At 43.6% G+C, this 1,153,433-nt stretch overlaps 3 protein-coding genes across 10 annotated transcripts; 2 read left to right on the forward strand and 1 right to left on the reverse strand.

The window, feature by feature from the left end:
- The first annotated feature begins 2,009 nt into the window (after positions 1-2,009).
- On the forward strand, positions 2,010-560,090 carry ASAP1 (ArfGAP with SH3 domain, ankyrin repeat and PH domain 1). 7 transcript variants are annotated; one of them, XM_033933030.1, is made up of 30 exons: positions 2,010-2,208; positions 39,586-39,672; positions 64,544-64,670; positions 95,098-95,170; positions 127,602-127,747; positions 137,570-137,644; positions 157,882-157,931; positions 184,479-184,608; positions 207,946-208,031; positions 217,798-217,873; positions 223,890-223,976; positions 247,927-248,027; positions 260,868-260,937; positions 274,379-274,466; positions 300,177-300,225; positions 344,926-345,089; positions 363,481-363,614; positions 367,521-367,612; positions 391,303-391,489; positions 403,928-404,013; positions 418,857-418,972; positions 444,286-444,353; positions 445,555-445,662; positions 457,216-457,444; positions 476,465-476,635; positions 499,300-499,360; positions 528,434-528,492; positions 543,160-543,686; positions 555,733-555,852; positions 558,304-560,090. In XM_033933030.1, exons 2-30 carry the CDS (start codon positions 39,614-39,616, stop codon positions 558,376-558,378), a joined length of 3,414 nt encoding a protein of 1,137 aa, XP_033788921.1. In that variant the 5' UTR covers positions 2,010-2,208; positions 39,586-39,613; the 3' UTR covers positions 558,379-560,090. The 7 variants fall into 7 exon arrangements, with proteins under 7 accessions (XP_033788921.1, XP_033788920.1, XP_033788919.1 ...); XM_033933029.1 differs by lacking the exons at positions 2,010-2,208; positions 39,586-39,672 and adding an exon at positions 63,487-63,638 and having other exon boundaries at positions 528,437-528,492; XM_033933028.1 differs by lacking the exons at positions 2,010-2,208; positions 39,586-39,672 and adding an exon at positions 63,488-63,638.
- Positions 560,091-570,831: 10,741 nt separating this feature from the next.
- LOC117355907 (elongation factor 1-alpha-like) lies at positions 570,832-584,180 on the reverse strand. 2 transcript variants are annotated; one of them, XM_033935019.1, is made up of 7 exons: positions 584,036-584,180; positions 583,101-583,280; positions 581,724-582,020; positions 581,104-581,254; positions 577,951-578,207; positions 576,277-576,511; positions 570,832-571,074 (listed from the first exon to the last, which is right to left on the reverse strand). In XM_033935019.1, exons 2-7 carry the CDS (start codon positions 583,278-583,280, stop codon positions 570,959-570,961), a joined length of 1,236 nt encoding a protein of 411 aa, XP_033790910.1. In that variant the 5' UTR covers positions 584,036-584,180; the 3' UTR covers positions 570,832-570,958. The 2 variants fall into 2 exon arrangements, with proteins under 2 accessions (XP_033790910.1, XP_033790909.1); XM_033935018.1 differs by lacking the exon at positions 584,036-584,180 and adding an exon at positions 583,755-583,986.
- A 68,129-nt stretch (positions 584,181-652,309) lies between these two features.
- CYRIB (CYFIP related Rac1 interactor B) lies at positions 652,310-1,070,702 on the forward strand. Its single transcript, XM_033933027.1, has 19 exons — positions 652,310-652,425; positions 784,284-784,377; positions 870,378-870,477; positions 898,981-899,040; positions 930,399-930,473; positions 937,318-937,355; positions 964,025-964,107; positions 972,320-972,339; positions 973,109-973,125; positions 975,596-975,609; positions 1,008,061-1,008,117; positions 1,012,081-1,012,200; positions 1,029,598-1,029,734; positions 1,047,809-1,047,886; positions 1,050,636-1,050,752; positions 1,054,122-1,054,201; positions 1,055,618-1,055,744; positions 1,058,743-1,058,813; positions 1,069,905-1,070,702. Exons 7-19 carry the CDS (start codon positions 964,035-964,037, stop codon positions 1,069,966-1,069,968), a joined length of 975 nt encoding a protein of 324 aa, XP_033788918.1. The 5' UTR covers positions 652,310-652,425; positions 784,284-784,377; positions 870,378-870,477; positions 898,981-899,040; positions 930,399-930,473; positions 937,318-937,355; positions 964,025-964,034; the 3' UTR covers positions 1,069,969-1,070,702.
- The last annotated feature ends 82,731 nt before the right edge of the window (positions 1,070,703-1,153,433 follow it).

A 1,153,433-nucleotide genomic window follows, 5' to 3' on the forward strand; every position in this document is an offset into this window, starting at 1 on the left:
TGAAAGCGAAAATTTATTTGTGATTTTTTTGTATTCGTGGACTGTCTTTGACCCTAATCCCCACAAATATGGAGGGAGAAGTGTATTTTTTTAAAAAATTATAAACTGCACTCTCTCATGATTCTAAGCGGTGTACACAGTTAAAACGCCAAAGCCTACCTAGCCAAAAAAGACAACCCTCCCCCTTCAGCCACCCTTTTAGCTGAATACTTTAAAAACAAAATTACAACTGCCAGTTCAAACTTTGCAGGAACCCCAACCCACCTAGAAGAGATCACAATGCCCCCCACAGAAAAAGAATCAGCTGCAGCAGATAGAACCTGGTCCCACTTCTCCGACCTTAACAAACTATAAAAAATACAGCCACGCAGCTTGCGACCTCAACCAATGCCCTCCATACCTATTAAAAACCTCCAGCCTAAAATTCCGCACTCTCCTCATGCAATGGATACAAACCATGCTCACAGATGGCCTTTTCCCACAAGACCTCTCCGAAATCATCGTCACCCCGATCTTAAAAGACCCAAAAGGAGCAACAGATCAACCATCCAGCTATAGACCCACAGCCTCAATTCTACTATATGTCAAGCTAATGGAAGGCCTCGTAGCTAAACTCCTCACCAACTACCTAGAAAACTACAATTTGCTCCACCCTACACAGTCTGGATTCAGAACCAACTTCAGCACTGAGACACTACTAGGCTCCCTTCTGGACACAGCTAGACAAAACCTCAGCACAGGCAAAAAAAAATGCTGATTTTTCAACTAGATCTCACCGCAGCATTTGACCACAACATCCTGCTACAAATACTTGATACAATAGGAATCGCAGGCAAAGTACACACATGTTTACATATCTCAGATGAACTTTCAATCTTATGCACCCTCACTAGCGTTCAGACCTCTAGTCTGCTCCCTTCCCACCATGAGAAAAGACATCATGCTTTTAAACATTAAACATGTGTATGTCTGTGTGAACACAATGAAAGAAGGTAATTTTTAAAAGCCATTTACCCAGTTAAATAGGGCATATGAAATTACCTACCCTGCCTATAAAGTACATACTGATGGTTCTTTGAGTTTGTATGGCTGTGAGGATCTGTTTAGTTTTGATTTCAGCTATCTTTGCTCCCCGCCCCCTCTCCCAAAGCTGATGGCCTAGGCAACTGCCCAGTCTAGCCTAGTGGTTGGGCCATCACTGTAGATCCTTTTCTAAAATACATTTAGAACGGAGCATTTTTCTGACCTGGACAAGTCAATTCTGATCCTTGAATTGCATGTAAAAATGGGGCTCTACACGTACAGTATTTTGTGACCCTGGGCAAGTCACTTAAACCCCATTGCCCCAGGTACATTAGATAGAGTGGGAGCCCGCCGGGACAGCTAGGAAAAAATGCTTGAGTACCTGAATAATTTGTAATCTACTCGCATAGAAATGTAGGCTATGCGGAATATAAATTATTTTAAAAAAATAAAATATATATATATAATATTAAAACATGGTATATATCCTGAACTATCAAACACCACATATGCTAGGAAAACCCCCCAAATAGGAGTGACAGTGAAAAATCAAAATATAAACTAAAAAAAAAAAAAAATCAATCACACAGTTCAGGTGAGTTAAAATAGAGTTTAACCTGACGTCCAAATAAAGCTAACTCAGCAAAATAAGACAGGTTTAGATCCAGTGAGGAAAAACTGCCCCCCTTGGTTTTTCCTGGTCAGCAGGAAAAATGTCCTTGTAAATGAAGACAAGGCCGTGTGTGTATCCGTTCAGATTGTGGAATGCTCACATTTCCTGTCTGAGTGTTTGGATTTCCTGTAATCTTACTATCCACTGGAGTGCTATCTACTGAGAACACTTTTTTCTTTCTTTTTTTTTTTGTTCTGCTCACATGGTTGGTTTTCCTTCCTGTTCTTTCTTTCCCGCTATAGTGCCTGCTTACTGTGCAGGACGGTTCGTGGATGTAAATCACAACTTTTTTTTAATATTTTCACAAAACGCACTGGATAATCACAAATTGGCCAAGGATTTGGGTGCTTTGTTGCGTGCTGCTTTTTGAGAAGAGGATTAAAGCTAGTAAGTGAAGACATATGTTCACTTTAAACAGTGTCTGGAAAAACATATCTCTGTTCAAGATGGAATAATGGGTTTTGGTGTAATACGCAAACTTGGGAATACGAACTCAAACTGCACAAGTCCTGGTAAGTTTTGATTATCAAAAGAGCTGTTAATAGGGCAGAGAAGGAGAATAGGCTAAAACTCAAATATTTTATGCTGTGTTAACAAGTAAAATGCACTACAAATGAGAAATTAAATGATCAACTGTAGACGAGGGATTTATTTTTTTCATATGAAACTCAGTTTTATTCTAATCCCAAACACTGTATGTTACTTTTCAACACAGGTATATCATAGGTGTAATTAATTTGATTAAGAAAAGCCTGATATTTTTTTCTTTTAATCCATCTGGTAATATAGAACAATATTTTTGAGTGGTGTTTTGTTCCTGTGGGTTTTATATTTCCCACAGTCCATGTGGGTTTACAGGGGTCCCCCCCTCCCCACCCCTTTTGATTCTCTTTACTACCACTACTACTATTTATCATTTCTATAGGTTTACGCAGCACTGTACATTTATCATTCAATAGACGGTCCCTACTCAGAAGAGCTTACAGCTGCTATAACTAGCCTGGTTCAAAAATGGCTGTAGAAATTCAGTAAAAATTAACCCCCTTTTTATCAAGCTGCGTTGCCAAGCCGCCCATAGGAACAGAATGGGCGGCTTGGCGTTTAGTTTGCACTGCTTAGTAGTGCAGCTCGATAAAAGAGGGGGTAAAATGATTTTCTCAATTTGAAAGCAGAAAGGAGGCTGAGATAACTAGCTATTTGGGGAGAATAAATACATTTTCTATTCAGAAATCGCATGGGAGTCTGAAGAGGGATTAATATGGTTACTCGGGGAAGCAGTTCTTGTGTGCCTTGTTCTAAGCTGGCATTTCACAAACCTGTGCCGGGAACCCCATAGCTGGTCATTTACTCAGTTTATCCACAATGACTGTGCATGCATTCACTGCTGACTCAAGGGGTTGTGGCATCATGAGCCAACTGTTGCTCTGGCATCTCCCCAACCCCATCTATACTGGCACCTCCCCAGCCCGTCAGAGGCTCATGCAAACCGCTCTGAATTGACTCCCTAGTAGCGGTATAGAAGCTCTCAATAAACATAAACCTCTTTCCGCTGGTCCTATCAGATCAATATAAGCAATAGAGCAATGACTTTTTCTAATTTTTCTAACACATTTCTTAGATTCCATTCAAGTGGAATCAGAATAAAAGGAAAGAGGCTAGTTTGGCATTGCTCCAACGATTTTCCTTAGAAGGAAAACAATTCGAAATACATTTTTCCTCCTAGCAAAGGAGAGACTGGCCTTGCATATTGTTGTAAATATATGCAGGGTAGAGGTCTTGGGAAGGGAATAAAGGGCCTCATGCACTAAAATGCACAGTGACTTCAAAGAAGTGCATTTCATGTAAAATAAAATTAGCATAAATGCTTGGGCATAAACAGTGCCTTAGTAAGGAGGGGTGAGGGCGGCACCCCTCCTCCTCTCCACCCCCTCCCGCTCCTCTCCTTGCCGCGCGCACCTTGACTTCTCCTGTACCTTTTTTTACTTGCCCAGCGTGAGGCTGCTGCTCGCATCGGCATTGGCGCTCTCTCTGATATCACTTCCGGGACCCGCCCCTAGGAAGTGATGCCAAAGGGCGAGCTGACACCGGCATGGGCATGCCGCTCACACCGGAGAAGTTAGTTATTTTATTTATTTATTTAAAATATTTATATCCTGCAAATCCAACAATGCTAAGCGGGTTCCTAAAGTACATACATAATCAAAAAACAAAACAAGACAAAATCACAAAAAGTACAAAATCTATATAACCAAAGCTAAAAAAAAACCACACACAAAAACAACAAATTTAAAACAACATAAAAATTGGATTAAAAAAAAAAAAAAGCAGATCATACAACTAAAAAAAGGGATTAAATTAAACCCACCCCAGGCAAATTTATAGCCTCATAAATCGACATGCAAATAAGAAAGTTTAAAAGGTACAGAGAAAGGGAAGGGGGTGCTTGCACAGCACAGGGGTGCAGGGAAGAGGGTGGGGGAGGGGGACGCCACTCACTTTTACCACGCCACTGGGCATAAACAAAAATGCCATATTTTTGCACTATTTTTCCCAAAGTCCACTCTTGAAAAATCATTTCACAATAGTAAACCTTTGCACAGTCTGCTGCTTGCAAAAATTGATTTATCATCCACATAGAAATAACATGACACTGAAAAGAGAAAAAAATAATCTGTTCAAAGGAACTCATAAAGATGTTGAACAAAATGGGCAATAATGGTGAACCTTGCGGAACCCAAATTGATGGCGACGTGTTTGTCATTTTGACTTTAAGATCTAGTGAACAAAAATTCTTTGAACCACTTGAAAATGGGTCCTGAAATTCCCACACCTCAACTTAAATAATAATATTCCATAATCAACTGTGTCAAATACTGCTGTTAACTAGAGTTGTAGCAAAATCATCTCTTTTCCCTTCCACAGAATTTTTTAGCATCCAAGACCAAAGCAAACCACAAAGCTTCCTTACCATGGAAAGGTCTGAACCCAATTAGTAAGGCACTTAAAACACTTATAGTGATCAATAACATTTATTAAGATATCAACCACAATGGCCTCACATGTTTTGACCAATAAGAATATACTGGCAATTGGTCTGAAACCTGGAAAGCAGAGTCAAAACTAGAGTAGAATGTTTTGAATAAGCATTACTACATATTATTCCCAAACAATGGACCCTCCAACCGTTCCTCAGCCCTAGAGAGCAAAGATGTGTACCTGAGACCTCTTGAGGTGCCCCACTGCTCTGGTGGGATGTATGTGTGGCCAATCTACCACAAATGCTGGCACCTCCTACATAGGGTTACCAGATTTTCTGTTTGGAAAATCCGGACCCCTAGACCCGCCCCTAGGCCCGCCTAGCCCCCCCCCCCCGCTGCCTCCTCTCGTTGGGCAGGAGAACATCTGTGCACGCATGGATGCCCTTCTGCCCAACGCGATGTGGAGGAAAGCTTTTCAAAACCCAGACAAAGAACCAGGTTTTGAAAAGCCGTCTGGACCCCCGGACATATCCTCAAAAGGAAGACAAGTCTGTCCTGACATTCCTACATCCCAAAGGCTTATTTTATGCTCTTTTTCTTTTGGACATGTTTTTCTCAAAAATGGTTCAAAAAGGAAAGGGATTGAGACTTATATACCGCAACCACACTCGAAGCAGTTTACAAGATAGACGCACATCTGAAAAAAATGGCTATGTTTGGTACTGGATTTTTGTGTATCTTCTGCAAAACATCCAAACTTGGATTTGGATGTCATATCGAAAATGGCCCTCTCAGTCTCCTATCAGTCTCACAGTGGTTGATTCCTACGCTGCGCTGCATTTTGTGAAGGGTGAAAAGTAGCCAGATATCTGGAGTAGGGTTACCATATGGCTCCAGAAAAAGGAGGATAGATTGAAGCAAAACCCGGATGTCTCAATCCATCCTCTTTTCTTTGGAGTCATATGATAACCCTAGTCTGGAGTAAGTGTATTTTGGTGAAGTAGCAATCACGCCTGACCCTTGAGCACCAGGATTGATGGTGCATAATGAGCTCTTTATCTGGACTTGAATAAACTTAAGTAGAACCGCAAGGTAAAGGCGGAATAGAAATCCCTACTGTAATGTAATGTATCCTGTTCCTGGCCTCAGTTTCATTAAAGAAAATTCACATTTAGAAACGTGATTAGCAGCAGGCGGTGGACCTGGAGGGAGGTTTAAATCGGGCCTGGAGGGAGGCTTTCTTTTTTTTTTTTTTTTGGTGCAGCAGGGAGGAACAGGAAGCGATCGCCTGTCCCGTTGTCCCCGCGCACAGCTTCGGGATGCTGTCCCTGAAAATGGGACATTTTGGCATCCCGAAGCTGTGTGTGGGGACAACGGGACAGGCGATCCAAAAACGGGACTGTCCCGTTCAAAACGGGACGTATGGTCACCTTAGGTCCGCAACTCCTTCAAAAGCCTACAGCATTTTTATTTGATTTGATCTGAAGTACCAGTAGTGTCTTCTGGGTCCTGTACTTTTCCCTAAGCTAGAGACCCTTGTATAAATCCCTTACGAACACGAATCCTGCCAGTCTGTTGTCCTTTTTGCCAGGATCCTTCTCTTTGCTTTTTGGTGTGTGAAGTGTGTGAGTTTTATCAGCTTTGCACTCTGGCTGATATGAATGGTGTGGGGGTTTCTTTGTGTGTGTGTTCTGTGCAAGATTTCCAGTAGGGCAGAGGAAAGTCTTGCACTGACATTTCAGCAGCAGAGATATTTCAAAGGAAATAAGAAAAGCTGAGGGCTTTCTGAGTTTATATTGCAGCTCTGCCTTTCTTCCTCAAAGTCTGAAATGCTACCCTGCCTCCCTTTAATTAAGAAACTATTTTAGACATAAGGGAGGCACAATTGGGAGACTTTTTTTTACAATTAGCGGCTAGCTGCAACAGATGTCAGCCAGCTGGAATCTGCGGAACTCTCCAGTGGCCCTGTGGAGGCAACATTTCTGAAATTGAATTTAGTCTTTTTTCCTTTAAGAGGGACAGAGAGCAAGCACATTAGCACAAGACATGGAAGAAAACAAAATGGACACATTCCACCCTTGTGAAATCGAGTAGACTAGACTGTCCTTGAATCTATATATATAAAATCGGAGGTATGTATGTGTGTATGTGCCACGATCACACAAAAACGGCTTGACCGATTTGAACGAAACTTGGTATGCAGATCCCTCACTACCTGGGGTGATATGTTCTGGGGGTCTCGCGGCCCACCTGCACACGTGGGCGGAGCTACAAACAGAAAATCAGATTTCACCCATTCATGTCAATGGAAAAAATGGAAAAAGCTGCCATTCTCACAGTCATTCAAAAACGGCTTGACCGATTTGAAAGAAACTTGATATGCAGATCCCTCACTACCTGGGGTGATATGTTCTGGGGGTCTCGCGGCCCACCTGCACACGTGGGCGGAGCTACAAACAGAAAATCAGATTTCACCCATTCATGTCAATGGAAAAAATGGAAAAAGCTGCCATTCTCACAGTCATTCAAAAACGGCTTGACCGATTTGAAAGAAACTTGATATGCAGATCCCTCACTACCTGGGGTGATATGTTCTGGGGGTCTCGCGGCCCACCTGCACACGTGGGCGGAGCTACAAACAGAAAATCAGATTTCACCCATTCATGTCAATGGAAAAAATGGAAAAAGCTGCCATTCTCACAGTAATTCAAAAACGGCTTGACCAATTTGAAAGAAACTTGGTATGCAGATCCCTCACTACCTGGGGTGATATGTTCTGGGGGTCTCGCGGCCCACCTGCACACGTGGGCGGAGCTACAAACAGAAAATCAGATTTCACCCATTCATGTCAATGGAAAAAAATGTAAAAAGCTGCCATTCTCACAGTAATTCAAAAACGGCTTGACCGATTTGAACGAAACTTGGTATGCAGATCCCTCACTACCTGGGGTGATATATTCTGGGGGTCTCGCGGCCCACCTGCACACGTGGGCGGAGCTACAAACAGAAAATCAGATTTCACCCATTCATGTCAATGGAAAAAATGTAAAAAGCTGCCATTCTCACAGTAATTCAAAAACGGCTTGACCGATTTGAACGAAACTTGGTATGCAGATCCCTCACTACCTGGGGTGATATGTTCTTGGGGTCTCGCGGCCCACAACTCTATGTTGCTTGCTCAAGGGTGGGTTCACCCAAGAATTTATATGTTCTTGCTCCAGGAGGTGAAACTAAAATTGTTGTTTATAATCACGTTTTGCGTTAGTTGTATTGTATTCATTTTGTCAAATATTTCACATTATAATTTGAATATTGTACTTTTTATTAAGCTGTAAAAAAATAATTTCATTCACCACTATAAAGTATCTTTATTTGAATCCATTTACAGTGTTATTGCTATAATTAAATACCCGTGCAACGCCGGGGCATCAGCTAGTAATTTATATATCTTCACATATCAACAAAAAACAGCAGAAACAGTAGATTGGTTAACTTTTTGCCCCATCTTTCCAAGTCAGGATGACTAAGGAAATGTTTCCAGAACTGAACCATTAATACTGATTAACAATTATGTCGTAAGATGTGCATGGCTGATATTTTAAGAAATTCAAATCACTTCACTGGCCTGCTTGGGGAGGGTAGTGCACTGTAGTTGAAAGGTTAATCTACTTTAAATAAAACAAAGGTTCAAATAAAGAAAAAAAATCAAGTGATATTTATTGCTATTAATACATATTTTGACAAGCTTTTATAAGCAGATTCAATAATAGTCTTGAGGAAAAGGTGGGGGTGGGGTAGGATTGCCATATGGCTCCAGAAAAAGGAGGATGGATTGAGGTGTCCAGGTTTTACTTCCATTGAAAGCAGTGAAGTGGAACTTGGATGTCTCAGTCCGTTAGGGAGATGAGGAAGGAGTGATGGGGAGAAACAGTGTGAGGTGAATGGGTAATCAGAAGGTGACAAGCAAATAGGATGCTAGGAATTATTAAAAAAGACTAAGATTATTATAATGTCCCTGTATCGCACCATGGTGCGACCTCATCTGGAGTATTGCGTTCAATTCTGGTCTCCTTATCTCAAGAAAGATATAGTGGCGCTAAAAAAGGTTCAAAGACGAGCGACCAAGATGGTAAAGGGGATGGAACTCTTCTCATATGAGGAAAGACTAAAATGGATAGGACTCTTCAGCTTCGGCTGAGGGGAGATATGATTAAAGTCTACAAAATCCTGAGTGGAGTAGAACGGGTACAAGTCGATCAAAAATTACAAAGACTAGGGGACACTCGATGAAGTTACAGGGAAATACTGTTAAAACCAATAGGAGGAAATTTTTTTTCACTCAAAGAATAGTTAAGCTCTGGAATGCGTTGCCACAGGTTGTGATAAGAACAGATAGCGTAGCTGGTTTTAAGAAAGGTTTGGACAAGTTCCTGGAGAAATACATGGGGGAAGCCACTGCTTGCCCTGGATCGGTTGCATGGAATGTTGCTACTCCTTGGATTTTGGCCAGGTACTAGGGACCTGGATTGGCCACCGTGAGAACGGGCTACTGAGAACATAAGAATTGCCATCTCCAGATCAGACCCTGGGTCCATCAAGTCTGGTGATCTGCACATGCGGAGGCCCCGCCAGGTGTACCTTGGCATAGTTTTAGTCCCTATATCACTATATGCTTCTCAAGGGAGATGTGCATCTAATTTACCCTTACCCGTATCACTCTATGCCACTCTTAAGGAGATGTGCATCTAGTTTACCCTTAAATCCTAGAACGGTGGATTCTGCAATTACTTCCTCTGGGAGAGCATTCCAGGTGTCCACCACTCGCTGTGTGAAACAGAACTTCCTGATATTCGTCCTGGACCTGTCCCCCCTCAGCTTCAGTCTATGTCCTCTTGTCCGTGTCACATTAGACATTGTAAATAACTGCTTTCCCTGCTCCATTTTGTCGAATCCTTTCAGTATTTTGAAAGTCTCGATCAGATCCCCTCACAGTCTCCTCTTCTCAAGGGAGAACAACCCCAGTCTCCTAAGTCGTTCCTCGTAGTCCAGGTTCTCCATACCTTTCACTAACTTCATTGCTCATCTCTGCACCCTCTCTAGCAGTTTTATATCATTCTTTAGGTATGGAGACCAATGTTGGATGCAGTATTCCAGGTGCAGTCTGACCATGGCTCTGTAGAGCGGTATTATAACTTTCTCTGATCTACTCTGAACTTTCTTCAATCCTCCTCCTCCCTCCTACCGAAACTTCTCCCCCCCTGTCACCCTCCTCTCCCCCCTTCTTCCTCCTTGTAGTTCGTAATTCTATGATCAATTTGGAATGTAACCACTTGTAACTACTTTCTCCTTGCTATTCGCAACTCTATGATCAATTTTGGTATGTACCCATGTGTAACTTCTTTCTCCTCGCTGTTCGCAACTCTATGTTCAATTTGGCATGTTACCTCTTGTAATTTGTTCTAACCAATGTGAACCGCCTAGAACTCTTTTGGGTATGGCGGTATATAAAAATAAAGTTATTATTATTATTATTACTCGTAATTCCCTTCTTTATCATGCCTAGCATTATATTTGCTTTCTTCGCTGCCGTTGCACATTGCGCCGATGGTTTCAGGGTCCTATCTATCAGTACACCCAGGTCCTTTTCCTGTTCGGTCTTTCCCAGAGTTACACCTGACATACTATACTTGTGATCTTTATTTTTTCTGCCTAAATGCATCACTTTGCATTTTTCCACATTAAAATTCATCTGCCATTTATCTGTCCACTTCTCCAATTGATTCAAGTCACTCTGGAGTTCCTCGCTGTCCTGCGATCTGATTGCCTGGCATAGCTTTGTGTCGTCTGCAAACTTGATGATTTCACTGGATGTTCCTTCTTTCAGGTCATTTATGAAAATATTAAATAAGATGGGTCCAAGTACCGAGCCCTGGGGTACACCACTAGGCACTTTTTCCCATTCTGAGAACTTCCCATTTATGCTCACTCTCTGTTTTCTGTTCTCTAGCCTATCCATCTTAGTATATCTTCCTCTATTCCATGGCCTTATAATTTCCTGAGAAGTCTTACATGTGGAACCTTGTCGAACGCTTTCTGAAAGTCCAAGTATACAATATCCACTGGTTCTCCACTATCAATTTGTCTGTTCACTGTCTCAAAAAATTGAAGTAGGTTTGTCAAACATAATTTCCCTTTCCTGAACCCATGTTGACTGGCTCTCATCAGGTCGTGTGTGTCTAGGTGCCGGACTATGCTATCTTTGATCAGCGCCTCAATCATCTTTCCAGGGACAGACATGAGACTCAGGTCTGTAGTTGCCTGGCACTCCTCTCGGTCCTTTTTTAAATATCGGCGTGACGTTCACTATCTTCCAGTCGTCTGGTATCTGTCCTGTTTTGATTGACAGGTTGGCAAATTTTTGCAATAGTTCTCCGATTTCAAATTTCAGTTCTTTTAGGACTCTCGGATGAATTCCATCCGGTCCAGGAGATTTATAACTTTTAAGTTTGTCGATCTGGTGGTAAATCTGGTCCAAGTCCACTTCTACTGTGGTGAGGCTGTCCTGAACGACTCCCTTGAACACATTTTCTCTGTGTCAGGTATTGTTGTGGTATCTTCCTTTGTAAAGATAGACGCAAAGAAGGAATTCAGTCTGTCTGCAATTTGTTTGTCATCCTTAACGTACCCTTTTCCTCCCAGGTCGTCCAGCGGTCCCACCGCCTCCCGTGCAGGTTTTTTCCCTTTTACGTATCTAAAAAAGGGCTTGAAATTTTTGGCCTCTCGCACTATTTTCTCCTCATAGACCTTTTTGCCAACCCTCACCGCCTTGTGACATTTTTTCTGATCATCTCTGTTTGTTCCAAGCTTCAGATGTTTTTGTGCATTTCCACGTCTTAAAGGAGTCCTTCTTTTCATTTTTGGCTTCCTTCACCTCTTTGGTAATCCACGCCGGCTCTCTTTTGCCTTTGATTTTCTTTACTTTGGACATCCGCGGAATGTAGAGGCTTTGTGCTTCCGTGATAGTATTTTTCAGTAGGGACCATGCCTGTTCCACCATTATGACTTTGCCCATCTTTTTCTTGATCCAATTTTTCACTATGGCTCTCATGCTGTTTAAAGTTTAAAGTCATGGTTGAGGTTTTGGTACCTTTCCCTTTCCCGACATCAAGTTTGAAGTTGATCATGTTGTGATCGCTCGTCCCCAGTGGGACCGTGACTTCTACTTCCTTTGCCAGACCCATAATGCCATTTAGGACCAAGTCCAAGGTGACGTTTCCTCTCGTCGACTCTACTACCATCTGTTCCAGGAAGCAATCCCCTAGCACTTCCAGGAACTTTGCCTCCTTGCCACAGTTGGAGGTTCCTAGGTCCCAGTCTATCCCCGGGAAATTGAAATCCCCCAAGATTATGACATTGCCTGTCTTACATTCTTGTTTAATTTCCTCTATCATTTCCGAGTCTGCCTCCTCCCTCTGTTCCGGCGGTCGGTAGTAAAGGCCAATTTTTGTGTCAGCATCGTTGTGTCTGGGAATCCTGATCCAGAGGGATTCCAGCTTCTCTTTCTCTTCCGCCATAGTCTCTCTCATGGATTCTAATCCTTCCTGAACATATAGGGCAATACCTCCACCTTTCTGCCCCATCTATCTTTTCTGTACAGTTTGTATTCCTGTAGAACTGTGTCCCATTTGTTTTCGTCATTCCACCATGTTTCTGTTATGCCAATGATTTCCATTTTGTCGTTTTTTGCTATTGCTTCTAACTCTCCCATTTTGTTTCCCAAACTTCTAGCATTTGTATACATACATTTGAGTTCCCTTTGTGTTACCTTCTTGGACTTTTTAAGCTTAGCAGTATCTAATAATAATAATAATAACTTTATTTTTGTATACCGCAGTACCATCCTTTTCTGCTGCTGTGTTGTCTTCCTCATTTGCTTTGTGGTTGACCCCTCCCGTGTCTGAGTAGTTGTCCGTAATTCCTTCTACGGGGCATCCTGTCACCCGGGCCATCGACTGGATTATTATTGGTCTGACCCAGTAAGGCTATGCTTTTATAAACATAAGAGTATCATGATGTACAGGGCAGGATTTATTTAGACCCTCGGGTCTGGTGCTAGTCACCAATGAATACCTGCCTGGGGCTTTTGGTCATTCATAGGGATAATTGAGCATGTACTGAAACCCCTTTATTTAATGATTAAATTTGTAGTGCAACCGCCGTCTTAGTGTTGGTTTCAAAAAGGAAAATTGTACCAATTTTTGGGGCTTGAATTTTTGTATTATTGGTATCTATAGCTTTTGGTTTTTTGAAGCCTATTCGGTAAATAAATAACTATAAGATGTGCATCTCACACACGAGGCATGTCTTGTAAGCATTCAGCTGGCGCCGGCGCCTCTCCTCCTCGCCGGCATCTCAGGGCACACCTGGAATCTGCAGGGGCACACAGGGCTCCTTTTATTAAGGTGCACTAGCGTTTTTAGCGTGTGCTACATTGCAGCGCGCGCTAACCCCATGCTACACGCCAAAATCTAACGCCAGCTCAATGGAGGCGTTAGCGTCTAGCGTGTGCGGCAATTTAGTGCACGCTAAGCTAAAACCACTAGTGCAGCTTAGTAAAAGGAGCCCACAGTTTGCGATTACACTAAGGTAAGATTAACCAGCCTGTAGGGATTTTGTCTGTGCCTTTAAAAAACAGGTATAAAATACGAACATTTTAACAGAAGTATGTGGTCAATTCTACTTTCAAAAATTACCCTAGGGAGACTGTACACTTTACATGAACACCAGGTTTTTGATGTGCATCAATATTCTGGGTTAAGAATTTATACTTAAATTTTCAAAAGAATGCATATAAGTGCAAATCCATTCCCAATCGCACGCATGGGAATGCCCCAGTTCAGTACATACAAGTTTAAACACATACTAGGCGAGCAGTTTTATAAAATCTGTCTCCACTGTTTTACCCACTGAAATGCTTTAACATGTTTCCTCTAAAACATGGATCTCAAAGTCCCTCCTTGAGGGCCTCAATCCAGTCGGGTTTTCAGGATTTCCCCAATGAATATGCATTGAAAGCAGTGCATGCACACAGATCTCATGCATATTCATTAGGGAAATCCTGAAAACCCGACTGGATTGCGGCCCTCAAGGAGGGACTTTGAGATCCCTGCTCTAAAAGGTAGTTTAATAAGGGACATAACCATGCAGAACAGTGTTTAGCATGTTCAAGTAAGCACGTATGAGATGGACTGGGCACAAATAATTGTGATGCAGATGATAGGCTGCTACTAGGGAGATATAACTTAGGGGCAAAGGGACTGAGCAAGATCTTCTGGTGAATTTCACCAGATGTCAACTAGATAGAAAATATTTGTTTCATATACAAGGGGGGTACTGAGAAGTTCTCAGCCCAACCAAGAAGAGAATGACGTGGAAATGGCTCAATCAATGATCTGAAACAATGTCAAAAACATAGAATTTTGTTTCTGCAGATTAGCACTTAACAAAATAAGATAACACTCTTTTCAACTCCAGTGGCAACATAACACTCAGAATCTAAGAAGCTGGTTGGTTAGGCTGAGAACTTTCAGCACCCCCTCATATATAATAAAACTAAGCCAAGTATAAGACAATCAAGCCATTATGACATCATTGATGAGGTTGGCTCTTATTGGTGACATAAGGCATTATGACATCACAATCTCAGCTCTGATTACCAGAGACAGTCTTCACACTAGGAGGCCACGCTGAAAAGTCTTCAGCCCAACCAAGAAGAGAATGATGTGGAAATGGTTAAATCAATGATCTGAAACAATGTCAAAACATAGAATTTAATTTCTGCAAATTGGCACTTAACAAAATAAGATAGCACTATTTTCAGCTAGAATGGCAAAGTAACTCTCAGAATTTAGGAAGTTGGCTGGTTGGGCTGAGAACTTTTCAACAACCCCTCGTCTCTACCACCCATTTCTATTAAGAGTCTCCTCATAGACATGATGGAGGAAAAATTAATTGAATTCAATAAAGCAGAGATAAGTGCAAGAACAGTTGATAGGAGAAGATTCAGGCAAAGCAACAGAAAAGAAAATTCTGTTTCCATGATTTCAAAGGAACATGTGCCCTTAAGCTAAGTTGATTTTCTAATATGTTTGGAGATCTTTCCTTTCAATATAGATTTGTCTTTGATCTGAACTGGCAGTGGTGTAGTAAAGGGTGCCGGTTCGGTAGGGACGCTGGCACCTGTCCTACACTCCGCCCCCGCTCCTTTCCAATGCCCCCTGCCACGCACGTGCGCCCCTTCCCTTTGCGCTTAACTCTTTAATTTTCCCCGCAAGCAGCATTATAAATTTGCTGCCTGCATCGGTGTCACCTCTCTCAGACCTCACTTCCGGGCTTCGCACCCAGGAAGTGATGTCAGAGGAATAGCTGACACGATACGGGCAGCAAGTTCGTGAGGTTGCTTGCACCTGGAAAATTAAAAAAGTACAGGGGAGGGGAAGGGGGTTTGGAAAGGAGCAGGTGGGGGAGGGGCGTTACCGCCCCAGGAGCCATTCACCCTTACTATGCCACTGGTGGTGGGTAAATGTCCAGTGATCAAAAGGCCTGATCGTTTATATTTTCTGCGTACTATAAACGGAAAGGACTTGGAGGTCATTTATTAATATTAAAAATAAACCAGCAAAATGTGGCTATTAGTCCATGTAACTAATCTTATGATCAAAAGCCAAATTTATAAGCTACAAAAGAAAGGAAATTCTTTTCAAAAAATACAATCCTAATGGAATATTCAGATGGTGATGCGGTTTTCTTAATGGTTACAGTACTAGTGCTAAATGATTAAGCATTCTTACAACCATAAATGTATTGGTTACCATGGAAATGTAGAATTTTCCCAGCAATGGTGTATCACAACTAAGATGTACACACATTCTCTCTCATTGTTATGTTCCCAGCACACTCATGTTCAAAGTCTTACAGAAAAAAAAAAAAAATTCACAAGACCACAGCATCAGTACAAAATAAATTCCATGATAAGAACATAAGAATAGGCTTACTGGGTCAGACCAATGGTCTATCAAGCCCAGTAGCCTGTCCTCATGGTGGCCAATCCAGATCACTAGTACCTGGCCAAAACCCAAGGAGTAGCAATATTCCAGGCTACCTACCGATCCAGGGCAAGCAGCGGCTTCCCTGATATCTTTCTCAATAACAGACTTTTCTAGAGGAAGACTTTAAAGATCAAAACAAGGACCGTGTTGGGTCCTCTTCACTGATTTAAGTTGTGGATGAACTTTACAGTTTCAAATTTAACCTAGTAAATAATGGCAGATAAAGACCCGAATGGTCCATCCAGTCTGCCCAACCATACATGCTTAATTTAATTTAAATGGTCCTTTTTCTTAGATATTTCTGGGCCAGAAACCCAGAGCCCTGCCCAGTATTGTGCTTAGGTTCCATCTACTGGAGTCTCCGTCAAAGCTCACTCCAACCAATCTTAATCATCCCCAGCCATCAAAGCTCTTCCCAGTCCTTCCTCAACTGAATGTCCATATACAAGACACATACCATGCAAGTCTGCTCAGTACTGGCCTTAGTTCCAATATATACCCATTATTTTCTGATTAGAGATCCTCTGTGTTCATCCCAATGCTTGTTTGAACTCTGTCACCATTTTCTTCTCCACCACCTCCCTCGGGAGCGCATTCCACGCATCCAACCACCCGCTCTGTGAAGAAGAATTTCCTAACATTACTCTTGAGTCTACCACCCCTCAACCTCAAATTATGCCCTCTGGTTTTACCATTTTCCTTTTTCTGGAAAGATTTTGCTCTACGTTAATACCTTTCAAGTATTTGAATTTCTAAATCATATAATAATAATTTTTATTTTTATATACCGCCAAAGCCATAATAGTTTGAGGCGGTTTACAATAAGAAGAGCTGGACAATCAGTGAAGATAGGCACAATGAAAAGTCATTGATACATGTGAGCAGGATACAGAGATAAGAGGAGCTGGAACAATCAGCGCACGAACAGCGATAATAGGCACACTGTAAAGTCGTCAAGTACAAGTAGGCAGGGTATTAAGAAGGCTTTAGAGATCTTGGTTACAAATTGGTTAGAGTAAAAAGGGAAAGGGCTTTAAGAAATCTTAGCTTACAAATTTGCTGTACAAGTTAGTTTTTACTAGTTTTCTAAAACTTAGATAGGATGTGGAGTGTGTAATAATGTTGCCAAGCCAATTGTTCAGATGACCTGCTTGGAAGGCGAGTGTTCTGTCCAAGAATCTTCTATAATCGGCAGGCCTTTATAGATGGATGGATAAACATGTGGATTCTGCGTGTAGGCCTAATGGAATAATCCAAGTTGAAATGAGAGAGCAAGTACATAGGGGCCAAACCAAGAATAGATTTGAAACAAAGACAGGCGAATTTGAACAGAACTCTTGCCTCCAGGGGCAGCCAATGAAGTTCTTGATAGTAGGGGGTAATGTGATCCCACTTTTTTATACCAAAAATCAATCGTACTGACGAGTTTTGAATAATTTGGAGTCTTTGTAAGGTTTTCTTGAAAGACATTACATTACATTACATTAGTGATTTCTATTCCGCCTGTGCCTTGCGGTTCTAGGCGGATTACAAATTAGAAGAGATCTGGACATTACCGAGAGAATTACATTACATAACATTGATTCATGTACTTAACATTGATTCGTGTACTTTACATGGTATGGTAGATGATTATAAATTATAGGATATCTGGATTTTTCCGAAAGAATTTCAAAGTAGACAATCAAATAATAACAGGGTACAGTGGAGACCCCAAGTAAATGATGTTGCAGTAGTCGAGCATGCTTAGAATGGAGGATTGCATCAGTAAACGGAATGAAGTTGCGTCGAAGTACTTTCTGATGGTTCTTAGTTTCTATAAAGTTGAGAAGCCTTTTTTAACCAATAATTCCGTGTGTGCATCTAGAGTAAGATAATGGTCCAGAGTCACTCCCAGAATTTTTATGGAATTGACAATTGGGAAGACTTGTCCGTTCAAAGAAATTGAAGAATCTTTGATTTTGTCATTCGGACTTGCCAGGAAGAGTTGGAAGAATTTAGAAGAATTTGGTTGAGTTTGGAAGAATTTGGTTGAGTTTCAGTTTGAATTCTGCCATCCATTGTTCAATTTGCTTTAAAATAGAAGCCAGATGGTTCTTAGTCTCATAAGTCAGGTTTGTTAGGGGGAAAACTATGGTGATGTCGTCAGCATAGATGTAAAATTTGACTTTTAAGCTTTGCTGTAAATTACCCAATGAGGCTAGGTAAATGTTAAACAGTGTAGGGGATAAGGAGGAACACTGCGGGACTCCACATGAGTTAATCCAGCTGAATAAATGATTGTTGTCACTGTAAACTTGGTACGATCGATCGTTTAGTCAGAAAGCCCTGAAACCATTTTAACACATTATCCGAAATACCAATTGACTCCAGACAGTCAATTAAGATGATGTGATCGACTAAGTCGAAGGCACTACTTAGATCAAATTGCAAGACTAGTGCACTTGTACCCTAACTTAATAAGCTGTGGAGGGAATCTAGCAGTGAGGCAATAACTGTTTCAGTGCTAAAAACGGAGCGGAAACCTGACTGGTTATCAAGTAGTATGTTGAATTTATCCAGATAGGTTACTAAGTCCTGGTTAACCAAACCTTCCATCAGCTTTACAAAAAAGGGAATGGTTGCGATGGGTCTGTAGTTCGATGTCAACTTGAAAGATTCCTTGGGATTTTTTACGATCGGAGTGATTAGAATCTGGCCTAAGGTCTCAGGGAAGGTACCTGACAGTAGAAGAGAGGTAAGCCAATTATGTAATTTGGCTTTGAAGGCGAATGAAGCAGCTTTCATAATATTTGGAGGGCAACAATCTAATTTGCAGTAGGAATCAGCGTATTTTGAATAAAATTTGCAGAATTGTTGCCAGGTAAGGGTGGTAAAATTATTCCAGGTAATGTCTACCCTAGGTACGGTCATGAGTTGAGCAACTGGGTAGTCCGAATGGTTGGTTGTAGCAACCGAAAGGAAAGATCTCAGGTTGATGATTTTGTTGCTAAAGTACTAGGCCAGAGCATCGGCCGATGGTAGGGGGGTCTGAAGTAGGGCGGGAGAGGGTCTGTATGTCATAAAGATTGTTGACTAATTTAAACAGATTTCTGGTGTTGGTATTTGGAGAGCCAATTTTTTGAGCATAAAAATTAGTGTGTTTTGTTGTTATTCATTTTTTATATTTTTATATCTCCTCTGTCCCTCCTTTGCTCTAGGGTATACATATTCAGGGCTTGCAGTCTCTCTTCGTATGTCTTCTGGCACAAACCTCCTACCATTTGTGGTGCCTTCCTCTGGACCACTTCAAGTCTTATGTCCTTTGCCAGATACGGTCTCCAAAATTGAACACAATGCTCCAAGTGGGGCCTCACCATCGATCTGTACAGGGGCATCAACACCTTCTTTCTTCTACTGGTCATGCCTCTCTCTATACAGCATAGCACGCTTTTGGCAACAGCCACTGCCTTGTCACACTGTTTCTTTGCCTTTAGATCTTCGGACACTTTCACCCCACGATCCCTCTCCCCATCCATGCATATCAGTCTCTCACCTCCCAGCACATATGGCTCCTTCTGATTTCTAATCCCCAAATGCATTAGTCTGCACTTCTTTGCATTGAATTTTAATTGCTAGATATTAGACCATTCCTCTAACTTTTTCTGATCCTTTTTCATGTTTTCCACTCCCTCCTCGGAGTCTACTCTGTTACAAATCTTAGTATCATCCGCAAAAAGGCAAACTTTTCCTTCTAATCCTTTGGCAATGTCGCTCACAAACATAATGAACAGGATTGGCTCCAGCACTGATTCCTCCACTACTCGCCTTTCCTTCCTCCGAGCGAATTCCATTAACCACCACCCTCTGGCGTCTGTCCGTCAACCAGTTTCTAATCCAGTTCACCACTTTGGGACCTAACTTTAGCCCATCAAGTTTATTCAAGAGCCTTCTATGAGGAACCGTGTCAAAGGCTTTGCTGAAATCTAAGTAAATTACATCTAGCATATGCCCTTGATCCAATTCTCTGGTCACCCAATCAAAAAATTCAATCAGATTTGTTTGGCACGATTTACCTTTAGCAAAACCATGTTGCCTCAGATCCTGTAACCCATCTGATTCTAGGAATTACACTATTTTCCAATAACTGAAGTGTGGCTTACCGGCCTGTAGTTTCCCACTTCATCTCTGCGACCACTTTTGTGAATAGGGACATCCGCTCTTCTCCAATCCCAGGAACCACTCCCGTCTCCAAAGATTTGTTGAACAAATCTTTAATAGGATTGACTGCATCTAATATAATAAAAGGCTAAGCTGCGCATGCGCACTCCTACCTGCGTGCGTCCGTTTTCCGTGAGATGTAGAGCACCTCAGATAGGAGTGCGCATGCGCGTGAATCTCTCTCTCCCGCCATGATCTCGTAGCTACCAGGGCTTCCCCACTCTTACCCAGGAATCGGCGAAGTATAGGCAGCCTTGGCGAAGCCAATGAAGGACCCAGGGAGGTTGAGGATGAGCCGGTGGGTGCAACTAAACATACCAGCTAGCTTCTAGCCTCAGCTCTCTCACACACTTCTCAGGGTATGTCCTCCTCCTCAGTCTCCTGCCCTCCCAGCCGCCATTTTCCACGCTGGCCTCCACCAATGGCGGATCAGCAGGGCAGGCCCAGCGACTCACGAAGCCTTCCGGTGCCTCTGCCGGCCAAGTTTTTTTTCTTTTCCAGGCAAGGAAATAATTGCCACTATTTCCTTCCCTTTGTCCGGAAGATCAGACAATTTGAACCGTACTCTCTGACCAATACCGCAGCCCAGATCTCGGCCCTAATAGCTTTCCCTTACCTGCCGCCAGTCCGCTGTGCCAACTTAGTCTCGGCTGTACTGTGGTCTGTGAGATCACACGCTGACTTGCAGCTCCTATCACCAGGGAGGGGGGGAGTAGACACTGCGAGGCCTGAGCCAACAACCGACAGACACTATTGGCCTTACCCTCTCCTCCTCACCCTATTGCCCCTATCGCTGGGTTTCTTATCGCATGCGCCTACCTTTACTTATTTAACTTTGTGCATTTCATCTCTTACCACCACCACCACCACCACCCTTGCTAGAGCCGCAGCAGTCTGTTTTTTCACGCCAGTTTCCTTATCATATGCTCTCATCTAATTTATTAAGCCTTTCCGGTTACATCTTCTCATCCATACCAGCCTATTTGTCAGATATGCCAGGTTTCACTCATTAAGAATATGTCGCTCATTTTTAAGGTTTTGTGTGTGGGTTTTTTTAATATATAATGTTTATTGGCATTTGATATACAGCCCTATCTGGAAAAGTTCAGGGCGGAGTATAATTTATTTTCTTTGGAGGAGACAGAAGGGGCCATGGAGAGATAGGGAGAGGGAAAGGGGGCTGCTTTGGGGGGGAGGTGTGCTGGGGACAGACAACTTTGCTCTGGAGGGGGAAGACAGAAGGGGCCCTGGAGAGACAGGGAGAGAGAAAGGGGGCTGTTTTGGGGTGAGGGGTGTGCTTGGGGCAAACAGCTTTGCTCTGGGGGGAAGACAGAAGGGGCCATGGAGACACAGGGAGAGGAAAAGGGAGCTGCTTTGGGGGGAGGGGTGTGCGGGGGGAGACAGAAGGGGCCATGGAGAGATAGGGAGAGGGAAAGGGGACTGCTTTGGGGGGAGGTGTGCTGGGGACAGACAGCTTTGCTCTGGGGGGAAGACAGAAGAGGGCCATGGAGAGACAGTTAGGGAGAGGGAAAGGGGGCTGCTTTGGGGGGGGAGGTGTGTGCTGGGGGCAGACAGCTTTGCTCGGGGGGGGGGGGGGGTTTCAGAAGGATACAGACAGCGGCCAAGGAGAGAGAGATAAAGAAACACAGACACATCTATTCTAGCACCCGTTAATGTAACGGGCTTAAAGACTAGTGTTTTAATAAAGCCATCATCAGCAACATCAAGTTCCACAGTCTTTTTTTGTTCTGGTGGTTCAAACACCACCATGTTCAAGCGCTATAAGAGCAACCTAATTCAGACGTCCTCTGGCGTGCTCTAGCACCATGTAACACTGCCTGATGAAACATCCCAGAACTCCAGTTCTTAAAAAATAAAGTTACCTCTCTGTGAGCATAAGAATTCAAAATCTTTGTGTTTCCATCAGCCCAAAACATTCATATAATATTGTCCATACGGTGTCAAATTTTTTCATAAAATCTATAACAGATCATTAAAATGACATGCAGAAGCACAGTGTATATTGGCTCAATGAGGTGCTCCATTTTGCTTCTTCCTCAGGAGCCAAAAATGAATAGTATCTGCCAAACATTAGTCAAAAGTTCCATCAGGCTTACCGTTCACGCCCTGAAAATGCCTTCTCGTAGATTCCCAGCTGCCTGACATTGAGCACGCCAACTATGTACGTCCCATGTTGATACTATGCACACAACTGCCTGAAGAATATGAACTATGTGATCTAAATGAAGTCTTTGAATAGTTAATATCACAGGGTTCTTCCATCTTTGGCAAACGCCGTTCACACGGTTCACTGAGCACTTCGTTAAACTGATAAGTTGTTATGTGAAAATTTGTTTTGTGGTTAAGAACATAAGAATAGCCTTACTGGTTATATGTTATTTTAATTTTATTATGTTGAATACTTTTAAACAAAAAGTTTTCAATAAAGAAATTTATTAGAAAGTAATTAAAGGGCATTATTTGTATGTATGTATGTATGTATGTACTTCCTATGATGATGTCATCAATTCTTGCTTATTACCAATTTATATTGCGGTTTGCTTTAACCCTGACAACTCATGGACCCCTGAAGAAGGCGTGCTCTCTGAAACACGGCCCGTGTCGGGTCCCAGGGTTTGTAAAACAAAGGGTGACAATAGTTACCGCATTTTATATTTGGTTTAATAAACACAGCCTGCATCTTGTACATACTGTCTGCAGTTTTGTCTTTTGTTTTTTGATGTCATCAATTCTGACATTTTGTCTAAGTTTAAATGTCAGTTTAAAGTCACACCCCCCCCCCATTATTAAAAAAAACCATACTGTCGATGTCATATATGATAACCCAAATGAAAAATAATCATAGAATGGAATTCCATTCAATGTTGTCATTGAATCTCCATTTGGTGGAGGCTCCTAGATGGGAAATCCACCATTATTCTTGCTCCAGCACACATTGAGCTGTATTGCCCCCCCCACACACACACACACAAAAAAGGTAAAGGTAGAAGAACTCTAACAATAATAATCCATCTGATCTGTTTTAATTGATGTTTTGTTGTAAAAATGGAGGCAGTAATAGTGTCCATGTTTAATCAACTCCTTTCCTATTATAAAAACCAGTGTCTCTCAAACTGTGTGATATGGCACAGTGGTGTGCCCCGAAGAGATTCCAGATGTGCCACGAGAGATTCCAGAGTTTTACTTTATTTTAAAAAATTCCCTTCATAAGTATACTGTATACTAGAATAGATGACATGTACACTGTGTACACAAGAGTCTGTCAATGTTATGAGCAACTGCATGCGGAAGGATACAACTGCCCAAACAAGCATCATTCTGTCATGTGATTGGTCCTTGAAAACTGAAAGGCAGGTCATTTTATCTTTTTATGCAGTAATCATCTTAACTTGAGCATCAAATCAAATCAAGGCTTTGTTACTATTTGGATCTTATCTTTGTGAACTTGGATTTTCAGCTCTGACAGAAATTAAATCTAAAAAAAAAAAAGAGAATGCAGATGGTGGATCATGAAATGCGGGTTTGCTTGTTAACTATCAAGCCGCATTTTGAATTAATTTACACTCAAAAACAAGCACATCCATCACATTGATTAGCAATTCTATTCTACTTTAGCTTCACCGTTATAATAATTACTCATACATAGCTTAAAGAACTTTAAATAAATAACTCTCAAGTTTAATTTTTTGTTGGTTTTGACATTTTATAATTTCAATTATAATGTGCCGTGAAAAACATTTGCTCGTTTAGTGTGCCAGAGCTAAAAACAAGTTTGAGAGACACTGATATAAATGGAGCAATAATTGTATGTTTTTATGTATGTCTCTGAATTAGTTGTTGAAAATGTCCCTAAGGATTTTGATGAAAAGAGTGAATCTATGGTTTTCATGTGTGAAAAAGCAATTTAGCCAGGTCTGGAATTCTTCAAAATTCACTTGGAGGGAGTTCAGGCTGTGGCTTTCTTCAGGGTATGCTCTGATGTCTGCAGTGTGACTTTGGAAATAGTGGGTTCACTGACTCGATTGGGAACAGGGCAGTCCACAAATTTGAATTTGGTCGTGAAAGTCCATAGAATGAAAAAGTCTCTGGTAGATTTAAAGATGTTTTCCCCATGGAGCTGGCTTAGATGTTCTCTCAGGGTTTCTGCTGCTGGCATTGTGCTTGTTGCAAGTTTCCAAGTCTCGCTGCATCTTTGACAAAAACACAGCGAGACCATGAAACCTGCAACAAACTAGTGACCACTTCCTTGCCAAAATACCAATTTACTGGCAGTTATAAGCCACTCAATATAATCAGCATGTCTCTTCGATTGTGAACTTGTTTATTGTCTTCATGTACAGTGTGGCAGCAAGTTATTCAAACATTTAAAAAATGTTTTATATATAAAGTTACTTAACGAGTTACTCCATAATTTTTAGACTTTAAGCTTCTTCTTGTAGTTGAATGAGGATTTGAGTTCTTAGAAGTGATCTCATATTAAGTTGGCATTGATGTTTCTTTCAGAGGATAATGTTCAAATCTTAAAAGATGTATGATCAAAAATGCCTTTCAATTTGGCAGACAAAAATGAAGAAACACTCCTCAGTTAAATAGACTCCACCAACATACACATATCCCCTTGTTGGTCAAACAAAGCTGCCTTCTTTCATTCAGCTATTAAATAGCCTTGCCCTTAAGGCAACTATAACATTAACCAGGAAAAACTTAGAAATAAGCATCCAGAAAAAAAAGGAAAGATCTTAGTAAAAGGAAGTCCATTCCAAATCAAGGTTCAGCCTCTATAAGGAAACATTTCTGTTCACAGTGCGCAATGCTAAGAGACAGAGAGTTTCCAAAACATTTATAGATAGGGACGAGAACAACTAAGAGAGGAACTTTGGAAAGATTTGCCAACAAGCAGGCTAAGCAGATGCCTGAGAAAGTCAGAATGTCACCCCAGCCATCTCTAATGAAGTTGATTCAAATGCATCGAAGAAAGACAGTTTTAAGACATACTCTTAAATTGACATAGGATGGCTCATGTCTCAGATCATACAGAAATTTATTCCAATGTTAAGAGGCTGTTCAATTGAGCTGTTAAATCATTAGTTTTTTTGCTCTTTTAAATATGATTTTAGCGCTTTTTTAAGAAATTGTGCTGTTTTATGTTTGTTTATTGATATGTTCCTGTACTTTTGTAACCTGCATAGATTGTTTGGATATGTGGGATAAAAGTGTTTATAAATAAATAAAATAGATAGATAGAAGAAAGTAGTGTGTCATGTAACTTCCAAATATATTTTTTTATGAAAAAGGAGGATCACACACATATCCCTGTAGAATAAAGGTTAGTTCTGGTAAGGGAAGAGTGTAGCACAATGGGTTCAAACCTATGCTGCTCCCTGTGACCCTGGACAAATCACCCAATCCCCCCCCCCCCCACCAAGTGCCCAGGCACATTAGATAAATTATGAGCCTGCTGGGACAGGCAAGGAAAAGTACCTGAATACATTCATTTAAACCATTCTGAGCTCCCCTGGGAGAACAGTATAGATCAGGAAAAGAGGAGGCTCAGGGGAGATATGATAGAGACCTTCAAGATCATGAGGGGCATAGAGAGAGGGTGGATAGGGACAGATTCTTCAGACTGAAGGGGACAACAGGTACGAGGGGGCATTCGGAGAAACTGAAGGGAGATAGGTTCAAAACAAATGCAAGGAAGTTTTTTTTCACCCAAAGGATCGTGGACACTTGGAATGCGCTACCGAAGGAAGTGATCAGGCAGAGTACAGTACAGGGATTCAAACAGGGATTGGACGGATTCCTGAGGGATAAAGGGATCGTGGGATACTGAGAGAGGTGCTGGGATGTAATACAAGTATAGAAAGCTAACCAGGTAATAAGTATGGAAACCCAACCAAGTCGTGAATGTGCAAGACCGGAGGGTTAGGACTTCGATGGGAAGATAGGACTTCAATGGGAAACCAAGGTGGCAAGGGGGCCCCTTCTGGTTATTCAGACAGGTCGTGACCTGTTTGGGCCGCCGCGGGAGCGGACTGCTGGGCAGGATGGACCTATGGTCTGACCCGGCGGAGGCACTGCTTATGTTCTTATGTAGGGGTGCCCACACTTTTTGGGCTTGTGAGCTACTTTTAAAATGACCAAGTCAAAATGATCTACCAACAATAAAAAAATTTTAAAACATAAAGAACAGAGAAAATGTTAATTATCATTCATATTCCGGGTTTTTTTTCAAAGAGGTCAAGGCAGATGACTTTATGCAATGTCACCTCAGTAACAACCATACAGAAATAGACAAATATACCCCCTCCCTTTTTACTAAACCACGATAGCAGTTTTTAGCGCAGGGAGTTGTGCTGAATGCCCCACACTGCTCTGGACGCTCATAGGCTCCCTGCGTTAAAAAACGCTATTGCAGTTTAGTAAAGGGAGCCATAGTGCAAAATATAGAAAACAAATATAAATTCTCAAAACAGACACATTTTGATCAATAAATTGAAAATAAAATCATTTTTCCTACCTTTGTTGTCTGGTGATTTCATGAGTCTCTGGTTGCACTTTCTTCTTCTGACTGTGCATCCAATATTTCTTCCCTTCTTTCAGCCTCCTATATTCTTCCTCTCCTCCAGACCTCATTCTCTCCCTTAACTTTTTCTTTCCTTCTCCCTGCCCCCTTCTTTCTTTCTGTCTCCCTGCTTCCCTATCTTTCTCTCTCTCTCTCCATGCCCCCTTTCTTTCTGTCTCCCTGTTCCCCCTTTCTTTCTGTTTCCCTTCTTTCTTTGTCTCCCTGCCCCACTCTTCTTTCTGTCTCCCTGCCTGCCCCCTTTCTCTCTTTCTCCCTGCCCTCTCCCAAGCCACTAGGTTTGTTGCCGCCGCCATTGGGGAACAGGCCCCCAAGCCACCACCGCCCCAAGCTCTCCCTGCAGAAGTGTCGGACCAACCAGCATTCCGCTCCCCGACGTCAATTCTGACGTTGGAGAGGAAGTTCCAGGCCAGCCAGGTAGCGATTGGGGTGGGGGCGTCAGGGAGAGGTAGGCTGATTGGCCTGGTAGATCGGGATGGCAACATGAGTCTATCATGGAGCCCGGGATGGGCTCCGTGATTGACTCGCATTGCCTTCCTGATCTACTGGTCAATCATGAAAGACATATTGGGCACCCCTGATATAGATAAATAAAATAGTCACTTTAAGCCAAGAGACTCAGGTTCAAACCCCATTGTAACTCTTTTTTTTTGTAAATGATCCCTGCATCGGGTTACCAGATATCCGGGACTGCACTGGGAGATAGACCTAGGATTCTGGTTGGCCCAGGTGCCTAAGGCCTGTCCTACAGGAGGAGCCTTAAGCACCAAGGCCAGTCAGGCCCTTAGGCCCCTCCCTGGTTCATCCCAAGATGCACTAGGAAGGGGCAGGCCCGCCATTCCTTTGATGGCGGGCCTGCTGGCCAGACGCAGGCAGGAGCCATCTGACTGGCCAACGAACCTAGGTTATGGTGGGTCCGGGTGGGGGGTGGCAAGCTTTTTGGAGGGTGAGGGGTGTCGGCAGGAGAGATTGGGCATCCCTCCTGCCGCCAATCATTGGGGAGGGTTCGGGGGATCGCGGCAGGAGAGATTGGGCATCTCTTCTGTCAGCGATCATTGCAAGAGGGTTTGGGGGATCGCGGTTGAATGGGTTGAGTGAGCTCCCACACCCAGATCTAAAGACAGAGCTCGCATTAGGCAGAAAGTTAGGTGCCACTGTAGCTGAAAAGAGTGTTCCAATTTGCAGAAACAAAATTCTACGTTTTGACATTTTTTCAGGTCATTGATTGAACTATATCCACATCATTCTCTTGGTAGGGCTGAGAACTTTTCAGCACCACCTCGTAATCTGTATAGATTCCAGAACTGGTAAAAAAAAAAAAAAGATTTTTTTTATTCTTAACAGTAACTTTAATGTGAATTTGTCTACCATTCAACAATGTGTTGTATATACAGCACATCAGCCCCCGATTATGTTTATGAGGAAAAAAATAAAACTTAATAGCTTTATTTCAATAGCGGTTTATACAAGAAAGATAAATTCTGTTAAGAAGAGTTTATAAGTGCTTTGCATCACTTTTAACTACAATCAAATGGTTGTAGCTCTTTTGTTCAAATGCATCTTATAGTGTATGGTGTGTCATGCACATAAATACAATCTGTCAGATGTGTCACAACAGAAGGTGGGTTGAAACTCTTGCTTTAGAATGGCCTTTCCAGTCAGGATCAAAACAGTTCTTCCAGCTACTGCTGGCAATACAGTCTCAGATTTAGTCCATAAAGCAGCCCTATCCCCTCAGCTCAGTGGCGTAGCGAGGGTAAGGGGCGGCCAGGGTGATGATGCCCCTCCCCTTCCTCCTCTCCATCCCCTCCACTCCTTCCCGACTCCCCTGCCGCAGGTGCAACCCCTTCCCTCCCCCCCGGTACCTCTTTAATTTTCCTGGCACGAGCAGCATCACGAGCTTGCTGTCCGCGTCGTGTCTTCTCTCCCTCTGATGTCACTTCCTGGGCGGGGGACCCGGAAGTGACATCAGAAAGAGTTGACACCGATGTGGGTGACAAGTATGTGATGCTGCTCGTGCTGGGATAATTAAAGAGGTACGAGGGAAGGGATGCACGCGCATGGCAAGGGGAGGGGGGGGGTCGAGAAGGGGCAGAGAGGACAGATGCCCCCCTCCCCTCACTTATCATGCCACTGCCTCAGCTTTATTTCTGCCCAAGGAAATTGCAGATTTTGCAGCACACCATCTACCATAGCATTTATATCACTTTACTAAACCCCTTCTCCTGGAGAAATTCTGCTCTTATGCATGTCCCCTCACAGTTGCATGCTAATCGATTTAGGCACAAGGGGGCCAAATTCTCAAACAGCTGCTGAAAGGCGGCTGTAGCTACCCTACCGCCGCCTAACTTAATCGGTTTTAACTGCCTTTAATCAACATGATACCTGATTACATCATTTAAAAGCAATTAAACCATCAATAAAAAAAGACAGCGCCTCCACAAATAGCACTGGAACCGCAATCACTGAGGTACCTACAGGTGCCTAAGGGTGAGATAGGCATGGTTAATGCCGGAAGTACCCTTAGGCGTCAGTAGGCGCCTCCGAAGCCACAATTCTCATCACAGATAGGTGCTGGAAATGTATGCCAGGGTTTTCAAGGCCTACGTTTCCAACGTCTGTCTGTGACATGGCCGTGATTCTATAAACAGCGCTGTCGCATGATTGACATGTGATTGGTGCTACTTTTGAGGGTGGCTGCTAATCCCTGGTCAAGGGGCTGGATTCTAAAACAGCCGCCGAAAGTTAAGACAGCGGCAGCTGCCCTATCGCCACCTCACTCAATTGGTTTAATCAACGCGACAATTGATTATGTCATTTAAAAGCAATTAAACCATCATAAAAATAAAGATGGCGCTCCCACAAATGACATTGGAACCGTGACTGCGGAGGTGACTACCTGCTTCCGGATAAATCCTGACTACTCTTGGCATGCTAATGTAATTAGAAAGTCTTTTTTTTTTTTTTTTTGTAACATCGCTGTTTTGTAAACCGCTCTGAACTGCTTGTGGTATTGCGGTATACAAAAATAAAGTTATTATTATTATTATTATCACCTAAGGGCAAAATAGGCATGGTTAAGGCCAGTTTTGTCTGTATGTGTTTGGTGGGATGCTGTTTGCTTAGTAAGGAAATATGAAGATAGCTGCTATTAAAAAGCGCAATTTATCAAATTTTAAAAAGGTTTGGAGACTTTTAAATGACTATTGCCAGACTTCAGTTTAATTTACAGCTACCTTTGCCTTTGTAGTACTGGTAAATATTATGTGATGCTAATTTGGTTCACATCTGTCTATATAAATTCAATAAAGAATTAAAATAGAAAAAAGGCAGTGCCTCCACAAATGGTGCTGGAACCGTGACTACGGAAGCCAATACCAGTGCCTAAGGGTAAAATAGGTATGGTTAACACCGGAAGTACCCTTAGGCATTGGTAGGCGCCTCTGTAGTTGCAATTCTCATCAGAGAGAGGTGCTGGAAATGCAGGCTAAGGGTTTCAAGGCCTACATGTCCTACGCCTATCTGTGACGTGCCTGTGATTCTATAAACAGTTCCGATCATGCGATCAGCGTCGCTTTTGTGGGTGGCTGCCGATCCTTGCGCCGTTTCTAGAATCTGGGCCAAGATTTATAGATTAGTGCCTGGCACGCGCGCACACACACACACACACCTACCAGTTATGTACTGGTACCAATCACACATATAGCACTACTGTTCTATAAACTAGGTACCAGCTGATAGAACTGCCTTTCACGCATTTACTTTTACATTTCATTGGAGTTACTATACAAAAATAGGCATTTTTCTCCCTGTAACTTTAAAGAATGACACGGGGACAAATTTTTCCCAATCCCCGCAGGAACTCAATTTCCCCGTCCCATCCCCGCAAGTTTTGTCGCCGTTTCTGTCCCATTCCTGTAAGCTCTGCCTTAACCGCACAACACTTATGATTTTAAAGCGCTTCAGGCTTGTGCAGATGAGAATGGAGCTTGCAGGAACAGGGCGGGGATAGGAAAAGAACTCACAGGGAAGGGGAAAAATGTGTCCCCATGTCATTCTCTACTTCATTAGGTAAGCCAGGGGTGTCCAACCTGTGGCCCGAGGGCCGCATGCGGCCCAGTGAAGTATTTTGTGTGGCCCCGGTTGAGGGCAATGCAGTGTTTTCCTCTGCTGCCCCCGGGTGTTTACCATCTTGCCGGCTCCTTCCTCTGTCTTGCTGCAGCGTTTGCGTGTTTGTGCGGTCCCAGAAACATTTTTTGGGGCCAGTGCGGCCCAGTGAAGCCAAAAGGTTGGACACCCCTGAGCTAAGCTCTCTAAATTACCCCTTTAATTGGCAGATGGTAAAACGGCTGCTATACATAACTTGATGTTGAAGGAGAGCAACAGAGCCCAGTAAACAGGCATTTGGGGATGCAGATCTCCCATAAGAGCCATAGAAGACACATGTTGCTTCTGAGCAGCAATGCCAAACAAAGGGTTAAGGTCCCACGATAAAATTATGCACGTTCCCAGAGTACTGTGTCTGCGGTTACTCGTCACCTTGGCTGGCACTTGAGCATTTGCGGATGGTGCTCCAGAGGATTAGCCCCCCAGTGAATTTTTCTGTGACCCTTGTTTCAATTATGCTGTAGCTTGGAAAACAAATCAGCCAATCCGCATTTTAATTGATTTACGCCTATTTTTCCATCTGTAAGAGGATGTAAATTTAAAAAGTACCACCATCGTTTTTTGTCTTACCAGGCAGCGTCCTGGGATAAAGATTTAAATATCTTAATCATGACTTCCAGCACTCACTTGGATTTTAGGAGACATCTGAAAACTTCTGTTTACCAAATATTTAGGTAGTTAGGTTAATTCATCTCATTGTTTAATTTCTTTTGTAAACCACATTGAACTTCACGGTCCTGTGGTATATAAGTGAATTGCAAATGTAATGTATTGTTTCAGTTACTAAAATAAAAAAAATAAAAAATCAACATTTTTGGAGTATATATAGCCATGAGTCAATGTTTGTAAAAGTTTAAATGACCTTTACAAATGAAGCTGGCTTCTCATTTGTATAGCAAGTTCAGGCAGGCAGCTATATTGTATGCTATCTAGCACCGTTTGCATTTAAGCACCTATATATTAAAGGTTTGAACCCCTCCCCACCATCACACTCTCCTCCTTCTGATGGTTGCTTAGCTCACATTCCACGCTATCACAAACACATACTGGTACCTCTCCTGCGTAGAAGCTTTCCCACACTGAATCGCTGATTTAACCCATTTGGCATTGTTGCTCAGAATTTTTTACACACCAAGCGTTCTATAAAGAAAAAGTGATTAAGATACCAGAAATTCAAATTGGTAATTGGTGTGTAGAGGGTTTTGTGACCGATGATAGATAACCTGTCCTGCTGTGTTAAACCATCGCAAGAATAGAATATTCTGTGGTTGGTGCAGGCTTCTGAAGTCTTTCCCTCGTGACATATACAAAACCAATTGCACAAGGAACCTATTTTGTGTGTTGTATTGTTGCTCAGAAGCCATATGTGTCTTCAATGGCTCTTATGGGAGATGGTCCTATTCCACCAGCAGCTGAGCATTTATTCCACCTTTTATATTGTTTAAACCACAATTTTTTTAAAGAGAATCTACGAGCCTCAGCCCCACCACTCCACCGCATCAACAAACTTTCAGCGCGGCAAGCTTTACGTGGTATTTCATCCTCGGCTCTTCACTCTAGTTTATAAATCTTAAAAGTGCATTGTGCTATTGCTACAACTCCCTTATTTAAAGTGCTTAATGCTTAGTACTTCTTTTCATTCCATATAAATTATATTGTTCTTTTCATCCAATCATAATTTTCATAAATATATAAATAACTTCCTGAACCTAGCTTTTGTTTCATTTCATGCTTAGTATAATGAATTCTTTCGGTTTAGGAAGGTTGGACCCAACATGTTTCGCCAGTTAGCTTTTTCAAGGGTCTACCCAAACCGCCAGAATCCATCCACCTCAGCAATATTTTTAGTCCAAAGGGAGATCTGCATCCCCAAACGTCTGTTACTTGGCACTGTTGCTCTCGTTCAACATCAAGTTACGTAAAGCAGCCATTTTCCCCATCAGTCAATTAAAGGGTTAAAATGTGGACTCTTCTGCTTGGTTCTACAACATTCATATTGCTTCGGGGCATAAAACCTCGGCATGGATTTGAACCCTAATCCTTCCTATTCCACCAGCTTAAGTCTGCCCCCAAATCCAGACCAAGTTCTCCTGCCTGGGTTTCAGTATTAGATCAGAAAGTGGCAAGTCTGCTTATGTATCACAAAATTGTAAAAAAGCTATATTGTCTAATGCTATATGGTCTAATGGTCTAATGCTGAATAAATGCAGCAGGCCTCTATTTAAAATGTACAGCGCTGCGTACGCCTTTTCAGCGCTATAGAAATAATAAATAGTAGTAGTAGTATTTAGGCAAATGAAACGTAGGTAGCTGCCTAAGATGCTCAATTTTTTGGGTGGGCCTGGAAGTGGACTGGTTAGGCACGGCCCACAAATTTCCTCTTCTTCCCTCACTGAAGCAGTAAAAAATAATATCTTGGCTTGTGGGGTTCTCCAAGCCCCAAAATGAATCCTCACTCTGTAGGGAAATTCTTTCCAGAGCTGAAACTCTTCTTTATCATAAATCCGGAAATCCAGACAGGACACACAGTGATTCTTAATCTTTATCTTTATTATTCTTAGAAATTGCTTGCCCCAACATTTTGGCCCGACGGGACCCGTATCGCCTCACAAGAGGCTTTCTCAAGGGTCCCAGGGGGAGCACTCCATTAGCGTTCTCTCACTCACAGGGCAGGAGCAGCTAATGGAGTGCTCCCCCTGGAACCCTTGAGAAAGCCTCTTGTGAGGCGATACGGGTCCCGTCGGGCCAAAATGGTGGGGCAAGCAATTTCTAAGAATAATAAAGATAAAGATTAAGAATCACTGTGTGTCCTGTCTGGATTTCCGGATTTATGATAAAGAAGAGTTTCAGCTCTGGAAAGAATTTCCCTACAGAGTGAGGATTCATTTTGTTGCAAGATTGTATATCACCTCACTTTCCGTCTTCACCATCCTTGCTTTAGTTCTCCAAGCCAGCTGAAGTCCTCTTCAGAGCCTCCCCAAGCTGTCTTAAACCCGGAGCAGTCAGTAGCATGCTTCCAACTGCCGATGCTCAGAGCCTCCCACCCTGTATATGCTCAAGTGTGTTTATGCTACCTCTTGTTTACCCGTGAAGCTGACTCAGGCGTATATATCCCACTCCAACCAATACACTTATGGTTAGGGTACCAGACATCTGGATTTCCCCAGGCATGTCATCCTTTTGAGGTTCTCGGAGAGAGCGGGAACTCGAAGGCCTTGAGCATGCGCAGAAGCTCAAGGCCCAGCAAAAAGGATGGCAGATCTTCGGGTCCCGGCACCGGCATGTCCTGTGCGTTGGTGCCGGGTGCCAGATGGGGGAAAGTGATGTGTTCGGGTGGGTGGATGGGTGCGTGGGGGATGCCGGATTGCGGCGGGGGGGGAGGGGTGACACAAGCGGGAGGGGGGATGCCGGATCGTGGGGGGATGGCGGATCGCAGGGGGGCCTTTGTAAGCGGGGGGAGCAATGCCGGTTCTCAGGGGGGTAGAGCAGTGCCGCTGGCCTTGGGGGAGGGGGGGAACGAATCAAGCGAGTTTCCCTTACTTTCTATGGGGAAACTTGCTTTGATATACGAGCAATTTGGTTTACGAGCATGCTTCTGGAACAAATGCTCGTAAACCAAGGTTCCACTGTACATCCTTTTTTGAAAAAAAACGTTTAAACTCAGATTTAGACATCATATCGAAAATGCAGCTATACAGAAGCATTGTAATATTTTTGGTCTTATTTTCCATCCCTTTCCTAATAATTCCTAGAAACTGGTTTGTTTTGGTTTTTTTTTTTTTTAAATCACCGCTACACACTGTGCAGAAGATTTCAATGTAGTCTACAATGACACCTAGATCTTTTTCTTGAGTGCTGACTCCTAAGATGGACCCAAGCATCAGGTAACTTTGAGACTGAGATCAACCCAATTAGAATAATTAAAAATCAAGACAAAGATGAAAATGAAAACAATTTAGGTTTAGAAAATGGAACACAGTGTCTTTTCAAATGTTTTTTTCCCCCGCATTTTGTGGGCTTGTAAAGGATTGGGGTTTTTTTTGTATTGTTTGTTGTATTGAAAATTTGTATGGAAACCTTTTTTTCCTCGATATCTTTTTGATATTGTAAATGTATTAAATTCAAATAAAAAAAGAAAATGGAACACAGTGTCTTTTCAAATGTTGTTTTTTTTTTTTAGAACACATATTTTGCTCAAAAGCCCCCTTCTTTACAAAGCTGCGCTAGCCTTTTTAGCGACGGCCGCGGCGGTAAGAATTCCTATGAGCATCAGAGTTCATACTGCTGTGGCCGATGCTTAAAACGCTAGCGCAGCTTTGTAAAGGATGGCCCAAGGTGAATACATTTGTTTCCCTTTCTCCAATGGGCTTATGGTTTCCTTGCCAGTTTTTGTCTGCGACTTTCAGCTTCTAATTTGTGAGTTATTTTGTTCTGCATGGATGACCAAAGTATGGTATTCTGCTAGCATGTACACTACTATCTGTGTAAGAATATATAGCAATCTGGTTTGATCTATTTTTCCGTTTGGGAGGTGCATCGATATTCTAGGGTCTGCTATGGCATTTGTAGTGTTGCATTTTTTTATTTTGAAACCTGGGAGTTAGTGCTCTTATGGTTATGGTGCATAGTTTATTGAGAATTTTATATATTGTCTTTCTAGACTGGCAAACAAGGTGGTGTTCAATACTAATAAGTTCAAAGAGAGGAAGAAAATCAATTTTTTAGACAGGAAAGGACTCTAATCAATAAAGCACCAGAAGATTACAATCTAACAAGAAGCAGGTTCAGCAGACCTGAGAGAGAGAGGTTCACCAACCTCTCATAACCACAACCCCCCCTCCCCATGGGAAACTGAAATCTATCAAAACACTCTGATTCTATTGCCTCAGAAGCATGCTCACGTTTCTATATTTTTTATATACTGTTTATCATGCAGGTATCTACACGGTTTACAATAAAATGACCCTCTGTTGTAGTTCCTTCCTATTTCTCCTACTGTAAAACGCGTCTAGCTCTACGAACGTGGAGATGATGCGGTATACAAACCTAAGGATTAGATTAGATATATATATAAAAAATACTAAAAACTTATCTAAACTAAAAAAGAGAAACATTTACGCATTGACGTACATGATACATTAGGAGAATAGGAAGGAGAGATTAATAAATTCATTGAGATGAAAATAAAAAAGGAAAATGGGAAAGGGAAATACAATTAGGTTGGGGAGGTTGCTTCAAAATAAGCGTTTTGTTCGTTTTAAGATTTCTGCAAAGGATGATCAGTTTTCATAGATGAAAGAGTTTACAATGTGAAGGTGTCTTTAAAGAGGAACATTTTAAGTTTGGATTTAAATGTATCTAAAGAGTTTTCTAAACAAAGATCAGTGTGGGAGCTGTAACAGAGAAGATGGATTTGCGAGTGGTATAAGAGTTCTCAAATTTAAGGGATAGTGAACTGGCTTTGATTACTGGATTGAAGGGTCCTACAAGATGCATATGGAATTAAAAGTTTATGAATTTCAACCCTACCTTAAACTTTTTAAGGTGGAATTTAGCTCATAAATAAGGTGGGGGAGCATTTCAAAGACTGGGAGCAATGAAAAAGAATATGGGGTACCTTTTAACATAGAAACATGATGGCAGATTTAAGGCCAAATGGCCCATCCAGTCGGCCCATCCTCAACCATCTACTTATCTCCTCCTCTCCATAAGAAATCCCACGTGCCTGTCCCACACTTTCTTGCATTCACACATACTCTTTGCCTTATGGTTTATTTGGTTATAGCCCTGCACGCATCCCTTTTCTTAACTTTCCTTACACTCATCCTTTGCTTTCTCTCCTCTAAGACATTTTTATCCTTTTCTCAAATTTTCTTACAATGTACAATGTTCTTCTTTTCTTGTCATCCCTTCTCAAAGCTCCTTTCTCATCCCCTTCAGATGCTTTCCCCCCCCCCCTTATCACCTCTCCCAGATTTCTGTCCTTTTATGATCCCTTTTCTTCAGATGCTGTTGCCCCTTTCTTGCCTCTCTCAAAACGATTCTCCTCTTTTTCCCCCAGAACTCTTTACCGTCTTCTCAAACCCTCAGAAACTCTTCCCCCTTTCACCTCCTGCCTCTACTCCACTTCTTATTTCTTTTCTTCTTCCAAAGATTTTTCATTTTTCTCCCACTCCCTTCAGGCACTTTGCCTCGTTCCCAATCTTCCCACCTGGGCTTCTTTCTTTTACGGGCTCAGTGCAACACAGCTATTTGTACTCAAATTCCCCTCCTCAACAGTACATTTGAGTCAAACATTACCACCTTCTGCTGAACACCAACCTCACAATATGACTCAACACATTTCTGCTGTTCCTGCCAGGAGCCGGTCCCATAGCAGCAAATGACGTGCAATATAACACTGCTTGTTACTCCTCTTGCTAGTGCAGCAGCTAGGTGGGTTTTTTGCCAGGTACTAGTTACCTGGATTGGCCACCGTGAGGAGGGGCTACCGGGCTAAATGGAAGATTTATACAGTGGTACCTCAGAATCTGAACGCCCCAGAACTTGAACGATTTGAATCCGAACTTTTTTTTTCTTCATTTTTGCTCCAGAATCCGAACACTGCTTTGGAATCCCGAACTGCAAGCAGTGCTCAGCCCCTCTGACGCAGCTTCCTGTTTCCACCTGGGAGGGAAGCTTTGGGCTGAACACCACTTGCAGCTGCCATTGCCGATCTTGCTGTCTTGCTGGGGGGTCCCGATCGGACTGTTTCTGCCAGGTAGGCCCAATTTTGCAGTTTATGGGACCAAGGAACGGATTAATCCAGTTTCTATTCTTTTCAATGGGAAAAATTGTCTTGGAACTCGAACGGGATTCTGGAATGGATTAAGTTCGGATTCCATGGTACCACTGTACTTGGCACATGTAAGAGCATATGAACAGCCTTAATGGATCAGACCAACAAGCCATTCTAACATCACTGATGAGGTTGACTCTGAGGCACTGTGGAATGAGCCATTATAACATCACAATCACAGCTCTGGAATGTTGCTCTTTGGGGTTTCGGAATCTTACTATTCTTTGAGATGCTGGAATGTTGCTACTCCTTAGGTTTTGGCCAGGTACTAGGGACCTGTATTGGCCACTGTGAGAACAGGCTACTGGGCTTGATGGACCATTGGTCTGACCCAGTAAGGCTATTCTTACGTTCTTATGAAAGGAGGATCATATGGTAGTTTGGGTTAACCTGGGCCCAATCTGAGGTATTGCAACTGAGGTAGTAAGTCACTTCGTTGCTTTTTTTTTTTTAAGAAGAAGAAGAAGGGGTACACCATCCTATAGTGACATCTTTGATGGGGAAGTTTTGCAAGAAATTATCTCCTTTAGATCAGGATGATCTGGATTGGTTTGAAGGTTTTTCAGTTCCATCTGTTCTGTTGATCTATCTTGATCACTGTGTTCTATTTGGTTCTAGTGAAGTAGCAGTTATGTCTTTCATTCAGAGTTTGATCTGTGTTATATGTATTATCATCAAAAAATATTTCTATTTGGTAACACATTGAGCATTGCTATTTTCAAGAAAATGATACAGAAATCTCAAATACTTGGCAATACCACTGCATTTACTGAAATATTATTTACTAGTCTTGAAGCCCGTTACATTAACGGGTGCTAGAATAGATGTCTGTCTTTCTTTCTGTCTGTCTCTCTGGCCCCGTCTGTCATTCTTTCTCTCTCTCTCCTTGGCTAGTGTTTGTCTGGGGTATGGGGTTCTTTCTCTCTCCTTAGACGCTGCCTGTCTGTCTCCTTTGCCCGCTGTCTGTCTGTCTTTCATTCTCTCTCTCTCTTTGGCTGCTGGCTGTCTGTCTTTTTTTCTTTGTCTCTCTCTCCTTGCTTGCTGGCTGGCTGTGTTTTTTCTATGTGTCTCTCTGGCCCCCTGTCTATTTGTCTTTCTTTATGTCTGTCTCTCTCCCTGGCCCCCTGCCTACCGTATTTATCTGTTGTGCCATGCCTGTCTCTCTGTGGCCCCCTTCTGTCTCCCCACCCCCTCCCCAGAGCAAATTGGTGGTTGGGTTTTAGAATCTGGGGCTCCTAGGTCATGTATTCCTCCCTCCCGCCAAGGTGTTCTTGGTTAGGTGTTTTTATTTATTTTTACACATGTTGAAACCTGCAATGGGTAAAAATACCTCGGCCGCTCAAGAGATGTAAAAAGCATGCACCTGTTGTCACGGCTCAGTCCCTGTTGTCCGCAAATCCGGCAAAAAATAAATGGCGCCACACCGCCTCCCTGCTCACACAGACCTCCAACAAGGAAAAACAGCACTACCGGCCGAAGTTTATTTTAAAGTTTAAAGCCGCTGCGGCGGCTCCTCGCACTATCGCTGCCTGCGTCGGAAGCCTTCTCCGACGTAGGTGTGGCTCATGAGAGGAGCCGCCTCAGCGGCTTTAAACTTTAAAATAAACTTTGGCCGGTAGTGCTGTTTTTCCTTGATGGAGGTCTGCGCGAACAGGGAGGCGGTGTGGCGCCATTTATTTTTAATTTTGAAGGTGGCGCGAGCTGGAGCAAGTCGTCTATCTGCAGACCGTCCTGGCCCGGCGTCTGCCCTCTGCCGACAGCCGCCTTGCCTCAAAGCCCTCCTCCTGGCAGCCAACGCTCTGCGAGTCCTGGTGTAGCGCATGCGCACTCTTGCCGGCACATCCCGACAGATGAGGGATCAGGGAACACGCGGCGTGAGTGCGCATGCGCGCTTAGCATTTTATTATTATATAGAATATATTATTTCCCATTTAAAGCTGATAAGTTTCTTTTAACCCAGTAGTTTTGATGTACTGTATTGTGTTTCTATACAGGTAATTCTGGCACAGTAACAGGCGAGACATGAGATCCTCAGCCTCAAGACTTTCAAGCTTTTCTTCAAGAGATTCGATATGGACCCGGTAAGGGAAACATTAGTAAGAAAATGTTGCACTATAAAGCAGATATTTTCACTGATATTACAAGCTTACAAACAGTTCAGATTATACAAGGGAAAGGGATGAAGATTTGTACAGAACCTTTTTTGTAGTTTTACAACCACACTCAAAGTGGTTTAAATCCAGGTACTTCAAGCATTTTTCCTATCTGTTCTAGTGGGCTCACAATCTATCTAGTGTACATGGGGCAGTGAGGGAAAAATGCTTGAGTACCTGATTGTAAAAACCGCTTAGATAACCTTGATAGGCGGTATATAAAATCCTAATAAACTTGAAACTTGATTAAGTGACATGCCCAGGGTCACAAGGAGTAGCACAGGGTTTGAACCCACAAACTCAGGGCAGTGGCACAGTAAGGGTAGGAGGTGCCCCTCCCCATGCCCTCCTCTCCTTCCACACACACCCTCTCCCCTCTCCAGTACCTCTAAATCTTCTAGAGCGAGTGGCTTCTCCAGCATGCTCCTCGCGCTAGTGTTGGATTTCCCTCTGACATAACTTCCTGGCCCCGTGACCTGGAAGTGATTCAGAGGGGAACTAGGTTGGCATGAGCCACAGACAGTAGTTCCTTTTGCTAGCGAATATCTACAGAGGTACGGGTTGGGGCTGGGAGGGATAGTGCGAGTATGGCGTGGTGAGGTGGAGAGGTGCCGGTGCACCCACGACATGGTGCCTGGGGCAGTTCGCCCCCCACTTACTATGCCACTGCCTCAGAGTGCTGCGTCTGTAGCTCTAACCACTACGCACAATGCATTACTCCACATGGTTAAAATCTGTAAAATTTTTAAAATGTTTTCTTCCAACTTTGTTGTTTGCTATACAAAAATAAGCAGCTTTCAAAGGAAAGTGACAGGTGCTGATAATGCTTTCCCTTTAAAGCAATGGTCTCAAACTCACGGCTTAGGGCCCATATGCAGTCCACCAGGTACTATTTTGAGGCCCTCGGTATGTTTATCATAATCACAAAAGTAAAATAAAACAGTTTCTTGATCATATATGTCTCTTTAGCTATAAAATTACAATATTATTATTAAGACTTAGCCAAAAGGAAAGATTTATAAACTATAAAGAATTTTACCTCATGCAAAAATTGTCATTTCTTTAATAAGACATTAACTATTTTTTCTGAGGCCCTCCTACAAATCCAAAATGTGGCCATGGAAAAGGTTTGAGTTTGAGACCACTGCTCTAAAGCAATACATTGGAGGTTAAACTGCAGTATTTATAAAATAACTAACTTTACAACTAAACTGTACAGGCACAGCATATTTCAGATCTACAGTAATTAGATCAGGCACTCTCTGGGGAAGCAAGGTTTTACCTATGTGCATGACATGCTGCTGTAGCTCTTTAAAGAGATGCTCACTTGGTGGAAGAAAGCAGCCCAATCAACACTAGCTGGCAAGGCAAACAGAGCTGTGTTGGGACATGAATAAATCTGAACGAGCCGATCTTTTTCTTTACAGTCATTCCATTTATTTCACTTAGGTCACAGCTCCTGGAATGCACGGCTTGGTGCCTTAATTATAGCATGCATCAAGTCAATGTAGACGAACTGTTATGACAGGACATGCTGATTTGCTGTTCAACTAAGTGTAGTATCGAGCCATGAACACCACTTACTGACTGAAAACACAAAACACATTTCTTTTCCCAAGTCTCTTTGAGCCCAAAGCTCATACCTGACTAATACTTTTGAAGAGAGCTGCTTCCTAAATAGTATACATGAGACTTCATACAGTATATGCGTGAGGTATTATTATATGAGGGGGTGCTGAAAAGTTCTCAGCCCAACCAACTTCCGAAATTCTGAGCGTCATTTTGCCACTGCAGCGGAATGGAGTGGTATTTTATTTTGCAAAGTGCCGTTCTGCAGAATCGTAATTTTGACATTATTTCAGATCATTGATTGAACCATGTCAACAAAAAAGTATAGGATTTTCAAGTGTGGAACTCTTGAGCTATCATGAAGTTCCTATTCCTGCAGAAGAAAACTCCAAAGGAAATCCATGAATCTATGATGCAAACGTTGAGTGACAAATGCCCATCATACTCCACAGTGAAGAAGTGGTGTGCAAACTTTCAGTGTAGAGATTGAGACCCCCGAATATGCAGCAAGGTCAGGGAGGCCTCAAACTGTGTCAGCTCCATGTCCATGACCTTATTTGGGCAGATTGGCGAATATTGGCTAAAACAATTGCTGAGACACTAAGGGCTCCTTTTACTACAGTGCGCTAGCGTTTTTAGCGCACGCAAAAGATTAGCGTGCGTAAACCATGTGCTAAACGAAAAATACTAACGCAAACTCTATGGAGGCATTAGCGTTTAGCGCGCGATAAAACCACTAGTGCACCTTAGTAAAAGGAGCCCTAAGATATCCAAGGAATGTATTGGGTGTATAATCTGCGAGCAACTGGGTATGCAGAAGCTGCCAGCCAAGTGGGTGCCCAAATGTTTGAATGCTGATGAGAAATGATGTTGAGTGGATACTTCCAAGTTGATTTTACAGCATTTTCAGTGAGCTGGTGCCAACTTTTAGGAACAACTATTTAATGTTGATGAAACATGATTACACCACTATGATCCTGAGACACAACAACAATCCATGCAATGGTGGCACTCAGGTTCTCCAATGCTAAGGAAATTCAAGACCCAAAAAGTCAGCAAGAAAGGTAATGGCCACAGTGTTTTGGGATCAGGAAGGTGCTGTGGTGACTGAATATCTTCCAAGGGGCCAAACAGTTAATCCGCTATAATAAAATCCTTAGTGCACATGCGCACTTCAAACTGCATGGGTCCGTGCCTCCGTGCTCCCGCATGCACAGTCAGGGCCACCATCAGGGCAGTACTACAAGTCCTGCATTCAGGGGCCCGGAGCTGACAGGGGGCCCGGGCTCCCCCAGGGTCCTAGGCAGTGTTCTAAGGCAGGGGCGCCAGTAGCTCGCCAAGGCAAAGTGAGTCGATCACCCAGGACTCACTTTGTCTTGGCGATCTAATCTAAAAACTGCTATTGTGGTTTAATAAAAAGGATGGAGGGTATATTTGTCTATTTTTGTATGGTTGTTACTGAGGTGATAATGCATAGAGTCATCTGCCTTGACCTCTTTGAAAAAAATCCAGAATAGGAATGATAATTAACATTTTCTCAGCGTATAGTGTGCTTTGTGTTTTTTAATTTTATTGTTGGTAGATAGATCATTTTGACTTGGTCATTCTAAAGTAGCTCACAAGCTCAAAAAGTTTGGGCACCTCTGAGCTAGAGCGTTGAAACTGTGTATTTCTATTTTATCCCCCCTTTTACAAAACTGTGGAGCGTTTTTTAGCGCCAGCCGTGGTGGTAGCAGCTCTGATGCTCAGAATTCTATGAGCGTCAGGGCTGTTACCACCGTGGCTAAAATCCACACTACAGTTTTGTAAAAGAGTGAGGGGTTAGTTTGTGATGACATATTCCATACTAGGCGAAGGTGTTTTCTGTGTTCTGTGTGTTCAAAAGACATGGTTTTCTGTTAGGATTGACGGTGTAGGATTGATCTGTGCTGGTCTGGCTTGTTTAGTTTTACAATGGGTATATTGATGTACTGCTCACTGCAATATGTAAGATGCTGCCTTTTCCTAGGTACTCATGTGTGACGTGTGGTTTGTTACTAAAAATCATGTTTTTCTTACAGATGGGGGGGTGCCAAAAAATGTTGGGCCCCGGGTGTTACATATGCTACGTACGCCACTGTATGTAAAGATACCAGAAAGCTGGCGTAGCAAAAACTTTAAGTAAATTGTTATTCTTCTAAGTTTTGAGTATTTAACCCTCCCACAATCTCACGGGCACTCGTTTCAAGTTTATTGAGATTTTGATTTAAACGCAATATCAAATATTTTCAATGCGTATAACAAAAATAAATTTGGGGACATAAATAAAACCATTTGAACAATAAACATACAAACATATCCATAGATGATTAAAATTACATAAGGAGTACAAGGATAAACTACATTTGTTTAAAAATGCGTTCTCCGCGCCTGCTCATAAATTTGTTGACTGGAAGGATCCAGCAATGTGGCCAGATGTCATTCAGGACAAAGACAGAAAAAGAATTGTGCAATTTGGATTAATGATGGAAGATGATTTAAAGCAAATGGCACAGTCTATGAGTAAAGATCTTGACGGACGTTCTTTTTATGAATATCTCCTCTATGCCAAATCACCCAATGGACGTGAGAAGATTTTAAGGGACTGGCTTAGGTGGAGCATTAGCAGAAAAGTATGTGTGTATTCGGCCCATGGAAGAAGGGGGGGGGGAAGGGGTGCGTGGGGGGCCCAATAGGATTGCTCAGTAAGGGGCCCAGAAATTTCTGATGGCAGCCCTGTGCACAGTAGATCTGTTTTGACTGCACCCGGGTGAGTTTCCGAGGTCTGTCGGGATTGTCGAGAGCATGACGGCTAGAAGGGGCTGATTCCTCGCCACAAAAATGAGGGCCAGCAGTAGCGGAAAGTTTAGTCATGTCGTAGGCAGTGACTGCATGGACAGGGAGGATGCAGGGACCCGCTGTGGGCAGTACTACTGGCAGAAGTCTGGCCTGTGCACTCTTGCCGCGTTTCCTGTCCGCCATGTTGTAATCGGATTCCTGTCAGAGAACAGGGGGGCCAGAAAGGTGTGCCCGGCCGCCTCCATCGGGATCGAGGAGGGGGCTGTTGGAGAGCCCTTGGGACCAGCTGGTGAATGAGGAGAGAAACGGAGGCCTGGCTGACTGCTAGGACTTGGCTGTGGATATGCTTTCTTTGGGGGGAAGGGAGACTAGGACTTATCCAGGACAAGAGTAGATCAAGGAGATGGAGGGCAAGGGTGTAGGAGGTTCTTAGAGGGCTGGAGAAATATAATGGAGGAAGTTAAGGAGAGAGGGAGGGCCATGACAAAAAACAGAGAGGGGTGGGAATTTGAATTAACATCGGGGAGGAAGTAAAGGGGAAAAGTCTAGGAAATCAGAAAGTCCAGGGTAGGAGGGAAAGAAGGAAGGAGAGGGTCTGGTTAGTTCCTCGGCCTGGAGGAGGAAAGTAGATAATAAGTGCAGTTGTATTGGGATTGGAAAGGGAAGGAGGAAGGCCTGGTTTGAGAATTGTGGAGGTGACAGGGAGGTACAAAGACCAAGCTCATTCTTTCTCAAGGAAGGAGTGCTGCTGGACAGGGGGGGAGGTAAAAGTAAGGGAGAAGGACTGCTAGCACCCATTAATGTAAGGGGCTAAAAAACTAGTACAGAATAATACTGTAACTTGCTGTGCTGATTAAAGGAGGCATTAAAAGAAAAAAGGAGAGGGAAACTATGGAAAGGAGTTCTCGTTTTGCAAGACAATGCACCTGCTCACAAGGCTGGCAAAATGATGGATGTTTTGACACAATTGGGGTTTCAGTGCATAGACCATCCACCCTACTCACCAGATCTTGCTCCATCTAGTTTCTGTTTCCAGACCTTAAAAAGAGTTTGAAAAGGGCCAATTTTTGAGTGATTCAAAGGTGATTGCAGCAGTGAAGCAGTATTTCAGTGACCAGACATCAGAGTATTTTTTAGAAGGGTTATAGAAACTTCAGACACGATGTACCAAGTGTATATATCCCAGAGTGCTGAAAGAATTGAAAAATGAACTTGCAGACCTATTGTTAGTAATTTGTAATTTTTCTTTAAAAACCAGCAATAGTACCAGAAGACTGGAGGGTGGCCAACATGACACCAATTTTTAAAAAAAAGGTTCCAGAGGTGATCCGGGAAATTATAAACTGGTGAGTCTGACATCAGTGCCAGGCAAAATGGTAAAGACTATTATAAAGAACAAAATGACAGAACATATACATACTTCACATTCATCTGTGACTACAGTTCCTTATAAACTGGATCACCCCTCCGTAGTTACAACCTATTAGTGTCCAGAACCTCAGAAGCACCACCTGGGGCTTAAAAATTCTCACTGCCCCTGGCTTCATGTGCCGCCTCATCACTGGATCATTTAATTCTATTTCATGATTATTTTTTACAAATATTTTAAGTATAGTGCTCTTTTACATCGCTATGAGTAACATGAAAAGCGATACTTAGCTCATATCAATGTGGTCTGCCGCTAGGGTATGCTGGGCTTATGCTATTAAATCCTACCGATAACTCCTTGCCGTTTCGCTCTCTGGCTGCTTGCTGTTTCGCTCTCTGGCTGCGTCAGGGCAGGAGATTCTTAGAGGGCTCCTTTTACAAATGCACACTAGCGGTTTTAGCACTGCCTCCTCTTGAGCAGGTGGTAGTTTTTCGGGTAGTACGCTAATCCGGTGTGTGCGCTAAAACGCTAGCGCACCTTTGTAAAAGGAGCCCAGAGTGTCTCGGCACATAAGCCCGGCATGGAATGCAGTAGCAGCAGCAGCAGCAAAAAGCAGAAACATTAAGATAAGTATTTCCCCGCTAAAATTTTGAAAACATTCAGTATAATCTAATCTAATCTAAACCTTAGGTTTGTATACCGCATCATCTCTACATCGTAAAGCTCGACACGGTTAACAAGAGTTAGGGTAGAAAGGAACTCCAGTGGAGGGAAGAGGCAAAATGAAGAGAAAATTTAGAAGACTAGAATAACCAGAGAGGGAGGAGGAGTTACATTTTTGAGAATAACCAGGTTTTCAGATGTTTACGGAAGAGTTGGAGGGAGCTCAGATTCCTAAGAGGGGAGATAAGGTTGTTCCAGAGCTGAGTGATTCTGAAAGGGAGGGAAGAACCTAGTTTTCCTACAAGTGAAATGCCTTTTAGAGAGGGAAAGGAAAGTTTCAGTTAATGATTACACTCATTAAGCAAGAGTGAGAATCCAACCAAGGGTTTTTTTTAAGCCAGTGAAGTTATTTACCTCTTCAGCATGACCACAAGATTTGCTCTGGTGGTGTGCGGGGATCTGAGGCTTTTTCCCCTTGTGTTTAAACAGTCCGGGCACATGCAGTCTATTTTGAGAAAGCAAAAGAAATTGTTTTATGAATAGTGAAAAATAGCAAGGAGTATTGGTGGCATAGATTGAAGTATTTCCCTTACATAGCAGTTTATTAAATAGTGAAGTTCCCCAGGGGTCTGTGCAGGGACCGCTGCTTTTTAACATATTTATCAGTGATCTAGAGATGGGAATAACTCATGAGATAATTCAATTTGCTGATGACTCAAAGTTATTTAAAGTTGTTATGTCGCAAGAGAATTGTGAAAAATTGCAAGAGGACCTTGTGAGACTGGAAGACTGGAGGTCGAAATGGCAGATGACATTTAATGTGAGCAAGTGCATAGTGATGCATGTGGGAAAGAGGAACCCGAACTATAGCTATGTGATGCTGGATTCTGTGTTAGGAATCACTGCCCAGGAAAAGGATCTAGGTTTCATTGTTGAGGATAAGTTGAAACCCTCCGCTCAATGTGTGGCGGCTACTAAGAAAGACTAAAAAAGCTGGGGCTATTCTCCCTTGAGAAGCGGAGACTTAGAGGGGACATGATAGAAACCTTCAAGATCCTGAAGGGCACAGAAAAAGTAGACAGGGACAGATTTTTCAGATTATGGGGAAGCACAAGTACAAAGGAGCACTCAGAGAAATTGAAAGGGGACAGGTTCAGAACAAACGCTAGGAAGTACTTTTTCACCCAGAGGGTGGTGGATACGTGGAACGCACTTCCAGAGGCTGTGATAGGCCAGAACAAGTTACAGGGCTTCAAGAAAGGTTTGGATAGGTCCCTGGAGAGCAAGGGAATTGAGGGGTACAGATAAGGATTGAGGTTAGGTTATAGGGATAGGAGCAGAGATAGGTTATAGAAATAGTCAAGGACCAATGCTCAAGCAATGGGCCTGATGGGCCGCCGCGGGAGCAGACCGCTGGGCGCGATGGATCTCTGGTCTGACTCAGCGGAGGCAACTTCTTATGTTCTTAATGTTAGGAATTATCAGGAAAGGAATGGAAAACAAAGATAAAAATGTTATAATGCCCTTATATTAGCTCTATGGCACAGCCGCACCTCGAATACTGTGTGCACTTTTGGTCGCCGTATCTCAAAAAAGATACAGCGGAATTAGAAAAGGTACAGATTAGGGCGACAAAAATTATAAAAGGGATGGGACGACTTCCCTATGAGCAGAAGCTAAAGCAGCTGGGGATCTTCAGCTTGGAGAAGAGACGTCTCAGGGGCGATATGATAACGGTCTATAAAATAATGAGTGGAGTGGAAAGGGTAGATATGAATCACTTGTTCACTCTTTCCAAAAATACTAGGTTTAAGGGACATGCGATGAAGCTACTAAGTAGTAGATTTAAAACAAACCAGAGAAAATATTTCTTCACACAATATGTAATTAAACTCTGGAATTTGTTGCTGGTGAATGTGGTGAAATAGTTAGCTTAACGGGGTTTAAAAAAGGTTTTGACAATTTCCTAAAAGAGAAGTCCATAGGCCATTATTGAGATGGCTTGGGGAAATCCATTGCTTATTCCTAGGATAAGCAGCATAGAATCTGTTTTGCTTCTTGGGATCTAGCTAGGTACTTGGGATCTGGGTTGGCCCCTGTTGGAAACAGGATACTGGGCTTGATGGACCTTTGGTCTGTCCCAGTATAGCAATTCTTATGTTGAACTAAGGGATGAATATGTGGAATAACTTGTAAGTTTCATGACTCCACATCATTCCCTTCTTGGCTGGGCTGAGAACTTGGCAGCACCCCTCATAGATGTATTCTCAAGACATTTTGGCCCTGATTCTCTAAAAGTGCGTCCCAATTTTAGGCAGCTGTAGGCGTCCTACAGCTGTCTAATCAGCCAATCGGGATGCACGTTTTAAAAAAAAAAAATGCTCCCCAGGCAGGCCGCCTATATTGAAGGCGAGGCCCGCAAGACACCTAGGCCCTGATTCTGTATAGGACGCCCGGGAGAGGCGTCCTATTCAGAATCGGCCTAAACTAAACCCCGATTCTGTAACCGGCGTCCATGTTACAGACGCGGGTTAGAGAATCGGGTTAGATTAGACACGGCCCGCTACATTTATCGCGGCAAGGGATCTCTCTGCCGCTATAAGTATAGCGGGCCGTGGCCCCCTGACCGATCACTGGCAGGAGGGTGCCCAAACCCTCCTGCCCAAAGACGCACCCCACTCCCCGACACTACCGATCGCCCCCCCCCCCCCGACAATATCGGTTGCTGGCAGGAGGGTGCCCAATCCCTCCTGCCCGAAGACGCACCCCCCCCCGGCGCTAACAACCCCCACTCCACCAAACCTGTTCTTACAGATGGGTCTTGCATGTCGAGCAAGCAGGCACGCCTCGTCGAAATGAGGCGGGCCCGCCTCTTCCTGGCTCATCCCGCCGAAGCCTAAGGCCTGATTGGCCCAGGCTCTAGAAGCCTGGACCAATCAAGCCTTAGGAATAGCGGGTCCGCCCATCCCTACTAAGTCTAAGGTCTGATTGGCCAATCAGGCCTTAGATTAAGTGGGGATGGGCAGACCCGCTATGCCTAAGGCCTGATTGGTCCAGGCTTGTAGAGCCTGGGCCAATCAGGCCTTAGGCTTCGGCGGGATGGGCCGGGAAGGGGCGGGCCCGCCTCATTTCGACGAGGCGTGCCTGCTTGCTCGACGTGCAAGACCCATCTGTAAGAACAGGTTTGGTGGACTGGGGGTTGTTAGCGCCGGGGGGGGGGGGGTGCGTCTTCGGGCAGGAGGGATTGGGCACCCTCCTGCCAGCGACCGATATTGTCGGGGGGGGGGGAGATCGGTAATGTCGGAGGGGCGGGCGGTCGGTAATGTCGGGGGGGGGGGCGGTCGGTAGTGTCGGGGAGGGGGGTGCGTCTTCGGGCAGGAGGGTTTGGGCACCCTCCTGCCAGTGATCGGTCAGGGGCCACGGCCCGCTATACTTATAGCGGCAGAGAGATCCCTTGCCGCGATAAGTATAGCGGCCGCGTCTACTTACAATGTAGACCAGCATTTTGCTGGCCTACATTTTTAAGCTTCTCATCTACTAGGGAGACGCGTAGGGCCGCCTAGGTTCAGCCTAAGGCCCGCCTAAGGCCCTTAGACGAGCTTAGGCATCTTGCGGGTCTCCCTAGGCTCCCGGAGGCGCCTTCAGGCCTGCCTGGGGAGCATTTTTTTTTTTTAAAACGTGCATCCCGATTGGCTGATTAGACAGCTGTAGGACGTCTACAGTTGCCTAAAATCGGGACGCACTTTTGGAGAATCAGGGCCTTTGCATCTCCTTATCTTGCATGGTTTCTTATTTCATGTTTCACCTGCTTCCACTTATCAGAAGTTTTATTTAGCAACCAAATGTATCCTGTAATATCATATCAGAAATTTCTGCAACACCTGCTGTGTAAAGGAGAGAAAAAGGAAATAAGGGAATATTCAGCCAATCAAACCACAAGATTAATTGACACTATACCTTACACTTTAACATTAGCTCTTTTCAGTCTGACAGAATGTTAAAAGGAAATTATACATAAGAGGTTGAGACTGCCTGCCTGTCTATCTGGGAGCAAAATAATTCTCTGAAACTGAATTGAATTGGGCCACATTTAGTAGGGGGGAAGAATCGGAGAAAAAAACCATACCAAGTTTGAAAATGGCCCAGGAGTTCAGGACAAATAAGCACCTCCTCCCCCCCCCCCAATAAAAATAAAATAAAATAAATTGACTCAATTTGCAATATAGTAGTGGTAGTTTGGGACCTGCTACATTCAAACCACTCCTTTTGTTTCCTCTTCCTTCCCAATTACAGATATTTGCACATGTTCAGACATACATATACACAAGCACCCCCCCCAAAAACACACACACACACACACAAATAGAAATATCCAGCTGGACATGCACAGATACTTGCATATAAGGGAGTGCTGAAAAGTTCTCAGCCCAGCCATGAAGAGAATCACGTGGATATGGTTCAATCAATGATCTGAAACAACGTCAAAACACAGAATTTCATTTCTGAAAATTGGCACTGAACGAAATAAGGCTGTTTTCAGCTACAGTGGCAAAATAACACTCAGAATTTAGGAAACTGGTTGCTTGGACTGAGAGGTTTTCAGCACCTCCTCATTTAGACAAATATAAAAAAATGCACGAACACCCGCACTTGTTTTGGGGCTTTAAAAAAAAAAAAAATTTTATTGATGACAGCCTCTCTCACCACTCTCCCAAAAAGACAGAAAATCTCACCTAAGTGATAATAATAAACAAGTAGAAATCATAGTCCTAAATAATATCATCCAAATTCGATCATGTATCACCCTACTACCGGCAGTTACATTGGCTACCGATGGAAGCACGCATAAAGTTTAAATTCGCCTGCTTCTGCTTTAAAGTGCTAAACGGACTTGCCCCTAAATACATAATTGACCTTTTCTCCTTCTCTGCCAACAGACGCAAGAGAAGCTCTCATTCCTACTTCGTTTCCCCCCCAGTTAGAGGTTGTAAACTGAAAAAACACCATGAACACCTTCTTTCACATCAAGCAGCATTGTGGGGTAAAGACCTAGATCAACTGCTTTCAACCACTACTTATGAGGAATTCAGAAAACGTCTAAAAACTCAACTGTTCCTAAAGTATCTAGACAACTGACCCACTCATCTTCTTTCTCCTCCAAAGTGATTCCTCTGTCCTATTAATCTCTTTCTCCTCAACAACGCATTTCCGGTCCTATTAACTCTCCTCTTCCCCCCTCTTAAATTCATTCAATTTGTACCTCGCTTAATCTATTGTAAACCGCATAGAACTTAACGGTATTGCGGTATATAAACTGTTATTATTATTCTTATTATAATGATGAGGAAACTTATCAGGCCAAGATAAGGAAACATTGTAAAGAATAAGAAAAACCTGATACACCAAGCAAACCTAGCCAGCCCATATATCAGTATGTTAAACATCCGAGTGCCAAACTTGAACCCTCAGTTCCTCTTTAGCACAAAGAAATTCCAATAGCTTCTACCCTCAAAATTTATACTACATATACAAGGACATTTTAAAACAATATTTGATTCACAATGGGGACATGGAAAAGGAGTAGTGAAACTGAAGATTCCTACTCCGATTGCTCCAATGGACAAACACATCATTCAGCCATGACCTAAAGGAACAACTGGAACACAGATATTGTCATCAACAATTGTATCCCTCAGCTCTCCCGACAGAGCTCCTCCCCCTCCACATAGTCTTCCAGAATCCAGAGTTAAGGGTTTCCCAAGAGGTTTCCCTAATATACCACGTGGGGCTCAACAGGGATAAGAATTGCCATACTGGGACAGACTTAAGGTCCATCAATCCCAGTATCCTGTTTCCAACAGTGGCCAACTCAGGTCCCAAGTACCTATCTAGATCCCAGGTAATAAACAGATTTTATGCTGCTTATTTTATGCTGCTGTGGATTTTCCCAGGCCATCAAGTTTCAAGTTTATTGATTTTTAATATACCGACCATCAATGGGTATCTAGCCGGTTTACAATCTATATATATAAAATCGGATGTATGTATGTATGTGCCGCGATCACGCAAAAACGGCTTGACCGATTTAAACGAAACTTGGTATGCAGATCCCTCACTACCCGGGATGATATGTTCTGGGGGTCTCGCGGCCCACCTGCACACGTGGGCGGAGCTACAAACAGATAATCGGATTTCACCCATTCATGTCAATGGAAAAAATGTAAAAAGCTGCCATTCTCACAGTAATTCACAAACGGCTTGACCGATTTGAACGAAACTTGGTATGCAGATCCCTCACTACCTGGGATGATATGTTCTGGGGGTCTCGCGGCCCACCTGCACATGTGGGCGGAGCTACAAACAGAAAATCAGATTTCACCCATTCATGTCAATGGAAAAAATGTAAAAAGCTGCCATTCTCACAGTAATTCACAAACGGCTTGACCGATTTGAACGAAACTTGGTATGCAGATCCCTCACTACCTGGGGTAATATGTTCTGGGGGTCTCACGGCCCTCCTGCACACGTGGGCGGAGCTACAAACAGAAAATCAGATTTCACCCATTCATGTCAATGGAAAAAATGTAAAAAGCTGCCATTCTCACAGTAATTCAAAAATGGCTTGACCGATTTGACCGAAACTTGGTATGCTGATCCCTCACTACCTGGGGTGATATGTTCTGGGGGTCTCGCGGCCCACCTGCACACGTGGGCGGAGCTACAAACAGAAAATCCGATTTCACCCATTCATGTCAATGGAAAAAATGTAAAAAGCTGCCATTATCACAGTAATTCCAACTATAAAACACTTTCTATGACACTATAACCACTAGGGACATCGTTTCTATTCTACCACGGGCACCATACATATAGAGTTTGTATGTTCTAACTGTGTTTGTAACTGTTTCCTGCATGCACCCCAGTTCATAATGTTATTACATTACATGAGTACTCACATATGCTGAACTAGGAACACAGGTTCCATTCTGAACCGGGAAACAACTGCATGGAGTTTCTTTTCAACCTGAGTTTCCACATATTGAGTTGTTTAAATCAATACTGAAACTTTTGGATGCCACTTATTCCAACAGATCTTCCTTTTCAGTTTACGAGATTGCAAATTCCAGTGAGACTTGCATTCTCTATCACAATCAACAAATCACAGGGACAGACTATTACATACTGTGGAGTGGATTTAAGATCCCCCTGTTTTTCCCATGGACAACTCTATGTTGCTTGCTCAAGGGTGGGTTCACCCCTGAATTTATATGTTCTTGCTCCTGGAGGTGAAACTAAAAATGTTGTTTATAATCAAGTTTTGTGTAAGTTGTATTGTATTCATTTTGTCAAATATTCCACATTATAATTTAAATATTGTACTTTTTATAAAGCTGTTAAAAAATAATTTCATTCACCACTATAAAGTATCTTTATTTGATTCCATTTACAGTGTTATTGCTATAATTAAATACTCGTGCAACGCCGGGGCATCAGCTAGTAAAAGATAAAATAGAAGTAAAATTATGCTTATAGATAGTAAAATTAATAAAAGAGCAAAGGGGAAATTATCCATACCTTTATTAAACACTGCTAAGCTAATTGATTTTTCCATTCTCCAGCAACAAATTCCAGAGTTTAATTATATTTTCTCTCGTCCGTTTTAAATCTACTCCTTAGTAGCTTCATCATATATCCCCTAGTTCTAGCAATTTTGGAAAGAGTAAGCAAGCGATTCACATCTACCTTTTCCACTCCACTCGATATTTTATAGATCTCTATATCAGCCCTGAGCCATCTCTTCTCCAAGCTGAAGAACCCTAGCTGTTTTAGCCTTTCCTCATAAGGAAGTGTCCCATCCCTTTTTATCATTTTTGCTCCCTTCTCTGTACCCTTTCCAATTCTGCTACATTTCCTTTGAGATATGGCAACCTGAATTGCACACAGTATTCGAGGTACGGCTGAACCATAGAGCGATACAAGGGCACAGTATATCCCAAGTTGTTTCTTTTAGTAAACTGCGATCGGTAATAATTGTGGCAGATCCTCAAGATGATGCCCCTAAAGTGGATAAAACGAAGGAAGTAACTTTGAAAGATATTTGGTTGTTAAATTCTCCTCTGGAGGAGTTACTGAAATCACACAATGTTTCCTTTTCTGTGGAAGTGGTACACATTGAAAAATGTGTATTTAAATATATTTATTTATTCAATTTTCTATACCATTCTCCCAGGGGAGCTCAGAATGGTTTACATGAATTTATTCATGTACTCAAGCATTTTCCCCTGTCTGTCCTGGTGGGCTTACAATCTATCTAATGTATCTGGTGCAATGGGGGGATTAAGTGACTTTCACAGGGTCACAAAAATCAATGTGTGTTTGAACCCATAACCTCATGGTGCTGAGGCTGTAGCTTTAATAATAATAATAATAACAGTTTATATACCGCACCACTGCACCAGTCTAGAAATCAACATGTAGTAAAAGTGAGCGGAGTATAGGACAATCAAGCCATTGTGACATCACTGATGAGGTTGGCACTTAGGCATTGGTAGAATGAAGCTTTATGATGTCATAATACCAGCTCTGGTTATGAGAGGCTGAAGCTTTCAACACTATTTATTTATTCAATTTTCTATACTGTTCTCTCAGGGGAGCTCAGAATAGTTTACATGAATTTATTAAAGTATGCAAGCATTTTTCCCTGTCTGTCCTGGTGGGCTCATAATCTGTCTAATCTGTCTGTCTGGGGCAATGTGGTGGATTAAGTGACTTGCCCAGGGTTACAAGGAGCAGCGTGGGTATGAACCCACAACCTCAGGGTGCTGAGGCTGTAGCTTTAACCAATGAGCCACACTTTCCAATGTGGATAAGAGAGTTTCAGATGTACAAGCACAGGTTGCAGAGTTATAAAATATTTCTGTTTCTGCTAACAAAGATTCCATTATTTTGTATTTGAAGTTAGAAATGATGGAGAATGTATGTAGGATTTGCAACCTGCGCTTTTTTGAATTTTTCCTCTCTATGGCCCTCTTTTTACTAACTATATATACTAAGGGAGTAATTATATTATAGATATCAATCTTGTAATCTCCCTGGGAATGCCCAGGCTAATTTCTTGTTGTAAACCGCCTAGAACTGAAAAGTATTGGCGGGATAGAAGACATCAATGTAATGTAATTAATTAGTGCCCAGATCCACAACCTATTAATGTTCATGTGAAGTGAACCTAACATAGGCTGCCATCAGACCATCTTAGCACCAACTATGTCTTTACCACCACAGTCATAAATCATATTGATAAAGCAGAATAGCAAAAAAACACTTATCTGCTAGCTGTGGCTGGAATGGGCTGGTCACAAAATAGTTAGTCTTGTGTGTGAAAGTGCCAGTGCAAGCAATTAAAGATTCTTGAAGCCGTGAAACATAAGTCTTCCCCCCGACTCAAGTTTCGCGACAGTGCACTTCCTCAGGTGGGGAGACTCTAAAATACAAAAATAACCCAAAGTAAAACAAATATCACACATGTCACTGAACGCGAGAGACTGCTTAAAAAGATATGGAACCACGGGGTACAAGGGGAGGTCCACCGATGGATCAAAAACTGGCTGGCAAACAGGAAGCAGAGGGTTGGCGTAAAGGGACACTACTCAGACTGGAAAGGGGTCACGAGCGGAGTTCCGCAAGGGTCGGTGCTGGGACCGCTCTTGTTCAATATCTACATAAATGATCTAGAGGCGGGAACTAAGTGTGAAGTCATTAAATTTGCAGATGACACCAAACTATACAGCAGGGCTCAAACCAAGGAAGACTGCGAGGATCTCCAAAAGGATCTAACGCAGCTGGAAAAGTGGGCCGAAAAGTGGCAGATGAGCTTCAACGTGGGGAAATGCAAGGTCATGCACGTGGGGAAAAAGAACCCGATGTTCACATACAAAATGGGGGGAACACCACTAGGGGTTAGTAACCTGGAGAGAGACCTGGGAGTGATGGTAGACGCAACACTGAAGGCATCGGCGCAATGCGCCACAGCCTCTAGGAAAGCAAACAGAATGCTGGGTATCATTAAGAAGGGTATTACGACCAGGACGAAGGAAGTCATCATGCCGCTGTATCGTGCAATGGTACGGCCGCATCTGGAGTACTGTGTCCAGTACTGGTCGCCGTACCTCAAGAAAGACATGGCGGTACTTGAGGGAGTACAAAGAAGAGCAACCAAACTGATAAAGGGAATGGAAAATCTCCCATATACCGACAGATTGAAGCAGTTGGGACTTTTCTCCCTGGAGAAGCGAAGACTTAGAGGAGACATGATAGAAACCTTCAAGATCCTGAAGGGCATAGAAAAAATAGACAGGGGCAGATTTTTCAAATTAAGGGGCGCCACAAGTACAAGGGGGCACTCGGAGAAATTGAAAGGGGACAGGTTTAGAACAAATGCTAGGAAGTTCTTTTTCACTCAGAGGGTGGTGGATACATGGAACGCGCTTCCAGAGGCTGTTGTAGACAAGAAAACATTAAATGGTTTCAAAGAAGGTTTGGATAGATTCCTAGAAGAAAAAGGGATTGGGGGGTATAGATAGGTATAGACCATTGCTCAGGCAATGGGCCTGATGGGCCGCCGCGGGTGCGGACCGCTGAGCAGGATGGACCTATGGTCTGCCTCAGCGGAGGCAACTTCTTATGTTCTTATCTCACCACAATACTAATTTAAACACTTAATTCTTCATAAATACCTTTCTGTGGCTCCAACTGCACAGAGTAACCAAACTGAGCAAAACTCAGTTGACTAACTGTAGAAGAGATGCTGACTTCCTCATAACTTTTAAAGAGGAAGCCTGACATCACTTCCCATTAACACCTGATAGGGTAGCAAGGCTGCCTCCCTCCCCGGGACCCAGATTAACCCCACTCTTATAATTGAAACCAATCAATCTCATTATTAATTCCCTCAGGACTCAAGGCGTGCCAGTTAAAAATAAAACGAAGTTCTTTCTCCAACAAAAATTGAGAAATGTCACCTGTACAGGAGGCAGTGTGTAACAATACAGTGTAAAGCAAATCTTCTGTCACATAACCAGCCTCCACCCAATGCGAGACCAGTGGTTCGGTTACATGGCCACATCGAATATTGCTTAGATGTTCTGCTATTCTTATTTTTACAGTTCGCTTTGTGTGGCCAATGTAAATAAAATCTGTTGCACAGGCACACAGCTGAAAAAGTACAATCAGTATTAGTTGTCAAAAATAATTTTTCTCCCCTGAATTCCTTACTGTGCATCACATACCGGTAATAATATTATAGATATCAATCTTGTAATCTCCCTGGGAATGCCCAGGCTAATTTCTTGTAATAAACACATTGGCCCCTTCTCCCTCTGGTCCCGCACGGGACTTCCCTATGACATACCAATTCACCAAAATTGCATCCTCTGCTGAACGCAGACTTTGGAAACTTCATTAATTCAGGATGAACCTGCAACACCGACCAATGTTTTCTGATAATCTAGCACACCCTGTGGCTTTCAGTTAAAAACGGCAAGACACATACGGTGGGATTACCTTCTGTGGCTCCCGTATGGTGACTTGCATCTGAGCCATCTTTTTAAAATTCAAATGTATCCTAAGCAGTGTAACACAATACTCGTTGTCAGTCACGCTGCAAATAAGCTTGTGCTGATGCCTATGGGATATCAGACCACCCCCCAAGCAACGTAGCTACGTTGCTTGGGGGGTGGTCTGATATCCCATAGGCATCAGCACAAGCTTATTTGCAGCGTGACTGACGGGTATTGTGTCCCGTATGGTGAAGCAGCCACTCTCGATGACAATTATACGCCCTTTTCCAGGCTTTTTAAACAATATTATGAGGATATCCTCTCTGCCTAAACCTATTTGAGCTTGGATCTGAAATTCCTGGTTATCAGAACAATTGACGGAGGAGTTTCGGGTGGTTTTTTTTATCGCTTAGTGTGGCCAATGTAAAATCTGTTGTATGGGCACACTATACAGTAAACCAGTGCTTAGTAAAAGGGGGTGTATCTGATATCTCTTGAAATTCTTCTTAGGAAGTATCGCAAGGAGATATTAAAATTAAGAAATGCTGAAACTGCAGTTTAGTAATTATTAATTTACCTACTAAAAAGAAGCTCCAGGATAACCAACAAGTGTAGATCAACTTGAAATGTCTGAAGTTGATTTGACTGCGTTTCTTGAGGATTCTCCAGATATAATTACCTCTCATTCTACCCTTTTGGTTACATTTGTTAATGTAATGTAATGGCTTTGAAGAATTTCTTTAAAAAGAAAGAGTTTCTGCAGTGCTAGGATTAATATTGTTCCTGATGTCTTTAGAGAGCCACTCAGTTTAGATGCAAGGCCTTTTTGGATTTGAAGTCTCGAGTAATGGCGATGTAAATGTCTAATCACTTTTCAAGGAAAGGACTTTGTTTCTTGGGGATTCTTTATAATTTTTTAAAAGGTTATGAGAAGCGATTCATTTTGGTTTGATTAGGGAGTTTAAACAGGGGCAGCTCAAGGTAATCTGCTGCCTGAGGCAAGGGATGAGTGGGCCTCCCCCCCCCTCCCCGAGCATTCAAAATGGGAGTGGGGCAAGGGCTGCTACAACTATTAGGCAAGACTGGCCAGCTGCCTATGGAAGCAGCTTCTTAGAGGATAGTAGCTTCAGTAACACAGTAAATTACAGTAGAACCTCGCATAAGACTCCTTTTAAGCCCAGGTCACCCATGTTTAAAGCAAAACAATAGATCCTGCCAGACAAACTCAAAGAACCATCCCCCTTTTTTACTAAGGTGCGCTATGCTTTTTAGCACACGCTAAACGCTAATGCATGCGTGTTATCCTATTGACGCATTAGCGGTTAGCACACGCATTGATTTAGCGTACGCTAAAAGCGTGCTAAAACGCATAACGCACCTTAGTAAAAGAGGGCCCACGTTTCTCACCACACCTAGGGCTCCTTTTACGAAGGTGCGCTACGAGTTTTACCGCATGCACTGGATTAGCGTGCGCTAGCCAAAAATCTACCGCCTGCGTTTTGCTTCCTGCCTTGTCTTGTGCCATGGGAGTCAGCAGGAGGGAGTTAGCCAGAGGAAGGGCCCTGCAGAGACATGTTGCTGCTTCGCCGGCTCTTCCCCAGCCCCGATGTCGACAGAACTTGGGTGTCCTCGCGTTTCAAGCGGGGCAGTGGCAGTGCATCGTCAGAGGTCCGTCTCCTTTATTTACAGCGACGCTGGAGCCTTAATCAGGGAGCTGAAGAGACGTGGAGGACACTATGGATAAGCTTGTAGACAGCGGTGTCTACATAGAGAGAGAATCATCCAGAGGAAAAGGCAGGAAGCTGAAAGCTCCTGCCCTACAGCGCTGGACCGCCAAAGGAATTAAGGTCAGGGGGGTATTCGCTCTATAAGACGCACCCTTATTTCCAACCAATTTTTGGGGGGGAAAAAGTGCATCTTATAAAGCGAAAAATACGGTACATCTGCTGTCTGTTCAGGAAGAAATGCATTTGTTTCTTTTCCTCTGGGGTTGTACTGCATGCAGTCTTGCATCTTAGGGTTTGTTTGTATATATTAGTACTTTTAGTTTTTGGCCCCATATTTGCATGGGGTTATCTGTGTTCTGGTAGGAATGAATATTGAGAAGCATAGAGTGTGCTTTGTGTAGTTTAATTTTGTGGTTAACCATTATGTGTTGTTAATACGATTATATTCTGTGTGTGTGTATATATGAAAAATGAATGGAAAAAATATTCTTACAATTAGTACTATTATGGGGGTGGGGTCTGGGGGCGGAGGTTGGGTGGAGATGGGTGGGGTCTGGCCCACGACTTAGCCCAGTTATTCAACTGCTGGTCTGCGGACCGGTGCCGATCCACAAAATAATTATTTTATTTCCGCCAGTCCATAGGTGTAAAAAGGTTGAAGAACACTGCTGTAGTGTAAACAAAATAAACAAAGAAGACTTTTTCTCTCTTTTAGGTCCTAGCTCACGCTTGCTGTCTAACACTAGCTCTGGCAGGATACACATTCCAAACCTGACATAGTTTAATCACAAAATAGAAAATAATTTTTTTTTCCTAACTTTTGTTTTCTGGTCACTTTATTATTCAAATAATGTTAGTCCCAGGCTCCGGTTTCTGTTTGTCTTCTGTTAACTCACTTGCCAGGGTCTCCAGCCCATTTGACATTTTCTTCTTTCTCCATGTTCACCATCCATCTTCCATCTCTATACCTTTGCTTCCATTACCATATCCAACATTTCTGTTTTTTTCCTACTGTCTACTCTCTCTCCCTGCCTTGTGCCCTGGGTCAAACCTATTCCCTCCATGCAGAATCTCTCCTTTCCTCCCCGCCATCATCACGTGCAACATTTCTTTCTCTCTCCCCATGCACCATCTCTCTCTGTCCTCCACCCCATGTTCATCATTTCTCCTTCTCTCCTCTCATGCATGTCTCCTTCCTCTCCACCATATGCAGGATTTCTTCCTCTCACCCTTTTCTACCTCTTTATTGCATCTCCCTTCCTCTTCTCCAGCCCATGTCCAACAATTCTTCTCTCTCCCACCATGTGCAGCAGTTTTCCATCACTTCCTCCCATCCCCCTATGCAGCACCTCAGGACCCGACCAACACCCCCACTGTGAGATCTGACATTCCTTTGGTCCCAGCAGTGGTGGCAGTGTCCAGCCCTTAGAAATAGCATCAAACAGGCTGTTTGCAGCTTGCTCTGCTAGGGCTTCTCTCTGCCATGTCATCAGTGATGAAGCAGAAGGCAGGCCCCAGCAGCTGTACTGTTGTGATTTATAACTATTTGACAACCGATTTTAAAATCTAAATCTAATCCTTTTGCAAGGTTCAAGGCCATGCAGCCAACAATGGCAACAAAGAACGGCAAGAAGTGGAGTGCAATCAGAGCTGTTTAGTGAAAGGGACTTGGCTTACCACCGACAGAAGTTAAAATTAAACATGTTCAATATACCTCTCCCCCTGAGGCTATGTTTTCCAAGGTACACCTGGACCATGTACCCCAGGCCAGGACACTCTGGGCCTGAACAACTGGCATAGAGAAGCCTACAATCAAACAGCTTCCACTGCTGAAGCACCCCTCCATCCAAAAAATACATGACAGATTTATTGAGGCATGTAGAAGCATCCTACTCCTTCTGCCACCATTTTGTAAAATGGCAGCACATTGAAGGAGTCGGTCTCCCCGTTGGGCGATTTAGGCAGAGTGTGAGGTTATATGATGGCTAAATGAGAATGAACCACCAGCCTGTAGAGCTGAATATCTCCCGAGGAAGCTCTTATTTGAGTGAAATGGAGACGCTCCTTTGAGCGAAGCATAGTACAGCAAGGAACCTAGCTACGAGCTATTAATATCAGCCGAGTTATCCCCAAAGTCATTCTACATAGCTAAGAGCTGCTAGTACTGTTACTACAAAAAAGCTAAGTACTTTAGGCTTCAAGAAGTTATTACGCCTGAAGATTAAAGCAATACCTATTATGATTCAGTACTTGCTACTTCACTAAGTTTTGAAATTTGCAATTTAAAAGTTTTTAAAACAAAGTTATTAATTAAAAAGACCAACAGCGATAAGAGTTAATATAAAAAGAAAGGTATACGAGACTAATGATAGTTCACAGGGGGCTTCTCTGACAGGACTTGTTCCAAAAGCAGGCAGCTGTGAACACTTGAGGTTTTTTCACCTTTCAAAAAAAAAAAAAAAAAAAAAAAAAAAAAAAAAAATATATATATATATATATATATATATATATATATAAAGTACAGGTATATGAAATATTATCATTTATAGTTAAGAAGATCCATAAGTCTTTTGAAAAAGATTCCTTCTTATATTCATCATAATTGGAGGGTTATTGGTCTTCACCTTAAGATCATCACATACAATCACACCCAAGTTCTGCTCTTCCGTCGTCCACATAAGTTCTTCACCTCCTAAACTGTACTGTTCCCTCGGGTTTTTGCAGCCCAAATGCATGACCTGACATTTCTTAGCATTAAATTTTAGCTGCCAAATTTCAGACCATTATTCAAGCTTTGCTAGGTCTTTCTTCATGTTATTCACACCATTCGGAGTGTCTACTCTATTGCAGATTTTGGTATCATCAGCAAAGAGGCAAATTTTACCTGACAATCCTTCAGCAATATCATTTATAAAATGTTAAAAAGTACAGGCTCAAGAACAGAACCTTGTGGCACACCACTGGTAGCATCCCTTTCCTCAGGGTGATCTCCATTAATCACTATCCCCTGTCATCTTCCACTCAACCAGCTCTTGACCCACTCAACCAGTTCTTGGGCACTCAGTTTATTTATTAAAAGTCTGTGTGAACACTGTCAAAGGTATGTGACTGATGTTTCTTTTTGGATTAATCCTTGCTTCATATGGATATTTAAGCTGTAATGATGTTAATTTTCAATTGTGGGCTAATTGTATATCAAGAGTACAAAAGTATACATTAATTTATTTTCTGAAATCATAAGTAGGACTGCCAGACATAAATGACTACAGTTAAAAGAAGCTTTAATGGAAGATCTCTATTGACTTCTCAGGGAAAGTATTCTAAGCTTCTCTGTCGGGAAGAATATAATTAACTAACAATGATAAACTATATATACTTTCCCACAAAGATTCCAAGAGTGCATATATAAAGATTTACTTTTTCACCTTCTTCCCTAATTATTTGGCCATTTCAATGGCTACTCTGTCTATTTATCACTAGCATAAGCCCAGCCCCAAGAGGAGTCTCTTGAGACAAATGAGCCGTCCACTACACGTCCGCTTGCAAAATAAATAAAAATAAATATCAAACTGCAAGACGTACAACATAATGTCAATCATCGACTACGCCCGGCCGATACCAGAAATATATGATGGAAGCTCAAATGAAGGGCTCCCAGACAAGGAGATCCAAGTGACGGAGGAGGGGGGGGGGGGGGGGAGGCGAGTGCCTGCATTGCAGGGGACGCTTGGATAAATTTATGCCACTACCAAAAAGCCATAAAGATGCAGTCCATCGTAGCTCTGACTCACAGGTTTAGAAAAGGGAACTGAGATTTAAAAACGATCGTGATAAATTAGTGACGAATCCGACACCCAAATCAAGCAGGCAGGCTTCGACTCGAACCCGCCAGCTCGCAACAGCAAAGGTTGCACGGTTAGCGACAAGAACGCAGACAGGCGAGCAGCTCGGAAGTGGAGGAGCAAGGCGGCGCGTGCAGCCTCCTTCCAGATGCTCTCACTTCAGTTCCGCCCACTTCCCATCACCCTTTCCTCCCCCCCCCCTTAAACACATTAAAAAAAAAATATTCTCATCCGTCACCCCAAAGTTTGCGCAGGGCGCTTCCTTCTTTTATATGCACGAGACAGAGGAGGCGCGTGAGCAGGCGTGTAACCGCGTACGCTGTACAGCAACCGAAGACTACAAAACGCTCGCGTGAGTGAGGGGTAGGGGGAAGATGCATAGCTTTTAAGCTGACAGGGGAGGGTGCTAGTCACGTGCGCACGCGCGCACCAGGGGAGTCGGGAGAGACTCATTCTTGAGGAAAAACTTCGCAAAAAAAGAAAAAAAAAATGTAACAAGAACCTTAATTTTCTCCTCTCACTAACGTTCCTCCCTTACTATGCTTACACATTATGTCGACACACAAGAAAGGAAATTAAACGGCCGCCTCTTTAACATCTCACGTTCAGCTTTTTTTTTTTTTTTTGCCGGGCCGCCCCTCCGAGAAGCTCAAAACACTTCCAAACTAGGGAAACGTTACCCTAAAGTAAGCTCTTCGGCCGAGGGAGCCGTGACTTGCGGCTCGCGCGCCACCTGCGCCCCTCGCATCCCCATCCCTCGTGTCGGGGGAGCGACGGCAGCTCGCCTTTTAAGAGTCTCGGCGAGGGCTGACCGAGGAGCAAAAAAAAGGCGCTCGCGCGGGAGCAGCTTCTGGCACTTTCGTCCCTGAAAAGACTTGAGGGGCGGGTGGGGGGGAGTCGCCGTTTACATTTTTTTTTTCTATTCCCACATCAGCCGCGTGCCTCTTTTTGTGTGTGTGTGTGTGTTCTTGTTTAACTGTTTGTTTTCGTACTTGTTAACGGTATTATTGTTTGGGAAGTGCAGAGGTTATATTAAATCGCACGGGAAGAAAGCGAAGCGAGAGAGAGAGAGAGAGGACGGTGACACTGCAGCCAGCCGTCATAGAGAGGAGGGGGCGGGGGGAATAGCCTCACCCTTAAAACAACACAGAATCGGCCTTTTTTAAAATATAATTAACAGAACCATTCTCTCTGACTTGCCCATCTTTTCTTTTCTTTTTTTTTCTTCTTTTTTTTGCATCGTGGCTCTCCCGGCAGGATGCCGGACCAGATCTCCGTCTCAGAGTTCATGGCCGAAACGACGGAGGATTACAAGTCTCCGACCACGTCGAGTTTCACCACCCGGCTGCAGAGCTGCAGGAACTCGGTGACGGTGCTGGAGGAGGTAAGCGCTGCCCGGCGGGGCCTGGCTAACCCCCTTCCCCCCCCCCCACCCCCGAGCCCTTACTCTACTCGGGGCCTGACAGTCTGGCAGAGAGTTTGCCCCGGGGTTTGGCTTGTCTGGCGGTGACCGTGCTCACCCACCCAGGGCTGACTCTCTGACAAGGTCCCGTCGTCTGAAGGTTGTATTTTGGTGGTGCCCTCACTCGGTTTAAAATGGACAATGGGTGATGTTGGATGATAAGACAGTAAAACATCTGTGGATGGGTAGAGAGAGAGAATAGCCTCTAGATTGACGATGATGGCTAATTTTATTTAAAAGGGGGGGGGGGGGGGGAAGGTGATACTGTAAAACCTTACATTGCTTTTTCATAATGCTGTAAGTTTTTTAACAGCTGTTTTCTATAAGAAGAAGCAGCCCACTCCTAAGCAGAAGTAGTGCGCCACATCGGTTTCACTTTTAGCTCGTTTCTTGTCCTTTTTTTTCTGTTATTTAATATTATTGAAAGTAGGAAAGCTGAGTGGAATGCAGGTTGCAAGGTGACCTATGGAATGAATGAATTTGGTTATAGTATTCTATAAGTTTTATAATTGTAGCAACAGTAAATGAACAAATAGAGTAGTCATTATCAGCAAGCCATGCTTTTGTAATTGATGCCTAACCTTACTGTAGACACCATAATAAATGTAATCAGCAAAATAGTTCTTTTTTTTCTGCATTAAAAAACAGGAAGTGGTATTTTGAATAAGCTTGACCTCTGCTTCATATTCCTTTTTCCTTCTCTACAGCATGCTCATTCATATAAATAAGGGATTGATAAGGTTATCTGACACCTTCATTCATAATAGGTTTATCTAAGGGAAAAATTCATTGTAGTCACCAACAAACAAGCTGCATTCTGGACTCCAGAGACATGAACTTACTAATAATCATGTGGGTAGATATATTTATGGTTGTGCTTGTTGTGGTCAAAGTTGACCTATAGAATTTTTTTTTTAGGTAAAGGATGGCATCTATCTAGATTCATGACATATATAGAAGGTTTCAGATGATGTTTGAAAGCTTTTCTCATAAAGACATTATGGTGGTGATATTCAGCTCCTATCTAGTTTTTCTTTAAAGGAGGTGGGGGAGGGGCACATAAATAACATCCACTTAAATTGCTATTACTATCGATTACTAGTAATACAATATATAACAGTGCTTTACTAATAACTTATTTTCGATCTATCAGATGGACTTTTTCCACAAAAAAGTGGGCGGAAATGAAGGTGCGTCTAATGGAGCAAATATACCCCCCCCCTCCCGGTACCTTTTCTTTAATTCCTCAGTCCAGGCAGGCAGGCAGACACACCCCGGTATTGTTTCTTTAGAATTCTGGCGGTCCGGTGGTCCAGTGCTGTATCTCCTTCCCCTCCCTCGCTGGACGGCTTTCTCCATGCCTTGCGGCAGCAGCTGAATAGTGCACAATGCAGGCGCAAGCTTTTCACCGCCTGCCTAGTCCTGTGCCGCTCACTGCTTGCCGTCAGTTCTTACGGAACTAACGGCAGCTATTCAGTGAGCGGTGTGGGACCAGGCAGGCGGCAAAAAGCTCTCGCCTATGTTGTGTACAACTTAATGTTGCCATAAGGCATGGAAGCAGCTGTCCAACGAGGGAGGGATAGGAGATACAGGCCGTTCCACCATAATTTAAAAAGAAGGTACCGGGGGGGGGGGGGGTCTGCCTTACAATAGGCCTGTCCTGTACCCTGTCCCGGCCTACCACTAGACCACCAGAGAGGGGACAGGGCATAGGGCAGGCCTTGTGGCAGGCAGGTAGGGTATACCATTTGGTTTAGAATTTTTTTTTTTCTTGGTTTTTCCTCTACACTAGGTACGTCTTATGGTCAGGTGCGTCTTATGGAGCGTGGTAATTATTTTATTGATTTTGAATTGAAGGAAAAGATTGGATGAGACTTAAGTTTGGTATTAAGAGTTTTTGTAATGGAAATAATTCAATAAAAAGTCTTTGTTTCTTTTATTAAGGGATCCTTTTACTAAGGCGTATTAGCCATTTTAGCGCAAGCTAAAATGGCTAGCATGCCATAGTAAAAGGACTCCTAAATGAGGATCAATTGAAAAGTTTCCAGCCTGACCAAGAAAGAGAGCAAGATTAACATCACAATTCTATTGTTGTCCAGCAGATGTCATTGACAAACATTTATGGCCAGGTTTTTGAGTCAGTGTGACATCTAATTTTGTCTTGTCAGCCTTTTGAAATGAACAATGCTCAACTTTATTTAAAAAAAAAAAATGGACAAAATTGAGTATCTCGCCATGATAAAATTTCTTCATTTGAAGGGAAAATTGCTTACCGAAATTGAATCTGATTTTAGATGTAGTGTATGGTGATGCATCTCTTTCATTTTCAGTAGTGAAACTGTGGGCTGCTGAGTAGTGCTGCCCGATTCATCGATTCACTTTGGTGAATCAATACATTTCCTTAAAAAATCAGACTCGCTGATTCAGTGAGTCCTGAGTCTCATCCGGGTCTTCTAAAGCATCAGCAATGGTGAACAGGCTGCTCCTGGCTTGACCACTGGGGCCTTCCCTCTGCCGTAATACTGTTGACATCACGGCAGCGGGAAGCCCCGATGGGCAGGCCGCGAGCAGCCTGTTCACCGCTGCTGCTGTTTTGGGAGGCTCAAAAGTCAGGTCTCATGGGGGGGAGAGGGGGGAATCGGGAAGTGCTGCACGGGGGATGTGAGGGAGAGATAGAAAAGTACTGCACAGGGGGATGGGAGGGAGGAATGGAATTCCGTTTCCCCGCGCAGAATCTTGCCATGTTGCAGTATTGGCAAGAATTCCCACACGTTGCCTGTCGCTGACCCGGAAGTCTCTCCATGGCAAAGGGGTTAACGGCATGCAGTATGAGAGCACTGCCGATACTGCGATTCAAACAAGCAAACCTTGGAGTACAGGGGAGGAGAGGAAGGAAAGCTTGTGGCACCGGCAGGGGGGGGAGGGGGGAAAGGAGTAAGAGGAAAGTAAGTTGATTGCACAGGGAGAAGGAAGGGGTGAAAGGAACTTCAGGAAGGAAAGCTGGTAGCACAAGGGGAAGAAAGAAGTAAGATGAAAGAAAATTGGTGGCACAGGGGGAGGCGAGGGAGACATGTATGGAGAGGGGAGAAGATGAAATTGCACATAATGGAGGGGAGGATGATAGAAATGGTGCATGGAGGAGGATATAGAGATTAGACATAGGGTGCAAGGAAGGGAGCGAGAGAGGTGTTGGACATGGGGAAGATGAGAGGGAGAGAGAGATACACAGGTGGTGAAGAAGGGAGATGTTGGATCTAGGAGCAGAATGGAGTGATGGAGAAATGTCTGGAAATGGGAGTTAGGGAAGAGATAGGGAGATGTCAGGCTACATGGGTGGAGGAAAGAAGATGCTGAGAGTGGTAGATTCCTGAGGGAGAGGAGAGGGTGGCAAGGAAACGTGTAAAAGAATAGCTATAACAGTGGGTAGAAATATGATAATGGAGGTACATTGAAGATGAAAGGGAATGGAGGGCTGAGGAAGGATTGAGATGGAGAATGGGAGAGAAGATGGAAATTTGATAGATAGCTGAATTATGGAAAAGAGAAGAAGGGTAAGAAAGAGACAGAAAAGAGCTAAAAAGGAATGATCAATATGTCTAAAGCAGATGTAGTGAGGGAATAGTCAGGCGAGAGTAGAAAAGACAAATGGATAGCAGCCACTTGAAAGAGAATTAGCAGATGACAGGAAAGCAGAAAAAAGAACCTAGAACCAACATGATGGAAAAATAAACATCCAGACAAAGGTAGAAGAAAAACATTTTATTTTAACTGTTTAAATGGAATATGAATAATAATTAGCAAAAGTATTGCTTAAATTTTGACAGACAGACTTGCAGAATTTGCAATATTTTGCACGTAGAATATTGAATTTTGTTGTACAGATTTCTGCCAGGAGTAAACAAAGAGATAGAAAAGGATGAGAGGGAGAAATCTTGCATATGGTGAAGGAGAGGGAGACGTGCATGGATAAGAGAGAGAGAGAAATATTGGACATAGGGTTGAGGGCAGGGAGAGATGGTGAATGTGGAGAGAGAAAGAAATGTTGCACAAGATAATGGAGGGGAGGAAGGGAAACATGCTGCATGGAGGAGAATAGAGAGGTTTGACCCAGGACACAAGGCAGGGAGAGTGAGTGAGAGACAGAGAGATGGTAGACAGTGGGAAAGAAACAGAAATGTTGGATATGGCAGTGGAAGGGAAGGTACAGAGATGAACAATGGATGGTGAGCATGGGGAAAGAAGAAAATGTCAAATGGGTAGGAGACCTGGTTGGCGAGTTAACAGAAGACAAACAGAAACCAGAGCCTAGGACCAACATGATTTGAATAATAAGATGAATAGAAAACAAAAAGTAGGAAAAATAATTTTATTTTCTATTTTGTGATTACAATATGTCAGATTTGAAATGTGTATCCTGCCAGAGGTGTTAGCAAGCATGAGCTAGAGTTAGAACAGACATGGGCAACTCTGGTTCTCGAGGGCCGGAATCCAATTGGGTTTTCAGGATTTCCCTAATGCATATTCATTGGGGAAATCCTGAAAACCCGATTGGATTCCTGCCCTTGAGGACCGGAGATGCTCATGTCTGAGCTAGAACCTAACAGAGAGGAAAAGTCTTTTTTGTTTTGTTTATACCACAGCACTAGCATGGGAGAGGGCAAAGTGGGGGGGTGGGGGGGGGGTGAAGAGGCTACAAAAATAAACTCGACAGGCCGTTTAAAAAAAAAATCACCGCATTGGGCAGGAAAAATAAATCGAATCGAAAAATCAATTCAATAGACCAAATTGAATCTAAAAATGTTTCCATGAATTGCGCAACACTACTGCAGAGTGTAAACATGGCTGGATAAACGCCCAAAAAGAGCAACAACTGACAAAATGGTTGATGAAGTTCACCGAATTATGGTGGAAGATTATCTGTTGACCCTGAATGAAATGTCAGCAGTCTTTGCTATCTCATCAGAATGTGCACACACCACCTTGAATGAATATTTAGGCATGTGGAAGTTAGGTGTGTGATGGGTGCCACGTTTGCTAACCGTCGACCAAAAATGAATTTGATTGGACATTTCAGAAATGTGTTTTGAGCATTTTAAGTGCAATTTGTGACTGTGGATGAGACTTGGGTTCATCACTATATATTCCTGAGAGAGCACCAAAAATTTGGTATTTCCACGGGATAATTTTATTGACTATCTGGAAAAGGGAAAAACTTATTACAAAGTCTAAACACTGAAATCAATACAAAAGGTCCTCATTTGGCCAAGAAGAAAATTCTCTTCCACCAGGACAATGCACCGGCTCACAAGTAACAATCGCGATGGCAAAATTGCATGAATTGTCGTTCAAATTAATTCCCCCATACACCATACTCTCCGAATTTGGCCCTGTGCAACTTATTTCTGTTTCTGAATCTGAAAAAATGGTTGGCTGAGATTTTTTTTTTTCAGATTCTGCGGTCATAGATGCTATTTTTTTCCGTTGAGACATTTCTTATTTTACTGAAGGCATGAAAGGTTTGGAAAATCGTTGGAGCAAATATATATTGAGTTAAAAGGAGACTATGTTGGAAAATAAATTTTATTCCCTTCCCCACAAAAAAAAAATGTTTCCTTGATTAGGCTGGAAACATTTCAGTTGACCTTTGTATACTGGTGTTATCTTAAGAATCAGCCAAATTATGGTCTTTCTTTACATTGTATGAGGGCGAATCAAAAATTAAAGGCAATTGTTAAATTATGCAATAACCAGAACAGAGCTAGCAAAATGCATCATATATACTTGTACATTGCCTGTTGGATAGTTCGTCCACACACAGTGCAGCTCTAGGCCTTTAATTATGTGTCAGTCATGAAGTCTGTAACATGGACGCTCCATTGCAAGATTGCACCATCAAAGAACAACGTGCAGTAGTGCGCTTTCTTTAGGCAAAGGGAGTGAAACCTTTGCAAATTCACTGTCGGATATTGACTCAGTATGGACATTGCAACATGACTCAATGAAGTTTGAGTGGGTAAAAAGGTTTAAAGTGGGAAGAACAGGTGTAACCGACGAAGGTTGTTCTGGTTGCCCATCAACATCACGTACACAAGAGCACATTGACAGGGTGGATGCGGTGTCTCAATTGTCTGCAGATTTGGATATCAGCTATGGATCTGCATTTACTATAATGCATGATGACTTGGGATGCGGTAAAATCTGCACACAATGGGTTCCCAAACAGCTTACTGATCTGCACAAGCAACAGCGTGTGGAGATTGTGATCCAGTTCCTGAGATGGTATGAAGAAGATCTGAGTATTCTGGAGAGAGTTGTCACCGGCGACGAGACATGGGTGCATCACTACAACCTGGAGAGCAAAAGACAAGCATGGAGTGGAGACATCTATCTTCTCCAGTGAATAAGAAATTGAAACTTCGGTCCTTCTCCAAGAAAATCATGTTAATCTTCTTTTGGGACATGAAGGGGCCTATTCTGGTGCATTTCCAGGCGCATGGGCAAACAGTGAAAATTACTGTGCATTGCTGTGAAATGAACTTAAACCTGCAATTCACAGCAAAAGAATAGGAATGTTGTCTAAAACATGACAATACACTTCCTCATACAGCAACAGTGACAGAAGAGACAGTGCAATAGCTTGGGTTCAAACGTCTTCCACATCCTTCTTACAGTCCAGATCTGGCGCCTAGTGCACTGAAGGAGACCCTGCAAGGTCGCAGATTCACCTCTGATGATGAAGTAAGGGAAACAGTGCTCACTTGGCTTTGGGAGCAGCCAAAAAACTTCTCTGCTGGCATTCAGAAGCTAGTTGAACGATATGACAAATGTTCAATTTCTCACAGTACTCCTATTAAAGCAGTTAAATGTATTTTGTCTTTACTTTTTGATTTGCTCTTGTATGTTTCATTTGCTCACCCTTGGGTCCCTATACTAAACTACAGTAAAATGTGACATCAGCATACCCTATGTGTGTCTTTCCCACAAGCTAAGGCCGTTTTTATATTACGGCTGTAACAATGTTCACTTTTTTACATTTTTTGAATTAAGGCTATGCATTAATATTCCTGCTCATTACTCAATGAAAAGACTGAAGTATACAATATAACTTAAAATGAGAGAGCTTCAGTAACATAGGCATCTACTGCTATCCTAGAATTGGCTGCATCCCAGAGAAAAACTTCGTTTAAGCACATGCTCTTAGTTGCATCACAAATGCTTTCTTACTCATGTTGCAAATAAAATGTGTTCACTAATTTTACTGTATATCACCAAAACAAAATATTAGTGTCTTTACATTGAAATCTATCAAGTTACATTACATTAGTGACTCTTATTCCGCCTTAACCTCGCAGTTCTAGGCAGATTACAAAAAAGGTAAGCTGAACATTTCCAGAATTACAGGATCAGGTGCTAATTGCAAGACTTCATCTCGGGCTGAGATAAGGGATATTTAGGCATGGCATTAGCTAGTCTTGACGAAGTTCCTGAATAGCAGGGTCTTTATTTCTCTTCAGAAGGTTTTGTAATCAGGCATTGTTAATAGAATGTGGGCAAGATGGTGGTCTAGTTTCGCTGCTTGAGTTGCTAGTAGTCCGTCGTACATCTTCTTACGTTGTGTGACTTTGGGGGGGGGGGTGAGTGAATGGAGTCTGAGTTCTCCTTGGCCTGGTTGTGGAGTTCTGGATAAGGCAATCATTTAGGTAGGTAGGGGTAGCATCTTTCAGGGCTTTGAATAGTAAACAGTAGAATTTAAATAAGATTTGTGCTTGCATTGGGAGCCAGTGTGTATCTAGGTATGCTGTAGTGATGTGATCATATTTACTTAGTGAATAGATCAGTCTGAGGGCCATCTTTTATACTGTTGTTTTATCAAGCCTATGGGACATGGTGGCTAAAGGATATTACAGTAGTTTAGTACAGTGTTTTTCAACACACGGTGCGTGTATCCTTGGGGGTTCGTGGCCTGGCTACTGCTACCGGGGATCCTTCCCTGCCTGCTGCTGAAGCTGCTGCCGAGGATCACTCCCCGGCTGTCTGAACACCCGCCGCACCACCCTCCACTCCCGAAGCTGTCCCTATTACTTCTTTGGAGTCAAACTGGCTCTCTCCTCCCTCAGGGATGTAGGCAGGGACTCAATGCGCTGCGTAGCTGACCCGCAACCTTCTCTCCAATGTCAGAATTGATGTCAGAGGGATGGATTGTGGGCCAGCCACGTGCAGCGTGTGAATGGCTGCACGTGCCGTCCCTGCACGGAGTTGCTACTGGGAGAGGATGGAATGAGTCGGCTCTGACAAAGTGGGTGGGGGTGGTAGTGGTGCAGAGGGCAGGCAGGTGGGCAGGGATCCCTGGTAGCTTCTGTGGACGGGACAGGTCAGCTTCGGGATAGTGGGGACAGGCAGGGATCCCAAGCAGTGCCTGCTGCTTCTGTGGATGTGTTGCTTCGGGGAAGGGGGGGCAGGCAGAGATCCCCAGCAGTGCCTGCGGCTTCTGTGGACGGGTTGGCTTCGGAGGGGGTTGTGTACAGGGGAGGGAGGGATCCCCAGTGGTGCAACTTAATTTTGGGACAAAGGCTGGAAGGCAGTGAGGGGGAGGGGGCACAAACTCAACACAGAAAGAAAGAGGGGCATGACCATGGGACACAGAATGGAGAGAGGAAGGGGGCACTAACTTGGGACATAAGGGGGAGGGAATAGAAAGGGAGAATAGTTGGGCATGAGTGTGAGTGAGAGGTGCACATGGGGAAAGGAAGAAAGGAAAATTGGGTATGGAGAGAGAGAGGAGTGAGGTAGAAATGCATAGGGAATAGAAGGATGAGAGCGAGAAATGTTGGATATGGTGGTGGAGAGGGACAGATTGAAGGGGATGCAAGGGGGAGGAATGTTGGACATAGTGATGGAGGAAGAGATGTGGCATGGTGTTGGAGCAGGGTGAAAGGAGGAAAAATATGGATGGGGCTGGTGGGCAGTGGTGAAAAATGCTGCACATGACCTGGGGGATGAGAGAGGGAGAAATGTTGGATGTGGGAGAGATGCCTGAATTTCTCAAGGCATATGGACAATGAGAGAGAAGAGAGAGGGTGACTTGTTGCCAATAGAGGTGGAGGAGAGCGGAAGAAAAGTTGGATTCATGGAGGGACAGAGAGAGATGTTGGTTGGGGAAGGGAATGAGGTCCAAAGGAGAGGAAGTGTGCAGGAGGCAGAAAGTGTTGGACTCATGGAGAGAGAGAGTGAGAGATGGATGGGGAGGTAAGAAAGGAGGGAAGGAGAAATGTCACACTCAGGAGAAGGGGAAGAGGGCAGAGAATAAAAAGTTGAACTCATGGAGGGAGAGAGAGATGTTGGTTGGGGATGGGAATGAGTACTGGATGAGGGGAAGCGTGCAGGAGGCAGAGAGAAAGAGATGTTGGATGTGGCAGTATAGTGAGTGAGAGAGATGCACCCTGTATCTTTCTTTCTTTCTCTTTCTCTTTGCAGCAGGGGAGGGAATGAGAAAGAGGGAGAGATTGTCAATGGGGCAGAGGAAAGAGGAAGAAAAGTTGGATTTATGGAGGGACAGAGAGAGATGTTGGTTGAGGAATGGAATGAGGTCTGGAGGAGAGGAAGCATGTAGGAGGCAGAAATAAATAAATATTGGATGCACAGTCAGGAAGTTCAACCAGAGACTCATGAAATCACCAGACAACAAAGGTAGTAAAAATGATTTTATTTTCAATTTAGTGATCAAAATGTGTCAGGTTTTGAGAATTTATATCTGCTGTCTATATTTTGCACTATGTTTGTCTATTTTTCTATAGTTGTTACTGAAGTGACATTGCATGTTTTAAAGTCATATGCCTTGACCTCTTTGAAAACCCCCCGAATATAAATGATAATTAACATTTTCTCTGCGTACAGTGTGCTTTGTGTTTTTTAAATTTTGTGTTTTTCATTATGTATTACTAAGATTATATTTTGTGTATATGAAAAATGGATGGAAAAAATTGCATTACAATTAGTACTATTATTGTGGGGGTGGGGGTCTAGGGTGGAGTTTGGGTGGGGGTACTCGGTTGGTACTAGGCTTAGGGGGTACTTGACTTGAAGAAGTTGAGAAACACTGGTCTAGTAGTCCAAGGAATAGGGACTGGACCAGGAGTTGAAACTGCTCTTTATCAAAGAATTTTTGTATTTGTCATAGATTCTGCATGACTATGAAGGATTTCTAGACTGTCTCTTTGATTTGCTGTTGCATGGTGCAGCATTTGTTTGTCATTACCACGAGAAGTTTTAGGGCTTGTTACATGGGGTAAATGGTGAATTTTATTTCTATATCTGTAATGATTGGAGTTTTGTCATTTTCAAGCAGTAGGAATTTTGTTTTGTCTGTATTCAACTTTAGTTTGTGGTCTTTCATTCATTTTTCAACTGTCTATCGTTATATGCAATGTTTCAGTTGAGGTTGAAGTAGGCTGGTCAAAAGGAAGGAGTTGAAGTGGAGTTGGACCAGATATACTACCAGATCGACAAACTTAAAAGTGACAAATCCCCTGGACCGGATGGAATTCATCCGAGAGTCTTAAAAGAATTGAAGATTGAAATCGGAGAGTTATTGCAAAAACTCACCAATCTGACAATCAGAACTGGACAGATACCAGATGACTGGAAGATAGCGAATGTCACGCCAATTTTCAAAAAAGGATCGAGAGGAGAACCGGGCAACTACAGACCAGTGAGCCTTACGTCTGTCCCTGGAAAGATGGTTGAAGCACTGATCAAGGATAGCATAGTCCGGCACTTAGATACACACGACTTGCTGAAACCCAGTCAACATGGGTTCAGGAAAGGGAAATCATGTTTAACGAATTTGCTTCAATTTTTTGAGACCGTGAACAAGCAAATTGATAGTGGAATGCCAGTGGACATAATTTATTTGGACTTCCAGAAAGCATTCGACAAAGTTCCGCATGAAAGACTTCTCAGGAAACTACAAAGCCATGGAATAGAGGGAGATATACAAAGGTGGATAGGCAAATGGCTGGAAAACAGGAAGCAGAGAGTGGGCATAAATGGGAAGTTCTCAGACTGGGAGAAAGTGACTAGTGGTGTGCCCCAGGGCTCGGTACTTGGGCCGATTCTATTTAATATATATATCAATGACCTGGAAGGCGGAATATCCAGTGAGATCATTAAGTTTGCAGACGACACAAAGCTATGCCGGGAAATCAGATCGCAGGAAGATAGCGAGGAACTCCAGAGCGACTTGTATCAGCTAGAGAAATGGGCAGAGCAATGGCAGATGAAGTTCAACGTGGAGAAATGCAAAGTAATGCATTTAGGTAGTAAGAATAAGGAACACGAGTATAGAATGTCAGGAGCAACTCTGGGTAAGAGCGAACAAGAAAAGGACCTGGGTGTACTGATAGATAGGACCCTGAAGCCGTCGGCACAATGTGCAGCAGCGGCAAAGAAAGCAAACAGAATGTTGGGCATGATAAAGAAAGGAATCACGAGTAGATCGGAGAAAGTCATAATGCCGCTTTATAGAGCAATGGTCAGACCACACTTGGAATACTGTGTACAACATTGGTCTCCCAACCTAAAGAAGGATATAAAACTGCTGGAGAGGGTGCAGAGACGAGCAACGAAACTAATAAGAGGTATGGAGAAATTGGAATACGAGGAACGACTCAAGAAACTAGGATTGTTCTCCCTTGAGAAGAGGAGGCTGCGAGGGGATATGATAGAGACGTTCAAAATACTGAAAGACATCGATAAAATAGAGCAGAAAAACAAATTATTTACATTGTCCAATGTGACACGGACAAGAGGACATGGTTTGAAACTAAGGGGTGACAAGTCCAGGACAAATGTCAGGAAGTTCTGCTTTACGCAGCGAGTGGTGGACGCATGGAATGCTCTTCCACAGGAGGTTATTAAGGAATCCACTGTGCTTGGATTCAAAGGCAAATTAGATGCACATCTCCTTATGAGAGGCATAGAGGGATATGGGTGATTAGAACAATCAGGTGTATACCTGACTGGGCCTCCGCGTGTGCGGATCGCCGGACTCGATGGACCATGGGTCTGATCCGGAGATGGCAATTCTTATGTTCTTATGTTCTTATGTTCTTATGTATGATGATTTTGTCTGCATAACTGTATGATGTTATCCCTAGTTTGTCTAAGCTGGTACTGAGGGAAGCAATGTACAGGTTGCAAAGTATATGAGATAGCTGTGATCCGTGGGGTATGCTACATGGGTTGGACCAGGACTCTGATTTTTCTCTGTTTGTTTTGACACCCTAGTTCCTGGATTGCAGAAATCCTTTGAACCAGGTGTGTACTCTGCCTGTGGTTCCTGTTGCTTCAAGTATTTGTAGTAGGATGGTGTGATCTACTTGGTCAAATGATGCTGAGAGATCGAGTTGTGTGATCAGCATCTTCATACCTTTGCTTAGGTGCTGCCGTGCTGTGATAGTGTCTTTGTGGCTGTAGTTTGTTTTGTATCCAGATTGTGTGGGGTGAAGTAGGCTGTGGTCATCTAAGTAGTTTGTAATGTATTTTACCACTAGGCCTTTCATTAGGTTTACATATATTGGTACAGAGGCAATGGGTCTATAGTTAAAGGATAGCTCTAATGCGCCTTTTGGGTCTTTTGTAATTGGAGTGATAATCTCGCTGAGCTCCTGTGGAAATTAGCCCTCTGTGAACAATGAAGTGAGTTTGGAATTTGAGTGGCAGTTTTTAGCAGATGGGGGATGGGGGGGCAGTTGTTAAGGTCACATACTATGTGGCTGTATTTCTTAGTCTGTTTAGGTCAAGCCATTTTATTGTTGGAAAGTTGGTCCAGGTTCTGTCTGTTGTGATGGACTTTTCTTCTGTGGGTTGTAGTGATATCTCGTCTAGGAGGCTCAAGGGTGTTTTCAAAGGTGGTTCTGACAGTTGTGATCCTTTTTTTTGTAGTAGTATTCTGCTAGTTGGGTAGATGGGGGTGGGAGGGTGAGATTTCCATTGGTGGCTAGGTAGGGTTTGGTGTCGGTGAGCTCTCTTATTAGTTTGAATAGTTTTTTTTGTCTTGAATTTCCATGTCCACCTGTTTGGAGTAGAACACTTTCCGTTTCTCCTTTAGTTTCTCCATTCTTTTGTGTGCTTCTGGTTTCTCTTTCTCGAATCTCTTTCAAGTTGTTTGCAGTGCTTTTTAAGCAGGAGAAGTTTTTTTGGTTTGTACTGGTGCCAACTCGTCCAGGATTGCTTCACTTAGTGTTTGCCATTGGGATATAAATTTTTTATGTTCACAGGTTTTAATCATAGAGTTCACTTTCTTCCAGAATGTGGGTGGGTCGATAATTTGCTGTGTTTTTATAAGTCGATTTTTTGGTTTTTTGTTTGGTTTTCCCTTGTGCCTAGTTGATGTTGAAAGTGTGCATGTAGTGGTCTGACCAGAGGGAATGGAGCCAGGTCCCATTTGAGATGTGAATCTCCAGTGAGATGGATTGTTGAGTCATGAAGGCTAAGTTCTGTACCCGTTTAAAAACAAAATGAAATATTAATAGTGATTGCACCACAAATACAAAACATAAGAAGTTGCCTCCACTGGGTCAGACCAGAGGTCCATCTCACCCAGCGGTCCGCTCCCGCGGTGGCCCATCAGGTCCGCGACCTGTGAAGTGGTTTCTGACCACTTCTATAACCTACCTCAAGTTCTATCTGTACCCCTTTATCCCCTTATCCTCCAGGAACCTATCCAAACCTTCCTTGAACCCCTGTACAGAGTTCTGGCCTATCACATCCTCCGGAAGCGTGTTCCATGTGTCCACCACCCTCTGGGTAAAAAAGAACTTCCTAGCAGTTGTTCTAAACCTGTCCCCTTTCAATTTCTCTGAGTGACCCCTAGTGCTTGTGGCTCCCCACAGTTTGAAAAATCTGTCCTTATTCACTTTCTCTATGCCCTTTAGGATTTTGAAGGTTTCTATCATGTCCCCTCTAAGTCTCCTCTTCTCCAGGGAGAACAGCCCCAGCATTTTTAACCTGTCAGCGTATGAAAAATTTTCCATACCTTTTATCAGTTTAGTCGCCCTCCTCTGCACTCCCTCGAGTACCGCCATGTCCTTCTTGAGGTACGGCGACCGGTATTGAACACAGTACTCCAGGTGCGGGTGCACCATTGCGTGATACAGCGGCATGATGACTTCCTTCATCCTGGTTGTGATATCCTTTTTGATGATGCCCAGCATTTTGTTTGCTTTCTTTGAGGCTGTTGCACACTGCGCCGATGGTTTCAGTGATGTGTCGACCATCACCCCCAGGTCCCTTTCAAGGTTACTCACCCCTAGCAGTGTTCCCCCCATTTTGTAGCTGAACATCGGGTTCTTTTTCCCTACATGCATGACCTTGCATTTCTCTACGTTAAAACTCATTTGCCACTTTTTTGCCCAGTCTTCCAGTCTCGTTAGGTCCCTTTGCAGGTCTTCACAGTCTTCCGTGTTTCTAACCCTGCTGCAGAGTTTGGTGTCATCAGCAAATTTGATAACCTCACATTTTGTCCCCGTCTCCAGATCGTTAATAAATATATTGAATAGTAGAGGTCCCAGCACCGACCCCTGTGGAACTCCGCTCGTGACCCATTGCCAGTCTGAGTATTGGCCCTTTACTCCAACCCTCTGTTTCCTGCCTGCCAACCAGTGTTTGATCCATCGGTAGATATCCCCTTGCACCCCGTGGTTCCATAGCTTTTTAAGTAGCCGTTCGTGAGGTACCTTGTCGAAGGCTTTTTGGAAGTCAAGGTAAATGATGTTTATGGATTCCCCCTTATCCATCTGGCTGTTTATTCCCTCAAAGAAGTACAGCAAGTTCGTGAGGCACGACCTTCCCTTGTAGAAGCCATGCTGGCTCGCCTTCAGTTGTCCATTGTTTTCTATGTGTTCGCAGATTGTGTCCTTTACCATTGCTTCCATCATCTTTCCCGGAACCGAGGTCAAGCTCACAGGCCTGTAGTTTCCCGGGTCACCCCTTGATCCCTTCTTAAAGATGGGCGTGACATTTGCTATTTTCCAGTCCTCTGGGATCTCCCCAGTTTTTAGGGAGAGGTTACATATTTGGCAAAGTGTCTCTGCTAATTCGTTTCTCAGTTTTTTTAGTACCCTTGGGTGGATGCTGTCCGGGCCCGGTGATTTGTCACTCTTCAGTCTGTCTATCTGTCTGAGGACATCCTCTTTGCTTACCTCTAGCTGTACCAGCCTTTCGTAGTGTTCTCCGTTTATAATCACCTCGGGTTCTGGGATATTGGATGTGTCCTCTCTGGTGAAGACTGACGAGAAGAATTTGTTTAACCTGTCAGCTATCTCTTTTTCCTCCTTTATCGCTCCTTTCCTGTCTCTGTCGTCCAGTGGTCCCACTTCCTCTCTGGCTGGTTGTTTCCCTTTCACATACCTGAAGAAGGGTTTGAAGTTTCTTGCTTCTCCTGCCAGTCTTTCCTCATATTCTCTCTTTGCTTTCCTGACCTCTCTGTGGCATTCTTTCTGGTGTCTTTTGTGCTCTTCCTGGTTTTCCTTTGTTGGTTCCTTTTTCCATTTCTTGAAGGATGATTTTTTGTCGCTTATCGCCTTTTTAACTGCAGTTGTTATCCATGCTGGGTTTCTAGTTCGATTTTTTTTGCACCCTTTCCTAAACCTTGGGACGCACAGGTCTTGTGCCTCGAGCACTGTGCCTTTAAGCAGTGTCCAGGCTTCCTTTACGGTCTTCACCTTCCCTGAGCTGTTGCTGAGCTTTTTTCCTACCATTTTCCTCATGTCCTTGTAGTTTACTTTTCTGAAGTTGAGTGCTGTCGTTGTGGTTCTTTTCACCTTTGATGTTCCCATGTTTAATTTGTACTGGATCATGTTGTGATCGCTGTTCCCTAATGGTGCTAGTATCACCACTTCCTTTGCGGGTCCCTCTAGCCCGTTGAGGATTAGGTCTAGAGTGGCATCCCCTCGCGTTGGTTCCGTGACCAGCTGCTCCATGAAACAGTCCCTTATCGCCTCTAGGAATTTAGTTTCTCTCGTGCAATTTGAGTGCCCAATGTCCCAGTCTATTCCCGGATAGTTGAAATCCCCCATAACCACCACCCTTCCACTTTTGCACACCTGTCTCAAACTGTGAATGCTAATGTCCAAAAAGTAAAAAATAAGTTCTGGTTGCTGGCTTTTTTTTAGGTCTGATAAGAACCTCGTTTCGGTCACTACCTCAGGGACATAGTAAGAAGTGATGGCATGCTTGAGCTCTACAATCTTCTGAACTGGCCACATTGTTACGCAGCCTTGAGATCCTCGGACACTTATCAAGCCAAGGGGGGGGGGGGGGGTCTACCAGCAGGAAGGGTTGAGCACCTTCCTGCCGGCAATCGTGGGTTCTGTGGGCAGGAGAGGTTGGGTACCCTCCTGCCGTGTTCGTCGGGGAGGAGAGAGGGGAGTCTGGCGGCCGTAGCCGCTATACTAATCACGGCAGGGAGATCCTTTTCCTCGATTAAGTATAGCGACTGCGTCTACTTACCATGCGTAGGACCGTCTAGGTTTGCCTAAGGCTACTGCCTAGCCTTAGGCGAGCTTAGATGGGCTTGCAGGCCTCCTTAGGCTCCCGGAGGTGCCTTCAATATAGGCGGCCTGCCTGGGGAGCATTTTTTTTGAAAACGTGTCTCCCGATTGGCTGATTAGACAGCTGTAGGATGCCTACAGCTGCTTACAATTGGGATGCACTTTGCAGAATTGGGGCCTAAATGTTTTGTCTGTGTTAATAAATCTTTTATAAAAATCTAAGAAATTGAGAATTAAATGACAAACCCCAATCAGGATATTTAAATTGCAAGATTCTGATGTTTAGGCATATTTACTGGGAACCACCTAAGGCATCTCTCTACTTCTGTGGAAAGTAACTGTTTAATCAGTAAAAGAAGCAGTTCATGGTAGCTATCCATTTTCTCTTTTCCAAGTTTATGTTCTTAAGTGTGGTTGCTCTGTCATTTCCCTTCTTGGGTCAGCCAGATTTCCGAACATATGAAAATAGACAAGATCACATGATTTGGAAGACTAGAAAGGAGGAGCAGAAATAATTGCTTGCATCCATCTTAATCCTGGAATAAAGGATAAGAGAACAAAGTGGCTTAAATTCTAAGTTTTGGCTATTATAATTTAAGAAGGTACTTGTGCAGTTTTCTGTAGAAGTTTGACTTGTTTGTGTTCTCTTGTAACATTTTTAGAATTGATTTTAGCAAAATGATATAAAAAATGTATATATATTCTGAAAGAAAAAATAGTATATCCTGTATTTGAAAAATGTTTCTGCAAGGTCCCAAATGTCCTGGCAACATGAAATAACTTAGTAACATAGTAAATGATGACAGATAAAGACCTGAGTGGTCCATCCAGTCTGCCCAACCATACATGCTTCATAAATTGATTTAGTTTAAATGGTCCTTTTTCTTAGATATTTCTGGGCCAGAAACCCGGAGCCCTGCCCAGTAGTGTGCTTAAGTTCCATCTACTGACGTCTCCATCAAAGCTCGCTCCAGCCCATCTTAACCATCACAGCCATCGAAACCCTCCCCATCCTGTCCCTCAACTGAATGTCCATATAAAGGACACAGGTTTAGCCTTAGTTCCTTCAATGTACAGTGCTCTTGGTATTTTCCGACCGTGAATGACCGGCAGGAGAGGGCTGCCATAGAGGCAGTAGAGGGCAGCTGGAGCGTCGGCGAATGAAGGAAATCACTTGCGGTATGCTCCAACTGGCTCTTCCTGTACTAAAGTCGGGCCTCACCAATCAGGAGCTATCTGGGGAGTACTGTATACCCATTATTTTCAGATTAGAGATCCTCTGTGTTCATCTCACGCTTGCACTTGTTTGAACTCTGTCACCGTTTTCTTCTCCACCACCTCCCTCAGAGCGCATTCCATGCATCAACCACCCTCTCTATAAAGAAGAATTTCTTAACTTTACTCTTGAATCTACCACCCCTCAACCTCAAATTATGCCCTCTGGTTTTACCATTGTCCTTTCTCTGGAATAGATTTTGTTCTACGTTAATGCCTTTCAAGTATTTGAAAGTCTGAATCATATCTCCCCTGTCCCTTCTTTCCTCTAGGGTATACATAATCGTTTCAGGTTTATTTAAAAATTTGATATACCGCCTTATCAAAATTCAAAGCGGTTTTATATAATATGAGAACAAAGAATAAAAAGGACAAGTTAAAAACAAATTACAGAGAGTCACGTGATGTGCTGAGCCGGGCAAGACGTGCTTTGCTCGAGCTCCGGGGCTCTGAGTCCCCCTGCACCTCCCTGCCATTGGATCTTGCAATTACCGCTGTGTTTTTTGCCTGTATGGTGCATAGATCGGTATTTACAGACGAGCAGCCCTACCATGAGCGGAAAATCTAGCCGCGCTGCAAAGGATCGGGAGGTGGGGCCGCCTCCAAGATGGCGGCGGCAGCTGAAGCAGGTTCTGCCCTTCCACTCTCGGCGGCTCACATCGAGGTGTTGTCGGCTTCGGTGGTGAGGGCATTGGATGCCCGATTTGATCAGCTTTCTTCACAGCTTGCCTCGCTGGAGTCTATTATCACTGACACCACCAGTACCGGGGAGCTAGAGACCCTTGTCGCCCACGTGGAGGACGCCCATTCAGCCTCTGAAGCGGAACTCACCTCTCTAAAAGTTTTGCTTCAGCACCAGGAGGACAAACTTGAGGACTTGGAGAACCGCTCAAGATGCGGTAATTTGCGTTTGATTGGGCTGCCTGAGACGGTCTCTGATTCCAGATTACTCACTACCTTGGAGTCCTGGCTTCAGGCAGAGTTGCCGCTCCCTGCTGGGATGGGGCCCATACGACTGGAGCGAGCCCACCGCCTTGGCCGGAGGGCTGATGATCATACCTGGGCGCGGGTAACTATATTCAAGGTTCTGAACTCCGCGCATAAAGCTGAACTGATGCGTCACTATAGGAAGAAAAGAAACACGCTTACCTACGAGGGGACTCCAGTCCGTTTATTTCAGAACTATTCCCCTGCGTTGCAGGAGCGGCGCCGTCGATTTTCTAGGGTTTGTTCAGCCCTGTTTGAACGTAAGCATCGTTTCCAACTCTCCTATCCTGCCCTACTGCGGATTTGGCCGGCTGCCGGCTGGAAGAGCTACACCATGGCAGAGGACGCGTAGGCATACCTGGATGCCCTACCCGGGGAATCTGGCCCTTCCTCGGCCCCTTTAGGATCCGGGAGTCCTTGTTGCAGTTCTCCTCTTGTCCTAGTCCCTTTCCAGTGGATTCTTGAGGATTCTTGAGGGCTTGTTTACTGGATGGGATCTATGTTTGAGTTCTGCCTGTTGGGGTTGGGGAGGGTTGTGTTGGTGGGGGTGGGGGGTCCTCCTTCGGTATGAATAATCTGTATTCTTTGAATTATCATTACTCACGTAGTTTCTTTCAGGTTTTGGTCATTTGGTATCACTGCTCCGGGGGGTGGCTGGGCCCCTGGGGTTGTTTTCACTACTTTCTTTTGTCTTTTCTGAAGTGTTTTTATCCTGACTTTCCGACCTGAGTACTCCTTTTAGACTAACCTCTTGGAATGTTGGGGGCATTTCATCACTGATCAAGCGGTCCAAAATATTGGCTGCTTTGCAGCGATATCGGTTGGATATTGCTTGTTTACAGGAAACTCGTCTGACAGACGCGGAACATCTTAAGTTGGGTCGTTTCTGGGTGGGGGGGGGGTCTATTTTGCTTCCTCGCAGGGTCACCATGGTGGTATTGCTGTATTGGTCCGAAAATCTTCGCCTCTTGGAGTCCGGGTTCTTGATAAAGCTACTGATGGTAGATCTCTGCTTCTACGACTGACCTTGGGCGCTCGATCCTATCTATTACTTGTGGTGTATGGCCCTAATTCGAGGGAGTCGGCTTTTTTGCAAAGATTGATTCAACTCTGCTCTCATTTTTCTGGAGATCCTCTTGTAGTGGGCGACTTTAATTTGGTTTTGAACCTGGACCTGGATAAGTCTGGCCCCTCTAGTGCTTCTTTGGGTGCCAAGGGTCGTCTTCTTTCTGACTTAAGTGATACTCTTTCAGTGGTGGACCCCTGGCGCCTTCGTTATCCTGAGGTTCGTGACTATACACATCTTTCTCGGGCGCATGGTACCTAGTCTCAGATAGATCATATTTTTCTCTCATCGACTTTGTTTTCTTCCGTCATGTTAGCCGAGATGGGTCCTCTGAATATTTCTGATCATGCCCTGATTTGGGTAGATATCCATCTGGATGCAACGTATCTTTGGACGACTTTCTGAAGGTTTCCGTCCTATCTTGCTCAGGACAAGGAATTTCAAGATTTTCTGCAAGCTCAATGGGAGGATTATTCAACCCATAATGCACCCCACATGGAAGATCCCATTTTGTTTTGAGAGACGGTGCTTCGGGGACATATTATTTCTTTTTTGAGTGCTCGCAATAAACGTATTAACAGCGGAATTATTAATTTAGAACGGGCCTTACGTGTTGTTAAGCGGTCCTTCCATTTGAATCCTTCATGGGAGACTAGGGAATGCTATTTGGCTACCCAGGCAGCCTTGAATTCGTTGCTTCACTCTCGTTCCCAGAGATGGAGGGCTTTTCATCATCACCGTTTTCAACGTTATGGTAACAAACCTGGGTGCCTCATGGCTCGCTTGGTTAAAGTTGATTGTCTCTACGGACCCAGAGTGGGGGGGTGGTGAACTCTACTTCTGAAATCTCAGGGCTTCTTTCTGATTATTTTAGCCAGTTATATGATACTTACGAAGCTGTCTCTCCTGAATTAGTGTCTGATTATCTTCACTCTTCTGGACTCCCTCGTCTGTCGGAAGCAGTGGTGTCCTCTCTTAACTGCCCCTTTCGGGCGGCGGAATTAGAATCTGCGATTAAAGCTCTCCATTCTGATAGAGCCCCGGGGCCGGATGGTTTTTCGGGAGACTTCTATCGCCTTCTTTCTTCCGATCTCTGTGGTCCTTTACTAGCTTACTTCAACACTGTGGTTACTCAGGGCTCTTTTTCGCATTATGCTAACGAGGCCCTTATCTCATTATTGTTGAAGCCTGGTAAGGAGGCTGACTCTACGGGATCCTATCGTCCCATCTCCTTGATCAACGTAGATCTGAAGCTTTTTGCCCGCATATTGGCTGATCGTCTTGCTCCACATCTCCCTGAGCTTATTCATGAGGATCAAGTTGGGTTTGTCCAGGGACGCCAATCGGTTACTAATGTTCGAAAGGTTCTCTTTGCACTTGCTCGTTGTCATTCTCGTCGAATTCCTGCCCTGTTTGTCAGTCTCGATGCTTCTAAGGCATTTGATAGTGTATTTTGGTCTTTCTTGTTTCGCACCCTAGAACATGTCGGGTTGTGCGGTTTTTTTCCTTGCTGCTATTCGTTCTCTTTACTCCAATCCAAGGGCTTCGCTTCTGGTCAACGGGTTCTGAACGGACTCTTTCGCCATTCGTCGAGGAACCTGGCAGGGTTGCCCCCTTTTCCCCCTTGCTGTTTCTTCTTTCTTTGGAATCTTTACTATGTACGCTTCGGGGATTCGCGGCCGTGCAGGGTCTTGACGTGGATGGCATTGAGTTGAAGACTTTGGCATTTGCGGATGATATGTTTTTGATTCTCACTAGGCCGGAAACTTCTTTACCGATGGCATTGGATCTCATTTCTGAATTTGGTTTTTACTCTGGTCTGTCTCTTAATCTGGATAAATCTTTGGCCTTACCTTGTCCGCCTGAGTTACGTGCCGAGTGGAGGGGTGTTTTTCCTCTACGTTGGGCAGACTCTACTTTGAAATATCTGGGGGTCTTAATTCCTCAGGATTTGTCTAGTTTGTATCGCTTGAATGTGGAACCGTTGTTCCAGGCCCTTCAGAATAAACTACGGTTGTGGGGACCTCTTCCCTTTTCGCTCTTGGGTCGAGTGCACCTTTATAATATGCTCATAGTCCCCTGTTGGCTACACATTTTTCAGATCCTTCCTTTGTATTTGACTTCTTGAGATGAGAGGTGGCTGGAACGCCTGGTTCAAAGGTTTCTTTGGATTGGGAAGCGGCCTCGTCTGCCTTACAAAAGGGTTGCAGCTCCGTGGTACAGGGGTGGATTGGGTTTACTGAACCTTCGTTATTTGACTATTGGTTGTGGCATGTGCCACATTAATGATCTGTTCAGGGTTACGTCAGCATTTACTAACACTGCTTTGGAACTCTTCTGTTTTCGTTCTAACCACTTTAGTGTTTATCTTCATTCTCTTCCTTCTCTTGTGCCTGAATCTCTACCGGTAAAGGTGCTCCACCGTCCCTTGCAGAAGGTTTGGCGCTGGGTCTGTAAATTTCATGCTCTTTCTGCTTCTGTAATTCCCTTTCTGCCTATCCGCTTTAACGGTTCCTTCCTACCTGGGATTGATGGGCCGAGTTTTGCTCGGTGGGAAGCAAGGGGGGATTCATTATGTGTCTCACTTGGTTGATGATGATGGCAAAATTAAGCCCTTTACACTGTTGCAAGAGGAATTTGGTCTCCCGCCCAATGATTATTTTGCATATATGCAAATTCATCACTACATTTCTTCTTTACCCGCTAGTTCTTTGCAAGTCTCTTGCCAAGAGCTGCTGTCTACGGCTTTCACCTTTGGTTCCCAACTTCCGGTCCCCCTTAGATTCCATCATCGCCATTTGAAGGATGAGTCCCTCTTGTTTGAACACTCCAAATTACGAGAGGCTTGGGCTCGTGATCTTGCAGTGGAATTGCCGGAGGATGTACTTTTACAAGCTGTTCGTAGATTGTCTACTCTCCGCAAATATACCACCTTCTGGGAACAACATAAGTTGGTTTTTCGTTTGTACATCTCTCCAAAGAGGGCTTATTTATCCCGACTTCGTGAAAATGCTGCTTGTTTACGCTGCCAAGCTCCTGAAACGGGCTTGGGACACATGTTTTGGACTTGCCCTAATGTTCAAGTTTTTTGGCATGCTGTTTTTGTCTTTGTGGAGCGCATTTGGAAAATTACCATTCGCCTCTCCCCTTTGTTTTTGTTTGGAGCTGTTCCTCACTACTTCCCTCGTGTGCGGGGAGCTGCAGCTTTCCTTAAATGGACTGTCTTGGTGGCCCTGAAATGTATTTTGCTGCACTGGCTTGAAGATACTGCTCCCGATTACTCTCTTTGGCGATGTCTGATGATTTCCCTCTTGATGTGGGAACGGAGGGATGTGTTGGACCTCTCTTCTCTCCCAGGCCGGGTCTTTCAATGCACTTGGGAACCATTTTGGACAACTATGACCCCGCTGGCATGCAGCCGCTTGCTGAACTTTTGAACCCCTGTATTCTGTTTTCTTTTGTTATACCTGGTTTGCCTAATCTTTGTCTAATTTTCTTTGTATGTGATGTACTTGCAAGGAGGACCCTGGGGAGGGGATTTTATTATTTTGGGAGGGGTTGTGTTGGGATGGGGGGATTTATTATCTGTGGGGACGGGTTCTGTTCTCTGAAACGCTGAGCTTGATTGTATTTGGTTTGCTTTTTGTTTGATAGTTTTGTTGAGCTTAATAAAATATATTTGAATATAAAAACAAATTACAATTAATATTACAAATGATAAAAACGCACTGACAAACATTAACATACTGATACAAGATGGAAAAGGGCAGAAATACATTTTAAATAAAGACAAAGAGAGGGAGAAGGATCAAAACAAAAGGGAGGGGAACGAAAAAATAAATAGTCAGGTACTTGTAAAATAGGTTAAAATGACTAAAAGATGGCAAGGAACAGGTTTCCATTACCGTCCTTAGAAGGACTATTGTATTCCGAATGCGTCTTTAAAAAGAAAGGCCTTCAAATTACTTTTAAATTTATCAAGTGATAAAATTTCTCTTATATAATTTGGTGCTGAGTTCCAGGTGGTAGGGGTCTTAACAGAAAGATATTAGTGTGCATAGTGTTAATGTGTCTTAAAGAGGGGATGGATAGCAGGTTTTGATTAGATGAACGTAGTGTACGATGGGAGGTATGGGGGATTAATAACCTGTTGATGAAATCCGGTTGGCCAGAAGTTATGGTCTTATGTGTCAGTAACATTATTTTATAGAAAATTCGATGATCTATAGGAAGCCAATGGGCGTTGATCAAAAGTGGTGTGACATCGTATTTTCGAGCTTTTGAAATGATTTTAATGGCAGTATTTTGAATAATTTGAAGATGTTTTAATTCTTTCTTGGTGATTCCTTTATATAATGCATTGCTGCAGTCTAAACATGAAATGACAAGCAAATGAATAAGAATATTCAATGAGGATTGATCTAATAAGGTGGCAAGTGATCTAATTATTCGAAGGCGGTAGAAACATTTCTTGACTACTGAACTTATTTGTTCATGGAATGAGAATTTTCCATCAAAGGTAACACCAAGAAGTTTAATGGAAGTGACTATCTGAACAAGAACTGATTTTATTAATATGGGGTAGGAAAAGGAAAGACCGACCTTGACTGGGAAAATCATTAATTTGGTTTTTGCTGATGTTGAGGGCTAACATATTTGTGCTTAGCCAGTGGCTGATTTGTTCCAGTTTCAAATTAATAGAAGAAGTATCTGCGGGGTTGTCCAAATCAATGGGGTGAGTAAGTTGAATATCATCCGCGTAAGCGAAGATAGAGAACGCAATAGATTGCCCTAGTGTGATCAGTGGAGCAAGGAAGATATTAATCAACATAGGGGAAAGAATGGAAGCTTGAGGGATCCCATAACTGTTAGAAAAAGTGTTAGAGTTAGAACCATTAAACTGTACTTTCGAGGAACGATCTTAAAAATATGATTTAAACCAATCTAATACTTGATCAGAGATCCCTATGTCACAAAGCCTATGGATTAGCAATTGATGATCTATAGTATCAAAGGCTGATGATAAATCCAGTGAGATAAGTAAGACTGATTTTTGGTGATCTAATTGGTACATGATGTTAGTGGTTAACCCTATCAAGGATAATTCAGTTGAATGATGTTTACGAAAACCCGTCTGATTAGGATGGAGGACATTTGTTTGTTCAATGAAATCGGAGAGTTGATTAAAGACTATTTTTTCTGTAAGTTTAGACAAAAATGGAATATTGGAAATAGGACGGTAGTTAGAGATCTCTGTTGCACTTACTTTATTGTCTTTAATAATAGGAAAGATGATTGCTTCTTTCCATTGTTTAGGAACAATATTTGTAGTGAGACTAGTTTCAATGAAGTTGTGTATTTGGGGGCCGAATATTGAAAAATAACGCTTAAGAATAAAAGGGAGAATGACTTCAGCAGAGGAACCATTACTATTCAGAATATAGATGGTTTGTTGTGTCTCTAACAATGAGGGAATCCTGAACCTAGAACATTTTGAACTCCATGTATTTGAAGATGTGATATTTGAAGGAGATAAGCTGTCAAATTTTGAATGGTGTGAAGACTGAATGGTTGATCTAATTTTTAAGGTTTTCCCTATGAAAAACTCAGCCAAAGATTGGGTTGATGGTAGCTGAGAAACATTGGATTCATCTTGTCGTTTTGTGGTCAGAGAACGTACGATCTTAAAAAGTGTTGCTGAGTTTTTTGCCATTGATATTTTTTTGGAGTAATAATTGGATTTTGCCTCAGTTATTTTAGTTTTATAGAAAATTGTATGTTCCTTATAAAGATTGAGGTTGTCTAAAGATTTGTCATGCCTCCAACACCTTTCTAAAGATCACAATTGTTTTTTAATTAGTTTGAATTCAGAAGAAAACCATGGATTAATTTGTTTCCATAGGGATATATAATGAGATTGTACTGGAGCAAGCTCGTCTAATAATGCAGTAGTGATGTTTACCAAGCTGATATTGTATCTTCCATATTAATAGATTGATAAAGATCAAGATTAAAGTCAAAGGAAGCTGTGATAGAAGAAGAATCTAATTTAGAGTAATCCTGAAATTTAATTAACTTTGGTACTTGTTGTTGTTTGGTTTTTGGAGACCAAGAATAGGAGAACGTAATTAGAAAATGATCTGACCAGGGGACCTGATGAAGTCCTTTCAAAGAAAACTGGGAATAAACTGATAAGGGGACCAATATCGTATCCAGAGTATGACCTGCTTGATGGGTTGCGTTGGATATGAGTGGTGAAATGTCAAGGTTTTTAAAAAGAGTTAAAAAATCTTGAGTAAAGAGGCATTTAGTATTTTCAAAGTGTAGGTTAAAGTCACCTAATATGAATGGATTATTTGTAGAGGTGCAAAAGTCGTAGATCAAAGATTGCAATGATGCACAAGAATCTAGTGTAATTGGGGGCGGAAGATAAAGTAGGAGACAGTCAAATGTGGATTCCAGTCTCTCCTCATACATCTTCTGTCACAAGCCTCCTACCATTTTCGTCGCCTTCCTCTGGACCGCTTCAAGTCTTTTTATGTCCTTCGCCAGATACGGTCTCCAAAATTGAACACAATACTCCAAGTGGGGCCTCACCATCTACCTGTAAAGGGGCATCAACACCTTCTTTCTTCTACTGGTTACTCCTATCTCTATACAGCCTAGCATCCTCTGGCAACAGCCACCGCTTGTTACGTGGTTCGGAAAGAATTGTGTGTAAGGATAGTAGGTCAGCAGTGCCTGAAGTTCACTGACACGGATTGCCATCGTGATGGCTGTACAAAAAGCTGTCTTACAAGTGAGGAATTGAGAGAGATGATGTTCAGCTGCTCAGAAGGTACATCCATGAGTTGGTCTAAGACAATGTTGAGATCCCAAGGCGATGGCGGGTCATGAAGAGGAGGTCAGATATTGGTTAGGCTTCATAGGAATCTTGCCATTAGGGGTTGGTTTGGAGGTTGTTTTCCCATCCACTGGGACATGATAAATAGATATTGTGGATAGATGGAGAAGTGCTGAATTTTTCTTGAGACCCGAGTCCGATAAACGGAGGAGGTAAATGAATGTGTGGAATAGGACATATGAGAGGATCCTGGTGATTGGTTGTTGCCCAATGAGAGAAACATGTCCACTTGAATTAGAAGGACTTTCTGAAAGACGACCGTCTTTACTGACTGGAATTGTAGTGAGGATGCCGCTCTCAATTTCCACGTTGTGAGGCTGAGGCTGAGTAGGTTGGGGTGAGGAATGTGACTATTCTGTTATGTGAGGAGGGAGGGGTGGGTGCTGAGTGGAATGATAAGTGAGATAATAAAATGTGCAGATGATGCTAAACTTCTCAAAGTTGTTAAAATGCATGCAGACTGTGATAAATTGCAGGCTGACCTTAGGAAATTGGAAGACTGGGCATCCAAATGGTAGATGAAATTTAATGTGGACAAGAGAAGCCCATACTCCCGTTATTGAGATGGCTTGGGAAAATCCACTGCTTATTCCTAGGATAAGCAGCATAAAATCCGTTTTGCTACTTGGGATCTAGCTAGGTACTTAGGACTTGGGTGTGCCACTGTTGAAAACAGGATACTGGGCTTGATGACAGTTCTTATGTTCTTATATGTACAAAGTAATGCACATTTGGAAGAATAACCCAAATCATAGTTACCAGATGCTTTGGTATACCTTGGGGGTTCGCACCCTAAAAATAAATCTGGGTGTCATTATAGACAATTAGATGAAACCTTCCACCCAATATGTGCCGGCAGCCAAAAAAGCAAACAAGATTCTAGGAATTATTAAGGGATGGTTAATAAGACCTAAAATGTTACAATGCCTCTGTTTCGCTCTGTGGTACGACCTTACCTTGAGTACTGCATTCAATTCTAATTTCCTTATCTCAAGAAAGTTACAGGGAAATACTTTTAAATCCAATAGGAGGAAATTTTTTTTCACTCAGAATAGTTAAACTCTGGAATGCGTTGCCAGAGGTTGTAAGAGCAGTTAACATAGCTGGTTTTAAGAAAAGAAAGGTTTGGACAATTTCCTGGAAGAAAAGTCCATATAGTCTGTTATTGAGACAGTGTAACAGAGTGAAGTTCCTATCACAGGCCAGCAAAGTGAGTCTGAGCAGCAGAAAGTAGCTAATTTGCATAAGATCTTGCAAAGTCTCCTGGGAGTTGTCCACTCACCCTGAGCGAAGTAAGAGTGCTGAAAAGGACAGCTCCAGGACAGAGCTGGGAAGAACAGGAGTTCCTTCAGGAGCCAGGTGACCCTCAAGGGGATGAATGCTGGCTTTGGCCTAACCCTTGGTAAGCCTGATAGATCGTTAAGAGCTTAGAGTCCAGAGGGGACTCAAGCTTGATGACTGGCAGAAGGCCTGGTGGAGCGGTTGAGGGGCCAGAGGAGTCTTCAGGATGTATGTGGATTGGGACAGCTTGGAGTAACTTCAAACTTGACAATTGGCAGTGGGACAGGCAAAGTATCCGGGGACCAAAGAGGCCAGAGAGCAGAAGAACCTGCGGTGGCCCCCACAAGATGCAACAAGAAGAGTTAGAATCCAATGTCCTAGGCTAAGGGGAACTGGCAAGTGACCAGCAGGACCAGTGGTGAACGTTAGAGAGACCGGGAGCTGTCAGAAGAACCTCCCCCCCCTTGGGAAACAGCCTGTAGACCCTGAGAGCATTGGCCAAAGATGGTTCAGGAAGGTTTCTTACATCTTCTTCCATAAAGACCAAAGCAAAGAATTCATTCAGTCTCTCTGCTATGGCCTTATCCCTGATGGCACCGTTTACTTCTTGATCATCCAAAAGTCCCACAGATTCCCTCACAGGTTTTCTGCTTTAGATGTACCTAAAAAAATTGTACTATGAGTTTTTGCCTCTTTGGCAAGTTGTTCTTCATATTTTTTTTAGCTTTCTTTATCAATGCTTTGCATCTAACTTGACAGTGCTTATGTCTCTTCTTAGTTTCTTCATTGGGATCCTTTTTCCATTCTTTAAAGGATTCGTTCTTGGCAATAATAGCCTCTTTCACAAGGGAGAGGGTCTGGCATGTGATCGAAGAGGTTCAAGTTTATTGCATTTGATATACTACCTAAAAGCCTAGCAGTTTATATAAAATGAAAAACATTTGTACAAATGTTTTAAAAAAATATATGTATATGTGTGTATGTATGTGTATATATATATATATATATATATATATATAAATATATATATATATATATATATATATAATTGGATGTATCTGTGTGTATGTATGTTCCAGCAATGGATGTCTGTGCAGATCAATCTGTACTAATACTGCTTGTGGTGCAATAGGCACATCATTCCTCAACAATTGAGTAGTCAGGGATACATTGAAATCCTCAGCTCAATGTACGGTGGCGGCTAAGAAAGCAAATAGAATGTTAGGAATTATCAGGAAAGGAATGGAAAATGAAAATGGTATAATGCCCTTGTATCATTCTAAGGGACGGCTGCACTATGTGCAATTCTGGTCACCGTATCTCAAAAAAGATATAGCCAAATTAGAAAAGGCACAGAGAAAGAAGGGTGATGAAAATGAAAAAAGGGATGGGATGACTTCCCTGTGAGGAGAGGCTAAAGCGGCTAGGGCTTTTCAGCTTGGAGAAGAGAAATATTGAGTGGCATGGAAAAAGTAGATGTGAATTGTTTATTTACTCTTTCCAAAAATACTAGGACCAGGGGGCATATGATGAAGATACTAAGTAGTAGATTTAAAACAAATGAGAAAAATATTTCTTCAGACAACTTGTAATTAAACTCTGGAATTTGTTGCTGGAGAATGTAGTGAAATCCGTTAGCAGGGTTTGAATAATGTCCTAAAAGAGAAGTCCATAGGCCATTATTGATATGGCTTGGGGAAATCCACTGCTTATTCCTAGGATAAGCAGGATAAAAACTGTTTTACTACTTGAAATCTTGCTAGATACTTGGGACCTGATTCACTGTTGTAAACAGGATAATGGGCTTGAAGGACCTTCAGTCTGTCCCAGTATGGCAGTTCTTATGCCTTGTTGCTCTGTCCTTTTGGAATAGATTTCCTGACTTGGTGCATCTCATTCCTTCTCGGACCTATTCAAATTTAGCCTAGGTCAACCTTTCTGAGGCTGCTTGTAACCCTTTATTCTTATGTTCATGTTGCTTTTAATCATTCCTATAATACATTAAACATCAAATTATCTTATTTTTCGTGTTTGTCTTGAATATGTTGTAAGTTCTACAGAACAGGGACAATCTCGTGTGTTTGTGTACAGTACTGCGTACATCTAATAGTGCTATAGAAAAGATTTAATTTTTTTGGGATCTAACCACCTTTATGAAAGGTAGTGATAACTTTTAGTATGGAATGTATTTTGATAAATATTGCCATTATATATTAAATCAGATTGTTCAGTGACACTGGAAAGTATTTTCTTTTCTATTAATAAAACCATTTTTGTTTATTACAGGCATTAGATCAAGATAGAACTGCTCTACAGAAAGTAAAGAAATCTGTGAAAGCAATATATAATTCTGGTCAAGGTAATTTTCACTAAATTTGTTGTCATGCATGAAATTATCAATCTTGTTTGCTACTTAATGGAGATAAAAGAACAGTTAATTCATATGAAAATAGCAGCTATTCAGGCGATGGGATTTTGTTTATAGAACTTGTTTAATTTCAACCTACATTGCCCTAGATCAGGGCCTGCTCAAGGGAATGTGGTGCCATGGGCTATCTTTAGCATGTCGTCCCCCCCTCCCCCTCAGTTCTTAAAATTTGGTATCTCTTTCCTCCTCCCCATTTGTGGTGTGGTATTTTCTTCCCCTCCTGCTGTACCAGGTGAGGAACTGGCTCAGGGCACTGATAAGAAAGGGCGCCAAAATCTCAGTTCAGCATCTATCTCACTGGACGTATGAAGGAAGATAGGACTGTGATTTTGGCACTCTTTATCATCATGACCCAGGGCTTCACCTGGTCCATAGATTGAGCCTGCCTCGTCCCAGGTACAAAGTCTTTGTGAGCCAGAAACAGGAACCGAGAAAGTACTTGTGTGTATGAGGAGGTGCTCAAAAGACCTCAGCCCAACCAACTTTCTAAATCCTGAACATTAATCTGCCTTTATAACCGAAAAGTGTTATTTTATTTTGCAAAGTGCCAATCTGCAGAATCATAATGCTATGTTTTGACATTGTTTCAGATCATTGGTTGAACCATGTCAACGAAATGTGTAGAATTTTCAAGTGTGGAATTCCGAGCCATTGTGAAGCTCCTTTTACTGCAGAAGAAACTCCCAAAGGAAATCCTTGAATCTATGAAGCAAACATTGAGTGACAAATACCCAGCATACTCCACAGTGAAGAATTGGTGTGCAAATTTTTCAGTGTGGAGATTTCAAGACTGAAGATGCAGCAAGGTCTGGGAGACCTCAAACAGTGTCAGTCCCTGAAATTGTTGACTGTCCTTGACCTGATTTGGGCAAATTGACGAATATCGACTAAAACAATTGCTGAGATACTACAGATATCCAGGGAATGTTTTGGGTGTATAATCCACAAGCAGCTGGATATGCAGAAGCTGTCAGCCAAGTGGGTGGTATACTTCCAAGTTTATTTTGCAGCAATGTCTTTAGTTTAGCACTGTTCATTGGCCTTCCTTGATATTATATAAATACAATTTAGGTCTCCCTTTTCAGTCTCTGAGGAATTTGGTGGTTCAGGTTTCTGAGGCCTTAATGTGATTTTTGAATTGGTTGCACTCCACCTGTATGTCTAATTGCAGAGAAATCCAGTAAATTGAAGGAAAGAGGTGAGAGGGATGGACTAAGGAACAAAAATCATACTACCTACATTTTGTAGGTCTTCTGTAAAGAATGATGCTTTTCCATGATGAAGTGTTATTATTTGTTTGGTTTTATATCCGTCCTTCAGAAGAACTCAGAATGGGTTACAAGTTTACATGTATTGTGTATACACAATCAAGCGTATTTATGCAATGTAATGTAAAACATAGCATGGCAGAACATTGTCTGACAAAGAAGGCAAAACATAGTTAACCAAGCATGGTAAAACATATTAACATTTATCATTTAAATCTTTTTTTTGAAGGGGTGGTAGCATTGTACATTAAAGTGTTTTAGATCATAGGATCTCTTATAACACACAGTTATCCCAGGACAAGCAGGCAGCATATTCTTGACTGATGGGTGACGGCATCGACGGAGCCCCGGTACGGACAATTTTAGAGTGATTGCACTCTAAGAACTTTAGAAAGTTCTAGCTAGGCCGCACCGCGCGTGCGCGAGTGCCTTCCCGCCCGACGGAGGCGCGCGGTACCCAGTTTTCTTAATTCCGCGGAGCTAAGAAGACGCGTGTTTCCAACGGCTGTTGGAAGATTTTTTCTTATCACTTGCCTTCCCGCTCGTGCGTATTTTTCTCTTCATATTTTATTTTCCTTCTTTTTTTATTATCGTTTGTAAAAAAAAAAAAAAAAAAAAAAGATTGTTTTATTTTTCATTTTTTTTGATCTGCCCCGGCGGGGCCTGTTGGCACCATCGAAGCCTCGGGCTTCGATTTTGCTACAGCAGTTTTTCCCTTCATGCCCCCGTCACTGGGTTTCAAAAAGTGTCAGCGGTGTGCGCGCCCTATATCCCTCTCCGACCCGCACAAGTGGTGCCTCCAGTGTCTGGGTCTGGACCATAGGGCTGAAACCTGCACCCGCTGTAGTTCTTTACAAAAAAGAACATTAAAAAATCGTCAAATTCAACAGCGGATCCTTTTCGGTACCGCTATGGAAGTTACACCGGTATCGACGTCGACGACTTCCTCCAAATCGACTCCGACTGTCTCGGCACCGCAAGATGCATCGCCGGTGTCGACTCCTGTAGGTAAGCCGGCTAAGAAGCCTTCCCCTACTGTTCTAGGCCCGCCAGTCGAGCATGCAGTGAGCCAAGTCCTGCAGACTGAGCGCCGGCCCCGTAAGCGCTCCGCTCCCATTGAAGTCACTGCCTCGTCATCGACATCGACTTCACCCGAACGTTGAGCGGCACCGAAGGTACCGAGCAAGAAAAAACCGGTACCGGTGCCATCGGGACCAACGTTGGATGAGCGCATTGCCTCTATCCTCCAGGTCCAGCTTAAGGAGCAACTCCAACACTTGCTCCCGGCTCTGTTGACTCCGAACCTTCCAGTGTCGGTACCTAGTGAGCCTTCGGTGCCGACTGTCGATCAGCCTCTTTTATCGACATCGACTTTATCGGCACCGCACAAATCTCTATCCATGCCTGTTCTGTCAGCGGAACCGAAGCGGCGTACTACTCCTACGATTTCTGACCCGGTACCGTTCTCTGAACCCCGTACCGTACTACACTCCCCAGGTACCGTCTCCACCCGTTCAGGGAAATCGGTACGCAAGACTAAGCATACTGAAACATCTACTCCACTTTCCCAGGGCCGTTTCCAATCGGTACGGGACCCTGACTTGTGGGATGACTCGGATGATCCCCTCGGTACCGAGGAAGATTATTCATCTGATGAGGATGATCCATCGGTGCAGGATCCTGCTGCTAAGCCAGAGCACTCCTCCTTCACCAAATTTTTAAAGGAGATGTCAGACACCCTTTCTATCCCTTTAGAGTTTGACTCTAAAAAATCCAAGGCATTTCTGGATGCTTTGGATTTTGACCAACCTCCTAAAGAGTTTTTGAAGTTACCCCTCCATGACATCTTGAGGGAAACTTTTTATAAGAATCTGGAAACTCCTTTGACGATCCCAGGAGCCCCAAGAAAATTGGAATCTCCAGGATTTGACAAACACCAACTTCCCCATGAATCTCTGCTGGTAGAGTCAACCCTGAAGAAATCTGCAGGAGCTAGTGTTTACGCCTCTGTCCCTCCTGGCAGAGAAAGAAAGGCCATGGATAAATTTGGGAAACGCCTTTACCAAAATGCGATGTTGGCCAACCGTTCAGGTAATTACGCATTCCACTTCTCTTTTTACCTGAAACATCTCATTCAACAGGTGACCTCTTTTCAAAAGTATATTCCGGACCGTAAACTTCCTGCTTTTCAGCAATGTACCTCTAATCTTTTGCAACTCAGAAAGTTTATGGTCCATTCAATTTATGATACTTTTGAACTGACATCACGGGCTACTGCTATGTCTGTGGCAATGAGAAGGTTGGCATGGCTACGGGTCTCAGACCTGGATGTTAACCACCAGGACCGGCTTGCCAATGCGCCCTGCCTAGGGGATGAGCTGTTTGGGGAGTCCATGGATACCACCACGCAAAAGCTCTCTGCACATGAAACTAGGTGGGACACCTTGTTGAAAAACAAGAAGAAACCTCCTCCTCCTCGCCCATTCAGGCAACAATCTTCATATCAACGGAGGTTTTCTGCTCGACCGGCTCAGCCTCATCCTCCTCAACCTCGCAGACAGCGTCAACAACAGCAACAGGCCCGTCAGCAACAACAGCCTACTGTAAAGCCTGCTCCTCAACCTAAGCCGACACAGCCCTTTTGACTCTCTTCTCCAGGGCATTGCCAGTCTTCCTCCCTCCTGTCTTCTTCCTCAACCAATAGGAGGTCGACTCCATGTTTTTCTTTCTCGCTGGGAAGCAATCACCTCCGACCAGTGGGTACTTGCTATCATCGCCCACGGCTACTCCCTAAACTTTCAGACTCCTCCACCATTAGGTCTGCCAAAAGAGTCTGCTTCCAACAAGGCTCAGTCCCTCCTCCTCGCTCAGGAGGTTCAATCCCTCCTTCTTCTCAATGCTATCGAACCAGTTCCTCAAGATCAGCAAGGCCTAGGATTTTATTCCCGGTACTTTCTGGTACCCAAAAAGACCGGAGATCTCAGACCAATATTAGATCTCAGGGATCTCAACAAATGTCTGGTCAAGGAGAAGTTCAAGATGTTATCTCTTGCCACCCTTTACCCTCTTCTCTCTCAGGGAGACTGGCTATGTTCCCTCGATCTCAAGGAGGCGTACACTCACATCCCGATTCATCTGACGTCCAGACAATATCTCCGCTTCCTTGTCAACCAACATCATTACCAATACAAGGTGTTACCCTTCGGCCTAGCCTCCTCCCCCAGGGTATTCACCAAATGTCTGATTGTGGTCGCAGCTTATCTCCGTTCCCACAACTTTCAAGTCTTCCCTTATCTGGACGACTGGCTCATCAAGGCTCATTCTCCTCTGGCCGTTCAGTTTGCCACCAATCAGACTATTCTTCTCCTTCAAATGTTAGGGTTCGAAATCAATCGACCCAAGTCGCATCTAATTCCAACCCAACGACTTCAATTCATTGGAGCCATTCTGGACACACTTCAGATGAGGGCATTTCTTCCAACAAATCGCCTTCACAACATACTATATCTCTGTCAAAGGGTGTTGCAGCAAACATCCATCTCTGCAAACCACATGATGATACTCTTAGGCCACATGGCCTCCACAGTGCATGTCACTCCCTTCGCACGTCTCCACCTACGTACTCCTCAATGGACCTTAGCGAACCAGTGGTCTCAAGCGACGGATCCTTGCTCACAACTCATATCTGTGACCTCGTCTCTTCGGCAGTCGCTTCTTTGGTGGTTGACATCTTCAAATCTATCCAGAGGTCTGCTGTTCCATCTACCTCCTCATCAACTGGTCATCACCACGGATTCCTCCCCCTATGCATGGGGAGCTCACTTGAACGAGTTCCAAACTCAGGGGTTTTGGACTGCCCAGGAAAAGAGACACCACATCAATTTCCTGGAACTCAGAGCGATGTTTTACGCCCTCAAGGCTTTTCAACATCTTCTTTTTCCTCAGGTACTGCTCATTTGCACAGACAACCAAGTTGCAATGTACTACATCAACAAACAGGGAGGGACGGGATCCCGCCTCTTGTGTCAGGAAGCTCAAAGGATTTGGACCTGGGCGACTGCTCGTCACCTATTCCTGAAGGCAGTCTACATCCAAGGGGAACAGAATTGCTTAGCAGACAAGCTCAGCAGAATTCTTCAACCTCACGAATGGACTCTCGACCCTTCGACTCTCCAGTCCATTTTCTCTCAATGGGGCACACCTCAAGTGGATCTTTTTGCAGCTCCCCACAACCATCAACTGCCCCTGTTTTGCTCCAGACTTTACTCTCCTCACCGTCTGGAACCCGATGCATTTCTCCTGGATTGGACCAATCTCTTCCTTTATGCATTTCCTCCTCTTCCACTCATGCTGCGCACATTATTCAAGCTCAAGAGGGAACAAGCCACCATGATTCTCATCGTTCCACGGTGGCCCAGACAGCATTGGTTTTCCCTTCTGCTTCAACTCAGTTCCAAGGAACCCATACCTCTTCCACTGTTTCCTTCACTACTTACACAGCATCAGCAAACTCTACTTCATCCCAGCTTACAGTCTCTGCACCTGACAGCTTGGTATCTCTCGGGCTGACTTCTGCTCACTCTCTCCTTTCTCAGCCTGTCCGTTCTATTATTGATGCCTCCAGGAAACCGTCTACTCTTCAATGTTACCAACAAAAGTGGTCTCGGTTTTCTTCCTGGTGCGTTTTACATCACCAAAATCCCATGTCTACAGCAGTGGGACTGGTGTTGGACTATCTTTTGTCCTTATCTGACTCTGGTCTTAAATCCTCTTCGATAAGAGTTCACCTTAGTGCTATTGCAGCTTTTCATGAGCCGATTCATGGAAAACCCCTCTCAGCTCATCCCTTGGTTTCAAGGTTCATGAAGGGCCTTTTCAATGTGAAGCCACCTCTTAAGGCCCCTCCTGTTGTATGGGATCTTAATGTGGTTCTTTCTGCGTTAATGAAGCCTCCTTTCGAGCCTTTGGCCACAACGCATTTTAAATTTCTAACTTGGAAAGTGGTCTTTCTTATAGCTCTCACTTCTGCCAGGAGGGTCAGTGAGCTCCATGCACTGGTGGCTGATCCACCTTTCACTGTTTTTCACCATGATAAGGTCGTCCTCCGTACACATCCAAAATTCCTTCCTAAGGTTGTGTCTGAGTTTCATCTTAACCAGTCCATCGTTCTACCTGTTTTTTTCCCAAAGCCTCATTCTAATCCAGGTGAACAGGCTTTGCACACCTTGGATTGTAAACGTGCTCTGGCTTACTATCTTGATCGCACCAAACCTCACAGAACATCTCCTCAACTGTTTTTGTCTTTTGATCCTAACAAGTTGGGTCATCCTGTATCTAAACGCACCCTGTCCAATTGGCTTGCTGCTTGCGTTTCATTCTGTTATGCTCAGTCGGGCCTGACACTGGAAGGTTCTGTCACGGGCCACAAGATTAGAGCTATGGCAGCATCTGTAGCTTTCCTCCGTTCAACTTCCATTGAGGAAATCTGCAAAGCTGCTACTTGGTCCTCAGTTCATACTTTTACATCTCACTATTGTCTGGATGCATTCTCCAGACGGGATGGACACTTCGGCCAATCTGTTTTACAAAATTTGTTTTCCTAATGGCCAACCTTCCCTCCATCCCTCTTTTTGTTAGCTTGGAGGTCACCCATCAGTCAAGAATATGCTGCCTGCTTGTCCTGGGATAAAGCACAGTTACTTACCGTAACAGGTGTTATCCAGGGACAGCAGGCAGATATTCTTGCGTCCCTCCCACCTCCCCGGGTTGGCTTCTTAGCTGGCTTATCCTAACTGGGGACCGCGCGCCTCCGTCGGGCGGGAAGGCACTCGCGCACGCGCGGTGCGGCCTAGCTAGAACTTTCTAAAGTTCTTAGAGTGCAATCACTCTAAAATTGTCCGTACCGGGGCTCCGTCGGTGCCGTCACCCATCAGTCAAGAATATCTGCCTGCTGTCCCTGGATAACACCTGTTACGGTAAGTAACTGTGCTTTATTTCAGATTCCCATCTTGTGGTTCATCTGTGTCATCATCTGTCCACTCCCCACCATCAAACTTAAGCAAAAATCTTTACTAAATTCAAAATCCTCAATATTACAATGCTCACACTTTTTGGGGGGGCTTGCAAGCTACTTTTAAAATGACCAAGTCAAAATGATCTACCAACAGAAAAACACAAAGCACACTATACGCAGAGAAAATGTTAATTATTTATATTTGGGATTTTTCAAAGAGATCAAGGCAGATGACTTTAAAATATGCAATGTCACCTCAATAACAACTTTAGAAAAATAGACAAATACTGTATAGTGCAAAATATAGACAGCAGATATAAATTCTCAAAACTGACACATTTTGATCATTAAATTGAAATTAAAATCATTTTTCCTACCTTTGTTGTCTGGTGATTTTAATGAGTCTCTGGTTGCACTTCTTTCCGACTGTGCATCCAATATTTTTCTTTCTGCCTCCTGCATGCTTCCTCTCCTCCAGACCTTGTTCCATTCCCCAATCAACATCTTTCTCTGTCCCTCCATGAGTCCAACTTTTCTTCCTTTCTCTCCTTCCTCAAATCATATGCAGCATTTTTTGCCATTGCCCACCAGTGTCTTGCTCATTTCTCCTATCAACCCTCTCCAACACCATGCCACATCTCTCCCTCCATCACTATGCCCAACATTCCTCCCCCTTGCAACCTCTTCAATCTATCCCTTTGTTCCCTCTCCACCACCATATCCAACATTATCCCAGGACAAGCAGGCAGGTATTCTCACTAGTGGGTGATGTCATCCGACAGAGCCCCGATACGGACATCTTGCAAGCATGTCTTGCTTGAAGAAACTCAGAAGTTTCGAGATGCCCGCACCGCGCATGCGCCAGTGCCTTCCCGCCCGATGGTCCAGGCGTGTCTCCTCAGTTCTTTTTCTTCCGCGGAGCTGAGAAGTCTATCTTCAATTTCGCGCCCATTGAATTTCGTTTTTGCCTTCTGTTTTGCCGCGGGTTGAGTTCTTTTGGCTCTCCTGTGCATTTGTTTCTTTCTTTGATTTCTTTTTTCAAAAAAAAAAAAAAAAATTTTTCTTCTGACACCGGGTCGGCCGCATGGCTGGGGCCCCGCGCCTTCGACCTTGCGGCGGAGCTTTTCCGGCCTATGTCCCGGCCGATTACCGGTTTTAAAAAGTGTAGCAAGTGCCAGCGCGCGATTTCGCTCACGGACCCTCATCGACGCTGCTTACAGTGTCTGGGACTGGATCACTTCCCGAGATCGTGCCGGCCTTGCTCCACTTTGACGGCGAGAGCGTTTAAGCGCCGCTGTTTGCTGTGGGAATCCATGTTCAAGATGGAAGCTTCGTTGGATCCTTCAGCTTCGACATCGACTTCGACTGGTGCTTCAACTCCATCGGCGAAGCCCGCTGCCTCCACGGCTGCTTCGGGCCTCCTGAAACCGGCATCGTTCACGCCGGTTTCGGCCTCGACTTTGGCGCCGGTGCCTTCCTCCGTCTCCTCGGAGCAGGTATCGACACCTACAGTTCCACCGGTGGTGCTTAAAGTGCCGAAGGCTGGCAAGCAGAAGCACGCGGAGACCGTGCGGAAGGGCTCCCTTTTGGTGCGGATCCCTCCATATCGGCTTCGTTGAAGTCCCTTCTGGAGGCTCAGTTTGTGGAACTCATGCAAACCATGGGACCCCGGCTAATTGCCTCGATCCAGGGTGACCTCCCGGTTCCAGTTCCGAAGGGCGGACCGCCCCCTACTCCTCTGCCGCGCGGCACGACCTCGTTGCTTGGCAAGGAGGAGCGGCGAGCGGTGTCCGGGTCCTCGAGGAGGTCTTCGGTTAGTGCTATGCCTCCTTTGGAACCGATCCCCTCGAGGAAGGCCTCCCTTAGTGATATGCCCCCCTTGGAGCCTATCCCCTCGAGGAAAGCCTCGTTTAGCGATTTGCCTCCATTGGAGCCTGTTACCCCGCCCCATGACTCAGTGTGGCGTCCACCTTCGAGGCCTCCCAGCCCTGGGCATAGCAGGAAGCAGGACGAGTTCTTCCGAACCCCCTATCAAGCTTGGGCGTCGTCGAGGGAGGCATCGACTTCCGCCTCTGCGATCGTCGACATCGAGTCCGATCTGCTCCTTGGAGGCGTCTGACCAGGTTTCTCACAGAAGGGCTCGATCCCCTTCCAGGCATCGAGAGGGGCATCGATCCAGACACTCTTCGAGGCATTCCTCTCGACGTCTCGCCTCAGAAGAAATTGCCTCGGATGGGGTATGCTGCTTCGACTGGGTCTCCTCCTCCGGGCCCGGAGTTCGAGGACCCCGAGGTTTTCTACTCGCCCTGTTGCTCACAGGCCTCTATGGAGCCCGAAGCCTCGTCTTCTTCTAGTCCTTCTCGTAGACCAGCGACGGCGGACCAACTGTCTTTTGCCTCATTCCTCAGACAGATGGCGGATGACATGGACATTACCCTCGATGCTGGGTCTCGATACTCCAAGGAGTACCTCGATACCATGCACTTGCCTCGTCCTCCGGCCGAGTCCTTGCGCCTTCCTCTGCACAAGCTCCTCGACCAGACCTTCATGAGGTGCTTTGAGTCTCCTTACTCTATCCCTGCGGACCCTGGAAAATTCGATGCTCGGTACTGCACGGTGCATCATAAGGGCTTCGAGGGTCCTCAGCTTTCTCACCAGTCCCTCCTGGTCGAATCCTCGCTCAAGCGGTCTCATCCTGGCCAGGTCTATGCTTCGGTGCCTCCGGGCCGCGAGGGCAGAACCATGGATAAGTTTGGTCGACGCATCTATCAGAATTCTATGATGACGTCCCGAGTCCTGAATTACAATTTCCACTTTGCAGCCTACTTGGAATTTTTTCTGCCTGTGCTTCGGAAATTCACACCATACATCGAGTCCCAGGCTCGGTTTGAGTTTGAGGAAGTGGTTGCTTCGCTGTCCCAACTTCGGCTTCAGTTGATGCAATCTGCCTATGATGCGTTCGAGCTCTCTGCCCGAGCGGCGGCCTGCTCGGTAGCGATGCGTCGTTTGGCCTGGTTGCGGACCATTCATATGGACCCCAATCTTCAGGACCGCCTGGCGAACGTCCCGTGTGCTGGGGCGGATCTTTTTGACGAATCCATCGAGACTATCACGAAGAAGTTGTCTGATCATGAAAAGTCCTTCCAATCCATTCTTAGGCCGAAGCCTAAGCCTCAGCAGTCTCGACCTTCTCGTCCGCCGTTGATCTATCAGCGGCGTTACCAGCCGAGGCAAGCTCCACCTGCGAGGCAACCGGCGAAGCGTCAGCCTCCTCAGAAGGGTCAGCCTAAGTCTAAGTCGCCTGCTGTCCCTAAGGCCACTCAGCCTTTTTGACTGTCTCGTCGAGGGCATAACCAACCTCGTTCTGCCTACCCCTGTTTTTCCCATCGGAGGGCGCCTCCATCATTTTTATCATCGCTGGGAGGCCATAACAACCGACCTCTGGGTCCTTACTAAAATCAGGGAAGGATACTCTCTTCATTTCCATCGGGTCCCTCCGGACCACCCTCCAAGAGAGTATCCTTCCAACTTGACTCAGACCGCTCTTCTTCTTCAGGAAGCTCAGGCTTTGCTCCGGCTTCGTGCCATAGAGCTGGTCCCGACGGACCAACTGAACCAGGGGTTTTACTCCCGGTGCTTCCTTGTTCCGAAGAAGACGGGCGACCTGCGACCCATTTTGGACCTCAGGGTCCTCAACAAATTCCTAGTCAAAGAGAGGTTTCGAATGCTGACACTCGCGTCTCTCTACCCCCTCCTCGAGCAGAACGACTGGTTATGCTCTCTGGATCTCAAGGAGGCCTACACTCACATTCCCATTCATCCGGCCTCTCGCAAGTTCCTCAGATTTCGGGTGGGACACCTCCATCTACAATATCGAGTGCTTCCGTTCGGCCTGTCTTCGTCCCCCAGAATCTTCACGAAGTGTCTGGTGGTGGTGGCCGCGGCACTCCGGAACCAAGGGCTTCAGGTATTTCCCTACCTCGACGACTGGCTGATCAAGGCTCCCTCGGCCTCAGGGGTCATCTCGGCGACCCTGTCCACGATTCTGTTCCTGCAGAGTTTGGGATTCGAGATCAACTTTCTCAAATCTCATCTACAACTTACCCAGTCTCTCCCCTTCATCGGGGCGGTCCTGGATACCATTCGCCTCAGAGCGTTCCTTCCTCCTCAGCGCATGGATGCTCTTCTTCATCTCTGCCAGTCTGTGTCTTCTCGCCAGTCCATCTCAGCGAGACACATGATGGTCCTCCTGGGCCACATGGCCTCTACAGTTCATGTGACGCCGTTTGCCAGGCTCAATCTCAGAATTCCTGGCATCTCAATGGACTCAGGTGTCAGATCCGTTGTCTCGACACATCATCGTCACTCCTGCTCTTCGGAAGTCTCTACTTTGGTGGATGACCTCTTCGAATCTATCCAGAGGTTTGCTGTTTCACACTCCTCCCCACCAGAAGGTTCTCACAACCGATTCCTCGACCTATGCCTGGGGAGCTCATCTGGATGGTCTTCGCACTCAGGGATTCTGGACCAGTGCGGACCGACTCCATCAAATCAATCTTCTGGAGCTCAGAGCCATCTTCAATGCTCTTCAAGCTTTTCAACATCTGCTTCACGACATAGTGGTCCTCATTCACACTGACAATCAGGTCGCCATGTATTATGTCAACAAGCAGGGGGGCACGGGCTCTGCCTCCCTCTGCCAGGAAGCTCTCAGAGTCTGGGATTGGGCGATTCGCCACAACGCCTTCCTCAGAGCTGTCTACATTCAGGGGAAGGACAATGTCTTGGCGGACAACCTGAGTCGTCTTCTCCAGCCTCACGAATGGACACTCCATTCCAAGACCCTTCATCAGATCTTCGCTCAGTGGGGGGACGCCTCAGATAGACCTCTTTGCGGCTCCCCACAATTTCAAGCTGCCTCAATTTTGCTCCAGGATCTACGATCCTCATCGCCTCGAGGCAGATGCTTTTCTGCTGGATTGGGGGAATCGCTTTCTGTATGCGTTTCCTCCATTTCCTCTCATTCAAAAAACTCTGGTCAAGCTGAAGTCCGACCATGCCACCATGATTCTGATAGCTCCTCGGTGGCCCAGACAACCTTGGTTCTCCCTTCTACTTCAACTCAGCAGCAGGGAACCGTGCCTACTTCCAGTGTTTCCTTCACTGCTTATTCAGCATCAGGGGTCTCTGCTTCATCCCAATCTGCAGTCTCTCCACCTGACAGCTTGGTTCCTCTCAACGTAACTCCTCTCCAGTTTTCCCAGGCAGTGAGGGATGTCTTAGAGGCTTCCCGGAAGCCTGCTACTCGTCAATGCTACTCCCAGAAGTGGACTAGATTTTCTTCCTGGTGTGTTTCCAATTCCAAGGAGCCTCAGCGAGTCTCCCTATCCTCTGTATTGGACTATCTTCTACACCTGTCTCAGTCTGGTCTCAAGTCTACATCTATACGAGTCCACCTGAGTGCTATTGCGGCTTTCCATCAGCCTCTACAAGGGAAACCTCTCTCTTCTCATCCTGTGGTTTCCAGATTTATGAAAGGACTTTTTCATGTCAATCCTTCTCTCAAACCGCCTCCGGTGGTTTGGGATCTCAATGTTGTCCTTTCTCAGCTTATGAAACCTCCATTTGAGCCTCTCAACAAGGCTCCGCTGAAGTTTCTCACTTGGAAAGTGGTTTTTCTAGTGGCCCTCACGTCTGCTCGCAGGGTCAGTGAGCTTCAGGCCTTAGTGGCGGACCCGCCTTTTACAGTCTTCCATCATGACAAGGTGGTCCTCCGCACTCATCCGAAATTCCTGTCTAAAGTGGTCTCTGAATTTCATCTCAACCAATCCATTGTGCTTCCAGTGTTTTTTTCCAAAGCCTCATTCTCATCCTGGAGAATCAGCTCGTCACACTCTGGACTGTAAACGTGCTTTGGCTTTCTACTTGGATCGCACCAAACCACACAGAACTAGTCCTCAACTTTTCGTCTCCTTTGATCCAAACAAGTTGGGACGACCTGTATCGAAGCGCACCATCTCCAACTGGATGGCAGCTTGTATCTCTTTCTGCTATGCCCAGGCTGGATTACCCCTTCCCTGTAAGGTCACAGCCCATAAGGTCAGAGCAATGGCAGCCTCTGTAGCCTTCCTCAGATCGACACCGATTGAGGAGATTTGTAAGGCTGCCACTTGGTTCTCGGTTCATACATTCACCTCTCATTATTGTCTGGATACTTTCTCCAGAAGGGATGGACAGTTTGGCCAAACAGTGTTACAAAATTTGTTCTCCTAAGTTGCCAACTCTCCCACCATCCCATTGAGGTTAGCTTGGAGGTCACCCACTAGTGAGAATACCTGCCTGCTTGTCCTGGGATAAAGCAATGTTATTTACCGTAACAGTTGTTATCCAGGGACAGCAGGCAGCTATTCTCACGTCCCACCCACCTCCCCTGGGTTGGCTTCTCTGCTAGCTACCTGAACTGAGGAGACACGCCCGGACCATCGGGTGGGAAGGCACTGGCGCATGCGCGGTGCGGGCATCTCGAAACTTCTGAGTTTCTTCAAGCAAGACATGCTTGCAAGATGTCCGTATCGGGGCTCTGTCGGATGACATCACCCACTAGTGAGAATAGCTGCCTGCTGTCCCTGGATAACAACTGTTACGGTAAGTAACATTGCTTTTCTCCCTCTCATCCTTCTATTCCCCATGCATCTCTACCTCACTCCTCTCTATGCCCAGTTTTCCTCTTCCTTTCCCCATGTGCACCATCTCTCTCCCTCTCACTCACACACTCAGGCCCAACAATTGTCCCTTTCTATTCCATCCCTCCTATGTCCCAAGATAGTGCCCCCTCCCTTCCTTCAAGTTTAAAGTTTATTTAAAAATTTTATAAACCGCCCAATTAGCCTTCTAGGTGGTGAACATTACGTTAAAAACATATATGGGGTAACTATACATCCTTTAAAACAATAATCATTATTTAAAACATTTAAAAACAATACAAAAACAAACAGGAACAAATAGGGAAGAAGGATAGAACTACAATTTATCAAGTACGAAAGAGAACATATAGGGAAAGAACAAAAGGGAGGGTATCTAAAAGTAGAATACAACTATGTAGCCCTAAAAAGGGCATTTAGGTCTCGAAGGCATTAAGAAAAAGAAATGTTTTTAATTTCATTTTAAAATGGTGAAGAGTTGATTCTTCCAGTAAGTGGACTGGAATATTATTCCAAAGAGATGGAGCGCTGACAGAGAAAATGGTAGACCTCATTGTGTTGATAAACTTCAGAGATGGAACAGATAGCAGATTTTTAGAAGAAGATCTTAGTCTTAGAAGAACTATAGGGAATGAGAAGGTTATTGATAAATTCTGGTTGACTATTTTATCTAGTTGTAAAGGTTAGTAAAATAATTTTGTATGTGATTCTATGTTCTACCTTTATAAAGGAGGGAAGTAACATGGTCTAACTTCTTTGCGTTAAATATGATCTTCACTGCAGTGTTCTTTATAATTTGGAGTCTTCTTATTTCTGTGTCTCGAGTTCGTGCTTTCTCCCCCTCACTGCCTTCCAGCCTTTGTCCCACCCCCTCCCTCCCCCACTTCCTCCCTCCCTCCGTAGCCAACCCGCGCCGAAGCCTGCCTGCACCCCTGCTGCCGCCGCCACCCAACAACTCCATTCAATCATCCCCCACCACTGCTGCCGCAGCTCTAGGCAAGGAAGGGCCAGGCACGTGCAGCAATTGCACGCCGCTGGCCCACAAGCCTTTCCCCCCCGACGTCAATTCTGACATAGAGAAGGTCGGCGGCGGGAGATGATTGAATGGAGCTGTCAAGTGGCAGCGGCAGGAAAAGATCCCGGGTGGTGGTGTTTTTACAGTGCGCAGTCTGTAAGAATCGAAAAACGCATTCATACTGCAACTTCCAAAATTAAACACCTACTGAGCAAGGGTCATCGACGCCTTTGTGAAAGCTTCCGGTTTGAAAATAATAATACATGCAAAATGACACCAGCGCAAGGTTTTTTAAAAAGTATAACCAAGATTTATTGAATTATTGGTTCTATTTTTTCATTATGAGCTCAAAAGCGTCAGCATTATTGCTAACGTTGTGCTAATGGGAGATCGTTATTGTGGCCAAAATGCTGGCCTTCTCCTAACGGTGGTCGCAGCTGCCTTACGCTCCCAGGGCCTTCAGGTATTCCCCTACCTGGACGACTGGCTGATCAAAGCCCCGCCCAGGGAAGGGGTTATCTCAGCGACCCAACAGACTATTATCTACCTACAGAGTCTGGGGTTCGAGGTAAACTTCCCAAAATCCCAACTGAGCCCCTCGCAGTCCCTGCAGTTCATCGGGGCCACGCTGGACACGGTTCGCCTCCATTCCTTCCTCCCCCCTCCACGTCTAGAGGTGTTAGTAAATCTGAGTCGAAGGATCTCACTGCAACCCTCAGTATCAGCTCGACAGATGATGACTCTACTAGGCCACATGGCCTCCACCGTCCACATCACACCATTCGCCTGTCTCCACCTGAGAATCCCTCAATGGAACCTGGCCTCTCAATGGCGCCAAGATCGGGACTCGATCGATCGCCCCGTGACAGTGACTCCTTCCTTGCAACAATCGCTCCGCTGGTGGGCCGACTCTTCAAATCTTTCCAAAGGTTTGCTCTTCCTCGCCCCCCCACACAACAAGGTGCTCACCACGGACTCATCGGAGTACGCTTGGGGAGCCCACCTGGATGGCCTACGCACTCAAGGGATGTGGTCAGCAGAGGACCGTCGCTGCCACATCAACGTGCTAGAGCTTCGGGCCATCTAACTCGCAGCTGTAGCTTTTCAACATCTGCTCCACGACCGGGTAGTTCTCATCCGAACCGACAACCAGGTAGCAATGTACTACGTAAACAAACAAGGGGGAACAGGGTCTTGGCCCCTCTGCCAGGAAGCCCTGCGCCTCTGGAAATGGGCAATCTCCAACAACACCTTCCTTCGAGCGGTGTACATACAAGGAGAACAAAACTGTCTGGCGGACAGACTCAGCCGCCTCCTCCAGCCACACGAGTGGTCACTGCACTCTCAGACCTTACGACAGGTGTTCGAACAGTGGGGGACACCTCAAATAGACCTGTTCGCATCCCCCCACAATCACAAACTGCCTCTCTTCTGCTCCCGGATATACTCCCCGGACCGGCTCGAGGCCGACACCTTCCTCCTCAACTGGGAGGGAAGGTTCCTGTACGCGTTTCCACCATTTCCTCTGATCCTGCGGACGCTTGTCCACCTGAAAACAGTACAAGCCACCCTGATCCTGATTGCTCCTCGCTGGCCACGCCAGCCTTGGTTTTCCCTTCTACTTCAACTCAGTGTCAGAGATCCACTACCTCTGCCTCGGTTTCCCTCTCTACTATCACAGGGTCAGGGTTCGCTGTTACATCCCAATCTTCAATCTCTTCATCTGAATGCTTGGTTTCTTTCCCCCTGACTTCTCTCCCCGTGTCTCAATCAGTCAAGGAGATATTGGAGGCCTCTAGAAAGACCTCGACGAGAACCTGCTACTCCCAAAAGTGGACCAGATTCTCAACCTGGTGCTCCTCCCACAGCCAGGACCCGGTGTCGGTCCCCGTCCCTCTGGTCCTTGACTATTTACTTCAATTATCTCACTCCGGCCTAAAGACCAACTCCATTCGAGTACACCTCAGTGCGATTGCGGCCTTTCACCAGCCCCTGGAAGGGAAAGCCCTCTCTCTCCATCCCTTAGTCTCTCGCTTCATGAAGGGTCTCCTGAATGTCCACCCTCCTCTCAGACCCCCTCCGGAGGTTTGGGACCTCAACGTGGTTCTGGCTCAACTAATGAAACCTCCATTTGAGCCCCTAGACAAATGCCATCCAAAATTCCTCACTTGGAAGGTAACTTTCCTGCTTGCGCTCACTTCTGCTCGGCGGGTTAGTGAGTTACAGGCTCTGGTAGCGGACCCACCCTTCACGGTATTCCATCACGACAAGGTGGTACTCTGCACTCATCCAAAGTTCTTGCCTAAAGTAGTGTCTGATTTTCACCTCAATCAGTCCATTGTCTTGCCTGTGTTCTTTCCCAAGCCCCACTCTCATCCCGGTGAGGTGGCGCTCCACACTCTTGACTGTAAGAGAGCGTTGGCCTTCTACCTCCAACGCACTCAGCCACACCGGAAAGTCCCACAATTGTTTTTGTCCTTCGACCCAAACCGGTTAGGTCACCCAGTTTCCAAGCGCACCTTGTCCAACTGGTTGGCCGATTGCATCTCCTTCTGCTACGCTCAGGCTGGTCTCGCGCTGCATGGTCGAGTAACGGGACACAAGGTCCGAGCGATGGCAGCCTCCGTAGCGTTCCTCAGGTCCACACCTATCGAGGAAATCTGCAAGGCTGCCACGTGGTCTTCGGTTCATACTTTCACCTCCCACTACTGTCTGGACTCACTGTCCAGGAGCGATGGCCGATTCGGCCAATCGGTTCTGCGAAATCTATTTGTTTAAATTGCCAACTTCCCTCCATCCCTTTTCAGTTAGCTTGGAGGTCACCCACATGTGAGAATATCATGCCTGCTTGTCCTGGGATAAAGCACAGTTACTTACCGTAACAGGTGTTATCCAGGGACAGCAGGCATATATTCTCACAACCCGCCCACCTCCCCGAGGTTGGCTTCTTTGCTAGTTAAGTGAACTGGAGACCACGAGGGGATGTGCCCCCTAGTGGAGCAGGAAGGCACGCATGCGTGAAGCAGCAGAGCAAACTTAAATCTTCAATCAAGTTTGCTTGAAAATGCTTCCGCATCGGGGCTCCGTAGATGACGTCACCCACATGTGAGAATAAATGCCTGCTGTCCCTGGATAACACCTGCTACGGTAAGTAACTGTGCTTTTCCGGGCAATACACACTTTTAAAAGCCACTCAGGGGAATAAAAATATATATTCAGGACTAATTTGAACCCTGAGATAAAAATACAAAGGCAAGGAAACTTTTTTCTTTTGCACACTGTCACAAACACAATATTTCTTTTAAGCAAGGCATCTGTTTTTTTGGAATAAATCTTTTCCTTTGCACAAAATTATCCTTGAGCCTAATCGAGGGTTTTTTCTTTCTTTCTTCCATCTCCCCTACCTTAGCATATCCCTTACAATCAGGGAATTAACACATTTCACAAGCTTTCTTTCCACATTCGTGTACATTCAAAGCCAGACATTAAAACTTTCTTTTTCTTTCCTAAACCATCTCGTTTAAATATCACTTTCTGATGCCTTCTGATCCTACGTTCTTTTTCTTTCAACACTCTTACAACTTTTAAAAATACGTGAAATTCACTCTTTATTCTTACTGGGATGCAAACCCACATGGTCTTCTAAACACTAAAAAAGTTCAGCAAAGGTATCTCTATTGTTCTCAACACAGCAAGAATCACTTAGCTATGCAAACTCTCCCAACTGTCTTTTTGTTTTCCTAAATCAGAAACAAATTGAATTAAATTCTCGCAATTCACAAGACACTTTGCAGCAACATACCGGCTGATCGGAACTCCAAACAGCATGCATTTCCCTGTTAATGGTAAAGTTTCTCAATAAACCCTCTGGATCCTTGCTTACATTATTAATTTCATTGCAAGTTACTACAGTTTAAATCCACAATTTGTTAATATTTAAGCATATTTTAAAGATCGATACCTGTTTTTGAAAAATCATAGAATTGCAGACAAACTCCATGCTGTGGAATTTTCCCCCGTCCTCTTTCCTCCCCCATCCCCCTTCCCTCTGCCTGGTAGTGAACAAAGGAGAAACTCAAAAAGCCCGCCTTCCAGCTCACGTGATAGCTCTGTGGAAGGCATCGAGGGAGGAAAAAGGTGGGGGTCTCTTTCTTTCACACAAAGAAGACTGACCAGCTATGGAACGGGAAGCCATTAACTTTATTTTTCAGAGACCAGAGAAAAGGTTAGGGCAGAGCAAAAAGACAGAGAGAGACAGAAACTGGAGTTTAGAAAGACAAAGCTGAGAAACACAAAAATTTTTCCTTTTCAAATTAGCAATACAATAGCTACCAGTTAACTTTACTTCAGACGGCACTGAAAATGCACTGAGGGAGAAGACGGAGGAGGGGTGACTAGCGAGGGAAAACTTTTTTCCACACAAAGTCAGATTAAAACGGACAGTTTTCTTTTTCACAGAGAGGAAAAATTTAGTTCAGAGACAAAGCTTAGACACACAGCAGGGAAGGACACAATTTTTTGTCTTCTCTTCATACTCAGTAACTTCTATTATCTTAATTCAGACAAGCAAAAACTTGCCGGCTTTCTCACATTCACAGAGGAGACCTGCTCTCTACTGGGCACTTTTACCTTAAATTTTTTTTTCTTTTAGACAGGCACTGCTCAGTTTAAAAGCCAGATGGGAAAATGCCAGCACTGCAAGGGATTTTTTCTTTCTTTTCACAGAGGAACCAGCAATGTGGACCATCAGCTAAAAAAGCTACAAGCCACCTTTGCTGTTCCACTGGGCTGTTACATTCTTTCTGTGTTACTTTTATTTCTAATTTTTTCTTTTTCTTTTTCCATTAACATTTAATTTCCACTAACTTCACACCCCTCTACCCACAAATTTATACAATTATGTACAGATATATACAAGCATGCTCCTTATTGTTAAATAATTTTTTTTATTATTTTTAATTATTTTTAATTTTATTTATTTATTTATTTTTTTAAACAGGCGTATACTCACAATTTTCCAGTTTTCCGGTCCCGTTTTGTCTCTAATGTACGCCATTTCCTGCGCAGCCAGTCAACCTGTCATTTAATGATAACGTGACTAACTTTTGTTGCACAACCATGCGAAATCTCTAGAGTTTCTATGAATAACCTATAAGCTTTTTCAAGGCGTCAAATTAGATCCGAGTCACGGCACCAATTGAGCAAGGGTCATCGACGCCTTTGTGAAAGCTTCCGGTTTGAAAATAATAATACATGCAAAATGACACCAGCGCAAGGTTTTTTAAAAATTATAACCAAGATTTATTGAATTATTGGTTCTATTTTTCCATTATGAGCTCAAAAGCGTCAGCATTATTGCTAACGTTGCGCTAATGGGAGATCGTTATTGTGGCCAAAATGATGGCCTTCTCCTAACGGTCTCGTTTTTCTAGCTCCAGAGTTTCTATTATATACTGTTGGCTTTTCGGTGACATCATCATCATAATAGCCAATAACAATTTTATGGGTGGTCTTAAAAGTTTAGACAAAGGAAAAAATAAATCCCTCCATGTTTCCATGTTTAAAAGTTTAGAACAGTACATTTGATTTCTGAATTAACATTATTATTCAAGAGAATCTACAATTATTAACATGGTGCTGAAAAATTCTCAACCTCTCCCTAAATTGACAGTAACTTTAGTCTGGAAGAGGAAAGCTGACAGTTTCATGTTACACACAGTGATAAGCATGGGCTTCCAATGCCCTCCTTCCTATGCGGGAGACTGATACAGCATCTCAGATTCTAACTTAACTACTTCCAGATGTTACCTTAGGATTTTCCTTAGTATTTCTTCAGGTTTAAAATATATAAAATATTAGAAATTAAGTACACACCATTCTTTCATATATCTCTCATATATCAATCATTCCTTTGTTCATTCGGGGCCCCTTGCACACATTCATACTTAATGCATTTTATCTCTTAGTTTAGGACACGTGATCTTCCTAGCCAGTCTACAATACATGTGGTATTACTTAACACCACGCTGCTGGGAGCGGGAAAACTCAGAGAGGACAAAGAAGACAGAATACTATTCACTGGCACAAGATGGTGTCCAAGCAGAGAACCCAAACTGGATTCCATGTAATCATGTAATCATGATTTCCACCATGATTTGGCTCAACAGCAAAGTACATAAACAGATATTATTATGCTTTACCTTATATTAATCCTTAGTATATTTTTCTCTGGCCTTAGCTACATTATATTTAAATTTTTATTCACCTGTTTTTCCGTACGCTTCTATTTGGGCGTGGTCCTTAACTGACACAGAATTGTCTCTAACTAGAATTACCCAGAATCATATGAAAAACTGGCGCTTTTGTAGAAAAACTTCACAAAAATACTGCACTATCATGCTCCGACATCCATTCCATTATCGTCCCATAAACAGCACCCCCTGCTGGCCACGAGCCACTACTCCTCACTACCGAACTCACTATAAAACTCTCGCACGCTGCCAACCACAGCAATACAATATGGCTGACTCAATTCAACATCCAGCTCGAAATCAGAGGCTAGATGTGACATCACATCCATGATATCATCAATACTTCAAAAACAATAAACACCCCAAAAACTGCTTGAGTACCTGAATAAATGCATGTAAACCGTTCTTATCTCCCCTGGGAGAACTGTATAGAAAGTTGAATAAATAAATAAATAATTTATTTAACAATCTAATCTAATACAGTTGTTTGTAAAACACCAGGTAATCCGATAGTATTGCAAGCATTTCTAACCTAGTATGACATGACATGGCAAAAATAGTAATAATAATAACAGTTTATATAGTAAGGTAAGCGCAGTTTGATAAAGCCTAGCATGGTAGACATACTGTATATGCTCGAATATAAATCGATCCAAATATAAGTCAAGACCCTCATTTCCCCCCCCCCCAAAAAAGAAGAAAAATGGTTGACTTGAATATAAGACGGAGGCTTAATATTCAAGTGCCCTGCCAGGCTCTGCACACTGCCCCCTGCCCTCCCTCACTGCCCTGCCCTGCCCTGTACCATCTCCCTCCCTCCTGATGCCTTGCAGATCTTCAGCAGGCCTGCCACGGGACCCGGTGGTCCAAGATAGTAGGGATCCCCTGTCTCCCGTCCCAGCTGAAACCAACCCCCCCCCCCATCTCCTTGGAAGTCTTGCAGTGGGCGGGACAGAAGGAATCCCTTCTTTCTCTTGGGCTTGCCAAAATTGAAATCCACAACTCCCTCCCACCTCCCCCATATACCTTTTGGGTCCCCGGTAGCCAGCCGGTGCATGGAGCAGGAGCAATCTTTCTGCTCTCCCTCTCCGTTTGAGGCCATTGGTTGATTGGCTGCTGCGAGTTCTCACGAGTCGAGGCCTACAATAGGTCCAGGAGGGGGTGAGTAGGCGATGGCCTGAATATAAGCCAAGATCTCGCATTTTTGGGCCATTTTTTTGGCTGAAAAATCTCAGCTTATATTTGAATATATGTTAGTATGGCAAATATAGTGTGGAAGATATAGTAAAGTATGAGAGAAGTGGTTGCAGTATGACAAGTGTGTGTCAAAACGTGAGGAATGTGCATTAGCTGATCTTGGTGCTGTGCCATAACTAATCATGATTGGTATCTTTCCCACTGATTCATTCAGAAGCCATGGTATATATGACTCATTTGGCACTGAAGACTTCTGTAAACTTGGAGGTTTAGAATCCTAGAATCCATTTTTTTTTTAAAAAAGAGAGAAAACATGCAAAACAAGTTTGTTGCCTCTCTTTGTCCATTTTCCCCCTTTTTGATAAAGGGAATCTGTACCTATAAAGATATTTTCCAGTGCAATAATAATAATAATAATAATTTTATTCTTATATACCGCCAAAGCCATAGTAGTTTGAGGTGGTTTACAATAAGAGAAGCTGGACAATCAGCAAAGATAGGTACAAAGTAAGGTTTTAAAGTACATGAAGCGGAAACAGGGATAAGAGGACTGGAACTGACTGCAAACAGTCAGCGAGAATAGGCGCACTGGACAGTCATCAATACATGTAAGCAAAGAATAGAGCGGGAATGAGAGATCATGGTGCAAATCAGATGGAGTAAAGCAATAGGGCCATGGGAGCATTTAGGTTACAAATCGGTTGAACAAGTTTTTACTAGTTTTCTAATCCTTAGATAGGATGAAGAATGCGTTATTAAGTTGCTCAGCCAGTTGTTCATTTGGCCTGCTTGGAAAGCAAGTGTTCTGTCTAGGTATCTTTTGTATCGGCAGGCCTTTAATGATGGATGGGTTAACATGTGGACTCTGCGTGAAGGCCTGCTGGGGAAGTCCAAGTTGAAATGTGCGACCAGGTATGTGGGGGCCGAGCCAAGTATAGATTTGAAACAAAGACAGGCAAATTTGAACAAGACTCTTGCCTTCAGAGGCAGCCAATGGAGGCAAGAGTCTTGTTCAAATTTGCCTGTCTTTGTTTCAAATAGGGATGGTGTGCTGAAACATAGGGTACGCGATCCATTCTTGCGAGCATACTGCAGACTAGAGCGAAAAATTACAAGACTCACAAAATAAAAGAAATAAACCGAGCAGATCAGAAAGCACCTTTCATGTTCGCCTACAGAAAGAGAAACTGAAGGGGACAGCAGATACCTGAGAGAAGGAGGAGGTGTTCAAAGGCTGTGATTGACATCTTTATGCAGTATGCTCACGAGAATGCATCGAGTACCCTATGGTTCAGCATACCATTCCTATCTACTGGAAAAGATATGTCGAGGTAATAACCTAATCTTTTTGTTTGTCTTTGAAAATGACAAAAGTGTTGTTGGAGTACAGCAGGATATTCATCTCAAAATCCATTTAATTCCCCAAAGAACTTTTGTTGTTTTGATTATAGATTGCTTCATCTAAGCCCAAAGCAATTTCTGCTAGTTTAAAGATGTGCACAGAGTTGAGGTGGGTCTTGCACAAGGACAGAGATGGTGGAAGTCCCACAAATTTGTGTGTTTTACTGTTTTAGAAATCTCAAACTTTAAAAGCCTTGTATACTTCTCATCTGCTTGGGTTCTGTTGGATGGATGACCCCAATCTTTGGAGAGTACCTGTTACTGGAAGGCAACATTGCTGTACTTGAAGCTTTTGACTAGACGTTTAAAAGAAAAAGATCATGTGCCTTTAGAGCACATTTAGATTTATAAAGCATATTACTACATGTATAAAACTACAACATCATATAACTGAACATGTGCAAAGCTGCAATAAAATATGGTAGTAGTACAAACTGTAATTTAATTGTAACTATGTGATGCAATAATCTGAAAAGAATCTGCTGCCAACAGTCTTTCATAGTTTAATAGCATAAAAACAGATGTTTCTGTTTTAAGACAGTAGTTATTTTGGACACAAAAAAGAATTTTGATATCAACTGTTCTTTGCCCATAGCTGATCTTATGTCACATGATATTGCATATTGAAGTATATCTTTAATCAAAGAAGAAAGCCCACAGCACTTCCTCCCTCTCCGGTATCTTACACCCATCTTAATCTTCTTTACACTTAATCCTTTAACCCTCCATTGGAGTTCCTTTCCATCCAACTCCTGTAAACCGTGCCAAGCTCTACGATTGTGGAGATGGTGCGGTATACAAACCTAAGGTTTAGTTTAGTTAGTTTAGTTTAGTTTAGTGTTTCATTATGTGGGTTATATAAACACATTTTTAATATTGTGTTTTAAAGATTGGAGAGGTTTATGCAGAATTGGCTGTGAGAAGCAGATAGTGGAGTGAAAGTGGCCTAGTGGTTAGAGCAGCTGCTTCCGCACCATGATTTTGTGAGTTTGATTTCCTGTCCTATTAACCCTCTTTCTTCCTCCCCTCTTAAAGTCAATCAATTTGTACCTTTGCTTAATCTTTGTAAACCGCATAGAACTTCACGATATTGCGGTATATAAGCTGTTATTATTATTATTGCAGCTCCTTGTGACCTTGGGCACGTCACTTAACACTTCATTGTCTCAGATACAAAATAAGTACCTGTCTAAAATATGTAAACTACAACTGGCACTCTTGCCCAACTGGCAAAAGAAAAAATCATCTTCCCTACAGCCCCCGAAGCAGCAGTGGTCCTAACCCGCCAACCCCTCCTCCCTCACACTAAACAGCAGCGGTGGTAGTGGTCCTGACCTGTCATACCCCCTCTCTCCATCCCTAAAGCAGCAGCAGTAGTCCTGACTCACCAATCCCCCCTCCCTTTTTTTCACCTTCCTGAAGCAGCAGCAACAGCCGGTTAGCAGAGGAAGCATTGTAAACAGACTGTTCACGGCCAGCCCCGGCAGGGCTTTTCCTCTGCTCTGTCACTTCTGAAGTGGCAAAGGAAAGGCCCTGTTTACAGCGCTACCTCTGCTGATTGGCGGCTGCTGCTGCTGCTTCAGGTAAGGGAGGGGAGTTAGTGGGCCAGGACTGCATTGGGTTCAACTTGGGAGGAGGTTTCCAGGAGGGGTCCAGCATATAATAACTGAATTGCAGGAATATCAGTCAGAAAAAGTAGTACTTTGAGCCACTATGAAACTTTACTTTGTTCCTCAAGGGAAAATGTACAACTTGAATCCTTTTCTAAAGGTTCATAAACTAAAGGGTAAAGAGGATGGGACTTGATATACTGCTTTTTCTGTGTGGTTTACACAATCAAAGTACAGTAGACTCTCGGTTATCTGGCACTCAAGGGGATTGATAGATGCCGGATAACTGTAGTTTCTGGTTGCTTGAGAGTTACTATAAAAATAGTTTTGTCTCCCTTCCCACATCATCCCCCTGCCCCCACTTGTAGGTCCAGCATCTGTTCCTCCCTTCCCACCTTCCTTTCTGGTCTGGGTCATTTTCTCTCTCCCTTCCACTTATTGGTCCAGCGTCCATCCATCTCCCCTTCTGGACACTTCCCTCATAGACATTTCTGGTGCCCTCCCTTTCCTCCACCTTCCGGGTCAGCCGGGGTGACCCCAAAGTCTGAAGGAATTTATTCAAGACAGTGTACTGCAAGAATGTCAAACCTAAGCAATAGCCAATTACAGGAGTAAAATATAATAATATGGTATACTATAATACATTACAATGTCAACATTATAAAACCATTTTACTATACAGCATAAGGTATAAGCAAGAATGGAACATATAGGTCAGGGGTAGGGAACGCCGGTCCTCGAGAGCCGTATTCCAGTCGGGTTTTCAGGATTTCCCCAATGAATATGCATGAGATCTATTTGCATTCACTGCTTTCAATGCATATTCATTGGGGAAATCCTGAAAATCCGACTGGAATACGGCTCTTGAGGACCGTAGTTCCCTACCCCTGATATAGGTAGATAAGGTAGAGTAACAGGAATTAGAAAATAAGTAGACTGCCGCCTCCTTCTAATCCATCATCAGCATCATCATACTGGATTGTTACAGGGAGCACGTCTGCTTATTCTGTGATGACACTGGTAGGCAGCATATTCTTACGTGTGGGTGACATCATCCACAGAGCCCGGTATAGACAGTATTAAAAGTGCATTGTCACTTAAAAATTTTTCCCCAAGTGTCGAGACTGCTCGAATCGCACAAACCCTGTCTGAGTTTGGTTTGCGGGACCATCAGCTCTTAGTTTTCTGCAGAGCTAAGAAGTTATGTTTTCTTGGAGTGCCTCCAAGTGTGTCATTTTTCGCCTTCCCGTTCCTTTTTTTTTTTCCTCTTATTTTTTTCATAATACTTCATTTTTTACTTTATTTTACCTCCGGGTTTCAAATTTATATATTTTTTGACCAAATTAATTTTCGTGACTTTGGGCCACTCACAGAATGTTTTCAGTCCAGGAGCATCAACTTTTTTTCAGTATACCAACTACTCGACCTCTCTGGACCATTGAGTCCTTCAACCTTGCATCGGCAGTGTTCCCTTCGATGTCCAAGCCTTCTAGTGGCTTGAAATGGTGCAGTCATTGTAACGGGACCACTTTGGTGACTGACCTGCATAAATGGTATGTTTAGTGCCTAGGTCCTGATCACTGTGCTGAATCTTTTTCCTGCTGCTCTACTCTGCGGAAGAGGTCACTTAAAGTGAGGCAAATCCAATATGAAAAACTTTCTGGTTTGACATCAGGAACATCCAGAATGTCTGTTGACACTGACACCTAAAGACCAATCTCAGCATTGGTACTAATGCCAGCATCAACACCTCAATCCACCTCTGTCATCTGTGCTACCTCCATCATGGGAATCTAAACTAAACCTTAAGTTTGTATTCCGCATCATCTCCATAAAGATAGAGCTCGGCATGGTTTACAGGTAAATTCAATAAATGAGGGAAGGACATAATAAGAAATTAGAGGTTATGAAAAGGATGGCTAGCTTTACATTTTAAATATAGGCTAAAAAAGCTAAAAAGCGCAAGCGTTCTTCATCCAAACATGCACTGATGTTAAGCATCTACACCGTCGATGCATTCCAAGTTGATGCACCATCAATGCATACCGAGATCGCCGTCCCTCCAAGTAGTTTCTCATCAGGTGTGCTTCGTCATCGAGGTCACCAATGCCTCGACACCCTAAACAGCCTGCATCTCCTGTACCAAGATCAAATCGGAGAACTAGTACAGAAGGAGTTGGCTGACATGATAAAATCACACCAGGTATAAGCACCTGATTTGACGCATCCGCTCAGTCCGAGCAATGCTCTCGCCTATCGTCAACAGCTTGATCTTAGACTTCATGCCAATGCTGTTCGATGTCCAAGACAACTGCATTGTTCAGGAAACGTAGTTTTACATCCCGATCCAGACACTGGTTGGATTGGCATAGACGGTCATCTAGAACACTTCGAAGTCACTCTTGATGTTGTAGTCCCCTACATCATGGTGTTGACATTCTAACAACATAAGAATAGCCTTACAGGGTCAGACCAATTGTCCATCAAGCCTAGTAGCCCGTTCTCACGGTGGCCAATCCAGGTCATTAGTACCTGGCCAAAACCCAAGGTGTAGCAATATTCCATGCTACCGATACAGGGCAAGTCCAAAATATATACAGGGGTGACCAATTCAAACCGTTTGTATTATGGAGTGACTAAAGTGGTCAGTGAAACAAAATAAAGTCACTGCTGGATCATCAAGAAATGTGAATTATACATTCAAAAAAAACTTATTTCATACTTAGAACTCTGCTCAGAGACATGAAGGCTGATTACTCTGCCTCACCACCCAATCATTGCAGTGTTCAAAAATGCTCTAAGATACTTTCAATAAATAAAGTGCTAGCTTTAACAGCTATGCTAACACTGTAAATGCTTCCATAAGATTTATGTTTGTAGGAGATGACTTAACTTAAATAGTGACTGGTTCCAGTAACTATTTAAGCATTTTTGAACACTGCAATGATTGGGTGGTGAGGCGGAGTAATCAGCCTTCATGTCTCTGAGCAGAGTTCTAAGTATGAAATAAGGTTTTTTTTGAATATATAATTCACATTTCTTGATGATCCAGCAGTGACTTTATTTTGTTTCACCGATACAGGGCAAGCAGTGGCTTACATTCTTCACATCATCCATCCCAATGGCATCCTGTTCTGGAGAGAAATTGAGGAATATGACTTGGATCTAACTCTCTAACTCACAATTTATTCTCTGATTACCCGGACTTATCTGCTGAGGAATCTTATGATCTTGAATCCGACCCATCTCCTCCACCCCCTCACAGGAGGTTCCCACCTGAAAGTTTATCATTTACAAAATTCATCAATTAAAAGGGAGTTGGAATTTGAGCCTAGAACTGAGCTGTTTGATGCTTTGGATTGTAAAGAATGGCTGAAAGATTGCCTTAAACTTCCTTTTACAGTCTACTGAAAAATACCATGCTTAAGAACTGGGAAGCTCCTCTCCTAGTCCCAGTGGCTTCACATAAGCTGGACACTTTATATAGAATTTAGTTTTGTCCAGGTTTTAGCAAGCCTCAACTGCCACATCAATCTCTCCTTGTGGAATCTGATTTAAATAAGAGCAGCAGTTCCAGGACATATGCCAGCATACCTCCTGGCAGAGAGGTAGAACCCTTGATAAATATGGCTGCAGGGTATTCTAAGGTACCATGCTCACTAGTAGAATCCTCCGTTATAACTTTACATGATGTTTTATATGAAACAGCTAGTACAAAAGTTACCTCACTACGACCCATCTCAATGAGTTCCAACATGTTTCTAAATGATCTACTGGAAACAAGAAAATACATGGCATGTTCGCTTTGATGCTTTTGATATCACCTCACGCGCATCAGTTTCCATTGCTATGAGGAGACAAGCATGGCTCAAGATACCTGATCTGGATGCCAATGTTCAAGAGCAGTTAACCAATATCTGTCTTGGTGACAAATTATTTGAAGAGAAAATTGAAGAGGCAACCCAGAAGATAAAGACACAAGGACTCTGACTACTTTATCTTCTCCTAAAACATCTAAACCTCAAATAAGACATTTTTGCTGAGCGCAGATATAAGCCACCATCTTTCCTCTTCTAGAGCTCCCGTTCAGAGGCACCCTAAAGAATAACGTCCTCAAAAGTCACAAAAACAGACTCATCAAAAATCTCAGCAGTCTTTTTGATATTATACTAGAGAGCCTAGCCAGCATTTTACAACCCTTCCCAAATGATGTGTCTCCTAGGTCACATGGCATCTACAGTTCATATAATTCCATTTGCCCATCTACATCTGAGAGAACCTCAGTGGACTCTTTTGACCCAATACTCTCAGGCCACCAAACCACTATCCCAGCGGTTGTGAGTAACCTCAGAGCTTCGTCAGTCCCTTCAGTGGTGGTTATCAACGACCAGTTTTTCTAGAGACTTTCTATACCAAACTCCACTACATCAGAAAATATTAACAAATGCTTCCATGCTCTGTTGGGGAGTTCATCTTGATGGCCTTCACACTCAAGGCTGCTGGAGTCCTTACAAGAAAACTATCCACATCAATCTCCTCGAGCATTTGCAATGCTCTATGCACATTTCAGGATTGCCTCCTCAATCAAGTAGTACTCATTCGTACAGATCATCAAATAGCCATGTACTACATGAACAAATGGGGAGATACAGGATCTCGCCAACTCTGCCAAGAAGCAATCTAAATCTAATCTTGAGCAATTCCTCGCAACATTTTCCTAAAAGTAGTCTACCTAGCAGGAAAACAGAATATGTTAGCAGACAAGTTGAGCAGAATCCTACAACCTCATGAGTGGTCACTCAACTTGTGATAAATATTTCAGGATTGGGGAACCCCAGAAGTAGACCTTTTTGCTTCAACCCCTCCCCCCCCCCAGTCACAAACTTCCAGTCTTCTGTTACAGAATCTACACACCCAATCATCTGGAGTCCAGTGCCTTCCTCCCGGATTGGCAAAACAAATTTCTGTATGCTTTCCCACTGATACCTCTACTTACAAAGACTTTGACTAAACTGCACCTGGACCTAAGTACCATGATACTCGTAGCACCTCGGTGGCCGCTTCAGCTGAGGTTCCCTCTCCTCCTACAACTCAATGTATGAGAATCCATCGAACTTCAGATCTTTCTGATACAGAACGAGGGCTCTCGCCTCCATCCTAATCTACATTCGTTAGCTCTTGTTTCATGGTATCTTTTTCCCAGTCAGTAAATGCTTTAACATTATCTGCAGCACTGTCAGCCATCATTGAAGCCTCTAGAAAGCCTTCCACACAACACTGTTACCACTTTAAAAGGACTCCTTGCACCATTCGGTGTACTTAACTCATTAGATCCACTTGCATGTCCTCTCCCATTGGTCCTGAATTATCTCCTGCACCTTTTTAACTCTGGTCTCAAAACTTCAGTCAGAGTTCATCTCGGCAATATAGCACCTAGTCTGCATCACATCAGCACACAAGAGTTGGTGAACTTTAAACACTAATATTGGATCCACCTTATACCTTGTACTTCGATAAGGTGATTCTTTGTACTTGTTCCAAATTCCTCCTGAAAGTTGTCTTGGAATTTCATCTTAACCAGTCTATAATTCTACCAGTCTTCTTTCCAAGACCACATTCTCACCCTAGTGAAACAGCACTTCACTCATTAGACTGTAAACATGCTCTAGCTTATTATTTAAATCGACCAAATCTCACAGGATTTTCACTCAACTATTCTTCTCATTCGATCAAACAGACTGGGAACTCCTGTTTTCAAAAGAACCATCTCAACCTAGCTGGCTGACAGCATCTCCTTTTGCTTTGCTTGGGTTGGATTGATGCTGAAAGTTCATGTCATAGCGCATAAAATTAGAGCAATGGTGAGTTCAGTAGCCCATCTACATTCCACTCCTATTGAAGAAATCTGTAAAGCAACCACCTGGTTTTCCATTCATTCATTCACTCACTCTCTTCCCTCATCCCACTATTGTCTGGAGCAGGGGTGTCAAAGTCCCTCCTTGAGGGCCGCAATCCATTTGGGTTTTCAGGATTTCCCCAATGAATATGTATGAGATCTATTAGCATACAATGAAAGTAGTGCATGCAAATAGATCTCATGCATATTCATTGTGGATATCCTGAAAATCTGACTGGATTGCGGCCCTCAAGGAGGAACTTTGGCACCCCTGGTCTGGAGAATCATTTCAGATGGAATAGTTGGTTTAGCTAAGCAGTACTACAAAATTTATTCTCTGTTTTTATGCCAACTTCCCACCATTCCTGGTTCTAGGAGCTAGGGATCCCACATGTGAGAATATGCTGCCTGCTTTTCCTAGGATAAAGCAAAGTTAAACTTATCTGTAACAAGAGTTATATGAGGACAGTAGGCAGATATTCTCACAACCCTCCCATCTTCCCTAGTTGACTTCTTAGCTTTTTTACTTAACTGATGGTCTTGTGAGCCGACTTCTGGTGGACAGGCACCGCAACATGCGTGGTACGGGCAGTCTTGAGACTTGAAATTTTTTTTAAAGTAACAGTACACTTTTTATACTGTCCATATTGGGCTCTGTGGATGATATCACCCATGTGTGAGAATATCTGCCTGCCTGCTGTTACAGGTAACTAACTCTGCTTTCTCTACCTCCACCTGATAGTAGGAAAGTATAATACCCATTTGTGCAGAATGGTGGTGTTGACTAGAGAAAAGAAATTTATCCAGTAAGACATAATTCATCCTTTTTTCATCATCAAAAAAGAAGCAGAGTTATGTTTTCACCTTTCAGGTTGTCAAAAGGTATCCAGTTAGAAATCAAAGAAGACCTTAGAGATGCTGACAAAATAGTGGTCTTATTCTATTTAAGGTGCTCTGCATTTCAATGTTTATGGGAGTTAAGTATGACTATTCAAAATATTTTGTTGCAGATCATATTCAAAATGAAGAGAATTATGCCCAAGCTCTAGATAAATTTGGAAGTAATTTTTTAAGCCGCGACAACCCTGATCTTGGCACTGCTTTTGTAAAATTTTCATCACTCACTAAAGAGTTATCTACATTGCTGAAGAACCTGGTAAGTAGTTTCGAAAGTTGTATTACTTTGGAAAACATGCATAAACTACATTTTTGCTACCATGTTATGTTAAAATGAAAGCTAAATATGTACATTTGTAGACTGGTTGACACTATCTGTTTTTGCATAATTGTTCCCTCCACTTCCACCCTATGGCACTGTTGTGGCCTCCTTTATCCCGGTACTGTTTTGCATTCACAAGCTTTCACAGCCTCCAAGCATAAACTCCACTTTAAAGTAGAAGCATAGTTGCATCTTTATTTGAAAATATGTTTGCATGGTAATACTTCTTTATCCCAGAACAAGCAGGCACCATATTCAGTATTTAGAAAGAATCTTAATACCTGTTCCCCTTCCTATTGTTATCCCAGGACAAGCAGGCAGCCTCTTCTCACATATGGGTGACGTCATCGACGGAGCCCCGATGTGGAAGCCTCGCAAGCAGACATGCTTGTAGAAACTAGAAGTTTTGAGTCAGCCGCATCACGCATGCGCGAGTGCCTTCCCGCCCAGCACAGGGCACGTCTCCTCAATTCTCAGTTTTCCGTGGAGCCGAGAAGTCCCTCTTTGATTCTCTGCATTTAACTTACTTATGTCGTGCCTTCTCTCACCGCGGTTTGTGTTCTTTTTCTTCACGAATAGCTGTATTTCTTTTATTTCTTATTTCGAGTTTAAAAAAAAAATAAAAATTTTTATTTCTTCCGTCCTGCTGCTGGGGCAGGCCACCCAGCCCAGGGGCTTCGACTTTGCGGCGGCTGTTTTTCCTTCTATGTCCGGGCCAGCAACAGGCTTCAAGAAGTGTAGCCAGTGTCAACGTGCGATTTCTCTCATGGACCCACACAGTAGGTGCCTCGAGTGCCTTGGGCCAGACCATCATCCGAAGTCGTGCAAGTGCTGTGCTATTCTTCAACCTCGAGCCCTTAAACGTCGTCTACTTTTGGTGGAGAAGCTCTTAGGGATAGATTTGACCACTTCCTCGACTCCGAAGCCGACCTCGGTCTCACCTTCAACCGAGGGTCCTCCTGCCTCCACTGCTTCGACCTCGAGCCTCATCAGACCTTCTTCATTTGCAGCGGCTCTTTCCTCGACGACATCTGCTGTATCTACCCCTGTATCCTCAGGTCAGATAGCTCAGCAGAAAGTTCAAGCGGTGGTGCTTAAGGTGCCTAAGACTTCCAAGTCGAAGCACATTTCCACTGCCTCTGTAGAACCTCCAGCCAAAGCAGGTGGTCCGGTTTCAGACACGGATCCATCCTTGCCAGCTTCTTTCCAGACCATGTTAGAGAAGCAATTCATTCAGTTCCTCACTAATATGGGACCGAAGCTTGTTACTCTAATCCAGCCTGGGCATTCTGCAGACTCCCGCGAGGTTGAGCCTCTTCCAATGCCTCAATCTGAATCTACACACTCTATGCAGGGAGCAGAGTCTCTGCGAGTGTCTGGTATGGCATCTGCACGTGAAGCAAGGAGCAGATTCTTTGCAAGTGCCTCGACAGAAATCCTCGCACTCCATACAAGGAGCAGAGTCTTTGGGAATGCATCGAGGTTCCTCCATCAAGCCTCTGGAGCTTCGATCCACTGCTTCCAGCCCTATCCATTCCTTGGTGGCATCGACTGCTTCCATCTCTGGGGCAAAGTCTCCTCGATCTTTGAGACCTGCTTCCAAGCACCATTCTCACCGATGATTGAGGCCTTCCTCGAGGCATACATCCAGGCATGGCTCTTCTTCCAAAGAGCATCCTTCTTCAACTAAGCCTCGATCTACACCTTCTAGTTCTACTAGACCATCGACTCCATGATTGAAGTCTCCACTTCCACACCTCGAGGATTCAGCGGCTTCCATAGCCTCGTCCAAGTCTCTCTATTCTTTTGATGCCTTTTTTCCTGCCGAAGCTTCATCTTTGACCCAGGCTGTCTCGACGACCTCAAGTCCTTCTCGAGGCAAGACATTGGTGGATCAGCTATCTTTCTCTTCATTTCTTCGTCAGATGGCTATTGACTTGGACCTTCTATTGGATGCTGGTTCCAAATACTCTAAGGAGTATCTCGAAGTCATGCATCTTCCTCAACCTCCGGCAGAGTCACTTAAGCTTCCTCTTCACAAGCTTTTGTCGTGGACTTTTACCAGATGCCTGGAGACTCCTTATGCAATTCCAGCTGTTCCAGGCAAATTAGACTCCAGATATAAAACTCTCCATTGCAAAGGATTTGAGAATTCACAGTTATCTCACCAATTCCTACTTGTGGGGTCATCCTTGAAAAGTTCCATCCTTCCAAGGTTTATGCTACCGTTCCTCCTGGAAGGGAAGGGAAAACTATGGACAAATTCGGACGTCGCATCTATCAAAATGCCATGATGTCCTCTAAAGTCCTTAATTACAATTTCCATTTTATCACTTATTTTGAGTTTCTCATTGCTCTTTTGCCTAAATTTCTCAGTTATTTAGATACTCAAAAGCACTTTGAATTTCAAGAAATCATAGCTTCTCTATCACAACTCAGATTACATCTACTTCAGTCTTCTTACGATGCCTTTGAGTTGTCTGCCAGGGCGGCTGCTTGTTCTGTAGCAATGCGCCCCTTGCCTGGCTTTGTACCATTAACATGGATCCTAATCTTCAGGACCGCTTGGCTAATATTCCTTATGCAGGCAATGACCTCTTCGATGAATCTATTGAGGCAGACACCAAGAAATTGTCTGAACATGAAAATCCTTTGCTTCTATTGTCAGACCTAAGCCAAAGCCAGCTCCTGCCAAGCCTACATGCCCTCCTCCTATTTACCAGAGGTGTTTTGCTCCAAGAGCGGCTCCTTACACTCTCCCACCTCCCAAGAAACAGCAGAATCAGAAGCAACAAAAATCTCAATCTTCTGCTGCACCTAAGGCTACGCAGCCTTTTTGACTGTTTAAAACAGAGCATAACCTCCATCGTTGTGCCTCTGTCCTCCACTCTCCCCATAGGAGGTTGTCTACATCATTTTTACCATTGATGGGAGACCATTACATCCGACCTCTGAGTGCTGTCAATTATCAGAGAAGGATACTCTTCTTTTCACTCAGATTCCACCATAGCTTCCTCCAAGAGAGTGTCCTTCAAATCCATCCCAGACGGCCCTTCTTCTTCTTCAGGAAGCTCAAGCTCTGCTTCATCTCCATGCCATCAAACCAGTTCCTTTGGAACAGTAGAACAAGGGGTTTTACTCCTGTTACTTCCTTGTTCCGAAGAAGATGGGTGATCTGCGACCCATTCTGGATCTCAGGGCTCTCAACAAATTTTTAGTCAAAGAAAAATTTTGCATGTTATCCCTGGCATCCCTTTATCCCCTTTTAGATCAGAACGACTGGTTATGCTCTCTGGATCTCAAAGAGGCTTATACTCATATTCCCATTCATCCGGCCTCCCGCCAATATCTCTGATTTCGGGTGGGGAATCTGCATTATCAATACAGAGTGCTGCCCTTTGGCCTGGCTTCATCTCCCAGAGTGTTCACCAAGTGCCTGGTAGTGGTAGCCGCAGCTCTCAGAAACCATGGTCTTCAGGTATTTCCCTACCTGGACGACTGGTTCATCAAAGATTCAATATCTCAAGGGGTTATTGTAGCGACCCAATGGACTACATGGTTCTTGCAGAGTTTGGGATTCGAAATCAACTTTCCCAAATCCCAACTACAACCCTCTCAGAATCTACAGTTCATCAGAGCTGTTCTGGATACTATCCAACTCCGAGCATTCCTTCCGCAACAACGTCTGGAAGTCCTCCTTCAACTCTGTCAGAGTCCATCTCGGCGCTATTACAGCTTTTCACGTACCAGTTGAGGGAAAGCCTCTCATTCTCATACGCTGGTCTCCAGATTCATGAAAGGACTTTTCAATGTGAAGGCACCTCTCAACCCTCCTCCTGTAGTCTGGGACCTGAATGTGGTTCTTTCCAGGTTGATGAAGCTGCCATTTGAATCAATGACTACCACTCATTTCAAGTGTCTTCCTTATTGCTATCACCTCTGCCAGGAGGGTCAGTGAGTTACAAGTGTTGGTGGCAGATCCACTCTTCACAGTTTTTCACCATGATAAAGTGGTTCTACGCACGCATCCAAAGTTTCTACCGAAAGTTGTCACAGAGTTTCATTTCAATCAGTCGATTGTTCTTCCAGTGTTTTTCCCTAAGCTTCATTCTCATGCTGGAGAAACCGCTTTGCATACTCTGGATTGTAAACGTGCTTTGGTCTATTACATCGACAGGACAAAGCCTCATCGTACTTTTCCCCAACTTTTTGCCTCATTTGATCCTAACAAGTTGGGGCATCCTGTTTCCAAGAGAACGATTTCCAACTGGCTGGTCGCCTGTATCTCGTTCTGTTATGCTCAGACTAGACTGGCACTGGAGAGTCATGTCACAGCCCACAAAATCAGAGCTATGGCAGCTTCTGTTGCTTTCCTTAGATCTATTTCCATTGAGGAAATCTGTAAAACTGCCATCTGGTCCTCGGTTCATACATTCACTTCTCACTATTGTCTGGAGTTTTTCTCCAGTGGGGATGGGCACTTTGGCCAATCTGTTTTACAAAATTTATTCTCCGAAAGGCCAACACTTCCACCATTCTATTCTTGTTAATTTGGAGGTCACCCATCAGTGAGAATATGCTGCCTGCTTGTCCTGGGATAAAGCACAGTTACTTACCGTAACAGGTGTTATCCAGGGACAGCAGGCAGATATTCTCACAACACCCACCTCCCCGGGTTGGCTTCTTAGCTGGCTTATCTTAACTGAGGGACTGCGCACCTATGTCGGGTGGGAAGGCACTCGCACATGCATGGTGCGGGCTATTGCGAACTTTCCAAAGACTTAAAGTGGCGATGCACTTTTAAAGTGGTCCATACCGGGGCTCCGTCGGTGACGTAACCCATCAATGAGAATATCTGCCTGCTGTCCCTGGATACCACCTATTACGGTAAGTAACTGTGCTTTATGGTTAGTGTTGGTTGTCAGGTTTGCTGGCAATTTCTGTTATAGGTGGCTTTGCAGTGGAGAGTATTGATTAGGGACAGTTAATTAGGATTATATTAGGATGAAGTGGCATGACCATTTTTTCATAGGAATACTAGGGTTAGTAGGTTTCTGTGCTCATACCAGTTTTGATTGACTGTCATCTGTGTAAGTAATTCCTTTTTGAAACATGCAATAATTAAAGCTAGGCCAGTGAAATATAAGGTTCCTATTATGAGGCAGTGTAGTCGATGCTGGACAGATTTCTATGGTCTGTCCCATATGTGGCAAGAAAGATCAGGAGCAATTATACATATTTTATAGCACATTCAAATTGTCAGAGTACAATTCTTACCTATCTCAAGGGGGGGAGGGGAGACATCTTATACTAGAACTTAGCAAGTAAAATGAATAATTACTGGTTTGTTGGTTCAACATTGTCTTGGCCCACTGATTATGTAGTGGAGCACTACTCATGAATTATTGATAGGGGAGGGGGCAGTATTGGTAGTGCTGTTCAAAACTTTGGGTTAAGTTAGAAATATCACCCCTGCTAGGCATTGAGGCCTTTAGGTTTGTAATCAAATAACTTGGGGAGAGGATGTTCTTTATATAACCACAGACACTGGGAATGATATTTGTTCAGATTTGAGTGAATGGTATATGAATTTTAATTTGGATTTGGATCAGTTGTTTATATTGAGTGATTTTAATATTGACATGGATTATACTAGTTTATTGAAGAGGGTGATTTTCATTTTATACTGTCCTAACTGATTTTTTTCCAAGTTGTCAGACTTGACACACAAAAGTGTACATATGCACTTTTTTTTTTGCCTTTGCGTTTTAGGGATAAGAACATAAGAATTGCCGATGCTGGGTCAGACTAGTGGTCCATTGTGCTCCGCAGCCCGCTCGTGCGGTGGCCCTTATATCAAAGACTAGTGCCCTATTTGAGTCTAGCCTTACCTGCGTACATTCTGGTTCAGCAGGAACTTATCTAACCATTTCTTGAATCCCTGGAGCCCTATAACAGCATCTGGAAGAGCGTTTCTACCACTCTGGGTGAAGAAGAACTTCCTTGCGTTTGTACAGAATCTATCCCCTTTTAACTTTTGTGAGTGCCCTCTCGTTCTCTTCACCTTGGAGAGGGTGAACAATCTCTCTTTCTCTAATAAGTCAATTCCCTTCAATATCTTGAATGTTTCGATCATGTCCCCTCTCAGTCTCCTCTTTTCAAGGAAGAAGAGGCCCAGTTTCTCTAGCCTCTCATTGTATGGCAACTCTTCCAGTCCCTTCACATTTTTGTCACTTTTCTCTGGACCCTTTCGAGTAGTACTATGTCCTTCTTCATAAATGGTGACCAGTGTTGGATGCAGTATTCCAGGTGGGGGCGCACCATGGCCCGGTACAACAGAATGATAACTTTCTCAGATCTGTTTGTGATCCCCTTCTTAATCATTCCTAGCATTCTATTCGCCCTTTTTGCCACCATCGCGCATTGCGCGGACGCCTTCATTGACTTGTCTACAAGTACTTCCAAGTCCCTTCCCTGGGGGCTCTCTCAGAATACAGCACCTGACATCCTGTATTCGTGCATATGATTTTTGTTACAGACATGCATCACCTTGCACTTATTTGTCATTTTGCGGCCCATTTCTCGAGTTGCTTTAATGTCTCTTTGTAGGTCTTTGTAATCCTATATCCTCACTATTCTGAATAACTTTGTATCATAGAAACATAGAAACATAGAAAAAAGCGGCAGAAAAGGGCTATAGCCCACCAAGTCTGCCCATTCCAAGTATCCTCCCCCCTGAGTTTACTCCCTTAAAGATCCCACGTGAGTATCCCATTTTCTCTTAAAATCCGTCACGCTGCTGGCCTTTATCACCTGGAGTGGGAGTCTGTTCCAATGATCCACAACTCTCTCGGTGAAGAAATACTTCCTGAAGTCGCCATGAAACTTCCCTCCCCTGATTTTTAGCGGATGCCCTCTGGTGGTCGAGGGTCCCATGAGCCGGAAGATATCATCTTCTGACTCGATGTGCCCCGTGATATACTAGTACGTTTCAATCATATCTCCCCGTTCCCTTCTTTCCTCAAGTGAGTACATCCGCAATTTATCTAGTCTTTCTTCATATGTGAGATCCTTGAGCCCCAAGACCATCCTGGTGGGTATCGTCCGCAAATTTAATCACCTCACTTGTATCAATTTCCATGTTGTTTATAAATATGTTGAAGAGCACAGGCCCGAGCACCGAACCCTATGGCATTCCACTCATGGCTTTTCCAGTCCGAGTATTGTCCATTTACCCTCATTCTCTGTTTCCTATCCGCAAACCAGTTTTTAATCCACATGAGTATATCACCCTCGATTCCATGGCTTACAATTTTTCGAAGTAGACGTTCATGTAGGACTTTGTCGAATGCCTTCTGAAAATCTAGATATACAATGTCTAACGGGTCACCCTTGTTTATATGCCTGTTTACTCCCTCGAAGAAGTGCAGTAAGTTTGTCAAGTAAGATCTTCCTTTGCTGAAGCCGTGCTAGCTGGTCCTCATCAGATTGTGTCCGTCAAGGTGATCAAAGATGTGGTCCTTTATCAGCGCCTCTACCATCTTTCCTGGTACCGAAGTCAGACTCACTGGTCTGTAGTTTCCCGGATCTCCCCTCGAACCTTTCTTGTAGGTTGGCGTAACATTCGCCACTTTCCAGTCTTCCATACTCCTTCCTGATTTGATCGACTGATTGGCTATTAGTTGAAGCAGTTCAGCTATAACCCCTTTCAGTTCCTTGATTACCCTCGGGTGGATGCCGTCCAGTCCCGGAGATTTATCGTTTTTAAGCCTATCGATCTACCTGCATACCTCTTCTAGACTGACCGTCGACCCTGTCAGTTTCCCGTCTTCATATACTGTGTATAGCCTGTCGGCTTCTGGTATATTAAATATATCCTCTTCGGTAAATACAGACGCAAAAAATGTGTTCATTTTGTCAGCGATGGCTTTGTCCTCCTTTAGTACTCCCTTTATTCCATGGTCATCTAGCAGCCCCACTGCTTCCTTCGTGGGTCGTTTCCCCTTAATATGTTGAAAGAACGGCTTAAAATTTTTTGCCTCCTTGGCTGTTTTTTCCTCAGTCTCTTTTGGTCCCTTTTACCGCTTTATGGCACTTGCTTTGATGTTGTTTGTGCTGACCAAGTTTCTGTGTCTTGGATTACATTACATTACATTAGTGACTTCTATTCCGCCCATACATTGCAGTTCTAAGCGGATTGCATTAGAAGATAGCTGGACATTTCCAGGAAGTTACAATTTAGGAGTTGAATACATAGAGGCTTTGAGGAGAAATTGAAGGTTGGGTGGAGATTTGAGAATTACATGTAGGGAAGTTGCAGTTTAGTGGCTGGTTACATGATAGAGTCATTGAGGAAATATTAGAAGAGGGGTAGGAAGTCAGCTGGATATTTGCATGGAGGGGGGAGGGGGGTCTAAGAAGACTGGAAAGATTTTTTGAATAATATGGAGTATTCATATGTTTTCTATTACAAATATTTGTGGGCTGTGTATTTAATTGGATCATTTAGACATACAGTCCGTTCTCATTAATCATAGTAGTATGGTTCCTGCGAAAAACGAATGTGAACCACAAAATTGTGAATAATGAAACACTGAGTCTGTAAGGAAAATAGAGGTTAGGTTCCAGTAGTACACATTGTGCCTCAAAACCGCGGAAAGTGAACAATGGATCCTGTTGGGAAATTAGGGTTTTTCTGCATGGGACAGCACTTGGGAGTACCTGTAATTCACTCTTTGGACTCTGGGTGGGCCATATCTAGAAGTAAATGCCTCATTGCGAGGTGAAAGTGAAATCAAAGAAGATTTTAAGAGGTAGTTTGTGAACACGGGGAATATTGGTAGCAATTGATGCACAGTGTTCTCCCTAGTGCCTTTTAGCCGGGCGCTACGCCTGGCTAATTTAGGTGAGCGCCCAGCTGTCATTTTGGTTGTGAATCCTGCTGCTGCCACCGTTGCTCATACATCTTTTTTTTTTTTTTTAAATTCTCTCACCGGGTTGGGGATTCCCTGGCTGACTCAGCAAAGCCTGAAGAGTTGCCGGAAGTTCAGTGTTCGACTTCCCATCTCAGCCTAATTTTTTTTTTTTGCTTGTGTACTGAATTTAAAAATTAATAAAGGAAAAAAGGGGAAACCCCCCAAAACGGGTGATTTTCAAACACTCCCCGTAACACTAGCCTACAATTTGTATTGTACTGTTTGCAATGGGCAGCTCCCATTCCCAATCAGGAAGACAGGCCTGGTGAGGTAGAAAATTGCTTTGGGGAAACTTGTTTCAAGGTAAAAGAATGTGAAAACGTCACTTATCAACTAAAGGCTACTTCTGTAAAGGAAATTAAATGCTTCCAGTGTGCACCAATGTTCCTCAATCGCCTGTCCTTGGTAATTTTACTTTGGCATGTGCCTCCCCCCCTCCCCCCTCAGTCTATGACATATAGTTCTTTTTCACCCTGCTTCCTGGTTTACATGTCTTGAGTGGCCAAAAGTTTCTCACCTGCCCCGGATTTCTTGCGTTTACCTGCTTGGGGAGAGAGAGGAAAGGAGGGAGAAATTTCAGAAACCCTATCAAATCTTTTTCAGTTCCATCCATGGAAAGCACCTCAAATAGTTGCCCTGGGAGAGTGTGACCTTGCCTGATTTTGCATAAAGAAAGAGCATATTGTGTCACTGTTTAAATAGATGTATGCACTTTTTAAAATAGTTTGTAGAGCAGTTTGAAAATCCTGAGTTGCTCAATGTATTTTTTGTCAATTTTCCTTAGCTGCAAGGTTTAAGCCACAATGTTATTTTCACCTTGGATTCTTTGTTGAAAGGAGACCTGAAAGGAGTCAAAGGGGTAAGTGCTCCAAAATTTTGAGTTATAATTTTAGTAACTCTGGGAAAATTCTAGAATGATGATTTATTTCATTTTAGAAAATTAAGTTGGATTTTTTTTTTTTCAGTTTACCATTCATTAGTACCATTCATCGGTTCACCGATTCACTTCGGGTTAATCGATTCGAATCGATTCAAAACAAAAAAAACGGCTTCCCGATTCGCCTGACCCTCCCCCCTCGCCCCTTAAAGCAGGAGCGGTAGCTGCCGCACTTGCTTTAGAAGGTGAGGGGGGAGGGTCAGTCGGGAAGTGCTGCTGTCAGCTTCCCCCCTGGCGTGCGGCTTCCACCCCCTTGGCCTTCCGCATCCCCCCCGGCCTCCCCGCACTGTTTACCTTCCAGGAACAGCCTGCAAACAAGATTGTGGTGCTAGCGATCTTAGTACAGCTTCGGAGCTGGTTCCTCTGTCACGGTCCCGCCCCTCCTCTGACGTCAGAGGAGGGGCGGGACCACGACAGAGGAACCAGCTCCGAAGCGGTACTAAGATCGCTAGCACCACAATCTTGTTTGCAGGCTGTTCCTGGAAGGTAAACAGTGCGGGGAGGCCAGTGGGGGAAGCGGAAGGCCAGGGGGGTGGAAGCCGGGTGGGGGGGAGGAGTGAGCAGTCCTTCGGGGTGGGACAGGCAGGCAGGCCTTCAAAGGGGGTGGACAGGTCTTCAAGGGGGGGGACAGGCAGGCCTTCAAGGGTGGGATAGGTCTTCAAGGGGGGGGGATAAGCCTTCAAGGGGGGAGGCAGGCCTTCAAAGGGGGGGGACAGGTCTTCAACGGGGAGACAGGCCTTTAGAGGGGGAGAGGCAGGTCTTCAGGGGGGACAGGTAGGCCTTCAGGGGTGGGATGAAAACCATTAAGGGGGGGGACAAGCCTTCAAGGGGGAAACAGGCCTTCAGGGATGGTGGCACAGGCCTTTAGGGGTGGGGTGCAGGCCTTCAGGGGGGGACAGACCTTCAGGGAAAGGGGGCCCTGGTATAGAAGTACACGGAGGGAGGGAAGGGGGGTTCAAAGAGATGTGCATATGCCGGACTTTGGGGAGGAAGAAATGGGTCTGAAAATAGAGGAGAGGGAGAGAGACGATGGACAATGGGATTTAGGGAGGGAAGGAACAGAAAAGGAGAGAAGTTGGACGCAAGGGATGGTGTGGAGGGGGGGATAGATATACTGGATAGGAGGGTAGTTGGAAAAAGAAAGGGAGAGATGGTGGACCCTGGGGTGGTGTGGAAGGAAGGAGAGATGCTGGATGAAAGGGTAGTTAAGAAAAGGTGGATCTGTGGAGGGAGACGAAAAAAAGGAAAGATGCCAGACCTCCTGGGGAGGGAAGAGAAACGGAAGGGGAGGACAGAGATGGAAGATGGATGGTTAGCAGGGAGAAAGAAGAAAGAAGGAGGTTCATAGTCTAAAGTTTGCGAGGACAAAGGCGTGCCGACAACCAAATGCGGACAACTGAGCACAGGACTTCATCGCACTGAAGAAAAAACATATTTTAAAGGGCTCCGACGGGGGGTGTTGGTGGGGAACCCCCCCACTTTACTTAATAGAGATCGCGCTGGCATTAGAGGCAGTTTGTGGGGTTGTAACTTTTTCCCTGTTTTTTAGGGAAAAAGTTAAGTTTTCAGTATAATGTGGGGGGTTACACCCCCCACACACCCCCAACATGCCAGCGAGAGGCAGCGCGATCCCTATTAAGTAGAGGGGGGGTTCCCCCCCACACCCCTTGTCAGAGCCCTTTAAAATACAGGTTTTCTTAAGCGCGATTAAGCTCTGCGCTCAGTTGTCCGCGCTCGGTTGTCGGCACGCCTTTGTCCTTGCGCGCTTTTGACCCGTCACCAAGAAGGAGACCCTGTCAAGCAAGTTATCAGAAGACAACAAGAGCCTGAGACCAACAAAATTTGCATAATGACCCAGACAACAAAAGGTAGAAAAACTATTTTTTTTTCTGTTTTGTGATTACAATATGTCAGATTTGAAATGTGTATCCTGCCAGAGCTGGTGTTAGGCCACAAACGTGAGCTAGGATTTAACAGAGAGAGGAAAAGTCTTTTTTATTTGTTGATTTTGTTTACACCACAGCGCTAGTGTGGTTAGGAGAAGGCAAAGGGGGTGAAGAGACTGTAAAATAAACCCACCAGGATGTTTGAAAAAAACAACAACACCCAATTGGGCAGGAAAATCGAATCGAAAAACCAATTCATTAGGCTGAATCGAATTGAAATTTTTTTCCTGAATCGGGCAGCACTGCCATTCATTAAAGGGGGGGAGGATCTTAGCAGAGCACCTATGTGAAATGACTGAAAAGGTGTCTATTATTTGTTTTAGATTTAAAGAATTCTGTATTGAGAAAATTTGTGGGGAAGACTTATTTGTTTACTGCATTTTACAGAGTTTGTGCTTGAAATTGTGGTTGTAAATGTTTTGTACATCACTTAGATTTCAGCAATTCATAAATTTTTAAACAAATATTATATCCCTGTTTTATAAGAACAATATTGGTACCTTTATGCCATTAAAAAAGAACTTGTGCAACTGTATACAGTTTTGCAAATCACCCAAAATCCTAATCTAATCTTTGATTATTTTTTTTTTCTATACCGTTTCATCCCAACAGGAGGGCTCGACTCGGTTAACAAAATATTAATAAAATTTTATACAGGAGATTAGAACAGAAACTATGGGCTCCTTATACTTAGGTGTGCTAGCGGTTTTAGTGCGCACTTAGCATGCGCTACAATGCTGCGCACACTAGATGCTAACACCTCCATAGAGCTTGCGTTAGTGTTTTCTGTGTAGCACGGGGTTTGCGTGCGCTAATCTTTAGCGTGCGCTAAAAACGCTAGCACACCTTAGTAAAAGGAGCCCTATGGTTCTCTTTTGCTAAGGTGCGCTAACCAATTAGTGCACGCTAATCGATTTAGCGCACACCAACATAAGTACATAAGTACATAAGTAGTCGCCTCCGCCGGGGCAGACCAGAGGTCCATCCAGCCCAGCGGTCCGCTCACGCGGCGGCCCACCAGGCATATTGCCTGGTCAGCGGTCCATGACTAATTTTATTGCCTTCCTCTACAGTTATCTCTAAACCTTCCACTGCTCTTATCTGTACCCCTCAATCCCTTTGTCTTCCAGGAACCTATCCAGGTCATCCTTGAAACCCTGTACTGTGCTATTTCTTATCACGGCCTCCGGAAGGGTGTTCCATGTGTCCACCACCCTCTGTGTGAAAAAGTACTTCCTTGCGTTTGTTTTAAACCTGTCCCCCTTCAATTTCATCGAGTGACCCCTTGTTCTTGTGGTTTCTTTCAAATTGAAAAATCTGTCTTTGTCAACCTTTTCGATGCCCCTCAGGATCTTGAAGGTCTCTATCATATCTCCTCTGAGTCTCCGCTTTTCCAGGGAGAACAGCCCCAGCTTCTTCAGTCTGTCAGTGTATGTAAGGTTTTCCATACCCTTAATCAGTTTAGTTGCTCTTCTCTGGACTCCCTCAAGCATTGCCATGTCCTTTTTGAGGTACGGTGACCAGTACTGTACACAGTATTCCAGATGCGGGCGCACCATAGCCCGGTACAGTGGCAGGATGACTTCCTTCGTTCTGGTCGAGATACCCTTCTTAATGATACCTAACATTTGGTTTGCTTTCCTCGAGGCTGTGGCGCATTGTGCCGACGCCTTCAATGTCGTGTCTACCATCACTCCCAAGTCTCTTTCCAGATTACTGACCCCTAGCATTGATCCCCCCATTTTGTAAGTGAACATCGGGTTCCTTCTCCCTATATGCATGACCTTGCATTTCCCTACATTGAAGCTCATTTGCCACTTTTTCGCCCATTCTTCCAATGTCGTAAGATCCCTTTGGAGATTCTCGCAGTCAACCGTGGTTTCAACCTTGCTGAATAGTTTGGTGTCATCTGCAAATTTGATGACCTCGCATTTTGTTCCCGCCTCCAGGTCGTCAATGAATATGTTAAACAGGAGCGGTCCCAGCACCGATCCTTGAGGAACCCCGCTCGTGACCCCTTGCCAGTCCGAGTAATGGCCCTTTACACCAACCCTCTGCTTCCTGTCTGCCAGCCAGTTTTTGATCCATCGGTGGACCTCCCCGTGCACCCCATGGTTCCATAGCTTCCTGAGCAACCGCTCATGTGGTACCTTATCGAAGGCTTTCTGGAAGTCTAGGTAAATTATGTCTATGGGTTCTCCTTTGTCCACCTGGTTGTTTACCCCCTCAAAGAAGTACAACAAGTTTGTGAGGCACGACCTACCCTTGCAGAACCCATGCTGGCTCGACCTTAGCTGTCCATTTTTTTCGATATGGTCACAGATGCTGTCCTTAATCAGTGCCTCCATCATCTTTCCCGGGACCGATGTGAGGCTTACCGGCCTATAGTTTCCCGGGTCGCCCCTCGAACCCTTCTTGAAGATGGGCGTGACATTAGCTATTTTCCAGTCCTCCGGGATCTCTCCAGTTTTTAGGGATAGGTTGCATATTTGCTGAAGTGTCTCTGCTATTTCATTCCTTAATTCCTTGAGCACCCTTGGGTGAATGCTATCCGGACCTGGCGACTTGTCGCTCTTTAGCTTGTCTATCTGCCTGAGGACATCCTCCTGGCTCACCTCTAATTTGACCAGCTTGTTATCTTGATCTCCATTTTCTATTTCCTCTGGTTCCGGAATGTTGGATGTGTCCTCCCTCGTGAAGACCGACGTAAAGAAGTCATTTAACTTGTCAGCTATTTCTTTTTCCTCCCTCACTACTCCCTTTCTATCCCCATCATCCAAGGGCCCCACTTCCTCCCTCGCTGGTTGCTTCCCCTTTACGTACCTGAAGAATGATTTGAAATTTTTTGCCTCTCCCGCTAGTCTCTCTTCATATTCCCTCTTTGCTCTCCTAACCACTCGGTGGCACTCCTTCTGGCTTTCCTTGTGTTCCTTTTGGTTGGCCTGCGTTTGATCCTGTTTCCATTTTTTGAACGATGCTTTCTTGTTACTGATCGCCTTTTTTACAGCTGCCGTTATCCATGCTGGGTTCTTTATTCGATTTTTCTTGCACTCTTTTCTGAACCTGGGGACGTACAGGTTCTGTGCTTCGTGCACCGTACGCTTGAGCAGGGTCCAGGCGCTTTCTACGGACTCTACCTTCCTTGTGCTGCCGTTGAGTTTCTTCCCCACCATTTTCCTCATTGCATCATAATTCCCTTTTCTGAAGTTGAGCGCTGTTGTTGTGGTTCTTTTCACCCTGGATGATCCCAGTTCTAGTCTGCACTGGATCATGTTGTGATCGCTGTTTCCCAGTGGGTCTAATACCGCTACTTCCTTTGCAGGTCCCCCCAGTCCACTGAAGATTAGATCAAGAGTAGCTTCTCCTCGTGTAGGTTCCATGACCAGCTGTTCCAGGAAGCAGTCCCTCGTGGCTTCCAGGAATTTGGTCTCTCTCTCGCAACTTGAGTGCCCGATACTCCAGTCTATCCCAGGGTAGTTGAAGTCTCCCATCACCACCACACTTCCATTCTTGCATACCTGCCGCAGTTCCGTCTCCAGGTCCCGGTCGATTTCTTCCGATTGGCCAGGCGGACGATAGTATAGACCCAATTTGATGTCTGCTCCAGATCCTCCTGGTAGCTTAACCCATATTGATTCCAAGCCTTCCGACCTTACTGCTGTTTCCATTTTGGTTGAGGGTATGGAGTCTTTTATGTATAGCGCTATTCCTCCACCCTTCTTGTGTGTCCTGTCTCTCCTGTAAAGTTTGTACCCTGGTATGACCACATCCCATTTATTATCATCAGCCCACCACGTTTCTGTGATTCCAATTATGTCCAGGGCTTTTTGACTGGCTATAATTTCCAGCTCTCCCATTTTGGCCCTGAGGCTCCTCGCATTTGTGTAGAGGCAATATAGGTCCTGATTTGTCGCCCGCCCTGCTGTTTTCTTTCCATGGCTCGGCGCTCCCACCTGGCTTGCCTTTACTCGGTCATCCACCTCCCGTGGCGTGTCCGTTTTGCCCCCATCCAGTATCTCCTTTTTTGGATGGTCCTCTTGCTCCCATTGTTCTCTTTCAACCATGCCTGTTAGGCTCGTTTGTGCACTGGGCCCCTGCATTGCATCTGTGGGCCTTTTTTCTGAAGATTTCCACTCAACCCTTTTGTTTAAAAGTTCCCTCCCAGTCCCTTTGTCCAAAAAGTCCCTCTTAGCCCCTTTGTCCAAGAGTTCCCACTCGGTCCCTTTGCCCAAAAGTGTCTCCTCAGTCCCTTTGTACAAAAAGTCCCTCTCAGCCCCTTTGTCCAAGAGTTCCCATGCATGTTAGTTTGTGGACGCGTTAGCGTTTAGTGCGCGCTAATTCAATTAGCGTGCGCTAATCTGCTAGTGCACCTTAGTAAAAGAGGGGGTATATCTTTTAGGCTAGAATTTTATCTTTTATGATTATTTGAAAAAGAAGGATCATTAGTAAATTTCTGAAATAAATGTCTTCAGTACTTTACAGAAAGTGGGTAGATGAGAGAAAACTCTAATTATAGAAGGAAGGTTATTCCAAATTTTTACAAATAAAAAAGAATGATCAACAAAAATTGGCCATAGTTTTTATTCCCTTAACAGTGGGAAAGCCAAGTTAATATTTCTGAGAACTCCTAGAATTAGAGATTTCTTGTGAATTAAATGAGACAGGAATAAAAGGAGAAAAAAAATACCATATAGGATTTTGAAAATTACAGTTGGATCCTCCAGTAAATAGGAAGTCAGTGAAGGAATCTCAGTAAAGGTGTGGTATGATCATATTTATGTTTACAGTATATCAGTTTAGCTGCCGTATTCTGGATAAGTTGTAGCCTCCTCAAATTACATTTATTTAAGCAACATAAAGCGAATTGTTATAGTCCAACTGAGATAAAATAATGGCCTGAACCAAAACTGCAAAATGTTGCTGAAAAAAAAGATGACGTACTCTTCTAAGCATCTTTAAACTGAAAAAGCATTTTTTAGTAACATGATTAATTTGATTTGATAATGAAAGTGAAGAATCCAGAATAAAACCCAGAATTCTAGATGAAAATCAATTTCCAGTGAATCACCAGAGGCTAACTAAGTTGAGCTAGGCAACTGCTCAATTTTTGGCCCAAACCATAAAAATTTTGGCCTCCTTTTACTAAGCTACGATAGCGGTTTTAGCACGTGCTAGACCTTAACGCCAGCATTGAGCTGGCGTTAGTTCTAGCTGCATAGAGCGGGTTTAGCACGTGCTAAAATCCTGCGTGTGCTAAAAATACTATCGCAGCTTAGTAAAAGGAGCCCTTTGTCTTGGTGGTATTTATTATCCCAGGACAAGCAGGCAGCATATTCTCAACAGTGGGTGACGTCACCGACGGAGCCCCGCAGCGAACAGCCTCGCAAGCAGACTTGCTTGAAGATCTTTATAAGAGCTTACAAGTGCTGCACTGCACATGCGCGAGTGCCTTCCCGTTCGAGTCAGGACGCGCGTCTCCTGTGAGGTACCTCAGTTCGAAGTTTTCTGCGGAGCCGAGAAGTCCTCTTCACTTCAGCTCTGCAGCCTTCGTTGCCTTCTCTCACTGCGGCTTTCTTCTTTTTGTTAGTCGCTGTGCTCGCATTTTATTGTTTCCTTTTTGTTAAAAGAAAAAAAAATAGAAAACTTTTATTTTTTCACTTTCTTCCGGCCAGCGGCCTTTTGGCCTAGGACTGGCCGCTTACCTCATTCGTTAAGTCGGCCTTTATTTTTTCTATGTCCCGGCCTCTTACCGGGTTCAAAAAGTGTAGCCAGTGCGGCAAGGCCATTTCAATCACCGATCCTCATAGTCGATAAAAGGGGACGAGCCAAAGGCAGAGAGTCCACAGTGCAAGGCCAGCCGAAGGGAGACTGTAGGAGCTGTGCCTAGTCCTGAGCACATGATAGTAGAGTCCTGAGCACATGGCAGAACAGTGAGCGGAGAGTGTGCTAGCAGGAAGAAGCAGAGAGAGGAGCAGAGAAGGCGGTGCTAGCAGGGGAAGAGGCGAGAGCTAACTCCGCCCACCCCTGACGTCACCAGCCAAACTCCCCCCATAAAAGGGGACGAGCCAACGGCGCGCAGCCGTTCGGCGCACGGCGAAGGCGAGCGGCAAAGGTGCTCGCCTTAGCGAGAGCGCCTTTGCGAAGAGCCTTAAAAAGAGCCAAACTACACAAGACAACGATATCTTAGGGCAACAAGCGGACCTCTCAAACACACTATCCCTTCACCCTAATCGTACAGGCTCTCATACTAACTCACAGACAGCAACCCTCTCAGACATCTCAAACTCTCAGTCTCTCAGACACCCTTATCTTTCAAGCACTAGATACCCCAATCTTCTAACTCTCAGACACCCTAATCTTTCAAAATCTCACACCTGCTCACAAACATATTTTTCTAATTTTCCTAATTCTCTACCTTACTGACAGGCAGTCCTCAATTACAACTCAGCAATGGCAGGGAGGACAAGAAGCGCGAAGTCTACAATCAAGACCAGTATTCCAGTCGCTATGGGGATCCAGGAAGCGACCACGGACTGCGTGCAGAAGGAGAAGGACCCAGGACGGTGGACAGAGGTCTCTGTGCAGACCGAGACCATCCCCCAGCACTACACTACAGTCTCTACACAGACAGAGGAGGCCGCACAGCTGGATGGAGATCTCATGCAGGAACTAAGGAGCCTCAGGGAGGAGGTGATACACCTGAGAAGCATCCGAGAGGCCTACATCGACGGAGTCGTCCAGGAACTGTCCCAAATCACCGAGCAGGCCAATGACAAGTCCATCCTCGAGACGCCCAAATCATCAGCTTTGAAACCAATAATTGGGATACAGGAAATGGCTAGCGGCACTGACTCCTGGCAGCTGGTGACCTCCTCCACGGGCAAACATAGGAGACCTCCCCCCCCTTTTTTCAATCTCTTCATCTTCTCCTTCTTCTTACAAACAGGGCAGCTATACAAAAACCCCTCAACTCACCTTGCGGAACAGGTTCCAGATTCTTCAGGAAGGAACTGCCGATGAGGAACAGGAGCAGGAAGAGGAGCAGGCCCAACACACAGCTCCATCTCCAGGGACAACTGACCGGCTCCCCCCAAAGAAGCGCAGAGTAATAGTCATTGGGGATTCCATGCTGAGGGGCACCGAGAGACCAATTTGCAGACCGGATATGTAATCTAGGGAGGTCTGCTGTCTGCCTGGAGCCAGGATACGAGATGTCACCGCCAGTCTGGATAGACTACTCATGCCCTGAGACCACTTTCCTATGCTTCTTGTCCACATAGGAACCAACGACACTGCCAGGAACACACCGGAGACCATCACCAGAGACTTTGGAGCACTGGGTGAGAGGCTGAAGCGGACAGGAGCGCAGGTGGTTTTCTCATCGATCCTCCCAGTTAGAGGCAAGGGAAGAGCCAGAGATGAACGTATCCTGAGGACGAACGAGTGGCTACAGGGATGGTGCCGGGATATGAACTTCGGATTCCTAAACCAATAGGAGGTCGTCTTCACCATTTTTATCACCAGTGGGAGATGATCACCTTAGATCTCTGGGTTCTCATCATCCTTCGGGAGGGATACTCACGTCACATTCTTCAAGTGCCTCCAGATCACCCTCCAAGAGAGTGTCCTTCAAATTTGTCGCAACTTCCCCTTCTTCAGGAAGCTCAGGCTCTTCTTTGCCTTCGAGCTGTCAAGGAAGTTCCCTTAAACCAACGGGACATGGGCTTTTATTCCCGTTATTTTCTAGTCCCAAAGAAGACAGGAGATTTGCGACCCATTCTGGACCTCAGAGCCCTCAACAAATTTCTAGTCAAAGAGAAGTTTTGGATGCTTTCTTTACCAACCTTATATTCCCTGATGAATCAGGGAGATTGGCTGTACTCTCTGGCTCTCAAAGAGGTTTACACTCATATCCCGATTCATCCAGCCTCTCGCAAATATCTACGATTCCGGGTGGGGAATCTTCATCAACAATACAGAGTTCTTCCTTTCGGACTCGCCTCTTCCCTAGAGCCTTCACGAAGTGTCTGGTGGTGGTGGCTGCAGCCCTCCATACCCAGGGTCTTCAAGTTTTTCCATACCTGGATGACTGGCTCATCAAGGCCCTCTCTCAACAAGGGGTTATTGCAGAGACCCAACAGACTATTATGTTCCTCCAATGTCTGGGGTTCGAAATCAACTTTCCAAAATCCCAGTTGTCCCCATCTCAATCTCTTCAGTTCATTGGGGCCACTCTGGACACTGTCCAACTCAGAGCTTTTCTACCTCCACCACGTCGGGATACTCTCATTCGCCTTTGCCATCAAGTGTCCCATCTCACATTAATTTCAGCAAGACAAATGATGGTTATGCTCGGTCACATGGCTTCTACAGTTCACGTGACACCTTTTGCCAGACTTCACCTTCGCATACCTCAGTGGACCCTGGCATCTCAGTGGCAACAAGCTACCGATCCACTTTCTCAACAAATTACAGTACTTCCTTTGTTGAAGCAGTCTCTCCACTGGTGGATGCTCTCTTCCAATCTTTCCAGAGGTTTGTTGTTCTACATTCTCCCTCATCAGAAGGTTCTCACAACAGACTCGTCAACCTACGCATGGGCGCCCATCTAGACGGTCTCCGTACCCAAGGTCTTTGTCACATCAATCTGTTGGAACTCAGAGCGATTTTCAATGCTCAAAGCTTTTCAACACCTTCTTCATGACAAGGTAGTCCTTGCTACATCCCAACCTGCAGTCTCTACACTTAACAGCTTGGTACCTTTCAACCTAACAGACTCTCTACAACTCTCTGTCTGTACAGGATATTTTGGTAGCTTCCAGAAAGCTGTCCACTAGGCAGTGTTACGGCCAGAAATGGACTACATTTTCTGCTTATTGTTCCACTCGCCATATGGAGCCAATGTCTACCTCCTTGGCTTCTGTTTTGGATTATTTACTTCATTTATCACAATCTGGACTCCAGTCTACATCTATCTGAGTCCATCTCAGTGCGATTGCTGCTTTTCTTCAGCCTCTTGATGGGAAACCTCTGTCTGCACACCCTGTGGTTTCCCGCTTTATGAAGGGACTTTTTAATGTTCATCCACCGCTCAAACCACCTCCAGTGGTCTGGGATCTCAATGTGATCTTGGCTCAATTGATGAAGCCTCCATTTGAACCAATTGATAAGGTTCATCTCAAGTACCTTGTTTGGAAAGTAGTTTTCCTGATTGCCCTCACGTCTGCTCGAAGAATCAGTGAGTTACAAGCTTTGGTTGCGGATCCACCTTTCACAGTTTTCCACCACAACAAGGTTGTCCTCCGTACTCATCCAAAATTCTTGACTAAAGTTGTTTCAGAATTTCACATCAATCATTCTATTGTTCTTCCAGTATTTTTTCCAAAGCCTCATTCTCACCCTGGAAAAGTGGCGCTCCATACTTTGGACTGTAAGCGTGCCTTGGCTTTCTACTTGCAACTCACTCAACCTCACAGAACGGCCCCCAACTTTTCATCTCCTTCGATCCAAATAAGTTGGGGCATCCTGTCTTGAAGCGAACCATATCCAACTGGATGGCTGCTTGCTTCTCTTTCTGTCTACCTACTGTCCCTGGATAACTACTATTATGGTAAGTAACTGTGCTATTTCATGCACACTGAAAATGCCCAATCTTGGATTCTTAAGATGCAGGAATTAATGTCTGATTTCAAACTATTCAGAGAAGGTTCGACTTCCAACAAAATAAAAATATCATCTGCATAATTATAAATTGTTTCAATTGGAAATAGTTTCAAAGATTGCAAAGTAGTCATATAAATGTTTAAATGGACAATGGAGAGCCCTGCAGTACCCCACAAACAGAGGTCCAGATAGGTGAAAACTTGCCCTCATTATGGACTCGATACGATATTAACATCAAAAATCCTTTAAACCAGTCTAATACCTTTCTGTTAACAACATTAAAAGCCGCTGATAAGTCATTTGTAGCAAATTTGCATATTGACCCTGAGATAGAAGACCCTGAACTTTCACTACCAAAGAAATCAATAGTGTTACTGTCCTATAATTTGTACAAAACCCATGCTAAAAAGGGAGCAGAATTGAGAATTTATCCAAATATTCTCAAAGCTGTGTAGAGACAATAGATTCAATTAATTTAGTCACTATCGGTATGTTTGCTATGGGATGATAACTTGCAGGGACAGTCGGATCTAAGTCTGTATTTTTCAACAATGGAGAAAGTACGATATGTCCCATATCGACTGAAAAATGAGCATTGAAAAGTAAATGATTTATTAGAACTGTAAACCATGAAATAGCATGGAAGAGAATATTGCAAAAGATATAGGCTGGAAAATTATCAAGTAAACATTTTTTCCCAAATTGTTGCACAAAGATTCTTTAATTGACTTTCTAATATCAAGTCAAAAGTACACCAGTATCTATTTACTGGAATATTATCTACCGATGGTTTGAAAAATAGAGGTACAAATGAGTCTGGGCCATTAGTAAATGAGGATATAATTGTTAAGATTTTGTCCTTAAAAAAACATTGCCACTTTATCAATAGAAGGCATTTGAGTATTATTACATCGTTCTTTTTCAGTAGTCTCAGATTTCCAAAGTGAAAAGAAAACTTTATTCTGATCGTTCGCTGTGATAATTTCATTGCCATAATACATTTTCTTAGTTTTATTAATTTAGTGATTGCATTTTTATTTTCTTTCTCCAATTGGACCTATCCTCATCTAGATTATTTTTTTCCCAACTTTCTGCATAATTGTTTAAGTAGACGGTGAGAAGAAGTGTACCATGGTGTATCCTTATGAGAAATCAATTTATTTTTTATTGGAGGGCCATAGTATTAAAGATTATTTCAGACTTTTCAAACCACATTTTTAATATAGACTCGGCATTAAATTCCCCAAGTAGAATTGAAAAAATTTTACCCAATTTTTTCCAGAACATATCTGTATTTTACTTCTTGTACATAATGTAACTTTTCATGTGTGTACCAATCAATTGTGAAATTTATTTTATTTCTGAAATTCATAATAAATTATTCTGTATTAATTTATAATAAAATATAAAGTAGAATAGAAACTAAGAATAACTGGTGGAAAAAGTACTTTATAAATGCAGATCTTTAGTTGTAAAAATTCATCTGGAAAAAGAAATGCATTCATTTTTTTCTAGAAGGTTAAGACATTGAGATGATTATTTAGCTTTAGCTGAAGTTTGTTCTGCATAGCTGGAGCTGTGTCAGAAAAATCTTAATCTCCAGTGTCCAGTTGCATCTTAAGAGTCAAATTGCCTTGACTTAAGGATTGCTCTATCCTTAGGACCTTAAAAGTCAGGACTAAGCCTGAACTGAATTCTTTCCAAATAGAGAGCCAATGCATTTCAATCAAAGCTAAGTGTGCCATTTCCTATGGTCCCTGTGATCAGATATTCCTCCTTATTTTGGACAACCTTTGCCCTCCGTGTTTGCTTATTAGGAAGACCTTAAAAGATGAGTTTGTAGTGTTCCAGAACTCTTGTGAGAAAAGACTTCACTAGAGTGCAGTGCAATGCAGCTTAATTCAAGAAAGTTGTCAGGAGTATTAGAAAACACAACCTAAGAGGCACAAAAATTTGTGACTGGAAAGAGACCATGGTATCAAAAATGATGGCCAAATCCATAAAGGATTCCTTCCTTGTCTGCAGCAAGTGACTCCAGAGACATGTGGGTTGTGACCATCTACCAGCAGATGGAAATAGAGAATTAAACTGAACTCTGTCATATAGTATGGTAAGCTACTTGGCAAGCCAGTATTCTTCATCTCCAGCAGGTGGATGGTTGGTATCTCCCAAGCTCCTGGATTCATTCTATTCTATTTGTGCACTTTAAATACCGCCCCTATATACTAAGTTTGAGTGGTTTACATTCAGTTAAGGCTGTTTACAGCCAAATAACATAGTCCAACAGAAATAAAATCCCTCATATAAACTTAATGATATATTAGATAGGTTGTGAGCCCACCGGGACAGAAAGGGAAATGTAAACTGCTTTGAGTGTGATATACCTTCAAAAAGGCGGTATATAAGTCGTAATCCCTTTCCCTTTTCTAAAATTGAATGCTGATGAAAAAAACAGGTTTTCAACATCTTTCAAAAGGCAAGATATCCTAACTCAGTGGTAGGCAATCTCATTAATCAAAAGAGCCAAAGATCAGCAGTATAACGATTAAGATTTCTTTTGAGAGCCAAATTTATTTTCAAGAACCATGTTTTTAGGAGTCGGTTTAAACTAGCTACTAACATTAAATAAAACCAGATATCATAATAATAATAATCTTATTTTTTGACAAAAAAAATCTTTTTACCTTTTGTTGTTTCTGCTTTAATCATCTTGTCTTCACTCACTTTTTTCTAGCCAACATCTGTCCTCTCTCTGTCTTCCATGCAGCATCAGCCTCTTCCATGTCTGTCCTCTCTCTCTCTGCCCCTGCCATCCACTGTCCGCCCTCTCCCCGTTCCATTTGGCATCTTCATTCTTTCTATGTTCCTTCCATAAACTGTCTATCTTGTGCCCCTTCTCTCCTTTGTACATGATTCATTTCAGCTCTGCCACCTCTCCATTTTTATTTATTTATTTATTTATTTATTTATTCGATTTTTTAGCATGTCCTCCCAAAAGAGCCTAGAACGGGTTACAATGAATATATTGGTGCATTAAAATTATAAGTAAGATAGGTACTTAGAAATTACCTTACTGTCCCGAAGGCTCACAATCTAACTAAAGTACCAGGAAAAATGACAATTAGAAGAGTAATAAAGAAAGAAAATAGAGATAGAGGAGAAAAATAAGAAAATAAACATACTAATAAGATTACAATGATCTAAAGGAATTTGAAAGGTTAAAAAGAGGGGAGATAAGAATAGATGCAGAGGGAGAACCGTTGAAGCAATAGAATTCTGGGGAAATTTAAATGAAATTTGAATGATAAAATAAAACAAAATAAGTGGTAAAACAATAAATGAGATTAAAAAATATATCATAAACTAAAAAGAAGAGAAAATAAAATCAAAACAGTCAAAACTGAAGTCCAGCTTGAATGGGCCCCCGAGCCAACCGTTGGTCCGATGGCCGGACTGCAGCCCTCCTCCGTCGGCTCTCCCCTGCTGGAATGGGGGAGGAGCGAAGACAGTGTCGGTGCCCCGCTGGAACAGGCCCCCGAGCCGACCGTTGGTCCGATGGCTGGACTCCAGCCTTCCTCCATCGGCTCTCCCCTGCTGGAATGGGGGAAGAGCGAAGACAGTGTCGGTGCCCCGCTGGAACAGGCCCCCGAGCCGACCGTTGGTCCGATGGCTGGACTCCAGCCTTCCTCCATCGGCTCTCCCCTGCTGGAATGGGGGGGGAGCGAAGACAGTGTCGGGTGCTCCGCTGGAACGGGCCCCCGAGCCGACCGTTGGTCCGATGGCCGGACTACAGCCCTCCTCCGTCGGCTCTCCCCTACGTGAATGGGGGAGGAGCGAAGACAGTGTCGGGTGCCCCGCTGGAACGGGCCCCCGAGCCGACCGTTGGTCCGATGGCCGGACTGCAGCTCTCCTCCGTCGGCTTTCCCCTGCTGAAATGGGGGAGGAGTGAAGACAGTGTCGGGTGCCCCGCTGGAACGGGCCCCCGAGCCGACCGTTGGTCCGATGGCCGGACTGCAGCCCTCCTCCATTGGCTCTCCCCTGCTGGAATGGGGGAGGAGCGAAGACAGTGTCGGGTGCCCCGCTGGAACGGGCCCCCGAGCCGACTGTTGGTCCGATGGCCGGACTGCAGCCCTCCTCCATCGGCTCTCCCCTGCTGGAATGGTGTTAGATGGTGTTACAGGGTTTGGTTTTGGTCTTTTACTTTTCCCATCTGTAGTAAATACAGTATCCAATGTAAGTTGTTTTCTTGAAGCCATCTGAAAACACTTTAGTTAAACTGAAGGGATTAAATAGTTATAAAATCTTTAGTGAGAATGTCCAGGGAGAGGAGCTCTGCACTCAAACTGCCATCCTCCTCGCCTCCAAGTTCCAGAAGTTTTCTCTGTCACCACCCCCTCCCCTATGCTCTGGCATCTCTCTCTTCTCCTTTCCTTTCCATCCCATGGTCTGGCATCTGTCTCATTCCCTTCACTGATTCCCTGGCATCTCTCTCCTTTCCTTTCATCTCTCCCTCCCCATCCATGCTCTGACATCCCCTCCTTCCTTTTCCCTTGGTCTGGCCTACCTTCCTCCTTCCCTCCATGTCTTGGCATATTTCCATCCCTCTCTTCCCCCATGCCCTGGCATCTCCTTTCATTCCTTCCTTTCCTTCCAGTTGGATGCAGCAATTCTCTCCCCCTCTGCTCCCTTTCCTCCTGTCACCCCGTCCCTGGTCGACAGTGCAGCCCCTAAGCGGGTGCTCCAAGGCCTGGCATCATGAACTTCTTCAGGCAGCAGCAGCAGCATTCACAATTTGCTGTTGTTGCCGTCTTCGGGCCTTCTTCTCTGCCTTCATGGAAACAGGAAGTAGGCAGGACTCAACAGAGAGGAAGACCTGAAACCGGCAACAGCAGCTAATTGTAAACGCTGTTGCTGCTCGAAGAAGTTAAAGATGCCAGGGCACCCAGGGCAGACTGCTTCTCTCCCTGTAGCCGGGGCCCCTCTGAAAAGAAACATTTAGCTCTCCCTCCCATGCGAACCCCGCCGATCCACCGTGAGATGACCGACAAACCTCCCTCCAGCACTCGTTGGCAGCCGCAGCACTCTAAACAGGATGCTTTTCAGTTCCCGGCTGTCTGCAGGTGATTCCCTCTGCCGCATCACTGATGATGTCATCAGTGATGCGGCAGAGGGAATCACCAACAGAAGGCCGCGAACTGCAAAAGCAACAAAGAAGATACCGCTATCCCACAATGAAAGTCAAGCAGACAAAACAGTGGGAATCAAAAGCAGGCGTGCAAAGGAGACAAAGTTCAATTAATTCTTTATTGTGGAAATGTTCACACAGGACTTGACACAGACTGTGTTTTGACTGTGTCTTATGTGCAACCTGCACTTTTGTGTGAATTGACATGACATGATAATGTGCAGTCTTATGATGAACACCTTTTGATACCTTTAAAAAGTTTGTGGATATTTAATACTTCGGGTCGGACTCCTGATGAAGGCTTTCTGCCGAAACAGTCTGTGTTGAGTCCTGTGTGAACGTTTCCACAATAAAGAATTGATTAAACTTTGAAAAAATTGATTGAACTTTGTCCCCTTCTCATGCCAGTTTTTGATTTCCACTCTCTCTTGTCTGCATGATTTAACTACTACATTAAGTTTGTCAAATTTCAACTCCGAATCACAGTAAACTCCAAGTGTAATGATTTCTGATTTCAGAGGAATTAACTGGCCTATCATTTTAGGTTGAATCAAAAGTGGTTTCTATTTCTTAGACATCCAAAGAGCAGAATATTTATCAATGTTAAGGAATAAATCATGATTTTGAAACCAAGTTCCCAGTAGATCTGAGCGATGGTTAAGTTTTTTCATAAAATCCATCTGATTCTTCTTTATGAAAACTATAATCTGGATGTTGTCTGAAAAAAAATCCACTGATGAAAACAAAAACTGTGGATACAGATGTTCTGGAGATAATTTATTAAACGCTGACATATAAAACCATGACAATTCAATTTAAAAAGTACAATGATAAAAAATACTGTGATAAAAATCCAACCGGACCCTACACGGTCCGTGTTTCGGCACCTTCCTCAGGGGTCCAATGGTTTGCAAACTCACATATAAAGAATTGGACTGAAAACAGTCTATTATCTTTAAACATGTGAGCAAAGAACACCGCAGACAAGTTGAAGTAGCAAAAAAACGCTAAGGAATGAAATTTGTAATTCCATCCCTCTGATATTTTTGTCAATGTGATCTAATCTAAGTTTAAAAAGTAGGGGTGAAAGCAATGACCCCTGTGGACCCCAGACTTCAGAAAATTTTTCCCTGAAAATTCTGAGTTCCAGTGGACAATTTGAGACCAATTTTGAAAAATATGACCTAAACCACTGAAAGCAGTTCATCTTATGCCATGGTCCTCTGACCGTTTTAGTAACATGGTGTGTGAAACTGTATCGAAAGCAGCTGTTAAATCAAACTGCCATCACGCATTGCACAGACTGCTTCATCGACTTGTCGACCAGTACTCCCAAGTCTCTTTTCTGGGGGGTCTCTCCAAGTACCACCCCGGACATCCTGTATTCGTGTATATAATTTTTGTTACTGACATGCATCACCTTACACTTATACACATTGAACATTAAAGTAATGTAGAGGAGCAGTGGTACTTTACAAGACAGGTAAGGAAAGTAAAAAAAGAGCAGAGGTGTAATTGGTTAAAAGATCAGCAAAGTTAAGACAAGTCGGAGAGCACAACCTGCTGGAAAAGGTTTGACCAGAGGGTTAGAATCCCTGAATTTGTTTATTATTGTAGAAATGAATGGATACTCAGGGAGAGGATTAAGACTGAAAGGAAGTATTGGAGAAACTGATAGCAGTGAGTTGAAGTATGAGTCAAAAAAATCTAACCTCAGGTTCTACTGAGATAAGGCGTGAGATTGCTGGACTGAGAGCCATGAACATCAAATATGACAACATAGAGCCTCTCCTTAGTTAAACAGGAATAATAGGAGGGCAACTACAAAGAGAAGGACCAGGAATCTAGATGCAACTGATAAGTGTAAGGTGATGCATGTCAGTAACAAAAATTATATACACGAATGCAGGATGTCCGGGGCGGTACTTGGAGAGACCCCCCAGGAAAGAGACTTGGAAGTACTGGTCGACAAGTCGATGAAGCCGTCTGTGCAATGTGTGACGGCGGCGAAAAGGGCGAACAGAGTGCTAGGAATGATTAAGAAAGGGATCACAAACAGATTGGAGAAGTTTATCATGATGCTGTACTGGGCCATGGTATGCCCTCACCTGGAATACTGCGTCCAGCACTGGTCGGCGTACATGAAGAAGGACATGGTACTACTCGAAAGGGTCCAGAGAAGAGCGATTAAAATGGTTAAGGGGCTGGAGGAGTTGCCGTACAGTGAGAGATTGGAGAAACTGGGCCTCTTCTCCCTTGAAAAGAGGAGACCGAGAGGGGACATGATCGAAACTCCTCCTCTGCATTACTTTTCCTATTTGAGTCGGTGAACCTAGAGCACTGACCTCTATTCACGTTACCGGAAGACCTTCCAGAGCTCTCAGGGTAATCCCTAGGGGAACACTGCTGGCAACTTCCTATTCCTCAGTAAGCCTAGTCAGCTCATTTCCTATTGTACAACAATCTAAGCCATGCAGGGCTTCACATAAACCGTTGTTTCCTTTTCATCCTTAAATGTTCCACATTCCAGACCCAACTAGACATTCTACCTGGGTCTTCATCTTGCTCTCCTAAGTTTGCATTCAGCTACTACTATGAGCTCGAGTTACAATTAACAACTAGATTACAATATTTGCCTTTTACTCTTATTGGGCACATTTTTGTACCAGTTACTAGTTCACCAATTTCCTTCTCCTTCCATTACTCTATACATACTTATATCCGATGGTATGTCCAAGTTCATTCAGTGGTACTACGCCCTATACTCTTTATTTAGAGGCCAACTCTCCCTCCATCCCTTTCAGTTAAGCTAGGGAGTCCCATCTGTGAGAATATGCTGTCTATTTGTCGTGGGATAAAGCACAGTTACTTACCTGTAACAGGTGTCATTCAAGGAGAGCAGGCAGATATTCTCACATCCTGCCCACCTCTCCCCTAGTTGGCTTCTTCACTTGGGCATAGAACTGACTACCTCGCGAGCTGGTGTCAGGCGGGAAGGCACTTGCGCATGAGCAGTGCGGGCAGTCGTGAAGCTTCGTTGAAACTAAGTGACAGTACATTTTTCACGTACCAGGCTCCGTGAATGATATCACCTGTATGAGAATATCTGTCTGCTATCTTTGGATAACACCGGTTACAGGTAAGTAACTGTCCTTAATGTGGTTATGCTCGAGGGGTAGTAAAGATTTTATTTATTTATTTATTATTAGCAAAATGTAACTTGTGCCCTGAATATTGGAAGATAAAAAAAAAGTAGATGAGAGAACATTTCAGTATTGTAACCTTTTAAGCCATCTGGGTTGAATTGTTTTAAATAAATAAATAAATATACATATCTGATTGGTTTCTTTGCTATCTTTTGTAAGGATCTTAAAAAACCTTTTGACAAAGCATGGAAGGATTATGAGACCAAATTGTAAGTATTCATAAATATTATAAATTTACATGGGCATTCAGTTGAGGTTTATATGAATAGAAATCTTGAGGGTAGTTTTCATGAGTAATTTGCATATGTAAAGGGGTATCAAACCGCCCAGTTTTCCATAACGTATATACTTTTAACTTTGCAGCAACAAGGACAGTTTAAAAATGACATTCTTTAAATTGTCTACAAGATATGCATCACTGATTTTAACAGTAAATTATTTCTGGTATACTTTTTTCCTTCTAAAATGGGCTGGCTTTCAAATGCAGAGGTGTTTTGTGGGGAGAAAAAAATCAGGGTACGTGCTGGAGCCATATGCCTTGGGAGGAGGCTTTTACCTCCATGATACCCTGCCTCCAACAACTAGCTACAGGGCTTAGTCAATGCATAATTGTTCCATTTCTCCTCCCTTATGTGGCACCACTGGTATTTTTTTTTCATTCTCTCCTCCCTTCTCCAATCACTTCTGTCATCAAGGCATTCATGTCATCCTTAGCTTACCTCACCTTTACCATGTGTTTACCAAAGGTTTCAGATTACTAGTAACAGGTCTGTACACTATCACTGAAATAAGTCATAGTACTTGAGGACTGGATGGGTCACCAAGGTAATAGCTGTCTTTATAAAGGGCTGCAGGGGTGATCCGGGAAACTAGCCAAATGAACCTGATGTTAATGCTGAGGAGAATAAGCTATTCTGAAAAACTCAATTACTGGGTACATGGATAGCCATTGCTTCATGCGATAGTTAACATGGATTTAGCAAAAGGAAGTCTTATTACCCTATAGAAACATGATGGCAGATAAAAGCCAAATGGTCCATCTAGTCTGCTCATCCACAGTAACCATTATCTCTTTCTCTCTCTGAGAGATCCCACGTGCCTATCCCAGTCCCTTTTGAATTCACACAGTCTCTCTCTCCACCACCTCTTCTGGAAGACTGTTCCATGCATCTACCACCCTTTCTGTAAAAAAGTATTTCCTTAGATTACTCAGGGGCCTATCACCTCTTAACTTCATCCTATGCCCTCTCATTGCAGAGTTTCCTTTCAAATGAATGAGACTTGACTCATGCGCATTTACATTTTGTAGGTATTTAAACATCTCTATCTTATCTCTCCCCTCCTGCCTTTCCTCCAAAGTATACTGATTGAGTTCTTTAAGTCTGTCCCCATACGCCTTATGATGAAGACCCTAGTCTATTAGATTTTTTTCTGAGGGTGTTAAAATTTGAATAAGAGTGAGCTGATAGATGCAGTGTATCTGGATTTTCAGAAAGCATTTGACAAAGTATCGTAAGAGAATCTCTAAAAAATGGAATGGAAAAAGTCTTATTCTGATTATGTAACTGACTAAGACACCATTAAAAACATACCTTATATTATAAGCTTGACAATGGTCACTGGGTTACCTTTGAAGACAGCAGTAATATTTTTAACGATGGAATGAATGGATGAATATCTACATGAGTGATCTTGTTATTGCTGTTGGATGAAAGAACGAATGGATAATTATGTTGTTTACTATCCTATATATCATGCCATTCTTTTTTACTTTTATTTTTTTAGTTTTTTTTAACATTGTAAGCCTCCTAGGTCCTTAGATGGTACAGGCGGGGTATCAAATAAATAAATAAAAATAATAAAAGATAGAAAATAGAGTGCAACTAAATAATCATTTTTCTTAGTGAAGAATGATATAGAAAAGAGAGCAGTGAGTAAGGTGATCTGGTTTTCAGATAAAACATTATTCAAAGTCACTAAATCACAAGTAGGTTATGAGGTATTGCAGAAGACCTCTTGAGTCTAGGACCATGCTATCATATATACAAGGAAAAATAATTTTTTAATAATAGGTACACAGCACTGGTTCTGTTTTAGGTACAAATTAGCAAATTGACCAAATTGAGCTCACCATGGACCAAATTGAGCTCACCAGATCATTTTTCCTGGCTTGTTTGCATTAACTAAAATTACATCACCTCTGATCTATTGTTGCTGAAACTCTCCAGCTGCCCTGGTGACATTGTCATTGAAGGCTCCAAAGTTATATTTTTGATGCACTGAGACCAACATTTCATCAAAGGCGAACATTTGGGACTTTCATTAATCATATTACTAGGGTAAAGCATTGGTTGTCAACAGTGGAGAATGAACTATATCACAGGGACCTACAACCTGTTGTAAAGGAAGAGCCAAGGCACCCACACACAGCTGGGCTATGATAGAAGTGACAGGGTGGTGAGGAGCTCAGAGCTCTTTTATCAGAAGATGTAAAGACGACTTTGGCTAGTACAACCTGCTCCCTGTGACTCTGGGCAAGTCACTTAATCCTCCATTGCCTCAGGTACCACAGTTAGATTGTGAGTCTTGAGGATGAATCAGAGGAGAATCAGGAATAAGACCTGCATGAAAATGTAGGAGAATCAGGAATAAGACCTGCATGAAAATGTAGGCGGAAGATGACGCAAGCATAAGCCCTGCATATATTGTAGGCGAAGACCCCTGCGAAACCCCAAATAGTTATATTTCTAAGAGAGACATTGTGCATATGAATTCAGATTTCTTTTTTAGTTCAATATTTTTTATTGATTTTTTGAAAAAATATAGGAAACAGTTCAAGTACATGGTATCAAAATATAAAACAAAACATTTAGTATAACTAATATTCAGTTACATTGTGCAATGTAGAATTGAATCGTTTTAAAAGATCTAAAGTACTAGGACTGTTCATGAAAAATTAGTAAAAGGAAAGATAAGAGGAAAGAGAAATTGAAGGAAGAAAAAGAAGAGGAAGAGGAAGAAGAAGAAGAAGAGAGGAGTGTCTATGAAATAGATTTAACATATGAGTCCAGGAATTTCCAGGGTGATTTACATTGTATCAAATTTTTGGAAAGTCGAATTATATTTTTCTTTTCATAAGCATATGATTCAAATTTATGATACATGCTCAAAGAATTCCACCAGAAGGTATAGTTTAGTAATGAAGAGGACTTCCAATTTTTCAAGATGTGCATAAGGGCAGTCACAAACATTGCATCAATGAGTTTAGGAGGACAATTAGACTGTGTAAAACAAGGGTGTTGAGATCGGAGAATTATAGTGTCAAAGGAAATTTCTTCTGAACAATTGGTAATAGACTTTATGGTGTCCCAAATGCACGTCCAAAAGGAACGAACTTGAGCACAATGGAAAAGCATGTGATCAAGAGTCCCAACTTCTTTCATACAGTTCCAACATATAGAGTCTTGTTTTAGGTTAGCTTTCCACATCCGAAAAGGTGTCCATACCGCATTCCACATAATGAAGAACATTGATTGTGAGACTCTGGATGATAAAAGAGGTCGGTTTGTCGAGGACCAAAAGAGTTCCCAGTCAACATCAGAAAGTGAGGTTGTCAGCATAGGTTCCCAATGTTTCATGGAATGAGAGGAAAATGTAAAAGAGTGATCTCTTAGAATACTATAAAAGAGAGATATCGCTTTACCTTTTGATATAGCCAATGTGATTTCTAAGATTTCTAAGCAATCATTTTCCTCTCTGTCAGCAAAAGAACGAGATTCACTTTTGCTCCAGAAACCAGCAGTCCTGACTGTGGCATTATTGTTTTGGGACATGATATGATTTTCTCCTAAGAAGTACTAGTGAAGGACAGTGTAACTCAGGAAGGTGGGGGTCTGTTCTCCAGAGTTATTAGCCTTAGAGGGGCATAATCAAAAAAAGCGTCTAAGTCCCCTTTTGGCCTAAGTCCCTAAACGTTCAACCCAGAAGCAGGGAAAGTGTCCATAACCAAAACAAACGTCCATGTTTTGATTATGGCCTTCCTCTGCCTAAACGCCCAATCTTCACTACGTCTACAAGTACCCCCACAGCACGTCTAAACTTTTTAGCCATAATGAAACAAAAACACGCCTAGGCCACAAACGTCCAACAGAAGGGCTTTTAGGCAAAGGAGGAGCCAGTCCTTCGCCTAAAAGCTGGATTCTGTAACCGGTGCCTGTCAAAAACACCGGTTACAGAATCCCCCCCCCCCCCCAACGATCCAGGCAGGAGGGTGCCCAAGCCCTCCTGCCATGTCAAACCGCGACCCCCCCTCCCGACAACATCGGGGCAAGAGGGAGCCCAAGCCCTCTTGCCCCGCCGACTCCCCAACTCCCCGCCAATATCGGGCCAGGAGGGAGCCCAAGCCCTCCTGGCCCTGGCGACCCCCCCCCCCCCCCGCTAGTTGTTCGGGCCAGGAGGGAGCCCAAACCCTCCTGACCACGGCGACCCCCTACCCCCACCCCGCACTACATTATGGGCAGGAGGGATCCCAGGCCCTCCTGCCCTCGATGCAAACCCCCCTCCCCCCAACGACAGCCCCACCCAGCCGACCCGCGACCCCCTGGCCGATCCCCACGACACCCCCACCCCCTTCCCCATACCTTTGGTTTAGTTGGCCGGACAGACTGGGGGCAAAACCCGCCTGTCCGGCAGGCAGCCAACGACGGAATGAGGCTGGATTGGCCCATCCATCCCAAAGCCCCGCCTACTGGTGGGGCCTAAGGCGCCTGGGCCAATCAGAATAGGCCCGGGAGCCTTAGGCCCCTCCTGGGAGCGGGGCCTTGGGCACATGTTCGGGTTGGGCCCATGTGCCTCAGTCCCCGCCCCCAGGAGGGGCCTAAGGCTCCCAGGCCTATTCTGATTGGCCCAGGCGCCTTAGGCCCCACCAGTAGGCGGGGCTTTGGGACGGATGGGCCAATCCGGCCTCATTCCGTCATTGGCTGCCTGCCGGACAGGCGGGTTTGACTCCCGTCTGTCCGGCCAACTAAACCAAAGGTACGGGGAAGGGGGGTGGGGGTGTCGTGGGGGTCAGCCAGGGGGGTCGCGGGTCGGCTGGGGGGCGGTCGGAGGTTCTTGGGGGGGGCGGGTCGTTGGGGGGAGGGGAGTTTGCGTCGAGAGCAGGAGGGCTTGGGATCCCTCCTGCCCATAATGTAGTGCGGGGTGGGGGTAGGGGGTCGCCGTGGCCAGGAGGGTTTGGGTTCTCTCCTGGCCCGATGTTGTTGGGGGGGGCAGGATCGGCTGGGCCAGGAGGGTTTGGGCTCCCTCCTGGCCCGAACAACTAGTGGGGGGAGGAGGAGTCGCCAGGGCCAGGAGGGCTTGTGCTCCCTCCTGGCCCGATATTGTTGGAGAGTCGGCGGGGCAAGAGGGCTTGAGCTCCCTCTTGCCCCGATGTTGTGTGTGTGGGGGGGGGGGAGTGATGCATCGCGGCAGGAGAGATGCCTCATCTCCCCTACCGCGATGCCATCACTCCTCTACCCGAACTGCCGCGGGTCGCGGCAGTTCGGGTAGAGGAGTAATGGCATTGCGGTAGGGGAGATGAGGCATCTCTCCTGCCGTGATGGTTAGGTTGCTGGGCCGCTGAATTGATGGCGCCAACGGCCATCAGCTCAGCAGCCCGTTTTTCGGCACTTAGACCTGGTTTTATTTCGTCTAAGTGGAAAAGGTCTAAGTGCTGACTAAACTGTATTGGTTATACCTGTTGTACGGCTAGGTGTAGGTCGGCCCACCTCCCGCCCACTGCCCGCCCTTTCCCCTCCTCTAAACACACCTCTTTTCTCTCTGTGCGTTTAGAGGCAGGGGAAAGGCCTAAGTTGGTTTTAGATACGTCTAAAAACCAGCTTTGGTTATGGGTACTTGGACGATCAGGCTTTTTGATCGTCCAAGTAGCCATTTAGGACACTTTTTAGACTTTTTTTTTTTTATTATTACCCCCTTAGTATTTGAAATGCACTTGTCAGGGAAATATAGAAAGGTCAGTTTTGGCACCAGGTGACGTCACGTTTCAGTATGGCTCCATGATGAGTGTTTACACCATATAGCCCATAGAAAAGCAATTGTGTAATCTGTATCTGGGACTGCTGAGCAAAAGTTTATAAATGTTATGCTGGCTAGCATAAGAAAGAGGAGAGAGGGAGAAAAGAAGAGATGAATCCTAAGTACAGAAGCTAGCTACATTGTATGTATATTCTCCTTATCTGCCCTGAGTGCTGCTTTGTAGTATCTTTTGCTAACTTTCATTTATTGCTAATAAATATATTTCATACCAGTAACCGAGGAGTACGAGGTCTATTTCTGTGACACAATGAGCAGCCTATCGCTGTCAGTCTGCTAAGACAGATGGGGAAAATACTTAAGAGTACCTGATTACTATTCAATGTATTATAAACTGCTTTGGGTGAATCTGTTCATGAAAAGGCAGTAAATAAATCCCAATAAATAAATATGTGAAAAGAAACTTTGAAAGATGGAAAGGAATGAGTTGGGTGAGGGGGGGGAGAAATCCTAGGGGAAGGAGGGAACCAGAGTATGCAACAGAGCATGGAAGGCAAAAAGGAGAAAGTCGCCTATGCCTCTACAGTTCCTCACACAGTCCCAACCCTATGTCCTCTACAAATCTTCACAGACACACCTACACTCTCTCTATAGCTACAAGAGTACACTTTACCATTCTTGCATAGCCAACAGGTCACAATGCAAAAAGGCACACCTTTTTAAAAAAAATGGAGAGAGAGGTATGGTTTTGTTCAAGGTGAAAAGTTTATACACACTGCAGTGAAGCCATCTTGGCATGCACATCAATTTTTAAGACATTTTAAAACAAAGCTTGTTCCACTAGGTACCCGTTTACTTAGTGTAACAATTTAGGTTTGTCAATCTTAATCATTCTCTGTGTGCTACAGTTCTGTTTGTTTTTCCCTCTGTTCATTCTTGTGTTTACAAGAGGTTTCTGCAGCGACAATTGTCTTATCAAGTTGTTAGCAGGGATGCCAATCTTTGTGGATTATTATCTCTCTCTGTCATACATGCATTTTAGGAAATTGTTGAAATTAGCTTTGTTCATGAAATTTCTGGGGAATTGATCTGATCTGTAAATCACTGTGATTGTTCAGTCTCTTTAGTTTATTAAATTGCATAGAACTGGCCACCAGTGCTGTGAAACACTTCTCAACATCGGGCAGGCAGTCCCGCAGCTTACTGCTCCAGCCAGCTGAGAGGGTCCTTCTGGGATCTTTAAATCAACACCCAACCGCGGCCCGCGGTCGCGAGCCTCAGGTCGCGAGCTGAAGGGGCTTGGCCAAAGGGGCTTGCCCCTTTTGAGCCCCTTCGGAGCCCAAGAGGAGCAGGGAGTATCAAAATTTACCAATTTGGGCAAGAGGAAGGCCAAAATAATACCACCAACTTTGATGAATGGTCCGATGGATCGCCACCTTATGGCTCCTGTGCTGTCGCAAGTGAAAGAGCAGGTAAACTTAGATACTTTAAATGCTTCTCTATCCTCTGGGGAACCTACATCACCTCCTCAACCACCATATTCTTCAGGGTTAGAAGAGTCCCACCCAGCGTTGGAGGGAACATCTTCTTCCCCACAAACATCTTCACCTTCTGGACTAGAGAACTCAGTACAATCCTTGGAGGGACCTAAAGAGCTGACCCCAGTGCAGATGGTCATAGGGCAAGGCTCTGAAGTTCTCCCTAAAGATAAAGAGATCACTCTAAACGATGTATGGCTAAGTATTAACAGAATAGAGTCATCATTACAAAAAACTGTTTTGAAATTATGTCAGTTTTCCTTAGATGTAACAGTGAAAATTAATGAACATGATGTTAAACAAGGTGAAACAGCAAAAAAGTTAGAAAAAATAGATCAAGATGTTAATACTTTACAAGTTTCTGCTGTTTCCAATATTAAAGATGGTATGTTGACTCATGCTAAGTTAGATAAACTAGAGAATTCTATAAGGGCTAAAAACCTCCGTTTATTAAATTTTCCTGTAACACATTAGTTAGATTGTGAGCCTTCGGGACAGTAAGGGAATTTTTTAAGTACCTTCTTACTTCTCATTTATAATCTTAATGTATATTTTCTTCAAACCGCTTAGAACCTAATGGATGTAGCGGTATATAAGAAATAAATTACATTACATTACATTACATTATTTGTCTTCCTTAGAACTCTTGAAAATGTACTTGAGGGATATATTACAATATACTAAAGTGGATACTCTTGAATTAGATAACCTCTATTACATTCCAAGAGTGTCTAAAGAAATACTTGAAGAGGGTAAAATGGATAAACTTGTTTCACCTGACAGTTGGAATGTATCAGTTCCTTGAATCCTCTAAGGACATAATTGATAAATGAGCAACTTTAATAGTGGTCTTCAAATCAGAGTTGGAAAAACAGGCTATTCTGAAATTATATTTCTTGAAAAAACAAGACCTGTTTTGTGGCCAACGTGTGACAATTTTTCCAGATGTCTCTAGGCATATACAGTTTAAAAGGAAGCGGAGACTCAGAGGAGACATGATAGAGACTTACAAGATCATAAAGGGCATAGAGAAGGTGGAGAGGGGCAGATTCTTCAACCTATCGGGAACCACAAGAACAAGGGGACACTCGGAGACATTGAAAGGGGACAGGTTTAGAACCAATACTAGGAATTTCTTTTTCACTCAGAGAGTGGTGAGCACCTGGAATGCACTTCCGGAGGCTGTGATAGGACAGAGTACGTAACAGTGTTTCAAAGAAGGATTTGATAAATTCCTGATGGATGCGGGGATTGAGGGATATAGATAGAGGTATAGATAGGATTATGTAAGTGTATAGATAGAGGGATAAAGGGTTTTAGGCAAAGGATCACCTTACAGGTCATGGACCTGATGGGCCGCCGCGGGAGCGGACTGCTGGGCATGATGGACCTATGGTCTGACCCAGTAGAGACAACTTCTTATCCTATATAATAAAAGGCTAACTCGCGCATGCGCAGTCCTATTTGCGTGTTCCGTGCGCTGTAGGTCTGTGGCCGAAGGAGTGCGCATGCGCGCGAATACGTCACCACCCGATCGCCTCCACAAGCCGGACCGCAGCCAGACGACGTTCTCCGTTTCTCCTGTCGCCGCCACCGATCTCCGTTTCTCCTTTGCCGCCCACCCCATTCTCTTCCCGCGGGCCCGAATGGCGATTCCAGCAGCGTGTACATCAGTCTCCACACGCTGCTTCGGGCCCTTCTACTGCCCTGATTTGCTCTGCCGCGTCTCTGATGATGTCATCAGGGACGTGCCAGAGTAAATCAGGGCAGAAGGGCCCGAAGCAGCGTGTGGAGACTGATAAAAGCGCTGCTGGAATCACCACCTTTGTAGTCCGGCCCGCGGGAAGGGGAAGGGGAAGGGACAGGGGGGGGTAGAGGAAACGCTAATGCTGCTGCACAGGGAAATGGTGGGGGGGGAGGGAAATGGAGGGGAAGGGAATGCTGCTTTGGACGGACAGACAGACAGAGAGAGGAAGGGAAACACAAAGAAAATAAGAAATACACAGGGGCAGGTGCTCAGGGAACTGGTGTGGGGGGAGGGAAATGGAGGGGGATGGAATGCTGCTTTGGATAGGCAGAGAGAGGAAGGGAAACACAAAGAAAATAAGAGACACAGGGGCAGGTGCACAGGGAACTGGTGTGGGGGATGGAATGCTGCTTTGGACAGACAGACAGAGGGAGGAAGGGAGACAGAAAGGAAAGAAGAAAGACACAGGGTCAGGGAGATACACAGAAAGACAGACAGGCAAAGGGGGCCAGGGACAGAGACAGACAGAAAGGACAGCGGGAGCCGCGTCAGGAGGGGTGCGGGATGCGGCAGTGGGAACTTTTCCAATGGGTGCAACTGGGCAGCTGTCGGGAACCTCTGATCAGGGGCAGAGCAAGGTAAGAGTATCATAGGGATAAGAAGGAGGAGGGAGGATAAAAAAGGAAGGGATGCCTACTGCTGGACAGGGGGAGAAGGAAAGAGATGCTGATGGACAGGGGAGGTGAAGAAAAAAGAACGGAGGACTAATGTTGGACAGGGGGAGAAGGAAAGAGGTGCTGCTGGACAGGGGGGAGGTAAAACAAAGGGAGAAGGGCTGCTGCTGCATAAGGAGAGCAGTGAAGGGGTGGTGGTGGACACAGGGGAGGTAAAAGGAAGGGAAAATGGACAGGGGGAGCAGGCAAGGGGTGGTGATGGACAGCCAAGGAAAAAGAAAGGCAGAAAGAAAGAAAGCGGCTAAGGAGAGAGAGAGAAAAAAAGACAGACACACACACATATGTTCTAGCACCCGTTAATGTAACGGGCTTAAAGACTAGTGTTCTTATATTCTTAATTCCTCCAGCTAAAACCTAAGGTGGTGGCAACTGGAGCTATCTTCTTTCTGAAATTTCCAAGCAAGTGCTTAGTCTCGTATGGAAGTGATAAGTATATTTTTTTTGAACCAGTCCAGTTAGAAGACTTTATTAAAGCAAAACCTTTGTTGAAAGCTAAATTTCTATTATTAATAACTTTATATATATTGGAGGAGGGTGTATGATTTATATAGATTGGCCAATTACTGCCTGTGATGTTAAATGATAGATGGATTTGAGTTTCTAATTGATACTGGTGAGCATTATAATGTGGACTATATCATGGTTGATTAATTTCCTTTATATGTTAAGTTGTATTTTATATACAGAATTTAGTGGATATTTGTGAAAATTTGTTATTGTAATGAATATTCAAATAAAGAATTAAAGAAAGAAAAAAAAAATGCATAGAACTGAGAGGTTTTGCAATATAGAAATATGATTTTATGTTATCTTTGATACACATAGATGCTGCTGATGTGGCCAAGTGTGTTTATGTTTAAATACCTAAATATCTTTATTACAGAGCAAACATTAAAGTCTTATAACATAGACTGTGTGAAAGAAATATGTAGAAACAAAACATAAAGGAAAAAAATACCTTTTTTATTGGACTAACTTAATATAGTTTGATTAGCTTTCGAAGGTAACCCCTTTATCATCAGATCAGAAAAAGGTCAACATTTGCTTTTTTCTGACCTGAGGAAAAAGGAGTTACCTTCGAAGCTAATTATAAACTACATTGTTAGTCCAATAATAAAAGGTATTTTTTCCTTTGTTTTATTTATACATATTACCTTGAATAGTGGACTATCACAGCTATCACACCATTTCATTGGAAGAAACAACATGAAATACAGTGAAAAGACCATTAAGTCCAAGTATCAAACTCTCCTGTTTTTCAATTTTATTTTCCCTGGGAACCCCCCCCCCCCCCCACATTCTTTTCCACTGTCATACAATCATCCCGAGAACTGAAGAACTCTAACTAAACATCTCCGGGAAGCCTATACAAAGCTAGTAAAACATCAAACCCCTGGGCCAATCAGAGCCTTGGGCACCTCCCAGTGCATCCCAAGATGCGTTGTAAAGGGAGAAGGCCTGCCATTTTGAAGAGGCGGGCCTGCCAGCAGAATGGAGTGGGCATCACTCTTGCCTGTCTTCCAGTAAAGATATGGAGGGGATGGGGGTGTTCAGGCTGGAGAAGGTGTTGGTCATGCCTACTTTTGCGTTCGACAGCCTAAAGCGCCTATGTAGGTGCAATTCTGCCCCCTGGGGTTATGAGATTATATAAATATCATATAAACTTCAGGAAACAATTGATAACTCAACTGTTTCTCGATGCCTTTATGTAACATGCGCAGAGGGATCATTGACCTATTTCTGGGCCATGCTTTGACCCTACGCTTTGACAGAAGATTTAATGCAGTGGGTGCAGTATGATGATGTAAATACCAGCCTTGATAATTGTGACTTGTAAATGTCAACTTTTTAATATTTTATGAATATTTGTTTTAAATACTATGTTATTTTGTACACCGCTTTGATTCTAAACTGTTTGTAAATTTTTAAAATAAATAAAATAAAATATGTCTCAAAACGCCTCCTGATCATGCCTTTTAATTGCAAACCACCAAACGATGTTCCTACTCCCACATCATACCAACCACTGGAATCGACTGCTCCTGCAGATAAGATCCCTTGAAAGGACTCCTCAGCTTTAGGAAAGCAATAAAAATATACCTGTTCACCTGTACTGGGACCGGTGCTATTTAAGAGCTATTTGATCAGTACTTGACACGTACACAATGATAATATGAGTAAAATACTTACGTTAGTATTATTTTACCAGTAAAGATTGATAAATATGAGTATAATAGCTGAGTTTGCTCCAACAATCTGCCAATTACTTACATTCAAATAGAGGTCACTAGCCATACACAAAGCCACTAGTCATGCACACTAGTCATACGCATAGAGGGGCATAATCAAAAAATATGTCTTAAGTCCGTTTTGGGCCTAAGTCGCTAGTTGCCCAAAGTCGGCAGCATCCAAAGTCCATTCTCAAAAAAATATGTCCAAAATATATATATGTTTTGCCGTTTGATCATCCAGACCGCTAAGTCATCTATCTTTATACCCCATTTTTGTTCAAAAATACCTAGAACAAGACCTTTTGTATGTGGGAGGGGTCAGCAAAGTGATGGTCTGGGCACCCAGACATGGCAACAGAGTAATGGGGCACCTTACAGGGCACTGCTGCGAACTTCACAAAAAAAGTACCACATAAACATCTCACAGAGAATCTTAATTCCGTTTGCGACATCCTACTTATGCGAGGTTAGGTTTTTGGTGCTCACTGTGATAAAAGTAAGTACCAAGTAAAAATCAATGTGGAACAAGAAATGAGATTGGCCATATCAAATATGGTTCTGTTAGAGAAAATTTGTAATGAACAGCAAGCTCATCCATATCACTAGTTCTATCAATATTTTTCGTGATTTTTTTTTTTTTTATATTTGCTGTTGAATTTTTTTTCAAATAAACAATTCAAGGTTATTGTAATATCTTTTATGATAGTTGTTAGCTTAAGATGATTATTAATTTTAAAAATTAAATCAATCAGGTATGTATTAGATTACAGAACTATTGTTTGACCTGGGGAGCCGTGGAAAAATTTTTAAACATTAAGTGAGCCGTGAACAGAAAAAGTTTGGGAACCACTACTTTACACAAAGTCATGAAGGACACTTCATTTAAAAACTGGGAGATTCCTTTAGTCTGCTGAACAGGACACTGGGCTAGATGGACCATTGATCTGACCCAGTAAGGCTAGTCTTATGTTCTTAAGTCACTCCTAGGAAAATGTACAGAATTCAAATTTGTCCAGGATTTGACAGAGCTCAACTTCGTCATTCACCAATTGTTGAATCTTCCTTCAAGCATTCATGCAGTTCATACTCTTATGCTTCTGCTCTTCCAGGTGAGAAGCCACAACATTAGACTTTTTTGGCAAGTGCATATTCCAGTCTTCTATGCTTCTTAACAGAATCATGGACTACCTGTTTAAGATGTCCAGTTATTTCAAATCTTTACTTAAACAATTGCCAGACTTTGAACAGCATTTTCCCCTGAACAGTTAAAACAGTTCCAACAATTATCAAAGAACTCAAGCAGCTTTCGATGTTTCTTCCAGAACATCTGCAGTAGACATTGCAATATGCAGGTTGGCCTGACTTCAAGTCTCAGAGCTGGAAACTTCAGGAATGTGTTTCCAATATTCTCTGTATGGGAGATGACCTATTTGGGGAGAAAACTGAAGAAGCCGCAGATATGATTAAAAAACATACAGATACTATGACAACATTATCTAAACTCGGACCTCTCAACTCTCCTCATTGTCTAAGAGATATTACACCACTTAAGAACATAAGAATTGCCGCTGCTGGGTCAGACTAGTGGACCATCATGTCGAGCAGTCCACTCATGCGGCGGCCCTCTGGTCTAAGACCAGCGCCCTCTGGTTTAAGACCAGCACCCTAACATTCATAGTATAACTCTGAACGTTACTACAATCAACCTTCTTCCTCATCTTCTAGACCTACCTCTCAACATTTCCACTCAAAACAACAAGAGACTACAGAAATCCAGACAGCAGTAATCCTTTTCACTTTTTTCTATAGAGCATTGCCCAAATTTCTCTAACTTTTCATTTGTCTTCCTTTAGGAGGCAGGCTACTCTATTTTCATCATCGATGAACTCTAATCACATCAGACCAGTGGATATGTCCAGATAATAGCTCAGGGTTTTCCTTATGCTTGCTAAGAAAACCTCCAAATCACCCACCAAAAGAGTCTCACTCCAAATCCCTCCAGAAGACTCCATCAAGAACTCTCAGCCCTTCTCCAGCTAAACACAATAGAACCTGTTCCTCAATAGGAGAGGGTCTGGGGTTTCTACTCCAAGTATTTCCTGATACCTAAAAAGGACGGAGGCCTTCAACCAATTCTAGACCTAACAAATACTTGATGAAGGAGAAATTTTGCATGGTCTCTCTGGAAACCCTTCTTTATCCCAGGACAAGCAGGCAGCATGTTCTCTACATGTGGGTGATGTCACCGACGGAGCCCCCTAGCGGACGTTTTTGCAAGCAGACTTGCTCGAATACCTTCAGGCTTGCGATTGGCCTGCGCATGCTCCTCCCGCCCTGCCTAGGACATGCGTCTCCTCAGCGTGTCCTCAGTTTTATGTTTTCCGCGGAGCCAGAAGCACTGCTCCCTTGCTTCGCGTGATCTCGTTGTCCCTCTTACCGTAGCTTGTTTGGTTAGTTTCTGGTGAGTCGCTGTGCTCGCGTCTTTAATTTCCTTTATTTTCATTTTTTTCAGGGCCACGGCTGTATTTTTTTGCAGGGCCACGGCTGTATTTTTTTTTTGTCCTGGCCTCGTTCCGGATTTAAAAACTATACTAAGTGCAACCGGGTTATCTCCATCACCGATCCTCTTCGTTGGTGTGTGGAGTGCCTGGGTGCAGAGCACCGTGCTGAGTCGTGTCCCCGTTGTGCAACTTTACAACCGCGGGCTCTTTGGAGAGTGGCCAAGATTCTCCAACTCTTTGGCCCCATGGATAGAGAATGACACGGGGAAAAAATCTGTCCCCGTCACCGCCCCGTCCCCAGCCCACCATCCTCTGCACCGCTCCGTCACCGCCATTCCCTTCACCGCCCCATCACCGTCACCACCATCCCTTTCACCGCCTGTCACCGCCACTGCCATCCCATTCACCGCCCCGACACCGTCCCCGCAGCATCCATATAAGCCTTAGTACTGTAATATTTAGCTTATTCCTTTCTTATAAATCAAAGTTCCTGCTGCTGAACTAGGGAAAGAGATGTTCAGCTGGCAGGGCTTTGTTTATAAATTTTTATCAACACAACTAATATACTACTTTATCCTAAAGCAAAAAATAAATAAATAAATATAATTTTTTTTCTACCTTTGTTGTCTGGTTTCTGCTTTCCACATCTTCTCATTCAATTCCTTCCATCCTCTGTGTGTCTTCTCTCTGCGTCTTCCATTTGCAGTTACTGTGCCTCTCCCTTTACCCTCCCCCAATTGGTCTAGCACCCATCTTCTTCCCTCCGTTCCCCCATAGTCTGGCATCTGTCTTCTTCCCTTCCAGCATCTTCTCCCCACTCTGTCTTCCACATTTCCTTTCAGGGTCTGTTCCTCTCTACCCTCTTTCAATGTCTGTTCTATTCCTTTCCACCACCACCCTTCCCTCCCTCCTTTACAATCTGTTCCTTTCTACCACTCTTCAGCTCCTCTCGCGTGGCCTATCTATCTACCTCCCTCCCTCTTATTTTCGTGGCACGTTACAATGTAATTTGTGCAAGCCGCTGGAGCCTGCAAGCTCTGTCCCTGTCCCATTCCCACAAACTACCTCGCTTCTGTGTTCCTATTTTCCCCATTTCTAATCTCTCTCCTATGTATCTACATTTGCCATCCCTCCCCCCGTGTCCATATACCATCCCCATGGCATGTCCCCTTTATGTCTCTGTCCCTGTGCCCCATGCACATAATTTCCTCTCTTTCTGTTACCTTCCTCTGTCTAGATTTCCCCTATCTTCCTCTTCCATACCAGCGTGTCTCTTCTTTTCAACCCCATCTAGCTTCTTTCCCTCTTTCTCCCCCCCCCCCCTGCTTCCAGCATCTGGCTCACCTGTCTGTCTTCCCCTTTCTTTCCTGCTGTGGGTTTCTTTCTTTCCCTCTTCATCCCCTTGGGCCAGGATATTTTTTCCTTTCACTCCCTCCTTCCTAGTATGAGCTGGAAACAAACGCGATCTCACGGTCTAGCAGCCCCCACCTACCCGATCCAGCGTTTAGCCAGCTCCCTCCCTCCACCTCACCTTACATTCTGAGTTTGCCGGCTTCCTTTTTCCCCGAGCTGCACGCGTTTAAAAAGACGTGCACGCGTGGCTGCGCGAGTCCATCAAGCTTCTCTCCTGCAACTTCCTGTTTCCGGTTGCGTCAGAGGAGAAGCTTGATGGACTCGTACAGCCGCGCGTGCATGGCTTTTTGAACGCATGCAGCTCAGGAAAATGGAAGCCGGCAAACTCAGAATTTAAGGTGAGGTAGAGGGAGGGAGCTGGCTAAACGCTACGGGCGGGCGGTGGCTGCGGGGACCGCGCGATCCTAAATGCCTCACTGCAGAGACAAGACCACCGCTCCACGGGCGGTGAATGGCCTTGTCCCCGTCCCCGCAGCGACTGTTATTTTTCATTCCCCATTCCGGCGGGTTACTCACGGCTAAACGCGGGTAACCGCCACCGTGTCATTCTCTACCCATGGATCCTGTAGGACAGGCCTCGAGCTCGACCTCGGCGCTCTCGTTGGGTGCCTCGGCCTCGAAGTCCCTGTCGGCCTCGAAGGCTCCGGCCTCGGCTCTTCCTGCTACTCCGGCCTCAGGTAAGTCTCCTCTTTCCTCCTCAGGTGTGCCGGCAAAGAAGCCTTCCTCGGAGTCTCATGTCAGTGCCGCCTCGTCAGCGCCTTCGAGACATCACTCTAAGCATGCCTCCTCACGTAGGGAATACTCTTCCTTGAGGTCACCCCCGAAGGAGCGCACTGCTGCACCTCCGACCCAACTGCTTTGGGTCTCGATGCCAATGTTCGAGGACATGCTTAAGGCTATTCTTACCACGCAGCTTTCCTCGGTGGTGAGCCAGCTGGCTCCAACTTCTACGTCTCTGACCTCGGTCTCGACACAGTCTCGGTCTGACCAGCCTGAGCGTCCCCTCGTCTCTCGAGGCCTCACCCGTAAGACTCGTCGGGTTCCCTCGAGCAATTCTTCATCCCCTGAGTCGCCGGTGACCTTTTGGGGGTCCAGGCCAGGGGCCCGTTTTTCCCCTGCTACTGCAGTGAGGCTTGCCTCTTCTAAAAGGCCCCAGTCTTCTCTGCTCCGTCAGGGCAGGTTTCCGACCACGAAGCCGTCCAGACACACGCTTGTCCTCAAGTTGGACTGTAGTGTGTGTTCCCCCATCGAGGCGTTTGCCAGTCTCTAAGGGGTCTTCTTTGAAGCCGGTAGGGGATTTTTCCTTTGCCCCATCTTCTCCGAGGCTTCACCATCTGATCCCTTGGACCCTGGGTCTTCCCCGGTCCATCTTGCATGGGGCTGTTCCTCGACGCCCCCTAGACACCTCGGTTGAGCTTCTTCGGTCTCCCATTTGCAGGACTCGTGAGGCCCCGACTTACTATTCAAGGAAGGTTTCTCCCTTCTTCTCGGCTGCACCCAGATCTCGATCGGAGTCCCCTCCAGAAGATGAGTCTTCTTCTCGCACCTCCTCCTTCACTCGTTTCATATCTGACATGGGTAGGGCCTTGAACTTGGATCTTCAGTCCGAATCCCGCATACCCAGGAATACCTGGCGGAAATTGGGGTTGACCATCTGCCCCGTGAGGCGCTTCGACTACCTTTGCACCAGGTTCTCCGGCAGACTTTTCTCCAGAACCTGGAGACACCATATGCGGTCACAGCTATCACCTCCAAATTGGAGTCCCGTTACCGGATAATCCCGGTTAAGGGGTTTGAAAGTACTCAGCTTTCCCACCAATCCTTGGTGGTTGAGTCTTCCTTGAAAAAGTCTAACCCCTCGAGGGTTTACGCTGCCATCCCTCTGGGCAGGGAGAGCCATACGATGGACAAATTTGGTCGCCGTCTTTATCAAAACTCGATGATGGCGAATCGTGTCCTTAATTATAGTTTTCTCTTCACGTCCTACCTCCGGTTTTGCTTGGATGCCCTCCGCTCGTTCCGGGAGGCCGTACCGGAGCCTCGGCGTCAGGAGTTTCGTCTCCTTGAAGAGACCCTTTCCCAGCTCCGCCTGTATATGTTTCAGGCATCTTATGACGCCTTCGAGTTGTCCTCGAGAGTCACAGCCTTTGCGATCGCAATGCATCGCCTCGCTTGGCTCCGGATTGTGGATATGGATCCAAATCTACAGGATCGTCTGGCAAATCTCCCGTGTGTGGGTCATTAGCTCTTCGACGATTCCATCAAGGCAGCCACAAAGCGCTTCTCAGACCACGAACGGTCCTTCGCCTCTCTGGTAAAACTTAAACCAAAGGCCCCCCCGGCTCGACAATATAAAATTCCTCTCCGGAGGTACCCACAAAAATCTACTCCTGCCTTCTCTCGGCCTCCTTTGAAGCGGCAGCAGCAACAGCAGCAACATCAATCTAAGACCAAGCCGCCGGCTCCGGTGAAGACCGGGCCGTCTTTTTGACAATTCCAGTCCGAGCCTTCGGGCTTCCTTCTTCCTGGAGCCTTCCCCCCTTTCCCAGTGGGAAAGTCTTATCACCGACAGTTGGGTGCTGTCTATCATCCGGGAAGGGTACCCCCTCCACTTCAGTCGCGTACCCCCAGACCTGCCTCCGAGAGAGTTTCCTTCTGCTCTGTCTCAGCTACCTCTCCTTCTGCAGGAAGCTCAGGCCCTTCTTCACCTCCGAGCGGTCGAGGAGGTTCCCACGGAACAGTGGAACTCCGGATTTTATTCCCGGTACTTTCTGGTACTCAAGAAGACGGGGGATCTACGTCCGATCCTGGACCTCCGTGCTCTGAACAAGTTTCTGGTCCGGAAACGATTCAGATTGCTCACCCTTCCCACGTTGTACCCCCCTCTTGGACGAGGGGGACTGGCTGTGCTCACTGGACCTCAAAGAGGCGTACACGCACATTCTGATACACCCGACCTCTCGCCGGTATTTGAGATTCCGGGTGGGTGATCTCCATCTCCAGTATCGTGTTCTTCCCTTCGGCCTGGCGGCCTCTCCGAGGGTTTTCACGAAATGTCTGATTGTAGTAGCTGCGGCCCTGCGTCTCCACAGCCTGCAGGTGTTTCCCTACCTCGATGACTGGTTAATCAAAGCGTCTTCTCGCAGCGAAGTCCTGCGAGCGACAAATCAGACCATTTTGCTCCTTCAGAGTCTCGGCTTCGAGGTGAACATTCCCAAATCTCACCTCTGCCCATCCCAGTCTCTCGACTTCATCGGAATGGTCCTGGAAACGGTTCATCTCTGCTCCTTCTTGCCTCGGCCTTGTAAGGAGGCCCTTATCCGTTTGTGCTGAAGGGTGACCCTTCTGCCCTCGGCGCCGGCTCAGCTCATGATGGTCCTCCTAGATCACATGGCCTCCACAGTTCATGTCACTCCTTTTGCCAGACTTCACCTCCGTATTCCTCAATGGACTCTGGCGTCCCAATGGAACCAGGATCGGGATCCTGTCTCTCGACTCATTGTCGTGACTCCTTTGTTGAAGCAGTCTTTCCGTTTGTGGATGCTCTCTTCCAATCTTTCCAGAAGTTTTCTGTTTCATGCTCCCCCTCCGCAAAAGGTCCTCATGACGAACTCGTCGACCTATGCTTGAAGGGCTCATCTGGTCGGTCTGCGCACCCAAGGTCTTTGGTCTCGTGCCAACCGCCTTTGTCACATCAATCTTCTGGAGCTTCGGGTGATTTTCCTCGCTCTGAAGGCATTTTGTCACCTGCTTCGCGACTGAGTGGTGCTGGTCTGCACGGACAGCCAGGTCACCATATATTATATCAACAAACAAGGGGGCATGGGATCCCGGTCCCTGTGCCAGGAGGCATTGCGCCTCTGGGCTTGGGCCATCTGCCGCAACATATTCCTTTGAGCTGTCTACATTCAAGGCCAGCAAAATTGTCTGGCAGACAAGTTGAGTCGTCTTCTGCAACCTCACGAGTGGTCCATCCACTCCGTGCCCCTGCACCAGGTGTTTGATCGTTGGGGGACTCCGGATATCGATCTGTTCGCGTCCCCTCTCTTCTGCTCCAGGGTTTACACCCCTCTCAGGATCGAGGCAGATGCCTTCCTTCTGGATTGGACGTACCAGTTCCTGTATGCGATCCCTCCATTCCCTCTGATTCTGAAGACTCGTCAGGCTCAAGTCTTCGCATGCCACCATGATTCTGATAGCTCCTCGGTGGCCCCGACAACCGTGGTTCTCCCTTCTGTTGCAACTCAGTTCCAGGGAGCCTCTTCCTCTGCCTGTTTTTCCTTCTCTGCTTACGCAGAGTCAGGGTTCTCTGCTTCATCCCAACCTCCAGTCTCTGCACTTAACAGCTTGGTTCCTCGAGACTTAATGCCTTCGTTCCAGTTCTCCAAGCCTATGCTGGATGTCCTGGAGGCGTCTCGGAAGGAGTTCACTCGCCAATGTTACCATCAGAAGTGGACCCGCTTTTCTTCCTGGTGTGCTACTCGACAGCAGGAACCGCTGTCTGCCTCCTTATCTGCTGTCCTGGATTATCTGTTGCACTTGTCTGGCGCTGGCCTCAAGTCCTCTTCTATTCGAGTCCACCTTAGTGCCATTGCTGCTTTTCATCAGCCGATTGACGGGAAGCCTATCTCTGTTCATCCTGTGGTTTCCCGTTTCACGAAAGGTCTTTTCCACTTTCATCCGCCCCTTAAACCTCCTGTGGTTTGGGATCTTAACGTGGTCCTTGCTCAATTGATGAAACCCCTTTCGAGCCGCTAGCGCGGGCTCACTTTAAGTATCTTACTTAAAAGGTTGTGTTTCTTATTGCTCTCACTTCTGCCCGTCGGGTCAGTGAGCTTCAAGCCTTAGTTGCGGATCCACCTTTCACTGTCTTCCATCATGATAAGGTGGTCCTCCGTACCCATCCTAAGTTCTTGCCTAAGGTTGTTTCTGAGTTTCACATCAACCAATCCATTGTCCTTTCTGTGTTTTTTCTGAAGCCCCATTCTCACCCTGGAGAAGTGGCTCTGCATTCTCTTGATTGTAAGCGTGCGCTGGCCTTCTACTTGAAGCGCACCGTTCTTCTCCCCAGCTGTTCCTCTCTTTCGATCCTAATCGCTTGGGTCTCTCTGTTTCTAAGCGGACCATTTCTAACTGGTTGGCCGCTTGTATCTCTTTCTGTTACGCTCAGACTGGTCTCTCCCTGCCGGGTCGAGTCATGGGCCACAAGGTCAGAGCGATGGCGGCGTCTCTTGCTTTTCTCCCCTCGACTCCCATTGAGGAAATCTGTAAAGCTGCCACTTGGTCCTTGGTTCATATGTTCACTTCGCATTACTGTCTGGATGCTTTCTCCAGGCGTGATGGCCATTTTGGCCAGTCAGTGTTGCAAAATCTGTTCTCCTGAATTGCCAACTCTCCCTCCATCCCATTCTGATTAACTTGGAGGTCTCCCACATGTAGAGAATATGCTGCCTGCTTGTCCTGGGATAAAGCACAGTTACTTACCGTAACATGGTGTTATCCAAGGACAGCAGGCAGATATTCTCGCAATCCACCCACCTCCCCGTAGTTGGCTTCTTTGCTAGCTATCTGAACTGAGGACATGCTGAGGAGACGCATGCTCTAGGCAGGGTGGGAGGGGCACGCGCGCATACGCGGGCCAATTGCAAGCCTGAAGGTCTTCGAGCAAGTCTGCTTGCGAAAACATCCGCTAGGGGGCTCCGTCGGTGACGTCGCCCACATGTAGAGAATATCTGCCTGCTGTCCCTGGATAACACCTCTTATGGTAAGTAACTGTGCTTTCCCAGTAAGGCTATTCTTATGTTCTTATAAGAAAGGTTTGGACAAGTTCTTGGAGGAAACGTCCATAGTCTTGTTATTGAGAAAGACATGAGTGAAGCCACTGCTTGCCCTGTATTGGTAGCATGGAATGTTGCTACTCCTTTGGTTTTAGCCAGGTACTAGTGACCTGGATTGGCCACCGTGAGAACGGGCTACTGGGCTTGATGGACCATTGGTGTGACCCAGTAAGGCTATTCTTATGTTCATAACAATCCACCAAATACTATACAATATAATACAATACAGTGTCTTATATATCACAATTTTCTGCAAGGAATCTATGCAGTTTACAATAAGATTTAGATCAAGTTCTTAGATCTACACCTTCTAGGCCAGTGTTCTTCAACCTTTTTACACCTATGTACCGGCGGAAATAAAAGAATTATTTTGTGGACCGGCAAACTACTAAGACTGAAATTTTAAAAAACATTTTCACCCCGTCTCCGCGAGTTCAGTCCCCGCAAACCATCTGATCCCATCCGCACAAGCCTCAGTTATGATTTTATATTGAACATATTTTATTAAAGTATAAAAAGAAACAATATTCTGTACAATTGTCATTTTATAAATACAAATATACAGAGCAAGGACCAACAAAACCCCTGTTTCCCCTCCCCTCCCCTTCACATATATCCCCTCCACTATCAAGAAAACTGAACAAGCCAAATTATTACAGAATGCTACACAGAAATATCATGCTAACAGAATACTGCAGTTATACATGACAGGAATAGTATTAGGGGAGTGCTGGAAGCTAAAGAAGCACTGCCTGGGCTTTGCAGTCCCCAGTTATGTCTCTAGCAGGATATATAGTTCAAATCTGATATATTCTAATGACAAAATAGAAATAAAATTATTTTTTTCTACCTTTATTATCTGCCCATTTTGTTCTGCTTTCTTCTGTCTTTTCTTAAATTTCTTTCCAAGGTCTTCAATCTATCTGCCACTTCTATCCCTTCCTGTCTTCTACCTATTATTCCAATATCCAGAACCTCCTTTTTCTTCTTACTGCATCCACCCTGTGTCCAGCATCTCCCACCTACTCCGTCAAGTCCGCTTTTTTCCTTCACCCTACAACCTCCATGTCCAGCATCTTCCTGTGTTCTTTTTTTCTTCCCGTTGCTGAGCCATCCAGCCAACCCACCATCTTTCCCTATCCCAGTGCCTCCCCTCTTTTCCCCATCTTAATCCAGCAGATACCTTCCATCACCCTACTCCCTCCATTCCTTATTCAGCATCTTCTCCTTGTCTCCCTATTCCCCCTTCACCATGTCCAGCATATCCCCTCTGTCTCCCTACTCCCTCTACCCATGTCCAACATCTTACTTCTGTTTTCATACTCCACCCTCCTGTTCAGCATTTTCCATGTCTCTCTGCCCCCTGCAAGGTCCAGCATCTATCTTTGTGTCCCTATTCTTCCAATTCCCACCTAGTTCCAATAACTATCCTCCCCCATGGGGATCCACCATCTTCCTTCTGTCACACCAATACCCCCCTCCTGGGTCTACCATCCCCTTCCAACAACACCTATATCACATTTTTCCCTCTCCTCATAATCCAGCATCTCTTATTTCCTTCCTTGGCTGCTGGCCCCGATCCACTCTTCCAGCACTCGATTGCTATTAGCCCTGCCTTCGACCCCGGTCCCGCTAAACTTGGCAGCAATAACAAAGCAAAACCTACCCTACCTTCAATTATGGTCCCGCTAAATCAGATGGCTAGAATGAAGACAGAAGCCGCGGGATCTTTCCTTTTGCCTGAATTGCTATTCGCTACAAGCTCTGCCGGTCTCAATCCTGCCCCTCAAAAACAGGAAGTCACTTCAGAAGGGGGCGGGATCGAGATCGGCAGAGCCTATAGCGATGCAGGCAAGAGCAAAAGTCCCGCGGCTTCTGTCTTTCTTTTTGCCGGCCGCTTGTAGCAGTACCGCAGCTGATCTTAACGCCGGCCCTAGAAGGGAAAGGGGAAGAGATGCCCGACAGTAAATTTAATTCATAGATCTCACCGGCCCTGCGCGGACCGGCAGAAATTTTCTGTGGACCGGCGGTTGAAGAACTGTATTCTAGGCTACATGGTCTCCACAGTATATGTCACATCATTTGCACATCTCCACCTCAGAATCCCAAAGTGGGCTCTGTCGACCCAATGGTCTCAGGCTACAGGATCTCTGTCTACTCCAATTCAAGTCACCTCGAACCTGTGTCACTCCCTCTAATAGTGGATGGTTCCATACAGCCTTACTTGAAGTCTTCCATTTCAGCCTCCTCGCCATCAAATCTCTTCACAAATTCTTCGATCCTAGCTTGGGGTGTTCATCTGGACAGCTTCCGCAATCAAGGCATCTGGTCTTCTCACGTACAAACTCTCCATATAAATCTCTTTGCTCCGACCATTCTTTAATGCTCTCTAGACATTCCAGGACTGACTCCAGTAAGTAGTCCTCATTCAAAATGACAATCAAGTTGCCATGATGTATCTAAAAAAACAAGAGGGCATAGGATCTTTCCCTCTTTGCATGCTTACACAGAGTCAGGGGTCTCTACTTCATCCCAACCTGCAGTCTCTACACCTCACAGCTTGGTACCTCTCAACCTAACTGCCAGTCTACAGTTTTCTCAATCTGTCAAGGACATTTAAGAGGCTTCCCAGAAGCCTGTCACTAGGCAGTGTTACAACCAAAAATGGACTAGGTTTTCTGCTTGGTGTACCATTCATCACAAGGAGCCTCAATCTACCTCCTTGTTGCATTTATCTCAGTCAGGTCTCAAATCAACATCTATTCGAGTCCATCTCAGTATAATTGCTGCTTTCCACCAGCCTATCGAAGGGGAAACCCCTCTCTGCTCATCATGTGGTTTCCAGATTTCATGAAAAGACTTTTCAATGTTAAACCGCCTCCAGTGGTTTGGGATCTCAATGTTGTTCTTGCTCAATTGATGAAGCCTCCTTTTGAACCAATGGCTTTGGCTTATCCCACATATCTCACTTGGAAAGTAGTTTTTCTCATCGCTCTCATGCCTGCTCGCAGAGTCAGTGAGCTACAAGCTTTAGTAGCGGACCCACCTTTCACAGTATTCCACCATGATAAGATGGTCCTCTATACTCATCCTAAATTCTTGCCTAAAGTGGTATCAAAATTTCATCTCAGCCATTCCATTGTACTTCCAGTGTTTTTTTCAAAGCCTAATTCTCATCCTGGAGAAACAGCTCTTCATACTCTGGACTGCTTTGGCTTTCTACTTGTAAAGAACTCAGCCACACAAATCTGCTCCTCAACTTTTTGTCTCCTTTGATCCAAACAAGTTGGGACATCCAGTTTCCAAGCGCACCATATCCAACTGGATGGCTGCTTGCATCTCTTTCTGCAATACTCAGGCTAGACTGCATCTACAGGGTCTAGTCACAGACCATAAAGTCAGAGCCATGGCGACATCAGTAGCTTTTCTTAGATCTACTCCTATTGAGGAAATCTGTAAAGTTGCCACTTGGTCCTCGGTTCATACCTTCACTTCTCATTATTGTCTGGAGTCTTTCTTCAGACGGGATGGCCATTTTGGACAGGCAGTTTTACAAAATTTATTCTCCTAAATTGCCAACACTCCCACCATCCCATTCTGGTTAGCTTGGAGGTCACCCACATGTGAGAATATGCTGCCTGCTTGTCCTGGGATAAAGCACAGTTACTTACCATAATAGGTGTTATGCAGGGACAGCAGGCAGATATTCTTAAAACCCACCCACCTCCCCTGATTGGCTTCTTAGCTAGCTATCTGAACTGAAGAGACCCACGTCCTACCTCGGGTGGGAAGGCACTCGCGAATGCGTGGTGCGGCAGTTACAAACTTTCTTAAAGTTTTACAAGCAAGTCTGCTTGCGAGGCTGTCCACATCCGGGCTCCATGGATGACGTCACCCAGAAGTGAGAATATCTGCCTGCTGTCCCTGGATAACACCTGTTACGGTAAGTAACTGCTTTATCCAGGGACAGCAGACAGATATGCTCACAACCAACCTACCTCCCCGGGTTGGCTTCTTAGCTGGCTTATCATAACTGAGGGACTGTGCGCCCTAAATTAGGTGGGAAGGCACTCGTGCATGCACGGTTCGGGCTATTGTGATCTTTCTAAAGACTTAAAGTTGCCCGTACCTGGGCTCCGTCGGTGACATCACCCATCAATGAGAATATCTGCCTGCTGTCCCTGGATAACACCTGTTACGGTAAATAATTGTGCTGAACATACTATGTCATTAAGTGCTTCTTTACAGAACAGCACTTAATTGCTTTGCACATGTGAAAATGTGGATTATCTATATATTTGTTTACGTATGGAATATAAATGTGGGTGCCCTACATAAAGTGAAAATTCCTGTAGATGACACAGAAAATTAAATAAAGATATTTTTTGGCCTGTATACTTGTAGTCACTACTACTATTACCTACAACAGGATAATTTGCTGAAAAGAGCTACTGGGTTTTCTTTTCTCTGAAATAAGAAAATTTAGGGCAAAAATTTATGCAATCTGTTATGCAGTGTGTTTTCACTAAAATTCAATCTTGTAAATGTTACTAGCAGTGGAACGTTGCTTCATGAGCTCTAAAAGCTTAGTAACAGAAATTTACAGCAAAGTAAATCAGTGTTCATTCCTTTAAATGATTATTTTCTCATCCAGTTTAATGTGTGATACCCTTGAAAACAACAAGATCACTGAGTTGTAAACCTGTTTTGATTGTATTCTTGCAGAACAAAAATTGAAAAGGAAAAAAGAGAACATGCAAAGCAACATGGAATGATACGAACAGAAATAACAGGAGCTGAAATAGCTGAAGAGATGGAGAAGGAAAGAAGGTTGTTTCAGCTTCAAATGTGTGAAGTAAGGATTTCTTTGGAAGATTTAAAAAAATCTCAGAGGAAGTGCATGTTGCTGTATGTAACAAGAGATAAATATAATAGTTTTATTCTGTAATGAGAGAATGTACAAGTTCCTGCAGCCATGCAAAAGTTTTTTAGTTTATTAAAGCTCAGTATACTGCACCTTGTAATAATCTGTGCGGCTTAATCATATTCTTTAGTGCCTCTCCACACCGGTACAGTTCACTGATGGTTAATAGCTCTCCATGACTAGCATGTCCCTGTTTGATGCTGGACTGAGGTTGGGGAGACCCTTTCAGGGGTCCGTCTGATCTCGGGGGTGTCAAAACTCGACGAGTCACGAGTTGAGTCCCTAACCCCATTTCCTCCACCTCTCCAAAATTTTTATAGAAGTGCCTCAGCTATAAGCCATGCCAAATCAAATTTTAAGTTTATTAACAATTCTGATAAAACACCTAAGCGTTGTACATAAAGGGATGCAATTTAAAAACAAAACTATATAAAAACAAATGACATGGATGAGAACAGACTCATAAATAAAAAAGAAAAAGGGTAGAACTACAAAATTATAGGAAAATAAACATGGAAAGGGTAAAACAAGAGGATAGGATATAAGATTTTAATCAATCTCTTCAAAAGGAATAGTATTTCAGGGGCAATAACAGATGTCAGAAAGGAGACTAGATATGAAAATGATTATTGTTCAAATGCATCTTAAAAAGAAAGGATTTCAATGCTCCTTTAAATTTATTTAAATTTTTTTTCTTTAAGAAAAGAGGCTAGAGAATTCCATATTTAGGGGCAATTACTGAAAATATCGTAGTACATCTTGTATTAATATTCTTTAATGAGGGAACATATAGTAAATGCTGATTTATAGATCTAAGTAGTCTTGGTTGAACATGTGGAATAAGAAGTTTGTCAATGAAAGTCGGAACATTTGATGAGTTTTGAAAGTTAATAAAGCGATTTTATAAGTTATTCTGTGGCTGATGGGGAGCCAATGTGCAGTTTTTAAAAAGGGGGTAACGTGATCATATTTTTTGGACTTTGTAATGATTTTAATAGCAACATTTTGAATCAATTGAAGATGCTTGATTTCTTTTTGTATTATCCCGCTATATAATGAATTGCAGTAGTATATTTTTGAAATGATGCATGAATTAATCAGTATATTCGTGGAAGGTGGTTCAGGTATTTTCAAGGAAGGTGGCTTAGAGAGCCAGTGAAGTGTGTTCTGATAGAAAAAAAATCCTGAGGCTGTGCTGGTTTGAAGGGAGCCTTCAATTGACTGTAATTGATTTTTTTTGTTGTTAACCAGAACTTTTCTTTCAGCTTGGTTGCGTATTGCGCAACGAGCACTTTTAAAGGGAAAAAGTGCTCCAGACGCAAGGTCAATGTGGTTGGCCGCCGCGAAGGGGAATCCTTGTCAGCTGACAGCGGGGAAGCCTGGGCTTCCCTCACCACCCACACAGGGATTCCCCCTGCTTCCGATGGTCAGGGAAATAAGGTTTCCCTTTCTGCCAATGCTGCTGGGGACTCCCTTACAGCTGCTGCTGGCTTGCCTGCTTTAGCAGCTGGGGTGGTTCAGACTTCTCAGCTGCTACAGGCCTCGGGGGCATCATTCTCGGCGGGCTTTGATCTGATTTTGGTGGGAAGCACCTCCATTTTGTCTGCAGCCTCAGGTGACATTCTCCCTGTATTGGAAAGACAGGGGCAGGTTTCTGCTGAGTCCACTGCTTTGGCAGTGAGTCCCATTCGACCGCCAGGGGTGTTTTCCCCTGATTTTGTTTTATCCTTGTGCAAGACTTATCTTCGGGCGGCCGTGGTTCCTGCTTCCGCCCCAGGGATCTGGGGGGGATCCCTCTGCGTCCACTCTGTTTCGGCCCCCCTCAACGCCAGTTTTGTCCCCATATCCTCCTCTTTCATCCAAACGGCCGAGGGTCTCTTGGGACAATGATTTTTTTCTATGAGGAGCAGTTTTCATTTGATAGGACCTGGACCCCTTGGTGGACCTCCAGGATCCTCTCGGTGGGAAGGATGCCGCTTGCAGAGGTTTTTCGGTTCTACCAGCTGGCGAGGATGTGTTGGTGGTGTGCATCTTTCAGCGGGAAAGCTCCAGGAGCTTATTTTGCAGGTTTCCTCGGTGTTTCACTTTGAGGAAGGTGCAAAGGAGCCCACGCGTGTCATGGACCTCATCCTTTGGGGGTTCTGCTCAGCCTCCCACTCTTTTCCTATGCATCAGGATATTCAGTATATTGTGCTTGCGCAGTGGAAGGCACCGGAGTCCCTCTTTTGTTTTGCGTGCTCTATGGCTCGCCTGTATCCTATCCTGGAAGAAGAAGGGATACCTTGAAGTCGCCGGTGTGGACGCAGTGGTTTCAGTCATTGCAAAACAGCATATGGTGCCGGTTGAGGGCAGCTCAGCTTTGAGGGACTCTGGAGGAGCATAGGCTGGAGTCTCTTCTTAAGTAGAATTTTGATGTCACTGCCCTAGCGGTTCAGGCAGCGATGTGTCGTGGTCTGGTGGCTCGGGCTTGTTTTCAGTGGGCCAAGCGTGTCCTTGACCTGAGTCTGATGACTGGTCCTTAGTTGAACAGGAAATAGCCAAAATTGAGATGGGCGCTTCTTATCATTCAGATGCTTTGTATGATCTGTTGCGGGCATCGGCCAAGTCCATGGCTCTTGGTGTGGCCGCTCATCATACCCTGTTGCTCTGGGTTTGGTCCGCGGATGTGGCATCTAAGGCTAAGCTGATTAAATTTCCCTTTCAGGGGTCTTTCTTTTTTGGCAAGGATTTGGATAAGTTGGTTCAGACTTTATGGACTCTTAAGGTGCCCCATCTTCCTGAAGACCTTGCCCGCCCGTGCTGGGTGGCATTGCTCGGAGGCATTTGCATGATTTCCGTAGATACCGCCCTGGTCAAGGGGCAGCTTTTTATCCTGCCGCCGGGTCTCCGGCATGCAGTCTTATCGGGGGAGACTAGTGTGCCGCAGCAGATTTTAGATATGCCCCAAAGAGACGCTGGTAAGAAGGAGAGGTGCCAGCGTGGGCTGACTTCTTATAGGATGTGCCTCTCGGCATCTCCTCCTCTCCTCTCCCCACCCCTACCCTCCTCCAGGATCCTCCCACCGAAGCGACAGGTTCAGGGTTGTGGACATATGGGCATACATGTACTTCCGGGTATCTTTAGGCCGGGGCACTGAGTTTAGTGTGCTGCTGGCTGAATAGTTTGCGGTCCACTGGTCTAGAATGACACACCTAGCTACTGGAAAAGAGATCAAGTAAGGACATAATCTCTTATTAACCTATTAGTGTGGTTGCAAATCATACACAGCATTATCTCCATCCTTTTGACACTTAACCTCTGTTTTTAAGAGTATACTGGTTTAGGTTAAGTGAATGGTGTTTGTGTTCTGAGGCTTTATTACATACGAACATAAGAGTTGCGATACTGGGACAGTATCCTGTTTCCAGGTCACAGATACCTAGCAAGATCCCAAAGAGTAAAACAGATTTTCCAGTGCAATAGGTGTGTCATTCTGGGCAAGCGGGTTATCTCCCCATGGCTGCGAGCCATATGTAGAAGGAATCCACTCCAGATTTTTTTCTGTTATCCTCCTACTTCACTGGGAGCTCTACTGCCACCCTTTTGCATGCGAGCTGGAAGGAGTGTTTGTTCTGTTGTCCCCTTTTTTCTTATTTTATTTGGTATTATCAACTTTCAGCTCTACCCTTTGGCCTGGCCACAGCTCCTCGCACCTTCACCAAAGTGATGGTTGTGGTAGCAGTTTACATGTGCAAGATGGACCTGCAAATGCATCCCTACCTGGATGACTGGCTGAACAGTCTGAAGATCGGCATGCAGTGGATCAGGTGAACTGAGTACTGGAGGACCTGGGTTAGATTGTAAATTACCGAAAGAGCAATTTGACGCTGACTCAATACCTGGAGTACCTGGAAATCTTGTTCTTCATGGCTGCCGGCCGAGTCTGTCTACCAGAGACATGCAGACACTCCCATGCTGACGAAGCTAACTTGTCCAAGACAGAAGACATCTGAGAGCACAGCTTGTCTTCAAGTCCTGGGGTCCATGGCAGCCACAATAGATGTTGTGCCTTGGGCGAGAGCCCCCATGCATCCTCTCCATAATATGTTACTTTCACACTGGTCTCCACAGGCCAGAATCTATGCCCTGGATGCTGGAGACTCGAGCCAGCATGACTCCATCCTCAGTACCTCTCTAGGGACATGCTTCCTGGGTGGTCATAATGTCTATGCCAATCTCCTGGGCTGGGGAACCCATTGCAACAGTCATCCAATTTAGGGGTGTGGATGCCTTTCAAGAGGCTCTGCTCAGACAAATGGTGACGGAACCCATGAGGGAAAAAGCGATATTGGATCTGGTCCTCACAAATGTCAATCGACAGAGAAGCCCACATGCTCTTTCACTGGGTGGAGTGTAATCTTCAGGCGCTATTGGCAGCACATGTCATGGCCGGGCCAAAGTTCAAGCAGACTTCCTCAGCAGACTGACCTTGGATCTGGGCATGTGGATACTGTCAATGGCAGTGTTTCAGACCATTGTTCAGCGCTGGGGTCATCCACACTTCAACTTCATGGCGATGGCGAAAAACAAGAAAGGCAATGGATTCTTCAGTCGAAGATTTGAGCCCGGAAGCAAAGGTCTAGATGCTGTAGTCCAGCAGTGGCCTCAGGGCATCCTGCTGTATGTCTTTCCTCCCTGGCCCATGATAGGCCAAGTCCTTCAACAGATTGCAACTCATATGAGAAAAATCATTCTGGTGGCTCTAGATTGGCCTTGCAGGCTGTGATACACAAATCTGATGCATCTTTGAACAGGTCAAAGCCTCTGGTTGCAGGTACATCCAGACCTCCATTCGCAGGGTCAAGTATGCATGGAGGATCTGGATCGCTTTGCTCTTACGGCATTGCTCTTGAGCGTGAAGCGTTAGAGCGCAAAGGGTATTCAGAAGTGGTCATTGCCACCCTTCTCAAGTCTAAGAAGTTGACTGAAGTGTGGAAGACCCAGCATTGGTGTGGTCAAGAACATGTGGAGCCATTTTCAGCTCCGGTTTCAGTAGTGTTAGTCTTTCTCCATTTGGGCCTTGACAAGGGTCTCACTGTGGCTTTGTTTCAGGTCTAAGTCATGAGGCTGTCTTGTTTCAGAGCTGGGAACTATAGACCTAAGTTGGTGTCTCATCTAGACATTGCCATATTTCAAAAGGGTGCTTTCTGCATCAGACCACCGATCAAGCCACTGTTCCCTTTGTGGGACCTTAATGTGGTTTTGCGAAGCCTCACCAAAGTTCCGTTCGAACCACTGGAAGAAGTGTTGCTCTTGGACTTAACGCTAAAGGCATTTTTTTCTGGTAGCATAAGAACATAAGAATTGCCTTACTGGGTGAGACCAATGGCCCATCGTGCCCAATAGCCCGTTCTCACGGTGGCCAATCCAGGTCACTAGTACCTGGCCAAAACCCAAAGAGTAGCAACATTCCATGCTACCTTTGAACTCGGTCACCGTTTTCCTCTCCACCACCTCTCTCGGGAGCGCATTCCAGGCATCCACCACCCTCTCCGTAAAGTAGAAATTTCCTAACATTGCTCTTGAATCTACCACCCCTCAGCCTCAAATTATGTCCTCTGGTTTTACCATTTTTCTTTCTCTGGAAAAGATTTTATTCTACGTTAATACCCTTCGTGTATCTGAACGTCTGAATCATATCTCCCCTGTCCCTCCTTTCCTCTAGGGTATACATATTCAGGGCTTGCAGTCTCTCCTTATAAGTCTTCTGGCGCAAGCCTCCTATCATTTTCGTTGTCGTCCTCTGGATTGCTTCAAGTCTTCTTACGTCCTTCGCCAGATACGGTCTCCAAAATTGAACACAGTACTCCCAAGTGGGGCCTCACCAATGACCTGTACAGGAGCATCAACATCTTCTTCCTTCTACTGGCTACGCCTCTCTTTTTACAGCCCAGCACCCTTCTGGCAGCAGCCACTGTCTAGTCACACTGTTTTTTTCGCCTTTAGATCTTCAGACACTATCACCCCAAGGTCCCTCTCTCCATCCGTGCATATCAGCTTCTCACCTCCCAACATATATGGTTCCTTCCGATTATTAATCCCCAAATGCATTACTCTGCATTTCTTTGCATTGAATTTTAGTTGCCAGACATTAGACCAATCCTCTAACTTTTGCAGATCCTTTTTCATATTTTCCGCTCCCTCTTCGGTGTCTGTTCTGTTACAAATCTTGGTATCATCCGCAAAAAGGCACACTTTTCCTTCTAACCCTTCAGCAATGTCACTCACAAACATATTGAATAGGATTGGCCCTAGCACCAAACCATGAGAGACTCCACTACTCACCTTTCCTTCCTCCGAGGACTTCCAATAACCACCACCCTCTGGCGTCTGTCCGACAGCCAGTTTCTAACCCAATTCACCACTTTGGGTCCTAACTTCAGCCCTTCAAGTTTGTTCAACAGCTTCCTATGAGGAACCATATCAAAAGCTTTGCTGAAATCTATGTAAATTACATCTAGCATATGTCCTCGATCCAGCTCTCCTGTCACCCAATCAAAAAATTCAATCATGTTCGTATGGCACAATTTACCTTTTGTAAAACCATGTTTCCTCGGACCCTGTAACTCATTAGATTCAAGGAATTAGACTATCCTTTCTTTCAGCAGCACTTCCATTATTTTTCCAACAACCGAAGTGAAGCTCACCGGCCTGTAGTTTCCCGCTTCATCCCTGTGACCACTTTTGTGAATAAGGACCACATCCGCTCTCCTCCAGTCCCCAGGAACCACTCCCATCTCCAGAGATTTGTTGAACAAGTCTTTAATAGGACCCGCCAGAACCTCTCTGAGCTCCCTCAGTATCCTGGGATGGATCCCGTCTGATCCTATCACTTTGTCCACCTTCAGTTTTTCAAGTTGCTCATAAGCACTCTCCTCCATGAATGGCGCAGAATCTACTCCATTTTCGCGTGTAACTTTGTCAGACAATCTCAGTCCTTTTCCAGAATTTTCTTCCCTGACCACAGAACAGAAGTACAGTGGTACCTCAGAATCCAAATGCCCCAGAACTCGAACTCAAACTTTTTTTCTAGTAAATTTTGTCTTGGAATCCGAACTCTGCTTTGGAATCCAAATGCCCTGCACATTGTATGTGTGTGTTTGTGCCCCAGAATCTGAATGCTGCTTTGGAATATTTGTTGATAGTTTACCTTAAAATCCTGTGTATTTCCTGTTAAAATTTGTGGGACCTAGGAACAGATTAATCCAGTTTCTATTATTTTCAATGGGAAAAGTTGTCTTGTAAGTTGAACGCTTTCGAATTCGAACGAGGTTCTGGAACGGATTAAGTTTGGATTCCAAATTATCACTGTATTTGTTTAGCATGTTTGCTTTTTCCTCATCACTTACCGCATATCGGTTCCCAGCATCTTTTAGTTTAGCAATTCCATTTTTTATCTTCCTCCTTTCACTAATATATTTGAAAAAAGTTTTGTCTACGTTCTGGGGGAAGAGCAAGCTATTCAGGAAGGATGGACTCCACCTCAGCGGAGACGGAACAAGGCTACTTGCAAGCAACATCAAGAGAGAAATTGAGAAGTTTTTAAACTAGGAAGAAGGGGAAAGCCGACAGTCGACTGAGAGTCGATGGTTCGGGAACCGGTATACCCAGAGGATACTGTTCAGGAAGATAGCAGGGAAGACTCACCGGATCATAAGCAAGACAGAAAACCTGACGGATCGAAAGAGACACAAGAGGGAAGGAAATGCAAGAAAGTGTATGTACACGAATGCAAGGAGTCTAAGGAATAAGATGGGTGAATTAGAAGCTCTTGCACAAAAAAAGAACCTTGACATCATCGGCATCACAGAAACATGGTGGAACAAGGAAAACGTCTGGGACACTGCTACCGGGATACAAGTTATACCACAGAGACAGAGTGGCTCAAAAAGGTGGGGGCATTGCCCTATTCGTCAAAGAGGTAATTGAGTCTACCGGAGGGAACATGCCGGAATCAAACAATAAGGTAGAGTCTCTATGGGCCAAAATTCCGGGAACAAATGGAACGGAAACGAAGATCGGCATCTACTACCGATCCCCGAGGCAGTCCAAAGAAAATGATGGAGAAATGACAGACAAGATTTAACGTAACTGCAAAGGAGGCAACGCAGTTATCAAAGGCGACTTCAATTATCCGGGGATAGACTGGAACCTAGGCACCTCCGGCTGCGGTAGGGAAACCAACTTCCTGGATGCTGTAGGCGATTGCTTCCTGGAACAACTTGTGAAGGAAAATACAAGAGGAAACGCAGTTTTGGACTTAATTCTAAATGGACTACGAGGACCGGCACAAGGTGTAGAAGTAGAGGGGATGCTGGGAACCATTGATCGTAAAATGATCTGCTTCAATCTGGACACGGGGACGAAGCATTGATCCAGAACGACGGCCACAGCGCTGAATTTCCGAAAAGGGAATTACGAAGGGATGAGACTTGGTGGGGAAGAAGATCAAGAAGAGAATACGCACTGTAAAGACGCTAGAGCAAGCATGGTCCCTTTTTAAGGACACAGTCACCGAGGCGCAAAATCTATATATACACCACGTATCAACAAGGGATCCAAGAGGAAAAAGAAGGAACCGGCGTGGCTCACTGTAGCGGTGAAGAAAACGATCAGGGACAAGAAAACTTCGTTTAAGGAATGGAAAAGGTCAAAAATGGATGAAAACTGGAATAAGCACAAACAGCATCAATGCAGGTGCCATAAGGCGGTAATAGGGGCAAAAAAAAGACTGAGGGAAAAATAGCCAAGGAGGCAAAAACTTCAAGCCGTTCTTTCGATATATTAAGGGGAAACGACCCGCAAAGGAAGCGGTGGGGCCGTTGGATGACCAAGGAATGAAGGGAGTGCTAAAGGAGGACAAAGCCATTGCCGACAAACTGAACACATTTTTTTCGTCTGTGTTTACCAAAGAGGATATATGCGACAGGCTATATGCGGGAAACGAAGACGGGAAACTGAAAGGGTTGACGGTCAGTCTAGAAGAGGTATGCCGGCAGATTGATAGGCTTAGAAATGATAAATCGCCAGAACCGGAAGGCATCCATCCGAAGGTAATCAAGGAACTGAAAGGGACCATAGCTGAACTGCTTCAACTAATAGCCAATCTGTCGATCAAATCGGGAAGGGTTCCGGAAGACTGGAAGGTGGCGAACGTTATGCTGATATTCAAGAAAGGCTTGAGGGGTGATCCGGGAAACTACAGACCAGTGAGTCTGACCTCGGTACCGGGAAAGATGATAGAGGTGCTGATAAAGAACCGCATCATTGAGCACCTTGACGGACACAACCTGATGACGACCAGCCAGCATGGCTTCAGCAGAGGAAGATCTTGCTTGACGAACTTGCTTCACTTCTTTGAAGGAGTAAACAGACGGATAGACAAGGGTGACCCAATTGACATTGTATATCTGGATTTTCAGAAAGCTTTCGACAAGGTTCCGCATGAACGACTACTTTGAAAAATTGCGAGTCATGGAATCGAGGGCGAAATACGTGGATTAAAAATTGGCTGGCAGATAGAAAACAGAGAGTGGGAGTAAATTGACAATACTCGGACTGGAAAAGCATCACCAGTGGAGTGCCGCAGGGTTCGGTGCTTGGACCTGTGCTCTTCAACATATTTATAAACGATCTGGACATTGGTACGACGTGTGAGGTGATTAAATTTGCGAACGATACGAAGTTATTCAGAGTAGTGAAAACACAGGAGGATTGCGAACATCAGTAGTATAATGGGTACACCTCATGTCAAACTGATTGACAGGTGAGATAAGATAAGGATCGACCAATCAGCGTTCACTTCCGGGTTAAGCCCCGCCCATTGTCCCGCCTTAGTCTCCGCCCATGGCCCCGCCCCCACCCATGGCCCCGCCCTAGTCTCCGCCCATGGCCCCGCCCCTCCCATAGGAATGAATGGTGGTAGCCCCACCCATGGCCACACCCCCCGCCCATGGCCCCACCCCACCCTTCACCTAAGCCCCGCCCCTCCCATAGGAATGAATGGTGGTAGCCCCGCCCATGGCCACACACCCCCGCCCATGGCCCCACCCCTCAAGCCCCGCCCCCGCCCCTGTCCCCACCCCTCAAGCCACGCCCCCACCCATGACCCCGCCCCCTCATGCCCCACCCCCGGAAATGCACTTTTGATGACATCACCGGAAATGGGGGCGTGTTTAACCCCGAAAATACGCTTTCTGATGACATCACCGGAAATGGGAGTGCCTGCCCCCTACCGGAAATGCGCTTTTCTGATGACATAGGCGGAAATTGGGTAAATGACGCGGCGGAAATGCGCTTTTCTGAACACGTAGGCGGAAGTAGGGTAAATGACGCGGCGGAAATGCGCTTTTCTGAACACGTAGGCGGAAATAGGGAAACAGACTCAGTCAAAACCCCCACCCAGAAAAGAAGCGTCTTTATTTTAACAGTTTTTAGTTAAAAGACAGGGTTTAAGAGCTCACAGATAGAGCAGAGCACAAAACAAAAGGCATTCACAAAATCTTTCCTGCTTTTTAAAACAGAGTAGGGGCAGAAACAAACGAGAAAAAAAAAAAAAAAAGTTGCATTTGCTTTTAACACCCTTTTCAGTAGGAATTCTGAGCTAATGGTTAATGGGTCAGCTCCCCTATTGTCATGGTAACAGCTGATAAGACCCTTGCAACACCCCTCCCCTGATAAAACCAAGGGGAGAGATGTGGAAGTGTGTTTAAACATGTCTGAACTTGTCCCGGCCCCCCTACTGTTGTCTTAACAATCTGAAAAAAAAAAAAAAAACACAAAAGCAGATGTCACCTAACAGGGCTCTGTTAAAAAGGCAAAAGTCTTTATTGAAGCAAATTTATTATGATCCACATGCGGCAGGAAGCTATGGAGGCATTAACCCTCTACTTCAAGCGGCTAAAAAGAGTGATATAACAGTCCGGAGAAAAGATGTGGTGGATTGGGTCACCGGTCAAAACGCATACAATTTACACAGACCGGGTAGTATCCATTTAAAAAGAAATAAAACAACAGACAGTGGCAAAGTGACTTAGCCAACATGTCAGCCTTTGCCCCCCTTATAACAACGGTTACAAATACATCTTAACGGTAATAGATAACCTGTCAAAATATGCACGGGTCGTTTCTTTAAAAACAAAAACCGGTCGTGAAGTTACCGAAGCCTTTGAAACAATATTTAATTTAGGGCGTACATCTGAAAAACTTCAAGCAGACAAGGGTAAAGATTTTTGTGACCCATAATGATGTTAAAGCAGCTGTAGTGGAAACATTTAACAGGACTTTAAAATCCATAATACCTTTACTTACCAAGACGTCCTACAGGCTATGGTGTACATCCGTATGGGCACGCGTTTCCGGTTGCCGCGCGGCGGCACACGTACGGCACAAAGGAAACATAAGTTTAACCCCCACCCTGACAGGTAACACCCCCGGAAATACGCTTTCTGGTGACATCACAGGAAAAGGGAGTGCCTGCCCCGACAGGAAATGCGCTTTTCTGATGACATAGGCGGAAATTGGGTAAAGGAAGCGACGGATATGCGCTTTTCTGAACACGTAGGCGGAAACAGACTTAGTCAAAACCCCCCCACCCGGAAATGAAGTGGGGTTTAAGAGCTCACAGATAGAGCAGAGCACAAAACAAAAGGCATTCACAAAATCTTTCCTGCTTTTTAAAACAGAGTAGGGGCAGAAACAAACGAGAAAAGTTGCATTAGCTTTTAACATCCTTTTCAGTAGGAATTCAATGTCTGTCACGAAGGCTCGTAGATTGAGTTACTTTCTTAAAGATCGTGATGTAGAAAAAGAGGGTTACCCAAAGACCGAAAAACTGTACGAATCAGACAAAGAAAATACGGATCCCTTTAACACGCAGGTAACTGAAAAAAGGCCTACCAAGAGGCCTCGTAACTTTCTTAAAGACTGTAATGCGGAGAAAGAGGGTTACTCACCGTCTGAAAAACCGATTGACTTGACGGCAGATACCGGGGAGCATACGCACGAATTAACAGATTCTGAAATACAAGAGTTTCCAGATGCTCAAAAGCTATATGATTCAGACATAGAAAATGAAGATGTAGGCTATGAACTACCAGAGGATAATGCTTCAGATATTGAATTTTATGAAGCCGCTGCTGAAGCCGAAGCAACAGACATGTTGGAAAAGCCAGGATCTTTCACGGTAAGAGAGAGAGAGACACACACGCACTTTTTATTACCAGGGGTCGTTGAAGGGGTTTATGAAGCTGTATGTGTTCATGTGTTTTAAAAAGGAAAATTTATTTCTGTATGTTTGTTTTTTTTTGTAGGGAAGTGGCGGATCTTCACGATCACAGAAACCTGTGGACAAGGTGTACATGCCGATGATAAATCTATCATGTTTGTGTTTTTTCTGCTCGTTTCAAAGAGAACCGGCGGTGAATGTGCGTAAACCTGAAGATTCTTGTGATTATGGACTGTGGACCGGCATAGGCCTTTCCAAAACACCAACAGAACTTAAATCATTTATAAAGGTCGTTGTATACTGCGTTCTAAATAAATGTCTGCAAGGCGTGAAGGATGAAGATTGTGGAGCCTGCTTAATACGTGCTGGGGGGCAAAAACACCACGATTGCTTGATATGGGGACATAAGGAAATACAGCAGAAACTCAAAAAAACTTGTGACATGCTATGCCTAGGACGTGTGGTAAATGTAGTCACATTTGTAGGCTATAAAATGAAAATATTGATGCTTTGTAATGAAAGCATTAATATAATCATTGATTTAATCAGAGATATTAAAACCTCTATAAACGGGCCACGGCTACTCAACAGATTGGTCAATGTCATGAGAGATGGTACATATGTAGAGATTGTAAATGATTTAATCCGTGACACCGATTATAAATCATTCTTCAAAAGAAATGCTTTTTAAAACATGTTTTGTTTTTTATTCTCGGGATTGTGGGAAATACAATGTGTAATGGTATGTTTGTTTGTATAAAAGTTTAAACATTTTATTGTTGTAAAATAAAGATTTTCTTAAAAAAAAATAAAAAATATAAAATGTGTGGTGTGTTTTAGAAATGTATTATCAACCCAAACTAAAACAATAGAAGGTGTGACAGGTTACAAGGAACTAGGTTCTAGACACGTAGGGGTCATTTTGGTGTCTAAATTGACTAACCAAGACAAACAAGTTCTATCAGAGGTCTTAGACATACAATAAAGCCTTTGTGAACGGATAACCTCTATAGAGGGGATTGTAAGTGTATAAAATAAACTATGAGAAGACCAGCAAGCATTCTGGTTTTTGTGGGTGCTACGCCGGGCCCCCGGATACATCAACTGCTAACATGGTGTGTAGAAAAGGGGCTTTTATTTTTGGTTTTAGGGATATCGTTTTTTTCTTTCTCTGAATCTATCATTGCATTTAAAAACAGGAACGGGGATCTGATGGTAGAAATAAACTATCTCTTACCAGAAAAAGACAACGGATATTAAACAGTAAGTGACAAAAGTATTATATGGCACATATGTTGGTTTTTAAAAACAGCATGTACAAAACATTCTTTTTTCGTTATGATTAGACCAAGAAACGGCTGGAGAGCCCACACCTTCTACATCGACATGTTCTAACCAACAACCGGCTCCTTACCGGAAGCCAAAAGATAAACGAAATAGTAGGTATCCTGGTTTTGTAAGGAGACTAGGGTTAAAAGAAAATGTCATTACTTTTATAATGGTTGATGGGGAAAAAGTATTAACGGTTATGCTATGTTATAAATTGTAGATCGGGAAAATGTTAGAAAGTCACAAACAGACACCGTGAAGCCGACAGAAAAAGTTTAACAGCACAGAAGCACAGCCGGACAGCACAGAAGAAGGAGAATGTTATGAAGTTGATAATTATTCTGATAGCAGCAAAAAGTGTCAGAGGATGGTTCAAATAAGGGTGCATTAGGTCCTTCTGAAGATTCAGAACCAATCAACTATGTCCAATTTGTGAAAAGATGGGATCGTAAACTGGACAAGTTTCACGGTGTGCTTTATTCAGAAGAATTTCGTTTCATTAATTTAGACAGGATAACATCATTAAGTGATGCTCAAAATGCTATACGCCAAGGCATCCAACATATCCTGGACGATGTTAACAGCAGAGTATCGCCCGGTGACTACGTACAAGTGCACCTACATTCGTCACTTTTTCACAACTCCTTGTTTTCTGGTAAATTAAATCCCGAATCGCTAGATGCTGATGATTTCTTAGACCAGGTTGCTAAAATCCTTCAAAGTCACAGAGAAATACAGGTCTGTGATTTATTCCGTGTTGTTGTACTTGTAATAAGAAACAAGGGTGGTGGGGGGGTCTTAGGGTGTTAAAATCTATACTGTTTAGCCAGATTTTGCAGAAAAAAGGATGTATTTAATAGATTTGAATAACACAGGTAATAACCTGTGTTTTGCCGGTAGCCTTACAGCCCTTATATCCCCCGTAAAACTCACAGATGCTGAACTGTTAATAGGTGCTGAAAAGCTACATAATGATTTGGGGTGGTCGGTACATGAAAAAGTCATGCTCGATGATGTAGCAACCATAGAACAACATTTAAAGATAAATATAAGAGTTGTGTTTTATACAAACTCTTGGTGTTGCTTTAAAACATCAGACCAACCCATTTATCCAAAAAACGGTTTTCTTATCGCTACATGACGATCATTTCTACGGCATAACCGATGTCAAAAAATTCTATGGTGAGCGTAATTTCTGTACTTTTTGCCAGAAGCCCTATAGTCACGACCACTCCTGCACATTATGGTGCCGTCTTTGTTCGACACAGACATGTTTGAACAATGACGGTATACAGCAGAGGTGTCCTAACTGCAAGATGTGTACTACAAATCACAGTAAAACCTATAGCTATTATAGCTAAAGGTTTTACTGTGATTTGTAAAAGCTTACCACCTTGAACCAACAGATCTGTGTCCATCTTTTCCTTTAACAGTTGGCTAAGAACAAAATACCCGTCATAGCCTTTGGCATTATGGGCTATGAAGGTATAGTCTTTAAAAATTTTTTTTTGTCACAAAAAAAAAAAACCTGTATAAAAGCAAAAATACACTCTAGACCCTTGAATTCCCATTTTCTTGTTTCGTACAAGTCCTCGGCATATATGTAATTAGGAATGTGCCAGCCTGTTTCCTGCATACACTCGCAATCGTAAATAATATACTTTTCAGATGTTTTGAGTTTATCGATGGGTGTCATAAAACATAAGTGTATGTCATCACCGCTTAAGGGTTCACGGCATAGCTTACACATCCTACCCTTACATTTATGTTTTTTCGTTCACATAGGACTCACATTTCAGACACAGTGTTTTAGATAAACACTCCACTTCTTTTTTCTGCGCCAGCTGCGTATGTCTATCTAAACAGTCTTTAGAGCGACAACACATCTTGCAGTTAGGACACCTCTGCTGTATACCGTCATTGTTCAAACATGTCTGTGTCGAACAAAGACGGCACCATAATGTGCAGGAGTGGTCGTGACTATAGGGCTTCTGGCAAAAAGTACAGAAATTACGCTCACCATAGAATTTTTTGACATCGGTTATGCCGTAGAAATGATCGTCATGTAGCGATAAGAAAACCGTTTTTTTGGATAAATGGGTTGGTCTGATGTTTTAAAGCAACACCAAGAGTTTGTATAAAACACAACTCTTATATTTATCTTTAAATGTTGTTCTATGGTTGCTACATCATCGAGCATGACTTTTTCATGTACCGACCACCCCAAATCATTATGTAGCTTTTCAGCACCTATTAACAGTTCAGCATCTGTGAGTTTTACGGGGGATATAAGGGCTGTAAGGCTACCGGCAAAACACAGGTTATTACCTGTGTTATTCAAATCTATTAAATACATCCTTTTTTCTGCAAAATCTGGCTAAACAGTATAGATTTTAACACCCTACGACCCCCCCACCACCCTTGTTTCTTATTACAAGTACAACAACACGGAATAAATCACAGACCTGTATTTCTCTGTGACTTTGAAGGATTTTAGCAACCTGGTCTAAGAAATCATCAGCATCTAGCGATTCGGGATTTAATTTACCAGAAAACAAGGAGTTGTGAAAAAGTGACGAATGTAGGTGCACTTGTACGTAGTCACCGGGCGATACTCTGCTGTTAACATCGTCCAGGATATGTTGGATGCCTTGGCGTATAGCATTTTGAGCATCACTTAATGATGTTATCCTGTCTAAATTAATGAAACGAAATTCTTCTGAATAAAGCACACCGTGAAACTTGTCCAGTTTACGATCCCATCTTTTCACAAATTGGACATAGTTGATTGGTTCTGAATCTTCAGAAGGACCTAATGCACCCTTATTTGAACCATCCTCTGACACTTTTTGCTGCTATCAGAATAATTATCAACTTCATAACATTCTCCTTCTTCTGTGCTGTCCGGCTGTGCTTCTGTGCTGTTAAACTTTTTCTGTCGGCTTCACGGTGTCTGTTTGTGACTTTCTAACATTTTCCCGATCTACAATTTATAACATAGCATAACCGTTAATACTTTTTCCCCATCAACCATTATAAAAGTAATGACATTTTCTTTTAACCCTAGTCTCCTTACAAAACCAGGATACCTACTATTTCGTTTATCTTTTGGCTTCCGGTAAGGAGCCGGTTGTTGGTTAGAACATGTCGATGTAGAAGGTGTGGGCTCTCCAGCCGTTTCTTGGTCTAATCATAACGAAAAAAGAATGTTTTGTACATGCTGTTTTTAAAAACCAACATATGTGCCATATAATACTTTTGTCACTTACTGTTTAATATCCGTTGTCTTTTTCTGGTAAGAGATAGTTTATTTCTACCATCAGATCCCCGTTCCTGTTTTTAAATGCAATGATAGATTCAGAGAAAGAAAAAACGATATCCCTAAAACCAAAAATAAAAGCCCCTTTTCTACACACCATGTTAGCAGTTGATGTATCCGGGGGCCCGGCGTAGCACCCACAAAAACCAGAATGCTTGCTGGTCTTCTCATAGTTTATTTTATACACTTACAATCCCCTCTATAGAGGTTATCCGTTCACAAAGGCTTTATTGTATGTCTAAGACCTCTGATAGAACTTGTTTGTCTTGGTTAGTCAATTTAGACACCAAAATGACCCCTACGTGTCTAGAACCTAGTTCCTTGTAACCTGTCACACCTTCTATTGTTTTAGTTTGGGTTGATAATACATTTCTAAAACACACCACACATTTTATATTTTTTATTTTTTTTTAAGAAAATCTTTATTTTACAACAATAAAATGTTTAAACTTTTATACAAACAAACATACCATTACACATTGTATTTCCCACAATCCCGAGAATAAAAAACAAAACATGTTTTAAAAAGCATTTCTTTTGAAGAATGATTTATAATCGGTGTCACGGATTAAATCATTTACAATCTCTACATATGTACCATCTCTCATGACATTGACCAATCTGTTGAGTAGCCGTGGCCCGTTTATAGAGGTTTTAATATCTCTGATTAAATCAATGATTATATTAATGCTTTCATTACAAAGCATCAATATTTTCATTTTATAGCCTACAAATGTGACTACATTTACCACACGTCCTAGGCATAGCATGTCACAAGTTTTTTTGAGTTTCTGCTGTATTTCCTTATGTCCCCATATCAAGCAATCGTGGTGTTTTTTGCCCCCCAGCACGTATTAAGCAGGCTCCACAATCTTCATCCTTCACGCCTTGCAGACATTTATTTAGAACGCAGTATACAACGACCTTTATAAATGATTTAAGTTCTGTTGGTGTTTTGGAAAGGCCTATGCCGGTCCACAGTCCATAATCACAAGAATCTTCAGGTTTACGCACATTCACCGCCGGTTCTCTTTGAAACGAGCAGAAAAAACACAAACATGATAGATTTATCATCGGCATGTACACCTTGTCCACAGGTTTCTGTGATCGTGAAGATCCGCCACTTCCCTACAAAAAAAAACAAACATACAGAAATAAATTTTCCTTTTTAAAACACATGAACACATACAGCTTCATAAACCCCTTCAACGACCCCTGGTAATAAAAAGTGCGTGTGTGTCTCTCTCTCTCTCTTACCGTGAAAGATCCTGGCTTTTCCAACATGTCTGTTGCTTCGGCTTCAGCAGCGGCTTCATAAAATTCAATATCTGAAGCATTATCCTCTGGTAGTTCATAGCCTACATCTTCATTTTCTATGTCTGAATCATATAGCTTTTGAGCATCTGGAAACTCTTGTATTTCAGAATCTGTTAATTCGTGCGTATGCTCCCCGGTATCTGCCGTCAAGTCAATCGGTTTTTCAGACGGTGAGTAACCCTCTTTCTCCGCATTACAGTCTTTAAGAAAGTTACGAGGCCTCTTGGTAGGCCTTTTTTCAGTTACCTGCGTGTTAAAGGGATCCATATTTTCTTTGTCTGATTCGTACAGTTTTTCGGTCTTTGGGTAACCCTCTTTTTCTACATCACGATCTTTAAGAAAGTAACTCAATCTACGAGCCTTCGTGACAGACATTGAATTCCTACTGAAAAGGATGTTAAAAGCTAATGCAACTTTTCTCGTTTGTTTCTGCCCCTACTCTGTTTTAAAAAGCAGGAAAGATTTTGTGAATGCCTTTTGTTTTGTGCTCTGCTCTATCTGTGAGCTCTTAAACCCCACTTCATTTCCGGGTGGGGGGGTTTTGACTAAGTCTGTTTCCGCCTACGTGTTCAGAAAAGCGCATATCCGTCGCTTCCTTTACCCAATTTCCGCCTATGTCATCAGAAAAGCGCATTTCCTGTCGGGGCAGGCACTCCCTTTTCCTGTGATGTCACCAGAAAGCGTATTTCCGGGGGTGTTACCTGTCAGGGTGGGGGTTAAACTTATGTTTCCTTTGTGCCGTACGTGTGCCGCCGCGCGGCAACCGGAAACGCGTGCCCATACGGATGTACACCATAGCCTGTAGGACGTCTTGGTAAGTAAAGGTATTATGGATTTTAAAGTCCTGTTAAATGTTTCCACTACAGCTGCTTTAACATCATTATGGGTCACAAAAATCTTTACCCTTGTCTGCTTGAAGTTTTTCAGATGTACGCCCTAAATTAAATATTGTTTCAAAGGCTTCGGTAACTTCACGACCGGTTTTTGTTTTTAAAGAAACGACCCGTGCATATTTTGACAGGTTATCTATTACCGTTAAGATGTATTTGTAACCGTTGTTATAAGGGGGGCAAAGGCTGACATGTTGGCTAAGTCACTTTGCCACTGTCTGTTGTTTTATTTCTTTTTAAATGGATACTACCCGGTCTGTGTAAATTGTATGCGTTTTGACCGGTGACCCAATCCACCACATCTTTTCTCCGGACTGTTATATCACTCTTTTTAGCCGCTTGAAGTAGAGGGTTAATGCCTCCATAGCTTCCTGCCGCATGTGGATCATAATAAATTTGCTTCAATAAAGACTTTTGCCTTTTTAACAGAGCCCTGTTAGGTGACATCTGCTTTTGTGTTTTTTTTTTTTTTTTTCAGATTGTTAAGACAACAGTAGGGGGGCCGGGACAAGTTCAGACATGTTTAAACACACTTCCACATCTCTCCCCTTGGTTTTATCAGGGGAGGGGTGTTGCAAGGGTCTTATCAGCTGTTACCATGACAATAGGGGAGCTGACCCATTAACCATTAGCTCAGAATTCCTACTGAAAAGGGTGTTAAAAGCAAATGCAACTTTTTTTTTTTTTTTTTCTCGTTTGTTTCTGCCCCTACTCTGTTTTAAAAAGCAGGAAAGATTTTGTGAATGCCTTTTGTTTTGTGCTCTGCTCTATCTGTGAGCTCTTAAACCCTGTCTTTTAACTAAAAACTGTTAAAATAAAGACGCTTCTTTTCTGGGTGGGGGTTTTGACTGAGTCTGTTTCCCTATTTCCGCCTACGTGTTCAGAAAAGCGCATTTCCGCCGCGTCATTTACCCTACTTCCGCCTACGTGTTCAGAAAAGCGCATTTCCGCCGCGTCATTTACCCAATTTCCGCCTATGTCATCAGAAAAGCGCATTTCCGGTAGGGGGCAGGCACTCCCATTTCCGGTGATGTCATCAGAAAGCGTATTTTCGGGGTTAAACACGCCCCCATTTCCGGTGATGTCATCAAAAGTGCATTTCCGGGGGTGGGGCATGAGGGGGCGGGGTCATGGGTGGGGGCGTGGCTTGAGGGGTGGGGACAGGGGTGGGGGCGGGGCTTGAGGGGTGGGGCCATGGGCGGGGGGTGTGTGGCCATGGGCGGGGCTACCACCATTCATTCCTATGGGAGGGGCGGGGCTTAGGTGAAGGGTGGGGTGTGGCCATGGGCGGGGGGTGTGGCCATGGGTGGGGCTACCACCATTCATTCCTATGGGAGGGGTGGGGCCATGGGCGGAGACTAGGGCGGGGCCATGGGTGGGGGCGGGGCCATGGGCAGAGACTAAGGCGGGACAATGGGCGGGGCTTAACCCGGAAGTGAACGCTGATTGGTCGATCCTTATCTTATCTCACCTGTCAATCAGTTTGACATGAGGTGTACCCATTATACTACTAACATCTGCAATGTGAGATAAACATGCTTGAGAAATGGCCGTGACATGGTAGATGAGGTTCAACGTGGATAAGTGTAAGGTGATACATGTCGGTAATAAAAATCTTATGCACGAATACAGGATGTCCGGGGCAGTACTTGGAGAGACCCCCCCAGGAAAGAGACTTGGGAATACTGGTCGACAAGATAGTGACGCCGTCCGCGCAATGTGCAGCGGCGGCGAAAAGGGCAAACAGAATGCTGGTAATGATTAAGAAGGGGATCACGAACAGGTCGGCGAGGGTTGTCATACCGCTATACCGGGCCATGGTGCGCCCTCACCTGGAGTACTGCGTCCAGCACTGGTCGCCGTACATGAAGAAGGACACAGTACTACTTGAAAGGGTCCAGAGAAGAGCGATTAAAATGGTAAAGGGGCTGCCATACAGTGAGAGATTAGAGAAACTTGGCCTCTTCTCCCTTGAAAAGAGGAGACTGAGAGGGGACATGATAGAAACATTCAAGATAATGAAGGGAATAGACTTAGTAGATAAAGACAGGTTGTTCACCCTCTCCAAGGTAGAGAGAACGAGAGGGCACTCTCTAAAGTTGAACGGGGATAGATTCCGTACAAATGTGAGGAAGTTTTTCTTTACCCAGAGAGTGGTGGAAAACTGGAATGCCCTTCCGGAGGCTGTTATAGGGGAAAACACCCTCCAGGGATTTAAGATAAAGTTGGATGAGTTCCTGCAGGTAGGGCTGGTCTTTGACCTAGGGGCCACCGCGGGAGCGGACTACTAGGCACGATGGTCTGACCCAGCAGCGGCAAATTCTTATGTTCTTACATTTTTAGCCATTTGTTCTTCCGCCTGCACTTTCGCCAGATGTATCTCTCTCTTGGCTTCTTTCAGTTTCACCCTGTAGTCCTTTCTGCACTCCTCTTGGGGGTTTTTATATTTCATGAATGCCAACTCTTTTGCCTGTATTTTCTCCTCCACTAGTTTGGAGAAATAAATCAGTTTCCTTTTTCTATTGTTTTTATTCATTTTCTTTACATAAAGATCCATAGCCATTTTACGCCAACTCTTTCGCCTTTATTTTCTCCTCCACTAGTTTGGAGAAATAAATCGGTTTCCTTTTTCTATTGTTTTTATTCATTTTCTTTACATAAAGGTCCATAGCCATTTTTATCGCTCCTTTCAGCTTAGACCACTGTTTTTCCACTTTTTATGTCCTTCCATCCTAACAGCTTTTTCTTCAGGTACTCCCCCATTTCATTAAAGTCCATACATTTGAAATCTAGGACTTTAAGTATTGTGCGACCGCTCTCCACTTTAGCCGTTATATCAAACCAAACCGTTTGATCGCTACTTCCCAGGTGAGCACCCACTCGAATATTAGAGATACTCTCTCCATTTGTGAGGACCAGATCCAATATCGCTTTTTCCCTCATGGGTTCCGTCACCATTTGTCTGAGCAGAGCCTCTTGAAAGGCATCCACAATCTCCCTACTTCTTTCTGATTCTGCAGACTGAACATTCCAGCCCGCATCCGGCAGATTGTAATCTCCAAACAGCAGTACCTCTTTTCTTTCAAACTTTTGGATATCCACAATCAGATCCTTATCAATTTGTTGCGATTGAGTCGGAGGTCTGTAGACTACACCCACATAGATAGAAGTTCCATCTTCTCTTTTCAGAGCGATCCATATCACTTCTTCCTTTCCCCAGATCCCTTGCATTTTGGTTGCTTGGATATCGATCTTTACATAGAGAGCTACTCCACCTTTTTGACCATCTCTGTCCTTCCTAAAAAGATTATATCCCGTTATGTTTATATCCCATCCATGGGATTCACTGAACCATGTCTCTGTGATAAAGACAATATCCAGATCTGCCTCTAACATCAGGGCTTGCAGATCATGATCTTTGTTGCTTAGACTGCGAGCATTTGTGGTCATCGCTTTCCAGCTATTTTTCAGCGGTAATCTCCGTTTTTGTATATTGTAGATTTTTGTTTCGTTTCACTTTCCATTGCAATGCTAAGAAGTGAGTTGCTGATATTGTTTACGTTGCAATCTTTACTACCATCACATATTTTCTTTTGCTGAGGGTGATCTCTATAATTGTCCTTCATACATACACCACCATTTGTAAAGCTGCGACTTGTCCACTCTACACACATTTGCAAGGTTTTATAGGGTGGACGTTGCAGCAAGAGAGGACTCTGCCTTTGGGTCCTCAGTGTTACGGTCCTGTTTAATAGGAGGGAGATGCACGTGGAACTTCTACATGTTTAAGCTACAAGATTCAGTGATGAGACAGGTGCCAGTCTCTATGTGAGAATTAGGTAATAATGATTTTTCCATGATTTACTTGATAAAGACTGTGGAAATACTGCCATATACTAGTGCTGCTTAAATGGAAGAAATCAAAGCTTCTAGGACTGTCTGGTAATAGATAATTTAAGTATTTATTGGAAAATATTTACGGTTTGTCTATTTCTACTTTCTTGCTTTTACATTTTAAATATGGGAATTTTAAATGTTTCTAGTTTAGTTGTTCTAAGTGTTCAATTTGAAATATATACTCTGACACTTAAACAAAGCTGAAGACTTGGTATATAATTAACCACCTCAAGCACTTTTTCTTTCTGCAGTATCTTATTAAAGTTAATGAAATCAAGACGAAAAAGGGCGTGGACCTTCTTCAGAATCTTATTAAATATTATCACGCACAATGCAAGTAAGTATAATGCTGCAGTATATTATAACAAGAAAACAAACAAATAGTTTTTGTAAAACCCAATGAACCAATATGTTGAGTTTTATTACACTAGCTCTGGATAATTTCTAATATAAATCTTTTTTTTTGGGTTGTAATTACTGTATTTTCCAGAAAACATTTTACTGTAATACTTTCTCTCAAAACATTTTCTGTAATACTTTCTCTCAAATATGGCTATTTCTAATAAGTTAGATTTTATTCATTCACTCAAAAGATGGCAATTGAATTCAACTGCTTTATGAAACGTTTGTCTATTAGTGTACATATTTTTGGTTAATGTTTTGCAAATCTATGTATAATTTGGAATTTTGCTGGAAGTGGTATAAATGTTTGTAGCAATAATAAAATATAAAATTATTAAAAATAAAAAGCTTTTTGTTCTCTGGGGATAAGCAGGATAGCAACAGGATAACAGACGGGTGATGCCTTTCGGCTGGATCCTTAATAGAGAAGCTTCCTCTCTAGAGAAACAACGTTTTGTATTTGTGTATTTCCACCTTATCACTGTCATGGTGAACCTCCCTCGGTCTTTTGCAGAACCTAATAGTAACTACCCAGTGTGTTCTCATGAAAGCAAGAAAAGCTCTGAAAAAGTTATGTGGGCCTTTAAAGAGTTAACTTGAAATGTGATCACATACCTTTTTATTTATTTTTTTGTCTCTGCCTGGTCAGGATTATATTGGGGGCTTGGGGGTGTCCTGGCCAGCCATTCAAGTAGCTCAAGTTTGTCACAGGTCCTTGGGCTTTATATCAATCTTCTCTGCAGACTGCTGGGATCTTGTCTAACATTGTTTACATGTTGTGACCTCTGTAGACTACTCCTAGGTCACCTCCTTGTTATCTCTCTTACCGATAGTACAGTCGCGTCTCTTTGTAGGACTCATCCCTGTGTTTCATGTGATTCATTTTTCTCTATTCCATGAGAAGACTCAGAACCCCTCCATGGTGGCACTGGAAGCCTGTAATCTTGATCCACCATCGGAATCATTCTAAATGACCTGGATGTCATTTAAAAAAAGTGTGATCTCTTGCTACAACCATTTCCTAATGGCCTAGCAGGGTTATTTTACTTCTTGCTTTTACCTAGAGAAGAAGAGTTCGGGGCTGCTGCGGAGGAGCAGAGTGGTTGGTCTGTTGACTTTTTCTACCATTTCTAAAATTCACACACAAGACCTTGTTCTGAGTCTACGTTGTTTTCTGGCTGGCCCTCTGGTATTACACTTATACTCCAGCTATTCTAGTTCTCATTTTGTTTTTCTCCATTGCGTGCTTCTCTGTGCAACACTAAGGTTTTCTCCTGATGGTTGCCCATTTCCTCTTGTGTTTTCTGGTACTTTTGACCACTTCTTTGAAGTACCTCTATTGCTTCCCAAGAAGATTCTATTCAGCACCTCAATTCTGCAGGCACATTGCCTCTTTTCATTTAGTTAGGCCACTATCAGCTCTGTGGTATCTTCTTGCCTTCAGTTGATGCCACTGGCTCAGAAGTAATTTCTTTGATTTTTTTTTGGGGGGGTACCACACGGCTTCAACCACTAGGAGAGATATCTTCACATTAATTTTTTAAAACTTAAAGTACTTAAAGTGATACACAATGCTCTTTACACCTTTCAAGATGGTCTCCTCAACAATGTACTTTAACATTTAGTGTGGTGTCTTATATACCGCTAAATCTCCCAAAGATTTTGAGGCGGTTTACAAAACAATTAAATTGACTTAAGTAATGGCCAAAAATCTGATCAGGTACTTTGAATTTCCCTCTCTGTCCCAACTGGCTCACAATCTAACTATAGTATCTATGAAATTCTCATTGGCTTCCAATGCAGGAAAGAATACAATTTAAATTCTACTGTATACTATTTACATTACATTACATTACATTAGTGATTTCTATTCCGCTTGTGCCTTGCGGTTCTAAGCGGATTACAAGTTAGAGGACTGGACATTTCCAGTAGCATTGCAGTACATGTAATCAAGAGTGTGTCCAGTTACAATTGTTAGTCTGGACTTTTCCAGGAGAAATTGATAGCAGGAGGGATAGTGATAGGTTGTTTAGACGAATAGAGATAATACTGTTCGGATTCAGGGTATTGCTGGTGGTGGTGATGGAGGTGGTCGTGAGAACATTTTCTAATACTTTTGTGAGGTTATGATGATGGGAAGTGTTTTTTGAAGAGAAGAGTTTTGATTTCTTTTCGGAATACTTTAATGTCTGTAGATTTGGTCAGTAGATTGGTGATGGTAGTATCGATCTTTGCTGCCTGTGTCGCTAAAAGGCTGTCGTATAGTTTCTTTCGTCGTGTTCCTTTGAGAGGGGGGTGAGTGAATAGGCTCTGAGTTCTCCTTAGTCTGTGTGAGAGGTTACGGTGTAGTCTGTTATTTAGGTAGCTGGGGGCTGTTCCATGTATTACTTTGTATAGTAGACAATAGAATTTGAACTGGGATCTTGCTTTTATTGGTAGCCAGTGTGAGTCTAGGTATGCTTTGGTGATGTGGTCATATTTGCCGAGTGAGTAGATGATTCTGAGGGCTGTGTTCTGAACTGTCTGTAATTGTTTTATCATGTAGTTTGGGCATGATAGGTATAGGCTGTTACAGTAATCTACAATACTTAGTACTAGGGATTGTACTACTATCTTGTATTGATCTTTGTTGAAGAATTTTCTTATTTTTCTTAGGTTACGTATTGTGAAGAAAGCTCTTTGGATGATTTTGTGGATTTGAGACTGCATTGTGCAGTTTCTGTCTAGTTGTATTCCCAGGATCTTGAGTGTACTTTGCATTGGGTACTTGATTGTATTTAGTACTAGTTCTGTGAGAGATGGTTTTTTTTCCTTCTCTAGTAGTAGGAATTTAGTTTTTTCCGAGTTCAGTTTTAGTTTATGACTTGACATCCATTTTTCTACCGTTTCCATTATTATTTTCAGGTGGTTTGTGGATAATGGGTCTTGAATGTTAAAGGGGAGGAGGATAGTTATGTCATCCGCGTAGCTGAATGATACTGTGTTTAGGGCGTCTAGGGTTATGCCTAGGGATGCTATGAAGAGGTTAAATAATATGGGTGATAATGGTGATCCTTGTGGTACTCCACATGGGTTTGACCATGGGTCGGATATGTGCTCTTTTGATTTGACTTTGTATGTTCGTGTTTTGAGGAAGCTTCGGAACCATTTGTGAACATTACCTGAGATTCCTATTGCGTCTAATGTCTGGAGTAGCGTGTGATGGTCAACTAGGTCGAATGCCGCAGAAAGATCGAGTTGAATGAGAAGCAGCTTCTTTTTATTTAAAACTATAAATGGAGACAGCCCAACCTACCTAAACGACCGCCTCATCCAAACCACCTCTATCAGGCATAGAAAAACACACACCCCATTCACTTACCCCCCAATCAAAGAAGTAAAACGGAAAAAACTATACAACGGACTACTGGCCACTCAGGCAGCGTAGATAGACAACCAGATCATATAAAAGCCACACAATTGCAGGATCTATTGAATTTATTATGTTTTCCCTCTTTCTTCTCTTTTAAAGGTAAATGTAAATAATTATTTCTTTCATTACATTACATTACAGATTTCTATTCCACCATTACCTTTCGGTTCAAAGCGGATTACAAAAAGAGTTATGGAAGAAGGGTTACAACGTTAGATCAGAGAAGGTTTCCAAGAGAGGGAAAAGTAGGATCTGGGGTTAGGGAGGGGATGGTAAGAGGGGGGTTAAGCTTTATCATGGTATTAAGCTTTATTAAGGGATTTCTTGAAGAGTATAATTTTTATTTCCTTTCTGAACATCTTGTAGTCTGGGGTTGTCGTCAATAGGTTGGAGACTTGGTTGTCTATCTACGCTGCCTGAGTGATGAAGGTTTTGAGCTTGAAGGCGATAGAATAGAAATTGTAAACAAAGAAGCAACTGGCAGCTAGCAGGGAGGAAATACTCAACTGCAAACTCCAGACTCTGTCCCTTCTGCCTTGCTGCACCATGTACTTGGAACAAGCTGCCCGAATCCCTTCGGCGGGCTCTATCTCTGGCAATGTTCAAGACCCAGTTAAAAGCCCACCTCTTTGTGAGTGTTTTCAACGCCTAACTCCTCTCACCTTGGGTTCCTCATCCCCAATCCTATATGTCAGGTCATATCTGTCCAAGTTAGATTGTAAGCTCTTCTAAGCAGGGACTGTCTATAAATGTCAAAATGTACAGCACTGCGTATGCCTTTCAGCGCTATATAAGTGATAAGTAGTAGTAGTAGTTGTAGTAGTAGTAGTAGTAGAATGAAGGCTCTCGACAAAGTATTTAAAAACAGGGAGGTAACACTCCAAACCAAGATCAGACTTGCCTACGCATTCATTTTCTCAGTGGTCATTTACAGATGCAAAAACTGGACATTACAGAAACAAGACAGAAATAAGATTGACTCATTTGAGCTTTAGTGCTGGAGAAGGATTTTAGGCATGCCATAGACTGCCAGAAGAACTAACAAATCGATTCTTGAAGAGATCAAACTAGCTATGCCCAAAGTTACGACTGTTTTACTTTGATCACACCATTAGACAAGAGAGATCATTGGAGAAGGACATCATGTTAGGGAAGATCAAAGGAACCAGGTGAAGAGGGCAACCTACAATCAGATGGCTGGACATGTTGAAAACAACCTTGGGGATGATGCTGGAGGACCTTTCTGGACTAGGACAAAACCGATTTCTTTATGGATCTACAGTTCATCAAGTTGTTAGGACTTGAGCATGAGTCGATGGCTCCCTAACAACAACAACAACTAGATGTGCAGAGCGCTGTATTCCGTCACAGGGAGAGCCCTGTGGTGAGTAAAGAAACACTGCAGTGCTCACAAATTGAGGCTAAAACAAGGGATAAGGAGCAGATGTCACTTGCTACTGTGCCTAAACCTGTCCCAAGAATCAGACAGGGAAAAAAAATTCCCTTGTTTACAAAACCCCAAAAGAAGGGCAGCAGTGCAGTAGCCTGCTTATCCTTGCCTGATAATAGCCAAGGTAAAGAAACCACAAGTCCCAGCAGGCGCTAGGCAGGAAACAGGAAAACTCAGGGCTGGAATAGTTCCTGCAGTTAGCCCAGCTGTATTGAGTGCTAATCAGGCAAGTTCGACCAATGGCTGAGAATGCTGTCCGGAGGTGTCACGAAGGGAGCGAGATAGAGCCAGATTGGGAGGGTGTTCCTTAAAGGACGCTTTCGTTGCTCCCGCCGGCTTCTTATCCTTTTTCAAACCGTAGCAGTGGTGTAACAAGAGCGGAGGGGGGGGGTGTCAAAAAAATGATGGGCCGGGGGGGGAGGAGGGTTCAAAAAATGATGGGCTGGGGTGTGTGTGTGTAAAAAATGATGGGTCCTGGGTGTCACATACCCTAGGTACGCCACTGGAGTGACTGCTTCTGATTTAGAATAAATACAGTTGAACTGTAAGCAGCCTGGCCAGAACAGTTTGAATGTAATTGCCTTTGAAAGTTCTTTTTTCTCTTTGCCATCAATTAGTTGGGATTGATTAGGCAAGGGATCTGTAATTCAGATCTAATTAAGGGTGAGGAAGAATCCCATGCCCAGGGTGTGAGTTATAGTTTCACCCTGGGAGCTACTTTAGAGGCAAGGAATTCAAGTTTATTTAAAATTTCTTATACCGTCTAATCAAACTTTTAGGTGGTGTACAATAATAATGCTAGAAAATACACAGAGAAGATACCATAAAATCAGATTAAAAAATTAACAGTGCAAGACAATACAAGGATTTGTTAGTTCAGCAAATAACTTGACATACAGACATATGCCAAACAAATAGGAGATGGGCAATAATTATAATCTTTGGAGAAAAGAACACAGAGAAGGGGAAAACAATAGGTAGGGGAAAAAACAGAAGAGAATTGTTTGTCCTTAGAAGGACAGTTATTGTCCAAATGCATCCTGGAACAAGAAGGTTTTTAGTTTAGATTTAAATTGGCTTAATGCGGACTCTATGCGCAAGTAATCCCAACATAAAATAATAAACAACAATGATGCAATCAACCTAGAGAGTCTCTCCACAGGCCTCTCTAACCTAGCAGGGACACCAAAACCAAATTCTCAATCTGTTGAAGAAGCTGCAGTGGACTGGCACACACAGGCAAAATCCCTGTATGAAGGGTTGGTCCCGGTCAAAGAGATCATATACTACCCCCACAAATATTCCTCCCCCTGGTTTAATGATGAGTGTGTGGTGCAGTGGTTAAAGCTACAGCCTCAGCACCCTGGGGTTGTGGGTTCTAACCCACGCTGATCCTTGTGACCCCGGGCAAGTCACTTAATCCCCCCATTGCCCCAGGTACATTAGGTAGATTGTGAGCCTGCCGGGACAGACAGGAAAAAATGCTTGAGTACCTGAATAAACTTATGTAAACCGTTCTGAGCTCTCCTGGGAGAATGGTATAGAAAATTGAATAAATAAATGACTTAAAAACTAAGAAAAGAGAACTAAGTAGAGTGGAACGAAAATGGTACAAATCCAGACTAAATAGTGACAGATCCAAATGGAAAGATCTGTATAAAGTATATAAAATAGCCACCCTAGAGGCTAAAAAGAAGTACTACTCTGAATAACTTTTAAAGACTTCCAATAGATCAAAAAACCTTTTCAAACTAACAAAAAATGTACTCAAAATATCACTAGGAGACAATTGCTGCAGGTAGAACTAGATTTAAAGAGAGCTACTGATGATGTGATCAGGGGGCGGAGTCGCCGGTAAGTGGCAGCAGTCTCCAAGGGGATAAGCCGATGATGTGAGCAGGGGATAGAGTCGCCGGTGCCGCCATTTTGCGGCGGCAGTCTCCAAGGGGATAAACTTGCATTTTTCCAAAATCTAGACCAAAGGGATTTTTGGCTTTACTGGAAATGATGTAGAAAACTAAACAGTGAATTAGACCCGTTTTTCAACTTATGGGAGGTTGCTGGCGGAAAATGAAGGTAGGCAGCGCACCTTTGCTTTCATTCGTGGCTTGAGTTGGATAAAACAGAAAGCTGATCGGAACCATATATGCTTGGAGGTGAGAAGCTGATATGCACGGATGGGGAGAGGGACCTTGGGGCGATAGTGTCTGAAGATCTAAAGGGGAAAAAACAGTGTGACAAGGCGGCGGCTGCTGCCAGAAGGATGCTGGGCTGAATAAAGAGAGGCGTAGCCAGTAGATGGAAGAAAGTGTTGATGCCCCTGTACAGGTCATTGGTGAGGCCCCACTTGGCATATTGTGTTCAGTTTTGGAGACCATATCTGGCGAAGAACGTAAGAAGACTTGAAGCGGTCCAGAGGAGGGCGACGAAAATGATAGGAGGCTTGTGCCAGAAGATGTATGAGGAGAGACTGGAAGCCCTGAATATGTATGCCCTAGAGGAAAGGAGGGACAGGGGAGATATGACTCAGACGTTCAAATATAGAGTAAGGAAAATGGTAAAACCAGAGGACATAATTTGAGGTTGAGGGGTGGTAGATTCAAGAGCAATGTTAGGAAATTCTATTTTACGGAGAGGGTGGTGGATGCCTGGAATGCGCTCCTGAGAGAGGTGGTGGAGAGGAAAACGGTGATTGAGTTCAAAGAAGCGTGGGATGAACACAGAGGATCTAGAATCAGAAAATAATATTAAAAATTGAACTAAGGCCAATACTGGGCAGACTTGCACGGTCTGTGTCTGTATATGGCTGTTTGGGGGAGGATGGGCTGGAGAGGGCTTCAATGGCTGGGAGGGTATAGATGGGTTGGAGTAGGTTTTGATGGAGATTTCGGCAGTTGGAATCCAAGCACAGTAGCGGGTAGAGCTTTGGATTCTTGCCCAGAAATAGCTAAGAAGAAAAAATTTAAATTAAATCAGGTTGGGCATTCGGGTCTTTATCTGCCGTCATCTACTATGTTACTATGACTGATGGACTACAAGAAATGGACATTGGTACCAGAACCCGTTATGTGTCATCTAAGGAAAGCTTATAAGGTAAAATCTGGTATTATAACTATGGCAAATCCAACCTATAAACTGTCTGTCAATTAGGATAAAACTTGTATTGTAGAATAACCAGGGTAAATTATAACCAGTAAACTGTATATTAGTATTAGACCCTAAATATGTGTCTAGTTAGAATAAACTTGTATCTGAAACATGTACTGAAATTATGGCTAATCTAATGTAAATTGTAACTTAATAACTATATACTATGTATGTTAAACCTGTAACCCGTTCTGGGCTCTTTGGGGACAATGGGATAGAAATCAAAATAAATTAGTAAGTAATTGGGTATCGAGTTCCAGAGGGAGCGTGCAGTGACAGCGAAATTATTAGATCTCAAAATGCCATATTGTTATAAGCCATAACAGAATAAGCACTGTGAGTCAACAAACTGGACACTGAGACGTGTTTTTTTTTCTTTGAAGTTTTGATTTTGTGCACTGATCAATATGGAGGGGTTTTTGCTTACCACCCCTAGGAGAATTGCACAGGTGTTATAAGGTGATAAATAAAGAATTCACACTGAACATTTTTTTCTATTAACTTTATTTGAGTTGCACACCATGCTACCCTCCATACTTTGCCTTACCGCTCGGCCGAGATTTGGATGACCCGGGTCAGGGCTCTGGTCTAATCTGGGCCTTACCCGGTCACAATACATATACATAAGAGACCATCCTTGCTCAAACAGAGTTTATAGTCTGTTCAAAACAAATAGGAGAAACGAGATCAGGCAGTTCTATTTATAAATTTGCCAACCTGTTAAGAACATAAGAACATAAGCAATGCCTCCACTGGGTCAGACCTGAGGTCCATCGTGCCCAGCAGTCCGCTCACGCGGCGGCCCAACAGGTCCAGGACCTGTGCAGTAATCCTCTATCTCAGGGGTGTCAAAGTCCCTCCTCGAGGGCCGTAATCCAGTCGGGTTTTCAGGATTTCCCCAATGAATATGCATTGAAAGCAGTGCATGCACATAGATCTCATGCATATTCATTGGGGAAATCCTGAAAACCCGACTGGATTCCGGCCCTCGAGGACCGACTTTGACACCTGTGCTCTATCTATACCCTCTATCCCCTTTTCCAGCAGGAAATTGTCCAATCCTTTCTTGAACTCCAGTACTGTACTCTGCCCTATTACGCCCTCTGGAAGCGCATTCCAGGTGTCCACCACACGTTGGGTAAAGAAGATCTTCTTAGCATTTGTTTTGAATCTATCCCCTTTCAACTTTTCCGAATGCCCTCTTGTTCTTTTATTTTTTGAAAGTTTGAAGAATCTGTCCCTCTCTACTCTCTCTACGCCCTTCAAGATCTTGTAAGTCTCTATCATATCCCCTCTTAGTCTCCTCTTCTCCAGGGAAAAGAGTCCCAGTTTTTCCAATCTCTCAGCGTATGAAAGGTTTTTCATACCTTTTATCAGACATGTCGCTCTCCTCTGAACCCTCTCGAGTATCGCCATATCCTTCTTAAGGTACGGCGACCGATATTGGTTCTAGAATTGATTTAAAATCAGCCTCAAAAAGTTGTGTGTTTAGCGTGAATTTGAGTAGGACTAAAAGCAAAAAGATGACCAGTAAAGTATTTCCAAGACACTACTATCAGGAAAGAAAAATAGAATTTGATACTGGTAAAAGTTTGTTCACAGTGAAAATAGTTTGTTTTACTTTACAGCTTGTGCTTTGTCCCTACTTGATTTTCACTTCTTATTGTTAATCACAGGTATTTTCCATTACAGTTTTTTCCAAGATGGTTTGAAGACAGCTGATAAATTGAAGCAGTATATTGAAAAGCTAGCTGCCGATTTATACAATGTAAGTGATTTATGATAAATTTTTGTGTCTAAAATTATGTATTCATTTATATTAATGGAGCTGCTTTGTGTAAATAATGAAGATATTGTAATTGCACTATTTCAATGTAAATTCTTCACCAAGAAACTTATGGAAGCAAACACATAAGTGGGGTTTGGTGTATTCAACCTGGGGAAGGAACATAATTCACAGTAAATTAACAAAGAATGTGAGGAGTAACATTTCCTGTAACCAGGCTGTGCTGCTGTCCCCTTGGAGCAGCTGCCCTGCAACACATTGGAGGGCTAGATATTGCACTTTTAAGTAAAAGAGCAGTGAGAGAATGGACACGGAGATGCTAGACCATAAGGGTGGAAGTGAAGGGAATGGGACAGTGTGTTGCTGGACAGTGGGGGCTGGCGAGGAAGAGTGAGGTGGCTAGAAGATGCTGGACCATAGGAGTAGAAGAGAGGGCAGGATCATGCTGGGCTGTAAGTGTGAAAGGAGAGTGGTGGGAACAAGGAGATGCTGGATTAAAAGTATAGGAAGAGGAGCAAGGAGATGGCTGGGCTACAAGTTGGGGGGAGGGGTACAGGCAGATGCTGCACTAAAAGTTTGAAAGAAAAAAGAGTGAGAGATGATGGGCTTCAAGTGTGTAGGAAGGGAGAGGGAAGGGAAATGTTCTCATGCTTAATAAAAGTGCCCCTATGCATTTTTGCCTCCAAATCAATCTTCTTTTTTAAAGTCTTTCTTTGTCTTCCTTATAAGCACTTTTGACTTGCCATTCCTTATGCTGCTTTTTATTATTTTCAATTCAGTGATCCTCGTTCCATTTTCCGAAGGATGTTCTTTTAGTTCTAATAACCTCCTTCACCTCACTTTTTCACCATGGTGGCTGTCATTTGGCCTTTCTTCTGCCTTTTTTAATATATAATAATAATAACTTTATTCTTCTATACCGGCACAGTCGAAAAGACTTCTAGGCGGTTCACATCGAAGAAGGCTGGACAATCAGCGAATTACAGAATGAAAGAAGAGGGGGTACAGCTTATTATATAAGAAATCGATAAAAGGACAACATATTACACCGAGGTTGAACAGAGGGAAAATATAATTTAATAAGTGGTGAGGTTTCAGTTTAGGAGATGAATTTGTCAAAAAGTACGGTTTTAATGGAATATATGGCCTGGCCTGGCTGCCAAACTTCTAAACAATCTACTCCAGCATGTCCAACTGCTTTTTCAAATGAGTCACATTGCCCTCACTCCTATACCCAAGGCCCAAAAAAAGACAGACCTCTCAAATGCTTCAAATTACAGGCGTGTTGCTGACATCCCTATACTAGCAAAGCTCCATGTCTACAAACAACTCACAACTTATATAAAAAAAATTTCCATCTCCATCCTTCACAATTTGGGTTTCATTCACAATATAGCACAGAATGGCTTCTATTAACCTTAACCACTAAAACCAAACAATTCTGAAGCATGGGACACCAAGCTGTCTTACTTCAATAGCAACCGCTTTTTATTCAGTCAACCACTATCTACTCATAGCTGAGCTAAGTGAAATAGGTATAGGAGACACATCTCTAAAATGTTTTAAAGACTTCCTACAGAAAAGGAGATACCTCTTCTGAAAAGATGGAGCATTCTCCAGAATCTGTCAATCCTGCAGAGTCCCTCAAGGGTCACCACTCTCCCCAATACTATACAACCTTTTTCATGAGTTCAGTGGAACACATTACATTCAACAACAACGAAATCTTACTATCTTACGTAGATGATATTCTCCTACTCATCCCAATCAAGCACAGTGTCTCTCAAGAAATATCCAGTGACATAGGCAAAATACATACCCGAGCTACACTTAAACTAAACACAACAAAAACTAAGGGCTCCTTTTACTAAGGTGCACTAGCATTTTTAGCGCGTACACAAAATTATTGCACGGTACACTTCTAGAATAACGCTAGCTCAATGCTGGTGTTAAGGTCTAGCGTGTGCTATTCCACTCGTTAAGGCCCTAACGCACCTTTGTAAAAGGAGCCCTAAAGATGTCATAGCACCTCTCAAACAGTCCCTAGAACAATTACACAACCCTCAGGAACCTCTAAATACAGACAAAACATCTACCCCATCTTACAAACCCCAAATATCCAATCTATGAAAAAAAAATTTTTTAAAACCCTTCTATAGCATGAGACGGTTAAGACTAATCAGATCAACTAGACTATTGTAACTCTCTATGCTGGCATTAATTCTCCCCTCATGCACAGACTACAGCTGATTCAAAACACAACAATAAGGCTTATATTCAAGTTGAAAAAATATGATTCCATCTCATCTTATTATAGCAGTCTGCACTGGTAACCTGTTTACACTTGCATCTTCTTCTAATTATCTTATCATGTTCCATAGCATGTATGTGAACTCAGCAGAACAACTCATAAACATCTTCTCCAACTCCTGGTCAACATCATCCAGAAGGCTCAAAACTTTGCAACTGATCCTTCCTTCTCCCAAAAGAGTAAAATATAAGCACATATTTAACTCACTTTTAATCTACTTCAGTTTGAAGACTTGGAACAATCTTCCAATAATCATCAAAACGGAGCAGAACTACCTTGCATCCCCCCAACTCCCCCCCCTCTGAAAATCCTCCTTTTTGAGAACATGTTCTCCATTGATACTTAACAGATTTGCTCACCCATAATAACCTATATAGCATTTCTCCCTTCCAAACATCTCAAGAACACCCTCCCAAACTCCACATAACACTTTCATTCCAAACAACTTGTCCAGCACTCTCCTTCATTGTACTCCAAGATGTCACAATGTAGTTCTAATTGTGTACGTAATATTCCCCTCTTGTAAATGTTATCTGTACCCATTACCTCCAGTAACTACCTTTAGTATATCACATACCTTGTATTCATTGCTGTAACCAAAATACAGGTATTATGCAAACTTCTTGATTTGTAAGTCACCTTGAATGTAGTTAGGCATAGAGCAACCAAGAAATTAAAGGATTAGATCTGAGCTGAGCTTCCAGGATGGTATATTTGAACAACATCCATATGTAATGTAAATTGTTGACCTTTGTAACTGCTCCTCTTTTTTAACCATTCTTCTTATCCGCTATAATAATTCCCTTAGCGTGCATGCGCACTTCAAACCTAGTGGGTCTGTGATCCGTAGTGGCATGCCACGCAGTAGCAGAAGCCATCAGCTGTTTTCCCATTGGCCCGCGGTCTGGCCGGCTCCCTTACTAAAGTTATTTGCAGTGGTGGCTCCTCTTGCATCCGGCCTTGTGTCCAAAGCCTCTCTGAAGGCTGGCTCCCTTGACAATGTTATTTTTTTGTTCAAAGCCACGGCAGCAGATTCTCTCAAAAGCCGCACCTGCGTCGGAAACCTCTCTGACGTCACAACATCAGAGAGAAGGCTTCCGATGCAGACGCTGAAATGAAACATGCCTTCGGCAAGGGAGCCGTCCAGAAACGAAGATAAATGATGCTGCCCTGCTGCACAGGAAATGAGGGGGCACTTCTAAAATGTAAGGTGGCTCGGCCTACCAAAAGCCCCAAGGCTGCATGGTTTGCAGGTAAGGGAGAAGGGTTCCTAATGGACAGTGGGGAAGGTAAAAGTAAGGGAGAAGGGCTACTGCTGGACAGGGGAAGCAGGGAAAGGGTGCTTCTGGACAGGGGGAGCAGGGAAAGGGTGCTGCTGAACAGGGGGAGGTAAAATAAAGGGAGAAGGGCTACTGCTAGACAGGGGGAGCAGAGAAGGGGTGTTGCTGGACAGCGGGTATGGTAAAAGTAAGGGAGAAGGTCTACTGCTGGACAGGGGGAGCAGGGAATGGAGGGGTGCTGCTGGACAGGGGGGAGACGGATAGGTGCTTGCAGGGGACCCTAAAGCCCAGATTCTATATAGGATGCCCGGTCTCAGAAGCCAATGGGCGTCCTATACAGAATTGGGCCTAAGGCTGCCTAAAATAAACCCAATTCTGTAACTGAAGTCCATGTTACAGACGCTGGTTACAGACGAGGCCACTACACTTATCGCGGCAAGGGATCTCCCTACCACGATAAATATAATGGCCACATCTGCGGCTGCCAGTCCCTCCCACACCCCTTGTATGAATTTGGCAGGAGGGATGCCCAATCCCTCCTGCCTGACCACCCCCAATGAACCCCAGATCCCACCACCACCCCTCCCCCCCCCGGCTAACCTTGAAAGTTGGCTGGCCGGATCTCCCCGCCGGCCGGCTGTCAGGTCCGCCTCCGTCGAAATGATGTGGGCCTGCCCCTTTCCGATCCATTCCAGAGGAGACTAAGGCATTATTGTTTGTTGATGCATATTTTATTATGATCCTCCCTAGGTTTTTTTAATAATGACCTAAGCTAAATAAGTAAATAAGGGGGCCAGTGCTTAAAAGTATTGACAGTGTTAGCAGGCTATTAATGCCAGGTTAGACAGGGCAGCCTGTGCAAATGGTTCCAATGCAAGCGTTGAAATAATTAGTACAGCCTTCTTTCAAATGCATTTAAAAATAGTCATTAATTACCCTACATCTAAGTTCAAAAGAAAAAATTTCCTATGAAGAAGACTTTTTGTTGAAACGCGGACCGTGTTGGGTCCTGTATCCCTAGCGGACTAGGTCCTTTAAGGCTCTTATGTGGATGATTTACTTTTATGTGGATGGAATTATTTTATGTGGATTATTTTAGTGTACCTTTTAGTGTAACTTTCAAATAAAGTCCATTTAGGAACATCGTCACTCCACAGAGTTTTTTTGGTTTTTATGGAAACTTTTGCCAGGACTATGGCTGCATAGAAGGGTTAGTTAAGAGGACAAGTGTCTAGCGGCACCCCTTTCTCTCCCTCCAACCTGAACACCCTACCCAAAATCCAGCCTCCCTCTCCTTAAACAAGGTGACATGACCTGACTCATCCTTTTGCCCTAATGTAACAAAACCAGATACGTCACTTGGGGATGATGCTGGAGTACCTTGTTAGACTTGCACTTGACTGACATTGTTTTGGATGTTTAACTCGTGAAGTCGCTAGGACTCGAACTCGAGTCAATGGCTGCACATGCACACACACGTGTACACACGCACACGTCTACAAGTCATTTTTTCATAAACTTTTTGAACATTGCCCCCTGTGGGCAATTTTGATTGTAGTTTATGGATATGGGAGGAGTTTGTGGGGTATTTCAGGAAGTAGTTTTTTGGGGGGGTGGAGATAATTTATGGGCGGGGCAGTGCTGTTGTGGGTAAGCCAGCTATAAGAGGGTATTTTGAAGGATGATGGGCCAATGTGGGGAGTGGGGTATTTGGCAGTTGCGGTATGCCAAGGGATTGGAAGAGTAGAGAATGGGAAGTCTGAAAAGAAGAATTCCCTTTCTTCTTGGGGGTGGGTCCCACTGTATATCTATGCTGCAGAACCTGAAACTCTTCCTCCCATAGAAATGCACTGTGCAGCGTTTTGGTTTTTTTCCTTTCAATCTCCTTGTATGATCTGCCTATTTTTGTGCTCAATATGTCCCTTCACTGTTCTTATCATACCAAATTTCATCCTGTTTACCCCAAAACAAGACAAACAGATAGAGAGGCATTCTCTATCACTTTTGCATAATTCTTTTAAACTTCTGTTGGGTTGGAAAGAATAAAAAGCAGAGAGACTAAGGCAAGACCAAGAGAAAAATCTGGTTTCTATTTAAATTAACATTCAGCACTGGTCTGTTTGCTTGAATATTGTTTATTGAAAGCTTCTATACCACCACTAATGACTGGGTAGTCAATTCACAGTGGTTTACATGAACTTCTTTAATGGTGTTCTAATTCATGAGCTTCTGTAAAGGTGTTACAATACAGTGTTAGCGTTTTCTGAGATGGTTTTCAATATAGACACATTTATACCATAATCAATCATCCTATGTATATGCACTCATTTATGCCATAATCAATGGCTCCTTTAGATATAATAAGTTTATAAAGATCAAATAATAGGACTAATTTTCTTTCACACAGATAAAGCAGACACAAGATGAGGAAAAGAAGCAACTAACAGCACTCCGAGATTTAATAAAATCATCTTTACAGCTTGATCTAAAAGAGGTAGGTATTTAGGGGCATATTCTATAAACGTCGTCCCAATAGTAGGCGGTGGTAGGCATCCTGCCGCTGTCTAACCTGCCAATCCCACCACTGTCTAACCTGCCAATCCTACCAACTTGATGCCCTTTACGTGTTAAGGGTCTGATTCTCAAAACGGCGTCCCAATTGTAGGCGTTAGTAGGTGTCCTATTGCTGTCTAATATACCAATCAGGACTCACATTTTTTTAAAAATTGATGTGACAAACAATGCCTACAATATAGGTTTCATTTGCACATGTAAAGAGGTGTCTGAGAATATCTAAGGCTGGCATAGGCATGGCTTACATCGGAAGTAGCCTTAGGCATCAAGAGGCGCAAGTCGGATGCCTTAAATGTAGGCTTGTAAAATGCTGACCTACATTTAAAGCATCTGTACAAAAATCATATGTGTTTCTGGATGCGGCACCTACAAGTGATTGACACACGGTAAGCACCCGTTTTGCAGGCACCTACCGCGGCAGGCACTATTTCCAGAATTAGGAGTGTCCAGGAAAGGCCCCCTGGTACTTACCTCTTTACAGAGAATTGAAACAGAAATGTCGCGCTTTGGAGCGCAAATGGAAAAAATCTAAATCCCCCTCTGATAGACAGACCTGGAGGGTCAATATTAAACTTTACAATTCAACACTAAAAAAAGCCAGGAAGAACTTCTTCGGAGAAAAGATCTCTAGATCCAACAACCAGATCAGTGCGCTGTTTAACATCTGGCACTCCCTAACTACAAAAAAAGACCCATCCTTGCTCCCACTGTCTCTATCAGCCGATGCCCTTGCAAATTTCTTTAATGAAAAGGTTACCACCCTAAGATGTTCCTTCCCACCCACAGTCTCCTACAATTCCCTGACCTCTATTGACCTCAACCCTACCTTACCTCTCTCCACCCCCATCCCTGCTGACAGATCCTGGACCGTCTTCAAGCTTGTTTCCGAATCGCAAGTCTCCAAACTCTGCCTCAAACTAAAAACTTGCAAATGCACCTTGGATCCTTTCCCCTCCTATCTATTCGAGAATATCTCCACACAGGCCATCGCTTCCATCACCGAACTTATAAACTCTGCCCTAACATCGGGCCTTTTCTCCCCCGACATGGGACATATATCATTGACCCCTCTACTGAAAAAGGCCGACCATGACCCCTCCATACCATCAAATTACCATCCAATAGCAAATATCCCTCTCCTAACCAAGTTATTGGAATCCATCATATCCACCCAACTCTCATCCTACCTAGAAAGATTATTCTCCTACCCCACCAATTCGGCTTCAGACCCAACTTCAGCACCGAATCCCTTTTGGCCTCACTAAACTCTAAGGTGCAACAACTCCATTCTCGCAACAAATTCGCTGTTCTCCTACAATTCGACCTCTCCGCAGCTTTCAATGTCGTCCACCACGATATACTAATCTTCCAACTCTCCGAAATAAGCATGAGCTCCACAGTCCTAGATTGGTTCTCAAAATTCCTACGCTTCCGCTCCTACACCGTTAACACAAACGGTACCTCATCCCCCCCCTGGAAGCCGAAATGTGGAGTCCCGCAAGGCTCACCCCTCTCTCCTATCCTTTTCAACATCTACATGTCCTCTCTGAAACTTCTTCATCTACCCCCCCTAGAAACTCTCTACTCCTACTCTGATGACATCTTAATCCTCCTCGAGACCGACTCGAACCTCTCTGACCTTGCTGAGAACATATCCACATGTATAACGAATCTCCAATCCTGGGCCCAATCTGTACAAATGAAACTGAATGAGTCCAAAACAAAGCTACTTTGGCTCGGCCCAATATTAGATCATTTACCCACCTCCATCCCACTACCTTCCGGCCCCACTCTTCAGCTTGAGTTTTCAAGCAAAGTCCTAGGCATCGTCATAGACTCCTCTCTCTCCTTCAATGATCACCTCAACTCCTTGGTAAAAAAATGCTTCTTTAGCGTTCATATGTTGAGGAAAGTGAGATCCTGCTTTCATCATTCTCACTTCGCCGTCCTCGTTCAATCCACCATCCTCTCTAGACTGGACTACTGCAATTCCATCTATATAAGCCTAACTAAGAAAAACCTCCATAAACTTCAGCTAATTCAGAACGCCGCGGCTAAGCTTATTTTCGCAAAAGGCAAGTTCGATCACGTCTCCCCAATCCTCTCCAAGCTTCACTGGCTCCCAGTATACTCCAGAGTGCCTGCTTAGCCTTCAGGATCCTACATGGCGTCCTTCCTCCCGTTATCCCACTCTTTTGGAATTCCTCAAACCCACACTCCACCAGACCCTCCCAAAAACTGAAACTATCATTCCCCTCTATAAAAGGTATATCCCGCACAGGAAAACTCGGAACATACCTCCCCTTTAGAACCACAGAACTCTGGAACAATCTCTCATCCCCACTCAGAAATTCAAGCTCCTTCCAATCCTTCCGCAAACACTTGAAAACTTGGGCTCTTTTCAAAAATCTAATCACCTCCCGTTCTCCAGTATCCTGTCCCTCTCTATCTCCTTAGTCCCTCTCCTATATCCCCTCATTGTAGTTCCTTTCCTCTTAACTCTGTAAACCGTACCGAGCTCTGCGCTTGCGGAGATGGCGCGGTATACAAACCTAAGGTTTAGTTTAGTTTAGGAAATAATTTTTTTTAAATGGTAAACAGTATTACAGATGCAGTACTTTATTGCTGACTTAGAGGTTTGGGTTTAAGAATGAAGCCAGTTTGTTTCTTAGGCCATTGTTTCATAACCCTTTCTTGAAAGCATATAGAGCCAGTCAGGTTTTTAGGATTGCTATAATTTATGTGCATTGAATAGATAGGTATACTGTACATTGGTGACCTAGTATTTAATCTAATATGAATTTTATATATTGCTATTATCCCCAAACCAGGTCCAAACTGTTTATAAACTCCCCATTCTCTACACTTCCAATCTCTTGTCACACCCCCTACCTGCCAAAACACCCCATTACCACATTGGCCCACCATCTTTTGGATCTTATGTGGTATTTTAATAATCTGCTATGTTTTGTTTGATTATGTATGTAATGTTTTGTTTTAATTATGTATCGTTGATATGTGGGCTACAAGTGTCTTAATAAATATTCATTGTGACAGTTCTGAAAACCAGACTGATTAGATATGCCTTCGGGATAGGGTTGGACAATATGAGACTGGGCCAGTTATTCACAAGTATTTTCCATTGGGGTTGGATGTGGAAAGGAAGGGGACTGTAGTTGCTTCCTAGGAATTTCTAACAGACTGCTTGGTATGAGATTAGGGTTCCTTGAGAAGTTCTCTATGGATTATGATTTAATTTTATTTAATATACTGCAGTTTACAGTAATAAATTGCAAAGAAAGAAATAGGAACTACAAATTATGTGAAAGGGATAGCAAAAGCTAAAAAATCACAACCCCCCTCCCCCAAACACACATAGACTGTGACTCTAGTAAATCATGTTTCTTGTTTATTAAAATTTAATGCAAATGCTTATAACATAGTTTCAAAGCGAATTACAAATATAAAAAGGGGTAATAAGAACATTATCCATCTTTACAGAAAAGGATTTTTGAAAAAGACAGACCTTCAGAAGCAATCTAAAATAGGTAAATTCAAGGCAGACAGTACTGGGGGGGGGGAAGAATTCTACAGGGAAGGTGCAATGCAGAAAAAGGCTCGATTTCTAGTGGTCTCATAGTGAGTTGCACATACTGGAGGCATATGGACGTGTTGATAATTCAATGAGTGCAAGGCTATATAAGAGTAGTAAAGGTGGATAAGAATGGATAAATAGGCTGGTGCATCAGGGCTTAGCCACAGGTGAGCCTAGATGGGTCTTGCCCACCCAGTTTGGACTCGGGTCTGTCCACCCAGCAACCACAGGCCGCTAGCCAGCGTACATGCTAGTCAGCTTTCGACCATATTCCTTTCCTGGCATCAACACCTTTTATATTTTCTCCCCCCACCCCCCAGTGCATCTTTCTTAAATTTGTTTTAAAAGTTGCCACTGTCCTGCCACTGCCCCTGATGTACATATTCTCACTGCGGCCCGCCCTCTGACTTCCTGTTTCCATTGGAGAGAGTTGCAGTAGAGAGAAGATGCCAGGGGTTGTGGCAGGGCAGTTCTGTGAATCGCTGCTACCAGCCAGCATCTTTTACAACAGATTTAAGGAAGACGCACTGGGGTGAGGGTTACTAAAAGGAAATGCCAGTCCGGGGGGATAAAAGGAGTAGATGTCAGTAGGTACGCTGGCCGGCAGCAAGATGCCACTTCCACCAGAGTGCTGCCTAGAAATAAGGCCCCTCCTGAGACATGTCAGATCCAGGGAGGCGTAGAAGACAGAGAGGGAGAGATGTTGGACTCAAATGAGTAAAGGAGGGATAGATGTGAGACTCTAGGATGAGGTAAGGGAGGGAAGGAGAGATGTCAAATTTGTGAGGGAGAGATGGACTTGGGGGAGGGCAGATGGGGGTAGAAGGAGGACAGGGAGAAGTGGTAGAGGGTGCTATAAGGGAGGCAGGGAGAGATGGACTTGGAGGAAGATAGAGGGAGGAGAAGGAGAAATGGACATGGGGGAGGGCAAAGGGGGTTGCCCTGCCAGTTGCTATCTCTCTTTCCATCTCCGTGTCCACCTCTGGTATGGCATCTCACCTGCACAGGCTGGGAGGAGGGAGGGAAAGAGAGTTACCTGCTCTTTTTGGACTCGGGCCCACCCAAAATTGGCTGTCTGGCTATGCCACTGTGGAGCATTAGTCTAGTGACTTAAATCTCAGAATCACTATTTGAAATTGTAGATGAAAGATGATGGGAAGCCAGTGGTGCTGAATAAAGAGGGGGGGGGGGGGCGGCCTATATGTGCGTGTGGCAATTAAAACATGTAGCATGAGAAAGAAGATGAATAACTGTATTTTGAATTGTTTGTAACCTCTGGAGCTGATTTGAAGGAGTCCTATCAAGATACTGTTACAGTAATCTAGTTTGTGAGTAAATAATGATTTTTAATAATTTTTCATTGAGGTGGCTTGGGAGTGCACGAGTATGGACGGGTAAGGCAGAGGCTCCGTATAAACAGACATTCATGACTTAAAATACTAAAACAAAAATTTCAATTTAAACTCAAAACGAAGAAAATTGACAACATTATGGCTTCAGGAAAGCAAAATAAATCGGAAATGGTGATTTCTAATACCGGCAGTGTTAAAAGATCTAAGCCGGAGCCGGCAACACCATCAAAGTGCCCGTTGTCAAGGGAGAAGAGCGACATCGACTTTTGGAAGGAAATTCAAGAAATAAAGAAAATTCTTTTAAAAAACGCCAAAAAACTGGACGAGATACAAGAAGAAGTAACAACTTTAAATAAACGTACCGAAGTGCTATAAATCAAAACAACTAAATTAGAAATGCGAATGGACAGCTTTGAAAATGAAAAAAGGCAATATAAACTGGACAGAGAAAAAATCTTTACACTCACCAGGGAAGTGTAGGATTGCCAGAATCGCATGAGGCGGAATAACTTGAGACTTTTGGGCGTACCGGAAGGGGTGGAGAAAAACAACCCGGTCTCATTTGTTGAAAATTTTTTGATGAAAGTCCTGCCCCTCAAATCCAAATACCCGATAGAAGTTGAACGTGCACATCGCATACCAATGAGAAGACCTGATACTTTAAAAGGTCCTCGCCCCATAATTTTCAAGTTGCTAAGACACCAACAAGTTTTAGAGGTGTTAAGAATGGCTAAGGAACATGCGAATTTAAAATGTCAGGATGCCAAAGTCCACATCTTTCCTGATTTCGCTAAAACAACGGCAGATAAAAGGAAAAAATTTCTAGACATGAGGTCGAAGTTAAGAGACATCGGAGCTAGATTTGGCCTGATATACCCTGCGATTATGAAAATAACTATTGACAACAAAACTATGAGCTTTGATGAGCCTGTGAAGTTGGAAATGTTTTTAAATCAAAGGGCAAAAAAACTCTCCCAAGCCCCAAGGCGAAAACTGTGATCAGGGGTAGAGACCGCCCACAAGGAGAATGGAGGAACTGAAATGTTCCACTAAAAATAACCTAAGAAAATATAACTTAGAATTATGTAGAGAGCCCTCAGTCACACAGCCACCTCCGAACGGAGGCAACGGCTGTCACTGGCTTACAGAGCCCAAGGATGTTTCACAGTTGACACCTTTTGGTGTAAGCCAGTGACAGCCGTTGCCTCCGTTCGGAGGTGGCTGTGTGACTGAGGGCTCTCTACATAATTCTAAGTTATATTTTCTTAGGTTATTTTTAGTGGAACATTTCAGTTCCTCCATTCTCCTTGTGGGCGGTCTCTACCCCTGATCACAGTTTTCGCCTTGGGGCTTGGGAGAGTTTTTTTTGTTCTTTGAGTGTTGTAGCTCCCATCTTTTCGGGTTTTTCCAGCTTCAGTTTAAATCAAAGGGAGCAGCCGATGTCAATTTAATTTGACTTATTCACTTCCTGGAGTTGGAGTTGATTCTTCTTGGTTTTTATTTGATTTTATTTGTTATTCATCTTTAATATATTTGAGAATCTGCTAACTGACAGTTTGGCTCTGTTTATTTTGAATGGCAACGGTGAAATGGAATGCTGATGAAAAAGGCAGTTTGTTTCTCTGTGAGCTTTTAATATCTCTTTCTCAAAGGATGACTTTTAAAGTTGAAATGATTTGTTCCTTTGCTGTTACATATCTTAATAAGATATTAGAATCTCTGATATATGTTATTGCAATATATTCATGAAGATAAGATATTAATATACAGAGCTTATAGTGGCAGATTTAGATCATAGGTTATGATGAGTTAATGGAGGTTTTGATAAGAATTCAGTACAAAAGATTTCAGTTAGCAAAGATTTTCAAGGGACTCTAGTTTAGGGTTTAGTAGGCTTCTTTGAGAATATTTAAGGGGAATATATATATTTAAAAATAAATAAATAATAACAATAATTAAAAAAAAAAAAAGGAAAATATATTATTAATGCTTAATTTTTATTTATAGGTTTCTTACAAGTCTGATACTTTTAGCAGACATATAGAGTTTCACATTCTCTTTTGTCATTTATAATGTGAGTGGAAGATCTTTATTTAGTTTCTTATTTTGATTTTTTAATATTTTGAGAATATTACATAAATTATTTGTAAAAATACATATGATTATTACATACAATATTGTTTTATAATTGAAGTCTGTATAGAGCTTTTAGTTTAGCTTTACTTGGTCTTGTATGTGCAGTTCCAGGTTTTATCAGTCAATATTAAGGGTGGGAGAGGGAGGGATGGGAGGGGGGGTTAAAGGGATTTGATAATTGGGGTAGGGATGTTGGATTGGGAGATATAAATGAAGGTGGTGTTTATTCATTTCAAATGATTTCAGTTTTTTGTTCAGATATAATAATTGGAAGAGCTTTTGTAAAAATTATTTGGATTGATGGAGATTAAAATTTTTTCACTCAATGTTAATGGCCTTAATCACCCAGTAAAGAGAAAAAAAATGTTAGCATTTTTAAAAAGGCAACAGGCTGATGTGTATTATATTCAAGAGACACATTTGTCAGTGGTTGAATCCAGAAAGCTAGAAGATAATTAGGTGAAACACTGTTTTTTCGCTCCTGCAATAGGGAAAAAGGCAGGAGTGGCTATATTAGTGAACAAAAAATGTTTAGCTTCATTTAAAATGATAGATTTTGATCCTTTAGGGAGATGGATACGAGCGGAAATGAGAATGGGAAATAATACTTTGACTTTATTAAATATCTATGCCCCGAACTCGAATCAAAATGATTTTTTTATTAATATACAAAAATTAATACTCCCACTGGCTGCTTCTAATTTAATAGTAGCTGGAGATTTTAATGCTGTTGTGGATCCTTTTTTGGATAAAAAGCCAAGCAAAAATATAAAATCATTAGGGTTAGATAATTTGGTGAATACTTGTAATTTGAAAGATATATGGCGTATTCTTCATTTTACTGATCAGGAGTTCTCTTTTTGCTCACCAGTTCATAAATCTTTTTCAAGAATTGATTACATATTGGTATCAAATTCCATAGTGCAACAAGTGACACAAGCTTCCATTGATCCAATTATTTTGTCTGATCATGGAGGAGTGTGGATTACACTTACACTAGATAATAATGAATACAATAGATCATTATGGAGGTTTGATAATACATTGGTTTCAGCTTCAACTTTTCTTGAAGAAATTAAGTTAAACATTTTGAAATTTTTCCAAATAAATACTTCAGCAGATATTAATGCGGAAATCTTATGGGATGCATTTAAAGCTATTATAAGAGGTAATATTATTTCTTATTCTGCGTATATTAAAAAACAACTTATTAAACAATTTTCAGATTTGGAAAAAGAAATTAAATTGCTGGAATCCAAATTAATAGATGATTGGAATCATGAAATTTTGCAAACTTTATTAAAGGCTAAAGGCAAATATAATGAAATTTCTTCAAAAATGGCAAGGAAAGATTTGTTTTCTCTGCAAACCTTGTATTATGGAAAATCAAATAAGGCAGGAAGTTTACTTGCAAATTATCTTAAAGCAAAAAAGAGAAGAATAAAAATAAGTGCAATAAAAGATGAGAAAGGAAATATGCATAATCAAACTAGTAACATTTTAAATCAATTTTTGGCTTTTTACAAAGAGTTGTATTCTTCCGAGTCTTCTGTTGATAAAGTTCAAAAAGGTATGGAATTTTTAAATCTTCTTGAGGGTCCAAAACTTCCTGATCATATAAAAAGAAGTTTAGAAGAACCTATATCATTAAAAGAATTAGAAACAGCCTTGAAGTCTCTTAGAGTTGGATCCGCTCCAGGTGGGGATGGTTTTACTGTGGAATTCTATAAAACATTTCAAAATTCTTTATTACCCTATTTACTAAATTTATATCAGTTTCAACTTAATAAAGGTTGTATTAAAAGTACTATGGCAGAATCTGTGGTGATTGTTTTGCCAAAGCCAAATAAAGATCCCACTATGGTTTCAAATTACAGGCCAATATCATTAATTAATGTTGATGGAAAATTATTGGCTAAGGTTCTGGCATTAAGATTGGCAAAGGCTCTCCCTTACATAATTGATGTACATCAAACGGGTTTCATGGCCAACAAACATTCTTCTAACAATACAAGATTGACGTTTCATACCTTAAATTTAACTAAAATGATGAATGAACCAGCTTTTGCTCTTTCATTAGATGCAGAAAAAGCTTTTGATAGGGTAACATAGTAACATAGTAGATGACGGCAGATAAAGACCCGAATGGTCCATCCAGTCTGCCCAACCTGATTCAATTTAAATTTATTTTTTTTTTTTTCTTCTTAGCTATTTCTGGGCGAGAATCCAAAGCTTTACCCGGTACTGTGCTTGGGTTCCAACTGCCGAAATCTCTGTTAAGACTTACTCCAGCCCATCTACACCCTCCCAGCCATTGAAGCCCTCCCCTGCCCATCCTCCTCCAAACGGCCATACACAGACACAGACCGTACAAGTCTGCCCAGTAACTGGCCTAGTTCAATCTTTAATATTATTTTCTGATTCTAAATCTTCTGTGTTCATCCCACGCTTCTTTGAACTCAGTCACAGTTTTACTCTCCACCACCTCTCTTGGGAGCGCATTCCAGGCATCCACCACCCTCTCCGTAAAGTAGAATTTCCTAACATTGCCCCTGAATCTACCACCCTTCAACCTCAAATTATGTCCTCTGGTTTTACCATTTTCCTTTCTCTGGAAAAGATTTTGTTCTACGTTAATACCCTTTAAGTATTTGAACGTCTGAATCATATCTCCCCTGTCTCTCCTTTCCTCTAGGGTATACATATTCAGGGCTTCCAGTCTCTCCTCATACGTCTTCTGGCGCAAGCCTCCTATCATTTTCGTCTCCAAAACTGAACACAATACTCCAAGTGGGGCCTCACCAATGACCTGTACAGGGGCATCAACACCTTCTTCCTTCTACTGACTACGCCTCTCTTTATACAGCCCAGAATCCTTCTGGCAGCAGCCACTGCCTTGTCACACTGTTTTTTCGCCTTTAGATCTTCGGACACTATCACCCTAAGGTCCCTCTCCCCGTCCGTGCATATCAGCTTCTCTCCTCCCAGCATATACGGTTCCTTCCTATTATTAATCCCCAAATGCATTACTCTGCATTTCTTTGCATTGAATTTTAGTTGCCAGGCATTAGACCATTCCTCTAACTTTTGCAGATCCTTTTTCATATTTTCCACTCCCTCTTCGGTGTCTACTCTGTTACAAATCTTGGTATCATCTGCAAAAAGGCACACTTTTCCTTCTAACCCTTCAGCAATGTCACTTACATACATATTGAACAGGATTGGCCCCAGCACCGAACCCTGAGGGACTCCACTAGTCACCTTTCCTTCCTTCGAGCGACTTCCATTAACCACCACCCTCTGGCGTCTGTCCGACAGCCAGTTTCTGACCCAGTTCACCACTTTGGATCCTAACTTCAGCCCTTCAAGTTTGTTCAACAGCCTCCTATGAGGAACTGTATCAAAGGCTTTGCTGAAATCCAAGTAAATTACATCTAGCATATGTCCTCGATCCATCTCTCTGGTCACCCAATCAAAAAATTCAATTAGGTTCGTTTGGCACGATTTACCTTTTGTAAAGCCATGTTGCCTCGGATCCTGTAACCCATTAGATTCAAGGAAATACACTATCCTTTCTTTCAGCAACACTTCCATTATTTTTCCAAGAAAGGATAGTGTATTTCCTTGAATCTAATGGTAGAATGGTCATTCATGTATCAGGCTTTGGATTGGTTTGGTGTGAGTCCTGGTTTTGTTCAAATGATTAAAACTTTGTATAGCTCCCCTATGGCAAGACTATACATTAATAATAATTTATCTGAGAGTTTTAAATTACATAGAGGAGTTAGACAAGGATGTCCATTATCTCCTTTGCTGTTTGATATTGTTTTAGAACCCTTATTGATAGCTATTAATCAGACAAAGGGGATACAGGGTATTCCCTTGAAAGAATGGGAATACAAATTATCTGCTTATGCGGATGATATTTTATTATATTTGCGCAATCCAGGTTCAACTATACCATGTTTGTTAGAATTGATTGAAAGATTTGGAATGTTTTCAGGATATAAAATCAATTGGAATAAATCTGAAATTCTTTCGCTTAATGTGCATTGCATAAAATCTATGTTTGATTCATTTCCTTTTGTTTGGAAAGAGGATGGATTAAAATATTTAGGAATTTGGATTAAAAATTCAATAGAAGATACAGTAAAAGAAAATGAAAAACTTTTATTAAAAAAGGTTTCGGAATTATGTGAACAATGGAATCCATTACATATATCTTGGTGGGGGAGAGTTCAAACCATAAAAATGATGATATTGCCTGTGGTTTGCTATCAAATGTGTATGATTCCGGTATTTTTTCAGAACTCTTTTTATAAAAAATTGAATGCAATAATTATTAAGTTTGTTTGGCTTGGCAAAACACCTAGAATTGCTTTGGTATCTTTACAGAAATCAATTAAGGAGGGTGGGGTAAATTTCCCAAATTTCTATAGGTATTATCAGGCCTATATTTTACGTCAAGGTATGTATTGGGTCCTCCCAGATCTCATTGAATACACTCCAGATTGGTTATACTTGGAATGGCGACTCCTGTCTCCTTTACATCTTTGTCACATTCTCAGTATCAAGATGCCCAGATTGTATAAAGAAAATAAACTTTTATTAGATACATGGAAAACTTTGAGGTATGTAAGTAATTTAACTGAAATTCCTATTAGTAAATCGACAAATCAATCTATATGGCTAAACTCCAAGATTCAAATTGGCGGAACTAAGATTGTCTGGAGGCATTGGTTAAATGCAGGAATACGAACTTTAAATGATGTTATTTCAAATGGAAAAATGCTTGAGTTTACGCAATTGCAAAATAAATTTGGACTGAATAAATCACAATTTTATAAATGGTTGCAATTGAAGCAGGCCATTCAGGCAGGGTTCCCTAAATGGAAAACTTTAAATTCTCAATACAGCATGGAATTTTTATGCTTCCAGGCAGATTTTCTGGGTCACCAGGCCGCACAGTGGTATAAAGTTATTAATGAATTGGTTAATAAAAAAACCTAAAAATGGTCTTAGGGATATTTGGAGCATTGAGATTAAGCATCAAATTTTGGCATCTCAATGGCCACAAATTTGGTCTTGGAGAATAAGATGTACACTGTCAGCATCTATGAGACAAACTTGGTTTTTTCTTTTGCATAGAGCATTTTGGACCCCTGTTAGATTACAAAAATTAAATAGTTCATTGTCTAATAGATGCTGGCATTGTAAGCTTGATGTAGGGACTTTGGATCATCTTTTATTTTTCTGTCCCTATATATTAGCCTTTTGGAATTCGATCTGGGATCAAATAAATTCTTTATTAGATAATCCTGTAGCATTAACTTATGATACTGTGATATTTGGCATATCTATGAGGAAAAAGAGTCAGATATCGGCAAGTAATAACAAACTTTTATTGATTATGACAGGAGTTGCCATGCAACATATTACTGCAAATTGGAAAGATCACACTAGACTTAATTTTAATTTCTGGTGGAATTCACTATGTCACATATATAGAATGGAACGTTCAATAGCAATACAAAATGGAAATTATAAAAGGTTTAATGAAATATGGGGACCATTGACATTGTTTTGTAATGAATAAACACCATTTTCTTAACATTATTTATGATTGGAGGGGAAAGGGGAGGGTTTATATAAATGAAAGAAAATGTAAAAAAGAAATATGACAAAGATTGATTCAATTAAATAATTGTATGGAAAGGGAGGGGGGAAGGGTTTAGATATATATACATTTGTTATGATCTTGATAGATTTATCAAGTGATGTTAGTAAATCTATGTATTACTTATATTGTACACTTGTTGAAAGTTTAAAAATGAATAAAGAATTTTAAAAAAAAATAATTTTTCATTGAGGACAGAACAAATTGAACAGCTCTGCCTCAAGGAATAAAAGCAGGACTTGGTTAATGCTGAGATATGTCGTTCAAAGGAGAGATGTTGAACAAGCGCAACTCCAAGATATCTGAAGTGTTGGACCAATGAAAGTCATGTATTCAGAAGGGTAGGGCTGAAACATAGAAACATAGAGTATGACGGCAGAAGAGGGCCGGTGGCCCAACAAGTCTGCCCACTCAAGAACCCTCCCTCTCTGGAGTACCCATCTTTTATGCATAACTCTGTAGCACCCTCACCTGTTTGTCCCATCGACTTTTGAAGTTGAGCACCCTACTAGCCTAGACCACCTGGAGTGGAAGTTTATTCCATCGATCAATCACCCGTTCGGTGAAGAAGTATTTCCTGGTGTCACCATGAAATCTTCCCTCCTTAAGTTTTAGCAGATGCCCTCTTGTTGCTGTAGGACCCGTAAGAAAAAGTATTTCTTCCTCCACTTCAATGCGACCCGTGATGTATTTGAATGTTTCTATCATGTCCCCCCTTTCTAAACTAAACTAAACCTTGGGTTTATATACCGCACCATGTCCACGAATGCGGAGCTCGGCACGGTTTACAGGAAGAAGGATGAGAGAGGAACTACAGTGGAGAGATTAAAGAGTTAGGTGTAAAGGGGGAAGGTGAGAGGCCTAAGAGGGGGGAAGTGTTACAGTTTTGAGAATAGCCAGGTTTTTAGGTGTTTGCGGAAGAGTTGGAGGGAGCTTGAGGTTCAGAGTGGGGAGGTGAGGTTATTCCAGATCTCAGTGATTCTAAAGGGGAGGGATGACCCAAGTTTGCCTGCATGGGAAATACCTTTTATGGAAGGGAAGGATAGTTTAAAAATTTGGGAGGATCTGGAGGAAGTAGGGGTTGGGGAGTTCCAGGATAGAGGGATAACGGCAGGAAGGATGCCATGTAGGATCTTGTAGGCCAGACACGCACATTTGAAGTGGATCCTGGGGATTACTGGGAGCCAATGGAGCTTAGACAGGAGTGGTGAGACGTGATCAAATTTGCTTTTCGCGAAAACAAGCTTAGCTGCGGCGTTCTGAATCCGCTGAAGTCTGTGGAGGCTTTTCTTGGTTAGGCTGAGGTAGATAGAATTGCAATAATCCAATCTGGAGAGGATGATGGATTGTACTAGGACTGCGAAGTGTTTTTGGTGAAAATAGGGTCTGACTTTCCTTAGCATGTGAAGGCTGAAGAAGCATTTCTTCACCAGGGATTGGAGATGTTCGTTGAAGGATAGAGAAGAGTCTAAGGTGACACCCAGAACTTTGCTTGAGAACTCGAGCTGTAATGTGGGGCCGGAGGACAATGGGATGGAGGAAGTTAGATGGTCTAATTTTGGGCCGAGCCAAAGGAGTTTTGTTTTGGACTCGTTTAGTTTCATATGCATTGTGAATGCCCAGGATTGGAGGTTCTTTATGCATGAGGATATGTTCGTGGAGAGGTTAGTGAGGTTCGAGTCGGTCTCAAGGAGGATGAGGATGTCATCAGCGTAAGTGTAAAGAGTTTCAAGGGGGGATAGTTGGAGTAGTTTCAGGGAGGACATGTAAATGTTAAAGAGGATTGGGGAGAGGGGTGAGCCTTGTGGGACACCACAAGTCGGGGTCCAGGGGGAGGATGAGGTGCCGCTCATGTTAACCATGTAAGAGCGGGAGCGCAAGAATTTGGAGAACCAATCAAGAACTATGGAGCTAATGCCTATCTCGGAGAGTTGGAAAATTAGAATGTCGTGGTGGACAACGTCAAAAGCTGCGGAGAGGTCGAATTGTAGAAGGACAGCAAACTTGTTACGAGAATGCAGTTGCTGAACCTTAGAGATTAGAGAGGCCAATAGGGATTCAGTGCAGAAGTTGGGTCTGAAGCCATATTGGTAAGGTAAGAGGATGGAGAATCTTTCTAAGTAGGAAGAGAGCTGGGTAGATATGATAGACTCGAGCAGTTTGGTGAGGAGAAGGATATTTGCTATTGGACGGTAGTTGGATGGTATGGAGGGGTCTAGGTCAGCTTTTTTCAGTAAAGGGGTCAATGCGATGTGTCCCATTTCAGTGGAGAATAGGCCTGATAATAGGGCAGAATTTATGAGTTTGGTAAGAGATGTGATGGCCTGTGCAGGGATTTTCTCAAATAGGTAGGAGGGAAATGGGTCCAGGATGCAGTTGCATGATTTTAACTTGAGGCAGAGTTTAAGGGTCTGAGAATCAGATATGAGCTCGAAGACAGTCCAGGATCTGTCGGCAGGGATGGGGTTGAGAACAGATAGGGTGGGGTTGGGTTCGGGGGGCACCAGAGAATTGTAGGAGATTGCGGGTGGGAAGGAGCGCCTTAAGGTAGAGATCTTATCATTGAAGAATTTTGCTAGGACCTCGGCTGAAGGAGATGAGGGAAGAAGGGTGGAGTCATTTTTAGTGGTTAGGGAGCGCCAAATGTTGAACAATGTGCCATTCTGGTTTTTGGATTTGGAGATCTTGTCTCCATAGAAGTTCTTCCTTGCTTTTTTTAATATTGAGTTGTAGAGTTTGATATTGACTCTCCAGGCCTGTCTGTCAGATGAGGATTTGGATTTTTTCCATTTTCGCTCTAAGGCTCGACATTTTTGTTTCAGGTCTCTATGGAGTGGAAGGTACCAAGGGGCTTTATGGGGATAGGTGATGGATTTAGTGGTTTGGGGGGCGAGGGAGTGGTAAGTGGACTTGGAAAGGACGATCCAGTTGTGCCAATTGTTTTCAGAGTCTGCAAGCTTGGGAATGGAGGGGAGGAGGTTGAGGAATTTGGTCCAGAACAGATCGCTCAAAATATTTTTCCGGAAGGTAATAGAATTGGGGGATAGGGGTGGGGATCCGAGATGAGACATGAAGATGGGGAGGCAGAAGGCCCCTAGGAGATGGTCTGACCACGGGATGTGTTCCCAACGGGTGTCTTCGGCAGACGTTTTATAAGCGGTGAGGTCTGTGCTCCTCGAGAGAATATAAGCGCAGTCTAGTCAGACGTTCTTCATATGGGATGTTTTTAAGTTCCGAGACCATCCTAGTTGCCATTCTCCGTATCAACTCCATTCTCTTCATATCCTTTAGATAATGTGGCCTCCAAAACTGGACACAGTACTCCAGGTGAGGTCTCACCATGGATCTGTATAACGGTAGTGTGACTTCAGGCTTTTGGCTGATAAAGCTCCTTCTGATGCAACCCAGCATTTGTCTTGCCTTTGCTGAAGCTTTCTCCACCTGATTGGCAGCTTTCATATCTTCTCGGTAGGCGATAAGTTGGGGGCAGAATCCTTTCAAGTAATCCTGCAGCCAAGAGATTATAAGGGGTTTGGGAGAAGGTGATTTTCAAATAACCACTTAGAGATTAGATGTAAAGATAAAGCAAGAAGGGAAATATCTGGACAAGAGGGGCTCATATTGTATATTAATAAAATGTCGTCCCCCCCCAGGAAAAATTGTATGCCCTGCTTCTGAAATAGACGTGCTAGTGAACTTAGAAAAATGTTAAAAAAGAGAGGTGCAAGGACTGAACCCTGGGGTACACCACAAATGATTGGGAAGTTTTTAGACTGAGAATCTGAGAAAAAAAAGTGGTTGCTTAGGAAAGGTGTAAACCAGGAAAGAACACGCCCAGAGATGGCAAAACTTTTAAGTTGTGAAGTAAGATCAAGAGATACCAGCAAAATATTACCCTTGCCAAGTTCAGAATGAAAAATATTTAATAAAATAATAATAAAGAATATTACATCAAGTTTGGTTCTGTAAATAGGTATGAAAGTGCAATATTAAAAATACATTCAGGTGTGAATATTGGAACAGTAATCTAGTACCTTATACCAGATCTTATCAAAAGATTGTGAAAATGTTTTTCTAATTTATTGTTCTTCTTTTTTTTCTGTATTCTCTTTTCTGAAAATTCTAATAAACACTATTGAACTAAAAAAAAAAGAATATTCAATAAAGTAAGAAAAACCTCAAATTACATAATGGTCTATATGGATCAATAACCTCTCTACTACCACTATAATAAAACCCTTAGCGCGCATGCACACTTCAAACTCCATGCTCAGTTCCTCCGTGGTAGCGTGCCGCGCATGCACAGTGCCTGCCTCAGCTGATTTCCTGCCCCGATCTCGGATGCCAGCTGACTTCCTGCCTTCTAACTACGATGCCGCTGCTGGGATGCCTCTTCTCACCCCTGGACCAGCAGCGGCAGCAGCCGTGGTTTCATCAAGCAGCCGTGGGGCATTTGCTAGGTCGGCCCACTTCGATAATGCGAGGCGGGCCGGCCTAGCAAAAGCCCTGAGGCTGCCCTGGCTAGCGGATGCTGGACAGGGAGAGCAGAGAAGGGGTACTGCTGGACAGGGGAGCAGGGAAGGGGGGTACTGCTGGACAGGGGGGAGGTAAAAGGAAGGGAGAAGGGCTACTGCTGGACAGGGGGAGCAGGGAAGGGCTGCTGCTGGATAGGGGGAGGTAAAAGGAAGCGAGAAGGGCTACTGTTGGACAGGGGGGCAGGAAGCAAAGAAAGAAAGGCCTCAGTGCCCCATTGTGCTAAAAGTTTACACATCTATTCTAGCACCCGTTAATGTAACGTGCTTAAACACTAGTTCTTGTATAGTCACCTGTTCTGTAGTATGAGCAACAAAGCTTCTCCTTAGATTAATTTGCTAGTACCTCAGTTATTCAGGCTTCCTTCTAAAATTCAGTATTTGTTCTTTGACAGCCTATTCTTTGTATTCTTCTCATGATTTGTTATGGGTCTCTTAACATTGTAAATCACCTTGATCCTTTTTAGGCTTAGAGCGATCCACAAATTGCAGATTAGATTAGATTGTTTCACAGCTGTGACTGGGGCAAAATCTAGATTGACAGAATGAAGGAAACGCAGGGAACCTGGGAAAAGGAAGACGCTATATGAAACATAGAAACATGATGACAGATAAAGGCCAAATGGTCCATCTAGTCTGTCCATCTGCAGTATGGATCATCCTGGAAAGAGAAGATGGGCCCTGTATCTACATGGGTGTTATCTAGTCCTCCAGTCCAAAGGGGCCAAATCAGGTGAGTAGCTCAAGTGTTTTAGAACTTCAAAGTGAAGACCTGCCAATTTTTATGGCTGCTTTGTGCAAAGTGGCATTGTCTTGAACAAACAAAATTCCTTTCAAAAGCTTGCCTCAACATTTGGAAAAGGAATAGGGATTTGTATACTGCCTTTTTGTCACTTTGGCATTTCAAAGCTGACATTCAAATCAGTGGGCACTGGGTGATTAGTGACTTGCCCAGTCAGGGTTACAAGGAGCAGCACCAAAATTTGATCTCGCAACCTCTGGGTGCAGAGGCAACAGCTCAGCCAGTGAGCCAAAGCCCTTCCTCAGCCACTTCAGTTTGTCAAGAAGTGTAATGTTGTACTTTGGTTGCATCATTTTCCAGGTAATCTACAAGCAAAATTCCTTCTTTATCCTAGGACAAGCAGGCAGCATATTCTCACATGTGGATGATGTCATCTACGGAGCCCAGTACGGACAGTAAAAAGTGCACCATCACTTCAAGCTTTGTGAAGCTTCAAGACTACCTTCTCTACACATGCACAAGTGCTTTCCTCCCCGATGTCAGCTTGCGGTTCCTCCGTTCATTTTCCGTGGAGTGAAGAAGCTGTCTCTCTCCCAGCCAGCTGTCTGTCTTTCTTTCTGTCTCTCTCCATGCCCCCTGTCTGTCTGTCTGTCTTTCTTTCCTTCTGTCTGTCTGCCTATCTTTCTTTCTGTCTCTCTTAGGCAAGATGTCCGATCGCCGCTCTCTTCCTTTTTACCTCTGGCTCCTTGGCTTCCCGACAAGCGAACCCAGTCACAACACCGAAGAGCTGCGATCATGTTCCCCCACGCCCAGCGGCTACCCTTGGGCTGGAGAAATCCCGCTAGTGCCTGTCTGTGCGCCTGGCAGCGGTGCCTTGACCCCTAGAAGCTTGGACATTTGCCGTTCATCGAGGCACAGGCTGGGGGGGGCGGGGGGGAAGCCATTGCCGCATATGCACATGAGGACGGAGGCCGATGGAGAAACCACCTCAGTCTCCTACTGCGCATACGGATGCACAGAGTTTCAACTGCGCATGCGCACTAAGGGTTTTATTATAGCGGATATACAGTATGCTCTTTGAATTACTCTTATATTTTAAAAAAAGAAGTTATCCCAGCATGTATTATCCTAGTTTAAACCCCTCTCCCTCTTTTTTTTTTTTTTTTTTAATAAACGCGCAGAACAGGTTTTTAGCGCCGGCCAGCATGCTGCTCCAACTGTCATAGTTTCTATGAGCGCTGGATCAGCAGAGCATTCAGTGTGCCGGCTGGTGCTAAAAACCTCTTCCACACTTTTGTAAAGTAAAAAAAAAAAAAAAGAGGGGGAGTTTAGTTTGTCTCAAGGCAATCAGACTTCTTATATTTTGGTATTTGTTTTGAAAACAATGTTGTATTCTTTTGGTTGTAAGCATTGTTAAAACTACCTCTTGTGAATTCATATAGTATTTGTAATAAATATATGCTTTGCCTGGATGATGAGTTCTTTGAGGGTTAGTAAAGTAGCATCCTGGTTGAATTAAGTTCTTAATAATGCAATTATCTAAATGTAAGAAATTTCAAAGACCTTAATAGTTCAATCTCAGAATAAATAAAATAAGTCTGAAAAAATTACTATAGCATTTCTATATTAAGTACATTTAGAGAGGAATGTATTTCTTCTGTCTGATAGTAATAAGGTAATTAAGGATACTGATTTTTAATTCTTTGCTTCCTTTTTTTGCTGCCTTACTTTTGCCGTACATGACTGAAGTCTAGGAGAGTAAGTTATTGTTTTAATGAGTCTATTGTTCTTGCTTCTTTCTTGTACTACTTTTATGCATTTGTATAGTTTTCTTTAGTTTTGTTTGTATATTTCCTCTTTAGAAAGTCATGTATTAAAGCACAAATGTCAAATACAAGGCCCGGGGGAGGGGGGTGGGGGGGGCAAATCCGGCCCGCCTGGCCGTTTTATGTGGCCCTCGGTGACTGTGTTACATCTAAGTGCCTGACTGTGCAGCCCTAGTCCCAGAGGTGCGCCAAGCTCCTCACCATTCTGCCTCAGTGCCCATATGCAGGCAGAAAGACCTAGTTCCAGTGTAAAAGCTAGATTGGAGCAGGGCGCTCCACACAAGTGCCTGACCATGCCATAGGTGTCTCAGGGCGAGGAAGGATCTATACTTCTACTAAGACTAAGTATCTTAATAGAAAATTCGGCCCTCGACTTAACCTGTGTTTTAGATTTCAGCCCCTTAAGCGGTTGGGTTTGACACCCCTGTATTAAAGTTTAAAAGTTGAATAAGAGGTTTGTTTAGTACTCTGAAACCTGTATCTCCAGAAATTATACATTTGACATTTTATTTTATTTTATTTTCATTGTTGCATCAAACAAAGAAAAACCTAAAGATTACTAGTAGAGAATGACACAGGGAAAAATTCTGTCCCCGTCACTGCCCCGTCTCCGGACCATCATCCTCTTCACCACGCCATCCCCTTCACCGTCCTGTTCCTGTCCCTGCAGCATCCATACAAGCCTCAGTACTGCAATATCTAGCTTATTCCTTCCTTATAAATCAAAGTTCTGGCTGCTGAACTAGAGAAAGAGATGTTCAGTTGGCAGGGCTTTTTTATAAATTTTTATAAACACAATGACGAATCTGCATTTAAGCAAAGCCGTCAGTAGGAGGAATGGAAAATTCCTCACACAGCTGAGCAAAGGACTTAATGATCCCGTCGTCTTCCACCAGGTGAAACAAATAGTGAATCCCTCCTGCTTCCCATCTGACAAAACTAGCCCCATCCACCTCCGGTTGAAAGTTCTGAAACACAATTAATATACTACTTTATCCTAAAGCTAAATAAATAAATATAAATTTTTTTTTCTACCTTTTGTTGTCTGGTTTCTGCTTCCCTCATCTTCTCATTCAATTCCTTGCATCCACTGTCTGCTGTCTCTCTGCGTCTTCCATTTGCTCTGTTACTGTGCCTCTCCCTTCACCCCCCCTCCCCCCATTGGTCTGGCACCCATCTTCTTCCCTTTGCTCCCCCGTAGTCTGGCATCTCTGTCTTCTTCCTTTCCAGCGTCTTCTTCCCACTCTCTCTTCCCCATTTCCCAGCATCTTCTCCCTACTCTCTCTTCTCAATTTCCCAGCATCTTCTCCCTATTCTCTCTTCTCCATTTCCCAGCATCTTCTTCCTACTCTCTCTTTCTCATTTCCCAGCTTCTTCTCCCCTCTCTTTCTTCCCCAGTTCCCTTCAGACTGCTTCAGCGTCTTCTCCTCTCCATCCCCAAGCACCCTTCGCACGGTCCAGCAGCTCCCTCCCGCCGGCCAGCCGTGCATTTCCCTCCTTCCCTTTCCTTTACCTTCTCTTGTGGTGAAACTGGCGATTTCTATAAGGCTAGCAGGAGCCTTGAAATCGCATCGCGTTGCCTGCTAGAAAAGTCTCCTCCGATGCAACCGGAAACAGGAAGTTGCGTCAGAGGAGACTTTTCCATTTCTGGGCAAGCATCCAAAGCTCTACCCAGTACTGTCTAGGGTTCCAACTGCTAAAATCTCCGTCAAAACCTACTCCAGCCCATCTACACCCTCCCAGCCTTTGAAGCCCTCTCCAGCCCATCCTCTCCCAAACGGCTATATACAGACACCCTCTCTAACAGTTTAATATCCTTCTTTAGGTATGGAGACCAATGCTGGACGCAGTATTCCAAGTGTGGCCTGACCATCGCTCTATAAAGCGGCATTATGACTATCTCCGATCTACTCGTGATTCCCTTCTTTATCATGCCTAGCATTCTATTTGCGTTCTTTGCTGCTGCCGCACATTGCACCGACGGCTTCAGTGTCCTATCGATTAATACCCCAGGTCCTTTTCCTGTTCAGATTTTCCCAGAGTTGCACCTAACATACTATACTTGTGTTCCTTATTTTTTCTGCCCAAGTGCATCACTTTGCATTTTTCCACATTAAACTTCATCTGCCATTTATCTGCCCAATTCTCCAATCGGCTCAAGTCACTCTGGAGTTCCTCACTGTCCTTCTGCGATTTTGATGGCCCGGCATAGCTTTGTGTCATCTGCAAACTTGATGATCTCACTGGATGTTCCATCCTCTAGGTCATTGATGAAGATATTAAATAAGATGGGCCCAAGTACCGAGCCCTGTGGCACACCGCTAGTCACATTTTCCCAGCCCGAGAACTTCCCATTTATGCCCACTCTCTGCCTTCTGTTCTCCAGCATTAAAGAAACGGTCCTCAAAATAAAGTACTATAGTTTAAATAGAAAGAAAAGATAGGTTTTCACTTAGTTTCGCTCTTCATCCTTCCCACTGTTCCCTCTCCACCACCATATCCATTTGCTCTTCATCCTTCCCACTGTTGCCTCTCCATCATCATATCCTACATTTCTCCCCCTCATCTCTCTCTTCCCCATGCATCTGTACTTCATGACTCTCCCACCACCTTATCCAATATTTCTCTCTCCCTCCCTATGCCCAACAATTCACCGCTTTCTTCATTTCCCCATGTGCACCATCTCTTTCCCTCTCAGACACCCATGCCCAACAATTCTTCCTTTCTATTCCCTCACCTCAGAATCTCTTTCCCTCACTCCCTCCATTCTTCCATTCTGAAGTTCATGCTCCCTTCTCTCCCTCCATTTTGTGTCCCAATTTTGTGCTCCCTCCCTCCCTTCCAATACCAACACACCCCTTCTTCTTCACGTCCTGTTAAAATGTGACCCTCCTTCCTTCAGTGTCCCAATGCGCCCCTCGTCTTTCCCTCCATTAGCGTCCCAAATTCGTACCTCTCGCAGGTGTTTACCTCCTCTGGCTGACTCTCTCCTCCCAGTCACATTTTGCAAAACCGCAGCTGTTGGTTCCTGCATGCGGCTTGTGGCTGACCCAGAAGCCTTCCCTCACTTACGGGTCAGCCGCGAGCCGTGTGCAGGAACTTGCTGCTGTGGCTTTGCAAAGTGCGACTGGGAGGAGAGAGCCGGCCAGAGGAGGTAAACACCTGTGAGAGGTACAAATTTGGTACGCTGAATAGAGGGAAAGACGAGGAGGAGGAGGGTTGGATTTTGAGAGGAAGGGGCACGTTGCCACAGGAAGACATAGGCAGGTAAGTATGAGTTTGATGTAAGTTGGGCGTATTTAAACCGGGGACTGCCTGTTTACCAACAACAGGAATAGAGAGTCAAACAGCACAAAAAGTTCAAAACAAAAGCATAATACAGATACAGCGGTGAGTATTTTGCATTTGAGTAAAAGTACTATATTTATTAGAGCTTTGATGTATAACTGCAAGTGAGCAGGCTTCTTGCACCTCTTATTTCTGGTGTTCCTTCTTTCACATTTGATATTAGACATAGCAGAGAAAAGATATGTGAACTTACTGACCCCTGACACATTCAGCTGAAACATGGGCCGTTATTGGGTCACTCAAATTAAATAATTTGTATTTTAAAAATATGCCTACATTTTGTATGAACAAATTTTCTATGGTAATTTTTGTGCCTTCCTGCATATTTTCAAAAGCGTGCACATAAATAGAAATCCTTTCTTAATCCTCTTCCCAGTAATGTCTCCTTTTCAGGTAAGTTTATGCATGTACAGACAGACTGGATGTGCATTACTTCCTGTGCATATTTGGTGGACATTTTAAGAAATCGCTAGTAATACTTTTTTAACATTACCCCCATAAGGAAGAATATGGATAATAGTGCATGATATTTTAAAGATTATGTGTTTTGTATTCCTAAATTTCAGAATATATAGTGATTGGGGGGGAAAAAGGAGGAGGCGGTTAAAGGACCTAATTGAGCAAATACAAATTTGGTTTTTTTTTTTACTTTGACTTCTCAGGATTCCCAGAGCAAGCAAGGAGGGTATAGTATGCATCAGCTTCAGGGCAACAAGGAATACGGGAGTGAGAAGAGAGGTTATCTATTAAAGAAAAGTGATGGGTATGTAAATGTATTTACACATGTAATGCATTTAGTATGTATATGTTTAAAGAATCTCTCCGAGAAAAATATGTAGATTTTTTGGGGGGATAGGCATGGTATGTTTTGAAAATTTCTATTTCTTACGATTTTCACTTCATTTTATGTTTTTAAAGCCATCTAAATAATTGCAGGGTCCTTTTAAGGTCTGCTAACCGATTTAGGGCACATAAGCGATTAGCTATTATATTCCTATGGGGGTGTGAGTATTTAGCATGTGCTAATTATGCAAAACCAGGAGGGAGGATCAAGTTATGGGGTTGGGGGCAAATTATAAATCATAAGAAGCATCAGTGGAAAGGGCAAGGAAAAATCTACAAGTCTAAATATTTCGATGGGGATTGGAAGATGCTGTCTTGTGAGTGGGCAGTGACTGAGCTGGAAATGAAGTTAGGGAGACCACCACCTTCGTTCCCTGTGCTGGTAGAAAAATGTATAGCCTAGTGGACATTATTGACGAAGAAAACTGGGATAGAAGGTAATATCCTATTATTGATTAAGAACTAATTAAAAGATAGAACACAGAGTAGGATTAAATGATAAATATTCTCAGTGGAGAAGGGTACTATTACTACTACTATTTAGTATTTCTAAAGCACTGAAAGGCATACGCAGCTCTGTACATTTTAACATACAATAGGCAGTCCCTGCTTAGAAGAGCTTACAATCTAATTTAGACAAGTTGGGGAGATTATGGTAGAGGAAATGATACAGTGGGTATAGATATCTGACAGCAGTGAGTAGGAGTTAAGAGTTGAAAACAGATTCAAAAAGTGGGCTTTTAGCTTGGATTTGAACGCTGGTAGAGATGGAGCATGACTTATTGATTCAGGCAGCCTATTCCAGGCATACAGCGCTGCAAGAAAGAAGGGACGGAGTCTGGAGTTGGCAGTGGAAGAGAAGGGTACAGATAAGATGTGCTTGCCTGATGAGCAGAGATCACGGGGAGGAGCATAAAGGGAGATAAGTGAAGAGAGCTTTTGGGGGGCTTCAGACTTGTAAGTCTGCAAGAGGAGTTTAAACTGTATTCGAAAATGGATGGGGAGCCAATGAAATGACTTGAGAGGGGTAATGTGAGAATAGTGGCTCTCACGGCATATGAGTCGCGCAGCAGAATTTTGAATGGATTGAAGAGGCAAGAGGTGGGTGCGTGGGAGGCCCAAGAGAAGTACGTTACAGTAGTCTAAGTGTGAGGTGATGAGAGCATGGACAAGGGTTTTGGTTGTGTGTTCAGAGAGAAGAGGGTGGATTTTGGTAATATTATAGAGGAGGAAGCGACAGGATTTAGCGGTTTGTTGGATCCGAGCAGAGAAAGAGAGACGAGTCAAAGATCACCCCAAGGTTGCAAGCCGACGAGACAAGGAGAAGGATAGTGTTATCCACAGAAATAGAGAACGACGGGAAGAGGGGAGGTAAGTTTAGGCGGAAAGATAAGGAGTTCAGTTTTAGCCATATTCAGTTGAGATGGTGACTAGACATCCAAGCTGCAATGTCGAACAGGCAAGCTGAAATTCGGGCCTGAACTCCTTTAAAGATATCCAGTGTGGAGTCTAGGAGTCATCAGCATAGAGGTGATATTGAAAACCATGAGAGGAGATCAGAATACCAAGAGAGCAGGTATATATGGAAAAGAGCAGAGGGCCCAGGACAGAGCACACCAATAGACAGTGGGATGGCAGCAGAGGAGGTTCCACCATAACACGCTGAAGGTACGATGAGAGCGATAGGAAGAAAACCAGGAGAGAGCCCTGGAATCCCAGTGTCGAGGAGGAGGCGGTGATCAACAGTGTCGAAGGCAGCAGACAGATCGAGAAGAATGAGGATAGAGTAGAATCCATTGGATTTGGCCAGGAGCAGGTCGTTGGAGACTTTAGCAAGGGCAGTTTCTGTAGAATGGAGAGGGCGAAAGCACGATTGAAGGGTAAATAGGAGTCTTTACTAGGACTGCTTTTTAACATATTTATCAGTAGTCTAGAGAAGGGAATAACCAGTAAGATAATTAAATTTGCTGATGACACAAAGTTGTTAAATCGCAAGAGGACGTTGTGAGGCTGAAAATCAAAATAGCATATGACATTTAATGTAAGCAACTGTAAAGGAAAGAGGAACCCATACACAGCAACATATTGAAGGGTTCCGTGTTACAAATCACTTTCCAGGAAAAAGGTGTCCTCATTGGCTACATTGAAGCCCTCAGCTCAGTATGCAGGATGCCAAAGAACAGAACCCCTCTGGAACTACAGACCAGCTTACTCCCCCGATAAGCTAGAGAGGGTCACTGCATTGGACATAGAAACATGATGGCAGATAAAGGCCAAATGGCCTATCTATTCTGCCAATCCGCAGCATCCATTATCTTTTAACTACCCCGGGATAAACTGGAATATTGGAAACTCAAACTGTGCGAGGGAAACAGAATTCTTAGAGGCTGTGAGGGACTGCTTTATGGATCAGCTTGTCAAGGAACCAACAAGAGGATATGCCACTCTTGACCTAATCCTCAACGGAATAGGGGGACCTGCAAAAGAAGTGCAAAAGGGAAGAGAACCACAATGACAACGTTCAACTTCAAGAAAGGGAACTATGATGCTATGAGAGCAATGGTAAGAAAAAAACTTAGAAACAGCTCAAGGAAAACAGAAACTGTAGAGCAAGCCTGGTCTCTATTCAAGGGCACAGTGCAAGAAGCACAACATATGTACATCCCCAGATTTAGAAAAGGGTGCAAAAAAAACCGAACAAAAGACCTCGCATGGATAAACAATGAGGTGAAGAAAGCGATAGGAGACAAGAAAAAATCATTCCGGAAATGGAAAAAGGACCAAACTGGGGAAAACTGGAATGAACACAGGAAACGCCAAAGAGAATGTCATCAAGTGGTTAGGAGAGCGAAAAGAGAATACGAAGAGAGACTGGCCAGGGAGGCAAAAAACTTCAAATCATTCTTCAGATATGTTAAGGGGAAGAAACCAGCGAGGGAGGAAGTAGGACCGTTGGATGATGGAGACAAAAAGGGAGTGATAAAGGAGCAAAAAGAGGTAGCCGACAGGTTAAACAAATTCTTCTCGTCAGTCTTCACAAGCGAGGACACATCCAGTGTACCGGAACCTGACGTGATCTTCCATGGTGACTAAGAAGAAAAACTGTCAGCAATAGAGGTGAGCCATGAGGATGTCCTCCAACAGATAGATAGATTGAAAAGCGACAAATCACCAGGCCCGGACGGAATCCACCCTAGGGTACTAAAAGAACTAAGAAATGAGATAGCGGGAATACTCCAACGAATTTGCAACCTATCCTTGAAAACTGGAGAGATTCCGGAGGACTGGAAGATAGCAAATGTTACACCTATCTTTAAAAAGGGGTCAAGAGGAGACCCGGGAAACTATAGGTCGGTAAGTTTGACATCGGTTCCAGGCAAGATGGTAGAAGCACTGATAAAGGACAGCATCTGTGAGCACATCAAAAAAAATGGGCTGATGAAAGCGAGCCAACATGGCTTCTGCAAGGGAAGATCGTGCCAAACAAACTTACTGCACTTCTTTGAGGGGGTAAACAGCCAGTTGGACAAAGGGGAACCTGTAGACATCATTTACCTTGACTTCCAAAAGGCCTTTGACAAGGTACCTCATGAGCGGCTACTTAGGAAGCTGTGGAACCACGGGGTGGAAGGGGACGTACACAGATGGATCAAACACTGGTTGGCAGGCAGGAAACAGAGGGTTGGAGTGAAGGGTCACTACTCAGGCTGTAGGAAAGTCACGAGCGGAGTTCCGCAGGGGTCTGTACTTGGACCGCTGCTGTTCAATATATTTATAAATGACCTGGAAACGGGGACGAAATGTGAAGTTATAAAATTTGCGGACGACACTAAACTCTGTAGAAGGGTTAGAACTACGGAAGAGTGTGAGGACCTACAAAGGGACCTAAACAAACTGGAGGAGTGGGCGAATAAATGGCAGATGAAATTCAATGTAGGGAAATGCAAGGTCATGCATATAGGGAGAAAAACCCCGATGTTCAGCTACCAAATGGGGGGATTAGTATTAGAGGGAAGTAACCTTGAAAGAGATTTGGGTGTACTGGTGGATACAACAATGAAGTCAACGGCGCAATGCGCAGCAGCCGCGAAGAAGGCAAACAGAATGTTGGGTATTATTAAAAATGGTATTACGACCAGAACAAAAGAAGTCATCCTGCCGTTGTATCGGGCAATGGTGCGCCCGCACCTGGAGTACTGTGTTCAGTATTGGTCACTGTACCTTAAGAAGGATATGGCAATACTTGAGAGAGTCCAGAGGAGAGCGACACGAATGATTAAGGGCATGGAAAACCTTTCATACACTGAAAGATTGGAGAGGCTGGAGCTCTTCTCCCTGGAAAAGCGGAGACTCAGAGGAGACATGATAGAAACCTACAAGATCATGAAGGGCATAGAGAAAGTAGAGAGAGATAGGTTCTTCAAATTTTCAAAACATAAAAGAACAAGAGGGCATTCGGAAAAATTGGAAGGGGATAGATTCAAAACAAATGCAAGGAAGTTTTTCTTTACTCAGCGGGTGGTGGATACCTGGAATGCACTTCCAGAGGACGTAATAGGGCAGAGTACGGTACTGGGGTTTAAGAAAGGATTGGACAATTTCCTATTGGAAAAGGGGATAGAGGGGTATAGATAGAGGATTACTGCACAGGTCCTGGACCTGTTGGGCCGCCGCGTGAGCGGACTGCTGGGCGCGATGGACCTCGGGTCTGACCCGGCAGAGGCATTGCTTATGTTCTTATGTTCTTATGTTATGTTCTCTCTCCGTAAGAGATCCCACATGCCTTGAATTCATACAGTCTTTGTTTCCACCACCTCTACCAGTAGACTATTCCACGCCTCTACCACACTTCCTGTAAAAAGTATTTCCTATGATTTGTTATGAATTATCAGGAAAATGAAGATGAGAATGTTATAATGCCTTTGTATTGCTCCATGGTGCAGCCACACCTCGAATACTGTGTGCAGTCTGGTTGCTGCTTCTCAAAAAAGATGTACCGAATGGCAGACACTTTTAATCAGCATTTTGCATTCCTGAAAGTGGATTCCTCTGTGGCACAGATCACTAAGCACACTTCTGTTCTTAGTGATAGCAAGGGGGGCTGCTAAAGGATGCACAGGACCATAGAGTAGATTTTGCCCTCAAATGCCTCTGACTCTGCAGCTGCCAGGCTGAAAGTGGCAGCGTCTGCTTCCTTTGTGGTCAGCTTGTTCTAAGCTCCACCATGATCCTGACACTATCGTAATCCAGGATCTTCCTTTTCTGATTTTGGATGTGGATTATATGACGGACGCCTTGTATGATATCTTCAGAGTGCTCAGCAAGCTATTGGCATATTCCATTTCAGCGCGTAGGATGTTGTGGATCTGACGAGCAAAAACCAAAGAGGATTGACCCCAAAGTATCCACAGAGAAGAAAATCCAGAAGAAATCAAAAAACTGTGGAATGACGATGTTCCTTAAATGGACTTTATTTGAAAAATGTCAAAGTTCCAAAGGTACAATAAATTTTCCACATAAAATAAAATCATCCACATAAAAGCAAAATAATCCACATGAAAATCTTAAAAGACCTAGTCCACTAGGGACGCAGGACCCAACACGGTCCGTGTTTCAATAAAGAGTCTTCTTCAGGGGTCCCTGAGGGTCCTATAATGATGAATATGTGGAGATGCTAATATGTGGTGAATTGCAAGTAAGACGCTGCTTGCATCCAAATCGTCTTACTTGCGGTTCACCACATATTAGCATCTTCCTGTATTCACCATTATAGGACCCTCAGGGACCCCTGAAGAAGACTCTTTGTCGAAACGTGGACCGTGTTGGGTCCTGCGTCCCTAGTGGACTAGGTCCTTTAAGGTTTTCATGTGGATTATTTTACTTTTATGTGGATGATTTTATTTTATGTGGAAGATTTATTGTACCTTTGGAATTTTGACATTTTTCAAATAAAGTCCACTTAAGGAACATCGTCATTCCACAGAGGATCTGACAGGGTCATCCTGTAAGGTGACCCTGAATAGGCTTCCTTTCAGAAGGCAATTGCTGTTCAGTAAAAGTCTGGATGACCTTATGGCTAGAGTGCAGGACTGTAAATCCAAGTCCTTTCAAGACAATAGGTACCGTCCCCTTAGAGATTCTGATGCCAAACCCCTGGCTGCTCTTCCACAGATCGGGGATGGCTCTCGGCCTTCATGGCATCACCTTCGACCACTGGGTCTTGGACATTCTTCGGGACGGCTACAAACTCGAGTTTCATTGGCTCCTAGCAGAGCTCTTTCTGGACTCCCCAGCGGGTAAGGCCGTAAAATGCAGCCCGGGTGAAGGCAACAATTCAAAGGTTGCTGAGCCTCATGGCTATCGAGCCCGTTCCAGAGCATGACTTGAGCTTGGGCAGATACTCATTATACATCGTACCAAAGAGAGAATTCAGAGGAGAGCGACACGTCTGATAATGGGGATGGAAAACCTTTCATACGCTGAGAGATTGGAGAAACTGGGTCTCTTTTACCTGGAGAAGAGGAGACTTAGAGGGGATATGATAGAGACTTACAAGATCATGAAGGGCGTAGAGAGGGACAGATTCTTCAAACTTTCAAAAAATAAAAGAACAAGAGGGCATTCAGAAAAGTTGAAAGGGGACAGATTCAAAACGAATGCTAGGAAGTTCTTCTTTACCCAACATGTGGTGGACACCTGGAATGCGCTTCCAGAGAGCGTAATAGGGCAGAGTATGGTACTGGGGTTCAAGAAAGGATTGGACAATTTCCTGGAAAAGGGGATAGAGGGGTATAGCTAGAGGATTACTGCACAGGTCCTGGACCTGTTGGGCCGCCGCGTGAGTGGACTGCTGGGCACGATGGACCTCAGGTCTGACCAGAAGAGGCATTGCTTATGTTCTTATGGCTCTGAAGACTGGAGACCAATCCTGGACCTCAATGCATCCCTCAAAGCTCCCCGTTTCAGAATGGAAATGATGCGCTTGGTAATCGCCTCGGTAGCTCCAGGGGAGTTCTTAGGCCTCTGTCAGGTCCAGAGAAGCTATCTCCATATTCCTATCTTTACGGAACAGAGGAGAATCCTGAGGTTCACATTCTGCAGCAGCATTACCAATTTACGGCACTACATTCTTGGAGTTCTGGTCTACCCATGTTTGGATAACTGGCTAATCAGGGCTCTATTGGAGTCCATGGGATGTCAGACAGTTCACCGAGTTGTCAAGTTGCTTCGGTGCCTAGGCTGGGTGATCAACTTCCGAATGAATCACCTCGAGCCAGTGCAGGACTTAGCATACTTGGGGGTTCGCTTTGCTATGGGTCAGAACAAGATGTTCCTGCCTGTCTCGTGCCAGGAGAAGCTTCTCCATTTAATCTGGGACTTTCTAGAAACTCCAGTCCCAATTGCCTGGCAGTATCTTCAGGTCCTGGGGTATATGGTGGCAACGTTTGATGTGGTTCCTTGGGCCAGGGCCCACCTATGTCTGTTGCAGGATGCGCGTATTTACCGCTGCAGTCGGTAGTTGGATCCATTGCTTGCCCAGCTCCCCTGGACGGTGGAGCTCTTTCCATTTATTTCGAAAACATCTGAAAACTTGGCTATTTTCAAAAATATAATTTCCGCTGCTCTCTCTATAACCACTAATTCTTATTAAATTTTTCTTTCTTAAAAACATAAGAACATAAGCATTGCCTCTGCCGGGTCAGACCAGGGGTCCATCATGCCCAGCAGTCCGCTTCCGCAGCGGCTCCCCAGGTCCATGACCTGTAAGTGATCCTTTATCTAAATCGTGTATTCCCTATTCATCTAGTGTCCTGTAAAGTTACCCTCTATCTGTATCCTTCAATCCCCTTCACCTTCAGGAAGTCACCAATCCCTTTTTGAAACCCAATATTGTATTCTGTCCTATCACCTCTTCTGGGAGCGCATTCCAGGTGTCCACCACCCTCTGAGTGAAGAAAAACTTCTTAGCATTCGTTTTGAAACTGTCTCCTTTCAATTTTTCTGAATGCCCTCTTGTTTTTGTTGTCCCTGCTAGTCTGAAGAAACTGTCGCTCTCCACCTTCTCTATGCCTTTCATGATCTTATAAGTCTCTATTGTGTCCCCTCTAAGTCTTCGCTTTTCCAGGGTAAAGAGCCCCAGCTTCTCCAGCCTTTCAGCATACAAAAGGTTTTCCATGCCCTTTAACTCTTCTAAACTGTGTCGAGCTCTATCCTTATAGAGAAGATGCGGTATATAAGCTTAAGGTTTTAGTTTAGTTTAGTTTTAGAGGCTCAGAACAGTCTAGCCTAGCTTCTCTTTCAGTGGACAGAAAAGCACCTCCTGGTGCTTTCAGATGCACACATGGCAAGGGTAGACAACATCCAGGTGGACTCTGGGGAATTGTACCTGTTCCAGAGAGTGTTCGGCTGCATAGTAGAACTGTTGGGTTGTCTGACGTTTGACCTCATGGTGTTGGCAGTTAACAAGTAGGCGAATCGGTTCTTCAGCCACCATCACAAACCAGGCAGCAAAGGCTTAGACATGCTGGTGCAGCCTTGGCCACTGGAGGGTCTTCTTTATGTCTTTTCTCCATGTCCCATTATAGGTCGGCTGTTGAGATGGATCATGGCATACAGGGATTGGGTGATTCTCATGGCACCAGACTGGCTTAGGCGTCCATGGTATGCCAACCTGGGTTGTCTGCAACTGGACCAGGGCCTCAAGCTTCCCTGCCATCCTCGTCTTCTTACGCTGGGCTCAATTGCGCTTCAGGATCCGGACTGCTTTGGTCTTATGGCCTAGCGATTCAGACTTAGACCACAGAGGCTATTCTTCGGGCCTGATTTTTACTCTCCTACACAACAAAAAGAAGTCAACTGTGGCGGTCTGTGTGAAAACTTGATGTATCAATTGTGGTATGCTTCAGCTAATAGCCAATCTGTTGATCAAATTGGGAAAGATTCCGAAAGACTGGAAGGTGGCGAATGTTACGCCGATCTTCAAAAAATGTTCGAAGGGAGATCGGGAAACTGTAGACTGGTGAGTCTGACCTCACTACCAGGAAAGATGGTAGAGGCGCTGATAAAGGACCGCATCATTGATCACCTTGATGGACACGATCGGATGAGGACCAGCCAGCACGGTTTCAGTAAAGGCAGATCTTGCTTGACAAACTTGCTGCTCTTCTTCGAGGGAGTAAACAGACAGATAAACAAGGGCAACCCGGTTGACATTGTATATCTGGATTTTCAGAAGGCGTTCGACAAAGTTCCACATGAATGACTACTTTGGAAAATTGCATGCCATGGAATCAAGGGTGAAATACTCATGTGGATTAAAAACTGGCTGGAGCATAGGAAACAGAGAGTGGGGGTAAATGGACAATTCTAAGACTGGAAGAGCGTCACCAGCAGGGTGCCACAGAGCTCAGTGCTTGGACCTGTGCTCTTCAACATCTTTATAAACGATCTGGACATTGGTATGATGAGCGAGGTGATTAAATTTGCGGACGATACAAAGTTATACAGAGTAGTGAAGACACAGGGGGATTGCGAAGATCTTCAACGTGACATAATCAAGCTCGAGAAATGGGTATCGACATGGCAAATGAGGTTCAATATGGATAAGTGCAAAGTGATGCATGTCAGGAACAAAAATCTCATGCACAAATACAGAATGTCCGGGGCGTTACTTGGAGAGACCTCCCAGGAAAGGGACTTGGGAGTTCTGATCGACAAGTCCATGAAGCCATCTGCACAATGTGCTACGGCGGCGAAAAGGGCGAACAGAATGCTAGGAATGATCATGAAAGGGATCACAAACAGATCTGAGAAGGTTATCATGCCGCTGTACCAGGCCATGGTGCGCCCTCACCTGAAGTACTGCATCCAGCACTGGTCGCCGTACATGAAGAAGGACACGGTACTACTCGAAAGGGTCCAGAGAAGGGGGACTAAAATGGTTAAGGGAGGAGTTGCCGTACAGCGAGAGATTAGAGAAACTGGGCCTCTTCTCCCTTGAAAAGAGGAATCTGCGAGGGGACATGATAAAAACATTCAAAATACTTAAGGGAATAGACTTAGTAGAGAAAGACAGACTGTTCACCCTCATCAAGGTAGGGAGAACGAGAGGACACTCTCTAAAGTTGAAAGGGGACAAACGTAAGGAAATTCTTCTTTACCCAGAGAGTGGTAGAAAACTGAAACGCTCTTCCGGAGTCTGTTATAGGGGAAAACACCCTCCAGGGGTTTCAAGACAAAGTTGGACAAGTTCATGCTAAACTGGTGAGACTGGACTCATTTGGAGCACTTGGGGTCGCCGCGTGAGCAGACTGCTGGGCAGGATGGACCATTGGTCTGACCCAGCAGCAGCAATTCTTATGTTTTTATGTCCAGAAGCACAAAGATCAGTCTGTGCTGCCAGTACCTCTGATTCTGGAGTTCCTTCAGGACAGACTGGAAAAGAGACTGGCTGTCGGCTCTCTGAGGGTTCAAATCGCCAGTCTCTCCTGTCTGGATCCTAAGCCTCTGAAAGGCTCTTTAGCAGCTCACCCGGACATTGTCCTGTTTCTGAGGGGCACTCTGAGGCTTCAGTCCCCGCTGCAGCTACCTTGTCCGACTTGGAATCTCAATCTTGTGCTCCGGTCTCTGGCTTGTCTGCCTTATGAACCTTTGAAGCAAGTGCCCTTAATGGATCTCACTGTCAAGACAAGTATTCCTGGTGGCCATTACTTCCACCCATAGGGTTTCTGAGCTTCAGGCTTTATTCTGCCAGGATCCTTTTCTTAGGATTACGGATTCCATTGTGTTTCTATGCACTGTTCCCTCCTTTCTTCCAAAAGTGGTCTCTAGCTTCTACATTAACCAGGAGGTTCGACTTCCTACCTTTACTCCCTCTGGTTTGAGGAAGCAGGGCCAGGTGTTGCGGTCGCTGGATGTACGCAGGATTTTATTGCAGAACTTGGAGATCATGAACGAGTTTCGGGTTTCCAACCACCTGTTTGTGCTGGTTGGTCCTGCCCATAACTGCCGGTGGCCTCAAAGGCCACTATTTCCAGATGGATTCTTATGGTTATTTCATCTGCTTACATCGCTGCTGGAATGAAGCTCCCGGATTCTGTCAGGACTCATTCTACTAGAGATGTTTCCTCTTGGTCAGAGTTGTCGGCGATCTGACTGGAGAAGATTTGCAGGGATGCTATGCGGTCCTTCTTGCATACTTTTACCAAGTTTTACAGGATCATTGTGGCGGCCAAACAGGATGCTATTTTTCTATCTTAGCAGCAGGCTCATTGGTCCTACCCTGACTCTATGAGACTATTGTGTTATGTTCCATTTGTCCAGGAATAGAGCAGGATTGTACAAGAACAAAAGATTAGGTTCTTAACTTTGCTAATCATCTTTATTGTAAATCCATGCTCTATCCCTGGAACCCACCCTGGGAATTGCTGATTTGCTGATTGTCTGCCTTAACATGTACAGGTAAGCTGGGCTTCTGGTTTCCTGACCAGCCTTTCTAAGAGTACCATCTGAAAATGTTTTGCACTTTGCCTTGGGGGGGTCCCAAATTGTAGCCCCCTTCTGTTAGTGCAGGCTGAGTCTCCTTATAGCGTAATTTATTTCAGGTATATACTGTTTAATAATTTTTTTCGATTGTTTCAGTTGTTTGATTGTTATGATATTTCATGTTATGAGCTGATTAGACTGATTTGTCAGGGAGTTTCCCCCATACTCCTCCCTTTGTCTGTGTCCTCTGCATGTGACTGTCTGCTTTTCTATGAACTGAGGGCAGTCCTGAAGTAAGAGGGGAGGGTCTAAAAATTAAGTAAATGAGGCTTCCTATAAGCAGTCTTGCAACTGGGGTTGCATAACCCACTTCTCCAGGAACAGAGAGTAGATTTGCAAGAAAGAAGATTAGCAAAGGTAAGAACATAATCTTTCGTTAGGATGTCCTGAGTATAGTGCCACTTTTGACATGCCCTGCCTGGAACATCCGTTGAAGATGCATCCAACTTTGGATGCCTAGTTCACTTGGACATTTCCTGTTTTGAGGCTGCAGAATTAGGATTTGGACATTTCAACCACAAGAACAGCCATCTTGGCTTTTCAAGATGTCCATTTGCTTTGAAAATAAGTTCCTTAATGTGTAACGGTGAGAGGAATGTATGTGTGTTGCATGGTATACTTAGGCATGTCATCACCTGTCATAAGTAGGTATTCCTACATTTTGGCATGCCAATATGGCTTTGGGCTAATTTTCTAAAATAGCTTAGGTGCTCCTATCTGCTTTTATAGAATTAGCATGAAGTGAACCCCATTATGGCACTTACATCTTGGCTCCAAGTTATAGAATTACCCTGTTAAGTTGTGTGTATATATATATATATATATATATATATATATATATATATCACACACACACACTCTTGTGTTATTGTGGTTAGTTTGGATGGGTGAATTTTCTGTGAGTTTTATTATGATTCTATAGTGTGTTTATTGTATGTTATTTTAAAATAGTTAAGTAACTTTCTACTATCATTGTAGAGAAGGTGGCATCAAAAGAAATATTAAATTAATTGAAAATATTTTAGGTATGAGACCCTTTCAGTGAATTAAGTAACACAACTGAAAGCCATAACCACCTAAGTTGATTTGTTTAGATAACACTCCCCCCCTTTGGTTGCAAATAATAATTAGAATGTTAAGAGTATGATTTATTTGTATTTAAAGTTCATTGCTTAAAATATAAGGAAATTATTGGTATGTTTTAATAAATTTCCAGACTAAGGAAAGTATGGCAAAGAAGAAAGTGCATGGTCAAAAATGGGATCCTTACCATTTCACATGCAACGGTAAGCATTTAAGTGTTTTATTTACTTCTTCTAATTCAAAAGAATAAAAAGCATTCAAATCATCCTGTCATAGTCTAGTGAAGTATATGGTTTATTTAGATTTTATATACCACCTGTTGTCAAATACAGTAAGTTAGTTTACGCATGCGGCCCCGTGAAGTATATTGTGCAGCCCTGTTCGAGGGCGATGCGGTGTTTTCCTATGTCGCCCCTTGGGTGTTTACTGTCTTGCTGGCTCGCTCCCTCCTCCGTCTTGCTGCAGCGTTTGCTCAAAGCCGCGGGCAGCGGATCCTATGTGCTACTTGTGGTTGACCCGGAAGTGTTCCCTCGGACTTCGCGATGTCAGAGGGAACGCTTCCAGATCAGCCGCAGGAGGCGCATGGAAGCCGCTGCCCATGGCTTTGAGTGTTTGCTGCAGGAACTGAGAGAAAATGGAGAATAGAGAGGTAGCTGAACATTTAAAAAGAAGAAGGGTGAGGAAGAAGGCAAGATTTGAGTGGACCGAGACAGAAAAGAAAAAGTTAAGAAAGCTAAAAAGGAAAAATCAATACGTTGAAGACAGGCATAAGAAGGAATGGAACGAGAGAAGAGAAAAAATGGACAGCAGACACTGGAAAGGGAATTAGTTGAAAATAGAGAAAAAGCAGAAAGAGAAACTGGGACCAAGATGATGGAAAAACCAAACATCCAGACAACAAGGTAGAAAAAATAGTTTTATTTTGAATTTATTAACTGGAATATGTTAGCTTTGGGATATGTGCATCACAATTATTTTTGTATTCAGTGGTGTAGTCATATACAGCTGATTTGGGGAGGGACTGGAGCCCAAAATTAGTGGATGGGCACCAAAGTTTCTCCTTGCCTGAGTGCAATTTATAAATTGAGCTAGTGGGGATTCCCAAGCCCTGCCAACTGAAAACATCTTCCTCCAGTCTGGCAACTCAAAATCTCCAAGCTTTGCAGCCAATGGCAATATCCTCAAGCTGCCCCTGCTTTCGTGCATGCATGAAAGCCAGGGGGAGGGGGGAAGACATCAGCTCTACAATATTGCTGCCAGCTGCAGAACTTGGGAAGTTGGACGGGGAGGAGGTGGCTGCCAGTTGGTGAGGCTTGGGGATCCCTACTAGCTACAGCAGGGGAGATGTTCATTTTGAGGGAGCCTAAGCTCAAGTTGGGAGGCCCAAAAAAGCAGTAATATTTACCCTGATTAAACGATCCTCCAAGTTCACTGCTGACAGCTGATTCAGCATCACCACTCTGATGAGGCTCACCATAGCTGTAATAGAAGTGAATGGGAGAACCAGGAGCATGCTTCCCTACTCATCAAAATGGGGATGCGGAAGCCTGTGGCTGCTCCCACTGTCAGAGATGTACATGGAGGATCACTCAGTCACGGTAAGTATTACTGCTTTTTTGGGTTCCTCTCCACAGTGTCCCTTTAATGAAGGTTTATTGTTAGATATGTACATCTTCTATATTAGTGATTGCAAATTTGAGACCTGCTCAACATTTTTTTTGCTCATCAGCTAGTGTTAGTGTTTGTGTGGCTCCAGAAAAATTTTTTTGGGGCATTGCGGCCCAGAGAAGCCAAAAGGTTGGACACCCCTGGTTTACAGCCTTGAAAAGGAATTACATAAAAAATGGAACAGAAAAGCATAGAGTGGGAGAAGTGAAGTTAAGAATTAGCATGCTTAGAGTATTTATCAGGCATGAAAACAAGTTCTGTATTTTCCCATATTTAGACCATGTCCTATAAATGGGTTTTACAAACCTGTCTATGGGGCATGGCTTAGTTAAATGGGGCAGCCTATCTAACACTTTAAAATCATCCCACCCACCCCCGGTACCTTTTTAAATCATCCCCCCTCCCCTGTACCTTTTTTATTAAAAAAAAAAAAAAAAAAAAAAAAAGCCTTGCTGGATGGCTGCTTCCTCTAATCTCCAGTGGTGCAGAGCAGTTGCAATCTTTTTGGCATCCAGCCTGCCCCACACTGCTTGCTGAATGCGCTTTCGCCAGACGTATCTCTCTTGGCTTCATTCAGTTTCACCCAGTAGATCTTTCTGCACTCCTCTTCTTGTTTTTTTTTTTATATTTCAGGAAATCCAGCTCTTTTGCCTTTATTTTCTCCGCCACTAGTTTGGAGAACCAAATCAGTTTCCTTTTTCTCTTGTTTTTATTAATTTTATTTACATATAGGGCCGTAGCCATTTTTATCGCTCCTTTCAGTTTAGACCACTGTTTTTCCTCTTCTCTTATGTTCGCCCATCCTAAGAGCTCTTTCTTCAAGTACTCTCCCATTTTATTAAAGTCCAAAAGTTTGAAATCTAGGACTTTAATTATCATGCAGCCGCTCTCCACTTTAGCCGTTATATCAAACCAAACCGTTTGATGTCTTTATCATATCTCTCCTTCCCGCCTTTCCTCCAAAGTATACACTTAAGTCTGTCCTCAAACGCGTTATGACAAAGATCGTTGTTTCTGCATCAGTGCTTGTCCTCAAGGGGTGGCTCCAGGTCATGTTAACAGTGGAGTTAGGTACATCTTGGATTGGCGCAACACAGAGGCATCAATCCTGGCTAGAGAGTGATACAGAGAAAAAAGATTCATCCAGCAACACAAAGATTTTTTCCTATTCCCATCTGACCCCCAATGAAACACATTTTTCATCCCCATCCCTTCACACTCCCCACAGTTTTAATTTTCTTCCCCACATCTCCCTGCTCAAAACAGAGAGATGATTTTTTGCAATTTTATGGGCCCAAGGCATTGCATATAAACATTTTAAGCCTATACCAGTACAGTCAAACCTCGGTTTATGAGTGCACTCGGTTTATGAGTATTTTGCAAGACGAGCAAAACATTTGCAAAATCGGCGCCTCAGAAACCGAGCTTGACTTGATTTACGAGCGCCCCCCCCCCCCGGCGATCCGACATCCCCCCCTGCTCGCGACACCCCCCCCCCCCGCAATCCTACATCACCCGCCGAGCACCCAAATAGCATCCCTTACCCTGATTTGACACCAGCACCAACGCACAGGACATGCCGGAGAGAGCGAGACCAGAAGGCCTTGAGCATGTGCAAATGCTCAAGGCCCAGTCCATCCCAGCCAAGAGGGAGGATCTTCGGGCACCAACACCGGCATGTCCTGTACGTTGGTGCTGGTGCTGGTGCCAAATCGGGGTAAGGGATGCTATTTGGGTGCTCGGCAGGGGATGTAGGATCGTGGGGTGGGGGGCAATGTGAGCAGGGAGGATGCTGGATCGCCGGGGGGTGGGGGTTATGAAGCAGCGCCTGTGGCCTCAAGGGGGGGAACGTATCAAGCGAGTTTCCATTCATTCCTATGGGGAAAGTTGTTTTGATATACGAGCAATTTGGTTTACGAGCATACTTCTGGAACGAATTATGCTCGTAAACCAAGGTTCCACTGTAATTGGGGTTTTCCTAAATTTTATTTTGGTTGAAAGAACATTAATAAAAGTACTTGTGAGGCATGCTGGGCTCTGCATTCTTACATTCTGTACAGAAAACCAAACATCAGCTTAATATCGGTGATATTTTAGTTCAGACAATAATGAGATTAGAAAATGAAAAATAATTAATATATGGTATCAAATATACTCGAATATTAACTGTGATTTGGGGGCAAAAAAAAAAGGACTGCTGACCTCCATACACTCCTGGTTCCACCGCCGCAGATCCGCTGATCTTCAAGCACTGGCCCACCCACCTTCCATGCTCTGCCCCAGAGCTGCTGACCTACATGAATGGAGTTACTGCCCCCGCCCCCGAGTCATTGACCGCCAAACACGGAGCCACTGACCTCCATACACTCATGGATGGTGCTGCTGCTTTTGATCAGCTATATTTTGAACCAGTGGGGGGCCTTGAGCATCTGCGCATGTTCAAGGTCTGCTGGCTCCTGCCCTCTCTGAGATTCTCATAGAAGGTGAGTGTCACCAGGCCTTGAGTGTGCGCAGATACTATTGATATGGGGAAAGAAACTCGTTTGATTAAAATTTAGCTCTATAATATATATATTAAGTATAATATATGTGAATATATATTCAAGAAGTAAGACTCAGAACATTTATAAGCAAACTGAAAATTTATATTAAAGCATTAAAATCAAAATTTTTTAGCCAATAAATTTCCTTTTTGCACTGTTGATGAATTATTCATGATTTTTATTATCTAAGCTATGTTATAAGTTTGTAGATATTATTTTTGATGATTGATTGTGTGTCTGTTTTATCATGTTTTTACAAAATTATGTATGTAAACCATTTAGTTTTAAATGGTATAGAAATTTTTTTAAATAAATAAAGCAAGTAGGATCGTTAAGCAAGGAAAAATAGTATCACTAGACAAAATTTTACTAAATAGATTAAATTTACTCACAAATGCTGGTTGAAAAGTCCTTAGAAGACCACATGGTCTAGTTGGAGAGCTAAGCACATGGCATGTACAAGTACACGGTTGATGAGAGATGTTGTAGCATGATGATCCAGGGCAAAAGAGGAAAGAGAGAGAAGATGGAACATGTGTCTGGCTTTATAGATGTGGGTGGTTCAGAACTCAGCGACAGTCTGGCATCACATCCAATCATAGAGCAGGGCATCACATCCCTCAGTGATGTCATGATTAAATTTTCTTGCAGACTGGGGGGTAGGGGTACTGGCACACCCAGCCATGCTTTTGTTTATTAGCCTGAGTAGGTATAGTTAACACTGTCTGAACAGATGTCTCAGTTCTTTCTTTTGTAATAGGTGCATTTAGCACAACACCTGGATAAAGATGGCTGGAGGCAGGGCTGGACTCAAACTTAGAAACCGCAAGGTAATGGCGGAATAGAAATCACTAATGTAATCACTAATTTTTACTTTGTCCATAATTTCTTGAGTCAAGTGATAATTCAAGCAAACTTAAATAATTTACCTCCAACAAAACTAAATATAATAATTGGGAATATAAGATAAAAGCACACATTCTGTAGCGCCTGAAGGCCTGTATAGTCTTTACGAATGGGTTTTATACTTCACTGCTACCAGCAGGTGGAGACAGAACAAACTTGTATATCAGGATAGCTTCCCCCCTAGCAATCCAATCTTCCTCAATCTCAAACAGCAGGTGGTAAGACTAATTTGGCTCCTCTCTTAGTACTGTTGGAATTTGTTTTGGACTCCTGGTTTCCCCTTTTGTGCCGGATGGAACTTGGACGGGTCCTGTTTGGGGATCCATCCTATCTCAGGGGTGTTAAACTCAGCGGGTCTCGTGCTGGGTCCCTCCCCCCACCTTCCTCCTCCTCCCCAAATTTTTGTAGAGGAGCCTCAGCTGGCAGCCTGGCCCTCTGGTTGGTCAGGCTTCCAGCTTTGAAGATATGGAGTCTGTTCCTCAGCAGTTAAAAAAAAAAAAATCCTGAGGTGTGCCGGTCTAAAGGGCTCATTTCCCTTTAAAACTGCCAGGTTCACACATTCTGATGGAATTCATTATGCCATATTTTTAAGATGGAAAGAGCAATAGCGATACAAAAAGGGACATATAATAACTTTGTAAAGATATGGGGGCCATTGGCAAAGTATTGCGATGAATAGTTATCAGTTCTTTTCTTTTCTTTCTTAGCTGTATTTAGCACACTCAAGGGGGAGGGTGGAGTTGGGGAGTAATTTTATAAGATATGTTATAATATGTTATGTTTCTTACTTAATAGGGAGATAAAACTTAGTATTCTGTGACAAGAATTACTATATAATATTGTGATCACAGCTATAATCTATTATAAATAATGTTATTATCATTGGTTTATTTTAAATATTATTGTGAAGTGCTCAGACCAAGTAACCCAAAATATAGTGAAGTCACTACAATGAGGTTAACAAGGGGACCATCATCGCCTTCACCTGTCCCCTGCCCTCCCTACATGACCAAGAACTATTACAGATCAACTTGATGTACTTATCTGAATAGGGGGGTAGTTGGTTTCGTTAATTCTCATTGATGACTGTATGCTAGTAAAATTTGTGTGCTCCGTTAAAATCCTAGAACTGTTCGTTCATTCTTCCAATCCCGTCCCCCCGACTCGAGTTTCACCTCTTCATCAGGGAGGGACCCTGGTGATGGCTCACTGAAATCAAACTCACTCAAAGCAAACGGGCCCGTTTGCTTTGAGTGAGTCTGATTTCAGTGAGCCATCACCAGGGTCCCTCCCTGATGAAGAGGTGAAACTCGAGTCGGGGGGACGGGATTGGAAGAATGAACGAACAGTTCTAGGATTTTAACGGAGCACACAAATTTTACTAGCATACAGTCATCAATGAGAATTAACGAAACCAACTACCCCCCTATTCAGATAAGTACATCAAGTTGATCTGTAATAGTTCTTGGTCATGTAGGGAGGGCAGGGGACAGGTGAAGGCGATGATGGTCCCCTTATTAACCTCATTGTAGTGACTTCACTATATTTTGGGTTACTTGGTCTGAGCATTTCACAATAATATTTAAAATAAACCAATGATAATAACATTATTAATAATAGATTATAGCTGTGATCACAATATTATATAATAATATGTTATGTAACATGTGTATACTATTTTAGTTGAAAATGTGATGAAGGGTGGGTGGATGGGTGGGGTTATTACACTATTAGATTTTATGTGTTAAATATTATAGTGCTATATTGGAATTACTTGTATGATGTATTTTTGTGCACTTATTGTTTTGATTTGAAAATGAATAAAGATTTTTTTTAAAAAAACAAAACCCTGCCAGGTTTATTTGTTGTATTTCTCATCTAACTGGTACTTTTTCTTACAGCTAGAGTGGTTTTCAGCACAATGAGCACTTTTAAAGGGGAAAAATGCTCATTGTGCTTCAGACGCGAGGTACTCGCCAGCTTGTGCAAGCGTTGTGCAGGCTGGAGCGGTGGGGGAGTCTTGGCAGCGGTTGCTGGCGGTCATGGCACCCCGCCGCATGTACCTCGTGAGTCGGCTTCGGAGGGTTCCCCAGCCATCGACGATTGGGGTGAAAATGATTCCCTTACTGCTGGAGTGGCTGGGGATTCCCTTTTTGCGTCGGTCTATTCCTCGGCCTCAGCATCAGGAAAATCCCAGGCTTTTCAGCCGCGACAGGCCGCAGGAGCTCCGTTTTTGGCGGTATCAGGTCCAATTTCGGCGGGAACCTCCTCCTTCATTTCTGTGACCTCAGGTGACCTTCCCCCTGTTCTGGAAATACAGAGGCAAGGTATGGCTGGGTCCCCTGCCGGGGCAGGGTGTCCCTTGGGGCCGCCGGGGGGTTTTCCCCCTGAGTTTTATGTTGGCACTACGTAAAGCTTATGTGCTGGTGGCTGGAGGTTCTGTTTCCATTTGGGGGGGGGGAGGGAGGTTTGCCCTCAACATCTTCCCCAGTTCGGCCCCATACAGCGGCGGTTTTGCCCTCTCTACTCCTCTGTTGTCTAAGCGCCTGAGGGTCTCTTGGGATGAGGATTTTTGCCCAGAGGAGCAAGAAGGTATTGATACCTGGACCTTTGGGGAGATTTCCAGGATCACTACCAAGATATAGAAGATGATGAAGTAAGGTAAACTGGAAACATCCACAATGGCAAATCACCTCACTTACGAGTGTCCAATATAGGAAGAGGTCTAAAGGGTCTCAAATATCCACTCTCTTTCACACCGATTGTGTAATTCAAACATTTAATAGGTAATGATATACTTCCTCAACCCTTATTTTCACCTCTTCCTTGATGTCTTAATTAGCACTTACTGTTGTGTCATAGTTCAACAAACCAATTCAAATAAAACATCACAACAGAAAGTATTGTTACTTATCTTTTAATGTGCAGAATCACTAGCCTGCCCGACGGGATCCGTTTTGCCACATAAAGGCTTTCTCAAGGGTTCATAAGGAGCTCTGCGCAATACAAAGAATATGTATTTAAATCTATTATTACATACATCACAAACACTCTTAAGCTGTGTTGAAGCTTCCTACCAATTATACAATCAAAATCATTCATTAAAAATATTAAATACAAATCAACAGATAATATGATATACATGATCAAAAAGACTTATTAATTAATTGTGGTTAACATTTACAATTTTTCACTCACAATTTTTAAAAGACTGTTTTTAATCTGACTTATTTCAAATCATTCGTAAGACATTCAATTGAACTATCTAACATAATACATTAACTCTTAGGGCTCCTTTTACAAAGGCGCACTAGCTGCTACCGCCTCCTCATGAGCAGGCGGTAGTTTTTCGGATACCGCACACTAATCCGGTGCGTGCTTTAAAAACGCTAGCGCTCCTTTGTAAAAGGAGCCCTTAGTGAATCTAACTTATTTCAAATCCTCAAGAGGACATATAAATGAGCTCATTGACATATTAAATTCGTACTTAATTAATACCTAATTGTAATGGTTAATTTCCTAAACTGAATAACACCAAACAGTTAACCTAAGGAAAACTCTGGATTCATACATAATTGATATACCAGTATTACTTAAAACACTTAATCAAGTGACACCCTGTAATCAACATTTATCAGTTAATACTTATACAAAAAACTATCAAATTGCTAAACAATATAATTGATTCATTCACATGCCACCTTATCTAAATCAATGAAATGTATAACCTCATACACTCTATGGTTTAAATCTCATTTGGATAAATTCATAAATTAAGCAAGGTGGTACTACAATTCAAAGGGGATCAAACTAATTTTAGAGGTAAAAATCACCTTACTAGTGTACACTCCATTAGAAACACAAATAAATGCCCAGTGATTAAAATATAATGCAATAAATATACCTTATTTCTAATTAATTTAAAATTTCCCAGTCAGTTTACACTGGAAAACATTCTAAAGGCTAACGAAATTTTGTTAAATATTTGATTTGATAAATTCACATCTACACCGTCTTACATTCAAAAATTCATCTAACAAAACTTTAAATTCCTATGTGGCTCAAAACTAATTCAACACCTTAGAGTGGACTCACCCACTCAAGCAACCTTTCTCTTTAGGGCTAAGTTTTCTCTACTGACGCACCATTTTACTGGCATCTCTTTAAAGTTCTCCACACAAGATGTAGCGGTATATAAGAAATAAATTACATTACATTACATGCGCAAATTCATCAGTTTTACCCATGCGCAGTGTGCAATCTCAGATTTGCCTCTTTATGGCATCCTGGTGTCCTCGGGTGCAGAATTTCCTCCAAGTCTTAGGGTCGATGGCGGATTCCCTTGATGTGGTGAGGTGGTCTCGGGCCCACATGCATCCTCTTCAGTATGCTTTACTTCGGAGGTGGTCGCCTCAGAGACACAGTCTGGATCATCCTGTTCTACTTCCGGGCTTGGCTCGGTGTAGTCTTTGTTGGTGGCTCCAGACCTCCCAAATTGTACAAGGGGTGAGTCTGGACCAGCCGCAGTGGACAGTGTTGCTCATGGATGCCAGTCTTCTCGGTTGGGGAGCTCAGTGTCTAGGTCACTCAGCTCAGGGCACCTGGTCCATGGAGGAGGCTTCTTGGTCGATCAAGGTCTTTGAGACCAGAGCGATCCATCTGGCACTGTTAGCCTTCCAGTTCTTTCTGATGGGCAAGTTAGGGTCCTTTCGGCGGTGGCCTATGTTAATCATCGGGGGCACCAGGAGCACTTTGGTGGCACAGGAGGCGGCTCTCCTCGTGTTCTAGATGGAGTCTCATCTTCAGGACCTCTCAGCCTCCCACATAGCTGGAGTGGAGAATGTTCAAGTGGACTTCCTAAGTCGTCACATGCTAGATCCCGGAGAGTGGTGTCTAAGCCCGGTAGCCTTTCAGTCTTGAGGTCAGCACTTCATGGACCTGATGGCCATAATTGTCAATGCTAAAACACCCCGCTTTTTCAGTCATTGCAGAGACGGTCAGGCCGAGGGCCTGGATGCTCTGGTTCAACCATGGCCAATGGCGGGGTTGTTGTATGTGTTCCCTCCGTGGCCATTGGTTGGCAGAGTTCTTCTCCATATAGTTCAACATCCAGGCCTTGTGGTTCTGGTGGCTCCGGTTTGGCCCAGGTGACTGTGGTACGCGGATCTGGTGGTAGATCCCCTTCCTCTCTTGGACGACCTTCTGACTCAGGGTCCCATGCCAATGTTCGATCTGGGTCCCTTCTGGCTTAAGGCTTGGCTCTTGAAAGGGATCGCCTAATTAAGAAGGGGTATTCAGATAGTGATCTCAACTCTCTTGGGATTCCAGAGGCTTTCTAACTCTCAGGCTTATGTGAGGGTTTGGCGTATATTTGAAGAGTGGTCTGCTGCACGTGGAGTGGTCTCTTTTCACGCTTCCATGTCTAACATCTTAGAGTTCTTGCAGGATGGCCTGGACAGGGGACTGGCTTGGTCTTCTCTCCAGGTTCAGCTTGCGGCCTTGTCAGCCTTTCGTGGGTTGTTGAAAGGTCGGCGTTTGACTGCCATTCCCGATGTGATTCGCTTCTTGCGGGTGACCAAATTGCTCAAGCCTCCTGTATGACCCGCTGTTCCATCTTGGGATCTGAATCTGGTTCTGTCTGTTCTAGTGCGCCCACCTTTTGAACCATTGGGTGACTGTTCTTTGAAGGGCCTTATTCTTAAAGCAGTCTTCTTGGTGGCCATTACTTCTGCTAGACATAATTTTGAGCTGCAGGCTTTCTCTTGTAGGGCTCCCTTCTTGGAGTTTTCTAGGGAGTGGGTTGACTTGAGGCTGTTCCTTCCTTTCTGCCAAAGGTAGTTTCTCCTTTTCATGTCAATCAGGCTGTGGTCATCCTGGTGTTCGGTAGCCGGGAGGATTCTTCTGAGCAGAGACATTTGCACAAGTTGAATGTCAGTTGGGTCCTTTGCTCTTATGTGCAGAGGACCCAGGAAATCAGATCATCTCTTTGTCCTTCTCGCGGGTCCTCGTAAGTGGGATGTCGCTTCTAAGGCTACTATTGTGCGCTGGATTAAGGAGACTTTTGCATCCGCTTATTTTCTGAAGAAAAAGTCTGTTCCAGAATTTCTCAAAGCTCATTCCACTCAGGGTCAGGCATCTTCTTGGGCTGAGTCTTCTCTAGTGCCTCCAGTGAATATTTGCAAGGCTGCAGTTTGGTCTTCTCTGTATTCCTTTGTCAGAAATTACTGTGTAGATGTTCAAGTACATCGGGATGCGGTATTCGGTGAACGTGTTCTGGTGTTGGCTCTTCGTGGGTCCCATCTTTGATGGGGACTGCTTTAGTACGTCCCATTCAAAAGACTATACCGGTCTACCGGGTAACAAAGAAAATTAGCAGGTAAGAACCTAATTTCTCCTTCTGTAGCACCTGGTAGACCGGTATAGTCCTCCACCCTATCTGTCTTTGTACGGTGATTGCAGATTTTTATTTTGCTCGTGTGCAGATTTTATTTTTTCTGTGGGTTCTAGAATTTTTCTAGGGACGGGGAGAATTAAGAACAGCAGCTATAGCTCAGCTGCCTTAGCTGATGAGCTGTGGGGATATTTTCTTTACCAGGGTTTAGTTCTACATATGTTCCAACAGTTGTTTACAAGTGTTTGTTGTTTTTACACTCCTGTTGAGAGTATGTTTTACTGTTTTCAGTTGAAGTCTTTCCTAGGTTCTGCTTGGCTATTCGGCAGACTGGATTGCTAGGGGGGAAGCTATTCTGATATACAAGTTTGTTCTCAGTCTCCACCTGCTGGTAGCAGTGAGGTATATAACCCATTCGTAAAGACTATACTGGTCTACAGGCTAACAGAAAGAAAATTAACAGATAAGAACCTAATTTCTCCTTCTACTAAGGATGCAATTACTAAAACAAACTATATACAAAATACTTATTAAACCTTGAAAGAGAGAAAGAAAAAGGGAGAGAGTATAAAGAAAGAAAGAGACCATTTTGTGTATGGAGTGTGGTAACATATGACAAAGTGGTATATCATGCTACACTAACTGTTGGGGAGTGTTCATTGGGTATTTTTGCTTTCATGATGTGTATTTTTTTTTTTAGGGGGTCTATTGCTGTAATTTTTATTGCAAAATATTTACTGTAATATGAACAGTAACCTTTTGGTCCTGCCCCATTCTGCTGCTGATATTGCAAACCAATGTGATTTGAAATGACCCTTTATGATGGCAGGCATCTCTAAGTTGTTAACAAAAAAGAGTGGTACCGTATCCCTTTACAAGCTCTGTGTAGACTTTTTTTTGTCTGGGTTAAAACAGGATTGTTTAACTAAACAGATATCCATTCATTCATCATAGCCAAAATCGACTACTGTAATGCCCTAATTTTAAATATCAGCCAAAAAGAAAAAAGAAGACTGCAAATCATTCAGAACACGGCCATAAAACTAATCTATAATGCAAAAAAATTCGATCACGTCTCCCCATTGTTAATAGATGCGCATTAGTTACCAGTTAACCATAGGATCCTCTACAAACTGATGTTCCTAATCTTTAAGTCCCTCACATTTAGTGAACCACAATTTATTTTGAAATCACTTATCCCATACAAACCCCAAAGATCTTTGCGCTCATCGAACCAAAATTTATTAACTGTGCCTTCTTTAAAAATCATTGGAACGAGAAGAGCTGATATGTTTACTGTTGCAGGTCCACAATGGTGGAATTCCCTTCCCCATTATATTAGAATAGAAAGTGATATCCTAATATTCAAAAAGCTTTTAAAATCTCATTTATTTAAGGACGCCTTTGATCTATAATTTAACTTATGGACGCCATTAACTAATTTTTAATCCTCTAAATTGTTGATTTGGCTCAAACAAATATGCAAGAAATGCTTTGAATAAATTTTTACCCTACCTTTCGTTCTTCCCTGGTTTTTTTGTTTTTTTTCCTTTTCCCCATTGTAACTTTACCCTCCTTTCCTATCTCTCATGTGAGTCACAATTTGATTTTATTGTAATTAGGTTAAAGTTTCTTTATTATATTATGTACATCGCCTAGAACTCTGAAATAGGCGATTCATTAAATGCGAAATAAAACTTGAAAACTTGAAACTTGATATTGTTTAAACTACTGTTGTTATACATAAATAAAAATATTTAACGTAAAAAAAATTATGTTAAAACTTATGGCAAGGATGTCTATCTAGTCTTTGTAGACTGGCTCACAAGGATCAGTCAAGTTTCTAAACTCGGTATATATTTGAGTCAACCTTTTTTCCTCCTTTTTGGGGGGGAAAAGGGTCAGCTTGGTTTATATTTGGATCAGTTTATATTCGAGTATAAACAGTAACTGAAAGCCAAGAAATAGAAATTTATCTTATCTATTAGTTATTAACAATATTATTGTCTTCAGTATATTAATAAAACCAATCGACTGTTGGAGTTTATTGACTTGAAATGCAAGAGAATATGTTTTAAAAAATTGTACCTTTATCAATAATTTAATCTTTGTTACAAACTTTCTTCATCTTTACAGTCCAACAGGCAGCCAGCTAAACTGAACCTACTGACCTGCCAGGTGAAACCAAATGCTGAAGAGAAGAAATGTTTTGATCTGATATCACGTATGTAATTTTTTAAAAACTTGATTATTGATGCCATAACTATGACATTTCAGCAATGTGTATAGTAATATATTTTTTACATGTAACACAAAAAATGAAGATAGGTCTAAATCTGTGGAAGGAATTTTTCCTTTAACAAAAAAGACTATCTTCATAAGAATGACATCAGATGCAGCCTGGGGCTAGAGAATATAAACAAAGCTGAAGACCTTTTAAGAATTTTTCTATTTGAAAATGTGTGTGCATTCCCATCTCGTTGTGTATGCATGACAAAGAAGACATGTATCTTCATTTCAACAGTCTTTAACGGTCATCTTATATGCCTCAGGTGATCCAGGAGAATAATACAGTGCTTTTCACCACTGATCACACATGATAAGGTGATAATTGAGTTCCTAGCCTTCATAGCATGGACATTGGCCTAGATTCACTAACTTTCTGATCCGTGAGCGGTTGGAGGCAGGCCAACTGATTCACCAACCATCTTCATGCAAATGGTGGCGATCGTATTGAGTCAGGGAGAGCCCTGACAGTATTGACAGGAGAATCATCCTCCTGTCACTGCTGTCAGGACTTCATTTTTTTTAATGAGCCGCAAAATATCAGGCCTATAAAAAAAAAGAGATAAAAGCCTCCCCCTACCCGACAAAGTGCTCCCGACACCCCATGCTGCCCGCCCTACCCACCCACCCGATGCTGCCCTACCCACCCACGCAAATATGGCAGGAGGGATTTCAACTCCCTCCTTCCACCAAATAACTATAACCGGCCCACCCCTCCGACCGGCCCACCACAACCCCACCTTGACTGGCCCAGCCTGACCCAACACCTCCCTTGTACCTAAAAGTTGGGAGCAGGAGGGGTGCTCAGTCCCTGCTCCTTAGGCCTCCAGCACTGTCTTCGGGAGCAGGAGGAACCGCAAAGTCCTTCTGCTCCTCCTCCATGACACAACGGGAATGTGGGCCATAGGCCCCGCCCCAGTGCATCATGTGATGCATGAGGAGGAGTCTGTTGTCCTGATTGGCTCAAGCGCCTCAGGCTCCTCCCTTGGGAGGGGCCTGAGGCGCCTGAGACAAAGGAAGTCCCTGATTGGCCAAAGGGAGGAGCGTGAGGCGCTGGAGCCAATCAGGGCCTAAGGCCCACATTCGCGTTGTGTCATGGAGGATGACAGGAGGAATGCCCACTCCCTCCTGCCACCAGCCACTCCACCCGATGCTGCCCTACCTGCCTGTGCGAATATGACAGGAGGGATGCCAACTCTGTACTGCCACCAAACGACTGCAACCGGCCTGGCCCATCCCCGATCTGACTGACACCTCCCCTGTACCTAAAAGTTGGGAGCAGGAGGGGTACTCAGTCCCTCCTGCTCCCAAAGACAGTGCTCGAGGCCTAAGGAGCAGGAGGGACTGAATACCCCTCCTACTCCCAACTGTTAGGTACAGGGGAGGTGTCAGTCAGATTGGAGGTGGGCCGGGCCAGGCCGATTGCAGTCGTTTGGTGGCAGTAGGGAGTTGGCATTCCTCCTGTCATATTCGCACAGGTGAGTAGGGCAGTGTCGGGTGGAACGGCTGATGGCAGGAGGGAGTGGGCATTCCTCCTGCCATTTGTGGGTCGGGGGATTGTGTTTGTCGGGGGGGGGGGCCTCGGACGTTTTTTAACAGGTCTGCCTGTCTCTCCTTTTTTTAAAATTTTTTTTAATGTTGCAAATATTTTGCGTGTGTAACACATGCAAAATATCTGTGCCATGGAAAATAAAAATGAAGACAGGCAGACCTGTCAAAAAAACTACCCCCCTAACAAACACAGGAGATTTCATGGTGGCAATGGAGCAGGAGAGTTGGCAGGGACGTGTGCGACTGGTCCCCAGCAGTCGCTTCTGTTGATCGGCCAGCCCGTTCGGTGCCCCAGATTTGTTTAGTAAATCGCGTCCCTGCCTACTTTGCATGCCGTTTCTCCTCATTTGCATCCATGGATTGGAATCGGATTGGAGGAGAGGTTAGTGAATCGGGTCGCAAACCGATCGGTACATGATCGGTTTGCTTAGTGAATATAATCCATTGAGAGGTGAACACTGGCTTGTTGGCTTCCAGAAAAGATTCTACTAGATCTTATAATTATTATTGGAAGATGTTTGTTGTTTGGTAGAAGGGAAAGACCTTATTTCCTGTCCACATAAAAATTGCTTGAATATCTTCTACATCTATGTTTCCAGGTTTATTCATTATTTGTTGTACCTCTCATCGGATTCCTTCTGAGCGGTTTACAATATCTTATGCAACTAAATAGGACATAGGAAAGAACAAGATAAAAAGGCAGTGGCATACCTAGTATATGTAGACCAACACTTTCAATTGTCGACTACTAAAATATTAGGACATAAGAAGATAACGTTTTGCTGGAACACAGTGGAGCAGGTGTCACCTCACTTTTCACTCAAAAAGAAGGAAAAAGCCTCAGAAAAGGCCCTCCCACCGCCACAAAAGTGGATATCAAGGTGGTTAGACGGTAACCTCACAGGCAAAACCTTCAAAAATGAGTTGATGCGAGCAAAGAAACTTGTGCTTCACATGTGTATAAATGTAGATAGAGGAATAAAGCCACTTATCTTTAACTGATCGGCACACCGACGGAGGCCAGCGTTTCACCGACTAGCTGCATCAGGGTGTGACCCGACCGATCAGTCTTAGAAGAGCGGAAACAACCGCTTCAGCTGAGTCCAAAAAGATGGCTTAGATATACCTAGTATATGTGACACCAGGAGCCTATCATTTTTTGACACCCCCCATCTATATGAAAAACATGATATTTAGTAACATCCACATGTCATACAACAAGAGTGTGCCTAGGAAAAGGCAGCATCTTACATACTGCAGTGAGCAATAGAACATCAATACACCCATTGTAAAACTAGACAAGCCAGACTAGTATAGTTTGAGCTTGCACAGTCAATGCTAACAGAGAACCATGTCTTATCCCAGGACAAGCAGGCATGATATTCTCACATGTGGGTGACGTCATCTACGGAGCCCCAGCGCGGACAGCTTTTCAAGCAAACTTGATTGAAGTTTCAAGTTTGCTACACTGCACCACGCATGTGCATGCCTTCTTGCCCACTAGAGGGCGCATCCCACCTCGTGGTCCTCAGTTCAGTCTTTTCCGCGGAGCCAGAAGCCCTGTGGAAATTGTGCTCTCTTCGATTTTGCCTTCTGACACCGCGGCTGAGTGTTTCTTTCTCGGTCGCTGTGCTTAATTTGTTTTTTTCTTTATTTGTGTATCAGTTTTCGTCGAAAAAAAAAAAAAAAAGATTTTCCGTTCGGCTCCGGGGGCTCCCGGTAGCCGAGGCCGCGGGACCTCGTTCGTTCCCGGCCGTTTTTTTGTGTCCATGTCCCGTCCCTTGACGGGCTTTAAAAAGTGCACCCGGTGCGATCGGCTCCTTTCGATCACCGATCCCCACCGGTGGTGCTTACTTTGTCTGGGCCCTGAGCACCCGACCGATTCCTGTACTCGGTGCTCTACTTTTCAAACCAGGGCCCTCCGCCGCCGTCGTGCTCGGATGGCGGAGCTCTTTGCGGTGGACACCGGGGCGGGGAAGGCCTCAGCTTCGGCCCCGGCCTTGATCTCGGCTTCGTCGCCCTCGACCTCGCCCCTACAGCCCGCTTCGTCGAAGCCGGTCTCCTCGACCCCGAAGCCGACGAAGGGTAAGTCCTCACTTCCGTCTTCTCTTCCAGCGAAGAAGCCATCCTCAGGATCATCGACGGGGGCGGGCGGGTCGTCCTCGGCCCCGCCCCGAGCGTCGAAGTCGTGTGCCCCGCAGGAATACTCGAGACCGAGGTCGCCCTCGAGGGAGCACCCGCCGGCCCTGGATCTACCTGCCATGATGGCGGTACCGGCCTTTCAGGACTTACTCCGTGCGCTCATTACCTCGGAGCTGTCCGGCACCCTCGCGCACCTCCAGCCGCCTTCGGAGGCCCCCGCGTCGGCAGCCTCGATCTCGGTACCCTCGACTTCGGCCCCCGGGATGGCTTCGGCCTCGGCCCCGGCCTTGCCCTCGACCTCAGCTGACCAGCCTGACCGGAGCGTGCGGCCTCGGGACAAGGGGCGGAGGGTTCGGAGGATCTCTTCCTCTTCGTCCTCGTCGAGGTCCTCCAGGGGCTCCTCGCCCTCGGGTCGGCCTCGGGCGCAGCGTCTGTCGAGGAAGCCCAAACGACAACGGGTCTCTCCTCGACGACGCGGTCGCTCCTCACCGACCGGGGCCGAGACCCTTCGGGTCTCTGAGCTTCGCCTCGATAATCCGAGGCTTCTCCGCTCCTCCGAGGTTGAGTACTCGAGGGACTCTTCGCCGAGACGGAGGGGGCGTGCCTCGGTCCCTCATACCCCGGGGACTTCCCGCAGGGGTTCCTCGGGGCATGGCCGGTCCCCGACCCCGTCGAGGTCGCTTGGTGCGGCCTCTTGGGGTTCGGGCACGGGGAAGGAACCTCGTTATTCCCGTGAGGCTTCCCCTTCCTTCTTGACGACGAGGGCTTCTCGTTCTCCCTCGCCTCCTTCGAAGCCCTCCTCCTTTTCAAGATTTGTGCTTGATATGGGGAGGGCTTTAGACCTTGATCTGGCGGCTGGGTCTCAATACACGAAGGAATTTTTGGAGGAGCAGGATTTGCCCTCTCCTCCCAGAGAGACCCCCCGGCTGCCTCTTAACAAGGTTCTACACCAGACCTTTCTGAGGAACTTGGACTCCCCTCTTACAGTCACAGCTGTTCCGTCTAAGATGGAGTCTAAATACCGCACAGTCCCCTGCAAGGGATTCGATAAAGCCCAGTTGTCTCACCAGTTGTTGCTGGTGGAGTCGGCGTTGAAGAAGTCCCAGCCTTCTCGGGTCTCTGCGGCGGTCCCCCCCGGGCGGGAGGGGCGGACCCTGGACAAGTTTGGTCGTCGCCTCTATTCCAACTCCTTGATGGCCGCCAGGGTCCTTAATTACGCATTCACCTTCTCCTCCTATTTAAGGCAGATGGTGAAGGCATTGCCCAGGTATTATGGAGTCATTCCTGATTCACATAAGGAGGATTTTGGAGCCTTTATGACCAATTTATCCCAGCTGCGCCTCTACCTTTTTCACGCAGTCTACGATGCCTTTGAGTTGGCCTCTCGCGTATCCGCCTTTGTGGTGGCGATGCGCCGTCTCGCATGGCTCCGTACTTTTGATATGGACCCGAACTTGCAGGAACGTCTGGCCAACCTCCCCTGTGTTGGCTCCGAGTTGTTCGACGAGTCCTTGGAGGCGGCGACCAAACGCTTGTCCGAACATGAGCGCTCTATTGCCTCATTGGTCCGTCCTAAACCCCGGGCACCACCGCAGAAGCCGTTTAGACCTCCTCCGCGGCGGTACCCGCAGAAGTCGACGCCGGCCTTCTCAAGGCCTCCGCCCCGGCGTTCCCAGCAGCAGGGCAGAGCGTCCCAACCAAAGCCTCAGGCGCAAGGAGCGTCTAAACCCGCTCTGTCTTTTTGACGTGAGGCGCGGTTGGGGGCAGGCCCCCTCCGCACTGTCAAAGGACCCCCTTCCTATCGGGGGCCGACTGCAGGCCTTTCTCCCAGTATGGGCCGAGATCACGTCGGACGCTTGGGTGCTCCGGATCATCTCCGAGAGCTACTTGCTGAATTTCTTATCCATGCCACCGGAACATCCTCCGGCGGCTTCTCTTTGCTGCCGAGCCCAGCTTCCTCTTCTCCTGTCCGAGGCCAGGTCCTTGTTGGGCCTTCGGGTGGTGGACCATGTGCCCCCGAACCAAAGGGGACGGGGGTTTTACTCCCGTTACTTTTTGGTCTCGAAGAAGACCGGGGACTTACGCCCCATTCTGGACCTCCAGGGGCTCAACAAGTTCCTTGTCCGGGAGAAGTTCCGTATGTTGTCCCTTCCAGTCCTGTACCCTCTACTCGACTCGGGGGACTGGATGTGCTCCCTGGACCTGAAGGAAGCATATACCCATGTTCCGGTGCACCCCGCCTTTCGCCAGTACTTACGGTTCCAGGTGGGGGAGTGGCACCTCCAATATCGAGTCCTCCCCTTCGGGCTGGCTTCGTCTCCTCGGGTCTTTACAAAGTGTATGGTGGTGGTAGCGGCTGCCCCACGATCCCAGGGGCTGCAGGTCTTCCCCTACCTGGACGATTGGCTGATCAAGGCTTCATCCCAGGAGGGGGTTACCTCAGCGACCCGACTGACTATAATCTTCCTTCAACGTCTGGGGTTCGAGGTAAATTTTCCCAAATCACAGTTGTGCCCGGCTCAATCCCTTCAATTTATCGGGGCCGTGCTGGACACGGTTCGCCTTCGTGCATTCCTGCCCTCGTCGAGACTGGAGGCTCTGCTTCGCCTGGCCCGTCAGATTCTGCGGCAGCGCTCCGTCTCTGCACATTGGCTGATGATTCTACTCAGCCACATGGCTTCGACAGTTCATGTCACGCCGTTTGCCCGATTGCGTCTGAGACTCCCTCAGTGGACCTTGGCCTCCCAGTGGCGCCAGGATCGAGACCCGCTCTCCCTTCCTGTAACGGTCACTCCTTCCTTGAGACGATCGCTCCGTTGGTGGACCAACTCTTCCAATCTTTCCGGGGGTTTGCTCTTTCTCGTCCCTCCGCATCGCAAAGTCCTGACCACGGACTCTTCGGAGTACGCGTGGGGGGCTCACCTCGACGGTCTGCGGACTCAAGCGCTATGGTCGGCGGAGGACCGTCGTTGTCACATCAATGTGTTGGAGCTTCGTGCCATTTTTCTGGCAGCCTGAGCCTTCGGTCATCTGCTGCGCAATCAGGTGGTCCTGGTACGGACGGACAAACAAGTGGCGATGTATTATGTAAACAAACAAGGGGGAACGGGCTCTTGGTCCCTGTGTCGGGAAGCCTTGCGCCTTTGGGAATGGGCGACCTCCCAGAACATCTTCCTGTGGGCGGTTTACATTCAGGGAGAGAAGAATTGTCTAGCCGACAAGCTCAGTCGTCTTCTCCAGCCGCACGAGTGGTCGCTCAACTCCCGAGTTCTGCGCGAGGTCTTCGACCGCTGGGGGACGCCTCAGGTGGATCTGTTTGCCTCCCCGGAGACTCACAAACTGCCCCTCTATTGTTCAAGAATTTACTCCCAAGACCGTCTCGAGGCAGATGCCTTCCTTCTCGACTGGGGAGGGAGATTCCTTTATGCATTTCCTCCTTTTCCTCTGATCTTGAGGACGTTGGTTCATCTCAAGTCATCCAGAGCCACTATGATTCTCATAGCGCCACGTTGGCCTCGTCAGCACTGGTTTTCCCTGCTCCTTCAACTCGGTGCCAGGGAGCCTCTACTTCTGCCAGTTTTTCCCTCTCTGCTGTCTCAGAGTCGGGGTTCGCTGTTGCATCCCAATATTCAGTCCTTACATCTGACGGCTTGGTTCCTTTCCCCCTGACTTCGGCGGTCAGGGAGGTGTTGGAAGCCTCGCGCAAGGTCTCGACTCGGCTTTGTTATTCCCAGAAGTGGACCAGATTTTCATCCTGGTGTACCTCGCACCATTTGGAACCAAGGTTGGTTCCGGTGCCCTTGGTTCTGGAATATTTGCTGCATTTGTCCAAGTCTGGGCTGAAGACAACTTCCATCCGGGTGCATCTCAGTGCTATTGCTGCTTTCCATCGGCATCTAGAGGGACGTTCTCTCTCTCTTCATCCTCTGGTGGTTCGTTTCATGAAGGGTTTAGTTAATGTTAATCCTCCTCTGAAACCTCCTCCTGTAGTTTGGGATCTGAATGTGGTCTTGGCTCAGCTGATGAAACCTCCCTTTGAGCCAATTGACAAGTCTCTTCCTAAGTTTCTCACTTGGAAGGTGGTCTTTTTACTTGCGCTCACGTCTGCTCGTCGAATTAGTGAGCTTCAGGGTTTGGTTGCGGACCCGCCCTTTACTGTGTTCCATCATGACAAGGTGGTTCTTCGCACCCATCCAAAATTTCTACCTAAAGTTGTGTCTGATTTCCACCTCAATCAGTCTATTGTCCTTCCGGTGTTCTTTCCGAAGCCCCACTCTCATCCTGGAGAGGCGGCGCTTCACACGCTTGACTGTAAGAGGACGTTGGATTTTTATCTCCAACGTACCAAGTCTTATCGGAAGGTTCCTCAATTATTTTTGTCCTTTGATCCTAATCGGCTGGGACATCCTATTTCCAAGCGCACCTTGTCCAACTGGCTAGCTGCTTGTATTTCTTTTTGCTAAGCTCAGTACGGTCTCACGCTCCATGGTCGAGTCACGGGGCATAAGGTCAGGGCTATGGCAGCTTCTGTTGCTTTCCTCCGGTCTACTCCTGTGGAGGACATATGTAAAGCTGCCACTTGGTCTTCGGTTCATACGTTCACCTCCCACTACTGTCTGGACTCTTTGTCCAGAAGCGACGGCCGGTTTGGCCAGTCGGTGTTACGTAACCTGTTTTCCTAAAATTGCCATCCTCCCACCTGCCCTTTTTTGGTTGGCTTGGAGGTCACCCACATGTGAGAATATCATGCCTGCTTGTCCTGGGATAAAGCACAGTTACTTACCGTAACAGGTGTTATCCAGGGACAGCAGGCATATATTCTCACAACCCGCCCTCCTCCCCGGGGATGGCTTCTTTGCTGGTTATGGAACTGAGGACCACGAGGTGGGATGCGCCCTCTAGTGGGCAAGAAGGCATGCACATGCGTGGTGCAGTGTAGCAAACTTGAAACTTCAATCAAGTTTGCTTGAAAAGCTGTCCGCGCTGGGGCTCCGTAGATGACGTCACCCACATGTGAGAATATATGCCTGCTGTCCCTGGATAACACCTGTTACGTTAAGTAACTGTGCTTTTCGTACACACAGAACAAAGAAAACACCTTTGCCTAGCATGGAATATGTAATCACAAACTAACCCCCTCCCCCTTTTACAGAACTGTAGTGTGGTTTTTAGCCATGGCAGTAACAGCTCAGATGCTCATAAAATTCTGAGCGTCGGAGCTGTTACCACCACAATTGGCGCTAAAAACGCTCTAAGGTTTTGTAAAAGGGGGGATAAAATAGAAATACATAGACAAAAGTTAAACTGAACCACCAAGAAACTGGACTCTACATACATGCAACACCACTGAAATAGTAACATATGTCCCCTAATATTGTGCAAAATATAAAGATAGCAGATGTAAATTTGAAAAAACAGAGAAATAGAAACATAAAAACATCATACCAGATTAAGGCCAAATGGCCCATCTAATCTGCCCATCCGCAGTAACCATTATCTCTTCCTCTAAGAGATCATCAGATTACAAATTAATAAATCACCTCCCTCCCCCTTTTTATGAAGCTGTCTTAGGGTTTTTTTGTATTGCAAGCTGCAGCGGTAAAACCTCTGGCGCTCAAAGAACTCCTATGAGCGTTGGAGCTAATATCGTCATGGCAGGTGATAAAAAGCCTAATGCAGCTTCATTAAAAGGGGGCCAAAAGGGATGTGGAATAAAAAATGAAAAATAAGATAATTCCATTTTATTGGACTAACTAGTCTTTAAGCCCGTTAAATTAATGGGTGCAAGAGTAGATGTCTGTCTGTCTGGCTATTTTTTTCTTTGTCTCTCTCTCCTTGAACGCTGCCTGTCTGTCATTTTTTCTGTCTGTGAATCTCCCTGTGTCCTTAGTGCCCTCAGTGCCTCCTTCCTATGTCCTTAGTGCCCCTTCCTATGTCCATAATGCCCCCAGTGCCCCTTTCTATGTGCTTAGTGCCCCCAGTGCCTCCTTCCTCCCCTCACCCCCCTCCGATGCCTGCCTACCTCCCATCCCCCTTCCATTGACCCCCCCCCCCCGATGCCCGCCTGCCTGCCTCCCATCCCCCTGAGCAGCTTGTTTCCATGGAAACCACCCCTGATGCCAGCCTGCCTGCCTTCCATTGAAACCCCCCACCCCCTCCGTTGCCTGCTTCCCCCTTCCATTGAACCCCCCCATGCCTGTCTGCCTGCCTGCCCGCAGCATGTTTCCATGAAACCCTCCCCACCCCCCTCCGATGCCAGCCTCCCTGCCTGCCTCCCATCCCCCTTCCATTGAAACCCCCCCATTCCAGCCTGCCTGCCTGCCTCCCATCCTCCTGAGCAGCATGTTTCCATGGAAACCACCCCCCCCCCCCATGCCACCCCTCGATGCCATCCTGCCTGCCTGCTTTCAGATTCCAGAACTTCTTTTCTCAGGACAGTAAAGTATACTGTTAACGGTATCCTGTTCTGATCTGAGGAAGGGGGTTTTGGTCTCTGAATTAGTCAAAAATGTATTACAATTAGTCCAATAAAAGGATCACCTTATTTCCATTTTCTATCCTATATAATAAAACGCTAGCTGCGCATGCGCACTCCTATCTGTGTGTTCCGTGATCAGTAGTAGAGAATGACACGGTGACAAAATTCATCACCGTTCCTGTCCCCGCGGATAACCGCGGGAAATAATCCCATGTCATTTTCTAGTGTCTATTTCAACCTCAGTCCTTCTACACCAGCATTCTTCAAAGCAAAGCTTGCGGGTCAGTGGTTGTGCCCAATTATACTCTGATTCTTCCCTCAATCCTTAAAGAATGACATGAAGATGGTTTCCCGCGATTATCCGCGGGGACGGAAACGGTGATGAATTTTGTCACCGTGTCATTCTCTAATCAGTAGGTCTGTGGCCGCAGGAGTGCGCATGCGCGAATCCCCAGCACCTACCTACACTCGCCGGAAGGACTGGACCCTAGCGCTGGACATCCTGCTCTCCTGTCGGCTCCTCTCACGAGCCACACCATCATCGGAGAAGGCTTCCGACGCTGGCGGGGATAGAGAGGAGCCACGGCGACACCTCAAGGGGCGGGAAGGGAAGCGCCGAAAAAAGACTCCAGCCGCTACTTTCTTCGCGGTCCCAACTCCAAACGCCGATTCTAGCAGCGTGTGCAGCACTCTACACATGCTGCTTCATGGCCTTCTACTGCCCTGATTTGCTCTGCCACGTCTCTGATGATGTCATCAGGGACATGCCAGACTAAATCATGGCAGTAGAAGGCCCCGAAGCAGCGTGTGTAGAGTGCTGCACACGCTGCTGGAGTCGCAGGTTTGTCAGGAAAGGGGAGCAGGAGAGAAGACATGCACAGCCACTTGCAGCAGGGGCTTAGAGGACAAGAGAGCTGCAATTGGACAGACTGAGGAAGGAAATGTTCAGATAAAGAAGAGCTGAGACTGAAGAAGGAAAGAAAATTGGAGAGACTGAGGTAGGAAATATTCAGAGAAAGAAGAGTTGAGACTGAAGAAGGAAAAAAAATAGGAATAAATACCTACAGGGAAACACAAGATCAGGAGCATACAGAGAAAAAAATACAGCATAGAGGTTTGCAGGAATAAGGAACACATAGAAAAAGTAGAGCAGAGACCCCTGCAAGAAGAGGCAAAGAGACTGAGATGAGAAAGAGAGCAGACATTCTTGCAGGAGAAAAAGCGAGGCAGTAATGTTACAGCTGGAGAGTGCAAAGTGAGGAAGAAAGCAGACACAGCGCTACACAGGGAAATGGAGGGGGAGAGAGACAGAAAGAAAAAAAAAAAAAGATAGACATATATTCTAGCACCTGTTGCTGAAAAAAAAAAAAAAGACAGACATATATTCTAGCATCCGTTACCGTTAATATAACAGGCTTAAAGACTAGTTTATAAATATTTATCAACACAGCTACAATACTACTTTATCCTAAAGCAAAAAATAAATAGAAAATTATTTTCTACCTTTGTCTTCTCCAGTTTCGGCTTTCCTCATCTTCTTGTCACTCTCTTCGTTCCATCCACTGTCTGCCTCTCCTTCTATGCCCCTTCCAGAAACTGTATGCTTTCCCCTTCCATCTCTCCCTTCTTCCCCATTGGTCTGGCATCCATCTTAAGAACATAAGCAGTGCCTCCGCCGGGTCAGACCATAGGTCCATCCTGCCCGGCAATCCGCTCCCGCGGCGGCCCAAACAGGTCACAACCTGTCTGAATCACCAGAAGGGGCTCCCTTGCCACCTTGGTTTCTCATTGAAGTCCTATCTTCCCATCATAGTCCTAACCCTCCGGTCTTGCACATGCACGACCTGTTGGGTTTCTATACTTATTACCTGGTTAGCTTTCTATACCTGTGTTACATCCCAGCACCTCTCTCAGTATCCCACGATCCCTTTATCCCTCAGGAATCCGTCCAATCCCTGTTTGAATCCCTGTACCGTACTCTGCCTGATCACTTCCTCCGGTAGCGCATTCCAAGTGTCCACGACCCTTTGGGTGAAAAAAAACTTCCTTGCATTTGTTTTGAACCTATCTCCCTTCAGTTTCTCTCGTACTTGTTGTCCCCTTCAGTCTGAAGAATCTGTCCCTATCCACCCTCTCTATGCCCCTCATGATCTTGAAGGTCTCTATCATATCTCCCCTGAGCCTCCTTTTTTCCAGAGAGAAGAGCCCCAGCCTATCCAACCTCTCGGCGTATGGGCAGTGTTCCAGCCCTTTTACCAGTTTCGTTGCTCTCCTTTGGACTCTCTCAAGTACTGCCATGTCCTTCTTGAGGTGTGGCGACCAATACTGAACGCAGTATTCCAGATGTGGACGCACCATCGCTCGATACAATGGCATGATGACTTCCCGCGTCCTGGTTGTTATGCCCATCTTTATGATGCCCAGCATCCTGTTGGCTTTTTTCGAGGCTGCTGCGCACTGTGCAGATGGCTTCAGTGATGCATCCACCAGCACACCCAAGTCTCTCTCAAGTCTGCTGTCTCCCAACAATGCCCCCCCAATTTGTAGTTGAACAACGGGTTCTTTTTCCCTATATGCATGACCTTGCATTTTTCCACGTTAAAGTGCATTTGCCATTTGTTTGCCCAGTCTTCCAGCTTGTCCAGGTCCCTTTGCAGGTCCTCACACTCCTCCCTGGACCTAACTCTGCCGCACAGTTTGGTATCGTCTGCAAATTTTATAACCTCGCACTTTGCCTCCTTTTCCAGGTCATTGATAAATATGTTGAAGAGTAACGGCCCAAGCACCGATCCCTGTGGCACACCGCTCGTGACTCCCCGCCAGTCAGAATATTGGCCCTTCACTCCGACCCTCTGCAGTCTACCCGACAACCAGTGCTTGATCCATCTGTGCACATCCCCTCCCACCCCGTGGTTCCACAGCTTCCTAAGCAGCCTTTCATGTGGCACCTTGTCGAAAGCCTTTTGAAAATCGAGGTAAATGATGTCTATGGGTTCCCCATTGTCCACCCGACTGCTTATTCCCTCAAAGAAGTACAGAAGGTTCGTTAGGCACGACCTTCCCTTACAGAATCCGTGCTGGCTTGTTCTCAGTAGGCCATTCCTCTCGATGTGCTCGCAAATGCCGTCCTTGATCATAGCTTCCACCATCTTCCCTATAATTGAAGTCAGGCTCACCGGCCTGTAGTTCCCGGGGTCACCCCTCGATCCCTTCTTGAAGATAAGTGTGACATTCACCAATTTCCAGTCCTCTGGTACCTCACCAGTTTTCAAGGATAGGTTGCAAACATGCTGGATTGTGCCCGCTATTTCTTGTCTTAGTTCCTTCAGAACCCTTGGGTGGATCCCGTCCGGGCCCGGTGATTTACCGCATTTTAACCTGTCTATCTGTTTGAGGACATCCTCCTTACTTACCTCTATGTGCTCCAATTTTTCGGCCTGTTCCCCACTCATGAGCTCCTCTGAGTCCGGTATATTAGATGTGTCTTCGCTCGTGAAAACCGACGAGAAGAACGTGTTCAACCTCTCAGCTACCTCTTTATCCTCCTTAATCACTCCCTTCCTATCCCCATCGTCCAACGGCCCCACCTCCTCTCTCGCTGGTCGCTTCCCCTTTACGTAACTGAAGAATGCCTTGAAGTTTTTCGCCTCCCTGGCCAGCCCCTCTTCGTATTCCCCTTTCGCTTTTCTAACCTCTTGGTGGCATTCCTTTTGGCATTTCCTGTGCGCCTGGTGATTTTCCTCCGTTGGGTCCTTTTTCCATCTCCGGAAGGATACTTTTTTGTCATTTATTGCCCTCTTTACTTCAGTTGACATCCAAACCGGGTCCTTTGATCGCTTTGATCTTCTTTCCTCCCCTCCCCTCTATCACCCCCTCCCCCCCCCAAGGACTGGCATTTCACTCTCTCCCCTCATCTTCTTTCTCAGTTTATTTTCTGCGTCTTAGATTAAATTCTTACTACCCTGTCATCAATTTCCTTTTTCACTACCTACAGCTTGCCACCTCTTTCCCTCACCCCCTCCAGTATTTCACTAACTCAATCCTCTTCCCCCCAATCCTCTCCCCCCTCATGTGCCCTCTTTTTATTTATCCCCGTATTCCATCATGTGCCATTTTTCTCTACCCCTTCCATCCAGCATCTTCTCCTCTGTCCACTTCCATTTAGTGTCTATTCCCCTTTATTCTCTCTCTCCTCCCCACTTCCTTCATGCATCTGCTCCCCTTTCTCATCTGCACTTCCATCCAGCATAGGTCTCCCTCTACCCTCTCCACTAACATCCAATGTCTGCCCTTTCTTGCTCTTCATCCATTCCCTTCCATCAGCATCTTCTCCTTGTCTCCCCTTCCACCACTTCCATTAGCATCTACCCCCTTTTTTCCCCTCCATCCCAATTCCATCCAGTATCCTTCTTCACTTTCTCTCCCTCCACTACCCTTCCATACAAGTATCCTGCTCCTTTCTCTCTCCCTCCATCTCAATGCCATGCATCAAGGCCCTGCTATGACTGTGGTTGTCAGCTCTGCTCCAGAACAAGTGACGTCGGAGGGGGTGGACTGGCAGCTACAGGGAGGTGCAGCAAGGTCCCGCGATGACTGTGGCTGCCAGTCCACCCCGTCTGATATCACTTACTTGTTCTGGATCAGAGCTGGCAGCCGCAGTCATCGCGGGATCTTGCTGAACCTCCCCACGACTGCCGATTCTGCTCCGGAACAAGTAAGTGACATCGGAGGGGGTGGACTGGCAGCCACGGGGATGTGCAGGAAGGTTCCACAGCAGAGTAGGGCAGGTGGTTCCGTTCCTGGGGTGCCAGCTGTTCACCCCCTTAGGGCATGCACTCAGGGCATGCCCCCTCCCCCACCCTAGATATGCTACTGTAAAAAGGATAAAATAGTAGCTTCATATGTTATATCAAAGTCATAGAAAGAGGAAAAGATAGGTACGTATTCATGCATGCTAGACCCTCTCCCCCACCCTCCCAGCACTGCTTTCTGCATCTCAGAAAGCAAAAATTAAAGGCTCAAAGGAAATACATCTCTTCAGGTCTCAAAACCAACTCTATTAGAGTACAACTTAGTACAGTTGGTGCTTATCACACACTATACAGCCTTTAGTTGTTCACTTTATGTGGAGCATATTTCTGTTAAAGCATCCTATCAAGTCACCTACAGTGTCATAGGATTTCAGTACGGTTACCCAACTGAAAATTCCCTTTAAGTCATTTAATACTGTCATCTCAAGTACATACAATGGAAAGTCTTGTTCTTAGTGGCAATCACTTCTGCTCAAAGACTGATTTGAGGTCTAGGCTAGAGAATGACACAGGGAAAAAATTTGTCCCCGTCCCTGTGAGCTCATCCCCGTTCTGTTCCTGCAAGCTCAGTCCTCTTCCCGTTCCCCCATGAGCTCAGTCCCCGTCCCCACCCCTTTCCTGTCAAAAAGAAAATAGTCTGTATCCATCAGAAAGGAAAATGATGTTCATTCATTACAATAATTCTCTAATGGTCCCCAGATCTTTATAAATTGGATGATTAATATTTTTATTTAATGATTGGATTTCTGTTGTATTATGAAAATTTCATTGAAGAATTGTTGGGTGGGGGGAAAGGATTATAAATTTCTACTTTAATGGATTATAATTTCTACTTTAATGGATTATATGTTGTCACATTCCGGGCTCCTGTAAGGCGCAGCGAGCACCTGGGAATGTGACCAAAGCTGAAACCCGACGTGTCCCTTTCCACTAAGGGATCCTTCAGGTCTTTAGAACAGGCACATTCTTTTTTTTTTTTTTTTCCATTATATTTTTATTTTCAAATTTCATAAAAAGTGTACAGAATAATAAAATACTTTTGATATATGCATGGTATCACTTTTATATCTAATACAATGTATGTCTGAATTTGATTTTCCCCTTCACCTTCCCCCCACCCCTTCACCACTTTAATATAATATTTTCAAATTTTATAAAAGTATATAACATATTAGAATACAATTGATAATTATTCAATAACATATTTATATCTAAAATAATATATTCTGGATAAATTTTATTCATTTTCCCTCCCCCCACCCTTCTGTTATCCCTTAATCATTTGTTACATTTTGTATCATATATTATAATATATTATATATAAATTATTTTCCTTACCCCCCCTATATGTGTGTCATAAGAAAATCTTTAAAAGAAGAAAGGAAGAAAAAGTATTCTATTATTTAATCATTACAGTATTTTGTCAATGGCCCCCATATTTTTATAAAATTATTATATGTCCCCTTTTGTATTGATATTGTTCTTTCCATTTTAAAAACATGGCATATTGTATTCCACCAAAATGTGTGGTTTAGGTTGTTGTAATTTTTCCAATTGTTAGTTATATGTTGAATGGCAACCCCTGTCATAATTAATAAAAGTTTATTATTTTCTGGTGAAATTTGACTTTTTTTTCTCATCATTGTTCCAAATAAAATTGTATCATATGATATTGCAATATGATTTTCCATTAATTTATTAATTTGTGGCCAAATTGAATTCCAAAATATTTTAATATAAGGACAGTAGTATAATAAATGATCTAATGTTCCTGGTTCTAGATTACAGTGCCAGCATCTATTAGACTTAGAACTGTCTAGTTTTTGTAAACGAGTAGGGGTCCAAAAAGCTCTATGTAATAAAAAGAACCATGTTTGTCTCATAGATGCTGACACTGTACATCCCATTCTCCAAGACCAAATCAGTGGCCATTGAGATGCATTAATTTGATGTCCAATCTCAATGCTCCAAATGTCTCTTAGACCATTTTTTGGTTTTTTATTCAAATATCCAGATATTAATTTATACCACAATGCGGCTTGATGTCCCAGGAAGTCTGCTTTAAAGCATAAGAACTTTAAACTATATTGATTGTTTAATGATTTCCATTCAGGGAACCCAACCTGAATGGCCTGCTTCAATTGCAACCATTTAAAACTTTGTGTTTTATTAAGACCAAATCTATGTTGCAATTGTGAAAAATCCAGCAGTTTACCTTCTGAAATAATATCATCTAGAGATCTAATTCCTGCAATAATCCAGTTCTTCCAAAGGATTTGGGCTCCGCCTACTTTGATCTTGGAGTTTATCCATATGGATTGATTAGTTGATTTATATATTGGGATGGGTGTTAATTTATCAATAAATCTCAATGTTTTCCAAGTATCCATTATTATTTTATTTTCTCTGTATCTTTTAGGTATATTGATACTTGGTAAATGAACTAAATTTAGGGGAAACATAAGGCGCCATTCCAAATATAACCAATCTGGTGCATTATCTATAAGTTCTGGGAGGATCCAATACATACCCTGACGTAGAATATAGGCTTGATGGTACCTATAGAAATTTGGAAAATTTACCCCTCCCTCCTTAATTGATTTTTGTAAGGTTACTAAAGCTATTCTAGGTGTTTTACCAAGCCAAAGAAATTTTGTTAAAATTCTATTAAGCTTCTTATAAAAGGACCCCTGAAAATAAATAGGTATCATACTCATTTGGTAGCAAACCACAGGCAACATCATCATTTTAATAGTTTGAACTCTGCCCCACCAAGATATATGTAATGGGTTCCATTGTTCACATAACTCCGTTACTTTTTTTAATACATATTTTTCATTTTCTTTTACAGTATCTTCAATTGTTTTTTTAACTTGAATGCCTAGATATTTAAATCCTTCTTCTTTCCATATGAATGGAAAAATATCAAATAATCCTTTTACACAGTAAACATTCAAGGGTATAATTTCAGATTTATTCCAATTAATTTTATAACCTGAAAATTTGCCAAACTTATCAATTAATTCCAATAAAGAAGATAAGGTAGACTCTGGATTTCTCAAATAAAGCAAAATATCATCAGCATAAGCCGAAATTTTATATTCCATATCTGAATATGGAATTCCTTGTATCTCCCTCGTTTGCTGTATTGCTAACAATAAGGGTTCTAATACAACATCAAATAACAAAGGAGATAAAGGACAACCTTGTCTAACTCCCCTTTGCAATTGAAAACCTTCAGATATTTTATTGTTAATATTTAATCTTGCAATCGGGAAGCTATACAATGTTTTTACCATTTGTATAAATCCAGAACCTATACCAAACCATTCTAAAGCCTGATACATAAAATTCCATTCTACCCTATCAAATGCTTTCTCAGCATCTAATGAAACTGTAAATGCCGGTTCATCCATTTTTTTTGATAAGTTTAGCATGTGAAATAATAGTCTAGAGTTATTGGAGGAATGTCTTTTAGCAACGAAACCCGTTTGATGCATATCTATAATATGTGGGAGAGCTTTGGTTAATCTCAAAGCCAAAATTTTCGCCAAAAGTTTATTATCAACGTTTATCAAAGATATAGGCCTGTAGTTTGAAACCAAAGTAGGATCTTTATTTGGCTTAGGCAAAACAATTATTATTGATTCAGCCATAGTACCTTTTATATTACCTTTTATAAGTTGTGTCTGATATAATTTTAATAAATGTGGGGAGAGGATTTTTTGAAATGTTTTATAAAATTCTACTGTGTAACCATCACCACCTGGAGCGGATCCAACTCTAAGAGATCTCAATGCTGTTTCTAATTCTTTTAATGATATAGGTTCTTCTAAACTTCGTTTCATATGATCAGGAATCTTAGGTCCATTTATTAAATCTAAAAATTTTTTTCCATCTTTTTGTTTCTCCAAATAAGGTTCGGAAGAATATAGATCCTTATAAAAATTTAAAAATTGTTTTAATATTATATTTGTTTGATTTGTTATTATACCATTATCATCTTTTATTCCATTAATATTAGTTTTCCTTTTTTTTGCCTTAAGATAATTTGCTAATAATTTTCCCGCCTTATTAGAATTTCCATAATACACCGTTTGTTTGGAAAACAAATCTTTTCTTATCATTTTTGAAGTTAATTCATTATATTTACCTTTTACTTTCAAAAGAGCTTGCAAAACTTCGTATTCCCATTTACTTTTCAATTTAGCTTCTAATATTTTTATTTCTTTTTCTAATTCTATATATTGTTTTTTAATTTGTTTCCTAATAAAAGCTGAATATGATATGATATTACCCCTCATAGTTGCTTTAAATGCATCCCATACATTCTCTATAGATGTATCTTCCACTAAATTTATTTGAAAAAATTCATTAATTTGTATTTTAAAATTTTCCAAAAATTTGTCATCCACAAGCAATGCATTATCAAATCTCCAAAGAGGTCTATTATTTTCTAATTGATCTAATTGTAATTCTATCCATATTCCCGCATGATCCGAAATGATAATAGGATCAATGGAGGCTTTAATCACTTGTTGCACTTTATTTGTTGAAACAAAAATATAATCTATTCTTGAAAATGATTTATGAACCTGTGAACAAAATGAATACTCCTGATCATTAAAATGAAGAATACGCCATATATCTTTCAAATCACATGATCGAACTAAATTATCTAGACCTAAAGATTTAATATTTTTACCTGGTTTTTTATCCAATAATGGATCCATTACAGCATTAAAATCTCCAGCCACCACTAAATTAGAGGCAGCCAGTGGTAATAACATATTTTGTAGCTTTTTGAAAAATTCTGATTGATTCGAATTAGGGGCATATATATTAAATAACGTCAGGGTATCATTTCCCATACCTATATCGATATGTATCCATCTTCCATGTGGATCTGAATTTTTTACTTTTATATTGGCCATACATTTTTTATTTATAAGGATTGCAACCCCTGCCTTTTTACCCACTGCTGGAGCAAAAAAACATTCTTTTATCCATCCACCTGATAATTTCTGTGATTCCTTCATATTAAGATGGGTCTCTTGCAGACAGTAAATATCTGCATTTTGTTTTTTTAAAAATGTTAATATTTTTTCCCTTTTAATTACGTGATTCAGGCCATTGACATTAATAGAATATATTTTAAGAGACATTATATATTTTAATACTTTTCATTATCTTATTCTTCCTTTCCTCCTTCATATTTAATATCCAAAAAATTTTCTTCATGACACACATATTTAACCCTAATGTATCTCCCTTAATTATTCTAATAAATATTCTACTTATCCCTCCCTTTCCCACCCAATACATTGGCTGCTTAAGGATACACATTGGAATTGTAATCCTAACAATCTCCCCATTCCAGGCAATCAATATTCAATTGTTTAAACAAATTTCCCTTCTATCTATCTATATTGATCTTTTATATTTATTTAATCATTTTCCATAACATTTTATTAATGTATCATTTTCCATTTAACAATATATTAATTTGTATTTCCTTAGTATTATGATTTCAACATTTATTTATTTTAAACATATATGCAGTGTATTATTTAATAATTTTCTTGTATTCTGTTCTTTCTTTCATATAATTATTATTGTCTTTTCTTTGTATTGTTTTCTTCTATTTCTTCAAATATTTCGATATGTTATATTTTCTGTTTTTTCATAAAGTCTTCAAAACCATCTTAGTATATTATGTTAATATATCATAGGTTCTGGTTTAGAGAGAAACTCTTTTAGTTTTTCGGGATCCTCAAAATATAATGACTTGTCTCCAGATGACACTCTCATTTTCGCCGGGTAGTATAGACCATATTTAAATCCTTTTTCTTTGAGTAGAGGTCTCATGTCTAGAAGTCTTTTCCTTTTAGTTGCTGTGTTTTTGGCGAAGTCTGGTAAAAACCATAATCTTGATCCTTTATAATTTAAGTTTTTATCTTTTTTTGCGGCATTTAGTATCTCTAGTGTTTGTTGGTATCTCAACATTTTGAAAATGATGGGTCTTGGTCTGTTTTTATTTTCTAAATTTTTAATTGGGATTCTATGCGCCCTTTCAATTTCAATTGGTTGTTTCAAGTCTAATTGTAGAATTTTTGGAATTAAATTTTCAAGGAAAATGATAGTATTTTTTCCCTCTAGATTTTCTTGTATTCCAAAGAGTTTGATGTTCTTTCTTCTTCCTCTATTCTCGTAATCCTCCATTTGATCTTTTAATTTGTTTAATTCCAGGCTGTCGTTTTTACATCTTTTTGATTCACATTCTATAGTTTCCATTTTTGATTCTAGTTCAGTTGTTCTTTTGTTGTTAACTTCCATTTGTCTATGTATATTTAAAATTTCTTCTTTCATTTCAGACATATTAGTAATAGTTTCTTTCAGCATTTGTTTGATTTGTTTTAATTCTTCCATGACTTCAGCTTTGCTTAATGTGTCTGAATCTTCGATAGGAAGTGGTATTTTGCTTGGTGTTATTTGGTCTTGTTTCTGTCTTTTTGCAGATGTACCAGCCTCATTTTTGTTTTGTCTGGTACTTGCCATGTTATTGTTCTCTTTTTCTTGGTTATTCTTATTTCTTAAATTTAGTCTCTTAGTTTTGGGTTTGGTATTTTTATGTTTTTAATCCCTTTTCTTCTAAAATTTGGTTCTATCTTTTAAAGTAGAAATTTTCTTTTCCTTTTTTGCCTTTTTTCCTTTTCTTTTATTTTCAGTTCTATTGATGTGAAAAAAAAAAAAAAAAAAAAAAAAAAAAAAAATAATCTTTTTTTATGGTTCTTTTCCCTTAAGCCCTTTCACTGTTTCAATGAAAGAGGGGGATATTCAATCCAACAGCTTTTCCTTCCTTAAATTTTTCTCAGACTTGTCGGGTTCTTCCACAGATTTATTTCATTACCTCTGGCAGTCACTTTTTTTTTTTTTTAATGACACCCTGTTTCAGCGTTGAATAAAAAAAAAAAAAAAAAAATTGTTTGGTAGTCCTTTCTTTAATTCTCCTCTCACAAGCCCAATCGCAGCCCTGACCGAGGAGAGTAACACTTCATCTAATTCTCTTCCCTTGTTTTGACAAACTTGAAGTAACTGTTTTCTGTTCACTCACAGCGTCTCTCAACTGCCTCGATGTCTTGTCACTTCAGCTTTTTTCTCTCTTCCCCAAAAGTTCCGTTAATCCCTTCCTCTGTCTCCTCTCACACAAGCCCAATCGCAGCTTTGTCAGAGAAAAACAATTTCAATTCAGTATTTAGTTTATTTAGTAAGTTGATATTTTTTCCCTTGTCTTCAGCGTCTCGGTGTTCAATCACTGAGAGAAACCACCAGTGTTGTGTTGTTCTAGCACTGAGCAGATTGCAAATCAGTCACTCTGTCTAAATATGATATTCAACAAAAGAGATTTCCTTTTCCTCCTCTTTTCAAGCCTCTCTCTCAGAATTTCATTCTGATTTAAAGCAACAGATATTTTCTCAACAATAATTTCTTATTAATTATCTGCTTTATTGTTTCAATGAGAAAGGAATTCTTAATTTTGTATCTCAAGAAACTGCTTCAAGAAGAGGATAAATTGATCTCTCTCAGAATTCTGACTCAATACTGGCAGGAGAGAGCTATTTTAAACTGTCACAGCTTTAGTTGGTTAAACTGACATTTGCCTTATAATGAGATCAATTTTAATCTCCCAGGGCTCCGACTGGCCGTACAAGGCAATTTTAAATCACCACAGCTTAAGAATTTAACTGACAACAGGCTTCACATTAATATCAGTCTTTCTTTTGATTCACCTCTCTCAGAATCCGTTTCAATTTCAGCAGAGGAGATCTCTATCAGTCGGTGACAATTTCTGTTTTCTCTGAAATTATCAACAACAAGGGGATTTTAAAAACCGTTGCCGATTTGATGTCACACAAGACCTCGCTTCAACACCGGCAGAGAAGGGCTTTTTCAAACTGCCATATTCTAAAGACTGACAGGCACCATCTCTCCATCTAAATCGTTATTAAAGAGTAAATTCTCACTCTTCCTCTTTGTTGTCAGGCAGTTCAACGTCAGTTCTAAACTCCGTCGGTCCCCAACCCTTCACTCTGCACTGTTCAGGATAGAGAAAAAAAAAAAACGGCACCCTTACTTCTTGATTTTCACCTTTTAGGCTTCTTTTCCGTTTCAACGAAGGAGATCAGCATTGATCTATTACATTCAGGATCGCAGGAAATTGTTTCTTGATAAACTCTAGATCTGGCAAGGCAGGCTGGCGTAATTCACGCTGTGAGCTTTTTTTTTTTTTTCTAAAAATACTTCGTCACTACAGCAACTGTCATCTGACACTAAAAAACCGGCAAAAGAGAGACAGACCTTTTCTCTCAAATTTCTCACCCAGACTTCATCCAACTCTCTGCAGTACCTCTTTTTTCACTCTTTTATAATAACGTTGCTATCCGTTTGTTTCTGTTAATAGATTTCTTTTTTTGTTAATTATCTGTCGCTTCAAACCAGCGCTGAGAGAAAAACCGGCAATCTCTCTTTCAGTTTTCCTCTCTCTGTATCTATCTCAATTTCATCGGAGGAGCTCAATATCAATTTACAATGGTTTTAAATTTAATTCAAACTTGTTTTTTCATCTCAAAATCAACAATAAGAGAATTATAATTTTAAAAGTTTGCCCAGATATAGAGGAGCGTCTCGATCACACTTCCATCCTGTGCTCGCGTTAAGCCACGCCCCTCCAGAACAGGCACATTCTAAACTTATCAGCATGCAAAGTATAAAGGCATCTTAGTCAGAAATGGCAAAGCAAAAATAAACTTTATTTCAACCACTGGTTGAATAAATCAAAAAAATATAGGCAACAGCCTTGTAGTTCAAGATGGACTGATATTGCATGAAATACAAAGGTTCACAATAATATAATTAGGCAGTTGAATCTGGGTCAGCACTGCCTTGTGTACAGTCCCCTGCTTCTGGACTTTAATCAGTCAAGAAATACAGTTCTCTTCACCAGAGCAGTAATAATCAGATAAGTAATGCTTTTATCCAACAGTCCAGAACACATAAGAATCACAGCATTATTCAGAGTTCAAAATCAAGCAAACGTTTCCCTCTAAACGTTGCTGTAGCAATCAGGCACAGCTGTGCAGGACCATCGAGATTTCCCAGCTGAATCATCATACAGGAAATACATTAAAAATGGTTTGTCAGAAAACACACACATTCCTGCTTTACAGAAAACCTCAAAAATGTGGCTTCCCAGCAGAGCTTCACTGGCTTCAAACGGGTAAGAGACAAGCTTGCAGCATAAAGAAATTAAATCCCAATCTTAGGCTTACTGGGTCTCCATGGGTGTTGGCAGAGTGTCAGCTCCTACACAGCTTTCCTGCCCCTCCATGGCTTCTCCTTCTGGCTGTACTCCAGTGTCCCAGACAGGAGGTAACTCATCTGCCTCAGCATGGGACAGTCTGTGAGAGACTGCCTCCTCTCAGCTTCCCATTCTCCCGTCTCTCCTCTCTCCCCCTCATATGTCCCCTGTGCCTCGTTATATCCTGTGGATAACCACTCCCCCTCTGAGAAGGTGGGGGGGAAGGGTTTTCCACACACCGGCTTGCTTCCTGCTATTACAGGCAGGTTTCTCCCTAGCCCTGATTTTAACAGGCTGTTCAAACTGAATAAGCTTTCTGACAGTGACAGGTCTGCATGGAGTGTAGGATTTTTCTCTTAATCTTATCCTGCCCTGTCTCTTCTACCTACATGTCAGAATCAGAGCAGAAGTCAGCTTCATCAATCAATTGGCAGGTCACCTGATCAGCCCTCCTGCATCTAGGTGCACTGTGAATACTCCTGATCACTGGGGCAAAACCCGGTACGGATTCGGGTTTGTTTTGGCCAAAACCCGAAACGGACCTGGGTTTGTCACAATGTATAAGAATGTCAAGTGCTGTATATTTTATTAGTAATGTAATGTTTTAATATTAATCACTTGTTTGTCAGTTTTAAAATGAATAAAAAATTTCAAAAAAAAAAAAAGTAAATAGCCGAAACAATAAGAAATACTCAATCACTGTCACTCACGCCTAGTGAAACAGACAGAAACCAAAGCGTCTAGTATCAACTACACCAGATCTGAAGTAAACACAGAATTACCAACCTCACAAACAACAAAACAATTATAAATCACTCACAAATCAACAATTAAATTCTCAAAAGTCAGCTTCCTTATATGTGTAACCATGGAAACCTGACAGCCTAAATACAATATTTCACAAAGTCTTTATTTATGTTGTAAACTCCCAAAATCAGTTGATGACAAACTTTCCTGCAAAACAATAAATACAAATGTAACTCCTTCACAGCCACTATACTCCTTACCTTCATTGCTTTGCCACGTCTCAAAATGAACATCTTTAGCTTTTCTGCATTCTGATTTTATATTCAGGGGAAGGCAAAAATGGTAACGTTAAGTACGTCAGACTGAGGTAATTAAAGAGGAGTCACATGATATGTACTATTCCAAAGTTTTGTCTCAGCCGCCACCTGCTGGTCATGATGAGATATAACCCACTTGTAAGATTAACCCATGCCGGAGAGGCTAAAAGAAAGTAAATTAGCAGGTAAGAACCTAATTTCTCCATATGAAACATTTACAATATATTATTTATTTTTATTTTAGATAATAGAACTTACCATTTTCAGGCAGAAGATGAACAAGAATATATAGCGTAAGTATATATCTACTTTGTCACATATTTCTTACTATCGTAGAAAATTGTAAGTGCTGTTTTATTCAAAACAACCAAATGTAATCAGGTTTTTTATAATAGGTAAGACATGACTGAAAATCACTACTTAAAAAGAGCTAAACTGACTTCCTGTTAAGCAGTTCAAATAAAGTGAGTGCAAGTCTTATAATCTTTTATTCCGAGGAAGATGATCAGTTTGAGCATTTCTGCCATTATTGCTCCTGGGGAAATCTGCACTACTGCATAATGCAGAATTTGTGTAGACTTCCCCACCTTCACAGACACCTGTTGAATTCTGCCTTTCTGATGCAGAATTCTGTATAATCTGCTGTTGTGATTTAGCTCTATTTCCAGCTGACTCACTCCCACCACTCCAGTACGGCAAAAGGAGGAGCTGCACAGCTGCACCTTGGGCTGCTTTTCTGCTTTGCTTCTCAATGGTTTCAAGCCATGCAACTGTGGAAGGCCCTCACAGCTTAAAGGAACTGTTGAGCACAAGACAGCAGAGGAAGAAGCAGCCCAATGCTACCTGTCAACTCAACATGCCGCACTGGAATGGTATGTGTGTAGAGAGGCAGTACATTGGGTGACTGGGAAAAAAGGGAGATGGAAAGGTTGGTGCTATGGATGATTTTAGTGACAGGGTACTGAAAGAACTCAAACATGAAATTGCTGATCTGCAGTTAGTGATCTGTAACCTGAGATGTATAATATCCAGTCCAGGTGATTTATCACTTTTTAACTTGACAATTTGGCTTAGTACTAACAGGTTCACCAAGATTTCTTTCAATTCTTCTGCATCATCATCCTTTAAAACCATTTCAGGTTCAAGTAGATCACTTACATGATCTCTTACATCTTATTCCGTAAACACCAAAGCAAAGAATTCATTCAGTCTGTCCACTATGGCCTTATCCTTCCTGAGCACTCCTTTTGCTCCAATGGTCTCACAGATTCCCTCACCGGTTTTCTGCTTCTGCTGTACCTGAAAAAATTGTTACTATGAGTTCTTGCCTCTTTGGCAAGTTTCTCTTCATATTTTTTTTAGCCTTAATGTTTTGCATCTAACTTGCCAGTGCTTATGCTGCTTCTAATTTTCTTCATTTGGATCCTTTTTCCATTATTTAAAGGATGTTCTTTTGGCTCTAATAGGCTCTTTTAGCTCATCTTTTAACCATGCTAACTTACATTTACTCTTCTTTCAACCTTTGTTAATACATGGAATACATAAGAATAGCCTTACTGGAGAACCAGAGAAATAAGAAAAAAAGCAATGAAATGACTGAAGGTTTTAATATAATTTCCTGATTTTTCACGAGCACTTTTGTATAAACAAAAAACTGTGAACTGCAGATCCTCATTGCACATCATCACCGTGGAACATCTATGCTAAAGTTAAGTAGCAATTTAAAGTTGGTGTTTTGTGAACTTGAGTAGATATATAGGTGGGAACATACATGTGCGATGATAGTTCCCAGCAGTCACACACACTGTTACAGTGTTTTGCTAATGACCTGGGTGGAAGAGCACTGAACACATTGTAAAGTGTCTTTCACTTAACAAAGGTTGTAGATATAGAGTATTAAGAAAGCAGAAGAAAAAATATTTTTAAAAATAGTAAAAACAATAAGAAGTATTACAGCATTATATTTTTGATGCATATTTTAAAATAACATCCATGCTTTTTTTTTTTTTTTTTTATAATTCTTTATTCATTTTCATATTTTACATGAAGTGTACAAAATATTGAGTTACAACTAATGAATACACAATATCACTTTTATATCTATTACATAATATTCTGAACAAATTTTTTTTTTATCCCCTCTTCCACCCCCCACCCTTCAAGTACTTTCCAATCACCTTATACATATTGTATACCATATTATAACATGTTATGTAAAATTATTTTCACTACCCCCCTCCATGTGTGCCATAAAGAAGACAAGAAAAAGAAGAAAAGAAGAAGATAAATCCTATTATTCATTCAGTACAATACTTTGTCAATGGCCCCCATATTTTTATAAATTTAGGATATGTCCCTCTTTGTATTGCTATTACTCTTTCCATTTTGAATATATGACAAATTGTATTCCACCAAAATGTATAATTAAGGTTACTATGATTCTTCCAGTTATTAGTTATATGCTGAATGGCAACCCCTGTCATGACTAGTAAAAGCTTGTTATTTTCTGGTGAAATTTGACTTTTTTTTTCTCATCATCATTCCAAATAACACTGTATCATATGATATTGCTACATGATTTTCCATCAATTTATTAATTTGTGGCCAAATTGCATTCCAAAAACTTTTAATGTAGGGACAATGATATAGTAAATGATCCAACGTCCCAGGTTCCAGATTACAGTGCCAGCATTTATTGGACTTAGAACTATCTAATTTTTGCAAACATGTAGGGGTCCAAAAAGCTCTATGTAATAAAAAGAACCAAGTTTGTCTCATAGATGCTGACACTGTACATCTCATTCTCCAAGACCAAATTAGTGGCCATTGAGATGCAGTAATTTGATGCTTAATCTCAATGCTCCAAATGTCTCTTAGACCATTTTTTGGTTTTTTATTCAAATATCCAGATATTAATTTATACCACAATGCGGCTTGATGCCCTAGGAAGTCTGCTTGGAAGCATAAGAACTCTAAACTATATTGATTATTCAATGTTTTCCATTCAGGGAACCCAACCTGAATGGCCTGCTTCAATTGCAACCATTTAAAACTTTGTGTTTTACTAAGACCAAATCTATGTTGCAATTGTGAAAATTCCAGCAGTTTACCTTCCGAAATAACATCATTCAGAGATCTAATGCCTGCAATAATCCATTCCTTCCAAAGGATTTGAGCTCCGCCAATTTTAATCTTGGAGTTTATCCATAAAGACTGATTAGTTGACTTGTTTATTGGGACAGGTGTTAATTTACTAATAAACCTCAACGTTTTCCAAGTATCCATTAATATCTTATTTTCTCTGAATCTTCTAGGCATGTTGATACTTGGAAGATGAACTAAATTTAGGGGAAACATAAGGCGCCATTCCAAATATAACCAATCCGGTGCATTATCTATCAGTTCTGGGAGGATCCAATACATACCCTGACGTAAAATATAGGCTTGATGGTACCTATAAAAATTTGGAAAATTTACCCCTCCCGCCTTAATTGATTTTTGCAAAGATACCAAAGCTATTCTATGCGTTTTACCAAGCCAAAGAAATTTTGTTAAAATGCTATTAAGCTTTTTATAAAAGGACCCCTGAAAATAAATAGGTATCATACTCATTTGGTAGCAAACTACAGGCAAGATCATCATTTTAATAGTTTGAACTCTCCCCCACCAAGAAAGATGTAACGGATTCCATTGCTCACATAACTCTGTAACTCTTTTCAATACAAATTTTTCATTTTCTTTTACTGTATCTTCAATTGTATTTTTAACTTGAATGCCAAGATATTTAAATCCTTCTTCTTTCCCTATGAACGGAAAAGCGTCAAATAATCCTTTTACACAATGAACATTTAAAGGTATAAGTTCAGACTTACTCCAATTAATTTTATAACCTGAAAATTTGCCAAACATATCAATTAATTCCAATAGACAAGATAAGGTAGACTCTGGATTCCTCAAATAAAGTAAAATATCATCCGCATAAGCCGAAATTTTATATTCCATATCAGAATATGGAATACCCTGTATCCCCCTTGCTTGCTGTATTGCTAACAATAAGGGTTCTAATACAACATCAAATAACAAAGGAGATAAAGGACAACCTTGTCTAACTCCCCTCTGCAATTGAAAACCATCAGATATCATATTATTAATATTTAATCTTGCAATCGGGAAGCTATACAATGTTTTTACCATTTGTATAAATCCAGAACCTATACCAAACCATTCTAAAGCCTGATACATAAAATTCCATTCTACCCTATCAAACGCTTTTTCTGCATCCAAGGAAACTGTAAAAGCCGGTTCATCCATTTTTTTTTGATAAATTTAACATGTGAAACAATAATCTAGAGTTATTAGAGGAATGTCTTTTAGCAACGAAACCCGTCTGATGCGTGTCTATAATATGTGGGAGAGCTTTGGCTAATCTCAAAGCCAAAAGTTTATTATCCACATTTATTAAAGATATAGGCCTGTAGTCTGAAACCAAAGTAGGATCTTTATTTGGCTTAGGCAAAACAATTACTATTGATTCAGCCATAGTACCTTTAATATCACCTTTTATAAGTTGTGTCTGATATAAATTTAGTAAATATGGGGAAAGGACATTTTGAAATGTTTTATAAAATTCTACTATATAACCATCACCACCTGGAGCGGATCCAACTCTAAGAGATCTCAACGCTGTTTCTAATTCTTTTAATGATATAGGTTCATCTAAACTCTGTTTTATATGATCAGGAACCTTAGGTCCAATAATTAAATCTAAAAAATTTTTACCATCTTTTTGCCTCTCCAAATAAGGCTCGGAAGAATACAGGTCCTTATAAAATTTTAGAAATTGCTTTAAAATTATATCCGTTTGATTGGTTATTATACCATTATCATCTTTTATCCCATTAATGTTAGTTCTTCTTTTTTTTGCTTTAAGATAATTTGCCAATAATCTTCCCGTCTTATTAGAATTTCCATAATACATTGTCTGTTTGGAAAACAAGTCTCTTCTTATCATTTTTGAAGCTAATTCGTTATATTTACCTTTTGCTTTCAAAAGAGCTTGTAATACATCATGTTCCCATTTGCTTACCAATTTAGTTTCTAGTATTTTAATTTCTTTTTCTAACTCTATATACTGTTTTTTAATCTGTTTCCTAACAAAAGCCGAATATGATATAATATGACCTCTCATAGTCGCTTTAAAAGCGTCCCATACATTTTCAATAGATGTATCTTCCACTAAATTAATTTGAAAGAAATCACTAATTTGTGTTTCAAAATTTTCCAAAAATTTTTCATCCACAAGCAATGCATTATCAAATCTCCAAAGAGGTCTTCTATTTTCTAATTGATCTAATTGTAAATCTATCCATACTCCCGCATGATCCAAAATGATAATGGGATCAATGGAAGCCTTAATCACTTGCTGCACCTTATGTGATGAAATAAAAATATAATCTATTCTTGAAAATGATTTATGAACCTGTGAACAAAATGAAAATTCCTGATCATTAAAATGAAGAATACGCCATATATCCTTCAAATCACATGATTGAACCAAATTATCTAAACCTAAAGATTTTATACTTTTACCTGGTTTTTTATCCATTAATGGATCCATTACAGCATTAAAATCTCCAGCCACCACTAAATTAGAAGCAGCCAGTGGTAACAACATACTCTGCAATTTTTTAAAGAATTCTGATTGATTCGAATTAGGGGCATATATATTGAACAATGTCAGGGCATTATTTCCCATACTTATATCAACATGTAGCCATCTTCCATGTGGGTCCGAATTTACTATCTTAAAATTGGCCATACACTTTTTATTTATAAGAACTGCTACTCCTGCTTTTTTACCCTCTGCTGGAGCAAAAAAACATTCTTTCACCCACCCACCCGTTAGTTTCTGTGATTCCTTTATATTAAGATGGGTCTCCTGCAGACAATAAACATCCGCGTTTTGCTTCTTTAAAAATGATAATACCTTTTTCCTTTTAATTACATGATTCAGGCCATTGACATTAATAGAAAATATCTTAAAAGACATAATATATTTTATACTCCTTATCATAATCTTCCTCTTTCCTTCTTCCATAACTAAGATCTAAAAAAACTTCTCCCCATGGCACACATTCTTACCTCCAAATTACCCAATCCCTTATTAATCTTTTCCTTAATCATCCTAGTAATATCTTTAATACCCACCTTCTTCCCACCCCTCCCTCCCCAATATAATGACTGCTTAAGGACACACATTGGACAGTAATCCCAACTTCCCCCCTCCCCCCCAGGCAACCAATATTTATTAATAACCCCTTTATCCTTTATTGAGACAAACTCACTACCTCTCCACAATATATCTAATTATATCTCTCTTCTAATCATAAAACCTTTTTTCTTTTTTTTTCCATTTTAAAGTAATTAATTTCTCTATCTATTATTTAACCTTTAGTCACATAACCATATTTATTTCCTAACATTCCATTAATGCATTTTTATCATTTCACCAATCTCTAATTCATTCCCCCAACATTTTATTTCATTCAAGAAAATTCTATCATAGTCATATATTTAATAAAAAGTATCATTTTCCTATATCTTATATTATCTAATCCATCTTCTCCTATCCTCCTTTAAATATCCAACAACAAATATCCATCTCTTCATATATTTCTGTTAAAAAAAAACAACAACTTCAATTTTATAAGTTTTTATCCTCTATTTGTATTTAAACATTTGTATTTCATTTTCAAAATAATTTTTTCCCCCCCCCCCCTTTTTATATTTCCTCTTCTCCAAATTAAATCCAATCTTTTTAAAACTATATTATCACAACATCAATCTTTACATTCCTTCAGCTACCAATAAATTCTTATGTATCTTTCTTTTATATTATTCATTTTCCTTTCCTTTACTTGCATTTAAATATCATATAACTTGTCCTTTCTATCATTAGTCCATTCTGCAATCTTTTCCTTATTGTCCTTTCATTCTTTACTTTCTCCTTTTCTGACTTATTAAATAAACTGAACTTTCATATTTATTTCTTATCCCAGGACAAGCAGGCAGGTATTCTCACTAGTGGGTGATGTCATCAGACAGAGCCCCGGTACGGACGTCTCACAAGCATGTGTTGCTTGTAGAAACTTAAAGTTTCTAGATGCCCGCACCGCGCATGCGCCGGTGCCTTCCTACCCGGAGATCCGGGCGTGTCTCCTCAGTTCTTTCTTTTCCGCGGAGCTGAGAAGTTCAACTTCTTCATGCGCTAGCTGAATTCAGTTAAATTTGCCTTTCTTGTCCGCGTTTTCGTTTTCTTTTAATTACAGTTAACAGTTCTTTTCTTTTTCAAAAAAAAAAAAAAAAAAGAAGATTATTTCCTCCGGCAGGTCGAACGGGCCGGCCACGTGGCTCAGGCCCACTGGCTTCGACCTAGCGGCGGAGATTTTCCGGCCTATGTCCCGGCCAATCACCGGGTTTAAAAAGTGCAGCAAGTGCCAACGCGCGATTTCACTCACGGACCCTCACTGGCGCTGTTTGCAGTGTTTGGGCCCTGACCACATCCCGAAATCGTGCAGACCTTGCTCTACCCTTACGGCACGCTCATTCAAGCGGCGTTGCCTACTGTGGGAATCGATGTTCAAGATGGACACAGCTAAGGATCCCTCAGCCTCCACTTCATCTGATACCTCCCCGGTTCGGGCGAAACCGGCATCGACCACTCCTGCATCGAATGTGGTGAAACCGGCATCGCTCACCCCGACACCATCCACGAGCTCGACGTCGGTGCCTGCCCCGGTCTCCTCGGTTCAGGTACCTCTTCCTTCCACAGTGCCACCAATGGTCATCAAAGTGCCGAAAGCTACTAAGCAGAAGCACTCGGCCTCGAAGGAGCGCGATGTCCGTGCAGGAGGACCCCCTTTCGGTGCGGATCCCTCCCTATCGGCTTCGCTACGGTCCGTGCTGGAAGCCCAATTCGTTGAGCTCATGCAGACCATCGGACCCGGGCTCATCGCTGCCATACAGGGTGACCTCCCGGTACCGGTCCAAAGGGGCGGTCCGCCCCCTCCCCCTCCCCCACACCGTTCGACCTCGACAACCGACGAGGACGAACGGGGGAGGGCGGCGATGCCCACGCGGCAAGCCTCGCTTACCGATATGCCGCCATTAGAACCCATTACGCCTCCGCGCCAACATGGGACCAGACCTCCGATCGATACTCGAAGCCCTGGGCATAGTCAGGAAGAGTTCTTCCGTACTCCTTACCAGACTTGGGTAGCATCGCAAGAACCCGCATCGCAAACCCAGTTGCGATCCACTGCTTCCAGTCCTATCCACTTGGGGGCCTCGGGAGACCATGCGATGCACAGACGATCCCGATCCCCGTCCCGCCACCGAGACGGGCACCGATCGAGACACTCATCCTGGCACTCCTCACGCCATTCGGAGGTGTCACCGCAGAAAAAACTGCAACGTAGGGGATACTCCTCATCAGAGGTGTCCCCCCCGAGGGGCCCGGAGTACGAGGCACTGGTGCCCGATTCTCCTTGTCACTCCCCGATGTCCACGGACCTGGAGGCCTCCTCCTCCTCCAGCCCGTCCCACAGACCGACGCTGGCGGAACAATTGTCCTTCTCATCATTCCTCCGACAAATGGCGGAGGATCTGGATGTGACCCTTGACACGGGCTCCCGATACTCCAAAGAGTATCTGGACACCATGCATTTACCTAACCCTCCAACGGAGTCGCTTCGGCTCCCCTTGCATAAATTACTGGACCAGACCTTCATGCAGTGCTTCGAAACGCCGTATTCCATACCGGCGACCCCCAGCAAACTCGATGCTCGATACCGCATCGTGCACCATAAAGGGTTCGAGGGCCCTCAACTCTCCCACCAATCCCTACTGGTCGAGTCCTCCCTTAAACGCTCTCATCCCTCCCAGGTCTACGCCTCTGTACCGCCGGGCCGAGAGGGGAGAACGATGGACAAATTTGGTAGAAAATTCTACCAAAACTCCATGAGGGCGTCACGGGTGCTAAACTACAACTTCTTTTTCTCTTCCTATCTGGAGTTCTTCTTGCCGGTGCTCCGCAAGTTCACTCCGTTCATAGACAACCAAGCTCGATTCGAGTTCGAGGAAGTGGTAGCCTCCCTCTCCCAATTACGCCTCCAGCTGATGCAATCCTCCTTCGATGCATTCGAACTCTCGGCACGCGCCGCCGCAAGCGCGGTAGCTATGCGTCGCCTGGCATGGCTCCGTACTATCGATATGGATCCCAACCTACAGGACAGACTCGCCAACGTACCATGTGCTGGAGCTGACCTGTTCGATGAGTCCATCGAAACTGTTACCAAGAAGCTGTCGGATCATGAAAAATCCTTTCAATCCATCCTGCGGCCCAAACCCAAACCTCAACAGTCTCGACCTTCCAGGCCACCCCTGATTTACCAGCGGCGTTACATGCCCAGACAAACGCCTGCTGCGAGACAGCCTGCGAAGAGACAACCTCCCCAGAAGTCTCAGCAAAAACCTCAGCCACCGGCGGTACCTAAGGCTCCCCAGCCCTTTTGACGCCCCCCCCCCGGGAGCATAACCTCGGCCTCTCCCATAGGGGGCCGCCTCCATCTTTTTTACCATCGATGGGAGGCCATAACCACGGACCTATGGGTCCTCACCATCATAAGAGAAGGATACTCTCTTCAATTCCACCGGGTCCCCCCGGACCATCCTCCAAGAGAGTATCCTTCAAGCTCGACGCAGACCGCCCTGCTTCTTCAGGAAGTCCAAACCTTACTTCAGCTTCGGGCTGTCGAGCCGGTCCCGTCAGACCAATTGAACCGAGGGTTTTACTCCCGGTACTTCCTCGTCCCGAAGAAAACGGGCGACCTGCGACCCATTTTAGACCTTCGAGCCCTCAACAAGTTCCTGGTCAAAGAGAAGTTTCGCATGTTGACTTTGGCTTCTCTATACCCCCTCCTCGAGCAGAACGACTGGTTATGCTCCCTGGATCTCAAGGAGGCCTACACTCACATCCCCATTCACCCGGCCTCCCGAAAGTTCCTCAGATTTCGGGTAGGAAATCTGCACCTACAGTATCGAGTGCTACCATTCGGCCTATCTTCGTCCCCCAGAGTCTTCACAAAGTGCCTGGTGGTAGTGGCCGCAGCACTCCGGGACAGGGGTCTACAGGTATTCCCATACCTCGACGACTGGCTCATCAAGGCCCCGTCAGCCCCAGAGGTCACTTCGGCGGCCTTGGCTACAACCTACTTCCTCCAGAATTTGGGCTTCGAGATCAACTTCTCCAAGTCTCATCTACAACCCACCCAGTCCCTCCCCTTCATCGGAGCGGTCCTGGACACCACCCGACTCCGAGCATTCCTGCCTCGGCAACGCATGGAGTCTCTTCTTCATCTCAGCCAATCGGTGTCTACTCGCCAAACCCTACAGGCGAGACAACTGATGGTGCTCCTGGGCCATATGGCCTCCACAGTACATGTGACACCCTTTGCCAGACTCCACCTCAGGGTCCCCCAGTGGACACTGGCATCACAGTGGAATCAAACGTCCGATCCACTATCCAAACGCATCTTAGTAACACCTGCTCTTCGGCAGTCTCTACTTTGGTGGATGACCTCTTCGAATCTATCCAGAGGTTTGCTGATGCACTCTCCCCCCCATCAGAAAGTTCTCACAACCGATTCGTCGAACTACGCATGGGGGGCCCACCTGGAAGGTCTCCGCACCCAAGGATTCTGGACCAGTGCGGAAAGACTACACCAAATCAATCTACTGGAACTCAGAGCCATCTTCAATGCGCTCCAAGCTTTCCAACACCTACTCCACGACATGGTAATCCTCATTCGCACAGACAATCAGGCCGCCATGTATTACATCAACAAGCAAGGAGGCACGGGCTCGGCCCTCCTTTGCCAGGAAGCTCTACGAGTCTGGGACTGGGCGGTGCGCCACAACACCCTACTCAGAGCAGTATACATCCAGGGGGAAAACAACGTCTTAGCAGACAAACTAAGCCGTCTGCTACAACCGTACGAATGGACTCTCCATTCCAGCCCCCTTCACCAAATTTTCACGCAATGGGGGACGCCCCAGATAGACCTCTTTGCGGCTCCCCACAACGCCAAACTGCCTCAGTTTTGCTCCAGGATCTACACTCCTCATCGCCTCGAGGCAGATGCTTTTCTACTGAACTGGGGGAAACTATTTCTATATGCGTTCCCACCATTCCCGCTGATCCAGAAGACTCTGGTCAAGCTGAAACTCGAACGGGCCACCATGATTCTAATAGCTCCTCGGTGGCCCAGACAACCTTGGTTCTCCCTTCTACTTCAACTCAGCAGCAGGGAACCAGTACCACTTCCAGTGTTTCCTTCACTGCTTACTCAACATCAAGGATCACTACTTCATCCCAACCTGCAGGCTCTCCACCTGACAGCTTGGTTCCTCTCAACGTAACCCCTCACCAATTCTCACAAGAAGTGAGGGAGGTCTTGGAAGCTTCCAGGAAGCCCGCCACTCGACAATGCTACTCCCAAAAATGGACCAGATTCTCCTCATGGTGTGTTTCTAAGTCAACGGAACCTCAGCGAGCTTCCTTATCCTCCGTGCTGGACTATCTCCTACACCTATCTCAATCTGGGCTCAAGTCCACATCCATACGAGTCCACCTGAGCGCTATTGCGGCGTTCCACCAGCCCCTACAAGGGAAACCCCTCTCGGCCCATCCGGTGGTCGCCAGATTTATGAAAGGACTCTTCCATGTTAACCCTCCTCTCAAACCACCCCCAGTAGTTTGGGACCTCAATGTAGTCCTTTCCCACCTCATGAAGCCCCCGTTTGAACCACTCAACAGGGCCCCTCTGAAGTATCTCACCTGGAAAGTGCTTTTCCTTGTAGCCCTTACGTCCGCTCGCAGAGTCAGCGAACTCCAGGCATTGATGGCGGACCCACCATTCACAGTATTCCACCATGACAAGGTGGTCCTCCGCACTCACCCGAAATTCCTGCCTAAGGTGGTCTCCGAATTTCATCTCAACCAATCCATTGTACTTCCAGTATTCTTCCCTAAGCCTCATTCTCACCACGGAGAATCGGCCCTTCACACTCTAGACTGCAAACGTGCCTTGGCTTTCTACCTGGATCGCACCAAGCCACACAGAACCACTCCTCAACTTTTTGTCTCCTTCGACCCTAACAAGTTGGGAAGACCCGTATCAAAGCGCACCATCTCTAATTGGATGGCGGCTTGTATCTCTTCCTGCTATGCCCAGGCTGGATTATCACTTCCTTGTAAGGTCACAGCCCATAAGGTCAGAGCAATGGCAGCCTCAGTAGCATTCCTCAGATCAACACCAATCGAGGAAATTTGCAAGGCTGCCACCTGGTCCTCGGTTCACACATTCACCTCACATTATTGTCTGGATACCCTCTCCAGACGGGATGGACAGTTTGGCCAAACAGTATTGAAAAATTTATTCTCTTAAGTCGCCAACTCCCCCTCCATCCCACTGAGGTTAGCTTGGAGGTCACCCACTAGTGAGAATACCTGCCTGCTTGTCCTGGGATAAAGCAATGTTACTTACCGTAACAGTTGTTATCCAGGGACAGCAGGCAGCTATTCTCACGTCCCACCCACCTCCCCTGGGTTGGCTTCTCAGGCTAGCTACCTGAACTGAGGAGACACGCCCGGATCTCCGGGTAGGAAGGCACCGGCGCATGCGCGGTGCGGGCATCTAGAAACTTTAAGTTTCTACAAGCAACACGTGCTTGTGAGACGTCCGTACCGGGGCTCTGTCTGATGACATCACCCACTAGTGAGAATAGCTGCCTGCTGTCCCTGGATAACAACTGTTACGGTAAGTAACATTGCTTTATCTCCATCCATCCACTCTTAAAGACTTTTATTCATTTTTTTTTTTATAATATCCTTTTAGTCTATCAGTCCTGCTTTCTTCTTCTTCACATCTATTTATTTTCCTATTCAGTCTTCACTTTTCCTTTTGTGTTAATTTGTCCAGTCCTTTAATCCTTCTTGTTCATTCTTTACTCCAACCATCCATCTTTCAGTCTCCTAAAAGTTCAGTCTAATAACTTCACTTTAATGTCTTTCCAGTCTATCCTTCTTTCTTCTTTACATTCTTTTATTTTCTTTTTCACTTGTCCATTTTTATTTCCTGTTCTTTGTTGCATATTCTTCTTTTTCCAACAAACTAAAGTCCCATAGTTCTTTATATTTAATTTTTTGTTCAATATCCACCAATCCAGTCTTAGTATTTATCCCTTCATTTCAACACCCATTGTGCTAAAATGACATAGGTTCTGATTTTGAAAGAAAGGTCTTTAGTTTTTCCGGATCAACAAAATACAAAGATTTATCCCCACAAGATACCCTCATTTTTGCTGGGTAATATAACCCATACTTATATCCTTTTTCCTTTAATTGAGATCTCAGCTCAAGGAATTTCTTCCTAATATTTGCTGTATTTTTAGCAAAGTCTGGTAAAAACCATATTTTGGATCCTTTATAGTTTAAGTTTTTATCTTTTTTGGCAGCATTTAAAATTTCTATTGCTTGCTGGTATCTTAACATCTTGAATATTAATGGTCTTGGTCTCCCTTGATTTTCCAGACTCTTTATTGGAATCCTGTGTGCCCGTTCTATTTCCAAAGGCTGTTTGAAATCCAACTGCAATAATCTAGGAATTAAATTTTCTAAAAACTGTATTGCATTTTTCCCTTCCAAATTTTCCTGTATTCCAAAAAGTTTTATATTCTTTCTTCTTCCACGGTTTTCGTAATCTTCCAGCTGACTTTTCAATTGAATTATTTCCAAACTGTCATTTTTGCATCTTTTTCCTTCACATTCTAAGCTCTCCATTTTAACTTCTAACTCTGTTGTTCTTTTATTAGCTACTTCCATTTGTCTGTGTATATTCAGGATTTCTTCCTTCAGTTCTGCCATATTACTCACAGTCTCTGTCAGCATTTGTTTGATTTGCCTCAGTTCCCCCATAACTTCAGCTTTGCTTAACTCCTCTGATACATCAGCAGGAAGCGGAACCTTACTCGGGGTAATTTGATCCTGCTTCTGCCTTTTCACAGCCCCTCCGGTTTCACTCTTACTCTGTCGGGTGCTCGCCATGCTTCCGCTGTCCTCTCCAATGTTTTCAGCCGAAAACAGTTTAAAAGGAAATCTTTATTTATTCAATGGTTGCCCAGGTAAGAGGAGCGCTGCGATCACACGACCATTTTGTGTGCAAGCTAAGCCACGCCCCTTATATAACATCCATGCTTGATAAATCCTAACCTTTGCTGCCAATCCTTTTAGCTTCTTTTCAATCATTTTCATCATTTTATTGTAGTTGCTCTTTTGAAAGTTAAATGCTGCTACAGTAAATTTCTTTAGTGACATCACTTTAAATATCAGTTCAAATTTGATTGTGTTATGACCACTGTTTCCCAGCAGACACACTATTTCCTGCATTCTGCTAAGAACTAAATCTAAATAAGCTTTCCCTTTTGTTGGTTCCTGGACTAGTTGCTCCAAGAAACAGTAATTTTTTGCATCTAGGAATTTCACTTCCCTAGCTCTCCCTGATGTAACATTTATCGAGTCAATATAGGAGTCTATGAATACTTGGATATATTTTTGTGATTTCATTCTAATGTAAAAAGCCTTAGTCTAAAGATATGCCCTGCACCAATATATACACAGTGGCCATGCTATGAACCTCGGGGGAGGGGAGGGGATTGTTATTTTGCCATTAAAGATAGCACTGAAGTGTGTGGATTAGTTCTGTTTGCATGCAGCCTCTCAGCATGACTTCGCTTGAAACAGCAGATAGGCCCAGATTCATTAAAGATAACGACTCAGTCACTGTGGGCCAATTCTCTGACCGATTTTCAAACAGCGATTGATTCACTATAAAGTTTGCATTCAAATGATTTGCACGGAGGTGCAAATCATATGCATGCAAACTCAGCAACTCAATCACTCTGCACAGGGAGGGGCCTAAGGCCCTGATTGGCTCAGATGCCTCAAGCTCCTCCCCTTGGGCAGGGTCTTGGGCATCGGAGCCAATCGGGGACACCCTTAGGCTCCCTCTGTATCCCAGATACAAGCCTTAGCTCCTCCCCCTTGTATCCAGGATTGAAAAAGTTAATATATTAAATATAGTTCATGTATGTAGTTCATAACAATGGCAATAGTTCATGCAATTGAAAGTCGTATCTATTTGTAGCAATTCCTGAGATGATAAATTCAATTTTATCCGAAGGCTGCTTGCACATACACAATCCTTAAACCCAAAATACTTAGCTTCGGTTGAAAATGTGTGTAGTCTGTAGAAGTCTCCACTCGACAAAGCTCTGTTTCGACACCTTCCTCAGGAGCGGGGATTGATGCAGATAGATAATAAAGGCGACAGGCAGCTATTGAAGCCGTCGGGTAACAGGCCACTATTTCGAGCCGTCAGCACTATCCACCAAGGCGTGTGAAAATAAAGCTATCGCCTAGGGGGAAGCAAAAAAAAATAATAAATTCCACAGTAATGAAATTGATTCACAAGTTGCAAGCTCTAGTTTATTATTTTTCCTGAGATTTTTCTTATATCCTAAATTTTTACCAAAGGTGGTATCTCAGTTCATAGAAACATAGAAGATAACGGCAGATAAGGGCCATAGCCCTTCAGGTCTGCCCACTCTACTGACCCACCCCCAAGTCTACTATCCTAGGGATCCCACTCCTGGTGACAGGTTCCCTTTGCTTAACCCTCTAAGGGATACCACATGGGCATCCCATTTGCTCTTAAATTCTTGCACGCTGCTTGCCTCGATCACCTGCACCGGGAGCTTGTTCCATGGATCAACCACTCTCTCGGTGAAGAAATATTTCCTGGTGTCGCCATGAAATTTCCCGCCCTTGAGTTTGAGTGGATGCTCTCTTGTGGCTGAGGGTCCTTTGAGAAAGAGAATCTCTTCTTCCATCTCGATACGGCCGGTAATATACTTAAACGTCTCGATCATGTCTCCTCTCTCCCTACGTTCCTCGAGTGAGTACAGCCGCAAATTTTTCAGCCTTTCCTCGTACGATAGATCCTTGAGCCCCGAGACCATCCTGGTGGCCATCCGTTGCACCGACTCTACTCTCAGCACATCTTTTCAGTAGTGTGGCCTCCAGAATTGCACACAGTATTCCAAATAATAATAATAATAATTTTATTCTTATATACCGCCATGCCCATCGAGTTCTAGGCGGTTCACAATAATTACATTAGGATCCGCATTGACATGCCGATTTACAAACAATGTATTGGGTTTACAGGCAATGTATTGGATATACAAACAATGTATTGGATTTAGAACACCTTCTGCCGAACATGGCTGAAGAAGAGGGAGTGGGAAGTAGAGAAGGAGGAAAGCGGTCAATAAAGGAGGGGGGGAAGGGCCAAACGGGCCGATTTACCACGATTTATTGGATTTACAACAACTTTAGCCGAACTTGGCTGATGAAGAAGGAGGAGGGTAAGTGAGCTGGAAGACAGCGATCAATGAAGGGGGAAAGGGGCGGGCGTGTGGCCAGGTAATTCCGGAGAGGGGGCGTTAGGGGGCTTGTTTGTTGAATAGGTAAGTTTTGAGTGTTTTTCTGAAGTCGAGGTAAGTGGGAGCCTCGAGAATCATTTGGGCGATCCATGAGTTCATCTTGGCTGCTTGGAAGGCGAAGGTTTTGTCTAGGAATCTTTTAAGATGACAGAGCTTAAGCGAGGGGTAGGCGAACAGTTGAATTCTACGGGGTTTCTTGTTGGTGCAGTAAAGGTTAAAGAGGGGATTGATGTATCTTGGCGAGAGGCCGTTTACCGATTTGTAGCAGAAGCATGCAAATTTGAAGAGTACTCTGGATTCGAAAGGCAGCCAGTGGAGTTGGTGGTAGAAAGGGGTGATATGTTCCCATTTCTTTAGGCCATAGATGAGGCGGACGGCTGTGTTTTGGATCACTTTTAGTCTCCTGGTCGTTTTCTTCGTGGAGTTCAGGTAAATAATATTACAGTAGTCTAGAATGCTGAGAATGGCAGATTGCACTAGAAGGCGGAACGAGGAATCATTGAAGTATTTTTTTATGGTTCGGAGTTTCCAGAGTACCGCGAAACATTTCCTGACGCTGAGGTCGGTGTGAGATTCTAAGGATAAATGTCTGTCCAGCGTAACACAGGATTTTTACGGTGTTTTCAAGGGGGAAAGGCCTTCCTTTCAGTTGGATAGTGGTGTCCTTGATTTTGTCGTTGGGGGAGGCCAGAAAAAATTTTGTTTTGTCGGAATTTAGTTTCAGCCTGAATGCTAGCATCCAGAGCTCAATCTGGTTGAGGATATTTGTAATGTAATCAAGTGTTTCAGGTGAGAAGCTAGTGAAAGGGATGACTAATGTGATATCATCTGCATAGATGAAAAATTTGAGTTTGAGGGTGTGTAGTAGGTTACCTAGGGAGGCTAGGTAGATATTGAACAGGGTGGGGGATAGGGGGGAGCCCTGCGGTACACCGCAGGTGTTTTCCCAGCAGTATGAGAAAGCATTGTTCTGGTGTACTTTGTAGGATCTATTTTTTAGGAACCCCTGAAACCAGTTGAGGACCTGATCGGAGATACCAATGTGTGACAGACATTCAAGGAGTATGGTGTGGTCGACCAGGTCGAAGGCACTGCTTAGGTCTAGTTGTACAATCAATGCACTAGAGCCCTGACTAAAGAGCGTGTGGAGATGGTCAAGAAGAGTGGCTAAGATGGTTTCGGTGCTGTGTTCCATGCGAAAGCCAGATTGATAGTCGCTTAGGATGTTGAATTTTTCTAGGTATGTGGAGAGTTCTACCTTTACTGCCCCTTCTGCTATTTTGGTGAATAAGGGGATGCTTGCGATTGGTCTGTAGTTGGATGGGAGTTTGGTGATTCTTTTGCGTTTTTTAAAATGGGGGTAATCATGATGTGACCTTGCTCTGGTGGGAAGATTCCTGCGGATAATAGGGAGTTAACCCAAGTCATCATGTTTGCTTTGAAGTGGCTCGGGGCTGCTTTCATGATGTTTGGTGGGCATGTGTCTAATTTGCAGAAGGAGCGGTTGTATTTATTATAGTAGGTATTAAAGGTTTTCCAGTCAATTGTTGAGAATTGTTTCCAGCTAAGGTTTGTTCTGGCTCCTGGGTCTGATTTAATTATACCCGGGTCTGAGTTGGGTGTTTTAGGGTCTGGGAGGATGGGGAACTGTTCGAGGGAATTGGTCTTGGTAGGTAAAGTTGATCTTAATCTTTGGATCTTGTTGTTGAAGAAGTCTGCAAGGGAGTTGGCAGTGAGTGTGGATTCTTCATATATATTTGTGAAGGTATCGATGTTGTAAAGGTCATTAACTAATTTAAATAGGTTACTGCTGTTGGTCTTAATGTTACCTATTTTGTGGGAGTAAAAATTTTTTCTTTTTTCGTTAATGAGGTTTTTGTAATGTTTTAATTTATGTCTCCAGGTTAGTCTGTATTCTTGGGTTCCTGATTTCTGCCATGCTCTTTCTGCTTTTCTGAGCTCTTTCTTTACTAGCAGCAGTTCTGAGTCAAACCAGCCTTCGTGATTTGTGGTTCTTGTTCTGCGAGTCTTGATGGGGGCAATTTCGTTTAGTACGTTAGTACTGTTCTCAATCCAGGTGGTCATGAGGTTCTCCGTTTCTTCGGATTGCTTGGTGTTTGTTTCAAAGCGGGACCAGAATTCCACTGGGTCAATCTTTCCTCTGGTAGTGTGTGGCTTCACCATGGTAGTGTGAGGCCTCACCATGGTTCTGTATAATGGCATTATGACTTCAGGCTTCCGGCTGACGAAACTCCTGCGGATGCAACCTAACAACTGTCTTGCCTTAGATGAAGCCTTCTCCACATGATCAGCAGTTTTCATGTCTGCGCTGATGATCACTCCCAAGTCTCGTTCTGTTGAAGTTCTAGCTAAGGTCTCGCATTCAAGGTGTAAGTTCTGCACGGATTTCTGCTGCTGAGGTGCACGATCTTGCATTCCTTAGCGTTGAAGCCCAGCTGCCAGGTCGAGGACCAAAGCTCCAACAAATGTAGATCCTGTGTCATACTATCGGGTGAATTGCCATCTCTCACTATATTGCATAGTTTGGCGGCGTCAGCGAATAACGTTACCTTACCTTGAAGCCCCTGAGTTAGGTCACCTATGAATATGTTAAAAAGGAGCGGGCCCAAGACTGAGCCCTGCGGTACTCCACTGGTCACCTCCGATGTTTTAGAGAGGGTACTGTTAACTACCACCCTCTGAAGTCTGCCACTCAGCTAGTCATTGACCCATGTAGTTAGTGTTTCTCCCAGCCCCATTGATTTCATCTTGCTCAACAGCCTGCGATGCGGGACACTATCGAAAGCTATGCTGAAGTCTAGATATACGACGGATTCTCCCAAGTTTAACTGTTTTGTTACCCAGTCAAAGAAGCTGATGAGATTGGATTGGCAGGACCTACCCTTGGTGAATCCGTGTTGACTGGGATCCTGTAGATTCTCCTCATCCAAGATTGCGTCTAATTTACGTTTGATTAGTGTTTCCATGAGTTTGCATACTATTGATGTGAGACTCACTGGTCTGTAGTTTGCAGCCTCTGCCCTGCAACCCTTTTTGTGCAGTGGAACGACATTAGCTGTTTTCCAGTCTATGGGGACTCTCCCCGAACTTAGGGAGAGATTGAAGAGTCCTGATAGCGGTTCTGCCAGGACATCACGCAGCTCACTGAAAACATGAAGTAGGCAGGACCCGCCAGAGAGGAAGGCCTGAAGCCAGCAACTGCAGCGAATTTTAAATGCTGCTGCTGCCTGAAGAAGCCAGGCCTTAACCACAAAGCTGGGGGGGGGAGGGGAGGGTTTTAAAAAGTATTGCGTCGGCTGGGGAGGGGGTGAAAACCATCTTTTAAAAACTTAGCTGTTTTATTTTAAAATGCCGTCTGGGTTCGGCCGCCACGGCCGACATCCGCCTGGGGAGGGAGGGAGAGAGAGAGCTTCGGGTGGCCAAGTATATTTTTCAGTTGAAAGACGCGGCGTCGGCAACTCCTCTCAAGATCCCCAAGGAGTTGGGAGACAAACTGCACTGGAATGCTATCCTCCTTCACTTTAACCAAGCGTTATAATTATATTAAACCATCTAAGATGCAGTAATTGTGGCTGATGGGGAAAAGTGCTATTTCGTGCCTCTCTGACTGCTCTACTTGAGGGCAATCTGCCTGGATACACCAATCTGAAAGAATCTAGGGATGGGAAAAGCTTCCAAGGAAACTCAACACTTTGCGCTATGCACGCAACTTAAAAAGTCCCCAAACATAGTTGGCAAGTGAGGAGCTGCTCATGCCAGGAAATTGCTGACAGGGAGTGCTGTGAGAGAGTTTGCATGCACGATGGGACTGGGGGGGGGTGCTCCCTGCGATACTCACGTTCCGTGCAGTAATGGCCCTTCCATCCGGGGTTTCACGCCTTCTCCCCATGTTCACCACATGTGAAGTGGCCAAAGGCATCGTCTCTGTGGCGACAGAAAACCGAGCAGCCCTCGCTGTAGTAGTGCTCGTCGCAGACAAAGCAATAGGAGTAGTTCAGCTCCACGCTGCCACTGCTGTGCACATCCTGGGACCACTCCGCGCCCACGGTGAGGTGCCGCTGGGTTGCTAGCTGGCTGATTAGACGCTCCGGGTTATGTAGAGCCTGGAAAGAAGGATAGAGAGTTGCCAATGTAAGAGGGCCGGCCTGCACCAGGTCTACATCAACCCTTTCCAGCTGCATCAGCTGTTATTATTTTAGATTTTCTAAGCCTCAGGGGAGGAGACAGAGTGTTTCGCGCGCATGCGCACTCCTATCTGCGGTGCCCTAAAGCGCACGGAAAACGGAACACGCGATGGGAGTGCGCATGCGCGGCTTAGCCTTTTATTATATTATATTATTATTATTATTATTAATAAAGTTCTGAGTAAAATCCAGCAAGAGTAACTGCTCATAAGCTTAGAGCACTTTATACAACAGCACCACATTTGAACTCTGTCTCTACCACAGACATTTGCCAAGCAGCAACTTGGTCCTTCTAAACATTACTGTTCAGAGCGACCTTCTTCAACTGATTGTTTATTTGTCACTGCTATAATAAATGCCTTTAATGTTTGAGAACTTCAATTTGACGAGAACTCCTTCTGTTATTGAGTTGTATGTTTCCATAACAGCTGCTGCAGCTCTCAGCTTGAGAGTCTTCACATGTGTGTGGTGGCTGTTCCTCCTGCTTGCCAATGGAGAAAGCATTGTTACACACCTGTTAGAAGCATTCTCCATGAATAGCAGGATACAACAGCCACACAATCCTGCCCTACCCTCCTACCCCTTAGTTGAAATTAGCTTTCTATCATAACTGAAAGGATTTGAATGTGGAGTGCGAGGCGGGAACTAATGTGCATGCTCCGAAGCCTCATTTAAAGTAGTTCTGTGCTGTATGACAAGGGTCAGTCGGCACCATCAGCTGTGACATCATGTGAACCTGTTGTATCCTGCCGTCCATGGAAAATACCTGTTACAGGTGTGCAGCAACACTTTCTCAGTCATTGGGGTACATCCTAGTGAATGTTTTTCATTACATTACATTAGTGATTTCTATTCCGCCTGTGCCTTGCAGTTCTAGGCGGATTACAAATTAGAAGAGATCCGGACATTACCGAGAGAATTACGTAACAATGATTAACAAGAGAATTACATAACAGTGATTCATGTACTTTACATGGTATGGTAGAGGATTATAAATTATGAGAGATCTTGATTTTTTCGAAGGAATTTCATAGTAGGGAATAAAGTGATAACAGGGTGATAACAGAGAATATCAGTATATACTGGTTACAGAAGAAAAATTACCTAATAATGAAGGAGGAAGTTTGTTGGATACTGAAGGTAGGTGCTTATTTAGGAATCAGAATAGTTTTTGGAAGGTAAGGTTCTTGGAGTTGACTAATATGTTATTCATGTGAGGGAGAGCTTGTGCGAATGTGGAGGAGATTAGTTAGTGGGGACGTGTTTTTTAAATAGAAATGTTTTGATTTCTTTTCAAAACTCTTTGATGTCTGTTGTTTCGATCATTAGTTTGGTGATGGTGGGGTCAATTTTCGCAGCCTATTGCTGTATTTTGTGCAGAACTTGTAGGTACATAACTGTCTTGTCTCTCTCCTTAATGCCTGATAATAAGGTGCTTGTGGTTAGCTATGAGGCTATTTAGAGTCATCCTGCATAAATTCATTTTCCAATTGAAATACAGACATCTTTCTATATTTAATAAAGCAATCTGTCAATTTATTTTCACATTTATTTGTAATAAAAATATTTCAGGAATAGAATTTTGCTCTTTCTGTTGAAGAACTGGTCTTTGATGGATCTTAGAGTTGGATTTCTTCCATCCCACTTAATTTAACCTATCTTTTAAATCTCCAAATCTTGGTGCTGATCCTTTAGCTGCAAGTGAACATTCACAGTTGCAGCTGATCAGTTGAGGGTATGGCAGTTCAAGGGGATAACTGAAGAAATGACAGAGCTGATGAGCTGGGAGGGAATAAATTCAGAAGAATGTTAGGAGTTTAGGATGCTTGGGAGCATAGGGAGAGGAATAGCAAGTAAGAAAGAGGAGGTATTGATGCCCATGTAGAAGATTCTGGTGAAACCTCATTTAGAATACCATGTACAATTCTGGAGACCGTACCTTCAAAAAGATATAAACAGGATGGAGTCTTGTTTAGAAGAAGGTTACTAAAATGGTCAGTGGTCTTCATCCTAAGGTGTATGGGGACGTACTGAAGGATCTCAGTTTGTATACTTGGGAGGAAAGTTGAGGGGGGGGGAGATATGATAGAGACATTTAAATATGAGTACCCATGTAACATACAGTAAGGGGAAAATTCTGTATAGGACGCTGGTTTCCGCAGCTGCCTAAGAAACAGCTGAGAATCGCACACCAGTGTTCTATACAGAATCACATCAGCCCTAAGGGACAGACACACAACCCTGCCTAACCGACCCAATTCTCTAACCAGCAGCCATGGTTAGAGAATCATGTCTAATACCTTCCCATCTGATCATGGCAAGGGAATCCCCCTGCTGCTATCAGCTGAGCAGCTACGGCAGGGAACTCGCAAACTTCGCTGGCAGGAGGGATGTCCGATTCCTCCTGTTGCCAATCTTGAACCCTCACCCAACACTGTCCACAGCAGGAGGGACACCCAATCCCTCTCGCTGCCACCCCCGAGCCCCCCCTCGAAGTTCCCTAGCAGAAGGGATGCCCACTCCCTCCTACCGCCAGCCCTGTCAATATCCCAACACTTTCCAACACCCACCTGACATTCTCTGACTATCCCCCGACACCTCCTGACCCTCCCCCTTCCGTACCTTTAGGAAATGGTCGGCAAGATGATTGCACACTTTCTCCTGCTGGCAGGCCTGCTCTTCCAAAATGGTGGACCTTCCCAGTGTATTCTGATATGCACCAGGGAGGGGCCTACTGCCAATAGGCATCCTGCCAATTGAATGTGTTTGTGGGGGGGGAGTCTGGAGTTTGAGGGATTGATGGCAGGAGGGAGTGGGCATCCCTCCTGCTGGCCGGTTCAGAGGTGGTGGTGGTGGGAGGGAATGGGCATCCCTCCTGCCAGCTGACTTCGCAGGGGGCATGTTCCCTGCCACAGCTGCTCAGCTGATCACAGCAGGGAGATTTCCTTGTGGTGATCAGCTCAGCAGCCACGTCTATTTAAAATGTAGACCAGCTTTTTGTTGGCCTACATTTCAGGCGCCTATCGCAGCCCTGGGGAGATGTCTAGGGCCACTTAAGCTCGCCCAAGGCTACTTCCAGATGAAACCATACCCAGTGCCGTCTAAGTGAAGACCTTGCTTATGGCTCACCTCTGCTATATCAAGCAGTGCCTCATCTTCAAAGTCAGCTTCTCCGAGGCAAGCCAGGACACCACCAGTAACAGTAACTAAACAGCCGGTACTGGCACTTTCTTTTTGAGAAAAACTCAATGAGTTTTTCCACCAAGAGTCGGGTAATGCTTTTCAGCTGCTAACCCCAACGCAGTCTTTCATGGTACCAGCCCAGCCTGAGCTGACCAGATCCTGTAGAACCGATACTGGCTCTCCGGTACAGCATCACCATACTTGTCACTCTCCTCAACGTCTCGTTATCGACATTGCAGGTCTAGATCTTCATCGAGATATCATTACTCTTCCTCTTCTCATCTATAAAAGTCTACATAACGTTGATCGAGTGTTTCTAAAAGAAAGAGGACTTTCCATCATACTTCATATTCAGATCGCTCACGACATTTCAGCCACCAATTCGAATTTTGGCAGGAAAGTCAGTTGTTCAGAAATTTCAATTTTGTTGAGCGAGTCCATAGACTGCAGACTTCAGCGCATACCTTGAAGAAAGCCACAGCATCTTGGCTGAAATGTCGATTTCTATCTGACAAGACGCAGCAAGACCTGGAAACTCTGAGAGAACATCTGACCTAGCTCCACGGGGAGAACATCTTTAAACCTACCAGAGATTTTTCCATTCTATAGACTTTCATAACAAAATTCAAATTTCTGACCAACTGACTTTCCCGCCAAAATTCAAATTGGTAGACTGCCATGTTCCCAATCAGGTCAGTGAACCCACTATTTACAAAGTCAAACTGCAGAGCATACCCAGAAGAAAGCCACAGCATGGTGGCTGAAACGTTGATTTCTATCTGTCAAGACGCAGCAAGACCCGGAAACCTGCAACAAGCACAATGCCAGCTATGGAAACCCTGAGAGAATATCTATCGGTGCATGCTTCCCACATGCTAAAAAGTTTATTTATTTATTAGCAATGGAGACAAGTTGGGTGGAGAGTAGTGTTCTGAACTAATTGATTAGTACTGTATATGAGCCCTTATTGCCTACAAAATAAGCTGCGTATGGGCTAATGTCTAAGCACATATTAAGATCACTTTTTATTGGTGTTTGGTAAAAGGACTCCTTAGTGTGTTGTGATTAATTGATTTATTTTCACTTATTTTATAGCTATTTATGACATTTAAAAATCATATTGGAGAATTTCTTTTGTACTTTATTTTAAGTCTTAATCAGAGCTAGTGTGAATAGGTTTTCTAACAGTTGATTTTCAATAGGCAGATTCACACAACTAAGTCCAATAGTCAATGTATTAGAAGCTGTTGCTGAAGCACATGGTGCCAACAATGGCGACTCAGCCTGTATTTCAGGAAGAGGGGAGGGAAACAGGCTGCATGGAATACTTGGAATCAAGTTATGGTTTCATTTCTCCTCTCTAGCTGAGCTGTGAGGAATGGATTCCCCAGTCCCTGACTGTTTTCTTCAATCTGAAGTTGGTTCCTTGACCCTCAGCTAGGTCAGTTACCTGGGTTACATCATAGACATTGCATTGTTGCTGTTGACTAAAAAAGTCTTGAAAACGCCTTTATATTTTGGTTTTTTTTTTAAAATTACATAAAGCAATGTTTTTTGCCAAAGAAGCAAAATTTTTTTTCTAAACTACAGTGGTTTAGTAAGAGATTTCAATTATATTAATGGAGCAACAAGAAGTGCCCAAAATCATGTTTGCACAGAAGTGGCCTTAGTATATGGTTTTTATTTGATTGAAGTTTAATATCTTTTTGGTTCAAACTGATATCAGAACAACTTAGAAACATAGAAAACTGAAGGCCATATGGCCTATCTAGTTTGCTTATCCATGTCATAAATTTCTGTTTCATATTTTCCCTCATCCCATCCTCATCTCGTGGGTTAAGTGGGCATCTTATTATCTGAGAACAAGTAGGCAATATATTCTAACATGTGACATCATCCATGGAGCCACAGTATGGATAGCCGACAAGTGCACTATCACTTCAAAAACTTGAAGACCGCCCATATCATGCATGCATCTGTGCCTTCCCACCCAAAGCTGTCTCACAGGACCATCAGTTTTCCGCAGAGCTGAGAAGCTGTTCCTTCAGGTTTCAGCGTGTCAAAAGTCTGCGACTATTTTCATTGTATGTTTTGTATGTATCTTTTGTATGCATTTTTTTTTAAGTTTCATTTTTCACAGTATTTTTGTTTCTTTGGGCTTTCTTCAGCCTGGGCAGCAGTGTTGAACCTTTTTGGGTCTGTCATCTACTCAACCTTCTTGGACCATTGAGTCCTTTGACCTCGCATTGGCAGTTTTTCCTTCAATGTCCAAGACTCCTAGTGGCTTTTGGCAGTGCACTCTGTGTAATAGGATCATTTCAAGTACAGACCCACATAACTGTTGTGTCCAGTGCCTAGGTCTTGAACACTGTGATATTTATTTTATTTCTTCCATTTGTGCATCGCACATACCTATATAAGCTCTAGGCGAGATTACAGAGGAAGGGGTTAGAAGAGGGTAGGGAGGACTATGGAGGGCAGGAAGGAGAGGAGAGAAACATGTAGAATATTTCACAGAAATTCCTAACTTTATAGATAGGAGCACCATCTATGTAAATGATATCTAAATGAATTAAAGTAATATGTAATATTTCCTGCCTGCTCTGCTCTAAACTGCAGAAAAGATCGCTAAAAGCCAGAAAATTATAGTACAAAAAAAATTTTCAGGTAATGTACATCAAGAATGTCTGGAGATACTGATGCTTAACATCCAGCAACTCCTGCATCACCACCAGTACCGATGGCATCAGCAACGTCTACTTCAGCGGTGCTGCCTGTCTCAAGGGAACCTTGTAAAAAGACTAAGAAGCATAAGCATACTTCTCCCTTCATGCATGCTTTAGCATCATCTCAGGCATCTTCACTAATGATGCACTCTTAAGTGCGAAACACACCGATGCTGGATTGCCATCCTTACAGGAGGATGGCATCTGAGGCAATGGTGCCTGGCATCGCCACACCATGCACTCCTCCACTCTTCCCTACCATGATGTGTACCCTACCACTCTTCCCTGCCATGCCATACGTGCCCCCATGTACCTCTTTAAAAGTTCACTGGAGCGAGCAACACTTTCCACCTGCTGCTTCTGCCAGCCTCAGCACCCTTCTGACATGTCCTGCTTAGAAGAGAGCCGAGGCCAGTGCGGGTAGCAAGTGGAAGATGCTGCTCTCACCTGTGAACTTTTAAAGAGGTATGGGGGGAGGAACAGAGAAGAGGTGCTGGTGCACCCCCCCAGAAGACGATGCCCATAGAGGGCTACACCCCTGTTCTCTTTTACTGTGCCACTGGTGTTGCCCCTGAAGCATGCCTCAACATTGAGGTCCCCAACGCTTCAATACACAACTTCAGTGCCACATTATCAAGGTGCCTGCGCCATCTCTGAAAAAACAACTTTGCATACTGTTGCAGATGGAACTAGCTGGGTTACTGCAGGCACACTTGTTGCCAAATCCTGCTTATACATTCCCAACCTCAGCTCAGTCCGAGCACTGCCCATGCCTCCATCGAAGCATCAACTATATCAAGTGCCTATATCAAGAAATGCATCCATGTCAAGGGAGTGAAGTTCATCTTCTTATTTTTAACGCTGCTTTTGATTCTCATCGAGATATTCACTTTGACACTCTCCTCGACATTCTCCTCAATATTCACTTAATCGCTCTCAATCTGCAGGACCAGATGTTGGGGGTTATGAATTTGACTTATTTCTGTATTCCTCCAGTGACTAGAGCTGTCAACAGATGACTCACCAGAAAAAAGGGGACGGATTGAGACATCCATTGAAAGCAATGGAAGTAAGGAGAACAGATTGAGACATCTTGGTTGCTTTCAATGCAAGTAAAACCCGGATGTCTCAATCCGTCCCCTTTTTTCTGGAGCCATATGGTCACACTACTCATGGAATATCTTCAAACCCATCTCCTCTGCATCGTAGAAGGGAACCCACAGAGAGTCTGTGTTTTCCTAAGCATATCAGACAGATGGGGCAAGCACTCCCAATAAATATGGAGTCTGAAACGGAGCCTCAGGCAGAACTTATGGATGCACTTTATTATAAAGAGGGGCCTAAAGACTTCATAAAGGTTCCTCTTCACAACCTCATAAAAGAAGCCTTGTTCTAAAACTGGGAATCGACTTCAGCATTCTCCTCCTGCTCTTCCAGTTTTGGAGACCCAGCAATTCTCGGCCTGTATTGAGCAATATCTTTCATAGGATCCTATACTTTCAGGTCCTTTGTCTCCAGACATAACCTTGGGTCCCTGCACTCCCATCTGCTCCTCTCCAACGCATGGTGCTCCTTCTCTAGACTGGTCAGATTATGATGCAGTTCCTTTTTCGGATCCTGATCAACTTACTCAACCCCTCCCATTTAAAACAGCCAGTTTCAACAGAAGAATACTCATATCCTAAATTCTTACAAAAAGTAAGCCCTGCTCAGCCTTAGTCAAGCGGCGATACCTATAGCCAGCGAGGATTTTCAAACTATTCTCCAATCCTATAAGACTTCAATAAAGGACTGTAAGACCTGTAGTTAGCTAATTGGCAAAAACCCTTCTCGGGATCTACAGCTCAAAATGTTTGGAGTTCTGGTATAAGGTTCAAAAAGCACCTGGTCACGGCCTCCAGCAGCTCCCTCACCATTCAGTGGTATCGGAGTCAGGAAAAAATGATTGACTGCCTGATTCCATGGGGTTGCAAGGTCTATCATGGTTCTATGCTCTCATCCAAGATCATTGCTCACCATCTGCAAATCTTGCATTTTCAACATTTCCTGTTTATATCTCAGAAAACCTCAATGGGCACTTTCGACCCAATGGTCTCAGGACACCAGTCTGTTCTCCCAATAGATAAGTGACCTCACATCTCTGAAAGTCACTTCAGTGGTGGTTATCACTGAACAATCTCTCAAAGGGTCTCCTATTCCAGGTGCCACCACATCAGAAGATTTTAACTACCGATGCCTCCATGCTTGATTGGGGATCCCACCTCAAAGGTCTCCAACTCAAGACAGCTGAACTTCCTTATGAGAAAACTCTTATTAACCTTCTTGAACTTCGAGCAATCCGCAGTGCTCTTTGCACTTTCCAATATCATCTCCTCAATCTAGTGCTGATCCGAACAGACCGTCAAGTAGCCATGTATTTTGTAAACAGGGCATAACAGGGTCTTGCTGATTTTCTCAAGAAGTGATGCAAATCTGGTTTTGGGCAATTTCCACATTTTCCTGAAGACAAGTCTATTTAGAAGGGAAGCAGAATATCTTAGCCGACAAGTCAAGCAGACTCCAACCGCACGAGTGGTCATTCAGCTTCACAACTCTGCACCAGATCTTTGCAGATTGAGGGACCCCAGAGGTAGATCTCTTTGTGCCCCCCCCCCCCCCCACATCAAACTTCCACACTTCTGTTCCAGACTACACTCCCAATTGTCTGGAGCAAATGCATTCTTCAACTGGTGGGACAAGTATCTTTATGCTTTTCCTCCCCAATTCCTTTAGTCGGAAAGACTCTGCTCAAACTTCGACTACACCAAGCCACCATAATTCTCATTGCACCTTGGTGGCAATGTCAACCTTAGTTCTTTCTCCTCTTCAAACTCAGTGCATGAGAACTTATTCCACTTCTATTGTTTCCAACGTTGCTGACACAGAATGATGATCTTTTCTCCATCCCAATCTCCATTCGTTAGCACTCACAGCATGATATCTCTTAGCAAGTAGATACTTTCGTACTATCTGCACCAGTGTCATCCCTAACTGAAGCTTCTATAAAACCTTCCACACAGCTTCACTATAGTTCCAAATGGACTTGCATCACAATCTGGTATAATCTCCACTTGCTAGACTCAATCACTTGTCCTTTCCTATCAGTTCTGAACTATCTTCTACACCAGGGGTCCCCAAAGTCCCTCCTTGGGGGCCGAATCCAATCGGGTTTTCAGGATTTCCCCAATGAATATGCATTGAAAGCAATGCATGCACATAGATCTCATGCATATTCATTGGGGAAATCCTGAAAACCCGACTGGATTCGGCCCTCAAGGAGGGACTTTGGGGACCCCTGTTCTACACCTTTCTAACTCTGGTATCAAGACTACTTCAGTCACAGTTCATCTCAGTACCATTAGTGCTTTTCATACACCACTGGACAAAAAGCCACTGTCTGTACATCCTTTGGTATCCAGATTCATGAAAAGTTTTTACCATGCCAAGCAACCTCTCAAGCCTCCTCTGGTGACTTGGGACCTTAATGTACTTTCCACTCTGATGAAGCCTCCATTTGAATCACACTTGACATCTTCAAATCTCTTACATCTGCACTCTGAGTCGGTGAACTTCAAGCACTTGTGTCAACTACCCTGATATTGAGTGGGTAAATGTATCGATCACGGCATGCTATGAAGATAAAATTCCTTGATAAAAATCAAGGATTGCTTTATGGAGCAGCTGGTTCAGGAAACAAGAGATGAATCAATTCTATATCTAGTTCTTAGTGGAGCACATGAATTGGTGAAAGAGGTAATGGCGCTTGATAGCAGTGATAACATCAGATTTGATATAATCCCTGGAATAAGTTTACATAGGAAACCCAATACAATAGCACTTAACTTAAAAAAAAAGGAGACTATGATGACATGAGAATGGTAAAAAAAGAAAAGAAACTTAAAGGTGCAGCTGCAAAGGTCAAAAATATACATCCGGCATGGACATCCTGGAAGTCCAGACTAGATATATTCCATTTATTAAAAAAGGAGGAAGCCAGCGTGGTTAACGAGTGAGGTGAAGGAAGCTATTAGAGCTAAAAGAGAATCCTTCAGAAAGTGGAAGAAGGATCTAACTAAAAATAATTATAAACAACACAAGGAATGTCAAGTCAAATGCAAGGCATTAATAAGGAAGTCGGAGAGATCTTGAAAAGATTGCGGTGGAAGCTAAAACACACAGTAAAAACTTTTTTAGTTATATTAAAAGCAAGAAACAGGGAAGAAAAACGGTTGAACCGCTAGATGTCTGAGGGATAAAAGGGGCTCTGAGGGAAGACAAGGACATAGCTGAAAGATTAAATGAATTCTTTGCCTCGATCTTCACTGAGGAAGATGTGGGGAGATACCGATGCCAGAAATGGTATTCAATGCTGATGAATCAGAGAAACTCATACAAATTTCTGCAACACTGGATGATGTAATGGGTCAGTTTGACAAATTGAACAGTAGGAAATCACCTGGACCGGATGGTATACATTCCAGAGTGCTTAGAATTGAAAAATGACCTTGCAGACCTATTAGTCATTTGTGATTTTTCTTTAAAAACCAGCATAGTACCGGAAGACTGGAGGGTAGCCAACATGACACAAATTTTTAAAAAGAGTTCCAGAGGTAATCCAGGAAATTATAGACCGGTGAGTCTGACATCTGTGCTGGGCAAAATGATAGTCTATTATAAAGAGCAACATGACAGAACATATACAAAACAGCGAATCTTTACCTGGCAAAATTTCTATCAAATCCACTCCTATACAAATGGAATCAAAAATAAAATTATTAGGAGTTATTATTGATGAGAATCTTACATTCCACGATCAAATCAGTTCAGTAGTAAGAATCTGTTTCTTCAAACTTTGTCTCATCCGTTCATTAACTTCAATTCTAGGGATATAGGCAATCACAATTCTGATTCACTCTCTTGTTATCTCTCACTTAGACTATTGTAATTCCCTTTATAACGGCCTCCCACAAAAAGAAACCCGCTGTTTACAATTAATACAAAATACAGCAATAAAACTCATTTACAAAATAGGCAAATATGATCATGTTACCCCACTTCTGAAAGAGGCACATTGGTTGCCCATCATACATCGTATAACCTACAAAATCATTTTGCTCACTTTCAAAATAAAACTCTCACATCAGCCTCTATATCTTGATAAGGTCATCATCCCCCAATGTTCCTCACGTACCTTGAGGTCAACAGACCAAAAACTTCTACGAATTCCTTCCGTAAAAGAGTTTTACTATACCCGAAAAATAAATTTTACAGTTGTCGCACCAACATTATGGAATGCCCTACCACAACAACTTAGAGAAGAACAACATTTAGATAAATTCAAAAACAACTTGAAGACGTTCTTATTTCGTGACGCCTTTGCCTGTCCTTAAAGCCACCTTCCTTTTCTTCTCTTTTTCTTCTCTATTTCCCTTCTCTTTTTTTTTTATATTTTCTTTTTCTCTTTCTCTCTTCTTTTTCTTCTCTCCTTCACTTCGCTGATTCCAATTTATTTAACCAACCGCTTTAAAAAAAAAGCGACCCTTTCCAATATGTTTTTCCCCATTCCCACTTTCTCCCTTTCTTCTCCAAAACATGTAACTTTCCCCCTCCTTTCCCTCTTATCCTCACTTTCATTTTAGTCAAGTTATGTTTTTGATGTTCACCCATCGGCTTTTTATATTTATGACTCTTTTCTCTTTTTATAATTTTATTGTAAACCGGCCAGATACCTGCTGATGGTCGGTATATTAAAAACTTAATAAACTTGAAACTTGATAAGCATGAATTAATGAGAGAAAGCCAACATGGTTTTAGTCAAGGGAAATCTTGCCTCACCAATCTACTTCATTTCTTTGAAGGGGTGAATAAACAAGTGGATAAAGGTGAATCGGTTAATATTGTGTATTTGGATTTTCAAAAGTCAACTGACAAAATACCTTATGAATGACTTCTGAGGAAATTAGAAAGTTATAGGATAGGAGGTAATGCCCTATTATGGATTGAGAACTGGTTGAAAGACAGAGTGGGTTTAAATGGTCAATATTCTGAATGGAGAAGGGTAAATAGTTGAGTTCCCCAGGGGTATGTGCTGAGTGCTGCTTTTTAACATATTTATCTATGATCTAGAGATGGGACTAACTAGTGAGATAATTAAATTTGATGATGACACAAAGTTGTTAAATCTCAAGAGGATTGTGAAAATTGCAAGAGGACCTTGTGAGACTGGAAAACTAGGCTTCAAAATAGCAGATAATGTTTAATGTGAGCAAGTGCAAAATGATGCATATGGGAAAGCTATGTGATAGGAGTCACTGCCCAGGAAAAGGATCTAGGTGTCATTGTTGAGGATATGTTGAAACCCTCAGCTCAATGTGTGGCAGCTGCTAAAACAGCAAATAGAATGTTAGGAATTATCAGGAAAGGAATGGAAAACAAAGATGATAATGTTATAATGCCCTTGTATCTTTCTATATTACGGCCACATCTCAAATACTGTGTGCAGTTCTGATCGCCGTATCTCAAAAAAATATAGTGGTATTAAAAAATGTACAGAGAAGTGTGACAAAAATGATAAAAAGGATTGAACAACTTCCCTATGAGGAAATGCTAAAGGGGCTAAGGCTCTTCAGCTTGGAGAAGAGATGGCTCAGGGATGATATATTAGAGGTTTATAAAATAATGAGTGGAGTGGAAAGGGTTGATGTGAATCGCTTGTTCACTTTTTCCAAAAATACTAGGACTAGGGGATATGGGATGAAGTAGTAGATTTTAAACAAATCTGAGAAAATATTACTTCACACAACGTATAATTAAACTCTGGAATTTGTTGCCAGAGAATGTGGAGAAATCAGTTAGCTTAGCGGGGTTTAAAAAAGGTTTGGATAATTTCCTAAGAGGCGTCCATAGGCCATTATTGAGATTGCTTGAAAAAATCTACTGTTTATTCCTAAGATAAGCAGCATAGAATCTGTTTTGCTACCTGGGATCTAGCTAGGTGATTGAGACCTGGGTTGGCCACTATTGGAAACAGGATACTGAGCTTGATGGACCTTCCGTCTGTCCCAGTATGGCAATTATGTTAACATTCTACCATGATAGGGTGGTTCTTCGCACTGTTCCCAGATTCTTCCTGAAAGTTGTCTCCAAATTTCATCTGAACCAGACTATAATTCTTCCTTTCTTCTTTCCAAGACCTCATTCTCACCCTGCTGAAGCTGCATACCACCACATTTTGGACTGTAACTGTGCTCTTACTTATTACTTGGATCAGACCAAACTTCACAAAACTTCCTCTCATTCGATCCTATCTGACTTAGAGTTCCTGTAACCAAGAGAACCATTTCCACATGGCTGGTGGACTGTATCTCTTTTTGTTATGCTCAGGCTGTGCTGACGTTTAAAGGCCATGTCTCTTCACATATAAGTTCAAGCAATGGTGACCTCAGTAGTCCATCTATGTTCCACTCCTACTGAGGACATTTTTAAAGCAGTTCACATCTTTATATCCCACTACTGTTTGTAGAATCATTCCAAGCAAGATAGTTAGTTTGACCAAGCAGTAATACAAAGCTTATTCTCTATTTAGATGCCAACTTCCCTCCAACCCTGTTGGTTTCGCTAGGCTTATGGTAGTTGTCAATACCCCTCTTCTCAGAGGCATGATCCTGGCAGCTAGGGAGTCCCACATGTGAGAATATACTACCTGCTTGTCCTCAGATAAAGCAAAATTACTTTCCTGTAGCAGGTGTTTTCTGAGGACAGCAGGCAGATATTCTCTCCCACCTCCCCTAATTGGCTTCTTAGCTTTGTTACTAACTTTGTTAGGTCATCAACTGCACTGTCTCCCTTTTCCCTTTTTATTTTTGGTTTTCTGTTGTTTTGTTTGTTTTATTTAGTTGCTTATTTTTATTTGATCTATTTTTATTAATCTTATTTTGACTTATTATATTGGTTATCCCAGGACAAGCAGGCATGATAGTCTCACATGTGGGTGACGTCATCTACGGAGCCCCAGCGCGGACAGCTTTTCAAGCAAACTTGATTGAAGTTTCAAGTTTGCTACACTGCACCACGCATGTGCATGCCTTCTTGCCCACTAGAGGGCGCATCCCACCTTGTAGTCCTCAGTTCAGTTTTTTCCGCGGAGCCAGAAGCCCTGTGGAATTTGAGCTCTGCTAAAATTTGCCTTCTGTCGCCGCGTCCGGTGTGTTTTAATCGGTCGTGGTACTTGATTTATCTTTTCTTTTGTTTTGTATTACTTTTTTAAAAAAAAATTTTCTCTCCGTTCGGCTCCGGGGGCTCCCATGAGCCGCGACCCGGCCTCCTTTTTCGGTCGGTTCGGTTTTCATGTCCCGTCCCTTGACGGGTTTCAAGAAGTGCACCCGGTGTGAGCGGTTACTTTCTATCACTGACCCCCACCGGTGGTGTTTGCTCTGCCTTGGACCCGAGCACCCGACGGACTCCTGCGATCGGTGCTCCACCTTTCAGGCCAGAGCGCTCCGTCGACGCCGTGCCAGGATGGCGGAGCTCTTCGCGGTGGACTCCGCGCCGGGGAAGGCCTCGACGTCGGCCTCGGCTTCGGCCCCGGCCTTGACCTCGGCCTCGGGATCCTCGGCTTCGCCGCGTCCCTCGACATCAAAGCCTACGCCTCCGACGAAACCTGCCTCGGGTAAGTCCTCTCTTCCATCCTCGACTCCAGGGTCGACAAAGAAGCCATCTTCGGGCTCCTCGACGGCGGGTGGGTCGTCCTCGGCCCCGCCAAGAACTACGGCCACTAATGCCCCGAGGGAATACTCGAGACCGAGGTCGCCGTCCAGGGAGCATCCCCCGGCCTCGGACCTGCCTACCATGGTGGGGATCCCGGCATTCCAAGATTTGCTCCGAGCATTGATTGCCACGGAGCTGTCTGGAGCCCTCGAGCATTTGCAGCAGGCTTCGGCCTCGACTGCTTTGGCCTCGAGGACCCCGGCCTCGGCGGCCTCGGTCTCAACTCCCTCGGCCTCGGGTACCGGGGCGGCACCGACCTCGGCCCCGACCTTACCCTCGACCTCGGCCTCGGGGGCCCCGCCGGAGGGTAGCGTCAGGCCCCGTGACAAGGTGCGCAGGGTGAGGCGGATCTCCTCCTTCTCTTCCTCGAGGTCCTCCCGGGGCTCCTCGCCCTCGGGCCGGCCTTGGGCGAGGCGTCGGCTGAGGAAGCCTAAGCGTTCGCGTGGCTCCCCTCGACGACGTGGTCGCTCCTCGCCGCTCGGGGGCGAGGCCTTGCGGGTCTCGGAGCTCCGCCTCGACAACCCGAGGCTGCTCCGTTCCCCCGCGAGAGGTGGTTCACGTGACTCCTCGCCGAAGAGGAGGGGGCGTGCCTCGGTCCCTCGGACACCTGGGACCTCTCCCAGGGGTTTTTCGAAACGGAGACGTTCCCCGACCCCCTCGAGGCCATTGGATTTGGCCTCTTGGGACTCAGGGTCCGGTAGGGAACCACGTTATTCCCACGAGGCTTCCCCCTTCTGTTCGGCAGAGAGGTCGAGAACCCCCTCGCCGCCCGCCAGACCGTCCTCCTTCTCCAGCTTCGTGCAGGACATGGCACGTACCTTGGGTCTGGACCTCATGGCTGGATCTCAATACACAAAAGAGTTCCTCGAGGAGCAGGACCTTCCCACTCCCCCAAGGGAAACCCCTCGGCTGCCCTTGAATAAGGTCCTTCATCAGACCTTGCTTAAGAACCTGACTTCACCTCTTACAGTCACTGCGGTTCCGTCCAAGATGGAGTCCAAATATAGGACGATACCACCCAAGGGTTTTGAGAAGGCTCAACTCTCCCACCAGTCTTTACTGGTCGAGTCTGCGCTCAAAAAGACGCAACCCTCCTGAGTTTCTGCGGCGGTCCCGCCCGGCAGGGAGGGTCGGACCCTTGACAAGTTTGGTCGTTGCCTCTATGCGAATTCCTTCATGGCAACCAGGGTTTTAAATTATGCTTTTACCTTTTCATCCTATCTGCGTGGCATGGTAAAGGATCTGCCCCAGTATCGCGAAGCCTTGCCGGACTCCCGCAAGGAAGGGTTTGACAGGTTTATGTCCAACCTGTCTCAATTGCGCCTGTACCTTTTTCATGTGGTGTACGATGCGTTTGAGCTGGTATCGAGGGTGTCGGCTTTTGCGGTAGCTATGCGCCGATTGGCGTGGCTACGCACCCTCGATATGGACCCAAACCTGCAGGAACGCCTTGCGGACTTACCTTGCGTGGGGTCCGAATTATTTGATGAATCCCTGGAGGCGGCGACCAAAAGGCTGTCGGAACAGGAGAGCTCGTTGGCCTCCTTGGTCCGTCCGAAACCTCGGGCCACGCCGCAGAAACCCTTCCGGCCTCCCCCGGCTTTTTCTAGGCCACCGCCTCGGCGCCCACCTCGACAGGGAAGAGGAGGACAAACCAAATCTCCGGCGCAGGGTCCGTCCAGGCCAGCGCCGTCCTTTTGACGGGCTATGCGGATGGGGCCGGCCCCCCTCCGCGATCGCGCCGGACCCCCTTCCCATAGGGGGTCGACTCCGGTCCTTTTACGCGGCTTGGACCGAGATAACATCCGACGCTTGGGTGCTCCGGACCGTCTCCGAGGGCTATTCTCTCAACTTTTGTTCTGCGCCGCCGGAACAGTCACCAGGGGCTTGCCCATACAATCGGATCCAGCTCCCCATCCTCATGGCCGAGGCCAGGGCCTTGTTGAGGCTTCGGGCGGTGGAACCTGTACCCCCCGAGCAGCGGGGGCGGGGGTTTTACTCCCGTTACTTTTTGGTCCCAAAAAAGACCGGGGACTTGCGTCCCATTCTAGACCTCAGAAAGCTCAACAAGTTCCTGGTCCGGGAGAGGTTCTGGATGTTGTCACTTCCGATATTGTATCCTCTCTTGGAGGAAGGGCTATGCGGATGGGGCCGGCCCCCCTCCGCGATCGCGCCGGACCCCCTTCCCATAGGGGGTCGACTCCGGTCCTTTTACGCGGCTTGGACCGAGATAACATCCGACGCTTGGGTGCTCCGGACCGTCTCCGAGGGCTATTCTCTCAACTTTTGTTCTGCGCCGCCGGAACAGTCACCAGGGGCTTGCCCATACAATCGGATCCAGCTCCCCATCCTCATGGCCGAGGCCAGGGCCTTGTTGAGGCTTCGGGCGGTGGAACCTGTACCCCCCGAGCAGCGGGGGCGGGGGTTTTACTCCCGTTACTTTTTGGTCCCAAAAAAGACCGGGGACTTGCGTCCCATTCTAGACCTCAGAAAGCTCAACAAGTTCCTGGTCCGGGAGAGGTTCTGGATGTTGTCACTTCCGATATTGTATCCTCTCTTGGAGGAAGGGGACTGGATGTGCTCCCTGGACCTGAAGGAAGCGTACACCCATGTTCCGGTGCAACCCACCTTCCGCAAATTCTTACGGTTCCAGGTGGGCGAGCTACACCTGCAGTACAGGGTCCTCCCCTTCGGCCTGGCTTCGTCCCCTCGAGTCTTCACGAAGTGTATGGTGGTAGTCGCTGCAGCCCTGAGGTCTCGGGGGCTTCAGGTCTTCCCTTACCTGGACGATTGGCTGATCAAGGCCCCGACCAGGGAAGGGGTTATCTCAGCGACCCTACAGTCTATCGCCTTCCTTCAGTGACTAGGGTTCGAAGTGAACTTTCCCAAGTCACAGTTGTGCCCGACCCAATCACTTCAGTTTATAGGCGCAGTGCTGGACACTGTTCGCCTACGTTCATTCCTCCCTCCTCCTCGTTTGGAGGCTTTGGTTCGGTTGGGCCGTCTGATTTCTCAGCTACCTGTAGTGTCGGCTCAGCGCATGATGATGCTTCTGGGCCACATGGCGTCTACGGTCCATGTCACTCCGTTCACCAGACTGCACCTGAGAATTCCTCAGTGGACTCTGGCCTCTCAGTGGCGCCAGGAGTGCGATCCTGTCTCTTCTCGCATAACGGTGACTCCTTCTTTGAGACGTTCGCTCCGTTGGTGGACCGACTCTTCAAATCTTTCCGGGGGTTTGCTCTTTCTCGTCCCTCCACATCGCAAAGTTCTGACCACGGACTCCTCGGAGTACGCGTGGGGGGCCCACCTCGACGGTCTGCGGACCCAGGGCCTGTGGTCGGCGGTGGACCGACGCTGTCACATCAATGTGTTGGAGCTTCGCGCCATCTTTCTGGCAGCTCGAGCATTCTGCCACCTGCTCCGCGATCAGGTAGTCCTCGTGCGAAAGGACAACCAGGTGGCCATGTATTATGTGAACAAGCAAGGTGGGACGGGCTCTTGGTCCCTCTGCCGGGAAGCTCTGCGCCTGTGGGAATGGGCGATCTCCCAGAACATCTTCCTACAGGCGGTCTATATCCAGGGGGAACAGAACTGCTTGGCAGACAAACTCAGTCGGCTTCTCCAGCCGCACGAGTGGTCACTCAACTCCAGAGTCCTGCGCGAGGTCTTCGACCGCTGGGGGACTCCACAGGTGGATCTGTTTGCCTCCCCGGAGACTCGCAAACTACCCCTGTATTGTTCCCGGATGTACTCCCCGGACCGTCTAGAAGCGGACGCCTTCCTTCTCGACTGGGGAGGGAGGTTCCTTTATGCGTTTCCTCCTTTTCCCCTGATCTTGAGGACGTTGGTTCGTCTCAAATCATCCGGAGCCACTATGATTCTCATTGCGCCTCGTTGGCCTCGTCAACACTGGTTCTCCCTGCTTCTTCAACTCAGTGTCAGGGAGCCTCTGCTTCTGCCTGTGTTTCCCTCTCTGCTATCTCAGAGTCGGGGTTCGCTGTTGCATCCCAATCTTCAGTCGTTACACCTGACCGCTTGGTTCCTCTCCCCTTGACTTCGGTCCCGGTTTCTCAGTCGGTGAGGGAAGTTTTGGAAGCCTCGCGCAAGGTCTCGACCAGGCTTTGCTATTCCCAGAAATGGACCAGGTTTTCCTCCTGGTGTTCCTCGCGTCATCTGGATCCGGATTCGGTCCCGGTGTCTTCGGTACTGGACTATTTGTTACATTTGTCTAATTCCGGCCTGAAGACGACATCTGTTCGGGTACATCTCAGTGCCATTTCTGCTTTTCATCGGCACTTGGACGGACGTTCTCTTTCGCTTCATCCTCTGGTGACGCGTTTCATGAAGGGTCTAATCAATGTTTGTCCTCCTCTGAAGCCTCCTCCCGTCGTTTGGGATTTGAATGTTGTCTTAGCTCAACTGATGAAACCTCCTTTTGAGCCTATCGACAAGTCTCTCCTGAAATTTCTTACTTGGAAGGTGGTATTTCTGATTGCCCTCACATCTGCTCGACGGATTAGTGAGCTGCAAGCTTTGGTTGCGGAACCGCCTTTTACTGTGTTTCTCCGCACCCACCCTAAATTTTTACCTAAAGTTGTGTCTGATTTCCACCTCAATCAGTCCATTGTCCTTCCTGTGTTCTTTCCTAAGCCCCACTCCCATCCTGGCGAGACGGCGCTCCACACGCTTGACTGTAAGAGGGCGTTGGCATTTTATCTCCAACGTACCAGGTCTCATCGGAAGGTTCCTCAATTGTTTTTGTCCTTTGATCCTAATTGTTTAGGACACCCGGTTTCCAAGCGCACCTTGTCCAACTGGTTGGCTGCTTGTATTTCTTTTTGCTACGCTCAGGCTGGTCTTACGCTCCCGGGTCGAGTCACGGGGCATAAGGTCCGGGCGATGGCAGCTTCGGTTGCTTTTCTCCGATCTACTCCTATGGAGGACATATGCAAAGCTGCCACTTGGTCTTCGGTTCATACGTTCACCTCCCACTATTGTCTGGACACTTTGTCCAGAAACGACGGCCGGTTTGGCCAGTCGGTGTTACGTAATCTGTTTTCCTAAATTGCCATCCTCCCACCTGCCCTTTTTTGGTTGGCTTGGAGGTCACCCACATGTGAGAATATCATGCCTGCTTGTCCTGGGATAAAGCACAGTTACTTACCGTAACAGGTGTTATCCAGGGACAGCAGGCATATATTCTCACAACCCGCCCACCTCCCCGGGGATGGCTTCTTTGCTAGTTATGGAACTGAGGACCACGAGGTGGGATGCGCCCTCTAGTGGGCAAGAAGGCATGCACATGCGTGGTGCAGTGTAGCAAACTTGAAACTTCAATCAAGTTTGCTTGAAAAGCTGTCCGCGCTGGGGCTCCATAGATGACGTCACCCACATGTGAGAATATATGCCTGCTGTCCCTGGATAACACCTGTTACGGTAAGTAACTGTGCTTTTTGGGCCTCCACTCGTGAAATCAGGACTGATCGCTTTCTGATTTGACCGTTGGTTTTCGTCTAACAGTCGAAAGGCCTCCTTCCTACCTGATGTTCCTTGCACCTCTGGCAGGTCTGAGCTGTGCCTGGCGGCTGAGCCATAGCAAGTGAAACTGGTGGTGGAGAGTCAAGAGGGGAGCGGCACTGATGTCGGTGAAGGGTGGCTGAGACATCGGGAAGCAGTGGCTATCGAGACCTGGAGGTGCCATATTTGAGGTGCTCAGCGTGAACACCAATACCAGCAAGGATGCAGCTCCAGATTTCCTGCTGGCAGAGCGGCATCAGCAGGATGGGAGATCCGCAGAGTAATTTCGTCATGTCTGAAATCTCGTCACGTCCAATATCTCACCAACATGGGAGTGGTGTTGTGAGGGGCAGTGTCAGCAAGAGCGAGGGCTGGCAGAAAGATGCACAGTCTGGACCAAGGAGCGGAGGAATGGAGTCGGCAGGAACTGTGAGGAAGCTGAGCTGTTCAGTGCAATGGCCAGTGATCTGGAGATCGAAGGGTGTTTCTTTTTGCATTGGGGGAGGTGACCTGTGGTTGGTGCGCAGAGGATGATGATGGCGGTTGCTCGGCTGAAACGGCTGATGTGCTAGGGATGGTGGTAATGGTGGTCTGAAGTGAAATTGAGACCCTTCTGACTCTTATACCATATCTTTTATCATATTGTTTTTTACCTATTTGTTTTATTTCTTCATTTAAATTTCCTTAGAATTCCATTTTTTAACGGTTTCTCCTTCTATTCATATTCCCTCTCTATACCTTTTTCCACACTTCCTAAGTCCATATATTTTCTTTTATATTTCTATATTTTATTTCTAATTCAAAAAAATTTTTAATTTAATTTAGTTTATCCACTATATTATTGTTGGGATGTACATTTTGCTTTAAAAAGAGTGTGGCCTTAGAGAGATCAATGTATTCTTGTTGGGATGTTTCAAATCTTGTTTTTATCTCTGTCTTTATTTTTACATTTTTACAATTCATTAATTGTTTTCCCAGGTACTTTAGCTAGATTGTGAGCCTTCGGGACAGTAAGGGAATTTCTAAGTACCTATCTTTACTTATCTTATTTTATTGTATCCTTAATGCATATTTTCTGTAAACTGCTTCAAACATAAGAACATAAGAAATGCCTCCGCTGGGTCAGACCTGAGGTCCATCGCGCCCAGCAGTCCGCTCACGCGGCGGCCCATCAGGTCCAGGACCTGTGCAGTAATCTTTTATCTATACCCCTCTATCCCCTTTTCCAGCAGGAAATTGTCCAATCCTTTCTTAAACCCTAACGGTATAGCAGTATATAAGAAATTAAATTAAATTAAATTACTGAACGGATGGGTCCCACGAGCCAGCTTTGGGTGGGAATGCACAGACGCATGCGCCATGCGAGCAGTCTTTAAGTTTTTAAAGTGACAGTGCACTTGTTGTCTGGGGCTCCGTGGATGACATCAGCCACATTTGACAATATCTGCCTGCTGTCCTTGGATAACACCTGCTACAGGTAAGTAATTTTGCTATATGTATTGTTGCTTATGAATTGGCTTTTTACGGAATTACAAATGAAAATGCACAGCTAAATTTTCCTTTAGTTATAGGTTTGTCTTTTCTATGCTATAGAGAAGTACCTTTGTACATTCTCACAGTTTTCTGGCTTTTACAGAAGGAATGATCAAAGTCCATTCCATGAATATATTTGAAAACCCTTAAATATAATCTAGGAAAGAAAAAATGAACTGTTGTGTGCTTAAAAGCACTGAATAAAAACTTTGATATTTATTTATTTTATTTAGGGGTCCTTTTACTAAGGGCTCCTTTTACTAAGGTGTTCTAGCGGTTTTAGCGTGTGCTATAAAGCCGCGTGCGCTAGATGCTAATGCTTCCATAGAGCTTGCGTTAGTATTTTTCGTTTAGCGCATGGTTTGCGTGCGCTAAAAACGCTAGCATACCTTAGTAAAAGGAGCCCTAAGACGCGCTAGCTGTTTTAACATACGCTAAATATTAGTGCCCGCTAAATGCTAACGCATCCATTATAGTCTGTGGACATGTTAGCGATAAGCGCACGCTATTATTTAGCTTGCGCTAAAATGGCTAACACGCTTTAGTGAAAGGACCCCTTTTTGAAGGAATTCACTGAAGGTGGTGTACATCAAGGATAATTCAAACATAAGCAACAGATAAATTACAGTGTAAATATATTCAAATTACAATGCAAAATATGACATAGTATGCTACTAAGAGTAAGAAATGGAAAATTTGCTTTGGCATTAAAACATTTCATTTTAGGAGATAGATTATAACTTTTATAAGGATTTTTCCAAGATGTCAAATTTAACCTTTTTGTCTACACCAGGGGTAAGGAACTCCGGTCCTCGAGAACCGTATTCCAGTCGGGTTTTCATGATTTCCCCAATGAATATGCATTGAAAGCAGTGCATGCAAATAGATCTCATGCATATTCATTGGGGAAATCCTGAAAACCCGACTGGAATACGGCTCTCGAGGACCAGAGTTCCCTACCCCTGGTCTACACTGATATTCCTTCCCAGCCACAGCTGTATTCTGTTTTTTTCTTTATAGCTTTCTTGTCCTTTCTAATTCTCAGCTTTCCTCATATATATATATATATAAAAGTGAAAAAACCATTTAGAAATCTGGCCTTTTTATTTTTTTATCACCCTCCAAATAGTATACTCCCTCTCCTTGATTGGATGTATCAAAAACCTTTGATGACTCAGTGGCCTAGAGTAGGGGTAGGCGATTCCGGTCCTCGAGAGCCGGAGCCAGGTCAGGTTTTCAGGACATCCACAATGAATATGTATGAGATGGATTTGCATGCACTGCCTCCTTGAGATGCAAATCTATCTCATGCATATTTATTGTGGCTAACCTGCATATTTATTGTGGCTATCCTGGCTCTTGAGGCCCGGAATTGTCTACCCCTGGCCTAGAGTGTTATCTTCTGAAAAGATACCTCAACATCACTATTTATGGCCAGCAAGGGCTGACAATGACTGCAGATTTTATTTCTTCCCTCCTTGGATATTTTGGCTGTACAATATGCCTTGTCCCTGCTGACTTTGATGAACAGCAGACTAGAACCCAGGTTTGCCTCATTCTAGCAAACAAGATTGGGCGCACCACAATCTTAGGGCCTGGAACATCCTTCCAATATTTATAAGAACTGAACAAACTGTATCACTTTTAGGAAAAGACTAAAAACTTAACCTGTTTGATAAATACTCCACAACGTATTGTAACTGCTTCCCCTTTTGCAACAATGTAGCCTCCTTGTACAGTGTCCCATTACTTTTCCCTTTTTGCAACAGTTCTATCCTCTACTTCAATATTTTGTAACTGACCCCCCCTCCATGCAAAAATTTAGCCTTCCTCCACAATGTTTTGCTTTTTGTTTTGTAACTCTCTCCCCTTTTTTACCAGTTCAGCCTTCTCCTATGTGTTGTAACTTTTCCCCATGTTGTTGTTGCATGGGCCTTTTATCTTGTAAATCACCTTGAACTTGTTCTGGAGAAGTGCGATTACTGATTAGATTACTCAAAGGATTTATGCTAGTAGTTTGAGCGTTATGTTCCTTAATTGACATTTTTGATAATTTAATATGGCCTAGTGCCTAAATTTATGCTCAAAATGTAATTGAACTCTCAAATTTAGGAGCATAAAAAATGAGTCACAACAGGTTTGGGGAGTGTGTTTTGTGCTTAGCACTGATTTTCAGCACTAGGTTCATACAGTAAATCTAGCCAAATGAATGACACAACTTAGTAGAAAGAATCCTTAGGCTCCTAAATTTGGCTGAAAACAGGCTCCTAAATATGTACCTTAAGTTAGAAACTGAAATTTAAAAGCTGATCCAGCTTGACTATCGGGCCCTTTAAAAAAATAATAATAATAATTTCATCAGAGGAAGCAGATAAGAATTATATTTCTCTCCTAATAGGTGGATATCAGTACTGACAAATAGCAAAGAAGAAGCACTAAATATGGCATTCAGAGGGGAGCAGAGCACTGGAGAAAGCAGTTTAGAGGATCTGACCAAAGCCATTATTGATGATGTATTAAGACTACCTGGAAATGACATTTGTTGTGATTGTGGATCACCAGGTATTTCACTTCAATCTTACTAATACTGCAGTTCTTGTTTAAAATTTAATTTAACATGAGCATTTATAATCTACTCAACACATTCAGCTGAAGATGGATAACAAGACAAGCAGGCAGCATATTCTTACATATGGATGACATCATTCACAGAGCCCAGCATGGACAACCCACAAGTGCAGTGTCACTTTAAAACTCGAAGACCACTCACACTGTTCATGCGTGCGTGCCTTCCTGTCTGCTCACGGGACCATGTGTTTAGTTTTCTTTGGAGCTGAGAAACTGGGAGTTTTTTCAGTTTCTCTCATCACATGCACTATTTGTCTATTTTAGATATAATTTTTACACATACTTTTTGTGCATATGTTCTTTATTAGTACCTTTGTGCCTTCCCGTTAACCCGGTTTCATAATTTTTATCGACTTTTTTACTTTGAGCTATCTTAAGCCTGTCTTCAGGCCAAAATCGTTGAGCCTTTTTCAGTTTACAGTCTGCTCAACCTTCCTGAGCCAATCAGTCTTTTGACTTCCCATCATCGGTTTTTCCTCCCGATTCCAAGGCTTAGAGCAGATTTAAATGGTGTTCTCGGTGTCACAGGGCTGTTATTTGTACTGATCCACATAGCTGTTGCGTTCAGTGCCTAGATTCTGACCACTGATTTTTCTGCGCACTATGTTAAAAAAAAATAATACAGAAAAGGTCACAAAAAGCCAGAAAATTACAATTCAAAATCTTTTTGGGTCATCTGCTTCTCTGATGGAAATGGCGGGAGTCTCCAATGCCAATTCTCAGCATCTGATAACTCCGGAACTGACAGCATCGACATCGTCAAATCAGTGGTTCCCAACCCTGTCCTGGAGGACCACCAGGCCAATTGGGTTTTCAGGATAGCCCTAATGAATATGCATGGAGCAGATTTGCATGTCTGGCACTTCCACTATATGCAAATCTCTCTCATGCATATTCATTAGGGCTATCCTGAAAATCCAACTGGCCTGGTGGTCCTCCAGGACAGGGTTGGGAACCACTACTTTGTCAATGATGCAAAATCCTGCTTGAACAATGCTAGCCTTAGCTCTGTCCGAGCATTGCTTGGATACTGAATTAAGGCATCAAATCTTAGAGCATGCAACATTAAGCATTCAGCATCTGTAGTTGACGTAAATGACTTACACACATCATCAGCGTCTGTCATAGAAGCACATCAAGGACACATGTCATTGACATCCAGATATTGAGCATCTTCATCAAGAACATAAGAATAGCCTTATTGGGTCTAGCCCAGTAGCCCATCCTCATGGTGACCAATCCAGATCACTAGTACCTGGCAAAATCCCAAAGAATAGCAACATACCATGCTACCAATCCAGGGCAAGCAGTGGCTTCCCCCATGTCTGTCTCAATAACAGACTATGGACTTTTCCTCCAGGAAGTTGTCCAAACCTTTTTTTAAACCAGCTATGTTAATCACTCTTACCTCTGTGAGAATAGGCTACTGGGCTTTATAGACCATTAGTCTGACCCAGCAAGGCTATTCTTATGTTATGTTATACATAAAAAATTGTTATGAGTTTTGCCTCTTTGGCAAGTTTCTCTTCATATTCTTTCTTAGCTTTTTTTTATCAATGCTTTGCATCTAACTTGGCAATGCTTATTATGTCTCTTCCTCTTTTCTTCATTCTGATCATTTTTCCATTCTTTAAAGGATGGTTTGTTTGGTTTTTTGCTCTAATAGCCTCTTTCACTTCACCTTTTAACCATTCTGGCACTCGTTTCCTCTTCTTTCCACCTTTATTAATATGCAGGATCAATACTGTGATTCCACTTGCCCTTGAACTGAAAAACTGATATGCAGCCCTGGAAGTGGAAGAGATAAGAGCATCCTAGGGAGAGGAAGGACCAAAGCTCAAAATCCCCAAAGTTGCTGGATATGTGACCACTGGGAAGCATATGATAGTGGTGGTTGGTGATTCCCTTCTGAGAGGTACAGAGGCATCCATCTGCAGACCAGATATGATGTCCCAGAAGGGTGTTCTGTCTGCCTGGTGCCAAAATCCAAGATGTTAACGGAGAGCATGCCGAGACTCATCATGCCTTATAACTATTATCTGATGCTGCTAATCCATGTTGACACTAATGATACTGCTAGACACCCCTCTGAATGCATCAAAAGTGAATTTGTGGCTCTGGGAGAGAAGGTGAAGAAGTCAGGTGCACAGGTGGTGGTCTCATCGATCTTCCTTGTCAATAATAAAGGCCAAGGCAGAGAAGCTTGTGTTTCAGATTCCTGGACCATGGGTTGATTTTCCAAGGACTGCTGAGCAAGGATGGTGTGTATCTTATCAAAGAAGGATAGAGGGATGGTATGCATCTATCAAATTGGATAAAGGGAGTGCGCTAGATATGGCATATTTAGATTTTATCAAAGCCTTTGACAGTGTTCCACACAGGTGTCTTAATAAATAAACTGAGCGCCCTCAGAATGGGCCATAAAGTTGAGTGGAAGGCAACAGTGGATAGTAGTCAGTAGCGATCATTCTGAGGATTGGGATAGTTACCAGTGGTATGCCTCAAGGTTTGGTTCTTGAGCCTGTTTTTAACATTTATATCAGCGATATTGTTGAAGGGCAATCAGGTAAGATTTTCCTCTTTGTGGATGATACCAAAATCTGCAGTAGAGTAGACATCCCTGATGGTGTGGATAATATGAGGAAGGATCTAGCAAAGCTTGAAGAATGGTCTGAAATTTGGCAGCTAAAATGTAATGCTAAGAAATGCAAGGCCATACATTTGGGTTGCAAAAACCTGTGAGAATGATACAGCTTAGGGGGTAAAGAACTTTTGTGCACAAAACAGGAGTGGGAGTTGGGGGGGGTGGTTGTATGTGATGATGTTAAGGTGGCTAAACAGGTTGAAAAGGTGATGACGAAAGCTAGAAGGGTACTAGGGAGAGGTATGGCCAGTAGGAAAAAAGAGGTATTGATGCCCCTGTGTAGTGAGACTTCATTTAGAATATTGTATACAGTTCTGAAGACTGCACTTTCAAAAAGATATAAACAAGATAGAGTTGGTCCAGAGGAAGTCTATTAAAAAGGTCAGTGGTCTTCATCATACGATGTATGGAAAAAGACTTACAGATCTCAAAATGTGTACTTTTTGAGGAAAGGTGGGAGAAGGAAGATATAATAAAGATATTTAAATCAAAAAATTACAAAAATGTCACTCACCTGCAGTGGGCCACCTCTCTAAGATCCAACTTTGAAATTCAAAAACAGGTGGAGAAAAAGCCTCAAAAATGTTAGCATGCAGCAATCATTGATGATACACAGCTGGCATTCTTTTCATATCATGGGCAAAAAACTCATACCCGTAGCTGATGTGAAACATTTTGGCTGCTGGAAGCTATTTGGCTGAAAACTCTACAGGAGCAGAAACACATCTTGGAATTCCTATGAGTAGAAATTCAATATGTAAGGGGGAAAAGAATAGTGATAGGAGTATTACTGTTCACCTGATCAGGATGAACGAACAGATGCTGAAATGTTATCAGAAATTAGGGAGGCTAACAAACTGGGTAACACCTTAATAATGGATGATTTCAACTACCCCAGTATTGACTGGGTAAATGTAACATCAGGGCATGCTAGGGAGATAAAATTCCTTGATGAAATCAAGGACTGCTTTATGGAACAACTGGTTCAGGAACCAACAAGAGGGGAAGCAATTCTAGATCTAGTTCTTAGTGGAGTGCATGAATTGGTGCGGGAGGTAATGGTTCTGGGTTGCTTGATAAAGTGATTATAATGTAATTTCTTAAGGAGAATCTGTATGGCTGTTGGAAGCTTTTCTGAGAATCCCTGAAGAAACCAAATGTGTTGGTGAAACGAGTGCTTGTTGGAGGTTTTGGTTCTGTCGTGGACTTGACTGTGTTCTGGGAGAGGCTTATGCCTGCCGTTGGAAAAAGAAGTTTGTACCGGTGGATCCTTTCCAGTTCCGTCCTCTGGTGGGGTTTTCCCCTTTTAAGATCTTTTTACATTATGCTGTAGGTGTGAGTTTTTTGCCTACGATAAGAAAAGAATGCCAGCTGTGAATCATCAATGATTGCTGCATGCTAAAAACATTTCAGAGGCTTTTTCTCCACCTGTTTTTGAATTTTAATGTTGGATCTTAGAGAGGTGGCCCAATGCTGGTGAGTGACATTTTTGTAATTTTTTGGTTTTACTGTCTTTACTTTTTTGATCTTGAAAGATGTTTATATACCTCTGTAGCCTAGGCATGAGGCCAGTCTCTTTCAAATGAAAGGAAACTACAGCCTGAGAGGGCATTGGATGGAATTAAGAAGTGATAGACTCAGGTGTAGTTTAAGGAAATACTTTTTTTTTACAGAAAGTGTGGTAGATGCAAGAAATAATCTCCCAGTAGTAAAATGTGTAGCTTAGGACCTAGATATTCTGATATTGAAGATATATTTACATGATCTAATCATTGTCCTTGACAAAAACAAAATACCATTGAAGTAGATTTTCAAGTTATGAAATATGAAGCTTCCAATAATCCAGCCACATCCAAAGTTGACTGAGATTGTTGTTCAGACATCCTCTTTTCACATTTATGCAATAGAATTTAATATATATTATTCAAAAGTAAAAAAGTAGTTTCTATAAATTTCAACCTTTAATGCCATGGAATAAACCCATGGAAAATTCAGAATTGTGATATTAAAATATCTAGACAAATTTTCCATATTCTCCTATTTTCTACGAATCACTATATCAGTCACCAAAGCAGCTTGTACATTTTCTCAAGTCTTACTCCAAAGTGTTCACTTTCTAAAATTTATATACTAGACTCAGATTCTATCAATTGAATTTTCACAATATTATGAATATCAAATTGAGCAAATATTGAAGAATTTGTGCATCAATGCTACCGCAGACCAAACTTCCTCAGTAGTTATTATAGGAGGCCTTACCAAAGGTGGAACAGGAGGTACATAAGAATAGCCTTACTGGGTCAGACTAATGGTCCATCTAGCTCTGTATCCCATCTTCACAGTGGCTAATACAGGTCACTAGTACTTGGTAAAAACCCAAATATCAACATTCCATGCTACTGATTCAGGGCAAGCAGTGGCTTCCCTCATGTTTCTCTCAATAGCAGAATATGGAATTTTCTCCAGGAACTTATTCAAACCTTTTTTAAAACCAGCTATGTTAACCACTTTTACCACATCCTCAGCAGTGCGTTCCAGAATTTAACTATTCTCTGAGTGAAAAAATATTTCCTCCTAGTCTTTGTAATTTTTGATGGAGTAAAAAAACCGATCCACTCTATTCTGCACCACTTAGAATTTTGTAGGCTCCAATCATCTTTCCCCTCAGCAGTATCATTAACAAACTGAAGAGCCCTATCCTCTTTAGTCTTTCCTCATACGAGTGGCATTCCATCCCTTTTATCATCTTGGTCACTCTTCTTTGTATCTTTTCTAGTTCCGCTATATCTTTTTTGAGATAAAGCGACCAGAATTCAGTGCAGTACTCAAAGTGAGATTATACCATGGAGCGATACAGAGACATTATAGCATTCTTAGTCTTGTTTATCATTCCTTTTCTAATAATTCCTAACATCTTGTTTGCTTTTTTGTCCACCACTGCACATTGGGTAGAAGATTTCGGTGTATTGTCTACAATGGCACCCAGATCTTTTTCTTAGGTGCTGACCCTCAAGGTAAATCCTAGCATCTGGTAATTATGATCTGGGTTATTTTTCCCAAAGTGCACCACTTTGCATTTGCCTACATCAAATTTCATCTGCCATTTGGGTGCCCAGTACTCACTTCTCTTCCAGCTTGCTTAGACTGCCTGACTTCATCTGGATCAATAATTGCATAGTAACTTAATAAATGTTAGTAGATAAAGATCTTTTTATCTTCTATCATCAGCTGTTACTATGAACAGTGTGTAGAACAGAATGGGATCTAATTAAAATAAAAGTTAAATGACTTTATAACTGACATGAACTTTGATAGTATGTAGCTTCTGAGGTTAAGGAGGGCCTTGAATTTAATGGACTGAAAACTCTACAGGAGCAGAAACACACCTTGGAATTCCTATGAATAGAAATTCAATATGTAAGGGGGAAAAGAATTGTGATAGGAGTATTACTGTTCACCTGACCAGGATGAACGAACAGATGCTGAAATGTTATCAGAAATTAGGGAAGCTAACAAACTGGGTAACACTTTAATAATGAATGATTTCAACTACCCCAGTATTGACTGGGTAAATGTAACATCAGGGCATGCTAGGGAGATAAAATTCCTTGATGAAATCAAGGACTGCTTTATAGAACAGCTGGTTCAGGAACCAACAAGAGGGGAAACAATTCTAGATCTAGTTCTTATTGGAGTGCATGAATTGGTGCGGGAGGTAATGGTTCTGGGTCGCTTGATAAAGTGATTATAATGTGATCAGATCTGATGTAATCCCTGGAATAAGTTCACACAGGAAATCCAATACAATAGCACTTAACTTTAAAAAAAGAGACTATGATAACATAAGGAGAATGATAAAAAAGAAACTTAGAGGAGCAGCTGCAAAGGTCAAAAATATACATCAGGCTTGGATGTTATTTAAAAATACAATCCTGGAAGCCCAGACTAGATATATTTCATGTATTAAAAAAGGAGTAAGGAAAACTTAGGTTAACGAGTGAGGAAAAGGAAGCTACTGCATTGGAACTACAAGAGAATCCTTCTGAAATTGGAAGAAGAATCTGACTGAAAATAATTGTAAACAACTCAAGGAATGTAAAGTCAAATGCAAGGTGCTAATAAGGAAGGCAAAGAAAGACCTCGAAAAGAAGATTGCACGGGAAGCAAGAACACACAGTAGAAACTTTTTAAGGTATATTAAAAGCAAGAAGCTGGGAAGAGAATCAGTTGGACTGCTGGATGACCGAGGGATAAAAGTGGCTCTTAGGGAAGACAAGTCCATAGCAGAAATATTAAATAATTTTTTTGCCTCAGTCTTCTCCGAGGAAGATGTAGGGGAGCTACCGGTGCCAGAAATGTATTCAATTCTGATGAACTGGAGAAACTCAAACAAATCTCTATAACACTGGATAATATAACAGGTCAATTTGACAAATTGAACAGTACAAATCACCTGGACCACCAGGTGGTATACATCTCAGAGTACTGATAGAATTTAAAAATGAACTTGCAGAGCTATTGTTAGTAATTTGTAATTTTTCTTTAAAATCCAGCATAGTATCAGAAAACTGGAAGGTGGCCAATATGACGTCAATTTTTAAAAAAGGGTTCCAGAGATGATCTGGGAAATTGTAGACCAGTGAATCAGGCATCGGTGCCGGTAAAATGGTAGAGTCTATTATAAAGAACAAAATGACAGAACATATACATAATCATGGATTAATGAGAGAGAGCCAACATATAGTTAATCATGGGAAATTTTGCCTCATTAGTTTACTGCATTTCTTTGAAGGGGTAGATAAAGGTGAGCTGGTTGATATTGTGTATTTGGATTTTCAAAAGGCATTTGGCAAAGTAATGTAATGTAATGTAATTTATTTCTTATATACCGCTACATCCGTTAGGTTCTAAGCGGTTTACAGAAAATATACATTAAGATTAGAAATAAGAAAGGTACTTGAAAAATTCCCTTACTGTCCCGAAGGCTCACAATCTAACTAAAGTACCTGGAGGGTAATAGAGAAGTGAAAAGTAGAGTAAGAGGAAAAATAAAAATAAAATAAACATTTTAACAAGACAGCATTGATCTAAATACTTTGGAAGGTAGAAGAGAGGAGAGAAAAGAATAGAAGCATGATGAAGTGATGAAGTGGAGCAAGTAAGTTTAGGAGGAGCGATTGACGTTTCCAGAAAGGGCTTCTTCAGGGAAGAGACTTGGCCGACAGTCCCAGGATGCCTATGTCTCCTCCCCTGAGATGTTCTCCCATCCATGCATTCCCTCCCAGACACACTGCCCGTGCCCCAGCCGCTCCAAGGAGGCTGCCCCAGATGAGGCCCACGGTGAATGCAGGATTCTCTCCTCTGCGGGAAAGCCGCCCAGAGCTGACAGTCGATCTTCTTAGCGGATTGCAGGGGGGAATAGTTAACACTCTTGGTAGTATCGGGTCTGTGTGCTCTCGGTGGTTGTGGCTGGTCTCGTTGCTGCTTAGGTGTAATAGCAGTTGATCTCCACTGCTGCTGATATTTAAAAGCAGGCAGATTGATCTCTCCAATGGACTGCAGGGGGAGGAGTTCTCACTCCTGGCAGGATCGGGTCTGTGGGTTCTTGGTGGTTGCGGTAGGTCTCGCTGCTGCTTGTATGTAAAAGCAGTTGTTTTTCTACTGCTGCTGATATTTAAAAGCAGGTAGATTGATCTATCCAATGGAATGCTGGGGGAAGATCTTATATGTCTGGCTGGATCGTGGCAAAGGGTTCCCGGTAGTGGCGGCTGGTCCTATTGCTGCTTAGGTGTAAAAACAGTTGATCTTCTTATCGGATTGTAGGGGGGGCGGATCTCACATTCCTGGCAGGTTCGGGTCTGTGGGCTCTTGGTGGTTGCGGTAGGTCTCGCTGCTGCTTGTATGTAAAAGCAGTTGTTTTTCTACTGCTGCTGATATTTAAAGCAGGTAGATTGATCTCTTAAACGGGATATAGGGGGAGGAGCTCACAAGCCTGGCTGGATCGGGGCAAGGGCTCCTATTATAGGCAGCTGGTCTTGCTGCTACTTAGGCAAAGTACCTCATGAAAGACTTCTGAGGAAATTAGAAAGTCATGGGATGGGATATAATGTCCTATTATGGATTAAGAACTGATTAAAAGACAGAAAACAGTGAGTATATTTAAATAGTCAATATTCTGAATGAAAGTTTCAAGTTTATTAAAATTTTGATAAAATGCCAATCATGTACAATAAAAGAATGGGAAAACAATTTTAAAAATACAGATTAAAATAAAAATTGCATAACGTACAGAAACATAATACCTACAGACATAACGTACGATAAATCAAAAGGAAAGTAGGGAGAACTACAATATTTAAAGTAAAGGAGAACAAATAAGGAAAAAAACAAATGGGGAGGGAAGGATAATGTTATGAATAGACAGAAAAAAGTGATCGATCAGAAGGCTGAAAAAGCTAACGAAATCAAAGGGCTGTCTCAGCTTTCATAGGTATCTTTGAAAAGGGTAAATAGGGGGGTTCCCCAGGGGTTAGTGCTGGGACCGCTGTTTTTAAAAATATTTATTAATGATCTAAAGATGGGAATAACTAGTGAGATAATTAAATTTGCTGACAACACAAAGTTATTAAATCGCAAGAGGATTGAGAAAAATTACAAGAGGACCTTGGTAGAGAATGACACAGGGATAATTTTTTCCTCGTGCTCGCAGGAACTCAATTTCCCCATCCCGTTCCTGTGAGTTTTCTTGTAGTTGCTGTCCCTTCCCCATTCCTGTAAGCTCTGCCTTAACCGTACAAGCCTCGAACAGTTATGATTTTTAAGTGTTTGAGGCTTGTGCAGATAAGGATGGAGCAGGAGTGGAACAGGAACAGGAAAATGAGTTCCCGTGGGGACGGGGAAAAATTTGTCCTTGTGTCATTCTCTAGGCCAGCCTTGCATAGCATACGGTCCACGGGGTGCATGCGGCCTGAAACAGCTCTCACTGCAGCCCGCGCCCAATACAGCTGTCACTCTGCTGTCCTGCCCATGGGGATTCAGCTGCTGCGCTAGCACCAACAGTTTCTCCCACTGACAGGAACCAGCCCCAAAGCTTTCCAGCGGCTATGTTTCGCTCCCTCTGTCGCAACTTCTTTCCATGTGCCACATCCCACCCTACCAGAAACATGAAGTTGCGGCAGAGGGAGCGGGACTTTGGAGAAGCAAAGTTTTGGCAGAGACGCAGGTAGGACGAGAAGATGGAGCGCTTGTGAATGAGGGGGAGAAGTTGGGCTGTGGATGGGGAGACTAGAAGAAAGAGGAAGTTGCTTAATCCTCCTGTGTGACCGTCTGTTCCCTCTTGGGATTTTAATCTGGTCCTTTCTGGACTGGTGTGCCCACCCCTCGGTTTGAGCCTTTGGGTGCCTGCTCGTTGAAGGACCTTACTCTTAAAGCGGTCTTCTTGTGGCTATTACTTCTACTAGAAGTTTTTCGGAGCTGCTGGCTCTCTTGCAGGTCTCCCTTCCTGGAATTTTCTAGGGAGCGGATCGTGTTAAGGCCTGTTCCTTCCTTTCTGCCAAAGGTAGTTTCTACTTTTCATGTCAATCAGTCGGTGGTCCTCCCAGTGCTAGGTAGTCGGGAAGGTTCTTCTGAGCAGAAACAGTTGGGCAAATTGGATGTTAGTTGGGTCCTTCGGGCCTATGTGCGGAGGATCCTGGAGATCAAGAAATCAGATCATCTTTTTGTCCTTCTAGCGGGTCCTCGTAAGGTCGTAAGGAGGATGGCGCTTCCAAGGCTACCATTGCACGCTGGATCAAGGAAACTATTGCTTCCGCTTACCTTCTTCATAAAAAAGCCTGTTCTGGAATTTCTCAAGTCTCATTCCACTCGGGGTCTCAAGTCTTATTCCACTCAGCTTCTTGGGCTGAGTCTTCTCTGGTGCCTTCAGTGGATATTTGTAAGGCTGCAGTCTGGTTTTCCTTGCATTCCTTTGTCAGACACTAACATGTGGACGTTCAGGCATGTCGAGATGCGGTGTTCGTTGAGCATGTTCTGGTGTCAGCCCTTGGAGAGTTGCTAAAGAAGGAGAAATTAGGTTCTTACTTGCTAATTTACTTTCTTTTAGCCTCTCCAGACTGGCATAGTTGTGTTGTTCTTGCGTGAAGATTTTGCTTTTTCGGCAGATTCTAGTATTTTTCTAGGGCCGGGGAGATCTAAGAACAGGGGCTAGCGTAGCTGGCGAGCTGTGGGGACCTTTGCTATTTGCTTTTGTTCCTTTGCATTTTCCAACTGCACTCCTGTTTTTATTAGTTGTTACTCCAGTTCGGAGTCCTGTTTGTTTTCTGTGTATAGTTCTTAGCTCTGCTTGGCTATTCGGCGGACTGAGATAGTTAGGGAGGAGTCGCATGATATGTAGTATTTCAAAGTTTTGTCTCAGTCTCTACCTGCTGGTCATGATGAGATATAACTTGCTTGTAAGATTAACCTATGCCGGTCTGGAGAGGCTAAAAGAAAGTAAATTAGCAGGTAAGAACCTAATTTCTCCTTTTTCCATTTTTCTGCTTTCTTCTCAAAATCTGCTTTTCCATGTCTTACCTTCCCTTCCTATCTCTCTCTCCTTCCCTTCCTATTTCCAAGTTTCCAAGTTTATTAGTTTTTAATATACCGACCATCAAACAAATGTCTGGCCGGTTAACAATAAAATTTAAAAAGGTAGATTAAAAATAGTAGTAGGTGTATAAAAATAAATAGAGTGAACATAGATGACAAAGACTAGACAGACTAGAAGGTGAGGGGAAAAGGGAAGAAAGGGGAAAAGTTACATAATTTAGAAGAGAAGGAGAAAGTGGGGTGGGGATAGAACGTAAAGGGTAAGGGCGCTTTAAGCAAATACTTGCTTAAAGAAAAAAGGAAGTAATAAAAGAAAAAGAGAGAAATAAAAACCTTTGCTTCTATCGTCAGACCAAAGTCTAAGCCAGCTCCAGCATTATCCTCCAAGGGCAGCTCTGTACACTCGAGCACCCCCCAAGAAACAACAAAAGCAGAAACAGAAACCTCAGCTTTCTGCTACACCCAAGGCTTCTCAGCCTTTTTGACTGACTCATACAGAGCATAACCTCCATCGTTCTGCCTCTGTCCTCCACTCTCCCCATAGGAGGTCATCTCCATCATTTTTACCATTGATGAGAGACCATTACATCCGACCTCTGGGTGCTGTCAATTATCAGGGAAGGAAACTCTCTTCTTTTCACTCGGATTCCACCAGAGCTTCCTCCAAGAGAGTGTCCTTCAAATCCATCCCAGGCGGCCCTTCTTCTTCAGGAAGCTCAAGCTTTGCTTCATCTCCATGCCATCGAAGAAGTTCCATTGGGACAGCAGAGCAGGGTTTTTTTACTCCCGTTAGTTCCTAGTTCCGAAGAAAACGGGTGATCTGCGGCCCATACTGGATCTTAGGACTCTCAACAAATTTTTGGTCAAAGAAAAATTTTGCATGTTGTCCCTGGCATCCCTCTATCCCCTTTTAGATGAGAATAATTGGTTATGTTCTTTAGATCTCAAGGAGGCTTACACTCACATCCCCATTCATCCAACCTCACGTCAGTACCTCAGATTTCGGGAGGGGAATCTGCATTTTCAGTACAGAGCGCTACCCTTCGGCCTGGCATCATCTCCCAGAGTATTCAACAAGTGCCTAGTGGTGGTAGCAGCAGCTCTACGGAACCATGGTCTCCAAGTATTCCCCTACCTGGACGACTGGCTCATCAAAGATTCCACATCAGCTTTTCCAAATCTCACCTTCAGCCCTCTCAGAATTTACAGTTCATCGGAGCTATCCTGTACACTATCCAGCTCAGAGCATTCCTTCCTCAGCAGCATCTGGATGCTCTTCTTCAGCTGTGTCACAAAGTGTCTTCCCTTTCTTCACTGTCAGCGAGACACATGATGGTACTACTAGGTCACATGGCCTCAACAATTCACATGACTCCTTTTGCCAGACTTCACCTCAGAATTCCTCAGTGGACGCAGGCTTGCAAACCACTCTCTCAACACATTAAGTCACTTCTTCATTGAAACAGTCCCTCCGCTGGTGGATGCTCTCTTCCAATCTCTCCAGAGGTTTACTGTTTCAGACACCCCTTCATCAGAAGGTCCTCACAACAGATTCCTTGACCTACGCTTGGGGGGCTCACCTCGACGGTCTCCGTACTCAAGGTCATTGGTCCAGCACGGATTGTTAGTGTCATATCAATCTGTTGGAACTTAGAGTGATTTTCAATTCTCTCAAAGCTTTTCAACATCTTCTTCATGACCAGGTAGTCCTCATCCGGATGGACAACCAAGTCGCCATGTACTATGTCAACAAACAGGGAGGAACAGGATCTCTCCTTCTTTGCGAAGAAGCTCTGAAGGTTTTGGATTGGGCAATTCTTCACAACACCGTCCTGAAAGCTGTCTACATTCAAAGAGAGAAAAACTGTCTGGCGGAAAGATTGAGTCGTCTTCTGCAACCTCAGAAATGGACACTTAATTCCTCACCCCTTCATCACATATTTTCTCAGTGGGGAACTCCTCAGATAGACCTCTTTGCATCTCCCCACAACCACATACTGCCTCAGTTCTGCTCCAGGATATACTCTCCTCATCGCCCCAAGTCAGATGCTTTTCTGCTGGATTGGACGAATCTCTTCCTTTATGCATTTCCTTCATTCCCTCTCATTCTCAAGACTCTTGTCAAGCTCAAGACCGATCATGCCACCATGATTCTGATAGCTCCTTGCTGGCCCAGGCAACCTTGGTACTCCCTTCTACTTCAACTCAGCAGCAGGGAGCCATACCCTCTACCAGTTTTTCCATCTCTGCTTACACAGAGTCACGGATCTCTACTTCATCCCAACCTGCTGTCTCTACACCTGACAGCTTGGTACCTCTCAACATAACCCCTCTTCAGTTTTTTCAACCTGTTCGAGACATTTTAGAGGCTTTCAGAAAGCCTGCCACTCAGCAGTGCTACCACCAAAAATGGACTAGATTTTCTACGTGGTGCATCTCTCAGAACAAGGAACTTCGAGAGGCCTCCTTGTCTTCTGTCTTGGATTATCTTTTGTACTTATCTACCTCTGGCCTCAAGCCTACATCTATTCGAGTCCATCTTAGTGCAATTGCTGCTTTCCATCAGCCTATCAAAAGGAAACCCCTGTCTGCTCATCCGGTGGTTTCCAAATTTATGAAAGGACTTTTCAATGTCAAACCTCCTCTCAAACCACCTCCAGTGGTTTGGGATCTCAATGTGGTTCTTGCTCAATTGATGAAGCCTCCATTTGAACCAATGTCTACGGCTCATCTTAAATATCTCACTTGGAAAGTGGTGTTTCTTATTGCTCTCACATCTGCTCGAAGAGTCAGTGAGCTACAAGCTTTAGTTGCTGATCCACCTTTCACTGTTCTCCCAGTGTTTTTTCTAAGACCTCATTCTCATCCTGAAGAAGCAGCTCTTCATACTCTGGACTGTAAGCGTGCTTTGGCCTTCTACTTAGAAACACACCAAACCACATAGATCTGCTCCTCAACTTCTTGTCTCATTAGATCCAAACAGGTTGGGACATTCGATTTCTAAGCGAACCATCTATAACTGGATGGCTGCTTGTATCTCTTTCTGCTATACTCAGGCTGGACTGCATCTACAGAGTCGAGTCACAGCCCACAAAGTCAGAGCCATAGTGGCTTCAGTAGCCTTCCTCAGATCCACTCCTATTGAGGACATTTGCAAAGCTGCCACCTGGTCCTCGGTTCATACTTTCACCTCTCATTATTGTCTGGATGTTTTCTCCAGATGGGATGGCCATTTTGGCCAGAGAGTATTACAAAATGTATTCTCCTAAGTTACCAACACTCCCACCATCTCATTTCGGTTAGTTTGCAGGTCACCCACATGTGAGAATAGGCTGCCTGCTTGTCTAGGGATAAAGCACAGGTGTTATCCAGGGACAACAGGCAGCTATTCTTACAACCCACCCACCTCCCCTGGTTGGCTTCTCTGCTAGCTATCTGAACTGAGAAGATGTGCCCTGTGCTGGGTGGGAAGGCACTCACGCATGCGTGGTACAGCAGACTTGAAACTTCTGAGTTTTCTACAAGCAAGTCTGCTTAAGAGGTTATCCGCATCGGGCTCCGTGGATGACGTCGCCCACATGTGTGAATAGTTGTCTCTGTCCCTGGATAACACCTGTTACGGTAAGTAACTGTGCTTTCTTTGTTGAAGGGAGGTTCAGTAGTATCCTGTTAAGGGTTCTGTGGGAGGTAGACCATGCTTTTGAGAAGAGTTGGATGAGTGGAACTGCTGAGCTTCCGTGAATTATTTGGTATATGATGCGTGAAGTTTTAAATTTTATTCGTGATTGGATGGGTAGCCAGTGTAGTTGCTTGATGAAGGCTGATAGTCGTATTTTTTCAAGTTGAAAATTAGTCTTACAGTTGTGTTTTGTATGAGTTGCATTTTGTGGATCAGTGCACTGTTGATTCCCATGTAGGCAGAATTACAGAAGTCCAGCTGTGGTGGGATCATCAACTGCACAATCAGAGCAAAGTGATGCTGATGAAAGTATGGCCTGATGAGTCTTAGTTGCCTCATGGTGAAAAGGGACTTTTTCTGAATATTAGAGATTTGGGCTTCTGTGGTTAGTGTTTCTAGCAGTTTCGAAATCTAGGCTAAAAGCCCATTTTTTTGAGGCTGCTTTTAACTCCCAACTCCCACTCATTTGTGAAGTACCCATGTCTGTTTTATCATTCCCTCTGTGAGAAATTCCCTAACCCCTATTTATCCTGTTTATCTGTTTTAATTAGGTTTTAAGCTCTATTGAGCAGGTATTGTCTCTTACACATTTATTGTACAGCGCTGCGTGCATCTAGCAGTGCTACTGCAATAAGTAGTAGTAGTAGTTGTGATTCTGGGCATGTCACTTAATCTTCCATCGCTTCAGGTACAAAATAAGTACCTGTATATAATATGTGAACTGCTTTGATTTTAATCACAGAAAGGCTATATATCAAATCCCATCCCCTTCCCTTCCTTCCTATCCATGTATAAATGTACATAAAATCAAGACATAAAGCATCAATTTAAGCCTTAGTTTCATGATACTGACTAAAATGCAGGCATTCAGCTTCTTGCAAAAAGAAAAATAGCTTTTACATCATGGTTAAATGGATCTCACACAACAAAGGCATCTGGAGTAATCCTCTTTGTGAGTAATCGTGCAGAAATGTTAGCTCACTCTCCAGCACTGGATGTTTCCAAATTTTGTACTTAGTAATACAGTATTAGAATTCTCATATGCATACAACTGGGCTGTTACATTTATGATTGAACTCAAAAAAGTACATTAAGAATGGTGCACTTTATTGCATTATCCTAGTAGGGGTAATTTAGCTTTTTTGGATACGTGATGTGTGTTTTACATAAAAGAAATCGATGATATAAAATTGGGTGTAAGTATGCATAACATTTACGTATACACAAAAATAGTGCCTGTTTTTACTTGATCTAAACATAGGTGTTTGGAAAGAGCTAGGGCAGAGTGGCAATGTACATGTGTATTTTATAAAATATACTTTTAGCAGCATGGAATACATGCGTACATTTATACATTCTTTGGAACCTGGGTGAATTTTTTTTTTTACTGCTGGAAGTTATTATAGGAGCCTATTTTATAAAGGTGATTAAGTACCTGAGTTGCCTTTATAAAATAGGTACTTTTTTAAAAGAAATCTTTGTTATGAAATTATTACCATATAGTATCCATTATGGAAATGGTATTAAACTAGAAATGTAAATAGTGACAATATATAAAGACCATATGGCTTATCTAGTCTTTCTATCCATACTATCCACTAATATCTGCTGTCCCTTCTTCTCCTATAGAGATCCAGAGTCTACATCTCTACCACCTCTATTGGAGGCTGTTCCAACATGCACAACCCTTAGATTACTCCTGAGCCTATCTCCTTTCACCTTTATCCTATGTGTTCTAGTTCCAGAGCTTTTATTTTAGTTCAAAGATATCTTCCTCCTGTGCATTTATGCCACAGAGATATTTAAATGTTTCTAATATATCTTGCTTATATTTTAATGCTAAGAAATGCAAAGTCATGTATTTGAGCTGCAAAAACACATAGGAATGGTACAGTTTAGGGCAGGAGTTGGGAACGAAAGCTGCAATCTAGTTGGATTTTCAGGATTTCTACAACGAATATGTATGAGATATGTTTGCATGCACTGCCTCTATTGTATGCAAATAGATCTCATGCATATTCATTGGGGAAATCCTGAAAACCCAACTGGATTGCAGCCTTCATTCCCCACCCCTGGTTTAGGGGATGAAGAATCTTTGTTAATAAAAGAGGAACAGGACTTGGGTGTGATAGTACGTGATGATCTTAAAGTGGCCAAACAGGTTGAAAAGGCAATGGCAAAAGTTAGGATGCTAGGGTGCAAAGGGAGAATGGGAAAATGAGGTATTCATGTCTCTATATAAGACTTAGTGAGACTTCATTTAGAACAGTAGTTCTCACCCCTGTCCTGGAGGACCATCAGCCAGTCAGGTTTTAAGGATAACCCTAATGAATATGCATGAGGCAGATTTGCATGACTTTCATTCTCCATTATATGCAAATCTCTCCCATGCATATATATTAGGGCTATCCCAAAAACCTAACTGTCTGGTGGTCCTCCAGGACAGGGTTGCGCCTTAAAAAAAATATATAAACAGGATGAAGTCGATATAAGGAAGGCTACTAAAATGGCCGGTGGTCTTCATCATAAGGAATATGGGGATAGACTTTAAAGATCTCAATATGTATACTAAGGGATAAAAGCAAGAGAGGGGAAATATGATAAAGATGTTTAAATACCAATGTGGCATAAATGCACATGAGGCGAGATCCTTTCATTTGAAAGGAAGCTCTGGAATGAGAGGGCATAGAATGAAGTTAAGAGGTGATACTCAGGAGTAATCTAAGGAAATACTTTTTTTTACAAAAAGAGTGGTAGATACTTGGAATAATCTCCCAGTAGAGGTGGTAGAGACAAAGACTGTGTCTGAATTCAAGAAAGAGTGGGACAAGCAAATGGGATCTCTTGGGGAGAGGATGGGCAGACTGGCTGGGCCATTTGGCCTATTTCTGCCATCATGTTTCTATGTTTCTCTCTGCCTTTCTTGCAAAGTATACATAGATTAGAGTCCAGAGCGGGTTTTAGAAGTACATTATAGTATCATTTGCACAAAGAATATTTTCATATCGCACTAAAATTTTCCTCTCATATATTTTTTCTTTTATATTGAGGGATTTGAGTCTCTTGGCTTTTTTTTTTTTCTTAGAGGTATCAAATGAAAATACTTCCTTTTGTTCTAAGGCAAATTACTTTCCTGTCTTTCAGAGGTATTGTTTTCATAGGATATACACAGTTAATTAGGAGGAAGGTTCTGAATCTGAAAAATCTAAGCTTGCAAAATTCCTCAATGCAACAACATTAATGCCATAAACATTTCTTTAAAAGTTTAATAATTACAGCTAATCAATTCAATAAGTATGGCATGTTTTTATAAATAAAAACAAATAAAATTGTTTTCTTTAGTATTAATATAATTTTGAGGGATTTGTTGCTGCTTAATAATTGGCAACATGTCTTACTTTTTTCTCTATGGACAGATCCAACTTGGCTTTCAACTAACCTTGGAATTTTAACCTGTATTGAATGTTCAGGAATACATAGGGAAATGGGTGTTCATATTTCTAGAATTCAGTCTTTAGAACTGGACAAATTAGGAACTTCTGAACTCTTGGTAAGTTGAAATTTGAAAATCTTATCTTTTTTATTTGCATAATGTTTAATTTTCTTTATGTGGTTGTTCATTTTACTTCCCTTTAAAATAAAACTAATTTTATCTTGGGCAGTTTTTGTAAAGTTTCCCTTTGAATGATTGTGTACCATGTAAAAATCTGTTTACATTTATTCTTTAAAAAAAAAAATCTTTATTCATTTTCAATCAAAAAACAGTGTATACAAGAATTCATATAAGTTATTTGAAAAAACAGCACTTGCATCTATCAGTGAAATACATGAGAATCATTTTCACCCCACTCCCCCCTGATTTAGTGTATTCGAAAAACCATACAATAATACTTTCTTTTTTTTTAATTTTTATTTATAAATTTTTGCATTCTTACAATATTTGAATTGTACATATTATAATAATAATAATAATTTTATTTCTTATATACCGCTGTACCGTGAAGTTCTATTATCTTCAATTAATACATGAAAATTGTGATTACAAATAATTAGAAAGATGACGGCAGAAAAGGGCTACAGCCCATCAAGTCTGCCCACTCTTCTGACCCACCCCATCAAGTCTGAGTGCTAATGACCCAGTTCCCTAGCTCGACCCCCGTAAGGATCCCACGTGGATGTCCCATTTAACCCTCCCCTTTTTTCATTTCTTAATTCCACATAATATACATTCCCCTCCCCATTCTAATATAACTATTACTAATGTGCTATGAAATCTGATCATTGGAATAACGAGTCAATGGTTCCCAAATTTTCTTAAAATTATGAATATTTCCCTGTTGTAATGCTATTGTTTTTTCCATTTTGTATATATGACAGACTGAATTCCACCAAAATGTATAATTTAATTTGGTATAATCCTTCCAATTTTGAGTTATTTGTTGCATGGCGACCCCTGTCAATATTAATAATAGTTTGTTATTATTTGCTGACATCGGACTCTGAGTTCTCATTGCTGTACCAAATAATATAGTATCATATGAGAGTCCTACATGATTTTCTAGTAATTCATTAATTTGGGGCCAAATTAGTTTCCAAAATGCATTTACACAGGGACAAAAAAAAATTAAATGGTCTAATGTCCCAACTTCTACTCTGCAATGCCAGCATCTATTAGATCTAGTACTATCTATCTTTTGTAAGCGCGTAAGGGTCCATAAAGCTCTATGTAACAAAAACATCCAAATTTGACTCATAGATGCTGACTTTGTAGATCTTAATCTCCAGGACCAAAATCGTGGCCATTGAGACGCAGAAATTGTCAGACCAATCTCAATACTCCAAATATCCCAAAGTCCAGGTTTCTTTTTTTTATTTAAAAATCCATATAACAATTTATACCATTTTGCGGCTTGGTGACCCAAAAAATCCGCCTGGAAACATAGAACCTGCAGACTATATTGGGTATTAAGATCTTTCCATTCAGGGAACCCTGCCTGAATAGCTTGCTTCAATTGCATCCATTTAAAATATTGTGTTTTATTTAATCCAAATTTATGTTGCAATTGTGAAAAACTAAGCATTGATCCTTCTGAAATAACATCATTCAATGTTCGTATACCTGCAATTATCCATTGTTTCCAGATGATTTTGTATCCGCCAATCTTGATCCTGGAGTTTACCCAAATAGATTGATTTAATGATTTAGCAATTGGCTCTGGTGATAGATTACTAATATATCTTAATGTCTTCCAAGTATCCAATAGAATTCTGTTATCCTTATATCGTCTAGGCATTTTTATACTAATTAGATGTTCTAAATGTAATGGGAACAGGAGCCGCCATTCTAGATATAGCCAATCTGGTACATTCTCCATGAGATCTGGGAGGATCCAATACATACCCTGTCTTAGAATATAGGCTTGATGGTACCTATAAAAATTTGGAAAATTTACCCCTTCCTCCACAATTGGTCTTTGTAAAGATACTAAAGCAATTCTGGGTCTTTTTCCAAACCAAACAAATTTTGTAAGAATATTGTTTAACTTTTTATAGAATGACCCCTGAAAAAATATTGGTATCATACTCATTTGATAACAAACCACAGGCAATATCATCATTTTAATTGTTTGAACTCTTCCCCACCAAGAAAGATGTAAAGGATTCCATTGCTCACACATTTCTGTTATTTTTTTTATTAAAAGTTTTTCATTTTCTTTGACTGTATCTTCAATTGTATTTTTGATAATAATTCCTAAATATTTTAACCCGTCCTCTTTCCAAATAAATGAATATGAATTAAATAATACTTTGGTACAGTGAACATTAATTGGAAGAATTTCCGATTTACTCCAATTAATTTTATATCCAGAAAATTTTCCAAATTTCTCTAGAAGATTAAGTAAACTTGGAACAGTATTCCCCGGTTCTCTTAAATATAATAATATATCATCTGCATATGCAGAAAGTTTAAATTCCCAGTAAGAGAATGGGATTCCCTTTATCTCCTTAGTTTGATTAATTGCAATTAATAAGGGTTCTAAAACAACATCAAAAAAAGTAAGGGGGACAAAGGACATCCTTGTCTAACTCCCCTACACAAGTTAAATCTATCTGATAAATTGTTATTAATATATAATCTTGCACCAGGAGAGCTATACAAAGTCTGAATCATTTTAATAAAACCGGGGCCTATTCCAAACCATTCCAGAGCTTGATACATATAACTCCATTCCACTCTATCAAATACTTTCAAACCATTAATGGACCAGTCCCTATATACTATCCCTCTCCCTCCCACCCACCCCCTTCCCTGAATGTGTAAATTATAACCATAAGTAAAGGTAAAAACCATTCAATTAGAATCAATAAAATTGGTCAATGGATCCCATGTCAGTTTAAACCATTTGTTACCCCCTTGCTCTGAAACCATTTTCTCACATCTATAACACAAGCATAACGAATTCCACCAAAAAGTGAAATTTAATCGGTCATAATTTTTCGTAATCATTATTCCCAATAACCTGTTTTTATGTCTGTCTACTGGAGATGTAGGAGATAACAACATCCCACATATTACCGCTTCATATGACAGCGGAATCATAGTCTCCAGAATCAGAGTAATATGTCCCCATATAGATCTCCAAAAACTGAGTATCAAAGGACAATAGAATAATAAATGATCCAGTGTCCCTATATCAAGGTGACAGTGCCAGCACGGGCTTGCACTGCAGGGAATGGCTGCAGAGAGCAGGTGAGTCCGGGAGCAGGCAAGAGAGATCTGGGCTGAGCCCTGACAGCAGTGACAGGAGGCCACTTCTGTCACTACTGTCAGGGTGTGTGCATGAGAGGGGATCGCTCTCTACTGATCCTGGCCAAGGGTAGGGGGCGTGTTAACGATCATCCCCATTTGAATGCAGGCCTTTACTGAATTAGTCGGCCGGCATGCAAAAGGAAACAGATCGTGCACGGTTTGGAGGTTTATCTAGGCCTATATCATTCTCTACATACTGAGGAGAGGGGGCACTGCCCAGACAGACAAAAGGGATGGAGAGAAGAAAATGATTGATGTCTTCTGTAAGCAACTCACAAGTTGAAATGCTTAACCCATCCATAAGGAATCGTATGCTGTTCTACAGTAAAGAGGATTATCGAGATAAGAACCTAATCCTTCCATAAAAAGGTAGAGTGTTCCACATTAAAGCAGCTTGAGTAATCAAAGCTGAAGTAGCTATTGTTTTGCATTTAATCCTTTTGCTGTAGGGAAACATAATACCTAATGCTGATCAGCTGAAGTCAGGTAGTTTTAGGCAAAAAATAAGTACAACTCATATAAACAGCAGCCAGATACTTGGGACAGGTAGATGCTTAATCTTTCTCTTCTGTTTTATTAGAGTTTTCTTTATAATATGAACTGGAAAATAAAATTTTGACATACCTTTTTCCATGTTTGTTTCAGCTGGCCAAGAATATCGGAAACAATAGTTTTAATGAAATAGTAGAAGGCAATTTACCTAATCCTTCATCAAAACCTACTCCTTCAAGTGATATGTAAGTGTTTGTATTAAAAACAAGTTTTCTCTAGTATTATTAGTTAATTATAATCCACATTACATTAGTGGTTTACAGATCTAAATCTGCCATGATATTTTTAGTCTTGGGACCCATAAGGTTTGCAGGATGTCCACAATGAATAGCCACAAGATAAATTTGCATGTATCTCATGTATATTTCATAGTGGGTCTCCTGAAATCCTGATGGAATGGGTATATCCCGAGGACCAAGTTGAGAACCAGCATTTTACTATATGACTAAAATCTCTAATCCAGGGGTCTCAACCCTGTCCTCGGGACCCATCTAGTCAGTCAGGTTTTCAGGAGACCCTCAAATGAGTGTGAAGGAGACAAATTTACAAGCACAGTCTATAATATGCAAATCTCTCTCATGCGTATTTATTTAGAAGTCGACAAAAACCGAATCCACTTCTAAAATTCACTGTTTGGTTTTGGCTGGAACTGAAAAAACACCTCATAGGTCCTCCTGGGCCACCACTGCTGCCATGGAGAACAATGATGGGCTATCTGCCATTGGCTCCTTTCTTCTCCATAGGTGCTTGATGTAGAGAACTAGTGGAATTTCGACTATCCATCTGGTCCACAAACTACAGCTGGGAACACACACATACATTAATATATGATATATAGATAGAGATTTTTTTTTTTAAACCAAGCCCTGTTCTGATCTGTATCCTTTCCATGAAACAAGAATTATAAACTTTGATACTCATGTGAGGTGTCGCATCTGTTTGATCTTCCAGTATAACAAAAACTGTGGGTATATGTCCCTATGAGCCTGGAAGGATTATTATCCCAGGACAAACAGGCAGCCTATTCTCAACATGTGGGTGAAGTCATCCACGGAGCCCGGATGCGGACAGCTTTGCAAGTGCAAGTGCCTTCCCACCCGACTCAGGGTGCGTCTCCTAAGTTCTCAGTTTTCCGTGGAGCCGAGAAGTCCTATTTCAACGCTCTGTGCTAGACTGAGTCAACTTTGTGCCTTCTCTCACCGCGGCTTGTGTTCTTTTTAAGGCAGGGTCGCTGTGTTATTTGCGTGTTTTTATTTTACTTAAAAAAATAATAATTTTGAATTTTCTTTCTTTTCTTTGTGTCTGCGAGGCCTGCCTTGCGGCCTCAGCCTGCAGGCTTTGAGTTCACCGTGGCTGATTTTCAGTCTATGTCCCGGCCGGTCACAGGTTCAAGGGTCAAGTGCCGCTGTGCTACCCTTCAATCTCTACATTAAACGTCAAGTTCAGGTGGAGAAAATCTTCGGCAGTATGGATCCACTAACTCTGGTCTCGACCTAGACCTCAGCTCCGGTCAACTCTTCGGGGCTCCTGCCTTCTCATAGAAACATAGAAATAGACGGCAGATAAGGGCCACGGCCCATCTAGTCTGCCCACCCCAATGACCCTCCCCTACCTTTCTCTGTGAATAGATCCCACGTAATATACTTGCCAAACATTCTCCTGCCTCAACTCTGCTTCCTGCAGCCCAGCCTGAGCCAGTATCACAAGGAGTTGAGTCTTTGGCAGTGCCTTGAGCTCAACCTATACACTCTATGCAAGGAGTTGAGTCTTTGCAAGTGTCTTGTCTGGAGCCTCTGCACTCTATACAAGGAGTAGAGTCCTTGGGAGTGCCTATAGAAGATACTGTACACTCAATGCAAGGAGTCTAGTCTTTGCGAGTGTCTCGTCTGGAGCCTAAGCACTCTGTACAAGGAGCCGAGTCCTTGCCAGTGCCTTGGAATACTTCGAAACAAGGAGCTCAGTCCTTTTTGGTGTCTCGATCTCCAGCCTCCAGCCCTCCTTCCTCACATAAGGCGCTGCCCTTTTTGAGGCTTAGGGCGAGGACTCCTCGACGTTCCTCTCAACGAGACCTGCCTGGTTCGAGGCACAGTTCTCCACATTAGTCGAGGTACCCATTGAGGCCCAGTTCCTCTTCTCGAGACAGGCCTCGCTCCTCCAGGCCTAGAGACTCTTCAAGGCCTCCAACTCCGAAATCGAAGACACCACCTGTTGAGCCTTACCACTATGGTTCTTCTCCTGTGAGGGATTCTATCCATTCTCTCAGCGAGTCATCTGTACCTGCATATTCAACCTCAGGTATCAATACTCCAGAGAGGCTTCACCCTCGTTCTCTGCTTTGCTAGGCACCTCAAGGTCACCTTCTTCCCTTCAAAGCCACCCTTCCTCGATTCGGGTGTCTTTTACTACGTTCCACTCTGATTCCAATTACTCTACGGAGTATTTAGAGGAAATGGGTATGTCTCGTCCTCCTGTGGAGTCTTTCAACTTACCCATTAATAGACTTCTTTCTCAGACCTTATTCCATTCCTGCTGTTCCAGGAAAGCTGGAATCTCGTTACAGGATGGTCCACTGCAAGGGCTTGGTGAAATCTTAGTTATCCCATCAGTCCCTTCTTCTGGAGTCTTCTCTTAAAAGGACCAATCCTGCCAAAGTTTATGCCACTGTCACTCCTGGAAGAGAGGGCAGGACCATGGACAAATTTGGTCGTCGTTTGTATCAAAATTCTCTTATGGCAACTAGAGTTTTGAATTACCATTTTGTTTTTACTTATTTAAAGCATTTGGTTGACGCCTTCCCTGATTTTTTCAGGTATATTCCTCGACATCGACTTCCAGAGTTCCAGCATATGACTTCCATTCTGATGCATTGGAACTTTCCTCGAGGGTCACAACCTTCTCAGTGGCAAATCGCCGGCTTGCCTGGCTCCGCACTGTAGACATGGACCCCAATCTTCAAGATCATCTGGCAACATCCCTTGTCAGGGTGTCACACAGCTATCCCCTGCTCTGACTGTCAGGCGGATTAGCTGTGCCGAATCCTGACCTGTTGGCGTGGCTTCCCCAGAAAAGAGGAAGGCTTTTCAGGTAAAACAGACCTAGGCTCCCGCATAGTCTGCCTACGCCACACTGAGATACGATTGCCAATAACGGGAGAGACAATTCAGATATGTTCAAATTCTCATTCTTAGGCTTTATTGGACAGGGGGTCTGAATACTATCAGCCACCCTCAAGACATGCATAAGTCAGGCAAAAAGTTAAATAAAATATCATTCAGTTGTCAGAATGGCTTTAAGTCCAAGTATGGCATACAATTGCATTCCCCTGGACTTTCTCTGTTTTAAAGATAGTCCTCTTCACCAGGGTTCAAGTAAATACAAATGCCATGAAAATAAACTTCAAACAATGAAAGCAAAACTGCATAACATAGCAGGCAAGTGAAGTAGCAAACTTTAGAAATAAAGTTCCCAGCTCAGGCTCCGTTCAGAGCTCTGCCTTGCACTAGAGCTCATCAGCATCAGCTGAGCTTTTCAGCCCACGGAGCACAGCAGGGTATTAGATAAGCTGTTAATTTACAGAGGCTTTATCACAGTGGCTTCACACATTCAAGATACAGCTTCTTTAGCAAACAACAACCTCTGGGCAGTCCCAGAGTAAAATGGAGAGGTTTTCCTTCACTCCCTAATCAAGAACACCTGGTCTCAGGTTACAAAGAGCCAGCACACAAACGCAGCTTAGAAAGACAGCTTCCTTGCTTCACTTCACCTCATGGACTAACCTCCATTCCCTCTGGGTTATAGTCAGCTTCCAGAAGCAATTCAGTGGTGTCCATTGCCTCAGCCTTCTCAGCAGTTGGGCTCAGGCTTGGGAAGTCCTTTGCCATATCCACATCCTCACTGCTGTGGGGTTGAGGAGAGAGACTCCTCCCCTCACCTTCCTGTTTGCTTGGCTGCTTGTGCCTTTGCCTGGATTCCCCTGCTTCACCTCTGTCCCTGCTTCCCCTTCTGTAATTCAGGGCTCTGCTTTTACGTGTGTCATAGCTCCACCCCTCTCTCCTAGGAACAGGAGGGTTTGGCTGGAAATCCCTAGGGAAATAATTCAGGTTTCTCCTAGGCTGGAAATGTGCATACCTTGCAGGACTAGGTCTCCACTTCTCAGTAAAAGTCCTATCGGGCTTTCTGGTGTATTTATACTGATATGGCATGCTGTGCTGAATAACCTTAGGTTTAAACCCTTCCTGCTCTTACCTCACGTCTGAGGGGTAGTCAGCCATTTCAATATCCTTACTTTTAACCTGGTCAGCTCTCCTGACCAGGGACCGTGCTCTGCTTTTATCCAGTACAGGGACAAAGCTGGCTACGGGTTTGTCACAAGGGCAATGAATTGTTTGATGACTCAATCGAGGCAGCTACTCAACGATTGTCTGAACATGAGAAATCATTTGCTTCCATCATTCGACCTAAGCCTAAGTCTTCTACCTCTAAAGGCTTCAGGTCTCTTTCATCCTATCAGAGGCATTTTCCACAGAGAACAGCTCCTTACACAAGTGCCTCCTAAGAAACAACCACAACAGCAGCAGCAAAGGCAGCAAAAATCTCAGACTCCTGCTGCGCCTAAGGCCTCTCAACCTTTTTGACCATCTAATACAGATCATAACCTCCATCGTTCTGCCTCTCCCCTTCCCATTGGAGGTCGTCTCCATCATTTTTACCACTGCTGGGAAATCATTACATCAGATACCTGGGTGCTCTCTATCCTCAAGGAAGGATACTCTCTTCGTTTCCTCCAGATTCCATCAGATCTTCCTCCAAGAGAGTATCCTTCCAATACATCGCTGACCACCCTTTTTCTTCAGGAAGCTCTAGCTCTGCTTTGTCTCCATGCCATCGAAGAAGTTCCCTTGGAACAGCAGAGCAGGGGGTTTTCTCCCGTTACTTCTAGTTCCGAAAAAGACGGGCAATCTCTGCCCTATCTTGGACCTCAGAGCGCTCAACAAATTTTTATTCAAAGAAAAATTCCAAATGTTGTCTCTGGCATCCTTATATCCTCTTCTAGATCAGAGTGATTGCTTATGTTCTCTAGATCTCAAAGGGGCTTACACTCACATTCCCATTCATCCAGCCTCTCGACAGTTCCTCAGATTTTGGGTGGGAAATCTGCATTTCCAATACAGAGTGCTACCCTTCGGCCTGGCATCATCTCTAAGACAAGTCCTAGTTGTAGTAGCAGCAGCTCTGCGGAACCACCCGTACTTGGATGACTGGCTCATCAAAGATTCAACATCTCAAGGGGTTCTTGTAGCGGCCCAACAGACTATTTGGTTCCTTCAAAGTTTGGGGGTCAACATCAATTCTCCCAAATCCCAGCTACAGTCCTCAAACTCTACAGTTCATCGGAGCTGTCTTGGACACTGTACAACTCGGAGCATTCCTTCCTCATCAACGTCAGGATGCTTTTCTTCAGCTCTGTCGCAAAGTGTCTTCCCTCTCTTTGATTTCAGCAAGACACATGATGGTTCTTCTAGGTAACATGGCTTCTACCATTCACGTGACTCCTTTTGCTAGACTTCACCTCAGAATCTCTCAGTGGACCCTAGCATCTCAGTGAGCTCAGGCTTTCGACCCACGCTCTCAACACATCAGAGTAACTCCTTCCTTGAGAAAGTCTCTCCACTAGTGGATGCTCTCTTCCAATCTCTCCAGAGGTTTACTGTTTCAAATACCCCCTCATCAGAAGGTCCTCGCGACAGTTTCTTCAACCTACGCTTGGGGGGGCTCATCTTGATGGTCTCCGTACACAAGGCCATTAGTTCAGCACAGATCGTCAGTGTCACATTAATCTGTTGGAACTCAGAGCGATATTCAGTGCTCTCAAAGCTTTTCAGCATCTTCTTCACGACCAGGTAGTCCTCATTCGGACAGCCAATCTAGGTCAACTAGGTCAACAGGCAGGGAGGAACAGGATCTCTCCCTCTTTGCCAGGAAGCTCTGAAGATTTGGAATTGGGCAATCCTTCACAACACCTTCCTGCAAGCTGTCTACATTCAAGGAGAGACAAACTGGCTGACAAATTGAGTCGTCTGCTACAACCTCACGAATGGAAACTCAATTCTACGCCTCTTCATCACATTTTTTCTCAGTGGGGAACTCCTCAGATAGATCTCTTCACTTTTCCCTACAACAACAAACTGCCTCAGTTCGGTTCCAAAATATACTCCCCTCACCAACTGGAGGCAGATGCTTTTCTCCTGGAATGGACGAATCAATTTCTCTATGAGTTCCCTCCATTCCCTCTCATACTCAAGACACTTGTCAAACTCAAACAGGAACATGCTACCATGATTCTGATAGCTCCATGGTGACCCAGGCAACCTTGGTTCTCCCTTCTAGTTCAACTCAGCAGCAGGGAGCCACTACTTCTACCAGTTTTTTCCTCTCTGTTTACACAGAATCAGGGGTCTCTACTTCATCCCAACCTGCAATCTCTGCACCTGACAGCTTGATACCTCTCAACCTAACTGCCACTCTACAGTTTTCTCAATCTGTACAGGCCATTTTAGATGCTTCTGGGATGCCTACCACTAGACCAGGGGCAGGCAGTTCCGGTCCTCGAGAGCCGGAGCCAGGTCAGGTTTTCAGGATATCCACAATGAATATGTATGAGATGGATTTACATGCACTGCCTCCTTGAGGTGCAAATCTATCTCATGCATATTTATTGTGGATATCCTGAAAACCTGACCTGGCTCCGGCTCTCGAGGACTGGAATTGCCTATCCCTGCACTACAATGCTACAATCAGTCTGCCTCCTTGTCTTTAGTTTTGGATTACCTGTTTCATTTATCTCAATCAGGCCTCAGATCTACATCCATTCGAGTCCATCTCAGTGCAATTGCTGCTTTTCATCAGCCTAGTGAAGGGAAAGCCCTTTCTGCTCATCATGTGGTTTCCAGATTTATGAAAGGTCTTTTCAATGTCAAACCACCTCTCAAACCTCCTCCAGTGGTTTGGGATCTCAATGTTGTTCTTGCTCAATTCATGAAGCCTCCTTTTGAACCAATGGCTTCGGCTCATCTTAAATATCTCACTTGGAAAGTAATTTTTCTCATTGCTCTCATGTCTGCTTGCAGGGGCAGCGAGCTACAACCTTTAATTGCAGATCCACCTTTCACAGTATTCCATCATGACAAGGTGGTCCTCCGTACTCATCCTAAATTCTTACCTAAAGTGGTTTCAGAATTTCATTTCAACCAATCCATTGTACTTCCAGTGTTTTTCCCAAAGCCTCATTCTCATCCTGGAGAAACAGCTCTTCATACTCTGGACTGTAATCGTGCTGTAGCTTTCTACTTGCAACGAACAAAGCCACACAGATCTGCTCCTCAACTTTTTGTCTCATTCGATCCAAACAGGATGGAACATCAGATTTCCAAGTGCACCATCTCCAACTGGTTAGCTGCTTGCATCTTTTTCTGCTATGCTCAGGCTGGACTGCATCTACAGAGTCGAGTCACAGCCCATAAAGTCAGAGCCATGGCGGCATCATTAGCTTTCATTAGATCTACCGCTATTGAGGAAATCTGTAAAGTTGCCACTTGGTCCTTGGTTTATACCTTCACCTCTCATTATTGTCTGGATGCTTTTTCCAGACGGAATGGCCATTTCGGCCAGGCAGTGTTACAAAATTTATTCTCCTGCATTGCTAACATTCCCACCATCCCATTCTGGTTAGCTTGGAGGTCACCAACATATTGAGAATAGACTGCCTGCTTGTCCTGGGATAAAGCACAGTTACTTACCATAACAGGTGTTATCCAAGGACAGCAGGCAGCTATTTTCACAACCCACCCACCTCCCCTGGTTAGCTTCTCTGCTAACTATCTGAACTGAGGAGACACGCGCCCTGCGTCTGGCGGGAAGGCACTCGCGCATGCGCGGTGCGGCAGTAGCAAACATTCTAAAGCTCTTCAAGCAAGTTTGCTTGCAAAGCTGTCCGCATCCGGGCTCTGTAGATGACATCACCCACATGTTGAGAATAGCTGCCTGCTATCCCTGCATAACACCTGTTAAGGTAAATAACTGTTCAGTCATCTCCAAAACCACTGCAAGAGAAATAAGAGACTTTGTTCCTTTTTCTGCACAATATGAATTTCCTTGGCAGAGAGATCAGACGACTGTACATTCTAGGTGAATCCTCCTCTCTTGAACTTGCCTCTGAACCCACCCCCGGTGACTTTAAAAACTTTCTCACAAAATGATCTTTATCTTCCAGCTCACCACAAATGAGCAATATCATTCTAACCTAAATGGCTGAACAAAAATTCCCTTATGTCATTCATTATTCCTAAAAATGATGCAAAGGAAGTTGATGACTACTGGGTGAGGAAGACTAGATTTACAACATTTCTAGTTGGGGCTGGTGGTAGTAGTGAGCATTATTGGTAATAGGGAAGCAGAAAGGAACAATTTTGTGGATTTCAAGTACCTGATTCCCTGCTGTGCTCTCCCCATCCCACAATCGCACAGGGTTGTTAAAGAAAGCAAGGGCTTGTTGTCTGTCACATATTTGATAACACACAAGTGTCCCAACACACTGGTTGAGAACCACAGGTTTACATCAACCCTGTCCTGGACATACGAGTCCCTAACAATAGGTGATATTCCCATACTCGCAAATTGATTGCAGAAGGATGAAGTTTACATTCTTCAGCACATCCTTCTCCAGTGCTGTAAAGACCCCCCTTCATTTTTTTCCTTTTGTAAGCAAATTGAGAAGGTGTGATTCTGTTCTGCTCTGATAACCTTTTATTATTTTTCTGTTTTTATTCAAGTTCAAGGCTTACAGTACTGGAGACCCTAGGGCAACTCTGCCTGAGAGAGAGTCAGATAAAAATTAACATTTATATTCACCATACAGCCCGATACTGTTGGATTTTTTGATTTTTTTTTTTTTTTAGTAGTAGTAGTGTTTTAATATGTACAAGAGGATTGTATTTCATAATTATAAGGAGTGGCCATTACTTTTTGCATAAAAAAGAAGTTTGGGGATTTTTTTTTTATTGTTTACTTTAAAGTTTAATAATACTTTGTGTGGCCCAGTGGTTAAAGCCTCAGCACCCTGGGGTCGTGGGTTCAAAACTTACGCTGCTCCTTGTGACCCTGGGCAAGTCACTTAATCCCCCCATTGCCCCAGGCACATTAGGTAGATAGTGAGCCCACCAGGACAGACAGGGAAAAATGCTTGAGTACCTGAATAAATGCATGTAAACCATTCTGAGCTCTCTTGGGAGAGCGGTATAGAAAATTGAATAAATAAATAAATATATGTATGAGACAATAAAATCTCAATAAAGTACATTATATTCATTGCACGCAAAGTTGTGTTTATGTGAATATTTCGAGGAAGGGATCCATAGCTTTCATCAGATTCTTAAAGGGGTCCGTGACTCAAAAAAAAGGTTAAGAATGACTGGTTTAAGGAGTTTTTCTGGGCTGTTTTATGACCATGCTGCTACAGTAGCCATCTTGGATTTTCCCAATTTTGATTAAAAATTTCCATTTGCCTCAAAAATACTTTGATTTCACTCAAATTCATATGGAATGGACTACTCTAGTTAAGATGCACCTATGTTATACCAGATTTGCAATGGATGACTGGCAGAACAGCGGCATTGTGCCACGTGCTGCAGGGACATGATGGAGGAGTGAGAGCTATGGGCTTAGCCCCTTCAGGTATCCTTAAGGCTGGGGGATCTCAGAAGACTCCTTGTTCTAGCAAAATAATGCCTCAGGAGACTTTGGAGGGTGGTTGGGGGAAGCACAGGTGCATGGAACCAGTGGATCCCAGGTGACAGCAAAGATCAGCCCTGAAGGATGCTGCAGAGTCCCCTAGTCAGGGATTTACCCTAGAAATCGTGAATTTGCTCTGGAAAGCTTACTTAAATTGTAAGGGTTCTCCTGTAACTGATGAGTGAGCCATGGAGGCCCTGCAAGGGGACCTGTCCTTTCCAAGTGCACTATTTCTGGCAGAAATTCCTGAGCAGGAACCAGAGGACCAATCATATAAAGACTGGGGGAACTGAGAGTCAAATTCTATGCCTTTACTGTCCCAGAGTGAACCATCCCTCCTGGGTGATTTGAGGGTCTCACACAGAGACTGGAGGTCAGGAGACTGCCATCTTGATCAAGGTCTACCACTCCTCCATCCTTATTCACATTTGGCTTCTGCGGTCTTGCTCCCAGATCATCAGCTGTGAACACAGAACAGAAATATTTGTTAAGCAATTCAGCCTTTTCTTTTTCAGCTTCTACCTATATATTCCTCCCCTTCACTTTTGAGTTTCACAGTTACACTTTTGCACTTCTTCCTGTCACTGATATATCTAAAAAAATGTCTTGTCTCCCTGTTTTGCCATGTCAGGTATTTTTTTCTTCCATTTGTATCTGCCTGAAAACCCACTAGACCACCAGGTAAGGCTTAAGGGGGGCTTTCAGGGCTTAAAATAGCCAGGGGAAGCGGGGGTAAGAATTCTCCACTCAGAGAACATTTCACTTTAGTAACTCTAGACATATTCAGTGCTCCAGACCACGCTCCACCACAACCTCCAAGAAGTCCCAATGACACCAGGGACATAGCCAGACACCCACAGATCGAAGGATGGCTAATGGACTACTTGGAGGCTTGGGCGCAGATCAGCTCAGACCGCTGAGTACTGGACATAATTCGAAAAGGATTCAAATTCAGCTACCCTCTGGCGGGATTCATCATCCGGATGGCCAGAAAAAGTGATTAAATTCCAAGCTACAGGAGACAGGCTGTTAGCCATTTGAACCATAGAGTCTATTTCACCCATAGAATTGGGTTTGGGAAGATACTCTATACTTCATAGTGCCCAAAAAAGACTCAAGACTGGAGACCAATTCTGGATCTGAAGTCTGTCAATGTGACCTTGAAGATGCTGTAGTTCCACGTGGAGACCATATGGACAGTCACTGCAGAGATCACACCAGGGGAATTTCTGGTCTCCCTGGATTTGACAGAAGTCTACCTCCATATTTCGATTTATCTGGAACACAGAAGATTCTTAAGATTCCATGTTCTGGGGAGACACTTTCAGTAATCTGCACTCATCTTTGAGCTGGCAGCAGCGCCACATATTTTCACCAAGGTAATAATTGTGGTAGCGGTAGCTCATCTCAGAAAGACAGGAATTCAAGTGCATCCCTACTTAGACAGTTGGCTGATCGGGGCCCCATCCAAAATGGAAAGAGAGAGCAGTGACTCGGGATTTGGGATGGATTGTTAACTTCTTCAAGGGTCACTTAAAGCCAGTTCAGAACTTGGAGTGCTTGGAAATATGCTTTAACACGTCGGAAGGCCATGTTTTTCTTCCCGTGCCACGCAAGCAAAAACTAAATAGATTGCAGACTTCTTGGCAATGTCAGCTCTTATGGTGTGGCACTATCTCCACTGCTAGGTTCCAGAACAGCAACCATGGAGGTGGTTTCTTGAGCAAGGGCCCATATACGTCCCCTCCAGCAAGCTATGCTAACCTGCTGGTCTCAGATGGATTCGCTTTGGAATCTTCTGGCATGGATAGCGGAAGCTTGGAGGAGTTTACATTGGTGGCTGTAATCAGAGTCCCTGGCGAGAGGTGTACCTCTTGGGTGATTTTGCCAATCAATGCCAGCCTCTTTGGTTGGGGAGGACATTGCCTCAGGCATCCATTTCAAGGTTGATGGACTCCATCGCAGTGGAAGTGGTCCATAAACCAACTGGAGCAACAAGCCATTTGGCTCACTTTGTAGACACTGGAGAATCACCTAGAAGGCAAAGAGGTCAGGGTTATCTCAGACAATGCCACAGTGGGGCTTATATCAATCATCAGGAGGGCATCAGAAGTACTCCATTGAGTCTGAAAGCCAAAATGCTGTTTAGAGCTCTATGTACAAGTGTTGTCAGCAGCTCATGTAGCGGGAGTAGACAGTGTGCAAGCTGACTATTTCAAAAGGAAGACTCTACACCCAGGGGAGTGGTCATTGTCCCAGTGGGCATTCAACTGCCTAGTGAGGCACTGGTCCAATGCTCAACCTTATGGCATCAGTGGACAACAGGAAGGTGGCTCAATTTTTCAACAAAAGAGTTAGCTGAAACAAGCCACCCTTATGCAACACAAGCACAGACACAAAGGGTGGCCTATCCCAAAGCTGGAGATTTACTATCACTATCCTGGAGATTGAAAGCTAATGAGTGAATTTTTTCTTGAGGGCCCCAACCACATCTACGTAAAACCGATTCTAGGAAAAGCACATTCCAAAAACTGACATATTCTAATGAATAAATAGTTCCTTTTTCTACTGGTCATTTTAGTTTTCTTATTGTGTTGGTGTTAGTTTAGTTTAGTTAGTCTCTGGTTCCTGCTTTCCTTTTTCTTCTAACTGTCTTGCCAAAGTCTCCTTGTCCATTTGGCACTTCTTTTCTCTCCATATCCATCTTCTCTCTGCATTCCTATCTATCTATCTCAGCATTTTGTCCTTACCCCTGTCTTCTTGCCATGTTGAGCATCTCCCATCTTTCTATCCTTATTCTTGCCCTATCCAACATAACTTTTCTGTGTCCCTATGCCTGCCAGCATATCTCCCTCTCTTTTCCTTTCCTCCTGTCTCCCTTCAACCAGCATATTTCCTTTTCTCTTTCTTCCTTCAGCTTCCCCCTCCCAGGGATCCAGCAAAGGTTCATCTCTCTTCCCTCACTCCTATTCTGCCTCTCCTTTGCAGGACCAACATGTCTCCAACTTCCTTTCCACAAAGGTCCTGGCACCTCTCTCCTCCCTCCCCTAAGTCCAACACCTCATGCACTCTGCATCCCCTCTCATCCTTGCTCACCTCATTAGATGTTTTTCTTTCCTAACTGACCTTATCCCAGGACAAGCAGGCAGCATATTCTCAAGTATGGGTGACATCACTGACGGAGCCCCGGTACAGACCACTTTAAAAGTGCATCCATCCGAGGGTCATCAAGGAACTGAAAGGGACCATAGCTGAACTGCTTCAACTAATGGCCAATCTGTCGATCAAAACGGGAAAGATTCCGGAGGACTGGAAGGTGGTGAATGTTACGCCGATCTTCAAAAAAGATTCAAGGGGAGACCCGGGAAACTACAGACCGGTGAGTCTGACCTCTGTACCGGGAAAGATGGTAGAGGTGCTGAAAAGGACCGCATCATTGGTCACCTTGACGGACACGGTCTGATAAGGACGAGCCAGCATGGTTTCAGCAAAGGCAGATCTTGCTGCACTTCAATGGAGTAAACAGGCAGATAGACAAGGGCAACCCAGTCGACATTGTATATCTGGACTTTCAGAAGGCGTTCGACAAGGTTCCGCGTGAACGACTACTTTGAAAAATTGCGAGCCATGGAATCGAGTGTGAAATACATGGATTAAAAACTGGCTTGAGCATAGGAAACAGAGAGTGGGGGTAAATGGGCAATATTCAGACTGGAAGAGCATCACCAGTGGGGTGCCGCAAGGCTCGGTGCTTGGACCCATGCTCTTCAACATCTTTATAAACGATCTGGACATAGGTACGACGAGCAAGGTGATTAAATTTGCGGATGATGCAAAGTTATTCAGAGTAGTGAAGACGCAGGGGGATTGCGATGATCTGCAACGTGACATCATCAGGCTCGCGGAATGGGCATCGACATGGCAGATGAGGTTCAACGTGGATAAGTGTAAAGTAATGCATGTCGGTAACAAAAATCTCATGCACAAATACAGGTTGTCCGGGGCGGTACTTGGAAGGGCGAACAGAATGCTAGGAATAATAAGGTGATCACGAACAAATCAGAGAAGGTTATCATGCCGCTGTACCGGGCCATGGTGCGCCCTCACCTGGAGTACTGCGTACAGCACTGGTTGCATGAAGAAGGACACGGTATTACTCGAAAGGGTCCAGAAAAGAGTGACTAAGATGGTTAAGGGATTGGAGGAGCTGCCGTACAGCGAAAGATTAGAGAAACTGGGCCTCTTCTCCCTCGAACAGAGGAGATTGAGAGGGGACAGGATCAAAACATTCAAGGTACTGAAGGGGATAGACTTAGTAGATAAGGACAGGTTGTTCACCCTCTTCAAGGTAGAGAGAACGACAGGGCACTCTCTAAAGTTGAAAGGGGATAGATTCCGTACAAACGTAAGGAAGTTCTTCTTCACCCAGAGTGGTGGAAAACTGGTATGTTCTCCCGGAGTCTGTCATGGGGTAAAAGAACCTCCAGGGATTCAAGACAAAGTTAGACAAGTTCCTGCTGAATAAGGACGTATGCTAGTAGGGCTAGTCTCGGTTAGGCCGCCGCGTGAGTGGACTGCTGGGCATGAAGGACCACTGGTCTGACCCAGAAATGGCAATTCTTATGTTCTTTTGTTCTTAAGACTTTAGAAAGTTCATGATAACCCGAACTGTGCTTGCGCAAGTGCCTTCCTGCCCGACATAGGTCATACGGTCCCTCAGTTTTCTAGTTTCTGAGGAGCTAGTAAGACGCGCTCCAGCTTCTGTTGAAGTTTCTTTTTGTTCGCTTGCCTTCCCGCTCTCGTGATTTGTGATTTTTTTTGTCATACTTTTTTTTTCTTTTTATATAGTACTTTCTTTTTCGGGGGAAAAAACCCAGACTCTCTTATTTTATTTATTTTTCCGCCGCGGGCTTTGGCCCACCAGGGCTTTATGGACTCTTTTTGCCATAGAGTTTGATTTATCAACGGCTGTCTTCCTGTCCATGTCCCGCCCATCAAAAAGTGCAGTCGCTGTGCTTGAGCCATTTCGTTAATCAACCCTCACCACTGGTGCTTGCAGTGTCTGGGACCCAAGCACTGTGCTGACTCTTGCTCCCGCTGCTCATCCCTTCAGAAGCACACCCTAAAAAACCGGTTACTTCAGCACAGGCTACTGTATGGCACCACAATGGACACGGAGTCCAGTTCAGCTCCGACACCGTCGACGCCGCCCAAGACCGCACCGACCAAGACAACACCGAGAGTTGATCCCCCAACGTTGACTCCGGTGTCACAATTCACAGTGGGTAAGCCGGCTAAGAAGCCTTCCCCTACCCCCTCTGGGCCTCAGGTCAAAGCAGCAGTGAGCCAAGTCCTGCTGACCTCAAGGAAACCCAAAAAACATTCTGCTCCGATTTCGGTAAGTGCCTCGACATCGGCCTCCTCATCGCTGAAGCGTAGAGCCGCACCGAAGGTACTGCAAAGAAGCCAGCGCTACCGGTGCATGCTTAGAAGCAACAGATCCAGGAGTTGCTTAGGGAAGAGTTACGGGACCAGCTACAAATGCTGCTACTGACTCCAGTTTTTCCCATGTCAATATCGACTCCACCAGTGCCAAGTCCGGTCTGAGCCTTCAACACCGGTTGCAGCGGACGTGGAGTCTCCATCGGTGCTGCCAACTCTTGTCAAGGAACCAACACCTCACAGTCAACAGCACCGATCTCTTCCAACTCAGACATCACCTGACTCGACGCCGGTGAGGTCTAGAAAGGTATTGCAGAAGTTGAAACACCTGAACCCTCGGTACCGGTTACGCAACACCGAGTGCGGACAACACGACACTCAGATCTTTTGGAAGATTCAGATCAAGAACCTGTTTTATCTGACCATGACGATTCTTCAGAGGAGGATTCTCTTCACCAACCTTCTCAAGAACTCCCTGTTTTAACTGAGACATCTTCATTTTCTAAATTTTTGAGAGAAATGTCTGAGACCATACATGTCTGTTCCTCTTCAAGCTGACTAAATGGTGTAAGGAGTTTCTAGATGTTTTAGATTATGATCAGCCACCTAAGGAACTCCTCAGGCTCCCTATTCATGACATTCTACGAGAGACCTTTTACAAAAATTTGGAAATGCCACTTACCATTCCAGTGGCTCCTCGTAAGTTAGACTCTTTGTATAGCGTAGTCCCTATTCCAGGTTTTGATAAAGCCCAGCTTCCTCATGAGTCTCTCCTGGTTGAATCTACCTTAAAGAAATCCTCGGTGACTAGTGTGTACGCCTCTGTCCCTCTTGGCAGAGAGGGCAAGACTATGGACCAGTTTAGCAAGAGGCTCTTCCAAAATGCTATGTTAGCCAACCGGTCTGGTAACTACATGTTTCATTTCTCTATTTATATATGAAACATCTGGTCAAGCAAGTTGCTACATTCCAAAAATACCTCCCAGAACATAAGCTTCCTGCTTTTCAACTTTTCATAGCTCACCTGCTGCGGCTTCGTAAGTATATGGTTCGTTCCATTTATGACACTTGAACTCACTTCCCAGGTGGCAGCAATGTCAGTTGCCATGAAACATCTAGCCTGGCTTCGAGTCTCTGAACTGAACATTAATCATCAGGACAGGTTGGCCAATGATCCTTGTCTGGGGATGAACTTTTTGGTTCTTCCACTGATACCACTACCCAGAAATTGTCCACGCATGAAACCTGGTGGGACATTCTGGTGAAACCCAAAAAGAAACCTCCTCCTTCTCGTCCTTTCAGACCACAATCTTCCTATAAGAGAAGGTTTGCTGCAAAATCCACAGCTCATAGAAACATAGAAACATAGAAAGATGACGGCAGATAAGGGCCATATAGCCCATCAAGTCTGCCCACACTATTTACCCACCCTCTTAAGTCTTCTGACCCCTTAAGTATAATTGTAATTATACTGCCACTCTACTGACCCGCTCATTCAAGTCCTAGTGACCCTATCCCTTGGCATGACCCCGTAGGGATCCCACATGGGTATCCCATTTGTTCTTGAAGTCTGGGATGCTGCGTGCCTCGACCACCTGCACTGGAAGCTTGTTCCAATGCTCGATCACTCTCTCCGTGAAGAAGTACTTCCTTGCGTCTCCACGAAACTTCCCTCCCCTGAGTTTGAGCGGATGTCCTCTTGTGGTCGAGGGTCCCCTGAGAAGAAAGATATCCTCTTCCACCTCGACCCGTCCCGTGATGTACTTAAATGTCTCAATCATGTCTCCCCTCTCCCTACGCTCTTCAAGAGTGTAGAGCTGCAATTTGCTCAGTCTTTCCTCGTACGGGAGACCCTTTAGCCCCGAGACCATCCTGGTGGCCATCCGCTGAACCGACTCAATTCTGAGCACATCCTTACGGTAATGTGGCCTCCAGAATTGCACACAGTACTCCAGATGAGGTCTCACCATGGCTCTGTACAATGGCATCATGACTTCAGGTTTCCTGTTGACGAAGCTTCTCTTGATACAACCTATCATCTGCCGTGCTTTAGATGAAGCCTTCTCCACTTGAGTGGCTGCTTTCATGTCAGCACTGATGATTACTCCTAAGTCTCGTTCTGCCGTAGTCCTGGTTAAAGTTTCTCCATTCAGGGTGTAAGTTCTGCAAGGATTTCCGTTACCGAGATGCATGACCTTACATTTCTTGGCGTTAAAGCCCAGCTGCCACATCAAGGACCAACTTTCTAAAGTACGCAGGTCTTGCTCCATAGCATCTTGTAGATTATGGCAGTTTACTATATTGCATAGTTTGGCGTCATCAGCGAATAAGGTTACTTTGCCTTGAAGCCCTTGAGTCAGATCCCCAATGAATATGTTGAAGAGGAGTGGGCCCAGGACCGAACCCTGTGGCACTCCGCTAGTCACCTCTGACATTTTAGAGCGGGTACCGTTAACTACCACCCTCTGAAGTCTGCCATTAAGCCAATCTTTAACCCATGCAGTTAGAGTCTCTCCTAATCCCATCGATTTCATCTTGTTCAGCAGCCTGCGGTGTGGGACGCTGTCGAACGCTTTGCTGAAGTCCAGGTACACGACGTCCAAGGACTCTCCTGAGTCCAGTCTTCTTGTTACCCAGTCAAAGAAGTTGATTAGATTTGACTGGCATGACCTACCCTTGGTGAATCCATGTTGGCTGGGATCCCGGAGATTTCCCTCGTTCAGGATCGTATCTAATTTATACTTAATTAGTGTTTCCATGAGTTTACACACTATTGAGGTGAGGCTTACCGGTCTATAGTTCGCAGCCTCAGCCTTGCAACCCTTTTTATGTAGAGGAATGACGTTGGCTGTTTTCCAATCTAACGGAACTTTCCCCGTACTTAGTGAGAGATTGAAGAGCACTGCTAATGGTTCCGCAAGAACATCTCTCAATTCTCTGAGCACTCTTGGGTGTAAATTGTCCGGTCCCATGGCCTTGTTTACCTTTAGCCTTGCCAGTTCGTTGTAAACGTCCCCAGGTGTGAACTCAAAATTCTGAAACGGGTCATCCACGTCTTGTTTTATCATCAACTGTGGTCCGTGTCCCGGTGCTTCGCAGGTGAAGACTGAGCAGAAATATTCATTTAGTAGTTCTGCTTTTTCTGTATCCGCCACCGTGTAGTTCCCGTCCGGTTGTCTAAGGCGTACTATACCGTCTGTATTCCTTTTCCTATCACTGATATACCTAAAGAAGGATTTGTCCCCTTTTTTAATGTTCTTTGCCAGAGTTTCTTCCACTCGAAGTTTGGCCTCCCTAACTGCTGTTTTGACCATTGCAGATCTGGTCTTATATTCTACTTTAGTTTCTCTTCTCTGCGTACGTTTGTAGGAAAGAAATGCTTTTTTCTTTTCCTTAATGAGGTGCGAGATCTCTTCAGTGAACCATTGGGGTTTGTTGTTTCTTTGTTGTTTATCTACTGATTTTATGTAGCGATTAGTTGCTTCGTGTATGGATAATTTTAGGTACGACCACATAGTTTCCACATTGCTGGTCCCTGCATGGTCCTGCAGCATCTGATGAACGAAATCCCCCATGCGTGCGAAGTCGGTGCCCCGGAATTGGAGCACCTTTGTTTTTGTAATTGATTTAGGGGATCCTTTCCCAAGGTTGAACCATACCATGTTATGATCGCTGGAGGCTAGCGTATCTCCTACCGAGACCTCTGAGACGCTTTCCCCGTTGGTGAGTACCAGGTCTAGGATCGCCTGGGCTCTAGTGGGTTCCGTTACCATCTGTCTGAGATGTACTCCTTTTATGGAGGTCAAAAGCCTCCTGCTGCTGCTGGTTGTTGCTGAAAATGTGTTCCAGTCTGCATCAGGTATGTTGAAGTCCCCTAGCAGTACAGTGTCGCCCCGTAGAGTTATATTCTCTATGTCTTCAATTAATTCTGCGTCCATGTCTTCCGGTTGTCTTGGAGGTCTGTATACCACTCCAAGATACAGGCATTTTTTGCCACCTCTTGCCAGGTTTACCCAGAGGGATTCCCCGGTATACTTGACATCAGTGATCCTGGTGGTTTTGATGTCCTCTTTAATGTATAGTGCTACCCCTCCACCTAACCTGCCCTCTCTGTCCTGACGAAGTAAATTGTACCCCGGTATAGCCATATCCCACCCATGTGCGTCCGTGAACCAAGTCTCGGATATTGCCACCACGTCCAGGTTGGCATCCCTTATTTCAGTTTCCAGTTCTAGAATTTTATTGCCTAAACTGTGTGCATTAACATACATGGCCCTCCACACTTTGTGTTTGCTGAGTCCCTGTAAGGCTATTCCTGACTGAGTCTGTGTGGCTCCTAGAGAACTGTTTGCATATTGGATCCTTACCTCGGAAACAGAGTGTCGACTCGTCCCATCAGGATAGTTCCTTTCCACACCAGTATATGAGTAGGTCCCCTCCCCCAACTTACCTAGTTTAAAGCCCTGCGAATCAGGCGGGCTAGTCGGTGTCCGAAGACGTTCTTACCTCTGCTGGTCAAATGGAGTCCGTCTGGTCCCTGTAGTCCCTGCAGCGCCTCTCTATGATCCAGGAATCCGAAGTTCATATCTCGACACCATCCTTGTAGCCATTCGTTCGTTCTCCGGATGCATTCATCTCTGGCTCTTCCCTTGCCTCTAACTGGGAGGATTGATGAGAAGACTACCTGCGCACTTGCCTGCTTCAGCCTCTCACTCAAGGCTCCGAAGTCTCTGGTGATGGTCTCTGGGGTGTTCCTGGCAGTGTCATTCGTACCTATATGGATAAGAAGCATAGGAAAATGGTCATGAGGTGTAAGTAGTTTACCCAGGCTGGTGGTGACGTCCCGTATTTTGGCTCCAGGCAGACAGCAAACCTCTCTTGAGTGAGCATCCGGTCTGCAGATTGGTCCCTCGGTGCCCCTCAGCATGGAGTCCCCAATGACTATAACTCTGCGCTTCTTCCGTTGTGGAGGGGGAAGTCGGTCAGCAGATGGGGTTGCGTGTTGGGCCTGCTCCTGTTCTTCGTGCTGGGCCTGCTCCTGTACCTCGTCGGCGGCTTCTTCCTGAAGAATCTGGAATCTATTCTTCAGGACGAGTTGAGGGGTTGATGTAGGGTTGGCCTGTTGGGAAGAAAAAGAAGAGGATGAAGAGATTGAAAAAAAGGGGGGGGATCTTCTATGTTTACCTGTGGAAGAGGTCACCAACTGCCAGGTGTCATTACCGCCAGCCATTTCCTGTATCCCAAATGTTGTCTTCAAAGCTGATGATTTGGGTGTCTCAAGAATGGACTTGTCGTGGGTCTGCTCTGTAATTTGGGACAACTCCTGAACGACTCCGTCGATGTAGGCTTCATCCTCTCGGATGCTTCTCAGGCGAACCACCTCCTCCCTGAGGCTCCACAGTTCCTGCATGAGGGCTCCATCCAGCTGAGCAGCCTCCTCTGTCTGCGTGGAGACTGTAGTGTAGTGCCCGGGGGTGGATTCGGTCTGCACGGAGACCTCTGTCCACCGTCCTGAGTCCTCCTCCCTTGGTACGCCGTCCGTGATCTCTTCCAGGGTCCCCATGGTGGCTGGAATGCTGGATTTGATTGTAGCCTTGGCACTTCTAGTCCTCCCTGCCATTTCCAAGTTGCAAATTAGATCTGCCTGTCAGTAATTAGAAAAAGAAAAGAGAGTTAGAAAAATCCTACTGAGAGCTAGTGCGAGATTATGAAAGATTTGAGTGTCTGAGAGAATACGAAGTTAGGAGCTAAGGATATCTGAAAGGGTTGGCTGAATGTGAGTGTGAGTTAGCTCTGCGTGCAGCTATATGAAAGAATAGAGAGAGAAGAGAATGACAACAGAAGAAAAGAGTGTTTTTTTGTTTGTTTGTTTGTTTTTTAGTTAGAAGTTTAGGATTCGCTGCCTGGGCTCCTTCCAAGGCTCCTACGCAAAGGCGATCTCGCTAAGGCTCCTGTTCCACCTCAACCAAGGAGACAGAGAGACAGCAACAACCGCGTCAGCAGCAGAAAAAACAACAGGCTGCTCCTCAGAAGGCTCCTCAGCCTTTTTGACGTGTTCTTCAGAACATAGCCAAAGTCACCATTCTACAGACTTTGCCTCAGCCCATTGGAGGCCGTCTTCAATTTTACATAACTCGCTGGGAGCTTATAACATCAGATCTCTGGGTCCTCAACATCATTCGTCAGGGTTACACTCTGTTTCCACACCCTCCAAGAGAGTCTACTTTGGACCCTGCACAGTCCTCCATTCTTCTTCAGAAGGTTCAATTCCTTCTGCTGAATGCCATCAAGGAAGTTCCCTTCGCTCAGCAGCAGTGGGGATTCTACTCCCGTTACTTCTTAGTTACCAAAAAGACCGGAGGACTGAGACCCATCCTGGATCTCAGAGCTCTCAACAAATTTATAGTCAAAGAGAAATTCAGGATGTTATCTCTTGCCCTGCTTTATCCTCTCCTCAGTCATAACAACTGGCTATGTTCTCTGGACCTCAAGGAAGCCTACACACATATTCCAATTCATCCGGCTTCCAGGAAGTACCTCCGGTTTCAAATCAGTCAATGTCATTACTAGTACAAGGTTCTTCCCTTGGTCTGGCATCTGCTCCCAGAATATTCATGAAGTGCCTGATTGTAGTGGCCGCATCTCTCCATTCGCACAGCCTTCAAGTCTTTCCTTATCTGGACGACTGGTTGATCAAGGCTGTGTCGTCTCAGGAAGTGGTCCAAGCAACATCTCAGACCATTTCTTTTCTTCAGGCTCTAGGATTCGAAGTCAACTTCACCAAATCACATCTCATTCCGACTCAACGTCTGCAGTTCATTGGGACAATCCTAGACACCACCCTCATGCGAGCCTTTCTTCCTCCAGATCGCCTTCAAGCTCTCATACGACTGTGTCAGCAACTGCTTCCTCTCCAATCCATCTCTGCCAGACACATGATGGTTATTCTAGGCCACATGGTTTCCACTGTCCATGTGACACCGCTGGCAAGGCTACATCTTCGCACTCCTCAGTGGACCCTAGCTTCTCAGTGGTCTCAAGCAACAGTAGTTCACAGTTTTTCATTATGATAAGGTGGTTCTATGTACGCATCCAAAGTTTCTTCCAAAAGTTGTCACTGATTTTCATCTCAATCGATTGTTCTGCCAGTGTTTTTTTGTAAGCCTCATTCTCAAGCGGGAGAAACCGCTCTACATACTTTGGACTGTAAACAGGCTTTGGCCTATTGCATTGACCGGACAAAGTCTCACCGAACTTCTCCCCAACTGTTCATCTCGTTTGATCCAAACAAGTTGGGGCATTCGGTTTCCAAGAGAACAATTTCCAACTGGCTGGCTGCCTGCATCTCGTTCTGTTATGCTCAGACTGGCCTGGCACTGGAGAGTCGTGTCACAGCCCACAAAATTAGAGCTATGGCAGCTTCTGTTGCTTTCCTCAGATCTACTCCTATTGAGGAAATCTGTAAAGCTGCCACTTGATCCTGAGTTCATACCTTCACTTCTCACTACTGTCTGGAGTCATTCTCCAGATGGGATGGGCACTTCGGCCAATCTGTATTACAAAATTTATTTTCCTAAAGGCCAAGACTCCCACCATCCCATTTCTGTTAGTTTGGAGGTCACTCATACATGAGAATATGCTACCTGCTTGTCCTGGGATAAAGCACAGTTACTTATCGTAACAGGTGTTATCCAGAGACAGCAGGCAGATATTCTTACAACCCACCCACCTCCCCAGGTTGGCTTCTTAGCTGGCTTATCTTAACTGAGGGACCGCGCGCCCTACGTCAGACGGGAAGGCACTCGCGCATGCGCGGTCGAGCTATCGCAAACTTTCTAAAGTCTTAAAGTGGTGGTGCACTTTTAAAGTGGTCCGTACCGTGGTTCCGTCATGACATCACCCTTACGTGAGAATATCTGCCTGCTGTCCCTGGTAAGTAACTGTTCTTTCCAGTCTAGTACCTCTCTCCCTCCTTGCCTCCGTGCAGCACTTTTATCCCTCATTGCCCCTTCCGAATCTCTCTCCCTCCTTGCCCTCCTGATGTAATAATACCTGTCCCTCATTCTCACACTCCCCCAGCCCCAGTCCAACATCTCTCCCTCATTCATCTGTCCCTCATTCTCACACTCCCTCAGCTCCAGTCCAACACCTCTCCTTCATTTTCAGACTCCCCACCCTCACATTCCACCTTCCAACTTGTCTTCACAATTTCCTGGATTTTTTTTGGCAGAGAGGGATACAAGGGAGGGAAGTTGGATTAGAGAGGGTTGTGCACCGGAAAAGGAAAATCACGTGGGACCTCAGGTATGAGTTTGAAAGTAGGAGGAGGGCAGTTTGAGATTGAGAGAGGTGCTATATCACGGACAGAGAGAAGAGTGGGAGAGATTGCAGACCATGGGGAGGGGAGAATTTTATTTATATAAAAATTTTTGAATGACTAATCTGATTTATAGGAAGCTTTGTGGGCTATTATTGATTATTTTAATTAGATGATAATTAATTGCTTTCCTGTATTTCCTAAGCCATCAAATCCACTTACCTAAAATTTTCTTTGAATGGAGTATTTTATTGTCATCTTTGAAAAATACTCATACTTGTTGTGAAATAGGCATTTTTTCATCTAAAACACTACTGCTCTCTTTTCTAGGACTGTCCGTAAGGAATATATAACTGCTAAGTACGTGGACCATAAGTTTTCTAAGAAGATTTGTGCCTCTGCAGCAGCTAAATTGAATGAACTACTTGAGGCTATCAAATCTCGGGATTTATTTGCACTAATTCAAGTCTATTCAGAGGGAGTAGAGCTTTTGGAACCTCTGTTAGAATCTGGACAGGTACAATTAATATATTCATATTTTAAAAATTTTGTTGCACCCTGAGTGATTTTTACCACTGTATAGCCTAGTCTACCTGGGTTGTGAAGACACATGGAAATATGTCTATTTAGTTCCACAGATTCAGATGTAATATGAATATCAACCATCACCCAAACCTGAATATCAAACACTAACGGCTTCTTTTACAAAGCCACTCAGCAACAGCCCCGAAGCCCTTTAAATCTCTATGTGCTTCGGGGCCGTTAGCGCAGCGCAGCCGCTAGTGCAGCTTTGTAAAAGAGGATGTAAACCTTATAAAAATATTTTTGGACCCTTCATTCAAGTACCCTTCATAATAAGTGATAAAAGATGCTATTAGGTATGATCATCAGTCCTTTTAAGTTTAGTGAAAGCTATTTAAAAGTACAGTGATACCTTGGAATCTGAACTTAATCTGTTCCAGAACCCCCCGTTCGAGTTCCAAGACAATTTTTTCCCATTTAAAATAATAGAAACTGGATTAATCCATTCCTGGGTCCCACAAACTCAAATTTTAACAGTAAATACACTGGATTTTAAGGTAAAATTTTAACAAATAATAATAATACAGTACAGTATTTTCCTCACTACACTACACAAAGGCAAACATCACACAAGATGCTTTCACTACAGCTTCTGACATTGAACTGAATGACGTATGGGTGGCCCAAGCACTGGAGAAACGTACACACAAACACACACGAACATCATGCAGCATGTTCAGATTCCAAAGTAGCATTCGGATTCCATGGCACAAACACACACAAACAACGTGCAGGGCATTCAGATTCCGAAGCAGTGTTTGGATTCTGGAGCAAAATTTGCTTGACTTTTTTGTTCGGATTTCAAGTTGTTCGAGTACTGGGGCGTTCGGATTCCAAGGTATCACTGTACATCCAAAATTATTTTCAAAGTGTTATAAAACCTATGCACATAAATAACCAAAAAGCACTACTTTGAAAAATCTTTCAGTTTAGCAGCCCTCAGCTTCACTAAAAAGTTACCAGTCCTCAGTTGCTCACATTTGTCACTGATCAATCTTGCCAACACAAACATGTTTCAAGCAGACCAGTTCTCTGGAAAACACATTAAATATTCTTAGTGTTCAAAACATACCCAGTGATTGGTCCACCTCAATTCCATCCAGTTGAGTCTAGCAGTTCAAGATGGTGTCGGTTATAAATACAAGCCTAGTACCAAATCCACCAATTATGAGGGGATGCTGAAATGTTCTCAGCCCAACCAAGAAGGGAATGAGGTAGAACCATGAAACTTACAAGTTATTTCATATATTCACCTCTAGGTTCAACAGACTTGGCACATCATGCCTGAAGTTTCTGTATCCCTTACAAAAAATACTCTTGATGTCTGGTCACTGAAATACTGCTCCACTGCTACAATCGCCTCCGAATCACTTGAAAATTGTCGCTCTTTCAAACTCTTTTTAAGGTTTGGAAACAGAAAATAGTCAAATGGAGCAAGATCTGGTGAGTAGGGTGGATGGTCTAGGCACTGAAATCCCAACTGCGTCAAAACATCCATTGTTTTGCCAGCCTTGTGAGCAGGTACATTATCTTGCAAAAAGAGAGTTCCTTTCCATAACTTCCCTCTCCTTTTTTCTTTCAATGCCTACTTTAATCGGTACAGCAAATTACAGTAGTATTCATCATTAACTGTTTGACCCCTTGGAAGATAGTCAGTCATTACAACACCTTCCTAATCCCAAACACTGTGACCATGATCTTTCCTGCTGACTTTTTGGGTCTTGAATTTCCTTGGCCTTGGAGAACCCGAGTGCCACCATTGCATGAGCTGTTGTTTTGTCTCAGGATCATAGTAACAGTAACTAGTTCCAAAAAGTTGGCACCAGCTCACTAAAAATGCTGCAAAATCAACTTTGGAAGTGTCAACTCAATGTCGTTTCTTATCAGCATTCAAATATTTGGGCACCCACTTGGCTGACAGCTTCTGCAAACCCAGCTGCCCATGATACAACCAACATGTTTCCTGGATATCTGTAGTGTCTCAGAGATTGTTTAGGGGGACATTATTCTTTATTTATGTATTTAACATTTGATAACCTTATTAGTCAAAAAAAGAAAAAATACAATTCCAACTATTATCATTCATACATAGCTATATCTTCACACTTTAACAATGAAAATAAATACACCGGCTTGCATAGTTAGTCCACAATAAAGGAGGCGAAACTGCAATTAGACTGAAATAGTTAACTAATAACTTGTATAAAAGGAAAATTAAGATGTGGCTGGATGGCCCCTGAACATACCTTCACTGAGCTAATATTTAGAAGTAATAGACCTCACATAGCAGATACACTTTGCCCTTTGGCGGAAATAAATTTTGACAACTTCTGTGGCTCATAAAAAACATTCCCCCAGCTACATTGCCTGAGGTCTCAAAATGAGAAACTGTTTTCTTCTGTGTGTGGAGCATGATACGTCAGAATACATTCTTACAACATTTGACATAAAGAGAACATCTTTATATTTGAAAAAAAGTTTAAGCATCCATTCCCTATCTGAATCAATAGCAAATTGTACCAGCAGTGTAGCAGTAACCTGAACTTCACTATCCGACCTCTCTAGAAAATTAGATGAATCTTAACCATCAGCAGATAAATTCTGCTAGTTAAATTTTGAGCTGTAATTCTCCTAGGTAAGAAGTACATTTTTGAGAGAGGTGGATAAGAAGATTCAGGTACATTCAAAATTTCAGTTAGGTATTTTTTAAACATATCATGTGCTGGCAGGAAATAGCTTTGGGATATTTATAATCCAAAGATTACATCCCCTGGTGACATTCTCCAGTATTTCTAATTTGAAATAAAGATTCCCACTATCCTTAACCCAAGTTAAGGCCTGAGCCTCAACCACTTTTAATCTGGTCTCGTGTCCATTCACCTTGTTTTCCAGACATGATACTTTATTCTTTAAATCCAAGTTCTCTGCCAAAACCCAGAGAGAGTTGCAAACTAGATATTGCCTCCCATAATGTTTCCATATTGAAAAATTTAGGCCTTTGCATGTGTACAACCTCGCTTCCAGAGCCGACAGTACCTGTGGCCACAGCAGCAGTCCCTTTTGGCTTAAGGAAAACTTTGGGAGCCTGTTCCATCTCTTTCTTTAATTTCACAGATTGCAAAGAAGGCTTCCCTAGCCCCTGTCCAGAGTCGTTTCTTGTTCTGTGTTGGGTAAGAGAGAGAACTGGGCCGGTTCCACCTCTAACTTCCCCTCTGTCACCTCAGGATGAATCGGAGAACTACACTCCTCTGGAGATAAGGTGGCACCCTCAAAGGAGAAATAACACACCTCAGCCTGCATGTCTCTCCCAGCCAAGGCTCCCTCCGGTTCCTGCATTCAGGTTCCTCGCTCGACACAGGCATCCATCGGTCCAGCTGGCGTGCTAGGTTCCTCCGGGAAAACACGGACCTTAGATTTTCTTTTCATCATTTAGGCTAAAATCAGGAAAGGTTTTGCCAGAAACTCCGACGGCATCTCAGTACGAGCTTCCAGTTGCCATCTTAGGTAAGCTCCGCCTCATAACCGTGTCTCAGAGATTGTTTTACCTGATATTCGTTGATCTGCTAAAATTAGGTCATGGACATGCTCAACAATTTCAGGAGCTGACACCATTTGAGGCCTCCCAGACCTTGCTGCATCTTTGGTCTCGTAATCTCCATGCTGAAAGTTTGCATACCATTTCTTCACTTTGGAACATGATGGGCATTTTTCACTCAATCTTTGTACCATACATTCATGGATTTCCTTTGGAGTTTTCTTCTGCAAGAACAGAAACTTCATAATGGCTCTGAATTCTATACTTGAAAATTCCACACTTTTTCATTGACATGGTTCAATCAGTGATCTGAAACAATATCAAAACATAGTATTAAGATTCAGCAGATTGACATTTTGCAAAATAAAATAACACTCCTTTCAGCTACAGTGGCAAAATAATGCTTGGAATTTATGAAGTTAGTTGGGCTGAGAACTTTTCAGCACTCCCTCATACAGTGGAGAGAGAGGAAGGGATAGTAGATGGCATGGATAGGCAGACTAAATAGTAAAAACAGAAAAAGCAGACGTGTATTAAACTTCAAATAAAGTTCAGCTGCCAGCTTGCGTGGTCATCTCTGCTTTTTTGTTTTGTTTTCACTGATATTTTTTGTGGAGTTTTTCTTCCTTTTATGTAGTTAGGCAGACTAGATAGATAGGCCATATAATCTATATCTGCCTTCTTTTTTCACTGTTTCTTTAACTCTGAGGTGCATTAGATAGTTATAGAGCTATGTTTATTTATTTATTTTTATTTTAAAAAATTTACATACATTTAAACCTAAATGGTTTACATATCATTACAAACATAATTCAATAAGACAAAAGCAAACAAACATTAACATATAATCATCAGAAAATCATGTAAAGTGCCCATCAAAAGAACAATCGCAAAGATCAGTTCCTAGAAAAATGCATTAACAAATAACTGCATTTTTAATAGTCTTCTGAAATTATTCTTGTCATAACATTTTCGTAATTGACTCGTAATTCAATGTGCATATCCATACTTAAGGTCAGTGTTCTGCCTATAAGACTTAGTTTCAAGTTTATTAAGTTTTAATATACCAACCATCGACGGACACTTGGCCGGTTTACAATGTTAAAATGAAAGGTTAAAAATAAATCATTATAAAAAGAGGGGGGAAGTGTAAACATTAATTAGACAAATTACAAGTACAAATGTGAGCTTGAGGATAAGGGGAAAAGGAAAGTTGATAAATACATCGATAAAGAAAACAATTTAAAAGGGAGGGACGATGGGGGAGGAGATAACATCATGGGAGGGGATCGCTTCTTAAAAGTGGTTCGTATTTAATTTGCTCGCTGTTGGAGAAGGAAAATATTTAGATGGTGTGGTATGCGTCTTTGAATAAAAACATTTTTAGTTTAGTCCTGAATTTGTCAAGAGAATTTTCAAGACGGATTTGGGGTGGCATGGCATTCCATAAAGTAGGAGCTACAACAGAGAAATTAGTTTTCCTAGTGTAATAGAATTTTTTAATGGAAGATATGGTTAGTAGATTCTGATCGGCCGATCTAAGAGTCCTGGAAGAGCAGAAAGGGATGATGAGTTTATCGAGGAAAGATGGAAGATGCGAGAGTTTGATTTTGAAGACCAGCATTAATGTTTTATAGGTGATACAGTGCGTAATGGGTAGCCAGTGAGCTTCTCGCAGAAGAGGAGTGACGTGATCATATTTTCCTACTTTATAAATAAGTTTAATTGTTCTATTTTGAATGAGCTGCAGACGATGTAATTCTTTTTGAGTGATTCTGTTATATAGAGAGTTACAGTAATCTAAGAGAAAAATGACCAGTGAGTGAATGAGGGTTGTAATTGCATCAGTTTTGAGAATAGAGTTTAGGAAACGGATGAAAAAGAACTATCACCCTAAAAGCATTTCTAAGAAAAGTGCATCTTCACTCAAAGCTCCTAAGGATAACCAATTTACAGGGTCATGGTTTCTCGTACTGCCATTCTGTGGTATAACCTAAGTGGTTTACATATATTATCCTTGGATAAGCAGGCAGCATATTATCACATGTGGGTAGCATAATAAAATCAGAGTAACTAATACAAGCATCAAAACTAATGAATAAGGATAACATGATATCAACTAAAATAAGTGCAGATAAAAAGTACATTATAACTACATGATAATATGAAAATCAATAATGTATATTATATTGTTTAAATAAATGGGTTTTAAGATCTTTTCAAAATTGATAGTAAGTAAGAAATGGAGAAACAAGAAGATTCAAACAAGAAGTGATCCCTGAGGGACTCCACTTTCATTTACCAGCACTGACTACCTGGTAAGACCTATTATTCAAAAAACCCTTGAAACCAATACCACACCCTACCTGAAATTCCGATGAAATTCAAACATGCTAGTAGTATATCATGGTCAACTAAGTCAAAAGCACAACTCAAATCCAGTTGTAGAATAATTGCACTTGAACCCGATTTGAATAGGTTATGAATAGGTTACTATTGAAGCTATAACTATTTATTAATAATAATAATAATAATAACTTTATTTTTCTATACCACCATAGTCAAACTGACTTCTAAGTGGTTCACATAGAAAGAAGGCTGGACAATCAGCGAATTACACAATGTAAGAAGAAGGAAGTTACATAATAATTAGGGAAGCATAGGGAAGGAATACATGAGAGAAAGAAATTACATAACACATTGGGGTTATAAGGGGAAAGAATATCTGAGAGAGGTCATCTGATTAGGCAAGGAATTTGTCAAATAAAGCGGTTTTAATTGATTTTCGGAATGTGTTATAGGTCTGTCTGGCTTTATTTATGTGGTTTCCCAGCCAGGATTGCTGTCTGTTTGCTTGGAACATGAAGGTTCTGTCTAGGAAGGATTTGTATTTGCAGCCTGTGATTTTTGAGTATGCAAAGATGTTTTTGTTTCTGGTTGTACGTGTGGGGTTGTGCAGAGTGAAGTGTGTTTGCAGGTAGGAAGGTGCTAGGCCCCAGACTTGTTTGTAACAGATGCATGCGAATTTGAACAGTATTCACGCCTCCATTGGTAGCCAGTGTAATTTTTTGTAATAGAGGCTGATGTGGTCTTTTTTTTCAGTGCTATATCCTGAATGGAAGCCAGATTGAAAATTATGTAAAATTTCAAATTTATCTAAATAATTCACTAAATGCACATTTACTAAACCTTCAATCACTTTTGTAAATAGGGGAATTGAAGCGACTGGTCTGAAAATGGATGTATTAGTTATAGTTTCTTTTGAATCTTTTATAATAGGGTTGATTAAAATCTGGCCTATCTCATTTGGAAATGACCCAGCCACTATTAATGATACAATCCATGGAACCCAGTAAGGACAGTGCAAAAGTGCATGATCACTTTAAGCTTTTGAAGCTTCTAGACTGCCCGCATCGCACATGTGCAACTGCCTTCCTGTCTGACGTCAGCTCACAGTTCCTCAGTTTTTCGTTCTCCACAGAGTGAAGTTTGGATAGACTTTGACTGCATTGCCATCCCCTCGAACATTTTTTTTGTCGCTTGTTTTTTGACCGTTGATCTAAATTTTATTTTCATTTGTTTCTACTTATTCTTAAAAACATTTTTTTTTTTTAATCTTCTATTTTTCTTTTCTTTTTCCTTAACAGCCTGTGGGCCTTTTGTGTTCTGTCAAAAATTGACTCCTTTGACCTCGCTGCGCAAATTTTTCCATTCATGTTGAAGCCAACGAGTGGATTTAAAAAGAGTTCACATTGCCAATGGTTTATCTCGGTCACTGATCCCCATAACTGATGCATTCAGTTTCTGGGCCCAGACCACCAAGTGGATGCTTGTATTTGTTGTTCTACCCTTCAGAAATGCTCCCTCAAGACTCGAAAGCTTCAACAAGAGAAGTTTTTTGGACCGACGACAGCTTCTGGAGATTCACCGATGCCATCGGTACTAAAAAAGGTACCAGTATCCATTCCTACATTGGGCACACAGGCTAAGAAACCTTCCACTTACCCCATCAGCGTCGCAAGCATCTTCAGCATTGAGCACCTTGATGCTTGCCAAACACCGATGCCAATGATCTCCCTCGATGAAGGCAGTGTCGTGTATGGGGAGGGCATCCTCATCGAGGTCATTCACCCCTCATCGACCTCCACATCGGCTCATCAGCCGATAGTACCAGCTATTGAGCCAACGGTACCAGTGCCAATTATCCCACAACAGCTGCAGGAGATTTTTCTATATACCCACTTCTAGAAAGGAACAATTGGCTGTGCTCTCTAGACCTCAGAAGCCTACACACACATCTCAATACATCCCAACTACAGAAAGTTTCTACGCTTTCGGGTAGCTCATCAACATTTCCAATATAAAGTTCTACCATTCGGCCTCGCTTTGTCAACAAGGGTTTTCACGAAGTGCCTAGTGGTAGTAGCAGTGACCTTACATTCCTATGGTCTTCAAGTATTCCCTTATCTGGATGATTGGTTAATAAAAGCTACCTTACCACAACTAGTGCTCTCAGCAACACAAAAGACAGTAGCTTTCCTCCGGATCTTGGGATTCAAAATAAATTTTCCAAAATCTCATCTTCAACCAACTCAGGTGTTAGAGTTCATAGGATCTGAACTCAACACCATTCTCCTAAGATCTTTCCTGCCTCAACAAAGAAAAGTTATATTATAATGCACAGCTTAATGCAATTGATAGATCTTCAGGAATCGTCAGAGTACCAGCCAGGTAATATAACCTTTGCTGGGGCAATCGAGCACTGTTGTAATTCTATTTTTTTAATTTTGCATTGCTTTTTTCACCTCATTCCTTGAAGAAAGTAGTTGAAACGTGATACACGTCAGAGGAGGTGCAGTTGCAAAGTTAAGTAGCCTTTAATACTAAGAAGAAAATTGTTTACTTCGCTTTGGTTAATAGCTTAAAAACTCATAAATATAAGATTATATGCATAAAAACAGAATCAATGACGAATGCTCCAGCAAAGGTTATATTACCTGGCTGGTACTCTGACGATTCCTGAAGATCTATCAATTGCCTTAAGCTGTGCATTATAATATAACTTACATATGGTATGAAGATAATATATATGATAGCCAAATAATAGAGCGACAGTGATTTATCAACAAAGAAAAGACATCTTACTTCAACTTTGCAGTTAAGTGACCAATCTACAAATCATTTTAGCAAGATAAATGATGCGACTCTTGGGTCATATGGCATCCACAGTTCATGTAACTCCCTTCACTTGTCTTCTCCTAAGATCAACTCAGTGGATGCTAACTTCTCAATGGTGCCAAGCAACGGATTCCTTATCCCAGGGGAATCAATGTCGCCTCTCCGTCAATCTCTCCAGTGGTAGCGGGACTCGACTGATCTTTCCAAAGGCCTGCTTTTTCACATACCTTCTCATCAGAAAGTTCTCACGACAGATGCATCCATGTATGCCTGGGGAGCTTACCTGGATGGTCTCAAACTTAAGGGATGTGGTCTTCTCAGGAGAAGAACCTTCACATCAACCTGCTAGAACTCGGAGCAATCTGTAATGCACTCAAAACATTTCAGGATCATCTCTACAACCAAGTTCCCATGATTCACATACAGTCAGATAGCAATGTACTACATCAACAAACAGGGAGGAACAAGATCTCTTCCTCTGTGTCAGGAAGCCAAGTACATTTGGAATTGGGCAAGTTCTCCAAACTTATTTCTCAAAGTCATATACGTACAAGGAAAGCAGAATGCTCTAGATCAGTGATTCCCAACCCTGTCCTGGAGGAACACCAGGCCAATCGGGTTTTCAGGCTAGCCCTAATGAATATGCATGAGAGAGATTTGCATATGATGGAAGTGATAGGCATGCAAATTTGCTTCATGCATATTCATTAGGGCTAGCCTGAAAACCCAATTGGCCTGGTGTTCCTCCAGGACAGGGTTGGGAACAGATATCCTCAACAACACGAATGAACTCTCAGCTCAGAATTCTGCATTACTTGTTACTCTTTGGGGGATTGCTCAGAAAAACCTGTTTTGTGTCTCTCCACAAACACAAGTTGCCACAATTCTGCTCCGGATAGTACTCTCATCATCATCTGGAAAAGGATGCATTTCTTCTGGATTGGATGCCCAAGTTCTTGTTTGCCTTTACACCAATCCTTCTCATCTTCAAGACATTAGTCAAACTCAAACAATCAGCCACCATGATCCTAATAGCTCCTCAGTGGCCCAGCCAAGCGTGGTTTTCCCTTCTACTTCAGCTGAGTACCATAAATCCAATACCCTTGTAGATCTTTTCATCTCTACTCACTCAGAATCACGGATCTCTTTCTTGCACTCCTTACACCTCACAGCTTGGTATCTCTGCACCTAAATCCATCAGGCTTTAACCTTTCTGAATCGGTGCAAACTATTATAGCTGCTTCCAGGAAGCCTTCTACTCAGCAATGTTATCGACTTTAAGTAGACTTGCTTTACTGCGTGGTGTCCTCTTCACCATCTGGATTTGTCCACGTCGTCGATTTCTTCCATCTTAGACTACCGTATATAATTCTGGACTGAAAACAACTTTAGTCTGTATAACTATGTCTTATTTGTATCTGTCATCCCCGGTTTATATTGTATATTATAATTATGTAATATGCATTGAAGTACTGGATATTGCGTATAATCAAAATTTATTAAACTTGAAACTTGAAACTTCAGTTCGAGTGCACCTTAGTGCTATTAGTGCTTTCCATTTTCCTTTTAATAATAAACTTCTCACCACTCATCCAATTGTTGCTCGGTTTATGAAGGGACTTTAATACTCCAAAACTCCTTTTATTTATTTATTTTAGAAATTTATATACCACCTATCAAGGTTATCATTGCATGGGCTGTTGTATTCTGGTTATCTAAGTGGTTTACAATCAGGTACTCAAGCATTTTCCCTATCTGTCCCGGTGGGCTCACAATCTATCTAATGTACCTGGAAATTTTTTCCAGACAAGATGGAAAGTTCAGCCAAGCAGTACTACAGAATTTATTTTCCTCTTAATTACCAACATTCCCTCCATCCCACTTCAGAAAGCTAGGGAGTCCCACATGTGAGAATATGCTGCCTGTTTGTCCAAGGATAAAGCACAGTTACTTACCATAACGGGTGTTATCTGGAGACAGCAGGCAGATATTCGTACATCCCTCCCACCTCCCCAGGTTGGCTTCTTAGCTTGTTTACAAATCTGAGGAACCGCAAGCCAACATTGGGCGGGAAGACAGTCGCGCATGCGTGGTGCGGGCAGTCTAGAAGCTTCAAAAGCTTAAAGTGATAGTACACTTTTGCACTGTCGGTAGCGGGCTCTGTGGATGATGTCACCCACATGTGAGAATATCTGCCTGCTGTCCCCAGATAACACCTGTTACGGTAAGTAACTGCTTTATGTGCAGGCATTTTCACTGTCCCTCATGGGCTTACAATCTAAGATTTTTGTTCTGGAACAATAGATTTAAGTGACTTCCCCAGGGTCACAAGGAGCTACATTGGAAATCAAACTTGGTTCCCTAGGATCTTAGCCCTTTGCATTAACTGTTAGGCTACTCCCTGAAGGTGGGAAGGGAGAGAGAACTATGGGCCATGTACCACTTCAGCAAATAAATAATGCAGAACTAGAAAACCTAATGAACATCTAAAAAGTGGCGAGACTCGGACATCAGTAACAATCATGACATCAGCCGTGGAAGCCTAAGAGAAATCTAAAAAGCTCTTCAGCTGCTGTTTCTGGAGGATGAATTGCTGAAAGAAAATTCCTCCTCCCTAATCATAGTTTGTCTTCTGTCAACTATCAAATCTAATAGTATGAAAGAAAGAAAGAATGAAGTGAAGTACTGTAAACCAAGTCTTACCAACAAAAAAACCCTCCATAAATGTATCTGCATATCATAATAATTAAGAATGCAGTATATCAAATCCATAACTCTTTTGTACCACAGAAAGACTGGGGTCCTGTTTTACAAAGCCACACTAGTGGCTGCTGCGTGGCAACAGCCCCGAAGACCTTTAAATCTTTATGGACTTCAGGGCCATTTCTGCGCAGCAGCCGCTAGCATGGCTTTGTAAAACAGGCTCTGTATATCAAATCCATGACTTTTTACCCTTTAATATGAAATGCTTTAAATCCAGTCAACCACCCCCCCCCCCCCCAAATTTCAAGGGGAAGGAAAAAAACCTAAGTCCCCTTGTCTTAATATTTAAGACTACAACTCAAGGGTGGAAACATTATTGGCTAAACAAATCTTTTGATAGTGCACAATAATAATTCAAAACATACATGCAAAAGTATTTATGGATAGTTTCTTGAAGTGTAAAGTTTTTCTAACTTTGAAGAAAATGAAGATGAATCTCTTTCATAACTGAAATTGTCCCTCTATTGGTGTCCAGCATACAGAAGATTTTTTTTTTTTAGTCTGTTTCAGAGTTTTCTCTAAATTTGACATTTTCTTCATTTGTATTAAAATTATATGTGCTATCCCATCCCACTTTTAGAGATGAATCATAGATGTATATTGGTAAATCAATTAAATTGTATATTGGTAAATCAATTAAATTGCTGTGGAGCCAGCAAGCTCTGTGCTACCCTGTTTGGGCTTGGGGTCCATCCATCTGGGAGCTAGCTTGCCTTCTGAATCGTAGATGTATATTGCTAAATCAACTAAATTGGGATTTAAGAATTAGCTGAATAATTTATTTGTAATTGAGCTTTCTTTTAATATTCAGTTGTGTTTTCTCCTAAATTTGCATTTTTTAAAATAAGAGCTTTCCTTATTCTTGAATTATTTGTAATTTGTCTGATTTCTTTCTAGGAACCAGGTGAAACAGCACTTCATTTCACAGTTCGGACTGCTGATCAAATCTCCCTCCATCTGGTTGACTTTCTTGCACAAAATTGGTATGCTTTCTTTTCAGAATTTCATACCAGAAAGGTGTTAACACTTGTACCTTATTACAGTTCATAGTACTTGTGGGTGCACGGAGCATTGCATTTTTATATAGAATTCATTTATTTATTGGGTCAATCCAATCCATAATCGTGAGCCAGTACTTGCAGAAAACCAATAATTTTCTCACCATGTGCTCCTCCTACTACTGAGAGAGACAGCCACCTACAATTTCAATTTCTGCAAGCAATCCATGCAGAAGTTTTTCCGATCTGCTCTGCATATTTTTCTTATTTTTTTTCAATTTCAAGTTCGTTTTCGGTGGCTTTTGTACTGTATGACTCCTTACGGTAGTCTTCTGCTGGAGGAAAGGAAACAGTTCCGCAGAGCCAGACTGTTGCTTCATAGAGTACCCGTGGTGGTCGTGTGGAGCCAGCTTGCTCTGTGGCACCCTCGGGGTATCAGGGCGCAGGCTACATTTCCCACCCCCAATCATGTGGAGAGGTTCTGAGGAGGCAGAGGTCTCAGTCAGGGTCTTTCTGACTGTCAGTCCAGAGATCTTGGTTTGGTCCTTTTGGAACTTTTCTGAGGCAGAAAATCCTTTTCCTTTTCCTCCATTCAGCTGCAGTAAAAAGAGCTGATAAGCAAGGCACTTCAATGACTGTGAGTACACCTCTATTATTTCCTGCAGTAGACTGGGGGTGTTCTGTAAAACCGATTTGTAAGATTTTCTGAGGGTAGAGTTCAGGTATCCCACCTCCCCAGACCCCAAATCACTATTTTTTTAATTTGAAATTTCTTAACTTTTTGCCCTTTTTGGTATAAATTTGCTGGTGGTGGCCATCTTGGATTTTTATTAATTCTTTTTTTTCAGAGTTTAAATTCTGCCCCAAAACCCCTTGATTTTGTTTAAAATCAGTAGAGATGGACTCTTCAACCCCTAATCTGTTGACTACATGTTTAGATTATGGCTGAATTGCTGGCGCAGGAGTGTCCATATAACACGTTCCACAGCTTCATGGGTGAGGGACCTAGAGCTTCAGGCTTCACTTCCTCTGGGTCCTTGAGGGCTGTGGAGCAAGCATGGATCTGGGCTCTGGGTAGAAAATCCTACCAAATGTCCATTTCGGATGATGGTGCCAAGCGCCTGTGCATTGAGTTGGGGGATTCTTTCCAAACAGTGCCAATGGCTCAGTGAGACCTGGCCACTGCCCTAGCATGTGCCTTTTCTCCCACATTTGTGCAACTCTTGTGGAGAGCGTATTCTACAAACTCAGCTCTTTTGATGCAGCAGGTGAACATGTCTCTTGCTGAAAAGCAAGTTGCTACATTGCCGGATGTCCCTTTGTGGGACTCCTCTATGCCAGCTACCACATATCCAGATTGCCTTAGCTTGCACACACATACTATTCCTATCCCTGACACTACTTCCATCCTAGATGATGCGGATACCCTCATCAAGTCAATGAGGTCAGGAGGTGACTAGCGGAGTGCCGTAGGGATCAGTCCTGGGACCATCCCTTTTCAACATATTCATAAGGGACTTGACCCGGGGGCTTCAGGGAAAAGTAGCACTGTTCGCCGACGACTCCAAACTGTGTAATATAGTAAGTGAAAGCAATCTCAAGGATAGTATGACGCAGGATCTGATCACGTTGGAAAACTGGTCCTCGACATGGCAGCTGGGCTTCAACGCTAAGAAGTGTAAGGTCATGCATCTCGGCAGCAGAAATCCATGCAGAACATACACCTTGAATGGAGAAGCACTAGCTAGGACTTCAGAAGAACGAGACTTGGGAGTAATCATCAGTGTAGACATGAAGGCTGCCAAACAAGTAGAGAAGGCCTCATCCAAGGCAAGGCAAATGATGGGATGTATCAAGAGAAGCTTCGTCAGCCGCAAACCTGAAGTCATAATGCCACTTTACAGAACCATGGTGAGACCTCATCTGGATTACTGTGTGTAATTCTGGAGGCCACATTACCGTAAAGATGTGCTTCGAGCCGAGTCGGTCCAGCGGATGGCCACTAGAATGGTCTCCGGACTCAAGGGTCTCTCATACGAAGAAAGACTGGGCAAATTGCAGCTCTATACTCTAGAGGAGCGCAGGGAAAGGGGTGACATGATTGAGACATTTAAATACGTCACAGGTCGTGTCGAGGTGGAAAATGACATATTCGTTCCCAAGGGACCCTCGGTCACAAGGGGGCACCCGCTTAAACTCAAAGGAGGGAAATTTAGTGGTGACACCAGGAAGTACTTCTTCACAGAAAGGGTGGTGGATCATTGGAACAAACTTCTGGTGCAGGTGATCAAGGCCACCAGCGTGCTCGACTTTAAGAATAGATGGGACATCCAGTGGGATCCCTACGAGGGTCGAGCTAAGGAACTAAGTCATCAGCACTCAGACTTAATGGGGTGGGTCAGTAGAGTGGGCAGACTTGATGGGCTGTAGCCCTTTTCTGCCGTCATCTTTCTATGTTGTCTCAAAGAGTCTGGATCTGGGTGGTGATCTTCCATTCACAGGCTCTTTAAATATGTTTCTGTCCACAATCTCATCACAGATGCCATAAAAGAGCTCAATTTGGCATTCCAGCCATCTGAATCGCAGTGTTAGATCATGCGCCGCTCTAATACTCTGACCTCCTTTTTTTCTGGCACATCCGGCGTTCATGGGCCTAATTGCAGAGCAATGGGATAACCCCGAGAGTTCTTTCAGGCTGCCTAAAGCAAATAATTCTATGGCTCCTGAATTTCAACAGCCTTTTGAGCAGCCAAAAGTGGATTTTGCAGTGGTGCAGGTTACTGTGTAAACAACCCACCTTAGAGATCAAGGTATGATGCTTAAAGACTCCCAGGCTCGTAGAATGGACCTTAATACAAAAAAAATTTTAAAATCCTAAACTCCTTCAAGGGTCAGATGCTTTTTGATAGAGGTCAGGATGACCTCATGACCAGTTTTTCGGATCACCATCCTAAGTCTCGGTGTGCTTTGGGAGGGAATCACAATTCTTTTCGTCCCTCCCACAGATTATGTCTGGATCCCTCGGGCTCTTCGGCCCAAAGATATTCCCAGGGATTCTGCCCATCGAATTCCAGACGTTCACTATTGTCAGGATCTCGTCCCAGAGTGGTACTTAAAAAGTCACAATGACGCCAGAAGTCTGGTGGAACTCCATCAGGTCGGGGGTTTGCTCTCTCAGTTTTACCAAGAGTCAGCTTGAATATCCTTGGATCAATGGGTGCTGCACATCATTCGTTAGGGTCACAAAATAGACTTCATTTGCCTGCCACCGGATTCATTTCTGGATTCATCGGCAGGTCAACCCGAGTGGGAATCGCAGGTTCGTGCTACCTTGCAGCGACTTTTGATCATCTGAGTGGCAGAGCCCTTCCTGGAATAGGGATCGGGCTTAGGCAGATAGCCCTGATACTTTGTGCCAAAGCAAGGATAAGGAGGACTGAAGACCCAATCACCCTTTGTGGGTCCGCAATTTGGATGGAAATGGTGCGTATGGTCATAGTTTCCATTGTTCCGGAGGAGTTTCTGACATCCTTGGATCTCACAGAAGCTTACCTTCATAGTCTGATGTACCCAGATCATTGCAGGCTGGGCTGATGCTTGAAAGCTATGTCAATGCACATAAAATTTGAGCAGTGGGAACTTCAGTAGCTCATCTACATTCCACTCCCATTAAAGACATCTGTAAAGCAGCCACCTGGTCCTCAATGCATACCTTCACATTCCATTATTGTTTGGAGAATCATTCCAGACAAGATACTGGTTTGGCCAATCAATTCTACAAAATTTATTCACCACTTAAGATACAAACTTCTCTCTAACCCTTTTGGTTTCACTAGGCTCATCGTAGTTGTCAATAACCCTCTTCTCAGAGTCATGATCCTGGCAGCTAAAGAGTCTCACATGTGAGAATATGCTGCCAGTTTGTCCTCAAACAAGCAAAGTTACTTACCTGTGGCAGGTGTTATCCTAATTAGTGTCTTAGCTTTGTTACTGAACCGATGGTCCTGCAAGCCGGCGTCAGGCAGGAAAGCACGCATGTGTGATACGGGCAGGCTTGAGATTTTTTAAAGTGATAGTACACTTTTGCACTGTCTGTACCGAACTCTGTGGATGACATCATCTCATGTAAGAATATCTGCCTGCTACAAGTGAGTAACTTTGTTTCCGTGCCATCACAGCAATCTATGACAAAGTGTTCTACTGATGAAACTGCCTGAAATTCTCACTCTTTGCATTTTCAAAATAGTGGAACTCCTAATTAGCAATTTTAGGTTCAATTTGCATTTTGATAATAAAGCAAACACCTAGAAATGTCAAAACAATGGAGTACATCAAGGATCAATGCTTAAAATGTATTAATGTTTAAACTAGTCTTTTTCAGAGGTGGGGAAGCAGTAGAACTAGAGATCATAAGTTGAAGTTGTAGGGTGGGAGACTTAAAAGAAATGTCAGGAAATACTTTTTCAGAGAAAGGATGGTGGATGCCTGGAATGCCCTCCCAGGAGAGGTTGTGATGACAGAAATGGTGACAGAATGAAAGGAACATTCTATAGAAAAAGATGGAATCCAATTAAAACAAAACTTAAATTACAACATAATTGGAGTGACCTTTGAAGGCAACTTTGGAAGTTGGGAAGTAAGATCCATGCTTGGAAGAATTTCTATGGTCTGGGTCCTATAAAATACAAAAACAACTATTACCCTGTCTCCCTCCTCCCCTTTTTTCCAAGTTACTTGAACGTGCTGTTCACCGCCATTGCCTGGACTTCCCTCATCCCATGCTATTCTGGATCTTCTTCAGTCAGGCTTTCTGCCACTTCATTCCACGGAAACTGCCCTCACTAAAGTTTAAATGACCTGTTCTTGGCCAGATCCAAAGGCCTCTACTCTATCCTCATCCTTCTCGATCTGTCTGCCTCCTTTGATAAGCTGTCCTCATTGGGATTCCAAGGTTCTGCCCTCTCCTAGTTTTGGTCCTTTCTCTCCCATCACACCTTCAGTTTATGCAATGCTAGTTTCTCCTCCACATCCTTCTCACTATCGATTGGTGTACTTCAAGGCTCTGTCCTGGGACCACTCCTTTTCTCAATCTACACTTATTCACTTGGAGCGCTGATCTCCTCCCACGGCTTCCAGTATCATCTCTATGCTGACTCCTAGATCTACCTCTCTGCACCAAATATCTCTACTAAAATCCAGACCAGAGTCTCAGCCTGCCTGTCAACATTGCCACCTGGATGTCTCTCCACCATCTAAAACTGAATATGGCTAAAACAGAACTGCTCATCTTAAATTACATTACATTACATTAGTGATTTTTATTCCACCATTACCTTGCGGTTCAAGGCGGATTACAGAAGAGGATTTCTGGACATGTCCAGAGGTGTTATGGAGTAGAGTGGGTTGCTTTAGAGGATTGAAATGTTTTATACGGTGTTAGTTAGTCTTCATGGATTTCTTGAATAGCAGGGTTTTTATTTCTTTTCTGAAAGTTTTGTAGTCTGGGGTTGCAATCAGTAGATTGGAGAGTTGGCAGTCTAGTTTTGCTGCCTGTGTGTCTAGAAGGCCATCGTACAATTTTTTCCGTTTGATGTCTCTGATTGGAGGGTAAGTGAATGGTGTTTGGGTTCTCCTGTGTCTTCCCGCCTAAACCCACTTCTTCTTCCCTCTCATCCTACCTGTTTTATCTGCTAGTAATCTCAGGGTCATCTTTGACTCCTCTCTCCCCTTCACTGCCCAGATACAACATATCATTAAAACCTGCTACTTCTTCTTCTATAATATTACCAAAATCTGACCCTTCCTCTCTGAGCACACTACCAAAACACTTATCTATGCCCTCATCACCTCACGCATAGAGTACTGCAATTTGCTACTCTCAAGCCTTCCGCTTAGCCATCTCGCTCCATTCCCATCTGTCCAGAATTCTTCTGCACAACTTATATTTTGGGAGAGCCACTATACTCATGTTACCCCTCTCCTAAAGTCACTTCATTGGCTTCCCATCTATTTCCGAATACAATTCAAACTCCTCTTACTGACCTACAAATGCACTCACTCAGTTGCCCCTCACTGTCTCTTCACTTATCCTCCCCCCCCCCTCTGTCTCTCAGATAAGCTGAAAAACTAACAAAAAGACATTCGAGAAAATAGTCTGATCTAAGTCTCTGCTTGATAGCGGGACATGTGAGTAGCTACAAGCTCTATATAATATTAGTGCTGATTGCACATAAAAACATAGAAACATGATTGCAGATAAAGGCCAAATGGCCCATCTAGTCTGCCCATAGTTCTGGTATCTGTTTTGATCAGTTACTTGAATGTTATAATGTTAAGTGATATGTTTGTTACAGAACATAATTGTAGTGTCGGGGATTTTCCCCCTTTTTCCTTCTTCCAAGTTATGTCTGTCATTACAGTGCTGCTTGATTGTTTTTGTACAAACTGAGGGGGCAGGAGCAGCTTCCTAGGAAAGAGGCAGAGTTCAAAGATAATTGACAGCATTCTGCAAACAACTTGCAGGTTCAGATGTACTGTATAACCCTAGCATTCAGGACTACTAGACACATCTACAAGAAACCTTCCGCCCAATGTGCGGTGGTGGCCAAAAAAGCAAACAAGATGCTAGGAATTATTGAATAAGGGATGGTTAACAAGACTAAAAAGCCCACACTTTATGGGCTTGCGAGCTACTTTTATAATGACTAAGTCAAAATGATCTACCAACAATAAAATTAAAAAAAAAACACAAAGCACACTGAAAGGCAGAGAAAATGTTAATTATTCATATTCTGGGTTTTTTCAAAGAGGTCACGGCAGATGACTCTATGCAATGTCACCTCAGTAACAAAATACAAAAATAGACAAATACACCCCCTGTATATGTCTGTACATATATGTCTGTATCGCTCCATGGTGCAACCTCACCGGAGTATTGCATTCAATTCTGGTCTCCTTATCTCAAGAAAGATATAGCGGCACTAAAGAAAGGTTCAAAGAAGACTGACCAAGATGATAACGGGTATGGAACTCCTCTTGTATGAGAAAAGACTAAAAGTTTAGGGCTCTTCGGCATGGAAAAGAAAAGGCTGTTGGGAGATATGATTGAAGTCTACAAAATCATGAGTGGAGTAGAACGGGTACAAATGGATTGATTTTTCACACCATCAAAAATTACAAAAACTAGGGTACACTCGATGAAACTGCAGGGAAATACTTTTAAAACCAATAGGAGGAAATATTTTTACACTCAGAATAGTTAAGCTCTGCAATGCGTTGCCAGAGGTTGTGGTAAAAGCGAATAGTTTAGCTGGTTTTAAGAAAGATTTGGACAAATTCCTGAAGGAAAAGGCCTTAGTCTGTTGTTAAGACATGGGGGAAGCCTTTACTTGCCCTGGAATGTTGCTACTCTTTGGGTTTTGGCCAGGTACTGTGACCAGTCAGACCCGGGCTCTGCCAAGGTCCCAGTTAGGCCAGGGGTAAAAGTACAAAAGAAAACCCGGTAGGGAATGGACAAGGATTGTTCTAGGGGTGATTTGCAGGTTAACCACCAGGGGGAGCCTGAAATCTCCCAGGATCTCCTGGAAGAGCCATATCTAGGTCACCACAGGAGGAGCCCTAGAGCTAAGTTATTCCCTGCTGAGTCAGCCAGGTTAGGGTGTGGCCCTAGAATATATAAACCAGCAGCTGAGAGCAAACAAGTAGGCAGGCTAGGCTTTTCTCCCTGAGAGTCTCCTCGGGCCAAGCAAGGGTGACACAGCCTCACCTATGGAGGTGCAGGAATCCGGGGAAGTGCTGAAGGAAGCCTTTTCTGATCTCCCCATGGAGCTGGATAACATGCCTGAGGGAATAAGTCTTGATGAAGAAGCCATGGAGGTTGGCTTTTCCACCAGCTGCAACTGCTATCTGAAGAAACAGTGAGTGTATTGTTCAGTTTGAATTGTTTGAGAGACTATTTTATGGAAGCTGAACCTTTGAGGATTTTTTGGTTTTTCTTTACTGTTTTGCATTTGGGTTTTGTGGAAGCTGATAGTGTCTGTTATCTTGGGAGAGGTTTGCTATTACCTGGGAGGGCATTTTGAGGCTATTATTAGCTAATTTAAAGCAAACCTGAGGCACTCTCCATTGCCTGGCAGTGAATTGTATGGCTGCCAGAGGCTTCATCTTGAAGCACTGTGAATAGGGTATACAGTGCCTTTAACCCTATGGTGTTTTGTTTTGTTTTTTGAACTAAATATCCTGCTCAGGATCAGGCTGATTTAAGCTCTGAGGTGAGCCCCAATCTTCAGGGGAGAAGAAAGAGGAAGAAAAACAGTGTGGACTTTATATTGCACTGTTTGTTTTTTTTCTTTTGAGTTTGGACTGTTTAAATTTTGTGATCAACTTTCCTGATTTGCTTGGACCTATAATTACCTGACTTTTATGCTTTACTCCAAGAATAAAAGTGAAGCATTTGCATTTATTACCTTTTGGAAGGATTGTGTTGTTTTGGTGTCTCGGGTGTCAATCCAGGCCTGCAGGGTGACTCCAGGCCGGGTCACACGCTAGTGCAATTTTTCTTGTGACCACTAGAGGTGCTGGGGAGTCCCGTGCGGACCCCAGTGGTGGTCACAGTACTAGTGACCATTGGTCTGACCCAGTAAGGCTATTCTTATGTTCTTATGGGATATTGTTTACTGTTAGTTGAACATTTACGAGGGCAAATCAAATTTAAAGGCAATTGTTTAATTACACGATAATTGGAACATAGCTTGCAAAATGCAACGTATGTACTCATACATTGCCCGTTGGTTAGTTTGTCCACACACAATACAGCGCTCAGCCTTTAGTCATGTAGCAGCCTTGAGGTCAGAAATATGGACTCTCCATAGCAAGATTGTACCATCGAACAACAACGTATATAGGGAGTGAAACCTATGGAAAGTCACCATCAGATATTGACTCGGTATGTACATATCACCATGAATCAACGAAAGCTTTATGAGTGGATAAAAGGTTTAAAGTGGGAAGGACAGATGAAACCGATGAAGGTTGTTCTGGTCACCCATTGATATCATGCACATGAGCACATTGACAGGGCGGATGCCTTGATTAGAGAAGACCAATGCATAATGGTGTCTCAATTGGCTGCAAGTTTAGATATCAGCTATGGGTCTGCATTTACCACAATGCATGATGACATGGGATACAGGAAAGTCTGCTCACGATGGGTTCCCAAACAACTTACTGATCTGCACAAGCAACTGTATGGAAGTTGCAACCCAGTTCCTGAGATGATGTGAAGATGATCCAAGTATTCTGGAGAGAATTGTCATCGGCAATGCGACATGGGTGCATCACTGCAACCTGGAGAGCAAAAGACAAAGTGGTGCAGCCAAAAAATTTCTCTGTAGGAATGCAGAATCTAGTTGAATGATAGACAAATGTGTCGTTTTGCATGGAGACTATGTGGGAAAAGAGATAGAAACATAGAAAGATGACAGCAGAAAAGGGCTATAGCCCATCAAGTCTGCCCACTCTACTGTCCCACCCCATTAAGTCAGAGTGCTGCTCGACCCACGTAGAGATCCCATGTGGATGTCCCATTTATTCTTAAAGTCGAGCACGCTAGTGGCCTTGATCACCTGCACCGGTAGTTTGTTCCAGTGATCCACCACCCTTTCTGTAAAGAAATACTTCCTGGTGTCACCAAATCTCCCTCCTCTGAGTTTGAGCGGGTGCCCCCTTGTGACTGAAGGTCCCTTAGGAAAGAATATGTCGTTTTCCACCTCGACACGACCTGTGATGTACTTAAATGTCTCAGTCATGTCACCCCTCTCCCTGCGCTCCTCTAGAGAGTAGAGCTGCAACTTGCCCAGTCTTTCCTCGTATGAGAGACCCTTGAGTCCGGAGACCATCCTAGTGGCCATTCGCTGGACTGACTCAGCTCGAAGTACATCTTTACGGTAATGTGGCCTCCAGAATTGCACACAGTACTCCAGATGAGGTCTCACCATGGTTCTGTACAATGGCATTATGACTTCAGGTTTACGGCTGACGAAGCTTCTATTGATACATCCCATCATCCGCCTTGCCTTGGATGAAGCCTTCTCTACTTGTTTGGCAGCCTTCATGTCTGCACTGATGATTACTCCCAAGTCCCGTTCTTCTGAGGTCGTAGCTAGTGTTTCTCCATTCAAGGTGTATGTTCTGCATGGATTTCTGCTGCCGAGATGCATCACCTTACACTTCTTTGCATTGAAGCCCAGCTGCCATGTCGAGGACCAGTTTTCCAACTTGATCAGATCCTGCGCCATACCATCTATGAGATCGCTTTTACCTACTATATTACACAGTTTGGCGGCATCGGCAAACAACGCTACTTTTCCCTGAAGCCCTCTGGTCAAGTCCCTTATGAATATGTTAAAAAGGGATGGTCCCAGGACTGAGCCCTGCGGCACTCCGCTAGTCACCTCCGATGTCTTAGAGAGGGTGCCATTGACCACCACCCTCTGAAGTCTTCCACTCAGCCAATCATTGACCCATGCCGTTAGTTTCTCACCTAACCCCATCGATTTCATCTTGTTTAACAGTCTACGGTGTGGGACACTGTCAAACGCTTTACTGAAATCCAAGTACACTATATCCAGAGACTCTCCCGTGTCTAGCTTTCCTGTCACCCAGTCAAAGAAGCTGATAAGATTGGATTGGCATGACCTGCCCCTAGTTAATCCATGTTGACAGGGATCCCTCAGATTCCCCTCATCCAATATCGTGTCTAATTTCCCTTTAAGTAGAGTTTCCATGAGTTTACACACTATTGATGTGAGACTTACTGGTCTGTAATTCGCAGCCTTACTTGTATTAAAGCCGTTAAATGTATTTCACCTTTACTTTTAGCCTAAAAAAAAATTTTAAAAAATGAAAAGCTGCATAGATTATAAAAGATTATGCTGATTTCTAATGCCATTGGTGTTCTGATCTTTCCTGAAATTTAAACCCAGTACTGTAAGCATATAACATCACTACAATAGATTGTCAGTTTTTAACCAATTATTTAATGCAGTAACTCAAAATGAGAAAAATGGCTTACAGTTTAGTTGTTTGGAACTACAAAATTACATAACTTTGTAGTTCAAGGGCATAGTCCTACCTTTTAAAGGCACAGGCATGAGTATTCTATAAAAACAACCTGCCTCTGTGCATATGGGTAGCTCCAGACAGACTATTCACATATAGTTTAACAAACAGCAGTATCACATTTCAAAAGTGCTCAGAGAAACTGATGTAATATTGAACTTCACTTTGAGATAAGTTTAAAAGATTTTGATTAAGCACTGGCACATGTAAGAGTGGTAAACATAGAAAGTGCAGTGATTGAGAACATGAGCCTTTGGCTTTGTTTCACAATTACATCGGTTTCTCTGAGCACTTTTGAAATTTGATACCAGTGTTTGTTAAACTATATGAGAGTAGTCAGTCTAGAGCAGGGGTGCCCAATACATCGATCGCGATCGACAGGTCGCTCGCTCAGGCGACCTCAGTCGATCGCAGAGCGGGTTCCCTTCTTCCCTTCTCTTTTTTCCCCTCCTGACTGGCCTGCCTCTTGAAGAACACCAGCCAATCAGAGTGCTGGCAGGGCAGGGTGAAGGTCGGTGGCGTACCAGTGTTCTCCCTAGAGCCTTTTAGCTGGGCGGTCCTCATCCGCTCCTGAATTCTGCTGCTGCCGCCGCTGCTCAACATTTTAAAAAAAACTGGCTTGGAGAACTTATGCTCCAGGGGCTAACGTGTGCTTGTACCGGCTTCCCTTCTCTTCCCTCTGAAACCGGAAGTTATGTCGGGGGGGGGGGAGGGGGAAGCCGGCACGCACGTGTTAGAGCCCCGTTCGCGGGCTAAAGCGGGAGACAGGTCAGTGAAGCTTGCGATTTGCTCTTCTTGCTGCCAGGTCCTGCCTACTTTCTGTTTCCCCAAAGGCAGGACCCGGCAGCATTTCTCTCAATAGGTCGATCTTGGGCCGATCAGCCTTCCTCTCCCCGACGTCAATTCTGCCGTCGGAGAGGAAGTTCTGGCCAGCGGAACTTCCTCTCCGACGGCAGAATTGACGTCGGGGAGAGGAAATTGGCCGGCGGCGGGCGGCTTTGGGGGCCTGTTATCCGATGGCAGTGGCTTGGGGGAGGGCAGGGAGGGAGGAAGAGGGCAGGCAGGGAGACAGAAGGAAAGAAGAGAAACAGAAAAAAAGAAAGGGGGCATGAAGAGAGAAAGAAAGAGAGGGCAGGGAGAGAGGAAGAAAACGTTGGGGGGGGAATGAGGTCAGGAGGAGAGGAAGCATACAGGCTAAAAGAAGGGAAGAAAGATTGGATGCACAGTCAGAAGAAGAAAGTGCAACCAGAGACTCATGAAATCACCAGACAAGATAGGAAAAATGATTTTATTTTAAATTTAGTGATCAAAATGTATCTGAATTTATATCTGCTGTCTATATTTTACACTATGGTCCCTTTTTACTAAACCGCAATAGAGATTTTTAGCGCAGGGAGCCTATGAGCGTTGAGAGCAGCGCTGGGCATTCAGCGCAGCTCCCTGCGCTAAAAACTGCTATCGTGGTTTAGTAAAAAGGGAGGGGGGTATTTGTCTGTTTTTGTATGGTTGTTAGTGAGATGACAGTGCATAGAGTCATCTGCCTTGACCTCTTTGAAAAACCCTGGAATAGGAATGATGATTAGACCTCTTTGAAAAACCCTGGAATAGGAATGATGATTAACATTTTCTCTGTGTACAGTGTGCTTTGTGTTTTTTTAAAATTTTATTGTTGGTAGATCATTTTGACTTGGTCATTTTAAAAGTAGCTCGCAAGCCCAAAAAGTGTGGGCACCCCTGGTCTAGAGCTACTTTTTGATACATTTTGTGGTACTGCTTGAGCAGTTTTATATTAACAATAGTCTCCTGTTTTGACTCGAGTTCTGTGCTTATGGGGGCAGAACTATTGGTATAAAAATAGGACTTAAGTTAATGTTTAATATTTTACTACTAGTACAGTAATAATGCATTAAAGCAGTGTTCTTCAACCTTTTTACACCTATGGACCAGTGGAAATAATTATTTTGTGGACCGGCAAACTACTAAGACTGAAATTTTAAAAAAACCCGTCTCTGCGAGCTCGGTCCCTGCAAACCATCTGATCCCATCTGCACAAGCCTCAAATAGTTATGATTTTATATTGAACTTATTTTATTAAAGTATAAAAAGAAACAATATTCTGTACAATTGTCATTTTATAAATACAAATAATACAAAGCAAGGATCAACAAAATCCCAGTCTCCCCTCCCCTTCACATATATCCCTTCTACTATCAAGAAAACTGAATAAACCAAATTATTACAGAATGCTATACAGAAATACCATGCTAACAGAATACCACAGTCACACATGGCAGGAATAGTGTTAGGGAAGTGCAACTAGGGCAACTGCCCCCTGGTCAGAGAGAGCCCTAAGCCAGCTGGAAGCTAAAGAAGCACTGCCTGGGCTTTGCAATCCCCAGTTATGTCTAACACCAGCTCTAGCAGGATACATATTTCAAATCTGATATATTCTAATCACAAAATAGAAATAAAATTATTTTTTCTACCTTTTCTTGTCTCCGGTTTCTGCTTTCATCTTCTTTTCACTCTCTTCCTTCCAGGGTCTGCCCTCTCTGTCTCTTCAATCCAGCATCTGCTCCTTCCATCCACTTTCTGCCGTCTTACCCTTCCATATGGTATCTGCCTTCTTTCAATGCCCCTCTCCCCTATCCATCCAGCCTGCACCCCCCTCTTTTCTTTTTACATGATTCATTCCAGCTTCACTGCTCTATTCATTTTATCTTTCCTACACCAGATCTAGCATCTTTGTCCCTCTTGCCTTATTTCTCTGCTGACCCCCTTCCCAGCATCAATCTCTCTCTATTTTCTTCATTCCTCTGTCTCTCCCCTTTCCCTCATCTGATCTCTCCATTCCACCCTGACCCCTTCCCCTCCTCTAATCTCCCTGCCAGCTGTTTCCTTCCTTTTTTCCTCCTCTCCTGTCCAGCAGTACCCCTTCTGCCTTCCCTCCTCCTCCTATCCAACAGTAACTCTCTTCCCTTCCCTTTCCCTCCTCCCCTCCCAGCAGCATCTCTCCTTCTCCCTCTCTCTCGTTCCAGTATCCAGAAGCTTCCCAGCCTCCCCTCCCAGCAGCTCTCAGTACTTGCCTGCAGAAGTGCCAGTAGCATCAGCGCAGCGATTCACTTAAGCAGCCTTGGGGCATTTGCCGAGTCATGGCCCACCTCTGATGATGCAACTTCCTCTTTCCTCAGAGGCAGGCGCGATCCATCAAAGGACCCAAGGCTGCCTAAGTGAATCGCTGCGCTGACTCGACTGTCGCTGCTGCAAGCAAGTACTGAGAGCTGGGAAGCAAAACGTCAGAGCTCCCCTGATCTCGCTGGCCCTGCATGGCCAACAGGAAATTTCTGCGGATTGATGGTTGAAGAACACTGCATTAAATCATCTTACATAAGAGCATAAGAATTTCTGCTGCTAGGTCACGTTGAACCTCATTTACCATGTCGCGGCCCATTTCTCGAGCGCGTTTGTCACGTTGCAGGTGAGGCTAAAAATTAGCTCAGGATAACTCACTCAATGGTCTGAATTCTGTTATTGCTTTGGGATTTGTTAGGGTGATAGGTATATTTGTAATTCTTCTTTACGACTCTTTATGCTAAAGATTTATCTACTCTAGTTATAACATCAGACCACGGTAGTTCTATTGGTTACAGAATTAAAACTGGATATTTAGCTCATATTTTTAACATTATTTTAATGTTTTCAATATATAGTGGAAACCTCGATAAGCAAACTGGGAAGGGGAATACAGCTCTACACTTCTGCAGTATGTATAATAAACCTGAATGTCTGAAACTGTTATTGAGGGGCAAGCCAACTATAGATATCGGTAAGTACACCATTTGTTAATTGTAAACTTGACAGTATTTCTTAAAATACAATGGGATTGCCATGTTAGTCTATAAAAATGAAATTATTAATAGCAATGAAAACAATTGGCTAAAATAACTTCAAAAAATTAGAGGGCCAGTTTCAATATGACATCTAAATTAGACTACTGTAATGTTCTATTTACAGGTCTGTCACAGAAAGAAATTAAACGATTACAAATAATCCAGAACTCCGCAATTAAATTAATCTATAAGGCTAAAAAATTCGATCATGTCACACCCCTGCTTAAGAAAGCACACTGGCTCCCAGTAGCACATAGAATAGTATTTAAACAATGTTTACTCATTTTTAAAGCTTTAGAACACAAAACTCCTGCCTTTATATTTAGACTTTTAATACCCTATACTTCCTCTAGATCTCTTAGATCTCAAGATCAGCAACTTTTAGCTATTCCCTCACTAAAAGTTATCAACACAAGGCGTAACACTATCTTTTCCATAACAGCTCCTCAATCTTGGAACAATCTTCCATTGTACATAAGACAGGAAAAAAACTTAACAAAATTTAAGTCAGAACTTAAAAGTTTTCTATATATTGACGCCTTTAATAACTGATCTTTCTTTTTTTTCTCTCCGCATCCATAATTCAAAAGGTCAATTGTCTTTGTCCCCCTTCCTATTGTTTTTCCCCTGAATTTAATTAAATATTTTAAATTTGAATTAGTGATTGTATTATCGAATGTAACCATTAAATATTTTTCCTTTTGTTTCACTATAACCTATTTAAATTACTTTTAAATGTAACGTTATTTGTGTTATGTGTATTTTAGATAATTGTATGTTTAATTTAATAATTGCAAGTGTGTCACCAACGATTTTATTTGTACATCGCCTTGAATTTTGAATTGGCGATAAATCAAAAATACCTAATAAACTTGGAAACTTGGAAACTTTGGATGTTTTGAGAAAAACATCCAAAAATCAGGTGGAGAAAATATCCATTTTTGAAACAGCAAGATGTGTATCTTCTTTTTTTTTTTTTTTTTTTTTTTTTAAATAACCAATAACCTACCTAGATGTTATAGCCTTTCGTATATCTATCTTTATTGGCCATTTTGGAATATGAAAATGTCCAAATGCAAAATGTCCAAAACCAAGTCATTTAGACGAGTCGGGGCCACCATCTATTTATTTATATACCACACAATCCAAAGTTCTGGTTGGTTCACAAGAGAATTCAGCAAATAAAATGTGCTAGTACTAGGAAAAAGGCCATTTCAGTAGCAGAGAAAAGTTTGGTTGGGGAGATAAGAATGCTTAATGATGATCAACAGTTAAATAAATTTTTTAAGATATCTGTTTTTGTAAAAGCTTTTTTGTAAAGATGTATGTAACGACGAAAGAGTGGAACTTGGGTGTGATTGTATGTGATGATCTTAAGTTGGCCAAACAGGTTGAAAAGGTGACAGCGAAAACTAGAAGGATGTTAGGTTGCATAGGGAGAGTTATGGCCAGTGGAAAAAAGGAGGTATTGATGCCTCTGTATAAGACTCTGGTGAGACCTCATTTAGAATATTGTGTACAATTCTGGAGGCCGCACCTCCAAAAACATATAAAAAGGATGGAGTCGGTCCAGAGAAAGGCTACTAAAATGGTGTGTGGTCTTTGTGATAAGGCATATGGGGACAGACTTAAAGATCTCAATCTGTATACTTTGGAGGAAAGGCGGGGGGGAGGAGATATGAAAGAGATGTTTAAATACCTACATAATATAAATGTGCATGAGTCGAGTCTCTTTCATTTGAAAGGAAACTGCAATAAGAGAGCATAGGATGAAGTTAAGAGGTGATAGACTCTGGAGTAATCTGAGGAAATACTTTTTTTTACAGAAAGGGTGGTAGATGCTTGGAATAGTCTTCCGGAAAAGGTGGTAGAAACAGAGACTTTGTATGAATTCAAGAGGGCCTGGGATAGGCACGTGGGATCTCTCAGAGAAAGAGATAATGGTTACTGTGGATGGGCAGACTAGATGGGCCTTTTGGTCTTTATCTGCCGTCATGTTTCTATGAGTAATAGTATAAGAGACAGCTAGATATAGGATGTATACATCAAACATAGACATAAAGATACATTTTATCAATTCATTCTTCTAAATTTGTCTCAAGGTAGTACATTCATTATCTAAGAGAAATTTCCTAAATAAGGAGTACCATATTCTTGCATGAATAAGATTGTTTTTATGAATTCTTCTTTTTAAATATTTTAAAGTCTGAAATGGCACAAGTTTCAAAATATAAGAAGTTCCACAATATAGGTCCCACAACTTTGAATAAAGATTTTCTAAAACATTCTAATTTTATTTTTGCAATAAGATGAAACCTCTGATATAACAGTATCTGCTGATCTGAGGATTCTCACTGGATGGTATAATTTTAACATCGAGGCCAGCATGGGAGATGTCATACCCTGCAAAGTATCTCAAACATAATTTGTTGTTTAATTGGTAACCAATGCAAGGAATTCAGAGTTGGAATAATATGTTCAAATTTAGACAACCCTGTTAATACTTCTTGCTGTAGCATTTTGCGCAATCTGAAGGGCTCCTAAAAGTTTTTCTGACACATACCACCCCCTAGCCATCATGACTGGAATTTGAGAATAAGACATATTTCTGAAACATTTCTCTTCTAAAAACAAAAGCTCATTCTGATTCAGGACTCTTACAAAAATTACACAAAGTCTTTACTCAGGTCACATGAAGGAGCACACAAAGAACTGATGTCATCGGAAAGTGGAATTGGATAATTCGTACCACAGTCAATGTAGGGAGAGGTTGGTGGTAAAATGTGCTAGATAGCAGAAGCATTGCAAAGCACTAGTAGGTTAAGTAAAATCAGTCCAAGCCTTTCTCTGCCCTGTGATTTTGAATCCTCAATCTCCTCCACTGATGTGAGTGGATGGCAGAGTCAGATGATTCATGCCGTGGTGAAAAGTGCTGGATAGCAAAAGCACTGGAAGGCGCTAGTAAATTGTTTGTTCAACACAGGAGTGACTCTGTTATGTGTAGAGACAGGCAGTTGTTATAGCACCTTAGGGGACACTAAACTAAACTAAATCTTGGGTTTATATACTGCATCATCTCCGCAGATGGAGCTCGACACGGTTTACAAGGTTAGGGAAGGAACGGAACTCCAATGGAATTATATAAGTAAGAGAGAAGAGAGGTTAGGTGCGAGAGTGCCACGAAGGGGACGGGGTTACGTTTTGGAGAAGAGCCAGGTCTTCAGATGCTTACGGAATGGTAGAAAGGGGCTCAAATTGCGGAGAGGGGAAGGGAGACTATTCCAGAGCTGAGCGATTCTGAAAGGGAGGGAAGACCCAAGTTTACCAACAAGGGAGATGCCTTTTAAGGAGGGGTAGGATAGTTTTAATTTTTGCGTGGATCTAGTGGAGATTGGATTTGAGGAATTCCAGGATAGAGGGATAAGAAGAGGAAGAATACCGTGGAGGATCTTGAAGGTTAGGCAGACACATTTAAAGTGGACCCTGGAGATAACGGGAAGCCAGTGGAGCTTGGACAGGAGCGGTGAGACATGGTCAAATTTACTTTTTGAGAAGATAAGTTTGGCCGCGGTGTTCTGGATTAATTGGAGTCTGTGAAGGCTTTTCTTTGTTAAGCTTAGGTAAATGGAGTTGCAATAATCCAATCTGGAGAGGATGATGGATTGAACGAGGACGGCGAAGTGTTTTTGGTGGAAGCAGGACCTCACTTTCCTCAGCATGTGAAGGCTGCAAAAGCATTTTTTTATCAGGGAGTTGAGGTGGTCGTTGAAGGATAATGATGAATCTATGGTGATGCCCAGAACTTTGCTAGAGAACTCCAACTAAAGAGAGGAGCCTGTGGGCAGTGGGATGGAAGTGGGTAATTGATCAAGTTTAGGGCCGAGCCATAGTAGTTTGGTTTTGGACTCGTTCAATTTCATTTGTACAGTGTGAGCCCAGGATTGAAGGTTGGTTATGCAAGAAGAGATGTTAGCTGCGAGGTTGGTGAGGTTCGCGTCGGTCTCGAGGAGGACCAGGATATCGTCGGCGTAAGTGTAGAGTGTTTCTAGGGGGGATAGGTGGAGGAGATTCAGGGAGGACATATAAATGTTGAAGAGGATGGGAGATAGGGGGGAGCCTTGTGGGACTCCACATGTCGGTTTCCATGGGGGGGAAGAGGAACCATGTTTGGTGACGGTGTAAGAGCGAGAACGTAAGAAGTTCGAGAACCAGTCAAGGACTGTAGAGCTAATGCCTATCTCGGAGAGTAGGAAGATTAGAATGTCGTGGTGGACAACGTCAAAGGCAGCAGAGAGGTCGAATTGAAGGAGAACGGCAAATTTTTTGTGAGAATGAAATTGTTGGATCTTCGAGACTAGGGAGGCCAGGAGGGTTTCGGTACTGAAGTTGGGTCTGAAGCCGTGTTGATAGGGTAGGAGGACAGAGAATCTTTCCAGGTAGGCTGAGAGTTGGGAGGAGACGATGGACTCAAGCAATTTGGTTAGGAGCGGAATGTTTGCTATTGGGCGATAATTGGATGGGGTGGAGGGGTCTAGGTCAGCTTTCTTCAGTAGGGGGGTCAGTGCAATGCGTCCCATTTCAGGGGAGAAGAGGCCCGATAATAGGGCAGAATTTATGAGTATGGTGAGAGAAGAGATGGCCTGTGCGGGTATTTTGTCAAATAGATAGGATGGAAATGGATCCAATGGACACTGCTGTGAACTTTACCTAAATGGTGCCATGTGCACATCTTACCAGAATGCCCTTACATTGTATGCTGTGCCCTCCAAAACACCCCCAAAACCTACTGGACCCACCGGTTTACCACCCCAACAGCCCTTATGATTGCAGGTGTCACCTATATATAGATACAGTACATTTTTTGGTGGGCTCACACTTTCCCTAAAAGTGTATTAGGGTGGGATATGGGCCTGAGTCCACTGCACTGCCCTCTAGCCTCCAGACACATGCTTGCTGTCGTACTAGATAGATAATGACACAGGGACAATTTTGTCCCCGCAGGAACTCAATTTCCCCGCAAGTTTTGTCACTGTCCCTGTCCCATTCCTGTAAGCTCTGCCTTAACCTCACAAGCCTCTAACACTTATTGAACAGGCTTGTGCAGATGAGAACGGAGCTTGTAGGAATGGGGCAGGGACAGGAAAAGAACTCGTAGGGACGGAACAAGGAAATTGAGTTCCCGTGGGGATGGGAAAAAATTTGTCCCCATGTCATTTTCTAGTACTAGGACTAGCTATGCTATCTGCAGCTGTCATAGAGACAAATATGTACTGTATCATTCAGACCATTGGAAAAGTGAGTAGTGGGGTCCTTCAAGGATTGGTGTTTGGGCTGATCCTGTTCAATATGTTTGTGAGCATTGCTGAAGGGTTAGAAGGAAAGGTTTGCCTTTTTGCAGATGATACCAAGATTTGTAACAGAGTAGACACTAAGGAGGGAGTGGGAAACATGAAAAGGATCTGCAAAAGTTAGAGGAATGGTCTAAAATCCAGCAACTAAAATTCAATGCAAAGGGCAGAGTAATGCATTTGGGGATTAGAAATCGGAAGGAGCCATATATGATGGGAGGTGAGAGGCTGTTATGCAAGGATGGGGTGAGGGACCTTGGGGTGATAGTGTCCGTAGATCTAAAGGCAAATAAACAGTGTGACAAGGTGGTGGCTGTTGCTACTCTTTGGGCAGGTACTAGTAACCTGAATTGACCACCTTAAGAATGGGTTACTGGGCTTGATGGACCATTGATCTGACCCAGTAAGGCTATTCTTATGTTCTTATGAGTGGATACTGCACTGTTTGTGTTTATGAGCAACTTGAAAAATTGAAAGTGGACAAAGCCATGGGACTGGACGGCATCCATTCCAGGATATTGAGGGAACTCAGAGATCTTCTGGCAGGTCCTCTCACAAAGGTTTGTTCAATAACTCCTTGGAGACAGGAGAGGTTCCGTGGAATTAAAAAAGAGCAGATGTGGTCCCTCTTCACGAAAGTGGTTGCAGAGATGAAGCGGGAAATTACAGGCCAGTAAACCTCACTTCAGTTGTTGGACAAATAAATGGAAGTGTTGCTGAAGGAAAAGATAGTAAATTTCCTAGAATCCAGTGGGTTACAAGATCAAAGGCAATATCTAATCTAATCTTTTGTTTATGACTCACACTATACCTGCATAAGTTCAGCACAATTTACAAGTGAACCCTTGTTAGAGCAAGGGAAACTTACAATTGAAAGTCATATCATATTTATAATAAACATTATACCGACTGAACAGAGATTTCAACATAAGTAGAGATGAATAGTTTGATTTGATATTGGGCACCGCTGGAACGGAGCTGATAGTTTTGTTGTAGATGAGTGGGATTACTATAATCAGTTACAGACTGATAGGCGTTAGGGATGAGAAATTGATTCATAGACATTGGAGCTAGAGAATGACACGGTGGCGCGTTTAGCCGCGGGTAACCCGCCAAAAACGGGGAATGAAAATTAGTAGCCTCTGCAGGGACGGGGACAAGGCCATCACCGCCCCGTGGAGCGGTGAATGGTCTTGCACCGCAATGAGGCATAAAGGATCGTGTGGTCCCCGCAGCCCCCACTCGCACGCCGGCTCGATCGTTTAACCAGCTTCCTCTCTCCACCTCACCTTAGTTTGCCGGCTTTCTTTTTCGGCGACCGGAACGCTTTCAAAAGAGCCGCGCACGCGCGGCTGCTCAGTATTCAATCTTCTGCTGTGACCCAACCGGAAACAGGAAGTTGCAGCAGAGCAGAAGATTGAACTTTGAGCAGCCGCGCATGCGCGGCTCTTTGAAAGCATGCCGGTCGCCGAAAAAGAAAACCGGCAAACTAAGGAGAGCTGGAGAGCAGTAGCGTACCAAGCGGGGGGGCGGGAGGGGCGAAAAAGGTCATGGAGCCAGGCCTTGGAGCACCGAGGCAGACCGCTTCTCCCCCCTCCCAGCCGAACCCCTGCTGACCCTCCTATCTCTCCCCCCCCCCCAAGTGAACCTTTCCGACCCTCCCAGCGAAAGCAGCAAACCTCCCTCCAGTAGCGTCTGCTTTCTCCTCCCTCTGCCGCATCACGGGGGGGAGATAGGAGGGTCAGCGGGGGTTCGGTTGGGAGGGGGGGAGAAGCGGTCTGCCTCGGTGCTCCATTACCTTCTTCGGGCAGCAGCAGCGTTTACAATTCGCTGCTGTTGCCGGCTTCAGGCCTTGTTCTCTGCCGGGTCCTGCCTACTTCTTGTTTTCATGAAGACGGGACCCGACAGAGAGGAAGGCCTGAAGCGGACAACAGCAGTGAATTGTGAATGCTGCTGTTGCCCGATGAAGTTCAGGACATCAGGACATCGGGGAAGGAGCAGGGAGAAATCGGCTGCTGGCTTGGGGGTGAGGGTAGGGAAAGAATCGTGGAAGTGGAGAAATTGGCACAATGGCTTTGTGGGGGCTAGGGGGAGAGAGAAAGAAAGGAAAAAATAAAGAGGGGGGCCAGGGGGAGAGAGAAAGAAAGGCAGAATTAAAGAGGGGATCAAGAGGGAGAGAAAGAAAGAGGAGGGCCAGGGGGAGAGAGAAATAAATAGGGAGGCCAGGGGAAGAGTGAAAGAAAGGCAGAAATAAAGAGGGGGGCCAGAGGGAGAGAGAAAGAAAGGCAGAAATAAAGAGGGGGTCAAGGGGGAGAGAAAGAAAGGCAGAAAGAAAGAGGAAGGCCAGGGGGAGAGAGAAATAAAGAGGGAGGCCAGGGGGAGAGAGAAAGAAAGGCAGAAATAAAGAGGGGGGCCAGGGGGAGAGAGAAAGAAAGGCAGAAATAAAGAGGGGAGCCAGGGGAAGAGAGAAAGAAAGAGGGGGGGCAGGAGAAGAAAGAAGAAGGACCAGAGACTCATGAAATCACCAGACAAAAAGGTAGGAAAAATGATTTTATTTTCAACTTAGTGATCAAAATGTGTCCGTTTTGAGAATTTATATCTGCTGTCTATATTTTGCACTATGGCCCCCTTTTACTAAAACGCAATAGCGGTTTTTATCACAGGGAGCCTATGAGCGTCGAGAGCAGCGTGGGGCATTCAGCGCAGCTCCCTGCGCTAAAAACCACTATCGCAGTTTAGTAAAAAGGGAGGGGGAATATTTGTCTATTTTTGTATAGTTGTTACTGAGGTGCCATTGCATAAAGTCATCTGCCTTGACCTCTTTGAAAACCCGCGGAATATAAATGATAATTAACATTTTCTCTGCGTACAGCATGCTTTGTGTTTTTAAAATTTTATTGTTGGTAGATCATTTTGACTTGGCCACAAAGGTAAGGGGGAGGGAGGGAGGGAGGGGAGCTGCTGAAAGACATCTAGTAATCCTTGCAGGCTTGACTGTGCAGGGAATTATTTTTGTAAAATCATGTTTTGTTATGTGACTGGCATTATCTAGACTTTAATTTCTATGAATGAATAGAATGAAAATGATATAAAATTACTTGCTTGCGGGGACCGTGTGTTCCGGCTCACACAAGGAAGAAGGGGTGAAAGGGAAAAAGTTTTTCTTCCTTGGAAATAGATTCTGAAGTGACCTCATCAAAGAAGACCAGCACCAAATGTACAAGAAATCCCTTAAACAATGTCAAAAGAGCCCAAAATAGAAAACTGCTACTGCCTTGAGACTCCATTATTGAAGGAATCAACTTGAAATCACAGAAGAGACAGGAAAAGGTTAACTGCCTCATGGAATCCTCAGGTACAAAACACAAACCAAATTGTGAATGAAATCAGAGCAGACAGTAAGAATTATAAAATTGATGTCATTATCCATCTGGAAAAAAAGACGTACTAGAAATAATGCCTCAGCAGTTTTCAGAAGTTCTATTTGCTCATGGTAAGGGAGAAGAGAGACTGCTAGTGATGGTGGGGGGACTGATAGAAGATATGAAAAAAGGGTGGTAGAAAGGAACAGATGGTAAAGGAGGGAGGGAAGGGTGGTGGTGGAAAGGAATAGAACAGACATTGAAAGAGGGTAGAGAGGAACAGACCCTGAAAGGAAATGTGGAAGGCAGAGTGGGGAGAAGACGCTGGAAGGGAAGAAGACAGATGCCAGACTATGGGGGAGCGGAGGGAAGAAGATGGGTGCTAGACGGGGACGGTGACGGGGCGGTGAATGGGATGGCAGTGGCGGTGACGGGACGGTGAAAGGGATGGCGGTGACGGTGATGGGGCGGTGAAGGGGTGGTGCAGAGGATGGTGGGCCGGGTGCAGTGACGGGGACAGATTTTTTTCCCCGTATCATTCTCTAATTGGAGCTATCTAATAGGCATTGCCACGGGTGAGGTTCAAGCAGATTGCGGTAGAGCAATGTCTCGCAAACTTTTTAAAGCCCCGGTACGCTAATCTCAGGGCAATGTCTGCAGGGCCTTCAGGCATGCTCATATGTCATCGCGATGGTATCACACTCATGTGTTATGTCATGTTGACGGCTGCACATGCGCGGAGGCTCTCCAGATGGGGCCCTGAGCTTGCTAACCCTGAAATTACTACGCTAGTGGGCAGGGGGGGTGTGGAGAGGAGGATAGGTGCCAGCTGACTACCTACAGGACGTGCCTCTTGCGGCACATCTGAAATCTTGCCACAGCACACAGTTTGTGATGCAGTGCAGTAGAGGTATTTTTTTTAGGCTTCTGAATTTTAGGTAGCAGGATTCTTGGCTGCTACTATCTTCACTTTATACTTGAAGAATTTTTGGATTTCTTCTATTGTGACATTCTTCTGAGTGGGTTTTTACACTTGAAACCAGATTTTAATAGCAACATAAGTGAGTAAGGAGTTGAATATTTGTTTGTATTTGATTCCTCTAGCATTAACAAGGTATTGACTGTTCTTGCCAAATAGAAGTAGAGTTCTGAGAAGATATGAATTAATGCCTTGGATTTAATATCTTGGATGAGTTCATGATGCATACATGGTATAGAATGCAGGAAGTTTTAAATTAAATTCAAGAGGTTATTGGCAACCAGTGAAGTTTATGAAAGTAATCTGATAATCTATTAAATTTTTTGAGCCTGAAAATCAATCTGATTGCTATATTTTGTACAGTAGAATCCCAGTTAACCAGTATTCAGTTAACCAGCACTCCTCAACCAACCAGCAAAAAAAAAAAGATCCATAAGAACATAAGAAGCGCCATCTCCGGATCAGACCTTCGGTCCATCAAGTCCGGTGATCCGCACACGCGGAGGCCCTGTCAGGTGTACACCTGGCGTAATTTTTAGTTAACGCACTAAAAAAGAAATTCCCAAGTGGAAAAACTTCATACAATAATATCAAACAATAATTCCCACTTAAGCTAGAATGTGTATGAAAGTTCTATTTTACTAACAGGAGTGAGCCTCAGTAATGGAGCCTACGCGTAGTCAAATTCAATGACTGAGGTATTCAGCGTAGTTGTTTGTTGCTCCTTATTCTCCAATCATTGGCTTCACTCCTTCACTCCTATTATTTTACTTTATTTATCAAAAGACTAAAACTAATATAAATTAGTGATTATTATTTAAAGTCGTTTTTTTAGTATATAAGAATGCTGTAATTAGTTCATTTCCATTCCTTTCATTACACTCTTGTAGACTTCATGAAACTGCATTCATTCATTTAACTCCAAAGGTTAATTCTTATTATATATTGATAGTTAAGCAACATTTCTTATTTCGAAATTCTTATTAATAGTTGAGCAACATTTCTTATTTTAGAAAGCCTACTTATCTTGAGTCAGCGCTTGTATTACAGAAAAGCCAACGTGGCCGTTTCGTGGGCAAAGATTCCAACCCACTGCATCAGGGCCGAATATTATGGAAACCAAGCTGCTGAAAAAATAGGAAAAAAATTTTTTGTTTTGATTTTAATAAACAGCAATATACTTTATACAGTTTATACACAATAAATTCGCTTACTTACTGCTCACTATGTATTTGAAAGCGGTCTCATAGTCTAAACAAAATGGCGACAGCCTCATTTTAAAAGACTTGGCAGTGTACTGGCATCAGTCAGAATATCGGATTTCATTGGGGCAGAAGATTGTAAACTATACTGCATTAACTAAGGCAACAAACCAAAACCTGGAACTGGAATCCAGCCAGTGTTTGGTAAAAATGTTACCATTCAAGTAGTTTGTTAAAGGTAGCTTCTAATAAAAATGTTGCCATTCAATTTGTTTGTTCAGGCCATCAGGATACAATGTATTTAACGGCTAATCCATCGCTGTTCATGCTGGGCTAGCATACGCCTGAAATTGCCTCCTCTATTATCAGGTTTAACTACCTCTATAATGACAGCTCTTAGTGTCATGAACTCATGTTTTTTTCGTAATGCAATGTCTTGCTAGTGGCGCCCCCATATTCAGATTCTTAATATTACTCTTGTGTTCTGTCAGTCTGACAGTCAGTGGCCTTGACGTCTGCCCTATATATAGTAGATTACAGGGACATCTTAAAGCATACACCACTCCCCGGGTTTTACAATTCGACGTATGATTCAAGGTATGTTCCCTATTATCTTTAGGGTTCCTGAATGTTTTAGTGCATTCCATCAGAGCACACATCTGACATTTGCCACATATTTGGTGTCCCAACATCGCAGTGTCTGAATTTGGAAACTTTCCATAGACTCATGAGATGTGATAGTGAAAAAATTAACAAAGATAAACAATATAGATGGATTTCCAATATGAATAAAAAAGAAAGGAATGCTATTTTGACCCTCACTTCTGATAAAGAGTTAATCATCAGGAGAGCCGATAAAGGCGGGAAGATTGTGTTAATGAATAGAGTGGACTATATGATGGAAGCTTTTAAACAACTACACAGTGATGATTATATAGTTTTAACCGTTGATCCAACGAAAGATTTGCAGTTAAAAATCAACAAACTGACTAAAACTGCTTTAGATCATGGCTATTTAACTAAAAGAGAGTTTCGGTTTTTGAATGTGGGATACCCAAAAATCCCGATTTTCTATCTGCTTCCTAAAATCCATAAGTCTCTAACTACTCCACCAGGGAGACCTATCGTCTCCAATAGAGGATCGCTTTTGGAAGCTGCATCTATCTATATTGATAAGTTTCTTCAAACCTTTGTAAAAAAGACTGTTTCCTATATACAGGATACTACTGAATTCTTGAGGAGAATTGAGCCCATTCAATTAGATCGACAATCTATACTGGTCACGATAGATGTGTGCTCTCTTTATACTATCATTCCACAAGAGGAGGCGCTTGAGATTATTAAAGAAACCTTGGATTCAAGAATAAATCCTAAAGTGCCGACAACGTTTCTTTGTCAATTAGCTAAAATGGTACTTCAACACAGTTTTTTCATGTTTGAAGATTGTTTATTCCATCAAAAATCAGGGATAGCCATGGGTATTACCATGGCTCCGGCTGTGGCAAACCTGTTCATGAATGACTTTGAACAAAAATGGATATATCCCTCACATTTTTTTAACAAAGTAACACAATGGACTCGCTATATTGATGACATCTTTTTGATCTGGAACGGAGACTCTGATGAACTCAGTGAGTTTTTGAAATATATGGACACTTGTCACCCTAAAGTTAGATTTACTCATACTTCCAGCTCAGCTGAAATTTCATTCCTGGATGTTTTGATTAAAATTGTGGATGGGAAATTTCAGACACAGGTCTATACGAAACCGACAGATAGCAATTCGGTATTACATTTTTCAAGTGCTCATCCTAGTTCCCTTAGAAAGAGTCTTCCTTTTTCACAATTTTTGAGAATTAGAAGAATCTGTACCTCTGAGGTTGATTTTAAAAGACAAACAATTAACCTGAAACAAAAATTTTTGCAACGGGGTTACCCGGAAAAAACCATCACGAGAGCATATAAAAGAGCCCTTTATAATCATAGGGAGCTTTTATTAACCCCCAGAAATAAGAACAAAGGTAATATAGATGAGAAGGTTATGACTTGTGTACTAACGTATTCGAATCAGAGCTACAAAATTGCTCAATCTTTGAGAAAACATTGGGAGATACTAAGTATAGCAGGAACATTTAAGGACTATTCCCTCAGGATAGCATATCGCCGTAGTAGAAATCTGAAGGAAATACTATGCCCCTCTCATCCTAAAGATGCCTCCATTAATTCAGACACTGCGATGTTGGGACACCAAATATGTGGCAAATGTCAGATGTGTGCTCTGATGGAATGCACTAAAACATTCAGGAACCCTAAAGATAATAGGGAATATACCTTGAATCATACGTCGAATTGTAAAACCCGGGGAGTGGTGTATGCTTTAAGATGTCCCTGTAATCTACTATATATAGGGCAGACGTCAAGGCCACTGACTGTCAGACTGACAGAACACAAGAGTAATATTAAGAATCTGAATATGGGGGCGCCACTAGCAAGACATTGCATTACGAAAAAACATGAGTTCATGACACTAAGAGCTGTCATTATAGAGGTAGTTAAACCTGATAATAGAGGAGGCAATTTCAGGCGTATGCTAGCCCAGCATGAACAGCGATGGATTAGCCGATTAAATACATTGTATCCTGATGGCCTGAACAAACAAATTGAATGGCAACATTTTTATTAGAAGCTACCTTTAACAAACTACTTGAATGGTAACATTTTTACCAAACACTGGCTGGATTCCAGTTCCAGGTTTTGGTTTGTTGCCTTAGTTAATGCAGTATAGTTTACGATCTTCTGCCCCAATGAAATCCGATATTCTGACTGACGTCAGTACACTGCCAAGTCTTTTAAAATGAGGCTGTCGCCATTTTGTTTAGACTATGAGACCGCTTTCAAATACATAGTGAGCAGTAAGTAAGCGAATTTATTGTGTATAAACTGTATAAAGTATATTGCTGTTTATTAAAATCAAAACAAAAAAATTTTTTCCTATTTTTTCAGCAGCTTGGTTTCCATAATATTCGGCCCTGATGCAGTGGGTTGGAATCTTTGCCCATGAAACGTTGGCCACGTTGGCTTTTCTGTAATACAAGCGCTGACTCAAGATAAGTAGGCTTTCTAAAATAAGAAATGTTGCTCAACTATTAATAAGAATTTCGAAATAAGAAATGTTGCTTAACTATCAATATATAATAAGAATTAACCTTTGGAGTTAAATGAATGAATGCAGTTTCATGAAGTCTACAAGAGTGTAATGAAAGGAATGGAAATGAACTAATTACAGCATTCTTATATACTAAAAAACGACTTTAAATAATAATCACTAATTTATATTAGTTTTAGTCTTTTGATAAATAAAGTAAAATAATAGGAGTGAAGGAGTGAAGCCAATGATTGGAGAATAAGGAGCAACAAACAACTACGCTGAATACCCCAGTCATTGAATTTGACTACGCGTAGGCTCCATTACTGAGGCTCACTCCTGTTAGTAAAATAGAACTTTCATACACATTCTAGCTTAAGTGGGAATTATTGTTTGATATTATTGTAATTTTTAGTTATCCATATCCTTCTATGCCTCTCGTAAGGAGATGTACATCTAGTTTGCTTTTGAATCCTAGGACGGTCGATTCCACAGTAATCTCCTCTGGGAGAGCATTCCAGGTGTCAGCCACTCTCTTAGTGAAGCAGAACTTCCTGATATTAGTCCTGAACTTGTCCCCCCTTAGCTTCATTTCGTGTCCTCTTGTCTGTGTCAAATTGGATAATGTAAATAGTTTTTCCTGCTCTATTTTGTCGATTCCTTTCAGTATTTTGAAGGTCTCGATCATATCCCCTCGCAGTCTCCTTTTCTCAAGGGAGAACAATCCCAGTCTCTTAAGTCGATCCTCGTATTCCAGATTCTCCATACCTTTAACTAGTTTTGTTGCTCGTCTCTGCACCCTCTCCAGCAGTTTTATATCCTTCTTTAGGTTGGGAGACCAATGTTGGATACAGTATTCCAAGTGGGGTCTCACCATTGCTCTATAAAGCGCCATTATGACCTTCTCCAGTCTACTCGTGATTCCCTTCTTTATCATGCCCAACATTCTATTTGCTCCCTCATGCTCCTCCAAAGTCTTGCGCTCCTGACCCAACAATCCCCCTTCTTCCAGCCCCCGAAGAGTCAAGGCAGCCCAAATCTCCCTCCCTCCAGCTCCCAAATCATCAAAACAGCTAGAATCTCCCTCAGCACCCTGAAGTATTGAGGTAGCCAAAAATCTCCCTCCTCCCTCCCTCCCTCCAGTCCCCGAAGCTGCAGCTAGTTCTGGCAACACTCCCGCCCGCCCAAAGCAGTGGCAGCCGGTCCCAACAATCCCCCATCCCTCCTGCCCCCGAAGCAGCAGAGCAGGTCCTGACAACCTCCCCTCCTTCCCCTTACCTGACACAGTAGCGGCAGCCAGTGAGCAGGGGAAGTGCCTTAAAGAGGCTGCTTCCAGACAGCCCTGGCAGGGCCTTTCCTCTGCCGCTTCCAAAGTGATGCAGTAGAGGAAATTGCACATTGCGTTCACAAAGCTGTTTTTTGTCTTTATTTGTCATAATCTGTTTTTATTTACTATGTTTCAGTATTAATATCAAGTCAGTACAGAGTGTCTGGTATGCTATGGTATGGGGTACATTATTTGTTAGACCCGTTTTTATGCTAACTCTCAAACAGCCAGAAATACACTTATTTGGTATCTACCAATCCCCATGGGTGCCGGATAACTGAGAATCTACTATATTGTATTTATCCCAACATAATAGTGAGTTGCGGTTTGATTAGCCATAGTTATTTCATACTGTAAGTGGTTTTCTTCAATAAGTTGGAAATTTGTGGTGCAAAGGAGAGAGAGAGTAGAATCAAGAATGATTTCTGCACTTTTGATGTTTTATGTACCTCAAGGTTGACCCTGTAAGGTAAAGTAAAGGTTGACCCTATAAAGTAAAGTCAAGGCTCTCACGAAAGCCTAGGATAGGCACTTGGGATCTTTTAGAGAGATAAAGAGATAATGGTTACTGTGGATGGGCAGATTGGATGGGCCATTTGGTCTTTATCTGCCATCATGTTTCTATGTTTGTTGGGTTGTCTGAAAGTATCTCTCGAACATTATAATAATAACTAGTCTTTAAGCCCGTTACATTAACGGGTGCTAGAATAGATGTGTCTGTCTGTCTATGTTTCTTTATCTCTCTCTCCTTGGCCGCTATCTGTATCCTTCTGTCTCCCCTCCCCCCCCGAGCAAAGCTGTTTGCACCCACCTCCCCCCCAAATAAGTCTCTCCATGGCCCTCTTCTATCTTTCCCCCCCCCCCAGAGCAAAGCTGTCTGTCCCCAGCACACCTCCCCCCAAAGCAGCCCCCTTTCCCTATCTCTCCATGGCCCCTTCTGTCTCCCCCCAGCACACCCCTCCCCCCAAAGCAGCTCCCTTTCCCTCTCCCGCTGACTGTCTCTCCATGGCCCCCTTTCTCTGTCTGTCTTTCTGTCCCTCTCCCTGCCCCTGTGTCTTTCTTTCTTTCTGTCTCCCTCCCTCCGCTATCTCTGTCTGTCATTTTTCCCCATTTCCCTGTGCAGCAGCATTTCCATCCCACTTCCCTATGCAGCAGCAACAGCATTTCTCTCCTATCCCCCCCTTTCCTGTGCAGAAGCAGTAGCAGCATTTTCCCCCACCCCCTTTCCCTTCTCTTATCTTCTCTTCCCTGCTCCGTTCGGCCCCTCCCCCTTCTTTTACTGCCGTTGGCCTGCTCCTGACCCTCCCACCACTGACAAACCTCGAGGCTCCAGCCGTGTAGGCAGCACTTTAAACACACTGTTTCGCGGCCTTCTACTGCCGATTTCCTCTGCCGCGTCTGTCTCCGATGATGTCATCAGAAACGCGGCAGAGGAAATCGGCAGAGAAGGGCGCGAAGCAGCGTGTTTATAGTGCTGCCTACGCCACTGGAGCCGGGAGGTTTGTGGAGGGTCAACTGCCGGAGCGGGGCTGCTGTCCACCATTGCTGCCACTGGTGCTGCCTAGTCCGCTGGAGCTGGGAGGTATATAGAGAGCACAGTCGCGGCATGCGCCTCCAGCCCCTGCAAGCGCCGTGAGGTGTCAATTAGAATGTTGCCACCTCACGGTGCAGTGAGAGGCAGCAGCGAGTGAGGGCGGGCGGTGACGCGCCGAGGACAGGGAGAGAGAACAGTCGCGCGCCTTCAGCCCCCGCATGCGCCATGAGGTTAGAATGTTGCCACAGAAGCACACCTCACGGCGCCAGGACTCACAAATTTTCGAGAGCGCATGCACGCTCTAGCGTTTTATTATTATTGATAATAATAATAATTTTATTCTTATATACCGCCAAAGCCGTAGAAGTTTGAGGCGGTTTACAACAAGAAGCGCTGGACAATCAGCGAAGGGGTTACAATCAAAAAGCAATACAATCTTACATAATGAAGGAATATGAAAGCTATGTAGTTCATTAGGGTTACTGGTTGAGTAAGCAGAGCTGAGTAGATTCTTAGTTAACAAATCGATTGAACAAGCTCGTTTTTACCAGTTTTCTAAAATTGAAGTAGGATGATGAGAGCGCGAAAACGTTACTAAGCCAATCGTTCCATTTGCCTGCCTGGAAGGCAAGAGTTCTGTCCAAGAATCTTTTGTAGTGGCAGGCTTTTATTGTTGGATAGGAGAACAGATGTATTCTTCATATGGGCCTAAGATAGCTTGCCAGATTGAAGTGGGAAACCAGGTAAGTGGGGGCTAGGCCAAATATTGATTTGTAACACAGACAGGAGAACTGAAACAGGATTCGGGCCTCTAGGGGCAGCCAATGGAGTTTTTAATAGTAGGGGCTTATGTGTTCTCCTCCAACTACCAAAACAGTGAGCTATACTCGTTCAGCTCCCTGGTATTTACCCCTCCATCCGGCACTAAAACAGGGTTGTAGATAATTGGAACAGAGATGGAGAAAAACTAATTTAGATTCTGATAAGAGAAATTGGAAAACTGACATTAAGAAATATAATTTGGAGATTAGAACCGCAAGAAAGAATTATTATCCCAGGACAAGCAGGCAGCATATTTTCACTGATGGGTGATGTCACCATGGAGCCCCGGTACGGACATTTCAAGAGCTTGAAAAAAGCTCTTGACATCCGCACCGTGCATGCATGAGTGCCTTCGTGCCCGATGGAGGCGCATGGTCCCTCAGTTTCCGCAGAGCTACGAAGTCGCGTTTTCAACAGCTGTTGAAAAATTTTTCCTTTCACTGCCTTCCCGCTCTTGCGGTTTTCCTGACTTTTTGTCAGTTTCCTCTTTTTTTAAAATTGTTTTTCTCAGTATTTTCTACTGTTTTCATTTTGCCCAGTCAGTTCTTCTGTCTGTGTTGTTTCCTGCATCTCGTTTTTCCTACGAGGAGCTGGGTTTTCTTTGCTTTTGTCCTTTTACGCAGTTTTTTCTCCTCCTTGTTACTCAGGTCGGAGCCACAGTGATTTTATCCAAACTTTTTCTTTTTAATTCACCTCTGTTTGGATATCCTATATTCACAAGAAAGATCTTTTGGCTGTTTGCTTTTTCTCGTTCTCTTTTACCCCGACTGGCTTGGCACGGGGATATTGTCTTTCAGTTCAAGTTCTGGCAGTCTTTCTTGTTTTCCTTTCGGTTCCATTACTGAGGAACTCTGTACAGCTGCCTCCTGGTCCTCAGTTCATTTCTTCACTTCTCCCTATTGTCTGTTTTTTTCTTCAGACGAGATGGGCACTTCGGCCTTTTGTTTTCAATTGTATTTTCTTTGGCCAACTCTCCCACCATCCCATCTCTGTTAACTTGGAGGTCACCCATCAGTGAGAATATGCTGCCTGCCTGTCCTGGGATAAAGCACATTTACATACTATAACAGGTGTTATCCAGGGACAGCAGGCAGATATTCTCACAACCCATCCACCTCCCTGGGTTGGTTTCTTAGCTAGCCTCTGTCGGACGGGAAGGCACTCGCACATGCACGGTGCGGATGTCAAGAGCTTTTTTCAAACTCTTGAAGTGTCTGTACCGGGGCTCCGTGGTGACGTCACCCATCAGTGAGAATAACTGCCTGCTGTCCCTGGATAACACCTGTTAACGGTAAGTAACTGTGCTTTATGGTTCCAAGATAATTAAATCCAACAATCAAAATAGCACTCTTTTTAAACTTCGGCGATCTCTATCTTTATTAAATACAAAACCAAAACATAATAATCCAACTGCAGATGAACTAGCAAAATTTTTCAACAACAAAATTACTCTTATTAGAGATACTTTCCCAGCCATTAATTTTGATGATTTTTCTTTAGGTTCTAATGAACCTACTCTAATCTTCACAGACCGTCTCTGGAAGGCATTTGATCCTGTTTCAGAGATTCAAGTCCTAAAATTATGTGAAAAATTGAAAAGATGTAGCTTTACTTTGGATCCCTTCCCTTCCTATCTTTATGGTAATATTCCTTTACAGGCCATCACTTGGTTTACTTCCTTACTAAATCATACTCTCAGTAATGGCCATTTTTCATTGGAGATGGGTAAAATAGTTCTAACACCTTTGTTGAAAGGGGTTGACATGGACCCCTTAGTCTCTTCCCACTCTCATCCTATTGCAAATATACCTCTACTGACAAAAATGTTGGAATCAATTATTTCCAATCAACTTTCCAACTATCTAGAGAAATTTTCTATTTGTTACCATTTCAACATGGATTTAGACCTAATTTCAGTACAGAAACTCTTTTGATATCTTTAATTGCAAAAATTCAAAATTTACAGTTACAGAATATATATGCAGTATTATTGCAATTTGACTTGTCTGCTACATTTGATGTGGTTCATCATGATATTTTGATTCATATGTTGGCTGACATAGGACTAACCCATGTGGTTCTAGACTGGTTTAGGTAAATTTCTTTTGTGACGTTCTTATGAGTTATGCTTAGAGGGCCAGGTCTCATCTTCATGGATACCCAAATGTGGTGTGCCGCAAGGTTCTCCTTTGTCACCTATTTTATTTAATATCTATATGACATCTTAAAAAAAATTCTGTCTTTTGCCTGCAGAATCTATTTTTACTTATGTGGATGACATTTTTATTTTATTGGAAGTCAAACATGATTTCAGTGACCTGCTTACAGGTCACTGTATTCTAAGCTCCAGAGTTGGGCAAAGCTTCAAAAACTAAGCTGCTTTGGATCGGACCTAAATTAGTTAATCTTCCTAGTAATATTGCATTGAAATCAAATATTATATTACAAGTTGACTTCACTTCTAGAGTTTTGGGTATTATTTTGGATTCCTCTCTCACTTTTAATGACCAGATAAATTCCTTAGCAAAGAAATGTTTCTTTAGTTTGCACATGCTGAGGAAAGTTAGGTCACGTATTTTATCAAGAACATTATTTATTACTGGTACAATCCACTATGTTGGCTCAGTTGAACTATTGTAATTCTATTTATTTGGGTATTAAACAGAGCAGCTTAGATCATTTCCAGTTAATACAGAATACAGCGGCCAAACTTATTTTTGGAAAGAGAAAGTATGACCATGTTTTCCCATTGCTGAGAAAACTCCATTGGCTTCCGGTCCATCATAGGATACAGTTCAAGTGTGCATGTGTGGTTTTCAAACTCCTTTATGGAATATTTGACTCTTTGATTCCCCTTAGTTGGAATTCCGTTAGATCCTGCTATTCAAGAATTACAACAATTCACAAATTAGTATTTCCTTCTCTGGGAAGCTTAGTAAATCTTTTACATTTAAATTGGTGAGAATTTAGAATTGACTTCCAGATTCTCTAAGACTGGTAGATCAATTATGGGCTCCTTTTACAAAGCCACACTAGCGGTTTTAGTGCATGCACCGGATTAGCGCACACTAGCTGAAAATCTACTGCCTGCTCAAAAGGAGGTGGTAGTGGCTATTCCGCGCGTTAAGGCCCTAGCGCGGCTTTGTAAAAGGAGCCTCTATATCAATTTTGAAAAAGTTTAAAAACCTGGTTGTTTTCACTATAGTTAATTTGAGTTTAGCTGTTGAATAGTAATTTTAAGTAATTCAACATACTTTTTTGTTCTAATTTTTTCCATCCATCTAATCTAACCAGTTTCTGTTTTTATCCCACAGTTTTTACTTGTTATGTTTCATTTTTTAACAAATTGTAAACCGAGTCGAGCTCCTTAGGGAGTAGATTCGGTATATAAAATGAAGATTAGATTAGAACCATAGTAGTTTGGTTTTGGTAGCGTTGAGTTCGAGTTTATTCTCAGTTGCCCAAGCTGAGATTTTGTTCTGTTCAGGATTTTTTCTGGGGCTTTTGTAGATGTTAGATCTAGACCAGTGTATCTCAAACTGTGTGCTATCTCCCACCTTGTTCAACATATATATCTCCTCCCTAGGTCACCTACTGCAAAACTCTTGAAATCTAATATATATTACATTTACGCAGATGACATCTCTATATTAATTCCAATAACAAAGTGACGAATCCACATCCAAACACATCTCCCTCATTATGACGGAAATTGAACAATGGACCACAAACTATAAATTGAAACTAAATTCAGAAAAAACAAAAATTTTCCTGGCTAGCCCAAAGGAAAAAATCACCACAATAGCAATACAAATAAACGGCCACGACGACCCAATATTAAAAACTATAAGAATATTAGGAGTCACTCTAGATACCAAATTAACTATGACCAATCACATAAACTCGGTGACAAAAAAATGCTTCTCCACTCTTTGGAAACTGAAAACCATAAAAAAGTATTTCGACCCTCTATCCTTCAGATTACTGGTACGGTCGCTGATTCTATCCACCCTGGACTATTGTAACATCATCTACTTGGGGATACCTAAAAAAACAGTAAGAAAACTGCGAATAATTCAAAACACGGCCGTCCGCTTAATATTCAGACTAAAGAAAAGGGATCACGTTAGTCCCTTCTACAAACGGCTGCACTGGTTACCAATCGAAGAAAGAATTCTATTCAAGTTCTCCTGCTTTTGCTATAAATTAATCTGGGGAATGGCCCCCAATTACCTGCTACCTCACTTCGAATTCTATTCCCCCATTAGATCTACCAGAAACCACAACCTGTTTGCATACCCGAAAATCGTTGGCTGCAGATATCGAACCTTCCTGGACAGAATTTTCAAGTTTCAAGCTGGTAGACAGCAATCATGGCTAGGCTATCTCATTGATACCGCTAGATTGACCTACAGCATCTTCCGGAAAGAACTAAAGACCACTTTGTTTAAGAAATTCTTGTCCTAGCCAGACACTCTCCCGCGAACATAACTTCCACACCTTATCCTGAATTTCTTCCTCACACTAGGTATCCACATTCCCTGTCTGCTAAAATTCCCTCTTCATAATTGTATCCTGATATTCGCTGGTGTCTGACTATTTTCAATTGTAAGATGAAAAATAGTTAATTTCTTATAATTCAACCTATGTATAATTTTCCTTTCAACCACCTTGTATTCATCTACTGTAATTCGCTGATTGTACAGCTCTTCTTCTTTGTGAACCGCCTAGAAGTCGCAAGATTGTGGCGGTATAGAAAAATAAAAGTTATTATTATTATTATTTTTACTAGTGTGCCTCCTGAGATTCTAAGTGTGCCATGGCACACTGAGGAGGAAGAGAGGCGCCTGCCAGCTGACTTCCCTATGCGGTACAGCGGCAGCGCTGCCCGATTCTCTCAAGGCTTGCATGTTTCCCCGTTCTCTCTAGCGTCCTCCAGCTTCCCCCCTGGCCTCCTGGTCTCACCTATAAAACTAATTACTGCAGCCTACAGAGGATCGCCGGTAGGTAAAATGAGTTTATTTTCAATATAGTGATTGAAATGTATCAGTTTTGAGAATTTATATCTGTTGTGTATATGAAAAATGAATGGAAAAAATTGCATTGCAATTAGTTAAGCGGATATGGAGCAGAGTTTGGGTGGGCCTAGGGAAGTCTGTGGTTGGGGTACTCAATTGCTATTTGTTAGACTTAGCTGATAAAGGACCGCATCATTGATCACCTTGACGGACACAATTTGATGAGGACCAGCCAGCACGGCTTCAGCAAAGGAATATCTTGCTTGACGAACTTGCTGCACTTCTTCGAGGGAGTAAACAGGCAGATAGACAAGGGTGACCCGGTTGACATTGTATATCTGTATTTTCAGAAGGCATTCAACAAGGTTCCACATGAACGACTACTTCGAAAAATTGTGAGCCATGGAATCGAGGGTGAAATACTCACGTGAATTAAAAACTGGTTGGCGGATAGGAAACAGAGAGTGGGGGTAAATGGACAATACTCGGACTGGAAAAGCATCACGAGTGGAGTACCGCGGGGTTTGGTGCTTGGATCCGTGCTCTTCAACATATTTATAAATGACCTGGAAATTGGTACGATGAGTGAGGTGATTAAATTTGCAATTGATATGAAGTTATTCAGAGTAGTGAAAACACAGGAGGATTGCGAAGACCTGCAACATGACATAAACACGCTTGAGAAATGGGCCGCGACATGGCAAATGAGATTTAACGTGGATAAGTGTAAGGTGATGCATGTCGGTGACAAAAATCTTATACATGAATACAGAATGTCCGGGGCGTTTCTTGGAGAGACCCCCCCAGGAAAGAGACTTGGGAGTACTGGTCGATAAGTCAATGAAGCTGTCCGCACAATGTATGGCGGTGGTGAAAAGGACGAACAGAATGCTAGGAATGATTAAGAAGGGGATCACAAGCAGATCGGAGAAGGTTATCATGCTGCTGTACCGGGCCATGGTACGCCCCCATCTGGAATACTGCATCCAGCACTGGTCGCCGTACATGAAGAAGGACACAGTATTACTGGAAAGGGTCCAGAGAAACATAGAAACATATAAATAGACGGCAGATAAGGGCCACGGCCCATCTAGTCTGCCCACCCCATAATGGTTAAGGGGCTGGAGGAGTTACTGTACAATGAGATATTAGAGAAACTGGGCTCTTCTTCCTTGAAAAGAAGAGACTGAAAGGGGACGTGATCGAAACATTCAAAATAATGAAGGGAATAGACTTAGTAGATAAAGACAGGTTGTTCACCCTCTCCAAGGTAGAGAGAACGAGAGGGCACTCTCTAAAGTTAAAAGAGGTTAGATTCTGTACAAATGTAAGGAAATTCTTCTTCACACAGAGAGTGGTAGAAAACTGGAACGCTCTTCTGGAGGCTGTTATAGGGGAAAACATCCTCCAGGGATTCAAGACAAAGTTAGACAAGTTCCTGCTGAAGCAGAATGTACGCAGGTAAGGCTAGTCTCAGTTAGGGCTGCCGCGGGAGCAGATTGCTCGGCACGATAAGACTACTGGTCTGACCCAGCAGCAGCAATTCTTATGTTCTTCGACATAATGATGTCACACATATGCGTGATGTCATCATGGCGATGTCCGCGCACTTCTGGGTGCCTCAAGCCGTGCCACTACCTTTAGTGTGCCGCTGATCAAGAAAGTTTGAGAGACACTGATCTAGACGAATGAGTAGGAAAATGTCTGGGACGATAGGGAGAGAGGTGTAGGGTTCCGCGGCTCAACTGATCCTAGCAGGGGGAATCCCCATCAGCTGAGCCACCAGGAATCCCCAAAACTGGCTCAGTTAATGGAGATTCCTTCTGCCGTGATCATCAGACAAGGTAGTTGGTGGGTACGTATAGAAAACTTCACGTGGACGTTTTTATTTTTGGAAAATGGGCAAAAAAGGTAGACATCCTAAGGCCCAAAACTTATACCTGGCTCATTTTCAAAAATAAAAGATAGACTTTTGGCAGCTTTGAAAATGGACATTTTTCCTACTGGGTTTGTGGACCTCTTGCACAAAACGTCCAACCTCATATTTAGGCACACTTTCGATTATGTCCCTTCACATATTTAGCAAGTCTTGTGTAAAATTCTCTGCAAACTGTAAACATCTAGACCTTGAACTTTCCTTACTCTACCTAGAGGAGGAGTAGCTTAATGGTTAGACTGGCAGGCCGAAGACTAGGGGAACTCAGTTCACATCCCACCACAGCTCCTTGTGGCCTTGAACAAGTCACATAACCCTCTGTTGCCTCCTAATAAAATAAAATGAAATGAAATAGTCAACCTATATAAAATTAGGCTTTTGGTAATGATTTACAAACTTGTACCAGATTCCAAATGAAATTATTTTAAATTGGAATCTAGACTGGACATTACTAGCTTTTTACTTATTGAATCTCTGAGTTTAGAACCCCATGATACCTCTTGTTCTTTCAGTAAGTTAAACAGGAATTTGATTTTGTATCATCAGATTGTTTTAATTAATATTATTTTCCAATAGTAAACCACAATGGAGAGACAGCACTGGACATAGCAAAGAAAATGAAAACCATCCAGTGTGAAGAACTGGTAAGAGAAGCAAAATTTTGATTTTCAACATCTGGTGAATCTAGTATGAAAGTAAAATAAGCCTCACAGTTGTAATCCTAGTTAACTATCTAATAGGGAGACAGCAGCTGAATAAGGACAAAAAATAAACGAATTCAGCTCTAGCAAGACAAAAGAAAGTAGTATGCAGCATTAATTAAAACATCTAAAAACATTAGCTATAAAGTTTAATAAAATAATAAATTATGAGACATATATATATATATATATATATATATATATATATATATATATATTTATATATTTATTTTATAGTGATAACTAGTCTTTAAGCCCATTACATTAACGGGTGCTAGAATAGATGTGTGTGTCTGTCTTTCTTTTTTTCTCTCTCCTTGGCTGCTGTCTGTCTGTCTTTCTTTCTGTCTCTCTCTTTCCTCAACTGTCTACCTGCACCCCTTGCCTGCTCCTCCTGTCCAGAAGTAGCCCTTCTCCCTTCCTTTTACCTCCCCTGTATCCAGCAGCACTTCTTCCCTGCTCCTCCTGTCCAGAAGCACCCCTTCCCTGCTCCTGTCCAGTAGCAGCCCTTCTCCCTTCGCCATGAGTTAATAGAAGAAGAAAATTACACCCTTTTTGAGTAGAATTTTACATTATGTGGTTTTTCCAAATACAAGTTCAAGGAAGCGCTTGAGTTATTTCCTGCCCAAACGTACTCACAAGCTAATAGAAGAAAAAGAAAAAAAAAATCCAACTCCGACGGCACGGAAGTCCCGCGCATGCTCAGGGGATTGCTATAGCGTGATCTGTACCTGCAGATGGGGGCGTTCCTCCGATCGCCCTCATCTGCTTGTTAGAGTTTCCTGAATTAGTCGGACCTGCCCGGATCAGGCCTGATCTGGCAGGTTAGTGAATCCTGGCCATTGCCCCTTTTCTCCCCTCCCCCCAGGAATCCAGCATTTCCTATCTTCTGTTTTTAACTATGTGCCACTGCTTCTTCTGTTGCTGTTGTCACCCTCCCAACAGGCAAGCTGTAAGGGGAAGTAGGAGTGCCCAGTGTAGCGCATTAAGCAGACACTAGTAGTAGGACTGGCCCTGCACAGAACCACTTGTTCTTTACACATTACATGTAGACTGCTTAGTTTTCCTGCTTGTTTAGCTTTGAAAACTTATAAGAAAGGGCATAAATATTCTAAAGGTAATAGTTTTATTCTTGGTATTTTAGATTTCACAAGCCATGGCAGGAAAATTGAATCCTCATGTCCATGTAGAATACGAATGGAATCTTCGACAGGAAGAGATCGATGAAAGTGATGATGATTTGGATGATAAGGTCAGTGTGTGACTTAAGATTATAGGTTTTACATCAAGAATATAACAATAAGCTAATCGAATATTTTGTTTCATTGTAAAAGGAGAGCAATAAAGCTTAGGAAGTAGAATATATTGGATCTGTCTTTAAAGGAAACATGATTCTTGCACGCCTCTTTGTTTAACTCAAATTTCAGTTATATGACTTAGTAGTAATGTTATTAAAATTGACTAATCTACAGGTTTTTTTAAGGCATACTATTTGCATAAGAATATAAGAATTGCCATACTGGGACAGACCGAAGGCAAGGGGCGGATATATATTTTATTCAAGAAACTCATTTATGTGCAATAGAATCAAGAAAATTAGAAGGGGATTGGGTCAAACATGCCCATGCCGTAGGGAAAAAAGCTAGAGTTGCTATTTTGGTACATAAAAAATGTTTGGCCACTATTTTGGTACATAAAATATGTTTGGCAACGTTCAATTTGATATCAATAGATCCCTTGGGAAGATGGATTTATGTGAAAATGAGCTCAGGGAAAGATATCTTATCACTGTTTAATATATATGCAGCATCCTGTTTCTAACAGTGGCCAACCCAGGTCACAGGCACCTGGCAAGTTCCCAAGGAGTAAAACAGATTTTATGCTTCTTATCCTAGGAATAAGCAGTGGATTTCCTCAAGCCATCTCAATAATAGCCTCTGGACTTCTCTTTTATGAAATTATCCAAACCTTTTTAAAACCCTGCTATGTAACTGTTAAACTTTCTGCATATGCCAACGATGTGCTCATATACACTACAAAAAACTGCACCCTCCAAACATACAGGACAAGAAAATCACCTTTCTTTGCAAAAAAGGGAGAAAAGACCTCAGTGTCTCATAGGGGCTCTTTAGGCTTCCCATAGAGACAGGCTAGTATTAAACAGAGTTTAATCCTAGCAGACACACCCTTGGTCAAAAAAACTCCCAGTTAATATGTGAACTTCTATTCTTATTTTTCTTATAGTTTTATATATTTTTCTATACTTTTCTTATTTTTTTCAAATTTTTCTTCAAGCAATTGTTTTCAAAAATAGAGGTCACTTATCTGAGTATTTAGGTATTCAGGTGTAGTCCTGGAGTAAAGAAAACAGGAAAAACTGCTCCATGGAAAAAAGCTACCAATCAGGGGCCCCTGTTGGATGTTTTGGAAGAATGTTTGATTGTTAGCTTTTTTCCATGGAGCAGTTTTTCCTGCTTTCTTTACTCCAGGACTACACCTGAATACCTAAATACTCAGATAAGTGACCTCTATTTTTGAAAACAATTGCTTGAAGAAAAATTAGAAAAACATAAGAAAAGTATAGAAAAATATATAAAACTATAAGAAAAATAAGAATAGAAGTTCACATATTAACTGGGAGTTTTTTTGACCAAGGATGTATCTGCTAGGATTAAACTCTGTTTAATACTAGCCTGTCTATATGGGAAGCCTAAAGAGCCCCTATTAGACACTGAGGTCTTTTCTCCCTTTTTTGCAAAGAAAGGTGATTTTCTTGTCCTGTATGTTTGGAGGGTGCAGTTTTTTGTGATTTATTTTGGGCATCCTTTTCTTGAATTTTTTTGATATTTTTCTCATATACACTACTACATCTATCCTATTCATATTGAATATTATATCGAATTATTCCTGTATCTCTGGTTATAAATTTAACACTAACAAAGCTGAAATAATGGCAACTAACTGTTCTGATATGAAGAACTCTCTGGGACATTCAATTTTAAATGTTCATCTAAGTCTTTAAAATATTTAGGAGTAATGTTCTGTATCATTAAAATCTGCTAATCTCAAAAGATTAGCAAAGGCGCTCACCCACAAATGGATTTCTCTATGCCAATCATGGTGGGGGTGTTTGGAATCAATAAAAATGGTTATTGTACTAAAACTCAATTATATGTTAAGCATGCTTCCTTTTTTTACTTTATTAAAAGACTTACAATACAATAGAAAATATTTTGTCACTTTTACTATGAAATAAGAAAACCACCTAGGATAGTTTTGAAATGCTCCAAACAAAATGGAGGAGTAAACGTCCCAAGTAAATTTGAATACCATATGGCTTTTCTAATGAGACAAAATGCCAATTACACCTTTGCCCCTACCTGGCTACGTTTTGTAAATGGTTGCAAATACCATTATGCTTTATACCATGAATTAACATTGCTGTAACCAACTCGGATTACATTACAAAATCTACACAGCTAACTTTCTCTGAAATAGATACATATACTCAAATACCTTAGAATAAAACAACAATTTTAGAAACACAGTCACACAATCTTCTTGATGATAAAAACTAGTATTTTACTAGCAAGGATGTACATTCAGTGCATTTAAGGCATTAGTGTGCCTTAAAAAGTTTAGTTAGTGCTAAATTGGTTTAATGCTCATTCTGAATTGGTTTAATGCTCATTCTGTTACTTCTACTCAGAAGTCATTATGTTAGGTGATCAATCTATTCTCATGAACTGGGTTTTGCAAAAGTGTGATACTTACAACTTTAAGTACCTCCCACATTGCCAGTGTAGTGCCCCCACTTCAGTTTTTCCTTCTGCAAGTGAACTGTGCAGAGATATTCTGATCTGATCTGTTTTAAAGCAGGATCAACTAGGTGGTTCTTCTCCAGGAGGTCTTCCACTGTTCCAGCAATGTTTATACAGTACCTTTAGAAGACATACAGTTCTTTTTAAGTTTGTTTTCCTACACCTATTCTTTAATAGACATTTGTCACACGTTTCCTCCATTGTCTTTCTGATTCCAAAAGCCCTGAGGTTTGGGAGTGGCTGTAAGGGAGGTGGAGGCCACTACATTTAAAAGAAAAACAAACAAGAAAAGAGCAAATCTCTTTGGAGAATAACTTTCTCTTCACTTGATTATTATGAACATAAGAACATAAGAAGTTGCCCCCGCTTAGTCAGACCAGAGGTCCATCTTGCTCAGCGGTCCGCTGCCGCGGCGGCCCATCAGGCCTAGTGCCTGAACAGTGGTCCCTGATTAATTTTGTAACTTACCTCTAATCCCATCCCTATAATCTACCTTTACTCTTATCTGTACCCCTCAATCCCTTTGTCTTCCAAGTGCCTATCCAAAGCTTCTTTGAACCCCTGTAGCGTGCTCCTGTTTATCACATCCTCTGGTAGCGCGTTCCATGTATCCACCACCCTCTGTGTGAAAAAGAACTTCCTGGCGTTTGTTCTAAACCTCTCCCCTTTCAATTTCTCTGAGTGCCCCCTTGTACTTATTGAGCCCCTTAATTTGAAAAATCTGTCCCTGTCTATTTTTTCTATGCCCTTCATGATCTTGAAGGTTTCTATCATGTCTCCTCTAAGTCTCCGCTTTTCCAGGGAGAAAAGCCCTAGCTTTTTCAGTCTGTCAGTATATGAAAGGTCCTCCATGCCCTTTATTAGCTTAGTTGCTCTTCTCTGGACCCTCTCAAGTACCTCCATGTCCTTCTTGAGGTATGGCAACCAGAACTGAACATAGTACTCCAGGTGCGGGCGCACCATAGCACGATACAGTGGCAGGATGACTTCCTTTGTCCTGGTCGTGATACCCTTCTTAATGATACCCAACATTCTGTTTGCTTTCCTTGAGGCCGTGGCACACTGCGCCGACGCCTTCAATGTTGTGTCTACCATCACTCCCAGGTCTCTTTCAAGGTCGCTCACCCCTAGCGCTGATCCCCCCATTTTGTAAGTGAACATCGGGGTTTTTTTCCCTATATGCATGACCTTGCATTTCCCTATGTTGAAACTCATTTGCCACTTTTTGGCCCATTTTTCCAGTGTTGTCAGATCTTTTTGGAGATCTTCGCAGGCCTCCATGTTATGCCTCCAGATCTTCAAGAGTCTTTCTTTAATTCTACTCTTTTTCGAGGGAGCGTATTTCTTTGCTTTCTCCAAGAAGCTTTCCTTCTGCAGGGCAACCGGCGTTTTGTACGTCTGGTTTTATCCTCATTCCAAGAGGAAAGGGAGGTCTCTGGCCAATTTTTAGGCCTCAGGATCCTCAACAAATTTCCACTTCATGGACAAGTACTTCCCTGTATTTTCTTTGATAATGTTATATTCCCTCTCAGGTCGCAATGAGTGCTCTGCTCCTGGATTGAAACAGAAGTTTCTTCATATCTTCCAGTACTTCCCAATCTCTGGAAATTACTTGGATTTCCGAAGGCACAGCATCATTATCAATTCAGAATCCTACACTTTTGGCCTTGCATCCTTTGCCAGAGTAGTCATCAAAGCCTGGTTGTAGTAACAACAGCATTGCAAACAAACTCTCAGAGTTTTTCCCTGATTGGATGATTAGCTCATCAAGGATTCAACCTTGTAATGGGGTCCTTGTAGGGACTTGGTTCACATTTCTCTTTTTTCACCCTCCATATTGATGCATTTTGTGAGCAGTCTTATCTTCCATCAGTCTGGGTTATATGCCTGATGGTACTCCTGGGTCACTTGACCTCCATGGTGCATGTTACTACGTTTAAGAGACTTCATCTCAAGACTCTTTAATAGATTCTTGTGGTTCAAGCTCACGACCCATTGCCTTAACACTTTACATTTTGACAATCTCTGCAGTGTTAGCTGAGTTTTTTCTTGCTTTCCAGGAGGTTTTTGTTTTCACACACCTCCACTTCAGAAGGTTCTGACCATGCACTCATCCTCCTACGCTTGCGGGGTTTATCTGGCCAGTATTCGCATTTAAAGTTGCTAATCTATTGTTTTTTTCTATCTATATCTTTTGAAACTCAGAGTGGTCTATGATGCTCTCAAAACCTTTCAGCACATTGTGACTATGTCCTCCTAATCCTCATGGACGTTCAGGTTGCAGTGTATTACATAAGCAAGGAGACACGGATTCTCACGTTCTTTCTCAAGAGGCCCACAAGACTTGAAACTGGGTGATTGTTCACAATATATTTTTGAAAGCAGTATACATTTGAGAGAAGCAGTATTCTCTCGCAGACGGATTTAGCATGGTTTCTTCAGCCACATGAGTAGGCGCTCAACTCTGAGGTTCTGCATCACATATTCTCTCTTTGGGGGACTTCTCAGATAGACCTGTTTGCATCCCCCCACAATCACAAGTTCCCTCAATTTTGCTCCAGATAGTTTCCACCCCAATGCCTGAAACCGGATGTGTTTCTTCTGGATTGGACATGCAAATTTCTTTATGCATTTCCTCCTATCCCTCTCATCTTCTAGACACTTGGCAAGCTCAAGCAGGAATTGGCAAACATGATTCTGTTAGCCCTTGGTTATTCCTTCTCCCTCAGCTCAGTATCAAGGAACCAATGCCTCTTCACACTTTTCCATCTCTTCTAACGTAGAATCACATATATCTTCTGCATCTCAATCTACAGGCTTTACAACTGACAGTTTGGTACCTCTCGGGTTAACATGGACTGAGTTTTATCTTTCTCATCCTGTCAGACATATCTTTGAAGTGTCATGAAAACCATCTACGCAGCAGTTACCAGCAGGAATGGACACAGTTTTCCACTTTGTGTTTTTTTTTCGTCGTCTTTATGCTATATCCACCTCTGTATCTCCTGTATTTTGGATTTCTTCTGCATTTTTAGACCTCAAGACCAATTCAATTTGCGTTCATCTCAGTGCTATCGATGCGTTTCACAGTCCAGTTGATGGTAAACCTCTAACTGCTCATCCTGTTGTGTCCAGATTCATTAACAGACCTTTTCAAGGTCAAACCACCTCCAGAAGTTTGGGAACTCAGTGTTGTTCTCTCTAGATTTATGAAGTCTTCTTTTGAACCAGTGTCTTCGACTTATCTGGAATACCTCACTTGGGCAGTGGTTTTTTCTAATCTCTCTTACCTCTTTTCGAAAAATGAGTGAACTTCAAGCACTGGTAGCGTATCCACCTTTCACAGTGTTTCATCATGACAAAGTTGTGCTTCACACCCATCCAAAGTTCCTTTCAAATGTAGTCACGGAATGTCATCTAAATCAATCTACTGTACTTCCAGTGTTCTTTCCTAAGACTCTTCCTCATTCTGGAGAAACGGCTCTTGATACTCTTATTTCAAACGAGCCACATAGAGCATCTGCTTAACTTTTCATCTCCTTTGATCCTAATAAGTTGGGACATATTGTATCCAAGAGAACTATATATACAGGGTTAGCTGTTTGTATCTTTTTCTCTTATGCTCAGGCTGAGCTGAAACTTGGAGTTACGTCACAGCCCACCAGATTCGAGCTATGGCAGCTTCTCTGGCTTTCCTACACTCAACACCTATTGCTGAAATATGTAAAGCTGCTACTTGGTCCTCATTTCATATATTCACATCTCACTATTGTCTGGAATGTAATTCCAGATGGGAGGGTCACTTCGGCCAAGCAGTATTGTAAAATTTATTTTCTTAATGGCCAACACTCCCTCCATCCCATTCTAGTAAGATAGGGAGTCCCACATGTGAGAATATGCTGCCAGCTTCTCCTGGGATAAAGCACAGTTACTTACCATAACAGGTGTTATCCAGGGACAGCAGGCAGATATTTTCACAACCCACCCACCTCCCCTGGTTGGCTTCTTAGCTTGCTTACGGAATTGAGGAGCCGCGAGCCTGTGTCGGGCAGGAAGGCACTCACACATGCGCAGTACGTGCAGTTCGCATACTTTTTTAAGTTCTTAAAGTGGCGATGCACTTTTAAAGCTGTCTGTACCGGGGCTCCGTGGATGATGTCACCCACATGTGAGAATATCTGCCTGCTGTCTCTGGATAACATCTGTTAAGGGAAGTAACTGTGCTATATGGAAATTAAATTTTTATGATAACTATAAACGCTGGTTGGTCGCTTATGGGTTCTGATTTGTTTGCATTGTATGTGAAGTTGTTTTAATTATGTATGTACTAGTTGTAACCTGCTTTATATAAAGTGGGTTATAAGTCAATAAACCATAAATCATATAATAGAAACTTTAAATACCTATGTGGCATAAATGCACTTGAAGTGTGTCTCTTTCATTTTAAAGGAAACTATAGAATGAGGGAGCAAAGGATGAAGGTGAAAGGATAGATTCAAAAGTAATCTCAGAAAATACCTTTTCACGGAAAGGATAGTGAATGCTTGAAACGGCCTCCCAGTGAAGTTGATGGAGCCAAAAAGTATCTGAATTCAACTAAGCTTGGGACATGTACATTGGATGTCTAAGGGAGAGGAGAGGATAGTAAATGGCAAACTATATAGGCCACATGGTCTTTACCTGCCTTCATGTTTATTATAAGGAAGTCAAGTGTTTCAGGATGAGATTACCTTGATCAATACCTGCAGTTATCCTAAGACAAGCAGGCAGCATATTCTCACACATGGGTGACGTCACCGACGGAGCCCCGGTATGGACTACTTTAAAAGTGCGTCGCCACTTTAAGACTTTAGAAAGTTTGCGATGCACTGCACATGCGCGAGTGACTTCCCACCCAACGCAGGGTGCTCGTCTCCTCAGTTTTTTCATTTCCGCGGAGCTAAGATGACGCGATTTAACAATCGTTAAACTTTTTCTTGCCTTCCCACTCTCGTGACTTTCTGACTTTTAGTTAGTTTTTCCCTTTTTTTCTTTGGTTTTGCTCCTCCTCCTCAATGCCATCGAGGAAGTTCCTTCCTCTCAACACGACCAAGGAATTTACTCCCAATATTTCTTGGACCCCAAAAAGGCAGGAGGTCTGGATCCCATTCTGGATGATCCCATCCTGGATCTCCAAGCTCTCAACAAATATCTTGTCAAAGAGAAGTTTCGCTATTGGCTCAGAACGAATGGCTTTGCTCCCTGGACCTCAAGTAAGCCTACACGCATATACCAATTCATCCGGCTTCCAGGAGATACCTTCGCTTTCAATTCAGTTGTTGTCACTACCAGTACAAAGTTCTTTTGTTCAGCCTGGCAAATTTTCCCAGAGTCTTCACGAAGTGCTTGATTGTAGTGGCAGGGTCTTCAGGTGTTTCCTTATCTGAATGACTGATTGATCAATGCTTCATCGTCTCAGGAGGTGACTGGCAACGACTCACACCATTTCTTTCCTTCAAACCTTGGGCTTCAAAATCAATTTCCCAAAGTCCAACCTCCAACCAACACAACGTCTTCAGTTCATCGGGGCTATTCTGGATACTACTCATGAGGGCGTTTCTTCCTCCAGATTGCCTAGCTGCTTTGCTTCATCTCTGCCAACAGATGTTTCAGCTACAAACAATCTCTGCGAGATGATGATGGTTCTCCTGGGCCACATGGTCTTCACGGTTCATGTCACCCCACTAGCCAGATTGCATCTTCACACTCCTCAGTGGGCCCTAGCTTCTCAGTGGTGTCAGGTGACAGATCCACTCTCACAGCATATCTATGTAGCCTCATCTCTTCTGTAGTTGCTCCACTGGTGGATGATCTCTTCCAATCTCTCCAGAGGTCGTCTTTTCCATCTTCCTCCACATCACCAGGTACTCATGACAGATGTTTCTCCCTTTGCCTGGGAAGCGCACATGAGTGGCTTTAAACCGCAGGGGTATTGGACTTCCAAAGAACTCAAATTTCACATCAATTTGCTGGATCTCAGAGCGATGTATTACATGCTAAAAGATTTCCAACATCTCCTGAACAACCAAGTCCTTCTCCTTCACACAGACAATCAAGTAGCGATGTACTACATCAACAAGCAAGGAGGCAAGGGCTCTCTTCCCCTTTGTCAATAGGAACAAAAGATTTGGCTTTGGGCGACCGCCCGCAATCTTTTTCTGCAAGCAGTCTACATACAGGTCGAAAAGAATTCCTTGGCAGACAACCTCAGCAGAATTCTCCAGCCTCACGAATGGACACTCAGCTCGACAACTCTTCAGCTCAACTTTGCACAATGGGGCACTCCTCAGGTGGACTTATTCGTAGCTCCCCACAACCACAAACTGCCCTGCTTCTGCTCCAGGCTTTACTCTCCTCACCGTCCAGAAGCAGATGCGCTTCTTCTGGATTGGACGCAATTGTTCCTCTATGCGTTCTCTCCCACTCCTCTAATCCTGAAAACTCTTTTCAAACTCAAGCGGGAGTCAGCCACCATGATACTCATAGCTCCTCGGTGGCCCAGACAACATTGGTTTTCCCTTCTACTTAACTCTGCACCAGAGAACCCATACTTCTTCCAATATTTCCTACTCTGTTTACACAGAATCAAGGATCTCTTCTTCATCCCAACCTGTAATCGTTACACCTGACAGCTTTGTATTTCTTGGGCTGACATCATTGCATCTCTCTCAGCCTGTCCGCACTATTATCGATGCTTCCAGGAAACCGGCCACTCAACAGTATTATCAACAAAAGTGGACTCGATTTTCTTCATGTTGTCTCCGTCATCATCATCATGATCTAGCTTCCTTGTCATTGGAATTGGTGCTGGATTATCTTCTTCATCTCTCTGATTCTGGGCTTAACTATCGAAATCCATCTCAGCGCTATTACAGCTTTTGACATGCCAGTCGAAGGAAAGCTCCTCACTGCTCATCCATTGGTCTCCAGTTTCAATATTAAACCACTTCTCAAGCCTCCACTTGTCGTCTGGGACCTTAATGTAGTTCTTTCCAGGTTGATGAAACCACCATTTGAACCAGTGGCAACAGCTCATCTCAAATTTCTCACCTGGAAAGTAGATTTTCTCATCTCTCACTTCTGCCAGGAGGGTCAGTGAACTCCAAGTGTTGGTCGCAGATCCACCTTTCACAGTTTTTCACCATGATAAAGTGGATCTACGCACGCATCCTAAGTTTCTATCTAAAGTAATTACGGACTTTCATCTCAATCGGTCCATTATTCTTCCAGGTTTTTTTCCCTAAGCCTCATTCTCATCCAGGAGAAGCGGCGCTGCACACTTTGGATTGTAAATGTGCTTTGGCCTACTACATCGATCGAACAAAGCCTTATAGAACATTTCCCCAACTCTTCATCTTATTTGATCCTAACAAGTTGGGTCACCCTTTCACCAAATGGACAATATCCAACTGGTTGGCTGCCTGTATCTTATTCTGCTATACCCATACCAGACTGCCTCTGGAGAGTCGTGTCACTGCTCACAAAGTACATGTCACTGCTCACAAAGTATGTGCTATGGCAGCTTCTGTAGCTTTCCTCAGATCTACTCCTATTGAAGAAATCTGCAAAGCTGCCACCTGGTCTTCAGTTCATACCTACACTTCACATTACTGTCTGGAAATTTTTTCCAGACGGGATGGGCACTTCGGCCAGTCAGTTTTGCAAAATTTGTTTTCTTAATGGCCAACTCTGCCTCCATCCCTTTCTAGTTAGCTTGGAGGTCACCCATCAGTGAGAATATGCTGCCTGCTTGTCATGGGATAAAGCACAGTTGCTTATCGTAACAGGTGTTATCTAGGGACAGCAGGCAGATATTCTCACAACCCACCCACCTCCCCAGGTTGGCTTCTTAGCTGACTTATCTTAACTGAGGGACTGCACGCCTACGTCGGGCAGGAAGGCACTCGTGCATGTGCAATGCGGGCTAATTGCGAACTTTCTAAACTTAAAGTTGTGATTCACTTTTCAAGTGTCCGTACCGAGACTCCATCGGTGATGTCACCCATCAGTGAGAATATCTGCCTGCTGTCCCTGGATAACACCTGTTACTGTAAGTAACTGTGCTTTAATGATCACTGGTTAGTCTTGCCTGCTCCTTGATTTGCTCATCTAGAATCCACTAGACACTGCTTTTTTCATAGCTCCCACACTTTGGAATTCATTATCATTGGCAATTTGTAGTGAGCCTTTATTGACAAATTTAAGATTGCTATAAAAACATGGCTTTTTTAACAAGCCTTCAGTTAATATTGGTTGGACTTCTCAGGATCTGACAAATGTGTTGGCTGTCCTCTAAAACCTTTGTTCTATGTCCCCTTACCCTTTTAGAGATGTAAATTGATTGGGAATGTTCTTGGTATGGTTGATTCTATCCTATCTTACTTTGTAGTTCCTTTGTGATATTTTAACTATAGGTTGTATACCGCTTTGCTCTATCACAAGAGTTAAAAGCAGTACAGTAAGTATAAAATAAAAACCATATTTTGCTCCTTAAAACGTAAGTCATCTATGTTACAACATGAGGTGCTGACACCTGACCCAAAGAGCTGGTTCCAAAATAACATTTTCTCATTAATCTTTAGAAAATAATTATCTAATCTAATTTTCAGTTTCCTATGTCCATTTGGAGAATTTTAAGCTCATAAACAGCATGTGCATAAACTCCAAATTAACACATGTAAAGTTGGTTTGTGTGATAAGCATGCATTCATTCCATAAATGTACCAAAAAAAGTGTGAAAATTGAACAAAAATCCAAAAATGATCCAAAAAAGAAACTTTTTTTTTTCTGTGCACACCCTAGTAACCTGATGTAACTGTGTAGACAGTTGAGCTGTGAAAAACCTTTCAGCATCCCTGAAATTAAGTAAGCCAAGAAGGTTAGGAAATGAAATCATTCTAATATGAATTTAATTACTAAATATGTGGTTTTTTTCTTCTCTATAGCCCAGTCCCATAAAGAAAGAACGATCTCCAAGACCTCAGAGTTTCTGTCATACTTCTAGTCTTTCCCCCCAAGACAAACTGTCTCTTCCTGGGTTTAACACACCAAGGGACAAGCAAAGACTCTCATATGGAGCTTTTTCCAACCAGATTTTTATCTCTACAAGTACAGATTCACCTACATCTCCAATAACAGATGCTCCTCCTCTTCCTCCTAGAACAACTGTCAAAGGTAAGTCTTTCTGGAAGCTCTTCATTGTCTATTAATGCTGAATGATGGAGAGAATGCTTTATTCAGGACTACCGAATACATACTATTTATTTCTAATCTTCTGGCAATTTTTTCTTAATTTAATGCAGTCATCTTTAAGGCTAAACTTATTACATGGTCATTTGTTCTTTATGGAAGCATCATAGAAATCACAGCAAAGTATGTGCAAAATGTTTTTTAGCAAAGAAATAATCATTTTAATTTTCAGTATGCAAAATTAATATATATATAATTTTCAAAAGATAAGCAGGTATTGTATTTTTACATATGAGTGTTATGATCCACGGAACCTGGTAGGTACACTACCAAGTGCACCGTCACTTTAAATTTTAAAGCAGTAACTGTACCGCACCCAATATCTTACAGGAACATCAGTTCTTAGTTTTTCATGGAGCTGAGAAGCTGAGTCTTCAGTTTTCTCTTCAGCATTTCAAACTTTTTGGTGTATTTGTGCCTTCCTGTTCTTATTTTCAAAGTTTTTTTCATAATTCTTTGTTTTTATCATGTGCCTGTATTTCTTCCAATTTTGGTTTTATTTTTCCAACTTTTAAGTTTCTTCCTTCAGGCCACCTCAAACTTTTTTTCCTCTGCAGGAGCATCAATCATTTTCTTGTTTCTTGTCACTCGAGTGCCCTGGGCCATTGAGCTTTTTAGTGTTGGTCGTTTTGCCCTCCATGTCAAAGACAACAACAAAAACATCATCCTAAGAGACTTCCTCTTAGACAATAATTAGGACATCCTCCTAATCACCGAAACCTGGCTCAAAGGCAATGATGGAACTACCCTGGGTATGCTTTGCCCTCCTGGCTATAAGGCTCTAGCCTGCTTATACACCGACACCAGAGGAGGAGGGCCACCATTGTTAAATCTGACCTCAACTCGAGACTGATAAACACTTTCACAGTAAATACACTGGAATGCCTCATCTTCTCCATAGGTCACAATAGAGATCTCACCTTTGCACTAATTTATAGAGCCCTCCCCACTCCCCAATGAATACCCTAGAATCTAGGATATTCATTGGGGAGTGTAGGGGCTCTATAAATCCTCTAGGGCCTAGATAACCTACACTTACAACCTGATTGTAATCCTTGGAGACTTCAACTTTATATACTACCCGAACACGACTGGAACACCAGCAGATTTTCATCCTATCACTAACAGACCTGGGCTTCCAACAAATAGTCCCTTCACCAACTCATAACAGGCCACATCCTAGACCAAATCTTCCCTCAAAAAGATGCATTTCCAAGCTGTTTCATCAAACCAGTACCCTGGTCCAATCACCACGATCTACCCAGCAAAACAACCAGCACCCATGAAATAACTCCAACCCATGAAAATCTTCAACAATAACTCAGTTGACATAAGAGACTTCTCATCAGGCCTTTCCAATCTAGCTGAATTATTAAAACCCAATTCAAAATCTGTTGATGAGACTGCCATAACCTGGCACAATGAACTCTTTATGAAAGCTTAGCCTATATCAAAGAAGTCAAACACTATCCTCCCCCTGGTTTACTGATGGAGAGGGGGGGAGCACATTCTCATCCTTCATCTCAGACAGGAGATTGCCTTGGGCCACCCCTGCATGTAGGTACCAGAGACTAGGAACATGTGACTACAAATATGTGGGAGGGAGGTTCTGTAAGCCAAATTTAGGCACTCAGGACCCAAGAAGCAGGCAGAGCTCTGAAGTCTCAATGCATGGTTGAGACAGTGGTGCAGGGATGAGAAATTTAGATTTGTTAGAAACTGAACATTCTGGGAAAAGGTGGCCTCTTCTGAAAAAATGAACTCCACCTTAACTAGGATGGAACCAGGCTGCTGGCACTAACATTTAAAAAGGAAATAGAACAGCTTTTAAATTAAGATGAAAGGAGAGTTGACAGTTGCCCATGATCATATGATTTGTTGTAGAGTATCTTTCAAGAATATTAATGAAACAGGACACTGCCGAAAAAAAAAAAAAAAACCCCAGTCACATAGCTGTTAACTGTCACTCTTCCAGCAGGGATCTCTGAGCTAGGTCTATGAATTAGTGGAATAGTTTATTTCACTGCAGTAATACTTTGGAGAAGCAAAGACCAAAATCACTCCAACAAAATTCCCCAGCGGGCCAATTCAGCAGTGTACCATCCAAAAAACTTGACAAGGGCAGATCAGGAATCAGCCTGGAGAAAAGTTACAAAAAAATGGGTGTTTACTAAAAACCAGAACACAGCCAATTCAACACTAAGCTCAAATTTTAAAGTACATACACTTCAAATAGACAGAGACAAGCTCATCCTATTAAACACATAATGCACTTAGTTTATAGTTCTCACTAACTGTCCACATACAGATTGAAATAGGTAATTAGAAAAAACACAATTTTTTGTAACTTTTCTCCAGTCTTATTTCTGTTCTCCTGACACAGTGGGCTGATGTCCCGTGAAACAAGGCTGCCCTTTTTGAGTTTTTTTGGATAGTGCAAAAAATAACATTTACCTTCTTTAATTTAGAAATAAAAAGTTTTAATTATTTTTTTAATAGCTGGTTGGCCCATAGGTGGGGCCTTAGGTGCCTGGGCCAGTCAGGCCTTAGGCTCCCTCCCCAGTGCATCCTACAGTGCACCAGGAAGGGGCAGGCCTGCCTCACTACTTCGGGGGGGAGGGGGGGCATGCCAGCCAGACAGACGGTGGGAAGACCCAGCCAGCCAACATTAAAAGGTTATAGGGGGGTCTGGGGAGGGGTAGGGGTCCATGCATCGGGATATCTATGGTGGAGGGTTTCCGGCAGGAAGGATTAGGCACCCTCCAGCCGGTTTCGTTCAGGGGTGAGCAGAGGGGGTTCCGGCAGGAGGAATTGGGCACCCTCCTGCCGGTGATCTTCAGGGGGGATGGAGGGTATCCTGGCAGGAGGGATTGGGCACCCTCCTGCAGGTGATCTTCAAGGGGGGGAGGGGCAGGGGTGTTCTGGCAGGAGGAATTGGGCACCCTCCTGCCGGCGATCTTCAAGGGGGAGTGGTATTACTGGCAGAAGGGATTGGGCATCCCTCTTGCTGTGTTCGTTCAGAGCGGGTGGGAGTTGTTTCGGGCAGGAGGGATTCGGCATCCCTCCTGCTGCATTTATTCAGGGGGGAGTAGGGAGATCCCTTGCCACAATAAGCTTAGTAGTCGTGTCTACTTACAATTTAGGCCAGCATTTTGCTGGCCTACATTGTAAATGTCTCCCGCTGGACTAGGGAGACGCATACAGCCGCTTAGGTTTGTCTAAGGTGACTTCTAGGGCAAACCACGCCAACGGCTAGCCTTAGGTGATCTTAGGCGGGCATGTGGGCCTCCCTAAGCTCCCGGGAGCGCCTCCCAATGTAGGTGGCCTGCCTTGGGAGCTTTTTTTCTAAACATGTACGTCTTGATTGGCTGGTTAGACAGCGGTAGGATGCCTACCGCTGCCTACAATCAGGATGCCGTTTATAGAATCAGGGCCTTAGAGTAAAAAAAAAAACCCAAAAACCTTCAGAAAGCAGAAGAAGGATCTGACTGAAAATAATTGTAAACAGTACAAGGGATGGCAAGGTAAATGCAAGTTGCTGATAAGGAAAGCAATTAGAGACTATGCTGGTAGCAAAAACACAGGAAAAGAATCACTTGGAGCACTAGACCGAGTAGTAAAAGGGGTGCTCAAGAAAGACAAAGCCGCAGCGAAGAGATAAATGATTTTTTTTTTTTTTTTGCTTCGGCCTTCACCGAAGAAGATGTGGAGAGATATCGGTGTCAGAAACGGTATTCAATGCTCTTGAGCCAGGTTACATCTTCTTCACTCATCTTATGATGCCTTTGAACTCTCGTTCAAGGTCACTGCATTCTCAGTAGCGATGTGTCGCCTGGCCTGGCTTAGCTTCGGACCACTGATATGGATCCCAATCTTCAGGATCATCTGGGCAATATACCTTGCGAGGGCAATGACCTCTTTGATGAATCCATAGAGGCCGCCACCAAGAAGTTGTCTGAACATGAAAAATCTTTTGCTTCTATTGTCAGACCTAAACCTAAGCCAGCTCCTCCAAAGCCTTCCAGACCTCTTCCATCTTTTCAGAGGCGTTATCCTCCAAGGGCAGCTCCTTACACTTGAGCACCTCCCAAGAAACAACAGCAGCAGAAGCAGTAGAAACCTCAGCCTTCTGTTGCACCTAAGGCTGCTCAGCCTTTGTCTAAAGCAGAGCATAACCTCCATCGTTCTGCCTCTGACTTCCCCACTTCCCATAGGAGGTCGTCTCCATCATTTTTACCATCGATGGCAGTCCATTACAACTGACCTCTGGGTCCTGTCAATTATCATGGAAGGATAATCTCTTTATTTCACTCAGATTCCACCAGAGCTTCTTCCAAGAAAGTATCCTTCCAATCCATCCCAGACCGCTCTTCTTCTTCAAGAAGCTCAAGCTTTGCTTTGTCTCTGTGCCATCGAGGAAGTTCCCTTGGAACAGCAGAGCAAGGGGTTTTGTTCCTGTTACTTCCTAGTTCCGAAGAAGACGGGCGATCTGCAACCCATTCTGGATCTCAGGGCTTTCAATAAATTTTTGATCAAAGAAAAAGTTTGCATGTTGTCCCTAGCATCCCTTTATCCCCTTCTAGATCAGAACAATTGGTTATGCTCTCTGGATCTCAAGGAGACTTACACTCACATTCCCATTCATCCAGCCTCCCATCAGTACCTCAGATTTCGGGTGGGGAATCTGCATTATCAATACAGAGTGCTACCCTTCGGCCTTGCGTCATCTCCAAGAGTGTTCACCAAGTGCCTGGTGGTGGTAGCAGCATCTCTAAGAAACCATGGTCTTCAGGTGTTCCCTTACCTAGACGACTGGCTCATCAAAGATTCTACATCTCAGGGGGGTATTGTAGCGACCCAATGGACTATGTGGTTCCTACAAAGCTTGGGATTCAAAATCAACTTTCCCAAATCCCAACTTCAGCCCTCTCAGAATCTGCAGTTCATCGGAGCTATTCTGGATACTGTCCAATTCAGAGCATTCCTTCCTCAACAGGGTCTGGAGGCTGTTCTTCAGTTGTGTCACAAAGTGTCTTCCCTTCCTTCACTTTTCAGCGAGACACATGATGGTACTACTCGGTCACATGGCCTCGACCATTCACGTGACTCCTTTTGCCAGACTTCACCTCAGAATTCCTCAGTGGACCCTGGCTTAGTGGACGCAGGCTTGCGATCCACTCTCTCAACACATTACAGTCACTCCTTTGTTGAAGCAGTCTCTCCACTGATGGATGCTCTCTTTCAATTTCTCCAGAGGTTTGATGTTTCAGACACCCCCTCGTCATAAGGTCCTCACGACAGATTCCTCGACCTATACTTGAGGGGCTCACATCAACGGTCTCCGTACTCAAGAGCATTGGTCCAGCATAGATCGTCAGTGTCGTATCAATCTGTTGGAACTCAGAGCGATCTTCAGTGCACTAAAAGCTTTTCAACACCTTCTTCACAATCAAGTAGTCCTCATTCAGACGGACAACCAAGTCGCCATGTACTTTGTCAACAAACAGGGTGGGACGGGATCTCTCCCTCTTTGACAAGAAGCTCTGAAGGTTTGGAACTGGGCAATCCTCCACAACACCTTCCTCAAAGCTGTCTACATTCAAGGGGAGAAAAACTGTCTGGCGGACAAGTTGAGTTGTCTTCTACAAACTCACGAATGGACACTCAATTCCTCGCCTCTTCATCACATTTTTTCTTAGTGGGGAACTCCTCAGATAGATCTCTTTGCATCTCCTCACAACCACAAACTGCCTCAGTTTTGCTCCAGGATATACTCTCCTCATCGCCTCGAGGCAGATGCTTTTCTGTTGGAATGGACGAATCTCTTTCTATATGCATTTCCCCCATTCCCTCTCATTCTCAAGACTCTTGTCAAGCTCAAGACCGATCATGCCACCATGATTCTGATAGATCCTCAGTGGCCCAGTTAACCTTGGTACTCCCTTCTACTTCAACTCAGCAGCAGGGAGCCATACCTTCTACCAGTTTTTCCATCTCTGCTTACAGAGTCAAGGATCTCTACTTCATCCAAATCTGCAGTCTCTGCACTTGACAGCTTGGTACCTCTCAACATAACTCCTCTTCAATTTTCTCAACCTGTTTGAGACATTCTAGAGGCTTCCAGAAAGCCTGCCACTAGGCAATGCTACCACCAAAAATGGACTAGATTTTCTACGTGGTGCATCTCTCATAACATGGAGCCTCGAGATACCTCCTTGGCTTCTGTTTTGGATTATCTTTTGCACTTGTCTACCTCTGGCTTCAAGTCCCCATCCTTTCGAGTCCATCTCAGTTCAATTGCTGCTTTTCATCAATCTATTGAAGGAAAACCCCTCTCTGCTCATCCAGTGGTTTCCAAATTTATGAAAGGACTTTTTCAATGTTAAACCTCCTCTCATACCGCCTCCAGTGGTTTCGGATCTCAATGTTGTTCTTGCTCAATTGATGAAGCCTCCATTTGAATCAATGTCTACGGCTCATCTAAAATACCTCACTTGGAAAGTGGTGTTTCTCATTGCCCTCACATCTGCTCGAGGAGTCATTGAGCTGCAAGCTTTAGTTGCTGATCCACCTTTCAGTTTTCCATCATAACAAGGTGGTCCTCCGTACTCATCCTAAATTCTTACCTAAAGTAGTTTCAGAATTTCATCTCAATCAATCCATTTTTCTACCAGTATTTTTTCCAAAGCCTCATTCTCATCCTGGAGAATCAGCTCTCCAAACTCTGGACTGTAAACGTGCTTTGACCTTCTACCTGGTACGCACCAAACCACACAGATCTGCTCTTCAACTTTTTATCTCCTTAGATCCAAACAAATTGGGACATCCAATTTCTAAGCATACCATCTCCAACTGGATAGCTGTTTGTATCTCTTTCTGCTATGCCTAGGCTGGACTGCATCTACAGAGTCGAGTCACAGCCCACAAAGTCAGAGCCATGGCGGCTTCAGTAGCTTTCCTCAGATCCACTCCTATTGAGGATATTTGCAAAAGTGCCATCTGGTCCTTGGTTCATACTGTCACCTCTCATTATTGTCTGGATGTTTTCTCCAGACAGGATGGTCATTTTGGCCAGAAAGATTACAAAATTTATTCTCCTAAGTTGCCAACACTCCCACCATCCCATTCTGGTTAGCTTGGAGGTCATCCATATGTGAGAATAGGCTGCCTGTTTGTCCTGGGCTAAAGCATAGTTATTTACCGTAACAGTTTTTATCCAGCGACAGCAGGCAGCTATTCTCACAACCCACCCACATCCCCTAGTTGGCTTCTCTATCTGAACTGAGGAGACGCGCCCTGTGCTGGGTGGGAAGGCACTTGCGCATGTGTGGTGCGGCAGACTCGAAACTTTGAAGTTTTCTACAAGCAAGTCTGCTTCCGAGGTTTTCCACATCTGGGCTCCATGGATGACATCACCCACATTCGAGAATAGCTGCCTGCTGTCCCTGGATAACAACTGTTACGGTAAGTAACTGTGCTTTACAGAATAATATCATATGTGATGACAATGATCCAGATTAATTATTACAAGACCAGCATATATCTGGTGTTCTATGTGAAAGTTTTCCAAGTTTAGGAGTCCAATAAGTATTATGCAAAATAAAGTAGGAAGACTGCAATAAAGCTGCAGAGAAAGAAGGGTAAATGGATTTAGTCAAAAATTTTTCCCACACTGAAGAGATTAATTGTATATCCAATTGTGTATTCCAGTAATGATCAATCGCAGACCACTTTTTAATGCCTGAAGGATTTTATATATAATAGACACTGATTTTATTGATTGTAAAAGAGAGACACATATGGAGGTAATATGTGGATATGTAGAGTCATCAGAGGAAGTATGGATGGTAGTCAAAACTGAGGTAACAAAGACCATGTTGATATTTGCAAAGGATGTAGTTCGTATTTGTCTCTGATAACTTGAAATGGAAATAAACAGTTTTTGCTATTGTCATACAGTTGGGAAAAAGACCATATGTTTGATTTACATCAGTCTTCTCTGAATTCACATGACACTTTACAGTTAAATTTAGAGTTATACCATAAAGCAGGGGTGCCTACACTTTTTTGACTCGCGAGCTACTTTTAAAATGACCAAGTCAAAATGATCTACCAACAATAAAATTTAAAAAAAACACAACACACACTGTACGCATAGAATTGTTAATTATCATTCCTATTCCGGGGTTTTTTCAAAGAGGTCAAAGCAGATGACTCTATGCACTGTCACCTCAGTAACAACCATACAAAAATAGACAAATACCCACCCCAACCAACCCTTTTTACTAAACCACAATAGCATTTTTTAGCGCAGGGAGCTGCTCTGAATGCCCAGCGCTGCTCTCGACGCTCATAGGCTCCCTGCGCTAAAAACCACTATTGCGGTTTAGTAAAAGGGGACCATATTGTAAAATATAGACAGCAGATATAAATTCAGACACATTTTGATCACTAAATTTAAAATAAAATCATTTTTCCTACCTTGTCTGGTGATTTATGAGTCTCTGGTTGCACTTTCTTCTTCTGACTGTGCATCCAATCTTTCTTTCAGCCTGTATACTTCCTCTCCTCCAAATCTCATTCCCTCCCTCAACTTTTTCTTCCTCTCTCCCTGCCCTTTCTTTCTTTCTCTCTTCATGCCCCCTTTCTTTTTTTCCTGTTTCTCTTCTTTCCTTCTGTCTCCCTGCCTGCGCCCCTTTCTTTCTTTCTCCCTGCCCTTCCCCAAGCCGCTGCCATCGGAGAACAAGACCCAAACGCCACCAATGGATAACAGGCCCCGATGCCGACACCACCCCATGCTCTCTCTGCTTCGGGCCGATCAATCTTCCTCTCCCCGACGTTAATTCTGCCATCGGAGAGGAAGTTCCGCCCAGCCAGGCAGCGATTGGCTGGCCCGAACTTCCTCTCCAACGGCAGAATTGACGTCGGGGAGAGGAAGATTGATCGGCCCGATAGATCGCCAAGGCAAAGGGAGTCCTGGATGATCAACTCACTTTTCCTTGGCAAGCTACCGGTCGATCGCGATCGACCTATTGGGCACCCCTGCCATAAAGAAATATATGTAATATCCTGTAATGTCTTTTCTGATGTAAATGATGAGAATGGTGTTGATGGTAAGGGAAGTTGCTTTCAAAATATAAGATCTGTTATTGTATTTATCTATCTATGGAAGGTAAAAGATGCAAAGGAATGTTGACCATCAAATCCTTTTCAAAGTATAACCATCTAGGAGAAAAAATACTGGTTATTTTGGTACCAGTATTTAGCTTGTGAAATTTTAAAAGCTAAATGATAAAACTTGAAATCTGATAAATTTATTCCTCTTGATGAACAAAACAATTTAAGTTTTTGTAATGCAATATATGGAGTAGTTATGCCATAAAAATTTGGAAATGAAAGCATCAATTTTCTTATAAAAAGAGGCCAGAAAAAAATTGGAATCACACTAAGAATACAGTTAACTTTAGGTGCTAGAACCATTTTGATAGCTTCTGTTCTGTCCCACCAGGATAGAAATATTGAAGACCATGAATTGAGTAGATCTGCAACTATTTTAAAATTAGTTTCACTGCAGGTGGTACAGAATGCCGTGGCTAGATTGATAACTGGAACATCAAGATATGAGCATATTACTCCATATCTCCGACAACTGCATTGGCTTCCAGTTGTATTTAGAATTCAATACAAAGCAATTATGTTATGTCACCAATTTTTATATGGTACGATCCCTGAATTCTTTGAGTTTGATGTCTGAGTATCAACCATTAAGATCATTGCGCTCCGAAAGTTCAGCATTGCTGAAAACGAAGGCTAATCCTAAATATGTGGAAATGAATGCCATGACTTTTACATGTGCAGGATTTAAGTTGTGGAATAGCCTTGTTGGTCAAATTTGAAAATGTAGAGACAGGAACTCATTTAGGAAAATATTAAAAATACTATTTGTAGATGCATTTCTTTGAACAATTGACCTTATGTAAAGATTGAATCTGTCTGATTTTGTTCTTATTTTTATAATATTTTATGTATGTAACTTTTTGTAAACCGTTTTGGAAAAAAAAACGGTATAGAAATTTTAAAAAGAAATAAATAAATTGTATTTGAGTATCTTCAATAGTATTATGATACCAGACACCCAGATATTTGAAAGGTTCCCATACAAATGAGTATTGTGAAACATGGTAGTTTAGCACAGTTTGAGAGTGGCATTACAGCAGATTTATACCAATTAACTTTATAACCTGATATTTGTGAGAAGGAGTCTAAACAAGAGAAAAGGTATGGTATAGAATTCACAGTGAGATATAAAATATCGTCTGCATAGATAGATTACATTACATTACATTAGTGATTTATATATAAATTAGATAATTTATATTTGTTCAATACACGTTTAATAGAAAGGTTTACTCCAAATGGAAATTGCTAAAGATTCAAGAGCTCTAAATTAAATAATATTGGAGAAAGAGGACATCTTAGCTTGTTCCTCTCTTTAGAGTATACTTAAATGAGTTTGTTATTAACATAAATGGTTGCTTGAGGAGAGGTATATAGCTGACATATGTTAATAAATTGTCCCCCCTTTTCAGCATCTAATAATAGAGGAATATATGAATTTGTTTTATTTTTAGTATTTATATACCACTTATAGCCTAAGTGGTTTACATTCAGGTTCCCGAGCATTTTTCCCTGAAGTCTGAGCCAGTGAAATTATATTCCAAAATAAGCGAGAGTTATCATTAGGAAGTCTGCCTGATATAAAACCATTTTGATCTCTTATGGATGAGTGAAGGTATTATCTTGGTAAGTTTGTTTGCCAGTAGTTTAGTAGGTTAAGTGGTCAGTATTTGCAATTGAAAAGGGTAAATAGTGGGGTTCCCCATGGGTCTGTGCTGGGACCGTTGCTTTTTAACATATTTATCAATGATGTAGAGATGGGAATAACTAGTGAGATAATTAAATCTACTGATGACACAAAGTTGTTCACCGTTATTAAATCACATGAGGATTGTGAAAAATTGCAAGAGGACTTGCGAGATTGGGCATGAAAATGGCAGATGACAATTAATGTGAGCAAAGTGATGCATGTGGGAAAGAGCAACCCAAACTATAGCTACGTGATGCAGGGCTCCACGTTAGGAGTCACCATCTAGGAAAAGGATCTAGGTGTCATCATAGAAACATGATGGCAGATAAAGGCCAAATAGCTCATCTAGTCTGCCCATCGTTCAGGATAGGTTGAAACCCTCAGCTCAGTGTGCGGCGAAAGCTAAGAAAGCAAATAGAATGTTAGGAATTTCAGGAAAGTGATGGAAAATAAAGATGAAAATGATATAATGCCTTTGTATCATTCTGTGGTACAGTTCTATGGTACATCTGCATCTTGAATTCTTTGTGCAATTCTGGTTGCTTTGTCTCAAAGCGTAAAAAAAGGGCAAGAAAAATGATAAAAAGATGGGACAACTTCCCTATGAAGGAAAAGCTAAAGCAATCTAGGGCTCTTTAACTTGGAGAAGGGAAGATATGATAGAAATCTATAAAATACTGAGTGGAGTGAAAAGTGTAGACATGAATCGCTTGTTTACTGTTTCCAAAAATACTAGGACTAGGGGGCATGCAATGAAGCTACTAAGTAGCAGATTTAAATCAAACCATAGAATGTAAGAGCATAAGAATTGCCGTTGCTGGGTCAGATGAGTGGTCCATCGTGCCCAACAGTCCACTCCCATGGTGGCCCCTAGGTCAAAGACCAGTGCCCTAACTGAGACCAGCCCTACCTGCGTTCATTCTGGTTCAGCAGGAACTTGTCTAACTTTGTCTTGAATCCCTGGAGCGTGTTTCCCCCTATAACAGCCTCCGGAAGAGCGTTCCAGTTTTCCACCGCTCTCTGGGTGAAGAAGAACTTCCTTACGTTTGTACGGAATCTATCCCCTTTCAACTTTAGACAGTGCCCTCTCATTCTCTCTATCTTGGAGAGGGTGAACAACCTGTCTTTTTCTACTAAGTCTATTCCGTTCAGTATCTTGAATGTTTCGATCATGTCCCCTCTGTCTCCTCTTTTCAAGGGAGAAGAGGCCCAGTTTCTCTAATCTCTCGCTGGAAGGCAACTCCTCCAGCCCCTTAACCACTTTAGTCACTTTTTTGAGTAGTACCGTATCCTTCATATACGGCGACCAGTGCTGGACGCAGTATTCCAGGTGAGGGCGTACCATGGCCTGGTACAGCGGCATGATAACCTTCTCCGATCTGTTTGTGATCCCCTTCTTAATCATTCCTAGCATCCTGTTCTCCCTTTTCGCAACCGTCGCACATTTCGCGGACGGCTTCATCAACTTGTCGACCAGCACTCCCAAGTCTCTTTCCTTGAGAGGTCTCTCCAAGTAACGCCCCAGATATCCTATATTCGTGTATAAGATTTTTGTTACCGACATGCATCACCTTACACTTATCCAGGTTGAACCTCATTTCTCAAGCGTGTTTGTCACGTTGCAGATCTTCGCAATCCTCCTGCATCTTCACTACTCTGAATAACTTCGTATCGTCTGCAAATTTAATCATCTCACTCGTCGTACCAATTTCCAGATCGTTTATAAATATAATTGCTGTACTTCTTTGAGGGAATAAACAGCCAGATGGATAAGGGGGAATCCATAGACATTATTTACCTTGACTTCCAAAAAGCCTTCGACAAGGTACCCCACGAGCGGCTACTTAAAAAGCTGTGGAACCACGGGGTACAAGGGGATATCTATCGATGGATCAAACACTGGTTGGCAGGCAGGAAACAGAGGGTTGGAATAAAGGGCCAATACTCAGACTGGCAATGGGTCACGAGCGGAGTTCCACAGGGGTCGGTGCTGGGACCTCTACTGTTCAATATATTTATTAATGATCTGGAGACGGGGTCAAAATGTGAGGTTATCAAATTTGCTGATGACACCAAACTCTACAGCAGGGTTAGAAACACGGAAGACTGTGAAGACCTGCAAAGGGACCTAACGAGACTGGAAGACTGAGCAAAAAAGTGGCAAATGAATTTTAACGTAGAGAAATGCAAGGTCATGCATGTAGGGAAAAAGAACCCGATGTTCAGCTACAAAATGGGGGGAGTAACCTTGAAAGGGACCTGGGGGTGATGGTCGACACATCACTGAAACCATCGGCGCAGTGTGCGACAGCTTCAAAGAAAGCAAACAGAATGCTGGGCATCATCAAAAAAGGTATCACGACCAGGACGAAGGAGGTCATCATGCCGCTGTATCGCGCAATGGTGCGCCCGCACCTGGAGTACTGTGTTCAATACTGGTCGCCATACCTCAAGAAGGACATGGCGGTACTCGAGGGAGTGCAGAGGAGGGCGACTAAACTGATAAAAGGTATGGAAAATTTTTCATACGCTGACAGGTTAAAAATGCTGGGGCTGTTCTCCCTGGAGAAGAGGAGACTTAGAGGGGACATGATAGAAACCTTCAAAATCCTAAAGGGCATAGAGAAAGTAAATAAGGACAGATTCTTCAAACTGTGGGGAGCCACAAGCACTAGGGGTCACTCAGAGAAATTGAAAGGGGAGAGGTTTAGAACAAATGATAGGAAGTTCTTTTTTACCCAGAGGGTGGTGGACACATGGAACGTACTTCCGGAGGAAGTGATAGGCCAGAACTCGGTACAGGGGTTCAAGGAAGGTTTGGATAGGTTCCTGGAGGATAAGGGGATAGAGGGGTACAGATAGAACTTGAGGTAGGTTATAGAAGTGGTCAGAAACCACTTCACAGGTCGCGGACCTGATGGGCCACCGCGGGAGCGGACAGCTGGGCGAGATGGACCTCTGGTCTGACCCAGTGGAGGCAACTTCTTATGTTGAAGAGCACGGGTCCAAGCACCGAACCCTGCAGCACTTCACTGGTGATGCTTTTCCAGTCCGAGTTGTCCATTTATCCCCACTCTCTGTTTCCTATCTGCCAGCCTGTTTTTAATCCAACATGTAATTAAACTCATTGCTGGAGAATGTGGTGAAATCAATTAGCTTAGCAGGGTTTAAAAAAGGTTTCAATACTTTACTAAACAAAAGTCCATAAGCCATTGTTGAGATGGCTTGGGGAAATCCACTGCTCGTTCCTGGGATAAACAACATAGAATCTGTTTTACTCCTTGGGATCTTGCTGGGTACTTGTGACTTGGATTGGCCATTGTTAGAAACAGGATACTGGGCTTGATCAATCTTCATTCTGTCTCAAGTATGCCCCATTCTGTCTCAGTATGCCCATTCTTGTGTACTCGCTCAGTGAAAACAACTTTCTAAGTCTACCTCCCTGCAGCTTCCATTCATGTCCTCTAATTCTATCTCTCCTATATCTATTAGAGGGTTTTTGTTTATTAATACATTTCAAGTACTTAAATGTTTATTATATCACCTCTCTCACCTTTTCTCTTGCATATATATCTTCAATTCCTCCAGTTTCTTGTCATACATATTAGGGCACAAACCTTTTACAATTTTAATAGCCTTCATCTGACTGAATTGAAGAGTCCATCAGACCTGTAAGTAAAGGAGGTTCAACCTAGGGTCAGATGCAGGTTTTCTTCTCTATCTTTTCAGTAAAATTAAATGAAGATAAGGCAAGGAAAACAGTCACAAAGCCATAGGTGCAGCTATTTTGGAAAACTAACAGTGACTTCCAGATTTTGGGAGAGACTTAAACCGATAATCAAGACTATAACATTTTTAGAAGTAATACCTGTTCATTTTAAAGGTGAAGATGGGACAGCATCATACAGCCAGCTTCAATATTGGGGCTTCAGGTATATAAGTGACTGGGATAATAGATGGAACAACATGAGGCTATGCTTTAACAGAAAATACTAAAAGGTGATAAAACCTGAGTATAGTGTATCCTAAAATGTGATTTTCCTGTGTGTTAGTCCAGATTTTTTGCTGTCTTTTTTGCAGGTCATGTGCTAATGTTCCTATTACTATACAGTCCTGCAAAAAGTTAAAGCAAGAGCACTTCTGTCTCCTATTTTGGAGGCGCTAAGTATTTATTAGGATTTATTTACCACTCTTTTGAAGAAATTCACTCAAGGTGGTATACAACAGAAATAAGTCAAGCATAAGCAATAGTCAATCACACCAGTAAAAATATTCAGATAATATAAATTATGACTTAGTATGCTACATTACAATGTCAACACAATACGAAATGAAACATTTTGATAGACAGCATAGAGTGAAAGCTAAGATGAGACATATTGATAGATAAGCTAAAGTAACAGGAGTAAGAAAATAAGGGGACTCATTTAAAGAAAGTTGCACATGAGGTCAGAATATTATCTTAGCTAAGGTAGAAGTGGTTAAACATGCAGCTGGTGTATGTGTGTGACTAGCAGTTAAGTTACTTCTTCTATTAAAGACCTAGTCAATGAGCCAAGCTTTCACTTACTTCTTGAAGTAGTGGAAGCCTTTTCATGGAGTGCATTCTGGAATGTGGGGGCTGCTCCAGAGAAGGCTTGCTGGCAGGTATCACATTATGTGATGCCCTTTGGTGAGTATTAGGAGGCCCTTAGTGTCCTTGGAGGTGTGTAGAGGGAGATCTATTCTTCAAGTACTTTTAAAACAAAAAAATGACCCTAGGACAGGGGTAGGCAACTCCAGTCCTCGAGGGCCAGAATCCAGTCGGGTTTTCAGGATTTCCCCAATGAATATACATGAGATCTATTTGCATGCACTGCTTTCAATGCATATTCATTGGGGGAAATCCTGAAAACCCGACTGGATTCCAGCCCTCGAGGACTGGAGTTGCCCACCCCTGCCCTAGGAGATCCACAGAGAAGAAAAACAAAAAGAAACCAAAAACGCTGTGGAGTGACGATGTTCCTGAACATCGTCACTTCACAGTGTTTTTTGGTAAGTCCCTTTCAGGAACATCGTCACTCCACATTGTCTTCAAGTACTCTTGCCAAAATCCAAAAAATGAAGAAACAATAGACCAACCGGGGCTACTGGGCTTGATGAACCATTGGTCTGACCCATTAAGGCTATTCTTATGTTCTTATGATATATATTTCTGCTGATGAGTCTTTATTAATACGACACTGTATGTGACTTGACATGTTCTGTGTTTCGGCTCCACGAGCTTGCATCAGGGGTCAATAAAACAATATCATGAGGAGTCAGTGGTAACAACAGATGATCTAGGCAACGTGCCACAGTCTTTGATGAATGGTTCTAGCACTTGCTAAACCAAACCATATAACAAACCATGGATTGTTAGATAGGATAGATAAGATTGAACCAAGCAAGTACTGTTTCATTGATACCTGTTTCTGCCAGTTGTGCTAGCATGACATGATGATCCACAGTGTCAAACGCTGCTGAAAAATCTAGCAATACCAACACAGAGGCAAATCTCCTATCTTGGAGTCTGTGAAGATCATCTAGTAGGGATACAAGGACCATTTCTGTTCCACATGGATATAACCAGTGTCTCTTTTCTTGCTAATCACTGAGTTGAACACAGATTGTTTGCTCTATAAGTTTTCCTAGAAATGGATTCTTAGACACTAGCCTTTAACTTAAAAGTTTGTCCTGCTCAAGGTTGTTCACCTTTTTTAATGCTATAGGTAGTTGTCCAATAGAAAGAGAGGTGTTCATGATTTTTGTGGCACCATCTGAGGCCCTTGCTTGCCTGCTGCACTATCTTTGATGGGCAGGGGGGTTGAGGGATCAGGTAGTTGATCAAAGGTCTCAGGATTTGTCAAGGCCTATTTTTAATTATGTTGCAAAAGTAGTCCATGCTTCCATGCCCATTCTTCACCTGTGACACGATTCCTGGATAAAATATTGTAAAAAGTACTTAAACTGCAGGGTAACGTACACAAACAGGCAAAATGCTTTTTGTGGTATTCTATTTTTCACACATTAAGCATGTGTTGGGGCTTATTCCGCTTTAGTAATTGGCCACAATACATGGTAAGTGGAAAGGCTGTGCAGTGAAATGCCCAGCATGCCCTCTGCAGTTACTGCACTGGGACACTTCTTTTGGTGCACTTAATACTGTTTGCAATTAGTTTGGATTCACTTGACATCTCCTCTTGAGGAGATGGTAAGCATGTGATGATAACTGCACAAGTGAGAGCATGCAGTAGGTTTTGTGTAGTACCTGTAGTGTGCAATCCATACACATACTCTGCCCATAACTCACCCATTTCCTGCCCCCAACACAGATGCTGTTAGCGGCATCACATGATAATTTGCACATTAATTACTTATCACACTTTAGTGAAAAGGTCCTTTAAATTGTCAGCTGAATTATATTTAAGGTTTGTTTTCAAACAGTTCATGACATGGCAAACCATGGGATCCTTTTACTAAGGCACACACTAAATGATACGCAGCCCATTATGTACCTATGAGCTGCATAGCACCTAATGCACACTAATTAGCATGCACTAAATTTGTTATGGGGATTTTTTTTTTTTTTTTTTTTTTAAATGATCAGGGTTTTTTGATGTACCTTACAAACTTTTTTCAAATTTTCAGAGTAAGAATCCATATTTCTTGTTGAATATTAACATAATATATCCATTTCTTAAAGCTGCACAGATAGGGACCTTTTATCAAACAGCGGTAAAAAGTGGCCTTAGTGTACCCTTATGCAGGTCATTACTACGTGCTAAGGCCATTTTTATCACAGGAGTAAAATGATTGAAATTCCTATATTTTTTTTTTTTATATTAATGGCCATGTGCTGATTTTCAGCTTACAGAGAGGATAGAAAAGAAAACAAATTCCAGGTGAACTGCTCGAAAACAAAATCCCTTTATTTAAACAATCACCCGTCATGGTACACGTTTTGCCCACACTGTTTGCCGTGAAAACAGTCTGTCCATGCTACTGTGAGCATTGTATTGCTGAGTGTTTTTGTATATTTTAGTTGAGATTGCAAATCCTATAGCCTTCCTTCTTCTGATGTATCCCTGAAGCAGCCCAAGATTGGGCGAAATGTGGATCATGTTGGGTGATTGCTTTAATAAATAGATTTTTGGGAGAAGTTAATTTGGGATCTGTTTTTTTTTTTTTTTGTATACACTAATTTTGCCATTCGCGCATAACTATTAAAACAGATTAGTGCATGAGTCCATACTGCCACTCATTATGTAGATTGTAAGGGCTCACACGCTAAGCACATGCTAATCAATTGGCACGCATCAATGTAGTTGTTTTAACTGCTTAGCACAGAACACGCTCCCTACACCAAAAAATAAATTTTCATTTTTAGCGTACGAGTAGTGTGTACACATGGCAAAATTACCTACTGCAGAATGTTTCAGCGCACCCCATGGTATGCCATTTTTTACTGCAGCTTTATAAAAGGCCCCATGGGGGCCACAAGATCAATTTTATTATTTTTGGCCCTGCAGCAAATACTTAGCAAAAGACTCCCTTAATTTGCAGCATCTGTTTGGTGCATGCAGGTCCAAAATGCATTTTCCTCCCCTGACCTGAACATGCTTCCAAGAAGACCTGCTTCACAGCCTAGATAAAAGTACATACGCTGTGGAATCCCAAATACCATTTTAGTTGGGCAAATCAAGACTGTTTTCAGTCAGACTATTAACCTGAGTAAAATGCTTTGGAAACTCTTTGTAATTAATGAAAATTCTTTAAGAATATTTTAAAGACTTTGAAGATCAATATCAGCTGTGGATTTATTTATTTTTTTTTTTTTTACGCCATTTGTGAGTTTTGATGTTATAACTTATTTGGGTAACATGATTAGTATGTCATTGTATTTAATTGACATTGTCTGTGCTTTACATTATTTCATAGCTTGTTTTTTGCATTTGTCTTTATCACTCATACACTCTCATTAAAAAAAAGAAATTGTACTTTTAACTATTTGTGCTGCTCATTCTGTCTCAAGTGGGATTTTTTTTATGCTTTTCTAGCTCCATCCGTTCCACCTACATCGCTCCCTTTAAGCACCCAAACCCCTAGTGGCAGCTCTACCCTTTCAAAGAAGAGACCTCCTCCCCCACCCCCTGGACACAAAAGAACCCTCTCCGACCCACCAAGCCCGCAACTTCATGGTCCCCAGAATAAGGGCTCAGTTCCTTGGGGTGAGTTTTGAAATAAATAAAACTGTAAGGGACAGTGTATATTCTTAACGGTCCCTTTAAAAGTAGTTTTCTGCTGGTAATGTCATTTGTTGTATAAATGACTGTCAGAAAAAATATTAATAAAATATGTTTGCTGTAGTTGAATTCTATGTGTTTTATGATTTATATGATTTCTTATGTATATGTTGAAAAAACAGAAACAATTATAGTTGAAAGAAAAACAAGATGGGTATTTTCCTAAATTTTTATGTTTAAAATATGCTTTGTTATTTGAAGCTGTAGCTATATCTAATCAAGAAAGGTTTGTACGGCAGCACAGCCTTTAGTACCTTGGTTATTTTATTAGGTTAGTTTATTTTACATTATTTTTTTTTAGTTCAAATATTTTATTGTGATTTTGAAATACAAGAACAGAAAGAAATAAAATAACAGGTCAGTAAGCATATAAACATATACATGGGTACAACATTATAAAGTACACAAGTAAGTCATGAACATATCGATTGAGAACTGAATGTGATTTTATGCTTCAGAACAGTATTTAACTAGTGGAGACCAAATGGAATCATATTTGCAAAGGGCTGCATTTCTCTCAGCCATCACCTTTTCACATTTACCATGTAAGCATAGATTATTCCACCAAGCATGGTATTCAATTTTGGTCAAGCATGGTATTCAATTTTGGTCAAATCTTTCCAACAGAATAATATATTTTGGATCGCTAAAGATAGCATAATGGTCAACAGTCTTCCTTTATTTTTATCAGTAGACATAGTAAAACCATGAGACATTAATATGATTATCTTATATGTAAGAGGTTTGGTAATATCTATTATAGTACTTATCGTGCGCCATATCCTAACCCAATATAATGCTAGATGTTTACAGGAAAACAACAAGTGTTCCAGTGTACCAGCATATAGATTGCATGACCAGCAACAAGAGGAAGTGGATGGGTCTATCTTATTTGATAATATTGGAGTCCAGACAGCTCTGTGTAATAAAAAGAAAATAGATTGTAGTAATGAGGCAGATCTAATAGGCTTGAAAATTACTAACCACACATTATTCCAATCTGTGGCATCTGATGGTAGGCTTAACTCGTTCTGCCACTTGATGTTAGGAGTTATGGGTGCATGGATTTTGGCTGTCTGAATTAGTTTGTACCAAAATGATGCTTTACATCCGATCTTTGAGATCTCACCTAGGATCACACTTAAGCTTGGTTTAGCTACCATTGTCAGTGCATCTGGTATGGAAGACTTTAAAAAGTAAGAGCTGCATCCACTGGAAGAGTTGGCTATTGGGAAGTCCCCAGATATCTGATAATTCCTGGAAAGACATCCATCTGTCTGCAATCATCAGGTCTTGTATCGACCAAATACCTCTTTGTTGCCATAGAAACATAGAAACTGACGGCAGAAAAGGGCCATAGCCCATCGAGTCTGCCCATACCAATGGCCCACTCCCTGACTTTTACTCCCCTATAGATCCCACGTGAATATCCCATTTTCTCTTAAAATCTGACACGCTGTTGGCCTCAATCACCTGCTAAGGCAGCTCGTTCCAGTGATCGACCACCCTTTTGGTGAAGAAGTACTTTCTAGCATCACCTTGAAATTTCCCTCCCCTGATTTTCAGCGAGTGTCCTCTGGTTACCGAGGGCCCAGTAAGACTGAAGATATCATCTTTCACCTCTATACGCCCCGTGATATACTTAAAGGTCTCAATCATGTCCCCCCCTCTCTCTTCGCTCCTCCAGTGAGTACATCCGCAGTTTTTTTAGCCTTTCTTCATACATGAGATCCCTGAGCCCCAAGACCATCCTGGTAGCCATTCGCTGAACCGACTCAATTCTCAACACATCTTTCCGGTAGTGTGGTCTCCAGAATTGAACACAATACTCGAGATGAGGTCTCACCATGGATCTGTACAGTGGCATTATGACTTCAGGTTTTCTGCTGGCAGAACCCCTACGGATGCAGCCCATCATTTGTCTTGCCTTGGGCGAAGCCTTCTCCACATGATTGGCAGCCTTCATATCATTGCTAATGATCACTCCTAAATCACGTTCCACCGTGGTCCTGGACAAGGTTTCACCATTTAGTGTGTAAGTTCTGTGTGGATTTTTTTTGCCTAGGTGCATTACTTTACATTTTTTAGCATTGAAGTCTAGCTGCCAAGTTGATGACCACTGTTCCAGCTGCCGTAGGTCCTGCGTCATAAAGTCAGGCCCACTGCTTTTGTCTACTATGTTGCATAGTTTGGCAGCGGCGGCAAACAGTGATACTTTTCCTCTAAGCCCTTGGGTCAAATCTCCTATGAATAAATTGAATAGAATCGGCCCTAAGACGGAGCCCTTAGGTACTCCACTCGTCACTGCTGACGTTTTGGAGGGGGTACCGTTTACCATCACTCTTTGAAGCCTACCATCTAGCCAGTCCCTTATCCATGTAGTGAACGTATCCCCTAATCCCATCGATTTTAGTTTGTTCAAGAAATAGTTTTTGCCTGAATTTGAAATCTCATGTTATTCCAGATTGGTATATATCTAGAGTGATCCCAACGGTCAGTTAGAGAGGAATCAATTTCTAGAAGGACTTTTTTATAAGAGGCGAGTATGAGGTCAGACTTTTCGGATTTTGATAGAGTAAGTCCAGGCAAGAGCGACATCCGAGTTACACCATAATTCATATCTTCAATAATGAGCCAGGATGGAATATCCAGATTTCTACATCCGTTATGTCCCTCTACCCACTGATGTATGAGAAAAGCACTGTGATACTGATGGAAGTCAGGGAAATTGATGCCCCCTCACATCTCCTCGCTTTCAATTTGTACAATACTATACGAGATTGTTTTTTGTTCCAAATAAATTGAGTAAGTATAGTGTCAATGTTTTTGTAAAAGGAGTGAGGTAGATAAAATGATAGCATATTCAGAACATAGTTAATTTTTGGTGTAATCTTCGTTCATATCGTCTCCAATCTTCCCCACCAAGATAGGTTTTGGGGTGACCAGTTGTTCGTGGCATTCCTAACAGTTTGTAACAGGTAGTCTGTATTGTGTTGTATTGTCTCTTCTATAGTGGGGCCAAAGAATACACCTAAATATTTCATTTTCATGGCAGTCCACTGTACACCAAATTTTTCCACCTCAGTTTTGACATCAGGACAATTAATTGGCATAACCACTGTTTTGTTCATATTCAATTTATACCCGGACAGCTCTGAATACTTCTGAATCATTGACAGTACATGCGGTATGGATGGGGGAGTAATGTGAAGTAATATATCGTCAGCATACGCTGATATCTTTATCTCTTTGTCCTTGAATTTGAAGCCTTCAATTGAATTATTACCTCGTATTGCCATTATGAGAGGTTTTAAAGCAAGATTAAATAGCAGGGGGGATAAGGGGCATCCTTGTCTGGTACCCCTGGTAGGATAGAAGGTGGAGGACAAGGAACCATTAATGTATGTTTTAGTGGAGGGAGAAGAATATAAGATTCTAACTTTCTTAACAAATTCTGTGGAAAAACCATATCAGCCCATGATATGAAATAAGAAGGCCCACTCTACTTGGTCAAAGGCCTTTTCAGCATCTAGCCCCACCTCAAGCAGATCTTGTTCGCGGCTCTGTGCATGTGCTTTAATGTTAGAAAAGGTTCTCGTATTGTCATTGGAATAGCAGCCTGTGATGAATCCACATTGATCCGTATTTATTAATTTGGATATGATGGATTGTAATTTGTTGGAAAGAAGTTTAGCGTAAATTTTGTCGTACACATTTATTGGGGAGAGTGGTCTATAATTAGAGACAAAGCGTTGGTCTTTATCAGGTTTTGGGAGGACTATAATAGTAGCCTCTGTGAATGACCCATATATGTTGCCCGTGTTGAAAAGATATTCAAGAAATTGCAAGTAGTATGGGCTCAACACATCCTTAAACTCTTTATAAAACTATACAGTCAGACCGTCAGGACCTGGTGATTTTTTTGACCGCTATGGAATCAATAACCTGAGAAATTTCAAGTATAGAAAAGGGTCTATCAAGTGCCGCATTATCATCCACAGTTAGAGTAGGATGAGAGAAATTATCCAAAAGGGAGGAGCGAGGCTTGGTATCATCCAGTTCCAAGGTATATAGCTGTTCATAAAAGTTCTTAAAGGCCTGGGAGATATCTGTACTGTTAGTCAGGGATACACCATTGTCAACGTGATATTAGCTATATTCTTCTTGTCTTCTCATTTTTTGAGGTATGTAGCCAATAATTGTCCACACTTGTTATTTTCAGTAAAGTAAGAAGCTGATTGTTGAAAGACAGTGTTAGCAGCTTGATTACTTAAAAGAGAATTATACTGGAATCGCTTTTTAGTGAGTTGATGCAGAGTTGGTATGTCCGATGGATTTTGTTGATGATCCCTTTCCAGAGATTTGATTTCTTCTTCTATTTTTAGAACAGTCTCTTTCTATGATTTGTGTTTGTTAGCAGAGTAAGATATGATGACACCTCTTATAAAGGCTTTAAAGGCATCCCAGCAGGATATCCATGAAGTATGTTTGGGTTTATTGAGCTGGAAGTATTCGCCAATAGCCTTGCGGACGCTTATTTTGAACTGGGGGATCTTGGAGAAGCGAGGGGTTGAAATGCCATTGTCTCTGATGGGACGGAGCTTTTTGGAATTTAATCTGTAGTATAATAGTAGCTTGATTCGAAACAGTGATTGGTAAAATTTCGGCATCAGTAACCGAGTCACATATCGCTTTATTGATTAGGAAGAAATCTATACGAGAGTAAGACATATGAGGATTGAAATAGAACATATATAGGCTTCTTCAGAGCCATGCATAGATCCCCATATGTCCGTCAGTTGAATGTCATTAATCAGGTATTAAAGTGCATATCACGATTTCGATTTTTTTGTATTTATATTGAGACTTTCTGTCACATGTAGGATCCAAAACCATATTGAAGTCTCCTAATATTAAATGGGAATCTATGTCATTAACACGGAGGAAGTGATTTTGTGGAAGAAATACGGGTTATCTATTAGGGCCATAAATATTAAATATGGTAATCCTCCATCCACCACAGTTCAAGGTTACTTTCACCCATCTGCCGTTAAGGTCTGCAGAAGAAGCAATTGCATTAATATCATGCTTTTTCCTAATGATAGTTATTACCCCTCCTTTCTTTTCTATTGCAGGGGAATAGAATTCAGGCAATGCCCATACTGGGTATACTTTACCAGAAGCTGTTTTGTCTAAGTGTGTCTCCTGTATCATAATGATACCTGGATTTTGTTGTTCAAGATACAGCATAATTTTTTTTGTAGTTTAATCATATTGTTAAGCCCTTTGGCATTTAAGAAAATGCATTTAAGAGACATTCATATGTGTATAGAGAGAGACTAGAAACTGAATCCCATCTTTCTTATTCGGAGCACTCATATATCTGGATTGAAAAGACCATAGCATGCCCTGGGAAAAATCTGGTCTATATCAACCATAATAAGACTCAAAAGAACACCATGAATATTATAAAGTGACCTAAAGTAACAGAAGAAATAAACCATGTGCACTGAGAGAGCTAAAACAGCAGCTGCAAAAACAGAGCACCCAATTTAACTCATTACAATTGAGAAACAGGAAAGTCAGTTAAACTACTGCACAAATGTGAACTTAAACATACAAAATGCATACATAACAACAATAGCAAGTCCGTGCATTTGAATCATAATGAGTAAGTATGCAAACATCCATGTTGGATACAAGGCCTGCATGCAATCGGCAGACAAATGTATGAGGCGCTTACCACCCTTCTGATGATTCAAACCTGATGTATAGGGGGAGGAGATTAAAAGCAGCCAGATTGTTCGGATTGGTGTAGTCCTTTGTTTGATTGTTGAGAGTCACTCTCATCCTGGCCGGGTACAGCATACCAAATTTGGCATTTAGTTGTTTAAGCTGGGGTCTGTAGGAGAGTAGTTTCTTTCGTCGAGCAGCCATTGTCTTGCTGAAGTCAGGCAGAAACAAAATGGTGGCGCCCTCATGTTTCACAGGCACTCTGATTTTGGCACGCTTCATGATATCTAAGACATGCTGATATCTCAATAATTTGAGCACGACAGGTCTGGGATACCGATCATTGGGGTTCTTGTAAGACTGAACCCTGTGAGCCCTTTCAATTTCAAACTCCCTATGGAAGGAGATGTCCAGCATTTTCGGTATCAGGTCTTCCAGTTATTTGACCAAGTCGCGATCATGTGACCCTTCCTGTAGACCCAGAATACGAATATTGCATCTACGCAATCTGTTGTTATTGTCTTCCAATTCGGTCTCTAAAAGAGAGATGTGGTGTGTCTGTTTGCGTAGTTCGGCCACGTTTTGAGTGGTGGCATCCATCTTGCCTTCTAACGTGTGAACTCATGTCTGAAGCTGAGTAAGGTTCGCCGTCAGGTTTCTAAGCTTATCATTTATTTCATCCGTAGCCGATTTGGTATCGGTGACCAGTTCTTTCAACTCTCGAAGTTCGCTAAGATCTCCTTGTTACTTTCACTTTCCGCACCCAGCAGCGGCGCTTTCGATGGCGATGGGGGATCAGGTTTGTGGCGTTTGTTTAGTTTTTTATCAGCCATTACCTCCAGTTATTGGAATGATCAGGATTATAATGTGCACTTTAAGGTGGTAAGAAAATCTTATTTGAATTCAATTAGAGTGCAGTAGTTTAAGATTCCGTGAATGGTTGCAGGAGCTCTGCAATTAAGCTGCCATTCCTCGCGGGCTCAGCAGCGCACCCCCCCCCCCCCCCCCATTTATTTTACATTATTAATAGTTTTTATATCACAGTGTCTAACATGCCCTGTTACTGGATTGTTCAGTACTGAGAATAGCAAAGAATGTGTTTCAGTTTATGGACTGAAAATAAGTGCAACAATCAAACAGAAATTACATCTACAGTGTGCAAAATCAAAATAGTTTAGAAAATGTTTTCCTGCTTCAGATATTGCCAGGAAATAATAATTTTGAAGAGGCAGTACTTGAACGTGATTTGGTGGAGTAAATTATAAACCCAAAAAAAGGAATGAATTTTTATTTTTTTTTTTTAGCATTTCATAATCTGGTATTCACCAGTTTAATAAATATAAATTAAATATAAATATAATAAATACAAAGTTAAACTCCTTGGAGTCATTCTAGACAGGGATCTTACTTTCCATCAACAAATGCAGAAATGCTTTCATAAGCTCAGGCTCATCCATTCTATTTCCTCTTTTCTTGACCATTCCTCTATTAATATCTTGATTCACTCCCTAGTAATCTCAACTATTGATTACTGTAATGCCCTCTATCAAGGCACAATCCAGAAAGAAATCCGTCGTTTACAATTATTACAAAATACTGCTGTTATGTCACCCCTCTTTTTCGTAAAGCACATTGGTTACCTGTTTCTCATCATCTTTCCTATAAAATACTTCTCCTCACCTTCAAAACTAAAAACTCTAATCAACCGGCATTTATAGACAAACTTTTGATCCCCTACTCATCATCAAGGGGTCCTCCGATCAAATAATCAAAATTTACTTTCTATACCGTCAATCCGGGAACTGTTTCATGACATCACTCGCAAATCCATCTTCTCAGTTACCGCCCCCTCTTTGTGGAATGCCCTTCCACTCAACATTCTTTAGAGAATTCCCCCAAAAAATTTAAAATTAAACTTAAAACTTTCCTCTTTAAAGATGCTTTCATTCTCTAGCATCAGACTCCACTTTTAAACTTCCTGATTCATAAGTATTTTTGAAATATCTAACACTTTTTCTTAAACTGATCCTCTCCTGTTGTTTTTACCACTCCCCATTTACCGTCCTTTTTTTTTATTATTAATTTTACTTCGATGTATTTTAAACAACCTCTCTCTCCCCTACTATCCTTTCGTCTCATGTATGTTAATTTAAATTTGTCCAGTATTTTTAACATTTGATAAACTACTGTTTTTTTATTTGCTTCCTTTAATTGTTTTTATAATTTTTTTTATAATGTACACCGTCTAGATATGTATTTTTTATAGACGGTATATAAAAAATAAAGAATCTTGAATCTAAATTTGAAAGCACTAGAGGATAAAACATTTTTTAAACCATTTCTTTAAAATGATTCTCTTAATTTGTTAGGAATCAGTAAAGACAGTCCCTTTATCCTGGAAAGTGTTGACACTATCCATTATGTCTGTGAGGAAATATATATAGTTTGTGTAAAGTACAAACTATTTAAAATCAAAAGGAAATTTTCATCTAGTTAACACCCGCTTACTAGGAAGCATACTTAAGGGCCCCATAGTGTTAAGCATAGGCGCCAGCTCTGTGGGTGCTAGAACACCCCCAATATTTTTTTGCAACACTGCTCAGATTTCAGAGCTAAAATCTTCCTGATATAAAGCTGAAGGGGAATGCAGGAAGTAAGGCTGTCTCTCTCCAGCTACTGCTTCCAGCTCTCCCTGAAGCATGTTGGTCAGCCATTCCTCGGCCAGCCAATAAGTTGCAAGGGAGATATGACCAGAGGCTTAGGAGATAGTTTTTACCCAGCCAATAGGAAAGAAGGTTGATGTCTCCTAAGCTAATTGTCCTGCCTCCCTCTCTAGCCAGGGCTAGCATTAGGAGAAGGCAAACAGGGCAACTGCCCTCAGCCCCACAGCTCGGGGGGGGGGGGGGGGCATCCTGTGGGCCAGTATGACTTCACCCTTCTTTTGGCACCGGTCCAACTTTGCCTTCCCCATTCTGCTGACAAACTGACCGTAGCAGCGATTCTGAAGTGCTGCATGCATCATCCTCCCTGCTTTTCTTTTGCTGTAGTTCACCCCCAATGATGCAAAGTTCTTCCTGGTTGATGTAGTGTATCTAGATTTTCAGAACGCTTTTGATAAAGTTCCTCATGAGAGGAGCCTGAGAAAATTAAAGAGTCATGGGATATGTTAAAGAGAATGTTCAGATGTGGATAGAAAACAGAGGGTAGGGTTAAATGGTCATTTTTCTCAATGAAGGAGAGTAAACAGTGGAGTGCCACATGGATCTGTACTAGGACCAGTGCTATTTAACTTATTTATAAATGATCTGGAAATTGGAAAGACGAGTGAGGTGATTAAATTGCAAATGACACTAAACTGTTCAAAGTTGTTAAAACGCATGCAGATTGTGAAAAATTGCAGGCAAACCTTAGGAAATTGGACATCCAAGTGGCAAATCACAGTTACCAGATGCAAGGGTCCGCTTTGGGGGTTAGCACACAAGAAAAAGATCTGGGTGTCATTGCAGACAGTACAATGAAATCTTTGGCCCAATGTGCAGCAGCAGCCAAAAAAGCAAAGATACTAGGAATTATTTTAAAAGGGATGGTTAACAAGACTGAGAAAGTTATAATGTCTCTATATCGCTCCATGGTGCAATCTCACCTGGAGTATTGCATTCTATTCTGGTCTCCTTATCTCGAGAAAGATATAGCAGCACTAGAAAAGGTTCAAAGAAGAACAACCAAGATAATAAAGGGGATGGAACTCCTCTTGTATGAGGAAAGACTAAAAATGTTAGTGCTCTTCAGCTTGGAAAAGAGACGGCTGAGGGGAGATATGATTGAAGTCTTCAAAATCCTGAGTAGAGTAGAACAGGTACAAGTGGATCAATTTTGCACTCCATCAAAAATTACAAAGCCTCCTCAATGGCAAGGGAGGTGGCTAATTTTAAGAGATCATGGGCCCAGGATCCCTGTGTGTTCAGTACGAAAAGTGCATATCTGTTTTTATTTCTCTTGCTGAGTTTAATTTCTTGGTGTTCCCAGTTCTGTATTTGGTAAAGGTCTGTGTGAAGAGATCATTTAAAGTTGTTTTTATGTGTAGCAGTAATGGAATGAAGGGAGGGGATCAGGTGGACTAGAAGTTTATTATTTACTTAGCCTTGGGCCATCTCCTGTCTTGGCGACTGCCTGTTTCTCTCACTCTCCTACCCTTCCCCCCCCCTCCCCGCCACTCCCCAAATTTTGTTTGTTTCAGCATGTAGGGGGAGATGACTCTCTGTGATCTGCTGCTTTGGGATGTAGCCAACAGTCCTTTCTGCCAATGACTGGGATAACATCAAGGCCTATCATGTCCTTGTAAGGCCTCAATAATGGTCCTCTTCCTCATCTAGCTGAGACCTGGTGGCCACTTTGGCTGAAAAATATGTGTGGAGACTGTCTGGCACTGTGCTCTCAAGTGCTGGTTGTTCCTTGGATCCTCCCCTGCTTTGCCAGTAGTGGAGTAAGCATTGGAGTACGGAAAGGAATTAAGTTGTGAGTGAAAAAGTGACTTCTTTCAAAGTTTTTGAGACAACACCCTTTTCAAAAAGTTGAATTAAGTTCTGACCATATTGAACACTGCAATGATTGGGTGGTGAGGCGGTGGTAACTGCCTTCATTTCTCTGAGCAGAGTTCGATTAGGAGTGGATAAGAATTATATACAGGTCATTTCGTAAGACTTTACAGAGTGACTTCTTTCAAAACTGCATCAATTATTTGTAGTCACTCAACATATAAGTATTGTTGAGTTTATTGATCCTTGATTACTTTTTGACTGAGTAGTGAAGTTATGGCATTCCATTGGACTGAAACAAAGCTTGTGCAGGAACTTATTTATTTCATTTATAACATTTCCTGAGTTTGCTTAATATCTGCATTTTTTTCTTTTGTTATTTTCTTTTGTTTTCAGTTTTTTGTAATTGTAACTTATACATTTACTTATTTTATTAGAACTAATGTTCCAGTATTCTGATGTTTTTCTTTTCAATTTATCTTTCATACAAATTATATTTTTCTGCTAGGCACTTTAGATTGTGAGCTCGTTTGGGACAGTGAGGGAAGTTAATGTGCCTAATATTTTAGTTTTGTAAACCTCTTAATACTTTGTTGGAATCCACCTAGAAATGTTGATAAAGCGGATTATAAATTTTTTAAATAAATAATATCTGCCCTGGACCTCGGCATGTCTAATACCGGCCCTGCCTGCAGCTATTGGTTGACTAAGGAATAGCTGAGCAATGGGCTCATAGCAGGGAACAGAGGAGAGAGAGCAGCGTGTAGGTCAGACAGGCTTTGGTCTACCATAGAGAGTGGGAAGTGCTGAGGGAGGCTCTGGGAAAGGAATGAGGAAATGATAGCGAAGCAGGAAAAGGAAAGAGTTGACACAGGCACTGTGATAGGTTGTGAGAGAGAAAAATGAATGAATAGATATGGACTGTGAAAGGGAGAACAGAGCTAAAGTGAATGTAAGTTGGGGCATGGGCTGTGATACAAAGAGTAGTGGGTGAGGATTGGGCTGAAGAAAGAAGCGGAGAGGAACTGTGTGACATTCAAAGAGGAGGAGGTTAATAGGTGAGATCTGAGAAAAGGGTTCTGAGAAGAGAGAAAATCAGATTGCAGGGAAGAAGCACTAAGGGGTGAAGAAAGGGATGGAAGTGGCAAGAGGGGTGAGATTAGGGAGAAAAAAAAGAACAAACAACAAAAGGATAATTTTTAGATGTTTATACTCACAGTTCAAATCTATAAGCCGTTCCCAACCAAGAATGGAATGACATGGAGCCATGAAACTTACAAGTTATTCCACATATTCACCCCTAAGTTTAACAAACTTGGCACATCATGTCTAAAGTTTCTGTAACCCTTCCAAAAAATGTGATGATGTTTGGTAATTGAAATACTACTCTGTTGCTGCATTCACTTTCGAATCACTCAAAAATTGTCACCCTTTCAAACTCTTATTAAGGTTTGAAACAGAAAATAGTCAGATGGAGCAAGATCCGGTGAGTAGGGCAGATGGTCTATGCACTGAATTCCCAACTGCATCAAAACATCCATCGTTTTGCCAACCTTGTGAGCAGGTGTTTTGTCTTGCAAAAAGAGAACTCCTTTATCCCAGGACAAGCAGGCAGGTATTCTCACTAGTGGGTGATGTCAACCGACAGAGCCCCGATGTGGACGTCTCACAAGCATACTTGCTTGAAGAAACTTCAGAAATTTCGAGATGCTCGCACCGCGCATGCGCGAGTGCCTTCCTGCCCGATGCTCCGGGCGTACCTCCTCAGTTCTTTTCTTTCCGCGGAGCTGAGAAGTTTTGCTTCAATTCTCTGCGCTGAGTGAACCCGTGTTCTTGCCTTCTAGTACCGCGGTTTTGGGTTATTTTACTCTTTATCGTGTGTTTTATACATTCGTTTCTTTTTTTTTTTTTTAATTTTTTCCAGAGATTCGACCGGGTTGGCCGCGTGGCTGAGGCTCCGCTCCTTCGATCTCGCGGCAGAGCTTTTTTGGCCTATGTCCCGGCCGATTACCGTTTTTAAAAAGTGCAGCAAGTGCCAGTGCGTGATTTCGTTGACGGACCCGCATCGACGCTGCCTGCAGTGTCTTGGTCCAGAACATATTCCGAAATCGTGCCGGCCTTGTTCCACTCTCATAGCACGTGCTTTTAAGCGTCGCTGTTTCCTGTGGGAGTCGATGTTCAAGATGGAAGCTGCTTCGGCTTCGACTGCCGCTTCGCCTGTACCTGCAAAGTCGTCGTCTACTCCTGCTGCCTCGGGTCTCTTGAAGCAGGCCTCCTGCTCCGGTGCCTCCTTCAGTCTCCTCAGATCAGGTACCTCCTCAGACCATCCCCCTGGTGGTTATCAAAGTGCCAAAAGCTTCTAAGCCTAAGCACTCGACCACTCGGGACCACGAAGACCGTTCAGGAGGTCCCACTTCGGGTGCGGCTCCCTCCTTGTCGGCTTCGCTGCGGTCGATCATGGAGGCCCAATTCATTGATATTATGACCACCATGGGGAGGGGAAGGCCTTCCATTTTGGATTGGCAGGCCTAGGAGCAGGAGAGACCGAGCTTCTCTCCTGCTCAAGACTTCAACTAAGGTGAGGGGGGGCGTCATGGCAGGAGGGAGTGGGCATCCCTCCTGCCAATTTTTTTTTCATGTAGGGAGGAGGGGTCAATATGACAGAAGAGAGTGGGCATCCCTCCTGCTTTTCCCTGGCACAGGGGGGTCCCCAGTGCCGGTTCATCAGGGGAATGTTGGGGACAGCTAAGACAGGTATTTTGGTATTGCTAAAAGCAATCACTTTTTTTTGGTACATCAATAAGTCATATTAGAGCATCAATCGCTCTGCTAGTTTACATGGTATTTCAGTATTAATGAGCTTATTTGCATGGCTGGATCAGAGAATGAGAGATTGTGCAGGAAATCAGGTGTTGAGCCATTTTCTGCATCGGGTCGGCAAATGCAATTGTTCCTAAACTGGTCAAAACTGTTAGACTATCGCTGACTTTGTGCATCTAGCCCTAGTTAGGGAAAAGTGCATTGAACTTTGCTGAGGAATGGAGGAAAATGGCTGGAAAAGGGGAAAATGAGGAGCAGATCAGGTTAAAAATATTTAAGCAGTAGAGCAGGTGAAGAGCAATTCAATTCCTTGCCCCCAAATATAAAGCATCAAATTATGCTTATACAGAAGAAGAAAATTGAAAAAGTACAGAGGGAGGATGGAGGGGAGAGATGAAATTTGGAAAAATGAAAAAAATGGAGGAATGGTGTAGATGGGCTGAGGGAATAGAAGGGCTGGAAGGAGAGAGAGGCAATTTACACTGCATTGAGCAGTGGACCAGAGGAGAAGGAGATCCCTGTTGAGAGGCTGAGTTTTAAGCTGGCATCTGAGGTCGGGGAGGGGGTGGACGACACTCTTTAAAATCAAGTTCTGCTGCTGAGGAGAGACACAATTTACCCTGTACTGTGCTGTGGACTGGAAAAGAAGTAGATTCTGATTGAGAGGTGGAGCTTTGAGCTGGCATTTAAAATCATCAGGGGACATCCTTCCCGCCCTTTCAATCCAAGTTCTGCCATGGAACTCGGCCCTTCAGAGCCATCTGAGCTAACTATTGAAGATCTGCTTCTTGTTACAATATCAGGTACTGAACTTATTTCTGCTTTTTTTCCAACATTATCATACTGCATGTATAACCGAAAGTTATACAGCACAGGATCGACGGAACTTGGACGTTGTGACTTAGACCATTTAAAACATGGTCTAAGTCACAAAAAACCACCTAAACAAAGTGACCAGATAAGCACTGCAAACACATAATACAGACCCCCCCCCCACACTACCCCAGTGATCACCAACCCCCCCACCCACATAAAAGTATTAATCACAACTTGAAAATTGTGCCTCCTGAACATCATCACCGGGCAGCCTGGCATAGGAAAGCCTAGTCGTGCTGCACAAAGGTGTCTTAAGCCGTCTTGGGGGTGGATTAAGGACCCATGGAGAGGAGGACCAATGCCCATAAGCCCCTGTAATCACTGTATTGATATTGAAATATGTGCACTCCCCTATACACTCCCAAAACCCTTTTGTACTGGCATATAAGTGGCTCCTGCAGCCATAAGGGCTATTGGGGTGGTAGATAAATGGGTCTAGGAGATTCTGGAGGTGGTTTGGGGGGCTCACCATGACCAATAAGGGAGCTGTAGTGAAAAAAAGACATGGCACCCTTTTTGTGAAGTTCACATCAGTGCCCTGTAAGGTACCCCACTATTTAGGTGCCATGTCTGGGTGTTCAGTCCATCACTTTGCAGACCCCTCCCACGTCCAAGGGCTTGTTCTAGGTGTTTTTGACTTGGACGAAAAGTTGGACAAAAATGTGGTATAAAGATGGACGATTTAGTGACTTGGATGATCAGATCAAAGGGGCGTATACTTAGTCAATTTTCGAAACAGAAAAAAATTTGGATGTATTTTTCGAAAATGTATTCTAAGTTGTTTTTTACTTTGAACAACTTGCGACTTAGACAAAAACGGACTTAAACGTTCCTTTCAATTATGCCCCTCCACGCGTCTTAATATATTCTCAGTTACTGCCCCTTCTCTATAGAAGTCCATATGGGGTTATTTAAGAGAAGAAGCAACATTGAATCACTTCAAGTCAAAATTTAAAACTTTCCTATTTAATGATGCATATGGAACTTAACTGTCCTTTTTAGGACAACAGGAAGATCTATCTATTTCCCCTGCCATTTGTTTTTCCCCTTTTTTGTTCTTTACTTTCAATTATTGTAGTTCTTTCCCTTACTCCATATGTTTGTGTATGTCATGTCGTGTATTAACCCCCTGAGTCATCTGTATTTGTTATTTTTAAGTATTTTATTTGTATTTATATTGTACACTACAGTTTATCAAATTTTAAATAAACTTGGAAACCTTAAGGGTTACTTTCAGAAGTAGTAAGGACAGGAGCAAGGTATTAATAAATTTATTCAGGAACAGGTCAGTCCATTTTCATGGTTTTCAAATTAATGTTTTTCCTGATGTATCCCATAGGACCCAGATGATCCACTGGGATTTTCTTAAGGCCTAGAGCTCTGTCCCTAGGCATGACCACCTTCTTGAAGTTTCCTAGACTTTGTCAGGTAAATTTTCTGGGAAAGGAATACAGTATACGTTTCTTGATCTTTTACAATTAGAGAAGTTTTTTCTTTCTCAAGAAGCCAAGGGGGGTTAATGCGTTGTCATCTGAGAATTGAATTGGTTCGAAGAAAGACAATATCCTTTAGGGATAAGATTAATATTGAACATTTGTCCTGGATTTCTTTTTTTTATTGCTAATTGAAGTGTTGGAAAATACGCTCTACTTTTTTTTCTTCCTATTGCTGTACTGTAGATTTGAATGGAAGTAATTTCTTATATGTTTAGCTTTTGTATCTAAGTATATTTGGTTTTGAACATCATTCATCTTATGATCTGATTGCATTTTGTTTACTATTAAAAATTTATTTATTCAGGTATTTATCTACCGCCTATCAAGGTTATCTAGGCGATCTACATTTTCCCTATTTGTCCCAGTGAGCTCACAATCTATCTAACATACCTGGGGCAATGGAGGATTGAGTGATTTGCCCAGGGTTAAAAGGAAAAGAGGGACTGATTGGAGAAAACTGCTATAAATGGTTTGAATGGAAGGACAGAGAGAGAATGAGAGTATGAATCTGACACACTGGGAGGGGAAGTAGAGAGTGACTAGTTGCACATTAAGGCAATCTGTTTATATTAAAGTGTATTAGACACTTAACACCATAGGAGATAACTTTTGAAAATGATTGGGGGGTGCTCAACTCATAACTCACAACAAATTTCCCTCATCCAGCAAATAAAAAATGGAAAAACAAAATACATTTGGTAGCAAATAGTAGTGATGACCAGCCTCTATCTAAATGTCATGAGCACAAGGGCAGGGACAAATCAAAAACTTGGGTCCAGCGATTTACATGAATTTATTCAGGTACTCAAGCATTTTTCCTGTCTGTCCCGGAATCACAATCTAACCTGGGATAATGGGGTATTAAGTGACTTGCCCAGGGTCACAAGGAGCAGTGTGAGTTTGAACCCACAGGGTGCTGAGGCTGTAACTTTAACCACTGTGCCACACACTCCCATGCCCCATGCCTCCTACCCAAATGCAAAATATAAATACCTAAGTTGGTGGGCTTCCCAAAGCCTTGCCAGCCAGTGGTGTACCTAGGGTATGTGACACCCGGGGCCCATTGTTTTTTGACACCCCTGCCATCATTTTTGACAAACACACACCCTAATGTAAAAAAATATTTTTAGTAATGTTCCCCCAGGTGCAAGCCATGAGAGGGGTGTCCTGGCCTGGGAGTCATGGTCTGGGAACTTCCCTTCTCACAGCCCGGTCCCAAGGCTCTGGGTAGTTCCCGTGGCCCAGCATGTTCCCAGCCTTCTCGCCTGTCCGGTCCGATGGCCCTTTACCTTCCATGAAGCTGAAAAAACTGCCAGCCTCGGCATTGATTCAGCTATGTTGCCTGCGACTCCCCTTCCTGCTTTCCGTGTCTGCCTCTGCTGCAAACCACCCAGGCGGAAACAGGAAGTTGCATCATTGACAGATGCGGAAAGCAGGAAGGGGAGCCGCGGGCGATGTAGCTGAATCACTGCCAAGGCCAGCAGTTTTTTCATCTTCACAGAAGGTAAAGGGCCATCGGACCGGACAGGCAAGAAGGCTGGGAACATGCTGGGCCAAGGGGACTACCCAGAGGCTTGGGACCAGGCTGTGAGAAGGGAAGTACCCGGACCATGACTCCAAGACCGGGAATATCCCCATCATGGCTTGCACCTGGGGCAGACCCTCCCCCCCCCTTGGTACGCCACTGTTGCCAGCTGAAGATCTCTTCTTCTAGTTTGGTGGCTAGAAATCTTCAAGCTCTGCAGCTGATGGCAGTTCTGAGACACTGCTGCTAGCTGCAGGGTTTTGGGATCCCAACCAGCCACAACAAGGGAAATTGCTAATTTTTGGTGGATCTAGGCTTGAGATTTCTGTGTGTTCTGTACAGAAAGAAGTGCATATCTGTTTTTATTTCTCCAGTGTTGTAATACTTGCTGAGTTTAATTTCTTGAGGTTCCAATTCAATTTCTATTTGTGATCCCTTGTTCTATATTTGGCAAAGGTCTGTCTATGTTTCGTATGTAAAGAAGTCATGTAAAGTTGTTTTATGTGTGGTAGTAATGGGAGGTGAGGATATCGGGGGGAGGGTTCAGAGAGGGGATCGGGGTCCCCTTCTTAATTTCTGCCCTGGGTTCCAGTATATCTAAAACCAGCCCTGAAAGCTTCTTTAAGCAGACTCCCCTTTAAGGGGCAAATGCCCAGAGAAAATATTTCTTTACACAACATGTAATTAAAATCTGGAATTCGTTGCCGGAGAATGTGGTGAAATCAGTTAGCTTAGCGAGGTTTAAAAAAGGTTTGGATAATTTCCTAAAAGAGGAGTCCATGGGCCATTATTGAGATAGCTTGAGGAAATCCAGTGCTTATTCCTAGAATAAGCAGTATAAAATCTGTTTACTATTTGGGATCTAGCTAGATACTTGGTACCTGGGTTGGCCACTGCTGGAAACAGGATACTAGGCTTGATGGACCTTCAGTCTGACTCAGTATGCCATTAAATGGTTTAGTTTCCTCCCTTTGTTGGCTGGTGATTTCATGAGTCTCTGGTTGCACTTTCTTCTGACTGTTCATCTAATATTTCTTTCTGCCTCCTGCACGCTTCCTCTCCTCCAGACCTCATTCCCTTCCTCAACCAACATGCCTCTGTCCCTCCATGAGTCCAACATTTCTCCCTCTCTCATCCCCTGGATCATGTGCAGCATTTTTCACCACTGCCCACCAGCCCCATGCCCATTTCTCCTTCTATCGCCCCTCTCCAGCACCATGCCACATCTCTCCCTCCATCACTATGCCCAATATTCCTCCCCCTTGCATCCCCTTCACTCTGTCCCCTCTCTATCACCATATCCAACATTTCTCCCTCTCATCCTTCTCTTCCCCATGTATCTCTACCTCTCTCTATACCTATTTTTCCTTTCTTCCTTTCCCCATGTGTCACCATCTCTTTCCCTCTCACTCACACACTCATGCTCAACAATTCTCCCTTTCTATTCCCTCCCTCCTTTGTCCCAAATTAGTGCCCCTTCCTCCCTTCCTTCTGTGTCCCATGTTCATGGCATTTCCCTTCCTTCTGAGACAAGTTTGTGCTCCATGCCTTCCAGCCATTATCCCAGAATCGTGCCCCTCCTATGCCCCAACGTGCTCCTCCCCCCTCCTTTTTCCCTTTGTCCCAAAAAGATTGTGTCCCCTTACTTGTTAAAGCCACACACATACCAGCTGCCTTCAGCAGCTTGATGGGGGGACACGCAGGCAGCGATTCACACGCTGCACTTGGCTGACACACAAGCCTTCCCTCAGACGTCAGCAGGTCAGCTACGTGTAGCATGTGAACTGCCGGAAGGGTGGGTAGGGAAATATTCTCCGCGGTGGCCATCCTGTTTACCTCCAATAAGCAGCTTGCATACCTCCAACGGTACGCGTACTGCGTGTTGAGAAACACTGATTTAGTTCATAGACATATTGGGGAGTAATTTATACTTGCCACTTTGGTGAAAAGTAAGTGAATGCTCTTTACGCCACAAGATTTTCAAAGTTAGATTATGTTAATACTTCAATTTTTAAAATTATTCTAGGGAAAGTACCTCTGCATATTTATACTTGCTAATCAGTATGAATATTTTCTGACTATTGTTTTGTTATAGTTTATGAAATGATTTGTTTTGTCTTTTTTGTAGTTTGTGACATTGTTTTAATTATGTACCGTGTTTCCCCGAAAATAAGACAATGTTTTATATTAATTTTGGGCCCAAAAACCACACTAGGTCTTATTTTCGGGGTAGGGCTTATTTTTTCCATGTACAGTGGTGCCTCGCATAACGGACGCCTCGCACAGCGAACGCTGCGCACAACGAACTTTATGTCTTGATCCGTACAACGAACTTCGTTTCACACAACGAAGTCGCCCGAGCTGCATCCTTCCGCGCAGGCACTGCGCTTAACTGCCCTCTCTCCGCCTGGTTCCCTCTTGCCCCCCCCCGACTCCCCGACACGATCGGGGCAAAAAGGAGCCCAAGCCCTCTTGCCCCGCCGATTCCCCAACTCCCCACACAATATCGGGCCAGGAGGGAGCCCAAGTCCTCCTGGCCACGGCGACCCCCTAACCCCACCCTGCACTACATTACGGGCAGGAGGGATCCCAGGCCCTCCTGCCCTCGATGCAAACCCCCCCTCCCCCCAACGACCGCCCCCCCCCAAGAACCTCCGACCGCCCCCCCAGCCGACCCGCGACCCCCCTGGCCGACCCCCACGACACCCCCAACCCCCTTCCCCGTACCTTTCTGTAGTTGGCCGGACAGACGGGAGCCAAACCCGCCTGTCCGGCAGGCAGCCAACGACGGAATGAGGCCGGATTGGCCCATCCGTCCCAAAGCTCCGCCTACTGGTGGGGCCTAAGGCGCCTGGGCCAATCAGAATAGGCCCGGGAGCCTTAGGTCCCTCCTGGGGGCGGGGCCTGAGGCACATGGGCCCAACCCGACCATGTGCCTCAGGCCCTGCCCCCAGGAGGGACCTAAGGCTCCCGGGCCTATTCTGATTGGCCCAGGCGCCTTAGGCCCCACCAGTAGGCGGAGCTTTGGGACGGATGGGCCAATCCGGCCTCATTCCGTCGATGGCTGCCTGCCGGACAGGCGGGTTTGGCTCCCGTCTGTCCGGCCAACTACAGAAAGGTACGGGGAAGGGGGTTGGGGGTGTCGTGGGGGTCGGCCAGGGGGGTCGCGGGTCGGCTGGGGGGGCGGTCGGAGGTTCTTGGGGGGGGGCGGTCGTTGGGGGGAGGGGGGGTTTGCGTCGAGGGCAGGAGGGCCTGGGATCCCTCCTGCCCGTAATGTAGTGCAGGGTGGGGTTAGGGGGTCGCCGTGGCCAGGAGGACTTGGGCTCCCTCCTGGCCCGATATTGTCGGGGAGTTGGGGAATCGGCGGGGCAAGAGGGCTTGGGCTCCCTTTTGCCCCGATCGTGTCGGGGAGTCGGGGGGGCAAGAGGGCTTGAGCTCCCTCTTGCCCCGATCGTGTCGGGGAGTCGGGGGGGCAAGAGGGCTTGAGCTCCCTCTTGCCCCGATCGTGTCGGGGAGTCGGGGGGGGCAAGAGGGCTTGAGCTCCCTCTTGCCCCGATCGTGTCGGGGAGTCGGGGGGGGCAAGAGGGCTTGAGCTCCCTCTTGCCCCGATCGTGTCGGGGAGTCGGGGGGGGCAAGAGGGCTTGAGCTCCCTCTTGCCCCGATCGTGTCGGGGAGTCGGGGGGGCAAGAGGGCTTGAGCTCCCTCTTGCCCCGATCGTGTCGGGGGTGCCAGGGACCACACGGAGTCACCCACCGTACCACCCGATTCGGGTAAGCGCAGGTATCGGTGGGTGGCTTATTTGCGGGGGGGTGCCTTATTTTACATTTTTTTCTAAAAAGGGGGGGCTGTCTTATTTGATGGCCCTGCCTTATCATCGGGGAAACACGGTAGAAAAAAAAAAAAATGAACAGTTAAGTCCCAGTTTTTGCCGCTGAGACTCTGCCCTCTCACTGTAAAATTAGACTCTACTTAGTCTGTCTTTAAATTTAAAAAATGTGTGTTGTTTTAAAAAACAATTATGTTTTTAGATGTATCTAAATAAAAATAATAACCAAAAATTTATCTTTTTTTATGTCATCTTAGCATATTTTATGCTACAGAACGAATTATTTTTTTTAACATGTATTGTTATGGGAAAACGCGTTTCACACAACGAACGTTTCACATAACAAACTTGCTCCTGGAACGGATTAAGTTCGTTGTGTGAGGCACCACTGTACATGATCATCTCTCCCTTCCTCTCCTTCACCCCCAATTCTTCCTCTTTCCTTTCTCTCCTCCAAATGTGCAGCATCTTTCCTTCCCTCTCACCCAATCCCTTGTGCCTTCCCTCTGCAGCATTTTTCTATCCCTCATTCCCTCCCATCCCTTGTGCAACAGAACCCTTGAGCACCTGCCCCCACTGCGCAGCCGAACCCCCACTGACCCTCCATCCTTCCCTCCCATCTGAACCCCACCGACCGTGATCCCTACATACCTCCCTCCAGAGCAGCATCAGCCGGCAGCACTCTAAACAGGCTGCTTTGTGGCCTTCTCTTGTTGGAGCCTTCCGTGTGCTGCGTTACTGATGACATCATGAGTGATGCAGCAGAGGGAATTCACCGACGAGAGAGTGCCGCGAAACAGCCTGTTTAGAGTGCTGCCGGCCGATGCTGCTCTGGAGGGAGGTATGTAGGGATCGCGGTTGGTAGGGTTCAGATGGGAGGGAAGGATGGAGGGTCAGCAGAGGTTCGGCTGCGGGGCAAGGGGAAGCGCTGCTGCCAGCGAATCCAGGGACTAGGGCTTATTTTTGGGGTACGGTTTATATTAAGAGCTACCCTGAAAATCATGCTAGGGCTTATTTTCAGGGAAACACAGTATGTTGGATTGTAACTCGCTCAGAATTGTTGGATGATTGCGCGTAATAAATTTTTTTAAATAAATAAAAATTTTGCATACTTTTAAAAGTTCTGAATTTCTTCCAATCTCTTGCCCCCAGGAGTGCTGCCACCTCCATTTGATAACAGTACATGTGAAATGCCTACACATACATAAGTTTTACCCATATGTAGGTTTGGAAGTTTTTATAGAAGCCTATTTTTATGAAAAAGGTATCTTTTTTTTTTTTTTAACCTGCAGAAATAGCTCTGTAAATGATCTTTCCTCTGTTCATGCAGATTAAAATATTTACAATTGACAATTAATGTAGATCCAGCTCTCTTGAATATTTTAAAATGTGATGTTTTAAAACTACAAATAATTATAATTTTTAACCCTTTTACCCCTTATAATATTCTTCCTCAGGAGAAATTTTGCATAAGTTTGTGTACAATAGTTAGTAGAGATATCTGATTGGCTGTTGCTTTTATCTTAAACAATTGTATGATTTTTTTTTTTACATTTTTAGTTTAATGTTTGAGAATAAATTCTATACATTATTAATTTTGAAAGAATACAGTTAATGTTATTTTAAGAACAAACACTATTTCATAAGTGCTGCTTCCTTCTTTGCATCCAACTGCCAGCAAGACTGCGTAATTTTGATATATTAATGCATACCTAATACATACTACAAATTTATTTTAAGTTGAATTTTAGTAACTAGATGTTTGTTTGCTTTTCCAGGTAATGATTTTGGTTCATCATCTTCAGAAAAGGCTATAAATAAATTTGAAAGAATATCAAGGTAAATTTGCTCTTAACTGACGTTTTCTATTGCCGGCCTTGGCAATCAAAGCTCTGATGCATTAGCGGCGTCATAAAAGGGAGCCTCAATTAGGCATGCCCTTTACCATTATTTATATCTGCCATGTAATGAAGAAGATAAAATTATTAGATTCTTAGAAACAAATACAATGAGAATCATTAGATATCACACATGTTTCCAGGCATAAATATATTTTTAAAAGTTTCCAAATTTTATTTGAATTTGATATATCACATTTCAACAAATTTATCAATGCAGTTTACAGTTATCTAAGTAAGATTAATAAAGGGGAAGTAGATAGCTGCAGGAAGAAGGAAGTGTGAGGGAAAGTTGAACTACAGTATGAAGACAGGAAAGAATAAGGAATGAAGGGCTAGATTCATTAACCTGCATTGATCCGATTCAACGCATTCACCAACTGCCTTTATGCAGATGAATGCAATCAGAGGCCTGCCCCACACCGACCAGATGGATCGCTGAAAAGCGATCCTGACACATGCGCAGACTGTCTTCTTTGCCTGTAGATGGTCTGCGCATGTGCTTGCTCCCCATGGCATAACTTTTTTTTTGCTTTTTACTCCCGAGCCTATGGTTTTAACCCACTGGTTTAAAACAGGACTGCACTGTGGCATATTCTTGAACAGAACACACCGTAGTGCAGCCCCGCTTTAAACCCATGGGTTAAAACCACGGGCTCGCACTACAGGGAAGGGCGGCAGGAGAGTCGGGGGAGGCAGAGAGCAGGTCATAACAGAGAACAGGAGAAACGGGGAGGCAGAGAGCAGGTCACGGCAGAGAGCAGTAGAGTCGGAGAGGCAGAGAGCAAGTTCTATGTCCGGGAGGCAGAGAGCAGGAGAATTGGGGAGGCAGAGAGCAGGTTTATTTCAGGGCTGCATAGTTTATTTCAGGGCTGCAGGGCTGGCAGGACAGTCAGAAAGGACGTGAGCGACTGATCCCCGCAGTCGCTTCTTTTTGGATCGCCCAGCCCATTCGGTGTTCCCGATTTTGTTTAGTGAATCACGCCCTTCCTACTTTGCATGCCACTTCCCTTCATTTGCATGGATTGGATCGGATTGGATGTTGATTCGCCACAAGGTTAGTGAATCGGGTCAGGGAAAAATCGGGTCGCTAAACGATCGCAAACACGATCAGTGGGCTTAGTGAATGTAGCCCGAAGAGAGGAGGATTATTGTGTCTCATATTAAGGAATCCTATACATACAAAGTCTCTGTTGTTTTCTCAATCCAATTGTGTCATACTTAGTCTTTGTTAGTATTTTACCACCACCGGATACAAATACACTCAATCTTATATATTGTGTTATCTTCTCAATTATATGGACCTTCTGACAGCAACCGGGCACCACGCCACCGGTTACTTAACTCTTTGTCAGTCCAGCCTTTATTAAAGTGTTTATTTTAAAAGGGTCATATTTTATGGCATTTTTTTCTTTTTAACTTATAATTTTAACTTATATTTTTCTACCAGATGAACGTCACTTAGCTTAATGGTGATCTGTCCTTCCTTCACCTCTCCCGACATGCATGTTTCAAAGTGAAACTTTTCTTCAGGGTCGAGGGAGCTCATTCTAAGACTCGTTCTAAGACTTGCTACTTCTCAGTTCTGGATTTTGTAGGAAGACACTTCTATTTAAGCCTCAGTTGGATTCACAGTGTATTGTTTTGTTCTTTTTTGGCACGTTGGGTTTTTTTCTCTTTTTAATCAGAATTTATTTTCTTTATCTTTTGTTTCACTAACTAAGCATTTTTTTCAAGTTTCGGGGGGTGGGGTTTGGGGGGAGGGGGCTAATCACTGCCATTTCAGCATCATGCGTTGCTCTCCATTTTAGATCTTCTGAATTCTGTTAGGCACTAGTGATCCAGTTGTGTATGGGGGGAGGGGTCCTACTAGCAAGTTTTTTTATACTTTTCATTCAGAAATTTGCTTCCTCCAGTTTTTCAGCAAAGTTTTCAACCATGACTAAGAAGCAAGCTAATAGCTTCAGAATGTTGTCCAAAATGCTCCTAGGAGGTTTACCTCTTATATCAGCGATGGCGAACCTATGGCACGCGTGCCAACTGTGGCACGCGAAGGCCTTGCAGCTGGCACGAGCAGGGCCACCATCAGGGCAGTACTACCAGGGGGTGCACAGGAGAGAGAGCTGAACGGGGACGATGGGGGACCCGCGGGGTTAAATATAACTCGAGCCGCGAGCCTCGTCTTCTACTCCGACTGCCCTGCCGCTCACACAGCCGATCGGAAATCTTCCCCGACGTCAGCGCTGACGTCGGAGGGAGGGCTTAAGCAAAGCCCGCCCTCCGACGTCAGCACTGAAGTCGGGGAAGATTTCCGATCGTCTATATGTGCGTGGCGGGACAGGCAGGAAATAGAAGACAAGCCTACGCGGCTCGAGCTACATTTTGCTGAGAAAGTTGCTAAGATGGGCTGGGAGACAAACGGGGAACACAAAAGGGGGAGGGAGTGCGTTTTGGACACAAGGCATGAACTTGGGAGAAAGGAAGGGAGGGAAAGAGATGCTGAGGTGGGGGAGGGAATGGGTTTTTGGACACAGAAGGCATGAACTTGGGAGAGAGGAAGGGAGGGAAAGAGATGCTGAGGTGGGGGAGGGAATGGGTTTTTGGACACAGAAGGCATGGACTTGGGAGAGAGGAAGGGAGGGAAATAGATGCTGAGGTGGGGGAGGGAATGGGTTTTTGGACACAAGGCATGGACTTGGGAGAGAGGAAGGGAGGGAAATAGATGCTGAGGTGGGGGAGGGAATGGGTTTTTGCACACAGAAGGCATGGACTTGGGAGAGAGGAAGGGAGGGAAAGAGATGCTGAGGTGGGGGAGGGAATGGGTTTTTGGGCACAGAAGGCATGGACTTGGGAGAGAGGAAGGGAGGGAAATAGATGCTGAGGTGGGGGAGGGAATGGGTTTTTGGACACAAGGCATGGACTTGGGAGAGAGGAAGGGCGGGAAATAGATGCTGAGGTGGGGGAGGGAATGGGTTTTTGCACACAGAAGGCATGGACTTGGGAGAGAGGAAGGGAGGGAAAGAGATGCTGAGGTTGGGGAGGGAATGGTTTTTTGGACACAGAAGGCATGGACTTGGGAGAGAGGAAGGGAGGGAAATAGATGCTGAGGTGGGGGAGGGAATGGGTTTTTGGACACAAGGCATGGACTTGGGAGAGAGGAAGGGAGGGAAATAGATGCTGAGGTGGGGGAGGGAATGGGTTTTTGCACACAGAAGGCATGGACTTGGGAGAGAGGAAGGGAGGGAAAGAGATGCTGAGGTGGGGGAGGGAATGGGTTTTTGGACACAAGGCATGGACTTGGGAGAGAGGAAAGGAGGGAAATAGATGCTGAGGTGGGGGAGGGAATGTGTTTTTGGACACAGAAGGCAAGGACTTGGGAGAGAGGAAGGGAGGGAAAGAGATGGTTGTGTACACGGGGAATAGAAGAAAGGAGAATTTTTGGTCATAGGGAGGGAATGAGGTGCAGACAGTGGCATACCAAGGTGGGGGTGGGGCGGTCTGCCCCGGTTTTACGCCCCAAGGGGGTGCACAGCTGGCCACCCTCCAGTGTTCTCCCTAGGCTGGCAAACTGCGTCTCTTTAGCCACTTGAGTGCCACCGCCGCCATTGGGAACAGGCCGGTGCCAAGTTCTTCCTGCTTTTCCCTGTGGGGCCGACCAACTCTCGCCACCCGCGTCAATTCTGATGTCGGAGAGGATGTTCTGGGCCAGCCAATCGCTGCCTGGCTGGCCCAGAACGTCCTCTCCGATGTTAGAATTGACGTCGAGTGGCGAGAGTTGGTCGGCCCCGTGGGGAAGAGAAGCAGGGCGAACTCGGCGCCGGCCTGTTTCCGATAGAGGCAGTGGCAGCCTATTCCCCAGTGGCGGTGGCAGCATTTTCCCAATGGTGGTGGCATAGGGGAAGGCAAGGAGAAAGAAAGAAAGGGGGGGACAGGGAGCCAAAAAAAAAAAAAAAGAAAGAGGGCTGGGTGAAACAAAGAAAATGGGGCATGGAGAGAGAGAGAAAGACAGACATACAGAATGAAAGGGGGTATGGAGAGAGAGAAAAAGAAAGAAGGGGGCAGGGTGAAACAAAGAAAAAGTTTGGGGAGGGAATGAAGTCTGGAGGAGAGAAAGCATACAGGAGGCTGAAAAAAGGGAAGAAATATTGGATGCACAGTCAGAAGAATAAAGTGCAACCAGAGACTGATGAAATTACCAAAGGTAGGAAAATGATTTTATTTTCAATTTAGTGATCAAAATGTGTCCGTTTTGAGAATTTATATATGCTGTCTATATTTTGCACTATGGCCCCCTTTTACTAAACCACAATAGCGTTTTTTAGCGCAGGGAGCCTATGAGCTTCAAGAGCAGCGTGGGGCATTCAGCGCAGGTCCCTGCGCTAAATACCGCTATCGCGGTTTAGTAAAAAGGGAGGGGGAATATTTGTCTATTTTTGTATAGTTGTTACTGAGGTGACATTGCATAAAGTCATCTGCCTTGACCTCTTTGAAAACCCGCGGAATATAAATGATAATTAACATTTTCTCAGCGTGCTTTGTGTTTTTAAAATTTTATTATTGGTAGATCATTTTGACTTGGCCACAAAGGTAAGGGGGAGGGAGGGGAGCTGCTGAAAGAGTCTATCTTGACGTGGTTGCAGGCTTACAAATCTTTTGGTCAAAGAGTGCGGCGACAGAGAAAAGTATGTGTGTATTCAGCCCATGAATGAAATCATTAAAACATTATAAATTGCCAATAAATTGAAATGAAAACCAAAGGATTGTGAATCAAATTGATTCTCTGACAATACAAAGATTCCAACCTTTAAAAATGATGTTACATAGTTCAGGCAACTTTATAAAGAGTTTTTAGATACTAAAATCTTGTTATTAAGGTTTAATTGACGTGCTGGCACTTTGAGGAAATTCTTTGGTTTTGTGCAGCAGTTTGGGCACTCGGGCTCAAAAAGGTTAGCCATCACTGTCTTATATCATCAAAAAGAGAGCCAAAAGCACTTGGGCAAAGAACATGTCTTCTGTATATGTGATGTCTACTTCTAGGTGTAGCTTCACACAGTTTGAACCTTGAAAATGTACTGTAGCTTATTGCTTACCTGAGTGACACAAGTAAGACTACCTTGAAGCTATCCTCAGAGCTTTTAAAGAGACTTCAAAGAAGGAAGTATGATGATGGTATTAGTGACTTGGCCTTGTCAAAGCATTTTTCAACCACATCAGCTCCTCAGTCTAAAGAAAGATCCAAAACCAAAACATAAGAGCAGCTATACTGGGTCAGACCAATGGTCCATCTAGCCCAGTATCCTGTTTACAACAGTGGCCAATCCTGGTCACAGTACTTGGCAGAAACCCAAATAGTAGCAACATTCACTGCTACCAAGCCCAGAGAAAGCAGTGGTTTCAGCCATGTCTGCCTCAATAGCAGACAATGGACATTTCCTCCAGGAACTTGTCCAAACCTTGAAATGCTAAAGCTATGCTAACCACTGTAACGACATCCTCCAGCATCAAGTTCCAGAGCTTAATTATACTTTGAGTAAAAAACTATTTTCTCCTATTTGTTATAAAAGTATTCTCATGTAATTTCATTGAGTGATCCCTGTTTTTTGTATTTTTTGAAAGGGTCAAAAATCAATTCACTTTTACATGTTCTATGCCACTCAGGATTTTGTAGACCTCAATCAAATCCCCCCTCAACCATCTCTTTTCCAATCTGATGGAGCCCCATCCTCTTTGGTCTTTTCTCATACGAAAAGAGTTCCATCCCCTTTATTATTTTGGCTGTTCTCATTTGAACCTCTTCTAATTCTGCTATATCTTTTTTGAGATATGGCGACCAGAACTGTGCGCAGTACTCAAGGTGAGGATACATCAAGGAGCGATAAAGAAACATTATAATATTCTCGGTCATATTTACCATCCCTTTTCTAGTAATTCCTAGCATCCTGTTTGCTTTTTTTGCTGCAGCCACACACTGGGCAGAAGATTTCAGCATAGTGTCTACAATGACACCCAGATCTTTTTCTTGGGTGCTGATTCTTAAGATGGACCCTAGTATAAGGTAACTATGATTTGAATTATTCTTCCCGATGTGCATCACTTTGCATTTGACCAAAGAATTAAAAAATAATTCTACTTACATGGTAAGACTGCTATTCACCAGACTATAATGAGCATCAGAGGAAAAAGTCTTAGATTTCTGGTGAGCAAACTACAAAAGGCTCTACGTGCAAAACATCACTGGCATAAAAATCCTCCAAAGTTCAATACCCACAGGGGAAAAACAGAACAATACAGGCACACTGTCACACAATACACTGAACTTTGTCCCCCAATATAGGTCTGCATTATGTGGTGTCTGCCAGTTTTTCAAGGCATCGGGACTAGAGAATGAGTGCTGTAGTTGCTTTTTCCTGCTGCCTTAAAGAAGTGGCAGACACCAAGAAACACAGGCTTACATTCAGTGTATTGTGTGGTAGTGTGCCTGTATTCTGTTTTGTTTTGCTTTGCTTTTTTGCCATGGGTATTGAACTTCGGAGATTTTTTTATGCTGGTGTTTTTTTGCGGGTAGAGCGTTTTCTAGTTTGCTCACCAGAAATCTGAGGCTTTTTCCTCTAGTGCTCATCATAGCATTGTGAACGGCAGTCTTACTTTATAAGTGGAGTAGTTTTTCAGCGTTTTGGTCTACTCTATTCCTCTACTCCTTTATATATTTTACTGTTTGGCACAAGATTCACTTTGCATTTGTCCACATTAAATTTCATCTACCATTTGAATGCCCAGTCTTTCAATTTCCTGTAATTTTTCACAGACCTCGTGTATTTTGACAACTTTGAATAGTTTTGTGTCATCTGCAAATTTAATCACCTCATTTGTCATTCCAGTTTTCAGATCATTTATAAATATGTTAAATAGTACTGGTCCCAGTACAGATCCCTGCGGCACACCACTATTTACCCTCAATTGAGAAAAATGGCCATTTAACCTTTCCCTATGTTTTTTGTCCAATAACAGTTCCTAATCCACAACAGAACATTGCCTCCTGTCCCATGACTTTTTAATTTTCTCAGGAGTCTCTCATGAGGAACTTTGTCAAAAGATTTCTAAAAACCTAGAAACACTAACAACATAACATAAATTTTTATTTATATACCGCAAAAGCCTTTTGGTTCTATGCGGTTTACAAAAGAGATGGGCTGTCCATTGTCAATGAGCTACAATAGATAAAATATTGACATCAATGAGTTAACAATAGTTTCTCACCTTTATCCACATTTTTATTAACACCTTCAAAAAAAATCAAGCAAATTGGCAAGGCAAGATCTCCCTTGGCTGAACCCAAGCTGACTCTGTCCCATTAAAGCATGTTTGTCTACATTTTCCATTTAATTTTTATAATAGTTTCCACTATTTTACCCAGTACTGAAGTCAGGCTCACCGGTTTGTAATTTCCAGGATCACCCCTGGAACCCTTTTAAAAAATCAACATAATTTTTGACCACCCTCCAATCTTCAGGTACTATGGATGATTTTAGTGACAGTTTACATATCACTAGCAGCAGATCAGCAATGAACTCCATCTCTGCCAGTGTTCAAGGCCCGTTTAAATGCCTACCTCTTTGAGAGTGCTTTCAACTCCTAACTCCTCTCACCTTGGGTTCTGCATCCCCTACCCTCTATGTCATATCTGTCTGTCCAAGTTAGATTGTAAGCTCTTCCAAGAAGGGACTGTCTATAAATGTCAAAATGTGCAGCATTGTGTATGCCTTTCTGTGCTATATAAGTGATAAGTAGTAGTAGTGTCAAACTAAACTGTCCATTGTAACTTCCTGGGTAACTGACCTCTTGGAATGTAATCCGACCTTGAACTGGATAGATAAAGGCGGAGTAGACCACCTGATTAACATAGCATAACAAAACATTTTGATCAATGCTGAATCCCATTCTGGGAATATTGAGTGGTTTTCAGCTTCAGTTTTACTCGATCTCCCCGGGCCATTGAGCCCTTTGATTTCGCAGAGGTTTTCCCCTTGATGTCCAAGGTGCCTAGCAACTTCAAGAGGTGCTCTCAGTGCAACAGGACTATCTTGGGTATGCAGAAGAGGTTGTGAAGGCCTGTAAACTTCAATTTGAGAAATATTTTAGTACCACAATGGGAACATTGAGCCATGGCTGGGGATTCTGAAACAGACACCCAACTTCAGCCTACATTGGCAGTGACCCCTGCACTGACTCCAACAACATTGCATCTGCAAAATTTATTCTCTTCCTAAACACCAACTTCCTTCCAACCCTTTTGGGCTTTGCCAGGCTTATGTTTGTTCACTGTAACCCTGGCAGCTTGGGAGTCCCACCACATAGAACTTCACGGTCCTGCGGTATATAAACTGCTATTATTATTATTACTTGTTCTCAGAGAAAGCAAAGTTACTCACCTGTAGCAGGTGTTCTCCGAGGACATGTAGGTTTGTATACTCACAACCTGCCCATCTCCCCTAGTTAATTTCTTAGGTTTGTTACTGAACTGCATGTCTCACTAGCCAATGTCGGGCAGAAAGGCACCAGAACATGTGCAGTGCTTAAAATTTAAAGTGACAGTACACTTATCTATCCATACCAAGTTCTGTGGGTGATGTTACCCACATGTGAAAATATATACCTGCTATACTCAAAGAAAACCCTCTTTTCCGATTGAATTGTTGACATTTATGTTTTAGATATTATATCTGATCCTTATGTCTTCCTATCAAAAAAATGTCTGGAAATTATAACTGGTTAAAGTACTTCAACATTCTCTCACCCAATACCTTCTATTATGTTTACAGTTTAAATAGCTTCTGATAATTCTATGTCAAATTCAGTTAACTGGGATAACATCATTGCTCTCATAGAAACATAGAAACATAGAAATAGATGGCAGATAAGGGCCCACGGCCCATCTAGTCTGCCCACCTTAATGTCCCTCCCCTACAGCAGGACTCCTACAGTTAGGTGCCATGTTTATGCCCATGTTATAAGCACATGTGCAAATAATGCATACTTACATGCCTAAGTGTTAGCAGATATTCTATAATATGAGCATACAACTGCTATAGCATACAAATGTGAGGGGGGTGTACATGTGGGTGTGTATCCCACTTACACACACACAACTTTTCAGGAACACAAAGTTGCGCACATAAGAATAACTATCTAGCCCAGTAGCCCATCTTCACAGTAGCCAACCCAGGTCACTAGTACTTGGCAAAAATCCCAAATAGTAGCAAGGGCAAGCAGTGGCATCCCCAATTTCTGTCTCAATAACAAACCATGGACTTTTCCTCCAGGAAATTATCCAAACCTTTCTTAAAACCAGCCACATTAACCACTTTTACCACATATGCGTTCTAGAGCTTAACTATTCTCTGAGTATAAAGATACTTTTAAAACCAATAGGATGAAATATTTTCTTGTAACTTCGAGTGTCTCCTAGTCTTTGTAATTTTTGACAGTGTAAACAATGGATCCACTTGAACCTGTTCTACACCACTCAGGATTTTATAGACTTCAATAATATCTCCCCTCAGCTTTCTCTTTTCTAAGCTGAAGAGCCCTAACCTCTCTAGTCTTGCTTCATATGAGAGGAGTTTCAGCCATAAGTGCTGCATTAGATGTGTCCATTTATGGCAGGGATCTCAAAGTCCCTCCTCGAGGGCCGCAATCCAGTCAGGTTTTCAGGATTTCCCCAATGAATATGCATTGAAAGCAGTGCATGCACAGAGATCTCATGCATATTCATTGGGGAAATCCTGAAAACCCAACTGGATTGCTGCCCTCAAGGAGGGACTTTGAGACCCCTGATTTACACCTACTATATACCTGGTTCGAGAGTGAGCAACCTAAATGCTTACATCATAATATTCTAAGATGGCATCTAGGCACTCGGATGCTATTATAGAATTAATGCTTAGCGCATAGCTTTGAGGCACCTAAACTACATTGCCCAGTTTTAGAATTGCCTCAATATTTTTACAGATTTTATTGTTTCTTTGTATCTAATTACAGGCTAATCAATTTTTCTATTTACTATTTCTATTTAGTCTGTTCTTGACATTTTGATTTCATAATCCCTTCTAAAATCAATGTGAGATTTTATTTAACATTTATCAGCAGCAGTGGAGGAATAGCCTAATAGCTAAATGCAGTGGCCTGAGAACCAACGAAACCTTGTTTGATTCTCAGTGCAGCTTCTTGTGACTCTGGGCAAGTCACTTATCCCCCAGGTACAAAATAAGTACATGTATGCTTAATCTTATCATACTGTTACTGTACTGCTTTGATTGTAACTACAGAAAGGTGGTCTTTCAAATCCCATCCCTTTTATTTTATGTAGTTAAATAAATATATCTCATTCAGTCCATTCACCATCTGATCAAATGATGACATATCTAAATATATCAAACCACTGAATCAAAAAACAAAAATTCATCTCACACTCACTATGCTGAATGACTAACAGAAATTATAATTTACCAAAGGGGCCTCAAAACCAGTCGAGATAATGACTCCAGGTACATAAAGCACCGCTAAGGAGTACTTAACGCTAATCGGCCCACCCCAAAAATCAGAGAGAAAAAAAACTCTGAAGCGAAAAAAAGGTCTCTGTCAAAAACCAAATTACAAAAAATCTGTCACTCTGCAAAGTAAGTGTTATTTAAATGTACAAAAGGAAGTTCAAAGGAAAAACAGCAATGAAAGCTAAGCACTTATCTCATGTTGCTCCTAGGCAGTCCATAGCTATAATGTATGCATTGTTTTTTGATATATTGGTTTGATTCTATTGCATCTCTCTCCTTAAAAGTGTTAATATTTGGATATCTAAACATATACCTGAGAGCATTACCATCTCTTGTAATATCTCTTAGATAATAGTCATAGTTTATTATCTGTTTATCTTAGACAGGGTTGGCTGCATCTGATCTAATGCATTAACAATATTTTTACTGAGCTGTCATCTGTCCAAAATAAGTGAAATATGGAAATTTTATCCAGTAATAGAGGAGAACTATGATAAAATTTTGAGACTCCTACAACTGACATCTGCTGCCTTGGATCGCTGCCCATCAAAGATAATACAGTTGGTGTTGGCAAGCATGGGCCTCTTGGAAGGAGCCACACAAACCTTAGCTTCTTTTCTTTCTAATGAACAGCTTCCAACAGCAATAAAAAAGGCAGTGTTGCAACTTCTGCTAAAGAAGAGCACTTTTGATCAGAATAAGCTGGAAAACTACTTACCAGTACCTTGCATACCGTTTTTAGGAAAACTTGTAGAACAGACAATTGGCTAAGAACATAAGAATTGCCACTGCTGGGTAAGAACAGTGATCCATCGTGCCCAACAATCCGCTCACTTGGTGGCCCCCAAGTCAAAGACCAGTGCTCTAAATGAGTCCAGCCCCACCTACGTACGTTCCAGTTTAGCAGGAACTTGTCCAACTTTGTCTTGAATCCCTGGAGGATGTTTTCCCCTATAACAGACTCCGGAAGAGCATTCCAGTTTTTTATCACTCTTTGGGTGAAAAAGAACTTCCTTACGTTTGTACGGAATCAATCCCCTTTCAACTTTAGAGAGTACCCTCTCGTTCTCCCTACCTTGGAGAGGGTGAACAATCTGCTATCTACTAAGTCTATTCCCTTCAGTATTTTGAATGTTTCGATCATGTCCCCTCTCGGTCTCCTCTTTTCAAGGAAGAAGAGGCCCAGTTTCTCCAATCTCTCACTGTACGGCAACTCCTTCAAACCCTTAACCATTTTAGTCACTCTTCTCTGGACCCTTTCGAGTAGTACTGTGTCCTTCTTCATGTACGGCAACCCGTGCTGGACACAGTATTCCAGGTGAGGACGTACCATGGCCTGGTACAGCAGCATGATATTCTTCTCCGATCTGTTTGTGATCCCCTTCTTAATCATTCCTAGCATTCTGTTCGCCCTTTTCGCCGCTGCGACGCATTGCACGGATGGCCTCATCGACTTGTCAATCAAAACTCCCAAGTCTCTTTCCTGGGAGGTCTCTCCAAGTACCGCCTCAGACATCCTGTATTCGTGCATGAGATTTTTGTTACCGACATGCATCACTTTACACTTATCCACATTGAACTTCATTTGCCATGTCGATGCCCATTTCTCGAGCTTGATTATATGACGTTGCAGATCTTCGCAATCCCCCTGTGTCTTCACTACTCTGAATAACTTTGTATCATCCACAAACTTAATCACCTCACTCGTACCAATGTCCAGATCGTTTATAAAGATGTTGAAGAGCACGCGTCCAAGCACCAAGCCCTGCGGCACCCCACTCGTGACGCTCTTCCAGTCTGAGTATTGTCCATTTACCACCACTCTCTGTTTCCTATGCTCTAGCCAGTTTTTAATCCACGTGAGTGTTTCACCCTCAATTTCATGGCTCGCAATTTTCCAAAGTAGTCGTTCATGTGGAACCTTGTCGAACGCCTTCTGAAAATCCAGATATACAATGTTGACTGGGTCACCCTTGTCTATCTGCCTGTTTACTTCCTCAAAGAAGTGCAGCAAGTTCGTCAAACAAGATCTGCCTTTGCTGAAACCGTGCTGGCTGGTCCTCATCAGGTGTCCGTCAAGATGATCTATGATGCGGTCCTTTATCAGAGCCTCTACCATCTTTCCCGGTACTGAGGTCAGACTCACCAGTCTGTAGTTTCCCAGATCTCCATTCGAACCTTTTTTGAAGATCGGCGTAACATTCGCTACCTTCCAGTCTTCCGGAATCTTTTCCAATTTTATCGACAGATTGGCTATTAGTTGAAGCAGTTAAGCTATAGCCCCTTTCAGTTCCTTGATGACCCTCAGATGGATGCCATCCTTTCCCGGGGATTTATCACTCTTAAGCTTATCGATCTGCCTGCATACCTCTTCTAGACTGACCATCAACCCTGTCAGTTTCCCGTCTTCGTTTCCAGTATATAGCCTGATGGGTTCCGGTATGCTGTATATATCCTCTTTAGTAAATACAGATGCAAAAAATGTGTTGAGTTTGACGGCGATTGCTTTGTCCTCCTTTAGCACTCCCTTTATTCCATGGTCATCCAATGGTCCTACCCCTTCCTGCACGGGTCATTTCCCCTTAATATATCGAAAGAATGGCTTGAAGTTTTTCGCTTCCTTGGCTATTTTTTCCTCATAGTCTCTTTTGGCCTCTTTTTACCACCTTATGGCACCTGCGTTGATGTTGTTTGTGCTTATTCCAGTTTTCATCCGTTCTTAACATTTTCCATTCCTTAAACTCAATTTTCTTATCTCTGATCGCTTCCTTCACCTCTACAGTGAGCCATGCCGGTTCCTTGTTCTTTTTCCTCTTGGATCCCTTGTTGATACGCAGTATATATACATTTTACGCCTCGGTGACTGTGTCCTTAAAAAGAGACTTGCTCTAGCGTTTTTTTTACAGTGCTTATCCTCTTTTTAATCTTCTTCCCCACCATGAGTCTCATCTCTTCGTAATTCCCTTTTCAGAAGTTCAGTGCCGTGGCCGTCATTCTGGACCGATGTTTCGCCCCTGCATCCAGATCGAAGCGCATCATGTTGTGATCGCTGTTTCCCAGCATCCCTTCTACTTCTACACTTTGTGCAAGTCCTCGCAGTCCTTTTAGAATTAAGTCCAGAATTGCATTTCCTCTTGTATTTTCCTTGATAAGTTGTTCCAGGAAGCAATCTACATGGAAACATAGTCTGTCCATCCATACCATATACTATCTCCTCCTCTCCCTAAGAGATCCACATGCTTTCTTTAATTCAGATACAGTCTCTATCTCCAATACTTCCACTGGGAGGCCATTCCATCATACTTTCTATTTTTATTTTTTAAGTATTTCCTTATTTCCAGAACTTCTGATCTTTTAAGTTCATCCCATCTCATTCCAGAGTTTTCTTTCAATTGAAATAGACTTGCCCCATGTACATTAAATCCATGGATATATTAAAATGTCTTTATTCTATCCCCTTTCTCCCACCTTTCTTCCAAAGTATACATATTGAGGTCTGTAAGTGTGTCCCTACTGACCAATTTTGTAGCTACCTTCTGAATCAATTCATCTTGTTTATATCTTTGTGAAAGTGAAGCCTCCAGAATAGCATACAGTATTTGAAAGGGGAACTCGCCAGAGACTTATACAAGGGTACTTTTACTTCTTTTTTTCTTGCTGGCAATTTCTCTTCCTATGCTCCCAAGCATCCTTCTTGCTTGGCCATTTCCTTGTTCTACCTGTTCAGGTACCTTAAGATCATCAGATATGATCATCCCTAAGTTCTGCTCATCTTTCAACCCCAGAAATACTTCACCTCCTGTACTATATTCTAACTTAGGTTTTTAAAGCCAAATGCCTGACCCTGCATTTTTTTTACTGCTGAATGCTAATTTCTAATTTCTGGACCATTCTTCAAGCTTCACTATTTATGTATCGTATTTTCTCGCATATAACGCACGCGTTATACGTGGTTTTTACGTACCGCGCACACCCTTGCGCGTTATACGCGTGAGCGCGTTGTACAAAATTTTTTTTACATAGTTCCCCCCCCCCCCCCCCGCAGGACCGCTCGCACGCATCCGCACCCACATCCCCACCCCGAAGGACCGCTCGCACGCACTCCCACCCGCACTCACATCCCCACCCTGAAGGACCGCTCGCACCCCCACAGCCTCCCGACCCCCCCCCCATCGTGTAGAAGCTCCTACCGGTGTCCTGCTGCTTCCTCTTGGCGGTCCCGACACCCGACACGATCGGGGAAAGAGGGAGCTCAAGCCCTCTTGCCCCAGCCAACCGCGGCACCCCCGACACGATGGGGCAAGAGAGAGCTCAAGCCCTCTTGCCCCGCCGACTCCCCAACTCCCCGACAATATCGGGCCAGGAGGGAGCCCAAGTCCTCCTGGCCCTGGCGACCCCCCCCCCCCCCCCGCTAGTTGTTCGGGCCAATAGGGAGCCCAAACCCTCCTGGCCACAGCGACCCCCCTACCCCCACCCCGCACTACATTACGGGCAGGAGGGATCCCAGGCCCTCCTGCCCTCGACGCAAACCCCCCCTCCCCCCAACGACCGCCCCCCCCAAGAACCTCCGACCGCCCCCCCCAGCCGACCCGCGACCCCCCTGGCCGATCCCCACGACACCCCCACCCCCCTTCCCCGTACCTTTGTGTAGTTGGCCGGACAGACGGGAGTCAAACTCGCCTGTCCGGCAGGCAGCCAACAACAGAATGAGGCCGGATTGGCCCATCCGTCCCAAAGGTCCGCCTACTGGTGGGGCCTAAGGCGCCTGGGCCAATCAGAATAGGCCCGGGAGCCTTAGGTCCCACCTGGGGGCGGGGCCTGAGGCACATGGGCCCAACCCGACCATGTGCCCAAGGCCCCGCCCCCAGGCGGGACCTAAGGCTCCCGGGCCTCTTCTGATTGGCCCAGGCGCCTTAGGCCCCACCAGTAGGCGGAGCTTTGGGACGGATGGGCCAATCCGGCCTTATTCCTTCGTTGGCTGCCTGCCGGACAGGCGGGTTTGGCTCCCGTCTGTCCGGCCAACTACACAAAGGTACGGGGAAAGGGGGTGGAGGTGTCGTGGGGGTCGGCCAGGGGGGTCGCGGGTCGGCTTGGGGGGGGCGGTCGTTGGGGGAGGGGGGTTTGCGTTGAGGGCAGGAGGGCCTGGGATCCCTCCTGCCCGTAATGTAGTGCGGGGTGGGGGTAGGGGATCGCCGTGGCCAGGAAGGTTTGGGCTCCCTCCTGGCCCGAACAACTAGCGGGGGGGGGGGGGGTCACCAGGGCCAGGAGTTGGGCTCCCTCCTGGCCCGATATTGTCGGGGAGTTGGGGAGTCAGCGGGGCAAGAGGGCTTGGGCTCCCTTTTGCCCCGATCGTGTCGGGGAGTTTGGGGGGCAAGAGGGCTTGAGCTCCCTCTTGCCCCGATCGTGTCGGGGGTGCCGCGGTTGGCTGGGGCAAGAGGGCTTGAGCTCCCTCTTGCCCCGATCGTGTCGGGGAGTTGGGACCGCCAAGAGGAAGCAGCAGGACACCGGTAGGAGCTTCTACATGATGGGGGTGGTCGGGAGGCTGTGGGGGTGCGAGTGGTCCTTCAGGGTGGGGGTGCGGGTGGGAGTGCGTGTGAGCGGTCCTTCGGGGTGGGGGTGCGAGCGGTCCTGGGGGGGTGGGTGAATCGGACGTCGGGAGGGGGGCATCAGGTTTTCAGGGTGGGGACAAGACTTCAAGGGGGAGAGGAGAGTCAGGGCGGGCGAAAGGAGAGTCGGGGTGGCCAGAGGAGAGTCGGGGCGGGCGAAAGGAGAGTCGGGCAGCGACGGGAGAGTCGGGCAGCATGCGCGGTATACGGGTGTGCGCGGTATATAAAAATTTCTGTACATAAATTTGTGTTTTTCGCGCACTATACCCGTGTGCGCGTTTTACACGGGTGTGCGTTATCTATGTGAAAATACGGTATTTATTCCCAATTTGATATACCACTTCAACTGCCTAGCAGAGTGATGCTATCCACACTCTCTAGAGCAGTGTGTCCCAAACTTTTTAAGCTGCTGGCACACTATTCTCGGGGCTGCAGTTGGAGGGCACCCGGAAATGCACAGATGTCCTCCAGCTGCAGCCCTGAGCCTCCTATTACTGCCAGTGGGGGGTGCTGCAGAAGGAGAGGCGAGGAGGAGAGCCGTTGGCTAACTGACTACAAGACGTGCCTCTCAATGTGAGAGGCACATCCTGTAAGCAGTCAGCTGGCGCCAGTGCCTCTCCTACTCGCCAGCATCTTGGGGTACACAGTTTGCAATACACTGCTCTAGGGTGTCTACCCTATTATAGAGTTTGGTATCATTCATAAAGAGGCAAACCTTTTCACATTATCACTCACAAAGAACTTAGAGTGGATCCCTGAGGCACACCAATAGCATCCTTTTCCTCAGAGCAAATTCCATTTACCATTACCCATTGTCTTCTTCCACTTAATCAGTTTTTAACTCAGTCACTTTAGGACCCATACCATGGGTGCTCAGGATTTCCCTCTATGCAGGTTTGCACTTTCTTAAGGTCCTTCCAATGATTACCCTTTATTATACCCTTGCCAAAGGAGATATGCTATGATGCCTGCCAGCTAGTATTCTAGAAGCTGCCCCACACCCTAGAACTTATTCCCAGAATGGCTTTGCCTAGCTCAAGACTACATTTCATTTAACAAAAAGTAAATCTTAGCCTTTAATGGATGAGACAACTGACTGGATATATGAGCACACCTGGACTAACATCAGCTACACATATTGTAAGATTACCTCACCGCATATACTCTAACTGAAATCAGTTGCACAAACCTTTGAAAATGCATATGCAATTTTCCCTTAAAATTAGTCACTCGCTTTTATCTACCTCAGCTCCTTTATTATACCCTTTATTTATGTCCCCTTCTCTGTCTATTAAGATGTTTTAATGTGTACTGTTTACATTGTAAGTATCGTGCCTCTAGTAATATAGATGTTTACTATGTTGACACTATCTTATTACTGTGATTTAATTTGCCTAATTCCAATTTTACATTGTTCTAATTGTTTACTTTGATATTTGAGAATCTTATCATACTATTACTGTACTGCACTTATAAATTTCCTATGCCCAGTTTCCACTAGAGTACATCATTGTGGATTAAATTTTTTTTTAAATGTAGTAAATCTTAAATAAAATCAGTTGAAGTGGTATATCTGAGACCTAATCTACCAAGACAACTAGCTAGGTAATTGAGCGGGCTTGTGGTTGATAAATTGCAGCCAGCCATCAAGAATTGCAAACAGGAGACCTTGCTGCTAAACAGTCTGCAGTTTCTCATTGTCTGGCTTTTATAGTCCCTGCATTGTCTCTTTCTCTGAAATGATATGTGATCACAGTATGGGGAATTATACAAAATAATGTCCACACTTTCAAATTATTTCCACTGTGTAATTTTTGTTCCTAAATGCTCTGGTTTTCTTTTTATTCTTAAAATTTCTGTTTTGGTGAAAAAGTGTTTGCTACTGATACAAAGCTTTTTCTTTCAAAAGATATCATCATCTAGGGATTTCCATGGCTCCCATTAGTGTAGTGATCATCTTAAGTCCTAATTTATAGCAACTGAAGGTTTAAAAACTGAGCAGCACTTCATTTAGGCAGCACCAAGGTCCAAGTTTAAGAAAATGTTTGGCCACTTGGCTTTCCATGCAGATTCTATAGTAGTATGGGGAAAATTCTGTAAGTTACACATATAAGTGGGAGCCTTGAGTATTTCCCCTTTGCAGTGGCGTACCTAATGGGGGGCGGTTCGCCCCAGGTGCACGGGCCCAAGGGGGTGCACAGCTGGCCTGCCATTGCCGTCATCAGAAAGAAGCCGGCGCCAGTTCTCCCTCCCTCCAAATTCGCCCTGCTTCGTTTCCCGCGGGCCGACCAACTATAGCCGTCCGACGTCAATTCTGACGTCAATTTTGCCTGGCTGACCCAGAACGTCCTCTCCGACGTTAGAATTGACATCGGACAGCCAGAGTTGGTCGGCCTGCGGAAAACGAAGCAGGGCGAATTCGGCGCCGGCCTGTTTCCGATGGCCAGTGGCAGCCTTTCCCCGGCGGTGGTGGCAGCATGGTGGTGGTGGCGGCGGTGGCATGGGAGAAAGGCAGGGAGAAAGAAAGAAATGGGGGTAGACAGGGAGCCAGAAAGAAAGAAAGGGGGGCAGGGACCCAGAAAGAAAGAAAGGGGGCAGGGTGAAAGAAAGAAAAAAATGGGGCATGGGGAGAAAGAGAGACAGACAGACATAGAGAAAGAAAGGGGGCATGGAGAGAGAAAGAAGGGGGCAGGGTGAAAGAAAGAAATGGGGCACGGAGAGAGAGAGAGAAAGACAGACACACAGAAGGAAAGGGGGCATGGAGAGAGAAAGAAAGAAGGGGACAGGATGAAACAAAGAAAAAGTTGGGGGAGGGAATGAGTTCTGGAGGAGAGGAAGCATACAGGAGGCTGAAAGAAGGGAAGAAATATTGGATGCACAGTCAGAAGAATAAAGTGCAACCAGAGACTGATGAAATTACTAAACAAAGGTAGGAAAAATGATCTTATTTTCAATTTAGTGATCAAAATGTGTCCGTTTTGAGAATTTATATATGCTGTCTATATTTTGCACTATGGGCCCCCTTTTTTTAAACTGCAATAGCAGTTTTTAGCGCAGGGAGCCTATGAGTGTCGAGAGCAGTATGAGGAATTCAGCGCAGCTCCCTGCGCTAAAAAACGCTATCGCAGTTTAGTAAAAAGGGAGGGAGTATATTTGTCTATTTTTGTATAGTTGTTACTGAGGTGACATTGCATAAAGTCATCTGCCTTGACCTCTTTGAAAACCCGCAGAATATAAATGATATTTAACATTTTCTCTGCGTACAGTGTGCTTTGTGTTTTTAAAATGTTAGTGTTGGTAGATCATTTTTACTTGGCCACGAAGGTAAGGGGGGGAGGGAGGGGAGCTGCTGAAAGACATCTAGTAATCCTTGCAGGCTTGACTGTGCAGGGAATTATTTTTGTAAAATCATGTTTTGTTATGTGACTGGCATTATTTAGACTTTAATTTCTATGAATGAATAGAATGAATAATGATATACAATTACTTGCTTGTTTTTATGTGCGTGCGCTGAAGGAAAGTGGAGAAGAGTGGGCTGAGGACGCTGAAGGGAAATGGGGAACAGAGAGTGGGGAAAAGATGCTGATTTATAAATTGACAATTGTACAGAATATTGTCTCTTTTTATACTTTAATATAATAAGTTCAATATAAAACAATTCAAGGCTTGTGTGGATGGAATCAGGTGGTTTGTGGGGTTGAGGACCGAGCTTACGGGGATTAGTCCAATAAAATGGTATTTTCTTATTTCTCATTATTTGTTTTATTTTTATTTGTTAATTTGTAAAGTGGTGATTGTTATGTATCAGTTTTTTCAAATTTACATCTATTGTCTTTATATTTTGCACAGTATTAGAGGACATGTATTATTGTTTTTGTGGTGTTGCATTGTATGCAGAGTCTGGTTTCTTGGCAGTTCAGTTTAACTTTTGTCTACATTTTTTAATTTTTAGTTTGTGATTATTCCATACTAGCTGATGCCCCGGCGTTGCACGGGTATTTAATTATAGCAATAACACAGTAAATGGATTGAAATAAGATACTTTATAGTGGTGAATGAAATTATTTTTTTACAGCTTTATAAAAAGTACAATAATCAAATTATAATGTGAAATATTTGACAAAATGAATACAATACAACTAACACAAAACTTGATTATAAACAACAATTTTAGTTTCACCTCCAGGAGCAAGAACATATAAATTCTTGGGTGAACCCACCCTTGATCAAGCAACATAGAGTTGTCCATGGGAAAAACAGGGGGATCTTAAATCCACTCCACAGTATGTAATAGTCTGTCCCTGTGATTTGTTGATTGTGATAGAGAATGCAAGTCTCACTGGAATTTGCAATCTCTTAAACTGAAAAGGAAGATCTGTTGGAATAAGTGGCATCCAAAAGTTTCAGTATTGATTTAAACAACTCAATATGTGGAAACTCAGGTTGAAAAGAAACTCCATGCAGTTTGTTCCCGGTTCAGAATGGAACCTGTGTTCCTAGTTCAGGATATGTGAATACTCATGTAATGTAATAACATTATGAACTGGGGTGCATGAAGGAAACAGTTACAAACACAGTTAGAACATACAAACTCTATATGTATGGTGTCCGTGGTAGAATAGAAACTATGTCCCTAGTGGTTATAGTGTCATAGAAAGTGTTTTATAGTTGGAATTACTGTGAGAATGGCAGCTTTTTACATTTTTTCCATTGACATGAATGGGTGAAATAAGATTTTCTGTTTGTAGCTCCGCCCACGTGTGCAGGTGGGCCGCGAGACCCCCAGAACATATCACCCCAGGTAGTGATGGATCTGCATACCAAGTTTCGTTCAAATCGGTCAAGCCATTTTTGAATTACTGTGAGAATGGCAGCTTGTTACATTTTTTCCATTGACATGAATGGGTGAAATCTGATTTTCTGTTTGTAGCTCCGCCCACGTGTGCAGGTGGGCCGCGAGACCCCCAGAACATATCACCCCAGGTAGTGAGGGATCTGCATACCAAGTTTCTTTTTTTTTTCCAATTCTTTATTCATTTTCATATCTCATAACAAGTATACAATAATCATTCAATATTCATACAATTCACTTGTATACTTCATATAATATTAAATCTTATATTATCCCCCCTCCCCCCTTCCCTTCCACACATATCAACATTTTATTTGAATCTCACACATTATACCCTCCCAATCCCATATCATATTATTCTTCTATAAAAAAAAAAAAGTGTCTAATCATTCGAATATTCAATCAATGGCCCCCAAATTTTTTTAAACTTGTTATAATTTCCTTTTTGCATAGCAAGAATTCGTTCCATTTTATAAATATAACATATAGAATTCCACCAAAAAGTATAGTTAAGTCTTGTATAATCTTTCCAATTTCTAGTTATATTCTGAATGGCAACTCCTGTCATAATCATTAGTAATTTATTATTATTTGCTGAAATTTGACTCTTTGCTCTCATCATTGTTCCAAACAAAATTGTATCATATGACATAGCAACTGGATTTTCTAGAAAATAATTAATTTGAGACCAAATTGACTTCCAGAAGGCGTTAATACAAGGACAATAAAAAATTAGATGATCCAAAGTCCCTGCTTCTAGATTACAGTGCCAACATTTATTAGATCTAGAGCTATCAAACTTTTGTAAACGTACTGGGGTCAAAAGAGCTCTATGCAACAAAAAGAACCAAGTCTGTCTCATAGATGCCGACACTGTACATCTAATTCTCCAAGACCAAATTCGTGGCCATTGAGAAGCAGAAATTTGATGCTTAATCTCAATGCTCCAAATGTCTCTTAGACCCGTTTTTTGTTTTTTATTTGTAAAACCATATATCAATTTATACCACTTAGCGGCTTGGTGACCCAAGAAATCCGCCTGGAAACACAGGATTTCCAAACTATATTGAGTATCAAGATCTTTCCATTCAGGGAACCCCTCCTGAATAGCCTGCTTCAGCTGCAACCATTTAAAACTTTGTGACTTAGTAAAACCATATTTATGTTGCAGCTGTGAAAAACTAAGCAGCTTACCATTTGAAATAACATCATTTAAAGTTCTTATTCCTGCAATGATCCATTGTTTCCAGAGAATTTTATGACCGCCTATTTTAATCTTGGAGTTTAGCCAAATGGATTGATTTAATGATTTAAAAATTGGAATAGGTGATAATTTAGTAACATATCTCAAAGTCTTCCAAGTATCAATCAAAATTCTATTCCCTTTGTATCTATTAGGCATTGGTATACTCAAAAGATGAACCAAATGTATAGGAAACATGAGTCGCCATTCTAAATACAACTGGGACATTCTCCATGAGCTCTGGAAGGACCCAATACATACCCTGTCTTAAAATATAGGCTTGATGGTACCTATAAAAATTTGGAAAATTTACCCCCCCTTCCACAATTGTTTTTTGTAACTTTACTAAAGCAATTCTAGGTCTTTTCCCCAACCAAACAAATTTTGTAAGAATACCATTCAACTTTTTATAAAATGACCCCTGAAAAAAAACTGGTATCATACTCATTTGATAACAAACCACAGGCAATATCATCATTTTAATTGTTTGAACTCTCCCCCACCAAGATAAATATAAAGGATTCCATTGCTCACACATTTCCGTTACTTTCTTTAATAAAAGTTTTTCATTTTCCTTTACTGTATCCTCAATATTACTTTTGATATTGATTCCTAAATATTTTAATCCATCTTCTTTCCAAACAAATGTAAATGAATCAAATAATCCTTTGGTACAATGTACATTAAGTGGTAGCACTTCCGATTTGCTCCAATTAATCTTGTACCCAGAAAACTTTCCAAATTTTTCAATCAATTCAAGCAAACATGGAATAGTAGTCTCTGGTTTCCTCAAATAAAGCAGAATATCATCCGCATAAGCGGAGAGCTTATATTCCCAACTTGAAAACGGAATTCCTTGTATCTCCTTTGCCTGATTAATAGCTATCAACAAGGGTTCCAGAACAACATCAAAAAGCAAAGGAGACAAAGGACAACCTTGTCTAACCCCCCTTTGTAAACTAAATCTATCCGATAAATTATTATTAATATATAGCCTAGCACCAGGGGAGCTATACAATGTCTGAATCATTTGAATAAAACCAGTCCCTATACCAAACCATTCTAATGCTTGATACATAAAAGAACACCAAAATGAATGTCAGAGTCCACTAAAGAATAAACTCACCAAACTGAGTCTATTACCGAGGTGCGAAACGGGTATCAGACGGCCCGACAAACCACTTAGGTTTGAAGGGAAATAATCTTCATATACCCTTCGGTGCCACCTCCTCCGTTTTCGATATTTAGTATAAATAGTTATTATATCAAATCATAGTAATATGTTGGTCTGTATATTATCTTTTTATAAGTTATTTTTCTTTTTATAAGTTATCATACTGCAAGCACTGCTTAATTTAGTACTTAGCTTTCAGCTGTAAACATTTCCCCTAAACGCCGACGCGTTTCGAATCCTTTGTCAAGGCAGTGAAAGGGAAAGCTAATTGAATTACAGTACACACACCGTGAGCAAGCCAAAAGACCATTCAACTCTGTCAAAGGCTTTTTCTGCATCCAAAGAAATTAAGAATGCCGGATCCTGAATATCTTTTGTTAAATTTAAAGTATGAAAAGCCAGTCTGGTATTATTGGAAGAATGTCTTCTTGCAACGAATCCTGTTTGGTGAGTATCAATAATAAAAGGGAGAGCTTTGGCCAATCTTAATGCCAAAACTTTGGCTAAAAGTTTACCATCTACATTAATTAATGAAATAGGCCTGTAGTTTGATACCAAAGTATGATCTTTGTTTGGTTTTGGTAAGACAATAATTAATGAATCTGCCATAGTACCTGATATACAACTTTTATTCAGTTGGTATTGATATAATTTTAACAAATAGGGTAACAAAGTATTTTGAAATAATTTATAGAATAATTTATAGAACTCTACCGTATATCCATCACCACCTGGAGCGGATCCAACTCTAAGAGACTTCAATGCTGTTTCTAACTCTTTTAAAGATATAGGTTCTTCTAAACTTCCTTTTACAACATTCTTCACGACTCCCAGTCCGGTTTCAGACAAAACCATAGCACAGAAACAATCTTAACTGCCCTGACAAGTTACCTCCTCCACCTGTTCTCACTGGGCAAAAGCGCCCTGATACTCCAATTCGATCTGAGCAGCGCCTTCGACCTAGTCGACCACGACATTATGCTCTGGTGCCTTGACTCCATCGGCATCTCTGGCCAAGTAATAAACTGGTTCACAGGTTTCCTAACTAACCGTACCTACCAGGTCCATAGTAATGGAGCCTTCTCCCACCACTGGCGTAACCCTTGTGGAGTCCCACAAGGCTCCCCTCTTTCCCCCTCCCTATTCAATATTTACCTGGCCCCTCTGGCACGATCCCTAGCCGACTCAAACCTAAAATCGTTCATATATGCAGACGACATCACCATCATTATTCCCATCACCTCACTCACTCTAGAAACGGAACAACTCATCTCTTCCATCCTCACCAAGTTAGAAATATGGACCTCCAAATTCAAATTAAAACTGAACCCTGAAAAAACCAAAATTTTCCTAGCGAGTCCAAACCATAAATTAACAAACACCTCCCTCAAACTGAATGGACTAGATTACCCTATCCTACCCACCATAAAAATCCTCGGAGTCATCCTGGACCGCACTCTAACCTTCGATGACCATACCAGTGCCCAGGTGAAAAAATGTTTCTGCACCCTCTGGAAACTGCGCACCATCAAACGTTACTTCGACCACCAAGCCTTCCGACTACTCGTTCAATCTCTGGTGCTAAGCATATTAGACTACTGCAACATTATTTACCTCGGAACCTATAAAAACACCATCAAACGTCTAAGAATAGTCCAAAATGCAGCCGTCCGCCTCATTTACGATCTCAACAAATATGACCATGTCAGCCCCTACTACACCAAACTCCACTGGCTCCCAGTTGAGGCAAGGATCATCTTTAAGTTCGCCTGCCTTTGTTTCAAAACTCTAACTGGCTCCTCCCCAATCTACCTGTCTGAGCATCTTGAAATAGCAGGCCCCTCTCGCACACGAAACACTCATTTATTCACCTTTCCCTCCCTAAAAGGCTGCCTCTATAAGAGATTCATTGATAGAACCCTAGCATTCCAAGCGGGCAAATGGAACAATTGCCTAACTGACCTCATCTCCAACTCCCCGCCTTATCACCTGTTCAGGAAGTCACTAAAAACCTTCCTCTTCGACAAATTCCGCTAACTCTGCCTTCCCTCCTTCCCTGCTCCCTCCCTACCTCGATATGACCCTCTTACCCAATCTCAGTTTTGATCTAAAGGCCCCTCAGGCCTCCATAGCATATGCCTTTTCACGGCCTTATATTCAACAACGCTGTAAATGTAACACCGTTATAATTTGTAACATCGCTGTAAATGTACAGCCTCTTCTTAGCACATGCCTTTTCACTGCCATATATGCAACATCGCTGTAATTGTAAAAACGCTGTAATATGTAACTTCACTGTAAATGTATGTAACTTCGCTGTTAATTTTCACTGCCATTTATGTAACATCGCTGTAAATGTAACAACGCTGTAAATGTAACTTCGCTGTAAATGTACAGTCTCTTCTATTGTTAACCGCATAGAACTTCCATGGTATTGCGGTATACAAGAATAAAGTTATTATTATTATATGTTCAGGAATTTGAGGCCCCTTAAGTGAACTTAAAAATTCCAATCCATCCTTTTCTCTATCTCTGTAAGATTCAGAAGAATACAAGTCTTTATAAAAACTAAAAAATTGTTTTAGAATCTGATCAATTTTATTATGTGATTTTCCATTTTTATCTTTTATTACAACAATTTTTGTTCTTCTTTTCCTTGCTTTAAGATAATTTGCTAGCATCCTACCCGCCTTATTTGAATTTCCATAGTATTGAGTTTGTTGAGAAAATAAATCATTCCTTACAAATTTAGAGGATAACTCATTATATTTAACTTTTGCTTTTAATAATAATTGTAAAGTATTCCACTCCCATCTATTAATTAAATTACTTTCCAATACTTTAATTTCCTTTTCCAAATCAACAAATTGTTTCGTAAACTTTTTCCTAACGTATGCTGAATATGAAATAATATTACCTCTCATGGTTGCTTTAAACGTTCAAAGCGGTCAAGCCGGTTTTGAATTACTGTGAGAATGGCAGCTTTTTACATTTTTTCCATTGACATGAATGGGTGAAATCTGATGTTCTGTTTGTAGCTCCGCCCACATGTGCAGGAGGGCCGAGAGACCCCCAGAACATATCACCCCAGGTAGTGAGGGATCTGCATACCAAGTTTCGTTCAAATCGGTCAAGCTGTTTTTGAATTACTGTGAGAATGGCAGCTTTTTACATTTTTTCCATTGACATGAATGGGTGAAATCTGATTTTCTGTTTGTAGCTCCGCCCACGTGTGCAGGTGGGCCGCGAGACCCCCAGAACATATCACCCCAGGTAGTGAGGGATCTGCATACCAAGTTTCGTTCAAATCGGTCAAGCCGTTTTTGCGTGATCGCGGCACATACACACACACACACATACATACATACACACACACACACATACATACATACATACACACACACATACATACATACACACATACATACCTCCGATTTTATATATATATAGATTGGGCAAGGGTGTATCTGTCTGTGTGTATGAAAGGGACATGGCTTTCTGATAGCATCGACTGTACAGGATCAATTGATTGTGCAGGATCTGGTTTGTTTAGTTTTACAATGTATGTGTTGGTGTTCTAGTGCTCACTGCAGTGTTTAAGATGCTGCCTTTTCCTAGGTACACTCTTGTGCAATATGTGGATTATTACTAAAAATCATATTTTTCATATAGATGGAGGGTGTCAAAAAATGATGGGCCCCGGGTGTCACATATGCTAGGTACGCCACTACCCCTATGTATGCCCTCTTTGCAAATATGCAATCTGTATGTTAAGCGGGTAATTGTAGAATGGCATTTAGGCACCACACTAGCATTTATGCACGTGTGTGTAAATGCTATAGTCTTAACATCTGCACATTGGTGAATCTTCAACTATGCACCCCCTCCACAAACACAAATCAGGAAAACATCAGACCCTACTACCCACCCCTACATAGTTCAGCATCTTTCCCTCCTCGCCAACACCCCCAAGGTTGCCAGGTTCATCCTTTCCCTTCTCTATTTCTCTCATCTATGATCAACATCTTCCTTTCCCCTCTCTACTCCATCCCCTCAAGAAAGCCAGGATCTCCCATTCCCCTTCCCCAGTTGCTAGTATGTCTCCTGAACCTCTCTATCTCCCTCTCTGTGGCCATCATCTCCCCTACCCCACTCTACCTTCCCTATAGCCAGCATCTCCCCTGTACCTCTGTTTATATCCTCCCCTTCCCACACAATTGGCTAATATCTATCCTTCTTTTCCTACCCACTCCCCAGTTGGCTAGCATCTCTTTCCTCTCTTCCCCAATTTATTTATTTATTTAGTTAGTTACTTAGTTTTATAGCCTGTTCTCCCCAAGAACCCAGTACAGGTTACAGAGATACAGACAATAGTACTGAAGACATTAGACGGGAGAACATTAAATGGCATATAAGCTATGAGTCCCAGTTAGGCATGTGCGATTAGGGTACGCCATGACTTGGGCAGTTAGAGTCTTAAGTCAGGAATGTACTGGTTTGAGAATAAGATTGTCTTCACTGCTTTCCAGAAGGGTAACAGGCTGTCTGTAGCTCTGATGGCAGGGAGGAGCTGGTTTCACAATTTGGACAGTATTTTCTTATTTTTCCTTCTTCCCCTTCTCTCCATTCTTCTGAGCCACTGATGCCCTCTCTTCCTCCTCCACCAGTAGTGATAAGTTAATCAAGAGTGAATGCAAATCAGAATAGGCTGCTTCTCGTCATGGCAGAAGTTGCTTTGCAGCTGATCATGAAAAATTGGGATAATATAAATTAGTTTTTGGTGGGAAACTTTATGCCAAATTTATAAATTTGAACATATGAATTTGTTAAAATTGGGACACTATAATAAATTCAAAGCAATTTGGGATCCATTAACAAAATTTTGTATGAAATGAACATACGTATTTCCCTTTAATTTCTGTTATGCACATCCAGGAAGGGTGGGTGGGAGGGTGCGGGAGGAGGTGTTATATATTTATTATATCATTTGATTGTATTGAGTGCTGATTATAGTAATATTAGTTTGTTAATCTGTTGCACTTAATGTTGGCTTTTGAAAATGAATAAAGATTTTTTTTAAAAAGTGAGTGAGTGCAATACAGGCCCTATAAGTACAAGTAAACACAGAAGTGCTACTGTGTCCTGTTATCCTCCAACAAGAAGGTTGCCTCAAAGGGAGTGAGCAGTAGAACAATGCAGCACTTCAGCACCAGCCTGTACTTACATGGCCCACACAGTGCTCACTCTTTAATTGAGGTCCAATGTGAGAGGAGGTGGAGGGGTGTTGACAGCAGGTTTAGCAGGAGGAAAGCTCTGACAGATACTGAAGTTGCTTTGCTGCGCTTCCCCACTTTTCCATGAAAACTCTTCTGGCCTTGGTTGTAGTTAACCTACTGGCAAGAGCAGCCCTGCCTATGGGTTAACCCCAAAGAAAATTTCTTATTAACCTTCTTGTTTTGCAAGGGTCCTTGAATTAGATGTTACTTGAGGTTAGGAGGTAAAAAGAAGGGAAGATGGGGATAAGACAAAGGAAGAAAAAGATATACAAGTACACATGTTAATTATGGCTTTGTTTCTGTCAATTAGCAGCGGTGCTACAAAGACTGCACTTGGCCCTAGAGTTCTTCCTAAACTACCTCAAAAAGGTAAGATTTTTGTTTGTTTGCTTTTATTTTACATGAATCCATTATTTAAACATTTAAAAAGCAGCTATTAAATGCAACACTATATCAAACACTATACTATATATATACTATACTATATCAACACTATACTGCTTTTTTTTTTCAAATTTGGCAGAATTATGCAAATTATGCCAGACATATACAGTAATCCATTTTACATCAGGCATTATATTTTTATGAAAGGAAGTAGGCGTAGAGTATTCCAGGCAGTGGCGCTCACCATAAGTATAAAGTGTACATATAAGCTGCGATGCCTTTGTAGTCATCAATGCCACTAAGGGGGGTGGGTTCAGATCTGCACTTGGGGTGTGCCAACCTAGCTGGGAGCCACAAATCGGATTTTAAACTATAATTTTGTCTTCACATCATATCTGAAGCATTTGGTCAATGCTATGCCTGCTTTTTTCAAATATATACCAAAACATCGGTTATCAGAGTTCCAGCATATGCATTCTACTCTAGGTCAACTTCGCATGCATATGGTTCAAGCTGCATATGGTGCTTTTGAAATGTCCTCCAGGGTTACTGCATTCTGGGTAGCCATGCGTCATCTAGACTGGTTACGAACTGTGGACATGGATCCAAACTTATAAGATCGACTTGCCAACATTTCATGTCAAGGAAATGAGTTGTTTGATGACTCCATTGAGGCAGCCACAAAACGCTTGTCTGAGCATGAGAAATTGTTCACCTCTATAATTCAGCTGAAGCCGAAGCCTTCTACCGCTAAGAGTTATAGATCTCCTCCATCTTATCAGAAGCATTATCCTCAGAAATCAACACCTTATTCAAGGCCGCCTCCTAAGAAACAGCAGCAACAACAACAATGGCAGCGTAAACTTCATGCTCCTGCTGCGCCCAAGTCCACTCAGCCTTTTTGACCATCTAAAACAGGATAACATCAATCTTTCTGCCTCTGTCTTCCCAGCGGAGGTTGTCTTCATCATTTTTATCAACGATGGGAACTGATTACATCTGACCTCTGGGTCCTCACAATCATCAGGGAGGGTTACTCTCTTAACTTTCTGAAGGTTCCATCAGATCTCCCTCTAAGAGAGCGTCCTTCCAGTTCGTCGCAGCTCACCCTTCTTCTTCAGGAAGCTCAATCTCTGCTTTGTCTCTGTGTCATCGAGAAAGTTTCTCTGGAACAGCAGAGCACGGGGTTTTACTCCCTTTACTACCGAAGAGGATATACACAGCATACTGGAACCCATCAGGCTATATGCTGGAAACAAAGACGGGAAACTGACAGGGTTGATGGTCAGTCTAGAAGAGGTATGCAGGCAGATCAATAGGCTTAAGAGCGATAAAACCCCGGGACCAGATGGCATCCATCCGAGGGTCATCAAGGAACTGAAAGGGACTATAGCTGAACTGCTTCAACTAATAGCTAATCTGTCGATCAAATCGGGAAAGATTCCTGAAGACTGGAAGGTGGCGAATATTACGCCAATCTTCAAAAAAGGTTCGAGGGGAAATCCAGGAAACTACAGACCAGTGAGTCTGACCTCAGTACCGGGAAAGATGGTAAAGGCACTGATAAAGGACCACATCATTGATCACCTTGACCGACACGGTCTGATGAGGACCAGCCAGCACGGTTTCAGCAAAGGCAGATCTTGCTTGACGAACTTGCTGCACTTCTTCAAGGGAGTAAACAGGCAGATAGACAAGGGTGACCCAGTCGACATTGTATATCTGGATTTTCAGAAGGCGTTTGACAAGGTTTCCACATGAACAACTACTTCAGAAAATTGTGAGCCATGGAATCGAGGGTGAAATACTCACTTGGATTAAATACTGGCTAGAGCATAGAAAACAGAGAGTGGGAGTAAATGGACAATACTCGGACTGGAAGAGCGTCACCAGTGGGGTGCCGCAGGGCTCGGTGCTTGGACCCATGCTCTTCAACATCTTTATAAACGATCTGGACATTGGTACGAAGAGTGAGGTAATTAAATTTGCGGACGATACGAAGTTATTCAGAGTAGTGAAGATACAGGGGGATTGCGAAGATTTGCAACATGACATAATCAAGCTCGAGAAATGGGCATCAACATGGCAAATGAGGTTCAACATGGATAAATGTAAAGTGATGCATGTAGGTAATAAAAATCTCACGCACAAATACAGGATGTCCGGGGCGGTACTTGGAGAGACCTCCCAGGAAAGAAACTTGGGAGTTCTGATCGACAAGTTGGTGAAGCTGTCCGCGCAATGCGCAGCGACGGCAAAAAAGGTGAACAGAATGCTAGGAATGATTAAGAAGGGGATCACGAAGAGATTGGAGAAGGTTATCATGCTGCTGTACCGGGCCAAGGTGCACCTTCACCTGGAGTACTACATCCAACACTGGTTGCCATACATGAAGAAGGACACAGTACTACTCAAAAGGGTCCAGAGAAGAGCGATTAAAATGGTTAAGAGGCTGGAGGAGTTGCCGTACAGTGAGAGACTGGAGAAACTGGGCCTCTTCTCCCTTGAAAAGAGGAGACTGAGAGGGGACATGATCAAAACATTCAAAATACTGAAGGGAATAGAGACAGGTTGTTCACCCTCTCCAAGGTAGATAGAATAAGAGGGCACTCTCTAAAGTTAAAAGGGAATAGATTCCGTACAAATGTAAGGAAGTTCTTCTTCACCCAGAGAGTGGTAGAAAGCTGGAACACTCTTCCGGAGTCTATTATAGGGAAAGACACCCTCCAGTGATTCAAGACATAGTTGAACAAGTTCCTACTAAACTGGAACATACACAGGTGAGGCTGGACTCATTTAGAGCACTGGTCTTTGACCTGGGGGCTGCCTCGTGAGTGGACTGCTGGGCATGATGGACCACTGGTCTGACCCAGCAGCGCAATTCATATGGTCTTATGTCCCGAAGAAGACGGAAGATCTACAACTTATATTGGACCTCAGCTCTCAACAAATTTTGGATGCTGTCTCTAGCTTCCTTATATCACCTTCTGGATCACAACGATTGGTTATGCTCTCTGGATCTCAAAGAGGCTTACACTCACATTCCCATTCTTCCAGTCTTCTGCAAGTTTCTCAGATTTTGGATGGGAAATCATCATTTTCAATACAGAGTGCTACCTTTTGGCCTGGCATCATCTCCCAGAGATTTCACCAAGTACCTAATGGTAGTAGCAGCGGCTCTGCGCAATCATGGTCTTCAGATTTTCCTGTACTTGGACGACTGGCTCATCAAAGATTCAACATCTCAGGGGGTTATTGTAGCGACCCACTAAACTATTTGGTTCCTCCAAAGTTTGGGGTTCGAAATAAACTTTCCAAAATCCCAGCTATAGCCCTCTCAAAATCTGCAGTTCATTGGAGCTGTATTGGACACTGTGCAATTCAGAGCATTCCTTCCTCAAAACTTCAGGATACTCTCATACATCTTTGTCACAAAGTGTTGCCCCCTCACCTCACTATCAGCGAGACACATGATGGTTCTTTTGGGTCATATGGCCTCTACAGTTCACGTGACTCCGTTTGCCAGACTTCACCTCAGAATCCCTCAATGGAACAGGCCACCATGAATTTGATAGCTCTTTGGTGGCCCAGATAACCTTGGTTCTCCCTTCTACTTCAACTCAGCAGCAGGGAGCCACTACTTCTTCTAGTTTTTCCATCTCTGCTTACAGAGTCAGGGGTCTCTGCTTCATCCCAACCTGCAGTCTCTGCATCTGACAGCTTGGTACCTTTCAACGTAACTGCTAATCTGCAGTTCTGTCAATCTCTAGCAGACATTTTAGAAGCTTCCAGAAAACCTTCTTCTAGGCAATGTTACAACCAGAAATGGACTCAGTTTTCTGCTTGGTGCACTCTTCATCACAAGGAGCCTCAATCTACCTCCTTGCCTTCAGTTCTGGATTACCCGTTTCACTTATCTCAATCGGGCCTCAAATCAAAATCCATTCGAGTACATCTCAGTGCAATTGCTGTTTTCCATCAGCCATTCGAAGGGGAACCCCTCTCTGCTCATCCTGTGGTTTCCAGATTTATGAAAGACTTTTCAATGTCAAACCACCTCTCAAACCGCCTCCAGTGGTTTGGGACCTCAACATGGTTCTTGCCAAATTGATGAAGCCTCCATTTGTACCAATGTCAACGGCTCATCTGAAATACCTCACATAGAAAGTGGTTTTTCTCATTGCTTTCACTTCCTCTCACAGAGTCAGTGAGCTACAAGTTTTAGTAGCGGACCCACCTTTCACAGTATTCCATCATGACAAGGTGGTCCTCCATACTCATCTTAAATTCTTACCAAAAGTTGTTTCAGAATTTTATCTCAAACAATCCATTGTACTTCCAGGGTTTTTTCCAAAGCCTCATGCCTGGAGAAACAGCTCTTCATACTTTGGACTGCAAGTGTGCTTTAGCTTTCTACTTGCAAAGGACTAAGCCTCATAGATCTTCTCCTCATCTTTTTATCTCTTTCGATCCAAACAAGTTGGACATCCAGTGTCAAAGCGAACCATCTCCAACTGGTTGGCTGCTTGCATCTCTTTCTGTTATGCTCAGGCTGGACTGCATCTAGAGGGTTGAGTCATAGCCCATAAGGTTAGAGCCATGGCAGTATCTGTAGCTTTCCTTAGATCTACTACTATTGATGAAATCTACAAAGCTGCCACTTGGCCCTCGGTTCATACCTTCACCTCTCATTATTTTCAGGATTCTTTTTCCATACGGGATAGCCAATTTGGCCAGGCAGTATTGCAAAATTTATTCTCCTAAATTGCCAACACTCCCACATCCCATTCTGGTTAGCTTGGAGGTCATCCATATGTTGAGAATATGCTGCCTGCTTACTGTAACAAGTGTTATCCAGGGACAGCATGCAGATATTCTCACAACCCACCCACCTCCCCTGGTTGGCTTCTTAGCAATCTATCTGAACTGAGGAGACGCGCGCTCTACGTTGGGGTGGAAGGCACTCACGCGGTGCAGCAGTCACAAACTTTCCAAAAGTTCTTTAAGCAAGTCTGCATGTGAAGCTGTCCGCATCGTAGCTCCGTGGTTGACGTCACCCATATGTTGAGAATATTTGCTTGCTGTCCTTGGATAACACCTGTTACGGTAAGTAACTGTGCTTTCTCGGACAGTGCTATTGCAGTGGCCTATGTCAATCAAGGGAGGCACTAGGAGCACATCTTTGCACCACCTTTTAGTGGCACACATAGCTGGACTGGACAATGTTCAGGCAGATTATTTCAGCCATAAGACTCTGGATTCAGGGGAATGGGCCCTGTCCTAGAGTGCCTTCCACTACATAGTAGAGCAGTGGGGCCACCCAACATTTGATCTCATGGCATCAGCAGCAAACATAAAGTCGGATTGGTTTTTCAGCCACCTTCACGAGCCAGGAAGCGAAGGCTTGGATGCTTTGATGTGGCCATGGCTGCTTTAAGAACATAAGAATTGCTGCTGCTTGGTCAGACCAGTGGTCCATTGTGCCCAGCAGTCCGCTCACGCAGCAGCCCTCCTAGTTGGAGGGCCATCTTTATGTCTTCCCTCCATGACCCATGATAGGCCATCTGCTGAGATGAATCAAGGCGCACAGAGGTTGGGTGATTCTCGTGGCGCCTGAATGGCCAAGGCAGCCATGGTATGCCGACCTAGCTCACTTATAGCTGGATCAGGGGCTCTGGCTTCCCTGTCATCTTCATCTCCTTACACGGGACCCAATTGCGCTCCAGGATCAGGACCGCTTTGGTCAATACCACTAATTCTAGTGTTCCTTCAGGATGGGCTAGAAAAGGGTTTGGCTGTCAGCTCTCTGAGAGTCCAGATTGCTGGTCTTTCTTGTCTTGGTCCTAAGCTTCTGAGAAGCTCTTTGTCCACTCATCTTTGTGGATGTTCTATAATGACTGTTCTGCAGTCTAGATTATTTGCCAGATTTTGATACAATAGTGCAGGGGTGTCCAATCTTTTGACTTCCCTGGGCCGCAATGGCTGAAAAAAATTTTCTGGGGCCATGCAAACGCTGCAGCAAGACAGAGGAGGAAGCCGGCAAGATGGTAAACACCCGGGGGCAGCAGAGGAAAATACTGCATCGCCCTTGACCGGGGCCGCACAAAATACTTCACAGGGCCGCAGGTTGGACACCCCTGCAATAGTGTTATTGCTGCATGATATGGATATACACTTGTGATGGTGATAATAGGAGGGCCCTATAACCAATATGTATTAGATACAATTTTAGTTAAGACCTCAAAAGAACACTAATATAGAAAAAGATTTAGCTGAATAATAAAACTGCTTCAAAAACTTGTGACACAGCGTAGCATACAATGTTGGGCACCTATATACTGACGATTCACATATCAAAACATTCTTCAGCACTGTGTAGTTCTGGCATACAAATGATTCTGTCACACCGAGGATCCTCAGAACACCACCCAAGTCTATTCAGTTGGCGTGGCAGCACTCCTCACTGGTTCCCTTCTAGTACAGTGTGTGCTATAATAATTTTTCCATAAACTTTTTCTTAAAAAATTTTCATTATATACTTTTTTGAAATTTTTCATTATATTTTTCTTGTATGAATCTTATCATTTGACTAAATTAAATTGGAACTTAGCTCATGACATTGCTGCACCAATCCCCTCTTCAGCCATTGCAAAACTTTATCATATGTCTCCAGATCACTTAATCTATAAAGTAATAGCGAACGATCAACAGCATATATTACTAGTAATATATTAACTTTTAAAAGTAATGAGTAACTATAGCAATTACTTTTATGCAAATGTAATGAAATAACTGTAATATATTATTTTTTTCAGTAATGAGTAATATAATGTCTACTTAATTTATATAGTTACTTTTTAGTGGCACCCATCCAATTTTATTTATTACTAGAATCATTATTGGGTTGCTTCTGGTTTCTAGCAAACTTAATTGTTCAAGTGTACAACATGAGGGAAAAATAAAGATGGCTTAGTCTGCCACAAAAACTTGATGATGTTCATCAAAGTTGCTAGGACTCAAACACGAGTCGATGGCACCTAACTCGTCTTCAACATTTAAGCACTCTGTCAATTATTTTATTTAGTAAGCATTCAGCACTGAACAGCAGGCAGCTTTCGTTATGCTTGTCACTGGGTTGCAACCAGAAAGACTCGTTATGAGCTGAAATACTCTGGTTAGACATCTTGAGAATAAATTTGCCAAAATGAAGGAAACACTGTCAACTCATTTGAGCAAAATATCATATGTTTCTACAAATGCTGCTATCTGGAAAAGTTATAATCATAATTTCTTTGGTGACTGTTCATTAGTTGAATAAAATGTTTTTACAGTGCTATTCTGCCACTCTTACGTGTCAGTGTATAAAGTGGCGACACTTATGATCTCATAGCATCAACTCTTGAGACTGTCCACAATAAATATAATCTGGTAGCTAAGGTAACAATGACTATCACAGACAATGACTTTAACTTTATCAAAGACTTCAATTTGTTTTCAGATGACTCAGCTTGTTTCTCAATCTGAGTCAGAAGAGACTGTCTTCCCATATATAGGAGAGGTCATTGCTGATGGTCACGATACAGCAGAAGAGCAGTTTGTTTTGCCGCTGCACTAATGATGTGCTGCATTCATTAAACTTGGTAGCTGTTAATAACTCGGAAGATGTTTGTAATGATTCAGTGTATAAAAAGATTTTTCAAAGCTCATTGGCAAAGTGTGCAGCATTATGAAACAAGACAAATTAAAGTGCTCAATCAGCTGATATTGTACATGAAAAATGCAATATGCAGCTGGTCATGCCTATTGCAATGCAGTAACAATAAGAGTTCTAGAGTATCACTGTTTTTGCAGCTGTGTAGCGCATAAACTGTGAATAATATAAAGTTAAACAGATAATTTAATAATTTGGTGGATTGATAAGTCAAGTGAATGTCAACAACGTCCACTGTAACAACCCAGCGCACCACACCATCATAGAGTCTTCGCGTGTGTAGTGAAAATCAAATAAATAGTGCAAACACACTTTGTGATTAAATATCATATAAAAGTTTTTTCACAGTGGAATTCTTTCTTCTATGCTGTTGAGAAAATTTATTTCATTGTTGATAAAAACTTGAACTCAGCCTTCTGAATGAATTGTGCACAGCTCTGGGAGTAACTGGATTTGGACACAATGAATTTTTTTTTTTCTGGGCGAGTACTGCTATGTCATGAATCCAATAGCAGCTGCTCTGGATGTCCTACAAAGTGAAGCTAAATATTACTTGGCTTTTTGCTGCCCACTTTGGTCATGTTGAAAATGAAGCTGACTAAAGTTAGTACAGACCTTAAATATGCTTCACCTGTGGTTTCTACACTTCAGCGTGGATTCAATGAGCATTTTGGTTATTACCTTGATCGCATAGATTTGATTCTGCCTGCAGTTATGCTGCCACAGTTTCATTTTTGTTAGATTGAAGACAAAATGAAGATGAAATACAAAGAACATTTTTTTCATAACAATTAAAACAGTGAAACTGTCATCGGGGGAGGGGTGAAGTGGTTAAGATGGTGGCACGCTGTTGGCAGTGTTCATGAACTCTCTACCTGCTGTTACTTTTAGTTTCCTCTGAACTATTATGCTGCAAACCAAACATAAAGGGGGATAGTTAAAGCTGGTCCTTTGATAGCTAAGATTTCACCTCCCCTTCAGCAGATGATAGACAAAACTCCCACAGAACGAATCAAAGATTTTCCTGTGGTAGCCTCAGGCAGAGGAGAGCCCACGGAATTAAGTCTTTATGTCACCCTTTTTCCTCCAATTTTCAACCCCTTACCACATCCGAATTTACTGATGACACTGCTGAGGTCCCCTCCACAAAAGGAAGCTAGTGAGAAGACCTGTTGCAAGGGGCAGATAGAGAGAGTGGAAATATCGGAGCTCCTCCTGGGATTTCTTCACAGATTGTGAGACCAGTGGTGGTGACTTTGGAAAGCATTTGGAATGCTCTCCAGAAGCTAGACACTACAGTGTCCAAATTGTAGCATCTAGAGAATATCGTCTGTAATTTAACTAAAATTTTAGAAGGAACTAAGGAAGAATGTGTCTCTTTGAATTTAGTAAAACATAAAGTAAAAACATTACAAGGTTTGACATTAGTAATTAAGAGCATAAGAATTGCCACTGCTGGGTCAGACCAGTGGTCCATCATGCCCAGCAGTCCGCTCACGCGGCGGCCCTTAGGTCAGTGCCCTAACTGAGACTAGCCTTAACTGCATACGTTCTGGTTCAGCAGGAACTTGTCTAACTCTGTCTTGAATTCCTGAAGGGTGTTTTCCCCTATAACAGCCTCCGGAAGAGCGTTCCAGTTTTTTACCACTCTCTGGGTGAAGAAGAACTTCCTTCCGTATGTACGGAATCTATCCCCTTTTAACTTTAGAGAGTGCCCTCTCGTTCTCTCTACCTTGGAGAGGGTGAACAACCTGTCTTTATCTACTAAGTCTATTCCCTGCATTATCTTTAATGTTTCGATCATGTCCCCTCTCAATCTCCTCTTTTCAAGGGAGAAGAGGCCCAGTTTCTCTGATCTCTCATTGTACGGCAACTCCTCCAGCCCCTTAACCATTTTAGTCGCTCTTCTCTGGACCCTTTTGAGTAGTACTGTGTCCTTCATGTACGGCGACCAGTGCTGGACACAATATTCCAAGTGAGAGCGTACCATAGCCCAGTACAGCGGCATGATAACCTTCTACGATCTATTTGTGATCCTCTTTTTAATCATTCCCAGCATTCTGTTCACCCTTTTCGCTGCCATCACACATTGTGCGGACGGCTTCATTGACTTGTCGACCAATACTCCCAAGTCTCTTTCCTGCACCTGTATTCGTGTATAAGATTTTTGTTACCAACATGCATCACCTTACACTTATCCACGTTAAACCTCATTTGCCATGTCGCAGCCCATTTCTCAAGCGTGTTAATGTCACGTTGCAGATCTTCACAATCCTCCTGCGTCTTCACTACTCTGAATAACTTCGTATCGTCTGCAAATTTAATCACCTCACTCGTTGTACCAATTTCCAGGTCATTTATAAATATGTTGAAGAGCACGGGTCCAAGCACCGAACCCTGCGGCACCCCACTCGTGATGCTTTTCCATTCTAAGTATTGTCCATTTACTCCCACACTCTGCATGCCAGTTTTTAATCCACGTGAGTATTTCGTCCTCAATTCCATGGCTCACAATTTTTTGAAGTAGTCATTAATGTGGAACCTTGTCGAATGCCTTCTGAAAATACAGATATACAATGTCGACCGGGTCACCCTTGTCTATCTGCCTGTTTATTCCCTCGAAGAAGTGCAGCCAATTCGTCAAGCAAGATCTTCCTTTGCTGAAGCCGTGCTGGCTGGTCCTCATCAGATCGTGTCCGTCAATGATCAATGATTCGATCCTTTATTAGCACCTCTACCATCTTTCCCAGTACCCAGGTCAGTCTCACCATTCTGTATTTATTTTTTTTTTATTTATTCAATTTTCTATACTGTTCTCCCAGGGGAGCTCAGAATGGTTTACATGCATTTATTCAGGTACTCAAGCAGTTTTCCCTCTCTGTCCCAGCAGGCTTACAATCTATCTAACGTACCTGGGGCAATGGGGGGATTAAGTGACTTGCCCAGGGGCACAAGGAGCAGCGTGGGTTTGAACCCACAACCTCAGGGTGCTGAGGCTGTAGCTTTAACCACTGCGCCACACTCTGTAGTTTCCCGGTTCTCCCCTCGCACCTTTCTTGAAGATCGGCATAACATTTGCAACTTTCCAGTCTTCCGGAATCCTTCCCGATTTGATTGACAGATTGGCTATTAGTTGAAGCAGTTCAGCTATAGCCCCTTTCAGTTCTTTGATTACCCTTGGATGGATGCCATCCGGTCCTGGGGATTTATCATTTTTAAGCCTATCAATCTGCCTGCATACCTCTTCTAGACTGACTGTCAACCCTGTCAGTTTCCCGTCTTCATTTCCTGCATATAGCCTGTTGGTTTCTGGTATGTTGTGTATGTTCAGTTTTTCGGCGATGGCTTTGTCCTCCTTTAGCACTCCCTTTATTCCATGGTCATCCAACGGCCCCACCGCTTCCTTCACGGGTCGTTTCCCCTTAATATTTCAAAAGAACTGCTTGAAGTTTTTTGCCTCCTTGGCTATTTTTTCCTCATAGTCTCTTTTGGCCCCTTTTACCGCCTTATGGCACTTGTTTTGATATTGTTTGTGCTTTTTCCAGTTTTCATCCATTTTTGACCTTTTCCATTCCTTAAACAAAGACTTCTTGTCTCTGTTCACTTCCTTCACTGCTACAGTGAGCCACGCTGGTTTCTTGTTCTTTTTCCTCTTGGATCCCTTGTTGATACGCGGTATAATAGATTTTGCGCCTCAGTGACTATGTCCTTAAAAAGGGACCATGCTTGCTCTAGCATTTTTGCAGTGCTTATCCTCTTCTTAATCTCCTTCCCCACCATGAGTCTCATCCCTCTGCCTTTTAAGTTTTCCAAAGTTCCTGGGAATCGCTCCTCTGGAGGCCTGTAAAAGGCATTTGATTGAGCTGCTAATATTCTCTTCTGAAATAATTTCTTCACTAAATTGGATTTGCTATATTCCTGTTAAAAATGTTACAGAAGAGATCCTGGAGACTGAAGTTATAGCTTTGAATAGAGGAGGTTTTAAATATTTCATAGTTTCTGGTGATGTCTTTATCAGAATCTGTCAAAAGAGCTACACTATTAGTTTCCTTCATTTTTGAACAAGATATGAAGGCTGTGTTACAATTTGTATTTTCATAATTCACAAGTTTTTTTCTTTGGGAAAAAAATCTGGATATATCCCAAAGTAATAAGGCAAACTCAAGAGAAGTTTTAGGGGGATTGAGAACTGAAGCAGTAGCCTTGACTGTAAATGTGTTAAGTATCTTGAAGTGAGGTACATCTTTTCTTCTCTGGATCAACTGAGAGCTTTTCTTGATATGAAAAAGTTGATTACTAAGGCTACCTAGCTTATTAGTTGAGTAGAATAATAAAATAGTGGTTTGTTGCTGCTGTTAAGCCTTTGATTTACTGTATATTTTTCTTAAATCAATCTCATCTATTTGGTTGGTACTCCCTTTTTGTGGTTTAATGAAGATGTAAATTAACTTTTTCCCCTTTTTTGAAATTTATTTTCTTTCCTCTTTAAATATTACTTTTCTAAGTTTCTTAAGCAAGGATATTCTTGTGAATTGTAATTTTTGAAACATATAAATAATTTTTTTTAAACTCATCAGAGCAAACTTCACCAGCTTCATCCAGCAGTAATTGTGGTGGTGATGAAGATGATTTCTTCTGCTTTCAGAATGTTTGTCAGTGACAGAAGTGATGTTGCTGCTGAATTAGATCTATTTCCAAATGACAATTCTCATGAAATAATCAATGAATCAGTTTCTTTATATCAAGATACTGTTTGTGAAGTATGTATAACAGGGTTTGTCTTCAAGTGCTCCTGTTGAAAAGCTTTTCGGCATGGGCAAACAATATGACTACAAGAGGATGCAGAATAACATAGTAAATGACAGCAGATAAAGACACTTTATTTGATATTACTGAGTCAGAGACCATAGAAGTCTGCCCTGTACTGTCCTTAGGTTCCAACTTCTAAAGTTATTGTTGAAACTTGATACCCTAGATTCCAATTAATAGAACTGCTATCAAAGCTCACTCCAACCTAGCTGAACCCACTCATCATTTGTGGGATACAGACCGTAAAAGTCTGCCCAGCACTATCCTCAAGTTCCAAATTACCAATCGCTCCTTCATTGTAATAGGAACTGTTTTAGTTAAAGCATTAAAAGGTGTTAAACTTAAAAACAGTATCTTGATACAAGGAAATTGACTTCAGCCCTATTTCTAAATTACTCTTTCAAGACTGGAACCCTATGGTCAACAATTAAACATGTTTTTGTTTCTTTGCTGGCGTTGACACCAGAAGAAGATTCTGCCTGATGGTTGCCACAGTTAAAAAACTTTTGAATATTGATGGTTTCATTGATTTCTGCACTGCTCATATGCTAGCTATGTTCATGATTTTTTTCTTTATTTGTTTTAAATATCTAATTGTGTTAGATCCCTATATTTGAAGACTTGAGCATTTTCTGTTTAGATGTTTTCTATGATAATGGATCTATTTCCAATTGCTAGAATTAATTTTATGTAATGTCAAAACAACTGTTATATCCAAAGAATTAAAAAGTAACTAAAAGTAACATTACTTTCACAGTAACTTTCATTAAACAGGTAACTAGTAACCATAATATATTACTTTTTCCTTGTAGTAATTAATAACTTCATTATCTTTACAAAGTAATTTAAACAACACTGCTAGTATCATAGTTCAGTACTATACATTGCTTTAAAGACATATTGAATAAAATTAAGTGCATCTGATATGAAAGATACTCAATAAGCTGCTTTTTCTTGTACAATCCCTCTCTATTCCTAGATAAATGGGTTATGTGTCCCATGTCGCAAGACTGCTTGTAGGAAGCCTCATTTACATAATTTTTTTCTGACCCTCACCTCTTGCCTTCTGGTTACCAGCTGCTTTTCTATAAGTGAGACAGTAGGAGCCAGTCTTTTCTGCTCATCTTTATTTTTTCCTTTTACTCTGTTTTTTTTTTTTGTGGGGGGGTTACGTGTTTTGCATCTTCATGCTGCAGAGGTTCTCCGTGGGGACAACTCTGGCTACAGGAGATCACAGACTTTAAGGGTAAACTCTGCTTCCAGGAACTTGGCTATCTTGCAGTGGATAGCCTGCATTTTCAGATCGGGGCTCAGGGACCATTCCTTTGGGAGTTGGCTCACCCCAGGTTCGTCCGCTAGTGGGTTTGAGCGCAGGCTGCATGATTTTGTGGAGGTGTGATCTCTATCATATCATCCTGCTCTTCTCCAAGCCGTCTCTTCTCCAAGCTGAAGAGCTCTAATCACTTTAGCCTTTCATCATAGGGAAGTCATCCTATTGCTTTTATCATTTTTGTTGCCCTTCTCTGTACCTTTTCTAAGTCTGCTATATCTTTTTTGAGATATGGCGACCAGAACTGTACACAGTATTTGAGGTGCGGCCATAACATAGAGCGATAAAATGGCATGATAACATTTTCATCTTTGTTTTCTATTCCTTTCCTGATAATTCCTAACATTCTATTTGCTTTCTTAACCACCACAACACATTTTGCTGAGGGTTTCAACACATCCTTAACAGCGACACCTAGATCCTTTTCCTGGGCAGTGACTCCTAAAAGGGAACCCTGCATCACCTAGCTATATTTGGGGTTCCTCTTTCCTGCATGCATCACTTTGCACTTGCTCACGTTAAACGTCACCTGACATTTTAAGGTCCAGTTCTGCAATTTTTCACAATCCTCTTGCGACTTAACAACTTTGTGCTATCAGCAAATTTAATTATCTCACTAGTTATTCCCATCTCTAGCTCATTGATAAATATGTTAAAAAGCAACAGTCCCAGCACAGCAATTACTTCAGCCATGTTGATATATAAAAAAAACAGTGCTTTAGAATGTTATATTGCAAAATCTCCATATGTAACCCTAGAATAGTATGTCTAAAGTAGACTATTTGTGTTTTGTTTTATGTAGTGGCACTAAGGAAAACAGACACCATTCATCTTTCTGTTGACAAATCAAATTCACAGCCAGAACTCTGCCAGAGATCCCCTCAGACTGGAGATGTATCCCAAAAAACACAGTTTGCAGATCTTCCCCTGAAGCTTCAGCCTGCAGAACAAACTCAGAAACCTCAGCCTGTGGAAGTAGTTCAGAAACCTCTAGTTGGAGATTTACCTCCAAAGCCAGGAGAACTACCTCCAAAGCCTCAGCTAAGTGATTTGCCACCCAAACCACAACTTGGAGATTTACCTCCAAAACCGCAAGTAAAGGACCTTCCTCCAAAGCCCCAACTCGGAGAAACATTGACTAGAACACCAACTGGAGAAATACTACCAAAGCCTCAGTCTTTTGATGTAAATCAGAAAACTCAACCTGTGGACATCTCTCCAAATGTTAAACCTGGGGACACTATCGAGAAACAAACATCAGAAGATTTCAGTGACATAACACCCACCTTGCTAGAAGCTCCAGTGCCACTTCCCAGGAAGATCAATATGGTAAGTATATGTTTTGCCTCAACCTAATGGCCCTTCTTTTTATCACGCTTAAAAGTCTATTAGTTGAATAAATAAAGGCCAGTTGTACTAAATGCCTTTTCCCATGTTGTGTATTAGTGGAAAATGCTTAATACATTTGGTCCAAGACTTCTCAATACAATTAAACCTGAAAACCAAATCTAAAAGTAAACAAAAAGTAAGAAATATATATTATTAAAACATTTCCAGTGAAGGGAGATTACCAACTATTGTTTAGCTTCTTGGGGGTATTTGTGGGTTATTGTGTTTTGTTTTGTTTTTTTTGCTAAGGCTATTTTTGTGAATGAGCCTGTTAATCATTTACACACAGTAAATGAAATAACAGCAGATAGACCTGCATGGTCTATCCAGTCAGCCCAGCAAGGAAGCCAGAGCTACACTGTGAGCGGGTTAGATTTCATAATTGAATACTGACATCATAACCAGGGCCCATTACCAATTTGTTACCAAGCCTGTTGTACCATATATACTTGAATATAAACTGAGATTTTTGTGGGGAGACTCTGTTTATGTTCAAGTCCCCATCAATGACCGTCTCTTTTGTCCTCCTCAACGACCCAATCCAATGATCGGTGGTGCTGAAGTCTACCACCAATGCCTGGTGTTTCTGTCCTCCACAAACTCCTTCCCCCTACAATGACCAACACTATCATCCTCAACAAACCCAACTCTCCCCCAATGAAAGGTGCTACTTTCCTCCACAAACCCCTCTCCCCTGATGACCGGTGCTACCGTCCTCCCCGCTCAGCCAGCATCACGCTTACCATTCCAGTGCTCAAAGAAACTGACGCCAATGTTCCAGGCCGATGTGGGGCTTTGAGTTTCTGCATATTCTCATGGCCTGCCAGCTCTCGCCCTCTTTGGGATTCTTGGAGAGGGCAGGAGCCAGCAGGCCTTGAGCATGCACAAGAACTCATGGCGTCGCATTGACCCAGAATATTGGTGTCAACTTCTTTGAGCACTGGAATGATAAGCATAATGCAGGCTGGGCGGGGTGTGGAAGACGGTAGCACCAGTCATCGGTGGAGAAGAGTTTGTGTTTAAAAATAGCACCAGTCATCGGGAAACAGGAATTTGTGTTGGAAAATAGTACCGGTCATTAGGAGAGAGGTTTGGATTTGAGAAGGCCAATGAGGATGTGAAACAGGATTATGTAAAAGAATCTTCCTAAACTGCTCCATGTAAAGTGAGCTGCGTGTTATTATTACTGTATGTCCTTCCAGCAAGGTTCATTTAGGATGCCCATTTGACATACTCCTAGAAAGTTGCAGATCTTATGTGGTGATCTACATTGTTCTTCTTTTCGTCACTGCTAAGCACCCTTTCTGCTAGTACCTTGCTTCTTTGGGTTCTGCTATTGATTTTGCGCGCACAAAGTGGCAGTTTTCTGCACCCATCACTCTATTTGTGAAGTACTGTTTCTTTTATGTTGCTCCCAAATCTACCCTTTAAAGTCGCTTCTTATAGTCCCTTCTTCTAAATCTTCCTTTCCACCAAGATAGACTTTAGGGTGTTTGAATCTGCCATATTGTTCCTCCATCTTTTAGGGTATATGATTTTTACATCTTTCACCACCTCATACTCTAACAGGGGAGGGATGTTAATCTTATAAGCCATCATGTTTTCTACGCTATCACAAGTTAAAGATAAAATCAAGGTGCTGCTATACTGATCATCAGATCAATATATGGTTTACTTCAGTTTATATTTGGATTGGTTTATATTTGAGTATATAGGCAGTTCTACATGATGCCACAATATATCAATACCATGCCAATAGTCTGAAGAGTGGTTGTATTGGTATGGCCTCAGGATAGTTTTATCCATTATTGATAATGGTTAAACCAATAATCCAACCATATTGCTAATTAGCAACATTTTACTCTCTAATTTCAACATTAAGATGTCTTCTTGAGAGGAAGTGTGTTGTCTATTTAATAACAAAAATTTTGTTTTCTTTGTATTCAGTTTTAATTGGTGGTGTTGCATCCAGTCATTAATCAGTTGCATTCCCTGTTGTATAATATTATGGGAAACTTTAAGAGTAGTTTTGATGGGAATTGATATTTGTGATATCATCAGCATAGAAGTATACAATATTTCCAGCCTTTTCTAAAATACAGTCAAGTGGATGGAGAAACACATTAAAAAGAATGGGTGAAAGTGGGTGAGGTACTCCACATGGTATTTTCCTCTGATATAACCTCTGTCATCGTAACTTTAACTGGTCAGAAACCCATTGAACCATTTAAAAATATTACCTGATACTTCTGTATCATCCATAACTTGATACAATATATCATGGTCAATGAGATAGAATGCTGAAAAAGGATCAAATTGCATTAACAGAACTTTTTCATTTTCCTGTCAAGATTTTGATTTTATCAAACAGAGAACCAACAACCATCTCTGTATTATAGCTGGAACAGAACTCCCATTGGAAGCTATGTAGAGTATTGTGGTGGTCCAGATACTATGTCAGTTGAACAGCCACCAAGCCTTCCATGATCTTTACAATTAAGGGAATAAACATAACTAATCTGAAATTGGCAGGCTGAGTGTGTGATTCTTTTTGATCCTTCACTATTGGTATTAAAATAATCTCCCTTATAATGACTGCAAATACGCCTTCTAACAGAAGTATGGTAATCCATTCCATAAGTGTTAGTTTAAATTCTACTGGAGCAACTTTTATTAAGTATGGCAGGCATATGTCAACTGGACAGTAAGATATTACGTATTTATTATATAGATAATTTAATTCTGCCTAGTGAATTGGTAAACATTTTGACCAAGATCTGTCAGTTGGTACTATTTGATTTGGATGAATAAATCTATGTAAATCAGAAGCATTCTTACTTTGTGAGAATTGTGTTCTTATTAGATTTATTTTTTTCTTAAAATGTATCAATTGATCTGCACCAGGTAAATTTGTCAGTTGGGATAACAAATAACTCAGAACCCATACATAATATTGCTTTCTCACATACCTTAATTTTTGTTTATATTGTGTAATTGCTTTTCTCCAAGCTAATTTATTCTAATCTGTTTTCGTTCCACTGCTTTTCTAATCTACTGTATTTTTGTCTCAGTATCAACAACTTGGGGTAAACCAACTACGAGTATTACTGTGCCTGTCTTTCCTAATTTTATCATATTTGGGAGCTAAGCTGTCAAGTGTACTTTCATTTTGACTGTTCTAATTAATCACTAAGGCCCATATTTTATAAATGGTCCCCTAGCGGTGCCTAAAAAACCCAGTGCCGGAACCATGTCTTCAGAGGTGCCTAACATCATTGTAAATATGGCTAACGTCAGATGTAGGCCTTGAAAACCTTATATATATTTTGGCCACTTATCATATAATAATAATCCAGACTCTATGGAATCCACAAAATCAGTATATTAACTAAATGGTCTGGATTAAACGTTCTTAATAATGATTGTATAATATTGAAAAGGACGCCTCAGCCCCACCACTCCACCGCAGAACAAACTCACATCGCGGGAAGCATAGTGTGGTGCTTCATCATTGGCTGCCACTTCTCATTCGTTATTAACTCTATATTTTTAATTTAGTTTATTTTAATTTAAATACTTATATCATAAATATGTTATAGTTATATTGCATTCTCATAGTTGTACTGCATATGTACTAGCTTGGTACTTATCTCAGCCAACCCTGGGGAGTCAGACCTGACATGTTTCGCACAAGTATTGTGCTTTTTCAAGGGCCTCCCTAAAAACAATGTGAAAAAAACGGAGTCATAAACGTACAATTGCATGTAGTCTCCATCCAAACACTACTTATAATCCTAAAAATTCCATTAATCCAAAACAAAACCTCACCTAGGTCGCCGCCGTCATCCGACTCCAAATCGTTAAAGAGTATAAGATGGCGCCGGCGTCCTCGGAGCTCAGTTTAAATGCTTCCCTCCCTGTAAGTTCACGCCCCCCCAGCAGCTTATTGGTCGAACTCTAAAGGAGTTCATGACACAGAACTCCATTCAATCATGTTATTTAACCCTCTGGGTTCCACTGTATCCACCTTAAAAATGTACCTCTGCTCTTGTTCATTTAATTGCCTCACATCCCCCTCCCCCCTGATCACATTGTTCTTATAAATGATCCGCCATTTCAAATCCTCCACGGAATGATTTAATTTTTCCCAGTGTTCTACTAAAGGAGCCTGGGCTATTCTGTTGGTAATACGGGACTTGTGCTCATTAAGACGTACTTTAATCTTCCGATTAGTGCGACCAATGTACACCAGATCGCAGGGGCAAACTATTACATAAACCACCCCCTGCGAATTACAATCTGTGTCCATTCTCGATCTCAAAATCAAATCTCTCCCCGGGACCTGCCAACTATCCCCCTGAATGGAGAGAGGGCACCACTGACACCTACCACAACTGCCGTGGCGACCCCCCACCATAGGTTGTCTCTTACCATATCTTTGGAACCCACAGCGTTGGCCCAATGACCTCCCCCGGGAATAAGCTACTAAGGGGAAGTTTTCCAAAGGTTTATGGCCCTGGAGTATGTACCAATATTTCTTTAAAATACCTACCAGGATCGGGGTTGCCTTAGAAAAAGGCAAAATACAGGTAAGTTGGGCATACTCTCCCTGGGGAGTGTCTCTCGGTTGTAACAAGAGAAGATCCCTCTGTGCATACCTCGCTCTTATGTATGCCTGTCTGATTGAACTGTCAGGGTAACCCCTCATCCGTAGCCTATCACCTAATTTTCTAGCTTCCAGTTTATAAAGAGTAATCGAGGAACAAATCCTGCGAATCCGCAAGAATTGCCCAATAGGCAAATTATATTTTAATTTATACGGATGAAAACTTTTATAATGTAATATAGTGTTTTTTGTCACCGGCTTTCTATAAAGTGACGTAAATATCAAACCCTCATATATTTGTATTGAAATATCTAAAAAATCGATATTAGTTTGATGGCACACCATGGTGAATTTGATATTACTATCTACGGAGTTCAAATATTGATAGAAAACTTCAAGTTCTTGTCTCGTATTATCCCAAATAAAAAAAATATCATCGAGGAACCGCCTCCAAAATAATATCTTGGGGTACCATATAGAGGTGTATATCCAATTCTCCTCAAATTTTGCCATAAATAGGGCGGCAACCGAGGGGGCCAACGTGGCCCCCATCGCCACTCCCTGGGTTTGTTGAAAAAATTTATGCTGGTATTGAAAATAATTTCTCTTTATCACCCAGTCAGCCAGTTGTATGAGAAAATCAATAGACATACGGTGCGGGGTCATGGTTTGAAGTGTGTGACGAATAGTGCTCATCCTGCGGTATACGAGTGTACAAGGACACAACATCTAATGTTACCAACCATTTATCGGTCATGTCCAATTTCAAATTTGACAAATCCTTCAAAAAATGAGAAGAATCCCTAACATAAGATTTGATCTTCGGAACTTCTTCCCTAAGGAAGAAATCCACTGTCTTAGAAAGGGGCTCCAAAATAGAAGAACGGGTATTGACAATGGGGCGTCCCGGGGTTTTTTCTAAAGTTTTGTGTACCTTGGGGACAAAAGAGATCTTCGGGATTTTCGGATGCCTCTCAAACAAAAACTTATACTCCTTTGGTGTGATAGTTCCTTGATCTAAATGTTTGTTCAAAAACTCTAAAATTTCAATCCCCAAAGCCGTGGTGGGATCATCCACCAACGGGCAATACGCCTGTGTGTCCGATAATTGGCGCCATGCTTCTTTTTCATAGTCACTTCTATCAAGAATTACGGTGGCACCCCCCTTGTCTGCTTTAATGATGATGATATCATCATTATTCAATAGTTCTTGAAACCCCTCCTGTTGTGCCCTGGTGGTATTATACGGACCCTGATTTCTCCAAGATTTTTGAAGGTTCTTTAAATCATTAGTAACCAGTTTGGAAAAAGTAAAAATTAAAGGGTCCATAGGGCCTGGGGGGTCCAGGAGGATTTTGTCCTACAGATAGAGATGGAACTTATGTCCGTACCACCTTCCTGATCCACATCATTACCTTCATTCTGCTGGAAAGTCTCCGTGTTTTCAAAAAACACCTTGAGTTGCATTTTTCGAATGAAATCATGAAATGCCTTATGTAACTTTAAAAAATCAGGCAGGTGGGACATAACAAAACTCATGCCCTTTTCCAAGATGTCCCATTGGTTTATGTAATAGTTTGCCCCTGCGATCTGGTGTACATTGGTCACACTAATCGGAAGATTAAAGTACGTCTTAATGAGCACAAGTCCCGTATTACCAACAGAATAGCCCAGGCTCCTTTAGTAGAACACTGGGAAAAATTAAATCATTCCGTGGAGGATTTGAAATGGCGGATCATTTATAAGAACAATGTGATCGGGGGGGAGGGGGATGTGAGGCAATTAAATGAACAAGAGCAGAGGTACATTTTTAAGGTGGATACAGTGGAACCCAGAGGGTTAAATAACATGATTGAATGGAGTTCTGTGTCATGAACTCCTTTAGAGTTCGACCAATAAGCTGCTGGGGGGGGCGTGAACTTACAGGGAGGGAAGCATTTAAACTGAGCTCCGAGGACGCCGGCGCCATCTTATACTCTTTAACGATTTGGAGTCGGATGACGGCGGCGACCTAGGTGAGGTTTTGTTTTGGATTAATGGAATTTTTAGGATTATAAGTAGTGTTTGGATGGAGACTACATGCAATTGTACGTTTATGACTCCGTTTTTTTCACATTGTTTTTAGGGAGGCCCTTGAAAAAGCACAATACTTGTGCGAAACATGTCAGGTCTGACTCCCCAGGGTTGTACATATGCAGTACAACTATGAGAATGCAATATAACTATAACATATTTATGATATAAGTATTTAAATTAAAATAAATTAAAAATATAGAGTTAATAACGAATGAGAAGTGGCAGCCAATGATGAAGCACCACACTATGCTTCCCGCGATGTGAGTTTGTTCTGCGGTGGAGTGGTGGGGCTGAGGCGTCCTTTTCAATATTATACAATCATTATTAAGAACGTTTAATCCAGACCATTTAGTTAATATACTGGCCTTGAAAACCTTGGCATACATTTCTGGTGCCTACCTTTGCCAGAGGCGTGATTCTCTAAACCAGGGGTGTCCAACCTTTTGGCTTCTCTGGGCCGCATTGTCCGAAAAAAATGTTTCTGGGGCCGCACAAACACGCAAATGCTGCAGCAAGACAGAGGAGGGAGCCAGCAAGATGGTAAACATTCAGTGGCAGCAGAGGAAAACAGTGAATCGCCCTCAACCGGGGCCGCACAAAATACTTCACGGGGCCACAGGTTGGACACCCCTGTCTAAACGGTGCCATCGTGTGATTGGCAAGCGATTGGCGGTCGCTTTTAAGATGGCTGCTGACAATGGCACCGATTAGAGAATCTGGGCTAAAATGCTAGTGGAATAGTTCATTGATCCTCAAAATTAAATTTTTCCCCAAATGATTAGCATCTATTTTCTTTCTGGTAGTATATCTGATCTTAATCTTTGAAGGCCACCTATATAATGCCAATTGATGTTAAATTGAAGGATATAATGAGCAAGACCATAAGTTAAGGAACTGAGAGATATTGGAGTAAGTAATTCTTGTAGCAGAATGGGTAGAAAAGGCCATAAAATCTAAATGATGACCTTAAATATGTGAAATTTGAAAAGGTGTGCTAAAATTTGTTTTCCAAAAAACTAAATCTAAAGTTATTCCATATAACTTTAGTTTCAGGTGTACGTTACTATCTCCTAACAATAAATTATAGTGTGAATCTAATGAATATTCCAGTGCAATAGGTGTGTCATTCTGGTCAAGCGGGTTATCCTAAGACAAGCAGGCAGCATATTCTCACATGTGGATGACGTCATCCACAGAGCCCGATACGGACAGTTTAAAAAGTGTTCTGTCACTTTAATTTTTGAGAAACTTTGCAACTGCCCGCACTGCCATTGAGCGAGTGCCTTCTCGCCCGATACCCACTCGCGGCATCTCAGTTCTTCGTTTTCCGCAGAGCAAAGAAGTAGTTTTTTGACTGGACTCTGTTCAGTCTGCATTGCCTTCTTGCTTTAGCATTTTTTTCTTTTAATATCTTTTCTTTTTTCTTCTGTAGTAAAAAAAAAGTGTATATTTTTCCTTTTCTTTTTTTTAATAATGTTTATTGGAAGTGACAGGATGTGCACAGTAGCAAGTCATATAACAGTAGATCACATAAAGGAACAGAAAACAAAAGATACAGTGAATAGGGAATTTCCACCACCACCACCAAAAAAAAGGGAGTTGTCAAAAAATATATAAGATAGTGCCACAATAACACCCAAATAGTATAGCATCGCCAACAAAACTTTCAACTTGGCTCCATGATATCAACAAGCCAAGGGTAGCAGAGAAAACAGTTGTTCAGTCCTGCCACAATTTTTGTATAGTCCACAAACACTCAACATTCACTCCAAGAAGCTCTCGCATACCCATACACCAATCTACACACTAATCACCTCAACAGACAGCTTATACACCTACCTAACATACAGACAAAACCCCTTCCCCCACCTCGAGGTACCAAAGATCAGCAGAACAAATAGCTAGAATAGAAAAAGAAGTAGAGAGAAGGGATCCCTAACTACCAGGTCCTCAAAAAGACACAAGGTCTCCGAGTCGCTTTCAGAGGGCTATATATTGCTTCTTCTCCATTTGTGGAGACTTAATAGGTACGAATTTCAAATTGGGCCAGTTCCCTGAGCCTAAGAGACAATTGGTTCACAGGTGGGGTCCTTCGAAATCCAATAGGCCAAAATCAGCTTCTTTACTAAAAGAAGAGCATTATAGAGAAATCTACATTGAGGGGGTAGTAAGGCCGTGGTTCTGAATAGGCTCCTGAAGGCCCAGAAGAAGAATTCCATACTCTCAGGCAACTAGGCAGTTCACAGCTTGCGCAAGAAGAGGTAGCAACCCCTGCCAGATAATATGCTTGGTGCATTCCAGAAAAGAATGACTATAGGAACCAGCCTAACATTTGCACTTAGTACACAAATCACAATCCCAAAGCCCCAGCTGCGCCCCTTTTTGTCTGGTAATGTAAGTTCTATGCAAGATTTTGTATTGTAGTTCTTGAAAATCAGCAGCTTTACAGAAAGAATAGAGAGTCTGGAAACATCCCCAAAACTGCTGCTCAGAAATGCTCTGTCGCAAATCCTCCTCCCAATGACGATGCAGGTTACAAAGCCCCGATAATGGTGTAGAAAACTTCAGCACTCTGTACCAGTGGGACAGAGTATTAAGCATGACAATTGTGATCACAAAGATGCTATCCAGCCACCCCTTAGTCTACACCCCCTCGTGCTTCCTACGTTCAGAGTTGGAGTTAGGAGAACAGATGACAGTGTGGTAATCCCTACTTATTTTGGACCTGTTGAAAGGAAGGAAACGCATCAGGAGAAAGCTCCAACAAGTGCTCCATAGAAGCACACCCCCGGGCCGTCCAATCCTGAAACATAGTTCGCCTCCATCCAGGCACAAATTGGGAATTCCCCTCAAACCTCAGAATGCCTCAGGTCGTAAACCCTGTCTACAGCTCCAAACCTTCCACAAAGGCAACAAAAACTGAAATCGAGCCTGATACCAGTTGATGGGGTCAGATTGAGAGTGAGCATGTTAATAAATTTAAAAGAATGACACCAGCCTTCCACCCAGCCCAATAGGAAATAATGAGTATGGCCCATATACCCTTCATGAACCCAACGCATGAGAGCGGCCACATTGTATAAGACAAATATCAGGGACATTAAGACCGCTCAAAAGTTTATCCAATGAAAGCTTAGCTGCTCCTATTCTAGGAGCCCTAGATTTCCACAGAAACCGGCTGATAATAGATTTAAACTGAAGCTCATCTTTACGGCGAGGCCATAAAGGCATAGTCTGGAGAAGATAAAGCAATTTGGGTACAAGGACCATTTTTACAAGAGCCACCCAATCCAGTAGGCCCAGCGGAAGAGCTTTCCATGCCTGGCACAGCTTCCCAATACCCTCAATGGGACAGAGAACATTTGCAGCATAGAGCGTGGTGTTATTATTGCATAAATATATCCCCAAATATCAAATTGGCTTAACCGAGGGGGGGGGATAGGCAAGAGGGCATGCCAGGGTTCCACTGGCCCACCAGTAAGCAACAATAATTCTGATTTACTACAATTGACCAGAAAGCCAGAGAGAACCCCAAAAGCCCACACCACCACCAGCACCCTATCTAAATGAATGGTAACTTGTTCCAAAAAAAGCAGGATATCAGCAAAGAGACTAATCCTGCATTCCTGCCCCCCACCCATACCCCTGGAATATCATCTGCCTGCTGAATTTTAATAGCTAAGGGTTCTATGGCGAGAAGAAAAAGTAAGGGCGAGAGTGGACACCTATGCCTCATTCCCCGCTGCAAATCAATGGCTTCGGTAAGGCCCCCATTGATTAAGAGGCAGACTCTGAGGTGGGTATATAAAGCATGCACTCATGTCAAAAAGTATCCCCGAAAGTCACACTGCTCCAGCACCCAAAATAAATACTCCCATGAGATGCTGTCAAAGGCCTTCTCCATATCTAGCTCTGCAACAGCGGACTGGCCCCCCCCCCCCCCCCTTTCCAGTATGTTCATATAGAGCCCCCAGTGCTCTGCTCATAGGAATTTTCTGATCACTTGAGCATTTGCTACGCTGGCCCATACTAAAAACCTCTAGTGCAGCTTGATAAAAGGGGACCTTAGTTTGTTATACTTAAACATTTTATGTAGCTTTCTCCTGAAAATTGACTTATAAAGAAATCCAGATATACTTTCTGATAGCAATGTTAGTTATGTTATTTGGAGGTTTATCTGATAACCTTTTTTTTATTGGGTCTCCTTCACCATTGTTTGGTACTACTAAGCTATATCTTCTGATATTATTTTTGTTCTTTATACCTATATCAGTCTGAATATAACATATATTTATTCAAGCAAGTTATTGTTGTACAAGTATTACATTACATTAGAGATTTCTATTCCGCCAATGCCTTGCGGTTCAAGGCGGATTTCAAAAGAATGACAAAAAAGGTATTACATGAAGAAGATATCTGGTAATTTCTAGAGGAGATGACGAGTAGATGAGGTTGCTTTGGAGTATTGGGAAGTGGGAAGGAGCTAGCGGTATTAAGTCGTTTGCAGGAATTTTTTGAAGAGTAGAGTCTTTATTTCTTTTCTGAATGTTTTGTAGTCTGGGGTCATAATTAGTAGATTGGCGATTTGGTTGTCGAGTTTTGCTGCTTGTGTGGCTAGGAGGCCATCATATAGTTTTTCCGTTTGATTTCTTTGATTGGAGGGTACATGACTGGAGTATGGGTTTTCCTATGTCTGGTTGATGTAGTTTGGATGAGACGGATGTTTAGGCAGGTTGGGCTGTCGCCGTTTATGGTTTTAAATAGTAGACAGTAGAATTTGAATAGTATTCTTGCCGGGATTAGAAGCCAGTGTGAGTTGAGGCATGCCTCTGTGATGTGGTCATGTTTCCTCAATGAATAGATAAGTCTCAGTGCTGTGTTTTGGATTGTTTGTAATTGTTTTATCATTGTTGCTGGGCAGGGGAGGTAGAGAATGTTGCAATAATCTAGAAGACCTAGGACTAGGGATTGTACTAAGAGCCAGAATTGTGTTCTATCAAAAAATTTTTGAACTTGTCTTAAATTTCTCATAACTGCGAATGATTTCTCAATTGTTGTATTAATTTGTGGTTGCATGGTGCAGCATCTATCTATTGTCATTCCTAGTAATTTTAGGGTGGGTTGAATGGCGTGGTAAAGTTAATTTCTATATTGGTTAAAGTATCTTTAAATATGGAGCTCAAACACATATATCTTGCTCCAACACCATCTTGTACCCAGATATAAAAATGTATTTTCAAAATGTGACTAATCTTCTGATTAAATATAGTATGTATTATTTATCTCATTTTGTTATATTTATAGGGAAAGAAAGTCAAGCGAGTGAAGACAATGTATGACTGTCAGGCAGATAATGATGATGAGCTTACATTTGTGGAGGGAGAAGTAGTAATAGTTACTGGTGAAGAGGATCAAGAGTGGTGGGTAAGTATTTTTCTAAATTACTGCATTTGCATATACCTACTGCTGATTTTTTTTTTATTTTGCTTGAAAATGCTCACTCTTGCTAACAAAATCAGAGACTATCATGAGAGAGGCAGATTTGGATATATTTGCAAACACTGAAACATAGAAACATGACGGCAGATAAAGGCCAAATGGTCCATCTAATCTGCCCATCCGCAGTAACCATTATCTCTTTCTCTCTCCGATAGCTCCCATGTGCCTAATCCAGGCCCTTTTGAATTCAGACACAGTCTATGTCTCCACCACCTCTTCTGGGAGACTGTTTCACGCATTTACCTCTCTTTCTGTAAAAAAGTATTTCCTTAGATTACTCTGGAGCCTATCACCTCTTAACTTCATCCTATGCCCTCTCATTACAGGGTTTCCTTTCAAATGAAAGAGACTCAACTCAAGCGCATTTACCTTACGTAGGTATTTAAATGTCTCTAGTATATTTCCCCTCTCCCGCCTTTCCTCCAAAGAATACAGATTGAGATCTTTAAGTCTGTCCCCATACACCTTATATTGAAGACCATATACCATTTTAGTGGCCGTCCTCTGGACCAACTCCATCATTTTTATATCTTTTTGAAGGTGCGGCCTCCAGAATTGTAAACAATATTCTAAATGAGGTCTCACCAAAGTCTTATACAGGGGCATCAGTACCTCCTTTTTCCTACTGGCCAAACCTCTCCCTATGCAACCTAGCATCCTTCTACCTTTTGCCGTCACCTTTTCAACCTTTGGCCACCGTAAGAGTATCACATACAGTCACACCCAAGTCCCGCTCTTCTGTCATGCACATATATTCTTCACCCCCTAAACTGTACCATTCCCTCAGGTTTTTGCAGCCCAAATGTATGACCTTGCATTTCTTAGCATTAAATTTTAGCTGCCAGATTTCAGACCATTCTTCAAGCTTCGCCAGGTCTTTCTTCATGTTATAGACACCATTCTTGGTGTCTACTCTATTGCAGATTTTGGTATCATCCGCAAAGAGGCAAATCTTACCCGACAACCCTTCAGCAATATCGTTTATAAAAATGTTAAAAAGAACAGGCCCAAGAACACCTTGAGGCACACCACTGGTAACATCCCTTTCCTCAGAGTGATCTCCATTGATCACTACCCTCTGTCACCTTCCACTCAACCAGTTCTTGACCCAGCCTGTCACTTTGGGACCCATCCCACTGTCAAAGGCTTTGCTAAAATCTAAATACATCACATCTAGCACACATCCTCTAGCCAATTCTCTGGTCACCCAGTCAAAGAAACTGATCAGATTTGTCTGACAAGACCTACCTCTAATGAATCCATGTTGCCTCTGGTCCACAGGTTTCCAGAAACTTAACCATTCTCTGTTGTAAAAGCCTGTAATTCCTTACTTCTTCCTTACTTCCACTTTTGTGGAGAGGGACCACATCCGCCCTTCTCCAGTCCTCCAGTACCACTCCCAACTCTAGAGACTCATTGAAAAGGTCAGTCAGCAGAGCACCAGAACTTCCCTAAGTTCCTTCAGCACCCTAGGATGTACACTATCTGGTCCCATCGCTTTGCCTAACTTTATTTTAGTTAGCTCCTCATGAACACAACCCTCTGAAAATCGATCAGGGTCTATTACTCCTCCATACCTATTAACATTTGTCTTCTGCAGTCCTGCTTCCAGCACTTCAGCTGTGAACACAGAACAGAAATATTTGTTAAGCAATTCGGTCTTTTCTTTATCAGCTTCTACATATTCCTCCTCTTCACCTTTGAATCCTACAGTGCCACTTTTGCACTTCTTCCTATCACTAATATATGTAAAAAATGTCTTGTCTCCCCATTCTCACAAGCTGCCTACCTCCCCTACTGCAGGTCCCGTGAGCCAGCATCAGGTGGGAAGGCACCAGCATGCATGGTCCTTAAAATATAAAGTGACAGTACACTTTTGACTGTCTGAGGCAGGTTCCGTGAATGACGTCATCCAAATGAGAATTCTAAATGGCGTTCCTTTTTTATTTTAGCCCATATACTTAGGCTTTCTTTTACTAAGGTGCACTAATCGATTTAGCACGTGCTAAACATTAACGCATGCATGTTAGTCTATGGATGCGTTAGCATTTAGCACGCGCTAATTCGATTAGCGCATTCTAATCGGTTAGCGCACCTTAGTAAAAGAGGGGGATAGTGTTTATGTAAACCGCTGAGAACTCTGAGTTAGATTCAAATTTGAATAAACATAAACACATACATGTTGTCCTTAGATAATAAAATGTCTGATTGAGATCCAGTTTAACTTTCTTTTTAGCAGCTTAATCAGTTTGCCAAAAAGTTTCAAAGTCTTCTTATAATCTTACATTTATAATTCACAATATCAAAAAACTTTTTGATAACAAAATGAAGAGCTGATGCCAATCCTATTTTTTTTTTCACTCTTTCTTTTTCCAGATTGGACACATTGAAGGACAACCAGAAAGAAAAGGAGTCTTCCCAGTGTCTTTTGTACATATTTTGTCAGATTAGCAAAATGAGCAATTGGAGTATTGTATACCCTTCATGCAAGGGTGACTAGCTGCTGCCTGCTTGTAACCTTGTGCATAATTATGTAAATAATAGCTGCTATTACAAAAGAATTCATTTAAAGTTCACCTCATGAGGTGACATATACAGTATATATGTATTGTAAATACATTGTGTTCTGCCTTTGCCAGTATTATGATAAGTCTTGGAAGCTGGCATGCCTAATTGGTTTGCTGAAGCCATCCATGGCATCTAGCACTTAAATTCTCATGTCTATGCTGTTAAAATATGTATGCTGTGCCAGCTTTCCGAATAGAGGCTTTCTCAAACAGCAGGTTAACTGTATAGAATTGCCTTTTTATTCCTATTATCATCTCAGTATTCTAAATCACTTTACGAAAAAGATATTAGCTATGAATTAGTTTCTGTTTTCATAGGAAACAATGTAGGTCTATTTAAACATGCTACAGTTACATGTATATAATTTAGTTACAAAGTCCAGTTTGGTATTTATTATAGAAAGCAGGAAGGTTCAATTTAGTTTAAAAAATGACAGAAATATTTGCTGAGTCAGTAGTGGCATTTTATAGTGCATACTCAGCATGGCTCTGTCGGTGCACACATTCCAAGCAGTGATTTCAACATCCCTGTCATATCATTTACCTCACTATAAGGTCCTTTTACAAAGCTGCACTGCCAAGCAGCACACGCTAAATGCTGAGCCACTTATAGGAATAGAATGAGCAGCCCAGCATTTAGGCCTCCTTTTGTACAAAGCCATGCATGCGAGTGCCACAATCAATTCCTATGGGCGGTGGAGTGTTTACCACATCAGCCCGCTCCGTAAAAGAGGGGGTTAGTTCGCACTGCTCAGCAGCACAGCTTTGTAAAAGGACCCATATAAGATGGCAAAAGAAATTGTTGTCATCTGAATGCTAACATTCAAAAGTATATATAGGATTTCCTGAAGGTTTATTCCATTCAATATGTAATAATTAGAGAATATTAGGCTTTGTTGACATGCATGTGTTTGTACATCTGATACTAGCTTACTTGAAGGCTGCCTTTTATACAGGTATACTACACAGCGGCTGCCACTTAAAGTTGAACAAAGAGACATTTGGATTGAAATGGAACTCACCCTGGCAACAATATTGTTTACAGTAAACTAGCAGCTAGAGTTATTAACATGTTATTAGTAGCTCAGTCCTATTGCATTAAATGACACCTACAGTAAAACAACTTATGTTAATGGCATTAGTATGCACTAAAACAGTACTGCACTTTAGTAACTCTAGCTCTGAGTGTACTTTAAAAAGATGCCCTATTACCTTGCTAAGAATTTTAATTATGCAACTTCTAAAGGATAATGTAGTTTCATAATTCTAAAATAAAATTAAACTTGTTTATAAACTGGATCATAAAGTCAAAGTAAATATGAAGATATGCATTATTTCAGGCCAATGAAATCACTGTGATTCCAGAACTCAGTGGTAGAAGTTAAGGTTCTCATTTTAAAGGTGATACGTAGGTCAGCATATATTCCTAAGCGTAAATTCTGTGAGAGGATTCATTTAATGTGTTGAAATTTCAAGGAAGCCCTGAAATTGCAGTACTGGGATTCTCAGTCCAGGTATTAACTCAATTTTGTGTTTGTAGAAAAAAGGAAAATGCAATACTGAACAAACTATTAAATGTATAGTAATTTATTATTGTTTACTGTACTTGTCTTCTTAAAATGGAATCCAGCTGGATCATTATAACTAACTCTGGTCCTAAGTGTTTTGACAGCAGCTTTTGTTCATCAGGTAAGATAAACATTCCTAGCTGCTTGTGCACATTTTTTAAGTTTGTAATCCCACATGGGTCTTATAATAAAACAATACAATTTTGGTGAAAGGGAGAGTCTTCTGAACTCTGCATAGTCAGTGAATAATAATTCTACTTAAATGGTTAGTATATCTTACATGAGAAAAAATCAAAGAAAATATTTATAAATCATCATTATTGGCAAATGATTTTGAAAGCACTGCTTTATTAGCATTGTAACCAAATGTTTACTAAAAAGAAAATTATGCATTGTGAAACAGATGAACAAACCTGGGGTGGTTCCCCTACCCCACCCCCAATGTGCAGAGCTACCAGTTCTAAGATTCTGAAATTACACCGTGCAGGTACTTATGGAAAGAACCAGACCCTGGACTTATTTACTAATTCATTTTTCCTATTAATAAAGGGGTCCTTTTACTAAGGTGCACTAGTGCGTCTTAGCACGCGTTAAATGCTAATGCTTGGCAACGCGTCCATATGATATAATGGACACATTAACACGTGTTAACATTTAGCGCGTGCTAAGACGCACTAGTGCACCTTATTAAAAGGACCCCAAAATGTGTTAAGTTGCATTAAAATGATAGTCATGATTGTGGTCCGGTGTAGAGTGACTAGAATAAACTGATAAAAACAAAGCATATAAACAGCTGAGGATAATTTTATAATAGAACATCTGTGTGAGAAGTCCAAAAGTGGACATGTAAAGGCAACATACTGTATATACTTGAATATAAACATATTTGAGTATAATCCAAGAGAGCAGTTTCCCCCGAAAATAGGGGGGAAACAGTTAACTCGAATATAAACCACAGGGTTTATATTCAAGTATTAAGGTAACTCCAGTTTCCCCACTGAGACCACCTTCATTGCTACCCTCTGATCCAAACACTGTCGCTGCTACCCTCCACTCCAAACCCTTCTCTCGAGGCCATAGGCGCTGCTACCCGCCACTCCAAACCATACACCCCCAGGCCACCAGCACTGCTCTCCTTCCTTCATGCCCAAGATGATTGGCATTGCTGTCCACCTCCTCCCTCACTAACCAGCACTGTACTTACCATATGCATACCGGTACTGAAAGAACCTGATGCTGATTTTCTACGCTGGGCCGCTGCAGGGCCTTGATCATCTCGTAGAGGGCAGGAGCCAGAAGGCCTTGAGCATGCGCAGATTAGCTCATTTAACTATAATTTCTCCTGAAAATATAGGACTTGAGGAGTTTATTCATAACAGAAATGGATGGAGGATGTCAACCAATTTTCCAAAATTTACTTGGCTATTAGAATACCAACTCTGTTGGGATCAAAGAAGATGAGTACAAAGAACTACCTTGTTGTGATGAAATTGATTTTACAGTTCATAAGTAACCATAGTTTCAGGTGTTACAAGAATTTTCCACCAATAAAATATATTACTCCCAAAGAGAGGAATATACTCTATATTAAATAGATGTTCATTTGGGGAATGCACTACCTATTTACAGTTTAGCTCTGTCTAATATTAAAGAACAGAAACTTAGAGCATTTAAAGGCAAACTAGAATTTTATTTTTACAGAGCAAATTTATAAGATTAGACGGGCAATGCAGTACATGCAGTTACAATTTAGGATCTTTAAACAAGGGATATTGCTAGAGAACAGAATGATTAGCTGGATTGAAAAGTTACTATGATACAGGCCTCACTGGTAGATCAGTCTTTCAAGAGCACGTGGCAGAGCTGGGGGCTCATGGCCTGTAGAAGAGATATTGCAGCAAGTTATGTATGTCCTTCGATGAAAACAAGAGAAAGAGCATAGGTGAATTTTCCGCTTTTATGGATTTTGGGGGTTTGAAGTCTGGTAGGCAGGAAGGCCCGAATTCTGTATAGGATGCCCGGGTGGGGCGTCCTATACAGAATCAAGCCTACACTAACCCCGATTCTGTAACCGGCATCCATGTTACAGAATCGGGTTAGAGTAGACACGGCTGCAGCCGCCTGTCCCCGTCCCCCCCCCCCCCCCCGATCACCGGCAGGAGGGTGCCCACCCCTCCTGCCAGAGGATGCCTCCCCTCTGAACCCCCCCATGACCTCCCCCCCAACTAACCTCTAATTGTTGGCCGGCTGGCAGACCCACCTCATCAAAATGAGACGGGCCCACCCCTTCCAGGCCCATCCCCGCTAAGACTAAGGTCTGATTGGTCCAGGCTTCATTTCGACGAGGGCAGGCCGGACGGCAGCAAGCCGGCTAACAATTAAAGGTTAGTTGGGGGGGGGAGGTTAGGGGGGTCATCAGGAAGGCGCCCTCCTGCAAGAGGGGTTGAGCACCCTCCTGCCGGCGATGGGGGGGGGGCAGACGGCCGCATCTACTTACAATGTAGACTAGCATTTTGCTGACCTACATTGTAAGTGTCTCTCCCTTTACTAGGGAGACGTGTAGGGCCGCCTAGGTTCACCTAAGGCCCTTAGGTGAGCTTAGGCGGTCTTGCGGGCCTGCCTGGGGAGCATTTTTTTTTTTTTTAAACGTGCATCCTGATTGGCTGATTAGACAGCTGTAGGATGCCTACAGCTGCCTAAAATCGGGACGCACTTTGCAGAATCAGGGCCAAAATGTCCAATTTCTGACTAGTCTGGCATAGTATCCAATCACAGCTCAGGGATTCAATTCAAAACTATTTTTATGTTCCCAACTGTATAAGGTCATCTGATTTGCTTTTGGGCAGAGCCTGATTGAATTTATTAGAGTCTTTTGTCTGGAAAGTTTCAGTGGCTTTTGTCTTATGTCAATTTGAGTGGCTTAGGCTCCTGTGTCGTTTGTTCTGGAGATTCAGGTGAATGGCCATCCTGTTCCAGTCTTTGATTACTAATTATTGTCCATGCAGGGGGGCTCAGGGACCATTCCCCTGATAACAAGGCTTGCTCTTGGAGTTACCAGAGCTTGAGCACAGGTTGTATGGCTGTGTCAGTTCTGAGGATTTTATTAGGTGTCAGCTGTGTACCTCCCCCTCCCCCCCAACAATAATATGTGAGGATCTGGGAATGAGTAACATGCCCAAAGAAACAAGCATTTGGAACTATTTTTACTTGCTTTTCTAAGGCAGTAGTTTTCTCCACCTTCCAGCTGCTATTTCAGCTGAAACAGGCACAACACACAGAACAGTGAGTATTGATCATTGTACTCTATGGAAGACAGTGGTGGGTATTTCTGGGGCCTGGATTAGTGTGCCCCACCTCCAAAAATCCCTTTACAATGTTTTTTTGAACTTTTATTTAGCTCTCCTAGGCCATTTGGTGACAAAATGCTGCCATATCATGGATTTATCTGATTTTAAAAGCCTCTATCTGCCTCAAAAACACCTCAATTTTGGTTAAATCATTAGAGATGGACTCTTCAGGTTGTTTTACCCCTGAATCATGCCATACGCTGGATGGTGGCTGGCTGAGGAGCATCCATGTTCCATTTGGCAAATGAGGAAGCAGGAGCATTGGGCTTATCCCCCTGTAGAGTGATGCAATCACAGGTAGCTTGTTTTTTAGGACAAAAATCCCTCCTGGAACCTTCAGATAGTGACTCATCATCTTAGGTGAAGCACAAATTTGCATACACCTCTGGCCCCACAAGGGGACAAAGGGTGTCCCTGCAGGTATCCTCAGGGCATACTGTTCAGAGCTTTACCACTGATTTTGTTACTCTGAAAAGCCATATAGGTTTTGAACATAAGTCTGTCTGTGGTCACACCAGTTATTGAATAGTCCTCCAAAATCTTGTGAAACACACTAAAATCTTTAAGACTTAGCTAATACACAAGCCCACATGCAACCCAAAACAGGTTATATAGAGAGGTAATTGGGGTCTCAAGCGCTCACAGATATAAGCCTGTCAATCACAACCAAGCCAATAACTACAAAGTGAGCTATCATCAGTCCCTTACACTCTCTTCTCCAATAATTTTCATAATTTAAATAATTTTAGTAATTTAGTGATTTTAACTTATGCAATTACTCTCCCATTGTAATTATAATCATGAAGTACATTGAAGCTAAGTACTTCACAATTATAATTACAATGGGAGAGTAATTGCATAATAAGTTAAAATCACTAAATTACTTAAAATTATGTGGAATTCTGAAATTTGAATGGAAAAATTTAGAGATTGAGTTGTTAAAATGTATGGAATCGTAAAGCATTCATCTGCAGGAATTGTAAAGCAAATGGAATGACAGGATCAGAATTAATGCCTTTACTCCCTCAAAATGAATCTTCAGTTTTGGAGGATTCAGGCATAGACCCACCAGTGAGGAGTCTGGTGTCCCTGGACCAGGGGGAGGACCCAGTGATGCTGTCTTTTTAAACTGGTGGCTGTGGCTGGAGCTCATCACAGAGTCCTTGCAGGTATGGAAACTTGAACCCGTGCAGATTGAGTGCTATTCCATGTACCGGCAAAGGTATTATGGGGGATCAATTTTGGTGATACAATTTTTTAATAAAAATTTTTTAAGTGTCCAAGGTGCCACTCCATCAATATATCTCTTCAAAGATAAGATGTAAGGAGTTTAAAAGTTTTCTTTAAAATTTGACAGTGTACATAATAAAATAGGGAGAAACAATGTTTAAAATACAAGGACAACAGATGAACAGAGATGAGGGGAAAGGTGGTGGAACTACAATGATTTTAGGAAAATAATTAAGGATAAAATGATAGGTTGGGGAATGAAAAGAGCAGCTAGTCAAATGTGAAGTCGATAAGCATCGATTAGGCATGCTAATGATCAGCAGTGCCAAGCCTCAAGGTTTTAAGTTTTGAACCCATCCCTGTACAAAAAGGTGTTCAAGGAACTCTTGAATCTTTCTAATACAGATTCTTTAATAGAAGCAGGGAGGGTGTTCCATAACTGGGGTGCTGCGATTGAACAGATCTCATTACATCTGGTGCCAATCTATATATATAAAATCGGATGTATGTATGTATGTGCCGCGATCACGCAAAAACGGCTTGACCGATTTGAACGAAACTTGGTATGCTGATCCCTCACTACCTGGGGTGATATGTTCTGGGGGTATCGCGGCCAACCTGCACACGTGGGCGGAGCTACAAACAGAAAATCAGATTTCACCCATTCATGTCAATGGAAAAAATGTAAAAACTGCCTCCGCAAAACCGGCTTGCCCGATTTGAACGAAACTTGGTATGCAGATCCCTCACTACCCGGGATGATATGTTCTGGGGGTCTCGCGGCCCAACTGCACATGTGGGTGGAGCTACAAACAGAACTTCAGATTTCACCCATTCAAGTCAATGGGAAAAATGTAAAAAGCTGTGGGACCGATTTGAACTAAACTTGGTATGCTGATCCCTCACTGCCTGGGGTGATATGTTCTGGGGGTCTCGCGGCCCACCTGCACACATGGGCGGAGCTACAAACAGAAAATCAGATTTCACCCATTCATGTCAATGGAAAAAATGTAAAAATCTGCCATTCTCACAGTAATTCCAACTACCTAGGGTGATATGTTCTGGGGGTCTCGCGGCCCACCTGCACACGTGGGCGGAGCTACAAACAGAACATCAGATTTCACCCATTCATGTCAATGGAAAAAATGTAAAAAGCTGCCATTTTCACAATAATTCAAAAACGGCTTGACCGATTTGAACGAAACTTGGTATGCTGATCCCTCACTACCTGGGGTGATATGTTCTGGGGGTCTCGCGGCCCACAACTCTGTTGCTTGCTCAATGGTGGGTTCACCCAAGATTTTATATGTTCTTGCTCCTGGAGGTGAAACTAAAAATGTTGTTTATAATCAAGTTTTGCGTTAGTTGTATTGTATTCATTTTGTCAAATATTTCACATTATAATTTGAATATATGTGTGTGTGTGTGTGTATGTATGTATGTATGTTCCAGCATAACTCTTCAATGCATGGACATATTTCAACCAAACTTGATATACACATTACTTACTATCTGAGGACAAACACTGTGGGGGTGGGAAGGGGGGATATGTAAAAATGATTGAAAATGACAGATTTTAGTATCTACCCCATAGTGTTTTCGGGCTCACAGATGAATACTCAGCATAACTCTGAAACGCATGGAGAGATTTCAACCAAACTTTGTACACATAAGACTTACTATCTGGGAAAAAATATTGTGCAGGTGGGACGGGGTAAAATACTGTGGGGGTGGGAAGGGGGTGATATGTTAAATTATCAAAAGCGACAGATATTTATGTCCAACCCATAGTTTTCGGGCTCGCATAGATAAATACCGACACTCCCGATGCCGTTTAAGTCTAAGTTCAGCCCCATAGAGAGGGACATTCCTTTGGGACATGTGGAGGGTAGGGGGTTGGGACATGGGGCTGGGGCATATGGGACATGTGGGGGGGGGGGGGTAACGTGGGGGTGGGACATGTGGGACATAGGGGGGTGGGACATGTAGGGGGTTGGACATTTTGGGATAAATAAATATCCGGGCAACGCCGGGTAATCAGCTAGTGATCTCTAAAGAGGGTATTGCGAGAAGAGCATATGTACTAGGATACACAAACTTCTCTTCAAATTCGGTCATATATAAACAAGTGATGGATGGGGCTACTGTTGCCATTGCCACACCATTTGTCTAAGAAATACTCTTGTTCAAACTGGAAACTGACTGAGGCTGCAGGGGTTAAATATTTCTCAACAGTTTGTACCGCAACTTGAGGAATTTTAGTACATAAGGCTGCCACATCCATAGTGACCAGCCACTGTGGGAACAGGAGTATTCTGTAATATTTGTAAATAATGGGATAAAAACAAAAAAACGATGAGGATGCTCTGAAAGATGATTTGTCACTTCACAATAACAAAATAAAAGCAAATACCAGATAAAAATGTAGACTAAAAACAAAATGCGTGTCTTTGAACAAGTCACTGAAATGGCTGTTGTGCAGAGTGGTGCAATTTTGGTCTCCGTACCTTAGGAAGGATATGGCGTTACTCGAGAGGGTTCAGAGGAGAGCGACACGCTTGATAAAAGGGATGGAAAACCTCTCATACGCTGAGAGATTGTAGAAACTGGGTCTCTTTTCCCTGGAGAAGAGGAGACTTAGAGGGGATATGATAGAGACTTATAAGATCATGAAGGGCATAGAGAGAGTAGAGAAGGACAGATTCTTCAAACTTTCGAAAAATAAAAGAACAAGAGGACACTTGGAAAAGTTGAAAGGGGACAGATTTAAAACGAATGCTAGGAAGTTCTTCTTTACCCAACGAGTGGTGGACACCTGGAATGCGCTTCCAGAGGGAGTAATAGGGCAGAGTACAGTACAGGGGTTTAAGAAAGGATTGGACAATTTCCTGCTGGAAAAGGGGATAGAGGGGTATAAATAGAGGATTACTGCACAGGTCCTGGACCTGTTGGGCCGCCGCGTGAGCGGACTGCTGGGCATGATGGACCTCAGGTCTGACCCAGCAGAGGCATTGCTTATGTTCTTATGACAATATATATATTTTTATAAACCACTATCCACATGCAAGTATAGCCAGGATACCTGGAAAGTCAGTAGTTTAGTATATACTAGCTGATGCCCCGGCGTTGCACGGGTATTTAATTATAGCAATAACACTGTAAATGGATTCAAATAAAGATACTTTATAGTGGTGAATGAAAGTATTTTTTTACAGCTTAATAAAAAGTACAATATTCAAATTATAAAGTGAAATATTTGACAAAATGAATACAATACAACTAACGCAAAATGTGATTATAAACAACAATTTTAGTTTCACCTCCTGGAGCAAGAACATATAAATTATTGGGTGAACCCACCCTTGAGCAAGCAAAATAGAGTTGTGGGCCGTGAGACCCCCAGAACATATCACCCCAGGTAGTGAGGGATCTGCATACCAAGTTTCGTCCAAATCGGTCAAGCCGTTTTTGAATTACAGTGAGAATGGCAGCTTTTTACATATTTTCCATGACATGAATGGGTGAAATCTGATTTTCTGTTTTTAGCTCCGCCCACGTGTGCAGGTGGGCCTCTGCATACCAAGTTTCGTTCAAATCGGTCAAGCCGGTTTTGAATTACTGTGAGAATGGCAGCTTTTTACATTTTTTCCATTGACATGAATGGGTGAAATCTGATTTTCTGTTTGTAGCTCCGCCCACGTGTGCAGGGGGGCCAGGAGACACCCAGAACATATCACCCCAGGTAGTGAGGGATCTGCATACCAAGTTTCGTTCAAATCGGTCAAGCCGTTTTTGAATTACTGTGATAATGGCAGCTTTTTACATTTTTTCCATTGACATGAATGGGTGAAATCTGATTTTCTGTTTGTAGCTCCGCCCACGTGTGCAGGTGGGCCGCGAGACCCCCAGAACATATCACCCCAGGTAGTGAGGGATCTGCATACCAAGTTTCGTTCAAATCGGTCAAGCCGTTTTTGAATTACTGTGAGAATGGCAGCTTTTTACATTTTTTCCATTGACATGAATGGGTGAAATCTGATTTTATGTTTGTAGCTCCGCCCACGTGTGCAGGTGGGCCGCGAGACCCCCAGAACATATCATCCCAGGTAGTGAGGGATCTGCATACCAAGTTTCGTTCAAATCGGTCAAGTCATTTTTGCGTGATCGCAGCACATACACACAGACATACCTCCGATTTTATATATATATATATATATATATATATATAGATAGATAGATAGATAGATAGATTAAGAGACAGCAGAGTACAGACAGATGCCACCGACTGCACTATGCAATTGCAATGAGCCCAAAGCATAGTATTAGTGAAAAATCTTTTGCTATAATTTGTATTTCAGCCCTTGAGATTGAGCTACTCTGATCTAAGAATCTGGCTCATTTTGGATAGAGATGAACATCTCATGAATATGCAGAGCAAAGCGAGCCAATAAAATTCCTCCTGAAGTTAGAACTTCTAAATATCAGATATCAGTTGTAACTTCAGAAACTCACAAAAGTGCTTCAAAAGGAAGAAAAAGTTTTCCTGGGAAGTCTAAATTAGTTGCATCTTCAGCAATTGTGTGCAATAATGGGTTGCACATTTTGAAACCATTTATGAAGTGTTCCTACCCATAAAACCTATTTTGCAGATAAGAAGAGGCCTTCTATAAGTTACAGCTGTACAATATGTGCATGCATGATACTTACTGATAGATTACTTTTGTAGACCATGTGTATTGTAGGCATTCCCAGGAGTAGGTTGGGCAGGAAAGGTAGTCTTTAAGTGTAGATGGGTGCAGACAAGTTTTTACACTATTTTCAGATCAGGTATTAGCGAGGCTGTTAAGCACAAAATAGGTACCTTCTTAGGCCTAGATTCACAAAGCAAATCGATTGTGTACCGATTGGTTTGCAGCCCCTTAGTGACTCCAGCCCGATTCACTTACCTCTCTGCTGACCATCCTCTGATCCTTGCATGCAAATGAGGGTGACTGCATGCATAGTAGGCAGGGATCCCCAATTCAAACCAAAACCCTTCAACACTGACTGGGCTGGCCGATCACTCCAAAGCGATTGCTGAGAACCAGTTGCTCAAGCCCTTTCCAGCTATCCTGCCTTCTGCCCTGTCAGCCCCGACTCTCCCGCTGCCCCGAACTCATCTGCCTGCCTGCCTCCACTCTCCCATGCTTCCTGGCAGTGCAAGCCCTTGGTTTTAACCTACAGGCTTGAAGTGGGTTAAAACCACAGGCTCCAATGCCTCTAAACTCCTGGTTTTGTTTATTTTCACAGTGTTTCAATAAGTTAACCTCACCAGCCCTTTGGGTTTTTTTTTCTCCCCTCTCTTGCAAGCAATTCCTCCTAGCTTGTTACCACCCACTGCAGGCTCTCTCTCCTATAGCTGATGTTTCTTTACAAACTTGCGTCCAGTTGTCATTAATTACATAATGCGTAATTGCATAAAAGTCAAAATTATGGGAACTCAAGAGATATTTTCTCTTGCTACTGAAAGATTTGGCAAAGAAGCCCTGCAACAAAGCACTGGTGTCCAGAAACTGTCAAGGAATGGAAGTAGTAAAAAAAAAAAAAAACTCTCTGCCAGGCCCAGAGGTCGAGCGCATGTTCAGACCATCTACAGATTGTCTGCGCATGGGCCAGGATAGGGCAGGGGTGTCCAATGTCGGTCCTTGAGGGCTGCAATCTAGTCTGGTTTTCAGGATTTCCCCAATGAATATGCATGAGATCTATTAGCATACAATGAAAGCAGTGCATGCAAATAGACCTCATGTATATTCACTGGGAAAATCCTGAAAACCCGACTGGACTGCGGCCCTCGAGGACCGACATTGGACACCCCTGCTATAGGGTGTTCCTCCAATCGCCCCCATCTGCACATTGGCTTTTTGAGAATTCAGACTTGCCGGGATCAGGCAGGTTCGTGAATCTAGCCCTTAGACCTGAAGCATCCTGTTAAACCTTAGAAACAAACTACTACTGCCACCTTCCAGTGACTGATAGTAATTTTAATCACAAGGATGAAGGTTAATTGAGTTAATATTTGGTAGAATGATTAAGCACCTCAAAAAGCAGCTATTCACTAGCTGCCTTCTTGTACTTCCTCTAACCAAAGAAAGAGTTTGTTTACCAGGAGGCAGTATGGTCTTAAGTAGTATTTTTGCATAAAGAAACAAAAAGTCAATTTTGAAACAAACTTTTATTTTCAAACAGAAGATTCAAGCTTCTTGCTTCAAACACTTAAACAGGAGGGGGAGGGGGGAAAAAAAGGTTTGGTATTTTTGCTCCGACATACTGAGAACTGAATTCATTTCACAAGGCCAGATTTCTGCATTTGTTTTCCAGAAACACTTCCAGTCTTTTCCACTGACTTGATGACACCAACAGCAACCGTCTGCTTTATATCCCGGGCTGCAAAACGACCTGCAATGAAGGAGGAGAAGTTGAATATACAAGTATATTTAATTTAATTGTAGCCGTGGCAGTACTTCAGAATAAAGACAGACCCATCAACCTCATCACAGCTAGGTCAGGAAATTATAATGGAACAGATGTAGAAAAGGGGATGCTATTATATGCCCTAGTTAGGAGGGGAACCTTATCACCTGCCTCCCTGTCTTCACATTACTGCTTATCAAGCATTGATATTGTGCAAACTCCAAGATTTGTAGATGTTAAGATTGGGGCATCTGATCAAACATTTGACAAAAAAAGTCATAGCTAGGAGCCTGCAAAAGACCTTAGTTTTAAAAAAATGGGTCTCAGGGCACACCCAGTCACTCAAAGTTTTCAGGATATCCACAATAAATATGTACAATAGAAATTTGCATACTGGTCTCCTTGGTATGCAAACCTCATGATCCACTTCAAAATCACTGAGCTCTGGAACAACCTTACCTCCCCTCTTCGGAACTTGAGCTCTCTCCAAGTTTTCCGCAAACATCTGAAAACCTGGCTTTTCTCAAAAAATGTAATTCTCCCTCCAACTTAGGAATCAAGGAAACTTATATCTTGGCATCCCAAGTCCTCTAAATTTTCTTCACACTTCTACCTCTAACCCTCTCTTGTAGTTCCTTCCTATTTCTCCTACTGTAAACCGCGTTGAGCTCTACGAACGTGGAGATGATGCGGTATACAAACCTAAGGATTAGATTAGATATATATTCATTATTCTGAAAGCCTGACTGGCGGGATTCTCAGAACTGGGTTGAGGTGCACTGCATTAAATTATGGTTTCATCTCAAGATAGAGCAAAACTAGAAAAGGTTCAAAGAGTGACCAAGATAAAGGGGATGCAACTCCTCTCATGAGGAAAGACTAAAGATTGGGGCTCTTCAGCTTGGAAGAGACGGCTGAGGAGAGATATGATTTAAGCATACAAAATCCTGAGTGGACTAGAACAGGTACAAATGGATCAATTTTTCACTCTGTAAAAAAATAATAATAATAATAATTACAAGGACTAGGAGACACTTGAAATTACAGGGAAATACTTTTAAAACCAATAGGAGGAAATTTTTTTCACTCAGAATTAAGCAAGCTCTGGAAAGCATTGCCAGATGTTGTGGTAAGAGCAGATAGCATAGCTGGTTTTAAGAAAGGTTTGGACAATTTCCTGGAGGAAAAATCCATAGTTTGTTAAGACATGGGGAAGCCACTGCTTGCCCTGAATCAGTAGCATGGAATGTAGCTACTCTGGATTTTGGCCAGGTACAAGTGGCCTGAATTGGCCATTGTGAGGACAGGCTACTGAGCTTGATAGACCATTGGGCTGACCCAGTAAGGCTATTCTTATGTTAGAGTCTGCTCAGCTATTTTCAGACTGCCAAAAAAAAAATAAAAAATAAAAAGACAAATCACCTGTGGTAATGTTATTGCTGTTTTAAGAATATTCTAGAAACCACCCTGGACAAGCTCCCCATGAACTACCATCTCTTAAACTGAAATGCTTTGAAGAACCGTCTAGATCAGGGGTGTCGAGTCCCTCCTTGAGGGCTGCAATCCAGTCGGGTTTTCAGGATTTCCCCAATGAATATGCATAAGATCTATCAGTACACAATGAAAGCAGTGCATGCAAATAGATCTCATGCATATTCATTGGGAAAATCCTGAAAACCGACTGGATTGCGGCCCTCGAGGAGGGACTTTGACACCCCTGGTCTAGATACTTATGTTCTGGTATTTCAAGCTAGTAGGCATTCTAGGTGCAGTAGCCTGGTACAGCCAATCTAAGGCTGCAGTATTTTGCACATCACCTCTCCCCATGAAGTAGTTTTAAGGGTAGTTGACGGAACCCCCACCTCCCAAACCCTTTCCTACTGTCCAAGACCTATCAGATTTTCCGACATCAGTTTTAATCTGCCCAATCTCATGCCTGGTAGAGATAGTCAAACTTCAAGATTTAAATTACCACATATTACTTCAATATTTGCGTGGCACATATGGCTTTAAAAGTTTTGAACAGTTTTATATAAACTTCAAGTGTGAGTTATGATTCATATCAATTTTTTTTTTTTTGTATCATAGGAACTATAAGCCCTGCATTAGTTTTCTAGATGAAATTGGCCACAAGTATACTCTACAGAACATAAGGCAATTATGACTCACTAAGAGGATAGTTTGAACGCATCTGTTCAGCTGGTTTGCTCTTTAGTCATTATGAACTTAAAAAGAAGGCTGCTACACTACTTTATTCATACAAGCAGAAAATTAGGGAATTAAAATGCCATGCAGTCAGAGTTAGTAGACTATACATTGAGTTAAGGTCATTGTGCAGTTTTCAAGACCCATACAAGTGTCAAACTGCAGTCCCTAGCTTTAATCTGTGTTCTATTATCTTATCTTCTATCTGTGTTCTATTATCTTATCTTATTATCTTCAAGTATCTTACGGGCCGCATCGAGGCAGAGGAAGATATCTTCTTTTTCAAGGGTCCCACGACAACAAGAGGGCATCCGTTGAAAATCAGGGGCGGGAAACTACGAGGTGACACCAGGAAATTCTTTTTCACTGAAAGAGTGGTTGATCGCTGGAATAGTCTTCCACTACAGGTGATTGAGGCCAGCAGCGTGCCTGATTTTAAGGCCAAATGGGATCGGCACATGGGATCTCTTCACAGGGCAAAGGTAGGGGAGGGACATTAAGGTGGGCAGACTAGATGGGCCATGGGCCCTTATCTGCCATCTATTTCTATGTTTCTATTAGAATGGGTATAGGAACAGTCAAAAGGTGTTAGCAGTCATTGGGGCAAAAGTTGCCATGTTGGAATAGGCCAACCAGCTGAAAACATGTTTTGCAGGTGAATGCCAACAGGGAAAGGTCAAAAAAATCCAGCATCTGATTGTACAACAATTTGCACTTTAATTTCTTTGACCCTCCCCTCCCCCCTCCCTACTTAAAGAGGAATTGACCCGCCAGCATGGCTCTAAGTCATCCACCTAGCTGTAATTCCCCTACTGGGTTATTTGCTAGATAATGTAAGAATTGCCGCTGCTGGGTCAGACCAGTGCTCCATCGTGCCCAGAAGTCCGCTCACGCGGCGGCCCCCAGGTCAAAGACCAGTGGCTGTAAATGAGTCCAGCCTCACCTGCGTACGTTCCAGTTTAGCAGGAACTTGTCCAACTTTGTCTTGAATCCCTGGAGGGATATTTTTGTAACAGCAGACCTAATACTGAAATGTTATTAGTGTGATAACACAACATTTAACAGGACAATTAGCCTGGAGTTGTTTTTGTGAATATCATGATCTGTGTGGTCTTCAAACTATACAGACACTGTTAAGACTCAGTACTACCCTGTACTATTTACAGTTCAAATTTCTTTCTATGTATTTTCTCTTTGTATGACATACAAATAAAAATTGTATTCTATACCAAGCATCTATTGCTTTGACTTCTACTTTAGTTTATATAATCAGTGTTAAGCCAGAATGTTCATGGTCCTTTCTTCTTATGGTGAATTGTCAAGTTTCTGCACCTGTTTTGGTTGGTTATTTGTTCCTGCATATAAATGACATTATGTTCAGAACTGCCATATCTAATATAATAAAACGCTAGGCGGCGCATGCGCAGTTCCTAAGTGCGCGCCGCTTTTCTGTGAGCTGTAGCGACAGGTAGGAGTGCGCATGCGCGGCTTAGGGTTCTGTTTTTCGCTCTGCCATGCTCTCTGCTGTTTTTGAGTCTGGCCTGCTCCCTGCCGTATTGTATTTTTTAGTTGAAAGACGCGGCGGTGACTCCTCTCACGGGATCATGAGAGGAGCCACCGCCGCGTCTTTCAACTAAAAAAAAAAATACTCGCTTTTAAAATCTTCAGGCGCGAGCGGCGGCTTGCCGCACGCGCCCCAACTTCCCAACGCCAAGCGCCCTTTTAAAATCTTCAGGCGCGAGCGGCGGCTTGCCGCACACGCCCTGACCTCCAACCCCCCCTGCCGGCATCTATTTTTCCTCCTCCTCCCTCTCGCATGCTCACAGCGTTTAAATGAAAAGTGCTGTGCTGTGCTGCCACTGGCCTCACCATCTCCTCTCCACTACGGACCGCCCTCTCACAACTTCCTGTTTCCGCTAGGGTTGGCCGCACTGTAGAGAAGACACCGAGGCCAGAAACAGCGTGGTGCAGCGCTTTTCTGTGAGGCAAGTAAATTTCTGCGGGGCATATGCACAGGGGCAGCAGAAAATGAATGCTGCTGGACGTGGGAGGGAAAAGGAAGGGAACAGGGGGAGCAGGCAATGGGTGGGTGCACAGGGAAGAGGGGGAATGCTGCTGCTGCACAGGGAAGGAGGGAATGCTGCTGCTGTACAGGGAAGTGTGGGTGAATGCTGCTGTACAGGGAAGGGGGGAATGCTGTTGCTGCTACACAGAAGGGGGAATGCTGCTGTTGCTGCACAGGGAAGTGGTGGAGGGGGAGAAAGGGAAAGGGGGCCAGGGAACAATCTTGGTTTGCTTTGGGGGGAGACAAAAGGGGGCCATGGAGCGAGACAGAAAGATAGGCAGGCAGCGCACGAGAATGAAAAACAGACACACAGAAAGACAGCAGGCAGGGAGAGAAACAGAAATAAAGAAACACAGACAGGAAAAGGGGGCCAGGAAGAGAAACAGACCGAAAGACAGACAGTGGGAGGGAGAGACACAGAAAGAAAGAAAGACAGATAGACATATTCTAGCACCCGTTAATGTAACGGGCTTAATGACTAGTATAGTATAATTAGTATCAAGCAAGAAAGCTAAAGGTTAAGCAATGTCAATCTGAATTATACACCAAGTGTCGTACTTACTAAAGTCTAGCACAGGCCTGCACAACTTCGGCCCTTGCTAGGCCAGGTTTTCAGGATTTCCCAAATGAATATGCATGAGATCAATATGCATACAATGGAAGCAGTGCAGGCAAATAGATCTCATGCGAATTCACTGGGGAAATCCCAAAAACACAACTGGATTCAGCTCTCGAAGACCGGAGTTAGAGAGGCCTGGTCTAGCACATGTTAAGGCCAGGCAGCCCATTATTCTTATGGGCCATCAACTAAGCTTTGTTGAACATGGCCTAAGTCAGTAGCCCTTCCCAAGCTTAAGAAAACCAGTAAAGCCTGCAACTGCAGTGTATTAGCTAAATTTTCTGGAAAAGTCACTAACCCAGTTGGGGGTAGTCAAAAAACCGTTCCACACAGAAAGGCTTAATAGGAATGAGTTTGATAGTTGCGCCATCTCCCGATTTCAGTCGAGTTGGATTATCCTCTAGTTTTTGACCCGATCGCCTGTCAACTTTTTCTTGAAGCTCAGCAAACTTGCAGGTGACGTGAGCAGTGTGGCAGTCTATCACTGGAGAGTAGCCGGCTTTTATAAAGCCTGGGTGATTCAAAATTATTACCTAGATGAAGGAAAAGTTGAGATGAGTTAAGTCATCTTTCAGTAGAAATAAGTTGTGTCTATAATGATCATCAATTTCTATTTCACATGTAACCTAGTACAGGGTTTCTCAACTTGGTCCTGGAGTACCCCCTTGCCAGTCAGGGTTTCAAAGTATCCATAATGAATACGCATGAAAGAAATCTGCATATAATGGAGGCAGTGTATGCAAATCAAGTTTACGCACATTCAATGTGGATATCCTGAAAACCTGACTGGCAATGGGGTACTTCAGGACCGAGTTGAGAAACACTGCTCTAAGGGTCTCAAAGTCCCTCCTTGAGGGCCGCAATCCAGGCGGTTTTCAGGATTTCCTCAATGAATATGCATTGAAAGCAGTGCATGCACATAGATCTCATGCATATTTATTGGGGAAATCCTGAAAACCGACGGGATTGCGGCCCTCAAGGAGGGACTTTGAGACCCCTGAAGTAGATTGTCTCAAATGGATGATCTAAAACAATGGTTCCCAACCCTGTCCTGGAGGACCACCAGGCCAGTCAGGTTTTTGGGATAGTCCTAATGAATATGCATGGCACAGATTTGCATACTTGTCACCTCTATTATATGCACATCTCTCTCATGCACATTCATTAGGGCTATCCCAAAAACCCGACTGGCCTGGTGGTCCTCCAGGACAGGGTTGGGAAATAGAGAATGACATGGTGACAAAATTCATCACCATTCCCATCCCCACGGATAACCGCGGGAAACCATCGTCATGTCATTCTTTAAGGAGAGAGGGAAGAATCAGAGTTTAATCCGGCACAACCACTGACCCGCAAGCTTTGCTTTGAAGAATGCTGGTGTAGAAGGACTGAGGTTGAAACAGACACTACAGAATGACAGTCTCTGGTATCCAGAGCAGATATTGTGATGTCATAATGCCTCATTCCACCAGTGCCTAAGAGCCAATCACATCAGTGATGTCACAATGGCTTCATTATCCTTGGCTCACATAAGAATCAGAGTATGAATGGCCACAACCACTGACCCGCAAGCTTTGCTTTGAAGAATGCTGGTGTAGAAGGACCGAGTTTGAAATACACTAGAAAATGACATGGGATTATTTCCCGCAGTTATCTGCAGGGACGGGGACGGTGATGAATTTTGTCACCGTGTCATTCTCTATTGGGAAACACTGATCTAAAACAAATGGTCCAGGGAAATTCTAAGTGCAAAGTATTCATTAACCATGCCTACGTTGCTCCACTTTATTCCCACCACAGCTTTGTAAATTCAACGTCTAAGCTCTGCAGAATTCAGATATTTTAAAACATCTGCCAGAAGCAGCTTTACTTCACTGCTTCAGCCTCAGGTCTGGACTGTCACAGTCCACTGCCTGTTATCAAAGAAGGAATGGACCCCTTGCTGGATTTGGAGTTTATAGTGCAGGCTTACCTGTGCAGTGAAGCTCGATACGCCTACTGGTGGGTCACTTTTAGAATTTCCAGCCACATTTCCTCTTCTTAGGCTCTTGACCGAAATATTCTTGACATTAAATCCAACATTATAGCCTGGAAAAGCAACCTGGACCGGTTCATGGTGCATTTCAATAGACTTGACTTCTGCTGTGTAGTTTACGGGTGCAAAGCAGATAGACATGCCTTGTCTAAGGATTCCAGTTTCAACTTTCCCCACAGGTACGGTGCCAATTCCTGAGAAGAGAATATTAACAGCTGAAACTCAGTCTAAAAGCAGCTCATCTGGTTCAACTTCATGCTGTGAAAGTCAGTCATTAATGGGTACTAAACCGTTCTGTTTAAGTGCCTTGAAAAGACTTAACTGTTCAAGTTTTATCAAGTTTATTAACACAATTTGATTGATCGCCTATTATAATCACTAAGCGATGTACATAACAAAAAAAATATATCAAGTGAAAAGGGGTAGACATTTTAACAAAAGAACATTTAACTTGAACAAACATACAGTGGGAAGGAAAAGATAAAAGTTACAATTTTTGTTTGGGGTAGAATAAGGAAATAACAATAGGTAAGGGGAGTAATAACCTCAGCAATATTAAATTTATTATACTTTAAACATTAAAAGCATCTCTGAATAAATAAGATTTTAAAAGTTTTTTAAATATTAAAATATCTTTTTCGTTACGAATGTATTGGGGAAGGGCGTTAAATCATCTTACATCCCGATCCAAATTTTGTGACTGGGTTACTTATAACCCCAGGCTTAATAGTTTTATCACATAATACTTCTGAAAAAAGTGTTCAAGAAACACCCTGAACAGCTTGTTTCCAGGTATAAATCCATAGGGGGATTCTGTACCAGAAGCGTTGCTCCATTTCTGAGGTGTTCAGAAGTAGGGAATTACACGGGGACAAATTTTTTCCCGTCCCTGCGGAAACTCATTTTCCCGTCCCATCCCCATCCGTGCAAGCCTCAAACACTTTAATTTATAACATTTTATTGAAGAAATCCAGCAAATATACAATATAATTCAATAAAATAGTGATTACATTTAAATGCATCAGATTAATTTCCATCAAATATATTTTGAAGAAATGAAAGACATTTCCAAATTACCCATTACGTCTCTCAATACCCTCCCCAAACGTTGTAAGTGTTGAGGCTTGTGCGGTTAAGATGGAGCCAGCGACCAACTCATGGGGGCGGGACAGGGACGTCGAGTTCCTGCGGGGACGGTGAAAAATTTGTCCCTGTTATCATTCTCTATTCAGAAGCTTGATTTCTTCAAGAATCTATTTCTCCCCCCCTCCCCCCTCAAAAAAAATAAAAAAAACAACCCACACAACAAATTCACAGGGAAGGATTATTTTTTTAGCTCGTTCTTTAGTTTGGAGGGGGGGGAGAAAAAGAGAGAAGCCATACTGGTCAGCAAGTCACTGCTCCATTCCCTCTTCTCAGGCCAGACATTGTGCAGCTTTTGCTCATATGTAGGTTCTGGACAACATCTTCTAAACTGGGGACTTTTGCAAAACCCGCCATGTGCAGAAGACAGAGATTGAAAAGAGTTCTTCCCATCTAGGAAGCTTGTTTTAATGCAGGTGTTGTCATCCAAGTACAGTGGTGCCTCGCATAAAGAACGCCTCGCACAGCGAACGCTGCACACAACGAACTTCATGGCATGATTCATACAACGAACTTCGTTTCACACAACGAAGTCGCCCGAGCTTCCACGATCGCTGCCGATGTATTGCATCCTTCCGCGCAGGCACTGCAGGCAGTCGTTAGTCACTGCGCTTAACTTAAGCACGTATCGCGGCAGTCGTTCTTCATTACGAATTAAATCACGCACGCACGTATCACGGCAGTCGTCCTTTTAAGATAAACTCAATATTTTTTATATATCATGGCTTCTAAAAAAAGCAGGAAGGTGATTTCTGTTGAAATGAAACGGGAAATAATTAGGAGTGAATGTGGGGTAAAACAGTGTGACCTCGTCAAAGAGTTTGGCCTCAGCAAGACCACCATTTTCACCATTTTGACAAATTTATCTTTTTTTATGTCATCTTAGCATATTTTATGCTGCAGAACGAATAATTTTTTTTAACTTGTATTGTTATGGGAAAACGCGTTTCACATAACGAACTTTTCGCATAACAAACTTGCTCCTGGAACGAATTAAGTTCGTTGTGTGAGGCACCACTGTACTTGGGACCCCCTCCCCGGGACCCCACCCCCCCAGTCAGGTTTTCAAGATATCCAGTGAATAGGTATGAAATAAGAACTTAAGAACTGCCGCTGTAGGGTCAGACCAGTGGTCCATCGTGCCCAGCAGCCCGCTCAAGCGGCGGCCCTCTGGTCAAAGACCGGCGCCCTAACTGAGACTAGCCCTACCTGTGTACGTTCTGGTTCAGCAGGAACTTGTCTAACTTTGTCTTGAACCCCTGGAGGGTGTTATATTCAGTAGAGATAGTACATGCAAAATGTCTCATGCAAATTTATTGAAGGTATCCTGAAACCCCAACTGCCGGGAAGGGGTAAACTGCGGACCTCATGGACCTCGACCCGCACGTCCTTAAAACTCTGAGGTCCGTGCCACTTGTAGTTAGTTTCTGCCTCTGACAGACCTCGGTGACAATTTAGCTCTGACGGATCCGTCTCAGCATAGGGAGGGAAAAGTTTTAGGATCCGTCAGAGCTAAATTGTCACCGAGGTCTGTCAGAGCCAGAAACTAACTACAAGTGGCACGGACCTCAGATTTTTAAGGACGTGCGGGTTTAGATCCATGAGGTCCATTAGGTCAGTGGTTTACCCCTTCCCCCAACTGCCTGCTAGGAGTTGCTAGGAAGGGACAAGTTATTAAACCAAGTTTTAGTGCTTAAGAGTTAAAAATCTCAAGTCCTCATTGCTAGCTTCTCTACCCCTCCCCCCTTTCATTGGAAGATATGTATTTTGCCAGGTGACTGTATTGACAGCATGTCTATTTTAAAAATGGCCTGAAAAAGAAGGAAAAAAAATCAGCTATCTGAGCCATCTGTGAACCACAAGTTTATAACTTCTCTAGTTTTAATTGAACAGTGACTTTAGGTCTAAAATGAACCGAGTAAAGTGGTTTAAGAATTCACTCCTCGCCTCCGATTTTGTAGACATCTTGCAGAGGCAAACGCAGGGGTTTGTTAGACGGGCGGACTGGAGGCAACAGGGAGTCCAAGACCTCCAGAAGTGCTTGCCCTTTAGCAAAGCCTTCCTTCCGTTTAGACTTCCATCCCTTGAACCACGGCATCTAGAGAAGGTACATCAGGTGAAGATTAATGCAATTATATCCCAGTATCAAAATTAAGTATAACCCCCCCCTCCCCCCCAAGAGCATGTCACGTTTGTATAGCACGGTATCTTTCCCCACGGTACCCAGATAGCCTTCCAGAAGTCCATGTCTGGGTATCTTAATTTATCCACTGTACCAAATTATATAATATATACCACTCTATATAGGAGGTGCATCAACAGTATTCTATATAGTGCCTGTTATATATTATATAATTTAGTACAATGTGTATTTGAGCCATGCAGGGTGATAATATTTTATGTTTTATCCTAATTTATCACCACAATTTCAAACCCCAGGGCAGAGCAATTATCTGCTGCTAAAGTAGTTTTGGGCTCCAAGTTATGCCTCTGGGTAGATCAAAAACTTTTTTTTACACTAGTTCGAGATTACATCCTCCCATAATCCCCCTGCAAAACCGTTTTACCTTCTGACTTGGGGCGGAAATGTTTTCTCCAGTCCAACCCGAGACGGGCACAAAAGGGATGGCGGCCGGATTGTAGCCAATCTTCCTAAGATACACGGTCACGCTTTTCACCACCTCTTCGTATCGCTTCTGGCTATAAGGGGGGTCAGTCATGTCCATCTTGTTCACGCAGACAACGAGCTGCTTCACCCCCAGGGTGAAGGCCAGCAGGGCGTGCTCTCTGGTCTGACCGTTCCTGGAGACCCCGGCCTCAAACTCGCCGAGAGCGGCCGAAACCATCAGCACCGCAGCATCTGCCTGCAAGAAATTCGGCGCAGTTAAGCGTTCTAGGCTTCGCACGCGCGTAGGAGAGCCGTAGACGAGCTTTGAGAATCAGCCGGAGCGCAAAAGCCAAATCAAGTTGCTAGTCAACACTTATTTATTTCACTTTTTTAAAAGAGAATCCCAGATCACCTACAGCAGGGGTGTCAAAGTCCCTCCTCGAGGGCCGGAATCCAGTCGGGTTTTCTGGATTTCCCCAATGAATATGCATTGAAAGCAGTGCATGCACATAGATCTCATGCATATTCATTGGGGGAAATCCTAAAAACCCGACTGGATTCCGGCCCTCGAGGACCGACTTCGACACCTGTGACCTACAGGTTCCCTCTTCACCCCACCCCCATATCATTATATAGGCTTAAAACTTATCTACAAAAGAGAAACTTTCACTGCCTTCTTCTCAACACTGTCAGTACCCAGATTTTCTACGATAGTACTAGAGCAGTGCTTCCCACCCCTGTCCTGGAGGACCACCAGGTTTTCAGGATAGCTCCAATGAATATGCATGACGCAGATTTGCATATGCAAATTTCACTCATGCATATTCGTTAGGGCTATTCTGAAAACCCGACTGGCTGGTGGTCCTCCAGGACAGGGGTGGGAAGGGAGCCACTGTTAAGAGTTGCAGGGATCTCAAAGTCCCTCCTTGAGGGCCGCAATCCAGTCAGGTTTTCAGGATTTCCCCAATGAATATGCATTGAAAGCAGTGCATGCACATAGATCTCATGCATATTCATTGGGGAAATCCTGAAAACCCGACTGGATTGCGGCCCTCCAGGAGGGACTTTGAGACCCCTGTGTCAAGACCTACAGGGCTCAGAAATAGAGCGTTTGACCCCCCACCCGCCACTGTGGTACGGGGGAACCCAGGGCAGCTCTACCCGGCTATCCATCCCTAGCGCCGGCCCTGCCAGGACTAAACACTGGCATACAGCAGCCCAGCCCTGGTCGGGATTTATCTGAAGCGCTCCCAGGTCTCAAATACAGTCCACAAAATGAAGTTCAAGCCAGCAAAGCCCTTTAAGCCCCCCCCCCCCCCTTGGATGCCACAACTACCTGCGAAGTGCCCGTCAGCATGTTTTTGATAAAGTCTCGGTGCCCCGGGGCATCGATTATGGTGATGGTAAACTTCTGAGTCTGGAACTTCCACAGCGAGATGTCGATGGTGATACCACGTTCCCTCTCCGCCTTCAGTTTGTCCAGGATCCAAGCAAATTTAAAGGAGCTCTTACCCATCTGGAGGAAAGAAAGATGTTAGTTTGAGAAATACAGTAAGTATTAAGGGGGGGGGGTTACCGGATGCCCCTCATTACAAGAACACCAGCTTTTTAAGCGCAGCGGTTAAAGCTGCAGGCCTCAGCACCCTGAGGTTGTGGGTTCAACTCCACGCTGTTCTCCGTGACCTTGGCTAAGTCACTTAATCTCTCCATTGAGTAAATTCATGTAAACCGTTCTGAGCTCATCTGCTAGAACGGTATAGAAAATTGAATTAAATTAAAATAATTATGATTCCTTAAAAAAAAAAAAAAGGAATTGACCACATAAGACAAACTACTTTATTTAAAAAAAAAAAAAAAGGAGGGGAAAAAAACATGGATTCCCACCTTGCTAGGCTATTAACCAAGCCAACACACTCGCCCTTTAGGCACCACCAGACTAAAATTATAATTTTTTTCCCAGTAGCCACTTAACTACCTTTCAAAGCCTAACCTGACTAGCCGCAGTCTCGAACTTCTCCAAGATCCTGGGATCAAGGCCCCCGGCTTTGTAAATAAGATGACCGGTGGTGGTGGACTTGCCCGAATCCACGTGCCCGATAACGACTAGATTGAGGGGGATTTTGGGAGCAGACATATCAGCATCGATCGTAAACTCCTGCTCTAGAAAAAGAGCTTGTCGCGACGGAGAAATGGCTTTTTTTTCCCCTAGGCACGAAAGCCACCCTTTGCCCGGGTTTTATAGCGAATGCGCTATTAACACGCGCTAATTACCTGCAGGTCCAGCACCCCTCCTCCCTAAATATTAATAAGGCAGAAGGGTGAGTTCAACATAGCAAGAAAACGTTATATACCGCAACTGGGCAATTCACATTTAGAACATAGACGGGTCCAAGTTACAATCTGAGGGAGAATAATTTGTCTTTCTTATTTCAATATTGCTCATTGCTTTAGGTCTCATAGTTAATGCCTTGTGGTTTGGGAAATCGAATGAAACGACCCTTAAATGTCTATTTTTTTTGGGGGGGTGGGGGGGTTGTACGAGAAGGTTATGGCATAGTTAGAAAGACTTATTTTCACGTTCCTTATTATTTAATGACTAGTTGGAAAAGTCAGTTGTGGTCAATAAGCCATAGCTAAAAGCCTAAGAACATCTTTTTAACATTTTAAACAGGTGCCTGGTTAATAATAATTTCCCTTTGGATTTCTTAATTTGCTCACAGATTTATTCAATTATTAGGTGGGGGGAGGGGGAGAAATTGGTTGGTTATGTATATTTGATAGTTAAATGTGCTTTAATTGGCTTATTATATATGATATGTTTATGTATTGCACTATTGAAGATTGTAAAATCAATAAAGAGTTTAAAAAAAAAATTGCTCACAGGTGTAAAACCACCTGAGCTGGTCTGTCTCAATAGCAGACTATGGACTTTTCCACTTGAGCTGGGCATGTTCTTAACCAAGGTAAGAAAAACTAAAGTGACCAAAACCAAGCCAAACAAACACACATGGTTTTCAGCATTTTTATAGTGGCTCATTTCATACCAACCTTTAGGTGGGTCCAATTACAAATAAAAAGCTTAGTATTGCTTAAAAAAAAGAACCCTCTGCTTGTTAACTTTCTTTTTTTTATATATATATAATTCTTTATTCATTTTATAACTTACATCAACATTGGTATTAACATTTTAACATAGATATATCACTTGAAATTCTACAATTAATCTTATCAAATTAAATTTATCCCCTTACCTCCCATCCTTTTATATTTCATAAAAACATTTTCCAATAATAAATACCCCCCTCCCCCCACCCAATTTCCATTTGTACTTGTTAACTTTCATTCTTTTATCCCCATTTGATTGCTAACGCCTAAAACCTGAGTCCAATAAAGGTTCTTTTTCCAGTTAGTCGAACAGGCACAATCGGGTTTGTTTCCTGTTGCCAACTCTTCCTAAAATGGTAAAACCAAAGGATGTAATTTGAGGTTGAGGGGTGGTAGATTCAAAGGCAATGTTAGGAAGTTCTACTTTACGGAGAGGGTGGTGGATGCCTGGAATGCGCTCCCAAGAGACGTGGTGGAGAGTAAAACTGTGACTGAGTTCAAAGAAGCATAGGATGAACACAGAGGATCTAGAATCAGAAAATAATATTAAAAATTGAACTAAGGCCAGTACTGGGCAGACTTGCACGGTCTGTGTCTGTATATGGCCATTTAGTGGAGGATGGGCTGGGGAGGGCTTCAGTGGCTGGGAGGGTGTAGATGGGCTGGAGTAGGTTTTAACGGAGTTTTTGGCAGTAGGAACCCAAGCACAGTACCGGGTAGAGCTTTGGATTTTTGCCCAGAAATAGCTAAGAAGAAAAAATTAAAAAAATTTAAATTGAATCAGGTTGGGCAGACTGGATGGACCATTCGGGTCTTTATCTGCCGTCATCTACTATGTTACTATGTAACTGGAGAAGTCACAAACTAATACAAAAAGTCATAGCTACTTCCTTTTTTTTTTTTTTTTTATTAAGCTAGAGACTTAAATACTAACGTAGGTTAAAAAAAGTGTTTTTATCTGATGTGTTGTTTTCTTTTTATAAGGCTGCCTTCTTCTTTGATGAGAAAGAGAGGTGAGGTAGAGCTTACGTATTGCTTTAAACCCCTACAAAGAGTCACAGGAAAGTCTCCGAGTGGAGACTAATGCTTTTTATTCTTGAGACCTAAGGTCTATCCTTTGGGATACACAGAGGAGCCAAACAGCTTTAGGAAGTTTCCTTCTGTTCAAGGGCAAGGCAGGATTAACCAATAGGCCCAGTAGGCACGTGCCTAGGGCCCGAATGGTCACGGGGGCCCGATGAGGGATGGCATCAATATTGTTTTTTCCAAAGGGTGATGGGCCCCTCCAGCATTGATCGGCAATGCGGATCCCTCCCCCCCCCCCCAATCAGCAATGCGGTTCCCCCCACAATTGACGGAAAGTAAGACAAGCAAGCAACAAGGGTAAGAAAGGCAATGGGAACTGTAATTGTGCAAGCAGTGTTGCTTGCCCAAAGCTTCCCTCTGACGCAGCTTCCTGTTTCCACCTGGGGCATGGTGGGGTGGAATGGGGTGGGGCGGGGCAGGTGGTCCAGTGTACTTGTGTGCCTAGGAGTAGAGAATGACACGGTGACAAAATTAATCACCGTTCCCGTCCCCGTGAATAACCGTGGGAAACCATCTTCATGTCATTCTTTAAGGAAAGAGGGAAGAACCTCAACCACTGACTCACTAGCTTTGCTTTGAAGAATGCTGGTGTAGAAGGACCGAAGTTGAAACAGACACTACAGAATGACAGTCTCTGGTATCCAGAGCAGATGTTGTGATGTCATAATGCCTCATTCCACCAGTGCCTAAGAGCCAATCACATCAGTGATGTCACAATGGCTTCATTATCCTTGGCTCACATAAGAATCAAAGAATGAATGGCCACAGCCACTGACCCGCAAGCTTTGCCTTGAAGAATGCTGGTGTAGAAGGACCGAGGTTGAAATAGACACTAGAAAATGACATGGGATTATTTCCCACGGTTATCCGCGGGGACGGGAACGGTGATGAATTTTGTCACCGTGTCATTCTCTACCTAGGAACCCTCAACGAATTAATCCTGCCCTGTTCAAGGGGTGTCTGTGTCAGCTCCTGAATATTAGACCTGGGTAGTAATTTTGCTTTCACTTTAACCAATTCTACTTTACAGAGACTTGACAAAGTTTCCTACGCATCTAAGTCTGATGAGATCAGTAGCCTGTTCTTTCACTGTATATTGATCTGACATAGATACATCTCTTCAGAATATTTTTAACTGTATTAGTTGAATAAGCCTTTCATAAGGGCTCTTCCTCTAAAAGCAATGGAGATGCAGTTCTTATAGATGGTAACATTTTACGGCCACACTGAAGCATGTGGTTTTCAAGGGGTGATGGTGGGTTTTGATTTGCTTTAGCATTTCCAAAAGAAAACTGAGTGAAGGTACTGAACTAAGAGCACTTGCATGTGTGTGAAATACTTCCCTGATTTCTGCCTGCCACACCATGACCTCTAAGAAATTTGATACCTAAGAACATAAGACTAGCCATACTGGGTCAGACCAATGGTCCATCTAGCCCAGCGGTTTCAAACACGTGGCCCGCGGGCCGCATGTGGCTCTCCAGGTTTTATTTGCGGCCCGCAGTCTGGAGGCAATCATTCTCTTCCTTTTGGAGCAGCAGCCGGCTCGTTCATTCAAAGCCGTGGGTTGGCGGCTCCTTGCGCTATCCACTCCTGCATCGGAAGCCTCTCTGATGTCACAACAGGCGCGGATCTCGCAAGGAGCTGCCACCCGCGGCTTTGAGCGAACGAGCCGGCCACACGCTGCTGCTCCAGTGGCGTACCAAGGGGGGGGGCGGTCCACTGTTCTCCCTAGAATGCGGCTCGCGGCTCGTCTAGAGCAGTGGTGCCCAACCTGCTTCCCTTCCCTTCTCACTGCTGCCATCGGGGATCAGGCCGGCACCGTGTTCTTTGATCTCCCTGCTTCTCTTCCCTGCGGGGCCGACCAACTCTCGTGGCCCGACATCAATTCTGATGTCGAGAGGATGTTCTGGCTAGCCAATCGCTGCCTGGCTGCCCGGAACGTCCTTTCCGACGTTAGAATTGACGTCAGGCGGCGAGAGTTGGTCGGCCCGGTGCAGAAGAGAAGCAGGGAGATCTCTGCCTGGTCCCGATAGCGGCAGCGGCAGCAGCCTATTCCGCGGCGGCGGTGGCATGGGGGAGGGCAGGAAGGAAGGAAGAAAAAGAAAGAAGGTGGGGTGGGGACAGGGAACCAGAAACAAAGCAAAAAATGGGGAACGGAATCAGAGAAAGACAAACAGAGAAAGAAAGAAAAAGTTGGGGGAGGGAATGAGGTCTGGAGGAGAGGAAGCATACAGGAGGCTGAAAGAAGGGAAGAAGTATTGGATGCACAGTCAGAAGAATAGAGTGCAACCAGAGACTGATGAAATTACCAAACAAAGGTAGGAAAATGATTTTATTTTCAATTTAGTGATTGAAATGTGCCAGTTTTGAGAAAGAAAAGATATTGAACTTTAAATGTGAGTGCTGCAGAAAAAAATAGAGTACTTGGAGGGCCGCAGAAAAAATAGTTAATGTCTTATTAAAGAAATGACAATTTTGCATGAGGTAAAACTCTTTATAGTTTATATATCTTTCCTTTTAACTGTTAAAGGAAAGTTTTATAAACTATAAAGAGTTTTACCTCATGCAAAATTGTCATTTCTTTAATAAGACATTAACTATTTTTTCTGCGGCCCTCCAAGTACCTACAAATCCAAAATGTGGCCCCACAAAGGTTTGAGTTTGAGACCACTGATCTAGCCCAATATCCTGTTTCCACAGTGACCAGTCCAGGTCACAAGTAGAGAGTTGCACGGGGACAAAAATTCCACCCATCCCCGCCCGGCCCCACCAGGATCCTCTCCGTCCCCACCCATCCCCGCTAGGAATTATCTCCATCCCTGCCCGTCCCCATAAAAAGCAGCAATTACTTCTGACAGGATCATCAATTCCACAGTTTCTTTTGTGTTTACGCTGCTGTTTCCTTGTGGAATCTCTTTGGTGGAACCCTTTTTTTGTTTTCTGTTCAGGTAATTAACTTATAAACTCTCTCTTTTACTAAGGCTGATGTGTCCATTATATTATATGGACAAACCCTGCTTCCAAAGCCTTCTATCCCCGTGGGAGTCCCATTGGCTAGAGGGGGTCCCCATGGGAGTCCTGTGGGCCAGAGAGGGGTCCCCGTGGGAGTCCCATGGGTTAGGGGAGGATTCCTGCAGGAACCCCGCGGGACCCGTGGGATTCCCGCGATCCCCGTTCCCGGGCAGAGCTCTAGTCACAAGTACCTGGTTGAAACTGAAATAGTAGCAACATTCCATACTACAGATTCTAGGGCAAGCAGTGGCTTCTTTCTGTCTTAATAACAGACAAGGACTTTTCCTCTAGAAACTTGTTCAACCCTTTTTAAAATCCAGATACACTAACTACTATTATCACATTTTCTGGCAATGAGCCCCAGAACTTAACTATTCTTTGTGTGAAAAAAAGCCTGGTTAGATAGGTGGTTAATAGATTTGGTAAATTGAAAAGAACAGTGGTGGGTGGGAGTGGCATGAATGAATCCTACCAATGAAGGTCTATGTGTGGAGGATAGTGTCTCAGACAGAGTACCACTCAAGGGATCGTGATGGCTTTCGCCCTTAGTTTGTGTGTTCTAAAGGTATCTGTTCAATAAAAGGAAATGTTGAGTTGTTCTAATATGCTCACATTTGTGTTGTTTTTTTTTTTTGTAGTTTGCACAACCACATACAAAGCGGTTACATTAAGGTTCGTCAAGCATTTCCCCTATCTGTCCCGGTGGGCTCACAATCTATCTAATGTACCTGGGACAGATGAGGATTAAGTGACTTGCCCAGGGTCACAGGGAGCATTGCAGGGCAGGGTGCTGAGGCCATAGCTCTAACCACTGTGCCACACTCTCCTCTAGTGCAATCGTGGAAGTGAGCCAAGTATAGAACCATGAAGCCACTGTGACATTACTGATGAGGCTGGCTCTTAGGCTTTGGTGGAATGAGGCATTATGACATCATATACAACCACACTCAAAGCGGTTTATATACAGGTACTTAAAACATTTTCCCTATCTGTCCCGGTGGGCTCACAGTCTATCTAATATACCTGGGGCAGTGGAGGATTAAGTGGCTTGCCCAGAGTCAAAGGGAGCAGCATAGGGTTTGAACCCACAACCTCGGGGTGCTGAGGCCGTAGCTCTAACCACTATGCCACACTCTCCTCCGTGTATGCAGTGGCATAGTAAGGGGAGGGAGCAGATTGCCCTCTCCGCCCCGCCACACCACGCTACGCTCACGCCATCCCTCCTCCCACCCCATACCTTTGTAGATCTTCGCTAGCATGAGCAACTTCTGCTTGTTCCTCATGCCAGCCTCTCTGGTTCCTCTCTGATTCATTTCTGGGTCATGAGGCCAGGAAGTGACATTGGAGGGAAATCTAATGGTGGCGCGAGGAGGATGCTGGAGGAACCCCACTCATGCTGGTGAAGATTTTGAGGTACCAGGGGAGAGGAGGGAGTGGTGAATGTAGTGGGAGTACGATAGGAGCGAGGGGGGGAGGGTGCCCTAGCCCTGGGTACCTCCTACCCTTCCTAAGCCACTGGATCTTTGTGGTTTTGTGCTTGGAATCTAGTTCGGCTGAAGTTTACTTTTCCTTTCTGGGGTGAGTGTACAATTGCAGCATGTCAGTGGTCAGAAACTCATGGCCACAGAGGTGTAACATCTGGGTACAGTTGAATTTTAAAGTTGTTTTTTTTTTTCTCTCTCTCTCTCATCCAGTGATGTCTGTAGCATCATCTGGACTTGTGGATAGCAAATTGCTGTACCTGGCCATGGTATGCCCTCACCTGGAATACTGTATCCAGCACTGGTCGCTGTACATGAAGATGGACAACATGGCACTACTCGAAAGGGTCCAGAGAAGAGCGACTAAAATGGTTAAGGGGCTGGAGGAGTTGCCGTACAGTGAGAGATTGGAGAAACTGGGCCTCTTCTCCCTCGAAACATTCAAAATACTGAAGGGAATAGACTTAGTAGATAAAGAGAGGTTGTTCACCCTCTCCAAGGTAGAGAAAACGAGAGGGCACTCTCTAAAGTTGAAAGGGGATAGATTTCGTACAAACGTAAGGAAGTTCTTCTTCACCAGAGAGTGGTAGGAATCTGGAACGCTCTTCCGGAGGCTGTTATAGGGGAAACACTCTCCAGGGATTCAAGACAGTTAGACAAGTTCCTGCAGAACCAGAACCTATGCAGGTAAGGCTAGACTCAGGGCACTGATCTTTGACCTAAGGGCTGCCAAGTGAGCGGACTGCTGGACCACTGGTCTGACCCAGCAGCGGAAATTCTTATATTCTTACTACAAACCTCTATCAAAGGTTACATTTCTCATGACTTTAACCAGTAACTTTTACTCCTATATAAAATATATTTTCACATGTGGGGTTTCAAATGTGGGGTTAAGTGTGTGTTTCCTAATTCAGGAAACAAAAGTTTTGAGAGTTTTGTGTAACAACAAGGTAAAATTCTTAGGATGTTAAAAAGAGGGGTCTCTCCTAATTCAGCGAGATATGATGTGTGTGTGATAAAATCGGTTTGCCAATAGATTTTTCAGGTATCATCTGCTGGTCTCTCGTGTGGTTCCCCGGGTAAATCGTATGCATTGAAATAAGGGATGCATCTGTTTCCCAGGACTGTAAAGTTAGAGTTTTAAAATTCAGAGTAGAGTATGAAGGACAGCCCTAGTTGTTGGGGTTCCACAGTTTTGGCAGTTGGAGTAATGTGTGACCTAGGGACTTTGAAAAAAAACTTATGCATCTGGGTCTCCACGGGAACCACAGAGTATGTACAGACTTGTAGGCACCTCTAGAAACTGCTGTGGATTCGAGACAGGGGTTCCAGCAGCTTCTAGATGCCTAATAAACACCATTGAGAAGTCAAGACAACTCTTGGACTTCCTGGAGGGTGGTCTTAAAAATGTCCTCACTCTGGAGGAGAATTAAGGCTTGAATTTGAACAGTAAATTTTGGTCAGAGCACACCAAATGACCAGTGGAAATCCTAAATTTGTATTCTGTGAGGTCTGTTTGTACACACCAACTGACCGATTGGATGGGAAAGTGGAGAAATAATTTTTTTTGTGGAGTATAGGAGAAGTTGTACATAGTTGGACTGTGTCCAAGAGAGAAATTGTTCACAATTCAAGCATGAAGTAAGGTTGGAGTTTGCCTTTTAACATCTGGTTTGGTCTCCTGTCATTTGGAGTAAGAGTAGATTGTGTGGTGAAAAGCTTGCTGCAGCATTGCAGACGACAGAGGGTAGTGGTCAATGGTGATCGCTCTGAGGAAAGGGATGTTATCAGTGGTGAGCCTCATGGTTCTGTTCTTGGGCCTGTTCTTTTTAACATTTTTATAAACGATATTGCTGAAAGAATGTCGGGTAAGATTTGCCTCTTTGCAGATGAAACCTAGGATGGTGTGAATAACATAAAGAAAAACCTGGTGAAGCTTGAAAAATGGTCTGAATTTTAATGCTAAGAAATGCAAGGTCCATGCATTTGGGCTGCAATAACCCAAGGAAACGGTATAGTGTAGGGCAGGGATCTCAAAGTCCCTCCTTGAGGGCCGGAATCCAGTTGGGTTTTCAGGATTTCCCCAATGAATATGCATTGAAAGCAGTGCATGCACATAGATCTCATGCATATTCATTGGGGAAATCCTGAAAACCCAACTGGATTGTGTCCCTCAAGGAGGGACTTTGAGACCCCTGGTGTAGGGAGTGAAGAACTTATGTGCATGACAGAAGAGTAGGACTTGGATGTGATTGTATGTGATGATCTTAAGGTGGCCAAACAAGTTGAAAAGTTGACGGCGAAAACTAGAAGGATGCTAGGGTGCATAGGAAGAGGTATGGCTAGTAGGAAAAAGGAGGTATTGATGCCACATATAAGACTTTGGTGAGACCTCATATTGTGTACAATTCTGGAGGCCACACTTTCAAAAAAATATGAAAAGGATGGAGTCGGTCCAGAGGAAGGCTACTAAAATGGTGTGTGGCCTTCATCATAAGGCGTATGGGGGACAGACTTAAAGATCTCAATCTGTATACTTTGGAGGGAAGGCGGGAGAAGGGAGATATGATAGAGATGCTCAAATACCTAAGTGGTGTAAATGCACATGAGTTGAGTCTCTTTCATTTGAAAGGAAGCTCTGGAATGACAGAACATAGGATGAAATTAAGAAGTGATAGGCTTGGGAGTAATCTAAGGAATTACTTTTTTACAGAAAGGGTGGTAGATTCATGGAACAGCATGAGATAGGCACGTAGGATCTCTTAGAGAGAGGAAGAGATAATAGTTACTGCGGATGGGCAGACTGGCTGGGCCATTTGGCCTTTATCTGCCATCATGTTTCTATATAAAACCATTTTAAATGAGGTTTTTTTTGCACACAAAACACAGACAGACCTTTCCTAAATATAGAACAAGGGATCATAAATAGAAATTAAACTGGGAACCCCCAAGAAATCAAACTCAGCAAGTATTACAACGTTGTAGAAATAAAAACACATGTGTACCTTCCTTGCTGTGGCTAGTGAGGATCTTGAAGGCCTGTCAGTTGAAGGCCACTTTCTCCGGTCTGACACCCAGAAGTCTCCAAGCTGTGCAGCTAGCAGCAATTTCCCTGAGCTGCCACCAGCCGCAGTGCTTGGACAGTTCTGTCGGTTGGACTGGAGGAAGAAGTGGCAGAACTTTAGGATCCCCACCAACCTGGTATTTAAATTTTGCATTTGGGCAAGGGACATTGGGGGAGGGCTGGAAGCAAATTCATTGGCCACCTACTTTGGGCTCAGGGCCAGCGCCTCATCTCCCACTCCCCCTTCCCCATCCCCCATTCCCTCATCAGTTATCTAGTAAGCAAACTATACCAATAAAGTAGCTGATACTTGAGTCTCAGTTTCCGACCTCTCCAGGAAATTAGACAAATCCAAACTATCTGCAGATAAATTCTGCTGGTTGGGGTTTTGAGACTTAAGTCTCCTAGGTAAATAGTATATTTTAGAGAGAAGTGTGTAAAAGGACTCGGGTACTTTCAGAACTTCGTTTAAATAGCGCTTAAACATATCTATTGCAGACATGGAAAACAATTTCGGAAAATTAATAATCCGCAAATTATATCCCCTAAGGGAGTTTTCCACCATTGCATAAAATGAAGACTTGCACTATTTTAAGCTAAGTTAGTGCTTGCATTTCTAAAGATTTTATTCTGGTGTCACAGTCATCTGATTTGTTTTCCAAAGCTGAAACTTTATTCTTTAAATCCAAACTTTCTGAAAATACTCCAGTACAACATTGGGAAAGTTGCTGTATCTTGGCTTCCCAGAGAGATTTGGAGAATAGAAATAGCCTCCCAAATTGACGACTTAAGGTTTATGTAGGGGCAAAAACTCAGTTCTGGCATCTCCTGATAAAGCAATAGTACTTGCGTTTGCAGAAGAGATATCAGAAAGAAGTTTTATCTGCTCCTTTCCTCCTCACGGCTGCATTGCTGACATAGCACACTCCTCCTGCTTCCTCTCGGCGCCAGATCCCCCACCCTGCTGGGCAAGCAAGAGGGCGTCCCGAACCTTGCTCGGCGTCGGCTGCTCCTCCCCTACTCCTGCCGCTCCCAACAACTCAGGATGAGCCGGAGGACTCCGTTCCTCCGGAGGACAAGCTGACACCCTCGAGGGAGAGCTCTAGCGCTTCAGCTTGTGCTTTCCCTCCAGCTGAGGCATTATCTTCCGGCTGATGCGCTTGCGAGCCTTGCTGCACAAACGAGTCCATCAGGCTGGTCTGAGGTAATTGTTCTCCTGGATGAACTGGGTGTTTTGATTTTTCTTTTCACCATTTGGCGAGGTAGGAAATAATTCAAAAGGACCGCTACGACGTCCCTGTGTAGTTTTGAGCCGCCATCTTGCTAAGCTCCATCTCCTGGTGTTCGGAGTCCTAGCAACTTGATCTAAAAAGAAATCGGTTTTGTGCTAGTCCAGTAAGGTCCTCTGCTAAATTTTCAATTTGCAATCAATTAAAACCATACAATAATCATTTTCTGAATTTACTAAGCAAATACATTTCGTGAATCTAACCTTAATTCTTAGTCTTATATACCAAATCGTCTGCTAAAAACAGAAACTCGATTCGGTTTGCATAATTAGATCATAAAGAAAGATCCATTAACATTCATTGGAGCTATTGCCTAAAAAGCGATGAAACCATTGCGGTTTTTAAGGTTTTGCGAAAGATCTGAACAGATAAACACGATCGAATTTGAGGAGGGAATCCATTCCATATCGCAGTTAGTAAGTATGGAAAGGAGTGTAAAATTTTACTAATGGACTTGATGGAGAAGAGAGCTTATTCATATGAGTTGTTCTCGTGCCTGAAGACCTCATGGCGTTTAGAGATAAAAGTATCAGAGGCATCATTAATTTTCTAAAATTCATATAGGAGAATAATCATGAAATTAACGGTCAACTCCCTTTTTTTTTTTTTTTTTTTTCCTTTTAAATCACCCATCCACCTCTCTCCTCCCAAGTATGTTTGGAATGCTTTTATGATTCACTTACACATTCTAATATTATCTTCTCATTTTGTCCTGGTCCAAGGAAGGGAGTTTTCACCTCCCAAAAGCTTGCCAAAAAATAAATTAGTCTACTAAAATGGTATCACTGTTTATGTTCCCTTTATTGTATTTAACCTTTATTCCAAAACCTAAGCGACACTTTGGAACCTCTAAGATCTAGCCTCAAACGTTTGGAAATATTTAGGGATAACCTGAAACATAATGTCAAATTGGGCCCAAACATCTTCTTGTATCCATGTGTCATAAAGTGTGCACCATTGCCCTCTAGTGATAGAAAAGATAATGGATGAAGCATTGATTTTTTTGTTGTATTTGTCTAGAAATATACAGTAGGACAGCAAATTATATGCAGAATCTCTATATACTGTGGGGCTCATAATTGAAAGAGAAAAACATCCAAAACCAGCCTAAGTCGGCTCTTGGACGATCATAAATGAAAGACGTCCAAGTGTCAATAATCAAACCGGGTTTTGGATGTATTTCTAAACGACCTAGGCCTTCATAGTGCCCCTGAACGGGGCGTGTCAGCAGGAGTGTCGAAGGCGGGATTTGGGCGGGACGTGGGCAGGCTTAGACTTAGTCGTACTGCATGTGTAACCAAAAGTTATACCGCACAGGATCGACAGAACTTGGACGTTGTGACTTGGACCATTTAAAACATGGTCTAAGTTACAAAAAACCCACCTAAAGTCACCAGATAAGCACTGAAAACATATATTAAGGACCCCCACACACTACCCCAGTGATCATTGACCCCCCCCCAATCAATCCCATAAAAATCATAACCACACCTTTAAAATTCAGCCTCCAGACCATCATCACCTGCCCGCCTAGCATAGGAAAGCCTAGTCGTCCAGTACAGAGGTGGCTTAAGTCATCTTGGGGATGGGGTTAGGAACCTATAGAGAGGAGGACCCATGCCCATAAGCCTCTGTAATCACTGCATTGATACTTAAACATGTGCACTTCCCTATACACCCCCCAAACCCTTTTGTACTGGCATATAAGTGGCTCCTGCAGCCATAAGGGCTATCAGGGTGGTAGATAAGTTGGTCTAGGGGATTCTGGAGGTGGTTTGGGGGGCTCACCATGCCCTATAAGGGAGCTGTAGTGAGATGAAAACATGGCACCCTTTTTGTGAAGTTCACATCAGTGCCCTGTAAGGTACCCCACTATTTAGGTGCCATGTCTGGGTGTTCAGTCCATCACTTTGCAGACCTCTCCCACATTCAACAGGGCTTGTTCTAGGTATTTTTGACTTGGACAAAAAGTTGGATGAAAATGTGGTATAAAGATGGACAATTTAGCGGCTTGGACGATCAGATTAGCAGGATGTATAGTTAGACGATTTTCGAAACAAAGAAAATTTGGACGTATTTTTCAAAAATGTGTCCTAAGCTATTTTTTTTTACTTTGGACGACTTACGACTTGGACGCAAATGGACTTAGACGTTCCTTTCGATTATGCCCCTCTGTATCTCTAGCTCTCTCTATATCTCTATATAAGATTGTATACAGGTTTCCCTGTATGTAAGAAAATAAATACAAATATCTCTTTCTTTCTCTCTTGTGTGAGACCTTCTTTATTGTTAACTCTGGAAAGCTAGTCAAAAATGCATTATCTTTGTCAGTTTTAGATAGAATGAGTAGGTGAAAGCAAAAGGTGACTGTCAGAAAATGAAAGTGAATCATAGAATACTTTACAATGGCAGTGTGACAGGAAGGGGGTTGGATTTGATGTACTGTATTGTATGCAGTAGAATTATTTCTGGTAGTAAGTTATTAAAAAAAAAAACCAAACCCTTCAAGTTCCCTGTTAAATGCTGTTAAGCAGGGGTGTCTAAGTCCCTCCTGGAGGGCTGCAATCCAGTTGGGTTTTCAGGATTTCCCCAATGAATATGCATGAGATCTATTTGCATGCATTGCTTTCATTGTATGCTAATAGATCTCATGCATATTCATTGGGAAAATCCTGAAAACCCAACTGGATTGCGGCCCTCGAGGAGGGACTTTGACACCTCTGCTCTTAAGTCAGTTCTGTAGTGTTTTGATCATTTAACTTTCAACACCTTAACCTTCTGGATTGTTCTTAGCATAAGGCCATTGATGCATTTGTCTGATCCCAAAATATATTCTCTTTATTTCAGTTTATTCTTGTCTTCATCGTTCGGGCCTGTTTCATCCATACACACACAGGCTGAAACCCTTGGGCAGTGAATAGGAGTCATATGCAAGGTGTGTAATGAAAAAAACAGAAACTGTGAGGGTATCTGGACTCTTCCAGGAGAATGCAGTGTGAAACAGGACTCCCATGGTTCAATATTGGGCCCATGGTCAAACCTTTTCTTATTAAAGAGTCATTTAATAGCAGAGTTCTGAAATTGAAGTCTCTTAAGTGGGTAGATGGTAGACCGAGACAAAAGGGAATTACAGTAATCATATTTGATATTACCCAAGATAGAAGCAAAATCTGTTTTTCTGCTTACTCTGCTCCAGGTTGTATGTTCCCTTTGCAATTGTTAATAAAGATAATTGAAAAAAAAAAAAAAAAGAAGCAAAATCTGTAGAGAAGACACTTTGAGAATTAGATGTATGGCCCAGATTTGTTGCACAGTGAAAAAGCGCTCTACCACATTGGAGATGTGATCATGGAAGGATAGAGATGAATCAAGGGTGACGCCAAGGATGCTCTTTCTTGTTAAATCTTTATTAAGTTTTCAAAGCTAACAAAAAGTGCAAAACAATATACATACATATAGGGCTTCTTTTACTAAGGTGCGCTAGCGTTTTTAGCGCATGCTAACCCCACGCTACGTGGCTAGAACTAACGCCAGCTCAATGCTGATGTTAGCATCTAGCGCGCGCCCTAACGCAGCTTAGTAAAAGGAGCCCATAGTAATAATCATAATAATCATAAACAATTACAGACAATCCAAAACACAGCACTGAGACTTATATATTCATTGGGGAAACGTGACCACATCACAGAGGCATGCCTCAACTCACACTGGCTTCTAATCCCGGCAAGAATACTATTCAAATTCTACTGTCTACTATTTAAAACCATAAACGGCGACAGCCCAACCTGCCTAAACAACCGTCTCATCCAAACTACATCAACCAGACATAGGAAAACCCATACTCCAGTCATGTACCCTCCAATCAAAGAAGTCAAATGGAAAAACTATATGATGGCCTCCTAGCCACACAAGCAGCAAAACTCGACAACCAAATCGCCAATCTGCTAATTATGACCCCAGACTACAAAACATTCAGAAAAGAAATAAAGACTCTACTCTTCAAAAAATTCCTGCAAATGACTTAATACCGCTAGCTCCTTCCCACTTCCCAATACCTTCCCGATTCCCCAAAGCAACCTCATCTACTCCTTATCTCCTCTAGAAATTACCAGATATCTTCTTCTTGTAACACATTTTTTGTAATTCTTTTGTAATCCGCCTTGAACCTCAAGGCAATGGCGGAATAGAAATCTCTAATGTAATGTAATAATAAACACTTATAATCAATCAGGAACAATACAGAAAGGATCAACCCCCGCCCCCCCCCTTTCCCTTCCAGCATTTTTAATCAGGGAATAAAACCAAGCAAAAGAAATAACCCCACCCCCCCAGATGTGTGCTAAAACAACCGAAAATGAAGATAATAAACAACTATAATGAAGTCACAAAAGTCGTCAATGGACCCCCAAACTAATTTAAATAACTTATTATGCCCCAGCATGTCAGCGTTCATCTTCTCATACTTATAACATAAGCATAAATTCGCCCACCAAAGAGTAAAACTAAGGCATTCGCAATTTTTCAAATTGCAAGTAACCATTTGCATGGCTATCCCGGTCATAATCAGGAAGCTGACATTTATATCTGTCCAATGGGGGTTTAAGATGCAATATCATCCCACATATGACTACATCATATGTCAATGGAATCGATGACTCCAATATGGTATTAATCTGTCCCCATATCAACCTCAAAAAATTGAGTACCAAAGGACAATAGAACAACAGATGATCCAGTGTCCCTATTTCAAGGATGGGCTCGTTGAGTCTTGAAACATAGGCTACCTGATCTTTATCTGCCTTCATTTTCTATGTAGTCTGCCTATCTATGGCATCTACTGTCCTTTTCTAACCCTTAGAGATCCAATCGTACGTATCCTTTACTTTCTGGAATTCAGATACAGTCTTCATCTCCACAGCTTCCACCAGGAGGCAGTCTATGCATTCACCACCGTTACCATGAGGTGTGTGTGGCGCAGTAGCTGGAGCTGCAGCCTCAGCACCCTGGGGTTGTGGGTTCAAACCCCGCGCTGCTCCTTGTGACCCTGAGCAAGTCACTCAGGCCTCCATAGCCCCAGGTACGTTAGATATATTGTGAGCCAACCGGAACAGACAGAGAAAATGCTTGACTACCTGATTGTAAAACCGCTTAGATAACCTTGATGGGCGGTATATAAAAAAAACCTAATAAACTTGAAACTTACTTCAGAGTCTATCCCCTATTACTTTCATGATATGCCTCATCATCATAGAGTTTCCTTTCAATTGAAAGAAACTCGCCTCATGTGCATTTATGCTACATTGGTATTTAAATGTCTCTGCATGTCACCCCTCTCCTGCCTTTTCTCTAAAGCAGGGGTGTCCAACCTGCGGCCCTCGGGCCACATGCAGCCCCGTGAAGTATTTTGTGCGGCCCCGGTCAAGGGCGATGCAGTGTTTTCCTCTGCTGCCCCTGGGTGTTTACCGTCTTGCCAGCTCCCTCCTCTGTCTTGCTGCAGTGTTTGTGCATTTGTGCGGCCCCAGAAACATTTTTTTCGGCCAATGCGGCCCAGGGAAGCCAAAAGGTTGGACGCCCCTGCTCTAAAGTATATACGTATTTAGATCTTTAAGTCTGTCCCCATATGCTTTATGACAAAGACCACTGACCGTTTTAGTAGCCTTCTTCTAGAATGAGTCCATCCTGTTTATCTTTTTGAAGGTACGTCTCTAGAACTGTATACAATATCTAAATGAGGTCTTGCCAGAGTCTTATGCAGGGGCATCATTACCTCATTTTTCCTACTGGTTATTTCTTTCCCTATGCACCCAAGCATCCTTTCTAGCTTTTGCAGTTGCCTTTTCTACCTCTTTGGCCTTCTTAAGATCGCACATTATTGCACCCAAATTCCACTCCTCTTTGGTACACAAAGTTCTTCACCACCTAACCTGTAATGTTCTCTCCAGGCTTTTGCAGCCCAAATGCAGCCCAACCTTGCATTTCTTAGCATTAAATCTTAGCTGCCAAATTCTGGACCATTCTTTAAGCACCCACCGGCGCCCCAGCTGCCTTTGATTTGCGGTTTTTCAAAATTCACGGGCGTTCCTGGAACGGAACCCCCGCGAATTTGGGGGGGGGAGTACTGTATCTATAAATATATTCTTGTAAACTTCAGCACAAACTTTTTCATGAGAAATGAAACTGCATGGACTTCTCTGTTAAGGAGACAGATTCTCGGCCAGTCCAGGAGGACACGGCTGCAGAGGTTTCAATGGACCAGAATCACAGACTACAGGTACTGTTCTGCCCTGGGCTGTAACTTTAGAAGCAGAACTGACCCAAAAGCCTCCTTCCTGGCAGTGGCGTAGCGAGGGTTAGAGGCGTCTGGGTTGGTGGTGCCCCGCCTTCCCTTCCCCGTGCCCTTAGTTGTACGCCGCTGTCGGCAACGAGAACTTCAACGTGCTCCTCATGACCCCGTCGGCTCTCCCTCCTGAAGTCGCTTTCTGTGCGCAGCACCCAGAAGTGACATCAGCGGGAGAGATGACGCGGTCGCGAGGAGCACATTGAAGTTGCTGCTTGCGGCGGTGAACAACTAGGGGAACAGGGGAAGGGAAGGGGGGGCGTGTGGCGAGGGGAGGAGTGGGAAAAGGTGGAGGGCAGAGAGGAGGAGGGGTGCTGGAGCCCTTCCCCCCCCCCACGATACCCGGAGCGGACCGTCACCCTTCCCTCCTTTTACTATGCTACTGCTTCTTGGATAACTTGGCAGCTTTGTTATTATTAAGGAAAATCTTACAGTATGAGCACCCCAAAAAATCATACCGAGGAATACATAACGAGGAATACAATGACGAGGAAAACAAATCATGAAACTGCACGTAAGGCTAAATGCTCTTGGGGCTAATTAGCCGCCGATAGGTATCCTAATTGCAGATGCCTGGCGACTCCTAACTGAAATCCACATGTAACCCAAATTGTTTCAATTTGGCGTGGTAATTGATTGTGGATTACAGCTCGCATATATTTCTCTATTCAGTACTTTCATGATCCATCCTTTTTTTTTATTTATTTCATTTTATTCTATTGGGTTTATATATTATTTATATCTGTAGATATTTTTCTGCTGTTCTGTCGTAAAGGCTTCATTCATACACCCCTGAAGAAGGCTTTCTTAGCCAAAACACGGACCGTGTCAGGATGCAGCACGAAAAAGGATTGAAAGATTCCTTGTTATTATGCCTGCATTGTTTTATGTAGATGTTATATATGTATCAGTTGTTTATATCTACTATAATAAAACGCTAAGTGCGCATGCGCACTCTTAGCCCGTGCTTCCCTGATCCCTGATCTGTCGCGCTGTGCCAGCAAGAGTGCGCGTGCGCGCTTACTACGTCATACATGGCAACTCGGCGTTTAAGATCAGGAAAAGCGAAGGGCCCGACACGGTGGAAGAACAGCAGCGGCTCCCGAAGCTCCTCACCAGTCCAATCCCTCTCCAACCTCTCCTTTCTCACCGACATCGAAGAATCTGCAGCTGGGGGGCCTCCCCCGCCGCACCCAACACACCCAGGCCTCGCTCCCTCTCGTGCTCCAAGCACTCACTCCAGATAGCTTAGAGGAATGGCTGGAGGGTGTTGTGCCGGTGCTGCAGGTGAAAGGGGGCTGTTTTTGTTGGAGAGGTGTGCTGGGGAGCAGACAGCTTTGCTCAGGGGGGGGGGGAAGACAGAAGGGGGACACGGAAAAACAGTCAGGGAGAGGGAAAGAGGGTTGCTTTGGAGGGAGGGGTGTGCTGGGGAGCAGACAGCTTTGCTCGGGGGGGGGAAGACAGAAGGGGGCCATGGAAAAACAGTCAGGGAGGGAAAGAGGGTTGCTTTGGAGGGAGGGGTCTGCTGGGGAGCAGACAGCTTTGCTAGGGGGGGGAAGACAGAAGGGGGCCACGGAAAAACAGGGAGAGGGAAAGAGGGTTGCTTTGGAGGGAGGGGTGTGCTGGGGAGCAGACAGCTTTGCTCGGGGGAGGGGGAACACAGAAGGGGGCCACGGAAAAACAGTCAGGCATAGGGAAAGAAGGTTGCTATGGAGGGAGGGGTGTGCTGGGGGGCAGACAGCTTTGCTCGGGGGGGAAGACAAAACAGGGCCACGGCAAAACAGACAGCGTCCAAGGAGAGAGAGAGAAAGAAAGAAAGACATACACACATCTATTCTAGCACCCGTTAATGTAACAGGCTTAAAGGCTAGTAGTTTCAATAAACTGATGGTCCCTGAAGTTGATTGACTGTGTCCCTTCCCCACTTCTTTTTTTGGTTTATATTTTCACACATGGGGTTGTGTGTTTGCTTTCTATTGTAGAATACATTAGTGGTAATTGATTGTGCCATTGAAGTTAATTGATAAATTTATTAAAAATGAACAATTAAGAGTTACATGCGGAATAAGAACATAAGAATAGCCTTACTGGGTCAGACCAATGGACCATCAAGCCTAGTAGCCCATTCTCACAGTGGCCAATCCAGATCACTAGTACCTGGCCAAAACCTAAGGTGTAGCAATATTCCATGCTACCGATTCAGGGCATGCAGTGGCTTCCCCCATATCTTTCTCAATAACAGACTATGGACTTTCTTAAAACCAGCTACGCTATCTGCTTTTTACCATATCCTTTGGCAACGCATTCCAGAGCTTAACTATTCTCTGAGTGAAAAATGTATTCCTCCTATTGGTTTTAAAAGTATTTCCTTGTAACTGCGAGTGTCCCCTAGTCTTTGTAATTTTGGAAAGAGTAAAAAAATCGATCCACTTGTACCCATTCTACTCCATTCAGGATTTTGTAGACTTCAGTCATACCTCCGTCTCTTTTCCAAGATGAAGAACCCTAACCGTTTTAGTCTTTCCTCATATGAGAGGAGTTCCATCCCCTTTACCAACTTGGTTGCTCTTCTTTGAACCTTTTCTAGCGCCACTATATCTTTCTTGAGATAAGGAGACCAGAATTGAACGCAATACTCCAGATGAGGTCGCACCATGGTGCGATACAGGGGCATTAAAATAATCTTAGTCTTTTTTAATAATTCCTAGCATCCTATTTGCTTGTCACCTTCTGGTTACCCATTCACCTCACACTGTTTCTTCCCATCACTCCTTCCTCATCTCCCTAACGGACTGAGACATCCAAGTTCCACTTCATTGCTTTCAATGGAAGTAAAACCTGGACACCTCAATCCATCCTCCTTTTTCTGGGGCCATATGGCAACCCTACCCCACCCCCACCATGGAGCGATACAGGGGCATTATAATAATCTTAGTCTTGTTAACCATCCCTTTTTTAATAATTCCTAGCATCCTGTTTGCTTTTGTGGCCGCCGCTGCCACACATTGGGTGGAAGGTTTCATCGTATTGTCTACAATGGTACCCAGATCCTTTTCTTGGGTGCTAATCCCCAAGGTGGACCTTAGCATCCCGATAACTGTGATTCAGGTTATTCTTCCCAATGTGCATCACTTTGCATTTGTCCACATTAAATTTCATCTGCCATTTGAACGTCCAGTCTTCCAATTTCCTAAGGTTCGCCTGCAATTATCCGCATGCGTTTTAACAACTTTGAACAGTTTCGTGTCATCTGCAAATTTAATCACCTCACTCATCGTTCCAGTTTCCAGATCATTTATAAATAAGTTAAATAGTACCAGTCCCAGTATAGACCCCTGCGGCACTCCACTGTTTACTCTCCTCCATTGAGAAAAATGACCATTTAACCCTACCCTCTGTTTTCTATCTGATAATGATGCCTACCTGAAAAGTAGGCATGGATAGAGGTGGAGAATAAGCATGGTTGACTTGAGCATTGCTAAGTGCCTGTTAAAACCTGGCCTAATGTACTGGCACCTACCTCAATGTCTACTTAGGTGCTGCTAGGCATGATTCTGTAGGTGGCGTCTAGTGGTTGACTGAGAACTGCGCCGAGCGGTGCCTACAATGTAGGCATGCTTAGGCACCATTTATAGAATTGGGTCCTAAGTGCCTGTTAAAAAGTCCATTTTTTTCCTCCTGTTCTGTATCTTACGATGGAGCTTGGAGAACAGGTTCATTTTTGTTTATTATGTACTTTTGACATACCGCCTTTCAATAGACAATTTATGGACCTTGTGCCTGATAGAGAATATTTATAATTTCCTTTTTAGTGCTTTTGAGCATCCTTTTCCCCTTTGTCTTTTTATTGTTTCCAAATGATAAAAACAGAGCAGTCTGTGACTGAAAATGAAAGAATGTACACTGGCTGGACCTGCATCTATCCTCTCCCACCAGCAGATGGTGCTAGAATGCACTGTTGGATGCTAAATCGTCAGACCATTACGTTGTTCTCCTTACTCCGCAGTAACTTCCTCCTTTTGGTTTAACTGCCTGTTTACTGTGTTGCGTCACTTAGTTTGGTTGCTGCTTGTTGTAGTAAATGGCATTTAAATCTGTTAGTGGCCGAAAAATGGAAACTATCTCATTCTTTTGAGTCAGCTGGTTGAAAGACCAGGAGATAAAATGGATGCAAGTTACAGTATGTCTGATAATGTTTTGGAATGAGTCTCCCTAGATTCTCATACAACAAAATGAAGGAAGACAAGAGGGCAAACTAGGAGATATAAGTGAAAAGGAGGGAATAAATCCAGTAGGAAAGCAGAGGAAATGCAAAGCTGTCAAGTGTCCAGTTCAAGGAGGAAGACGTTTTTTGACTGACACCCCAAAGCAGCAGGATGCACAGAGCTCCAGCAATCCGATGGCAAACATCGGACTGGTAGCGATTATGGTCTCTTATATGCACTCTTATTATATGCACTCTTATTTGTGCTGAGTACCTCGGTGAAAGGGGGAGGAGCTGTGCCTGGCGTCTGTGCACAAGAGCTGAGTGTTGGGCACAGCTGTTGTGCACTTGCCCAGTACAGTACTGTGATCGTGGAGCAAGTCATTTGTGTGTGTGTGATTTAGATGCAGCTGTTATGCATGTGTGTCCCAGGCTTGTGGTATCAGGATGCAGCTGTTAGGCGTGGGACACACACACGAAAGCACAAATAGCTCCTATTCAAGCTACTGACAGCTCCAGACCTGCCAGAAAATATTGCACTGTAAGAGGTGGGTGTTCCCTGCTGTGTATTACAAGGAGGGCTCATTTTAATACTAATGAGCTCCTTGTAATACATTTGCATACAATTCTCAGTGACTGCTACTGTGATCAGTAAAAGTCCCCAGGAACCCTTTTGTGCATGACAGACCAAATTACCTTGCAAGAAAGACTGGCTACAACCAGTCTTACTTCTGTGGCAAGCTTTTGAGCATCGGGGCCAGTTTATTGGAGAATCCGATTCAAATGTGAACATAAGATTTGCTGCTGCTGGGTCAGACCAGTGGTCCATCGTGCCCAGCAGTCCGCTCACGCGGCGGCCCTTAGGTCAAAGACCAGTGCCCTATTTGAGTCTAGCCTTACCTGCGTATGTTCTGTTCCAGTAGGAACTTATCCAACCTTTTCTTGAATCCCTGGAGGGTGCTTTTCAGATTTCTACCATTCTCTGGATGAAGAAGAACTTCCTTACGTTTGAAGATTTAAAATTCTATATGGGATTTTTTTCCTCCATTGATTGCTCTTTTGTTTAATTCTTAGCAACCTCTGTATTTCAGAGGCATTCATAAATAAACTAGCCTTCCTTTCTATTAAGGCAGGGGAGTCAAAGTCCCTCCTCGAGGGCCGCAATCCAATCGGGTTTTCAGGATTTCCCCAATGAATATGCATGAGATCTATTTGCACTGCTTTCATTGTATGCTAATAGATCTCATACATATTCATTGAGGAAATCCTGAAAATCCGACTGGATTGCAGCCCTCGAGGAGGAACTTTGACACCCCTGTATTAAGGGAATTAAAGTTTAGGCAAGATCTTTTACTTTCTCATTGCAAAAATTTGGAACAATCTTCCTGCTGAAGTTAGACATCTTCCTTCTTTACCAACCTGTCGGAAAACTTTAAAAACTCGTCTATTTCAGAAATTTCTGACTCTTCAGCAAAAATAAGGATTTTAACTAACGATACCTGTACTTTAAGATCTTGCTTTCCTTGTCCTATTATTTAATCTTTTGTAAACCGAATCGAGCCCCAGTGTAAAGAACTGTCTTTCTTGTGGATTGCTCAGCATTGCGTGGAAAGAGAACACGTGGCGGTAATCTTATTTGGATTTAGGTCACACCTGTCCAGCAGTAGTTACATTCATGTTGAAAGCAGCAGATAGCCTGGAGTGTTGGCCCTAAAGCAGTGGCTTTATACCACGAAACGATCGTCGGCCAGTGGTTATGATCAGTGGGTTTTCCGATGATTTTTTTTCTTGGCTATTTTAAGGCTCCCACCTGGCAGTATTTAACTTTTGCGAAAGTTTTTGCCTGTGATGTCAGGGTGGAAGAGCGTGGGCACACCTCTCCGTTGATCTGAGGCCTTTCGTTCGCTTTAGGATTGCACTCGCTGGGGTTTAGATCAGTGGTCTCAAACTCAAACCCTTTGCAGGGCCACATTTTGGACTTGAAGGTATTTGGAGGGCCTCAGAAAAAAAAAAAAAGAGTCTTAATAATGATATTGTCATTTATAGCTAAAGCGACATATGATCAAGAAACGGTTTTATTTTACTTTTGTGATTGTGATAAGTTTCAAGTTTATTTCAAGTTTATTTATAATTTGATTAATTGCCTATTCCAAATTCTAAGCGATGTACAAATCAGCAAAATACATAGTTAAAATATACATAAAATAAACATACATAACTAACAAAGGGACTAAGTCAGCAAAACATAATAAAAAAACTCATTTTCAAACACACTGAGGGCCTCAAAATAGTACCTGGTGGGCCACAAGTTTGAGGCCACTGGTTTAGATATTGTACTTTGTTACACTGGAGTGATGTTTGCATTTTCCTCCTTTTTCTTATTTTGTCAGTTCTGTATTAGCCATTTTCTACCTGTGAAAAATGCCTTGCACAAGAAAATCTTTAAAATTGCACTCCTGTTAATGCTACCCATCTAGCGTCAATAGATAAATTTATGTAAGAACCACTTTTGTACAATTACCTTGTCATAAAACAGCTTAGATTATCTCAGTTCATGAAGGTTTACTATTGGTTACAGAATGCTAGGAATGATAGAGAAGGGGATCATGAACAGATCGGAGAAGGTTATCATGCCGCTGTACCGGGCCATGGTGTGCCCTCACCTGGAGTACAGCGTCCAGCACTGGTCACCGTATATGAAGAAGGACACGGTACTACTCAAAAGGGTCCAGAGAAGAGCGACTAAGATGGTTAAAGGGTTGGAGAAGTTGCCCAATAGCGAAAGATTAGAGAAACTGGGCCTTTTCTCCCTCAAACAGAGGAGATTGAGAGGGGACATGATCGAAACATTCAAGGTACTGAAGGAGATAGATTTAGTAGATAAGGACAGGTTGTTCACCCTCTCCAAGGTAGGGAGAACGAGAGGGCACTCTCTAAAGTTGAAAGGGGATAGATTCCGTACAAACGTAAGGAAGTTCTTCTTTACCCAGAGAGTGGTAGAAAATTGGAACGCTCTACCGGAATCTGTCATAGGGGAAAACACCCTCCAGAGATTCAAGACAAAGTTAGACAAGTTCCTGCTGAACAAGAACGTGCGCAGGAAGGGCTGGTCTCGGTTAGGGTGCTGGTCTTTGACCAGAGGGCCGCCGCGTGAGCGGACTGCTGGGCACGATGGACCACTGGTCTGACCCAGCAGCGGCAATTCTTATGTTCTTATGGCTCAGTTTAGTCCCAACATCAACCTCTAAAATAAAGAAGCAAGTTTCCACTTTCGGTCAAAACAATTACTTTATTACAAATGAGATTTCTTTGTAAGATAACTATGAAAATCATTGTTGTCCTGGTTTCCCCTTTCACAGTAAACGGAACAATCTAGCTAGTTGCCAGACACTTAACATAGAATCATAAAAAAAATTAAGACAAATAATATAACAATAATAATGTATTTATATACTGCAGTACCTTTGGAGTTCTATGTGATTTACCAAAAAAAAAAAAAATCAAAATGGTAACGGTAAAAACAAATGACCTAGAAATTACAGAAATTTCTTAAATAAGTAGGTGGTTTTCAATAATTTCCTGAATTGCTGGCAAAGAGACAGAGTTAACTAACAGATTTACAAACTCTATATCACCAAGAAGCTGCTTGAAAAGACAGGAGTCGTTGAAAATAGCTCTTGAATAAAAGCAAACAAATTACAATTACGTCTTGGGCGTTTTGAATTAATGAATAAAAAATGCTCCACAAGATAATCAGGGGCTAAATGGCCTCAACTAGTAACTGGTTATAATATGATGGCTTATCTGGTCTACTTTATCCATGCCATATATTAACCCATCCCAAGATTCTTTTCCCTTGATTTACAGGCTCAATTACGAAGGGGGAGGGGGGATAATTTTATTATTTTACTAGCTGATGACCCGGCGTTGCACGGGTATTTAATTATAGCAATAACACAGTAAATGGATTCAAATAAAGATACTTTATAGTGGTGAACGAAATTATATTTTTACAGCTTTATAAAAAGTACAATAATCAAATTATAATGCGAAATATTTTACAAAATGAATACAATACAACAAACACAAAACTTGATTATAAACAACATTTTTAGTTTCACCTCCAGGAGCAAGAACATATACATTATTGGGTGAACCCACCCTTCCCACGTGTGCAGGTGGGCCGCGAGACCCCCAGAACATATCACCCCAGGTAGTGAGGGATCTGCATACCATGTTTCGTTCAAATCGGTCAAGCTGTTTTTGCGTGATCGCGGCACATACACACACACATACATACACACATACATACATCCGATTTTATATATATAGATTAATGTATATTGTAAATTGTATTTGATTATATAATAGGAAGGGTTGGGGAGGGTGGGGGTTAATAGCATTTTATGTGTACTCTTGATGACTATTAGGTGATATATTTATGATCTATTTGTTATATTATATTGATGCACTTATTGTACGTTTAAAAATGAATAAAGAGTTTTTTTTTTAAAAAACCAACCCATCCTCTCCCTTAGAGATCCTATATGCCTGTCCTAAGCTCTCTTGAATTCAAATACAGTCGACTCCGCTTAAGTGCACGCCCTTCGGACCGGGTCTCCACGTGCGCTTAAACGGAGTGTGCGCTTAATAGGGGGGGGGAGGGGGAGACTGGAGTTAAGCAGGCTCAGTTTAAAAATGGTGCGTGGGCTGCTGGAGCCTAAAGTACAGGAAAGCTCTGCCCTACAGTTTGAGTGGAAGCGGAGCACTCACTTTCCCAGCTGTCCCAGCGCTTAAGCTGCTGTGTGAAGCTTAGCCATTCCCAGTCGGAACGTGATTGCATTTAACCGGAGTGAACGTAACGTGAAAAAATAGAGGTTGAACCTATGACATCAGGGCGCATAAGCGGATTGTGTGCTTATCTGAATTGCAAATAGCCGGAGTTTACGTCCATTGACTTTAATATTTTTTAAAAATGGGACCATGGTAGTAGGGTGCGGATAACCGAAGCGTGCACTTAGGTGGAGTGAACTGTAAGGTCTTTACTTCTACAAATCTCATCAATGTACTGTATTCAAGGCATTCAACCGTCCTAAGAAATATTTCCTTAGACTGTTTCTAAGTCACCCCCTTTCACCTTCATCCAATGCCCCCTCATTGCAGAATTTCCTTTCCATTCAAATAGACTTGCCTCCTGTACGTATAATGTAATTTAATTTAAGGCTTGGCTTTATATACCGAGTCATCATTCTAAGAAAGCTCGACTCGGTTTACAATAGTTAACTTAACAAAAAAAAAACCCATAAGGAATAATGACAAAATTATTCCAAAGTGTAACTCGTACGTATTGAGATCTTTAAGTCTGCTCCCATATGCTTTGTCGCACAAAAGCGCTGACCTTTTTAGTAGACGCCCTCTGGACTGAGCCCATCTTGTTTGTATCGTTTTGAAGGTGCAGTTTCCAGATTTGTGCATAGTGCTCTAACCACCCACCCCACTCCCCTCCCCCCACCCACCAAAAACTACAAAAGCGTTTTTTTTAGCACCGGCCAGCATACTGAATGCTGTACGCTACTCCATGAGTGTCAGAGCAGCGCACTGGCCGGCACTAAAAAACGCTTTTGCAGTTTTATAAAGGGGGAGGGGTAAATGAAATTTCCCTAGAGACTTATAGAGAGACAGTATCAACTTTTTCCAGTTGGCCATCTTTCTCCCTATGCACCCAAGCATTCTTCTGGCATTTGCTCTTGTCTTTTCTACGTTTGGCCACCTTAAAATCATCAGATACAATCACCTCCATGTCCTGCTTTTCTATAGACACAGTCAAATAAATGTAAGGGAGATTGCAAAAAAAAAAAAAAAAAAAATGCAGTGTAGTGAGAATAGAGATCAAAGTACTTCAAGCACAAATAATAATAAAGATCTCTAAAGTAAAATATAAAGCTTGAATCTTAGAAGTCACATTATGTGAAAGTTAACATACACTCAGAATTGTGTAATCACACCAAGGACCCAAGTCCCTATAGCGGGATCCACCATCCAATCATTGTGGATGAAAAAATATATTTTTTAAATTAGTGAAGTTATAATTCATATAATTTTAATTAAAGAGTATATGTAAAAATAATAAACTTGGCTCATAGGGTTGAGGGTCCCGACGCGGACCACGTTTCGTAACCTTTTTCAAGGAACCCACAGAGAGATATTTCTGAACTCCATGTAATTTGGAGATGGGAGTCTCAATTCCAATGTGACCGCCAAATGTTTCTATCGCACAAAGAAACAAGAAATACTTCATCCCCTAAAAGGTACCGACCCTGCATTTTTTTTTTTTTTTGCATTAAATCTCGACTGCCAAATTCTAGATCATTCTTCAAGTTTTGCTAGATCCGCCCCTTTGTTATCAACCAGTTTCTAACCTAATCAGTTTCTTTAGGGCCCATATTGATGGTACACAGTTTAAAAGTCATCTCTGCACCACCATTTCAAAGGCTTTGCTGAAATCTTAGTATACCATATCTGGCGTTCTTCCTTGATCCAGCTCTCTGGTCACCAAGTCAAATAAATTAACCAAATTTATCTGACAAGACCTACCTCTAGTATAACAATGTTACCTCTGGTCCTGCAATCCAGTGACAGGTCAAATGCCCGCAAGACAAAAACGCGAAGACAACTCAGCGCAAAGACAATACCGCGCGAGACAATTGAGCGCAAAGATAACTCAGCGCAAAACAATTGAGCGCAACCATAACTCGGCGCAAGACAATTCAGCACGCCTCAAGATGGCGCCTGGCAAACAAAAGGCACGCGCACGTTCAGCACGTTAACACGTGATGACGTCACCAGTTATCAGTATGGTTCTCTTTGCGTTTTAGAATATAAGTCACGTGAATGCATTTTCGTTACTACGACTATGAACCCTGCAATCCATTGGATTCCAGAAACTTAACTACCCTCTGTTCTAGAAGCTTTTCCATTAGCATTCCGTACTTACCACAGATGTCCAGGCTAATCGGCCCATATTTCACAATGTCCAATCTTTCCGCTTTTGTGGAAAGAACTATGTAAATCCTCCTTCAGGCCTCTGGGGACCACTTCTGGCTTTTTTTTTTTTTTAAAGCATAGAAAAGTTCAGACAGTGGAGCCACCAGAACTTGCTATGTTGAATAGAAAAGGGATTATTATTGAATGTTTGGAATATGGCCAGATATCCAACAAGGAGCAGTCTTTTCTGGATTCAAAACAAGTTTGTGAGAGTCTGACTAATTTGACAGAGTTAGGAGACAGGATTGCAGAGGTTAGGAGCATGGGGGAAAAAATGTCATCTGTATAGTAAGAGGCCCCTCTATTGAAATCATGAACTGTAACTATAAGGCTCAATATTACAGAATGACACAGGGACAAATTTTTCCCCATCCCATCCCCGTGAGTTTTGTCGCTGATCCCTGTACCATTCCTGTGAGCTCTGCCTTAACCACACAAGCCTCGAACACTTATGATTTTAAAATGTTTGAGGCTTGTGCAGATGAGGACGGAGCTTAGGCATTGGTGGAATGAGGCATTATGAAATCACAATCTGAGCTCTAGAATGTTGCTACTTATGATTGTAAAGGGTTTGAGGCTTGTGCAGATGAGGACAGAGCTTAGGCATTGGTAGAATGAGGCATTATGACATCACAATCTGAGCTCTAGAATGTTGCTACTTATGATTTTAAAGGGTTTGGGGCTTGTGCAGATGAGGACAGAGCTTAGGCATTGGTAGAATGAGGCATTATGACATCACAATCTGAGCTCTAGAATGTTGCTACTTATGATTTTAAAGGGTTTGGGGCTTGTGCAGATGAGGACAGAGCTTAGGCATTGGTAGAATGAGGCATTATGACATCACAATCTGAGCTCTAGAATGTTGCTACTTATGATTTTAAAGTGTTTGAGGCTTGTGCAGACGAGGACAGAGCTTAGGCATTGGTGGAATGAGGCATTATGACATCACAATCTGAGCTCTACAATGTTGCTACTTATGATTTTAAAAGTGTTCGAGGCTTGTGCAGATGAGGATGGAGTTTGCAGGAATGGGGCAAGAAGAGGAAACAAACTTGTGGGAATGGGACAGGAAAATGAGTTACCTCAGGGATGGAGAAAAATGTGTCCCTGTGTCATTCTATAGACTGGAAGACTAGGCATCAAAATGGCAGATGACTTTTAATGTGAGTAAGTACAAAGTGATGCACGTGGGAAAGAAGAACCTGAACTATATGTTAGGAGTCACTGCCCCGGAAAAGGATCTAGGTGTCATCATTGAGGATACATTGAAACCCTCAGCTCAATGGGCGGCAGTGGCTAAGAAAGCAAATAGAATGTTGGGTAATATGTAGAAATAAAAACATAAAGGAAAAAAAATATATTGGACTTAGTCCAATAAAAAAGGTGTTATTTTTTTTTTCCTTTATATACAGTAAAACCTTGGTTTGTAAGCATAATTCGTTCCGAAAACATGCTTGTAATCCAAAACACTCGCATATCAAAGCAAATTTCCCCATAAGAAATAATGGAAACTCCACAACCCAAAAACTTTAATACAAAATACTGTATGTAATTGTATTGCAAGATCTTGCTTGTATTTTAAGTTAAAATTTAATAAAATGTTTTGCAAAACACTTTTTAAAAAATAAATCTTTATTAATTTTCCAAATGTTAACAGTGATGAATTTAAACATAAACACTACACAGAACGCACTTTAAATACACAAATAATTCAAAAACCAATCATTTTCTCCCCCTCCTCCCCATAATTAATAGAAGAAGAAGTGCATATTTAATTTCAATAATATAGATAAGTATAGCAAACAATAATACATTCCACCCACCCTGGATGTGTAAGGAAGTCAAATAAAAGGAAAGGTACATGATAGTTATTGTGACCCAATAAATGCAGTCAATGGGCTCCACACTATTTTGAATGCGTTACTACATCCCAAACATTCCACGTTCGTTCTTTCTTACTTGCAACTGGAACACAGGTTTGCCCACCAGAAAGTGTAATTCAGTCGATCATAACTCTTCCAGTTACGTGTAACCCTCTGGAAGTCTATTCTCGTCATTATCAAGAAAAACCGGCTTTTATGTCGATCCAAAGAAAGTTTAATATATAATAGAGTACCACAAATTATGGCTTCATAAGTCATTGGTATCGATGACCCAAGTACAACATTGATTTGTCCCCAAATTGACTTCCAAAAATTAAGTATTAATGGACAATAGAACAACAGATGATCCAACGTCCCTACATTAACATGACAATGCCAGCATCTATTAGACTTAGAACTGTCTATCTTTTGTTAACGAAAATCCTATGCAACAAGAAAAACCAAGTTTGTCTCATAGGCTGTAGGAGGAGGAGCTCAGCACTCAGCCAGCTATCCTCATCGCCTCCAAGTTCTGGAATCCCGTTTTGCAAAACACTTGCAAGGTTTTACTGTATTTGTTTTATTTCTACATATTACCTTGAAGAGTAGACTAACATGGCAACCAAGGCAGGATTAATTCATCGAGAGCCCCTACACACACAAGTCCACTGGGCCCCCTGCCCCTCCCCACCGTGCCCCGCCCCCATTTATTTACCCATTTTCTTATTTACTTCTTTATTTCCACTTTATTTCTTTAATTTTAAAATTCAAAACAAATATCAAAGATTACCATACCAGTGCCAGTGCACAATTTTTCTTCTATGCAACCTCCAAACATCTCTGAACAAATCCCCCCTTCCTTCCTAAAGGAAGAGATCTTCAGCTGGCAGGGCTTTGGGAAGCCCACCAATTTATATTTTGCATATGGGTAGGAGGCATGGGGCATGGCGGGAAGAAAATTTATTGCCCGTCATTTTATTGGACTAATACATTTCTTCACTTAGCTTTCAGCGATTAAAACCTCTTTCCTCAGGTCAGTAAACTATACTGCTGTTACAGTATCCCTGTCCTGACCTGAGAAAAGGAGTTATGGTCTCTAAATTAGTAAAAAATGTATTAAAATTAATCCAATAAACAGGATCACTTAATTTCCATTTTCTATTAATAAATGATTATCAACACAGCTACAATAATACTTTATCCTAAAACAAAAAGAAATAAATATAACAAACAGAAAATTTTTTTCTACCTTTGTTGTCTGGTTTCTGCTTTCCTCATCTTCTCATCATTCTCTTCCTTCCATCCACTGTCTGCCCTCTCTCTGCCTCTTCCATATGGCATCTGTTTTCTTTCTATGCCTCTTCCAGAAACTGCCTCTCCTTTCCATCTCTCACTCCCCCCATTGGTGTGGCATCCATCTACTTCTCTCTGCTCCCCCCATGGTGTGGCATCTGTCTTCTTCCTTTCCATCTCCCCCTCCCTCCCAGAAGATTTTAGCATCTTTCTCTCTCCTCCTTTCCTCCCCTCAGATTTGGTATTTGTCTCCTTTCTCCTTTCCTCCTCCCAGGTCTAGTATCTGTCTCCTCCTCTTCCCCACTGCTCTGGCATCTCTCTCACTGCTCCCTTCCTCCTGTTCTTCCCTGGTCTTCCGTCGCTATTTATTTTCTGCCTCTGTCTAAATTCTTTCTTACTATTCAGTCCTCAATTTCCTTCTTTCATTGTGTCTACCTATAGCTTGCCACCTTTTTCCCTCACCCCTTCAAGTATCTAACTCTATCCTCTTCCCCCAATCCAGCATGTGCCCTTTTTTCTTTCTCCTCCCCACTTCCTTCCAGCGTCTGCGCCTCCTCACCCCCCTTCCAGTCCATGTCTGTCCCATCCCCCTCTCTCTACCCCTTCCATCCACTGCCCTCTCTGTCCTTTCCATCTAGTGTCTGCCCTCTCTCTCTCTCTTCCATATGGCATCTTCCCTCTTTCTATGTCCCTTCAATAAACTGTCTGTCCTGTGCCCCTTCTCTCCTTTGTACATGATTCATTTCAGCTACACCCCCTCTCCATTTTTCTGTCTCCACCCCTTCCCCTATACTCTGCATCTCTCTCTTCTCCTTTCCTTCCTTCTCATTCAGCCCCATGGCCTGACATCTCTCTCCTTTTCTTCTCTTCTATCTCTCCCTCCACCCTTCATGCTCTGGCATCCCTTCTCCTTCCTTTCCCTCTGGTATTGCATCGGTCTCCTTAGTTTCCCTTCCCTACCCCCATGCCCTGGCATCTTTCTGCTCTCCTTCTCTTCTATCTACCCCTCCCCCTCCATTATCTGGCATTTTCTCTTCTTCCTTTCTCTCCCTCCTTCCTTCCTTGCCTCTGGTCTGGCATCTGTCTCCTTGCCTTCCTTCCCCCTCCATGGTCTGATATCTCCTTTTAATCCCCTCCCTCCCATGGTCTTGGCATATCTCTTTCTTCTCCTCTCCCTTTCCTGGTCTTCCTTCTCCCTCCTTACCTCGCTCTCCCCAATTGGGTGCATCAACATTTCTCTCCCCCACCCCCATTGGGTGCTTCAGCATTTCTCTCTCCTCCCCCTCCCCCCAACTGCCTGGTAAGGTCAGCTTGCCTCCCTCCCACTCCCTCGCTGCCCTCTCACCCGTAAGCAAACTAAACCCAGGCCACGGGGCTCTAACACTGCGCACGCTGGCTTGTCTTCTCCTCTGAAACAGGAATGATGTAACTTCCTGTTTCGGAAGAGAATGGAAGTCAGCGCACGCAGTATTAGAACCCCCCCCCGGGTTCAGAGGGACCCAGGGCTGGCATTAATGGGAAAGCAAACAGGGCAGAGGGCCCCCGACTGCCTGAAGGTCAGCTTCACTCCCTCACTGCTCTCTCTCCCGCAAGCAAACTTAACTCAGGCCGCGGGGCTCTAACTGCACATGGCGGCTTCCCTCCTTCTGTTTCAGAGGCGATGGGAAGCTGGCGCGCACACACATGACACTGGGTGCGCCATTCCTGTTTTGAAGGTTGTGGGTCAAATCCCATGCTGCTCCTTGTGACCCTGGGCAAGTCCACCATTGCCCCAGGTACATTAGCTAGAGGGTGAGCCCACCAGGACAGACGGGGACAAATGCTTGTGTACCTGAATGTAAACCACTTAGGTTATAAGTGGTATATAAATAAATATATCCCATGCATTAACGAGGGTAGAAAGAAAGACAAATGAAAGCTAGTATGGTTAAAATGTGAAGTGAAAAAATGCTATTAGAACCACAAGGACATCTTTCAAAAAGGATCCAAATGAAGAAAACAGGAAGCAGTATAAGCACTGACAAGAGATTTTGAAAGTACCTTGCCCTAGTGCAGTGTATCGCAAACAGTGTGCCTTCTGAGGTTTTAGGTGTGCCGTGACCCACTGGGGAAGAGGAGGGGCGTCGGCACCAGCTACCTTCCCACAGGACGTGCCTTTCGGCAGTCTCCTCCTCGCCGGCATCTTTCCACCTCTCCCTGCACCTCCCCTCCACAAGGATCCCCCAACCGAAGCGGGTCGCGGGCCAGTTAGGCTTCCATGCATGCGTGGACGTCGATGTGATGACGTCCAGGCATACGCATGATGTCATCTCATTGACATCCGCCCACTTCTTGGGGTGCCTTCTGGCCGGGGCACTGGTTTTAGTGTGCTGCCGGCCGAAAGGTTTGCGAGACACTGCCATAGCGGCAACAACTCTGAGAACTCTGTATCAGAAGTGAAACGCTTATGAGTGAATCAGTAGGACTGTTTAGATCAGTGTTCTTCAACCGCCGGTCCATGGACCAGTGCTGGTCCACAGAAATTTCCTGCCGGTCCACAGGGCCAGCATGTGCATCAGGCCCAAAACAGTGTTCTTCAACCGCCGGTCCACGGTGCGATCGATGCAGCGTTATCTTCGAGCCAGCTCCCTCTTAACTGATTCAGTGCACAAAGCCACGGGCAGTGGCTCCTACGGGCATCCTGCGCCTGAACCGGAAGCCTTCGCTCTGACGTTGCAACGTCAGAGGGAAGGCTTCCAGATGAGGCACAGGACGTGCAAGGTGCAATTAGTACTATTATGGGGGCGGGGTCTGGGGTGGAGATTGGGTAGAGATGGGCGGGGTCTGGCCCACGACTTAGCCCAGTGTTCTTCAACCGCCAGTCCACGGACCGATGCCGGTCCACAGAATAATTCTTTTATTTCTGCCGGTCCATAGGTGTAAAAAGATTGAAAAACACTGGTTTAGATCATGGTAGAGTAAGAGGGGGCCAAGGCCATAACGAAGAGACTAAATTAATTCTTTGCTTTGGTCTTTACTGATGAGGCTATAAGAGATCTACCTGTGCCGGAAATGGTATTTAAGAGTGACAATATGGATAGGATTACCATATGGCGCCAGAAAAAGGAGGACAGATTGAGACAGCCAGCATTGTTCCATTGAAAGCAACATGGATTCACTAGAGGCAGGTCTGATCAATTTCTTTGACTGGGTGACCAGAGCATTGGATAGCAGAATTAGAAAAGGTACCTAGAAGGGCAATGAAAATGATAAAAGGTTTGGGACGCCTTCCCTATGAGGGAAGGCTAAAGTGGCTAGGGCTCGTAAGAACATAAGAATAGCCTTTCTGGGTCAGACTAGCGGTCTATCAAGCCAGTAGCCTGTTCTCAAGAAGGCCAATCCAGGTCCCTAATACCTAGCCAAAACCCAACATTCCATTCTACAGATCCAGGGAAAGCAGTGGCTTCCCCCATGTCTCTTTGATTTGAAAAGAAGCTCTGGAATGAGAGGACATAGGATAAAGTTAAGAGGTGATATTTTCCGGAGTAATCTAAGGAAATACTTTTTTATAGAAAAGGTGGTAGATGTGTGGAACAGTCTCCCGGAAGAGGTGGTGGAGACAGAGACTGTGTCTGAATTCAAGAAAGCCTGTGATAGGCACATTGGATCTCTCAGAGAAAGAGATAATGGTTACTGCGGATGGGCAGACTAGATGGGCCATTTGGCCTTTATCTGCCGTCATGTTTCTATGTTAATATCCAACAAAAAATTGGTCCACAATCAACATTTATTCAAAACTGGAAAAAAGATGGAAAAAGACAGTAACTATGCTTCCCAAGCCTTGGGTAAAAATAATACTGTCAAATAGGTTATGGATTTGTATGTATTTATGTTTCCTGACAGTAATTCTTCATGGTATGTGTATATTAAACCGTGTAATATTATTTAGTTTGTTTAGATTTTGGCTTTATATTTATTTAATGGACAAATATGATGTATGAGGCAGCAATCCTTATCCAGATATTATCTGGATGATGCCAGTCATCGCAAGGGTACTGCCTGAGCCTTATATCGGGCACCGTTCACATGGCTCATACTGATGTCCATTAAATAAATATAAAGCCAAAATCTAAACAAACTAAATAATATTACACGGTTTAATATACACATACCATGAAGAATTACTGTCAGGAAACATAAATACATACAAATCCATAACCTATTTGACAGTATTATTTTTACCCAAGGCTTGGGAAGCATAGTTACTGTCTTTTTCCATCTTTTTTCCAGTTTTGAATAAATGTTGATTGTGGACCAATTTTTTGTTGGATATTAAGCACGGACAGTATTGGTCACAGAGTCCTTAAGGGTTTCTAGTAGTTTAGCAATCTATGTTAATATGCCAGATTTGAAATGTGTATCCTGCCAGAGCTGGTGTTAGATAGCGAGCGTGAGCTAGGACCTAACGGAGAAAAAGTATTTTTTATTTTGTTTACACCACAGTGCCAGCATGGGGTTGGAGAGAGCAATGGGGGATGGGTGGGGTGGAAAGACTAAAAAATAAACCTGCCAGGATGTTTGAAAAAAAAAAAAAACAACAAAAAAACAAAAACACCCGATTGGGCAGAAAAAGAGAATCAAATTGAAAAAATTTTCCCTGAAGTGGGCAGCACTGGTCTGTAGTTCCTACAGGTGGAGGTGCATCTATTTAGAAATGCGCACAGTGTTTTCTAAAGAGACTTTAAGCTCACTTCAGACTAAGACCAGCAAAATATAAATGATCTCTGCTCAAAAGTTTATCAAGGCAGAACTGCAGTGGTGTCACAACCACACTGCTCTTATTAAAATAGGAGCAGCTATGAGGAAGAATATAAGGAACGTGTTAGTTCTTTAAAAAGATTTACTGTCAGAATGTAAAATCCGGCACAGTGATACACTCAGTCAAGTTATAAAACGTGACGTACGTCTGAAGTTCAGTACTGAACATTTTTTTCAGCGTGAAAGCTAATTTACATTTGTATAGAGAATGGTTCCTGTAACAAATTACACAAGCGTCTATTATAATAAGGCAGCATTTGAAAAAGGGGAAATTTTCTTTTAATGAGGAAATTTGTTAGACGAGCTGACGCAGTTATATCTAAATAGAAACTGGTAAAGGAAGCCAGAGGGGATGCTGAAGCAATTCTATGAAAGCGATGTTAATGGAAGTATGTGGCGATTTCACGCAGGTTTTTGAACACATGATCACTTTGGGGAGGTGGGGGGTGGGGTTCCAGGACAGGCTCTGCTGACCCAGGACTGCATGTGTGCTTTCCACTGGGAGGGGGGGAATGTGTGGTGCAATGGTTAGAACTACAGCCTCAACACCCTGAGGTTGTGGGTTCAAATCCTACACTGTTCCCTGGGTGACCCGTCAAATGCACGCATGACAATTGCACCCCGACAAATGTATGCACTGATTGGGAGGTGACCCGTCAAATGCACCCCGACAATTGTGCTCCATACTGCCCCGATCACAATCCTCTTTTTTGAAGGGGGGACACTCCCCCCACACACACACTGCATTTAAAACATTAACTTCCTATCTAGTGTTAGGGTAAGGTTTACATGATGATTATGTGAACCCTTTACATACGTGGATATGTGGAAGGCCCTGATTTGCTCAGACTCCTCAGGCCCCATCCCTTGGCGTCTGTACGCAGTTGTGAAGTGGAGTCCAATCACGTGCAGACGCAGGAAAGTGCTTGCATGAGGTTACAGCAGTGAGGCGGGCAACGTCCCAGAATATAAGGTAACCACTGGAGGCAGTGCAACTTGTGCGTGTGTACATAATCTCGTGAACTCTCGCAAAATTCGGCACCTCTCCTGGCAGTGACTGCTTGATGTAAGATGGCGGTTGTGTCCGGTGCTGGAGGAGGTGAGAGTACGACAGTTGCGGACACGACTGCCGGATACTTAAGGCACAATGTTTCCATAAAGAATCATTCTTTATAATACCGAGGGCCTCAAAATAGTTGGTCCAAAATCTTGTCTCTTGCAGTTGATACTTTGATAGTTTTTCACTTTCTGCATGTTGCACTGCTTTCAGTTGTGTATAGCTGAAATTATCAGAAGCAATTAAAGAAAAATTTATAAACTATATTACAACTTTGCACAAAGTGAAACTCGTTATAGTTACTATAATGAGTTTTATCTCATGCAAAGTTGTCATTTCTTTAATAAGTTTATTAGGATTTTGTATACCGCCTATCAAGGTTATCTAAGCGGTTTTTACAATCAGGTACTCAAGGATTTTCCCTATCTATCCCGGTGGGCTCACAATCTATCTAATGTACCTGGGGCTATGGAGGACTGAGTGACTTGCCCAGGGTCACAAGGAGCAGCGCGGGGTTTGAACCCACAACCCCAGGGTGCTGAGGCTGTAGCTCCAACCACTGCGCCACACATTAACTATTTTTTTCTGCGGCCCTCCAAGTACCTACAAATCCCAAAATGTGGCCCTGCAAAGGGTTTGAGTTTGAGACTCCTGCCTTAGACCATTATTCTAATTTTTGTAGATCTCTTCTCATGTTTTCTACTCTCCTTTGTGCAGTGGCGTAGTGAGGGAAGTTGGCGCCCAGCATCACCATGCCGTGCACCCCCTCCAATCTTCCCCACTGCTTGAGCGCTCCCCACGTACCTCTTGAAAAGTTTGCCAACCGGAGCGGCATCTAGCACCTGCTGCTTGCGGTAGCCTCAGCTCGCTTCTGACATCACTTCCTGGTCCCCCGCAACCAGGAAGTAATGTCGGAAGGGAGGTGAGGCCAGCGCAGGCTGCAAGTGGAAGATGCTGCTAGCACCAGCAAATATTTAAAGAGGTATGCAGGGCCCCCAATGAAGATGGTGCCTAGGGGGGTGGAGAGGAGCCAATGCCCCCCAACAGGGGGGAGGGGTAGAGAGGAGCCAGTGCCCCCAACAGGGGGGAGGGGTAGAGAGGAGCCAGTGCCCTTAATGAAGATGGTGCTGAGGGGTGTGAAGAGGAGCCAGTGCCCCCAATGGGGGGAGGGGGTGGAGAGGAGCCTCTGCCCTCCATGAAGATGGTGCCCCCCTTTCCCCCCTTACTATGCCACTGTGGGATATCCACTCTGTCTGTAATATTTGTGACATCTGCAAAAACGCAGCCTTTTCTACCTAATCCTTTGGCAATGTTACTCACAAATATATTATATAGAATCAGCCTCGGCACTGAGCCCTGAGGGACTCCTCCGTTACTCACTTTCCTTTCTTCTTAGCAAGTTCTATTTACCACCACCCTCTGTTGTCTCTCAGCCAACCAGCTCCCAATTCAGTTTACCACTTTGGATCCAGCTTCATACTGCTCAGCTTATTCATGAGTCTTCTGAGAGGAACTGTATCAAAGGCTTTGCTGAAATCCAAGTAGATTACATCTAGCACAGGGGTCTCAAAGTCCCTCCTCAAGGGCCGCAATCCAGTCAGGTTTTCAGGATTTCCCCAATGAATATGGATGAGATCTATTTGCATGTACTGAACATAAGAACATAAGTTTCAAGTTTTCAAGTTTTATTTACATTTGATGTATCGCTTATAAAAAATATCTAAGCGATGTACAATTTAAAAACCAGCAGATTGTGGTAATACATATAATTTCACTAAGTTAGACAATTGACAAAACAATGTGGACAAACATGATTGGGTAGGAAGGAAGGGGAAAGTTACAATTGCATTATTTGTTAAAATTTACATAGAGTGGGTAATACAATAGGTATGATTGGAATGAAGCAAGAGAAAAAATATTAGAGACATATGAGAGTATAAAATAGATCATTTCATATCATAAATCAAATGCATCTTGAAATAGGTAAGTTTTTAACAATTTTTTAAAAGAAATCAGATCTTTTTCATTTTTAATAAAATTTGGTAGGGAGTTCCACAAAGATGGAGCAACCACTGAAAACATATCTTTGCGTCTAGTGCCGATTATTCTTAATGAAGGAACTGAAAGCTGATTAGATAAAGATGATCTTAAGGATCGAGGAGGATTATATGGGACTATCATTTTTGATATGAATAGGGGTTCATTTGAGATTAAAGTTTTGAAAACTAGAAATAAGGTTTTAAAAGTGATTCGGTGAGAAATTGGAAGCCAGTGAGATTTGATGAGTAATGGGGTAACGTGATCGTATTTTTTAGCTTTGTGAATTAATTTAATTGCGGTATTTTGTATAATTTGAAGTCGTCTCCTTTCTTTCTGAGATATGTTTATTAGGAGAGAATTACAGTAATCTAATTTTGAAATAATTAGCGAATGAACCAAAATGTTAATAGATTTGGGATCTAAGAAAGTGGAAATAGAGCGTAGAAGCCGGAGTCTGTAAAAACAGGATTTAACTGTTTCGCTGATGTGATTATGAAATGAGAGATCCGTGTCAATTATTACTCCGAGAATTTTCATTTGAGAAACAGATTCAAGAGGAGAGTCATTTAGTAAGAATGGAGCTTTTAAAGTTATGTTTCCTTTCCATGTAAAGAGCATAGTTTTTGTTTTTTGAACATTCAAGGATAGCTTATTATTGTTTAATCAGTTTTTTATTAGTTCTAGTTTGTCGTTAATGGTTTTTATTTCTTCTGCAATTTCAGGGTTAAGAGGGTGCATGAGTTGGATGTCGTCTGCATAGGAGAAAGCTGTGAAACCCAGTGACTATGCAATAGTAATAAGAGGGGATAAAAAAATGTTAAATAAAAGAGGGGATAGTATAGACCCTTGTGGCACTCCATATGATAATGTAAAGTTTTCAGAGTAAGCATCATTGAATTTGACTTTAGAAGTACGGTCTGATAGAAATGAAGTCAACCAATCAAGGGTTTGTCCTTCTGTGCCTATTGATTGCATACGGTTAAGCAGGAGTTCGTGATCAATTGTGTCAAACGCCGCAGATAAATCTAAAGAAAAGAGCACAACAGATTTGTGGTTATCGAGATAATAATGAATATTTGTTACAAGGCCGATCATAGAATGTTCCGTGCTGTGATGTTTTCGGAAACCTGTTTGGTTCGGATGTAGTGCGTTTGTGGATTCAATGAAGTCAGTCAGTTGTTCGAAGACTAGTTTTTCAGAGAGCTTCATTAGGAAAGGTAAATTGGAAATAGGACGGTAATTAGATAAGTCGTCTTGGTTTATTTTCATGTTTTTTCTGATTGGAGTGATGATAGAGGTTTTCCACGAGATAGGAACAGTGACAGACACAAAACTCTTTTGTATAAGGGAGAGAATGAAAGGACCGAGATTTTGAAAGAATTTCTTTAGATAGTACGGTGGGAAAAGTTCTAAGGAAGAGCCTTTTAAATTAATTGATTTAAGATGTCTTTCTAGATCTTCCAAGGTTGGTATTCTAAGGTTTGAACATTTAGCTACTGGGATAGAAGTATTTGTATTTTGATTTTCTGGTACAGGTGAAGTTGTTGTGTTATTATTTTTGAAATTTTGTCTAATCTTTACGATTTTATTGCAAAAATAATCCGCTAGGTCTTGAGCTGTTGTGATTGGTTTTTGATTTGATATATTCCCTTTTTTTGTCAGGGTTTATTGATTTAAGAATATTAAATAAGACCGCGGTGTTTTTTGATTTTTGAATCTTATTATTATAATAAGATTTTTTTGCCTGAATAATTTTGTCTTTATAATAAGTAGCATTGTCTTTAAATCTTTGAAGGTTGATAGAAGTTTTAGGCGAGCGCCATTTCCTTTCTGAGGCGCGAAGATGTGTTTTTATTTGGGATAATTCCTTAGAATACCATTGATTTCTAGATTTACGAATAGATATTATTTTAGTGATTACTGGTGCTTTGATATTTACAATGGATTCTAAAGTCGAATTCCAGAATTGAAGTTGTTCCTCAATGCTATTGAATTTTTGAGTGTTTGTAGAAGGGTTGAAATATGGTATGATGTCAGAGATTTCTAATTTAGAAAAGTCTCTGTATGAGACTGTTTTATTTTCAGAATGAGTATTTAGGGTAAAAGGTTCTTTAAGATAAAAATTAATAGAAATAAAATTGTGATCTGACCATGGGACTGCGACAATATTTGGGGCTGAGTTGGAAATTAATTGAGTAGTAGGTATCAGGATCATATCTAAGATATGTTGAGCTTGATGCGTGGGTTCATGAATTAATGTTTTCAGATTTAAGTCTTTGAAAAGGTTTAAAGTGTCAGAGGTATTTGGGTTATTACAGTTATCAAAATGAATATTGAAGTCTCCCATTATGATTGGGCATTTGGCAGTTGAACAAAAGTCAAAAAGTAAATTATGGAGTAATGTTAGTTTAGAATATTCAATTGGAGGTGGAATGTATATTAAGAGAAGATCAATTTTTATTTTCAGGTTAATTTTGATATGAAGAAATTCTATTGTAGAGTTATTGATAGATTGGTCTTGAGGATTAATTAATTAAGTATTGCCTCTGCCGGGTCAGACCAGGGGTCCATCGTGTCCAGCAGCCCGCTCCCAGGCGGCCTTCCAGGTCCTTGACCTGTAAATTCCCATCACCTGAATTGTTTATGCCCTAATCCTGAAGTACCCTGTATAGTACCCCTCTATCTATACCCTGTAATCCCTTTCTCCTTCAAGAAGTCATCCAAGCCCTATTCATCCAAGCATTATTGTACTCTGTCCTATCACCTCTCCTGGAAGCGCATTCCAGGTGTCCACCACCCTCTGAGTGAAGAAGTACTTCCTAGCATTCGTCTTGAATCTGTCTCCTCTCAGTTTTTCCGAATACCCTCTTTTTTTTGATGTCCCCGCTAGCCTGAAGAATCTGTCCCTCTCCACCTTCTCTATACCTTTCATGATTTTATAGGTCTCTATCATGTCCCCTCTAAGTCTCCGCTTTTCCAGGGTAAAGAGCCCCAGCTTCTCCAGCCTTTCGGTATATGCAAGGTTTTCCATGCCCTTAATCATTTTTGTTGTCTTCTCTGGACCCTCTCAAGCATCACCATATCCTTCTTAAGGTGCGGCGACCAGTATTGGATGCAATATTCCAGATGCGGGCGCACCATTGCTCTATACAGTGGCAGGATAACTTCCTCTGTTCTGGTAGTGATACCTTTTTTGAGGCCGCTGCACATTGTGCCGCTGGCTTCATCGTTGTATCCACCAATACCCCCAAGTCTTTTTCAAGTTTGCCTTCTCCCAATACCCTCCCTCCCATCGTATAGCTGTACATCGGGTTCCCTTTCCCTATATGCAAGACTTTACATTTCTCTACATTGAAGCTCATCTGCCATCTTTTTGTTCATTCATCCAGCTTGTTCAGGTCACTTTGTAGATCTTTGCATTCCTCAACAGTTCTGACCCTACTGGAGAGTTTTGTGTCGTCCGTGAATTTTATAACTTCACTGCTTTCATTGTATGCTAATAGATCTCATGCATATTCATTGGGGAAATCCTGAAAACCCGACTGGATTGAGGCCCTCGAGGAGGGACTTTGAGACCTCTGATCTAGGGCATTTCCTTTATCCAGTTCTCTGGTCGCCCTGTCGAAGAAATCCATCAAGAGTCTTTTGGCAGGATTTTCTTGTGGTAAAACCATGCTGCCTCTAATCTTGAAGCCCATTCGATTCAAAGCGGTTCACTATCCTTTCTTTACAGTAGAATTTCCATTAGTTTTCCAGCCACCAAAATGAGGCTTACCAGCCTGCAGTTTCCCACTTCTTCCCTGCCCCCATTTCTCTGAGGCAGGACCACATCCACTCTTCTTCAATTCCATGGCACCTCTCCCATCTCCAAGGATCTATTAAATCAGGTGTGTCCAATGTCGGTCCTCGAGGGCCGCAATCCAGTCGGGTTTTCAGGATTTCCCCAATGAATATGCATTGAAAGCAGTGCGTGCACATAGATCTCATGCATATTCATTGGGGAAATCCTGAAAACCCGACTGGATTGCGGCCCTCAAGGAGGGACTTTGAGACCCCTGCTTTAGAGGAAAGGTGGGAGAGGGGAGATATGATAGAGATGTTTAAATACCTGCGTGGCGTAAATGTGTATGAGTCGAGTCTTTCAATAGTGCAATACAACAAATGTAACATGTAATAATGCAATAAAAGCTCACCCCCAAATATAAGCACCCTAGAACCAACCTAAGACAGAAATAACCCCCCCCCCCCTTCCCTGGATATGTACCTAAATAAACAAGAACTAATTCACATCAATAATCAATTAGAAAGATGTCAATAGGCCCCATATCAAATTAAATATATTTACATGTCCCAAATTATCAGCGTTCATCCTTTCAAGTTTATAACTGGAGCAAAGACTTGCCCACCAGAACGAAAAATTTAAACAATCAAAGTTTTTCCAGTTTCGGGTGATCATCTGGATGGCTATCCCAGTCATTATAAGGAAAAGACGGCCTTTATATTGATCTATATGAGGCTTAACATGTAATATTGTACCACAAATGACTGCCTCATACGTTAGAGGAATTGATGATTCCAAAATGTTATTAATTCTACCCCATATTGACCTCTAAAAGCTAAGTATCAAAGGACAATAGAACAACAGATGATCCAGTGTCCCGATGTCTAAATGACAGTGCCGAGTCGAGTCTCTTTTATTTGAAAGGAAACCCTGCAATGAGAGGGCATAGGATGAAGTTAAGAGGTAATAGGCTCCGGAGTAATCTAAGGAAATACTTTTTTTACAAAAAGAGTGGTAGATGCAAGGAACATTCTCCCAGCAGAGCAGTGGCATACCAAGGGGGGGGGGGTACGCCATGGGTGCATGGCTTGGGGGTGTGCACAACTGGCCAGGTCCGGGTTCTTCTGCCCTTCCTATCCACTGGCCCGCGCCGCTGCAATCTTACCTCCCCCCGCTGACAAGAAGTCTTTCTGACGTCAATTCTGATGTCGGAGAGGACGTTCCGGGCCAGCCAGGCAGTGATTGGCTGGCCCGGAACGTCCTCTCCAACATCAGAATTGATGTCGGAAAGACTTCTTGTCGGCGGGGGAGGTAACATTGCAGGCGCGGACCGTGGGAAAGGAAGGGGAGAGGCGCTTTTTTATTTTCTTTTTTCCGCGGCAGGGAGGGCAGGATGAAGGCAGGCAAGCTGGCTGGCTTTAGCGCAGCAGGGAGGGAGGGAGATAGGTAGGCAGACAGGCAGGCTGGCTTTGGGGGTGGACAAAATCTGAAAGGCAGTGGGGGAGACATAAGGAGGGACTGGGGACTGGGGACACCGGCAGCTACAGTCATCGTGGGACCTTGCTGCATGAAGGGAGAGAAAGGAGCAGGATTGCTGGAATGGAAGAGTGGTGGAGGGAAAGAAAGGGGGCAGGGTGGTATGGAAGGGTGGTGCTGATAGAATTGATGTATAGAGAAAGGGGAGAGACATAAGGGGGAAGGATATTGGAAGGAAAGAAAGGGGGCAGATGCTGATTGAAGAGGGGTAGATGGAGAGAGAAAGGGCAGACATTGGATGGTAGTGGGGAGCCTATGCTGGATGGAAGTGCAGATGGGAGAAATAAGAGAGCAAATGCAGGAAGGAAATGGGAGGAGAAAAAGAGGGTAGCATATGCTGGATGGAAGTGGACAGAGAGAGGAGAAGGTACTAGATGGCAAGGTTGGAGAAAGAGGGTACATGATGGAAGGAGGGGATAAATAAAAGGAGGGCACATGATGGGGAGAAAAGGATTGAGTTAGGGAAACACTGGAGGGGTGAGGGAAAGAGGTGGCAAGCTTTAGGTAGACAGTAAAAAAGGACATTGATGAGAGGGTAGTAAGAACGTAATCTAGACAGATGCAGAAAATAAATTGAAAAGGAAAATGAGGGAAAAAAGGGAAAGGGATTGCAGAGGAAAGGTGTGGGAGAGGGAAGGAGAGGAGAGAGATGCCAGACCAATGGGGGTGAAAGGAGAGATGGAGGGGGAGGCATACAGTTTCTGGAAGGGGCATAGAAAGAGAGAAGATGCCATATAGGGGAAGAGAGACGGTAGACAGTGGATTGAAGGAAGAGAGTTACAAAGAAGATGAGGAAAGCAGAAACCACAGAAGACAAAGGTAGAACAAAAATTGTCTATTTATTTATTGTGTCACTGTTTCTTGGTGCACTGTATGCAGAGTCCAGCTTCTTACTGGTTCAATTTAACCTTTGTCTATGTATTTCTATTTTATCCCCCCCCCCCTTTTACAAAACTGTGGAGCGTTTTTTAGCGCCAGCCGTGGAGGTAGCAGCTCTGATGCTCAGAATTCTATGAGCGTCAGAGTAGTTACCACCGTGGCTAAAATCCACACTACAGTTTTGTAAAAGAGGGAGGGGTTAGTTTGTGATTACATATTCCATACTAGGTAAAGGTGTTTTCTGTGTTCTGTGTGTTCGAAAGACATGGTTTTTTGTTAGGCTTGACTGCAGGATTGATCTGTACTAGTCTGGCTTGTTTAGTTTTACAATGGGTGTATTGATGTTGTACTGCTCACTGCAGTATGTAAGATGCTGCCTTTTCCTAGGTACTCATGTGTGACATGTGGCTTGTTACTAAAAATCATGTTTTTCGTACAGATTGGGGGGGGGGGTGTCAAAAAATGATGGGCCCCGGGTGTCACATATGCTAGGTACTAGCAGTAACCAACACAGATATATTGAAAACCAATGTATGTAAATTATACACTTTCAATTGGTGTGCCGATTAGCATTAAGATAAGTGGAATCCGTTCCTCTGTCTGAAAACTTTTTATGTGAAGCACAGTTCATGCTCAAGTGTTGTAGTGCTCATTTTTAAATGAAGGTTTTGCCTGTGAGGTTATCGCTCAACCACCTATTATATCCACTTTTGTGGTGGTGGGAGGGCCCGTTCTGAGGTTTTTTCCTTCTTTTTGAGCTAACATTGAGCTTTACTGGCTTTTCATTATTTTTGCACAACTGTAACATCATCTTACCATAACAGTCTCCAATTGAAAGTGTATAATTTACATATGCTAGGTACGCCACTGCAGCAGAGGTAGTGGAGACAGAGACTGTGTCTGAATTCAAAAGGGCCTGGGATAGGCAGTGGGATCTCTCGGAGAGAGAAAGAGATAATGGTTACTGCGGATGGGCAGACTGGATGGGCCATTTGGCCATCTGCCATCATGTTTTTATGTTTCTATAATCAGAAAGTTCTATGACATCACAATGCAAGTGTTGAGTCTTAGCCAATAGGGAGTGAAAGAGATAATGGTTACTGCGGAAGGGCAGACTAGATGGGCCATTTGGCCTTTATCTGCCATCAGGCTTCTATATTTCTTAAGAGGTTCTGCCAGGATTTCTCTGAGTTCCTTCAATATTCTTGTATGTATCCCATCTGGCCCCATAGCTTTGTTTACGTTCAATTTTTTAAGTTGTACATAATCATTTTCTTCTGTGACTTGTGTGACATCTATTCCATTCCCATGTATACTCCTAGCAGTCAGCCACAGTCCTCTAAGATTTTCCTCTGTGAACACAGAAGTCTTTGTTTAGTTTTGAGCTTTCTTCTTATCACTCTCCATATAGTGGGAGTCAACAGCTTTCAGTCTTACAATTCTATTTCTAGCTTTCCTCCTTTCACCAACATATCTAAGGATAACTCAACACTTTTGAGCAGTAGTTTTTAGGGAAACATTTTGTGGAGATTCTTTTAGAAGCATTTCCTTATGTATTGTAAATATTGGCATTTACAGATATAGATCATATACTCGTACAAATAAATGATTTTATAAAACACTTTTTATATGGAGACCCACATGACGCGGAGATCAAGGGGTGTGATTTGGTTAGACTTGGACAGGGCAAAGATCTACATGTGTGCTTGTTGAAGTTTACTGGGTCTCGCCGCATCTGATCAGGTAGAACCAACATTTCAGCCATCATGTTGTTGTTTTCTTTGGAGATTGTTGTGAGGTCTGCAATTTATCTGTATATATAGTGGGTCCTCAAACCCAATTGGTTGGGGCTTGAGGTGAATGAGGCAGGAAAGTCCATTGGCCAACAATTTAAATTTTGGTGGGAAAGTCCGTTGGTCACAAATTTGAATTTTGGACCCACTATATATATAAAGACTTCTACAATCAGCTCTTGGTGTAATCCTTGCCGTCATAACTGCAGATTTCCATCTCTATCTTACGCAGATATAATCAATTTGATTTCGATACATGCCGTTCGGAGATGTCCATGTGTACTGGCAACATTTATGATGTTGAAGATGTATATTTATAATTGACTAGTTGTTTAGCCTGTTACATTAACGGGTGCTAGCAGCCCTTCTCCCTTACTTTTACCTCCTCCCTGTCCAGCAGCATCCCCCCCATTCCCTGCTCCCCCTCTCCAGCAGTAGCTCTTCTCCTTTATTTCCTGCTCCCCCCTGTCCAGCAGTAGCCCTTCTCCCTTACTTGTACCTTCCCCACTGTCCATTGGGAACCCTTCTCCCTTATCTGTAAACCACTATACAGCCTTACATTTTAGAAGTCCCCCACCCCATTCCCTGTGCAGCAGGGCAGCAGCATTTATTTTCTTTCGGGCCAGCTCCCTTGCCAAATTTCAAAGCCGCAGGCAGCGGCAGTTCCTCACCCGATCCCCGCTTACAGCGGGCCCACACTCGCGGTCTGGTTGGCTCCCTTGCTGGAGCTTTTCACGGTGGCGGCTCCTCTTGCATCCTGCCCTGTGTCCGGGGCTTCTCCGAGGGCTGGCTCCCATGAAAATGTTGTGTTGCTGTATGGGGCTGCGGCAGCAGCTTCTCTCCGGAGGCGCACCGGCGTCAGAAGCCTTGTCTCTGATGTTGTGATGTCGGAGGGGTTTCCGATGCTGATGCGGCTCTTTGGGGGGGGGGGCTGCGGGCGCGGCTTTGAACGGAAGGGTAGCATTTTGGAGGAGGAGTCGCCACCATGGGGAGCTTTAGTGGGAGAGCCAGCCGGACGTATGGACCGAGCAGCCCGGGCCCTGACCATCCACTTCCCCTCCCCAGCTGGAAATCACCCTCAGAGGCATCCTGGGAAGAGGTGTCCTCCAAGACCCTCCATTCGCCGCTCCCCCTTCCTCGCTCGCTCCTCCATTTGCCGGGAAGGACTAAAGATCCTTGTAAGTGCGCATGCGCACTCTACCGGCCACATGCCAACAGATCAGGGATCAGGGAAGCACGCGGTGAGAGTGTGCATGCGCGCTTAGCATTTTATTATTATAGATAGTTGATTGGTCTTGTAAAACCATACTAAATTATTTCCCGCTTCATTTGTTCTCTCCAATATAGTGCTTTCCCACCACTGCCTCTTCAGTTGTATTTTGCATTAAAATCCTCCATAATGACCAGTAGGTCTTGTTTTGGCATTTGATTGATTACATTTTGAAGTTGTTCAAGAACAGTTCTACATCCTCATCTTCTGCATCTGTCTTTTGGAGCATGTACTTGGATCAAGGTAATACTGATCGGCTTTCCCTGTAAACAGATTGACTTAACTCTTATCACTGATACATTATGTTTTAGCACCATCTTTGAAAGCTTATTGTTGAGGATGAATACCACACCATTTTTCCTATGTGTTTTGTGACCAGAATAGCAAATCCAATGCTTGTTTGATTGAAAATGGCCCTGTCCTGTTCATTTAAGTTCGCTAACCCCTAACAAATCAGTTTTGACTTTTTCCATTTGATCTTTAATAATTTCCAATTTTTTCCTACATTGAGAATATCTTTACAGCTTTTGATCCTCCCCTTTTTTGTCCCATAACATCAGCATTGAGACAGTCTAGTGGCTTAGCTCTGTTAGTTTCACAAACACTGGGCATACTCTGGGTGACCATCAACTCTTCCCTAGTAGAAGATGATTAGAAGCCTTCCAAAATTTGATACTGAAAATATTCCACAAGATTATTAGATAAAATGAAACAACAGATTTGCCATTCTTGATACAGGAAATAGCCCGAAGAGTTATGGAATGACATCAAAACAGTAATTAGTGATGAAGCTGGAAGAACACTCCAGAAGAGGAAGAAGGCCAAGAAATAGCCTTGGATTTTCGAAGAAACTAGGAAAGTAGCAGAACAAAAAATACAAGCAAAACTTTCCAATGATAGGAAAAAAGTATCACAAATGAATCGAGTGTTTCAACATGAAGTTCGGCAAAACAAGGAACAATATTTTAAGGATATACATCAGAATATTGAATTGGAGCATGGATATGGTAAAACCAGATTATTTTATCAGGATGTTAAGAGATTGAGGCAGATATTCCAACCTCGATTGGGAATGCTTAAAGACACCAATGGAATGATACTGAATGATCTAGAAAGTATTAAAAAGAGATGGAAAGAATATACAGAAAATTTATACAAGGAAACTAATGTGGGAAATATTGGGGGAATTTAAATAGACACTGATGCTGAAAAGAGCCAGACATTTAAAAAAGAGAGGTTAAAATAGCAATTAAAGTTTTATCAAACAACAAGCCACCTAGCATCAATGATATTCCAATTGAATTAAAGGCTCAGAAAGTGCTATCTTGGCTCTCACTTGACTGTGTCAACAGATATGGAAGGAAAAAAGTTGGCCAAATGATTGGAGCCGATCACTTTTTACACTTATACAGAAGAAAGGCGATGCAAAAGATTGTAACAACTATACGATGACTGCTACTTCTGCACACCAGTAAAATATTGTGGAAAATAACAACAAAGGTGACAATCATGCTTTTAAGCAAGAAATTCAGGCTGGTTTTGGAAAAGGTCGAGGAACTAGAGACATTATTGCTAATGTTAGATGGATATTGGAGAAGAGTATAGAATCAAAAGCCTGTATATTTTTGCTTCATTGATTTACAGTAAAGCTTTTGACTGTGTGGATCACGATAAACTATGGAGAACTCTAGTGCAAATGGGAATACCAAAACACATAATTCAGCTGATAAAGGGCCTCTTTGAAAATCAAGAAGCTGCAATGAGTACTGAATGTGATAACACTGATTGATTCCCCATAAAACATGGCATAAGGCAAGGTGCATTTTGTCACCTTCTTTGTTTAACCTTTATGGTGAAACTATTTTCAGAAAAGCAAATTTGAAAGAGGAAAGCTGTAGTTTTAAAGTTGGTGGTCGATATATGAACAACCTGTGTTATGCAGATGACAACACGCTCATTGCCAGCAGTAATGAAAACATGTTGTACCTACTGAGAAGTTAAAGCCAAAAGTCATAACACGGGATTAGAACTGAATTTGTATAAAATAAAGATTATAAACATGGAGAATGATGAAGATTTTGAGCTTGAAGGTGATAGAAGTTGTAAAGAGTTTTAATCTTTTGGGCTCTTTGGTAAACAAGGAATCAACTAGTAGGGAAGAAGTTCTCCGCAGAATACCAATTGGCTGCTCTATAATAAAGGCATTTAAGGTATTTGAAGGAGAGGAAATAACAGATAAAACACAAATCAGACTGGTCCATGCACTCATTTTCTCAGTGGTCAGTTATGGATGTGAAAGCTGGACATTATGGAGTACTGTGTTCAGTACTGGTCGCCGTACCTCAAGATGGACATGGCGGTACTTGAGAAAGTCCAGAGAAGAGCAACTAAGCTAATAAAGGGCATGGAGGACCTCTCATATACTGACAGACTGAAAAAGCTGGGGCTTTTCTCCCTGGAAAAGCGAAGACTTAGAGGAGACATGATAGAAACCTTCAAGATCATGAAGGGTATAGAAAAAATAGACAGGGACAGATTTTTCAAATTATGGGGAACCACAAGTACAAGGGGGCACTCGGAGAAATTGAAAGGGGAGAGGTTTAGAACAAACGCCAGGAAGTTCTTTTTCACACAGAGGGTGGTGGATACATGGAATGCGCTACCGGAGGATGTGATAAGCAGGAGCACGCTACAGGGCTTCAAAGAAGGTTTGGATAGGTACTTGGAGGACAAAGGGATTGAGGGGTACAGATAAGGGTAGAGGTAGATTATAGGGACAGGATTAGAGGTAAGTTATAAATTTAGTCAGGGACCACTGTTCAGGCAATAGGCCTGATGGGCCGCCGTGGGAGAGGACCACTGGGCGAGATGGACCTCTGGTCTGCTTCAGCAGAGGCAATTCTTATGTTCTTATAATTGAAGCACAAATACATCTAAAAACCCACCCAAATCGGCACTTGGACGATCTAAAAGACAGGTCGTCCAAGTGCCGATAACTGAAACAGGTTTTTAGACGTATCCATGAACTTTTTAGGCCTCTGAATGCCACTTTATGCCCAGAGTTGAAAGGGGCATTTTTGGAGGAGTGGTGAGGGCGGTTTGGGTAGGACATGGGCCAACTTAGACTTAGTTGTACTGCAGGGATAATTGAAAGTTTTATGAGGCTGCCTAGATGGAACTTATACGTTATAACTTAGGCAATGTAAAAACAGGTCTAAGTGCCCAGAAGGTATCCAAAGTGACTAGATAACCACTGCAGGGACAAAGCACAGATCCCCCCCCCCACCATAAAAATCAGAATAAAAACGTACATACCTGCCTTCAGAACATCAGCACCTGGCATATGAAAGCCTAGTGGACCTGCACAGAGGTGTCTTAAGTCATACACTGCATCAGGGCAAGGCTCTTCATCACATCTTTACATACATTCAAACAGCATTCTGCTACATCTTTATTGAGATAAAGGCAAACAGAATTGAATACAATACTCAAGGTGAGGTCGCACCATGGTCTTATTTACAATCCTTTTCCTAATACATAGCATCCTGTTTGCTTTTTTTGGCCATCACCACACACTGGGCAGAAGATTTCAGCATATTGTCTATGATATCACCTGGATCTTTTTCTTGGGTGCTAACCCCTAAAGTGGACCCTAGCATCAGGTAATATTGACTTGGATCATTCTTCCCACTTTGCATTGGTCCACATTTGCCATTTCATCTGCCATTTTGGATGCTGAGCATGGGGCATTGACGCCATTTGTGAAAGCTTCAGGTTTGAAAATAATTCTACATGCAAAATGACACCAGCGCAAGGTTTTAAAATTATAACCAGGATTTATTGAATTATTGGTTCTATTTTCCCATTATTAGATCAAAAGAATAGCATAATTGCTTACGTTGCGCTCATGGGAGATCATCATCGTGGCCAAAGACTGGCCTTCTCACAATGGTCTCGTCTCTCTATCTCATTACAGTCTATTATATAACTTTTGGTTTAGTGACATCATCAAGTTTGACGACCAATAACATTTCTATGGGTGGTCTTAAAGTTTAGACAAAGAAACATTCCTCCATGTTTAAAAGTTAGTCAAAGTTTCAGATGATTTCTGAATTAACATTAACATTCAAAAGAATTCACAATTATTAACATGGTAAATTCTCAGTCCTTCCATGCTGACAAGTTCTGAGCCTTAAAGGAAAAAAACTCCTAAGCTGACAGATTCAAATTGCACAGCCTTACACAGAAATCTTACTCAGGAGAAAAAGGGGGGGTTAAATCCCCCTCTCCTCTCCCTGAAGCGTGGGCTTTCAATGCCCCCCTTCTCCCTATTCTTGAGACTGACTCTAATCACTTCCAGATGTTGTGCTCAAGATTTTTTCTTAATGTTTCTGCTTATAAAACCATTTATATAAACCATTTATATTTTACATTCATGTCACCACATATTACATTCAGGGGCCCCAAACATTCATAATTTCATTCATATCTTGGCCATTCATACTTCATACATTTTATATCTCAGTTTGGAATATGGAATCTGATATGCTTTTTCCTAACTGGCCTGAGCACATCTGTTTTCAATTAGAACCACGAGGCTAAAGGCGGGAAGCTGAACAAAGAACAGAAACTATTCACTGGCACAAGATGCTGGCCTAAGACAGGACAGTCATAGTACACACAAAGAACCTAAAATGGATTCCATGTAATCCTGATTTCCACCATGATTTGGCTCAACAGCAAAGTACATACACAGATATTATTATGCTTTCCCTTATATTAATCATTAGTATATTTTTCTCTGGCCTTAGCTACATTATATTTAAATGTTTTATTCACCTGTTTTTCCGTACGCTTCTATTTGGGCGCAGTCCTTAACTAACACAGATGTTTGTCTAACTAGAATTACCCAGAATCATACGAAAAACTGGCGCTACAAAAATACTGCACTATCATGCTTCTGACATCCATTGCATCGTACCATAAACAGCACGCTAGCCACGACTCATTCCCCTCTTGGATATTACTGAATTTATGAAGTAATATTCATAATTGAGCTCGTGGTCTTATCTGTGGCGCTGGGGTTTACTCTGGGTACGGTTTTTCTTATGGATCAGTGTGTGTCTGTGCAAGTATATTCTTTTAAATGCCAATTAGATAGCAAAAGCCAGAAAAATGTACTACCTAGGCCTGCAACGGCAGGTGCCTAGAAGATCTTACCCAAAGCGTACTTGAATTCTCTAGTGAGAATGCAAGCAAATCCCATCCACTATTCTAGATAAAACCCATTCAAGTGTACATTTATGTAAGTTGCTGTCTAAACCATATCATATAGGAAACTTACCATTCCAGTGGTAGTTAGACAGTCTGTTCTAGGTGCAAGTACAGTCCTAGAGCAGAGACGTCTGTTGTTTTATTCATAGAGGTATTCATGAAACTCCAGTACTTTTGAAGTTAAAAAGTCAGAAAATTTAGAGAAAGTATAGTTAAAGAAAAATAGAACCCTAGATTTCCCTAAAATAAAGAGAACCTCAGTATTACCTAATTTAATTAGTCCCTATGCTCAAAAGTGTTATGTTATAAAATCTTGGAATTAAATCAATAAAGTGTAAAATAATGCACAGTGTTAAGAAAACCCAAATATATGCTTAATATGGAAATGTACTCATGTGCAGATAATGCATGCACATCAGATATAAGTTTTCTTTTTCTGTATGTGTTGCAGGAACTCATTTCTCAAATTTAAATTAAAATCATTAAAAGGACTGATGATATCAGCTGTTAAACCCAATTAAACAATATTGCGGCACTGTGTTACAGCTTAGAAGCTGCCACTGTGTATAGAAATACAGTCATATGAAATAAAATTTAAAATACAGGATAAACAAAATATTTTCTGAGAACAATGCATGAAGACAATGATAAAGAAAATACAGTTATTAATACAATATCAGAATAAGTCTATGAAATTATGCAAAAGCATAATTAAAGTTCAGAAGCCTAATTCAAATGAAGTGATTTAAAGTAACATGGTTTAAGATAAAGTCTGTTTTTTCGTTCAAAATTTTTTATATGAGTTCAGAAATGTCTTTTGCAAATAGTTTTAGCAACTTGTAAGGTCGGAGTCTCTAAATTAATTTCAGTGAAATTTAAATCATGGCTTTAAAAAGTTCATGCTGCAACGTTTTCATAATTCAAGCTTGGCTTTTCTGTAACTATGGAACTGCTTTTTTCTTTACACCCGTACTGGTACAACTGAAAGGTAAGCACAGCTCATTAGTTGAAGACAAAGGAACACTGAAATTCCCGCCGAAAATTCAGCATCGGAATTTTTTTCTCTGTGTTCTCCACAGCTCTAGTGGTGGTATGTGGTACTGCTGGTCAGTGTAAATCCTGGAAGGAAAGCACATGTTCATTAACAAAAGAACAAAGAAAAGAGAAACACATGGCACTTTATCCCCTCTGCAAAATTCTTGTATTGCAGAGTCTTCTGTGTAGAATTGTTGAAAAGATTCAAAGAAGGTTCTTAACTGAAACACAAAACATACAGATTAAATAGACTTTTTCAGGGTCCTGTAGTACCAAAATATGGCCACAGGAAAATTTAAACATGCAGACACATTCTCTACATGTTAAAATTAGACTTTCTTTTTTTCTAACATCAGGGAATTATTCTCAATTTCATATTCTTTATTAGGTTCCTATCCTGAAGAGCTTACTTGTAAAAAGTAAGCAAAATTTCAATTCCGAATTCATCCACTTACATAAAAGTTTATTATAATTGTTCTTTTCCCGTTAACCAAGGTAGCAAGCCCTTTTTTTCACATTTATTTCGATTTTCAAAAAAAAATATAGGTACTTAACCTCTATTTTTCTTAATCTTTTTATTTTAAACTTCCCAATTTAATTTTAAAATGTATTTAAATTTAATTACTCCCTAATCATACATTCCGGACAATGCACAAGTTTAAAAATACTTTATAAACCATGCAGGGGCACAAAAATTCATATTCAAAACTAATTTACATTACATTACATTACATTAGTGATTTTTATTCCGCTTGTACCTTGCGGTTCAAAGCGGATTACATAAGAAGAGAACTGGACATTTCCAGGATGGTACATGACAATAGAGAATACAGTTTGAGGATAGAGATTTAATAACAGAATGATAGTAAAGACTTAATAACATCGGAAGATGTTTTGGACGGCAGTGTTTTGGTTTCTTGGGGGAAGGGGTGAGGGAGGTTAGGTAGATTGTATATATTTTTTGAACAGCAGTGTTTTGATTTCTTTACGGAATGTCTTGAGGTCTGATGTTGTGGTTAACAATCTGGTGATGGAAGGTTCGAGTTTTGCAGCATGTGTTGCCAGGAGGCTATCATAAAGCTTTTTGCGGTGAGTACCCTTGAGTGGTGGGTATGTGAATGATGTCAGTGTTCTTCTTGTTCTGGTTGGTAGGTTACGGTTTAGGCGGTCATTTAGGTAGGTGGGTGCAGTACCGTTAATTACTTTGAAGAGTAGACAGTATAGTTTGAATTGAATTCTGGCTCCAATCGGTAGCCAGTGTGAGTCTAGGTAGGCATTGGTGATGTGGTCAAATTTTCCGAGTGAGTAAATTAGTCTAAGGGCTGTGTTCTGAACGGTTTGAAGTTTTTTGATCATTTGATCATTTGAACCCTGAGATAAAAATATAAAGGCAGGGATTTTATTTTTCCCTTATGCACACTTGCCTGCTTTTAAGCATGGTATCTACCCTTTAAAATCAAACTTTTTCTTTTCAGAAAAGTATTCTTTTACTATAACATGCCTGAGATCCTGCTTTCACATACCTTACCTTCAAACAAATGTGCTGTATAAACCAGCAGGCACTCTTACAACTGCCAGAACACGTAATTATCTGGCTTAACTCTCGTTAAATCACTCATTTCCTATAACAAATCCACTTCACTCAGGATCTAACTCTTTGTCTCACATCTCTCTTTATTCTAACATACTTTGCATTCAATTTCCAGCTTTGAAACCAGCTAGACTTTTAAACGATCTAGCTATTCAAACTTTCTTTTCCTTTTCACTTATGGCAAAATCCACCTTGTTTAAATATCACATTCTGACCCAACATTTCTTTTCTTGCAACACTCTTATAACCCTTTTAAAAAATAAAGGAACAAGGGAAAAATTCAAGCTATATAACGTCTTTTTTTTTTTTTTTTCCTAGAATGCATCTTGTACAGAGCCCTTAGGCTACAAACAGCTTCTGAAACTCTCCCAAAGTACCTCCATTGTTCCTAACACAGCAGGGATCACTTAGCTATGTAAACTCTGCTCTCCCAATACACTGCATTTTGAACTTAAATCAACATATTCAACTTCTCGACATCAAAACCACTTTGAATTAACTTCAAGTGCCTTACTAAACAATTACCCGGCTGATCGGAACTCCAACCTGCATGCATTTCCCTGTTAAAGTTTTATCGGAGAGAGACCACATTGAATCCTGACATTCACACTACATAAGCTTTTCTTTTTTCTACTACATCGGAAACAAATTTAAGCCATGGATGCATAGGATTCTCATGTCTTGTTAAACTACCAGTTCTCAATAAACCCTTTTAATATGCAAACAGACTTGCTCCGAGACTTCTAAAAAAAGAAGAATCATTTGTTCTAATTCAGCCATGCAAATCTAAACTCTAACCAGAGAGGCTTTATGAGCCCCTCTGGATCCTTATATTACATTTTAAAATTTGTTAACTGACTAGGATATAAGCAAATACCTGTTGGAAAGTCTGTAGCCCTGAGACAAAGGAACTCCATTGCTGCTATTCCCTCCCCCTCTTTCCTCACGTGATAGCTCTGTGGAAGGCATCGAGGAAAAAGGTGGGGGTGAAAATCCCCCATTTGCAGCCCGCTCTTTCAAACAAAGAAGACTGAAGGGAACGGGAAGCCATTAACTTTATTTTTCTTTTTCCAGAGACAAGAGAAAAAGTTAGGGCAGAGAAAAAAAAACAGAGAGAGACAGAACTGGAGTTTAGAAAGACAGAGCTGAGAAACACAATTTCTTTTTTCTTTTCAAAGTAGTTACTTCAGATAGGCACTGAAAATGCACAGAGGGAGACAAAGAAGGAGGGGGTGTGCCCTCAGCCCGTTTTTTCAAACAAAGAGACGGGTGAGGGAAACTTTTCAAAGTCAGATTAAAACAGACAGTTTTCTTTTTCACAGAGAGAAAGAGTTAGTTCAGAGACAAAGCTTAGACACACAGCAGGAAAGAACAAATTTGTTTTTTTCTTCAAACTTAATAACTTCTGTTATCAGACAAGCAAAAACTTACGTTCACAGAGGAGACCTGCTCTCTACTGGGCACTTCTATCTTAATTTTTTAGCACTGCAAGGGATTTTTTTCTTTCTTTTGTTCCTCTTTTATTTCTAATTTTTCTTTTTCTTTTTCCATTAATATTTAATTTCCACTAACTTCATATCCCTCTACCCACAAATTTATTATGTACAGATATATACAAGCATGCATGCTCCTTACTGTTAAATAATTTTTTAATTATTATTAAATTTTTTTTATTAATTTTTTTTTTTTTAATAATTTTTTTTATTTTTTATTTTTATTTTTTTAAACAGGCGTAATACTCACAATTTTCCAGTTTTCCGGTCCCGTTTTATCTCTAATTTCCGCCATATTCCTGCGCAGCCAGTCAACCTGTGACTACCTTTTGTTACACAACCATGCGAAATCTCTAAAATTCCCAGAGTTTCTATGAATAACCTATAAGCTTTTTCAAGGCGTCAAATTAGTTAGTTTCCGGGTTTCGGCACCAATTGAGCATGGGGCATTGACGCCATTTGTGAAAGCTTCAGGTTTGAAAATAATTCTACATGCAAAATGACACCAGCGCAAGGTTTTAAAATTATAACCAGGATTTATTGAATTATTGGTTCTATTTTCCCATTATTAGATCAAAAGAATAGCATAATTGCTTACGTTGCGCTCATGGGAGATCATCATCGTGGCCAAAGACTGGCCTTCTCACAATGGTCTCGTCTCTCTATCTCATTACAGTCTATTATATAACTTTTGGTTTAGTGACATCATCAAGTTTGACGACCAATAACATTTCTATGGGTGGTCTTAAAGTTTAGACAAAGAAACATTCCTCCATGTTTAAAAGTTAGTCAAAGTTTCAGATGATTTCTGAATTAACATTAACATTCAAAAGAATTCACAATTATTAACATGGTAAATTCTCAGTCCTTCCATGCTGACAAGTTCTGAGCCTTAAAGGAAAAAAACTCCTAAGCTGACAGATTCAAATTGCACAGCCTTACACAGAAATCTTACTCAGGAGAAAAAGGGGGGGTTAAATCCCCCTCTCCTCTCCCTGAAGCGTGGGCTTTCAATGCCCCCCTTCTCCCTATTCTTGAGACTGACTCTAATCACTTCCAGATGTTGTGCTCAAGATTTTTTCTTAATGTTTCTGCTTATAAAACCATTTATATAAACCATTTATATTTTACATTCATGTCACCACATATTACATTCAGGGGCCCCAAACATTCATAATTTCATTCATATCTTGGCCATTCATACTTCATACATTTTATATCTCAGTTTGGAATATGGAATCTGATATGCTTTTTCCTAACTGGCCTGAGCACATCTGTTTTCAATTAGAACCACGAGGCTAAAGGCGGGAAGCTGAACAAAGAACAGAAACTATTCACTGGCACAAGATGCTGGCCTAAGACAGGACAGTCATAGTACACACAAAGAACCTAAAATGGATTCCATGTAATCCTGATTTCCACCATGATTTGGCTCAACAGCAAAGTACATACACAGATATTATTATGCTTTCCCTTATATTAATCATTAGTATATTTTTCTGTGGCCTTAGCTACATTATATTTAAATGTTTTATTCACCTGTTTTTCCGTACGCTTCTATTTGGGCGCAGTCCTTAACTAACACAGATGTTTGTCTAACTAGAATTACCCAGAATCATACGAAAAACTGGCGCTACAAAAATACTGCACTATCATGCTTCTGACATCCATTGCATCGTACCATAAACAGCACGCTAGCCACGACTCAATGCCCAGTAAGCCAGTTTCCTAAGGCCTTCCTGTAATTTTTCACAGTCTGCATGTGTGTTAAAAACTTTAAATAGTTTTGTGTCATCTGCAAATTTAATCTCCTCACTTGTCATACCAATGTCAAAATCATTTATAAATATGTTAAATAGCACCAGTCCTGCGGCACTCCACTATTCACCCTCCTCCATTGAGAAAAATGACCATTTATCCCTATCCTCTGTTTTTTGTCAAATAACTAATTCCTTTTTTTAAAAAAATTTATTTAGTTTTTAATGCCAACAAAAAGTGCAATACAATTTACATACAAATAATAATAATCAAATAAGCACTTATAAACAATCAGAATCCAAAAGATAAAAATTCTCTCCCCCATCCATCATTACCATCAGGAATAATAATGAAATAAAAGATATACCCCCTCCCGCTCCCACCCCCCTCTGGATATGTGGGTGCAATACAATGGAAAATAAAGATAATGGGCAACTATAACAAATCTAAAAAAGACGTCAATTTGAATATCTTATTATGCCCCAGCAAGTCAGCATTCATTTTCTCATACTTATAAGTTAAGCATAAGCTCACCCACCAGAAAGGAAAACTAAGGCGATCCCAATTCTTTCAATTGCGAGTAATCATTTGCATGGCTATCCTGGTAATAATTAGGAAAAGCCAGCATTTATAGCGGTCCATGGGGGGCTTAATATGCAATAACGTTCCGCATATAACTACCTCATACGTCAATGGAATTGATGCCTCCAGTATGGTATTAATCTGTCCCCATATTGACTTCCAAAAGTTAAGTATCAAAGGACAATAGAACAGCAGATGATCCTAATCCACAACAAATATTACCTCCTATTCCATTCATTCATTCAGTTTTCTATACCGTTCTCCCCAGGGAGCTCAGAACGGTTTACATCGATTTATTCAGGCACTCAATGACTTTTTAGTTTTCTCAGGGGTATCTCATGAGGAACTTTGTCAAAAGCTTTCTGAAAATCTAGATATACTACATCAGCTGGCTAACTTTATCCCCACGTTTATTCACACCTTCAAAGAAATTAAGCAAATTTGGAAAGGTAAGACTTCCCTTGCCCGAACCGATGCTGACTCAGTCTCATTAAATTATGCTTGTCTACGTGTTCCGTAATGTTACTCTTTATAATAGTTTCCATTATCTTTTCCAGAACTGAAGTCATGCTCTCCGGTCTGTAATATCACCCCAGAACCCTTTTGAAAAATCAGAGTTACTCTGACCACCACCCTCTGATCTTAATGACAGGTTACAGATCAGATCAGCAATTTCTTGTTTGAGTTTTTTTAGTATCCTGGGGTATATATAATCCAGACCAGGTGATTTATCACTCTTTCACTTGTCAATTTGGTTCAGTACATCTTCCACAGGTTTACCACGATTTCTTTAAGTTCCTCCACATCATTGCCCTTGAAAACCATTTCTGGTTCAGGTAGATCTCTTCCATCTTCTTCCATAAAGACCAAAATACAGATTTCATTCAGTCTCTCTGCTATTGCCTTGTCCTCCCTCAGTGCCCCTTTTACTCTTTGATGAACTAATGGTTCCATAGATATCTTTACCAGCTTTCTGCTTCTGATGTACCTGAAAAAGTTGTTACTGTGAGTTTTTGCTTCTGTGACAAGTTTCTCGTCTTATTCTCTTTTAGCCTTCTTTATCAATGCTTTGCATCTAACTTGCCAGTGCTTTCTTGCTTATTTTCTTCATTTGGATCTTTTCCATTCTTTACAGGATTAAGATTAATGATTAAGAAGGGGATCATGAACAGATCGGAGAAGGTTATCATGCCGCTGTATCGGGCCATGGTACGCCCCCACCTGGAATACTGTGTCCATGAAGAAGGACACAGTACTACTCGAAAGGGTCCAGAGAACAGTGACTAAAATGGTCAAGGGGCTGGAGGAGTTGCCGTACAATGAGAGATTAGAGAAACTGGGCCTCTTCTTCCTTGAAAAGAGGAGACTGAGAGGGGACATGATCGAAACATTCAAGATAATGAAGGGAATAGACAGTAGATAAAGACAGGTTGTTCAACCTCTCCAAGGTAGAGAGAACACTCTCTAAAGTTAAAAGGGAATAGATTCCGTACAAATGTAAGGAAGCTCTTCTTCACCCAGAGAGTGGTGGAAAACTGGAACGTTCTCCCGGAGGCTGTTATAGGGGAAAACACCCTCCAGGGATTCAAGACAAAATTAGACAAGTTCCTGATGAACCAGAATGTACGCAGGTAAGGCTAGACTCAGTTAGGGCACTGGTCTTTGACCTGGGAACTGCCGCGGGAGCTGACTGCTGGGCACAATGGACCACTGGTCTGACCCAGCAGCGGCAATTCTTATGTTCTTATGGATGTTCTTTTGGCTCTAATTGCCTCTTTCACTTCACCTTTTAACCATGCTGGCTGTTTGCTTTTCATTTCACCTTTGTTAATGTGTCTGGTCTGGGCTTCCAAGATGGCATTTTTAAACAACATTGATTTCTGATATAAAGTCCTAACCTTTGTGGCTGATCCTTTTAGCTTCTTTTTAACAATTTTCCTAATTTTATCATAGTTACCCTTTAGAAAATTAAATGTCGCTATAGTAAATTTCCTTTGTGACTTCACTCCAGAAATTAGCTCAACGCCATTACCTCTTGTATATGTTCCTCATTCTATCTAGCCCCATCTTTAGTACAGCTAGCTCCTCACAAACACAGTCCTCTGAAAATCATTCAGGCTTTACCACACCTCCATTCCTTTTTCTTTATCCAAGTTCAAACTTTTTGTTGAAAAATTCAAATATATACATTCCTCAACCCATAGGACATCATTCTCAAATAGCTAAGTTCCCAGCACAATTAAACATCAACATTAATAAGTTGACGGAACGCACACTCTTTTTAAACTGTTGAATGTTACATCTCGTAATAGCAACCACTTCTTCATATTTACAAACCAAACAGACAACATTCCACCTGGCATTCATTGGCAAAGCAGTATTATCTTTCCATGCTGATAAAACCAGTTGTATAACTAACCCCATATGCATATCAAATGACTTAGCTTTATCCTTGCTCAAAAGATAAGACAAGATTGCTGATTGCATAACTACTATTTTACTACTAAATTCAGTCTGAATACCCAGCACAGTTGTAATCCTTTCTGAAATTGAATCCCCAAAATATTTTAAATATACCAACACTTACTAGACCCATTCTCGGTCAATTTTGACACCTTTATAAAAAGGAATCCATAATGCACTATGGGCAATATAGAACATGACTGTAAAACTCTACAATCCCTAACTCCCAATTTTTTCCATACCAACTCAGAAAACTTTCCCTCAAATCATACTCCTAGGTGTGTTCCAATTCAGCTCTTAAATTTAACCTACCTATACAGTGCAGAAGCTTTCTAGGGCACTCCAATCATATCAACACAAAAATCCTTCAGCCCTGCATCCCCATTGAGCCCTGCAGACAATGCCTCACCTGCAACCACTGATAACTTCTTTTGGGGATCCAACTTACACTTGAAAAGACTTATATCATCCACCCTGATGAAGGTGGTGAGCAAATCAAATACCTTTCTCCTGCCTACTAGACATCAGAATTATTCCAAATAGTACGGTAATTAACGCGGAGCCAGGCAATGTCGGACCCAAACACTGTACCACATATTTTAATACTTGTGGCACAATCTGCAATATCGGAGAGCAAGGCACTATTTTCTTAACCTGCACTGTAAGCAGACAACACAAAGGAAACGGAGTAGCTACTGTATGTGCTCTCTCTTTGCAACAACTTGAAAACTTAGAAAAATGAAATCAGATAAAGACCATATGGCCCATCTAGTATGCTTATTCATGCCATCTATTTATTTATTTATATACCACTTATAGTCTGTGGTTTACATTCAGGCACTGAAGCAATTTTCCCTGCCTGTCTTGGTGGGCTCACAATCTATCTAATGTACCTGGGACAGATGAAGATTAAGTGACTTGCCCAGGGTCACAGGAAGCAGCGTGAGATTTAAACCCGCAACCTCAGGGTGCTGAGGCTGTACCTCTAACTATTGCGCCACACACTATCCCTTCCTCTCCCTTAGAGGTCCCAAGCTTTTCCCAAGCTTTCTTGAATTCAGATATATTTTTCATCTCCATTACCTTCATTGGGAGGTCATTCCAGGTATTCACTACCCTTTCCATGAAAAAGTATTTTCTGAGATTACTTTCATCCTATGCTCCCTCATTCCAAAGCTTCCTTTCAACTGAGACTCGTCTCATGTGCATCTCTCTCTCTTCATTCTCCTCTCTCCTCCAAAGTATACATATTGAGATCTTGAAGAAATCTGTCCTCATAAGCTTTTTGACGAAGACCAGTGGCCATTTTAGTAGCCTTCCTCTGGACCAACACCATCCTGTTTATATTGTATACCATATTCTAAATGAGGTTTCACCAGAGTCTTATACAGTGGTATCATTACTTCCTTATTATTCTATATTTCACATTAGTTATACCGCTAAACTAAGGAAACAGAACTAAGAGGTTTACAAAACTAAGAAAAATGAAAGAAGAAATGGAACTCCAATAATTACAGGAAAGAGTAAGATTCCTGCCTACAACACAATATCAAAAAAAGTAGATTAGTTGGGAAGGAGGATTTTCTTTTCCCATGCACGAATAGTCCAAATGGCCCCAGGAAACTGCTCATCAAAAGCAATCTAAAAAGCCTGTAGAAATAGCCAGATTTTTATAGCCACTTTAAAATCTTTTAAAGAGGTCACACTGCACATTGAAAGTGTCAGCCCATTCCATGTAGAAGGGGGCCATGAAATAGAATGCTCTATGTCTTGTTGTTTCAAAGTAAACCCACTTGTGACCTGGGAGAACCAAGCAGTAGTCGATTAGGGAGCATGACACGCGAGATGGGCAGTATGGGTTAGTTGTAGAGTGGCATAACAAAAAAAATGTCTAAGTCCATTTTGGGCCTAAGTCGTTAGTCATCTAAAGTCGGCAGTGTCCAAAGTCCATTCTCGAAAAATACGTCCAAAATATTTTTTTTTCTGAGAATCGTCTACTTCTATGCCCAGCCGTTTGATCATCCAGACCGCTAAGACATGAAAACTACCAATCAAGTGGAGAAGGCTTCATCCAAGGCTAGACAAATGCTGGGTTGTATCCGTAGAAGTTTTGTTAGTCGGAAGCCCGAGGTCCTAATGCCATTGTACAGATCCATGGTGAGACCTCATCTGGAATACTGTGTACAATTCTGGAGGCCACATTACCGTAAAGATGTGCTGAGAGTTGAGTCGGTTCAGCGAATGGCCACCAGGATGGTCTCGGGGCTCAAGGACTCTTTGTACAAGGAAAGGCTGAACAAATTGCGGCTATACTCTCTCGAAGAACGCAGGGAGAGGGGAGACATGATTGAGACATTTAAGTATATCACTGGTCGTCTCGAGGTCGAAGATGATATTTTCTTTCTAAAAGGGCCCTCGGCCACAAGAGGGCATCCGCTGAAAATCAGGGGCGGAAAATTTCATGGTGACACCAGGAAGTATTTCTTTACCGAAAGAGTGGTTAATCATTGGAATAAGCTTCCAGTGCAGGTGATCGAGGCCAACAGCGTGCCAGATTTTAAGAATAAATGGGATGCCCATGTCGGATCTCTAAGAGGGTAGAGTTAAGGGTCATCAGAGGGTTAAGGGGGAGGGTCAATAGAGTGGGCAGACTTGCTGGGCTATGGCCCTTTTCTGCCGTCATTTTTCTATGTTTCTATCTTTATACCCCATTCTCGTCCCAAAAATCATCCATCCAAAACACCTAGAAAAAGACCTTTTGGATGTGGGAGGGGTCAGCAAAGTGATGGACTGGCCACCCAGACATAGCAACAGAGTAGTGAGGCACCTTACAGGGCACTGCTGTGAACTTCACAAAAAGGGTGCCACATAAACATCTCACCACAACTCCCTTATAGGTCATGGTGAGCCCCCCAAAACCTACTATACCCACCTACCTACCAGCCCGATAGCCCTTATGGCTGCAGGTGCCACCTATATGGCAGTACAGTAGGCTTTTGGGAGGTTTTGTTGGGTGCACTTTTTTTTTTTTTTAACCATAAATGCAGTGGGCAGAGTGGCTTATGGGCCTGGGTCCTCCTCTCTATGGTTCTCTAGCCCAGTCCCCAGACTACTTAAGCCACCTCTGTGCAGCTCTACTGGGCTTTCCTATACCAGTTGCTGATGTTCTGGAGGCAGGTATGTACTTTCTAATTCCAATTTTTATGGCGATTGGGGAGAGGGGTTCAGTAATCACTGGGGGAGTGTGTGTGGGTCTGTACTTTGTTCCTGCTGTGGCTATCTGGTCACTTTGTATACCTTCTGGGCACTTAAACCTGTTTTTACATTGCCTAAGTCACAGCGTATAAGTTCCGTCTAGGCAGTCTCATTAAACTTTTGATTATTGCTGCAGGATGACTAAGTCTAGGTTGGCTCACATCCCGCCTACCTCCCGCCCTAACCACACCTTCAAAAACGCCCCTATTCATTCTGGGCTCACATCGGCAGTGAAAAGACCTAAGCTGCTTTAAGATACATCTAAAACCCGTTTCAATTATCGGCACATGGATTCAACCAAGGCAGGCAGGGGGCCAGGGAGAGACACAGACAAAAAGAATGACAAACAGACAGGGGCCAAAGAGAGAGAGAAAAAGAAAAAAAGCCAGACAGACAGCGACCAAAGAGAGAGAGAAAGAAAGAAAGACAAACAGGGGGCCAGGGAGAGACAAAGAATGACAGACAGAGCGGCCAATGAGAGAGAGACAAAGAAAAAAAGACAAACAGACAGCAGTCAAGGAGGGAGAGAGAGATAGAAATAAAGACAGACAGACACATCTATTCTAGCACCCATTAATGTAATGGGTTATAAAATACTTAGAATATAGTTAATCTTTGGAACAAGAACCATTTAAACTGCATCCAGCTGCTCCCACCAAAACATATACAGTGAAGACCCCTGGAGGAAAATATCACAAACCAACCCTAATAAGGCTTTCCAATTAAGCTCCAAAGTGCCCTTTATTGTACTTCCAATCCATACTCCTAAATACTCCATTCCTATTTGTCTTCTGTAGTCCAGCTCCCGGCCCTTCAGCTGTAAGCACAGAGCAGAAATATTTGTTAAGCAATTCTAGCTTTCCTTATCAGCTCCTACATATTCTTTCCCTTCACCTTTTGAGTCTCTCAGGTGCCACATTTGCACTTCCTCCTATCACTAAAATATCTAAAAAAAAAAAAGTTCTCTTAGGCTTCCGTGGCTGGTATCATGATTGTTGGATTTGTCCAGGTCTCACCACATCTGGATAGATAGGAATTTTATGCACGCCTGAGCAGCAGCCAAGCATTTAGCACTCCAGGCTATGGTAGAAAGGGAGATAGGATAGAGACGTTTATATGGCATAAATGCATAATGCTCATGAGTCAAATCTTTCATTTGAAAGGAAGCTCTGGAATGAGAGAGCATAGGATGAAGTTAAGAGGCGAAAGGCTCAGGAGTAATCTGAAATACCTTTTTTTTTTTTTTTTTTTACAGAAAGGGTGGTAGATGCGTGGAACAGTCTCCCGGAAGAGGTGGTGGAGACAGAGACTGTGTCTGAATTCAAGAGGGCCTGGGATAGGCATGTGGGATCTCTCAGAGAGAGGAAGAGATAATGGTTACTGCGGATGGGCAGACTGGATGGACCATTTGGCCTTTATCTGCCATCATATTTCTATCAGGCAGGACTGTCAAAGTGCTAGATCAAACCCTAGGGGGGGGGGGGAGGGGAGGGCTGGTTGTGAGGATGGCACAGCTAGGGGAGTCTCTAGTGATGTGACTTAAGAGGGGGAACACTTCATAGTGTAGGACAGGATCTGCCCTGAATGCTCTTCTTTGGACACAGGGTGAGTGTGTGCCCTGGCACCCCAGGCATTGTTTTGCCCACCCTGTATACTCACTTGTTGAAGGAACACCTCGCCCCCCCCCCCCTTTTCTCTGCCCTCTCCTGTGGTGCAGAAGTGACATTTCATTAGCTTTGCCATCAATTATTATGTTTACCCAAGGCAAGCTGAGGAAGATGGTGCTAAGAGGATCCAGAGATGCAAATTAGGTATTGGCAAGGTTTTGGGAATCGGGTAGATCTAGCTGCTTTCTGAAATGCATGGACAGTGGGGGTAGAGGACACAGAACCCAAAAGGCAAAGCATGGAAGTAAAGACTGCAAGCTCGACGGATCATGCATAGCGCACTTATAATAACTGGAGCGCAAGCAGAAGGTGTTGGCCATTTTGCTTTTCCTCGCCGAATTTTTTCACGACATCTCGCCGAGCGGGCAGGCAGCGGCCGAAGGGAACCCAGCTCTGCCATAGGCGGCCCGCACCTGCCATCCCCGGCCCCCCAGCCCGGGAGGAGGAGGCGGCGGATCCAGGAACCCGCCCCCGTCCCCGGGCTCCGCCGCAGTAGCGGCGCTTTGCTCAACCTGTGGCTGTGACGTGAACTCGCCCAACCCGGAAGCGGCTGGTGCAGAGGAGCAGGCGCCGAACTCGGCTGCAGGACTCGCCCCGATCCCGAGCCCAGGTACCGTCTGCACCGGGGAAAGGGAGGGGGAGGCAGCCGCCGATAAGGTGCTGGGTACAGCTGCTGCCAGCGGTTCACTGGTGCCTTAACACCCCCCCTCCCCCCGCAGCGCAGCCAGCATTAACCCTTTGCTTCCATCATCTTTTGCGTGCTTGAGACAGATCGCTTGCATCTCCTCCCCCCTTCCACCTTATTGATCGATGGTGGAATCGGTTCACTAGTAGTTCTCCCAGGGATAATATTGAGTAAGAGGATCCGCTGAGATAACTGATTAGATGCCTCCCCCACCCCCCACTTCCTCCCTCCAATTCTGATCTATGGGAGGAAATACATTCATTCATTTTTTTCCTCTACTGGATGCTGAGATAGACTAAGACTGGGTAATGATGTCTGTAGTCCAAAAAATGGGGGAAAAAGAGAAGAATCTAGTGACTGGTATGCTTCCTTGTGATGTGTGTTCAGATGTCTGTTTATGGAGACTTCCTCTTTTTTTAAGGGCCTTGGCATGAAATGCACCTGCTTACCCAGTTCTATCAAAGTAACTGGGGTGTTGTTTTTTTTTTTTTTGTTGTTGGTTCTTTCCAAAAGGTCAGCTGCTTGAATTTTTCTCAGGTGTAACTTAACAAATCCCTGGGAAATGGGGGATGGAGGAGAGTGATCAGTTTTTCGTAGTAGACAATAAGCGACTTTGTGAAAGGTGTGGATGTACTAAAGAAGGGATCTCAAAGTCTCTCCTTGAGGGCCGCAATCCAGTTGGGTTTTCAGGATTTTCCCAATAAATATGCATTGAAAGCAGTGCATGCAAATAGATCTCATGCATATTCATTGGGGAAATCCTGAAAACCCGACTGGATTGCAGCCCTCCAGGAGGGACTTTGAGACCCCTGTATTAAAAGTAGCTCAAATCCCCCCCCCAGTGAAGGAGTTTGCTTAATATCTAGAGCAGGGGTGTCAAAGTCCCTCCTCGAGGGCCGCAATCCAGTCGGGTTTTCAGGATTTTCCCAATGAATATGCATGAGATCTATTTGCATGCACTGCTTTCAATGCATATTCATTGGGAAAATCCTGAAAACCCGACTGGATTGCGGCCCTCAAGGAGGGACTTTGACACCCCTGATCTAGAGGAGATGGCACTTAGGATAAGTACATGCAGAAATGAACAGGGCTGATGTTAAACATGTTGGGGCCCGGGGTAGACATTTCTTAAGAGCTCCATGGCCCACCGGTAGGGTTACCAATATATCTCCAGAAAAAAGGAGGACTGATTGAGACATTCGGATTTTACTGCCATTCAAAGCAATGGAAGAAAGGCAGACCTTCTTCCATTGCTTTCAATGGAATAAAAACCCGGATGTGTTAATCCGTCCTTTTTTTCTGGAGCCCTATGGAAACCCTACTGTACCTGTTTAGCTTTTTAGCAGTGGTGTAGTAAGGGGAAGGCAAGAGGGCAATTCGCCCTGGGTGCCATGTTGGTGGGGGTCTGGCACCCCTCCTTCTCTCCGCCCCCCACCTCTTCCCTTCCCCCATACTTCTAGTTGAAGTTGTTGCTCGCGGCGGTCAACAATGTGCTTTCTGTGACCCCATTGGCGCTCCCGCTGATGTCACTTCCGGGTGCCGAGCACGGTCATCTTGAAATAGGGACACTGGATCATTTGTTGTTCTATTATCCTTTGATACTCAACTTTTGGAGATCAATATGGGGACAAATCAATTTGATTCTGGAGTCTTCGATTCCGTTATCTTATGAGGTGGTTATATATAGATATAAAAGCAGACTATTTGCCATAATGGCTGGGATAGCCATGCAAATGGTTACTAAGAACTGGAAAAACTGGGATAGACTTAATTTCTCCTTTTGGTGGAATTCTTTATGTTTATGCTATAAATATGAAAAAATGAATGCAGAAATTTTGTGTAATAAGATATTTAAATTAACGTGGGGTCCATTGACAAATTTTGTTAACACTGATTAGCTGGATTATCCTATTCGATTTGCACATCCAGGGAGGGGGCCTTATATTTTATTTTATTAATTGACCTAATGTTCGGGTTCTTGAATAGGGTGGGAGTGGGGGGGGGAAATGTTTTGTAGTATTTCTTTGAACGATTGTAAGTGCTGTCTTGACGTCAGTTGTATGTATAATTCAATGCACTGTTTTCATATGGAAAATTAATAAAGATTTATAAAAAAAAAAAAACCAGGAAGTGACGTCAGAGGGAGAACCAACGGGGTCTCAAGGAGCACGTTGTTGACTGCCGCAAACAACAACTTCAACTATTTATTTATTTATTTATTTATTTAATTAATTTGATTTCGATCCCATTGTCTCTCAGGAGCTCAGAACAGGTTACAGGTTTAACATACCTAATTTCTGTACAAGTTTACGATTCAAGTTTTGATCCTTACATGATACATACTAGGGTCTAATATGAATATGCATAATATACAGTGTACTGGTTACAATTTGCTATAGTTGTCCTTACGGTGTAAGGTTTTCAGTACAAGTTAGAGGTATGGGGGGGGGGGCGTGGATCGGGGGAGAGGCACCACCCACCCTTGCTACGTCACTGAGCTTTAGGTGGGTTTGATGCCCATGTAGAATGGAGAGCCCAGACAGTTTCCATTGGCACCCCCTACCACATCCCTGGAAACGAAATCGATTCAGTTCCTTCTCTTTCACAAGCCACATGCCCTCATCCAAGACGGCGTCGAGGTCTCTGATCTAGGGTACTACACATCCTTCGTCTTCACTTCCGCTCCTTGAGGGTTGCCAACAGATCAGATTTTCAGTGTACCCCTCATGAATTTGCACAAGATAGATTTGCGTACGATGGAGATGGTAGGCATGCAGACAGATCTCTCTTGTGTATGCTCATCAATGATTTCCTGAAACCCTGACCCACTAGCGACCCTTGCAGACTGGGAGTGAAGAAGACTAAGCCTTTGGATCACTAGAGCTCAGCCTGAACAAAAAAAATCCTTAATATGTTAATGTTGAAAATAATACAAGAGAAATATAAAATATTCATAATCAGAACTGACTTTGTTTTATACACTGAAATTAAATGTATCACATTTTATTTTTCTTTAAAAATGTTTTAATCTTCACTTTTATCAGTGGGAAATGTAGAAACTGATGGGCGGTAGAGCTAGAATTACCAGACATCCGGGAAAACCCAGACCTGTCTTCTTTTTGGTGTCAGGTCAAAAGCGCGCCGGGACAAAGGCACGCCCAGACAATTGAGCGCAGCGCGGAGGCGCGTGCTGCTCAAACACTGTTTTTAGAGCTCCGACGGGGGAGCGTGGGGGGGAACCCCCTACTTTACTTAATAGACATCGCGCCGCATTGTGGGGGCGTTGTGGGGGGGTTTGGGGGGTTGTAACCCCCCACATTTTACTGAAAACTTCACCTTTTCCCTGTTTTTAGGGAAAAAGTTAAGTTTACAATAAAATGTGGAGGGTTACAACCCCCCAAACCCCCCATAACGCCGGCGCAATGTCTATTAAGTAAAGTGGGGGAGTTCCCCAACAAAACCCCCTGTCGGAGCCCCTAAAAACAGTAATTTTGAGTGGTGCGCTCCTCCGCGCTGCACTCAATTGTCCGGGTGCGCCTTTGTCTTTCGCGCCGTTGTCTATGAACCCTTCTTTTTAGAGGTCTGTCCAGGTGCCTGAATGGACTTTCCAAAACCCAGCAGTATGCCCGAGTTTTGGAAAGCCCCGGCCACATCTGGAGAGCCTTTGAGCATGAGCAGGTGACGTCACACACATCTGCGCATGCTCCAGGCGCTCTAGAAGTGGCCAGAACTCAGGGAAGACGAGAGAAGACTATGGGCTCGTTTTATCAAGCCCCGCTAGCGGGGTTAACGCGCGCGATGTTTCATCACGTGTTAACCCCCGCGGTGGCCTAAAAATTACCGCCTGGTCAAGGGAGGCGGTAGCGGCTAGTGCGGCCGGCGGTTTAGCGTGCGGTATTATGCGCGTTAAACCGCTAGCGCGGCTTGATAAAAGCCCTATGTGGGAGCGGAGCTGGGGGCAGAATGGGGTGAGGCTGGGATGGGACCGGAAACAAAACGGGGCGGGGGCATGTGCCCAGGGTTTTACAACTCATAATATGATAACCCTAGGCATAGCAAATACTAGGGTTACCCAGACGTCCGGGCTTTGGAAAGCTCTGGCTGCGTCTGGAGAGCCTCCGAGCATGCGTGGATGATGTTGCACGCGTCTGCGCTTGCTCGGAGGCCCTCGGATGCGGCCCAGAGGTCGGAAATGAAAAGACGAGCCTTCTGAGGGCGGGACTAGAGGCGGAATGGGGTGAGGCTGGGGCAGAAGGAGGTGGGGCTGGAATGGGAATGGGGTGTGGCCTTGCGTCCAGGATTTTACACAGCAAAATAGGGTAACCTTAGCAAATACAGAATGAACTTGAGCCGTAACAGTAGCACAAAATCTCTTCACTGCCAGACACTATGCTGTTCAGAAGCTGTGTAGCATACAGAACCTATGGACAGCAGATCTTGGGGCAGAGGTTATCACTGGGGGTCCAATTCTGTGCATTTCACGTACATGACCCTCTGGATCTCTGCTCTCCTTAGCTTGCGGGCAGAGGTGATTGCAAAAGAAAGTGTAGGCTTGTTCTTTAGAGTAAAGTGTAAAAACAGGAGAATCGCCTCCATAAGCCAGACGTAACAAAGCAAGCGGTGGAGCGGTCCAGTCGAGACTGGTGAGTTTGCGCGTTTCACAAGTCTCTTCTATTTATTTCAATAACTCCAAAGACTCGGCATGTACATGTTTCGGCCGCAACGGCCTGCATCAGGAGTCTTGAATATCTTGGAAATCATTAAAACTAGATAACTTTCAGAATACTAGATCGCCTTAAAATTGCTGACATACAGCCTCTTTTGCAAAGCCGCGCTAATGGCCCTGAAGCCTGTAGCGATTTAAAGGGCTTCGGGGCCATTGGCTTTGTAAAAGAGGCCGATAGTGACTGATCTTCTAAGTGAAAGTAGTCCAGGAGCCCAAAAGTTTCTGTCCAGTCATTGAGTTATTGAAATGACTAAAAGCGATTTGTGAAACGCGCAAGCTCACCAGTCTTGATTGGACAGCTCCACTGCTTGCTTTGATGTGTTGTTGTTCTGGCTTGTTCCTTGTGCCATATTCAGTGGGGTACCCGGCACATTGGTTTGCAAACCACTGCTGTAGATGGAAAGAGGCTTTAAGGATGAAGTCTGCCCCACTTTTTTTTAAGGGTGCTGGACCAGGAGAGAGTAAAAAAAAAAGCAGGTTTGGTTGGTGGTTTTTAAAAATGTTTATTTTAATTCTCTGGCTTAGCTGCTTCTACATTTATGCTGTAAAGTTACAAAGGATTTTTTTCAGAGTTCTGTTTTTTTTTTCCATTAACATTAGGGGAAGTGTTCAGACAGTTGTGAAAAAGGAAGTTGTGTGGTCTTGCGCCTGAATATTAACCTTCTCTAAGCTGCAAATTTCCTGCACGTGCTGAGCTCTGCTGACCACCAGACTTGACTCTGTAGCCCAGGGTTTCGGTTTGGGGGGGGGGGGGAGGGAGGGAGAGTAGCTGCAGTGAGTTGGATTTGGGGGGGATGGCGACATTGAAAGTGAACGACATTCATTTGAATCCAGCGGCTCTCCGGTGTGTGCAAATCCATCTCGTGCGTATTCAGTGTGGATCCCCTGAAAACCTGATTGGCACTGGGGTCCTTGGGAGAGATTTCAGGAACCCTGGCATAGGCCGCTGCCAGCCCAGTGACTCTAGGATTCCCAAATCATGTTAGGTTCAGTTAACATGTGCTTCGGGCCTGTTTTTGCTCCATGTCCTGCCTGGTTTCTTACCATTGATCTCAGTATAAAAATCATAATTACCGACAGTGGCTGTAGTAAAAGGGAGGGGGGGTGAGGGGGGAGCGGTCCACCCTGGGCGCCATGTTGGTGGTGGGGGGACCGGCCCCCCTCCTCCTCTCTGCCCCACGCCTCTTCCCACTCCTCCCCTCGCCACGCAGGGCCCCCCTTCCCTTCCCCCCGTACCTCTAGCTGTTCACTGCCACGAGCAACAACTTCAACGTGTTCCTCACAACTGCGTCGGCCGCGTGTTTGAGACCGCTGCTTAAGGCCACTTCCGGGCAAAGCCAAGCCCACACCCAGCCTTGGGCAAGCTTAAGCGTCCCTACATGTCCCCCTCAACCATGACAGATGCCTACAGTGTAGGCTGCCTGCCTCGGGTGAGGTTTGTTTTTTTTTTTTTTAAATGTGTGTCCCGATTGGCTGGTTAGAAGGTGATAGGACGCCCACCACTGCCTACAATCGGAACATTGTTTATAGAATATAGCCCTAAGTGCACATTCTGTATGAGCAATCATTCATATAATCACTTTTTTAAAATACTAGTTTTAAGTGGGCAACTTAGGTGCAGCCACTTATATCATGCCAGTGGCTGGTGTAGAGGACAGTGACTAACCCCTCTTTTACGAAACTGCGCTTCTAGTTTCTAGTTCGGGGAGCCACGCTGAATGCCTTGCGCTTCTTCCGACACTCATAGAGTTCCTGTGAGCGTCGGGAGTAGCACGGGCCGTTCAGCGCGGCTCTCTGCGCTAATAGAAGAGGGGGGTAGATGTTGTCATGCATTTAACTGACTATTCTAGAATTCCCCTGGAAGAACGAGAAAACAAAACTCCAGGAACAGTCCAAAATCACAAAACAAAGTAGGGTAACAAGACGACTCTTTATCGAGGGATAAATGTAAGAACTCTTGACCGAGAGACGTATCTTTAACAAACTTTATTAAATTTACAGCAAACCCAACATGGATCCACGTTTCGGCAATATGATGCCTTCATCAGGGGTATTCAAAATCTTGATTTAATTTCACACATTCATGATTTGAGCGATTGACATCCACCCCAATCTTCATCTAGAAATGCTACTCTATCGTGACCTCCGTCAGCTCCTCAGGGCATAGCTCCTATTCCTCCGTCACGTCCATGCTTTCCTCCAGCCGTTCAGGAGTGGTGCTACAAGCTAGAGAATGACACAGTGATAAAATTCATCACCGTTCCCGTCCCCGCAGATAACCGCGGGAAATAATCCCATGTCATTTTCTAATGTCTATTTCAACCTCGGTCCTTCTACACCAGCATTCTTCAAAGCAAAGCTTGTGGGTCAGTGGTTGTGGCCATTCATACTCTGATTCTTATGCGAGTCAAGGATAATGAAGCTATTGTGACATCACTGATGTGATTGGCTCTTAGGCACTGGTGGAATGAGGCATTATGACATCACAATATCTGCTCTGGATACCAGAGACTGTCATTCTGTAGTGTCTGTTTCAACCTCAGTCCTTCTACACCAGCATTCTTCAAAGCAAAGCTTGCGGGTCAGTGGTTGTGCCCAATTATACTCTGATTCTTTCCTCTCTCCTTAAAGAATGACATGAAGATGGTTTCCCGCGGTTATCCGCGGGGACGGGAACGGTGATGAATTTTGTCACCGTGTCATTCTCTAAAGCCTACCTTAGTGCTGGAACCAACCCGCCCGTGAAAGATTAGCACTAATGATATTTAAACGTAGACAAACAGATTAAAAACAGGTTATTGGGTATTCCCTCCCAGAGGAACGATGCACAAACCAACCCCTGCCCTAATACTGGAAATGTACCGTGAGCTCTGAGGTGGGGTTGGGCCGGTAAAAGTGATCTGCAACCAAAGCCGAGAGTAGACTCGATGGAGGAAAAAGGACAAGCTCACAGATCCAGTAGTCTTTTAGCTTCTCTCTCAGATTGTGGTTGGATTTGCTGGCGTAACCACAAAATTCATTTTGTGTTTAATCTGCCCTTGGTCAGAGGGAAGTAGCTGTTTGCTACAGCCAACAGCACTTTCCACCTTCCCTCCCCCCCCCCCCCCGCGCATGTTTGGTTTTCATGCATGCGTGAAAGCCCAGTGTGTGCAGGAGGGGAGAAGCCGGCGCTGTGGCAACAGGTGGAAAACTGGGCAGTAGGGAAATCGCTTCTTCTGGCTGCTAGAGGAAATCTTCAACTAGAGGGGCTTGGGAGGATCTCCGCCAGCTCAGGGTATTTATTTTACTCTTTGGGGGTTTCTGGTGGAGGGGCAGGGTGTGCCCATCCTAAATACTGTGTTTGGCTCCAACACTGCCTTGTAAAGAAGGAGAAACTTTTTAAAATTTATTCTAAGGCTGCTGTGCGTGAATCCAAATTGACCTTTTTATTTGCGAATTGTGTGCTAGTGGTTCAGTGAGGGGAGCCAGCTGGGCATGTTTGCTTTAGAACAAGGATCTCAAAGTCCCTCCTCGAGGGCCGCAATCCAGTTGGGTTTTCAGGATTTCCCCAATGAGTATGCATGAGATCTATGTGCATGCACTGCTTTCAATGCATATTCATTGGTGACACAGAAATGAATGTAAAAAACCCTAATAAACTGCCCCAAAAAAAGAGAGAGAAAAGCAAATTGATTTTTTTTTTCATAGAAAATCATTGCTCCTGTCACTTAGATTGAATATTTGCCCACACCGCTTCTTACTGACCTACAAATCAAGTTTCAAGTTTATTAGTTTTTAATATCCCGATCATAAAACAAATATCTGACCGGTTAACAATAAAATTTAAAATAGGAAAGTAAGAACTAGTTATTGGTGTGTTAGAAAAATTAGAGAAAACATATTAAACATATACTGACAAACATGACCGTGAGGATGAGTGGGAAGGAAGGGAAAAGTTACATAATATTAGAAGAAGTGAGATAGAGGGAAGGGATAGGACATGAAGGATAAGGGTGCATGGTATAAAAGATATGCGCTGAAGTAAAGGATAGTTTTGGGAAAAAGATAAATAAATAAATAGATGAAGTAAAGATTAAGATTTGTCAAAGGCATCTTGAAATAGGAAAGTTTTAAGATTAGTTTTAAATTTTGGTAAGTGAATTTCATCCCGGAGAAATTGAGGGAGAGAATTCCATAATGTGGGGGCAGTTATAGCAAAATTAGTTTTCCTAGTATAGTAGGATTCTTTTAAAGATGGAATGAAAAGGAGTTTTTGGTCAGTAGATCATAAGGAACGGGGAGAACTTTGGGGGATTAATAATTTATCGAGGAATAAGGGCAAGTGGGAGAGTTTGATTTTAAAAGAGAGCAGTATGATTTTATAAATTATACGGTGCATTCATTTGGCTGTCCCTCACTACCTCTCTTATCTCTCCCTATGTTCCCCCCCCCCCGCCCCGTGAACTCCACTCAACTGGGTAAGACCCTCCTATCTGTGCCCTTCTCTTCCTCTGCCAACTCCAGACTCTTCCTTCTATTAAGCTAAGCCATATGCCTGGAACAAACTGCCCGAATCCCTACGCCGGGCTCCGTCTCTGGCAGTGTTCAAAGCCCAGTTAAAAGCCCATTTCTTCGAGATTGCTTTGAACTCCTAACACCTCTCACCTTAGGTTCTGCATCCCCCAACCCTATATGTCATGTCTGTCTATCCAAGTTAGGTTGTAAGCTCTTCCATGCAGGGACCGCCTATTAAATGTCAAACTGTACAGTGCTGTGTACACCTTTCAGTGCTATAAAAATTATAAATAGTAGTAGTAGAACCTCCCCTCCTTACACCTGTTCTGTTGGGGAATATAACACTGTGTAAAGAGTGCCCTCTATCTTCTCCTTGAATATGTGTTTTGCTTTTTAAAAGTTTTTTATTTTGCTAGGTTTTCTTAAGGGAGGAAATAATCAAGCTGCATTAGGGCAATTATTAGTCTCTTAATGTGACTTAAAGGGCTCTAACATTGGGTTTCTTGCTCCAGTACAGAGCCAAATATGTTACTCGGCAGTACATAGTAATGATGTGCAAAATATGCAAATGCATATAAAGCAGCTCATTATTATGTAAATCAGTGGTTCCCAAACCTGTCCTGGGGGACCCCCAGCCAGTCAGGTTTTCAAGATATCCCTAATGAATAATAATAATAATGATAATCGCCAGGGTCCACTATAAATGCGCCTGTTTAGCTTTCAAAATCCTATATGGTATCCTCCCTCCCTTTATCCCTCTTCCTCAAACCCTAATACCACCAGATCCTCCCACAAATTAAAACTATCCTTCCCCTCGCTAAAAGGCATTTCCCACACAGGAAAGCTAGGGACCTCCCTCCACTTCAAAATCACTGAGCTCTGGAACAACCTTAACTCCCCTCTTCGGAACTTGAGCTCTCTCCAAGTTTTCCGCAAACATCTGAAAACCTGGCTTTTCTCAAAAAATGTAAGTCTCCCTCCAACTTAGGAATCAAGGAAACTCTTATATCTTGGCTTCCCAAGTCCTCTAAATTTTCTTCACACTTCTTCCTCTAACCCTCTGTTGTAGTTCCTTCCTATTTCTCCTACTGTAAACCGCGTCGAGCTCTACGAATGTGGAGATGATGCGGTATACAAACCTAAAGATTAGATTAGATTTGCATACCTGTCACTTACATTATATGCAAATCTCTCTCATGCATATTCATTAGGGATATCTTGAAAACCTGACTGGCTGGGGGTCCCCCAGGACAGGTTTGGGAACCACTGATGTAAATTCTATAATGTTACTTGCAGAGAACACCTGCAAATCGCATTATAGCCCTAGAACAGGTGTAGGTAACTCCGGTCCTCGAGAGCCATATTCCAGTCGGGTTTTCAGGATTTCCCCAATGAATATGCATTGAAAGCAGTGCATGCAAATAGATCTCATGCATATTCATTGGGGAAATCCTGAAAACCTGACTGGAATACGGCTCTCGAAGACCGGAGTTCCCTACCCCTGCCCTAGAATGACAGTAAAATAACCCCACCCAAAAGCTGGGTTTATTTTACCATCCCAGGAGCATTTGGCACGATGCGCCCTGCTGTCACTTCCAGACACCCTCAGCAAGGTTATCATATCGAGCTCCTCACTATCATGGTCGCACCTTAACTCCTGGTGGCATAGTGGTTTTAGGACAGGAGCGATCCCCAGTCACTCCCGCCCATCTGCTGCCGTTCTTTAAAATGATGCCCCTAGTGATAATCTTGTGGTACTACCTCTAGAGTCATATTTCTGTATTTAGAAATGACGAAGGAAAGCAGTGACAAACCACCCCACTAATAGGGCACAATTTAGGAGCTTATTTAAATGTCGGGTTCTCGATTGTTGGTAAATAGGCTTTAAGGGGCATTAATGTATGAACGGAAATACCTCGGCTTTTTGTAAATGAAGCAAATACAGTTCTGCTGATCCTGTGACATTTCCATGTTCGGACAACTGGTGAGAATAAGCTGCCTTTTCTCGCAGTGGTAACTGCGGATCAGGCATGAAACGGTACTCGGCTGCTCCTGTAGAGGTTCTTTTTAAATACCACATACTGGCAGTGGTTAAATGCTTGATCTGCTTTGTTTGAAATGGCTCCCTAATCAAATGAATCCAGTGGTGAGTGCCTCGGTTTTTATTTAATTGAGAGTAATTCAGTTCACTCTTTTTTTTTGTTTGAACGTGGAATATCTTTAAGACGAAAAGTAGTATGTCTTGAGTGGATTCTTTTTCTTTATTTCAAACGAATTGCTCTCACTTTTTTAATGATGGCACTGATGGGAGAACACAGCTGGACAAGGCTTCTCGCATCCACAAGATGAAAGGAGGAGACGCCAGGGTCCTGTGGAAGCTTTTCGGTGTAAGAGGAGAAAAAGCACAGCTGGGGCAGAATTGAATCTGCGGCATGTGGAACACATGCTCACCCAAGGAAGATGCTTTTCTTAATCGTTTTATTGTTTCTTTTAAAGAATTGACACCAGCTACGAAGCAATGAAATAAATACTGCAGGCAAACTAGTGGCGTTGGATGGTTTCCTTTATCTCCACCTCCCCTCACCCTTCCGGAGCTGCTAAGTTCCCCAGTTCCAGAAAAGAGACTTTTTTGGCCAGTCCTGGTTTTAAACTTACATTGCAAGGCAGCGTGGGATTTGTAGTCCCTGATTCTGTCCATTGAATTAGTGCTGCAGGTGTCCTAATGCATCCGGGTGAGGTTGGCAGACATCCAGGACTAGCATAAAATCTCCCTCCTGGAATTAGGTAACTTGGAAGTTCTGCTCTAGTCTCTCTCCATCCAGCATCTTCCTTTCTCCCCTCCCCCTCTTCCCCCTCTCATCACATCTCCCTCCTGTCACTTCTTTTCTCCAACTGACACCCCCGTTGCTCCTGCTGCTTCTTCTGCCACGTACCAAGAGCAGCACTTCCCTACCTCCCGCCGCCCCCCTGGCCCCTGTTGCTGCTTCTCTGAACAAGCAGCAGCACTGCCAAAACAGCTTGCCTTACTCTCACGCAGGGCCGCACTCACAGCCTCTGGAGAGAACGTTGAGAGCGTGTCCCCCGTGCGTAGGCTTACGTGAGGCATCTGAGTTTTACTTCTATTGCTTTTAATGGAAGTAAAACCTGGAATGATTGATTTAATCCCTCCCCCTTTTTTTTTTTTTTTTACAAAACCGTAGTGCGGTTTTTGCGCCGACCGCGGCGGTAATAGCTCCAGATTCATGAGCGGGTCTCACATGTGCTGCCTAGATAGGAGTAATATATTTGTGTGACTGGATAATAAGATATCTTGGCTTTTAAGCACATTAGAGTCACTTTGGAGTTTTAGTTGCAACAGGATTCCCTGTTAAATACCTGGGATGCTGTGCTGAGTTTGCAGTCTGCACCTCAGTGGGGGTGGGGGGGGGCTGATGAAATTGGAATCATGATGGGAGGAGTGCTGGCAACCTCTGCAAGTAGGAAGTAATGCTGATTTAAGACTTCTTTGCACTGGAATAAGTTTCTGAGCACATGGTCCTTCTGGGGTTAGCTTGTACCAATCACCCTAGTCCAGGGGTGGGCAACGAGGGCTGCAATCCAGTCGGGTGTCCTGGATTTCCCCAATGAATATGCACGAGATCTATTTGCATACAATGGAGGCAGTGCATGCAAATAGATCTCATGCATACTTGTTGGGGAAATCCTGAAAACCCGACTGGATTGCGGCCCTCGTTCCCCACCTCTGTCCTAGTCCATGGGTTCTTAATCCAGTCCTTGGGACACACCCAGCCAGTCTAGTTTTCAGGATATCCACAATGAATATGCAGGAAACAGATTTGCATAGAATGGGGGTAGTGCATGCAAATTTATCTCATGCATATTCATTGTGAATATCCTGGAAACCTGACTGCCTGGGTGTGTCTTGAGGACTGGGTTGAAAAGGTCTGCTTTCGAACTATGCCTTAGACTTGAATGGGACTTTGATTTTGTTTTTTTCTTAAGGCCAGAAGCAGGGTATCTTTAGAACATCTTTGTCTCACAGGGAGGTAGAAGGGCAAATACTTGGAGGAAAAGGGAAAGAGACCTACCATGCTTCCCCGAAAATAAGATACAGTCTTATATTAATTTTGGGCCCAAAAAAGGCACTAGATCTTATTTTGGGGGATGTCTTATTTTTTTCATGTACAATGATCATCTCTCCCTTCCTCTCCTCCACCCCAATTCTTCCTATTTCCTTTCTCTCACCCACATGTGCAGCATATTTCCTTCCCTCTCACCCATCCCCTTGTGTAGTATCTTTCTATCGCTCCTTCCCATCCCTTGTGCAGTAGAACCCTTGCAGCTTCTATCTCTCCCTTTCTCCCATCCCCCTGTGTAGCATCTTTCTATCCCTCCTGTCCCCCGCCCACCAACCCACCCATCTCTCTCTCCCATCTGAACTGCAAGACCGAAATAAATACCTTATAACAAACCGTCAGCAGCAATCTAGATAGGCAGCTTCGCGGCCTTCTATCGCCCGGGGTTCCTCTGCTGCATTGCTGATGATGTAATCAGCAATGCAGCAGAGGAACCCCGGACAACAGAAGGCGGTGAATCCTGTCTAGATTGCTGCTGACGGTTTGTTATAAGGTATTTATTTCGGTCTTGCGGTTTGGATGGGAGGGAGAGATGGGTCGGGGGGAGGGGTGCAGGGAAGCGCTGCTGGCGACTAGGGCTTATTTTCGGGGTAGGTCTTATTTTGGGGGAAAAATGGTAGTTGTGCTGAAACTGGGGGAGGGGATGCAGCTATACAAACTCCTCTAGCTCATGCTGTGGTGGCCCTGCTCTTCTCCTGCTGGCGCCTGAGTCCTGCATGATGATGGCTTTTCTGTACTTTGCTTCTCATGTGCATGAAAAGATGCAACATCCATGCGTGGATCCCATTACTACAATGGGAGCTGTCAGTGGTCTTGCTCTGCAGGTTCCTGCCTGATTGTCCTGCAACTGCTACTTCTGGTGATACTAATTTGGGGGGAGGGAGGGAGGGGAGAGGGAAGAAAGGCAGCATGGATTGATGGAGGAGAGTCCTAGAGGGAGATGAGGCCAAAAGGGGAAGATGAGAGTGAGAGACCACTGTGCAATTGAGGCTTTTCAGGGGAAAACTGACCATTTGGGCAACTGGGCAGTGCCCAAGGACCCAGAACAGTTGGGGTGGCCCAGTATCTCCTCAACCTTGCAGAAGCAGGAAGTTACATCAGAAAGGGGCAGACCACGGCAGAGAGAAGGTTCAGGTCGGTGGCAGACAGCTCATGCTGGGGTCCTGTATGGAGAAAGGAACTTCTGAGATAAATGTACAGGGGAGGGGGTTTGAGATGGGCAGTGCCAGACCCAGGAATGGAGAGATGTTGGATCGGGAGAGGAGTTAGAGGGAGATCTCTGTCAGAGAGCCCTGCTCTGGGTCCCTTCAGTTCTACAAATGTACCAGTGCCTCTGCTAGTAAATTGGGTTTAATGGTCAGTGGCGAATCAACTTTGGTCCCCCTCCTCAACCAACTAGATTGCTTGTGAGCCTGCAGTAGGATCCTAGTAGGGCTGAAAGTCCTGTAATCAGAGGAAGCATTTGTGCTGGTTCTCCTGCTAAAGCGAGCTTCCTGTCAAATAATTTTCCATTTTTAATTTCAGCTGCTAAGCAATCTAAAAATAAACTGTGATAGCTTTACTATGTTAATGTTTCCTTGCAGGCACAAATAGGCTTTGATTAATTAGCCATTGTTTCGCTGTCTCTTGGGCGTATGGAGGGGGTTCTCTTTGTGATAACTGGGGCGGGCACATTTTGTTGCAAACCATCCCACAAAGACAGTGTTTGTCATCTTTCTGTGTGGTGGCAGAATGGAAGGTCTACCTTACCAGTGCTTTGTAAAAGAATGCATGAACTGTTCTCTGGCAGTAGGACATATTTCAGAAAGTTCAAGGCTGAAGAAATCATTTCTCAGCCTAAATTCTTTAGGACAAGAAGGCTTAGAAGATTGTTGTGTGTGTCTTTGATGTTTTGTCTCTTTAAAATGTTCAGGATGTGTAGGGGGGTGGGGGGCGTGAAAACTCTGATAGGGGTGCCTTTTTCTTTTACCCTGATCCATGCCTATGTGCTCCCTCTGGAAAGTAGGTCCTTTTAAATTCTGCCTGAAATTTTCCTGAATGACGTTTGCATTACCCTCAGCCTGCCGCCAACCATAAGGTAAGACTTGGCAGTCACCTAGGGTTGTAGCTGGAGGTAGGGACGAGCAGCTGCAGTAAGAGCAAAGCAATAGTCTGATAGCAACACAAGCTCGAAAGAAGCATCAGCCTGGATATTTATGCATAGGGCAAATGGGAAGTGTGGTGCAGTGGTTAAAGCTACAGCCTCAGCACCCTGAGGTTGTGGGTTCAAACCCACGCTGCTCCTTGTGACCCTGGGCAAATCACTTAATCCCATTACCCCAGTACATTAGATAGATTGTGAGCCCACCGGGACAGACAGGGAAAAATGCTTGAGTACCTGAATAAATTCATGTAAACCATTTTGAGCTTTCTTGGGAGAACCGTATAGAAAATTGAATAAACAAATAGTGTGAAAAGCTTCAGCCTCTGATAACCAGAGCTGGTACTGTGACATCATAATGCCTCAGTCTACCAATAAGAGCCAACCTCATCAGTGATGTCACAATGACTTGATTGTGCTATACTTGGCTCACTTTTACTACATTTTGATTTCTAGGGTGGCGCAGTGGTTAAAGCTACAGCCTCAGCACCCTGAGGTTGTGGGTTCAAACCCACACTGCTCCTTGTGACCCTGGGCAAGTCACTTAATCTCCCCCATTGCCCCAGGTACATTACATAGATTGTGAGGTCAGCGGAACAGACAGGGAAAAATGCTTGAGTACCTGAATAAATTCATGTAAACCGTTCTGAGCTCCCCTGGGAAAATGGTATAGAAAATTGAATAGATAAATAAATGCCCAAATAGCTCATTTGACTCAAACAAATCACTTTTGGAAATGGCTCTCATTAGGTAAATGCAAGAATGGAGGCGTTGCCAAGTGGTTAGAGCAGCAGACTAGAAACTAAAGAGACTTGGCTTTGAATCCTACCGATACGCCTTGTGGCCTTGCACAGGTCACCTAGGGCTCCTTTTAGTAAGGTGCGCTAGCGTTTTTAGCGCACGCACGAAATTATCACGCAGTACGCTTCTAGAATAACGCCAGCTCGCGTGGCAATTTAGTGCACGCTATTCCGCGCGTTAAGGCCCTAACGCACCTTTGTAAAAGGAGCCCTTAGCCCTCCATTGCCTCAGGCCAGTAGCTTAGTAAAGGGGGGCGGGGGCGGGGCAGTCTGCGCTGGGTACCTTCTTGGTGAGGGCGCCGGAATCTGTCCTCCTCTCCGCCCCCCCTTACTCCTTTCCACTCCTCCCCCTGCCGCATGCGCGCCTTCACTCATACCTCTGTCTGTTCGCCGGCGTAAGCAGCAACTCCAGCCTGCTGCGTGCAAAAGCGTTGGCTCTCCCTCTGACGTCACATCCTGGCCCCGCACCTAGGAAGTGACATCAGAGGGAGAGCCGGCACAGGCAATGAGTCGGTGACGCTGCTCAAGCCGGAAAAGTTGCTTTGAGTTGATCAACAATTCATTGGCGGAGTAAGGATGAGCGGCGCCTGGGGTAGTGATGACCATCCCTTGCCCCTCCCCCCCAGCTGCGTGCTCATGCACCCCCTTCCCTTTCCCCGTACCTTTTTAACTTCTCCGGCATGAGCAGCGTGCCCACGTCGATGTCGGCTCACCCTTTGATGTCACTTCGTAGGCGCGTGTCCCGGAAGTGACGATGGAGAGAGCGCCGATGCCAATGAGGGTAGTAACCTCGCAGGGAAAAGCGAGGGTCGCGCGGCGAGGAGCAGGAGGGCAGAGAGGAGGAGCAAGGGTACTGCATCCTTAGGAAGACATAGCGCCACTGCAACCATTTACACTTCTCCCTCTGTATTTGCTGTGATAGGGGATTAACATAACCGCAAATACAGAAAAACCGCGAATAACTTTTTCATATGTTATTCGCCGTTTTCTATTAAAAACCATTGTGAATATGGTGAAACAGCGAATAACATGGTGGGAGACCTGGCCCGTTCCTGAAGGAGAGGCAAAACACGGTGAAGAAAGTGCCGTGAATCGGCAATTTTATCTGTAAACGTTTGGAATCAGCCATTTCTCTATGCAAGCTGATGTAATTTGGGGGGTGGGGGGAGGAGCCAGCAAGCTAAAAACCGTGAATCATCGAAACCGTGAATGCTGAAACTGCGAATACGGAGGGAGAAGTGTATAATGAAGCCCAATCTGTACAAGTGCAAATGATTATTTCTATTTTTATGAAAGATAATTTATATATGCATAAACGATCGGAATATAGCTAGAGCCTGTAACCTCAGGAGTTTGAATTTTCTAGGAATGCATTTCTTGGCATGGTGACGAGACAAAAACGCGCGAGACTTCAGCGCGCTGACATTGCAGCGCCGCCGAAAAAGTTACTTTTAAAGAGCTCCGACGGGGGGTTTGGTGGAACCCCCCACTTTACTTCATACTCTTCGCGCTGCTGTCGGGAGGGGGCGTGGGGGGTGCAGCCCCCCGCATTATAGAGAAAACTTAACTTTTTCCTAAAAAATCATGAAAAAGTTAAGTTTATTCTATAATGGAGGGTTCGCCCTCCCCAAGGCAGCGCGAAGAGTATGAAGTAAATTGGAGAGTTCCCCCCTCACATCCCGCGTCGGAGTTCTTTAAAAGTAAATTTTTAGGCGGCGCGCTCAGGTCTTGCGCCAAATTGTCTGCACTGCAATGTTGGCGCACTGAAGTCTCGCGCGCGAATGACTATGAACCACCTGATATCCACGGAACTGCTTAAGATGTATATGAAAGACATTTTGCAGATCTCTCAGCAAGATTTACCTGCGATGGTAAATGCATTTTATGTTCCAAGGGATTCGCATTCTGTATCTTCCACAGATCATTTAGATGTGTTTGTTTTTAGAGTCGTCGCAAGAATATATAACTAGAAGACTACTTTGCCTGTCACTTTTCAAAGGGAAATGCCAAAAAAATTGTTGTGTTGAAAATTTATTGGACAAAATAACAGGAGCTGTTTTGGGTGTCAGGTCAAAAGCGCGCCGGGACAAAGGCGCGCCCAGACAATTGAGCGCAGTGCGGAGGTGCGCGCCGCTCAAAATTACTGTTTTTAGGGCTCCGACAGGGGGGCGTGGGAGGGGAACCCCCCCACTTTACTTAATAGACATCGCGCCGCGTTGTGGGGGCGGTGTGGGGGGTTCTAACCCCCCACATTTTACTGAAAACCTAACTTTTTCCCTGTTTTTAGGGAAAAAGTTAAGTTTACAGTAAAATGTGGAGGGTTACAACCCCCCAAATCCCCCATAACGCCGGCGTGATGTTTATTAAATAAATTGGGGGGGGGTTCCCCAACAAAACCCCCCATCGGAGCCCTAAAAACAGTAATTTTGAGCGGTGCGCGCCTCCACGCTGCGCTCAATTGTCTGGGCGCGCCTTTGTTTTTCGCGCCGTTGTCTATGAACCGCTGTTATGTGGACCACCAGTTACAATATTTCCTGATGTATCTAAAGTGACACAGCAGAGATGGAAAGCTTTTCTGTAGCTTAAACCAGTGTTTTTCAACCTTTTTTGGGCAAAGGCACACTTGTTTCATGAAAAAAAATCACGAGGCACACCACCATTAGAAAATGTTAAAAAATTTAACTCTGTGCCTATATTGACTATATATAAAGTAATTCTCTTGAATAGGAATCAAATAAACACAAAGAAAGTATTTTATAATGCTGCCACCGCCAACAACACCGTTGGCGGCGGTGGCACTCAAGTGGCTAAAGAGCCGCAGTTTGCCGGCCTAGAGACAACACTGGAGGGTGGCCAGCTGTGCACCCCCTTGGGACGTAAACCCGGGGTGGGGCACACCGGCCCCCCCCTGGTATGCCACTATCTGTACCTCACTCCCTCCCTATGACCAAAAATTCTCCTTTCTTCTTTTCCCCGTGTACACAACCATCTCTTTCCCTCCCTTCCTCTCTCCAAAGTCCATGCCTTCTGTGTCCAAACACTCATTCCCTCCCCTACCTCAGCATCTCTTTCCCTCCCTTCCTCTCTCCCAAGTCCATTTCTTCTGTGTCCAAAAACGCATTCCCTCCCCCACCTCAGCATCTCTTTCCCTCCCTTCCTCTCTCCCAAGTCCATTTCTTCTGTGTCCAAAAAGGCATTCCCTCCCCCACCTCAGCATCTCTTTCCCTCCCTTCCTCTCTCCCAAGTCCATTTCTTCTGTGTCCAAAAACGCATTCCCTCCCCCACCTCAGCATCTCTTTCCCTCCCTTCCTCTCTCCCAAGTCCATTTCTTCTGTGTCCAAAAAGGCATTCCCTCCCCCACCTCAGCATCTCTTTCCCTCCCTTCCTCTCTCCCAAGTCCATGCCTTCTGTGTCCAAAAACCCATTCCCTCCCCCACCTCAGCATCTCTTTCCCTCCCTTCCTCTCTCCCAAGTCCATTTCTTCTGTGTCCAAAAACGCATTCCCTCCCCCACCTCAGCATCTCTTTCCCTCCCTTCCTCTCTCCCAAGTCCATTTCTTCTGTGTCCAAAAACGCATTCCCTCCCCCACCTCAGCATCTCTTTCCCTCCCTTCCTCTCTCCCAAGTCCATGCCTTCTGTGTCCAAAAACCCATTCCCTCCCCCACCTCAGCATCTCTTTCCCTCCCTTCCTCTCTCCCAAGTCCATTTCTTGTGTCCAAAAACGCATTCCCTCCCCCACCTCAGCATCTCTTTCCCTCCCTTCCTCTCTCCCAAGTCCATTTCTTCTGTGTCCAAAAACGCATTCCCTCCCCCACCTCAGCATCTCTTTCCCTCCCTTCCTCTCTCCCAAGTTCATGCCTTGTGTCCAAAACGCACTCCCTCCCCCCTTTTGTGTTCCGTGTTTGCCTCCCAGCCCATCTTTGCAATTTTCTCAGCAAAACGAAGCTCAAGCCGCGAGGCTTGTCTTCTGCTTCCTGCCTGCCCTGCCGCGCACAAATAGCCGAACGGAAGTATTCTCCGACGTCAGCGCTGACGTCGGAGGGCAGGCTTTGCTTAAGCCCTCCCTCCGATGTCAGCGCTGACATCGGGGAACGCTTGCGATCGGCTATATGTTAGCTGCAGGGCAGGCAGGAACAGAAGACGAGCCTCGCGGCTCGAGATGTATTGAACTCCGCGGGTCCCCCGTTCAGCTCTCTCCTGTCCACGTTGGGCGGACCGCCCCTCTCCCTAGACTTGTGGTACTGCTCTGATGGTGGCCCTGACCGTACGGCACACCAGGCAACATCTTGCGGCACACTAGTGTGCCGCGGAACAGCGGTTGAAAAACACTGGCTTAAACCATGTGTTTTGGTTGCAGGAGAACTTTTATTTATTTATTCCATTTTCTCTACCGTTCTTCCAGGGGCGCTCAGAACGGTTTACATAGAAACATAGAACATGACGGCAGAAAAGGGCCACGGCCCATCTAGTCTGCCCACACTAATGGCCCACCCCCTAACTACCTCCATGAAGAGATCCCACATGCCAATCCCATCTTTTTTTAAAATCTGGCACGCTGCTTGCCTCAATTACCTGTTGTGGAAGATTATTCCAGCGATCAACCACCCTTTCGGTGAAGAAATATTTTCTGGTGTCGTCATGAAATTTCCCACCCCTGATTTTCAACGGATGCCCTCTTGTTGCCATGGGTCCTTTAAGGAAAAAGAGATCCTTTTCCATCTCAATACGGCCTGTGACATATTTGAACGTCTCGATCATGTCTCCCCTCTCTCTGCATTATATGAGTGAGTACAGCTGCAACTTACCCAGTCGTTCCTCATACAGGAGATCCTTGACTTCATTCAAGTACTCGAGCATTTTTCCCTGTCTGTCCTGGTGGGCTCATAACCTATCTAATGTACCTGGGTCAATAGGGCAATTAAGCGACTTGTCCACAACCTCAGGGTGCTGAGGCTGTAGCTTTAACCACTGCGCCACACTCTTGAAATTTCATTGCAAATGTTTAGTTACACATGGAAGCAATTGTTACACCTTTTTTGAACCGAATCAATTGCTGGCTTTAAGAAGGGTTTGGACAATTTCCTGGAGGAAAAGTCCATAGTCTGTTATTGAGAAAGACATGGGGAAGCCACTGCTTGCTCTGGATCAGTAGCATAGAATGTTGCTGCTCATGGGATTCCGGAATCTTTTGTTACTCTTTGGGATTCCGGAATCTTTGCTATTCTTTAGGATTCTGAATGGAATGTTGCTACTCCTTGGGTTTTGGCCAGGTACTAGTGACCTGGATTGGCCACCATGAGAATGGGCTACTGGGCTAGATGGATCATTGGTCTGACCCAATAAGGCTGTTCATATGCTCTTACATATGCCAAGTATAGGACAATTAAGCCATTGTAACATCACTGATGAGGTTGGCTCTGAGGCACTGTGGAATGAGGCATTATGACATCACAATCTCAGCTCTAGAATGTTGCTCTCACTGGGGTTCCGGAATCTTGCTTTTCTTTGAGATGCTGGAATGTTGCTACTCTTTGGGTTTTGGCCAGGTACTAGGGACCTAGATTGACCACCGTGAGAACGGGCTACTGGGCTTTATGGACCATTGGTCTGACCCAGTAAGGCTATTCTTATGTTCTTACGAGACCTTTTGATTGACCAGCAATTTTTTTTTCAACTTACTGGCCAAGAAGAAATTTGATTTGATTAAATTTGAGGAAGAAAACTAGATAAATTCTTTGTTTCTGCACATGTGATTTATATTGAAAGTGAAACTGAATTGATTTTGTTTTTGTCTTTATTTGGTTAGGTTGTTGTTCCAATGATGTGGATAGCTGCTAATTTGTATTTTCATTTTCCTATATAGCTAATACAGGGGTTCTCAACTCAGTCCTTGGAACACATCTAGCCAGTCAGGTTTTTAGGATATGCACAATGAATATGTAGGAAATAGATTTGCATATAATTAAGGTAGTGCATGCAAATTTAAATTCCATTACTGCGGAGCGCACTTGGGCATCCTATGATAGTTTTGGAATCAGTGTAGGCTACCCATGCTCTAAAAAAAAAGATATATTTTTTAGTGTGGAGGGCGTATTTGGAGATGGCGAGTAGGCGTGCCTGCGCTAAGTGGTCAATGTAGCTACATCACCACAAGCTGAGTAAATAGGTGACATTAGCCTTTTCCTATCGTAATAAATTTTACGTTACGCTGGTTCCAATCGTAATTATTTTAGCAAAGTTTTGTATTATTCACCGTTATCATTTACGATAGTTAGAGCAGATCATTTCTACAATGGCCCAATAGATGGGACAAATGATAGGTAGAAGGTGTACTGTATGTCCCATGCCATGGGACATATGATGGCAACATATGATGGCAACATATGACGACATTTTTGGAATGTCCCGTCATCCGGGACACACGATAGGAAAAGGTTAAAGGCCATGCACTAATTGGGAAATTAGCACGTGGCCATTAATAGGACATAAGGTAATATGCATGAGAAAAATTTTCACCAACAGCCTCCTTGCTATGCAAATCTTTCTCATGCATATTCATTGTGGGTATCCTGAAAAATTTGACTGGTTGGGTGTGCCCTGAGGACTTGGGGGAAGATTCTCAAAGCTTTAACATGGTCGCTAAACCGGTTCTAGCCAGTTTAGCGTTCATGTATTTTAGGGGCAGATTATCAAAATGGCTTACCGTGGTCTTTTCTGAGCTTCCTAGCAGTCTCCGACTCTGCCATGCAAATGTATTATGAGGTCATTAATATTTAAACTAGCACTCCGGATGATTCTCTATTATCACCTGGTGATTCCCTAACCTTGCTGTCCTACATTTGTAAGCAAAATTTTCCAGCAGGTCTGAGCTGTCGTAGCACTTCCTTTCTGGTCAGTGCCTGAGCGTTGATTGGCTTAGGTATTGACAGGAAAGTACGGCTTGACAGCACTGAACTGCCAGAAAATTTTGCTGCCACCAAGCAACCCCCACACTCGGCAGCAGAAGGGATGCCCACTTCCTCCCGCCACCAAGCAACACCTCCCCCAGCAGCGGGATGCCCACTTCCTCCCGCAGCCACTGTTGTACCCCCAACAACCCATCCATGCCTCTAATCTAATCTAATCTAATCCTTAGGTTTGTATACCGCATCATCTCCACGTTCGTAGAGCTCGACGCGGTTTACAGTAGGAGAAATAGGAAGGAACTACAACAGAGGGTTAGAGGTAGAAGTGTGAAGAAAATTTAGAGGACTTGGGATGTCAAGATATAAGAGTTCCCTTGATTCCTAAGTTGGAGAGAGACTTACATTTTTTGAGAAAAGCCTTACCTTGTTTACGAAGGCCGGATAGAGGAATGCCTCCTATCTCTGGCCAGCAGGCCCGACTCTTCAGAATGGTGGGCCTTCCCCTCCCGGTGCATCCTGGAATGCGCTAGGGAGGGGCCTAAGGCTCTGATTGGCCCAGGTTGCTTAAGGTCCCTCTTATTGGGTGAATCAGAACCTTAGGCTCCTCCCTGATGCATTCCAAGGGGGGTGTTGCTTGTTAGCGGGAAGGAGTGGGCATCCCTCCTGTCGATCTTCGATTTGGGGCCTTTTTTTTTTTTAATTTGTGGGTTTATTCTGCCCATGTGCTAATCGCTATCACTAGCGATCAGCACATGAAAATTTAGCGACCTCCTGTGACGCTCCACGAACCTCATGCGTGGTTTTTTTAAGAATGGCTCACCTTTTTGAAATTGTTACAGTAGTGGCCACGACAGCAACCTGTTAGATTTTACCGCCAGCGTTTGAGAATCTGCCCCTAGGTTCAGAAGCACTGACCTAAAGACTTCTGCCAAAGCAGTTGTTCTCAGTCCAGTCCTCAGGACACTCTCGGCCAATCTAAGAACATAAGATAAGAATAGCCTTACTGCATCAGTCCAATGGTCCATCAAGCCCAGTAGCCCATTCTCACGGTGGCCAATCTAGTTTCCAAGGTGTCTACCATGAATAGCATGAGAGAGATTTGCATGCACTGCCTCCATTTTTTGTAATCCATATCATGCATATGTAACCCCCCTCCCTTTTTGGTATAGCTAGTCTTCTTCCTAGGGTATGCCCAGTGCGGTAGTAATGTTGTTGATGTGAGGGACCAGAGCCAGGACTAGAACCCACCTTAGGAGGCTGAGCAAGCAACATCAGGCTTTCAATTAACACTCCTCTCAAGAATCCAAACCGCACACAGTCTCTTTGACCAAACCAAAATTTTATTGTTTCTTCACTTATACCCTCCCCCCCTTTCTTTACAAAGACGTGTTAGGCTTTTTTTTATCACTAGCCGTGATGGTGTTAGCTCTGACACTCATAGGGTTTGAGCATTGGAACTAATACTGTTGCGGCCGGTGATTAAAAAAAGCCTAATGTGGCTTCATAAAAGGTGGTGGCGGGGGAGGGTTAATAAGGTAACAGAGAAAATCTATTTGCAAAACGTGATCAACTATGCGCACAAAATTTTCCTTCTTGCATCTGTTGACGTTCCCAAAGTAGTCAGTTGCTTGTGTTTCTTTATCCTGTACCTTCTTTCTGGAGGGGTGAATGCCATATGCACACAGTTCCTGCTTCGCTGCTGTTATTGGTAAACAAGCTGGTAAAAGTCATTGGTGCCGTAGACAGATTTAAGACCATTCACAGGCTTAATCAGGCAGCTGGTTGATGGGCACCTTTGACTGTACAGTGCTGATGTTATCCTCTTCTGCCTGGGATGGAAACTGTCCCTTGAGATTTGGAGGGTTCATAGACAAAAGCGCGCGCCGACAACCCAGCGCAAGGTGGAAGCGCGCCGAAGAAAAACAGTATTTTAAGGGGCTCTGACGGGGGGTTGTTGGTGGGGAACCCCCCCCACTTTACTTAACAGAGATCGCAACCGGCGTTGTGGGGGGCTTGGGGGGTTGTAACTTTTAGGGAAAAAGTGAAGTTTTCAGTATAATGTGGGGGGGGTTACATCCCCCCAAGCCCCCACAATGCCGGCGCGATCTCTGTTAAGTAAAGTGGCCCACACACCCCCGTCGGAGCCCTTTAAAATACTGTTTTTCTTCGGCGCGCTTCCGCCTTGCGCTCAGTTGTCTGTGCTGGGTTGTCGTTGCGCGCTTTTGACCTGTCACCCCCAGGGGCAGCAGAGGAAAACACTGCTTTGCCCTCGACCGGGGCCGCACAAAATACTTCATGGGGCCACATGTGGCTCTCGGGCCGCAGATTGGACACCCCTGACTTAGGGTGACATGGAGTGGGCTTATATACTCAGAGAGGGGGCTACTGCTACCACCAGACCCTCCTCCCTAATTATCATAAGACAAGCCTATACTTCTTCCTGCTCCCGGAAACCCCCTCAACTATTCTATACACAGTTCTGCTTCTTTCTGGAAACTTCTGGTACCTTCTCAACAGGAAATACATTAGTTCAAGTAGAGGCCACAGCTAGGATAGACCTCAGGGCTTCTAATCTGCTCCTGAAAAAAACATCAAGACAGCTTCTTACTACTGGCTAGCTCCCTAGAGTCAGCAGTGAAAACACTGACACAGGAATAAAATAGGGAACAGCATTGAGAATTCAGACAGCCTTGTATTTTTCAATTTCTCTGAATGTTACACGGGTTCATTTGGTTACCAGATGCCAAGATTTACCCGGACATGTCCTTTGTAGAGGACTGTTCAGGCGTCTGGACGGATTTTCCAAAACCTGGCACTTTGTCCGGGTTTTGAAAACCATTGAGCTCGGGGCTGCGTCTGGAGGGCATTTGTGCATGCGTGGACGCAATGACATCGCATGTAGGTGCGTGATGTCATCGCATTGCATCCGTGCGTGTGTGGATGCCCTTCAGATGTGGCCTTACAGATATGGGGTTTGTGTGGGGCTGGGGGGCGGAACGGGGCAGGGCTACGAGCGGAATGGGACCGGGCGGAATGGGGCGGGGCCATGCATACTCTCTCTTTTTTTAGGACAAAATCAATCATTATGGATATCTTTAGCAGGTTTTTCTGCAAAATAACACACTCCTCCCTCAATATTCGCGGGGGTTAGGGGCAGAGCAGGCCCATGAACATTGAAAATTCACGAATAACTTTTGGGACGACTCTGACCCACCTCCGTCTCCCTCCGGCATCCCGGACCTTACCTGGTGGGTCTAGCGGTCTTTCAGGGCAGGAGCGATCTTCCTACGCGCCTGCCCCGTGCAGATCACTCATCCAAAATGGCTGCCGTGAGTTCCCGTAGTCTCTCGAGACTATGACGGGAACTCATTGCAACCATTTTGGATGACTGATCTGCACGGGGCAGGCGCGTAGGAAGATCGCTAGACCACCAAGTAAGATCCGGGGAGGTCTGGGAGGTGGGGGTTGATTCTGGTTTAAGAAATCGAAAATAATCAAAATCGCGAGTCCTAAAACCTCGAATTGGGAAGAGAAAATGTATGGGCTACATCAGGTGCTTTAGCTTCATTTTCCTGGAGTTCTGTATGATGGATTTTATTTGCAATCTCATCTGATTCTGTTTTATGTGCCTGGACAAAAGCATAATAAAGAGGGGGGAGCGGACCACCCCAGGTGCCATCTCAGTGGGGGCGCTGGCACCTCTCTGCCCCCCCATGCTCTCCCTTGCCCCTCCCCCCGTACTTCTTTAAAATCTTTGCCAGCATGAACAGCTTGCGCAGGCTTGGCTCCCCTCTGAAATCACTTCCAGTTTGCGGTGCCAGGGAGCAATGTCAGAGGGAAAGCCGACGCCAGCACAAGCAGCAGGCCCGAGAAGCTGCTCACGCTGGTGAAAATTTAAAGAGGTATGGGGGTGTGAAGGGAGGGTATGAATGTGGGGAGGGGTGAGCGCTACTACCCTCGGCTCCTCCTATCCTTGCTATGCCACTGTGCCTGGGGTAATAATAATAATAACTTTATTCTTTTATATCACCATAATCAAGAGTTCTAAAATAGAGCTGGACAATCAATGAAATACAATAATACAGTAAAAATACAAGAATATTATAAGATACAGTTTCAATATAAAACTCTCATTATTATTGAACAGAGTGATCTTAATTAATTTCTGAAAAGAGCAATAAGATAACATAGCTTGTTGAATACATTTACCTAGTCAAGTTTGTTGTCTACTAGCTTGAAACACTAAAGTCCTATCTAAGAAGGTATTACACCTACACCCATTAATTTTTTGGATAAGTAAATAAGTAAAAATTTCTAGTTTCCCTTGATGGTCTATACCAGGGTTAGGCAATTCCGGTCCTCGAGAGCCGGAGCCAGGACAGGTTTTCAGGATATCCACAATAAATATGCATGAGATAGATTTGCATCTCAAGGAGGCAGTGCATGCAAATCCATCTCGTACATATTCATGGTGGAGATCCTGAAAATCTGACCTGGCTCCGGCCCTTGAGGACCGGAATTGCCTACCCCTGGTCAATACAATACAAAATGAGAAAAAAGGTAAGCTGGAGACAATCCCGATATCAGCTTAAAGCAAAGGGTGGGTCAGAATATCCCAAATTTGAGGGTTCCCAGAGTTAGAATTCAAGTCTCCCTATTCCAAAACCTTATTTCTGTGTTTTTGTACTTTAAATCTCCACAGGCTGTATTTGGCACGATTTTCCTGGTGGCGGCCAGCTTGCATTTTAAACTATCTTTTTTTCAAAAGCCTCTAACATAGTAACATAGTAGATGATGGCAGATAAAGACCCGAATGGTGCATCCAGTCTGCCCAACCTGATTCAATTAAATTTTTTCAAAATTTTTTTCTTCTTAGCTATTTCTGGGCAAGAATCCAAAGCTCTACCCAGTATTGTGCTTGGGTTCCAACTGCTGAAGTCTCCATCAAAGCTCACTCCAGCCCATCTACACCCTCCCAGCCGTTGAAGCCCTTCCCAGCCCATCCTCAACCAAAAGACCATATACAGACACAGACCGTGCAAGTCTGCCCAGTACTAGCCTTAGTTCAATATTTAATATTATTTTCTGATTCTAAATCTTCTGTGTTCATCCCACGCTTCTTTGAACTCCGTCACCATTTTCCTCTCCACCACCTCCCTCGGGAGCGAATTCCAGGCATCCACCACCCTCTCCGTAAAGTAGAATTTCCTAACATTGCCCCTGAATCTACCACCCCTCAACCTCAAATTATGTCCTCTGGTTTTACCATTTTCCTTTCTCTGGAGAAGATTTTGTTCTACGTTAATACATTTTGAGTATTTGAACGTCTGAATCATATCTACTGATAACAACTCCAGACTACAAAACATTCAGAAAAGAAATAAAGACTATACTTTTCAAGAAATCCATGTAAAAGACTTAACACCACAAGTTCCTTCTTTCCTCCCACTAACTCCCCGACCCCCCCCCCCCCAAAACAACCTGCTCTACTCTTTATCTTCCCTGGAAAAGACCAGATATTCTCCCTACCCCCCCTGAAAATGACCAGATATCTTTTTGTAATCTATCTTCTATAACTCTTTTGTAATCTGCCTTGAACCGCAAGGTAATGACGGAATACAAATCCCTAATGTAATGTAATGTAATACAGGAAAATTTGAATAGTACTCTTGCCTCCTAAGGCAGCCAATGGTATTTTCTTATTACAGACTATTGTTACTATTCACCATTAAAAAATTTAGCACTTTTTTTAATAGTACGATAATAAAAGTCTCCTAAAGGAGACCTTCTGTTCAGTGAGCAGTTAAGCACTACAATGAATTGTCAGGAAATTGCAGCTGTCGGAGAGCTTACCGAGGAGGGATAGATGGTGGATGGCTCTGGATTCTCTAGAGCAGAAGTTCTCAACCAGTGGCGTAGTGAGAGAGGCTAGCGCCCGGTGCAGTGGCAACCTGCATCACTGTGCCACGCGTTCCCACTCTTCCTCACCGCTTGAGCGCCACCACCCCCCACCCCCCTATACCTCTCTAAATGTTCTCGGGCATGAGCAACATCTCCCACCCGCTGCTCACGCCGGCCATGACCAGGAAGTGATGTTAGAAGGGAGCCGGGGCCGGCGTGAGCAGTGAGTGGAAGATGCTGCTTGCACTGGCTATGCAGAGGAGAGGCGCTGGCACCAGTGCCCCCCCCCCCCCCGTGAAGATAGCACCCGGGGCGTTCTGCTCCCTCCCCCTTTACTACGCTACTGTTCTCAACCCAGTCCTTGGGGACACATCTAGCCAGTCAGGTTTTCAGAGTCAATATATATGAGATAAATTTGCATGCACTACCTCCGTTGTAAGCAAGTCTATCTCATTCGGATTGATTGTAGGTGGAATGGGAGGATACAGCACGGCCGTTTCAGAGTGGTCCTTTTAGCATGGGACAATTCATCGCAACCGTTTCATCAAGGCTTTTTCGATGTGGGCTGATTCATCTCTTAATAAAAGTCAAACTTTTACCCCGGAAGCCTTCCCTGTGGACAACTTTCTGTTCCAATATAAAGGGAAATCTTACGATGCTGGCCCTGTATCGGTAGCAGGGAATATTGCTACTCCTCGGGTTTTGGCCAGGTACTAGTGACCTGGATTGGCCACCGTGAGAACGGGTACTGAGCCTGATGGACCATTGGTCTGACCCAGTAAGGCTATTCTTATGTTCTTATGATGTGCTTGATTGATCTGTGATGATGCCCTCACTTCACCCTCTTTCAAACCTTGAAGTCACCAGATGATGTGGAGGCAGGAGAAGAAGACCATGGGTGGGTGAAGGGAAAGAAGTATCAATGGGGCGAGAGGGGCTATTCTCCCTGCTCTATTTCAAACCTTGCAGCTTCAGCAAGGTAAGCGCTCGCCGTTACAATGGCCATGATGAAACAGAAGCCGTTAAACGGGCAAGCTGAACTAGTCGTGCTGAATTGTCCTAGACCTGAATGTAGGTATCAATACCTGGCTGGCTGACCCTTGGACTGGGCTGCTCGAAAGATTGCTGTGCCTCTTCCGCAGTGGCCAAACCCCTATTGCAGCCATTCCCAACCCAGTCCTCGGGGCACACATGTACGGGTTTTCAGGATATCCGCAATGAGTATGCACAAGAGAGATTTGCACACACTGCCTCAATTGCATGCAAATCTAACTCATGAATATTCATTGTGGCTATCCTGAAAACCTGATGGGACTAGGTATGCCCCGAGGACTGGGTTGGGAATGGCTGCCTTTTGGCCTTATCTTATTTCTCGGTCTCCTGATGCACGCTAGAGGCGATCCCGAGGACTCTTTTGAAACTAGAGTACGTGAGCTATCTCCTTGCACTTCCCCGTGAGTTGACTTCAGCTGTTGAGAGTCATTTGAGTAGGTGGTTAATAGCCATGAGAGGCCCGTCATGATAAGAAATAGACATTGCTGTTCTTCATTTTGACACTTCCATGCAAAGGGGAAGAGAAGAGGAGGAAGTGTCACAGTGAAGTTCTGAATGTCTGGCTTCTGTATTTCTTCGTTAGTGTTCAGCTTTGTTCCATTTATAACCTGGTAGTGAAAGAAGCAAGCTAAAAATCGACAAAGCTAGAGCCCAGATCTCCCCACAGCTTCTTGTGATCTTGGGCAAGTCACTTAACCCTCCCATTGCCTCAGGTCCAGGCTCGGTGAGCCATCTGGGGACAGCGAAATGCCTGCAGTGTCTGAAAGCAACTTGCTCTGAGCCGCTGAGAAAGCCCCATTCTTTTTCTTGTCGACCCCAGCGATGAGCACAAGCGTTTTGGAAAACACTTCACCCACCTTCCAAAGCATTCTGAAACAGGTTTCAAATGAGTTTCAGACTTTGCTTGGTGATAGCTAAAGGCAATAGTAATGTTTGTTGAAATTCATTTTTTTGAGCTTCTGGGTGCAAAAGTTTAAATAGGCGCGATTTTGTGGTTTTTCAGTCGTCAGATTTCATTCAAAAGATATGTCTTTCCAATCCCTCAGTACTTGTGGATTTTCTCACAGAACATTTTTCTGAAGGTGAGGATGAGGAGCTGTTGTTATTACTACTACTATTAATTATTTCTATAGTGCTACCAGTCGTACGCAGCACTGTACAGAGTCACAAAGAAGACAGTCCCTGCTTCAAAGAGCTTACAATCTAAACAGGCAAGACAGACAAACAGGATGTCATGGATACAGTTAAGGGGAACAGTTAATCAGCTGGCTGGGTTGGAGGGCAGAGGGAGTAGAGGACAATCAAGCCATTGTGACATCACTGATGAGGTTGGCTCTTATTGGTGGAATGAGGCATTTTGACATCACAATCTCGGCTCTGCTTCCCAAAGACAAACAGGATGTCATGGATACAATTAAGGGGAACGGTTAATCTGCTGACTGGGGAGGTGGGCAGAGGGGAGTAGGGTTAAGGATTGAAGGTTATATCAAAAAGGTGGGTTTTCAGTCTGCTTTTAAACAAGGGAAGGGAAGGGGCTTGACGGACAAACTCGGGTAATTTATTCCAGGCATAGGGGGCAGCTAGATGAAAGGAACGAATTCCGGAATTGGCAGTGGAGAAGAAGGGTAACGTTAAGAGTGACTTATCTGAGGAACGGAATTCTTTGGGAGGTGTATAAGGAGAGAGAGGCAAGGAGAGATATTGAGGGGCAGCAGAATGTACACACTTGTAAGTCAGCAATAGGAGCTTGAACTGTATGCGTTGGCAGATAGGGAGCCAGTGAGGTGACTTAAGGAGAGGGGTGACATGAGCGTAGCGAGGTTGGTAGAAGATTAGTCGTGCAGCAGAGTTTTGCACAGATTGCAAGGGGGAGAGGCGACACTGAGGGATACCAGTTAGGAGTAGTTTGCAGTAGACTGTCTCTCTCCACAGGTTACTGATTCATCTTTGCAGATTAATAGCCAGATTCTAAGGTTTGCCATTAATACAGGTCAAAATCAATCAAAATGGTTGCCACTGATACAGGTCAAAATCAACCAAAATGGTCGATGTGATTAGTTATTCCAGCTCTCTTGTTTTCCTGGTGAATGCAGGTATTTTTGAGCCAGAGCTAACGGGGTCAATATCCTTGAAGTAATCCCCCATCTGAACAAAATTAGGTTGTTCTTTTTTTTTTTTAAGTTTAGAACCTTCACTTTTGAATGAGCCCTCTCTACACCTGTCTTAACATTAAATCACTAAATATATAGCACAAATACTCGGATTCGTGAAAAAATCAATATTATTGTAAAACACTTTCACGAGAAAACAAATGATGTCAAGTACAGAGTGTAGACAGAGCTGCTTTAGTCATAGGGAGAAAGTTCAGACTGAACTCGAGGAAAAGCCTCAGACAGGGGCCCTCCCACCACCACAATGGTGGATAAAGGTGGTAGGGTGGTAACCTCACTGGCAAAAACCTCTGTGTACTCCCAATTATGAACAACCATAAGCAGGGCTGTCTAAGCTTGATAGAAGAAAAAACTTTCTACTTATCTCTCAATTGACCGGTACACCGACGATGGCCAGCGTTTCACTAACTTGCTGCCTCAGGGTGTAATCAAGGTCCGATCAAAAAACTTTTAGTAGGACGCCATACCGTCTCAATCGATCTTTTTTGATCTTTTGATCGATTGAGACGGTATGGCGTCCTACTAAAAGTTTTTTGATCGGACCTTGATTACACCCTGAGGCAGCAAGTTAGTGAAACGCTGGCCATCGTCGGTGTACCGGTCAATTGAGAAATAAGTAGAAAGTTTTTTCTTCTATCAAGCTTAGACAGCCCTGCTTATGGTTGTTCATAATTGGGAGTACACAGAGGTTTTTGCCAGTGAGGTTACCACCCTACCACCTTTATCCACCATTGTGGTGGTGGGAGGGCCCCTGTCTGAGGCTTTTCCTCGAGTTCAGTCTGAACTTTCTCCCTATGACTAAAGCAGCTCTGTCTACACTCTGTACTTGACATCATTTGTTTTCTCGTGAAAGTGTTTTACATTAACATTAAATCACACCATGAGTGATCACCGGATGCCAAATGATCACCCACTGAAACACAGAATCACACCTTAGGTGCTGGTAGGCATTAAAATCTAGGCGTACTCATACAAGATGGCGCTTTGAGGTGAGGGTGTATCTGTTTGGAGCTCCTGTCCTCCGACACCAAGATTTCTCTGCCCATTGTAATGGGTGAGAGGCAGGGCTTGGTTTAGGAGAATCGACTTCTACCCCTGTGTCGAGACAGTCAGTGCTGGAGAGATTTTGAGCTCCTGTAGGCTCCAAAACTTCCTTCTCTCTAGCCACGCCCGAAGCTGGACTGTTGAGTGGCAGTCTGGAAGGGCTGTTGAACATGCGGTGTCCCAGTAACCCCAAAGCAGCCTCGAGGCAGTTCAGATTACAGCGACGTCCAGGGATGGGGTAGCGGTGGCTGGGGGACAGACTAATGTTGGTGGTTCCCACGGTATTGGAAGATTCTTGGTTGCAGACTGCTTCCAGGATCCCTTTGAAAAGAGATTGTAAGTAATTTTGCTAAAGTGATGAATCAAGCTGCTTCTATTGCTGTGGTACTGGTATGTTTGTGTTTATTAAAATTTGACATCCCACACCAAAGCTTACCACAGTTCTCAGCGGTTTTACAATAAAAATAAAAATACAACATAAGAAAAAAAAAAACCCCAAACCTCACATAAAATCCATACAAAACAAAGTATAAAATAAAATATAAAAATCCTATTGTGATACAACATCTGGTTGCCTCTTGATTACCGTATATACTCGAATATAAGTCGATCCAAATATAAGTTGAGACCCCCCCTTTTCCCCCCAAAAGGAGGAAAAAAAATGGTTGACTTGAATAGAAGTCGGGTGGCTTAATATTCAAGTGCCCTGCCCTATCAGGCTCTGCACCCAGCACCTTCCCTGCCAAGCTCTGCACCCAGCCCCCTTTCCTCCATCCCTCTCCTGTCAGATACTGCACCCAGTACCCTTCCTTCCTGCCCCTGTCAGGTTCTGCACCCTCCTTCCCAGGCTCTGCCCTCTGCCCCCACTCCCTGCCCTATCCTCATACCTCTGGCGATCCCTGGTGGAGGTGCAGCAGGCAGGAACAAGCTTTCCGAACTCCTGCCCTGCTGCTAACTGACTGCACAGATCCAATTTCTTCAGCTGAGCGGCACGAGCAGCAACACGATTTGGTGCTGCTTCTCGGCGCTGAGCGGCTTCCATACTGGCTCCCGCGAATTCTCATAGTTCATTTCTTTTTTTTCTCACTGTCATGTTTTGTCTTAACACTTCCCTATTTTTCTTATTATTGTAAGCCGCTTAGACATTTTATGATATGCAGGATATCAAGATCGAAATAAACTTGGATTAACCTGTGAAGACCCATCTCTCGAGGGAAACTGTGCGTAAGAAGACCCTGCTTCTTGCAGAGCCTGTCTGAAGTGTTTCAGCTTGGCGGGAAAGATACAGTGGCCTCGGGTTGAGGAAAGAGGGTGGGACCCTGGAGCGGCTCACCGCATGTATTATGGAATTGTATGAAGAGATTAGGGAACATCATAGAAGTGTTTCTGAAGCAACTTTATCTTATACAGCTCGTAATACTAGTTTCATTATTCACACCAAAAGAAACTGAATTGCTTATGCATTGACGCTGCAATAGAGTTCAAGTAAAAGTTCTAGTTCTCAATTGCACCTTGATCTCAGCTTGATTTTTTTGATAAGTGATTAAGTAAAGGACCGAGTGTGGTGATTGAACCCTAGGATTGTGATTCTTCGGCCCACTGGAGTGAGTCCGGCCCCGACCTGCGCCCAGCTCAGAGACTGCTCCAAATAAATTATTTTCGTAAGCCCTGGCCGCGGGTGCCCAATCCGACGTGCTGGCCGGTGCCCACGGATTGTGTGGCGGTGTTTTGGGAAGCTGCTAGGAGGATGGAGCATTTGCTGGCAAGAGTTCTGATGAGAACCCACAGAGAGAGCATTCAGCTGGTAATTTGAAATGCTTACACGTGGAAACTGTGCTGCAGTATGAAAGAATAACCTCATTAACTTTAGAAATACATCCTGAATTAGTTGTGCTGGAGAGCTGTAAGTTAGCTGGGGATGTTACTGACCAAGGGCATTCTTACTTTTTTTAATTGTACAGCACATTGCCTTGATTTGCTTTGCAAGGTAAGCGATTTTTATCAAGTACAAATAAACTGTAAATCATAAAATCATTCTCTTGATAAGGGTTTTAATTTTTCAAGAGGGACTCGGTTGTACTGAATACCAGCACATCGTCTATTGCCCGCTAAAACTGATCCACGATCCCCTTATAGTTATGAAAACCCCCCAGGTTTTATAAACAACTTCAGCCAATCCCCACCACTTTGTGAGAAGAGGCAGAGGTGCAGCCCTGGATCAAGGAGTCATGGTGGTCAAAGCCTCCCTCCCCCAATGTTTCTCCATCTCTGTTGCTTCCGACATGGAGCCAATCTGCTCTTAATGTAATCTTAGTTTTCACACCATTACAAATACCATACCACTATCTCTGCCACCCCATAACATTTGATTCCCACGTATGTTTTATCCTGCCAGGCCATTCACCATCATAAAGACGTTTAAATGCCTACGTGATGTAAATGCACATGAGTCGAGTCTCTTTCATGTGAAAGGAAGCTCTGGAATGAGAAGGCATAGGAAGAAGTTAAGAGGTGATAGGCTCCGTAGTAAAAAAAAAAAGAAAGGGTGGTAGATGCGTGGAACAGTCTTCTGGAAGAGGTGGTGGAGACAGAGACTGTGTCTGAATTCAAAAGGGCCTGGGATAGGCATGTGGGATCTCTTGGAGAGAGGAAGAGATAATGGTTACCGAGGATGGGCAGACTGGGAGGACTATTTGGCCTTTATCTGCCAACATGTTTCTACAACCATAAAGTTCTATGACCTCACAAAGCAGGTGTAAAGAACCTTATCCAATAGGTGGATGGGTCATTTGACCTTTATCTGCCATCATGATTCTATTTACTAAAGTTCTATGACATCACAATGTAACTGTAAAGAGCCTTAGCCAATAGGGAAAGGAGGAGATAGTGGATGCTGCAGATGGGCAGACTGAGTGGGCCATTTGGCCTTTATCTGCCATCATGTTTCTATGTTCCTGCCATGCTCTTTATGTATTGTCTGCCGTACCATGTACTATCATGCATCATAATACAGTGCCATGGTCCATTATGTACTGCCTTACCACGCTTCGTACTGTCAGACAATATAATATACTGTCAAGCTCTACTAGTTACCACAATGTCATACCAAACTCATAACATCACTACCCCATGCTGTATGAAGCCTTGTCCTGTCATATCCTATTAAGCATTGCCATGCTTTTGAGTACTATCATATGTATTATCCTATCACGTCATGATCTAAAATGTACTGTCACAGAAACATAGAAACATGATGGCAGATAAAGGCCAAATGGACCATCTAGTTTGCCCATCCGCAGTAACCATTATTTCTTTCTCTCGCTGAGAGATCCCACGTGCCTATCCCAGGCCCTTTTGAATTCAGACACAGTCTCTGTCTCCACCACCTCTTCTGGGAGACTATTCCATGCATCTACCACCCTTTCTGTAAAAAAGTATTTCCTTAGATTACTCCAGAGCCTATCGCCTTTTAATTTCATCCTATTCCTTCTTATTGCTGAGTGTCCTTTCAAATTAAAGAGACTCGACTCATGCGCATTTACATTACGTAGGTATTTAGACGTCTCTATCATATCCCCCCTCTCCCATCTTTCCTCCAAAGTATAAAGATTGAGATCTTTAAGTCTGTCCCCATACGCCTTATGAAGAAAATCACACACCATTTTAGTAGCCTTCCTCTGGACCGACTCCATCCTTTTTATATCTTTTTGGAGGTGCGGCCTCCAGAATTGTACACAATATTCTAAATGAGGTCTCACAAGAGTCTTATACAGGGGCATCAATACCTCCTTTTACCTACTGGCCATACCTCTCCCTATGCAACCTAGCATCCTTCTAGCTTTCGCCGTCACCTTTTCAACCTGTTTGGCCACCTTAAGATCATCACATACAATCACACCCAAGTCCCGTTCTTCTGTCGTGCACATAAGCTCTTCACTACCTAATCTGTACCGTTCCCTTGGGTTTTTGCAGCCCAAATGAATGACCTTGCATTTCTTAGCATTAAATTTTAGCTACCAAGAAATGCAAGGTCATGCATTTGGGCTGCAAAAACCCGAGGGAACGGTACAGATTAGGGAGTGAAGAGCTTATGTGCTGTACATCACTATGCTCTGTTTTATTATGTATGTAAACTTGTAACCCATTCGGAGCTCTTCTGGGAGGACAGAATATATATCCAAATAAATATATGAATACCATTCCTATTTCTTTCCCCAGCTGAAATGCAACACACTAAGGGGCTCATTTTCAAAGCACTTAGCCACACAAAGTACCATAGAAACCTATGGTACTTTGTGTGTTTACAGCAGGGGTGTCCAACCTGCAGCCCGAGGGCTGCATGCGGTCCAGTGAAGTATTTTGTGCGGCCCCGGTCGAGGGCGATGCAGTGTTTTCCTCTGCGCCCCCGGGTGTTTATCGTCTTGCCGGTTCCCTCTGTCTTGCTGCAGCATTTGCGCATTTGTGTGGCCCCAGAAACATTTTTTTCGGCCAATGCGGCCCAGGGAAGCCAAAAGGTTGGACACCCCTGGTTTACAGTAAGTGCTTTGAAAATGATCCCCTAACTTCAGGCTGAGAAAAAAACATGAATATTGGAAATCCAACCCATAATTTTGCTTTAATATTTAGTGAAATGGTATGGTAGTCTGTTAGTCCATTTTCCAAGGTAATATATAGAAATAAAATAAAAAACAAAGGAAATAAGATAATACTGTTTTGTTTTGTATTTGGACTAACTCAGTGCATTTTATGATGAGTACTGTCTAAATAGTCTATCCAGCACTCTCCAAAATCACAAATGCATGAAGTTAGTTCAACAACGATATCACCTACAACTTGCTTGCCGATCCTGCCTCCACACACCAGCACAATCACGACAAGCTATACTGGGTAGAGTTTGCTTGTCATGGTTATGTTGATAATGGAAAGCAGAGGTCAGGTTTTCTCCACTATAAACGACATTGACACTCAAGTGACCTATTAACCTTGATTTTTCTTCTCCCCGCACCCAATCATTGCAATTTCTCCTTCTCCGGTTCCCAAGACTGCTACTTTCTTCCGCCTCCGTCACCGTCATTCTCTTGGACGTCCATCCTCCCCACACCCAAATTCCTGTGCCGTTCTCCAAAGCATCCCAGCCCTATTCGTTGTGACGCGCACCCAGTTCACTTTTCTCTGTGCAGCCGATTCGCTTGCGCGGCCTCTGCTCCTTGTTCGCTCCTTAGTCCAGTTCTGGGATGAGGAAGCAGCTTGAGCCTCCGGCTTTACTCTTGGCTGTGGCGAGCGCACACTTGCGGCCTGCACGCTGAGCAGGCGATAGATGCCCCTGCAAGGCTTCATCTGGCCAGCAGCATTTCCTGCTGAGGCGTGCGTGGTCTGCTGTGCCGGTCCTCTGCCACAGAACGGGAACTGATGGTAGAGGACCGGCACAGCCAACAGAGTGCGCCTCAGCAGAGTGGCCCTGTGCCTATTGCTGTCACCGAAATCCGGACAAAAAGCAAAAAAAATTAAAAAAGGCACCTGAATGCCCGACGAAGCCCTCAAAAAGAGGACATGGGAAAACTGGACATCTGGTAACCCTAATAGGGGTCTCAAAGTCCCTCCTTGAGGGCCGCAATCCAGTCGGGTTTTCAGGATTTCCCCCAATGAATATGCATGAGATCTATGTGCATGCACTGCTTTCAATGCATATTCATTGGGGAAATCCTGAAAACCCGACTGGATTGCAGCCCTCAAGGAGGGACTTTGAGATCTCTAAACTTACAGTAAAGTTTTCCTTCTCACCTTGTTTAATCTTCTATGGCAGTGGTTCCCAACCCTGTCCTGGAGGACCCCCGGGCCAATCGGGTTTTCAGGCTAGCCCTAATGAATATGCATGGAGCAGATTTGCATGCCTGTCACTTCCATTATATGCAAATCTCTCTCATGCATATTCATTAGAGCTAGTCTGAAAACCCAATTTTCCTGGGGGTCCTCCAGGAACCACTGCTCTAGGGTACAGACCACACCAGTGGTCTCAAACTCAAACCCTTTGCAGGGCCACATTTTGGATTTGTAGGTACTTGGAGGGCCTCAGAAAAAAAATAGTTAATGTTTTATTAAAGAAATTACAATTTTGCATGAGGTAAAACTCTTTATAGTTTATAAATCTTTCCTTTTGGCTAAGTCTTAATAATAATATTGTCATTTATAGCTAAAGAGACATATTATCAAGAAACTGTTTTATTTTACTTTTCTGATTATGATAAGCATACCGAGGGCCTCAAAATAGTACCTGGCGGGCTGCAAGGTTGAGACCACTGCTATAGGCTAAGGCTCTTTACACCTGCATTGTGATGTCATAGAACTTTATGGTTATGGAAACATGATGACAGATAAAGGCCAAAGGGCCCATCCAAAGCATCCACTATCTCCTCCTCTCCCTATTGGCTAAGGCTCTTAACATTTGCATCTCCTCTTCCTATAGGCCAGTGGTCTCCAACTCAACCCCTTTGCAGGGCCACATTTTGGATTTGTAGGTACTTGGAGGGCCTCAGAAAAAAAATAGTTAATGTCTTATTAAAGAAATGACAATTTTGCATGAGGTAAAACTCTTTATAGTTTATAAATCTTTCCTTTTGGCTAAGTCTTAATAATAATATTGTCATTTATAGCTAAAGAGACATATTATCAAGAAACTGTTTTATTTTACTTTTGTGATTATGATAAGCATACCAAGGGCCTCAAAATAGTAGCTGGTGGGCCGCATGTGGCCCCCGGGCCGCAAGTTTGAGACCACTGGACTACACCCTCTGGGCTTTAAGTCTCCATTAACTTCCCCTTTCAGCTTCTCAGTTGCTGACTGCCTCTCTTAGCTTGTCTGCTTGTATTTGGCTCAAAGCAGTTACAGCAGTAAGTAAACTGTCAGATTCAAATTCCAGTGCTGCTCCTCGTGATTTCGGGCAAGTCACTTAACCCACCATTACTTCACGCACAATCTTAGATTGTAATCCCTCTGGGGACAAGAAAATACCTCTATATAATTGTATGTAAACCGCTTTGGTTGTGCCACAGAAAGGTAGTTTTATCAACTATATTATCCTTACCCTTAGTTTGCACCTTACAGGAGGAAATGCATTTCTGCTTTTGTTTTTCTCGGGGGTTGTTCTGCAGGCCGAGCCCAGCCTTTTGTGGTTTCTGTTTCTAGTTTCTGATCATTTGGCAGCTTGTTAGTTCCCGTAGAGCAGGGATCTCAAAGTCCCTCTTTGAGGTCCGCAATCCAGTCGGGTTTTCAGGATTTCCCCAATGAATATGCATTGAAAGCAGTGCATGCACATAGATCTCATGCATAAACCACCACCACAAAGCTCAGCTTTCTTACTTACTGTGAAAGTGTTTATTGACTTGTTAGGCATTAACATTAAAATGAATAGAGTCGCTATGGCGACACGTTGAGCACGTTTTTACGTACGTCACATTCACGGGGAACGGAGTTAAAATGGCGGAGAGTCTGCCATGCATTTTTGGCCCAAGAATTTTTGCAGTGCTTCGCGCGTCTGATATAATAAAAACTGTACGTAAGTAAGCTGAGCTTTGTGGTGGTGGTTTATGTTTGTAGTGCTGGTAAATACTATAGAAACTGATTTTCGTAATTTGGCACCGTTATGGTATTGGGCAATAGGAGGTTTATATGAAATGGACTTTGGACTTGGGATAACATATGATATACAGGCATTTTCTTGTCCACAGAGGGATTACAATCTAACCCTCCCCCCCTTTGCGGTAGACTTTTTTTAAATCATCGACCGCAGTGGTATTAGTTCCAAGTGTCGGAGTTCATCCTGCCATGGCCGGTAATAAAAATGCCTAATGCGGCTTCGTAAAAAGGGGGTATGGGGGGGGGGGGGGGGAAAGGTAGATGAGGTAATGATGGGTTAAGTGACTTACCCGTGGTCATGAAGCGCAGCAGTGGAATTTGAATCTGACAGTCTACTTACAGCTGTAACCGCTAAGGTAAGAGAGACTAAGCTCTGAGCCATATAGAAGCGGACAAGCTAAGAGGAGCAGTCAGCAGCTGAGAGGCTGAAAGGGGAAGTTAGTGGAGTCTTAAAGCCCAGAGGGTGTAGTCTGTACCACAGAAGATCAGACAAGCTGAGAGGAAATTTAACTGCTGCTAGAAGTTGCACTTGACATTACATGGTGCCGGGGGGTGGGGGGTGGGTCGGGGGGGACCACAGCGACACATCTATCTGAGTTTTGTAATTAAAAGGGAAAGGGATTGGGGCTTGTATACCACCTTTTTGAAGTTATACAACCACACTCAAAGCAGTTTGCATACAGGTGCTTCAAGCATTTTCTCAATCTGTCCCGGAGGGCTCACAGTCTGTCTAATTAATGTACCTGGGGCAGTGGGGGATTAAGTGACTTGCACAGGGAACAGCGCAGGGTTTAAACCCACAACCTCAGGATGCTGAGGCTGTAGCTCTAACTGCTACGCCAATAGCTATGGACAAGGGAAGATACCTGTGAGTTCCTGACTCTGCGAGCTGACTTAGTGAGACTTGTCTGTAGCAGTGTAAAGCTACGTATGTACTTTTTTTTCTTCTAATAACATATATAAAGCTGGAAAGGGGGGGGGGGATTCAAACTGACTACGTAGGATTAAATTCTATAAACAGTGCGCAAATTTGGGCAGTAAAAAAAAATGCGCACTGAGCGCCATCTGGATCAGGATCGCATTGATATCATATTGCTGTGTGTCTCACTGGGAGAGAAGACATCTTACAGCTGAATCTAGGGAGTAGAAGGTTTATAATATTATTAAACTGTTGTGTTTCAAGCGAAAAAAATATTCTAAAAATATTCAAAATGGCCCGGATTCTCTAATTGGCGCCAATTGTTTAGGCGCTGGTAGCGCCCAAGCTCAGTCAAACATGCCATTTAAATGATGTTTTTAACCGAGTTTCAAGGCGCCTATTGGCGCCTAAAAAAAATCAGTGCAGGAATCGCACCACTGTAGGTACTTTGGCTGCCTAACGCCACTGTGGACATAACTAATGCAAGAAGTGGCATTAGATGGCATAAAGCGCATACGGAGGCACAATTCACATCAAAGGCAGGCACCGGAAATGTAGGCCTGGAAAACCCTGGCCTACATTTTCAGCGCCTACCTTTGCCAGAGGCGTGATTCTGTATCCGGCGCCGGTGCATGATTGACATGTGATCAGTGGCTGCTTGAAGGCAGCTGCCGATAACTGTACCAGTTACAGAATCCAGGCCAATCTTGTACTTTAGATTCATTTCCTAATTATTTAGTGGGGTGTAGTGGTTAGAGCTACAGCCTCAGCATGCTGGGGTTGTGGGTTCAATTCCTGTGCTTCTCTTTGTGACCCTGGTCGAGTCACTTAATCTGCCACTGCTCCAGGTATGCATATGTGGGGGAGAGAAAGGAAATAGGAAGAATTGGGGTGGAGGAGAGGAAGGGAGAGATGATCGTTGCAGATGAAAAAAATAAGACCTATCCCGAAAATGAGACACTGTCCTATATTAATTTTGGGCCCAAAAGAGGCACTAGGTCTTATTTTTGGGGAAACGCAGTATACAAGTTCCATCATTCCCTTTCCCTTTACTTCAGAACTATCCTTTTTTCGTAATTGCAATATCTGGTTGAATGAAAAGTTACAATTAGGTAATTTTAATGCATCTGAAGGAAGCGTCATTCTAGCTCCATTAGTAAAAATTAAACAAGTGAGTGTTCAAGATGCCACAAAGTAAACCAGTGGCTTCCATTCTACTTTTGACTAAGATTAATGGAAGGTTAGGTTACTATGAAGTCAACAGATTATTTAGAGCAAATTGACTTATTTCACCCAATACAATTGGGATTCGGATCTGGTTTCAGCACAGAAACCTTGATCTGTTCCCTAGTGGTAAGGGGAGAGTCATTTCTTAGTTGAGGTCAAAATGTTATATTAATTCGGTTCAATTTGTCAAGCAGATTTGACCTCATTGATCAAGACTTAAACAAATTTTACAAGATTGGGGTATATTGGGTCAAGTACTGAATTGGATGGATAATTTTTTTTTTTTTTGTCAAAAGATTCATACAGTATGAAAAAAGATGGAATATTGTCATGTATATGGAACACAATGTGGTGGTCTTCAGGGGTCTCCCCGTTGCTCTATCTTATTTCATATTGTGATGCATTCGTTAGGGAAAGAATTGGAGAAATGTAATGCCTACAGCTATATCTATGCAGTTGATATTAGCATCTTGCTTCCCCTATGAGACGATAATGACCTAATAAGCTTAAAAATCCTGTCTTGGGTGATTATTCCTAAATTGAAAAATCAATAAAGATAAAACCAATTTTTATGGATAGGTCCTCAGAATAAGATTAGAAAAAATCTTTTCCTGTCTCTGGAAAACAGAAATTATAGTTCTGTTATTCAAACATTATTATACAAGAATTATAGTTCTGATATTCAAACATTCTAATGGATGATCAGGTTAATAAGGTTACTAAAAAAATCCTTTGGTTTATTAAGAAAGTTGAGAGATATTTGCATATGTCTTGAAGAATCGATCTTTGTTCTGTTGGTACGGTCATTCCTACTTTTGCAACTACTGAAGATTGTAATATAATCTATTTGGAGTGTTCTAAATATCTTATCAAGAGACTTCAAACAGTACAGGATGCTGCTATAAGAGCAATCTTCTGTCTTTCTAAATTTGATAGAATTACACCTTATATTTTAAAATTGAACAAACTCATTTTAAGCTATGTGTTTTGATATTCAAAACTTTATACGGTCTAGCTTCTCAATACCCATTGAATCTGATTGCATTATCATCAGGGAGGATAGGTCATGCTACATGTAATAAATTTTGTATTTATTTATTTCTAAAATTTCTTGACCGCCTGTAATTAAGCAGTTTAAAATGGGCCAAATTATCTAAGCATTGGAGTTTGTCTTTTCTATAGCAGACTCCCTTGGTTTGAAATGATCTTCCTCAGATAATAAGATCACTGGTTGAGCTGTTGCCTCTCTGCACCCAGAGGTTGTGATATCAAATCCCGGTGCTGCTCCTTGTGACCCTGGGCAAGTCACTTAATCCTCCAGTGCCCACCACGTTGAATGTAAGCTTTGAAATGCCAAAGCGACATAAAGGCAGTATACAAGTCACCATTCCCTTTCATCAAGCCCAGTATCCTGTTTCCAACAGTGGCCGACCCAGGTCCGAAGTACCTGGCAGAAACCTAAAGAGAAGCAACATTCCAGGGCTGAGATTGTGATGTCATAATGCCTTACTCCACCAATGCCTAAGAGCCAGCCTCATCAGTGATGTCAGTGATGTCCTATTGGAACAGACTGAAGGTGTGGCTCACTGGTTGAGCTGCTGCCTCTGTACCCAGAGGTTGTGAGATCAAATCCCAGTGCTGCTCCTTGTGACCCTGGGCAAGTTACTTAATCCTCCAGTGCCCACCGCTTTGAATGTCAGCTTTGAAATTCCAAACCAACAAAACGGCGGTATACAAGTTCCCTTTCCCGATATGCTTTTTTGGAATCTCTTGAAAACTTTCTTATTTGAAAAATTGTTCATCAACAAACTAATATGATTGGATAACCGAAAACCTGTCTGTCGTCCAACAGTTGTTTTATGTGAGAATTGTGAGCCCACTGGGACAGACAGGAAAAATGCTTGAACAAATTCATGTAAATCATTCTTAGCTGCCCTGGGAGAACGGTATAGAAAACTGAATAAATATATAAATAAATTGTAGTTTTATGTTTAACTGGGTCTGTTCTCAGTAAATTAAAGTTTTTATTGTAATCCATTATGAACTTTATTCTTGTAACAGCAGAATATAAATCCCGAATGTGATGTATTCTATAAACGGTATAGATCACTCGAATTCTGTAATACTGCATACATCTTTAGTGAACACCCTTGACCTGCCCATGCACCTCCCATGGCCACGCCTCCTTTTCAGCGACACTTTAAAATTTGCACGCCCATCTTTATAGAATAGCGCTTTGCATGATGCACGCATAAATCCCGATTGTTGCCAACTAATGCCAACAACTGATTGCCAGTGTCCAATTTTGGGTGCCAATCGGCTCATTACTCAATTAGATTGCACAATCTCGAGCACCATTTATAGAATTTGGGGACTAGTATAGAACCGGTGGTGGGAAAGATACATTTTTATAAATGTGATCTGTAAGGGTATGTGGTTTTCAATTAACCAAAGTAGAAAGCTATATATAGATCTTTTTTTTTCCAATTTTTTATTCATTTTCAAATTTACAATAAGTGTAACAATATATTCAAACAAATTAATAATAATTATATCACTTAGTAATCATCAATGGTACAAATGATATGTTCTTAACTCCCACCCTTCCCACCCTTTCTTATCATATAATCAATACCTTATACAATATGTAACATAAATTTACTCTTCCCTCCCCCCTCAAAATCGAACTTGTAAATTTAAGGGAATAAATAAATAAATAAATAAAATGCCATCTAATCGGTACAATACTTTGTAAATGGCTCCCACACATCCTGAAATTTCCTGAAAGAACCACTCTGTATTGCTATACATTCTACTACAAATCCTGGATACAATAGGTATCACAGATAAAGTATACACATGGTTTGAAGGATTCCTTAAATCAAGAACCTATAGAGTAAAATCAGACAAACAAAAATCTGAACCTTGGTCAAACCCCTGCGGAGTTCCCCAAGGATCCCCTCTATCCCCGACTCTCTTCAATCTCTATACAGCCTCCCTCAGCTCTCACCTGGACAAACAAGGCATAACCTCCTACAGCTATGCCGATGACATTACCATTCTCATACCCTTCGATCAACCTGAACTCTCCATGACGAACACAATATAACAAAACACTAAAATCAATAGCAACCTGGATGAAAGATCACAAACTGAAATTGAACCCAGATAAAACAAAATTCATCCTCCTAGAAAACAACAAAATACCAACCATAACCAACATTGAAATCAACGCAATCAACTACCTCATACAAACTACCCTAAAACTGCTAGGAATAACTATCGACAGATGCTGCACCATGCAACCGCAAATCAATAAAACAATACAAAAGTCATTCTTAGTCATGAGAAACTTAAGACAAGTTCGGAAATTCTTCGAGAAAACTCAATTCCAGCTCATAGTTCAGTCCTTAATACTAGGCCTACTTGACTACTGTAATATCCTCTACCGCCCATGCCCTACAACCATAACAAAACAACTACAAACTATCCAAAACACAGCACTAAGACTCATCTACTCATTAAAGAAACATGATCACATTACAGAAGCATATCTCCAATCGCACTGGCTTCCGATCCCAGCAAGAATACAATTTAAATTCTACTGCCTACTATTTAAGACTTTATACGGAGACAGTCCAAACTACCTGAATAACTGCCTCATCCACAACACCGCAATCAGACATAGGAAAACTCACACCCCATTCTCATACCCCCCAATTAAGGAGGTCAAATGGAAAAAACTATGATGGCCTCCTGGCCACTCAAGCAGCCAAATGAGACAACCAAATCGCCAATCTGCTGATGGCATCCCTGAACCACAAGTCTTTTAGAAAAGAAATAAAGACCATACTCTTCAAGAAAACTCAGAAAAAAGAAATAATACCGCAAGTCTCAAACTCCACCTCTCAGTAAAGCCAACTACCCCAAACAAATAACCTTACCCATTTCTTACTCTTTTTGAAAATGACCAATTTTTTTTTTTTGGGTAAGTTCTTGTTGTAATACATCTTGGATAATTCTTTTGTAATCCGCCTTGAAGTGCAAGGTAATGGCGGAATATAAATCCCTAATGTAATGTAATGTAATAAATCTCTCCATTTTATAAACCTGACACAAGGAATTCCACCAGAAATTATAATTTAATCTACTCCAATTTTTCCAATTATATGTAATTTGTTAAATAGCAACCCCAGTCATTATAAGTAATAATTTGCACAATCTCGAGCACCATTTATAGAATTTGGGGACTAGTATACAACCGATGGTGGGAAAGATACATGTTTATAAATGTGATCTGTAAGGGTATGTGGTTTTCTATTAACCAAAGTAGAAAGCTATATATAGATCTTTAAAGCGATGTTATTTGCATCAATGCAAGTATAAGAAAGATGCTTCTGCTGCCGTTTATTATAAAGCAAAAGTATTGCTTTTTAGCTTATAAAGACCTACGTGCAGTTGAACATAATTTTAACACTTTCAGTGTGCACGATGAAGGCAGTGTGAATGGATGAGAGATGCCCATGGAAAAGTTTATTTAAACGAGCAGGGCTGGCGCTTTCATTAGGGGCTCCTTTTATGAAGCCGCAGTAGCGGCTTTTAATCACGCGCTACCCCTGCGCTAGCCGAAAAACTACCGCCTGTTCAAGAGGAAGTGGTAGCGGCTAGCGCATCCGGCAGTTTAGCGTGCGCTATTACACGCGTTAAACTGCTACTGCGGCTTCGTAAAAGGAGCCCTAGGTGAATTGGGTGGTCACAAAGAGGTAGGATTACCATATTTTTTTCCGGGGACACCCCGGATCCTGCCCTGTTCTGTATCCAGCCCCACCTTGTTCCACCCCGACCCTGTCCAGTTACGTCTCTAGCCTCGCCCCTCCCCCACAAAGCCTCCTCTCTTCTTCCGGATGAGCTCCAGCCACGTCTGGAGGACCTGGAGCATGCGCGGATGTGTGTGATGTCATCCATGCACGTTCCAGGCCCTCGTTCCAGGCCCACGTTCCGGAGCTCGTCGGGGGCTTTCCAAAACCTGGACAAATGCCGGGTTTCAGAAAGTCCATCCAGGAACCCTGACGGTCCTCTAGAAGGAGGACATGTCTGGGTTTTCCTGGACGTGTGGTAACCCTGTGTGGCATTCCAGGAAATTGAGAGGGGGAGGGTAGTCTAGGGCAGTGATTCCCAACCCTGTCCTGGAGGAACACCAGGCCAATCGGGTTTTCAGGCTAGCCCTAATGAATATGCATGAGAGAGATTTGCATATGATGGAAGTGATAGGCATGCAAATTTGCTTCATGCATATTCATTAGGGCTAGCCTGAAAACCCAATTGGCCTGGTGTTCCTCCAGGACAGGGTTGGGAACCACTGGTCTAGGGAATTATTAAATTCCCCCTCCCGGTCAGTGGTGAGTGGAACGATTCACAGTCATAAGCGTGCGAGACAAATGCACGCCGACATTTGAGAGCGGACAATTGAGCGCAAAGCTTCAGCGCACCGTTCTAAAAGCTTATTTTAAAGAGCTCCAACAGGGGGTGTGGAGGGGAACCCCCCACTTTACTTAATAGTGTTGGCGCTGCCATTGGGGGTGGTTTTGGGGGGTTGTAAACCCCCCATTATACAGAAAACTTAACTTTTCCCCGAAAAAATAGGTAAAAAGTTAAGTTTTCTATATAATGTAGGGGGTTACACCCCCACACCCGCCCAACACGGCAGCGTGAACAGTATTAAGTAAAGTGGAGGGATTCCCCCCACACTCCCTGTCGGAGCCCTTTAAAATAACCTGTTAGAGTGGCACTCTGAAGTCTTGCGCTCAATTGTCCACTCTCAAATGTCAGCGCGTGTTTGTCTCACACGCTTTTGTCCCGTCACCGAGTGGAACAGTGGGAACAAGCAGGCAAGAAGATAACAACTAAGGAAGCATGGGACCTCAGCATACGAGCACCCTGAAAATCTACTGCCTCCCCAGCCACTCTGACGCCAATTTCCTTTTATGGAACGGTGTGGAGGATGGGGAAACAACAGCCTTCAGTGTGCCCCTGTCCTGAGGCCCTATGCTTCTTTGTTCAATTGTCAACTTACCTGTTCATTTCCACTGTCCTGCCCTCTACGGCACTAACACGGCAGCAAAGAACAGGGCGGAAGAACGAGGAGATACTGGACCTCCAGGTGGGGGACATAAGGTGCAAGAGTGCTGGGGAGAGGGGAAATGAAAGAGAGGGGGAGGGGACTGCTGGTTCTTGTTGGGGCAGGGGTGGAGGGAGAGGAAGATGTTGGACTGTGAGGGAAGAGAGCAAGTGGTGAGATGCTGGATTTTGATGAAAGATTTGCCTAGGGTGAGTAAAATCCTTGCAACGGTCCTGTAAAGAGTGTGTGGTGGTGGTGGGGGGGGGATTGGGGAGGAGTGAACACAGGTCTAAAAATAAGAGTAAACAAGGAGCCAAGAAATAGGCTAAATCAGGTTCATAATTACCAAGTATGGAATTGACTCATATGACCAAATTGTTATGCTATGACTAGTGCTGGGATTATGGAAAATGAAAGGAACAGCATTGAGAACGGTTTAAGGTAGCCCTACTTCTGATTCCTGTAGAGTTGTTCAACCTCCTCCTTCTTCTTCAATGTGCTCATAGTTCTTGGTTGTGGCTTAATCTTTTTCTTATCCGCAGCTGGTGGGTACTTGCTAATGATTGGGAGTGCTAAACCTGGCGGAAAAGACTCCTCCCTTGCACATCATCAAGAAGTTTGCTCAATATTAAGAACAATGGTCTATCTAGCCCAGTAGCCGTTCTCATGGTGGCCAATCCAGGCCCCTAGTACCTGGCCAAAACCCAAGGAGTAGCAACATTCCAGCATCTCAAAGAATAGCAAGATTCCAGCACCCTAATGAGAACAACATTCCATGCTACCGATCAAGGGCAAGCAGTGGCTTCCCCCGTCAATAACAGACTATGGACTTTTCCTCCAGGAAATTGTCCAAACTTTTCTTAAAACCAGCTGCGCTATTCGCTCTTACCACAGAACTGGTACCCTGCCAGGGTCTATTCATGTCTGACCTTGCTTACTAATAATATCAGGGTACAGTCATATATAACAATCAAAAATACAAAATAACATACTGTGTACTGAATTTAGCAAGAAAAACCTCCTTATGAGTGGCATAGAGTGATACGGGTAAGGGTAAACTAGATGCACATCTCCTTATGAGAAGCATAGAGTGATATGGGACTAAAACTATGCCAGGGTACACCTGGCGGGGCCTCCACGTGTGCGGATCGCCAGACTTGATGGACCTAGGGTCTGATCTGGAGGTGGCAATTCTTATGTTCTTACACTCTCTCATTGAAAATAAAGTAAACAAGACAGAAAGCAAAATATATACAAAAATGGAGAAAACAGACCTCATACACGGACAGCCGGGACTATACAGTACCCTAAGCTATCCGTATCATCACTGGTCTGAAAAAACTCCATACATATATATCATCAATTTTTCATTCTTTCAAATCAGTTTCAAAATCTTTTTCTGTCCTTATATAGAACTAGTGTTTAAGCCCGTTACATTAACGGGTGCTAGAGTAGATGTCTGTCTTATCTTTTTTTTTTTATTTGTCTCTCTCTCCTTGGACGCTGTCTGTCATTCTTTCTGTCTGTGTCTCTCCCTGTCCCCCTGCCTGCCTGTATTTCTCTGTTGCGCCATGCCTGCCTGTTCTCTGTGGCCCCCTTCCTATGTCCTTAGTGCCCTTAGTACCTCCTTCCTATGTCCTTAGTGCCCCCAGTGCCAACTTCCTATGTCCGTAGTGTCCCATCCTATGTCCTTAGTGCCCTCATTGGCTCCTTCCTATTTCCTTAGTGCCCCCAGTGCCACCTTCCTATGTCCTTAGTGTCCCATCCTATGTCCTTAGTGCCCCCAGTGCCTCCTTCCTATGTCCTTAGTGTCCCATCCTACGTCCTTAGTGGCCTCAGTGCCTCCTTTCTATATCCTTAGTGCCCCTTCCTATGTCCTTAGTGCCCTCATTGCCTCCTATGTCCTTAGTGCCCCTTCCTATGTCCTTAGTGCCCCCAGTCCCTCCATCCTGTGTCCTTAGTGCCCCCAGTGCCTCCTTCCTGTGTCCTTAGTGCCCTCAGTGCCTCCTATGTCCTTAGTGCCCCCAGTGCCTCCTTCCTATGTTCCCTCACTGCCTTTCAGACTTTGTCCCACCCCCACTTCCAAAGCTTGCCTCCCTCCCTCCCTTCTCCCTGTGCAGTAGAACCCTTGAGCAGCATTTTTCCATCTCCCCCCCCCACCACTACCGCCGCGGTGCAGCCGACCCTACTGACCCTCCCATCTGATCCACCGCGAGACGACCGACAAACCTACTGGCTCCAGCGGCGTCTGCAGCATTCTAAATATGCTGCTTCGGGGCCTTCTGCCCTGATTTCCTCTGCTGCGTCCCTGATGATGTCATAAGGGATGCAGCAGAGGAAATCAGGGCAGTAGAAGGCCCCGAAGCAGCGTATTTAAAATGCTGCAGATGCTGCTGGAGCCAGGAGGTTTGTCGGTCGTCTCACGGTGGGAGGATCGGATGGGAGGGTCAATGGGGGTTTGGATGCGGCGGGGAGGGGTGCGCACGGAGGGGGTGATGACGACGAACAGCAGGCCTTACAGTGAGTCAGGGCGGGAGGAGGGGAGTGGCCAGAGTGTTCCTTGCCGCCGCGTTCTAAAATAGAATTCGGCCACGGATCAGAAAACATGGCGGCAGGGATCACGAAACCCTAAGTGCGCATGCGCGCTTAGGGTTTTATTATATAGGATGAGAGGTTAAATCTGCCAAAATAACATAACAATGGCAACAGTTCTGAGCAAAAAGTAATAGTAAGTTCATATAAAGAGGTCTAGTGAAACGTGATATAAACAGACAGAACAAACTTATCTTCAAATAGCATTTCTTAGACACTCTTAAATACAGTTCTTTTGTTTTTCCAAATCTGCTTCTTCCTGACAGAAAGCACTTCTGTTTCGCCTTGTCCCAGGCTGCATCAGGGGAAATTGTATCTCTTATCACCACATCTGAATGTACGAACACGTTCGTGTAGTAGACCAACTTGGCTGACACACCTCAAAATGGCTGCAGAACTGAGAGGCGTGCCGGGCTCATTCAAAAGAACCAGGTGTCATGATGCGTGATATGCCAGACACTAGCATACAAGGAAAAACTCGAATGAAGTGGATACCTAAATAAAATAGGATGTCAAAAGCAACATCAAAAACAAAAAAAACCATAGAAAATACATATTCTATAAAGTGTCTTTTTATTGTTCTATTCATTTTTTCTTTTATTCTTTTTTTTAATTCTTATTTTTTATATATATATATATATGTGCTTTTGTTTTTTATTGTTCACTTCAAAACACTTAAAGATAAACCAGCAGAAATCTTCTTTATCAGCACTATTCACTCAATAGGGATGCATAAAGGGGACAGTGAGCATTCTCTTCCTTTTAATAGAATGGCTGCCATTCGAACGTCGTGTTTAAACCTAAGGGATCCAAAGATTGGAGGCGATTAATCCATTGTTGTTCCTTTTGCCAAAGTAATCTTCTAATGTCTCCCCGTCTTAGGGAAGGTGTAAGTTTTTCGATCACCCAGCAGCACAAGTTGTTAAAATTATGATGGTGTTACCATCGGCGCTGACATTTTACCGCCTTTTCTGTGGTTACAATCAACATAAGAACATAAGAATTGCTGCTGCTGGGTCAGACCAATGGACCATCCTGCCCAGCAGTCCGCTCATACGAAGGCCCCAAGGTCAAGACCAGTGCGCCAAATGAGTCCAGTCTCACCAGTTTAGCATGAACTTGTCCAACTTTGTCTTGAAACCCTGGAGGGTGTTTTCCCCTATAACAGATTCTGGAAGAGCGTTCCAGTTTTCTACCAGCGGTTTACATATTATATTCAGGTACTTGTTTTGTACTCAGGACAATGGAGGGTTAAGTGACTTGTCCAGAGTCACAGGGAGTTGCCGTGGTTAATTGAACCCTGTTCTACTGGTTCTCAGCACCACAAGAAGAGTCCAACAGGACGAGATCCCACAAAACACCGAACAGAGAAAGCAGCGGGAACGGACAATGAGCGATCCATAAGAGCCAGCGGTATGAGTCAAAGCCGCCTTAATTTTAATCCAGTATATACAGTAACATGGATATTTTTTATTTATATTAGTGACCCCCTGATAAGAACATAAGAAGCGCCATCTCCGGACCAGATCTTCGGTCCATCAAGTCCGGTGATCCGCACACGCGGAGGCCCTGCCAGGTGTACACCTGGCGTAATTTTTAGTCACCCATATCCTTCTATGCCTCTCGTAAGGAGATGTGCATCTAGTTTGCTTTTGAATCCTAGGACGGTCGATTCCGCAATAACCTCCCCTGGGAGAGCATTCCAGGTGTCAACCACTCTCTGCGTGAAGCAGAACTTCCTGATATTTGTCCTGAACTTGTCCCCCCTTAGCTTTATTCTGTGTCCTTTTCATTCCGTGCAGACGCTTATGTTCGCCGAAACACAGTAGTGCGTCGGGTTCGTGTTACTGTGGATCGCTCATTGTCCATTCCCGCTGCTTTCTCTGTTCTACTGGTTCTCATACCATTGAACTAAGCCACAGGTGTCAAAGTCCCTCCTCGAGGGCTGCAATCCAGTCAGGTTTTCAGGATTTCCCCAATGAATATGCATGAGATCTATTTGCATGTATGCTAATAGATCTCATGCATATTCATTGGGGAAATCCTGAAAACCTGACTGGATTGCGGCCCTCGAGGAGGGACTTTGACACCCCTGCACTAAGCATTACTGGCCTTTAGTCTTGTTAAAAATAAACCAATAAAAAAAAATCCTAAAAATTTTATGCAAATTAAAAAAACAACAACCCACTTATACAGAGGGAACAATTTAAAATGATACTATTGTCATGTTGTCATTTTTAAAGATCTAAAAGAAGGCTTTAACTTCCTTGTTGGTCAGAGAAGCAGTAAAATATTGGTAATTACCTTGCTTTCAATGTGTACATTGAAAGATAAGTTAAAGATACTATATTAGTTTACAATACAGACAGCTTGTGGGCTATAATTAGAGGAATAATGACAGAGTTTGTTGAACAGGTTTTAAAAGCAGCCCTATGCAAATATCATCTTAATGAGACCTCTGCGAGGACTGGATGGGTATTAGGTGAAGTTCTGCTTGCTGTTCTGACTTCATACCGCAGTGCAGCTAGCAGACTTGCAAAGGGCGTGAGAGGAGATGAGCACACTGAAATAGGATAAGTGGATGATAAATGGAGTGGCGGAATAACTTCATGGTCAAATTTCACTGATGGCCTCCATGTGACCTTGGGCAAATCACTCAGGCCTGTATTCAAGAAATGATACTCAAAACCTGGTGCCGAAAAAATTGGCGCTCAGTGCTCTCCTACAATGGATACTCAATCAGTATCGCCCTTTATAGAATAGCATCACGTGTCAATTTGGGTGTCCAAATTTGGGCACCAGAACTTATACCTGATTGAAAGCAGGTGGTGACCAGTTTGGGCATAACCCTCCTCCCCTCCCCCCCCAATATTGTATAAAACTTCAAGCAAATTTTAGGAATGCCTCTGACCTGCCCATGCACATCCCGTAGCTGCGCCCCCTTGTGGTTAGCGCACTATGGCTCTGATTCTATAGAGCCCACTTAAACGTAGGCGCCGATATTGGGGCCTACTTCATATGATGATCAATAGGTTTAATCGGTGCCAGTATTGGCACTCAACACCTCACAATCGTCTTTAATTGGACTTCATTGAAAGTTAGGTGCCTAACTCAAAAAACTTGAATCTATAAAAAGTGGGCACCTAGCCCTAAGCACCTACACTAACAGTGGGCATTGTTACGAGCGGATCATGGGTGTGTTTTCAAGTTAGGCGTCTTTTTTGCGAATTAGCTGCCGTTAGGCTCCAATATCGGCGCCTAACTTCGGGCGAAGAAAATCCTGGCAAAAATGGGGACGCCTAAATATTAGGATCCTTGAGCACTGCCTAAGCATGATTCTATAACGGGTGCTTATGTTTATAGCATCAGCGCTGATATTGGTGCCTAACTTTAGGTGGAATTTATAAAATCGAGGTCTGTGGCGCAGATACTATAGAAGATGCCTAAAAGTTAGGTGCCTAATTTGGCGTAACTGCCTGAGTTAGGTGCCTTACTTACCCCCCCCCCTTTTAATAAGCCACGGTAGAGGTTTCTACCGCGGCCCAGAGCACTAAATGCTCTGATGCTCATAGGAATTCTATGAGCGTCGGAGTTGTGTCGGCGCATTTAGCATGCCGGGCCGCGGTAGAAACCTCTACCGTGGCTTAGTAAAAGAGGGCCTTAATCAGCAACAATGACAAGCTTAATGGGCTCAATAATTGGCTTAAATTAAAATTAATTGCTAGTTAGGCACCTACCGATTTCAGATAGGCTCCTACCAAAAAGTGGGCATGGTTAAGGGCGGATCTTGGGTATGTTTTCCATGTAGATGCCTAAATTGGATTCGGGCACTAGTATTTAGGTCAAGAAAGCCCTGGCGCCTAAGATTTTGACATCTACCAGTGCCCAAGTCCAATTTAGGCGCCAATAGGCACGATTCTATGAATGGCGCTTAACTGAAGATTGACAGGCGCTATACGCTGTGTTCCTTGGTGCCCAGTTTGTAGGCACCATTTATTTATAGAATCAGGAGCTATGGGGGCACACTGTTATAGAATAGCACATACATAGCAAGAGGTGCGCACAAATTCAAATTGGGGCCAATTAGATCGCAATTATTGTGACTAATTGGCTTTTCAGCCAGTTAAGTTGAGGACACATCTTGGATTGGCATCATATATAGAATCCCGGTGTTGACTCTCTATTGCCTCAGATCCAACGCTGACACTGTAAGCCCTCCAGGAACAGGGGAACACCAATAAAAAGGCTTAAAAAAAACAACAGGACTTCCTGTTTGATCTTTTCCAGGAAACTGGGGTCTTTGTGCACCCACACCCTCTTCATACCTTTTGGTGAGAAGTCCCAATCCACTCTCTATGATACAGGCCTAGATTCACTAACCTGCCCGATTCACGCCGCTCCGTGTCCAATCCAACGCAGGCCGACTGATTCAGAATGGGCCTGTATTCAAATGGGGGCGATCGGAGGCACGCCCCCCACCGACTACACGGCTCGCTCTCCAGCAATCCAGATGCATGCGCAGACCATCTACTTTGCCTGTAGATGGTCTGCGCATGCGTTTGATGTCCGTGTTTTTTAAATTTAAATTTAAATTTTTGCTCACAAGCCCGGGGTTTTAACCCACAGGTTAAAACCATGGGCTTGCGCTGCAGGAAAGAGCAGAGAATCGGGGCAGAGCTCGGGCCAGAGAGCAGGGCTGGAAGTTGGCAGGGATTTCAGGGTGGCAATGGAGCAGGAGAGTCGGCAGGGACGTGTACGACTGGTCAGCCCAGTCGGTGCTCCCCTTTTTATTTTTAGTGACTTGATGCCTGCCTACATTTGAATGCCGTTCCCCCTCATTTGCATGCGCAGATCAGAGGATGATCGGGACAGAGGTTAGTGAATTAGGTCGGAGGGAAATCGGGTCACAGAGGTTTCTCAGTGGTCAGAACTTGATCGGTGAATCTAGCCCACAATCTCCTCCATAATCTGGCCTTTTATGGAGGGAAGTTCATCTTTTTCACTTGTTATCTCTATTTTACCTCATACAAGATATGGCTCACCGGTGTCTTGTAGCTTGAGGTAAAACTATTTATCATCACAGACATTGGAAAGCTGGAACACACCAGGGTGGGACAAACCTCTGAGTAAAGCTATATCACCTCAGCTTATCTTCTCAGTGACAGATGAAATTACAATATGGTCAAATGCAAAATCATGAACACAGGGATAAATAGTTCTAACTGCAGATACAAAATGCAGGGTTATGAGTTACTACCTAGGAAAAAAGATCTTGGCGTTATCGTAGATAATTGAAATTTCAGCTCATGGAGCTGCAGCATCTTTCATAAAGGAAAATAAAATGTTAGAGGCTATTTGACGAGGAATAAAGAACAGAACTTTGAATATTATTATGCTCTTGGCTATATGATAAATTGTATTGTAGAAAAGCATTAGCATCATATCTAGGATTACCAGATGTCCGTGAAAACCCGGACGTGTCCTCTTTTTAGAGGGCTGTCCAGGTTCCCGGACAGATTTTCCAAAACCTGTTTGGCAGTTTGGGTTTTGGAAAGCCCAAATGAGCTCCGGCCGCATCTGGAGGGCCCCTGAGTATGTACAGATGATGTCACACACACCCACTCATACTCGAGGCCCTCCAGGCATGGCCGGTGCTCGTCGGGGAAGAAGAGGCTTTGAGGGGACAGGGCTAGGGATGGAACGGGATGGGACTTGAGGTGGAACTGGGCAGAACTGGAGGTGGAACAAGGTGGGGATGGTGCCGGGACAGGGGCGGGGCCATGCGTCTGGGTTTGTGAGGCTCCAGATATGGTGATCCTAGTCATCTGTGTTGTTTGAATGTTCTGATGTGCTTATTAGGTGTTTCATAAGTATTATGTGGAGGAGTGTGTGGCGCAGTGGTTGGATCTACAGCCTCAGCACCCTGGGGTTGTGGGTTCAAACCCCGTGCTGCTCCTTGTGACCCTGGGCAAGTCACTTAATCCTCCATAGCCCCAGTTACGTTAGAGAGATTGTGAGCCCACCGGGACAGAGAGGGAAAAATGCTTGAGTACCTGATTGTAAAAACCGCTTAGATAACCTTGATAGGCGGTATATCAAATCCTAATAAACTTGAAACTTGAAACTTATGCTGACATATATCTCTCATTTGAATTTCACTGCTGTTAATAATATACAAAAAAGGCAGACCTAGTCACATCAAGGTTCATTGAGGTGATGCTCAGGAACACAGGCTAAGCACATCACACAAACCACATACAATCTAGTGTGAATAATATCAAAATAAAGGGTGCTCTCAGTGTGAACCACCAGCGATAGGAGTCCAGCTCCAACACTTCACTTCTAGGTGCGAGTGGGGGTTTATAACCTCTACCTAGAAGTGAAGTGTTGGAGCTGGACTCCTATCTCTGGTGGTTCACACTGAGAGCACCCTTTATTTTGATATTATTCACACTAGATTGTATGTGGTTTGTGTGGTGTGCTTAGCCTGTGTTCCTGAGCGTCCCCTCAAAGAACCTTGATGTGACTAGGTCTGCCTTTTTTGTTATTCCTAGTTTAGGTTTTTGGCAGTGTTAGAGTGTATTTTTTGTGTTAATAATATACAGTCAAACCTCGGTTTACGAGTCCCCCCGCCCGCAAATGCTGCCACCCTGCGAACCGGCATCACCCCTCCTCGCGAATGCCCCCCCCCCCCCCGCGTGAACTGGTATCCCCCGCCCGCCCAAACTGATAGCTTACCCCCCCCAATGTGGCACCGGCACGCAGCACCAACCCACAGGAGGTGCCGGTGCCGGTGCCCGAAGATCGTGCCTCTCCTCCAACTGGGCCTTGAGCATCTGCGCATGCTCAAGGCCTTCTGGCTCTCGTTCTCTCCGAGATGTTATATAGATAGTTACTTAAATATGCGGTTAAGCTGCAAACTATACAAAGGCAAAAAACTCAAAAGCGGTTACAGAAATTATCAGAGGGTGCTCAAGTTTTACGAAAGTGTATTATTTTACAAGATTTTAAAGCGATAATAGTTTCATATTTTTGTATAGAGCACACATAACTCCGCCAGACACTAAAATTAAGCTTAGTATTATCCTTCCAGTTACAGATTATGAGTGGCAGTTGCGAAGAGAATGTTATAAAAATTTTTTTGATTATTAGGAATGATATTATTAGGATTAGAGGAACGCAGAATAAGAGTTTCATAAGAAAAGGGTAAAAAATTAACAGTGTTCACTATTTTTCTGATTCTGCATCATATTAGATTCCAATAGATTTGCGCATTGGGGCAATGCATTAAAATATGAGAAAGTGGGCCAGGTTCACCTTTACGGGACCAACATAGATTTGAAAAGGGTTGAGATGCAAATCTAGCAAGTTTAATTGGCGTCCAGTAAGATCTTTGAACAATATAAAGTGTGGACTGACAAAGTGAGGCAGACATAGTAGGAAGAGAGAAGATATTTTTTAAAAAACTGTTTCATGGTAGTCCTGTCATTAAGAGCTGCTTTTACAAAGCCGCGTTAGTGGTTTAACGTGCGTAATAGCGTGCTAATTTGCTGGCCACACTAGCCTACTGCCTCCTCTTGAGCAGGCGGTAGTTTTTCGGCTAGCGCGGGGGTTAGCACGTGCTAAAAATGTGCATGCGATAAAGCCGCTAACGCGGCTTCGTAAAAGGAGCACTAAGTTTCAATTTGCTGATTTTGAGTTGACCTTATTCATTATATATATGTTTATATAGTTGGTCTTTTTTGCTACTGTTATGCTATTAACAAAATTGTACGCTGTATGTCAAATTGTACTTGCTATGCTGGTGTAAGTGTTTTCTACACTTACAGAATTCATACTATACCATAATACCATCTCTCGTAGGACCCCTGAGGAAGAAGTGTTTTTCGAAACATGGACCGTGTTGGGTCCGGTACACTTTACAACCAGAACCAGTTTTTGAATATAATTATTTTATTGATGTTTATACAAGTTTCAAGTTTATTATAAAATTTGATTAATCGCTTATTCCAAATTCTAGGCGATGAACAAAGCGATAAAATTACAAAATTAGGGGAGACAAACATAACTAACAAAAAGACTAAATCTTACAAAACATAATAAAAACCAACTTTGCAAACATAATAAAACATAAGGAAAGAATAGGAAAAGAAATACAATCTGATTAATAAAAAGAAAGACAATTAAGGTCAAAAAATAGGAAGGGGAGGGACAAAAACTCTCAAGCTTTTATGATTTTTATTGAATAGTCCTGCACCTTGTACATTTTCTGCAGTCTTGTTTTGGTTCTTGCGTTACATCTTCACTGCAGTTTCTGTTGGTTTCTCTTTGCTCTGACTTGTTATACTGTGTCTTGGGTGAATCTCTTCAAAAAGGTGGTTAATAAATCTCAATAAATAAATATGCCTCTCTATAGGGAGAGGTATGGCTAGTAGGAAAAAGGAGGTATTGATGCCCCTGTATAAGCAGGGCAGGATTAACCAATAGACCAAGTAGGCACGTGCCTAGGGCCCGAAATGGTCAGGGGGGCCTGATGAAGGGCATCAACATTGTTTTTTCCAAATGGTGATGGGCCCCTCCAGCATCGATTGGCAATGCAGCCCCCCCCCATCGACGGAAAGTAAGACAAGCAAGCAACGCGGGTATGAAAGGCAACGGGAACTGTAATTGTGCAAGCAGTGCTGCTTGCCCAAAGCTTTCCTCTGACGCAGCTTCCTGTTTCCACCTGGGCGCATGGTGGGACAGGGCAGGGGGCTCAGTGTACTTGTGTGCCTACGGGCCCTCGACGAATTAATCCTGCCCTGTGTATAAGACTTTGACGAGACCTCGTTTAGAATATTGAGTACAATTCTGGAGGCCGCACCTTCAAAAAGATATAAAAAGGATGGTGTCGGTCCAGAGGAAGGCAACTAAAATATTGTGTGGTTTTCGTGATAAGGCGTATGGGGACAGACATAAAGATGTCAACCTGTATACTTTGGAGGAAAGGCGGGAGAGGGGAGATAAGATAGAGACACTTAAATACCTATGTAATATAAATGTGCATGAGTTGAGTATCTTTCATTTGAAAGGAAATGCAATGAGAGGGCATAGGATGAAGTTAAGAGGTGATAGGCTCCGGAGTAATCTAAGGAAATACTTTTTTACAGAAAGGGTGGTAGATGCATGGAACAGTCTCCCAGATGATGTGATAGAGATAGAGACTGTGTCTGAATTCAAGAAAGTGTGGGATAGGCACGTGGGATCTCTCGGCAAGAGAAAGAGATAATGGTTACTGTGGATGGGCAGACTAGATGGGCCATTTGGCCTTTATCTGCCATCATGTTTCTATATTTCTATAGGTCCATGGCATCTTTAATATTGTGCCATTCTGATTGCTCCAGCTCAGAAGGAATGTGGCAGAACTAGAAAAGGTTCAGAGAAGGGATAGGTTGAACAAGTTTAGGGATTTTCAGCTTGTAGAAAAGACAACTGAAAGGGGATATACAAATATACATAAGTATTTACTATTTATATACCACCTAAGAGCTAATAAAAATGATCAAAATGGTATACAGTACATAACATCAAATCATAAAATACAATAAATCCACAAAATCATAAAATCACTACAATCATCCCTGTTACCTTTCTCCCCCTTTCCCAATCAATGAGAAACCCTAACCTTCAAAAATACCCACCAGCAATACAGATCCAAGATGGCCACGATGATCTGAATGCGGGGAGACGCTCTCAGTAAAGTCCTCCTAAAGTCCTACCTTACTTTGCCGTAATGCCGAAGAGGAGAGGCAAAAGCGCTGGTGGAGCCTCTCAGCGCTCGGAAACCTCTTCTCTGGTTACAATAGACGATTTATTGAGGCGCTTGCAGCAGGAGAGAGTAACAAGTTTCAAGTTTATTAAAAGATTTTTTAAACCGCTTATTCAGGTTTCTAAGCGGTTTACAATATAAAATTACATAAAAACACGTAAGAACATGGGATACTAAATAACATCAAAATCTAAATAAAAACTCAGATAAAATGTACGGACCTACTTCAAACAATAGGGTAGTGGGGAAGAACTACAATTATTACAGAAAAGGTGTAACATAAAAGGGAAAAAAATAGGAATGGGATGGTAACGCCGGGGAATCACCCGCTGGAGGTCCCGGCAGTGAGTGAAGCCATGATGAGTCTCCCTGGGCTAGACACGACTCTGATCCCCGATGTAAGGACCCCGCCTCGGCCTCCACAACCGCAGGGAACTAGCTCACCAAGAGAAGACACTCTATTTGAAGAGGTAGACTTGTTCTCTCAGGAGGCTTCGATGAGCCAGCCACTAGGAGTCATCAAGTCTGCGGCAGGAACAGCTTTGGAGCAATTAGAAGGACAAAGCGGAGTAGTGATGAATCCGGAGTCTGAGACATTTCAGGCAATACATCCAGGTACTTTTTCCTTTCCCAAACCTAGCAGTGTTACCTTGGATTCCTTATGGGACTTAGTCATTAGTTTGGGGCAGTCATTGTCTCCACAAATAAAGGAATTAGAAAAAAAGAGTATTGGAACAAAAAGAAGAACTTAAAAACTTTAAATAAGAGACTGTAATAATGAAAAATAAGATGGAAAATATTGAAAAAGATTTCTTAGAAGTGAAGCAAATTCAGACTACCCTTATTAGGGATAATACTAACTTGAGAAGGAAAATTGAAAATTTGGAAAATAATTCTCGCTCCAGTAAACTTAGATTATTAAATTTTCATAAAACTTAAATGATTTCCGCAAAAGAAATGTTGAAAAAAATATCTTATGGAAATTTGAATATTTCGGAAGATATGCTTCCTCCTTTTGTACAAGTATTTTATTTACCAGCGAAAGAACAAGAAGATCTTCCTCTTCCTTTAAAACAGGATTTGCAAATGGATGTTACTGCAATCCTGGAAACATCATTGAAGGATATAGTAAAACCTTGTACGTTATTACTAACAATGGCGGTATTGCCTGATAGAGACTGGCTATTAAAGATGTTCTTCAAAAACAGACATAAAGAATTCTTGGGACTAAAGATACAGATGTTCCTGGATGTGACTAAAGATACCCAAAAACGTAGACAACAATTCTTACTCCTTAAACCAGGGGTAACAATGATGGGAGGTGTTATTTTATTACGATATCCCTGTAAATGTATTGTTAAATATAGATCCAATACATATGTATTCTTTGACCCTTCTCAATTAACAGGGTTTCTCTCTACGAAATGCTTGGAAGGGGTAAATGGAACAGCAGCAACATTGCAAAGTAGTTAGAAGAAGACTCCTACCACCGCAGTCAGAAGTTTTGCCTTTCTTGTTAATAATGTTTTAAGTTAGCACTCACTTGAATTCATGGATCCATTATTATGGGATTAACATTATTGATTAAGAATTGTATTGCCCAATTGATATCTTGTTTTGTTTAAACTATTTTATTTTATCTGTCTTATTTTCAATATTCTGTACAAGAGGTTTCTTGGAAAAAATTTAAAAGTAATAAATAAATAAAGAAGAAAAAAAAATACCCACCAACAATCCAGAATCTGACAGAAGTTTATAAAATGGATGGAATGGTTAAATAGGGAATAGTTGCTGTGTCTGACCTTTCAAACTCATATTATAAAAAGAGGACACGACTTAAAACTATTCTACAGTGTTGGCTGTCCTCCAATACCCCGACTGTTTCTCATTGGCGGACACAAATGATCCAGTTGGCGGGGTATGAACGTCTGGCCATTGTGGATATGAACTCTAAGTCTGGATCTCTATACTTATGCTGTTGGTTGCCGTTTTGTGCTACGTTAACGCCACCTGTACGCAGTAGATTATTGAATTGAATTGATGCTTCTTATGGGCTGTTCCCATGGGTGGGTGGGTGGGTGGATGGATGGGGGGATGGTGGGGTTAGGTTGGGGTTGAGTAGATTTTGATGTTACACTTGATGGATCGGTTGTTCCTGTATTCTGTTTCTTCTTTCAAACTAATAAAAAGATTTAAACATAAAAAGAGGACACTCCATAGGACTAATAATCATCAGACTGATAGCATATCGTAGAAATATTTCTTTTTTAATCACACAGCACATTAATTACACTGTAGAATCTGTTGCCAGAGGATGTACTCAAGAGACTGGTATAGCAGGGTTCTGAAGATGTTTGGACAAAGTTCCTGGAGCAGAAGTCCATAAAGAATATTAGGCAGATAAACTATGGCTTTCTCAAGTCTCTCTTTGGAAATAAGCTATGAGGAACAGATCTACTTTTTGGGAACTGCCAGGTTCTTGGCACCTGGGCAGGATGCTGGGCTCAGTGGACCTCGGTCTGACTTGGCAGGGCTTGTCTTGAGTAATGTTATATACAGTAAAACCTTGGATTGCAAGTAACTTGGTTTGCAAGTGTTTTACAAGACAAGCAAAACATTTGATTAAATTTTAACTTGATATACAAGCAAGGTCTTGCAATACGAGTACATACAGTATACACACATCACAACTGAGCCAATGGTTCTTCTTTTTCTGACGCTCCAGGACTGTAGTGACTGTTCTAAATGAGCAAAGTCTTGCAATACGAGTACATACAGTATACACGTGTCACATCATCACAACTGAGCCGATAGTTCTTCTCTCTCTGACGCTGCGGGAGTGTAGTAACTGTTGTAAATGAGCGAGATCTTGCAATACAAGTATGTATAGTATTTTGTATTACAGTTTTTGGGTTGTGGAACGAATCATCTGAGTTTCCATTATTTCCAATGGGGAAATTTGCTTTGATATAGAAGTGCTTTGGATTACAAGCATGCTTCTGGAACGAATTATGCTCGCAAACCAAGGTTTGACTGTATACTGTTTAGTATGTAAGGTAAGGGGAGCTTGTTGAAAAGTCTGCAAGTTGAAAGGATTGAAAGGGACTTGATGCTATGGACGGGGGCCTTATTTGCTTTCACCTACTTTCTTTATGATGAAGTCTTTGGGCTCCTTTTTTGAAGGTGCGCTAGCGTTTTTAGCCAAAAAACTACCACCCGCTTAAAAGGAGGCAGTAGCGGCTAGCGTGCGCGGCATTTTAGCACACGCTATTCCGCGCGTTAAGGCCCTAACGTACCTTTGTAAAAGGAGCCCTTTGTATAATTAGTAAATGTATCATCCACTAATCTGAAAGACTAGCTCTTAATAGATTGTGATCATCAATTGGTTAACTGCAAACCAGTTCTCTTCTCCTCAGACTGGTTGCCACACGGGTGAGAGCAGAGCTTACAATTCCCCCCCCTCATTTTTTTTCAGGCTTTGCAGGACCCCCCACCCACCCCCAGGATTCTCATAATCAAACTCAACAGTTGTAATCATCACACAAACATCCTATAAAAATGCAGGCTGCCGGGACCTATTGCTTTGCCTCGCCTACGGCTGCTTTTTGTGGTTCCCTAGAAGCGGCTGCTCTAGGCAAATGTCATCTTGTCTAAGGGTTGGGTCAGCCCCGTATTGGAGGGGAGCAGAGGGTGAGGTATTATGCTGCATTATCTGTCTTTGTTGCACCTCTATGGCTGCTATGAGATAGCAAAGTATGGAACCATAACTGGGAACATCTGGATGGAGATTAAAAATATGCAGATCAGTTGAGGCTCAGTACTGTTCTTTTCAGAAACAACTAGGCATGCAGAGAGTCCTCTTTCCCCGCCGAGTGAAACTTGAAATTCTCCCTGTTCTGCTAAAAATAATATCCACTATCGTCCATAGTCTATCTGATGTTGGAAGCAAGAACCTCTTATCTCAGAAGCCATGACACCAAAGTTGAGTAATTAGAGATGTAAACAGACGTCCAATATGCCTATTAGCCTACTCTAATGAAACACAACAGACAGGATGGTTTTGTTGCTTATAACACTAGTAGCCCTTTACATGGGAACAAATCCCACAAATTAACACATGAAAATGAATCCCACCACCATTGGCACCTTTTTACTGCCTAAAAATGACTTACAAATAATATCTCAGTCCAACTGCTGAATACATAGAAACATGATGGCAGATAAAGGCCATCCGCAGTAACAATTATCTCTTCCTCTCTCTAAAAGATCCCATGTGCCTATCTCAGGCCCTCTTGAATTCAGACACGGTCTCTGTTTCCGCCACTCTTCCGGGAGACTGTTCCACGCATCTACCACCCTTTCTGTAAAAAAGTATTACCTTAGATTACACCAGAGCCTATCACCTCTTAACTTCATCCTTTGCCCTCTCATTCCACAGCTTCCTTTCAAATTAGAGAGACTCAACTCATGCGTATTTATGCCACATAGGTATTTAAACGTCTCTATCATATCTCCCCTCTCCTGCCCTTCCTCCAAAATATACAGAATGAGATCTTTAAGTCTGTCCCCATACGCCTTATGATGAAGACCAAGTATCATTTTAGTAGCTTTCTTCTGTACAGGTGGCATGTGAGGTAATGGCTGCTCTAGGACAATTGGCAACAGAGGAGACCAGTAGGGGTGATGTGGGAGTATAGTAAATAAAAGGCTCCATCCATAGAAACATAGGAAAATTAAAGCAGATAAAGACCATATGGCATATCTAGTCTGCCTAACCATGCCATCTGCTATCCCTTCCTCTCCCTTAGACAGCCAATGTATTTGTCCCAAGCTTACTTGAATTCAGATAGACACTTTTTGTCTCCACATCACCTCCAACAGGAGGCCATTCCAAGCATTCACCAGCCATTTCGTGAGAAAGGTTACTTCTGAATCTATCCCCTTTCATCTTCAACCTATGCCCCCTCATTCCAGAGTTTCCTTTCAATTGAAAGAAACTCGCCTCATGTGCATTTATGCTTCATAGTTATTGAAATGTCTCTCAAGAATCCAAATCGCAATAACAAAGTATAAATACAATCAGCAAAAAATTGTTATTAGCCTAGTGGTGGGGATACCCCATGAAAATACATTTATAATAGGTGGAGAAAAAGCCTCAACTTATCAACAATATACGGACAGCAACCCAATGAGTTTTTAAGCCAATCCTGCTCTGTACCATAGGCAAAAAACTCCACACGTTTCAAAATGTAATTTTTCAAAATGGGACCAAAGTCACCACTGTGCACAGGGAGCCAGAAAAAGAACAAAACAGTTCACTTATCTTCTGACGATGGCACAAACAGCAGCGGGTAGATCTTCCTGCTAAAGCACTTCTCACGCTGACAAAAGACAAGGAACTGGATGTTACCAACAAGGCTCTTGTTTTGCCGAACAACGGCTGTGTCAGGGCAATCCCATTCTCTCCTGCTCCGTCCACACACGGCTCAGAATGGCGCTGAAATTTATACTTCCGGGTTCATAGGGGTCACTGTCAAAAAACTTTATTTACTGGAACAAACGATCTCACCATCAGTAGAAGGCACACCATTCTACTTTCTTATTAAGTTCATTAGGCCAGATAGTTTTCAAAAAGAAAATAGACCTCTGTTCACTTTGATATAACAATCTTTTCACATCCCCACAACGAGCTGTAAGGGGAATATGATGTAGTACAAAGCACCTAAATTCCTCAAAAGAATGATTTTTTTCAACACAATGTCGTGTGAGTATATCTACCTGTCTTTTGTGTGAAATGTTAGAACGATGTTCAAACAGCCTTGTTTTAAGACTGCGTGCAGTTTGTCCTATGTAGCACAGATCACAAGGGCAGAGTATTGCATAAACTATTCCAATACTTTCACAAGTAACAAACTGGGTCATCCTGATACATTTTCTTCTGGGTATACAAATTTGGTCACCCTCATAGAGGGGAAGGCCCACCATTTTGAAGAGGTGGGTCTGCTGGCCGGAGGGAGTAGGCAAGGGGGAGGGGGCGGGGGGTCAATGGAGACATGGGGGGTTGCTTAGCAGTGGGAGAGAGTGGGCATCTCTCCTGCTGCTCCCCCCAGTCTGTACCTTTTTATCTTCAGCAGGGAGAGAAGGGGCACGCAGCAGTGGGGTGGAGAGCAGGAGGGGTGCAAGAGCCTCGAGGAAGACCGCCCCCCCTTACTACAATACTAAGGAAGGAGGGCTGGCCTACCAATATATTAGAGGAGGAGAAACGAGTTGGGATTTCATGGTGGAAACTCATGGCCTGTTACTGGGAGGTATGCTAACTTTTTCCTGGTTCTCTTCCTCCTACAGCAGTGGTCTCAAACTCGCGGCCCGCCAGGCAGTGGCATACCAAGGGTGGGGTGGGGGGGAGGTCTGCCCCGGGTGCAGCCTTAGGGGGGTGCACAACCGGCCCGGTCCTTATCGCGCTCCCACCCTCCCAGCGAGAGCAGCAAACCTCCCTCCAGTAGTGTTGGCTGCTTCACGGCTTTCTCCTCCATCTGCTGCGTCACTGATGACATCATCAGTGACGCTTCACCAGCAGGAGAAAGCCACGAAGCAGCCAACGCTACTGGAGGGAGGATTGCTGCTCTCGCTGGGAGGGTCGGAAAGGTTCACTTGAGGGGAGAGATAGGAGGATCAGTGGGGGTTCGGCTGGGAGGGGGGAGAAGAGGTCTGCCTTGGTGCTCCAAGGCCTGGCGCCATTATCTTCTTCAGGCAGCAGCAACTTTTACAATTCAATGCTGTTGCCGACTTCAGGCCTTCCTCTCTGCCGTGTCCTGCCTACTTCCTGTTTTTATGAAGATAGGACCCGACAGAGAGGAAGGCCTGAAGCCAGCAACAGCAGTGAATCGTGAATGCTGATGCTGCCCGATGAAGTTCAGGACACCAGGCCTTGGGTGACAGAAGGAGGAAAGGGAGCAGAGGGTGAGAGAATTGGGGAGAGTGTTGCTGTACCCAACTGGAGGGAATGAAAGGAGATGCCAGGGCTTGGAGAGAAGAAGAGACGCCAGGGCATGGAGGAAAGGAGGAAGGTATGCCAGATCAAGGGAAAAGGAAGGGGGAAAGGAAGGAGGAGATGTCAGAGCATGGAGTGGGAGGGAGAGATGGAAGAAAAGGAACGGAGAGAGATGCCGGGAATCAGGGAAGGGATGATGCCAGACCGTGAGGTGGGAAGGAAAGAAAGGAGAAGAGAGAGATGCCAGAGCATAGGGGAGGAGGTGGTGATAGAGAGAGAAAAATGGGGAGGTGACAGAGTTGAAATCAATCATGTACAAAGGAGAGAAGGGGCACGGGATAGATAGTTTATGGAAGGAGCATAGAAAGAGAGAAGATGCCATATGGAAGAGAGAGAGAGGGTCACACTGGATAGAAAGAGTACAGAAGGCAGTGAATGGAAGGGGCGAGATAGAGGGTGAACAGTAGATAGGGGTGGAAACAGATACTGAATGGAAGTGTGGGGGAGAGGAAGGACAGCTGCTGTTACTGGAAGGGGTGAGGGAAAGAGGTGGCAAGCTATAGGTAGACACAGTGAAAGAGGAAAATTGAGGACTGAATAGTAAAAAAGAATTTAGACAGAGGCAGAAGATAAATTGAGAAGGAAGACCAGGGAAGAACAGGAGGAAGAGAACGGAGAGAGAGATGCCAGAGCAGGGGGGAAGGAGACAGATACCAGACCAATGGGGGTGAAAGGAGAGATGGAAGGGGGAGGCATACAGTTTCTGGAAGGGGCATAGAAGGAGAGAAGATGCCATATAGGGGCAGAGAGATGGCAGACTGGATGGAAGGAAGAGAGTAACAAGAAGATGAGGAAAGCAGAAACCAGAGAAGACAAAGGTAGAACAAAAATTTCTATTTATTTATTGCTTTAGGAGACATGTGTCACTGTTTCTGTGGTATTGCATTGTATGCAGAGTCCAGCTTCTTCCTGGTTCAATTTAAATATGTCTATGTATTTCTATTTTATCCCCTCTTTTACAAAATTGTGGAGCGTTTTTTTAGCACCAGCCGTGGTGGTAGAAGCTGTGATGCTCAGAATTCTATGAGCGTCAGAGCTGTTACCACCTTGGCTAAAATCCACACTACAGTTTTGTAAAAGGGGGAGGGGTAAGTTTGTGATGACATTCCATACTAGGAGAAGGTGTTTTCTGTGTTCTGTGTTTTCGAAAGACATGGTTTTCTGTTAGGATTGACTGCAGGATTGATCTGTACTAGTCTGGCTTGTTTAGTTTTACAATGGCTGTATTGCTGTTGTACTTCTCACTGCAGTATGTAAGATGCTGCCTTTTCCTAGGTACTCATGTGTGACGTGTGGCTTGTTACTAAAAATCATGTTTTTCGTACAGATGGGGGGGGTTGCCAAAAAATGATGGGCCCCGGGTGTCACACATGCTAGGTATGCCACTGCCACCAGGTACTATTTTGAGGCCCTTGGTATGTTTATCATAATCACAAAAGTAAAATAAAACAGTTTCTTGATCATATGTCTCTTTAGCTATAAATGACAATATTATTATTCAGACTTGGCTAAAAGGAAAGATTTATAAACTACTAGTGTTTAAGCCCATTACATTAACGGGTGCTAGTAAAGCCTCCTTCCCTCACATGTCCCCTATTTTCAGCCCCAGCTCCAAACCCATTTTTACCCCCTGAGCCCCCTTCTCCCATCTGTTCCCTTTCAGCCTGAGCCCCCCTTTCTCACCAGCAGCATTTCCCTCCCCACTCCACTTCCCTGTCCAGCAGCACCTCTTCCCTGCTCCCCGTGTCCCTCTTCATTGCTCTCCCGGCCCAGTAGCACCTCTTCCCTGCTCCCCCGTCCCTCTTCCTTGCTCCCCTGGCCCAGTAGCACCTAGTGTTTTAGCCCGTTACATTAACGGGTGCTAGAGTAGATGTCTGTCTATCTGTTGGTTTTTTTTAATTTGTCTCTCTCTCCTTGGACGCTGTCTTTCTGTTATTCTTTCTGTCTGTGTCTCTCCCTGGCCCCCTGTCTGTCTATCTTTATTTCTATCTCTATCCTCTTCCCTCAATCCTGCATGTGCCCTTTTTTCTTTCTCCTCCCCACTTCCTTCCAACGTCTGCTCCCCCTGTCCCTCAGACTTCCATTCAGTGTCTCTCTACCCCTTCCGTGTACTGTTCATCCTCTGTCTTGCCCCTTCCATTCACTGCCCTCTTTTCTCTTTCCATCAAGTGTCTGCCCTCTCTCTCTCTGTTCCATACGGCATGTCCTCCTTCCTTTCCCTCTTCCTTTTTCCCTTGGTCTGGCATACCTTCCTCCTTCCCTCCATGCTCTGACATCTCTTCTTCCCTCCAAGCCATTCTCTCCCCCTCTGCTCCTTTTCCTCCTTGAACTTCATCGGGCAGCAGCATTCACAATTCATTGCTGTTGCCGGCTTCAGGCCTTCCTCTCTGTCGGGTCCTGTCTTCATGAAAACAGGAAGTAGGCAGGACCCGCCAGAGAGGAAGGCCTGAAGCCGGCAACAGCAGCAAATTGTAAACGCTGCTGCTGCCCGAAGAAGCCAGGCCTTGAAGCACCCGAGGCAGACCGCTTCTCTCCCCTCCCAGCCCAACCTCCGCTGACCCTGCTATCTCTCCCTCCCATGCGACCCTCCCAGTGAGATGACCTTAACAACTAATCTCCCTGCAGCGTTGGCAGCCGCAGCACTCTAAACAGGCTGCTTCGCGGCTTTCTCCTGCCGGTGAAGCGTCACTGATGACATCATCAGTGACGCTTCACCAGTAGGAGAAAGCCGTGAAGCAGCCTGTTTAGCGTGCTGCGGCTGCCAATGCTGGAAGGAGGTTAGTTGTTAAGATCATCTCGCTGGGAGGGTCGCATGGGAGGGAGAGATTGTACGGTCAGTGGGTCCTGGAGCGAGGATGCTGCCGCTTAGTGAGTGAGGGGATGAGTGCTTGCATGGGTGGAGCTGTGCGCCGGGCCTCAGGTAAAGAAGGTATGCTCCCCTCCAAAAAAAAAACATGCGTGCGTGAGGAGTGACAGGGAGGCGGGCAGGGAGAGAGCTTGCCTGCTTCTTCCAGTGGTTGGTGGAGGAGGGGAGTTTCCAGAGTGATCCCTGCCGCCACGTTCTAAAATAGAATTCGGCCACGGATCAGAAAACACGGCGGCAGGGATCACGAAACCCTAAGTGCGCATGCGCGCTTAGGGTTTTATTATATAGGATGAAGAGTTTTACCTCATGCAAAATTGTCATTTCTTTAATAAGACATTAACTCTTTTTTTCTGAGTCCCAAATGTGCAAAGGGTTTGAGTTTGAGACCACTGTCCTGTAGTGGCTAAGAAGGTTGCTGTAATGTTTGTCAAGTCTTTGCTTTCTCATTAACTCTGCTGTGTGAGCCTGAGAAATTCACTTATTTTTCCCCCCCCCCCCCCATTTTAGCCCAGAATTAGTTGGGGCAGCATTTTTGTGAATGTTGTCTTAGTATTTTATTTTTCAATATTTTTAGCCCGTCCTCCCAAAGAGCTCAGAGTGGGTTACAAATCAGGTACTCAAGCATTTCCCCCATGATTGCCTCTTAGTTACAGGAAAAAATGGCAGAGCTGAGGAAGTCCTTTTTTCTGGATGGCAGCAATAGAGTAAGAAACTGCTCAGGCTCCAGATGTATCCACTGAGAGAGCAAATCTGCTGCTTTGCCATCACCGTGAGACTCTTGTAACTCCCCTCTCTGTTATCCGGAACTCAAGCAACCAGAACTCTCAAGCAACCAGCAGAAAAAATCAAAGAAATACTGTAATACTGGTGGAAATTTAAGTGCAAACTTGGCATGCCACACCCGAGTATGCCCACGCTTTGCCTACCACATGTCCGGTAGTTTGTCTGGTACAGTTTATGGTATGGCATAGTTAGGGTTACCAAATGTCCTGGATATGTGCTCCCTTTCAAGAACATGTCCGGGGGTCCAGATGGCTTTTCAAAACCCGGCACTTTGGGTTTTGAAACGCTTCCTGTAAAATCACGTTGGGAGGGGACATCCGTGCTTGCACGAATGCAACGTGGTGACGTCACATGCACGTGACATCATTGTGTCGCGTCTGCACATGTGCGGATGCCATCTGGGGGCGGGGCTGGAGGGTGGAACGGTGCGTGACGCAGGCAGAATGGGGCAGAACTGGGCGGGCCTATGGGCGTGGCCATGGGTCCGGATTTTTTTTTTCCATGAAATTTTATTGAGTTTTCAATTAAGTACACAATAACAGAGAACAATAACAGAATATCAATGAGCTTCACAGTACAGCAGTAAAGATATCAATACAGTGGAGAAGTACAATTTTCGTCTGCATGCTTACATTCACAGTAAAAGGAGCGGAGAAAATTATTATAACTTGAGATATCGTCATTAAACACTAGTAGGAAGTGATTGCAGGTACATTTGCAGAGGAGACTAATGCTTATGAAAAGAGAGTGTGTTTGCAAATTTTTTGCGAGGGCCGAGTCATATTTATAATACTGTAAAACTGACTGCCACCAGTGATGCGAGGAAAGAGAGTTGGCTGACTTCCAATTGGAGAGAATGAGTTTAAGTGCTATGGAGAGGAGCATCTAGAAGTTTAGTCTGATTTTCACATAGAACTACTCCTGGAACGTGAGATTTAAATATTAAGGAGAGAGAGATGTCATGCTGAATATCAAATAGTTTTGATATAATCTCCCAAACATCTCTCCAAAATTGTAATACATACGTACATTCGTATATCATATGAAGTAGTGAGCCAACAGTTTGTCCACAGGAGGAGGCCTACCAATGAGAGTTTCGGGGGGAGGGGGAGGGGTCCACAGGGCTTTGTGGTAAAGGGAAAACATGGATTGAGACATGTTGGTGGAAGCCAATGGTCTTGCAGTTTTTTTTCCAGAATAAAGACCAATCTTGTTTCCCTAAAGAAAAATCACAATCTGGTAACCCTAGGCATAGTATGGGGTATAGTATTAGTTAGGCCTATCTTTAATAGTAACTCTCAAGCAACCAGAAACTACATTTATCCGGCATCTATCAATCCCCATGGGTGCTGGTTAACCGAGAGTCTACTGTAGTACAGTAGTTCTACTTCATACTTTTTGATGTCAACAGTTTTTGAAAGACTAATCAAGGCCTGCTTCCAGCACCAAACGTTCCTGCTCATTGTGGCAGTTGTCTGATGAAATGAGAGGTTGTAAATGTGACCGCTGCTTGTGTCACAGGGAAATCCTGCAAAGGAACTCGAGAACAGAGTTTCCTGCCCGGGCCTTGCTAACCACTGTTAGGCCCTGTGCATCGTCAAGCCTTTCAGCTCTCTCTAGTTCCTTTGTTTCCTGTAAATGCAATCTGGCTGTGCTTCCGGAAGTTCACGTTTTATTTCCTGCTTCTTATGGTGGGTCATCAGCTGACTGACTCATTGTAAGATGTATTGGACAATGTTTCTGAGATTTGGAGGCTCTGGGTTGCTGTCAGTTTAAAGTTATTACTGCTAACTTTGTGTGATTAAAATAATGGTTTTTATTCTCTCCTTATCTCCTGACTGTAAGGTGGTGGGGTGGTATTTTTCTGGCTTTTAATGAACCACTAGCATCAAATCTGCCATGTTACTAGTCAAGGATATAAAAAGACTTGAAGCGGTCCAGAGGAAGGTGACAAAAATGGTAGGGGGTTTGCGCCAAAAGAAGTTTGAGAAGAGACTAGAAGACCTCAACATGTATACTCATGAATACTCATCAGAGACGCGGCAGAGCAAATCAGGGCAGTAGAAGGGCCCGAAGCAGCGTGTGAAGACTGCTGCACACGCTGCTTAAATCGCCAGGTTTGTAGTCGGGCCCGCTGGAAGGGAAGGGGGGGCGGCGGCAAAGGACTCAGGTCCCGGACAGCGGAAAGTTGCTGGGCTCCTCGGTGGGGGCGCTGAGCGGCCGCGATCCCTCTCCTCAGAGAGCCCCCCGCTGGAGGAACGGAGATCGGCGGCTGGCTGCGGTCCCGGCTTGTGGAGGCGATCGGTGGCTGGTGATGTATAAGCGCGCATGCGCACTCCTGCAACCACAGACCTACTGATCACGGAAGCACGCAAATAGGAGTGCGCATGCGCGGCTAGCCTTTTATTATATAGGATATATATATATATATATATATATTTGAAAGGTAGTAATATAGGTTCAAATCTTTTCTAGAGAAGGGAAATTGATAAAACTGGAAGACATAAATTGAGATTGAGAGGTGGTAGACTTAGGAGTAATTTTAGGAAATTATTTTTCACGGAAAGGGTGGTAGAAGTCTGCAATACCTTCCCAAGGTGGAGAGGAAAACGGTGATGGAATTCAAGAAATCAGGGGATGAGCACAGAGGATCACTAATTAGAATGTGAATGGGCTAACTTTCATGGTCAGAATCCCGCAAAGGAGATGGTTTGGATAGGCTGGAGTGAGCTTTAATGGCAACTCCAGTAGTTGGAAACTAAGGTCAGTACTGGGTGGACGTCTAAGGTCTATGACCCTGAAATAACAAAGAAAAAAGGCATTTTAATTTAAGCATGAAATTGTGATTACAGGGCAGACTGGTCTTTTATCTGCCGTCATTTACTATGAGGCTCATAATCAACACTTCGACAAGTCCAAAAACCAGCCTAAGGGCTAGATTCATCAACCTGCTTGATCGGGCCTGATCTGGGCAGGTCCTACGAATTCTGGAAGCTAAAATATGCAGATGGGGGCGATCTGAGGAACGCTCCCATCTGCCAGCACGGATCGCTTTTCTGTGATCCCCACGCATGCACAGACCATGTCGGAGCCGCAATCTTTTTTTTTTTTTTTACTTTAAACTTTTTAATTAGTTTTTAGCCCTGTGAGCCCATGGTTTTAACCCGCTTTAAACCCGTGGGTTAAAACCACGGCCTCGCAGGGAGGGGAAGGACAGGAGAGATTCGGGGAAGTCAGGGCAGGAGAACCAGGGCGGCGATGCGGCGAGCAGGCAGGAGATTTTCGGGGAAGTCAGGGCAGGAGAACCGGGGCGGCGTAGCGGCAAGCAGGGCAGAGAGCAGGGCTTCCAGAGTCGGAAAGCCATTTTCGACTTGTCCCCAGCAATCGCTTCTTCAGTTGATCGGCCAGCCCAGTCGGATCGAGAATTTTGTGTTGTGAATCGCGTCCCTGCCTTCTTTGCATGCGTTTCTCCTTATTTGCATGCACGGATTCGAAGCGGATCGCAGGAGAGATTAGTGAATGGGGCCCGAGGGAAATCTGGTTGCAAAGGAGTCGCAAACCGATCGGTACATGATCAGTTTGCTTAGTGAATCTAGCCCTAAGTCGGTAATTAGACATCCTAATAGCAGGGATGTGCAAGTGCCGATAATCTAAACCAACTTTCTGGATGTACAGCAGCACTTCTAAGTCTCTGTGCATCCAGAGCTCAAAGGGGTGTATTGGGAGGTGTATTATGGGCGGGAATCAGGTGGGCTTCAACCTGGATGTTCTGCATCGATAATCAAGTTAGACCTGTTTTAGTTGCATCTAAGTGCCCCAAAGCTGTCCAAACTGACCAGATGACCACTGGAGGGATTAAGGCATTATCCTCCCTTATTCCCCCAGTGGTCACCGACTCCCCTCCCACAACCCAGAGATGGGGGAAAAAGCGGCATATTGTGGGCTTGCTATCAGCTGATCGGGGCAGAGGAATCCCCATCAGATGAGCTGGTTTGGGGGATTCCTGCCAGCTCATCTGATGGGGATTCCACCTGCCAAGATCAGCTGAACTGGCAGGGAGATTCCTCTCTCCCTCCCTCACAGGCACCAATCCCCCCCCAGCTCCCCCTCCCACAGAGAACCCCTGCACTACTCCCCTCTCCCCAACATCCCTCGACACCCCCAACAGAACTGACAACAGTCCCCCACATCGCCCGACAGCACTGGCAACATCCCCACATCACCCACCACATCCGACAGCACTGGCAAACCCCCCCATCACCCGATACACCTGACAGTACTGGCAACTCCCCCCCCCCCCACATCACCTGATAGCACTGGCAACCCCCCTCACACATACACATCACCAGACACCCCTGACAGCACTGGCAACACCCCCTCACTTCACCCGACACTCCCGAACCTTGCGCTGAAAAATCGGCCGGAGGGAAGCCCATTCCCTCCTGCCTACAGGACCGCATGCTGCGAATGACGGGCCTTCCCTCTCCTAATGCATCTTCCAATTCTGATCTACGACCCCTTCCACACCCTCCAATATGAGCCGTAATCCGAATGTTAATCCAAAGTGTAACGTTTAACGTAAATCAATAGTATATCTAATGCAACATTTACCCCTACCTGATTTCCCTCACCCCCCTGCAATCAGACCCTCTTCTGTCTTGCACCATGTCCTAGAATTGTAACCTCCCACTATTTAACTCTAACCCATTCTGTACTGTGCATGTAATTCTGAAACTGTATGTACCGGTAATGCTGTATACCAATCTATATAATGTATGTAATGCTGTAACCCGTTCTGAGCTCCTCTAGAAGGACGAACCATATGACTAAATAAATAACTAGTAATAGATATACTTCCTTTCTGTGGTACTATCAAAGCAGTATATATTAATTAGATACAGGTACATTCTCTATCCCTAGTGGGCTTACACTCTAAGTATTATACTTGGGGCAATGGAGGGTAAAGTGACTTGCTCAGAGTCACAAGGAGCTACTATGGGAAACAAACCGGGTCCTCAGGATGCCGTACTGACCATTAGGCACTCGTCCAGCATTTCAATAAGCTCTTTCGGCCTGATACTGAGCCACAGCGCCTGACTTTGGATTCCGTTGCCCAACGAGATCTTGGTGCTTGCATTACAAACTCAAAATTCCTGAGTTGTCTTTTGATTTAGAGTCACGGTTGAGACGCAGGTAATTTTGACCCCTGAGGCAGGTGTAATTTCCGCTGAAACACGGGGTCTTTGATACAGGTTAATCTACATAATATACAGTTAAACCGGTTACAATTTGCCACAGCTACAGTACAAGTTTTAACAAAAAGACATTTTACGCAAACAAATCTAGCAGTATTTTTATTAAACGAACTTTCAATATATTCACTTTATTGTGGAAAATAACAGGAATTTAACCTACTTTCGTTAATAGCTAAACACGTCCACTTTGGTGTAGTCCTCTACTAATGGCATTCCAAACACTCACGCATTCCCAGTGTCTTCTTGAAATAGTCAGGATAAAGCGTGCGTTGCTGTTCAGCTCCTTGCAGCAAGGCCTCACACTGCACCGGGCCTGTGGTGATGCCAGTGGCAAAGCCATTTATCAGTTTAACACCTGGCTCGGCTGTGCCATTAACCACCTTCACTGTAACAACACTGACTGTGTCCCTGGCATCGCCACATTCCCAGTGGTTAATACCTCACTCAGCTGTGTCATTAAACTGGTAATTGACTTTGACACTGACCTCACCACAGACCCAGTGCAGTATGAGGGCCTGTTGCAAGGAATTGAACAGCATTGCTGGCTTTATCCTATCTCAAGAAGACATTGAGAGCCTGATTCTGGTAACGGTGCCTGCCGCATGTCAATCACCAGCAGGCACTGTGTCCAGAATTGTGTCTTTTTTACATTGGCACTTTAAATGTAGGCCAGCATGTTAAAAGCCTACATTTAAGGCGCTGGTCTTGCACCTAAGGAGGCCTATGGATGCCTAAAGCCACTTCCAGAGCAAACCAAACCCATTCTAGCCTTAGGCAAGTTTCAAGTTTATTTGTTATTTGATTAATCGCCTATTACAATTACTAAGCGATGTACACATAATAAAATAAGTTTCTAAAATGTACATAAAATAACGAGTAACGTTAACAAGGGTATAAAATCATCAAAAATAAACTAATTAAAACAAGGGAAATAATACAAGAACAAGCAAACAATAGGACAAAAGGGGAGGAAATACAATGCTTGATAGGAAAGAATCAACAGTTAAGGTAAAACACAAAAGGAATGGGAGGACAAATAAATAATTGAAGATCTTAAAAGAGCAAATGATAAAAGAGCAATTAACGTTTCAATTAGGTATTGAACGCATCTTTAAAAAGAAAGCTCTTAAGTTGGCTTTTAAATTTTTCCAAATTCTTCTCCTCTCTTAAATAAAGTGGGAGTGAATTCCAAGTCTGTGGCGCTGTTACAGTAAAAATGAATTGCCTTCGAGTGTTAATAATTTTAAGAGAAGGAATGACCAACAAAAGTTGGTCATTAGATCTTAAAAATTTAGGAGAATTATATGGAATTAAAACTTTGTAAATAAAAGCAAGGGTTTTATATAATAGTGATTTAAATGTGAGCAAAGATAATTTATATAAAATTCGGTATGATACTGGGAGCCAATGAGCCTTTTGAAGTAATGGAGTAACGTGGTCGAACTTCTTAGCCCCCATAATTAATTTAATAGAGGCATTCTGGATTATCTGCAATCTTCTGATTTCTTTTTGTGCCATTCCCTTGAATAAAGAATTGCAGTAATCAATTTTCGAGATAATCATTGAATGAATTAATATATTCAATGATTTGGGACATAAGAATTTCGAAATAGACCTTATTTGACGAAGTCTATAAAAGAAAGCCTTAACCACATAACTAACGTGGTCGTGGTAGGTTAGATTTTCATCAAGAATAACACCTAAAATCCGAATCTTGTTTATTTGTTTAAGAGTAACACCTTGGATAGTAATGGGAACAGCAATTTTTTGATTGTCTTTCCAGGGGAAGAGCAAGGTGTTAGTTTTGTTAATGTTTAATGACAGTCTATTATTATCAAGCCATAGATGAATTTGATTTAGTTTTTCATTGATAACTGCAATTTCTGATGAACTGTTAGGGTCAAGAGGATGTAAAAGTTGTATATCATCAGCATAAGCAAATACGGAGAAGCCGATAGATTGGCAAAGAGTCATAAGAGGAGCAAGAAAAATGTTAAACAGAAGTGGGGACAGGATAGAACCTTGTGGAATGCCATAAGAGACTGAAAAACTAGCAGAAATAGAATCATTAAAGGAAACTATAGAAGATCAATTGTCTAAATAAGATCTAAACCAGAGAAGGACTTGCTCAGTAATGCCTATGGATTGTAATCTATTCAATAAGAGATCATGATCAACCGTGTCAAAAGCTGCCGAAAGTTCAAGTGAGATCAGAAGAACAGAGGAATGATGATCCAGATGGCATCTATAGGTGTGATTATACAACTATCAATTGATTAAGGCCAAAACAAAAATGATTACTAAATATATAAAAAATATATGTTTTGTAAAATTTCGTTATTAGTAGGGAAACATCCAGGTCATGTATACCAAAAACCAAAACTGACAACACATAAACCATAAATTGAAACGGAGAAAAAATAAACCTCAATTGAGGGAGGTTGGGACTACACAAGTGCCCAACCATCCACACATCATCACGGGTTTATAAAAAAAACTCCGTAAACATATATATAAGTAACTGCTTCACTCGTTTTCATTCATACAGAATCTTATTTAGATCACTTTTTTTCTTCTTTTCTTCTTTTTTTCTCCAAAGTTATTGATGTGTATAAACGTCAGTATGTAGTAATACCGGCCAGAATCCCAAACTTAACTAAATTAAATAGCAAGGGCTACAGCTTAATTGCATTAGTGTAAGAGTTCTTAAAGGTAAGGAGCACACAGTCACAGATCATACAGAAAAAATCCACTCATCTGATGAGTGGATTTTTTCTGTATGATCTGTGACTGTGTGCTCCTTACCTTTAAGAACTCTTACACTAATGCAATTAAGCTGTAGCCCTTGCTAATTAATTTAGTTAAGTTTGGGATTCTGGCCGGTATTACTACATACTGACGTTTATACACATCAATAACTTTGGAGAAAAAAAAGAAGAAAAGAAGAAAAAAAGTGATCTAAATAAGATTCTGTATGAATGAAAACGAGTGAAGCAGTTACTTATATATATGTTTACGGAGTTTTTTTTATAAACCCGTGATGATGTGTGGATGGTTGGGCACTTGTGTAGTCCCAACCTCCCTCAATTGAGGTTTATTTTTTCTCCGTTTCAATTTATGGTTTATGTGTTGTCAGTTTTGGTTTTTGGTATACATGACCTGGATGTTTCCCTACTAATAACGAAATTTTACAAAACATATATTTTTTATATATTTAGTAATCTATAGGTGTGAGACAGGCGCCTAAGAATGGCACTTGCATGTTAATTTAAAAAAAAAAAAAAATTGCGGCCAGAGGATGTGGTAAGAGAGATTAATGTAGTTGGTTTTGAAAAAGGGTTGGACCATTTCCTGGAGGAAAAGTCCATAGTCTGCTGTTGAGAAAGACATGGGGGAAGCCACTGCTTGCCCTGGATCGGTGGCATGGGTTTTTGCCCAGGTACTTGTGACTTGGATTAGCCTCCGTGAAGATGGGATACTAAGCTACATAGACCATTGATCTGATCCAGTATGGCTATTCTTATGTTCTTATGGTTCATTAGATGATGGTAGGATGCGTACCACCACCTAACCTTAGGACACTATTAGGAGAATTTGGCTCCAAGTGCTTCAGTGTTTGGAACACTATTGGTTCTTCTCTCTGACGCTGAAGGAGTGTAGTGACTGTTCTAAATAAGTGAGGTCTTGCAATACAAGTGTGTATAGTATTTTGTATTAAAGTTTTTGGGTTCTGGAACGAATCATCTGAGCTTCCATTATTTCCTCTAGGGAACTTCGCTTTGATATATGAGTGCTTTGGATTACAAGCACGCTTCTGGAATGAATTATGCTCGCAAACCAAGGTTTGACTGTAGTTGTAATACAGGGATCTCAAAGTCCCTCCTTGAGGGCCGCAATCCAGTCGGGTTTTCAGGATTTCCCCAATGAATATGCATGAGATCTATGTGCATTCACTGCTTTCAATGCATATTCATTGGGGAAATCCTGAAAACCCGACTGGATTGCGGCCCTCAAGGAGGGACTTTGAGACCCCTGTTGTAATATCTTGTGTTCCTGCAGTACAGGGAATTACAATAGTCTAGGTCTGGGAGCAGGATAGCCTGTGGAACAGTTCTGCAACTAGGCGCCATTTTGAGGAGCACAAAACTGCCAGGTTCATTTACCAGTCCAGCGAGTTATCATAAGCCGGAAACAAGTAAAAAGATTATGGTCAATAATTTACCAGTTGATTAGCATTTTTGTCATCTGATCCCCTGATGAAGCAGGATGTGAAACAGGTCCCGTCGGGTTCAGGATTCTTCAGTTAAGTTGAGCTATTTTTCATTGATGTATTTATAATTGAGCCAATGAGGTTTATTTATATTAGGGAGGTGTATTTATATTGTGTTTCCCTGAAAATAAGACCTACCCTGAAAATAAACCCTAGCATGATTTTTGGGGTAAGTCTTAATATAAGCCCTACCCCAAAAATAAGCCCTAGTCCCGGGATTCGCCGGCAGCAACTCTTCAAACCCCCCCCCCCTCCACTGCTGTTGTTCCCACCATGCAGCCAAACCCCTGCTGACCCTCCATCCTTCCCTCCCCGCTGACTGCGAGCGAACCCTACCTTCATCCAAAGCAGCATCGGGCTGGCAGCACTCTAAACAGGCTGCTTCGGCCATGTCCGTCGGAGAGTTCACTCTGCTTAGAGTGCTGCCGGCTCGATGCTGCTTTGGATGAAGGTAGGGCTCGCTCGCGGTCGGTGGGGAGGGAAGGATGGAGGGTTAGGAGGAGTTCGGCTGCACAGTGGGGGTGGGGCTGGGGTGCTCAAGGGTTCAGCTGCACAAGGGATGGGAGGGAGGGAAGGAAAAATGCTGCACATGTGGGGGAGAGAAAGGAAAGAGGAAGAATTGGGGTGAAGGAGAGGAAGGGAGAGATGCTCATGTGCATACCCCGAAAATAAGACCTAGTGCGTTTTTTGGGTCCCAAATTAATATAAGACACTGTCTTATTGTCGGGGAAACACGGTATTAGGGCCAAGGAGGTTTATGTTTGACCTATGATTGATGTCACTCTTTGTAACAGGCATATATAATCTGAATTGCCTGTCAAGGGAATCCGAGGTCTTTTTTCCTCCTCCTTTGAAGTGTTGAAATACAGCCAGCATTTGAATAGAATAATATTTATATTTTGGATGTAATATATTTTGATGCTATTTGACATTATGGAAGATAAATATTGATTTTTTTTTATTTGATAACCTCCATTTTTGTAGTTGGTTTTTCAACTTGAGTGTGTGGTGGTTTTGTGTCTTTTTTTTTTTCCTAAGTGTGCAGTTTTAAAATTAGCCTGGTTTAAAAGAGATCTTATTGTCCTCAGTTGCCGAAAAATTTTTTGACCAGGGAGTTGATCTGATTTTCAAAGGCTAGTTGGAAGTCAAGGGAAATGCCTAGTAGTTTTGAGGGTTTTTTTTTTCAGTTTTGAAGATGTCACCAGTGGCCATTACCAGATCTGTGCGTGGTAACCAAAGCACTTTAGTCTTTGTTAAGTTTAAGGAAGTTCTTTTGTGTCCACGTGCTCAGGTCCTCACTAAGTGTTAGGGTGGTGTCAAAAAGAGTCTCTGGCTACACAAAGTAGGAAGATATTGTCCGCGTAAGAAAATAGGTGGATTTGAGGGGAGGAGAATATTTTTGCCAGGGCTCTTAAGCAGACGAACAAGGAAGGAGACAGCGGGGATCCCCGTGGCACTACACAAAAAGCAGTTTTGGGACCATATTTAGGACCCACCAACGCTTTCACTGTGTTCCTTGGAACCTTCACTTACATTTGATCCTGTTGCAGACCATAGGCTGGTTTATGTTGGAGGTTCTACTTGGGAAGGGAAGTGGTGGCAAACTCAGTGGAGTCTGATTTACACTGGGAGGGTTTGGGCTTGGCTAGTAAATTTCCAGTAATAGGGCCCGATAGTAACCTTGGACTATCCTATAAATATTTTGAGCTGGAAGTCATTGTGAATGAAGCTGGAGGAATTTTAAGAACGCCCATCTTAAAAGGGCAAACTATTTTACTGAATCAGAAGATCGCTATCAACTTAACATGGCGGGTGCTAGTGGGAAATTTTTCAGCGTTAATTCTGTTTCCAGATCTGCTGCTCATATACCTCCAATACGCTGGTGTGCGTTCAGCCCCAGTACAATTGTAAAAGCTTATTCACACTTTTGTTACCTGTAAATTATTTCAATATAAGTCTCCAAACCTCTTCCCCCAGCAATAAGCAAGATTGGGGAGGGTTTTCCCATTCACCTCCCCCTTGAGCTATCGTGTTTTGGATTCCATGCCATTGCTGGCCTCAGAATTTTATTTTTATCTCTGAATGCATTGATTTGATTTAATATCATCAGGATGTAATAGAGATCCAAGATGCCGGTGAAGGGAAACGGATTATGAATAATTAAGAGCAGATCAGATCACCGGTGCTGCGCCAAGTTTCCCTAACACAGTCTCATTTCTTCAGGGATTAAAAACAAGTGCACATGGTTATTGAGATGGATTGATTGCAGCATTTGGAACCACTAAATGCTTCGAAACAGCAGTGAGTGTAATGAGTTGCAATAGCTAATGCCACATGAAGGGAGGGGGTGAAGTTCTCAGTGAAGTTGCAGCTTTAAAAACACAGTATTGCTGGCGGTGACGCGTACAAATCCTCAGGATTGTAGGACTGTGCAGATGTGCTAGTATTAAATTTCAACTTTTTATTGTTGTATCATTTAGGGGGGAATTCATCAAATGTCACTAAGGGTTCATAGACAACGGCGCGAAAGACAAAAGCATGCGCCGACAATTGAGCGCAGCATGCGCCGCTGCGCCACTCTAAATTACAGTTTTTAGGGGCTCCGACAGGGGGTTTTGTTGGGGAACCCCCCCCAGTTTACTTAATAGACATCGCGCCGGCGTTTTGGGGGTTTGGGGGGTTGTAACCCTCCACATTTTACTGTAAACTGGGAAAAAGTGAAGTTTTCAGTAAAATGTGGGGGGTTACAACCCCCCACACCCCCCACAACTCCCCCACAATGTGGCGCGATGTCTATTAAGTAAAGTGGGGGGGTTCCCTCCCACGCCCCCCCCGTCGGAGCACTAAAAACAGTAATTTAGAGCGGCGCGGCGGCGCGCGCTGTGCTCAATTGTCTGGGCGCGCCTTTGTCCCAGCGCGCTTTTGACCTGACACCGTCACTAAGGGCCTGATTCTGTATAGGACGCCCGGTCTCAGCAGCCGCCTAAGTGGCTTTTGGGAATTGCCCAATGGCATCCTATACAGAATTGCGTCTTTCCTAACGGACAGATGCCTAACCACCCGATTCTCTATTGATGGAATTTAAGTGCTTATGTTGATTATTAATGTTTGTAAAATTTATGGCACTTTGTATTAGTTTTGAAAATCAATAAAGATTTAAAAAATTAAGAATGACTCACCTTTTTGAAATCGTTACACTAGCATCCGCAACAGCTGTCTGTCGGATTTTACCTCGATCATTTAAGAATATTCCCACATGTCATGCACGTTCTGCTCCCCTGCTAAAAAAGCTACATTGGCTCCCAGTCGCAAGTAGGGTGAAATTCAAGATCTTGTTATTGACGTTTAAAGTCTTGCAGTCCTTGCTGACTAGATTAAACAAATATATGCCAAAATGGTCTTTACACTCTAGTCAAGACTTCCCCTACAGAAATTAAATATGAGTGAATTAGGACAAAATTGTTTGCAGTAATGGCACCTATTCGGTGGAATGCCTTGCCTAAATAGTTAAGAGGAATCGGAAGTACAGTATGTCAGTTTAAAAGAAAGTTGATGGCATTGCTTTTTATGGATTATTTTGATTATGACCTGTGTGTGTATTGTTGGCAGTCTTTTTTTTTATAAATCTTTATTGATTTTCCAAACCATCAACAGTGCAATAAACAATTAGATGTACATATAATAAATCACGAAAAAGCATATTCATCTTTCAGAAAACATGAACAATCACTTTTACCCCCTCCCACCCACCTACCTACCCAAATGACTAAACAAGAAAACATATATATATATATATATCCTATATAATAATACCCTTAGCACGCATGCGCACTTCAATCTTTGTGGCTCCGTGCGTCTGTAGCTCCATGGCTGGTAGAGAAATTGTAAAGCGTGCGGCACATGTGCATGTTCAGCGTGTGCGCACATGACAATTTACTTCGAGTGGCGGTTTAATCTAATCCAGCAGCCGGTTGTCCTTCCCAACACAACGTGTGTAAAAAAAGGTAGGATGGGGGTACGATAATTGACAGGGAGCGAGATTGAAAGAAAAAAAAAAACAAAACAGACGGGACATTGACAGACTGACAAAAATAGAGACACACGCAATGAAAGACAGGTAGGTGGGAGTGAAAGACAAACACAGGAGGACAGGGGGCCAGGGAGAGAGATTGAAAGAAAAAACAAACAAACCAGACAGCAGACAAGGAGAGAGAGACACAGAAAAAAAAGACAGACAGACAGCGGCCAGGGAGACAGCAAAAAAAGACATGCAGACATACAGCGGCCAAGGAGAGAGACAGCAAGAAAAGCAAGACAGACAGACAGCGGTCAAGGAGAGAGAGAGACAGAAACAAAGAAATACAGGCAGACAGACAGAAAGCAGCCAAGGAGAGAGAGAGAGACAGAAATAAAGAAAGACAGACACACCAGTGACGTACCTAGGGCATGTGGCACCCGGGGCCCATAATTTTTTGACACCCCCCCATCTATAAGAAAAATATGATTTTTAGTAACAATCCACATATCGCACAACAAGAGTGTACCTAGGAAAAGGCAGCATCTTAAACACTGCAGTGAGCACTAGAACACCAACACATACATTGTAAAACTAAACAAGCCAGATCCCGCACAGTCAATTGATCTTGTAGTCAATGCCAACTGAAAACTATGTTCTTTTCATACACACAGAACAGAGATACACCCTTGCCGAATATGGAATAATCACAAACTAAAAATAGAAATATGTAGACAAAAGTTAAACTGAACCGCCAAGAAACCAGACCCTGGATACAATGCAACACCACAAAAACAGTAACACATGTCTTCTAATACAGTGCAAAATATAAAGACAGTAGCTGTAAATTTGAAAAAACTGATACATAACAATCACCACTTTACAAATTAACAAATAAAAATAAAACAAATAATGAGAAATAAAAAAAATACCATTTTATTGGACTAATCCCCGTAAGCTCGGTCCCCATCCCCGCAAACCACCTGATTCCATCCACACAAGCCTTGAATTGTTTATATTAAAGTATAAAAAGAACCAATATTCTGTACAATTGTCAATTTATAAATCAGCGTCTTCTCCCCACTCTCTCTTCCCCATTTCCCTTCAGCGTCCTCAGCCCACTCTCTCTCCACTTTCCTTCAGCGCACGCACATAAAAACAAGCAAGTAATTTTATATCATTTTCATTCTATTCATTCATAGAAATTAAAGTATAAATAATGCCAGTCACATAACAAAACATGATTTTACAAAAATAATTCCCTGCAGTCAAGCCTGCAAGGATTACTAGATGTCTTTCAGCAGCTCCCCTCCCTCCCTCCCCGTTACCTTTGTGGCCAAGTCAAAATGATCTACCAACAATAAAATTTTAAAAACACAAAGCATATTGTACGCAGAGAAAATGTTAATTATCATTTATATTCCGCGGGTTTTCAAAGAGGTCAAGGCAGATGACTTTATGCAATGTCACCTCAGTAACAACTATACAAAAATAGACAAATATACCCCCTCCCTTCTTATTAAACCGCGATAGCGTTTTTTAGCACAGGGAGCTGCGCTGAATGCCCCATGCTGCTCTCGACGTTCCCTGCGCTAAAAACTGCTATTGCAGTTTAGTAAAAGGGACCCATAGTGCAAAATATAGACAGCATATATAAATTCTCAAAACGGACACATTTTGATCTCTAAATTGAAAATAAAATCATTTGTCCTACCTTTGTTTGGTAATTTCATCAGTCTCTGGTTGCACTTTATTCTTCTGACTGTGCATCCAATATTTCTTCCCTTCTTTCAGCCTCCTGTATGCTTCCTCTCCTCCAGACCTCATTCCCTCCCCCAACTTTTTCTTTGTTTCATCCTGTCCCCTTCTTTCTTTCTCTCTCCAAGCCCCCTTTCTTTCTGTATGTCTGTCTTTCTCTCTCTCTCTCCGTGCCCCATTTCTTTCTTTCACCTGCCCCCTTCTTTCTTTCTCTCTCCATGCCCCCTTTCTTTCTCTTTGTCTGTCTTTCTCTCTCTTTCCCCATGCCCCATTTTTTTCTTTCTTTCACCCTGCCCCCTTTCTTTCTTTCTGGATCCCTGTCCCCCCCCTTGCTTTCTTTCTGGCTCCCTGGCTCCCCCCCTTTCTTTCTTTCTCCCTTCCCTCCCCCATGCCACCGCCGCTACCACCACCATGCTGCCACCACCGCTGGGGAAAGGCTGCCACTGGCCATCGAAAACAGGCCGGCGCCAAATTCGCCCTCCTTCTTTTCCCGCGGGCCGACCAACTCTGGCTGCCCGACCTCAATTCTAACGTCGGAGAGGACGTTCTGGGCCAGCCAGGCAGCGATTGGCTGGCCCAGAACGTCCTCTCCGACGTCAGAATTGACGTCGGACGGCTAGAGTTGCTCGGCTCAGGGAAGAGAAGCAGGGAGGGAGAATTCGGCGCCGGCTTCTTTCTGATGACGGCAATGGCAGCCTTTCCCCGGCGGCAGCCTATTCCCCAGTAAGTGGCCAGCTGTTCACTCCCTTGGGCCTTGCACCTGGGGCGGACTGCCCCCCCGTCCTCCCTTGGTACGCCACTGAGAGACATCTATTCTAGCACCCGTTAATGTAACAGGTATAAGACTAGTATATATATATAAATTCCTTCAATAACCTTTCCCAATATAACATCCGTAAAAATCTAAGATATCACCAGCCCTCCCACCCACCCCTTGGATGTGTAAGTTGTAACCAGAAGTGTATTAATAAATCAGTCAATTATCTAATATAATAAAACCCTAAGCGCACATGCGCACTCTTACCTGCGTGGTTCCGTTTTCCATTTTCCATGATCTGTAGGTCCCTGGCAGGTAAGAGTGCGCATGCGCACTTCGACTCCCTCCCTCACTGTAAGTTCGCCGCCGTTGTCGCCTCCTCCCCCCCGTGCACCCTTTCCCGGCGCACACAAACCCCCATTGACCCTCCCACCACGAGATGCACAAACCTCCCGGGTCCAGCAGCGGCCGCATCACACTAAAGACGCTGCTTCACGGCCTTCCCATGCTTTGATTTCCTCTGCTGCGTCTCTGATGAAATAACTTAGGGCTCCTTTTACTAAGCTGCGCTAGCGATTTTAGCGCACGTGCTAGACGCTAACGACACCATTGAGCTGGCATTAGTTTTTGGCGCATAGCGAGGGGTTAGCATGTGATAATCTGCAGCGCATGCTAAAAACGCTATCGCAGCTTAGTAAAAGGAGCCCTTCATATTACCCCTTTGATCAGTAATCATTTTTTTTAACCTATAACAAAGACATAATGAGTGCCACCAAAAACTAAAATTCAAGTGATCAAAGTTTTTCCAATTTTTTGTGACCATTTGGATGGCTATCCCAGTCATAATTCCTAACAGTCTGTTTTTATGTCTATCTATTGGTGGTTTAGGGGATAATAATGTCCCACAGATTACTGTTTCATAAGATAACGGAATCAGTTTCTAAAATCAAATTAATATGTCCCCAAATAGATCTCCAAAAGGTAAGTATTAAAGGACAATAAAATAATAGATGATCCAGTGTCCCTATGTCCAGATGACAGCGCCAGCATCTATTTGACTTAGAACTATCTAATTTCCGCAACCGAACAGGGGGTCCAAAAATTTCTATGTGACAAGAAAAACCAGGTTTGTCTCATAGATGCTGGTGCTGTCCATCTCATCCTCCAAGACCAAATCCGTGGCCTCTGAGACGCAGAAATCTGCTGCTTAATCTCAATGCTCCAAGGCTGTTTTAGTTTTTTTATTCAAATATTCCGATATTAATTTATACCTGCTCGTTGGCAGTCTTTTTTTGAGAATATATTATGGCGGTTGAATATTACAGTATTTAATATGTCTATATGTGATAATTGTGTGTATGTGAAGTTATTTTGATATTGTGAATGTATTTTGTAAACCACTTTGAACTGACTTGAAAGTCATTATAAGCAGTATAAATATTTTTTAAATGAACATAAGAACATAAGAATTGCCTCTGTCGGGTCAGACCGGAGGTCCATCGTGCCCGGCAGTCCGCTCACGCGGCGGCCCCTCAGGTCCAGGACCTGATAGTGCTCCTACCCTAAAACTCACATACACTTTTCGCTTTTGTCCTGTAGAGTAACCTTCTATCTATACCCTGCAATCCCCTTCGCTTCCAGGAAGTCATCCAGTCCCTTTTTGAACCCCAGTATTGTACTCTGTCCTATCACCTCATTTGGAAGCGCGTTCCAGGTGTCCACCACCCTATGAGTGAAGAAGAACTTCCTTGCATTCGTTTTGAATCTGTCCTCTCTCAGTTTTTCTGAATGACCTCTTGTTTTTGTTGTCCCCGCTAGTCTGAAGAATCTGTCCCTCTCCACCCTCTCTATGCCTTTCATGATTTTATACTTCTGTATCATGTCTCCTCTCAGTCTCCGCTTTTCCAGGGTAAAGAGCCCCAGTTTGTCTAACCTTTCGGCATATGAAAGGTTCTCCATTCCTTTTATCATCCTAGTTGCTCTCCACTGGACCCTCTCAAGTATCGCCATGTCTTTCTTAAGGTACGGTGACCAGTATTGGACACAGTATTCCAGATGTGGTGGCACCATTGCTCGATACAATGGCAGGATAACCTCCTTCGTTCTGGTAGTGATACCTTTTTTGATAATGCCCAGCATTCTGTTCGCTTTCTTTGAGGCCGCTGCACATTGCGCCGCTGGCTTCATTGTTGTATCCACCAATACCCCCAGGTCTTTTTCTAGGGTGCCTTTCCCCATCACCCTTCCTCCCATCATATAGCTGTACATGGGGTTCCCTTTCCCCATGTGCAAGACCTTACATTTCTCCACATTGAAGCTCATCTGCCATCTTTTTGCCCACTCACACAGTTTGTTCAGGTCACTCTGCAGTTCTTTGCATTCCTCAACAGTTTTGACCCTGTTGGAGAGTTTTGTATCATCCGCGAACTTGATAACTTCGCACTTCATGCCCGTTTCCAGATCGTTAATGAATATATTGAACAGCAGCGGTCCCAGCACTGACCCCTGCGGGACACCACTCGTGACCCCTTTCCAGTCAGAATAGTGACCTTTTACTACTACCCTCTGCTTCCTATCCGCCAGCCAATTTTGGATCCATCTGTGGACGTCCCCTTCCACCCCGTGGTTCCATAGTTTCTTCAGCAGGCGCTCATGGAATACCTTGTCAAAGGCTTTTTGGAAATCCAGATAAACTATGTCAATGGGGTTACCTTGGTCCAAATGTTTGCTTATCCCCTCAAAGAAATGTAGTAGATTTGTTTGGCACGATCGTCCTTTATAGATAAAGCTCTATGAATTTTAAAGCAGAAATGTCCTCAAAGCACATTCTTCATCATATACTTCATTTCTCTTTCTCATGCATTTCTGTGGACTTGAGTGGATGATAGCCTTTTTTTTTATTAAGTTCAAAATTTTATCTTTAGACTAGAGGCAGGGTTCTCTATTTTCCTAATACTTCTGACTCACAAATTAACCCTTAGGTTTACCTATGGACTCGGGGGTCATAGATTTATATTTACATTCCCTTCAATTAATTTGCAGGTCCCTAGCTAGTCAGTACCCCTCTTAATGTTGATAACTTACAATTCTAATCATATTTGTCTTGTCTGTGGATTTTTACCTGCAGTAAGGACTTTGGGGGGGGGGGGGGAAATCACTTACAAAGGTATTCTACTTGAAGACACTATTTTCTGCCTTGTCTTGTTAATTTTCTCCAGTTTAGGCCCTGAGTTTGGCCTACTCCTGCACCCCCTCCCCCAGCCTCTTTTGGAGGAGAGAATATAAGTATAGCCTTACTGGGTCAGACCAATAACATAACATCATATTTCTAGACCACATAGTCATAAGTTCAGTGATTGCGGGATGAGGAGTTTATCAATAAATGCAGGAGAATTGGACTGCTTTGTTTTAAATGTTAAAAGAAGTGTTTTATAAGTGATGCGATGAAGTACGGGTACGAGTCATTTCACTTTATCCAGTAAAGACTTTTGCATTAAACATTTGGTTTCCATTGGTGGACAGTCATCTCTGCTGTTTGCTTTTTCTGCATTTTCACAGAGATATCCGTTCTTGCTTTTCGTTTGGTATCAAGAACAGGACAGGTGCTACATGTGCCAAATTTAAACAAATTTTTAATAAGTTCATAATTTAAAAATGATCAGTCAGACTTGAAGTATGAAGTTTGCTGGGACCACTGGTCTTAGCTGGGACCTTCTGGCTCTCGATGATGCTGATTCCATCTCTACAGCTGTCTCTGCATTCTTCTTGCATGAGTTGTAGCAATATTTTTTTTTTAAAAACCAAACCAAACCATGAAAAGCAAGAGTAGTCGTTTAAAATGCTTATGTGATCGATCATTTTCATTCCGGGGTGCAAAAGTTTGGAACACTCTGTCTCGTCAGCTAAGACAAATCCCATCTTACATACTTTATAGAAAGGCTCTGAAAACCTACCCTTTTGAAGATTAACTGTAATTTTATATGCACTTTTTATTATTTGTATTATTTTTTTTATGTTAACATAGAGGTCCTTTTACTAAGGCGCCCTTGCCGATTTAGTGCGCCTTAGTAAAAGAAGGGGATAGTAACAAAGCATATGACGGCAGACAACGACCCGGTCTGCCCAACTGTATCCTCGGTTCATAGACAACCCCGCGAAAGACAAAGGCGTGTGCCGACAACTGAGCGCAAGACGGAGGCGCGCGCCGAAGAAAATTACAGTTTTTAGGGGAGCCCCCCCAGTTTACTTAATAGAGATCGCGCCGGCGTTATGGGGGGTTGTAACCGTCCACATTTTACTGTAAACTTCACTTTTTCCCTAAAAACAGGGAAAAGTGAAGTTTTCAGTAAAATGTGGGGGGTTATAACCCCCCAAACCCCCACAACGCCCCCACAACGCGGCGCGATCTCTATTAAGTAAAGTGGGGGGTTCCCCCCCAAGCCCCCCCCCATTGGAGCCCTAAAAACAGTAATTTTCTGCGGTGCGCCCCCCCGCGCTGCGCTCAATTGTCTGGGCGCGCCTCTGTCCCGGCGCGCTTTTGACCTGACACCATATCCTCTCTTTAAATAGCTGATTGAATTTAAATTGTCCTTTTTCCTATATATTTCTGGGCCAGAAACCCAGAGCTCTGCCTAGTAGTGTGCTTTGGTTCTATCTACTGGAGTCTCTATCAAAGCTCGCTCCAGCCCATCTAAACCATCCCAGCCATTGAAGCCCTCCCCAGCCCATCCTCAGCTGATTGGCCATAAACGGGACACAGACCGTGCAAGTCTGCCCAGTAGTAGCCTTAGTTCCTTCAATATATACCCATTATTTTCAGATTAGAGATCCTCTGTGCTTGTCCCATGCCTTCTTGAACTCTGTTACCGTTTTCCTCTTCACCACCTGCCTCAGGAGCGCATTCCAGGCATCCACCACCCTCTCCGTAAAGAAGAATTTCCTAACATTGCTCTTGAGTCTCCCATCCCTCAACTTCAAATTATGCCATTCTCCTTTCTCTGGAAAATATTTTGTTCTTCGTTAATACCTTTCAAGTATTTGAACGTCCGAATCATATCTCCCCTGTCTCTCCTTTCCGCAATGAATCGTTTTAGGAATGTGGGCTGTATAGAAAACATGGATAGAATGGGATATTTGTAACTGGATTTGCAGTACTGGTTTGCCATCACCATGCTACACAGTCATTTCAGGCCTATATGTTGTGACAGCTAAAGGGAAGAGGGATTTCACTCATCTTTCCTTATGAAATACACTTGAAAGCTTGTGAAAAATCAGCATTATCTGAGTTACTCTAGCCTCTTACCATATCTGCAGGGAGTTGTGCATTGTCTTTGGATGAAATTAGATATGCACCACTGATGTCCTTCCCTTCTTTCCTAGTGCTTGCTTGCATGATTTGTTGCTGATCTTTTAGTTTTTGCTGGGTCCGTTGTTTTGTTTTGTTTTTCTTCGCTCTTGGGTTTTCCATCTAGAATGTTAGTTAGTATTACAGCTCTCTTTGCAAATTCAGCCATTCACTTCTGTCATGCTAGAGTTGTGTTTCCTAAGCTTTAGTCGAGTATCCCAACTTATTGGGTTGTGTGGACCTCCTATTAGCCTCCCAAAAGTTCAGAGACCCCCTAGTTCATCTCCACCACTCTGCCCGTTTCCCCTCCCCACTGCACCAAGCCGATTCCCACTTACTAAACCTCTTTATGTCTCTTCTCATTTCTGTCTCCACCAGTCTATTTCTCTTCCGACTACTCCCAGTCTTTCTCTGTTTTTCTCCCTCTTCCCAACCAGTCTCTAACTCTTTCACTAGCCAGTCCCTCTTTTCCCTTCCGAGCTGATTCAGCCTCTCTTTTCTCTCACTCTCTCTTTCACTCCGGCCACTCTCCACCCACCAGTCTCCCTCCCTTACCTTTAGTACCGTATTTTTCAAACCATAAGACGCACCCACCTGTAGAGGAGGAAAAACCAAGAAGAAAAAAATTTGGTTCAGAATTTTTTTCTTCTTGGGTTTTCCTCCTCTACACATAGGTGCGTCTGGTGGTCTGGTGCTGGGAAGCCCGCAGCCCGAAGCTGCCTAAAGCCTGAAACAGCCTGCAGCCCGAAGCCCCTCCTGTACCTTTTTTAAGTAGCAGTGGTCCAGCACGGTCTCCTGCTGGACGTCCGCCTTTCTCTGCAGAGCAATGCACAATGCAGGAGCATGACCTTTGCGCTTCCTGCCTGGTCCCATGCCGCTCTGTGATTGGCTGTAGTCAGTTACTGACTGCAACCAATCACAGAGCGGCATGGGACCAGGCAGGAAGCGCAAAGGTCATGCTCCTGCATTGTGTGTCGCTCTGCAAAGAGGCAGCCGTCCAGCAGGAGACCCCGCTGGACCACCACCATTTTAAAAAGATACCCGTGTGGGGGGGGGGTGGGGTCCATAAGACGCAGCCCCTTTTTGGGGGATGGAAAAAGTGTGTCTTATGGTCCGAAAAATACAGTATTTCTCTCTCTCTTCACCTATCAATGTTGAAATTGTTCTTCCCAGCAAACCTATTTCAGTCTTGTGCAGCTACCTCTGATCACATACCCACCACCCCCATGGCCACTTGGCTTCTGCTGTGCACAGCCACCTATTATTCTGACCCCCATCAGTAGCGCGGGAGGGGGCACAGTTCATCCCAGGCGCCATCATGGAGGGGGCACCAGCACCCCTCTTCCTCGCCAACCCCGCATCTTCCCACTCCTCCCCGCCACACCCGTTTGCTCCCCTTCCATTCCCCCATACCTCTAGTTGTTCACTGCCATGAGCAACTTCAGTGTGCGCCTTGCGACCGTGTCGACTCCCGCTGACGTCTCTTCTGGGTGCCGTGCCTAGGCTTTGACGTCAGAAGGGGAGCTGATGCGGTCGCGAGGAACACGTTGAAGCTGCGGCACCCCTCCTCCTCTCTGCCCCCCCAGCTCTTTCCACTCCTCTCCCACCATCGAGCAACAACGTCAACGTGCTCATCGCAACCGAGTTGGCTCCCACAGACATCACTTTTGGGTGCCGCTGATAGGAAGTAATGGTGGGAGAGTTGCGGTTGTGAGGAGCACTTTAAAGAATTTGTTTGCCGGAGGGGGGGGAAGAGATAGGTGCCTCCGCCCCAGGAGCCTCTCATCCTCGCTATGCCACTGTCCCTCACTGCTTCACTCACTGCTTCACTCACTTCAGGCCCCTCTGGCTACTGCTGTTGCTGATCCCATCCCTACATCAGTCTGTGTATTCTTCTTGCCTGAGTTGTAGCAAAATGAAAAGATGTGAATGGCAGTTCTATAAGCTGGCTCTTAGGTGCCAATAATGTGCCTAGTGGATAGAAAAGTAGTGCTTATGCGTGTGATTGGCACCAATAATTGGCAGTTTTGCGTCAATGCTAGGCACTGTTCTATAAACATTGCCCCAAAATTGTTTAGCATCCAATTGTAAGGGGGCCTACATATGGTTAGAGTAGGGGTATATGGGAAGGGAAGGGACTGGGACGTGTAAAACTACAAAAAAAGGTGGTATATAACACACTCAAAGCGTTATATCATGGGCATGTTGCCAATTGATGAGCACAATTTATAGAATACCTCCTCCAATATGCATAGACTCTAATTGATTCAAAACACTGCAATCAGATTGATCTTCGTTTTAAAGAAACGTTTCTGTCTGCTATCACAAGCTTCATTGGCTACCTGTAAATGCATGGATTTTATTTAAGCTATCTTGTACCGTCTATCAAGCCCTCGACTCCAAGTCTCCTGAGCAAATAATCTACTTGTTCTCCAACTGCTCCTTCGCATCTTCCAGAATCAACAGAACTTGTCAACTGATCATCTCCTCATCCAGAGGAGTGAAATATAAAAGAATATTCAACACCCTGTTCACTTACACAGCCACGAGACCCTGGAACATAAGAACATATGAATTGCCGCTGCTGGGTCAGACCAGTGATCCATCGTGCCCAGCAGTCCGCTCACGCGGTGGCCCTCTGGTCAAAGACCAGCGCCCTGAGACTAATCCTACCTGCGTACATTCTGGTTCAGCAGGAACTTGTCTAACTTTGTCTTGAATCCCTGGAGGGTGTTTTCCCCTATGACAGACTCCAGAAGAGCGTTCCAGTTCTCTACCACTCTGGGTGAAGAAGAACTTCCTTACATTCATACGGAATCTATCCCCTTTTAACTTTAGAGAGTGCCATCTCGTTCTCTCTACCTTGGAGAGGGTGAACTAAGTCTTTTATTAAGACATATTTTTCCCTGTCCCCGCAGAAACTCAATTTCCCCATCCCGTCCCCACGAGTTATGTTGCTGTCGCTGTCTCTGCCCCTGCCCATACCTGTAAGCTCTGCCTTAACCGCACAAGCCTCAAACACTTATGATTTTAAAGTGTTTGAGGCTTCTGCGGATGAGGAAAGGGCTTGTGGGAGTGGGGCAGGGACAGGAAAATAACTTGCCGGGACGGAAAAATGAGTTCCCCTGGGAATGGGGAAAAATTTGTCCCAATGTCATTATCAGCTGGCGAATGAGTTAAGAGAAGACAGAGGGAAACAGAAACCAGAGCCTGGGACCAACATGACTTGAAAAATAAAATGACCAGACAACAAAAGGTAGAAAAAATAATTTTATTTTCTATTTTGTGATTTAGAATATATGAGAACTGATAGGTTTATCCTGCCAATGCTGTAGTTAGACATGGATAGGGCCTGGGGCAGAAATTTGGGAGGGGACTCCAAAGCCCACTACTATTCCATGCCCTTCAGCACTCCTTGGCCTAACACCATCCCTGGCATGTGTGACCTTTTATATTTTGCACAGTAAAGGAGAAAATGGATATTTATATTTTTTTTTGGAGGTGTACTACATGGAAAGTGTAGCTTCTTGGGCTTTTGATTTAATTTATGTTGATCATTTTTGGTCAGCTATTATGTATTTGCCATTTGTATTCTGTGTGTGTGACTGAGGTATTCTATTAGGATGAATTTTCTATGTAGCATTCAATTTTCTTGATAGTGGAAGAAATATTGTGAGTGGAGATGGGTTTTGTCCATCCTTTTTCTGCATTTGTTATTTATAAAATGACAGTTGTACAGAATATTCTTTTTTATCTATATAATAAAACCGTAGGCGGCGCATGCGCAGTCTTATCAGCGTGCTTCCATGATCCGTATGTCCGTGGCCGCCAAGACTGCAGCATGCCCCGCGCTTACTACGGCCCCACGCGCAGCTCAGTTTGGCACGGCGGTTTCCCCAGATAGGGGAAGCCGAAAAACTCAATCCCGCCTCATGGTCCTGCCGCCGCTCACGAATTCCCCCCCCCCAATCCTCCTGCAACAGCCGCTACCGCTCCTGTTCAAAGCGGCCTGCTGAGGTTCGCGGCCGCTGTAACGAACCTCGCAGGCCGCTCTCCACATGGTAGCACGTTCCCTCTGACGCAATCGCGTCAGAGGGAACATGCTACCGAGTTGGAGAGCGGCCTGTGAGGTTCGTTACAGCGGCCGCGAACCTCAGCAGGCCGCTTTGAACAGGAGCGGTTGCGGGAGGAGGAGGGGGGGGAGTTTTAACAGGAGGAGTCGCCGAAAAAAACCTTCAGCCGCAGCAGGCCAGCACACGGGAAGGGAAGGGGGAGGGGCCGAACGGAGCAGGGCAGCTCAAGGTAAGAAGGGAATGGGGGGTGGGGGAAAATGTTTCTACTACTCAGCACGGACCTGGAGGGGAAGGGAAAACCGCTGCTGCTTCTGCAAAGGAAAGTGGGGGGGGGGGGGGGAGACACAGAAAGAAATACAGACAGACAAAGGAGGCTAGGGAGAGAGACAGACAGAAATAAAGACAGACAGGGGACCAGAGAGACACAGAAATAAAGACAGACAGGCAAAGGGTGCCAGGGAGAGAGAGAAAAAAATTGCAGGAGGGAGAAAGACAGAAAGAAAGGAAGAAAGAAACAGGAGCAGGGAGAGAGACATAAAGAAAGAAAGACAGACAGCCATATATTCTAGCACCCGTTAATATAACGGGCTTAAACACTAGTACTTTAATAAAATGATTTAAATATGAAATCATGACTATGGGCTTGTGCAGATGGGATCAGACTGAACTCACGGGGATTGAACGGGGACGGAGCCCATGGGGGTGGGGCAGAGATAGGGACGCGGACAAACCTTGTTCCTTTGTTATTCTCTCTGTGTGTTTGTATAATGTCCTGTGTAGGCTTTTATCACTTATTTTTAAATGGATATGAGGATTTGTAAAGGTATCAATTTCATAGTGACTCAGTTTCAAAAGACTCCACTTTCCAGGTTAGGCCACTTGACTAGCTGAATAAACAAAATGAGATGTGCAGGGCACGAGGACCACGCTGCTGCGACAGGGCGAGGCATCCAGTACAGGGGAAGAGGGAAAGAGCACGTGGAAGGTGAAGTTGTGGAGGGAAGCAGACGGGGAGAGGGACCACAGGATAAAGGTGGGAGGGAAGGGTGAGAACCATGAGGAGCATCACTGAAAAAATAAAATGCAAATAACATGAAAACTTGTAACTTTGATAGGCAAAGGAGAACCCAGGCACCATTCATACACCCCCCAATCAGAGGCGTCAAACGCAAAAAAATGTACGATGGCCTACTGGCCACGCAGGCAGCGAAACTAGACCGCCAACTATCCAGTCTACTGACCACAACTCCAGACTACAAAACTTTCAGAAAAGAAATAAAAACCCTGCTATTCAAGAAATCCATCAAAACAAACTAACACCGAAAGAAGCTCTTCAGTCCCCCGAAGTAACCCGTTCAACTCTGTAACTCTTCTGGAAATGTCCAGATAACCTCTTATGTAATCCGCCTTGAACCGCAAGGTAATGGCGGAATAAAAGTCACTAATGTAATTACCTTCAGTACCTTGAATGTTTCAATCATGTCCCCTCTCAATCTCCTCTGTTCGAGGGAGAAGAGGCCCAGTTTCTCTAATCTTTTGCTGTACGGCAGCTCGTCCAACCCCTTAACCATCTTAGTCGCTCTTCTCTGGACCCTTTCGAGTAGTACCGTGTCCTTCTTTCCTTATCTGTGAGGACAGAGACAAACTACCTCTCCTTCAGGAAAAGGCTGAAAACGTATTTCTTCAACAAATTCCTTACAATTCAGTAACTCCACCTACTTGCCTAGCTAAGAATCATCAGCATTCCTTCACCCTTTTTTTTGTCTCTATCGCAACTCCCTTTTATCCCATTTGTGAACCTGCAATTGCCATCCTCTGTGCATGCGTAAACTCTCCCTTCCCCTTTGCCCTTTCTACTCGCAAGGAATTACCTTCACTCATTGATGGAGACATAACTAACATTGCCCATACTACCTTATGGGCCTCTTAACTTGTAAATCGCCTTGAACCTGCATTAGGTGAGTGCGATACAGAAATTCGGATTAGATTAGATATAATTTGTGCTTCTCGCATGGCACATTTATACCAGCCACTGACCTGTCATAAGTAGGCACACCTAACCTTAGTTGCGCAGTGCTACTTTCTGCTGGTATTCTAGAACCGCTTTCGTGTACCCTTAAACCATTTTAGAGTTGCTGCTAGGTGTGGCCCATTGTGATGCTTACATTTTGGCACCGATTCATTGAATGGCCATCTTTGTTTTCTCTTTTTTTTGTCCACAGGTTGGAAACCACTGGTCTAGATAGATATTTAGTGGAACAGATTATGTTGTTGATAGTGTATTACCATCTACCCTTCTGTCATCCAGCTCCACTAATGTAATTTAGAGAGTCCACTCTCAACGGAAGAAAAAGCCTCCACTGTTCCACTGGTCTCCACCACCACTTGAGCTGCTCAAGTAGTGGTGGAGAACAGTGGAACACCTTAAGCCCTGAAGAAACAGTCTTAGACCGTGAAACGTTGGCTATCATTGAAATAACACTAGTTTCCTAGCTAGAGTAGAATGTGGTAATTGGCACATTCTCTCCGTAAGTTTTGTAGCCGATGATGTTGGTGGAAGAGGTTTGAGCTTTTATGCCCTACCTAAAGAAAACCTGAGGCTTTTTCTTCCGTTGAGAATGGGCTCTCTAAATTACATTAGTGGAGTACACTTGAGTATTGAATATTGATTACCCACTAATACCAAGATTTTGATTTAGTTTTGTCACTAATATAACATAACAAAATTTCTTATATACTGCAGCTACATCACAATTCTGTGAAGTTAACATAAATTAAAACGCAAGTATGCACGGTATAAACAGTTAATTAATCAAAATATTTGTCAAATAGATCAGTGTTCATACATTTTCTAAATGCCAGATAAGAAGTAGAAATAGAAAGGTACATACTAACTTGTTTATCCCGATACGCTAAGATCTTACTAAGGAAGCGTTTATACACACATCCTTTTACAGAAGGAAAGTCAACGTGTAAGAGATTGTTACTGTTTGTATGTAGGAGCAAGACCTTTTGGCTTATAGAGAGAGCCCAATAACTTATAACTTCTCTGAAAGAGCTGATGCCGTATACTTCAGTTTAATTATTTGCTTAGGATACCTTAGATCAGGGGTGCCCAACACGTCGATCGCGATCGACCAGTAGCTCAGGAAGGCAACGCTAGTCGATCGCGGAGCCCATCCCGGGCTCCCTTCCTCTCCAGGGATCAGCCTGGACGATCAGCCTTCCTCTCCAGTGTTCTCTCTAGGGCCTTTTAGCTGGGCGGTCCGCCCAGCTGTCATCTGCTGCCGCCGCCGCTGCTGAACATTAAAAAAAAATCCCCAAAAAACGGCTTAGAGATTTCAGACCGTAGCGAACTTATGCTCCGTGGCTCTAACGTGTGCGTGCCGGCTTCCCTTTTCTTCCCTCCGAAACCGGAAGTTATGTCGAGAGCAGCGCTGGGCATTCAGCGCAGCTCCCTGCGCTCTAAAAACTGCTATCGTGGTTTAGTAAAAAGGGAGGGGGGTATATTTGTCTATTTTTGTATGGTTGTTACTGAGGTGACAGTGCATAGAGTCATCTGCTTTGACCTCTTTGAAAAACCCTGGAATAGGAATGATAATTAGCAATTCTATGCGTACAGTGTGCGTTGTGTTTTTTTTTAATTTTATTGTTGGTAAATCATTTGGACTTGGTCATTTTAAAAGTAGCTCGCAAGCCCAAAAAGTGTGGGTACCCCTGCCTTAGATTCTACAGGGCTTCTGCCATTTGTGCCAGAAAATCTTAGTATGTTAATAAATGCAGGCTGTATTAATGTAATGCTAAAATTTACATGCACAGTGAGCTGAGATGTAAAATTCCATTCATTTGAATTGAGACTGGCTGGAAGACAGTCTCACTCAGTTCTCACATTATTCTTTCTATACACTTTGAATCCTGCTAGCTGTAACCCTAATTTCATTCTTTAAAGCTGATACTATTTCACAGGAAAATCACAGATCATCTGAAGAGAGATAAATAAAGACTATAACAGATGGAAATTTCTAACAATTTCTTAAATATGATGCTTGAATTTGCATGCAATCTCTCATCCAAGCAGATTATGTTGCCTTAACATTATATCATTAAAGGCACGTATGTCCTTTACTGGGGCAGATGGCATCACAGCCCACCTAGTGCTTGACTTTTGCCGTTTCTAAAAATGACTAGCTACATTGTCATCGTCATTCAGTTGCCTGAGTTCAGCTGCAAGGAAATAGGACTTGCCGAGTTTGTTTAGAGTAGTGGTATTCTCTTCCAGTCCTCAAAGGCCACCACCAGGTTTTCAGGATATCCCTAATAAATATGCATTCAAATAAGACAGAGCTATATTTACTTTTAAAACAGCGTGATAAATTCACACTATACCTACACAAATCGCTATTTGCTACAATAATAATTATTCAAATTTTAATGTTTAATATATTCATAATAATTTATCAAATCAATACAATCATATATAAAAAACACATTCATTCAACACATCATAAATAAGACCCTCCTGTCCCATTCAATCACCCCAAAGTCCACATTGTCTCTACTTAGATATTCTTGTGAATCTTTGCCTTATTATCCCTGGCAGATTTCTCCGGTTTCAAACGTGTACCACGGTTTCACTCTCAATGCTTCGCCTTCTTGTATTATAATCTCCGGTTTTTCAGGAACATGTTCAACAATTCAGCCCGACATAGTCCTATGTTTCTTAAATGATGCGTCTTCAGGAGCTGAAGCCGGGGGTCTCCTTCCTCCTCCTACATAATATGAATATTATCAATAAATACATAACTTTCACCATTCATACCATCAATATTATCATCTTATAAACCTTATCAAAAACATAATCATTAAAGCTATAATAATACTTTCATAGCCTGAGTTTGGGTTTATTCCAAAAACGGGTGATCAGCTCAGATAAAACCCAGATGTCTCTATCTGTCCTTACTTTGAGACATCTGGGTTTTACATCCATTGAAAGTAATCAAAGTAAGGAGGACAGATTGATGAGACATCTGGGTTTTATGTCCATTGAAAGTAATAGATCTGTCCTCCTTACTTCCATTGCTTTCAATGGACGTAAAACCCAGATGTCTCAATCCGTCCTTTTTACTTTAATTGCTTTCAATGAACGTAAAACCCAGATGTCTCAATCCGTCCTCCTTACTTTGATTACTTTCAGTAGACGTAAAACCCAAATGTCTTGATCTGACCTCCTTTTTCTGGAGCCATATGGTAACCCTATTCCTGAGCATCTACCCTCTTTCATAGGAACCAGCTCTGTGGGTGTTTGAGCCACTCCTAATGTTGAGCAGACTCCTTGAGTGTGTCCAGGGAGGGGTAATTTCTGTTGAATTTAGTACTCCCAATCATATACCCTCTTTCACTGTCCTTTTATACTCCCTCATTCCAAAGCCTCCTTCCCATCTCAGAGGTATGTAAATGTCCCTATTATATACTACTACTTATCATTTCTATAAAATGCTAGATGTACCTACTGAGCAGGGAATATCTAATCAAACAGACAAACAGGACACGTAGGGGATTAGGGAGTTTCTCAGTTCTTCTCTTATACACACATAGAGACCCCAAGACCCTTACAGCACACTGCCCCTCCCTCGTACACACAGAGACCCCAGACCCTGACAGCGTTCTGTCCTGCCCTCATACACACATAAACCCCATATCTCATGATCCTATATGGCTCCGGAAAAAGGAGGCTGGATTGAGACATCCGGATTTACTTCCATTACTTTCAATGGAAGTAAATGCCAGATGTCTCAATCCATCCTCTTTTTTTTTTTTTTCTAGAGCCATATGGAAACCCTACTCCAGGATATACATCTTTAAGTCTGTCCCCATATGTAGAGTGTGGTTCAGTTTAGCAGCTTCCTTCTGGATATACTTCATCTGGGGTGTTTTCTCATTCAGCTTGTTTAACAATGAGTCGTTGAGCTGCAAAATCATTATTCTGTTCTGCAGCACTGAATTTCTGGATTTGTGTCATATTGGTAAGTGCAGTTAAGATAGCTGTACTTTACTGCCTCAGCCAGAAATGGATTTGCATTTCATGTACTCCTAGGGGGCAGGATAATTGGAGGGAGGGGAGAGAGAACTGCACAGTGAGGCAGATTGAGAGGGAGGATTAGGCTGAATATCGGGCCCACTATGTATAAAATACATGCACTACCTTCATTGTATGCTAATCTATCTCATGCACATTCATTTCGTATATGCTGATAAATGAAGACTGGTTTAAGATTATGTGTACTTGGCAGAGAGCTACAGCAGTCGTTCTCAAATCTGTCCTGGGGGACCACAATTTGCTTATAATAGAGATGACAGGCATGCAACTCTGTGTGTATTCATTAAGAATATTCTGGAAACCTGACTGTCCTGATATTCAGCCTGAAGGAGGCAACACGCCTACCTCCCGTGAGCTATGGTGAGCCCAGCTATTCAATGCAGGCCATATCTGACCCTGGCATTGAATATCTGGGGCAAAGTTTGGCAGCTAGCTGGCTGGCTAAGGCAAGATGGCTGGCGTCAGTTTTTCAGCGGGAAGAGCAGGGTTTGGTGTGTGTGTGCTGTTTCTGAGAATTGGGAGGAAAGAGGTAAAGGTTGAATATATTTACATGCTACTTGTGGCCAGCTTTGGTATGCACGTGGTCCCCAGCATTAGGGCCCTCTCAGCATCCTGAATTCCCTAATGCCGCAACTCTTCCAGTGCCAATTGCCTCTAGTGCTGGCATTAGGTTCTGAGCATTGGCCTGTCTATGAATGGCTTATGCAAACATAAGAATTGCCATACTGGGACACACCAAAGCAGTGGCATAGTGAGGAGGGGGAGGAGCGGACTGGCCCAGGTGCTGTCTTCGTGGTGACACCGGCACCTCTCTGCTCCCCCATGCCATGCTTGTGCCCTCCCTTCCCACCCTGTACCTCTTTAAATTTTTGCCAGCGTGAGCAACTTCTCTGGCCTGACTCCCGTCTGACATCACTTCCCGGTTGCGGGTCCAGCAAGTGATGTTAGAGGGAAAGCCAAGGCCGGCGTGAGCAGCAAGTCAGAGAAGCTGCTAATGCTGGCGAAGATTTAAAGAGATACAGGGGAAGGGAGTGAATGAGTGTGGTGTGGGGGGTGGGGAAGGAGTGGGCTGGGGGGGAAGGAGAGGAAGGCACGGGAAGGCAGCTCCTGCACTCGCTACACCACTGGACCAAAGGTCCATTAAGCCCAGCATTTTCGGTATCCTTCTTTGTACCCTTTCTAATTCCACTCATCTCTGAATTGACACAGCCGTAGTTAATAGCTTTATAAAGAGCAGGTAGTGATACAAATGTCATCCTTTTCACAACCATTGTTCAGAAGAGCACTGATAGAATTATGAAGGCCATTTCACCACTGAATAAATCTCCCACAGAGGATCAGGTACTTTTTGTCTTTCTTCTAGCAGGAACAAAGTACAATAAAAACGCCCACTGCTCATTCCTCTTTCTTAGCTTCCTCTTCTTTCATTGATTTGCACCATTGTATTTATTAATGCACCTGATGATCTCAGTAAGGACAGTTCTTCGCATGAGGAAAGTGGAAACATTGGCTATATGTGGAAGTTGGGGGGGGGGAGGAGGGGAGAGAGAGCAGACTACAGCCTCCAGTGGACAGACCCCTTTCTGGTACTATTCATGAGCTCCGCTGCCCTTTAAATAGTTCACTTGCATCATGCTCGATGGATCATGCTCGATGAGGGAACATAGTAAATGATGGCAGATAAAGACCTGAACGAACTATCCAGTCTACCCATAAGTTATACCCATTACAAAAATACATGATTAAATTAAACTTGTCTCTGGCATTTCTGGGCCGGAGACTGTAAAGTTTGGTATTGTCCTAGGTTCCAAATGCTGAAGTTGCCGTCCAAGCTCACTCCAGCCTATCCAACCATCCCATTGTTTGCAGGACATCTACCGTAAAGTCTGGCCAGTAACATCCTTCTGTTCCAAGATACTGGAGTTCTCATTGATGCCCACTCTAGCCCATCCTATACCGAATCGCCATATATGGGACACAGACCATGCAAGTCTGTCCATTAATTTACATCCTTCGTTTTTTAATCCTCTGTTTATCCCACACTTTTTTGAATTCCACCACTTCTCCCAGGAGGGCATTCCAGGCATCTACCACCCTTCTCTGTGAAGAACAATTTCCTAACATTGCTCCCGAGTCTTCCTCCCTGTAACCTCAAATTATGCCCTCCAGTTTTACTGTTTTTTCTTCTGTGGAAAACATTTGGCTCTATATTAATACCTTTCAAGTATTTAAACGTCAGTCCCTCCTCTCCTTCAGTTGGGCCTCTAATATTGAATCATAAGAACATAAGAATTGCCGCTGCTGGGTCAGACCAGTGATCCATCGTGCCCAGCAGTCCGCTCATGCGGTGGCCCTCTGGTCAAAGACCAGCGCCCTAACTGAGACTAGCCCTACCTGCGTACGTTCCAGTTCAGCAGGAACTTGTCTAACTTTGTCTTGAATCCCTGGAGGGTGTTTTCCCCTATGACAGACTCCGGGAGAGCGTTCCAGTTTTCTACCACTCTCTGGGTGAAGAAGAACTTCCTTACGTTTGTACGGAATCTATCCCCTTTCAATTTTAGAGAGTGCCATCGTATGAAAGACAGGCTAATGGACCAGTGGTACTGGCTATATAATTGCATTGAGAGACTTCAACTAACATTGGTAATTTCCAAGAACAAACAACAACTAGCTAACAAATGTCATTGGAATCCCTTGATGTGGTTTCTGGGCAACAAATTTGCAAATCATTTCTTTTCTTTCTTTCTTGGTGCTTTTTCTGTGCTCAGACAAATCTAAATTGGGCATATGTACAGTAATAAAATTAGCAGTCATATGTTGTAGCCAGGAACTTGACTGCGCTGTCCAAAATGCAAAACTGGTGGCAGATACTTGAAACATACTGAAAATATGCCACTGGCGTTCATCCTAAAAATAAAGAGCATGGCCATGTATTAGCTGTGCTGGTGGTTCTTTTTTTTAAAAAAATATCTTTATTAGCAATTGCAAAGGGTACATACAACCAAAAAGGGAAGCAGATAAAAGCAAGGCACAACAGCCAGGTAACTGCACATGTGTGTTTGGTTGTTTAGGAGTATGACTGCTGGAGTGCCTGGTGAGTGATTGTTGTGACTTGAGGCCGGTTGTTAGGGGTTTGACTGTGTTTGTTTGGGGGTCTTATATTACTTAAAAATGTCAATTGTGTTGGGCATTCAATCGAGGGGTTTTTGCATTTTGTCTCATTGTTGCCATGTTCTTTCGCTTGTTGAATTACCTGGCTGTTATGCCGGTAGTTCTTAAAGCTGCCATGGGGGACCCCCCTAGCCAGTCAGGTTTTCAAGATATCCCTAATGAATATGCATGAGACAAATTTGCATATGAGGTAACGGGCATGCAAATCTGCCTCATGCAAATTCATTAAGGATACCTTGAAAACCCAGCTGGTTGGGAGTCCCCCAGGACAGGTTTAAGAACCACTGATCTATGTTACTCCTAGGTCAGGGGTAGGCAATTCCGGTCCTCGAGAGCCGGAGCCAGGTCAGGTTTTCAGGATATCCACAATAAATATGCATGAGATAGATTTGCATCTCAAGGAGGCAGTGCATGCAAATCCGTCTCATACATAGTCATTGTGGATATCCGGAAAACCTGACCTGGCTCCGGCTCTTGAGGACCGGAATTGCCTCCCCCTGCCCTAGGTGTATGAGACATGGGACTGCTGAGAGGTTTACTGCACTATTCCGGGGGACAAAACAGTCATCTGATCTTTAAAAAAACAATTAAAGTTGATGGTGCTGAAAAAGAGAACTCCTTTAAAAAATTGGTAAAAACCGATTGAAGACACTGGCTAATAATATAGGAACATTTGCTAAAGCACTTCACACAGACATAGGGGTTAATTTTCAAGAAATAAAGCTGTCCATAAAGGGGCCAGGGGATGTTTTTCTTGCCAAATCCTTCCAATTCACTATTTTTGATACCTATTTTCTCTAGATGAATATCTATGCAGCTCGTCTGCTCTTCGTCTAAATCTCAAGGGGGCGTGTTAGAGGCATGGTGTGGACAGGACTAGGGTAGGCTTATGACCTGGGTCTTTTTAGTTTTTGACTTTACTATTAAGTATTAGTGTCTTCCCCTCCCTAGATTTTTTTGATAGCTGGATGGTTTTCTGCCACAATAGAACATTTAAAGATAACCACAGGGCACAATTTGGACATCTGGGGCTACTATTTTAATAACAAAATAAGTGCCAAAAATGTGCATGCATGACCCCCCCACATACACACACTCCCCCAGTGGTCACTGCCCCCTTTCAACTAGTTTTATTTAATTTAAAATTTGATGAATCACTTAATCTTAATACAAAGCGATGAACAAAAGTAAAAAAATTAAATATATCACTATATTCAGGGAGACAATACAAATAACACAAGCATATCACTTAGCGTAGACAAGACTGAGAGGAAAATGGGGGTAGAAATACAAAATATGAAAGTAAATAAGACGAGTATGGGAAATAACAAAAGGGAGGGTTAAAAAAAAAAAAGATCAGCGGTTAGACTTAAAGAGTATGTCCTAACTATATAGAACTAGCAGTTAAAAGCATCTTTAAAAAGAAAGCATTTTAACTTGTTTTTAAATTTGTCGATAAGACATTCTTCCCTTATGTGTATAAAACTTATGTTTTATATACATTCTTCCCTTATGTGTAAAAACTATACTTTTCAAGAAATTCCTAAATCAACCCTAACTTCACGTACTAACAACGCTAAAATTGACAAAAAATCTATCCTTACTACCCCAGCAATAACAATTTATGCTACCAATGTAACCACCATTTACACACTTCTTGTAAGCTGTATTAATCCTTGCCCCGAAAATGTCAAAAGATCTACTATTTACCTCTCTAGTATATCAACCGTTCTTCAATTGTAACCCCCGTTTATAAATCTTTTGTAAGCCGCCTTGAACCGCAAGGTAATGGCTGAATAGAAATTCCTAATGTAATGTAATGTAATGTGTATTGGGAGGGCGTTCCACAGTTGCGGAGCTAGAACTGAAAAAAAATTTATTGTCTGCGTGTATTGATGGATTTGAGAGATGAAACCACTAGCAAATGTTGATCATTAGATCTAAGTGGTTGGGTGAGGGCATAGGGTATTAAGACTCTATCGATGAAGGAAGGGGTTTTATAGAATATTGATTTAAGGGTTAGTAAACATATCTTGTAGGTTATTCGATGTGCCACCGGGAGCCAATGAGATTTTTTGAGAAGTGGTGAAACATGGTCAAATTTTTTTTGCTTTCATTATGAGTTTGATCGAAGCGTTTTGAATAAGTTGTAATTGTCTAATTTCTTTAAGGAGGATTCCTGTAAACAAGGCATTACATTAGTTGATTCTGAAAATGACCAATGCGTGAATTAATATGTTAAGAGATTTGGGTTCTAGCCTTTTTGAAATTGAGCGAATTTGTCATAGTCTAAAGAATGTGGATTTGACTACACTACTAATGTGATCATGGAAAGATAGTTTCTGGTCGAAAATGACCCCTAGTATTTTGATGGAAGTAACTGCATGAAGAGTATTGCCTATGGAAGTAATAGGAGAGTTAAGTTTGAGTCCTTCCTTCCAAGGGAGGAGTATTACTTTGGACTTGTTGACATTAAGCGCAAACCGATTTGAATCAAGCCAGTGATGAATTTGTTTGAGTTTCTTATTGAGAGATTGGACTTCTGCTGGAATCTCAGGATCAAAAGGGTAAAGAAGCTGGATATCATCTGCATAGGCAAACACATTAAACCCAATAGACTGACAGAGGGTCATCAAAGGTGCAAGAAAGATATTAAACAGAAAGGGAGAAAGAATTCTGAAATTTGTGGTGATAATTTCTGAAGTGGTATTATTAAATGAAACTATTGAGGAGCGATTGGTAAAATAGGAGCGAAACCAAGCCAAGACCTGCTCGGTGATACCTATAGCTTCGAGTTGTTCGATAAGAAGGTCATGATCCATGATGTCAAATGCCAAAGAAAGGTCAAGGGAGATTAAAAGAACGGATTTGTGATGATCCAGATGATAATGAATAACGGTTGACATACCTATTAATGAGTGCTCTGTGGAGTGATGTTGTCTAAAACCTGTCTGGTTGGGGTGTAAGATATTTGATTTTTCTATAAATTCCGAGATCTGATTAAATACTACTTTTTCTGTTAGTTTTGCTAAGAATGGAATGTTGGCAATGGGCCTGTAATTAGATTTATTCTCAGGGTTGATTTTATGATCTTTGATGATCGGCCTAATATTAGCCTTTTTCCAAGACTTGGGAAGAACACTTTGCTGAAGACTTTCCGTTACCAATGTGTGAATGAAGGGACCAAAGACTGAAAAGAAACGCTTAAGGATAGATGGGGGAATTGATTCTACCTGAGAACCCTTAGTGTTAATGCTCCGAATGAGTCGTTCAATCTCACTTAGACTGGGAAGATTAAATCAAGCACATTTCGAGGAAAGGAAAGTTGAGTCAGAAGGGCCCATATCTAGGGTTGGTGGTTTTATTATAGACAGGTTTTGTCTTATGTTATTTACTTTATTTGAGAAGTAAGATGCAAGTTCCTGGGCTGTAGGCAGGGTGGTCGTTGGAGTATTTTTTGTTTGAGGTTGGGGATAGATAGATTATTTTTCCTGTTTGTTTTGATTAGATGGTAAGCTCTATCAAGCAGGGACTGTCTCTTGCGTGTTTAGGACTGAATTCTCTCTAATGCACCTAAAAAATAAGTGCTAGAGAAAAAATGCTTGAATGCTATTCTATAAATGGTGTCTAATGCTAGACGCTGTTTATAGAATAGCACTTATGCCCAGAAGCCATGCCTAACTTTAGGTGCATCTGTTTGCTGCAATGAAACGGGGACAAATTTGTACCCATCCCCGTCCCATCCCTGCAAGCTCTGTCCTCATCTGCACAAGCCTTGAACACTTAACAAGGTCTGTTCCAAAAGTTCCAGCACTACCCAAGATGTCCTGTCTGTCCAAATTAGATTGTTAGCTCTTCTGAGAAGGGACTGTGTATTTAATATTAAATACACAGCACTGTGTGTGCCTTTCAGCGCTATAGAAATGATAAAGAGTAGTAGTAGTTTGAATTGCGTATCAACGGGAAGTTCTTTTGAGATGCACTAGGCGGCGTTGAGTAGCTTGAAACCTCATGAGTAACCTCCTCTTTCCCCTGTTTATCTGTTTTCGTTTCTGAGCTACAGCAGTTTTTGTGAAAGTGTATTTTCGGGATCGGCTATTTTTCATCATGTGCAACTTAAATGAGCAGTGCTACAGCGTGAAGTTCTGTTTTAAATTGGGTAAGACTGTTACAGAAACGTATGAAGGGTTGAAAGTGGCTTATGGGGAACATGTCATGAGTTGTAGAAGGTGTGTCAAAATTCACAAATTTTGTGCAAAAACTAAGGGCTCCTTTTACGAAGGCACGTTAGCGGGTTTAACGCGCGCAAATTTTCATCACGCGCTAACCCCTGCGCTAGCCGGAAAACTACCGCCTGCTCAAGAGGAGGTGGTAGTGGCTAGGGTGGCCGGCGGTTTAGCATGTGCTATTACATGCGTTAAACCACTAACGTATCTTCGTAAAAGGAGCCCTAAATGATAGTTCTTTCCCCAGCCACCTTACTCTCCTGACTTGGCCCACGCTGACGTCTTGTTTCCCAAACTTAAATCCACACTGAAAGGAAAGCGATTCGACACCATTGAAGACGTAAAGCAAAATTTGATGCAGCAACGTTTGGCGATTCCTGAAGATGTGTTTAAGGATTGTTTCCAGACGTTGGGAAAAATGTATATGTAGGGAAGGCGTGTACTTTGAAGGGGACCCAATGGAATAAGTTGTAAGATTTTGAATATTTTTAAATAAAATCAGTCCTGGAACTTTTTGAACAGACCTCGTATTATTCAAGGCTTGGGGAGATGAGGACAGAGCTTGCAGGGAAGGGGCAGGGACAGGGATAGAACTCACAGGAACAGGACAGGGATGGAGATAGATCCCATGGGGACAAGGACAAATTTGTCCCTATGTCATTCTCTAGCCTAAAGTTAGTCAGGATTCCAAGTTACGTATCCTGTTTGCTACCTCAGGCTCCTATCTGCACTTCCGAAAATGATTGAAAACATCTTTGTAAGAATTTTGGGGAAATTAATGATTAAGTCACAAATTTTGTAATTCGCTGATTTGTACAGTCTCTTGCTTATGTAAACCGCATCGATCTGGAAGGTTTTGCGGTCTATAAATTTATTGTAATGTATTACACTTGAAACTTTGAGGAACACCCCTGATCTGCCCATGAGCTTCCCATTTTTTCCATGTGTATAATTTTAGGCATAGATTGTGTATCTGCATTTATGCACATATATTTAAATTAAAACTAATTAATGGTTATAATTGCTTGTTAAGAAGCTAATTAGTGGTAAATGGCTTGTTATTTTAATTAAGTGGCACTCAAATTTGCACATGCAACTCAAAGCGCCATTTATAGAATTTGGGGGTTAATGTACATCACTGCGTACATCTTGTAGTGCTATAGGAATAATAAATAGTAATTTCCTTAGCAACAGCAGCAGATGAATCCAGAGACCAATGGGATAGCACACATCTACCAGAAGGCGGAGATAGAGAAACTGATTAACAGGTGGTCCTGTTGGCTGGCACTCCTCCTGTATCTTCAGTATGCTCTATCTCCCAGCAGATGATGGTCGCTATTCAACTAGCTCCTGAATTCTGGCTGTGACTGGAAAATTATTTTCTCCTGTTGAGGTTTCTCTTCAGTGAGATGGCAATTTTATTCTCCTGTTGAGGTTTCTCTTCAGTGAGACAGGGGTGTCCGGCTGAACGGTGCCAGCTTTAGGGGTTACACCTGGGACCCCCCAGGTCCCTCCCTCCATTGCTAGAGGGTCTGACTGGGTCTCAATTTTTTTTTCTTCTTTCCGTTCTCTGTTTAAAAAAAAAAAAGGGATACCACAGGTGCTACATTCTGCCCTGTTAGTGCTGCACAACCAGCTCTTACTGACTTCAACCGGCCCTAACAACAAGCTTGTGAGTATGTATGTGTTTTTTACTGTTGTTTGAACTTCAGGTTTTGTTTGGGAGTCTTAGTACTGTGGGTTCGGTTAACATACGTTTAAGGAATGGATATTTTATTGAGGCTAAGTTTTATGACTAGAAATCCGTTGAGGGAGCTGGGACTTTCCCGCCCTTTGCATGCACGCACTTGGTTTCCTTGTTGGTTTCAGCGCGGCAATAGCGGTGCGATTTCATGCTCGCACTTGTTCTCCTCATTGGGTTTCAGTGCAGCAGTAGTAGTCCTGTTTATTCCGAGGCTCTCTTTCATTGGTTTTTGTCAGGGCCATGTGCAGCTGATTGTGCAGGTGCCGGTTTATAGCAGCGCGCATGAGAAGGGAAATGTTTTTTCCGGCGCTGTGGGAAGCACCGCACCGTTTTTCTAGTTATTCCCTGAGTCTGATTTTCTTTCTATGCAGGCCGCGGCAGGGTAAATTTTGCGGGGCTTGAATCCGACTATGTTTCTAGGAGCGTTGATGCAATGGCCACGTATCAGCGAGAATCAGGAGTGCGCTTGGGTCTCTCCGGTGATGGCGGGACTGCTGCAGCGTTCCGGTAGTTTATTTACAGCTGACTTTGGTCAGGGTATGCCGCGGCTTCTCTTCTTTCCGGTTCAGACAAGTTGTACGTGTTTCTCCAGCTTTGGGACAAGCTTGGGCAGATTTATATGTCTATGTCTGTGTTCCTGCTGTATTCCCTTGAAGGAAGCTGCTAGTTTAATCGGACTCTGGGGTTAGCCCTCAAGGGGATTACCAGAGAGACTCTGACCTGTGCTAGGTCACCCAGTCTCGGTTTGTCTCCGGACTGGATCGACATACGGCAACTCACGGCACAGTGAGATCAGCAGTAAGATAGTGCCCTGTATTTCACACGGGTATCTCATTGTCTCTCTTGGGGTCCCTGCAGATTGAGCCTTTGTCTGTTGCTAACTGTCCTTCTTATTTGGGCCTCCGTGCTGCGCGGCATGTGTCTGGTAGTGGCATAGGATATATATGCCTAAAGGCAGTAATAACAGTTTCCAAGTTTGGGCTGTCTCTATGGGCATAATGACACTTCGCATCTTCCTGCGGCCAGGACTCTCTTTCTATATTTCTGAGAGGGCCTGGACTTCAGATTTCCATGCTTATCACGCTGGTTTCTCCTGTCGCTATCTTCTCATGGCACTTGCTAGACGGACCCCCTGACCAGACAGGAAGGGCCATGCAGCTCCTTCTAACCAGGAGCCAGTTACCTATTCTATCAAACCCGCGGAGGAACGCTGTTAGCCTCATCGCTGAAGCTCTCATTAGCGATGTGAGCTTTGTCTGCTACCTGTTAGGATGCTGTTGTTTTCCATGGGGCGGTAGATGCAGCATCTTGATTTCGTCTAGTACGTTTTCATTTTAAAGGACATATGTATTTCGCTCACATTGCATGAAGTTAGTATTGTTTCATGGTTCCAGTATACTCCTCTTTACATTGCAAAACTTGATTTTTTCCTAGGAGAATTTCTTTCTTCTTACAGATCCTATAGTAGATGACGGCAGATAAAGACCAGACTGGTCCATCCAGTCTGCCCAACCTGATTCAATTTAAATTTTTAAATTTTTTCTTCTTAGCTATTTCTGGGCAAGAATCCAAAGCTTTACCCTGTTCTGTGCTCATCCTGCCGTTCCCTGACCTTCTGTACTTCATTCTGAGGGGATCTTGACTTCTTCCAATGACTCTTCAGGCTTTCTCATGAGGGAGAAGATGCTATAATGTCAGGTCAGGGGGCTGTGCACATTTTTCAGGATGCTTGCAACTTTGCATCCTCCTCAGGTTTCCGGTTCGTTTCCCTTTTAAGTGTTACTGGTCCTCAGGGCACTTCTTGTAGTTCTTTGGTAACTAAGGGACGTTGTTCCACTTACTGCATGGTGCCCAAGACGGGGGCATTGGGCAGGCTGGATCCCATTCTGCTGAATTAGTTTCTCAGGGTTAAACATTTCCGCAAAAAAATTGGGAGAATATTTACATTTTCACTATGGACTCCGAATCGGCACTAGGTTTGTTTGCCTCTATTGGAGCAGCGCTTTCGGTTTTGGCACATGCCATTTCACCTACCCAAGGCTTCACAAACATTTTAGAAAATGTGGGCAGTGGTAGCGTTTTGGCGCTACCAGGCAATTCACCTAGTTTCTTCTTGACTGACTACTTGATTCGGACGTCTTCCAATCGGGCCATTTGACCGACACGAAAAGGGTGGTTTCTTTTCCTCAGTTCTTTGGATGTGAATCTTTGAATTGGCGCAGCGCTCTTTTCTCCTGTACTATTTATAGGTATATCGGGGAGATGTTTTTATTCATATAGGAGAGAACTGTGTTTCTTCCCAGAGACTAGGGTGATGGGTCACAGTCTCAGGTTTGCATTCTTCTTTGTCACCATGACCAAGAGTATGGGATTCTGTACAGGTTCTAGGATCCATGTTGCTGACTCCACTGGGAACTTCGGCTTGCTTTCCCATTATAATGCTACAGCTGTCGCTTTTGTTCCAGTGGTTCCCGGTATCTCAGGGCTCCAATTATTTGGTAGGCTCCTCAAGTATTGCTCTGAATGTTTTGGTGGCTTGGCGAGATTTCTCTTTTCAAAGGCATGCCTCGGTCTTTGCTGGACTAGCTCATGGCCACCAAACATCCTGGGCTCGGGTTGGGGGGCTCGGTGCCTTCTGTCCTCAGCTCCAGGAGTCTGGTCTTAAGAGGCAACTCAGTACTTGTTCATTCTTCTACTCTGGAGTGTGGTCAGGCTACCATTTCTGGAGCTTCAGACCATTCTTCCGGAATGACACTGAAGGTCTTTTCAGTCAGTATTATGATGGAGTTATTTCTCTACAACCTGGGCAGTAGGTGATGTACTCAGTTGGCGGGTAAAGTTGTGGTTCTACTTCAATGGGTGGACCCTCATCTTCCTCTTCTGATGGCAGATCATTTTATAGGTCAGGAAAAGAGTTTGGATAGTCTTTCTCTCCGCGAAATCTGAGCATGGCCCATTTATTGAATATTACAGTATGTACGCTGTGTACGCTCTAGAAAGTGTAAATGTTAGTGATAGTGAAATCTTCTACATCCTGGATATTGAGAATTTTGGCTCAAGCATTCTAGCTCTTTTTATGGAAGTGAGATCTCCTGGAACTAGACTTCATGGCCTCGTCTCAAAATTCTAAGCTTCCTAGTAGAGAATGACATGGTGACAAAATTCATCACCGTTCCCGTCCCCGCGGATAACCGCGGGAAATAATCCCATGTCATTTTCTAGTGTCTATTTCAACTTCAGTCCTTCTACACCAGCATTCTTCAAAGCAAAGCTTGTGGGTCAGTGGTTGTGCCCAATTATACTCTGATTCTTCCCTCTCTCCTTAAAGAATGACAAGAAGATGGTTTCCCATGGTTATCCGCGGGGACGGGAACGGTGATAAATTTTGTCACCGTGTCATTCTCTACTTCCTAGCTTCTTCAGCGGGCACAGGGAGTGGAGACAGAGGGGGTAGCAGCGTGGCTTCTTTCTCGCCTCTGGTTTCTCTTTTTTCAGTGTTTTCCCCTGGCTGATGAGGGCTTGGATTTGCCATCTCAAGCTCGCTTTCAGGGCACAGTATTTGTAGAATCTCTGGATTGGCTGTGCCATCCTTGCTATGCGGATCTGTTGAGTCTTTCGACAGCTGAACTGTTGAGTTTCCTGGTATCTCCGGATTTGCTCACCTAGGGTCTGATCAACATGGATATTCGTACTACTTTGGTATTACGACCTAGCTTTTGAAAAGTCATGGGTTATGCGAAGTAGGCTGTTTCTTCTCTTACCAGGCGATACAGATGTCTTCACCTGTGGCTTTTGCTTCCTTTTGGAGGTTTTTCCTTTCTTGGGTACTTCTCAATATTTGCACCCTTCCAGAGTTCTTTTTTGGCACAAGTGTATTGCCAAGGGCTTAGCGTTCAAATCCCTTCAGCTTCAAGTGCCATTCTTAGCTTGTTACAAGGGCTTACTATATTGCTCTTTACTTATTTCTCAGCTTCATGTAGTTCAATTCCTAAACGGAGTACGGTATATTTGTACACCTCTTAGAAAGCCCTGTCCGGAGCACAGTCTTAAGGTACGTCTTCGCAGTTTACCAAAATCTTCATTTCATCCTTGTCTTTTGAGACTCTAAAGGACTGTGCCATTGAACACGGGGTTTCTTGTGGCTGTGGCTTCAGCTCGGCGGTTTTCTGAGTTGCAGGCCTTGTTCGGCGGGGATTCCTATTTCTGATTTACAAAATCTGGGGTGTCAGTTCGGACGGTACCACAATTTCTTTCTAAGGAGGTATCATCCTTTCTTTTATCTAAGATGCACTCCTCTCATTAACTTATATTCATTACACATTTACAACAATCATATTCGCCAATTTGCCATAGACCTCAGAACCACCACTCCTCCATCCATTATTATGTAGTTCATTGGGGAGCTTACAGTACCAATCTTAACTGGTCAAAGGCTTTTCAGCTTTTAACATTTATCTAACTTTTCACTCGCTTAAAGTTCTCAATTTATACTTATTTAGAACTTTATATTTTTAGCTTTTGTTTGAAGCTTGCACCTATCTTTCAAGTAGTATATCTTTCTCTTTATTGTTTAGCTAGTTGGACCAGACATGTTTTGCCTCAGCTTTGTCAGGGATCCATTCGCTGTCATCCGACACTCCCATTCATATAAATAATAAAGAGAAAGATATACTACTTGAAAGATAAGTTCAAGCTTCAAACAAAATCTAAAAATGTAAAGTTCTAAATAAGTATAAATTGAGAACTTTAAGCGAATTAAAAGTTAGATAAATGTTAAAAGCTGAAAAGCCTTTGACCAGTGAAGATTGGTACTGTAAGCTCCCCAGTGAACTACATAATAATAGATGGAGGAGTGGTGGTTCTGAGGTCTATGGCAAATCGGCGAATATGATTGTTGTAAATGTGTAATGAAAATAAGTTAATGAGAGGAGTGCATCTTAGAGTAATTTTTGATTGACTGCTGAAATACTCTAAGTAAAGGTCTAAGCCATTTGTGGATAGTAGGTCCTTTCTTTTATGACACTCACTTTTCCTTCCTTCTTCCTGGGAGGAGAAATGGGGAGACGTGCTTTTATTCACTGCATTTTTTGAAAGTGCGTAGCGTTCTCCGCGAGCTAGGTTTCTAACAACTTTTAGTTGTTTAGATCATCTTTTTGTATTCTTCAAGGGACGCCTCAAACGTATGGTGGCGTCCAAAGCCTCCATCGCTCGATGGGTCAAGGAGGACATTCTTTACGCTTGCTTGATGGCAGGGAAGCGGTTGGCGAAAGAACTTCATGACCATTCCGCCAGAGTTATGGCTACTTCTTGGACTCGGTCCAGAGGGTTTTCTTTGGAGGAGTTTTGTTACGCAGTTGGTCTTCCAAGAGTGCTTTATCTCAGAATTACCGGTTGGATGTGGGGGCGCATGTGGTGGATGCGTTTAGTGCTTCAGTTGTTGCGGAGGTGGCGTTTGCTTCCCACCCAGATTGAGGATTGCTTTGTTACATCTCATTGGTGTCTGGATTCATCTGCTGCTGTTGCTAAGGAAGGAAAAATTATGTTCTTACCTGTTAATTTTCTTTCCTTTAGACACAGCAGATGAATCCAGAGCCCCACCCTTTCTGGATATTGTCTGTTAATTTTTTCTTTGCAACTTTTGAAGTTTGTTATTATTGATGGTTGTATTCTGTATTATTGCCTTTTGAGATTTGTTATGGGAAATAAGTTTTTTACATGCTATGCCTATTGATGCTTGGGTTAGGAGCTATACTGAAGATACAGAGGAGTGCCAGCCAATAGGATCACCTGTTAATCAGTTTCTCTATCTCCGCCTGCTGGTAGATGTGTGCTAACCCATTGGTTTCTGGATTCATCTGCTGCGTCTAAAGGAAAGAAAATTAACAGGTAAGAACATAATTTTTCCTTTATAAAAACATGATAAAACAGACACACAATCATCAGGAATCATATCTATAAACTAACACTACATTTTTAACCAGGTATATGTCTCTTAGGCTATCACATTTTAGCGGTCTCCCGTATACACAAAGGAGTAACAGTCATTACCTGCCATGACAAATAGATTCCAAAGAAATGTTTATTGGTCATATTGGAATCAAAACCTGTATTGAAAAAAACATGCAAAACTGTAACCTGGAAACTGTTTGTTCTAGATCCCTAGTTTGTATCAAGTTAGGACACAACTTTGTATAGTAAACTTGTTTTGTAATTATGTCAAATTGTAACCAGTCAACTATATACCGTGTTTTCCCCAAAATAAGGCAATGTCTTATATTAATTTTGGGCCCAAAAAACACACTAGGTCTTATTTTTGGGTTATGTACATTATCATCTCTCCCTTCCTCTCCTTCACCCCAATTCTTCCTCTTTTCTTTATTTCCCTCACATGTACAGCATCTTTCCTCCCCTCCCTCCTCCTGTGCAGCAGAACCCTTGCCCAGCTTCTGTCCTTCCCTCCCTCCTATCCTTTGTGCAGCAAAACCCTTGAGCATTCCTCCACCCCTGAACCCCTGCTGACCCTCCACCCTTTCCTCCCATCCGAACCCTGCCGACCGCAAGCAGCCCTACATACCTTCATTCAAAGTAGTGTCGGGCTGGCAGCACTCTAAACAGGCTGCTTTGGCCTTGTCCGCAGAGTGAATTCCCCGGTGGACAAGGCCAAAGCAGCCTGTTTAGAGTGCTGCTGGCCTGATGCTGCTTTGGATGAAGGTATAGTATTGTGGGGCTCGCTCGCGGACGTTGAGGTTCGGAGTGGAGGGAAGGATGGAGGGTCAGCATGGGTTCGGCTGCATGGCGGGTTGAAGAGTTCTTGCCGTCAAATCACAGGACTAGGGCTTAATTTTTGGGGTAGGGCTTAAATTAAGACCTACCCCAAAAATGATGCTAGGGCTTATTTTCGGGGTAGGGCTTATTTTCAGGAAAATACGGTAATATGCAATTTTAACCTGTAAGCCATTCTGAGCTCTTTGGGGACAACGGGAAAGAAAACAAAATAAATTAATTAAATATATATATATATATATATCTATATATATCTAATTAGTATGGCATGTGCTAATCTTTCCACTGGTGTGCAAGACCTGCAAAAAAAAAATAAAAAAGACCACGAGAGCAATTACCTATTTCGAAGGTGCGGTGCTATGAGCTCCCTTATAACCTAGCTGGCAGAGTTCAAACATTGACACACTCATTTCCTGCCCATGGCAAGCCTCCTTCCAAAAATAATTATAAAAAAATTAATGTGTGCTTAGTGCATGGAAAATTACCACAATACACTTTGTTTTGTGGTAAGCATTTTTCCACATGCCAAACATACATTAGAACTTAACAGAGTCGTTTATTAGAGTTTTGTATACTTACAGGGCAACATTCCAGCATTGCTCAGGTTGGCTCCTACTACACTGATTCTATGCAGAATAATACATTTATTAGAAATTTATTTTTAATGTAATCTGTGGTTAATATATATATATATATATATATATATATATATTTTTATAGCAAACAGGCCCCAGAAGAGGCTAGGAGCTTAGAGGGGGTTCAGAAATGCACACAAACACCTGTTTTGGGGGGCGATTTCCTGCACACGCTCAGTGCAATCAGTGGAGACGCACTGATACCTGCAAGTAATTTAAAGGGTTTAAAGCAGGGGTGTCCAACCTTTTGGCTTCCCTGGGCCGCATTGGCCGAAAAAAATGTTTCTGGGTCGCACAAACACGCAAACGCTGTAGCAAGACAGAGGAGGGAGCCGGCAAGACGGTAAACACCCAAGGGCATAGAGGAAAACACTACATCGCCCTTGACCGGGGCCGCACAAAATACTTCACGGGGCCGCAGGTTGGCCACCCCTGGTTTAAAGAGTTTGGGAAGCAAAATTAATGACGTAATTCAGGTTGATGCAGTGCTATGACATGATTTAAAGTTTTTTGCTTTGTTTTGTAATCCAAAAACGAGGGGGTTTAAGGCTTAATTTTGTGCGTTTCTGTGAGTATGAGCTCTCTACTATAAATCTGCAGGCATGAGTTGTACCTAGAGCTCCTTTTACTAAGCTGCGATAACGTTTTTAGCGTGCGCAGGATTTTAGCATGCGCTAAACCCGCGCTATGTGGCTAGAACTAACGCCAGCTCAATGCTGGCATTAAGGTCTAGCGCGCGTGACAATTGAGCGCACGCTAAGCGTGTGCTAAAACCGCTATTGCAGCTTAGTAAAAGGAGCCCCAAGTGTTTATTTTTAATATAATTTTGTCACATTAGGAGCCAAACGAGCTGTATTTTGAAACATTGCTCTAGCATTTTTGGTTGTTTTTTTTTTAGATTGTAACATTGGCCAGCAGGGGCTATATACTAGAGAAATTGCTATAACTATTTATTTGAGCCAATTTTAGGAGCTTTGACAATTCAACATGTCTTTATTTGAATGTATGAGTGCAATAAATCCCCTCTGCACATTTGGTCTCACCTAATTCACAAGTTTTGTTAAAACTTTATTTCATCCATTATTATAAAACTTTGGGTGAAGTTTAATTTTTCATGTGAACCTGGCTCATCTTTATGGGAGAATTTCTAATGATTAACTCGGCTGAACATAAGCAATGCCTCCGCTGGGTCAGACCTGAGGTCCATCGTGTCCAGCAGTCCGCTCATGCGGCGGCCCAACAGGTCCAGGACCTGTGCAGTAATCCTCTATCTATACCCCTCTATCCCCTTTTCCAGCAGGAAATTGTGACAATTTCCTGCTGGAAAAGGGGATAGAGGGGTATAGATAGAGGATTACTGCACAGGTCCTGGACCTGTTGGGCCGCCGCCAACTGCAGACAATTTGGAGAACTTCAGCTCTGTCTCAGGGTGGGGCAGGTTACATTAATAATAATTTATTAACCCACAAGCACATGGTTCCAGGGCTTTGCTCCAAAATGGCTTATGATCAGGGCTTGAGCGTAGCGGAATTAACATGACTCAAAACACTCTGGGGGATCAAACTGGTATTTCATGATCACAGCCTTCTGGTGTAGCTGGTGTGCTTTTGTACCAGCACATTACAATTATTTCATGAGCAGGAAACTATATATACATTGGCTTCAAATCAGCACAGCTCCTGAGCCAAGTGCACGGGTGGTTGTCTGGTACTGATCTGTCTGTGGTGTTTTTTTGTAAGGCTGCTTGAGGTAGCTGGTATTCTGAGGTGGGGCCTTTAGACTGTAGAGAGAAACCAAATGTTCCTTAGTTTTCTCCTTGACGTAGATAGGTGCCATCAATATAACTGAGGGAGACTCCTCTTCTGTCACAGCCTAATATCTCCTCCTGAATCTTTAAACAGGAGTCTTGCCTGCAAGGTAGCAGGGAAAAATCACACCTGATGTGAAGGGTAATTTTATAAGAGAGTACTTAGTGTTATCCCATTTTTAGCCACCTATTTAGATGGAAGCTTAATTCAGAAAAAACAAAATTTTTGTAGCTTCGTCATACACGCTTGATACTAAGGTCTCCTTTTATGAAGCCGCGGGAGCGGCTTTAATGCGCGCGACTTTTAATCACGCGCTAGCCAAAAAACTACCGCCTGCTCAAGAGGAGGTGGTTGCGGCTAACGCGGCCGGCGGTTTAGTGCACACTATTACGCACGTTAAACCGCTACCGTGGCTTCATAAAAGGAACCCTAAAACATCACTGTGCATCAACTTAGGGCTCCTTTTATGAAGGTACGCTACAAATTTTACCGCATGCACTGGATTAGCGCGCACTAGCCGAAAATCTACCGCCTGCTCAAAAGGAGGCGGTAGTGGCTAGCGCACATGGCAATTTAGCTTGCGATATTCTGCGCATTAAAGCCCTGGCGCACCTTCGTAAAAGGAGCCCTTAGTTATCCTATTCAATCTACTATGAAGGTTCTGGGTATAATACTGGACCAGAGCCTAACCATGAAGGACCAGGTGGACTCTTTGGTTAGAAAGGGTTTTTTTACTCTCTGGAAGCTTCGGTCCATTAGAGCAGGGGTGCCCAAACTTTTGGCTTCACTGGGCCGCATTGGCCGAAAAAATGTTTCTGGGGCCGCACAAACATGCAAACGCTGCAGCAAGACAGAGGAAGGAGCCGGCAAGATGGTAAACACCCTGGGGCAGCAGAGGAAAACACTGCATCGCCCTCGACCGGGGCTGCACAAAATACTTCACTGGGCTGCATGCGGCCCTCGGGCCGCAGGTTGGACACCCCTGCATTAGAGCATACTTTGATGTTTCATCATTTAGAATTTTGGTACAATCCCTTATACTAAGGGCTCCTTTTATGAAGGTGCACTAGCGTTTTTAGCGTACACACAAGATTAGCACGCGCTATAGTGCACCTTTGTAAAAGGAGCCCTAAGTCAACCTGATTACTGTAATAGGTACAGGCGGAATAGAAGTCACTAATGGAATGGAATGGAATGTAATATTGCCTATTTAGCAATTTCCTAGAAGAATATGCAGCGATTAGAACTGGTGCAAAATGCGGCAGTCAGGCTGATTTTTGGGTTGAAGAAATTCGATTGTGTAACACTTTCCTACCGACTTCTGCACTGGTTGCCGATGGAGGCGCGGGTGAAGTTCAAGTTTGGATGTTTTTGCTTTAAGGTACTATTTGTTTTAGCCCCTAAATACATAACTGACCTTTTCTCTTTCTCAACCAATAAAATATCAGAATAGATAATAAGAGAAACTCACACATGAATTTTGTTTCTCCACCAGTTAGAGGATGTAAATTTGAAAAACATCATCAACATCTTTTCTCATACCAGGCAGCATTATGGGGTGAAGATCTGGAACAATTACTTATGCTTTTAGTGTTGCCCGATTCACGATTCAAATCTGTTTCACTGATTCACTTTGGGTGAATCGATTCAAATTGATTAAAAAAAAAAAATTGGCTTCCCGATTCGGCTGACCCTCCCCCCTTCGCCCCCTAAAGCAGGAGTGGCAGCGCTGCTCTTGCTGGCCGGCTGCTGCCGCACCCGCTTTAGAGAGTGAGGGGGGAGGGTCAGTCGCGAAGTGCTGCTGTCCGGTTCCCCCCCCCTGGTGTCCGGTTCACCCCCGGCGTTTGGCTTCCCCGCACTGTTTACCTTATAGGAGCAGCCTGCAGAAAAGAGGAGACGGAGAGGAGACATGATCGAAACATTCAAAATACTGAAGGGAATAGACTTAGTAGATAAAGATAGACTGTTCACACTCTCCAAGGTGGGGAGAACGAGAGGGCACTCTCTAAAGTTGAATGGGGATAGATTCCGTACAAACGTAAGGAAGTTCTTCTTCACACAGAGAGTGGTGGAGAGCTGGAATGCTCTTACGGAGTCTGTTGTAGGGGAAAACACCCTCCAGGGTTTCAAGACTAAGCTGGTCAAGTTCCTGCTAAACTGGGACATACACGGGTGAAGCTGGACTCATTTTAGAGCACTGGTCTTTGACCTGGGGGCCGCCACGTGAGCGGACTGCTGGGCACGATAGACCACTGGTCTGATCCAGCAGCAGCAGTTCTTATGTTCTTAGCGATCTTTTCAAACTGCTTTGAGCTGTTTCCTCCTCCGTGATCCTGCCTCTGACATCAGAGGAGGGGCTGACCGCTGCAGAGGAAACAGCTCGAAGCAGTTTGCAAAGATCGCTAGTACCGCAATCTTCTCTGCAGGCTGCTCCTATAAAGTAAACGGTGCAAGGAGGACAGGAGGGAAGCCGGACAGCAGTGGGAGGCCAGGGGGAACATGCAGGCCTTCCGTGTGTGTGTGTGAGCAGTCCTTCAGGATGGGGGGTGGGACAGGCCTTCGGGGGGGGGGCAGGCAGGCCTTCAAGGGGAGGTGCAGGCCTTCAGGAGGGACAGGCCTTTAAGGGGGGGGGGACAGGCCTTCAGGGGTGGTGGCACAGGCCTTCATGGGGGGACAGACCTTCAGGGGAGGAGGGCCCTGGTGTAGAAGTACACAGAGGGAGGGAGGGAAGGGGGGGGTTCAAAGATACGTGCATATGCTGGACTTTGGGGGGAAGAAATAATGGGTCTGAAAATAGAGGAGAGGGAGAGAGATGATGGACAATGGGATTAAGGGAGGGAAGGAACAGAAAGGGAGAGAAGTTGTACACAAGGGATGGTGTGGAGGGGGGATAGAGATACTGGATAGGAAGGTAGTTGGGAAAAGAGAGGGAGAGATGGTGGACCCTAGGGTGGTGGGAAAGAAGGGATAGAGATAGAAGATTGATGGTTAGCACAGAGAAAGAAGAAAAGAAGGCGACCCTGGCAAGCAAGTTATCAGAAGACAACCAGAGCCTGGGATCAAAAAGATTTGAATATTGACTAGACAACAAAAGGTAGAAAAAAATAATTTTATTTTCTGTTTTTTGATTACAATATGTCAGATTTGAAACGTGTATCCTGCCAGAGCTAGTGTTAGACCACAAACGTGAGCTAGGATTTAACAGAGAGAGGAAAAGTCCTTTTTGTTTCTTTATTTTGTTTACACCACAGCGCCATTGTGATTAGGAGAAGGCAAAGGGGGTGAAGAAGCTATAAAATAAACCCACCAGGATGTTTGAAAAAAACAAAACAAAACACCCAATTGGGCAGAAAAATTGAATCGAATCGAAAAACCAATTCAATAGGTTGAATCGAATAGAATCGAAATTTTTTTTTCCTGAATCGGGCAGCACTAATGCTTACTAATACTTATGGGGAATTTAAGAGATACCTAAAAACATATCTGTTCCTGAAGTACTTAGGTAGCTATCTGTACAATCTTATTCCACAATAACTGATCTCTAGAGCTGTTAATCACTAGCTTTTACTTTATTAGTTTTACTTAAATTGTAGCAATTTCAACCATTGTAAACCGCATAGAACTTCCTGGTCCTGCGGTATAGAAACTCTTATTATTATTATTTGAAGTCGGTTTTATAAAGACAAATTGGTGCCTACTTGTCTTTTATAAAATTCTAGTTTAAGTGAGGGTAGGAGGCGCCCCACTCTCAGCCCCCCCCTCCCCTGCTCCTTCCATATCACCCACGCTACACTCGCTCCCTTTCTTCCCACCCCTTATACCTCTTTAAATCTTTGGTAGCATGAGCAGCGTCTCTGGCCTGCTGCTCGCACTGGCATTGGCTTTCCCTCTGATGTCACTTCCTGTCCCTGTGATCTGGAAGTGATTTCAGAGAGAGGCGGGGGGGGGGAATTCATCAGCGATGTCATAATAATAATAATAAAGCTTTATTTATATCCCATCATACCTGTTCAGTTCAAGACGGTATACAATAGCGGAAAAGTAACAAGTGGAGGATGAACCTTTTGGTTCTGGACAGTATACAATAATGGGTACAGAAGGGGGTAGTTATGAGTAGTTAACCATAGAAGTGTAAGTAAGGAGGTAAAGGGAGAGGGGGAGGAGAAGAGGGGGCCGGAGAGAGAGGGGAGTGGGGCTTTCAGAAAGGGTCAGGGTCTAGGGACGTCAGATGGCTTGATTATCCTATACTTGGCTCACATAAGACCATAAGAGTTGTCATACTGGGACAGATCAAAGGTTCATCAAGCCCAGCATTCTGTTTCCAACTAGCCCACCCAGGTCTCAAGTACCTAACTAGATCCCAAGTAGTAAAGCAGATTTTATGCAGCTTATCCTAGGAATAAGTAAATTTTTGAAACTGTTTTATGGTAGTCCTTCCCCCACTCCCCTTTCTAGGAAGCCATGTTAGGCTTTTTTTTTTTTTTCAATCGCTGGCCACAGCGGTAAAACTTCCAATGTTCATAGAATTCCTATGAGCTAATACTACCGTGGCCGGCGATAAAGAAGCATAAGGCGGCTTCACTTCTCACCTATACAATGGTCGGACCTAAACAAACTATAATAAATACAGCCACACAGCCTATGACCTCAACCACTGTCCTCCATACCTATTGAAATCCTCCAGTAATCTATTTCACACCCTCCTTCTACAATGGATACAAACTCTACTCACAGACGGCCTTTTCCCAAAAGACCTCAGCGAAATCGTCATCACTCCGATCCTAAAAGACCCCAAAGGGCCAACAGATCAACCCTCCAACTACAGACCCAATACAGCCTCAGTACCACTCTATGTCAAGCTAATGGAAGGCCTCGTAGCTAGAGTCCTAACCTTATACCTAGCAAACCACAACATATTTCACCCCACTCAATCTGGCTTCAGAATCAACTACAGCACTGAAACCCTACTAGGATCACTCATGGACACTGCTAGACAACACCTCAGCACAGGCAAAAAAATGCTGCAGCTTTTGACCTCCTTCTACAAATACAGTGGTGCCTCACACAACGAACTTAATCCGTTCCAGGAGCAAGTTTGTTATGTGAAACGTTCGTTGTGTGAAACGCGTTTTCCCATAAGAATACATGTAAAACAAAATAATTTGTTCTGCAGCCCTGTTGTCCCATAAGAATACCTGTAAAACAAAATAATTCGTTCTGCAGCCCTACATTTCCCTCCCTCCACCTCACCTCACATGCAGAGCCTGCCAGCCTTCTCCCTCACCCAGCCGCACGATCTGCAGGAGGCTAAGAACTTCGGGAACTGGGTCAGTTCCCACTGCAGCTCCATGTGACTCTAGGCAAATCACCTGACCCTCCAGTTGTCCTAGGTCAGTGGTCGGCAAACCGCGGCTCGCGAGCCGCATGTGGCTCTTTAGCCACTTGAGTGCAGCTCTGCACTTGCCTAGGGCCCGAAACTGTCAGAAGGGTCCCAGGGCTGGCGTAAGAGGGGGGGAGCATAGATCTAAGGGGCCCTGCGATCCAAACTTCTTTATTAAACACCTAAATTTTCCTTTTCAGAGGGACCCCGACATGGCAGCTGTTCTCATAAACTGCCGGTAGCTGCCCCGAAGCTTTCCCTTTGCGGCGATCTGCCCTATCAGAAACGGGAAGTTGCAGCAGAGGGAAAACTTCGGGGCAGCCGCAGGCAGTTTGTGAGAATGGCTGCCATGTCGGGGTCCCTCTGAAAAGGAAAATTTTGGCTGGAGAGGGCAGTGATCTCTTGCCTTCCCTACTGCTCCTCCCCCGTACTGTCCAGCTTTCCCTCCCCTGCTGGCCAGAACTCCTCATCTTTCCCCCAAGAAATTCAACAGTTTTCCTTCCTCCCTCTTCGGCTGTACCAGCAGGTTAGTTTGTCTGCACAATATTCACTGCTGCTGTGCATCAGCGGGTCTGGCTCCCGGCACGATCTCAAAAAGCTGTGCACGCGCAGCTGCTGGAGTTGCGTCAGAGGAGAAGATTGAACAACAGAGCATGCGCGCATGTGCTGCTCCCTGAAAGCGTGTGGCTGGCCGAAAAAGAAAGCCGGAAAACTCGGCATCCGAGGTAAGGTGAGGGTGCTGCTGTTCCCGGCTCACATTAGGAAGCGGCGAGAGTAGTTCCGCCCCCCCCCCGGGCCCCTCGGGCGACTTCGTTGTGTGAAACGAAGTTCGTTATAGGGAGCAAGACAAAAAGTTCGTTATGCGCAGCGTTCGCTGTGCGAGGCGTCCGTTATGCGAGGCACCACTGTACTAGACTCAATAGGAATCACTGGCAAGGTACTTTCATGGTTCAAAGGATTTCTACAATCCAAAACATACAGAGTTAAAACAAACAGAGAAAAATCAGAACCATGGTCCAATCCCTGCGACGTACCCCAAGGATCGCCACTATCTCCCACACTCTTCAACCTATACATTGCTTCCCTCAGCTCCTGCCTAGATAAACTAGGCCTAATCTCCTACAGTTACACAGATGACATCACCATTCTCCTTCCTTTCGACCAACCAGCACCCTCCATGGTAAACACAATACACGAAACACTTGAAACAGTAGCAACATGGATGAAAGAACACAAACTAAATCCTGACAAAACAAACTTCATCCTTCTCAAAAATAGTAAAACCCCAACCATAACAAACATAACAATAAACTCAATCTCATACCCCATTCAACCCACTTTAAAACTCCTGGGAGTGCTGATAGACAGAGGATGTACCATGCAGCCACAAATCAACAAAACAATTAAAAAAAATAAAATAAAATCATTCCCAGTCATGAGAAACCTAAGGCAAGTTTGAAATTCTTCGACAGAAAACAGTTCCAAATTGTGGTACAATCCCTAGTCCTAGGTCTTAATAGACTACTGCACATACTATATCTCCTTGCCCAGCAACCATGATAAAACAACTACAAACAGTACAAAACACAGTCCTAAGACTTATCTACTCACTGAAGAAATACGACCACATCACAGAGGCATACCATGACTCACACTGGCTCCCAATACAAGTGAGAGTACTCTTCAAATTCTACTGCCTAGTTTTTAAAGCCATAAACAGAGACAGCCCAGCCTACTGAAACAACTGACTAATTCCAATCCACCTCAACCAGACACAGGAGAACCCACGCAACCATTCACGCACCCTCCAACCAAAAACGTTAAACAAAAAACATAAACTGTACAACAAACCTCCTAGCCACTCAAGCAGCAAAATTGGACCACCAACTCTCCAATTTACTGATCTCGACCACAGACTACAAAACCTTCAAAAAAGAAACAAAAACCCTACTATTCAAAAAATACATAAAATCAAACTAACACAGCTAGATCTATCTCAAGCATCACCTGCAATACTCTCCAATCCTTAGCAACTTAGAAAATGTCCAAACTACTCTTTATGTACCTCTAAATGTCCTGACAATTCATATGTAATCCGCCTTGAACCACAAGGTAATGGCGGAATAGAAATCACTAATGTAATGTAATGTAAAAGACGGGGTAAGTTTCAATCTGCTGATTTTAACTTTACCTCATTGAATACATATTTGGTTGTTTTACTACTTTTATGCTGTTAACAAAATTGTAAAGTTTTATGTTGAATTATACTGCTGTACAGCTGCCTTAGCCGAGTCTCTTCATAAAGGTAGTTAATAAATCCCAATAAAGAGTAGGGATGGACCACAGGTACCAACAAAAATAAGAAACACAAGAGGTAAAACCAAAAGTACTTTTATTATAGATACAAAAAATAAAAATAAAGCAGTGGAGACCTGACACAGATCTGTATTTCAGCACAAAGTGCTTGTTCTCAGGGGGTCACAATCTCTGCGCTCTGTGGTATTAGAGGCAATGTAACGGTGAACACTATTATTGCTACTTATCACTTATATAGCACTGAAAGGCGTACGCAGCGCTGCACATTTTGACATTTAGAGATGGTCCCTGCTCGGAAGAGCTTACAAACTAACTTGGACAGACAGACATGACACATAGGGTTGGGGAATGCAGAACTCAAGTGAGAAGAGTTAGGTGTCCAAAAGCACTCTCAAAGAGGTGGACTTTTAACTGGGCCTCGAACACTGCCAGAGACGGAGCCCTCCGTAGGGATTCAGGCAGCTTGTTCCAAGCATATGGCGCAGCACGGCAGAAGGGAGAGAGTCTGGAGTTGGCAGTAGAAGAGAAGGGCACAGATAGGAGGGACTTACCAGCTGAGCGGAGGGATCATAAGGGAGATAAATGAAGAGAGATAGTGAGGGGCAGCTGAGTGAGTGCATTTGTAGGCCAGTAAGGGGAGTTTGAATTGTATTCAGAAATGGATGGAAAGCCAATGAAGTGACTTTACGAGAGGGGTAACGTGAGTAAAGTGGCTCTCCCGGAATATGAGTTGTGCAGCCGAATTCTGGATGGATTGGAGGGGAATGAGATGGCCAAGCAGAAGGCCTGAGAAGTAGTAGTAGTGGCTGCAAATGACTAATTAGTCAACATGCAAAACCAGTGCTGCTCAACGCAGTACACAGGTGTCCCTTCCAAAGGTTACGAAGATCAGTATATGTGGCATTCTGAGCTCTATTCGAGTGTTGACTTTAGTCATTTCCAGTGACTACTAAGGTGTTAGCATTGCATTGCCTGTAATACTACAGAGATTGTGACCCCCCCAAGGGAGGTACTTTTGCGTCAAAATGCAGATTGATGTTGGGCTTCCGTTGGTTTATTTTTCGTATCTATAATAAAAATAATTTTTGGTTTTACCTCTTGTCCCTTCTTCTTTTTGTTGGTGCCTGTGGTCCATCCCTACTCTTTATGACTGGTTTATCCTTAAGGTTTTTGTGCTGTCCTTTTCCTTTTTTTATGCCCATGCATGGCCCATGTTAATCAACTTATATGCACTGGTTCCAGGATGGCACCTAGCATTTACATGTATAGCTTTCAATTACTGGTGCCAATCACACGCATAAGAGCTAACTTACATCTGCTAAAGGGGGAGAGTGTGGCGCAGTGGTTAAAGCTACAGCCTCAGCACCCTGTGGTTGTGGGTTCAAACTCATGCTGCTCCTTGTGACCCTGGGCAAGTCACTTAATCCCCCCCATTGCCCCAGGTACATTAGATAGATTGTGAGCCCGCCGGGACAGACAGGGAAAACTGCTTGAGTACCTGAATAAATGCATGTAAACCATTCTGAGCTCCCCTGGGAGAGCGGTATAGAAAATGGAATAAATAAATAAATTTAGGTGCCAGCTCATATAATTGCCTTCCACATGCATAACCCATTATTAGCCATGTAGACTTGGAAGGGGTATAAGCAACAAAAAAATATATCTATTCCGAGATCCTGCTTGATACTTATGACCTGAATTGGCCATGGGCTGAAACAGGATGCTGAACTCACTGGACTTTTGGCCTGATTTAGAATGACATTTCTTATATTTTTGTGTAATAGGAATTTGAACTGGAATTTGAGGCAACCAGGGCTGAAAGAAGAAATTACAGCCAGGCGTAGGACTGCATTTGGAGTTTGCAAGATTGGAAACAAGGTAGGAACTGGGACTAAGAGCTGGAACAAGGGGACATAGTCACATAGTAAATGATGGCAGATAAAGACCCAAATGGTCCATCCAGTCTGCCCAACCATACATGCTCCGTAAATGAATCATTTAATTTAAATGGTCCTTTTTCTTAGATATTTCTGGGCCAGAACCCCAGAGCTCTGCCCAGCAGTGTACTTAGGTTCTATCTACTGGAGTCTTCATCAAAGCTCACTCCAGCCCATCCAAGCCATCGAAACCCTCCCCAGCCCGTCTTCAACTGATTGTCCATATATGGGACACAGACTGTACAAGCCTGCCCAGTACTGGCCTTAGTTCCTTCAATATATACCCATTATTTTCTGATTAGAAATCCTTGTGTTCATCCCACGCTTGTTTGAACTCTGTCTTTCCCACTTCTATACAGCATCTGCTCCCCCTTTCCATTCATATCTTTCTCTTCTCTGTCTACCATCCAATGTCGGCAACCTCTTTTGTCTCTCTCCCACTTCCATACAGCATCTGCTGTGCCTCTCTCCTTTCCAACCAGCATCTCCCCTTCTCCCTTCCTTCATCTCCTACCTTCATCTCTTCCCCCCACTATCTACCCTCTTATGCTTATGTTACCATATGCTTCTTGAGTGGCAGAAAGAGGCATATGGTAGCATGATGTTACAATCTGTACAGTTTCCACATTTGTAGTTTCCTGGTTTGAAAGGCAAGAGTTTTTGATTTTTCATGCTTGTGGACTAGGCTCAAGAGAAATAAAAATAATTACAGACAGACTGGAACAAGATAGGGATTGTAGCAGGCAGAGGCAGGCAAACTGCAGCAAAACAACCAGAAAAAAAAGCAAGACAGTAGTAAGGTGTTCACAGGTGAGCTTGGGTAGCCATCTGGTTGCTACAGACCACCTTTTACACCCAGTAACCCCAGTTAAGATGGTTTTAGTCAATCCACTTACTAAGGGATGGGTTTGGTTTTACAATACAGTGCTCCCCCGAGATTTGCGGGGGTTCCGTTCCAGGAACCCCCGCGAATCTCAAAAAACCGTGAATACGGTTTTTCATGGAGGAGCCTGAAGAGGGCAGCGGGAAAGGGCAGCAGGAGAGCAGCTGGAGCACTGCGAGTGCAGGAAATCACTCGCGATACGCTCCAACTGCCTCTTCCTGCACGAAATCGGGCCTTATCCAATCAGGAGATGCGTGTCAAAGCAACTCCTGATTGGATAAGGCCCGACTTCGTGCAGGAAGAGGCGGTTGGAGCGTACCGCGAGTGATTTTCTGCACTCACGGTGCTCCGGCTGCTCTCTCCTGCCTCTCCCGCTGCCCTCTTCTTGTTTGCGGTTCGTGGTCGGAAATACCGCAAATGACCGGGACCGCGAACCGCCGACCGCGAACAACTGGGGGAACACTGTACTGCAGGCACTCCAAGACTGGGGTAGCTTGAACAGAACAAAGTATGTTTAGTTGTGAGAAGCTTTGCAACAAGGAGCTGGTTTCCATTATTGAACATAAGAATAGCCTTACTGGGTCAGACCAATGGTCCATCAAGGCTGTTCTCTCGGTAGTCAATCCAGGTCACTAGTACCTGGCCAAAACCCAAAGAGTAGCAACATTCCATACAGAATCTCAAAGAATAGCAAGATTCCGGAATCCCAGAGAGTAACAAGATTCTAGAATCCCAAAGAGTAGCAACATTCCATGCTACCGATCCAGGGCAAGCAGAGGCTTCCCCCATGTCTTTATAACAGACCATGGACTTTTCCTCCAGGAATTTGTCCAAACCTCTATTAAAACTAGCTACTCTATCTGCGTTTACCACAACCTCTGGCAACGCGTTCCAGAGCTTAACTATTCTCCGAGTGAAAAAATATTTCCTCCAATTGGTTTTCAAAGTATTTCCCTGCATCAAGTATCCCCTAGTCTTTGTAATTTTTGACGGAGTGAAAAATTGACCCACTTGTACTCGTTCTACTCCACTTAGGATTTTGTAGACTTCAATCATATCTCCCCTCAGACATCTCTTTTCCAAGCTGAAGAGCCCTAACCGTTTTAGTCTTTCCTCATACGGGAGGAGTTCCATCCCCTTTATCGTCTGGTGGTTGAGGGACCAAAGCTCTGGCCCTCTGTGCAACCAGGCACCCAGCTTGAGGCCTGACCATGGCCGACTATAATCCAAACCTACTTACTACTGTGAGCACAGGTACCTAGCCTTGAAAAGCAATACGAGTTAGAAAAACTCTGAGTAGTCCTTTTACTAAGGTGCGCTAGCCATTTTAGTGCGCGCTAAACGCTAACGTGCATAGGATATAATGGATGCGTTAGCACGCGTTAATATTTATTGTGTGCTAAAACGGCTAGGGCTCCTTTTACAAAAGGTGTGTTAGGGCCTTAACATGCGCTAGCCGCTACCACCTCCTCTTGAGCTGGCGGTAGTTTTTCGGCTAGCGCGCGCTATAGCATGCACTAATCCGGTGTGTACGCTAAAAACGCTAGCACACCTTTGTAAAAGGAGCCCTTAGTCTCCCCCTTATAGCAGCCTAGATCTAGGCAGCCAGCATTCATTTAAAAGCCATTTGCTATAGTCAATGCACATGGTGATCACTCAGTCCAGGAGATCTATACCTCTTGGCTGTTAGATGCCACTGGTATGACTGTACATACTAAATTGGATTGCCTGTTAACAATTTTATTCTTTCAAAATGTAGAGCTCTCTTATGGGATTTATAGCCACAGAGACCAGACTAAACCACAAGGATGTTTCAGCACATACAGTTCAGAACTGGCAAAGGTCTGCTTGATTTTAAGCTTACTGCTAGCTCCTGGGTGGCATAAAAAAAAAAAAGCAAGCTTATGGTAATATGTTGCCTGCTGTTTGCCCAGTTTCCACATTTCTAGCTTGCTGGTTTGAAAGGCAAAAGAGATTTTGATTTCTCATATTGTGGAGTAGGATCAGCAGAAATAAAAAAATAATAATAATAATGTGCTTGACTCTGGCATATGGAGAAAAAAAAGAAAGTAGAGGATTTTAGGCTTTAACCAATAAATGTTGATAAAATGGCATTGATACAATATCAACTATATACTTGATTCTATCAGAAAAAGTATCCAGAAGTAGTATGTTTGGTATATAAATACTGATTTGTACCATCACGGAACAGTTAATTGGCTAGAAAATAAATATCTAACATAATTTATAACTGCCTAAGAACAGAAGTCCTATATAATCTAGAGAAACCAAGACAGACGAGTTGAATCTTTAAGGAGATGAGGTCGTTCTTGCACTACTGGTTATAAACAGAAAGAACCGCTAATTATGATAAGGGCCGACAGACTGAAACCAGCTGTCAAAACAACTGGTCTTGTCTTGCTGATGGTGCCCAAGACTTTTATGAGTTTTTGGCAATGTCTAAATTGCAGGCCCATGAGGGTGAGGCAGATGTCTTATTAGCAGAAATTCAGTGGTTTTATAAACCCATCTGAATTGTTTGGTCAACGCTCATCTCAAACTTCGAGGTATGATCCTTTTTACAGTTTCTTGCGATTCATTAGACAGCAGCTATATGATTGTTCCATTCTATAATCTTCATGAAGTTCTTAGTGTGCCCTTATGTGGGTCTTGCCATATGGTAAGGCTATTTATACGGTGGCTATAGCAACCCCAATTTTCTAATTTTTTTCATTAATGGTCATATAGTTTCAAGTTTATTTCAAATTTACTATACCGCCCACTCGAACCTTCTAGGCGGTGTACAAAAATGCCTTAAACAGTATACCAATTAAAATATAATTTAGTCTAAAACAAATCAAGGGAAAAAACAATTTAAGGACACAGACGAACAGAAACAGAAGGGAAGAAGGGATTAGAACTACAATTGATGGACATAAAAGAAGACACTTAAAGGGGAGAACAAAAGGTTGGGGAAATAAAAATGGAAATATTACTTAAAACTAAGTCATCCTGAAAAAGGACAGTTTAGGTTACAAAGGCATCGCGGAAAAGGAATGTCTTTAGCATTACCTTAAATTTGAACAGTGTTGTATTTTCCCGCATATAACGCGCGCGTTATACACGATTTTACAAACCGAGTATAACCATGCGCGTTATATGCGTGAGCGTGTTGTACAAATTTTTTTTTACATAGTTTCCCCCACCCCCGACGTCCGATTCATCACCCCGAAGGACCGCTCGCACCCCCCCAGCCTTCCCCCCGCATGGAGAAGCTGCCTACCGCTGTTTCCCGATGCCAGTGAGCCCTGCTGCTTCCTCTGCCGGCGGTCCCGCCCATTCTCTGAGTCCTGCGCTGCGCTGCTTCCTCTGCCGGCGGTCCCGCCCTTTCTCTGACGTCAGACAAGGGGCGGGACTGCGGCAGAGGAAGCAGCGCAGCGCAGGGCTCAGAGAAGGGGCGGGACCGCTAGCAGAGGAAGCAGCAGGGCTCACTGGCATCGGGAAACAGCGGTAGGCAGCTTCTGCATGCGGGGGGGAGGCTGGGGGGGGTGCGAGTGGTCCTTTGGGGTGGGGGTGCGAGCAGTCCTTCGGGGTGGGGGTGCAAGCGGTCCTTCTGGGTGATGAATCGGACGTTGGGGGGGGCATCAGGCTTTCAGGGTGGGGACAGGACTTCAAGGGGGGACAAGACTTCAAGGCGGACAGGCAGACCTTCAAGGGGGGACAGGCAGACCTTCAAGGGGGGACAGGCAGACCTTCAAGGGGGGGCAGGACTTCAAGGGGGGACAAGACTTCAAGGGGGGACAAGACTTCACGGGGGACAGGCAGACCTTCAAGGGGGGACAAGACTTCAAGGGGGGACAAGACTTCACGGGGGACAGGCAGACCTTCAAGGGGGGACAAGACTTCAAGGGGGGACAAGACTTCAAGGGGGACAGGCAGACCTTCAAGGGGGAACAAGACTTCAAGGGACAGGGCTGGAAAGTGAGAGTCGAGACTAGAGGAGACTCGGAGCAGGGCTGGAAAGTGAGAGTCGGGACCAGAGGAGACCGGGGCAGGGCTGGAAAGGAGAGTCGGGGCGGTGACAGGAGAGTCGGGCGGCAAGCAGCATGCGCGGTATATGCGTGTGCGCGCTATATAAAATTTTTTTTACATATATTTCGGTTTCCCGGGCACTATACCCGTGTGCGCATTTTACACGGGTGCGCGTTATATGCGTGAAAATACGGTAGTTGGGTATGCTGTTCCAAAGAAAAGGAGCATTAACAGAAAAAATTGTGGTCCTCATAGTACTGATTTGTTTCAGTGAGGGAACAGTAAGGAGAATATGCGCGGTAGATCGTAGACATCTAGTTTGATTATAGGGGATAAGCAAATTATTAATGAATTCTGGCTGGCTATTTGCTTTCGTTTTAAAAGTTAGAAGTAGAATTCTGTGAGTGATCCTATGCTCTATAGGCAGCCAGTGAACTTTATGTAAAAGATCATATTTTTTTGAGTTAAATAAAATTTTTATTGCAGTATTTTGAACCATTTGGAGTCTTTTTATTTCTTTTTTTTATAGTGCCCTTAAGAAGGGCATTGCAGTAATCCAAGCAAGAAATAACCAGTGAATGGATTAAACTATTCAAAGACGCAGGCTCTAAAAATTTTGCTAAGGCTTTAATCATGCGTAGCCGATGAAAACAACGTTGGACCACCGTACTAATATGTTGGTGATAGGTAAGTTTGCAATCGAGAGTGACTCCTAGTAATTTTAGAGAAGGTACAGCTTTGATAGGGAGATTTTTGACTTTAAGGGGAGTTAATAAGAGGCCGTCTTTGAAAGGAAAAATCATTAATTTTGATTTATTTATATTCACGGAGAGCATATGTACATCGAGCCAAGAATTAATCTTTTCTAATTTTTCATTAATTATGGTAATTTCATTTGGGTTATTTAAGTCTATTGGATGTACTAATTGGACATCGTCTGCATAGGCAAATGTTGTGAAACCAATGGATTGACCTAGAGTTAGTAGAGGCGCTAAAAAGATATTAAAAAGCATAGGGGATAGAATTGAACCTTGCGGTATACCATAGTCTGTTGTGAAAGAGTCTGAAGAGGATGAATTCAATACAACCTTAAAAATCCGATCAGTGAAGAAAGAAGAAAACCAGTCTAGGACTTGATCGATGGTGTCAAAGGCTAATGAGAGATCTAATGACATAAATAATACGGACTGATGATGATCTAAATGATAAATAATTTTAGTAGTTAGCCCAATAAGAGAGAGTTCAGTTGAATGGTGTTGGCGGAATCCAATCTGGGTGGAGGACATTTGTTTGTTCAATGAAGTCAGAAACTTGGCAGAAAACAATTTTCTCGACAAGTTTAGCTTGAAATGGAATATTTGCAATAGGGCAATAATTCGAGACATTGAGTGAGCTGACTTTATGATCTTTCAGTATTGGATAAATAATTGGATTCTTTCCACCTTTTTGGGACAGTTCCAGTATCCAAACTGGTATGTACCAAATTTAAGATGATATGACCAAACAATGGGAAAAAACGTTTTAGTATAAAAGGTGGAAGAATCTCGAAATTGGAACCTTTTGGGTTTAATGAATTTAAAGTTCTCTGGAGGTCTTGAAGAGTAGATAAAGAGAATCTTGAGCATTTTGAAAATGGAAGAGACGTAGGTGGCGCTATAGTTGATGGATCGCCTGAGATAACTGAGGATAAAATTTCTTTTGAAACGCTTGTTTTTGGAAAGGAGGTTCTAATGCTTTGAATTTTATTGATAAAATAAGAGGCAATAGCTTGAGCTGTCGGTATTGAAATGGATGATTGTTGCTCAGACTTCTGCTTTGTGAGGGATCTGACAATTGTGTATAATGTAGAGGAATTCCTAGCTTTTTTTAATTTGTCGAGTAGTATTCTTTTTTGAATTTATTAATTTCTAATTTGTAATAATTAGCTTGTTCTTTGAATTTGTTTAAATTGTGTAGGGTTTTGTTATATCTCCATTTTCTTTCCAGAGAGCGTAACTGTTTTTTAACTAGCATTAAATTGGAGTTATACCAGGGGTTCTTCTGTTTGCATGGGGAAATGTGTTGAGTGGAGATAGGAGCGACTGTATTTAAAAGTTTAGTTATGGTGTTTATTCAGGAAGTTAATTTCTCCTCACTAGAAGCTTCTGGCATTTGTGCAATATTGGATTGAAAATGAGAGGAAATGGTCATGTCATCTAATTTTGAATAATCGTGAGAACGTATGATCTTGGGGCTGATATTTAGTGATTTAAATTAATGACCTGAGAAAAAGAAATAAGAAAATGATCGGACCAGGGCATTAGTGTGCAATATAGCTATAAGCATAAATTGTCTGACCAATTGATCCAATAAACAATAACTATATATACTAATCCCCACTCTTAAGCAGTATAGCACCTTACCTAAGCCTAAGGTACTGTACTGCTTAAGAGAGGGGATTAGTATATATAGCCATTAGTGTGCAGCTATGTTTAAAAATTAGCAAAGGAGCACCTTCCCCTAACCTATCTTGTAGGCGATAAGGGCTCCTGTCTTATCTGTACACCAGGGGTGTCAAAGTCCCTCCTCGAGGGTCACAATCCAGTTGGGTTTTCAGGATTTTCCAATTAATATGCATGAGATCTATTTGCATGCACTGCTTTCATTGTATGCTAATAGATCTCATGCATATTCATTGGGGAAATCCTGAAAACCCGACTGGATTGCAGTCCTTGAGGAGGGACTTTGACACCCCTGCTGTACACTAACAAGTTAGCACCCCCAACCTATCTTGTAGGCCAGGGCTGCCCAAGTCCGGTCCTCAAGATCTACTGGCAGGCCAGGTTTTCAGGATATCCATAAGGATTTATTAATAGATTACACACTCCATATACACCTTACAAGATCACTATGCTCAAGCAATCAATCTCTATTAGCAATTCCATCATCATGTCATATAATATATGATACGACAAGAAAATCAATTTTCTCTGTCACTGCTCCATCACTATGTCTCTTTGTGAAGAACATTCTCTTATATTTAAATCAAATTTAAAAACATTTTTATTGAAAGATGCATTTGATCATTAATGCCATATATAAACTTCTACCATCTTATTGGATTTTAATACCCTTACTATTGTGTTTCTCTTTCCTTTCGATTACCATATTTCTCCCCCACTTTCCTACTGGTTATTGTGAACCCCTATTTAAAAAAAAAAAAATTTTAGCTTTATAATCATGTACACTGCTTAGATATTTGATAAGCGGTATATTAGATTTTAATAAATTTGAAACTTAATTGTGCACTTAGGCCCGGATTCTGTAAACTGCATCCCTATTGTAGGCAGCTGTAGGCGTTCTACAGTGTGTAATCAGCCAATTGGGATGCACGTTTTTAAAAAATAATTCTTCCCAGGCAGGCCGCCTATATTGAAGGAGCCTCCAGGAGCCTAGGGAGGCCCGCAAGCACGCCTAAGCTCACCCAAGCCTAGGTGGTAGCCTTAGGCGAACCTAGGTGACCCTATGCGTCTCCCTAGTAGAGTGGGAGATGGCCTACATTGCAAGTAGATGCGGCCGCTATACTTACCATGGTAAGGGATCTCCCTGCCGCAATTAGTATTGTTGTTGCGGCCACCAGTCTCCCCCACCTCCCCCTGAGCGAATGAGGCAGGAGGGATGCCCAATCCCTCCTGCCAGAAGACCCCCCCACCCGCCCCCATCGATCGCCGGCAGAAGGATGCCCAACCCCTCCTGCAATGCATCCGTCACCAATGCAGTAAACAATGATCGCTCAGAAATCACCACCCCATGCCAACCCTTCCCTCCCCCCACCCAGCCCCCAAACCTAACAAACCAAAGCTTCTCAAAAAGAGCAAAGCCCAATCATATCAGAAAAAAGAAAAGAAGCATAACCCCCCTTCAATGTACATCTCAAGATTCAAATTTCCGCCGATACGGTCAAAGTTACGTATATTACCATGCTTAATAGCTGCAAGCCCATACATGGTATACCAATGATGCAGCTTATCCATCACCAAATGCCAGTCTGGCGGTCGGGCCACTTCCAACTTGCGGCCAAGCCTCACAGCTGTAAAGAACAATTTACAAAAGATCGCTTCCCCGATCAAATTTACAAAGAAGGGCCACCTCCCACGATGCGGGAATGTCTCTCTGCATAATCATTCACATATGTTTTTGATGTACATCTTAAATAAGCAATAGACTAAGTACAGAATGAAGATGTGAATCTAAATGAGACTTACTTTCTTTGCGGAAAACACAGCTACTAGCAACGATCACTCATAGCACGAGGAGCTAGCATGGAAAACCCGATAATCTTGAGGCTACCATCTTTAAATATGGTTCTGAGCTCTGACAGGAAACTAACCATAAACAAAGATACTTGAAGATACATTGATTATGAAGCTGATAAGTAAAGTGATATAAAACAAATGGGCACAAAACTTAAAAATGGGATGTTTTATCAAACTTCCTAGAAATAAGAGCCTTACTCTAATGAGAGGGGCCAAAATGACTTGAAACTCCAAAAACCAGACCTGCTCTCTTCTCTATTCTCCAGACACCTGAAGGGTTTCAGGCTAACTGAGCCCCTTGTACCAAATGTTTGGTTGGAAATTATAAACAGAGTGTTAAATCAGTAAGTGGGAACTCATGTGGAAGGTTTTATCCGAGTTCACCACGGTTCAACACCACCAAATGTTGCATACCTAATTACAACAGCTTCACAGACAATACAAACAAAGCAAACAATCAAAACATATCAGCGACCAGCGTTTACAATTATCTGGATGTGAAGTAGATGAATGTATATGTAAGACAAACTTGTACAAACTGCACGTATTGGTTAAGCCCCAGTGAATTGTGACATAAAAAATGAGAGATGATAATAACATGACTAGTGAAGAAAAACTAAAACAAATGGATGTTGGAGGAAGCATTGGCAAAATGCAACAATTAATGGGAATTATTTGAGCTTTAATATGTTTGAAAATCGTGACTAATGTGATCTTGATATATTCAAACTGTGTAGTGTATGTGTGTATAGATGTTAGTGTTATTAAAAGAAATAGAAGTAGATAGAATGAGTAAAAACTGAAAATGAAAAAGTTTAAAAAACTCGACTCAAAGAAACGAATTTGTAATAATAATGAGAACTATAAATAAATAAAAAATACATACATGTATTCATGATACCATTAAAAACAATATTGTGAGATATCATCAGATTTAAAAGACGATAATGATAAAATGGTCAGTCATTCAGGATAAAATGAGATAAATCTACTTAGATGAATAAGCATTGGATAAAATGAGATAAATCTACTTAGATGAATAAGCATTGAATTAAAAGAAGATAAAAACTTAACTCTAAGTACATAAAATAAACAATTGTATTGCCAGGTAAGCCATAAAATGCAAATGAATGATAATAGTAAAATAACGTAAAATATGTTTGTCATTGATATTGACCTAAAAGAATACTCAAATAAGGTAAATGTTAAGAACATAAATATATACATTAGCATTAAAGATTTTTATCCTATAAATAGATAATTATTACTGATAGTGGCCGACACTGGATGCTCTCCAGACATGGGCAACTCGGTCCTCGAGGGCTGGAATCCAATCGGGTATTGGGATTTCCCCAATGCATTTGCATTGAAAGCAGTGCATGCAAATAGATCTCATGCATATTCATTGGGGAAATCCTGAATACCCGATTGGATTCCGGCCCTCGAGGACCCGAGTTGCCCATGTCTGTGCTAGACAGCCAAGAGGAAGATAAAAGGGAGAGAGCGGGCTGTTGGTCTATTCCAGTGGTCGGCAAGCTGCGGCTCTTTAGCCACTTGAGTATGGCTCATGGCTCGCCTAGAGCAGGGGTGCCCAACCTGCTTCCCTTCCCTTCTCACTGCCCTCCCCCAAGCCATTTGGGAACTGGCTGCCACTGCCGCTGGGGAATAGACTGCCACCGCCGCCCATCGGGGAACAGGCCGCCGTCAAGTTCTGAACTCTCCCCTGCTTCCCTTCCCCGCGGGGCCCGACCAACTCTCGCCACCTTGATGTTAATTCTGACATCGGAGAGGACGTTCTGGGCCAACCAGTTGCTGTCTGACTGGCCCGGAACATCCTCTCTGACGTACAATATTATAAGAACAGATGATTTATAATTTATTGCAAAGAGGGTCTTTCTATATGTTTGTATTAAAATAAATATTGTTGGATATTCAAGTGAATATTGAAAATTATATGTATTATATATCTATCACTTGATGTAAGAAATTTTAAAATGAATAAAGAAACTATATAAAAAAAAAGAATTGACGTCGGATGGCGAAAGTTGGTCGGCCCCGCGGGGAAGGGACGCAGGGAGAGCTCAGAACTCGGTAGCGTTTTGTTCCCCGATGGCGTCATTGGCAGCCTATTCCCTGGCGGTGGTGGCTTGGGGGAGGGCAGGGAGAAAGAATAAAGTAAGGGGGGGGGGGACAGGGAGACAAAGAAAAAAGGGAGATGGGAGACAGACAGAAAGGGAGCATGGAGAAACAGAGAGAAAGACAGACATACAGAAAGAAAGGGGACATGGAGAGAGAAAGAAAGAAGGGGGCAGGGTGAAAGAAAAAGTTGGGGGAGGGAATGAGGTCTGGAGGAGAGGAAGCATACAGGAGGTTGAAAGAAGGGAAGAAATATTGGATGCACAGTCAGAAGAATAAAGTGCAACCAGAGACTGATGAAATTACCAGACAAAGGTAGGAAAAATGATTTTATTTTCAATTTAGTGATCAAAATGTGTCTGTTTTGAGAATTTATATCTGCTGTCTATATTTTGCACTATGGCCACCTTTTTTACTAAACTGCAATAGCGGTTTTAGCACAGGGAGCCTATGAGCATCGGAGCAGCACAGGGCATTCAGCACAGCTCCGTGCGCTAAAAACTGTTATCGTGTTTTAGTAAAAAGGGAGGGGGTATATTTGTCTATTTTTGTATAGTTGTTACTAAGGTGACATTGCATAAAGTCATCTGCCTTGACCTCTTTGAAAACCCGTGGAATATAAATGATAATTAACATTTTCTCTGCGTACAGTGTGCTTTGTGTTTTTTTTAAGGTAAGGGGGGAGGGAGGGAGGGGAGCTGCTGAAAGACATCTAGTAATCCTTGCAGGCTTGACTGTGCAGGGGAATTATTTTTGTCAAATCATATTTTGTTATGTAACTGGCATTATTTTAGACTTTAATTTCTATGAATGAATAGAATGAAAATGATATAAAATTGCTTGCTTGTTTTTATGTGCGTGCGCTGAAGGGAAGTGGAGAGAGAGTGGGCTGAGGACGCTGAAGGGAAATGGGGAAGGGAGAATGGGGCGAAGACGCTGATTTATAAATTGACAATTGTACAGAATATTGTTTCTTTTTATACTTTAATATAATAAGTTCAGTATAAAACTATTCGAGGCTTGTGTGGATGGGATCAGGTGGTTTGCGGGGGATGGGGACCGAGCTCATGGGGACGGGGCGGGGACGGAGACAAATTTTTTTCCCCGTGTCATTCTCTAGGCTCTGCCACGAATTAATTTTGACTACATGCGGGCGAGCAGGGTATCAGTCGGGTTGTCGTAGCGCAAGCGGGCGCGGGGTATGGCTCTCAAAAAAAATCTTAATCATTGTACTGCTGATTTTGGCTCCTTGACTAATGAGTTTGCCTACCACTGGTCTATTCTCAACCATCTATACACATTACATTATTTTATAACCAATGGTGTAAGCCCCCTTACAACATTTTTCTTAAAAGCATTCATTTGTCTTTGTTATTTCTAGTTGACTTTAGTTGCTGTCATACCTTTGATTTTTTATTTTTTTTTAGCTCTTAGTACTGAACATTCACTCACATTACCCAGGGCTTTCCTCCCCATTTTATATTCTCTGTAAGCTTTACTTCAATTATGTCTTCGGCAGAAGACTTTGCACAGTTCTATAGTCATGAGCCCTCATTCTGGTCACTTAGCTGTTGACATTGCATGATATGCTCTTCCCACATAGGGGCTGTGAATGTTGCCTCTGTAATATCCCCAACCTTAGCCAATCCATGGAACAAAAGAGCCATGTCTGAAATCCTTCTGTATGGCAATGTCACGTTGGTTTCATGCCATCTTTGTTTTTATTAATTCACTAAGTTTATTGCTTTTGTTGGATGTTGCTATATCAACCCCTGGAAAACAGACAGATGTGAGAGAATGTGTCTCTGGCATGATTTGCATGAGAAAGAGGCACTTCCCTATGTATCTCCTAGTGCATAGAGGCATATGAAAGGATTTACTGTTCCAAATTCATAGAAACAGGGAACACGACAGCAGAAAAAGTCTGTACTGTCCCTTGTCATCGCTTCTTGAGTTCAAAATACTGTCATTTCTAATGGGAGGCTGTTGGATGCATCCACTACTGTTTCTGTAATTTTTTTTTTTTGTTTAGCTGAATCCTAGATTTGCCCCTTTTATTCTCATCCTTTTACCTGTTATTCCAGAGCCTGCTTATTAGAAAAGTGATGGTAAATAAGACTAAGAATGTTATAATGCGGGGGGTGGAGCATAAACAAGATGGCAGCCTGATGCTTTCCCAGAGATGCCGTTGTGCATGTAACGAGAACTTTTCCTGCTTACCGGATGGTAAAGAGAAAGTCCAAAGTCCAGGTGTTCCCGGACGAAACTGCTTCACAAACAGGTCCGATGGATGCCTTTGTGGAGCGCAGCTCTGGAACGCGGCAATCGGAGGCATCCATGGCTGGAGAGACTGCGCGAAATGAGGTGTGAGATCTCTCCATTGAGGGCGTCACTCTATCCTCCGGAGAGCATAGTCCGCCCAGCTGTCCGGTGCAACAGGAAAGTTTTTTTTTAGACCTGCTGGCCCGGGAGTCTTTCTTAGTGGCCCCACAGAGCGGGAGGACCGACTCTGAAAGGTGACAAGAGGAGGTATTAACATCTCTCCAGTTGGCGACGAGAACACAGCAAACTCATGAAGTTTCTTCCATAACTGAGGCGGTTTTTGGTACACTGGGTGCTCCAGGGAGCTCTGGAGCAGAAGCTGTTCCCTTACAGAGGCTTAAGGTCTTTACAATGGAATCGATATGGGATGCCATATCTAATATGCAAACTTCTTTTGGGAACCAAATTCAACAACTTTCCACATGATGTACTACAGTACTTTCAGAAAATTTGGAACTTAAGACCAAGGTTACAAATTTAGAGAGTAAAAGTGAGAAACTTGGAGATCAAGATAAAAACCTTCGAAGTACAAGCTCTAACTTGGGCTAAAGACAGTGTTAGTTTGCACTTTAAGCAAGAAATGAGGGAAATTTTTATTAGGAGATGTAATCTCCGGATTATTAACTTTCCTAAAGTCCATCCTATAACTGCCTTAGCAATGTTTAAAAGGTATTTGAGTGCCCAAAGGTATTTGAGTGCCCAAAACCTCATAGCCACCTCTCAAATATATAATCCTTCCTAAGACAGTCAAATCTCAAAATCCTAACCAGCAGAATGTGTCTGCTGATAAGTTTGGATTTCATTAATTTCCTGGAGAAGTCGGATACTGAGGTCCAGGTTCTAGCCATATTGATTGTACAGTTTGCTATTGACTCTGATAGGGAATGGATGCTTAAGATGTTCTTTAAATATAAGGATGCACCTTTTCTGACGAATATTATAAGAATGTATCCAGATGTTTCTCGTTCTACCCAGAAGAGAAGGAAACAATTTCTCATTTTGAGGCCTCAGGCAGTTCAGTTAGGGGCAACTTTTATTCTAAGATACCCCTGTAAGTGCGTGTTGATATATAAAGATAACAGATATGTTTTTTAATGAATCGCAGCAGTTGTCTAAATTTATTTCGGCTAGAGAGCAATCAGTATCTACATGAGTCTTGCTATTTTCAAGATAGCTCAGGAAAAGAATTGTGCATGAGCAGTCAGGCCTGTATTCTTAATTTTCTTATTATTTTCCTATGTTTCACTTTAGTTACGTCCCCAAGATATATAGAGAACTAACTATACTTTGGGCTCCTTTTACGAAGGTGTGCTAGCAGTTTTAGCGCGCGTTAGACGCTAACACTCCATAAAGCTGGTGTTAGTATTTTCCATGTAGCATGGGGTTAGCGTGCGGGCATTGTAGTGCGTGCTAAAAACGCTAGTGCACCTTCGTAAAAGGAGCCCTTTGTAATAAGGAGATACCTTTTAAATAATTTGGAGTCATATTTCATTTTACACTGTATTTTTCTTGTTTGACTTGTAAAGATTGTCAATTGTTAAAATCATAAATAAAGAATTAAAAAAAGAAAAAAGAATGTTATAATGCCTCTGTCACTTCATGATGCGACCTCACCTTGAGTATTGCATTCAGTTCTGGTTGCCATATCTCACAAAAGATAAAACAGAATTAGAGAAAAGTGACCAAGAAGATAAAAGGGGATGGAACTCCTCTTGTATGAGGAAGGACTAAAGAGGTTAAGGCTCTTTAGCTTGGAGAAGAAACGGCTGAGGGGAGATATGACCGAAGTCTGCAATATCCTGAGTGAATAGAATGAGTACAAGTTAACCAATTTTGCACTCCATCAAAAATTACAAAGACTAGGGACACTCAAAGTTACAGGGAAATACTTTTGAAACTAAGAGGAAATATTTTTCACTCAGAGAATAGTTAAGCTCTGGAACATGTTCCCAGAGGATGTTGTAACCAGGGCTGTGGAGTCGGTAGATAAATGTTCCGACTCCGACTCCTCAGTTTTTTGTACTTCAGACTCCGACTCCGACGCCAGGTACCCGAAATTTCCTCCGACTCCGACTCCACAGCACTGGTTAATTTTCAGATCGTTAAAATGGAATGTCAAGTTGAGAGAAATGAGCATTTTCGACACCACCTTCTTTTTGCTTTTAATCAAGGTTCTAAGGCCGCAGAAGCTGCTCGCAACATTTGTGCTGTGTATATAGTGGATGCTATAGCTGAAAGAATCGCTCGTGATTGGTATGCCAAGTTAAAAAATGGAGTCCAGTGTTCTCCCCAGAAATTTTTTCCAGCCGGGTGGCATGAAAAAGTAGCTGGGTGGGGCGGGGCGGGGAAATTTGGTAGTGGGGAAAATTAAATGTATACTATTTTTATTAGTTAATTATTATTATTTTCTAATGCTCGATTTGACTTCCTTTTTTAAGGTTTGATACTTGGGCCAGAATATTTTTACTAAATTTAAGAAGTATCCAATTCTAGAAGTGAATAATTAGATATTCACCCTCTTTCAAATAGTATAGAGGTTTAAAAAAGGGAAATGCGTTAATGAAGTCATTAGGTTCAATCTAACCATTTATTTCTGCATGAATTTAAACAACTAAAAAAAAAAGATAAATATAGCTCATCCAGTCATACAAGAAATGGCTGTACAACACCTCTAATAATGTTATGATCACTAGGTTCCTTCCTGAGGTCTCACTGAGGATATGAAATAGATGCTATCCCCACTTCCAGACCTCTTCCACATAATTTATGGAGAGGTGTTACTGAGCCTTGAAGGGCACCTGTGTGATTGATCTTTATCTGCTTCTTTTTTATTTTGCTATAGTGCAAAGTAAGAGCTAGGGCAAAACAGTATAGGTAAAGATGCAGGTAATAATTAGCAATGTATTAAAAATATTTTATTTTTATTTGCTTATAATGTCATTTGAAAGCTACTTGATGATAATACAACTTTAATTTAATTCTTTATAATGTGTGTCTGTGTGTTGGGGGGAACAACACCTAGGTCAACAGTAAAGTTAGAATAGAGTCATTAAATCCAGTGGTGTACCTAGTATATATGACAGTCAGTGCTAATCATTTTTTTAACAACCCCCTCCTCTATATAAAAAAAGATATTTTTAGTAATAATCCATGAGTCACACAACAAGGGTGCACCTAGGAAAAGGCAACATCTTAAACACTGCAGTGAGCACTAGAACACCAACACACGCATTGTAAAACTAAACAAACCAGATCCTACAGTCAATTGATCCTGTAGTCGATGCTAACAGAAAGCCATGTCCTTTTCATACACACAGAACACAGATACACCCTTGCCCAATATGGAATAATCACAAACTAAAAATAGAAATATATAGACATAAATTAAACTGAACCAAGAAACCAGACTCTGCATACAATGCAACACCACAGAAACAGTGACACATGTCCCCTAATACTGTGCAAAATATAAAGACAGTAATGTAAATTTGAAAAAAACTTCTACATAACAGTCACCACTTTACAAATTAACAAATAGAAATAAAATAATGAGAAATATGAAAATACCATTTTATTGGACTAATCCATTTTTCAATTAGCTTTCAGAGGCCAAATCTTTCTTCAAGACAGTACAGTATACAGCTGTTATGGTATCCTGTCCTGACAGGAGGAAAGGGGTTTATTCCCTCCCAAAATTGCCTTATTTCCATTTCCTATTGATAAATTTTAATCAATACAGTTACAATACTACTTGATTCTACGTAAAGCAACAAAAATATATTTTTTTCTACCTTTTGTCGTTTCTGCTTTAGTCATCTTCTTTCTATTCAGCATTTGTCCTCGCTCCCTTCCATGCAACATCTGTCCTCTCTCTTTGCCCCTTCTACCCAGCCTCTACCCTCTCTCTACCCCTTCCATCTACTGTCCACCCTATCTCTGCCCCTTGCATCCACTGTCCACCCTTTCTGCCTTTTCCATCCAGTGTCTGCCCTCTCTCTGTTCCATATGGTATCTTCCCTCTTTCTATGTCCCTTCAATAAACTCTATATCCTGTGCCCTTTCTCTCCTTTGTACATGATTTATTTCAGCTTCAACCCCTCTCCATTTTTTGTCTCCACCCCTATGCTCTGGCATCTCTCTCTTCTCCTTTCCTTCCTTCCTTCCTTCCCACTCCACCCCATGGTCTGACATCTCTATCTCCTTCCCTTCTCTCCCCCCTCTCCAGTATCTGCCTCCTGTCTTTCCCCTTTGGTCTAGACCTCTCTTTTTCTCTCCGTCTTTCTTCTGTGAGGAGATCATGTTGATCTTGAACACTGAATTATTCTTCCACAATCTCCATATCACTGTACTGTAGTCTGGTCCAGCAGACTGCTTTGGACTATTACATGGGTAATAGTAAATTCATTATGCATCAGCTTTCTACACAGAATGCCACAAGTCTCTATTTCTTGTGCTGTGCTTACATCTGCCAGCGTCAGAAACTTGTGAGACAGATCCCTTGGCAATACTACACTTCGGAGCCCTTTGACCATCTGGTTCTGTATGGTTGCAGGCTTTAAAGCTCTGTTTACTGGAGGAGACTGTCCAGCATACATAGTTGCATCACTCTTAAGGATCTGATCAGAGATTACATTAGACAAGGTGGTATTTTTAGGCATGGAAAAATAGGACATGTTCTCCTCAATCTGCTCAGATGCCTTCAAATGCCCTTTAATATTCGTCTGATCTCTGGCTAAATCTTGCCTCCTGAGCTGATCTTCAAAGGAGAGCAGAGTGAGAGCCATATCGGCAGTGAGATCCGTTTTGGGCCGCATGTTGTGCAGGGCTGGACTAAGGCAAGTTGTAAGCTTCCTTCCATCGCTGACCTATCTTCCATAAGTCAGCAACGGAAGGAAGCTTACAACTCGCTGCTCTTGCTTGCTTCGGGCCTTCCTCGTTGCCGGGTCCTGCCTACTTTCGGAAACAGAAAGTAGGCAGGAACCGGCAGCGAAGAAAGCCCGAAGCAAGCAAGAGCAAGTTGTAAGCTGACCTGTCTCCTATAGCGAACCCATGCTCTGGGGCGTGTGCATGCCGACTTCCTTTCTCTTCCTCCCTCAGGACGTGACTTCCGGTTTCGGAGAGAAGCGGCATACACATGTTAGAGCCCCGGAGCATGGGTTCAAGTCGCTTGCTGGTGTTAAAAACTAAAAAAAAAAAGTCAGGCTCCTGCGATTCAGGCTGTGCCGAGTCAGCCCGGTAAATCTCCAAGCCGGTGAGAAGGGTTTTTTTTTTAAAATGTTGAGCAGAAGGCGGCAGCAGCAGCAGCAGCAGGATTGCGATCGAGATTACAGCCGGGCGCTCATCTAAATTAGCTGGGTGGAGCGCCCGGCTGAAAGGCCCTGGGGAGAACACTGGAGTCGGTAGATAAATGTTCCGACTCCTCAGTTTTTTGTACTTCTGACTCCGACTCCAGGTACCCAAAATTTCCTCCGACTCTGACTCCTCGACTCCGACTCCACAGCCCTGGTTGTAACAATGGTTAGCATAGCTGGTTTTAAAAAAAAGGTTTTGGACAAAGTCCTGGAGGAAAAGTTCATAGTGTGATACTGAGACAAACATGGGGATTGGTAGTGTGGAATGTTGTTACCATTCGAGTTGTTGCCAGGTACTTGTAACCTGGATTGGCCACTGTTGAAACAAGATACTGGGCTAGAGGGACCATTGGTATGATGCAGTATAGCTATTCTTATGTTTGCTTTTTGGGCCACCACTGCATACTTGGCGTAAGATTTCAACGTATTGTCTACAATGTTACCTACATCATTTTCTTGTATGCTGACTCCTAAGGTGGATCCTAGCATCCAGTAACTTTGATTTGAATTATTCTTCCCAATGTGCATCACTTTGCATTTGTCCACACTAAAGTTAATCTGACATTTGGATGCCCAATTTCCTATGGTCTTCTTGCAATTTTTTTACAGTCCGCATGTGTTTTAACCACTTTGAATAGTTTAATGTCATCTGCAAATTTAATCACCTTACTCGTTCCGATTTACAGATCGTTTATAAATATGTTAAATAGCACGATCCCAGTGGCACTCCACTATTCACACCCCTCCACTGAAAAAAATGGCCATTTAGCCCTACCCTCTGTTTTCTGTCCAATAACCAGTTCTTAATGTAATGTAATGTAATTTATTTTTGTAATGTAATGTAATTTATTTCTTATATACCGCTACATCCGTTAGGTTCTAAGCGGTTTACAGAAAATATACATTAAGATTAGAAATAAGAAAGGTACTTGAAAAATTCCCTTACTGTCCCGAAGGCTCACAATCTAACTAAAGTACCTGGAGGGTAATAGAGAAGTGAAAAGTAGAGTTAGAGGAAAAATAATCCAGAACAGAACATAGTTTCCTAGCCCATGATTTTTTGTTTTTCTCAGTAATCTCTCCTGAGGATCTTTAGCAAAAGTTTTCTACAAATCTAGATAAACTACATCAACCAGTTCGTCTTTATTCGCATGTCTATTCATGCTTCAAAGAAATTAAGCAAATTGGTGAAGACTTTCTTGGGTTTCATGCCGACTCCGTCCCATTAAACCATGTTTGTCTATGGGTTCCATGATTTTATTCTTTATAATAAGTTTCCACTATTTTGCCAAGCACTGAAATCAGACTTACCATGTGTAATTTCACAGATCATCCCTGGAACCCTTTTTAAAAATCAGCGTTACATTGGCTGCCCTCTTAAGGTACTATGGATGGTTTTAATGATAGTGATCTGTAACCTACCAGCAGATTACCAATGCCATGTTTGAGTTCTTTCATTACCCTGGGGTGTATCGCATCTGATTCAAGTGGTTTATCACTCTTCAACTTGTTAATATGGCTCGGTAGGTCTTCCAGGTTCATTGAGATTTCTTTCAGTTCCTCTACAGCAGGGGTGCCAAAGTCCCTCCTCGAGGGCCGCAATCCAGTCGGGTTTTCAGGATTTCCCCAATGAATATGCATGAGATCTATTAGCATACAATGAAAGCAGTGCATGCAAATAGATCTCATACATATTCATTGGAGAAATCCTGAAAACCCAACTGGATTGCAGCCCTCGAGGAGGGACTTTGACACCCCTGCTCTACAGTGTCACCCTTGAAACCATTTCTGGTACATCTTCTTCCATAAAGACCGAAGCAAAAAACCCATTCAACATCTGCTATGGCTTCGTCCTCCTTCAGTGCGCCTTTTGCTTCTTTGATGATCGAGTAGTCCCATGGATTCCCTCACGGGCTTTCTATTTCTGATCTCTTCAGAAACTTGCACGATATAGCTACCTTTTTCCCCCCGACGGCCATTCCTCTCCCTCTGCACCTATGTATCCTTCTTGGCTTTGCTATTGCAGCTGCCTGTTTGATCACCAAATACAGAATACACCAGATCATGTTTTCTTTAATGCACAGAATAGCTTCATACCATACAGTATTGCTCCTTTGGGGTTTTGCAACCCAAATGCATGATTCAACTTTTTTTTTTTTTTTTTGCATTAAATATTAGGTGACAAACTCCAGACCATTTCTCAAGCTTTGTTAGATTTTTTTTCTCATGTTTTCACATCTTCCAGGACAACTCCACTGTGTCATTTCTTTGTTATATATGTCAAAAGCCAGCCTTTCCCAATAGCCCCTTTTCAATATTGTGCCAATTTGGAAGAGGCCAGCACTTTGATTTGGTTGCACAAAGGCATAAGTAAGCCCGGTGCCTTTAACAGAAGAGCACAGATTGCAAATAATCCCCATCAGCTGCTACACAGGTTGCAGATACCAACAAAATGCACACTGAAGTGTCTGTACACAAATGACAAAAGTCTAGATAAGAAGATTGAGTCAGTGACATAGTGGGGTACAGATTACCCTGGGCGCTGTCTTGGTGGGGGTGCTGGCACCTCTCTATTTCCCATGCCATGCTTGCTTCCTCCCTTCCCCGCACACCTTTAAATCTTCGCTAGCTACTACTTATGCTGGCCTGGCTCCCTCTGGAATCACTTCTGGCTCATGGGGCTAGGAAATGGCATCAGAGGAAAAGCCAATGCCGGCGCGAGCAGCAGGCCAGAGAAGCTGCTCGCACTGACGAAGATTTAAAGAGGTATGGGGTGAAAAGGAAGGGTGCGAGTGTAGCATGGGGGAGCTGGGTGGAGAGAAAGGCACAGGGTGCTACTGCCCCCTGGCACCTCCTACCCTCGCTACGCTGCTGGTTGGCGTATATAGTACTAAATAAAGGAGTAAGTATAAAGGTACCTCAGAGACCTAGTAGAAGGAAAATAACCAATGGGACACTAATATGTAAAAATTATATCTCAATGATAGGATAGATCAAATTGGAAGAGGGGTGGTACTCCATGGGCTTCTTTTACTAAGGTGAGCTAGTGTTTTTAGCGCGTGCTACATTGATGTGCGTGCTGCCCCTCACGCTATGCGCCAAAAACTAACGCCAGCTCAATGGTGGCGTTAGCGTCTAGCACGCACGGCAATGCAGCACATGCTAAAACCGCTAGCGCAGCTTAGTAAAAGGAACCCTATGTTACAGAGAGACTCAACAAGCAAGGGAACTGGTAGTAAGCCACAACGATGAAGGAGTGAGTTAGTAGAGTGATGGACTTGCAGTGAAGATCAGAGGAGAAACAGCAGAATAAATCCCAACTTTATTGAAGTTTCCACAAGGCAACCACATAAAGACTTGACATGGAGCCATGTTTTGGCTCTTGGAGCCTGTGTTGGGGGGTCATGCAATCTATGGGCTCCTTTTACTAAGGTGCGCTAGCGTTTTTATCGCGTGCTACATTGCCACGCATGCTAGACGCTAACGCCAAGAAATAACGCCAGCTCAATGGTGGCGTTAGCGTGCGCTAAAACCGCTAGAGCAGCTTAGTAAAAGAAGCCCCATATGTCAACAAAATATAAAAAAATATAATTAAAAAGTAAAGTAATCTACCTAAATGATGAGCTCAATGTACTTATAACCCAAAAAATCATATATTGGACCATAAAAATAACAGCTTGAGAGTATATATAAAGATGTGCAAATAGTATAACAAAGAATGTGTGAATAATATAAAAAAAAATGGTTACCTATATATTGTCAAAAGTAAATTGATACAAGCTGAATATTCTACTAAATATATAACCACAAAAAAATATTCATAAGATATATCAACATCAGAGATTCTATATGGCACGTTTCCAATCAAAAATGGAGAAAAGACCTTAGTGTTTCCCAGGAGCATACCCGGGAAACTTTCTATGGCAAGTAATCAGTTGACACAGAGAAATACATCCTTGGTCTGAGAAAAACTCAGTTGTAAGGGCTACAATCACTAAACCTTTTTTTTTAAAAATTAGATTTTCACAAAATGGTAGGAAACAAGCACTTATCTTAGGTGATCACTCTATATCTTCTGATATTGAAAAAATCTCCGCAGTTGAACCCGAGTGCTATATAATTACAACCCACAGGGGAATGATTTAGATTTTTCCCTTTTAGATTTCCCGATAGGCCCGTTTCGCATAATTGCTGCATCAGGGGAATATTTTAGAAAAAGAGCTACCGCTTCAAAGATTCTCATGTAAGAAATGGCGACTCTGTGTTTTAGATTGGAAACGTGCTATATAGAATCTCTGATATTGATTTATCTTATGAATATTTTTTTCTGGTTATAGGCCTATGTATTGTAACATCAAATGTAAAATCTAGTATCCAAAAAACGAAAATACAAATTTTAAATACCATGCACATATGAAAAAATGAGCAGATGGTGTGCCTCATATTTTAAACAGATTGAAATCAAATGAGCTTTGTAGAATGTAAGTTTATATAAATGACATCTCCATTTAATAAAAAAGACAAAACTTTATATAGTTATAAAACTGTACAGATGGATATCTAAATATTAACACACAAATAAAGCAAAGACCATTTAGAATATAAAGAGGACAATATACCATACCATATTGTTTCTTATACCCTGCAAATGTCAAATGGGAATCATTGTGGCTTACACAAGATTAATAAGGTTAGCAGCATAGACATTATGAATCATAGCAAGACTATCATGAAAACAGATGATTTCATACCAATAAATATCTTTTATTAAAACTTGATATATCATCTTAGTTGTAGCACAATTAAAAACAAAATACAAATTTAAAAAATAACAAAAGGAATGCCAGTTAGGTACAGGACAGAATCACCATCACATCAAAGACACACAGGTGACTGCAGGCAGGCAGGCTTTGCTGGCTTCAGCAAGTTTCTTTACTAATGCGCCATGAAGGTAAGGGGGAGGGAGGGAGATTCTCGGGCTGCTGAAGGGAGGGGAGGTGAGGTGGCGAGTAGTGCTGTCCGATTCAGGAAAAAAATTTCGATTCAGCTTATTGAATCGATTTTTCAATTCGATTTTCCTGCCCAAATGGGTATTTTTTTTTTTTTTTTTCAAACATCCTGGTGGGTTTATTATATAGCCTCTTCACTCCCTTTGCACCTCTCCTACCCACACTGGTGCTGTGGTGTAAACAAAATAAACAAAAAAGACTTTTCCTCTCTCTGTTAAATCCTAGCTCACGTTCGCGGTCTTAACACCACCTCTGGCAGGATACACATTTCAAATCTGACATATTGTACTCACAAAATAGAAAATAAAATTATTTTTTCTATCTTTTGTTGTCTGGTCATTATTCAGATCTTAATGGGCCCAGGCTCTGGTTGTCTTCTGATAACTCACTTGCCAGGATCTCTTTCTTTCTTTGTGCTAACCATCCATCTTCTATCTCTGTCCTCCCCTTCTGTTTCCCTTCTCTCCCTCGGAGGTCTAGCATCTTTCCTTTTTTTCGTCTCCATCCCCAGATCCACCTTTTCTCAACTACCCTTTCATCCAGCATCTCTCTCTCCTTCCCCACCACCCCAGGTTCCACCAGCTCTCCCTTTCTCTTCCCAACTACCTTCCCTATTCAGTATCTTCCCCCCCACCCTGTGTACAACTTCTCTCCCTTTCTGTTCCTTCTCTCCCTAAATCCCATTGTCCACCAGCTCTCTCCCTCTCTTGTTTTTAGATCCATTATTTCTTCTATCCCTCCCATTTCCCCTCTCCCCCAAGTTCATCACTCCCTCCCCCAAGTCCATCCATCTTCCCACCTCCATCTTCTCCCCATCTCTCCTTGTCCAGTCCACCAACTACAAGTCCATCTCCCCTCTCCTCCCAGCTCTGACTCCCAACACAGAAGCCCAGTATTTGGCTAGCAGAGGGCAACACTCGTGTATTGTGGCACCTACAAAGAGCTCCGGGCGCTTCACACAGCGGACATACACTTTTCCTAAGAGCTGCAGAAGATGCGGGCCTTGCAAAAGCCGAGTGAGAAGTGTCTCCGCACTGCAGCACTTCCCAATGCGCTGGCACCGCTCCTCGGGAGCCCCAGTGCAGCACCATGTCACCCGGTGCTCGCAGGTGCGTGGGGCTCTGGCCGTCATGTGGCCGATGAAAGGCCAGATGCTGGCAGGACCCAGAAGAGCAGACGTGTGCCACTGAGCAGCAGCAGCAAGAGCGGTGCATGCAGGTGGCAGATCGGGGGTGTTTTCCGGGCTCTGGGGGGAAGCATGAGGCGCAGGCATCTGCTGCTAGCCAACCAATTAAAAATCACCTTGTTGCCACTGTTCTGCACCCAGAGGTTCACTCGGCTTTCCCTCTGCCACCGGAGTCCTTGCTTCTGGTGTAACTTCCGGTTTTGCAAAACCAGGAGTTACATTAGATGGAAGGATTCCGGTGGCAGAGGGAAAGCCTGAATGGGTCTCTAGCAAGGGGGCAGACGAATCGGCGAGTTTGATTTTTTACAAAATCAAATCGATTCAGATTGATTCACCTGGGCAGCACTAGTGGCAAGAGGGAAGGGTGGATGATGCGGGGACGGGGGGAGGGGGGGTGAAGGGGACAGTGGTCCGGTGACGGGGCAGTGATGGGGACAGATTTTTTCCCCGTATCATTCTCTAATACATAATATACAGTTTACAGGTTAAATTTGCCACAGTTACAGTGCAAGTTTTTTTATCCTAACGTGACATATACTGGGATATGGTACCAATATACATTTCTTTGTAATCCGTCGGTTATGGGCAGGGGAGTTAGGTGAAGAGGTCTGTTTTTATTGCTTTGCAAAGCTGAGGAGTCCTTCAAGGGGATTTGATCTGCAGAGGCAGTTGATTACAGTGGGTTGGTATGAGGTGGGAGTAGGAACGTCATTTGGCGGTTTGCAGTTGAAGGGCACGACCAGGGGGCCTCTTGAGGTGTATTTCATCCTGGGAGTGGCATGTGTGGAGGAAGCTTGGCCATCATGTAGCCTGGTGTCATGTCATGCAAGGATTGGAACGCTAGCATCAGGCCCTTGAAGACACGTTTGGCTACGGGCAGCCAATGAGCTGCCATAGAGCCTGGGTGAAAGGGTCACGAGCACGGAGATTTTTTAGAAGTCCAATTGCTGCATTTTGTACACAAAATATACAGTTAAAAGGACATGTAAGTGTCATACATCTCATTCAAAATCATAAATAATTATAACTCATACGTGTCCTTTTAACTGTATATTTGTTGTTTAGTTATTATTTGCCCCTGATGAAGTCTCTAGGTGGGCGAAACACGGCCATCTTGGGAACTTTGGCTATTTGTGGTGGTAAATAAAACCTGTTTGGATTCAGTTCTTCTGATCCGCTCTCTTGTTTGCCACTGTGCAGATCGTCTGCCTATCTGAATTCTTATACCAATAAATATGACATATGAACTGAAACTCAAAGCTGAGCGATAGTTTTCAAGTCAGGAATCCGATTGCAATGTGAAATCCTTATCCTATTGTTTTGCTGGAGAGGAACATGTAAGAAGGAGAAAAGGGTTTACAGAAATTGGATCAGGAAAGGATGCTGTTGGGCTATCCACAGATGAATCGCATTGAGTCCTTCCCTAATGAGTGATTATTAATATCTATTTTACACAGAGATTTAGTTCAGCCGTTTGAAATGATATAGCTGGCTGTGAAGACCAAAAGGCCACCTTTGGATGTTTCTTCCTAGGGCTCCCCAACAGCAGGAGGGCAGCACAAACCACTGGAATTGCTTCTATTTGAATCATACTAGAAATGAAGTGTGATAATGGCAGACTCCCGTTGTTAGCCTTTCATGTGTGTGTGTGAAGAAAGACTGAGCACAGAAATAGCTGGAGAGCTATAGTTCAAAGAATCAGCCTATCGTTTCCAGAAACTAGAAAGCGCTTAGATCTGAAATTTAGATTAAAAATACTGTACCACAAAACCTGTTGGTCTTAAAATGTGAGGTAAAGGCGGGATGCACATGGACCAGTACTTTCATTTAAGAATTTTAATGGCACAACATGATCTGGCAATTTCATTTCTTCACAAGGTGTTTTAATTAAGGAAATGAATCATTTTGAACAGATGTGATTTTATTAGAATCACTGGATAGATGCTTCATTGATCCCTGTTGGGAATTATATGATGATCCATTTCAGATAAGTCTTTTGAGGGAGTGTCTTAATTATTGAATTTGATTTTGTGTTTGGGATTATTTGTAGTCTCCTTCTTGGTGATGTGGATGTAGGATTATTTCTGATTTATTAATATATAATTATAATTATTATAACTGGTGGAGATTTTTGGCTGATTAAAGAGATTTATTAGTAAATCCTAATGCTTAATTCATTTGGGCAGTTCTGGTATTCATTTTTTCAGGTCTTTTTCCACCAATTTTTGAATTGTTGGAGATGCTACTTCCACTTTATCATGTTCTTTGTAAAGTAGGACACCTCACTCACTGTATATAGTACTACTACTATTAATTATTTCTATAGTGCTACCAGACGCACGCAGCGCTTTATAGAGTCACAAAGAGTAAGAAAACAGTCCCTGCTCAAAAGAGCTTACAATCTAAACAGGCAAGACAAACAAGATGTCTTGGATACAGTTAAGGGGAATGGTTAATCAGCTGGCTGGGTTGGAGGGCAGAGGGAGTGCTGGACAATCAAGCCATTGTGACATCACTGATGAGGTTAGCTCTTATTGGTGGAATGAGGCATTATGACATCACAATCTCAGTTCTGCTTCTCAAAGACTGAAACTCTTCACATTACTACTACTACTACTATTAATGATTTCTATAGCGCTACCAGATGCACACAGCGCTGCACAGAGTCACAAAGAGTAAGAAAACAGTCCCTGCTCGAAAGAGCTTACAATCTAAACAGGCAAGACAGACAAAAAAGATGTCATGGATATAGTTAAGGGGAACGGTTAATCAGTAGTAGAACACAGGCTCAGATTCTATAAAAGATGCTGGAAGTTAGGCACCTAGAGTGGCGTGCCTAACTGTCCAGGCACCTAACTTATCTTTTTAATTGGCTTAATCAGTGTTGAAAATTGAAAGAGCCAATGAAAACCAATTAAAAATATTAATTAGCCGGTAGGCGCCTACTATTTTGAGGATGGCATCTATACCAAGGCACCTACCGGCGAGTACCGTATTTTCACATAGATAACGCGCACCCATGTAAAACGCGCACACGGGTATAGCGCGCAAAAAACACATATTTATGTACATAAATTTTTATATACCGCGCACACCCGTATACCGCGCATGCTGCCCGACTCTCCTTTCGCCCGCCCCGACTCTCCTCTGGAGACCCTGACTCTGTTTTCACCCGCCCCGACTCTCCTTTCCTCCTTGAAGTCCTGTCCCTACCCTGAAAGCCTGATGCCCCCCCCCCGACGTCCGATTCACCCCCCCCCCCGCAGGACCGCTTGCACCCCCACCCCGAAGGACCGCTCGCACGCACCCGCACCCCCACCCTGAAGGACCGCTCGCACCCCCACCCCGAAGGAGCGCTCGCACTCCCACCCCGAAGGACCGCTCGCACCCCCACCCGAAGAACCGCTCGCACCCCCACAGCCTCCCCCCCCTCCCCCATGGAGAAGCTGTCTACCTTGTTTCCGGATGCCAGCGAGCCCAACTGTTTCCTCTGCCGGCGGTCCCGCCCCTTCTCTGAGCCCTGCTGTGCTGCTTTTTCTTCCTGCGGTCCCGCCCTTTCTCTGACATCAATAAAAACTTTGAAACTCAAAAAAAAAAAAAAATAGTAATAATATAAAGCCTTCTAAAATTACATCAATCGCATCAAAAAACGATAAATCAAGTCCCATATTTCATCTTACAGAAGAGGTGTTTCTTCAACGTTTTCTTAAAACTACTCAAACTTGATTGCTGTCGTAAATATCCTGGAAGCTTATTCACCCCCGAGGACCCAAAGTCCATTCTCGAAAAATACGTCCAACTATATATATATATATATATATATATATAAAAATACGTCCAACTATATATATATATTTTTTTTTTGAGAATCGTCTAATTATATGTCAAGTCGTTTGATAGTCCAGACCGCCCAAGTTGTCTATCTTTACACCACAATCTCATCCAAAATAGCAATTTTTTCTGATGTATTCAAATGGATGCAAGCTAGGCGCAAAAAATTCCCAACATCGTCAATCAGTATTAAATCTGGGAGATACCTTTCAATTACGTTTTCCTTGTAAATGCTGCATTACCCATCAGGCTAATAGATATATTTTTTATGAACTAGATCAATTGCAATTTTTCTTGGAAGGTAAAGCGGCCTCAAGAACCTCAGAAGTCCGTTGAAATCACCAGGCAATAGTTAATTAATAATAATAAATAATTTTTTATTCTTATATACCGCCATACCCAGCGAGTTCTAGGCGGTTTACATTAATTAGATTAGGATCCGCATAGACATGTAGATTTACAACATTAGTCTAACTGCTCTCTGCAATTCTTATTTTATTATTTCCTTAACTTCAACTTGCTTTGAAAGTGATTGATTTCTCCTCCCTAACTATTGTGGACTATATTCATGGCACTTTATTACCTGCAATTATTGGTTATTATTCTTCATTGTATTATTGAATTTCCTTTTTCCAAGTGATGTTCTTTAACTTGGAAAAGATATACATCATCCTGAAGCAATAGCTCCAGCTACTCAAAACAAAAACAATGATACAGCTTAGAAGAAATTAAATATCTTAAAAAAAAAAAGTCTAACAGAGGAACCTGAGCAGATTCAAAAGAAGTGGATCAAAAATAAGCATCTGTAAACAGCTTAGTTTTCAGTAACTTCTTGAAGCTGCAGTGATCAGGACATAATCTCAACTGACTAGTAAGCTTGTTCCAAAAAGACTGCAGTCTGTGGTATATAATGTGATGTGGCATCGTTTCATGGGCACCGACTTATCTCACGTGAACATCCTGGTCTCCTAATGCAGGCTCACTCGCCGAAACATGGCCCGGTGTCAAGTCCTAAATTTGTTTGGATGACCTTTGTTTAAACCAGGGGTGTCAAAGTCCCTCCTCGAGGGCCGCAATCCAGTCGGGCTTTCAGGATTTCCCCAATGAATATGCATGAGATCTATTAGCATACAATGAAAGCAGTGCACGCAAAGAGATCTCATGCGTATTCATTGGGGGAAATCCTAAAAACCCGACCGGATTGCGGCCCTTGAGGAGGGACTTTGACACCCCTGGTTTAAACTATACTGGTTGCCATTAATGTGTGGCTTGGTTGAAGGCCTGGCCCCCCTCCGCTTCTTCTTTTGGACTCCATGTTATTAGATGAACACCAAGATGGGTTTTTTTTTTTCCAGGCCTAGACTGACATTCTTAGTTTCCATGTTTTGACACTTATGTGGCCTTGGAGATTCTGAACAGGATTATTTCATATCTGCCACGGTGAAGACCACTAGCCATTCTAGCCTATAGATTAATAACTTTTAGGGTAGCTGATAGCATTAGCCTGGTTCCATTCCTATTTGACAGGTCATATATGCAAGTCGGCATTGTCAATGAGACATCAGACTGATGCGTTTTGAAAACCAGGAATCCCACAAGGCTCTCTCCCCGTCTTCAGTGCTAGTTAATATTTATGTGCATCCATTTGGGGATTTTTTTTAAAAATTCTTTATTTATATATTTAAACATTTGACAAACTTATCAGTCAAAAAGAAAAAAAATACAATGCCAACAAAAATATCATAGCAAACATAACAATATCTTGCACACATTAACAATGAAATAATACACTGGCTTGTACATTTAGTCCACAATAAGAAAAAAAAAAAAATAATCTTGTATTTTTGTTACCCAATGCAGAACTTCAATTGTTTTGATTCTGTGCCAGTTTGTCTTAGACTAAACTGGTTACAATGTTAAGCTAGAAGCTGATTTTTCTCCGTCTACATCAGGGATTCACAAATGAAGTCACAAAATTCACATTAAAAATTGCAACCTAAGCAGGCTGAAAAAAAAAAAAAAAGAAAACCTTAAGTCAGCTTGCACCTTCTGATGAACCTGTCTTATAATTAGGGCCATGCTAGCTCCACAGAAGATTGCAGATGTCAGCATTGACGAGTCGATTCCACTTTGGGTTTGTGTTAGACACTCTATTAACCATATACTAAAAGCAGGGCTTCAGAAACCTGCCTTCAAAACACAAGAGACATTCAGGTTTTCAAGATAGCCACAGTGAATATGTACGAGATAAATTTGCAAGAATTGGGAGATTCAGTATATGTATTAGTGCTGCCCGATTCTGGGAAAAAAATTTTGATTCAGCCTATAGCCTCTACCCCCTTTGCCCTCTCCTACCCACACTGGTCCTGTGGTGTAAACAAAATAAACAAACAAAAAATACTTTTCCTCTCTTTGTTAAATTCTAACTCACGTTCGTGGTCTAATATCAGCTCTGGAAGGATACACATTTCAAATCTGACATATTGTAATCACAAAACAGAAAAGAAAATTATTTTTTCTACCCCTTGTTGTCTGGTCATTTTTCAAATCATGTTGGTCCCAGGCTGTGGTTATCTTCTGATCAGGCTCTCCTTCTTTCTTATTTCTCCGTGCTAACCATCCATCTTCCATCTCTGTCCTCCCCTTGTTTCCCTTTCCTTCCCCGGAGGTCTGGCAGCGATGGACCCCACCATCCACAGATCCACCATCTCTCTTCTGTGTCCCTGTCCCTATTCTCCTCTCCAGTAGTGCCCCCCTTGTGTCCCTATGCTCCCTCCATGCCCAGCATCTTATCTCTGTTTCATGTCTCTCCCCATATCCAGCTTCTTCTTTCTCTTTTCCTTACCTCCTGTAACCCCTTCCCCAGGTAAAGGCTTTCTCCTATCAACTCTCCTGACATCCTGCACCCTGCCCACCTATTTTGGAGCAGTATCTGTCCCTCTTGTACCCTTCCCCTTGTGGTCTTGCATTTCTCTCTCCATTAGTCCAGCACCTCTCTCTCCTCTGCTTTCCTCCCTCTCTTTTTGGTTTCTCTCTCTTCCCGTCACTTCACCCCAGGTCTGGTATCTCCCCTACCCTCTTATTCCTTCCTCCTCCTCCCTCTGCATAGGCCTGCCTCCCCGCCACGAAGGCTTGCTCCCCCGCCGTGAAGGCACTCTTCCTCCTCCTACCTCTGCACAGGAGGCACTCTTCCTCCTCCTACCTCTGCACAGGCCTGCCTCCCTGCCGCAAAGGCCTGCTCCCCTCACAAGCTTGCATGTTCCCCAGGCTTCGCCACTTTTACCTTAAGCTAATACAGCAGCCTGCAGGATCGCTGGTGCTATAGCGATCCCTGCAGCTGCCATCATCCTCAGTGGCACGTTCTCTCTGCCGCGATCCTGACCCTGATGTCAGAGGAGGGGCGGGACCGTAGCGGAGAGAATGTACCACTGAGGACGACGGCAGCTGTAGGGATCGCTATAGCACCAGCGATCATGCAGGCTGCCTTATTAGCTTAAGGTAAGAGCGGGGAAGCTGAGGGAACACGCAGGCCTTTCCAAATAACCCTCCCCCCTCAAGCAGGAACGGCAGCAGACGGCCAGCAAGAGGCAGCGCTGCCGCTCCTGCTTTAGGAAGGCATGGGGGGAAGGGTCAGTCATCTAATTGGGAGGCCGATTTTTTTATTAATTGAATTGATTTGAATAGATTCACCTGATTCGAATCGTGATTCAGGCAGCACTAATATGTATATTTATCTATGCCTGTTCATTTGGGATATTCTGAAAGCACGAACGGCTGCAAGGTATCCCAGAAGGTTTGGTAAGCCCTGTAGTAATGTACAGTAAGTTTATTTTTAAGCTGTGTCTTCTACAACTAAAGTATTTTCTTTACTGCTTTTAATTCAGTTTCAGAAGCTAATCATTTTAAGGACAAGCTGACATTCAGAAAATTTTCCAGATTCTATATGTGCTGCCAAACAACATGTGCCAACATTTGAGTTAACAGTCAAACCAGTTGGCAACAATTTGAATGTATGTGTACGAATATCTGCCCTAGGCACAATTCCATAACACTGGCACCTACATTTTCTAGCATTCAGTTCATAAGGAGGGGCATGAGCAGTAGGTGTCCCTAGATGTTAGCACAATGTTTCAGAATACCGTCATCTACACCTCAAACTCACGGTAGTATGGTTCCTGGAAAAGTCTGCGAACTGCAAAATTGTGAATGACAAAATGTTGCACTTATGGAAAAATAGAAGTTGCAGTCATGTGAAAAAAATTAGGACATCCCCATGAAATATTCAGTTCTTTCTTAAGAAATGTTCACTTTCTTTTCCAGAGATAAATAAAAAAAAGATTTGACATTGATATGTGATGTAATTGCAAGGAAGCAACAAAAATTTTCTTTGATTTACTCATGAAACAAGATATCCACAAAAATTTGTATTCTAACTGAGGAATAAAGTAGGACTCCCTCACATATCCTTCCACTTAAAGTGACTCATATCACACACAGGTGTATCACATGAGGTGTTACTCAGCATTTTGAAGGAGGTTTGCCCTACTTAAACCTCAGACATTTAGTTTGGTGTGCTCATGACTGCTGCGGTGAGAGTGAACACCATGCTGAGATCAAAGAGATGTCCGAGGCCTTCAGAAAGAAAATTGTAACAACTTAAAGTCTGGTAAGGGATTTAAAAAAGATCTCGAAAGAATTTGACATTAGTCATTCCATTGTCCAGAAAATATAGTGTACAAGTGGAGGACTTTCCAAACAACTGCCAACATGCCCAGGTTTGGCTGTCCAAGCAAGTTGACCCCCTGAGCAGACCACAAGGTGCTAACCCTAAAATGTCATCACAGGACCTACTGTTGATGTGAAAGTGCATGCCTCCACAATCAGAAAAAGACTGCACAAATTTAACTTCCATGGGAGGTGTGCAAGGAGGAAACATTTGCTGTCTAAGAGAAATATCAAGGCCAGACTGAAGTTTGCCAGAGAAAACATAGACAAACACCAGAACTTCTGGAATAGTGTTCTATGGACAGATGAGCCTAAAACTGAATTATTTGGACACCAGAAAAGAGGACATGTTTAGTGTATACCAAATAACAGCATTCCAGGAAAAGAACCTCATATATATTCCGCGAGAGCCGCTATTCTCACATTACCCCTCTCCTCAAGTCACTTCATTGGCTCCCCATCCATTTCCGAATATAATTCAAACTCCTCTTGCTGACTTACAAGTGCAATCACTCTGATTCCCCCAATATCTCTTCACTTATCTCCCCCATGCTCCTCCCCGTGATCTCCGTTCATCAGGCAAGCCCTCTTATCTGTACCCTTCTCTTCCACTGCCAACTCTAGACTCTGTCCCTTCTTTCTTGCAGCACCGTATGCCTGGAGCAGGCTGTCTGAATGAATCAATACGTCATGCTCCGTCTCTAGCAGTATTCAAATCCAAGCTAAAAGCCTACTTTTTTAAACTGCTTTCATCTCGTAACTCCCACTCACTGCTGTCAGATACCCACTATATCATTTCCTCTACCATAATCTCCCCAATCCTGAGATATCCTGTCTATCTAAATTAGATTGTAAGCTCTTCTGAGCAGGGATTGTCTATTGTATGTTAAAATATATAGTGCTTTCAGCGCTATAAAAATAATAAATAGTAGTAGTAGTAGCAATACCAACTGTGAAGCATGGAGGTAGAAGTGTCATGGTTTGGGGATGCTTTGCTGCCGCAGGACCTGGCCAGCTCACCACCATAGAATCCATAGTAAATTCTACCGTGTATCAGAGGAACATGCAAGACCATCTTTAAGAAAATTAAAGCTGAAGTGGAATGGACCCTGCAACATGACGACCCAAAACATATCAGTAAATCCACTAAGGACTGGCTGAAAACTACGATATGGAGAGCCCTGGAGTGGCTGAGTCAAAGCCCTGATCTTAGTCCCATTGAGATGCATTGGAGTGAGATGCTGTGGGGTGATTTGAAATGGGCAGTACATGCAAGAAACCCCTCAAACATCTCATAGCTGAAAGAATTCTGCATTGAGGAGTGGGCCAAACTTTTCTCAGACCAACGTCCAAGACTGGTAGATGGCTACAAGATGCATCTCACTGCAGTTATTTCAGCCAAATTGGGTAACACTAGCTATAGGGTGTCCTAATTTATTCCTCAGTTAGAATTAACATTTGTGTGGATATCTTTTGTTTCATGAGTAAATCAAAGAAAATTTTTGTTGTTTACCTGCAGTTTCATCACTTTATTTTCCAGAGATAAATAAAAAAAAAAAAAAAAAGAAGATTTGACATCGATATGTGAACATTTCTTAAGAAATGACACCCCATAAAATATTCAGTTCTAATTTTTTCACATGACTGTTGGTCCCATTAATACGTTTTGCACCTCAAAACCATGTACAGTGAATAATGGATACTATAGGAAAAATAGGATTAGGTTCCTGAATAGGACAGCATTTGACAAAAAACCATAGTAGAACATTTAGAACGTTGCAAACATTTTTTTATTTGCAATATTGCTTATAGAAGTTAACATTCTTAAACAGTATAATTGCACACAGGAGTGCTAAAAAATAAATAAATTACAGTATTGCACAACCACAGTAAGCAATTAATCTGCTCATCAACCAATACAATGCACCATGATTTTCTCACCATTAGAAGTACAATTAACAGTGTTGAAAAATAAATATGTTGCCACGCTGGGGCCCTTAGTGTGCTCGCCATTAGAATGAAATGGTTCAGGATGCTACAGTGCGGACTGGGAAATAGGACATATATAATGGTACACTATGTCCTTGACATAAAAGCCAGCTTTACAGAAATGTACTGTACAGTATCGCATAAGCACAGTAAGCAATTGGGGTCCCCTTTTACAAAACCACAGTAGCGATTCTCCTGTGACAAAGGCACCAAAGGCCATAGGAATTGAATGTGCTCTGGTGCATTAACTGCGTTGGGACATGGTATTGGGCTTTCCATTAGGACAAAATGGTTCAGGAAGCTACAGCACAGACTGGAAACAGACATAAAGAGATGGTACAAACCAGCTTTACACAAATACAGGTGTACAGTATGGTACTGTATCACTCAAGGTGTTTCACTCAGCCTGATCAACCTCTAGCACACGAGTTGAGGCTAACAGGTCGATTTCTGACACATCAACCTCTGGAGAGAGACAAGCATGCAGCTCCAGAATGACAAGGGGGTTAGGGGCAGCGCCGGCCCGCAAATATTGAAAAATCGTGGATAATTTTTAGGGCTGGCTCTGACACCCCCACCCCCCCTCCTGTGTCCTGGACCTTCTCCAGATCTTACATGGCGGTCTAGCGGGTGATGTGCGGCAGGATAGATCTTCCCACGCTTTTGCCCCGTGCGGAGCCATCATTAAAACGGCTGTGGTGTGTTCCCGGTGTTGGCTCTGCACAGGGCAGGAGCTTAGGACGATCGATCCTGCCCCGTGTTGCCCGCTAGACCACCAGGTAAGGTCTGGGGAGGGTCCGATGCACAATTTTGTTAAAAAAAAAATAAAAATTTGCAAATAACCGAATCCACGGGTACTGAAATCGCAGATTCGGAGGGGGAACTGTACTACTGTATTTGTAGAAGATGAAGATGTTGGTGCTAGAGCTATCCTATTTGAAAAACATTTTTTTGATTTGATTTGCTTTTGCCAATTGAATATATTCCATATGATTCACTTTCTAAGTTATACCATAGCTTTAAAATAAATTGGCAGGTTTATTTTGCAGCTTCTTCTGCCACCCCACCCCCCTTTCTCTCTTCAACCCCATTGTAAAACTAAACAAGCTAGATTAGTACAGAACGATCATGCACAGTCAATGCCAACAGAAAAATGTCTTTTTTCGCAAACAAACAGATACATGCACATCCAGTATAGATTAAGTAATCTCAAACTAAAAACAGAATATGTAGACAACATTGAAACTGTACCCAAAGACAGTGGCCCCCAACCTTGTTCTGGAGGACCACCAGGCCTACCGGATTTTCAGGATAGCCCTAATGAATATGCATGGAGAGTTGCATACCTGCCACTTCTGTTATATGCAAATCTCTCTCATGCATATTCATTAGGGCTAGCCTGAAAACCCAATTGGCCTGGTAGTCAGGGTTGGGGACCACTGCCCTAAGAAGCTAGATTCTGCATAGACAGCAGCACCACAGAAACAGTGATGCGCGTCTCCTAGCACTGTGCAAAATATAAAGACAGCAGATGTAAATTTGAAGACTGACAAAATGCAATCGCCACATTGAAATAAAACAAAAGTGGAAAAGAAGATACCATGTTATTGGAGCAATACATTTTTCTATTAGCTTTCAGAGGCCAAAATCTTCTTCCTCAGGTCAGTATCATATACCATATATACTCTAATATAAGCCAACCTGAATATAAACTGAGGTAACCTTTTCACCCCCCCCCCAAAAAGGAGGAAAAGAGGTTGATTCGTCGCATACCTTTGAAATCCATGGTGGTTGAGAGGTGGGCTGGAGCAGGAGCGGTCTTCCCACGCTCCTGCCCCATGCTGAGCTGCTAGCTGCTCACCTCTTTTCCAGAATCTTCCATTGTGTTCCTGCCCTTATCCCCCCCATGTTCACCATCTACCTTTTCAATGTCCTTATCTTCCCCTTTTTCAGCATTGCTTCTCTCTGTCTATTTCACCTTCCCTAATTCAGCACTAACTCAAGTTTCAAGTTTATTAGGATTTTATATACCGCCTATCAAGGTTATCTAAGCGGTTTTTACAATCAGGTACTCAAGCATTTTCCCTATCTGTCCCGGTGGGCTCACAATCTATCTAACGTACCTGGGGCTATGGAGGATTAAGTGACTTGCCCAGGGTCACAAGGAGCAGCGTGGGGTTTTGAACCCACAACCCCAGGGTGCTGAGGCTGTAGATCCAACCACTGCGCCACATACTCCTCCTCCCCTTCAGCATTGCTTCCTGTCTGTGTCCCTATCACCTCTTCCCATTTTCAGCATTGCCTCATCTGTATCCCCATCAACTTTCCATTTCAGTATTATCCCTGTGTGCCTATCTAGCCCCTTTCAGCATTGCCTCCTTCTGTAAATCCATCTATCCCCCTTTCAGCATTGATCCCTCTATGTTCCTATCCTATCCCCATTTCCCCTCTGTATCCCGATTGCCCCTTCTCTGTCACTGCTTGTCTCCATTTTCAGCGTACTCCCCCTTCCCTGTTTCTGCATCCTGTAACCAGGGTCTTTCCATCCTCCCTCCTCTCCCCTGCATAGTATGACATCTTCCCTCCTCTCTCCCCGCCCCCACCTACTGCCACTCCCCAGGGAGTCCTCATCTGGCATTCTCCTTTCCACCTGCTTCTCCCTCTTTTCCCCAGACCTTATAGCCAGCATTTTTCCACCCACCTTCCCCCAGTCTGGTACGATATCTTTCCCTTCTCTCTCCCCCTCCCCTACGAGTACTGCATCTGGCCCTCACCCTTGCATTCATACCTCCTTTCCCCCTGCTGCTCTTTGGCAGCGATTAAGGCAAGATGACGTCATTGGGGCTTTCCCTCTGCGAGTACCGCCTATGTGGAAACAGGAAATTGAAACAAAGCAGGCGGGACTTACAGAGGGAAGGCCCCCGATGCCGGCAGCCTGTCTTAATCACCGCTGTATCACCAAAGAGGATCTCCGGGAAGGGGGTACAGGTGCAAGAGATAGGCCTAGATGTGAAGGCTGCCAAAAGAGAAAAAGAGAGTTCCCGGGGCATGACACTGACTACAGGAGTACCCCACTCAGAAGGAAAGCCTGAATTGGTGAATTCAAATTTTTTCCTAAACAAATCAATTCAGCCAAACTGAATCAGTGAATCGATTTGAATTGTGAATCAGGCAGCACTAGTAGGTTGCCTTCAGTCTGATCAACCTCTGGTGTGCGAGTCGAGGTTGGCAAGTTGACTTCTATCACATCAGCCTCTGGTGTGTAAGTCTTGCGACTTGTTAACTTAATCTGTGTCAGCCTTCTCTGCTTGGCTTTCCTTCTCAAGTCCTTAAGTGTCTCGGCATAAGGATCAAACAGAGCTTGTCAGATGCTTGAATTTTAGACTGCGCTCCAGCCTGGGACCACATTCCTCCATGCTACTGAACAGTTTTCCCAACGTTAATACCCATCCCGACAGGTTCTTTCCTCTAAGTGTATGAGGATTTGGTGCTCTGTAGACCATAAGAGGCTTGCATTTGAAATCACCCTTGGCATTGGCACACAATAGCAGGGTGGTGCGGTCTTTAAATGCCTTGAATACTGGGGCTTTTGCTGCCATTTTCATTATATATGTCCATTTCCCAGTCTGCTTGTAAAACAAGCCAGTCTCATTCACATTGAATGCCTCCTTTGGCACTTACTCGTTCTTCAATTATATTAGCAGGTACCTATTAAATTCCTCAGCGGCTTCGTTAACAACTGAACCTGCCTCTCCTTACATTTTTTTAGCGCTTATCACTTTTTAAAATGTGCTAGCCAACCTAACTCGCAGAAAAGGATTTCACGTTTTCCTGCCCCGGGTGACATGTTTGTAAATGTCTCTGGCTTTCTCATTCACCATTTGCATTATCCACAAATTTAGTCGCTTCATCTTTTACATTGACTGATCACAAATCATAAGATGTTTTGGAATTTTCCCAGTGCAGCTTGGTGAACAGACCAATGAATATCTTCTTCTTTTTGCCGGATTGTGGATTCATTCACATGGAACTCACGCTGACAGCAGAAACAGACTTGCCAGAACGAAGGCTGTTTAAGACACACATTTTGTCACTCAGCCACGACCTGCTTTCTCTTTGGGGCTGTACCTGCAGATGCTTCTAACTCACTCTCTTGATGCTTGGTGGCCATTTCTGAAAGCAAAGCCAAAACTAGAAGTGAAAGAGAAAGGAAACAAAGCTTTTTTTTTCTACAAGCACATGATGCGAATAGCGATCACAATGCAACTGTGGATAAGTGAACTTGCAAATTGGGAACATGCGAATAACAAGAACGGACTGTATTTGTAGTGCTGCCGATTGTTAGGAAGGGTTCATATGTTGTTCGAATTAATTTATCTACCCGAATATGAAAAAGTAGCAAATATGCTGAAACAAGTCTGTGCATGTTGTGACATGTCTCAAGGTTATTCATGCACAGTTGTGGGTCAGTGCGAGTCTAATATTCTAAGAGACAGGATGTCAGGAGAGTCCTCATGTAAATCCTATATAATAAAACTCTAAGCGCGCATGCACACTTAGAGTTTTGTGATTCCTGGCTCCGTGAGGTGTGCCTCCGTGCCGAATTCGATTTTCGAACATGGAGGCAGGCCAGAACACGGAGCAACTCCCCCCTCGCCGTCACTCACCGCCAGAGTGCTGCCTCACTGCTGCTGCTGATTCGGAGGGGGGGGGGGGGGCACAGGCACACCTGCCAGCATCTTCTCACCCTCTTCACCCGGCCGCTGCGGCTCCTCTCTCAAACCGCACCAGGTGGGGATCGAGAGAGGAGCTGCGGTGTTGGCTTTGAATTGAAACACAGACGGACGGGCGGCCCGCAGACAGGAGGCTGCCGAAGCCGGAAACGAAGCTTCCCGGAGGGGGGGGGGGGGAGACGGCAAGCGATGGCAAGGAGGGAGTGGGAGCAGGCCGCAGAGGCTGTCGGTGCCTGCAGGCTGCGGCGGCTTTAGGCAGATGTTGATGGAGGGCAGACAAAAAATAAAGGAAGTAAGGGTTGCTGCTGGACATGGGAAGAGGTGCTGATGGACGGGGGGGGGGGGAAAAAGGAAGGGAGGCCTACTGCTGGACAGGGGGAACAGAAAAGAGGTACTGCTGGACAGGGGAAGAGGTGCTGATGGACGGGGGGAGGGGGGGGCAAAAAAAAAGGAAGGGAGGCCTACTGCTGGACAGGGGGAGCACAAAACTAGACTAAACTACCGCGCCATCTCCACAAGTGTAGAGCTCGGCACGGTTTACAGGGTTAGATTGAAAAGGAGCTACAATGAAGGGTTAAAGGAAAGGAGCTAGGAAGATAAAGAGGGACAGGGTACCAAAGAACGGGAGGTGCTGATGGACAGGGGGCGGCAGAAAAAGGAAGGGAGGCCTACTGCTGGACAGGGGGAGCAGAAAAGAGGTGCTGCTGGACAGGGGAAGATGTGCTGATGGACAGGGGGGGGGCAGAAAAAGGAAGGGAGGCCTACTGCTGGACAGGGGGAACAGAAAAGAGGTACTGCTGGACAGGGGAAAAGGTGCTGATGGACGGGGGGGAGGCAAAAAAAGGAAGGGAGGCCTACTGCTGGACAGGGGGAACAGAAAAGAGGTACTGCTGGAAAGGGGAAAAAGTGCTGATGGACGGGGGGGGCAAAAAAAGGAAGGGAGGCCTACTGCTGGACAGGGGGAGCAAAAATGAGGTGCTGCTGGACAGGGGAAGAGGTGCTGATGGACAGGGAGGGCAGAAAAAGGAAGGGAGGCCTACTGCTGGACAGGGGGAGCAGAAAAGAGGTGCTGCTGGACAGGGGGGGCAGAAAAAGGAAGAGAGGCCTACTGCTGGACAGGGGGAGCAGGAAAGAGGTGCTGCTGGACAGGGGGGAGTTAAAACAAAGGGAGAAGGGCTGCTGCTGGATAAGGGGACCAGTGAAGGGGTGGTGGTGGACACAGGGGAAGAAAAAGGAAGGGAGAATGGACAGGGGGAGCAGGCAAGGGGTGGTGGTGGACAGCCGAGGAAAAAGAAAGACAGAAAGAAAGAAATATAGAAACAGGCTAAGGAGAGAGAAAGAAATACACACACACACACACACATTCTAGCACCCGTTAATGTAACGAGCTTAAAGACTAGTCAAATAATAAACTGCTAGATTTGGAGCACTGTTCAGTGATAACATTTCTGACAAAAGAAGGGAAAAAGCCAAAGGAGATCCATAAACTCATGATTGCAGTTTATGGCTAGTCTGCCCCATCAGCCTACAAAATAAAATTTTGGAGCAAGCAGTTTAAGTGGGGTAGAGTTCATTGAAGACAACCCTCAAACTGGACAACCTGTGGAAGCAACTTCCACAGAAATGTATAAGAAAGTGAAGGATCTAATTTTGTCAGATGAATTAAGGTTTCCTGAATAGCTGAAGAAATGAGCATCTTAGCAAATTCATGGAAAGTTGGGCATGTCTAAAGTTAGTGCAAGATGGGTGCCATGAATGCCGACGCCATGTCAGAAGGCCCTGAGGCTCCAGTGCTGTCAGGAGAACTTGGAGATGCTCCGTGAAGACAAAGTGAATTTTTTTATTGCTTGGTGACTGGAGATGAGACTTGGGTCTATCACAGAGATCCTGAGTTCAAAATGGAGTCAATATAGTAGAAGCACAAGTCATTCTCCACCCCAAAAAAGGCAGATAAATCTGCAGGCAAAGACATGTAAACTGTCTTCTGGGATGAAGGACTTTTGCTTCTGGAGTTCATGCCACACAAGACGACCGTAACCGGGGAGAATTACACCAACATAATGATTACCTTGTGGGAGTCAATCAAGGAGAAAAGATGAGGAAAACTCATAGCAGGTGTGCTGCTTCTTCAAGACAATGTGCCAGTGCACATGTCACGACAATCACAGGCTGCCATCCGAGAATGTGGGTTTTAGCAGCTACCCTACAGTCCTGATCTGGCTTCCTTGGATTATTTCCTGTTCCAAGTTTTGAAGAAACCTCTCCATGGACAGCAGTTTTCAAGTGATGAAGATATAACGTCCTGGCTGTAACATCCTGGCTTTAAGGTCTACTGAGGTAGATAAATTATTGAACACCCCTCATAGCAATTAGTGCTATTTCAATATGGTAGATTTGCATGAAATCTGAGTAAGGATTTTTTTCAGGTTTTGTATTTCACAAATTGCCTGGTAGTGGAGAGATTTATGTTGCTATTGCATTCAGATGCTATGAGAATCAGAATTTATTTATTTATATGTGTGTAGAGTGACTTCCACGGAGAAAATGTCTGTCAGGTGTGTCTAACAAAAAAAGGGTCCTTCAGGTAGGCCTTGGGAGGGGTGAGGGTGTCTTCAATAGCAAAGTGGATGCTTTTTAGGGGAGGGGTTTCTCAGACAAGGGTCTGCTAGATTGGGGGGGGGGGGGGGGAAGGGTATGCTTTCTGGAGAGGCATAGACGCTCTGGGAGCGAGTAGGATCCCAAGGTGGCTGAGTGGCACAGCATGCAGCTAAGGTCCAATGTATCAGTGTTTTCAAATGAGGTAAGAGGCAAACTAGAGAAAGCAGACAATTGATTTCCCAGGGATCTTTTCCTCCTTCTCAATGCTTCTGCTACAGTATATCCCCCACTTTCTCCTTCATCTCGCCCTACTACTACTACTTATTTCTATAGTGCTACTAGGCATACAGCAGCGCTGTACATCCATCTAGTTATGACTTCACAATCGACTCCCTGTCATCTTTTCCCCTCTCTCAATGCTCCTGCATCTCCCCTCCCCCCTTCATCTTTCAACCCCATTCCCTCCCTTACTCTCGCTACTTTACCCTCTCTTATCCCCGACCTCTCCCTCATCCCTTCCCCCCCTCCCCTACGCTGCCACTAGTCCGGTATCCCTCCCTCCTTCCCATATCTTCTGCCCCACCTTACCTCCAAAAACTCGTCTTTGAAAGTTCCCGGGCAGCGCCCAAGCCGCTCGCTCCCGGCCCCAAACCCTTTCTCTTCGCTCGGGCCCCCGCCCCCTTCTCTGACGCAGCGAATTCCCCGCCCCCCTTAGTCGCCACTTCCTGTTTCCGGCGGGGCGGGACGCGGCAGAGGGGACCGCTCTGGGGCAGCTACCAGCAACCTGTAAAAAAAAAAAAAAAAAAAATTATTGCCGCCGGCGATCTCAGTTTGGAAGGTAGGACTGAGAGGAAGGTTGCAGGCTGTGAGGGAGAGCCGCCGGACCGCGAGTGGAGGGGGGGGGGGAGGGGAGGAGGAGGAGGAGAGACGCCGAACCGTGGGCGTGGAAGGAGAGACACGCTGAACCGGGGAGAGTGGAAGAGGTAGGGAGCGATGCCCGTCCGCGGGGGGAAGGGAGGCCCCCCCCCCACGGGTCCGCGGACGCGTCTAGGGGGAGCAGCAGCAGCAGCCTAAATGCGAGTGTTGCACGCCCGACGCGTGTGACTGGGGTTTCGCGCTGTGCTTAATTCCAACCTGCACATTGCGTTTCTGTTGGGGGGGGGGGGGGGGTGGCAGTTCGCGGTAGCTCGCGCGCGCTCTCTCTCATCCTACACGCGACCGCCTCGCGCTTCATTATCTTTTTTTTTTTTTTAAGGTAGTAAAACCTCGAACGTGCCAGAAGCGCAGGATTTCTGCTTGACCTTGAAATAAAGGTGGTTTAGATATACTGTATGTATGTATGTGTATATATATATATATTTTTTTTTTTCTCTCACTGGTGAGGAAAAGAGCGTTGCCAGCCCTGCCTGGGGTTTTCTGTTAGAATGAAGCCTTAGGTAGGAGGAGCTGCGGCAGCGCTGGGCTAAAGATTATTGCTCTGAAAGGAAAGGCGCATCTCTCCCGTGAAATCTTATTTGCCTCTAGGCGGATTTAACAGCCCGTGCTCTTCTATGGAAGTGGAGAAGTGGGTTTTCTCCCGTTGCTTGGTAGTCGTGCCGTGAGCTTTAATGTGGCGCATGAAATTTTTTAGCCGGAGCGCTCAATGAATCGGGTTTATGCTTTAGTTTCTATAGGTTGTGTTAATTCGACAGCTAACACTACGTAGGCTACTTTAATAGAAAAAAAAAATAGTGATTCCCTTTTTGATTACACTAACAACACATTTTTTGACCAGCTTTTAAAGGCTAATGCCACATTCCACAGGAGAGAGTATGTTCGAAAGACGACAATATCAGATTGCCTATTTTTGAGCTGGAAAAAGAAAGTATTACAGTGAAAAAGAAGTAGGAGTGATACACGGGGAGAGATGAATAGATGATCAGAGGGTGACTGCAGTATAATTGTATGGTTTCTGATGTGATAGGAAACCCAGGTGTGTTTGTCTTACTGGTGTCAAACTATGCACTTCGTCATCTTAACTTCAAAGGTCTTATGTTCCTGGATGGTTTTCTGAACACATTAAAAGCCAACAAGCAGCTACCACTTGATATTTTCCTGGTTATACCACTGTATAGATTGCATAACTGCATGTGACCGATTTCTAAAGGCATTATACCCTCAACCACCAACACCCACTGATAACTATTAGGAAATTACTTTGTCTTAACCTGCAACTACTTCAGTCTCAATAACAATATCTATCTACAAATTATGGCCATTACTGTGAGCACTATATTTGTATCACAATATGCTAGCCTCCTCATGGCAGAACTAGAAGAGACGTTTCTGAATTCATGTCAGGCAATGCATTGATGACATTTTCATCATTTGAACTGAGTGGAGAAGAGACTTTAAGATAATTTCAAATTCTTTTCATGTATTCCAATCTTCAGTCAGATGCCAAATTGACAGTTCTGCAGGAAAAAAGTTAACTTCATAGATATCACTATGTCTATAGACATTTGGATATATAGAAATATACTACATACAGGAAACCAACTGACACGAGCAGCTTCCGCCACAATTCCAGCATCCATCCTCCACATACAGAAAAGTCCATTTATACACAGGCATGCCAAACAATGCAATTGTATATGCTCTGAAACAAGACAGAGATAAATGCCTCAAAATCACGAATGAATCTTAAAATGGTCTCCAGTGAGATTACCTCTTCACGTAAAACACCCAGGGAAAACCTATTGCATCACAAATAAAACAGAACCTTGGTGCCACCCTCCACACCTGAAGTGAGAAAACTGAGACCCAAAGTCATTATTCCAGGAGGATGAATTATTAAAAGAGAGATTCTCAGCTCAGCCACTTCCTGTCTTTGACAACTGCCATATCTGTATCAAATGTTAAGTGAAGAGCAAGCTCCCAACAGAAGTTCAAAAATGGCATAAGTCTTAGCAATGTACCAAGTTGCAGGTTGTGGCAGCACTTATCACAGAACCCTACATGGAAAAAGCATTAAACATACAGAGAACTTATTACCTATGTTGTTCCTCAAATGTGGGATATATTCAGTGCAGTAAATGTGATGGGTAGCATCTGTTTATCACCCTTCTTCACATCTTCCAAATATTAATTGAGTCTTGTCTTTAGCTTCTGGCTCATCAGATACTACAAACAACTTATGAACCCAGAAGGAAGCTCTCTGGCATGATGCAAAGTGAGCATGAAGAGTAAATCTGAGACTGAGATCATGGGCCATGCAACCTGGCTTATCAGTGAGGTTCATTATGGTCATGGTATGCACAAAATGAACTTATTTGGAGACATTGTCCCCAAGACACACCAAAGTGATACCTCTTTGGGTGAGCATTTTTTTGGGATGAGAGCACTGCATCAATGACTATGTAGTCAGAATACATAGAGAAAATTTTCAAAACAATCCAGGCATGTTTATCTTTTGAAGTTAAGATGACGAAGTATTTAAACACCAACAACACAGGACAAGGATTTAGATTTCTTACCGCATTATAAACAGTAAAATTATGCTGCTTTATCACTTTATGATTATCCCTCCCTCCTGTTCCTCACTCCCCCACCAAATGTTCTGTGTTTCACTTATGTTCTGATATTGTCTTGGTGTGAGGAAGATGATTTTGGTCTTCTAAAGGTAGTCAAAAATGTATTAAGTTGGATTATCTTATTTTCCTTGTATTGTTTTGGTACTATTCATTACCTTTAATGTGTTGAAATTTCAGAATAGTTATTCTTAACCAGTACATTCTTAGTATAACATGTCTGAATTTGTTTAATGGGAAACTTAAGAATTTGGCATTATTTGTATTATTATAAGTTCTGTCTTGATTTTATACAAAACTTATGCTTGCCTGCAAATGAAACCTGCATTAGATGATATTGGAAATCGGTCTTTATCTTTTGTGTGCTTGTAGACGCTTGGTTTCCAAGCTTTTAACCCTTTCAGGACCAAGGGACATATTTGTCCCATAACTTTAAAATCCTATAAATTTTGATTGGGATAGTCTACAGTTCTAAATTTGATATGTACGGATTCCATATGATACTGCCTTTATGTAAACAAACTGGTTCCGACATTCATTCATTAGCATCGTTGCTAGATTGACGAGAAGATTCACTTGCCACACTGTCCATAAGCCAGAAGTGTGATTTTTTTAAATAAAAATAATGATATTTCACAAAAAAAATCAATTTTTTGGCATCTGCAAGCCCTTTTTACCATAAAAATGTCGTCAAAATCACAAAAATTGGCCTACGATCCTTATGGTCCTGAAAGGGTTAATGTCCAGATGAGAGCTGCTTCTACTTGATTCCAGCCAAGGCTGTGACCTCCCACTGCTGAGGTCTAACTTGTAGGCTTTTAAGGTTTTTCTTCAGAGTCTCCTTGAATCTGACTTATTGTCTTCTCTGTAATGTGCATTCCTTACTTCTGGGCATAGAGAACAAATTTGGGATTTCTGTTGTCTTGTCCTTATGACATAATCCTCTGGTGGAAGTTATATTTTAACTGCCATTCCCTCAGTACCTGAAATTTGTCACCTTTCAGGGACTGCTTTGGAGTGCCTGTGGTTAACATAGTGGCCTGAGAATCTGGGAAACTGCTCCCTGTGATTCTGGACAAGTCACTTAATTCTCCATTGCCCAGGGTACAAAATAAGTACCTGTATATAATATATAAACTGCTTTGATTGTAACCACAGAAAGGTGGTATATCAAGTCCCTCCTTTTTCTGTACAAAAAAAAATAAATCTGCAAAAAAACCTTTGAAAATCTTAAGCACAGCTTTTATTTTTTTTAGCATTTTTTTATTTGTACATTTTATTTATTTTTTTGTAGCATTCCTTCCCATTTAGCTGGAACCCCTTCTTATCCCAGGACAAGCAGGCAGGTACTTTCTCTGGGACATCGGAGGTGACCAGCGGGGTGCCTCAGGGCTCGGTCTTGGGTCCGCTCCTCTTCAACATATTCATAGGAGATCTGACTCAAGGGCTTCAAGGTAAAGTAACATTATTCGCCGACGACGCCAAACTATGTAATATGGTAAGCGAGGACAATTTACAAGATAGTATGGCGCAGGACCTGCGCACATTGGAATGCTGGTCCTCAACCTGGCAGCTGGGCTTCAATGCTGGAAAATGTAAGGTCATGCACCTAGGTAACAGAAACCCGTGCAGAACTTATACCTTGAACGGGGAGACCTTGACCAGGACTTCAGCGGAACGAGATTTGGGAGTAATCATTAGTGCAGACATGAAATCTGCCAATCAGGTGGAGAAGGCTTCCTCAAAGGCAAGGCAGATGCTGGGTTGCATCCGTAGAAGTTTTGTCAGCAGAAAGCCTGCTGTCATTATGCCATTGTACAGGGCCATGGTGAGACCTCATCTGGAATACTGCGTGCAATTCTGGAAGCCACACTACCGCAAAGACGTGCAGAGGGTCGAGTCGGTCCAAAGAATGGCCACCAGAATGGTCTCAGGGCTTAAAGGTCTCCCGTACGAAGCAAGACTAGACAATTTGCAGCTCTACACTCTAGAGGAGCGCAGGGAGAGGGAAGACATGATTGAGACGTTTAAATACATCACCGGACGTATAGAAGTGGAAGATGACATCTTCCTTCTTAGAGGCCCCTCAACCACAAGAGGGCACCCGCTCAAACTCAGGGGCGGAAAGTTTCACGGCGACACCAGGAAGTATTTCTTCACGGAGCGAGTGATTGATCGGTGGAACGGGCTTCCAGTGCAGGTGATCGAGGCAAGCAGCGTGCCAGATTTTAAGAATAAATGGGACGCCCATGTGGGATCCCTAAGAGGGTCAGGGCAAAACACTAGCTAATCTTAAGGGGAGGGTCTATAGTGGGCAGACTTGATGGGCCTTGGCCCTTTTCTGCCGTCATCTTTCTATGTTTCTATGTTTCTATGTATTCTCACTAGTGGGTGATGTCATCCGACAGAGCCCCGATACGGACATCTTGCAAGCATGTCTTGCTTGAAGAAACTCAGAAGTTTCGAGATGCCCGCACCGCGCATGCGCCAGTGCCTTCCCGCCCGATGCTCCGGGCGTGTCTCCTCAGTTCTTTTTCTTCCGCGGAGCTGAGAAGTCTATCTTCAATTTGCGCCCATTGAATCTCTTTTTTGCCGCGGGTTGAGTTCTTTTGGCTTTCCTGTGCATTTATTTCTTTCTTTGATTTCTTTTTTCAAAAAAAAAAAAAAAAAAAAATTTTTTCCTTCCGATACCGGGTCGACCGCGTGGCTGGGGCCCCGCGCCTTCGACCTTGCGGCGGAGCTTTTCCGGCCTATGTCCCGGCCGATTACCGGTTTTAAAAAGTGTAGCAAGTGCCAGCGCGCGATTTCGCTCACGGACCCTCATCGACGCTGCTTACAGTGTCTGGGACTGGATCACTTCCCGAAATCGTGCCGGCCTTGCTCCACTCTGACGGCGAGAGCGTTTAAGCGCCGCTGTCTACTGTGGGAGTCCATGTTCAAGATGGAAGCTTCATCGGATCCTGCAGCTTCTACATCGACATCGACGGCTTCGACTCCTTCCGCGAAGCCCTCTGCCTCCCCGGCTGCTTCGGGCCTCCTGAAACCGGCATCATTCACACCGGTTTCGGCCCCGGCTTCGGCGCCGGTGCCTCCCTCCATCTCCTCGGAGCAGGTATCGACCCCGACAGTTCCACCGGTGGTGCTCAAGGTGCCGAAGACTGGCAAGCAGAAGCACGCAGCACCGAAGGAGCGCGGAGACCGTGCGGAAGGGCCCCCTTTTGGTGCGGATCCCTCCATATCGGCTTAGTTGCGGTCCCTTCTGGAGGCTCAGTTCGTGGAGCTCATGCAGACCATGGGGTCTCGGCTGATTGCCACCATCCAGGGTGACCTCCCAGCTTTGGCTTCGAGGGGCGGACCGCCCCCTCCTCCTCCTCCTCGCCGCACGACCTCGTTGCTCGGCGAGGAGGAGCGGCGAGCGGTGTCCAGGTCCTCGAGGAGGTCTTCCGTTAGTGCTGTGCCTCCTTTGGAACCGATTCCTTCGAGGAGGGCCTCCCTTAGTGACCTGCCTCCCTTGGAACCGATTACTCCGCCCCATGACTCAGTGTGGCGTCCACCTTTGGGGCCACCCAGTTCTGGGCATAGCAGGAAGCAGGACGAGTTCTTCCGAACCCCCTATCAAACCTGGACGGCGTCGGGGGAGGCGCCGACTCTTCCGCCTCTGCGATCGACGGCGTCGAGTCCGATCTGCTCCTTGGAGGCGTCTGAACCAGTTTCTCACAGACGGGCTCGATCCCCTTCCAGGCATCGGGAGGGGCATCGATCCAGACATTCTTCGAAGCATTCCTCTCGGCACTCGACCGCCTCGCCTCAGAAGAAATTGCCTCGGTTGGGGTATGCTGCTTCGACTGGGTCTCCTCCTCCGGGCCCGGAGTTCGAGGACCCCGAGGTTTTCTACTCGTCCTGTTGCTCGCAGGCCTCTCTAGAGCCTGAAGCCTCTTCTTCTTCTAGTCAGTCTCGCAGACCGGCGACGGCGGACCAACTGTCCTTTTCATCGTTCCTCAGGCAGATGGCAGATGACATGGACATTACTCTCGATGCTGGGTCTCAATACTCCAAGGAGTACCTCGATACCATGCACTTGCCTCGTCCTCCGGCGGAGTCCTTGCGGCTTCCCCTGCACAAGCTCCTCGACCAGACCTTCATGCGCTGCTTCGAGTCTCCTTACTCTATCCCTGCGGTCCCTGGCAAATTGGATGTGCGGTACTGCACGGTGCATCATAAAGGCTTCGAGGGTCCTCAGCTTTCTCACCAGTCCCTCCTGGTCGAATCCTCGCTCAAGCGGTCTCATCCTGGCCAGGTCTATGCTTCAGTGCCTCCGGGCCGCGAGGGCAGAACCATGGATAAGTTTGGTCGACGCATCTATCAGAATTCGATGATGGCGTCTCGAGTCCTGAATTACAATTTCCACTTTGCAGCCTACTTGGAATTTTTTCTACCTGTGCTTCGGAAGTTCACACCCTACATCGAGTCCCAGGCTAGGTTTGAGTTTGAGGAAGTGGTTGCTTCGCTGTCCCAACTTCGGCTTCAGTTAATGCAATCTGCCCATGATGCGTTCGAGCTCTCAGACCGAGCGGCGGCCTGCTCGGTGGCGATGCGCCGGTTGGCCTGGTTGCGGACCATTGATATGGACCCGAATCTTCAGGACCGCCTGGCGAACGTCCCGTGTGCTGGGGCGGATCTTTTTGACGAATCCATTGAGACTGTTACGAAGAAGTTGTCTGACCTCGAAAAGTCCTTCCAATCTATCCTTAGGCCGAAGCCTAAGCCTCAGCAGTCTCGACCTTCTCGTCCGCCGTTGATTTATCAACGGCGTTATCAGCCGAGACAAACTCCACCTGCGAGGCAACCGGCGAAGCGCCAGCCTCCCCAGAAGGGTCAGCCTAAGTCTCAGTCGCCTGCTGTCCCTAAGACCACTCAGCCTTTTTGACTGTCTCGTCGAGGGCATAACCAACCTCGTTCTGCCTCCCCCTGTTTTTCCCATCGGAGGGCGCCTCCATCATTTTTATCATCGCTGGGAGGCCATAACAACCGACCTCTGAGTACTTACTATCATCAAGGAAGGATACTCTCTTCATTTCCATCGGGTCCCTCCGGACCACCCTCCAAGAGAGTATCCTTCCAACTTGACTCAGACCGCCCTTCTTCTCCAGGAAGCTCAGGCTTTGCTCCGGCTTCGTGCCGTGGAGCCGGTCCCGATGGACCAACTGAACCAGGGGTTTTACTCCCGGTACTTCCTTGTTCCGAAGAAGACGGGCGACCTGCGACCCATTTTGGACCTCAGGGCCCTCAACAAATTCCTAGTCAAGGAGAGGTTTCGCATGCTGACACTTACTTCTCTCTACCCTCTCCTCGAGCAGAACGACTAGTTATGCTCTCTGGATCTCAAGGAGGCCTACACTCACATTCCCATTCATCCGGCCTCCCGCAAGTTTCTCAGATTTCGGGTGGGACATCTACATCTGCAGTATCGAGTGCTTCCATTCGGCCTGTCCTCGTCTCCCAGAGTCTTCACGAAATGTCTGGTGGTGGTGGCCGCTGCACTCCGGAACAGGGGTCTTCAGGTATTTCCATACCTCGACGACTGGTTCATCAAGGCCCCGTCAGCTCCAAAGGTCATTTCGGCGACCTTAACCACGATCTGCTTCCTGCAGAGCCTAGGCTTCGAGATCAATTTTCCCAAATCTCATCTGCAGCCTACCCAGTCCCTTCCCTTCATCGGGGCGGTACTGGACACCATTCAGCTTCGAGCATTCCTTCCTCCTCAGCGCATGGATGCTCTTCTTCGTCTCTGCCAGTCTGTATCTTCTCGCCAGTCCATCTCAGCGAGACACATGATGGTCCTCCTGGGCCACATGGCCTCTACAGTTCATGTGACACCCTTTGCCAGGCTCCATCTCAGAATTCCTCAGTGGACCCTAGCTTCTCAATGGACTCAAGTGTCAGACCCGTTGACTCGACACATCATAGTCACTCCTGCTCTTCGGCAGTCTCTACTTTGGTGGATGACCTCTTCGAATCTATCCAGAGGTTTGCTGTTTCACACTCCTCCTCATCAGAAGGTTCTCACAACCGATTCCTCGACCTATGCCTGGGGGGCTCATCTGGATGGGCTTCGCACTCAGGGATTCTGGACCTGTGCGGACCGACTCCATCAAATCAATCTTCTAGAGCTCAGAGCCATCTTCAATGCGCTTCAAGCTTTTCAACATCTGCTTCACGACATGGTGGTCCTCATTCGCACCGACAATCAGGTCGCCATGTATTATGTCAACAAGCAAGGGGGCACTGGCTCGGCCTCCCTCTGCCAGGAAGCTCTCAGAGTCTGGGATTGGGCGGTTCGCCACAACACCTTCCTCAAAGCTGTCTACATTCAGGGGAGGGACAATGTCTTGGCGGACAAACTGAGTCGTCTTCTCCAGCCTCACGAATGGACACTCCACTCCAAGCCCCTTCATCAGATCTTTGCTCAGTGGGGAACGCCTCAGATAGACCTCTTTGAGGCTCCCCACAATTTCAAGCTGCCTCAGTTTTGCTCCAGGATCTACACTCCTCATCGCCTCGAGGCAGATGCTTTTCTGCTGGATTGGGGGAATCGCTTTCTGTATGCGTTTCCGCCATTCCCTCTCATTCAGAAGACTCTGGTCAAACTGAAGTCCGAACATGCCACCATGATTCTGATAGCTCCTCGGGGGCCCAGACAACCTTGGTTCTCCCTTCTACTTCAACTCAGCAGCAGGGAACCATACCTACTTCCAGTGTTTCCTTCGCTGCTTACTCAGCATCAGGGGTCTCTGCTTCATCCCAACCTGCAGTCTCTCCACCTGACAGCTTGGTTTCTCTCAACGTAACCCCGCACCAGTTTTCCCAGGCGGTGAGGGATGTCTTGGAGGCTTCCAGGAAGCCTGCTACTCGTCAATGCTACTCCCAAAAATGGACTAGATTTTCTTCATGGTGTATTTCCAATTCTAAGGAGCCTCAGCGAGCCTCCCTATCCTCTGTTTTAGACTATCTTTTACATATGTCTCAGTCTGGTCTCAAGTCGACATCTATACGAGTCCACCTGAGTGCTATTGCGGCTTTCCATCAGCCTCTACAAGGGAAACCTCTCTCTTCTCATCCTGTGGTTTCCAGATTTATGAAAGGACTTTTTCATGTCAATCCTCCTCTCAAACCGCCTCCAGTGGTTTGGGATCTAAATGTTGTCCTTTCTCAGCTTATGAAACCTCCTTTTGAGCCTCTGAGCAAGGCTCCACTAAAGTTTCTCACTTGGAAAGTGGTTTTTCTGGTGGCCCTCACATCTGCTCGCAGGGTCAGTGAGCTTCAGGCCTTGGTGGCGGACCCACCTTTCACAGTATTCCATCATGACAAGGTGGTCCTCCGCACTCACCTGAAATTCCTGCCTAAAGTGGTCTCTGAATTTCACCTCAACCAATCCATTGTGCTTCCAGTGTTCTTTCCAAAGCCTCATTCTCATCCTGGAGAATCAGCTCTTCACACTCTGGACTGTAAACGTGCTTTGGCTTTCGACTTGGATCGCACCAAACCACACAGAACTGCTCCTCAACTTTTCGTCTCCTTTGATCCAAACAAGTTGGGACGACCTGTATCGAACCGCACCATCTCCAACTGGATGGCGGCTTGTATCTCTTTCTGCTATGCCCAGGCTGGATTACCCCTTCCCTGTAAGGTCACAGCACATAGGGTCAGAGCGATGGCAGCCTCTGTAGCCTTCCTCAGATCGACACCGATTGAGGAGATTTGTAGGGCTGCCACTTGGTCCTCGGTTCATACGTTCACCTCTCATTATTGTCTGGATACTTTCTCCAGACGGGATGGGCAGTTTGGCCAAACTGTGTTACAAAATTTGTTCTCCTAAGTTGCCAACTCTCCCTCCATTCCATTGAGGTTAGCTTGGAGGTCACCCACTAGTGAGAATACCTGCCTGCTTGTCCTGGGATAAAGCAATGTTACTTACCGTAACAGTTGTTATCCAGGGACAGCAGGCAGCTATTCTCACGTCCCACCCACCTCCCCTGGGTTGGCTTCTCTGCTAGCTACCTGAACTGAGGAGACACGCCCGGAGCATCGGGCGGGAAGGCACTGGCGCATGCGCGGTGCGGGCATCTCGAAACTTCTGAGTTTCTTCAAGCAAGACATGCTTGCAAGATGTCCGTATCGGGGCTCTGTCGGATGACATCACCCACTAGTGAGAATAGCTGCCTGCTGTCCCTGGATAACAACTGTTACGGTAAGTAACATTGCTTTAGGCTTGATTTCCCTCCCTTCCTAGCAGGTTCATCTCCTCTCCCAGGGGGACAACCCGGTTTTCTCCCTTCTCCTTGGCTTGTTCTGTAATGACTGGTGCTGATTAGTAGAAATAGAGGAGAGAGTGGTACATTAAAATCTTCAGCTTGGTGTTCATTAGTGGCTAAGAAAGAAACTAGAATGTTAGGAATAATCAGGAAAGGAATGGAAAACAAAGATGAAAATACTATAATGCTTTTGTATCACTCCATGGTGCAACTGCACCTTGAATACTGTGTTCGATTATGGTCGCCACATCTCAAAAAAGATATAGTGGAATTAGAGAAAGCTGATGAAAATGTTAAAGGGGATGGGACAAATTTCCTATAAGCAAAGACTAAACTGACTAGGGTTCTTCAGCTTGGAGATGAGACCGCTCAGGGGAATTATGATAGAAGTCTGTAAAATACTGAGTGGCGTGGAACAGGTAGACATGAGTCCCTTGTTTACTTCTTCCAAAAATACTAGGACTAGGGGGCATATAATGAAGCTGCTAAGTAGTAAATTTAAGACAAACTGGAGAAAATATTTCTTCACTCAATGTGTAATTAAACGCTGGAATTTGTTGTCGGAGAATGTGGTGAAAGCAGTTAGCTTAGCAGGATTTTAAAACAGGTTTAGATAATTTTCTAAAAAAAAGTCCATAAACTAATATTAGATGGATCTGAAAAAATCCACTGCTTTTTTTTCTAGAATAAGCAGCATAAAATCTTTACTCTTTTTGGATCTTGCCAGGTACTTGTGACCTGGGTTGGCTACTTGGCTCTGACTGTTAAATCTGAAATGTATAGAACTCCATAAACACTGCAGTTTAAATTTGGCAGTCACTGGACAGCAGAGAAGGATAACATGGCCTGGCTTGCAGACTCTCTCCTCTTCCGCCTCCATTTCCGTTAATCAGCAGGTAGCCTCTCTTAAAAGGAGATATGCAAGGCAAAGAGAGGGGGTGCATGGGGTAAGGAGGAGAGGAGAAAGGCAAACTGGGGAAGACACAGTGGTACAAGTCCCTTGCAGAATTCTGCATGAATTTGGCAGTGTGTAAAATTCGCCTAGTGTTCTTTGGAAGTATCTATGGGTAGAAGATAGGTAGGAATTGCTTAAGTTGCACTAGTAATAAATAGTGGTAAAATCCACAATAAAGTTCAGGGGATTAGCCAGTATATGAAAATAACACAGGTGTGTAGAGGGGAAAATCTTTGGTTTTGGCATCTTTTGTTTGGGATTGGGGTCTGTGACTGGTTTAAAGAAAATTTCACTTCAAACATTAGAAAAGCTCTGTCTGGATTCAGTCTTAAACAGGAATGAAAGAAGGAGAGCTTTGACATATAAATGTAGTAAAACTTTGGGGACCTTTTATTGAGCAGCGCTAAGGAGTGGCCTGTACGATCTCTAGCGTGAGGCTTTTCTGCATGCTAAACCCAATTGTAGCACTTCTAGGAAATGGTCGGTTTATCTATTTCTACATTCTAGTTTTCCCATTGCCATGTGACCATTACTACGTGAGCAGTTATGACACCTTTGTAGGTGGTAAAAGCATTCAAGCTGTTGTAGGATGTACTACCCATACGTGTTTATATATATATATATATATATATATATAGAACTCTTTGGGTATGGCGGGATATAAGAACCTAATAATAATAATAATAATAATACAGTGGTGCCTCACACAACAAACTTAATTCGTTCCAGGAGCAAGTTTGTTATGCGAAAAGTTCGTTATGTGAAACGCGTTTTCCCATAACAATACATGTTAAAAAAAATAATTCGTTCTGTAGCATAAAATATGCTAAGATGACATAAAAAAAGATAAATTTTTGGTTATTATTTTTATTTAGATACATCTAAAAACATAATTGTTTTTTAAAACAACACACATTTTTTAAATTTAAAGACAGACTAAGTAGAGTCTAATTTTACAGTGAGAGAGGGCAGAGTCTCAGCGGCAAAAACTGGGACTTAACTGTTCATTTTTTTTTTTTTTCTACAGTGTTTCCCCGATGATAAGGCAGGGCCATCAAATAAGACAGCCCCCCCTTTTTAGAAAAAAATGTAAAATAAGGCACCCCCCCCCGCAAATAAGCCACCCACCGATACCTGCGCTTACCCGAATCGGGTGGTACGGTGGGTGACTCCGTGTGGTCCCTGGCACCCCCGACACGATCGGGGCAAGAGGGAGCTCAAGCCCTCTTGCCCCCCCGACTCCCCGACACGATCGGGGCAAGAGGGAGCTCAAGCCCTCTTGCCCCCCCGACTCCCCGACACGATCGGGGCAAAAGGGAGCCCAAGCCCTCTTGCCCCGCCGATTCCCCAACTCCCCGACAATATCGGGCCAGGAGGGAGCCCAAGTCCTCCTGGCCACGGCGACCCCCTAACCCCACCCTGCACTACATTACGGGCAGGAGGGATCCCAGGCCCTCCTGCCCTCGACGCAAACCCCCCCTCCCCCCAACGACCGCCCCCCCCAAGAACCTCCGACTGCCCCCCCAGCCGACCCGCGACCCCCCTGGCCGACCCCCACGACACCCCCAACCCCCTTCCCCGTACCTTTCTGTAGTTGGCCGGACAGACGGGAGCCAAACCCGCCTGTCCGGCAGGCAGCCAACGACGGAATGAGGCCGGATTGGCCCATCCGTCCCAAAGCTCCGCCTACTGGTGGGGCCTAAGGCGCCTGGGCCAATCAGAATAGGCCCGGGAGCCTTAGGTCCCTCCTGGGGGCAGGGCCTGAGGCACATGGTCGGGTTGGGCCCATGTGCCTCAGGCCCCGCCCCCAGGAGGGACCTAAGGCTCCCGGGCCTATTCTGATTGGCCCAGGCGCCTTAGGCCCCACCAGTAGGCGGAGCTTTGGGACGGATGGGCCAATCCGGCCTCATTCCGTCGTTGGCTGCCTGCCGGACAGGCGGGTTTGGCTCCCGTCTGTCCGGCCAACTACAGAAAGGTACGGGGAAGGGGGTTGGGGGTGTCGTGGGGGTCGGCCAGGGGGGTCGCGGGTCGGCTGGGGGGGCGGTCGGAGGTTCTTGGGGGGGGCGGTCGTTGGGGGGAGGGGGGGGTTGCGTCGAGGGCAGGAGGGCCTGGGATCCCTCCTGCCCGTAATGTAGTGCAGGGTGGGGTTAGGGGGTCGCCGTGGCCAGGAGGACTTGGGCTCCCTCCTGGCCCGATATTGTCGGGGAGTTGGGGAATCGGCGGGGCAAGAGGGCTTGGGCTCCTTTTTGCCCCGATCGTGTCGGGGAGTCGGGGGGGGCAAGAGGGAGCCAGGCGGAGAGAGGGCAGTTAAGCGCAGTGCCTGCGCGGAAGGATGCAGCTCGGGCGACTTCGTTGTGTGAAACGAAGTTCGTTGTACGAATCAAGACATAAAGTTCGTTGTGCGCAGCGTGCGCTGTGCGAGGCGTCCGTGTGAGGCACCACTGTATATAAGTCCTTCGTTACCAAACTGAGGCCTATGAACCAAACTCTGAATAGATCAGGAACCATCATTTTAGGACAGTACTGTCATGGCTGATACCAGGCTTCCTGTAGCACTGAACACTGACATTCTAAGAAACATCTCTGTTATCTGGTGTGAAACCTACTGAGTGAGATTTACACTGACACTGCTGTATAATAATCTTGCTGCCCATCCTGCAAGGCAGTGTTTCTCAACTTCTTCAAGCCAAGTACCCCCTAAGTGTAATAAATATCAACCGAGTGCCCTGCCCAAGCTCCATCCCAGACCCCACCACCATAATAGTAGTAATTGTAATGCAATTTCTTCCATCCATTTTTCATATGCACACCAATAATCTTATTAATACATAATGGTAACCACAAAATTAAAAAAAACACAAATCACGCCGTACACAGAGAAAATGTTATCATTTATATTCATTTTTTTTCCAAAGAGGTCAAGGCAGATGACTTTAAAATATGTAATGTCTGGGCTCAAATATACGTATATTTCCTGATCTTTCACAAATATCGCAATGTAGAAGAAGGGACTTTCTGGTTTATCGACCGAGAGTCACCTCATTAGGTGCTATGTTTGTACTTAAATATCCTTCAAAATGTTGTATTACCGGTACTTATTTGGGTAACAATTTTCTTTTCTTTGAGCCCAACAATTGTTAGAATCTATTGTGGCTAGAGAAGGTGGGGAGATCATAATTGGCTCTGTTCCCATTCCAAAAAAGTAACGTGAACTGGCTGGTGGCAGTACCCTCTTTGTAATGCTCCCATGTAATGAGATTGTTTTCTCTTATTTTCTTTATTTCTTCTTGTTTATTTCTAGTTTTTGACTTCAAAAATATTTGTGAAATAAATAATGATGGTTTTCTTTTTTATAATGTTAGGGATTAATTTCCCTATTTAATTTGGTGAATCTATATTCAAGTGTGTAAATGATTAATTAAAAAATGATAAAAATAAAATATGTAATGTCACCTCAATAAGAACTATAGAAAAATATACAAATATAGTGCAAAATATAGACAGCAGATATAAATTCTCAAAACCGACACATTCGGTCACTAAATTAAAAATAAAATCATTTTTCGTACCATTCTGGTCTAGTGATTTCATGAGTCTGGTTGCACTTCCTTCTGGCTGTGAATCCAATATTTCTTTCTTTCTGCCTCTTGCACGCTTCCTCTCCTCTGGACCTCATTCCCTTCTCCAACCAACATCTCTCTCTGTCCCTCCATGAGTCTAACTTTTCTTCCTCTCTCCTCTACCCCCATTGGCAACATGTCTCCCCCTCTCTCTTTCATTGCCGTTCTTTCGATATATTAAGGGGAAAAGACCTGCGGAGGAAGCGGTGGGACCGTTGGATGACCCTGGAATAAAGGGAGTGCTAAAGGAGGACAAAGCAATCGCTGACAAACTGAACACATTTTTTGCGTCTGTATTTACCGAAGAGGATATGCACAGCATACCGGAACCCATCAGGCTATATGCTGGAAACAAAGACTGGAAACTGACAGGGTTGACGGTCAGTCTAGAAGAGGTATGCAGGCAGATCAATAGGCTTAAGAGCGATAAATCCCCGGGACTGGATGGCATTCATCCGAGAATTATTAAGGAACTGAAAGGGACTATAGCTGAACTGCTTCAACTAATAGCCAATCTGTTGATCAAATTGGGAAAGATTCTGGAAGACTGGAAGGTGGCAAATGTTACGCTGATCTTCAAAAAAGTTTGAGGGGAGATCGGGGATACTATAGACCAGTGGGTCTGACCTCGGTACCGGGAAAGATGGTAGAGGCGCTGATAAAGGACTGCATCATTGATCACCATGATGGACACGGTCTGATGAGGAGTAGCCAGCACAGTTTTAGGAAAGGCAGATCTTGTTTGATGAACTTGTTGCACTTCTTTGAGGGAGTAAACAGGCGGATAGACAAACGCGACCTGGTCGACGTATATCTGGATTTTCAGAAGGCGTTCAACAAGGTTCCACATGAATGACTACTTCAGAAAATTGCGATCCATGGAATCGAGGGTGAAATACTCACGTGGATTCAAAACTGGCTGGATCATAGGAAACAGAGAGTGGGGGTAAATGGACAATCCTCGGACTGGAAGAGTGTCACCAGTGGGGTGCTGCAGGGTTTGGTGCTTGGACCTGTGCTCTTCAACATCTTTATAAACGATCTGAACATTGGTACGACGAGTGAAGTGATTAAATTTGCAAACGATACGAAGTTATTCAGAGTAGTGAAGACAAAGGGGGATTGCGAAGATCTGCAATGTGACATAATCAAGCTCGAGAAATGGGCATCGACATGGCAAATGAGGTTCAACATGGATAAGTGTAAAGTAATGCATGTCAATAACAAAAATCTCATGCATGAATGCAGGATGTCCAGGGTGGTACTTGGAGAGACCTCCCAGGAAAGAGACTTGGGAGTTCTGGGATCGACAAGTCGATGAAGTCGTCCACGCAATGCGCAGCGGCGAAAAGGGTGAACAGAATGCTAGGAATGATAAAGAAGGGGATCATGAACAGATCAGAGAAGGTTATCATGCCACTGTATTGGGCCATAGTGTGCCCTCACCTGGAGTACTGTGCCAGCACTGGTCACCATGCATGAAGAAGGACATGGTACTACTCGAAAGGGTCCAGAGAAGAGCGACTAAAATGGTTAAGGGGCTGGAGGAGTTGCTGTACAGTGAGAGATTGAAGAAAGTGGGCCTCTTCTCCCTTGAAAAGAGGAGACTTAAGAGGGGACATGATCGAAACATTCAAAATACTGAAGGGAATGGACTTAGCAGATAAAGACAGATTGTTCACCCTCTCCAAGGCAGGGAGAACGAGAGGGCACTCTCTAAAGTTGAAAGGGGATAGATTCCGTACAAACGTAAGGAAGATCTTCTTTACCCAGAGAGTGGTAGAAAACTGGAACGCTCTTCTGGAGTCGGTTATAGGGGAAAACACCCTTCAGGGATTCAAGACAAAATTGGACAAGTTCCTGCTAAACTGGAACGTACACAGGTGAGGCTAGACTCATTTAGAGCACTGGTCTTTAACCTGGGGGCCGCCGCTTGAGCGGACTGCTGGGCACGATGGACCACTGGTCTGACCCAGCAGCGGCAATTCTTATGTTCTTATGTTCTCATTCCCTCCCTTGCTGCAAAGGGAGTGGAGAAAGAGAGAGAGATCTCTCCCACTCCTACTGCCACATCCAGCATTTCTTCTTTTCACCAGACCAACATTTCTTTCTCTCTGCCTCCACGCTTCCTCCAGTCCTCATTCCCTCCCCTAACTAACATCTCTCTCTCCTGCCATGTCTGTTTTACTCTCAGCCCTCTCCCCCTTCTCCTGAGTATGACATTTCTCCTTCCCTTCTCATCCATCTCTCCCTCTCTCTTTCCACGAGTCCAACACTTTCTGCTTCCTGCACGCTTTCTCTTTCTCCTCACCCCTTCCCTCGAGTGTGACATCCCTCATTCCCATCCCCACGTCCATCTCTCCCCAACCCCACTCACATGTTCTCTACCCATGCTCCATTTCTCCCTCTCCTAAATTAAACCTTAAGTTTATTTACCACATCCTCTCTATAAAGATAGAGCTCGACCTCCACACCATGTCCATTTTCCCCTCTCAACACTCTCACTCATCCTGCAACAATTTTCCTTCCTTCCCTCCTTCTTCAGACCCCACTCACAACTAATATGCTATCTCCCCAAGCACCATCTCACCCTCCCCTCCAGCATGCAGCACCTTTCCTTTCCCTCCCCTCCTTCAATTCCAGCAGCACATTTCTCTCCCCCTCCCCTTCTGCTAGGTCCAGCAGCACCTCTTCTCTCTCCCCTTGTCCAGTAGCACCTTTCCCCTTGTCCAGCAGCTCACTGTGTACTTTTAACTTTCCCACACAGCTGCTGCTAGTGTTAGTTAGCTACTGTTCCATCATTCAGCCTCGGGTCCTTTGCTAGACTAGCCCGCCTCCAATGATGCAACATTTCTATTCTAATAAAATTAACAAGGCCAATAATAGCTCTGAAATTTTCATGATTCTCAAATCCATTTCTCCTGAGTTTAAACAAAACAATAACAATAAAAGTTTGGAAAATACACTCAAAGCTCAAGATCTAGCTGATTACTTCTGGAAAAAAATTGTATTAATACGAGAAACTTTTACTACAAAGAAAGTTGACGACATCTTATATAACAACACTGACCTTACGCTACCTACATCCAAATGTCTAAATTTTAAAATTCCAACTTTAAAAGAAATAGAAGCCGTCCTTCAAAGAATTAAATTAAAAAATTCTCGTTCAGAACTAATCCCTCCTTTTTATTTGAAAAAATTTATTTCTTGCTTTGGTCCCTATATACAGTCGCTTATTAAACAGAGTTTTATTACATCCACCGTCCCTCTTAATTGGAAAAAAGCTATCGTTACTCCAATTTTGAAAAAATACAATGCTGACCGTAATGATGTAGTCAATTATCGCCCAATTTCAAATTTACCTTTCCTAGCAAAAGTAACTGAAAAACTGGTTTTCGAACAATTAACTGACTTCATTGAGTCATCAAACGTACTACATCCTAATCAAACCGGTTTCCGGAAATACCATAACACAGAGTATTCAATGTTAGGCTTGGTATCCAATATTCATTATTATTTAGATCACCACAGATCGGTCGCTCTTTTTTCTTTGGATCTTTCAGCAGCCTTTGACACTATAGATCATGTTCTCCTACTCAATCGTTTGGAATCTTTCGGTATTGGAGGACAAGTTTTACAATGGTTTCAATCTTTTCTTTCCAACCGATCCTCTACTGTCATAATCAAAGAAGATCACTCTACCCCTTACACCTCGCTTTTTGGTATACCTCAGGGTTCTATTCTATCTCCCCTATTATTCAATATTTTTCTTTCACCCTTTCTTACCTTATGTCAATCACTAGGCTTTACAACTTTTTCCTACGCTGACGATATCCAACTTCTCCACCCACTTGACCCCGGAAAATATGAGGAAATTATAGCCATCAACTCCAAATTGGATATAATAAAAAACTGGCTCTGCAATAATAAACTCTCTTTAAATATACAAAAAACACAAACAATGTTATTTACATGGAAAAAAGACATCATACTAATTTCTCCTTTTTTGCTTGAAAACAATCCAATTGAATCTGTCTCATCCATAAAAATATTAGGAGTTATAATTGATACAAACTTATCTTTTCATGATCACATAAGTCAAACGGTTAAATCCTGTTTTTATAAATTACGTCTGATAAGATCCATTTCATCCTTCTTAGAACCAAAATCTGTTAATATCCTTGTTCACTCCATGATCATTTCCAAAATAGATTATTGTAACTCTTTGCTATACAATATTTCCCAAAAAGAAAAGAAAAGACTCCAAATAATCCAAAATACAGCCATAAAACTTATACATAAAGCAAAAAAATATGACCATGTAACACCCCTTCTTAATAAATCACACTGGTTACCTATTAATCACCGCATAACTTTTAAAATAGCATTTTTAGTCTTTAAAGTTCTAATATATAACTCCCCTCAATTCATTTCTAGAATGATTATCCCCTATCATTCTAATCGAACACTTCGCTCATCTCAACAAGAGTTACTTTTGGTCCCTTCACTCAAAATTGTGGGAACAAGGAGAAACGATATGTTCTCTGTTTTAGCTCCCCAACTCTGGAACACTTTGCCTCTTTTTATTAGAAAGGAGAGAGATATTATCTCTTTTAAAAAACTCTTAAAAACTTTTTTATTTAATGACGCTTTTAATGAATAACTTTTATGTTTTTTTATTTTGTTTTTTTTTTAACATCCCTTAACAGCCAGGCTTTTAATGAATAATTTTCCTTTTTTTTTTTTTTTTTCTCCTACACCCCTGTTTTATGTTTTTTCCTAATATATGTTTTTTTCACCAATAGAAAATATGTAACTTTTCCCCCCTTTCCTCCCTTTTCATGTTTGTTTTTAATGTATTATTTAATTTAATTATTTAACAAATATGTGTTTTATTGGTTTTTGTTTTTTTAATGTTTTTTACTAATATGACTGAATGTTCTTTTATAACTTGTTTTTAAGTGTACATCGCTTAGAATGTTTTAAATAGGCGATCCATCAAAAATAAAGTGAACTTGAACTTGAACTTGAACTTCTTTCGTTGGAAGTGGTCCGGCCTAGCAAAGGCCCCGAGGCTGCCTGATGGAACTGCAGCTAAACTAATACAGTACTAGCAGCAGATGTGTGTGTAAGTTTAAAAGCATGCAGTGAGCTACCACTAAGGAGAGGAGAGGTACTGCTGAGCCTTCAATTCCATCAGGCAGCCTTGGGACCTTTACAAGGCCTGCCTGCCTCCAGTGATGCAACTTTCCTCTTTCATCAAAGGTGGACCGGCCTTTATTAAAGTATAAAAAGAAACAATATTCTGAACAATTGTGATTTTATACAGAGCACGGACCAGCAAAACCCCTCTCTCCCCTCCCCTTCACATATATCCCCTCTACTATCAAGAAAACTGAACAAGCCAAGTTATTATAGAACTAGTCTTTAAGCCCGTTAGATTAACGGGTGCTAGAACATATGTGTGTGTGTCTGTCTTTTTTTCTCTCTCTCTCCTTAGCCGCTTTCTTTCTTTCTGCCTTTCTTTTTCCTTGGCTGTCCATCACCACCCCTTGCCTGCTCCCCCTGTCCATTTTCCCTTCCTTTTACCTCCACTGTGTCCACCACCACCCCTTCACTGCTCTCCTTATGCAGCAGCAGCCCTTCTCCCTTTGTTTTACCTCCCCCCTGTCCAGCAGCACCTCTTTCCTTCTCCCCCTGTCCAACATTAGTCCTCCGTTCTTTTTTCTTCACCTCCCCTGTCCATCAGCATCTCTTTCCTTCTCCCCCTGTCCAGCAGTAGGCATCCCTTCCTTTTTTATCCTCCCTCCTCCTTCTTATCCCTATGATACTCTTACCTTGCTCTGCCCCTGATCAGAGGTTCCCGACAGCTGCCCAGTTGCACCCATTGGAAAAGTTCCCACTGCCGCATCCCGCACCCCTCCTGACGTGGCTCCCACTGTCCTTTCTGTCTGTCTCTGTCCCTGGCCCCCTTTGCCTGTCTGTCTTTCTGTGTATCTCCCTAACCCTGTGTCTTTCTTCTTTCCTTTCTGTCTCCCTTCCTCCCTCTGTCTGTCTGTCCAAAGCAGCATTCTATCCCCCTCCCCCCACACCAGTTCCCTGTGCACCTGCCCCTGTGTCTTTCTTATTTTCTTTGTGTTTCCCTTCCTCTCTCTGTCTGTCCAAAGCAGCATTCCATCCCCCTCCATTTCCCTCCCCCCACACCAGTTCCCTGAGCACCTGCCCCTGTGTATTTCTTATTTTCTTTGTGTTTCCCTTCCTCTCTCTGTCTGTCTGTTCGTCCAAAGCAGCATTCCCTTCCCCTCCATTTCCCTCCCCCCCCCCCACCAGTTCCCTGTGCAGCAGCATTATCGTTTCCTCTACCCGCCCCTGTCCCTTCCCCTTCCCCTTCCCGCGGGCCGGACTACAAAGGTGGTGATTCCAGCAGCGCTTTTATCAGTCTCCACACGCTGCTTCGGGCCCTTCTGCCCTGATTTACTCTGGCACGTCCCTGATGACATCATCAGAGACGCGGCAGAGCAAATCAGGGCAGTAGAAGGGCCCGAAGCAGCGTGTGGAGACTGATAAAAGCGCTGCTTGAATCGCCATTCGGACCCGCGGGAAGAGAAGGGGGTGGGCGGCAAAGGAGAAACGGAGATCGGCGGCGGCGACAGGAGAAACTGAGAACGTCGTCTGGCTGCGGTCCGGCTTGTGGAGGCGATCTGGTTGTGACGTATTCGCGCGCATGCGCACTCCTTCGGCCACAGACCTACAGCGCACGGAACACGAAAATAGGACTGCGCATGCGCGAGTTAGCCTTTTATTATATAGGATGCTACATAGAAATATCATGCTAACAGAATACTGCAGTCCCCAGTTATGTCTCTAGCAGGATATATATTTCAAATCTGATATTTTAATGACAAAATAGAAATAAAATTATTTTTTTCTACCTTTTGTTGTCTCTGGTTTCTGCTTTCATCTTCTTTTCACTCTTTTCCTTCCAGCATCTGCCCGTTCCATCCAGTGTCTGCCCTCTCCCCCTTCCATATGTATCTGACTTCTTTCTATGCCCCTCTTCCCTGTCCATCCAGCTTGTTCCTCCTCTCTCCTTTTTACATCATTCATTCCAGCTTCACTGTCTTCTTCATTTTTATCTCTCCTACACCAGATCTAGCATCTTTATCCCTCTCTCATTTCTCTGCTGACCCCCTTTCCAGGATCAATGTCTCTCTACTTTCTCATTCCTCTCTCTCCCCTTTCCCTCATCTGATCTCTCCATTCCACCCTGACCCCCTTCCCCTCCTGTAATCTCTCTGCCAGCTGTTTCCTTCCTTTTTTCTTTCTCCCTTCCCTCCTTCCTTTTTTTCCTTCTCCCTTCCCTCCTCCCTCTATCCAACATTAACTCTCTCCCCATCCCTTTCCCTCCTCCCCTCCCAGCAGCATCTCTCCTTCTTCTCCCTTCCCTCCTCCCTCTATCCAACATTAACTCTCTTCCCATCCCTTTCCCTCCTCCCCTCCCAACAGCATCTCTCCTTCTTCTCCCTTCCCTCCTCCCTCTATCCAACATTAACTCTCTTCCCATCCCTTTCCCTCCTCCCCTCCCAGCAGCATCTCTCCTTCTCCCTTCCCTCCTCCCTCTATCCAACATTAACTCTCTTCCCATCCCTTTCCCTCCTCCCCTCCCAGCAGCATCTCTCCTTCTTCTCCCTTCCCTCCTCCCTCTATCCAACATTAACTCTCTTCCCATCCCTTTCCCTCCTCCCCTCCCAGCAGCATCTCTCCTTCTTCTCCCTTCCCTCCTCCCTCTATCCAACATTAACTCTCTTCCCATCTCTTTCCCTCCTCCCCTTTCAGCAGCATCTCTCCTTCTTCTCCCTTCCCTCCTCCCTCTATCCAACATTAACTCTCTTTTCTTCCCATCCCTTTCCCTCCTCCCCTCCCAGCAGCATCTCTCCTTCTAACTCTCTCCAAGTCCAGTAACAGCTCTCCTTTTATCCAGCAGCTTCCCTGCCTCCTACAGTGGCTGTCTCCCCTTCCAGCAGCTCTCAGTACTTGCCTGCAGGAAGTTGCCGGTAAATCACTGCCCTGGCAAGTAGGAGAGCTGGTGGGAGGGGAGACAGCCACTGTGAAGGCTCTCCAGGATCTTGCACACGCTGACCATCTCCCTCCACCTGCACCTGAAGCTCTCGCCGCGGCCCTCTTCAGCAACTCGGCAGGGGCGGCGATCAAGACAGGCTGCCGACGTCGGGACCTTCACTCTCTGAGTCCCACCTATTTTGTTTCAACTTCCTTTCCGAACAGGCGAGACTCAGAGAGGGAAGGCCCCGACGTCGGCAGCCTGTCTTAATCGCCTGAGGCTGGGAGGAACATTAGTGAGCAGGAACCGCAGTCGGCAGGAAATTTAACTGCCGAATTGATCTCGCTGGCCCTGCACGGACCGGCAGAAATTTTCTGTGGACCGGCACCAGTCCGCAGACTGGCGGTTGAAGAACTGTGATCTATAGGACAAGCATTCCTATGCCAAGCTAATGACTATTTCCATCTGGTCAGCTTAGTGATTCAATTGGCCAGGACCCCCTTAAGCACCCAGCTATCAAATCTGAGAACTATTCTACACAATATGATGTCCTTTATATCTTGCACTTGTAATCTTTTCTTTTATGTCCAGCTTTTTTCACGTCCTGGTATCAGGCCTTTGAGGTAGTGGGAAATAAAATAATGAAACAGTGGCTATGAGTGATTTGGAAAAGGTATATTATATTAAAAAAATAGGCTTATTACAAATATAGAGTATATATTAGTTGCAAAGCAGCTTCAGTGTGGGTGTATGTGTGTCTGTGTTCTGCCTGAATTAATGAGGTTGGGAATCAGAATATAGGTGTGTGAGAGCAGAGAGAATATGTATGAATGAATGCCCTGTGTCTGGGTAGGTGTGAGGCTGAAGGAGGAAAAGAAAGAGGCAGTGGGTTAAAGCCTGTCTTTATAGAGTTGAATTCTCTGTTCTACTATCTTCTAGTATCTGTGTCACAATTTGGTATTTGTTTGAAACAATGGCTCTTAATTGACAAGGAAGAGTGATTTTTGTGGAGACCTGGTTTACGGAGCCATTCTGTCTTGAGTACCTTTGTTTTACTCAAGCACCTCTCTTTATCATATCTTAAAGTCCAGGACTTGCAGATACTCCCAAATTCTAGGCAAAAGGTCTTTTGTTGGTCTTAAGTACTGGTCTTTAGGGGTTAGATTCACTAAGCAAACCGATCGTGTACCGATCGGTTTGCGACCCGATTTCCCTCCGATCCGATTCACTAACCTGGTGGCCGATCACCTTTGATTCCGATCCGCGCATAAAAATGAGGGGAAACTGCATATAAAGTAGGAAGGACTGCGATTCACTAACAAAAAGCAGGCACACCAACTGGGCTGGCCGATCCAAAAACAAGCGACTGCTCAGGACCAGCCGCTTGTGTAAAAACCCTGCTCTTTGCCCCAATCTCCTGCTCCTGTCTGCCCCGATCATCTGTTCTGGCCGCCATGCTCCTGCCATGAATCTCTCCTGCCTGCCACCCTGACTCGCCGCCCTGCTCTCCACCCGAATCTCTCCTGCCGCCTCTACTCTCCTGCCTTTCCCCGCATTGCGAGCTCATGGTTTTAACCCTCGGGTTAAAACCATGGGCTTGTGAAAAAGTTAAAAAAAAAAAAAAAAGATTTTGTGCTGCTCTGCCGGGCACGGAGGGCCAATGCATGCGCAGTCCATCTACAGATGGTCTGCACATGCGTTGGGATCATTAGAGAGCGATCCTGGCAGTCGATTGGGGGCATGATTCTGATCGCCCTCATTTGCATGAGAGCAATTCGTGAATCAGCCCCCCGGACACGGATCTGATCTGATCCGTGACTTAGTGAATTTAGCCCTAGGAGTCTTCTAGTCTCCTTGCAGTGGCATTCCCAGAGTCAGATTTGTTTAATATAATATCCCAGAATCATTTGCTCGCACTCTGGGTATTCCAGCACACTAATGCTGACCGCTAGCGCACAGTAACATAATGCTGACAACACTCTTGCTGGACAGGAGGGGACAGATGGCCAGCCTTGTGGACTCAATGATAATATTGAGTGGAATACCATAATTTGACAGCTGTTTTGGTAATTTGAACCTCTCGTTTGTTGTTTTGCTGTGATTAGCTCTTTTGACTCCTGCCTTTTGGCTTTGAATTTAGGCTTCGCCCGTTGAACATTTTTGTCTGACATCACCTTCGGCTTTAAAGTGCTTCCTGTGCTCAGTTTGGGCAGCTCTGCCTCCCTCCAGTCTCCTCCATCATGCGAATAGTTTGCCTCTGTGGTGCGAGTTGGGTTTTTTTTTTTTTCCTTCTGGCTGGCAACAGGTCCCTGAGGAAGGGACACTTCGAGTCCCAGAAAGCGAGTTTGGTTGGACCTGATGATGAGGTTGCTTTTGAAGAAATATCACCTCCCTCTATTGAAAAGCTACTGGATGAAGAACTAAGCTAAGTGTGGAATACTTTAGCTGGGAATGGCTGGGGGGGATTCTTGCAGCGGGACTCTGCTCTATTTACACACATACAGTGCTTTATTTATTATTATCACTGTTTATTTGATTATTTGTTTGCAGCACTATTTTATTTGAACACATGCGACATATCCAGTTATGGTATGCAGGTGAAGCGGGTTCTTACCCACTTATTGGTTGCGTAAAGCGCTGGAGAATTTTCTCCCTTTGCTGACCCCTCACACTGAGGATACGTCGTCCTCACAAATACTCAAATTAATTATTATAGTTTGTGAAATACGTTGTGTGTGCAGGTGAGTTCCCACTGCAAGAACCTATTGACTTGTTCTGCTTTAGTTTTGGATCACCAGAGGAGAAGTAAGACAGAAAGAGAGAGAGACAGCTGTAAGTTTACCAGGGGAGCCTGTTAGAGACAGAAACACCAGACAACATGTGCAAGAGGGTGCTGAAAAGTCCTTGTCCCAACCAACTTCCTAAATTCTGAATGAAAAGAATGTTATTTTATTTTGCAAAGTGCAAATTTGCAAAATCATAATGCTATGTTTTGACATTTTCAGATCATTAATGGAATCGTATATAAAAAAAAGTGTGGAACTCCAAACTCTCATGAAGTTCCTATTCCTACAGAACAAAACTCCAAAGGAAACCCCTGATACAAACATTGAGTGACAAATGTCCATCATACTCCACAGAAAAGTGGTGTGCAGATGTTGAGTGCTCAGTTCATTGCGGACCCTCAGTTCACCGGTCAATTCTGGTCTCCAGTACCTTGGTTTCTACGGACTCTTGGGTCGCTGGTCAATTCGTGTTTGAGCTTATTGACGGTTAGGTGGGTGCCAACATGTATCTCCCTTCCAAAGGTTGCTTTTAGGGTTTCTGTTGCAGAGAACTCTCCTCACTTTCTTTCTCTGCTCTGGGTCTTGTCTGCAAGTTCCTACTTCTCTCAGAGTGAGATCTTCTCCAAAAATGTAAATGAGTTTGCTTCGCTTGGCCTGCTAGGAAGAGCCTATACCCAGCCTATACCCGTGCAGCTTTCTCTCAGAGGTGATTGGGATGATAATGACTTTCAAGTAAAGATTGAGACTGAAGATGCAGCTAAGTCTGGGAGGCTTCAAACGGTATCAACTCCTGCAATTGTTGATCATGTTCATTACCTGATTTTGGCAAATATCAGCGAAAACAATTGTTGAGACACTACAAATATCCAGGGAACGTATTGGGTGTATATTCTATGAGCAGCTGGGAATGCAGAAGCTGTCGGCCAAGTGGGTGCCCAAATGTTTGAATGCTGATGAAAAACAACATTGAGTGAACACTTCCAGGTTGATTTTACAGCATTTTCAGCAAGCTGGTGCCAACATCTTGGAACGACTAGTTACTGTTGATGAAACATGGTTTCACCACTATGATCCTGAAATAAAACAACAGTACATGCAATGGCAGTACTCGGGCTGAACGGTGCCGACTTTAGAGGTTACATCTGGGCCCCCCAGTTCCCTGCATCACCCTCCCCTCAGAGCCAGTGAGGGGTATTCATTCCCTGTTTTTTTCTTCTTTCATTGAAAAAAAAAAAAAAAAGGACAGGGAGCTTCCAATTGTGAGTAGCTGTCTTTTACTTTGTAAGCAGTCTACAACTACTACTCTATCCAGCACTTCTTGTGTGGAGCGGATAAGATTCTCTTTTGCATGGTTTGTTTTTAGTTGGCCCGGTGGTTTTCAACTTCTGTGAGTGAGGTGTTAGTTTTTTTTTGTTCAGTGCAGTAACATGGCAGCAGAGGTGGTTAAAAGGTGTTCCCGCTGTGGGAAGCGGCGAACACCATCGGGGTTGTGCACTGCAGGGTGCGCAGACGCTTCGGGGGAAGAGGTTGTAATGGCGCCGGTTGAGTTTGGCATTTTCCCGACCGAACGACGTGCGTTCAGTTTTGTCGGGTCTCTCAGCGGATGCAGCTGCATCGGCAGTGCAAGACCCACAGCTGCTTGATACCGCGCTTCTTTCCCTGCCGACATCAGTTTCTCTTCTCAGCGGGATGTTGGCTGTAGCGCCGGCGCACGTGTCAGTGGTTCAGGCCGGTCAGAAGGCGGTTGTTTCTACAAGGCAGATCTCTACTCTGCCGGCGGGGCAGCTTGGAGCGGATGTGGCACCCAATATGTCTGCTGTACTTTCACAGTCCCAGCATTTGACGTTTTCCCCCGAGTTTGTGCTGCTTTTGCATAAAGCTTTTCTTCTTCAGAGCTCTCAGCCTTCACTTCAGGGGGAGGTTGCTTTGCCTGCTTCTCCTCAGGCTCCTGTTGCCCTTTTTCAGCAGGGTTTACAGGCAGCTAAAAGACGCAGAGTGGCCCCTGTGGATGGCGGGGACAATTCGTTGGGCACCTTCTTTATCCCTTCCTCCTCCTGAATCTCTATCAGATAGAGATTTAGCTGATTTTGAGTTGGAAGAGGCTCTGGGTAGGGAGGTGGATGATCCCACAGTTCTCCGGCTTTTCCATAAGGAGTAATTATCTTACTTTATTTCTAAAGCATTGCAGGGTTTAAATATATCCTAAGCCGATCCGCAGATCTCAGAGATGGCTAACACTCTTCTGGCGGGCACAAGGAAACCCCCTAGGGCATTTCCGGTCCACGAGGTTATGACAGAACTCATATCTGCCCAATGGGACTCGCCTGAGGCAGGTCTCCGTGTGGCAAAGGCAATGCGGCAGTTGTATCCTGTAGCGCAGGAGGAGCTGGAGAAATTTAAGCTCCCGAGGGTGGATGCTTTGGCCGCGGTTACTTTGTCGGTTGAGGGAGGTGTAGCGCTCAAGGACTCCCAGGATAGGAAACTTGAATCTACGCTGAAAATTTCCTTTGATATAGCGGTGCTTACCTTGCAAGCGGCTGTGTGTAGTTCTTATGCGGCACGAGCTTGTTTGCAATGGGCACAATGAATGGCGGATAACATGTTGGAGTCCGGGATGACTGTTCCTTCTGACTTTCCGAATATGGAAACGGGTTTAGCTTATTTGGCGGATGCATTGTATGATATTATTCGGGCTTCTGCTAAGCAGATGTCTCTTTCGGTTGTTGCTTGCCGCTCATTATGGCTCCGTCATTGGGCTGTGGATGCGGCGTCTAAACTTCGACTCGTAAGGCTCCCGTTTAAGGGTCGTCTTTTGTTTGGTGAGGATTTGGATAAGTTGGTCAAAAATTTCGGTGATTCTAAAATGCAGAGATTGCCGGAAGATAAACCTAAGGGACCTTTAAAGCCTGTAGCTCCCAAACCCCGTTTCCGGAATGTTAGAAGATATAGACTTGGGAAACCGTACTTTCAGCCATCTTATGGGTCCTCCTTTAATTCCAAGCCGAGGTTTCAACAAAAGAATTCCTTTCGTCCTGCAAAGTCCCCAACTGCTCAACCTGCCCGTACCCCGGCTGTACGTAGTGCTCAATGACGGGGACTTGGCTCTCTCCGCCATTCCCATTGGGGGTCAGCTGTCTTCCTTTGTGGCGGAGTGGGCAAAGATAACGTCCGATCAATGGGTGTTGGACATTATTCGAGAAGGTTACAAATTAGAATTTTCTTCTCCCGTCACAGATTCTTTCTTGGTGTCCCCGTGTTCGGGGGCGGTCAAGAAAGAATCGGTTCGTGTCACCCTTCAGATTCTTCTGGAACTAGGGGCGGTAATTCCTGTTCCTCAAGAGCAAAGGGGCCAGGGCAGATTTCCATTTACTTTGTAGTGCCCAAAAAGGGAGGATCGGTCAGACCGGTGCTCAATCTCAAGCGGGTCAATCAATTTCTCAATGTCAGACATTTCCGTATGGAAACTATAAGATCGGTTATTGCAGCGGTTCAGCCGGGAGAGTTCCTTACTGCACTGGATCTCAAAGAAGCCTACTTACATATTCCCATTTTGCCGCCACATCAGCGGTATCTTCGCTTTGCCATTCTTGTCCAGCACTTCCAGTTTCGGGCAATGCCATTTGGCCTTGCCACGGCTCCGAGGACATTTTCAAAGGTGATGGTGGTTGTGGTGGTGTTTCTTCGCAAGGAGGGCATTTGGGTTCATCCTTACCTGGATGACTGGTTAATTCGGGCCTCTTCAAGACAGGAGAGTCTGACAATAATCCAAAAAGTAATTTCACTTCTTCAATCTTTGGGGTGGGTGGTCAACTTTCCGAAGAGCTCTCTTGTTCCCTCCCAGTCTTTGGAACATCTGGGGGTGTTGTTTGATACGGAAGTGGAGAAGGTCTTCCTTCCCAGAGCTCGGGGAGAAAAGTTGCAGTCTCAAGTTTGTTTTCTTCTGTGGTCTCCTGCTCCAAGAGTATGGGATTATGTGCAAGTTCTCGGATCCATGGTGGCAGCTCTGGAGATAGTGCCTTGGGCTCGCTTTCACATAAGACCACTCCAACACTCACTTCTCACCCGGTGGTCTCCGGTGTCTCAGGATTACAGTCGTCGACTTCGCTGGACTCCTCAAGCATTGCTCAACATGATTTGGTGGGTCAGCGGGGCCAACCTGTTCAAAGGTATGCCGGGAGAATCGCCGGACTGGATCATAGTTTCTACGGGTGCCAGTCTTATGGGTTGGGGGGCCCAGTGCCTTCAGTCCTCGGCACAGGGGGTCTGGTCTCAGGACGAGGCTCAGTGCTCCATCAATCTTCTGGAGTTGAGGGCGATCCGGCTGGCGCTTCTAGCATTTCGGGCCTTGATTCAGAATCGGCCAGTCAGGGTCTTTTCCGACAGTGTCATGGCAGTGGTGTATATCAACAGACGGGGGTACCCGCAGTCCTCAGTTGGCGAGCAAGGCAATGGTTCTGCTTCAGTGGGCGGAAGCTCATCTTCCTCTTCTCTCGGCGGCTCACATTGCAGGACAAGCAAATGTTCAGGCAGACTTCCTCGGCAGAAATCTTCTAGATCTGGTGCAGCGCTGGGGCATTCCAGAAATAGACCTCATGGCCTCATCTCGAAATGCCAAGCTTCCTCGGTTCTTCAGCAGACACCGGGAGCGGGAGTTGGAGGGGGTAAACGCATTGGCTCTGTCTAGGCACGCGATCGTCTTCTGTTTGTGTTTCCCCCTTGGCCGATGATAGGTCATATGCTCCATTGGTCATCGGGTAGCTCGATTTCAGGGCTCGGTGATATTGGTGGCTCCAGACTGGCTGCTCCGGCTGTGGTATGCGGATCTGATGAGCCTCTCGATGGGAACAGTTGCGGTTTCCGGTGACTCCGGATTTACTTCATCAGGGGCCGATAAACATGGAAAATCCGTCCCGCTTTGGTCTTATGGCCTGGCTCTTGAAAGGTCGCGACTGAGACGTAAGGGTTATTCTGAGCCAGTTATTTCCACCCTTCTCCAAGCGAAAAAGAGATCTACTTCTGCGTCTTATGCTAGAGTATGGAGAGTGTTATTGTGGTGCGGTGCTCAGGGTATTTCTCCTTTCCATGCTTCTTTAGCTAACATTCTATCTTTTCTACAAGATGGAGTTGCCAAGGGCTTGGCTTACAATTCTCTTAAAGTTCAAGTGGTGGCAATTGCTTGTTACAGGGGCCGCGTGTCTTGTTCTTTCCTTGCGGCTCAGCCTGATGTGGTTTGTTTTCTAAAAGGAGTCCAACGTATTTGTCCGCCTGTTAAGAAGCTCTGTCCAGCGTGGAGCCTTAGAGTAGTCCATGGAGGCTTACAGAAGGCTCCGTTTGAGCCTTTGTGCACTGCGACTATAAAAGATGTCACATTGAAAGCAGTGTTTCTTGTAGCTATGGCTTCAGCCCGGCGGGTTTCTGAGTTGCAAGCGTTGTCATGCAGGGACCCTTTTTTGCGCATTTCAGATTCATGGGTCTCGATTCGGACTGTACTTTCGTTTCTTCCGAAGGTTGTCTTTGCCTTCCATGTCAACCAGTCTGTCTTCCTTCCTAATTTTCAGAAGCAGGATTGGGGGGGGGGTGCGCTTTTCTTCGCTCCATTTCCTGGATGTGCGTAGAATCCTTCACTATCTGCAGGTTACTAATGACTTTCGCCGTTCTGATCACCTCTTTGTGCTGTTTGCGGGACGCAACAAGGGTACGGCAGCGTCCAAATCTTCCATTGCTAGGTGGATCAAGGAGGCCATTGCTTCCACTTACTTGGTGGCGAAGAAGCGTTTGCTGGAAGGTCTTCATGCTCATTCCACTAGAGCAATAGCTACTTCATGGACTGAGTCTCTAGGGGCTTTTCATTGGAGGAAATTTGTCGTGTGGCTACTTGGTCTTCGAAGAATACCTTTTCTAAACATTACAGATTGGATGTGGCAGCGCGTGCGGAGACTGCTTTCGGTGCTTCGGTCATCTCGGAGGCGGCTTTTGCTTCTCACCCTGTTTGAGGATTGCTTTGCTACATCCCGCTAGTCTCTGGATTCATCTACTGCCATTGCTAAGGAAGGAAAAATTATGTCTTACCTGTTAATTTTCTTTCCTTTAGATGTAGCAGATGAATCCAGAGCCCTGCCCTTTATGCATATTGTCTGTTGGGTTTGTTTTTCGTATGTTTCAGAAGTTTTGTTGCAGTTGGTAGTTGTGTTCTGCATTAATAATCTTTGAAATTTGTTATGGGAAAGTTTTTTGCATTTGAGAATTTTCTGGTTCCGGATGCTTGGGCAATGAGCAATACTGAAGCTACAGGAGACATTCCATCCAAGACGACCACCTGTTAATCAGTTCTCTATCTCCACCTGCTGGTCGATGTGTGCTATCCCACTAGTCTCTGGATTCATTTGCTGCTTCTAAAGGAAAGAAAATTAACAGGTAAGACATAATTTTTCCTTCTTCACCCCCTAAACTGTATCATTCGTTCAGGTTTTTGCAGCCCAAATGCATGACCTTGCATTTCTTAGCATTAAATTTTAGCTGCCAAATTTCAGACCATTCTTCAAGCTTTGCTAGGTCTTTCTTCATGCTATTCACACCATCCAGGGTATCTACTCTATTGTAGATTTTGGCATCATCTGCAAAGAGGCAAATTCTACCTGACCAGCCCTTCAGCAATATTGCTTATAAAAATGTTAGAAATAACAGAACCTAGTAACATTCCTTTCCTCAGAGCGATTTCCATTGACCACTATCCTCTGTCGTCTTCCAATCAACCAGTTTCTGACCCAGCTCGTCACTTCGGGTCCCATCCCAAGGGCACTCAGTTTATTTATTAGACGTCTGTTTGGAAAACTGTCAAAGGCTTTGCTAAAATCTAAATACACCACATCTATTCCTCAGTTAGAATACACATTTTTGTGGACATCTTTTGTTTCATGAGTAAATCAAGAAAAATTTTTGTTGTTTACCTGCAATTACATCATTTTCTTTTCCAGAGATAAATAAAAAAAAAGATTTGACATCAATATGTGAACATTTCTTAAGAACTGAATATTTCATGGGGTGTCCTAATTTTTTCACATGACTGGCGGTTTTCCTCATGCCCTTTTATCTCTGTTGGAATTGGGGCTGAAATCTGACAAAATGCAGGTTCCTCTTTTTTATATTTATTTTATTACAGGCATTGTAGCAAGGGTCCTGTCCAAAAAAGTACAATCAAACCTTGGTTTACAAGTGCCGCGGTTTGTGAGTGTTTTGCAAGATGAGCAAAACATTCTCGCAAATCGCGACTCGTAAACCAAGCATTGACTCAATTTGTGAGTCCCTCCGCCCACCCAAACTGAATGCTTACCCCCAATGTGGCACCGGCACCCAGCACCAACCCACAAGAGGTGCTGGTAACCAAAGATCATGCCTCTCCTCCGACTGGGCCTTGAGCATCTACGCATGCTCAAGACCTTCTGGCTCCTGTCTCTCTCTGAGATTCTCGGAGAGAAAGAGAACCAGAAGGCTTTGAGCACAGATGCTCAAGGCCAAGTCAGGGGAGAGGTACGATCTTCAGGCACCAGCACCTCCTGTGGCCAGGGCTGTGGAGTCAGAGTCAGAGTTGGAGTCGAGGAGTCGGAGACAATTTTGGGTACCTGGAGTAGGAGTCATGGGTACCAGAAACTGAGGAGTCAGAGTCGAAAGATTTATCTACCGACTCCACAGCCCTGTATGGGAAGATACAAAATCCTCCAACTGCTGTAAAACCACTGCTTGCCCTGGAATGATAGCATGGAATATTGTTACTCCTTGGGTTTTGGCCAGGTACTAGTGACCTGGATTGGCCACCGTGAGAATGGGCTACTGGGCTTGATGGACCATTGGTCTGACCCAGTAAGGTTATTCTTATGTTCTATTACTTTAGCCATAAACATCACATTTGATATGGGCTGAAAATGTTTCAGAGTTCTTAAGTAGAGGACAAGCTACCACTCATTTCAACATATCTGTGTCCTGTCCTGTGGTTAAGGAACATGAAATAATCATCTCAGAAGAAGGTGCTGTATCAGTTTTCATGGCCTTCAATACATCCTTAAAGAAGGATTTAATAAACAATTGGGCAACCTCACCATATCAATTGCCTGAAGCACCTCGGCAGAACCAATAGAAGCAAATTCTGTCCAAATTGCCACACACATCTTGGTATTTAGTACTTTTTCCTCTCCTTTTTCATGTATAGGCAGTACTTCTGAGAAAGCTACAGTCTTTACAAAAGGTTTTAATCCCTCCCCCAGCTCCCAAAAAGCTTTCTGTGCTGCAAGTGGGGTATTGCTGGCTAGGTCATTTGTTCCCAAGTGGATAACATCAGTTTTAGAATTCTTAATTTCTTCCTTAATTATAGACAGTATTTGTTTGGCACTCCTGGTAGCTGAGGATCCTGAGAGACACTTCTCTATTTTAGGCTCTTGACCTGTGTTCCAAGGTTAATAATAATAATTTATTTATATGCCGCCATACCGGGGAGGTTCTAAGCGGCTCACAGCATAAGAGAAACAATACATACATACATTTTCAATAAAATTCACAATAAAAGGCAATACATACAATTCAATAAAAATTGATCAGAATGAGGTACAGAAAACATTTCAATAAAATTGATCAAGATAAAAAGGCAAACCATGCAAGTAAGAAACATGAAAGTAAAATGTGAACATGGTTGAAATAGGAGAAAAGGTAAAACCATTAAGATGTCAGCCTATTAAATAATTTGAGTCTTTAGTAATTTCCTAAAATCTAAATAAGAAGAAGATTCTAGCATCATTTTTCCGAGCCATATATCCATTTTGGCGGCCTGAAAAGAGAAAGTTTTCTCAAGGAACCTCTTGTAGTGGCAAGATTTTATAGAAGGATAAGTAAATAACTGCACTCTCCGTGTATTTTTATTAAAATGACTCCAGGAAAAATGAGAAAGGAGATAACCTGGTGCCAGGCCAAATACTATTTTGTAACAAATGCAAGAAAATTTAAACAATACTCTAGACTCCACCGGTAGCCAGTACAGTTTGTGATAGAAGGGAGGGATACGCTCCCGTTTTTTTAAGCCAAAAATGAGGCGAACAGCAGTGTTCTGGATTACCCTTAATCTCTTAAGAATTTTCAAATAAGACCCTCTGATGATGGAATCCCCTAACAGCAATACTTTTCTGGATTGAACATTCTTATTTTTCCTTTTGGGGGGGGGGGGGTGCTTTTCTTCATGAATTATACCTTCACTGTTTCTGGTTCTATCCCAATTCTTTCTTGAGCATTGCAATACGCTAATGGAGCAAAAGTATTCTGTAGGTGCAATTGTGAGGGTTAGTGGGAGGGAGCGACTATAGTGAACTATGGCAGGCAGTCTCTGCGGCAGTGGCAGCAAGGCAGCCCTTCAGGGTTAAGTAGCGGCAGCTCTCTGGGGGTGGGCAACAGCGGCAGTTCTTTGGGGATGGGTGGTGGTCATGGCAACAGCAGCTCTCCGGGTGGGCAGTGGCGGCAGGGACAGAGGAAGCAGTAACACAACATTCCTCCAACGTCTTCAGCCTGGCCTGACTTCACTTCCAATGGAGCACTAGAAATGCTGTCAGCCACACCCGTTTATTGTTTTGTTGATGCTAAACACATTAATGAAATTATTAATGCATTAATTGTTTAGCATTGAGTATTTTATATCACATTCATTGTGGTTTTTAACCATGAATTGATAATGAGTTTGATTGTCCCATTCAAATCTTTATCTGCCATCATTTACTTATGTTAGTGTTTGGAAGCACCTCATTGCCGCCATGGGTGCTGACCTGCGGGGTACCACAAGGATCAATACTGTCACCTATTCTATTTATCTATCTCAAGCCACTAGCTGAGTTGATTTGGTCAGTGGATACTCAGTTCTACATCTTACACTCCTTCCTCCATATTCGTGGTTTTTCGCTTGCTGGCTCCTTCCCCAAATTACATCAGAAAAAATAGCTGATTCCCAGCACTGCACAGAGAAAATTGCTGAGTCCCAGAAAATTGCGAATATGGTCTTTTTTTGTTATTTGCGATTTCAACATATTCACGAGGGTTTTTAATAGAAAACCAAGAATAACATGCAAAAATTATTTGCGGTTTTTCTGTATTCATGGGTCTGTTAATCCCCTATTACCGCGAATACGGAGAGAGAAGTGTATATGGTTGACGTTCAGCTACTTAAATCCATTGAACCAGAACTACCTACAACCTCAATTGAATAAACTGACTACCTGTTTTAACAGTAATAAAAGAATGGGATAAAAACAACAAACTTTGCTTGAACCCAAATAAAGCTGAGCTCCTGTGGGTCCCTAACACAAAGTGGGGCACATACCTGACATTGAAATCTCTTTTGGGAGATATGAACTGTCCTTAAATCATAAGTCAGGAACCTTGTGATACAACTAGGCTCAACACTTAAGCTGATTTACCCTACCCTACCCCCACCCCAAATCCAAGCAACCTTCAAGAGCTGATTCTATCATTTGAAACAGCTACGTTTACCCCTCTCCTTACATTGAGAAGGCAAGTTTGACACAGTTGTGCACTCTCTCTTCAATGGTCTGCCACTTAAAGAACTTCAAAGATTACAATTAATCAAAAAATACTTTTATTAAATTGATCACAGGCTCTTACAAGTTCAGTCATGTAACACTTCTGTTAAAATCCTCACACTGGCTTCCTGTATCACACAGATTGGTATATAAAATTCTTCTGCTAGTGTTCAAAATCTAACAAACTCACTCTCTTTCCTTTACATTACATTACATTAGTGACTTCTATTCCGCCTGTACCTTGCAGTTCTAAGCGGATTACAGTAGAAGATAGCTGGACATTTCCAGGAAGTTACAATTTAGGGGCGGTTACATAGAGGCATAGGGAGTTTCAATTTAGGGGACTTTTAAATAGTAGAGGCAGAGGGAAGAAATTGAGGAAGGGAGGAGGATTGAGGATTAGTAGTAGGGAAGATGTAGTTCCGGTTACTTGAAAGGGTCATTGGGGAGATATTAGTACAGGGGTAGGAGGTCAACTTACATACCATCATGCACACTTCATTTTTCCCCAGTGGCGTTAATAAGTATAACTGGTGCAAGAGGACCATTACAGATGCTCATACTTGGTCAGGCCCCACACATTATCTGTATCATGAATGCTTCTAATCTAAATTTTGTTCTGTCCCCAGTAGTGTGTGCATTCTAATATCAAGTCAATTTCTATCACATATTGGATGTTGAGAGGTTTATTATAAGAACATAAGAATTGCCGCTGCTGGGTCAGACCAGTGGTCCATCGTGTCCAGCAGTCCGCTCACGCGGTGGCCCTTAGGTCAAAGACCAGTGCCATGAGACTAGCCTTACCTGCATACGTTCTGGTTCAGCAGGAACTTGTCTAACTTTGTCTTGAATCCCTGGAGGGTGTTTCCCCTATAACAGCCTCCGGATGAGCATTCCAGTTCTCTACCACTCTCTGAGTGAAGAAGAACTTCCTTACGTTTGTACAGAATCTATCCCCTTTTAACTTTAGAGAGTGCCCTCTTGTTCTCTCTACCTTGGAGAGGGTGAACAACCTGTCTTTATCTACTAAATCTATTTCTTTCATTATCTTGAATGATTCGATCATGTCCCCTCTCAGTCTCCTCTTTTCAAGGGAGAAGAGGCCCAGTTTCTCTAATCTCTCACTGTACGACAACTCCTCCAGCCCCTTAACCATTTTAGTCGCTCTTCTCTGGACCCTTTCGAGTAGTACTCTGTCCTTCATGTATGGTGACCAGTGCTGGATGCAGTATTCCAGGTGAGGGCATACCATGGCCCAGTACAGTGGCATGATAACCTTCTCCGATCTGTTCGTGATTCCCTTCTTAATCATTCCTAGCATTCTGTTCGCCCTTTTTGCCGCTGCCGCACATTGCGCATACGCCTTCATTGACTTGTCAACCAGTACTACCAAGTCTCTTTCCGGGGGGGGGGGGGGTCTCTGAAAGTACTGCACCGGACATCCTGTATTCATATATAAGATTTATAGTAGAGAATGACACGGGTAAAAAATCTGTCCCCGTCACTGCCCTGTCCCCGTCCCACCATCCTCTGCACCGCCCCATCACCGCCGTTCCCTTCACCGCCCCGTCACCGCCACTGCCATCCCATTCACCGCCCCGTCACTGTCCCTGCTGCATCCACATAAGCCTTAGTACTGTAATATTTAGCTTATTCCTTTCTTATAAATCAAAGTTCCTGCTGCTGCACTAGAGAAAGAGATGTTCAGCTGGCAGGGCTTTGTTTATAAATTTTTATCAACACAACTAATATACTACTTTATCCTAAGGCAAAAAATAAATAAATAAATATAATTTTTGTTTCCTACTTTTGTTGTCTGGTTTCTGCTTTCCACATCTTCTCATTCAATTCCTTCCATCCACTGTGTGTCTTCTCTCTGCGTCTTCCATTTGCTGTTACTGTGCCTCTCCCTTTACCCCCCCCCCCCAATTGGTCTAGCACCCATCTTCTTCCCTCCGCTCCCCCATAGTATGGCATCTGTCTTCTTCCTACTCTGTCTTCCACATTTCCCTTTAGGGTCTGTTCCTCTCCACCCTCCTTCAATGTCTGTTCTATTCCTTTCCACCACCACCCTTCCCTCCCTCCTTTACCATCAGTTCCTTTCTACCACCCTTCAGCTCCTCTCGCGTGGCCTATCTATCTACCATCTTCCCTCTTATTTTCGTGGCACGTTACAATGTAATTTGTGCAAGCCACTGGAGCCTGCGAGCTCGGTCCCTGTCCCATCCCCACAAACCATCTCGCTTCTGTGCTTCTATTTTCCTCATTTCTAATATCTCCCCTATGTATCTGCCATTGCCCCCCCCCCCTGTGTCCATATACCATCCCAATGGCATGTCCCCTTTATGTCTCTGTCCCTATGCCCCATGCACATAATTTCCCCTCTTTCTGTTACCTTCCTGTGTCCAGATTTCCCCTATCTTCCTCTTCCATACCAGTGTGTCTCTTCTTTTCAATCCCATCTAGTTTTTTTCCCTCTTTCTTCCCCCCCCCCCCTGCTTCTAGCATCTGGCTCACCTACCTGTCCTTCCCTTTCTTTCCTGCTGTGGGTTTTTCTTTCCGTCTTCATCCCCTTGGCCCAGAATCCTTTTCCCTTTCACTCCCTCTTTCCAGTTTGAGCCGGGAACACACGCGATCGCACGATCCCCGCAGCCCCCACCCCCCTGCCCAATCGATCCTAGTGTTTAGCCAGCTCTCTCCCTTCTCCTCACCTTAGTTTGCAGGCTTTCTTTTTCGGCGACCTGCACGCTTTCCCGAAGAGCCACGCACGCGCGGCTGCTCAGTGTTCAATCTTCTGCTCTGCTGCAACTTCCTGTTTCTGGTTGCGTCAGAGCAGAAGATCGAACACTGAGCAGCCGCGGGTGTGCGGCTCTTTGATAGCGTGCGGGTCACCGAAAAAGAAAACCTACAAACTAAGGTGAGGAGAAGGGAGAGAGCTAGCTAAACATTAGGATCGATTGGGCAGATGGGTGGGGGCTGCGGGGACAGCGCGATCCTTGATGCCTCACTGCGGAGACAAGACCATTCACCGCTCCATGGGGTGGTGAATGGCCTTGTCCCCGTCCCCGCAGCCACTGCTAGTTTTCATTCCCCGTTTTGGCGGGTTTCCCGCGGCTAAACGCGGGTAACCGCCACCGTGTCATTCTCTAATTTATAGCTTCCTGGATTTGCCTTAAAATATTTCATGCGTAATTTTGGCTTCCAGAAGTGATTCTGAATAAAGTCACTGAAAGTTAGGTGCCTGCTGGTGCCTAACTTAAGTGTTTGGTTTTAACCTTTTCATATCGTGTGTCCCGGATGACGAGACATTCCAAAAATGACAGACAGTGGATAAACAGTCTTTATGGACTAATAAAGAGCCAGGAACACAAAATATTTGAATTTACAGACTTATGACTTATTACATTATGTTTACAATAGCCATAAATGATAACGGTGAATAATATAAAACTTTGCTAAGCTAATTACGATTGGAACCAGCGTAATGTAAAATTTATTACGATAGGAAAAGGTTAAGTGGTGCGATAATTGGTCGCACAATTAAAAACTCATTTAAAAAATTAGGCTTCATTGGGTGTTCTCCGGGATTGGCGCCTAGTGATGTTTAAGTCCAGAAGTGGATGTATTTAGGGGTGGTGCCAGACTTCGGTATCACTAGGCACTGCTGGCCATGATTCTGCAAGAACTCTTAAGAGCCAGAAATATAGGCCTGTAAAACCCTGGCTTACATTTTTGGTTCCTAGGGTCTTTGCAATCTGTGATTCTGTAAGCAGCACTTGTCCATGATTGACAACATGGCAAGTGCTCATTTTCTAGGCACCACTTAAAGAATCAGCCCCTTAGTTTCAAGTGGAAGAGGTTTGATGTCTGGTGTGACGGAAAGGCCTCAGATCACTGCTCTTTGTGATGAAGGGTGCTACAGCAAGCAATGAATAAACATAGACAATAGAAATACTGTTTGAATACCTTTTACATTTGTCTGAGGCAGGTTTGGTGATGACTGTTAGGGTAAACATTGGTACTTATCACCGTCATGTAGAATGTAAATCCATCTTTGTACATCTTTTAGTTTGCGTTATGCAGGTCTTGCTTCTACTAAAGCCTCCCATTAAGCTTCCTTCAAGCCACTTAACACCTGTAAACTGAAATACCTGACCTGGAAGGTTCTGTTTTTGGTATATCACAGATTGAGCTTAAATTCTAGTGTCGGAGCCATTTTATACTACTGTAAGTTGTTGTTTTTTAAAATAACAGATTGCTAAGAGAGGACTTCAACCCAGCTTTTATAAGGAACTTAGGATGAGTGCACAGATTGTCCTGCCAGTACTTTTTTCCCCATGCCTCAAGCTCACAAAGGTGAACATTCATTACATACAGTGGATTGTAAGAGAGCCTTAACCTTCCTCTCGGAGTGAAGTAAACCCTTAGAAAATCTACCCAAAGTTGTTTTGACCTCAACTATGATGGTGTTAGTGCGGAATAAAAGTGTTACAAATAAATAAACAATAAGTTTTTCTAGGGCTCTAGGCGGATTACATTCAGTTACTCAAGCATTTTTTCCCTATCTGTCCCAATGGGGCAATTGGTGATTAAGTGACTTGCCCAGGATCACAATGATTTGAACCCACAACCTCGGGGTGTTGGTAACTCTCTTTAGATCAGCTTTCATGGAGGAAATTTGTAGGGTTACAATATGTACATTTGTTCATATATTCACATTTTGCTATTGTTTAAAGAAAGACTCCTGATATTACAGTAGGTTTGACCACACAGTTTTCAGAATCTCTGTAGGGATTAGAATCCAACTTTCACCCCTGAGCTCATTCTTGTCTGCCTCCTTCTCCCCAAAAAAGAGAAACCTAAAGAGAAAAGGCAATTACTAGCAAAAATGTTGACTGTCTGTTGCAGCACTTCATTACTACTTTTTCTGTTGAAGCCACGAAGTTCCATTCTACAATGACCTGCTATCTTTATATTCACAGAAAACCAAGTTACTTACCTGAAACAAGTGTTCTCTGTGGACAGCAGGATACAAGCCTTCACATATATAGTACACCCAATTGCCCAAGGTGGTCCTGCATGGTGAGTCTGCTCAAAAGCTTTTAGTAACACTAATTGAAGTAGCTTCCTGACTGGGCCTTACTTGTAGTGTCATTCATGCTGTGAAGACTTGTATCCTGCTGTTCACAGAGAATACCTGCTACAGTAACTTGGCTTATGCAAGCTGGGGTTTTAAGAACTGTAGAAGGAAGTTGTCTTTGGCTAGATACAAGTACTACAGCAAGCATTAGCAGTGAATTTGAGAGACTGAGATCATATTCCACATACCTTTGGCTTAGGAGACAGAGGTTCATTACTGTTATGGTATGTGCATTACTAACCCATTTTGAGATTTTGCTCCCAGGATTTCACTGGGGTCCTATCCATTTCTTCCTGCTCCATGATACCTCTACTTTGTGCAGCTGTTGACTGACTTTCTGGATTCTTTCAGACTGTCTTAAATACTAACAGGTCTCATTCTTCTTTGGCTGTTGACAGTTTTTGTCTTAACCACCAATTATTTTATCAATAATCTGTTTCTCATACTACAGATATAAAGATATAAAGTGACAGCAAAATGCAAAATTTAAACTGGGTCAATTTTTCTCTGTTCTTATTTTTCTGCCCTTTTTTCTCCCTTCTATTTTGTTTTTGATATTGCTGAGAAGAATGCTTGTGAAAAATTATATGGGAATCTTTAAAGTCTATGTTAACAGCTATTCTAAAAGTCTTATTGAAGGATATTCATTCACTATAGAATGCTGAACTGTTAAATGTGCTATCCCATTGGTCTCTGGCTTCATCTGCTGCTGTTGCTAAGGAACATAAGAACATAAGCAGTGCCTCTGCCGGGTCAGACCACAGGTCCATCCTGCCCAGCAGTCCGCTCCCGCGGTGGCCAAAAACAGGTCAAGGCCTGTCTGAATCATCAGAAGGGGCTCCCCTGCCACCTTGGTTTCCCATTTAAGTTCTGCCCTCCTATCGAAGTCCTAGCCCTCCGGTCTTGCACATGCACGACCAGGTTGGTTTACTCAGTACCCCACGATCCCTCTATCCCTCAGGAATCCATCCAATCCCTGCTTGAATCCCTGTACCGTACTCTGCCTGATCACTTCCTCCGGTAGCGCATTCCAAGTGTCCACTACCCTTTGGGTGAAAAAGAACATATTCCATCAAGCAAAGTCAAAGGGGTCCCTTTAATATGGCACGCTAGTGCTTCTTAGTGTGCGCTAAATTCTAAATCGTGGCATGTAGTGTTAACATGCATCTGTCTCGTACATATTTATTACATGAATCTTGAAAAGCTGAATAGATAGATATGCCTCCATAATAGAATTGGGAAACGCCTAGTTGATTGGGTTGGTGGGGGGAGGGCAGCTCCCAAATTAGTTCAGTGTTTCTACCTCTGTAGTGAAACACTGCAAAACAAACATCTAGTGCAACTTCATTTTTCTTTGTACGTTGGATTCTCTGCTCATTTACTATTTGTCACTCAAGTATTAAATTCTGTCCCACCCCCATACATTGAAATGATATTTTACAGTAAAGGTATACAAGCTGCACAAAAATGGTAAAATTTCCTTTAACAGTTCAACCATCCGCCGCAACATATTCCTTCGTGCGGTCTACATTCAGGGTCAGCAGAATTGTCTGGTGGACAAGTTAAGTCGTCTTCTGCAGTCTCACGAGTGGTCTTTCCACTCCATAACCCTGCGTCAGGTGTTTGCTCTTTGGGGGACTCCGGATGTCGATCTGTTCGCGTCCCCCCTCAATCACAAGTTACCCTGCTTCTGCTCCAGGGTTTACACCTCTCTAATGATCGAAACGGATGCCTTCCTTCTGGATTGGATGAGCGAGTTCCTGTATGGTTCCCTCCATTCCCTCTGATTCTGAAGACTCTCGTCGGGCTCAAGTCTTCGCATGCCACCATGATTCTGATAGCTCCTTGGTGGCCCCGACAACCTTGGTTCTCCCTTCTGTTGCAACTCAGTTCCAGGGAGCCTCTTCCTCTGCCTATTTTTCCTTCTCTGCTTACACAGAATCGGGGTTTTCTGCTTCATCCCAACCTACAGTCTCTGCACTTAACAGCTTAGTTTTTCGAGACTTAATGCCCTCGTTCCAGTTCTCCCAGTCTGTGCTGGATGTCCTGGAGGCGTCTCGGAAGGAGTCCACTCGCCATTGTTACCATCAGAAGTGGACCCGCTTGTCTTCCTGGTGTGCTACTCGACAGCAGGAGCCTCTGTCTGCCTCCTTATCTGCTGTCCTGGATTATCTGTTGCACTTGTCTGGCGCTGGCCTCAAGTCCTCTTCGGTTCGAGTCCACCTTAGTGCTAGCGCAGCTTTTCATCAGCCAATTTACAGGAAGCCTATCTCGGTTCATCCTGTGGCTTCCCATTTCATGAAAGGCCTTTTCCATGTTCATCCGCCCCTTAAACCTCCTCTGGTAGTTTGGGATCTTAATGTGGTCCTTGCCCAATTGATGAAACTCCCCTTTGAGCCGCTGGCGCGGGCTCACTTGAAGTTTCTTACTTGGAAAGTGGTGTTTCTTATTGCTCTCACTTCTGCCTGTCGGGTCAGTGAGCTTCAGGCCTTGGTTGCGGACCCACCTTTCACTGTCTTCCATCATGATACGGTGGTCCTCCGTACCCATCCTAAGTTTTAGCCTAAGGTTGTTTCTGAGTTTCACATCAACCAATCCATTGTTCTTACTGTGATTTTTCCGAAGCCCCTTTCTCACCCTGGAGAAGTGTCTCTGCATTCTCTTGATTGTAAGCGTGCGCTGGCCTTCTACTTGGAGCGCACCACTCCTCATCATTCTGATCCTCAGCTGTTCCTCTCTTTCGATCCTAATCGCATGGGTCGCTCTATTTCTAAGCGGACCATTTCTACTGGTAGGCCGCTTGTATCTCTTTCTGTTACACTCAGGCTGGTCTCTCCCTGCCAGGTCGAGTCACAGGCCACAAGGTCCTAGCGATGGCAGCGTATGTTGCTTTCCTCCGCTCGACTCCCATCGAGGAAATCTGTAAGGCTGCCACTTGGTCCTCGGTTCATACGTTCACCTTGCATTACTGTCTGGATGCTTTCTCCAGGCGTAATGGCCATTTCAGCCAATCTATTTTGCGTAATCTGTTCTCCTAAATTGCCAACTCTCCTTCCATTCCTTTTTAGTTAGCTTGGAGGTCTCCCGCATGTAGAGAATATGCTGCCTGCTTGTCCTGGGATAAAGCACAGTTACTTACCGTAACAGGTGTTATCCAGGGACAGCAGGAAGATATTCTCGCAACTCACCCACCTCCCCGTGGTTGGCTTCTTTGCTAGCTATCTGAACTGAGGACACGCTGAGGAGACACATGCCCTAGGCAGGGCGGGAGGTGCACGTGCACATGCGCAGACCAATTGCAAGCCTGAATGTCTTCAAGCAAGTCTGCTTGCGAAAACGTCCGCTAGGGGGCTCCATCGGTGACGTCACCCACATGTAGAGAATATCTGTCTGCTGTCCCTGGATAACACCTGTTACGGTAAGTAACTGTGCTTTTTCTTCCTTCAAAACCATAAACGTACTGCACTTTACCTTTTTATGGTTTTCTTATTTGCATTGTTTTTAAAGTTTTTTAAAAATTAATTCCCTGGTGAACACTTATTCACACCTTTTCACCATCATTTCTTCACCATCTTACCATTCAATGTCTTCAGCCGATATAATAATTGAGATTACATTTTCTTTACTAGGACCCCTGAGGAAGACAGTGTTGATTGAAACACGGACCGTGTCGGGTCCCATATTGCTATGCTATAAGTGGTTTATTTGTACACAATTTGTTTATAATAAATTTTGCCTGCATCTTGCATACCTGTCTGCAGTCCTTTTCTTTGTCCTCAATCCTCAGACAGATGACAGATGAACATATATTATCAGCCCCTTATATATAACTTATTTCCAACTTTCTGTTGGGTTGAAAATCTTTTTTTTTTTTTTAAACGAGTCAAGGAGAAAGCAAAGTCGTTATGAAAAATCTTAATATTGTTGCCTTTTTATTTTGCATGTGTTGGGCACATTCATTTAGTTTTAGGCAGAAACAGATCTGTAGTGAATCCTTGCTTATGGCTTTTTTCCATGTCTGTTGCTTGTATAAATTGAGATCCTGGAAATCCTATCAAAAACCTTGCAAGAGCTGTGTAGTTGTGAGATCATTCAGTTGACTTACTTAATATTCTTACTGACCCGCGGTATTAATTGTTGCCATGTCACATTGAAAATATGTTTCAAAATTGTCTTGATGGAACAGCTGAATCTTTTTTGTAAGCACGTAATAGGATGGATGCTACTGTATCTGATTCATGACATTACACACTGTTGGTTAATGTCAGCTTTTTCTGATGTTAAGAACCAGGTGGACCACTGGGAAGTTAGAGCAATTGGCATCTATGGGCTAATTATTCTTAACAAATGTGTAATTGTACTCTTGAAAGAAGCCATGGAAAACAGGGAAGCATTGCGAGGTCTGGCTTACAGAGTATCCAAGGTTCAGACACGACTGAATGGATCATAGTTAATAGTAGTACTCTTGATAGTACAGTTCATATGCTTCTACAAAGGATATATTTTTAAGTCATACTGCAGCTAAATTTTGCTTTATTGGTAGAATGTTTTGGCCTTCAGTTTACCTTTAGCTATGCCTCTTGAGACTTTGAATGATTAAATGTGTGAAATTTGGGACTTTTACCATATTTCGTTCTGGGTACATTTTTGAGAATCCAATTCCTGCCTCCTCTGAGGTAGACTTCCTGTTTTGAGCATTGCTGAACCCCTAGTAGGTAAGAACAGAGGATGTCTGATCAAGGGAGAGGGGAAAGAGGGGGATATAGTGGCTTGGGTGGGATGGACATGGGAGAGTGACTTTGCTAATTTTTAACTCTGGGCTACTTTGAGTCCAAAAGGACTGAAAGAGGTTAACAAATATCGTCCCATGGGGGCCATGAACTGACCAATGCTTGTAACATCCATCTCCCCTAGAATATCTGCTCTCAGTCACACATGCAGAACAACAGGATAAGTGACCATAGACTAAAACTATGCATGCTCTGCATACAGTGCAACTCCAGAGAAAAAGGAGAGGCATTTCCTCCTGTAGAGTGCAAAATATAAAAAGACAACAGATATAAATTCTTGCAATGGACACATTCCAATTCCTAACTTGAAAATAAAATCATTTTTCTTATGTTTGTTTGTTTTTTGTTTTTCTAATCAACTTGTTCACAGTTTTTGGTTCTGCTTCCCTCAGACTTTGCTCTTAATGTTTCCAGGAACTCTTGTCTGTCTGGTATTTTTCTCTTCTCTCTTCTCCTCTTTATTTTCTTTACTTCCTGTCTTGTATCTATCTTTAGTACTGATATAGTGAAGAAAAATGACAAATAGACAGGAAACCCTTTTGCTCAGTGTTTGAGATGCCTACATTGTTGTTTGTTTCCCAATGTCTTGTCCATTTAGTTATCCCTCTCTTCTTATTTTTCTCTCTAATTTTTAATTCTCTAATTTCATTGTTTTTATTTTACTTTAAAGCAGTTGGATGGTAACTCCCTGCAAGCCAGTATTCTTTGGACACTATCACCCCAAGGTCCCTCTCCCCATCCATGCATAGCAGCCTCTCACCTCCCAGCATATACGGCGCCTTCCTCAGCAACAGCAGCAGATGAATCCAGAGACTAGTGGGATAGTACACATCTACCAGCAGGTGGAGATAGAGAACTGATTAACAGATGATCCTCTTAGTTGATACCCTCCCTGTATCCTCAGTATTCTCTATCTCCCAGCAGGTGATGGTCGCTGTTCCACGAGCTCCTGGTTTCTGGCTGGATTTTTGTGTATTCTGCTGTTGAGAATTTTTCTCTTCAGACAGTTTGGGGTGTTTGGCTGAGCGGTGCCAACTTTAGGAGTCGTACCTGGGCCTCCCCAGGTCCCTGCTCCACCCTCCTCTCCCTTGGATTGAGGGTTTTTCTTTCTTTTCTTATTTCCCATTAACCCCCCCCCCCAAAAAAAAAAAAAACAACAACTTGTGCACAGAAGCTCCTGTGCTGTTCCTGGACAGAGCTTGGCGGTCTGTTCCTGTAAGCAGCTACCAGCATTAACGTGGGTGAACTCCGGGGTGAGTGCTGTTTTGTTTTGTTTTTTTAATGTGATCTTTGGGGTTATTGGTTCTGCCGGGTTAGTCGCGGAGTTTCTTTGCCACGTGGTTGATCGGCGGTTGTGTTTTCAGGGCGACTGAGGCGGTTAAAAGGTGTTCCCGCTGTGGGAAGCGGCGAACACGTCGGGCATATGTGCAGCGGAGTGTGCGGATGCTGTGCCAGACTTTAAGAATAAATGGGATACCCATGTGGGATCCCTACGAGGGTCAAGATAAGGAAATTGGGTCATTAGGGCATAGACAGGGGGTGGGTAAGCAGAGTGGGCAGACTTGATGTGGCTGCCCTCACCTTGATCAAGATATGCTTAGAATTTTTTTAAACCGGGCCACTAGCATCCAATACATTGCTAGCTATGAATGTCAGACAACTGTATACAGAAGAACACAATAAGGTAGCAAATGTCATCCACTGGAAATTATGCAGTGCTAGAAAAACACTGGGATCTCCACTGACAGACCAGTGGAGGATGTCTTCACATTTAGTAGGGTTGAGAACGACAAATTAGTTTCTTACCTTGATAATCTGGGTGCTATTTGGATGCACAGGAATCTGTAATGTAGCTGTTGAGTCGCATTTCCCGCAAACTTCTGAAGGGTATCACTTTATTTAATTTGTTTTCTATCCCATTCTCCCCAAAGAGCTCAGAACGGGTTACAGGACAGGTTACAGGTTAACATACATAATATACAGTTAACAAGTTACAATTTGCTATAGCTTCAGTTTTAAGTTTTTTCGATACAAGTTTTTATCCTAACTAATCACATTTAAGAACTTGAAACTCCTCCCCTTCGTTAGTGGAGCACAGCACCCTGCTCAATTGGTACCAAAGCATTTGAACTCCACTGAAACATAAGAAAAGAGAGGGAGAGGCATGGATAACTCCCCGGCAAGAAACATATTCTGCTCTGAAACATTTAGCAAGTATACGAACAATAAATCACTCACATGAGCAACTAAGAGCCAATCTTCTAAGGATAACAAGCAGGGGCTAATGGACCTAAAGAGTTGTAACTAGAGAATGACACAAGGACAAATATTTCCCTGTCCTCGCAGGAACTCGATTTCTCCGTCCCTGCGAGTTTTGTCAATGTCCTTGTCCCTGCCCCATTCCTGTAAGCTCTGCCTTAACCACACAAGCCTTAAACACTTATTATTTTAAAGTGTTTGAGGCTTGTGCAGATGAGGACAGAGCTTGCAGGAATGGGACAGGAAAAGAACTCGCTGGGATGGGAAAATAAGTTCCTACGGGGATGAGAAAAAATTTGTCCCCATGTCATTCTCTAGTTGTAGCCACAACTTCCAAATAAACTTTCCAAATCAAGGTCGTGCATTCAAAAGTTGTGCCATAAGACCAAAGCATTCCAGCTTCTCCATCAGAACCAGGCCTTTGACTGAGGAGCCCCAGATGAACAGGCAGTTTCAAGGGTCTGCCTCTGCAGAAGCACCAACTCCGCATACCAAGTCTTCTGGTTGAGAAAGTTGGCCTGAACGTTTTCTACCCCTGCCACATAGGTAACCAAGAGAGCTTGCAAATGCAGACCTGCCCACTGGAATAGCATCTGAACAAGCGAAGGGAAGCGCTTCTAGTGCCACCCGGTCTGTTTATGTAAGACACTGTAGTAGCATTGTCCAAAAACAGACTGCTTTCCCTGTCAGAAAAGACTGCAAGTGGAGCAAGGTCAACTGAATGGCTTTCAATTCCAGACAATTGATGTACCACTTGGTCTTTGATGGTGACCAATTGCCCTGGAGAGGGCAACAGCAGCAGAGGGCCCCCAGCTGCTGAGGCTGGCATCAGTCGTGAGGGACACCCAAGAGTTGATTCTGAGAGGCATGCCCCTCACCAAGTTCTCCCATTGGAGCCACCAAAGCAGGCTGCACTTTGCCTCTGCCATCCTGGAGAGCTTCATTTGCAGCGAGTGATGTTGCGGAGACCATCTGGACAGAAGGGAGTGCTGGAGAGGACGCATATCTGTTCTCGCCCAGGACATCACCTCCAAGGAGGCCACCATTGAGCCTAGTACTTGCAGGTAATGCCATGCAATGGGCTCGGAATGGTGCTAGGATCTGCATCCTAAGCTTATGTTTGCATGACTTGGGAAGAAAGACACATGTCTAATTAAACTCTGGAATTCATTGCCAGAGAATTTAGTGAAAGCAGTTTAGCAGGCTTTAAAAAAGGTTTGTATAATTTTCTAAAAGAAAAATCTATAAGCCATTATTAAGATGGACTTGGGGGTAAACCTACTGCTTATTTCTAGAATCAGCAGAAAATCTGTTTTACTCTTTTGGGATTTTGTCAGATACTTATAACCTGGATTGATTACCATTAGAAACAGGATATTGGGCTTGATGAACATTCAGGACGTCCCAGTATGGCAATAGTTATGTTCTAACTTCTCTCTAAACTACCTTAAAATTCAATATCTAGCACTCATAGTCTCCATTTGGAAAAGGCAATAGCTCAAAATGCAGCAGTAAGACTCATAACAAAAGAAGGAAACAGCGGAATTGATGTTTGTGTTTTCAGGATTTATTGTGTGTGTGTGTATGTATGTATGTATGTATACAGCTTTGAGTAAAAGGCAAAACTGCTTACCTGTAATTTGTGACGAGTGTGACAAAAGAATGTGAGACATGAATTAAGATTAAACCATTTTCATATCAGAGGAAGACTACAATATAAAATGTGAGTATAAATAGACCAAGAGACCTATAAAAAGGCTAATACATCCGTGTAAAGCATTTCATTACATACATTATCCCAGGACAAGCAGGCAGCTAGTCTCACTAGTGGGTGATGTCATCCGACAGAGCCCCGATACGGACGTCTCACAAGCATGTCTTGCTTGAAGAAACTCAGAAGTTTCTGGTCGAATCCTCGCTCAAGCGGTCGCATCCTGGGCAGGTCTATGCTTCAGTGCCTCCGGGCCACGAGGGCAGAACCATGGATAAGTTTGGTCGTCGCATCTATCAGAATTCTATGATGACGTCCCGAGTCCTGAATTACAATTTCCACTTCGCCGCATACTTGGAATTTTTTCTGCCTGTGCTTTGGAAATTCACGCCATACATCGAGTCCCAGGCTCGGTTTGAGTTTGAGGAAGTGGTTGCTTCGCTGTCCCAGCTTCGTCTTCAGTTGATGCAATCTGCCTATGATGCGTTTGAGCTCTTGGCCCGAGCGGCGGTCTGCTCGGTGGCGATGCGTCGTTTGGCCTGGTTGCGGACCATTGACATGGACCCAAATCTTCAGGACCGCCTGGCGAACGTCCCGTGTGCTGGGGCGGATCTTTTTAACGAATCCATCAAGACAGTCACGAAGAAGTTGTCTGATCACGAAAAGTCCTTCCAGTCCATTCTTAGGCCGAAGCCTAAGCCTCAGCAGTCTCGACCCTCTCGTCCGCCGTTGATTTATCAGTGGCGTTATCAGCCGAGGCAAGCTCCACCTGCGAGGCAACCGGCGAAGCGGCAGCCACCTCAGAAGGGTCAGCAAAAGTCTCAGCCGCCTGCTGTCCCTAAGGCTACTCAGCCTTTTTGACTGTCTCGTCGAGGGCATAACCAACCTCGTTCTGCCTCCCCCTATTTTTCCCATCGGAGGGCGCCTCCATCATTTTTATCATCGCTGGGAGGCCATAACCGCCGACCTCTGGGTCCTTACTATCGTCAGGGAGGGATACTCTCTTCATTTCCAACGGGTCCCTCCGGACCACCCTCCAAGAGAGTATCCTTCCAACTTGACACAGACCGCCCTTCTTCTTCAGGAAGCTCAGGCTTTGCTCCGGCTTCGTGCCGTAGAGCCGGTCCCGATGGACCAACTGAACCAGGGGTTTTACTCCCGGTACTTCCTTGTCCCGAAGAAGACGGGCGACCTGCGACCCATTTTGGATCTCAGGGTCCTCAACAAATTCCTAGTCAAAGAGAGGTTTCGCATGCTGACACTTGCTTCTCTCTACTCCCTACTCGAGCAGAACGACTGGTTATGCTCTCTGGATCTCAAGGAGGCCTACACTCACATTCCCATTCATCTGGCCTCTCGCAAATTCCTCAGATTTCGGGTGGGACATCTCCATCTACAGTATCGAGTGCTTCCATTTGGCCTGTGTTCGTTCCCCAGAGTCTTCACAAAGTGTCTGGTAGTAGTGGCCGCTGCACTCCGGAACCAAGGTCTTCAGGTATTCCCCTACCTCGACGACTGGCTGATCAAGGCTCCCTCGGCCTCAGGGGTCATCTCGGCGACCCTGTCCACGATTCTGTTCCTGCAGAGCTTGGGATTCGAGATCAACTTTCCCAAATCTCATCTACAGCCTACACAGTCGCTCCCCTTCATCGGGGCGGTCCTGGATACCATTCGTCTCAGAGCATTCCTTCCTCCTCAGCGCATGGATGCTCTTCTTCATCTCTGCCAGTCTGTATCTTCTCGCCAGTCCATCTCGGCGAGACACATGATGGTCCATCTGGGCCACATGGCCTCTACAGTTCATGTGACGCCGTTGGCCAGACTCCATCTCAGAATTCCTTAGTGGACCCTGGCATCTCAGTGGAATCAGGTGTCGGATCCGTTGACTCGACACATTATCGTCACTCCTGCTCTTCGGCAGTCTCTAATTTGGTGGATGACCTCTTCGAATCTATCCAGAGGTTTGCTGTTTCACACTCCTCCCCACCAGAAGGTTCTCACAACCGATTCCTCGACCTATGCCTGGGGAGCGCATCTGGATGGGCTTCGCACTCAGGGATTCTGGACCAGTGCGGACCGACTCCATCAAATCAATCTTCTGGAGCTCAGAGCCATCTTCAATGCTCTTCAAGCTTTTCAACATCTGCTTCACGACATGGTGGTCCTCATTAGCACCGACAATCAGGTCGCCATGTATTATGTCAACAAGCAGGGGGGCACGGGCTCGGCCTCCCTCTGCCAGGAAGCTCTCAGAGTCTGGAATTGGGCGGTTCGCCACAACGCCTTCCTCAAAGCTGTCTACATTCAGGGGAAGGACAATGTCTTGGCGGACAACTTAAGTCGTCTCCTCCAGCCTCACGAATGGACACTCCATTCTGAGCCCCTTCATCAGATCTTCTCTCAGTGGGGGATGCCTCAGATAGACCTCTTTGCGGCTCCCCACAACTTCAAACTGCCTCAATTCTGTTCCAGGATCTACACTCCTCATCGTCTCGAGGCAGATGCTTTTCTGCTGGATTGGGGGAATCGCTTTCTGTATGCGTTTCCTCCATTGCCTCTCATTCAAAAGACTCTGGTCAAGCTGAAGTCCGACCATGCCACCATGATTCTAATAGCTCCTCGGTGGCCCAGACAAGCTTGGTTCTCCCTTCTACTTCAACTCAGCAGCAGGGAGCCATTCCTCCTTCCAGTGTTTCCTTCACTGCTTACTCAGCATCAGGGATCTCTACTTCATCCCAACCTGCAGTCTCTCCACCTGACAGCTTGGTTCCTCTCAACATAGCTCCTCACCAGTTTTCCCGAGCGGTGAGGGATGTCTTGGAGGCTTCCAGGAAGCCTGCTACTCGTCAATGCTACTCCCAGAAATGGATTAGGTTTTCTTCATGGTGTGTTTCCAATTCTAAGGAGCCTCAGCGAGCCTCCCTATCCTCTGTGTTGGACTATCTTCTACATCTGTCTCAGTCTGGTCTCAAGTCGACATCTATTCGAGTCCACCTGAGTGCTATTGCGGCTTTCCATCAGCCTCTACAAGGGAAACCTCTCTGCTCATCCTGTGGTTTCCAGATTTATGAAAGGACTTTTTCATGTCAATCCTCCTCTCAAACCGCCTCCAGTGGTTTGGGATCTCAATGTTGTCCTTTCTCAGCTTATGAAACCTCCTTTTGAGCCTCTTAGAAAGGCTCCACTAAAGTTTCTCACTTGGAAAGTGGTTTTTCTGGTGGCCCTCACATCTGCTCGCAGGGTCAGCGAGCTTCAGGCCTTGGTGGCGGACCCACCTTTCACAGTATTCCATCATGACAAGGTGGTCCTCCGCACTCATCCGAAGTTCCTCCCTAAAGTGGTCTCTGAATTTCATCTCAACCAATCCATTGTACTTCCAGTGTTTTTTCCAAATTCTCATTCTCATCCTGGAGAATCAGCTCTTCACACTCTGGACTGTAAATGTGCTTTGGCTTTCTACTTGGATCGCTCCAAACCACACAGAACTGCTCCTCAACTTTTCATCTCCTTTGATCCAAACAAGTTGGGACAACCTGTATCGAAGCGCACCATCTCCAACTGGATGGCAGCTTGTATCTCTTTCTGATATGCCCAGGCTGGATTACCCCTTCCCTATAAGGTCACAGCCCATAAGGTCAGAGCAATGGCAGCTTCTGTAGCCTTCCTCCGATCGACACCGATTGAGGAGATTTGTAAGGCTGCCACTTGGTCCTCGGTTCATACATTCACCTCTCATTATTGTCTGGATACTTTCTCCAGAAGGGATGGACAGTTTAGCCAAACAGTGTTACAAAATTTATTCTCCTAAGTTGCCAACTCTCCCACCATCCCATTGAGGTTAGCTTGGAGGTCACCCACTAGTGAGAATACCTGCCTGCTTGTCCTGGGATAAAGCAATTTTACTTACCGTAACAGTTGTTATCCAGGGACAGCAGGCAGCTATTCTCACGTCCCACCCACCTCCCCTGGGTTGGCTTCTCTGCTAGCTACCTGAACTGAGGAGACACGCCCGGACCATCGGGCGGGAAGGCACTGGCGCATGCGCGGTGCGGGCATCTCGAAACTTCTGAGTTTCTTCAAGCAAGACATGCTTGTGAGACGTCCGTATCGGGGCTCTGTCAGATGACATCACCCACTAGTGAGAATAGCTGCCTGCTGTCCCTGGATAACAACTGTTACGGTAAGTAACATTGCTTTTCTCTCTCTATATATATATACTTAAAAATCCACGTTGACTTGAAAAGTACGGACCCAACACAGGGCTTGTTTCAACTTAACCGTCTCCCTCAGGGGTCCTGAGAGTCAACATTAATATTTTTTAGAGAAATGTATGTAATGAAATGCTTTACACGGATGTATTAGCCTTTTTATAGGTCTCTTGGTCTATTTATACTCACATTTTATATTGTAGTCTTCCTCTGATATGAAAATGGTTTAATCTTAATTCATGTCTCACATTCTTTTTGTCACACTCGTCACAAATTACAGGTAAGCAGTTTTGCCTTTTACTCAAAGCTGTAAAGACCACCTCCCAAAGATTTCTAGTTTTTCTTCATTTTTATGAGCACAATGCTTGTCTTAATGAGCGTGGTTTGTGGCACAAAACTGTCCATTATGTTGAGGGAAACTAGCTCTGGATAATGAGAAACCATATCTAGTTCATGCTGAGATAAGCAAATACTTATGGATAGGTTTGGCTAAGTTCCTAGAATAAAAGTCCACAGTCTGCTGTTGAGACAAACATTGGAGAAGCCACTGTTTGCCATCGATCGGTAGCATGGAATTTGGTACTATTTGGGGTTCTGCCAGGTACTCTGAGCTGGATTGGCCACTGTTGAAAACTGGAGACTGTTCTAGATGAACCATTGGTCTGACCCAGTATGACTATTCTTATACTATATTTCTATCACAGGTATGTTTTAGGGAAAGTTGAGAATTTTGTATGAACTTGAGGTCAGGGGATGACACATTTGTTTAGTAATTTAAGTTCTAGTCAGCATTTGAGCCTGCATCCATAGTGATTTTTCCATCTGTGTTACATGCCTATGTTTCTGCTTATACAAAGTGGTCCTACTTGTGTGCAAGCCCAGATATTCTACATTAATGTGAATAAGCAAACATGATATACAATCCATCGAAAGACTTGTATGCAGACTTGTTATTGCTCTGATAACAGGTAAAAAAGCCTCGGCATTTATTCCTTACTGCACAGTTGTGGTTAACTTCTCTTGTGACCTTGTTCATTCAGAGCTGAGAGAGCACTTCTGAAAGAGCTTTTGAAACTTTGTAGTGATAATTAAAGGCGATGCTGACTCTGTGTACAAAATTGCAAGAAATGCTTACATGCCATCTGTGGGTATCTGCCAAGAACCAATAGAGCTGACAATGAAGTTTTGAAATGCAGTAGGCACTGTACTTTACTGTTCTGCAGAGGATGAGTACTAACTAGCTTGGTGAATTTTGTCAGGCATTCGTAATTCAGACGTACCAGGGCATAAACGTAATCTTGGTGTATTTATTATTATTTTTTTTATTTATTAAATTTTCTATACCGTTCTCACAGGGGAGCTCAGAACGGTTCACATGAATTTATTCAGGTACTCAAGCATTTTTCCTGTCTGTCCCAGCAGGCTCACAATCTAACTAATGTACCTGGGGCAAAGGGGGGATTAAGTGACTTGCCCAGGGTCACAAGGAGCAGCGTGGGTTTGAACTCACAACCCCAGGGTACTAAGGCTATAGCTTTAACCACTGCGCCACAGTGGCTGTAAATGTAGTTTCTTTGTAAATAATTTTAAGAGCATGTATAATATTGATAAACACTTTGTTTTTGGTGTGAAGAACTTCAAAGATTGTTTTATTAATCATGCAGTTAAATAAACATGAAAGTAAAAGCTCTTTTAAATATACCTGTAGTCATTTTTTTCTCTTGTATCATCTTGTAGTGCATGGATCAAACTAAGCTAATGCAATTTAAACCTTTAGCACTTCTCTGAAAAAACAAGGACCTCAGACCATAACTGAGATGCTCCTCTCCACTGACTCCAACTCTAGCTCCTACTAATATTAGGCTTTTTATATTTTTTTTGTTCTTAATCTAAAGTACTGGTAAATATATAAAAACAAAATGAAGTCTGTCCAGAGGACGGCTGCTAAAATGGTTCATGGTCTTCATCATGAAATGTATGGGGACACTTATGAACTGTATGTTGGCATGGTGTTAAACCTGTAGTTAGACTTCCCTGGGTTTTTATTTCTTAAGTTGGTGTGGCAGTGTTTGGGCTACACGATCTCTGTTTTAGCTGGTCTTTGATTGCACTCCATTATTTCTGGCAGTTTTCTGGCTCTCTGCTTATCTACCCTTGCTATCTTTCCCAAAGCCTTGTTTCTGCTACATACTAAACAGTTCTCCATTTCTCTACTGTAAGGCACATTGAACTTTTGTAGGCATAGTGCAGTGGTCTCAAACTCAAACCCTTTGCGGGGCCACATTTTGGATTTGTAGGTACTTGGAGGGCCGCAGAAAAAAATAGTTAATGTCTTATTAAAGAAATGACAATTTTGCATGAGGTTAAACTCTTTATCTATATATATAAAATCGGAGGTATGTGTGTGTGTATGTGCCGCGATCACGCAAAAACGGCTTGACCGATTTGAACGAAACTTGGTATGCAGATCCCTCACTACCTGGGATGATATGTTCTGGGGGACTCGCGGCCCACCTGCACAAGTGGGCGGAGCTACAAACAAAATCAAATTTCACCCATTCATGTCAATGGAAAAAATGTAAAAAGCTGCCATTCTCACTGTGACCAATTTGGACGAAACTTGGTATGCAGATCCCTCACTACCTGGGGTGATATGTTCTGGGGGTCTCGCGGCCCACCTGCACACGTGGGCGGAGCTACAAACAGAAAATCAGATTTCACCCATTCAAGTCAATGGAAAAAATGTAAAAAGCTGTGGGACCGATTTGAACGAAACTTGGTATGCAGATCCCTCACTACCGGGGGTGATATGTTCTGGGGGTCTCGCGGCCCACCTGCACACATGGGCGGAGCTACAAACAGAAAATCTGATTTCACCCATTCAAGTCAATGGGAAAAATGTAAAAAGCTGTGGGACCGATTTGAACGAAACTTGATATGCAGATCACTCACTACCTGGGGTGATATGTTCTGGGGGTCTCGCTTCCCACCTGCACACGTGGGCGGAGCTACAAACAGAAAATCAGATTTCACCTATTCATGTCAATGGAAAAAATGTAAAGAGCTGCCATTCTCACAGTAATTCAAAAACGGCTTGACCGATTTGACCGAAACTTGGTATGCAGATCCCTCACTACCTGGGGTGATATGTTCTGGGGGTCTCGCGGCCCACCTGCACACGTGGGCGGAGCTACAAACAAAATCAGATTTCACCCATTCATGTCAATGGAAAAAATGTAAAAAGCTGTGGGATCTCCAGTTATTTTACTTAGCAACCTTGACCCACCAAAACTTTGCAATGGCACAAGGCTTTGTGTAAAGAGGTTACTGTCCAATATAATTGAAGCGACTATCTTAACCGGAAAGGAACAAGGTGAAACCGTATTTATCCCGCGGATACCACTTATTCCAACAGATCTTCCTTTTCAGTTTAAGAGATTGCAAATTCCAGTGAGACTTGCATTCTCTATCACAATCAACAAATCACAAGGACAGACTATTACATACTGTGGAGTGGATTTAAGATCCCCCTGTTTTTCCCATGGACAACTCTATGTTGCTTGCTCAAGGGTGGGTTCACCCAAGAATGTATATGTTCTTGCTCCTGGAGGTGAAACTAAAAATGTTGTTTATAATCAAGTTTTGTGTTAGTAATATTTCACATTATTATTTGAATATTGTACTTTTTATAAAGCTGTAAAAAAATAATTTATTTCACCACTATAAAGTATCTTTTTTTGAATCCATTTACAGTGTTATTGCTATAATTAAATACCCGTGCAACGCCGGGGCATCAGCTAGTAGTTTATAAAACTTTCCTTTAACAGTTAAAAGGAAAGATATATAAACTATAAAGAGTTTTACCTTATGCAAAATTGTCATTTCTTTAATAAGACATTAACTATTTTATCCCAGGACAAGCAGGCAGCATATTCTTAACACATGGGTGACGTCACCGACGGAGCCCTCGGTACGGACCTTTTTAACTAGAAGTTTCTAGTTGGCCGCACCGCGCGAGTGCCTTCCCGCCCGACGTAGGAGTGCGTGGTCCCCAGTTTCTTCGTTTCCGCGGAGCGAAGAAGACGCGTGTGTTTTTTCAACGGCCGTTGAAACCACTTTTTGCCTTCCCGCTCGCGCTTTTTTCCATTTTTTATCTTCCTTTGCCTTCGGGTTTCTTTTTTCTTTGCTTTGTAAAAAAAAAAAACTTTGCTTTTTTCCCCTTTTTTCGTTTTGCCCCGGCGGGGCCTGTTGCCATTATACAGGCCTCGGGGTTCGATTTTGCGGAGGCCGTTTTCCCCTTCATGCCCCCGCAGGTCGGTTTTAAAAAGTGCCAGCGGTGTGCACGCCCGATCTCCCTCACTGACCCACACAATTGGTGTTTGCAGTGTTTGGGTCCGGAGCATCGGGCGGACTCCTGCACCCGCTGTGCCACTCTTCAAAAGAGAACCCTTAAAAACCGAAGAATTCAACAAACTCTCCTCTTCGGCACCGGGTCGGCGATGGACTTCTCGACATCGACAACGGTACCACAGAAATCGGCACCGTCTACCTCGACACCGCCCGACCCCACATCGGCGTCTCTGGCGCCAGGTAAGCCGGCTAAGAAGCCTTCCTCTTCCCTCGAGCGCCCTCCTACTACGGTGGCGACGCCGACCTTGCCGGCATCGCACCGGTCCCGCAAGCGCTCCGCCCCGATCTCGGTGAGTGCCTCGTCATCGGCCTCCTCATCGCCGGGGCGTGGAGCGGCATCTAAGGAACCGAAGAAAAAGAAAGCGGTTCCGATGCCACCCCTAGATGACCGTATCTCGGCCATCTTAAAGGCTCAACTCCAGGAACAATTGCAGCAGCAGCTCAAACACCTGTTGCCCACTATCCTGGCACCGCTCCTTCCGGTACCAGACCGGCCCGAGCCCCGTACCGAGCCCCCGGTATCCACCCCTTCGGTACCCATCAATACTTCCATGCCGATTCTTTCGGCTGAGCAGCTTCATGCCCATCCAGTGGTGCACTCCCATACCACATCGGATCCTCCTCGGCACCAAGCAGTGCGTCATTCTTCCCGGGACCGGGATCGACGCCGGTCTTCCTCTCCTGGTACCGTTTCGGTGCGTTCTGGAAAATCTTTATCCAAGACCCGCCATACCTCACCTTCCACCCCGGTGTCTCGACATGCACCAGAGGTCCGGGACCCTGACTTATGGGAGGAAACCCCTCTCGGTACCGAGGAGGATCCCTCCTCATCTGAGGAGGACCCGTCGGCACCCGATGCCACCTCCAAACCGGAGCAGTCCTCATTTTCTAAATTTCTGAGGGAAATGTCTGCAGCCCTGTCCCTTCCTTTAGAATCTGACTCAAAGAAGTCTCAAGCCTTCCTGGAGGCTTTAGATTTCGAACAGCCTCCTAAAGAGTTCCTCAAGCTCCCCGTGCATGACATCCTACGGGAGACCTTTTACAAAAACTTAGAGAATCCCCTTACGGTACCGGGGGCTCCGCGTAAACTGGACAACCTCTATCGAGTCATCCCTATTCCAGGGTTCGACAAGTCTCAATTGCCCCATGAGTCCCTTCTTGTTGAATCCACCTTGAAAAAGACTCAGGGCTCCAGTGTCTATGCCTCTACCCCTCCTGGCAGAGAGGGTAATACCATGGACAAGTTTGGCAAGAGGCTCTACCAGAATGCCATGCTGGCCAACAGGGCGAACAACTATTCCTTTCATTTTTCGTTCTATATGAAACATTTGGTCCAACAGCTGTCTGCCCTTCAAAAGTACCTGCCGGAGCGCAAGGTCCCGCTGTTCCAACAGCACATCTCTGGCCTTCTTCAGCTGCGCAAGTTTATGGTCCGCTCGATATACGACTCATTCGAGCTCACCTCCCGTGCCTCTGCCATGGCCGTTGCCATGCGCCGCTTGGCCTGGCTGAGAGTCTCCGACCTGGACATCAACCACCAGGACCGTCTAGCCAATGCCCCCTGTCTCGGGGATGAACTTTTTGGAGAGTCACTGGATTCCACCACCCAGAAACTCTCCGCCCATGAAACAAGGTGGGACACCCTGATCAAACCAAAAAAGAAGGCTCCGCCTGCCCGACCTTATCGACCTCAGTCATCTTATCAGCGCAGGTTCTCAGCCAGGCCACTCAATCCGCCTCCTCAACAACCTCGGCGGCCCCGTCAACAGCAGCACCATGCCCAGGCTCGTTCTCAGGCCACTCAACCCTCCAAGCCTCTTCAGCCTGCTAAGCAATCCCAGCCCTTTTGACTCTTCTCTCCAGGGCATAGCCAGTCATCCACCCTCGCTACCTCTTCCACAACCAATCGGAGGTCGTCTCACCATATTCTCCAGCCGTTGGGAGGTCATCACATCGGACCAGTGGGTCCTCAACATCATCCGCCACGGCTACTCTCTCAATTTCCAGACTCTTCCACCGGACAATCTTCCCGTAGAGTCTGCTTCACACTCATCTCAAACCCCCCTCCTCCTGAGGGAGGTTCAATCCCTCCTCCTTCTCAATGCCATCGAAGAAGTACCTCCAGATTAAAGGGGTCAGGGATTCTACTCCCGCTACTTCCTGGTACCCAAAAAGACGGGAGACCTCCGTCCCATTCTCGATCTCAGGGACCTCAACAAGTGTCTGGTCAAGGAGAAGTTCAGAATGCTCTCCCTTGCCACGCTCTACCCTCTTCTTTCTCAACACGACTGGCTATGTTCCCTGGACCTCAAAGAGGCCTACACTCACATCTCCATCAATCAGAATTCTCGCCGCTACCTGCGGTTCCAGGTGCTGCACCACCACTATCAGTACAAGGTGCTACCGTTCGGCCTCGCTTCCTCACCCAGGGTCTTCACCAAGTGCCTTATAGTAGTGGCGGCCTTTCTCAGGTCTCACAACCTCCAGGTGTTCCCCTATTTGGACGATTGGTTGGTGAAAGCACCTACGTCTCAACTTGTGCTACAGGCTACTCATCACACCATCTCTCTCCTCCACCTCCTGGGGTTCGAGATCAACTACCCCAAGTCGCATCTGCTTCCCACCCAGCGACTTCAGTTCATTGGAGCAGTTCTGGACACCACACTAATGAGGGCTTTTCTCCCCTCCGATCGTCAGCAAACCCTGCTCCACCTCTGTCGTCAGGTGCTTCTGCATCCCTCCATTCCTGCCCGTCAGATGATGGTCCTCCTGGGTCACATGGCCTCGACGGTGCATGTCCTTCCTCTGGCACGTCTCCACCTTCGCACACCTCAGTGGACCCTCGCCAACCAATGGTCACAGACTACAGATCTTCTTTCTCATCCCATCTCTGTGACATCATCTCTTCAGCAATCTCTCCAATGGTGGTTGAACTCCTCAAATCTTTCCAGGGGTCTACTTTTTCATCTACCCCCTCACTCTATGATCATCACCACGGATGCGTCCCCCTATGCGTGGGGAGCTCACCTAGGAGATCTCCGCACCCAGGGACTTTGGACCCCACAGGAGCGTCGTCATCACATAAATTTCCTGGAACTCAGAGCCATGTTCTACGCCCTCAAGGCTTTCCAACATCTCCTCTGTCCTCAAGTCCTCCTCCTGTGCACAGACAATCAAGTCGCCATGTACTACATAAACAAACAAGGCGGCACCGGATCTCGCCCCCTTTGTTTGGAGGCTCTGCGCATCTGGACCTGGGCCACAGACCGCAATCTCTTTCTCAGGGCGGTATATATCCAGGGCGAACAGAACTCCCTGGCCGACAATCTCAGCCGCATCCTTCAACCTCACGAGTGGACGTTGGACCCTCCGACTCTGCTCTCCATCTTTGCTCGATGGGGCACGCCGCAGGTGGACCTCTTTGCAGCACCTCACAATCATCAACTGCCCCTCTTCTGTTCCAGACTCTTCTCTCCTCACCGTCTGTCCCCGGATGCATTCCTGCTCGATTGGAGGGACCGGTTCCTGTATGCCTTCCCTCCACTTCCTCTGATGTTGCGGACCTTGTCCAAGCTCCGCAGGGACAACGCCACCATGATTCTCATCGCCCCTCGGTGGCCTCGACAACACTGGTTCTCCCTCCTGCTCCAACTCAGCTCCAGGGAGCCCATTCCTCTTCCTGTGTTTCCTACTCTACTTACACAGCAGCATCAGTCTCTACTGCATCCCAATCTGTCTTCGCTCCACCTGACAGCTTGGTTTCTCTCGGGCTGACCTCTCCAGAGAATCTATCTCAGCCGGTCCGCCTCGTCTTGGACGCCTCCAGGAAACCGGCCACCCTCCAATGTTACCATCAGAAATGGACCAGATTCTCCTCGTGGTGTCTCCGGCATCATCAGGAACCCACCTCCTTAGCGGTGGAAACTGTATTGGAATATTTGCTCTCGCTGTCCAACGCTGGCCTCAAAACTACCTCCATCAGAGTCCACCTCAGTGCCATCACTGCGTTTCATGAGCCTATCCTCGGAAAACCCCTCACGGCTCATCCTCTGGTTTCCAGATTTATGAGAGGGCTCTTCAATATCAAGCCGCCTCTCAAGCTTCCTCCTGTCGTCTGGGACCTGAATGTAGTTCTCTCAGCACTCATGAAACCTCCGTTTGAGCCTCTTGCCACAACTTCGCTCAGGCTTCTTACCTGGAAGGTACTTTTCCTAATTGCCATCACCTCTGCCAGGAGAGTTAGCGAACTGCATGCACTGGTTGCTGACCCACCGTTCACTGTTTTTCACCATGACAAGGTTGTTCTGCGTACCCACCCTAAATTCCTTCCCAAGGTGGTCTCGGCTTTTCACCTCAACCAGTCCATTGTGCTGCCCGTCTTCTTCCCTAAGCCTCACTCGCACCCTGGGGAACAGGCGCTGCACACGCTGAACTGTAAGCGTGCCCTTGCTTACTACCTTGATCGTACCAGAGCTCACCGTACATCCCCTCAGCTATTTTTGTCTTTCGATCCCAACCGTTTGGGTCGTCCTGTCTCCAAACGGACACTTTCAAATTGGCTTGCTGCCTGTATTGCATTCTGCTATGCTCGGGCCGGTCTCTCACTGGAAGGTGCTGTCACGGCCCACAGAGTCCGAGCTATGGCTGCTTCTGTAGCTTTCCTCCGTTCCACGCCCATCGAGGAAATCTGCAAGGCTGCCACTTGGTCCTCAGTTCACACGTTCACTACTCACTACTGTCTGGATGCCTTTTCCAGACGGGATGGTCACTTCGGCCAATCGGTGTTACAGAATTTATTTTCATGATGGCCAACCATCCCCCCTCCCTCTTTGTTAGCTTGGAGGTCACCCATGTGTTAAGAATATGCTGCCTGCTTGTCCTGGGATAAAGCACAGTTACTTACCGTAACAGGTGTTATCCAGGGACAGCAGGCAGATATTCTTACGTCCCACCCACCTCCCCGGGTTGGCTTCTTAGCTGGCTTATCCTAACTGGGGACCACGCACTCCTACGTCGGGCGGGAAGGCACTCGCGCACGCGCGGTGCGGCCAACTAGAAACTTCTAGTTAAAAAGGTCCGTACCGAGGGCTCCGTCGGTGACGTCACCCATGTGTTAAGAATATCTGCCTGCTGTCCCTGGATAACACCTGTTACGGTAAGTAACTGTGCTTTTTCTGCAGCCCTCCAAGTACTCTATATTTTCTGCAGCACTCACATTTAAAGTTTAATATCTTTTCTTTCTCAAAGCTGGCACATTTCAATCACTAAATTGAAAATAAAATCATTTTCCTACCTTTGTTTGGTAATTTCATCAGTCTCTGGTTGCACTTTATTCTTCTGACTGTGCATCCAATATTTCTTCCCTTCTTTCAGCCTCCTGTATGCTCCTCTCCTCCAGACCTCATTCCCTCCCCCAACTTTTTCTTTCTTTCTCTGTCTGTCTTTCTCTGATTCTGTGTCCCATTTTTTGCTTTGTTTCTGGCTCCCTGTCCCCCCCTTCTTTCTTTCTTTCTTTCTTCCTTCCTGCCCTCCCCATGCCAACGCCACCGGGGAATAGGCTGCTGCTGCCGCCATCGGGAACAGGCCGAGATCTCCATGCTTTTCTTCTCTCACGGGGCCGACCGCCCGACGTCAATTCTAACGTCGGAAAGGACGTTCCGGGCAGCCAGGCAGCGATTGGCTAGCCAGAACGTCCTCTCTACATCAGAATTGACGTCGGGCAGCGAGAGAAGCAGGGAGATCAAAGAGCACGGTGCCGGCCTGTTCCCCGATGGCAGCGGTGAGAAGGGAAGGGAAGCAGGTTGGGCACCACTGCTCTAGACGAGCCGCACTCTAGGGAGAACAATGGAGGGTGGCTAGCTGTGCGGACCGTTTTCCCCTTGGTACGCCACTGGAGCAGCAGCGTGTCTGGCCGGCTCGTTCCATTCAAAGCCGCGGGTGGCGGCTCCTTGCGAGATCCGCGCCTGCTTCTGAAGCCTCTCTGATGTTGTGATGTCAGAGAGGCTTCCGATGCAGGAGTGGATAGCGCAAGGAGCCGCCAACCCGCGGCTTTGAACGGAACAAGCCGGCCAGACACGCTGCTGCTCCAAAAAGAAGAGAATGGTCCAGACCGCGGGCCGCAAATAAAAACTGGAGAGCCACATGCGGCCCGTGGGCCGCGTGTTTGAGACCGCTGGCATAGTGTGACGCACAGATGCCAGATTAGATTAGAGACCATATCTTATTGGTTTCACCTGGCATTTGCAGCCAATCCTCTCTGGAACTACAATTATAGAATGTGTATTTCCCTTTCTTATATTATAACTTCTTGAACATGATTCTCAGCAGTCCAGTCAGTATATCTGCCTTGTTCAATTTGGCTTTGTGTTCTCTGTCTCTCCTGAATGTGTCTGCATGTGTGGAATTCTTGCTTCAAGGACATTGTTGCCAGTTTACTCTATAAGATCCGGCTGTCTGAATTGCAAGCTTATATCTTGAACTACCATGTTTCCCTGAAAATAAGACAGTGTCTTAGTTTAATTTTGAGTCCAAAAAATACACTAGGGCTTATTTTTGGAGAATGTCTTATTTTTTTCATGCAGAAACAAAAAGTGTCCCCTGACCCAGGAACGGGAAGAAGGGTAGAGGTAGCCGAACCAAAAGACTAGCCTCAAACTAATAATTATAAGTGTGAGTGGAAAACCCTCATCTCGCTATGGGAACAAGTCCCTAAAGCACCAGCTGCCACAATCAAAACCCAAAAAGGGTTTTACTTGTGAAACATCCCTGGGTTTCCCACCTAAATTTACTAGTGCACAAATGTGCTAAAAGTAAAAAGTGAAGTGAAATAATAAATTAAAAAATCACTAAGCAGTGAATTGGTTCGGCTATCTCTATCTCCCTTCCAGGGTCGAGGAGCATCCAGAATCACCCGGGCTGGCTCAGACACAAACAAGATCAAAAGAGACAAGAGTACTTAGCTTCTCCGATGATTCGGAGGGCAAAAAAACCAGCAACAAGTAAACCCGTCCAATGGGGCTCCGTTTCGAGGGGGAACCACCCCTCTTCCTCAAGAACTAGCTGTGTAATCCAATTGTGTTCTCAAATACCAGCCAAAGAGTAAAGAGTCTGGAATGAAAATGGCTCTTTTGCAGTCTTCCCCATTTGGGGTTTTTTGAATTGTTCATTGGAATTATTTTTTTCATATACAGTGAACATCTCTCCCTTCCTCTCCTCCACCCCAATCCTCTTTCCTTTTTCTCCCCCACATGTGTAGCATCTTTCCTCCCCTCTCACCCATCCCCCTTGTGCCTTTCCCCTGCAGCATCTTTCTATCCCTCCCTCCCTCCCTCCCCGCGCAGCAGAACCATGCTGACCCTCCCACCACAAAACCAACATACCTCCCTCCAAACAGCAGCACTTTAAATAGGCTGCTTTGTGGTCTTCTCCCACCAGGTCTTTCCCTCTGCTGCATCACTGCGAGACTGACATAACTCCCTCCAAACAGCAGCGTCGGCAGCACTCTAAACAGTCTGCGTCATGGCCTTCTCTGTGCTGCATTGCTGATGACATCATCAGTGATGCGGCAGAGGGTTGGGTTTACTGATGTAATTCAGATACATCCGGGGGTGGGTGGGTGGGGATGTATCTTTAGGGTGATCTTTAAGGTAATTGTGGGGGGGAGGGCATATATTGTTTTACTAATACTGATTGTATTTAAGTGTTTACTTATTATTTCTGATGTGAATATTGTGTTGCACTTTTTGTTAGTAATAAAGAATTTTTAAAAAAAAGGTTTTTTTGTTTGTTTTAAATGGTGTTTAAACTTAAGTTAGGTGCCTAAGAAAGCTACTTGCCAACACAATACATATTAAAACATCTTTAATATATTAAAAATTGGTTTAAACAAATTAAAAGTATATTAATCTCAATAAGCAAAAAGGCCCTTGTCTTCTTTCCAGAAATAAATGCCAAGAATTAGGTGGAAAAAAATCTATTAAGTCGTATACATGGGAAAGGAAAATGGAAGATAAAATCAAAGTAGAAGGATGAGCCAAGTTGAACCTCTTCATCAGCAGGCTGCAAGTCATCCAAAAATCTTTCTGCTCCCATAGCTAATTTACCCTTCCTTTTACAAAACAGCGAAAACGGTTTTTATCACAGGCCTGAACGCTGAATGCTCTGCATAGAGTTCCTATAAGTGTCAGGAGCAGCGCACAGCATTCAGCACGCCAGCCTACACTAAAAACTGCTTACGGTGGGGTTAGAAATTGAAACTGATATGAATAACCTTACATTTAGCAGAAAATATCAAGCATACAAAATCCTCTTATAAAACTTTCTTGAGTTTATTAAACACCTGCTGATGAGTGAAGTTCAGGTGAGAAATCCTGATAAAAATAAATTTGATTCTGATTAAGTCTTTCACGTAATCTGAAGCATTTTATCTTGAAAATAACACACTTATGCTATTTGTGGCTGTGGATTGCATCCTTCAAGTTTATTTAGTCTTGATATACTGCACATCATAGAGCAGTGGTTCCCAACCCTGTCCTGGAGGAACACCAGGCCAATTGGGTTTTCAGGCTAGCCCTAATGAATATGCATGAAGCAAATTTGCATGCCTATCACTTCCATCATATGCAAATCTCTCTCATGCATATTCATTAGGGCTAGCCTGAAAACCCGATTGGCCTGGTGTTCCTCCAGGACAGGGTTGGGAATCACTGTCATAGAGCATCTGTGCAGTTTACATACAATTAATTATGTTTGAAAAGTAAGAGAGTAAAGGGATAAAGATTGATTTATGAGAAAGAAGACCTAAAATAATTGATAGGGCATAAGATAAAAAGTATAAATAGTTTTTGAAGTCTAGTTAGGCTCTATGACAGTGAGTGGTGTGCCCAGAAGAGATGCCGGGTGTGCTACGAGAGATTCCAGAATTTTACTTTAATTTAAAAAAAATTCCCTTCATAAGTATACATTAGAATAGATGACATGTATGTCGCATACGCAAGAGTCTATCAATGTTATGAATGTCTGTGTGCATAAGGATACAACCGCTCAGACAAGCATCATTTGACGTGATTGGGCCCTTGAAAACTAATTGCAAGTGATTTTATTTTTTATGTAATAGTTATCCTAACTTGAGTAACAAAGCAATCAAGGCTTTGTTACTTTTTAGATCTTCTTATATTTGTGAACTTGGATTTTCAGCTCTGACAGAAATTAAATTAAAAAAACAGATGGTAGATGATAAAATGCGTGTTTGCTTGTCGACTATAAAGCCACATTTTGAGTTAATTTGCACTCAAAAACAAGCACATCCATCGCATTGATTAGCAGTTCTATTCTATCTACTTTAGTTTCACCATTGTTACAATTAGCTATACAAGGCTTAAAGAACTTAAAATAAATAACTCAAGTTTAATTTTTTTGTTAGTTTTGCAATTTTATAATTTCAATTATAATGTGCCATGAAAAACATTTGCTCTATTTCGTGTGCCAGAGCTAAAAATGTTTGAAACATGGTGCTCTATGATCTTGCACTGTGTTTGGTGCCAATCCCCCAAACCTTTGAGAACCATAAAACATGAAGACAAATTCTTATGTCTAATTCTCTCTAAATTATTCATTCTGTAAAATTTGGAGTGAATGAGTCATAGTTATAATCTGTATTGTGTATTTTTCACTCTAAATATCATGAACTCATGACTAGCATTACTCAGACTGTCTCCAACTTTGCGATCAGACTGGATATAGTTTTAGTGGCCACAATGGCCTTGACACTTGAGGCAATTTAGCTGCATGGCAAGTTGTTTACTGCTTATTCTCATCAGCTGTTCAGGTGAGCAACTTTTCATAAACATTTTTCTAGTATGTATTGATCTATTCAGATAACTGGGGTAGACCTTTTTCTCAAGTTGCTTAAGCATATTTTATTAAGGTTCATTGTAATGCAAAAGAGTTAAAACAATATTTTGTGGAGCCGGTAATATTTGAGATGTCATCTAGGAATGAACAGTTCAACAACTTCTAGTATTGCATCACGCAACACCTCAAACATATTTGTGATTTTAACTGACTCCTTTTAAAAATTCTGTCTTTAATATAAAAATCCTAATAAATAAATATATGCCTTTTATTATATTATAGTCCTTGGTCTGGTTCCTGCTGCACATATAATCAGGAAGTGTTGATGGGAGCAGGGAAGACTGGCTCTTGGGCAGGGACACATTTATGGCCTGATGGTCCCATTCTAGTTTTTGAAAACAAACAGGAGAAACTGCCTTCACATCGGTGAACAGCAAACAAAACAACAAAGGTGGCCAATTGGTATTCAGTCTCTTATATTATGATGGACTTGACACGATCGTGTTTCAGCCCACAGGGGCCTGCCTCGGGAATCTTCTTGTAAATCAAATCATACAATATCCACAGACTGTCCAACACATTCCTCTCCTTGGTGAGCTAACATATACTGCTGACTGCAGCTCAAGTTAACAATTAATCGCGGATAGCAGCAGACATTGTTAACTTGAGCTGCAGTCAGCAGTATATGTTAGCTCACCAAGGAGAGGAATGTGTTGAACAGTCTGTGGATATTGTATGATTTGATTTACAAGAAGACTCCTGAGGCAGACCCCTGCAGGCCGAAACACGATCGTGTTGAGCCCATCGTAATAAAAGAGACTGAACACCAATTGATCGCCTTCGTTGTTTTGTTTGCTGCTTCCCATTCTAGTTTTAACATCTTTTCTCCCCCTCCCTCTATGTGCATTGAAACATTTTGATAGCCAGACATAATGCAGCTGTCATTTTTGTCGGACGTTTTGTATACTTAAAGCTTTTCAGCTGTTTATGAAAATTCTGCCTATTCTCTCTTCCCTCTGCCAATGCATTCTGTGTGAAATTTAGCTTGGTGTAGTACTAATTTGCCATCATTTTGTGAAATGCTTGTGGAAAGGATTTTCTTCAGTTACAGCACATCTGGTAAAGTAGTTTGGATGGTTGAGATAAGTGTTAGGATATCTAGAATTTTATTATCAGTTTCTGCTCAAAATAACTATATTGTTTTCTTTTTCTTAGGTTTTGAATGTATTGTTGGGAGATACACATAAAATAAGATATGTGGTAGCGGAGCAAAAGGTAAGAAAACTAGAGCATGATCTAATAATAACTTTTTTTTCTCTTTAAATAGCTGAACTTACATATCATTGTAAAAATCATGGAGGGTCTTGTTCAAATCCAGCTCACAAAATATCTTGAGCAACATTCCCTACTGCACAATTCTCAATCAGGTTTCAGAACCTATTTTAGCACTGAGACAGTGTTGGCTACATTATTAGACCATTTAAATAGCCTACTGAGTAGGGGTAACTGCGCTGGTGCTTCAGTTCGACCTAAGTAGTGCTTTTGATTTGGTGGATCATACCAAATTATTGGCTTGTTTGGATGCTTTTGGCCTACTGGGTAATTAATGTTCTTCTGTGGTTTTAAAGGGTTTTTGGAATCAAGAACAATATCAGGTTAAGTTTAATAATCAGTTTTCCTTAGCAACAGCAGCAGATGAATTCAGAGACCAATGGGATAGCACACATCTACCAGCAGGCGGAGATAGAGAAACTGATTGACAGGTGGTCTTATTGGCTAGCACGCCTCCTGCATCTCCAGAGACCAATGGGATAGCACACATCTACCAGCAGGCGGAGATAGAGAAACTGATTGAGAGGTGGTCTTATTGGCTAGCACGCCTCCTGCATCTCCAGTATGCTCTATCTCCCAGCAGGTGATGGTTGCTATTCAACTAGCTCCTGGATTCTGGCTGTGGCTGTAACATGCTTTTCTCCTGTTGAGATTTTCTCTTCAGTGAGACGGCCATTCTATTTCTGTAGAGTTTTTTCTCTTCAGTGAGACAGGGGTGTCCGGCTGAACGGTGCCAGCTTTAGGGGTCACTCCTGGGCCTCCTGGGGTCACTCCTGGGCCTCCCCAGGTCCCTGCCTCATCCTCCCTCCAGTGATAGAGGATCTATCTGGGTCTCTATTTTTTCTTCTTTCCCTTACAAAAAAAAAAAAAGCAACAGAGACCACTTTTGCTATATATGATTGTGCCCTGTCAGTGGTGCTCAACCGGTGTCTACCGAGGTCTGCCAGCCCTGTCCGCCAGGTTGTGAGTATTTCTTTTTATATTGTGACTGCGGGTTATATTTTCTGATGGTGTTGGAGCTGTGAGTTTAGTTTGAAGTTGTCTTAGAACTGCGGGTTTTGTTGTTGGTTTGGTATTTCTGTGGAAATTGCAGCTGCGCGTGGTTCAACAAATAGATGATTTATTTTTCAGACTTTTGGAATGTGTAGAAATGTTTCGATGGAGGGATCCAGATATGTATTTTGGGCACAGTTGAATGAGCTGGTGCCTTCCCGCGCGCAGGAGGCGCGAGCTTGTTCTCATGCATGGACGGGAGAGTCCTTGCAGTGGTGGCCTGTTCACTGAGGCTGCCATTTGCACAGCGTGTACAGTGCCTGTGTTTCAGTTGACCAGATGGTCAGTTTGTAGAACCAGTGCCTGTCGGCGAGCTGGAGGCTCGCGCTTGTGCTTCAACGCTGGCGGGAGTGCCGTGGTGTTTTTTGAGTCCGTTATGGCATCTCACTTCGCGCTGCGCATACCGCGGTCTCCCTGTTTCTGGACATAGCCGCGTCTGCGGGTTGCAGTTACCAATAATGCGGCAGTTGGACTCTCTCCTGAGGCTGTTGTTTGGGCCTCTCTACTTTTTCTAGCATGGGAGTCATCCTGAATTACCAGAGGGAGAACCATTGCGTGCTTGGCTCCTAGGTTGAGGCTTGTTCTTGCATTGGGGCGGCAGCAGTCAAATTGCCGCTGAGGGATGTCAGCGGCAGGGGGATAACCGGATCTTGGTTCAAATCTATCCTCCTCTCTCCCGGGGTCCCTGTATGGTGAGGCTTATACAGTTTGTCTGTTTTCCTCTTCTTTGCGCCTTGGGGCTGTGCTGCTGGTGTCTGCTAGCGCTATAGAAATAATTTATCGTCCTAGAGTGCTAGGTTTCCTGTTGGGCTGCACTCTACGGAGAGAGTGCGGTAGCCAGGTGGCGCCTTGCCTTTTCCAACGGTTTTATTTGTTTCAGGAGTGATGCACGGTCCTGTGTTTTACAGGATACTATACAGACTTATGAGGCTACCGTCTTCTCCTGACGTATGATTCGCAGTCCCCTTATTTTTGCCTGTTTGCATAGTTATTTGGGGGTTCATTTCACCTTGCAGCCAGGAAGTGGGGGGAGCCAGGGTTATATGTCAGTTTGAATCCTCCCTGAAGTTTCTCTTTTGGAATGGGTGTCTTATCTTTCAGACATCCGGGTACATATACTTTGTCTTGGGGCACTGTATTCAGTTTCTACTTTCCCCTGGTATTGGGGAGCAGTTTTTGTGGCGCTGTTTTTACTCCTAGCCATCACGACCCTGTTTTCAGAATTCCAATCTGTATGGTCCTGGTTGACTGTTTTCTTCTTCTTCTTCTCTTCTTTCTTGCACCGCAAATCTGGAGTTTTCTCAGGTCGATTCTTTCTTTTATACAGAAATTGCACCTCTCATCCAGCTCGTTCCCCGACCTCCCGTGTGTCATTTGCGTGGGGTCTGTCAACACATTAGGTTTCTTGCGGAAGGGGGGGGGGGAAGAAGAATGTCTAATCAACTTTGAATCCTCTTCTCCCTTTCCTGATTCTTTCTAAGGCTTGCTGTATATTGAGCAGCCTAAGGTGATATGGGTGCAAGGTCCCCTTCAAGGCTTCCTGGAACACGGGACAGTTGTTCCTGTTCCTCCAGAATAAAGTGGCAAGGGAAGTTATTCAGTTTTCTTCGTAGTGTCCATAAAGGGGGGATCGGTCGGTCAGGGGCTGAATCTCCTATGGGTCGATTAGTTTCTCAAGGGTAGACGTTTCTGAAAGTAAATTGTGAGACCGATTATTACAGCGGGGCTACAGTGAGAGTTCTTTACAGAGCTCGGTCTCACAGGGGTCTACTTGCATATCCCCATATGGCCGTCACATCAACGGGGTATTCGCTGTGACATCCTTGGCAGCCCTTTCAGTTCGGCTGATGCCATTTGAATGTGCCCCGGCTCCATGAACATTTTAGACAATGTGGGCAGTCGTGGCGTTTTGGCGCAACCAGGAGATTCAGGTACTTTCTTTCTTAGACGACTGCTTGATTCGGATGTCTTGCACCTAGGTCACTTCGTCAGACACTAACGGGTGATTTCTTTTATTTGAACTTCTTTTCTTCAATTCTTTGGAGGTGAATCTTCAAATTTCCAATGAGCTTTTTTCTCCTGTACTAATTATTGGAATATGAGGGGATATTGTTCACGTATATTGTTCACGTAGGGGAGGAATGTGTTTCTTCCCAGAGTCTGGGGTGACAGATTCCAGTCTCAGGTTTGCCTTCTTCTGTCACCAAGAACAAGAATATGGGATTCTGTACAGGTTCTAGGACCTGTGGGGGGGTGTCCACTGGGAACTTCAGCTCGCTTTCCCATGAGAGCGCTGCAGCGGTCGCTTTTATTCCGGTGGTTCCCTGCATCTCAAGACTCCAATTGTGGTTTCTAGTAGGCTCCTCAAGCATCGCTCAATATTATTTGATGGCTCAGCGGGATTAATCTTGTCAAAGGCATGCCTCGGTCTTTGCTGGACTGGCTCCAAGTCGCCATACATCTCAGGCTGTCAGGTTGGGGGGCTCAGTGCCTTCAATTATTCGGGCAAGGAGTCGGTACTCGTTCCTTCTTCTGGCCTGAAGCATGGTCAGACTACCGTTTCAGGAGTTTCAGACCATTCTTCCGGAATGACAATGTTGGTCTTTTGGGACAGTGTTATGACAGTGGTATTACCCTACAGCCCGGAAAGTATGTGATGTACTCATTTAGCGAGTAAAGTAATGGTTCTACTTCAATGGGTGGACTCTAGTCTTCCTATTCTGTCAGCGCCTCATTTTACAGGACAGGAAATGGGTTTAGATAGACTTGCTCGACGCAAATTCTGGGCATGGACCGTCTGTTGTATGTTGCAATGTACTGCGCTGTTTATGCCTTTCAGCGTTTTAGAAATATTAAGTGGTAGTAGTAGTTAATTCTTCTACATCCTGGACATTGGGTCCTATTTGCTCAGGCGTTCCAGCTCTTTGTATTAAGGTGAGATCTCCTGGAACTAGACCTCATGGCTTCGTCTTGAAATTCCAAGCTTCCTAGCTTCTTCGGCAGACACAGGGGATGGCAGTCAGAGGGGGGTAGCAGCGTTGCTTCTTTCTCACCTCTGGTTTCTCTTTTTTAAGTGTTATCCCCTGGACGATGATTGGATGGATTTGCCCTCTCGAGCTCGCTTTCCGGGTGCAGTAATTAGTTATTCTCCGGATTGGCTGTGCAATCCTTGCTCTGCGGATCAGATGAGTCTTTCGATGGCCAAACTGTTGAGATTCCTGGTATCTCCGGATTTACTCACCTAGGGTCCAATCCTCATGGATTTTCGTCCTCCTTTGCTATTCTGACCTAGCTTTTGAAAAGTCATGGCTGATGTGTATGTGTTATGCGAAGCAGGTTATTTCTTCTCTTCACCGAGCGATACAGACGTCTTCACCTGTGGCTTATGCTTCCTTTTGGAGGCTTTTCCTTTCTTGGGTGCTTATCAGCTTTGGCACCCTTCCAGAGTTCTATGTTTTCTATTCTTTATTTTTTGGGCTCATGTGTATTGCCAAGGGCTTGGCGTGTTCTTCTCTTCAGTTTCGTGTGGCAATCTTAGATTGTTACAGGAGATGGTATCTTTGTTTACTTTTCAGCTTCATGTTGTTCAGTTCCTTAACAGATGTACAATATTTTCGTACATCTCTTCTGATGCCCTGTCCAGAGTACAGTCTTTAGGTACTTCTTAGCAGTTTACAGAAGGCTTCATTTCAACCTTGTCTTTTGAGACTCTAAATGGCTGTGAACTTGAACCCGGTGTTTCTTGTGGCCATGGCTTCAGCTCAGCAGTTTTCTGTGTTGCAGGCCGGGTAAGGTGGGGGTTCTTCTTTCTGCCTTACAAATTCTGGGGTGTCGGTTCGGACTGCACCACTATTTCTTTCTTGGTGGTGTCATCCTTTCTTTTCTGCTGCTCTCACTTTTCCTTCCTTCTTCCTGGGAGGAGGACTGGGGAGGCGAGCTTTTCTTCACCTCTTTGTATTCTTTGAGGGACGCAACAAACGTATGGCAGCGTCCATAGTCTCCATTGATCGATGGGTCCTAAAAGCCATTCTTTGTGCTTACTTGATGGCAGGGAAGCGGTTGGCGGAAGCACTTCCTGACCATTCAGCCGGAGCAATGGCGGCTGCTTGGCCTCAGTCCAGAGGTTTTTTCTTTGGAGGAGTTTTGTCACGTGGCTAATTGGTCTTCCAAGAATATTTTATCTCAGCCTTACCGGTTGGATGTTGGGGGCGCATGTGGAGGCTGCGTTTGATGCTTCGGTTGTTGCAGAGGCTGCGTTTTCTTCCCACCCAGATTGAGGATTGCTTTGCTACATCCCATTGGTCTCTGGATTCATCTGCTGCTGTTGCTAAGGAAGGAAAAATTATGTTCTTACCTGTTAATTTTCTTTCCTTTAGACACAGCAGATGAATCCAGAGTCCCACCCTTTCTAGATATTGACTGTTGGTTTTTTCTTTTTCAACTTTCGCAGTCTGTTGTTCTTGATAGTTGTATTCTGGATTGTTACCTTTTGAAATTTGTTGGGAAATAAGTTTTTTAAATGCCGAGCATATGGATGGTTAAGAATGCTTGGGCAAGGAGCAATACTGGAGATGCAGGAGGCGTGCCAACCAATAAGACCACCTATTAATCAGTTTCTCTATCTCCGCCTGCTGGTAGATGTGTGTGTAAGGTTTGATAGTGTGTGCCCCCCCCCAAAGTGAGGTTGTAGGGGTTATGTGAGAGGCGCTCTTACAAATGCCAGGTCCTAGGTTCAGTTCCCTCACAGAAGATTCACCAAGAGTAGAATCAAATAAGAAACACAGCCATAGGTGATTGCATAAAGAATATATTATGGAAATAGTCTTACAGAAAAGCAATATTTATAAGCATTACAATTAATGAGAGAGCAAAGCAGTTTCCCTGCCTTACAGAGTCCAGAAGGAAGCGTGAAGTTCCAGGGAAAGGCAGATAGAAAGAAAAGGAGGATGGGGTGATGGTCTAAGCTTCGGGTTCCATAGATAAAGAGAAGGATAGACAGAGAGATAGCCAGAGAGAGCTGCCTGTGTGTTGCAGAGAGGAGGCTTTTACAGCTTGGAATCTTATTCTGAATATAGAAACTATTGTATGTCCCAGTATCTTTCTGTTTAGAATTTGTAAACTGTTTGAAACAATGGTTAATTTAATTGATAAGGAAGGTGTGATACTTGCAGGCATGGTAGATGGGATTAGGCTCTGGCTTCTTTGTCCCATTCAAGCAGCCTATCTTCTTGATAAACAATCCAGTTTGGCTGGATGCTTAATGTATGTGAATTCTGTGCAGGAGCACAGAATTCTGCATCAACATTTCAGAGTCAGATAATTTCCCATAGGCCTTTGCTAACATTAGTTCTGCCAACTGAAAATGCTGATTGCTAGCAATAGCTATGCTGACAGTGTGCTATCCCATTGGTCTCTGGATTCATCTGCTGCGTCTAAAGGAAAGAAAATTAACAGGTAAGAACATATTTTTTCCTTCCTCTAAATGGAAAAATCCAAGTGGTGTACCCCTGGGTTCCCCACTTTCACCTACATTATTTAATGTATATCTTTTCTCTCTGGGTTACAGTTTGAGTAACCTAAGTACAGAACTGTTCAGCTATGCTGATGATATCACAATTGTCATACCTTGTGCTACAGTATTATCTCATATCTCTCATAAAATTGAGTCTGTGTTGAAATTGATGAATTCTTGGATGCAGGATTTCAAACTCAAGCTTAACCCTGATAAGACAATGTTCTTTGTTGTGTCGCCACATAAGATTATTCACGAGCCATCGATTAGTATAAATTCTACCTTGTATATAATTCATCCAACAATTAAAATACTGGGAGTTATTTTGGATCAGCTCCTGACCATGAAAAAACAAATAGATGCTGTGGTACATAAGGGTTATTACACACTATGAAAACTATGTACCACTAAACCCTTTTTTGATTTTAAACTTCTGGTACAATCTTTATTACTGAGTCTTTTGGATTATTGTAATATTGTATACTAGTTTTTTAGCCCGTTACATTAACGGGTGCTAGAATAGATGTGTAGACTTAGGCATTTCTTTCTTTCTTTCTGTCTCTCTCCCTGCCCCCTTTCTTTCTTTCTGTCTCTTTCCCTGGCCCCCTGTCTATTTTTCTTTCTGTCGCTCTCCCTTCCCCCTGTCTGTCTTTCTTTCTGTCTCTCTCCCTGGCCCCCTGTCTGTCTGTTTTTCTTTCTGTCTCCCTGCCCCCTTTCTTTCTTTCTTTCTGTATTTCTTTCTGTATCTCTGCCTGTCTGTCTTTCTTCGGTGGCAGAAGATATTTCCCTGTTCCCAGAAGTCTTAGTATCTGGATTTACTTCACTGATATGCATTGCCACACTTCATAGGGGAATAATACTAAGAGAGAATTCTATAAGGAGCCATTCCATCTATAAATTTATTTGTTACATAATATACCACAATTCCTTTGGTTAAAGCGGTTTACCTACTAAAATCAGAAAGTTAGTAAAGAGCTCCATTTGTTGTAACTTACACACATTCAAGAGGAGTAAAGTATAACGTGCTCGCTGTGTAGGACCTGTAGCTCATCCCCACAGGAGTTAATTAAAGGCCTGCTCAAATAAATATATTTTTAAAGCCTTCTTGAAACTGGGGAGGGTTGATATTCTTCTAACTGACTGGGGTAAAGCATTCCAAAGCTTAGGTATGGTGAAAAAGAAAGTGGAATGCCTCTCTGCTTCATTGGAGGCTTTGGAAGGGTGGGGGGGGGGAGGGAAAATCAATTGGCATCTAAAGAACATAAGGAAGAATCAAGTTAGAGAAGGGACATAAAATTTTAAATTGGAACCGGTGAGGGAGAGGTAACCAATGTAAAGACAGCGGAAGAGGGTACAATAGTCGTACAGTTTTGTGGAATTTGGAGACATCGTAATTCACATTGAGTAAGGCCTGAGTGAATGTTATTGCAAAAATCAATATGGGAACGTACAAATGCATGCAGTAACATCTGAAGGGAATGGATGGAAATCAACTTCTGAGGCGAAAGGGCGGATTTGAACCTTCTGTTTGCCCCTTCCCCTCCCCAGCCTCGCTCGCTCGCTCCTCCTTCCCAGATGGCGATCCAGGGTGACCGGGTAATGGCGTACGCCACATGCGGCCACTGAAATAGGAAGGCCGCCACAGCCTCCCTCCCGATCTGTGCTGTACCTTTTCCGTCATTTGTGGGCGCAGCCAGCTGGAAGCAACGACTCCGACCTTTACCGGGCCCTGCAGTAGCTCGCACTCCCACATCCCTGCCCTCCCAGCAGGGAGTTTTGAAAGCAGCTATACGCAGCGGCGCGAGGTGGAGAGCAGGGAGGCTGTTGTGAAGTAATAACCACGCATGCGCACTCTTGCCGGCACATCCCGACAGATCAGGGAACACGCGGCGAGAGTGCGCATGCGCGCGTAGCGTTTTATTATTATAGATTTAACAATTCCCAAGAAGGACATGGTTAGACTCATACTGATCAATAGTAATAAAACCCTAAGCGCGCATGTGCACTTAGGGTTTCGTGATCCCTGCCACCGTGTTTTCTGTTCCCTGGCCGAATTCTATTATAGAACACAGTGGCAGGGAACACTCGGGAGCTTCCCCCCTCCCGCCCTCATTCATCAACCACTGCCGACGCCTTCAAAGGAGCCTGGTGAGGATCGCGGCTGGCTGTAGCAAACTTCGCAGACAGCACAGCACCTTGGTAGCACGTTTCCTCTGACGTACGCGATCGTGTCAGAAAGAACGTGCTATCAAGATGCAGAGCGACCTGCGAAGTTCGCAAAAGCCAGCCGCGATCCTCACCAGGTTGCAAACGACCATGCTGGACCGGGGGAGCAGGGAAAAGGTGCTACTGGACCGGGGGGAGCAAGGAAGAGGGACAGGGGAAGCAGGACCCGGGGGAGAAGGGAAGAGGGACAGGGGAAGCAGAACCTGGGGGAGCAGGTAAGGGGTGCTGCTGGACTGGGGGAGCAGCGAAGAGGTGCTGCTGGACCAGGGGAGCAGGGAAGATGTACTGCTGGACCGGGGGGAGCAAGGAAGAGGGACAGGGGGAGGAGGGAAGAGGTGCTGCTGGACCAGGGGAGCAGGAAAGAGGGACAGGGGGAGCAGGGAAGAGGTGCTGCTGGTCCAGGGGAGAAAGGAAGAGGTGCTGCTGGACCGGGGAGCAAGGAAGAGGGACAGGGGGAGCAGAACCTGGGGAAGCAGGTAAGGGGTGCTGCTGGACTGGGGGAGCAGGGAAGAGGTGCTGCTGGACCGGGGAAGTAGGGAAGAGGTTCTGCTGGACTGGGGGAGCAGGGAAGAGGTGCTGCTGGACTGGGGGAGCAAGGAAGAGGTGCTGCTGGACCGGGGGAGCAAGGAAGAGGGACAGGGGGAGCAGGTAAGGGGTGCTGCTGGACCGGGGGAGCAGGGTGAAGGTGCTGCTGGACCGGGGGAGCAAGGAAGAGGGACGGGGGAGCAGGGAAGAGGTGCTGCTGGACCGGGGGAGCAAGGAAGAGGGACAGGGGGAGCAGGTAAGGGGTGCTGCTGGACCGGGGGAGCAGGGAATAGGTGCTGTTGGACCGGGGGAGCAGGGAATAGGTGCTGCTGGACAGGGAAGTGGGGTGGGGGAGGGAAATGCTGCTGCACAGGGAAATGGGGGAGGGTATGCTCCTGGTGAGAAAAGGGGGCTGGGGCTGAAAGGGAAAATATGGGAGAAGGGGGCTGGGGGTTAATAATGGGTTTGGAGCTAGAGCTGGGGCTGAAAATAGGGGACATGTAAGGGATGGAGGCTTTACTAGCACCCATTAATGTAACGGGCTTAAACACTAGTTCAGAATAATCTACGGTCTTAAAATATGATCATGTGACTCCATTCTATTGTGAGTTGCATTGGCTGCCAATGGAGGCTCGTGTTTTCTTTAAGTTGGGTTGCTTTTGCTATAAGATTATGTATGGTAGCGCTCCGTTTTATATGGTTACTAGATTCTCTCTAGCATCATATAAAAATAGAAAATCTCATGCCCTGTTTACCTTCCCATCCGTACAGGGCTGTAAAAGCAAGAAATTTCTGAACCATACTTTAGCATTCCTAGCAGCTTCACATGACGGAGAATTTCGATTGTTATTGCTTGGAGCCTGTTCTTATAAACATTTCAGAACTCAACTGAAAACTTATCTTTTTTCAAAATACTTGGTTAAATAATTGCATTCTGTCATTCTTAAATTATCTTTAGTTTATAATCTTCTTACCACCTCTTCCCACTTTGTTACTGCTGCTAGGTTATCAATTTGTCTATGCTGCTAATTCATTTCTTTCTGTCATTCTTAAATTGTCTTTAGTTTATAATCTTTTATAAACCGCGTAAAACTTATGGTTACGCGGTTAAGAAGCACTATGTTATGTTATGACTTTCTTTCTTGTTAGGGTATACAAGAGGGTGTGGTGTTTACATAAAGTGCACAAAAAAGATGTATTTTTTAATAATTTTCTTTCCTATGTTGCCAGAACATGAACTCTCTTCTCTAGGAGCACATTTTCCAAGGGTGGGGAAGGGATTTCCCTCAAGGACTAAGGCTATAAGGTGCCCGGTATAAGAGGCTGCCCCTCATTCTTCCACTAATCTAGGGTCCATTGTCCTCCTGATTCTGTGACAGCAGCAAAAGGAAGGTGATATGTGGGACCAAGTTACCTGTGTGCATGGCTGCTAGCTCTACTGGTTATACCCCCTCTGATGTAAATGTCTTGTGTCAGAGGGATGTAACTGGCAGACCTAGCTGAGATTCACGCAGGAAACTGGCTCTGCCCATCTTCATTTTGCTTTTATAGCTAACTTTTCAGCTTGCCCTGACTGAGGAAGGTAGTATGATGGGGACCGAAGGGGCGTGGGAAGGAGGGAGTAAGAAAAAGCAGGTAGTGCTGTTTCAGGGACAGAGAAAGAGAGAAGAGAACAGATGGAGAACGGGATAGTATTGGATGGGAGAGAAGAGAGAGACAGAATAGGGTAATGCTGCATGGGGAAGGAGACGCAGAGAGAGGGAAGAATGGGGTAATACTATATAGAGAAGACATATGCACAGAGAACCCTAAGGATTTTAACTTGCCCCATCTACATCATCCTAGTTCTGCTCCTCTTTAGCCTATGGCCAAGGCTCTCCACTATTTTATTTTTTTCAAGTTCTCCAGAAGCTTCAGATCACCTCATTTTGCCTAAAAACTGGCAGGGATGGAGTCCTCAAGCCACTTTACCCCTAATTCATGTCAGGTTTGCTCTGGATAGGTGCCTGAAGAGCACTCTAATGCTATGTGCTGCACACTAAATGAAGTTGGGGGGGGGGGGGAACAGTTGGCTTAGCCTCACTTTTGCTCTTTAGGGCTGAGGATTGGTCTGTTGGTTAGGAGTAAATCCCTTCCGGAACCTCGGAACAACGGTCATCCTAGACGCAGCGGTGTGGAGGCTGTGGAGCCCAAGAGACACAAGCTGGATCATCTAAAGGAGACTCTGCACTGTCTAACACAGCATTTTCTCTGGAATTTGTCAATCTAATGTGGAGAGTCTGGATGGCCAAAATCTCAAAGGGGTGGCTGGCAGCACACCAGGAGGCACACGAGAGGGTTGGGGCTCCCAAGGCGCATCTGCCTCAGTTTCAGAAGCTGGCCAGTATCTGATAGGCCTTTCCGAGGGAGACGTAGAGGATGAAGGGTTTATTTCTATGCCCTTACTGTCACAAAGTGAGCCCTCCCTGTCGGGAGATGTGGGGTCACAGCCAGGTGTGCTTGTGCTAGATACAGTGGTGGCCCTTGATCAAGGGGATGACCACACGGTCCATCGGCTGTTCAGACTCTTTTAGAGCTTATTGCTGACTCTCTGTGGGAGTAAAACTTGGACTTCTAGCAGGACCCATTCATATGTCAAATCGATTAAACCGTGGAGATGGGAAGAAAATCAGGCCATCTACTGCAGGAATTGGGGACAAGGCTTTTTACTGCCCCTTGAGAGCTTTTTTCTGCCCTGAGAGAGGACTTGCTTCCCTTGTAATTAAAAATAAAATATAAAATTGAACCCGGGTTGGCATCTCGAAGTCCAGCAGCTCCCCCATCCCCCATTCGAAACTGGAAGTTACATCAATGAGGGATTCAGCAGAGGGAAGGCCTTGAGGCAGGCCTTTGAAGGTTATTGTCCCTGGAGGCTGAGCCTACTGAAGGTAAAATAGTCGCAGGCCAAGAGGGGAGCTGAGGAGGAAGGTATAGGTGTGCAGAATCACATGGGGGGGAGCTGCTGGACTCTTGCGGGGGCAGCTGGACTCTGGCCTGGTCTGGGGGCTGAATAGAAGGGAGATAGGGGCTGAAACTGGACCTGGTCTGGGGGCTGGGGCTGGAGAGAAGAGAAGAGACAAAGAGCATGTTGGCCCTGCAAGGTAGAGTGACTGAAGCTAAAAGGAATGGAAAGAGGTACTAGACCCATTAGGGCTAGAAGGGACTGGTCCTACCGGGAGGGAGGGGGGAGCTGAATGGAACATAAGAATAGCCCTATTGGGTCAGACTAAAGGTCCATCAAGCCCAGTAGCCCATTCTCATGGAGGCCATGGTGCAATCTCATTTGGAGTATTGCGTTCAATTCTGGTTTCCTTATCTCAAGAAAGATATAGCGGCGCTTGAAAAGGTTCAAAGAAGAGCGACCAAGATTGTAAAGGGGATGGAACTCCTCTCGTATGAGGAAAGACTAAAACGGTTCAGAGCTTGGAAAAGAGATGGCTGAGGGGAGGTATGATTGAAGTCTACAAAATCCTGAGTGGAATATAACGGGTACAAGTGGATTTTTTTTTTCCCTCTGTCAAAAATTACAAAGACTAGGGGACACTCGATGAAGTTACAGGGAAATACTCTTAAAACCAATAGGAGGAAATTTTTTTTCACTCAGAGAATAATTAAGCTCTGGAATGCATTGCCAGAGGATGTGGTAAAAGTGGATAGTATAGCTGATTTTAAGAAAGGTTTGGATAAGTTCCTGGAGGAAAAGCCCATAGTCTGTTATTGAGAAAGACATGGGGGAAGCCACTGCTTGTCCTTTATTGGTAGCATGGAATATTGCTACACCTTGGGTTTTGGCCAGGTACTAGTGACCTGGATTGGCCACCGTGAGAACAGGTTACTGAGCTTGATGGACGATTGGTCTGACCCATTAAGGCTATTCTTATGATCTTATGACCAATCCAGGTCTCTAGTACCTGGCCAAAACTCAAAGAGTAGCAACATTCCATGCTACCAATCCAGGCAAGCAGTAGCTTTCTCCAATGTCTTTCTCAATAGTAGACTATGGACTTTTCCTCCAGGAGACTGTCCAAACCCTTCTTAAAAACAGCTACGCTATCTGCTCTTACCACAACCTCTGGCAATGCGTTCCAGAGCTTAACTTTTCTCTGAGTGAAAAAAATATTTCTTCCTATTGGTTTTAAGAGTATTTCCCTGTAACTTCATCAAGTGTCTCCTAGTCTTTGCAATTTTTGACGGAGTAAAAAAAATTGATCCACTTGTACCCATTCTATTCCACTCAGGATTTTGTAGACTTAAATCATATCTCTTCTGCCTTCTCTTTTCCAAGCTGAAGAGCCATAACCTTTTTAGTCTTTCCTCATACGAGAGGAATTCCATCCCCTTTATCATCTTGGTTGCTCTTCTTTGAAACTTTTCTAGTGCTGCTATATTTTTCTTGAGATAAAGAGCCCAAAATTGAAAGCAATACTGCATATGAGCTCGCACCATGGAACGTTAACAGAGGCATTATAACATTCTTAGTCTTGCTAACCATCCTTTTTTAATAATTCCTAGCATCCTGTTTGCTTTTTTGATCACTGCCGCACATTGAGCGGAAAGTTTCATTGTATTGTCTACGATGACACCCAGATACTTTTCTTGGGTGCTAACCCCCAAGGTGAACGCTAGCATTTGATAACTGTGATTCGGGTTATTTGGGCAACAGCTCCTCTAATCTGGAATTCCTTACCAGTCCACCTAAGGGAGGGAAAAAAACAGATAAGTTCAAAGGGGCTTTGAAAAGTTTCCTTTTTAAAGATGCATTTGAGTCATATAATCTTACTCAGACTCATGCATCACAATTTTTGTTTGCTCTCGATGTGCACCTTAAACACCATGAATTCTAAATGTCTCCCCCCTCCTCATTTTGTTTTAACCCTTTTTACGTATACTTTTCTTAACTTATTGTAGTTCAACCTTCTCCCATCTTGTTTTCCATACGTCTGTTTATTCGTCAGTCGTTGCTACGTTTGTCCTTAAAAGATTACATGTACTCCCCGTTTTTATTGTACATCGCCTAGAAATTATGATATGCGATTAATCAAAATTTTAATAAACTTGAATCTTGAATTTGAAACTAAGGATTGGAGGGAGAGAGGAAGGGATGAGAGGTGAGGGGTTGGAGGGGAGAAAGTGGTGAGAAGCTAGGGGAGAAAGTGGTGAGAAGCTAGACCTTGAGGAGGGAAGCGAGAGTGAGAGACCTGGAATAACTCAGACTCCCTTCTCTACCTATTGTGGCTCTTTGTAAATCTTGGGTCAAAAATTTAGGATAAAATGGCTCTTCGCTTTAAAAAGGTTGCCAATCTTTGTTATGAATAGCAGTGAACAGAAGAGCGCTGTAGAGTGAATATGTAGATGTTGACATACCATAGTATAGACCAGTGTTTCTCAACTTCTTCAAGCCAAGTACCTATTTAGTCTAACAAATATCAACTTACCCCTGCCCAAACTCTGCCCCAGACCCCACCCCCATAATAATAATCCTAATTGTAATGCAATTTCTTCTATCCATTTTTCATATACAAACAATATAATCTTAATACATAACAGTAACCACTGTCCATCCAATATTTTTTTCTTTCTGTCTCCTGCACGCTTCCTCTCCTCTGGACCTCATTCCCTTCCCCAACCAACATCTCTCTCCGTCCCTCTGAATTCAACTTTTCTTCCTCTCTCTTCCACCCCCATAGGCAACATGTCTCCCTCTCTCTCTCACTGTCCTCTCATTCCCTCCCTTGCTACAAAGGGAGTGGGGAAAGAGAGAGAGAGAGAGATCCAAGGTGCATCTCTCCCACTCCCTCTACTGCCACATCCAACATTTCTCCCTCCTTTCCACCAGTCCAACATTTCTTTCTCTCTGCCTCCTGCATGCTTCCTCTCCTCTAGTCCTCATTCCCTCCCCCCAACCAACATCTCTCTCTCTCTTTCTCCCTCCCTTCATTCCAGCTTTTTACTCTCTGCCCTCTCCTTCTTCCTCTGAGTGTGACATTTCTCCTTCCCTCCTTTCTGCCTTTCCCGTCCATCTCTCCCTCTCGAGTCCAACACTTTCTGCCTCCTGCAAGCTTTCTTTCCATCACCCCTTCCCTCAGGTATGACATCCCTCCTTCCCACCCCCTAATCCATCTCTCCTCAACCGCACTCACAACATGTTCTCTCTCCATGCCCCATTTCTCCCTCTCCTGCACCCATGTCCATTTCTCCCTCTTATCACTTTCACTCATCCTGCAACAATTTTCCTTCCTTCTTTCTCCCCAAACCCCATTCACAACTAATATGCTCTCTCCCCAAGCACAATCTCACCCTCTCCTCCAGCATGCAGCACCTTTCCTTTCCCTCCCCTTCTGCCAGGTCTAGCAGCACTTCTTCTCCCTTCCCCTTGTCCAGCAGCACCTCTCCCTCTCCCCATGTCCAGCAATACCTCTTCTCCCTGTCCAGTAGTACCTCTTCTCTTTCGTTGTAGGCAGTCTGGCCTAGCAAAGGCCCTGAGGCTGCCTGATGGAACTGAGGCTAAACTAACACTAGTGACAGCTGTGTGGGTAAGTTAAAAGCACACAGTGAGCTGCCACTAGGGAGAGGAGCGGTACTGCTGAACTAGCAATTCCATCAGGCAGCCTCAGGGCCTTTGCTAGGCTGGATACAACGTCCTCTTTCGTCGGAGGTAGGCTGGCCTAGCAAAGACCCGAGGCTGTCTGATGGAATTGCCGGCAAAACTAATGCTAGTGGCAGCTGTGTGGGGAAGTTAAAAACATACAGTGAGCTGCCGCTGATGTTCTGAGGGGGTAGGGAGGCTGGGGAGAGAATACGAGTAAGGCGGGAGATACATGACGGCAGAAAAAGGAGACATACAGTGCTGGCGCCGCGTATATGCGACAGCAGAAGGAAGTTGGGAGACATACAAAACTGGTGCTGCATACCCCTACAAGCGGCTCATGTTGAGAATAGAGAGTTGCGCGGGGACAGAAATCCTACCTGTCCCCACCCGTCCCCGTGAGGAATCCCTCCCGTCCCCATGAGGAATCCCTCCATCCCCACCCGTCCCCGCGAGGAATCCCCTTCGTCCCCACCCATCCCTGCGAGGAATCCCCTTCGTCCCCACCCGTCTCCGCGAGGAATCTCCTCCGTCCCCTATAAACTTCAGAAATAGTTATTTAATTTAATTATGCTACTGAAACCCATTTATAAATAAGCAAAGAGACTTTATTAATTTGATAATATTAATTGGGAAGAATACATACTTTGTAAACGGGTTTCTACCAGAGCCTCTAATGTTTATAAAATTTTATCAACACAACTAATATACTCCTTTATCCTGAAGCAAAAAAAAAAGAAAAAAGAAATATAATTTTTTTCCTACCTTTGTTGCCTGGTTTCTGCTTTCCTCATGTTCTTATTCAGTTCCTTCCATCCACTATCTCTCTTCTCTCTGCGTCTTCAATTTGCTCTGTTACTATGCCTCTCCCTTTCTCCCCCCTTCAAAATTGGTCTGCCACCCATCTTCTTCCCTCCGCTCCCCCCATAGTCTGGCATCTCTGTCTTCTTCCCTGCCAGCATCTTCTCCCCACTCTCTCTTCCCCATTTCCCTTCAGCGTCTTCTCCCCACTCTCTCTTCCCCATGTCCCTTCAGCGTCTTCTCCCCACTCTCTCTTCCCCATGTCCCTTCAGCGTCTTCTCCCCACTCTCTCTTCCCCATGTCCCTTCAGCGTCTTTTCCGCCCCACTCTCTCTTCCCCATGTCTCTTCAGCGTCTTTTCCTCCCCACTCTCTCTTCCCCATGTCCCTTCAGCGTCTTTTCCTCCCCACTCTCTCTTCCCCATGTCCCTTCAGCGTCTTTTCCTCCCCACTCTCTCTTCCCCATGTCCCTTCAGCGTCTTTTCCTCCCCACTCTCTCTTCCCCATGTCCCTTCAGCGTCTTTTCCTCCCCACTCTCTCTTCCCCATGTCCCTTCAGCGTCTTTTCCTCCCCACTCTCTCTTCCCCATGTCCCTTCAGCGTCTTTTCCTCCCCACTCTCTCTTCCCCATGTCCCTTCAGCGTCTTTTCCTCACCACTCTCTCTTCCCCATGTCCCTTCAGCGTCTTTTCCTCCCCACTCTCTCTTCCCCATGTCCCTTCAGCGTCATTTCCTCCCCACTCTCTCTTCCCCATGTCCCTTCAGCGTCTTTTCCTCCCCACTCTCTCTTCCCCATGTCCCTTCAGCGTCTTTTCCTCCCCACTCTCTCTTCCCCATGTCCCTTCAGCGTCTTTTCCTCCCCCCTCTCTCTTCCCCATGTCCCTTCAGCGTCTTTTCCTCCCCACTCTCTCTTCCCCATGTCCCTTCAGCGTCTTTTCCTCCCCACTCTCTCTTCCCCATGTCCCTTCAGCGTCTTTTCCTCCCCACTCTCTCTTCCCCATGTCCCTTCAGCGTCTTTTCCTCCCCACTCTCTCTTCCCCATGTCCCTTCAGCGTCTTTTCCTCCCCACTCTCTCTTCCCCATGTCCCTTCAGCGTCTTTTCCTCCCCACTCCACCTTTCCTCCCTTCCTCCCTTCCTGCCCCTTACTTTCGTGGCGCTTCCCCACCCACCCGACAACAGAACAGACCCGGTCCGACAAACCTCCCTGCCCTGAATCCAGCTGCTGTAAGAAGGTAATTTAGATTCGCGGCTACAGGGCAGGGAGGTTTGTCGGACCGGACCTATTGTCGGTCGGTCGGGGGAAAGCACCATGAAGGTAAGGGGATCTGGCCGGCTCTGCACCCCCCTAAGGCTGCCCAGGGTCAGACCGCTCCCCCCCCCTTTGGTACGCCACTGCCTTGAATTTTTCCTACCTGCCCTGCCGCAGCACACAGCCGACCGGAAGTCTTCCCGATGTCAGCGCTGACGTCAGAGGGAGTGAGGGCTTTGCTTAAGCCCTCCCTCCGACGTAAGCACTGACATCGTGGAAGACTTCCGGTCAGCTGTGTGCTACAGCAAGGCAGGTAGGGAAAAGAAGACGAGCCTCGTGGCCAGGGCTGTGGAGTCAGTAGATAAATGTTCCGACTCCGACTCCTCAGTTTTTTGTACATCATACTCCGATTCCGACTCCAGTACCCGAAATTTCCTCAGACTCCGACTCCTCAACTCTGACTCCACAGCACTGGTTAATTTTCAGATCGTTAAAATGGAATGTCAAGTTGAGAGAAATGAGCATTATCCCAGGACAAGCAGGCAGGTATTCTCACTAGTGGGGGTGATGTCATCAGACAGAGCCCCGGTACGGACGTCTCACAAGCACGTGTTGCTTGTAGAAACTTAAAGTTTCTAGATGCCCGCACCGCGCATGCGCCGGTGCCTTCCTACCCGGAGATCCGGGCGTGTCTCCTCAGTTCTTTCTTTTCCGCGGAGCTGAGAAGTTCAACTTCTTCATGCGCTAGCTGAATTCAGTTAAATTTGCCTTCCTTGTCCGCGTTTTCGTTTTCTTTTAATTACAGTTAACAGTTCTTTTCTTTTTCAGTAAAAAAAAAAAAAAAAAAAAGAAGATTATTTCCTCCGGCAGGTCGAACGGGCCGGCCACGTGGCTCAGGCCCACTGGCTTCGACCTAGCGGCGGAGATTTACCGGCCTATGTCCCGGCCAATCACCGGGTTTAAAAAGTGCAGCAAGTGCCAACGCGCGATTTCACTCACGGACCCTCACCGGCGCTGTTTGCAGTGTTTGGGCCCTGACCACATCCCGAAATCGTGCGGGCCTTGCTCTACCCTTACGGCACGCTCTTTCAAGCGGCGTTGCCTATTGTGGGAATCGATGTTCAAGATGGACGCAGCTAAGGATCCCTCAGCCTCCACTTCATCTGATACCTCCCCGGTTCGGGCGAAACCGGCATCGACCACTCCTGCATCGAGTGTGGTGAAACCGGCATCGCTCACCCCGACACCATCCACGAGCTCGACGTCGGTGCCTGCCCCGGTCTCCTCTGTTCAGGTACCTCTTCCTTCCACAGTGCCACCAATGGTCATCAAAGTGCCGAAAGCTACTAAGCAGAAGCACTCGGCCTCGAAGGAGCGCGATGTCCGTGCAGGAGGACCCCCTTTCGGTGCGGATCCCTCCTTATCGGCTTCGCTACGGTCCGTGCTGGAAGCTCAATTCGTTGAGCTCATGCAGACCATCGGACCCGGGCTCATCGCTGCCATACAGGGTGACCTCCCGGTACCGGTCCAAAGGGGCGGTCCGCCCCCTCCCCCTCCCCCACACCGTTCGACCTCGACAACCGACGAGGACGAACGGGGGAGGGCGGCGATGCCCACGCGGCAAGCCTCGATTACCGATATGCCGCCATTAGAACCCATTACGCCTCCGCGCCAACATGGGACCAGACCTCCGATCGATACTCGAAGCCCTGGGCATAGTCAGGAAGAGTTCTTCCGTACTCCTTACCAGACTTGGGTAGCATCGCAAGAACCCGCATCGCAAACCCAGTTGCGATCCACTGCTTCCAGCCCTATCCACTTGGGGGCCTCGGGAGACCATGCGATGCACAGACGATCCCGATCCCCGTCCCGCCACCGAGACGGGCACCGATCGAGACACTCATCCTGGCACTCCTCACGCCATTCGGAGGTGTCACCGCAGAAAAAACTGCAACGTAGGGGATACTCCTCATCAGAGGTGTCCCCCCCGAGGGGCCCGGAGTACGAGGAGACACTGGTGCCCGATTCTCCTTGTCACTCCCCGATGTCCACGGACCTGGAGGCCTCCTCCTCCTCCAGCCCGTCCCACAGACCGACGCTGGCGGAACAATTGTCCTTCTCATCATTCCTCCGACAAATGGCGGAGGATCTGGATGTGACCCTTGACACGGGCTCCCGATACTCCAAAGAGTATCTGGACACCATGCATTTACCTAACCCTCCAACGGAGTCGCTTCGGCTCCCCTTGCATAAATTACTGGACCAGACCTTCATGCAGTGCTTCGAAACGCCGTATTCCATACCGGCGATCCCCAGCAAACTCGATGCTCGATACCGCATCGTGCACCATAAAGGGTTCGAGGGCCCTCAACTCTCCCACCAATCCCTACTGGTCGAGTCCTCCCTTAAACGCTCTCATCCCTCCCAGGTCTACGCCTCTGTACCGCCGGGCCGAGAGGGGAGAACGATGGACAAATTTGGTAGAAAATTCTACCAAAACTCCATGATGGCGTCACGGGTGCTAAACTACAACTTCTTTTTCTCTTCCTATCTGGAGTTCTTCTTGCCGGTGCTCCGCAAGTTCACTCCGTTCATAGACAACCAAGCTCGATTCGAGTTCGAGGAAGTGGTAGCCTCCCTCTCCCAATTACGCCTCCAGCTGATGCAATCCTCCTTCGATGCATTCGAACTCTCGGCACGCGCCGCCGCAAGCGCGGTAGCTATGCGTCGCCTGGCATGGCTCCGTACTATCGATATGGATCCCAACCTACAGGACAGACTCGCCAACGTACCATGTGCTGGAGCTGACCTGTTCGATGAGTCTATCGAAACTGTTACCAAGAAGCTGTCGGATCATGAAAAATCCTTTCAATCCATCCTGCGGCCCAAACCCAAACCTCAACAGTCTCGACCTTCCAGGCCACCCCTGATTTACCAGCGGCGTTACATGCCCAGACAAACGCCTGCTGCGAGACAGCCTGCGAAGAGACAACCTCCCCAGAAGTCTCAGCAAAAACCTCAGCCACCGGCGGTACCTAAGGCTCCCCAGCCCTTTTGACGCCCCCCCCGGGAGCATAACCTCGGCCTCTCCCATAGGGGGCCGCCTCCATCTTTTTTACCATCGATGGGAGGCCATAACCACGGACCTATGGGTCCTCACCATCATAAGAGAAGGATACTCTCTTCAATTCCACCGGGTCCCCCCGGACCACCCTCCAAGAGAGTATCCTTCAAGCTCGACGCAGACCGCCCTGCTTCTTCAGGAAGTCCAAACCTTACTTCAGCTTCGGGCTGTCGAGCCGGTCCCGTCAGACCAATTGAACCGAGGGTTTTACTCCCGGTACTTCCTCGTCCCGAAGAAAACGGGCGACCTGCGACCCATTTTAGACCTTCGAGCCCTCAACAAGTTCCTGGTCAAAGAGAAGTTTCGCATGTTGACTTTGGCTTCTCTATACCCCCTCCTCGAGCAGAACGACTGGTTATGCTCCCTGGATCTCAAGGAGGCCTACACTCACATCCCCATTCACCCGGCCTCCCGAAAGTTCCTCAGATTTCGGGTGGGAAATCTGCACCTACAGTATCGAGTGCTACCATTCGGCCTATCTTCGTCCCCCAGAGTCTTCACAAAGTGCCTGGTGGTAGTGGCCGCGGCACTCCGGGACAGGGGTCTACAGGTATTCCCATACCTCGACGACTGGCTCATCAAGGTCCCGTCAGCCCCAGAGGTCACTTCGGCGGCCTTGGCTACAACCTACTTCCTCCAGAATTTGGGCTTCGAGATCAACTTCTCCAAGTCTCATCTACAACCCACCCAGTCCCTCCCCTTCATCGGAGCGGTCCTGGACACCACCCGACTCCGAGCATTCCTGCCTCGGCAACGCATGGAGTCCCTTCTTCATCTCAGCCAATCGGTGTCTACTCGCCAAACCCTACCGGCGAGACAACTGATGGTGCTCCTGGGCCATATGGCCTCCACAGTACATGTGACACCCTTTGCCAGACTCCACCTCAGGATCCCCCAGTGGACCCTGGCATCACAGTGGAATCAAACGTCCGATCCACTATCCAAACGCATCTTAGTCACACCTGCTCTTCGGCAGTCTCTACTTTGGTGGATGACCTCTTCAAATCTATCCAGAGGTTTGCTGATGCACTCTCCCCCCCATCAGAAAGTTCTCACAACCGATTCGTCGAACTACGCATGGGGGGCCCACCTGGAGGGTCTCCGCACCCAAGGAATCTGGACCAGTGCGGAAAGACTACACCAAATCAATCTACTGGAACTCAGAGCCATCTTCAATGCGCTCCAAGCTTTCCAACACCTACTCCACGACATGGTAATCCTCATTCGCACAGACAATCAGGCCGCCATGTATTACATCAACAAGCAAGGAGGCACGGGCTCGGCCCTCCTTTGCCAGGAAGCTCTACGAGTCTGGGACTGGGCGGTGCGCCACAACACCCTACTCAGAGCAGTATACATCCAGGGGGAAAACAACGTCTTAGCAGACAAACTAAGCCGTCTGCTACAACCGTACGAATGGACTCTCCATTCCAGCCCCCTTCACCAAATTTTCACGCAATGGGGGACGCCCCAGATAGACCTCTTTGCGGCTCCCCACAACTCCAAACTGCCTCAGTTTTGCTCCAGGATCTACACTCCTCATCGCCTCGAGGCAGATGCTTTTCTACTGAACTGGGGGAAACTATTTCTATATGCGTTCCCACCATTCCCGCTGATCCAGAAGACTCTGGTCAAGCTGAAACTCGAACGGGCCACCATGATTCTAATAGCTCCTCGGTGGCCCAGACAACCTTGGTTCTCCCTTCTACTTCAACTCAGCAGCAGGGAACCAGTACCACTTCCAGTGTTTCCTTCACTGCTTACTCAACATCAAGGATCACTACTTCATCCCAACCTGCAGGCTCTCCACCTGACAGCTTGGTTCCTCTCAACGTAACCCCTCACCAATTCTCACAAGAAGTGAGGGAGGTCTTGGAAGCTTCCAGGAAGCCCGCCACTCGACAATGCTACTCCCAAAAATGGACCAGATTCTCCTCATGGTGTGTTTCTAAGTCAACGGAACCTCAGCGAGCTTCCTTATCCTCCGTGCTGGACTATCTCCTACACCTATCTCAATCTGGGCTCAAGTCCACATCCATACGAGTCCACCTGAGCGCTATTGCGGCGTTCCACCAGCCCCTACAAGGGAAACCCCTCTCGGCCCATCCGGTGGTCGCCAGATTTATGAAAGGACTCTTCCATGTTAACCCTCCTCTCAAACCACCCCCAGTAGTTTGGGACCTCAATGTAGTCCTTTCCCACCTCATGAAGCCCCCGTTTGAACCACTCAACAGGGCCCCTCTGAAGTATCTCACCTGGAAAGTGCTTTTCCTTGTAGCCCTTACGTCCGCTCGCAGAGTCAGCGAACTCCAGGCATTGATGGCGGACCCACCATTCACAGTATTCCACCATGACAAGGTGGTCCTCCGCACTCACCCGAAATTCCTGCCTAAGGTGGTCTCCGAATTTCATCTCAACCAATCCATTGTACTTCCAGTATTCTTCCCTAAGCCTCATTCTCACCACGGAGAATCGGCCCTTCACACTCTAGACTGCAAACGTGCCTTGGCTTTCTACCTGGATCGCACCAAGCCACACAGAACCACTCCTCAACTTTTTGTCTCCTTCGACCCTAACAAGTTGGGAAGACCCGTATCAAAGCGCACCATCTCTAATTGGATGGCGGCTTGTATCTCTTCCTGCTATGCCCAGGCTGGATTATCACTTCCTTGTAAGGTCACAGCCCATAAGGTCAGAGCAATGGCAGCCTCAGTAGCATTCCTCAGATCAACACCAATCGAGGAAATTTGCAAGGCTGCCACCTGGTCCTCGGTTCACACATTCACCTCACATTATTGTCTGGATACCCTCTCCAGACGGGATGGACAGTTTGGCCAAACAGTATTGAAAAATTTATTCTCTTAAGTCGCCAACTCCCCCTCCATCCCACTGAGGTTAGCTTGGAGGTCACCCACTAGTGAGAATACCTGCCTGCTTGTCCTGGGATAAAGCAATGTTACTTACCGTAACAGTTGTTATCCAGGGACAGCAGGCAGCTATTCTCACGTCCCACCCACCTCCCCTGGGTTGGCTTCTCAGGCTAGCTACCTGAACTGAGGAGACACGCCCGGATCTCCGGGTAGGAAGGCACCGGCGCATGCGCGGTGCGGGCATCTAGAAACTTTAAGTTTCTACAAGCAACACGTGCTTGTGAGACGTCCGTACCGGGGCTCTGTCTGATGACATCACCCCCACTAGTGAGAATAGCTGCCTGCTGTCCCTGGATAACAACTGTTACGGTAAGTAACATTGCTTTTTAGACACCACCTTCTTTTTGCTTTTATTCAAGGTTCTAAGGCCACAGAAGCTGCTCGCAACATTTGTGCTGTGTATATAGTGGGTGCTATAGCTGAAAGAATCGCTCATGATTGGTATGCCAAGTTCAAAAATGGAGTCAGTAGATAAATGTTCTGACTCCTGGTACCCGAAATTTCCTCCGACTCCTCGACTCCGACTCCACAGCCCTGCTCGTGGCTCGAGTGCATCCAACCCCGCAGGAACCCCGAGACCCTAGGGGGCGTCCCCATGGGATCCCCGCGACCCTAGGAGGCGTCCCCACGGGATCCCCGTGATTCGAAAGGGGAACCTGCGGGTCCCACGGGATTCCCGTCGTCCCCGTTCCCGTGCAGCTGCCTAGTTGAGAAACACTGGTATAGACTACCACCACAAATTTGTAAGAGAATATATTTGCAGATTTCCTAATTATGGTATGACCATGTTCAGGTTCAGATGTTAGCACTGTTATACTCACCATAGTTTTATTGAATAGCACTATTGACTGTGTCTTGATTTGAAATGTTCTTATTTTTAGGAGTCTCTCCTTTATCCCAGGACAAGCAGGCAGGTATTCTCACTAGTGGGTGATGTCATCAGACAGAGCCCCGGTACGGACGTCTCACAAGCACGTGTTGCTTGTAGAAACTTAAAGTTTCTAGATGCCCGCACCGCGCATGCGCCGGTGCCTTCCTACCCGGAGATCCGGGCGTGTCTCCTCAGTTCTTTCTTTTCCGCGGAGCTGAGAAGTTCAACTTCTTCATGCGCTAGCTGAATTCAGTTAAATTTGCCTTCCTTGTCCGCGTTTTCGTTTTCTTTTAATTACAGTTAACAGTTCTTTTCTTTTTCAGTAAAAAAAAAAAAAAAAAAAAAAGAAGATTATTTCCTCCGGCAGGTCGAACGGGCCGGCCACGTGGCTCAGGCCCACTGGCTTCGACCTAGCGGCGGAGATTTTCCGGCCTATGTCACGGCCAATCACCGGGTTTAAAAAGTGCAGCAAGTGCCAACGCGCGATTTCACTCACGGACCCTCACCGGCGCTGTTTGCAGTGTTTGGGCCCTGACCACATCCCGAAATCGTGCGGGCCTTGCTCTACCCTTACGGCACGCTCTTTCAAGCGGCGTTGCCTATTGTGGGAATCGATGTTCAAGATGGACGCAGCTAAGGATCCCTCAGCCTCCACTTCATCTGATACCTCCCCGGTTCGGGCGAAACCGGCATCGACCACTCCTGCATCGAGTGTGGTGAAACCGGCATCGCTCACCCCGACACCATCCACGAGCTCGACGTCGGTGCCTGCCCCGGTCTCCTCTGTTCAGGTACCTCTTCCTTCCACAGTGCCACCAATGGTCATCAAAGTGCCGAAAGCTACTAAGCAGAAGCACTCGGCCTCGAAGGAGCGCGATGTCCGTGCAGGAGGACCCCCTTTCGGTGCGGATCCCTCCTTATCGGCTTCGCTACGGTCCGTGCTGGAAGCTCAATTCGTTGAGCTCATGCAGACCATCGGACCCGGGCTCATCGCTGCCATACAGGGTGACCTCCCGGTACCGGTCCAAAGGGGCGGTCCGCCCCCTCCCCCTCCCCCACACCGTTCGACCTCGACAACCGACGAGGACGAACGGGGGAGGGCGGCGATGCCCACGCGGCAAACCTCGATTACCTATATGCCGCCATTAGAACCCATTACGCCTCCGCGCCAACATGGGACCAGACCTCCGATCGATACTCGAAGCCCTGGGCATAGTCAGGAAGAGTTCTTCCGTACTCCTTACCAGACTTGGGTAGCATCGCAAGAACCCGCATCGCAAACCCAGTTGCGATCCACTGCTTCCAGCCCTATCCACTTGGGGGCCTCGGGAGACCATGCGATGCACAGACGATCCCGATCCCCGTCCCGCCACCGAGACGGGCACCGATCGAGACACTCATCCTGGCACTCCTCACGCCATTCGGAGGTGTCACCGCAGAAAAAACTGCAACGTAGGGGATACTCCTCATCAGAGGTGCCCCCCCCGAGGGGCCCGGAGTACGAGGAGACACTGGTGCCCGATTCTCCTTGTCACTCCCCGATGTCCACGGACCTGGAGGCCTCCTCCTCCTCCAGCCCGTCCCACAGACCGACGCTGGCGGAACAATTGTCCTTCTCATCATTCCTCCGACAAATGGCGGAGGATCTGGATGTGACCCTTGACACGGGCTCCCGATACTCCAAAGAGTATCTGGACACCATGCATTTACCTAACCCTCCAACGGAGTCGCTTCGGCTCCCCTTGCATAAATTACTGGACCAGACCTTCATGCAGTGCTTCGAAACGCCGTATTCCATACCGGCGATCCCCAGCAAACTCGATGCTCGATACCGCATCGTGCACCATAAAGGGTTCGAGGGCCCTCAACTCTCCCACCAATCCCTACTGGTCGAGTCCTCCCTTAAACGCTCTCATCCCTCCCAGGTCTACGCCTCTGTACCGCCGGGCCGAGAGGGGAGAACGATGGACAAATTTGGTAGAAAATTCTACCAAAACTCCATGATGGCGTCACGGGTGCTAAACTACAACTTCTTTTTCTCTTCCTATCTGGAGTTCTTCTTGCCGGTGCTCCGCAAGTTCACTCCGTTCATAGACAACCAAGCTCGATTCGAGTTCGAGGAAGTGGTAGCCTCCCTCTCCCAATTACGCCTCCAGCTGATGCAATCCTCCTTCGATGCATTCGAACTCTCGGCACGCGCCGCCGCAAGCGCGGTAGCTATGCGTCGCCTGGCATGGCTCCGTACTATCGATATGGATCCCAACCTACAGGACAGACTCGCCAACGTACCATGTGCTGGAGCTGACCTGTTCGATGAGTCTATCGAAACTGTTACCAAGAAGCTGTCGGATCATGAAAAATCCTTTCAATCCATCCTGCGGCCCAAACCCAAACCTCAACAGTCTCGGCCTTCCAGGCCACCCCTGATTTACCAGCGGCGTTACATGCCCAGACAAACGCCTGCTGCGAGACAGCCTGCGAAGAGACAACCTCCCCAGAAGTCTCAGCAAAAACCTCAGCCACCGGCGGTACCTAAGGCTCCCCAGCCCTTTTGACGCCCCCCCCGGGAGCATAACCTCGGCCTCTCCCATAGGGGGCCGCCTCCATCTTTTTTACCATCGATGGGAGGCCATAACCACGGACCTATGGGTCCTCACCATCATAAGAGAAGGATACTCTCTTCAATTCCACCGGGTCCCCCCGGACCATCCTCCAAGAGAGTATCCTTCAAGCTCGACGCAGACCGCCCTGCTTCTTCAGGAAGTCCAAACCTTACTTCAGCTTCGGGCTGTCGAGCCGGTCCCGTCAGACCAATTGAACCGAGGGTTTTACTCCCGGTACTTCCTCGTCCCGAAGAAAACGGGCGACCTGCGACCCATTTTAGACCTTCGAGCCCTCAACAAGTTCCTGGTCAAAGAGAAGTTTCGCATGTTGACTTTGGCTTCTCTATACCCCCTCCTCGAGCAGAACGACTGGTTATGCTCCCTGGATCTCAAGGAGGCCTACACTCACATCCCCATTCACCCGGCCTCCCGAAAGTTCCTCAGATTTCGGGTGGGAAATCTGCACCTACAGTATCGAGTGCTACCATTCGGCCTATCTTCGTCCCCCAGAGTCTTCACAAAGTGCCTGGTGGTAGTGGCCGCGGCACTCCGAGACAGGGGTCTACAGGTATTCCCATACCTCGACGACTGGCTCATCAAGGCCCCGTCAGCCCCAGAGGTCACTTCGGCGGCCTTGGCTACAACCTACTTCCTCCAGAACTTGGGCTTCGAGATCAACTTCTCCAAGTCTCATCTACAACCCACCCAGTCCCTCCCCTTCATCGGAGCGGTCCTGGACACCACCCGACTCCGAGCATTCCTGCCTCGGCAACGCATGGAGTCTCTTCTTCATCTCAGCCAATCGGTGTCTACTCGCCAAACCCTACCGGCGAGACAACTGATGGTGCTCCTGGGCCATATGGCCTCCACAGTACATGTGACACCCTTTGCCAGACTCCACCTCAGGATCCCCCAGTGGACCCTGGCATCACAGTGGAATCAAACGTCCGATCCACTATCCAAACGCATCTTAGTCACACCTGCTCTTCGGCAGTCTCTACTTTGGTGGATGACCTCTTCGAATCTATCCAGAGGTTTGCTGATGCACTCTCCCCCCCATCAGAAAGTTCTCACAACCGATTCGTCGAACTACGCATGGGGGGCCCACCTGGAGGGTCTCCGCACCCAAGGATTCTGGACCAGTGCGGAAAGACTACACCAAATCAATCTACTGGAACTCAGAGCCATCTTCAATGCGCTCCAAGCTTTCCAACACCTACTCCACGACATGGTAATCCTCATTCGCACAGACAATCAGGCCGCCATGTATTATATCAACAAGCAAGGAGGCACGGGCTCGGCCCTCCTTTGCCAGGAAGCTCTACGAGTCTGGGACTGGGCGGTGCGCCACAACACCCTACTCAGAGCAGTATACATCCAGGGGGAGAACAACGTCTTAGCAGACAAACTAAGCCGTCTGCTACAACCGCACGAATGGACTCTCCATTCCAGCCCCCTTCACCAAATTTTCACGCAATGGGGGACGCCCCAGATAGACCTCTTTGCGGCTCCCCACAACGCCAAACTGCCTCAGTTTTGCTCCAGGATCTACACTCCTCATCGCCTCGAGGCAGATGCTTTTCTACTGAACTGGGGGAAACTATTTCTATATGCGTTCCCACCATTCCCGCTGATCCAGAAGACTCTGGTCAAGCTGAAACTCGAACGGGCCACCATGATTCTAATAGCTCCTCGGTGGCCCAGACAACCTTGGTTCTCCCTCCTACTTCAACTCAGCAGCAGGGAACCAGTACCACTTCCAGTGTTTCCTTCACTGCTTACTCAACATCAAGGATCACTACTTCATCCCAACCTGCAGGCTCTCCACCTGACAGCTTGGTTCCTCTCAACGTAACCCCTCACCAATTCTCACAAGAAGTGAGGGAGGTCTTGGAAGCTTCCAGGAAGCCCGCCACTCGACAATGCTACTCCCAAAAATGGACCAGATTCTCCTCATGGTGTGTTTCTAAGTCAACGGAACCTCAGCGAGCTTCCTTATCCTCCGTGCTGGACTATCTCCTACACCTATCTCAATCTGGGCTCAAGTCCACATCCATACGAGTCCACCTGAGCGCTATTGCGGCGTTCCACCAGCCCCTACAAGGGAAACCCCTCTCGGCCCTTCCGGTGGTCGCCAGATTTATGAAAGGACTCTTCCATGTTAACCCTCCTCTCAAACCACCCCCAGTAGTTTGGGACCTCAATGTAGTCCTTTCCCACCTCATGAAGCCCCCGTTTGAACCACTCAACAGGGCCCCTCTGAAGTATCTCACCTGGAAAGTGCTTTTCCTTGTAGCCCTTACGTCCGCTCGCAGAGTCAGCGAACTCCAGGCATTGATGGCGGACCCACCATTCACAGTATTCCACCATGACAAGGTGGTCCTCCGCACTCACCCGAAATTCCTGCCTAAGGTGGTCTCCGAATTTCATCTCAACCAATCCATTGTACTTCCAGTATTCTTCCCTAAGCCTCACTCTCACCACGGAGAATCGGCCCTTCACACTCTAGACTGCAAACGTGCCTTGGCTTTCTACCTGGATCGCACCAAGCCACACAGAACCACTCCTCAACTTTTTGTCTCCTTCGACCCTAACAAGTTGGGAAGACCCGTATCAAAGCGCACCATCTCTAATTGGATGGCGGCTTGTATCTCTTCCTGCTATGCCCAGGCTGGATTATCACTTCCTTGTAAGGTCACAGCCCATAAGGTCAGAGCAATGGCAGCCTCAGTAGCATTCCTCAGATCAACACCAATCGAGGAAATTTGCAAGGCTGCCACCTGGTCCTCGGTTCACACATTCACCTCACATTATTGTCTGGATACCCTCTCCAGACGGGATGGACAGTTTGGCCAAACAGTATTGAAAAATTTATTCTCTTAAGTCGCCAACTCCCCCTCCATCCCACTGAGGTTAGCTTGGAGGTCACCCACTAGTGAGAATACCTGCCTGCTTGTCCTGGGATAAAGCAATGTTACTTACCGTAACAGTTGTTATCCAGGGACAGCAGGCAGCTATTCTCACGTCCCACCCACCTCCCCTGGGTTGGCTTCTCAGGCTAGCTACCTGAACTGAGGAGACACGCCCGGATCTCCGGGTAGGAAGGCACCGGCGCATGCGCGGTGCGGGCATCTAGAAACTTTAAGTTTCTACAAGCAACACGTGCTTGTGAGACGTCCGTACCGGGGCTCTGTCTGATGACATCACCCACTAGTGAGAATAGCTGCCTGCTGTCCCTGGATAACAACTGTTACGGTAAGTAACATTGCTTTTATGTAGGTACTTGTATTTTAGTATTGCCAACTCCAGGATTCTTATTTGTTTCAAGGACTCTGCAAATTTAAGTAAAAAATATATATATTCACTTATATTATTGTCAATTATAAAACTACATGGCTGACTAATTAGGCAAAAACTTTGCCTATACATATCTGAGAATGTGGGGTTTTTTTTATGATAATGAAAAAACAAGAGTTTATAACATTCACAAAAACCGTACTCTACCCCTAAAGCAGCATGTTTATTTCTCAAGTGATATGCCATTAATTCTTTGAACCACATTTTAAGAAATGAACAAGCAGGAGATAACATCAAAACAGTGACTGATTATTGCTGGTCTCACTGATATGACAGCTGGTGGTTTTGGCGCACTGTGCCTGGTCAACTTTCATTTAAATGTCTTTTGCCCTAAATCGCCAAATGAAAGGGATATTGGTGGTGATAGTAGCATTGCTACTTTCTTTATATTTTACTAAGCATGACTACCTTGTGGTGTTTGATTTCAGATTCTGAGGAGCAAGCTGTCATATCACATGATAGAAGAAATTTCAAACTCAGATTAAAGAAGATCTCATCCACTGGTAAGTATTTGTTGGCTTACTTTTGCTGGAGTTGGATCTCTCTTCCTTCCTCTGACCCTCAATCTGTGAATTTGGGGGATTACACCGCATCTGATCCTTGACAAAACTACAAAGTTTCTCAATGAAAAATAACCGATCCTCCTTCAGGATAGCTTTTTATTTATTCATTCATTCAAATTTTAGCCTGTCCTCCCAAAGGAGCTCAGAATAGGTTACAAATCAGGTACTCAAGCATTTTTCCTATCTGTCCCGGTGGGCTCACAGTCTATTTAATATACCTGGGGCAATGGACTTGCCCAGGGTCACAAGGAGCAACCAATGCAGGGCTTGAACCCACAACCTCAAGGTGCCGAGGCTGTAGCTCTAACCACTATGCCACACTCTCCTCCTAAACAGCAGCAACTGCTTTGAAATCTCACTTTGGGACCAAGCTTTACTAAGAAGTCTTAAGAGGCAGTATAAAAATATTTGCTATATATTTCTGAATTCTTTACTTCTCCAGTAGTCTAAACTGAGCCGTCTAGAGTAATTTGAAAAGTGGAAAACTGAGTTGGGAACTGGTTGGGCAGATATGCAACAGAATAATAAAGAAGAGACATCAGAGAAGTCCTGGGTTCAATTTTATCAGAGAGATTGTGAGAAAATTTGAGTGATCCAAAACTTTGTAACTAATATTTCACAAAGAAAACTTGTAACTTGATATACTTAAGATGCATAATAGAGAATGACACAGGGACAAATTTTTCCCCGTCCCACGGAACTCATTTTCCCGTCCCGTGAGTTCTTTTCCTGTCCCTGCCCATTCCTGCAAGCTCTATCATTATCTGCACAAGCCTCAAACACTCTAAAATCATAAGTGTTCAAGGCTTGTGCACTTAAGGCAGAGCTTAGGGGCAGGGGCAGGGGCAACGACAAAACTCGTGTGGACGGGACGGGGAAATTGAATTCCTGCGGGGATGGGGACAGATTTGTCCCCGTGTCATTCTCTAGTGCATAACTCCAGACAAATGGTATTTAGGGGTGCATTAAGAGAAAAATCTTGAGATGCTCATATCTAATGGCCTTAAGTTAGCAAAACAGTGCAACAAGATAGTGACACGAGTCAAATAATGTGATAGTTCTTAGGAAGAGGTATTACCAATAGAAAAATAAAAATGATAGCACATATCAAGACCTCATTTGGCATTTAGTGTCCGGTTCTGGATTGTTGTAAAAACATACATAGCTGCAGTACATACAGTTTAGAACATAACAGAAAATCTTACATTGATCCAAATACTGCATCCAGAAGTTGTGAGATCAAATCCCAGTGCTGCTCCTTGTGACCCTGCGTACCTGATTGTAAAACCGCTTAGATAATCTTGATAGGCGGTATATAAAACCTAATAAACCTGAATCCTCCAGTGCCCACTGCTTTGAATTTAAGTTTTGAAATGCCAAAGCCACAAAAAAGCAGGCTGCATACACGGATCTATCTGTAGATTATCCAACCTACATTCGAATGTATACAGACTAACAATAGTTTTTTTTGTGATAATTTATGAATACCTAAATTTAACAGTTTTACTTTTGCACATAAAATGCTTTAAATTATTAAAAATTGATATTTTAATTCATTTATTTTAAAGATATAAACCATCACCTGAATTAAAAAATTGAACTCATTCCTTTAATTAATAAAGGCAAGTGGCACAACAAGTTCTCTCCCCCGAGGAAGGCTTCATTAGCTGAAACGCTCCAAATCTAGTGAAAGCGTCTGAAAGCGTCAGGCAGTTTATGGTCCCCCAACATTGGCCATGGCTGAGAAGCCATTAAGATAAGTGTTGTTGCTCTTGTTCCTCTTGTATCAAGTAGATAGTTTTGAATGACATATAATTGAAAGGAAAATTGTACTTCCCATTTAATTTAGTTAGTTATATTCTCTATTTTGATTAATAAATTAATAAATTTTATAAAAATTTAGGGTAGGAAGGCGGTTTTGAAGTAGATGATTACACCATATGCATTCAGAATGAAGACTTGAAATAACATCTAAGTTATAAGAGGTCTCTTTCCTGAGAATTATGCATTTTTATGGTACTTCAACCTCATTATTAATTATAGGAATGAGTTCTATTTTTTAATTCAGGTGATGGTTTATATGTTTAAAATAAATGAATTAAAATATCAATATTTAATAATTTAAAGCATTTTATGTGCAGAAGTAAAACTGTTAAATTTAGGTATTCATAAATTATCCAAAAAGCCACAAAAAAGCGGCATGGAAGTCCCCATTCCCCTTCCCTCCAAAATACTGTATCCAAAATACTGAATCACTTGCCAACAGCAAAAGCTTGTTAAAGATGCGTCTTCAATTGCTTTTTAAACAGAGAAATATCACTACATAATTGCAGACTTGAAGGTAACTTTTTTCACAACTGCAGACCTTCAATAGAAAAACCAACCTTCCTAGTGGTTCAGGGCAATAGTTTTGTTTCCTTTTAGGCTTCTGGAAGGAATAAACTACACACCACCCTCATAACCAGACAGATCTATAGATGAAGACCAATCACACAAAGACAGAAAAATTCATCACAAGCACAGAGGCAGACCCCATACCAAGGATTTTCAGGATTTCCTCAATGAATATGCATGAGATATATTTGCATACAATGGAGGCGCAGTGCATGCAAATAGATCTCATTGAATATTCATTGGGAAAATCCTGAAAACACGACTGGATTGCGGCCCTTGTTCCCTACCCCTGTCTCATTTCAATAGATTGGGGTCTCTTGTAGCCTCTTCTCTAGAAGGTTTGGTTGAGTTGGCTTAGCTGCTCTCACTCACCTCCCTCCCCAATGTTAACTGTTGCATTTATCTTGTCACAGCTATTGCTTTTGGCTTATGTTGGTTACTGCTTACCTGCTATCTTGCTCTTGCTCCCAGACTGTGCTACTATACCCTCTACCCCTTTCAGATTATGCTGGCCCTGTGAGCTGGTTCATAGTACACAGGCGGTACTTCTGCAGGCTGGTTGTCTTCAGTACAAGATTAGCCTACAGCAGTTGTTCATAGCCTTTCTTCTTTTGTGATACACTTGATAGTATTCTGTGTATGACATAGAAACAGAGAAAATTGAAGGCAGCTAAAGGTCATATGGCTTCTCTAGTCTGCCTAACTATGCCATCTTCCTCTCCCTTGGAGATCCAGCATATTTGTCCCAAGCTTTCTTGAATTCAGATATGCTTTTTGTCTCCACCACCTCCACACTGACCACCCTTTCCATGAAGAAGTATTTTCTGAGGTTACTCTTAGTCTATCCCCTTTCAAATTCATCCTATGTCCCCTCTTCCCAGTTTCCTTTAAAACTGAAAGACTTTTTTCATTCGTATTTACACCATGTAGGTATTTAAATATCTCTATCCTATCTCCCCCCACCCCTTGCGCCTCTCCTCTAAAGTATACATAATGAAATCTTTGTCTGTCCCCATATGCTTTATGATGAAAATCACTGAGCATTGCCCGTCCTCTGGACCAATTTCATCCTGCTAATATTTATTTATTTACTTTAAAAAAAACTTGTATTCTGCTTATACATAAGCAAATTACAAAAAAGCGAAAAAATAAGACAGAAACATTAAAAAAAAAGACTATAAAACACAATAAAATAAAACAATATAAAGATAACATTTCCATTAGTCACTTCTTCTTAACCACTTAAAAAGCTTTTATAAAAAGAGAGGTTTATAATTTTTTTAAATTCTGAAAGTTATTTTTTTAAACTTTGAAAGTTATTATTCATTATCCCAGGACAAGCAGGCAGCATATTCTCAACAGGTGGGTGATGTCACCGACGGAGCCCCGCAGCGGACAGCCTTGCAAGCAGACTTGCTTGAAGATCTTTGTAAGAGCTTATGAGTGCTGCACTGCGCATGCGCGAGTGCCTTCCCGCCCGAGTCAGGGCGCGCGTCTCCTTTGAGGTACCTCAGTTCAACGTTTTCCTCGGAGCTGAGAAGTCCGCTTCACTTCAGCTCTGCAGCCCTTCGTTGCCTTCTCGCACCACGGCTTTGTTATATTTGCTAGTCGCTGTGCTCGCGTATTCCTTCTTTATTTTAAGTAAAAAAAAACCAAAAAACTTATTGTTTCTTTTCTGGCCGGTGGCCTTTTGGCCTGGGCGCTGAACCTCGTTCGTTTGGCCTTCTTTTTTTCTTTGTCCCGGCCTCTTACCAGGTTCAAAAAGTGTAGCCAGTGCGGCAGGGCTATTTCAGTCACCGATCCTCATCGTCGGTGTATTGTTTGCCTGGGTCCTGAACATTGCCCTGACGCTTGTTCGCGCTGTGCTGCCCTTCAGCCTCGAGCCCTTTGCAGACAACGTGCCAAGCTTCTTGAACTATGGAGCAGTCTGCTAGGAGGGTCTCGACCTCGGCTTCGGGGACAGCCTCGACTTCCAAGACTCGACCCCAACACCCGTGGCTGCCTCGACCAAGGCCTCGACCTCGACACCTTCGGTCTTGAAGGCCTCACCTGCAGTCCCCACTTAAGTCTTCATCTACGGGTAAGTCTCCTGTTTCTCCTTCAGGTACCCTTCCTAAGAAGCCTCCAGAGTCTCAGGCATCCCAGGCCGTGCCTACGGTCCTGCCAGCCTCTTCGAGACCTCCAGCTAAGCGTGCCTCCAGACATAGGGAATGCTCATCCTCAAGGTCGCCCTCTTTGGAGCGCACTGCTGCACCTTCGAGACCTGATCCTTTTGACTCGGTGCCTATGTTCAAGGACATGTTAAAAGCCATTGTGACCACTCAGATTTCTTCGGTTATGGCTCAGCTCCTCCCGGCCTCGACCCTGCTTCCTACGAGCCAGCCTGAGCCTTGACTTGAGCATCCTGTTGAAGCATCTCGAGGCAAGCCTCGGAAATCTTGTCGCTTATCATCCAGCGACTCTTCTCCTCCTGCTGGTACACAGTCTCCTGAACCTCGATCGAGGCATTGCTCGAGGCATCTTGCTTCCAAACACAGTCAGGAGTTTTTTCTCAAGCAGAAGACCTCTCCTCCTCCGGATACTGAGTCTTCTATGCCTCGTTTATCTAAGGCTGTCGAGACTTCTTCGAAATCTAAACATAAGTCTCGCAAAGCTCTCACACCGGCTGCTTCTCCTCAAAGTCAATCCAGGTTGAAGACTCCTCCATTGAGACCGCCTCCGAGGGAGTCTTCTCTTCCTGCCTCAACCCACTCAGAGTCCATCTGAGTGCAATTGCGGCTTTCCATCAGCCTCTGCAAGGGAAACCTCTCTCTGCTCATCCTGTGGTTTCCAGATTTATGAAATAACTTTTCCATGTTAATCCTCCTCTCAAACCTCCTCCAGTGGTTTGGGATCTCAATGTTGTCCTTTCTCAACTTATGAAACCTCCTTTTGAGCCTCTCAACAAGGCTCTGCTGAAGTTTCTCACTTGGAAAGTGGTTTTTCTTGTTGCCCTCACTTCTGCCCGCAGAGTCAGTGAGCTTCAGGCCTTAGTGGCGGATCCACCTTTCACAGTATTCCATCATGACAAGGTGGTCCTTTGCACTCATCCGAAATTCCTGCCTAAAGTGGTCTCTGAATTTCATCTCAACAAATCCATAGTTCTTCCTGTGTTTTTTCCAAAGCCTCATTCTCATCCTGGAGAATCAGCTCTTCACACTCTGGACTGTAAACGTGCTTTGGCTTTCTACCTGGATCGCTCCAAACCACACAGAACTGCTCCTCAACTTTTCGTCTCCTTTGATCCGAACAAGTTGGGACGCCCTGTCTCGAAGCGTACCATCTCCAACTGGATGGCGGCTTGCATCTCTTTCTGCTATGCCCAGGCTGGATTACCCCTTCCTTGTAAAGTCACAGCCCATAAGGTCAGAGCAATGGCGGCCTCTGTAGCCTTCCTCAGATCGACACTGATTGAGGAGATTTGTAAGACTGCCACTTGGTCCTCGGTTCATACCTTCACCTCTCACTATTGTCTGGATACTTTCTCCAGACGGGATGGACAGTTTGGCCAAACAGTATTACAAAATTTATTCTCCTAAGTTGCCAACTCTCCCACCATCCCATTGAGGTTAGCTTGGAGGTCACCCATTAGTGAGAATACCTGTCTGCTTGTCCTGGGATAAAGCAATGTTACTTACCGTAACAGTTGTTATCCAGAGACAGCAGGCAGCTATTCTCACGTCCCACCCACCTCCCCTGGGTTGGCTTCTCTGCTAGCTATCTGAACTGAGGAGACACGCCCTGTGCATCGGGCGGGAAGGCAATCGCGCATGCGCGGTGCGGGCATCTCGAAACTTCTGAAGTTTCTTCAAGCAAGTATGCTTGTGAGACGTCTGCATCGGGGCTCTGTCGGATGACATCACCCACTAGTGAGAATAGCTGCCTGCTGTCCCTGGATAACAACTGTTACGATAAGTAACATTGCTGTATGGCACAGGCATATATCCACAGTGTTTCTGATTCTGCTTTGACTTATTTGCTTAGTTCTGTACAGATTCATGTCTATTCAAAACTTTGTGATGTATATGAGCTGGATTTCTTTTAAGATCTATAGTTGGATACTTCTAGTCCTTTTTCTTCGGGTTTGCAAAGTTGCAGCCAGTATCTCAACCATTATTCATTTTCTCTTATTTATTTCGGGGTAAGCGGTCTGTTAAAAATATATTTTACCATTTAAACTCTAAATATATTTCCTATTATTTTCACAATGTTTATATCCTAATAAATTTTGTGTGTGCCTACCAAATTTTTTTTGGCATAATGCAAGTTTAATTTTAGTACCACTCCAGTTTTACAATAATAGGCATTCATTAATATGTAATATCATAGTTTCTTGTTTTATGTTTTCCAGATTGGGGGCACAAAGAGAAACACCAGCACTGGCTGTAGGTAAGTTTCTCAATATATTTTCATTTTAGGGAATGATAAAAGGACATAACTAACTTATGTTATATAGCAGTAGATAAGGAAAATATTGAATAGGACACAAATTATAAATCATTTTTCCTACTGTGGCTTCAGTTATTGGAGAATTACAAAGCAGTATTGACACAAACCGAAATAACTGAATAGAACCTAAGACTAATTTTAATTTTTTTGTGCAATAAAATGTTAATTCTCTTATAGAAATATAGAAAAATAAAATGATGGCATATAAGGGACCACACAGCATATCCAGTGTGCCTGCTTACTCCAGCAGCTCATCTCTGCATCTCTTTCCTGTCTCAGATCTTCTGCACTTGTCTCATGCTTTCTTGAATTCAGATGCTGTATATGATTCTATTACCTCTTCTGGGAAGCTTTTTTTATACATCTACCATTTTTTCTGGAAAAAAATATTCCTATAGATTACTCCTAGAATGCACATTCCATCTTTATCCTATGACGCCTCATTTCAGAGGTGCTCTTAAGTAGAAAATAGCCTTGCCCATTTGTGTGCTTATATCTTGGAGATATTTCAGCGTGTCTATCTGATAACAAGCACACAATATATTTTCACATTTGGGTGATGTCATCCACAGAACCTGGCATGGACAGTTGAAAAGTGTACTGTTACTTTAAATCTTTAAGACCAATCATACTGCAGGTATTTCAGATATGGATGATCAATCCTAATGGACCTCAGAACCACCCACCTCCATCCGTTATAGCAAATTTTTAAACGGGGAGCGGGGTGGATGTTAAGCGGCTTAGGCATGGATCCCTGACGAAGCGGAAGCGAAACATGTCGGGTCCTACCACTGCATTTATAAGAGATAAGTACATATTTGATAACTAAAGATATAAAAGATTGAGAAGTTGTGTATAAAAGATATTAAAATCTGGACCGGTGAGGATATATGCACTCAACACTCCCCGTTTAAAAATTTGCTATAACGGATGGAGGTGGGTGGTTCTGAGGTCCATTAGGATTGATCATCCATATCTGAAATGAAAGTTGATTAACCAGTATACAGTATTCATTGAGGAGGATTCTTGGGACGGGATTGAAGAGAGGCAGTTGATGTTTCAACCCCAAGATTAAACAGTTAGCCTATCATCAGTGGTTGCTACTTATTATACCAAGCATAGATATAGCCAACCTTCCACATCCTCTCAAGCTCTCACTCGGAGACGTTATAGGCAACAAAGAACATAAAAGACTCAGTCCAATCCAAACAACACCAATCTTTCTGACTCCATACTAGAGAGCTTAGTCAGTGTTTCCTAACCTTTTCCTCAGACTTTCCCTATAGGATTTTGACTCACTCACTTTTATCATTGATGGTCTCAATAACAGTGGTGAGACAGGGTTGTGTCCTTCATTTATGAAAAAAAAACCCTCTACCATCCTCCAAGAGAGTGATGTTTCAACTCTCATCAGATGACCCTCCATCATCAGGATCTCTCAGCCCTCTTCTAACTCAGTGCCATAGAACAAGTACCTCTGCAGGAGAAGGGTTGAGGATTCTACTTAAAGTATTTCCTCATACCGAAGAAGACCAGAGGTCTTTGTCCAACTCTGGACCTCTGGGCTCTCAACAAATACTTGGTGAAAAATAAATTTTTTGGGGTCTCTCTGGAAACATATTACCACTGTTAGAAAAGAACTGGCTCTGTCTCAAGGAGACCTACACAAATGTTTTCATCCTCCTAACCCACAGGAATTATCGGTTCGCTTTCAGGTGGGAACATGTCATTTTCAATACCGGGTGCTTCCATGTGGTCTAGCATTAGCACCCAGATTATTTACAAAATGCTTAGAAGTAGTAGCTGCACTCCTTCATTTACACAGCTTTCATGTGTTCCCTTATCTAGATGATTGGTTGATTAAAGCTTCAACATCTCAGAAAGCTCAACAAGCCATGACTTCAACAGTATCTCTCATAGAACTACTCAGATTTGCAGTCAATTACAAGAAATCCCATCTCCAACAGACTCAAACTCTGGAGTTCATTGGAGCAATTCTAGACACAGCTGAAGCTCGTGCCTTTTTCCCATATCACAGACTCAACACTCTGATCCAAATCTGCCAGAAAGTCTCCTCTCTCCAGCACATCACTGCACACAAAATGATATGTCTACTTTGGTGGTGGTGATCACCAGACAAGTAAATTCAAGACTTCATCAGTCTCTTCAGTGGTGGGGATCACCAGCCAGTCTTTCCAGGGGCCTTCTTTTCCATATTTTACCACATCAAAAAACACTAACAACGGATGCTTCCATGCTAGGGAGCCCATCTCAACGGCCTCCATACTCAAGGCAGCTGGTTCACACAAGAGAGAGCTCTCAACATCAGTCTCCTAGAACTTCAAGCAGTCCACAAAGCACTCTACACATTTTCAAGATTGCCTCCTCAGTCATGTCGAACAGACAACCAGATAGGTATGTGAACAAACAAGGTTGCACAGGGTCTCGCTAACTTTGCCAAGAAGTGATCCAAATCTGGCCCTGGCCAATTCTTTGCAACATATTTTTAAAAGAAGTTTATCTAGTGGGAAAACAAAATGTTTTAACGGATAGGTTGAACAGACTCCTGCAACCTTAAGAATGGTCATAAGAATTTAAGAATTGTCAGAAGAGATCAAATGTCCATCAAGCCCAGTATCCTATTTTTAACAGTCGCTAAACCAGGTTCCAAGCCAGATTCCAAGTAGTAAAACAGATTTTATGCTGCTTATCCATGCCATCTCAATAATGGCCTATGGACTTCTCATTTAGGAAATTTTCCAAGCCTCTTTTTAAATCCCGTAAAGCTAACTGATTTCATCACATTCTCTGGCGATGAATTCATGAGTTTTTAATTATATGCTGTGTGAAGAAATATTTTCTCCAGTTTGTTTTAAATCTACTACTTAATAGTTTCATCGCATTCTTTTTGGAAAGAGTGAACAAGCGATTCACATCTACACTTTCTACTCCACTTGGTATTGTATAAACCTCTATCATATCGCCCCTGAGCCGTCTCATCTCCAAGCTGAAGAGCCCTAGCTGCTTTAGCCTCTCCTCATAGGGAAGTCATCCCAAATCTTTTATCATTTTCATTGCCCTTCTCTGTACCTTTTCTAATTCTGTTATATCTTTTTTGAGATACAGCGACCAGAACTACACAAGTTGCAGCTGTATTCAAGTTGTATTCAAGCTGTATTCAAGTTGCAGCTGTACCATAGAGCAATACAAGGACATAAAACATTTTCATCTTTGTTTTCCATTCCTTTCCTGATAATTCTTAACATTTTAGTTGGCATCCTAGCTGCTGCTGCACATTGAGCTGAGGGTTTCAACGTATCCTCAACAATGACACCTAGATCCTTTTCCTGGGCAGTGACTTCTAACATAGAACCCATCACCACATAACTATAGTTCAGGTTCTTCTTTCTTACATGCATCACTTTGCACTTGTTCACATTAAACATCATCCTCCATTTTGATGGTTTCTCCAGTTCTAACCTCCGGGAGGCCAGATCTCCCAGACGCTGAGCCATTGCCCTTGGTCTCTCCCCTTTTAAAAAGGTTTGGCCTCTAAACTTTCTTCTATAGTTATCATTCTTGAGGTCTAGTCTGTTCTGGATAGCAGTTTTTACTGTGACAGATTGGGCCTCCACTGACAAATAAGGAGCAAGGTGGACAGCCCATTGTTCGAGGGGCCAACCTACAGTTGTGGCCATCCTCTCAAAGGTCACTAAAAAGGCATCTGGATCATCATCAGTACTCCAGCCCCCTCAACTAAGAGTCCTCTTTCCAGGGTCCTTGGTACCTCTCTTTATTAAAGGCTAGCAATCTTGATCTTGAGCTCCTGGGCTTGTATTTCCACTAATTGCAAAAGTGGTTGTTGCTCTAAAGCATGCTGTTCCAGAGCTCTGATGAGCCTTCTATCCTGCTGGGCATTCAACTGTTCCAACATCCACTTCATGAGGCCTTCTGAGGCTATGGACTTGTGGTAGCAAACAAAATGAAAAAGAACCCAAGTGCGATTATTCTCCCTTCTTTCCAAAATAAGAACCTCCCCCTCGAGCATATTCTCCTCCAGCTCAGATACACTTTACCTTTGGAGGCTGGGTAAGAGTGCCTTTCTCGAGGGGACACAATCTACAGCTTAGTCTGGTGGTTTCGACATCTCTCTTCTGACACCAGTTGTCATGCTCTTGGCACCGTCTATCCAAGGATGTAGACTGAGTAGAGAATGACACGGGGCCAAATTTGTCCCTGTCCCCACAGGAACTGAATTTTCCTGCACCGTCCCTGCAAGTTTTGTCCCTGTCCCTGCCCCATTCCTGTAAGCTCTGCCTTAATAGCACAAGCCTCGAACACTTATGATTTTAAAGTGTTTTTTTGTGCAGATGAGGACAGAACTTGCAGAAATGGGGCAGGAACAGGAAAAGAACTTTGGTTTGGACAATATCCTGGAGGAAAAGTCCATAGTCTGTTATTGAGAAAGACATGGGTGAAGCCACTGCTTGCCCTGTATTAGTAGCATGAAATGCTGCTACTCCTTGTGTTTTGGCCAGGTATTAGGGACCTGGATTGGCCACTGTGAGAACAGGCTACTAGGCTGATGGACCATTGGTTTGACCCAGTAAGGCTATGCTTATGTTCTTTTTTTTTTTTTTTTTATTTATACTTTTACAATCTAACATGTCAATCAGTACTTGAAGGAAACATAACAATCCAATAAGAAAAACAAATATTAATTATAAAATAATACCACATAGTAACTATGAGTAAAGTCCACAATCTGAGAGGAGAAGGAATCAATCACTTCCAAGGGTAGTTGGTTTCAGGAATATAAACTAAATTAATATAATACAAATAACAGAGTGCAGTTGGAGTTATTTAACTAATGGCCTGCTGGGTTGATTCCATGGAGGTATCTGGAATTCTTGTGGTTACTTTACCTTCAAGAAAAAACTGCAGTTGATCGGGTTCATAAAAAATATATCTATTACTCTGATAAGTGATGCAACATTTACAGGGGAAACATAATTGAAAAGTTGCCCCTAAACTCAAAACAGACTGACGACAAGCCAAGAACTTCTTACGTCTGGCTTGTGTCCACTTAGATACATCAGGAAATATAGAAATTTTGAATCCATGAAATTCCACCTTTTCAGTCCTATAGAATAGACGAAGAATTGCTTCTTTATCTTGAAGAAAGACAAAAGTTACCAATAAAGTAGCTCTAGTCAATAAATCTTCTTGCGATGTCTCCAGCATACCAGTGAGATCCAATTCTCCCGGTATGGCGTTCCCTTTATCTTTATCCTCCTTTGGTAAATTTAGGTAATATATCTTTTGTAATGGTGGCATATTATTTTCAGGAAATTTCAAAACAGTGTTCAAAAAGGAATGAAATAGATCCCTAGGAGATTGAAACTTGGAGACAGGAAAGTTTAAAAGTCTCAAATTCAAGTTCCTATTAGCATTTTCCAAATTTTCAATTTTCCTAGCTAGTAAAACTTTATCCTTAAGTTGTAAATTAGTAGTAATCTTCCCATCTGCCACAGATTTCTCCAATTTGTCCATTCTAAGAGACTGTTGCTGGAGTTTCTCTTCAAAAGTTTTAAATTTACTATTAGTATTTTGTGTGGAAAGTACAATTTGGGAGCATACCTTATGTAAAGTCTCCATAGCGCTCCATAATGCCTCCATGTCGATCACCACTGGTTTAATCAGGGGAGCGGGGGTAGCTATTCCGGGGGACTCCACCATAGGATCCAGCTCCACCTTCCCCGCTTCTCGCTGACTTTCAGGTCCTCCGGTTTCCGATGCTGACTGTAAGAAAGTCAGCAAGCTGTGGTTTCCATCCGGGGTCAGGGGTGAGACCTGCAGCGCCGCCGGAGACATCAATTCCGGCGCTTCCTGTGCGTCTGAGGGCGTCCCCGACATCATCCCGGGACGCGGAGGAACTCCGGGCCCAAATGGGCTAAGCGAAACATCACCTTCCAGGACCGAGGTCTGCCCTCCTCGGTCAGCAGATGCGCCCTCTCCAACTGGGACAACATAGGATGTTATTGCCGCTTGCCGAGTCAGTGAAGTGGAAGAGGAGGCAGGAAGCACACTCCTCTGCTTACCCCTGCGCTTAGGCATAGCAGGTAAATTCTATAAGGAAAAGTTAAAAAGTTAAAGAAAATGCCGAGCAGAGCAGGAGCCACTTGATAGCTCGACTCACTCCGACGCCATCTTGATTCCCTTCTCCGCTATGCTTATGTTCTTATGGGAAAATGAGTTCCCACGGGGTCCCCGTATCATTCTCTAAGGCTGAGTGACCTTACCCTGCCTACCCAAGGCTGTAGGCCAAGTGTCCTTTCACCAACCCCTAGCCAGTCTGAGCTCGGACCCTCAGTGTAGGTTGTGAGCTTACTTAGGGTTAGGCAGTAGGCCAACATTCCTCCCCTCAAGGGTCATCCAGGAGTCCTTGTTGCCAAGAATTCCAAACTATGATCCTTTCTACTGGGAGTCCATTAATCAACCCTCCCTTTCAGTTCAGAGTGAGGTTCCTCCTTGACCCCTCAAATTGTCTGAGGGGGTCCCAACTAAAGCTCCGCTCCCTATCAGGAGTCCAGCTCAAGTCTTTAAGAGCCTCTTTTCTTTATAAATCAACCCTTTTCTCTGTGATTCATTTGTATGCAAATTAGGATACAAATCAGTTGTTCAAATCTAATGTCAACGTTATCCAATTTTCTCTACTATTGGGAAAAGTAACACTCTGGGGAAAGAGGGGTAGCTGGTTCCTAACACCACCACCACTATGACTAGAACCCACCCCAATTAGGAACTAGGTTGACCCGGTTACCTATTGCCTATCCTTTAGGAAATCCTTGGAAGAGTAAAACTCTTGAGTGACCCCTCCCTTGAGGAAGCGCACTCTCACGTGATGGGACATACACCCCATCACACTGACCCATTAAATCGTATCTTTCTATGCATTCAGTAATTTTGTTTAGATCTGACAGTGGCATCAGTTGTTTCTGAGATCACACCTGGAATTGCATCTAAAAATTGAAATAATGTTGGTCACTCATCAATCATCAGGTATCGCAGATTAATGATCTGAAATTTCATTTTTACGATTTTAGTACTTGGGGGTATATAATACCTGATGCAAGTGAATTGCTATACTTTAGCTTATTTATTTGGCCTATTAAATCTTCCAGGTTCACACAGATTTGTTTCAGTTCCTCTGAATTGTTGCCTTTAAATACCATTTCTGAAAGGGGTAGCTCCCTTACATTATCCTCAGCGAGGACCAAAGCCAAGAATTAATTTAGTCTCTCTCCACACTCACCTTGTCCCCTGAGTTCTTTTTTTATTTCATGATGATATAATAGTCCAGATTCCTGCTTCTAATGTACATGAAATTTTTAATGATTGTTGCTTATACAAAAAGCTGCTTTCCATATTCTCTTTTTCCTTCTTCATCAGTTCTTTATATTTTGCTTATCAGTGCTTATGTTGCTTCCTGTTTGCTTGATTCAGATCTTTATTTTTTTCCATTTTTTTGAAAGATGGTGTTTTGGCAGGAATATCATCTTTCACCTCACATTTTTACCATGCTGAATGTCATTGGTCCTCCTTCCATCTTTTTAAATGTATGATATAAATCTTTTCCATCTGGTCTGGGATTTCAAGATAGTATTTTTGAACAATGTCCATGCTTGATTTAAACTCTTAACCTTTGCATCTGCTCCTTTAAGGTGTTGGTTTTTTTTTTTTAACTCAAATTTGATTATATTATGATCACTGTTGCCAGTTGACCCCAACATCATTACCTCTCTTGCTCCCAGTCCTACTTTCAAAATCACAAATACAATCACATTTTTCAACTGTATGTCGCTCTCCTACTGCATAGAACTCATCTAGGCTATCTGGTTTTCAAGTTATTCTGAAAAGCTAAGTTTACCTTGCCTCTCAAAGCCAATGGAAGTTTGCCTGTGTCTTAGAGAGTTGCGCGGGGACAGAAATCCCACCCGTCCCCGCCAAAGTCCCACCCGTCCCCGTGAGGACTCCCACCCGTCCCCGTGAGGACTCCCACCCGTCCCCACCCATCCCCGCAAGGAATCCCTCCGTCCCCTCCGTCCCTGCGAGGAATCCCCTACATCCCCACCCGTCCCTATAAACTACAGAAATAGTTATTTCATTTAATTATGCTACTGAATTAAAGGCTCTGGTAGAAACCCATTTAAAAATAAGCAAAAAGACTTTATTAATTTGGAAATATTAATTGGGAAGAATACATACTTTGTAAACGGGTTTCTACCAGAGCCTCTAATGTTTATAAATTTTTATCAACACAACTAATATACTACTTTATCCTTAAGCAAAAAAAAAAAAAAAAAAGAATTTTTTTCCTACCTTTGTTGCCTGGTTTCTGCTTTCTTCATGTTCTCATTCAATTCCTTCCATCCACTGCCTCTCTTCTCTCTGTGTCTTCCATTTGCTCTGTTACTGTGCCTCTCCCATTCTCCCCCCTCCCAAATTGGTCTGGCACCCATCTTTTTCCCTCCGCTCCCCCCATAGTCTGGCACCTCTGTCTTCTTCCCTGCCAGCGTCTTCTCCCCATTCCCTCTTCCCCATTTCCTTTCAGTGTCCTTCTCCCCCACCATCTTCCCCATGTCCTGTCAGGCAGCATCCTTCTCCCCCCTCTGCCTTCCCCATGTCCTTTCAGCATCCTTCTCCCCCCCTGTTTTCCCCATGTCCTTTCAGCGGCCTTCTCCACCCCTGTTTTCCCCATGTCCTTTCAGTGGCATTCTCCACCCCTTTGTCTTCCCCAGTGCTTTCAGGGTCCTTCTCCCCCCCTCTGTCTTCCTCATGTGCTTTCAGCATCCTTCCCCCCCTCCTCCCGTTTACCCCATGTCCTTTCAGCGTTCTTCTCCACCCCTTTGTCTTCCCCAGTACTTTCAGCGGCCTTCTCCCCCCTTAAGCGTCTTTTCTTCTCCACTCCACCTTTCCTCCCTCCCTTTGTGGCGCTTTCGCACCCGACCGACAACAGAACAAGCCCGGTTGGACAAATCTCCCTGTCCTGTAGCTGCGAATCTAAATTACCTTCTTACAGCAGCTGGAGTAGTGAAGCTGCTGTAAGAGGTAATTTAGATTCGCGGCTACAGGGCAGGGAGATTTGTCGGCCGGGCCTGTTGTCGGTCGATCGGGGGACCTGACCGGCTGTGCACATTCTCCGGGGCGGACCACCCCCTTCCCCCTCTTTCGTACGCCATTGCTTAAGCCCTCCCTCCGACGTCAGCACTGACATCGGGAAGACTTCCGTTCGGCTGTGTGCTGCGACAGGGCAGGTAAGGAGGAGGAGACTACCCTCGCGGCTCGAGTGCACTGCGATCCAACCCCGCAGGAACCCCGCAACCCTAGGGGGCGTCCCCACAGGATCCCCGTGACCCTAGGGGGCGTCCCCACGGGATCCCCGCGACCCTAAGGTGCGTCCCCACGGGATCCCCGTGACCCAAAGGGGGAACCTGCGGGATCCCCGTCATCCCCGTTCCCGTGCAGCTCTCTACTGTGTCTGAGACTCGCTGAAAACATTCATGACCCCCAACATTCTAAATAAAACTCTGCTCTCATAGCCATGACTAGATCATTAAGGTCTGGCAAGTTCATACATTTATACTCCGTTCCTCAAATATAGAGGTTTGTCCATATGGAGTACCTTAAATTGCACCCACTGTTTAATAGATAGCTAGTGCAATTACAGGCACTTGACACATTTTCTTGCTGATCCAACCATGCTCACATGAGTCGTTGCTTTCTGAACTATCTGGGATAAGTTGTTTAAAGTCCAGTATAGAGACAATTTAGTAGTCGAGGTCACAGATCCCAAGAAAATGCACAACAGAATGTAAAGTTTGTCAAAAAAATCATTTTAACTGCCTAACCATGTAGAACTTAAAAAATGCATTGTATAACTGCCAACATTTGGGTAGGGATGTTTCATTTCAACAAAACTCCTAAGATCCCTAATAAGGTCATTCAATGTAGTTGCATCATCTCCAATTGTCAATCCTGTTAACCTAGCCAAGTTGACATTCCAAGTAGTTAGCATTTCTGTATTCTGTGTTTTTATAGCTAATTGATGATCCAGACACCATGCCACTACTCTTGCCAAATACTGTTTAAGTGCAGTTATGACCTCATCAGTATAAGGTCAACAGTAATTTGGATGTCATTTGTATGTGCAAGAGGTAAAACCACATGAACAGATCAAAGTACCCAAAGAATGAATAAAGGAATTTTTAAAAATGAAGGGAAAACGTTGGACTTTATTGGCAGGAAAAGCAAGTATGCACAGTATGTAAAAATGCTTACGTAATGTGAAGTGGAGGTATAGCCTAATGGTTAGTGCAGTGGCCTGAGAACCAGGATAATTGGGTTTTATTCACACTGTTGTTCCTTGTGATTCTGGGCAAGTCACTTAACCCTTCATTTCCCCAGATACAAAATAAATACCTGTATTTAATATGAAAACATCCATTAAAATTCTTGGTGTTATCATAGACCACAAGCTAACTTATGATCAGATCAGTGCCATTGTTAAAAATAGTTTTTACAGACTATGCATGATAGGATCATTGGCAAATTTCCTTGATCCAACCTCTTTAAATATTCTAATACACTCTCTTATAATCTCTAAACTGAGCTATTGTAACTCACTTTACAAGGGTATCACGCAAAAAGAATTAAGACGACTCCAAATAATTCAAAATACGGCAATAAAAATTATTACAAAATCTAGGAAATTCAACCACACCACTCCCCTCTTGAAGAACGCACACTGGCTACCTGTATCACATAGGATCATGTACAAGATAGCTGTACTAACCTTCAAAATACAATTCTCTAAAGCACCTATATTTTTAGATAGATTTCTCATACGCTATGCCCCCTCACGAATGCTAAGATCAACTGAGCAACACCTACTGTCCATCCCTTCATTGTGCGTTAACACGCAGCGCTCTAATATCTTCTCCGTCACAGCCCCACAACTCTGGAACTCCCTACCAGCGTACCTGAGAGAGGAAACATCCTTAGATAGATTTTTTAAAGGAAGCCTAAAAAGTTTCTTACTCAAAGACGCTTTTGAAGTATAAGGCCCCCTTATAGGATCTCTTTGCATCTTATCTTTTCCCTATCTCTCGACCGATCTTAATCAAGATTCTTTTCTTGCCAATATAAGGCCATCCCCCCCTAGTGTTTTCACCTTCCATGTTCTTCTGTCCTGTTACTATTGTAGTTCTTTCCTCTCTTTACTTTGATCTGTGTGTTTGTCCAAGTCGTATTAGTATTGTGTTCAAATATGCTGTATGTATTATCCCCAATTTTAAGGCATTGTGCATCGCTTTAGAAATCTGATAAGCGATCAAATCAAATTTTTAATAAACTTGATTTGATTGTAACCACAAAAAGTTGGGCTACTTTCTCGACACATTAGTCACTCCTTCATTGAGACAGTCTCTCCACTGGTGGATGCTCTCTTCCAATCTCTCCAGAGGTTTACTGTTTCAGACAACACCTCAGCAGAAGGTCCTCACGACAGATTCTTCGACCTACGCTTGGGGGGGCTCACATCGACGGTCTCCGTACTCAAGGCCACTGGTCCAGCATGGGTCGTCAGTGTCATATCAATCTGTTGGAACTCAGAGCAATCTTCAATGCTCTCAAACTTTTCAACATCTTCACGACCAGGTAATCCTCAACCAAACGGACAACCAAGTTGCTATGTACTATGTCAACAAGCAGGGAGGAACGGGATCTCTCTCCCTTTGTCAAGAAGCTCTGAAGGTTTGGGACAGGGCAATCCTCCACAACACCTTCCTCAAAGCTGTTTACATCCAAGGGGCAAAAAACTGTTTGGTGGACAAATTGAGTCATCTTCTGCAATTTCATGATTGGACAACTCAATTCCTCGCCTCTTCATCAGATTTTTTCTCAGTGGGGAACTCCTCAGATCTCTTTGCATCTCCCCACAATCACAAACTGCCTCAGTTCTGCTCCAGGATATATTCTCCTCATCGCCTTGAGGCAGATGCTTTTCTACTGGAATGGATGAATCTCTTCTTGTATGCATTCCCTCCATTCCTTCTCATTCTCAAAACTCTTGTCAAGTTGAAGTATGATCATGCCACCATGATTCTGATAGCTCCTTGTTGGCCAAGACAACCTTGGTACTCCCTTCTACTTCAGCTCAGCAGCAGGGAGCCATACCCTCTACCAGTTTTTCAGTCTCTGCTTACACAGAGTCAAGGATCTCTACTTCATCCCAATCTGCAGTCTCTGCACTTGACAGCTTGGTATCTCTCAACATAACTCCTCTTCAGTTTTCTCAACCGGTAAGAGACATTTTAGAGGCTTCTAGAAAGCCTGCCACTAGACAATGATACCACCAAAAATGGATTAGATTTTCTATGTGGTGCATCTCTCATGACATGGAGCCTCGAGATACCTCCTTGGCATCTGTCTTGGATTATCTTTTGCACTTGTCTAATTCTGGCTATAAGTCTACATCTATTCGAGTCCATCTCAGTGCAATTGCTGCTTTTCATCAGCCTATTGAAGGAAAACCCCTCTCTGCTCATCCGGTGGTTTCCAAATTTATGAAAGGATTTTTCAATGTCAAATTTCCTCTCAAACCGCCTCCAGTGGTTTGGGATCTCAATGTTGTTCTTGTTCAATTGGTGAAGCCTCCATTTGAACCAATGTCTATGGCTCATCTGAAGTATCTCACTTGTAAAGTGGTGTTTCTTATTGCCTTCACATCTGTTCGAAGAGTCAGTGAGCTGCAAGCGTTAGTTGCTGATCCATCTTTCACAGTGTTCCATCATGACAAGGTGGTCCTCCATACTCATCCTAAATTCTTACCTAAAGTGGTTTCAGAATTTCATCTCAACCAATCCATTGTTCTTCCAGTTTTTTTTCCAAGATCTCATTCTCATCCTGGAGAATCAATTCTTCATAATCTGGACTGTAAACATGCTTTGGCCTTCTACTTGGAACGCACCAAACCACATAGAACTGTTCTCAACTTTTTGTCTCCTTCGATCCAAACAAGTTGGGACATCCAATTTCTAAGCGTACCATCTCCAACTGGATGGCTTCTTGTATCTATTTCTGCAATGCTCAGGCTGGACTGCATCTACAGAGTTGAGTCACAGCCCACAAAGTCAAAGCCATGGCGGCTTCAGTAGCTTTCCTCAGATCCACTCCTATTGAGGAAATTTTCAAAGCTGCCACCTGGTCCTCGGTTCATACTTTCACTTCTCACTTTCACTTCTCACTATTGTCTTGATGTTTTCTCCAGATGGGATGGCCATTTTGGCCAGAGAGTATTACAAAATTTATTCTCCTAAGTTGCCAACACTCCCACCATCCCATTCTGATTAGCTTGGTGGTCACTCACATGTGAGAATAGGCTGCCTGCTTGTCCTGGGATAAAGCACAGTTACTTACCGTAACAGTTGTTATCCTGGGACAGCAGGCAGCTAGCTATTCTCACAACCCACCCACCTCCCTTGGTTGGCTTCTCTGCTAGCTATCTGAACTGAGGAGACTTGCCCTGTACTGGGCAGGAAGGCACTCGTGCATGCGCAGTGCGGCAGACTCGAAACTTCTACGTTTCTACAAGCAAGTCTGCTTGCAAGTCTGTCCGCCTCCGGGCTCTGTGGATGACATCACCCACATGTGAGAATAGCTGCCTGCTGTCCCTGGATAACAACTGTTATGGTAAGTAACCGTGCTCTTCGGACCATAACACGCACCCACCTGTAGAGGAGGAAGAACCAAGGAAAAAAAATTGGTTCAGAATTTTTTTTTCTTCTTGGTTTTTCCTCCTCTACACATAGGTGTGTCTGGTGCTGAGAAGCCCGAAGCAGCCTGCAGCCCGAAGCCCGAAACAGCATGCAGCCATCTACAGCCCCCCTCCCCCGGTACCTTTTTAAAGTAACGGTGGTTGTCTTTCTGGACGGTTGTCTTTCTCTGCAGAGCAAAGAGGTAGCGTCCAGCAGGAGACCGCGCTGAACCACTGCCACTTAAAAAAAGGTATCTGGGGGGGGGGGGGGCGCACGGTATATTCAGCCCATAAGATGCACCTCCTTTTCAACCCCCTTATGGTAGGTATTTAAATGCATCTATCATATCTTCCCTCTCCAACCTATTCTTCAAAGTATATATATTGAGATCTTTAAGTTTGTCCCTGTATGCCTTATGATGTAGACCACCAACCATTTTAGTTGCCTTCTTCTGGCCTGCCATCCTGTTTAGATCTTTTTGAAAGTGCAATCTCCAGATATGCTGAAAACTGAAGGTCTTAGAGTACACCTCCAGATAGTAGAGATGAATTATAAATCCACTTCCAAAATTTCACTATATAAGAGCAGGTTCAGAACATATGACCCATGGATGAATTATTATGTCCACATTTTAGGCAAGCTTTAGTTGGAGATATATGCACAAGAAATGCTTTGCGAGGGGCCACATATAGCCTCAGAATAATCTTGTATTACATCTGTTTTCCCTTTATAAAAACATAAGAATTGCCACTGCTGGGTCAGACCAGTGGTCCATCGTGTCCAGCAGTCCGCTCATGCGGCGGCCCTCTGGTCAAAGACCAGCGCCCTAACTGAGACTAGCCTTACCTGCGGACATTCTGGTTCAGCAGGAACTTGTTTAACTTTGTCTTGAATCCATGGAGGGTGTTTTCCCCTATGACAGACTCCGGAAGAGCGTTCCAGTTTTCTACCACTCTCTGGGTGAAGAAGAATTTTCTTACCTTTATATGGAATCTATCCCCTTTCAATTTTAGAGAGTGCCCTCTCGTTCTCCCTATCTTGGAGAGGCTGAACAACCTGACATTATCTACTAAGTATTCCCTTCAGTACCTTGAATGTTTCGATCATGTCCCCTCTCAATCTCCTCTGTTCGAGGGAAAAGAGGCCCAGTTTCTGTAATCTTTCACTGTATGGCAACTCCTTTAATCCCTTAACCATCTTAGTCGTTCTTCTCTGGACCCTTTTGAGTAGTACCGTGTCCTTTGAGTAGTACCGTGTCGCCATGTACGGCGACCAGTGAGAGCGCACCATGGCCCGGTACAGCGGTATGATAACCTTCTCCGATCTGTTCGTGATTCCCTTCTTTATCATTCCTAGCATTCTGTTCACCATTTTTGTCGCTGCCACGCATTCCGCGAACGGCTTCATCGACTTGTCAATCAGAACTCCCAAGTCTCTTTCCTGTTTCTCAGTTTTGACATCGGATTCATTGTTTACTTTTCACTTTTTAAGTCCTAGTTACAAAACAATTCCGTTAAGTTTTGTAAGTAAGAACAATGTAAAAAAAAATGTTAAGAAGTTGATGTTCTCTAACTTGATTTCCTTGGGAAGACAGTTCCACCATGTAGGCGTCATCACCGAGAACATTTTTAATCTGAATTTTTCATTCTTAATTTAATTTATAGATGGAATTTCTAATAGCAAGTTCTCTCTTAATCTTAAAGTTCTCTTTGGAACATACCTTTTTAATTTAGCATTCAGATACACTAGATGACCATTTTTTTAGTGCATTAAATGTTGGTAATCATACATTTAATACTCGAGTACTAGCAACCAAAAGAGCTTCCTCAGCATAAAAGTAATCCCATATTTTTGTCTTCCTTGGAGAATCTCACTGCTGCATTCTATATCAGTTGTACTTGACGTAGCCACATTTTAGGCAGATCCAATCAGAAAACATTGCAGTAGTCAAGTGAAGATAATACAGGGAAAGCCACGACAGTGTGCATAACCACAAAATAGATGACTGATTTATCTGCTTAGTTTTATACCCAATTTTGAGTGGCCCTATCCATTTAGGCAGGACCACTGAATATGCTGTCTTATACTTGAATGAATAATTTATTTGTTTAAACTAATATCTTTGCTGCCCTCCTAAACTGATAATTTCTATATAGGTATGTGATGGCTTCACCCTTGGAACACAGCAGGTTCACCTTAAATTTAAATGGATAAATTTATGCTGGATGTTGAAAGTACTGTATCTGCATTTAATTAAAACAAAAATCATCTATAACATATAGTACTCCCTCCAGATTGTGTCACGATTAGGAAAAATAACTATCTTTTTGTGCATAAATATCTCCTTCCTTATCTTCCTGCTAGATCAGTCCAGACCAACTGGTTATTTCCTTACCAACAGATGGCAGCAGAGACATTAGATTCCAATGCACTGTTGCAGCTTGGAACTTGTCAGTATTTTGTCTCCAGAAGATGGTACAGGTTGGACTGATGCAGCAGGATTGTTTGTTGTTGAAGTAGGTGTATGGTTATAATCTATCTGGAGAAGTCTCCCAGGAATTGGACCACAGACCTTCCCCTGATGGAGACCAAAGGGGTTTTCCTCCCCTCTACAACCCCGAGGTCAGCACATGGGCCTTTGTTTGCTATGGCTCTCTGGCATAAGTACATGGGACTATTGCCAGCAGGGGTAACCTCTGTTTTCCCCACCACTACCCCCTGGCTCTTTACCAGTGAGACTAACAAAAAATTTAGACGGGAGGCTGGGCTATTTCAGCTTTACTAGAACATAAGAGTTGACATACTAGGACAGACAGAAGGTCCATCAGGCCCAGTATCCTATTTCCAACAGTGGCCAAACCAGATCACAAGTACCTAGCAAGATCCCAAACAGTAAAACATATGTGCTGCTTATCCTAGGAATAAGCAGTGGATATCCCCTAGATACTTTTTCTGGGTGGTGACTCCTAACATGGAACCTTGCATTACATAGCTGTAGTTTGGGTTCCTCTTTCTCACAAGCATCATTTTGCATTTGCTCACATTAAACATCTGCCATTTTGATGTCCAGTCTCCCAGATTCGCAAGGACTTCTTGCAATTTAACAACTATGAAGAATTTGTGTCATCAGCAAATTTAATTACCTCACTGTTAATGGAAATAAAGCTGAATATAAAAAATAAAATACAGAATAAGAGCAAATTAACATAAGAACTGCCATCTCCGGATCAGACCCATGGTCCATCGAGTCCGGCGATCCGCACACGCGGAGGCCCAGTCAGGTATACACCTGATGTAGTTTTAGTCACCCATATCCCTCTATGCCTCTCGTAAGAAGATGTGCATCTAATTTGCCTTTGAATCCTAGCACAGTGGATTCCTTAATAACCTCCTTTGGGAGAGCATTCCAGGTGTCTACCACTCGCTGTGTAAAGCAGAACTTCCTGACATTTGTCCTGGACTTGTCCCCCCTTAGCTTCAAACCATGTCCTCTTGTCCGTGTCGCGTTGGACAATGTAAATAATTTATTTTCCTGCTCTATTTTATCGATGCCTTTCAGCATTTTGAACGTCTCGATCATGTCCCCTCGCAGCCTCCTCTTCTCAAGGGAGAACAGTCCCAGTTTCTTGAGTCGTTCCTCATATTCCAAGTTCTCCATACCTCTTATTAGCTTCGTTGCTCGTCTCTGCACCCTCTCCAGCAGTTTTATATCCTTCTTTAGGTTGGGAGACCAATGTTGGACACAGTATTCCAAGTGTGGTCTGACCATTGCTCTATAAAGCGGCATTATGACTTTCTCCGATCTACTCGTGATTCCTTTCTTTATCATGCCTAACATTCTGTTTGCTTTCTTTGCCGCTGCCGCGCATTGTGCCGATGGCTTCAGGGTCCTATCTATCAGTACACCCAGGTCCTTTTCTTGTTCGCTCTTACCCAGAGTTGCGCCTGACATTCTATACTCGTGTTCCTTATTCTTACTACCTAAATGCATTACTTTGCATTTCTCCACGTTGAACTTCATCTGCCATTGCTCTGCCCATTTCTCTAACTGATACAAGTCGCTCTGGAGTTCCTCGCTATCCTCCTGCGATCTGATTGCCCGGCATAGCTTTGTGTCGTCTGCAAACTTAATGATCTCACTGGATACTCCTTCTTCCAGGTCATTGATGTAAATATTAAATAGGATCGGCCCAAGAACCGAGCCCTGGGGCACACCACTAGTCACTTTCTCTCAGTCTGAGAACTTCCCATTTATGCCCACTCTCTGCTTTCTGTTTTCCAGCATTTGCCTATCCACTTGTGTATATCTCCCTCTATTCCATGGCTTTGTAGTTTCCTGAGAAGTCTTTCATGTGGAATTTTGTCGAACGCTTTCTGGAAGTCCAAATATATTATGTCCACCGGCATTCCACTATCAATTTGCTTGTTCACGGTCTCAAAAAATTGAAGTAAATTCGTTAAACATGATTTCCCTTTCCTGAACCCATGTTGACTGGGTTTCATCAAGTCGTGTGTATCTAGGTGCCGGACTATGCTATCCTTGATCAGTGCTTCAACCATCTTTCCAGGGACAGACGTAAGGCTCACAGGTCTGTAGTTGCCCGGTTCCCCTCTCGATCCTTTTTTGAAAATTTGCGTGACGTTCGCTATCTTCCAGTCATCTGGTATCTGTCCAGATTGGCAAGTTTTTGCAATAGCTCTCCGATTTCAACCTTCAATTCCTTTAAAACTCTTGGGTGAATTCCATCCGGTCCAGGGGATTTGTCACTTTTAAGTTTGTCGATCTGGTAGTATATCTGGTCCAACTCCACTTCAACTGTGGTGAGGCTGTCTTCTATTACTCCACTAAACACTTTCACTGCTTCTGGTATTTTTGCGGTATCCTCCTCCGTAAAGACTGACGCAAAGAAGGAATTTAGTTTGTCTGCAATTTGTTTATCTTCTTTGATGTACCCTTTTCTTCCCTGGTCGTCCAGGGGTCCCACCGCCTCTTTTGTGGGTTTTTTCCCTTTCACGTATCTAAAGAAGGGTTTGAAGTTTTTGGCCTCTTGCGCTATTTTTTCCTCAAAGTCCTTAAAAACTCCTCTTTGCAGCCAGTAGCAGACCTGTTAAGGCAGGTCCCAGGGGTTCCCTGAATGGCCTTACTGCAAGCAAAGCAGTGGTCCTGAACGTAAAGTAATGCTAGCTGGGAGTTGCTGCATTGCCTGTGGGACCCAGTGTGCAAGAACTGCTCCTGGCTCCTACTACCTCATATGCCACTGAGAACATGATTTTGCAACTGGGGAATTCCCTTTATGTAAGGAGACTCTTCCATAAGGTCTCTATTCTTGCTGCAGTCTTGCTAGTCTTGGTGGAAATAGTGGCCATTTTGCCCCTTGACATTTCCAACATGCAATCTGAAAAGGTCAGGTAACCCAACTCTGATAGGCTAAGTGGTCTCCCTCAGCTGTTACAGGATCTTCCGCCCTCATCCTGGTAAAAAGGGTTCGTCTTCCCCCTCCCCCCCAAGGCTGGTTTACAAAAGCACAGTCCTTTCAGGGGTCAGAAGATAGGGCAGCAATTAATTCTCCTCCATGTCAACCAAGAGCCCCCAGTAAGATTTGATAGGTTCCCTTCACAGAAGGGCAAGTGGAAGACAGAATTTGCCTGTTTTTCTGAAAACCAAGATGATAAAGGGGATGGAACTCCTCTCATATGAGGAAAGACTAAAAATGTTAGGGCTCTTCAGCTTGGAAAAGAGATGGCTGAGGGGAGATATAATTGAAGTCTACAAAATCCTGGGGTGGTCCAAGATGGTGGCATGATTGGCTGCGGTGATCGAGAATGCTCCCAGCTTGTTTTCTTTTTTGCGATGCCGCATACAAAGCGCAAGGGCTCGATCCGGACTGGACCCTCACCAGCGGATTTTTCGACGTTCCTGCACCAAACTACGCTTAAATTCACAGTCAGAACTCCTCTACATACCGAGGGACAGGATTTGTTGGTGCCGGCTGCTTGGGACCTGGCTGCAACACCCGTGCTGGATATCTCTTCCCCCCCCCCCCCCCCCGGAACCAATCCGCCCTCCATGTCCGACACAGACAACGGCTAAGCGTCAGAGGGAGCTCAGTACCAAAGAGGCTATAGGCTCTGACTCTGCAGAGAGGCGCAGGCTGGAAGATCGTGCCGTGAAGAGAAAAACTATTGAGGCTGGGACATTGCTCCCAGCTCCATTGGAGGTAACCCTGTTGGATGTCTGGGGAATCCTGCAGAAACTGGAAGGAACGCTACAGAAGTCCATGGAAGAAACAGCTTCACTGGTAGAAACATAGAAACATAGAAATTGACGGCAGAAAAGGGCTATAGCCCATCGAGTCTGCCCATACCAATGACCTACTCCCTGACTTTTACTCCCCTATTGATCCCATGTGAAAGTAGACTTGTTATCAAAAGTTATTGAAGAGACAAAATTAGAGAATGAAGTTAAATTACTACCTTAAAAACAGTAAATGAAAATTTAATTAAAGACAAAGCGCTTGTTCATAGGAAAATAGAACAGCTTGAAAACTTCAATAAGCGACTTAATTTGCGGATTCTGAATTTTCCTATATCACCAGAGGTCTCCTCAATGGAATTATTTCGGTAATATCAAACTCAAGTGCTGAAGTTTGCCCCTGAGTGTATTCCACCGTTAAATAAAATCTACTATTTACCTACAACTTAAAAAAAAACCAAGGGGGTGAATCAGGTGCTATCAATCGGGAACCTCAGCAGCAGGTCTCTATGGACCTGGGAAACATCGGCAGTATTAGAAGAAACGGTCTCGATTATAGAGGACAGTTACTTTACTTGTTTCATTCGTTTTCCAGCAGGACTTGAATGCAGTAATAAAGTTAAGTTCCATAATGCTCAGACTCTTTTCTTGGGACATCGGGTATGGATATACCCCGATGTCAATAAGGAGATGCAGGAAAGAAGAAAAATGTTCCTTGCCATGCGGCAAGAAGCCAAAGAATTGGGTGCTATGTTTCTTATTGCATATTCATGCAAATGCTTTATTAAATTTATTGGTGTCAAATATATTGTCTATGCTCCAGACCAGTTGAGAGCTTTCCTGGACTTAAAAAAGATCTCCAGGGGATGAATAGTGGTAGAATATAGGAGGACTTAACCGTTAATACTATATTTGTAATACTTGATTTTTGTTAGAAAATATAAAGTTCCAATTGTTTCTTTGGGCTGCCCCCCAAGCCAAAATTGTATTGGGGGTCTAAGGAGAAAATTGACTTTTGGTATTCTGTATTATTTCTTTATGATTATTAATATTTCTTTTCCTATTTCATGTAACAAGCTGACGTTTTTAAGGATGCGTTTAATTGACTTATTTAAATTTTATAAATTCAGAATACTTTCTAGCGGACGCTGTTAAGTGAAAATTGAGCGGATAACCTTTTCCTCTTCCTCATCCTATCGTTTCATTACCTATGCCCTTTTTATTTGTTTATAAATTGTATTTAATCCTTTTTTTTTTTTTTTTACCTTTTGTGTTTGGTTGGTCAAAAGTTGTATTAACTGTCTGGTTTGATCTATGTGTTTTTTGGTTTTTTTTACCCAATTTTATCGTTATTTGAAACTTGATTGCTTGTAAAATATTTTCAAATCAATTAAAAAAAAAGTCTTCAAAATCTTGAGTGGTGTAGAACAGGTATATTGGATCAATTTTTTTGTTGTTAGGTGCCATCGACTCATCCTGGAGTCTTAGCGACTTGATGAATTGAGGATCTAAAAAGAAATCGGTTTTGTGCTAATCCGGATAGGTCCTCCAGCATCATCCCCATGTTTGTTTTCAACGTGTCCAGCCATCTAATTGTAGGTCGACCTCTTCGCCTAGTTCCTTCAATCTTCCTAAACATGATGTCCTACTCCAGTGATCTCTCTCTTCTGATGGTGTTTTATGACAGTCGTAACTTCATCATTTGGGCTTCGAGTGACATAGCTAATTTGATCTCTTCCAGAAGTGATTTATTATTAGTTCTGGCGCCTAAAATCTTTCACCAGCACCAAAGCTCAAATGAGTCAATCTTCTTTCTGCTTTTTTTCCGTAATGTCCAGTTTTCGTATCTGTAACTGACTACTGAGAAAATGAGCGCATGGACAAGTCTGATCTTCGTTTGGAGTGTTACCTCCTTGCCTTTGAATACTTTGTCGGGAGCCTTCATTGAAGAGCGACCAAGTGCTAATCTGCAGAGTATTTCCTCCCTGCTAGTTGCTTCTTTGCTTACAAAAGAGAACCCAGGAGATTGAAATCCTTTACAACTTCTATTCTATTGCCTTCAAGCACAAAATCTTCATCATTTTCCATGTTCACGATCTTCATCTTGTTTATAATAATAATAACAGCTTATATACCGCAGTACCATGAAGTTCTATGGGGTTTACAAAAGATTAAGCAAAGATACAAATTGACTGACTTCAAGAGGGGTAGAAGAAAGAGAATTAATAGGACAGGAAATTCATTGTTGAGGAAAAAGTGATCAATAGGACAAGTTAATCGCTATTGAGGGGAGAGAGAGGAGTGGATCAGTTGTCTAGATGCTTTAGGAACAGGTGTGTTTTTAGACGTTTCCTAAATTCCTCATAAGTAGTGGGCGAAAGTAATTGTTCTAGGTCTTTACCCCATGATGCTGCTTGGTGTGAGAGAAGGAATTCATGGTGTTTTTTCAGTTTGCAACCTCTCACTGGGGGGGCAACGAAGTTGGAATGAGAGCTTCTCTTGTGTCTGTTGGCTGAGAAGGAGAAAAGGTCAGGAATGTATTTAGGGGCAAGTCCGTATAATGCTTTAAAGCAAAAACGGGCGAATTTGAACTTTACGCGTGCCTCCATCGGCAGCCAATGCAGTTTATGTCCAGTTCTAATCCCATGTTATGACTTTCGGCTTTGACTTTTCTCAGTAGATACAGCATGTCTTCTTTGCTGCTGGTAATATTTATATTTCGGCAGCCAACTTTGAACCGACACTCTCTTCTTCCAAATTTGCTTTTCTGAAGATGGTTTCACTATACAGGTTGAACAGATAAGATGACAAGATGCATCATTTCCTGACACCATGTTTTATTAGAAACCAATCCGTGTTGCCGAATTCAGTTCTCACTGCAGCTTCTTGATTTTCATATAAGCTCTCTTATCAGCTGAGTTACATGTTTGGGTATTCCCATTTGCACTAGAGTTCACCATAGTTTGTGATCCACACAGTCAAAAGCTTTGCTGTAGTTGATGAAGCAAAGGTGTAGGGGATTTTGGTATTCTTGCTCTTCTCCAATATCCATCTAACATTGGCAGTAATGTCTCTTATTCCTTGATCTTTTCTGAAACCAACCTGAACTTCAGGTAGTTCTTGCTAAACGTATGATTGGAGCCTTTGTTGTAGTATTTTCAGCAATATTTTGCTGGCGTGTATAATTAAATCAATTGTTCTGTAGATATTACAGTCCTTGGCATTACTTTTCTTCAATATAGGTATGAACAGTGATATTTTTTTTTTTTTTACTCTATCAAAAATTACGAAGACTAAGGGACACTCGGAGTTACAGGGAAATACTTTTAAAACCAATAGGAGGAGATATTTTTTCACTCAGAGAATAGTTAAGCTCTGGAACGCGTTGTCAGAGGGTGTGGTAAGAGCAGTTAATGCAGCTGGTTTTAAGAAAGATTTAGACAGTTTCCTGGAGGAAAAGTTCATAGTCTATTATTGAGACAGATGGGGGGAAGCCACTGCTTACCCTGGATCAGTAGCATGGAATATTGCTACTATTTGTGTTTTTGCCAGGTACTAGTGACCTGGATTGACCATTGTGAGGACAGGATACTGGGCTAGATAGACCATTGGTCTGACCCAGTAAGGCTATTCTTATGTTCTTAACTGAACCTTGTTATTACTATCTGGTGGGCCTTCTAGGTAATTCAGCACAAATATGTGCTTGAATTTGCAGAACCCATTTGACACCTTTTCGGTGTCTCTCTGTTGACAGGCTCTCAAAGAATCTGCAGTGAAGGATATCTTACGACGTCTGCTCAAACTAGATGCTTGTTGAGTCCATTCTCACTCAGGAAAGTGGTCCAAGTCATTAATTTATTTTGTGATCCCCAAAAAGGAGAGAATGTTTTGGCCGATATTTAAGGGGCATGAGTTTCCATTTACGCGTCACATTTTTAGATATTGAACTTGCACTCTTGATTGCCTTAGTAAGACCTGGAAAGTTTTGGAAGCCTATTTTTATGCAGTATAGCCATCAGGAACAGTCACAACTTCTATCTGCAATTTTGTGTTCTGGATGATCAATCAATTCAAGTCAGTTACTTCTGTTTGGGCTGGTCATGAGGTCCTGAATATTTTCAAAGGTGGTGGTGATAGGTGTGGCATTCCTTCACAAGGAGTGGATTCAAGTCTGCCTCTGCCTTGACGATTGGCTGATCTAAGCTGAATCAGAACAGAAAGCTTGGGTGATGATGGACAATGTGGTTTCCCTTTACAGAGCCTTGGATTGGTTGTAAACTTTACCAAGCAACGTTGGTGCCTTTGCAGGTTCTTGAATTTCTAAAGGTCTAGTTCATCACCTGAACAGGAGTGGTCTTTTCTTTTTCAGGAGTAGATGAGCAAGCTGCACACCCAGCCATAGGGCATTCTGCATCTCATGAGTTCCAAGGATTTGGAATTTTATTCAACTTCTTGGCTTCATGGTGGCAACTCTGTAGGTGGTTTGTGGTTGAGATCTCATATGAGACCTCTTCAGCAGGCTTTATTGACTCAGTGGTTCCTGCAGTCTCAGAGGTTCAAGATCCAGTTCACCCTGTAACCATCACAGGAGGCAATTAGTTTGGTATATACTCTTCCTCATCTGGGTTGTCTAAACTTACAGAGAGGCTCCTGAATAACTCGACTAGGTCTCAGACTGCCTCAGGTAGAAGCTAGCGTAGTAGCCTCAGAGAATATTTGTAGGCAGCAACTTGGTTGTACCTAAAAATTTTTTTTTCAGATATAAGATTGATCTTTGGGTCAGGGATCATTGTGCCTTTGACAGGACAGTCTTTCAGGAGGTCTTGTCTTCTTCCTACTCTGTGGCATAGAACTGTTGGCATATCCCTTTGGTCTAGAATGGTCTAGCAGGAAGTAAGGAAGGTGAAATTTGTTCTTATTTAATAATTTCCTTTCCTTGGTGACTGCTAGAAAAGTCTAGGACCCACTCTGAAAAAAATAAAGGGTCTGGGAACCCCTGGGCTGCTTGCCTAGCACTGTCAGTTACTTAAGATCTGGGTTGGCCACTGATGTAAGCAGGATTGTCCAGTATGGTTATTGTTATGTTCTAATTAATTCTGCAGAAAGCAAAAGCAAAGGGGAAGGGTCATGGATTTGATATACAGTACTGCCTTTCTGTAGAAATTTTCTTTGGTGGATTTTTTTTTGTGACAGTTTTTGTGGGTTTTAACTGTTTGGTTTGGCATTTGTATACTGGCACGTTCCAGGCTGCATCACCCTTAAAATGTTGGTATTACTGCAATCTTTAACTTACCTTCATATATCTGCTAGTAGGTGGATACAATCCATTGGTCTGGACTGGTCTAGCAGGAATCAAGGTTAGGGAAATGATCAGTTAAGAGCATAAGATTTACCATACTGAGTCAGACCAAAGGCCCATCTGGCCTGGTATCCTCTTCTAGCAGTGGTCAAGCCAAGTAACAAATATCCCAGAAAAGTAACAAGATTCCATGCTACCTATTTCCAAGGATAAGCAATGGTTTTCCCTGTGTCTGCCTTAATAATGATAAAACCAAATTTCGCCTTGAACTTTTTTAGTAGGGAGAGTACAAATCAAAATGACAATCTAGTATATAAATTAAACAATACACTACCCACCCAACCCAACCAATCCCGTTCATCCAGCCCCAGCAAATAATTTCATTAGCTCCCCTGGAACAAAGAACTTGTAAAATTTCAAGGGATGATTGTTGCCAGAAGTCTTTCTTTAACGAGAAGCCAATGGGATGATACTCTACAACTAAGGACCTGTGTTCTCGTATATCTTCAGTGAATTTGCTGAAGCCTCACCTTAACTTGGTAGAGTCTGTGGGGAAGATCAAAGTTTGATGGGAGGCGTTTGTTCTTAACAGTTATACCTAGTGATCAGATTTGGACTCCTCCTGTGCTTTGTTCCAGAGGGAGCTGTAGTTCATAGTTTCTATTTGGGGAATGGTTGCTAGATTGAGTGAGGAGAGAAAAAAAATCCAAAGGTAGGTATGAATCAAGAGCAATGGTGCTGTACTTCTGAAAGATTCTGGTTCCAGTCTGAGTTGGGATACTAAAGAGGCAGAAAGAACCTGGTTGGAAAATTGAAAGAAAAAAAGAACTGCACTGTTGATTAAATGTTTCAGTGGGGTTTGTTCAGTATTGTATGTGTTTAAATAACTTTGTTCCATTATCAGGTTATAGGACTTAACTAGATATCTGTTTTACTATTTATGTATAATGATTTTTTTGGTCCTTCCCATATTTTTAAACTAATATTAAATGTCAAATTTTAAACTGGTACATATTTTTTGTTCTGCTCTCCATCATTATTATTATTATTATTTTTTTTTGGAGTAAGCAATGAGGATGTCTAGGTATCCAGATCAGTTGTACCAAACTGTGATCCAACCATGCATGGATGAGCTTGCATATTTATATTGGCGCTGGCTCCTCTGTGGTTTTCTAACTTTAACTCCAGCCTTCTCCAATGAATGACTGGAACTAAATGATTTTGCCATTTTTATTTTTAGGTTTGCTGGCATGGGTAATCTCATTAAGGTGCTAACCAGAGACATAGACCACAATGCAGCACATTTTTTCTTGGATTTTGAAAGTAAGTCTCTTCAGCCTTTCACAGATGGTGTATTTTGAACGGTAATGGTGAAAGATCATTTATTTCCACCACCACCACCGTGAAGGCGAGGGGGAAGTATCAGTTGAGAAACCACATTTTAATTAAAAATGAAAAAAAAGCTGCATGGTTTTACTAACTGAATACATTCATTTCATTATAATATGTAACTTTTAGAATTGACTTCTCATTTGTGGTCAGTAATGTCCTCTTGTATGCCTGAAGATCAAAGATTCTTGTGAAAAAACTGTTTTTCTATTTTGAGCATAACCTTTGCTGAATAATTTGTATCTGAATACTCTTTCAGTAAGCATCAGGATAAAACTAACCCCCTCTTCTACAAAGCCGCATGGCAACAGCCCCGAAGCCTTTTAAATCTTTATGGGCTTTGTAGAAGAAGGGGTAAGTTTAATCCATTCGCGTCAAAATAAAAGTAGTGTGAAACAGGAGTATCAGAGTATCAGGGTTTGACTGTAGTATTAGTTCTGGATTTATGGCATACACAGCTTTCAATTATAGGATTAATTGGCAGTCATCGGGTCAATGTTAAAATGTTTAAGTCATTACATTATGACTAGATAGAATGTATCCAAAATCATTCAAAGATATTTCTTCTTTACTGTGAACCAGATAGAAATACTTCCTTATAAAAGGTACAGGCAACTTATTCAGCACAGTTATGCTTTTATCAAAGATGGATTTATTCATTTGCTCCTTAAGTTCTTGTGGGTCAGATAAGAAGACATTGGTGACCTCTGTCTATTGTTATGTGCAGGAAATCCTTAGCGTTTCCCTAGGTTCAACAACTGATACTTCATGGAAATATGGTGCACCAGGGTGCAAGTAGGATCTATAAGTGAACTCTAATTTCCCTACCTAATTTGTCCTACTGCATTTAGCTTTTTTGTTTTACAAAGGGATGTTCTCTTTTTATTCTTGTCTTGACAGGTACCTTAACATGGGGAACCTTCTTAAAGTTTTGACTTGCACAGACCTTGAACAGGGGCCAAATTTTTTCCTTGATTTTGAAAGTGAGAAGATGATTTTATATATTTCTCTTTGCCTGCAGTAGACTGCACTTGTCTCTGGCACCAAACATACCGTGTGCCGACATTTCTATCACCCTTTCGCTGCTTTGCATGACTTGACCTATGAATGGTTCCTTGAAATCTCACTTGATTTATTCTAGAAGTAGATATTCTCAGTATATAAATTTCTAGCACAATTTATACAAAAAGATTAGAGCAATATATTTTTATAATAAAGCATGATCTGGCATGAATATGATATTTGACTTTATTCTGTATTTTTTTGCTGAAAATACAATGTGCTTCACTAAAACCTCTCAGTATTCTACCCATCATGTTACTTGCTGGTTCTTGCTAGCCTGCAGCACGAGCTGAAGGTCTTGCATTAAAATAATCCTGTCTTGCCAAAGAACTTTTCTCCAAAGGATAATTTGAAGTAACTATTGTACTTTAATGTGCTAGAGTTCTCCAATAAGAGAGCACACACCAATATTATTCTTTAATGATTTGTGCTCCCCCTCTTTAGTTTTTCATGGAAACCATTCATAGTTCTGAAGCCAAGGATATCATTCTAAAAGGTACAAGTAAACTACAGTACTTTGTTTTTGACTATGCACCTGATACCTATTGTAGTACACCACCTTTTCACTTAATTCTCCAGAAAGCTAAAATTGGCCTGAGAGCCAGGTGCTAAAAAAAAAAAAAAAAAAGGTTGATGTACCTTTTTGGAATGTCTTTTCTTGTTTTATTTTTTGAGCTATTGCATGTGATAAGAATGGCAGGTTAGTGTAGTTAATTGCTGTACATCGTTTTGCTAGTTTCACTTGGGCTGCATGTTTGCTTTATTTTCTCAGCTTTTCTTAGTTTGCATTAAGCTACATTATGTATGAGATACTATTGGAAATATTTCAGATTTGAAATAAAAATGTTCCTATAATTTATGCCTCTAATCGGATGTCCTTTCAGTACCCACTTTTTAAGCCTCTAAAGAATAGTTAGCATTAGTAAGAATCAAGGAATATTTCAGCTGAAATGTAAATTTTTTGCATTAGTATGTTTTAAATGACTAAATTTATGCATTCTAAACATCATGGAAGTTGCTTAAAATTAACTTTTTTTTTAGTGGGATATTAAAAATGATTATCTGTTTAGGTATATTCAGTATTGAACTTAATTATTTTGTTTAGAATTTTTATGGTCATTAAAGCACTTTTTTTCTTTATTAAGATCTAGGCCTTATTTCAGATTGTACCGTCTTGGCTATTTCTGTTAAAGTGTAAATTTCCAATGATACGTACATGACCTAAAATCCACTTTTTCAATTCCCCTTTTTTTAATAATCTAATATTATATTCCATGGTTTATGAATCATTTTAATTTTACCCATATTTGTAGCAATTGACTAGCCTGTGCCTAGTACCCCTTATCTTGCACACCGTCTAACAACACATACCAACCATGTCATGTTGTTGCATACATTAAGTAAGGTAGCAGAAGCTTTTTTTGATGCTGCAGAAGAAACATTCTACCCATCTTTTAGTCATTTGATTCAAAGCTGAGACTGTTTAGTAGAGATTTGGCAGGTAGTTTGTTAGTGCATGTGCTTTCAGCACTTGTGTTCAGTGGCAGAAGCATGGGACTTTTGATTCATACAGATTGCTCATTTAGTGTGTGCATACATAAATGATTGAATATCAAACATGCTTTTTCATATTGTGTGTTTTGTGGTGTTAACCATTGCTAGTGTTGAATTTGATGTGTGGCATTTTGCAGATTATTGACTTTCTAGTCCTAATTATTCAAGACTTGGCACTTGATTTGTTAAAAGAGCACACGGTGACAGAATTTGTCCCCATCCCCGCCGTTAACCACAGGAAACCACCGCCATGCCATTCTATAAGGAGAAAGGGAAGAATCAGAGTATGAATGGGCACAACCACTGACCCTCAAGCCTTGCATTGAAGAATGCTGGTGTAGAAGGACTGAGGTTAAAATAGACACTGAAGAATGACATGGGATGGTTTCCCACGGTTATCCTCGGGGACGGTGACAAATTCTGTCACCATGTCATTCTCTTCTTACTCAACAAAAAAATTTGTACGTTGTCTATTAAATACTCTAATGCATGTTTGCTTTGCCAGTATTTTATATAACTACAATACTTTGAATTTCATCTGTGGAATTCAGTTATGAGAGCTCTTAAATTATAAATCAAACATTGGTTCCTTTGGTTTTGAATACAAATCCTAATCTACTGGCTAGCTTGCATTATTTTCCTACAAAGAAAAATGTGTACACTTCCCCCCCTAAATATTTGCGGGGGATTAGGGGCAAAGCCGGCCTGTGAATAACATAAATTTGCAAATAACTTTAAGGTCAACTCTGACCTATCCCCAGCTCCTATACTCCTCCAGAACTTACTTTGTAAAGCCTGGTGGTCTAGCGGTGAAGCAGGGCAAGAGCAATCTTTCTATGTTCCTGCCCTGTGCAGAACCAGGAACAAAAATGGCTGCTGTGAGTTTCCTCTGTAATCTTGACAGCGGGTAATCACAACAGCCATTTTTGTTCCTGGTTCTGCACAGGGTAGGAATGTAGGAAGATTGCGTGTGTCACCGCTAGACCACCATGCTTTACATTGGAAGTTCTGGAGGGGGGTGGGTCAGAGTCGTCCCTAAGAAGGTTGTGGAGGGAGCTTGGGGATAGGTCAGAATTGGTCCTAAATAAGTTGTGGAATTTTTAAAATGTAAGTTGTGGTGAGATCTGGGAGGGGGTATTAAAAACCACGAACAATCGAAGTCACGAGTGCCAATCCCGCGAATATTGAGAGGAAAGTATTTCATTTGAAGCTTCCTTGAATATGTATTCCAAACTAAGTATTTGCCAAAAATGGTAACTAGCCCTTTTTTTTTTTTTTACCATGCAACAGAGTACTGGCTTCATTTTGCATCAGTTTGCTATGACTTGTAAGAGCTGGTGAGAATCAGACTTCATTATATAATATAGTTACTAGCGATCTCCAATAGACAGTGGCACATATTATCCCTATAAAATTCTCGCTGTATCATAAAAAGATTTAGATGATAGAAAGTGATATTTATAGAGATAATTGTTGCTATATGGTAAGATTGGAGGATATGAACTGTTTATAAGCATATGGAGACCTCCCTGATGCAGAAAAGTGAAACATGACTCATAGAAATGGGAATGATTAGGGTTACTATATTTAAGGACGGAAAAATCCGAGCACATGGCCTTGCCCCGCTCCACCTCCAGCCCTATCCCCAAAAGCATAGTTTCTTTTTTGCCGACCTCCTGGCTGCGTCTGGAGGGCCTCCAGCATGTGCGGATGTGTTTGATGTCGTCCGCACATGCTTGTTGAAGGTCCTCCAGACCCAGTCGGAGCTCAGGGCTTTCCAAAACCCAGACAAACTGTGGGGTTTTGGAAAGTCTGTCCGGGATCCCAGACAGTCCTCTAAAAAGAGTACATGTCCGGGTTTTTCCAGACATCTGATAACTCTAGGAATGAACCTTTCGTACAGTAAGAGTTTGTGTTTTGCCTCTTTGATGGTCCTATACATAAAAATATTAGATGTTAGAGAATAAAATTTTTAGAAATAACTGTGTGCTTTTGTAAGAATTTGGGCATGTTATTTAAATTATGGTGCCCTGTATTGTTTTCTTTGTGCAAAGTCTGTTTGTATGGTATGCATATGATATTGACTCTAAGGCCTTAATTCTATAAAAAGCAACTAGATCGGGTAACCAGCGAGTAGGCATGGTTACGGGAAGATTTGGGGCGAAGTTTGAGCATGGATTGAGTTAGGTATATTAAGCTAAGAAAACTCTGGCTTAATATACCTGCACCTAATCATGCCTACTGGTGCTTAAGTCAATTTAGACACGATTCTACAAATGGCACCTAACTTTGACATGCAATAGGTCCTGTTTTCCTAGGTGCGTACTGAGTTAGGTGGTGTTTATTGAATCTGGCTCTTAAGTGTTTATCCTGGGTGGAGATAGGAATATTGGTGAAGTAGAGTGTTAAGTTCCTGAGTAACTAGGAAGTGAGCCAAGCCCACTAGTGAAAGAAAAGCATTAAACTCCAAAAATGTATGCGTTCGTATTGTTGACATGAATGAATTGAACACAACTAGAATACCAGATTATCCTAGGACAAGCAGGCAGCATGTGGGTGACGTCATCCACGGAGCCCCGTCGCGGACAGCTTTTCAAGCAAACTTGATTGAAGATCTTAAAGTTTGCTAGTGCTGCACCGTGCATGCGTGTGCCTTTACTGCTCAGCTAGAGGGTGTGTCTCCTCAACGTGGACCTCAGTTCTTAGTTTTCCACAGAGCCAGAAAGCCCTCTCTCTTCTCTGCGAATCTTAAGTGCCTTTCTTGCACCGCGGCTTCTTTTGTTTTTGTCGGAAGTCGCTGTGCTCCGCGTCTTTTCTGTTTTATTTTTTTTTAAAAACAACAAAAACTTCATTACATCGATCGCAACAAGGGGGGGGGGGGGGGGGGGGTTTGTTTTTTTTCCTTGGCCGCCGCCGTGTCCTTTTTTTTTCTGCCTTATGTCCCGGCCTCTTACCGGTTTCAAGAAGTGCACGCAGTGCGATCGGGTGATCTCAATCACAGATCCGCACCGTTGGTGTATACTTTGTCTCGGTGTTGATCACCCTACAGACTCTTGCCCTCGTTGTGCCACTCTCCAACCCCGGACTCTTCGTCGACGGCGGGCCAAGATTTTGGAACTTTTCTCCATGGATAAAGCCTCGACCCCAGTCTGGGCCTCAACCTCGGCCTCGGTCTCAACGTCGGCCTCGAAGACCTCGGGCCCGAGCATGTCTCCCTCGACTTCGAAGGCCTCAGCTGCTCCAGCTTCGAAGACCTTGGCCTTGGGTAAGTCTACTCTTCCTCCTTCAGGTTCAGCTCAGCTACCGAAGAAGCCGTCCTCGGAGTCTCTAGCCACCCAGGCAGTGAGTGTAGGCCTGCTGGCCTCTGCGAGACCTCCTCCTAAGCGTGCCTCCATATTATGGGAATACTCTACATCGAGGTCGCCTTCGTTGGAGCGCACTGCTGCACCAGTTCGTCCAAATCCTTTGGTCTCGGTGCCGATGTTCGAGGATATGCTTAAGGCTATCCTAACCTCGCAGATCTCCTCTGCTTTGGCTCAGTTTGCCCTGGCCTTGACCTCACTCATTGTTGACCAGCCTGAGCGTCGCGCTGAGGGCTCTCGAGGCAAGTGCGTCGGTCCCGCCACTTGTCCTCGAGTGACTCCTCGCCTACTCCATCGAGGCGAACTTCCCCCACTGCCCGATCTCATTCAAAGCACTGGCCTAAACGTACTTCTTCTTCGAGGCAGCGGTCTACCAAACGGCCCAGGGATTCTCCCCTGAGGTGGGGTAGTTCGCCAGGTCCTCGCACAATGGGATCCATCCAGCCGTCGGACCTCGTACTGTCTGACCCTTGTCTTCGCCAATCTCCCGTGCCGTCTCGGTCTCCTAGCCGAGGGGCTTCAAGGTCAAAGACTCCAACCTCCCTGCCGCATCGGAAGGTCTCTTCTTCCCGGGGCTCACCAAGACGGGCTCCTTGGGCCTCTGTCCCTCGGACCCCCGGGTCCTCACCTTCCAGGCTCTCTAAGCGCAAGCTGTTGTCAACTCCCCCTCGTTCTCTCAGCGGGGCCTTATCAACATCCCTGCTTATGGACACTGACTTGCCGGCGCAGTACTCGAGGGAAGTTTCCCCCTCGTCCTCGGCTGTCCCGAAGTCCCGCTCGGCTTCGCCCTTGAAGGGCGTTCTGCAGGCAAGCCTTTCTCCTTCACCAGGTTCGTGCTGGACATGGGCAAGGCGCTGCAACTGGATCTCCAGTCCGAAACTAGGTGTACCCGGGAATATTTGGAGGAGATGGAGCTTCCTTATCCACCGAAGGAATCCCTTTGCCTCCCCCTGAATCCGGTCTTGCAGCAGACTATCTTCCAGAATTTGGAGACACCTTACACCATTCCGGCCAAGATGGAATCCAGGTACCGGATGGTCCCATGTAAAGGGTTTGAAAAGGCTCAGCTCTCCCACCAGTCCTTGGTGGTAGAGTTCTCTTTAAAGAAGTCTAACTCCTCCAAGTTCTATGCGGCTGTCTCACCGGGCCAGGAAAGCCGGACTATGGACAAGTTTGGCAGGTGCCTGTACCAAAATTCGATGATAGCGAACAGAGTTCTGAATTACAATTTTACCTTTACATCCTATCTCAAACATTACATCAAATCCATGCCCTCTTTTCAGGATGATTTGGCTATCCATCGCCGAACCGAATTTCGCCAACTGCTGGATACGCTGACACAGATTCGCCTTTATATGTTTCAGGCTACCTATGATGCCTTTGAACTTTCCTCGAGGGTTTCCGCCTTTGCGGTAGCCATGCGTCGCCTAGCTTGGCTCCACATAGTTGACATGGACCCGAATCTTCAGGACCGTCTGGCGAAACTCCCGTGCTTGGGCAACGAGCTCTTCGACGACTCCATCGAGGCAGCCACAAAACGCCTCTCCGAGCATGAACGCTCCTTCGCCTCCTTGGTCAGACCCAAGGCAAAGCCCGCTCCTCCTATGTCGTACAAGTTGCCTCCCCGGCGCTACCCCCAGAAGTCCACGCCGGCTTTTTCCAGGCCGTCACCGCGTCAGCAGCAGCAGAGGGTCCCTCAAAAGCCTCAGACCCCTGCAGCGGCAAAGCCTGCGCCGTCTTTTTACTATCCCTGTCGCCGCTGGGAACTGATTATTTCGGACAACTGGATCCTCTCCATTATCAGAGAGGGGTATTCACTTCATTTCCGGATGCCCCCAAGAGAGTGTCATTCCAACTGGTTGCAACTCCCCCTTCTTCTCCAGTAGGCTCATGCCCTCCTTCACCTTCGGGCGGTGGAGGAGGTCCCTTTGTATCAGCAGGGCACCGGGTTCTACTCCTGGTACTTTCTAGTCCCCAAAAAGACCGGGGACCTGCGCCCTATCCTGGCCCTCCGGGTGCTGAACAAGTTCCTGATCAAGGAAAAGTTCTGTATGCTCTCTCTCTTCCCACGTTGTATCCCCTGATGGACGAAGGGGACTGGTTGTGCTCCCTGGACCTGAAAGAGGCCTACACTCACATCCCGATCCACCCGGCCACTTTGCTTTCAGGTGGAAGACCTACACCTGCAGTATTGGGTCCTCCCGTTCGGGCTCACTTTGTCCCCACGGGTCTTCACGAAGTGCCTCATGGTGGTGGCAGCGGCCCTGGGGTCGCAGGGTCTTCAAGTGTTCCCATACCTCGACGACTGGCTCATCAAGGCGGTTATTTCAGCGACCCAATGGACTATTTTGTTCCCTCAGCATCTAGGCTTCGAGGTCAACTTCCCCAAGTCCCAGTTGTGCCCCTCTCAGTCTCTGCAATTCATAGGGGCAGTGCTGGACACGGTTCGCCTCCGCTCGTTCACCTGTGCCAGTAGGTCTCCTTTCAGTCCACGGCCTCGGCCAAACAGATGATGATCCTGTTGGGCCACATGGCCTCCACCGTTCATGTGACTCCTTTTGCCAGACTTCACCTCCGAGTGCTTCAGTGGACCCTGGCGTCCCAGTGGAGACAGGACCGAGATCCCGCATCTCATCACATTGCGGTGACTCCCTCCTTGCAGTGTTCATTCCACTGGTGGATGCTCTCTTCCAATCTTTCCAGAGGTTTTCTCTTTCTCGCGCCCCCGCGGACTCCTGTACGTATACCTTGACGGCCTTCGGACTCAGGGTCTTTGGTCGAGCGCAGACCGTCACTACCACATCAACCTGCTGGAACTTCGGGCCATTTACAATGCTTTGGTAGCCTTTTGGCATTTGCTTCAGGATCGCGTGGTCCTGGTGCGCACGGACAACCAGGTGGCGATGTATTATGTGAACAAGCAGGGGGGTACAGGTTCCCTGTCTCTTTGCCGGGAGGCTCTTCGGCTCTGGGAGTGGGCGATACGCCACAACATCTTCCTTCGAGCGTTCTACATCCAAGGCGAGCAAACCTGTCTGGCGGATAGGTTGAGTCGCCTTCTCCAGCCGCACGAATGGTAGCTCCATTCCTCGACTCTGCGGCAGGTGTTTGCTCGATGGGGGACGCCACAGATAGATCTGTTCGCCTCGCCCCTCAACTACAAGTTGCCTCGCTTCTGCTCCAGGATTTAGTCCCCAGATTGTCTCGAAGCGGATGCTTTCCTTCTAGATTGGAAGGGATGGTTCCTCATAGAAACATAGAAATAGACGGCAGATAAGGGCCCACGGCCCATCTAGTCTGCCCACCTTAATGTCCCTCCCCTACCTTTGCCCTGTGAATAGATCCCATGTGCCGATCCCATTTGGCCTTAAAATCAGGCACGCTGCTGGCCTCAATCACCTGTAGTGGAAGACTATTCCAACGATCAACCACTCTTTCAGTGAAAAAGAATTTCCTGGTGTCACCTCGTAGTTTCCCGCCCCTGATTTTCAACGGATGCCCTCTTGTTGTCGTGGGACCCTTGAAAAAGAAGATATCTTCCTCCGCCTCGATGCGGCCCGTAAGATACTTGAACGTCTCAATCATGTCTCCCCTCTCTCTGCGCTCCTCGAGCGAGTATAGCTGTAATTTGTCAAGCCGTTTTTCGTATGGTAGATCCTTGAGTCCCGAGACCATCCGGGTGGCCATTCTTTGCACCGACTTCCTCTACGCATTCCCTCCATTTCCTCTGATTCTGAAGATTCTCGTTCAACTCAAGTCGGTCCTCGCCACCATGATTTTGATAGCTCCTCGGTGGCCCAGACAGCCGTGGTTCTCCCTTCTCCTCCAACTCAGTGCAAGGGAGCCTCTGCTTTTGCCTGTATTTCCTTCTCTGCTGTCTCAGAGCCGGGGTTCGCTGCTGCATCCCAATCTGCAGTCTCTACACTTAACAGCGTGGTTCCTTTCCACCTAACTCCCTCCTTCGGTTTTTCTCAGTCGATGCGGGATGTCCTCGAGGCCTCTCGGAAGAGTTCCACTAGACAGTGCTACTCCCAGAAATGGACTAGATTTGCTGCGTGGTGTGCTACGCATTGCGTGGAGCCACTGTCTGCCTCCTTGTCCTCCATGCTGGATTATTTGCTGCACTTGTCTCGGTCTGGTCTCAAATCGACTTCTGTTCGAGTCTACCTTAGTGCGTTTGCTGCCTTTCATCAGCCAATTGATGAGAATTTGCTCTCGGTCCATCTGGTGGTTTCCTAATTTATGAAGGGCCTTTTCAATGTCCATCCTCCACTCAAGCCCCCCCCCCCCTGTGGTTTGGGATCTTAATGTGGTTGTGGCTCAATTGATGAAACCTCCGTTTGAACCTATTGATAAGGCTCATCTGAAGTATCTCACATGGAAGGTGGTGTTTCTGATTGCCCTCACGTCTGCTCGCAGAGTCAGTGAGCTTTCGTACTCATCCTAAGTTCTTGCCTAAGGTGGTTTCGGATTTCCACCTCAACCAGTCCATTGTTCTTCCGGTGTTTTTTCCCAAGCCCCATTCTCATCCTGGAGAGGTGGCGCTTCACATTCTTGACTGTAAGAGGGCGTTGGCTTTTTATCTCCAACGCACCCAGTCTCATTGGACGGATCCTCAACTCTTCCTATCTTTTGATCCTAATCGGTTGGGGCGTCCTGTTTCCAAGCGTACCTTGTCCAACTGGTTGGCTGCTTGTATTTCCTTCTGCTATGCTCAGGCTGGTCTCCCTCTGCAGGGTCGGGTCATGGGGCATAAAGTCTGAGCGATGGCGGCGGTTTCTATCGCTTTCCTCAGGTCCACGCCTATTGAGAAGATCTGCAAGGCCGCCACTTGGTCCTCAGTTCATACCTTCACCTCTCACTACTGTCTGGATACTTTCTCCAGGCGCGACGGCCAGTTCAGCCAGTCGGTTTTACGTAATCTGTTCTCCTAAATTGCCAACTCTCCCTCCGTCCCATCCTGGTTAGCTTGGAGGTCACCCACATGTAGAGAATATGCTGCCTGCTTGTCCTGGGATAAAATACAGTTACTTACCATAACAGGTGTTATCCAGGGACAGCAGGCAGATATTCTCGCAACCCTCCCACCTCCCCGGGTTGACTTCTTTGCTAGCTATCTGAACTGAGGACCACGTTGAGGAGACTGAGGAGACGCGCCCTCTAGCTGAGCGGGAAGGCACATGCATGCGCAGTGCAGCACTAGCAAACTTTAAGATCTTCAATCAAGTTTGCTTGAAAAGCTGTTCGCGATGGGGCTCCGTGGATGACATCACCCACATGTAGAGAATATCTGCCTGCTGCCCCTGGATAACACTTGTTACGGTAAGTAACTGTGCTTTTTAACACTAGGATCTGCCTGATCCACTAAGGCCTTTCTTTATCTCTGTGGTAAAGTATAGTGAATTTAACTCTTAAATATACACCAAACAAACTTGTCCCAAAAGAAATGTCAATAGTAGTAGCAACTTGAACAAAATCTGCTGTGACAGTTCAGTTCTGTCTTTGTGGGGCAGTAGAGTTTTTTGGTTGTTTGTGTTTTTTTTAAGTGTAAGAACCTTTTTCCTAGTGTAAAAAACAAATCAGTGGCAAGTCTTGATAACATTAGTTGTCAGTTCTTTGTAGAATGCTATTATGATCCTCTGCATGAATTGCTAATAATACACTGATGCTTAACTGTTGCTGTTATTCCCTCATGTTTGTCTTCATTTCTATAGCAGTCTTCAGCAGCTTTCAAAATTTTATGTGTAACCCTCTTGTCACTTTGAGAAAATGTCAGCCAGTTCTTTCATTTTAGTAATGCTCTTCGTTCTGTTGCCAGAGAACATCTAGGGGGGAGGGGTTCCACTCCTGAGCACTGCCTCCTGAGTGGTTGATGTGTCACATCACTTTTGTTCTGCTGCTGTACATTTTTAGACATGAGCCAAGGAAATGATGCACATCAGTCACTTGACAGCAGAGGGCACAGAATTGAGTTTTGATTGCTAATAAAAGACAGAAATGATGATTGCATCCCAAGACTAATTGCTGAGAATATTTATAAAGTCAACACCTTTCTTACAAAGGTGGTAGTATGATTTGAATGTATGCTTTGCTGGGTTTATAACCTGAATGGAGCATGGTGCCTCAAAACATCATCTGATGACAAGCAAATACAAATGAAAGTTCTCATGGGTCATTTGATTGTGTTGGCACACAGTATCTTTCCAAAACTTTCTAAGAACACAGTGTAGGCTCTTACAGTGGATGTCCACATTCTGCCAGATAGACCCACAGTCACTCAAGTTAATTATGCTTTTGGAGGATGTTCCCAGGAAAACAGGAGATACTCACTTCCCCAAAACTTGTAAAGTAGAAAAAACAGCGAAGACTCTGATGCTCAATATCTTTTATTGTGTATCGAGACTCGACACAATCGTGTTTCAGCCCCAAATGGGCCTACCTCAGGAGTCTGGAAACAGAGTGATGGAAAATCTACTATCTTTCTAGGTCAGTCAGAAAACAATATTATAAAATATAGACAGAGGCTCTGAAAGCCGACGTGAGTGGTCCTAACAAAAAGCTTGGCCACAACCTAGGTGGATTACAATAAAACAAACACTGAATATTTCACAGCAAAACAAACTGCAACAAGTAACCTTATTACATCATTCCCTTGTCTAAAATTTTCATTCAATTTTAGAGAATTGCACACAAAGTTTGTGGCCAAGCTTTTTGTTAGGACCTCTCACGTCAGCTCTCAGAGCCTTTGTCTATATTTTATAATATTGTTTTCTAACTGACCTAGAAAGATAGTAGATTTTCCATCACTCTGTTTCCAGACTTCTGAGGAAGGCCCATTTGGGGATGAAACATGATCATGTCGAGTCTTGATACACAATAAAAGACATTGAGAATCAGAGTCGTCTTTGCTGTTTTTTCTACTTTTGGAGGATGTTCATCAAGTCAGTCTTGAAGCTAGGTTTTCCTTCAGCCTTTGTCATCTGTAAAATTAGTGGGGAGTATGCAGATTTCAGCTAAACTACTTTTCTTGTGGCACTATACTTGGTCTTTTTAAATTTTCAATGTGGCTCTCGAGTAGCAATCCTTCCTTTTGAATCACCATTCAATATTTGTGGCCTTGTCTAGAATTTTTTTTTTTTTCTCTTATGTGTCTGAGTTCTGTCTTTGTGGCTTCTCTGCTAAAATGCCATTAAAAGGTTTAGGTGTGATCAGGGAGACTTGGCATCTACCTGTCTGCGGTGTATGTCCAATTCACAGTATGCTTTGAAACCTAATGAGCAATCCTCAGAAGCCAGCTGAGGTAAGATTGATAGCCAGATCTTAGCTAAGCAGTTCTCAGCCAATTCAGTGGCATGATGGTTCACATGTCCAGGAGTCAGAACAAATCTTTCCTCTGGCACAAGGATGGGCAACTATGGTCCTGAAAGGCCACAACCCAGTCTGGTTTTCAAGATTTCCACAGTGAATATGCATGACATCTGTTTTCATACAATGGATGGAAGCACTACATGCAAATCAATCTCATGCTTGCTTATTTATTTATTTAAAAAAATTATTTTCTGCCTACAGCCTAGGTAGATTACAATAAAACAAACAGAATATTCTTCAAAGCAAAACAAACTGCAACAAGTAACCTTATTACATCATTCCCTCTTCTAAAATTTCAAATATAAAATTTTACAAAGACATTTCAATAAAAAAAGAATGCTTCACAACATTTCATTCTAGAAAAAAGCTTATACAAATAAGTTTTCAATTCCTTATTATGGAAATCATGAAAACTCAGCTAGGTTGTGGCCCTTGAGGGCTCTGATTACCCACCACTGCCCTAATGAGACATCGTAAGGGCTTGAAAGGCTTGACATGTAGGTTGAAACATAGACTTTGAAATCATGAATCATTTAAGAACATCAAAGACTTTGAAATCATGAATCATTTAAGAACATCAAAGACTTATAAACATGATTGACTTTGTCCAAAATATGATGCAGCTGCCTAGAGGGACTCCTCTTCTTTCCTGTTCCATGACTGAGCTTTGCTGGTACCCTAAGGGCCATCTGTCATATTTTCAGGTCTGTCCTTGCATGATCTTAGAGGGTGTGCAGTTTCTGTAAATATTATTTTACTTTAGCCTCTAGCAATGGTTTTTCATTTTGTTTTGGTGGAGGTAGGCAGAGTTGTGTAAGAAGCATTTAATGGTCCGTCAAATGATTTGAACCTACATAAGTTGACTTGAACTACATAAGTTGGATACACAGTCATTGTATGCATTGTGGTGATCCAGCTACAGTGACATGGCAATAGTACGTTGACATTGGGTTAGCACTTGCAAACCATATCAAGAGTAGAATTGGCCTATACAACACAGTAATGCTGATGAATCTCTCTCTTCATTCCAGACATATTTTGTATCAAATCTGTGCTGTCAGCACCTGCTGTATCAAATTTTGACTCTTTCAGAAAAGCTGGAGTTATCCCAGAACAAGTTATTAGTACACGACGTCATTCTATCTTTTCGGTTACGGCTCCCCAAGCTTGGAATGCCCTGCCAATTTACTTAAGAGAAGAAAGAGTTCTAGACAAATTTAAGAGCAAACTTAAGGGCTTCCTTTTTAAAGACGCTTTTAGTGATTAACTGAATTTCTTATGTTTTTAATCTCTCTTTAAATTACAATAAATGTCTTCCCCTTTCCCCAATGTATTATTTACCTTAATTGTTTCTTTTATATTCAATTGTATTTCTTCCTGTAACTTTCCCATTGTTTGATCTCGTATGTAAAAATAGTCTTGTTAGTTATGTTTAATCATGTTATATTATGTTATGTATTTAATGATATTTTAATATGTTTAGTAATAATTTTGTTAGTCATGTATGTTTCCCTTGACTTTGTAATTTTTTAGCTGTACATCGCTTAGAATTTGGAATAGGCGATTAATCAAATCTTATAATAAACTTGGAAACTTGGCAGCATATTCTCACACAAGGGTGACGTCACCGACGGAGCTCCGGTATGGACAATTGAAAAATGAATCGCAACTTTAAAGTTTGGAAAGTTTGTGATCAGCCTGCGCAAGTGCCTTCCTGCCCGACGTAGGCACGCGGTCCCTCATTTTTTTTTAGTTTCCACGGAGGTAAGACGATGCATTTCCACAGCCGTTGAAAACTTTTTTGCCTTCCCGCTCTCGCGTCAGTGACTTTTCAGTCATTTTCGTGTTATTTTTTCTTTATTTCATTTAGTTTACCTTCAATAAAAAAAAAATCTTTCTCTCTTGTCGGTTTGGCCTATTGTACCACCTTGGCCTCCGACTGATTTTGCCGAGGCGGTCTTCCCGTCAATGTCACAACCACAGACGGGATTTAAGAAATGTGGTTGCTGTGCTCGGCCCATCTCTGTGACTGACCCACATCGCTGGTGTCTCCAGTGTTTGGGACTGAAGCACCACCCGGGAACCTGTACCCGGTGTTTTCTTCAGGAGAGGACTTTGAAAAACCGCATTCTTCAACAGAAACTACTGTTTGGTGTCACTATAGAGGGGGAGCCGACATCACTACCGACATCAACGGCGCTGATGTCACGTACATCGACACCGGCAGAAACATCTCCGGTGTTGTAACTTCCTGGGGTAAGCAGGCTAAGAAGCCTTCCCCTACCTTATCTGGGACTCGGGTCAAGATGGCATTGAGTTGAGTCATGCCGACCGTGTAAAAGTGTTGTAAGCTTCCTCTTCATGACATTTTGTGTAAGACTTTCTACAAAAATCTGGAAACTCCGCTTTCAGTTCCTGTGGCTCCTAGAAAGCTTGACTCATATAGAGTGGTTCCTATTCCTGGCTTTGATAAACCTCAGCTTCTTCATGAGTCTCTTGTGGTGGAATCGACCTTGAAGAAGTCTGCAGGGGCTAGTGTCTATGCTTCTGTACCTCCTAGCTGAAAGGGTAAAGCAATGGACAAATTTGGTAAACGCCTTTACCAAAATGCAATGTTGGCGAACCAAGCTGGAAACTATAATTTCCACTTTTCATTCTACCTGAAACATCTGGTTAAGCAGTTTTCAGCTTTTCAAAAATATATTCCGTCATATAAAACTCAAGCTTTTCAAAATCTTATTGCTACAGTTTTCCAATTGAGGAAGTATATGGTTCATTCTACCTATGACACGTTTGAGCTTACTTCACAAGCGGCAGCCATGTCGGAGGTTATGAGACGCCTTTCCTGGCCCCGTGTTTCCAAACTTGATGTCTACCACCAAGCTCGTTTAGCTAACACTCCCTGTCTTGAGACCAGGTGGGATACATTGGTCAAACCAAAGAAAAAGCCTCAACCACCTTGTGCTTTCAGGCCTACTTCTTCTTACGAACGCAGGTTTTTTGCTAAGTGTGCTCTTCCTGCTCCTCCTCAGCATAGGAAGCAAAAGCAGCAACCACGTTAGCAACCTAAACAGGCTGCTCAACAAAAGCCTACACAGCCTTTTTGATGTGCTCCTCAAGAGCATAGCCACAGTTCCCATTCTCAAATCTCTGCCTTAGCCAATCGGAGGATGGCTTCAATATTACATCAACCGGTGGGAGCTCATCATTACAGATCTCTGGGTTCTAGACATCATTCGTCAGGTGTATGCGCTCCCTCTCATACCCTGCCTCCGGATCATCCTCCAAGAGAGTCTATTTCTGACCCTACACAGTCTTCTCTTTTCATTCAGGAGATTCAATCCATCCTTCTTCTAAATGCTATCGAAGAAGTTCCTCTATCTCAAGCAGAATCAGGGATTCTACTCCGATATTTTGTAATTCCGAAGAAGACGGGAGGTATACGACCTATTCTGGATCTCAGAGATCTCAACAAATTTCTAGTCAAAGAAAAATTTTGGATGCTCTCCCTTGCCCTTCTTTATCCACTTCTAGACCAGAACGATTGGCTATTCTCTCTGGATCTCAAAGAAACCTACAGGCTTACCGTAAATATCTTCGTTTTCAAGTAAACTGATGTCATTATCAGTGCAAGGGTCTTCCTTTCAGCCTGGCATCTTCTCCCAGAGTCTTCACGAAGTGCCTGATTGTTGTGGCCGCACATATCCAATCCCACGGTCTTCAAGTCTTTCCTTACCTGGACGACTGGCTGATCAAAGCTGTTTCATCGCAGGAGGTGGTTCTAGCAACGTCTCAGACCATTTCCTTCCTACAAGCTTTGGGATTTGAAATCAGTTTCCCCAAGTCTCACCTAATTCCGACTCAACGTCTGCAATTCATTGGAGCTATCTTTGATACAACTCTCATGAGATTGCCTAGACACTCTTCTCATCCTCTATCAACAGATGTTGAAGGTTTGTACCATCTCAGTGATACGCATGATGGTTCTTCTAGGCCACATGGCTTCCATAGTTCCTGTAACTCCACTAGCAAGGCTACATCTTCACATTCCTCAGTAGACCTAAGCGATAGATCATCTCTCGCAAAATATATCTGTCGCATCATCTCTTCTGCAGGCGCTTCAATGGTGGATGACTTCTTTCAATCTTTCCAGAGGTCTAATTTTCACTTACCTCCCTCACCAAAAGATGATAACGATGGACACATCTTCTTATGCCTGGGGGCGCACCTGGATGACCTTCAAACTCAAGATCATTGGTCTGCCAGGGAGCGCAAATTTCACATCAATTTGCTCAAGCTCCGAGGGATATATTATGCCCTCAAGACTTTTCAACATCTTTTGAGTCCTCAAGTCATCCTCCTTCGCACAATCAAGTAGCAATATATACAAGCAAGGAGACATGGGCTCTCTCCTGTTATGTCAGGAAGCCCAGAAAATCTGGCTTTGGGCGACAACTCGTAATCTTTTCTTAAAGGCTGTCTACATTCAAGTGGAGAAGAATTCCCTAGCAGACAACCTCAGCAGAATTCTTCAACCTCACGAATGGACTCTCAACTCTGCAGCTCTTCATCCAATCTTTGCTCAATGGGGCACTCCACAAGTAGACTTATTTGCAGCTCCCCACATTCACAAGCTGCCCCAGTTCTTCTCCAGACTATACTCTCCTCACCGTCTAGAAGCAGATGCCTTTCTTCTGGACTGCATGAACATGCTTCTCTGTGCATTTCTGCCCACTCCTCTCATACTAAAGACTCTGTTCAAACTCAAGCGAGAGTCATCCACCATGATCCTTGGTGGCACAGGCAGCATTGGTTCTCCCTTCTACTTCAACTCAGCTCCAGGGAGCCAATACCTCTGCAAATTTTTCCTACTCAGCATCAGGGATCTCTTCTACATCTCAATCTGCACTCACTACACCTGACAGCTTGGTTTCTCTTGGGCTGAATCCATCTCAGTTACATCTTTCTCAGCCTGTACGTAATATTATTGATGTCTCCAGAAAACCAGCCACTCAACAATGTTCTCAACAAAAGTGTCTTCTTCATCATCACAATTCAATTTCCTTATCAGTAGACTTCGTGTTGGATTGTCTTCTTCATCTGACTGACTCTTTACAAGTCTACATCTATTAGAGTCCATCTCAGTGCTTTTACAGCTTTTCACATGCCAGTTGAGGGAAAACCTCTTACTGCTTATCCTTTGGTTTCCGGATTCATGAAAGGACTTTTCAAAGTGAAACCACCTCTCAAACCTCCTCCAGTTTGGGACCTTAATGTGGTTCTTTCCAGATTAATGAAGCCTTCATTTGAACCAGTGGCCAAGGCTCATCTCAAGTTTCGCACCTGGAAAGTTGTCTTTCTTATTTCACTCACTTCTTCTAGAAGAGTCAGTGAATACAAACATTGGTGGCAGACCCACCCTTCACAGTTTTTCACCATGGTAAAGTGGTTCTGCGCACCCATCCAAAGTTTCTTCCAAAAGCTGTGATAGAGTTTCATCTCAATCAGTCGATTGTTCTTCCAGTTTTTTTCCCCTAAGCTTCATTCTCATGCAGAAGAAACGACATTGCATACTCTGGACTGTAAGCGTGCTTTGGCCTGTTACATCAATAGGACAAAGCCCCACACCGTACTTCTCAACTCTTCGTCTCATTTGATCCTAACAAGTTAGGGCATCCTGTTTCCAAGAGAATGATTTCCAACTGGGTAGCTGCCTGTATATCATTCTGCTATGCTCAGACGGGACTGCATCTGGAGAGTCGTGTCACAGCTCACAAAGTCCTAGCTATGGCAGCTTCTGTAGCTTTCCTTAGATCTACTTATTGAGGAAATCTGTAAAGCTGCCACCTGGTTCTCAGTTCATACATTCACCTTGCATTATTGTTTGGCACTTCGGCCAGTCATTATTACAAAATTTATTTTCTTAAAGGCCAACTCTCCCACCATCCCATTCTAGTTAGCTTGGAGGTCACCCATGTATGAGAATATGCTGCCTGCTTGTCCTGGGATAAAGCACAGTTACTTGCCGTAACAGGTCTTATCCAGGGACAGCAGGCAGATATTCTCACAACCCTTCCACCTTCCCTGGTTGGTTTCTTAGCTGGCTTATATTAACTGAGGGACCGCGCGCCTACGTCGGGTGGGAAGACACTCGCTCATGCACGGTGCGGGCTGATTGCGAACTTTCTAAAGTTTAAGGTTGTGATTCACTTTTCAAGTGTCCGTACCGGGGCTCCGTCAGTGATGTCACCCATGTGTGAGAATATCTTCCTGATGTCCCTGGATAACACTTGTTATGGTAAGTAGCTGTGCTTTAGCACATATTTCATCAGTTGAAAGTAATATTAAAGAGAACTACTCTCCAAATTTCCTTTGAAAGCCATGTCCTCAGCTGGCGGGGAGTTGTTGAATCCTGGAGTACGATTCATTTTCAGTTTTGTACCAAGGATGGGAGGTCTCAGAAGAGCCCAGTGTCTGTTTTCAATGGTTTAACATTTCTGAACCTCAGAAGTCACCAAAAATCCATATATATCTGCTTTGTTGAGTTTTACACAATAAAATGATTCCTCTAGTCCCCCTCCTCCCCGTCTTATCCAAAACCGAGAAGGTACTGAATGTGTACCTGGTTACTAATGGTAGAAAGTGACTAAGATGGAATCAGCACAAAGGGGTTTTCTTTGTACAAAGAAGTCTGTCAGAGGAGAAAATGGGGACATAACAGGGTCTGTGAATGTTTTGCTCATAAATAGCCATTTTGATTCCATCGGTGAATGCTTACTAGTATATGTTAGGAACTGCTGCTTCCCCTTCCTCCAGCCTTCTGAAGTACTTGGTAATGGTGTCCTCTTACCATCTCTTAAGAAACTCAGAGGATGTGGGAAAGCCCACAAACTTGTACTTCCTGTTAATTGAAAGTGTCATCTTTGGAACACTTTCCTGCACTGATCACCACTAGATTTGTTTGATCCATGTAATGGACTGCATATGTTCACAGTTTTTAAGAGAGTGAAGGAGATTGCTGGTGTGGGCAGCCTGTGTTGCATTCAAAATAACATAGAATGTCTCTGCTACGGTAATCGACAACTGTAGTGCTGCATTGCTTTAGGACATCGGACTTTGAATGAGTGTCTTATTAGCATGCCATATTGAATCAAAGCATTCTTGGAGAGAAGGCAGCAACAGTGAACCAACAGATCATGCTCTGAAATCTGTTCTCATCTCCATCATACTTTTAATATATAAGAAGTTCCAGACCAGATTTCAGAAGAAGCAACTTTCTATGAAGAGATGCTTCTTAGAGCTTTCTTAGCCATAAGCATCAGTGGTAAAACCTCAGCCCCACACTGCCACTCTGTCAAAGCTGGAGTTGGGTTTTTGATGGGATCCAGAGTAAATAGCCAGGGTTCTAGTACATATGTCAAACATTTTCCCTATAGGGGAAAGAAATGATTTTTTTTGTAAGCTGTTGGCTCCTTGTAACCTCAGGCAGTTTAGTCTTCTAAGTTGGCAAGTATCGGTACACAGTACATTGCATTGTTTCCTCAGAAAGGTTTTCATGCCTATACCAGTACATGCTGAGACTAGAAATATTCTTCATCTTATAGGGCAGGAATAGAGGCGGGCATTTTTTTCCAGGTTCTTTTCCGATTCCCTAGAAATCCAGGAGACTTAGACCCATCCTTCCTATAAATAGGAGGAGTTCAGAATTTCCCTGAACTCCATTTTCCTTCTAGTAAAGATCTGACCATCTTCTCCAGAATTGAGCCACTGCATCCATGAAGGCTAATATTCTCAACATGAGCAGGTTAGCAACCAAATGTATATCTTCTTTATTGAATGTTGGTATTTAATACTTGAGGATCTGTGTTGACTGGGCAAATTGGATTCTGCTCCTTGAAAATGCCCATCAGGAAATCCTTCACACTGATATAGTGATCTGCAAACATGAACAATCAAATGGTTCTGTCTCAATCTCCAGTATCCAGTCTATGGTCTTTAGAGCCTGAATATTGAGAGGGCTATACTGTAATACTAGTTCTTTGATCTCCCTAAGACAGTGTCTCCGAGTCATCTTAGCTTTAAGAAAGAAGTCTACTAGGAAATCCATTGGACTTAAGCACTAGCAAGTTAAATGCAAAGCATTGATAAAGAAAGCTAATAAAGAATATGAAGAGAAACTTGGAAAAGAGACAAAAACTCAATAATTTTTTTAGGTACATTAGAAGCAGAAAACCTGTGAAGGAATCCGTGGGGACCGTTGGATGATCAAGGAGCAAAAGGGGCACTCAGAGAGGATAGGCCATCGCGGAGAGACTGAATGAATTCTTTGCTTCGTTCTTTATGGGAAAGCTGTCAGAGATCTACCTGAACTGTAAATGGTTTTCAAGGGTGATGATGCGGAGGAACTGAAAGAAATCTCAGTGAATCTGGAAGATGTACTAAGCCAAATTGATAAGTTAAAAAATGATAAATCATCTGGACCGGTACATCCCTGGGTACTAAAAAAACTCAAACATGAATTGCTGACCTGCTGTTAGTGATCTTGAAACCTGTCACTAAAGTCGTCTGTAGTACCTGAAGATTGGAGGGCGGCCAATGTTATGCTGATTTTAAAAAAATGGCTGCAGGGGAGATCTTGGAAATTACAGACTGGTAAGCATGATTTCAGGGCCAGGCAAAAGGTAGAAACAATTATAAAATATAAAATTGTGGAACACATAGACAAATATGATTTAATGAAGCCAGAGTCAGCATAGGTTCAGCCGAATGAGATCTTGCCTCACCAATTTGCTTGATCTTCTTTGAAGATGTGAATAAAACATGTGGATAAAGGTAAGCCGGTTGGGTAGTTTATCTAGTTTGTCAGAAAGCCTTTGACAAAGTTTCCTCAAGAGAGGCTGCTGAGAAAATTAAAGAGTCATGGGATAGGTGGCAAATTTCAGTTGTGGAATAGAAATTGGTTATCGGATAGAAAACAGAGTGGTAGGGTTAAATGGTCATTTTTCTCAATGAGGAGCATTTTATTTAACTTATTTATAAATGATTTAGAAATGGTAATAAGTGAGGTGATTAAATTTGCAGATGACACTAAACTTTTGAAAGTTGTTAAACGCATACAGATTTGTGAAAAAGTGCAGGCAGACCTTAGGAAATTGGAAGACACGGCGACCAAGAGGCAGATGAAATTTAATATGGACAAATGCAAATGTGGTGCACATTGGAAGAATAACCTTAGGGGGGTAGTGCCCAAGAAAAAGATCTGGGTGCTCATTGTAGACAATATGATGAAACCTTCCGCCCAATGTGTGGCGGCGGCCAAAAAAGCAAACAAGATACTAGGAATTATTGAAAAAAGGGATGGATAACAAGACTAGAATATTATAATGCCTCTGTATTTCTGAATGATGTGACCTCACCTGGAGTATTTTGTTCAATTCTGGTCTCCTTATCTCAAGAAAGATATAGCAGCACTAGAAAAGGGTTTTAAAGAAGAGCAACAAGATGATAAAGGGGATGGAATTCCTCTCATATGAGGAAAGAGTAAAAAGGTTGAGGCTCTTCAGATTGGAAATGAGACGGCTGAGGGGAGATATGATTGAAGTCTCCAAAATCCTGAATGGAGTGGAATGGGTACAAGTGGACTGATTTTTCTCTCCGTCAAAAATTACAAAGACTATGGGACATTTGATGAAGTTACAGGGAAATACTTTTAAAACCAATAGGAGGAAATATTTTTTCACTCAGAGAATAGTTAAGCTCTGGAATGCTTTGCCAGAGGTTGTGGTTAGAGCAGATAGCTTAGCTGGTTTTAAGAAAAGTTTGGACCATTTCCTGGAGACAGACATGGGGGAAGCCACTACTTGTCCTGGATCAGTAGCATGGAATGTTGTTACTTTTTGGGTTTTTACCAAGTATTAGTGACCTGAATTGGCCACTGTGAGACTGGGCTAGATGGACCATTGATCTAACCCAGTAAGGTTATTCTTATGTTCTTAATTTCTAATTAAATAGGGTGATGTTTCATTCCAAGCTTCTGCCTAACCTGATATTAGATACCTACCATAATAACCATCTTTGCTGTTTCTCTAGTACATACACTATAGTCAGTGCACTTCACATATTGAATTGCAAGAAAGCTGATGTTTGAGTGGACTAAATCCATCCAGATCCCACCCCTCAATTTCTTTTTTCAGTCCAGGTGACAATGAATATTCCAGAATTACTATGCTAGTATGCAGCACTGGGCTTACTTCTATTTCCAGGGTGGGGTGCTGTCCCAGCTAAGTAACTTTAGTTCAGCTCGGTTATCTCCCACATTTGTAGCCAGAATTCAGACATTATCCAGTTCAAGTAAAAGATGGGATAACAGGATTCTTGTTTTATCCCTCTGTGTGAGAGGTAGATTTGGACAAGAATCATTTTAATGATAATGCTGTTTCTTAGTTGTATGTTGTTATATTACAACTTGCTTTGAGCCTTGTTGGAGAAGAGTAAAGTTTAATATAAAATGTTTAAAAAAATCTGCTGTCAGGGGAATGCAGATAAAAGCCATAATGCCTTGTATAGGTCATTGGTGAGATGTAACTTAGAATAGCATCATAGATTCTAGATGCCAGAAAAAGGCATTACAAATATTGGGTCTGCACCAAAATATACAGTACAGTATATATGTAATAGGACTTAAGCACCTGCTTACACTCTTATAGAAGAGAATAGAAATCTGAAAGGATGCTAAGTGCGCAAGTAGAAAACCTTTTTTCAAGGAAAAGTAAGCTGTAGAATTGGAGCTTATTATGAACCACAGTTCTAAACCCAAGTGAATGGACTCAGGCATAACATCATAAAAGTTTTACATGTAAACAATGATAGATGCTTAGAATACACATCCAAAGATTGAGTTGGAAACAAATATTGTGACCAGCTTCAGAAACTGGAATAAACATGAGATAAGTAGTGGTAGGAAAACAGTAATGAAACATGGAATTAATCTGCATGGAGGAGTAGCAGTGTTATAAAAAAAAAATTCTGTTATTCATAAATGCAACATTTACATATTTGCAAATACACAGACATTTAAAGTAAATGTATAATCCAGGGCAAAAATTAATTTGGAAAGATCTCCGTATTGGGCTCTTAAAACACCAATATACCTACTACTGGTAATAAAGAACAAGTAGAACTGTTACATATCTCTACAAAGAAACTACATGCAATCAGAATACCCTGGTCACATAGACCCTTATCATATATAGAACAAGGGATCACAAATCAGAAATAAAAAAAAAAATGAAGACAAAAAATTGAACTGTGAGCACCAAGATGTCAAGCTTGACACATATGAAAGACAACACTGGAGAACTAGAAATGTATTTCTTCTTCTACTGAACACAGTACAAAGATACCTGCAATGGATATTTCCCAAAGTTGACCTATTGATTGAATATATTAAAATAAAATACTTCCTTTGTCTGGACATTTTGGGCTCCTTTTACTAAGCTGTGCTAGCAGTTTAATGTGTGTAATAGCACGCACTAAACCGCCAGCTGCGCTAGCCACTACCACTTCCTCTTAAGCAGGCAGTAGTTTTTGGCCAGCGCCGGAGTTAGCATGTGATGAAAAGTTACGTGCGTTAACCCCGCTAGCGCGGCTTAGTAAAAGGAGCCCTTTATTTTTCAGTAATGTTGCTTCCAGTTTCTCTCTCCTGCATTTTTCTGCCTTTTGTTAACTCTTCCAGCAGTAACTGTCCATTTGTCATTTCTCCTCATTCCTCTAGTCTTGTTCCTTTCCTTCACTTCATCTGTTCCCTGCCATGTTGAACTTATTCTCTTTTAGCTCTTTCCTCCCTTTTCTTTCTTTTCTGTTCTGTCCACTCTGATTTCTTTTTTCTTTTCAACATTTTTACATCAGCATATTACGTGTTGATAGATAGAAACTATAGAAAATTAAAGAAAATAATGAGCACAACAAAGTACTTAAGAAAATACAAAAACATTCTGCCCACAAACTTAATAGCAATCAGATCACATGATGTTATGAGGAAAATATTAATTAAAGGAAATACAATCTAACACAAGAGAGCCTTCCCCCCCCCCCCACCAGAATCCCTCCTTCAAGTCGGTTTATCAGTGCACATGTGAGATTGCACTATGGCTTTAACATCTACTTGTGCATCAAGAAAACTTTCAAGCTGCTTAGGATCACAGAAATGAAATTGTTTCCCTTCATATAAAATGCAACAAACACATGGAAATCGCAACAAAAAATTTGCTGATAATGCTGAGATGCAATGCCAAAAAGACCTTATGCATAATCTGAGTGGCTTTTGCAAGATCAGGAAAAATCCTTATCTTTGATCCCAAAAAGTTTGCTTCCAAATATCTAAAGGAAAGTTTCAAAAATGAATTTCAGTTCAACTCAAAGGCAAAAGAAACCACTGATGGTCTTTGTGTTATCACTTCCAAAGAAGATTCAAGAAAAATTGTCAGGCTCATATTGCCCCCATTAACCACAAGACTCTCAGAAACTTTATGCGGACATTTAAAACCTTGCAAATAAACTGCTTTGGTTATCAGGGGTAATGAATCAGCAGGCATTTGTAAAGTTTTCAATGAGGAATTTTTTGAACATATCCATAGCAGATACCAAAGGAGACTTCTGAAAATTTAAAACTCTTAGATTATATCTCTTTGATTTTCAAGGTATTCCAGGCTAGATGTGTAGTTCCTATCCTTGATTGCAATCACCTCAACCGATTCAATCGTCTGGACCTTTTCTTTTAGATTCGCCAAATCAGAAAAATATTGATCTGAAACTTGTGCCTGGAGGAAATTCACTTCTGAGATAATTTTCAAATCTCCACTATTTTGTTTCACATTGTTTAATAACGAGAGATGCATATCACTGATGGCCTCCCACAGTGTTTCCAGTGCCGCAATGGCTGGTTTCACTATTTCCCTCTGTTAGAAATCAAGAATCGGTCGACCTTTAACTTTTAATTTACTCATGCGCTTGTTTGGTAAGATCTTCGACCGGAGTTAGGCTCATTGATTCCACCGCCAGCCCCCCTTGTGCAACGGGATCTCCATTCGAACAAGTCTCCGCTCGTCCAGTCTGGCCGGTGAATAAGCCCATTCCTGGTTATGGATGGAGGAGCCACATGCTGAATGGAGCTCAAAGATACCCTGTTTACACTGCTGCCTGAAACTTCCATTCCAGGCTCTACCAAAGAGAGAGGGATTCTGTCCTGCTGCAGTTCAAAAATCATCGAGCATTACCTGTCATCACAGGAGTAGAAGAGGAAGCCGGGGGAGGCTCCCGCACCTTTTCCCCATCCTTCACAGGGTAGGTTACCAATTTCACAGGCTCCAAACCAGAACTCAAGAGCTAGCAGCTTGTGCGTCTGCTCACTACTGCACCATCTTGGATCTCCCTGCCCACTCAGATTTCAACCCCTCCCACATCCCAATTCTCCATTTCCTTTTAAGTTATCAACTTTCCATCTTCCTCTCTCTTCCCCTATCTGTCCTACCCCTTCCCTAGACTTCTGTTCCTTTTTATTTTTCAACTATTCCCCAATATCAGATTTCTACATTCTGTATTCAGATTTCTACATTGTGTACATTCTTCTCATCTCCTTGACACCCCCAACCCTTTCAAGCCCATGACCTCTTCCATAAGATGATCTTGTTGCTGAAGAGTACACCACATAGTGTATCGTATCCACTTTTGATAACACGGCTGCGTGGAAGGTTTTCTGGAAGCAGTAATAATGGCTTGTACAGCCTCTGAAAGAGGAATATCTCCTGAAGTTAGGCTAAGAGGTACCAAGCTGTGAGGTGCAACGATTTGAGGTTGGGATATAATAGAGACCCTTGACTCTGAATGAGCAGAGATGGAAAGATTTGCAAGGGAAGTGGATCCTTGACACTGAGCTGAAATAGAAGGGAGTACCAAGGTTGACTGGGCCACCGAGGATCATGGTAGCTGATTCTGCCCTGAGTTTGACTAACGTCTTGAAGATGAAAGGGATTGGTGGAAATGCATACAGGAACTTGTTTGCCCAATCCAAAAGAAAAACATCCGCTTCTAGACGGTGAGGTGAATATTGCCTGGAACAGTATTAAGGCAATTTGTGATTGTGGGAAAAGGCAAACAGATCTATCTGAGGAGTTCCCCATAGTGAGAAGATGTGGGGTAATACTTTGGAGTTGAGAGTCCACTCGTGTGGGTGAAGAAATCTAAGTTTGTCGGTTAGAGTGTTCTGAGAGCCTTGCACATAGACAGCTTTGAGAAAGATGTTGCGAGCAATTGCCCAGTTCCAAATAGACTCAGCTTCTTGACAGAGAGGGAAGAGAGTCTGTCCCTCCTTGTTTTTGATGTAATACATCGCTATTTGGTTATCTGTGTGCATCAGGACGACTTGATTGGTGAGGGTGCTCTGAAATGTTTGCACAGCATAACAAATTCCTCTTCATTTCTCAGCACTTTTGGGTTGCTAAACATACAGGATACTGTCCTTTTATCTACACTTGATCCACTCCTTCCTGTACTTGTGTTAGCATCTCTTCAAAGCTGTTATTTCCACTGTCCTTGGTATCTGTCCCAAGCATATTTAAATTCTGTGCTGGTTGCCATCACTTCTGTTTGTATGTTTCAATTATCTACCATCATCTCAGTAAAATATTTCCTCCATCTAACTTTATATCACAACCCCTTATCCTGAATTTCCTTTTTTAATTAAAAAAAAACATTTTTTATCTTCCTGTACTTTATTGAAGACTGACAAAAAAATCAAATAAAGGTTGTGATAAGAGATTTTAAAACAACCATTCACAAGGGAGTTCTATGTGTGACTCCATATCTGCTTGTCATCAAAGAAATAAGAGCAAAAGAATTTCTTATGACAACAGAGCAAGAAGCCACACAAACAACCTTCCATTACGAACTGTCTGTACCATAATGTACCTGAAAAGCTTTGATATGAGCCTCTGTGCCAGTATGGGACAGTCACTTGCCCCATGTGTGCTTTGTTGCAATGCTGTCATCAGAGAGCATTTATTAAAGGTAACACTAATTTTCACTAAATTTGGTGAATTCAGTTTATGAGGCAATTATTTTGAGGGTCTTTCCCTACCTCAATGAATAATTAATGGGCATGCTTACTTCTTACTCATTTTGATGCCTTTTCAATTTGCTTTTTTAAATTTTGGCAGGTGGCTTTATATAAGCAAAAATTTCTCAACTCTTAACTTGAAAGTGAAGCTTATTGACTTAAAAAAATTATTTATAAAATTTTCAAATTATAAAAAGCAACAAACTTGTACAGAAAAGAAGTACCGTATTTTTCACTCCATAAGACGCACCTGACCATAAGACGCACCCTAGATTTAGAGGAGGAAAATGATAAAAATAACATTCTGAACTAAATTCTTCCTGCCAGGCTCTGCACCCAACTCCATACTCCTTGCCAAGCTCTGCACCCTGTCCCCCCTCCCTGCCAGGCTCTGTACCTTTGGTGGTCTAGTGGTAGGCCAGGACAAGGCACATAGCAGGCAGGCCTAGTGACTGGCAGGTAGGTAGGGACAGGACATGCAGGCAGGCAGGCTTCCCTCTCCCAGGCAGGCCCGCCTCCCCCCTCCCAGGCAGCCCCCCCAAGGCAGACAGGCTTCCCCCTGTCCCAGATCCCCCCAGGCAGGCAGGCCTCCTCCCTCCCAGGCAGCCCCCCTGGCAGACTCCCAGGCAGGTCTTGCCCCTTTCACAGGCAGGAAGGCATCCCCCTCCTCTCAGGCAGCCCTAGGCCTCCCCATAGGCAGGCCTGACCTCTCCCTGCTCTTTCCCTATTTTTAATAGGGCAGGGCAGGCCCCGGCTTCCCCCTCCTCCCCCGTTACCTTTTTATTCATTCTGGCGCCCTCCCTCGCTGGACGCGGCTGCCTACCTGGTCTCTGCAAGCAGTGACCGCTGCCGCGGCTGCCAAGTCCTCTTCTTTTTTCTTGCGGTAGAGTGACGCACAAAGCTGCCTGTCTGGTCCTGCGCTGCTTCCCGCGAGAACTGAGTTCTCACAGGAAGTGGTGCAGGATCGGCTATCATCTGTCTAAAATGTCTCTTTTTGATTTCTAATTTCTAAATTTTATTTTTATATATAAACTCTTACTCTTATTCTTTAAATATGTTGCCTTTAAGGGCACCATCAAATATAGCTTGTATAATTTTTTACTTTCGCCCCTATTGGAGACTCTTACAATCTTCTGTGTAATACTTAGCTTGGGTGTGGTTTTCTACACGGCCGCCAGAATGTAATGCGATGGAAGATCTCCGTTTCACTCTAACATTATATAAAGAGTTTCTTCAGGAAACTGGTATTTTGCAATTACAGATACTTTTAATACTACCTCGGCATATTCTAGCTGTTGGAGGAAGCTTTGGTCCATGAGAAAGGCATCTGACTCTAGGTGATTAAGAGTGTAAATTCTGGAACAGAAGACTGGAAGCTTGTGATTGTGAGTGGAAGCAAACAGATCAAGTTTCAAGTTTATTATTAGGATTTGATATACCGCTTATCAAGGTTATCTAAGCGGTTTTTACAATCATGTACTCAAGCATTTTCCACTTCTGGAGTCCACCAATCAGCAAATTTTTAATGTAAAATGGTTGAGTGACCACTCATGAGATTGTATGAGTCTGCTCAATATGTCTGCTAGGATATTCTGTTTCCCAGCGAGATAAACTGCTTTGAGTAATATGTTGCGAGGAATCACCTAGGACCAAATTTTGATTGCTTCTTGGCAAAGTGGGCAAGACCCTGTGCTTTCTTGTTTGTTCACATAGTAGATGGCTACTTGATTGATTGTTTGAATGAGTACTATTTGATTGAGGAGGTAATCTTGGAAAGTGCACAGAGCATTTTGGATTGCTTGAAGCTCGAGGAGATTGATGTGGAGAGCTTTCTCTTGAGCATTCCAGGTGCCTTGAGAATGGAAACCGTCGAGATGGTCTCCCCAATCGAGCATGGAAGCACCCGTTGTCAATATATTTTGATGTTATGGAATGTGGAAGAGAAGGCCTCTGGATAGATTTGTTGGCGCTTGTCAATCCCTTCAGTGGTGGCTAAGTGTTGAGGTGACTTGCAGTTGTTGGCATATTGGTGGCTTGAGTCCATTGGGTCGAGAGCACCCACTGAGGTTCAAATGGAGTTATATAACTGTAGATGCCATGTGACCTAGAAGATGCATCATTTGATGCACAGTGAAGTGATGGAGAGGAGACCTTCTGGCAAATATTAATCAAAGCATTGAGCCTCTGTTGTGGTAGAAAGGCACAAACATGTACAGTATACAAAAGTGCTCCAATAAAGTCTAGAATCTGGGTAAAGGAGATTTCTGGTAACTGACTGCAAATCCCATAAGTTCTAGTAACTGAACTGTTGAGGTCATGGGCTGGTGAGCTTGTTGATATGTTGGGGGCTTGATCAACCAGTCGTCCAGGTAAGGAAACGCGTGAAAGCTGTTTGAGCGGAGGATTGTAGCCACTACTATTAAGCATTTCGTGAATACATGGGTGTTGATGTCAGACCAAAAGGGAGTACTTTGTACTGGAGGTGGCATGTTCCCACTCAAAAATGAAGGCTGGGAGGATGGAAATGTATGTGTAGGTTTCTTTGAGACAGAGAGCAGAGCCAGTCATCTTTCTGCAATAGTGGTAACAGGGTTTATCCCAGGACAAGCAGGCAGCATATTCTTGACTGATGGGTGACGGCACCGACGAAGCCCCGGTACGGACAATTTTAGAGTGATTGCACTCTAAGAACTTTAGAAAGTTCTAGCTAGGCCGCACTGCGCGTGCGCGAGTGCCTTCCCGCCCGACAGAGGCGCGCGGTCCCCAGTTTTCTTAATTCCGCGGAGCTAAGAAGACGCGTTTCCCCAACGGCTGTTGGAAGTTTTTTTCTCTATCACTTGCCTTCCCGCTCGCGCGTATTTTTCTCTTCATAATTTATTTCTTTCTTTTTTATTTACCGTTTGTGTAAAAAAAAAAAAAAAATCGTTTTATTTTTCATTTTTTATCAATCTGCCCCGGCGGGGCCTGTTGGCACCATCGAAGCCTCGGGCTTCGATTTTGCTACAGCAGTTTTTCCCTTCATGCCCCCATCACCGGGTTTCAAAAAGTGTCAGCGGTGTGCACGCCCTATCTCCCTCTCCGACCCGCACAAGTGGTGCCTCCAGTGTCTGGGTCCGGACCATAGGGCTGAAACCTGCACCCGCTGTAGTTCTTTACAAAAAAGAACTTTAAAAAATCGTCAAATTCAGCAGCAGATCCTTTTCGGTACCGCTATGGAAGTTGCACCGGTATCGACGTCGACGACTTCCTCCAAATCGACTCCGACGGCCTCGGCACCGCAAGATACATCGCCGGTGTCGACTCCTGTAGGTAAGCCGGCTAAGAAGCCTTCCCCTATTGTTCTAGGCCCGCCAGTCGAGCATGCAGTGAGCCAAGTCCTGCAGACTGAGCGCCGGCCCCGTAAGCGCTCCACTCCCATTGAAGTCACTGCCTCGTCATCGGCATCGACTTCACCCGAGCGTCGAGCGGCACCGAAGGTACCGAGCAAGAAAAAACCGGTACCGGTGCCATCGGGACCAACGTTGGATGAGCGCATTGCCTCTAATCTCCAGGTCCAGCTTAAGGAGCAACTCCAACACTTGCTCCCGGCTCTGTTGACTCCGAACCTTCCAGTATCGGTACCAACTGAGCCTTCGGTGCCATCTGTCGATCAGCCTCTTTTATTGACATCGACTATTTCGGCACCGCACAAATCTTTATCCATGCCTGTTCTGTCAGCGGAACCGAAGCGGCGTACTACTCCTACGGTTTCTGACCCGGTACCGTTCTCTGAACCCCGTACCGTACTACATTCCCCAGGTACCGTCTCCACCCGTTCAGGTAAATCGGTACGCAAGACTAAGCATACTGAAACATCTACTCCACTTTCCCAGAGCTGTTTCCAATCGGTACGGGACCCTGACTTGTGGGATGACTCAGATGATCCCCTCGGTACCGAGGAAGATTACACATCTGATGAGGATGAACCATCGGTGCAGGATCCTGCTGCTAAGCCAGAGCACTCCTCCTTCACCAAATTTTTAAAGGAGATGTCAGACACCCTTTCTATTCCATTGGAATCTGACTCTAAAAAATCCAAGGCATTTCTGGATGCTTTGGATTTTGACCAACCTCCTAAAGAGTTTTTAAAGTTGCCCCTCCATGACATCTTGAGGGAAACTTTTTATAAGAATCTGGAAACTCTTTTGACGATTCCAGGAGCCGCAAGAAAACTGGAATCTCTGTATAAAGTGATTCCAATTCCAGGATTTGACAAGCACCAACTTCCCCATGAATCTCTGTTGGTAGAGTCAACCCTAAAAAAATCTGCAGGAGCCAGTGTATATGCCTCTGTCCCTCCTGGCAGAGAAGGAAAGGCCATGGATAAATTTGGGAAACGCCTTTACCAAAATGCGATGCTGGCCAACCGTTCAGGTAATTACGCTTTCCACTTCTCTTTTTACCTGAAGCATCTCATTCAACAGGTGACCTCTTTTCAAAAGTATATTCCGGAACGTAAACTTCCTGCTTTTCAGCAATGTACCTCTAGTCTTTTGCAACTCAGGAAGTTTATGGTCCGTTCAATTTATGATACTTTTGAACTGACATCACGGGCTACTGCTATGTCTGTGGCAATGAGAAGGTTGGCATGGCTCCGGGTCTCAGACCTGGATGTAAACCACCAGGACCGGCTTGCCAATGCGCCCTGCCTAGGGGATGAGCTGTTTGGGGAGTCCATGGATACCACCACGCAAAAGCTCTCCGCCCATGAAACTAGGTGGGACACCTTGTTGAAAAACAAGAAGAAACCTCCTCCTCCTCGTCCATTCAGACAACAATCTTCATATCAAAGGAGGTTTTTGGCTCGACCGGCTCAGCCTCATCCCCCTCAACCTCGCAGACAGCGTCAACAGCAGCAACAGGCCCGTCAGCAACAACAGCCTACTGTAAAGCCTGCTCCTCAACCTAAGCCGACACAGCCCTTTTGACTCTCTTCTCCAGAGCATTGCCAGTCTTCCTCCCTCATGTCCTCTACCTCAGCCCATAGGAGGTCGACTACAGGTTTTTCTTTCTCACTGGGAAGCAATCACCTCCGACCAGTGGGTACTTGCTATCATCGCCCACGGCTACTCCCTAAACTTTCAGACTCCTCCACCATTAAGTCTGCCAAAAGAGTCTGCTTCCAACAAGGCTCAGTCCCTCCTCCTCGCTCAGGAGGTTCAATCCCTCCTTCTTCTCAATGCCATCGAACCAGTTCCTCTAGACCAGCAGGGCCTGGGATTTTATTCCCGGTACTTTCTCGTACCCAAAAAGACCGGAGATCTCAGACCAATATTAGATCTCAGGGATCTCAACATATGTCTGGTCAAGGAGAAGTTCAAGATGTTATCTCTTGCCACCCTATACCCTCTTCTCTCTCAGGAAGACTGGCTATGTTCCCTCGATCTCAAGGAGGCGTATACTCACATTCCAATTCATCTGACGTCCAGACAATATCTTCGCTTCCTTGTCAACCAACATCATTACCAATACAAGGTGTTACCCTTCGGCCTAGCTTTGTCCCCCAGGGTATTCACCAAATGTCTGATTGTGGTCGCAGCTTATCTCCGCTCCCACAACTTTCAAGTCTTCCCTTATCTGGACGACTGGCTCATCAAGGCTCATTCTCCTCGGGCCGTTCAGATTGCCACCAATCAGACCATTCACTTCCTTCGACTGTTGGGGTTCGAAATCAATCTACCCAAGTCGCACCTCATTCCAACTCAGCGACTTCAATTCATTGGAGCCATTCTGGATACTATTCGAATGAGGGCGTTTCTTCCTCCAAACCGCCTTCACACCGTCCTTCATCTCTGCCAGCAGGTGTTCCAGCAAACTTCCATCTCTGCAAATCACATGATGGTGCTCTTGGGACACATGGCCTCCACAGTACATGTCACACCCTTCGCACGTCTCCACCTGCGTACTCCTCAATGGACCTTAGCGACCCAGTGTTCCCAAGCGACGGATCCTTGTTCACAACTCATATCTGTGACCTCGTCTCTTCGACAGTCACTTCTTTGGTGGTTGACATCCTCAAATCTATCCAGAGGTCTGCTGTTCCATCTACCTCCTCATCAACTGGTCATCACCACGGATTCCTCCCCCTATGCATGGGGAGCTCACTTGAACGAGTTCCAAACTCAGGGGTTTTGGACCACCCAGGAAAAGAAACACCACATCAATTTCCTGGAACTCAGAGCGATGTTTTACGCCCTCAAAGCTTTTCAACATCTTCTCTTTCCTCAGGTACTACTCATTTGCACAGACAACCAAGTTGCAATGTACTACATCAACAAACAGGGAGGGACGGGATCCCGTCCCTTGTGTCAGGAAGCTCAAAGGATTTGGACCTGGGCGACTGCTCGTCACCTATTCCTGAAGGCAGTCTACATCCAAGGGGAACAGAATTGCTTAGCAGACAATCTCAGCAGAATTCTTCAACCTCACGAATGGACTCTCGACCCCTCGACTCTCCAGTCCATTTTCTCTCAATGGGGCACACCTCAAGTGGATCTTTTTGCAGCTCCCCACAACCATCAACTGCCCCTGTTTTGCTCCAGACTTTACTCTCCTCACCGTCTGGAACCCTATGCATTTCTCCTGGATTGGACCAATCTCTTCCTTTATGCATTCCCTCCTCTTCTGCTCATGCTGCGCACATTATTCAAGCTCAAGAGGGAACAAGCCACCATGATTCTCATCGCTCCACGGTGGCCCAGACAGCATTGGTTCTCCCTTCTGCTTCAACTCAGTTCCAGGGAACCCATACCTCTTCCACTGTTTCCTTCACTACTTACACAGCATCAGCAAACGCTACTTCATCCCAGCTTACAGTCTCTGCACCTGACAGCTTGGTATCTCTCGGGCTGACTTCGGCTCACGCTCTCCTTTCTCAGCCTGTCCGTTCTATTATTGATGCCTCCAGGAAACCGTCTACTCTTCAATGTTACCAACAAAAGTGGTCTCGGTTTTCTTCCTGGTGCCTGTTACATCACCATAATCCCATGTCCACAGCAGTGGGACTGATGTTGGACTATCTTTTGTCCTTATCTGACTCTGGTCTTAAATCCTCTTCAATAAGAGTTCACCTTAGTGCTATTGCAGCTTTTCATGAGCCGATTCATGGAAAACCCCTCTCAGCTCATCCCTTAGTTTCAAGGTTCATGAAGGGCCTTTTCAATGTGAAGCCACCTCTTAAGGCCCCTCCTGTTGTATGGGATCTTAATGTGGTTCTTTCTGCGTTAATGAAGCCTCCCTTCGAGCCTTTGGCCACAACGCATTTTAAATTTCTAACTTGGAAAGTGGTTTTTCTTATAGCTCTCACTTCTGCCAGGAGGGTCAGTGAGCTCCATGCACTGGTGGCTGATCCACCTTTTACTATTTTTCACCATGATAAGGTCGTCCTTCGTACACATCCAAAATTCCTTCCTAAGGTTGTGTCTGAGTTTCACCTTAACCAATCCATCGTTCTACCTGTTTTTTTCCCAAAGCCTCATTCTAATCCAGGTGAACAAGCTTTGCATACCTTGGATTGTAAACGTGCTCTGGCTTACTATCTTGATCGCACCAAACCTCACAGATCATCTCCTCAACTGTTTTTGTCCTTTGATCCTAACAAGTTGGGTCATCCTGTATCTAAACGCACTCTGTCCAATTGGCTTGCTGCTTGCGTTTCATTCTGTTATGCTCAGTCGGGCCTGACACTGGAAGGTTCTGTCACGGGCCACAAGATTAGAGCTATGGCAGCGTCTGTAGCTTTCCTCCGTTCCACTCCTATTGAGGAAATCTGCAAGGCTGCTACTTGGTCCTCAGTTTCATACTTTTACCTCTCACTATTGTCTGGATGCATTCTCCAGGCGGGATGGACACTTCGGGCCAATCTGTTTTACAAAATTTGTTTTCCTAATGGCCAACCTTCCCTCCATGCCCTCTTTTTGTTAGCTTGGAGGTCACCCATCAGTCAAGAATATGCTGCCTGCTTGTCCTGGGATAAAGCACAGTTACTTACTGTAACAGGTGTTTTCCAGGGACAGCAGGCAGATATTCTTGCGTCCCACCCACCTCCCCGGGTTGGCTTCTTAGCTGGCTTATCCTAACTGGGGACCGAGCGCCTCTGTCGGGCGGGAAGGCACTCGCGCACGCGCGGTGCGGCCTAGCTAGAACTTTCTAAAGTTCTTAGAGTGCAATCACTCTAAAATTGTCCGTACCGGGGCTCCGTTGGTGCCGTCACCCATCAGTCAAGAATATCTGCCTGCTGTCCTGGATAACACCTGTTACGGTAAGTAACTGTGCTTCCCAGAGAGATCATGCAAAAGTTCTTCTTCACTAGATATCTGTTGAGTTGCATGGAGATCTAGATTGAATGAAGACCTCTGGCCTTTTTCTGTATTAGGAAATGCAGAGATACTCTGTTCGATTGCATTGAGCTGAGGAGGGCTGAGAGCTTCTTCAGGAAACTGGTATTTTGCGATTACAGATACTTTTAAATACGTACCTCGCATATTCTAGCCATTGGAGAATATGCCGAGGTAGTATTAAGCTGGTTGATCAAGCCCCCCCAACATATCAACAAGCTCACCAGCCCATGACCTCAACAGTTCAGTTACTAGAACTTATGGATTTGCAGTCAGTTATCAGAAATCTCATTTACAACCCACTCAGATTCTAGACTTTATTGGAGCACTTCTGTATACTGTACAAGTTTGTGCCTTTCATACCACAACAGAGGCTCAATGCTTTAATATTTGCCAGAAGGTCTCCTCTCCATCACTTCACTGTACATCAAATTATGCATCTTCTAGGTCACATGGCATCTACAGTTATATAACTCAATTTTTTCATTTACATCTCGGAGAACCTCAGTGAGCGCTCTCGACCCAATAGACTCAAGCCACCGATATTGCTATTCCAACGACTGCAAGTCACCTCAACACTTAGCCACCACTGAAGGGATTGACAAGCGCCAACAAATCTATCCAGAGGCCTTCTCTTCCACATTCCGTAACATCAAAATATATTGACAAAGGATGCTTCCATGCTCGGGTTGGGGAGAATGGGGTTTCCATTCTCAAGGCCACCTAGAATGCTCAAGAGAAAGCTCTCCACACTCAATCTCCTCGAGCTTCAAGCCGTTCCAAAAATGCTCTTTGCACTTTCCAAGATTAACTCCTCAATCAAATTAGTACTCATTCAAACAATCAAATAGCCATCTACTAGGAAGCACAGGGTCTTGCCCACTTTTTCCAGAAGCAATCAAAAATTTGGGTCCTGGGTGGTTCCACGCAACATAATTACTCAAAGCAGTTTATCTTGCAGGGAAACAGAATATCCTAGCAGACATGTGAGCAGATTCCTACAATCTCATGAGTGGTCACTCAACCATTTACATTAAAAATTTGCTGATTGGTGGACTCCAGAAGTGGATCTGTTTGTTTCCACTCTCAATCACAAGCTTCCAGTCTTCTGTTCCAGAATTTATACTCTTAATCACCTAGAGTCAGATAGCCTTTCTCAAGGACCGGAGAGACATATTTCTGCATATGTTTTCCCTCCAATATCTCTAATCGTAAAGATTTTATTCAACTTCGCCAAGAGCAAGCAACTATGGTTCTCATAGTGCCCTGGTGCCGCATCAACCATGGTTTCCTCTTCACATACAATTCAGTGTATGGTGTTCCATAGAACATAGAGCATGATGGCAGAAAAGGGCCACGGCCCATCTAATCTGCCCACACTAATGGCCCACCCCCTAACTACCTCCATGAAGAGATCCCACATGCCAATCCCATCTTTCTTAAAATCTGGCACACTGCTGGCCTCAATTACCTGTTGTGGAAGATATTCCAGCGATCAACCACCCTTTCGGTGAAGAAATATTTTCTGGTGTCGCCATGAAATTTCCCACCCCTGATTTTAAACGGATGCCCTCTTGTTGCCGTGGGTCCTTTAAGGAAAAAGAGATCCTCTTCCACCTCGATACGGCCTGTGAGATATTTGAACGTCTCGATTATGTCTCCCTCTCTCTGCGTTCCTCGAGTGAGTACAGCCTGCCAACTTACCAGTCGTTCCTCATAAGGGAGATCCTTGAGACCTGAGACCATCCTGGTGGCCATTTGCTGAACCGACTCAACTCTCCGCACATCTTTTTGATAATGCGGCATCCAGAATTGTACACAGTATTCCAGAATGGGGTCTCACCAATGGATCTGTACACGGCATTATAACCTCGGGTTTACGGCTGACGAAACTTCTAAGGATACAGCCCATGATTTGTCTAGCCCTGGATGAAGCTTTCTCCACTTGATTGGCAGTCTTCATGTTTTTGCTAATGATCACCCCCCAAGTCACGTTCTGCTACAGTTCTTGCTAGAATCTCACCATTTAGGGTGTAAGTCCTGCATGGATTTTTTGCCGCCAAGGACCATGACCTTGCATTTTTTTGTCATTGAAATTTAGTTGCCAAGTCTTTGACCAATGCTCCAGCAGGAGTAGGTCCTGCGTCATCCTGTCGGGCATTGAGCTTTTGTCGGGCACTGTGCTTTCATCTTGTTGTGCGGTTGCCCTACTATGTTGCATAGTTTGGCGTCATCGGCGAATAATGTAATTTTACCTCGAAGCCCTCAGCCAAGTCTCTTATGAAGATGTTAAATAGGATGGGCCCAAGACCAAGCCCTGCAGCACTCCGCTGATCACCTCCGTCGTATCGGAGAGGGTACCGTTTACCACTACCCTCTGAAGTCTACCTCTAAGCCAGTCCCTACCCATGCGGTTAATGTTTCAACCCAGTCCCATCGAACCCATCTTGCTCAATAACTGTGGTATGGGACGCTATCAACGCTTGCTGAAGTCCAAGTACACAACGTCCAGGGACTCCCCTATATCCAGCTTTCTTGTACCCAATCAAAGAAGCTGATCAGATTTGATTGGCAGGACCTTCCCTTCGTAAAACCATTGTTGATCTGAGGAATCTCGAGATTCTCTCCTCGTTCAGGATCGTATCCAATTGGCGTTTGATTAGTGTTTCCATAAGTTTACTCACTATCGATGTGAGACTCACCAGTCTATAATTCTCAGCCTCCGTCCTGCATCCCTTTTTTGTGGAGTGGAATGACGTTAGCCATTTTCCAATCCAACGGGACTCTTCCTGTACTTAGGGAAAGATTGAAGAGGCGCGGATAACAGTTCCGCCAGGATGTCACTCAACTCCCTGAGCACCCTGGGGTGTAGTTTATCTGGTCCCCTAGCTTTGTTCACCTTGAGTCTTGATAGCTCCTCGTAGACACTGCTGGGCATATACTCGAAAATTTCAAAACGGGTCTTCCGAGTTTTCCCTCGTTGGCAGCTGAGGGCCGGATCCCGGCGCCTCGCAAGTGAAGACCGAGCAGAAGTATTCATTTAAAAGTTTGGCTTTGTCAGAGTCCAATTCTACATAGTTCCTGTCGGGTTTCCTAAGGCGTACTATCCCATCTGTGTTTCTTTTTCTGTCACTAATATACCAGAAGAAGGATTTATCACCCTTCTTGATGTTCTTCGCAAGGTTCTCCTCCATTCGGAGTTTGGCCTCCCTGACTGCCGTTTTGACCACTTTTGACTTTGCCAGATAGTCTTCCTTGGATTCTCGCTTCCCTGATTGTTTGTAGAGGACCTTGTGAGACTAGGAGACTGTGCATCAAAATGGCAGATGATGTTTAATGTGAGCATGAGCAAAGTGATGTATATGGGAAAGAGGAACCCAAACTATAGCTATGTGATGCTGGATTCTATTTTAGGAATCACTGTCCAGGAAAAGGATCTAGGTGTCATTGTTGAGGATACGTTGAAACCCTCAGATCAATATGTGGCGGCGGCTAAGAAAGCAAATAGAATATTAGGAATGATCAGGAAAGGAATGGGAAATAAAGATGAAAATGTTATAATGCCCTTGTATCACTTTATGGTATGGCTGCACCTTGAATATTTTGCGCAGTTCTGGTCGCCGTATCTCAAGAAAGATGTAGCAGAGTTAGAAAAAGTGTACAGAGAAGGGCGACAAAAATGATAATAAGAATGGGACGACTTCTCTGTGTGGAAAGGCTAAAGTAGCTAGGAGAAGCTTGGAGAAGAGACGGCTCAGGGATGATAGAGGTCTATAAAATGGAGTGGAAAGGATAGATGTGAATTGCTTGTTCACTCTTTCCATAAATACTGGGATTAGGAGGCATGAGATGAAGCTACTAAGTAGGCTGGGGAGGTCACCTTGACAACATACTCACACAAGGTATCTGGACTCCTCACAAGAAAGCTCTTCACATCAATCTGGAGCTCCGAGCAATTTGCAATGATCTCCATACCTTTCAAGATCGTTTGTAGAATCAAGTAGTCCTCATTCGCACTGACAATCAAGTCACCATGTTCTTGATTGAAGAAACAAAGAGGCACAGGATCTCGCTCATTCTGCCAGGAAGCGATCGCCCACAACATTCTCCTCAGGACATGTATACCTTGTATACTACATGAATACCTTGCAGGGAAACAATGTCTTAGCAGACAAACTGAACAGACTCCTTCAACCTCTCAACACATCTGTCTTGTATCAGATATTCTCAGATTGAGGGACTCCCGAAATAGCCCTTTACTTTCCTCTACAACCACAAGCCTCCACTTTATTGCTCCAGACTACACTTCCAGTTGTCTGGAGTGAGCCACTCTTTCCTAGACTGGCAAGAGAAGTTCCTCTATGCATTCCCTCCACTACCTCTCATCAGGAAAGCTCTATTCAAACTTTGCCAAGATTGAGGTACCATGGTTTTCATCGTATCCCATTGGCCACATCAGCTAAGGTTCCCCCGTCTCCTACATCTTTGTATGGAAACTTATCACACTTCAGTTGTTTCCAGCCTTACACAGAACAAAGGCTCTCTCCATCATCCCAATCTATTCTTGTTAGTGCTCACAGCATGGTGTCTCTCTCCCAGTGAGCAGACTTTTCCACCCTATCTGCACCATTGTCAGGTATTATTGAAGCTTCCAGAAAACCTTCCATACAACCAATGCTGTTGTTGCAAATGAACTCACGTCACTGTCCTGCTGTAATCTCCGATTCCTAGTTCCAATCGCTTGTACTTTGCCGTCAGTTCTTGATTATCTCTTTCACCTTTTCAATTCTGGGCTCAATACTTTAGTGTGTGTTCATCTCAGTGCTATTAGTGCCTTTCATTCACCGTTGGACAATAAACCATTGTCTGTACATTCCTTGGTCTCTAGATTCATGAAGGGTCTTTACCATACCAAGCCTCCTCTCAAGCCTCCTGCCATTGCCTGGGACCTCAATGACATTCTCTTTGCTCTGATGAAGTCTCTTTTTGAACCCCTTTCCACTTCTTCCTTCATACTTCTGACTTTGGGCCTGGGATGGGCATGTGGGATCTCTAAGAGAGAAAAAGAGTTAATGGTTACTGCGGATGGGCAGACTAGATGAGCCATTTGGTCTTTATCTGCCGTCATGTTTCTATAATCTTGACTTCTGCAAGCTGGGCAATAAAATTTCAGGCACTTATAACAGATCCACCCTATACAAGTTTCTGAACACATCTGAAGTTCCTCCCAAAGGTCATCTCCAAATTTCATCTCTACTATTTCATAGTTCTACCCATCTTCTTCCAAGATCTCATTCTCATCCTGGTGAGGCAGCTCTTCACACTTTGGACTGTAAATGTGTTTTTGCTTCCTACTTGGATTATACCAAGCCTCATAGAACTACTACTCTGTTTCCTTAGACCCTAACAGACTTGGAGTTCCTGTCTCCAAGAGAACCATTTCTACTTGGCTAGTGGACTGTATCTCCTTCGCATATGCTCAGACTGGTCTGACGCTAGAGGGCCATGTCACTGCTCATAAGGTCCAAGCTATAGTGACTTCAGTAGAGCATTTATGCCTGTATTCCTATTGAGCCCCTCCAAATTATATGGCAATCTACTTAATAGCTATCTCCTTCCAGTCCTAAATGTTCATATAACAAGCTTGTCCTGTTGGACTGGATATAAGGCTCGTTGTCGTTTATGAGTAAGCCTCAGCACCTACCACTCCACGCTGTACTATCTCATAACTGTGGGAAGAATTACGTGGACTTCATCATTGGCTGCCCATATACGTATACACCAGGTGTGTATAACTGCAGGCACCCAGTTTGCCCTTTATAAAGTTTTTATTTTCTACTATTTTGTACTAGAGGGATTGTAAGTTTACCTAGCAAAGCATAAAGGGGCAAATTTAATAAATGGTGTCTGATTGTAGATGGCGACTAGGCATCCTACACTGTCTAACCAGCCAATTGGGATGCATGTTTTCTTTAAAAAAATAAACAAAAACAAATAAACCCCAAGGCAGGTGCCTACACTGTAGGCACCTATCACAGTTAGGGTGCCTTAGGCACCCCTGGGCAACCGGAGTCTTGGGTCTCATTCATGGTGCATCCTGGGATGCAGTGGAAGTGGCCTAAGACTCCGATTGGCCAGATACTTAAGTCCCCTCCCATCGGGGGGGGGGGGTTCAGGGGCAGAGGGTAATAGGCATCCCTCCTGCCCAGCATACTGCGGGGGTTGTAGCAGGAGGAGGGGCATCCCTCTGCCGGCTAACTTAGGGGGGATTTCCCTGCCATCTCTTCAGCTGATTGCAGCAGCGGGGATACCCTTAGCCGCGATCAGCTAGATGGGCAAGGGATCCCTTGGCAATTCTCTAACTAGTGTCCTGTGATAGGGCGCTGTTTAAGAATTGGGGCGGTTAGGGTTAGTTGTCCTGTCCCTTAGGGCAGACACAATTCTGTATAGGAAGCTGGTGTGCGATTCTCAGCTACTTCTTAAGTGCTGTTGAGACCAGCGTCTATACAGAATCTGCCCCAAAATACCTTCTTAATTAAAATGAAAATATAATCATAAATGAAAACGTAAGATTAAGGGTATTGTAAGAAAGCTTTTAGATACATGGGCACATTAACATATACACACCATTGACTTGAATAGCAGTATTCTGGAAAACTGATTTGTTTTTAGAGCCCTGGATGACTAAAGGCAAATACTATTGCTTTATTGGTACTAGAATTCAAATTGATAAGTAAAATGCAAGAAATATTAAGATGTATATGCCTAACTTACATTTCACTGCAATATACAGTAGTCTACTTTTTCTGTCAGGCAATAATGGAATATATTGAATAAAAGCTTATTTTTCTGAAACAATGTTTTCTGAATATAATTCAAATTGTAGAAATAACAAACTAGACTTGTAAGTTGTCAGGAATTATTTGTTTCCTCTGGACTTAGTTTGTTTTGCTTTTATTTCATAAAACAATCTGTTCATGTGTTTTTTCTGCTATTTAGATGCCCCAACCCACAGAATCTGAAAAAACAGATTTATAATCCAGGTGAACTGTAGTATTAAAAGATGCAGAAGGAATCTTGGATGATTTACAGTCATACAGAGGTGCTGGCCATGACGATTAAGAGAGGGTAAACTATTCTGCATTTTTGGATGTTTAATAGGTATCCAATATTCTATAAAACATTATTAATATTTTATCAAGACTTTTCTTTGTCTATTTCTAGTAATTTATTTAGTCAGATTGTATAACCATTGCCCATGCTTTTGTTCTGGTCCTTATTTGGCATTTGTTTAGTGTGCCATTATGGCCACAGTCTGTCCCACTATATATGGTCCACCCAGTATTTAATGACCATTAACCAGGTAGTAGCCCCTGCTACCAGGTAAGTGCTACCGATCAGGCTTTACCAGTGGTGGTATCTGAAATAATGCCACTGAAATCTCTGCAGATGGCAACTAGCATTGAGTAACTCTGGGTAGAGAATGACACGAGGACAAATTTTACCTCGTCCCCACAGGAACTCATTTTCCCGTCCCATCCCCGTGAGTTCTTTTCCTGTCCCTGCCCCATTCCTGCAAGCTCCATCCCTTATCTGCACAAGCCCACAAACACCTTTAAAATCATAAGTGTTCATAGGCTTATGTGGGTTAAGGCAGAGCTTACAGGAATGGACAGGGAAGAGCGACAAAACTCATGGGGATGGATGGGGAAATATGAGTTCCTTCAGGGACCAGGGAAAAATTTGTTCCCGTGTCATTCTCTAGTTCTGGGGCAGTCTGAAGATAGAGTGGCAATCAACCAAAGACCAGCAATAGTCAACAAAAATGTTGCCCTGCATTATCCAGAAGGTTATCCAGGTAATCATAACTTCCTATTTGCTAAAAGGTGAAGCAACCAGTGGTACAAAGTTCTTATGCCTTATGATACAATAAATAGAGAAAACAGAAGTGAAAGGCTGCTAAGGTATTTTTAAAAAGGAGGTAATATAAATGCCACATGCAGATATATGGCAAATTGGATATATTATGGTAGCTGAAAAAAAATATTAGATTGTTTTATGGCATCTTGAAATCCCCATAGGTTAAGTTCAGGCAGTTTTCAAGTGAGCTCTGGAAGCTCTGTGTAGGAGACTTGTCTGGGGGAAACAAAGGATCTACCACCATTATACTAGACACAGAACAGCAACCAGAGCACATGGTCTTGGAACACTTCACTAGCTATTAGTTTAGTTTTCAAAGAGCTCTATAAACTGAAGAAATATTTGTTATTAGTGTTCTATCTTTAGTTACTCTAATCCACATAACGTTTCTGTAAATGTTTGCTATATTATGTTTTTAAAAAAACTAGAACTCTTAATACATAAATATATAATCTTTGCAAAATAATTCTGCATTTTTCCTAGAGCCCCTTAGATGTTAGATCACTGTCAGTTTAGTAGACAAGTGATTTTCAACCCATTCTTCAGACTGTGCATTTGTAGGCTTTTAGGATATTCACAATGAATATGGATGAAAGAGATTTGTATTCACTATCTTCTCCAAGCCGAAGAGCCCTAGACACTTTAGCCTTTCATATAGGAAAGTTGTCCATCCTTTTTATCATTTTTGTTGCCCTTCTCTGATGCATTGTAAATAACATCAGATAAAGACCTGAATGGTCCTTTTTAGTCTTGCTAACTGTGCACGCCTTAAAATTCATGATATAAATTAAATTTGTCTATTTTCTTAGATATTTCTGGACCAGAGACCTAAGGTCTGCTCAGTCCTGTGCTTAGGTTCCAACTACTGGAGTCTGTGTCGAAGCGCACTTTAACCTATCTAAACCATCTCAGCTGTCGAAGTTCTCCTCACCCCATCTTCAACTGGATGGCCAATATGCGGGATACAGACCATGCAAGTCCACTCAGTACCGGCCTTAGGTCTTCAATAAATACCCATTATTTTATTATTAAAGATTCAGTGTATTCAATCCCATGCTTTTTTGAACTCTGTCACCGTTTTCTTCTCCATTATTCCTTTTCTAATTCTGCTATATCTTTTTTGAGATACGGTGACCAAATTTCACACAGTATTTGAGGTGCGGCCGTACCATGAAGCGATACAGGGGAATTCCTCTCTTTTCCTGTCCAGACTAACATACTGTCGGAATCCACTGTGTTGCACTGGGATGGTTCTCCTCTTTCCTACATGAAAGATCATAGAGAGTACTGCTAGATCTTCCTTATCTGAACCAAAGCCACTCCACCACGGAGTGCCTCAGGGTATCTTACTTTTCCCACTCCTTTTCAACCTCTATGTCAGACCAGTACTTGACATCACAGAAAAATACCAAATCAGAATCCACTCATTTGCTGATGACATACAGCTCTACATCCCCCTAGGTCAACACCGAGACACACAAATAAAAAAAACTTCACTGCTGCTTAACTGAAAAAGAACTAGATGACCGTAAATAAACTACAGCTAAACGCTTCAAAAATCGAACTCTGGATATACAAAGATACTTGCACATACCCCTGTCCGTCTTTCTCCTGGGGAAATGACACCATTATAGCCAAGGACAACATCCGTAGCCTGAGGGTGCCTCTTGACTCAAACTTATTGCTCTCAGTTCATGTATCCAAATTAGTGTCATCATCCTTCTACTATTTACGCCAGCTAAAGTGTATCCATGCATATTTCTCAGAACCTGAATTCGCCCAACTACTGTACACTTTTGTATTTTCCTGCTTAGATTACTGCAACGTGCTACTAGTGGGGGCTTACCTGCTAAAAACCCTTTCCCATCTCCAAGGTGTACAAAATGCTGCAATCCACCTCCTGAAAAACCTGGGCATTCCGCTACCATACCCTTGTACCAGCATCCATGAACTGGTGCTTAACCAAAAACATACCTTCAAAGCCCTGGTTCTTGCCTTCAAAACCTTCCACAAGATGATACCAAACTATATGGCAACAAAATTACAAATTTAAGTTCCCAGCCGACCACTGAGATCCCAAAAAGAGAGATGACTAACCCTACCTCCTGGTCGCGCTTTCATGACTGAAACAGCCTGCAAACGCTTCTTCGCATTTCATACAAGATTATGGCACATCATCCCTCCATCCATTAGATCACTAGACAGACTATGGAACTTCAGGAAGGTGGTGAAAACCTTCCTCTTTACTAATCCAGCGCCTTAATGTCCGGCACCTCAGAGCATCAGTGCCTCCACTTCCTAATTGATGGAACTCAAATGCCACTCCTAGTAACTTAAATGTGCCACCAAATGCCATTCCTAATATAACTTGTGTGTGCTACCTACTGTAACGTAGATGCTGTTTTATCAACCGTGGTTAGGCCTGTAATTCAGAAGCTGCACTATCATCCAGGTCATGTCTGTAACGGAGTTGCTTCATTACCAACTATGCTATGTCCGTCATGACTGTATTATCAACTGTGTCATGTTCTGATCTATATTGTGAATATATTCTCGTAACCCATTCAGGGCTCCTTTGGAAGGACAGGCTAAATGAATGAATGAATGAATTAATAAATATTTCCTAACATTCTATTTTCTTCTTAGCTGTCGCTGCACATTGATCCTTTTCCTGGGCAGTGACTACTCTAATGTGGAACCCTGCAACACGTAGCTATAGTTTGGGTTCCTCTTTCCCACATGCATACTTTGCATGTGCTCGCATTTAATGTCATCTACCATTTTGATTCCCAGTCTCACAAAGTCCTCTTGCAATTTTTCACAATCCTCTTGAACAACTTTGTGTCATCAGAAAATTTAATTATCTCAGTAGTTATTCCCATCTCTTGATGATTGATATATTTGTTATAAAGCAATGGTCCCAGCACAGACCTCAGGCGAACCCTACTATTTACTAATAATAACCCTACCACTGCTGCTGATTTTTTTCAAAAACAAAATAAGCTGTGAATGTCTGTTTTGAACCAAAAATTGCAGCATGATATATTAATTGTGTATGATATATTACTTTCCCTTTAACAAAGTAACTTGTTTTAGTATATGCATCTGCTTTCAAATAAAGATAATTAAATCACATTTGTTAATATTGCTAAACATTTTCTTTTCAAGGCAATACAACATGCAACTGATGAGAAGTTGCAGGAGAAAGCTTGGGGAGCAGTGGTACCATTAGTAGGAAACCTAAAGAAATTCTATGAATTTTCCCAAAGACTAGGTAAGTTTAAGACATTTTTCAGTTACATAATCCCTTCAAATGGGGCTATCTTTAACCTCAGCTGACTTGAGTTTCAATGTGTGTAGTGTTAAATCATCAGTTTCTAGCTTATTTGTCTAGTTCTAATGAACATTGTTTCCAGTTCACATGTAGTGTATTATGCATCCTCTTTATATGGCAGCATATGGTATAGATATCTAATAAAAGCTGAAAAGTATTTCACAGACATAAGGAGGAACTTGCAAAGCAAAAATAACCATTTTCCCATCAGATCCTTTTCCACATATAAGATTGGAGGTTTGATAAGTGACATTTGATTTAAAGTTCTGCATTAGAGTCTTGAACGCAGTGTAACCTTTGTTTGCTTGCTAGGTGAGCATCTGGTGGGGTTACTATGAGTTTCTGAACAATAAAGGAGTCCACACAATAGGAGTTCTTCCAGGCACCGCAGTCGTAGGTTTTCTCATCGACACCAATCTAAGTCAAAAGACTACTGCTCTAGGCATGCCTCATCTCCTAAAAGAACAGATTATGATTCATACCTCTCGGATCCAACATACTCTGATCCAAAGCTCTCAGCTCCAGAATCCTATGGTATAACTTCTGATTCTTCTCCTCTTCCTCCTAGAAACATAGAAACATAGAAAGATGACGGCAGAAAAGGGCTATAGCCCATCAAGTCTGCCCACTCTACTGACCCACCCCATTAAGCCTGAGTACTAATGACCTAGTTCCTTAACTTGACCCTCGTAAGGATCCTACTAGGACATCCCATTTATTCTTAAAGTCAATAACGCTGGTGGCCTTGATCACCTGCTCTGGAAGCTTGTTCCAGTGATCTACAACCCTTTCTGTGAAGAAATACTTCCTTATGTCACTATCGAATTTCCCTCCTCTGAGTTTGAATGGATGCCCCCTTGTGACCGAGGGTCCCCTGAGAAAGAAGATGTCCTCTTCCACCTCGACACGTCCCGTGATGTCCCGTGAGGTCTCCATCGGAGTTTGGTATTCACCAGATTCATCCGTCAAATGTAGTAAAGATGGACTCTGAATCGGAGCCGAGAGCTGATTTATTTGATGTCTTAGACTTTGAACAAATTCCCAAGGATTGTTTTAAATTTCCATTCCACCTTCTCATGGGGACACTATGTTTAAAAATTGGGAGATGCCTCCTCTTATACCTGTGGCCCCAAGAAAACTAGACTCCCTATACAGAGCCCAGGCATGTCCAGGGTTTGACAAACCTCAACTACAAAATCACTCTCTTAGTTGAGCTTGCCCTTAAAAAGATCATCCAGTACTAGGACATATGCCAGTGCTCCACCTCGGAAAGAGGTTCTGAACCCTGGACAAATTTAATCGACAATACTTATCAGAACACCATGTTATCAAGTCATATCCTTAGTTATAATTTTTATATGACCACCTACTTCAAGCAATTAATTCAACAGTTGGCCACCTTTGAGCAACATATTCCTGCAGATGTCCTTGAGCAATACCAAGATATAGCCCATAATTTGCTCGAAACAAGAACATTCATGGCCAGATCAGTGTTTGATGCATTTGATGTTACTTCTAGAGCTACAGCACTGTCTACTGCCATGCATTGCCAGGCTCAATTGTAGGTGTCTGGCCTGGACCCTAATGCCTGGGAGACAAACTGTTTGGTGAAAAATTGAAGAGGCCACTTAAAAAATGGCCAAACGTGAGCAAAGTATGACAACTTTGTCTATGACAAAATTTTCCAAGCCCCAGACTATTAGGAGATGCTATAATCCAGTGGATTCAAACTCGAACCCTTTCTTCAGGGCCACATTTTGGATTTGTAGGTACTTGGAGGGCCTCAGAAAAAAATAGTTAATGTCTTATTAAAGAAATGACAATTTTGCATGAGATAAAACTTTCCTTTTGGCTGTCTTAATAATAATGTAATTTATAGCTAAAGAGACATATGATCAAGAAACTGTTTTATTTTACTTTTGTGATTAAACATACCAAGGGCCTCCAACCATCTCAGACACTGGAATTCATTGGAGTGCTACTGGATATGACTCAAGCTTGTGCCTCCCTCCCTCAGCAGAAGCTTGACAATCTAATTTGCCTTTGCAACCAGGTGTCTCTTCAACAAATCATCACAGCGTGTCAGATGATGCATCTCCTAGGGCACATGGCATTCATAACATCGAATTTCTAGACTGCATAACCATAGAGTTCAATGCGGTTTACAAAAGATTACAAGTCTTCAATTGTTTTCTGAAATGTAGGTAAGAGTGCGATGTAAATAGCAGCTGTTGAAAGTCCTTATCATGAAATGCTCCCTGAAATGATAAGAGTATGATCATGGTACTTCATACTTTTACAGCACTTAATGGAGGGAAATACAAAGAGGGAATGTGATTCTCTACATTTCCTTTGAGAAGCTATTAGAAATCTCTCTGCTGAGTACAATGGATCCATGCCAAAGGCAACCTTATAGCACAAGCAGCCTAATTTGAAAACTATACAAGCCTCCACAGGAAGCCAATGCAGCTCACGATAAAAGGGGATCACATGATCAAACTTCTTCAGACTATAAACCAGTCTCACTGCAGTATTTTGAATGAGTTTGTCTAGTCACATTTTTCTTGTTACTCGATATATAGACTATGTTACAATAATCTAAATGTTCATTACCTCATTTACCCATCTTCATCTCAGGCCACAGATTCGCTCTCCCATCAACTCAGAGTCACCTCACTTCTTTGCCAATCTCTGCAGTGGTGGCTCAGTTCGACAGATCTCTCAAGGGGCCTACTTTTTCCATGTGCCCCGGCATCAGAATACGTTAATGACAGATGCATCCATGTTTGGATGGGGAGCTCACCTGGGCGGCCTTTGTACTCAAGGCACTTGGTGTATTCAAGAGAAATCCTTTCACATCAGTCCTCCTAAAACTGCAAGCAATTCACAAAGCGCTACAACACTTTTTTGAACCACCTTCTCAATCAAATAGTTCTGATACGCACAGACAATCAGCTTGCTGTGTACTAAGTGAACAAGCAAGGGGCACTAGACCTCATCTCCTTTGCCAAGAAGCAACTCAAATTTGGAATTGGGCCATCTCACGAAACATCTTTCTCAAAGCTGTGTATCTGACAGGCAAACAAAACATACTGACAGACAAGCTGGGCAGATACCATCAACCTCAAGAGTGGTCCCTGAACACGAAGATAGTACAACAAGTCTTCTCAACATGGGGAGCCCCTCAGATAGATCTGTTTGCATCTCTGCTTAATTACAAACTTCCACAGTTTTGCTCCAGCCTATATTCACCCCGCTGTCTAGAATTCAATGCTTTCCTGCTGGACTGGACAGACAAATTTCTCTATGTGTTTTCTCCAATACCTTTAATAGAGAAACTTCTTTTCAAACTCATATAGAAGCCAGCTGTTATGATTCTCATTGCTCTGAGATGGCCAAGACAACCCTAGTTCCCCCCTTTACTTCAATTCAGTGTCAAGGAACCCATTCCTATGCAGATTTTCCCAACTCTTCTCACTCAGAACAAAGGGTTCATCTCCACCCTAATTTTTACCTCACCCCAATCGCTAGCGCTCACAGCCTGGTACCTCTCTCCCAACTGATAAATTACTTTCAGCTTTCTGTTCCAGTATCAGCCATCATAGACTGTGGTAGAAAGCCATTCACACAGCGCTGTTATCATTTCAAATGGACTCGTTTCAACTTATGGTGTCACCAACAATCGTTACTCCCAGATTCGTGCCCTCTATCATCAGTGTTGGACTACCCTTTGCATCTCTCCAACTCTGGACTAAAGGCTGTTTCAGTGAGGGTGTTCCTTAGTGCCATCAGTGCTTTTCACCTTCCTCTCGATGATAAACCTCTGACTACATACCAATTAGTTTCCATATTATGAAAGGTCTATTACACTCAAACCCCCTAATCACACCTCCCAACAGTGGCTTGGGACCTCAGTGATATACTTTCCATTCTCATGAAGCCACCATTTGAACCACCGGCTTCTTCATCCCTCATATATCTTACGTGGAAAGTAGTCCTGATTTGCATCACTTCAGCTTGATGAGTCTGTGAGCTTCAAGCACTGGTTTCAGATTCACCTTATACCACATTCTTTCATGACAGAGTGGTCCTTTGTACTCATCCTAAATTACTACCAAAGGTAATTTCAGAATTTCACCTTAACCAGTCTATAATTCTGTGTGTTTTCTTTCTGAGACCACATTCACATCCAGGTGAATCTGCACTCCATACACTGGACTGTAAACATGCTTTGGCTTACTACCTAGATCAGACAAAGCCTCATAGAATCTCTACTCATCTATTCCAGACCTCTTTGTAGATTCCCTGGCTGACCGGCCAGAGAGAGCCCTTAGAATCCAGGCAATGGTGCAAAACCTCCTGAATCTTCGTGCCAGTTCCGGATGAAGGCTTGGGCAGATAACTTCATATACTTCATGGTGCCAATGAAAGACTCGGGCAACTGGAGGCCAATTCTGGACCTCAAGTCGGTCAATGCTGTGCTGAAAGTATCGTGCTTCCGCATTGAGACCATTCAGTCTTTGCGGTGGTGGCGCCTAGAGAATTTTTTGTCTTCCTTGATTTGACTGAGGCCTATCTTCACATTCCCATTTTTCTGGCTCACAGGGGGAACTTGCGTTTCATGTTCTGGAGGAGCATTTCCAATTCTCCGCTTTCCCCTTTGGTCTTGCCGTGGTGCCTTGCACCTTTACCTAGATGATAGTGGTGGTAGCAGTGCTTATCCCAGGACAAGCAGGCAGGTATTCTCACTAGTGGGTGATGTCATCAGACAGAGCCCGATACGGACGTCTCACAAGCACGTGTTGCTTGTAGAAACTTAGAAGTTTCGAGATGCCCGCACCGCGCATGCGCCGGTGCCCTCCCGCCCGGAGAGCCGGGCGTGTCTCCTCAGTTCTTTTCTTTCTGCGGAGCTGAGAAGTTCAACTTCATCATGCGCTAGCTGAATTCAGTTAATTTGCCTTCCATGTCCGCGTTTTTCGCTTTCTTTTAATTTCAATTGTAGTACATTTCTTTTTCAGTAAAAAAAAAAAAAAAAGATTATTTCCTCCGGCGGGTCGAACGGGCCGGCCACGTGGCTCAGGCCTACTGGCTTCGACCTCGCGGCGGAGATTTTCCGGCCTATGTCCCGGCCAATCACCGAGTTTAAAAAGTGCAGCAAGTGCCAACGCGCGATTTCACTCACGGACCCGCACCGACGCTGTTTGCAGTCCTGACCACATTCCGAAATCGTGCAGGCCTTGCTCTACCCTTACGGCACGCTCATTCAAACGGCGTTGCCTACTGTGGGAGTCGATGTTCAAGATGGACGCAGCTAAGGATCCTTCAGCTTCCACTTCATCTGATACCTCCCCGGTTCGTGCAAAACCGGTATCGACCCCTCCTGCATCGAGTGTGGTGAAACCGGCATCGTTCATCCCGACACCATCCACGAGCTCGACGTCGGTGCCTGCCCCGGTCTCCTCGGTTCAGGTACCTCTTCCTTCCACAGTACCACCAGTGGTCATCAAAGTGCCGAAAGCTACCAAGCAGAAGCACTCGACCTCGAAGGAACGCGATGTCCGTGCAGGAGGACCCCCTTTCGGTGCGGATCCCTCCTTATCGGCTTCGCTACGGTCCATGCTGGAAGCTCAATTCGTTGAGCTCATGCAGACCATCGGACCTGGGCTCATCGCTGCCATACAGGGTGACCTCCCGGTACCGGTCCAAAGGGGCGGTCCGCCCCCTCCCCCTCCCCCACACCGTTCGACCTCGACAACCGACGAGGACGAACGGGGGAGGGCGGCGATGCCCACGCGGCAAGCCTCGCTTACTGATATGCCGCCATTAGAGCCCATTACGCCTCCGCGCCAACATGGGACCAGACCTTCGATCGATAATCAAAGCCCTGGGCATAGTCAGGAAGAGTTCTTCCGCACTCCTTACCAGACTTGGGTAGCATCGCAAGAACCTGCATCGCAACCCCTGTTACGATCCACCGCTTCCAGCCCTATCCATCACTTGGGGGCCTCGGGAGACCATGCGATGCACAGACGATCCCGATCTCCGTCCCGCCACCGAGAGAGACATCGATCCAGACACTCATCCTGGCACTCTTCACGCCATTCGGAGGTGTCACCGCAGAAAAAACTGCAACGTATGGGATACCCCTCATCAGAGGTATCCCCACCGGAGGGACCGGAGTACGAGGAAACACCCGTACCCGACTCTCCTTGCCATTCCCCGATGTCCATGGACCCGGAGGCCTCTTCCTCCTCCAGCCCGTCTCACAAACCGACGCTGGCGGATCAATTGTCTTTCTCATCATTCCTCCAACAAATGGCGGATGATCTGGATGTGACCCTTGACACGGGCTCCCGATACTCCAAAGAGTATCTGGACACCATGCATTTACCTAACCCTCCAACGGAGTCGCTTCGGCTCCCTCTGCATAAATTGCTGGATCAGACCTTCATGCAGTGTTTCGAAACACCGTACTCCATACCGGCGATTCCCAGCAAACTCGATGCTCGATACCGCATCGTGCACCATAAAGGGTTCGAAGGCCCTCAACTCTCTCACCAATCCCTACTGGTCGAGTCCTCTCTCAAACGCTCTCATCCCTCTCAGGTCTATGCCTCTGTACCGCCGGGCCGAGAGGGGAGAACGATGGACAAATTTGGTAGAAAATTCTACCAAAACTCCATGATGGCGTCACGGGTGCTGAACTACAACTTCTTTTTCTCTTCCTATCTGGAGTTCTTCTTGCCGGTGCTCCGCAAGTTCACTCCTTTCATAGACACCCAAGCTCGATTCGAGTTCGAGGAGGTGGTAGCCTCCCTCTCCCAGTTACGCCTCCAGCTGATGCAATCCTCCTTCGATGCATTCGAACTCTCGGCACGTGCTGCCGCAAGCGCGGTAGCCATGCGCCGCCTGGCATGGCTCCGTACAATCGATATGGATCCCAACCTCCAAGACAGACTCGCCAACGTACCGTGTGCGGGAGCTGATCTGTTCGATGAGTCTATCGAAACTGTTACCAAGAAGCTGTCGGATCACGAAAAATCTTTTCAATCCATCCTGCGGCCCAAACCCAAACCTCAACAGTCTCGACCTTCCAGGCCACCCCTGATTTACCAGCGGCGTTACATGCCCCGACAAACGCCTGCTGCGAGACAACCTGCGAAGAGACAACCTCCCCAGAAGTCTCAGCAAAAACCCCAGCCACCGGCTGCACCTAAGGCTACCCAGCCCTTTTGACTCCCTCCCCGGGAGCATAACCGACACCGTTCTGCACCCCTCAGCCTCTCCCATAGGGGGCCGCCTCCATCTTTTCTACCATCGATGGGAGGCCATAACCACGGACCTATGGGTCCTTACCATCATAAGAGACGGATACTCTCTTCACTTCCATCGGGTTCCCCCGGACCATCCTCCAAGAGAGTATCCTTCAAGCTCGACACAGACCGCCCTTCTTCTTCAGGAAGTCCAAACCTTACTTCAGCTTCGGGCCGTCGAGCCGGTCCCGTCAGACCAATTGAACCGAGGGTTTTACTCCCGGTACTTCCTCGTCCCGAAGAAAACAGGCGACCTGCGACCCATTCTGGACCTTCGGGCCCTCAACAAGTTTCTGGTCAAAGAGAAGTTTCGTATGCTGACTCTGGCTTCTCTATACCCCCTCCTCGAGCAGAACGACTGGTTATGCTCCCTGGATCTCAAGGAGGCCTACACTCACATCCCCATTCACCCGGCCTCCCGAAAGTTCCTCAGATTTCGGGTGGGAAATCTGCATCTACAGTATCGAGTGCTACCATTCGGCCTCTCTTCGTCCCCCAGAGTCTTCACAAAGTGCCTGGTGGTAGTGGCCGCGGCACTCCGGGACAGGGGACTACAGGTGTTCCCATACCTCGACGACTGGCTCATCAAGGCCCCGTCAGCCCCAGAGGTCACTTCGGCGGTCTCGGCTACAACCAACCTCCTCCAGAACTTGGGCTTCGAGATCAACTTTTCCAAGTCTCACCTACAACCCACTCAGTCCCTCCCCTTCATCGGGGCAGTCCTGGACACCAGTCGACTCCGAGCATTCCTGCCTCTTCAACGCATGGAGGCTCTTCTTCATCTCTGCCAGTCGGTGTCTACTCGCCAAACTCTACCGGCAAGACAGCTGATGGTGCTCCTGGGCCACATGGCCTCCACAGTACATGTGACACCCTTTGCCAGACTCCATCTCAGAATCCCCCAGTGAACCCTGGCATCACAGTGGAATCAGACGTCCGATCCACTAACCAAACGCATCGTAGTCACACCTGCTCTTCGGCAGTCTCTACTTTGGTGGATGACCTCTTCGAATCTATCCAGAGGTTTGCAGTTGCACTCTCCCCCCCCATCAGAAAGTTCTCACAACCGATTCGTCGAACTATGCATGGGGGGCCCACCTGGATGGTCTCCGCACCCAAGGATTCTGGACCAGTGCGGACAGACTACATCAAATCAATCTACTGGAGCTCAGAGCCATCTTCAATGCTCTCCAAGCTTTCCAACACCTACTTCACAACATGGTGATCCTCATTCGCACAGACAATCAGGCCGCCATGTATTATATCAACAAGCAAGGAGGCACGGGCTCGGCCCTCCTTTGCCAGGAAGCTCTACGAATCTGGGACTGGGCGGTTCGCCACAACGCATTCCTCAGAGCTGTCTACATTCAGGGGAAGAACAACGTCTTAGCAGACAACCTAAGTCGTCTCCTACAACCTCACGAATGGACTCTCCATTCCAGCCCCCTTCACCAAATCTTCACACAGTGGGGGACGCCTCAGATAGACCTCTTTGCGGCTCCCCACAACTCCAAACTGCCTCAGTTTTGCTCCAGGATCTACACTCCTCATCGCCTCGAGGCAGATGCTTTTCTACTGGACTGGGGGAAACGATTTCTATATGCGTTCCCACCATTCCCGCTGATCCAGAAGACTCTGGTCAAGCTGAAACTCGAACAGGCCACCATGATTCTAATAGCTCCTCGGTGGCCCAGACAACCTTGGTTCTCCCTTCTACTTCAACTCAGCAGCAGGGAACCTGTACCACTTCCAGTGTTTCCTTCACTACTTACTCAACATCAAGGATCACTGCTTCATCCCAACCTGCAGTCTCTCCACCTGACAGCTTGGTTCCTCACCAATTCTCACAAGAAGTGAGGGAGATCTTGGAGGCTTCCAGGAAGCCCGCCACTCGACAATGCTACTCCCAGAAATGGACTAGATTCTCCTCATGGTGTGTTTCTAAATCAAAGGAACCTCAGCGAGCTTCCTTATCCTCCGTGCTGGACTATCTCCTACACCTATCTCAATCTGGGCTCAAGTCTACATCCATACGAGTCCACCTGAGCGCTATTGCAGCTTTCCATCAGCCTCTACAAGGGAAACCCCTCTCGGCCCATCCGGTGGTCGCCAGATTTATGAAAGGGCTCTTTCATGTTAACCCTCCTCTCAAACCACCCCCAGTAGTTTGGGATCTCAATGTAGTCCTTTCCCATCTCATGAAGCCCCCGTTTGAACCACTCAACAGGGCTCCTCTTAAGTATCTCACCTGGAAAGTGCTTTTTCTTGTAGCCCTTACGTCTGCTCGCAGAGTCAGCGAACTCCAGGCATTGATGGCGGACCCACCATTCACAGTATTTCATCACGACAAGGTGGTCCTCCGCACTCACCCGAAATTCCTGCCTAAAGTGGTCTCCGAATTTCATCTCAACCAATCCATCGTACTTCCAGTATTCTTTCCTAAGCCCCATTCTCACCACGGAGAATCGGCCCTTCACACTCTAGACTGTAAACGTGCTTTGGCTTTCTACCTGGATCGTACCAAGCCACACAGAACCACCCCCCAACTTTTTGTCTCCTTCGATCCTAATAAGTTGGGGAGACCCGTATCAAAGCGCACCATCTCTAATTGGATGGCGGCTTGTATCTCTTCCTGCTATGCCCAGGCTGGATTATCACTCCCTTGTAAGGTCACAGCCCATAAGGTCAGAGCAATGGCAGCCTCAGTAGCATTCCTCAGATTAACACCAATTGAGGAGATCTGTAAGGCTGCCACTTGGTCCTCGGTTCACACCTTCACCTCACATTATTGTCTGGATACTTTCTCCAGACGGGATGGACAGTTTGGCCAAACAGTGTTGAAAAATTTATTCTCTTAAGTCGCCAACTCCCCCTCCATCCCACTGAGGTTAGCTTGGAGGTCACCCACTAGTGAGAATACCTGCCTGCTTGTCCTGGGATAAAGCAATGTTACTTACCGTAACAGTTGTTATCCAGGGACAGCAGGCAGCTATTCTCACGTCCCACCCACCTCCCCTGGGTTGGCTTCTCAGGCTAGCTATCTGAACTGAGGAGACACGCCCGGCTCTCCGGGCGGGAGGGCACCGGCGCATGCGCGGTGCGGGCATCTCGAAACTTCTAAGTTTCTACAAGCAACACGTGCTTGTGAGACGTCCGTATCGGGCTCTGTCTGATGACATCACCCACTAGTGAGAATAGCTGCCTGCTGTCCCTGGATAACAACTGTTACGGTAAGTAACATTGCTATCTCGTCCAAGGAAGAGGATGAACCAGCAGTCTCGAGAGTGGCCAAACTCCTGAGGACTTGGGATGGATAGTCAACTTCAAGAAGAGTCACTTGGAGCCAGCACAGTACTTGGATTACCTGGGAGTTCTGTTCGACATGGTTGTAGGCCAAGTTTTTCTTCCAGAGCCACACAGATGGATGCTCCATAATCAGATATTGAACTTGCTGCTGGAAGCAAGAAAAAGCTTACTGCTACTGGAAGCAAGGAAAAGCTTACTGTGGTGGCTGCAAATAACATCCCTCTCAAAGGGCATGCCACTCTATATATATCCTCCTGGGAGATCCTAATGACCCAATGCCATTCTTTATGGTTTTGAGGGGGAGAGGTCATTGCAACAGTCACCCAGTTCAGGTCTTTGGTCCCCAATTCAGCAAAAGTGATCCATAAATCACCTGGAGCTCAGAGCTGGCTGGCGTTGCAGGCCTGGAGAAATCCCTGGAAGGCAAGGCAATCGGGGTATTCTTGGACAGTGTGACAGCGGTGACTTAGGTCAGTGGACAAGGAGGCACCTGTAGTGCCCTGTTACATCTAGAGGCTCAGTTCCTCAGGCTCTCTCAGCTGCACATGTTGCGGGAGTTGAGAATGTTAAGGCAGGCTATCTTAGTCAGCAGATGCTCGACCCAGGGGAATAATCACTGTCACCACTGGTGTTCAACGCCATTGTTCGGTGGTGGAGGCACCTGCTGATTGATCTCATGGCCTCAGCAGCAGACAGACAAAGTTCTCAGGTTGTCTGTTCAGATGGATCTCTTGACTCGGGGCCCAAACCTCATAGGGAATTTGGAATACTTAGGGCTTATGAGCAGGCTACCCTAGTAAGGATGGGATACTCAGAGTTGAAAGATGAGTGATACCATTCTGCAAACAACTTGCAGGTACAGATGCATAACCCTAGTGTTTAGGACTACTAGACACATCTAAAAGAGAGAAAATTATCGAAGTAAAAACCTAATATTTCTTTGTTCTTGTGTGCAAAAAGCCTTGAAACCAGGAAGAAAAACCCTACCCCTTGCCCCAACAGCTTCCAATATTGGCAGAAGTATGGCATGATCCACCAGATCGAATATACAGGACAGATTGAATTGTAGGATCAATGTCTTCTTGCTCTCACTTAACCATTGACTGGCAGTGTCAAGCAATGACCTTAACAATGTCTCTGTGCTGTGGAATGCCCTAAACCCTCCAGATAAGATGACAGGTATCAAGCTAACCATAACCTTCACATAAATAGGTATAGATGCTGTAGGTCTATAATTAGAGGACAAAGCCCTAGAAACTAGTGCTGCCCGATTCAGAGAAAAATATTTCGATTCAATTCGATTCACCCTGTTGAATCGATTTTTCGATTCGATTCACTGTAAAAGTCAAAAGGTTCTCTGAGTGGGAACAATCTGATGTCTCTGCACTTGAGGAAAAGACCATATGTTTCTATGTAATAATGTTTATAAGATAAATCATATAAATGATTATACTGAAGTAGGGTGTCCTCATTGAGAGAGAGGTAAGCGAGGGGAGAGAATTCTCCAGTGCTTTACACAATAAGGCACAGGTTAATCACCCTCTGCCTGCACACCATCATAGGACACCTCACTTGTGCTCAAATTAATCAATGTGATAAATTAAACTTCGATATACAATTGGTCAATCACACGAGTGCAAGATCAAACAGGTTGTTCCCACTCAGAGAACCTATTGACTTTTACTGCTTTTCTGTGTGAGTAGATAATTAAGCAAATTTCTGATAGCCTACAGAAATGATTCTCAGCTTCCAGCCCCCAAGACTTACCAGCCACCCTGCCGATTTCAGTTTCCATCCCCAGCCCCCCAAGACTCACCAGCCCTCCATTCCGATTCTCAGTTTCCATCCCCAGCCCCCCTGCCGATTTCAGCTTCCATCCCCAGCCCCCCTGCCGATTTCAGCTTCCATCCCCAACCCCTAAGACTCACCAGTCCCCATTCCGATTCATTTACTTACTGGACTGGATATTAAATCGCGGGGCAGAGAGGAGAAATGCAGGGAAAACCAGCCAAAAGTAGTATTTGCTGCTGCTGAGTTCTGCTGCACGAGGTCCGCTTGCTCGCCGATTGACTCTCCCACTACTTTCGTTTCTTCCGATGTAACTTCCGGTTTTGCAAAACCAGAAGTTACATTAGATGGGTAGAGGCTGGCTGCGTGAAAATCGTCTTGCAGCTGAATCGGTGAGTCTGGTTTTTAGCAAAAACGAACCGATTTGAATCGATTCACCTGATTTGAATCGGTGAACAGATTCGAATCGTGAATCGGGCAGCACTACTAAAAACCGAGGTGTGTTTCAGGATTGAAGTAATCAAAATTCCACCTAAGTCAGAGGGAAATAAATCCAAAGAGAACATTGTCTGCACCCACTGAAGTAGCTGAGCTCGAAACTGCAGTGATGCAACTTTCAGCAATATCAAAGGGCAGACTATCTCAAGCTCACATAAAGAACACACCTATTTACAATATAACTTAAGCATATCACTCCAGGATACCTCCGAAAAACCTTACCAAATCTTATTCACAGGAATTAAGTCCACATTAGGCGCCACACTAACAACTTCTAAAGATGTCTTATTACAATCAAATTGTGACCTAATGGTCATTATCTTGGTTTGAGAATTACAGCCAACTGCTCTGCTGATGGTGGGCAGCTACCCACCGTAACAAGGCAGGGCCCATATCTTAATTCTTTCAATAAACAAAATAGCTTTCTGTTGTCCTGCATATCAACTCCTACTAACTTAGTATAGCTTTTCGCTTGACCTTTAGTTCAGGTTTATAATGCTTAACCTCTACAATCCTTCCTAATATTATCAGATTGGTCTTTCCTCTGTGCCTACTTTTACCTTTGGCACTGCCTCTTAAGGTGCAAAAGTTCATTATTAAACCATTTCTCAGATGGTCACTCCCACTGCAACTTCTTTTCTGTGTTCGGACAAAATCTGTTAACTTAAAGCAGAAAAGAGATTGCAGCACCTATTGGCGTTAGAATTGGGCATAAATTGTTTTGGAGAGGTTCCTGATGAAGAGGTTTCCCCATAACTGAACTCAGTAGAATCTGAAATTACAACTGCCCAGCTGAATAATTATCAATAGTGACAGGGCTATAATTTTTGGCAAGTTAAGTTCTCATATTTTTACTTGCTTCCATTTTTGATGTCTTTTGTTGGCAATCCCCTTGGGGATACATTATTGAACTAAATACTTATTCACTTTATATCACTTATTTCACATAGGGTGTACCTATGATGGTGTGTGGTATACGGCAAACGAAAGCCATGTATAAGGTTGGGGCTATTAGCAAAGCACTTGAGCAAGAACCTTTTGGTTTGCCGCTCTTATAGTTTAAGACTACATTGAGGATACCATTCTTTTAAAAAAATTATTTTTGATTGGTTTGATACAGTGAGATATTGTATATGAAAGCGTCTTTGAGGAGGTTTGTACTGACTTCCAATTGAAGCAAGGATTCTTTCTTTGAAGGAGTGAACAGGCAGATAGACAAAGGCGACCCGGTCGACATTGTGTATCTGGATTTTCAGAAGGCGTTTGACAAGGTTCCGCTTGAATGACTACTTCTGAAAATTGTGAGCCATGGAATCGAGGGTGAAATACTCACGTGGATTAAAAACTGGCTGGATCATAGGAAGCAGAGAGTGGGGGTAAATGGACAATACTTGGACTGGAGGAGCGTCACCAGTGGGGTGCTGCAGGGCTCGGTGCTTGGACCCGTGCTCTTCAACATCTTTATAAATGATCTAGATATTGATATGATGAGTGAGGTGATTAAATTTGCAGACGATACGAAGTTATTCAGAGTAGTGAAGATGCAGGGGGATTGCGAAGATCTGCAACATGACATAATCAGGCTCGAGGAATGGGCATCGACATGGCAGATGAGGTTCAACGTGGATAAGTGTAAAGTGATGCATGTAGGTAACAAAAATCTCATGCACAAATACAGGATGTCTGGGGCGGTACTTGGAGAGACCTCCCAGGAAATAGACTTGGGAGTTCTGATCGACAATTCGATGAAGCCGTCCATGCAATGTGCGGCGGCGGTGAAAAGGGCGAACAGAATGTTAGGAATGATAAAGAAGGAGATCACAAACAGATCGGAAAAGGTTATCATGCCGCTGTACTGGGCCATGGTGTGCCCTCACCCTGGAGTACTGTGTACAGCACTGGTCGCTGTACATGAAGAAGGACACGATACTACTCAAAAGGGTCCAGAGAAGAGCGACCAAGATGGTTAAGGGGTTGGAGGAGCTGCCATACAGTGAAAGATTAGAGAAACTGGACCTCTTCTCCCTCAAACAGAGGAAATTGAGAGGGGACATGATCGAAACATTCAAGGTACTGAAGGGGATAAACTTAGTAGACAAAGACAGGTTGTTTACCCTCTCCAGGGTAGGGAGAACGAGAGGACAGTCTCTAAAATTGAAAGGGGATAGATTCTGTACGAACGTAAGGAAGTTCTTTTTCACCCAGAGAGTGGTAGAAAACTGGAACACTCTTCCGGAGTCTGTCATAGGGGAAAACACCCTCCAGGGATTCAAGACAAAGTTAGACAAGTTTATGCTGAATCGGAATGTACGCAGGTAGAGCTAGTCTCAGGGTGCTGGTCTTTGACTAGAGGGCTGCCGCGTGAGCGGATTGCTGGGCATGATGGACCACCAGTCTGACCCAGCAGCGACAATTCTTATGTTCAAAATGGGTTCCATTTGCTGTAAGGCCCTGTACAGGTTAATACCTATTTACCTTGTGGATCATTTAAATTTTACGGATAGAAAACCAACCTTGTGCAAACTTCATTTATTTTCTTTCCCAATAGTAAAATGTTATATTTATAAACTAGTGTTTAAGCCCGTTACATTAACGGGTGCTAGAATAGATGTGTAGACTTTTAGCACAATGGGTAGCTGAGGCGTTTCTTTCTTTCTTACTTTATGTTTTTTATCTCTCTCCCTGCCCCCCTTTATTTCTGTCTCTGTCCCCCTGTGTGTCTCTGTCTCTTCCCTGGCCCCCCTGTCTTACTGTCTCTCTCCCTGGCTGTCTGTCAGTCTTTCTTTGTTTCTGTATCTTCTCCCTTCGCGAGTGTGGGGCAGTTGTAGGCGTGCAAGCGCACTCCTCCGGCCACGGACATACGGAACATGCAGGTAGGAGTGCGCATGCGCCGCTTAGGGTTTTATTATCTAGTCATTAAGCCCATTACATTAACGGGTGCTAGAATATATGCCTATCTGTCTCCCTCCCACTGACTCTCTCTCTCTCCCTGGCCCCCTTTCTCTGTCTTTCTTTCTGTCTCCCTCCCTCCTGCTGTCTGTCATTTTTCCCCATTTCCCTGTGCAGCAGCATTTCCATCCTACTTCCCTATGCAACAGCATTTCCCTCCTATCCCCCCCCCCTTTCCTGTGCAGAAGCAGCAGCGGTATTTCCCTTCCCCTCCAAGTCCCTGTGTAGCAGTAGCAGCATTTTCCCCCTTACCCTTCCCTGTTCCGTTCGGCCCCTCCCCCTTTTTTTACTGCCGTTGTCCTGCTCGATCTGGCCTGCTCCTGACCCTCCCACCGCCGACAAACCTCCGGGCTCCAGCCGCGTAGGCAGCACTTTAAACACGCTGCTTCACGGCCTTCTACTGCCGATTTCCTCTCCCGCATTTGTCTCCGATGATGTCATCAGAGACGCGGCAGAGGAAATCGGCAGTAGAAGGCCGCGAAGGAGCATGTTTAAAGTGCTGCCTACGCCGCTGGAGCCGGGAGGTTTGTGGAGGGTCAACGGACGGAACCGGGCTGCTCTCCACTCAGTTGCTGCCACTGGTGCTGCCTATGCCGCTGGAGCCGGGAGGTTTGTGGAGGGTCAACGGGCGGAGCGGGGCTGCTCTCCACCACTCAGTTGCTGCCACTGGAATGCAAACGAGTGTGGGCCACGAGTGTGGGGCAGTTGTAGTCGCGCATGCACATTTCTTTAGGCCACGGACATACGGAACACGCAAGTAGAAGTGCGCATGCGCGGCTTAGGATTTTATTATAGAGATGGTCTCTGGGTCAAGAACTTTAGCAAATTGATATCCAATTTTTGTCCGTATCAAGCTTTAGAAGAATGTTGAAAACTCACTTATTTGCCAGATTTTATAGCTAAATATTCTGTAATTTAAGTATATAATTCCCTGTGCATGTCCAGTTCTTGCATTTGTTAATCACATAGATCTGAGAGGTTTTGCGGTATATAAATGGCTTGTTATGTTGCCTATATTCTTTTTTTTTTTTTTTTAGATGAACCCTTGAGTTATATATTGAGCAATTGTTCTTTTATTTTTTTTTGGGGGGGGAGGGTTGTTGTTTGATTCATCATTCCTGTTTAAAGGCAAGCTGCACATTGAGGTAGGTTTCTGGTAGGGTCTTAAGTTCTTTCTGCTTCAAAGCTTGAGATCAGTTCTTTAAGAGAGTACATTTACACTGTAATAATTACATTGACAAGTTGATATTTATTGTTAATGCAGAAGGCTCCAGTTATGTAAGACATTTTACGAGTATTTATTTTATTTAAAAAATTTTGTATTTATTTAAAAAATTTAGTATAATTATTATTAAGTAGAATTAATTATCCTACACATAATTTCCCTGTTAAACCATAATACATATTAATGGCCACAAATTGTTGAAATCTGTATTATATATTGGAAAATTAAGATGTAGTGTTTTGTTTGGTCTTTGTATAGAAGCAGCACTGCGAGGCCTTCTAGGAGCTTTAACAAGCACACCGTACTCTCCGACACAGCACCTGGAGCGAGAGCAGGCTCTTGCTAAGCAGTTTGCAGAAATTCTTCATTTCACACTCCGATTTGATGAGCTAAAGGTAAATTAAATAATTTTCCAAGATTTGCTTTTTGAGACTTAATAATATGTTGCATAATTGTAAATAAAAAAGTAAATGGAGATAGCCATGAGAAATAAGTTTTTAGTTTATTAATGAACAAAAATTGAACAGATGAGCGAGCAAGCATGGTGGTTCAACAGCAATTGCAAAAGATCTGGGTTCAGGTGAAAGCTAGCACTTGGTGCTGTAACTTAGTAAATGCTAGTTCCAATATAAGCTGGAAGATGAAGAGTAAGGAAATAAGTCAGAAATAAAAGGAGAAGCTGCTGAAAACTTAGTTGCTTGATGTAGAGTGTTCTTTTCATACGCATAATCTATGGCAGGGGTGCCCATACTTTTTTGGCCTGCGAGCAACTTTTAAAATGACCAAGTCAAAATGATCTACCAACAATAAAATTTTTAAAAACACAAAGTACACTGAGAAAATGTTATTATCATTTGTATTCGGGTTTTTTTTTTCAGAGGTCAAGGCAGATGACTTTAAAATATGCAATGTCAACTATACAAAAATAGACAAATATACCCCCTCCCCTTTTACTAAACCGCGATAGTTTTTTTAGCACAGGGAATTGCGCTGAATGCCCCTCGCGGCTCCCGATGCTCATAGGCTCCCTGCGCTAAAAAACACTATCACGGTTTAGTAAAAGGGGGCCATAGTGCAAAATATAGACAGCAGATATAAATTCTCAAAACAGACACATTTTGATCACTAAATTGAAAATAAAATCATTTTTCTACCTTTTTGTCTGGTGATTTCATGAGTCTCTGGTTGCACTTCTTTCTTCTGTAAATCCAATATTTATTTATTTCTGTCTCCCTTTCTTTCTTTCTTTCTTTCTCCCCACTGCCCCCTCTTTATTTCTGTCTTTCTTTCTTTCTCCCCCTGACTGCCTTTCTTTCACTCTCTCCCTGAGCCCCCCAGCCACCACGCCGATTTCTTCCTGTTTCCTCGAGCCAGCCCTGGCACGTACAAATGATGGGCCCACAAGCCTTCCCTCCCCCATATCAATTCTGATGGAGAGGAAGTTTCAGGCCAGCCAGGCAACGATTGGCTGGCCCAGAACTTCATCTCCGACATCAGAATTGGCGTCGGAGGCGAAGGTTGTGGGTCCGGCATTTATATGCGCCTGGCCTGGCTCGGGGAGGCAGGAAGAACAAGATCGCAAAGGCAATGCAATCGACTCTCATTGCCTTTGCAATCTACTGGTCGATCACGATCGACTATTTGGGCATCCCTGGTCTATGGTGTACTTATTTGATAGCACAAGAAAGCTTTGTAATTATATTGTCAGTTAAATAAAATATATAGGCACACAGAAAATATGTGATGATTATGCTTCAGAGACTGTATACACTACAGACCCTTTCTCTGGAGATGGGGGAAAACCAGAGGAGTTGAGTTTGAGGGATTAAGGGAGAGTATTGTGAATCGGGGAGGTTGTTTTTGTAGAAAATTTATTTTGTTAAAAAAAAACATGTCCTGAAGTCACAGTATATAATATGCTGGTGTATTGTTTTCTTTGTTTTTTTCATAAATAAATAGGTTATGGTAACAGCCTGCTTTGTTTTCTGAATTCAGTTTAACTTGTGTTTTTATGTAGAAAATTTGTGATGGGAGTGTGTGGTGCAGTGGTTAGAGCTACAGCCTTGGCACCCTGAGGCTGTGGGTTCAAATCCTGCACTGCTCCTTGTGACCCTGGGCAAGTCACTTAATCCCCTTTGCCCCAGGTAAATTAGATAGAGTGGGAACCCGCCGGGACAGTTAGGAAATAATGTTTGAGTACCTGAATAATTTGTAATCTGCATAGAATTGCAGGATATGCGGAATATAAATTATTACAACCCCCCCCCCAAAAAAAAAAAAAAAAAAAAACTAGCTCAACATTGCCACCACCCAGTTTCTGGAAGGGTGTTGAGGCATATTGAATGGGCCTGATAGTCTTGGTATTTGATGTCATATTTGACATTTGTAGGTAGAGGTTTGCACTATTACAAATGGCTAATCCTTTACTCCCTTTAAGGCAAATGAAGGAGGAGAGATAAGAAAAAGTGCTTCCTTAGCAACAGCAGCAGATGAATCCAGAGACCAATGGGATAGCACATATCTACCAGCAGGCGGAGATAGAGAAACTGATTAACAGGTGGTCCTATTGGCTGGCACTCCTCCTGTATCTCCAGTATGCTCTATCTCCCAGCAGGTGATGGTCGCTATTCAACTAGCTCCTGAATTCTGGCTGTGACTGGAAAATTATTTTCTCCTGTTGAGGTTTCTCTTCAGTGAGACAGGGGTGTCCGGCTGAACGGTGCCGGCTTTAGGGGTTACACCTGCCCCCCCCCCTCCAGGTCCCTGCCTCACCCTCCCTCCATTGCTAGACGGTCTGATTGGGTCTCAATTTTTTTCTTCTTTCCCTTCTCTGTTTAAAAAACAAAAGGAGACCACAGTTGCTACATTCTGCCCTGTTAGTGCTGCACAACCAGCTCTTACTGGCTTCAACCGGCCCTAACAACAAGCTTGTGAGTATGTATGTGTTTTTTTACTGTTGTTTGAAATTCAGGTTTTCTTTGGGAGTCTTAGTACTGTGGGATCGGTCAACGTACGTTTAAGGAACGGATATTTTATTGAGGCTAAGTTTTATGACTAGAAATCCGTTGAGGGAGCCGGGACTTTCCCACCCTTTGCGTGCACGCGCTTGGTTTCCTTGTTGGTTACAGCGCGGCAGTAGCAGTGCGATTTCATGCTCGCATTTGTTCTCCTTGTTGGGTTTCAGTGCAGCAGTAGTAGTCCTGTTTATTCCGAGGCTCTCTTTCGTCGGTGTTTGTCACGGCCATGTGCAGCTGATTGTGCAGGTGCCGGTTTATAGCAGCGCGCATGAGATGGGACATGTTTTTTCCGGTGCTGTGGGCGCACCGCTCTTCTAGTTATTCCCCGAGTCTGATTTTCTTTCTATACAGGTCGCAGCAGGGTAAATTTTGCAGGGCTTGAATCTGACTATGTTTCTAGGAGCATTGATGCAGCGGCCACGTGTCGGCGAGAATCAGTCGCGTGCTTGGGTCTCCGGCGATGTCGGGAGAGCTGCAGCGTTCCGGTAGTTTATTTCCAGCTGACTTTGGTCAGGGTATGCTGCGGCTTCTCTCCATTCTGGCTCAGACAAGTTGTACATGTTTCACCAGCTTTGGGACAAGCTTGGGCAGATTTATATGTCTATGTCTGTTTTCCTGCTGTATTCACTTGAAGGAAGCTGCTAGTTTAATCGGACTCTGAGGTTAGCACTCAAGGGGATTACCAGAGAGACTCTGGCCTGTGCTAGGTCTCAGTCTCAGTTGACATATGGCAAATCACGGCACAGTGAGATCAGCAGTAAGATCGTGCCCTGTATTTCACACGGGTATCTCATTGTCTCTCTTGGGGTCCCTGGAGATTGAGCCTTTGTCTGTTGGTAATTGTCCTTCTTATTTGCTTTCCCATTATAACGCTACAGCAGTCGCTTTTGTTCCGGTGGTTCCTGGTATCTCAGGGCTCCAATTATTTGGTAGGCTCCTCAAGCATCGCTCTGTATGATTTGGTGGCTCAGCGAGATTTCTCTTTTCAAAGACATGTCTTGGTCTTTGCTGGACTAGCTCATGGTCACCAAACATCCCGGGTATCGGGTTGGGGGGCTCGGTGCCTTCCATCCTCAGCTCCAGAAGTCTGGTCTTAAGAGGCGACTCAGTACTTGTTCATTCTTCTACTCTGGAGCATGGTCAGGCTACCTTTCTGGAGCTTCAGACCATTCTTCCGGAATGACACTGAAGTTCTTTTCAGTCAGTATTATGATGGGGGTATTTCTCTACAGCCTGGACAGTAGGTGATGTACTCAGTTGACGGGTAAAGTTGTGGTTCTATTTCAGTGGGTGGACCCTCATCTTCCTCTTCTGTTGGCAGATCATTTTATGAGTCAGGAAAAGAGTTTGGATAGACTTTCTCTCCGCGAAATCTGAGCATGGCCCATTTATTGTATGTTACAATGTACAGCGCTGTGTACGCTCTAGAAAGTGTAAATGTTAGTAAAAGTGAAATCTTCTACATCCTGGATATTGAGACTTTTGGCTCAGGAGTTCCAGCTCTTTTTATGGAAGTGAGATCTCCTGGAACTAGACCTCGTGGCCTCATCTCGAAATTCTAAGCTTCCTAGCTTCTCCAGCGGGCGCAGGGAGTAGGAGTCAGAGGGGATAGCAGCGTGGCTTCTTTCTCGCCTCTGGTTTCTCTTTTTTCAATATTTTCCCCTGGCTGATGATGGCTTGGATTTGCCATCTCAAGCTCGCTTTCAGGGCACAGTATTTGTTGAATCTCTGGTTTGGCTGCGCCAACCTTGCTATGCGGATCTGATGAGTCTTTCGACAGCTGGACTGTTGAGTTTCCTGGTATCTCCGGATTTGTTCACCTAGGGTCCAATCAACATGGATATTCGTACTACTTTGGTATTACAACCTAGCTTTTGAAAAGTCATGGCTGACGTGTAAGGGTTATGCGAAGCAGGTTGTTTCTTCTCTTATCCAGGCGATACAGACGTCTTCACCTGTGGCTTCTGCTTCCTTTTGGAGGTTTTTCCTTTCTTGGGTACTTCTCAACATTTGCTTTCAGAGTTCTTTTATGGCACAAGTGTATTGCCAAGGGCTTAGCATTCAATTCCCTTCAGCTTCAAGTGCCATTCTTAGCTTGTTACAAGGGCTAGGTATATTGCTCTTCGTTTACTTTTCAGCTTCATGTAGTTCCGTTCCTAAATGGAGTACAGTCTTAAGGTACTTCTTCGCAGTTTACCAAGGGCTTCATTTCACCCTTGTCTTTTGAGACTCTAAAGGGCTGTGCCATTGAACATGGGGTTTCTTGTGGCTCGGCGGTTTTCTGAGTTGTAGGCCTTGTTTGGTGGGGATTCCTATTTCTGATTTACAAAATCTGGGGTGTCAGTTTGGATGGTACCACAATTTCTTTCTAAGGAGGTGTCATCCTTTCTTTTATGACACTCTCACTTTTCCTTCCTTCTTCCTGGGAGGAGAAATGGGGAGCATTTTTTTAAAAGTGCGTAGCGTTCTCCATGAGCTAGGTTTCTAACAAATTTTAATTGTTTAATCACTTTTTTGTATTCTTCAAGGGACGCCTCAAACATATGGCGGCGTCCAAAGCCTCCATCGCTCGATGGGTCCAGGAGGACATTATTTACGCTTGCTTGATGACAGGGAAGCGGTTGGCAAAAGAACTTCATGACCATTCCACCAGAGCGATGGCTACTTCTTGGACTCGGTTCAGAGGTTTTTTCCTTGGAGAAGTTTTGTCTCGCAGCTACTTGGTCTTCCGAGAGTGCTTTATCTCAGCATTACCGGTTGGATGTGGGGATGCATGCGGTGGATACGTTTAGTGCTTCGGTTATTGCGGAGGCGACGTTTACTTCCCACCCAGATTGAGGATTGCTTTGCTACTTCCCATTGGTCTCTGGATTCATCTGCTACTGTTTCTAAGGAAGGAAAAATTATGTTCTTACCTGTTAATTTTCTTTCCTTTAGATGCAGCAGATGAATCCAGAGCCCCACCCTTTCTGGATATTGTCTGTCGGTTTTTTCTTTTGCAACTTTCAAAGTTTGTTGTTATTGATGGTTGTATTCTGTATTATTGCCTTTTGAGATTTGTTATAGGAAATAAGTTTGTTTGGTTTTTTTTACATGCTATGCCTATTGATGGTTACAGATGCTTGGGCAAGGAGCTATACTGGAGATACAGGAGGAGTGCCAGCCAATAGACCACCTGTTAATCAGTTTCTCTATCTCCACCTGCTGGTAGATGTGAGCTATCCCATTGGTCTCTGGATTCATCTGCTGCGTCTAAAGGAAAGAAAATTAACAGAACATAATTTTTCCATATTTTTATTTATTTAAAATATTTATATACCACATATCCAACAATTCTAAGCGGGTACCAACTGTACATTCATAATAAAATGCGAATAAAAAATAACGCATAAAACATATAAACAATATAGAATCATGAGCTAGCAAGATTTCTACCAGCAGACTACAACTTGTAAAACTAATCAAGTCTGTGCTAGCAGTTATTGGTTGCTTCCTCAGAAGTATTATGCCAGCAAGACGCTATAAAAAATTTGCTGTATAATTTTGTTTAAACACTCTTGCATTTGTGCCATTTTTTTATAATTGAATATCTGAAACAATTTATCTGTATTGAAATGTTTACTTATTAGAACCTAGTGCTGCTGGGCAGATGTGCCGCAGGACCTTTAACACAGGCATTTGCACAAGAATTTGTTTGGAATTTTTCTCTTTCCTGAAGCTATAGGAAATGAAGTCATTGGGCAGATGTGCTGTTGACTTAAACTTTTCCCCTACTTTATTTGAAATCTGGCTCTCCAGCTTAGATTCATTTGGCTTCAATTCCTATTTTCCAGGAAGAAGGTAAAATGTTTTGATTTGTATGGAAATAGTAGGTTTTCAAAATTGCCAAGTGTATTTCAGGTGATTATGGCCCAGTGTCTTAAATGAATGGACCCTTTGCATACTACATCATTGTTTATTCTTCAATTACATCTTACAGTGTGCCTAGTCAGGTTTATGTAGTGGCTAGTGGTTATGAAAATTGCTTGGTAACTTGCCTGACTAGTACGAAGTACTGGACAGGAACCCAGAGGCAGGCAGAGCCTGGAGTGTATGGCTGAGATGGTGCAGGAAAGAGGGGTTGAGATTAGTTAAGAGCAGAGCAGCATTTCAGGGAAAGAGCATTTCAATAGCATCTTCCTCATTATTCCAGAACTTCACTATTCCAGAACTTGTGGAAATAGTTATGCCTGTCAACCAGTAGGTGGAAATAGAGATCACTGAACTGAGCTGTGACTTATAAACCTTCATGATACTCCACAGCTCCATTTTCTATCTCCAGCAGTCACATAGCATTCCATAGCTATTTTGCAGTCTACCATACAGGCAGGGCTCTCCCCTGAGCAGGGGCTGTGTTTATGCCTGAATTTGTCCTGTTTCTTCAACAGGTCTACCTATTAAAGTAGGGGCTTTACAAGTCCTTTCTCCTTCATTTCCTTCTGCATTTCCAGTGCCTGAGAGGGCATACAACTTCCAAAGAGCTGGCTGACCTGGATTCTCCTCACACCTCTCTTCTTGTCGATTCCCTGGCTTTAGTGGGCCCCTCCCTAGAGTTTCTTATGGAAGGGGAACAATGGAAGAAGATGACCTGAAAGTGTTCAGGCTCTTTCATAAGGAAGAGTTCAGCTCTTCTGGACTTTAGCTGTCTTTTCTATTGAGGATCCTTCTATGTTGTGCTCAGGTTCTCGGGGATCATCTATTATGAAGGACCTTAGGAGTCCCATTAAGGCATTTTCTACGCCAGATAGTCAAGATTTAATTTTGGTAGAGTGGGTGGCTTCAAATACCGAGGTTAAGGTGGGTAGAGACATGTCATGCCTTATCCCTTAGTGCCAGGAGAGAAAAATAAATTCCAGTTTCTCTGGCAATAGCTATGACTAAGAAGGCCACTCTTCCTGTAGAAGGAGGCATTGCTCTTAAAGATCTTCAAGATAGGAAGGTTGAAAACACCTTGAAGCAATCCTTTAAGGTAACTATTTGCAGCACCTTTGTGGTGAGAATATGCCTGAAATGGAATCAGCAGTCCTTAGTTTAGGAGGAGAATTATACTGCTCAGTTGGATATCGGTCTGACCTATTTGGCAGACACTATTTGTGACCTGCTTGCATGATGGTCCAAAGCATGTCTTTAGCAGTTACAGCACACAAACAGCTTTGATTGTACCCATAGCCAAACACTCCATCTTCAGAGGCTTAGTACTTGAATTCAAGTATTTACACAACATGGCACCCCACTACATATCAGCCAGATTTCCACCTTATGTCCTGAACAGACCCCTCTGCTCCCAGGAGAAAACACATCTACAGTTAACCCCTGGTCAGAGCCTCCAACTAGAAAGTGCCAGACGAAGGTCCTACTCTCACTTCCTACCAAAATACTGGAATCAACTGCCTCCACACATCAAACCCCTCAAAGGGCTTTTGAGCTTTTGGAAAGCAATAAAAACCTACCTCTTCACCTAATTCTTCAGCCTAAGAACCACACAGTCCCTATCTCCCAAACTAATGTGTTCCTCATATATGCTGAACTACACTCTCTGTTTATGCTCAAGATGATCTGTGAAACGAACATCCCTGGAACTGCTAATGTGCGATGAATTATCCATATGTTATAAATCCTTGTTCTGTGCCTGCTGAAATTATTATGTATGTTACCTTGTAACCTGTTCTGAGTTTTCTGGGGAAGACGGGATATAAATCAAATTAAATGAATAAAATGTGTGACAGCGGCTAAGAAAGCAATTAGAATTTTAGGAATTAGGAAAGGAATAGAGAACAAAGATGAAAATGCACCTCAAATATTGTGTACAGTTCTGGTCGGCATAACTCAAAAAAGATAAAGCAGAATTAAAAAAGGTACAGAGAAGGGCGACGAAAATGATAAAAGTTGCAAGTTTATTAAAAAAATTTTTATACCGCTTAATAAAATTTCTAGGTGGTGTACAGAAATAAAAAGTAACTTAAAAACAAGTTAAAGTTAAAATACTAAACAGAACCAGGTTAGGTTAGACATAAACCAAAACATATATACTAACTAAAAAGGGTGAATTTATACACACTGCTTAGGGAATTACAGGGGGAATGATAAAGCAGATAGGGTAGAAGACAATAGAGGGAATAACAAACAGATATGGGTGCTTCACAAGTGGGTGGGAGTTAGTCCAACATAGGCATAAAAAAACCTTCAGAAACCTCAAATTCATGCCATATTCCTTAAGTCTCAAGTAGTTGACAAACATTATAAAGCCATTCTCGATGATGGCCAGCGTTTCATGGCTAACCACCACTTCCTCAGGACACTGAGACTATTATGTCATGCCATTTAGGGTTTCTGAACATTTCTTATGCCTGTGATTTACTACTATATGAGTAGTACACATATCATAAGGGGCTCATTCTGTGACCTGAGGCTTTTTCCTTCATTACCCTAAATTGATTTACACATGAATGCTTAGTATGTACAAAGTGGAGCGTGTTTTGATTGTGATAGCAATTGAACTAAAATACAGTGGTATCTTGGTTTACGAGCATAATTCGTTCCAGAAGCATGCTCGTAAACCAAAATACTCATATATCAAAGCGAGTTCCCCCCCCCCGAGAACCAGTATTGCTCCCCCCAAAGGCCCCCCCCCCCACGTAATCCAGCACCCTCCCCCCACGATCTGGCACCCTCCCGCCGCGATCTGAAGTCTCCCAGATCCACCCGAACAGGCTTCTTACTTGCATCTGGCCACTGGCACCGGAGAGAGTGTGAACTCGCAGTCCTTGAGCATGCGCGAATGCTCAAGGCCCAGCAAAGAAGAGGATGCAGGTCTTCGGGCACTGGCACCAACATACAGGACATGCTGGTAGCCAGATGCAAGTAAGAAGCCTATTCAGGTGGGCCTGGGGGATTTCAGATCGCGGGAGGGAGGGTGCCGGATTGTGGGGGGCGCCGCTCGCAAATTGAGGCACGCTCGGTTTCCGAGGCGCCAATATTGCGAATGTTTTGCTCATCTTGCAAAACACTCGCAAACCAGTGCACTCGTAAACCGAGGTACCACTGTATACAGTATTTAATAGGTCAGTTCCTCTAAACAAAAGAGGAGACAGGACACTGATACAAAAATCAGTGTAATTTTGTAAGAAACAACTGCCTGGCTGGCCTGGAACTTCCTCTCTGATGTTAGAATTGATGTCAGAGGTGAAGTCTTGTGAGTCCGGCGCTTGTACGCGTCTGGCCTGGCTCGAGGAGTTAGCAGGGAGAAATTGGTGTGGCTTAGGGGGTAGGGAAAGAATTGGGGAAATGGAGAAATCAGCACGATGGCTTGGGGGGCAGGGGGAGAGAGAGAAAAAGAAAGGCAGAAATAAAGACGGGGGCTGGGAGAAAGAGAAAGACAGGCAAGCATGGGGGAGAGAAACAGAAAGAAAAGGGGAGGGGCAGAAAGAAAGAAATATTAAATTTACAGTCAGAAGAAGGAAGTGCAACTAGAGACTCATGAAATCACCAGACAAAAAGGTAGGAAAAATGATTTTATTTTCAATTTAGTGATCAAAATGTGTCCGTTTTGAGAATTTATATCTGCTGTCTATATTTTGCACTATGGCCCCCTTTTACTAAACCGCAATAGCGGTTTTTAGCACAGGGAGCCTATGAGCATCAAGAGCAGCGCAGGGCATTCAGCGCATTTCCCTGCGCTAAAATCCGTTATTGCGGTTTAGTAAAATGGGAGGGGGTATATTTGTCTATTTTTGTATAGTTGTTCCTGAGGTGGCATTGCATAAAGTCATCTGCCTTGACCTCTTTGAAAACCTGTGGAATATAAATAATTAACATTTTCTCTGCGTACAGTGTGCTTTGTGTTGTTTTAAATTGTTTTTTTAAATTTTATTGTTGGTAGATCATTTTGACTTAGTCATTTTTTTTTTTTATATATAATATTTATTTATTGGGCAATAATAACAACATATAGTACAACACCATTCTTGTACAAAGCACCAACACCAATATATAAACATAACAAAATAAACCCTGCCAGTGCAGGTATACATAGCTTCAAAACAGCCCAATACAGTATTTTACTATTGACCCCCAACCGCCCTACATGTGAAACCCCACGCTTCCCCTCCCCCCCAAGTCCCCCCCCCCCAAAACCCAAACCCATACCCAAACCCATGTGGTGCATAACCCTCTAAATGAGAATATACCAAGCGAGGAAGAAAGAAAGAGAAAAAGAAAAAGAAGAAGTACCTAGCGTAATAATTCCCTAGGGTAAGGAGACCAGGCCAAAAGTCCCATCACAGTCAGTGTGAAGGAAAGAGCGCAGGAACCCCCCCCCAGGTCTCACTGGCCAAACGATTAGTTGTTCAATAATATACTCCGTTCCCTATGAGTGAGGGACAACCAGTATCCCTCCCACACATCCTGAAATTTAGCCCATCTGCCCTCATCATGGGACCCCGTCATCCTGCGCTCTACCAGCGCTAACTCAAATAGGGACCCGTGCCATTGGGGAAAAGATGGGATAGATGGAGCCCGCCAGAGAATTAAAATGGCCCTCTTGGCCAGGAGCAAAGCCTTGAACACAAACAATTTTTGACCCCCAGAGCAACTGGAGAGAGCCGCTCCATCATAGAAAAGCGCCACCTCCGGGGTACACGCTGGGAGCGTGAGGGATAGGGAAGACAGGAAAGCCCACACTCGCTTCCAAAAAACCTGTATGAGAGGGCAGCCCCAGAACATATGTCCTAGGGTAGCAGAAGTCACAGAGCATTTGGGACAGCGCTCATGCTCCGCAAAGCCAGCTCTACAGGCTCTCCGGGGAGAGATATACATTCTCTGGAAGAATTTATACTCCTGTTCTCTGTGTACCATATTGCAGGAAAGAGTGCGCAGGAAAACAAAGCAATGGGAAAGCATTGTGGACGTAATAATGCAGCTCAGGTCAGCGCTCCACGCCCCAGCCAGGTAGTCAGCCCTTTCCGATGACAAAGACAATTGTAGCTCAGTGACATAGAAACGCAGGCACGGAGCAGAATCCTCCCCCAAAGCCAGGCTTTGACCTAGTCTCTTTGCCGCCGCAGCGCTTCGAACGGCCCCCTCAAGCCCAACAACATAATGGCGTAGCTGCCCATAACTAAAGGTATCTATTCGATCCAACCCATATAAAGACGCCAGTCCCTCGGCGGGCAAAATAGCTCCACGGTCGTCAAGAACATCCCCCACTCTGCGAATTCCCCGTGAATGCCAAAGCCGGAAGACCCGATTGTCACTACCCGGGCTAAACAGGGGGTTCCCCATAAGTGGTAACATAGGAGAGGCATCATAAGGTACACCCAGACGTTTACAAAGCAATTTCCAAATGAGTCTCATATAGGCCCACACCACATGTCCCCGTTGCAATGGGTCCAACTGGGCCAAGGGGGCATGTAGCAAGAACAGCCCAGAGACCGGATATAAAAAATCCCGTTCAACCGAAAAAGTCAAGAAGGAGGAGCTCTCTAGACACCAATCTCGGACCAATCTCATACCACACGCTAGATTATAGGCTCTTAAGTCCAAGAGGCCGAACCCTCCCTGCGCCTCCGGTAACATTAAAACACTCAGGGGCAGTCTGGGCCGCCGCCCCCTCCACAAAAACAGCCGCAGAGCACCATACAATTCGTCTAGGTCCGCCCGGCGCAGTCATAGTGGCAAAGTCTGTAGCAGGTACAACCAACATGGTACTATCATCATATTATATAAAAAAATTCGACCTGCCAAGGAGACCGGTAAAGCTCCCCACAGGCGGAGGCTCTCAATAGATCGCCGAAGTAAGGGTCGTACATTTATCTCATAAAGGCGTGATAGAGATGCAGGGATGAAGACTCCCAAATATTTCACCTGTAGGGAGGCCTCCTTCATGGGGAAATCCGACCAATTATGCGAGATATTTAGATGGATAGGTAAAGCCTCAGATTTAGATACATTAAGCTTTAGGCCCGATAGATCTCCAAATGCAGCAAACAGATCCAACAAAGGAGAAAGATGTAAGACCGGATCAGTGAGGAGGACCATGATATCATCCGCGAAGGCCATGCATCTCAGGGATGAACCCCTAGTCTCCACCCCCACGATCGAGGGATGAGTACGAATACCTAATAATAGAGGTTCTAAAAATAAGATATAAAGCAGGGGAGACAAGGGGCAACCTTGCCTGGTGCCTCGCCGTAAAGAAAAAACCGAGGACGGCTGCCCATTGACCAGCACCGCCGCCTCCGGATTTGAATACAGGGCTCGTAGAGCCCCCATAAAAAAACCCTCCACCCCATATCGGTGTAACAATGGGAACAGAAAGGCCCATTCAACCCGATCGAAGGCCTTTTCGGAGTCAAAACTAATGGCTAAAGCTTGCTTTTTCTGTGAAGCGCAATGGGCTAATGCAATCAAAAGCTTATGAACATTGTGGCCCGTCTGTCTCCCCTTCACAAAACCCGCCTGTTCCACCCCTACCAACGAGGGAACCAAAGGGGCCAATCTATTAGCCATTATACGGGCCAGAATTTTTAAGTCAACGTTGATGAGTGAAATAGGGCGGTAGGACTCCACCAAAAGCGGGTCCTTGCCAGGTTTAGGTAGGACTGTTATCAACGCCCGATTAGATCCAACTGGAAAATGTCCCCCTTCCACTGACTGTTGAAAATAGTTTCTCAGTGGGTCAGCCACGTGGCCTTGAAGTATCCGATAGAACTCCCCACTATAGCCGTCCGGGCCCGGCGACTTACAAAGGGGAAGATTCTTTATTACCCCCAACACCTCCTCCCGAGTAATTGGGGAGGCCAAGCCGTCTCTATCCTCCTCTGAGAGACGAGGCAAAGGGAGAGAATCTAAGTATTCTTGAATCGAGACATCCCTATCCACCACTTCTGCCGAATAAAGGTTGCTGTAAAATGTAACAAAAAGCCGTTCTAAGTGGGATTGTGCTGTCACTAGCCGCCCCCCGGCATCTCTGAGAGAGGTAATGGAGGAGGACCCCCTCCGCGCCTTAGTCAACTGAGCCAACATTCTGCCCGGCTTGTTGCCAAAACGATGTAATCTATACTTATAATAAAAAAGGGTTTTTTGGGCACGTTCATGTAATAGGGCATGGAGCGCCGACTGTGCCATTTGAAATTCCCGTTTATGGGGCCCCGTAGGGGAACGAAGGGCCAAAAGCCTGCTCTCCCGAACCTTGCGCTCAAGGGCTAATATCCTGGCTGCCATCATCTTCTTTTTGCGAGCACAATAAGCCAGCACCGCACCCCGGAGCACCGCCTTAGCTGCTTCCCAAAAAAGACATCCCTCCCCAACATGCACACTATTGAACTCTGCATAATCTTGCCACTGCTGCTCAAGGAAGGTCTTAAATTCGGGGTCGGAGTACAGAGCTACCGGAAATCGCCATTTTCCCCCTCCCCCCTGGTGGCCCCCTGTCAGATTCACATCCATCCACACCGGAGTGTGGTCTGAGATGACCAGCGCACCTATTTCTGAGTTATATACTTCTGAAAAGAAAGAGCGAGATAGAAAAATAAAATCAATTCTAGATGAAGAATCATGCGCTCTAGAAGAATGTGTGTAGTCTTTTTCATCAGGGTGCAAAGTTCTCCAAACATCCACCAAATTCAGTGCATCCATCCACGCCAGGAGCCCGTTGTCAGATCTACCCGACGGCCGGAGGTCTCCCCTAACAGAATCCAATACTGGATCCAAAACAGAATTAAAGTCCCCCAAGAAAATCATAGGGACCCCCGGCGTCTGAGAGATGGACATAAGAATCCCCAAAAGCTTTTTATAAAAAGCTCGTTGTGCACTGTTGGGAGCATACACTGATATCAAAAGCACTGGTCTATGAGACAGCATGCCCTGAACTATTACATAGTGGCCCTCTGGATCAGAAAGAACTCGGGAATGTACAAAGGGTATCGCTTTATGGATCAGCAAGGCCACCCCGGCCTTTGCCTTAGGGGAAGAGGCTGAATAACACTGTCCTACCCACGACCTTCTCAGTTTACCATGCTCCTCCTCACTAAGTTTAGTCTCTTGCAACCCCACAATATCTGCCTGGTGTCTCGCTAAGTGTTGTAAAATCTTAGTCCTCTTAATAGGGGAATTAATACCCGATACATTCCACGTCACACAACGCACTCCTCTTTTAGGGGACATCCCACACAAAGATCAGAGCAACCCGCAGACCACAGGAAAAAGAAACCGTTGCCAGGAGTCCCAGCCCTCCCCCCAGCAACCAAACAACCATTCCTCTCTTATCCATATCCACACCCGCACCACACTCATCCCCCCCCTTCCCTCCCCTCCCACTGCCCCCAAGTCCCTCCCCCACCCTTCCCCGCCCCCCCCCAATACCACCACTCCAACAGAGGGACTCCCGGAGGCCCAGACCCCCTCCCCCGACCCATGAAAAACAATATCCCAGTAAATCACATATCTAAAGCAACAATCTGGCAAGCCAGCACTAAACTCATAGGCAGGTCTCAACCCCCTCCCAGTCAGTGAACCCATGAGGGAAAGTCCACCATGTAATTCCCTACAAACCAGCAAGTACCAGAAGAACACAGTCACACAGACCCCAGTTTCCAGAGAAATAGGACACATCAGGAAAGTCCCACTGAAAGCCCCTGGAAGGGGCTCACCCACTCTTCAGCAACCCTAGGGTCGCCAGTCGATGGATGCCAGGAACCAGAGCGCCCTCTCAGGTGCGAACTGCCAGATCAGGGAACCAGACATTCAGCTGTGTGCGGGCCGCCGCACTCGTGTCAAACACTACAGGTTGTCCATTGTAAAGGACCCGAAGTTTGGCAGGAAATTGTAGGGTGAAACGCAGCTGCTTCTCCACCAGGATTTTGCAGACGGGTGAATATCCTCTCCGCAGGGCTGCCACTTGCGCCGAGTAATCCTGGAACAGCAGAATCCTATGGTTCTGGAATAAGAGTTCTTTCCGTTGTCTAAAGTTCTTCAACAGCAAATCCTTGAGAGCGAAATTCAGAATTCGTATAATCACTATTCTGGGTTTAGGCGACCCCTCCTGCCTTCGGCCCAGTCTATGGGCCCTCTCAATCCTGAGCGGGCCAAAGGCAGAGGACACAAGCAGCTCCTCCGCCAGCCATTTTTCTAGCACCGCATGTAAGTCTGAGTCCAGCACTGTCTCTGGGATTCCTACCAGACGTAGGTTGTTTCGCCTGGAGCGATTCTCCAGGTCTTCCAGCTTGTCCGACGTGCTCGAACTGTGCGCTTAAGCTGGCGAAGTTCTTCCTGCACCATTGTAAGGGAGTCCTCAGTAGTGCTCACTCGTTGCTCCACCTCAGTCACCCGATTATTAAAAGTTGTCACGGAGGCCGAGAGTGTTGCCAAGGATTCAGTGACTTGATCCAGCCTGGTCCCCAATGCCAGAACCACCGCCTCAGTAATTCGTGCGACCATGTCTTCGCACGTGGCATCCGCGGTGTCCATGGCGCCCGCCATTTTGCCTTCGGCCCCCGGTCCCGATTTTGGCTTCTCACGTTCTTTTCTGCTGCCTCTCGTTGCCATATCCGGGGTTCCTTTTTGGACAAATTTGTCCATATAATTGCTGGCTTGCTGCTGTAAATACTGGGGTATTTTCGCTCACGGATTTTAGATCAAAAGGGCCGGTGCAGAGGGAGAACAGCGGAGCTCAGGGGAAACACGTCTTCCCTGCGCTCTGCACGGCCACGCCCCCCCCTTAGTCATTTTAAAAGTAGCTTGCAAGCCCAAAAAGTATGAGCACCCCTGCTGTAGAGCCATTTCTTGTTTGACTGGATAAGCTATATTTATCTTTTTTTTTTTCTTTTTTTTTTTTTTAGTTGTTTAAATTCATGCAGAAATAAATGTCTAGATTGAACCTAATGACCTCATTAACACCTTTCCCTGTTTTAAACCTCTATACTATTTGAAAGAGGGCAAATATCTAATTGTTTCCTTCTAGAATTGGATACTTCTTAAATTTAGTAAAAATATTTTGGCACAAGTGTCAAACCTTAAAGGAAGTCATATTGAGCATTGGAAAATAATAATAATTAACTAATAAAAATAGTACATATTTAGGGCTCCTTTTACTAAGTTGCGATAGTGGTTTTAGTGTGCCCTTAGCGCGCGCAGAATTGCCACACGCGCTAGACGCTAATGCCAGCATTGAGCTGGCGTTAGTTTTCCTGCGTAGAGCAGAGGTTTGCGCACGCTAAAAATGCTAGCACACCTTAGTAAAAGAGGGGGTTAATTTTCCCTACCACCAAATTTCCCCATCCCGCCCCACCCGGCTACTTTTTCATGCCACCCAGCTGGAAGAAATTTCTGGGGAGAACACTGCAGTAGAAATAATATTTAGGAGGAAAAGGATGGACCAAATCACTCTATTCATGTATGCTTCACAATGGCTTCCATTGAAAGCTCAGATTTTATTTAAATGAATATTTAATGGTTTTTAAAATACATAACTTTTCATTTCTTTGTATGTTTCCAAATATATTGTATTTGAAATAATAAAGAAAGCCATTTATAGGGCAGGGTTCCATAAGTTAAAACTCTGTCACTAGATGTTTGACAACAGATTTTCTATAGAGATTTTCTATAAAGATTAAAAGCTTTTTGTATGAACAGCATTTTAAGGGATTTAAATAAGTTTTATTAGGTAAAGCTGCAGTTGAGAGAGCTGACAGATTGGGGGTTGGGGTGGATTGTATATTTGTAATTTTGTAATGCCGTGTATGATGATAATGAGTGTTGTAATCCACTTTCAGGTTAAAGCAGAATATAAATCCTTAAATTATTTTTTATGAGGTTGTAAAAGGGTGCAGTTAAATAGTCAAGGGCAGGGGTAGGTAATTCCTGTCCTCGAGAGTCACAGGCAGGTCAGGTTTTCAGGATTTCCACAATGAATATGTATGAGATGGATTTGAAATCACTGCCTCCTTGAGATGCAAATCTGTCTCATGCATATTTATTGTGGAAATCCTGAAAACCTGACCTGCCTGTAGCTCTCAATGACCGGAATTGCCTACCCCTGGTCAAGAGTATTTAATTACAGTTTTGTACTACCTAAGGATTCAAACACATTGTAACATTTAGGGCTCCTTTTACTAAGGTGCGCTAGCGGGCTTAGCACGCACTACAGTGCCATGCACACTAAACGCTAATGCCTCCATAGGGCTGGCATTAGTTTTTTCGTTTAGTGCATGGTTAGCACACGCTAAAAACGCTAGCGCATCTTAGTAAAAGGGTGTTAACTTAATTTGGCAAGGGTGTTAACCTAACTTGAACATAACATTGCTACAGATTAGTGAAAACATTTCTGCCAAGGGTAATCACGTTAGTACCTGCGTTGTAAATTGTTATTCAGTTACATTTATACATGCTTGATACTCATCTCATGATCTTTTTTTAAGATGACAAATCCTGCTATTCAGAATGATTTTAGCTATTACAGAAGAACCTTGAGCCGTATGAGGATTAACAATGTTCCAGTAAGTATTTTCATAATAGGGTGATAACTCCTTGATCATTGAGGCATTCTGTTCCATTGTTTTCTTTATGAAGTTTTGAGTTTTAATTCTATACATGCTTGCATTTTGTGGCTCTATGTTAAGTTAATGAGACAGTAGAACTAAAACCACTGTATGCTGCACTGTGGAACATGCAAAAACTAGGTGGGTATATTACATACATAACATAACAATATAAGATCAATTTCTAGACTGCATAACCATTAAGTGATGTGCGGTTAACAAAATATTAAGTAATAAAATACAAATTAAATATAAAGGAAATTCCTGTAATAAGAATTTGAATGTTAATTACTCAAAAATATGGAAAGAAAGAGTTCTTAATTGTTTTCTAAAATGTAAATAAGAGGTAGAAGTCAGTAATAATTGCTTGAAATCTTTGTCCCAAGTGGCTGCCTGATAAGAAAGAATACGCTCATGATATTTTGTAAATTTACAGCCCCTGATGGGTGGAAAAACAGAAAGAGAATGAGATCTGTGAGAAAGTCTTTGAGTCAAAATAAAAAAGAATTGGCCAAATAATGCGGAGCTTGACCTGAAGACACTTTATAGTAGATATAGCCCAGTTTAAAAATGATGCGTGCCTCTACAGGTAACCAGTGCAATTCCTGATAAAAAGGGGTGCAGTGGTCAAATTTCTTCAAACCAAATATAAATCTGACCGCAGCATTGTGGATGATTCTTAATGTAGAAAGATTTTTTAACATCTGCAAGGTAAACAATATTACAGTAATCTCACTGACTTAGCACCAGAGATTGAATCAACAATTTAAACACCGAGACATCAAAAAATGCCCTCAAGGTATGCAGTTTCCATAACATATTAAAAACCCTTCTGTACAACAGTTTCTTGATTTTTCATAGATTTTGATCAAGAATCACATCCAAGATTTTAATAGAGGGCTGAATGGGATACAGTATAGTATTCAAAATCAGAGAAGTTTCAGACTGATACAAGGAGACACAAACGAAAAATTTTTTTTCTCAGAATTGAGTTTCAATTTAAATTCCAATCACTTTACTTCGACATGCATAATGTTTTACCCAAATATATGATGAAAAGATTTAGTCATTAACATTCAGAATATTAATGTGGGTGATCTAAAAGACTTAAAGCTTCAACATTCATTTGCCACCAACAGGACCACCTTTTAGAAAGCCCTGGTAGCAATGCTGCCTTGCTAAATTCATTGAAGCCCGTTCAGTTCCTATGGGCTTTGGTGCATTTCCTGCTGCAGCATCACTACTGCAGCTTTGTAAAAGACCCCCTAAATTGGTTGTTTTCACATTTCAAAGTAATGAATTTACCACTAAGGAAGCGGAGCCCTGCTCTTAGATGCACTGCACAGAAATTAGTTTAATAGGCTCAGGTTTAACATATATGGATGCCAGTGCTTCAGCTGTTGGTATGGTTCATTGACCTGTTCTTCAAGGGCCTTAAATTCCTGCCGCCTCTCACCAAATACCCAGTCTTTCTATGGTTAAGACACTGATTGCCTATTCATAGGGGGCTTGATGATGCACAGTGTTTGCACCAGAGAATATAAAATGTTATCCAACAAAAGTACATTAAAATGAGGGGAAAATAATGGACGTCTTCCACTGTTGTTCTGTTTTTCCTTTTATGTTAATACTGTCTGTCCTCTGCTATATGTTAATACATTAAGTGAATCCTTGTAACCAGAGTGTAACTTTTTATTATTATCCTATATGTATCACTTTTTCAGAATGTAAATCATACTATTCAAGAAATTTGTCAAATGATCTAACCAAATCGTATCAACCATTCCCCTGACGCATACTATAGCTATGCCCAGGCTAATTTCTTGTTGTAAACCACCTAGAACTGAAAGGTATTGGGGGTATAGAAGACATCAATGTAATGTAATGTATTATAATGAACAGACGTCGGTCAGAAAGGCAGTGTAGTAAATTCTTAGAAAATTTAAAAAAAATCCTTGGGTTATTGTCTTGAGTAATGGCCATTTCTAAATCAGAGTACATTAAAATAAGTGTTTAATCATTTTTGAGATCATGGACGCCCACTTAATTCTTTTAAAATAAATTGTTTCTAACCACAGTCAACTTTTGTCATGGTAAATCATAAGTGCTTTACATAAAAGTCTCACAAGAGCAATATCTCCAAATGAGTTCATTTTGCATGTACCATACCATCGAATCTCATTCCTAAGCTGTGGATCCTAAGCTAATATGCTCCAGAAGGAGTTCATATATGGGGTATGACCACAATCTCTCAAATTTACTGCTAGCACTTGTCATTATAATCTGCATTGTGCCATAGAGATCAGTGCTAACTATAAATGCCATTGTATCAAGCCCAGATTGTTAAAAACTTTCAGAGGGGTAGCTGTGTTAGAATTTGAGAGAAGTAGCCTTGTGAGAACCAAGATTCAAGTCCCACTTTTGCCACTGACCCTCTTTGTGACTTAGGGTGAGTTGCTGCATCTCCCATTGGTACCCATTTAGATTACTGTATAAACTTAAGGACAGATGTACCTGAATATACCACCACTGTATAAAAATGATTTCTTTTGGAGTAACAAAAATGGACAGAGGCTGGCAACACCTTATAGTTTAATCAGTTTATTGAGCATGAGCTTAGAAGGACCAAGGTGTAAGTCAGATGGAGATTGTCATGACAAAATGTTAACACCATAAACTATTTATAGCTGTTTTAAATTCGTTATAGGCAGAGGGAGAAAATGAAGTAAATAATGAACTGGCAAACAGAATGTCTTTATTCTATGCTGAAGCAACACCTATGCTGAAAACTTTAAGTGATGCTACAACAAAATTTGTGTCAGAAGTAAGTTTTTTTTTTTTCCATTATATTTTTATTTTCAAATTTTACAAAAAGTGTACATAATAATAAAATACATTTGATATATGCATGGTAACACTTTTATATCTAACACAATGTATGTCTGAATTTGATTTTCCCCTTCACCCTCCCCCCACCCTTTTATTGCTTTAATATAATATTTTCAAATTTTATAAAAGTATACAACATATTGGAATACAATTGATAATTATTCAATAACATATTTATATCTACTACAATATATTCTGGATAAATTTTATTCATTTTCCCTCCCCCCACCCTTCTATTATTTTTTAATCATTTGTTACATTTTGTATCATATATTATAATATATTATATATAAATTATTTTCCTTATCCCCCCTATATGTGTGTCATAAAAAAAAAAAAAAAAAAAAAAATCTCTAAAAGAAGAAAAGAAGAAAAAGTATTCTATTATTTAATCATTGCAGTATTTTGTCAATGGCCCCCATATTTTTATAAATTTATTATATGTCCCCTTTTGTACTGCTATTGTTCTTTCCATTTTAAAAACATGGCATATTGTATTCCACCAAAATGTGTAGTTTAGGTTGTTGTAATTTTTCCAATTGTTAGTTATATGTTGAATGGCAACCCCTGTCATAATTAATAAAAGTTTATTATTTTCTGGTGAAATTTGACTTTTTTTTCTCATCATTGTTCCAAATAAAATTGTATCATATGATATTGCTATATGATTTTCCATTAATTTATTAATTTGTGGCCAAATTGAATTCCAAAATATTTTAATATAAGGACAATGATATAATAAATGATCTAATGTCCCTGGTTCTAGATTACAGTGCCAGCATTTATTGGACTTAGAACTATCTAATTTTTGCAAACGTGTAGGGGTCCAAAAAGCTCTATGTAATAAAAAGAACCAAGTTTGTCTCATAGATGCTGACACTGTACATCTCATTCTCCAAGACCAAATTAGTGGCCATTGAGATGCAGTAATTTGATGCTTAATCTCAATGCTCCATATGTCTTTTAGACCATTTTTTGGTTTTTTATTCAAATATCCAGATATTAATTTATACCACAATGCGGCTTGATGTCCTAGGAAGTCTGCTTTAAAGCATAAGAACTTTAAACTATATTGATTGTTTAATGATTTCCATTCAGGGAACCCAACCTGAATGGCCTGCTTCAATTGCAACCATTTAAAACTTTGTGTTTTATTAAGACCAAATCTATGTTGCAATTGTGAAAAATCCAGCAGTTTACCTTCTGAAATAATATCATCTAGAGATCTAATTCCTGCAATAATCCAGTTCTTCCAAAGGATTTGAGCTCCGCCAATTTTGATCTTGGAGTTTATCCATATGGATTGATTAGTTGATTTATATATTGGGATGGGTGTTAATTTATCAATAAATCTCAATGTTTTCCAAGTATCCATTATTATTTTATTTTCTCTGTATCTTTTAGGTATATTAATACTTGGTAAATGAACTAAATTTAGGGGAAACATAAGGCGCCATTCCAAATATAACCAATCAGGTGCATTATCTATAAGTTCTGGGAGGATCCAATACATACCCTGACGTAGAATATAGGCTTGATGGTACCTATAGAAATTTGGAAAATTTACCCCTCCCTCCTTAATTGATTTTTGTAAGGTTACTAAAGCTATTCTAGGTGTTTTACCAAGCCAAAGAAATTTTGTTAAAATTCTATTAAGCTTCTTATAAAAGGACCCCTGAAAATAAATAGGTATCATACTCATTTGGTAGCAAACCACAGGCAACATCATCATTTTAATAGTAAAGTAAGTAAAAGTCTTAGGAGTTGGCACTTTAAAAGCTATTAAAAAAACTGAAACGGGATTTGAGACTACTGCAGATCTTTAAATCACTATCTTAAGAAATCTTTAATGACGTTCCTTCAAAAACTGTTCATAATACAATGATTTCTCCTTTCACATTTTACTAGATCCAGAGATTTTCCGTTCTTTCTGATAGAAATAATTTTGATAGTATATTGTTGGGCGTTGCCATAACATTATGGCATAGGAGCACTAAGTGCAAGCCTTTTAGGGAATATGTGGCATTCTGAGCCAGGAAGGAAGTGGGGGAGCATGATTACTACTGTGAGATTGGTACCAAAGGGTTCAGCCTGAGAAGATATCTCCATTCTAGTCTTCAGCACATAATGGGATGTCTGACTTGAGAAGGAAGGCTAATTCCCACTAGCTTTGAATAATGTGCCAGTTCATTCTCTGCTGTGAATTTTAATGATTCTGTAGGTAGGGAAATAAAGTTGTAGGTAATAACACCTTTAATTAGATGGACTAGAAAGGCTACGAAAACAGTAAGGGGTTTGAGCTAAAGGTGTACAAGATGAGACTGGAAGATCTGAATATCTAGAGGACAAAACGTACAGGGGAGATATGATAACAGATGTTTAAATACTTAAAAAGTATACAGAACCAAAACCCTTCCAGAGAAGGGACAATGGTAAAACTAGAGGGTATAAATTGAGATGTGGGGGTGGAAGACTTAAGAGGTAATGTTAGATAATTCATTTTCATGGAAATGGTGGTGGATATTTGGCATGCCCTCCTGAGAGAGGTGACGGACAGCAAAACAGTGACAGAATTCAAAAAAGCATGGGACGAACACAAAGGTTCTCTAATCAGAATGTGAAGGGTATAAATTGAAGAATTAGGGCCAGAACTGGGCATATATACATGGTCTGTATCCCTTATATGGCTAGTCAGTTTGAGATGGTCTGGAGAGGAATTTGGAAATTCCAGTAATTTGGGATGGTTTAGATCAGGGGTGTCCAACCTTTTGGCTTCCCTGGGTCGCATTGACCCCAAAAAATGTTTCTGGGGCCACACAAATGCGCAAATGCTGTGACAAGACAGAGGAGGGAGCCCACAAGATGGTAAACACCCAGGGGCAGCAGAAGAAAACACTGCATTGCCCTCGATCGGGGCCGCACAATATACTTTACGGGGCCACATGCGGCCCTCGGACCGCAGGTTGGACACCCCTGGTTTAGATAGACTGTAGTGAGATTCAATGGCAACTCTAGTAGTTGGAACCTAAGGACTGTACTGGGCAGACTTCTGTGGCCCAGAAATACAAGACAATTTAATCATGTATTTAAAAAGCTTGTAACTATTGGGCAGACTGGATGGACCATTCAGGTTTTTATCTGCTATTATTTACTATGTTACATTTGTATATTTCAAATGAAGTGCATTTAGGAGTAGGTTTTATATTGATATTGAAAATGAACAATATTGAGCTTTTTCAGATGCCTTGCAACTTGCTTGAACTAACACATGAATGTTTTTCACCTGCCTTTTTATTTTCAACAGAATAAAAATTTACCTATAGAAAATACCACAGATTGTTTAAGCACTATGGCTAGTGTATGCAGAGTCATGCTGGAAACACCGTAAGTATATTCTTAATTGGCCAGTTGTATAGTGTGTGAGAAAAGATCATGTAATAGAAAACATAAAGATTTTTGCAAAACAGTGTATATACTGTGGTTGTGCGAACTACGATAGGAAGTGAGTTCCACACTATTGCTATTTGATAGTTGAATGATTTGCTGTGAGATGTCTTGCATTTTATATCTTTCAAAGTTTGGAATGATAGGATCAGGCTGTTAGTTACGTTGATCAGTAGATCTTCCCAATAGTTCAGTAAAACTGGGGAAACTATTAGAGCCATCACTGTATAGCATTCTAAATTTTAAGCAGCATAGTTGAATTTTATTCTTTTTTTCCTATGGGTAGTTTTATAAACAGTGATGTGACATGGTCAAATCTTGATTTGTAGTATATGAGTTTTGCTGCAGTGGTTTGTATCATTTGGAGTTTTTCATTAGTTTCACAGAAATACCTGAGAGTAGAGCATTGCAGTAATCTAGTAGTGACAATATCGTTGACTGTTGGAAGAAGTATGGTCTTAAACTTCTTAGTTTTGTAGTATGAGGAAAGATTTTCAGAATAAGTTGTTAACATGATCTTCAAAACTTAATGAACTATCTAAAGTGACTCACGGTACTTTGGAGGTTTTCTCAATGTTGAAGCTGGTTCCAGTAGTTACTGTATGGTAGATGGGATTGTGGGGAGGGGTTGCCCAAACTGTAATAGTTTGGGTTTTTTAGTGTTTAGTTTGAGATGGTTTCTCCCCACCCATTCTTGCACTTTAGTTATCATTCTGGGTAATATGGTAGTCATGCTTGTTTCAGATTTGAAGGGATGAGTAAAAAGACAACATCAGCGTACGAGAAGGGCCTTTCCCCTGGTCTAAAGAATATTGCATTCAGTGTGGTCATAAAGATATTAGATAATAGTGGTGAGATGGGAGATCTTAAATAGAAAAAGGATGGAAACACAACATGGCTGTTGAGATGTGGTGTTGGGTTTCACACACTCAATTTGAAATTGCTCAATGAAAGATAAAATAAAGGTTTCATTTTAAAGTGACTTGATTTATAGATCTGTACGAGTGATATATCTGAGAGCATTTCATTCTCATATTTATTTGGCTTTATTACCACCTTTATGAAGAGATTCACCCAAAGCAGTGTATTTAATTTTGGGAAATATTTATATTTTAAAATAAATATATGATCACACTTTCTGGTTAATCTAGATATAAGATGGTGTTGCAAATGACAAGAGATATTTTAACTCATTGCAAGGCAATTTATATTGATTGATTTATTAAACGACAGAGTGGGATTCACAAGTTTATTCTGCTTGCTATGCTACACTCTTTTCCTCCTTGGTAAAAATGAAAATTAATAGTAAGCTTTTGTAAATATGATGTGGGTTAATGTCTGTTCCTTGTGTTCCAGGGAATATAGGAGCCGGTTTACTAATGAAGAGACAGTATCCTTCTGTCTTAGGGTCATGGTGGGTGTGATAATTCTTTATGATCACGTGCATCCAGTTGGAGCATTTGCAAAGACGTCAAAGATTGATGTAAGTTTATCATGCTCTGCTTAGGTCTCTAGAGGACAAATGGGAAAAAAACAAAACCTAGAATATCAGCTGTGCTAAAAGCTCATGTTCAAGTGATATTCAATGAAAATAAAATTATATACCAAAGAAAACATTTAGACTACGGAGAGAGACAAAATCAGTCTATAAACATCAATTCACTGATGTACTATCCATTTTTTTAAGAAAGCTAATTTGAACAAGTACTCTCTCTTTGTTGGATGTCATCCCCTTAAAAGTATATGCTAGGGCTGTACTTTGATTAAAATTTTTAATCGTGCAATTAATCGCATAATGCACCCCCTCACATTTCCTCCTGTATTGTGCAATATATTCATACATAGCAGACATAAATTCTCAAAGCTCACACATTTCAATTCAGTTGTTCACAGAAAGGTTGTACACTTCTCCCTCGGTGTTCGCGGGGGTTAGGGACAGAGCCGGACCGCAAAGTGTGAAAAGTCACGAATAACTTTGTGCCAGCTCTGACCCACCCCGGACCTTACCTGGTGGTCTCCGCCTCTGATTGCCTCCTTCCGTGCGTGTTGCGTGTTTGCAGGGGCCAGTGCGGGTGCTTCGGTCTCCTCATTCCCCGCTTCGGTGTTGGGCTGTGCAGAGCGAAGATCATTCCTCTCTGGGCTGGGCAGCCTGTGTCAGCCTTAACTGATGGTCTAGCGGGCTTTCGGGGCAGAAGCGATCTTCCTACGCTGCTGCCCTGTGCTGATCGCCAATAGGAAATGGCTGACGTAAGCTCCTGTAGTCTCTTGCCCCCCCAACCCGGGTTTAAGAAGTGCCAGCGGTGTGCGAGGCCCATTTCTCTTACCGACCCGCACAACTGGTGCTTACAGTGCCTGGGTCCTGACCATCGGGCGTCCACCTGCACCCGCTGTGCCACTTTAAAAAAGAGAACTTTAAAAAACCGTCAGATCCAACAACGGTTATTATTTGGTGCCCATATGTCTGATCCTGCGGCACCGGCACCAACTTCGGCCCCGTCTCAGTCGGCATCCACCTCGTCGACACCGCGCCGGCGTCGCACCCTTCAGGTAAGCCGGCTAAGAAGCCTTCCCTGCTGGAGCGTCCTCCGGTCTCAGTAGCAGCGAGCCCAGTCCTGCCGACCTCGAGGCGCCCGCGGAAGCGCTCCGCACCGATTGAGGTGAGCCCCTCGACCTCGGGTTCCTCCTCTTCGGAGCGTCGAGCGGCACCGCAGGTACCGCAGAAGAAAAAAGCAGTACCGGTGCCTTCGCTGGACGAGCGAATTGCTGCCGTCCTGCAGGTGCAACTCAAGGAGCAGTTGCAACAGCTCCTTCCCGCGCTTTTGAAATCGAGCCTTCCACATTCTGCTTCATCGGTATCCATGCCGATCTTAGCACCGGAACCGAGGTCTTTACACCTTTGCAAACTTCGGCACCGACACAAACCTTAACATCTCCCGGTACCATTTCCCAGAGGTCGGGTAAGTCGACACACAAAACCCGACACCTGGTATTTTGGTAAGCATCTTGAAATAGGAAGGTTTTAAATTTGGTTATAAATTTGTCGAGAGTGTTTTCATGGTGGAGATGTGATGGCATAGTGTTCCAAAGGGCAGGGGCTGTGGCGGAGAAGATGGTGTGTCTGGTAAAGAAAAGTTCTTTAATCAGGGGAGTAAATTCTGATCAGTGGATCTAAGGGCCCTGGAAGATGTATATGGAATAAGATGTTTGTCTAAAAATGCTGGGGAATGGGTAAGTTTAATTTTGAAGACGAGTAGAAGTATTTTATATGTCGTTCGATGGGAGACTAGTAACCACTGTGCTTCTCGGAATAGCGGAGTGACATGGTCGTATTTCCTAGCTTTGTAGATAAGTTTGATGGCGGTGTATTGGATCAGTTGCAGTCGTCACGTTTCCTTTTGAATTATTCCATGATATAAAGAATTGCAATAATTAATATGTGAAATAATCAGGGAATGAATTAGGGTTTGAATAGAGGCAGGCTCAAGAACAGAGGTTATGGAGCGGATTAGTCAAAGTTTGTAAATGCATTTTTGGGTCAATGAACTGATTTGATCGTGATAGTTGAGATCTTTGTCTAGGATGATTCCTTGTAATTTTAGTTTGGGTTCAATTTGTAGTGGACAGGATTCAAAACATATTAGTCTTTTTAGAGTTTCATTTTTTTTAACCGGGAATAGTATTCCTTGAGATTTGTCTATGTTAAGAGAAAGTCTTGTTAGTTCAGAGCTAGCAAAAACGAAGTTAGGTGGAACAGTTGAACTCAAGGCAGCATCTGGAAGATCAAGAAAATTGCAGAAGTGTCCAAAAGCTGCCAAGTTCTACAAAACAGAATTCACAGATCACTGCAACCAGACTGCTGAAAAGTTGTAACTGTTATTAGCATTACAGCTTTGCTTATGCAAAGGTGACCTTTAATATGCAAAAACAAAAAAACACAGCTAATGTGATAAATACGTTTTCTCTGTTAACTGAATGACGACAGAATGCTGGAAATGCCTCCAGCAATTAAAGCAGATGTTTGTACTTACATGCTATTGAATATGTAATTTAAATATCAGCGGACAGCTGTGGGACCCAAAGAACTTTAAATCAAAGACAGGTTTTAAGTGACTTATTCAAGATCCAAGAATTAATGTTAGACAAGTGAATTATATCTAGTTCTCTTACTTAATACAAAAATAATGATAGTACATGGAAGAATGATTCTAAGGTAGAAAGTTTTACATTGTTTTCATTATAAGCTTTGTTGTAAGGAAATTTATTATGGCCTGTAGGATTTTTTTCTGCATTTTTTAATGTTCTGATTTTTCAAAGTTTCTTACCAAGCTTTTGAAATCTTGGTGACTAGTAAAAGGGATTTTTTAAGTGTTATTGTGTGTTCTTTTATTTACATTTTATATTCATGCCTTGCTAATCTTCCAATGTTTAGAGATGGTATGGTTTATCTGTACTAATGTCTGATTTGTATATTTTATTTACAGATGAAAGGATGCATCAAAGTCCTTAAGGACCAGCCTCCCAATAGTGTAGAAGGCCTTTTAAATGCTCTCAGGTAGATACACATATATATTCTTTTAATTATAAAGCAATCATACACTGCTTCTTTAATTGCTTCTCCTAATTCAGGAGCCTTGGGCTTACCATGTTTAAACATGGGATTTTCATCTGCTAAACACTCCAGAAAAGAAAGAAAGCCAAGAAATTGCCTTGGATCACAGAAAAAAACAGAAAAGTAACAGAACAAAGAAGACAAGCAAATCTTTCCGGTGATGGAGAAAAAGTATCACAAATTAACCGAGCGTTTCAATGTTAAGTTCGGAAAGACAAAGAACAATATCTAAAGAATATTTGTCAGAAAATTGAATCGGAACATGTAAACGTAAAAATCAGATTAGCATATCAGGAGGTTAAGAGATTGCAGCAGAAATGCCAGCCTCAAATGGGGATTCTTATAAACATCAATAGAATGATATTGAATGATCCAGAAAGCATTAAAAAGAGATGGAAGGAATGTATGGAAAATCTATACAAAAAAGACAATGAGGATAACATTGGAGAAGCTGAACAGAAAATTAATGCTGAAGAACCAGATATTTTAAAAGAAGTCATAGCAGCAATTAAAACAAGTCACCTGGTATCAATGGTATTCCAATTGAATTATTCAAAGGCTCAGAAGGTGCTATCATGGCCCTCAATTGACTGTGTCAACAGGGAAAAGCATGACCAACCGATGGGAGGTCACTGTTCATACCTACACCAAAGAAAGGTGAGACCAAAGACTGAAACAACTACAGAACGAGTGCATTAATTCTGCACGGCAGCAAAAATTGCTGAAAATAATAGCAAAGGCTTACAAGCCAGTGCGAGCAGTAGGTGGAAGATGCTGCTATCACTGGCGAATATTTCAAGAGGAGGGTGGGGGAATGCTCAAGCGGCAGGGAAGAATGAGGGAGCACATGGTGTGACGAACATGTGATAATGGTAAAAACTAATGCAGACTCTAGTGCAAAAGACATATGAGTCTTGACTAGTGGGTTGTGCATCTTTGCTTCTGAGTTTTGGTACAGAAGTCCTCATCTACATTTTTGACTCCTCCTCCTTTGCTCTAGCTGTGTCTTCCTCAGTTCTAACTTTTTACTCTGACCACTTTGAAGGTTTGGTGCTTTAGAGGTACCCCAGCACGGTGTCAGGTCAAAAGCGCGCCGGGACAAAGGCGCGCCCAGACAATTGAGCGCAGCGCGGAGGCGCGCGCCACTCTAAATTACTGTTTTTAGGGCTCCGACGGGGGGGCGTGGGGGGGGAACCCCCCCACTTTACTTAATAGACATAGCGCCGCGTTGTGGGAGGTTTGGGGGGTTGTAACCACCCACATTTTACTGAAAACTTCACTTTTTCCCTGTTTTTAGGGAAAAAGTTAAGTTTACAGTAAAATGTGGAGGGTTACAACCCCCCATAACGCCGGCGCGATGTCTATTAAGTAAAGTGGGAGGGTTCACACACCCCCGTCGGAGCCCTAAAAACTGTAATTTAGAGCGGCGCGCGCCTCCGTGCTGTGCTCAATTGTCCGGGCACGCCTTTGTCTTTCGCGCTGTTGTCTATGAACCCCCCAGCACTCCTGGATCAGCTCTGCCTTGGTGGAGACACAGACACACCTGAGTTGTAGTCTGTTGCTGGGAGGGAGACCCTGTTGCAAGGCACCTACTTAGACAGCCTGCTTTAACTTTGCAGTGGCTCTGGGACTATTCCCATAGAAGTATGGCTCACCCCTCGTATGATAAAGATGTTGGGGCTTGAGCACAGGCTGTTTGGTGCCAGTGTTGGTTCAGAGGGCTTTATCTGGCGCCGGCTGCTTCCCTCTCTGGAGAGGATAGGACTGTGGGGTTCCAGGGATTCTGGCTCTAACCCAGTCTGAGTTGAAGCCAGAAGAAACAAGCAGTGTCCTTTAGAATTTTGGCACTTTATTTTTGTTGTGTTTGTCTGAGGTAATGAGGTCTCCACCATTGCCAGCGTGCTTCTGAGCTGAGAGGCACAGCACTGTGTGTGTGTGGGGGAGGGGGGGGTCTGAAAATGCCTTTTGGAAGTTTCTGGGGCCAATGAACTAGTTGCCCACCTCTAAAAACCCTGGGTTTTATTATGTTCAGATTAAGCTCTTTGAGGTAGGGGGTTTTTGGCATCTCATGTGAAGCTGTGGCAGCTTAGATTCATTTGGCTGATTTCAAAATCTCTTTGCCTCAGAACCTGCTTGTTTTCCTATAAAAATGAGAGATGGATTCCTATTCATGTTTCCATGATGTTATGCCAGAATTGTGTCTGTGTGCCGTGGGGCATGCAAGGGGAGGGGCAGGTGCTGAGAGTGCAGCCACCTGAAGACCTCTGAAAACTAGGAGTGTGGGTTTTTTCCTGGCAGTTCTCCCTCTATAACTCCCCTCAGACAGTGCATTTTCTTATTTTGCGAAATGCAGGCAGCTGGAGCCTGGATCAGGGCCAAGGGGGCAGGAATTTGCTGTGCCAGAGCAGTCTTAAGTGCTCTCAACCAAAGTTTACCCCCAAATTTAACCAGCTAATGTTTGATGCCTATATGAGATACCAGGGGCCATATAGCGTTTTAAGTGGGCAGGTGTGTTTGGCTCATTGGGCTTTCTCTCCAACAGCAGGTCAGCCAAAGGAAGTGGTGAAACAGTTAGAGGGCAATGGGAGTCGGATAAAATGCTGTTGCTTCCTAACCAAGAAGAATCCAGGCTCACACTGTGCCTACAGGATCTGGGGGCCCTGTTGTCCCTAGACTAGGGAAGTGACCTGGCAGTGTGTTGGTTTTTCCAACCTACAGTGTTGACAGAGATTATCTCTGAGTTGCTGAGAGTTTTGCAATTAGACACACTTGTGTCTGCTATGAGCAGTTCTAAACTCCAGACTGATTGTTTTCCCTCCCATCCAGATATCACTGCTATGCTTTTGGAGCAGTGGGATGCCCTAGAAAATCCCCTGCGAGTGTCCAGGATTATGTCCAGATTATATCCACTAGCCCCAGACTTTCAGGCCTTTTTGGTTCAGCCTAAGGAAGAATCCTTGGTGGCGCAGGTCACAAGGTACCTCTCTCTGCCCAGTGAAAGAGTGGTCCTTAAAGATATGCAGTACTGAATGGTAGATTTTGTCCTCAAACGGCTGTTTGAGGTTTCTACATTAGGGCTAAAAGTAGAGGCAAAATTCCTCAAAGGAGAAAAACACCTATTTCCAGTTTATTCTGGAAGGGACTTAGTAGATAAAGACAGGTTGTTCACCCTCCTCAAGGTAGAGAGAACGAGAGGGCACTCTCTAAAGTTAAAAGGGGATAGATTCTGTACAAATGTAAGGAAGTTGTTCTTCATCCAGAGAGTGGTAGAAAACTGGAATACTCTTCTGGAGGCTGTTATAGGGGAAAACACCCTCCAGGGATTCAAGTCAAAGTTAGACAAGTTCCTGCTGAACCAGAATGTACGCAAGTAAGGCTAGTCTCTGACCTAAGGGCCGCCGCAGCGGCAATTCTTATGTTCTTATGTTATGTAGCGGATGCTCTATATGACACCTTTAGTATCCTGAGCAAGTCCTCAGCCTTGTCTGTGTCTGCTCAGCGAATGCTCTAGATTAGGAAGTGGGCAGATGACTTGGCCTCTAAGGCTACCTTGAGGCACTTGCCCTTTAAGGGACAGATGCTATTTGGAAAAGGTCTAGATGATCTCATGGCCTGCGTGGCAGATCATCAGCCTAAATCTCTTCCAGTTGACCTCAGGGGGATCTGTTCATGGTTCCTTTTGAGGCTTCTGATGCTTCCCTCAGAGCTCCACGGGAGCATTCGCACAGAAGGTATTCTCAGGCCCCAGGTAACGAGGTCAGGGAGTCAAGCACCCACAAGGAATGTCTCGGCGTCCTTCAGGAGGAGCCAAGAAAACACACTGATGCCAGGCTAATAGGCAGTGGCCGAACACGGGGGGTCCTGAGCAGCAATCTCTCCAGACCAGTGGGTGCAGGACATTAACCAAGGGTGCTACAAGTTAAGAGTTCGTCTCCACTCTTCTGGATCTCTTTGTCAACTCGCTCTGTGGCCCCTCGGTCAAACTGGACAAAGTTCAGGCAACAGTACAGTGCCTACTGGCCATAACAACAGTGGAGTGAGTGTCAGAAGGAAAATCAGACTTGGGCAGATGCTCCATTGTGTCCAAGAAAGATTCAGACAACTTGAGACCCATTCTGGACCTCAAGTTGGTAAATTTAGCCCTCAGGATCCCATAGTTTTGGATGGAAACAGTCCATTCAGCGATAGCCTTGGTGGGGCCAGGAGAGTTCTTTACCTCGCTGGATTTAATGGAGGGCTGTCTCCACATTCCAATCTTTCCAGCACACAAAGTTTCTGAGATTTCATGTGCTTGACCAGTATTTTCAGTTCAAAGCTCTCCTTTTTGACAGGTGGCAGCACCATGCACATTCTCCAAGGTGATGGTTGTGGCAGTGGTGCACTTTAGAAAGGAGGGGATCCAAGTTCATCTTTATCTGGACAATTGGTTGATCCGTACTCCATCGAAGGATGTCTGCAACCAAGCAGTGGCTCAAGTAGTTCAACTGATACAGGAATTAGACTTTGTGATCAATTACAAGAAGAGTTGGAACCGATACAGACCCTGAAATTCCTGGGAGTTTCCTTCGAGACGGCAACGGGTCAGGTTTTTCTTCCCAAACTTTGCAGGCAGAAGCTCTGCGGACAGATTGAATAAATAGAAGCAATAGAAGGAACTATTTTTTCACTCGGAGAATAGTTAAGCTCTGGACTGTGTTGTCAGAGTATGTAGTAAGAGCAGTTAACCTACCACAATTTTATAACATTTTTCCCTCTTGCCCCTCTTCTTGCAGTCTTTCTTCCTCCCCTGTATGTCATAGTAACATTTTCCCTTTCTTGCCCCTTTGCAATTTCCTTCCTAACCCGCCCCCACCACACTTATAGCTAACTCTCTTGCTGGCGTCGGGAAAGCAAGCTGGGCTCCCACGGACCCTGCACCTTCCTCTTTTCACTCTCTGCTGATGAGCTTCAATGAGTCAGTGGCAGCCATTGCTACAGGCTGCCCTATGAAGTCTCAGCAGCCATTTTGAACCTCTTTGGACCGGTGGCACTCTAGTAGCATCAGGGACAGGAAAGATGTCTGTGAACGAAAGTAAATAGCCAGCCAGAATTTATTAATAATTTGCGATCTACTGCTCATAATCTCCTTACTGTTCCCTCATTGAAACATATCAGTACGAGGACCACAATTTTTTCCGTTAATGTTCCTTTTTTTCTGGAATAATATCCCTAACTACTTGAGGGAAAATACAACACTTATCAATTTTAAGGTGAAACTAAAGGCATTCCTTTTCCGCGATGCCTTTGTAACCTAAACTGTCCTTTACATTACATTACATTAGTGATTTCTATTCCGCCATTACCTTGCGGTTCAAGGCGGATTACAAAAATAATCTATCTGGCCATTTCCAGATGAATTATAGAATAGTTAGAGAGTAGTCAACTTGGTTCATAGAGATGAGGTGGTTCTTGTGGCGTTAGGTTGTTTTAGAGAGTGGGGAGGCGTTAGGTTGGTTTCTCTATCTGGCCATTTCCAGATGAATTATAGAATAGTTAGAGAGTAGTCAACTTGGTTCATAGAGATGAGGTGGTTCTTGTGGCGTTAGGTTGTTTTAGAGAGTGGGGAGGCGTTAGGTTGGTTTCGATTGTTGGGTATCAGGGATTTTTTAAAATAGTATGGTTTTTATTTCTTTTCTAAATGTTCTGTAGTCAGGGGTCGTTATCAGCAAAGTAGAGAGTTGGCGGTCCAGTCTCGCCACTTGTGTGGCCAGGAGGCCATTATACCGTTTTTTTCCGTTTGACTTCTCTGTTTGGAGGGTATGTGAATGGAGCATGGGTTCTCCTTTGTCTGGTTGAGGTGGTTCGGATTAGACAATTGTTTAGGTATATTGGGCTGTTTCTGTTCATGGTTTTAAATAGAAGACAGTAGAACTTGAATTGTATTGTTGCTTGGATTGGTAGCCAGTGTGAGTGGAGGTACGCCTCGGTGACGTGGTCATGTTTTCTCAGAGAGTAGATGAGTCTCAGGACTGTGTTCTGGATTGTTTGCAGTTGTTTAATCATGGTCGCGGGGCAGGGTAGATAGAGAATGTTACAATAGTCTAGTAGACCCAGCATTAGGGCTTGAACTAGGATCCGGAATTGAGTTTTGTCGAAGAATTTTCGCACTTGTCTTAGGTTTCTCATGATTGCAAAGGATTTCTGTATTATTTTGTTGATTTGTGGTTGTATGGTACAGCACCTGTCAGTCGTCACTTCCAGTAGTTTTAGAGTGGTTTGCATGGGGAATGTGGTTGAGTTGATTACTAGGTTTGTAATGGATGGTGTCCTATCATTTTCTAGGAGAATTAATTTTGTTTTTTTCTGAGTTTAGTTTCAGTTTGTGGTCTTTCATCCAAGAAGTTATTGTTTCTAATGTTTTATGTATAGTGTCTGTCATAGAGGGTTTTAGTTGATCAAAAGGGAGAAGAATGGTGATGTCTGCGTAGCTGTAGGAGATTGTTTGATTTATCTAGACAGATGCCGAGGGACGCGATGTAGAGGTTGAAGAGTGTGGGGGATAAAGGGGATCCCTGAGGTACACCACAGGGGTTGGACCAGGGTTCTGACTTTTCTTAAGCTTTGCTTAAGCCCTCCCTCCGACGTCAGCGCTGACATCGGGAAGATTTACGTTTGGCTGTGTGCTGCGACAGGGCAGGTAAGGAGAAGGAGACTACCCTCGCGGCTCGAGTGCACTGCGATCCAACCCCGCAGGAACCCCGCGACCCTAGGGGGCGTCCCCACGGGATCCCCGCGACCCTAGGGGGCGTTCCCGCGGGATCCCCGTGACCCAAAGGGGGAACCCGCGGGATCCCCGTTCCCGTGCAGCTCTCTAGTCTAGCTGTGTCCAGGAGGGATCCTAATAGTGTTTCAGTGCTATAATTGGTTCTGAAGCCAGATTATGTGTGGTGGAGTATGTTGTGATCTTCTAGATCAGGGGTGTCAAAGTCCCTCCTTGAGGGCCGTAATCCAGTCGGGTTTTCAGGATTTCCCCAATGAATATGTATTGAAAGCAGTGCATGCACCTAGATCTCATGCAGATTCATTGGGGAAATCCTGAAAACCCGACTGGATTCCGGCCCTCGAGGACCGACTTTGACACCTGTGTTCTAGATAGTCAGTGAGGAATTTGGCTACTAGGCCTTCCATTATTTTGACATAAAGTGGTATTGATGCTATGGGTCTGTAGTTGGAAGGTTGATCCATTACTCCTTTAGGGTCTTTTAGGATAGGGGTGACAATGATTTTCTGTGGGAAAAGGCCGTCTTTGAGCAGTGTTTACATCCATTGTAGGAGGAGAGAGCGGAATTTGATACTGGCGTTTTTTAGTAGATATGGAGGACAATGGTTTAGGTCACAGGCTGCATGACTGTATTTTTTGTAGAGTTTGTTGAAGTCTGACCATTGTATAGTAGGGACCAGGTTCTATCTGCTGCTGTAGATTCTTTGTCTGAGGGGATTATAGTGATCTCATCTAGGAGAGTTGGGTTTCTAGCGAGGTTGGTCCTGGCATTTGTGATTTTATTTTTGAAGTGTTCTGCTAGTGTGGAGGCTGAGGGGGGAGGGGTGTTATCAGTGGCCAGTTAAGGTTTGGTGTCTGTGAGTTCTTTCAGTATTTGGAATAGTTTTTTAGTGTCTTGGGTTTCTCTGCCTATTAGGTTGGTGTAGTATGTCTTTCTTTTGTCTTTTAATTGTAGCTTGTATTGTAGGATGAGTATTTTCCATGCAATTTTTGTGGGTTCTTGGTTGGTTTTCCTCCATTTTCTTTCAAGTCGTCTGCATTGTCTTTTGAGTAGGAGTAGTTCGTTGTCAAACCATTTGTCAGATTTTCTGCTGATTCTGGTTTTTGTTTGCATTGAGGCTAGCTCATTTAAGGACAACTTAGATTTAAGAAATACTTCTACTTTCAGTTCCCCAACCTTTTGTTCTTCCCCTTAAGTGTTTTCTTTTCTTTTTCTTTCTATTAATTGTAGTTCCAATCCCCTCTTCCCTTTTGTTCCCATTCTTCTTTGTCATTAAATTGTCTTTTCCCTTGGTTTGTTTTTGATTAAATTACATTTTAATTGGTATATTGTTAAGGCATTTTTGTAGAAGGCTCGAGTGGGCAGTATAATAAATTTTAAATAAACTTGAAACGTATAGGATTCTCCTGTGGTACTTAGAAGTGACAAATCCATTTTGTGTCTCAGATCATCACGACTAACAGTCGCCAGGGGTCAGCCAGCATATAAGGCCTCCATATCTCTTGGAACCAGGAGACTATTTCCACAGCATATATCGGATGCGGTACACAACCACCTTTCTTTTTGCGGGCTTACTCCACTAGGAGTATGGCAATTTGGGCGGAGACGAGAGTAATGTCGCCTGGGGAGATCTGTAGGGCAGCTACATAGTCCATGGTACACACCTTTACAAGGTACTGTAGAGTGGATGTAGCAGCTCAGGAGAATGCAGCCTTTGATGCCTTCATTTGGACAGCAGGCTCTGAAGTCCCACCACAGGATACAGGGACTTCTTTGGTACATCCCACTGGTCAAGATTCGTATGCATTTTTCACTAGAATGGAAGATTAGGTTCTTACCTTGATAATTTTTTTTCTAATAGAAAGGCATACGAATCTTGGCAGCCCACCCTGTCAGAATTTTCTGCCAGTTTCAGTTGTGGTTTTACTGTGAATCTGAGGTGGCTCTTTCTGGTCTCTGATGTTTCATTGGCTGCAGCTCCAGGGTCTGGAGAGTCTTGAATCTGTTGGATGTATTCGCAGCATCAGGTGAGCGCCTCTTCAGGAGGAGACACCAGGGGAGGTAAGATATCCCTGATTATGCTTGTCCACAGCAGAGTTAGGTGGCCTAGTTTAGGGCCACCTGATTTATACGTTAAATTTGTCTTATTTCTGAAGGACAGAGCAGACTGCGACCAAGTGGGGAATTTCCCCATATCCCTTCTACCTTTGATTTATTCCAAGGATTAACTCTCTGATGCTCTGGTATGAACTGAGGAGGGCAGAGCTGGAGCAAAGGAGGAGGAATCAAAAATGTAGATGAGGACTTCTACACTAAAATTTGTGTGTAAAGATAACAAAGCCCACTGTTCGAGATTTGTTTGCCTTTCTGCTAGAAAGAAGATCATCAAGGTAAGAACGTAATCTTCCAATACCTTAGGTCATCCCTTGTTAAGCCATTTATGCTGTATGTAGCACATTTTAGCTACTAACACAGCTTAGTAAGAGAGCCCCTAAAGGAATAATTTAAACATTAAATTGACTGAGGGTACTTCTAAACAGAGAGGGGCATTTTCAAAAGGACATCCCAAAATGGACATCCATCTCGCATGTATTTTCTAGCAGGAAATAACATTAGGATTTCTTGTGCAAAAATTCATGAGATGGACATCCAGTATGAATAGCCATTTTATAAACTGGATTGTCAAAACATATCAATAGCAAAAAAGCCAAGGACAAGGACATTTGTCTGGCAGCATTCTTAGAAGAATGGCCTTATAGACTTCCTTGAAGGATAGAGGGGCAGCCTATTGGTTAGTGCAGTAGACCTTAAATGAAGGGATTTGTGTTAATGCCTAAGTAAGATTAGTTTTTTTATGACAGTAAAGAATATTCCAGAACCGTTAATTCACTGAAGAAAACAGTAAATTCATGAGTTAAAAAAACTTACATCCTCTCTACATACCTTTGGTGAGGCAAATTCACATCTTTCAGCAGTTTCAGTGTTCACCAAGAACACTATTTTCAAAGTTCATGCAGTATTCTTGAGCCACAAGCTTAGTTTCTGCTCTGCCATCATTTGGCTCTTCAATTTCTTTTGCCCTCTTTTTAAAGTAAAAAGCACAGGGCTGTCAATGGTGACTCTGCACCAGCACAGGACTCCATCCTCTTTAAGTAATTATACTAGAACATAAGAACTGCCATCTCCGGATCAGACCCTAGGTCCATCAAGTCCAGCGATCCGCTCAAGTAGAGGCCCAGCCAGGTGTAACCTGGCAAAAGAAAAAAAAAAATCTTACTCACCCGTATCCTTCTATGCATCTTTCGAGGAGATGTGCATCTAACTTGCCCTTAAGAACGGTGGGTTCCGCAACAACTTCCACCGGGAGAACATTCCAGGTGTCAACCACACGCTGCGCGAAGCAGAACTTCCTGGCATTTGTCCTGGGCTTGCTGGAATGGGAGTGTGAGGCCATCTACAGAGTTTAATTCTTCAGGGTTAGCTTTTGGATAGGTTGGCCAGTAATGCTGGCCAAAAAATGATTGTGTGTGTGTGTAATAAAACGTCAGTCCATGCAAAACAAGCTGGTGAGAATCTCAAGCCCTGCCAACTGAAGACCTCTTTTCAATGGCACCAAAAATGCTGCTCCACCTCCACAGCTCAGGAAGCTTCTGTAGACTGCTGACACCAGCACCCATGCATACTTGTTTTTTTTAGCTCATACGCAAAAAACGCACATGTATAGGTGCTGGGTTTGGGCGTGTCAGGGATCTGCCGTACACTGCCGAGATGGAGAGCAGTATTTTCAGCACCATCAGGTAGAAGTTTTCAGCTGGCAGGGCTTGGGATTCCTGCTTGCTCAGGTAATTTTTAAAATTGAGTAGTGAGGGGCAGATAGTGGGAGTTTCAGTCCACAGAGTTTCTCAGCCGATTTGCCAGCCCTCAAGTGCAAAAAGATTGGGAAATGCTGTTCTAAAAGTATTTTGATTGTAAAGCATGTTTGGGAACCTGTTTAGATGACAATCTGTTTACAATTCCAAATTATGTTTAGTAAAGAAGATAGTGGAAATATATAGTAAATATTTTCTTTATAGACCAAAGGCAGCCAAATTAATATGAGCACTACAAAAAGCTTTTAACATAAGCTAAACACACAAAACTGTTCTATCTAGGTGTACAACAGAATAAACTGTTGCTCAGTATACTCAGAAGATGCCATCAGCCAAAAGCCACTTAAAACTAGATTGATATATATCTAGTAGAGTTTTTATTGATTTTTGTCTGTTCTTCCTAGGTACACAACAAAACATTTGAATGATGAGACTACCTCCAAACAAATCAAAACCATGCTGCAATAACCATGATCTGGGACCCATACCTGCTGTAGAGAGAGAACAGTATTCTGCAATGACTGAGATGCACAGAAATTTTTTAGTGATTGCAAAGACTCGCTCTGTTTATTTCCGTCTCTCTGGTCCCCTTTAACTCTCCCATTTTCTCTTTACATCATGATTTTTCTTAAATAAGCTCAATCTTCTTTTCCGTGCCAAAATTATTGAGAAAATATATAAACCCTGGAAGGCAATTTAATTTTCAGAATGGCCATTTCAGTGGCAGCTATTTATGCATTGCATTGCATTTTTAGATTCCTCTGTATGGGGGAGGATTCTGTGACTTGAATTAAATATTTTTAAACTCATTTTTATTTCTGGAAAACATACCCTAATATTTAATATTGCTTCATCTGCATGGCAAAACTGCCTATTTCTGCTATTTAAAGAAAAAAAAATACTACTTGTTTTCTATTGCAGCTTTTTTCATGTGCAACCAAGAAGAATATGAACAGATAGGTTTAAATTAACTGTGTTAAACAAAAATGGTACACAGCACAATGGTTTTTGTTTTTTTAAATTAGTAAAAACTGTTTTTGTTTAAAGATTTTAAGTTTGCATTTTGACTCATTTTTGTAAGAATATATGTTGTATGTTTAACTTTTGACTAACGTTAAATACTGTGATGTGTGCGTAACAAAATTACGTATGCATGTTCATGTCAAATGGATGGCTGTTAAATAAAAGTCAGCTTTCATTTTTCTAAGTGTAGTCTCATTTATTTTACTCATATAATATTTTGGTGGCATTTATGTAATAGTGCTTTTAGTGCAATAGGTATGTCATTCTGGACAGTAGGGTTTCTCCCCGGGTTTTCAACTCTTCTTTCTTTTCCAGAGGGCTCTGCTGCCCCCTTCCAGTTTTTCCTTCTACACGTGAGCTGGAATGTGTCTTTCTAATCTGCTCTGTATATTTCTTTATTATATTCGGTATTTTTTGCAGTTATTGGTGCATCAGAGCTCCCCAGTGTGAGGGAAAGCTCTGCCTTCATGGAGAAGAAGCAGTCTTGGGTCTGAAGCTGGTAAGTTAATCTCTTTGGGACCTGTTTAGCCAGCCTGCAGAAAACTTTGTAGAGCTTAGGGTCTATACCCCTAGCAGCTTATCTCACCTACTGAATCGCAGGGGCTTGAGTGCAGGCTGTTAGGCATCCACAGGGGACTCAGCAGGGCTCTTCAGGTGCTGGCTGTGATTTTGCCTTCTCTCCCCCCCCCCCCCTTTCAAGTGTGCAGTTCCTCAGGGGTTGAGAATCAGTCCAGCTACAGTCCAACCAGCAGCCAAAAGATCTCAGTGTTTGGAGGACTGGCTGATTGAGGCACAGATTCTTCTCCCAGATCAAGCTACTTGAGACAGGCTGCAGCACCTTCAGAGCACATGTCACCAGACTATGGGAAAATAAGGGAGGGGGGTTCTAAAAAAAAACCTATTTTTGAAGGTTTCTGCTACATCCTTTAGAGTCCCCCCTCTAAAATCCTGTTTTCTAAGGTTTTTATGGGGTTTTTTTTAACTTTAATAAAGTCATTTTTTATCTGTATTTTGGTGTTAAAATGCTGCTGCTGTGGCCATCTTGGATTTCCTGATTTTCTTATTCAAAGTTCTCTAGATCTTTCAGATTGCCTCATTTTGATTCAAAACTGGCAGGGATGGAGTTCTCACTCTTTTACCTCTATTTCATGCCAGATTTGCACTGGTTGGATGCCAGAAGAGCGCCCTTATGCCATGTGCTGCACACACATGAATGGGGTTGGGTGCATCAGACTTAGCCTCCCCTTTGGTCTCTAGGGCTGAGAAACCTGGGGGGGGCTGTCTATCTGGAAAAATCACTCCCAGAGCCCCAGAACAAAGGCATATTTAAATGTAAGAGCGTGGAAGCCAATGAGCCCAAGAGACGTAAGGTGGGGTTTCTTAAAGAGGACTCTGCTGCTTAGTAAACCTTTTTCTCCTGAATTTGTTAATTTGATATGGAGAGCTTATTTGGATAGCTGGCATTTTCATATGAGGTGACAGCAAGCCAGGGGTCGTGCAAGGGGCTTGAGCTATTTAAGCACGTCGGTGTCATTGGCAGAGGCTGACCAGGATCCTATGGACCTTTCTGACAGGGACTTGGAAGGCAAGGGAGCAGTCTGCCCTTGCTGTCAGATTGAATCTTCCCTGCTGGGTAATATAGGGTTGCAAACAGGAGCATGTACAACAGCAATGGTGGCCCTTGACCAAGGGGACGATCCCTCAGTACGCCGGCTGTTCAAGCCTTCAGCACTATTAGAGTGCATTACTGAGGCCCCTTCCACTCAATGTTCTCTCTTGAGTGAGCGCAGCCCAAATCTTTTCCCTAGCATCCTGATATGAGTGTTTTAGTCATGGAGCAATAGGATGCTCCTGAGGGCTCTTTAAAGGTAACCAAAACAATGACTAGGCTCTATCCTGTGGCACAGGAGTGTCAATAAATGTTCGCTCAACCTAAGATGGATTCGTTGGTAGCTCAGGTAGCCACCCTGCAGGATTTTCAAAGGAACTTAATCAAAACACAGTTGTTTGTATGGCAATAATGCAAAATTTACTGTAAAAATAAAGTTCAGAATGGTATAAAGTTCAAAGCAACAAACAAATGTTCAAAACTGGAAATTTAAAAAAAAAAAAAAAAAAGCCAGAGGAAAATTCTGGCAGTCTTCAGGATTTCTATTCCTAATGAAACAGTTCTCAATGTGATTCGTACTCTTATAGAGCAGCTTCACAAAATATCTTCTTTTTCTCTCAAGTCTGCTCCTCGGCAGAGCTCAAGTAAGTTCATAGTATTCAAAACAATTCCCAGAGATATGCCTTTTCACTCTCATCTGTAAGGCAAACATCCAAAATAAAACCTCCAGCCTAAAATTGTAGCAGGGCTGGGTAAAGAGAAGTCCACTAAGTTTGCTTTTCAAAAGCACACAGAACAGCTTTCAAAATTCCCACCCAGTTGGTAGCAAACTTCTCCCCACTCACTCTTAGCTTATCAAACAATTGTACAGTCCAGAAAAGTCTTTGAAAGTGACTAGGAGCAGGAAAAGAACCCAGCCACAAAATAAGAGTAAAAAAACCCTCAGTGGTTCAGCTCAGGCTGAGCTAATTGTCACTCCCACGTCCATTGGTTCGTGGCTCCACATACCTCTTCAGGAGGAAGCTCCATTTGTACCTCCATTGCAGTCTCCTCATCGGCTACTGGAAATTCTGAGGGCCTTCCTGCTTCCTCAACCTCCATGGGATCTCAGCCATTACCACTGCTTGAGCCAGGCAGGTCCTCGGTAGGGAGAACCCTAAGCTTCCCTTACCTGCCTAACAGCCTGTGAAGCACTGCTGGCTTTTCAAGGGGATGAACATGCCCTGTTCTCTCTGAGTCAGCAGGAAGCTGCTCCTCCCTTTGGCTCCCCCCGGTGGTCATTAATGAAAACACAGGGACCAAGGCAGGCACAGAGCCTGACTGGCCACATAACCCCACACTAAAAAAAATGCTTATTCTGATAAGCATGAAACTATAGGAACCTTAGATATGGTGACGCCTGTTCCTATACTTTCTCTCCTCAGAGACTGGGTCAGGACAAAGATTTTCAAAGTCCTCCGGCCAATGGAGGACTGCGGGTTCAGGGGTTCATGATTGCTCAGTCCTAGTTTGGAGATCTATGTTGTCTAACTCTTCTATTTTTTCTGTAAGAGCAGTAAGGACCTGAGCTATATCTTCTAGTTGCCCTTCGCGCAGTTCCTGCATTTGGTTCTGTAGACGGGAAACATCACCCCCAACCCACTTCAAGGAGTCCTTGACTGTCCCTATCTGGAGGGCCTGTTGCTCCAGCTGCATTCTGTTTGTCTGACTGTTTAGCCAGTTTGCCCGGATCTGCTCCCTTGGGAGTCCACTCCTCTGGGCATCCTGTATTTTTTTTTACTTGCTGCATCATCTCCTGTTGTTGGATTTGACTACCAGCTACTTTAGTCTCTACTTCTTGCACCTGATTCTTCATCTGGGTCAACAGTTTTTCAAGAGTGTCAGCCTGTTGTTGACCCTGCACTATCATTTCCTGCTTTAGTGCCTCTCTCAACTCAGGCAGGAGATCCCTAGAAAGGTGTTCTTCCTTCGTCGTTTGCTTAAGGCTTAATTCTAAGCACTTCTGATGAACTGCTTCCAGTTCTCCTTTCCACTGGGCAACCTGCCTATTCGGCATATTCTGCAGTTCACCTTTAAGGGACGCTACCTCTTGCTGAAGATGTGCAATACCCACCTTCGCCTGAGTCTTACCATTATCACTCAGGGTCTGGAACTGCCTCCCGTCCAGGCTACCCTTTTCGGAGCTCTAGGATGGATTCAAATCAGTCCCTTGAGTGTTGTTTGGATGATCTATCCCTGTAGAACCAAACCCTTTTGTCCCTCTATTCGTGCCAGTAAAATGCACCCATCGCTCTAACTTGGCATGCCAAATTCTTTCACATATCATCTGTGCAATTTTATCCCCAATCCATATCTCCCTGATTCACTAACAGCACAGTGATATTGCCCCTATAGTCAGGATCAATCATGCCTGCGGAAACATCAAGCGAGTGTTCTGATGCCAACCCTGACCTGGCCACTATTCTTATGTATGAGCCCGGCGGCAGGGAAATTTGTAAATCTGTTTGTACCCGGGCCCTTCCTTTTTGCTGGAATCACCTCATGAGCCGCATACAGATCATACCCAGCAGCTTTAGAATAAGCTTGAGTAGGGGCTTGAGCATTCTCAGACAAAGGGACCCATCGTAGTGTGGGACGCCACCCCTGCCGGGGAGCTCTATACTGAGGCCTCCTTTTTTGCCAATCTATCCTGTCAGAGTGCCTGTCCCTCTTAACTTGGGCACCTAATACCCACTTATCGGGCTGTCGAAGCTCTCCCTGTCCCTCAATCGCCAGCCTGCGTTACTACCTTGCTCAGGTCTGGCCAGTCCCTGCCTAAAATTAGAGGGAAAGAAGTAGAATCTAGGATAGCCAATTGCATGCTGTGTTTCTTTCCCCAGTGTTCTAGATCCATTCTGGCCAGTGGGTAAAATTTTGAATCCCCATGGACACACCACAGGTACCTTCTCAGTCTTCCCCCAGCTTTCAAAATTCCCACCCAGTTGGTAGCAAACTTCTCCCCACTCACTCTTAGCTTATCAATCAATTGTACAGTCCAGAAAAGTCTTTGAAAGTGACTAGGAGCAGGAAAAGAACCCAGCCACAAAATAAGAGTAAAAAAAACCTCAGTGGTTCAGCTCAGGCTGAGCTAATTGTCACTCCCATGTCCATCGGTTCTGTGGCTCCACATACCTCTTCAGGAGGAAGCTCCATTTGTACCTCCATGACAATCTCATCGGCTACTGGAAATTCTGAGGGCCTTCCAGCTTCCTCAACCTCCATGGGGTCACAGCCATTACTACTGCTTGAGCCAGGCAGGTCCTCGGTAAGGAGATCCCTAAGCTTCTTCCCTAACCTGCCTAACAGCCTGTGGAGCACTGCTGGCTTTTCATGGGGATGAACACGCCCTGTTCTCTCTGAGTCAGCAGGAAGCTGCTCCTCCCTTTGGCTCTCCCGGTGGTCATTAATGAAAACACAGGGACCAAGGCAGGCACGGAGCCTGACTGGTCACAATATGCTGGATCACAGGGTGGATGTGGTCCTAAAACAACAGTTCAAAGCTTTGGCCTTAGGGATCAAAGCAGCTGCAGCAGCCTTTTTTGTGGCATGTGCTTTGTTATACCTAGATGTGTGGGTGAACCTTTGCCCCAGCTGATGTTAGCAGGGGTGGATTATTTGGTCAATGTTCTCTGACATTAGAGTCATGATCAAAGTCTCAGCTTATTCAATTTCAGCTCACAGAATGCTCTGGATAAGGCAATGGGCATGGGATTCCACCTCCAAAGCTACTCTCAACAGACTCTCTTTCAGATGTTGTTTGAAAAGGGTATGGATGATCTGATGGCCAGTGTGCAGATCACCGGCCAGAATTTCTGCCTCACAGCAGACTGCGAACCTCTATAGTTTCTGGGCGGTCTAATTTTTTAAATTCCAAGCGCTTTTGACAGTCCTGAGGAGGAGCCTTGGAGATCTATCAGGGTTCAAGACAGAGATTTACAAAACCTAGATGAAGCCAAGCCCCTGGTTCTCATGCCACATCAACCTCCAAGAAAGCGCAATGATGCCAGGGCCGAAGTCTACCCCCTGAGGGTAGGAGGAAGGCTCTCGGTGTATGTGGAAGTCTAGGCGCAGATCTCTTCAGACTGCTGGGTGCTGGAAATCATTCAAGGAGGGTACAAGCTAGAGTTTGCCCACCCTTAACAGACTTGTTTGTGGACTTCCTGGTAGGGTGCCCAGAAAAGTTATGCAGAGTCTTAGCAATAGTACAGAGACTTGTAGAAGTTCCGGCCAAAGATCCAGTGCCACCCAAAAAAATTTGGCTTGGGCAGATACTCCATATACTTCATAATGTCCAAGAAATGCTCAGAAGATTGGAAACCCATTCTGGATCTTACACACATGAATGAGGCCCTGAAGGTTCCATGCTCTCACATTGAAACCATGCAGTCAATCATCACAGAGCTAGCTCTGGGGGAATTTCTAGCTTCCCTAGGCTTGACAGAAGCCTACCGGTACATTCCCATATTTCCGGAACACAGGAGATTCCTGAGATTCCATGTGTTGGAGAGACATTATCAGTTCTTGGCATTCCCCTTTGGGTTGGCAAGAGCACCCTGTACGTTCACAAAGATAATTGTGGTAGCATTGCATCTCTGCAGGGCAGGATTGCAAGTGCATCTATATATGAATGACTGGCTGGTCAGAATTCTGTCATTATTGGAAGTGGAACAAGCAGTGGCTCAAGTGGTCCATGTCTTGCAGAGCCTAGGCTAGATAGTGGATTTTCAAATGATTCCAACCCAATTCTTGGAAGTACTATTCAACACAGCAGAAGGCCAGGTCTATCTTCCAGAAGCACTCAGATAACGGACATGATGGCCAAGCCAGCTCCATCTGCATGGCACTACCTTCCAAGTACTTGGCTCCATGGCAGCCACTATAGATATTGTCCATTGGGCGAAGGCTCACGTGTTCTCTCCAGAACCCACTATCATCTCGGTGGTCACCGCAAACAGACTCCCTTCAAACGACTCTCCCATGGCCTCCAGAATCCCATTAAAGTATGAGTTAGTGGCTGTAACCACAGTCATTACAGGGCATACCCCTCAGAATAACTTCATGGGTGATTCTCGCAACAGATGCCAACTTGTTCGACTGGGGAGGCCATTACAATGGACACCAAGTCCAGGGGTGGTGGTTGGCCTCCTAGAGATCCATCAACAGACAGGAACTTCAGGCCATCCGATTGGTGTTACAGAAGCTGGAGAAGAGACTGGAAGGACAGGCGGTACAAGTCTTCTCGGACAATGCTACAGCAGTGGCTTATGTCAATCACCAAAGAGGCACCAAGAGTGAGCAGCTGGGCCTGTAAGCCCATTTAATGTTCCAATGGACAGAGCTACTCCTACAGGTGATCTCCATGGTGCATGTAGTGGGAGTGGACATTGTCCGGGCCAATTACCTCAGCAGGCAGACCTTCGAACTGGGAGAATGGACATTATTTGCATCAGCGTTCCAGTCCATCATTCTTTGATGGAGTTGGCCATCTTTCAGTCTAACAGCTATGGTGAGGAACAAGAAAGCAGGCTGGTTCTTCAGTTGAAGATCTGAACCCAGAAACGAAGGCCTGGACGTCTTAGTCCAGTCGTGGCCAAAGAGCGAGCTCTTGTATGTGTTTCCTCCATGGCCCATGATGGGGTGAATACTTCACAGAATAGCAAACCATCCAGGGAGAGTGGTCCTTGTAGCAGCGGATTGGCCACACCAGGATAGGGGAGATATGATTCAGACGTTCAAATTCTTAAAAGGTATTAACGTAGAACAAAATCTTTTCCAGAGAAAGGAAAATGGTATTACCAGAGGACATAATTTTGAGGTTGAGGGTGGTGGATGCCTGGAATGCGCTCCTGAGGGAGGTGATGGAGAGGAAAACAGTGACAGAGTTCAAAAAACCATGGGATGAGCACAGAGGATCTTGAATCAGAAAATAATAGTAAATATTGTAGAATTAAGGCCAGTACTGGGCAGACTTGCATGGTCTGTGTCCGTATATGGCCATTTGGTTGAGGATTGGCTGGGAAGGTTTAGATGGGCTGGAGTGAGCTTTTAATGGTGACTTCAGTAGATGGTAGCTAGGCACAGTACTGGGTAGAGCTTTGGGTTCTGCCCAGAAATAGCTAAGAAGGAAAATTAAAATTAAAATCGTTAATTTAAAGAGTAGGTAAGGTTGGGCAGACTGGATGACCATTCAGGTCTTTATCTGCCATCATGTACTATGTTACTATGACCTGGTGTGTTTTCAGAGGGAGAAGGGTCTCTGAATGCAGGTATAGTCCGATCTTCTGTCTCAAGGCCCAGTGATCATAGAAGATCCAGATCACTTTGGTCTTACATCATGGTTCTTAAGTATGTGGTGTTATAGCGCAAAGGATATCCAGAGGTAGTAATTGCTACTCTCTTCAGGGCCAAAAAGCCTATGACATCTCAGTTTACACTAAGGCATGGGAGACATATAAGAAGTGACTCCGCTGGGTCAGACCTGAGGTCCATCGTGCCCAACAGTCCGCTCACACAGCGGCCCAACAGGTCCAAGACCTGTGCAGTTATCCTCTGTCTATACCCTTCTATCCCTTTTTCCAACAGAAAATTGTCCAATCCCTTTTTGAACCCCAATACTGTACTCTGTCCTATCACGCCCTCTGGACCAACCACCTACAAAATTTCCTAACAGCTTCCTCAATATAACATCATAAGATAACATTTCAACATTGGTGCATGAAAGAGAAGGTGGAGCTGTTTAATGCTCTTATCATGGTGGTGCTAGCTTTCCTCCAAGCAGGTCTCAAAGGCTTCGCAGTGGAATCGCTCAGGGTCCAAGTGATGGGCTTCTCGTGTTTCAGAGCCCATGGATGCAAAGCTTCCCTGGCTTCTCATCCATACATAGCCAAATTCCTAAAGGGGGCACTAAGACTCAGACCACCAGTAAGACAACTGTTTCCGTTGTGGAATCTTAACATAATCAGTTTTAGTCAGTTTCCGTGTGAGCCTATTCAGGAGGTGGCCTTGTTGGATCTTACTTTCAAGACCATTTTCCTCGTGGCCATTGTGTTGGTGAGATGAGTCTCGGAGCTGCAAGATCAAGGAAGTGAGAGTTTCCTTGGTTCCATCCTTATTGCTGAAGGTCGTTTCAGTGTTTCCTTTCAATCAAGAGGTAAAATTACCTGCATTCCAGACCCACAGGGTCAAAGAAAAAGGAGTGGTTCCTGAGAAAGCTGGATTCGAGGAGAGTCCTCTAATGTTATCTAGAGACCACCAGTGAGTTCCGACTGTTGGACCAGTCAGGTTAGACGCGGTAGACTAGCATCTAAGGCTACCATTTCAAGATGGATACGGATGGCCATTTCGTCAGCATATATTGCTTGTGGCAAGCAATTGCCTGTCTCCTTGAAAGCGCATTCCACAGGAAGCGTGGCTTCATGGGCAGAAGCTCAGATGATTTTTTCCTGGGGACCTTTGTTAGGGCTGTGATTTAGTCCACTCTGTATACATTCTCCAAGTTCTACAGAGTGAATGTGGCAGAACAGAAGGACACCATCTTTGGGTCCTCAGTGTTACGAACAGGTGGAGAGGTCCTGCCCTAGATTTCTGGGACTGCTTTTGTACATCCCTACTGTCCAGAATGACACACCTATTGTACTAGAAATAGAGATTAGGTTCTTACCTTGCTAATATCTTTTCTAGTAGATAGGTGTGTCATTCTGGAACCCGCCCTGTCAATATTTACTCTGCCTGCCTATCAATGAGGAAGTTCGAGTCAAAACTGAGATTCTGATATCTGTCATATCTTAAGGGTATGAAAAATAATCTATTCCTATAACACATTGGGGGAATGTTTGAGCTTAAAATGTTTGATTGGTATAGTTACTTTGATGTTTCAATTGTTAAATAAAAATGTTTTTGTTATACTTTCAGAGCAAAACAAATTTGTACCTCTTCTTATTTGTTCCTATACACTTCTCCTGCCATGAATAGGGAAAATTTGCGAATAACTTTTGGGCCGGCTCTGACCTACTCGGACCTTACCTGGTGGTCTAGCAGTGACACGGGGCAGGATCTTCCTACACTCTTGCCCCGTGCAGAGCCGTGCTGTGAGTTCCCGTGGTCTCACAAGATTACAACAGGAACTCCCTGTTGTAGTCTCGTGAGACCATGGAAACTCACAGCACAGGGCAGGAGTGTAGGAAGATCGCTCCTGCCCCACGTCGCCATTAGACCAGCAGGTAAGGTCCATGCTGTTGGAGTGGCTGCTCGTTTCCGATCGCCCCCTCCGCCTCTGATCGCCTCCCTCCTTGCCCCGATTCCAGTCCTGGGGCCATTTTTTTCGATGCGGGCTGCCAACAAACGATTCTCAGGGGGTGGAGGGGCCTGGGGGAAAAAAATTTGCAAATAATCAAAACTGCGAATGTCGAAGCCGCAAATAGGGAGGGGGAAGTGTATAGGGCTAGCCCTGCTTTGATACAAACTGAAGGGGGCAGCAGAGCCCTCTGGAGAAGGAGGAGCTGCAAACCTGGAATGGATTCCTTCTGCATGGCTCATGAACATAGGGAGAATACACTACTGTCTGGAATGACACACCTATCTACTAGAAAAGATATTAGCTAGTTGAGAACCTAATCCTTTTTTTTTGTCTTTGTTACAATGATGTACCATATAACTGAGTCATGTACCCTAATTTAAGGTGGGCACTCTGGTCTTTTGAAGATTAACAACTGACCAGGTTTTCCAGATAATCTTAAGGAATTTGCAACAAATAAATTTGCGTCCACTGATTCCAGTGTTAATAAATCTGTAATGTGCTCATTCATTAGGTTTATCTGGAAAACCTGGCTGATCCACAGAGAGAAATTTAATGGCCAATTTGATAACTAGCATTGTTTTGGGATCTCACATTAAACATAGAATTTAACATCAGACAATTTTGAAATTAAAATTTAGAAACAAAAATGTCATCAACTTGATCTAGTAACCTTTTCCTCCAAAGAACTAGTCCACCCCAAGCTCCTCTGGGATCATTCCACTTGGTCAGACTTTCTCTGGTCAGACCACCGATTATGTAACTTCCAGTTCAACTGGCAAACAAGTCCTTCCCCATCCAAACCCAAGGCAGCAAAAAGGATTAAAAAACAATAGCCACTAGAGGCTTGGTAAACCCTGTGGAATTCTGGTCACATTACGACATCACATCTAACCCCAACTCCTTCTCGTTAGATTCTTGGACCAACACGAGCACGCAGATATTAAACAAAATGGCCCCCATCAAATCAAGAAAAATGAGAAACAAAGATCTGGAAGGTTGGTTCGACGCCGAGCTAGGAACAATGAAAAGGGAATTATGAAAACTAGAGAGACAATGGTTGAAATCAGGTGACAGTAAGGAGAGAGCAAACGAGACAAAAATTAAAAGATTACAAAAATCTAATTACAGAAAAACGCACTAATTTCTACGCACAAAAAATTGGTTCGCCAAACACCACCACCAGAAATCTTTTTAAACTAGTCAACAATTTCTACGACATACAGTCCTTTTCCTGGCCTACCTTAGACTCTCTACCATCGGCCGATGCACTGGCTAAGTTCTTCAACAACAAAATTATCAACCTGAGATCCATCCTTTTGACCACTACAACCAAACTACCCAGTTGCCCAACTCATAGTTGAACCTAGGATAGACATGTTCTGGAATAATTTTAACACCCCCACCTGGCTTCAATTCTGCAAATTCTATTCAAAATACGCTGACTCCTACTGCAAATTAAACTGTTGCCCACCAAACATTATGAAAGTCGCCCCAGTCAACTTTAAAGCCAAATTACATACTTGGCTCTCCTCTCTACTACTGTCAGGCACTTTTCCCGATGCCTCAGGCCAAATTCTGATCACTCCGATCATAAAAAAAACCCAAGGAATCCATTAAGCTGACCACAAACTACAGACCCATCGTGAGCATTCCATTTTTTATAAAGAAGATGGAAGGCCTGGTTGACCAGAACTTAGTAGCTTACCTGGATAAATTCATCATACTGCACGACAACCAATCAGGTTTTCGTCCGGGGTTTAGCACGGAAACAATTACCTCTCTACTAGATTCCCTCCACAGATTATTCAGTCAGGGTACAAGCGCTCTGGTCCTGCAATTCGACTTAAGTAACGCTTTCAACCTAGTCGATCATGACATCCTACTCGAATGTCTGGAGTCAATTGGCCTTTCGGGTAATGTTCTAAAATGGTTCCAGGGTTTTTTAAGGAAACGCTCATACCAAGTTTACAGTGACAATGATCATTCCTACTGCTGGGTCAACTCATGTAGAGTCCCACAAGGTTACCCCCTTTCCCCTACACTATTTAACATCTACTTAGCCCCATTGGGGAACCTACTGCAAAGCTTAAAAGTCAAATTTTACATTTATGCAGACGACATCACTTTAGTTTTTCCCCTAACAAACCTATCCCCTGAAACAAAGAGCCACCTGGCATTCATATTAAAGCAAATCGATCAATGGATGGCCCAATTCAAACTGAAACTCAACTCGGAAAAAACCAAATTCTTCCTAGCTAGCCCGAATGACAAATTCAAAGACTCTTCAATTTCCTTGAATGGTCAAGTCTATCCTATTGTCAACTCCATAAAAATTCTGAGAGTTACCCTGGACCGTCACCTTACTCTTGAAGCGCACACTAAGAACCATCAGAAAGTACTTTGATGCAACCTCATTCCGTTTAGTGGTGCAAGCCTCCATACTAAACTTACTCGACTACTGCAACATCATTTAACTGGGATCTTTCAAGGAAACTATTCAAAGACTCCGAATCATCCAAAACTCAGCCATCCGACTAATTTTTGGCATTAAAAAATGGGACCACGTAACCTCCTATTACCAGAAACTTCATTGGCTGCCCCTGGAGGCAAGAGTCTTGTTCAAATTTGCCTGTCTTTGTTTTAAATTTATACTTGGCTCGGCCCCCACATACCTGGTTGCACATTTCAACTTGGACTGCCCCAGCAGACCTACATGCAGAGTCCTTATGTTCACCCATCCATCAATAAAGGCCTGCCGATACAAAAGATACCTAGACAGAACACTTGCTTTCCAAGCAGGCCAAATGAACAACTGGCTGAGCATCTTAATAACGCACGCTTCCTCCTATCTAAGCTTTAGAAAACTAGTAAAAACAAACTTGTTAAACCGATTTGTATCCTAATTGCTTCCTTTGCCCTATAGCTTTACTCCATCTGATTTTTACCACGTTCTCTCATTTCCTCTCTGCTCTTGGCCTACTGGAATTGATGTCTGTCCAGTGCCCCACTCTTGCTGATTGTTTGCAGCTGGCTCCTGCTCTCTTTTTCCTGTACTTTAATACCTTCTTGTACCTATCTTCGCTGATTGTCCAGCAACTCTTATTATGAACCACCTCGAACTACTATGGCTTTGGCGGTATATAAGAATAAAATTATTATTAATCATCAATCCTCATCTATTTCTAAATTGTAACCAGTCAAGGAGTATAAAGGCATAATATACTACATTTCCTGTTTACCAAACACAACTGACCTAATTTGAGTACCTTTTGGCCCTTATGTGCTAACCCATAAAATTGTTCATAAGGTTAATACAACTTTTTGCAAATGTAGCTAAGCTTTCCATTAACTTTCTTGTGTTTCATTATTATCAGATTTTCACTTCTCAGCTTGTGGAAAAATTAAAAAAAAAAAAAAAAAAACAACTCTCCATTTTCACAATGGTAGGAAGATTAAATGGCCCACTAACCCAAAATAAATATCCCAATGTGCTTCCAAGCAGTGTTCAAAACTTAAGAACATAAGAATTGCCGCTGCTGGGTCAGACCAGTGGTCCATCATGCCCAGCAGTACACTCACGCGGCGGCCCTTAGGTCAAAGACCAGTGCCCTAAATGAGACTAGCCTTACCTGCGTACGTTCTGGTTCAGCAGGAATTTGTCTAACTTTGTCTTGAATCCCTGGAGTGTGTTTTCCCCTATAACAGCCTCCAGAAGAGCGTTCCAGTTTTCTACCACTCTGTGGGTGAAGAAGAACTTCCTTACGTTTGTACGGAATCTATCCCCTTTTAACTTTAGAGAGTGCCCTCTCGTTCTCTCTACCTGGGAGAGGGTGAACAACCTGTCTTTATCTACCAAGTCTAATCCTTTCATTATCTTGAATGTTTAAATCATGTCCCCTCTGTCTTCTCTTTTTAAGTGAGAAGAGGCCCCGTTTCTCTAATCTCTCACTGTACGGCAACTCCTCCAGCCCCTTAACCATTTTAGTTGCTCTTCTCTGGACCCTTTCGAGTAGTACTGTGTCCTTGTACAGCTACCAGTGCTGGACGCAGTATTCCAGGTGAGGGCGTACCATGGCCCAGTACAGTGGCATGATAACCTTCTCTGATCTGTTCGTGATCCCCTTCTTAATCATTCCTAGCATTCTGTTTGCCCTTTTCGCCGCTGCTACGGATGGCTTCATTGACTTGTTGACCAGTACTTCCAAGTCTCTTTCCTGGAGGGTCTCTCCAAGTACAGCACTGGACATCCTGTATTCGTGTATAAGATTTTTGTTACTGACATGCATCACCTTACACATATCTATGTTGAACCTCATTTGCCTTGTAACGGCCCATTTCTCGAGTGTGTTTATGTCACGTTGCAGATCTTCACAATCCTCCTGAGTCTTCACTACTCTAAATAACTTCGTATCATCTGCAAATTTAATCAGCTCACTCATCGTACCAATTTCCAGGCGTGAACTCCTCCCCTCAGCCTCAAAGTAGGGCATAAATATCAGAAGCCACTCTCGTCTTCCTCATGAAGTTCTTCCTTTTAAATTAAACTGAAGTTTGGCTAAGTCCCACCCTCTTTGAGATGTCAACTTACTTCAAAGCTGGTGGGGTTCCACCACTTGACTGGGGAGACTATTGCAACGGACCAAGCAGTACCATTTTGGAGGAGGTAGCTCCTGTTGCAGGATTAAGTATGGATCACTCATGCCCCATTGACCCTAGATCACCTTAGAACGAGTAGGGTCCCGGGCAGTAGCATGGGAACAGCCCAAAGATCAGTTAACATAAAGGATGGGTTTCATAAAAAGTTTTGGACATTTATGCTCCACATATGGGTTGGGGAATGAGAGTTTAAGCCCACTGAACACCAAAGGAAGATGAGGGGGAGGAGTCCTGTGAGCTGCTGATTTTTGCCATCAGGTCCTTTATATATGACTGCTGCCTACCATATGAAGGTTCCTCCATTTTTTGTGCAGCTTAGGAAAAAATAACTAGACCCGTTCATAGGTAAGGTTTTTTAGGATTTTGCTTAAACATGTCCACAAAGCCTTTTTAATATACTCGTTTAAAGAGTTATGTTATTTAATTAGCCGTTTTGCATAATTATGTATTGCAGCAGCTCATTAATGGGAAATGTAAATTATTGCATGTGAGCTTATTGTAAAGTATACTTTTCTGAAATATGCTAAAAAGATCTTTCTGAAAAAATAGGGTAAGCACCTGAATTTTGCATATTTGTACAGAGTTGAATGAAAGTGCAGAATATAAATATTTTAAATTAATTGTGATTTATGCTATTTTTCATTCAATAACACATGAGTATTTTTATTAGGTCAAAATAAAATGAACAGATGAAGGAGGATGTTAACCTGAAAATACTATTACTACTATTTCTTTCTATAGCGCTACTAGATGTACACAGCGCTGTACAGAGTCGCAAAGAAGAAAACAGTCTCTGCTTGAAAAAGTTTACAATCTAAACAATTTAAAATACAAATCTAAATACAAGTAAATCACATACTATATTGCAGCAATGTGGAAAAGTTGGAGTGATGTGTGAGCAGAATGATAAGAAGGTGGCAGCAGAACAGACACTTCACAACAAATAGCAATAGAAAAGAGAAATCCAGGCTTCACTGCTTTTCTTTGATGTTGGCTCATTTTCCCCCTCTAGTTTGCTGCGCATCACATTCTGCCATCTCCGTATCTTCCCACTATTCTCTTGTATATTCAGGTAACTTTGGATTGATGTAGAAAGCCACTGCAGGCAGAAGTGTGCAGTTAGCATACATGCAATGCGCTCGATACAGGGCACACCTTGTAGTTTATAGTTTCTAATTTATAGACTGCCTTTAACAAGGCGGATTACATCTTCACATACGCAATAAGTATTACAAAATGACAAAACATAAATACAGTAAAACCTTGATTTGCGAGCATAATTTGTTCCAAAAGCATGCTTGTAATCCAAATACACTTGTATATTACATTACATTAGGGATTTCTATTCCGCCATTACCTTGCAGTTCAAGGCGGATCACAAAAGAATTATCAAGGATGTATTACAACAAGAACTTACTAGAAAAAAAAAAAAGTTTGGACATTTTCAAAGAGTAGGAAATGTGTATGGTTGTTTGGGTAGTTGGCTTTAGTGAGAGGTGGTGATTGAAACTTGCGGTGTTATTTCTTTTTTCAGGGCTTTATTGAAGAGTATGGTCTTTATTTCTTTTCTAAAAGTCTTGTAGTCGAGGGATGCCGTCAGTAGATTGGCGATTTGGTTGTCTAGTTTGGCTGCTTGAGTGGCCAGGAGGCCATCATATAGTTTTTTCCGTTTGACCTCCTTAATTGGGGGGTATGAGAAAGGGGTGTGAGTTTTCCTATGTCTGGTTGAGGTGTGGATGAGGCGGTTATTCAGGTAGATTGGACTGTCTCCGTATAAAGTCTTAAATAGTAGACAGTAGAATTTAAATTGTATTCTTGCTGGTATTGGAAGCCAATGTGATTTGAAATATGCTTCTGTAATGTGGTCATGTTTCTTCAATGAGTAGATGAGTCTTAGTGCTGTGTTTTGGATAGTTTGTAGTTGTTTTGTTATAGTTGCAGGGCAAGGGAGATAGAGGATGTTACAGTAGTCAAGTAGGCCTAGTATTAGGGACCGAACTATGAGCTGGAATTGAGTTTTTTTGAAGAATTTCTGAATTTGTCTTAAGTTTCTCATGACTGAGAATGATTTTTGTATTGTTTTATTGATTTGCGGTTGCATGGTGCAGCATCTGTCGATTGTTATTCCTAGTAATTTTAGGGTGGCTTGAATGGGGTAGTTGATTGCGTTGATTTCAATGTTGGTTGTGGTTGGTATTTTGTTGTTTTCTAGGAGGATGAATTTAGTTTTATCTGGGTTCGAATTTAGTTTTATCTGGGTTCAATTTCAGTTTGTGATCTTTCATCCAGATTGCTACTGATTTTAGTGTTTGGTGTATTGTGTTTGTCATGGAGAGTTTTGGTTGATCGAAGGGTATGAGAATGGTAATGTCATCTGCATAGCTGTAGGAGGTTATGCCTTGTTTGTCCAGGTGAGAGCTGAGGGAGGCTGTATAGAGGTTGAATAGAGTCGGTGATAGAGGGGATCCTTGGAGAACTCCGCAGGGGTTTGACCAAGGTTCATATTTTTCTTTATCTGATTTTACTCTATAGGTTCTTGATTTAAGGAATCCTTCAAACCATGAGTATACTTTATCTGTGATACCTATTGTATCTAGGATTTGTAGTAGTATATTATGGTCCACCAAGTCGAATGCAGCAGTCAGGTCTAGTTGTATGAGCATCATTTTTTTTCCTGAGCTGAGGTGTTGTCTGGCTGTGTCCAGGAGAGATCCTAGTAGTGTTTCTGTGCTGAAATTGTTTCTGAAGCCAGATTGCGTGGGATGGAGTATGTTTTGGTTTTCTAGGTAATAGGAAAGGAATTTGGCAACTAGTCCTTCTATTATTTTGACATAGAGTGGAATAGAGGCAATGGGTCTGTAGTTGGTTGTTTGGTCTATCGGTCCTTTGGGGTCTTTGAGGATCAGGGTGATGATGATTTTGCTGAGGTTAGTTGGGTAATGGCCATTTATGAGATTTGTATCCAGTTCAGAAGAAGAGCGCGGAATTTCCCCATAGGAAATAATGAAAACTCAGACGATTCGTTCCACAACCCAAAAACTTTAATACAAAATACTATACGTACTTGTATTGCAAGATCTCACTAATTTAGAACAGTCACTACACTCCCGCAGCGTCAGAGAGAAAAGAACCATCGGCTCAGTTGTGATGTGACGCGTGTACCGTATACTGTAGGTATTCATATTGCAAGACTTTGATTGTTTAGAACAGTCACTACACTCTTGCAGTGTCAGAGAGAGAAGAACCATTGGCTCATTTCTGATGTTGTGATGTGTGTATACTTGTATGTACTTGTATTGCAAGACATTGCTTGAATATCAAGTTAAAATTGAATCAAATGTTTTGCTTGTCTTGCAAAACACTTGCAAACCAAGTTACTTGCAATCCAAGGTTTTATTGTATAAGTCATTTCACATTATATATAAACATTAATGTCCATATTTCATCTTATAGAATAAATGACGCTTCAGCAATTTCTTAACACAAATCTCTCTGCTGTCTGATATTTGTTTATATCCCACCCTTACCCAAGATAGGTTACAAACTTATATACAAAAACTATAACATTGCATCAAACATTATATACACCATCAACAATACTCCCTCAAAATCTCCCATAATACAAGAAGTACAAACCATAAAATGCACAGGCGGCCAGAAGCTTACTATCTTCTCCTTTTCATTAATAGCACAGTCTCAAACCTTATCTTTCATCTGGCAAAAAAGGTGCCATTTCAACAGTTTTTTAAAAGTTCTTTATATTCTGCTGCCGTTGAATATACTCAGGAAGCTTATTCCATTCCCTAGGCTCTATGCAATGAAATATACTCTCTCTAGACACTGTCAATTTCAGCTGCCTGACAGATGGAATTTGTAACTCCAATTGTTCTGCAGATCGAAGAGGACGTGGCAGAACGCTCTCAATGAGATGTTTTGAGTGCCAGATTGTACACTCACATATAGACATTTAGCATTAGCTTAAAGTAAATACTATCCTATCCTAAGCATTAGCTTAAAGCGATTATTCCACTCAACTCAGAATAATGTAATTCATGCATTGTTTGTAATAACTAAACCAGATCATGTATCCTCATACATTACTCTTTATTGGTTGAAGATGGAATATAGAGTGGAATATAAATTATTGTTTGTCTGTTTCAGGGCTAGGCAATTCTGGTCCTTGAGAGCCACAGGCAGGTCAGGTTTTCAGGATATCCTCAATGAATATATATGAGATGTATTTGCATGCAATGCCTCCTTGAGATGCAAATCTATCTTGTGCATATTTATTGTGGATATCCTGAAAACCTGACCTGCCTGTGGCTCTCGAGGATCAGAATTGCCTACCCCTGAAACAGACAAACCAATATTATATTGCACTCTTCAACCAATAAAGTGTAACGTATGAGGATACATGATATGGGTTAGTTATTCCAAACAATGCATAAATTATAGAATTCTGAGTAGCAGAAGCCAAGATACCCAGAAATAATATTATACAGTAGTCCAGACTAGACAACACTACAGTCTGAAGCACTTGCTTGAAATCATTACCGGAAAGATAGGATCGTCAGCTACTTAACAATCTCAGTTTAAAATAGGTCTTTTTTTATCACTGCTTGTATATGTCTTTAAATGTCATATACAAAACACCCCTCAAGTATTGTACTTCAGTAGCGAAAGGGTTTCATTTCACAAGTTAAACTCATGGTAGACATCAAGGTACAGCAATTAAAGTGCATGGTGATGGGGAAATATTTTTTCATTCAGAACAGTTAAACTCTGGAACGCATTGCCAGAGGTTGTAGTAAGAGCGGATAGCGTAGCTGATTTTAAGAGATTTGGAGTTTCCTGGAGGAAAAGTCAATTGTCTGTTTTTGAGAGAGACATGGGGGAAGCCACTGCTTGCCCTGGATTGGTAGCATGGAATGTTGCTACTCCTTGGATTTTGGCTAGGTACTAGTGACCTGGATTGGCCACTATGAGTACGGGCTACTGGGCTTGAGGAACCTTTGGTCTGACCCAGTATGGCTGTTCTTATGCTCTTATGTGTGGCAAGTATAGGACAATCGAGCCATTGTAATGAGGTTGACTCTGAGGCACTGTGGAATGAGGCAATATGACATCACAATCTCAGCTCTGGAATGTTGCTCTCATTGGGGTTCTGGAATCCTGCTATTCTTTGACATGCTGGAATGTTTCTACTCCTTGGGTTTTGGCCAGGTACTAGGGACCTGGATTGGTCACCTTGAGAACGGGCTACTGGGTTTGATGGACCATTGGTCTGACCCAGTAAGGCTATTCTTATGTTATGCTGCAACAATACAGAAAGGTTTTATAGCTATGCCCTGATGATTGACTGTGTGAATTAGTGAGAGAAATATACTATTGTGTCTGAGGTGGAGTAGAAAGGTTAGATGAGGCAATTGTAATGTTCCCTGGTTTGACACAATTCCCTTGGCCCCAACAGCTTTCTGCATTGGCTTTTTGTCCTTGATATCTAGCAGTACTCCCTTCCCTAATACTCAAAATAATCCCTGGTGTACAGCAGCACCTTTCCTTCACCAAGTACTTATATGCTCCTGCCTCCCAGGAAAACAAGAGATAACCAAATTCTCAATCCTTGGAACGTGGAAAACAAACAGCGAAGGAGATTCTGGTGCTCAATGCCTTTTATTATGATCAAAACTCGACATGATTGGCTCTCAGAGCAATTTTTTATGTTTCACAACATTGTTTTCTGATTGACTTAGAAGAATAGCACATCTATCATCACTCTGATTCCATACTCCTGAGGCAGGCCCATTTTGGGGCCGAAACACAATCATGTCGCATCTTGACACATAATAAAAGGCATTGAGCACCAGAGTCTCCTTTGCTGTTTGTTTTCCATCATCCTGGAACATCTAATGAGATCAGTCTACTAAAAAAGGTATTTTCCCCTTATTTCATAGTCTGGGTGCATCTTAGGATGTAATAAGGCACCACCATTTTTCAAGACGATAGTATGCAGTGGGGGTGGGGAGACTAGAGGGTTGCAGGTGGATAGGGTGAGGAGGAGGTTGCTAAGACACCAGTGATATTGTTGGGAGATGCTGACTTGGCAGCATGTGTAGGGGGTTTTGTTTTTGGGGGGAGGGGGTGGTGTACTTTTGTCAGTGTGTGATCCAATCACCTCTTATGCATTGATGGTGACAAGGAGATTTCGCAGAGTACTGCCTCCAGCTTCAGTGTGATTGTGCTAAGCTGTCACTTGCAGGATTTGTTGCTTCCCGTCTTCATTGAATGGACTGGCTGCTTTCTTGTCTCTCCAGAATTTACTCATCCATACTCCTGAAAAAGATTCCGAAATGGGGTTCTCTCGAGTGGCGATATGAATCTGATGGGACTCAGCTAAATTGAACTGCACTATTGCATTACTGCTTAAAGTTTTTTCATTGATTTTTGCATTATTCAACCAATTTTTATTGAGTTGATTTTTTTGGAGATAGCTTATGGGGGGGTTTAAAGCACTCTTTAGTCTTTTTTTTCTCTCGTTCTGAATTCACACCAAGCGTCTCTTTAATTATTTTTCTCTTTCATCGATATTGAAAATTTTTAGGACATTATGATGTACAGGGCAGGGCTTATTTAGACTTTATGGGGCTTATAATCAAAACAAAAAAACATCTACAAAGTGGCCTAAATGGGTACTTGGATGATCAAAAAGCCTGATCGTCCAAGTACTCATAACCAAAGCTGGTTTTAGACGTATCTAAAACCAGCTTAGGCCTTTCCCCTACCTCTAAACGCATAGAGCAAAAAGAGGTGTTTTTAGAGGAGGGGAAAGGGCGGGAGGTGGGCCAACCTAGACATAGGCATACAGCAGGTATAACCAAAAGTTTAGGCAGGTTGCCTAGTCGGCACTTATATGTTTTGACTTAGACCAAGTCAAAACAGGCATAAGAGCTGAAAAAGGGGCCGCTGAGCTGATCGCGACTGCCGCCAGCAGTTCATATTCTTTTCCTATAGGAACCTTGTACAAGTTATCATATACACCTATCATCATATATTTTATTTTATTGATCTCTTTTTTTTCCAATTATCTGCTATTTTATTGATTATGAATTGTATTTTCTATCCTGTTATGCACTTCTCCCTCCCGATTCGTGGGTTTAGGACTCGCAACCTTGAATCACCCCCCACCTCTCTCCTGCCTCTCGGACCTCTCCATACCTTACATGCTGGTCTAGCGGTGAAGCGGGGCAGTAGCAATCGCCCTACGCTCCATGCACAGACGTCCACAAAAATGGCTGCTATGAGTTCTCGTGGTCTCACGAGACTACAGCTGGAACTCACAGGAGCCATTTTTGTGGATGTCTCTGCACAGGGCAGGAGCGTAGGATGATCGCTACTGCCCCGCTTCACCGCTAGTCCACCAGGTAAGGTGGGGAGAGGTGGGGCGGGGGTCAGAGTCGGCCGAAAAAGTTATTTGCATTTTTCAATATGTGCGAGCCAGCTCTGCCTCTAACCCCTGCGAATATTAAGGGGGAAGTGTACCTTTAATATGTCAATAAATGTTTATTCAGGTGCTTTAGTTAGATTGTGAGCCTTTTTGGACAGATAGGGAAGTTCTAAGCACCTAGTGTTACTTATTTCCCAGTTTGCCTGTATTTCCACCTGTTTCCTTTTTTTTTCTTACCCCCTCTTTTACGAACACATAGCGTGGGTTTTAGCGCCGGCAGCGGCAGTAACTGTTCTAACGCTCATAGAATTCCTATGAGCGTTGGAGCACTTAACACCGCTGCCGGCGCTAAAGCCTGCGCTACACCTTCGTAAAAGGAGGGGGGATTAATCTTTTATTATTTTGAACCCATTGCTTTTAACTTTGTTAACCACCTTGATTTGACAATAATTGTTAAGAAAAGCAGTATATCAAATAAACTAACTATAACTACACTGCCTTTAAGGTGAACCACGCTCCCCCGTGTATCTGTTGACTAGCTTTAAGTAAATTTAAAATAGCCATCTTCCTCGCAGAAGTAATGACACCAGCTCGTTATCACAGTAGGGTCGTCATTTTCTTTTGTCACTTGCAGATGTGCTGTGATAGTGTTTTACTCCTGAGTTTCCTCAGCACATCATGCTTTTGACCTGGATTGGCCACAGTGAGAACGGGCTACTGCGCTTGATGGACCATTGATCTGACCCAATAAGGCTGTTCTTATGCTCTTACATGTGCCAAGTATAGGTTAAATTTCAGCTTAGAGGAGCTACAGATATACCAGTGTGGGCAAGAGAATCCACAGAAAGAATTTCCCTTGTGGCTTTCTTGTCTTCTATCTCAAGAGCAGCCGATAAAGGTGCACAATGAGCTTCCTGATACAGAGAAAGTATCTTCAGAAGTGCAGCAGATGTGGGTGTTAACTGAGGTCATACAAACCAATGAAACACCAAGTATAGGACAATCAAGCCATTGTAACATCACTGATGAGGTTGGCTCTGAGGCACTGTGGAATGAGGCATTATGACATCACAGTCTCAGCTCTGGAATGTTGCTCTCATTGGAGTTCCGGAATCTTGCTATTCTTTAGGATTCTGAATGGAATGTTGCTACTGCTTGGGTTTGGCCAGGTACTAGGGACCTGGATTGGCCACCGTGAGAATGGGCTACTGGGCTTGATGGACCATTGGTCTGATCCAATAAGGCTATTCTTATGTTCTTTATTTGCTAAGTTTCAATTGATTTATTTTCCTTGTATAAAAAAAAAAGTAACTTAGTCATAAAATGCTTGGAAGCTATTTTCTTGCTTCTAGGGATGGTAGTTTAATAACTTAGCTATACTGTTGTTATTATACTTTTCAATATTTGACACTTCAAATTCTTTGCCAGCTGTTTTATTACATCCTATATAATAAAAGGCTAACTCGCGCATTCCTATTTGCGTGCTTTCATGATCAGTAGTTCCGTGGCCGCAGGAATGCACATGCGCGGACCCCAGGCTGGACATCCTACTCTCCTGTTACCAACGTTACAACAGCCGCACAAAGTTTTTCGCGGTGACTGCTCCTCAATCTCGGCAGTCGGCCGGCGAGGGAGGCGGGGAAGGCAGCCGCTGCTCCCGGAATCCACTTTTGTCGCCGTTGCCGCCACCGCCTCCTCCCCGGCCTGGGTGCGCAGCGTGGGGAGCAGGGCAGCAACGGATGCAGCAGTAGTGGCGGCTCAGGGGGGTGGTGATAGCGGCGACGCCGGCGGCGGTTCCCCCCACGCAGGCAGTCTCCGGGTAGGTTCAGGGCGGCTGTATTTGGCTGTTTGTCGGACTTGCGCTTAGAGGACCGACAGGAGAGTGGCGGTTGCGGTGGTGGTTTCACAATGGCGGCGCCGGCAGTTTGTCCACTGTTGGAGGTTTCTTAAGGTCATCTTGCTGGGAGGGAGACATAAGAGAGTTACCGAGGGTTGGGCTGGGAGGGGAGAGAAGCGATCTGCCTCGGGTGATTCAGGCAGCAGCGGCGTTTACAATTTGCTGCTGTTACCGGCTTCAGGCCTTCTTCTCTGGCGGGTCCTGCCTACTTCCTGTTTTCATGAAGACAGAACCCGCCAGAGAGGAAGACCTGAAGCCGGCAACAACAATGAATTGTGAATGCTGCTGCTGCTGCCAAGAGGAAAGGGAGCAGAGGGGAAGAGAATGGCTTGGAGGAAAGAAGAGATGGCAGGGCATGGAGGGAAGGAGGAAGGTATGCCAGACCAGGGGGAAAGGAAGGAGGAGATGCCATATGGAACAGATAGAGAGAGAACAGACAATGGATGGAAAGAGAAGAGTGGGCAGTGAATGGAAGGGGCAAGACAGAGGGTGAATAGTAGATGGAATGGTTAGAAAGAGGGAAACAGACACTGAATGGAAGTGTGGGGGACAGGGGAAGCAGACGTTGGAAGGAAGTGGAGAGGAGAAAGAAAAAAGGTCACATGCAGGATTGAGAGAAGAGCATAGAGTTAGAAATAAAGAAAGACAGACAGGGGGCCAGGGACAGACACAGACAGAAAGAATGACAGACAGACAGAGAGCGTCCAAGGAGAAAGAGACAAATAAAAAAACAAAACAAAACCAGACATACAGACATCTACTCTAGCATCCGTTAATGGAGAGAGAATCAGGGAGGAACTGGAGGAGGAGAGGGAAAAGGGGCTGCTTTCTAGCACCCGTTAATGTAACGGGCTTAAAGACTAGTTTATTAATAAGTTCAGATACTTTTTTCAGTGCAGGCAATAACAGATTGGTGGAACTGATGAAAACCAAGCCAGCCTTGAAAATGAGACGGGATGAGAATGTGTATATCGGGGACCAAGAGAGGGATGTCAGGTACACGGTGGAGTTTAAGGGGAGGGTATCTAGGGCAGTGGTGCAGGAAGGGGATATCTCATATAGGTGCCTTAAGGAAGGTGTCAGATGCAGTGAAGGGTCCAGAGGAACAGCCTCCTCTTTTTCCGATGTTCAAAGTGAATTTTGAGTCTGGGACGGTTGGGGGTCAGTATGGCAGATATCGCATGTACCTTCAGCAGTGCTGTTGCACTATAGAAACATAGAAACATGATGGCAGATAAAGGCCAGATAGCCCATCTAGTCTGCCCATCCACAGCATCCACTATCTCCTCCTCTCCCTAAGAGAGGGGTGTCAAAGTCCCTCCTCGAGGGCCGCAATTCAGTCGGGTTTTCAGGATTTCCTCCAATGAATATGCATGAGATCTGTTTGCATGCACTGCTTTCATTGTATGCTAATAGATTTCATGCATATTCATTGGGGAAATCTTGAAAACCCGACTGGATTGCGGTCCTCGAGGAGTGACTTTGACACCCCTGCCCTAAGAGATCCCCCATGTCTGTCCCACACTTTCTTGAATTCAGACACAGTCTCTGTCTCCACCACCTCTTCTGGGAGACTGTTCCACGCATCTACAACCCTTTCTGTAAAAAAGTATTTCCTCAGATTACTCCGGAGCCTACCACCTCTTAACTTCATGCTATGCCCTCTCATTGCAGAGTTTCATTTTAAATGCAAGAGACTCGACTCGTGCACATTTACATTGCGTAGGTATTTTAACATCTCTATCATATCTCCCGTCTCCCTCTTTTCCTCCAAAGTATACAGATTGAGATCAAGTTTCAAGTTTATTTAAAATTTGATTGATCACCTAATCATATATTCAAAGCGATGTACAATTCTATAAACTGTTTGACGATGTACAGGGAAACAAAAATTAATATACCAAATATATGACTTACAGGACAAACAGAACCAATATGGAATGTAGGGATGGAAATACAATAATTGAAAGCAAATGAGACAATCAAGGAAAACTACAAAAGGAGGAGGTTTTTGGGTATTTTGTTTTTTTTAAAGAGAGTTGAGTCTTCAACAGGGTTTTACGATGTCTAGCAGTCAAACGCATCTTTGAAAAGAAAGCATTTCAACTGGTTCTTAAATATAGCAATATTTCGTTCTTCCCTCAAATAAATTGGTAAGGAATTCCACAGTTGGGGGAGCCACAACCGAAAAAAATATATTGTCTCCGCATATTAATGGTTTTAAGTGAAGGAACGGTTAGCAGATGTTGTTCACTAGACAGAAATATTCTAGTGGAAGCGTAGGGAATTAGAATCCTATTGATGAAAGCTGGGACTTGTAGAGCTGAGCCTTAAGCGATAGCAAACATATTTAAGTCTGTCCCCATACGCCTTATGACGAAGACCACACACCATCCTCTGGATCGACTCCATCCTTTTTATATCTTTTTGAAGGTGCGGCCTTCAGAATTGTACACAGTATTCTAAATGAGGTCTCGCCAAAGTCTTATACAGGGGCATCAACACCTCCTTTTTCCTATTGGCCATACCGCTCCCTTCATGAAGCTGGGGAACAGGAAAAATATGCTTCCTCTCCCTGTGGTGCACGAGCTGCAAGATCTTATGTTGATGCCCTCCTTCATCGGGCCCTCCTGACCATTTCGGGCCCTGGACACATGCCTACTTGGCCTATTGGTTAATCCTGCTCTGTATGGAACGAGTCTGGCACAGTGGTTAGAGCTACAGCCTCAGCATCCTGAGGTTGTGGGTTCAAACCCTGCATTGCTCCTTGTGACCCTGGGCAAGTCACTTAATCCTCCACTGCCCCAAGTACATTAGATAGATTGTGAGCCCACCGGGACAGAAAGGGAAAATGCTTGAGTACCTGTCTGTAAACTGCTTTGAGTGTGGTTGTATAACTACAAAAAAGGCGGTATACAAGTTCCAATCCCTTAATTCCCTTAACCAGTTAGTTATCAGAGTCTCATGTCAAGGTTTCTGGAAATTTCTGGAAGCAGATTCTAGTAGAAGCCAAGGTAGCTCTTGGATTTTCTGAAGGGGTAGGCTTATGGCGGTAGCTACACTCCTGAAGAAGATTTAAGCTCGGCTTTTTGGTGTCAAATTTGTCTTTGGAATCTCTCCTGCCTTAGACTATATGTTTGCTGAAGGAAAGCCCCTTCATTTTGTCTATGCCCGAGGCTAAACACCTTAGAGATTTATTGATTCAGCCTGTCTATACCACCCAGGTTAGATAATATAGGCACTTGCTATAGAAGCAAGGAATCAGAAGTTAGGGCAAGTCGCAGGACTGAAACCCGGTGCTGGCTGGCTCTAGAGAGATGGTGTGCAGACCCTTCTCACCCCCCCAAGGAGTCTCATTTGGACAGAGTTTAAGGTGCGCCTTGGGGTTTCTGTAGCACTACTATCCAGGTAGCCCATATTCTGTTCCTATAAGAACCTACATCTGAGGTAGAAGGGAGAAAATATTCGTTCTGAACAAGTACCGTATTTTTCATTCTATTAGACACACCTGACCATAAGACGCACCCCCCTGTAGAGGAGGAAAATCCAAGGAATAAAATTATGCCCATCGCACTGCCCTGTACCCTGTCCCCTATCTGGTGATCTAGTGCTAGGTTGGGACAGGGTACAAGGCAGGTCTAGTGGTAGGCAGCCCCCAACCCCTGGGCAGGTCTACAGTAGGCAGCCCCCCTCCCCAGGTACCTTTTTTAAAACTCCCGGCAGTCCAGTGCGCTTTCCGTGCTCCTGTCTCACTGGATGGCTGCCTCCTGATCTGTTCCCCTGATCTCTTCCGGCAGTGGCAGAGCTGCACACAAGGCAGGTGTGTGCTTTTTGCGCGCCTGCCTGGTCCCGCGGCACTCCCTGAATGGCTGCCATCAGTTCTTGCGGGACTCGCAAGAACTGACAGCAGACATTCAGGGAGCACTGCAGAACCAGGCAGATGCACTGTTCTGCCGCTGCCGGAACAGATTAGGGGAACAGATCAGGAGGCAACCGTCCAGCGAGGCAGGAGCGCAGGGGAGGGGGGTGGTTATATTCGCTTCATAAGATGCACCCTTATGTCCACCCACTTTTTTGGGGAAAAAAAGTGTGTCTTATGGAGTGAAAAATATGGATTTGCAATGGTATATTTTGTGAAACAGCATTCAACATCTGATATGAACTGTGCATTTACTATCTGAATGCCATCTTGTCTACCCTGTGTAAATATTGCTAACTTTGCTTTTTTGTAACATCTTTTGAGTAGGAGAGGAGAAAAGTAAAAGAATTCCTATATAAATAGGTTGGAACTGTTTTCTAAGGAAGCTATTTACGGAAACTGCCTCTTTCATTAATTGAGAGAAGTAAAGTTTGTATTTGGACTTTGAAATTCAGGTGTAGTCTACCTTATTGAAATGAGTGGACAGTTTGATGCGAGCTTGCACGGCCTCCCAGCTCTAGATGTTCTCTCAGAGTTTACACAGCTGGCATTGTTCTTGTTGCAGGTTTCTGGGTCTCGCTGCGGCTTTGTCAGGGAGAAACCGACGTCAGGCTGTGGCCTTCTTCAGAGTATGCTCTGAAGTCTGCAGTGTGACTTTGGAAATCGTTGTGATGAAACATGGATGTATCAATACAACTCTGAAACAAAGCATCAAAGTGCACAATGGATGGCAACCAGTTCTCTGTGACCAAAAAAGTTTTGCCAGCCCAAATCAAGTCAAAACGATGTTGCTAAACGGTTATGATATCAGAGTGATTGCTCATTAAGAATTTGTACCAACTGGACAAATTGTCAACCAAGTTTACTATTTGGAAGTGCTGAAAAGGCTGTGTGAAAAACTTAGATGAAAATGACCTGAACTTTTAACCAACTCATGGCTCTTGCATCACAACAAATGCACACACATGCAACAAAAATCACACATCACAACAATGCACACACATGCAACATGCACAAAAATGCAACAGCTCACACGGCACTGTCTGTGAGGGAGTTTTTAGCCATAAAACAAATACAGTGGAACCTTGGTTTGCAAGCATAATTAGTTCCAGAAGCATGCTCATAAACCAATTTACTTGTATATCAAAGCGAGTTTCCCCATTGGAAGTAAGGGAAACTTGCTTGATGTGTTTCCCTCCCAAGGCCACCGGTACTGTTCCAACTTACCCTCCCACCCCGAGGCCACCGGTTCTGCTCCATACACACACACACCCCTGCTGCTGCGATCCGGCATCCCCCACTCACCCACCCACCCAAGCACAATCTCTTACCCCGATGTGGCACCAGCACTAATGCACAGGACATGCCGGTGCCCGAAAATTCTCCCTCTTCCTTAGGCTGGGCCTTGAGCATCTGCGCATGCTCAAGGCCTTCTAGTTCTCACTCTCTCCGAGATTCTCGGAGATCTCTGGGAATTTCGGAGTGAGCGAGAACTAGAAAGCGTTAGTGCTGGTGCCACATCGGGGTAAGATATTGTGCTTGGGTGGGTGGATGAGTGGAGGAGCGACGCGAGAGGGGGAGATGCCAGATCACGGGGGAGCACTCGCAAATCGAGTCAACGCTCGGTTTGTGAGGCGCAGATTTTGCAAATGTTTTGCTTGTCTTGCAAAACACTGGCAAACCGAGGTTTGACTGTAACTGTATTGGAACACCCTCCCTACTCACCTGATCTGGCCTCTAATGACTTACCCGAAGATAAAGGAAATATTGAAAGGAAGACATTTAGAACATCAAGGCTAATACGACGACAGCTCTGTTGGCCATGCCAGAAAAAGTGTTCCAAAATTGCTTTGAAGGGTTGACTAGGCGCAGGCATTGGTGCATAGCTTCCCAAGGGGAGTACTTTGAAGGCGAGATATTCAGCAATGATGTATGTAACATTCTTTTAAGGATGAGTTCATAAACTTTATTTATTTATTTTGATTTTTATCCCGTCCTCCCAAAAAGCTCAGAATGGGTTACAAGAAGACAGTCACAAAGTCCGTCCAAGGATATGACCAAATACGGACAAGAAGTATATTGAAGGAAGCATATAGGGCAGGAGTCTGTTTGCTGATGACCTTTATGACAGAGGAGTCAGTTTGTAAGTGCCACACAAATGGCCTGCTAAGTGCTAGAAGTCGTCTGTCAACGCACTAAAACAAGACCACAGAATGTTTGCTAGGTGACGGTACAGCATTTCAAGGATTCACTGTGGATTTTGCTGCAGCTGTTTTGTTTAAAAAAAGCTAACAATAGTAACAACATTTTATTATATTTTTATGTGTTCCTATGCCACAAAAGTTTAGAAAATTGCATCATTCCCCTCAAACTTTGCTTGTGTGACCAGAACATTGATATTTTGAAATTTACCTTTATTTTGCAGAACATTCTAGATTGATTCCAAGCTCGGTAAACTTAGGGGCCCTTTTACTAAGGTGCAGTAGGATTACAACAGCATCAAAACCTTACTAGGCGCCTTGAAGTATGACGAGTACAGCTGGGAGATCGTCAAAGATTTCAAAATGGCAGCATTCCTAATGAGTCTCCAAGGTGGCTTTACCAAGTTTCTCTGTTATCTCTGCCTTTGGGACAGCAGGGACACATATAGCTGCACTACTAAAGGTGGGTCTGGCCACAGTGGATTGAGTTCTTTGTGGGGAGAAAAAACGTCAAATGGGAACCACTGGTTGTTCTCTGGAAGGTGCTGATTCTACCACTGTACATCAAATTTGGCCTAATGAAACAATTTGTCAGAGCTCTAGATAAGGAGTCAGCAGCCTTCAAGACGTCTTCCCTAATCTGTCTGAGGCAAAGGTCAGAGCTGGTGTCCTCATCGGACCACAGATAAAGAAGATCCTGGAGTACAAGGAATTTCCCGAGGAGCTAACTACGAAGGAGAAAGCAGCAGGAACATAGAAACATGATGGCAGATAAAGGCCAAATAACCCGTCTAGTCTGCCCATCGGCAGAAACCATTATCTAATACTAGCTGATGCCCCGGCGTTGCACGGGTATTTAATTATAGCAATAACACTGTAAATGGATTCAAATAAAGATACTTTAAAGTGGTGAAAGAAATTATTTTTTTACAGCTTTATAAAAAGTACAATATTCAAATTATAATGTGAAATATTTGACAAAATGAATACAATACAACTAACACAAAACTTGATTATAAACAACATTTTTAGTTTCACCTCCAGGAGCAAGAACATATAAATTCTTGGGTGAAGAGACCCCCAGAACATATCACCTCAGTTAGTGAGGGATCTGCATACCAAGTTTCGTTCAAATCGGTCAAGCCGTTTTGGATTTACTGTGAGAATGGCAGCTGTTTACATTTTTTCCATTGACATGAATGGGTGAAATCTGATGTTCTGTTTGTAGCTCCGCCCACATGTGCAGGTGGGCCGCGAGACCCCCAGAACATATCACCCCAGGTAGTGAGGGATCTGCATACCAAGTTTCGTTCAAATCGGTCAAGCCGTTTTTGCGTGATCGCGGCACATACACACACATATACATACACACATACATACCTCCGATTTTATATATATAGATAATAAAATGGTAGGCCGCGCATGCGCATTAAAAAAACGTGTTCCCTGATCCCGTCGCGGAAACACGAGTGCGCATGCGCGGCCCCGGCGGCTTTCAAATCTATATATATAAAATCGGAGGTATGTATGTGTGTATGTATGTGTGTGTGTGTGTATGTGCTGCGATCACGCAATTTCTTTAAAAATAAGTCCATAAGCCATTATTAAAATGGACATAGATAAATGCACTATTTCTAGAATAAGCAGCATAAAATCTGTTTTACTCTTTTGGGATCATGCTAGGTTCTTGTGACCTGGCACATAAATATACACAATTACATCTACCTTGAAACAGGAATAAATTCTGTGTGCATGTATTCCCTGGGGAAAATTGCTAGAGGCACTAGGCAAATATCAACTTTCCTGCCTAAGTACACTGTTAAAATTACCCTCTTCAGGTTCAAATATAAAGACACCTTTTAAAAATGTCAAAGTTACAGTAAATATAGCAAACTGCTTTGCCCAGGAGTGCTGAAAATTAAAATAATCTGTTCTCCCCCCTCCCCTTCCCCCCATATATTAAGGGTTCAAAATTAACAGACACAGATGGAACTTAGCTTACAATACAAATGATTTTTTTCTCAGGATGAGCAATGTGACATTCAGGGCTTTTGCCCTCTGTTTTAACTCAGGCAATTATAACCCCTACGGTGCAAATAAATACAAAGGTACATTGCACATTGTGCAAAAAAAACCCCACAAATCATTCAAATTGATTTATTTCTTTTGCAAAAGATTTATTCTCTATAAGCTCCGGCCTTTTGATTAACTACTGCTGGCTCTTTTCAGAGTACATTATATAGTACAGGTAGACCTTTACTGCAATAAGCGTCTTTGACAAACAAAACTTTTACTGTTTAACAAATATTTAACATAAAGCAGTAGCTGTTCTGCAATATTTATTTAGTTCATCGAGCTGCCTTATATCTTGAAAAGGAGGGTTCTGTTTGTAAAGTCAATGGCAGGGAGTTCCTTAGTAATGGGGCTGCACAGTAAATTGACCATTGGTTTGTGGCCTGTAGAGAATCATATGTGTTAATTTAAGGATCTTATACTGTAGTAAGTGCAGTGGGTAGCCACTAGAGTAACTTGTATGTGCCGTCATCTACTATGTTACTATGTATGTGCCACAGGCCCTTCCACTCCCCTCTTCCCCCCACCCCCGGAGATAATTAAAGAAATTAAAGGCTTTTTATACCTACCTTGCATCCAGCATCTCTCCTTCTCTCAACTCTGCAGCCTCCTGGTGTTTGTCCTCCTATCTCTGAACTCTGTCCCTCTCTGGTTTAACTTGCAGGCGTCCCTTGTGCCAGCAGTGATTCATTTTTTGTGCCAGCCCTTCAGACTGTCCTCTGCCACATCCTGCCCTCACTAATGTCACATCCTGTTTTCTGTCTAGTGGAATGCCTGTCTAGTAAGAAGCCTGGGAGGCCGGCGCTGGCAGCAAAAATGAATCACTGCTGGTGCCAGGAAAAACTGTAAGGTTTACCAGGGAAGGATGGAGGTTTGGAGATAGGCGGGCAGATGCTAGGAGGCCTTGAAGTTGAGAGGAGGAAGGCAGCCATTTTGTCTCGATAATCGAGTTAACCTGCACAATTTCGACCCCTGATGAAGCCGTAATCGGTGAAACGGGTCCCCGTAGGGTTAATATCAAACTACAATGAATCCACTTCTTTCAACAATAAGATAAGTGGGATGGTTTGAGTTTGTTTGGCATAAATTTTCTGGCACAATTTATTTAGTTTATTTAGTTTAGTTTATTTAAGCACTAAGTTTTGTCACACTGTACTCGATGAATGATACCTTCTCCTGCACTTCTGGATAGAAATCTTTGATGAGCTACCAGAGCAGGCATCTGAGAGTCAGTGAAGTACCTACAACGTTCTTAACTATACAAGTCTTTGATTTAGTGGAACACCCCCCCCCCCCCCCCCGGGAAGGCCTGTGAGTTCCCCTCTAGCCTCCCACGCCTCCCTTTACCCGACTGCAGCAGAAAGCAACCTGCAGAAAGGATCGTGAGTACCAAGGGGGGGGAGGTGATCCCGCCCCCGCCTCCACCCCCGCCCATTCTCTGATGTCAGAGGCAGGATCGCGGCAGAGGGATGACAACTCCGGAGGCCTATGGCAACCTGCACGGATCGCTAAAGTACTCGTGATCCTTTCTGCAGGTTGCTTTCTGCTGCAGTCGGGTAAGTGAGGGTCGGGCCATGAGAAGGGAAGTTCCCGGGCCATGACTCCAAGGCCGGGAGCACCCCCCTCATGGCTTGCACTCGGGGAGGACCACCACCCCCGCCTCCCCCCCTTCGTACGCCACTGCTTGTAGGCTGATAGAACAAGCTAAAGGGTGACCAAATCAGAAAGTACTGGAGCCAGTGAACTTGGAATGCCTGGAATGCGCTCCCGAGAGAGGTGGTGGAGAGGAAAACGGTGACAGAGTTCAAAGAAGCATGGAATGAACAGAAAATAATAGTAAATATTGAGCTAAGGCCAGTACTGGGCAGACTTGCACGGTCTGTGTCTATATATGGCCATTTGGGGGAGGATGGGCTGGAGAGGACTTCAATGGCTGGGAGGGTGTAGATGGGCTGGAGTCAGTTTTGAAGGAGATTTCGGCAGTTGGAACCCAAGCACAGTACCGGGTAGAGCTTTGGATTCTTGCCCAGAAATAGCTAAGAAGGAAAAATTTAAAAAACTGGGCAGACTGGATGGAGCATTTGGGTCTTTATTTGCCGTCATCTACTATGTTACTATGCCATGTTACTATGATGTTTTGGAGAACTGGATTCTAGATCTGATTATTCAGCTTTCCACTGTCAAAGTGGTTCATATGCAGGTACAGTAGTAAACCCTTCTCCAGAGAGACAATCTGAATTCTTGAGGCAAAGGAGGATTAACCCTTTAATCGGCAGATGGTGAAATGACTGCTTTACATAACTTGATGTTGAACGAGAGCAACAGTGCCAAGTAATAGGCATTTGTGGATGCAGATCTCTCATAAGAGCCATAGAAACACATGTTGCTTCTGAGCAACAATGCCAAATAAAGGGTTAACGTACCTAAGATCACAAGCTCTTAGCAGAAGTGGAAACTGAACCCTCTAACATAAGGACTAACATGGGCATGAATCTTCTGTGCAGCCCTATTGGCCTGGCATATCTGGGGAAAGTTTGAGCGAGAGGCGTTTTGGGTTGCAAGACCCTTAGGACGATCTGCCTATAGAGATCGAAGCAAACAGACAACAAAGATGGAGAAAACAAAACCCAAAATAGACTCCCCAAATAGTTTTGAATTTTAGGCATAATCTAAACAAAAAAAAAAAAATAGAGGCAAACCAGTGCTGGTGGTATTTCTGTTGGAAACTTCCCCAAGAGACACAGAGTTTCTACTATGGTTAAAAGGACCTGAGTAGAACTGGAATTTCTGAACAGTTGTGCAGTAGGGCTGGACTGCTTTATTTATTTTATACTGGAGATAAAGCGCTTTCTGAGTGAGGGGTGTTCGCTGACTGCTGATGCTCAAACTCGTGAGCACTTGCTTAAGCCTTCAGGCAGCACTGTACTTTGTCGGCCAGTAAATGGCACTCATGCTCTTTGCCTACTCAATCACTGATCCCAGAACATTTTTGCAACCACTGCTTGCTCGGCTTTTCAACTGGAAAAGCCCAGCACTTATTAGAATACAGTTACCTGCTGTAAGCAGAGGATTTAACTTTTGGGTGTTTCATGCTGGGTTGTTAGCAGGTGCTGCTTTCACCAGTGCTAAACAGTGGATAACCTCTCCCCTTCCCCGCCTCTTTGACAACATTCCACTTAATAACTCTTGAGTCATTCATTCCTCTGTGTTTTATCAGATAGGCAATACAGTACAAGGTGGTACCAGAACTTGGAAGCTAGAATGTGATCCTTCTCATATGGTTTTTCTCACTTTGGAATTCCTGACCTACTATAGCGATTCTTTTTCCCCTTTTAATTCTGCAATATACTTTGTCTTCAGTGCAAGAAACTTTGGAGAGTGTGGTGTAGTGGTTAGAGCTACAGATTCAGCACCCTGAGGTTGTGGGTTCAAACCCATGCTGTTCCTTGTGACCCTGGGCAAGTCACTTAATCCATTTTTTGAAGCACAACAGCACCCTCCCCTGAAGAAGCCCGTTGGGCTATAAAACTTTGGTGCTGATGTTTCAGCGTGGCGTAGATCACTCTACAACAGATAAGTGCTGTTAATCAAATTTAGCGCTATCTTTGTTTTGTTTTCTTAAAAAAAAAAAAAAAGTTTAAAAATAATTTTTTGACTTCAAAACTTATTTAAGAACAATTTAAGATTTAGCGTTTGGGAGTTATTTAAAAGCAGCACTCTTGCCTTAAAGGTCTCTGAGGTCTTTTTCTCCCATTGCGCATTGTACTGAATTGTTTAAGGGTGTCTTTTGAACTGGCAAGTCACTTAATCCTTGCATTGCCCCAGGTACATTAGATAGATTGTGAGCCCACTGGGACAGACAGGGAAACATGCTCGAGTACCTGAATAAATTCATGTAAACTGTTCTAAGCTCCCCTGGGAGATCAGTGTAGAAAAATAAATAAATAGAGTGAAAAGCTTCAGCCTCTGATAACCAGAGCTGGTACTGTGACATCATAATGCCTCATTCCACCAATGCCTAAGAGCCAATCTCAGCAGTGATGTCACAATGGTTGGATTGTTCTACACTTGGACCACTTTTACTACATTTTGATTTCTAGAGTGGCGCAGTGGTTAAAGCTACAGCCTCCGTACCCCGGGGTTGTGGGTTCAAACCCATGCTGCTCCTTGTGACCCTGGGCAACTCAATCCCCCCATTGCCCCAGGTACATTAGGACAGACAGGGAAAAATGCTTGAAGTACCTGAATAAATTCATGTAAAACTGTTCTGAGCTCTCCTGGGAGAACGGTATAGAAAACTGAATAAATAAAAAAAGTTGAATTAAATACATTAGATAGATTATGAGCCCACTGGGACAGATAGGGGAAAACGCTTGAAGTACCTGTATATCAGGGGTGTCCAATGTCGGTCCTCGAGGGCCGCAATCCAGTCGGGTTTTCAGGATTTCCCCAATGAATATGCATTGAAAGCAGTGCATGCACATAGATCTCATGCATAGTCATTGGGGAAATCCTGAAAACCCGACTGGATTGCGGCCCTCGAGGACCGACATTGGACACCCCTGCTGTATATAAACCACTTTGAGTACGGTTGTAAAACTACAAAAAGGTGTACAAGTCCCAATCCCCTCCATTGCTGACCAGACTTGCTTTTGTGTATAGAAGCCCTGAATATGTATACCCTAGAGCAGGGGTAGGCAATTCCGGTCCTTGAGAGCTGGAGCCAGGTCAGGTTTTCAGGATATCCACAATAAATATGCACGAGATAGATTTGCATCTCAAGGAGGCAGTGCATGCAAATCCATCTCATACATATTCATGGTGGAGATCCTGAAAACCTGACCTGGCTCCGGCTCTCGAGAAATCAATGGGGCTGGGAGAAACACTAACTACATGGGTCAATGACTGGCTGAGTGGCAGACTTCAGAGGGTGGTCGTTGACGGTACCCTCTCTAAAACATCGGAGGTGACCAGTGGAGTACCGCAGGGCTCAGTCTTGGGCCCGCTCCTTTTTTTTTTTTTTTTTTTAAATACGTTTATTGAGGAGTCAACAAGAGAGACCAAGAGTACAGAAAGAAGAGAGAGCAAAACACAAGTCAGCAGAAATACAACAGACTAAGCAATAGTGTAAATCACCTCCAGAAAAGCCATTGCACTTAATCCAATGCAGCAACAAAATGGTCCTCAGGGCAACCCCATCAAAATTTTTTGTTTTCACACGTAGAACAAACAAAGTAACCCCCCAGGAAAATCCCCAAACCAGAATCTCATCATTCACCCGTACAAGCACACCATCCTCACACACAAACATACTCTACAAGCAAACCCCCATCAGCCAGACCCCCCCCCCCCAAACCCTCCACGCTGGAAACTATAGGCAGATGTAGAAAAGCCTGCCATAAGGCCAGGTAGGCTAGCACCTCAATATTTGTAGAGTGCTTGTAGTAACTAAGCTCAAAGCGGGCTAACTCATGCATTTGATGTATCCAACAATCCAGGGGTATGGCCCCCGTCTGGGTCCAATATTGTAAGATCAATCGTTTAACTGTCAACAGCGTCAGGTAGATAAAGCGCCTCTGAGGAATCGTGAGGCCCTGGTCCTCTAACAGAGTCTGATCTCCGAGCAATAATGTCTTATAATCCCACTCAATAGTGCGCTGGAGAACCAGCCTAAGCTGCGCAAAGGAAAAATTCCACAAAGAAAGCTCGGGACATTCCAAAAAGGAATGAAGGAAAGTCCCCGGGGCCCCACTGCATTTAAGACACGTGGGTGTCTCCCAAAGACCCATTCTAGCACCCCGGGCTGCAGTAATGTAAGCTCTATGAAGGATTTTAAATTGGGTCTCCTGCCAGGCCGCAGACCTCACAAAGGCATGAAGAGTGTGAAACAGCGTCAAGAAAGTGTCAGGGGTGTAGTGGGAAGCCATATCCTTGTTCCAAGCATCGCACAACAAAGTCAGGTGCCCCTGGGACGCCGACGAACGCACCACCCGATACCAGAGTGCAAGTGAGCTCAAAGTAGACGGTGTGCGTAATAGGTATACATCCAGGCGTCCACAAGACCACTCCGCTCCATAGTGTGAGCAAAGACTCTGGAAGTAATGGCGGGCCTGTAAATAGGCAAAGATGTGAGTTTTGGGTACATCCCACTTATCCTGAAATTGTGCAAAAGAATCAAATACCCCTGTGTCTGTATCCATCAGATGCGAGAGCGTAACAGCCCCCCGCCCTGCCCAATCAACAAATGGGGATCTCCCCGCTCCCGGTAAGAACTCCGGATTGCCTTGCAGTTGCAGGAAAGGCGATGCCCGGGGAGATTTCGACTGCGCTCGTCGCCACCACTGCCAAGCCTGGCGGAGAGGGTGCAAAAACCGAAGTTTAGAAGACATGGCCCCCCCACAATCCCCCCGGGGAATGCAGAAGGTTCAAGAAAGTGTAAGGTGCACTCCACCCCTCCAGCCAGCCCCGTGGAGAAAATCTGGTCGACCCTGTCACTCCCTCATGAATAAAGCGCATTAAAGCTGCCACATTGTATGCCCGGATGTCAGGAAGCCCTAGCCCTCCCTCCGACTTAAAAAGGGTCAATTTAACATAAGCAATACGGGCAGTCCAGCCGCGCCAGAGAAATACAGAAAAAAGAGAGCGAAGCCGTCGGATATCGCGCTGTAAGATCCAAAAGGGCACCGTTTGAATAGGGTACAGTATCTTAGGCAGTAAGATCATTTTGATGAGCGCCGCTCTCCCCACAAGGGACAGTGGAAGATCCCGCCACGCGTGACACAAAGCCTGAATCTTATCAAGTACCGCCAAGATATTACTCTGGTACATCACCCCAGGGTCTGGGTGCAGATAGATACCCAAATACCGCATGGGGGCGGTCACTGGAGGTATCTGCAAGCCAGAGTGCCACGGTTCCCACCCTAACCCCGTCAGAGGCAACAATTCCGATTTCGCGCAGTTCACTCGGAGACCGGAGAGGACACCGAACGCCGATACCAGCTGCAACGCCACCGGCAGATGAATGGGGGCCTGGTCCAAGAAGAGTAAAATATCGTCCGCAAATAAAGTAATACGGCACTCTGACCCACCTATGCAGATGCCCCGTAGGGCAGGGCTGGTTCGAATCTTAATAGCAAGCGGTTCTATAGCTAGGATGAACAGTAGGGGAGAGAGGGAACAGCCCTGGCGAGTGCCCCGGCAAAGTGGAAAGGACTGCGAAAGGCTGCCATTAATAATAAGCCGAGCTTGCGGCTCCGTATAGAGTCCTCGGATCCAGGCAAGGAAAGTCCCCCCCACACCATACTCCTGCAACACCCAAAAAAGATACTGCCAAGAAATGCTGTCAAAAGCCTTTTTCATATCAAGCCCGACAATCGCGGATGTACCCCCGCTCCCCCTATGCTCATGTATGGCGGTCAACGCTTTCAGGAGATTCATCAATGCATAACGCTGAGGTACAAATCCCACCTGATCAGCCTCGATGAGCTGAGGGAGAAACACATTAAGCCGAGTCGCCATAATAGACGCCAACAACTTAACATCTTGATTTAATAAGGATATCGGCCTATACGAGCCGACCTGCATGGGATCCTTTCCCGGCTTCGGGAGCAGGGAGATATGAGCAAGATTATGCGGGACGCCCGCCGCCGCAGTAGAAAGGAAGTTAAAATAATCACCCAATGGTTGTACAAGCAAGTCGGGCAAAAGTTTGTAATACTCCGGACCGAATCCATCGGGACCAGGCGATTTAGTAAGTTTTAGCTTTTTAATCCCCATTCGGATTTCCTCCGAGGAAATGGGAGCGTTCAACTGCTCCAACTGACCCTCAGACAACCTCGATATAGGCAAATCCCGAAAGAAGCTATCTCGTTCTTCCATCGTGAAGTCCCGTTTCGCATAAAGTGCACTGTAAAAGTCAACGAACTGCTCTCGGATATGCGACTCCTGAGTGATGGTCTCTCCCCTCGAATTCTTAACCACCCGGATAATTTGCTTCTTCCGGTAAGGCTGAACCAGATTCGCTAAAAGTTTGCCTGCTTTGCCGCCCCATCGATAAAGGTGAAATTTTTGATAAAAAATATCCTGTCGGGCCCTAGCATCCAGGATCTCGTTAATTTGAGAGCGTAGGGAACGAATCTTCTGACTATCCGGTCCCTGTAGCGTCACTCGGTCAATTGCCCCGTCAATGCGAGAAGTTTCTCCCCCTGTTGTTTCCGCCGTACAGCCACAAATTGGATGATATGACCCCTCAACACAGCCTTCGAGGCTTCCCAGAATACTGCCGGATCCACATCAGAGGTATTGTTATGCAAGTCATAGTCCTCCCACTTGTCTCTCAAATATTCTCGAAACTTCTGATCGCTGTAAAGGGAGGCCGGGAATCGCCAAGTTTTATCACCCCTGCGCTCCGTGACCTCCATGGTCACCAGGACCGCAGAATGGTCTGATAAAAGAGTATCCTCAATAGAAGCCCTAGCCACTCGGTGAAAGAGGCCATGGGATACCAGAACATGATCAAGTCTAGAATACATAGAATGGGGATGAGAGTAGAACGTAAATTCCCTATCAAAAGGATGGAGAACTCTCCAAGTATCCACCACCGCCAATTGAGTACAGAAAAAATTCACCCCTCGCTGCTCGTGATTTCAAGGTCTCGGCCTGGCAGGAGAACAATCAACCAGCGGATCAGCTGTGACATTAAAATCACCTCCCACAATCAGTTGGTAAGAAGGGAACTGCGCCAGGATGCCTAGCAGCCCAGAGTAGAAGCTATGGTCATAAACATTCAGAGCATACAAATTGCAAAAGAGAAATTGAAAACCCCAAAGATCCCCTGCGACCACAATATATCTGCCCTGTTTATCCTGAATTGTTTTATGAACGTGCAGGGGCAAGTTTTTATGAACCAAGATAGCCACACCTCTCTGGCGGCCATTGTAGGCTGAGTACTTCACCTCCCCCACCCATTCCCGGCGCAACTTCTCATGCTCAGCGCACGTGAGGTGGGTCTCTTGAAGGAAAGCAATATCCACCCGACGCTGCCGAAGCCATGTGAGAATTTTCTTTCGTTTAATAGGAGAGTGGATACCATCAACATTAAGAGTCACCACTGTCAAATTAACCATAGCTGTGCAGCATAAAGAGCCACCGAAAGTGCCGCAATATAGCTAAAGAAAGTGAAAGAAGAGGCCCGGCCCCCTTCAGATGAAGTGCCCACAGAATCCAGCAATCCCCTACTCTCTCCCCTCCCAACCATGCACACACCAACCAAACACACATCCACCCCATTCACTCCCCCCAGCACTGCCCCTCGCCTCCCACCCCCCTCCCCCTCCAGCACACCCTGTCCCCCAGCATGCATTCCCAGAAACAGACCCCCAACCTACCCGGAGACCCCCCCCCCCATGTCTACGTCCCCCCAGCACCACAGTGCAACAAAGTCAAACAGGCATTGTTAACAAGCAAAGGAGTACTGTCGAATAACATTGCAAAAATAAAGTCCAACTATGGTCTTTATCTGGAAACTTCAGCAAGTGGTATAGGGCACCAGGCAGATCCAAATGCGAAGGCCCTAGGCAGCAGTCCTCACACCGCCTCCCTCTGCCAATAGACTCAGTCATTGCAGCTATACGGAGGGCAGGAGGCAGGAACAACAAATCCTCCCCCAAAGGCACTGCTGTTCGAGCGATGGAATATAAGACCCATAAGGTCCCGAGCAGGCAAGTCTGAAGGGAAGCTCAGTCCTATCAGCACTTCTCCCAGCGTGATGAATTCCCAGGAGCCCGAAAGCCCCAACAGGCCAAACTGTTCCAGGCCCGAAAAACGAGCTCAAGCAGGCAATTTCTCCAAGAAAGCCCTGGCCTCCTCCACCGTAGAGAATGAGTGGTTCTGACCATCATGCCAGACACGCAGGCGGGCTGGAAACACCAGGGCAAACTTGATCCCCCGATTATGCAGGTCGGTACAGCAGGGCGACATGGCCTTACGCAGAGCAGACACCCTGATGGAGTAATCATTAAAGGCTAGTACTTCATACTCCAGGGCCCCCACCTTCTGGAACGCACGGAGCAGCGAGTCCTTCTCACGCCAATTCGTGTAGCGTGCAATAGCCACACGCGGTCTCCCGGCTCCAGAGACCCGCGCTCCAACGTGGTGGGCCCGCTCGCAGGCAAACTGGGAGGCAGCCCTGTCAAGGCCCAGAGTCGTCGGCAGCCAGTTGCTGAAAACATCATAGAGCGCCGCCTCCGTGACCGATTCTGGGATCCCAATGAGCCGCAAGTTGTTCCTTCTGCTGCGGTTCTCCTGGTCATCTAGTTGGGCTGCCATCTCCTGGGTCTGGTGTTTCAGAGCCGCCACCTGTGCCGCCATGCTCGCGCACGTGTCTTCCTGATCGGACAAGCGCTGCTCTACTGCATTCAGGTGCCGAGTATGTGAGTCAAACTTTTCATTCAGTTCCTCCACTGCCGACTGAATTTTGTTTAAACGATCCACCAGAGCAGCCGACACCGATTTAGTAATGTCAGTTATCCAGTCCCCAGCTGGGATCGTAAAAGTAGCCTGGTCCGCCGCCATCTTGGAGGGGGTAGTCAGAGTTTTGTCCCGGGATCCCCGAGCCGGTTTTATAGGCATACCCGGTGCGCCACGATCTCCTCAGCACTTCGGGGGGGAGCGACACCGTTTGCACAGCAAAACCCACCGAAAGAGCCCCCGGGGAAACCAGATTGCAGGCAATAATCGCCGATTAAAGAGGGGATGAGGCGGGAGCTCTCCACACAGACGTCTGCCTAGGTAGGCTGCATCACGTGACCCCCTTGGGCCCGCTCCTTTTCAACATATTCATAGGTGACCTAACTCAGGGGCTTCAAGGTAAGGTAACGTTATTCGCTGACGACGCCAAACTATGCAATATAGTGAGAGACGGCAATTCACCCGATAGTATGACACAGGACCTACATTTGTTGGAGCTTTGGTCCTCGACCTGGCAGCTGGGCTTCAACGCTAAGAAATGCAAGATCGTGCACCTCGGCAGCAGAAATCCGTGCAGAACTTACACCTTGAATGGTGAGACCTTAGCTAGAACTTCAACAGAACGAGACTTGGGAGTGATCATCAGCGCAGACATGAAAACTGCTGATCATGTGGAGAAGGCTTCATCTAAGGCAAGACAGTTGTTAGGTTGCATCCGCAGGAGTTTCGTCAGCCGGAAGCCTGAAGTCATAATGCCATTATACAGAACCATGGTGAGACCTCATTTGGAATACTGTGTGCAATTCTGGATTCCACACTACCGAAAAGATGTGCTGAGAGTAGAGTCGGTGCAACGGATGGCCTCCAGGATGGTCTCGGGGCTCAAGGATCTATCGTACGAGGAAAGGCTGAAAAATTTGCGGCTGTACTCACTCGAGGAACGTAGGGAGAGAGGAGACATAATCGAGACGTTTAAGTATATTACCGGCCGTATCGAGATGGAAGAAGAGATTCTCTTTCTCAAAGGACCCTCAGCCACAAGAGGGCATCCGCTCAAACTCAGGGGCGGAAAATTTCATGGCGACACCAGGAAATATTTCTTCACCGAGAGAGTGGTTGATCCTTGGAACGAGCTCCCGATGCAGGTGATCGAGGGAAACAGCGTGCAAGAATTTAAGAGCAAATGGGATGCCATGTGGGATCCCTTAGAGGGTTAAGCCAAGGGAACCTGTCACCAGGAGTGGGATCCCTAGGATAGTAGACTTGGGGGTGGGTCAGTAGAGTGGGAAGACCTGATGGGCTATGGCCCTTATCTGCCGTCATCTTCTATGTTTCTATGTTTCTATGAATTGCCTACCCTGCCCTAGAGGAAAGGGGGGATAGGATTCAGACGTTCAAATACTTGAAGGGTATTAACGAAGAACAAAATCTTTTCCAGAGAAAGGAAAATGGTAAAACCAGAGAACATAATTTGAGGTTGAGGGGTGGTAGATTCAGGGGCAATGTTAGGAATTTCTACTTTATGGAGAGGGTGGTGGATGCCTGGAATGTGCTCCCGAAAGAGGTGGTGGAGAGGAAAAACGGTGACGGAGTTCAAAGAAGCGTGGGATGAACACAGAGGATCTAGAATCAGAAAATAATATTAAATATTGAAGAACTAAGGCCAGTACTGGGCAGACTTCCACAGTCTGTGTCTGTATATGGCCGTTTAGGGGAGGATGGGCTGGGGAGGGCTTCAATGGCTGGGAGGGTGTAGATGGGCTGGAGTCAGTTTTGACGGAGATTTCGGCAGTTGGAACCCAAGCACAGTACTGAGTAGAGCTTTGGATTCTTGCCCAGAAATAGCTAAGAAGGAAAAATTTAAAAAACTGGGCAGACTGGATGGACCATTTGGGTCTTTATCTGCCATCATCTACTATGTTATAATTTAATTTACATAGTTATATGACTACTACTAACCATTTCTATAGCACTACTGGATGTATGTAGCACTGTACGCTTTATAAGCAGGTGCTTTAGAACTTTTGGTTATGGCGGTATAAACGAATAAAATTATTATGATTATTATTACTTTCTGGATAGACGTTATATCAGGTAACTAATACATTTGAAACTTGAAACTATTTTCTCTGTCCCTAGTGGGCTCACATCCTAACGCTGAGTAGAGGTTTTTATACCGCGGGCTGGTGAGGTAAATGCTCCAGCACTCATAGAATTCCAATGAGCGTCAGAGCGTTTACATATAATTGGAAGGATTGGAGGAGATTAAATTACAACTTCTGGTGGAATTCTTTATGCCATATCTATAAAATGGAAAGGTTTATTGCCTTACAACGGGGATATTTTAAGAAGTTTCAGGATGTGTGGAAACCTTTGACAAAGTATTGTAAAGATTAATTTGAATTTGTTTCCCTTATATTTATCAACTTAAGGTATAGGGAGGGGGGGGGGGAAGTTTATTATTATATGTTTTATATGATAATGGAATATATGGGAGGGAGGGATGGGAAAGAGGAAGGGATAAGAATTTATGAAATATATCAATGATTGTTTGTAAGTGATGTATTTATTGTTAATATGAATGAATATATTTAACACTTAATGTATTTTTGAAAATGAATAAAGAATTAATTTAAAAAAAAAAAAAAGAGCATTTACCTCGCTCTGCCGCAGCTTTGTAAAAGAAGGGGTATGGTTTGGGGGGGGGAGGATTCTACCTGGGATAATGGAGGGTTATTTGACTTGCAAGTTTCAAGTTTTATTAAATTTGATATACCACTTATAACTGTCTAAGCGGTGAACATAATTAAAATTTCACGCATAATAATCGACCATGACATGCAAACATGATTACAGGAGGGAGAAGGGAAGAAATACACTGGTCGATAGGAAAGGAAGACAATGAAGGGAAAACACAAGAGTTACAAGGCGCTATAGCAAGAATCAAACCCATTTCACCAAGATAAAAGCATACTGTCCTAATCATTATGCTACCCCTCCGTTACATGTACAAAGAAGGAGAAAGCAGAGTAAAACATACTGTAATGCTGGTCTGATAAAATTCCAATTGATTCAGAATGTTGTTGCAAGACTAATAGAAGGTTGCAAATGAGGTGACTACATCATAAGAATAGCCATACTGGGTCAGACCAATGGTCCATCTAGCCCAGTATTACATTATATTACATTACAGATTTCTATTTCGCCATTACCTTTCGGTTCAAAGCGGATTACAAAAAGAGTTATGGAAGAAGGGTTACAACGTTAGATCAGAGAAGGTTTCCAAGAGAGGGAAAAGTAGGATCTGGGGTTAGGGAGGGGATGGTAAGAGGGGGGTTAAGCTTTATCATGGTATTAAGCTTTATTAAGGGATTTCTTGAAGAGTATAGTTTTTATTTCCTTTCTGAACATCTTGTAGTCTGGGGTTGTTGTCAATAGGTTGGAGACTATATAAGAAAAGAAAAAGACCTCAGTTCCTTTAAAAAAGTTTTAAAATCCTTCTTATTTAAAGATGCTTTTACTACTTAATGATTTAACACTTTATCTAAAAATTTTCATGTTCAAACTTTTAACCTTCTAAATATATCCCTTGCACCCTCCTATGTGTTTTTACCCTTTATGTTTCTTCTATCTTAGACCGAGAATACTGTAACTGTGCCCCTCTTTCCTACTGTATCTAGTTAGTCATGTTACCCCTTAAGTTCTAACATTGTATGTTATAAATTATTGTTTTTTTTTAAAACTTGTTAAAAATTTTGTTTTTAATAGAGTCTGTTATCTCATATGATGTTTTAAATTGTACATCGCTTAGAAATTGTTATAGGTGATTCATCAAATAAAATTGAACTTGAACTTGAACTTGGTTGTCTATCTTCGCTGCCTGAGTGGCCAGTAGTCCGTTGTATAGTTTTTTCCGTTTTACTTCTTTGATTGGGGGGTAAGTGAATGGGGTGTGTGTTTTTCTATGCCTGGTAGAGGTGGTTTGGATGAGGCGGTCGTTTAAGTAGATTGGGCTGTCTCCATTTATAGTTTTAAATAGTATACAGTAGAATTTAAATTGTATTCTTTCCTGGATTGGAAGCCAATGAGAATTGATGAATGCCTCAGTAATATGATCATGTTTTTCAATGAATAGACGAGTCTCAGAGCTGTATTCTGAATTGTCTGTAGTTGTTTAATCATTATTGCAGGGCAGGGGAGGTAGAGGATGTTGTATTATCCTGTTAATACAGTGGTCAATCCAGGTCACAAGTACCTGGCAGAAACCTAAATAGTAGCAACATTCCAGAAGATTGTGATGTCATAAAGCCTCATTCTACCAGTGCCTAAGAGCCAAACTCATCAGTGATGTCACAATGGCTTGATTGTTCTATACATGGCCCACGTAAGAATATAAGACTAGCCATACTGGGTCAGACCAATGGTCCATTTAGCCCAGTCTCATGTTTCCACATTTGCCAAAACAGGTCTCGAGTACCTGGCAGAAAGCCAAATAGTAGCTACATTACATACTACCGATCCCAGAACATTTTTGCAAAAATGTCACTGGCTACCAGTACAATACAGGGGGGCTAAATTTAAAACTCTGTGTCTGATCATCAAGGTCTTTAAAGGAAATGGTTCAGAATACCTAAGGAGCAGGATCTCCCTCTACACACTTTCAAGATTACTAATGTCTTCCCAAGGAGTATCCCTAACCATATCCTCCCCAAAGGACATCATGCAATGTGACACGCCCCAGCAAGCTTTCTCTGAAATTGCCCCCTTACAGTGGCGTAGAAAGGGGAGGGCGAGGTGGGATCCGCCACTGAACCCCTCCTCCTCTCTGCCCCTTCTCACTCTTCCCACTACTCCCCTCATCACATGTGTGCCCCCTTTCCCTTCCCCTGTACCTCTAGTTATTCACCGCCGTGAGCAACAACTTTGTGTTCCTCGCAACCACATCAGCTCTCCCGCTGAGGTCACTTCTGGGTGACATCAGAGGGAGAGTCGCCGGAGTCGCGAGGAGCATGTTGAAGTTGTTACTCGCAGCTGTGAACAACTAGATGTACGGGAAAAAGAAAGGGGGCACGTGTGACAGGGGGGGGATCAGGGAAGGAGTGGGGGGGAGATGAGGGTGGGGAAGGGGCGCCTCTCACCCTTGCTAGGCCACTGCCCCCACACTCTGCAATGCCCTTCCCGAAAGGCTTCAATTAACACGACTATAACTACTTCAGGAAGCAAGTGAAAATTTGGCTCTTCAGGCTTTTAGTGAAAACTAGATAATGACATGGGGACATATTTGTCCCTGTCCCCACAGGAGCTCAATTTCTCTGTCCCTGCCCTATTCCTGTAAGCTCTTCCTTAATCGCAGAATTCTCGAACACTTATGATTTTAAAGTGTTTGAGGCTTGTGCAGATGAGGACGGAACTTAGGCATTGGTGGAATGAGGCATTATGACATCACAGTCTGAGCTCTAGAATGTTGCTACTTAGGATTTTAAAGGGTTTGAGGCTTGTGCAGATGAGGATAGAGCTTAGGCATTGGTGGAATGAGGCATTATGACATCACAATCTGAGCTCTAGAATGTTGCTACTTAGGATTTTAAAGGGTTTGAGGCTTGTGCAGATGAGGACGGAGCTTGCAGGAATGGGGGCAGGGACAGGAAACGAACTCACGGGGACGGGACGAGAAAACGAGTTTCCGCAGGGACGGGGAAAAATATGTCCCCATGTTATTCTCTAGTGGAAACAGTAGATAATTTGATAGTCACAGATATGCACAAGGTGTGACATCAGCTGAACATATGCTTATCTACTTTTTTCATAGCTGAGCTAATATTCAAGCACCTTTCTGATCTCATGTGCAACATTTTGAAAATTAGTCGCCTTATTTTCTTACTCCCGTTACTCTGTCTTATCTATGCTCCATCTTTGCTTGTGACCTATGCTGTCTATCAAAATATTTTGCTGTATATGTTAAAATTTTAACATAGAAGTAGACGATTTTTTTTTTTTTTTTTTTTAATGTTGGACGTATTTTTTGAGAACGGACTTTGGACGCTGCTGACTTTGGACAACTAACGCCCTAGGCCCATAACAGACTTAGATGTTTGTTTTGATTACGCCCCTCCACATATATTAATTTTAGACCAGGGGTCTCAAAGTCCCTCCTTGAGGGCCGCAATCCAGTCGGGTTTTCAGGATTTCCCCAATGAATATACATGAGATCTATGTGAATGCATTGCTTTAATGCATATTCATTGGGGAAATCCTGAAAATCTGACTGGATTGCGGCCCTCAAGGAGGGACTTTGAGACCCCTGTTTTAGACCCCTAGTATGTGTCAAGTTAGGATAAAAACTTGTATCATAAACTTGTAGTGAAATTATGTATGTTTAACCTGTAACCCATTCTGAGCTCTTTGGGGGACAACGGGCTAGAAAAAAAATTAATTTAATAAATAAATATATGGCCATTGTGTTGGTACTGTTTGTCCATTTTGGACCTGCTAGCAAATATTTGCTATCCTAGCTTGTCTGGATAGTAATCCAGGTACTGGAACTGAAAAATTGGCAGAAGCAGAATAACTCCATCTCCACTGGTACCGGGTACAGTCCAATGCTGACTATCTGGGTATATTTTTGGTGTCAGGTCAAAAGCGTGCCGGGATAAAGGCACGCGCAGACAACTGAGCGCAATGTGGAGCCGCGCGCCGAAGAAAATGACTGTTTTAAAGGGGTCCGACGGGGGGCGTGGGGGGAACCCCCCCCACTTTACTTTAAACAGATCGCGCCGCATTGTGGGGGTGTTGTGGGGGGTTTTGGGGGTTGTAACCCCCCCCCCCCATTTTACTGAAAACTTCACTTTTTCCCTAAAAAACAGGGAAACAGTTAAGTTTCCAGTATAATGAGGGGGTTACAACCCCCCAAACCCCCCCAACGCCGCCGCAATCTGTATTAGGTAAAGTGGGGGGGGGGGGGTTCCCCAACAAAAACCCCCGTCGGAGCCCTAAAAACACTCTTTTTCTTCGGTGCGTGCTTCCATCTTGCGCTTAGTTAGCGGCGCGCGCCTTTGTCTTCGACAGTTTTGTCTATGAACCATATTTTTAAATGCCACAGTCAATATTTGAAGTCAATGCTGACTGCAGTATTTAAGTATCGAGGAGCGTTTTTTTCCACAACAAACTCGGCAAAGAGCAGCCTCTGTTTTGTGAGTTCTGCATCCTTTCTATTTCCGAGATACTCGTGTACTCAAAAGGCACGGCTTACCAAGGATTTCCTGCCATTTTATGCCTCATATAAATCATCTTTGAAATGTTTATTGTGCTATGATGGAATTAGATGGGGATTATCATAAATTCAGCTGCAACATAACACAGCTGAATGGACTGCTGCGGCACTGTAGAAATTAGATTCAGAACAGTCTGTTCAGGAAACCGAGATTTTCTTTTCCACCCTATGGCAACAACTGGAGGACACCAATAGATGGCAGTGTAGGCTTTAGCATGGGACAGCGTTGATGTTTTTTTTTTTTTTTCCTGATTTTATCTGATCACTAAATGTAGTGCAGTCAGGGTGGGCAGCATGAGCATCATATAACAGGACAGCACGAGTACTGTCTGAGAAAAGGCCTGAACGTTGAAGGTGTGTGTGTGTGGGGGGAGTGATGCCCATCTTAAAAGAAAAAGTTCTAAAACCTTCAAATAGCATACATTCTTCTGTAAAACAGAAGGGCTGTAGAGGATGGGACTTGTGCACTGCCTTTCTGTGGGTTTACATCTTATATACAGGTATTTATTTTGTACCTGGGGCTATGGAGAGTTACGTGACTTGCCCAGAGTTACCAGGAGCTGCACTGGGAATTGAACCCAAATTCCCCGGATTCTCAAGCTGCTGCACTAACCACTAGGCTACGTCTTCACTCGTAATGCCTGCATCTAATGCCAAATGCCTAGAATAAGGTGTACTATTTGGTCATTTTATTAAATTAATGCCATGTAAGAAAACATTTCTCTCTTGACTAGGCAGACAGCTTGGCATCATGAGATACAAAGGGTAGACTGAAACATGAAAAACATGATGGCAGATAAAGTCCAAATGGTCCCATCTAGTCTTCCCATCTGCAGCATCCACTATCTCCTTCTCTCCCTATTGGCTAAGACTCTTAACATTTGCATCTCCTCTTCCTATAGGCTAACAGATCTATACACCTGCATTGAGATGTCATAGAACTTTAGTAACATAGTAACATAGAAACATGATGGCAGATAAAGTCCAAATGGCCCTATCCAGTCTGCCCATCTGCAGCATCCACTATCTCCTCCTCTCCCTATTGGCTAAGGCTCTTAACATTTGCATCTCCTCTTCCTATAGGCTAACAGATCTATACACCTGCATTGAGATGTCATAGAACTTTAGTAACATAGTAACATAGAAACATGATGGCAGATAAAGTCCAAATGGCCCCATCCAGTCTGCCCATCTGCAGCATCCACTATCTCCTCCTATGCTTATTGGCTAAGACTCTTAACATTTGCATCTCCTCTTCCTATAGGCTAACAGATCTATACTCCTGCATTGTGATGTCATAGAACTTTAGTAACATAGAAACATGATGGCAGATAAAGGCCATATGGCCCATCCAGTCTGCCCATCCACAGTAACTATTATCTCTTCCTCTCTCTAAGAGATCTCATGTGCCTATCCCAGGCTTTCTTGAAATCAGACACAGTCTCTGTCTCCACCACCTCTTCCGGGAGACTGTTCCACACATCTACCACCCTTTCTGTAAAAAAGTATTTCCTTTGATTACTCCGGAGTCTATCACCTTTGAACTTCATCATACTTGTAGATGGTGTGATGCACTAGGTTACATGGTTTAGTATCGTAATGAGTGTATTTATTTATTTATTTATTTCGATTTCTATCTCGTCCTCCCCAAAGAGCTCAGGACGGGTTACAGGTTAACATACATAATATACAGTTAACAGGTTACAATTTGTCATACAAGCTTGTTTTCTTCTGGCACAAGTTTTTATCCTAACTCAACACATTAGGGATCTAATACCAATATCCATAATATACAATTTACAGGAACTTTAGATCATTTACTGTTTCATTGCCCATATATTATGAATTTTTGGAAATCAATTTGGGACCAAATTAATAATTTATTAAATAACCCAATGGCATTATCCTATGATACTGTGATATTTGGTATGGAAATGAGAGCAAAAAGTCAAATTTCTGCTAACAATAATAAATTATTACTAATAATGACTGGGGTTGCCATTCAGCAAATTACATATAATTGGAAGGATTGGAGTAGATTAAACTATAACTTTTGGTGGAACTCTTTATGCCATATCTATAAAATGGAAAGATTTATTGCTTTTCAAAGGGGATACTTTAAGAAATTTCAGGATGTGTGGAAACCATTAACAAAATATTGTAAGGATTAAGTAAAATTGTTTCCCTTTTATTTATTAGTTCAGGATGTAGGGAGGGGGGTATTTTATTATTACATATATTATATAATAATGGAAAATATGGGTGGGAGGGATGGGAAAGGGGAAGGGATAAAAATTTATATAATGTACCAATGATTGTTTTTAAGGGATGTATTTATTGTTAATGTGAAGGAATATATTTTACACTTAATGTAATTTTGAAAATGAATAAAGAATTTACAAAAAAAAACAAACAATTTACAGGTTAAATTTGTAACAGTTATAGTACAAGATTTTACAATACAAGTTTTTACAGGTAGTGGCGGGTTCCCAAAACTGCTATATAAATGTGACGTTTTAACCTGGAGTTATGTTAAAAGGTCTGTATGGGGCAGCTGTGGTTAATATTACAGGGTAAAGAAAGAGAGATAATAGAGTTATTTCTTGTAGGCTTCAAGCCCTTTCCTAGATGGCTGGATAATGTGTGTGTAATAAACTATTGGATTAATTTTCAGTGGCAGTCATGAGCCTATTTCTTTCATATCAGCTATTGCATTTAAAAAGTGACATAACATTCAGTACTGCTCTACGGATAGTGAAGGCTAAGAAGGCATCTACTGTATATCTATATACTGTATCTATATATGAAGCAATATTTATTAAAGATCATTCGGTGTCTAGGTGTCGTTATAAAGCATGAGGAGAAAAAGCAGCAGAAATTGCACCTAGACTGAAATTGCAAAATTTACTCTTGTTCCCGTTTGTCTGTACAGTATTGTTGCCTGATTCAGAGTTAAATTTTTCGATCTGGCTGATTGAATTGATTTTTTTGATTCGCTTTTACTGCCCAATCGGGCATTTTTTGGGTTTATTTTGTAGCCTTTCCACCCACCTTTGCCCTCTTCACCCCATACTGGCACTGTGGTGTAAACAAAAAAAGACTTTTCCTCTCTCAGTTAGGTCCTAGCTCACGCTCGCTATCTAACACCAGCTCTGGCAGGATACACATTTTAAATCTGACATATTGTAATCACGAAATAGAAAATACAATTATTTTTTTACTTTCCATTTCCATATCCAACATTTGGTTGTTGTTTTTTTTTCCTACTGTCTACCATCTCTCTCTCTCCCTTTCTTTCTCTCTCTTTTCCTGCCTTGTACCCTGGGTCAAATCTCTCTATTCCCCTCCATGCAGCATCTTTCCCTTCCTCCCCTCCTTTATCATGTACAACTTTTCTTTCTCTCTCTCTCCCTGTCCTCCACCCTATGTCTAACATTTTTACCTTTCTCTTCTCCATGTGTCTCCCTCCCACCATATGCAGGATTTCTCCCCTTTCTATCTCTATTTCATATCTCCCTTCCTCTCCTCCGCCCCAACAATTATTCCTCTCTCCTCCCATGAGCAGCAGCTTTCCATTCCTCCCATCTATCCTCCTGTGCAATAGTTTTCCATCTCTCCCTCCCCAGCTCCCTGTGTAGCAGCACCCAACCAACCATTCCACTGTGGGACCTGACATCCCTCTAGGCCTCCAGCAGCATGGCAGTGGCTGGCCTTGAAGTTGCAGCGCTGCGAACAGGCTGATTGCGGCCTACCCTGACAGAGCTTCCCTCTGCTGCATCATCAATGACGCGGTGAATTGAATTGATTCGAATCGGCGAATGAGGCAGCACTCCTGTAAAGTAAGTGCACACAAGTATATTGTATTTAAAAAACAAACGTATGTAAATTGTGACTTCACCCCTTCTCCACCCAAACTCTGCTCTTGAACACAGCTACTCTAGGGGTCTCCTTTTATTCCTAGTGGATCTAAAGCTCTATCTGAAGAAGGGGGAATAGATCAAATAGAATCACCGGATAGTTTAAATATATCCTGATTTCTTGAATCTTCTAAAGATCATATAGCCAAAAGAGCAACAATGTTGGTAACCTTTAGAGCTGTATTAGAAAAGAAAAATATTCTTAAATTATATTTTGCAAACAAAAATGCTCTGTTTTGTGGGCAACAATTAAATGTTTTCTCAGATGTCTCCAAACAGACGCAGTACAGGAGAAGAAAGTTCCTACCACTCAAGCCGCGTGTCTTGGCTGTGGGGGCTTTATTCTTTTTAAAGTTCCCATGTAAGTGTTTGGTGACTTATGAGAATAACTAGTATTTTAGCCCGTTACATTAAAGGGTGCTAGAATATATGTCTTTCTGTCTGTCTCTCTCCCTGGCCCCCTTTGTCTGTCTGTCTTTCTGTGTCTCTCCCTGTCCCTGTGTCTTTCTTCTTTTCTTTCTGTCTTCCTTCTCCCGCTGGTGGTAGAATATATGTCTGTCTTTCTTTCTGTCTCTCTCCCTCCCTGGCCCCCTTTGTCTGTCTGTCTTTCTTTCTCTCTCCCTGCCCCTGTCCCTGTGTCTTTCTTCCTATCTCCTTCCCTACTTCCCTGTCCAGCAGCCGCAGCATTCCCTCTCCCTCCATTTACCGCGAGAGGAGCCTGCACGGACCTAACAGCCCGAGCCCCCAGCAGTGTAACTTCCTGGTGGCTCCTCTCACGATTGCTGCCTTCTCCGACGCAGGAGCGGCTCGTGAGAGGAGCCGCTGCAGCGTCTTTGAAGTTAAAAAAGAAACTTCGACCTAGCTCCGTGCTCGGCTGCCGCGGCCTGCAGCCACCAACAGCCACCGCGGTGGGAATGCGCATGCGCGGCTTAGGCTTTTATTATATTAGATAAGTATACTTGTCACGATCCAGCTCAATTGGAAATATTTCTTCAAGGTAAATCAAAAATAGACACTTTATTTATATCTAGTTTAGAGGTTGAGAATAAGTGAAGTGATATAGAAGATTAGATTGTGCCTGATTTCAGAAGATAATGATTTACCTTTTCTTTTGATGTAATTTCATCTAAGTGATAGCCCCAATAATGTGGACTTGACAAATGCTTTGTTTTGTGTAATTTTATTTTGAATTTTGTGTAATTGCCTGAAGTTGCTATATTTTATACAAATGAATAAATTTATAAAAAAAAAAAAAAACTAACTCCTAATTTTCTACTACCAAGCTGAATAGATCTTTGAGCGTGAATTACAATAGAAGTCACGCTACATAACCTGATTCTTCTGAACTGACAGCAACGAGCCGCCTGGAACAGGAAAAACCCGAAAGAAAAGCACCTGTGACTTCTTGGAAATGGCCTGCACAAAACAGGAGAACGAGGTGGTTTAAAAAATTTTTTTTTCTCATGTGCCGTGCACAGTGCGAACTAAGCAGTCATCAAAAAATGTTACCATCAAAGGATTCAGCTTTCGCAGATGACTTCTCATCTAATGGGATGCTTTGTTGGTAATATTCTTCTCTATTTGATGGTTTCCTATCAGTTATGTCTCCATAATATATACAGTCAACGTAACAGTCTGAAAGCAGGTGTCCTGTCACTCGTGGGAAGTAACAGATGCTGGTATTCATCAGATCATGTGATAGATGCTGGCTTGTGGCCATTACTAGGAACTGTACAGATAATCTCACTGATCTATTAACATTTCATTCAACTTGTGCTGTGTGAATAATGGGCCGATTTGAATTTGAAAAATGTTCTTCGTTGATAAATAGAGATGGCTCCAGTAATTCCAACTCTGGATCAGGAAGCCAAAAACCCGCTCGCATTCTGAATAATAATAATAATAATTTTTTTGTTTATATACCGCCAAAGCCAAGGTAGTTCGAGACGGTTTACAATAAAGAAGACCTGGACATACAGAGAAAAAAAATCAATGAAGTCTTTGAGTACATGGCTGTTTGTATAGAGGAAGGTAACATTGTAGGGACGGGTTTACAATAAGAGTAAGTCAAAATCTACTGTGATAAGACCGATAAGCCAATTTTCAAAGTGATTTTCAGGGATAAAATATATCTTACTTGCATTAATTGGCTGTCTGAAAATTTGCAGTCCGTTATCACAGCTAAAAGTGCATATATTGCACACAGTGCATGTATATTGAGTTGTGTTGAGAGGTGTCATCCTCAGGTTGTTTAGAATAGGTAAGGTACAGTATTTGCATAGATTGCATTTTCAACTCCTTCCAACAAAAAACTGCTCCTTGTGACCCTGGACAAGTCACTTAATCCCCCCATTACCCAAGGTATATTAGATAGATTGTGAGCCCACCAGGAAAGACAGGGAAAAACGCTTGAGTACCTGAATACAACCATGTAAACTGTTCTGAGCTCCCCTGGGAGAATAGTATAGAAAATTGAATGAATGAATGAATGAATGAATGAATGAAAGTTCTACCTGTAGAAAAAGCAGATGCAAGGAGGTGCACAGATCAGTTCCTTTTCAAATGTTTTCCCTAATTTGGGGGATTTTTTCCCCATTCATTTCACGCAGTCACATGAATAACATTTTTTTAACACATGGAGGGGTATTTTCAAAACATACATCTAAGTCCAATTTGGACGTATGGCGCTGGACGTCCAAAGTCGGCAGTAAGAAAATGCCCATTTTCGAAAGGCAAACCACCATACATCTAGAAATGTATATGCACTTTTTGGAAAATTCTCTATCTGGACGTCCAGGCCAGGATGTCTATCTTTATGCCACATTCTCAAACAAAATTTCATCCAAGTCTCAAACACTCAGAACAAGTCCATGTGGATGTGGGAGGGGCCAGTCCATTACAGGACTCTCCACCCAGACATGGCAACAGAGCACCGCAGAGGGCACCGCTGTGAACTTCACAAAAAGGGTGCCAGATAAACATCTCACCAGAACTTCCTTATAGGTTATGGTGAGCCCCCCAAAACCCACTATACCCACCTGTCTACAACTCCAATAGCCCTTATAGAAACATAGAAACATAGAAAGATGACGGCAGAAAAGGGCTATAGCCCATCAAGTCTGCCCACTCTACTGACCCACCCCATTAAGTCTGAGTACTAATGACCTAGTTCCTTAACTCGACCCTCGTAAGGATCCTACTAGGGCATCCCATTTATTCTTAAAGTCAATAACGCTGGTGGCCTTGATCACCTGCTCTGGAAGCTTGTTCCAGTGATCTACAACCCTTTCTGTGAAGAAATACTTCCTTATGTCACTATCGAATTTCCCTCCTCTGAGTTTGAATGGATGCCCCCTTGTGACCGAGGGTCCCCTGAGAAAGAAGATGTCTTCTTCCACCTCGACACGTCCCGTGATGTATTTAAATGTCTCAATCATGTCCCCCCTCTCCCTGCGCTCCTCTAGAGTGTAGAGCTGCAATTTGTTTAGTCTTTCTTCGTACGAGAGACCCTTGAGCCCCGAGATCATCCTAGTGGCCATCCGCTGAACCGACTCAACTCTAAGCACGTCTTTACGGTAATGTGGCCTCCAGAATTGCACACAGTACTCCAGATGAGGTCTCACCATGGTTCTGTACAGTGGCATTATGACTTCAGATTTGCGGCTAACGAAGCTTCTATTGATACATCCCATAAGTTGCCTTGCTTTGGATGAGGCCTTCTCTACTTGTTTGGCGGCCTTCATGTCTGCACTGATGATTACTCCCAAGTCTCTTTCTTCTGAAGTCCTAGCTAGTGTTTCTCCATTTAAGGTGTAAGGTTTGCATGGATTTCTGCTACCGAGATGCATAACCTTACATTTCTTAGCGTTGAAGCCCAGCTGCCATGTCGAGGACCAGTTTTCCAACATAAGCAGATCCTGCGTCATACTATCCTGCAGATTGCTTTCACTTACTATATTACATAGTATGACTGCAGGTGACACCTATAAGGCAATAGAGTCGGGTTTTGGTAGGCGCTCATTTTCCACCATAAATGTAGTGGTTAGAGTGGCTTATGGGATTGGGTCCTTCTCTCTATGGTTCAGTAGCGCACCCACCAGGCTACTTTTGACACCTGTGTGCAGCTCTATTAGGATGCTGCTGTTTTAGAGACAAGTATATACCTTTTTGTTCTTGTTTTTGTATGGTGGAAGGGGGTTAATGAGCACTGGGGGAGTATAGGAGTCTCTTACCTTGATGCGTGCAGTGGTCATCTTAGTGGTAATTGCACCGAAGCCCATTGGGAATTAATGGGTTTCGGTGCTGTCACTGCGCGGGGCTTTGTATTTGTTTTGTTTATGATTGTGCTTTTAATTGGGTGTGTACTTTGTAAACCGCCCAGATTTTTAGATGTGCAGTATATAAGAAATGTTTTAATAAATAAACATGCACTGAAAAGTTATAATATAAGGCTCATAATCAAAAAAACAAATGTCCAAAAGCATCCTAAATTCTAATTGCCAGGACGTCCTAATTGCCAGGACGTTAAAGTGCCAATAATCAAAATCGTCTTTCTGTATGTCTAGCAAGGTATTCCAGCTTCTGTACATTCAGAGCATGAGATGGGCATGGTGGAGGCATGTTATGGGTAGGCTCTGGGCAGTCTCAAGGGCAGGTTAGACATGGACGTCTTGCATTTTGCAAGACATCCTGTATGGAAAAGCGGAGACTTAGAGGGGATATGATAGAAACTTATAAGATCATGAAGGGTATAGTGAAGGTAGAGAGAGACAGATTCTTCAGACTGGCGGGGGCAACAAAAACTAGAGGGCACTCAAAAAAATTGAAGGGAGATAGGTTCAGAACAAATGCTAGGAAGTTCTTCTTCACCCAGAGGATGGTGGACACCTGGAATGCGCTTCCAGAGGGGGTAGTTGAGCAGAGTATGGTTTTGGGTTTCAAAAAGGGATTGGACGAGTTCCTAAAGGGTAAGGGAATCCAGGGGTACAATTAGAGGGTTACTATACAAGACAAAATGCTCTTGAGTAATAGATCACTACAGGTCATTGACCTGGGGGGCCGCCGCGGGAGCGGACTGCTGGGCATGATGGACCTATGGTCTGACTCGGCAGAGGCAATGCTTATGTTCTTATGTGCTTATGTGGAACTTATACATTTGGAAGTAGACCTGTTTTGGAAGGGTCTAAGTGCCACAAAGACGCCCAAACTAGACCTAAGGGGGTAATTCATCAACAGGCGCTAAGCAATTTAGTGCATGCTAACCACAATAACATGCGATAATAATTAGCATTCGCTAAACGCTAAGACGCCCATAAGAATATAATGGGTGTCTTAATAGCATGCACTAATCATTAGCATGTGTTAAATTGCTTAGCACCCATTGATGAATTCCCCCTCAAAGGGACTAATTTAAGATTTACCATATACAGTATGTGCGGGAGACGTGGGCACTGAGCACTTTTTTACAGATGTATTGAAAATGTATATATATATATTTTTTTATTTTTTTTTGTTAAATTATTTCCTTTGTGTTTTTGGTGGTCAATTTGATTTTTGAGGGAGAGAAAATAGCTACACGTCCAGCCTCCATTTTGTCTAGGTTCGTTCTGCAGCCAGAAATATCCCCATAAGACCTTAGTTCTCTAATAACCACTTCTAGTGAGAGTAGATGCCTCAAAGATATAATAAGAACATAAGAATTGCCGCTGCTGGGTTAGACCAGTGGTCCATCATGCCCAGCAGTCCGCTCACGCGGCGGCCCCTAGGTCAAAGACCAGTGCTCTAAATGAGCCCAGCCTCACCTGTGTACTTTCCAATTGAGCAGGAACTTGTCTAACTTTGTCTTGAGTCCCTGAAGGGTGTTTTCCCCTATGACAGACTCCAGAAGAGTGTTCCAGTTTTCTACCACTTTCTGGGTGAAGAAGAACTTCCTTACGTTTGTACGGAATCTATCCCTTTTCAACTTTAGAGAGTGCCCTCTCGTTCTCCCTACCTTGGAGAGGGTGAACAACCTGTGCTTATCTACTAAGTCTATCCCCTTCAGTACCTTGAATGTTTCGATCAAGTCCCCTCCCAATCTCCTCTGTTTGTGATATTTTATGTAACATCCCTTCTATCTCCACTCCCTGTATGTCACTATAACTCCATACTGCTTGTGCCAAAGGCTCCATCATCAATGTGATAGGAATGGGAAGAGTTAGGATAAAAGCTTGTACAGTAACCTAAGAAAGGTTTGGACACATTCCTGGATGAAAAGTCCATAGTCTGTTATTAAGACATGGAGGAAGCCTCTGCTTGCCCTGGATTGGTAGTACGGAATGTTGCTACTCTTTGGGTTTTGGCCAGGTACTAGTGACCTGGATTGGCCACCGTGAGAACGGGCTGCTGGGCATGATGAACCATTGGTCTGACCCAGTAAGGCTGTTCTTATGTTCTTAACTGTGGAAAATTGTAACCTGTTAACTGTACATTTTGTATGTTGACCTGTAACCCATCCTGGGCTCTTTGGAGAAGATGGAGTAGAAGACGAATTAAATGTAGCACTTGCTTTACATTGTGTTTTGGTGTGTTTCAGGAAAGACCTACTAGACTTGTGTTTTTTGCTAAGTCAGATGCATTTTAGCTGTAATGATTAGGTGTTTCCTCTTATGTGCATGGGTGTACATCTGTATTTGTGTGCGAAGTCTATAGGGCAGCTGGGAAGCATGTCCCGTGGGTGCCGTCTAAAACCCCCAGCTCATTAAATAAGGTTTACAGCAGGGAAAATACTGCCTTGGGACTAATAAAGCCATAGGTTGCTTGAGGGTTAGGGGCAGGGGAGAAAATGTGTCATTTCCAGGCACCCTTTTCAAATCTAGTCAAAACACCTTGAGCAAATGAGCTGTGAAATTCCACCAGATGTGGCAGCGGTGCCTTGGAAAGAGCCACGGGCTGGGAAAAGCGGTGCTTAAAGCTGTTTAACATGTTTGGGGAATGCTTGAAATTCTTTGCTAAGATCAGAGCAATCTGAGATAACAGACTTTCTAAGCATCTATCTACAAATGATTTCCTCCCCCCTAATCCCAGGTAAGACAACCTTGGCTGCATAAATCGCTTGCCTTCTCTTAGGAGGAAGAAATGGCCTATGTATGGTTTATTTCATTTGACATAGTTGTTTTCTTGGAAGATACTGGAAGGAGGTTTGCTATTCAGGGGGCTTTTCACTAAACTGCTTTTAACAGTAACGCATACTTTAACCCAGGAAAAATGGCCTAACGCAGGGTGCATTAAAACGTTCTGGGGAGGGCGTGGGGGCATGAAACCACCATTTAGCTAGTGTGCTGAGATTAGTGTAGATCAGTGTTTTTCAACCTTTTTACACCTATGGACCGGCAGAAATAAAAGAATTATTCTGTGGACAGGCATTGGTCCATGGACCGGCGGTTGAAGAACACGGAGCTAGGTCATAGGCCAGACCCCGCCCATCTCTACCCAATGTCCACCCCAGTCCCCGCCCCCATAATAGTACTAATTGCACCTTGCATCTGGAAGCCTTCCTTCTGACATTGCAATGTCAGAGAGAAGGCTTCCGGTTCAGGCGCAGGATGCCCGTAGGAGCTGCTGCCCGTGGCTTTGTGCACTGAATCAGTTAGGAAGAGGGAGCTGGCTCGAAGATAACGCTGCATCGATTGCACCGTGGACCGGCGGTTGAAGAACACTGTTTTGGGCCTGATGCACGTGCTGGCCCTGTGGACCAGCAGGAAATTTATGTGGACCGGCACCGGTCCACGGACCGGTGGTTGAAGAACACTGGTGTAGATAACCTCTGTACCTCCTAAATCAGAGACTGGGATGGCTCCAGCATTAAATTGGTACAAAAGGAAGTGGGAACGGACAACGAACACTCCACTGAAGATCACTGATGTAAAGCCAACTTGTTTATTTCATAAAAGGACACAGGCAGAAGCTGTGGACCCGACACAGCCCTGTGTTTCGGCGTCTGAGGAACGCCTGCATCAGGGGTCATTAAACACTCATCATATAAAAATTAAAAATATTTTTTTTAAAAGCCATACAAGTAAATGAATGCAAGAGGCCAATCATGTAAATAAATAAATACATATTTCAAAGATATATATATGTGACAAACAAAACATATGATAATGTTTATGCAAATACCTAAAAATGAAACCAAACCTGTAGCGTATAAGTTCACAGATGGCAGGTCTGGGATAAAACAAAGCTGTGTAGTAAAAATATGGAAGTAGGACCATCAGAATACCATATTGCATCAAGAGAAAACCTCTAAAAAAAACTACAACATAACATAATATTTACATAAGACAATAAAAGGGCGCAAAACATGTAGCTGCATAAACAAACTTCAAAAGCTATTTGATTGAAAGAACAAGTTTTGTAACGAGCTAGCAACCGTACAGGATGTTAATGCAGAAAATCTCAACTTTATAGAATGTTACTACAGAGAATCTCGAGTGTAACATTTCATGCATTGTAAAACCTGAACTGAAGAAAGAGGAAGGTGAGTATAAAGAGAGATATAAAAAACCATAGGTAAGGAGAAAAAAAAAGGAGAAAAAGTAGAAAAGAAAAAAAGGGGGCAAAGAGAAAAGAAGGAAAAAAAGAGAGATAGAAAAAAGAAAGGTAGGAAGAGGGAAGAAAAACCACACCAAAAAGGAAAATAAGCCGGCATTAAATTTCCAGATATTCAAAGCCGGGGCTGTGCAGGCTTTTGGCTTTGAATATCCGGTTATTTTTAAGTGTGCTAATACGTAGACACTTTAATCAATATTTAGCATTTAAGCGGCCATGAGTTACTTTTCTGCGTTCCCATTTATGTGATAAACCTGACCGCTTAAGGGCTGAATATCTGTCCCCAAGATAAGGCTTTGACTTAGGCACTATCCTCAATGTTGAGTAGCACTTAGCCAGTTAAATGCGACTAAGATGGTTAAGGGGCTGGAGGAGCTGCCGTACAGCGAAAGATTAGAGAAACTGGGCCTCTTCTCCCTCGAACAGAGGAGATTGAGAGGGGACATGATCGAAACATTCAAGGTACTGAAGGGGATAGACTTAGTAGATAAGGACAGGTTGTTCACCCTCTCCAAGGTAGGGAGAACGAGAGGGCACTCTCTAAAGTTGAAAGGGGATAGATTCCGTACAAACGTAAGGAAGTTCTTCTTCACCCAGAGAGTGGTGGAAAACTGGAACGCTCTTCCGGAGGCTGTTATAGGGGAAAACACCCTCCAGGGATTCAAGACAAAGTTAGACAAGTTCCTGCTGAACAAGGACGTACGCAGGTAGGGCTAGTCTCAGTTAGGGCGCTGGTCTTTGACCAGAGGGCCGCCGTGTGAGCGGACTGCTGGACACGATGGACCACTGGTCTGACCCAGCAGCGGCAATTCTTATGTTCTTATGCTGAATATTATCAGCTAGCACCAAGCAAGTGATTTAACCAGTCTGCGGCTTGCTAATTTGTTTTGAATATTGGCCCGCAGTTTTCTGCGATGTGCTTGATTGCTACTAAGGTACTGTTATTTATTTAAGGATTTATATACCACTTATAGACTAAGTGGTTTACATACAGGTATGCAAGCATATTTCCCTGTCTGTCCCACTGGGCTCACACTCTATCTAAAATACCTGGGGCAGTGTGGGATTTGAACCCACAACCTCAGGGTGCTGAGACTGCGTCACACACTCCCACACGCCTTTTACTGAGTAGATCCAACAAAATGCTGGCAGGGCAGGATTAACCAATAGGCCAAGTAGGCACGTGCCTAGGACCCGAAATGGTCAGGGGGGGGCCCAATGAAGGAGGGCATCAACATTGTTTTTTCCAAACAGCGATGGGCCCCTCCAGCATCGATTGGCAATGCAGCCCCCCCGATCGGCAATGTGGACACCCCCTCCCCATCGACAGAAAGTAAGACAAGCAAGCAACATGGGTAAGAAAGGCAACGGGAACTGTAATTGTGCAAGCGGTGCTGCTTGCCCAAAGCTTCCCTCGGACGCAGCTTCCTGTTTCCGCCTGGGCGCATGGTGGGGTGGGATGGGGCAGGGGGCCCAGTGTACTTGTGTGCCTAGGGGCCCTTGATGAATTAATCCTGCCCTGGATGCTGGGTTTTTTCTAAGTGGTGTTTCTGAGGATTGCTGAAATTTTGGAACGGTATTATATTATAAGGGATTTTTAAACAACAATTTTCCCTATTTTTTTTGCGATTGCTGTTGAATAACCCCTGCGCTATTGATTATAAGAGTGCTAGTTGTCTGGTCTTTTTCTCTTTAAAGTTGAAAGGGGATAGAATCCGTACGAACGTAAGGAAGTTCTTCTTCACCCAGAGAGTGGTAGAAAACTGGAACGTTCTTCCGGAGTCTGTCATAGGAGAAAACACCCTCCAGGGATTCAAGACAAAGTTAGACAAGTTCCTGCTGAACAAGGACGTGCACTGGTAGGGCTCGTCTCAGTTAGGGCGCTGGTCTTTGACCAAAGGGCCACCGCGTGAGCGGACTGCTGGGCACGATGGACCACTGGTTTGACCCAGCAGCGGCATTTCTTATGTTCTTATGTTTTGCCATGTCCCAGCATTATATGCTTCTTCAGTGAGTCTTTCTTTCTCTAGATAGTTAATTAGTTAGATGCCATGGACTCTTGTTTGAGTCCTAGTAACCTAATGAATTAAAGATCTAAAAAGAAATTGGTTTTGTGCTAATCCCGTAAGGTCCTCCAGCATTATCTCCATGGTTGTTTTCAATGTGTCCAGCCATCTGATTACAGGTTGCCCTTTTCACCTGGTTCCTTTGATCTTCCCAAACATAATGTCCTTCTCCAATGATCTTTCTCTTCTGAAGGTGTGACCAAAATAAGACAGTCATGACTTCATCATTTGGGCTTCGAGTGACATAGCCAGTTTGATCTCTTCCACAATTGATTTCTAAGTTTTTCTGGTGGTCCACGTAACAAACCATCATTAGTCAAATTCAAACGTGGTCTGAAAAGCATTCTTTATAAAGATGCATTCAATACATAGATAGAACATTCCAATAAACACAGTACTTAGTCCCCAAAGAATCAAATGATAGGACATCAATATGGAAATTATAAATGCTTTTATAATCTTAATCCTCTTATTTTTCTCTTCTTTTAAAAGGTCATTAATATTAATCTGGGTCTTCTTACTTTCTTCACGTAAAAGACCATTTACTTTTAAACTGATTAATCATTCTTAACATTACCTCTTTCCTTGAATCATTTTAAAATAATTAAAGCTTTTTCTATCAATTTATTTTTTTATATTCTTTCTTAATTGACCCTATCCTTGTGTACAAACCTTAAATGTTCCTTTTTCTTTTATTTTCTTTTATAAATTGTATAAATTGTATTTCTACCCTTTACCTACTTGTTCCAGTTTGTATTAATAGAACATAATGATTAGTCTGTATAATTTTGTCTCATTTGTATTTGTCATCCCTGGCTTTTATTGTATATTACAATTATGTAATACGCATTGAAATATTGGATATTGCGTAAAATCAAAATTTATTAAACTTGAACTTGAAACTTGATAAAAACCTCCAGCACCAAAGCTCAAATGAGTCAATCTTCTTTCTGTCTGGGTTTCCTAGACATAACCAAAATGTGAAAGTCCCAGTGTAGTCATTTGGGCCTTTAGGGAGCATGATGGTTGTACTTCTTCCGAAATCAACTGATGTGACCTTTCTGCAGTCCATGGTACTTGTGGTAGTTTTCTCCAACAATATAGTTCAAAGGCATCAATATTTTTCCTGTCTATTGTAAAGTGCAGGTCAAATTGTAGCCTAGATGGGCAAGGTTGCAGTTGCAAATTGTAACAGATTGAACTGGCAGCGACTGAAAATTAATGTTTGCCATGTACAACAATTAAAATAGTAGAGATAAGAACAAAATAAATGTGTTTACAAATATCAGGGAGAGGGACATAAAAGCTATAGGTGAGAGAACAGAAAAGAATCGAGGTAGAGTAACTTGGGGGTATCCTCAGGTTTAGGAGGTAAAGTACAGTAGATAACCAAGAACCGGCTACAGGTCAAAAAAGAGACTAAAAAAAAAAAAATATCAACTTGAATAAATGGGTTTTCAGGTCTGTCTTGAATTTTTCCAAAATAATTTTCCATCATTAATTCAACGGTTAAGTCATTTCAAATGATGGAGGCCATTACTCTAAAAGTATGGAAGATTAAAAATGGATTGTGCTGTAAGATGGAACCACTGACAGATTTTGTTGAGAAGAGTGAAGAACTCAAAGATTAAGAATACTACTAAGAAAGGTGATGAATGTGAAGTGTCAAAGTTCAGATTTTAAAGAGCATCCTAAAAATTACTCTTGCAAGCAGTAGGGGGATCACAAGCAGTGTTCCCGCTAAGCTGCGCTGGGGTGCGTTGGCGCTCAAAATATTACCTCGCAGCGCACAAGTTTCTCGTCACAGCGCACACAGTGTAGAGCACAGTTCTTCAACCGCCGGTCCGCAAACAAAATCTTGCCGGTCCGCGAAGGATTCGGTCCCCGCCGCAACGAAAGGCCGGCGTCAGCTGACTTGCAACTTCCTGTTGTAGTCGCTGTGCCGGGACTCCTGCCTTCGCCGGGACTCCTGCCTTCCACCGCGTTTGCCTCCTGCCTTGTCTCCGCACCTCCAGACCAGCAGCGGCAGCTGTGTATGCTTTTAACTTCGGCACAGAGCTGCCCCTAATCAATAGTTTAGCGCGGTTTCATAAGGCAGCCTCGGGGCCTTTGCTAGGCCGGCCCACATCGCATCATCGAAGCGGGCCGGCTATCAAAGGCCCCGAGGCTGCCTCATGAAACCGCGCTAAACTATTGATTAGGGGCAGCTCTGTGCCGAAGTTAAAAGCATACACAGCTGCCGCTGCTGGTCTGAACTCTTGGGCCGCTGAAGGAGGGCAAAAAGCAGCTGTCCTGGAGGTTTCCCTTCCTCTCGCCTTTACAGGTTCCTTTTTTCCACCTTTTTTTTTTTCCTTCAAACGGCAACGGGCCCCAGCATCGACATCAATCAAGTAAGTTCCACTGTCAATCAAGCGGTTCTGCTCGGCCAAAGCTTCCCCTGTGACATGAGCCACCCTCAGGGGAAAGAAAGTGACCCACAAAGGTGAGGGGAAGGGGGGCAGATGATGGAAGTTGGGGGGGGGAGAGAGAGAGAGAGAGAGAAGGGGCAGATGATGGAATGGAGGAGATGAGAGAGAGAGAGAAGGGGACAGATGATGGAAGTGAGAAGAAGGGAGAGAGAGCAGAAGGCAGATGGATGTCAGTTGAGAAGGGAGAGCAGATGCTGAATGGAAGTGGGGAAAGAACATATACTGGATGGAAGGAGGAGATAAATAAAGGGGGAAGAAAATAGTAAGATAATGGAGGGGTGAGGGAAAGGGGTGACAAGCTGTGTGTAGACACAGTGAAAAGAGGGAAACGGGACTAAATAGTAAGAAAGAATTTAATTTAGATGGAGGCAGAAAATAGAGAAGGAAGACCAGAGAAGAAAAGGGAAGAGAGAGCAGAGAATGATCAGATCTGAGTGGAGGAAATGAGAAGAGAGATATGCTAAAAACCACAGGGGGGAGGGAAGGATAGAGATGCCAGACCATGAGGGGAACAGAAGGAAGATGATGGATGCTAGACCAAATTGGGGGGTGGGGAGGGGGGCAGGAGGAGAGATGGCAGGGAAAGACAGACAGTGAATGGAAGGGGCAGATGCTGGACTGAAGAGACAGAGAAGGTTATCATGCTGCTGTACCGGGCCATGGTACGCCCTCACCTGGAGTACTGCGTCCAGCACTGGTACTTTAAGAAGGACACGGTACTACTCGAAAGGATCCAGAGAAGAGCAACTAAAATGGTTAAGGGGCTGGAGGAGTTGCCGTACAGCGAAAGATTAGAGAAACTGGGCCTCTTCTCCCTTGAGCAGAGGAGATTGAGAGGGGACATGATAGAAACATTCAAGGTACTGAAGGGAATAGACTTAGTAGCTAAGGCAGGGAGAACGAGAGGGCACTCTCTAAAGTTGAAAGGGGATAGATTCCATACAAACGTAAGGAAGTTCTGTGGTAGAAAGCAACATATTTATTTGGCTCATAACTTGCTGGCGCCCGATATTTTTAGCTCACAGTGAAAAAAGTTTGCTCACAACACCCGCCCGCTTAGAGGGAACACTGATCACATGATCAACTTTTTTCGGTCCTTTGAGAAACCTGACTCCAGTATTGTGGATCAGCTATCTAGGAGGTCCTATGTGGTCCCGCACAAACTGTGCATTAGTTGGTAACCGCACAGTAATTGTGAAAGGTCACTTTGGGCAGCCACAAAACTTAGAGACTTGAAGAAAGCACAGATGTTTTATTCAGCATATGCGGACCCTTCAGCCCAAGCTGGCTTCAGAAGTTCCGAAACCAGGAAGTTACAGAAATATTTATACATTCTTTTGGCTATACAACTGAATTCTAGAAAAAACTTTTCACGTGTTACTTTTCTTAACAATCATTGGTCTTAAGCTCACACTAGCAGGTCACTTATCTAAGCCCTGCAGTCTTTCTGTTACATGTCGTTTATGCTGAGATAGTCATAAGAAGCTAGAATGCCCAAGCTAAAACACCCAGTGCAGGCAGGCTAGAACATGAGATAAGTTAGGTCTGCAGCTAAACATAATTCAGCATTTTATTAAAGAGAAAACTTAGTTCAACACTTAGGAAAACCAGTCCCAGACTCCTTCAATTGTAGCGGGCACTAAGGTACTCTCTTACAAAATCGCAGTAGCGATTTGTGGCGCGGCAAATGCAATGCAGCCTATTCAATTCCTACGGGCTGTGTCGCATTTGCTGGGCTCACTAGGCGGCTTTGTGAAAGGGAACCTAAGTGCTGTACACTTTCCACTCCCGTTCTCTGACCATGCCACGCCTAGTTCTTTCCCCTAACGCAATATACCCTTAACAAGCAACCTAGCGGGTGGCAACCGTCAAAATGCCTCAACAGCGGTAAATGCATTGGTGCATTAGCTGCTATTTCATGCTAGACTGCATGTTAACTACCTAAGGGCCCCTTTGATTTGCTGGTTAAAAATAAAATCTCATTGATAGGTCTTTGAGTTAGTATAGCTGATGCCTTACGAGACCAATTAACCTTGCCTAATGCTTACTCTAACCATTCTGAAACGAAGTGGTAGAACTGTATTCCCCTTCCCACCTCCCATCTCCCCCACTCCCACCCCTCAGTGAATGAAACAGTACATGTCTGTCTGTAGAACTGCAGCACTAGGTGTTGAGAAATCCTAGTAGTGCATCACACGGGTAGTAAGTAGAGAGTTGCGCGGGGACAGAAATCCCACCCATCCCCACCCGTCCTCGCCAGGATCCTCTCCGTCCCCACCCGTCCCCGTCAGGATCCTCTCCGTCCCCACCCGTCCCCGTCAGGATCCTCTCCGTCCCCACCCATCCCCGTCAGGATCCTCTCCATCCTCATCCTTCCCCACCAGGATCCTCTCCGTCCCACCCGTCCTCGCCAGGATCCTCTCCGTCCCCACCCGTCCCCGTCAGGATCCTCTCTGTCCCCACCCATCCCCGTCAGGATCCTCTCCGTCCCCGTTAGGATCCTCTTTGTCCCCACCCGTCCCCGTCAGGATCCTCTCCATCCTCATCCTTCCCCACCAGGATCCTCTCCGTCCCACCCGTCCCCGTCAGGATCTTCTCCGTCCCCACCCATCCCCGCAAGGAATTACCTCCATCCCCGCCCGTCCCCATAAAAAGCAGCAATTACTTCTGACAGGATCATCAATTCCACAGTTTCTTTTGCTGTTTTCCTTGTGGAATCTCTTTGGTGGAACCATTTTTTTGTTTTCTGTTCAGGTAATTAACTTACAAACCCCCTCTTTTACTAAGGCTGACGTGTCCATTATATTATATGGACGAACCCTTCTTCCAAAGCCTTCCATCCCCGTGGGAGTCCTGTTGGCTAGAGGAGGGTCCCCGTGGGAGTCCCGTGGGCCAGAGAGTGGTCCCCGTGGGAGTCCTGTGGGTTATGGGGGGATTCCCGCGGGATCCCCGCGATCCCCGTTCCCGTGCAGACCTCTAGTAGTAAGATAATAGCATGTACCTGCAACTGACCATAAGCAAAATATTACCTTAAAAGATTTTTGGGACATCAATCAACAGATGGAAGGGGATGTTAAGGACTGTTGTCTCTCGGAATCAGTTTTTTTTTCCACAAGAAGTAGTTGATAAATCTGTTAATGTGGACTCAAAATATTTCATTATTGGATAAACATTGTGACGTGATAGAAACACAGGTTTCAGCTGTTCAAGCTGGCTCAGCTTCGGCAATTAAAGACTCTTATAATTGGGGTCTTTTACTAAGGCGCGCTAGCCGATTTAGCGCCCTTTATATTCTATGGATGCGTTAGCATTTAGCGCACGCTATATCGGCTAGCGCACCTTAGTAAAAGACCCCTCCCCCCAATATTAATTTTAAAATGGAAATGCTTGCGAATGCCAATCGAGCTAGAAACGTTTCGTGAATTTTCCAATCATCTATTTGCTTTCACCTGAGATCCTGTTGAAGAAGTACCACTAAGGGCTCCTTTTACAAAGGCGCGCTAGCGGTTTAATGCGCATAATAGCGTGTGCTAAACCGCCGGATGCGCTAGCCGCTACCGCCTCCTCGAGCAGGCAGTAGCTTTTGGCCAGTGTGAGGAGAGAACGGGAACCCGAAGGCCTTGAGCATGCGCAGATGCGCAAGGCCCAGCGCAAAGAAGAAGGCATATCTTCGGTCACCGGCACCGGCATGTCCTGTGCGTTGGTGCTGGTGCCGGTGCCAAATGGGGGTAAGCAATAGTGATTGGGGGGGTGGGTGCCTGGGGGATGCCGGATCGCGGCGGGGGGGGGTGTGTGTGTGTGACGTGAGCGGGGGGGTGCCGGATCGAAGGGGGGCGCTCGTAAATCGAGGCACACTCGGTTTCTGAGGCGTCAATTTTGTGAATGTTTTGCTTGTCTTGCAAAACACTCGCAAACCGGTGCACTCGTAAACCGAGGTACCACTGTATTTTTTTAAATGGAACGTTTCATGGCCATACAGCAGGGATGTTACAGGAATTTTATGGATGTTTGGGAGCCATTGGCTAAATTTTGTAAGGAATGATAACTGATTTTATTTCATTGACCTGTAAACATACACATTCAGGGTGGGTGGGAAGGAGGGGGAAGGGAGTTGTAGTGGAATTTGATTATGGATAGTTTCTTGAAGGTTTTTATTTTATTTGAATATTAGGTGGGAGAGTGGGGGGGGGGTAAATATAACTGTACATTAATGTATGATAAATTTGTTGTGCTTTTCTTGTAATATTATATGTATATGAATTACTTGTTGCACAATTGTAGTTTGAAAATTCAATAAAGATATTAAAAAAATTTAAAAAGGAATGCTTAGTTAATGTGCTGTGCTTATAGTAATAGGATAAATTATTATCCTTGTTTTCTATATTGTTTTCCTTTATTTGTGATGTAACAACTTCTCTCTTGAAAGGGCTTGATGGATTCCTTAGAATGTTATTACAGTATTTCGTTTAGAATGTTATATTGCTAGCCATTTTCTTGTAGCTTCTTTTGGAATTGTTTGGAATTGAAAACTAATTTTAAAAATTTACAAAGACTAGGGGACACTTACCCCCCTTTTATAAAACTGTAGCGTGGTTTTTAGCGCCGGCCACAGCGGTAACAGCTCCAACGCTCACATGAGCATTGGAGCTGTTACCACTGTGGCCGGCACTAAAAAATGCGCTACAGTTTTTTAAAAGGGGAGGGGGGAGTATTATTGCAGGGAAATACTTTTAAAACCAATAGGAGGAAATAATTAAGCTCTGGAACTCGTTGCCAGAAGATGGGTTTAAAAAAGGTTTGGACAAGTTCCTGGAGGAAAAGCCCTACGCTACTGTGACAGACATGGGGAAAGCCGCTGCTTGCCCTTGGATTGGTAACATGGAATGTTGCTACTCGGTGAGATTCCGGAATCTTGTCACGCTTAGGGATTCCAGAATGTTGCTACTATTTGGGTTTTTGCCAGGTACTTGTGATCATCATTATCCTGACACTCAAGACTCTTAGGACTGAATACATATGTCTTACACTTTTCAAAAGCGCTGCCATGAAATTTTGAAATTACTGGCAGAGACCAAGGACATTTTAAGATTTGTCGGTTATTATCCACATGTTGCCATATGTGCAATTTTAAGACCGTCGTAGAGAGAAAAACCACAAGGCAAACTATAAATCCTTCTGACACAGTTACATCCCGTGTGTGGCTTAGTCGTTGGCCACCTTCAAAATAATGTGTTAATTATATAATAATGAGGAAATTGTCGGAAGATGTTATGTCCTATTACATAACTCCCACTTTGTGCCTGACAGTCTTTTTAAACTGAGAGCGCACAAAGCAATCGGGAGAACAGAAAGTGCTGTTTTTTGACACAACCTGGCATCTTGGCAAATCATGCCATAAAATATGTCTATTTCAGCCGTTGAAAAGCCCTTTTCCTTCCACATATCCATATTCTTTCAGTAATTTCATACCTTTTTTAAATCCTTGCCTGTGTTGTGTATGTCCCATTCAAAACAAGAGGGACTGTGCAGTACTTGCTTTTGTCAGTAGAACAACTATGACCAGGGCAAGATTAACCCTTTGGTGGGCTCTAGGAAAACAGGTATGTTGGGCCCCCTCATTGTAAATTAAATATATTTTAAAGCTCCTGCAAATGGAGCCTTGCACAATTCTAACTACAGAGGAAAACTGGCAGAGGAGAAATCAGAAGGCAAGAAGCCTTGCTCGCCGGCTCCCCCTGCTGACTAGAAAGCAGTACACAGGGAGTGGAAAGAATAGACAGACCTCTCTGTCTGCGGCCAACAACATATTTATACACGACCTGGAAATTGGTACGATGAGTGAGGTGATTAAATTTGCAGATGATACAAAATTATTCAGAGTAGTAAAGATGCAGGAGGATTGCAAAGACCTGCAACGTGACATAAACATGCTTGAGAAATGGGCAAATGAGGTTTAACGTGGATAAGTGTAAGGTGATGCATGTCGGTATCAATAATCTTATACACGAATACAGGATGTCCAGTGTGGTACTCCCTCCAGGAAAGAGACTTGGGAGTACTAGTCAACAAGTCAATGAAGCCGTCCACACAATGCGCAGTGGCAGCAAAAAGGATGAACAGAATGCTAGAAATGATTAAGAAGGGGATCATAAACAGATCGGAGAAGGTTATCATGCTGCTGTACAGGGCCATGGTACGCCCTCGCCTGGAATACTGCGTCCAGCACTGGTCGCCGTACATGAAGAAGGACACAGTACTTCCAGAGAAGAGCGACTAAAATGGTTAAGGGGCTGGGGGAGTTGCTGTATAGTGAGAGATTAGAGAAACTGGGCCTATTCTCCCTTGAAAAGAGGAGACTGAGAGTGTACATGATCGAAACAATCAAGATAATGAAGATAGTAGATAAAAACAGGTTGTTCACCCTCTCCAAGGTAGGGAGAACGAGAGGGCACTCTCTAAAGTTGAAAGGGGATAGATTCCGTACAAATGTAAGGAAGTTCTTCTTCACCCAGAAAATGGTAGAAAACTGGAATGCTCTTCCGGAGGCTGTTATAGGGGAAAACACCCTCCAGGGATTCAAGACAAAGTTAGACAAGTTCCTGCTGAACCAGGACGTACGCAGATAAAGTTAGTCTCAGTTTGGACATTGGTCTTTGACCTAAGGGCTGCTGCGGGAGCGGACTGCTGGGCACGATGGACCACTGGTCTGACCCAGCAGTGGCAATTCTTATGTTCTTATTGCTACACCTTGGGTTTTGGCCAGGTACTAGTGACCTTGATTGGCCAACTTGAGAATGGGCTACTGAGCTTGATGGACCATTGATCTGACCCAGCAACAGCAATTCTTATGTTCTTATGTTATGGCTCTGGGCCCTTTGCTTACTGTTACTAGGCGTCCGGTTTTCCACGGACATGTCCTCCTTTTTGATGACATGTCAGGGGGTCCGGATGGCTTTTCAAAACCCGGCACTTTGTCCAGGTTTTAGAAAAGCCTCTAGCAATGAGCGACATCGAGACGGCATCGGCGCATGTGCAGATGCAACACAGCGATGTCACGTGCAGGCATGTGACATCATCGCATCACACCAGCGCATGCGCAAATGCCACCCCGACAAGCAAATAGGGTGGGGGTAGAGCTTGGAGACGGGACTGGGGGCGGAACTGGGCGTGACTCAGGTTGAACGGGGCGGGCCTGTGGGGCGGGGGCCATGGGTCCAGATTGTTGTTTATGAAAAAAACAGTAACCCTACCTTCACTTCCTCCTGATTGTCTCGGGCAGCAGCTAGCGTACCAGGGCAAAAATCTGCCTTTGACCTACACATTTGGGAAGGCCTCTCCTAAATATTTGGGCTCATACCTAGATTTTTAGATTGAATCAGGTTGGGCAGACTGCATGGACCATTCGGGTCTTTATCTGCCGTCATCTACTATGTTACTATGTTAATCCTGCCTTGCCTATGATCAATTAAGCTGCCTTAGGGTAAAACTATTAATCCCCTACTATTAAACACCAAGGGATAAATTCTATATATGGTGCTAAAAACTCAGGGTAAACATAAAAAAGCATGCAAAATGCTGTTTTATAAATGGTGCTCAGAGTTGGGAGCAGTTTATAGAATACACTTAGCACCAGGATGTGTGACAAAGTTTTTAGGTGTGGGGATTTACACCTGTACGGAACTTGGACATTTTTGGCTAGACCTGTTTTGGAAGCATCTAAGTGCCACAAAGGTACCCAAACTGATCAAATGACCTTTGGATACATTAAGGTATGACCTCCCCCCCCCACTCCCTTACTCCTCAGCAACCCCCTCCAACCCCACAAATCTGAATGAAACAGTTCATACCTGTCTGTAGATCAGGCAACGCCTCCTCTCCTTAGAAATATGAAGAAGAAAAATACCATTTAATTGGTCTAGTTGTGCTCTCTTGGGCTACTAGACATCTCTCCTTCTTCGTCTACCACTAGAGATGTGCATTCAGTTCTTTAGTGAGCCTTGAACATTGTGGTTCATATTAAGGGCAATTTCCCCAAATGGGTTAGTTTTGCATATAGTCCCCCGAATTCTATACAAAGCAACTGGTTTCTGTTTCTGTCTGTGTCTTTTCTTACCTCTGTTCCTGGGTCTCCTGTCCATTTGCCATTTAACTTATTTTCTCCTGTCTTCTCTTCTTCCTCTACATCCTTCTCTGAAATTGGTGTTTCACTTTTATCTTCTGGTCTATCCACCACAATTTCACCTCTCCTCACTATTCAGTCCTCAATCTCCCTTTTTACTGTATCTACCTACAGCTTTCCTTTTCCTTCTCCTTCCTTCCTCCAATCTTTCACTGACTTTCCTCTCTCTCCATCTTTCCCACAGATCCTGTGTCTAGTATCTTTTCTTTTCTTCCCTTTCCTTCTTCTATGACAAGCATTATCCCCTCACTTCTCCACTTCCCCACATAGTTCAATATTTACCTTCCTCTTTGCTTCCTCACTCCATGTCTCTAACTTCCTTCCCCTAGTCCTTATTTCCAGCATCCTTTCCCTTCCCTTTTCATGCTCTATATCCACCATTTCCCTTTATGTCTCCTACCCCAGCTATCCAGCATCTATCTCCTTTCCCCTCTCCTATCTCCGCCCTTCCCCTTGTTAACCCAAAGTATCCAGCATTTTCCCTTCCTTTCTCTGACACCCGGGAGTCAAACATTTCTTCTTCTCTTCCCAACTGCCCTTAATCTTCTCTCCCTCCCTTCCCCAACCATGTCCAGCATCTCCCCTTCATCTTTTATTATTATTTATTACATTTATAGCCCACCTTTACCCAAAGTGGGTTACAACCAAACACACACAATATAAAAAACAAAAAAAATATACATATAAATAAATATACATATATATAGTAATCACAGAATATATAATTACAGAATATTTTTTCTCCTTGCTGGGCCTGCTTCCTCTCCTCATTCGCTATTAGGGGCAATAACAAAAAACAAAGACATCCAAAAAAATGCCCAAGTTGGCTGGGACATCCAACTGTCAATTTTTGAAACCGGCTTCCTGGACGACTAGTAGAATGTTTTTCTGACTGTGTGGTCAGAGTTCTCGGGAGTGTGTTGAGGGGTATGTTATCGGTGGGAGAGTGTGGCACAGTGGTTAAAGCTACAGCCTCATCACCCTGAGGTTGTGGGTTCAAACCCACACTGTTTCTTGTTACCCTGGGCAAGTCACTCTATCCCCCCATTGCCCCAGGTCCATTAGATAGATTGTGAGCCCATTGGGACAGACAGGGAAAAATGCTTGAATATATGAATAAATTCATGTAAACCATTCTGAGCTTCCCTGAGAGAATGGTTAAAAACAAACAAACCCTGAATGAATGAATTTAGATGTACTTAAACTTGGACGTCTTGTAGTGATAATCACATATTTTTCAAGATGTCTTGTATAGAACTTGGACATTTTCGGCTAGACCTGTTTTGGAAGCATCTAAGTGCCACAAAGGTACCCAAACAGACCAGATGACCACTGGATACATTAAGGTATGAACACCCCCTCCACACACACACACTCCCTCACTCCTCAGTAACCCCCTCCAACCCCACAAATCTGAATGAAACAGTTCAAACCTGTCTGTAGAACAGAAGCTTATGGTATGGGAAAGCCTAGTAGAGCAGCACACAGGTATCTTCATTAGCCTGGTGGGTGGGCTAATGAACCACAGAGAGGAAGAGCCAGGCCTATAAGCCACTCTAACCACTACATTTAAGGTAGAAAGTGTGAGGCCACCAAAACCCTAATATACTACTACTTAGGTGCCACCTGCAGCCATAAGGGCTATTGGGTGAGCAAGGGGGAATGGCTGTAATCCCCTGAGCCAATAAAACCTCTCTTCTTCCATTCATTCAATTTGGGGTGGTAGACAGGTGGGTACAGTAGGTTTGGAGGGAGTTTTGGAGGGCTCAGCATACCCATTATAAAGGGGTTCTGATGAGATGTACATCTGGCACCCTCTATGTGATGTTCACAGCAGTGCCCTCTAAGGTGCTCCACTGCTCTGTAAGCCCGTTACAATGCTGACCCCTCCCATATCTAAATAGCATACCTTTGGATGTTTTTAACTTGGACGTTTGTGTTGTCGGAAACGTCTAAAAAAGTTAGATGTTTTGCCTGGAAAATTTGGCCATGATGTCCAAGTAGGTGCTTTTAAAAAATTTGGACATCTAGAGACCTCCTCTATGCTGTGCCTGGGAGGTTGCTGTGGTTAGTCATCAAATGTCTATAGTGTTCCCTGCCCTCTCCCTCATGTTTCTTAAGTGCATTTGTCTCCATCCCCCTACTCCCTTTCCCCATTCAGCTGCACATGCCTGTTTTTTAATGTGCATGTATTGCTATTCAGAGATCTATCTGTTTGCCTACCCTGTTAACCATCAGCTTAAATTGTTAATGTCTGTATTACTTAAGTGAAAGCAGTATCTGGTCACATTACCTTTGACATGTGATGTCATAGTAGTCACAGTTGTCTGTATTCTTGGAAGCAGTTCTATATCTCCTTACAATTGTCATTTTGATGTACCATCTTGCTGCTCTTGATAAACTGTTTTTCACATGACTTCTCGTGTTTGAATTCATAAACTTTCTTAACATGTCCCTTCTGTCACATGTCACATGTTTGCACATTTTCCCAAGGCCACACGCACATGGTTCTTCTAGCTGCATGGCCACGGTTCCTGATGGGCTACACAGTGCACTGCTATTCCTCTTTGGCCACCATGCTGTTTCAGTGCTTTGCTCTGTAGTCTCAAGTCCAGGTAAGTGAAACTACATGAGTGGAGAAAAATGGTCTATCAAGAATTTTGAAACTACAAGATTTTATTAATAATAATAGTCAATTTTATTTTACTCTTTTCATTATATATAATGATATTGCTTTCACATTTTGAGGAAATACACATTAATATAGACATGCTAGAATACATCTTAAGAAAAGAGTTATACAAGAATAGACATAGAAAAAAATGCTTCTTAAAGCAAAAATGATATCAAATTAATGTACATGGAGCAACACAGGTCTAGCCAATTAAAGCAATGTGTTTAACAGTGTCTCACCTCTGCAAAGAAGAATTTCCTTTCTCACCCTTAAATAGTTTATTTCTCTTAGCCTGGCACTATTCCTTGAGCATTTTATCATAGTGTCATTAATTACTTGCTCATCACCACATTCCATTCTATGGCGTACCAAAAAGGCTTTATTATTTCTGGGAGAATTCAGACCTGCTGATAACCCAAAGTACTATGTAGCACTGTTTCATAACTCAGGGGAGGGTATCCTTCCTTTGTGGGGAACATATAAACATAGAAATAGATGGCAGATAAGGGCCACGGCCCAACTAGTCTGCCCACCCCAAAGACCCTCCCCTACCTTTCTCTGTGAATAGATCCCACATGTCTGTCCCATTTGGCCTTAAAATCAGGCACGCTGCTGACCTCAATAACCTGAAGTGGAAGACTATTCCAGCGATCAACCACCCTTTCAGTAAAAAAGAATTTCCTGGTGTCCCCGTGCAGTTTCCCGCCCCTGATTTTCCATGGATGCCCCCTTGTTGCTGCTGGACCCTTGAAAAAGAAGATATCTTCTTCCACCTCGATGCGGCCCGTGAGATACTTGAATGTCTCAATCATGTCACCCCTCTCTCTGTGTTCCTCGAGTGAGTATAGCTTTAATTTATCCAGCCGTTCCTCGTATGGGAGATCCTTGAGTCCCGAGACCATCCTGGTGGCCATTCTCTGGACCGACTCAAGTCTCCGCACATTTTTGCGGTAATGCGGCCTCCAGAACTGTACACAGTACTCCAGGTGGGGCCTCACCATTGATCTATAAAATGGCATAATGACCAGCAAATCCATATCTCCCTACTATAGTCACAGGATCAAGACACACTTGTGTTCAAAAAAACAATTGCAAACTGCAGTCACCTTACACATCACCTTATAATGAACATTTTCAACATTATATATCAACTCATGCAATTATTGGCAAAGAATGTGGTGACAACATTTAGCATAGCAGCCAGTAACATCAAGTAGGCTAATAATGTCCCACCACATAAATCCATATGTCCTGATGAAATGCAGTTTGTAAAGTCCACGGAATATGGGGCGGATAGGCCTCATAATGTCCTTTTCAGTATGTCTAGTCTGGCTACTGTTGTGTCCCTCCTGGTTCAGCCCAAATGATGAAGTTATCTTATTTTGCTCATACTATCAGAAGATTCAGATCATTGGAGAAGGACATCATATTTGGAAAGATTGAAGGAACCAGGTGAAGAGATCGACCTGCACTCAGATGGCTGGACATGCTGAAAACAACCATGGGGAGGACACTGGAGGACCTTGCCAGACAAGTACAAAACCAATTTATTTTAAGATCTGTGACTCGTCAAGTTGCTAGGACTCGAGCATGATCTCCCGTACGAAGAACGGTTAGACAAACTGCAGCTATACTCGCTCGAGGAGCGCAGAGAGAGGGGGGGACATGATCGAGACGTTCAAGTATCTCACGGGCCGCATCGAAGCGGAAGAAGATATCTTCTTTTTCAAGGGACCCACGGCAACAAGAGGGCATCCGTGGAAAATCAGAGGCGGGAAACTACGAGGTGACACCAGGAAATTATTTTTCACTGAAAGGGTGGTTGATCGTTGGAATAGTCTTCCACTGCAGGTGATTGAGGCCAGCAGCGTGCCTGATTTTAAGGCCAAATGGGATCGACACATGGGATCTATTCACTAGGCAAAGGTAGGGGAGGGTCATTAGGGTGGGCAGACTAGATGGGCCGTGGCCCTTATCTGCCATCTATTTCTATGTTTCTATGAGTCGATGGCACCTAAGAAGAAGAAGATAGGCTGGAGTGTGCTTCCACGGCAACTCCAGTGGTTGGAACCTAAGGACTGTACCTAGATTCTGTAACTGGTTTCTAACTATGACATACATTGTGCCTACAGAGCTGGTGTAGGCCGCTTGATGCCATTTCCAGCATTAGCCAAGCCCACGGTGACATTTGGTAAGCACCTTAAAAATCAGTTCAAAATGTCATTTAAATGACATTTTAAATTGAGTTTGAGCGCCTACTGGTGCTTTGAAAATCAGTTTGAGAATCCGGGCCTAAAATCCAGTTGAAAATATAGCAAAAGGTAGCTGGGTCATATTTATTTAATTTTCTATACTGTTCTCCCAGGAGAGCTCAGAACAGTTTACATGAATTTATTCAGGTACTCAAGCATTTTCCTGGTGGGCTCACAGTCTATCTAATGTACCTGGGGCAATGGGGGGATTAAGTGACTTGCCCAGGGTCACAATGAGCAGCGTGGGTTTGAACCCATAACCTCAGGATGGATGCAGGGGCCACACTCTCCCCAGCTATTACTACTATTTATCATTTCTATAGCGCTGAAAGGCGTACACAGTGCTGTACATATAACATACAACAGACAGTCCCTACTCAGAAGAGCTAACAATCTAATTGGACAGACAGGACATCTCAGTGTTGGGAAGTTTATGGTAGAGGAAATGATATAATGAGTAAAAGTATCTGCCAGCAGTGAGTAGAAGTTGCATGACGTATTGATTCAGGCAACTTATTCCAGGCATACTGTGCTGCAAGAAAGAAGGGATGGAGTCTGGAGTTGGCAGTGGAAAAGAAGGGTACAGATAAGAGGGGCTTGTCCCACGGGGAGGAGTATAGGGGGGAGATAAATGAAGAAAGATATTGGGGGTTTTCGGAGTGAATGCATTCGTAAGTCAGTATTCAGAAACGGATGGAGAGCCAATGAAGTGACTTGAGGAGAGGGGTAATGTGAGAATAGCGACTCTCACGGAATATGAGTTGTGCAGCAGCATTTTGAAGGGATTGAAGAGGTGAGAGACGGGTGCGCGGGAAGCCTGAGAGACGGGCATGCGGGAGGCCTGAGAGAAGTACGTTGCAGTAGTCTAAGCATGATTTTGGTAGAGCGCTGAGAGAGGAGAGGATGGATTTTGCTAATGTTATAGAGGAAGAAGCGACAAGTTTTGGCGGTTTGACTTCATAAAATTAGCTAGTTGTGGTAGTGCTGAAAATCAGTGTTTAGGCCCTTCAAAAAAACTCCCTATTAAGCTAGGGCTCTCCCTTCCTGATCTTTCTGCAGATTGTAAAAATAAGTCACAGGGATCTTCCTTGCATCCAGCTGTCAAAAGGAAAGAAAGTGCTGGGCTTCGAAATACCCCTCCTTCTCTTCAGATCTGAAGTGAAAAATGTTGTGCTTTGTTTTTCTTTGCATCATTGAAACCGCTGGAATCCCTATTTGCATAGTGAGCATCAGGCTAGGTTACTCTGAATATTTTTTTTTTTTTTTGAACTGTTTTGGAGTCAGGGCAGGGGCCAGCAAACTGGAAGGCCAGAAGGCACAATAAATCCACTCATTCAACACTCTCCTCGCATCCAGAAATGCAGTCCAAGCTAGCAGTTGCAAACCCTATCCCACTGCCCCATGAAACTTACTTGTTATTCCACACTTTTCTTGCCATTTCTCAATTCAATGAGCAAAATGCATCTAGTAAATGGGCACAAGTATAGGGAAACCAAGCCATTGTGACATCACCGATGAGGTTGGCTCTTAGACATTGGTGGAATGAGGCATTATGACATCACAAAACGAGGGGCTGCTGAAATGTTCTCAGGCCAAGCAAGAAGAGACTGGGGAGAGTGTGGCGCAGTGGTTAAAGCTACAGCCTCGGTACCCTGAGGTTATGGGCTCAAACCCGTGCTGCCCTTTGTGACTCTGGACCAGTCACTTAATCCCTCCATTGACCCAGGTACATTAGATAGATTGTGAGCCTGCCAGGACAGATGGGGAAAAATGCTTGGGTACCTGAATAAATTCATATAAACCATTCTGAGCTCCCCTTGGAGAATGGTATCGAAAATTGAATAAATAAATGCATGTAACCTGTAGAATACTATTGGTTGTTTACATTACCTTGCACATTTAGGTGTGCCAACATAGGGCTCCTTTTACTAAGGTGCGCTAGCGTTTTTAGTGCGTGCTAGCCGAAAAATTACCACCTGCTTAAAAGGAGGCGGTAGCGGCTAGCGCGTGTGGCATTTTAGCGTGCGCTATTCCGCATATTAAGGCCCTAACGCTCCTTTGTAACGCTCCAGCCATTGGGCACGTCTAAGTTTTGGCACGATATGCTAGCAATCTATAATGGCTTAGGTGCACCCTGAAGCTGCTAGAGAATTGACACTAACCCCTGGAAGCCAAAATGTGAGTGCCCCAAGTTTGCACATGATCCTAAGACCCCCCACACAAATAGTTAATGAGCTGTTAACAAGCAATTGTTGATGTTAATTGGCCCTAATTTGGATTTGCGCGTGGATCTGTCTGTGCGCGATTCTATAACGATCCACACCCAATGCTTCTCATGTGCAACCCTCAAAGGGGGTTAGACAAGGGTCAGTGACGTTCACAAAAGATGCGCTCAGTGTAACAGAATTCCGGGGATCGGCACCCAACTTGTGCACTAGAATTTTCACCAGGTTTCTTTGGTTCCTGCTGCATGATTTCATGCAGATTTTTAAATAATTATAGCCATATCTCAGCCTATAAACTGCTTTAATACAAGAATGGCTGAGTTTCCATATTCGGAGTCAGATTTAAATTTCAAGCATCCACCCAGATATTCTTTGGCCCCCCTCCTCATCTTATATTTAAACATTTTTATTGAAGGAACAAAAGAAAAATACATTCATATAGTATATAAAGATATTCCTTACAAATAAATTCATATATTTAAAAATTCCATTTCATATAATACATATTATCAAATAATATTATTATTATTAGGATTTTATATACCGCCTATCAAGGTTATCTAAGCGATATTACAATCAGGTACTCAAGCATTTTCCCTCTCTGTCCCGGTGGGCTCATAATCTAGCTAACGTACCTGGGGCTATGGAGGACTGAGTGACTTGCCCAGG

The sequence above is a fragment of the Geotrypetes seraphini genome, chromosome 2, assembly GCF_902459505.1.
Source record: "Geotrypetes seraphini chromosome 2, aGeoSer1.1, whole genome shotgun sequence".
Lineage (NCBI taxonomy): Eukaryota > Metazoa > Chordata > Amphibia > Gymnophiona > Dermophiidae > Geotrypetes > Geotrypetes seraphini.

Excerpts from the sequence above, each read along its gene's own strand:
- LOC117355907 (XM_033935018.1), bottom strand. The coding sequence starts at position 583,898 with ATGTCTGCTCCCAAAATCCCCCTCAATCTAGTCGTTATCGGGCACGTG. Across the intron at positions 576,512-577,950 it reads TATCGAGCTTCACTGCACAG|GTAATAATTTTGAATCACCC; the intron begins GTAAGCCTGCAC and ends TCCTTCATCTAG. Across the intron at positions 571,075-576,276 it reads TTTTGACTACCCCCAACTGG|GTCGTTTTGCAGCCCGGGAT; the intron begins GTTAGTGACTTT and ends CCTTCATTGCAG.
- CYRIB (XM_033933027.1), top strand. The coding sequence starts at position 964,035 with ATGGGTAATCTCATTAAGGTGCTAACCAGAGACATAGACCACAATGCA. Across the intron at positions 1,008,118-1,012,080 it reads GTCATACAGAGGTGCTGGCC|ATTTTCTTTTCAAGGCAATA; the intron begins ATGACGATTAAG and ends ATATTGCTAAAC. Across the intron at positions 1,029,735-1,047,808 it reads TCCGATTTGATGAGCTAAAG|ATGACAAATCCTGCTATTCA; the intron begins GTAAATTAAATA and ends TCTTTTTTTAAG.
- ASAP1 (XM_033933028.1), top strand. The coding sequence starts at position 63,559 with ATGCACGAGACAGAGGAGGCGCGTGAGCAGGCGTGTAACCGCGTACGC. Across the intron at positions 95,171-127,601 it reads AATATATAATTCTGGTCAAG|ATCATATTCAAAATGAAGAG; the intron begins GTAATTTTCACT and ends ATTTTGTTGCAG. Across the intron at positions 543,687-555,732 it reads TTCCCAGGAAGATCAATATG|GGAAAGAAAGTCAAGCGAGT; the intron begins GTAAGTATATGT and ends TTATATTTATAG.